Genomic DNA, 1124460 nt, shown 5'->3' with positions numbered 1-1124460 from the left:
CCGCGGCTCCGGTGGAGCATCCGCAGGGACGCCTGCAGGAGGCCCACCGGAGCCGCGGGACCGGCGACCGGCAGAGCGCACCCCGCGGCGTGCCACTGTGCTTGGGGTGCCAAAATGGCTAGAGCCGCCCCTGGTTGAGAGGACTACTCACATGACTGAGAAAGGGCTGCAGGATGGGACCCAGACTTAGAGATTTGAGTTCCAGGCTAGAGATCTAGGGTCTGGACTGCTGCATGCTCTTATTTTATCCCCATGGTAGGCGCAGTAATGGAGAGGCAAGACTTACTTTCAAGCATGATCTTTTATTGTTTGCATAGAACGGGTGTCCATTTAGCTACAACTATTCTAATAATTTAGTTTCTCTTGAAAAGTAATTGGCTTCATTAAACCAAAGGTGGCAAATGTTTCATGACATTCCTAGAGTTTAAAGGCAGAAGGGATCATTAGATCATCTAGTCTGACCTTCTGCGTCTCACAGGCCATTAAATGTCACCCAGTTAATTGAGCCCAATTATTTGTGTTTGGCTAAAGCAGCACTTCCAGAAAGTCAGCCAGTCTCAATTTGAAGAGGAAACTCTTTGCTAGGAATGCCAGTATTAAACAGGCCCAGTTCACATCCCGGAGTGAAACATTTCAGGGAAGGGGGCTAGCCATCTCAGTATCGAGACCTAGATATTTTTCTCAAGAAAATGCTCCATTTGCACAATTGCCACCATAGTGAGTCTGTGATGAAGAGGCCCAGATAACAGCTACTCCCAAGTATTTATGGAAGCACAGGAAAGAGACAGCCACTGCCAACTGCTCCTCTAAGTGCTTCATCTAAAGCTCACTGGAGCCAGTGGAAAGACTCCCACTGACTTCAACAGGATTTGGATCAAGGCCATAAGATGGGAGACAGAATCCAACCAAGTTTCCAAGACCAATGGAGTTATGAAACTGCTGCTGTCAGCAGACATTTGTTCCCATTTAAGCAATGACCTTTGGGCCGGATTCTGATCTCATACTGGTATAACTCCATTGATTTCAATGACGTTATTCCCACTTTACCCTGGAGTAAGACTCAAGCTCCAAGTACACAACGAGTTCTGTGTTGGGCAAGAGATGTAATTTTCCCACCGAGGGAAAATTCCTCTTCCCTCCTTCTGAATACACACCTGGACTGTGGTAGCAGATTTGAACTCCCTGCACTTAGAAAGGAAACGCCTTTAAACCACTGCGTCTTTCTTTCCTCAAACAGACATTATACTCTGGTCCAATCAGACAACAGATGAGGTGACTAAAACAAGCCAACTTATTCACCTGACCAGTGGAGAATGGAAGTTCACAAACATTACTAAACATGAAGAGTATCCTGCGATCAAGTATGAGGTATTGCATCAGTGTATTTCACACACTATATATTGTATTCATTGATTTATTATAAACACGTCCTTCAGAACATCAGGGCTCAGCTACAAACTAAAAACACAACCCAAGCAAAATCTAGTCATTTTTAAAGGACTAACTCCCACAATTACAAATACACATTCCCCACCAGGCAAAGTGCTTTATAAAATCATAGGCATTTTAACAAAAGATCCAGAGAGATATATATTATTCACTTATGGCAGTGGTTCTCAAACTTTTTTACTGGTGACCTCTTTCACATACGTGCCTCTGACTGCGACCCTCCTTATAAATATAGAAAAAACTGTTTTTAATTTAACATCATTATAAATGCTGGAGACAAAGTGGGGTTCGGGGAGGAGGTTGACAGCTCGCAACCCCCCATGTAATAGCCTCATGACCCTCTGAGGGGTCCTGACCCCAAGTTTGAGAACACCTGACTTATGCCCAAGAGTTAATATTCCTACCTCAGCAAGTTTGTGGGAGTCTAAAAATCTCAAAACAGAATGATCTGATAAAAATCAAAGTGATATACCTGTAAACAGAGCTCTCAGAATGTGGCACCTCTGCACCCTCTGCCTGACCCCTACAATGTAGATCTGTAGAGCTAAATCAAGAAAGGGCACAATCTGCTGCTCACGCCAAGTGCTCTGTTCTGCAAGGAAATTCATGGGAGAAACAGGCAACTCCCATGTCTAAATGGGAGAACTACAGCAGTCTCACAAATCCAGCAGCACACGTGCCCAAGACAACTCATGGTACCATTTCCACTGCCACATTCCTAGCATCTCTCACCTAACAATGCAGGAGACAAGGCCAAATACAGGGTGGAACTAAAGCAGTCTACTGTGCAAGCCAGATCATGCTTCAGCAAAATGAGCTTTGACAGTACAGCTCTCATAGGAGCATAGGGGGTCAGACACTAATGCTGGCAAGTCGCTGGATTCCTTCATAGCTGGTAACAAAATACATTCTTCATGATATAGAACTACACAGTTATGGGTCCAGATCCTCAGTAGGTACAAATTGCTATAGCCCCACTGACATCACTGGAGCTACCCTGATTTATACCAGCAGAGGATGTGGCCTAAGGCAACTATATCTTCCCTTGAGACACCTGGTATAGGCCACTCTGAGACCGCTTATTGCACTAGATGGACCTTTTTGTCCGCTCCAGTTTCAATGTGTGTGTTTAGGGGAGTAGAAGAAAAAACATATGAGACAGGTGAAGGCATATGTATATTCTATGAGCACCTGTGCATGAATATTCATGGAGAATACCAGTAGGAAAATAGCAAGAGTGCACAGAAGAACATAGCGCTCGACTCAAAATGAGGGCAAAGGGGGTTAGGTGAAGTGGCGGGAAGTAGGCGGTAGAAAGATGGGCAGGTAAGGGAGAGTTAGCAGGACAGGTGGAAGAAGGGTCAGACTATGAGAGGAGGGGAAGCTGGGGTTAGAAGGTAGGAAGAAAGTAGGAAATGAAGGTAAGGAAGCAGGGAAAGTAAGCTGGGGACAGGATGAGGGCGAGTTTTTAAGGCTGCACTACAGTGTAGGAAGCCACTGGGCCCTGTTCCCTCCTTTGAGTTGATGGCTTGAACTCCAACCACAGTTGGAGGAAGAGTCTGTCTCGTCCCATCGGGACCAGCAACTAACCCAGGCCATTCTGTTATTTCATGTTTGCCTTGTTCCCTCCAGATCTCCATGAAGAGACGACCCATTTTATACGTTTTGAACCTTATCTTCCCATCATGTGCTCTCTACTTATTGGATATGACTATTTTGTTCAGCAGCAGCTCTTATGAGGACAAGATCAGCTTCCAGCTGTCACTCATCATTGGAGAGTCTGTGTTAGCTCTCATTCTTAAGGACATTATTCCCACTTCTTCCGATGACCCACCCGTAATAGGTACTTGTTTTTATTGAGTAAAAGTCACTTTATATTAGACATGCACTGGATGTAAGGAAGAGAGCAGAGTACAAACGTGTCGCCTATTCAAAGATAGTAAGAAGAGGAACACTAGTCACTGCAGTGGAGCTGTAATGCTAGAAGTCCCTATTCAGAGCAGTTTCTGGACTTGGGGCACTATATTCTTCTTTTATATATGTATTCTATTAAGCAGAAGCCCACAGTAGATAGAATTATGGATCTAGAGGAAGTAAGGCGGAGAGTTTATCAATCACATGCTCTTTGTCTTCTTTTGCAGTGATGTTTTTCGTAGGTATCCTTGTCCTAATGATTATGGGTATATTGGAGACCTGCCTATTAGTGCAGCTGAAGAAGAAACCCCTACACCCTATACTCAAGGCTATCAAACTGCTGAGATGCCACAAGCAAGCTAGAACAACATCCAGAAACCTCCTAAGCAAGCAAGGTTGGTGTTTGGTTACCTACATTTGAATACTCCGTATCCAGTAGCAGGGTTCTGTCAGTAGGGAGCCCCTTATCTCTGGAAATCAATCATGCTAGCAGGCTTGGAACCCAGATCCATTGTGTTTCAGGCCACATTTGATCATAAAGTCATACACAAGTTAATACATCTACCTCTCAACATCATCATGGTGCATATATTATAAGAATCAAATATATATAGGCAACATATGTATACAAAAGAGCTGTACCTGTGTTATTTATGTAGGCTCAGCTGTAAACCCAGCCCCACGCAGAGTCCACCAACTCTGGCCAACCCCATGAACTCACTGAGCCAGAACAGTGCCTGAGATTTTCTGACATATGAAGTTCTAATAAAATCAAGCAAATAAAGTCAAGTTTAGAAATGCAGGCCTCTGCTCTTGTCCACAATTTCCCCTAATGTATATTTACATTTGGCTGCTGTTCTGCCCATTGTAGGAGATTCACTGACTGAGATGGCCAGGGGACAAGAGGAGAGGAGGGATTCAAGCCCACTTGGAAAGGGAAATACAGGACTCCCCATGCTTACGGAAAGAATCAATGCAGAAGGGCAGCAAATTGGGACCCAGGCAGAGCTACAGGAGTGCGAGTCAGCTCTGCTAGTTCTGGAGAAGGTGCTTTTCTGCAGTCATTTGCTTTTATCACTACTGTTTAGCATCATCATCATTGTACAATGGAGCAATTAAATGTGGCCTAATTGCCTTTTCTAATACTTGCTTGCCTCAACCTCCTCCCTAACAAGGTTTTCCTGCTTCTTATGCTTGAATTAAGCTGTGCACTGCATGTCTCAATAACAGTGCAAGCTCTGCAGGGTAAGAGCCTTGTTCTTGCATGTGCTTTGTAAAGCAATGTGTACGCCTAGGGCATCCCATCAGCAAATAAGTTACCTGAATAAAATACATTCATGGAGCTAGTGTTCCAGCTGACAGGGAATTACTGGAGTAGGTATAAGTCATCTGAGCTGTACCTCTCAAAAGTGCTGAACGACACATGGAGATCTGGGGGGAACAAAGCAAACATGAAATAGCACAATGGACTAGATTAGTGCTGGTCTTGATGGGATGAGACAGGCTCCTCCAACTGTGATTGGAGTCCAGGCTACCACTATCAACTCAAAGGAGGGAACAGGCCAGGGTGGGCTCCCTACCCTCAACTACAGCCCAGGATTCAAGTTTAAAGGAGAATAATCAGCTGCAGAGGAGAAGGTATATTTACCATAGCAAAAATCCCAACCAGTTAGTGCTGGTCACAGGACATGCTGTCTTACATAACCATACCATATATCTGATTTTTGCAGACCACTGGAAGTGTTTGCCTTATTAGTACTGCACATTACTAATGGGAGACCTGGACCACCCAGAAATAACACACACAAAGATCATCACGGCTTTGCCTGAAGGTGAAACCTACCTAATAGAATCTTACAATCCTCTCAGAAGGTGCCTGTGGTGAGGCTGCTCTCCTATTCATTTTACCTACAGTCCCCAATGCTACACACAAGCTTTAGATCAAGAGCAGCATATCTGCCTATTCTTTGATAGGTTCATGTAATCAGTCCGTAATATTCATCTGGGTTTCAAAACAGCAGCAACATCTAATTGAGGACAAGAATCTCACCTTCTTTTCAAACTCATCCACCATGCCAGCCTTAGCAACGGCAGTTTTGTAATAAACCCAATCAATAGCTGGGGGCTTTTCTGGCAAGGAGGTCAACCTGTACAGGTGGAGCAGAACAGCTGATAGAACAACCCCCCGTAATTTCAGAGAGCTCCCAGTTCCACACAGGGCAACTCTACAGTATCCATTGCCCCGCCCATCATCAGGCCCCAGGGTAGCAACTATGCTAATTTTAGTTGCCAATATTTTCAGTCTCCTCATTAATGCGGAAATTGCAATAAAGCAGCCACACAAAATTCTATAAAGCCTACTTTTGCCTTTTTTTGGGCAGGGGGGGGTCTGGGTGTGTGGATGGGCAAGTACAATACTCTCAGTTTTTTCACCATGAACACTGGTAGGAGCAGGCAAGGAGAGTTTGTGAATGGGATGGTTTGTTTTCATTATAGTTTTGCAAGGCTGACAAAGGGTTTAAAAAAGAGAAAGATAATAAACATTGAAATCACTTCAAGTTCCAGCACCTGTGCACCAGGCAACCAGAGACTCTGAAAGCCAATCTGCCCTTTTAGCCACATGGCTCAGGGTTTGTTCTCCACACAGCTGTGGGGGGGGTGGGTTGCTATTCAACACATGCACCCCAGGAGATTTGATTCTGCTGGGTGGGATTGTGCCAGCATCTCTGTTGGGTGAGGTTGCACCATCCCAGCCCAGCGAATTCATGTCTTGGTTGTTACCACACTGACTCCCAGGTGGGGGATGAGGAATGCAGTAGGGGTGGAATTTGGCCCATGATGTTCTGGTTTATGGTGCTCCTGGGACTCACCCTCCCTTCCAGCAGCGCTCAGTTTAACCTCTAACCTGGAAGCAGCGTGGGCCAAGGGACATAGTGGCTGCCATTTCCAGCAGCTCCTATTGGCCCGGAGCAGCGATCCACAGCCAGTGGGAGCCGCGATCGGCCAGACCTGCGGACGGGGCAGGTAAACACACCGGCCCGGCCCACCAGAGGCTTTTCCTAAAGAAGCGGCAACCCACGTTTGAGAAACCCTGACCTACTGGCACATTCTTTACATAATCTTGTAATTTGACTGGCACAGGGTTAGTCCTAGGTCACCTACATATATCATGCCTCCTTAAGCCTGAGGCCTAGCATGGTTAAGCTAAACTCTTACAAGCCTTAGCCTGTAGGCCTTGCATTACAGCCTTGCTTTTCTTAGTTACCCAATACACACTCATCACTCCTAACAACTTGTCAATCTCACACTCCTATGATGCTATCCTACTTGTATTTTTATCTATTGTGACAAAAGTTCCTCCTCTACCTTAGTGGGTCCTGTGCTTATTGGCAGATTTTATCACCTCAGAGATTCACCATGTGGATCAGGGAACAGCCCAGAGACCTTCCTCTCTGGTGGAATCCACAGTCCAGGTCAACTCCTCCTGTGTCTGATCAGGAGTTGGGAGGTTGGGGGAACCCGGGCCCGCCCTCTACTCCAGGTTCCAGCCCAGGGCCCTGTGGACTGCAGCTGTCTAGAGTGCCTCCTGGAACAGCTGTACGATAGCTACAACTCCCTGGACTACTTCCCCATGGCCTCCTCCCAACACCATTTTTATCCTCCCCACAGGACCTTTCTGCTGGTTTCTGATAATGCTTGTACTCCTCAGTCCTCCAGTAATATGCCTTCTCACTCTCAGCTCCTAGTGCCTCTTGCTCCCAGCTCCGCGCATGCACTCCACAAACTGAAGTGAGGTCCTGCTTAAACTCAGGTGCCCTGATTAGCCAGCCTGTCCTAATTGATTCTAGCAGTTTCTTCTTCATTGGCTCCAGGTGTCCTAATTAGCCTGCCTGCATTAATTGGTTCCAGCAAGTTCCTGCTTGTTCTGGAACTGCCCCTGTTACTTTACCCAGGAAAAAGGGATCTACTTCATCTGGGACTAATATATCTACCTTCTAACACTCTCCTGTAGCCATCTGGCCTGACCCTGTCACACTATACATATAACTGAAATCTATGTCTCATACATTGATTACGTATGGACTAACAGAGGAGTTTGCCATGACAATAGATAACGCAGTTAAATGATACAATGAACCAATTAGCTACATAATGCATAGGCCAAATCACCCCTAATGCAACTCCATGGACTTAAACGCTTTCGGAGATGAAACTGTATCCTGCTGTTGTCTCTCCAGCTCCTGCCAAAGTCTCCCAGGGGTCAAACACAGTAGACATGTAGAAGTTAGAGGGATTTTTTAATTGAAGAAAGTGACATAAAGGGGAGTGACAAACCCCCACTGGGAATTAGGGCTAGGAAGTTCTAGGGAATGATGTCTAGGTGCTGAAATTGTCTGCTCCCTGCACACAAGGTAAAAGAGCTAAGGGTGGGGTGAATGGGTGAAAGAACTGATGGTTTAGAAAATGGAGAATTTCTACCACAGGGTCACTCATGCCCCCTCTCCTGAGCAGCCTACATATGGGGACAGGAATGCAGAGAGATAAAAGAGAATCTTAATTGGGCTGTGTAGCCCCAAATGCTGCTCTGTCAGACCAGTGAAAAGCCAGAGTGACTCAATTTCCAGCAAAAACACAGGCAGGTCAGTGGAGTTGGATCAGATTTAAACCCGACACATAAAAATGCACAAGATTTGGCCCTTAAAGGGCTAAAGCTTTTAGCATTACACTTTGTGAGGTTGAATCCTTCCTTTTTTCTCTGCATAAGGTTTTTTTGTTTTGTTTTGCGCACAGGGGCGATGGGATTAGTGGTGAAAGCCAAAAGGAAGCCACTGGCATGAAGACTGAAGTTCTCAACACCAAGACAAAAACCAAACTTGGGTTTTGGAACATATGTACATTGTATGAAACAGGGAAGCTAGTTCAGGTCACAGCGAGATGAGACTCTACAGCTTACACATCCTGGGTGTCAGCAACAGCAGATTGACGGGATCAGGAAGATTAACAACAGCCTCAGGAGAAACTTTACTGTATTCTGGATGGGATGATGTACAACACCATGTTGCCATCTGTTTGAAGAAGGGAATGGAGCAGTTCCTGCTTGAGTGGAAGTCCATCAGCAGCAGACTTATGAAAGCCATACTGAAAGGGAAACACAATAATATCGCCCTGAATAAGTGCTATGCTCTGACAAATGACAGTGATGAAGAAGCAAGGGACAAATTCTATATTACATTACAGGCGGAGTTCAAGAGAGTACTGTGCCACAACCTAACTATCGTAACGGGAGACCTGAATGCCAAGGTTGATAAGGACAACACAAACAACAACAGAGCAATGGGAAGACATGGGTGTGGCACCATGAACGAAAACGAAGAGGGGCTTGATGATTTCTGCAATGTGAATGACCTAATCATCGGCAGAACCCTATTTCAACATCATGAAATTCACAAGCTGACATGGTGTTCCCTAAATGGCAGTGAATAAGAATCAGATTGACCATATGATGATCAATGGCAAATGAGAATGCTCACTGACAGATGTGAAAGTGAAAAGGGGAGATGTTGGCAGTGACCACCACCTTGTGCCAGACTCCATCAAGCTAAAACTGAGACGTGTGGGTCGACATAGACCAGGGATCGGCAACCTTTGGCACGTGGCCCGCCAGAGTAAGCACCCTGGTGGGCCAGGCCAGTTTGTTTACCTGCCACGTCCGTGGGTTCGGCCAATCACAGCTCCCACTGGCTGCGGTTCGCTGCTCCAGGCCAATGGAGGCTGCAGGAAGCTGTGTGGGCCGAGGGATGTGCTGGCCGCCGCTTTTTCAGTGATACCTTACATGACCCCTCTTGCATAAAACATATCTTAGTTATGCCATATTCATATCACAACAATATTTCTATGAAGAATATGGGCTGTAACATCATAAGATCAACAAGAACTGGGACAAAGTAACAACAGTCTATAAACAGAGCAGTGAAGCCTGTCTAGGCTACAGGCAGAAGAGAAGAAAGGAGTGGATTACACCCAGCACATGGAATGCCATAGTAACCAGATGAGCCCTGAAGAAAAAGGGTTTTGACACAAAATCCCAGAAGCTAAAGGACAAATACCACGAGCAGTATAGCAAGGCACACCGGGAGGTCAAAAGGGCTTGTGAAGGCAGATAAAGGACATTATATTGATAATTTGGCAACACAAGCAGAGGATGCAGCTGTTCATGGTGAACAAGGAACAGTTTACAAAATGATGCGCCTTATCAGTGGTAAATGACAGAGACCAACAAACACTCTCATCAGGGACAAATAAGGCCACCTACTGACAACAGAAAAAAAGAACAAGAAATGCGCTAGACAGAGCATTTCAGAGAATTGCTGAACAAGGAGCCTCCTAAAGAGGAAACAAACATCCGTGAGGCAGAAGAAGTTCTTGATATCAACACAGACACCCAAACTAAGGAAGAGATCATTCAAGCCATCAAATCCTAAAACAATGGGAAAGTTCCTGGCAAGGATAACTTGAATGCAGAATTACTCAAGGTAAATCCTGAGTTAGCAGCATCTATCCTGGCCCCTCTACATCACAAAGGGGGGAAAGAGCCAGATGAGTGGACCAATTGGGGTTATAGTGAAGATACCAAAGAAAGGAACTCTCAATGATTGTAATAGTATTGTGTAAGATCATAGTCCAGTGTCTATCAGAGGCAATTAATAACATTCTCAGAAAAGAGCAAGCCGGTTTTCGGAAAGGGTGTGGATGCACAGACCAGATCTTCACACTATGAAACATAAGAGAACAATGCTTAGAATGGCAATGGCAACTTTACATAAACTTCATAGACTTTGAGAAGGCTTTTGATATCATTCACAGGACCAGCCCATGGTGCATTCTGTGGGCATAAGGAATCCCTCTCCATATAATCAACATAATCAAAAGCTTCTATTCCAACTTTACATGCAGTGTTGATCACAGTTTTGAAGTCAAAACAGGAATACGTCAGGGGTGTATCATGTCTGCAATCCTCTCCAACACTGCCATCGACTGGGTAATGCAGCGTACAACAGAAGATATGCCAAGAGGCATTAAATGGACACCCTTCTCATCGCTTGAAGACCTGGACTTTGCAGATGATCTTACTCTCCTATCACATACCCAACACCATATACAAGAAAAAACAACTCTACTCAACATATTCAGCCAGCAAATTGGACTGAAAATCAACTGTAATAAGACAGATATCATGACCTTTAATATTGCCTCACCATCAGCAGTACAGATAGAGGATCATGTTCGCACCAAGGTAGAAATATTCACATACTTGGGCAGCACCATCAGCCAGGACAGTGGAACAAACCAGGACATCCGGAACAAAATCAATAAAGCCAGGAACACCTTCAGGAGCTTAAATGCAGTCTGGAAATCATCAAAATACAACACCAAAACCAAACTCAAGATTTATCAGAGCTGCGTACTTTCAACACTACTTTATAGTGCAGAATGCCAGAGAATGAGAACGCGTGACATGTCCAAACTGGCTTCATTTCATACAACCTGCCTCAGAAAAATCCTCTCTATCTTTTGGCGCAGAACAATCTGAAACCAAAACCTATTGACACAGTGCAGTCAAGAGGATCTGAGCACCATCATTACCAGGAGGCATTAGAGATGGATCGGTCATGTGCTTTGAATGGAAACTATTTCCATCACCAGAATAGCATTAAGATGGACACCTGAAGGAAAGTGAAAACAAGGCTGCCTGAAAACAACATGGCAAAGAGCTGTGGCAGTTGAGCTGAAAAACCTGGGGCTCAATTGTGGAATTATTGAAAGACTTCCCAGAAACGGATAGGAGTGGAGGAGCTTCGTCGCTGCCCTAACGGCCAGAGGCATAATGGGAACATGATGTGGTGATGATGAAGATGGGGTTAAAGTAAATTATTCCTACCATAGCATTGGCCCCATAACATCAATTTATTAACAATAATTTGACGAGCTGATCCCAAGAGCCAGTTGAGTGCATTGTGCCATTATCACTGAATTTTTCATTAAAAAAAAAAAACCAAGGCTTCAATTACATAAGCTTCCTCCCTACACTGATTAATATCAAATCACGAGCTGCATATCAGCTGATAGCCACTGGCAACTAGCTGTAGCATTAGCTGTACCATTTGCTTCATCAGGAAAAGGGGAATGATGTGGGACACATTCTTAGCTATTCTCACTTTGTCTTTGGCAACAGGTAAGTTAAATTGTAGTAGAACCAGGGGAAAACCAACTGGACTACCCATGAGTAATATATATTCTCATACATGGATGAGGAAGATTAAGATGGGCACCCTAGTCCTGCCAGTGCGAAAGGGGACAAAGATCTGACAGTGGTTTCCTAAAAGTTACAGCCCAATGCCTTTTATTCTCTGATGCACTCCCATCCTACAGGCTGGCTGTGTGGTGTATGCTAAGATCCTGCCTGGTATTGCTCTGATAAAATGAATTTGGATGTAACCAGACTTCCATTTTATTTCCACAGGTGCTGCCCCAGAACAGCTCTGTAAGTACGATGACATTCTTCAGTACCTAAATATCTTCTCTGAAAAGGCACCCCAACGACATACAATACCCAAGGAAAATTGGAAAGAGCCGTTGAAAGTGGAGATAGAATTTATACTGATTTCCATCCTCTTGGTGGTAAGAAAACAAACCTCTATTATTCTGTATAGTAGGAAATATTGTGTAAATTGACAAGTTGAGGCAGCTGATGATCCTAGAGTAAATGAGGGATCCTTCTCTCACTCATACTAGCGCAAATTGGGAGTAACCCCAGTTACTGTCACTGATGTGAGAGAGTAGAACCCAAACATTCGGTCTTCTACTGACCTTCTCCAGACTTCATGGCTGTGGTTTGAAAGTAGATTCCAGAGCAATGTTTGTTGGAGGTGCCAGGTGTAAAATAGTTTGTCACATCCGCACAAATCAGAAAGTTGTTTAAAATCATTTTAGTGATCACATATTGAACAAGTGTCTCATTAAAATGAGCTCTCTTCCCGTCTCTCCTATCTCCTCCCACAGCCTTTTTGTTCTCTTGTTTGTTTTAAAGTCCAGGGCAAAATTCATTTCTATAGCAGCCTCCTATCAACATTTTAATTAGCTTGTTAAGCTACCCTGTGCTGCAAAATTGTCCAAGAATATTCAGGAATTTAGCCCTTAATTTGGATGTCATCAGAACTTCTTTTTGTTTCCTGCACACACATACCACACACAAAAAAGCGCCTCTTACAAGGGAAACACCGCCCTCTGCTTAGCCTGGGTGAAGGAAACCCACATTATTATCTGGTGTTACAGCAAAATGGAGTTGTGGGAGCGGGGAGAGCGAGTAGAGATTTGTGCAGTTCTTGTTTGGTTTTTCCCTTCTTATATATCAGGGACCTGTTTGCCAGAAGCTGGGAATGAGCAGCAGGGGATGGATCACTTGATAATTACCTGTTCTGTTCATTCCCTCTGAGGCACCTGGCCCTGGCCCCTGTCAGAAGACAGGATACTGGACTAGATGGACCTTTGGTCTGACGCAGTAGGGCCATTCTTATGATCAGATTCTGTAGACTCTATTTCCCTGAGCCATGTTGCAAATCTTCTCCCATTCTACTGCTCTGGATCCTCTCCTAGCACAGATTTACATAGGCAGGTGTATTCTATCAGGCAACTATTTTTTCCAAACATTGAATCTTACAACTGGAGAGTAGAATTGGAGGGTAAGACCAAGAACAGTAAGTTATTGCCGTGACCTGATTTTCTCATATCTCTGACACTCATCACACCTTCATTGTAAGAAAAACAGTGAACAGCCTCCAAGCGCCGTACCTACCTTAGTTAATGAAATCAGGATAACTACTTTCCCATTTTGTTTCTCTAGACTGAAAAGCTACAAACTGTCACTATCTATTTCTTAGTGACCATGGTAAGAGCTATTTTCTGTAAAATCAAAGCTATTTCCTGTGTGCTGAGAGTCCAGAAATTGTTTCCATTCTATGATTTTCTTTCCTCTAGAAGTGGAAAAATGTCTTTGTGACTTGGAATCCTCAGGATTTCTGTAACATTTCCAAACTCGTTCTGCCAGTGGATACATTTTGGTCCCCATATATCATCATTTATGAACAGTAAGACTCTCCTTGGCTAATTTCAACTTGATTAATTAATTTTTTTTATTTTTATTTAATTAAAATTAAGAGGGATAATTACAACGGACATGATTGGTGTCACTGAGATCAATGGGACTGACTCAATAAGTGAGGATTACTCACATAAGGAAAGGTTTTGCAGGATGAATTGTGTGGGAGAAGAGGGAGTACGAAATAGCTAAGAATCAATTACCTGATCTCATGCTACAGTAGGAAAATATTCATTAAATAAAACTGTGGGGTTTTTTAGTCCCTGAGTGAGGGGGCACTAGCAGAGCATGTGCAGGCTATGGGAAAACTATCTGAGAAACAAGGAAGCCAATCAAAAGGAGCCAGACTCCAACAATGTATCTTAGAGGCTCCTGTCACTGTTTATTCTGGAAGTCCAGGAGATGCCTGCTGTACCGTGATATTTGGTATTGTCCCTAAATGGTTAATTATTAAGGATTATTTGTTAAGCCGCAAAAGCGTGCTCAGCACTGCACAAGACACAAATAAAAACATAGTTCCTGATTCTGCTCTCACTTACATGGTGGAAATCAGGAGTAATTCAGTTAGAGGGTGGAAGCAGTGCGAGATCAGAATTAGGCCAACAGTCCCTGATCCAATGGGTCATATGTCCTTGAATGTCTTTCCTGTCTCATCTAGCATGCTAATGCGGTACGTTACAAGTCTTGGTGTAGATGGGGGTTATCAGCCCTTCTCTGCGCCCCAGACTCTCTCTGCTTGCGTTCTCTCTTCCCGTCTCTCCTATCTCCTCCCACAGCCTTTTTGTCCTCCGCTGTTTGTTTTAAATCTCTCATCCCTGGTTACTCGCTGTCACTCACCCTCTCTCTTCTGTTTCCTGTTGTATGTAGTAAGGTTCACTGACCATTCAAAGTCAGACTAACAGTGAGATTGCAAAAAAATATTGTCTTAGATCTGCAACAAGCGTTTTGTCATTTTACTTTTCATTGTTGTTGAATCATTGGTTCCTTCAGAGTGGATGAAGAGAAATCCCTCAGCAGGCCCCTTCTGTCCATTACTCATAACGGCATGGTTAGCACAACCCAACAGCACCAGGTCACCGTAACATGCAGCTTGGAGATGCACCAATTTCCATTTGACACCCAGACGTGCAACATGAGCATAGCCTCAGTTATGTATTCAGGTATGTCCATTCTTATTCACTTTTACTACAACTAGACTGGATTGGCTGGTGCTGGCCACTGTCCCCAACTAGTCAATGGACTAGACAGATCACAGGTCTGATCTACTATTGACATTTTTATGTTCACTACTCAACAGTGTCCATTGAGCTAAAAAAAAAATTTATGGCACAAGGGAAAAACTGGGCCATAGCATGATCCCCCACTATGGAGTCTCCTATATGTATATCTCTGGAAGAATCCAGGATCTGCCTTTGCAAAGCCTTTACTCCCAGGAGTGGTCATCTTAGCCAAATGACTAGTCCCACTGACTGCAATAAGGATTACTTGTATAAGAGTTTGCAAGGTCTAGAGTCCTTAAAATGTGCATGAGGGTCTAGATTCAAAATAAAACTCCAAGGGCTGAAGTTGAGAGGACATGACTGAGAAAGGGCTGCAGGATGGGATCCAGACTTAGAGATTTGAGTTCCAAGCTAGAGATCTAGGGTCTGGACTGCCGCATGCTCTCTTATTTTATCCCCATGGTAGTCGCAGAAATGGAGAGGCAAGACTTACTTTCAAGCATGATCTTTTATTGTTTGCATAGAACGGGTGTCCATTTAGCTACAACTATTCTAATAATTAAGTTTCACTTGAAAAATAACTGGCTTCATTAAACTAAAGGTAGCAAATGTTTCATGACATTCCTAGAGTTTAAAGGCAGAAGGGACCATTAGATCATCTAGTCTGACCTTCTGTTTATCACAGGCCATTAAATGCCACCCAGTTACCCGTGAATTGAGCCCAATAACTTGTGTTTGGCTAAAGCAGCTCTTCCAGAAAGTCAGCCAGCCACGATTTGAAGAGGAAACTCTTTGCTAGGAATGCAAGTAGTAAAGTCACCCAGTTCACATCCGGAAGTGAAACATTCCAGGAAAGGGGGCTAGCCATCTCGGTATCAAGACCTAGATATTTTTCCTAAGAAAATGCTCCATTTGCACAATTGCCACCTTAAGGATCATCCTTCTGTAGCTAAAGGAATGTGCTTGCAGTAGTGAGTCTGTGTAGAAGAGGGCCAGATAGTAGCTACTTCCAAGTACAGTTGAACCCTGTTATGTCGCCGGCCTAGGGGTTTGCCAAAAATAGTCCAGATAACCGATGATCGAGATAAACCCCTATCCACCCCCCCACCCCTGAACTCCCCTGCCCTCTCTCCAACACCCCCTCCCTGCCCCCTTACCGCGGTGCCTGCACGTGGCTGGATCCGGCGAAGCGGGACGGGGAAGCGGGGCCGGGCGGCCGTGGACGGGGACCCGGAGCCGGGCAGCCAAAGAAGCGGGACCCAGTAAGCGGGCCGGGCGGCAGGCGAAGCGGGACCGGGTAAGCGGGGCGGGCGGGCGGCAGGCGAAGCGGGGACCGGGTAAGCGGGGCGGGCGGGCGGCAGGCGAAGCGGGGACCGGGTAAGCGGGGCCAGGCGGGCGGGCGGCAGGCGAAGCGGGGACCGGGTATGCGGGGCCGGTGGGCGGGCGGCCGGGCGGCGAAGCGGGGACCGGCGAAGCGGGGCCGGGCGGACGGGCGGGCGGCGAAGCGGGGACCGGGTAAGCGGGGCCGGGCGGGCGGGCGGCAGGCGAAGCGGGGACCGGCGAAGCGGGGCCAGACGGACGGGCGGGCGGCGAAACGGGGACCGGGTATGTGGGGCCGAGCGGGCGGGCGGGGACCGGGTATGCGGGGCCGGGCGGACGGGCGGCGAAGCGGGGACCGGCGCAGCGGGGCCGGGCAGGCGGCGAAGCGGGGACCGGGTATGCGGGGCCGGGCGGGCGGGTGGCGAAGCGGGGACCAGCGAAGCGGGGCCGGGCGGCCGGGCGGGCGGCGAAGCGGGGACGGGGGAAGCGGGGCCGGGTGCGGGGGCGGGGACCGGGGAAGCGGGGCCGGGCGGCGCGGCGGGGACCGGGGAGGCGGGGGCGGGTGGGCGGGCGGGGACCGGGTATGCGGGGCCGGGCGGACGGGCGGCGAAGCGGGGACCGGCGAAGCGGGGCCAGGCGGACGGCGAAGCGGGGACCGGCGAAGCGGGGACCGGCGAAGCGGGGCCAGGCGGACGGCGAAGCGGGGACCGGGGAAGCGGGGCCGGGCGGGCGGGTACGCGGGGAACCGCGGGGCTGGGGAGCCGGGGCTAGGGCAGGAGTCGCGTGGCCGGGGAGGGATGCGGCAGGAGCCGGGCAGGGCCGCCGCCGGAGTTATAGTCGAACCCATTTATCTCGACCTCGGTTAGTGGCAAAAGCTCTTCTGTGCTCCAGATATTAGGGTTCGGCGAGATTAAAGAATCTACATAACCGATGAGAAACCGGTAAGACAAAGAGGGAGTTTGGCGGTTCCACTACTAAAACGTCGACTTAATAGGGTTGGCAAGTTAACCGAGGTCGAGATAAATGGGTTCGACTGTATTTATGGAAGCACAAGAAAGAGACAGCCACTGCCAACTGCTCCTCTAAGTGCTTCATCTAAAGCTCACTGGAGCCAGTGGAAAGACTCCCACTGACTTCAACAGGATTTGGATCAAGGTCATAAGATGGGAGACAGAATTCAACCAGGTATCCAAGACCAATGGAGTTATGAAACTCCTACTGTCAGCAGACATTTGTTCCCATTTAAGCAGTGACCTTTGCGCCAGTTCTGTTTTGGGCAAGAGATGTAATTTTTCCACCAGGGCGGGGGATCTTAATCTTCTTTTCCCTCCTTCTGAATACATACCTGGACTATGGTGGCTGATCTGAACTCCCTGAACTGAGAAAGGAACCACCTTTTAACCATTCTTTCTTCACTTTCTTTCCTCAAATAGCAACAGACATTATATTCCTGTCCAATCAGACAACAGAAGAGGCGAACAAACAAAGCCAACTTTATCACCTGACCAATGGAGAATGGAAGTTCACAAACATAAACATCATACAATACACAGAGTTTCTAGAGGAAGAAGAGTTTTTTGTGATCACCTATGAGGTATTGCATCATCAGTGTATTTCATACACTGTATATTTCATTCATTGATTTATCATAAACGTGCCCTTCAGAACATCAGGGCTAAGCTACAAAAACTAAGAACACAACCCAAGCAAAATCTAGTCAAGACTGGGACTTTTCAGCTTGGAAAAGAGACGACTAAGGGGAGATATGATAGAGGTCTATAAAACCATGACTGGTGTGGAGAAAGTCAATAAGGAAGTGTTCTTTACTCCTTCCCATAACACAAGAACTAGGGAATACTCAGTGAAATGAATAGACAGCAGGTTTAAAACAAGCAAAAGGAAGTATTTTTTTCACACAACACAGTCAATCTGTGAAACTCCTTGCCAGAAGATGTTGTGATGGCCAAGACAATAATACAGTTTAAAAAAAGCTAGATAAGTTAGAAACATAGAATATTAGGTTTGGAAGGGACCTCAGGTCATCTAGTCCAACCCCCTGCTCAAAGCAGGACCAATCCCCATATAGATTTTTACCCCAGTTCCCTAAATGGCCCCCTCAAGGATTAAAATCTCAATCCTGGGTTTAGCAGACCAATGCACAAATCACTGAGCTATCCCTTCCCCCCAGGAGCATAGGTCCATCAATGGCTAATAGCCAGAATGGGCAGGGATGGTGTCCCTAACCTCCAGATGCTGAGACAGGGGATGGATCGTTTGATGATTACCTGTTCTGTTCATTCCCTCCAGGGCACCTGGCATTGGCCACTGTCAGAAGACAGGATACTGGGCTAGATGGACCTTTGGTCTGACCCACTATGGCCGTTCTTATCTTCACAGTTGGAGGCATCAGTCTTATCCCATCAAGACCAGCATTAATCCAGGCCATTCTGTTATTTCATGTTTGTCTTGTTCCCTCCAGATCTCCATGAAGAGACGACCCATTTTATACGTTTTGAACCTTATCTTCCCAACATGTGCTCTCTACTTATTGGATATGGCTATTTTGTTCAGTGCCAGCTCTTATGGGGACAAGATCAGCTTCCAGCTGTCACTCATTATTGGAGAGTCTGTGTTAGCTGTCATTCTTAAGGACATCCTTCCCACTTCTTCTGATGACCCACCCATAATAGGTACTTGTCTTTATTGAGTAAAAGTCACTGTATATTAGACATGCACTGGATGTAAGGAAGAGAGCAGAGTACAAACATGTCACATGTTCAAAGATAGTAAGAAGAGGAACACTAGTCACTGTAGTTGAGCTGTAATACTAGAAGTCCTATGCAGAGCAGTTTCTGAACTTGGGGCACTATATTTCTTCTATTAAGCAGAAGCTCACAGTAGATAGAATTATGGATCTAGAAGAAGTAAAGCAGAGTTTATGAAGCACATACCCTTCGTCTCCTTTTGCAGTGATGTTTTTCATAGGTGTCTTTGTCCTAATGATTATGGGTGTATTGGAGACCTGCCTATTAATGCAGCTGAAGAAGAAACCCCTACACCCTATACTCAAAGCTACGAAACTGCTGAGATGCTGCAAGCAAGCTAGAACATCCGGAAGCCTCCTACACAAGCAGGGTTGGTGTTTGATTACCTATATTTGATACTCCGTAACCAGTAGCAGGGTTCTGTCAGTGGGGAACCAATCATACTAGCAGGCTTAGAACCCAAGTCCATTGTGTTTCAGGCCACATTTGATCATAAATTCACACAGAGTTTAGACACCTACCTCTCAACGTCATGATGAATAAATTATAAGAATCAAATATATATGGGCAACATATGTATATAAAAGAGCTGCACCTGTGTTATTTATGTAAGCTCAGCTGTAAACCCAGCAGCCCCCACCAAAGTCCACCAACTCTGGCCAGCCCCATAAGTCCCTTGAGCCAAAACAGTACCTGAGATTTTCTGATAGAAAAATGTGAAGTTTTAATAAAAAACTATCAAGCAAATAAAGTCAAGTTTAGCATCATGCAGCCCTCTGCTCTTGTCCACAATTTCCCCTAATGTATATTTACATTTGGCTGCTGTTCTGCCCATTGTAGGAGATTCACTGATTGAGACGGCCAGGGGACAAGAGGAGAGAAGGGATTCAAGCCCACTTGGAAAGGGAAATACAGAACTACCCATGCTTCCAGGAAGAATGAATGCAGAGGGGCAGCGAATTGGGACCCAGGCAGAGCTACAGGAGTGCAAGTCAGCTCTGATAGTTCTGGAGAAGGTGCTTTTCTGCAGTCATTTGCTTTTATCACTACTGTTTAGCATCATCATCATTGTACAATGGAGCAGTTAAATGTGGCCTAATTGCCTTTTCTAATACTTGCTTGCCTCAACCTCCTCCCTAACAAGGTTTTCCTGCTTCTTATGCTTGAATTAAGTCATGTACTGCATGTCTGAACAACAGTGTAAGCTCTGCAGGGCAGGAGCTTTGTTCTTGTATGTGCTATGTAAAGCAATGTGTACGCCTAGGGCATCTCATCAGCAAATAAGTTACCTAAATAAAATACATTAATGGAGCTAGTGTTCCAGCTGACAGGGAATTACTGGAGTAGGTATAAGTCATCTTAGCTGTACCTCTCAAAAGTGCTGAACTACACATGGAGATCCAGGGGGAACAAAGCAAACATGAAATAGCACAATGGACTAGATTAGTGCTGGTCTTGATGGGATGAGACAGGCTCCTCCAACTGTGATTGGAGTCCAGGCTACCACTAACCAGGTCCAATGAGCATATCATGGATAGGCTACAGAGAGATGCTTGCGCTTATAATACAGAAAAAGGCTGAAAGTTAAATTGGGATGGACATGTGTGTGGCTGGACTGTTATCTCAGTTACCCGAACAACCTTGGGTTTAACCTGAGCAGCAAGAACAGGGAGAATATTCTACAAACACTAAACCTTGGCTATCCTGCTTGGAAGACTCAATCCTGTCCTTCAGGAATTATCCCCACCCTGTAAAGAGTGCAGAGCTTCCAATACCAATTGCCTGCTTATTTCACAGCATTCATCACCCACTTTAAATCCACTAGGAGTTTGGGTTTTGTTGTTTTGTTTTTTTTTTAATCTTTTAGTTTTGAGATCAAGACAAGACACTTTTCTGAAGCCCTGTACAATTACTTTATTTAAAAGATTCTAGAGAATTTGACAGTCACCAGAAACTGCTTTCAGACAGATTTACAGGTCTTCAATGGGTTTGTGTGGCCAATATGGATACTTCTCCTTGTCCAGTTTCATTTCAGGGAAGACCTCACTCAAATCCTCAAACGTCATCTGATCAAATGGAATCATGGTTCTGAACTTCTCAAGCTTGAAGTGGATGGAGAAACAAGAAAATGTTAAAGTCAGTTGTAAGCAAGAATTCAAACTAAACTAGATGTACAAATAGAAATTAAAACAAGGTTTCGTACCAAGCTGCCTTAAACATGAAATTCACAGGGTAGACCCCATCAACCCTACCTGTTTCTCATACTGGACAATACGGGATTTAGAGGCCTGCACATATTCAGCAGCACTCTTAACCTGCAAGAAAACAAAGGATTTGGTGAGCACATGAATCCTAGATTGTTTCCTGCAGTGAAGCTGTGACTCTCATCCTATTTCACTTTTGAGGAAGTCACCATTCTCATCCTACCTCTTCATTAAAGAGGCACTGACCTTAAAATAGCATCTGCTTTAAACAGGTAAAAGTAATTTCAAGCCCTATACCTGCCCCTGAGTCTCCTTGCAACTTTTGTGGGTTTACAATAACTGTTTTCTAATACAAGTTCTCTCTCCCCTGTTGCTATGTGAGATACAAAAGGGAAATTGACTAAGTTCATAGTCAGTTTAATCATTTCCCCAAAGTGCTTTCAAAAGCAGAAAAGAAACTGAATAGATCATTTTTTTTACTACAACAGAAAGAAGTTAGTTATCTTAGGTGTTACTTGTAACTACTAAGTGATTTTGCACCCAAAGACTGGGGTTTGAAGTTACCATTCCCTGCTGCACTGATCAGTTAGGAAGTGGATTCAACTCCTTTTTTGAAGAGAGTGAAGGGAGAGTCTGAAGTCAGGTAAACTCCCTAAGCCATAGGCTTCAGCCTCTGTGGCGAAGTGTTACAAAAATGTCATGTAAGCCGCTTTGTTCAAACTTGTTTGGAACAGCGGATTTACAAGACTTTAGTGATCTAGAAGTTTTTAGGCAGACACATTCTGTAACAGGAAGCCACAAGGAGTTCTTGAGGCTGATTAAATTCTCTGGCTAAAGACAACATCAATGACTTGAGCACAACCCGTAGAGTTTATGTTACACCCACCCTCCTCTTTCACACAGAGGAGGAACCCATAGAATAGAAGTCCCACTATGCAATGCTCCATCTTGACCCCTGCAGTCTCCAAGAACGCCAACTCCACATTAAAAAGGAGCCAGGCCTATTTTATGCAAATTAGGTGCATCCTCTGGGCTGCTGACAAGATGCCAATATGCTCCTCAGTTGATCAGAGTTCGGTTGCCTTTGTTTTACACTAATTTCAAGTTTATTACACCAGAAGAGCTAGTAGAACTACAATCCAGTCCCAGACTCTAAATCCCCAAGCGTGGTCCTGTATAGGTAGAGAGAACTATTCTTGCTCAAAAGCTGCCTACATGCACAAACCCAGACTTGCAGCTCCTGTACCTCAGCACAGTTACCCACCAGCAGACTCCAAGTCAGAATTCTTCTATACCTCTACAAAGATCAAAGAGAAACCATGTGGCAGGGAAGAGTTTTTAAATACTTACAGCTTCCTGTTCCTGGGCATTTATCTTGTTTGTTTGTGTGTCCACAGGCTCAGGAACCTTTAGTGCATTGTACTGTAAATTCAAAAAAATAAATTCTAAATGTGTTGCCTCTCAATTCCATTAAAAGCCCTGCATGCTCCTAGAGCAAATATTTCCCCAATAGGCAGACTAGTGCTCTTTGTTCTCCCCAAAGACACTCTCGGACCCTTCCAAGTGAACTAGCTTCCTGCAGTAGGTCACCAATCAACTCAACTTGATGCCAGCTACACAAATAGCATTGGTTGGCTCTCATATGTACACAACATGCTCAGCACTACACTGTCACCAGGATGTTCATAGTCTTGTACAGAGCCAAAAGATGCTGTATGGAAGCATTAACAACAATCTAATGCCAAAGGGTTACTATCTTGTCCCACAAAGCAAGTCAAGTTATACAGATGAAAAAGAAGCTCCTGAATTCCTCCAAAGGTCAGTGGGTCCTTGTGGACTGAGCACAGGGCCAGGAGCCAAGAACTGATACATTCTAATTCCAGCTCGGACACCAACCCCCTATGTGATCCTGGGCAAATCACTGGTTATTTGCCAAATGCCCATTTATGGGGGGGGGGGAAGGGGGTTAACATCCACTTCATGGGATTAGTCTTATTACCACAACACTTTGGGCTGTTAACAGTGCTTTTTACTTCCTGCCCTTCAGTGGCAAGGGTTGAAGGGATGCTTGAACAGTCTCTCCCCAGAGAGCACAGAGTTATTTCTTAAGCCATCACACCTCATTCAATAGTTTATTTGCAAAATTTTACTCCAGTAGGCTTCTGGGCCAGATCCTTGGCTACAGCCAAGGAGAACACAGCACAGCTCAGAATGTGATAGAGGCGTACAAAATTGGCCTTTTCACTCCTGATACTAGACCAGCTGCATGCAGGCAAGTATCAGAGCGTGCATCACGCTGCTCTACATTATGCAGACTACTAAAAGTCTCAAGAGGCTAATATGACAGTTGGGAATCAGCAGAGAATAGGAAAGCTCTAACCATATACTCTTATCCTCAGGCCATACTCCTACAGCCAGGAAAACCTATGCAGCCTGTAAAAGAAAAAGCATTAGCTTTATGCCACTGGAGGATCCCCCTCCTCTAAAATGACCCTTTCTGTTTTTAGTTATGCCAGCTTTTGGGCCGCTTTGTGCTAGCAGTGTGATGCAAAGCAGTTGCACACCACAGCACAGGATCTGGGCCAATACCTCCTAATAATCTCACCTAGCAGCCTGCTAGAGGAAAAGTTCTGTGTCTTGTGAATCAGATATGAGCAGCCTCCACTTGGATTTCAAAAACAGCAGCAACATTTAATTGAGGACGAGAATCTCACCTTCTTTTCAAACTCGTCCACCATGCCAGCCTTAGCAACTGCAGTCTTGTAATAAACCCAATCAATAGCAGGGGGTTTCTCAGGCAAGGAGGTCAACCTGTACAGGTGGAGCAGAACAGCTGATAGAACAACCCCCAGTAATTTCAGAGAGCTCCCAGTTCCACACCAGGCAACTCTGCAGTATCCATTGCCCCGCCCACCATCAGGCCCCAGGGTAGCAACTACACTAATTGTAGTTGCCAATATTTTCACTCATCATTAAGACAGAAATGGCAATAAAGCAGCCGCACAAAATTCTACATGCCTACTTTTTTTTTTTTTTGGGTGGATGGACAAGTTCTCTCATTTTTTTCATCATGACCACTGGTGGGAGCCAGCAAGGAGAGTTTGTGAATGGGACGGGTAGTTTTCATTACAGTTTTGCAAGGCTGACAAAGGGTTTTTAAAAAAAAAAAAAGATAATAAGCAATGGTATTTTAGCCGTATCTACGCTAGAGAACCTGTGCTGGCACAGCCCCCAGGGTAGATACAATGTACACAAACAAAACAAGGTTTTTGTCCAGTGCAGGAACACCACCTCCGCCAGCAATGCTGACAATAGGCATCTTCTGCCAGCATAGCTGTATCTACACTGTCAGCCTAAGTATATCACTAGGGGGTGTATATTTTTCATACACCTGACCGACATAGCAATGCAGGTATAAATTTTAAGTGAAGTCCAAATCTTAGCTGCATGTGTAACCTCTGTCAGGACTCCCTCTAACGTGATAGCTACTGTAGCACCATGGAGAAGATCAAGAAAGAGCAGAATTTGGCTGTTAAAGTCTGCTTTTTTTTTTTTAATTGTGAAGAATTAAGACTTACTTTAACATCCTTATGGCAGGCACACAGTTATGAGAATGGCACTTCAAACTATTTTTACATTGGTTTACACATGGACTGCCAGTGCTGAATTGCTAATGCCACCATCTTCTTGCCACAGCAATCTTTTCACACTGAAATATACTCACTTGGCTGAAAGGGTATCGCTGCGTGTTTTCAGGGCATTAAACATAGCTCTCTGATTGGGAGGCACTCTCTCTGCAAATGCCATCCAGTCAATCGCTTTCAGAGCAGCTCTGCGACCTGCCATTTTTGTGTTCTAGAAAAATAAAACAACAGAGAAACTTAAATTTGAAGAGGGATATAGAAGAACAGGCAAGTTTATTATCATCAATGTAAAAGTCTGGGCATTTCATGAACTGAAACATCACTTCAGCTCTCTCTTTGCTGCTATTTCACTCATTCTATTGATTCCCACCAACAGTAATGCTCATAACAACACTTCACATTTCTTATGTTGCTGAGAAGAGAGAAACACTTTACACGCAATAATTGAGCACCACAATACTTCGCTTAGCTAGATGAGATATAGAGAGCTCATTTCAACAGGACTCAAATGCATTCATCCTTGGGGTGGAACATGGCAGCACACAGCAACACTATCAAACTGTTTAAGACAAAGTCAAGGCTACTCCACCCAGTAACTGGAATTATAATCACCAATGTGTAGTTACTTAGCCACAGCCAGGCTCCGGATATCACCCTGCTCTTGCTATGGGAACTTTGATTGTCATCACTACATCGATTTAACAGAATTATCATATAGCTCAAGGGCTGGAAGGGGGCCACGACAGACCAGTCCAGCCCCCTCTCACCTGAAAGGCAGCACCACAAAGCCACCACTCACGCCAAGCGGGGACATCATCCGAGGTTTGACTCGGGGGAGAAAGAGCTCCTCGACTCACCCCCGCCCCTCCAGGCACGAGTCCCCCATAACCCGGGGCAGCTCGGGGGAGGTGACGGGATCCGAGCGCCGGCTGCGAGGAGGATACACCCCCACCCCGCTAACGGACTGTAGGGACCCCGCGCGCCTCGCCTCACCTCACCGCCCTGGTGCGCAGAGTCCCCCCACCCCAGGCACACAGCGCCGCCCGCCCGCGCCGGGGTCTCCATCCCAAACCACCCGGGTTGGTCTCACCTTCAGCGACCGCCGCCACCACCCTCCTGCTCAGCACCCTCCGGAAACCCGGTCCCACGCCAACCAATCATAGCCCGGTACCCCCGGAAGGACTCAATCGCACTCTCCTCCCACCCCTGAGACAACCCGGAAGTGATTCTCAACGGCTCTTTTAACACCAGTACAATGTCAAAAAATCTTCCCCTCCCTTTTGCTCTTAATTTCAAACGCCAGCCTCCAAAATTCCGAGTTTTCCAGGGGCATGTCCCCTACTCACTTCCGGTTGCTCCGGAAGTAATATTCCGCTCTTCCTCGGAGGTTGCCTATTATATTGAATTCCTGTGTTTTTCTTTACTGTCTTGCGCCTGGGGAGTCCCCCCTTAACACAGACTAGCCGTTAAGTTGTGCGCGTCACGTGAGGAATTTGGTGTGACTGGGAGGTCGCTGGTGACCCGGAAGTTAAGTCCGGCTCTTCCTGGGAGGAGCAGGAGGAGGGGGACAGTTGTGAGGGAAGCGATGGCTGCCGGGCGCCGGACCCAGCTCTCCCCCCAGCGCTGAGCGAGGGTGGCCGCCCCACGAAGTGACGGTCCACGATGGCGGAGCTGATGGCGGCGGGGGATGGGCCGCCCCGGGGCCGTACGCCCAGCCCGGTGCTGGGGGGCGTCCCGGTTCCTCCCGGGCCGCCGAGCCCCCGTCTGGCCGGGCCTGCCTGTTCCGGAGGGGGGCTGTCCCCGCGTAGTTCCGAGCCGCCCGTCCCGGACAGGCCTGGCTCCGGTTCCAAGTGGGTCCGGCTCAATGTGGGCGGCACATACTTCGTGAGCACCCGGCAGACCCTGTGTCGGGAGCCCAAGTCCTTCCTGTGCCGCCTCTGCTGCCAGGACGGGCCCGAGCTGGGCTCGGACAAGGTGAGGGGCTGCGCGGGGCGGGCAACGGGCGCTATAGAAACCCCCAACGCCGTGCAAACTCCTATGGAGACCACAGTCCCGATCGCACCCTCACGGAAACTTCATCCCTTCCCCCCCCGAACCGACTAACCTGCCCCCTGCTAGAGATACAAAAAGGTCAGTCCCCCCCCCCCTTCCGCCAGGCAATAGCAGGACTGCAGTATCCACATACATACAAAACCCACTTAACCCATGTGAGTCATAACCACCATCCCAAAATAGCGGGGGGCAGCGTGTCCCTTCAGCCTCTAACGCCCCCTCCATTCACAGCAGGCTCCTCTTGCACACACACCAATCTAGGCTTTGTGCCACTTCTGCTGGTAGGAGGGGACCCAGTTCTGATCAGACAACTTGAGGGGGTTGAAGCTGGGGGCATTCATTCACCCAGCATAAACACCAACCATACCCCTCTCATCCAGATCATCTGCTGTGGGCATAAATCTTTCCTCCGTTACATAAGAACGACCGTACGGGGTCAGACCAAAGGTCCATCTAGCCCAGTATCCTGTCTGCTGACAGTGGCCAATGCCAGGTGCCCCAGAGGGAGTGAACCTATCAGGCAATGATCAAGTGATCTCTCTCCTGCCATCCATCTCCATCCTCTGACGAACAGAGGCTAGGGACACCATTCCTTACCCATCCTGGCTAATAGCCATTTATGGACTTAACCACCATGAATTTATCCAGTTCTCTTTTAAATGCTGTTATGGTCCTAGCCTTTACAACCTCCTCAGGTAAGGAGTTCCATAAGTTGACTCTGTGCTGCGTGAAGAAGAACTTCCTTTTATTTGTTTTAAACCTGCTGCCTATTATTTTCATTTGGTGACCCCTAGTTCTTGTATTATGGGAATAAGTAAATAACTTTTCCTTATCCGCTTTCTCCACATCACTCATGATTTTATATACCTCTATCATATCCCCCCTTAGCCTCCTCTTTTCCAAGCTGAAGAGTCCTAGCCTCTTTAATCTTTCCTCATATGAGACCCTCTCCAAACCCCTAATCATTTTAGTTGGCCTTTTCTAGTGCCAGTATATCTTTTTTGAGGTGAGGAGACCACATCTGTACACAGTATTCGAGATGTGGGCGTACCATGGATTTATATAAGGGCAATAATATAGTCTCAGTCTTATGCTCTATCCCCTTTTTAATTATTTCTAACATCCTGTTTGCTTTTTTGACCGCCACTGCACATCTGCTGTCATAAACGGAGCTAGACATAGACACAACCTATTATCCGCCCCCATACTCTTCCACTACAGCTCTACCCACATCACAAAACACTACCTACCAGCTTTTTGTTTCCCACACCCACGTGTACTCAGCACGGATATGTATCACATGCCCCCACATCCTTTAGGCTGCACCTAAACAATGACTTATTTATGAGGACTAATGAGTTTGGGGAAGTCCTCATCAACTATAAAACACTTGCCTGTTCTCTAGATTTAAGTATTTAGTAACTTTTCTCAGCCTAGGAATATATTTGTCATTTCTCTTGTTCTTTATATTCTTCTGTGGCTTGCTTTAATACCTACTAAGTATATTAGTATAGGCTATTTACTTTGATCTGTGGCTTTGAGAACTCAGATTTCAACCTCCTACCCATACTGGGAATTTCACAAATAAATCAATATGTTGGTAACTGCAATCTTTTTCTATAATATTCTTTATATACGTATCACAAAACACAACAGAGAGATTAGATACATAATTAAACACTCCTTCCTCCCAACTACAAGATTAATCAGGAGTTAAAATTCCTGCCTGTCAAATAATTTGTTTATTAAGATATTTATAATAGCTCCCATTACCTTAGTATCTCAGTACAGAGTAAGAAGGGGCTTCGGGGGGGAGGGGGGGGGAAACTTTCTTTATTCTGCTGTAAATCAGACTGCCCCAATCTGAGTAGCACCAAATTTACTTAATGAACAAAATAAGCTGAATCATTCTATGGTGTTTAAAAACAGCACTTTGACCTACTTGTAACGATCATGAATGCTTGCTGCATCAAAGTGTATTTCTAAAAGGTCTGTGTTGTTCTGTGTCAACACATTAAACTTGGTTCATAGAATATCAGGGTTGGAAGGGACCTCAGGAGGCCATCTAGTCCAACCCCCTGCTCAAAGCAGGACCAATCCCCAACTAAATCATATGTGGGAAAGAAATATGTTTTCTTTCACCTATTAATTGTTGATAAATTTACAATTTTGTGCACTGTGAAAGGCCCTACATAGATCTAACTTGTTATTGCAATGTTGATTTTAAAAAGTAGAAAAATAAGGAGCTGCTCTAAGTGTCTGATGCATAGTTTGGAAATCAATGTGTTGTCTAGAGGAGATGCAAACCATTAATAATTTGCAGTGAGGCCTGGGTTGTGTGTGTCTTATTTTTCTTAAATTTCCTCAGAAGCATTATTTTGTTTTCTGATTGAACAAGTCACAGAAACAAAAAGCAGACTGACCTAAAAAGACTGCAGTTTTTGTTGGAGCAATAATGTTTGTCCCTGTTGTCACAGTGCTGAGTGAGTGCTAAGGTGACCTACATTTTTATTTATTTTGATTTATAGGAAAAAGCACTTGTCCCTTTAAGGTGCCTAGGTTTCAGGTCTGCCTGCATGGATCCAGTTATAGGATTTGGGGCTTAGTTCATAAACTGTCAAAAATATTTTTAAAATCTCAATATCAATAAATATTAGAACCACCAAGACAGTTACCTTATTGTAACCCTCCTCTCAACCCTACTAATTGTTTATTGCTTCCATTATCACATTATGTCTAAATATTGGGCCCACTCCGGCAAATACTCATAAGAGTAGGCCCCATTGACTCCCTTGAGATAGAGTTCGCAAGATTATGTTCTAAAGTTGTAATATAGTCAGGTCACGGACTACCTTATTTGTCTGTAAAGTACTGTAGAAATAATATTTATTTCTAAACCTCATCAGTAGCATTTGGTGCTTTAGGAGCAGATATTTGTGCCAGTAGTCGCATTTAAGAGATGAACTGGTACATACAGACATGCTGAGTCCAGCATGGTATATAAAGATAGAGATTTGAAATAAAGATTAACAAGGACTGTATCTATGGAAATGTGATTTAGAGAGAGAAATGAGTAAAATGTGAAATCTGTGTCTTGAGTGATAAGCTAAGATTTGGAATACGTGCAAGGAAGTTTTGTTCTAAAGATGCATTTTATGGAACAAGAGCCATTTCAGAGTAGTTAAATTTTAGAGCTGATGCTAATTTGCATCGTCGAGATTGGCCTTAGTGTAATTTTCAGATAAATAAAAAGGAGTTTAGGAGTTAGCATAAGGTTTTGAGATTGGCATTTACATATAAACAGAAGGTTTTTAAACAAAATTTGGAGTTGCCTCTTCTTTTTACATGAAAGAAAGATCATCCTGATCACAGGAATTGGGCTATTTCATGCTATTACTCCCACACACTGAGAAGTTTCTGGTTCACTTTAACCATCCCTTTAACAGGTACTCATGCTGGATCAGAAGTTGCAAAAAGAAAATTAGTGTAAACAGGCTCACTTGCCCTACATTCCCCAACCCAAACACTACTCAACATTGCAAACATGGACCTGTCTACGCTACAGAAATTTTGCAAAGTTTTCTCATCATTGCTAACACCAATATAGCTTCAAGGGGGTTAGTAATTTTAGAGTCCCCGTGAAGTGGGGCATCTAGCTTGACTCCCATGTGTGTTTCACAGGATGAGACAGGGGCATATCTCATCGACAGGGATCCCACTTATTTTGGTCCGATCCTGAACTACCTCCGACATGGAAAACTCATAATAAACAAGGAGCTGGCAGAAGAAGGTAAGGAAAATTTATTGCAGAGCCAACAGCTGTAAATGCCCCATTGGCACGGTTTGATTTGCCAGTCATTACTGAAAGCTAGTCTGGGTATGGAGGCTTCCTAATGCATTAACATGGTGCCTTGTGTGTAAGCTCCATTTTGCAATAATACTGTGTTTTCTTTTAGATTCCCACAAAGGACGCTTATGAATAATATGAAGCAGATATATACTGGAAGCAGAGACCTCTAGATCATAGTGCAGGCTATCCTTGCTATGCTCAACTCATTGGCTTTGAACAGCAAATTGTAGTTTTTGAGAGAGGAGAGAGAGAGAGAGAATGATCTTTCCTGTTCTCTTTTCAAAAACTGCAGTCCTGTATCTCCAGAGACATAAATGGCTTTTTTGTAATATGCTGAGATAATGAAACAGATTGATCTGAGATGGATAAACCTATTTTGCCAAAATCCTCCAATAAAAGAGCAGTATTTCCCTATTACAGCCTGGTGGGTTTCTATAATCCTAGAGAAGGGGGAGTATGCTTCTGTTAGATGATGTATGCTTTCACATAAGGAGGCTATGACCATCTGAGTAGAGGATTTTCTTCCAGACTCAGGTCAATACCACCATCCATTCTGCACCCATTTATTGTACCACATACCATTTATTGTACAGGCTAGATTGCAAATATAAAGTTAACTACAAATTGATACCATGCACTTTTGATAAAATTGTGCTTATTCTGTTTTCAGTTGACTAACAGAATTTCTTCCTCTGCTTTTGGATTTTTGTAGGGGTACTGGAAGAAGCTGAGTTTTACAATATTGCATCCCTGGTGCGTCTGGTGAAGGAGCGGATACGGGACAATGAGAACAGAACCTCTCAAGTAATGCATGTTAAAACTTAAGTAGAAAAACTCAGTCATCAGGATTCAGTCATTAATAAAAATGTGACAGAGGGACAGTGCGCTGCAGGGTGAGACACAGGACAGCACGACATATGATTGAGAGCGCGCATCCTTCATGGCTACTGGCACGGGCTCTCAAATCTACTCCCCGATATTTGCAAGTAGAGGTCAGGAGCAGTTGACTAGAAGGGGGCTGGAAATGGGGTCAGTTGAAACAAGGTGTGAAAATGAGGACTCAAGGCAATAGATGGGACTTTGAGGTCCAAAAAGCAGATTAGCTAGCTGACCTACTAAAAGATCTTATGAGTACATGGGCCATGCATCCCATTTAGAGAATGGGAGTTGCTTTAATATGTTTTATTAAATTTGCAATTAATAAAAGTGCAGTGATACTATTTTGGCAGAAAACTTTAGGTTGCATAAACAGTTTGGGTGAGTGCCCAGTGTAGTTTATTTCCCATTCCTTGGTGTGGGACGTTACCAGAATTGTGGGTCGCTCTTTCCCTATAGTCAACCCTAAGAAAGGGAACGTGGGTGATTTTCTCTCCCATTATATTTACAAAATGAGATCTACGGATATGCTTTTCTTGTCCTTCCCAGACAATTTTAATATTTCCATCAAATATAAGCCTTCTCAGACCAGCATCTTCTCTCAGTATTTCTTTATTGCAATTCTTTTTGCTGCTGCTGAACTGTTTTTAATTTGTAGAATCAATACTAGACGAGTAAAATTTTCAAAACACACCTGGAGGACTTGGGCTCCTGTCATTTACATGCTTTTGACAGTGTCACCTCAAAATCCTCACAACCCTCAGCAAGAAAAAAGAAAAAAAGCTATATAATGTAGACTAGTTTGGGAAAGTCTATGCAACTCAGTCTTCCTCTTCTATTATAATCCTCAAGGCACAAAATAGATCAGGTTTCCCTACAAGAAGACACTAAAGCCTCAGCTGTATTTCTTTGTCTGAAAGCAAACACCACTAAGCCAACTCCCTCTCCTGATTTTAAAATTCCTGATTTGGTTTTTTTTTCCCCTTGGTGCTTTAGGGACCCGTAAAACATGTGTACAGAGTCCTGCAGTGCCAAGAGGAAGAGCTCACACAGATGGTGTCCACTATGTCTGATGGATGGAAATTTGAACAGGTACTGTTGCCAATGATTGCCATTCCTATAGCCAAAGAAAGGGATCCCGCTGTGGGAACAGCATATGGAATGAGTTTAGATTCTGTTTAACTACCCCCTCACGACTCCTTCCTGCTGGCGGCGGGGAGTCTGTATCCAGAATCAGTCCACCTTATATGGAATAACTGGCAGGGGAACAACAGTAGCTTACTGAACCCATAACCAGAAATAATGTTCCCTTGAGATCTTTTGAATCCTTGTCGGACTCTTGAGAAATTCTTCTCTCCTCCCACATTTTCCTGGCCCTACTGTGGAGCTTTTATCCAAGGAGAATGAATGGGATCCAGGAGAAGTGAAAACTACTTTCTTTAGAGCCCAGCAGCACAACCCCTTCACAGAGAAGTGTTGTGACATGAGAAATACCTTGCCCTGCAAACACAAAACATGCTGCATTTACAACACAAGTTCGCTGGCCATGTTTCAAGGGAGTTGCCGAGGGCATAAATCAGCCCCAACTTTGGTATCAGAAATCACAAACTGTTCTCTTGTGTGGATATACAAAGAACTTAAGCCATCATGATAGTTCCTGAACTGTAGCAGAGATAGATCTGCAATATCTGTTAGCAATGAAATACGACGACACCAAATGGCTCATAGGACTAATAGGACAGAGCCTTCACTTCTAGATCTATTCAAATCCAGCCCAGTTTAATAGTGACCAAAAGCTGTGACTGTCTGCTAGCTGTGCAGTCACCAATGTGAAATCAATGTGATGGTTCAGTGTCCATTTTCCAACGGACAAGTGTCCATATCACATTTGGCACCATTTACTCTTTGTTAGCAGTCTTAACGCAGACACCAAGGATTGACCAGGGTGAGGAATTAAATTCCCCTGTTATCCCGACACGTTCTCTCTATGGCTATATCTATGCTATGAGCTAGGGCTGCGATTTCTCGGCTCATGTACGCGTACTCCACTAGCTCAATGAGAGCTAGTGTGAGTATAAATAGCAGTGTAGCTGAGGGAGGACAGATAGCCGCTAAATATCTTTCCTAATTAACATGGATTCTGTGTATCCACAGTGACTTGTGGTCTGAAGTGCAGCTGTTTATGTTCATTATAGTTTAGACAGTCAAGTGATAAAATACAAAAGGAAAACACAGTCCATTGACATCCTAAAACGAAGTCTTTTGTCCTCAGTAGTGAATCAATGCAACCGTTAAAGCTAATTCATTGTACAAGCCATTTCCATTATTATAGCTTGGCTAATCCTCCTTCAGACCCACAGAACAATGGATATGATTATTATACTCAGGGAACAGGGAGCTGCATCTATCCCTTGTTATAAGTGTGAGGTTCTCTTTTCTAAAATCCTTTGGGCAGAACTAGTGTATCCATTCAAATACACACAAGATTCATACTGTTTTTCTTCAGGATGTAAAATCCAAGGCTAGTCTGAAGAGCAGGACTGAGAAATACAAATTACTGCTATGCTGTTTAGTCCAGGCTGTCACTTTAATGTAATAATTATAAAAGAATTGTGCTAGTTTGCCAGGTGTCCTTTAGTTGTTGGAATATGCTGCCTTACCTTTGTGACAAAGAAATTGCCTGTCCAGTGTTTCTGCATCAAAAAGTCAGAAGCTGTTTTCCTAGAATTTCGTTAAACAGGTGTATCGTCTAGACTGAGTGACTCCTTCTGTAAAGCCCACCTTGCCTAGCATATCCAGTCTCTGAAGTATTTGGCTAAGGTTTTACATTTTGTATTGCAAAATGTGATCAATATTTTCGGTGTTTTCATTAATTGGAAAATGCATCACAGCTTTCCATGTTACCCTTTCAGTCAATTTTCCCTGAGTTCAACCACCACCAGGGGGCTCTGTAGCACTGCCAGTCATGGACCACGAATATGCGTACTATTTGACAGGAAATCTTATAACACAAATTAATACCCCAGAGATTTTTGTCCTGTTGAAATTTTAATTCTGACTGGGTTCAACCAGCCATACACAAGGCAATAACAAGGACAGAGCAAAGTCCATTGGCTATTGCGGCATTAATCCTTACATCCTCTCAGTTATTTTCCTGTTCTTCAGCTAATCAGCATTGGATCTTCCTATAACTATGGGAATGAAGACCAGGCAGAATTCCTCTGTGTCGTCTCAAGGGAGCTCAATAACTCTACCAATGGCATTGTCATCGAACCTAGTGAGAAGGCAAAGGTGAGAAGCCTGGTTAAGAGAGTTGTCTTTAAATGTCCCTATACACAGAAAAAAATTCCTCTGTGCTCTAACGATTCCATGAGGTTGATGATAGTAATTCCTTGCACATGCTTATTCTCTTCCACTCTTCCCTCCGACCTCACATCCTCCAGTGAGATTTGCAGTTTTACTAGATGACATTACAGCAAATCTATCCAGATCCAAAGCTCTTTGTACATTTCACATTGAGCCATAGATATGAGAAAAAGAGATGAACCTTTTTTTAAAAAAAAAAAAGTGTAAAAAGGAGGGAAGAAAGGGTTAGCACAACTAGGAAGATTGAAGCAGATCACATTTCCAGCTGACAGCCATTGCAGGGAGTGAAGGTGGTTGGTTGGTTGTTTTCCTTTGATCAGGATCTGAAAAATATGAAACTATCCTTCTGAATTTCCTGCGTGCAACTGACCCGTCTCTAGAAGAGGCTTTATCATCTCTTATCTCCAGTTTCTCTAAAGGTTCTGAGTGAGGCTCATAGGTTTTAGTGGTCTCGAGTACAGACCTTGGAACTAGGGACTCCACTCCTAGCTCTGCCATACACACACTGTGGCCTTGGGCAGGTCATTTAAAATCTGTGCCTCCATTTTCCCAGCTGTAAAATGGTTATAATGCTTACCTCACAGAGGTGACTAGGATTAGCGTCTTAACATTTGTGAAGTACAATATATACTTTTTAAAAATCCTTCTACAGTTCATGCTGTTGAATCTGAGTGGGTGAAGTATCTGGGTAGAAAAATGGAAAGAATTGCATTATGGACCAAGAGTATGCATCTTTAAACATGCACAGATCACAGCCTCAAACAATAAAAGATTTTGTCAAGATGCAGCAGAATGTTATGCCTTGCGGTGACCAAAAGCCAAGTGTTTTTTAGCACAGACCTGTCTTTTCCAAGGAAATCAGTCACTCATAAGAGTTATGTAAAAACCAGCGGCCACTCCTGATGATTCTTTGTACATTCCCCTCCTCCATCATTTTTCCTTCCCCTACTGACACAAATAGCATTTTTCGAAACATGAGAACTAATATCCAAATTTGTCCAAGTTCAGCCTTTGTTATACCGATCCTTTTCTTTTCAGATTCTTCAGGAGCGAGGATCCAGGATGTGATCCACGTGTCTGGTTCTGTTATACTCCGAGATGTCAAAAGGGCAGTCTAGCTGGGCAGAGCGTTTCTTCGCAGTTCAGCCTTGCTCTTGTACAGTAACCGAGCTAACGCAAAGCAAAGCTGAGCCTGTCCTGCCAACAGAGAATAATTCTGGTCAAAACCAAAGGCTTCCCCCTAATCCCAGGAAACTAAGGAAAGAAGAGACTCTTCCAGTCGGATAGTCCCTTTTTCAAATGTTTGTTTTTGTTTTCTTGGCCGGCGCTGTATTGAATTTTTCCAACACTGGCTGGGCCGGATTCCCAGTCAGAGCCTTTGGGAGGGTTGCTCAGGTCCATGAGCCCGTGTAGTCAGCCCAACCTCCAGTGGGATGGAGTAGGTGAAAGAGGATTTGTATTAGAGCTGTGCCATTTTGTGTGCCCAGGTTTATCAAGTAGAGAGACCCTGCAGCGTTCCTCCCCACCAGTTGGCCCCACACAAATCAGATGAAGAGGGTTTAGAAATGAGAGACAAAAACAAGAACTGTCTTTTTTTTATACTGAAACTTTTTTCATTCTTGCTTTGTATTTGGTACTTGTCAGGTTCCTGAGAGCTGAGTTAGATACAAAATAATCCTAGTGGGGAGAGCAGTTGTGTTTCTGTCTAATGTGGGCCTTGGGAGGGGTCTACTGCTGGCACTATTATATATGGGCTCTTGGCATCTCCCAAAGCCCATTGCTCTTCATGCATTTTTTTAAAATCTACATTGGCCCATGCTAGTGACAGAGTAAATGGTTCTGTCCTTGATTCTCTCCAGGTTGGATGAAAGTGGTGACAGGGATCCTGTCCCACTTCCCCTCCAGTCCCTTGCCACAGCTTTATCTTAGCCTGGCATGATGTTATTTGATTTACCCAGGTTAGGGACTTGTTGCTGCCACGTTCAGCTTTGCCTTGTCTGTCTCCAGCAGCATGGACTCCCATGATCTCCTGCTGTCGTCTCCCAGCAGGGGAGGCTTTATTTTGTACTGTAGCAAGCAGGTAGGTTTGTTTTAAATCCATCGGATAGTTTGGGGAGGAGAGCCCCTATTTACATATGGCAATTCCACATCTGCAGCCTGCTCATTACCCCGCCTTCAGTAGGTCAGCCTGAAGTACCAAGGGGCATTGCAGAGACTTTGGGGGGGCTTGGTGAAAGTTGCCAAAGTGTTGTAATGTTTCTTGTCCAAAGTGACGTGTCTACTTTTGTGACTTTTTTTGGAATGCCTTGAATGGACGTGCAAATGTTCGTTTGTGCCTCTCTCTTTAATTCTAGTCTTAGCCAAACTGGACTCACTGGTCCCTTCAAAGCAGTGACATGTCCCTACTATCTGGTAAATGGAATTTCGTAGGAGTTTGCTGCATGTTTTTCCCTTTGTCCTGGCTTTGTCCTTTGTAGCCCAGTGCTCTGGCACCTGGGCTTTTGAGTCGAGTCCCAAACTGCCGTTGAACCAAAGTTCCAGGTACACTGGAATTCACTGGCATTGGCAAGGCCATAGTGAACGGTCCTGGAGTAGGCCATGAGCACAGAATTCCTTGTTTGGATTGATGAGTGTGGGATTCTTCCTGAAGGAATTGGGCTCACTGTGGTCTTGTCAGTGTTGTGTGCATAGGGAAGTTCCCCATCCTGTCTCCTTGTTGACTTGGGGCGGAGGGCTGTGACCAGTGGTTTCTGTGGGTATGGATGACCTTTTCAGTGAACAAGGTGCAGTAAAGAAATTCAGAGGGATACCCGCCACACACACTCTCCAGTCCAGCTTTTCCCCACGCTGCTGTCAGCATACCTCCTCCAGTGGGGTCTTCGCCTCTTTCTCAGGAAGGAAGGTTGATTATCTGTAGTAGCTAGTCTTGGTAACAGACTGTGCCAAATGTCCGAACTCACATTGTGTCAGTTTTGGGCTGCTGAAATTCAGTTGGTGTGGCACCATACTCAATAATCCAGCTTTCCTAGTCCCCCAATCTTCCCTGTCTGTCATGTGATGAAACGGTGTGGGTGTGATTGGACTGGATGCCTTGGCGGGGCCCAAATAACACTGTGATGTGTACATATAGCTCTTATCTATGGGTATCTTGTAGCCCCAGCCACTGTCAGTTTGTGGTCACAACTGAGAAATAAAAAAATGCATCTGCAGTTTAACAGCATAAAAGCCACATATCACACTAGCCTTCACACCACCATCTATCTTTTCCCCCCAGGGAGAAGGGGAAGTTGGGAATTAGTCAAGAAAGATCAGACTAACAATAACAGGAGTCAGAGTAGCAGCCATGTTAGTCTGTATCCGCAAAAAGACCAGGAGTACTAGTCTCTAAGGTGCCACAAGTACTCCCGTTCTAATAACAGGAGTCACTTTGCTGCCCTGTCAGACGCAGTCAATACAAGCCTAACTGATTTGCTTTTCAAGCTGGCGGGCACAAAGCAGTGCTAGGTTTGCTTGAAGGGCAATGTTTTAATCCAGTACAATTTGAGTTGACAGAATGATACCTCATTGCTTTTTTTGGGTCATCAAAAACACCCTGCCTCATGAAGCCCATTTGAGGAGTGCCTGCTGTCAGAATCGGTTTGGAAAAATACTACCGCCCTACCTTCTCCACACCAGAGGGAACGGCTCCAGTAAAACAAACCAGAAGAAGAACCTGGTAGTTACGACAGGCTGAGACCAGTTCAGTGTGTCCTGTATAAATCGCAATGGATTGAACATTTCTGCCAGATACCTGGGGAACAGACTATAAAAGTTAAATCCTATTCTCTCTCTAATTTCCCCCTCCAGTGAGAATTGTTAGAGCTTGTCAGTGGATTTAATGCCCCACTGGAACCTAATTGCCTTTTCTTCTTCTTAAAATCCAATAGAATGAGTGATCTAGAAAATGATTCCTGTCATTTGCATCCTCACTGGATCTCAAGTTCTTTGGTGATAAGAAGGGACTGTTGTAGTCTTCTGGAAGGCTATGGACTCCTGTAGGTACAAAGACTTGCAATCCATCAAGAGCAGGATGCTTTCCCAGATCACCTAGCTGGGAGTTTCTCCTCTTTACTGTCTGTGATAGGTCACCTTTAGCCCTGTGAAAGTCTGAAGAACTGGTCTCGCTTGGTCTCCACATTCCATACTAGTTGCATCACTGCACTGCTGGAGACAGGGCTTTTCGTTCCATTTCCTTTAGCTCGGTCGCAACTATCTCCTCAAACTAAAACGGGGGGAGGGGTGTCACATCAAATCAGTCCTGTTGACCCTAGAGGGCAGTATATTTTGGTGAGTGGGAGCGGGGAAGCAGTGGGAGGAGGTCTGATAGGTAGCTGTGGGGTTTTGTATCTCTTGGGAAGGTTCACTTTAAAGCATTAGCACTGGGAACTGATAGCAAGTTTTATCTAAATTTCCCAGTGGCCTAAATTGTTCCATTATGGGGAGACTGGAATTAACCTTCTCTGAAAGTGTCTTTGTTTCTGCACATTTTTAAATCAATCTTCTCAGGGGTGACTGAGTGGTCCGAGGGGAAGTGGGGGGGGTTAGCCACAGGGGTGGGGGCACAGCTCCTCAGACCTCTGCAGCTTGGCCATGGGCTCCTCACCCTCAGGTTTTGCCTGCAAACCCAGAGGTTTTGTACAGTTTGTCACATGTCAGTGCCCTTTGCTACTGTTTCTCTTTGTTTATTAAATGTGTTTGAATAATGATTCAGATGCTGTGATTAATTTTTTTTCAATAAAGATTCTGAAATGGGTTGGAAGTTTGAACTAATGTCCTGTGTCCTGCTGCTTTGTCTGTATTGACTTTTCAACTGGGCTGTCGTCTTTTCATATAACTTTTTGAACACCTGTTTTACTCCACTGCCTAACACTCACTTGGGAGGAAGGATGCTTTGGTGTAAACTCAGTACACAGCTGTAAAGATTACAGGCGAGTCTCATCTTACACGGGGGTTCCGTTCCGTGGTTAACGCATAAAGTGAAAACCGCGTATAGTCAAAATTACACTGAGTTGAATGGCAGGCAGAATTGCCCGCACTACAGGTACAGTATTAAAATTATTTCTCTTTTTTTTGGTTTTTGCCGACTGCATAAAGCTGAAATCGCACATGTTAAATGCGCGTAAGATGCGACAGACCTGTACAAGGTAAAAAGCATTTGTCCATTGACAAAAACCTCAAACACCACCACGTCTTAGACCTCTGTACATCACGAAGCACAAAAGACAGAAAACCCTCCCTTCTCCCCCTCCCCCCATGAAGTGATGATCTGCAAGTGTCCATTTGGAAAGACATTGTATGGCAGTGTTTAACAGTAAAAATGGTCTTCATTATTTCTAGAAGGTATTTTAAATAATTACATTATCCCAATCATAATGCACCCAGCATTTTCCTTTTGTCTCTTAAACAGGATTGATGGATTAGCAGAGATTCAATTTGTTTCCTTTTTACAGGGATTAATTTTCAGAAAGGCTTGGAACACAGAGGCACCAACCGACAATTGGATGGGGGAGAGAGCAGGGAAAGAACTAAATAAGTTTTAAAAAATTCAGTCTGCCTGTAATAAGCCTGAAAGCCGGTGCGTGTTTGTGTCTCAGGTTTCCAAGCAGTGGTTTGAGCATTGCCCTGCTAAACCCAGGGTTGAGAGTTCAATCCCTGAGGGGGCCACTTAGGGATCTGGGGCAAAAATCAGTACTTGGTCCTGCTAGTGAAGGCAGGGGGTTGGACTCAATGACCTTTCAGGGTCCCTTCCAGTTCTAGGAGATAGGTGTATCTCCATATATTAAAAGAACTGTCTAAATTTTGGAGCCAAGCCGTTGATGCCTCCTACATCTGTTCCTGATGCTGCTCTGGCTCCCTGCTTAGCACGAATACCTCTGCTCTGGTGACAGCCTACCTCCAAGAGCAAGGTCACTATCTCTTTTTCCTTTCATGGCTTTTGCTTCAGGAGATCAGCATGTGGGAGTTCGGGGCATCTTAAAACTTCTGTCTATTGTGATCCTTGTGTTGGGATCTCAAAGTACTAAATGTAAAATAAGTCTCCAATCAGTACCAGGATGGAGAAGTGATTTGCTCAAGATCACGCAGGAGATCAGCAAAGCTGGGAAAATAAACTAGAAACAAGGAACTGCTAGGCTCCTGCTCTAACCACAAAACTATATTCCTTCTTACGGTCCATTTCTGAGCATGTGTGTAATCTGCCACCAACTCTGTTCCTGCAGTTGGCAAAGCCTTGACCACAGTAGGGACTCTCCCAGAGTTTGTCTCCACTGGCACACGTTTTAATCACTGTAACATTAACTGCATCTATCAGGTCATCTGTGTTGGGGTTCTGGTTATGAAGAGCTCTTTAAACTAGACATCTTAATTATTTAGATTATGGTCCAGGAGCTGTTGGCGAACTGAACTCAAAAGCTTTTCCCAAGCCCCTGACCTGTCTCAGAAGGTGACCGAGCACAGCTAGCAATAGTTTCAGGTTCAAAATGCCAACTGCTTTGGCAGAATAGGAAGTCGGGTTGTGTTAGGGTGACCAGACAGCAAATGTGAAAAATTGGGATGGGGTACAGGGTAATAGGAGCCTATATAAGAAAAAGACCCCAAAATCAGGACTGTCTCTATAAAAATCAGGACATCTGGTCCCCCTAGGTTGTGTTTGCATGTACATTCATTGTCTGCAGTGTTGCTGTGTCAGTCCCAGGATGAGAGAGACAAGGTGAGGGAAGTAATATTTTTCACTGGACCAACTTCTGTTGGTGAGAGACACAAGCTTTCAAGCTACCTGCAGAAGAGCTCTGTGTATGCTCAAAAGCTTGTGTCTCTCACCAACAGAAGTTGGCCCAATGAAAGATGTTACCTCACCCACCTTGTCTCTATACATTAATTCACAACAGAGCAAGTCCTGTAAGCAGTAATTCAAAACAGGAAGTCCATTTATAACTGCACCTCAGTTGCTCAGCATTTATTCTCTTAACCTGCACCTATGAAACTGTCCAAGCTTTTACAGATTCTGACTTGTGTGAGTACAGTATCAAAAAACTAGTTCAGAATCTTTGTCAGCCAGGTAGACGGTTTTCTACAACTAACAGTTTAATACTCCTGCATCAAACTGAAAATACATGGTCACTAGGCAGGTTGCTGTGGAGACCACAACTCAGTAGAATCTGAGGACGCAATCTGTCCCTTGTAATATTAACTATTCTCAAACTTGAGCTATTCCAAATATTTCTCTCTCTGTTTTCAAGTAATTTCTTTGCTTCCCCCCAGCAGCCATATTACAAGATCTATTGTGAGCTACTTTTAACCACGAGATCAAAGTGAACCCATGTGAAAAAAACCTGCTCTTACTACTACACACATACAGCTCTTACAATTTCTGCATGGGCATAGGCTACAAAGTTCAGCTCTGAAGTTTCCTAACATTCAGGAGTGTTCGGATCCAGTGCAGTAGGGGAGATAGAATACAAGAGCAGCCATACTGAGTCAGACCAAAGGTCCATCTAGCCCAGTATCCTGTCTTCAGACAGTGGCCAATGCCAGGTGCCCCAGAGGGAATGAACAGAACAGATAATCATCAAGTGATCCATCCCATCACCCATTCCCAGCTTCTGGCAAACAGAGGCTAAGGACACCATCCCTGCCCATCCTGGCTAATAGCCATTTATGTACCTCTCCTCCAAGAATATATTTAGTTCTTTTTTGAACCCTGGAGGAGGGCGTATAGTTGGGTTGCAGGTTTGCAAGATAGCTGGCCTCCAGTTACAGTCTGGAGCTTTGCCCAAGAGCTTTTAACCAGCAGAACTCATCAGAAAGGAACGCTGCCACATTTCTGTGCTGCTGCCAGTCTAGTGTGTCCACTCCCTGTGCAGCTCCTCTGAGGTTCATTCTAGCTCCCTTCTAAGGAAACAGCAGAGTACAATTCAGCCTCTCCAGTGGATCACACTGTGTGATGACATCATAATTGGAATGTTCAGTGTTTGGTTTATGATGTCATGCAGAAGACTTAGCTGTCCCATGAAGGGCTGCCTACTGGAAGGGAGTCCTTAGGGGGAGCTGCTAAAGGGCCAGGGAGAACAAAAACCAACCAGTGACTTGGCATTGGAAGCGGCGCCAGGCTCTGAGTGGCAACTGTCAGGGAATATCCTTTGGTACTGCCATGTAACCACTTCTTCATTGGCATAGGGAGGCATGAGTGACCTCATATCCAAATAGATCAGGTGAGTATGGGGCATTTGACAGAGTCTGGCTTTGCAATAGAATGATCACTGACCCAGAATTGGTAGGCCCATAAAATCCATTCACTTTGTAAATCTTTGGATTGGTCACCACCTACCACCCACTGGAATATTCTACAGGGAATTAACAAGATTTAATGTATTTAAAAATATGGTAATAACATGATGAACTATCATCTTCTACAGGCGTTTTTTGCCATGTAAAGAGAATGGCCCAAATTCAGCCCTGCCGTAAGCCAGTCACTGATGATTGCAATGGGAGATGAGCTCATTTAGTCCAAAATTCAATTTGTCCTGAAAAATAGTTCTTCCCTGAGAGTCTTTCAGCCCAATGAATCTGAGTATCTCAGCTGAATGAGAAGGGTTGTCCCTTGCTCTCTCCAAGGTAGCCTGGTTGTGGTTCTTCAAGCTTTCCAAAGGGACATATGGTCTCTGCACCTGCTCAACTGTGCTAGAGAACAGTCCACACCTGGGTTGGGGTCCTGCATTTCCTCATGTTCCCCTTGCTCTGATCCCTTGTGTCTTTTTGGTGGGCTGCCAATATCTCAAAAAGATATGTAGTGGTCAACCTCTATGTGGTGCTACTGGGAAAAACTCCAGCAATGACTGTTCACGCTGCTCGTAGTGTGTCTGGTCCTGTTATTGTGACCATCCTTCTCCTAGCTAAGAAGGATTCAACATTAGGCATTCTTGTACTATTCCCTCACTATTATCACACAGCCATAGAGTATGCTGTCCCCACAGGCCCTCCTAGCTAGGAAGCGAGCAAAGACCCATGCAGGCAGATTGATCCACAGAAACTGCTCAGGCAGAAGTGTGTCTCCCTAGATACAGAGCAATACATCTATGGACAGAGTAGGACATGGGACCTAGGACTCCTGACTTTTATTCCCAGCTCATATGCCTACACTGCGATAAAAAAATTCATGACACTAAGTTTCAGAGCCCAGGTCAGCTGATGCAGGCTCACAGGGTTCAGGTTATAAAGTAATATGTTGACTTTCAGGTTTGGGTTGGAGCCTGGGCTCTGAGACCCTCCCCCCTCACATGGTCTCAAAGCCCGGGCTGCAGCCCAAACATCTACACTGCTATTTTACAGCCCCCCAGCCTGAGCCCTGCGAGCCTGTTAGCTGTCCCAGGCCAGCTGCAGTGTAGACATACTCTCAGTGACTGTGAGAAAGTCACTCAACTGTTCTGTGCCTCAGTGTCCACATCTGTAAGCTGGAGACAATGACAAATATTTTATTTAGTGATTGTGAAACCTAATTAATGTCTGGGAAGTGCATGGAGACCTTTAAATGAAAGGGACTAGAGAAAGGCCACATGGTTTAAAACACACACACACACGTGTGTGTGGGGGTGCAAGATAACTGAAATGAAAGGGCTCTTTAACCTAGCAGATAAAGGAGCAACGAGATCCAGCGGCTGGAAGCTGCAGCTACACACATTCGCACTGGAAATAAGGTGCATATTTTTAACAAGGGTAATGAACTATTGGAACAACTTACCTACAGGGGTGCTGGAACAATTTGCATAGCGGGGGTGCTGAGAGCCATTGAACCAAACTGTAAATCCCAGTATATGATGGAAACCACTTCCAGCCAAGGGGCGTGGCAGAACCCCCAGCACCTGTTACCTATGGATGTTATGGATTCTCCATCAATTGAGGTCTGCCAGTCTGGATTGGATGGCTTCTCACTGATATGCCTGAGTTCCACCAGAAGTTCTGATCTCCTGCATCATCCAGGCCACGCTAGAGAATCAGAATGGTCCCTTCTTGCCTTAAAAATCTATTAATGATCTCTCACATGAGAATATCTAGCTTAATAAAAGTGTTACAAATCTATTAATCACTTTCCACAAAGTGTCTTGAAGGTGAGTACAATGAGTAAAATTGTGTCTGTTCCATGTTTCCCAGAGCCCAAGATACCAGCATCTGTGAGGCAGCATCCCAGCTGAGGCTTCTGTCACCATGAGCAACACAAATTTTTTTTTCCTTGAGGACAACATTGTGTGCCCGATCTGCCTGGAGGTGTTCACAGACCCAGTCACCACCGCCTGTGGGCACAACTTCTGCATGGACTGCTTGCAGGATTACTGGGACCACCAAGCTGTGATTGGGGAGTGTCCCTACTGTCCACAGTGCCGAGAACCTTTCAGCTCACGGCCTCGACTCCGCAAAAATATAAGCCTTGGGGAAATAGCAGAAAAGTTCACCCGGGAGGAGGCTCAGGCGACAGCCAAGCTTCCCTTGGCGGGTCCAAATGATATCCCTTGTGATCTCTGCTCCTCTAGGAAAGTGAAGTCCATCAAGTCCTGCCTGCAGTGCATGGCCTCCTTGTGCGAAAACCATACCCAGTTGCACTACGAAGACAAAACTTTCAGGAACCACCAGCTGCTGGAACCCATGGGTGACCTGAAATCCAGACTATGCCAGAAGCACCACAAGCTGCAGGAGCTGTACTGTAGGACGGAGGGTGGGTTAGTTTGCTACACCTGCATCCGAGAGGAGCACAAGAACCATGACGCAATCCCGCTACAGGAGGAGAGAGCCAGGAAAGTGGTAAGTATGGACGTATGGATTTAATAAGGAAGAGGAGTGGGGCCCTCTCAAAAAGCAGATATCTAGGTCTATAATAAAGACCTGCCTACACTGCATAAAAAGCATGGCAAGGAACCATTCTTTGGAACCTCTTGTGCTTGCAACACCTGTGCAAAGACTTGCACTCACACAAACCAGTCATCCCAGGCCTCTGGTAATAATAACTAGTTACAACACCTGTGTCAGATCTTTAGCAGACATCTGGCTGAACCAGTATGAATGGGAAGCTGTCCTGGTTCAGAGAGTTCTAACACCAGCCTACAGTGCAGTACTTCACTTTTGAAAATTACCCAGAAGCCCTTGTTTTCAGTCACAGTGCTGTGCATTATGGGATAGGTATTTCAGGAATCCCCCAGAATGCACTGATACAACCACTGTTGTAAGGTGCCCTGTGTGCGCAATGCACCAAAATAATCAAACGCATCACCATGCAAATGTGTAACCATCGCAAGGACAACCAACCCTGCAATAGTTTCTTCGCTCACATCCTGATACAACACCCACTGGAATCCATGGGATGACTATGGGTGCAATCATCAGCTATCAACGGTGCTATGATGATTTTCCACATCAAAGGGTCTGGTCCATTGATTTCAATGAGAATTAGATCAAACTGTTAGTGGAGAAACACCCTCTGTATAGTCAATACCCAGTCTCCTTCCAGGGCAAACAATTCCAGGGACATTAAAGTAGGTGGCTCTCTTGAGAGAACAAGTAAATTTGTACCTGACTCCAGAGCAGCTTGTCTAAAATACCTGCAACAGGTTGCTGAGTGCATCTATCCCGTGATTTAAAATAATCTTGGATGCAGAATAGGAGACCTAAAATATTCCCTAGGAAAAACTGATCTAATCAATCCATGCCTCTGTCTACCAGGGAGCATGTATGCCCGGCCACACCACCCACCGGATGTGGGGAAAATGCTTTTTTCCCCCAGCCTTATTGAAGGTGCGGAAATGCATCTTACTAAATTGGAATAAGGCCACTCCACCTCCACTTGACCTCCCAGATCTTTAGCCTCTGAACAAATGAAGACCTCTGAGACAAATTGAACTTGATGAAAGGTGGAAACCTTTCCCTAAACTCTTTGGGGGAGAGCCCTAAAGACAGGCCAATGTGCAAGTGGACATAAGAAGTGTCGAGCAGGAAAGCGTTGAATGGAATTTTGCATTCTTTGTGGCAATGTAACACTGACAGACCCCAGTCATTGGCAGGAGGGATCAAACCTGGGACCACTGGAGCTAAATGCATGAGCCTCTTGCATCAGCTAAAAGCCACATGGCTGTTAGCTAAGGCTGTAGAGCAAACTCATTAATATCTAAGTGGTCTTGGTACCACTTGATGGAACAGAGCACCACACCCAGGAGGTGTGTGGGTTACAATGGGAGATAATCCCATTGGGTTCTCCAACAGCCGTGTCACTTCCTGATTAGTTTGGAGTAGAGAACAGGGAAAAGGGAGGGGACGGGGATTGGAAGGAATAAATCTTTTCCATACTTCAGAAAACTATAAAGAGGGAAAATAATCATAAGATGGCACCTGGTTAAGATTCAGTAGCCTGGTATAAACATGTTAAATAGGATTTTCAGAAGCACCCACTGATGGCCTCTCTCTTTGCTCCCATTGAAGTCCATGGTAACATTTCCATTGAGTTAGGCCATCACAGAAGCTTTGGAAAAGATCTCACAGAAGTGTCCTTTCTTTGCAACAGTGTGTGCTTAAAGCTCTCCCATATGTCTGTTGTCATGTGCCCATTTCTTTTACACATCTATTGCTTCCTGCCTGCTGTATCCATGTCTTCAATGCCAAGTTTTAATTTAAAATAAAAATAACATTAACTAAAATGGCCTGAGACATGATTCACGTTTAGGAACACACAGGGATTTTCAAAGGCACTGAAAGTCAATGGGCATTGGGCATCTACATGCCCTTGAACAACTCCCCATAAGATCCTGTCTCCAGCAGTGGCCACACCTGATGCATCAGAGGAAGGCAAAACACAGAGGGATGGAAGCTGTAGAACGCCTTCCTGGCCTCAGAAAGGAGTTCAGCTGACATGCTGAAGCATGAGATTTGAGCACGCTTATCTTGCTCAAATCTTATCTTGCCATGGAACAAAGGCAACCACTCACATCAGATTCCTGATAGCCATAGCCGCCTCTGCGGAGATCTGATAGTGCTGGAGGGAAGGGGTAATAGAACTGGTGCCCATGTAGCCCTGTTACGGGCACCAGGAAGAGCCCATAGACTAGATAAGAGAGCTTTTGCTCAGCCATAAACATGTGGCAGAAACAGATTGTAACTCAGGATATTCTGCCTTTGCTCTTTTCTATTGTATTGTGGGCCAAGATCCTCAGCTAGTGTAAATTAGCACAGCTCCACTGACATCAGTGAAGCTCTGCTGACTTGCAGCAGACGAGGGCTGGTCCTGAGCGCTTAGCAATAAATAGCCTAGAATCCCCCGAGATGCAGGTATTCCTCTGTCAGGACTATTTCTAGTTGTTTAGAAGTCAATCAGTGCGGAAACAGACAGAACGAAACTACTGAAGCCAAAGCAGGGCCATTTGTTGATCTGCTCCTTTGGATAAAGTTAATTTGCAGTGGATCTGTCATTTATAACAGCGTGCAAGGAGAGGCTTGGCTAATGCACCAGTTGGAACATTGGGTTTTTGAGAGTCTGCGTTTCATCAGGTTTGTAATCAGCAGGGAGTTGAGCCGAGAAATTGCCAGATGCTTTTCTGCAGTCATGCTCCCCAGGGCTGTGAGCTTGTTAGAGCTCATACTAAGAAGGGGGAGGCCTGGGCACTATGTTCTAGAAGGCAGGGAACATCTCTTACTGAAGAGCACCTTTCAAATTCAAGGCCCTATAGGGGGGTGTAGAGGTCTGCGCAGAAGGAGCTTTTTGCAGGACGAGGCCATGTTCTGTAAAGCACTCTGTGAATTTGTGGTACATTTATTATACTATTACTATTAATCACACTTGGATGGGAGACCACCCAGGAAATCCAGGCTGCCACCAGAGGCTGTGAAGCTGGCATTCCTTCAAAGTTACTACTGAACCACCTCAGGAAGGTGTGTGGGTGTAGGACTATGCTGTTGAAAGTGCCGCCGCTCTGATGAGATGTAAATTCAAGGATCCCTTGTGGTCCTGAAAGGCCTCATTTCAAAAGAGTTAGGGACATTACCCCTGTGTCCTGGCTAGGTTTTTTCTTTGACCACTTACATTCATCCAATCTAAATACCCTCTCCAGTTTCAAGTGGACATGGTAATTTTCACTTTCCGACCTGACCTGTTGTGCAGTGTTAGCTGTGCACTGTTAAACGCTACCCCATTCCACTCCAAAAGGCACTTAAGTGATTCTTCAAGTTGGCCAGAAAATGGGCTTCCCCAGGAAATTTCAACTTTTCAGTGAAAAAAATCAAAATCCAAAATATTTCAATTTGGAAATGCTGCTGCAATGCGTCATGGGAGTTGTAGTCTGGTTACTTCATGTCCGTATTCTCTTCTATGGGCCAGGCTCCCCAAGCAGACTAAATTTCCCTTAATGCACCACAGTCTCCCCAATGTTAAAGAGGAGGCAGTGCATCATTTGAGTCCCAAGCCCCACGGTGCATAATGGCAGCATGAGGCACCTAAACAACCTCTCCCTTGAGGCACTGCTGTGACATATCTGAACCAAAATATTTCAGTTTTCAAGCACTGATTTTTTTTAATTGAAAAAACATTTTTTTCCATGGAAAGCTGGCATTTTTTTAGTAAAAAACCCAGTTTGATGGAAGATTTTTGACCAGCCCTACTGATTCCTGCTTCTAAAATGCTTTGAAATGGAAGCACTATGTACATGGAAAATATGTATTAATAGATTTATTCTGCTTTACATTAGTTGAGGGTCTGGCCCATTGGCTGGATATTTTTGTTAGTGATTAGCAGATAACTCACTCACAATAGGGATATGTAAATTATCTTCTTCAGGTTTCCGATTGAACACTCCCTTGATTAATGGGGGTAGCTGACAACTCGGAACTATTGTTACAGGCTGTCTCAGGTTCAGGACAACACTGCATCAGGTTACCAAGTCTTCCCAACCATCGGAACTTGATTTTTTTTTTTAAGTGAAAGCCGAGATTCGGGAGCACAATTCTTCAGTGAGCGGTGGCTTCTGCAGAGAATTTTGCATTTGTGTCGTCATGGAATGCTACATGTAGGGTGATGCTATATTTACAGTGAATGTAAATATGTTCATTCTTCCTTTCCCAGGTGGAGGCCAAGAGAGTACAAGCCAATGTGGAAAACCAGATCCTGATGATGGCATCAGACAGTCACAAACACAAAGGGAGGGTGATCTATCTCACGGTAAAACACGCTGCTTCCACTCTGAATACATTAGACTCAACATGAACCAAATTATTTCTCAACATCAAACTGTCAAAGGGTCTTTAATAGGATGGATCTTGAAACAAGAGCCACTGTATCACATGAGACCAAAGATGGGGGAAGGGGTTCTTTACCCTCAGATGTACCTAATATTAGAGTCTCTCCCTGTAACTGATCAAGCAAAGAGACCCTCAACTCAATGGCATTTGTGTACATTACAGAAAATACTGAAAGATTTTCCAAGGAAGGAACAAAGTTACTCCTTTTTATTAGTGTTCATTTGTATCACCATAGCCCCAATGGTGGCCCACAATCCACTGTGCTAGGAGCTCTACAAACACAACTAAAAGACAGTCCCTGTCCCAAGGAGCTTACAAGGCAGGATCCCAAAGGGGGTCAGATTCTGATCCCCTAACATGCTGAGGAGGCAGTGGGAGCGATCCCCTTGCAGAGTGAACTACTACTCAGCTTGAGCTAAGGGCAGCAGAATCTGCCCCAAGGTACTTTAACTATTCTTGTAGGGCAGAGGCATTTTCCTCTCATCCTATTTACTGAGCCAATCGCCCAGAACCTGCTTGGAGAGAGTAAGGGAGGCACTTTTGGGGAGTGCATCAGCACTTCAGGTCTTGAATCCACGTGAGTCACAAAGATCAGTGACTGCAGTGTGTGTGTGTGTCCTTCCCACCCAGAAAGTGGTCAAGAACTCAAGAGACGAGGTGAACCAAAGCTTTACGGAGATTATAAAGGAGATCAAACGAATGCAGGTGAAGGTGCTGGAGTTTTTCGACAAGGAGGAGAGAGCAGCCCTGGTCCAGCTGGGGAATTCCATTCAGCAAAAGCAAGGGAAGCTTGCTGACCTCAACAAGCAGAACCTCTGGCTGACAGGCCTCCTTGACAATGCAAGTGACCAACAGTTCCTGCAGGTAGAGTTCACCCCTCCACCCTGTGACCACAGTAAACTGCACCCATCAGTATGGCCCGGTTGTCCTTGCGTAAGAGGTCTGCCCCATGCTTAGCATCCACATCATCAACCACTGCTCCCTGCAGTTTACTTTATGCCTGTAGCTGAAGTAGAGTAGTGGTGAATTTCCTATACCCACTTTTGGTGAGTAGAGGCTATGGCTGGAGTAGCTGAGAAGGGCCTCACAGGCCGCTTTTCTGGATCGTTCCTTACAGCACCTTCTGCTGGGAGAGGCTAGGGTGTGATTCCCAGCTTGAGGATACCTGCACATGGTAGCTTGAAGAGAACTGGCATGCTAATAAAGTCCCACCACCCTGAGCACCTGCCTAGGGTCTCAGATGGGCATATACGCAGAACTCATCCCTGCAACTCATGCTTCCCCAGCAATGAGAGCTAGCACAAGTATGTCTCTGAGTGGAGAATCACACCCCCACCTCCAGGTGCAGACATACCCTCAGATTAGAGTAGCGGTGAACACCCTGTAGCCATTACTACTGCACCGATTTTTATTGATCATTTTCACTTTATCAGCCAAGCAAACAGAACCATGTGGAGGAGTAACATAAGGGGAAATATTATGGTATGCAACTGTTATTCATCACAAACTAACATTAGTTACAGTATCATCTCTGCCCTCAGATTGATGTGAAGGGGTAAAATAAACTTCAAATGCAGAAGATCGTCTATTTGCATTTGCTTTATTTTAGCTAAAGGCTGACAGATTATTATACTTAGAGGCTTTAAATCAAGACTGGATAGCTTTCTAGAAGAGATGCTGTTGCTCAAACAGAAGGTGGGGGCATTAGATGGAAATTACTGGGCAAGGTTCTATGGCCTGTGTTATGCGAGAGGTCAGACTAGATACCAGAGATGCCCCTTCTGACCTTAATCTGTGAATCTATTATTAGTTGTATTAGAGGAGCACCTAGAAGCCCTACCAAGATGGGAGTCATCGGACACCACCTAGCACCCCAGACACATAGAACGTGACAGCCCCCGGCCATAGAAAACTTCCAGTCCAAATAGTCAAGGAGTTATCCCCATTTTACAGATGGGAAACCACGGCACGGAGAGTGTAAATGACTTGCCCAAGTTCACACACAGTCTGTGGTACAGCAGAGATTGAACCCAAAACTCTGGAGACCAAGGATGCAAAATATTGAATTCATTACTAAACGTGTTTAAGATTGGCAGGTTCTGGTCTGGCCAAGAGAAAGACAGGTAACCAATACAAATCAGCAGTCAGACACCACCAGGTTTTTGCAGAGCAACCGGGATGAAGGTAGGAACAAGAGAAACACACTAAACATATTTTACTGCAGCCTTTATATGGAAATCAACAGATGGGAATCTGCTAATTCAAACATTTATGAGGAACATTGTGCACCAAAAAGCAAAGCCATGTCATGCTGGGTAAACCAACATCTGCCTGGTTCTTAATTTAATAGGGTACAAAGTAGGGGCAGTTTTTTCCCATAATTCCATTTGAAGGTTTGGAACCCTCCTACAATCAAAGCAACACGACCGTAACCACCTTGCGAATGGATGAATTCCAAAGAGCCAGCCCCGTGGCTAGTGTAAATCAACATCACCCCCCATTGAAGCTAACAGAGCCAGGCCAAATTTCCCAAATCAAAAGAGGCTTAAAACTCACTTTGTTTTTAAGAAAACCTCTTTAGCTTTAGAAATAAATTGGACAGCGAGATAGTAACAGATTGGAACATCACAGTAGCCACATTGAGCTGTGAATGTTCTCTCTTACATGTGCTACTAATCCTTGCTTTAAGCGCAACTGTTTGTCTTTTCCGGTCTGCACGCTTATGTTCTGAGGCAGCAGGGAACTTTTCTTAACACCAAAAACAAGTCAATGTTTCAGTGAAATCCAGGAGGATTTACTTGGATAACAAAGACTCCAGCAAAATGGAGGAAAGGATCTTGTCTGGCAGTTCGAGTGGCTGTAATTCTGTGATTTCATCCAAACAAGTCCTTCAGAAAGGGCCAATTCCACCCTCTGCCACGGCCTGTGCACTACTTAAACCCTATTTTGAGGGCATAAGGGGAACTTAAGTGGTGCATAGGCTGCAGAGTAGGGTCTCTGCACTGAGGTGAATGTCACCCAGCCCAGGGTCCCGGAACAATGTGTGTCATGGGGATACTGAGAGCTATTGAACCAAACTGTACACCCTGTATATGATGGAAACCACTTCAAGCCAGGGGGTCCTCTTGACATGTACCCTGTCATACATACACCCTGGATCCTTCCTCAGAGCTGATTGGTGAGAGAGCTAAGTTAGAAAAATTCTTTATGGGCCAGATTCCAGTACGCTTACCCCAGTTTAGGGTGTCCTTACTCTCCAAGAAGTCCCTTTCACTCTGTGGAGTCCACGGAAGGAAGGGGATCAGGATCTCGCCCCGGGGCCTGGTTTCAATGAATGCTGAGGAGGTTTAAAAAGTTTCTGCCCTGCTAGGAATTCCCAAAGCTCAAGAAGTTGGGAGCCTGCACCGAACCCGTCGTCAGTCTGAAGTGCGAGGAGAGCTCAAGTTTTGTCAGCCTTAAACAGACCCTGGGTGACCTGAAGGCTCAGCTAGCGATGGTTGGCCTCTGCTTCATCAATAAAATCCTCACAAAAGGTGAGTGAGCTTCTTCCATTGAGATCTGAATGTTCTTCCCCCAAAGCGGGGGATTTTCTGTGCAATGTATCCCCAGGTTCCAGTTCCTTTGGATGGCTAGGAAAGCATCCTGCTTACTGATCTCCCAGCACACAGCCCTGGCCGTGGCATAAACATTTTTAGTGGCTGAAATGGGGAATACCCCGCCCTCACCAGGTTTTTCAATGGGGAATTCTGTTTTGCCATTGACTAAAGATCAGGATGGACATGGTCAGGACTCCAAAATATCCCCTGCCTCTCCAGTCTAGGGTGGTCACCATTTCCTCCCTTGAACTCCTCCTTCTCCTCTCAAGAATGGCTGTGGACTTGTATCTGGCTGGTCTAGACAACAGGTGGGTTGGCTCCCTTGATGCTGCTTTGCAAAGCATTCAGAGATGCATCTAGCACCACCAGCCCTCTATTGGGAGCCCAAATAGAGGCTCTTTATGGAGCAACAGACTGGAAGATACATCTGATCAATAGTCTCTTGAATTGCTTAGCTACCCAGTCACCCACTGGCTTTGAGCAACTTTGTCCCCCATAATTTCATGTATCCAGTTTCAGGGGTACTAACCTCCAACTTCCATCACAGGGTTTTATTGAGGAGACTCCAAGCCTGTGAAGTCTCATCTCTGAGCTCTTGTTCCTACACGGAGTCCTATTGTTTCCCCGAGCTCACTTTCCCATTTAGTGTTCATGCTTTTGCCTGCAGAATGTGCTATCAGCCACCAGTGTCTTCCCTTTAACTTCTAGATTGAGGCACTAGAAAGGGGGCTGGAGTCCAGGGTGGGGGCTCCCTCCTCTAGCTCCAGTCAGAATGGACTGTCCCTCCAGTTCAGTCACCAAGGACCAAATCCTTGACTGCTGTAAGTCAGAAGAGCTCCATTCACTTCAATAGGTCTATGACAATTTCCACCACTACCTCTACATACCAGCCTCCAGTGGCTATCAGCTAACCTGGGGGTAGCTGGTGTTTTCTCCAGCCTGGCCAGCCCTAGGTTTATTGATGCTTTGCAGGTATTCACTCCTATTTATACACCTCTACCCCGTTATAACACCACCTGATATAACACGAATTCGGATATAACACGGTAAAGCAGCGCTCCGGGGGGCGGGGCTGCGCACTCTGGCGGATCAAAGCAAGTTCAATATAATGCAGTTTCACCTATAACGCGATAAGATTTTTTTGGCTCCCGAGGACAGCGTTGTATCGAGGTAGAGGTGTACTTTACTGTTTCTAGTTCCCTTATCTGAAATATGCAAACAGAAAATAACAAAACTAACCTTTGACAGTTCCCAGCCTGCACACTTGAGACTCGCTTAAACCTGTGACCCCAGTGCTTAAAGTGTGACTCTCATTTCAGATAGCCAGCTGCATATAAATCCTGCTGACTATGCCACTAGCGTATTTTGGGGTGCAATCAGACTGGCGAGGGGCTGTGTCACTCCTGCCCTGCAACTTTAGCGGCTTCTTAATGCTTTACTTCTGTAGCTCCCACCTGGGCTGCAGGTAACACCCTGAGCGTCTGTGTGTGGCTGCAGCTAGCCAGCCTCTCTTCAGTCACATGCTGGCTTCCACCAGGCAGGGGGACTCCACCACACTCCCAATCTCAGCCCTTCCCCCAAAATGTGTACACCTCTACCCCGATATAACGCGACCTGATAGAACAGGAATTCAGATATAACGTGGTAAAGCAGTGCTCGGGGGGGTGGGGGAGTCGCTGCGCACTCTGGTGGATCAAAGCAAGTTCGATACAACGCAGTTTCACCTACGTGGTAAGATTTTTTGGCTCCCGAGGACAGTGTTATATCAGGGTAGAGGTGTATTTTGTTCTGCACTGTCCAGTCCTCTCCTGGGCAGTTCAGATAACCAAGGCTGGTTGTCCCTGTAAGGGACTAATACACAACAACTTGCTCCTTTCAAATGGAGTTACCCACACGGGATTAATTTTGATAAAAGAACAAAAACGTTTCTTTAACTACAGAGAGGTAGATTCTGAGTACAAGTAATAAGGCATTAAAGGCAAAAATGGTTACAAGAAACAGTTGGAACGCTTCCTAGTACTAAACAGACTAGAGGTGGTTCAAGGTGAAATTCTTACCACGGGTTCCCAGTATCATTGCTGACCAAATTTCCGGTCAGGATCTGCCCCCAAAGTCCATAGGCTGTTTCTTTTGTATTCTTAGGTTTAAAAGAGATGGATAGGGAGAGAACTTGGGATGTTTTTGCCCTCACTTTTAGAGTTCAGTCACCCTTTGAAATGCATTTCCCTGAGTGTGACCCCTAGATAAAGTTCTTTCCAGCTGAGCAAGGAGACATGGAGTTTGGGGGGAGGAATATGGGGGGGAGGTTCATGCGGTTCCTTCTGTCCCCTCTGTTTGCCGAGATTCAGATTTTCTTTGTGGTCTTCCTTTTTCCTCTCACTGTCTGAGGGCTGTATACAGCATACATGCAAACTGAGGTAAATACACACCCCTGTGGTTAAGACCCGTTTGACAGTTTTATCTAATCAGGGGTATGTGAGTTTGAACATGTGCTTTAACATTATACAGGGGGGATTTCATACCTTTACACACAACGTTGCTACATACATTTCACTATGACGTTATCAAGCATTGAGTTATTAGTTTTCATACGACACCTCAAGGCATATTTTGTGCAAAGATTATTACAGTAGTAGGATATGAATACAGGGTGCACCCAGTCAGGGTCACACACGATAGGGATGGATTAATTTCACAAGGCTTCGGTACTTTGTCCAAGCGCCTATTGCTAGAAATCTCAGGAGAACAGACTGAAAAGGTTTCTGATCAGGCTGGGGAATACTGTAACAGCTTCTCTTGTGGTATTTCAGGGTTTCTGGGTCCAGCTCTGGCCAGGAACACACACATGCAGAGAGGTGTGAAAATGGGCCAGTTATCTTAACTGAACATTTTCCAACCTGTAGAACACTTCACTTTGGGAGAGGGATAAAGGTCCCAAGTGAAAGGTGGTGGCTTTTTGCGCCCACCCCACGCATCTGATCCAAAGCTCACACATCCCCCTGCACTTCCCAGGCATCATAAACCCCCTGCTGTGTCTCTTTCATCTTACAGGAATAACAATGCAACTCTATGAGGTGATACCAGCAGATATGGACAGGAAGAGCCTCCTGAAATGTAGGTATTGGTACCACATTTGACCTTTCCCCCCCCCAGCCTTTTTCCGGCTTCTGGGGAGGGTGTATTGTAACGGCTCGAGTTGAGAGTGTCCTCAGCTGAAGGAACTCAGCGAGCTGAAGTTGCTACAGTTTGACACAAGACTGGGCAGACCAGCCAAAGATGCAGCAAAACGTTTACTGCGAGAACAACGCGAGTTGTGCGGAGCAGACATGGGCCACTTTGGCTAGTGCAGCAAAACTCTAGACACAACCGTCAGCTGTCAGGCAACAGACGAGTGGCCACGTGTCATGTGATCTCCATAGGTAGTTATTTATAAAGGGCAAACACCGTGGTGGTGCTGTACAAACAGTCTCTGCCCAAAAAAGCTTGTAATCGAAGGGCCTGAACCTGGCACTGCTGGAAATGGGAGTTTTGCTGTTGTTTAAACAAGGGCAGGATTGGCCTTTAATGGAGAGAACACTTCCCATTGAAAAGGAAGCATTGTTAAGTGGGGAGAGAATGGGAGTCAGGAGGTCGGGGGTTTGTTCCCAGCTCTGACACCGACTCTTTGGGGTTACCCTGGGTAGGCCCCGGTGTCAGTGTCACCCATTTGGACCATGGCAATTACCTACTTCACAGGGAGGTTTTCAGGCTTCTCTAGTAAACATTTGTAAAGTGCTTGGGGCTCTTCAGATGAAAGGCGCTATAGAAGTGCCAAGTAATATTAAAGTGACACTTTGGATAGATAGTAGGGGGATGGGCTATGTGTATATATGAATGTAATGGTCCCTCGCTCTCCCGCTCGGAGGCCACTCGGGCTGGTCCTGTCTGGCCAGGCCCAGAGTCCGCAGGACAGCCAAGAGCCCGCAATAGGCCTGGGCTGTCAGACTTTAGCCTGGGGTTGGGTGGCTCAAGCTGTCAGCCCTTAAACCGTCTATCAGGGCTGGCTTTGGGTTGGAGGGAGGCCACTCAGCCTCACTACAATGAACGTCATAGACATGGGGCTTTTGATACGGGTGAAAGGCATGGTGTGCCATTCAGTCTAACGAGAACAGAGGATCTCTAACCACTTACTGGAACACAGTACCATGCCTGGTGCCTGCTTCCACACAGTTCCTAGGGGAAATTCACTGGCAAACCAGCAATAAAGTACCCCGCAAACTAGGGTGACCAGACATCCTGATATTAATTGTTTGTCCCACATCCCGACCGACGTATGGTCGGGATGCCATTTGTCCCAATATTTTGCACTCCGGCAGCACTTGGGCTTTTTTTTTTTTTTTTTGCTTCAGTGGCAGCGATATTTTGTTCTTGTCATCTGGTCACCCTACCGCAAACACCCTCTATGTAGGGAGCTTAACTAGCAGGCACATGGCCAGAATACCCGTCTCTCTGCAGCCACACCCTACCTGCAGAACCTCCAGGTGGCGCTGGGGTGTTTCTAAGCCCAGCTTTGCTACGGGGGTGCAATAGTCCATAGAGCAGGGGTGGCCAACCTGCGGCTCCAGAGCCACATGCGGCTCCTTGTATAGGCACCGACTCTGGGGCTACAGGCGCCAACTTTTCAGTGTGCCGGGGGGGTGGGTGCTCACTGCTCAACCCCTGGCTCTGCCCCAGGCCCTGCCCCCACTCCACCCTTTCCCACCCGCTCCCATGAGCCCGCTGTGCCCTCGCTCCTCCCCCTCCCCCTCTCCCCCAGATCCTCCTGCACACCACGAAACAGCTGATTGTGAGGCGCAGGGAGAGAGGGAGAGGTGCTGATGGACGCCGGTGGGTGGAAGGTGCTGGGAACTGGGGTGGGGTGGGGGAGACTGATGGGGGGCTGCTGACGTATTACTGTGGCTCTTTGGCAATGTACATTGGTAAATTCTGGCTCCTTCTCAGGCTCAGGTTGGCCACCCCTGCCATAGAGGCTGTTGCAGCTAGAGTTTAGAGCTGCCTCGGCTCATACTATTAGAGGGGCCAAACTAGCCCTCACCATTACAGGAATCAGTTCTACCCTACGTCCGTCAAAGCAGGAAACATATAGGCGTCTTTCCAATCAGTTTACTAGTGGCATCTTGTTTAAACAATTTCAGACTAAAGCGAAGGTTGCCTGACCTTGAGTTTTACTGTTGATATCAGGAGATATTTTCAGTATAGACCCAGAGGATGCCATCAGGTTAAGTTTAACCCAAAATTTAGGTTTAGTAAAAAAATACAGACAAATGAGTTTTACAGAAACTGGAGGCCAAAAGCCATGTTTCTATCGATTTGTTCTGAAATTCTAATGGAAACAGGTTCCCTGGTTCTTGAAACTTAAGTGCCAATGCATTCTGGGATAAAACTGAACTTGAAATAGACTAGGCGCTGACTGGAAAAAAAAGTGAAATTGACAACTATCTACCCTGAGAGAAATGCAAAAAATAAAATGAGTATAGTAACAGGTGAGTTAGATTTTTACAATTATTTCAATTGTAATAATCTAAAGTTTGTATAATATAAAGCACGGTTTAAAAAAAAACCTAACAATGTTCCTTTAATCATCAGTGTATTTTTGATGGGAGATCATGTTGTTAACAATATGGGCACGCTTTTGAAATATTATCTCTAATTTTGCAGGCATAATTGTCTGTTCCCATGGGTTTTTTTTCCCAACTGCAACTAATTGCAGGCACAAGTGATAAGATTTAGTAGCCTAAGTACTTGATTTGTGGGCACAATAAAGTAACTGGATCTAGTCTGTCATTTGCAATTGCAATTAATTGTTGGTCTAAACTGTGCTTGCAGGATTACAGGCTGGGTTCAGGGGCATATTAAAAAAAAAGTGGCCCTTTGTATTCAGAATAGAGCAAAAGGGTCTTAAACTGGCTTACAGCCAGCTAGCTGTGCCTAGGCCTTGGCTACACTGGCGCTCTACAGCGCTGCAACTTTCTCGCTCAGGGGTGTGAAAAAAACACCCCCCTGAGCGCAGCAAGTTACAGCGTGGCAAAGCGCCAGTGTAAACAGCGCCCCAGCGCTGAGAGCACGGCTCCCAGCGCTGTGAGCTAATCCCCACGGGGAGGTGGAGTACCTGCAGCGCTGGGAGAGCTCTCTCCCAGCACTGGCGCCGCGACCACACTCGCACTTCAAAGTGCTGCCGCGGGACCGCTCCCGCGGCAGCGCTTTGGAGTTTCCAGTGTAGCCAAACCCCTAGTTTTAAGAATAACTGAGAAAGTACTTTTAAAAAAAAACAAAACACAAAACTAATTTCTACTTAGTACTAGGATTTTGTGGTCTGTATCTGCCCTGAATTGGATCTACCATGTCTTAATAGAAAGGAGTTAAGAGGAAGTGATATAAGTAATCATAGTATTGGTTACAAATTTAAAGTTAGCTATTGCGCAAAAGAGAATTTAAGAGTAAAGTTAGTTTTGAGACCAATTATTTTTCCTATACAAACCCTAAAGTGAAGGAAAATATTTTAAGTTTCTTAATTATCAAAAGGGTTTTGTTTGAATTAAAGTTTTCTCCTGCAACCCAAACCCTGCAGCACTAAACTGGAGAGTGAAACTGACTAGAACTATTTTCATTGGCTGAATTAGATGCAAAAAGTTAGCCCACAGCATAAATAATGAAAAGTTCTGGGTGAGCGTTGTCTTTGGAGGGGGAAAAAAAAATTGATCCCGATTTTGCATCTGGCTTCAGAAGAAGGACTGGGCTCTATATGCATAACTTCTTGATTAGAGAGACAAGGTAGGGGAGGTCTGATCTTATAGGACGGAGTGGCCAATCTGTGGCTCCGGAGCCATATGCGGCTCCTTGTATAAGCACTGACTCCGGGGCTGGAGCTACAGGCGCCAACTTTCCAATGTGCCGGGGGGTGCTCACTGCTCAACCCCTGGCTCTGCCACAGGCCCTGCCCCCACTCCACCTCCTCCCCTCAGCCTGCTGTGCCCTCACCCCTCCCCCTCTCCCTCTGAGCCTCCTGCACGCCACAAAACAGCAAGGAGGGATGGGGAGGCGCTGATCGGCAGAACTGCCGGTGGGCAGGAGGCGCTAGGAGCGGGGCGGAGCTGATGGGGGGCTGCTGACTTATTACTGTGGCTCTTTGGCAATGTACATTCATAAATTCTGGTTCCTTCTCAGGCTCAGGTTGGCCACCCGTTATAGGACTTTTAAATTATTTTGTTATGGGAGAGATGACAGCTATAGTTAAAGCTGCTGTATCCACTCTACACTCCCATTTTTATAGTTATTCAGAATTTCTTGAAACTCTCTCCTTTCAGGTTAAATTAATTAAAAAAAGATTGTTTTGGCTTCAAGATCCATTTTGTTGAAAAAAAAAATCAGATTGGCTTGTTGGAGTACCAATAGGGTGGGGAAAATATACTTATTAAAAATAATCTTGCAGGTTTTTGAAGCAACTCTACAGCCAAAATAACTCAGGATAGAAACTGAGCTTTGCTATGTCAACAGTCCTCAATGAGAAGAGTCCAAGTGCTTCAGTGAAAACTGGGCTTATTTTGACTCCGGGAGGTTTGGGGGGGGGGAGAAATGTACTGTGCATTTGAGTCAGGACATCTTACACAGGGGGGTTAGCTAGGCTAATGACTGACATGACCATATCCCCATTGACTTGAATGGGAGCAGGATCAGACCCCAAGTGATGTTACAAAAGGCTGCAAGCCCCATGTACGGCTCCGGTGGCTAAGCTAACAGAGCAGTGAACAGCATGCTGAAGGTGTGGAAATCTCAGGGAGAGCTGCCACTCACCTTTTAATGGTCACAGGAGGGAGCCCTGCTGCAATTCACTCTAGGAAGGAGAAGGGTTGTTGTCTCCCATACACCAGTTAAGTTGCACAGTAGAGAGGCTTCCCCTTAAATTACCCGGAACAGGGTGTTCCTAGAGGTGTCTAGCCAAATAATTTCATATTATGGAATTTACACTTGTTATAACCAGTTCATAGGCCAACAGAGCTTCAAATGTTCTGGAGAGAAAAGTGGCTGTGTTTTATTGGGGGGCTTCTCGTCCCTTCTCTTCTCCCCGTCACTTTTTTTTTTATTTTAATAAAAGCCAAGGAGACAATTAAGGCTGCACAGTTAAATATTTGGAAGATAAGTCTAGCCTGTCCTCTAGCCTGCCCTAAGGTTGTAGATGCAACTTTGACTCCTCTCCCTGGCACATGTCCCACATGTACATGATCATATGCTATTTCTCAGCTACAATATTACACCATGTGGTTTTTTTCCTTTAACTTTAAATACACATGACATTTTCTTGCACAAAAAGCACACACTTACCTACACGGCATATTCCATTTTAAGAGCACAACACAGAAGAGTAATGAAAAATGTTCATAGTATTATTTGTATGATCACAGCACCTAGGAGCTCTAGTCATGGACCAGGTCCCCATGGTGCTACCCACTGTATGAACTGAACAAAAAGAACAGTCCTACCTCTTTGGAGCTTATAATCTAAGCATAAAGTAAGAGAAGAGGTGGATACAGACAGGGGAGCACAAGGAAATGAGAAAATACACTATGACTTACGTAGACCACTTGAATTTGCAGCTAAGGCTCTGCACCGTACGGTACCTGCTCTTTCAGGCTACTTTTGTGCCAGAAGAAAAGCCTGCAGTGGTCTCAAGCAGTAGCAGAATGTTTTTAAATATTGACAGGATACTCAGTGCTTTCTAGGACTCAAGCAGCAGCCCTTGTATCTCTCTCTCATTCACACCAGGGAAAAGTCAGACTGAAGTCAGACTAACACTGGTGTAATGCCAGTGTAGGTGAGAAGAAATCAGCCACATAGTCCTTCCCCAAGTATCTTGCACTAAAAAAAAAAAAAAAAAAAAATATCCAATACATGCCCGCTACATAACCACCACTTCTCTTACTACTAGTGGCAAATCCTCTCTGTGGAGAGAGGAAACAGCCCCTTGCCACCTTCATGGTAGGAATAGCTAATGTCAGTCCCTTCATCATAGTGTTCCCTGCCCTTCTGGTCTGGGAATGGAACTAGACTGAGCAGGACACAGTTTGATGCCTCCCTTCACACGCCCATCAGGAGTGGATTCACTTTGGCCATATCTCCTTTTGCCTCCTGTGAAACAGACTACTGCAATCTGAACTTCGATCCCAACACCGCCAGCGAGGAGCTCTTGCTGTTCAAGGAGACCCACTCCGTGCTGAACATGGGCATCCTGATGGAGTCTTTCTTCGGGTCCTGCCAGGGATTCAACCACTGGCCACAGGTCTTGTGTACCCGCAGCCTGTGTGAGGGCTGCCATTACTGGGAAGTCGAGGTCTCAGACTCATGGATCTGCTTGGGAGCAACCTACAGTTACATGCACAAGACTGGGAAGAGCTGTATCTTTTACCTGATTGGCCGGAACAATACCTCCTGGTGCCTGGAGTGGGACTCCTTGAAGTTTTCTGTCTGGCACAACAACATCCAAACCGTGGTGAAGGGCAGCTATTACAAGACCATCGGTGTCTTCCTGGACTATGCTGCTGGCTCCCTGACTTTCTATGGCGTCACCAACACCATGAACCTCATCTACCGCTTCCTGACCACGTTCACGGAGCCACTGTATCCTGCAGTCATGGTGAGCAGCGGCGGCTCCATTACCTTGAAGCAGCATCCATTACCTTGAAGCAGTAAGAGCACATTTGCTCCCTGTAGCCCACAAAGGCTCTTTGTTGCTAATAAAATTCACTTCTACCTATGGCTGCAGAGCTAGGTTTTTTAATTGCTTGACTACAGATAAAAGCAGGTGATGCATAAAAGGTGTTTACACTGGATATTCCCCTAGGAGAAATTTGTTCAGTTCTCAGGGTCATCTGGAGGTGGTAGGGGATTGTCATCCATCTGTTTACACCAGCCTTTCCTTTATGCACCATTTCTCCCTGGTGTTCCATTACCTTTGTAATTCTGAAGAGGCTGGGAACTCCTGGGTTTTATTGCTTGTTCTGCCACTGACTCGCTGTGTGACATTGAGCAAGTCATGTAACCTTTCTGTGCCTCATTTCTCTCCCCTGCCCTCCCATCTGTAAAAAATAGTGATACATGTGTGTTTTGCAAGGAGGTAGCAAGGCTTCATCAGGTAGGCCAAGATTTTCAAGTGACTAGTGATTTGGGGTGCACAAGTGACACCTTAATGAGGTGTTCTGCACCCACCTTAACAAAACCAGGTGTAACACAGACAGACCCCCATGGGCAGGATTGAACCAGGGATCTCTGGAACTTAGTGCATGAGCCTCTACAGCATTTGCTAAAAGCCAACTGGTTATTAGCTAAAGCTGTAGAACAGACTCATTTTCTCTCTCTCTGGTATTCCCTCTAATCTCGTGTGCCAGAAGTTTTATCGCCAGGACAAATAGCAGGGCAAGCCAGATCCTGCTGTACCCCTTTGAACTGGTGGCAGCTGTCAGTGAGTGTGCTGGTGTCATCTGTTCGTATGCTGACTAAAGAGCCTAGGAAATCACCTAGTCTACCTTCCAGCCAATGCAAAATTGTTCCCTACTGGACATTTAATGTTCTATTCAGCCAAGTTTGAAATATCCCAAGTGGCAGCATTTCCAGCACCATCACATCTCTTGGGAAACTATTCCATATGCCAACGGATCTATCAAAGTATTTCCTGTTGTTCACCCTATCAGAGGGGTAGCCGTGTTAGTCTGGTTCTGTAAAAGCAGCAAAGAATCCTGTGGCACCTTATAGACTAACAGACGTTTTGCAGCATGAGCTTTCGTGGGTGAATACCCACTTCTTCAGATGCAAGTCAGTGAAGAAGCTCATCTTATCTCATGGCCAAAATTTGTGTTCATGTTTTTTGCATCTATATTCAGCAGGGAAAGTCAGCCATCGAGAAGCACTCTGAAACCAGGTTTTCCTCTCTGTACTATAGTAGTAGTTCAGTTTTCCCTGCTGTCTTTGGCACTCTTCCACCAATGTGTGTCTCATTAAAAACCTCAAGAGACATGGAGAAGACAGCCTGTCACCGTTTGTTTCTTCCCAAAAGCAGCAGGTTGAATCCTTCACTCCGTTATCCCTAGGTGGTCCCGCTGACTTCAGTGAGGATTGAACTAGTGTAACTTACAGCAGAATGAACTTCCACAGCTTTTGGCTAGTTTTAAAGCAGGGGCTCTCAAACTGGGGGTCGGGACCCCTCAGGGGGTCATGAGGTTATTACATGGGGGGGTCGCGAGCGGTCAGCCTCCACTCCAAACCCTGCTTTGCCTCCAGCATTTATAATGGTGTTAAATATATAAACAAGCATTTTTAATTTATAGGGCGGGAGGTCGCACTCAGAGGCTCACTATGTGAAAGGGGTCACCAGTACAAAAGTTTGAGAACCACTGTTTTAAAGGCTCCTCTGTGGTCTTTGACTAATAGTCAATTGGCCCCTGTAGTGGTTAGATTAGCTTTTCAGGAGACCTATGTCACCATGGTCTCCTAACAGGCACATTCAAGTTAACTTCAAAGATCTTTTGAATGTTAATTGTTCCTTTGTTGGCAGCGAGTGCAGTTTGCTTCGGATGACAGCACTGGCTGCATCCCAGTGAAGCTCTGTGGCTGTCTCCCAAGGCCGTTCTGTGGCTGCTTTGCAAAACAGGCCGGAGTTAATAATCTCATTATCCCGGGCGTAGTCTTCAGGCACTTTAGAAATGAGAAAACATTTTCTTCTGTCTGCACCCCATCCCCATCCCACCTACCTCAGGCTATTTTGCCTCCCATTTTCACAAGCCAAGCAGGGCATGGTCTAATCAGCACTTGGAAGGGGATTCCAGCACTGCAGGAAATGATGCTGGGAATTCAGTGAGCAGCATCCTGCATTGGTATGGAGCCAGTGCTTCCGCATGGCTGTAGGAGGCACGGTGTTATGGGAGGGGGTAGATTTTCAGGTGCAGCATTGCCCCAAATAGCACTAGATTCACAATCGTGACAGTCACTTTTCTTAGTGTCCCATCTGCTGGCATCATGCGATTAGGAGAGAATCTCAGCTGTCGTTTTTAAATGAAACGGAAGTTTCCAACCCTTGTTGTCATGGAGAAAAGCTGGAAAATGTGACTTGAGGGCACCTAGAGGCTCAGAAACCAGAAGGGAAATTTGTCGTGGAAGGAGCTGTCGTGATTTTTAAACCAATCATGATTTTGGGGAGCCTGACTCATGGTTTCTGAATGCTTGGGATGGGCACAAATGCAGAGAAAATTCTCCTTCACAACACTGCTTCTACAGATCCCTGAGTGTGACGTCTGCTACTCGGTCGCGAAACCCTTTCAAGTCCGTTAGAATTGCTGTATTAATTCAGATGGAATATATGGGCCCAGAGAGTCAAAAGGTGTTAACATAACCCAGTCACTGCCCAACATCCAAACCATTTAAAACAAGGTTCAGGGTTTGATATATAGACCTCAGCCTGCTTAGTGTCATGACAAACTCCGTGAAAAGTCCTTTTAACCTTTCATTACAGATACAGAAAAAGGCTGGGGGGGAGGGGGACTGCTAAAGCATTTGAAATGTAAGGTATTAAGTAAAGCTTTCATTTGAACAAAATCCCTTGTTCCCTTTAGCTGGAGGGAGTCTTTAGAAGGAACCCCCCCTTATTTGACCCTCTTTTACAGGATATTAAAGGTGGTAATAACAAAATGCCTTTTTGGGGAAAAAAGAAATTAGTGAAAGATGGGCTGGAGCAGTCATTCTGGTTAACATCCAATCTCATTTCCTAGGAGGCAAAACAAAACGCACGAAAAGGGAAAAAAAGAACAAAGACAAAAAATGCAGTTTCTCTCTTTGGTGTTGACTTTCACTTGCAGTCTCACTTCTGGACAAACACAGGCACAGCACAGTCTTGTCAGCTCAAGACCTGGCAAACTTGTACCAGCATTGGGCGGTTTCGTGTATTGCTTTTAGCTGCAGGCCTACTGCAATGTTGCAAATATGCAGTCTTGGCCAGCTAAGCCATAATTATTAAACAGAAGCAAAGGAGAGAGATAGGCAAAAGAAATAAGGTGGGGAAGGAAAAGAACATTGCGGGGGTGGGGACAGGAGAGTTGACAAAGCCTGGCATCCCAGAGGGCGTTTGGGATTCAGCTGGAGCCAGTGGAGGTGGTGATGGCCAGAGAGAGGGACTCATAGACTTTAAGGTCAGAAGGGACCATTATGATCATCTAGTCTGACCTCCTGACTCAGATGACCCATCTGGTCTGGACATCTCAGAATCAGGATGAAGAAGTCTTAAGGTTGCAAGAGACGGGTGGTGGGTGAAACTCACTCCAGGAGCCACTTTTTCTCCATGTCTTTCTTTAAGGACCCCAAAAGGGAGCAATGGGTGGAATTATTTTATCCACCAATTAGGCCTAGTTTCCAACAGACATAACCAGAAGCAAATGTTGAGGGGGTGAGATGACATTTTTATGAACTTTCACTCAAACTCACAATTTGGGTAAATGTGTAGGCCCAGTTATCACAACAGAAGCCAGTGATGCACACAGGTGTCCTTTGTATCCAGCATTCTGCAACTTGGAATCTAGAAGCCTCCTTTTTCCTCCCACCATCGCTTAGTTCTTCTCTAATGCCAACGACACACATAGTGAGGTGAAAAAGTGAACCTTTCTTTCTGACCGCCTGTGGTTGTCAAATATCCCATGGCACTTTTAATAGGAGTACAGGTATCCTAACTAAAATTGCAACTGGGATAATTCCACTAAGCAGTTTCATTAGGATATCGCATCCTCCACTTCCTGTCCAGACATGTTGTGTGGTTTTTGCTGTGCCCTGTTAAACAGCTGCCTTATTCCACCCCAGAGAGGACTGCATTTCAATGGTGAGTTGATGTGATGCTTGTGTACACTCCATTTGTAAAGTGATTTTGGAATCAGAAGGATAAGGTGTGATTTATTTCCTTGATTTTTAAAAAAATAAGTAATTGAACAAATTGTTTCATCACTGGTTTCCATTTCTCCGAGGCGGGTTGTCAGAGTCTACCCTCACTTGAAACTGGGCGGTTTCAAAGTGAGGACCCGCATGTCTTCCCCCCACCCCAAAATCCTAGGGTAGGTCTCCCCTTCGGCTGCCACCACCCGGTCAATTCCGTGGGCCGGGACACCCCTGTTTCCCCCCTTGGGAACACAGATCAATTCACAGAGGAGGAACCTCCCCCCTCTTCCCTCTCTCCAGCCTGCTCTGGAGACAGAGGTGCCTGGATTCAAACGCCTTGAATCTCACACACACAGGGAAGCAGCCCACTTCCCCCTCCCCTTCCCCTGAATTTCCCCAAGGGAAGGAATTAACCAAGTCCAAAGAAAAGAAAAGAATTTATTAAGAGAACAAAAGAAAATACAGAATCTCTATGAATCCAAGCTGGGCACTCATAGGGTATAACCTTGCTAAGTTCTGGAGAGAATCCTCTCTCTTTCTCAGTACAACCAGTACAAGCAGAATTAAGAATAATCAATAACAAACACACAGAATTGCAAACATAGGATTATTAGATAAGGACACAAAGTATCTTTCTAATACTCACTATCTTGACTAGAAGAAATTAGTTCAGAAAGGTGGAACTTGTAGGGACTTGATTAACTCGTCTGGTCTCTTGAACTCCAAACGGCCAAAGACCAAGACCCCCCCAAACAGAGGGAAAAGTTCCCTCCTAGGAGTTTCAAATTCTCTTCCCTGATTGGTCCTCAGGTCAGATGCCCACCAGGTACTATGCTTTAACCCTTTACTAACTATTCATGACACGGGTTTACTAATATGGGCCACAGGCAAAATTTCACTAGTTTCTCTCTAAAGCAATCTGCAATTAAATCATGCATCAGTTCTGGAATAGGGACTATCTCAGAATAAACTACTGATCCTAAACAGGGGTTCCTCTGAGCCCAAAGTACTTGTTTAATCATGCCTCTTGCTAGCAGTGGTTAAGTAGGTTCAGAACAGGATTTAACAACTCTATAAATCACACTCTCCTACCATATTTTAATCAGGCTGCCATCTACACGTGCACAGCAAAATGTTTAAGTAATAACTCCGTCACGCACACACAAATCAAGTTTATTTAAGGTGTGATTTTTGTACAGCAGGCCCCAGTGCTCACAGCACAGGACTGGGAGTCAGGAGAGTTGGGTTCTATTCTTGGCTTCACCACTGACTCACTGGGAGAGGTTGCACAGGCCAGTTGACGATAATAATATGTATTCACCCTAGAGGAGTGTTGTACTGTTTCATTAGCATTTGTGAAGTCAGGTGCTTTGAGATCTCAGAATGGGAAGGGCAGAGCATTGTTACACGGTGACTTAACACTCAACCTCAAAGCTAGCCACTCCTTCGGACACCTTTATAGTGCTGCTCAGTTTACACAAGCTTGAGTGTGCAGGCAGCATATTTTACACATATGGTTGTATAAAATATCCTTTCATTGCACACACGCTTAGAGGCAGAGTTATGGCAGAATGTTGTGAGCTGCACCTCCAGTGAGGTGTATGGCCAGACAGGTTTACACACTTGTATGTTTGTGTTTTGTAACATAATACCCCTCCCTCACTGTTTAACTGGGTGTCTTCTGCTTTCTTTTTAATGTCTCTCCTTCCATCCCTCTCCAGACATTATGTTCTCTTCCTCTCACAGATGTTCTCTCCATCGCTACCCTCCCCCAATCTTTCCTTCCCTCACCTTCCCCTATTCCATCAATTGCTTTCCACCTCCCTGCAATTTCACCCTTCTCTACGGAAGACTTCAGTTCCTCCCTCAAGGTCTCCTACCTGTCTTCCTCTCCCACACACTCCCCTCTCACCCCACATCCCAACATTCATGCTCGACTCTCATTTCTAACTATTCACTTGCAGTAGACTAACCCTGAAGCACCCCACAGTCCATTGCCTCTCCCCACATCAGCGCCAGGTTTCCAAGTACCCTGTGACACCACATGGGTTAAGCTTCCCCTAAGACAGCTCTGCCAGAATGCTTTGCTACAGCAACTCCTGCTTTGAGAGGTTAGGACTGGAGTATTTGGGGGTGGAGTGGGGTGGGGCATCCATTGGGTATTCATGTGGGAAGGACGTTTTGAGGAGAGGTGTCTAGTTACTGCAGCCCAGGAGCAGCCAGAAGTCATATTAGGTTACATAGCCAATTAGTGTTCTGTTAAGGAGTAAACAGATCAGTCCCAGGGGTGAGGACATGTAATTACAATGGATACCATGGTATCAAACTTCATCTCCCTTCAGAGCCATAGCACCTCTGTATCAGATAACCTGCAGCTCTGGCTTAGCACCTGGGTCCAGATCCTCAAAAATATTTAGGCACCTAACTTCCATTGATTGCACACATTATTTTAATGTGAGCTAGACACCAAAATAGTTTTGAGGACCTGAGTCTTGGTTTCTTCCTGACCCCCTCCACCCCCACACTGCTATACTCTACTCTAGGAGAAGGAGCAAGACATTTACCCAACATAAAGGTAAGCACTGGAACTAACAATCACATGATATTATTGAAGGAAATTGCTTAGATTCAAAGAGTTTCAGACACATATGAATAAACTCAGCATCTGCAGTTGATGTAAAGTGAAATAGGCTGTCAATCCTCATGCTTCAGGGCATAAATGATTATCACCTGGGATCAGGAAAAAGTTTCTACTGATGACAGCATAGGGATTTTATATTCTTCTTTGAAACATACAGAAGCAGCTACTCTCAGAGACAGAGCACTGAAGTAGATTATCTCTTGACCAGATGCACTGTGTAGTGCAATACCGTTTCATAATGGGTAGTTCATACAAATCTTATCATGCACAGCAGAGAAAACAATATAATGAGATTGCAAAAGAGGAGACTCACCCTGGCACCTCCTGGATTTCCTGCTCTAGCACCCTCGGCCAGCAGTTGTTTTGGTCCTGGGGGAGTTTCTCTTCTCACAACTTGTTCCTCCCACCCAGTCACTGGTAGTTCCTCCCCCTTCTGGGGTAACAGAACATCCAACAACAAAAAATCCAAAGTCCTTACATCTGGTTCTCAGCTCCAACTCTTGGCTGCATGGTCCTTCCACCCTTTCCTTGGGGTTTAAATCATCCTCAGCCCTGTATGTTGGGGGGCTTCAGGCCACCTCGCTGGTGGGGAAACAAACGCACTCTCTACACTGGGTCCCAGTGCATGGGTCCTAGGATGGGCAGCCAAGGTCTGCTCTATCAGACACTGCCTCTTTGGACACCTTCCTACTACAAGCCTTTCTTCAGTCTTTTCCCCGACTCCTTCCTGGACTCTTTGCCACAAGCAGCATCTCCCAAGGCTTCACACCAGATGTCTGGCTTGTGTCAGGGTCAGCCGCAGGAGCATGCTCTAATCCAACATCTTCCTTCCTAAGCTTCTTTCTTTCCCTGCAGGAGCCTTTCTGTTCCCCACAGGCCTCTCTGTTACCAAAAAGAATGGCTACAGCGTTCATCCCTCTCTTCCTATAGCCCTGGTCTGCTCCAGACTTCCTCTCTTTATAGCTGCACCCAGCTCCAACCCAGCTGGGGTTCATCATTAATTAGGCCTGGCCCACCCTCCATGTGCAACAGGTGGATTAATCGGGCCCCCCAAGCCCACCTCTGTTGGGTAGACACCCCATCACAGAGGTGCTAGAGTAGGGCATTGGTTCTAAGGGACTTGTTTAGAGATATGGGAGCTGTATGGAGAGTTAGCAGCCTCGGATTTGGGAAAGGGGACACCTGGATCTTCAGATCACTTTAACAGCCTCTAGTGAATGTTTTTGGCAGGACAGTCTCCAAAATTCTCACTAAACACTGTTATTCCTGCTTCAAAGTAATCCTGAACAGGACCTCTGAATTCACAGCTCCTGTGACTGTAGCTTGTGGTTCCGGTCCTACTAGATCCAATGAGGTAGGCTGAAGAAATGTAAATAATTGGATTCCCTTCCAAGCAGATCCCAAGACTACCAAAAGATGCCTGTGAAAATCTCTAACAGATCTAGATATCCATCTCCCACTCAGTCCCCTCAGCTAGTTCTGTGAAATCCTCAACAGATCTGGACTTCTCCCACTGGATTCAGTCATCCTGCTTTGACCATCCCATTCCCCCATATGCTGTGACACTATTGCTTGGATCTATGAACATGTCATTGTCCAGTAGTATCTCCAGCAGATCTTGTACAACCGGTTGAGAATCAAAACAACTCCTGATTGTTCCAGTTCCCATCCTCCACTAGATGCTGAGTAAACACACCATGGAGCTAATAATTTCCCCAAAACAGCCAAATTCCACCAGATCCCATGATATTCCTGGTAGATGGAACCTTTTCCCAACAAAACAGTGTCATCCCCCACTGGCTCCCGTGTGGTGCCCTGTGGATCTACTCCCTTCCCTACAGCAGGGGTTCTCAAACTGGGGGTCGGGACCCCTCAGGGGGTCGTGAGGTTATTACATAGGGGGGTCACGAGCTGTCACCCTCCACCCCAAACCCCGCTTTGCCTCCAGCATTTATAATGGTGTTGAATATATAAAAACGTGTTTTTAATGTAGAAGGGGGGTCGCACTCAGAGGCTTGCTGTGTGAAAGGGGTCACCAGGACAAAAGTCAGAACTCCAGCCCTAGAGCATGTGTGATCCTAACAATTTCCCAGATCTACTCCCACTCTGCGCACAGTGGATCCTGAGCGGATCTAACCTTTCACCAAGAGCCTCAGTGCCCCTCTCCCCTCAGCGGCTGTGTTGGGATCCCCAGTGGATCCAGTCCTCTCCCACTGGATGAACTCACCCGCCCCTGAACTTCCCCCTCTAGCCAGAGAGGTGCCTGCACTGAGCTGCTCCGTTGGTTTGCAGCCGCCGTGTCTCCTCCCTCGCAGGGCGAAGAAGGGAAGCCAGGGCGGCCCTTCCAGGAAGAGGAGCGGGGGAAGAAGCAGAAGAGAGCCGCGGGTGCCCTCGGAGCGCTCCCCTCCTTTCGCTCTCTCCCCGGGCTCTGGGTGGGAGTTACTCCGGATGGAGGCGCCCGTGTGAACAGGTAAGCGGAGCGGGCAGGGAAGGGGGCGGCCAGCCGCGGGAGAGCGCTGAGTCCTGCACAGCCGGAGAGCGGAAGGGAGCCCGGCTCCCACGGCTGGGCCCTCCGCCAGGGGGTGTCTCACTCCCCGGGGGGAACCGGGCGGCTCAGCCCCAGCGCTCTGCGGTGCCCGGCGCTGCGCTCAGTGACCCAGCCGGAGAGGGGAGGAGCAGGGGTCTGCCTCGCAGCGGTAGCCGGCAGCGTCACCCCCTGCTGCCGGGCTGGGCTCAGGCCAGGGCGCTGCTCTCCCGCGCCACCCCCCAGCAGGCTGAAGGAGGGAGCCCTGTCTGCCCCCCAAGAGGTGTGGGACAGGCAGCAGGGACTGCAGCCAGGGCTTTGAGCAGAGACTGCCTGGGTGGAGATAAACAGCCTCCTGCCAGAGTTTGGACCCCTCTGTCCCAGAGCCCCTAGGGAGCCTTTGGGCAAAGCCCCAAACAGAGCTGCCACTGGGCTCCAAAGTCTCACCGGAAACTCTCCTCTACCAAACCAGATGGCCCTGATCCCCTCCCATGCCCCTGACTCAGCAAGGGAACCAGAGACCCCCCTGGCACTGGAGATCTTGGGTAGAATTATCCCACGGTGCCCAATCTGGTCCTCCAGCCAGGTTTGGGTAATGCCCACAAAGTGAGGACCTCGTCCCTCCTGACCAAGTCATGGATGGGGCACATTCCCACCCATTGACCTAACATTAATGGCTGTGGAGAGAAGGTTGGATCCTTGTCTGCTGACAGCCCAGCCTCCCCAGGGATAGCTGAAGGCAAAAGCACTGGAACTAGCCATCTCGACTCTGGGTTTCGCTTTACACCAAATCTTTTCCTGCCTTGTCTCTCCTGGCCCACTAGCACAGAGAACAAGGGACTAAACCTTCACCACCAATGCTGCTCTCCCCACCCCACCCCGGACCTCTGTGTCCCAATGAAGTGGCAGCACTGTTCCACCATCTTAGCTGCCATAAACTGGTCATCAAAGGGCCACAGCTGAGCACCTAAAAAAAAAGACCTCCAGGTGTGTACATAGAGTTAACCCCATTTTACAGATGGGGAAACTGAGGCACAGAACGGCCAACCAGTAGGATCACTGGAACCCAGATCTCTTGATGGTCAGTCATGAGCACTAACTACTAGGCCCTGCTGTCTCCTACCTAAGAAAATCAAGTAATGATCGGCTTGATCCTGCTCCTTTTAATGATGGTGGCAAAACTCTCATTGACTTTAATGGGATCAGAATCAGGCCACAGTGGACAATATTCTAACCACAGGGGTAAAACGATGAAGTCTGTCAGCATGTTACATCGTATCCTGTCTAGCTGGCCACACAGGCTGGAGTGACATGAGGCGCTTTATCCCTATGTATTTGTATTTGCACATGTTACTAACAAGTGCATTGTTTGTAGAGGTCACTTATTTGCCTCTCAGAGATACAGTACCTAGCACATGGAGGTATTTGTAAATTTCATTCTGAACCTATTTTGTTATGGATATGATACCACAAATTTAAAAAAAAGTTTGCTCAAGCTTTTTAGTCATCCTTGGAGGGTGTGTTACGTAACAACACAAAAGAGTGTCTGAGAATGCAACATTCCCCCCAAGGGAAGAGGAGCTGGATTTCAGTGGCTACGATTCCAGCCATTTTGGCTACAAAGAAAACAAACTATGGTCTACAGAGACCGACTCTTTGGGACTCTTGGCATTTGACCCTTCAATTGACTGTCAGCTCACCTTCCAGTCTAGCTGGGAGTTGAGTCCGTTTCAGAAAAGGAATAGACAGGAGATTGGATGGCATGGGGAATTAGCAATGGGGAGAAAGGTTCAAATTCAATAAGGATGAGCAAACCCTCAGTGACTGAGAACTGGTCTCCTCTGATGGCTGTTTAGTAGTTTATGTGGAAGGGATTTGCTGGGTCTCAGTTCAAGCCCCAGTGGAGAGGTATCCAGAATACATTTTTTAAAATCACTAATATTGGTAACCTCGACTGGTCCAAGATTGACTCGGCCATGGAGACCAACTAGCCTCAGTAGTGGTCCCAACGTTGAACCATAACCATAGGCGGCAGGTTATATGGGCTCAAGGTGCCCGAGCACCAGGAATATTCAGGGCTGGGGGCCCTGCTCCAGCAATATTTGGAGCTGGGTCTCTCTCCCGGCCCTGCCTGGATCGGGCCCCGGCCCCCGCAGGTCTCCCCCCGCCCCGCCAATTCCCTGCCTGAAAGAAAGCGGCGCGTGCCTCTCCCGTGCCTGCTTGTGCTGCCGGTGTAGCACATTCCTATGTGGAGCGGCTCCCGGCAGAACTGCTGTCTGCTGCCCCAGGATTCTAGCACCCCCCATCCCCTAATGGCAAGGCAGGCTGCTCTTCCTCTGCCCCAGCCCTGAGCCTGTCCAATGCCCCAAACCCTCATCCTCAGCCCCAACCCTCATCCCCCCACACCCTAATCCTCTGCTCCAGCCGGGAGCCCCCTCCTGCATCATGAACCCCTCATCCTCAGCCCCAACCCTCATCCCCTCGCACCCTAATCCTCTGCCCCAGCCCCGAGCCCCCCCCACATCATGAACCCCTCATCCTCAGCCCCACAGCCCTCACCCCTGCACTCCCTCCTATCCCTTCCCCTCCCAGAGCATGCACCCCCTCCTCCTTCCCACACACCCCTTCCCACCCCCAAACTCCATCCCAAAGCCTGCACCTTGCACCCCTCCTGCACCCTAATCCCCAGCCCAGACCTGCACCTCAGACCTCCCCCCCTCAACCCTCCTCCCAGAGCCTTAGGCAGGTGGGGGTGGAGTTTGGGGGGGTAGAGTTGGGGGGGGCAGGTTCTGGGCACCACCAAAATTTCTATGAACTTGCCACCCATGACCATAACGGATAGGCAATGTGAAAGAACTGCTGCCTCTGGTGTAGATGCAGAAAGGCATCATCAGCATCCAGGACTGTTAATCCAGCATCTTCCAGGAGCACTAAATTCACACACTAAGAAACACCTTTAACAAAGCATGAGACACCCTGGTAAAACCAGATTCTGCTCATACACAAGGCTAGTAATATTACAGGGGATAGCTGCCCTTTGTGCTTCAGAGGAGCTTAAGATGAACCCCAGCTGTGGTCAGGAGAGATTACTGCCACCTGCTGTAGCATTCCACAGGTAACCAGGTGAATTACAAAGGGTTTCTTGCACTTTTCTCTAACAAGACACAGAATCCTGGACTAGATGGATTTCTAGTACAGCAATTCATGTGGTCCTAATGTACTCATACACGCTGCTGTGATCACAATTACCATGGGGAGAGTTAATACAAGGCTTTGTTCTAGTGCGTTCCTTTTGTTGTTCCACTTGGCAGAGCCAGGTAAATTGGCACCAGAATGAGCTTGTTTCCATTTACCTTTGTTCAGGCTGAAAGCAGCTGGCATGACACTGTGATCGCTGGCATTCCTTGCATTCGTCAGTCTATTACAAGCAGGATGTCTCAGCATTTATTTCAGGGAGAGGCACATGGGCAGTCAAACTGGTGAATCAGATTGCTGAGGAGCAAAACTTGGCCGGTAATGATGTACAGTAGGTGGACCGTGGAGAAGGTGGTTGAAAGCTACAGCAGGTGTGCATTGTAATGAGAGATTAATTAGTAGACAGTGAGTGAGCATAAATAGGAAATCTGGTGGAACTGAGGGTGGCAGGGATCATTAGCTGGACAAAACAGTCTGAGCTGTGCAAGCGGGAACAAAGACAAGTTGAACTGCAGTGTTCTGGGTTGCTGTCTTTGTTTGGGTCTGTGACCACTGGGGACAGTCTTTAGGCCATGAGCCAGCTAATACAGAGTGATTTGATCACACCAGAGGGAAAGCCTATGAACTAGTCAGTAGCATTATCTCTGCCCAGCCACAGAGTACAAAGAATTAAACTGTGCCAATCATTCCCATGTTCAGTTGTATGTTATGTCTCCACACCAAAGCCTTCATCTGCTTGTGTCTCTTTTAGACTGTCTGGGCTCCAGGACAAGGACTATCTGTTTGTGAACACACTGCCCAGCACAACAGGGCCTCAGATTCAAGCAGGGCTTTTAGTTGCTACTGTAATATAAATGTTTAATAATAGAGAGTGAACTTGCCTATCCAGTATATAAACACACACACTAATCATATTAATTTATAGAATGGCTATTCTGGTACCAGCCTGGTGTTTAATACGGACTCAGTTATCTAAAGTAAGGTGGGGGCTTTGAAATGCTGAGCTACAGTAGATTATTCCATGAATTGATTTAAACAAAAATTTTTAACATAAAACTGACCCTGAGGAGTAGCATTAAAGGGTGGGGCTGCTGACTTTAGGAACGGTAGCAGTCACAAGGTTATTTTACAGGAATACAAATAAATCAAAATTTAAACACCCAGCCAAATCCTCAACCAACAGCTAAAGCAGATCACTATTTATTACAAGAAGGCAGTATGGCCCAGGGGCTAGAACCTCAGGCTGGGAGTCAGGAGACCTACATTACATTCCTGGTTTTGCCAAGGTCTCCCTGTGGTAAAGTCACACATATTCCCTCTCTTTGTCTCAGTTTCCCTATCCGTGACATGAGGATAGTGATAATGACCGGCCTTTGAACAGTGCCTTGAGCTCCACAGGTGAAAAGCCCTGTATCAGTGTTCAGAATTGCACTGTGCCCTCAAGGTCGCTGCACATGGAGCCTGGCAGGCAGCCAAAGAGCACACTTTCTGCAGGGGAAGAGTGGCTCTCAGCTGAACGTTTCATGCTGCAGGACCCAGATAGATCAACCCTGGGAACCGCCACCAAGAGTCTCCCACCGCAGAGACAGGGTGGAGCAAGAGGCATCTCTGAGATTAACAATCATGATTTGCAGCTTGAATTGTACCTAGGAACACGCAGGAGCTGCACAGAGGTGCCTAGCACTGCTTGTCCTACTCAGCAGTGCTATATATAATTTTTATTACTGGTGGTATTTGCATGAGCTTCCTTCCCTCCTTAGCATGAGGATTTTATGACCTTAGCTACCCTCAGCAAGGGGACTCTATGTGCTGAAAGCAGGTGAAAGGGAAAACAAGCTCTGGGAGGGAGCTGGTAAGACCAATTCATACCACAAAGGGGGCGTGTTCAGGACTGTACCTGGACATGTTCAGCCTCTTGTGAAATAAAAGGGGAAGGAGGCTCATTTTCCAGGCACTTTGGTGCCAGGATCCTGTGGTGAGAGACGGGAAGGTGTTCTGAGCAGTGTAATGCAAGGCTTAGCAGGCATAGGTTCTCCTGGCCAGAGAGAGCAGGCGTCTGTGCTGTGACCTTCCTTGCATTGCTCCAAGTGCTACCATATGACAGCTGAGCTGATTTTTCAAACAGGTTGGCTTGGAAGGAGGTAGAAGTGGCAATGTCCAGAGGAGGAGCAGCACATGGAACCTCCAACGCTCAGGACCGGGGATGGGCCTGGATGGTCTTGTTGGCCACTGTGCTGCTTCAGGGGCTAACGCTGAGCTTCCCCTCTTGCACTGGGGTCTTCTTCACAGACCTGCAGCGTGAGTTCCAAGCCACCAACAGCGAGACATCATGGTTCCCGTCCATCATGACAGCAGTGCTGCATGCAGGTGGTGAGTACGATGCCAAGTAGCTGCCTTCAGCTTCCTCTCCTGGCTAAGCCAGTGCACGTGGTTCGTTAATAATGGGCCTTTAAAAATGTCATTCAGGTAGATATACACTGGCAGTTTGATGGCTACGGGGATGGGGACAACACCCAAACATGAATAGTGACCAAACATTGGCTCTTCAGTGGCCTGCACGGAAGGAGTCTGATGGGTCTCTCCAGCACTATTCGCCTTTGCTGAGCATCAAAGTAGAGAGGTCACAGGTTGGAGGGGACATAGATGCTGAACTCCTTTATCTCTCCAGCTCAGCCTTGAGGCACCTTGGCAGGGTAAGCCATGTGCCAGAGAGACAGAGGCCTAAGACAATCCCCCTTCTCACCCTGTCTTCTCCAGAATGGGGAAAATGAATTTCCTCTTCCACGACAGTCCCTTGAATAGCCCATCTGATACACCTGTCCCTTCCCGCTCTCTGTCCCCAGAGAGCAGGACCCCCTGCATGTGCAATGGGACAACTTTGCCCTCCACGTTTAAAGGGATGCTGAGATGCTTTTGCTAGACCCATATAGTCTAGATCCTCAAATACAAAACAACAGCATTAAAAGCAAATCTTTGGGCTGTGACGCAAAACCTAGGCAGCTGCCAGTTAGCTCCGTGAAAGAGTTTAATGGAGCTGGGCTGACTCAGAGTTCACAGAACCAAAGAAGTTAGAGCTGGAGAAAACCATGTTCGGACTCAGTTCATACTGGTCAGGGGACCTTTATCTCTGAACTATGCAAGAGATATGAGCTACAGAGAATGGGCCAGTTTCATCCCTGCTCAGAAGGGAGGTATAAGGGGTGTTTAGTATCTTTTCTAAGTGAAGGCTGCTTTAGTTTCTGCCGTGTACTTCCCAGGAGCCACAGCAACAGACGCTGGAGCAGGGTGCGCTTACTGGACATGATTTCCCAACCAGTGTCACCCACTTTGGGGGTTCTCCTGCTGTCTGGGGGGGCTCCTAGTGGAGGGGAAGTTGTGACCATCTTATGCCACCACAGGCTGGCAGATTTTCCACTGCTGGGGGCCAGTAGCCTGGGATGGGTTAGTGGAAGCCGGCATAAACCAAGGATGACTTGAGCCATATAATGAGAATGTGAGCTCTGGCTGATACTTGGCACCCCAGAGCCAACGCTCGGTTTCCTCTAGCTCACTGGTTTGGCTGCTTAGCCCCTTCATGCTCTCTGGGCTCAGCCTTTTGCTGTGCTGGAGCTGCTGCCTCAGTAGAGTTCCAGGGCTTGAAACTTCTGGGGACTCTGAGCTCTGCCCCTGAAGCAGGGGTGCCGATTCCACTGTGGCTGTGTGTGTAACCAAATGCCTGAGCATTGTTGCTGGGAGTCTTTTCGGAAACAGAGAAGTAATGCTGTGAAACGGTCACCTGGCAGGCAGGCAGCTGTGCCACATATAGCCCCAGTCACAGCCCTCGCTACTTACTTCTATAACTCCAGGCCTGAAAGCTGATCTCCTTCCCAGGAACGCAATTTGTATTAAAATGCTCGCTCCCAGGCTGTGCAAGGAGAACAGCCACATGATCCAGGGTCAGGAGGCCAGGGAGAGGGAAGAGCCACGGCCCAGGCCCACGGGGGAAAAAGAAAACTACAAGATTAACAACAGTTAGCAGCACTTAACATGATCAAAGAGCTTTGTGGTTAGTAATTAATTAATCCTCACAGCCCACCAGGGAAGTGAGTATTAGGAGCCCCATTTTACTGATGCAGGAACTGAGATACCAAAACCTGAGTGACTTGCCCAACATCATGTAGCGAGTCAGTAACAAACCTGGGATCAGAAGTCGCGTGCAGGGCTAGGAGTTCTTTATTCAAGTGTAAGCTGAGGGCTAGGCTTGTTGTTGGAGCTACATTTTATGGGGCCATACCAGTCCTCCCACCCTTTAACTCCCTCCCGAAGGCTCACTTCTACCATGACATGCACAAGAAGGGACTCAGCCAAGTGATTCTGTCTATATGTACCTACTTACCCTAGAACCCCTTCCCAACTGTGCTGCTCACGTGCCCTCACATCTTATTGCCATGATCTCTGCCCATCTTCCACCCTCCCCTGCCTATTGTTCAACTGCGTCTTCCCCCACCCCTGGCCTATTGTTCTGGTGCCCTTGTTACATCATGTCTAGCTACAACGGTAAGCTCCTTGGGGCAGGGACTTTGCCCTTTTATCTGTGCTGCGAGGTACTGAGCTGACCTGTGGCCACTATAAAATAAGAACTAGTACTATGCTATACAGGATATAGAATACACACAGATATAGGCATATCTGTGTGAATCTATTATTATATAATAGTGACAGATGTACACACAGAGAAATACTACTCAGGTAAAGCTGATCTATATAGGCCATGCAAAAAACCCACACACACAGCCCTCAAAGGATTCTGGTTGAATCATGGTAACTACAAGACTGAAGCTTGAGTGTTTACAATTTCATTAGCACTCTGAGCACATGTGCTAGCTTTATTCCTGTTTCACCTAGCTAAAGAATTTCAGGAGCTAGCTTACTGAAATCATATACAGAACAGCCGTCCACTTAGTAACATGAGGAAAAGAAAACCAAGGAAGCTTTAGATGTTTAAGAATCAAAAATAAACCCTTGGTCTTTTGGAGTCCATCAGTGCGACATCTCTCTCTAAGGGCCTGAGGAAACTGACCTGTAAGAAGAGGCTAAAAGAACAGGCAAACGGGTTAAATTAATTCTTGGTGTGATCCTAATGGAGTTCGCCCATAAAACATCTGGCCCATTCTGACAGATCTTGGCTACAGAAATGGCTCGGAGGATTAAATAACTCAAAGAGAAATTAAAATGGTTTAAGCTGAGTCATGGATTAATAATTACATAACAGGGTGAAATGGTGCAAGGGAAAATGTAGGCTTGATGTCAGGAAAGATTTCCCAACTGTAAGCTCACAATGACTAATCAATTCCCAGAGGGAAGCAGTGGCAGTCCCAGCAGCTGAACTCGATAAACAAATCCTTCAGGGATGTTCTGGAGGGAACAATCTGTCACTGGTAGGTGTGGGAGGGGAGTAACTCCTGTCAGCTATTAACAGTTTTTTCCATCTCTTACTTTTAGATTCTGCTCTTAGTAAGTACACATACTTTTTCAAGAGGGGAAAGTGAGCAGTCTGATTATTTGGATTGCTCCTAGAAAGGCTTAAGTCCTGGTGAGAGGATGCTATGCCTGCAAAACATGAGGAGTTAGGAAGGCTGGCCTAGTGGCTAAGGTGCAACCGTAGAGATCAGAAAACCTGGATTCAGTCCCTGGCTCTGCCACTGACTCCTTGTGTGACCTTGAGACAATCACATGGGTTTTCTGTGCCTCAGCTCCTCACCTGTAAAACAGGGATAACAGCACTCCCTACCTTACCAGAGTGTTGGGAGCTGCTCAGATATCTCAGCAAGGGAGCCATGTAAGTACTATAAACAGAAGAGGGGTAGGATGCCTCCAGTAGCACAATCCTGAAGAGCGGTGCCTTACACCTCCTGTGCAGAGCATGCTCCCTGAGCTAGTGGCAGCCGCTCACGGCCAGCACTGCAACTCACCTGCCTGTGTAACCAGAGATCAGAATAGTACAGGTGTGCAAGGAAAACTCACTCCACCACCACCCCAGGCTCTGCACACTCAGGGGAGTGACAACTAAAATGTGGCCATCGTGTTTGATTTCAAGACTCTTATGACCAGGGGGGAAAAAAAATCCATCTGGCTCCAGAACTCCCCCGGAATGGAGTGTGTTTTGCTCAGCTCTCTGTGTATCTCTCTCCATCTGTCACTCCTGTGATTGTTCTGTAAACGGACTATCTGAGCTGGGACTAGGGGAAAGGAGAAAAGCATGCTGCCAAGGGGTCAACATCTGAACTGTTTTCCTGGTTACACACGCATACCACCACACCCTTTTCTGCTTGGAGGTAACACTTTAAAAACAAAAAACAAACAAAAAAAAACCCCACTGAGTCACGCTCATGCCAAGGCCACATCAGAAGCAATCAGTTGCTGTCTGGTTTGTTCTGAATGGGTTGAAAGATACATGGCTGACAACCAGGTGAGGCATTCAAAGGAGTTTTGAACCTCAGTAGAAACAGCTGGATGCAAAAATGTAAGGCACAGGTGCAGAAGAAGCCTCATGGGAAACTTTCATTTTAAAAGGTATTGCTATTAAAGCCCTGTGGAGATAATTAGACCAGTTTACACTGCTCCACCTAGATTGCACTGGTATCTATAGCAGAGTGATATGTTCACAGGGGCCTAAATATTCCAAAGTGACTAGAGATTTTGGGTGCCCAACATGAAACACATGATTTCCAGAGGCAGGTACTTAGCACTTTCTGAAAGTCAGGCCCCTTCAAAGTGTGACACCCAAAATCGCTAGTCACTTCTAAAAATTTAGGCCATAGCATTTCAAACATACTTTAGTATTAGTTCTAGTTATTACATCTTAGTACAGGAAATGCTTATTCAATTACCATATGCAGAAGCTGGATTCTTGGAAAGTGGCATGAAGCATGTTGGATTGTTAGCAGCAAAACTCAAAATCTTTCCTTATTAAAATTAATCCCCTTTGGGTACAATATGGCCCAGTACTAAAATAATCATCCTTTGGAATAGCAATAACTAATCAAGTATTCATATATCAAAAACAACCACCCTACTAGAATTAGCAGATTCCAACTAGGGTCACTGGTTTTCAACCTTTTTTCATTTGCGAACCCCTAAAAATTTTTGAATGGGGGTAATCTTAGACAGTCTGCAGACACCCAGGGGTCTGCGGCCCACAGGTTGAAAACCACTAACCTAAGTAACTGATACTTAGCACATCTCTGATTCCAGCAGGGACAAACTAGAGCCACATTTAAACATATACGTTGTTAGCATGCAAGCATGGTTTCCCTACCCATTGGGGAATTACTGATTTGAGACTCGTGTTATAAAACCATGGTAAAAATGATCTCTGGGGACAGTCTAAAATTTGCCGTGTTGGAAGGCAGCAGGGACTGCATTATAATACAATTTGATCTTGTTTGTGTAGGCGTGATCAGACTGTGTTATGGAATTATCTGTTCTTTACAGGGCAGAAACATGGTTATACATTTCAGGCATGTTTATCCAGAGAATGCCAACCCATCTTACAACGTGGTCCCCTGACATCTTGCTGTATGGATGGGACTTTAGGTCTATCCTGGTTCTCAAAAGATAATTGCTCTCATCAATAGTCAATTGGTGTTAGAATGCTGCTTGCAGCGACTGCATTTGAACAAGGTTGTAGTTAGCATGGATGGGGCCTTAAGGGTCAAATATATCACGAGACACATTTACAATATAAATCCATGTTGTGATGTAGATGGGTGGGTCTTAACGGCACTTACCTCTGTTACACATAACAAGCCGGGTTGTAACTGAGTCCAGGGGCTGACCACAGTGGGTGGAATTTTCAGCTCCCACTGAAATCTCTATCACTGGCTTCAACTGGAGCAGAGTACAGCCTAATTTAAAAGCCCAACCCAAACCTGAGTAGACTACAGCCAATCCCGAACCCAAGCCAAGCCTGGGAGTGTGGAGTTGTTTTGTACCAGACCTCCTGAAATAGAATAAGCCCAAATATACACACTTCAAACTAAGGGCTGTCTACATCAATAGTTTGCTGCAAGCTGGGCTGTAAATCTACCTCGCACTAACCTGCCATGGTCTAACTATCCATTTGCATCTAGATCAAAGCCTGTTAAACTGTTCGTATGCGCTTCAGCAGGGTGCATATGCACATGGACGGTTAGACCCTGGAAAGCTAGTGTAGGGTAGTTTCTTGCCCCAACTCACCCCATACTAATTGTTCACGTAAACAAGCCCTCAGTGATAAGTGGCTACCTAACCTGAACCAAGACTGAATATATGCTCTGCAAATTACATCCGACCGACCCCAACACTTGTAATTGGGTCCGGGTCAGGTTGCACAGCAGAAGCAGGCCAATGCCGAGTGCTTTTGAAAAAAAAAAATCAACCCCTCATAACAGAGCTGAGGGGCATGAAAAAACTTAGGTGCCTTTTTAATTTTTACTTACCTGGCAGCGGTCCAGGTCTTCGGCGGCACCTGGGCGGCGGGTCCTTCAGTGCCACGGAAGACCCGGAGCGAGTGAAGGACCCGCCGCTGAAGTGCCACTGAAGACCCGGACCACCACCGAGTATTCGAATCAGGCCCCGGACTTTCTAAAGCCGGCCCTGGAGCAGGGCCCCCAGCCCTGAATATTCCTGGAGCCCGGGCACCACAAAATAATATAACTTGCTGCCCATGCTGCATTGGAATTCAAAGTGCTGTCCAGAGCGATCACAATGGAGCACTCTGGGATAGCTCCCGGAGGCCAATACCATCAATTTCCGTCCGCACTACCCCAAATTCGACCCAGCAGGGTTGATTTTAGCACTACTCCCCTCGCCAAGGAGGAATACAGAAGTCAATTTTAAGAGCCCTTTAAGTCTACGGAACGGGGTTGGTTGTGTGGACACATTCATTTTAAAATCGACCTAACGCAGCTAAATTTGACCTAACCCCGTAGTGTAGACCAGGGCTAAAAGGCCTTGATCTACAAAACCACCAACAGGCAAGGACCTAGCTATATCAGTGACCTCCAACATCTCCATTCATGGCCTGCTGGGACAGCTGTGCTGCCTTGGGACAATGCAGGATGGAGTGGGTGGAACTGATGGTAGGTTGTCCTCATGTGAGCACAGCTTTTGGAATGAGCTACTAGAGGAAATTACTGATCAAAAGTCTGACATTTTAAAACATGCAGTAACTCACCTTTTTGATAGTTTACTCACCATAACTGGAAGGATGAAAATATGGATTGGCTGAGGCTTTCAAAGCTGAACATGCAATGGGGCATCTAAGACTGCTAGGCAACTCTGCAAAACCTCTGCTCACATATATACCCACAAACAGAGCTCTCTAGAAAATGGGAAGAGCAGATGACTCACTAATGTTCACAACAGACCTTGCAGCACAAATCTAATTCACCCGTTCAATGCTTCCATGGAACGGCAACGGGCACTATGGAAACCCCTATGGGAGAGAGATCAATAGATAAGAATATTGTCAGAAGGATCATTTTAGAGATCTCCATCACCCAAGTCTGTCCCTGTGTTTGGCAACTCTTAACAGTTTGGCCCTCCCCAGACTTGCTGTTCCTCAAGGTTTGTTGGTTTAAGCAAACATAACCTTGCCTGCACTCCAGTCTGCTCTCACCCCACTGTGGGGCAGTAACACTCCACTGACTTTAATAGACCTACGAGCCCCATCCAATTATTCCAGCTTTGCCACACTGTAAGCAAAAGTAGAATTTGACTCACCAGTCTCCACCAGTGCTGCTCAGCATAGCAGATTGTCTTGAGCGGCCTCTATCCATTGAGCTTGTGATTTTTTTACTGTTTTCTTGAAGTCCTTCCTTACTACTGGACTCGTGAGCCTGTATGACAATATCAGCTTTCATTTAAAAAAAAAAAAAAGTCTGTAACGTTCATGGTTGCAGAAAAAAAGCTTGAAAACGTGAAAAAAAAACAACCACATTCTAAAGGCTCAGAATCCAAAAGGCAAAGAAAAAAATGAACATTTTTTTTTTGTTTGTTTTTAATCTCCTAAGTTTTAACCCAAGCTCATGGTTTTAGGGGGATGGACTCCTTAATTCTGTATGTTTGGGGTTGACTATCCTACTCCACCATCCTTTAGGCTCACCACTCAGAAATAAAATTCTGCCCTCAGTTTGCTGAACCTGCAAATTACCTTTTCAAAGGCTAATTCAACTATGAACAGGTGAAGTTTCTCAAGCAGATCAAAATATAGGCAGCTGCAGCCTTCATTTTAATCAAACTCAGCTGTTTGCTTGACAATTGTGGATTTTGTTTCAAACAGCACAGTCTTAGGCCACAAACATGAGCCAAGCTGTTTTCCCACTCTGATCAGTTGCTGATGCTGAAGCTTGTAAGCATTTTAGATTCGCTTATGTAATGCTATATTAAAAAAAACAAACTGAAAACCTTGGGCCTCCTCTTAGGAACAAAAGGGAAACTCTAGCTTCACTTCCTCTTCCACTAGAACACAGGCCCTTTAAACAGAGCACATTCCTCTCTGGCAACTTGCCAGCATGTCAGCGCTATTCTTACCCTGCCCTAAAGAGATGTGACCCAAATTTGCAATGCTGGGGACTAGATTGGCAATTTACCAGGAGCCTATGGGATGCTCCAAAACTGCATACATTTACATGTACTTAACTGACCACACATCCATACTTGCTTGTGCACAGGGGCAGCGCAAGACAATTGGTCACCCTGAGTAAAACCTCAATGTTCTCTCCCCCCCTCCGGCCTACCTGGTAGTGGGGGGGCTGCTTCCTATTCCCCACAGCTCCAGCTGGTAGCTGCTCCTCCCTGGGCAGCCTCACTACCTTCATCCCTTACCACCCTTACAACTGACTAGTCTGCCTATAGCTAGAGCGGCCTCTGCTTGTGCGTTATATTTTCCTTGCTGGTGAATAGAAATCACTTGTTAGCAGAACTCACCAGCAATGTAAACAATAAAACCCAGCCCTCCCACTGGAGATGTACAACAGACATGGGCTCTGGGCTCTTTGAAGCATTAGACTCTGTAACTACATCTCTCACTACTCAGTTTCTGTCTCCCCAAAGGGGAGCTAATGACACTTACCCCCCATTTTCAAGTCTGTTGGGATTGCCAGACATAAGGAGCTGCATCAACAACACAGCATTAGTACTCTCCGAGGCAGAGCAATTGCAGGGCAGATGCACAACTCCACAGACCACAGTTTAAATACCTGTGACCCTAACAGGTTTGACTTCAATGCAGACAAAAATGTGTCCTTCATTCTGTTACTACATAGAATCATAGATTATTAGGGTTGGAAGGAACCTCAAGAGATCATGTAGTCCAACCCCCTGCTCAAAGCAGGACCAATCCCCAAATGGCCCCCTCAAGGATTGAACTCACAACCCTGAGTTTAGCAGGGCAATGCTCAAACCACTGAGCTATCCCTCCCCCACAAAGCTATAGAACAAGGCACTACTGGGAATTGAACCCAGGATCTCCTGTTTACAAAACAGGTGCTTTAGCCAGCTAAGCCATGGTGTCGGTAGTAGTGCTTGCATGATCATCTGCAAGGGCACTTCCTATCTCCTTACCATCCTTGACTTGTTTCGGGACTTTTCTTTAGTGGGAAATCTCACCCCTGGCTGAATGTTGCCCAGTTCTAGACTTCTGAAACATCGGATACTCTGTTACTTCGCTATCAACTGCTGAGAGCTCGGAATGCCGTTCCATCTCTTTGGCTCAGTGCCTCCGGGTTAGCCCTGCAGTTGTTTTCAGCTCCTTTCCCAGGAAGCAGAGCACTGAGCTGGCCCTTAGGGATGCTCTGGGACTGCCGAGGTTTTAGAGTCACTTACTGAAATGTTTTCAAGCAGGAACCCAAAGGGATAGGAGCTGGAAGCTGCTCAGGTTCCAGTGGGACCCATCAGCAAAGCACTAACAGGGAGCTGTCAGCAAGCACTGGCTCCATAACTGATGTTGAAGAAAGAGGAGCTGGAGAGAGAGGAAGGAACAGTTTAAAGAGGGTTTTGCTGGAGGCTCAGAGTCAGATGGGAGGAGTCATTAGAGCCAGCGAGGGAAACTTCTGAACAGCTGCTGTGATCTTTTAATTAGAATTTGAACTACACTGCAGAGTGTGAACCCAGCTCTAAACTCTCACTAGCTTTATGTACAAGCATTTTAAGGCCTCCAGCCCTGCAGCATCTGGGCACTTCATATACATTAACAAATTAACCCCCACAGCATTCCTCTAAGAGAGGAAATTTGCACTATCCCCTTTTACATGTGGAGAAATGGAGGCCTCAAGCAATTAAATTACTTGCCAGGGTTACACAAGAATTCTGTGTCAGAGCTGGGCTAGAACCCAAATCTTCCATGTCCCAGGCCGGTGCCCAACAAGCTGATTTGGGTCTCCCAGAGTCTACTGCCAAGTGTAATACTCTGCTGGACTTCCTGAGGCTTGAATTGGCTCTCCTTGAGCCGGCACCTCCCAACTATGACTGACAGGGACTCCAGGACAAAGTCAGCCTGGGCAAAGTCTCTGGGAACTGAGCCCACTTGCACAAGAATTCATCTGTTTCTAGTTGGGTGGATTTTCTCTGTATTTCACTCCTCTTGTTTCTCGCTCTTGGGTGCTTCATTCCACCATTTTCTCTCCTTCTTTATACTGCAGTAGCATCTGGAGTATCTGCCCATCTGACTTGTCCCCGTCCCTTCTTCCTCCATCCCTTCTTCTTCTCCTCATACCCCCCTCTCACCCTCACATGTCCCTCCCTCCTGCAGTACAGGAGCCCTCCCCAGCCCTTGCTCTGCTCTTATAGGGGGATCAGAGTGCCAACTGGAAGCTCTTTGGATTTGGAACAAACCTGGCAGTGGGAGTGGGAAGGGGGCTAGGAGTATCACTGTGGACTGCTCCAGCCCCTATACACCCATGGAGCTTGTGGGGGAGCCCTGGCACTGAACTGGAGGCTCAGAGATGTTTGTAAGATTTAATTGCAAAACATTTAAAAAGCCACGTCATGATTATATCTCTGTCCCATCTCCCTTCCTAGAGGCCTGTAAATGGAGCTAAAGCTCTTCCCAGCATCTATTCCCAGTGGAAATAGAAATCCAGGTCATGTTCTTCTCCTCTTCCAGAATGTGCCCAGAATCTATACCATGTCCAAACAGAATTCCATTTGAAGAACCTCCCCTCACCGCCATTCAACCCAGAATCTACCCCACAGAATCATGGAAATCCTTTTTTTGTTCTTACCCTAACAGCCAGTGGATGATCAGATCAAGGGAGTCTTCTCCCTTACTGATGTAAGAGAAGCAGACCAGGGGGTTGGGGGGAGGGGATAATCAGGAGAGTTGGGTCTTATTCCTGTGTGACCAGGGACAATCACAGGAGAATTCCAAACTAAATCATATTGTGCACTCAGAACAAGTGGAGCTTTGTTCCTGCAGCCCCTAGAGTAAAACCCAAGACAGAACAACTTGTCCATCCTTGATTCCTGCCCTGATGCTTATTTGGTTGCTTTATAGGGCCCCTCTGCAGCATCTTGGTGGAGCGATTTGGCTGCAGGTTCACTGTGATGCTCGGTGGCCTACTCAGTGGAGTGGGCATGGTTGCCAGCTCCTTCTCCAAATCCATCAGCCAGCTCTACATAACAGCCGGCTTCATTACTGGTGAGTACCAAGTTCAGTCATGAAAAAGAAATCACTATGGTTGGTATTTGGATGTAGCTAGTGTCCAGGGAGGAATGAGTGCATAGGTTCCTTCTCTTGTCTGACAAACGGGAAAGATCAGAAGAATCGCAGCGCAGTAGGATTAATGTCCTGAATAGCCAGTACTCTTCTCCACTCCCCTTTATTCCACCCATTGTTCAGCTGGGTTCCCTGGGAACTGCTTCTCCTGTGAGCTGCACAGGGCTATGGGTCCCCAATGGGGACAATCAGTAAAAAAAAAAAAAAGACTACCACTTTTAGAAGCTGGCTGGTGATTTATTTTTGAGGAGCAGGGAGGGAGCATATATCGCATACAGCACAACAAATTTTTCAGACACTAATTTCACTGGAACTGGAATGGGGTATGTTGGGGGGAAATGTTCTCCAGATGGATTGTGTGTGTCCACATTTCACTCCTCCCAATTTAGAGGGATGGAGACACCTTTTTTCTAAGAACAAACATAATAACGTGGTGGGGTTTTGTACAGAAGTAATGAAAATGGGAACTTGCCAGAAGCTGGAAATGAGCAACAGGGGACGGATCACTTGCTGATTACCTGTTCTGTTTATTCCCTCTGAAGCATCTGGCATTGGCCACTGTCGGAAGGCAGGATACTGGGCTAGCGTCCAAAGAAGAGCAACAAAAATTATTGAAGGTCTAGAAAACATGATCTATGAGGGAAGATTGAAAAAATTGGGTTTGTTTAGTTTGGAAAACAGAAGACTGAGAGGGACATAACAGTTTTCAAGTACAAGTATGTAAAAGGTTGTTATAAGGAGGAGGAAGAAAAATAGTTTTTCTTAATCTCTGAGGATAGGACAAAAAGCAACGGGCTTAAATTGCAGCAAGGGAGGTTTAGGTTGGACATTAGGAAGTGGTTAAGCACTGGAATAAATTACCTAGGGAGATTGTGGAATCTCCATCATTGGAGATTTTTAAGAGTGGGTTAGACAAACACCTGTCAGGAATGGTCTAGATAATTAGTCCTGCCACGAGTGCAGGGGACTGGACTAGATGACCTCTCAAGGTCTCATTCAGTTCTATGATTCTAGACGGACCTTTGGTCTGACCCAGTATGGCCACTCTTATGTTCTCATGGAGGTGGTGTTGGACTTCTGCTCTCTTGTAACATAAAACAATGAATTTCTGCAGCCAGATCACCTTGGGATTTGATCCTATGGGATCTCACATGCAAAGCAAGGTTAGAATTGGTCAATGCTTGGATGGGAGACCTACAAACAACTCCCTAGTACTGTTGAGGATTCAGTAAGCATCACTCTTGTCTCTGAACTCCTAGTGAACCAATACCTCAAAATGGTGTTGTGACAGCACAAAGCTGCTGCTGCATGAGATGTAAAATGGAAGCTATGGCCACTTCTGGTCATTAACAATCCCATAGCAATTGTAGCAAGAATAGGGTGTCTTGGACACCTCTCGGTTTATATATGTATGCTCAGCCGAAGGCTGCCTGCAGCTTTATATAGGTACTGCATTCAACTTCATCTCTTATCCTGAATTACCAAGTAGCATTTCTGTGTGCTGCTGTAGAGCTGACATCCTGCACCGCAGAAGGAGAAGTACTCCAGTGGTGGAAGAAGGGGTGCTTGGGTCATTGGGGTCTTTCCAGCCAAAAAGCACTATATAGAAATAAGATTTTTTTTTTTTTTTTAAGGCCTAGGATCCTGTTTTGGCTTCCAGGCGGGAGTGACTGTGCTGGGCTACTACTTTGTGCGCCGACGGGCTTTGGCCAATGCCCTATCATCCACCGGTGCCTCCATCGGCCTCACGCTGTGGCCGTTGATCTCTCAGTACTTGTTGGATGAGATGGGCTGGAGAAACTCTTTCCTCATCTTTGGCGGGGTGCTGTTGAACGCTTGCGTCTGTGGGGCCGTGATGAGGCCAGTCCAGCTTGGGCCTCCCAGGTCACCGCTGCAGCCCCGCCCTGGACAGGAGCCAGGCAACTCAGCTGAAGATGCACAGCTATCCAACGGAGCCACCTCTCATCAGGTGGCGCCCCCGCAGCAGGCCAGGTTTGCTGCTTGCAAGCGGACGCTGCAGAAGTACCTGGCTTTTGATATCTTCTGCAAAAACAAAGGTTACCAGATTTACACCATTGGTGTGGCCTGGATGGTGATGGGCTTCGTGCTGCCCCTCATCTACCTGGTGCCCTATGCTGTCCGGAACGGGGTGGAGGAGCGCAAGGCCGCCCTCCTTATCTCCATCATCGGCTTCATTAACATCTTCATGCGCCCCATGGCTGGGCTGCTCTCGGGACTCAATATCTTCACCGGGAAGCGGATTTACCTGTTCAGCCTGGCCGTGCTGCTCAATGGTCTCAGCAATCTCATCTGCGTCATCTCAGCCGACTTCAGCGTGCTCATCCTCTACTGCCTCATCTACAGCATGTCCATGAGTGGCATTGGGGCGCTGATCTTCCAGGTGCTGATGGATGTGGTGGAGATGGACAGGTTCTCAAGTGCCTTAGGCCTCTTCACCATCCTGGAGAGCGTCACCATCCTCCTTGGACCCCCACTCGCAGGTTAGCGCGCAAAAATGTTATTGGAGACCCGTTGGCAGCAGACTGGGGAAAGGACAGGGGGTATTAGGCCTCTGATGACAGACACTGGGGAATGTAACAGGGAGGGAATGAGGAGCTATCAAACCACCATGGACATTGGGGTGTGGAGCACCATTACCAGGAGAGTCAGAAGGGAGTTATCAGCCTTTATTCACAGGTGGTTTAAGAGCTGAGGAGATCATGATCTGTAAGCCCCTATATTGGGAACAAAAGATTAATAAAGTGCTCTTCAATCTAGCAGACAAAGGTGTAACAAGATCCAAAGTCTGGAAATTAAAGCTAGACAAATCAGACTGGAAAATATAGTCTAAATTAACAGTGAGGGTAATTAACCATGGGAACCATTTACTCAGTCTCCCTCTTGATAGTCACTGGAGTTATTTGCTGTGTTATACTGCAATAGTCTATGCAGAAAGGAAAGGACAGAGACACCTAGTGGTTTTGAGCCCCTCCAGTAAAGTGGGAGTTCACTAGGTGTCTTATCAGTATCTCTGCCCCTTCTGCATAACATACTGTGGTACAACCCAGCAGATAACTCAGATGGCTGACTACCCAGAGGAAAACTCGGTACTGACTATGAATCCCAGGCTTAGGGTCTGACTCCCGACTCAGTAGGAACTGGGTGTGCTATGGAGAGGACATGGCTATGCCCAAGGGAGTGAATTTTGTGTTGTTCTGCAGCAGCCCATGCTGGCAGGGCCGGCTCCAGGCACCAGTGAAAGAAGCAGGTGCTTGGGGCGGCCAATGGAAAGGGGCGGCACATCCGGGTCTTCAGCGACAATTCGGCGGCGGGTCCCTCAGTCCCTCCCGGAGCAAAGGACCCGCCGCCGAATTGCCGCCGAAGAATGAAGCGGCGCGGCTGAGCTGCCGCCGAAGTGCCGACGATTGCGGCTTTATCTCCCCTCCTCCGCTTCACCGCTTGGGGCGGCAAAAAAGCTGGAGCCGGCCCTGCATGCTGGATGCACAGAAGTAGCAATAACTGATTCTGAGGACAAAGATATTCTCCAATGGTGCCATAGATACAAAGCTACGTACAGAGTCATCAATTCAGCATGACAGCAGCCAGAACGTGCTGCTGCTTCAAGCCTGAATTTAATCTCCTGAACAGGTTGCCCCACCTGGAAGGGCCTGAAAGGGGCCCAGCCAGTGGTTAGATCAGAGTAGGATGGTGTAGGATTGAAGAGACTTTGAGAGTTTGGGTGGGATACGCCAGCCACAGAAAAATCAAGAGTTGACAGCCAGTCCATTATGCTGCAGTGGTATGAGCCTCATGCCATATAACCCACCTAACACTGGGGAAATGCCAGCCTGCCTCTGCCCAGGCTTATCAGGATGCCTCTCTCTCGCTGACCTCACTTCCCTCTTCCCTTTACATATCTGGCACATGTCCATGCTATTTTATACTGTCTTGTACTGTATCAAGTGGAGCTCCAGCTGTAAATGACAGGAACACAGCTTTCAAGTGGGCATTCATCAGGGCAGGCCCGCAAACTCTGGGACCATTTTAATAAGGGGATGATAATATCTCTTGTATGGCTCTATCTCCCAGGAGTGTTCGGAGACTTATAGCATCCATGTTTGTTATTTGCTTTGAGATCTTCTGATGGGAGGTGCTGCAGCAGGGCGCAGCCTTAGTACTGTTAATAAAACAGTAGGAATATATTCACTTTTGCTCTTTACACCTATACACTGGGCACCTGTACTGGCATTTTATACCAGTACAAGGAGAAATCCTTACAAAGGGTGCCATTAATTAAGATGTTAACATTTAATGCATGCAAGTAATGAATCTTACTGCAGAATTCTCCCCACCACACACAAGTGTATAGGAACATCTTAAATACCAGCTGAATACTGCCTGATCTAAGTCTTTCTTCCCATGCCCAGCTTCTGAGAGGGTTAATTATTTGCACACAGTAAATATCAACATTTTAATGTTAACAACCCTTCAAGACGACTTTATATTTTTACAGCACTTAAGAGCATTGGTTAGCTAATGTCTGTTGCTCTGCAAAGTTTCCCCATCCTGACCGAGCCATTTTAAAGTTTTTTCAGCATAGAGGCCAAACCAAGTTAATTTGTACAGACCACTATCTTACTTGCTTTGTCCTCTGATCTCAAGAGTTTGCAGGGCAACACATTCCACTATTCAGTGACCATCAGCAGCAAGGGTTATGGGGCCCCAGTTGCAGAAACGAAACAAAAATAAATTGCGTGAGATGGAAACTGGGTTGCCCTCCCCCTCTTCTTTCATGATGTGGCCTCTTGTGGAGGAAACATTCATGGCAACAGCAGAAAGCAGAGCCAAGCTGTGTGTTCTAATAGCCCTAAGGCCACACAAAGAACTTAATCCTTGTGTGGACAATGAGCATTGGCCTGGTTCAGACAGGAAACAGACCAAGCCTTTTGGGGGCTATTTCAGAGCAATATTTGCTACAAGTGCTATTTCGGGGGGGGGGGGAGTGGGGGAGCATACAACCTGCAGTAGCCATAATGCCACATCCTTACTTAGTTAATTTCTTCATTCTTCCTCTTACCGAAAGCGGATGTCTACACTGCACCTGGAAGCATGCCTCCCAGCCCAGGCAGACAGACTCGCACAGATCAGCTCAAGCTAGTGCACTAAAAAATAGCAGCATGGTCATTGCAGCACTGGCAGAGGCTTGGACTAAGCCCCTGAGCTTGGACCCACCTGGCCCCAAGTCTGACTTCAGGTGGCTAGCCAGAGCCTCCGCCTGCTAAATTAAGATAAACTGCATGAATCTGTCTAGCCAGGCTTGCTCCCAGCTGTAGTGTAGACTAACCCCCACGGACTGTCATTATATCAGCTTCCAGCATCCATATAGTCTGGCAGTCTGCTCCGAAAAGGTATCACCACTTTGTCCTACCATGCTGGGTAGCACTCCTGTGTGCTATTAAACAGCTGCCCTGTTCCACTTCAGAAGCAGCTGCATTTCAGTGGTGGGTGAACTGGGTGCCGTGTATGTGGCAGTTTGTGAACTGCGTGGGTCCCTGGGGACTGTATCAATGTAAGATACTATTCTTTGGTGTGCAACTTTGCTCTGGCTGAGCTCTCATTCTCTTTCAGGTCTTCTGGTGGATATAACTGGCCACTTCAGTTATGTCTTCTATGCTTCCAGCTTCTTCATGGTGTCAGCTGCGCTCTTCATGGGTCTCAGCTTCTGTGCTTTGGACAGAAAGAACAAACTGAAAGAGGCTCTGAAGCCAACCTCCAATAGCCCCTCCAGATACCAATACACTGAAGTGCCAACTAACCCAGAGCTTGAAAAACAAGCCCCTCCTGCCGTCATGTACATCACAAGCATCTGAACAAAGAGGAACCCTTAGAATTCTGTGGCCCACACAACCGCAACATGTAGCATAACTGGAGGCAGATGGGGGAAAATGCCTGCTTTCCACAATAACCCATCTGCCTCCTGCAGTGAGTATCTACTCAGCAGCGCTGCCTCAGATTCCAGATCCAGATCAGAGGCAGAGCCCAAAGCCTTGCAACAGCAAGAAAGCCAAAGAACAAGGAGCACTTCTTATACCTGGTGCAAGCCCATAAGGCAAGGACAGTAGTTCTGTGACTTAACATGTGTATTACTTTAAGCTAATAGAATTAAATTGACAGTGACTTTTTTTTTTTTATAAAAAGGCTGTACATTTCTTTATATATTTCAGTTTTTAAGACTGGAAAGATTTATTAGGTTATGCACTACAATGATTCCTGACACAGCGACATTAGTCGCTGCTGAAAGAGTTAAAATACCACTGAATCGCCTTGTCTGGACATGCCAACCTAGCAAAGACTAACTTTGCAGTGAAGTCATCTGGTTGCCTCCCACGGGGGGGGGGGGGGGGGCAGGGAAATCCCCTTTCCTGGGGGATGTGTTGCTGCTTTCTCCCCTGTCCCCGGATATTGCATGGATATTACTCAGGTTGTAGAACCTAGGCTCGTGCCTGCTATCAGTTGTGTCTAGGCCAAATGAATTTTTTTACACGCTAGTAACCAAATTATTCCTGCATTTCAAGGGCATTTTCAGGAAAACAAAGGTTCAAATCCAAAGCCCCAATAAAACTGGACAGACTCAAAGTGCCTACATTTTATAGCCTGTGCCATGATGTCTTAAGATCTCTCCTCTCCACCTTTACCAAGGTGTGCTGCAAGAAAGAGTCTGACCGTTCACGGGCAGTGTAAATGCACTAAGAAACAGGGAGAATGAGTGGCAAATACAGGAATGGACATTTTGTCTTTCCAGCACTAGTCCAGGACCAGTACTCTGAAAAATGTACTGGGTCTGAAAGCAATTGCACTAATCCAGACATAGGGCCAAGTTCAGAGTCAGAGTAAGCTAGACTCTTACACTCAGAGGGCCAGATCCGCATCTTATGTAAATGGGGATAGCTCCTCATCCAAACCTCAGACTTAATTACACCCATTTTCCACTATAAGGGAGTCTACGCTGGTGTCATTTTCATGCCAAAGAGTCAGAAGAAATTGGGGCGGGGAGGTGTGGGGGAAATTTAGTTTTACTTACACATTCCTGTTAGTGGTCTTTCTTGCTACATTCCTTTTTTGTGGCCTTAGCATGTGAGTTATACCAGCTTGAACTCCCTTTGGTCCCTTAGTGAAACAAATTCAGAGATGAGGGGTAAGCTAAATGTGAGTGTAAGTTACATGTTGGTAAGTGGGTTGTCCCCATATAAACGGAAAGGAGTCTAAAAGGACATCTAAGATGGTGTAACATGGAAGAAGCTATCATTTTGCCAGCTTAGACTCTTCTCTGGATGTGGCCCAAAAAACCAGCTATCAAAATGCACATAAAATACATTTTTGCTTTTATTCTGCTTCAGTTCTGAAATGACTAACAGCAGATCTCTCTCAGAACATTGGAGATGGAGATTAATGTTTTAAACCCTTTGAAAGATGGAAGTAGAAGCGTTGGTTTCTAGCTTTAGTGGTTGCCAAGATAACAGATACTGAAGTTGTGTCACAATTCTAATGAAAAAAAAACAGCTGCTAGTTAGAATGATGTGATTATGAGGTCCCAACCTGACAAGCCTAGAAACAAATGCATTAAACCACTAGAAAGCTGACCCTCCAGACTATAAATGCATTCATATCTAACCATTATGGTTTGCGAGGATCTCACCATCTAACAGTGCCTCTTTTGACAACGGTCCAACACGTTTTGTCTTCCTTTGTCAAATATATCCTTAAATAAGATTACAGTTGGGACATGTTTATATGCAGCTATGTGCTTTTAAAGAAATGTCTTATCTCTAGTCATATGTATTTAGTAACTTGTGTAAAGCCAGCAACCACAAAGCAAACAGCTGGGACTGTCGTCACTCAGTTTGGTTATTCACAAGCACTCTTTGATCCTTAAGGAAATGTACAGTTTTTCTCCTGCATCAGAACAAAACCAATAAGAAGGGTGTGAGCCTCAGACCTGTTCTAGCTTTTATGAATAAAGGAGCTAGGCAGCAGCATGTGTGGAGGTTTGGTTTTTTTTACATGATCCCTAAATTTTAAATTCAGTTCAGTGATTGTTTCTCCTGCCACTCCTTCCTAACCTTTTCTTCTCCCACAGAGGTGGAGTTAAGTGATCTCTACTTACCTCAAGGTCCCCCTGTTGTAATGAATGTCCTAGCCAAGGAGGACAGGATGTGGAACCATCAAAATTACTCCTAAATTAGACAGAATAGTCACTTGAAGGAGCAATGGAAGGTATCTCCCTCCCTTTCAGGAACTGACTGTACTGCATCTACAGTGCTACTAGTCAGGGCTCGCTCAAACAAGGGAACGAACAGTATGATGCATGCTGCTCCCCACAATAAAGAAAAAGAACTAACATTTCACAAACTCAAAAAACTGACAGAGAGTGATCACTTCTTCCACTACTGAAAAGAAACTCAGGGATGGACATTAATAGAGCATACCTAAGCAGCACCATTACACAACAGTTTAGGGCAGAGAGTAAAGATACACTTATCCAGAAACAAGTATAGGGAATTGTGTTTTGCTATTCTAATCCTAAATTACAAAGCCAGCGCCCTAGTTTTTGTTTGGATTGGCTTTCATACAGGTTGAGACATTTTTCTAGTAAAGAAAAAAAACTGGTTTATGGAGTTGAGATGGCATATTAAATTTATGGAGTTGAGATGGCATATTAAAGTCATGATTGGTAACTGACTCAGCTCCTTGCTGTGCTGCCATGTGAGACCAGGCTTCATGTCTCTTCTTTGTGGATTAATAGGGCCATGGATCACGGTTCCTCTTGGATTTTGGCTGATAGCTATTATTTCACCTTTACAATCTAGCCCTTGTCCTCCTCCCCCATCATTAATCCACATCCCTTCTGCCTCTTTTCTCAACCTAGTCTATAAGCTCCTCTGGGCTGTGTCCTTGTATTTATTCGTAAAGAGCCACGCACACCGAAGGCGCAATAGGAATAATTTTAAAATGCCCCCTTGGAGCGATACAGCAGAACAGAGAGATTAGAACTCAAGCCCTGAGGTCATAAGAAAATAAGGTAACAAAGGTTTCTTTCATTCGATTTAAGGTCACCCAATTATGCAATGCAGCCGCAGCTTAATTACCCCCTCTCACCCAAAGCACAACTGGTTTCTACCGACTTCCTAAAGACAGGAAAGCAAAATCAGTTTTAATTATGTCCAAACATTATTACCTCTCCCAGGTTATAAACCACTGAGCACTGGCAGAGCAAGGCAAAATTGTCCAGAAATAAATCCACATCTTCCAGCCCCCTGATCCCATTGTCACTGAAGGTCTCATCCACCCTTATGGGCTAAGCACTTTTGCAATAAGCCTGTTTATTGCTATGACATACAGATCAGGAGTTCAGAATATTTCATGATTATGATCGAATTTAACATTCTCATAGATATTTAAACAACGTACCCATTGCTGTGGTCCTGTAACAATGGGTATTGCAATCAGATCCTTACAACACAACCTACTGAGTTTAGGCTGAATCTAAGGCACCCATCACTGTGATATCTAAGCATCAAATCCTTAACCGACATATGCCTGTTATAACCTAAAACTCACTGAATTCCAGCTCTGGTAGCCTACCAGCAGAAACCAGTTCCACTGGTACAGATCCTCAGTTGTAAATGCTCTGTTAGCAATATTATCCCAGTAGATGTTAATGACCCTGTCAAGTACCTGGTACTTGGCACATCCCGATGTTTAGAGAACATACCCAACAACTATAAGTAAACAGCCAGCACAGAGCATCAGAGTGACATGTTCACAGAGGACCTCTCTGCACCAGCTGAAGCTGACAAGTGGTCTTCAAGGGTAACCAAGTCAAGCTCATTGCTGTAAGCCAGCCTGAAGGTGATAAGCACCTAGATTGGCCTGAAAAGGGTCCTGTCACAGAGTACTAGTGTGGTCTGTGAATTCCCTCCCACAATTGCTATGTAAACCTCACAAGACTCACAAGCCAGGAGGACAAAATTAACTCACCTCCACACAGCTCCTCCTTATTAAATGCAAAAAGCACTCCCACACCTTCTGGCCAACTTGGGTTTATGATGAAGCAAGACTACGGACAGAGGAAACAGAACTAGCAGGTCTCAAAAAGTCAAGCAAAGTTGGGCTTCTCCTGATATTATGGATGGTTTGTTGCCTTATTTTCCCACCAGTCTTGCAGTGAATAGCCTGAACTGAACAGTGTGCCCCTACAGTATGCACATTCAGCTTCAGCTAATGGACACAAGCCATTTCCACAAACCCTGTTCTTTGGGCAAAACCAGTACATGCCACAGGGCAGTGTGCAGAATTACAGGCTGACTGAGCACAGATTTAATACTTCTGAAGCCTGGTCTACACTAGGCGTTTAAATCGGTTTTAGGAGCGTAAAACCGATTTAACGCCACAACCGTCCACACTAGGAGGCACCTTATATCGATTTTAATGGCTCTTTAAACCGGTTTCTGTACTCCTCCCTAACGAGAGGAGTAACGCTAGTATCGGTATTACCATATCGAATTAGGGTTAGTGTGGCCGCTGATCGATGGTATTGGCCTCCGGGCGGTATCCCACAGTGCACCAGTGACCGCTCTGGACAGCATTCTGAACTCGGATGCACTGGCCAGGTAGACAGGAAAAGCCCCGCGAAGTTTTGAAATTCATTTCCTGCTTCCCCAGCATGGAGATCTCATCAGCACAGGTGACCACGCACAGCTCATCAGCACAGTTAACAATGCAGTCTCCTGAGAATCGTAAAAGAGCCCCAGCATGGACTGCACGGGAGTGCGCGAGGTGTTTAAAACATTCACGATTGCAGTATTGAGCTGAGCAGGGTCCATGCTTGCTGTGCTATGGCGTCTGTACAGTTCACCAAGCAAAAAAGGCGCGAAACGGTTGTCTGCTGCTCAGGGAGGGAGGGGTGAGGCTGTACCCAGAACCACCCGTGACAATGATTTTTGCCCCATCAGGCACTGGGATCTCAACCCGGAAATGCCAAGGGGCGGGGGAGGCTGCGGGAACTATGGGATAGCTACGGGATAGCTACCCACAGTGCAACGCTCCAGAAATCGACGCTAGCCTCGGACCATGGATGCACACCACCGATTTAATGTGTTTAGTGTGGCCGTGCGCACTCGATTTTATAAAATCTGTTTTACAAAACCGGTCTATGCAAATTCGGAATAGTCCCGTAGTGTAGACGTACCCTTAGTGCCGCTCCTTCATCCCTGTTCACCTTCTCATCACGTTTTCCTCTCCATCCCCTACAGTCTAAGTCTTCTTAATCACTTCTCTCTGTCTTGCCACAATCCTTCTCCATCTCTCTCCCCTCATTCACATACTCTTCCCACCCACCCCTCCACATTCAATCACTGGCTAGTTCCCGTGCACTTACTGTCCTCCCCGCAACTCCATTTACAGATGGGTAGGGCTTGAAAATACTACAATTACTACCTTAAGGACACAAGCCAAGTGGACAATAGAAAAAGGCTTGCTGGTATACTATAATAGCAAACCCTCCTAGTGTAGATGCTGCTTATACCACCAAAACAGTGCTTGTGCTGGTTTCCCTTATACCAGTTCCCTGAGTGAAATAAGCTACGCTGGCAAAAGCGTATTTATGCTGGTATAACTGCAGTGGTTATAGAGTAGGGTTTTTGCCAATATAAGTGTCATTAAAAAAAAAAAAATCATGCCACTACCCAACAGCTACACTGACAAGTTTCTAGTGCAACCCTGGCCTACAAGCGTAGGTGAAAATACCTGCACTTTAACACACACACCTAGCCACACCCATGTAATTTAAAAATGATTGGGTGCTGCATTTAATTGTAGCAATCATATTTCTATTTAATCAGTTCATTCCAACTCCTAGGCTAAGCCTTGTCTACTGAAGCTGTACTTGTTTAACTTGAATTGGTTTAAAACTCAGTTTAACTAACCAGTGTAAACCTGTGTGGGCACTCATCAGTTTAAGACTGTTAATATCAAATTTAGCTTACACCTGTAACTTTACAAGTAATAAAAATAAAATATAAATAAGTAAATAATATAGGTGTAAGCTAAACTGACACAAGCCAGGTTTAAGTCCATTTAAGAGTGTTCATACACAAAGTGGCACCAGTTTAAGTAAACTGGTTTAGAATCACGCTTTTGGTTAAACCTGTGCAACTTTGAATTTAGACCAGGACATTGGACTCCTGGCATAGAGTTATCTCCTGTCCTTTTGCTAGATGTTCCTTCCCCTCCTGGCTTCACTCCATTTTTCTTTTCCTTTTATAAAGCATGTATCTTGCTGTGCATGTGCTGTTCCCGCTTTTCATTCTCTTTCCCTCCACTTTGCCCTTCTCCTCTTTATTTCCTTACTTTATTTTCTGTTCTCTATCATCTCCTGTATGTTTTCTCTCTCCTTTCTTCTCCCAAGGGCCTCAAAAACTTTATTCCCACACACGCACTCTTATCCCCTGCAGCCACAGGTATCCCACGTAATTTTCTTTTACCGTTGTTTTGCAACTCAGCATGTCTAATAATTTACCAGAGTAAACAAACCCAAAAGGGGTGGATGAACAGATTCCATTTGAGTCCAGAGTAGGTATGAAATTTGTTGTCCTTGTCTACAAGAAGGCTGGTCAACACAGGTTCAGCCTAGAACGAAGCTGTTTGCCCTCCTAGTAGCAGGCTGAATTCAGGACACTGGACTAGATGGACTACTGGTTTGACCAAGTATGGCCATTCTTATGAATGCAGATATTACAGCAGTTTGGGGAAGTAGGACAGGACAGGGAATTTAAAAGATATTGTTGTACAGAAATACAAAGATAATGAGCAAAAGCCTTATGTGTGGGTAACTCTTCATCGCCTGGGGGAAATTTAGGCCCTTCCTAAAGCAAAGGAAAGGCTCCTACCCAAGGTTCTCTACTACAGGAAGAGTTAGACGTTATAGTATTTGTTTATTTACATCTGTAATTTCAAGGGAGAGTGGTCCCTTCATTTTTCAGCATAAAATATAGGGAAGAAAACATTCCAATTAATGGTAAGAAGCCTGCTTTGAATGCCACTCAGAGTAATAAATAACCAGTGGGTTGCACCCAGGGATTGGTAATTTTATGCCTAAATTAAGCTCATCGGTCGCTCTTAAAGATGACTTATCAGGCAGAAGTTGTGGTTAAAGTCTTATTTGGTGGTGTGCAATACTACCATGGCAGAAACAAGATTACAAAAATCACTTAAGATATACAATGTTACATTGAAGAGATCCAAAAGAATTCTGGACACCTCTCACTCTACCTGGCAATTAGCCCAGGTATATTACCACCTGTCAGTTATTTTAACACTTATATAGCACCATTCATCCAAGGATCTCAGAATGCTTCATACAAGTGGGCAAGCATTATTACCCCACTGTACAAATAGGAAAGCTGAGGCACAGAGGGTTTTTCTTGATTAGAAAAAGTGGTCAAGTTCAGATCAGGCTTGGCTAATACAGCAAAACCTGACTTTTTTTTTTTCTGGTGTAGATGCCAGGTAACATCTTCTAGGCTACAATTTGACTAGCTAAAGGTGTCTAAACTAGGAAAAGGGTCAAATTTAGGTTAGGCTCAGCTAGCACATTAGCTAAGTCCAATCTAAACTCAACTACTTTTCCTAGCAGAGATGACCCCAGAGAGGTTGAGCATCTTGCCCAACATAACACAAAGCAGATCACTGGCAGAGCTAGGAATTGAACCCACACCTCCAGACTGTCAGAGCTCTGATCTGACTAATAGAACATGATACCACCTGGTAGATATTTGAAGCCATCACTCATGCATATCAAACAAGTTGAGGGAGTAAAGTCACCAGCCAACATCCCTGCCAGGTTGATGGAAACTTCACCCAGTCCACGTGAGCCGTGTGCCATGTGCGAGAGTTGTATACATTCATTCTTCACTTCCCAACACAGCTCCCCATCCCCACTGAAGGAGCAGGGTCCCCGGAGCAAAGCCTCTCCTTCCGATCACAGCCTATGGGGAAGCTTTCCTCTCTGCCAGCTCAGCCAGCTGCTTCTGGCGCCTCTCCACCACATCTTGGCGCTTCTTCTCATAGCGCTCATACTCCCTGGCACGGAGCTCCTCCACCTCGGGGAAGAAGCGGTGCCTGAGACAGAGAAAGATGGTCACTGCAGTTAAGTGAGGGCCCCCACCAAAATCCACCACACACAGCTGAGACCCCCAAACCCTGCCAGCCAAGGCCCCCAGCGCCCCCCACCCAGCTGAGTCCCCCCAATCCCTGCCAGCCAAGGCCCCCAGCACCCCCCCCACAGCTGAACTCCCCCAATCCCTGCCAGCCAACCCCCCCCCCGCACTCCCCACCCAGCTGAGTTCCCCGCAATCCCCACCGGCCAAGACCCCCAGTGCCCCCTCAATCCCTGCCAACCAAGGCCTCCAGTGCCCCCCCACACCTGCCCCCCAATCCCTGCCAGCCAAGGCCTCCAGTGCCCCCCCACATCCCTGCTGGCCAAGGCCTCCAGTGCCCATCAACACCTGCCCCCCAAATCCCTGCCAGGCAACTCCCCCAGTGGCCCCCACACCTGCCAGCCAAGGCCTCCAGTGCGGCTCCCCCCCCCAGCACTTCCCCTCCGCTCTCTGCCGGCCAAGTCCCTCCTCCCCGCACCTGTACGCGAAGGCGGTGGCCAACGCACACAGGATACTGCCGAAGAGGAGGGGCTTTGCCAGCCGCTTCCGCGCCGACATGCGGCCCACCATGGCGGGTCGCAGCGGGGCACCGTTACAGGCCTCGGGGCCTCCCGCCCCCGCCAACGTCACGTCCGGCCGCGCTCTCAGTATTTCCGCCCTTCTTTCAAGGTTGCCCTCTACGTCATTTCCGCCCTGCTGCATGGGTCGCCTCGTCTGTGCCCCGCGTTAGGAGCGGTTAGTGACGTGGCGCGGCGCTCTGCGCGTGAGGGCAGGGCGGGGGGCCTGGGTAGCAGCGTGGCAGGTCCCGTCCCGGGTCCCTGCCCGCCCAGCCTGTGCCCTGCGCACGTGGGCCGCTGCCGCGCTGCGAGCTGCGCCCCACAGGCCCGACCCCCCGCTGGCGTCCTCGGCGCAGCGCCTGGGACAGCGCCGGAGACGGTGTAAGCCCCGAGCTGGATTGTAAAGCGGGAGGGGCCGCCTGTAACCCGGCCAGGAGGCACCTGGGCCGCTCGCAGTGTTGCGAGCTCTTCTGATTGTCAGCGAGAGTCTTGCAGTAACTGGAGTTGAGGGTTCTTAAAGCCCCAGCTCCTGGAGTCCTGTGACTACGTGAGAATCTTTCATTTAAAAAAAAATAGTCAGGTTCTATCCCTTGTGGAGAAAAGCATGAAAATGTGATCCAGTGCAGCCTAAAGAAACCCCCCAGTAAATAGAAAGGAACAAAAATGGATTATTTTCTTTGAAAATCTTGTGGTTTTTAAACCAATCTCATTATTTTGTGCATCTTGACTCTCAATTTTTGAATATTTGGGATTGGCAATAGTGCATTTTAAGCATAGAGGGCGCTTCCACCCCATTCAAAGTGGCCTCATCTACTCTAGGAAAATCAACATAAATCCACCAAAGGTTGCAATGATGGAAACTGTAGTGTAGGTGAGGAGCAGAGGTTTTTACCAGCATTAATCTAGCCCTACTCAGAAGACACTACAGTAAAGACACTCATGGGTAGTCTATGATACACTAATGGAGCTGCACCAATGCTAGACCAAACATGGGACAATTGTCAATGATTCTCAGTGCAGATAAGGTATGTTTAAACCCTGTTGTAGTGAGCATGGTTCGGATCCAAACATGGACAAGGCCTGAGCTTGTAATACTGCCAGTTGCAGTTCCCTCAGTGAGTCTGAAGGGAGGGACAAGAAAATCAATTGAATATTGTACACTTGTTAGAATGTTTTTATTAACCTTGCAGTGAAACTGGGGCCATTCAGGACATCGTGAATAAAACTTAATTTTCTCTCTCTAGCACCATGTCCCAAAAGCAGCGGGATTTGCTGGAACTGGGGCGGCTTGAATACTTACAAGCGCTGGTCACCGAGTTCCAGGTAACAGAGAGTCCAGGTGAGCTTATATTTTTTTTTCCTTTTATTAAAATATATTCCAAATGTCAGGATCATAGCTGGCTCATCAGTTGCTGGTTGATTTTTTTCCTTCAAGAATTAGACAGCCCAGCCCATTTCAGCTGCCGCTTTCTTCACCTAAATGCTGCTTATAAATTGCAGAAGCCAAGGAGCAAGTACTGGCTAATCTAGCCAACTTCGCCTACGATCCCAAGAACTATGAATATCTCCGACAGCTTCAAGTCCTTGACCTGTTCCTGGATATGCTCACAGAGGACAATGAGATCCTTGTGGAGTTTGCAATTGGTAAGGAGTGGATTTAAAACTATCTGTAAAATGAACAATAGTAGTTCCAAGCACTGGTTGGATACTGATGGGTCAGGGGATGCTAGCCTCACTGCTTTGATTCTGTAGTCACTTGAATTTGAGAGAGAGGATCAACCACATATGACAAACCATCTGTGGCAGATGTTGATCAAACTGCTTAATGCAATACTGGAAGGCCCTCAGATACTACAGTGATGAGGGCAGTATAAAAACCTATATACCTAGTCCCATAATACAAGAACTAGGGGTCACCAAATGAAATTAATAGGCAGCAGGTTTAAAACAAATAAAAGGAAGTTCTTCTTCACACAGCGCACAGTCAACTTGTGGAACTCCTTACCTGAGGAGGTTGTGAAGGCTAGGACTATAACAATGTTTAAAAGGGGACTGGATAAATTCATGGTGGCTAAGTCCATAAATGGCTATTAGCCAGGATGGGTAAGAATGGTGTCCCTAGCCTCTGTTCGTCAGAGGATGGAGATGGATGGCAGGAGAGAGATCACTTGATCATTGCCTGTTAGGTTCACTCCCTCAGGGGCACCTGGCATTGGCCACTGTCGGTAGACAGATACTGGGCTAGATGGACCTTTGGTCTGACCCGGTACGGCCTTTCTTATGTTCTTATAGAATAGAATAGCTGGAACAGGTGAGAGAGATCAAGCTAGGGGCTTGAGGTGAATTATTTCACATTAAGACAAGTCTCCACTCCACTAACATGCTGCAGAGCTGAAAAATAAACAAACTTACTTTCTAAGACTAGGTAAAACCCTGAATATTGGAACAAAAAAATCTAGTTTAATGATCATTTTTAACCCATGTCCCTACTGTAATGATACAGTCATTGAGAACAACTAAGGTTTTGCCACAGAGCATGAGCAAGTCCAATATGGTGTTACTACGATTATTGTTGAGAGTGAATCCTCTAAAAGGACCTGTTCTAAATAATATAATGAAGTCTTCTGAGGAATCCCGTTAGAGCCAGTCAGCATGGATTCAATACAAACTGGAAGCCAGACACGCCAAATTCAAATCCTGAATGGTTAGCAGGGTTAGATGATGTGATGGTTGAATACACATAGCCTTGTGTACTTACTACAGCTTCCACTGGCGGAGCTGCACTGGGGATGTTATCAATCAAATGTTGCTAGTATGGCTGCACCCTAAGTGCAAAGTGCTGTTAGTACAGGATACATATTAGTATTTGCACCAATAGAAATTATATTTACAATATCTTAATTAGTATTAATAATGCCATGCTACTTCTAATAGTACCTCTCATAACTAATTAACGTCTCACTATAGCCCCTGTGCAGTACAGAAGGTATTTCTAGGAATCTCTCACTCTTTACTGGATTGTAGCCACCTCAGAGTTGAAATAAGGCACTTCCTTAACAAAAAAACAAATCTTTTAACCCCCCTCTTGAAAAATTTACCAGAGGATTTTTAAATGACAAGTTCTGTGTTTGTTTAATCTCCTGTGAAAGATGTTACCTCTAAGAGCATAGCGCCCCCTAACATCATATAAGGGAATGAGTGCTTTGGTTGAAAAATCATTTTGAGGAAGGAAGGACAGACTTTTGAGAATAAACTTAGTCCGGGAGCAGGGTGGACACAGTTTTCCAACTACTATAAATATATTGTGGCCAGTTGATTCTATGTGGGGACAAAGGTCTCAGTGAAGTGCAAACCAGTATTTTGTTTTTGGTATAGTATGTACTTTATATACCAGTAATGAGCACATTAAATTGGGTGGAATTCACACCTGTAGTTAGTTCAGTGCAAGTCTATGTATGGACACACTTAATTCACAAGAGTGTCCTATTGTGATAACTTAAGTAGGTTAGTTTTCTTTAAAAACAAAAACATCTGTGTTAGACTTGCTCTGAACTAACTAAAGGCATGAACGGCAGCGATCAGTTATTTTGATCTTAGTTACTGTGTAGACAAGCCCTAAGAAAGAGTTGAGGCTCCTGGTTGCAGCAATGCCACTTGAACCTCAAGAGGGAGTTAGTTAGGTGTTAAGAGGGTGATCTAAGGTGGTGGTAGCTGGTGCCACACTCCCTCTCCTTTCTATTTCAGGTGGTCTTTGTAATCTCTGTCTGGATAAAACAAACAAGGACTATATTTTGGAGGCAGATGGGGTGGCACCTGTAATAAACTGCTTATCCAGCTCAAATGAGGAGACCGTGATGTCAGCAGTGACTACTCTGATGTACTTGACCACACCACAGTCTCGCCAACAGACCACAGCGCTCCCAGTGGTGGAGTGCATGCTACGTTTCTCCCTCTCAGCTAACAGGAGGCTAAGCAACCTAGCAAGGGTCTTCCTTGAGGATTACTGCTCTCCTGTGCAGGTGGAGGAAGCCAGGAACCTGAGCAAACATACAGCTGTAGGGATCCCGCTCCCAAAGGACTGATGTTATGCAGAGCAGATGGAGTAGTTTAAGATTATTATTGCGTGAGAAGAAATATTCTTGACTCCATCTTTAGAGCCCCCTCCACCTGCAGGATAGGTCAAGAGGCTGGTGAAACTAGTGAAAGACATTCCTAAAAATCTGCCTCGGTTTGAAAGGGGCAGGTGGGGAGCCGGGACATGGGTCCAGAAGACAAGATTAGCAGCTAAACTGCTACAAAACAAATCATGGCTGTTAAAGAGCAGGACAAGCGACTCCTGAACCATCATCCAAATAACCATTTCTGATGTTACCATTTCCAGTGTGGTTGTCAGGTAATGTAAACCCAACACAATTCTTTTACAGCACCTTCACCCTAGCTGCAGCTATTGCTGCCCGTCCTCTCAATTATAGCTTTGAAACATGTTTAAATCATAGGGTCTTTATTTCTCAGTAGGAAAGAACGCACCTTCTTCCCCTTACAATTTGCAGTCTGATCACATACCTCAGGACTAAGTATGAGCCAGCATCCTCATACCACAGGCACCTGGCCAGTTAATTAGCTCTACTGATGTTAAATATCAATAGGAATAATGTATTCTCCCCAACATAGCTGGTGGGAAAGATGCAGATTAAGATTTCAAAAGGAATACTAACAGCAGACTGCAGCTCAGAAGGACAACCGGTCTTGTAGTAGCTTTTGTAAAACTTACTCTGAATAAAACATTAAGTGTAGACAGTTCTGGACCAGACATTCACTGAGTACAGCATTTGCAACCCAAACCTTAGCAGCTCATATTAAAGCAGGAGAACCAGGAAGTGAAACTATCTACTTTCATTATGCGCCAAGCAGGGGAAAAAGTGGAAGGGTGCTGAACAGCCAATCTGGTTTCGTATGCCAGATTACTAAAATGGTTAAACTGTTGAAAACAAGATTTCCTTTCCTAACGTGACTGTGTCCCTCATACTTACAGCTTCAGGTACTGCGTGAGTGGACGGGACAGAGGGCAGAGTGCTTTCATGGAGTTTTACAGGCCTGCTTCCTCTTTCTAATTTCTTCTTCCTTCCTTCCTGCCAACCCAAAACATGCTACCTAGCGTTATAAGCAGCTGTTCATCTCTTGTCGAGTTTCTCCCTCCAAATAGTCTAAAGATACAGATCTTAAAAAATAAGCTTTCTATCTTTGGCCCTTAAAACTGCCCCTACCCAGATCAGTGCACTTCCTTTAAACAGGATTTCGTTGCCAGTTCCCAACCTGTCCGTTTCCATTGGCAATGAGACTAGCATAGCATTTTTTTTCCGCATTACTTCTGCGTTTGCTTTCCACTATCCCCCTCCAGTCGTCGGCCCACGACTGCAGCCGCCTATGTGGGGTCTGAAGCTCGAGATGCTTGTTATGGCAGCAAGTGAACAAGATGTGTTCCCAACTCGGCTTAGACTCTGCACCTGAGAAGAGCCACAATGGAAAGCTGAAGTTAGTTGTTCTTTTCCCCAAACAACAGTAAATCATCTGCTGTGAAATCTCCACCTCAAGTTTCCCAAACCTTTAATGGTGTCTTTGTCATCGAACAGGAGGTCAGCTGACACAATTGTTTTATCCCAGGTCAGAATCAGTCGCTCCACAAACTCAGGACCCAAGTGTTTTTCCACCCAGCTGTACTGTTAGGGGAGGAAGTAGAGCATTAGAAGAATTTTACTTAGCACAAATTTGACTATTTATAGCATAGTGATCTCATGCTACAGGCCCAAATCTCTTCTAGGAGTGTTATGAACCTTGCAATTGACTGATGTGAACTGTACTTTCAGTGCCCTTCGCTCATGACTGCACTGGGTACCTGAAGTTACGCTGGTGTAAAGCAGCATGAGAGGAGAGTCAACCTATGGCCTATACCAGGCCCTTCATTATCTAACCCCAAAGTACTTGAGTAATAACCCCTCTCTCCCTGCATTCCTGCCTGCCCGTGATCATCTCTCGATTTAGTCAGGATTTTCTCACAGGAGCCTCTGGCATGCAGTCCCTTCCCAGTGCAGTGCATCAGACACCCCTTGGTTGCCTCTGGAGTATGTAGTGAGTCAAGCCAGCATCTACTTGACCATATTGCATCTGTTCTTTTACCCTCCCCCACCCTTCCCATGCCATTTCTTGCTACTGTGGGTATGAGTTGCTGAAAGTTGTTGTTTGTCTGGCTGGGTTTTTAAGTATTATATTCTGGCTTCTATTGCGTAAGACTCAGATGCCTTGCAAAAGGCATGACACAGTACTATTTCTGGCCTTTAATACTTCCTCTCAGTCTGAAAAGCTGCCACTCAGATGGAGTATTTTTGCATGCTGGGTCCTGCAGACTTCACAGGCTGCAGCTTGGCTTTGCACACATTGGTATGGTACTTGGGCATGTCCTAACAGTTGAAAGGGGCTGGATTCTGCAATAGCAGTCTTAAAGCAAGGGTGGGGGGGAAGCTCCAACCTTCTCCAGGATGCAGTGCTCATACTTCAGCAGGGGGCTCGTGCAAATAAAAACTTCAGTGCTAAAAAGAAACAGCCCTGATTAGTAGTCATCAAACATGGAGAATAGAAAAGAGCTGTGTACTGCAAAGTGTTCTTACTCCTGCATATGGATCATTTCCTGGATGGCTTCAATGGCTCCTGGAATCGGCTCCAACCCCAGAAAGAAGCCAGGTGACTCATAGACACTGGCTACCTTAGCCTGGAAGAGAGAGGAGGAGAATGAGCAATTTTTTTTATTGTAGCTTTCTGCATAATAGCTATTGAATTTACCCTGGGGTCAAAAGGACCTATTTTGTCCACTTTTCAGAGGGAGACCAAGTGGCTGAGATCATTGGTAATGGGTCACAGTCTCACCCACTGGTTGCCAGGACAAATCCAGGCCAGGCAGGTAATGACTGGAAGTTACCACCATCTGGTGGCCTGCGTGAAGTGAGTTGTTGGATCTCATTCCAGTTCCCAGTAGATATATATCCACCTCATTACAAAAACAAACAAACATGCCACCAAATGAACACCCCAAAACACCACAGCATGATAATTGGCACCCTCAGCAGAGGGGCCAAGGACAGACTGGGACACGGAGACTCCGTTGTCCTCACGCTTTACAGTTGATCCTGCCAGGCCACGACTGAAGCATACTGGAGGGAGGTTTGCTGTGTTGCTCTCCATGCTGTTGTATATGTGCTCTCTAAGGCCTCAAGCAACATGATTAAAATGTCTAAGAGCAGATTCTGGCTTCAGTGCGACAGGGTGATAACATCAGTGCAAACTCTATTTTAAGATGTTTAAGTTAGTGGCAAAATGACCAAAGCGAGGAAATTCAAAGCTTATTTACTTGTATTTTGAAAAGCAACAGAGACTATGCCTTCTGCTGAACACAGGCTTGTCACTGACTGTTTGTTTCATACGTCTGTAGCCAAGGGCCTGATTTTAGAGGCTGAAAAGGACCAGGCAGAACAATGATAAGTGTGATTTTTAATATAATGCAGCCTCCTCCTGTGACTTGCCGCTACAAAGACATTTCAATAATACAGGGCATTTTGTGGTCCTTAATCCTCATTGCCCCTGTGAGTAGATTTTAGCCTGACTGTTACAGATAAAGAAATGGGGGTTAAAAGCACTCGTCTGTGGTCATGCAAACGGCAGAACTGGCTCTCAGTCTGGTGAGGTCCTTGTTCCCCGTCTCATGCATAGTTGAGACCATGCTGCTACTCTAATAAATAACAGGACTGACTTTTCTTGTCCGTTTCTGGAAGTAAATAAGGGACAGAATCATCACTGTGCTCTGGCCCCTTTTTGCTGACTAGTTGGCTGGAGAACAGAAGTGTTGCAAGACAGGTAGAAGGTCGCTCTGGAGAACACCTGGCTCAGAGAACCTTACACCAGGTGCAAAGCCATCTCCAGCAGCCACAGGTGCAGGGACTGTTCTGGAACAGAATGGAGGCAGGGAGGGGTCACGAATGAAGGTCCCAGCCAGGACAACCAGCACCCTGGTGATTCTGCTCCGCCGCCCATTGAAGCAGAGGAACAAGTTACAGCAGCCAGGGGTGGCTCCAGGCACCAGCGCAGCAAGCGCGTGCCTGGGGCGGCAAGGTGCAGGGGGCGGCCTGCCGGTCGCTGTGAGAGCAGCTGTCAGGCTGCCTTCGGCAGCATGCCTGTGGGAGGTCCGCCGGTCCCATGGATTCGGCGGTGGGTACACAGAAGGCGTGGGACCAGCGGACCTCCCGCAGGCGTGCTACCAAAAGCCGCCTGACTGCCGTGCTAGGGGCGACAAAATACATAGAGCCGCCCCTAACAGCAGCCCTCATTTGCATGGGGGGACTCCACTGGCCCCCACAGCCCATTAGTATGGGAGGTACCCCTCGGTCCTGGTGCCTGTGTTCCAGGCACAGGGATGAGCCTGCTTGTAATAATAAAAGAGTTTATCTGCTTCTGCTCCACGCTCTCCTTCCCCTGCCGTAAACAGGACACTCCTAGGCAGCTCCACAACTGACAGTTTTCAGGGGTGGTGGGGGATTGCTGCTCATTCCTCAGCAATCGGAGCAAGAGGCAGTGTTTTGATGCAGCTGTCCAAGCTGTGATGACGTGGAGAGGAGGTGAAATAACGTGACAAAGACATTTTGAAGTTGATGGAAACCAGACCTTTAGAAGGAACAGGAAGGTTTTGACCTACACCCAGGCAGGGTTTAAGAGAGTGATCATAAGCCAGGAGAAAGTTCACTTTCAGAGGAGACTCCCTTAAGGGTAGCAAGGGCCTGAAGTGAGACAAGGGCACAGAAAAGGTGAGTTAATACTGCTGTCCTGTAGGATTTGCTATATGGTTCAGAGGCACCTTTGTCCCCTACTAAGAAGCTACACTGCCGAGGTGGGGTGTGTAGCCCTCCATACATTTAGTTATGAGCTTCCTCATTCTAAACACAGCAAACAAAATTAAAAGTGTCATTCATCCACCTTTTAGTTGGACATAACTGGTCTGCACTCAACTCAAATCCATTTAAAAAAAAAAAAGTTTCCACTGGGTGGTTGGTCCGTGATCTGTGTGAAATCACTTGGGGAGTCTCAGTGCTGGTTGTAGCAGAACGCTACTCATATCACAAAACCCACCACAACTCTTCACCCTCTCATTAGCAATCACAATAGCCTAAAGGATTGAATAGACTCTGGGGACTAAGCTCCCACTCACACTTCGGGTATGTCTACATGGGAGCTTGGGGTGTAATTTCCAGGTCCAGGAGACACACATGCACTAGTTCTGATTGAGCTGGCGTTCTAAAAATACTAGCTATGGTAGCATGAGTGCTGGGACAGGCTAGCTGCCCCAAGTACATGCCTAGGGTTTTACACAGGATTGTACCTGGAGTGGCTAGCCTGTCATGCCACTTGCGCCGCCACGACTGGAGAGCTAGCCCGTATTGCACTCACTTTGCAGCAGCAGCTCAGCTCCTCCATCACCAAATTTTAGTGAGTGGTATTGCGCCACGTCACAATACAACTCAGTTTGGGAGCCCGCAGCAAACTGTCCCCTTCTCTGGGTGGCCCTGGCTGCCCCAAGTTGTTGTTTGTTGAGTTGTTATTTTTTTTAAATACTTATTACAACTCCAGGTATTCTTGTTGTGCCTGCAGATGTCAAATCCTTTTATTGAATCTGGCTAAGCTATGATCCAGGTGTTGTAGTGTGAACACCTGTGAGTTGGGAAGCAGAACCCAGATCGTTTCACACAGACAACTTGGCAATCAAGTAAAGCAAAGAGAAAGGAGTTAAACACCAATAACTTAAAAAACAGAGCATTTACAAAGTGAAATTAGGTCATCTTAAATTATGACCATAAATAGAAAGGAAGCAACACTTAATATTAAAACAAGAATTAACAACTAAAACTTGGAAGTAGGCAATGGTTAAAGTTCATCACAAATGGACAATTAATAAAATACCTATTGATTAGGCAAGGATTAAAATACCAAACAACAATGACATTTAAACACCAAAAAGTACTAAATGGTATTTAGTAAAGGGGCAGAGTGGATTATTTAAATTTGGAACTAAGACACATGCCTGTAATCAAATAATTTAAATCAGCGTAACAGATAGAGCCCCCAGTCATGATTAAATTTTAACCTGCTAGGTGCCATACAGACACATACATACAAAGACACGGTACCTGCCCTGGGGCAGAGACAGTTTCTTACACGCATGTACAGCACCTAGCACATTTTGAGAATAACCACAATTAAAATTAACAGTTATCAGATGGTAACAGCTTTCTTTCATCCTGACCTCAGAGGGATTCAAACCAGTGATCTAAAGGTGCTGACTCTGTAGCCCACTGGCACCCCTGAGTTTTTTGGGGGGTGGGCAGTATGGGTATGAATCAGTAATAGGATCTGACAAACCCACAAAGAGGCCAAAATCCATCTTGCCACCATGAGGTGGATTACAGACTCACCACATCATAATGTATAGACTAGCAACACAGACAAGAGCACTTAGCCTAGTAGAAGAAAAATATTTGCCCCAAAGCATCTGGATACCAGGGTCAGATTCACTCAGAGGATAAACTATTTTCATTTCAATTGGGTTGGGTTCCTATTTATTTAATGTAGAGGACAATGAAGATGCTCAAAAGTTCCTAGTATAAAAATAGCCACTAACTACAAGCAAGTGAATAGCCTGATCAGATTAAACCTATGAAAATCAGACTGGATTGAGTGAGCCAAGTACCTAGTTCTGGTGACAGAGAAAAAGAGGAACATAAATAATGGTCTTTTAGCTGCCACACCAGCCCCGGGACTTTGGTGGTGATGGTGAGCAGTCCTCGATATCGGGTCAAAGGGCATCCCGACCGATGTGCAGTCGGGACGTGGGACAAATATTTTAAAATTGGGACCGTCCTGATAATATCGGGACATCTGGTCACCCTAGGCCTCACCAGTGCCAAACGGGGGAACAATCACGTCCCTCAATCTGCCAGCAATGCTCCTACTTATACAGCCCAAAATGCCCCAATGGCACAATGTTGACTCATATCCAGCTTCTCATCCACTGTAACCCCTAGGTCCTTTTTTGCAGGACTGCTGCCTAGCCACTCAGTCCCTAGTCTGTATGAGTGCATGGGATTCTTCCGTCCTAAGTGCAGGACTCTGCACTTGTCCTTGTTTAACCTCATCAGATTTCTTTTGGCCCAATCCTCTAATTCAGTGGCTCTCAAACTTTTTTACTGATGTCCCCTTTCACATAGTGAACCTCTGAGTGTGACACCCCCCCCGATAAGTTAAAAACACATTTTAATATATTTAACACCATTATAAATGCTGGAGGCAAAGTAGGGTTTGCGGTAGAGGTTGACAGCTTGCAACCCCCCCATGTAATAACCTTGTGACTCCCTCAGGGGTCCCGACCCCCAGTTTGAGAACCCCTTGTCTAATTTGTCTAGGTCCCTCAGTATGCTATCCCTACCCTCCAGTGTATCTACCACTCCTCCCAGTTTAGTGTCAGCTGCAAACTTGCTGAGGGTGCAGATCCTCCAGATCATTAATGAAGCTACTGAAGAAAACCGGCCCCAGGACCAACCCTTGGGGCACTCTGCTTGATACTGGCTGCCAACTAGACATGGAGCCACTGATCATCCATGTACCAGCTTGCTCTGTCCCCCTTGCTCTGACACACACCTACCCTGCATTAGCACCCTCCCCCTGCAGCACATCTGCCCAGCCAGGGCACACTGCCCCCGGCCCACCACGCAGTGCAGCGCATCGGCCAGCTGGGGCACCCCCTTTGCCCACCTGCCATGCTGGGCAATACTTCTGCCTAGTCCCACTGCCCTCGATCCAGCCCCGGCCTCTCACCCCCAGGTCCTCCCGCAGGCAGCGGTACTGGTCCCGGACTGAGAAGCCCCGGCGTTCCGCCAGCTCCACGTGGGGTTCCCCGGGGTAGCGGGCGAGGAAAGCCCGCAGCACTCCGCCCTCGAAGTCAGCCAGCACCCCGTCCATGTCCACCAGCGCGCGGACCCGGGACGCGGCCGAGCCCGCCATAGCGCCCGGGGCCGGCTACTAGAGTAGAACCCACGTGGTAGCAGGCGCGCGCGGCGGCCGCCTTAGCGCGCCTCAGTGGCTAGTCTTCAATGGGACTGGGCGGAGCTTGTCTTCATGAATATGCATCAGTCCCTGGCAGGCCGGCGGCTGCAGGGGTCTGCGCGCTCGCGGCACTGGGGATGGCGCGGGCCGCGCGCAGCAGTGGTGCCAAAGCGATGGCGAGGCCCGGCCGGGGCTGGAGTCGCAGAAGGGGTTTCGCCCCGGAGCAGCGAGTGGGGGAAATCCTCCATCTCTGCAATAAGCTGCGGCGGAACGAGTGCCAAAGCGCAGCCGGGTCTGCGCTGGGGGGCTCGGCGCAAGGGAGGGCGCAGGCTTGGCCAGATCAGCTGTGTAAGTGCTTTCTTGTTATTAAACTACCGACCAGCCCCCTGCAGGTGCCTGAACTTCAGGCCTAGCCTAAGTCGTTTCAAGGCTAGGATCGAGAAAGCCTCCCACAATTTTTTTTTTTTTGGTGACTGCAGTACTAGGATTTGTTCATATCACCATAAATAGATGAGAGAGCTTTTCACCTACACAAGCTGAGCCCCTCGCTGTTTGAACTAGCTGCACTATCCCTTCTTGTTTCCTTGGGGCAGATTGAGAATTAGGAGAGCTAGCAAGTTTATTTTAAGTCTTTGCCCTTCCACAGCACCTGAAGAGTCTCAACATAATTACTTGACTTTTCTTAGTCTGTCCAAAAATTAAATCAAGGCAAGCTCAGATTTTAACGCTAAAGTTTGTTTTGCTCTTGCTGTGCATAAGCCTGCCTGTATAGTGATGGAAGAGCAGGCTTGTGCTAAATCTCACCCCTGCAAAGGAACTTCAGAGTGATGGTGCTAGACAAGTAATACTGGAGCCTCTTTTCTCTGCTCCATTTGAAAAAAAAATAAGGTTAGTATATATATGAGGGGGAAAATAGCAACAAAATAAGTCATAATATGCTTGCCTCTGGAACATAGTGATTGGTATAAAGTTGGTCCTTCAGGCACTTACTTCCCCTCCCATCCTACAGAAAAATGGCACGCAGAGAAGTATTTAACCTGTGGAACTCATTGCCACAAGTTGTCATTTGGATGAGATCTTCGTGCCATTCTGAGAGAATTACACATCTAGCTACTTTTTTAAAGGAATGTAAGCCATCATGCATCAGATCATGGGCTAGCCCTGGCTGACAGGATACTGAGTAGGTGGAGCACAAGAGTGATCAGAGATGACCCTTCCACCATTCCTATCTGAACTCCTGTGGAATAGTTCTTGATTTACAATCCCTGTATGTTTTTTGTTTATTTACACATATAGTTTAATTAAACTATTGATATAACAGATGAAAGCATTTCAAAGGAAAGATCAGGCATGCTGTACCAGTAGTAGATTGAGGCAAGATACAAATGAGAACGCTGAAATAAAACCCACACAGGAAACACTGCTTCAAAACTTCTATATTATTTACTTTTAAGCAACAGTCCAGCTTTGTGAAGTTACAACACACATTTTAAAAGGATGAGATTTTCACCTCATGGTCAAGCACCAGCATGATCATGCACAGCATTGAGTCATTTATAATAAAATGCCCTTGTAATTTTTACTTGAACAACTACTCTTGTATGATCCACACCTCATTCCACCTTCACCGGCTTAAGGTTGGGCTGTACACCCAAATCCCTCCCCAATATTAGGACAGGAGTCTCAGCCCTAAATATGTCACATGCCCCATTTCATAATGGTCCAACTCCAAGATACTCCTTGTTAAAGGCAGCATGGCATACACTAGATCACACTTCTGTACTGTTCTGAGACATTTACCACATGGAAGTCAATTAAGTTTTGGATAACCAACAGTTGTGTGCGGTGAAGGGGACTGCTCTCGTGGATTGTTTGCTGGCCTGGTCAACTAGAATTCTAAACCCTTGTAAAGCTGACTATAAGAGGTTCTAAAAATCTCCGTACAAAAACTCTCTAAGCACACTTAGAACCAATCTAGTCTCCTCTGAAATACATCACCATCCCTCAACACTTTCCCTCATGTTTACTACTAGAAAACACTCATGTCACTTCCAGTAGATTCAGGGGAGACCACAAAGAAATGGAAAAAACTTGTTCTTTTTTAAAAAAGAAATGGCAGTACATAAAGTGCTTCTTTTTAATGAAAGAAATTCGAGATGTACAGTCAGGCTCAAGTTGTGCAGTTCACAAGCATGGGGGGAAAAGAAACAGACATGAGTTCAAAACAGTCAGAAAGGAACAGGTTTAACCGAGGACTAGGCTGGACTTTCCACCAGGTGGATTTCTCCTGGATGGTGCAGGTACTGGTGCTACTGGGCTAGGAACAGGTGCAGCAGGCAGGGTTTTTTCTTCACTCTGGCCTGGAGCAGCTTCTATGTCAGCCTCAATGTTTTCTAGAAGAAAAGATTTTAGGGTGTTTGATATGGAAAAATAATAAGGGAAATCTCCAGCTCTCTCAGGTAGTCTCCCCCCCCCCCCCCAAGTTCTGCTTCAACATCTGCTGGCAAGACAGCATTAACTTTTTGGTGAGTAAAATACGTTTCCTCAAGGGACTATCACATCTTACACTTGGCTATAGTCATTTAGGGACCAATTTACTTCAATTGCCATCAAAACTGCACTTGCCAGCAATTCATGGCAAAAAGTAACTACAATTAGTATGATCATGCATAGGTGCTGTAACCAGGGTGCAGACCTGAAGTGGATTCCATCAGATATGGGGCTTATAGTTTGGTTCAGTGAATCCCAGCACCCCTACTATACAAATTGTTTCAGCACCCCTGTGGTCATGCATGTTATGGACCATCAAACCTGTTAATGGCTCCTAGTGAAGAGTCTCACCCTCAGCATGCATTGAATACTAAGCCACTACAATGCGGGTCTGAATGGGAGTTGTGCATTTAACAGTTTTAAATGCTACATTCACAGCGTAATACACAAACTGGAGCCACAGAATTTAGGCTGAGTGAGAAAATGCCTAATGAATCTCTTCCTAAATCTCTGTGGTCTTTGTTTACAAGCCTTCAATAGATTCACATTAAAGTGTGTGGACCTGCTTGAAGCTTACATCTCTTGACGAGAGTGCACCATTTCATCTAGTTCTAATGCTGTTAAAAGACCCTAAACAAGAACAAACATGCCCACACATGCAGGAACTGTACACATGTAGCACATTCATTAAAATTTTGCTTGCTAGGGATTCAACTCTATTGAGTTTTCTATTAATTACAGTCAGTTATCCAGCTTGTCTCATTCATAGCCATTGACATTTCTGGGAAACGAGTTTTAATTATGTGAATCTTTGTGCAAGGAGGGAGGCACCTAGATTAGCTTCTGCTGCAGCTTGTGACAGCTTCCATAGAGTTGTTCTAAGAAAACAGAGGGTCTGCTGTTCTGGGACAATCCAGGTAGTTAATCTACTATTTGTGGGAAAATGTATTGGAATTTCAGGGGAAGGATGTCACGTTTGCTCAAAATCCAGCATGTGTGCTGTGAAGTTCAAGAAAAAGCTAACAGAAAATGCACCCCTTCCCCTCCCCCCAATTCTCAGCTATTCAGAGGTCTAGTCTTGATTACTTAAGTTTATTTCAGAATTTTTGGAAGTTTGAAGAGGATTGGCGGCTTTGCTGTAACTAAACAGAATAGGTCAAGGTTGAGGGGCAATAAGCAGTGGTAGAAAAAACCCCACCACACCCCACTCCTTTTGACAAATCAATCAAGTCTTGTTTTGATGAAAGATTCCTGTTGGACAAAGTTTATTATTCAAGTCTGTAGACTAAATGAAAGGTATTTGATCAGCAAACTTTAATCAAGAACACAGCTTTGAGCAGGGCATTTTAAACATCTTGAAGCAAACTTCACCTATGTGAGACCAAGGGAAAAGAATGAATTCTTATGTTGATGCATCAGAAATACATACAAAGTCCCAATGATCCAGCAAAGAGATTAAGCTTCTCTTATATAGTAAAATCTGCAGTAACAATGCATGATTAGAAACTGACTAGGTAAATGGATCCTACACTTTACAGAATTCTGCAGAATTACAGGTTACATCCATATTCCTTTGAAGCAACAGAAGTTTGAAACAGATTAGAAGAGCCACTGTTTCAGACCAATGTACTACACACAATAGTATGTACAAGTAAGCCAAGTGCTGTTTATTGCAATGGTGTTCTCAAGCTTTTCCAGTCTTGATCATATCTTACATCTAGCCTCATCAACACCCCTATGGCAGCTGGAGCCACTGTTGTGGATAAGTGGTTTACACTGATGTATCAACTGGAAGTGAGATCCAGCAGCTCTCCAGGTCACTGATAAGCCATGCCTCCAAACTGGTCGAAGTAGACGCTGACAGTTTCTTCCTGACATTGTCAGAAAATAGCCCTAGTTAAAATACTAATAAGACAAATTTATTTGAAAGAGCAAATCTGGATGTTAAAGTGGAGACATAATCTAGAATATAATGATTTACTACCAGAGCCATTAGCTCATAGGCTCATTTAAACCAGGCAGCAGACTTCAAAATTCTATGGAAGCCTCAGGCTGACAACATCCTTAACTCATGCACAGCAACCTACCAGCCTACTCAGCAGAACTGAGAAATATGGCACAGACTGCCAATTCATACTGAGAACTGAATGCTCTATTGTCTGCACTTTAAGTGACCAGTAAATGAATCCTATGAACCCAGTTCTTGGAGCCATAATGCAGACAGATTATACCCTTTTGAAAACAAGTTTTTCCTTGAGGACCCAATGAGATTTTATCTTGAAGATGTGTATATCTGATCAATGTAAAACCAGGGTCTACTCAGTGTAAGCAAAAACTGAAGATTTACTAAGCACTCAAAGCAACATTGTTCTGAATTAAGACAAGCTGCTTTATGATGAAGAGTGAACAGAATTGTTCTGGGATGGGGATGGACTAGATTTGAATATGATCCATTTTAGAGCGTATCCTTTGAGAAGACACTTACCCTGTAGCACCACCCCAAACTGAGATGGTGAACTTTAAATGCAGAAAACTTTGCCCTTCAGAGGTGTCTAAACTCCCTTCTCCGTGAACCATTCAGAAACCAAAGAGATTATACAATAAATATCAGAACAAGAGTGGAAATATGAGCAACATGGAACATTCACATGATAGGAATATCAAGAGATTGTGAGATAGCTCAGTGACAGTGCTGTGCAGTTCTGACCATACTCTATTTGCCTGGGGGTATCCACAGCAGATTAAGGGGGCGGGGGGTGAAGAGGAGAAATGGAGTGATTTGCCAGGGTTCACAAGGGACTTTTCACTCAGGAGGTGCCTTCCTAGCATTTCTGCTCTTGCTTTGGAAGAGAGAGTGTAAGAATCTCTACAACTCAGGTCAATGGCATTAGGTTTAAGTCTGAGTGGTTTGCTTGTGGCTGGTCAGAATAAGTTGAAGACAACATTTATTAAACCAAAACACTTTCCAGTAATGTTGTGTCAGGAAAACCAACTCCAGTTCACTTGCTGCTTAAATGGCTGTCTACTTCACTGACATGGCCATCTACAAGCAGCAAACCTAGAAGTGAGAAATGGGTTGACTGACTATCGAGTGCAGTTGGAAGTAACTATTCTAGTAGTCCTGGAGTTTCAATTATAAGCAGAGCTACAACATGAATATTTTGTACCAGTCAAATTTGCTGCTAGTAATGGTGTTGGCAAAATAGAGTGAAAGTTCATTCATAAAAGTATTGAAACTCATGCTCTTGCCTCAATAATTTCTAATCCTGGTCTCAGAGCCCAGCACTGCAATGCTAATTAAGCCACATTAGTAATAGCTCACAGGTCAACATTAAGGAAAGCTGCATAGTTGAGTCAGCGGCATTAGATACTCTTTTCACACCAACACTTGCTGTTTGGCTACCAGATGTCAAACCCAGCCCATAACTGCTACTTAAGAAAGAGGAAAAAAATTTTCTCCTAAAACCTTTAAGGGGAAGTCCTTTCAGGAAATGTAACTGTTAACAGCTTTGCTGATCTTCATCCTGAAGTTAACGCTTACAGGTGTGGGAAGTACTGGGGTAAAAAGAAATGAATATTTGTTCTAATCAGGAAATGGGCTATTTCTAGTGTAAATTTAAGAAGGTGGGAAAGGCACCACACTTCACCTAGACCATGGAGGAAAAGACTAATTGTGATTGAAGGCATGAATGCTTTTCCATATTTACATGGATTCTTTTGCTAATAAACTCCTGCTCAGCAAATAAAGAGGAGTTAAGAATCACTTTACGACTATACTTGTCCTTGAGTCTCCCTGCCAATTTGTTGTTTTTCAGCAATCATTTCTATTTTTAAAGAAATCTGTTGGTGTGAAAGGACCACATGGAAATGGAAACTATCTACATTGGTAGAACTGTGAAAATTACCAAGTGCCATCCAATACACAAAATTCAAAATACAGAAAACTTACTAGGGTTATAGAAAACACTTATTACAAGTATTGTTTAATTTGATGGTAACCATTTTTGTCCTACAAGGAAAGGCAAATAATTTCTGACTTGAGTCCCATTAGGTTTGCCCAATCCTGAAGAGGTTTTAGCTAAATCTACTTGGTCACTGAGGAACTAAGAGATTCAAGCTGCCAGTGCCCCTAATGACAGACCACAAGGCTTTCAGTGACCTCCAGATGGAGAAAAGGCACTGTAATTCAGCTTCTCAGGAGGAAGCATACCCTCAGAGCATGAATAGCAAGGCTATTCAGATGATAGTCCAATAAAGTTGAGTGCTAGACCAAGAGAAAAACTATTAGCTTAATGAATTTGGAATCAGATTAAAAATGTCATGAATACACATGAAACAAGAGCAAGCCTATGGTTTCCAAGAGGCTTGTCAAAAGATTACATTAATATTAATAGCACTTTCAATTTATAATCAAATACCAATTCCACTTAACAGTCACCCTCCTCAAGGGCCACAATTAAGAGCCTTAATGGGCACAGGGTAGACACCATTGCCCTAAGGAATCTCACACAAATCCCTATTGTTATTGAATATCCATTTGGCTTAGTGAAGAAAGCTCAGCTTTGATGAAAATATGAACCTTATGAGTGCTCTGAAAGTCCCTTCTGGAAGCATGTAACTGACTCATGTTCAAGTGTGGCTCTTTAATATGTTCAGTTTCAAGTGTGCAAATCCTGTCTGACCAGAGGAGTGTTGGGAACTGCTTATTCATTCTGGATCAGAGTTGCAAGTGCCACGTTTTGCAGGTACTCATTGACTATTAAACAGATGGATTTTGCTTCTTGTGATTGCCGCCAACTTGGGACACACTGGCAATTACCTTCACTCTGAGACAAAGTCTATCCATTTATTGGGCACTTGGCTCAACAGCTAAAAGACCATTTTTGCCTGTATAATAGCATATACTGGATAAATAGCTACAAAGATCAGCAAGACTTAGTCACATTTCATCTCACTTTATTTTGAATTTACTCTAAACAAAACTAAACCCACAATTTAATATTTACATGGTGTCTGAACTCAGTATCTTTGAAGTGTCAGCAAAACGTTCAGAAACTAAAGTCACTTGCAAAGCTTCATCTACATTGATTTTAAAATCCTAGTATTAATGATCCATTGTGGCATCCCCGATACACCTCTACCTCAATATAACATGACCAGATAACACATAAATTTGGATGTAATGCGGTAAAGCAGTGCTCGCACAGGGAACGGGGGGGGGGGGGGGGGCGGGCGGGCGGGGCGGGCACTGTGATAGAGCAAAGCAAGTTCGATATAACGCGGTTTCACCTATAACACAGTAAGATTTTTTTGGCTCCCGAGGACAGTGTTATAGTGAGGTAGAGGTGTAATTAAGGATGCTAATAATGATTCTTAGAAAAATTCATAACTCCCATAGTCACACATTAAGATTTATTTGATTTAGGTTAAATAAAATGCAGGTATTAAAGTTAAAATGGTACAGTGCAGCAGTTAATACATCTAGGGATTGTCCCTCCCCCAACTCCATTTCCCTTGTAACATGGGTTTCAAGTTAATCCATTAGTCCCAAATGCAGACTTCTTGGCACTAACTGTACTGTTGGCGAAGGAACAGGCTGACCCCCCAAATTCACTGGGTTAAAAACAAAAAACAGAGGCATTCTACAATTAGATTCCATCTAAATCTAACCAAATATTGGAAATATTAAAGTCACCACCCTTTTGAAGGATCTAAGATAACCACAGGCTGGATTATATTCAATATCTCCTTCCAACACCTCAAATACACCAGAACTTTATTTGTTCCTGAAAGACTTCTTACAGGTTAGACACCAGAAAGGGAGAGTTACTCACCAAAAGTTTCACTGCTTTCCACATCCTAGAAGAGAGAACACACATTATTTCCTGTCCTTTGCAATGCATTTTCAATATTAGATACAGTGTGCAGCACTGAATGCCAGGCCCCACGTAGGAATGACTGCTAAACAAAGCTAGTCTAGCATGCTTCTCTATGCCTAGCAGAGCCCTCTGAGTTGTGGGAATGCAGAAACAGGAAGCAATCTTGGGATGCTGGATTTTCCAGATCAGATGTCAAGGTGGCACTGTGCACAATGCATGTATTCTGCTGATCAGAAGAAACATTGAGAGTCACACCTATGGAGGTGGTATATTCAACCAAATTTCTACAATGACATTTTGCCAACTGATCAGAGAAACGAGTCAGACATGTCTGTATTTAAAAAACACAGATATGTCCATTTATAAGAGCATAGTGGTAAGAACTGAACTGGGCATAGACCAGGGGTGGGCAAACTTTTTGGCCCAAGGGCCACATTGGGGTTGTAAAACTGTATGGAGGGCCAGGTAGGGAAGGCTGTGCCTTCCCAAACAGCCTGGCCTCCTGCTGCCCCCATCCAACTCCTCCACTTCCCACCCCCAACTGCCCCCCCTCAGAACTGCTCCCAAACCCCCCCCCCTCCGTGTCCCCTGACTGCCACCCACCCCGGGATCCCACCCTCTATCCAACCCCCTCCCGCTCCCTGACTGCCCCAACCCCTATCCACACCCTTGACAGGCCCCCTGGGACTCCTACACTTATCCAACCCCCGCCCCTTTCCTGTCCCCTGACCACCCCCCCACCCCATCCAACCGCCCCCTGCTCTGTCCCCTGGAACCCCCTACCCCTTAATCCAACCCCCCCGCTCCCCACCATGCTGCTCAGAGCAGCATGTCTGGCAGCTGCGCCGCCTGGCCAGAGCCAGACACGCTGCTGCACTGCCCTGTGGGAGCGCACAGCCCCACCACCCAGACTGCTGCCTGTGCGGTGGCATGGCTGCAGGGGAGGGGCCGGGGGTTAGCCTCCCTGGCCAGGAGCTCAAGGGCTGGGCAGGATGGTCCCCCGGGCCAGATGTGGCCCATGGGCTGTAGTTTGCCCACCTCTGGCACAGATGCTACTCTCACTCTAGAGGCCAGAATTACAATGACATGGAGAACTTGTCTTGTGCCCATATGTGCAGGAACCAGATGACTACAGCACTAGTCCAATACTATTTATCTAGCATCTTTCATTAGAAAGAGTTCACTTTGATAAAATAAAATGTAGCTTGTGTAAAGTTAATATAATGTAGGTAATTATTTTCAGTTTGTCCCCCGTCTGCTCTAGGAAGTTTACACACCCATCTCCACGACACTGGCTCTCTCAAAAGGTGGCTCACCTTCCACTCAGTTCCAATTACATTTTCTGTAACAGCATTGAAAAATTTCCTTACTTAAGCAGATAGATAGTTTAACACCAGGTTGGGGCCAAAAACAAAACTGGTGCTGGCAATCGATACAGTACTAGGTCATTTCCCTGATGCAGATCAGCCCTTTAACAGTGAGCTAATGAATCTTAACAGAATTGTGTGCCTGTAGCTCAGGTGTAAGCTGATACAGCTCCATTGACGTCAATAGAATTACATAAGGCAAGCTGAAACATGTATATGTACCTCTTAAATTCTGGACTGGACTACATTATACTAGTTTAAACCGTTTGCAGATACAGCTACTGTGCAAGTGAAGCATTCTGTGGGATTGGAATTATGTTCACAAAGTCAACCTCTGCAGGCTACAGAATATGTAATACAATTAAACAGTTAATAGAATTAGACCAAACAGCTTACTTTGGTTTTCTGCTGCAACCACCAGCCGCTATGTTCCAGTTTAGCAAACAAGACATTTCCTACACTCAAGTCTTGTTGTGGATCAAAAAAGTCAACTTTAATCTGTCTTTGTGACTTAGATGCCATTTAAATAGGAGTCACAACAACAGTAGGTCTCCAGACACTTATCTGTTGTCCTATCATCATACCTGGGGGCTATACTTTGCCCAGTTTATCTTTTCTTGAAAATTGCTGAATTTTAGATTGGGAGAAGACTAGTTTTTAGAATTTAATCACAGATGTGAAGTCTGCTTTAGCCTCCCCAATTTTGCTATGTACAGAGACTACTCTATATCTTATTTCTTCAGGTTTTGGAACCACATACCAAGCAAAAACCTGTGCTAATAGCGCAGTTCTTTGTCTCCCTCCCAAGAAGCTAGACCACGTACAGAGGCTAATGCATCTGCTGCCCCCTGTAGATGACAGCCAGGGAACTCATTACACAAGCATCCAGGCTACTTGTTTTACACTCCAGCTGGCATATCACACACACACACACACACACCCCCACCCACCCTACCTTGAACTTTACAAGCAAATGCTGGTAATGATATTGAACTTGTGGCTAAGGCACAGGATTTCCTCATCTTTACCAGATTTTTGCAGTGGGACAAGCCAGAAAATTTTACTGAACACCCAGTTTAAAAATGTATAACTCAGTGTTTAGTTTGATTGCCCACAGCACGTTAGAAGTGCAGGGAGATTTCACGCTTTCTCCAGGTAGAAAGTAAGAGGCCACAATAAAGCCACCTACCCGCCTTTAGGCCCTTTTCCTACCATATAATCTTACTAGCAGTGGTTAAGCAGCCACAAGCACAGCACATGCTTTTGATAGTCACTGACCTTTGGATCTACAAAGTCCCCACAGTTTGCATCAGAAGCGTTTATCCTTTGTGGTCCAGATGGTTCGGAATCTTCTCTGACACCTTTGGGCATGGCCCCTGAAAGCAGAAGTTTGTCTTAGTTAGAATGTAAAAACAGCCTACAAGAAAGCAGACTGGCAGTGTTATCCAAAGCTTTATTTCTGATGAACCAGCAAAATCCTAGCAGGCCAAGATTTCATCCTAGGCATCTAGGCTTTTCACTGCCATATTAAAATGGCTAACAAACATTAGTGAATCTATCCTCACAGTCTCAGCACTGAGGGAGAAGTACTACTGTTTCCGATTTACACAGAGAAACTAAGGTCCAAGGTCACACAGAAAATGTGTGGCAGAGATGGGAAATTAGTTCCCATTGCCCAAATCCCAGTCCAGTGCCTTAACTACTAAACCATCTTTCCTCTGTACTATGAAGTCATCAGCTGCATCCACTACAGGATGCTAATGATTCTGCTCCACAGCAAGGGGTCACTCTCAGACTTTTCTATAAAAGATTACAAAATTAGAATAGTCGCTAGACACTGAAACCAGAGTGAAGCTTTACCTGTTGAGCCAGCCCTAGAAATTGGATTCTCTTCAGGAAGACCAAAGATGTTGGATGCCATTTTGTTCCTTCGCACGGGCTGCTCTTTTGGCAAATCAAAGCTCAAGTTGAAATTGGAACCTCCACCTGGAGGGCGCAGTACCCTGGAGAAATAAGATTGTCACATTGAATCTAGTTCAAGAATTTTACCACCAGTGTTAATGAAGTATTATACAAAAGGTGGTTGGGTAAGCAATATAATAGAATCACATGGGTTAAACAATGGGTTACATTCAGCCCAGTTTCATATAGTGTTCTAAAGCTACTCATAAGGCAATCAGATTTCACAATCAATTCCTAAATAACACTGACTAGCACTGTACTTGTTGGCACTCAGAAGCCAAGCACTAGATGGGCACCAAGAATGGGTTACATTTGTAATTCACTCCTGGACCTACAACATACTTCAGGACAGTACAAAGATGTTTGTTCTGTCACTGCCATTCATATTTTTGGTGGCTAATCAGAGGACTGTAGAGAGACTGTACAATTCACAACACTAAATATTAAAGACAGCCAAACAAGGAAAAATAGAATAGTCAGTTCCATTTATCCTTGTGTCCCGGGAATCAGTGAAAGAGGTGACATTTTTCAAACTCAGAGCCAAAAAAGCCGTCTATTTATCTCAGAGTCCAATCTTTCAACTACTAAACAGCCAAATTCATTAGAACACCCCATCAAAATTAATCTTGAAATGAGCAATGTGGCAAAGACCAACATTTGGCTCATGAACCACTGTACTATTTGTACCACTGATCATGTCTAGGTTCCAGACTCTTCTATTTGGAACTGTTCCAATATTTTTAAAACCCAAACATGCAGCAGGTTCCTGAATTAAGAGATGAGCCAAAAAGCTTTGAAGTAAAAATTGCTTGAGTGCCATCTGTATTGAGCAGGGATTATGAAGGGGCAGAGTTTAGCTGCAAAGCAAAAAAGTCCTGGTATGTCTATAGAGCTCCAAAAAAGCATAGATCTAGCAGTGAGCTCTTGATCAGGAAGTCACATGAAGAAGCCTTTTTGGTACCTCCTCCTGAAAGTCAAGAAGTGAAAGCAAGAAAGCTCAACACTTATGGCTGAAGGAATTCAAAGCTTGTTTTCTTCAGCATAGCATCCCTTTAGCTCAAACGTAACAGCTGAGAAAAACCAAAGAAATCTCAGATTACCACCACTTATGAGGCTAGATGAGAAACATGAACAGCGCTCAGCCAAAGTTCAAAATACTGACAAAGTTGTCAATTCAGATTATCAAATGAAGTTGCTTTCATATAAAGTTCAGATTCAAGTTAGGAAAAGTGAGACAGTCCTATGATTCTATAATAGTGAAGTAGACAGCATCCCAATCCTTTTTTAGTGCAGTTTCCCAAACTATTGGTCCTTAACCTACAGTTCATAGTAGAAAGGTCTGCAGAGTCTCACTATGCAAAAATTCAAACACAAATACAGCAGAGCTGGCATAGTGAGCCTTTGACTCATATGGATGACCACTGCCAGGAATTAATTCTGATCTTTCCAGACCTTAAGCTTACTATACTAAAGGCAGAACACAGGACATCAATCACTTCTTTACCCCGCTAACCTCAAATGCAGCATAATGGCAAGCAACACAACACCTATATAGGTGTGAATTCATTTGTTTCATATCCTAGAACTGAACTGAGTTTTTAAAACTTATTTGTAAGAAATCTTTAGAGGGGAATACTTAACAATTGCACTGCTCCTTAGCATATAGTGGAGATTCTGTACAGAATCCTATTCTCCCCTACAAACTGAACATACAGTAGGGGAATCCAGACTACCGAGTAGATTAAAAGTAACAGCTTTTAAGAATCCACATATACCTTTATGATTTCCTACTCCCCCTTTCTGAGGTATGTAGTTCGGTAGAACTGTTCAGATAATCCATTAAAAATCATCTATTTAATCTTATATTTGATAGAAATTATCCTTCTAGGGAAAGTGTTCACATGTGAAAACTTTATTGTCTTCCAAGCCATCAGGTGCCACATTTATTAGTTCTTAGAGCAGGGTGTTCAAACAAGGGCTTGCAACCACAACCCATATCTCCCCCTACTTGACAGGGCAGTGACAATCATTTCTTCGGCAGACTGATGTCAAATAGACTTAAGACATCCTGGTGAATCAAGCAGAAATACAAAAGGGTAGCCAAGCAAACTGCTAAGTGTAGCTTCAACATAAGGTCTGAACAGCTAAGGGTGAACTGAAAAGCTTTTTAGTCATAACCCAACCCTAGGATTTTGCATTTGCCCTGCAACAGCTGACAGCCACACTTTCAGAAAGGTACTGCTCTGTGCATGAAATCCAATGAAATGTGTAACAGGCTGAGAAAACCTCACCCCCATTAAGAAAATGCTCTTAAAGAGAGAGACCTTTTAAATTCCCAAATCCTCACTAGGAAATTTTTGCATGTTTAAAACAATGGCTTGCCAAAAAACATCTGCCTCAGTTCCACCCTGCCCAGAAGAGCATGATTTATACACTGCCTAGTCTTACACTGCAGGACTGAAATACATGAGTTCAATTTAGTTTGAGAGGATTCTTAAGAAATGCTATGCATTAAGTTCTTTGTTTCTAGACAAACCGTGCTCTTTCTTGTTCCCTCATTCCTTTTTCTATCCCTTTTCTACAGCAGTCTCAAGCCCTTGTTTCCTGCCCCCTCAAAATGGCTCCCTATGTGGGAACCCCCCCTCCAAGAACAGCCAATGCAACACTGCAGGTTTTGATCAGCGGAGAAAGGATGTTCAGTGAAGTAGTGCCTTCACTTTCCCCCAGCACTGGAGCATGCTCTTTGAGATCTAGCTGCCTGTTATTTCAAATGTATTACGGTGCACAAAGAGCTTAACAATATAGACACCTTAAACCCTGGCAGGATCAAATCTTCCATAAAGTTACAGCAATTGTCTCCGAATAGGAGCAGCCTCTTAGATGAATGCGTGATGAGTTACAAGTGAACCACTGCTCCCTGCTCAGGTTAACAGGTAGAGAGGCTACAGACAAGAGACAATAGAGCCTGCTCCAGCCCCACCCAGTATGGGAAACCCTCCCGGGGCAGCACCGCCAGAGTAAGGAACAAGATACTAATAGAGAAGCCAAGCGGCACACGGGACTGCAGGGAGGACGGTGCCGGGGTTTTGGGGAGGGACTGAGAGGCGAATCCGGCTGCGTGGCTGGCAGGCGAGCTTCCTTCCTTTGTTTGGAGAGCAGCTACAGCCGCCCGCAGCAGCCCGGGGCGGGTCTGCCGCGATCCCAGCCCTGCTGCCGCTCATCCCCAGGCAACTGCGTCAGGGCTTCGCAGCGAGAAAAAGCGAATCCCGCGGGCAGCACATGCCGGCTGGGTGCGGCCGCATCCCCGGGAGAGCACTCAAGGCACCGCACGGCTGGACCGGAGCCCCCCGCCCCAGGGACGGGGCTTTAAAGCGTCTTGCCTCCCCCTGAACGCCCCCCATCTTTCGGGAGAGGGAGCCCCTCACCGTAGCCCCAGGGAGGGGGATCCCTCAGCGCCCGGCCCCACCACCGCTGGCTCACTCTGACGGCCCGGCCACAGCTCTTCCTCCCCCCGGGCAAACGGTCCCAAAGGGCAGTCAGACCTGTCCCGCCCCCCCCCGACTCCCGGGCCCACTCCCCCGGAGCCCCGCACTGACCCTCCCCCCCCACCCCGACTCCCGGGCCCACTCCCCCCGGAGCCCCGCACTGACCCTCCCCCCAATCCCGGGCCCACTCCCCCCCGAGCCCCGCACAGACACCCCCCCCGACTCCCGGACCCACCCCCCCCCCGACTCCCGGGCCCACTCCCCCCGGGCCCCGCACTGACACCCCCCCCAGAGCCCCGCACTGACACCCCCCCCCGACTCCCGGGCCCACTCCCCCCGGAGCCCCGCACTGTCCCCCCCCCCCCCACTCCCGGGCCCACTCCCCCCGGAGCCCCGCACTGACACCCCCCCCCCCGACTCCCGGACCCACTCCCCCCCGAGCCCCGCACTGACACCCCCCCCAATCCCGGGACCACTCCCCCCGGGCCCCGCACTGACCCCCCCCATCACCGACCTGGAGCTGTTCCTGCCGTTGGGGTCCACGCCCTTGTAGGTGGTCGTGGTGGTCATGGCGGGGAGAGACGAGCCAGAGGCCGGCAAGATGAATTCCACTCCCCGCTGCCGGTGACAACTGCTGCAGCCGCCGCCGCCCCCTGCCCCAGCAGCCGGTTTTATACCCGCTAAAAGACGCGCCCCCCTCCGACCATCTCATTGGACGGTTCAAACCCGAGCCCATCCGCCGTTGGGCAAAGAGCCGCCACTCTGTGCTTTGTCCCGCCTCAGACTCTATTCTGAGTGGTAAAAGGCCGCCCTCTTTCCTGCCCCTAAACTTGATTGGTTGAGAAATACGTTCTCTCACAGACGATCGTCGGCCTTTGGTGCCGGTGCCCCTTTGTTGCTGAATGGAAAGACTGGCTGTCACTCACCTGACTCGGTTCTGATTGGCTCAACTACAAAGTCCAGACAAATTCTGCTCTCTCTCCACAGCTTTTCCCTTATGAGGGGGCAAAATTGGAACCGTGGGATCCCCACACAGGGAGTGACTGGGCCTGGCCTAGCTGCACTACAGTGGGAGGTGTGGGGCCACAAATTTAATCTTTAACCCAATCACCACCAAATGCCTCAAAACTGCTTTCATGCAGCTGGTGCTGTCTCAGAAGGTCACCACATCATGATCTCATGCCATGTCATTGCCTCCAAAGGTCATCTTCCTGTGATGCAATGTGAGTCCACCACCGTTAAACAATTATACCGTCATACCCACCTAAGACTATCATGCTGTAACAAAGCAATGACACCCACTGCCTCAAAATGTCCTGCTGCAACGCAACGGTACCACCTCAAACTATTGTGATGAGGTACAACAAGATAGCACCACCTCAAAACCTGATCACTCCAGGATAATCATAGTGCAGCCTCAAACATTCATACAAATAGACCTACAACAGGACTTCAACATGTAACATAGGAGTGATTGTGTTAAAATAGCCACATGATAATGCAGTGAAATGCTGCTATTTCAGAATCTCATTCTGTTGCAATACATTGCACTGCATCAAACCAGATTCTGTTCTATCCTGTTCTTATACCATGCTCATCACCATAGTATCTGAGCACCTTCCAGCAGTGCATTAAGAAACATGACTAATATCGGTCAGGTGTTTATTCTCTCATGACATCTCACAAAGTACCAAGGGTGAATGGATATCCTGGAATGACCTTTCACCTGGTAATATGTTATTTGGAAAATGCAAATCCTAACTAGCTAGTTAGTGCTCCATCCTGGGTAAATAGCCTGCTATAGTTACATAGGTTAGAACTTTGTATCTGTCTAATCTCAATATATAGCATTTCTAACACACCTTCCATCCAAACATTTAAAACGCTTCATAAATATTAACTGATTAAACCTCCCAACACCCCTGGGGTGGAGATTAGGAGTATTAGCCCAATTTTATAGATGGGGAAATGGGGACACAGAGGTTAAATGACTTGACAAAGGTCACAGTAACACAGAATGGAGATCAGAAGCCAAATTTCCAGTCCCCCTTGCTTTTCCGCTTCCCACCCCCAAAATCGTGTGCCCCACTCAACTACATGGTCTCCTTATCACTGTCCCTTATTCTTCCTATAATAAAAAAAACAAAACAAACAGTATGCATCTCTGGTCTGAATACACTGACTTTGGTGATTTAGTTACAGCAAAGATTAATCTGTCTGTAGTGGCGTGCCATCCACCTCTTGCAAGCACTCTTTCTGGTTGAGTGCGTCTGCTTTTTTTGGTTCCCCCCCCCCCAATTTCCTCTGCTCTCAGTGCCCTCCCCCCCACCCATCAGCTACCACAGTCATCAGGCCAGCCTTCTGTGCCTCAACCCTCCATCCAAGTCACATATAGTTCATGTACAAAACTAAAAACAAACCCCTCCTGGGGTATACTGTCCAAACCAACCTTTCTCAAAGTTTTCCGTAATGTCCTGCAGCTCTTTCTAGGCTCAGTCCCTTCACAATTCAACAAGCCACATCACTTTACCCCTCCATTGGCAACATCTCTGCAGCCATCCCTAGTCCTCAGTCTGACCAGCAGGACCTATCTCAGTACCTGACTTGGTATGCTTATGTACAGAGGTTCCTGTTCTGGGATGGAATAGTACCCCCAGGGCTTCCTCCCAACTACTTCAAAGGTTTGTTACAAGAAGGAGGGAGAAAAATTGTTCTCCTTAACTTCTGAGGGTAGGACAAGAAGCAATGGGCTTAAATTGCAGCAAGGGCAGTTTAGATTGGACATTAGGAAAAACTTCTTAAGTGTCAGGATAGTTAAGCACTAAATAGCTTAGGGAGGTGGTAGAATCTCCATCACTAGAGATTTTTAAGATCAGGTTAAAGAAACATCTGTCAGAGATGATCTAGGTAATACTTAGTCCTGCCATGAGTGCAAGGGACTGGACTAGATTACCTCTTGAGATCCCTTCCAGTCCTACAAGTCTATGACTCTTCACCTGACCTTTAGTTTTCTGGCCCTCCAGCTGGGTCAGTCTCAGTCCAGACCCCCTCTAGGGGTGGGGTAACAGTTCTAGGTTCAGTCCCTTCCCTGAGCCTGTCTAAAGTGTGTGCATGTGTGAAACCTAGGCCTACCCACTACTCCAGGCCCCAACCCAGAGATCCTCAAAGTAGCAGCCACATCCCTTTAAATAACTACCACTTCCCCACAGCCCTTGAGTTCCTGCAGCCACCCAGGAGCACCTTCCTTGCTCCCCTAGTTCCTACCACCAACTACCTGCCTTGGCCCTTGCAGCTCCTGCAGCCAGCCAGAAGTCCCTTCCTTATGCCCTGTCAGTACCTACAGCTAGCCAGAACCATCTCTTGCTCCCCAAGTCCACAGCAGACTGAACTTATGTTGGCCCCACAGCTCCTTTTATATAGGCCTGATGGGCCCTGATTGGCTACTCCCTGCAACCTCTTTCCTGATTGGCTTCATCACACTCAGCTGCTCTAAGGAGCTTGGGGGTCCCTCTCCACTGACATTTTCTGGAATAGGGTGTAGCAGGGATGAGACCTCAGGGCCTAGTTCACCCTGTCATGCTGTCCCACTGTAAATATAACACAATAATAATTACATATAGAAAAGTATTAGATTAAAACATGATTCAATGTGGAAGTAATAAAAATTATTTTAAATTGTACTTTGTTTTATTGTTCCAGAATAGTCCATCACACCAGGGGATAGAGACATGTACGGAGAAGAGGCCACACTCTGAATTCTATCTTAACAAAATCTCCCATTTTTATGTTCACTTTATATTTAAAATGTGAAGATCAAAAGATGACAATCTTATTTTTAGCACTGAAAACGAGTAACAACTAGATGCTTAGAAATCTGCTAGTTCCTGATTGGTTGAAGCACAGAGTCAATTATCTGGGCTAATCATAAAATATCTTTTCATGAATGGTGCAGTAATGGTCACAATATAATCAGCATCCATCAGACAAAATGACAGCACTTACATTACACTGGCTAGGCCCTATGAGTAACGAAGTAAAGTTACTGGAAAAGAATATTTTTGCAAGAAAAGTATCTGCTCTGAGCTTAGCTATCTTTTGCCAAGATGTTTATTTTTTATCAGTATCTTAGCTTTGACTTTGTACATATTTTGCATCTTCAGAACATGCTATATTTTATTAGCATTACTTGATTTAATCAGCTTTTTTACTTGAAAGCCAACTTGAGAACACGCTATATGCCAGTACAATCTGATATAAAAGAGATAGTCTTCTTGAGGTATCGCCTTGCCCCCTTGAAGTTATTAGCCATTCAACATGTTCCATTTCAGAACATTCAGATGTCAAGCATGTCATAATACTTTGTACTTCTAGAACCCCTTTCACATGAACATCTCAAAGCATTTAACAAACATTAATCCTCAAACCACCTGTTAGGTGGATGGGTCTTATCATCATCCCCATTTTGCAGATGGAGAAACTAAGGCACAGAAGTTAAGGCCAACATTTTCAAACTTGTGTGCCTAAAGATGGACACTTAAATCCATAATCAGAGGCCTGAATAAAACTGTATTAAGTACCCAAAGCTCCCATTGAAGTAAATGGGAGTTGGACCTCAAACTACTTTTCTTTAGGGTCCCTATATATGGATTTAAATCTCTAATTTTAGGCACCCACATTTGAAAAAGTTGGCATAGGTTATTTGCCCAAAGACAAGACTGCATCAGAACCCAGGAGTCCTGGTTCCTAGTGCCTATTTTAACTCCTAGATTACACTTTTTTATTAAGACAACAGTTATGGGAAAATAAGTCTTAGAGTGTCCAAAAATTGACATTGCATATTGTTTGGTGGGATAGCCATGATTTATGAAGGGACAGTAAAATTCAACTGTATCTTACTGAGGATATAATAAGAAGTCTGTTGCATTAACATTTTTGTATTGAAGGTGGTCATGCGGTCCCTATTGTACGTCACTAGTATGCATTGCCTGTAACATTTCTATCCTTTATGGATCTATCAACTTAATATCCTCATGAAGAAAACAAATTTGGGGGCTAAACTACATGACAATCACTTTAAAATAAGTGGTATTTAGATGTTTGAGTGAAATCTCAAAATACCCAGTCCCCTGAAGATCCCAAATGTATCATACATATAAAAGACTGCTGTCTGCACTAGGAAAAGCATCTGTTGACCAATCCTCTCTGCCTTTCTTCAAATGGGGTTGAAAACAGTTTGGCTGCTAGTGTAAACAGGAAACCCATTTGGATGGGGATGGGACCTAGCAACCAAACCATTTTCATCCCTGATGCAGCTTTAACCAGTTTTTTTAAACAATGCTGAACATCTGTCCTGATCCACATTGGTAGTAAAGCCATGTCCACATGAACCTGTTCCTGACACCCATCATCAGCAATAGGTTATTTTCCTCACACAGGCAGCACATTCAGACTGTGGGGAGCAGGACTCAACCGCAAAACCTCCAAGCTTTTTAGCAGCAGTGCTGGCAGTCTACAAAGGAAGCATCACTTAAGTCAAAAGTATACAAACGGCAAGAGCATACCAGGACAAAGGTCATAAGGATGAGTTTATGGACTTTAAAATGATTTGGTATGCTATCCACGCTACATTTTATATGTTGGAATGAATAAGCACCTTCTATTGACAGTTTGCTAGACTAGTTGAGAGAAAAAAAATCTCTGAAGGATTTGTGGACAATAGTGGTTTTGGTTATCAAATCTTTTTAAGACAATAGGAGTTTGTACTCATAGTCATCTTCCAGTACTATTGAAGGCAGCTGTTTGAGCAGACTCTTTCAGGCAACATCAGCTGGAGAATGAGGTACTAGACACAAAGGATTTGAGGTTAACTGAGTGGGTCTTTTGTTTTAATAACGTGTTGAAATCCTTCTGCAAGGACTTAACACAAGATGAATAGAGGGATATTCTTAAAGCTACAGCACCTGACTCATTGCTACAGAGGATTATATTTTTCCTCCCTCTTTTGCACAGAGAAACATTTGTACTTTGGGTATAAACCCATTTTAAAGGGTCTGGTTTTCTTGACAAACCATGCAACTCCCCTTGATATTGACAGGAAGTAAATGAGCAGGTTAATGACAAATGAAGCACCATTGTACTTCTGTATGAGGTTAAGGGATACCATACCACTTTTGAAAACATATGGGTGCTCCCTGTGTTTTTTTTACTCCTATCCCCTTAGGGAAGAAGGAACATGAATCAAAATGCAACTGGAAGTTTTCAGCCTAACTGTAGGCAGGAGAGATCAAGAAATGAAATGTAAGGAGACCTTATCCTCTATTTTAGAAGCTGAAGCAAGTTCAAACAGATCTCTTCCGGATGAACAGAAAGCTTTTTCCAAAGAACAATGTCTTGGCATGATACCATCCATCTGAAAGAATTTTAGAGACTTGGGGTGGGTTTTCAGAAATCTTGGGCTAGACAAGTCTTTCCTGATGAGGTTGAATGGCAGAGCTTCTGAAGCCAATGGGGAAAAATATTCTCAGAATCCCATAGGAATCTGGAGGAGGAAACTAAGACTAAACAGAGTCATTGATCTATCTAATTTTGTTTTTAAAGGAATCATTTTGCCCGTAGCTCCAGATATAGAAATATGTGTAGCAAAAAGCAATTTAATCTCCACAGGACAGTGTAGATCAGAAGTGCAGTCCAGAACAAGTGCATGCTGAGGAAGGAAATACTCTGCTTACAATTAACTGAAGTGGCCTACAACCAGAGACTAATACTCCCAATAGTTATTTGAAAATTACCACAAAGCACAGGCATGTTCAGTAGTTTATTCTTGCCAGATGTTTATGAGTCCTCTGAAGGTGGGTAACAATGTGTTAGCAGGGATGTGAGAAAACACTATTCAATCAACTAACTTTTCTAAAGCGTAGAGGCCATATTCTACCATGCATGGAATCATTGAGAGTGAAATGATTGTGTTTGCTAGGCAGCAGGCATAGGGATCACTCACACAATGATCAACTCTTGGGGCTATTTGGAAAAGCTGGTCATCAAGGAGCAGGGCTTTACTTCCTACTTCCTTTATGCATAAAGTACCTATGACTAACTGAAATCCTTAGGACAGGGTAGGCAACCTATGGCACGTGTGCCGAAGGCGGCACGTGAGCTGATTTTCAGTGGCACTCACACTGCCCAGGTCCTGGCCACTGGTCCGGGGGGCTCTGCATTTTAATTTAATTTTAAATGAAGCTTCTTAAACATTTTAAAAACCTTATTTACTTTACATACAACAGTTTAGTTATATATTATAGACTTTAGAAAGACCTTCTAAAAATGTTAAAAATGTATTACTGGCACACAGAACCTTAAATCAGAGTGAATAAATGAAGACTCGGCACAGCACTTCTGAAAGGTTGCCGACCCCTGTCCTAGGAGATTCCTGGTGAAGTAGAACAGACCTAAAGCCAAAACAGGAACATTCTATACGGACAGTGAAGAGAGGAAGTAATAAGAGATCTCAGTGGTCTTTCATTAAAGTCTTGGATTACAGCCCCACTCCACTGTAGCCCTCATGTTTTGTACTCTCCTTGATATATGACTGAGTGCTTAAATGGGGCTTGAACTCTTCCTCTTTCACCCAGTAAGACAGCATAATGCTGAAGCAGGGTTTGGAACCTTCTTTACAATAACTGAATGCACCCATGAACAGAGATCAAGTTTCTGATCTATCTTCTATACTTCTTGGATTCTCACTTTGGTATTCCAAACATCTCCTCTAATCCAAATTCATGTAAACTGAACACACTTCCTATCTCAGTTTCCCCATCTGTAAAATGGGGACTATACTTATTTGCTTACCATATAGGGTATATGTCTGCACTACAGCTGGGAGCAAACCTCGCAGTGTAGGTAGACAGACTTGCACTAGCAAACCTCAAGTTGGGCACTTCAAAATAGCAGTGTGGATCTTGAGTCTCAAGATGACCCCTTAGTCTGTGCTCTGGTGGCTAGCCTGAGCCTCTGACAGGGCTGCAACATCCAAGATGCTATTTCGCACTAGCGGGGCTTGAGCTAGTAGTGTCTACCTGGGCTGGGAGGCTGGCTCCCAGTTGCAGCTGTTTGAGGATTAAAGTTTGTAAATTGTTGTGGAAATATAAAAAGCTACAAGTGCTAAGTATTATCACTATGCAGAAAAATAAAGAAAACTGATTATTTTAAACAAGAAGTTTATTTAAACAACAAGACGCTTTACTTGAAGGGAAAACTATCTAGGATCAATGTTTTTTGGAGTAATTTACCCTTACTTAGACAGAGATTGCTCTACATGTAACAGCTACGTACAAAAAAGTTATAAAATCGTCCTTGGTTTTACAATGATAAAAGAAAAACATTGAAATTATCCAATCAAACGAAGTATGCAATGTTTTTGTTTGTCAACATTGAGAGCAAAATAACTTACTGGAATATAAAGATAAAAGTTGAAGGAGCATGCCACGATGGAGAAAAGGGGTATTTTCACAGAACCAGTTTTTTTCCCCACCCCATCTCCATTCCATGTTGATCAAAACATACCATTGGCCATTTAGTTAAAAAAAATATGCATTGTGTCTGTGCACATACACCAGTTACTTTATGTACAATAGAAGGAAGAGGAAAAAAAGAGAGAAGAGGAAAAACTATACTGCAGTAGTCAGGATGTGGCTGAACCAAGTCTCATTTTTCTAATTGTGAATGTGTCATCTGTGGGAGCACAGTTCTGGAGAGGAAAGTAGCAGGTTCTCTTTTTAGTAGACTCCTCCTGTCTGCTGCTGGAACACATCAATTGTATCTTCATCCTCCATTTCCAACTGCATCAGAAAGAAAGAACTGTTTTCAACTCAGCTATTAAATATTAGACATATTTGAAATGTTCTTAGTTTCACATCTTTGCGTATACCTCTTACCACAACTTAAAATCAGAACAAATTCCCAACTTAATGCATTCACCCTGCTTCCTAGGAACATGAAACTTAAAAAGCGATATAAAGAATGGTGGATAATTGACTATTTAAAATAAAGTAAGATCCACAAGTATATTGATCTGCTCCTCTCTAAGGGCCTCACAGACATTACATTTTAATCTTCTTGCCTGCTCCATCAGACCGCTTCATCTCTGCTATTTCCCTTAGAACACCACCTCTGTCCCACTTCGCCGTTGTTCAAATGCACAGCATCTGAGTGGTTTAATCTACAGTACTAAAGAAAGCAAATTATGGCCAAAGTTCCTACATCCAATAAGTAACAACAACAAAAAAAAAGAAAATGGGATACCAGTTACTAAGTATGAAGAATGCGATGAGAGAGACTGTTTCTAGACACGTTGTATGGTAAACAAACAAAAACAAACAAACAAACACGTACCAGAGTACTGAACTGCAGGCCATATTTACTATACAGTCTTTTCTATAATACAAGTCTCACAACTGGAACTCTGGGGCCCTTACAGGTATGTTTACACTGAAAAAAGGCCCATGGGAACAAGTCAGAGAGATCAGGTTTACAGTACATCAGAGCCGCTGCAGCACTTCTAGTGTAGTTCTAAGGGCCAGATTCTGCATCTATCGGAAGTCCACAGTGTTCGCTGTTTTCAGTAAACTGATTTAGCTTTAACATAGCATGCATGGAGAGGAGTACAAACTGCATATGATTTTAATTGTCAGCATTTCAGGTTCAACCAGAAGTTTAAATTTAAACAGCTAGGATGGCATATTCTTTGAAGCGAAAGTCTGGAAACAACAATCCTATAACAACATTGCCAAAATTGTGAAGTCCCTTATTTACTATGAGATGGCATGCTGAAAGCGTGAACTTTAAACAGCATGCAATTCAGGGCTAACTGTTTGTATGCAACTATGCAGAACACTCCCGAAAGACATTCTTGGGCATCACCAATTACTGCCAGAGTGAACCAGCATCCTACATTATTGGGTCTGATTTTTGTTTTTAAACTTACATACTTCAACCAGCCCAACTGCACAACATTATTAACATCATATTACTGAGATACGAACAAACAAGAGATACTGGACAATAATTTTCACATTGCAGCATACAATTCTACAATACAGAACTGTCACCTGCCAGGCTTGTCTATATCCTAACAAACACTAAAATTATTATTTGAAGAACGCCTATACTTACCTGCCAGGACCATTAACCCACCCCAATCACTGTAATCCATAAAGTAATATCGTTACAGGGCTTAGGATCCGTAGAAGCTGTAAATCAACTTATCTGGCACTGTGGTGGTATAAATCTAATATTCTAAATGCAGAATATAGTGTTATTCTATTCCCAACAGTTCTGAACTAGTTACTGTAAAAGTCTGACGTTAGAACTTGACCATTGGTATATTACTTAAGCATTAATAGTTACATGGCTGTTTCTCTTAGCAGTAGTGTTATACGCAACTATTAACTCCTGCAGCAAGCTTTAAATATAATTTTTTACCTGTGCAGGTGTATCTGTTTCATTGATTGGCTGCCCATCGAACCGGAATCTGATTTGCCTCATTGACAAACCCTGGCGCAAAGGGAAATAAGTGATATGTTAAAACACTGTTCAGTCTTCACTTTGACTTGTAACTGGAGCTATGTTTTGATTATGACCTGCTTTGAATGACAAATTGCAATGTGTTTAGTTTCTAAAAGATGCATCATTGTCCCTACTAACTAGACATTAAATAAAAAGTGTACTAGAAATCCCAAATCAAGTCCTGAAGGGCAGAAGCCACTGAAAAAAAATTTTGTTTACAAGAATTTTAAATAATGCAGTGGGAGGAAAGTTAGAAGTAGCACTTTGGGTGGCAAGTGTCACAAGGGGAATAACATCCCTGCTCAAATGTTATCGCAGCTTGATTTCACTTTCTCTAAAAGCAGCAAAATTCTATGACCTCTTTTCTTCTCATAGAAAGCCCACATCAATCTGTTAGTCTGAAGTGACTCAATAAGTAGCTGATTAATCCTGAATGGTTACTTTTGGAATTAATTTAAATTTCCAGCATCTAATGCTGATATCAAGTCTAACCTCCTTATTAAATTTAAGGGACACGTGAGATGAAATTACAGAACCTGGATTATTTAGAACACACACAAGATGAGAAACCAGTAGAATGAACCAGAGAGCAAATGAAGTTAGGTTTTAAGGGAGTCATCTCCCTTCAGAGGGAGACTACCCAGATAATTTTAATTAAGAAATTTCTATTATCTTATCACTCTCACTAAAATAATTTGGTAGCCCTTTCCATCCCCGGAAATACTTTCATTCTCATGTGGGCTTACAACTAGTTTGTTTTCACTCTAAGTAGTAATCACAACTCTGCACTTTGTTTTCAAAGAGCTTTACAAACTAAACTTAACAGCACCCTTCAGCTGGTCTATCCTCATTCTACACATAGGGAAAGATTAAGGGTTGGTCTTCATTTAAAACTTACAGCAGCATCCTGCTTTGAGCAGGGGGTTGGACTAGATGACCTCTTGCGGTCCCTTCCAACCCTGATATTCTATGATTCTATGACTATGTCTGTCAGGGTGTGAAAAAACCACACCTCTGAGCAACATAGCTATGCTGACAAAACTCCTTGTGTAGATACAACTATGCCAAGAGAAGAGGGCTTCTGTTAGTATAGCTAACATTGTTTGGGGAAGTGATGTTCCTACAATAACCTGTAACTCCTTCTGTCAGTGTCCACTATGTCTAGTAGAGCAAACATAGCCCAAATGAGTGAGGAAAGGATACAGTCAATGGCAGAGCTCTGTTGTCTCTGCCTCCCAGTTCTGTCTAGTTTTCCTGTAGGAGTCCTAGACATTCATCAAGATTATTTGTTTTTCAAGTGAGGTTAATGTGGTGGAAGGTGCTGGACTGACAGCCTTGATGAATTAAGTCCTCAGTTAGCCCTAGAACAGATATAGGAGAGGAAACAGAAATCGGTTTTATTAATTACTTGTTATGGGGGGCTTGTGTTGTCAGGAAAGATGTTTTAGCAAGAATATTCAATTAGCTAAAATCTTACCAACTATAGTTCACAATGAAGGAATCTCCTCACTAGGGCAATATCTCATCTTGAAGGACTGAAATAAGTCTTCAGATTCTGGTATTGTTCATCCATAAGCACATATAAGTTTAAGATATAAGCCTGTGGCTGACCAAACAGCAAAGTGGCTCCAGAACCCTCTGCTGCACAAAGGAATTTGGTTCAAACTCCAGTGTCAAAGGACAGAGTGCTGCATATAGGCAGCTTACTCAGCCCTTGGAATGAAGTAACTGGTGTTGCCGGCCTCTTTAGGAAACTATGTCTAGTTACTAAATAGAGTATTTGAGGAGAAGGACTAACAAGAGGTGGAAACTGGAGGCTCCTCCCGAGAGGGAAAGAACATACTACTTTCTCTGATGTTGTGGATCTTATATGTTGCATTCTGAAAATGTTAAGTTATTTTGTAGTGGTTCCTGGCAATTTTGTACGGGTTCCAAGTGAGACTTAACAGAAAAGTGCGCATTTGAGCACTCCAATCTCACAAAGATATGGATTTTTCTGCACTTCAATATATTGGAACAATTTCCAGTAATACATTCTTCCCAGAAACAATGATGCTCAATAGTCTTGATCTTCTGAACCTATAGCTGAAGACTATTATATACACTACATGACTTCTACTCTTTAAAGTTATCTAGTCCACTGCATTGACTAGCTTTTGTGTTTCCTCAATATGCATGAGTTTTTTTGCTTCAACTTTATGTTTCTTAGCCAAAATTTTCAAGTTTGGGAGTCTACAGATAGGCACATAAGTTTTGATTTTTAGAAGTGCTAAGCATTCACAGTCCTCAATGACTTCAGATGGAAGTTGTGGGATCTATGAAAGCACCTATGAAAAATCTGCCCACCTGTTTAGATACTTAAATGGGTATTTATTTTTAGGCCTTCAAGTTTGAAAATCATTACCCTTGACTTGTGAACCTTTAAAAATAGTTGCTTACCTCATTTCCTATTTTAAAACAGGATTTTGGATGTTAGTTTATTCAAAATCTGGTTTCTGCTCATCGCAAAAATTGCCTAAATCCTAGTACTCATCCTGCCTCAGAGTGAGGGATGGGATAGATGACGTCTTAAGGTTCCTTCCAGCCCTAAATTTCTAGGATTCTGATGAATTTTTTTTTCTATGGGAAAGCCAGAGTTTCTTGCATGAATTTTAATTAAAGAAATATAAACTCAGCAAACATTTTATACTGACTAATTTGGATATGAATTATACTTTCCAGACATAATTAATACTACCTTTCATCCAGAATTCTCAACACACTTTACAGCAGTTTGATATACCTCACAATGCACAATGAAGGAGGTGATATCCATATTTTACAATGGGGAAAACTGAGGTCAGATAACTTACCTAAGATAACAATAAGCCATTGACAGGGCTAGAAAAAAAAAAGACAGACTCAACCATTCACTAATTTATCCTCATAACACCTAGTGGGGTAAGGAAGGTGTATGGCCGGCACGCCTTCCCTTACATACTGAGACAGGGTGCTTATAGTGCAGTAGTATTCCTAAGTGAAAGTATGCACCATTCAAAATGATCTCTGATTCTGACTGTCAAGTTGTCACTCAGACCAAATCCACTCTCACCATTAAGCAAGTCTGCTGAACTCCTCCTGCATAATACCTAGGTTTCCTGAGGCTCCCAAGATTAGCTCAAATCCAGACATGGAGAAAAATACATTATAAGCACCTTTGTTCATATGTTATACTTTGAAATCATACAACTAAAGCAGAATAATTTAAATAAGACAATAGCTTTCATTTGATCTTATTGTATAAATCCCTTGAAATAATCCCATCTTGGCATGAAAATGACAGAATTGCTAGTTTTAGGCCTGGCCTACACAGTATCAATGTATCTATTTCAGGCAGGAGTCTGATTTTTACTGAAATAGTTATACTGGCACAGCACGCAATGTGCATAGAGTTAGAAGTATAAAGGTGTTTTAACTATACCAATATTGTTAAAGCAGTACAGCTCGTGCGTGCAAGATTAACTTAATGTTGAAAACAAGCCTTTTAGAGAAGGGACTTTTAAAAAAATACATCCATGAGAAACTTGTGGAAAAAGTTGTCTGTGACACTTTGTCCAGAACTATGGCAAAAATAAAAAAAAAAAAAAAAAATATATATATATATATATATATATATATATATATATATATATATAATATATATATATATATATATATATGTTTGTAAGTTTCCTAAAATAAGATGATCTTTCAAGCTCTAGGCATTCAAATCATAAAAAAAAATAGCTTCTCTGGCGTCATTCTTATTTCTGCAACCACTGTTTGAAAACTCCTTTCTTCCAATATCTTTTTGCAAGTTAGAGGAAGGCTCAGTTGTTTGCATAGTATCAGAAGACTTGTTTACTCAGATGAGTTACTTAATCCACTAGACAACTAATTCACTAGAGCAGAGGTTCTCAAACAGTGGTCCACGAGCTCCAGTCAGGTGGCCCGCAGATAGTTCCCTCTAAGGTGTGTGCCTGGGCACTTTACAATAGTTAGCTAATGGTACAAACAACATTTGGAAAGATCATTAAGTGGTCCGCTGAAACCCTTAGCAATTTTCAAGTGGTCCACAAAAAAAAAAAAGGGAAAAAAAAGTTTGAGAACCACTGCACCAGAGAAAATGAAGCAGAAAATGTGGACTTCGTGATCACTCAGCCCACCCCCATACAGTTTTACATTTCAAAGAAATCTGTGACCAGCCATTGTCACTTTCCATCTCAGTACAGTAAAACTAAGGCCATAAATCAGAAGTCTGAGATAATAAGATCAAGAACAAACAAACAACTGTTATAAAAGGTACCATTATTACTGTTCAACTGCCTAGCCACACTTCCTTCTACCACACCCTCTCCATGTTTTGGGAGATAGCAATATTAAAGCTGCCTTCCAACAAGAGGGGGCTGTAAAGGAGACTTTATAAAGATAAAGTAACTGTATTTTAACCATTTCTTGAAAACTTTCTCCCAGTCTATTTAGCAACAGACCATTGAAGCAGTACATAATCTGCAACATGATGAGTTTTCTTAAATATGCAATACTGTGATAAGACATTTACTGTCCTCATCCACCTTAATGAAGATGACCCCTCTTATGGGCATTGCTTCCTTTAGTGTTCACACAAGCACCTCACCTGTCGTTCACAATAGGCTTTCATTAGTTTATTAAGTGGCGTGTGCCTCTTAATCTTAAACTGCACCACAGACCCATCTTGCCCTGCCACCTTCAGATTAATGTGGTCATTGTTTTCAGTCTTCACTCCTTCCTGTTGAGGAGAAAAGAAAGAAAGGAGAGGTATGATTTAAAAAAAAGTATGAAATAAGTTAACATTTTACCATGTGGCAACAGGCCATTACAGAGGAGCAAAAGTACTCTACAAGCATCACACTTATGAAATAATGTTAGTGTCTTTCAATTTTCCTAGTGTGAAACTCTTCCTAATTTGGAAAAGCAAAAATCCAACAGTATTGAAATTAACAAATTCTGTCAAGGTCTACTGAAATTAATTAGTACAAACAATGGTGATGGAAGATAAACCTGAAAGGAAGACAGACACACGCTAGCTGTTTAACTGCAAAAATTATTCAATGCTAATGAAATAAGAATAGTTGTCGTCACATGCTTATATACAACAGTACATTTTATCCTTTTAAAGAAAACTAAATTTACATTTAGGATTGTAATCTCAAATATCCTATAAAAATCTCTCACTTTATTTCAATTTAGCCAGTGAAGCTATTTCTGCAATTTACAGATTACAGGAAAGTTTAAGTTTAACTTCAATACCACAGCTCTCAAAAGGAAACAAGTTCAGACCTTGCATCTTGTTAGACTTCCAGGAGAGTCCTTTAAAGTGATTAAGTCCTGAAACTAGCAGCTTTACCCTTTTTTAAACAAGTAGAAATAAACAATTTAAACCTTCCACTTCAATAAAAACATTACACACAACTAATGCAAAAATTACTTTAGGGTTTTTATTTTCATACATTGATAGATTCTAAAGGCCAGAGGGGTCCATTGTGATCATCTAGTTTGGCCTCCACAGGCCATCAAATTTCCCCAAAATAATTGCTAGAGTTTATCTTTTAGAAAAAAAGACCCATTCTTGAGTTAACAATTGTCAACGATGGAGAATCCACCATGACCCTTGGTAATTTGTTTCAATGGTTAATTACTCTCTGTTAAAATGTATGCCTTATTTCCAAATAATTTGGGGGCGGAATAGGGAGGGCACTCTTTAACGCCGCAGATAAAAAGCTACCCAGTGCAATAACACAACACTAGTCAGTTCAAACTAAGCATCTGTCCTTCAGAAATAGACAGCTCTGAGGCCTTTGCTTTTAAGAAAAAGGCAATACCAGAGACACTGAGCACAGGGAGCTGTGTTCCAGCTTCACCTCACTATTAGGCCAAGTCCTCCCAAATCCAGCCTCGCATAAGATTTCAGAAGACAACAATGTGCAAACAGAGGGGGGCAGGTCTGCATGTGACAGATACTCCAGCAAAAAAAAAAAGGGGGGGGGGGGAGAAGAGAGAAAGAACCACAACCTGCTGCCTAGGGAGAGCCACACTCGGAACCCCGGAGGGGAGGGAGGATGGGTCCTTTAAATGGGAGAGGCTTTTTGGCGCCTTCAAACTCCGTTTAAAATGAAAACCCAGCAGCAGGGACTCACAGGTTGCTCCATGCTGCTCCCATCCTTCCCCGCCAGGCCGCCCAGAGCCTCATGAGACCCGCCCAGGGCAGGGGGGCGCTGGGCAGCAGGAGGCACAAAAGAGCAGGGCTGGGACCGCCGCGCTATTTCAGGGTCCCTCCTCCCCAGGGGAGGCCAGGGCCGGGCTGAGCTGCCCCGCTATCAGAGGGGGAGGGCTGGGAACTGCCTCAGCTCAGGGTAGGCGAGGGATGCTGCAGCCCTCCGCCCCCTCCAAAGCCAGGCCCGGGCCCACATGGGCGGGGGTGGGAATCCAGCCCCTCAGGGAGGCGGGGGCCGCAGCCGCGCTTGGGCCTGCGGAGGAAGCACAGCTCCGGTTCGCCCCGCTGCGGCCCCCAGGGAGCCCCCTGGAACGGAGCCAGGTCCTCCACCGGGGGAAACAGCGGGACCGGGGCGGGCGGCCCTGCGGGGGCCGGAAAACGGAGCGCGAAGGCGGCCGGGCCTGCTGCGGAGGGGGGAGGAAAATGGCGCGCAGAGCCGGCGCGGCAGAGTCGGGGCTGCTCCCCTGCCAGGCCAGGCCCGGGCCCGGCCTCTCCTTGCCCCCGCCCGGGGGTTCCTCCCTCACCTTGGGCTTTTCGTCGGCCATGGCAAGGCAGCAGGGTCCGGGCTGCTCCGAGCGCTTCACAAAGGGGGGAGAAAGACCGAGCGAGGCGAAGAGAGACAGAGGGGGAGGCTGGGGTGAGCGCGCACGCACTGCCGCGGGACCGCGCTTTACCCTGCGTGCGCGCGCCCGCGCCGCCCCCCAGCCCAGGCCCCATTGGGTCCGGCCACCGGGAGCGCGCTGATCCGTTACATAACACGGCCGAGAGAAGGAGCGTGCGCGCGCACGGGTATCTCCCAGCCCTGCGTGCGCGTCCCCCGCCCCGCCGGGCGCAATGGGCTGTGCCCGTGCCCGTGCGGAGTGTATTGTCCTCTCAAAATGGCCGCCGGTCTGCGGCTACGGCCTCCATTTGCCCAGGTGCCCCAGCACACATCCCTCTGCCCTCCCATAGCAGTCTTCTTCAGCTTTGGGCACTGTGTATGTCTGGGCCTAGGTGGGCCCCCCTGAACTCCCCTAGATACATGCCAAGGGGGGCCCTAAGCAGGCCCTCCAGGGCCCCAGACCTGACAAGTCACTCCAAGGGTCACCACACTCCCCTCATATACTTCCCCTTCTGGGCCCACACGCAGCCCCTGCTTCCAATGTATCCCCAGCCGGCATCCTAGCCCCATTTCTACTGTGGCCCTCATACACTGCCATGTGTCCCACACCTTCTTATTCAGCCGCCTTTGCACAGCACCGTGTAGGCTCTCAATTATCCTCCACCCTCCCCCATCTTTGCTACACAGTCCTCTGTATGCCCCCTTGTAAACCTACCCTCAGACCATTATGCCCCTCAGGTACACCTGCATCTCCATATATAGGTATATACACCCTTACCTGCACTTTCTTATATGCCACCCTGTACCCACATCTGGAGTACCACACAGTCCCTGGCCTTTGGAGATATCACCCCCCAGCCACCCCCTTGTGCCTCTTCCATATAACTCTCACTTAGGCCTTGTCTACACTAAAACACTACAACTACACCCACTGTAATCCTCCTCCCCAAGAGCCAGTAACCCGTAACAGAAGAATTCTTCCATCGAATTGGTGCTGGCTACAACCAGGGTTAGCTACATTTCTAAAGAGGTGTGGATTTTTCACACCCCTGAGACATAGCTATACCGATGTAAAATCCTAATGTAGACCAGGCCTTGTACGCCACTTTGTGGTTGTAATGCTATCATCCTTCCCATTTACTCCTATATTATTTCCCCATACTCATACAGTATTACCACCTGGGGCAGCAAAGTCCCTACATAGTATCATTACACTGATCCTCTTCAAACCTTCTAGTCCAGTGATTCTCAAACTTTTTTTTCGCAAATCACTTGCAAATTGCTGAGGGTCTCAGCAGACCACTTAATTATCTTTCCAAATGTTGTTCGTACTGTTAGCTAATTATTGTAAAGTGCTTTGGATAAAAGCATTATATAAAAAAAAAATTTTATTCTACAAATAAAAGCACACAACTCATATTTTAATATTAGCAGTCTTACCTTTCTAATGCGATGGATGTTCCCTCTCCCCCATGCTGCGGCAGCCCTGAGCTGAGGGTGGGAAGGAGAGGGGGTGTCTTTTCCCCACCACAATGCTGAGTCTGGGAAGGAGGGCTGTCTCTCCCTGGCAGCCACAGTCCTGGAGCTGGGGAAAGTCACCTCTTTCTCTGGCCACCACAGCCCTGCACATCCTAAATTCTCCCCACTCCCTCTTCTCACCCCATTGCCCACTATTCCCCCCAAGGTCACCACCTCACCTTACATGTATGTCTTCTCCAAGGTCCAGGCACCTAATTAGTGGAGCCACACCTGCATGCCTCCACTAATTAGGTGGGTGGCCCTTCATTCTCTCATGTGCGGCCATCCAGACACAAACCTTAGAGGGAACTATCCACAGACCACCTGACTGGCGCTTGCAGACTACAGGTGGTCTGCTGACAATGTTTGAGAACCTTTGCTCTAGTCTCACCCTATCCCATTGCTAGTGAAGGGTCCAGTACATTATATAAAATGTTTATAAGGGGCTAGCTCAATTGTGAAGGACAGAACTCTCCCACCTGAAAGAATTCTGTGCTGGCTTTCCTCTCAAGAAATTGTAGTCATAAATCAAATCTGGTGAGGTTAATTCTTTCAAATTTAGTAGCTTCCACTAAAGTCATGGGGCCTATCCTGCCTGTACACCCAAAGCAGAATCTGACTCAATTTCAAAGAGTTTATTTTTCAGATCTTTGAACTGGGGAAGAATATATGATACTTGGCAAAATCAGTTGATAACAGATATACTGGGATTAGCGCAAAGTATTCTGTTGTGAATCCTATTGATTATTTGACCCTTTCAAGTCATTGCTGCCATGTTTAAAAATATCCAGGGATATTCAGGTGTTTCAGATCTAGCTACACATCAGAGAACCAATGATACCTCAGTATATTTTGCTGGATCCAAAGGGTTCACAGTGACCGTTGTCACACATGCCATATGGAAATTCATCTAAGAATTTATCGAGGTGATGGGGGACACCCATGGCATTGATGTTAGCATGTGTGAGACCTTCAGCTGATAGGCTGTTGGATAGGTTCCATCAAAGCTGTTCTGGAGTATTTACAGTTTAGGTATTGCTAATACAACTGTTTTCATCATATCCAGCTGTTTTCAACTCATTTGGACTATGAAGCAAAAAACAAAACATGTACTTTTTAATTCATAAAGTTTATGGGAGGTGCATTTTAGAAGCAGATACATAACAAAAATTGCACAGACTAAACATTAAAAGCTGTGTAATGTCAAATAAGAAAACTTTGATTCACGAGCAAAACTCAATCTTCCTTTCAGATTTTCCCAGTATTCTTTCACCATGGGTGCTGCTCCCCTTTTTCCTTGTCTTTTGCCATGGATTTTTCTTCCCTAATATTAGTCCCCTTCTCAAAGCCCATCTAACTTAGCCTTATACAAGGTTGGCTGGAAACTGAATCCTCACACCCACTTGTGACCCACTTGTTGTTTAGAAATTGAATCTTCACACTACCTGGGTCTAAGAGTTTGAGGTCATCACAGGGCATCCGATCTACAAGAGGAACTTGGCCTATTGATTCACATACTATGTGAATTGACCGACCACTACCTGCATTCAGTGGAGGGAACATAAATTTGCCTTGTGGAGCTGCATTATAGCCTGGCCTCCCATCCACTGTAACATTTCCACTATATATCACAGCACTGATAGTTGGAATCTAATGTAGTATACCATGCAACCTTCTGATCTCAACATTCTACTCCTTTTCATGTTCAAGGAGCCCAACATGGTGTCTCCATAACATGATTATAACATGGCTTGGATACAAACACAGGAAAGATCAAACTGTATTTGAACACTACCAATGTACTATTCATGCTGTAACCTGCTATGGAACACTGCATTCAGTTCTGGGCAACACATTCTATTAGAAAGATACTGGCTAACTGGAGGGAATCAGAGGTTGAATTGGGAAAGGAACGGAAGTGAGACACTCTTCCAAGCTGTATCTGCTTGAGGGACAAACACTCCACTCACAATAGATAGAACAGTTCTTGTTGGAAGATCTGCTCATTATGTGTTTTGATCAAAAGTTAGTTAATCTTTTTTGTTCCTTGTTTGTATATAGCTACAAGAACAATGGGATCCTGGTCCATGACTGGGGCTCTTGGGGGAGGGTCTAGAATACAAACAAACAAAATAATCCTTATGCTTCAGTCTATACTCTATTGATATGACAAGAGGAAGTTCCTATCTCAACTATTGTTCCAGGCTTTCTGTCAAATAGTCAGTCTGAAGATTATCTTAGTAATCAAGCACACCAGACCTGTAGGGTTTTTTGTTTTTTATTAAACAAAAGATTAGATTCTGGAACACAAAATGACCAGGTCTACAAAAGGTACAGTTCGCAAAGATGCTACAAGTTGACGCAATTCAACTGCTAGAGACAGTTGAGTTTCAGGATGCCAGAAGGGTTAACATGCAAGAAATAATTTAGAGATAAAAGGGAAGGCATAAGAGTCCACAAATTCTCAAAGGATACCAACACTAAGGAGGGAACAGAATTCTTTAGTGATGTACAAAACTGTATCTACCATAGAACCTCTTGAACAGAAATTCCATGCTTGAATAAAAAGAGCAGAGCAGTAGAATACTACCAACCACCTGACCAAGATGGTGATGATGTGACTGTGAAATACACAGGGAGATTAGAGAGACTACAAAAACAGAAAACCCAGTAATAGGAGATTTCACTATCCCTATATTGACTAAGTGCATGTCACCTCAGGACTGGCTGCAGAGATAAAATTTCTAGACTATATTAATGACTGCTTCTTGGAAGAGCTAGTCCTGGAACCCACAAAGGGAGAGGCAATTCTTGATTTGTCCTAAGTGGAGCATAGGATCTGATCCAAGAGGTGAATATAACTGAACCACCCAGCAATAGCAACCATAATACAATTAAATTTAACATCCTTGTAGAGGGGGAAATACCAAATAAACCCACCACAGTAGACTTTTACTTCAAAAAGGGGAACTACACAAAAATGAGGAAGCTAGTTAAATAGAAATTAAAAGGAACCATCACAAGAGTGAAATACCTACAAGACACATGGAAACTATTTAAAAACACCACAATAAAGGCTCAAACTAAAAGTATACCTAGGTTTACCTGTAATCTAGATTTTCAGAGCCCGGGATGAAAAGACGGTTACTCACCGTTGTAACTGTTGTTCTTCGAGATGTGTTGCTCCTATCCATTCCAGTTAGATGTGCGCGCCGCGCGTGCACGGCTCTTCGGAAGATTTTTACCCTAGCAACTCCGGCGGGCCGGCTGGGCGCCCCCTGGAGTGGCGCCGCTATAGCGCAGGATATATACCCCAGCCGGCCCGTCCGCTCCTCAGTTCCTTCTTGCCGGCTACTCCGACAGTGGGGAAGGAGGGCGGGTCTGGAATGGATAGGAGCAACACATCTCGAAGAACAGTTACAACGGTGAGTAACCGTCTTTTCTTCTTCGAGTGATTGCTCCTATGCATTCCAGTTAGGTGATTCCCAAGCCTTACGTAGGCGGTGGGGTCGGAGTTAGATGTTGCAGAACGCAACCGCTAAGCCAGAGGCTGCAACAGCTCTGGACTCCCGGACCAATGAGGCAAAGGTGTGGACCGAGGACCAGGTAGGTGTACAACACATCCCCCGAAAGGGAATGCGAGCCAGGAAGGCAGCTGAGAAGCGTGAGACCTGGCGGAATGTGCAGCAAGGTGGCTCTATGGCACATGGGCCGAAACAGAAGAGGTGCAGATGCACAACGTCATTGAAGATGAAATCCTCTAGGAGACAGGTATGCCCTTCGTCCGGTATGCCGGTACGATGAAGGCTGTGGGGGCGTTACGAGAGGGCTCTGTCCGCTAGATATAGATTGCGGACGCCCTGCAGATGTCGAAGGAGGGCAACCATTGCTCTCCTTGCACAGAGAGTGGCTTCGGAAATAAGACCGGAAGGAAGATATCCTGGTGGATATAAAGGGCCGACACCTCCTTGGGGAGGCAGGTCGGACGTGGTAATAACTGCCCTTGTCCTTGAGGAACACAGTATCCCTTGGGCCTATTGTGAGAGTCTGAAGCTCGGAGACTCGTGTGGCCGCAGGAAAGACTACAGGAAACTGCCTTGCAGGACAGTTATATCAATGAGCATGTTGACATTGGCTCGAATAGGGCAGTCATAAAACTGGTTAGAACCAGATTGAAGAGCCAGGTTTATGGCGGGGCCCCACTTGGGGGGGGGGGTGCATAAACGCTCCAAGCCCTGAGGAACCAGATGGAACGGAGCGGGATCTCGGCGGGAGAAACCTTGCGCGTTTCGGAGCAGCATGAGAAACGCTTCCACTCGGCCAGATACTTTAATCGAATGGACGATTTTCTACCACCCCGGAGAATCCTGTAGAACCGAGGCCGAACAACGTAACTCGGATTGGTTTAGCCACGCAGGCGTCCTGCTGTGAGGTGCAGGGATTACAAGACCGGGTGGTGAAGGTTGTCGTGATTCCACGTCATGGGGTCTGTGCCAAGAGGGTTGCTACCGAGAGATGTAGCAACATGGTGTGCCAGTGCTGCCCAGGTTACACTGGAGCGAACCCGATCAGGGGCTCCCTGTGGAGTTTGAGCAGGACCTTGTGAACCAGCGGGGACAGTGGACAGCGTACGGCAGATGGCTGATCCATGGCCTCAGGAAAATCCTCCAAGACCGAGCCTGGGGAGAGGCCTTGGAACGAGGAGAATTTCTCTCCCTCTTTCCGTTCTCGCGAAAGCGAGGAGGGCTATGCGGGGGAAGACCCACTTCTGGAAAACGGAATAGATAAAGACGGGAGGAAACCACCACTTGTGAGACAGGAAGGATCTGCTGAGACGATCCGCCAGCTGAATCACCTGGTACACAAGGCAGACTGCTCTCAGCTCTCGGACATTGATGTGTAAGGCCAGCTCTTGCGCTGACCGAAGGCCGTGAGTGCGAAACTACACCAGGTGCGCACCCAGCTGAGAGATGGGCTGTCTGTCACGAGGGACCCCGAGGGGTGAGTGAAACAGCATCCCCGGATACACCGGGGAGGACGCCGACTCCCGGTCGAGGGAGCCTAGGCTGCTCGGTGGAAACGAGACGACCACGAGTATGCCATCTCTGCCCGGGTGGCACCCCCAGGTGAGCCACGATTGAAGTGAACAGAGGCAAAGCCTGGTATGTTTAGTTGCAAACGTGTAGACAGCCATGTGACTCGGAAACCGAGGCAAGAGCGAGCCCAAGTTGGCGGGAAGGTCCGTAGACCTTGTACAATTATTACCCTCGCCTGAAACCAAGGCTGAGGAAAGCAGGCTCTGGCGAGTCTGGAGTCCAGGACGGCCCCAATGAATTCCCTTCCCTATATGGGAATCAGAGTGGATTTTACTATTGATCATCAGGCCTAGACACAGGAAAAGGTTCGTGTCGATGCCCACATGACTGGTACTTTGGGCCCGGGGGTTCTTCGAATGAGCCACTCATCTAGACACGGAGAACGTGTATCAGACGGTGGCGAAGAAAGGCGGCGATTACAGCCATGCACCTTGAATACCCCTGGGCTGTATAGAGGCCAACCGGGAGGGCCGTATACTGGGAATAACGATGGTAGGCCCCAAACCGAGGGTACCTTCTGTGTGGAAGAGAAATGGCAACGTGAAAAACACGCGCCCTTCATATCGAGGGCGGCGTACCAGTCTCCGGGATCCCAGGATGGGATGACGGTCGCCCTGGGTACCATGCGGAACTCATCTGCATCGTGACTTGTTGAGTTCCTGCAGGCCTAGGATAGGTCTGAGACCTCCCTTCGCTTAGGGGAATAGGTTTCGCCCTTAGGTACCTCCTGTATAGCTCCGATGAGGAGGAGCATCCGCACCTCTTGCCAGAGGAATCGCTCGTGAGAGGGGTCCTTAGGAGGGGTGAGGATGGGTAGGCTTTTGCCCCATTGGTGGTCAGAAGGACCCTAATTCTGGCTCCTTTGGGGTGCGGATTGATGGCCACGACCGTGTAAGCCACGCCCACTGGCCATGTCCTGACCTTGTCAAGGCGCAGGGTAAGAGCGGAGGTTGGGGACGGAAGCGTCGGCGCTGAATTACCGGCGTGTGCATGCCGAGAGAGAGAGAGAGCAAAGTGACCCTGCTGCCCTTTAGGTTCTGCAGCCTAGGGCCAGTGTTGTCAGAGAACAGGCCTGTGCCACTGAAGGGCAAGATCTGTATAGCGTGCCGCAGCTGCGAGGGAAGGCTCGATAACTGGAGTCCTGAAACGCGCTGCGTGGCAACACCCGAGGCCAGAGTCATGGCAGCGGAGTCAGCTGCGTCCAACGAGGCCTGGAGGGAAGCTCTCTCCAGCTCCGTCCTTTGCTGCAGGAGGGCATCGAACTCTTGACGGGAGTTCCGAAGAACCGACTCTGTAAATTTGCCCATCGCCACCCACAGTAGCGGATAAGCAGGGCTTGCTGGTTCGCTACACGAAGTTGCAGGGCCCCCTCCGGGTACATCTTATGGCCCAGTAAGACCTCACGCCCAGCCTCTTTGGATTTAGGGGCTGGTCGCATTTCGATTAGAGGAGGGCCGGAGGGGTATGTTCCTGCCCCCGCCTCATCTGGGGAGGAGGAAGAAGAAAGGCCCGGGACAAGCGGGTCCTGTGTGGGCTCGAGCTCCTGGACGACCTCCTGATCCGGTGGGATCTGGGAGCCCGGTGCCGAACCGGGGGTTGCTCTGTACCGGTCGGACGGGGACGACTAATTGTCACCTCTGGCACCCAGAGCTCGGAGGGAACGGAGCGAGATGGGATCACCGGTACGCCTCTGGCGTGGTAGTACACCCACGGCGTCCAGAATGACCACTGATAGGTCTCCTGGAAGACTCTGGAGGGCACCTCGGAAAACAGAGTGCTACGCATATGAAGTGTCCGCACGGGACGACACTGATGCGTGGCTGGATGGCCCTGGAGGAGCTGAAAGCTCTTGGTAGAGTCTCCGTCTGTAACTGATGTCGCTCGATGCGGCACCGGGGATCGGTACCGGTAGACAGACCGGTACCGAGAACGGGACCTGCCACCGAACTGTGCCGGGCGGTCGACCGAGGGCGATGCCTGAGGCTTGATCGGAGCTGAGTGTCCCGGACCGGCGAACGGGATGCTGACCGGTGCCGCGAGCACTACTGGTACCAACAGGGAGAACGGCGCCGAGACCTAGATCGGTGACGGGACCGAGAACATCTGCGGAACCGCGACCCTGAACGGTGCCGCTGTGCGGTGCCGAGGTAGGGTGGTCTGATCAAGGCAGGCTTGCCCATCAACTATGTAACCCCCACCGGCGGTGCCGGGGGTTGAGGCAGCGTAGATGCTGTCGTTGCAATCAGCCCCCTCGCCGTGGACACTGTCTCTGGCGTGGAGGGAATAGTGAGCTCGACCATAGCTGGCACCCCGGATGCAGCTTCATAGTGAGCTCGACCACGGTCCATACCGGGGAGTGTTCCAGCACCGGACTCGACAGCTTTTGCCTGGCCGGAGTTAATGGTGCGGGCATTGTCGGTGTCGTGGTAGACATCGGTGCCGGGCGATCCGACGGAGCATAGCGGTCGGCTGCGGAGCAGGCGGCTCGGACGCAGCTTCAGGGCGAGCTCGACCACGGTCCGTACCGGGGAGCTTTCCGGCACCGGACTCGACGGCTCTTGCCTGGCCGGAGTTAATGGTGCGGACATTGACGGTGCCGTGGCAGACATCGGTGCCGGGCGGTCCCACTGAACATAGCGCTCGGCTGCGGAGCAGGCGGCTCGGACGCAGCTTCCTAGCGAGCTCGACCACGGTCCGTACCGGGGAGCTTACCAGCACCGGACTCGACGGCTCTTGCCTGGCCGGAGCTAACGGTGTGGATACTGTCGGTGCCGTGGCAGACATCGGTGCCGGGCGATCCGACTGAACATCGCGCTCGACTGCGGAGCAGGCGGCTCGGACGCAGCTTCATAGCGAGCTCGACCACGGTCCATACCGGGGAGCTTTCCAGCACCGGACTCGATGGCTCTTGCCTGGCCGGAGTGAAAGGTGCGGATATTGTCGGTGCCACGGCAGACATCGGTGCCGGGCGATCCGACGGAGCATAGCGCTCGGCTGCGGAGCAGGCGGCTCGGACGCAGCTTCAGAGCGAGCTCGACCACGGTCCGTACCGGGGAGCTTTCCAGCACTGGACTCGACGGCTCTTGCCTGGCCGGAGTGAAAGGTGCGGATATTGTCGGTGCCGCGGCAGACATCGGTGCCGGGCGATCCGACTGAGCATAGCGCTCGGCTGCGGAGCAGGCGGCTCGGACGCAGCTTCCGGGCAAGCTCGACCACGGTGCGTACCGGGGAGCTTTCCAGCACCGGACTCAACGGCTCTTGCCTGGCCAGAGTAACTCTTCATCCTCCAGGAGAGAGGTCCATGCCGAGGGTACATCGGAGTCAGCGACGGTGGTGCCAGGAGGCCTTGGCGGCACCGGCGGTCCGGTGCCGAGGGAGCGCGCCGTGAAAACTAACTAGCGCTCGGCGCCGAGAGCGGAGGAGCAAGAGCTGCCTCCCTCAGGAGCTGTTTAAAACGAAAGCCCCGCTCCCCTTTGTTCACGGATTAAGGGCCTCACAAATGCGGCACTTATCTGTGAGGTAAGATCCCTCGAGGCACTTAGGAGAAGATCTCTTGTCGGCAGCGGCTTGTGGCCGGCCGAGCATTAGAAAACCCTGTGGACCGGGCATCGGACCCGGCCCCGGGTGAGGGGAAGGGGATAAACCCCAACCCCTGTAAAATAAATACACTATACTGTTCTACAAACAAACAGAGTTAACTACAACTATAAACAGAACGAGAGAAAACTACGAGTAGCTAAGGAAGTGGAGGTCAGCTGAGCTGTGCTCCACTGTTCCAACGGCCGTCACGGGCGGAAAGAAGGAACTGAGGAGCGGACGGGCCGGCTGGGGTATATATCCTGCGCTATAGCGGCGCCACTCCAGGGGGCGCCCAGCCGGCCCGCCGGAGTTGCTAGGGTAAAAGTCTTCCGAAGAGCCGTGCACGCGCGGCGCGCACACCTAACTGGAATGCATAGGAGCAATCACTCGAAGAAGAATTTGCAATGTTGGTAGTTATTAAAAACTAATATGTACTTGTAAATTAATCAGATTTGATCTAGAAGTCAGAGACAGTAAATGAGAGTCCTCACAATGGTATTTTTATAGGGTCACATTTCAGATGGAACCATACCTTTAATGCTTCATGTGATTAGCCAAAGTTCAGCCATATTAACTTTTTAATAAGGACATTTGAAACACTAAATAGAGACCTCTTCACAACCAGATCTCAATGCCATCCTCAGTTTCCCTGACCTCTCAGCTGCTTTTGACACAGTCTACCCTGCCTTCCTCCTCCAAATCTTCTCTTCCTATCTCTGTGGTTGTACCTTCAGCGGCCCCTCTTACCATCCTGCTCCTCTAACTCCTTCCTACTCTCCATTTGGACAACACAGTTTTCATGGTCCCTTCTCTTTAACACTCCTTGGGTGACCTCTTCTACCCATACAGCTCCAATTATGTTGATGACTTGAAATTCTTTCCATTTCTGACCTGACTCTCTCAATCCAATCCACACCTGTGTGTCTGATAACTCTTCCTGGGTATTTCATGTCTTCTTAAATCCATCCTGGTTAAAAGTGAACACATTTTTTAAATCGCCACCTCTGTCACTACGAAAACACAACCACCCTCAGACCAGTAACTTTGGAGAGAGGGGCAGAAGAGATGCATTTTTACCTCCTTTGGTATCCCTTGACCGACATGTCCATGCTGTGTCTAAATATGGCTGCTTCTTCCATAACATTTCTAATATCCTTTCTGTCCATACAGCCAAGACTCTTGTTCAGGCCCTCATCTCCAAACTTGATTTCTCATTTCTGACCTCCCAAAACCATCACCTCATTTCTGTCCATACAAAACACAGTTGCTAAGATCATCTTCCTTCCCATGGGACCTCTCCCCCACCCCCCATTCCACTGCATAAAGTCAAGCTTCTTGTTCTCATCAAAACTATTCACATTTTTGCCTCTCCCTACTTATCTGCCCTTCTGCTCTGGCAATGCTGCCTTAACCGGCTCCGTTTGTTTCGCCTACAAACAATTTTTGCATTTTCTTCCATACAACACCCTCACCATGAAAGAACTTGCCTGAACTGTGATGCCAGTGGTACTTGTTCTGGTGTAGTGGCTGAATCTGCTCTTGAAAGTTAACATTTAAAGAATGATGCAAAATTGATACCACAAATCATTAGAAACATTACATGGTCATATTCTCTTTGGGTTTCTTGGTTAGTGCTCATGGATGACAAACACTTTTTAAAAACCAAGGACATTCACAGACAAAAATAATGTTAACAGAGTTTAACTTGAAAGAATATATTAGTAGTTTAAGGGTAAAAGATATTAGAGGGATGTGCTGTAACTGTCCCAAAATCAAGCATTATAAACTGAGGAAATCAACCTAGAGCTCAAGCTGCCAATGAGCTAGGAGCCATGCAAGCTGCTGAGGAGTCAAGAAGTCCAGGCTCCTTTGTAGCCCTACCAGATGGGCTGCTGAGTAGTCAGATGGGTGCGCTCGTAGGAAGCCAGTCAGGTTTTTCTGTCAGAACCTTCCCTGAGTTCAGTCAGAACTTCGTTGGAATTGAACTGCCTCCATGGAATGTTTTTGATGAGTCAGCAAATTCTGATGACAAGATGTTTTATTGGAATTGTTATGACCAGCTCTGTTAAGGTGTGGAAATACACAGTTAAGGCACCCAAACAACCTTAATTCTGCTATCTGCTGATACCATAAAGGGAAAAACTAATATGTCTTTTAAAAAATCAGTTTAATCTAATCATAGAATATCAAAGTTGGGAGGGACCTCAGGGTCATCTAGTCCACTCCTCTACTCAAAGCAAGACCAATACCCAGACAGATTTTTGCCCCAGATCCCTAAATGGCCCCCTCAAGGATTGAACTCACAACCCTGGGTTTAGCAGGCCAATACTCATCTGGGGCCAAAAACAAAATACCTTAATCATAACTGTAGTTATTGCATAATATCACAACAAGACAGTTAAGTTTGTTTATTTCCATACGTGGCTTGTTTAGAAATTAAATGCTCTCATTTCAGTAAGGGTCATAGATATCACTGTCACATACCCTTTACAAATGTGCTGTACAATCATATGCTCATCTCATCAACATCAGAGAAAGATGTTATATTGTTCTAAAGGGCAACAAAAATACTCTTCTTTCCTTAAGTGTGGTGCCCATACACTCTTGTTAATACACTTCAATGATTTTAGCCTTTTTTGCACCTGCACCACTTTACTGACTCATTCAATTTGTGATCCACTATAAACCCCCAACTTTCACTTTGCATTAATTCTAGTTCTGTGCATGGAGTAGAAAATGCCACTCCAAACCTTCATCATTCACAATCATGCCACCCCTTCCCCTCAATGAGATTGGTTTAGAAAGTATGAGATTTAAAAAAACTAATAAATCACTTCATTTTTCAACAAACTTCCAATTTTCCAGGTCACACTGCTTTTTTGCTTCTTGGCTAGGCAAGTGTGAGTTCAAGAAAGGGTTTGTTGTTTGCCAAGTACCCAGATAGCTTGAAAATCTTCTAAGTCCCAAAAAGGGCAAGATGAAATTGCATGCTGATCTCAACTCCCTGGCTTAGCCTAGGTAGGCATAGAGGCTACGACCAGCACCCTCTAGTCCTGGCCAGATAGGCAAAGCCCCTCTGGGTATCTGGGGCTCTTAGAGAAGTTCAACTTCATGATCCTAAGTCAGCCTGATGAGGTGAATTGAGACTAGTAATATTTCAAAGCACCCAATCATCTGCTGTCCCATTTGTCATCATTCAAGAGCACCTGTGTAGGCACTGCAACCATGTAAGAAATTTCTCTGAGCCCCCTCACAAGTAGTAAAATTATAACAGTGATTATCAAACAGGGAGGCATATGCCAACTCAAGACCCCTTGGTGGGAAGGGATGGATGACTACACTCTGTACACCTCAACTCACACAGATGCCGATACCCATCTGCGTGCAGAATAGACCACCAGCAGCATTGCCCGGGGTATGGAGCAGACCAGGCAGCCCCTCCATTACACCAATTTACTCCATTCTCCCCCCCATGCAGATCGAGGGAAAGAAGAGGCCAGCAGACGGGGCTTACACCAGCCCTGCTGGGACAACGATCTGTCACCCCCCGAATTATTTCTGAGCCCAAAGGGATGGGAAAGTACCCCGCACCCCCGGGGAGCAGCAACACACCACTGAGATCCAGATACACCCCACCCACCGGAATACACCAACACCACCAGGAGCCCCCCCTCCATCCTGAGGGGGTGCGGCTGCCCACTGGCGCGATATGAGGGCGCCCTACAGCCATCACCACCGTCAGCGGAGACCGCTACAGCGCGGGCAACGCCCCCCCGCAAGCAGCTGAGCTGCCCTGCCAGCGCTAGGGAGGGACAACCAGAGGCCCGACCTAAGGACAAGCACGAGATCCCGAAGAAACCCCAGCAGCTGACCCAGGAAAGGGGTAAAGGCCGCCGCCGCCGCCAACCTCCCCCACCCCATCCGCACACAGCGCAAACACCACGACACACTGACTGACTGACGAGCGCCTCAGCCGCCGCTCCCGCCTATATACCTTCGTGGGGTCCTTCCAGAGCCTGTCGCGCCACCGGACTGTCCTGTTCAGAGCCTGCCCCCAAATTCAACACAAAGCCCACAAAGGGAGGACTTATCCCCCCTTTCTGACACACACTATTTCCCACCCCGTCCCAGGGAGCTGATCGAGGGGGAAGCTGCCGCAATGTGGGCCCGGAGGGGTAGAGTTATGCAGGCATCGCAGTGGGCAGCCCCGAACCAGGGGCCTCTGGCTCTGCCCGGCGCCCGGCCCGGCCTGGGGTTGGGTGGGGCTTTCTGGGTGCGGGCCATCTCTTGTGGCGGCGGAGCTGGTTCTCTTCTGCTGCCTGTCGCCGTCTCCCGGCGAGCCCGCTGCTGACATGGAGGAGCTGGACGTGGAGCCGCCGCTTACTGTAGGACAGAGCGACCTTCGTCTGCGGGCGGGGGGCTGGACTCCCTCTGCCAGGAGCACTGGGGCGGGGGGGGGGCACGCGGGGTAGAGGGGAGCAGGGAACTGTTGTGGGTCACTTCAGCCTTTCGCCCTCGTGCCTGTGCATTGCTGACCGTCTCCCTTCGTTAGCACAGATGAGCCCGCCGCCAGAAAGATACAGTGATAATCAGAGCAGCACCCAGCGCCTTTCTGCAGTAAATCTCAAAGTGCTTTATGAGGGAAGGTGGTATCATTATCGCCATTTTACAGATGGGAAAACTGAGGGCATGTCTCTACTGCGTCTGAGAGCAAGGCTCCCAGCCAGTGTAGAAAGACTTGTGCTAGGGGGGCTTGCCCTAGTGTGCTAAAAATTGCTGTGTATATGAGCCTGTGGACCCAAGCTGGGAGGCTTACTCCCAGATGCAGGGGAAGCATACCCTAAAAGGGGAGGAGGAATCGTGTTCGCCTGTTCTATTCTCCTAGAGAGCAGCTGCATGCTTGACAATCCCTGTGCCCTATCTCCTAACAGCTGATTCCTGGGGTGGACTCCAGAAGGAAGCAAATGTGTTTTGCCTGGGCGCCTGGAGAGATGTTGGTGTATGAAACTTTGTTCCCAAAAGGTGGATAACTTCTCTTTCATTCTTGAGTGTTTATCTTGGTAGGTTTTACTAAATACTAATGCAGAGCAAACAGGGATACTCCTAACCTCAGGTGTTCAGAAACTGTGAGTTAGGCCCCAAAATAAATTGGCTTAAAATGAGATATTTTAAAATAAATTTGGGGTTCTTTTTACTTGCCTTTCCAAGAGTTTGGAGTACACTCAGATCATGCTCTTTAAGTTTTATTCTGCAACATGAGACCTAGAAACTTCTTGAGCAGTCATTTGACTCCAGGAGTTGAGGCTTCAAAAACACCACCAAATGGTGTGAGAGTTGAAAATTCAGTCACATTAGTGTTTATAAGGTGATCAGACTTAAGAATTAATATATTGAAGAGATTTGTATTTTCATTATCACACAAATTATTAGTGGGTTGTTTTTTGGGTTTTTTTGGAATTGAGTTTTACAGAATGTTTGATATTTTATTACTAGTTTTGTGCCTCTTGCCCTATTTCTGTGCTGACTATTAGACTTCTTACCAAATAAGAACCATTTTAAGAACCATTTCTGAACCAGTTAATATTTTAAGAACCATTACTGTAGGCTTTAAGTTTTGAAGTCCAGAAGTATATTACTATCCCATAGGGCTGAGATGGATTATCTGCATTAAACATTGCAGAGTAGTAGCATTCCTTTGGCTATTTTATAGTTTACATGCTTCATTTCAGAATGTGCAGAGAAAAGGCCAGGCTGCCCCAACATTGTCATTGTTCGCAATGATCTAGATGTGTACTCGCAGACCTTACGCAAACTCTTCAATGAATCCCATGGGATCTTTGTTGGACTCCAGAGGAGTGAGGAAGAACTGGCTGGGAAGTCAAGGAAAGCACAGTGAGTAAATAGAAATGCTAGATAGTTTTGAAACAAAAAGAGAACATATCAGTTTCCCTGTCCCCTATGGAGAACATGTCAGTAGTGAGGCACAATTCAGATAGACTGTTCTGTGCCACTTAATAGTGGAAGGTGGAGGCAGGTGTGGTGTCTGTGCATCTCCTTAGGTTGGTAACCTTGTGAGTTATTAAAGATACAGTTCATACAGTACATACTTGTTGTTCATTGACTGAATTTATTAAAGAAACATATCTTATCTTGATTGTTCCCTTTATTTGTGCCCAGTCTCCTTCACTGCTGATGGATACTGCCTCATCTGTAGACATGAGGTAGGAGAGCAACCCCCCTATGACTGGTGTGTTTGCTGCTTACAGAATGTCTTGTTAGGAAGTGAGGCAAGGTGATACGATAATAATTTTGCGGTGTAGGAAAGGACCAATATGTTGCTCCGCTTCTTCCACCAAACACATGAATCTATATCCAATGGGGGAGATAATGAAACCGAAATTCTCTCAGCTGCTGACCCTCTGTAATATTGTGTAACTAATTTTTCCACTATCCATTTTACAAAATTAGGCCCCAGTCCCGCAAGTAGACATGCTTCTCTAGCAGTGTGGAGCCCCACTGGCTTCAGTACGGTGCAGAAGGGGTCTGCCTCTGCAGAGAAACATGCAGAATCGGGGTCCTACTAGCCTATAGGCACAAGCTAACAGTAAATAAATCTCTCTAAAGAAAGCCTTTGTATTCTTGGCAGATTGGTTCGAGTGAGCAAAAACTACCGTTCAGTCATAAGAGCCTGTATGGAGGAGATGCACCAGTTGGCTAGTAAGTTCTTCTCCGTTTAAGAAGAGACAGTATTCAAGACCATAAAAATAACATTGGCAATTGTAATTTGTTATAACTGCTGTAAAAGTGTTTTCAGATTTTAGTAACTGTTGAGACTGCAGTTCCACCCCCTCGATGCAATGTCAATTTGTAAACCTAGGGAGAGACTTTTTTCTTTATTTTTTAATTGAATTTTCAGAATTTACTCTTGCACTCACTTTTTAAAATTCTTATTCTTCCTAATTTATTTCTCTGCTCTTTGATTCCCTCCTTGATCTTTTCAATTGCTTCACAAGTCTGATCTTTTTCTTTTCTCAAGATACTTTCTAATCTCCCACTTCCAGCTGCCTCAAACAGTCATTCTTATTGTCCCAGGCTTCTCATTATTTATTTGTCACTCCATTCATTTGGGATTCCCTCTCATCTTCTCTGCTGGGAAATGCAGCTTCTAACTCTTAAAGAGTCAGAACAGTAGGTAACCATACTGGATCATTAATACAAGTGTAATGTCTCTGTTTTGTTGTCACTTTTAGGCAGTCTGATGATGGTTGGTGCCATCCTTGTTCAGTTTAGTTAATAGGCTTTCTTTTGCATGTGGAACCCCTATCTATTACTTTGCTCTTTTCCTTACTCCTACTCCTCTTGTACTGCTGAGCATCATATATCATATATGTAATAATGACATTTAGCAGGACAGTTACCACAAACAATCAATGTTGAAATACAGTCCAGCAACCAAAATTGTTTCCAGATATAACATCATAGAAAGTCAGGTCAGGCTATGTTTGCTACTGTAATGAGAGTAGTTGGTACTACCTCATCAAACCCACTGCCTTGTGGGTAGCTCAGGAGGGTGTAAGGCTAAGGGAGCAACCCCTGACAGAAAAGCCCCACTGCCTTGTGGGGGAATTCGGGAGAATTCAGGGCTATGAGAGTAAACTCAGACAGAAAATCTGGAGTGCAGCACCAAAGGTGGTCAGGTACTAATATTTTAGTATCTTTCCGGCAACTCCTGCAGCAGATCGGGTCCCAGATGTATTGGTTCTTCCTCTCCTCTGGATTTACCGGTGACATCGAGAGCAGGGTCCTGATGCATGGGCAACTCAGGGCCTCCATATCATCTGCCTAGGCTTGTGCCCTGAAGAGGAACTCCAGCTTTGTCTTGAGAATCAACACAACATGAGAGGCAGCAGTCATCAGTTCTAAGCTCTTACTCGATTGGCATAGAGTTGAGCGCAGGGGCTGTCTCCAACGGTGGGAGAGATCATCGTATCTCACTGGACAACCACTCCCTGCCATAAAACTGGGCAGCCCCCAGACCATAGGGTGCCACAGTCTGCCTGCTTCAGTGAGTGATCGGAGCTTAGCAAAACATCTTTAAATGTGACCAATATGGCAAAGATTGTCTCTCTTGAGTGGGTCTCTTCAGCCACATTCGTGGCTGCCATAAAGCCAACTGAGTAAATTCTTTACCTCTCAGGGGTGTATACCCATGGTCTCTCAAGACTGAAAGATGCCTACTACTGTAACGTTATATGAATTTATTATCTTTTCACAGAGCTCTCAGAATGATGTTATGCATTCTATCACACTTATAAAAGAGATCAGAACTTGTACAAAATTAATAAAAGGTGCTAAGTAACTAAGGACATACCTAGTAACATTTAAAAGTCTATGATAACGAGACTGGAGAATGACCACGCATATCATTGGATCCAAACGTGAAACTGCTTCATTTCTGAGCAGTGTCACCAGAGGGCTGGAAAAATGTTTTTGGGGTGTTTTGACTTCTTTCTCTCTCTCTCTTCCCTCAGTTTCTACCCGGGACCCTGAGCTGCAGGGCCAGCACAGCACCCAGGTAATATACAAACATTGTATTGTGAAATCTAGTCACAACTGAAAAAAACGATTGCCGGCAAATACACCAGGCAAGTATGTTGTGACAATGATACGTTCTAAATCTGCTTCATTAGTCTTTTGCATTGGTGGTATAGGCAGCAGCATGCTGCTTATGTTGTAAGAGACACAAGTTGTAGGAGTTATCTGAGAGCTCTGGGTGCTCTGACGTAATCTATGTATAGATCCAATTTTATAGACCTCAGATACTCTAGCCTTCTAACAAAATCCAACCATGGACTAATACCCCAGCCCCCCCTTAGACCCTACCTCTCTGAAGTCCCACCCCAAAACTGATGAGGCTGGTAGCAAGCCTTGAAATCATGCACTTGAAGCAATAATGGAACTATCTTCCAGGAAGAGTAAAGAATACAAGCTGTGGTATTATCTTGTCAGCATTAATATTGCCCTATTGGTGTTTTCCCTCTGTCATAACTTTTCCTTGGGTTATAAATTCAGATCTAAGTTATCTTTATAGAACCAAAATAAACATTGTAACTTTCAATTGAGGTCTCACTTAGAACCAAAATAAACATTGTAACTTTCAATTGAGGTCTCTGAGGCCTGGTCTACACTAAGGGGGGGGGTCGAACTAGGGTACACAAGTTCAGCGACGCTATTCGCTAGTTCGACTGACTAGTCAGAAGTACCCTAGTTCGACTGACTTACCCGTCCAGACGCGGCGGGGTCGAACTCCGCGGCTCCAAGGTCGACTCCACCACCGCCGTTCGCGGTGGTGGAGTTCCGGAGTCGACCGGAGCGCGCGGGGAGTTCGAACTCCGAGAAGTCGAACTCACCCCGTTGACCCGGACGGTGAGTATAGACCTACCCTGAGATCCCGGAGCCTTAATGTCAGAAAGAATTCCTGAACTATCTTAATGCTGACCACAGATGGGAGATGGTTTTTGAATTTTAATGTGCAAGCAGCTTTGAAACTTCCTAAATCAAATATGTGGCCCAGTGTCTCATTTTACTACTGATCTTCTCTGAAATGTTAGTAAAACGCTTCTCCTGTCCAAAGAAGTGAACTTATCAGAGGAGTGGATAAGGAGGAAGGCTGCTATTTGACATGTTGTGGTTCAAATGCCTTTCTTTGGTTGCTGTGTTAGGAAACTCGGGAGTGACTGTTGCATATGAAACCTGTACCTGTTGCTCCTCAGGTCTCTATTCTATCCGCGATGGAGCTGATCTGGAACTTGTGTGAGATCCTTTTTGTTGAAGTAGCACCAGGTGAGAATTGGAGTATAATGATGTTAATAGGTATTTTTGTTTGCATAGGTATTTGTTCTAGAAATGTACAACGTGCCCATCAGAACATATCTTGGCATGTCTCCAAAAGTCACACTAATATTGCCAGGAAGTGGCAACAAACCCTATCCCAATGCTTCCTGTCTCAATTGGATTCTCTGTCCTGCACTGTGCCCTAAACTAATAGACCTCTTTCCCTTTTCCCTCCTGTTCCAGTTTTCTCCTTCCTCTGTACTACAGTGGAACTGGAGTTGGGTCATAGTACATGAAATTAATAGAGAAATGTGATATCAAGCAGAATTTTTTTCTCAGGTTGTTGAATTTCAAGGATAAACAACATCTAAGTACAAAATACTATTAAATTGGTAAGCATAGACTATATATAAATGCTAAGTATCACTTATCCATTAGGGTCCACATTCTTTGGTGCAGCTCCACTGACTTTAGAGTGTCTTCACTGACATCAGTTGAATTACACTAGGAGAGGATTTGGCCTAGGATTTCAATCCAAGTTACTTTTTAGGCAGTCAAAATATGTAAACATATGCTGCCTATTCAATCACATTATCCAGAAGAGAGGTTCTCAAACTGGACTATTTGATGGTGGTTTTGTTGAGAGCAAATGAGATACCTGGTGCTAGTTTTCCTCCTCATTTCCAGCGAAAACAGATTTGAGAGGAAAATAAAATGAAGAGTAAAACTATGGGCATCATGTGGGCAATATAAGATGTATGATAATTATTCATCATCTTGTTTTTGAAGTGCCTGTGGTAAGTGACAACAATGTTGTTAGCTAGCAACCTTAACTAGCTTTGTTTTGTGTCTCTATGTCATGGAGCAGGTTAATAGTCAAAGGAGCAAATCCCCTTTCAGTTTGTAAAATTCTGAGTTTAATTTGGCAGCAGCCTGCTGTTCTTCCATGGCCTTTGGTGGGTTGAGCCTGTCAGATAAAAATCCTATGAATGAGTCGGAGAACTAGGTAGACTTGTCCTCTGCTTTTGACTGTGGGAAATATATTATGAAACCAATAATGTTAGAATCTTAAAACAGCAGGGATCTGATGGAGAGATGTATTCTCTTCCTACAGCTGGTCATCTCCTGCTTCACCTCCTCGACTGGGTTCGTCTTCATGTGTGTGATGTAGACAGCATGGTCCGTGAAGTTCTGAGCAGTGAAAATCCATCAAAGCATAAAGACTTCTGGAATGCTGTGAGTAAAGAAATTGGTGCTCTCTCCATCAAAAAAGTTTATACATTTGCATGCGTGCTCTGTCCCTCCTTCCTCATGAGTGGCTTTGTACGCTAGATTGCATCTCAGAAACCATTTGGCATAGTTGCTAGTATCTGCTTGGAGGGATTCCTTCATGAAGCCTGCTACCCTCACCCCTAGAGAGGATTTCAGATCAAAATAGAGGCCAGGGCCACCATGGTATAGGGAGATGTTATAGGGCCACACCACCTGGGGCGCCCTCCTGCAGCAGGCCCTGGCATGACAGGTCCGTCCATAAAAGGAACAGTCTCTCTCAGTGTTTGATTCAAAAGCCCACCTTTTAGGCATAATTAATTTCTGCACATATACAATAGTCTACAGTATAAAATCATTCTCCCTGAAATTCCAGAGTACAGCAGGTTCACAGCAGTTTTTCATGCCGTCTCCTGGGACATCATTTCCAGCTCACCCTCTTGAGGGAGAGACCATCTCCAATCTTCTCTGTCTTTTCACTTTCATCCCAGGGCATCACTCTCTAGGCTATCCACCTGAGAGCTCCCAGTGTCACTTTTTCCCCCATGATGCTTCTCTGATAGCCCCAAGTCAGATCTTCTCTGAGAGAACTCCCTGCAGTGTTCCTCCCATGCAGGCCTCCCTACCTGAGAGTCCTACCCATGCTCAAGGAATGTCCCTGCAGGACCAACCCCTTGTTCTTGGTGTGGTTTCCCACAGTTCTCCATTCAGGAGTGTTGTAGGGGGTATTCCTGTAGTGTTTCATTCACCCCAGTCCCCCTGCCTTTGCTCCTGGGATCCACCTTCCAGCATCAACTTTCTTGTTTTGGGTTTGGTTTCTCCTAACCAGGGCTGGTTCTTCCCCTGGTTCCTAGAGGCCTCCTCATGAACTGTCCTGTAACTCAGCAGGGGGTCCCCAGCTTTGGCCAGTCCTCACCAACAACATGCTTCACCTTCTTCCCACTGGCTCTGTTTACTAGCTCTCCTCTGCTACTCCTGTTTCTGTCTGGGTCTCTCCTTTCCTCCCCAGGCAGTTCTCATCTCCCCCTTTCTTGTCTCTCTCAGGCCCTTTTCCTGACCGAGTCCTCCACTGTCTGTCTCTCTCCATTAATATGATCCAGGTGCATTTAAAATCAACTGGGAAGCAGCTGAGGAGTCATGGACTCTCCTCCTTCTTAAAGGGGGCCTTCACCCTGTGGCAGGAGGCTTGTGCTTTGTGAGCATTTGAGTCAACAGTATCTGTAGTTGAAGCACTTTTGGTTCCTTTAGCTTTTCGAAGCCATACATGTTAACTCAGTTAAAATTCACCTTTGGTCTGATTCTGCATGAAGGCAGTGTCTCAGCATTGCTCCTGCTTGGTGCTCACGGACTGTGGTGGTTTTTGCAGGTGGACATCTTCGTGCTGCAGGGCCGGATGGATGATGCACGGCATTTACTCTCTAAGGAAGCCAGTGCCAACCCCACATCGATGGGCATGTGCAAAATTCTGGATGACTTGATGAAGAAGATGCCCATTCTTAGTGTATGCATGCAGCAGCCGTCTCATACAGTTCCATTGGGGAATAATGCATGCAGTGGTCTGTAGGGGTGGCATTTGTAGTCCAGTCTATATCATCTCACCTGTGGGCCACTATAACATAACATCCTGGCCTACTGACTACTAAAATGTCTGAATTCTGATGCCTTCTGGCTGTGACATACATGTTCTATAACAGGGATAGGCAACCTATGGCACGTGTGCCGAAGGCGGCACGCGAGCTGACTTTCAGTGGCACTCACACTGCCTGGGTCCTGGCTATCGGTCCGGGGGGCTCTGCATTTTAATTTAATTTTAAATGCAGTGTCTTAATTTTAAAAATCTTATTTACTTTACATACAACAATAGTTTAGTTGTATATTATAGACTTATAGAAAGAGACCTTCTAAAAACATTAAAATGTATTACTGGCACGCGGAACCTTAAATTAGAGTGAATAAATGAAGACTTGGCACACCACTTCTGAAAGGTTGCCGACCCCTGTTCTATAACAACCCAAAAGATCCATATGCAGGGAGAAGAGTATATTAGGTTAAAAGGCAACATGGCCTTGGTGGTGATTCCTGTTCTTACTCAACGCTGTGGAGGGAGACACATTTTTCCAGTTCTTCAAAATATTCTGATTGACAGCTCTTACACAACCTCCCAGAGAACTTTCCTTGTAGACTTCATCCGCACATCTCCACCTCCGCACATGCTGCAGTGGTCTTTTCATGGTGAAAAGGCATCAAATGCTGCATTGTGGTCCCCAGTGGGTTCCTGTACACTCTGTCACTTTGCTATTTAAATGGCTGAAGTGATGGAGAAGCTTGCTAGCAGCATACATCAAAATCCTTGCCGTGGGCCAGTGTTTTGTTTTGCCCATGAAAGGCTTGTTTGAGAGTCATGCTGAATGACAGTTGTAGAGGCTGGACTTTGCATTTGCCTTATTGTGTGTATGTATCTTCCCGGTTCAGATTGGCAACACCCAGACGCTGACTGAGATGGAACTGAAATGGCAGCATTGGCATGAAGAATGTCAGCGGTACCTCCAGGATGGGACCTTTGCTTCCAATCTCCACATGGAGTCCATCTGCAAGGTGTGTTGTGGCTGGGAAGGAAGGCGGTTATGTTCACAGATTTGAAGGCACCAATCCATTGGGGATTGGGAGTGCTGTATGGACATAGGTAATGTTGGTCTGCTGGTTAAAGCAGGAAATTTAGAGTGGTGGACTGTGTGACTTTGGGCAAATGGCTTCCCCTTACTTCACCTCTCCATAAGTCAGGAGTAATGCTGGTTATAGAATTGAGCTCACAGGCATGTTTTGGGGCCTGATTAACTGTTTGTGAAACACTTTGAGGCTCTTTGCTGAACTCTGCTATCATAAGTGCAAGTTTGATACCATCAGCTCAGACTGTCCCCTCAGTACAATGCTTTGGTCAATGGCATGTCCAAGAGCTGCTGTTCTTTTCCTCTTAGTTATTTGGTTTTAATTAAGTTGTTGGTGATTTCATGGCCTGTTAGTAGTTGTGATGCCAAGAGAAGCAGAGCTGAGGGATTTAAAGAAAGGACGCTAGTAATGAAGGTGTGAGTCTTTGAGGGCTTATGGCAGCGTTTCTCTTTCGTGCTAGATCCTGCTGGGAGATGAGAACGCCATACTGGAGAAGAAGGAGCTCATGACTTCTTGGTACCACTTTCTGGTCACCCGACTTGTCTACTCCCATCCAACTGTGAAGCCAGTGGAACTTCGCTTCTATGCACAGGTAAGTCTGGGGTTACTGCATTCAAACCACATTGGGAGGGCTGAAGTTTTACAGGGTCCAGATATTTGTGTGATTTTTCCCACAGAGTTTGAAAGTGGATCAGCAACCTACAGGGAGTTCCACACATGTGCTATGAGTGAAACATTTGCAGCTGACCAAGAGTTTTCAGTGTGTCATGTAACTGGTTCAGTTTCTACCTGAATATGGCAAACTGCAAATACCTGTGCTAATTTTCTTAAGTCATAGTGTTCAATCTGTTCTAGGAAAACAGAAATGAATCCTGTTTGACCCTTTCAATCATTTTTTTTGTTTATCTCCCTCCATCACCCCAATTTTCCCCCAAAAAAGTTCTAAATAAAGCTGATGTGGCCAAATCTCTTCTTCTGCACTGTCCCCGTGGCCCTTTGCATTGAATGTGTCTTGTCTTTTTGGGGCTTCCACAGTCTAGCCTGGACCTGTTCCTGGGAGGAGAGAGCAGCCCTGAACCTCTAGACAGCATCTTAATGGCAGCCTTTGAGTTCGAGATCCATCAAGTGATTAAAGAATGCAGGTTGAGTTTTAGTAAGACTTTGACTTCTTGGTTATACAGCACTGCTTCTCTGTGCCCTCGGTCCAGCAGCAAGCTGGCATCTCTTATGGAGAGGAGTCTGCCTGCATGTAGAGATATGTGCACATAATAAGGATGACTGAGCCTCTCTGATCTGTATTTTAAAGACTTTGTCAAGAACACGTAAGGCAGACAGCAATTAAGATAACATTCCACTAGGTCTGTGACATAGTGTCACTTGTCTGCAAGTCTCCTGGGTTAGGGCAGTGTATTGCTTCTATGACAGTCAGAAATGTCGCCAGAAAACATAACGAGTCACTTGTCAGTTACAGGCTGATATTTTCTTCCTTTGCTTTTTGAAAATGCAGCATCGCCCTGAGCAACTGGTGGTTTGTGGCTCATCTGACTGACCTGCTGGATCATTGTAAACTCCTGCAGTCTCACAATCTCTAGTAAGTGCCTCTGCATTGTTTACTCAAGTGTCCAGAGGCCGGAGATAGGAACTATTAAGGAGTGTTGATAGAAGGATAATGTGGTATTTTCTTGAAGAACTACATTTCAGAGACTGAGAGAGGGGATGTGCTGTATATTCCAGTGAAACCTGTGGAATGAAAAGGAAAATCCAAGTGCTGCAAGAAGTGATGTTGCAGGAGAGAATGCCAACCTGCCACACCTCTGAATTGATACTGAACCAGCGCCTCAGAGTGATGTTAGGGTCTTCTGTGCTGATGGCAGTGAAGTTTTTCCAGATGAAATAGAACTGACTGTGGTTATTAGAGATCCCATGGTACATTTTGAATGAAGTAGGAGTATGAATCCTCTTGCCTTTACTAAATTCCAACTTGAGTAATTGAATCCTATCTAAATTTCGCTTGCAGTTTCAGTTGGCTAAAGGATCTTCTAAATTATTTTTTAGCTGTGGAATGCTAGTAAACAGCTGTGATGTCTCTCCCAAGAGGTGGCTGATTTTCAGTGGAGTTTGTAAACCACACTGAGCTACTCTAGGATGAAATGTATTGTGTAAATGAAAAGTCTTTATCAATAATAGCTTCAGCAGAGTCTTTTCATTGAGATACAACCTTGCAGCTGTTAATAGGTGTGTTTTGAGGGAGCCCACTGCAATAAAAAACCTTGGTGTGCATGTGATGTAGAAAAATGGACTAGTTTAGAGACTTCTTAAAAAAACAAAAACAACTTGTAGCCTGGACTGTGTGAGACACTTAATAAATTAGGTAATCGCATGGTAATCTGAGTATATGTTAGGATTAAAATGTATTACTTTTCTGTTTCAGTTTTGGTTCCAATATGCGTGAATTCCTCCTGTTGGAGTATGCCTCCGGGCTCTTTTCCCATCACAGGTAACAATTCCTTCCCTGCTTTCAGATACCAGAGTGACATTGGGCAACAAAAGAGAAACCTTCAGGTTAATGATGTGAAAGGCAGCACAATTAAGTGGCTCTTGTTATGGGAAGGGATATTGACCAAGCCTTTGGGTTTCTTCTGCTAGAACCATGACTTAAAGAGAGAAGAGATCTATTAGAGCCCATCAAGTCCCTACACCATAGTTTTAGTGCTTTTGTCTTTTCTAGTTATAAATGTCACAAGTAAAACATGTTATCGCTGCAGCCCCAAGTTTGCAGAACAGCTGGTGCAGGTGGTGGTATTCCAGAGCGGTCACTATAGGTATCAGTACTAGTAAAAGCCAATTTAAGTCTCAAAGATGAGTGACCTAACCAGGGGTCTCCTACAGTGTGTTACTGTTCTTAATCCTGACTCAGATCCCTCTCGTGGCTATAATAAAGTGCTTAATTGAGAGTTCTCCTTAGAAGGAACATTTGACCTTTCTCTCCCCTCTTTTGTAGTCTGTGGCAGCTGGGGGTAGATTATTTTGATCATTGTCCAGAGTATGGCAAGGTTTACCTGGAGCTTCATATTGAGCGAATCCCCCTCAACACAGAGCAAAAAGCCCTCAAGGTGCTGAGGATCTGTGAGCAGAGACAGATGCACGACCAAGGTGATTGACTCTTCATGACGTTTTGTTGCCTTATAGTGACCTGGGTGTAACTTAAAAACTGACTCTCCAGTTCTCTCTTCTCCCCACTTCATCCCAAAGTTCGCAGCATCTGTAAAATCATGGCCATGAAAGCTGTGCGGAACAATCGTTTAGGCTCAGCACTGTCCTGGAGCATCCGAGCCAAGGACGCAGCATTTGCTACACTCATATCAGACAGGTGGGTCTTTGTTACTCTCGAGACAGAGCAGAACCTTTTAGAGACATTGCAGTAATGGTTGGGGAGGGGAGCACTGTCCTGAGAAGGCTCTTCTGAAGGCAAGTTGAGATAATCTGTTAGAACAGAACCTTCCTCCCCTTAGGACAAACTAGTGCAGCATCTGTGCTAGTGAATTAAATCATTGACCCCTTTCAGAGACAAAGGATTGTGCAATCCTTGCAACATCCTTCTTCCTTAGCCATTTCCCTTTTCCTTACCACTCTCCTCCCCATCTTCTGCAATCCTCAGAAGACAAGAATAGGGAGATAACAGACCTACAGATCAACTTAATCTTAGGTAGCAGAGGAAGTTACCCTTATTTCATGGAGATCCTAAGTTTTGAACTGAATAAACTGTTCAGTACTTAATCTTGTGGGCAGTGAGGGGGCTGTACGGGAGGAGGAACGCCCTACTAGTTCAAACACAGGGCTGGGACAAAGGAGATCTGGTTTCTGTTTCTGACCTGCTCTAGGCTTCCTGTGTGACCTTTTGACAAGTCGTAGCATATATCTGCTTCGTTTTTTACAGCTGGGGGAAATGGGGAAAGTACCTGTGTCTCAGCTAGGATTAGATTGTAACTTTGAGATCAGTGGGTAGATCAGCAAGCAGCTGGGACAGGAGTTGTCACTGTTGGGCGAGCACAGGGCAGGCTTGATTTCCAACCCACATTCCCCACAGGCCACCCTGCTCACTGGGTTAGGAGAAGTGTATGTTTGCCTAGCGCCCTATGACCCATCTAGAATCTTCCCACAACCCCCAGGACCCATTTGTTTGGGAAAAACTGCCATAGAAGAGCAAGGTATTTCACATTTGAGGGTTGAGTAACCTGAGAAAGGAGTGCTATTTTTGTCTTATTTTAGGAGTGGGAGGGACTATATTTGCTTGAACGGAATGTGGAAGAAAACCAACACAGGAAGCAGGCACTGAAAGCAGCCGCATAATAAAGGCTAGACTGGAAAAACTCTTAGGACTTAATTTGCTCCTGCTGCTTATCAGCTCTTCTGTGCAGTAGAAAAACACAGCCTTTGTTATGACCTGGCAGAGCTGTTTATGCTTCTGTTTGCCTCAGGACTGCTTGCTGTGCTGCTATTCTTCCACCTTTGCTTTTAAAAACAAATCCTGGTGACTGCAAATATCCTGAACAACAAAAAAAATAAAGGGTGCGGAGATGGGTGTATTAAACATACACAATAATACCTGAATGGACCCCACCTCCATGGAATGGTTTTGGATCTTTAGGAGGGTGATTAAAACAGAATGACATTGGGTAATAAAGCTTCTCTGAAGAGTGGGAAGCATAGGCTGAACCTGGTGGATACAAGTCTGTGACCTCCAGCGTGTGCCACTTCCCTCTAGATTCCTGAAGGATTATTGTGAGAAAGGCAGCTTCTCAGACCTGGACCTTATCGATAACTTGGGACCCTCCATGCTGCTCAGTGATCGGCTGACGTTTCTTGGTGAGAATCTGCTGCCTGCAGACCCTTCCTGGAGCTGCTACTGGTTCTTTTAATTTCTTCTCCCCTTTACATCCTGAGTCCGGTACAGATGTCACGGGGAGAGCAAATTACTATATGTGGTTTGGGATGTCGTCCTCTTGCTGTTGTTGGCAGACTGTTTTACCTCAAATTGCATTCACAGAAGGTCTCTGATGTTCCACCTCAGTTTGTGCAGGGCAGTCTGGGGCTCTGGGGTTTATAAATCTAACTAAATAAGCATTTTTTCCCCATCTGTTTCCCTATCTAGTGGTGCTTCCTGTGAGGAGTTAGTGATGAGAACCTGGAAAAACTTATGTGCGGATTTTCCTAGATCCCTACAAAGGCAAACCCCTTGCACTAGTTATCTTGTCCATATGGTAGATTTGCCCACTGCTTAGAGCTCTCCAAAGTACATCTCTGCAGCTCCATTTGTTCAGCATGGAAACTCCAAGCTCACAGTGAGGAGGACTTGACACCTACAGGAACTAGGGGGCTGGGCCTCTGCCAAATAACACCGGAAGGGCTCCATCCGCTTCCTTTGTATATGCACAACTTCTTTCCCCTGGCGGCACCAAACCTTACACTGCTGCTACCTGCTTGTCTTTTGGTGAAATCCCTTCCCTCCTCAATTAACCACTTCACTTCCTAGATGTCAGATCTCATCCTAACCAGGTCCTGGGGTTTCAGAGACTTACAGGTTAACAAAGATCTAAATTTCCAGTATAAGCAATCAGAAAAATCAACGCTTTACGGAAAGCCTTTCAAACCCTGTTACGTCTCAATGCAAATACACAGGGCAGAGGCCACCTTTAAAGGAAATGGTGACTTGCAGAATGTGTTTGATTTAAAACCATTCTCTGAGCTATTCTGGAAGATGCTGCACAGACACTCACTGTATTGCCCTGAACAAAACTGGGGTATTGTCCTTTAAGCAGGTTCAAGTGGTAAACAACAAAAAGGGGAAGTTTTCCTTCTGTCTCCACCTTGTATGTATTAAGCTATTTGATATATAAGATTCCAACTTCCCTCTTTAGCCCAGACCTGCCAAAGGGCCCAGTCCTCCCCCCATTTAAGTTCTGGGAGTTTGACCACAGACTTCATAGTAGCAGGATTAGCCTCTTAGTTTTTTGTAACCAAAGCCTAGGATCTTCTGACAGTAGCTAACGTTTTACTCCCCTCGCCCACCACACACACAGGGAAGTACCGAGAATTCCATCGGCTGTATGGCGAGAAGCGGTTCTCTGAAGCTGCCAAGCTGCTCCTGATGCTGATGACGGCTCATATTGCTCCATGTTCCTTCTGGATGACCCTGTTGACTGACGCTCTTCCCCTCCTGGAGCAGAAAGAGGTGAATGTGGGGTTCTGATGCAACAACACAACCACCATACTTGTTGACTCACAGGCATCCCTCTTTTTCCTGACTGGAAGTAGTTGTACACAAATATGACAGGGTTATCTCAGAACTACCTGTCCCCCGCCTCATGACTGACACAAGGTACACTAGCGATTGTCCATACTTCTCATGTAAATGAGTTAGATTTGGCTCAAGAAATGTGTGGCCATGTGAAAGTCATGGCCAGTGGTGGCCAGGAGGACGCAGAGGCACTTAGGACAAAATTAATCTCTGATGTGCATCCTGTGAAATCCTTATGTTTACACTAAGATTGCAGGTAATAGGGGATAAGGGTGTAATTCAGCCCTCCCCTTTCAAAGTAGCAGACTCAATGCACTGTTGAGGATTGAGGCTTGCTACAGACTTGCCCAGTTGTTTTGGAGGTTTGAATTTGAGATTTTCCAGTGTGCATCCCTCTGGCTTACAGTTCATCCAGAAAATTACAGCCTCACAAGTGCAAGACCCATGACTTACCAGGTGTTAAGTGGTTCAAATGGAGTCATGGGCATGCAGAAGCATTCTCCTCTTGTTGACCTATCCCTCAGGAGCCACTCATTCTGGATCCCCTAGATAAGTGGTTAATGTTTTAAGCAAACAGTCTCTTTCCCACAGGTAATATTTTCAGCAGAGCAGACATATGAATTGATGCGCTGCTTGGAGGACCTGACAGCTGGAAAGACAGATAACCAAAAACTCCAGGTAATCTTGCTTGAGGTCAACTGGATGATTCAACTAGGGTAGCATGGGAAAGAGGAAGCAAGTCTCCATAACACTATTCTTGTTTCTAGGTTGATGACATTGAGACTACCAAGGTGGAAATCCTGAGACTTGCTCTTGCACGAAACCTTGCCCGAGCTATTGTCAAGGAGGGCACGTTGGAAGGATCATGAGAATGGGCTACTGAAGTAACGCTATGGCACACTGTACATAAAACTGACTGCTTTTCTAAGAATAAATGTCTTGTTTTCATATTTCTAGCTGATCTTGTGCCAGTGTTTGTCATCTCTCAATGTTGTTTCAAATCAGATAATGAACATGTAGGAAGTCTCCCCCAACTCCCTATTCCTTTAGCAATAATATTTGCCTCTGTTACCATTTCAGTTGTCATCTCCTGTAACTAGAACTGAATTTGAATAGACTTTTCAAACCTGATAGATTTGACACCACCTCCTTTTGGTTGGTGGATTGAATCTCGTGGCTTCCATAAACAGCAGCCTACTCCTCACTGTGTCACAAAGGGTCGCACACAGAGCAAAGTAGGGAAAACAGTTTATTTAACATGCAGCAAAACAAATGCAGTGGAGATATATTTACAATATGACGGCTCAGTATGAAGCTGCAACCTCAACCTCTGAACAAGTAACATTCATAGTTTAATTTCCAAAGCTTGCACACTACTTTTCCCCACAGTGAGACAATGGTACTTTGCCCTTTGACTGTACAGCCTGGGCACTGCAGTGCCATTAACAAGGAGGATGAAGCTATTCTGCAGAAAGCACTTGTGCTCTTCTGATTTCCTCACAGCTACCGTGAGAGTCACTTCTAGGCATCTAAAGCAGTGAAACCTGCTTCCTAACAATACGTTACAGCACCTGGGCAGACTTAAAGAGCTAAGTGAAGCCCCTAGATGTATTGTCTACAATGCCAGTGAGGCCCATGTTGAAAGCAGAAAGAACATTCCTTGCTCGCCACCTCTTTCCAACAGTTTAAGAACTCAGCTGCTGCTTTTTTTCAGGATCCAAGAGCATCTTCCATTCACTTAAAGACAACTGAGGAGGCGACATGCCTTGGTCCTGAGTGCCAAACCAGCGTTGACACTTAACAAGCTGAGTTTGGATTTTTACTTCTACACTTACCTTTCAAGGGTTAGTGCCCCCTTCGCATCAGTGCCTGCTGTGTCTTTCACTTCTCCTTGTGGTTTGTATTTCTCACTACGCTGAAGAAAAACATTGAGCCACAGTGGAAAGTATAAGATGGCTAGAAAGAATTCTGAGCTCTACTTACAGTAAGGGGTTTTATAACCTTCTCTAAATCCAGCAGCACTTCCTCATTTTAGTTTTATTCCTACAATAGGCTGGAGTATCTTCCTGCTGTACTGAGTCTGTGGACAGTCTGGCTGACCATTCCCTTCACAATTTAAAAGCTGTTTGCCTGTACCTTGCACTGCAGGAAATACTTCATTTAGTGTAATTAAGTTTCCATACAGCTACCCCACATCCTGTCTTCACAGGAGTGAAAGGTTACAGATTTAAAACAGGAAAAAATGCTTCATTAAAACAATTTGCTAAAAGGTCACTGAAGGATTGTTTAGGCTTGAAATTAAGGGAGGGGGGGAAGGAGTGCTGGAATCAAACTTTCAGTGTATTGAACTAAGTCTCCTAATTCATGTAGATACAGGGCTCACTTGTGTGAGCCCCATGATTTAAAATACAGTAGGTTTTCCCCTTGTGGAGAGAATTGCACTTAGCCACTTAATACTGGGAGCAAATAAAACAGGGTTCTAAACCCAGCAGTGCACCATCACAGCCTAATGGATTCTGCCTTACTTTCATTAATCTGCTCATTAGAATTAGATGTCCTATAGCTCTACTGTTTACATCTTGTATTCCTAGTCTTTTCAAGAGAACACAGTATTCAACTAATAATACTGCCTGCAGAAGAGGAACTGAGGCTTTTCTCCTTACCCCTGGTCCACCCTCTGCACCTGATTAGTGGTTGCACTGAAGCTACTGAACTGGAGTTGCCATGCTTTATCAGTGTAACCTGTGCTGTCCACTCAAAGACAACTGGAGTGCTTTGGCCCTGTTGGTTTTACCTCCTCGCAACACACATTTCCTCTCCCCCATACTATGGAATGTGATGAAGGCAGAAGAATACACAACACAGGCATGTGAGTATAAAAATTAGCATGAGCTGCCTGGAAGAGAGAGAGTGCAGAGGCAGCTGGGAGTATAAAATAAAAGAAAGCAACTAAAGAGAGTGTCCCACAATGGGCAGCACTGGCTTAGGCTGGCTGGTGGAGAGGAGAACAGAGGGGGCGTGAAGTGTTATTTTACTGTAAAAAACCCTCCTGTCTTGGAGCCAGTGGTTACTGCACAGCATGCCTAGAAGGTTCAGTTCTGGCATCAAGGAGGCAAAAGCCTTAGGGCAGGCACAGACATTAGGGCTCTGCACCGAGGAAACTCGGGATGGCATCATAACCCTACCAGCCTGTAGGCATCTCTGGACAACAGCAAGGGAGGAAGCCGACCAATCCCCTTCTGGCTACAGGTCTCCCTTCCAGAACACCATAATTTCAAGTTTAATAACAAAGTGGAAGATAGAACCAGATTCACCCAGAGGCCAAGATAAAGCAGCCAGCAAAGCCTCCTACTGGCTGCCACTCAGTTCATTCTTGGCATAGATGCCCCGGGCCCACTTCAACCCGAGGTAAAACATTCCAGACTAAAGCTACAAGCGGAGTGGTCAGGACATGTAAACAAAGCTAAACATCACCAGTGGATAGCATGTGTGCCCCTTCCACGTCACATTCATTCCAGTCCCTTTGGGATCCTTGCCTGGTCCTGTCATGGAGACTGTGGCAGACTCGCTGGGTCATAGATTACCCCACTGATCTACTGGGGGAAACTGATCCACTTCCCCAACCTCTGTGCTGGGATGGTCTCCCAAAGTGAAAGTCAGTCTGTACCTCAGCCTCACCTTCTCCTGCAAGGAAGAAGAAAAACCAGATGTTAAAGTAACAGCCTCCCCTGGAGCAGGAAGGCCATGGAACCAGTAGCAACAGGAGAACAACGGCAGTGCTCCCTAATTACACTTCACTGTAATAACATTTTAGAGCCCACAATGGCTCTGTCCCGATACCCCATATGGGGTAAGTGGCCATCTTATGTTAATGGAGCATTTCTGGATACTTAATAAGGCTGATTTATTTATTCTTTAGTTTGTAAATTTGAGAGGTCCGTCTCTTGGAGTGAAACAGCAGGAGAAAAGCACTTACATTGCAATACAGATTCATTGTATACACTGACCAGCGTTTGTAGTTCAGCTGCTTCCCAGTGGACCTACTAAACACATGCTTTACTAGTGCTAAAAGAGTATGAAGTCTCAAAACGAAACAATACTGCGGATTGTAGAGGAAGGATCCTGACAGATTCCTATTCCTTAGAGAATGACTAGGGGAAAAAGAAATTTGCCTTCCCCTGGTTACGTGGTTTTTCTAGATGTTCCACAAAGTGGGTTTATAGAAATCCAACAAAACCCCATTATCTTTGTACCTTGGGATCTAACACTTTTTAACTGATGCTTTAAATGCCACTTTTACCATAATCTTCAAAAAACAGTAAGTAGCAAATGTTCAGGTTATCTGAACAATTAAAGGACTACTTGAGTTCAGACTCTGAACTTTATATACTCTAGCAATGTAGGGCTGGAAGGGGCCTCACGAGGTCATCGAATTCAGCACCCTGTGCTGAAGAAGGACCTAGTAAACCTAGCCCATCCCTGACAGGCGTTTCTTCCAACCTGTTCTTAAAAACCTCCATTGATGGGGATTTCACTGCTTAGAAGCCTATTCCAAGACTTAGGAAAAACTTTCTATGTATAAGGATAGCTAATATCTGACCTAAATCTCTTACTGCAGATTAAGCCCATTATTCTTGTCCTACCTTCAATGGACGTGGAGAACATTTGATCACCGTCCTCTTTATAACAGCCCTTAACATATTTGAATACCGTTATCAGGTCTCCCCCTGAGTGTTCTTTTCTCAAGACTAAACATGCCCAGTTTTTTTTAACATTTCCTCATAGATTGGGTTTTCTAAATTTTTCATAATTTTATTGTTTTCCTCTGGATTCTTTCCAATTTGTCCACATCTTTCCTGAAGTGTGGCACCCAGAACTGGACGCAGTATTCCAGCCGAGGTCTCACTGTACTGAGTAGAGATAAAAAATTACCTCCTGTGTCTTACATACGACAGTCCCGTTAATATACCCCAGAATAATAATAGCTTTTTTTTCACAACGGCATCACATAGTTGGCTCATATTAAAAATGCGATCCACTAAAACCTTATAACCCCCAGATCCTTTTCAGCAGTACTACCACCTAGCCAGTTATTCCCCATTTTGTAGGTGTGCATTTGATTTTTGCTTAAGTGTAGTACTTTGCACTTGTCTTTATTAAATTTAATCTTGTTCATTTCAGACAAACTCTCTAATTTGTCAAGATCGTTTTGAATTCTAAGCCTGTCCTCCAAAGTACTGGCAATCCCTCCCAGTTTGGTGTCATCTCCAAATTCTATATGCATACTCTCCACTCCATTATCCAAGTAATTAATTAAAATAGTAATGGACCCAGAACTGACCCTTGTAGGACCCTATTAGATATGCCCCCCCCAGTTTGACAGCAAACCATTAATAACTACTGTTTTAATATGGTCATTCAAGTAGTTGTGCACCCACCTCATAGTAATTTAATCTAGGCCACATTTCCCTAGCTTGCTCATGAGAATGTCATGTGGGACTGTGTCAAAAGCCTTAGTAAAATTAAGATATATCATGACTACTGCTTCCCCCCATCCACTAGGCTAGTAACCCTGTCACAGAAGGAAATTAGGTTGGTTTGGCATGATTTGTTCTTGACAAATTCATGCTGGTTATTCCTTATAACCCTATTGCCTTTTTAGTCATTACAATCTGATTATTTAATAATTTGTTCCAGTATCTTTCCAAGTATCAAATTTAGGCCGACTGGTCTATAATTCTTTGGGGCCTTTTTGTTCCCCTCCCCTTTCTAAAGGTTTCCCTTCTCCAGTCCTCTGGGACCTCACCCTTCTCCCATGAGTTCTCAAAGAGAATCACTAATGGCTCCAAAATTCTTCAGCTAGTTCCTTAAGAGCCCTAGAATACATTTCATAAGGCCCCGCTGACTTGAATACATCTAACTTATCTAAATATTCTTTAACCTATTATTTCCCTACTGTAGCTTGTTCCTCCCCCCTTGTTAATATTAGTTGTGTTGAGTATCTGGTTTTGGAACATCTTATTCAAATGGATAGCACACAATAGGGATAGCAAGGTGCTCCAGGTAAATATGATAGCTGAATGCTTCTAATATGATGATCAGAAGAGAGGGGGGTTAATTATGTTATTTAAGTGATCATAATTAAACTTCACAGTTAATATCCTGATGGTACAGGGGAGAAGAACCTCTCTAGGTGTTATTAGGTCAACTTAGTCTGGCTACAGACTCAATAAAGCAATAATATTTCTATTATACCCGATCACTTCTTACAATTCATGTCACCCTGTAAACTATCACCATATTTAGTCACGTGAATGTTATCCCATAAGGGGTATGGGAAGAGTCCCTGGTGGATCTCTAACTGTTTCTTTCCACTGAAGTGTTAACATTATGGGGAATTGTATAGGAACTGATCTAGAAGGATTGCTGTGGAGTGAGGCAAAAGCACAGTGCATCTCTCCCTCCCCTGACTCCCTGTCCCTGGGGTGAGATACTGCTAATATGCCAACATACTCCTCTGCAACGATTAACCTCACTCTGCCTCAAGACAGCACTCCAGGGTAATTCGTCTTTGGGGACAGACAATCACGCTTGTACAAATGTTTAGTCTAACCCCACATGGAATTTTATCCTCATCAGATTCATAAAACAACAAGAGAGGTCACTTTTGCTGAAGTTTTGAGCCCCTCTCACCTTCAGAGGATTTGCCAGCAGCATGACTTGGGTGATGGCAGCGGGTGCCTGGATGGGGTTGAATGGAGAAAGTTCTGTACCCGAGGGTGGCTGCAACTTCACTTTCATGGACTGCAAATGTGAAACAAAAGGACCGTGACCTGCACTGGGGTAACAAAGGGTTTACGCACAAGCTGTGCGCCCGAGCTGTGTACATGAGCAAGTGTCCACTTGGGAGAAGCAGGGGACACAGATAAGCCCGGTCTATACTGAGCATATAGTCATAGGCACATTACCAAAATAAATCAAAACAGAGATAATGCACTGGCCCAGAAAACCATGACAGCACCTTTCCAGCACAGGGGCTCCTTGGAAAGATTTTAATACAGATTCCCTAGCCTAGCCAATGCAGACAGGACATAACCAAGCTCCGAGCTGATTTTCAAACACTATAATCAGTCATCCAAAACTAGAGAGGGGAAAAGATCAAACGCTCACATTGAAACCTCTCCCAGGGGACAGGGAAAAATAATATTAGCCCCTGAAACTGTCTCATTTTGTCCCTTCCCCTTTCTAACAACATGACCAGGAGCTACTTCCATTGGGGCTCTATGTCTCTCAATCCTAGGGTGACCAGATGTTAATGGGAAAATATCGGGACCGCTGCAGGGGGGTGAGGGGAGGTTGTTGTTTTGGGTTTTTTTGGTTTTTACACTCACCCGTCCAGGAATTCAGCGGCAATTTAGCGGAGAGCCCTTTGGTTGCGGACGGTCTTTGGCGGTATTTTGGTGGCAGGTAATAAACCTTGCCACCAAAGACAGAAGCACCCGCTGCCAAAATACCACCGAAGACCATCAGCGACTGAAGGACTCTCCGCCAAATTGCTGCCGAAGGCCAGGAAACAAAATATCGGGACAAATGGCGTCCCGACCATACTCTGGTCGGGACACGGGACAAACTCCTCAAAATCGGGACAGTCCCGATTTTATTGGGACGTCTGGTCACCCTATTCAATCCCCTTCTATAAACTGGACCCCCCTACTTGCTTTGTGTCTGCATTTTAGAAGCCAGCTTTCCTATTCTGTTGAACGACACCCTCTGACGTTGGTGGAGGAGGGATTTCAGAACATGGGATCATTGCCCCAGTATGATCAGAAAAGACAAGAGGAAAAGCCTTGTTAGATCTTCTAGTTCAGGGGCGGGCAAACTTTTTGGCCCAAGGGCCACACTGGGTTTGCAAAATTGTATGGAGGGCTGGGCAGGGAAGGCTGTGCCTCCCGAAACAGCCTGGCCCCCGCCCCCTATCTGCCCCCTCCCAATACCTATCCCCTGATTGCCACCCTCAGAATCCCCGACCCATCCAACCCCCCTGCTCCTTGTCCCCTAAGCACCCCCTCCTGGGACCCCCTGCCCCTAACCCCCCCAGAACCACACCCCCTATCCAACCCCCCCGCTGTTCCCTGACTGCCCCATCCCCTATCCACACCCACACCCCCTGACAGGCCCCCCAGGACTCCCACGCTTATCCAATCCCCTCCCCCCCATTCCCCATCCCCTGACCGCCTCCCCCAGAACCTCTGTCCCATCCAACCGCCCCCTGCTCCCCATCCCCGGGACCCTATACCCCTTATCCAACCCCCCGGCCCCCTTACCATGCTCCTCAGAGTAGCATGTCTGGCCACCACACTGCCCGGCCAGAGCCAGATGAGCGCAGCCCTGCTGTCCAGAGCACTGCCTGCTCGGCGGTGGGGCTGCTGGGAAGCTCAAGGGCTGGGCAGGACGGTCCCATGGGCCGGATGTGGCCTGTGGGCCGTAGTTTGCCCACCTCTGTTCTAGTTCATTTCTTGGCCAGGACAGGATTATTCCCTATTGTATATTTTCTGGTCGAGTGTCCATTTTAGTTTTAAATGTCCCTTTCAATGGGGTTTAAACCCACCATTTGGGAGTTTATTCCATTCGTTGATCACGTTGTCAGGAAGCTGAGGCTTTAACCCAATTACAGGGACATGGGTAGGTCCCAGCTACACCACAACTGTTAGCCAGGTTTTAGCAGTGTCCCTGACACTGCTATGGTTGTGTAGGCAAGGCTAGAATAGAACATTTTTCCATGTGGTATCAATAGACCTTTTAAAGCTCAAACTCCTGAAGACTGAAGGATGAAGCTTAGCGTATGTGAACAGTCCAGCCACTGAGTTAATCCCAGCTCAGAGCATAAACATAAAGCTGAGCTGAGCTGACTTTACCCTGCCGGGGGAACATGCTCTCTACCAGCAGTTTCTGTTGCTATATGTTATTTAGGATATAGAGAGACCATCTCTCCTCTCTCTTAGGGCTCTTTGGAAGCAGAAAGAGTGGAGGCCCAAGAAAAGCTTGCGCTGTAATGTCATGTCCGAGTCCCAGAGCTCACACCCATTGTTTCAAAGCAGGATCCCCATCTACCTTCAAGTCTGCGTGTCCCTACCTTTGGTACTGCAGCCTGCAGTACAATGTTCTTCACAGGAAGAGGTGCTGTGTTTAACATGGACACTACCACAACCAGCACGTCTGACCTCCCCGGTGGGCACTCCTTGGCAAAGTGTAAGAGGATCCTGAACCCATTCTTGTCGTAGGCTGTCACAGGAAGAGCACGGCCTGGGGATGGAGAGAAGGGGAAGCGAAACACAAGACTATATCTGTAGTAGCATTATGCAATTCAACACTGGAATCTCATTACCTGGCATTTCTCTCCATGGCAGGAGCTTCGTCAGAGAACCAACAAGCTTTCCCCGGTTTAAAACACACTTCAGGAGCAAAATGTTTTGTGCTCTGAATGCAACAACCTACTTTATCCAAAGGCCAATCGCCTCCTCATCAGAACGGACACCCTGTGTGTCGCTCTCCTGCTTAGTCAGGGCTGGACTGGGCTTTGACATAGCCGGATGGTTTTTAGGTAAAACACAGTGGAGGTATGTAAGGGCAGTAGCACAGGCAAGAAGCACAGCTGGGTGTGTGTCAAGATGACAGCACTGCTATACAGTAGGGACCCTGGCTCAAAGCTAACCATGGTTTGCAGTTCAGGAGTGAGGCTCTTAGCACTGGGTTGAGTTACACATTGCAGTATGTTGTTTCAGAGCACTCCAGCGCTGTAAGTGGCAGCACAGTCTCAGAGGCAACTGTCAGTTCGACTGTACACGTGCGGCAGTGTACAGAGAACACAGGAAGGGGATTCCAAGGAGAAACAGTAGTTTCAAACTAAGGGACTTAAACACCTCTTAATTCTCCTGCTGGTTGGAAGGAGGTGGCCATAAAACCCTGGCCTGAGACCCTACAATCTTTTGCACATATTGTGCTGTGGGCAGGGCAGGTCCAAATGAAAGAAAGTCCATTCCATGCTTAACTGCCAACAGCCCCATCCTTGGAAACCTGAAAGCTACAATGAGAACTAATTGCATAGCCTCCCTAAATGCAATCTGTGATAAAGGCTGGATTCTCCTCTCAGTTCCATCCCTGCAACCCCATAGACATACTTCAGTGTTGTCTGGGTGCTACAAGAATTTGGCCCTGTACCGCTGACAGAGTCTGATAGTAGGAGTATTGGAACAGTGACAGTCCAGGGTTGGGAGCAAGCTGAAAAGGGTCTGAGATACTTACTGGGTTTAATGGATTCCAGTGGAACATGGACATTGGCCAAAGAAGCATCAGGCCCTTTCAGAGGGCTGCCCTGCTGTTGGAATGAAGCTGGCTGATAGAGAGGGTTTCCTGAACCAGCCGTACAGCTGCTTGGAAAAGGAACAGTAGAGGCCACTGGAGCAGCAACTGGCAATCCTGTGGTGGATATTAAAGGGGCAGAGGTGACAGTGGCTGGCAAGGTAACCCCAGGGTGGAATATCGAGGGCGCTGACTTCACTTGGGCTGAAGTCCTAGGAGGGAGACAAAAACAGAAGTGGCAAATTAAGAACTATATTGCCTAGCAGAAGTGGCAGTGACAGCACTGAGCGTGAAGCAGGCTTTCACTCCATCTCCCGCACTACTAGAGACAATGGCAAATCATTAAGAATGGCCATACTGGGTCAGACCAAAGGTCCATCCAGCCCAGTATCCTGTCTGCCAACAGTGGCCAATGCCAGGTGCCCCAGAGGGAGTGAACCTAACAGGTAATGATCAAGTGATCTCTCTCAATCAAGTGATCTAGAGTGAAAGCAGTGGTCTGCAATCGTACCATGGTGTCATGACACTGCAAAGTCTTGTGTGCTGAGCAGTGTTGAGCTGGGTGAGTACTACACAGAAAACCACACTGTTTCAGGGAGTGGTGGTGATTTGGAGGTGTCACTCCTCTCCAAATCAGCCATGTGCTGGGACCCAATACTGCTGGAGGATGAGATGAAAACGAGAGTCCTGGTCACTTATGGTCATTTAAGGATCTCAGAGCACTTTTCACAAGAGTAGGCTCTGTTAGCCCCAGTGTTCTGGTCAACTTACCAATCTGCCTACCTAAATCATTGTGTAGTGTAGCTGTGCAGTGCAAAGCAGCTGCTGTGCTTCACCACCAAGCTGGCTGCATTTCAATGGTGGGTCAGTGACCTTTGGGTATAGTTTGTATATCAGTTTGTAAAGTGCTTTGAGATCCTTCAAGAGGAGAGATGCTAAATAAATGTAAGACCATCACTATCCAACAGTAAACTTCCATCAAACTAGAGTGAGAAACAGGACATCCTTATTGCAAACCTGATAGCTGTAGCAAGGGTAACTTTCAAAGGGGAGAGAGGAAGCAAAATCCAGGACTATTACCCTTTGGCCTCTTCAAGAAGATGTCCCAGTGCATCCATATTATGCAAAGCATTGCCTCCCATGGCTGAACTGAGGTACTGGGGGGTAGCTGGCATAGCCTTCGGTGGGCCCAGAGGGGCTGCTGGTCCACCAGAGAACAAGAACGGGGCTGTATTAGGTGCAGGGATATTAGAAATAGTCTGAGGGGCTGTGAAAGTGGAGGGCAGAGGCGCTGATGTTCCACACACAGACTGCGATGTGTGATGAAGAAGAGGGTTCACTGCAGTATTGCAGGCGACAGTCACCAGCTTCGGACTAAAGAAGTCCAGGTCCATCTGGTCATTCTGCAACAGAGGGGACAGGTGCATGCTATTAATTCCTGCCATGCCTCAGATACCACTGTAACTCATTGAGATAGGCCTCACCCATTAGGACATGAGAGGGAGGAAGCAAGCAGGAGAGTATGTTGCATCTGTTGGACTACATCCCATTTGTAGTTTACTTGACAGCATATGGTGCTGTGCTGGACTGGATACTACTAGTGGACAGGAGCTAGGTGGGGAGGAGTCAGAAGTTGAGGTGGCCATGTTTATTATAGGCATTTGGATGGGAATTCCTAAGGACAGTATCCTAACAGAGCAGAGAAACTTACAATAGTCTACTCCTGGGGGAATTCTGTGCCACTGCGCATGCACAGAAATGATGTCCTCCGCAGATTTCTTTGCTTCAAGCAGAAAAATTACTTTCTGACAGGGAAACAAAGGGAAGCCACAAGAGCAGTCATGCGACCTTCCCCAGCAGTATGTTTTGGGTGCCCAGGGCAGCCAGCAGAGAGGTAAATCACATTGGGAAGGGGGTGGGAGTGGGGAAGACCCGGCTGATGGCTCCTACCCTGCGCCAGGCTCAGCTGCTAGTCCTGGCTGGGCTGGACGGACTTCCTCTTCCCCTGCACAGCATTCGGGGCCATGTCAGACCCACCCCTATATTTCTCCCCCAGCTTTAGGAAGCTCTGCAAACCCCCACTCCACCCCCCACCCCGCGCTTCCAGCACCCATCGCTCCTCAGCTGCAGGGGGAGGGATCCCTGTACAGGGAGCTGCTCCCCCATCTGCCCAACCCCCGTCCATTCAGACCCTCTCATACCCTGACCCTCCTGCCAAGCCTCACCACCCCCTACCTCCAGGACCCCCTCGATGAGCCCCACTCCCCCTGCACTTGGAGCACCCCAACCCGGCTCCCCACTCTACCGAGCCCCAACCAGCTGCACCTGGACCCCCCCCCACTGAGCCCCTCACACCCAGACCCTTCTGCCAAGCTCTATCCCCCCCACACCAACCCTCCCCCGCTGAGCCCCAAACACCTTCACCTGGACCCCCCCCCGCAAAGTCCCATTACCGTTGCACCCAGAATCACGAACAAGCCCCTGTACATCCAGATCCCCCCCACACACCCAGATTCCCCCACTGAGCTGCCCACACCCAGACTGCCCCCCACAGAATCCTCTCAAACCGCACCTGGGGACCCCCACACTAAGCCCCTCCACACTTGGATCCTGCCTTGCTGAGCCTCCCTGCGCACACCTGGTGCACCTGGCACAGGGCCCTGGGGTGTTTCTGTGGCAGGCCCAGTCCTTGCACTGTGTCAGGGTTGGGTGCAGCCTCACCGCTGAGTCCATGTCCCAGCGGTGTGGGGAAGAGGGGGAGCTGGAGCTGCACAGTGATCTCCCACCTCCGTGCAGCCAGTGGCCGGTGCTCCCCAATGCCATGCTGGAGCCTCCACATTTATTTGACAAATACAATGTGCAGAATTTTATAGAATTTTAAAATATTGTATGCAGAATTTTTTTTTTTGGCGCAGAATGCCCTCAGGCGTAAATAGCCAGAGCAGAGGGGAGAGAAGATGGACAGTACATTTCAGTGTAGCAACAACTGAAAGGTGCTACCTGTTCATTCAGCGGTCCCAGTATCCTGGGACGATGGACTCTGCCTTTGGCCTCTGAGTGTATTCAGTCCAGAATACAACTATTCCCTTGCAAACTGGGTGCATCCCTTGTGTTTCTATTCAGTCTAGCCTTACTGACATCCTCCCCATGTGAGAGGGTAGCTTTTGTATCAAGCTTTGCTGAGGTACACACCAAAAATCAGCACATACAAAGAAGGAAAGTGAAAGCAGAGATATCTTCTCTGTACTGGTTCAGATATCCCAGTTACACAAGGCCAGAGGCAAGACACAGGCCTTCACGTCTAGAACAGTTATTGTCTCTGGCCTGCGTGTGAGCACTCCCCCAGGATATGGCAAAAGCACCACCACTGCAACATCGAGAGTGCTCAGAGACCTCCCACAACGACAGTCTCTTTCTCAATAAATCCCTCTCTTCATACCTGGAACATATTCCACTGGTTGTTTTCAGTCGACTCTTTCACTGCACTGGGGGCTGGGTCATTCAGGCCTGAATGCAGAAGAAAAGATGGAAACTGGAGTAAAACTGCAAAAATTCTCAACATTAAAGTTGACAGGCAATAAGAAGGGGAGCTAGACAGCTAGTTTTCCTAACCTCCCCCTACCTCCTATAGGGAGTTTGATCACTGTGGTAAAACTACTCAGTTCAACTCTGTAACAGTTTGAAAGCTTGATGGAAGAAACATGCACGTTCCATGTCAATGATCAACCACAGGCTCATAGATCTCATGCAGGCATATCCTGCACACGCAGGCAAGCTTCTCCATTCAGCACTTCCAATGTTCCTCTTAACTGACCTATAGCACCCCCTGTTATTCAGTATCAGAGTCCCAAAGGCACGTACTGTGCAGGCTGCCTAGGCAGATTTGCTAATGCACTTTCTCCTAACCACAGCACTCACTGCTATTTCAGTCCTGAAACTTGTAACGAAGTGTGGTGGTGGTTTTCTGATGTGGACAAGCATCCGGAGGGCTTAGACTGGGATTACAGCAAACTCACTGCATTTGTGACCTACCCCTGATTTCAGGAGGAACCTCCAGAGGTTTTAACTCTAGCCTACTGCCAAATTCCCATTCGCTGGGCCACTCAGTGGAGGGAGCTTCTTAGGTGTCCACTGGATGACATCCAAAACAAACCAGAATAATAAACCACAGAATTGGCAATCTATGGCTAGTACTAATACACTGTTCTCTGCTGCCCAGCTCTAGAACCAAGCTCCAGATAAAACCCTTTCCCCAGAACACACCCTAGCCACACCAGCCTCTTACCTAAACACAGCAGCTCCTCATCCAGCAAGAAGAGGGAATTGGCCGTGCTGCTCTGATGATTCAGAGGAGCTTCTACTTGGCTGGAGGACCGGCTCCGTGAATGACCAAACTTTTGGGGAGGAGGTGGGAGGATGGGGATTTCTGATGAAGCTTGTGTCGGCACTAGCGCTGGTGCTGGCGTTAGTGTTGCAGGTGGCATTGGCGGTGGCGGGGTGCTGGAGATGTCCATGCCAACGAGGTCAATGAGCACACTGAGATTACTGGTGGAATCGCTCCCTGCAGAGATGGGGAGAAAAGTTATAAGAGGGACTGCAGTCAGCTGGAGCAAAGGCTCTGAACAATGTGAAGACAATATCCAGGGCCAAGTTAGCACAGATGATGCTTTGGGTACGAGGGGTTTCTCTTTTAACTGGAATTTCTGACTCTTCAGAAGAGAGGAAACCTAGATGCTTTCCACTGGAGTATTTGCTGTTAAACTGCTTTTGAGCTGGACACTGTATAGTTAGGAAACTTCTGTATAAAAAGAGGAGCCCAATCCAGGCACTGATCTCTCCACTGCATGTACTATGTGCAGTGTAGTTGGCAATCCTTTCCATGCCTGCATAGCTCTGGCTAGAACTTGGGAGACCCAGTGTGGTGACAATAGGCAGCACAGGTTGCAGTCAATCAAGGCATTACTAGCGAGCCAAAGAGAACTACAGGCTTTCTCTGTGTCCAGAGTCCCCTTGAAGTTCATCACAACCAAATCCTGGCTCTTCCCTATGACAAGGGACACCATTCTGTACAATGGTCATTTCCCTCATGTTTTTCATCAAAGAATCTTAAAGTGTTTTCCAAACAATAATTATGCCTCATGGCACCCCAGAGAAGTGGGTATTGTTAGTCCCATTTTCCAGATGGGGAAACTGAGGCAGATAGTGTCTGCTAAGGGACTGGCCTAAATTCACACAGACTTGCTGGCAGAGCTAGAAACAGAACCCACGTCCCTTGACTTGTGAGCCCCTACTCCAATCCCTTAGATAATGTTCCCAACCTTACATTTAAGCACAGAGAACAAGATAAACAATAAATGTATGTTAACTTCTCCCTTGCTGGTATTTAACCGTTCAGGTGGGACCAGGACGGTTGAATAATCTAACTAAAATGTTGCATTCCACATCAGCTGTTAGTAATCCAGACAGAAAAGCTCAGTTCAGATGCAGGTCTGCTTAGTTAGAACGTCACAAGTCATAAGGTTTCATTATTAAAAAGCCAGCTGTGGAAATGGCAGAGCCTTCCAAGTCAAAGCATTGTCACTGGTGGCCAGAATTATAAACTCATCTGTGTGGCCATCAGTGGCTGCTGTTTGGAAGCTGATTTGTCATTCCTACCTGGGCAGATTTTAGCCCAAACAGCTGAAAATACTCTCCTTTACTGCAATTATTTGGACACCCTTCACAAGAGGAAATTCAAAATGACAGGATTCAAAACTGAACAGAACAGATGGCTACTCACCTTCTGTTGCAGACAGTGTCGGGATATCCACTTCACCATTGATGACTTGACCCTCGATTATTTTTTTATAGGAATTTATTACCCGGGATAAATTGTCACTGGCCTGAAGAATATCCCCTAGATTGGGGAGAGAGGCAAAAACTCCAGTAGAGATTTCAGTCACTTGGCTCGCTCTACTGCTTTGGACGCTCAATCATCATCATCAACTACAACCCATTAGTTAGACTGCAAGCTCTTCAGGGCAGGGGCTGACTGTGCAGCACCTCACACAACGGGGCCCCATTCTCAACTCAGTGATTAGCTCCCATAGGGACATCTCCCCTCCTCTAAGAGCTGTATGCCCCTACCTTGTGTTCACTGAGATCGTTTCCCACACAGCCTCCCTCCCTATCAATTCTTACTGCCAGGGCCCTGCTCTAATTTAGATCATAAGCTTTAAGGGCCTTGGGTTTTTATCTGCATGTTAGAGGCTGGACATATCCATGGAGGCACAGAAAGAAGTAACATAACATTAATAGGCCTCTTGCTGTATTCCTGCACAGCTACTCGCCACACCAGCCTGGCTGCAATCTCCTTCTTAATAATATAATAATTGGAGCTATACCCATCTCGTAGAACTGGAAGGGACCTCGAAAGGTCATCAAGTCCAGCCCCCTGCCTTCACTAGCAGGACCAAGTACTGATTTTTGCCCCAGATCCCTAAGTGGCCCCCTTAAGGATTGAACTCACAACCCCTGGGTTTAGCAGGCCAATGCTCAAACCACTGAGCTATCCCTCCCCTCTATGAGCTATCCCTCTCCCACATACCCTCCCCACCAAAAAGGGGAGATGGTTGTTTTACCCAAACTGCTGTCGTTATCCTCTGTTTCACTGGCCAGTTTGAATAACGTCCGTCTTTTGGTTTCACACCTTTCGTAGAGCTCCTGGGAAGAGAGATCAGGAGAAAGGGTCTTATCAGCCAAAAGCCATCAACAGCAACAAACCCTGCTCTTGCAGTCAGCATGAAATGATTCATCTGCATGGAAGTCCCAGTGTGAAGGGAGACCCAGAGTCTTTTCTTGATGCAAGTGCTGGTCCCCAACTGGGTGTCCAAATTCCCCTTTCCCAGCTCTATAGGGAGCTATTCACATTTTTATCCACAGAAGGAGAACAAGTCCGATCTACATTTTCAGTATAATAAAGATGAATATCAGCCAGTGGTATGCTATGTACACAAGGCACGCACTACATGCCCAACTGGCTGTGCATTGTCCAATCGGCGGCCTGCAGGACTATTCTGTCCAGCACCGAAGGGGGATGCCATTTTGTAAATCTTGCTGTACTTGGAAGGTCATGCCGCATGGAGGACACCATTTTGGACCACATAAGGCATGCAAGTGAATTGCTGCATGTCTTACTACAAATGTCACAGCCTGCCACTGATACCATCAGTCCTCCATGCTATCACCATTTATGCTTAATTCTCTTTGTACTCCATATGCTGGACTATTTTTATCATCATCTCTGCTACAGTAGCTCCTTACGACCTCAAATGAGGATGGGGTCCCATTGTGCTAGGTGCTGTAAACTCCCTGCCCCAAAGAGCCTCCGATCTAACTGGGAGAACGGAAGTATCGTCATTCCCATTTTACAGATGGGGAACTGGGCACAAGAAAACCACATGACTCACTCTAAGTCAGAGCTGGGAACTGAATCCAGATCTCCTTAGTCCCAGTCCAGTGTCATAACCAAAATTCCTGTCTTCAGTCCAAGGAGTGGTCCATGAGCACACAGGCCACTACCTCCACTCTGGTGGAGATGGGTTCAAGGAAGAGCAAGTTTCTGAATTAGTTGTGGGGTTTTTTTTATCATCACCTCAGGTGCTCATGTATGTATCTTTTTTATATTATAGAGTGAAATGTACATGTACAGCCACGGAGAACCCCTGGTGGATTAAAAATCTGTGTCTATTATAGAAATTAAACCAATCTTTATGGTCCCTTTTGGTTATTATTTTCTTGGTGCTCTCTCCATTAAATACAGTGTCTACAAGCTCTTCCTCTGAAGGGAAGGAAACCTTTGTTGTTTGGATCAAAGATTTTAAGTTTATTTGAATATGGTGCTTTGGGAGATGACTATTTCCACCACAAGCAGCATGGCCAGTGGCACAAGGAGTCTGAAAATGTGGCTTCCTGATTCTGCTACTGACACACTGTGTGATCTCAGCAAGTCATGCATTCCTGGTGTGCTCACTTTCACCACCTGTAAATAGAGATAGTGCCTGCTTCTTTACAAGTCTTCAGCTGAAAAGTATTACGTGCATAGTATTATCACCTCCAGCTGATCGTTCCCATAGATTGCTCTCAGCTCTGATCACTGCTCTTTATATCATTGATCCCTTTGTTCTGCGTATTTGCAACTTTGTGCAAAGGTAAAGCTCCATAAAGTCTGGAAGAAGGAAATGCTGAAGGACTCCTATGCAGAGGGATGAGCTTGTACTCACCTTCATGAGCTCCTTATCAGCCTCTGACGAGTCCTCTTTGCTGTAGTGAACCAGCATCTCATTCAGCAGCTTCACGTTGTTATTCACTTCCTCTAGAGTGTGCATGCGTTTTGTCACCTTCTGGATCCTAGCCTCATCCTTCAAGGTTTAAAACAAAAAGAGAAGAATGAGTCTTCCCACAAGATCTCAACAGCAGGAGCTCAGCTGTGGGTCGCATCAGATGAAATGCTGATGCATTTTTGAAATAGAGCTGGGCAGGAACCAGATTTTCTATTTTGTTGGAAATTCTGCAATTTCAAAAACCCTTCCATTCTGACACAGAACAAAACCAAAAAAGTTCAAAACTTCCTGTGAAAGAAATTTAAAAGCAAAATTGTTTTGGGTGAACTGAAATGTTTTGTTCCAATAAAACTGAAATGTTTTGTTCTAATTTTGACTTTTTAAAATGTTATATTACACAATATAAATTTTTTCAAAATTAAACACAAGGCATTTCAAAATAGAAAATCAAACCATTCTGTTCTGAAGAGTTAGAATTGGAATATTGGAATGTGCCATTCTGTTTTCTCCCTGAATGAAATTTTGTTGAAATCGACATGTTCCGCAAAAGGATTCACTTTCAACAAACTGGCATTTTCCATTCCAAAAACATTCTGTCAGAATATTTCTAACCCATTCTAATTAGGCATCCATGCTCTCCACCAAAGATAAGGGAGAACCCCTCCAATGTGATGCCTAGAGTTGCATGGGGGCTAATTTATATAGAAAAGAGATTCCAGCGTCTTGTATTCTCTCCAAATTAGAAACTGTATTTCTCTTTGTCAGAACAACACTGGGTCACTTGAACCTCAAGACAACTGGATACTGGAGTGGATGGACACATCACAATTTCATTAATAGATAGGGTGGGATATATATGTATATGTAGACAACTTGCGATAAGTGCCAGATTGACAACCCTGGAGACAGTCCTCTATATCCACAGATCAGATCCAAAAAGACAGCAGCACTTCAAGCTTCTCCCTCACCAATCCCTGATGCAGAGTGCCCCCTTGAGAGGTGAGAAGGTAGTTCATTCCCCATGGTCCATTTGATCCTTGCCCTTTCTGCTATATCTTCCAACTAGAGAACCAACTACAGAGGTTTTGTGATGCAGACACCTGTTAACTGGGACCCAGAGTGAGACACCAACAAATTCATTTCATGCAGCCCACCCAACAGCCACTGGATGATATTTCAGTTACTACGGACTGGATGTGAACTGGCAACCCTAAAGGTGAAAGTTTCTAGACCTCACTGCTAATTCCCTTGAGTCATTCAGTCCCTAAAGCTTCAAGCACAGATAAGCAGGCCGGTTTAAATAGTTGAACTAGTGCAATACAAAGAGTGAAAGAACAAATCTAGTGATTCTGCCATTCACGAGTCACTAAAGCTACGTACCAGCTAGTGTTAAAAAGTTTACAAATGACAAAGCAAGCTCCTGATAATGATAATTCCTACAGGGGTTTCTTAAATAATTCTATTGTTTTTTCTTACCTCTTTTACCATTGATTTAATAAGCTTGTTCGCCTCTTGTAAGTCATCTGGGTTTTTGCTTTTTAACAGTTTGGCTAAAAGCTGTAAGAAGAGAAGAAAAAGTAGTCTCTTATTAAAGGGAGACAGAAAGATCATGTATCCAATTATTGCTGCACTGGAGAAAGGGAAGTGGACAGTTCAGAAAAAGCAGACTTGGGTCAAAGCAGCTTACTTTGCTTTTTCAGCAACAGTAACTTCCGTAGGAGTCATTCATGGATTTGATATTTTGTTTTTTGTTAAATTGCCAGATTTTCATTTACATACAGTACAAGCACATTGGGATCTTGGAGACTTTCTGATACTAGACAAGAGTTCCTCCCGGTGCAGAAAGGTGAAAAGCTTTTCCTCTCCTCCATTACAGCAGTTGGAGAGCGACTTAACTAGAAATAGCCAGATAGTGACAACACTGAGATGGTCTCTCACTTAGGATTTCAACTCTGAGTCTCCAGGTGGTAAGAATCAAACCCACAGTCCGAGTGAAATCAGGCCGACATACCAGCAGATTAGAGCTGAGTTAGAGCACTTCCTTTTACTTAAAGTTGTTTTGTTTTGTTGGTGGGTATTAAGATTCCAGCCTTCACTTTACCTTGGATTTCTCCTCATCATCAAACACAGGGTTTTTGGGGCGAGGTGGTGGAGAGGGGATCAGGGTTCTATCCACTGGAATTACAGGGTCACACATAACAATACCTGAGAGAAGAGAAAACAAAGTAGGTTTGTACCTGCAGTCGCTCAGGACAGTGCTACTATCTGCGTACAGGCAGCACAGAGAGGGTGCAGCGCTGCTGTTTGCATACTGGGTTCAGAGGGAACATGCTGCCCAGCTCTTTGAACACTGGGATGGCAGGATATTTCAGTGAGGATTAATACAGCAGCAAAATCCCTGTGCATGTTATCTGGTGAACTGAGGGATGTTTTCCTTAGGGAAAGGCCAACACTCCAAGGGTTAGTTTGCCACATCCTTACAGTTTCTGTACCAGAGAGGTATAATCAATAGTTCTCCACTCTGGGTCTTTCTCCTTTCACATTGCCTTGGAACCCCAATATAAAGTCCCATGTAATCCTGCTTTGTGAAAACCCAAAGCTATGTATATTTTCAGCATAAGGGAGGCAGAGCAGACAAGCATAGAACAATAATGCAGAATGTGGTATCCACAGACTCCTAGCCAATAGTTGGAGAAAGGATCAAGTTTCATGGCCATGCCCCACCACAAAATCCTTAACTCTGCATTGTACTCATAGAGGCTTCTGAAGGCAGACTCTTTGTGCTGAAGCTACGAGCATCTCTTCTGAGCACTTTAGGCCTTGCCTATGTGAAAAAGTTGCACCAGTTTAAAGTGCAATTTTAAAGCAATTTAGTTATGCTGGTGCATGAGGCTGTGCGGATGCTCTTGTTTTGGTTTAAACCAGGCTTATTTAGTTTAAATTGATTAGGAATCATCTTAAGCTAAATCAAGATAAGCCACTCAAACTAAAATAGAAGTGTCTACACAGGGGTTTGCACTAACTAAATCAGCTTAAAAACCAATTTAAGTTAAACCAGTGTAAAATTCTCATGTGGACAAGGTCTTTTCTACCATCTGATTGAACAAGTCCTGCCCCCAGATAGAGGCTGCCTTCTTGAGTGTCCCCTCTTTGTGACATTCCTGCTTAAACATGTAGGGTGCAAGAATGCACGAAGGAGAAGCTGCTTCCCACCTTGTCTCTTCAGCATGTAGTAGGCATCTTTGATTTTGGATTCCTCTGGCAGTGCCACTGTCCAGCTGTACAGCAATTCAATAACTTTGGTTTTCACTTTCTCTGAGACTCTGTCTCCCAGGTACTGGGGGGGTGGGGAAAAGGAAAACATGTCAATCTGTCTCTCTCTTTTCTTTGTAAAAAAAAAATTATAAATAAACCAACACTCAATATGGGAATTCATTGGGTGCTCATTAAAGTCTGTTTTCACATTAGATGGGAGTATGAATATCCTGTACTTCCTGTCTGTGCTGATCTGGGAAACAGTTTCCTAACACAGATGACCAGGAGCACTCATCATTAACTACACTGATACAAGAAGCAGTTCACCAAGACAAAAACTTCCCTCACCTCTTTAAAGTAACGTTTACATTATGTTTCATGATAAAACATCATCTTATCTCCATCTGCCTGAGACAACATGAGCCAAATTCAGTTTGGAGTTATACCACAGCTAAATGGGATGCTCTGGCACAATCCTGCTCCCAGTGAAATCAGTAGGTGCTTTGCCAGTGACTTCAATGGAAGAAGGATCAAACCTCCTGTTGGTGTCCAGTTGCTTTTGTCTTAAGAAAATGATGGTGATGATAATACTTTGCACTGACATCATCTTTCACCAAAGAATCTCAAAATGCTTTCCAAACATGAATCAAGCGCCATAACATCCCTATAAGGTACATAAGTATTATCCGCCTGGCACATTGATGCACAGAGAGATTAAGCGACTTGACTAAGACAACACAGCAAGTCAGTAGCAGACCCAGGAACCTAATCCAGGAGCCCCAACTCCTAGTCCCTTGCTCTAACCACTGAATCACAATTCCTCCCTGCTGATGATCATGTTTAAACAAAATGAGTAACACAAAGTCTAAAAGTCCTTGCACCACATTAAGGAAATGAGCAATGCTAAGTATTGCACAAGCAATGGGAAAACAACTGCTGCTTGCTGAGAGAACTAGTAATCAGAGTGGAAAACACCCAGCAAACAAAAGCTATAGACTAACTCACACAGTGAGCCAGATACTGTGCTGCATGCTTTGGGAGCTACTTATGGTTTTAGAAAGGCCAGACTGTTACACAGAGGTATAGAAAATAGCTTAAAAACTGACCTTTGGAGACACAACTTTTATTAACTCGTTTAAAAACCGAAACTTCCCTACTTCATTATGAAATCTTCTCCCACAGTTCTTCATACAAGCTTCCAGCACCTGTGTTCAAGCAACAGAAACAGGTGGTGAAATCAACACACCCCAAACCCAGAAAAATAACACAGCTGCTTTCCTCTAAGGGAGGCCCCAACTAGAACAGGTGACAGGTAAGGGTCACACATCACTGAGACAGAGGAACTTCCACCCAATGACCCAAGGCTTGAACCCCACTTCTTTGAGGCAGCTTCCCCAGTCTTGACAGAGCACGCTGAGGGGCCATCTCCTGGAAAGTGGCAGCGGTGGGGGAAAAAAAACCTCCCTGAAAGTAACAAACAAAAGGATCTAGAGTGAAACTGAGATTTTCTGGCTCCAGTGCAATTAGTAAACTAACTCCATGCTTCAGTTACATGAGTCAAGTATCCTTCTTTCTCAGTCTTCATCTCCTTGCAGAGAAGGAGAATTAAGGAGTTGATCGTGTCAGTTTCACTGAGCATGGGAATGATGGTACTAGATAACCCTACTGAACAAAGGGATTGCCCCACCCTTAAATTCCACACTGAAGAGCCCAGCTGGGCTCTGGGCTTTGAGAGAGGAGGAAAGGACTACCTACTGTCAAGGCCTGGACTGCCTCCCATTCCTGCGGTGACTGGATTTTATGAGCCAGTAGTCTCACAGCTATCTGTGGACTGAAACAAACCAAGGTGCCACATTATAAATAAAACAGACACAGGGATTTTAGGACTTTCTAGACTTTCACAAAATCTTCTGATTAGATAAGTAGGGTATCACAAAATTAAAAGGAAATGTCACTTTGCCCTTCTATAGTTTGACATCTTCAAAGCACTTTAACAAAATAATCTTCACAGCATCTACATAAACTGGAGTGTTTACACATTTAAAAAGGGAATATGGTCTAGTGCATATGGGCTGTGCACAGGACTGGTAACCAGGAATTCCTGAGATCTAATCCTGCTTCACTGAATGTTTCATAGTGTGGCCTTGAACCTTCTCTGTGCCTCAGTTTGCTTTGTCTGCGGCAGAATAATTCTTCCCTACTTTGCAGGAGTGCCATGACTCATGAGGGTTCATTAGTCATTGTTTATAAAGTTTTTTTAAAGATGTAAAGCCTTATATCACCTTGTGAATGGTTTAGTCAGAATGGAGCTCACTCAATATATACAAATTGCAGCAAGGGAGGTGTAGGTTGGACATTAGGAAAAACTTCCTAACTATCATGGTAGTTAAACATTGGAATAAATTGCCTTGGGAGGTTGTGGACTGTAGTGGGGTGGTTACCCACTCCTGCCCTGCGTGGGGACTAGACAATGACTGGTAGTAGCCTTATACTGTAGCGAGGTGGGGATAGTGGGTGGGAGTTTCCTGGGGAGGGGAGACCCTGAGAGAAAGGGGTTACTGACAGGGGGCAGCACCCCAGCTAACAGGGCACCAGAGTCCAGGGAGGGACACGGGGGGCCAAACGGTAGTGGATAATTGGCCTGCAGAGGGCACGCCAGGCTGGAAATCGAGCTAATTCCCTGAGAGACCAGCAGGAGGCGCTGCAGGGGTGAGTCTGCATGCTTACATGGACTCTCTATCATTAGAGGTTAAGAGCAGGTTAGACAGACACCTGTCAGGAAGGGTCTAGATAAATACTTGGTCTTGCCTTGAGTGCAGGGGACTGGACTAGAACAACTCCTGAGGTCCCTTCCAGATTCTGTGAAATAGTCTATGAAAATAAATGATAAGGATTATTATCCCCATTTTACAGACTGAGAAATTGAGGCAGAGAGGTTAGGAAAGATTCCCAAGGCCAGAGAAGCAGTCAGTGTCAGAGGCAGGTTTAGAACTCATGTTTTCCTGGCACCCAATCCTGCGCTCAGATCATGTTGCTTTTCAAAGAAAAGAGGAAGAGCTTTGCTATATGCTTCCACATTACCCTGCTTCCTTTATGTTCATGTTTTCCTTGTAATATCAGCATACTTTACAAATATAAAACATCAACATCTGGCCATAAAATTTTGTTTCAATTGAGAATGTTAAAATACAATACTAAGTCTGACGGACTTGACACACACCCTTCAAGTTCTTTGTTGATCTGGTCACAGAACCCAATGATGTACTCCCAGTCTTCTTGCCTGTTAGACGGGTTGGTGGCTTTATCTTTAGTAAAAAAAAAAAAAAAATAGAGAACACACATTATCAAAACACAACAAGAAGCAGATTAATTGGCCTTTCCGAGGGAGAAGTGTCAATTGCCGCCCATCAAAATTGAGAAATGAGTTCACAATTTCCATTGCCATATATCTGTGGGTGCTTAGTCAGGAAGGAGTGTCAAAGTCAAATCAGGCCACTCCAAAATTAGCAAAACACCTAACACAGTTCTTTGCAGATCCAGGCAATGAAGCTCAAGTACTTACTGATTCAGTATTTTCTAGTTACTGAACAGAAGAGAACAACCTCACAGTCTTACCCCAGCTAGGCAGGCTTGCAATATTGTCTCTCTTCCCTTTGTCCATTTATAATATTTAACTACTTAGGGTCAGTGCCTTCGGTCCTGTTGTATGCAAATCTCCCTTTGTAGTCACTGGGAGTTTTGCATGTGTACAAATTGCAGGATCTGGGGTTTAACACAGTACATAGATCATTTACCTAGAATCATAGAATATCAGGGTTGGAAGGGACCTCAGGAGGTCATCTAGTCCAACCCCCTGCTCAAACTAGGACCAAACCCCAGATAGATTTTTGCCTCATATCCCTAAGTGGCCCCCTCAAGGACTGAACTCACAACCCTGGGTTTAGCAGGCCAATGCTCAAACCACTGAGCTCTCTCTCCCCTCTTTGATGCCTTGTTCTTGGAATACCACAGAATTTATTAGATGCCTTTACATTTCTTACTGGAAATGAGATTCACAATCCAGTTTGCCAAAAGCTTACTTTGAAATACTCCCTAGCTCACAAAGAAGCAGACTGCAGAATACTGAAGCTTTTGAGATCTATTTTTGTTAAGAATTTATCTGCTCCAGATAGGTCAACTCAGATACAGCAATGGGTTTTCAGTGGCAGAGGCTCTCGCTTCAACCTAATTTTACAGCAGAGCCAACTGAGGCATGATGTACTAGAGTGGAAATTTGTTTGTTGCAGGGGCAGCAACAACATGCTGCAGTTTTGCATTTCCAATCCGGACTCTCTCCTTCCCCCAATGACTAAGTTATCAACAGCAGGAAGCAATACCAAGGGGGAAAAAAATGTTACAAATCCAGCTGAAATACAGCAAATCAAACCATAGTGAAAGTAGGTAAACGTGCATGTACCGTAGTCTTAAATGCAAATGTAAAAGAATAAGTTTAAGTGCACACTACACTACAAACTGTCATTAAATATCAGCATTAATTTAAAACACATCCTTCCACCAGTCCACTGGCATAAATACAACAATTGTCAAACTACTGCACTGAAACTTCTGTTTTAAAGTGCATCCGAACCCTCTTCCTGTTGTACTCCTACAGTGTTTGCTTGCCTTTGCTTTCCCCAGAAAAATGCTCCCATAATCTCACAGGCCCCAGTCTTGTGAGATGCTTCACATATGTGGATCGCTGTGCCCAGGTTGAGCCCCAGTGGCTTCTGTGGGACACTGGGCGAGCAAAAGGGCACATACCACAAAGCTGCTTCCCTTGGTCTTTAAATTAAGCTACCGAGCTGTGTTTTAAACTCAAGAATAACTTTAGTTAAAATGTAGTTGCTGCAGTGCCATGTATTTGTTAAAAACACTAAAACCTTATTACCATGCCCTTGATTTCTAAACACCATGACAGCAGCATGAAAAACCGGGCTTACAAGACAGCCCGCTATCTTCATGCAAGCAAATCAGCATTCTGTATGGCTGTGTGCCAAGGCACCCTTCCATTGCTAATGCCACCAGCTTGTGCTGCTCTTTGCACAATGCAGACTTAAGAAATATACAATGGGATGTTCTATTATTACAAAAAAACCAACTAATTCCTTTCAACCAATAGACGTTTGGGCGGCAGCGCATTCTGACACCAGGAGGGAGATCTGGTCTGGGCAATTAAACATAAATGACATTTCCACGGTAGTCACTAATTTTAAAGCTGCTCTGCTTTTTAACTTGAATGACTTCTCCCAACATATCTTGGAATCTCAGAGGGTTGAATATTCTCAATTTAGGCTTGGAGTCACCTGACAAATCTTGTTGTTTTATAGTCAGAACTCTCATGATAGTCAATTCCAACAAGAAGAGAGACGTCATTAGGGGGAGATTACATTCCACATAAGGAAATCACCCCCTATAAATATCAATGTAATACCTGTATGATATCCTATGTCAACATGCTCTATCAGAAATTCTGTCCTGGCCTGGAGAGTGAAGTCCTCTGTTTATAGAGCAGGTAAAGTGAAGGCAGCAGCAGAACAAGCTTCCCCACTTTGCCTCATTAATGTGCCTCAACTGTGATCTGGAAGGATCACCTCTAAGAGGAGAGATTTACTCCTCAGTGTTCTCAGTCCTTGGCCTCTCTGTTAATACTGCCAAACAAGAATTCAGTTAGCACCTGTTGTGGAAGCAGGTTTCATGTGAACACTTGGTCTACTAGGACACAAACTAAAACGTATCAACTGATTACACATAGGCCCCTGAACAGCCCTCGGTAGATCTGAACCAGCACCTAGAGGAAAGGACTTTATAACACATTACCACAATCCTATCACCATCTAGTCCCTTGGCTTTTAGACACTGAAACATTTGGGTCACATCTGATGGTATAATAATGTTGTCTCATACCTGATCTGAGTGTCAAAGCCAATCAACTTTCCTTTGCTGTTCTAAATCCTGAAACACTGATGAGGTGACACTCAGCTGTAAACCAAGGGTGCCTATTTCATTTATATAACAATGCTTTGGAACCCTGGGCAACAGAGAACTTTGTCTAATGAGTTATTCATATTTTCACTGTTCTACTTCTCTGTTGAAAGAAGGAAAACTTACAAGCCAACATTCTAGATGCCCATTACCAGATTGAGGGCTTGAATTGGGATCCTCAGCTCCTAGCAGCTATGTGTCTGGTGTTCTCACTCTCTCTGTATCCCAGGTAGAATAAGCAGAATGCTAACTGATGATAACATGGAAATAGTTGATATTATTTACACACACACAGATATAGTAGGTTTTATCTCTCTTCCCCCTCCCTCTTCTTAGATTATGAGCTCTTTGGGGCAGTACACTATATATCTACTATATGTGTGGACAGTGTCTAGCACATCATGGAGGTAACTGTAATATAAATAAGCTACCTTGTATATGAGCATCAGACTGAGCAGGGAGTGTTAAGCAAAAGGATCCAGCTGTATGGGAGCAACTGAGATTCATTTATTAACCTCCTCTTCCCATTTCAGCGAAGGCTGGAGGTGGAACCGCATGCAGGGAGAAGAAGAGCGCTGTCATCCCAGCAGCCAAAAGTGGGAGGGGAGAGAGGATAAAGATGCTGGGTCATCACATATTGAAGCACATCTCCTGCTGCAGTGTGAGGACTGGAGGCTGTGACGCCCATCTGATGACAGAATGGCTCTGCCGCTCAGTTGAAGGGCAAGTGCCATTGATTCAGAAAATTTCTGGTAACACAAGTCATGTTCTGTCCTTTCCTTGATGTGGGAGGTTGGTCCATACTGCTGTATGGATTTTGCCCCTTCCTTCAGTGAGGACACAATGGGTACATCTTCGAGCTTAGCATCTGACACAACACTCCTTTTTTTGATAGAAAGTTATCAGAAAAACAGTCTAAGCAATTCAGCTTCCTAGCCAAGTTTCCCACTCCCATAATCACACAATTACCATGAAGTAATGAAGAGTTATACAATGGCACACATTCCCCTCACCTTTATCCAACAGAACAGCCACAAGGCAACAGGTACCTCTCCTGGATATCTCCACTGTGACCTTTTCCTCCCAAAACTCCGCTTCCCTGAAGGAGGGAGTGTTATTTGGCAAAGACACCCGGACTCCCTCCACTAGCCCACATACGTTTCTTCAATGGCCAATGGAAAACAAATTATCTGTGCTCCTCTACAATGGGAGGATTCTACAATCAGACCAGCATGAGTCACTGTACCAGTGATCAAGCATAAACTTATTTTTTTTAAATTAGGAAGCAACATTCAACACTTATATCTAGGCTTGGCATATTCCATTTTCACTGTTGATAATTTAGATGGATAATATTGATGTTTATTTTTAAGCTTTTATATTTTTATTGATTTAAATGTTCACACCTATGGGAAATTATGGGGAGGGTCAGACAATATGGGTCATCGGACAATAATTCTTAAAAGACAGTAGACACTGCCATTCAAAAAGGTAAAGCTTTAGAACTATTAAAATGCAAATTTTCAATATTACATGTCAAAATTTACAAAGTAAATATCCTTAAATCAAACTCTATTCAGTTCTCAAGCAGTGTTTTTCTTACTTTGCCTCTCAGTATATTTTAATTACCATCCATGGAAATATTTTTGTCAGTTTGTGCATGTGAGGTGAAATAGACATTTACCGATAAAAATCAGATTCTTTCAAGCCCACTTATGTCCCATGAAAAATGTGCCCTCCCCTTAGCCCCCAATCAGGCTCACCGAAGTTAGTGATATGCCCTATCTAGTTGTAAGTGACCAAGCCATAGGACATCCACTCCCTCAACTTTCACAGTCTGAAAATTCAAACTGTTGGGAAGCTTTTCCTGCTACTCAACCTAAAATTTCCTTCATATTAGACATATTTTCATACATGATCTGTATTCCATTAATCAGTTCTCTTTGGGGAGAGAAAAAGAGAGAGACTGGGTGTTTCTGAGTATGTCACTGGCAACAATTAATACATTGCCAGAAAGATACTGACACATTGTGAGGAGCTCACAAGATCAGCCAAAATGATCAGCAGGCAGGAAGAAATGATTTACAAGGAAAGTCGAATAGCTAAAAACAACTGACATAACTACAGAGATAGATGATAACATTCTACACCTATTTGAATAGTGTAAACACCATGGTGGAAGAGGAATTATTTAAGCTAATATATGGCAATACAACTAGGAGTAATAGATTTTAGACTGTAAACTCTATAGGGTAGGGACTATGTTCTGTTCTACATTTGTACGGTACTGGACCCTGGTTGGGGCTTTTAAGCTCACTGTAACACAAATAAATAAAGAAGTGGAATGAAATAAAGAAAGGGAAAAATCGAGGCAGTAAGATCTAGTAGCTTGTGGTGTAGTCTCCCTAAGGGAAATGGTGGAAGCCCCAGAACTTGGAACATTTAAAAACAAATTATTACCATTATTGTTATTTATTTGTATTGCAATAGCACCTATGAGCCTTGGTCATGGAGCAGGACCTCATTGTGCTAGATGCTGTACAAACACGGGACAATAAAACAGCCAGACTGGACAGAATAACGTATAATTGGGAATTGTTCAGCACTCGCTGGGAGATGGACTAAGCAAGACTTTTTCTCCCTTAAACTTCCAGGATTCAGTGAATAGAGTGACTTGCCCTTAAAAATATGATTCCAACTATTGAAGCTTGTAACAGTTCCTGTTATAAAATCTTTTTAAAAGACAAACTCTATTTATTTCATCTGAAGCCTGTAACTCCTACTGTGAAATGATAGCTCGGAATAAGGCAGGGGTTCCCCCTGGTGTAACATGGCTGTATCACATATCAGAGAGAGAGGGTGGGTGAGGGGGTAGCTTGAAAGCTTGTCTCTTTCACTAACAGAAGTTGGTCCAATAAAATATGTTACCTCATCCACCTTTTTTCTCTGATATCCTGGGACCAATATGACTACAACACCACATATAAGGTATGACTGATTTAATGGAGAAATTCCTACAGGTGCGGACTAAGACAAATAGCACATTGTAATTGACAAAGAGAAGCGAGGTCTTATATTCAACTTGGTGGCATTTCTCTGCCATCTATCTATTGCAATAACTTTAAGTGGTGCACCTGATCTATTCCAAAATTTCAGGGAATGTTCTAGGCATCAGTGCGCGGAATCCTATTGTTCCGGTGAAAATCAGAAAACTGGAAGGAGGAAATGGTAGGCACATGGAGCTCCTTCCAGCTAGTCAAGAGACCCAGCTGCTTCAACCACCTCTGTAATTCTCTATAGATCCAAGAACTAGTTGATGACACCAATTAACACTTTCCAGCAAAACTCTCTCTCCCATCTCATCTCTGTCCATCCTCCCAATAGAGTTTAACATGTTGACACCCTGAATGACTTCCCATTCCCTCCCAGACAGAAATAATAATGGTGTGCAGAAGGGCAGTATAAAGGAACGCACAGAGCTCCTCACATGGATGAGTAGGGGGAGCACACGGAGCATTTAGTATGGGAGGGCAGAATGGGGGAAGGGGACATAAAGACCATGCAAATTGGAGGGCCCACAGAACCCCTGCTATAGTGGAGAAAAATGAGGAACAATGGTCTGGGGGGAGGTGGGACAGACAGAGCTCCTGGCATGTGGCTGAGGGGGCAATGAGGGGGGACACAGAGCTTCTGGCATTGGAGAAGAAGGGGGCCCCAGTCATGGGGGGCAAAGGGAGCATGGGGATCTCTGGCATAGGAAGAATAGGGGAGCATGGGGGCACACACAGAGCCCCAGGCAAGAGGAAGTTGCAGAGAATCCCTGAAATAGAGGGGAGTGGGAAAGCAACACAGGGAACCTGTGGAAGGGAATGGAGGAATGCAAGGAGCTCAGCCTACAAAAGCTACAAAGTGTGTGACCACCTAGTACAATATATTTTGCAAATGAGAATCCAAACCACAGGAAAATTTAGAGAAGAAGGGAAGACTGACCTTTTATAGCCAAAGAACTGATAGTTTGGAGGAGGTGGGGAATGAGTAAAGATTTTCCCTGGTTCACAAATGAATCACCAAACAACAGGCCAGACCTGCTGTTGTGGCCGCTGCAATTGCAGCTCTGGATTTCTGCTTCACTCATAGTCACAATGAGCACATTGAACACACTCAGTTGGACAAGTTATTGGAGAGGATATTTTGGAGGGGAGGATCATTCCTCCAGTGTGAATACATAACAACCTGTCTCCCCTTCCCCCTCTCCCCCCAGCTCTGGCAGAGAGTCAGTCTACAGAGTAAGCTCCTCCTTGGTATTACCCCATAAGCAGGCAATCCCCTTCAGCGACAGGGATGGACTGCACAGTTGAGCAGAGGAGCGACAGGAAGTCAGTGGCAGGAAAGGGACAGGGAGTGAGTGACAGGGAGGCAGACAGAGAATGGGGAAGAAAGCTAGACAGTGAGAGAGAGAACAAGCCAAAACTGAGTGGGGCGAGTAGGTGGAATAGTTGGCAAGCACTGGGAGAAGAGGGGACAGGCAAAAGACAGGTCAAGTACATACTCAGAAATGATCAGAGACTTTTGATTTAAAAGCAATGAGAAAAGACTGTGCATGATTCTAGGTGGGGGCAGGAACGGGGAAAAGGCAGCAGAGACAGCATCAGGCTATTAGATAACTTGACAGGGACTCAGAAATGGGCAGTACGGACAAACAGACACATGGGATAAAACCCCAAATGCACCGGAAAGCCCTATTCCAGGCAGATGCTTGGTACATTATTTATAAAACAGCTAGCATGATAATAACTACATAAATAATAATTTCCCTCTGCGAGAGATCAAAAGGCTCTGTCCATCTACACACAGAGAAAACACCTGTATAGCCCATCATGCTGCCAAGAGGTTTTTTTTTTCTTCTTCTTCATGCAAGCTGGTGGAGAAGACAGAAAGTTGGTGGCGGGGCATGGGCACAGAAGGGGAGAGGGAACTGGATAGGGAGTCGGAGGGCATGGAATGGGCATAGGAGCATTAGGCAGAGGGGGAGACATGAGCAGAGAAGCAGGGAATCATGGATATGGGGGCAACAGGAGCATGGATTGGATGGGGGACATGGACAGGGGGACACAGGGACATGGACAGAGGGACACAGGCGGTGGATAGGATGGGGGTCATGGACGGGGCCACACAGGGACGTGGATAGGACGGGGGACATGGACAGGGGGACACAGGGACGTGGATAGGATGGGGGACATGGACAGGGGGACACAGGGACGTGGATAGGACGGGGGACATGGACAGGGGGACACAGGGACATGGATAGGACGGGGGACATGGACAGGGGGACACAGGGACGTGGATAGGACGGGGGACATGGACAGGGGGACACAGGGACGTGGATAGGACGGGGGACATGGACAGGGGGACACAGGGACGTGGATAGGACGGGGGACATGGACAGGGGACATGGACAGGGGGACACAGGGGCGTGGATAGGACGGGGGTCATGGACAGGGGGACACAGGGACATGGATAGGACGGGGGACATGGACAGGGGGACACAGACAGGGGGACACAGGGACGTGGATAGGACGGGGGACATGGACAGGGGGACACAGGGGCGTGGATAGGACGGGGGACATGGACAGGGGGACACAGGGGCGTGGATAGGATGGGCGACATGGACGGGGGATGTAACGGGGGACATGGACGGGGGACACAGGGACGTGGATAGGACGGGGGACATGGACGGGGGGACACAGGGGCGTGGATAGGATGGGGGACATGGACAGGGGGACACAGGGGCGTGGATAGGACGGGGGACATGGACAGGGGGACACAGGGGTGTGGATAGGACGGGGGACATAGAGGGGGGCACAGGGGCGTGGATAGGATGGGGGACATGGACGGGGGGACACAGGGGCGTGGATAGGACGGGGGACATGGACGGGGGGACACAGGGTCTAGGATATGCCGGGGGACATGGACGGGGGGAAACAGGGGCGGTGATAGGACGGGGGACATGGACGGGGGACAGCGGGGGGGGGATAGGACGGGGGACATGGACGGGGGGACACAGGGGCGTGGATAGGATGGGGGACATGGACGGGGGGACACGGGCGTGGATAGGACGGGGGACATGGACAGGGGGACACAGGGGCGTGGATAGGATGGGGGACATGGACGGGGGGACACAGGGTCGTGGATAGGACGGGGGACATGGACGGGGGGACACAGGGACGTGGATAGGACGGGGGACATGGACAGGGGGACACAGGGGCGTGGATAGGACGGGGGACATGGACAGGGGGACACAGGGGCGTGGATAGGACGGGGGACATAGAGGGGGGCACAGGGTCATGGATAGGACGGGGGACATGGACGGGGGACACAGGGTCATGGATAGGACGGGGGACATGGACGGGGGGACACAGGGGCGTGGATAGGACAGGGGACATGGACAGGGGGACACAGGGGCATGGATAGGACGGGGGACATGGACGGGGGGACACAGGGTCATGGATAGGACGGGGGACATGGACGGGGGACACAGGGTCATGGATAGGACAGGGGACATGGACAGGGGGACACAGGGGCATGGATAGGACGGGGGCCATGGACGGGGGACACAGGGGCGTGGATAGGACGGGGGCCATGGACAGGAGGACACAGACAGGGGGACACAGGGGCGTGGATAGGACGGGGGCCATGGACGGGGGACACAGGGGCGTGGATAGGACGGGGGCCATGGACAGGAGGCCACAGACAGGGGGACACAGGGGCGTGGATAGGACAGGGGACATGGGCAGGGGGACACAGGGGCGTGGATAGGGCAGGGGGACACAGGGACGTGGATAGGACGGGGGACACAGAGGGGGGTCACAGGGGCAAGGCTGGGGCAGTGGGTGGCAGACAGGGAGACACAGGATGAAGGGGTATTGATGAGATGGAGGGAGGTAGACGGGGGCACTGATGGGGCAGAGAGGGGACAGGGGCTCAGAGAGCAGCAGACGGGGGGCACAGCGGCACGGAGGGGGCGGAGAGCAGCAGGCGGGGGGCACAGAGGCGGTGGGGGGGGATATGGACCAGGGGACACGGGCACCTGAGGGCGGCAGGCGGGGAGCGCAGCGGGGTGCTGAGGGGACAGGGGCTGGGGGCCGCGGACGGGGGACGGGCGGGCCCATGGAGGGGAGGGGGACGGGGGGGTCACTCACTGAGCCAGGACTCCAGACTCTCCCCTTCCGCCTCCGCCATGTTGCCGGCCGGGCCCGAGACTCCGCCCCAGCCGCGCGAGAGCCGGGCCGGGCCGGGCCGGGCTGGGGGAGGGGCGGCAGTTCTGTGGTGAAGCGGAGACTGTAGGGCGGGGGACTGGACCCCTCCCCGCTGTGCCGCCCCTCCCCCCGTGCTGGGGCTGTTGACAGTGGGATTCATGAGCCTCCCGCCGCAGGCTGGGGGTATCCTCACCCCCAAGAACAAATGGCTGGTAAAAGCCCCCCCAGCTCCTCGCCCCAGTGGGCCACTCAGTGGGTCACTGAGCCGGGACTGTTCCGATTTACTCACAGCACCCAGGAGCTCCTTCTACAATAGGCCCCAAAGTGTGGCAGCGGTTTTGCCATGGCACTGTGTGTGCCCCCTTGCAGTGGAGCTGACCCCTGAACTGGATGGCAGAGCTTTTGGCATGGGGAGCTGGCCCCAGAACTCAGGCCCCAGGGTCTAGTTTCACCTGGGTTCTCTTATCCACAACACTAGCATAAAGGGACAGTACTCAGCGATGTCTGAAATGGAGCCTGGAACCCCTTACGTGGCTTGGTTTTATGTATTTTGTCAGCCTTAACTAGCAAACTGAGGCCCCTTCCCGGCAGGTAGATCCGCATCAGTGGACTCTGCACCTGTATGGCTCCAGTTGCAGGACCAGAGCCTGAGTTGTTACCCAATTTTGGCTCAAAATCCAGTAGATGGAAATTCCATGCACATGGAAAATGCATATTTTGGACTTGAAATCTAAACTGTGGCTTGGTACAATGACAGTAATGTAAACAGTGATCATAAGACAGGCTTACACTTCATCTTACCAAGACAGCACACAGGACTAAAAGCCCAGATACTGGCACGTTGGGTGACATTTTCAAAAAGCCCAAGTGACTCATGGGACTTAGGCTCCTGAATTGTTTTTGAAAATGAGATTTAAGCTCCTACTTCACTTTGGTATTCTTTAAAATGTTACCCTTTGCTCCTTAATGTGCAGAGCTGGTGCTGAGATATCCCGAGGGCTCCAGTCTGTCTCCAGAGAGCACTATCCAGGAGTCAGGGCCCACAGAGATCATTGCAGTGTCAATGCTTAGCCTAAGGGTCTCAAACTTCATTGCTCTGCATCCCCTTTCTGACAACAAAGTAACTACATGACCCCGGGCAGGGGACGGAGATCCTCTGCCCTGGGTGGGGGGAAGAGGGAGCTGCAGCTGGAGCCCTGCCATCCTGGGTGGGGGTGGAACTCAGGCTTCAGCCCTGGGTCCCAACAAGTCTAATGCTGGCCCTGCTGGCCACCCCATTAAAATGGTGGGGTGACCAAACAGCAAGTGTGAAAAATCAGGACAGGGGGTGGAGGGTAATAGGAGCCTATATAAGAAAAAGACCCCAAAATGGGCACTGTCCCTATAAAATCGGGACATCTGGTCACCCTAGGGGTCCTGACCCACTTTGAGGTCGTGACCCACAGTTTGAGAACTGCTGCCAGACCGCTGCCTGACAACAGATGTCAGTGTTTGAAAGCTGTGAAGAGGAAAAAACAGAGTCACCATGCCTGAGTCTGACTGCACACTGGTGTAAATCAGGCTGCACGCCACCCAAGTCAATGGAGTTGCATTGGAGTAAAACTGCTGTGAGAGGAGAATGAGGCCCACATTTCACTCCACTGCAGTACACATGGCGGGGAGGGAGTGACAGAGAGGGGAAAACAATATCCTGCTGCAACAGGACAGCGGCCTGCCCCTAGTCGGCGGGCAGGCGCGCACCGGCCTGCTCTGCACACGCAAGTGGCAACCAGGCGGGCAAGCGATAGCAACGCAGGCTGCGGCCGGGCAGCCTGACGGGGTCCTGGAGCGCGGATGCAAGATGGCGGCTCCCATGGCGGGGCGGCTTGCGGCGCTGGGCCGTCGGCTGGCCCCTCCCGCGCGGGCCTGGCTGCCCGGGTAAGGAGCAGCCCCGCGGCGGAGGCTGGGCGAGGGCTGCGCGGAGCGGCTGGGGGCGCTTGGGTAGAGTCACGCGCTGCTGCCGGGGCAGGTTGTCGGGGAGCCCCCACTCCCGCCTGGGCCCTGTTCTCAGGGAGGGGACAGGCCGCTCTCCCTCTCCCGGAGCTTCGGCCCTGCTGCCGGGGGAAGAGGGAGCAGCGCGACTGGGCCCCCCTGCCCTGGACCAGGGGAGGAGAATGGGACTTTCAGGGGCGCTGGAACAATTTGTATAGTGGGGGTGCTTTGCCATTGGGGGAGGGGGAATAGCTCAGTGGTTTGAGCATTGGCCTGCTAAACCCAGGGCTGTGAGTTCAATCCTTGAGGGGGCCATTTAGGGATCTGGGGCAAAAATCTGTCTGGGGATCCTGCTTTGAGCAGGGGGTTGGACTAGATGACCCCCTTCCAACCCTGATATTCTATGAATCAAAGTAAACCCTGTATATCAAACTGCATTCCTCTTGGGGGTGGCTGGGCCCTAGGCCAGCCCCCATGGGGGTCAGGGAGGGAGTGCCACCCAGCTCTGCTCCTGGTCTCATGCCCTTTCCTGTCCCAGGGCCCCAGCCTGGGCCCCCTTACTCCTATCTGCATCCCTGTCTGTTCTGAGACTTGTTCCATAACACTGGAGATGGACTTGGTGAGCCAGACTGAGGAATGCTGTATACGGCGCTGCCATCCCATCTTACTCTTTGCAGGTTAACCCAGGTGAGATGGAGCCGGTATGGCCCCAGTTACCTCGAACCAGAAGTGAACAAGGAGGTGTACCGCAAACCCCTGGAGGGGCTGTCTGAGGAGGAGAAAACACAACGGGAGCTCAAGACCCTCCAGCCCATAAAAGCTACAGCTTCTAATGTCACCAGCTCTGTGTTCAGTGACCCTACAATCAGGTCAGAAAGCACAGTCTCCTTTGTTAAAACACCAGATGTCTCCCAAGGATCAAGGACAGTTTATCCTGCTCCCACTGAAGTCACTGGGAGTTTTGCCATTGACTTCAATGGGAGCAGGACTGAGTTCGTTGCTCAGAAGGGCTGAGCAGCCACAACCCTGGTGGACGGCTAGAGGTCAGCTCCTAACAGGATCGTGCCCACAGAATTCTCTCTTCCCCTCTCCAGAATGAGGGCGGCAGATGAGTTGGATTCAGGTTTGTTAGTGAGCTCTCTCTACCTGGATAGGGATTTGCTGTTTAAATTTGAGTAAATAGCTTTTATTATGAAACAATGTAATGGATGGAGTAATTGAGGGTTCTGCTTCTGAGCCCATTACTGCTGAGAAGTAAAGCCATTGCAGTGCCCTCCCCCACCATCAGCCTTTGTCTACCGGGCTGCCCATTACCTTCCTGTTACTCTGTGTAATCCAGGGATCGGCAACCTTTGGCCCACGGCCCACCAGGGTAAAGCACCCTGGCGGGCCAGGCCGGTTTGTTTACCTGCCATGTCCACAGGTTCGGCCAATCGCAGCTCCCACTGGCCGCGGTTCACCGCTCCAGGCCAATGGGGGCTGCAGGAAGCTGCATGGGCTGAGATATGTGCTGGCTGCTGCTTCCCATTGGCCTGGAGTGGCGAACCGCGGCCAGTGGGAGCTGTGATCGGCCGAACCTGTGGACACGGCAGGTAAACCAGCCCAGCCCGCCAGGGTGCTTACCCTCGCAGGCTGCGTGCCAAAGATTGCCGATCCCTGGCGTAATCCCTTTATTTGGATTAATATCTTCCCATGAGGAAGATCCATTGAATAATAGTGGTTAAAGATTCATAGATTCATAGACTCTAGGACTGGAAGGGACCTCGAGAGGTCATCGAGTCCAGTCCCCTGCCCTCATGGCAGGACCAAATACTGTCTAGACCATCCCTGATAGACATTTATCTAACCTACTCTTAAATATCTCCAGAGATGGAGATTCCACAACCTCTCTAGGCAATTTATTCCAGTGTTTAACCACCCTGACAGTTAGGAACTTTTTCCTAATGTCCAACCTAAAGATGAGTACAGCCACCCAAAATCTATCAGGGATAGGATTTAATCACAGGAACAACACAATTAGGGACCTCTGGTGATGGAACCAAAGTTCTAATTATATCCTGTTTGGTTTTGTGCTTGCAGTAAATTCACCAACATGATGATGAAGGGAGGAAACAAAGTGCTGGCCAGATCCATCGTTACACAGGTGAGGGGACTGGACTCTCTCATCTTTAAATTATTACATGCCAAAAAACTGCATTAAAATAACCTTATTAAGCTTCCCAAGGGAATCACTCAGAAGTTATGAAATGCCAGAAGTAAGGTTGCCTGTGCAGAGCTTGTCCCCTCTGCAATCAAATCAGGTAGCTTTCTCCATGCTGCCTGGGCCAAGTAGGAGGATCATTGAGAATACAGGAGAGACAGGCTCCCTGCGTTCAGTTCCAATGCCCAGCACTGGCACAGACCACAGCAGCACAGAACTGCAATTGCAGTGAAAGTCTTACTCAGCCTTGGGATGGAGCATGCCTAGTGCAGATGGAATATAGCTGCTAAGCTCTACCTAGTATCTACTGAGCATGTGCAAACTGCAGTTTTCTTCAGTGGTTTATAAATTGGCCACATTTGGGTGAATTTTCACAGGGATAGCAAAAGGTACATCCCTGACACAAAGACCACCCACCTTCCAAATTTGAAGTCCCTGTTCCAAAGCAAGGGGGCACTCAAGCTTAAAGAAAAGGTTGCAAGAATTTTTTAACATTTACAAAATATTTTTCCCTGGCTTCATTTGCGGAACTGTTCTGGATAAAATTTTCCTAAAAAAATTCATGCTGAGGCAGACACCCAGCATGGAAAATGTTAGCCCAAAGAGTTGAAATTTGGATGAGTTATAAGCAACTGAAAATAGTGGTTTTATGAGAAGTGTTGGGCAACACTAATAAGAGTTGGATACTTCCTTTCTATAATGTTAATACTTCACACTCTTTATCTGAGGATCTTTAATCCTTCACAAAGAAGGGGGGGTATCATTATCCAGATTTTACAGGTGGTTGCTGTGATACAGAAAAGTCTAGTGACTTGCCTAAAATCAGACCAGACAATGGTGGCAAAGCCAGGCATCGGAACCAGGTCGCCTGCCTCTCAGGCATCCCTGACTGTTCACTGAACCAGGCTGCCTCCCTTTGGGCATTAGTTGATGTGGAGCTGAAGTCCAGAAGACTTCTAATTTCTTCAGTACAGACCTGCCCCAACTTAATGGGCTTCAGGATTCTTGATTTAAGGGGCATCCACGGGTGCCGTAAAGCAGTGGTCTCCAAAGTTGGGTGCGCAAGAGGATCCTTGGGGGTCTGCGCGGCAGGGGAAGCACTTTTTTTTTTTTTTTTTGCTTTCAGTTCAGGCAGGAGTCTGAGCAGTGGGTTTTTTTGCTTCGGCAGTTGGGGCGGGAATAACCAAGCGTTACTGTAGCGAGTGCAATTCACTTCCGTCCCCAGCTCTCTTCTGGGTCCTAGCGCTAGACCCATTGTACTGCAGCCCCTGCTCCTGCCTGGGGCAGCCCGGCCCAGCACCCGGGGGGGGGGGGGGGGGGTTCAGACAATCACACACCTGGAAGGAACCTCGACTGAGCATCCTCCTTCCCTAGGAGCCCAGCAGTGAATTGCTCGGGGTCCGGTTTGTGTTATAGTCAGAGCCTGCCCATGCTCGGGCTCTGTTTACCTTCCCAGGTCAGACGCTGCCGCCTCCTCCATTGTGAGCCGGGAGCATGGGCTGAGCCGCTGCTGCTCCCTGGTGGGGGTCTGTGTGGGGAGAGACCGGCTTTAACTCCCCTCTCTGCCCCGGGCTCTGCCCGCACCAGCCCCCAAACCGGAGCCTGCAGGTGATGAGGGGACCCGGGGAAAGGGCCAGGGCTGGGCAGGAAAGGAAAGTGAGTGCACAAGCAGCCCCGCAGCCTCAGATCTCACCGCCCCGGGCAGCTGCTCCCTGGCTAGGAAGCGCTTGGCGGAGGGACGGGAGCTGCGGCCCCAGCAGCAAGTCGCTGCCTGGGCTCTGCCCAGGGTCTGCTCCCGGGGCCAGCTGGGGGTTCAGGCAGGGGGGAGAGCAGCTTGAGCGGGTCATGGACAGGTCCCAGGGGGGCTCCCTGTTGTGTCCCTGGAGCTGGGTTGTCAGGGAGGGGAGGGGTGAGAAATGAGACTGAAATGGGGGGGGGGGGGAGTTTTTGTTCATCTGCAAATGTAATTGCGTTACAAACCTCTGAGCCCCTCCCTCCCTTGAGACAGGCCCCTTTGTGCCCCAGCGATGGGTGAATCTCCCCAGCACAGAACTGCTGCTGACGCGGCAGGGTTGCGTGCTCAAATTTTTTACTAATAGGGGAGCACGATCAAAAAAGTTTGGAGACCACTGCTGTAAAGGACAGTGTGTGTTGCACCATCAGTATGTTGGATGATGGGTATAAGTTGACCAGAAAAGTGGTGAATGCAGCATAATAGTATGATATGTAATGTAAACTGGTGTAACTGATACGCTGAACAGGTGGAAGTGCATCTTGGGAAAATCTAATAGGCAGTTGTAAGGTGAGAGTGGGGTCAGTATTGCTTTCTCCTCTCTGCTTCCCCCTTTGTTGGTGATCACTGCTACACTTCACACTTATCAATGGGCTATAAGAAGGAAAACCAGTGAGGACTGGACTCCAGCAGAGGAATGTGTCAGTGTGGAAATCTGGGGTAAGGAGGTGAGGACTGAGTAAAACCTGTAGTTGCTCAAGAGCATCCCCTACTGGCCTAGTTAAGGTGTAGTAGGGTGGAATCTTCCATGGCCCAGATTTCTCAGGGTGTGTCTGAAATTGTCCTGATTCTAACTTCACTCTGGAGTGGAGTAAATCCTGTAGGGAAGGCAACTGTAAACTGAGGAGCATGGGCATGTTTCCTTGTGTTTGTATTTAGACCCTAGAAGCCATTAAGAGGAAGCAGATTGAGAAATACCATCAAGCCTCTGAGGAGGAGAGGGAGAGCATTGAGTGCAACCCTTACGTCATCTTCCATCAGGCACTGAAAAACTGCCAGCCCATCATTGGGCTCTGCAACATCCAAAAAGGAGGCAAAACCTACCAGGTAAACAGAAAAGGGACCTGAAGGCCAGCCTAGGCTAGAAAGAATTAGATGGAGGCAAAACTACTAGTGTCCTTCCCACCCCTGCCAAAACTTGCTTGCATTTCCGTTGGAAGTACCATTTACCATCTGTATTATAATGACAGAATGTGCCTCTGATCTTGGCTGGGGTCTGTAAGTGCTGAGTGCTGTACTTACCCATAATTAGAGTTCCTGCCCCAAATCGCTTGTAATCTGAAAGGATAAAGTGTGGGAGGGGAAACTGAGGTACAGGGAGGTGAAGTGATTTGTCCAAGGTGACACAACATATCAGTAGCAGAGCCAATAAACCCTCGAGGTTTCTGGAATCTGTCTGATGTCTTATCGGCTAGACCATGCTGCCTCTGTGTAGAACCAGCAGAGCAGTTTAGCCCCTGTAGAACGCAGGTTAGCACATAAAAAAGGTTCGTATTGATACCTTGTTTTATTTAAAGCCTTGGCAAAGGCTGTCTCTTCAGCTCTCCTAATTAGGTAAATGCACCTAGATAACTCATGGGATTGTTAATGAAATATGGAGTGCTTCACCAACCTCCCATGCAGCCAATAAATTACTGCCCTCTGCTGGTTGATCAGAGACCTGCGGGAAATAGCTTGGTCAAGTTCCCATAGACAAGAGTCTACATCACAAAAACCAGTCTGTAAGTGGCAGTCTCTGCAATGAGGCCAAGAACCAAATGGAACATCCCTCTAGTCTCAACAGGTGGCTACTGCTCTTGGGCAGGTTTGAGGCTGCCAACATGGGAAATCTTGCACTGCTGTGCCTGATCTGTGGATTGATAGAGGCAGACAGTTTGCTGTGGCTGGAGTGGAATGTTTCACCGATGCTAAACTGACTCATGCTTGGCTAGAGTTAATTTCTTCCCACCCCCTCAGCATCAATCACTTTTTAATCACCTGGGAGTGTTAAACAATTGAAAAAAGTTATTTCAGCATATGGTCCTATTGTGGGGTAAGGCATTTTAACCGTGCTACTGCTTGAATGTCTGCTAGGTCCCAAGCCCTCTGAAGGACAATCGGAAACGCTTCCTCGCCATGAAGTGGTTAATTACTGAGTGCCGGGAACATAAGCATCATCGGACATTCATGCATGAAAAACTATCCCAGGAACTGCTGCAGGCCTTCAATAATGAGGGTCCTGTGATCAAGAGAAAGCATGACATGCACAAGATGGCTGAGGCTAACCGGGCATATGCCCATTATCGCTGGTGGTAGGGGACCCCCTGAGAGCAAGAGAGACCTTGCCTTATGACAACAAGAACATTTCCTCACACCTCTATACTTATGGAGCCCAGACCTGTGAAGAAGCAGCCTCTGTCTACTTTCTACAGAGATGATGTATAGGGGAGGTTGCCTGCCAGCTTCTGTTAACTGCTTCTAGGCTGGGTCCTTAAGCAGGGAAAAAACAAGATGAAAAATGCATCCACAAAAGCTTCATTCCCTTAGATGTTTTTCTGAGCAACACTATAAAATATCCTTTCTTCCATCTACCTGCTTTCTGAGGGCAGGGGAGTGGATGTCAAGTTTTTGCTCGTTAGCATACAAGCCAAGGGCGAGCAAGCTGGAATGTATTCTGCATTGTGAATGTTCTTTGTGTGTATAGTACCAGAGACAGAAAAGTGCCTAGTTTGAATTTTAGATTGTTGCAATACTGTCTGTTAGCAGAATCATTGTTTGACTGAGCACATGTGATCTGGATGTTAATGAGAAAATAAAAATGGAACCTGTCTATCATCCTCAGTCTGACTGTCACCACATCCTAGTGCTGGCTGACTGCCTTAGGGTTTTGTACTGATGCCCATCACTCTACCAGAGCAGTGGTATTTCTCAGTCCTCTAGGGGGTCAGTTAAAGGAAGAGTTATTCTCTAGGAGATGCCGTCCCACCTACGCTCAGCTAGACAGAGTTGAAATCCTTCTCTTGTCCTGTAAAAGAGCTGCTAGCACTTCTGTCCCTGTTGTGCTTTGCTGGAAACCACAGAACACTTTTGCTCACTGCAAAGGAAAGACTGATAGTTTGAGGAGGAGGATGGGGAAGAATTCAATACCCCAAACCTTGGCCTCTGTTTTGATTTAAAAATCTAATTCTGTGCTCACAAGCAACTCTGCCACCCTGTAGCAGAGGAAAACTAACACATGGCAGTCTTACGGAAGAGATCTTCATGTCCTGTTTGTAGCTACCCAGCACCCTAGAAATGTTACAAAGCAAGAGCTCTGTGGAAAGAGAAAACATGGTGTTCATTAGTGGAAAACTTTTATTAGAAAAAACCTCAATAGAACATTTATTTCCCCTTTGTTTGTCCCTTTTGTCAACAGAAATGTACAATATTGAAGTTTATTAAATTGTTTTTTGGAAAAAATTCCATAGTGGTTACTATATAAAACTCATAAAAACAGTTTTTAGCTACATGTGCTCAAGGAAATTGCTGCTATGATGTACACTGGCTGGCTTCTCCCTCCAGAAGCAGGTGTTACTTCTGCTGTCCAGAGGCACCCAGCCTGCCAGAGGGCAGGGTTGGGAGAAATAACTGATTGCCCATGTAAAGGGCTCAATCGTGCTCCCATTGATTTCACAGGGAGCAAGATGAGACTCATCCTGGAGGACAGTTTTTAAAGCCTGGTTTGTGTATTATGGGCATGGATTCCATGTGGCAGTAAGCAGCAAAGAGGGCAGTTTTCCAAATAAGCTGCGAAAGCTTTTCCTTCCACCTGTCTCAACTCTGTTGGTGGGTGACTGAGTTGGCACATAATAGCTGATCTCAGTATAAACCATTGGCTGTGCTTTCCTGACTGCTACTGTAAAATGCTGGTGTGAGCTGGAAGCTGTGGATACAGTTAATCAACAGTTTGAGAGGCATTAATTAACCTGAGCCATAGATAAAGAGAATGGAAGCTCTGGCTAGGTTAAAACTGCCCTTGTCCCCAAATCAAACTGTCCCCCGTTGCAGTCCATCAAAGACACAGTACAAAGGGTCTATTGGGAGTAAACAATATAAATCCTATTTAGAAAAAGCATTAGAAAAATTTTAACTTAAAAATATCTGAAACATTTGTGTGACGTTTGCTCGTGAAAGTGCCAGGGTGAAACTTTGAGCCACTGTTTGAGTTAGTTCTGGCTGTGGAAGGTTTAATCTGTGACTTCACTGTAATAGTATTTTTGAGCTGCATCTGTCATCTTCCAGTCTGCAGCCCGGAACTCTATGATCTCCAGCAACAGGAGCTGAGAGAGTGAGCTGAGCCCATCCTCCAGGAGAAAACCATCTCGTAGAAGGGAGAAGAGCTCATCCATTGGCTGGGAGTTCATCTTCTCCAGCTGTTCACCAATGCGGTGCAACTGCAGCACCAGGCAGTCCACCTTAAAAGAGGAAAGGGAAAAAGCCACCTTAAGATGGTGTGGGGGCCTAAGGGGCCCCATCACCTCTAAATTAATACAGGCTAGTTCTCCCCACCCTGTTCCCCTGTATTTCTTTCTACTACATCCACTTTCCTTAGGAAACTGTTAATTGCCATCAATCTCTGGTAGTGACTAGGAACCTGGATGTTGATAGCTGCTTGGAAGGGGCATCTCTCTGGGATGGAGGGGTGTCCATGAGATCCCCCAGCTTCACACATTAAATTGCTGAAGAAACATGCTGGCAGCAATTCACACCATTAGACCTGCATCAATTTATGTTGAGACTCCCAGCAGGTGGCAAAAGCTGGATCAACATGTCCACAGAGCTCCTTTAATGGGTGCAGTATAAGCACCTGAACAGAACTGTCTGAACCATGCTCTGTTTCCAAGGTGAGCTGGATTCTTTTGACCATCTGCTGGTTGCTTTCACATAAACTAACAAGGAACAGCAGCACCTGCGCTATGAGCAGGAGGCTGGTAGGGCTGAGTGCTTGAAGGGTATGTTGTGGTAGGATGCCACAGAGAACAGCAAAGCAAAAGCAAAATTCATGTCCAATGACTTATGAACTTTATAACAGCCCTTGGGTTGTTTCAGTGCCTTTGGCATTCAGAGGCTCTGATCACTGGGCACCTACATCAGCCACGGTCAGATCTGGAGCGTGAACTAAAAATGTTTGGAATGGGGGAAGAATGGAACTGTGGTTGCAACATAATTATGGATGCACCAGCACCTCCATAATTCCTCCATTGGGGGCTGCAGGGAACTTCCCACCTTACAAGCCTCTCTTGTTCCCTGCCCCCACTCCACTTACAATAGGTATGAGGGAAAATAAGTTCTATTCAGCTCTGTGCCTCCCTTTTGGTCCAGACATTGGTTCAAACCATTATCAGCAGCCCTTACAGGACAGTATTTTTGCCAGTCACTTGGCTGTACAAACTCTCCTTGCATGTTAGCATCTCACCAGCACTCACCTCCTCCTCCTTCTTCAGGCTATCAGGTTGTGCCAGTCGGAACAGGCATTCATAAACTGGGTTCACCAGCGCCATCATGGGCATGTTGTTCACCTGTTAATGGGCCAGATGCACATATCAGCTCATGGGCAGAGGAGGCAGAGTTTTATTTTTAAAGAATTGTTCCCTCACTGTTCTCAAATGGGAGGGGAACTGCTCCTCTGGAAAGTTATGGTGTCACTCTGGCTCAGGGTCCTGTTGGGAGGGTTTGCCTAAGAGGCCATATAGAAACGTCTCCCTTAGTCAGAGGACCAGAGATCTTTGCATGGGGCAACGGTACCAACAGAGATGGGAAAGTGATGCAAAAATTTAAATTTTCCAGAAATATTTGATTTTAAAATTAATTAGCTACACCCATGCTTTCCCCTGACATTTCAACTCTGTTCACAATCCTTTCACCTTCACTGCCTGCCAGCATCTGATCCCATGAGTTTTATGAGCACAAAGCTCCCAGAAAGCTAATTTCAGTATGCATGCTTGGAGGGCTTTAGCACTCGTCCAGTCAGGGAACAGGAAATAATACCATGCGATTTCCCCAACCAATCGCAATTAAGCAGTGGGACTTGAATTTAGTACACCTGAGATCAGTCAGAGCAAAGAACTCCAAAAAGTGTGTGCGAAACGACCAATAAAGGCGTGTACACCAGTTCCAGGAGCTGTGAAGGATACTACATTTGTTCAAGGTTGGTTTGTTAAGAATTATTTGTTCAGCTCTACATACCGACAACTCTTCCCTCATCCCCTACGTTATTAATAAGGGGAACAGCAAGCAATGGCCTTCAATACGCAGAGGGGAACATAACAATTAGCGAAGAGCCTGAACTGTAATGTTTGAATGCAGATCCCCAGCCCACACAAAGAGTAAGGAGTTCAGAACCAAAATTTTTGGGTTTAGCCACAAAATTCAGAATTTGCTCCAGGTTCCAAACTCCTGCCCCTAACTCAGGAGGGGTTTGGTTCAGATCCTCTTTAGGCATGAGGCAGCAGATAGGGATGTCCTCTGCATAGGCACCTTACCCTCAGGTAGTCAAAGATATTACAGATGAAGGTGACGTAACAGATCCATGCCTGGGGCGAGCGGGCTCGCAGCTCCTCCCGGTCCTTATACTCCTGCTGCAGACGGTTAAGCAGACTCCGTCGGAAAATGCTCTGGCCCACCTGCTTGCTCTCTGCCTAGGACCCCAGAACAGCCAGGAAAGGGGAGGACAACAATGTGGGTACCCACATTACTAGGGTCTTTACATATCATTCATTATCAGACTCCTATTGTTGCACAGAGAGATGATTGGTGGGAGTCTAACTGCACGTGGAGTTGAGGCTACTGTCATGGCCTGCACATCCCTTCCCATTCTCTTCCTCTATTTCACAGCTTTGCTGGAGCTAGAGAATCTCCTCCCAGCATGCAGAATTCCACAGGCCAGCTTCACTCCTGATCTTATGGGAAGAAACCATTTCAATATGCTGGATAAGTTCCTCTGCCATGAAGGCCACTGCCCCAAGACTAGGGACCTTCTTCCAGTTGAGCCTGAGAAACTGTACTCCCACACATGGGGGCAGGTTTGGATTTCTGCATATCTCTGGCAGATGGGGCAAGCAGTGGAAACCTCTGTTAAAACATTTACAAAGACAGAGAGGAGCTGGTCTGGTGGTAAGAACGCAGGACTGGGAGAAAGGAGGTGTAGGTTGTATTCCCTGCATGACCTTTTGCAAGTCTTTCCTTCTGTGTGCCTGAATTTCCCCTTTCTTTGAAAAGGGGATGATACTCCTCTAGAGGGTGGCATTGGAAGGCTCAGTAGTGCTAATAAAGTGCTTTGCAGATTAAAAGTTCTCTGTAAATGCTGTAGGACTGAGGCAGGCCCAGCTGAGACGCCAAGATACCCACTAGCACTAGCTGTGATCCGGAAGGGGAGGCTGTGTGACTCACTAAGGATTTGCTGTCAGCATGCTGACATCTTCTCACCTGGATGATGGTGTAGCAAATACGCCCAGCCTCCTTGCTGAACACACAGTCTTTGAGGGACTGGTCCACAATGATATTAGCCACTTTCTCCAGATCCACACTGCTGGGGTCTGCAGGGAAAGAGATGATACCGTCAGCGCCGCTCACTCACTTCCCAACACTGCACAGATTCCTCACTTCACACCCTCCCTGCTCGTGCTTCAGAACAACAGGAAAGCAGCTAAGGTGCACATGGGAGTGTGTTGTGCTACCATGCTGCAAGAACTCAGGCTCACTCCCAGGCTGGCAAGGACCAGAGGCAGCTATCTCAGCTGCTGTAGCCCCCCTACAGACTGCATCAGGGATGGCATCTTCAGAGGGTACTTAGCCATTTTTGGCAGAGACAGTCATCGCAAGGGGAGGGGAAGAGGATAAGAGTGAGAGTAGGGGGCTAGTTTAAATTTGAGCTGAATGGGCAAATTTTCATTGTGCTTTGAATATAGAGGCTATAGCTGAGAAGCAAGGCTGACTTTTCCCTATGAAGCCTCCAAGCCCAACCCCTCCTACCTGGGCTTTTCCCTAGGAGACAAAACTTCCAGAAAGTGAAAAAATTGCTGAAAAAAGACAAATGAATATGGCAGTGTCTGTTAAGCCCCCGATGAGAGGAGAATGCTGGTAACAGGCTGAGGAGTGACTGGAGCAAGGGTACAAGAATCAGGACATTTGCCCTTTATTCCTGCTTCTGTTTAGAAAACCCGACCTCTGAGGAAAGGTTAAAAAAACTAGGCTGCAGGATGTAATACTGCAGGGGTCAGTCCAGGGTCCAGTACTATTCAATATTTTAATTAATGACTTGGATAATGGAGTGGAGAATATACTTATAAATTACATTTGTGGATAACACCAAAATGGGTGGGGTGCTAGAACTTCGGAAGACAGGATTAGAATTCAGAACGATCTTGAAAAATTAGAGAATTGGTTCTGAAATCAACAAGATGAAATTCACTAAAGACAAGGGCAAAGTTACACACTTACGAAGGAAAAATCAAATGCACAACTACAACACGGGGAATAACTGGGTAGGCAAGAATACTGCAGAAAAGGACCTGGGGGTTATAGTGCATCACAAATTGAATGAGAGTCAGCAATGTGATGCAGCTGCAAAAAAGGCTAATAATCTGGGCTGTATTAACAACGGTATCATAGGCAGGACATGGGAAGCAACTGTCTTGCTCTGCTTGGCACTGGTGAGGCCTTAGCCTGAGTGCTGTGTCCAGTTCTGGTTTCCACACTTTAAGAAAGATGTGGGCGAATTGGAGAAAGTCCAGAAGACAGCTACAAAAATGGTAGCAGGTTTAGAAAACCCAGCCTCTGAGGAAAGGTTAAAAAAAACTAGGGGTGTTTAGTTTTGAGAAAAGAAGACTAATGGAAGACCTGCTAACAGTCTTCAAATATGTAAAGGGCTGCTACAAAGAGAACAGTGATCAATTGTTCTCCATGTCCAGTGAAGACAGGACAAGAAGTAATGGGCTTAATCTGCAGCAAAGGAGATTTAGGTTAACTATTAGGAATTACTTTTTAACTATAAGGATAGTTAAGTACTGCAATAGGCTTCTAAGAGTGGATGTGGAATCCCTACCATTGGAGGTTTTTAAGAACAGGCTGGACAAACACCTGTTGGGGATGGTCTAGGTTTACTTGGTCCAGCCTGAGCGCAAGGGGCTGGACTAGATGACCACTCGAGGTCCTCCATGTCCTACAGTTCTATGATTCTATGCTTATTAGAAACTTGTTAGAGACTGGTGGAGAAATTCTCTGCCAATTCTGGATGTACTGAGCATGCATCAACCTAGGTCTGCAGGGGCTGGTCAGGACTCTCCTTGCAACTGCTTCTCCTGGCTGTCAGAGGCCACTGTGGCAGCAGGCACAAGAACTGAGAGCAGGGAGACACTCTCCCTTGTGCTCTTAATGCTCCCCCTGCTGGTGGGCCCAGAAGAAGGAGGAAGCTCCCTGACTGCAATGCAAAGGAGCAAGGAATGGGGAGGGGGGAGAAGGGAGATTGCAGGAGCAAGCGGTGGGGAGAAGCAGAGGGGGAGCTGTTGTCAGAGGCTGAGAGAAGTACAGAGGGCAGGAGAGGAGGATGGGAGAATATATAGGCACAAAGGTGGAGCGGCAGAAGGCAAGGTAGGGGGGTTGGATAGGAGCAAAGAGAAGTGAGGCAGGAGGAGGAGTGGGAGTGCAGAATGTTGATTATTTGCTGAGGGGAATGAGGAAGTAGCTAGGGTTGACTCGGAGCATGGGGGAGACAGAGAGCAGATGGGGGGGACCGGGCAGGATCAAAGGCTGGGTTACGAGTAGGGGGATGGGAGGATAGTAGCAGGGTGGGACAGCAGAATCTGGGATTGGGGGAGAATAGATAGAGGGATGGCCAGTGGATTGGAACAGAGACCGTTTGACGGCACAGGAGCAGAAAGATTATAACCACTAGAGGACATGCCCTTCCAGAATCTGGAATTGAACTCAGACAACTGTGCCTTAAATCTCAGGGAGGAGGTGGCAGGCAGTAGAGATTGTGTGTTCCAGCACTAGCTCACCCATGGTGGGGAAAAGGCTTTGGGGGCCAAGCAGCAGGCTAGTGGCATTTCTGACATAGCTCTCCTATTCGGAGCCATCTGTGTTAACAAGACAAAATGGAATCTGGTTGGTCAGGCATGATCTGCCAGCCAGCCTGGGCATGGAAGCCATACCATGGGGGCTGGAAAGACAGGTGCTTGCTGACCTTTGAGAGCAGTTTTCAGTAACTGCTGCGTCTCGGTGTCGAACGACTGTATTTTATACTCTTCTTTGCCCGTGTCTCCCATGTCTGGCCTGCTGCGACAGTGCAGTTAGGGAAGTGGCTGTTAGTGGCAAACCCTGGAGAAGAGATCAAACATGGCTTAGTTAAGCAGGGAGATGGGCGAGGATAAGTGTAGGTGTTTGTGTTGACATTAGGGGAAAAGCTGGAGCACTGTATGGTTTAACCAATTCACTAATGTAAAGAGCATTCAGTTATTTTGGGGTTGTAAGATTTTTCCAAACTCCAACCCCCAATCCTGCGAAACCATCATTATTATTTTTTATAATCCCTGCCCTCTGCCCCACTTTAACAAGGGGTCTTTGGCCAGTTGGCTCTCTTTGGTAGCCCATATACTTTCTGATATAATAACCCATTTAAACTGTTGATCTGCAGCTTCAGAAACAAACAGCCCATCCAGAGGCAACAAAAACACGTATTTTAAAGGAAGAAACAGCCTGAGCCTGTCACAGGGAAATGCACACAAGAGCACAGCATGGGTCTGCTGATTCATTTGCTTGCATGTGGCTTTGAACCTACAATTCAGCTGATTTTGCTCCAAGACACAGGGAAGATTCAAAACACACGGATGATCATCCAATCCACCTCCCCCCTGCACTGTCAGTTAATAGCAGAGCTGCTTTCACACAGTGCCATTCCAAACTCATTGACTTCAGAGGGGCTGCACCAGAGATGAATCTTGCTCAGAGTGGCAAGCAGAGATAGCGAGCAAATTTTGCAGCCAACATTATTAAGTCTCTAGTCTCCTTTAGAGTTTGCATTATTCTCCCTTGTACGAAATGATCTTAGAATCTCCTGGGTTTTCCTCTGCTTAGTTATTTTGGGGGAAGTCGTCATTTCACATACGCATCCAGTCTTACCTAATATGAGAACAGCCACTGGTCGGTCCAGCATCAAATGTTTGCTGCAGGGCTGCAGTGGCCTGTGTCACAAACACTGGGAGGGCAAATGTCCAAGTGGAGCATTCAATGGGTTTTGCCAGCTCATCAGAATTCCACAGTCACTGTGCAAACAGCCTAGGAAGCAGCTATCAGGGATTAGCCAGATGAAGGCCATTGTCCTTAGAGGGACGAGGCACATATCTAAGTTGCTGTGATCATATAATACCTGCAATACTTCCTTTGGCACTGCTCTGGGAGGAAGGGGAAAACACCTTTCTGTAAACCTGCGGCTGCCACCTACTCTCTCCCTGCTTCCCGTAAGATGTCCAAGATGCAATCTTTTCTAATGCACCACACAGCATGTTACCTGGCTTGGAGCAGTCAGATCTATAAAATTAGAGGGTCGCACATACTGCTTAGGTAGGTCAAGCTGAACACCTAGCTGGGCCCTCGCCCCCATCTGGGCAGCACCCCCCTATAAGAGAGGGTTGCCAGAAGTAAGAGGGTATAGCACTGCAGCCCGCAACAGGCTGCTGTATGTTAGAGCAACCCGTAAATACTCTAATTTACACAAGGGCAATTTTGGTTCCTAGAGCTGCCCAGAATCTGGACAGTGTAAAGGTGGGGTAAAGCCACCTTTGGTCCCTGCTTGGCTGCACCCAAAGCACAGCACAGAATCAGACCCAGTCATTGCAAGTTTCCTGTTTTCAAACACAGTAGAGACCTTCTAGCTCTCTCACAACTCTGTGCCTGACTATATTCTGAACAGCAGAACACACTCCTGTAGTTGAATATGTTGCCTGCCTAGAGACTTGGGTTTAGATATAGTTTACACCCCCTAATGCATTTATAAGGAGATGGGAGGTTCCTTTTGGTTTTACAGCAATGTTTAATTAGCAAACATTTCCTGGTTCTAAGTTACAGAAATTCACGCAAGTTATAATCTCTTGCTCCCTGTCCACAAGGTGTCTCTTCAGGTAAACTCCCCTGAGTCTTATACCATGTACTTACTCAGAGCTCTGTGCATATTCTCAGTTAAATCGTCTCCATGCCAGAACTAAAGTAATATCATCAACAATAACTGAACTTCAGTACGCATATGGTTGTGCTGTAGTTGCACCCTCAAAGGAGGATCTACAAACAGCCCTTAATTGCTTCTCTGAAGCTTTCAGAAGCCTAGGACTAACTCCGAACATCAGCAAAACAAAAGTTCTCCACCAGCCAGTCCCCGGTCAATCATCAGACCCAGCAAGGAAGATCTACATTGAAAAAGAAGAACTGGAAAATGTAGAATACTTTGCCTATCTTGGCAGCCATCTCTGAGAGAGAGCAGACATAGATGTCGAGATTCAGCAATGATGATGACTCACACAGAGCTCTGTGTGCATTTTCGATTAAACTTCTCTTTCCTAATGAGGATGTGATGTCATTCCACTGCCTCAGGCAGAGCTTCACGAATGGTTGGCAGGGTAAGCAGTAGTTGTAGTCCACTTTTTGATTGCTGAGTCTGGGCTGGCATTTTTTGACACACCCTGCAAGGTAACACTGTGCAGCACTTCCACCTTAGGCTGCAAGCTAGAGCGCTAGGAGGCTACAGGATCTGGTTCTCCCCTAGCCTTTTTCCCCTGAAGCATCACACCATTGCTAACACAGGTACAGTTCCCCACCAGTGGTCGCCTTAGTGTAGAGAGCGCATGGCTCCTGGCCTTTTTAACCACTGCATCAATTAACCCTGTTCAAAGCAAATGCGGATGGCCAAATAGTAAAAATGCCAATGCTGTGTCTATCGAATGATCCTACTGTGGCTAGCACTGGTGGGATGTTTGGGGAGAAAAGTCCCTGTGAAAACCAGCCATGAATGCTCAGCATAATAAACAACAAATCCCAGTTGTGTTCACTACTCCTGAATCCCATCACTTCTCTGTTGCAAGGGACACTGCAGCATCAATGACTCTCAGTGCAATGAAGATCACAGAACAAAGAGAAGCAGGGAATGCAACACCTAAGTCTTTAAATCAAGATTGGGCATCTTTCTAAAAACAAGATCGCCCAGCTCAGCCACAATATAGGGCAGCGGTTGTAAAACTTTTTGAGCTGAGCCCCCTCTTTGAGTTACAATTTTTGGTTGCACTCCCCAATACCTGGACCTGCCCCCTCAGATTTTCAGGGCAGGAGAAGGCGCATGCGATGGTATCTTGGGGCGGAGCCATTGCTGGGCACCAAGGTGTTGACACTGACTCACAGGCTGGGAGGCCCGCTAAGGTGAGTCAGGGGGTGGAGGTGGCGCTTTCTCCCCAAGCCCCATCACCCACAGCCAAAGCCTAAGCCACTTGGCATCACCACTCACACCCCCAAACGTTCCTCTGTGCCCCCCTAGGGGGGCATGCCCCACAGCATGAAAACCTCTGACATATGGGCTCTATGCAGGAGTCCATGGGTGAGGGGCTCTGGCCTCTGCTATACAGGGGGTCAGACTAGATCAGGGGTTCTCAAACTGGGGGTTGAGACCCCTCAGGGGTCACAAGGTCATTACATGGGGGGGTCACGAGCTGCCAACCTCCACCCCAAACCCCGCTTGCCTCCAGCATTTATAGTGGTGTTAAATATAAAAAATGTGTTAATTTATTATGGGGGTCACACTCAGAGGCTTGGGATGTGAAAGGGGTCGCCAGTAAAAAAGTTTGAGACTCACTGGACTAGATGATCATAATGGTCCCCTCTGGCCTTAAAATCTATGACTGCATTCAAGTATGTGCCACCTGGTACCAATAGCCCTCCTGCTTGTTAACTTCAGCATTTGGCAGCCAGTTCAGTAGTGGCCAGCTATGCAGCATGACTCCAGTTCCTTGCACAATGCAGATGGGCAGGAACAGAATACAGGGGCTGGGGCAGACACATATATTGTGGATACGAAGAATGGAGTTTCTATTGATTGACAACCAAACACCCTCATTGGCCTCTCAGGAATTTCAGGCCACACCTTGAGACTTCCCTTCTTTTATTAAAGACTCAGTCACATTTCTCCTCTTGGTCCTCTCTCCCTCTGTCTCCCACCACAGACATCTGGGCTGGAGCACAGTTGCTGCTCATTCTCCAGAAAGAAGAGGATGAGAGTGTTTCAGAGGATGTGATGATAGCACCCAGAAGTCAAGTGGGTTGGCTGGAGAGAAGGCCCAGCACTCTTACTACCTGTGCAAGCACTCAGCTTCGTCTGAGCCTGCTCAGGTTTCTGGGGAATAGGAGGGTCTCACCCCTCCAAATGGGGATGAGCTGCCAGCTGAGTGCAGAGTGAAGGCACTTACCATCCCCAGCATGTGGGATGCTGACATGGCTAGAAGCACATCACTCTGCACAATGCACCTTCATAGGTTTCATGCTGCCACAAGAAGGGGTGGGGGGAGATGAGCTCCAGGAATTACCCCTGCCTACCTTCCACATCCAAACACCGAGCTTCCCAGGCCTGGATCAGAGATCCTCAGAAGCCCAGGAGAAATTAACTCAACCTAAGAAGATAAATGATCCCACCAGTAACATGTTTCATCTGTCCCTGAAGATCCTTTACCCACCACAGAAGAGTCATTACATGGCTGCTGGGGAGGAGCAGGATAAAACACAGGACTTGGTACATTTGAAACTGTCCCGGGCAACTCAGTTTGCTGCTGGTTCCTTGACATATTTTATAACACTGCTGTGGGAGCCCCACCTCCACTACTCCCAACTATATCCTGTCAGTCCAATACCAGCTTTCCCACATTAGAGCTCAGCAAAGGCTCCATACAAACAGTAAAAGTGAGCAACAGGATTGAAGTTCCCTCACTCAAGTGACTGACTATTAATACCATCCCCAAATCTTGGGGCTCATCTCCTGACAGGTGGGCAGGAAAAACAGTAGGGCAGTATAACAGGGCTCTCCCAACATTAAAATCTCTGATTCCAACTAAAACCACTACAAAAAGAGAGGAAGGACAGTCCCAGTGGTTTGGATACTAGCCTGGGACTTGGGAGACCCTGGGTTCAACTCCGTTCTCTACTACAGGCTCCCTGTGTGACCTCAGACAAGTCATAGTCTCTCTGAGCCTCAGTTCCCCATCTGTAAAATGGGGATAGTAGCACTGTCCTGCCTCATAGTGTTGAGGATAAAAACATTAAAATTGTGAGGCATTTAGATACTTTGGTAACGAGAGCCATGAATACCCAAGATAGACCTGGGGGTCAAGTTTTTCCCTTGCCAGGACTAGGTTATCTATAATGTTTGTGGGTGTGGCTGATGACAGTGGTGGTGGGGTTGAAGGTCCATCCTGAGAGGGGGAGTTAAAGACCCAGAACTTGATGTGGGTTGATTGATATACTTTACAACACAATTTTAGGGGCATGTCTCGCTATCCATTTACGTTTTAAGAAGGAACCCCATCACCATGGTACCTAAACAGCCACCTATATATTAATTTACAGCAGGGGAACACTTTCTCATTGTTTGTCAGCAGGAGGGGGGGAAAAAGATCAGGATATCAATGTAAATTTCAAGCATAAAAGAATTATGAAAGTGCCTGCCCTATCACCTGTTTTTAGGACTTTATCTATCTAGGTTAGTTGGTTAAGAGAAAAAATGATTTTAGGCCTCAAAAACTCCAGAAAAATTGCCTCAATTCATGGCCACCATTAAATTATAAACTCTTTCCCTGGATTAGGAAAAAATAATAAACAAAAAATTTACTGAAAAAGCCTAGAACGGGACCAAGTAATTAGGTGTTTGGTTTGCTTTAAAATCAGGACTGCAGTCGAGAAAGTAAGCAGAGAAATGTCCCGGCTTGAAAAATAATTGCTGCTCCACCCAGGAGGCAAAAGTTTGTTTCTGAAACTAACCAGAGCAGCCCAGCCCAGCCCAGCCAGATTTGCAAATGTCACCAACCTGCTCCGGCTTTTCTCTTCACTCTCCCGGAGAGTTTTTTTTTTTCAGGACTCCAGCGCTCGCATCTTTGGTGCTTTATTTGCATAGAGAAGAACCGCCCCTACCCCTAATTCTTCTTGCTTTCAGGTTCGGGTTTTTGCAGATAGATCAGGAGAAAACCTAGCGCCAAGAACAGCAGCAGCAGAAGCAGGAAAGGCAGGAGCTCAAGCATGGAATGCAAATGCAAGATGGGCATCCTTCGTACACTCGCCCCTCCACCAGGAAAGCGCCCTGCGAGACCCCAGCTGGCAGGATCAGGCGGAAAATCCCAGCTTCTGCTCTTACTTTTCAGCTTCTTTGGGGTCAGTGATTGCCACCAGACGGATTCTTTCCATTGCAAACCTGCGGGTTTCCTCTTAGGTCATTTCCTTGCAGCCAGAGCCAAGGGGAGGAGGGACTTGGGAGTGTTGAAACAGCAGCGCCACCGCCTGGAAGAACCAGGATTTACGCAACTTTCTGCATTCACCTATCCATCTTTCGTTGCATCCTCCTGCTCCCCCGCTCTTTTTCATCATCCTACGACTTGGGGGGGTGGGGGGTCAGAGTGTGCCCGTTTCCCTCTGACTCAGACTGTTGTCTCCCAGTCAGAAGCGCTCTTCCTCCAGAGCTGTATTTAAATACTAGGTTTTGACCATAAAATCTTTTGACTTTTCTGTGTTAACAGCCCTAGAGAAAAGGCTGCAGCCCTCTGTTTGAACGCAGGAGATGTACAGCACTGCAAAAGAAGCTGCAATGCATATTCCCCACACTGTCCTGCAAAAGTTCCCCACTCCTGCCCTGTAGGGATCTACTTTCTAGGCATGTGAATCCTTCCCATTCTGTGGTCCATTCACCCTTTGGCCTCTGTTGGCACTACCAGCATAGGGAAAGGGGGTGCGTGATTTTCACTAGTGGTTATGGTGATTAATGAAACATGAAAAATCGCTCACTGGGAACGGGGCATGCCTATATCCAACAGGCCTCATGTGCCTCCAAGCAGACACCACATGGTGGTAACTTTCAGATCAGTTCATGTGCTTGAAGCTGATGGTTACACTTTTCCTCTTTTCAGGTTATTCCTTTTGTACAGTAGTCGTCCACGGCTTCACATTCTCCTCTGTTAGCTTGGAAGTCTGGGTTTTGCTCATAGGCAAAGAGCAGAACCTCTTATTCTTGCTTTCATATTTTTCTTCACAGTTTAAACTGAAATCTACTTACTCTTCTATTTTCCCCTCCTTCTCTAAGATAGGCAACCTGATGAGTATGTTGGAGTAGAACTGCTCAGGTCTTGGCCCTAGGGTTTTACTTGCAAGGTAGGAAAAAACATTTGAAGAATTTAAGAAGGGGGAAAATGTATGAGCTCTAAAAAAACAAACAAACAAAAAACACGAGGAAATATGTCAGCTCACTTTAACATCTCAAAAGAGCAGGTGCTGTAGAACACACTTTATGCTCCAAAGTTACCATGTGCTTAATGTGCGATGAGTGCTGGTCATTACTCCTTAGCATTAGCGTATTTATACAAAGTAGAACAAGCATACTCTTGAAGCTAGAAAGCAGCTTTAGTGAATGAAGAATGAGCAGCTTTTGATAACATTCTGCAACACTGTGTTACGGATACATGTAAACTAAGTCTGAACTTGTCTACCACAGATTGGCGAAGTAGGTCAAACATCTACTGCTTTAATACTCACACAGTGGAATGACCAAGCTTGTGCAAATCCATTTGGACAATCACTAGTTATTGTGCAGTAATGGATATCTAAGCACTGAAGCCGTCTCCTGCTTTGCGGTTGGGGCAACAGTGCCCTCTAGTGACCAAGCCCAGGAACTTTGTAATTCCAATAACAAAAATGACAGGTTTCAGAGTAGCAGCCGTGTTAGTTTGTATCCGCAAAAAGAACAGGAGTACTTGTGGCACCTTAGAGACTAACAAATTTATTTGAGCATAAGCTTTCGTGGGCTACAGCCCACTTCTTCAGACGCATAGAATGGAACATATATTGAGGAGATATATATACACATACAGAAAGCATGAAAAGGTGGAAGTTGTCTTACCAACTCCGAGAGGCCAATTAAGTTGCATCTGCAGTATAATTCATGAGCCTTGATCTCACTGCAGTCAACAGGAGCAAGATCAGGCCCTTGTTAGAGAGTGTTTGTCCAATATGATCTAACTGCATCACCCCATCATGTTCATGGTTTGAGTGTTTGCAAAGAGATGAAAGGAAAAGCCAGACAGGATAATAATAAATATTTAATGTTTTCTTTCCTCTCTTTAGAGACAGGCACACATTAAACATATATTGTGAAAAAACACAGCTGGTCAGAAGCCTTAAGTCTACTGAATTCACAAAAAGTCCATTCAGATGATCGCTAAAAATTCTGCAGAGGATTAAGGCTCTTCATAACAACGGAGGCTTAAAATCAAAAGGGAAAATAACCCACTTCAGTAACCAATCCTAGAACATTTGTTTTTTTCATTGAAGCACCCAATACAGCTCTGTGCAAACATCCCGAGAGATGACTGTTACTGTACATGAGTAAGGTAATCAGTGCTATTGGAAAGTATTTGTTGCAGTATTTGCACATAGAGGATCCAATGGCCAAGGCTAGGTGGCAACTGTTGTGGATTCCATAACGGCTACTGTATTATTAGTATGTTGTACTTTGCTTAGTAAAGTGTTTTGCTTTACCCAGATGATAAAAGGCACTAGGATAAAAACAAATGCAATTGCTGAGCAGCTTGTGGGGTGAATTTCAGGCAAAGGAAATCCTCACTGATAGGATTACATTAGAATAAAATTCCAACAATCACCACCAGTTAGACTGTGGCACAGTCTCACGAGGGAAGTAGTGCAAGCCCTATTGATTGAGTCACGGAAAATTGGACTGAAGTCAGGTATACAGTCAAAAACAACAACCCTGCACTTGCAGGTGGGAGGAACAAGGTGACCTAATGGATCTTTTCCATCTCTTAAATTTATCTGATTCTAGGAAATATACCGGGTAACCCCAATATACAGATCCTGCAAAACTCCACAGTAGCAAAATAAGACCCATCTTGCTAATTCTTTGTATTAAACTAGTATCTCTCTCCTTTACCTAAGGGGAAATCAATGCTCTCGTTTTTAGCCACTTCCCCTCCTTGTGATGTGACTCACGTTTAGAGACTAGTGATGGGCACATTAGAAATACTTTAAAGACACAGACATCGAGGGTGGGAGGTGAAATGACTATCATGATTTGTCTTTTCATTCTAGTATAGAAGCCACTAAATCCCTTTCCCACCAGCTAAATGATCATATAAAGACCCATCACATGTATGATCAACAGCCCAGTGTGCAACAAACCAGGATCAGGGTGGAGGCTCTCTGCCCATTCATTCCCTCTTAGTGCACATGGAGGCTCACCAGGCTGCTTCAGAAAAATTAAAAACAAAAACAAACTATACACAAACAATTCCAAACTCCTCAAGCTTCTTTGCCCTTCAGTACAGATAAGGGACTATGACAGGTTTAGAAGATCATTTAATTCACAATAGAGGGTTTGGAAATATTTCCAGGGAGGAAGATCTGCTCCAATGCCCTCCACAGAGCAACCATGTCATTTCTCTCAGTCTATCTGGCAGTTCTCAGGTCTCTCTCAAGCCCCCACAAGAGATTCAAAGAATTAATCTCCCAACTACACCAGGTGCTCAGCAATTCCTTGGCTCTATGATGATCAAAGAGTCACTAGTTTCCACAGGACTGTCTTCATTATTTTAAGGTAGGTTTAAAAAAAAATCTTTATAGTATCTGTTTAATCATGACAATCTAATAGCAAAGCATAGCCCCAACATGTCAGTGCGAAGCAAAATTGGGTTTTGTGCATTGAGAGACCTTCCTGAGAGCAAACAGCATTAGAGCTGCAGACTTGTTTGTAAGAGCATTACACTAGCAAAGTAGAACCCTAAGAGGCCCACAGCAGAACTCACAGGCAGAATAAGGGACACTTGTCAAACAAAAGTAAGCTTGCCACTTGTAGTGAGAAAGCAAATCGGTGTTGGCATAAATGTTGCTAGATGATGCTACGTTTAAAGTGGCTGAGGATGTTGAGCTGGTAAATGTTAATGGCAAAGAGAAGACAGGTGTCTATGCAGAATAAGGAAGGGGTTACCTGTACAGCAAGGAGATGAGAATATGCAGCAAATGGACAGGCCCTAAGCAGAGGGCTGAAGCTTTGCAGATGTGACATCATTTGACACTAGTTGAGTGGCACTAGCTAAGCCAGATGGGTCCCTGTGCTTGAAGGATTTCACACATTTGATCAGATGCCTCTTCAGAGCATGTTGCCAGATGGGTAGTAGAATTCAGTTTTTATAAAACCCCTTTTCCCAAAGTGAATGCTGATACTATAGGAGATATGATGGAAGATGCTCAGTGTACCTCAGGGCTCAGTGTCCTCAACTGAAGCTGCAGTCACCTGCTCCTTTGGTTCTGTTCCAAACAGATCTTTCCTCCAAAGCTAGTGGACACGTGTTTTCAGAGCCCTGGCAAGGAGGAGCCATTCCCCATCCCTCTCCATGTGACAATGAAGCCACTAGTCTTACTCCTCCACAGTGTAATTGCAGCTGATGAGTCCTGCCTCTTCAGCCTTCCTGCCCCTTAGTGCTGCCAGTGTCCTTCAGGGCATATAGCAGGTTGCAGAATAATTCATACCAGAAGAAGGTGAAGCCAGTAGAGAGAGCAGCCTTCAGCAAGCTGGGGGAGAGACCCTTAAACAATCCAACAGGCCCCTCCTCTCGCACAATCTGCCCAGCACAGTCCATTAAACCCTTGTACGTCCGCACCTGGGGGAGAAGAGTTGAGAGAGTAAAGAGAGCAACAGCACAAGCTCAGCTCACCTGGGCAGGATTCTCTCAGAAACCTCTGTATCATATTCCACACATCCAGGAAAGGGACTCAGAGGACTTGAAAGAAACCCAAAGGCTGTATCAAAAATGTATTCTAGATACATACAATGGAGATTCTACGGATATTCACTATGACTAACTGGCAGCATCAGAGAATCAATCTGAGTGCACACTGATTTGTAGATGCAGGCACCACAGCCACAAATTACATTTACCATTATCAGCAACAGCTTACACGCCAACTGAATGACAGGAAATCCTTTATACCACACCTCATGCAGTGTTCATGCTACAGAGTTTGCAGAGCAACTGCTTCAGAATGTGTTGGTATTATTTTCCATATAGACTCATACACTTTTAGGCCAGAAGGGACCATCATAATCATCCAAGTCTGACCTCCTGCACATTGCAAGCGACAGAACTTTACCCACCCACTCCTTAATAGACCTATAATCTCTGGCTGAGTTACTGATGTCCTCAAAACACGATTTAAAGACTTCAAGGTGCAGAGAATCCACCATTTACACTAGTTTAAACTTGCAAATGATCCCTGCCCCATGCTGCAGAGGAAAGCAACCCTCCCCCGCAGGGTCTCTGTCAACCTGATCTGGAGGAAAATTCCTTCGCAACCCCAAATATGGCCACCAGCTGTACCCTGAGCATTTTAGCAAGACACACAGCCAGACACCTGGGAAAGAGCCCCCTGTAGTAACTCAGAGTCCTCCATATCTAGGGTCCCATCACCAGCCATTAGGGATATTTTCTACTAGCAGTCGCAGATCGGCTACATGCCATTGTAGGCAGTCTCATCATACCATCCCCACTATAAACTTCTCAAGCTCAGTCTTGAAGCCAGTAAGGTTTTTTGCCCCCACTGCTCCCCATGGAAGGCTGTTCAGAACCTCACTCCTCTGATGGTGAGAAACCTTCATCTAATTTCAAGCCTAAAGTCATTGATAGTCAGTTTATATCCATTTGTTCTTGTGTCAGCATTGGTGCTTTACTTAAATAACTCCTCTCCCTCCCTAGTATTTACATCCTTCCCTCTCAGACTATACATCTGTCATTGCTTCAAAGACTGGATACTACCCAATTTGCATGTCAGGCCAATATAAACTGGAAGGGACATTTTCATATTTGGGGGAGAAAGGAAATATTTCTCTAATACAATTTTAAAAATAGGTGTCCATTTCAAGGTGGTAAGGAATGCTAGAAGTATTTAATTTGTTTAGATTTATACAAGTCTCTTTAGGTACCCACCATGAATTCTGAGTGCCTATTCCATAAACTAAAATACACAATACAGTAGCAAGAACTGCTCATCTCATCTTGACATACAAATATCCATCAGCAAATAGAAAAATAAAATAAATCCAAACTCCTCCAAACTTTCATTCAACCCCTCTCCAAGAGCACAGTGCAAGTGAGTCAGGGCCAGATTTTTAAAAGGTATTTGGGCACCTAATTCCCATTGATATCAATGTGAGTTAGGCACCTAAATACCTTTAAAAATCTGAACCTCAGTCAATAGTACAAGATAAATGCAATTTATTACATGGCCTTGACTACTGTCAATCCCCTAGGCCCCTTTGAGTCTCCCAGCCTAGATCTATATATACAGACATAGTATACACCCCTCAGTTGGGTCATCTTCCTGAAAGGCAATTTATTCCACTAGTGAGTGAACTGCAGTAACTGCTGATTATTTAGAACAGTACTAGCAAAAATTCTCCATTTGGTTAAGGAGTTTAACTGGGTGATAAAATATCAGAGTTCAGAACTTCAACACCAGTTTAACACAGAAATTACAAAATTAGGAAGACAGGTGATTTTTAAAAATTCATAGTTATTTTTACTCATTACAGTATTCTATTTAATTTCAGGTCTTTTCAGAAAGTTTTGTTTCTAGAAGGAAAAATAATCTCCTAATCAGGGTAGCTGCTTATCTGGGATGACTGGTCCACTGCAAATGACAGCCTATTAAGAAGATTCTCTCATATATAGTATATTGTGAACAAGTCAACCAACAATGCTTTGGTAGGCCCAGAGAGGAAATAAACAGAACGCTGTTCAAAATCAGATGTTATAGCTGAGTTTTCTGGGTAATGTTTTATTTCTTGGTCTACATTTAAACATATGAAAACCAGTTGATCAAAACATCTCTCACCTGCCCAAAGGCTGCCCGGGCCTGCTCAAAGCCTCCCACCTGCAACCGCTTTTTAAACAGGTCGAAAGGGTAAGTAAGAGTTTTGCTGATAACTCCGGCACAGCTGCCACACACGAGGTTTTTAACATTACCTGAAAAGCAGAGAAGTGGAAAGAAGAGTGTACAGAAGAAATGGAGGATTAGAATGGAGTTCTGATTTACAAACGCATAATGGAAAGTAAATCAGAACCATTTATTCAGAGACTGTAAGGCCAGAAAGGACCATTATGATCATTTGGTCTCACCTTATGCATAAAACAGGCCATAGAACCTCACCCAAGAATTTTTGCATCAAGTCCACAACTTCTTTGAGTGAGGGCATATCTTTTAGAAAGATATCCAGTCTTAATCTAAAGACTGATTTATTCTCCAGCTCTGTCAAATGGCAATACAGAACAAAACAATAACAGAAGGGTTTATCATCAATAACCATGCAAGCTTTCACACTGCTAGGAAAAAAAATACTGGAGATTGGTAATAGGGTATGGAACGTTGTGCCTCCAGTTGAGGGTTCAAATCAGAACAGGTTGGTAGAGATCATAAATTGGTACTATCTGGTGGCTGTACAGAGGCCAATGGGAAAGGAGTTTGGTAGTCTTAGTTCGGGTCCTAATTGGCAGGTGTCCACAGCACAAAACTACCATCACAATCTGCTGTCTAACACTGAATGAACATTGAGGATGAGCTGCTCTCACACATAGGAGGTAATCTCTCTACTTGAGAACACTCTGATGGAGCAGTAACTTGCAGTGATGCTACCCATGCTGTATGTGCTTTAGTGCTGTCAAGGTGCCACTTTTCATGAAATTATCTTAAAAACCTCAGAATAGCCAAAGAGCAGGAGATCAATATTAGAACAACTTGGGAGCGTTAACCTCCACCAGATGAATCCTCTTGTACAAGCCGAAGAGGGGAAGCAACTTTAGAACACACAGCTGTTCAGAGATCCTGTACTCAACTGACAGTCCTATCCCCACAATATTACTGAAATTGAAAGGAATAAAGGCTGTCTCTGCAAGATCTTTCCACTGCACAAGCAACATGACCCAATTTGAAAAATAATATACTGGAGTGAAGAGTTCATCTTCCTGTCGATGGTACTTCTATGGGCCTCATTATCACAATATCTGAGTGCCTCACAGTCTTTAATGTATTTATCTTCACAACACTGCTATGAGGTAAGGTATTTAGGCATTTTACAGGTGGGGAAATTAGGCATAGAGAAATTAAGTGACTGGCCCAGGGTCACACAGTAAGTCTGTGACAGGAGAAGAAATTGAACTCAGATCCAAGTTCTAGACTAGTGCCCTAACCACTGGGCCACTCTTCTTCTTCCTCCATGACTGAGTATTTCTCAGTCCCAAGCACCCACCTGCATTCATTCCTTCGGATGGCATCACCCATTTATACAATTGTTGCAGGAGATTGTAAAAGGAGAACTGGAGACCAGCGTATGGAAAGACAGCAATGATAGTGGGGGTCAAACCCCTGTAGAAGGTCAGAGGCCCTTCTGTTTGGTACATGGTCATCACAGCATGACGAAGATTTCGGTAAACCTAAACAACAAGGAATAGTAAAGTTCTCCTGTTAGATACACTTACAATCAGCTATTCAGAAATCAGTTACATTCCGGATACAGATGGGGATTCCCATCTCCCAACATATAACAGGTTGATTTTTAGCACAAACAGATTAACAAAACCATTTCATGTATCGTGACACGAACGCTCACTGCTGAGTCTTTGAAATCTTGATAATAATTAAAACAAACTGACAGAATAAACATGGTCTCTTCCACATGAAACTAACTGACCCAACAAACCCTCAGTTCTGCTTGACAGCAGTATCCCACTGAAAGGCATGGCTGGACATTGTATCCTGAAGTTGCCTGAACTTTGGCTCTGGTGGGAAGCAAGCCCCAGAGATGGGTCCCCATGACTGAGAACACCTTGATATGAATAGCTTCAGAAAGTGACAGTAAGGGGAGGCTGGCAGATCAGGACAGCTGTTATGGGGCAGGGGGAAAGCTCTGGGTAACTGTGCAAAACACACCTGAATTCACAGATTGAGTGTCCTTCAAAGATTCTTAAGTTACAAGAGTGATGTCAAATATGCCAGACACAGCTCTTTACTCAAGAAGCTGAGAACATTTCTTGTCCAGTCTTCTTTGACTGGTAGCTGGAAAACACAATACTCAAAGACTTATTGTATTAAGAAATCTAGCTACTTCTCTCATTTTTGGTAATTCTCCCAATGGCTTAAGCTCACCAGCACTTGTATTTGTATCATAGGTGTGTTTTCTTCCTCACAGCCTAGTTTCACCATTTACTCCTGCAGTGAAGCCCTGACACTGAATACATGGGAATGGATTGCGATTCCATTACAAGTCAAGCAGAAATAGAGTAAGAAAATGGCTCTGATTCAAAATTAAGTGTTTCCAGTAATAACTGAGGGGAGACAGAAGAACTTGGTTGGTGGAGACAGATCCTTGTATAAACAAGGATATAAAACTGGATTAGTAGAGGATTGGTTTAAAAACTTCATACCTGTAAGAACCTGCACATGACTCTTCGTACACTTTGCATATTTATGAGCCAACAATGTGATGCAGTTGTGAAAAAGGATATCATCATTTTGGGGGTGTACTAACAGCAGTGATGTATGTAAGACAAGCAAAGTAATTATCCCACTGTACTTGGCACTGGTGAGGCCTCAGCTGGACATTGTGTCCAGTTCTGGGCACCACACTTTAAGAAAGAGGAGGACAAACTGGAGAGTCCAGAGGAGCACTAGAAAAATGATGTAAGATTTAGAAACCTGACCTGTGAGGAAAGGTTAAAAAAAAAAAAACCCTGAAGATATTTAGTCTTGAGAAAAGAAGACTGAGAGGGAACCTGGTAACAGTCATCAAATATCTTAAGGGTTGTTGTAAAGAGGATGGTGATAGACTGTTCTCCATGTAGACTGAAGGTAGAACAAGAAGTAATGGGCTTAATCTGCAATAAGGGAGATTTAGATTAGATATTAGGAAAAACTTTCTAACTATATAGATAACTAAGAACCAGAATAAGCTCCTAAAGGGAGGTTGTGGAATCCCCATCGCAGAAGGTTTTTAACAACAGGTTAGACAAACAGCTGGTAGGGATGGTCTAGGTATACTTGGTCCTGCGTCAGTTCAGAGGGCTGGACTAGATGACCTCTCAAGGTCCTTTCCAGCCCTACATTTCTATGATTCTTTGTTTGAGACATGTCCCCTCAAGAAAGGCAGAGGAATAACTCCCTTGTGCGGCCGAGTATCAAATGAGAGCCAAGTCAGCCACACCAAAAAGAGAAGCTCCTCCTTCTCTCTGCCAGGACAAAGCATGTGTGTCAATGGACCGAAGGATAACTTGGCATTAATGACATTACCACGCATTAAGGGCTCCAGTCTTCCCAGATCACCTGCTGGAAGTTGTAAAGTTTCCCCCCCCACACACACTAATCTGAATGAAACATGGCTATCATCAACAAACATAACAAAGCTAAAATTCTTCTCCCCTAACTCATACCTTAGGCTCGCCCTGAGCAGCAAAGCGGGTGCGCAGTGTGTCAAGAGGCTGAACTGTAATGGTGGCAGTGCAAGCAGCCAGGCCGCCACACACAAAGTGCACGATGAAGTTGCGGGTGTTGTATGGTGTGGCATTGTGCACCAATTCCGTCAGGCACTCAAAAGTCACAAACTTACAGAGAAACAGAAACATACGTCACAGAGAAAACTCTTATCACCCACAACCCTCCTGGTTCTACCACATTCTAACAAAAATAAATAAATCCATCATTTGCAACCTCCTGAAGGATATGCTGCAAGAATGCAGCCATCAAATTGGGGAATACTCTTGGCATTCAGAATCTTCAGTTCTCCCTTTAGAAGAATATAGTCTGGGATTTAAAACAAAAAGGCCTCCTACGAAGTTCCTATTTTAACTCTCTCTTCTCTCTATAAATTATTTATTAAATAACACATATTTGGCTCTTATACATCACCTTTCAATAGATGGTCTCAAAAGGTTTTAGAAATGTTAATGAATTAAACTTCACAACAACCTATGAATCAGTATTATCAACACTGTCATCCTCAATGAACAAAGGCGGTAAGTGAACCAGAAAGATAAGTGGCACACCCAAGGACTCACAGCATGTAAGTAACTCATCTGAGACCAGAGCCCACATCTGTCCTCTTGGTCCGCTGCTCTACCATCACCTAATCACACTACCAGAGTCTCCTCTTTGGCATACAATGTACCCTACAAATGGACTAGCCCTACAGACAGCTGGGTAAGCGATGGGCAGCTATGACAGGATGAGGCTGCTGACAAAGCCACTACAGAAACTAAAAACTTCAGAACAAAGCTAGCCCTGGATGATTGCCTGACATCTTACCTGGACAGCTCCATAGCTGATTGAGAGGAGCTGAGCAGGCACATGCCCCTTCCAGAATGCTGTCAGCCCTTCCTCATGAAATATCCGGTGTGTGGTTTGCAAGATGCCATAATATTTAGCCAGTGGGTTTCTGGGGGAGAGTTGTTCAATCTGAAGCTGAAAAAGAACAAATAAATTACCTTACTCTGTGATCTGCTTCAAGGTCCTGAACCTGATCTTTGAAACATTCAGTGGCCTACATTAACTCAGACCCCACTTCTTGTGTGCCCTCGTGGCAGCTACAACTGGCTCAGATACCAATGCTGCTGGTCCTTAAGAGTTGGGGGCAGAAGAAGAGGTATGTGCAATGCTAAAGAGCTATGATATTCAGCAAAAATGTTAATAAAACTAAATTAGGACAGGCAGATAGGAAGGGAAAAAAGAAGGAAGAACAAGAAAAACACAAGAGCTACGTACAAGAAAAGACAGAGCAGTAAAAATACATTAATTTGTTAAGAGAAAGTAGAAACGGTCCCCAAAGATAAATACATCTGTCTACCTTGTATAATCTGTATTTAACTCCCTCACACACAGAGGTTTAATCAGCTATGTAATAGCTTCTGGGTGTATTTGTGACACTGGCAATGACTTATTTAAATACTATAAAAGGTTAAAAGAAAAAGCGTTTTTTTTAATTTTCTGCATGTTCCTCTTCCATGTGTATCATGGAGGCTGTTGGGAAAGGTACCTGAAAGCGAATCTTGATGACATCCACAGGGCTGATTAGAGCCCGAGTGACAAACCCAGATGCGGATCCTGCCACAGCCACCTCCACAGCTGAGACGGACTTCACTTCAGACTTGGGGTCATAACCGACCATCACTGCCTGGTCCAAGGGCAGCCTCCACCTGCATCAACCTCCAGGAGTGCTACAGTCCAAAGACAGAAGAGAATGAGGCGTTTTCAGTGACAGGCCTACTTTTGACCTCTCGCAGAGGAGCAAAGAGGTCACTATCACAGGACAAGCTAGCCTCAGGCCTATGAATATTTTTGATCCCAAAAAGCAACCCCCAACTCCTAAAACTGCTCCCACCACTAAAACACGTGGTTTATTTAGACAGGAACAATAATAAAGCAAAATAAAAGGTCTTCAGCCAGCCTAACAAAGGCAACAATAATACACCTTGGCATGGGAAGGGGATGAGAACCCTTGGAAGAGACATGCTGGCACCAGCCCTACTAGAGGGGATGGTTGCAGGTCTGGGGCTTGGGTGGATGGGGGCAGAAGTGAGGGTTCTTGGGTTGGGACTTGCAGAAGGGCCAGTCACCGCGTTGGACAGGGCCAGGCTGAGGGTGGAGGGGCCGTTCGCTGGTGTGGACGGAGACGGGCCAGAAGCCCAACGGCCGGTCGCGGGGACGCGCCGAGGGGGCCGGTTGCTGGTGTGGACGGGGACGCGCCGGGAGCCCAACGGCCGGTCGCGGGGACACGCCGAGGGGGCCGGTTGCTGGTGTGGACGGGGACGCGCCGGGGCCGAGGCTGCCCTGCGTCACCGCACCTCAGAAATTCCCCCTCAGGCCTCTGCCCCGCAGCGCCTCCCCCCGCCAGAGGAGACATTCACCACCACGACGCTCACCCCGTTGCCACCCAGGGCGGCTCCCGGACGCTGTCGCCTCCTCACGGCGCTGCTCAGAGCCGCTCCCCGGCCACTGACATCGACCCAGGCTGGGCCTAGCCAATCCAGCCAGCGGCCTGCCCTGGTCCGGGAGGACAGATAACAGACTGCGCATGCTCAGGATCATCACCGGCCCGAGGCTTGCTGGGAGATGTAGTCACGCCAGACCTCGCAGCGTAACACAGGGCAGGGCGGGGTGCCGCTCCATCCCCTCCCCACAAGCTGTCATAGGAAAGCATTTGGGGTGATAGGAGGAACAGGTCCCACACTCATCTTGGTCTTTGCAACAGAGAATAAAAAGGAGAGGGACAGTGTAACAGGGTCATCTGCCCCTTTAGAGACCCGGAGCCAGCCAGTCCTGGTCTCAGGAAGAGCCCCCCTTTCAGAACAGGTGCTTGGACCTCCAGAGGTAGGGTGACCAGACGTCCCATTTTTATGGACTTTTTCTTATATAGGCACCTATTACCCCCACCCACGCCCCATTTTTTTCACAGTTGCTATACGGTCACCCTTTCCAGAGGCAATTATCACACCTAGCTTAGAAGGGGCCAGGCATTTGCTATGGAGGATCAAAGCGCTCCATTGAGGGAAGTCCCAGGTAGATGGGCTGTAGAAGAATGGGGGAATACATTTGTTTTGTGGTGGGTTTGTGTTCAAACCCAAGATTTACAAGGATTGCGTGCCCCTGCCCCCCCCCCTTTTTTTTTCCAGCACACCTACCATCTGCTAGCCACCATGTGGACAGGCAAGACATAGTAAGCCCTTATTGAAGGCACAGACTAACTGTGTAAACAATTTCCAGATTATTATGTGGATGTTAGAGCACAGAAGCCTATTAGTCTTCCTATGATTACTTTCTTTCTATCTTTTCTCCCAATGGTATTTTATTACCCAACACTAATCAGTCTAGGAGAGCCACTCCAACCAAGCAGAGCACAGAATAGAGCACTGGCCCACCAGCACCTGACAGAGCAACACCATTTCATTAAGACAGGATTCTCCAACCCACCCCCTAACTCCTTCTGCCCAGCTGGTTTTCCATGAGCTTGTGGTTTTAGTTGTCTAAATTAATGGTAAGAGTGATAAAGCAAATGTATTCACTGTGCAGATTGTACTTTAAATAGTCTTCAACCCTTGAAAATGGGTTATTCCCAATTCACAGATGGAGAAATGGAAGCAGATTAAAATGACTCTCACAGGGCCATTTAGGAGTCCATGGCAGAACTGGTATTAAAATAAGAGTTTCTGGCTCTTAATTCTGCACACAGCTCCTCCCTCTCTCATGTATGTACAAAGCCTGAGTGTCACTAAGAACTGCACCTTTAACATTATGTACTGTACTACTCACAGTGCCAAGTCATTGATAAGTCATGCTGGGTTGGCAGCAAATATTCAGTCACATCATTCACTCACCTTCTAACATGGCCAGCTGACAGTTTTTTTTTGTTTTTGTTTTAAACTTGTGTTAAAATAAAGTCCGATTTCAATATTTCACTTTGAGTCCTGAGATAAGTGTATTTAAAAAAAAATGCACAATTAGGATCATCGTGGTTTTATGTGGAAGCTGATCATTTCTCCAAGGAGTCAAAAAGTGTAAAATATATTGCTAAATATAACAGGCATTAGCTGCATTTTTAACGTATGCCCCATCACATAACTTTGTTCTGTGCCTACAACTTCTGTTCAAACACTCCTTACATATAACATCAGCAGCCGAAGCAGTTGCTCGGTTGCTATGGTGGCAGTAGATATTCAATGGATAGTTAAAGCCCTTTTTATATATAAGATGGCTGACTGCCAGGTCTTGAAATTTTGGCCATATAGCTTTTGCTTTGCTAGTATCAAGTAGGGAGAGAGTCAGGTATGTAGAGATTTTTTAAGCAGCTTCTCCCCTGCCCAGGAGAGCGGGTGAAAGAGAAGAAAGGGGAAGGAGACCTTTAATCTTAATTTTGACATTTGCATTGTCAGGAAAAGGGGATATATGTGTGCACCTAGGGTGGTGGTTGTATGTGCATGTGGGAGAAAGAACCTTAAAGAGATACATGACTTAGAAGGGATTCTGGCCAAAAACAAGAACCAAGCACCATCATTAATATTACACAACCATACAAAATGGCAACAAATGTGTTTTGCTTCCTTTACAAGCCATAAGGAATTTTTCTAAACTTTCAACAGAAGATAAAGACCACTGAGAATGTAAAGGTGTCCCAGTTCAACTTTATAAATGATGTCCAACTCAAACCCACAAGGCAAATGATTGCAAGTTTGGTTGGGATACTGACTTGGCACAACTGAGGAAAAACAATGAAAAATTCTCATTGGATAATTTAGATATTGCCAGAGACAGCGGGCTCCAGAACAGATGTGGTGAAAGAATTCCTAACCAAACAAGAATTTTCTTTGACAATTCAAAGGAGCTTATATGTCAGTCAGCCTTTCAATTATTATGCTTTAAATCCCACTATGGAGTTTGTGAACATAATCTACACAGAACAAAGGGTTGGAGAGAAATCGTACAATTGATATTGATGGAGACAGGTTTTCAAGGACCCTTTCCACCACTGCATTGATACAGCTTATGATGATGATCCAGGCAAGCCATTCTGGTCCCATTTGAATGTGCTTTTGGAACCAACTCATACAATTGGATGTAATCCATAAAGGCCAAAGTGCAAATCGAGCAGGAAAAAAATAATCACTCATTTGTCAGTTGGAAATACAGTTGCTATTCTCACAAGTCAGATTCCAGCATCCCCCCTCATTCTGTCCTTCAGTAAAAAAAGCAGCAATAAACTACTTGGAGATTATCAGTCAGAAGTCATATCGGATACACCAAAGCATTTTCCACAACTGATTCCTTACTGTGTGTCAGCAATTCATGCCCATTTGTGGAGATCAATACAAAGTTTTGAGCAAGGAAGAAGGAAACATCCAGGCTCCACCTACCATTCAGATAATGGACAAAGGATCTCTACTGTCTGCAAGCAGCAGACAGGATTTTTATCTGAACCCAGAAGGCCATGCATGCTAACCTATGCAGTTCTCAATTTATCTATCTTGGTAGGATGAAGGACTAACTCATCTCCTCCTTCCCACAGAGTTACATATTATAAATTAGTTTGCCTGGCTGATGTTTTGCTCAGTTAATAGAAATAACAGACAGATGCTAAAGTGAAGAATTCATTGTATATTTATTATTCACAGTTAATTACTATCTACCAAATGCTGCTGCAGAGTTAAAGGATTAAGTACATAGGCCTTTTTATTTAAACACTGATTTTTTTTAATATATGTACACACAAGACATATGTCTGCAAGGCTGTATGATATACACCAATTTCAAAATAAGGAAACAATCAAATGGTCCAAGTGTAGAATGCCATAGATTCCTTTTCCAATCATTTTTAGAAAGAAAACAAAGTGAATGACAGCTAGCAAGGACAGGGAGAGAAAGTAATACTCTACAGGGTAGCTCTCTCTTTCATCTGCTGGAGAAATGAAGTGTAAGGCAGAGTCCATCTCAGGAATAAAACATTTGTAACACTTAGTACAAAAAAGGCACCCGCCAATACAGGAACGTCTCCGCTTGGGCAGGAGATCTCTGTTGCAGTTTTGGGGTTCATCATTGGGGTGAAGGGTTCAGCCACAGGGCTGCCAAGAGGAAACAATATAACTGAAGATTGGCACAAAGCTCTGCAGTTTGATTTATCTCCTTTTTGTCCAAATCAATGTCAAACTGCTCTGGCAGAGGAGCTAATGGCATTAACGAATGCCACTGAGGTGAGGGGAAGGGGAATGCAGTCACCACACAGCCTGCTGTGAACCAGGAGCAAAAAGTAAGAATCAACTTCTTAAATTGTGTAACACTGGCATGAGGAGGATGGGGTAGGGAGAGAGTGGAGAACAGTGATGCCACCCCCTCTTTTCAAGAACAAGACATGATTGCAAATATTCCCTACCCCAGCCTAAAGGGAGCCAGACTCTTGATTACATGTGTACGTATGGACATTCACTAATACCTTGAAGTGTACTCAAGTACTATTTCTTGAGGTTTCCCTGTAATATAAAGTTTCCTGTCAAGAGGAATGTACATTTCGTCAGACACCTCAGCACTATTCTCTCCCACCATGGTACTTTGATAGAACATCGCCCACCTTCACCCCCAAATATGTTTGCCCATTTCCCATAATACTTAGTCCTGGCTCAGTGCAGGGGACTGGACTAGAGGACCTATTTAGGTCATTTCCAATTCTACATTTCTATGATTCTATTGAACAGTCCTAATGAGGCAATCCTTCTCTCCCTTTTCCTGAGGCTCCTGGCTGCATCTCCCCACCTCTGAGCAACCTGTGCTGCCACTTACAACACTGTAGATGCCTTGTATTTTTCCTTGGAATAAAGAAAGTCAGACAGTAATACAAATATTAAAGCTCCATCTTTTCTGTAGATGTCTTTTTATATTCATTGATAAAACTACCCCTTCTCCCCCCCCTAAAAATATTTACACGTATGAAGAAAAAAACCTCTGGACTGTCCTTTTAACTTAAAAATAATAAAAAAGGAAATACGGGAAAAGGCACTATGGAAAAAAATTACAGACTGTGCTCAACTGTACACCTTTAAGAAAAAAAGCTGTCACCAAAATAAAAGAGAACAGACTGATTGTAGTTTGGAATTTCTCAGAGCAGCTCTGTGACTTGTGAAAAAAAGCTTGTCTCCTTCACTCTGCTATGAAGCTGCTGAGCCTCAGAGGGGAGAGTGGCTAAGGAGAAGGAAAAATAAAGAAAACACCATCTTTTCCCAACCAAAAAGAGCTGAATGCTGAAGGCAAAAAGCAGTTTTGTTTTTTTAAAGGCAGGACAGTGGATTTGGTTCTTCTCTCAAGTCCCTCCATGTCAAATGAAGACTGTTTGCATAGAGAGAAAATACCAGCAGAGTTTCTCCCTTTTCCTTTATCAGCATGGCTAGGACTTTATATGGCATTAAAACTTCATGCACTGATGGACAGAGGAGGGGGGGAAAGGAATAGTGAATGAAAGGGACAACCCAGGAGCAGCTGAGGAAATCTGTTACTTTCTTAAATTTAAAGGTAAATTTTGGCATGTAAGTTGAACTCTCCCTCCCACCCCCAAAGTTCCATACTGAGTGAAGGAAGATCACTTTGTGGTAAGAAGTGATTCAGGTTTTACCATCTTGTGATTTTAGATCACCGGCTGTAGTTAGACTCTGTATGTGTATTTACTGTTTCTCTGGTTTCTTTAAATAATCTCTAATATTTATCTCTAGATGTTCCGGTTCACTGGGGTCACGTAGTTGCGTGGAAACATGCCCGTCTGTCCGTGACAGGCTCCTTTCCACCAGTTGGGATCAGAATTGTCGAGGACCTGGATAAAGTCTCCACGGCGGAAGCCGAGTTCACCTTCCTCCTGGGGGTCGAAATCGAAAAGGGCCTGAACGTACGTGGGTTGCTGCATGGGGAAAAAACCAAGAGAGAGAGTCATTCACAGCATACAAATCTCCCATAGGCTGCATTCTAGCTCTGCAACAGAGTTCAGATGCCACTAGTAAATATTTGGGCTGTTTCATTTCTCTGCAAATTGCCTCTTTCATCATCTGTGACAAGATGCTCAAAAGGATATGTTTAGAATACACAAGGCCTTTGAAAATGGTCAAATTAATTAAATGAATGAGTTACAGTAAAACTCTACAAGGTGGAGTCTCTTGGGCATTTTCACTGCAAGACACCCCTTTGTGACCATGTCTTATCAGAGGCCCATACTGTATATGTTACTGGGTCTGCACTAGACATTCTCTTCACATCTGTATCCTTGTCCTTCTCGATTTCCTTTCTGTGTCCTAACAGCTTCATTACTCTTATTCTTCCTCAGTTTGCTTCCCACACAGATCACAACATTCAGTGAGTGTTCTTAACCAACCCTAAAACATGACACTTAATTTTTTCCCTAAACAATGACCACTGGACCATACTGAAATTTTAAAATGCTTCCATTTGAAGTTTTCTAACCACCATTCATTCATGTTGAGTGAAGTTTTTCTGGACAGACTTTATCCAATCTGTTTTCTGCAAATCTGTATATTGTGTTTATGAAAACTAAAGCTTAATTTAAAAAATGAGTTTAATGGTGCTAGGAAGTACTTTTATTTTTATGTTTTCTGTATTTTTCAGCTATGTCTCTTTTGATATGGTTAATTTAATACTGGTCCAATAGCCTTGATGTCCTGTTTATCTATATATTAGGTAAAGCATGGACAGAGCAGCATACGGCTGGAAGGGCTGGTCTAGGGTGGAAGGTGTAAATGCCAGCTTGAGGAGACATACCCACACTAGCTCTGATTGTGCTAGCATGCTAAAAATGGATGTGTACCCATGGTAGGATGAGCTGCAAGAGGGGCTAGCTGTCCCAAGGCCATACCTCTGGACTGAGACAGGATCATATTTGGGGCAGCAAGCCCCTCCTGCTGCTTGTGCCACTGCAGCTTCATTTCCATTTTTAGCACACTAGGTAATCAGAGCTAGTGTGGGTATATTGCCTCGAGCTGGAATTTATGCCTTCACGCTCTAGTTTAGACATACTCTAAGTTTCCCCCACTTGGCCTTTCCAGCATGTCTCAAGCCTGGACTGGAGGAACCACATCTAATGGTGAAATGGTCTTCCTGCAGAGCCCAACAGACACCAATTTCCAACTGTGATGGTATTTTGGTGCGCCTGGGAGCTGAACTAAAACCAATACCTTCCATTAGACCATAACTTTGGTCACTACCAGTTTGGACTAGAGTCAAACCAGCAACCTAGAGGAGAGAAGTTCCACATGCCAATATCCTTAACCATTCTCTACAGTGTGCCTCTGAAGAGGAATGTGCATTAAGATATTGATGGTATGCAATGTACTCCTGAGGGCACTGCTGGCTAAAAACTAATTCAAACAGAAATCAAAATCCCCTTGAAAGTAGCAGGGAGAAGGGAATTTAACATATGATTACGACCATGTCTACTGGTGGGAACGGACAGACAGCCTCACTATGGTGCTTTATGTTTTGAAGGATAGGCATAATCCCAAATTATATTCTTAAAGATGTGAATTGGAGGATGAAAAAAAGTCATAGGGACATCCTTTGCCAGAACAGAAGGGGATTTACAAGTTTTTTATAGTGGTACAAAGCCCATTCAAAAGAAGGCACATGGGCTGCATTTATTTTTCAGTACAATTAGTCTGCAGAATCCAGGGCTCAGAATTGTAGAACCAGATAATTCTACATCAGAGAGGGAAAGTTAAAGGGTTAACTTCTCTCTCCCCACATCTTCCTACTGAAAATCCAAGCAATCCTTTGGGCTGCTGACCGAGAGCTCTCCATTTTGGTTATAGTGGCAATGCTCCTCTCTCCCACCATCTTACCTGTGGCACCTGCTCAATGTCCCGAAGGAATATCTGCTGGTTCCTGGAGACAGAAGTGGATCTGTGATAATCTACCAGCTCGTTCAGAGAATTGAACTTCACCACCCAGAGGAAATACTTGCCAGCCCCATCTCGGAGCACCTTGAAGTGCTGCACATCATTTCCAAACCTGGGATGTGGGAGAGGGAGAGAAGACAGATTGTATGTATCAGTCATACCGAGTCTCTCTTCCCAGAAGGACATGAATGGAAACTGATTAAATCTAGGAAGACAATTCCAAGCATAAATACCATAAAAATGTCTCCTTTCTTAATCGCTGTGAATCTAGGTCTCAAATGATTTTGGAGATACACTAACCCATTGTCATCTGTGCAGGCTAAGGATTAGTGGAAAATAGCTTTTGCACTTCCTCAGACCCTGCACAGGGAAGAAGGGATCACAGAGATGATCAGTGTCTGGGTGTGTTTTGAAAGTATAAATACTATAAAAACAAAGTTTGTGACGATAGCATACATGAAAGAGGGAATGAAAATACTGTCTGGACAGGCAAATAGAGTGTCAGGTGGAATGCAGACTCCTTCCATATAAATATGCCAAGGCACTCAGTCCTGACCTATAGCAATGGCTGCTATCCCACCTGAACAAAGATAGTCAACTTAGAAAGTGTAAGGGGCTGGAAGAATGTCATCTTGGAACCAGAATCATTCCACTCACAATATGAGCCAAGATTATTTCTCTAAATGTGGGTTCAAAGTGCAGGCAGGAGTGAAAGAGCTGAACATTAGAAGATTTAGGTTTTACTGCTAGGGACAGGAATGAAAAATTGGTTCTTCCAAATGATTCCAGATGAATAGCTGATAATGGTCTCTTTTTATCAGCACAGCTAAAACTGTAGAAGGTATTACCATTTTATGCACTGACAGAGAAGGGCAAAAGAGAAGCTACAGAAGACAGGACCTGTTAAAGGAATACTATGGAGTGACTAGATACTCCATACTTAAGGTTGCAACAGGGTTTCGCTTTAAAGCCAAATTTTCAACTCTCTCTAAAATCCATCAAGATGTGTGGTGCAAATTTGGTCAAGAGGTTCCCAAGATACAGCTCCCCACCAATGATGGCATTCCACGTGCATGCACATTATATATTTATGTGCATCATACATATGTACACCATAGTCACCTGTACTCCTGGGGAGATCCCGTAGGATGTTTGGGTTGTAGAGGCCATTGGTCCATGTTGTGCATGGTGTAACTTCCTTTTTTATCAGTAGTGATTAGGCATTTTGTCAAAGTAAAGAGATGACTTGAGAACTGCCATGCAGGCAGGCTTTTTCTGGTGCTGGCTGTGTCTGAAGCACCTGAGTTGAACTTCCCAAGACTCAAAGAATGTCTAAAATTGTCTACTAAGGCTTGATATCCCAGCCATGAGAGAGTAAACACATTCTGTTGATAGAGATGTGAATGAGCCAGGCTGGCTGGAGGTTCTCACAGGTTTAAAAACAAAAGAAACGTACTTATAAAATACTTTGTTAAGAGGGAGTTAAGGTTGCTGCTGCACAACAGCACCTTCTGTTTCCCATCCCTTCTGGGTGATGGACTTCAAAATCCCAAACTCAAACTTCAGAACAAGTGCTCAATTAAAATCTCCCCACACAAAGCCAGTTAGTGCAACAAGAAAAAACAAAACACACAACCCAAACACTCTATAGACTTACACAACAGCATCCTTAACTCAACTTTAACTACATCTTTTGCTATGCAACTAGACAGAAGTTTTGATATTTAATAAAAACCTCTGTCTCTTGCTTCCAATACGTTTTCTTCTGAAGGAAGAGGAGATCAAAACAGGCTTCCAATAGAGAGGTACATGTAGACAGAACTATAACATCTTCCCATTATAGCTCCAAGAAATGAAAAATGCAGGCAGCAGTTCTCATTTGATGTTTACAGTCTTTCAATACCTGGAGATGTACAGTCAACTGTTGCTATGAGCAAATGTCAAATCTGCAGCAAGTATTTCATGGCTAATGCTTCAAGTCTCCCTTTCTCAGTCAGTTTCTTTCCACTTCAGATCCTGCAGATAAGGTTTTAGTAAGCCCTTTCAGAAGAGCTAATCAGCAGAAAAATCCCCAAACTGAGAAATATATCAGTAGGTGAGCTATCACTGAGCTACTAGGCAGGCAGAGATGATCTGTGGTCTCCCAGCATTTAGAATCAATTTGTTAGTTTTGTAAAGAATAAGCTTCCTGGAATAAAGGTTCTATTTACATCTTGTTTCTGGTCATTCATATAGCCTTGTGTGTATTCCAGCATATCTGATTATTGTACCAAAGGCAGAATATAAATGCACTGCTAAAACAAGCCAGCATGATGGCAGAATTCTATGCTGCCATATATGAGGTCCAGAATTTAATCACAGAAGGGAAAGGTTGGAAACACTGCTGAGGTACTGTGCTTGATGGGCATGGAGAACTCTGTATTCTGTAGCAACCTCAGCGGGATAATCAAAATATGATGCTTAGGTTCCAAAGGATATCTTGCTCAGCTCTGCCAGGCAAAGGGCATGCAACTGTAAGTGGAGGGAAGAAGGACTAGAGTTTGTTCATTTAAGTACATATCCCATACTGTTAAAGCTTGTAACATTTCCATTCTATTTCACAGCAGCCTCTTGGGGATCTCACAGCTTGTGAAGGAATATGTGAGTGACACTGACATAGGAGCTACTGTTAAAGCGATTTAAATAAGCATCTCTAGATGCTACTGTAATAAAAATATTAGGTAATAGCTCCTTGCAACCCAGCTACATTTCCAAATTGAAATCATCAGGTCTGTGCCAACATGGAATCTACTGATAAGAGATGGGAAGCACGCTCCGTTTTTACAACTCCACATCTCTATGCTGGAAAATGAGGATATTCCCAAAATATGTGCCTCCCACAGAGTTATGAAAAACTGTATATTTGAAAGTGTCTCTCAACCAGCCAGATAGCGAGTGCAGAAGATGTAAAGAATTAGAGCCTCAGAATAGTAAATGAGAAGAGCAGGAAGAGGGAAAAAACTGTACGTGATCATCATCATTCTTCAGAATCCATTGAGTCATGGTGTCCCATTCCCTGCTCTCACCACTGAACCAGTACATCGTTTCACAAAGAACAGGACAATATCTTGTTATCATCACCTCAGCAAGATAACTCTTAGTAGGATAGAGCACCCATATTTATTGTTACAAAAGATAGCACAGGTGCATGTCATTGGAAGGGAAGAACTGCTACTACACATATGGGAAATAGTGTCAGAGGTGAAAAATAGGAATAATCATTTGTACTTTTATCACACAAGGGGTGTCCTAATTAGCCCACTGGATGCTACAGAGCATTACTCACTTGACTGAGAGAGAGAAGTCCCCAGGAGCACTCTCACTCTCCCTGATGAGAAAGGCACCATCGTGTCTCTGTTTGCCTAACATCTCCTCAGCCTTTGCTCGGGGGATCTTCCCAAAAAACCATCTGTGGAAGAAGAAAGATGAGAATTAAAGTCAATCCCCTCCCCATGGAAAAATCAGGATTGGACATGTACATAGCTGTGAAGTGATTTCAAAAGAACGGTAATGGATTGAACTGCACCCTGATACTACTCTACAGAACCTTTACCGGCACAAGTACCATGCCCCCTCATCTTGAGAGCAACAGCCACCATGATTCCACCAGGAGGGGCTTTGCACTAGCCTTTTTCTACTATATTGGGATGACTCAGTATGTCTGTAAATGAAATCACTGAAATTGCAGAATTTACAATAAGAGCCGAAAGAGAAACTACTGTAGGAAAATATGTAGTAGCACTGTGCCCCACCTGGATGATGTTGAATCTGTCCAGTTGCGTGGATAAATCTAAAGGCTATTGAATGGTTCCGGAGAGTATTTTGGTAATCAGGTCCCATAACTTTAACAAAAACCCAACAAAAACAATAGACTAAACAGCTCCCCTTTTTGGGCCAGCCAAATGCTAATAGAAATCTTCCACTATAACTCCAGGTGTAGAGGCCTGTGTTTCTGAAGCAGAAGATACAAAGTTCTACTTCCCCATGTTGCGCATACACAGTTTAACCAATGACTACCAAGAAATCTGCATGTATGTGGCCCATCATTATGGAACTTTGTTCATGTACAGCTGGATTTGTTTCACTATTGGCAACTGAAGATGGTCAATGGAAAGTAATTATACACGCTATTACTTGAGTTTGCTAAGGAAAAATGCAGTGCCTCTGTACTGACTTGCAAAGCAGACACTTTGGAAGACAGATGTGATGGTTCTTGGGGTTCCAAGGACAGGTGAGAGTCACCTTGTCACTCCCTGCCACCAGTGAGGAGGAGTCTTGCTTGTGCTTGGGTTGGTATCAGCTCAAACACCTCCAGCCTGTCAGCCCCTCAAGCACACTCTTCTGGGCAATGCCAGCCCTTCCTTTGCCTTGCAGGTTAACAATAGATGTACCCCAGGCCCCAAGTCCCTTTGAAGCATTCCCCTGTGATATCCATCCCGACACTGGCTACTCACAGAACTACCAGGCTTCCTGTTTCCAAAGGAACAGTATATAAGATTCAGCTCAAAATCAGCTCTTAGCTTAAAGCCACCGCACTGAGATATATTTATTTGAAAACAAAAATAAAGTTTACCATCAAAGCCTAGAGACTCAGGAGACAGTGAATAAGAATACTGGAAACAAATGGTTACACAAAAAACAAGACTTCCAGGTTACCCTACTGTCAAAAGGAATCTCTTTCACTCAAACTCTTTAGCAGTGTTTTCAGCCAAGGCTATCTGAGATCCTGTTTTCATGAATGGCAGTGCATTGCCCATCTCCTTTCTATGTGCAGGATGAGGTGTCTTCTTCATTTCTGACATATACCCACCCTCCAAAGTTGGTTGTCTGTACTCAAAGAGGATAACCACCCCTGGCTTGCTTTTCCTGTGTGCTGCTTTCCTGTTGACTTCAAATCTCTTCACTAACTTCTCACATTGTATATCAATGGACATCCATTGCGTTGGTTTACAATGCTTAATTTACATTCCAAAGAGATACATTTCTTACCTCCTGTCTGAAGGAAGGCCTGTTTTTCACCTCTGCCTTGATACAGACTTTAACATATATTTTTAGTATCTATATCCTGAGTATCTGTACATACATTTCACGCCGCTAGTAATGATCAATGTGAGTCTGGCTGTCATTTAAGACCTCACATGACATTCTTTGGTGAACCAGAACATACACACCAGAATCAGTGTATTCCTGTAACTCCCTTGCCAGTTGGCATTAAGGGGGTCTTGGGTCACAATAGATTATACTGGATTAAGCAAAGAAATCTTATGATTTTTAACAGGAAGGAACAACAACTGTCGCTTCAGTAGCACTTAAGGGAAAGCAACAAGATTTCTTCTGCTATTAAATACATTGAAATGCAGACTTCACCCACAGGTTTCTTCAAAGGCTACACTTCACATTATAGCTGTGAATAGTTGAATCAGAAGCTTTTCATGCCTTAATAGGGGCTCCGCACCACTACTGCACAAATGGAAAATGCATTTTGTGCCAAAGAACAATTTCCAGACTGTTCTGGATCAGGTGATTATGAATAATTCATACAGAACTGCAATGAGCAAAGTGACTACATTCAGTCAGTAGCTGGCTGTTCCTGTGCCAGGGTGGAATTAAATCACAGGCCTAGTCTGTTAGGTGCTTCCCACAGCTCATCGATCACAGGTTTCTAACCCAGACTCTAGTCCAAGAATAGCAAAAATAAACTGGGTTTGGGATGTTGGGCACATGCTGTGTTGGGAAAACCAGAGCTATCTTCAGTTAGAGACAGAATGGCTAAAATGCTGAGTGATAAGTTATCTCAAACTGGGTCAAGAGACACTCATTGCCACAATCCATGAGCATGCGGGGCATTCGAGGGCTCCTTTTGCAGGGAGGACACAGAGATCTGTAAGACTGGCCTTTATTTAGTGGATTTTTTTGTGAAATCCTCAGAGATGGAACAATAGTTTCTGCTCTCCAGGATCAGGCATGATCTAGAGAATGAGAGACTTCACCACATCATGAGCAGATTCTTCTATAACTGGCAGCCCCAGCTCCTCTCACCATCTGCCTATGGTGTCTGTCTGATACAATGCACAGTATATAAATGACATCATTGATGTAAAGGACACTATATATGTTTACAGGGATATTTTTGCTATAGGCGGCGTGTCTGAAAATTGTTTCCACCACTGAAACCTTGTGAAGAAAATATTAACTTCGCTTCAAGTAGTTCCATTTATGGAAAGTTTTCAGATTGAGGAAACATCCTCTATTACAAATCCCAGACATCACTCCTCAACTACACATATATTACTTTATTGTAAGTTTTGTGTGTGTTACACCTTTTTTCCCCAAACAGAATGGACAGGCTAATTCCCACCCCCACCCTGTATCCAATAGCGAAGGAGCTACCAGAACTGAATACTTCCTTGTTTTTGCAATAACCTCATTGAAATCAGCACTTTGTTGCCACAGAGCCAGCAGAGGGAGCTCCTATCACCATCACATCAGTGTATTGGGTGTTTTTTTTTTTCAAAATCAGGTGTGAGAAACCGTTATCTGGGACTCCTTCAGAATTCACTGTGTAAAGATATTGATAGGAGGTTCTGTTTCCCACATGCTTGCTTTTTGGTCACAGTAAAGATGAATAAGCATTACATTTTACTTTATCCTAATACTGCACTTTGCAAGTTTTATATTAAGAACTTGAGGATTCTTTCCATAGTTACTGCTTATGATTTTTGCTGTTATTTGATTGCTTTGTTCTGTCTAATTCTCAATTACTCAGATAGGACTGACATTTTATCACCATGTAAAAGTTGACCTGCAAAAAGGTAAAAAAAAAATGTTTTTGTGCATTTTTTTTTTGCACCTCTGTGGTGCATAAAGGAAACCTGAAAGATTTTTCCAGGGAGGGTTTTTTGTTTTGTTTTGGGTTTTTTTTGCTGGTTTGAATCAGAAATATCAAGATTAGTTTTCCCTGGTTTTGCTGGGTCATTAGAGATTTCAAACGTACATTAAGAAACATCTCCGATTATTGAAGAGGAACAATTTTGAATTCTCAGCACAGACATTTTCTAATAATTTCCCAGGCATTTAAGTTAAATAGGGGAGGAAAATTATTAAAAATCCTCTTTGCAATGGCTCAGCTTTGTCTCGTGAGGTCATAATTCTACTAGCTCTCTAGTCATCCATAGAGTTCTCAGGATAGAGAAGATCAGAAAAAAACCCACAAACTTTTCAGGCATTCTTCACATATAAAAAAAGAAAAGAGGAAATTTGTGTTTAAGGAAACATATCAGACTGCTAGGAGCACACATCCAAGGCACCATACGTTTTCCGGCTTTATGGAATATTGCACACAAATCTTTTCCGTAGGTTGGGTCAAAAAACTAGCAAAATCCTCAGAACCGCCAAACATTTTAAACCAAAGAAAGCATCCACAGTATTCCAATGGTTTCCACTATTTCAATCTGAATGGTTAGATCTGTAATTACAAAGCTAGTTGGAGATAAATGTTATGTTGGGTGAAGTTGTTCAGTCAGGACTGCAAAAACAAATCCAGATTTTACTGCTGATGTTGCAAGGCTGGAGGTGGATGCACTGATAGGTAAAATACCAAGTTCACCAAGCATACAGACTAGTTTCTTGGTTGTGCAAGCAGCAATTTGGCAGTTCTTCTGGCCTCACTCATTGCAATCATTTAGCTTGGCTGTGTTTCCTCCACATGTAAAAGTCACAATGTTTGTGAAGAGATATTCCAAAAAGATCTGTGTGAACAACCCAGTATGCATGCACAAGCGCTTAAGACGTACAGGCCAAAAATCTAACACATACCACACCATGAAAGCAAGCCCAAAAAGCAAGCCTTGCCTATGAAATGCAGAGCTGAGCTTAGCAGGAAATCTCCCTACCAGAGCTTCCTGCTACTCTTCACTGAATATCTCACCTCTCTCTATTGTATCAATTGGTGTGAATTACAGATTAACTCTTTGTTTTAAAAGGGTTTCTGAATTTTGCAACTGGAGGACTAATTCTTTTCTTTCAGGCTTCATTTGTTAATAATTGTGAAGCAAATTGGAAGTTTGGCACCATGTGATCTGGGGAAAACACCACATTATATTTGAAGGCTAGTTATTGGACTGTAGGATTTAAAGCCCACCCCCTATGACAGGTCTTATACTGAAAATTATTCCAGGTTCTATAGATAGCTCTTTAGTTTCCAACCCCTCTTGACTGACGTAGTCTCCATACTGCTCTCCCACAACGTGCCCTTTGAGATGCTGGTTCTACAAAAGAACCTAGCACTTTCAAGTCCCTGTTCAGTTGCCTGCAACTTGCTGTTTATGTGAACTGCTAATTAGGGGTGCTGGAACAATTTTTATAGTGGGGGTGATGAGAGCCATTGTACCAAACTATAAATCCTGTATATAAAGGAAACCACTTCAAGCCAGGGTGGCGGCAGCATCTCCAGCACCCTTAATTCCAGCACCTATGCTGCTAATCTATTTACACTTGCAGCCCTGTACCACAGTTAAATCTGCACTACACTAGGGAAATTATGGGAAAGTTTTCCAGGATCGCTAATACTTGTTTAGCTCCACACGTAAGCAATGATGGGAGCCCCTGGGGCACTGACTTCTGTAAGCAATTTAAATATTCATCTAAACTCGCTCAGAGGAAATATAATTGACATTGCTTAAAATCACTAGTAGACCAGCTACATTAGGGCTCCCAACACTACTGACACCAGCAGAGCTGAACAAGCATTAACAATGAAAATTTCTACAGAATTCCCCCAGTGTAGACGAGGCTTTAAACAGTTTTAGAGACCCTTCACAGGTCTTGACTGACCTCGTCATGTTTCCTACCCAGATTAATCTACCACTAATACGATGTTCCTCGACACATTCTTAGCGCACTGCCTGGGAGAATCTTCATCCTTCTGTTTGGAAGGCAGGCCCCACAGAAAAAATTCCTGTTCAATATTTAACTGCAATTTCTTCTTCATTATTTAAATACTGAAGCCAACTATTGACGAAAGCAGCACCAACAGTGTTTGTGAACTGCAGGGTTACAGTTACTGATAGAAACCCCGGTGACAGCTTTTACTGGACGGCCCAGAAGATTCTTTACTCTTCAGAATTGCACTGCACAGAGCTACTGCTTTCTTGTCAAGCACTTCAACTAGCTAAAATTTCAGTATAATCCGAGAACAAGAGAAGATGCAAAAGTGTCTGAAAAGAAATAATCAAGAGGCCAGCCAGAGTCATGGAACAGTTCTGTTCCCATGTTCTTGTTCTTCAGTATCTGAGGAAGGACATGTGTTGAGAGGCTACTCAAGGCGGGCTTCGCTGGAAGTGGGAACCAAGTAACTACATTGGTACATTTAGCATGGACATTTCATATCAAAGGTTTACCTACAAAAGTAGCTTTATTTAAGTGATATGCCAGCAATTTTCACTCTTACTCTGTTAAAATCTGTGTTGCAAAGTATCAAAACACATATAGGACAGAGTTAAGGTCAAACACATGGCATTTCTGATTTTTGCACTGCTTAACCATACAACTTTGACAGTCTCTTACTATAGGGTTGGTTTTTAAATAGTCTCCTATTTTTAACAAAAAATATAGAACAAGACATAAGGAGCTACACTAACTCTAAAGCTCTTCCGGCTGCCAGACTTGACATCATGAAATTTCCAGGCAATTTTATTTAGTTGGATTCCACCAGGACGCCCTTTCCCCTTGCTCCTCAAGAGGTTTGCAGGAGAAAGTCCTAGTACTGCAAACCGTAGGAGTTGTGCAATTAAGATTCATCATAACAGGGCTGTTCTGGGTGCAGCAGCTAGTAGTAACCCCTTTATACCTTACGAAGTCCAAAGGACTGTGCCAGTGACCAGGGCCGGCTCCAGAGCCCAGCGGGGCAAGCACCTGCCTGGGGCGGCCCTTTCCCGGGGGGGCGGCAGGCTGGGCCGGCGGACCTGCCGCAGTCATGCCTGCGGGAGGTCCACCGGAGCCCCGGAGCAGCGGACCTGCCGCAGGCATGACTGCGGAGGGGACGCTCGGCCGGCGGCTCCGGGGCACCTCCCGCTGGCATGACTGCGGACGGTTCGCTGGTCCCGCGGCTCGGCTGGACCTCCCGCGGCAGCTCAACCGGAGCTGCCGGACCTGCGAACCGCCCGCAGCTGCGGGAGGTCCAGCCGAGCCGCGCGACCAGTGGACCCTCTGCAGTCATGCCCGCAGGAGGTCCGCTGCTCCCGCGGCTCGGGGGCGCCTCCCGGGCATGACTGCTTGGGGCGGCCAAAAACCTAGAGCCGCCCCTGCCAGTGACTAAGGTCCTACACTCATTACAATGTGCTCAGCAGCCCTCCCTAGTACTTCGAGGGCAAATGAAAACAAGGCAGAGTGAGGGAAGGGGATCAGTGATGCTCCACTTACGGATGTGGTTTCATTTCTATGTAGTTCTTGGGAATGAAGCCATCCTTCCCATTGAGTTCTGCCTTGTACCAGTTCTGATCGCATTCTTCATTCAAAACCTGCAGGAAACAAAAACAATGAAACCATTTACCTTATTTCAGTATATAGCAGAACAGACAGAATTGTGCTTAGGAAGCCAGGGTGCTCTTATGATACACATTTCAAGAAATGTATCTGCTATTCTGCTCCAATGCACCCCATATACTTTGAAAGCTATGGCAGGCAGGGTGAAGGGAAAAAAATCACTTGAAATCATCTGAAACTTCAATGTTGAAGTTGGGTGGTTTAGAAGGAAAGTCAGACTATGGCTACACTACAGCTTAAGTAGACATAAGTTATATCGCTCAGGGGTGTGAATTAACCACCTCTCTGTGACATAACTTATGCTGATTTAAGCGCTGAAGTGGACAGTGCTATGTCAGCGGGAGAGCTTTTCTCACTGACATCGCTGCCACTGCTCGTTGGGGGTGGATTAACTCAATGGGAGAACTCTCTCGTCGGTTTAGAGCGGCTAAACTGGACAGCTTACAGAGGCTCAGCTGCATCGGTGTAGCTGCACCGCTGTATGCTCTCTAGTGTAGCCAGAGCCACAGTCTCTATGTTCCATATTTACCCTCAGCAACTTCTCTAGATCAAGTTCAGTTTTTAAATCCAAAGAGTATTTGGTTGATTGCCACCACTGCAAATTCAACCTGAGATCTCAGAAACAAGCTGTATTCTTCCTTTTACCACCGATAATTATTCATTCAGAACTTACTTGGCAATTCTGATGATAGTCTCTCTCTCCTGTGGTTGTAATGGAGCCACAGGGTTTTAAGTAGTGCTTATATTAGGGAATTTTTTTTAAAAATCCCTAATGGTAGCACTGTTGGGAGCCCAAGTATAAACAAGACTGGCAGCTTCAGGTGTTTTTACCATTAATTAAACCCAGATGAACAGGGAGCAGCAGTGGTGAAGTTTTTTGGTAAAGTTCCTTAGTGCAGACAAGGCGTACATCAATTAAGTGAGTCACTGGAACTCTGGCACATTATAAGTGGATGTAGGAACACAAAGGTACCCATTTTTAATATGCACTTTTCTGACTATGACAACACTTTAAAATGAGTACAAGACCAGAAAGTCATAAGAGATGAAGCTGTATTAATGAAGGACAGTAGAGAGTACAAGGGACATCTTTATTTTTGTTGTAAAGGTATGCTTTTTGGCCAACATCCCACAACCTTATTTATTCCTTCCCAAGTCACCTCTCTAGAGATTTTCTCCTGGATGAGTAACTAACAAAAAGCTGTCAATCTAGAAGATTAAAAATTCAGAGATGGCTTTGACCCTTTATAACAAAAGCACCATGGGACCAGCAGGCTGCCTTGGTAGATGAAGATGGGGAAAGGCAAAAGAAGGAACAGGACATGCTACTATTAGGCTCTAAATGTCTGAAAGGTGTGTGAAAAATCTACCGCTGCACCCACAAAGCAGTTACACAGTTCACAAGAAAGAAGAACGAGGAGTACTTGGTGGCACCTTAGAGACTAACAAATTTATTTAAGCATAAGCTTTCGTGGGCTAAAACCTATTTAAGCGTAAGCTTTCGTGGTCTGAAAGCTTATGCTTAAATAAATTTGTTAGGCTCTAAGGTGCCACAAGTACTCCTCATTCTTTTTGCGGATACAGACTAACACGGCTGCCACTCGGAAACAGTTCACAAGTTAGATCTGTGTTGATTTACAGCCATCTCTATAATGGAGAAATCCTCTCAGGAAAAACCTGTTTTCACTAGCAATTATTTCCACTTCTGAAGTTTTGGCCATCTAATCACCCTTTTTTTTTTTTGGTAGAGGGGTGGGAGGAAAGGGGGGGAAAGTAGAATTACACAAAGTAAAGCTATTAACACATGCCTCAGCAAGGCCCTTGTAGCTGATGACTGTGTGGCATTTTAAAATCATAACCTACACCACTCCAATAGCTAGATCTGGATAAGAAGGAAACCCCACTCTGGATTGAACTGGGCTCAAGTAAAGTAGATAACAGTAAAACCTGAATAACTATGATCGATTTTAGCAAATGAGTAACAGTTCTCTAATAATGGATGACCATCTAACAGCCATTTCTTCCTTAATGCCAACACTACAACCCAGACCAAACTACTCATTCAGATAGGCATCGAGCAGCCATGGAGGGTGTGCCCTCTCCAAGAGTATCACAGAAAGGGTTGTACCTTCTATGACGCAGATGCAAGAAAAATAAAAAATATAATGAAAGTGCATTCAGACAATTTAATTTTAAAGGATCTTTCTGTTGACTACCTTTTGTGCAGCTATTCCTTTGTTTTGCACGTATTGTTTTAGTGTTTGTTAGGCTCCAGTTGCTATATATCTTGGCAGTCATCAGCAGGCTGACTTGCAGCATGTTTGCAATTGATTATATTCGTGTATTTGATAGTGTTCTGCACATGCTGAATGCCATGACTGAATATTTACTTTTTGGGACTGTGCTGTTTCCTTTTTTTTAACCATAGAATCTATGACACAGATCAAACCTTTTTGAAGTTTTATCGTGTGTAGCTGAGGGAACATAACTGACTCCTCCTCCCTCCTCTAGAATAAAAGTGAAGACTTATAGGTGGATCATAGCTCAGTATTAAGAAATACTTCCAAAAATGTAAGGATGCGTTAAAAATTATTTGAAATTCTAATACTCAAACATACATGATTTGAATGAGCTTGGTCTTGGCTCTAGAGATATGCTTAGCTATGGAGATCCAAACTCTATATGCCTGTGGATACTCATTCACATTTGGCCCAGAGCCAAATGCAGGAGGGGGCATTGCTAAGGGATGCATTAGTGATAGCAATCAAAGGAAACTGGTCTTTGACTTCAAAAGGATGGGAGACCTGTCGATCCTCTATGCAATGATTATGACTCCAAAGGTCATGAGATGCAATGAAAAACACAAAGCAGGAGGTTAAATAAAGGAATATTTAAAAAATGATTTAGTAGATGGCAGTGGAACTGTCAAAGAAAGCCAGAAGCCACATAATTAGTTCAACAGATAACAGCTCTTTTAGCTAGGCCCAATTTATCCCACAATTCTGCAGCCATGGAATCTGCCCCTTACTACAGCAGCATGCTGCAAAATTTCAGCTTTTATCTAAAAAACCCCCACACTTTTAGTATTCATGTCCATGAATACAACTGAGAGTAAACTAAAAGAGTGTTGGCTCTGAGACTACAGACAACCTGAAACAACAGCTCTGAGGAGTAGGAACAGGCCCAATCTCAATGGGGTGAACTTTGAAACCAAATGGTAACAATTAAAGCATCAGTTACATATTCTGCTGCTGAAATTTTTAGGAGAAATGTCTGACAAACCTACTTATCTCCCATAATCCCAAGCATTATTTTTATATCCCATTTATTTTAAAAAACCTAATTTTTTAAATTTCACTGAAGCTGCCACAAAATTTTCAGATTGTTTCACCAGAATGCTGCAAAGTAAAGTAACAGTTCTTCCCAACCTCAACCAACTATACAAACTAGTAATCTGAAGAGCATACAGAAAGAGCTAAATCCTCCAAATGAAAGTGTTAAACAAAATTTTGCAAGCTTTGCTGCTTTAGATGAAGGTGGTTTTGGGAGCTTGCAGAAATGTGGAATCCCAAACCCTGTAATCCTCACTGAAATGCATTGAGAATTCCTGCTCTCTGTATGGGTTAAACATGAATTTGAGTTTCTTTTGCATCCAAATCCCAAATCTGCTATTGATGTAGTCAAATGAGAAATTTAAAACTGTGTTCCTTTTATATTGGAGCATTTGTGCGTAAGAGGAAGGAAGAGGAGGGATATTTTTAGCCATTACATTTGAATACAAATACTGTCATGTGATGGTCTTGAGTCTGTAGTCAGCCCTGTGTCACAGTAATAGTGGCTCAAATACTACCTGTCACTTTCCTAGTTCCATAATAGATCACTTATCAGCAAAAGCCCATCTGTCCCCATGGAAACAGAGAAGAGGATTGCTGAATGGCTGCTCAGCAAGGCAGCTTTTGCTGCAACAGCTTGAAGAAAATATTCAAGATATTCCCAGTCCTATACCCTGTGAATATTTCCAATTTAAGAAATTGTAGAAAGGAACCTGTGATACTCTGTACCCCAAAGCAACACCCTGGCACCCCCATATTCACCACTGTTATATAATCACAACAAATCTTGTACAAAATAGGTCATGTGAAGGGTCAAGGGAAAAGTTATGGTTTGCTGAACACAATTATCCTATTTGTATGCATGTATCATTTTTGTTTTATGAATACTGACTATATACCTGTACTTCAAATGTGTTTGCTCCTGTGGTAACTCCCACTCAAGGTATAGTCTAACCAGCACATTGTGAATGGACTATTCAAGTTGATGGCCGATCAATGAACACAATGGGCTATGGAAGAAGCTTACTCCCACCTGATGGACTTTCCTATGGATGTTCTAGCCAGAATATGGGTAATGGCCCCTAATATGACTCATCAAAGCATGAGTGGGCATGTGACTAGCTCATCTGACACTGAACTCCATCTTGTGCCTGTACTGTTCCACTAACTGTGCTGGGGGCTTTGTTTGGGACAATGAAGTTCCAGCCACAGGGCAGAAGCTATAAAAAGGGGAAGTGACATCACTCGGCCTCACTCCTCCCACAACTCGACACCTGGAAACACCTCAGGAACAAAGACTAGACTGGCCAGGTGGTCCCAGGTGGGAAAGGAGGAATTCCAGCCTGTATATGGAAGATTGATGGACTGTTTGTACCATCAGGGTGAGACACTGCTTGATTCAAATCCTGTCTAGTTTATAGACCTTGAATTGCAATTTTGTTTTATTTCTTAGGTAATCTACTTTGATCTGTACACTTATTGTTAATAATCACTTGATAAATCTGTTTTATATTTCACCTAAAAACAGTGTGGTTTGAGTGAAGTGCATGAAAAAAATCAGATCAGTTAACAAAAACCTACTTATGTCTTCTCCACATTGAGGGAGGAGTGGACTGGGTAATAAACTTACACTGGTCAGGCTTTTAAGGAGGGCAGGGTGGTATAGCCCTGGGGTCCTATCCTGGGGAGCAGGGGGGGAGTTGGCTGGAGCTTCTCTATTGTTGGTTCATGAGTGGCTGGCGAAAGCTGGGTGTGTCCCTGCCTGTAAATGGTTGCGTGAGTGCAGGACCTGGAGGGGTCTGCAGCTTGTCACAGCATCACAGAGTGAGAGGGAGCCCAGGTTGGGAAGACAGACGGTTTAGCGGTACCAAAGTTCCAGGATGCACCGCGGGGACCCATCACAGAACCTTTCTAGCAAACTGAACATTATCCTCTTCCTGACAGTTTCAAAACACAAGCTATATGTTCTGAGGTGCCTGAAGAAACTGCGAATGGGAGAACTACAACCAAACCTCTAGCAACCGTAAAAACTCGAACATTCCCAGACTGACAACCACATTCAGATATGCTGGTTGGGGGGTGGGGATGCCCACAAATGTGACTATTAGAGTACAACTGCAATTTTAGCCATATCGGGGTGGCATGTACTGATGTACAAAGTGGTGGAGGGGAAGAGTGGTGAGAATGTTTTCATTGCTAGGTGCCACAAATGTGAAAAAAAAAAATATACCACAAATTGCCAGCCCATTCTATTAAGTTAACTACTGTTAAAATAATGTGGCAGCAACAGGGTGAAAAACCACATCAAGGTTGATCAGTAGGCTCAGGACAAAGCTGTTTATGTACCGAATGTTTTCTGCTTTATGTATAGCTTGAGAACTGTATGTTGACTCCCATGACTCATTCTTGTGGCACCACCCCTCTTAAAAGGTAGGTCTGTAAAGTGACAGGGAAGAAGACAGCAGCTGCAAATTGAACATTATAATGCACAGTCTTGCAGTATATTGTTTTTGTGCTATAAAGACAGCCCTGTGTACTCCACAATTCCATTAGTATAGAACTTACTCAAAATCCTCCCTAGCTGCAGATTTTTACTTTAGTATCTCAGCTTCCTTAAAAAAATTAAATGCTTGAGAAGAAAATCTTCCAAACATTAACTGAATGCAATCACTTCCTGAATCTGCAGCCAGCCTGAAACAATTCTGAATGTTACAAATCATGTAACGAAGTTCATTACAATGAACAACGTTACCTCATGAAAATTCCAGAGTCATCATTAACTATTGATAGCTAGAATTTCTATCCAGTTAGAGCCTCTTCAGTGCTGGAAACTCCACGGCTGTCTCTTGCCCAACTTCTAAAACCCCCAGCTTCCCCTGTCAACTTCTATTACAGGGTTATGAATTTTCAATACAACATTCGTTTAGCGATAGGATAAAATTTAACATAGTTCAGGAAACATTTATTGATGATAGCATTCACTTTCATATTCAATTAACCTAATTTTAAAAGACAAAACTTTTGTCATTCACAGGTGCTTAAAAAATTCTTCCCGCCCCGCCCCCCAAGACAAAAGTTTTGCCCTGGCAAGTAGCAGTGTAAACAGCTTGTTGTCAGCAGCAGCGCTCTCCTGTCAACAATGAGAACCCCGCTCATAGAGGGTGGAAGTACTTTGTCACACTACCTGACTTTTAGCAACACGGCTGTGTAGTGTAGACAAAGCCTGAGATTTCTCCTTTTGCTGGCTTTGTATATGGAGCCTAGACAGGTCCTGGTTGGCAACGGAAAACCATTTAAGTATATATCAAGGCTGCCCTCCTTGTCCTTCTGTTGAGGATCCTATTGACATAGCAAGGCATGTAGCCTAAACCCTTCACACCAAGTATCTCACACTCTCAGCATTTAGGAATGGCAGTAAGAGGACATATCCTTCTGCACTATGTTAAGGGAACAGCACCTTACCATAGCACAGGGTAACCTATACATCAAAATAGCCAGCATTCTAACACGAGCAAGACAAATCAGGCTATAAACCACAGAGCAAGTTCCCTTTCTCTTGGTTTATGCCTTCCATGTCATAATTTCACTCCAGTTCATTCTAACCAGGTCAAATGTTAGACATTAAAGAATACAGTTAAACAGTTGAGAAGAGAAGGCTGGTTCAGGAATACCCAACTTTCTAAATTTCATATTTTTTGGCTTTTCTTTGCATCTCATACAATTTATCCTCACCACACCCCATGTGTGTGCATGTGAGGGGGAAGATAGGGAAATATCTCCATTTTACAGACCAGGAGCTGATGCACTGAGCTTCTTGGACACAGCTGCGTAACAAGAAGAACTGTGTATCTGTTATTGTTAGCAAAGCAACATCCAGACAAATACAGAGGCTGTGAAAAATGCAGACCATCAAATGCAGGCTTGAAACAGCAAAATAATGAGTGTAAATACATTTCATATCAAGCCGCAGTCAACAGTAAGTTGCATAGCTTAACATCTCAACAACTCGTGTCAACTGTCATGAAAAGGGTTCAAAGGTTTGCCATTTTCCACCCCAGATTTCCTGCTGCCCATACCTCCATATAAAATACTTTCCCCATCCTCATCCCTTTAAAAACACAACAGCAAACAAACAACAACAACAACTAGGCCCATGCAAAAGTAGCTAACAGGAGGGGCTCACACAACAATCAATCTGAAAAGTGGGTAGGGGTAGCCCTGTACTTCAACGTGGCATACACAGGGTTCTCATATTGACACCATTCGCTGCAGCAACAGTCAAGAAGTTTAAACACTTTCAACTACAGCGAAGGAGAACTGGTTTTATCCTGTACATTCTGAAGTACTTTTCTTGATTATACTGTGTTATCCATGGACATTTTCCTCTCTCCTCAGAAGGAAACTAGCAGTTTCTCTCAGCAGTGAAATATAAAACAAAGCTGAAAGTTACCATAAACATACAGAACAGTGGAAGTCACAGAAACCAACCATGCTAGGACCCATGATTCTCTCTTCACACTGCCTGATCAGGAAAAAGGCTCTCCCTGAGCCTGCCACACCAATTCATACCTATCACTACGTATTGTACTGTAAGAATGATTAAAAATATGCTAAAATAATATCCCAAACCATCAAAGAAATGATGAGAGGGAAAGATAGCTTTGTAACGGATATCCTTTTTAACACGTAAATTAGAGACAAGTTGCAAGTACCATTCCATCATTTAAATTGCAAAACTCTTGACAAAAACAGAGTAATAATTATGGTGGACAGGAAACCTACAGCTCAGTGCCTAACATTAGGTAGCATAAGAAATGCAGTAAGCATGGAAGAATCAGTCAGGAACATGTCAGGCAATCAGTGATCAAGGTTCTAGTTCAAAACTACCTTTGTTTTTAAAATCCTACATGAATTTGCCCAAACTAACCTCCCAAGCCTTCCTACTATGTCCCTCCCTAGCACCAGCCTTCTATCCCTTTACTGACAGTTGGTGAGAGCCTGCACTTCTCTGTAGCTCCTACCATCTGGACTATTTTCTGAACTCATCTATAAAGATAGATGATTCTCTTTCTCTCCAGCCTACACATCTTGATCGTTCTCTTTGGCTTTTTTTCTAACTGTATTTAGCTTTGTAAACACCACGATAAAAGCCACTATACTAAATCAAGTTGTATAGCAGTACACAAGACATACTGAGTAACACTCCACAAGTTTAGCCACAGGCTTCATCTACAATAACTTTTCACTGAAGTTTCCCACTGTTGCTACCATCGACATAGGTAAGCCTAGATCAAGTGCCAACATTTTTACTGTTGTGTTGTTAAGACTCCCTTTAAAGGGTAAGAACAGTGACAGAAATGTGAGATTGCAATAGTTTCATTTACGCTACTCCTCTCACTGTGACTACTGTAGGTGGAGCTGAACCACTGGTAACAAGAAATTGTATGGAAAGTGTACATGTCGTCAGAGTGAGTGCTAGCAATACAAGTTAAAATGTCAAACTACTAATAGGCCATAATAAGAATAGCTTTATGGAGTTCGAAGTAGTTGTAGCCAATACATTCTCTCTGGTTGGGCCTCCTTCCAGCTTAACGACCCCCAAAAGTACCATTAACATACTGAGGAAATCCAAAAATGAGCTTCAAGACAGGCACCTGAGATAATGTTACCAAGCATAAAAAAACTCACCATTTTAGTTCCTATGATTTTAGGACCAAAGGAGTAATGACTGTTCAGTAGTTCCAGGATGCAGTAAACACATTGCACTTTCATTACAGTGATTCAATCCGATATGTGGTATTAAAAGATCTTTATCGTAGATCTAACTCCATAGCTTGGCTCTCATGTGTATTAAATCCCATAGCTCTGCTCTCAAGAACAGTTTCTTAAAAAGAGGAAGGGGAACAGTGTTTTCCTCCAGTAGATCACGAACTAGTTTACTCTGACTGAAGCCCAGGACCAGCTGCCTTTTATAACTAACTACATTGCTCAGGATGCTATTACAGAAACAGAAAACAAAAGCATCCTTCCTTCGTCTCAAACCCAATCCACATTTAATTAAGGAACTACTGAAGAACGCAGCACTTCTCCAGTTTGCTGTTACGCAGAGTGGATTAATTTACTCAGGTCCTGCTCAGATGGCCATTTGTCTAACACGTTTCCCTATGCTAAAGTTTCATTAAGTTGACAGATAAATCACCCCCGTTTAAGCAAGCCCCCTAAAGAGAAACTATCAATGAAGCAATTAAACTGAACCATAAATATAAATTCTTAGACCCTGTAGAGATCTCTTCCCTACTTACTCACTGAAGAGCATGGACAGGTTTCACTGAGTCTGAATAAAGTACAGGTCTATTCTAGACCAAGGCTCAAGAGGACTAGACTGAGAGTTAGTCTACACTACGCAGGCTCTGGCAATACAGCGTTAGGTACGCCAACAGCAGCACTCCTTTGGCACAGCTGTGTCTGCACTGGGGGTTTTGCTGGCATAGCTATGTCAGCTATAGATAGGCTTGGAAGGATTAGATTTTTATCAATAAATGTCAGTAAATATCAAATTCACCGCGTACACACAAATGACAAAATATTTCCATTGATGACAGTAAAAATTTACAGAAAGGCAAAGTAAGAAAAATGCTGCTTGAGAATTTGCTACACTGGATTTTGAGTCATTTAGACTTTTGAATTAAACTTGTTACAAGTGGGCTATCAAATGAATAGTAAAAAACAGGTATGATTTGCTGATTTAAAGGATATTTACTTTGTATATTGGCAAGTGATGTTGACAATTTGTGTTTTAACGGTTTACAAAAGCTTTAACTTTTTGAATCTCAACATTTCCTATAATTAAATAGTCTAAGGGGGAAAGTCAATTTCCTGCAATTGTGAAAATTAATATTGATTACAAAATTAAAAATGCTCAAAACCCGTAATTTTACATAACTGAAATTTAAGTGAAAATACCTAAAAAAACTGATATTAGCCATAGAAATTATTTTAAAAAAAATCAAATTCAAATATTTCCATACCCTGGACACAGCTATACTGACACAAAACTTTGTAGTTTAGACTTGGCCTGACTGTGATGTACCAACTAATCCTATTCATTTAGATGAGATTCACTTAACAGAACATTTAATAAAATCTAGTCACTTCTGATGCAATCCAACACCATGTGTCAAAATGAGAAGTAATTTTATCTAGTGGTCAGGGTAAAGTCAGTTCTTCTGGTTCTATTCCCAGATCTGCTGCTTACATCATAGTCTTAAAAGCTGCTGTCCTTCCCGTCTGTTCAAGCTGCCTCCAGCTTTCCGTTTAAGTTTAGGAGCACAGCTACTGAGCACGAAACACACATTTGCTGTTGTATGTTTTTAGAACATTTAGACAAATACAACTCTGATCATAACTTCTCAGTGCAGCCTTTAATGAAATTGCAAGGCCTTTATAAAAGCTCTTGGCAGAACTTCTGAGGAATGGAGGTTGAAAGTCATTGCCAGAAAATAAAAAAGGGGCTATCAAATACATTCCAGTGAGTGTGTTTTACAGTTCCTTTTAAGTTCATGGAAGAGACTTCGCAGAAATCTAACAGTGTTCCTGTGGCATTTTGCAAGAACATGGGATCTTCTAAATTTTGCAATTTCCATTCAGCAAAGTAATCATGCTGGCTCTGTCGCAAGCATCATTACTAAATGATATGTCAGAAATAGGACAGCTGAAAAAAATAGTGGAGGACAGGGACGTGATCAGTACATACTAACTGTTGTGACAATTCAAACTCAGAGCTTGCCCTATTACTATACCACACTACAAATTAAGCAGGTCTGAATTAGGAAAGCTAAAAAACAGATACCCTGTGGAAGAAAAAAACCCACTATGATTCATGAGTCACAGCAGGTTTGTGATACTGGGGAGTCCGGTCATTTTGCCCTGAAAAACTAGGAAGATTTTGATTTATCACATTACTGTTGCTCCTCTTTTATGACTCTAGGATTTAGCATTTGTAGTACTTTACAAACAACGTTCCTCAATATCTGTGGTAAATATCTCCATCTTACAAAATGGAGGAAGAAACAAAGGTTAATGATTTGCCCAAAGTCACACAGCAAGTGGAACAGCCAGGATTAGAACTCTGGAGTTCCCAACTGCTGGATGCACACTCAGTTCACTAAACCACACTATTTCATGCACAGTAGTCTTGTGATTAGAGGACAAATGAAACTTGGCTTCCATTTTAGTGAAGAGGAACAGGATGTTAGCCTCCAAAGCAAACCACTCCTTCAAAATCTCACCCTTAGTGCTCCAAACCTCTAATGTAACACCCCCAAAAGTCCTCTGCCAAGACTGAAAAGCACAAAAGGAACATGGGGACTGAGCTACATTTCCTTCTTATTCCAAAGGTGCAAAGGACCCTAACTACCTGATACAGGATTGAAACAAAAAGTACATTTCAAATGCATTTACCTAAAATAATTAGCAGCCCTTACACACTTCATTCTCCAGGGAAAAGACTGTTACTTACCTGTTTCCTAACTGTCGTTTAAGATGTGGATGCACACATGTATTCTACTCAGGTATGCGTGCACCCAGTGCGCCAAAGCCAGAGAAATTCACCTGCCAGTACCCACAGGGCTGGCACTCATGCCCTTTGCCTCTTAGCTTGTCCCCTGGCTATACTGACTGATACCGGGATCAGCACTAATAACACAGTAGGCACAGGGGCTCATGGCCTGTACACTGATGCTTTACTCATATCCACAGTGGCCTTGAAATCCACAGGACACTCCTCATTCCTTTAGCTCCTGATCCTCAACCCACTCTAGGTAAGATCACCTAACCAATCCGTGATGCAGTCAACCCATGCTGCATCATCAGATAAAGGATGTCACCTCAGCGCAGGTACAGCCGGAGGCCATTATACAGTGTTGCACAAAGAGTATCCAGTGATACATTGTCCTTTGTCCTCCTTGCCACTGGACAAGGCCATGGGACCAGATGCTTTCTCTCCAGTGCTGGGGGATTTCTGGGCACCTTCTATCCAGACTGAAGGTATGCAGGAAAACATACACAAATTAGTGGCCATTCTCCAGTCCTTGTCCCCAGGAACAGTAGCTCTCCTGGTCAATGAGGCATTTATTGGAAATAGCCAGAACTCTGTGGAACACCTTAGCTTCTGTGGCACCTGTGGCAAAGAGTATGGACAAGCTACATCCCTACTGAGGGATTTGAGTGCTTGTATATGCATCCTGCACCTAACTTGCTTGTGTTACGGAGTGTGGGGGGACACAAGCCCTGCACCGCCGGCTTCCTGTGATTCACCATGCCTCTCAGCCAACCAGTAAAGCAGGTGGTTTATTTAGACGACAGGAAAACAGTCCAAGACAGGTCTTGCAGGCACAGACAACATGATCCCCCCCCAATTAGGTCCATCTTGGGGTCCCAGGGGCACCACAGCCCCACTGGGGGGTCAGAGCCCCGTCTGGGCTCCCCTCCATTACACCAGCCAGCTCCTGAAACACTCTCCCCCCCCAGTGTCTCCTCCCCCAGCCTTTGTTCAGTTTCCCGGGCAAAGGTGTCACCTGGCCTCTAACCCCTTCCTGGGTTCTCACGTTACATGCTCAGGTATCCTCCCTCATGGCCAGTCTCCCATCCCCCAATGCAGACTGTCCTTCCAGGCCAACACTCCCCACCCAGCATTCAAAGACCACATTAAGAAAAGTCCCAGTTCGTCACAGCTTGTCATGACGGTGACCAATGAGAGATTATGTCAAGAGAGGAACAAATCCATGCCCAAGGATAAAGAGGTTGGATCTCATGGGCAGGAATATTTACTTGACCTACTCCTTACAATGATGATTGCAAATCAACAGGCGTTGCTCTCAAAATATAACTTTTGAAATTGGAGCTCTGTGGCAAAATTCACAGAGCAGTTGCCTAACCTTTCTAGAGAGGAGATCAACAAATTTGTGATGGAGAATCATCTGGTGGCCAAGCCCTGGACTTCGCCATAACTCTGGCAGCTGTGTCAGCTACAGTGATCACAATGAGAAGGGGATCGCGGTTACAGAATTCAGCAATGGCAACATCTACACAACAGGCTATAGAGGTCCTTCCTTTTGATGGCTGATATCTCTTTTTGTCCAAAAAGAGATGAGAACTTCCATTCATGGCTAAAAATACTGACACTCTAAGCATTTGTTCAATGTGATCTGCAGACTCAGGAAGACTCAATACACCCATCAGTTCAATCTCAGTTCAATTTTTCATGTTAACTTTAAAAGAAAAAAGAAAAAAAAAAGCAGAGAGGCTGAAGCACAATTCTGCAGCCCTTACAATACAAGGGACCCTTATCTAAGGTTCCAAAAATATCCATTTATGCAATCAACTTAATAGTTCTGCTTTCCCAGGAACAGCACAGATTTTGCCCAGGCAGTGAGCTGAATGGGGAAGAGAAGGCTCTGGCTGCTCTGAGGGGAAGGGGAAGCAGCAGAATGGTCCACGTGTTGCTTCCTCTAACAGAAAAGAGGGAATATGGTGGACGAGGTAGCAACAATTTGTGAGGGAAGCAGAACGTCATAGTTGCTGCTTTTTCTTCAAGAGAATGAGAAAAAGGAGGAGAACAGACTACATGAAAGAAAGCTAGGAAGCAGATGGTTTCCTGAATGTCTAGGAGGGTGGCAACAGTGACAGAGCCATGCAAAGAGGTAGTGGGAGTCCCAAATTAATTTACTGGTGGATGTGGAAGGGAAGAATAGAGAATTGTTTTTTACTCTTTGGAGAGGATGGAACTGATTAATCAGGGCTCCCACATATAGTTCTTCTGGGCTGGTAGGCTTAGTCCTTGGGTGAATAAATGTCAAGGCAATTTTTCAAACTCTCTATATAGAAAGATGTTCAATTCAGTTCTGTCACATGTTTCTGAAAATCATGACCTCTAATTGCTGAGAAAGGAAGAAAAGATACTTCTCAGGTCAGCCAGCTAGGCTGGGCTAAGCCTTAATCCTGATCCTGGAGACAGACACTGAAGGTCTATACAGCATGAATGGTGAAAACACTGGCCTCACACATAGGACAGCTGCAGAGTTCAGGGCCACTGAGTTCATTATAATAATGGATTGTAAACTGATAAAGCCTTTTTTTTTTTTTGGCTTTATAATCCAAGTGACATGCCCTCCCTCAAGTCCTTAGGCAGGTTTGTTTCTCTAATCACTTCCTCATTGGCAGGCACAGTAAATACGGCCAATCCACTTGATCATGCATTACAGACCCACACAGATGGAGAAAACTAGGGCTATATATGTTGAAGTGGTAAAAACTAGACCTTATTAATACCAGTGCATGAAGAGTGAGACTCCAGTCAGAGAAGAGGGTTTTGATATAGCCATATAATGACGACTGCCACATCCTTTCAGGTAACATTTATGTACACTATATACATTTACGTGCATTTTTTGTCAGTCCCTAGAGCACACTGTACGCATGATTACATATGAAAGTAAGGAAAAGCCCACATTTCATTACCTAGAGACACTTGGCCCAATTATCAAATTATCCCAGCTGAGAACTCCAATAATTCTGACCAATGAATTGGAAGACTGCCATTTTTTGTAAACACCAAACAGGATTTACAGCTTTAGCACTCCATGAACACCGTTATCACAATTTCAGCTATATCTCCTGAACTGCAGAGTCTCTCTAAAACCCTCCCCACCCCAGCCCACCCCCATGCATTTTCGTCCCTTTCCCAACTAAGGGAAGTAAAAACTGGCTGACATCTCAGTTTTTGATTGAGGCAAGGATGACAAATAGCAATCTCTTCTTTTTCTTAAATAATCTAAATAATCTGCTGAGTGAGATCCATGCACTGAACAGGCATGTAAGACGTTCCTAAGTCAAGAATTAACATTTTGGACACGGAGAAGCCATGATTCACTACTGCTGTCAGTAGCAACTGTATCTGCATCTTTTGGGACCACTGGAATAGCTTGGGCATTCAGCCACAAGATTAACAGGAAAACTAATGGAGAGTAACAGGACACAGATGAGCACTGGGAAGGGAGCAGATCTTTATTAGTCTGACCTAATGCACTGGCAGCAGAGACTGAGTAACGAGAATTAGACTTTAAACCACAATTAACATACTGCAGAAAAAACTTCACTGCCTGTTTTATGCAAAATAAATTTCTGAATAAATGACGTGGATCTTCTGGCTGCAAAATTTGTCCTGACTGCTTTAAAAGCAAGCAATTCTGCAAATCAGTCATTACTGGCTTCCTGCTTCTTGTAAAATTAACCTCCAAACCTCCTTTTACTAGAATTTGATGGATTATTAAATCCATCATCTGCAGGGACAGCTCCCTAGCCAGACTGATTGCAGATCATCTGCTGCCTCTGGAAGCAAGGCAAGACATCTGATTAAAAACTTTTCCACAGTTTTGTATTGACTACAGCATGGGTTCATCATGCTTGTTTAGATTATTTTCTCTTTTTGAAAGGCATGATTTTGACCCATTGATTTTTAGTGACGCCTGTCACAGATATGGTAATGACCTGAAATGTCTTTGGGAGAGCTTGCTGTATTAAGTCTATGTACCATTGTGGGCCAGGGATTGTATGTAATTTCATGGGGGAGGGTGACCACAGCCCTCCAGAACTAAGAAGAGTTGGGAGTGATTAGACAAATTCACCCAGGTTGTAACACTTCCAGAGAGCCACTTGGAGAAGCTTGCATACACTAGTTCAAACTGGATTCTCCAGATACCAAGAGACAAAAAAAAGTTTAAAGTCAGATTATTTATCCAAGTTCTAAAATCACAGCCTCGTTTCTGAATCAGCAAACGGACAGAATCTTTGGCCAAGAGCAGGGCCCCCCAATCCTTAGGGAAGGGTTGAAAAGACTGACACCTGCCAGAAGCCCCCTGCTGGAGATGGGGGTGACCTTCATTTTTTTTTGTTTTAGTATGTTTTATCTAATGCTTTCATTTCACCTTAATAAATGTGCTTGCTTAGAAAGACCTGTGTGGTAACTCATGATTGCTGGCAATTATGTAGTTCATAGCTTTCAAAGAGTAAGCAAAAGTTCAGACATGAGCCTTTTAGGCCATCTGGTTTGTTGCGGATATCATAGTGTAAGCAGGGAACTTTGCAGCCTGGAAAAACCCCAGTAAGGAGACACACATGGGTCTCCATCCAAGAAAGGTGACAGCTGAGGAGCCAGGAACCTAAAAGTGGGTGCCCTTGTGGACCATGGAGGGAAGAATATTGCTGTAGCTGCCTTGAACTGTGATGTTCAAGACAATGAAACCCCTGAATTTGTTAGTCCTTTATAACTGCTTGCAGGACCCCCCCGACCCCCCCCCCCCAAAAAATTGTTGGAGTAGTGTCTCCTGTAAACTTCCCTTCGCTCCATCCCATTTCACCCGCACCCTCCAGGAACCCTCAAGATGGAAGAAATATGCTATCACTAGACTAGACCAGATAATGCAATTCTTTAGTCTTTGCAATTTCCCACCACTCATTAAACAAATACTTCACTTATCTAAAAAAGTATATATTAAAACAGGGGTAGGCAACCTATGGCATGTATGCCGAAGGCAGCACACAAGCTGATTTTCAGTGGCACTCACACTGCCTGGGTCCTGGCCACCGGTCCGAGGGGCTCTGCATTTTAATTTAATTTTAAATGAAGCTTCTTAAACATTTTAAAAACCTTTTTACTTTACATACAACAAATAGTTTAGTTATATATTATAAACTTATAGAAAGAGACCTTCTAAAAACGTTAAAATGTATTACTGGCATACGAAACCTTACATTAGAGTGAATAAATGAAGACTCGGCACACCACTGCTGAAAGGTTGCCGACCCCTGTATGAAAATAACACTGACTGCCACGCAGCTCTCACAAGCAAAACAACCATCACCACTTAGTGTGAATGCACAATTGAGGCAATGTTTTTTGGTAAAGAAACAAACACCAGTTTTGTGTTTCTAAGGTATTATTCTAAACAGTGAGAAAAATAAATTTAAGTAATAAAAATAATGGGCTGTCCCAGTGACTACAGGAGAACCCTGTTCTGCTGTGGGGAAAACCCAATTAAATTCCTACTCTCTTGCTCCCTAGGCCAGCAGCAACAGGAATGTAGTGACTACTCAGCTGTGTTGATGAATGGCAACAAATCCTAATTAAAGAGTCCCGCAACCAATGTGCTCCAGGCAGATAATGATGTGGGATCAACCTAGGCAAGACCATACTATAGTCTTGCCTTTACTACCATGGGCATGGCCTATGAGAAGTGAGGCGAGAACCAGGAAAAAAAAGGAGCGGTAAAAGGAAGAAAAAAAACCAGACCAAAACAAAAAAAAACCCCACCTTGTTCTCCTCCCTCCCGCCAAGCCTGTGTGTTAAATGCCACAGGGTTGGAGGGGCTGTCCTAAAATTCAACAGTATTTAATATTTCAGGTTATATGCCTTGTGTTGGCTGCCCTCATTTTGCAAAAAGTTACCATGAAAAAGACAAAGGCACTGTTTAAACGCTCTCAAAAGACATGGCCAACATTCGTTGATCTGGAAGTCTAGCATTATGGTACAATATAATCGCAAATGCCCCATGCACGTGTTCCATTATAAGTTACAGTGAAATGCACTTTTAAAGTCATCAAGGAACCAGACTCTTACTTCTACCCACAACTACCAAGTGTAGCAGCTGCCAGCTAATCCTCATTTTATCATATTACCTTCCTTACATACACAGGCCCAATCAAGCGAAAGAGTTTGTTTCATAACCTATGTCTGGGATTGTCCAGGAAGAACAGCGCTTCCTTCACAGGTTAGAGACAAAGGCCTCTTGTAAACCTGAGTGCACCTGACAAAGTTTGCACTAGAGAGTGTTTACAGTAAGACATGCTAGTCCAAGGCATACACTAATCCTTTTTTCGGTCACAAATACAAGCACCATAATTTAACCTTCTGCAGTCAGCTGAAGGAAACCTCCCAGTAATGTCAATGGACTTTTGCACCAGGAATGGTAAAATAGGGACTGCGTGCTCAAACTTCAGCCAATTTTTCCAGAGCATAGAACGTGTACCTTAAGTGCCAGCAGGAAACATGTCAGGAATTGACAAGTCAATGGATCAGGTCATACTGAAACGAGACCACAGGCTGCCCCACTATGAAGTCTACAGGGTCTTAGAATTTTCCTCAACGATTTGGACAAGGATTGGCAAATTAAGTTACCATTCTACCCAAAAAGCTAATCTGAAATTTCTGGTCTACCATGAACTAGTACTGGCATCTCTCCAAACTAGAAATCTCTAGGTACATCACTTATTTTAGATCTGAATTTAATATTGTTCCACAGGGATCTGATTTTCAGAAGGGGTCATATTTGATATAAATATTCTGAACACAGAAATTAACATTATAGAAAAGTGTTAGTATGTTGAAATGTTAATCTATCCCTTTAACATCCCTTAGCTGTTTGCAGCACCATTTTGGGTGACAATTCATTTTTTAGAACTCAAATGAGTAAACTGTGAATCACCCTTACACAGCCTGCTGGATAACTAGAATTTGAATAGGTTTTTCACCTCTAAATATGCGTTTGTTTGGAAATTGAAGAGGGGAAGTAACTGCTCACTCCAGGAGAAAACAGCACACCATGCCCCATAATTAACATTTTACACCATTTTTGTTGCTGTTGAAGAAAGGGTTAAATAGAGGGAATTTTCAAATCCAGAAGACTAAATGTAATGAGATCAGAAAAATGAGATTATCCTAATCTGCCTCGCACACATAGCTAGGATCAGTCCTAATCTCTTCATTTCAAGACAGATGGAAAGCATGAAATCAGAGATAACAGGAGGCCAATTTCCTAGAATAGGCAGCTTTTCAAGGTTTATTTCAGAGTAAATCAATATTTTGCTAGATCCTTGCCTATTCTGACCACTTAACAGGCTGGTGGAAGCAGGTATCACCAGCACCACATGGTACACTTCTTGTTAGCTGTGTTGCAGCAGAACTGGCAATTTCAAATATTGGAGAATGCCAGGGGCATAGGTAGAGATTGTATTCTATTGAAGCTCTACTAGACCTCTTCCTGATACTTTAATTGGAAACAATCAATAGGAGAAAGACAGACATGACATGACTTTACAAAATTAGAAATTATCTGCTTATCAATTTTCACTACAAAGTAGACATGTAGTAACAGATTACTGGTGATCACTAGTGAATTTGTATCTGTGGCCAGCAATGATGTAAGACAGCCAGACAGAGCAGGTATCAATTGGTTTTCTTGCATGAGCGAGCCATTTTTAGGGTCTTTGCTCAAGGCAGCAAAATAAAGTGGTATGTAACAAATTTATCTTTTCCACGTGGAAAAGGCTGAAAGTTTTTTCAGCAAAAATCTCGTATAGAATGACCTCAGGACAAAGAGTTAGCTGAGTGATCACTGAAGGTAGCCAGACAACTCCCACAATGGAATATATCTGGCTGTCAGTTATAGAGCATGTTATAATAGAGGAAGGAGAAGAAAAGAAAAGCAAGATTATATTAAAGCTCTAGCTATAATCACTAGGATGGCATAAGACTAAACAAAATTGTTCAGAGAAACCAGCGGTAAATAAGCACTTAAGATCATTCATTGCTTATGGGCTTAAAACAAATGGGACCAATGGTTGAATAACGCTACTGGAAAAAGTTTTTAACAATGAGTTAACAAGCCACAGCTGCTTCTATGAAAAACCACGCACTATGTAGGTCAGCAAGAGAGCTAGAGCCAGCCCACTTTCAATCACAACTTGTGATGTGCGTGACCTTTGTAGTTCACTATAAATTCTATCAACATTTTAAACTAGTTCTACAGAATTTAAAGAGCCCCACAAGATGTAATCTTTCTGATTGGACTGGTAAATGAACATTGCTGTCACCACAGATTAAAACATATTAGCGATTTATATAAATATGCTCTTATACTGTGCAGTTGCTTGCTGTCACAAGACTATCTTGTTTGACAAAGAGCCTGTTCACACTATAGCCATAACCATGATTTTGTAACTAACTGCAGGCATAGCCACAAGTAATACAATTTGGTTTGTATCCATATAGCAGTTTTTCTGTCATCATAACCATATTTGAATGTCCATACCTACTCCACAGCCTCAACATGTTTGCATCTGCATTCTAGGCCAATGATGCTCACACCTCAGCAGCCACATTAGGAATCAACATTACCCAAAAGGGCCACCATAGTGTGAATTGTTTCATTTACTATTTTTATACATATTATTCTCACGGCAGAATGACTGACCAAGTATTCTACAAGTAGTTAACATATTAACCATTCAGGATGTTTTTATTAACTTTAATTGGTTAATTAAAATCACATAGCGTTTTAATATCATGTGTTGCAAAGAGCCACTTGCAGCTCCTGAGCCCCAGTCTGAGGATCACTGTCCTAGGCAGTTATCCCCCACTCCCTCAGTGGGGGAAGACATGCAGACCAGTAAGTACAGCTCATGAGGCAATGCACTTTGGGATGTTCTACCACAAGGACTGCTGGGAGGAATAAGGACTGGTCAGACCAGTTTCACAGTCTTGCTCAGAAGTTCCTGTCCACACACTTTGCTAAACTGACTGGAGGAAGATAGTCATGTACCAAGTTAGGCATCTGGCAGGGGCAACTCATTGTTTGCTGCTATTATTTCCAACAGAGTCTTAACGATGCCATGCGTGAACAAACCCACATTTAGAGCCAGCCATAGAATCATAGAAATGTAGCACTGGAAGGGACCTCGTTAGGTTATCCAGTACAGTCCCCTGCGCTAAGGCTGGACTAAGTATTATCTAGACCATCCCTGATAGGTGTTTATCTAACCTGTTCTTAAAAACCTCCAAATGACAGAGATTCCACAACTACCCTAAGTAATTTGTTCCACTACTTAACTACGCTTACAGTTAGGAAGCTTTTCCTAATGTCTAACCTAAATCTTCCTTGCTGCAATTTGAGGACAGGACAAGAATTAACAGGCTTAGAAGTTAGAGAGAACAATTTATCACCCTCTTTTACATAACTGAAGACAGTTATGTCCCACCTCAGTCTTCTCTCCTCCAGACTAGTTACTGGTTACAAAGGGAGTTACATGATGTAGTGTGGACAAGGCTCAGGAATAAAATGCATGAAACACTTTTCCTTTAGGTAGCTAGAGTCCTCCTAAAGTAGGACAAGTTCATGCATATTACTAACTCAGCTCCCTCTCAGTGTGACATAAGAACTCAGCATTCTAGTGTGTACTTGTGTGTAATCCATTTGAGACATAGTGAAAGTAGATGTGCCAATCAGGAACCTCAGTTATACTTATCAGATCAGAGCTTCTTGTTTTGTTTCCATTCTGTAAGGTAACTGTTCATAGGAGATGCCTGAAACAGAAATATTTCAATTAAAGTAGTTATTTGCTGACTTAGGTCTAGCAATGTCTCAAGTTGGAGAAAAAGGAAATGTATGATCACTTTTTCTGACTGTTCTTCAGAATATGCACAACAGTTAAAGCAAAGTTCCTGTCTGTGTTACCTAGTAACTGTCCAGCTATTTGCACTTACTCTTCACCAAGGCATACACTCAAACATGAAGACACTTACAAGTGGGATCAAATCATAGATCACCAAGTATCTTCTAAGTTCAATGCCACGTCTGCATGATGCAGAGACAGCACAAGAGCTCTCTCAAATCTCTGCAGGCAAAGCTAGAGTTGTTTAGAACCCCCTACAATTATTGGCCTTGTAGAACCAGAGTTCTAAGATGACAATCCATTCATCTCATCCTTAGATTACAAATGTAACTAATGATCACTGTATGCAACTAACAAAACAAGAGGGGACTACAGGTCTCTGCTGGGGAGCTCAAGGGGTGTGCATTCATAACCAGCTATAGAACACTGGCTCCATAGATGGAGCATGGGATGCTTATTCTATGAAATGTGTAAGTGGCTATAACCAGGAAGAAGTTAGAAGGTTAACTGTACACTACCTAAATTAGTATCAGTGGCTTTTCTGCCAAAGTTATACTGCATGAGGGAGCAACAATGGGAACAAGTGTTCCAGTGGGGAAATATTTTTAAAGGAATCAGATGTCATGTTGGTATATTCTCGTGCCAGGGCTTTAACAGATGGGTGGAGTTACAAAGCAGCAAGCCAGTTAGTCACACTTATTTACAAGACGATGCTGGGGACGCAGTAACAGTTTGAAGTTCAATGAAGGTTCACATACAGTCCATTCTTCCACACATCTCAAGCCACAGTTAGAGGGTGTCATAAGAGATACACAGCATGTGCTTCATTTTACTTAGCACATTCATCCATTTTCACTGGCAACATTCTGCTAACAGAACAAGACTCAGCATGAGGAATACAGACTCTAAAATGAAATTCTTTACCTCCCAATTTTTAAGTTCCAAACACACTCCAGGAAGAATTCTTAAGTGTTAGAAAATGTCAGCAAAGTCAAGGGATGAGAACAAGAAAGGGCACAATTAAGGATGCTGGTCAGAAACCAGGCCTCTATGTATTTTGCAGCTAAAAAACTTACTGCAAGAATCTACCTCTTACTACACATCTGTGCTCCAGAATCTAAATCTTTGGTATAAGAAATGTTTCTAGCCCTTATGACTTCAAAGAAAAGCTTGAAAACACAAACTGAGCATATGCTGATGAAGCAGTTATCTTCGTGAGTCTGCAGAGAGTCTGAAAAACAAACTCTGAGACATGAACTGCTTATTTCATCTCAATGGGATTCTTAACTCTCAACCTAAAGAGGACAATTTAAATTTCAATATTAGTAACAAAAATCAAGGCAATGTATTTATTCTTCTTATGGTTCAGGGAATCTATGCAGAGTTTATGAATTGTTTGATATTGGTAACTACCTGTATCCTACTCTCTAGAGCTTGAACAAACATATGCACAGAGGGCTGGGGTAGGAATTCAGCTGTATGTACAGATCTAACTGCCTCACATGCTTCTCCAATTGCCACAATCTCCAGCTTTCCTCCCCACATGGCTTCCATGATGCAGTTACGTTGTCGAGTCAGATTTTGATATGCTAAAGTCATTTGTGAGTGTGGGGGGTACAGCATAAATAAATTGTAAAGAACAAAACCAAACGGTTACTGTAGTATTCATTTTTAATATTTCATAAGAAAGTTTCCATTTTAAATTTAAATGAAGCTGCGACAGAAGTTTCTAGTTTCCTACAAGAATCTGCTGGAAAACCCTGAGATCTTGCAGCAGAATTTAGGTCTAGTTTGCTATAAACTATACAGGGCCTCTGAAGTAGGGAATCAATCTAATCTACATAAAATAATTATACAGGCAGCAGAACACACATGTAAAATCGTAAGAAAACACTCCTTTTCTAAGCACGTCAGTGGGCTGTGATTCCATTCCTGCAGGAGAACCAATAGCGTGTACTGCAAAGCAGACATGCTTCTGTGCATACAAGAGTAAAAGATAAGGAAAACATGGCGTAACAGACACCTATGAACAGCAAAAACCCCACAGCTTCCAAGTAAACACAGGAGGACGCAACCTGTAAAACATGCACCTCTCTCTGAAGCCTAGAGAACAATACACTTGGATCTGGATTTTTGACTGAGGCAGGAGGAGCGGGAGAAGGAGAGATGGCACAACCATAAAGAAGAAACTGGATGTCCAACAAGAATACTTAAGATTTTAGATTATTCCCTTTAAAACAAAGAAAGTTATGAAGGCTAACTGGCGTAGACACACTCCAGGGAAGAAACTAGTAATGATTTTAAAGATGCCACGAGAGGAGGAAAGGAAGGACCTTGGACCTCAGGGAACAAGATGCTTCTTGTGCTGCTGTCCTCCCCCTCTAGAGATTTAGGCCTGGTTTATACTATGATGTTAGGTCGGCATAAGCCACTTTACATCAACCTATTGATGCACAGGTCTACACTCAAGTTTCTCTCCCGCTGATGTAAGTGTCCTGTTATGGAAATGCAGTAAAACCACCTCCCCAAACAGCGATGAACATGGTCTACCTACAGAGGTCAAACACAGTGTAAAATAAATACTGCACCTATGTCAACAGTAAAGCCATATCTACAGTACAAGCTTTGGTTGATGCAAGTCATATCGGCGTACAGCTGCCAAAGTGAGTGTATCACTGGTGTATGTGCATAGTTGGCTGCTTGTGTCAGCGGAGTGTGTACATACTAGTAGTGCTTGTGTTAATACAAAGGGCGGTACACCATGCTGCCACCTGGGAAGTTTTTGTAACATGTAGTGGGATAGAAATAACTCACTCACGGATCTCTAGGAACTAGGATTCAAGTTCCCAACATGCAGCTTTCTCCATCCCACAATGACATCCATATCCCAACACTTTTTTTTTTTAAATCCCACAAACCCACGAGGCAATGTTCAGAGAGTCTACCATCTCTTACAGAAGCATGGAACCCACATAGCTCTGTACTATTCTCATGAACGTTGCAAATACAGGACCCACAAATTCTCCAGTATTATCAGAGCTGCAGGAAGAATCAGAACAATGGGGGACATAAGGATTTCTTTGGAGGACACATTGTTAAGGGACATTGTGAAAAACTATTCAAGGTTGTTGGTGACATTCACAGAGCAGCTTCAGATGATGAAGCACTGCTTCTGGGCCCAAGAAATGTGCGGTCTTTTCTGTGCTCCTATCCTGAAGGTTTGTGGGCTGTTAGTAATTCTGTAGTGCTTGGTATACATTTATACATATAACACTGTCTTATAATGAACCTATGAATTATCCTGTTTTGCTGTACATTTATAACTATTACACTGTCTTACAGTGAAACTATGCATATGCAGTGCTTGCAGTATATTTACACGTGACTGGGTGTTTTCTTGAACCTATGAACGCTGTACATTTACAAGTACTGGGTGGTTTGCATACTGCTATCCAGTATGTGTGGTGAACTAATTTATTTTCAGAAAAAAATATTGTATTGATGGACAAAAGCAGTAAACAAGCCAATTTGCAAATAAAGAAGGAAAATACAATAAACTTTTAACAAATTAACTGAACCAAACATTAAATGCAAAAAGGCTGCAAACAGTTCTGTCCATCAGTGCACAAATGCAGCCCATTCAGGCTACATATACACCAACCATCTCTTGTAGGTCAGTGTATGTGAAGTTGTAGTTGTCCTTACCATTCCTCGGTGTGCAGTGATTACAGTAGGTATGTGACCCATGATGCCACATGGATCATGGGGTAGGGGGCACATGTAGGGAGCCGCCACCATAGAGTTCTCCAGGGACTACACAGGGTGGCGAGTCCATGGATCTATAGGTCAATAAGAAACTGCAGCATTTCTGTTTGCTGCCAGAGAAGCCCCACTGTGTCCTGATCCATTTCCCTTTCCTTTTCCTGAAGGGATTCTTGGGGGTCTCTCCTTTTCTCCCATCATCTCTACCCCTCTCCATGCTGTCTGCCATGTGGGCCACGAAGGCCCTTTGTTTGTGGTCTGATGCATCAGTGCCTTGCAGGATCGACTTGAACATATTTCTCCTTAGTATGCTCCCTTCTCCTTCGCATCAGGCTCAGGTGTTCTGCGGGTGTGGAGGGGGCATCCCTCAAGGCCCCAATGTCAGCAGCTACACATAAAACAGACAGTTGTATCGTATTTACAGTTACAGTGGAAAGTGAAAGTTTCAAAACTCCATTCCTTTATTCCCTATATCTATCTATATATTTTTTAAAAATAAGACAGGCTTATTGACACTCCAGCTGCGGAGCACCTCTGCACAGCACTGCTCTCCAGCCCCAGTCACAGTGAGTATCACATGCCAAAGGGTGTGAAGGAGAGAAAGGAGGGTATTAACATTTTCAATTGCATGAAACAAATCAGTCCCTATTTCCATTGGTATAAGTATAGCGCAACAATACAGAGTACTGGCACTATGTTCCAGAGGTGGTGGTGGTGATTTTAGCTGCTCTCTCTCACTCCTGAGGGTCACAAAAGGCACAGAGTGTAGAGCTGTGGCTGGCATTCAAAGCCACCTGGGTCCATATACCACTAGCCTGTTTACTACAAAAGTGCCAGCCAAACTCCTTGCAGAGGGGCATAGGAAAGTGTCCTACCATAGAGGAAGAAATAAGGTGGCCATCTGTAGAAACTCTTGGGAGAGGATTGCAGAGTATCTCCATTAGAGTTTCATTGAGATCTCTCAGGAGGATACGAAGGGTATCCCTATGTAAGCTCCCCTCATCCCAACAGAATCATATAGAGGAACAAAAAAAGCAGATAGCTACCTCTGTTTGTGGTATCACTACCTCTTCTCGTACATGTAAAACAATGAAAAAAGTAGATACCTGTCTCTTTGGGAACTTGCGATGGCCCTGGTGCCATCTTTACATTTAAACACTGTAAGGGAAAACGCATGCACACACTTACTAGGAGGGTCCCCTCCCCTGTGTTGGGCTTGCCAAGTGGTACTGGCTAGACCAGGGGTGGGCAAACTTTTTGGGGCGAGGGCCACATCTGGATGAGGAAATTGTATGCAGGGCCGGGGCAGGGCGGGTGGAGTGCGGGATGTGGAGGAAGGGGCTCAGGACAAGGGATTGGGGCAGAGAAGGGGTGCAGAGTGTAAGAGGGGGCTCAGGGAAGGGGGTTGGGGTACAGGAGGGGTGCGGAGTGCAGGATGGGGCTCAGGGCAGGGAGTTGGGGTGCACGGGGTGCAGGGTGCAGCAGGGAGCTCAGGGCAGGTGGTTGGAATACACAGGAGTGCAGAAAGGGGCTCAGGGCAGGGAGTTGGGTGCAGGAGGGGTGCGAGGTACAGGCAGAGGGCTTAGGGCAGGAAGTTGGGGGGCAGGGGGCAGGAGGGGTTTGAGCTCCAGCCCGGTGCCGCTTACCTAAAGTGGCTCCGGGGTGGCAGTGGCGCACACCAGGGCCAGGGCAGGCTCCCTGCATGCCTGCCCTGTCCCCATGCCACTCCAGGAAGTGCTGCGGCCCCTGGGGGGGGGGGGGGGGGCAGAGGGCTCTGCGTGCGCAGATGGAGCCCTTTGCCTCCCGGCCCGGGGGCTGCTTCTGAGAGCAGCGCCGGGCCCGCAGCACCACCAGGGGTAATCCCGCGGGCCGGATCCAAAGCCCTGAAGGGCCGGATCCGGCCCGCGGGCCATAGTTTGCCCATCCCTGGGCTAGACTGAGGTAGAGTCTCAAAGAGGTCCTGGCTCATGGCAGGCACCCGCCCCATGCCTCTCCCCTCTTCCTCACTGTTCATGGTAGGGGTCTGCGTTTCTGGCTCCACGGAGGTATCCACAGTGGTCTGCAGGGTGCTGGTGGGCTCTCTGCCATGTATGGCATGCAGCTCATTGTAAAAGAGGCAGGTCTGCAGCTTTGCACACATTCAACTGTTGGCCTACCTGGCCTTGCAGTATGCTTGTCACAGCTCCTTCACTTTCTTGCATCACTGCTGCTGATCCCCATCATACCCCTTCGTAGATGTCCACGTTTCTATGACTGGTCCATATATGTACCCATACAAACCCAGGACTCTCCACTCCAGGCAGGAGCATGTCTGCAGCAGGTAGCTGGCATGGTTGGCTGGGCAGCTGCACACAACTAGAGAGCCACTAGGTGTGCTCGCCAACCCGGGCAGTCAGGGAAAGGTATTTAAAAAATATGCAGGCTATTTTGAGGGGGAAGGGGTGGCCGCCAGTCTCTGTGACGCCTAAGCAGTAGAGTTCACAATTGTGCCCAGAGTGATCACTGCTGGGCATTGTGGGACTGCTGCTGGAGGACTGTTATATGGAGGAGACATGATCCCATTACACAGTAATAACTCTGCCCATACAGCAATATTCAGGTGCGTGCTACCTCCAGTGTCAGAATAGTTTTCCCAGTCCCTGTCCTTACCAGGAAGCAGCAAGGGCTAAAATGTCCACATATGAACCAAGTTTGATTTAAAAACAAACAAACAAACAAAAAAACCCTCACAACGGTGGAGGTTTACAGTAAAGGATCTTCTGAATTATGCAATGTAGGGGGAGATGAGGCGGGCTGAAACTGGTGACACCTACATGTTAACGCAGATGCCTCTGAAAGTTTCCGCTAGGCTAAAGTTCCTCTTTCACTTCTAAGGGTAATAAATAGAACTGGACGTGAACAAATTCTCTATAAAGAAGAAAATGTTTATATGGAATTTTATTACATTAAGTTAATATTAAAGCAGGCAATTAACATTCAGAGCATCCAACTGATGGAGCCAATAGCAATAATTGCAGCTCATTGTTATGGGGGTTGGGGGAAGATAAAAAATAAAATGCTTGTATTTAGGTGTCACACCATTAGAAATGGATATAGAAGGATATGGCATACCATAGCATATTTTTAAATTAAGAAGAGCATTCTTTCCACAAAGAGACAGAGAAGACTGATGGTCTATTCTGGTTTCATACATGTAGCTAATTATACTGTACCTCAACAATTAAAAATGAATTATTTTAAGTCTCACGTTATTGACAGTACCATAAACTTTTAAAAGAAAAGTAATTTCTTTCTTGGTCCCTAAACTCACTGAAGTGTGTGGGCAAAATCAGAATGCCCTTACATGAACAATGCAGATATGTAGGCACTAAATGCAGGAGAGCAGCAACAAGCCCCAGAACCTTAAGTCAGACAGTTGAGGAAACACATTTTTATGGAGAAAAAAAGGTCAGGGCTAACTAAAACCCAACTTCTAATTAGTTTCCCAAATTAGCTGAACTGTTCCAGGTCAAGAACAAATTAAACACAAGAATAGAACTTTTTATGGCTGCAGTGCAATAGCCTGGAAGGGATATCATAATGCAGGTCACTGACACCCTAGGGTATAGTTTTTGATCACAGACTAATTTTAAGCTCCCCAACACCTTATAGGAGCACAGTATTTCCATTGTAAGTCTCAGCAACTCTTCTCTATTGGCAGATTCCAATCAGGAGATCAATGGCCTGCCCTGTGACCCTCTCTAGGCCTTGGGGACAGGGTTTCATAATTAATAGCTCCTGCACAACAAAATAGAAGATGTAGACCAAGTGTCACATGGTTACTTTTACAAATCATTCTCCAGATCTGTGGTAGGGTTATTTTCACAAAGATTGAGTTCTCAAAATTCCAACAAGCACAAATTCATGCCACTAATTCACTTACATAGGGATCTGGCCATAAAGACATTAGAGATCCATATGACACGACAACAGAATGCCAGCTGGTCCCAGGTGGTTTATAGCAATATTGCTAATATGCAGCCATAAACCTCCTTGGAAATACAGCTATCCAATTAAGCTGAGTTCCAAACAGCTGTTTGGAAGCTGAGCTCTTCTGGGAAGGCTATAAAAGGAAGAAGAGCACTCTTCACCTCAGACCTCCATTTAATCACAGTGATGAAACAGAACAGAGTCAAGCCCCAGGCAGAGGGCAGATTATTCCCCTAACTAGTGAGACAACCCAGAGTGGTTTTCAGCAAGTTTCAACCATCTAGGTTTCATCTGGCATATTTGGCTATGGATCTCCTCAGATTCCTGAGCTACTCACCTCTACAAATGCATTAGTTAAAAAACAATGTAGCAACAGCAATTATTATAAACAAACTGTGAAGAGCTTTTTTTTACTCTTCATCATGAAAACTGCACAAATTCATTTCACCATAGGTTGCACATTCAGGTATAAACTGTTTCTAGCGTGACCTACAAAACTATGTTAAAGAGCGAAAAGATTGGAATCCAGTTCTTCAGTGCTAGCAGACAGAAAAAAATCTGGAGTAGTAGCTATTATACTGAAGACTTTAGGAGCTATAGATTAAAGTGTGTGCCCTCTGTCATTTAAGGCCTTTCAGCTTTGAGGGAGGGAAAGACAATTCAACTACTCTCAACACAGACAATGAGTTGAATCATGTAAGTGTTAATATCCCTTAACTTTGCAGGATGTCTTATTATTATTTATAATTTAAATAGCACCACAGTTGTGTATGGTGCTGTACAGTGATTGGAAACATGAACCCAACACAAAAGAAAGAGAGGTTTGGCATGACAATGCAAGAATGGAGGATGGCAAAGGGGAAAGAAGGAAGTAAAGTTATGGCGTGACATTGTATGTGCTGGTTCCTTTTTTTTTTTTTTTTAATATTACTTTTATTGTAATAGGTTGAGTGAAGGCAATTGCTGGAAAGACTGTGGAAAAGAGTGGGCTCTGAGGGAATGTCCACTCCAGGACACAAAGTGTGGTGAGTTTTTGGAGGGCATGCTTGGCAGTGTTCAAACTTTTTCAAACAAAATTTGGAATATAAGATAACTGAAGAGATTGGAAGGCTCAAAGGATCAGGAATGGTAGACAGTGCATTTCCCTTCTAGATCTCTGGTATAAATAAAGCCCAGGTCAGGAAGATCAAACCTAATAATCTTTCTTGTTTTCTTCTGGGGGCCTACATGGAGAGAGTTGAGGGTCTCAGTCCTCCAGTTCCTAGAAGACATAAAAATCTAATCCTCCCAAACCTATTTATAATCTCTATATGTTGATTTCATCATACACATGCAAACAGATGAAAAAATATTTCCATCGATAATAGAAATGTACAGATAGGCAAAATAAGAAAAATGCTGCTAGAGAAGAGTCCCATCTTAATAATGTATATAATGAATGCTGCATAAAGCATGTATTTACAGCTCTGCTGAGACAGCCAGCTCTGGCATTAGCTGAGCTAGAGCTGCAGACAACTATGTGGCATTCATAAAGCTTAGCTTTTGGATTCTCAATGTCAGTCCTTAAATAGTTCTGACTCCTGCTCTCCCATAACTGCCTGCTACTGTGAAAATTAATTAAAAAATTTGAAAAAAGCTTAAAAACACAAACACTGATACTTGCTGAAATTATAATTAAAAAAATTGAATTCTGCCATGCCTAATAAATCACAATTTGCATCCTTCTTGGCAGTCTCGGTAGGAAATAAGGACTGAATGGGCTGGGGGAGTAAGTTATCCCCTCAAGCCTAGAAGTGGTCTTCTCCAGGATGAGGCTAAGGCCTTTGCAATGGGAGTAAAACTGTTTTTCAAAACAGTTTAGAATTGCTTCAGACTGTTTAAACCCAGGTCAGTTGGTCAAAAGAGAGGGCCACTGCATTTACACTGAATTTAAAAACAATCATTAGCTTAAACATTGTTTGATCCCTGATCGCTATGCCTGGCTAAATCATGTTCTGGCAAAACACAATTTTACTACCACTAGAGCAGGGGCCTGAGTGGAGCAGAGTATATGTAGATGAAGGGGGCAAAGGGAAGCCCGACAGGTGGTCTGTGCTGTACCTGTTCTATGGCTATAAGTTTCCAGCTCAGTGTGGTATTTTTCCTAAGCACTAAAAAAAATTATATTTAAAAGACAAAAGGAAAAAAAGTTTCAGCTATATAAAATTTACACAGATGTTCAGATACTCTGACCAAACAAGGAAAGTTGATACACATTTGATTTTTTGCAAGGTGAGTATTTGGATGTTAGGTTAGGGAAGGTATCAGAGAATACTTAAAAGCGAGTTTCAGCTATCAGACCCCATTACCAAGAGCACTTCCTTCCCATTTTCCTCTCTGGACTTCTCTGGCTCTTTCCTCCCTATCTATAGCTTTGGTATATGCTTGTCATTCTCTACCGTCCATCTGTTAGAATGCCATCAGGGTATGCTTAGACAGTGGTTTCTCCAGCAGCACTATTAAGACCAGATGAAACCGACTAGAACTGTACAATATCGGTGCAGCATGGAAACACAGGTACAATCCCGCAAGTCATTTTGTGAGATTTTTCCAGAGAAGCTATGGGGGTGGGAGGAAGAGGATATATAGGATTTCCACAATTCAATGACCAATTTTAACTCCTTTCTGATAAGTGAATTGATTTCCAGTATCAAGGCATATGTCTGGAATTTAACTACTCAGTTAATCAGATCTGAAAAGCTATTTTCAGCATCTCTAATCAATAATTCTTTTACTCAACTAGACCATAATCCACAGGTAAACAGCAATAACTGAAAAGCAGACTGACGTTGTTAAAAGGCCAGTTTCATATTTATCATGTCCAAGAAGTAGAGCTCCCATAAGCATATATCTGAAATCTGACTGTACAGAAGGATAATGGGGAAAAAAACCAACCACACTCAACCTCAGCTAGAGTGGCATGGCTAGAATTTGGTGCTGATCATGCAAACCAAAAAGCTGACTAGTAGCTCAGACCACAAGTCATCTGCATGAACCTAGCTGCTATGATTAGTGGAACCTGCTGGGTCATACATAGCTCATGAAGTATTCCCCCTCTCTCCAAACCCCCAGGGGAACTTTTGCATAACTGAGCAGCTTGTCTTTTTCTCCACATTTAAACCTGTAAAGTTTTGGTACAAGTTAGAGCAAGACATAGTTCAGAAAACTGAAGAACGTGTAAATTCTAGAGACAAATTATTTAAAATAAGGATTTTAGAGAACAATATAATTATAGTTCAGCTGAACTGAAAGAAATGCTTTCTGCTCTCTGCACAGAGCTCTAGCTGCTGCTCCTATATGAACATGCAGTTCACAATGACACTGTGTGCGTGCTGACCTGAATACACAGAAGCAAACCAAATTCAGCAGCTACAAGCATATATTTTCCCTATTTTATTTATACAGGTTAGCACTGAACTTCAGGATTATTTATAAAATTATTGCTAGGGAGGGGTTGATAGTTTGTTTTCTAGCCAGAGAGGGAGACCCTAAAACTTTGTACTTATTCCAGTGGTCGCCTTAACCTCCTCCCCAAGTAGGTCTAAAGATGAATTGATTGGTTCTGCCTCTGAAATGGGAAAAAACCATCTCTAAGCAGAGGAAAATCATGAACTCTGAAATTAAAATGCAAGTGTCAGATGTATCTACAAACTAAATCAGAGTATTACAGGCTAGCTTCTTGATTTAAGATTTTTTAAAGGCTTTATATTCCTATCACATACAGTTTTGAAAACTCAGTACACTTCTTGTGCCCTATTGAAAGTGGTCAATTGTACCTTTCCATGTGTTTAGATTATGTCCCATACAAAAATCAGTGGAGAGTTTCTTTCAAATAATTCACTGGAATTGTCTTATCTAGTTGGGCAGCTCCACCACCAACAGGGTAATGAGGTCATGTACATCAAGCATCAGTCTATTGAGCACCCACTCTCTTCCTCACTTAAGACGTGATCTTGCAAGATGTGACAAGACTGCTTCAACAGAAGTTGAAGGAACTCAGCAGTTTGTAAGGGCATGTCTACACTACCCGCCAGATCGGCGGGCAGCAATTGATCCAGCGGGGATCAATTTATCGTGTCTAGTCTAGCTGTGAGAGGCGCAGTGCGGAGTCGACGGGGGAGCAGCAGCAGTCGACTCACCGTGGTGAAGACACCACGGTAAGTCGATCTAAGCATGTCAACTTCAGCTACGTTATTCATGTAGCTGAAGTTACTTAACTTAGATAAATTCCCCCCCCCCCTCCTCAAAATGTAGACCACAGCAATGATCAAGCCATTAAACATGTAACAAGGCCTGGGACTGAAGCAGAAATGCTTAAATACAGTCTGACAAAGGGAGGTTGAAGCTTGAAACACTATATTGGGATGGTCAGTACTCATTTTAAGTGGAATAGCAGCAGTTAAAATAAAATGTGAAACTAGTTATTTCTTTATTCTCCAGATTAAAAAAAAAAATCTCGAAAGTGCAACTTCCTTTTTCCTCTCTTCTTCCCCCCTCAAACCCAAGAAAAAGTTCCTCTTCTCTCATTTTGATTCCCTCTTTCCCAAGTTTATAATGAAACTTCAAATGAACATGGCTTTATTTACTTCCTCATGTGTACACCACTCACTGATGTTAGCCCAACTTTGGCGATAATGTTAACCACTCTGCAGAGCCAGCAGAGCTACTAAACTAAAGAGCAAAAACGGTTGTGGGATAAAGCTGTAGATAAGAACTTGTGCACCACATTTAATGCACTATCAGTTTGTTGATCTGTGAAGAAATGCAGAAGGCATGCAATTCACCCAGTCTTGTGTGCTGCTAAATCAACAAAACAAACTGAATATAAAATGTAAAGAGCATAAAGTCAGGTATCTTAATATCAAATCCCAGACAATTCACAAGAATTCTGGGCCTATTAGACACCACAAGAGAGGATTACTACCCGAGATTTAATTGTAGATTTATTTTTAACTGTATCAGGGAAAACATAGATGTGTGTGTGTGTGTGTGTGTGTGTGTGTGTGTGTGTGTGTGTGTGTGTGTGTGTGTGTGTGTGTGTGTGTGTGTGTGTGTGTGTGTGTGTGTGTGTGTGTGTGTGTGTGTGTGTGTGAGTGAGAGAGAGAGAGAGAGAGAGAGAAAACCATGACTAGTCTTCGCTGGCTAGCAGCTGAACTGCCAGTTAGTAAAAATGCCACACATGGAGCCAATGTGCAAATGTTCTGTCCAGATCTCAGTGCACAGTTGTTATATCAACATATTCAAAACATTAGTATGTCAATGAAGAGCTGGCTGTTCACACTTTGAAAGGGATTCTCTGTACTAAGTCCTTCCAAGCTCAGTTCACATGGGAGTCCTGACAGCCTCCTTTGTTTGACCTGTTATGGCTGCCATTGCTCTTCCTTTGACTAGGAGTGGCTTCCTTACACCAGAACTGCTCTATACTGAAGGTGAGATTGTGGGTGGCACTCAAGTAGCACCCACTCATCTTGTCCTATTCTCTTTTAGCACACCTCCTTTGATACTTCTAATAGAGGACCTGATACCAATGCTGCAACAGTACCTAATATCCTGCACCTTTGCTGCATGCAGTACTGACTAAAAACACAGAAGGTTTCACTCTACACAACAAAAACTGCAAGAATTTCACATGAACTTAAGTCATTGAGATGAACCTGACCACTGGGCTAGACTTCCACCTTCTAGTCTGATGCAATGCTTATAATAAGTCTCCAATAGCAAATAGAGCAAAGATGATTACTGTTAGAGGTATAATGCAACTTTCAGTGATGAGCAGACACTGGTGGTATAATGAAGATGCTACTCTGAAAAGCACTTGTCAGAAGTCAGACTCTTTCGCAAAGGCTTGTTTTGATAGGCTATTTACACCTACCACTCTGCTCAAAACCCTCCTGATTCTGGTGAAAATCAGAAAAATTGAAGAAATTAGTCTTTTCTGTTTTTCACCACAATCAAGAGGGTTTTGAGCAGAGATATGGGCACACAGAGCCCAGCTCACCCTCAGATGACTGCCTCACTCCTATATAGAGTGACTGCTTTCCTTCCACAGGCATCTATCTGTGAGGTCACTGGCTCACCCCTTTATTGTGAGTGACCAAACGGTGATTTTAGTTTTCACTGAAATTGATGCCTAGAACATTCCTTGACATTTTGGATTTTCAGAGGTTATTGCATAACAAAATGGAGAATTGCCACAGTGTAGAGTGCAGAACCTCACTTGGCCAATTAATAAAATCACACAGACACACCACCCTTTGTAGCAGCTTGACACATATGTTGAACAAGGCATATCATTGAAAGAGCCAAAAGCTGTTCTGTGGGTGCTTATTTTTGTACTAAAAGATCAATTTAAGAAGTTGAGATGACAAACAGCTATGGGACAGGTTGGGCCTTGTGAACAAGCCAGCAGACATAGCCATATGGCTCCTGCTAGATTTGGCTGATAGACTACAGTCCAGGAATGATCATTGGTATAAACTATAGCAGTGTACACAGTTCTGCATATTATGAAGTTAAAAGCTGACTGTCACTAGTTTTCATCAGTAGCTCATCTGGCACCATCTAGTCAAAGAGAGATAACTGCCATCCTGAATTACACAGATTTAAATCTACTGTGTTTTGGGTACAGACCAGCACAGAAGAAAGTTAATCTGTTCTAATGTGACAGTCCTGGAAGGAGACCACAGCCAGCTACCAAATAAAGAAACAAAGAAGCCATTTTCAAGGAGGAATGCATTTATTCCTCCTGCTCTGGATGCTGGCAAATATTGCTTTATACCTTCAACCTGGAATATACCATACTTTAATTTCATCCTTGCTATGAAGGTTTCTGAGGGAAGCAACATTAAATAAATAATGCCACCTCTTCTGAGGCTGTCCCCAACAAGATCATATACTCCAGCTTTTGTACACATTAGACTTTTTTGTAAAGTCACTCAAGTTTAAAAGGCCTCCTTTACTAATGCAAGTGGTCCTGTACAGGGCCAGAAACTTAAGAGTATGTTCGCTAACTACTTTTTCCAGTATGTGCCCTTATGGAGGTGTGGGTAACAATCTTTGGGAGTAAGTCCATACTAAAAATAACTATTTAGTATTCAAGGCAGTACAAGACATCAGGCTAACTTTAAAATATTGATCTACCAGTCTATTACAATAAAAACATTGCATTTCTTCAGAAGATATTCCTTCAAATGGCACCATCTCAAACCCACTCTCCCCCTGCCCCATTACTACAGTTCTCAGTTTAACATCTTTACAGGTTTTCAGTGGCTTGCTGACAGCTTTGCTTCCTCATATCAGACCACAATATTGGCCTATTTGGTCTCCCTATTTCAACAGCAGCTATCTAAGGTGTTTAAGTCAAACCCCAATTTTCTCCCACAACAATCAAGCAACATACCTCAAGTACACCTACACAATGGGCTTTCACACACTTAATGCAGACATCAGTTGTATCTGATTCACTCCAAACCCCACTGCTTACAGCTAATGTCCTGTTCTGTTGACTAAGAAAGCGGTTTTCTGCAAGCTAAAATTATACAGTACCACAGAAGACAGAGAGAGGAAAAGCTCACTAGATCATTGAGTCCACCCCCCTACAAGGGCAGGATATAGTTCTCTCAATAATCAAAAATAAAGCATTTCAAATAAAACATGGGACCATTGTCCTTAAACCTCTCTCTAGCAAGCCATCTGTTTCTGCTTGCCAGTACAAACACCACTACATACAGGCAAACACAGGTGAGGTCACTGAAGGTGTGGGAGAAGGAAGTATAGATGGAGGACCTGCCACCCTTGCTCATCTCACCCCTCCTGTACACAAACATGTTGCTCTGTAGTCAGGTCCAAAAATGATTTTCATGCAGGAACTGAAAATGCAGTCTCAGCACTACTATTTGGAAACACTCAATCCTGTTGAAGTCTGAAGGGAAAAAGAATGAATCGGAGGGAGGGAGGGAGGGGAAAAAAAAACAAAAACAAAAAAAACCACATGAAGAGTAGGCAATTGTGGAGCCCAAACGATGGACTGATATCACTGTTCAGAACAGGAAGACGCCTTTAACTCAGTTAAAATACCCCAAGTCTCAACACAGCAGAAATGAGAAAACACTAACTGTAGTTAAGTTGATTTAGGTGCAACAAAGAAGTTATTGAAAAATGTAATTGCCCGTTGAGGACTCAAGAAAAACAGCAAAGTGCAACTCAAAAGTAGAGGACTCTTACATATACTGTCGGGGGTATTTACATCCCATACTTTTAAAATTCTTGCAATAAGCTGCCCATGAACTACACTAACATCTACAGGGAACAGAACACTGATCTTCTGAAGGATCTCCAGACTTGTTAACCTCCCAGACATGCCATAAAGCGTTTTTTTTTTCCTCCCTGGGGGGGAGGGGGTTCTTTCTGGATTTGGGAGAGGAAATAGATCAGGATGATCAGTTCTGTTGTATTATTTTGTGTGTTTTTAATATATGGAATAAACAGAGTATTGGATTAGTGCCTATGGATATTTTTATACATTTGAAATAAAACACAATTATTGCAGTAGCTGTATATTTTAAACAGGGTGAGGAGAAGAAAAGAGCCTAGCTTTGGCTAGTGGAATCTTTGGACAATTTCTTCTCTCTCCACCCCACTGCCAAACCAAAAGCAAGCATCAGCACACTTTAGCTCTGGATACTTGCCAGCTGGCACACAGGCCAACAAAACCAGAAGCCACCAGAAATACATTAGTTTCTCAGGAATTTAAGACCTAGACTCAGTGAACATAGGCACAGATTGAGAGTAACTGGTCCTAATGACACCAGAGAGCATGTGAACAGAAAGCAGATAAGTCTATATGCATCCAGACACAAAAGCATAAAATAGCCAGAGCAGTGTATTTAGAACTGGGATCCTCTTGGATCTGAATTTGGGGTTTGTTTGGGGGGGGGGTGTTGTTTTTTTTGGGGGGGGTGGGGGGAACCATGAACCTTCCAGTTTTCTTCACTTTTTTCAGAGAATGCCATTTACCAACACCTTTTTCCATACAGCAATAACCAGAATGTGGACAGAAAGGTGGTCTTGCATAGAGCCACAGTCAATGACTGAGAAGCAAATCATAAGGGACATGGGATGGACACTGAGTGGAAATAGCACCCCTTCCTTTTTCTGGGGCAGACTGAATAAATTCCAAGCTCCATTTGACCAAAGATCAAGTCTAGAGATAGATGTCAACTTGAATCCCCTGCACGGTAATACCACGCACTGCTGCAGAATCATCTGACAAAAGACTGAGAATCCAGTGAACTGCCACAATTACAAAATCATACAGTGCCTTCAAAGGAAAAGGCCAAGCACTTTTCCTCTTCACTCAGCTGTTTTACAGAGTTGCAAGTCAAAAGTCAATTATCTTCACTCACTTTTGGAGCATAGCCACAAGATTACTAACAAGCAGCTTAATGGCTACAGTTCAAATGCTAGTCAATCAAGTCCAGAATATGTGGGTATACTGCAGTAATGGTACCATGACATCATAGGCAAGTTATCTGCTGAAATCAGATGAAGTTAGACAACATGCATCTTTCCCTTCCCTCCTCACAGAGAACATCATGAAAGTACAAGCAGCGGTAATTACGTATTTTAGTAATTCATTCCTTAACATGGTACAAAGCTTTCACAGTTCTCTGTACAGCATTCTAAGTCACACATGCCATCAGAGGGGTGATGTTCACCATTGTTTCAAAGTAGGTATCTAATTATGGCAAGTCACGGAAAGATGTAAGAAAAGAGGTATGTATTTGCTTGCAGAATATGTAATTTTTCTCAACACCCTCAATTTTGTACAGCAGAGACATGTGAAGAGTGAGAAATATCTTCTTCTGGGAGTGCATTAGATTTGCACCATGTATTACTGTTTATTCCCCTCTTACTCATTTATATGCATTTAAGATTGACCTGGTTTCAGGATAGATCGCTTCTAGCCATGACAATGGGGAAAAGGAGGAGTTCACCCAGGATCTGGTGAGATTATCAGAGATCTCTCAGTCAAGAGAGATGTGCTAACAGATTTAGTGTGCTTAGCACAAGTTACTTCCACAGCCCAGATGTACTAGTCACTCTGAATGTCCTCACTCCAGATGTGCCACAAACAGTTCTGAGTGAAGTGACTTATACAATCTCACACTGCTGCTGGCACTTGGGAATTTTTTTTCTGAACAATAGTTCTGAACACCAGAACTACTCTCACTGTGGTGCATCGAGGTGGGTGTCGTCAGAATAACTGACTGGTAGCCAGGGCTCTTGGGTTCTATTCCTGGGTTTGTGTGTACCATGAGCAAGTCAACTTATCTGAGCCTCAGTTTACTCTCTGTGAATGAAAATAGTTTTCACCCCTATACAAAAGCTCTGCAAGGCTAAATTATTTATTACAGTAGTGCTGAGTATTGTTCATGTTCACATTTACATTCAAGCGCTGTATAAAGAAATGAACTTAAGACCAGGAAACTACAGGCAAACACTTCCTTAAAGTTTAGTCAATATCACCTTTCCAGTAACAGAATCATTAAGGTTACATCATAATATAAAAAGGTATCTGAGCTGGAACCAAAGATACAGTTTGAGGGTTGAAAGGACTCTCTCAACATCAGCCTTGCTTATGCTAGAAAAATTAGTACTCATATGCAGCTGGGCTATTGCCAGAATGTGGTAGCAAGAGTGTAAGGCTCAGATTTTTGCCACAATCTGACAACAATAATAATCATGAAATGGTAGTAAGAGTGGGGGGAGGGATAGCTCAGTGGTTTGAGCATTGGCCTGCTAAACCCAGGGTTGTGAGTTCAATTCTTGAGGAGGCCACTTAAGGATCTGGGGCAAAAATTGGCCCTGCTAGTGAAGGCAGGGGGCTGGACTTGATGACCTTTCAAGGTCCCTTCCAGTTCTAGGAGATTGGTATATCTCCAATTATTATTTTTATTATTATTTAGTGCCCGAGTCCTGTATACATTAGTATAGTACCAATATCAGCAGTTGTAATATAGGTACTAATTTTTCTAGTTTAGACAAAAAAACCTCTCTAAAAATATCCTGCTTTATCTCTTCACTATGGTGCTGTTACAGAAGGAAGCACCTTTTGAACATGTGGTAGTTCTCTCTCTGTCAGCCATTTTTTCATACCCTTAACCAAACCCAAACATCTAGACTGGACCAGATTAAAATAACCAAAAGTACATTTCAAACTAAAAAAATATTTAAGTACGGTACCTGTGCACTTCAGTTTTCCTTCCTGGTCAGCATTTTCTACAAGTCTGACAGATTTTTTTTCTACAATTTTTAACCTGAATTGTGCTGTTTCAAATATAGTACACAAAGCCAAGGCAAGACACTAAACTAAACACAAACCAACAGACTATAGCTCAGGTTAGCAAATTTAAACATTAGGCTCAGTGTAAACATTTAAAAATCTGATGGTTACACTTCCACAATGGGTCTAAAATTGAACATCTAAAAAGGTTCATGCTGACACTATTCTGAGCACATAGTTGCAGCAACAATGGATGCAGCTATTGCAGTAACATGTAAATAGTGTAATTAAGGTGTATAAATTCTAATGCAATTTGTGGGTAAGAGATGTGGATGTGCAGGAGCAGATATATTCATTTTAAAAGTCAAAGCCATTTTGGTTTACAGAACTGCAAGAGAACCACCCCAAAAATGGATTTTTTTGTAACCACCATACATTTAATTTAATTGACTGCCCTCCCACCTAAAATAAGTAAGAAACTGGTTTTCTAAGACACTAAACTAAATTTCAGTCCATTTCTCTAATACACTCGAGAAATCATGGTTTATGATAAAAATACTAAGGTGACTGCACAATCCATGCATTTCTTGCATGTCTATCAATTAAGCATTCAAATTCCAGTTTTGCAAAAGAATCACACTAAAGTCTGCCTGTAAAAGAGCCTACTCTTCACCACTCCTTGAATGAGCTGCTATTCCTTAGACCCCAGCTCAGAAAAAATTAAACATGTTTGTAACTTTACGCAGGTAAACAGTCCCAGTGAAGAATATTCACATGCACAAAGTTACTTATTTGCTTAAATCTTTGTGGGATTGAGGTTTAATGAGTGTGTTTTTTAATTATCAACGTTCTACCTGAAGGTCATTTTGGAGAGTAAAAATCTGGACTTAAACTTTTTAAAGCCAAATTGCTAAAGGCTCAATTGCTTGGAAGAAAAAAGATCCATCTTGTTTTATATTGATAACAAACATGGAGATATTAACTACAAAAAAAAATAACTTATGCGAACAATACAACACTAGACTTTTTTTAAGTTATTTTGAAGTGTAGTTTAGAATCTTTATAAAAACCATGCACTATAATCTGTTATAAAAAACACATTTTCTGTTTTTTGTTGGCTACATTCTTCGTTTGTTATTTTTGGATCCTTTTTCAGTTTTAGGCATATAAATATTTTTAAAAAGCGAACAGATAACTTTATGCTGCCAAGCTGGAGGGGACTCAAAGGTCTTTGGTATATTGAGAAATCTACACACAAAACCTATCTAATCCACCCCAGGCATTCACTTACAGCTCCAGAGTGTTGCAGATGTATCACTGAAGTTTATCAACACAAGATAAAATTCAGTATCAATATTTGACAAGTGTGGTGACAAAAGATTATCTAATTATTCTTTAATGCAAAAATTTCTGGCAGGAGGCAAAGGAAAGAAACACTAAATTGGTGTCAATTACTTTAAATGTTTATCTTGTAAAAAATAATTCAATTAATAATGTGTGTTCAGTACTTCACATTTACTTGATACTGTCTATGGTACGGCTAGCTCTCAGCTGTTAAACAGTCTGAAAAGATGGAAGATGCTGTTGATTATAAACTGAATAAACAACAATTGTAAACTCTGTCCTTTGCAATCAAAGGGGTCAGAATGGCTGGGGGAGGGGGGGAGAGAGAGACAGGAGAGGATATGGGGGCGAATGGGGGGGAAGGGGTGGAGACTCAAAAGATGCTGAGGACCGACTATCTCCGGAAAAGAGTGGGGAAAGGAGGAGGTATCGCTGATCCCTTCCCCTGCACTTACCTTGAGGACATCCCCCCGTTTGAAGCTCAGCTCATCGTCTGCAGTGGCTTTGAAATCGTATTTGGCGATGGCTTCCATGCTGGGGCTGCTCAGCGTGCGGGGGGGTGGGAAGGGAGCTCTCCCTGAAGCCTCCTCTCCTCCTCCGGGGGCTCCCGGCTCAGCCCTCCCTCTGTCCGGCTGCCGCAGGGACTCGGGCTCCGTCTACCACATGCAAGGGAGAGCCGGGGACGATCTGCCCTACTGGAGGAGGAGGAGGAAGAGACTGATCATTAGGGGAACTGTGGCACGGATGGATGGCAGGGGCCGCGCCCAGCGCCTCTCCCTCCTCCCGACCCAGACCCGGCTGCCGCTTCCTCTTTCCGCCGCTTCCTCCTCAGTTCGGGGCTCAGCCAGGAAGCACCGAGTGACACACGCTGCGGCCAATCGCAGCAGCGATGTCTGCAGTGCAGAGGGCACAGCGCAGCCTCCCCCACTCCAACGTGCGGGGAGCTCACCCAGCCCTTGAGCCCCCGGCAAATCCCACTACACCAAGCCACAGCAAGAGCAGGCGCTTCCCACAGCGCCCTCCCTGACACGCGGCTCCATATTCCGGCGGCACCTCAGGCTGCGGGGAGGCTGCTGGGGGGAACACACAGCACACGGGAGGGGGGCACCCTGCCTTGATGCTCTTATCCCACATGTGAAAGTCTCCCCCTTAAGAGCAGCCCGCGCACACACCCCTTTTCACCCTTCCGGCATCACTCTTACAGAGAGCAGAACCTTCTCTGCTCAGATGAGCTAGCTGCAGGGTTGTAGCCATGTTGGCCCCAGGATATCAGAGAGACAAGGTGGGTGGGGTAGTATCTTCTATTGGATCAACTTTTGTCATAGGTGCTGCAACTAGGGTTGCTGCTGCACCCCCAGGCTTTAAGTGGTTTCCATTACATAAAGGATTTATAGTTTGGTTCAATGGTCTCAGCACCCCCATTATAAAAATTGTTCCAGCACTCCTGACTTTTGCTGGTGAGAGAGACAAGCTTGTGAGTTACACTGAACTCTTCTGCAGGTCTGGGAACTGTACCCTCTCCACAAGATCAAAAAGATACCTTAATTGCTTATGCTAAACTATTTCAAGGGACCATTCAAGGAGAAGAGCCCGGTTAACACTTCTCTAGTCATGGAGGGAAGGGGAAAAAAAAAAAAAGAGGCTGGGGTGGAGGGTTAAGTGGGTTACAGATTGTTGTAACAAGCCATAGATTCAGTGTTTCTGTTCAGTCCATGATTTTTAGTATCTAGCAAAGTTATGAATTTACACTCCCAGGCTCATCTTTTGAAGGTGTTGTGTAGGTTTCCTTCAAGGATGAGGACTGTGAGATAAGATAAAGAGTGATCGCTTTATGAACTGTTCACCCATCGGTGGTATGGTGTTTTTTTGTCTTTTACCATTTTCCTGTGCAAGTTCATTAGAGGGGGAAAAGTTATCAGGTGCTTAGCACCCACTGGCAGCCAGATCCCCACCTTCTCCCCAGTGCCTCCTGCCCACTGCAATCAGATATTTCACAGTGTCCAGGAGGCACTGGGAGGAGCGAGGACAGGGCACGCTCAGGGGAGGGAGCAGAACTGGGCAGGAAGTGGTGGGGTGGGGGCAGAGCAGGGAGGTTGAATGCCCCTTGCCCCGGGCCCGAAGGAAGCCAGTGCCTATGCATTCTGTGAAAACATAAAAGGAAAGACAGATATGAGTGACCCGTGTATATACAGCTGGGACTACACCCAAGTAAAGATGTAAAAGTTTAACCGGTTAACTGATAACTGAAACCGTTAAGACTGATGCTTAACAATTAAACTCTGCTGCCAGCCAGAGCCCAGGACTCTGCTGCCGTCCCGGGGTGCGGCGGCCGGCATCCCTGCGCCTGGCGTGCCTGTGCCTCAGCAGCAGGGCCCCATATAAAATGGTTACACAGTTACTTTCTTTTAAACCGCTATTTACATCCCTACACCCAAGGGCATAATAATTTTCCTATCACAGGGCAGAATCAAAACAAATTAGCCTACTCCACCCTAGAAAAAGTTTGCCATTTAGAAGTGTCATTAGAAAACCTCCACAAACAGCAAGATTACATGCCTAAGCAACATTTTCTATATCAGCAAAAGTTTCTAGTGCACACCTGGCCTAAGACCTTTTGACACACCAACCCATCAAAAAGCAAATCAAATGGACTGACGCCCCTTAAAGTGTGCACACCTTTTTCTTGGTCTCTGGCCCATTCCCAAATACCCCAAGAGAACCTGCTTCAATACAGAAATTAAATCTCATTTGATTGCTCACTCCTAGTTGTCACCTACCACGATGGAACCCACATGTGGTATCAAACTACAACCCATAATTGATGGGAACCCCAACCTGAACAAAAATCTTTCCTGAACCCTCACTTCTGGCCTTCAAATACCACCCCCAACTTCTCCAAACTCATCATCAGAAGCAAGCTCCCCACAGGCAAACCACACCAACTCCAAGTGGCACCAACCTCCGCCAGAACAGATACAAAAGCTGCAGACATATCCCCACTAGTACAATGATCATCACGCTCCACCCCCACAAATCTTTCAAGATGCATGGATCCTATACATGCCTACCACAATATGTGGTACATCTCATTCAGTGCACTAAATGCCCAACAATTATCTGGGTGAAACCAGACAATAACTACATTCTCGAATGAACTCACAGGAAAGACAAAAACATCCTATCACCTGTGGGTGAACACTTCTCAAAAAGCGATCACTTTGTATCTGATCTATCAGTCCTCATTCTCAATGGAAACCTGCACAACACTTGCAAAAGACAAGCCAGGGAGGTTAAAGTAATAACTTTGCTAGACATTAAAAAACATGGACTGAACAGAGTCACTGGATTTATGGCTTATTAAAACAAACAAAATCTATAACCCACTAACCCCCCTTTTTTAATGCTATGACTACAGAGATGTTAACAGGCCGCTCTACTTTTAGTGGACATTAGGAAAAACTTCTTGTCAGAGTGGTTAAGCACTGGAATAAATTGCCTAGGGAGGTTGTGGAATCTCCATAATTGGTGATTTTTAAGAGCAGGTTGGACAAACACCTGTCAGGGATGGTCTAGATAATACTTAGTCCTGCCTTGAGTGCAGGGGACTGGACTAGATGACCTCTCGAGGTCCCTTCCAGCTGTATAATTCTATGGTCCCTTAGCACAGGGGTTCTCACAACAATTGTTTTGGTAGCCTCAGAATCATAATAAATCATAAATTATTTATAATAATAAATCATCATAATTTATGTATGTAGGGGTTTGGATTTTTTGCATAATCAGTAATAAAAACAACATACAGTCATCTCTATTCTTTACTGGACCTAAACAGAGTAGAAACACAAATAAGGTGCTTTGCATGTTTGTCTTTTTTTGTTGTTTCTTTTGCTTTTTTTGGGTTGCTTTTTTTAAGACTTGCTAGCTAGTAAGTCTGCTTCTGTGAAAAGTGTTATTTGTATGTTTGTTGATATCACTTTTCACAGAAGCAAATTTGTTAACTAGCTGGGAGGCAGTGAAAAGTGATATTAACAAACATACAAATATCACTTTTCACAGCAGACTTACTCAGCCCTGGCAAAGGGGGAGGAGGGGACACAAATTAAGCCTTGGATGAGGAAGTGGGTAGGGAGGTAGCAGGGGCGATGAGGGGGGTGGTGAGCCTGGTGCCGGAGCCAGTCCCCAAAGCCCAGCAGCCGGGGGATGGAGCACACCACCGTGCAGACAAAGCCCCGCAGAGAGAGCCCATGGCTAGAGCCCACCGCCGCAGCCGCACGGCTGGAGCTTGCCACCTGCCATCCCAGGGCGGAAGCCAGAAGTCTGAGCCCCACCGCCCCTGGGAAGGTGGGCAACTCACACTGACTGACTGTTCCTCCAGTGTTTGTGGCTCCAAAGGGGGGCAGGGCCCAACTCTTCCTAGCAGTCCCAGGGGAGGGGCTGCTGCTTTGCCCGGCCCTGCCCCAATCACTGTCCAGGAGACTGAGGCCACAAGAAAAGCCCCTGGTAGCCATATTTGAGAAATGCTGCCTTAGCATCACAGCTAAATGCAAGATGGAACAGACTGTTTAGCATAAGTAGTTAGGACATATTCGAAGGCAGCAGTTCTCAACCAGGGGTATCCATACCCCTGGGGGTACACAGAGGTCTCCCAGGGGGTACATCAACTCATCTAGATATTTGCCTGAGAACTGAAAAGTTGAGAACCATTGTTCTAAGGCAGTGGCTCTCAACCATTCCAGACTACTGTACTTATTTCAGAAGTCTGATTGGTCTTGCGTACCCCCAGGTTTCACCTCACTTTAAAACTACTTCCTTAAAAACCAGACATAAAAATACCAAAGTGTCACAGCACACAATTACTGAAAAATTGCTTACTTTCTCATTGCTACTATATAATTTAAAATAAATCAATTGGAATATAAATATTGTGCTTACATTTCAGTGTACAGTATATAGAGCAGTATAAACAAGTCATTGTCTACTGTTTCTACTGACTTCACTAGTGCTTTTTATGTAGCCTGTTGTAAAACTAAGCAAATATCTAGATGAGTTGATGTACTCCCGGAGTGGTTCAGAACCACTATTTTAAAATATGTGCTAACTTCTTATGCTAAACAATCTGTTCCACCTTGCATGTAGCTAACACACTTGGAATACCATTCCCAGACCTGAAAAATAGCTCTGTATGGCTTGAAAGCTTGTCTCTCTCATCAACAGAAGTTGGTCCAATAGAAGATATTATCTCACCCACCTTACCTATACCCTGGGACTTACACAGCTACAACTACACTGCATATAACATACATGTTGACTGTTGCAAGGTGACACCACCTTTATTTTGAATGACAGAACTCAAATGGAAGAGGTCTCTAGGCAGCCACACTAATTGCTAGTTGCTACCTAGAACAAGTTTTTGCTACCTACCGTTCATGACTGTGTGTGAGATTTATCTGAATATCAGGCATCACAGCTACAAGCAAATTAGAGAAGTATTTTTTATATAAATTTGTATAAAGATGATCATGTAGTGAATGTCACCAGAGAGAGAGAAATGAGAAGATGCATCATATGTCAAAGTCACTCAAGAAACCTTTGCTCCTCACTGTTACTATCAAGTAAGGTAGTGTAATTATGTATTTTGCCCAAGAGACAGACAATGTATCATAGCATCAGGAATCCCAGAAAACAACTAAACTGAGTGTGACTGACAGATGATTTCAACCAGGTTGAACCAGGAAAATAATTTATGAATCACACACACACACACACACACACACACACACCTCCAAAAAAATATAAATATATATATATATAAACCCAATGCAGATAAAAGCCAGACATGCTTAGGAAGCGGCTTGTGATAGTCTTTGCCACACCACCAACTAAGTGTGGTTGTGGGTATTTGCTATAGACCAGGTACTGGCACCAGCAGAGATGACAGACATTTTGCAAAGACCAGAGTTTACTTTAACTCCATCCGCAGAGTGAGATAAAAGTACAACCAACACAAGAATACATGTTACTAAAATTAACAGATGGCCTAATCGGAAAAGTGACTAAAATTTTACCAAAGATTTATACCACTAAAATGTTTCTTATATCTCACCTTACTTTACGGCAAGAGATTTCACTCCCTCCCTCAATTAAAGCCAGAATGTTTGGGGGGCAGGGAGGAAGGCAGAGAATAGAAATAAAAGTAACTTCTTATTAGGAATATGAAGTTTAAATCTGCGTTGGAATGTAAGTATTTACAATGCACCAAGCCCACTGTATCTTAGCAGCAATCACCCTGCCCCCCCATGAGTCCCTCTGCTGCACTTTTGAAATATCACAAGGGAAGGTAGGATTTTTTTATGCTGCTCCTGCAGCAGCAAATAGTTCTAAGAGCTTCCTTAGTTTTACTCCCCATTCTTGCTGTCATAGGAAGTAGCAAGGGCAGGAACAGAGACCTAGATAGCTTAAGAGGGTGGAAGAGAATGGGGGGGAGAAATGAGGTCTAGTGGTAGCACCTAATAATTGTGAACTGGATTTGGCCCCACATTCTGATAAACAGTAGAGGAAGTCTACTTCTAGGGAAGGAAAGTGTGAGTGCTGGGGGAGGTGGTGTCATCTTGGAAGACACACACACACACACCTCAAACAACAGGGGTAGAATGAAACAGGTGAAAGGGGAGAGGCTGTGCATTCATCTGAGTTGCCTAAATAAGTGGCAAGTATCAGAGGGGTAGCCGTGTTAGTCTGGATCTGTAATGCTCCAATACGTCTGTTAGTCTATAAGGTGCCACAGGACTCTTTGTCACTTTTTTATTAAATAAGTGGGTATAACAGTATGAGCTAAGTATAGCAAGGTAGTGTGCAAGTTCAATTTTAAACCTAAAAATGCAAAGACATTCACAGGTAGAGATGATACCCCAATCTATAAGAACGTAAGAATGGCCATACTGGGTCAGACCAAAGGTCTGTCTAGTCCAGTATCCTGTCTTCTGACAGTGGCCAATGCCAGGTGCACAGAGGGAATGAACAGAACAGGTAATCATTAAGTGATCCATCTCCCATCCCCAGCTTATGGCAAACAGATGCTAGGGACACCATCTCTGCCCATCCTAGCTAATAGCCATTGATGGACTTATCCTCCATTAATGTATCTAGTTCTTTTTTTAATTCTGTTATAGTCTTGGCCTTCACAATATCCTCTGAAAAGGAGTTCCACAGGTTGATTGTGTGTCGTGTGAAAAAAATACTTCCTTTTGTTTTAAGCCTGCTGCCTGTTAATTTCATTTAGTGACCCCCAATTCTTGTGTTATGAGAAGGAGTAAATAACACTTCCTTATTTACTTTCTCCACACAAGTCATGATTTTATAGATCTCTATCTATCAATCATTCCCTAACTCTCTTCCTTGGTATTTCAGTTGTCCCAAGGATGCTTTGTCAGAGAACTGATCACCACCACATTTTCAGCCTTAAATAAGCTTCCTGTTTTTCACTGACTGCTAGAAGCTGGGACTGGACAACAGGGGGTGGATCACTTGATAAATTGCCTTATTCTCTTCATTCCCTCTGAAGTACCTGGTATGGGCCACTGTCAGAAGACAGGATATCATGTAATCAGACCGAATATGGCCATTCATATGCTCTTATATTGCTTTTTCGATAGACCCCATCACACGTGATCACCTCAACAGGTGATCCTCCCTGTCTCCCCTCCTGCTCACGGGGGCTGTGGGGGGGTTTCCACTCCAAGCAGCCTTAGTGATCCCGGCTTCTCCTGAGAGCTCCTCTGGCTTCGTTACAGCCTTAACAGCAGCTCTTGCAAGACTGCCCCCAGCACTAGCAAGGACTAGCGCTGTCAGGGCCACAACGCATGCACAGCCTTTCGAGCCATCCTCGGCGGGAGGGCACTTGTGACAGGTCCTCTTTTTTCTACAGCTTCCTCATTTTTCCCCCCCATTGACATTACTTCTTAAATCAAGCGCAAAATAACTACTTAAAAATCACCTAGTATTCTAAAATACTTTAATACAAGATGATGTAATCTTAAGAGACAAAATTAAAGTGATTCAATAACCATCTGTTTTGTGCAAAATTTTGAATGCCAAGAGGTTTGCTTAGAAATGAGTGTATACAGGTAGCAATTTGTTTGTAGGAGAAAGCTAAGATGTTCCCCACTCACAATCTTTGCTCCCTGGCTGTTAAGTGTTCAATCATTTCCCAAACAGGGGATGAACTCCCTTTCTCTATATTTTGCTCTTTTATTTGCTGAGTATGTTCCATTATTTACCTTACTCCATAATTGAAACCTCTGTGTGACTTCCTCCACTTCTAGGAGTTTCACAAACAATTTACTTAAGACAAGGTATATGACCTGTTTATTAAAACTGTATGAAAAAAAAAAACACACCCACAGACCTCAACCAGAAAGTGACATAACACCACAACACCCCTTCCCCCACCTCCAAAAAAAACACCAATACCACATGGACAAAAAAGAGAAAAATCTGAAATACCTCTCCCTGCCTCCACCCCAAAGACAGAAGTGGTAAACATTCCCACCTTCCAGCCCACAACCTTCCCATAACATTTTTTCCTCAGAACTGGCCGGAAATCACATGAAGTCCCAACTGAATATCAAAAATGGGCCCATGCACCCAAGATAAGACAGGGCAAACTACAACACTCAGCAAGCCTACAAATTGCTATAGGGAGACTGGCCAATGATTTCCCTCCCAAACCAGTTCCACCCTCAGAAGAGTACTGAACTGGCAGTAGGGTTCATCTTTCCAGTAATTCACCTGGAACTAGGAAATGAAAAAAAAACAACACAGGACAATATTTGCATCTATTACTTGGGTTGGACCAACCTTGCTGCTTTCAATTAAATCCCTGCTCCAATGAGAGGCTTCTAGCTGTAATTAAGAAATGACAGGAGCTGCCGAGGCATAAGCCCCGCAGCCCTGGGACTAGGGAGGTGAGCCACGGCGGAAAGGCCCAGAGGCATGGTCCTATGATGTCAGCCCCCCGCCGGGCACGGCACTGGGAATGGGTCGATTCCTGGAGAAGAAGTGTCCGGTTCCCACCGAGCTGAGGGTTTCAGCGGGCCAGTGACAGGACGGTCATAGGCGTGAGGCAACGGGCCTAGGAGCTGGGGGGCAGCGGCAGAGGGTCCCTGGGGGGCACGGGGCAGCGGCAGAGGGTCCCTGGGGGCCACGGGGCCTTGACCTCCCACCCCCGGTCGGGGGGCGGAGGCCCTGGGAAACGCCTGTGCCCCCGATCCAGAGTCCACGGCCAGGGGGGTGGCTCTGAAGGCGGCGCCACTGCCCGTCCGAGCCCCGCGTGGCGGCGCCCCCCGGCAGGGCCTCCCCGTGTCACTCACCGTGTGGCGCTGGGGCTCCGCTCCGAGCGGCCCCGCCGATCCCAGCTTCGCCCGAGAGCCCCTCCAGCTTCCGCTACGGCCCTCCCAGGAGCTCTCGCGAGACTGCCCCCAGCACCGGCAGGGCCTAGCGCTGTCAGGACCACGACGCATGCGCAATCTTGCTTGCCACCCGCGGCGGGAGGGCGTTTGTCCGCATGCGCGCTGCTTTGCTGGTCTAGCCCTAATAGCCTTGAGGTGGGTGGTACAAGCGCTGTACAGGTCAGTGCGCAAGCGCAACATCTGCTGCGTTCCTGACGCTGCTGCTATCAGTACGCCTGCGCAGGAACTTGCCCGTGCCAGTGCAGTAGGCTATAGGGTTCCCAGGGAGGCAGGGCTTTATTGTACTCTGCATGGTACAGACACAGTTGATCCCTGAGGAGCTGACAGGCTCAAGACAAGTGGCTCACGAAGGGTGGGGAGAGGGATACAGTCAGACAGGTTTCATAGATATATGGATTTGCATTTTTATTATAGATGAAATGCCAGTTCTCCTCATCTGACCCTCATCTCAGCCATCATCCACTGGTAGATTTCTCACAGGCATCACAGCAGAAATGGGTTGTGAGGAGAGATTTGAAGGAGGGGAGAAAAAGCAGGGGCCTTACAGCGGGCAACACTTTCCAGGCAGAAGGGGCAGCGTGGAAGAAGGCACCGATACATTACCATGAGAAGCTGACAAACAGGTGAATAAAGCTGGTGTCCTTGGCAGAAGTGTGAGGAGGATACAAGTTGGGAAGAGGCAAGCTGGCAGGAAGAGGGGGTCAGAGCTGTAAAAGGCCTTGTCATCAGACAAGAAGCCTGAATTTTATTTGGTGAAGCAGAAGAAACCAGGGGTGTGATTCAGAGACTGGTGTGGTCAAGTCACTTCACCCTTAGTGTCCCCATCTGTAAAGGGGATTAATATTTATCCACACATCTTCCAGGAGTGTTCTGAAGATTTAATAGTTAATGTCTGTACAATGTTTTGAACAATTAATGTTTATTATAAAACACCACAAAAATGCTAAGAACCCTGAATAATAAGGCTCTAGCTGTTTCAAATGGGGCATACAGCATTAGTGGGGACTTTTGCAAATGTTGGCCTTAATCTCTCTGTGCCTCAGTTCCATATCTATAAAAAGGGGGTAATGTTTCTCTCACAGTGGAGTTGTGGAGATAAATTCATTACAGTTGATGAAGCATTTAGAAATTATAGAAAAAACAATTAGAACATTAATAATATATTCACAGCAGAGGTGGGATGGTGTGCAGTAAATAAGATATGGGCAACACATTGAATTATGAGGACAAAAATAAACATTTTCAGTGAGTACCATCCATCTTATGCACTTAGTGAAGCAGGGGTATCATGGAAAAATAGAATGTGATCATGTAATTAAAGAGTGCTTCATGATGCATATGCACAAGAGGGCAGAATTCTTTTTCTGTTGTTTTTTTATTTTATTTGTAATGTAATTTTAAAAAATTTAATTACAGTATACCCTGAATCAGTTACCTAGGTAAAAGCCTGGCTTGGATTCCTTGACAAAGCCAACTCTTTTTAGAAGAGTTCATTTTTCTCTTGCTGTCAAATGAGAAGGCTCCTTTTAAAAACAAGCTTTTCTACAGCTGTACTCCTACTCCCATGGCCCTGGTGCATGGAGGCAGCCTTTAAGTCCTTATCAATCAGTTTTTGGAGGTAGTTATTAACTAGAGACCAAATAGAGAGGACTTTTTTCAGGATTCTAGGTCTGTGAATGTGGGTTCTAGGTGTGGCATACTACATGGTATTAACTAGAGATGAGTCCATGCTGCAGCATTCAGACCTAGGTTTACCCAAATTTCAGAGTGCCCTGGGTGCAAGTTTTTAATTCAAGTCCCTCCCTAGTTTTGGAATAGATATTGAATGTTTTAATTTGTATTTTTAATTATTTTTAATAATTATGTATCACAGAAAGTCACATACTCTGAGTTTACAATGAGGCTGGACAACATTGGCCTTTTTACACCCGTAGGTCTGTTGGTCTCCCTGTGAATATACTGGAAAGATTACAGATCCATACATGAAAGAGTAGGCTAGCATATCAAAATATGCATCATAAAATGGATCATGGATGTTTTCCTCCTCAGCTGTGCTTCTGCAAAGATCCAGTCTGCTAATGTGTCAATTCTAAATGTTTGAGCAGTTGGAGACAAATTCTGAGATTATTTGGAGATGAAAGTTTGTGCCTTAAATCAATGGAAAGACAACTTCCCCCTCAGAACAACACTATCCTTCCAGGGCTTTAATTTCCTCTTGGTCTAGGTTGGACTCACACCTTCCCCCATCGCACACAGTCTTTTAATTGTGAATTATTCAAATCCTGAACTGGAGAGGTGAGTGGAATTAATGTTATGGAGGTTTAAGGTATTCCAAATGTTGTTGTAATTATTATTCCACATTTTACATATGAAGCAGGCCTAGAGGTTAAGTGACTTATCCAAGATCATATAATGAATCAGTGCCACAATCAGGAATAGAATACAAGAGCCCTAGTTCTCAGTCCCCAACATTAGGCACTAGAGCACACTATAAAGTCTCTGGTTTCATATATGATCTCAAAGTGGCAATTTGAGAATCTTGTGAGAAGATGCCATATCAGTTATAGAAAAGGACAAAATATAGCAGGTATTAACTAGCTGGAAAAAGAGGTAGATATAGCCAACAGCTGTCAGTTGTAAAATGGTTGCTTTATGGCTGCAGCTGCTTGCCTTTGCTCCAAAAAGGCATGGGGGGGGGGAAATCTTATAAGAGGGCAAACCTGTAGTAAGAAGAGTTATTAGGAAGTCAGAGGATTGTAAGGAAGGTGGTGTTGATAAAGGAATTGCTTTGGTATTTGTTTATCATATACTGATCAACTGAGTAGGTACTAACAGTATGCACACTAGTCAATGGATAGTGGTGTTTTTTGTTTTGGCTTTAGGTAGTGTAGTATTCTCTTGTAACTATAGTGGGGAAGAGAGTGCTGATAGAGTTAAAATGGAAATCCTGGCACAACCTTAATGAGTAAAAAGGAGAATCTGTGACTGTGTCTAAAGGATCAGTTTTCAGAATTTTATTATAGTTTATGAATTGCTTGAATATTCTATGGTAGTTTGTCGTGATAACGTGTAATCTCAATTAGTTATGACTATTTTAAGAACTGCCATCTGAGTAAAAATTGTTTAATGTCTGACATTTCCTTTGGATCCCTTTAAAAAATGTCCTAGAACAGTCGAGGGTATAAAATTAAATGTGCGATTCTTTGCTATGAATAGATTGGAAGAATGTTTGTTGAAAGGTGAAACATATTTTTGTATAAACAGTTATTTCAGTCTTAAAATTACTATTTGGAATGTTGACACAATGTTAGTGATCAAGGTCAACATTGTTACTGATGACATAAGGTATAATGGTAGCATAGGAGATATGTTGATACAGTGTTACTGTAGACACAAGTCATAAAGATAGCATTAGTGTTCTTTTGACACAATGTGTTTGTCCTAAGTCTGTTAATATATGAGACCTATTACTAGGGCCCTACCAAACTCACTGTTAATTTTTGTCAATTTCACAGACATAGGGTTTTAAAAATTGTAAATTTCATTATTTCAGGTATTAAAATCTGAAATTTCAGGGTGTTGTAATTATAGGGGTCCTGACCCAAAAAGGAGTGTGGGGGGTGTCTCAAGGTTATTGTACGGGGGGGTTGTGGTACTGCTACCTTTACTTCTGCGTGGCTGCAGGCGGCAGTGTTGTCTTTAGAGCTGGGCAGCTGGAGAGTGGTGGCTGCTGGCCAGGAGCCCAACTTTGAAGGCGGAGCTGCCACCAGTAGCAGTGCAGAAGTATGGTATGGTATTGCTGCCCTGACGGCTGTGCTGCTGCTTGTGGGGCACTGGCTTCAGAGCTGGGCACCTGGCCAACAGCCGTCACTCTCCAGCTGCCCAGCTCTGAAGGCAGCACAGAAGTAAGGTGGCAATACCATGATCCCCCTAAAATAACCTTGCGACCCCCCTGCAATTCCCCTTTGGGTCAGGATCCCCAATTTGAGAAACGCTGGTCTCCCCTGTGAAATCTGTATAGTATAGGGTAAAAGCACACAAGAGATCAGATTTCATGGGGGAAAGGGGGCAGATTTCATGGTCTGTGATGTGTTTTTTATGGCCGTGAATTTGGTAGGACCCTACCTATTGCTTACTACTACACTACAGGATTTCAGAAGACACGGTTGTAACCCAACCTAACACAGTGGGGCTTTGTCCCTCTGTAGGCCTAGACCACAGATTGTGGTTGTTGAGTCTGCTTCTGCCTTTGAAGTGGTCCTTTCTCTCCAGCAATAGAGGCTTATGCTTTTAGGCCCAGAGCTGCCAGGTTCACTACTATATAAAATAACGATTCTGGATGTTTGGATGACTGGGATGCAACTTTTCCTAAACTACTAGAAGTTGGAACTCATGCTACATGTCATTCAAAGGTTAATTTTCTCTAGAGTTGCGGTAAATTCATTAATTTAGCCTAGGGCCTTTCTTAATATACCTGTTCCCTCAGTAAGTATTTCCATAGTGTACTACAGAAGATGTACAGTTCATGCTCCTGAGTTTTGCCACTACATCAGTGCTGCTGAGCATACTAAACATACTTCTTTGGAATGCTAATGTGACTGGCTAAAACTAACTAGCAAGATATTCTAGACCTGCTTTCTTTGTTTTGTTTGAAATTAGTGGGAAAATGGCCTGTTACTCCATCTTGCTGAGAGATGGTGACTCATTCAACTTCCAAGCCAGTGTTAGAAGCTAGCTCAAAAGTGGCATAGCTTGAATTGGAGCCCAGAGGCCTCGGCCTCAAATGAGGCAGCAGCTTGGAGTCTTTGTCTGCCACAGTGGTGGGGAAAGCATTGGAATGAAAGGGAAGGTGTAGTCAGAAATATAAATGTGCTTCTTAAAAACAAAACAAAATTATAACTCACATATTTGCCATCTGTGTGTCTTTTACTCCTATCTGTTTAATCTAATGCCAAACATAGACTTTTAGACCTAAGGAATGGATATGTCTGTTCCATCTACTACCAAACATAGGCCTTTAGACCTAAGGAACTGATACATCTCTGAAAGAGGAAGCTAGAGTGTGTTCTACCTCATGCATTATCAGCAAAAAATTGACAAGGTTATGGTTGTAGAATCTTGCAGTGGTGATGTTGCAAGAAGCAACATCCCATTGGGGTTGTCAGATCAGCAAATGGAGTAGCAGGGCTGCAGCTAGAAAAATTCTAGTATGGCTTGTAAACTACACAAAACTGACCTGGAAAAGTCATTGAAGGTTGAATGTGGAACCCTGATTCTTGCTGCTTGGTAAGATGGAAAAGGAGATCACTAGCACTGTCTGGAGCAAGATCAGCTGTCTGCAAACTGGCACTGTAAAATGAGAAGTAGTTAGGGAAAAACTTGCTCTGTCTGGATAGGGCATTGGACTTGGGAGTAAGAGAACTGGAGTCTACTCTCATCTCTGCCAGTGACTTGCTTTGTGACCTTGGGCAAGTCACTTCACCACTCTGTACATCTGTTTCTCCTCCCATTCTTTGTCTTGTCTATTTAAATTGTAAGCTCTTGAAGGCAGGAACTATCTCATGTTTGTATAGTTTGTGTGCAACTGCCAGTCTCCTCGCAAGTCAGAACCTGTCACCCACAGAAATTGTAGCCCAGGTGGCTTAATGGGTAAGTCTCCATAAAGCAGAGACTGTGGCCTTGAGTCAGCTAGAGTGGAGTCTCTTAAAAGCACCCAGCGTGAACCTGGTGCTATACAAATTATAAAATACATGTAAATGCCACTTATCTGGATCAGAAGATGCTTCCAGATTTCAAAACTATTTTTATTTTTTTTAAACAACATTCTGATTTTGGGGAGAATATTTCCATATAGCAGATCATCCAAATCATATACAGACTGGTTTTTGATAACCAGTATTTGCATGTAATAAACTCTCTGAAGAAACTGAAGAAGAAAGATGTATTTTTCCCAAGAAAATTATTCAGGCAAACTGCTGTGCAGAATGTAGAGAGTGGGTGTGGATAATCCTTCAACATACCCCAGATGATTTTTCTAGTAAGCTAAAAGTTTAATGCCATAACATTATTCTGGCAGCTATAGGAGAAGCTGGAACACGCCTTATATCTCTGTGTCTACAGGAGAAGAAGAAATAAACTGGGTGAGGCAAATATGGGAATGCTGGGAATGTAGGCACAGCAAATAGGGAATGCTGGGAATGAGATAGCCAAGATTCTTGTTGCAAGAACATCACCTTTTTTTGCTTCTTCCCTCCCACTTCAATCCCTGAGCTAGCATCAGCATGAAAATCAAGCTCTTACAGCCTACATGTCCCAATCTGAAGCCCTTCTATTAATGGGTCATTTGGTCCTTAAATGAGAATCTACTTTTTTAAATTGGTCCAGAGCTGCAAGTGTCTCATCAAATATCCCTCATGCCATAGAAAATACTGCATATTTCCTGTACACTTTCAGCCTAGTTCCGAGAGTCACTAAGTACTCCTATCTCCCACTGAAATCTATGTAAATGGTATGTTCTCAGTGTCTCTCAGGATGAGGCCATATGCAAACTTGGCGATGCTGTTTTTATAATAGAACATGTGTTATGTAGCATCAATATAATGCCCTTCTGTAGCCCTGTGGACTTTAAAAAACAATAATTAACAAAAGGTCACTGTTGAGTAATTTAAGCCCCAAACTTAGTTTTTGTACAAAAAATATTTTACAAAACCTAATATTAATAAATATATTACCATGATTTTATAAAAATTAAATTAAAACAGATTTTTGGGTCTGGATCTAAACATTCCCCTGCAGTATCTGCAGCCTAGGCATTGCAGGATTATGCTAATGCAAGCGAACCAGACAATGGAAACTGCGAGACAGAAAGAAGAAAGTGACTAGTCTGTTTCCACTGTCCATGCCGAGAAAAGCAGAGTAATAAACAAACAGCACAATTGATGACCTACAAATGAGATGTTTAAAATTATTTCAGTTTTTAGTAATCTAAGTTATTAGTAACACATATAAGGGCATTTGGCTTTGTGTGTGTGTGTGTTTGAGATTTAACCTGATATTGTCTCTGTGAGTATTATAATCCTTATTCTACAAATGGGAAATTGAAGCAAAGAAAGGTTAAGGGACTTGCCCAATGTTTTACTCTAAGTCAGTGTCCAAACTGGCAATAGAATCAGGGCTGCCCGGAAGGGGGGGGGCAAGTGGGGCAATTTGCCCGGGGCCCCCATGATAATATAGTATTCTATAGTATTGCAACTTTTTTTTTATGGAAGGGGCCCCCGAAATTGCTTTGCCCCAGGCCCCCTGAATCCTCTGGGCAGCCCTGAATAGAATCCAAAATTCCTAACTTCTAGTTCATTGTTCTAACCATTAGACTACTCTCTCCCTTAAGAAATCTTCATGACATAGTGCCATAACTTACTTTATGTATGTATTTCAACAGTTTTATAAACTAAGTCATTACCACAGTCTGTTTTTTTTAATGGGTCCATCCAAGTGTAGTAAACAAATGTTGGTGCTTGTGAACCAGACAGAGCAGACAATCTGCCAAGATTAATCTCCTCAAATTTAACAGTTACAGATTTCAGGAGTGCTTGTAAAGCATCTTAAACATCACCTGCAATAAACAGGGATTGTTCTGACTTTTACAGGCCAGAAAACAAAACTCAGTCAGGCCTCTAAATCAGAAAATAAATAAATTAAATAATCATTAAAAAAATCATGAGCCTTGCAATAAGCCGAGAGCTGGGAAGAATGTAATAAAGGCAGATTCTCTGTCTTACTATGCGTGTTTCTATGGTCACAAAGAGAAGAAAGGACATGATTGCTGTAAAAATTAGAACCCTGTGGCCAGTATTGCTATACCTAGGACCCAGAGTGTACAATAAGAGTTAGCCATTGCTGATGTTAGGAAATGAAACAATGAAACAAGAGTTGGCTAGCCCCTAAATGATCTATTTATAACTCTGGAAGAACCTGTAAAAGGGAATTGGGTATAACTAGACTGTGCCATCTCCCTTTCTTTAGTACAAAAGGGCCTCTGCTTTCCTCCTTTTACCCAGTTTAATTATCTGTCACTCTCAGTACAGCTCAGAATAGTCAGTTCAATTTCCTTTCATGAGGAAAAACAAAGCAGATCCTGTTTTTTAGTAAAGCCATAAAAAAGCAGAATACACATCTAATATGGAGCATGTAATCTGTATATATACCTTCTATATAAATATACGTTACGTTAAATATAATTGGGAAAAAAACACCCTATAATCAGTGTTGCCCAGATGAAATTAATATTCCAAGTGCTGACCACAATCACCTTTAGATGGTATTAGTCAGCTCTTGTATATATTTTTTTAAGTAACCCCTTTCCAATCACTTTTTAATTTAATTTCTCTCATCATCATACAAACTTCAAAATATTGTCATTTTCTAACATCTGACATAAAACATATAGAAAAAATTAGTCAGAGCAATTAATTATTTTTTAAATGTAAGAATTCCCCTCTACCAGTTTTAAGTTATTTTAACTTATTTTACCTTATTGCTTATACATGCTACACAATCAAACATTTGATTAAAAACCTCTTCAATGCCTTGCTACAGAGCTCCAGATACAGTAAAAGAGAAAAGGAAAGGACATTTTGCATACAGTACCTGCTTTAAAGTGCTCCCACTCAAATTCTCATTTCTGCACTACCAGCAGCAGCACATTCTGACTGGGGCTGACTGAAAGGCACATGCAGAGAGGTCAAATAGTTCCATTGGAACTGTCGCCTATCGCAAACCAGTAGGCGGAAGCTTACTGCACATTGAGCTGTAACTCTATCAACACATATGTTATCATCCAAAGAGGAGATAGTATATCCCTACGCCAAAAGCACTAGGAGCATGAATACAATATTTTCAGACTGTGCATATTGGCTTGCATTAATGAAACAATTACCACTAATTCTTATTACATGCACATCTTCCCTACCACAATGGCACTGCAGGCCTGTATGAAGTAAGTCAGTAACAAAAACAAAAGAAAAAGCATTTTGTAAATAGTTTTAGCAGCTAATTTGGAAAGTTATAGTAACTTGCTTAGCCATCCTGTTTTATACCCCTATATAAATATTGCAGTGGTCCAGAGCAATCATCCAAAACCACTATTATAAGCCATAATTTTTTAGGCCACTATTCTAGAATATTATAGTATTTTTACAAAATCAAGATTAAAAATCAGGAAATATTTTTAAAGCTAAGCCACAAATAAATCAGTGTATCCCATTGCAGAACAGGTCTGTGTTCTGTGGGTTTTCAAGTACTCTAAACAATTGGCATGATTTTCTTTTAATCTCAGTTGATAATGATTCTTGATTAGGTATTTTCTATTCAGTTTTCCTTCTCTATCCCAACCCAGGAATAGGTAGGAATGAAGTGTCCTTTCTTTTAATTTCTTTCTTAATTCTTCAGAAATTACAAGAGGGTTTAATTCCTGTGGGTTCCTGCTCTTCAGAGCATCTTTATAATAATAATATTGTATTTTCATAATGCCATTAATCTAAGAATCTCAAAATGCTTTACAAACATTCAGTTCAGTCTCCAAACAACCCCAAGTGGTGGATATTATTAGACTTATTTATATAATGGGGAAACTGAGGCACAGAGCCGTTAACAGTCCAATCCATTAACCCCTCTGAGAGCAGAATTCCTATTGACATCAATAGAAATTCCATATATGGAGTGTTTGTGGGATAAGGCCTATTAGTGATTTGTCCAAGATCACACAGTGAATCGGTCTCTGAGCCAGGATTAGAACCCCAATGCCCTGACTCTGGTCCCCTGCTCAGTATCTACTTTCTACCTGACCTTTATTTAGAAAATATCTACAACTTAAATGTACTTAATTTATTTAAAAAAAATCTAAAGAGGAACTAAAAAGATGCACATGTAGCATTAAGTACATCTCATGATCTTACACTGTTACAGCTCTTGTCCTCCTATACCCTCTTCACTTCCCTTTGCTTGTCATTCCCTGATGTTATGTATAATCTAGATTGTAAAATATTCAGAGATCTGTAATTTTATTTGCATTTAAAGCACCATGTTCATTTATGGTGCCATGTAAGTACAGTAGAATCCTGATTGTTTTCCTAACTGCTTGGACTCCACCAATTTGGTTTGGGTAACTAGGGTTTCAGAAAATTTGGAGTTTGTGAGCCTCACTCATCAGCCTTCCAATTTACAGCCAGGTACCTAAACTCAAGTGTGCTGAAGTTAAACTTCTATGGAACTCTTAAGATCTGCAGGTATTTAACTCCAACACTATAGAAGTTAGGTGTTCTGCAGAACTGAAGCTTGGCCGCTTATAATTTACCATATTCCTGTCTCAAACTCCTTGCTTAATGGCCAACACGTGTAGTTCAGAAAGAAGGCTTCAATTATTAAGGTTCAGTAAATCAGGATTCTACTGTAATAAATACTATCAATCACCACATCAACCTGGCTTTGGTATTTGCAGGATTGTCCCAATTTTTATTTTCAGACTTGAGAACATACCCATTAGCCTTTAAAAAACATTAAGTGGAATCAAATGAGGGGATAATGGAGGCTGAGGACATTTAAAATGAGAGAGAGAGAGAGTGTGTGTGTTTGTTTTAAAAACAGCCAACCCATCACAAATTCAAAATGATGTGTAAAGCTTTCTGTAGCTAAATAAAATATACTGTCTCTCTCCCTGCCCCTCACTTCCTCCATTTCCTTTAAAAAATCCTAATTATTTAGGTTTCCATTTAGATAGGCTTGATTTCCCTTGTTTTTAAACCTGCAGTGCTTTCTCGTTTCTTCTCTGTGCCCCACTCTCTCCCTTTATTCTTTCGCCTCTAGATTCATCTCCTTTTGCAGTCTTCTTAGCAGAGACCTCCTTTGCTCTCTAAACTCAGCAATGAGGATGTTGCAGAGGCATATCTGTAGGTGTCACCCTCCACATGCAACTATTTGATGACCCTGTGCGAATGACCCACAAAGTGGTGCTTGCTACTTTAATTTGCTACGGGTTGACAATATGCTCAGCGCTGTGCAAGGCGCAGGAAACGCTCCCCGCTATGAGGAACCCGTTTGTGGGGTGTTCACTCCCCAGGGAATATTGTCCTGGCTCTGTCACTGTGTTGTGGCATTATAGTGCCTCCTGCACATTGGCGGCAGCAGCATTGCTGCCCCTTGCAATGAGCTCAGCAGGTGGCAGCCTTATAGAGCTCGGGGCTCTGCCCTGCAGTTCTCCAGAGCACGCACAAACCCCTACGCGATGCTCAACGAGCTGCTCCAGTTGCAACCCACGGGCAGCAGCCCAAAGCTTTACAAGCACGAGACAGCTTCAGCACAGACTAGCTTGAGGAAAGGGCGGATGCACATCGTCTTGCTTCATCCGCGTCAGACCTATCACAGTGCGGCATGCCGCAGCCCGGGCGGGATCTGACCAACCAGACGACGGCGTCTTTAGCCGTGCCTGAAGTCGCGCGCCTGGTGCCTGGGGGAAAAAAAGGTGTATTTGCCAGTAACAAAAATGGCGGTTCTAGCGCTGTTGGAGTAGGTGGTGTGAGGCGCTGGCGGGGCGCCCTGGGGAGCTGCTCAGCGCGCCCGAGGGGGCACAAGGAAGAGTTCAGGGAAGGCTGGTAAGTACCGTGCAGGCAGCGGAATGACCAGCTGAGCAGTGTCCTAGCCAGGGAGAAGCTGCTGAGGAGATTCCCCTTCCCTCCCCACTGGCCTCCCTGGGAGCTGGGGCTGCCGGGTGGGGGGAGCTGCTCTCCCCAGGGGGCGGGGGGACTAGTTCCAGTTTGGTTGTGTTCACTTCTCTCTACCTTACTGGGCTCCCTGTGACCTAGGGGACTGGAGAAGGGGTGGCCAGGTTGGGAGCTGCCTGGGTGTCACATTGTGGGGATTAGCCACAGTTTGCCTGTATTCCCCTCCCCCATCTTTATCCCCCAGCCCCGAGACCTGGAGGTTTTATCTATAGAGCTGTCTCTCCTCATTGAGGTCTTAGAGGGGTGGTTTGCGGGACTGGGAGTGTGCAGCATCACCACCATATTTCACTCTGTTATTGCAGGTCTCCTACTATTTGGTATTTTTCTTAAATCCTCAGCTTCTGGAGTCATGTGATTACATCAAGTCTTGCTTTAATGCAGTCATTATCAAACTTTTGCACTGGTGACCCCTTTCACACAGCAAGCCTCTGAGTGCGACCCCCCCATATAAATTAAAAACACTTTTGTTGTATATTTAACACCATTATAAATGCTGGAGGCAAAGCAGAGTTTGGAGTGGAGGCTGACAGCTCATGACCCCCCATGTAATAACCTTGCGCCCCCCTGAGGAGTCCCGACCCCCAGTTTGAGAACCCCTGCTTTAGTTCAGAGTAAATTTTTTGCTGGTATGATTGAAAAATGTTACCCAAGTATACCATAAAGGTTAAAAAACCAGAAAAATGAAAATGAGAGAGAGCCCTCAACATATATTGTTATTTTTAAAAGTGTCTCTTTTTGTGTGTGTGTGCCTTACAAATTATTTTTCAATATTTAGGTTTGGCACTACTGCAGTGGTGTTTCATGGCACTTGATTACACTAGAGAACTTTACCTTTGCAGGCACCTTCAATACTTGTACCACATTTTGCATCCACACACAAGAACTTTCTTCCAATGCTGCACAATTTTTCCAGCACTGTTTCAGCTGCACTTGTTTTGAGCAAAGCCTCTGCAGTTGTAGCTCACCTGGCTTCTTCTGCTCTGTTGTAACAGACTGAAAACAGTGCCATTTCAGCTGCCTTGGTGCAATTAGTCGTCCTAGCTCAGGCCTGTAGTGTCTTCACTGAACTCTCCAATCAAGGCTCTGTTCTCCAGGACTTGGAAGAGAAGTGATATTTCTCTTTTGACAGAAAACTGGATGGGAAGCTGTGCTTGGAACTCTGGGATGGGTATCCATGCAGTGAAACTGCAGGAGTGCAGCAGGGACACAGTGGACCTGAAAGAGGATAGCTAGCATGCATGGTGCACTTTGGCAATTTGCACTGCTTCATTTACATTATTGCATGTTGCAGTGGTGCAATTCTCAGCTGTGGACAGAGCTATTAGGGATTGGCTCAAAGTATAGATATACTCCCTTATCCAGCTTGCCCTGGTGTTCCAGTAAACCCTAATGGGGGAAGAGGGTCTATATGGTGTCTCAGTTGCTATTTGCCCCAGTTTAGCTCTCCTACTCTCATGCAGCCCTTTCTTGTTTTGCATCATCTTGCAGTTCATTTCCACTGTTTAACTGCATTGAATTTCCATTCTTTGAAGGGATTTGATCTTTCTAGTTCTGAGGCTGCATGTTGCGTCCATTGTGTTATTGAAATAAACTCCCTGTAGAGGCTTTTTTCCAGCTGAGGAAATTTAATTTCGTATTATTTATTATATAGGTAGCATCAATGGACCCAGCAGCGATCAGAGCACTATGTTGGGCATTGTACAAATATAGAATGAGAGAGCCCCCTGCCCGGAAGAGTTTATAATCTAAATAGACCAGAGAGGGCTGGAGGGAAGCGATAATATATACAAGCATCAGAGGAGATTTCAAAACCATGTTGTAGGCTTTAAATATCTCGTTAAAAGTCACTATAAAATGCTTCCTAGCAGGGAGAGCTTATAAATAACTGCTTTATGATCACCTGCACTAAAATGGGAGCATCTCTCCAAACGGCAAAGATTTGTCCATGGAAGGGAGACTGCAGTTTTGAATCATAGAAACTCATTTGATTCATCTTTCCAAGGGAGATGCCTGTTCTGCATGGCATTACGTTTGTATGATGCTTTTTGTAAGAGTAGGAAATTGCCGTGGAGTGCTTGTTCAAAATTCTTTCCCTTAGCCCCTATGCCGTTGTACAGGGTGCTGTCTGTAGGATGGCTGACACCCTCCATCCCCCATGTGGCTGAATTGCACAGACAGGTGTTGTGTATATAGTTTATAAAACACTTTGGGCTCCTTCAAGTTGGAAGTTTTTACATTTATTTAAAATAACATACATTATTCCTTAATAGCTGCTGAACTTCCTTGAACTGTAGTGCCTGCCAAAGTACAGTAGCCTTCATCTGACTCACTTGTTGCATCACTAATTAGAACACAGTCAATGCAGTAATATCAGCCAAGTATTCATAGTTCGCATACTTATTTTTCTATAAAATGCTTTGTGTTCTGAACATGACTGCTTCACATGTTTTTAGTCCGTTTCATATCAAACCACTTTACAGACACACAAGCCGCACAGCACCCCTTTTGGGGTCGGTATTATTCCCATTTTTACAAATGAGGAAACAGACAGGTTAATTGTCTTGGCATAGGTCTCCAGCATGTTAATAGCAGAGCTGGGAATAGAACCAAGGAGTCTAGACTCTCCTCACTGTAATCTCTAGACAGCATTGCTGTTAGTTTTTTCTTTTCTGTGTAGTTGTGGTTTTGGTCCGGGCTGTATAATGTTCTCACGCAGTATCCAGACATGTAAGAAGCACATGCCCAAGGATTTGTTAGCACTGGGTGGCAATGATTACTTATCCAGTAAATGTGGAATCTTGTCTCTTTGTCCAGAATACTCCTGTGTGAATGGGGGAGGATGTCTTTCAAGGTGAGCTAGGGGTAGATGAGTCATGAGAAGGTGTGGCATGCATTACTATCTACTCTCCACACACTACAACGAGTCAGCCCTGTAACTTTGCCCATCTTTGCCAATTTGTAGTGAGAGAATCTAGACTATAGATCTCGCATGCAAACTTGTTTCAATAATGTCCAAGTGATTGGATTGACTAGCACCATTCAGTCTTTCGCACAGAAGGGCTGTACTTTGTTTTGAACTTATGAGAAACTTGAGTTTGTTGGTGGTGTTCCTTTGATGTTTGCTTCTGGGGAACTCTTGGAGAACAAAATCCTACAGACATTGAAGTTGTTAAATACCTGCAGGCGGTAACTATTGCAAGGAGAATTGGTCTGTGTCTGTCTGGTTACACACAGTAACAAAATGTAGTTATGCATGCAGTACCCTTGTTTTTAGGCTGGTACTAAAGAGCATGAGCTGATCTTATATCAGTGGGGCCAGTCTAGGCAAGCAAGATGAATTTGGCAAAAGAACCTGTGAATACAGCTTGCAATCCCCACTTGCAATCTTATCTCCACTTCCCCTTCCCCCACTGTTTATCTATTGAGGGACTTCTAAGGTCGCCATTACCATAGCCTCTGAGCATCACAATGTTGGATGATATGTCACTTCTTTGGTACTATCCATCCTTGTATACATATACTGTGAAATGTTCTAGTATTATGTTTGCTCTTTTGGGGCCTCATCCTAGGAAGCTGCTGAAGACTCATTGCTACTGTTGAAGCTGATGGGACAAGAGAGCTCTCATCACTTTTCAGAACTGGGCCCCACATTGCTGTAAATATTAGGTTGTTTTTTTACTTTGTCTCAGACTGAATACTAGGACATGCTACTTCCCTATATGGTGGGCTCAGGGAGGTGTATAAGCACCTGGAATAGAGTAGATAAAGGAAACCTCCAAAAATCTAGCTTTTTAATTTTCTTTGCCAAAGGAATGAAAGTAATAGATTTTTTATTGACTTTATTAATCTGCACCTGTTATCTTTAGTTTTTGTATTTATAAAAGGATGCACCCATCGCTTAAGCCTCTGGTTGACTTTGTTGATAAAACTACTACTAATTTATTATAACCTATTGCCTATTGTTGGCTTATTTAGGTGAGGCCTATCAAGGATCTCATACAGAAGCCATTCAAGTCAGTGGCAAGACTTTCAAGCTCCAGCTGACACATTTTAAATAATATAAACTGTAAGACAACTTTCACCCATCAAGAGCTTACTAGTATTTAATAAAGATTGGCCATCTTTATGTTAAAGTTGTCATTTAAAACATTTTTTTGGAAGGGATGTAAATCCTCCTGTTTCAAGGCATGATCCAATCTGTAAATTACAGGTGTTAGGAAGAATCTCTCTGTATGGGCAGGTTAGTCTGTGATTGCTTAGTTCAGACCTATTGTACCTTCCTCTGAAGCAGCTGGTCCTGCCAGGCAGGATACTGGATCAGACTAGATAGACCACTGGCCTGATCCATCTGGCAGTTACTACTTCACTAACAGGGAAAAAATTAAAATGAAAGATGTATTTTGTTTCAAATGTGTAGGGCTCCTGTTAAACCTATGTCTTGGAAGTAATCCCATCACTTGTATGATTAAGGACTGTCTACTTGAGAGAGCTTTTCTGGACCAGACCTCTCTCCCAGATTCACGTTCTCTATCCTTGCTGCTTGACTTCTGCCTTAGACACCCTCCCCCCACCCCATCCTTTGGGGGCAATGTTCTGGTCTGAGACTGTTGTGCTGAACAAGAAAAGAAGGGGTCAAATGTGCATTTCTTGTTAGGAAACCTCTGAAAATAAGAAAGAAATGCAAGTAAAATGGAAACAACTAATTTTAGTAGCAAATGTTTCAAAATGTATATTGAAATTAATTTCAAATTGGGGTCAAGTTTACACTTACAAATTAGATTGACATAGTCACATTGGTCAGGGCTGTGAAAATGTTCATGCCATGAGCACTGTAGTTAGGTTGACCTAGCCCCTGGTGTAGCCACAGCAAGGTTGATGGAAGAATTATTCCAATTAACTACATTGATGGAACCCCCCCGCCCCGGTCAATGTAGGAAGCATCTACACTATAGAACTACAACAGCACAGCTGCGGTGCTGTAGCTGTGCTGCTGTAGCGTAGACATACCTTGGGTTTCAAAATCCAGTGCTTTCCTCACTGATTTCAAGGCAGAATGAGTCTCCTCTTCTGTTAGCAAGAAAAGTGAACTTTCGTGGAATAAGTTGAGGGCTTGTCTACATGAGATGTTATTGCACAGAAAGCCAAGGTCTGAATTTACAGCTCACTGGTTTACAGCATGATAACATCCTGTGTGGACATTGCTACAGTGCACTAAAATTTCATGTTACATGTCAAAGCATGCTACAAACCTATAGGTATATCCACATAGGTCCTTTCTGTGTGCCACCCTAGCACACTGTAGATTCATACTCTGGTTGCCCCACAGTAACATCCCTTGTAGACAAGTCCAAGACTCATCTACAGCCACAGAACAGTGGAAATACCCAGGGAATATTTCTTGAGTACTCTTTTTTTGTTGTCAGTTTTTAAGCAACACTACGTCACGTTTATATGGTAACTTCTTTTAGATGATCTCCCCAACCTTAGAGATGTTAATGAACTATACCACACAGCTCACCTGTGAAGTAGGTAAGTATTAGCCTGATCTATAAAGTAGGGACACTGAGGCAGAGATGTTATGGTTTGTCCCAGATCAAACAGTGAATTAGGGGCAGAAATAGAATCTGAGATTCAGACTGCCAGTTCATCTGCTTTAGTTACTGTACACACTTGCTGGGCATTAACAAAATTAACAATACCACTTTTAAGCGCTCCATGAACCCCAGCTATCAGTAAACACAGTGTATTACAAATTATCTGCTAGATGCTAAATATGGGTGAACAGGAAGCCCCTATGGCATTGCTAATATAAAAAAAACCCCAGTGTTAATCCAAGCCATTCTTTCTAAGGCGCAGCTGTTTTTTTCTCTTATGTGTTTCCCCCATGTTTCTATTCTAGGTTATGTATTAGAATTCTCTTCTTGTGGGATTCATTTCTGGCAATGAGATGTTCAGACTCTCTCCATCTTCTTTGTAGACGTAATACAGATTGGGAATTCTACTTAAATAAAGTAAAAGCATTAGGAATTTAACACTCCAGGGAAAACTCTGTAGCCAGGAATATTTTTTTTTCTCCTCCTGGAATATTAGTAACATGGGATGCTTTTGGAGCACAGTTTTTTTCCAGGTGTATTGATAGTGTAATTGTCTGATTTTTCTATTCAACTGCTGCTATCGTACATCTTGTATAATGTATCCCAGCGTAGTGTTTTTAATTGTTGGATTATATAACCTAAATGCATCAAAAAGGTGTTGTGAGGCTTAATCAGTTAATGTTTCTGCAGTACTTTGAAATTCTTGGATGGGAGATGTTTGACAAATGCAGAATATTATTACTAATATATGCAAACTCAGATTTAAGAAATATACTTTATAAATGCCCAAATTTGGGGAGACCATGTTTAATTCTAAAGATGATTATTTTAATATTCAGATGGATCCCTCCGGAGGCTCAGCATCTGATGTTCAGGCAGGTGTTTCAAATGCTGCTTAGCTGATGGAAACTTGTTGACCTTCAGATCAAGCTACAAGTCTCACTTTTTCTCCAGGCTTTTTCTGGATGGGAGGGGTCAGTGGAGGGTAGTGGGAAAGTTTTGTTTTGCATTTGGAAGGGTTCAATTTGTTGGACACTGGGTCTGATTGTTGTTTCATGTTGAATGAGCACGAGGCCAAAGCAGTGGATGGATGCATTATTATAAATTGAAATAAAGAGAAAATATTCTGAAATAAAACTACGAATCTCCCTATGTTCCTCTAGGTAATTATTGGCTCAGTTCTGCGGAATTGTCACAGAATTGGCCCTGCATGGAACATTACCTCATTGCTGCTGACCTAAGTAATGTATTGAGAGAACAACTGAACGTTAAAGGCAGCAGTTACCCTGGCTATATTATTTGACTGAGCTTGCAAGGCTTTTCACTCAGCCTGATGGCATTTCTCTGCGTGGTGTAATGCAATAACATTTGAATGCTACATCCTATCAGTTCCAGAATTCCAGGGATTGTTCTAGGCATCAATAGGTAGAACCCTATTGATTTTTTGGGGGAAATCTGAAAACCAGAAGAGATGAAATAGTGGGGGGTGCAGAGTTTCCGTCGTCTGCTTAGCAGAGTCATAGCTTCAAACACCTCTGTAATTGTCTACTGTTCAAAAATCAAGTTGATGGTACCCATTAACAACATCCAGTATAATACCCATATCTCATCTCTGCTCGTCCTCCCAGTGGAGTTTAAAATGTTGGCACCCTGCATGACTTATCTCCCAGACAGAAAAGATAAATAGTAGTATTGAGGGGGCAAGGGGAAAGTGGGAGGTGGGAGCACACAGAGCCCCTGTCATGGGGGGTGGGGGAACACAGAGCCCCTGGCCTGTGGGGCCCTGATATCAGGAAGAGGAGAGTGGGGGCATACAGAGGCCCTGGAGGGAAGGTGGGAATGGGAGTACAGCGGCTCTGGCATGGGAGGAAGTAGGGGACCCTGGTATGGGAAGAGGGAATGGGGGTGCATACAGAGACCCTAGAATGTGGGACTCTGGTATGGAGGGGAGGGAGAATGTAGCAAAGGTGTCACTCAAGTATAGTCCCTTTTGGCCAGGTGTATTGATGCAGCAACACTGCCCCAGTTTCCCCCAATGTCCTTTGGCCTATTTTGGCTGTAGGAGTGACCTTCCCTCCAGCCAGACCACTTTACAGAGTCTGTCCCTTTTCAGGGCCACAGAATCCATTACTGGAGTCCAACAGAAGTGTATAAAAAAAACCAAGCATCAGTCCAGCTGAACACAGCTGGCAGCCACCTAATTGCAGGCATGCTTTGGCTGTTCTAGACTGTTCTCCGGTGTAGGCACAGGTTTCTGTGCCTTAGTCAATCCCACAATCTAGGAGCTGGTGTGCTCCTTCCCTTACTCCAGGTTTCAAGCAGACTACAGCTCACCGGGCCCTTGTCTCAACTAAGGCTTCCAGCTCAACCACTGAAGAAGCCTATCTACTTTTCTCCCCTTCTTCCTCCCTTTCTAAATCCTGCACCCATGCCTAATAGTCTGTACAAGTGCATCTGGGAAGGAGCTAACTGAATCTCTCACCGCAAGTTAACCTCTTCCAGACCTGTCACTGGGGAGGGAGAGGGAGACACAGAGCCCCTGGCATGTGCCAGAAAGGGAATGGTAGGGGGGGACCCAGGCCCAGATCCTCAAAAGTATTTAGGCTCCTAACTTCCACTGAAATCAATGGAAGTTATACACCTAAATACTTTTGAGGGTCTGGGCCACAGAACTACTGGCATGTGCTGGAAGGGCTGGGGCAGGAGCTGCAGGGAGTCCCTGAAATAGAAGGGGATGGGAGAATGGCACACAGGGGGCCCATGGGATAAATGGAGAAATGCAAGGAACTCCTGGTATGTGCAGTGAGCTTGGCCTACAGAAGCTATGAAGTGTGGGCACCTCTAATTCTGTGAAGCCATATTTACTATTTGTATCATGACACCCCCCCCCGGTACTGTGAAAATTGTTTTTAGTGAATACCACATAAATGTCGCAAACAAATTGGGGATTGTTTGATAATAGAATATGTATTTGAAAAACATGCAGGCAAATTATATTTTAGATGATTCAAGTACTGATCTAGCCAGAGAAGACAGACTTTGTCTGTGGTTTCAGTCATCTTCGTCATATAAACATCATAGCTTATCTACCGTTAGCTAGTGACAAAACTCTTTAAAGTATGGTTCTGCTGAGAAAAGATCTGCTTTCTGTGTGTATCTGGAGTGTCACAAAAAGGATGCAGGTTCATTGCTCCACTTTTGAAGTGTTTAGGACCTAACCATTTTTGTCACCTTAAGTTGGGGGAGAGAAAAATTAAATTGATGATGAGGTTCACTTCAGTTCTGTTCAGACTTTGGGGAAACCCTATGTGTCTAGATCTCCTTTTACGGGATGATTAGATAGCTATGGAGATCTTCAGAATTGTTGTTCATTGTTTTGGTAGCCATTTAGATTTATGTAGTTAAAGAGTATCCACTCTTTCCAAACAATGTGTGTCTAGCTTCTTCACTGTTGAGAGTCCCCCTCCCTGCACCCTGGCACTATAGATGTTTTCACTGATCTTAGAGTGACACTCCTACACATGCTGAACAATGTGTTTTGAGCTTTGACAAGTGGCATGTTTTGCCTTCAAGATCACATTTCAGTTTGCTGTCTGAAACAGAATGTCACCGCAGTGCTGAGCAAGGCTGTTACCTGCACAGCTGTCTCCCTTCATGACCTCCTTCTGTTCAAATGGTACTGGAAGGGGGAGCAGAGCAGAGCCACCACTGCTAATGATCTGGGCTACACTGGATCAGCACAGAGAACATTCAGGATGTTTTCTTCACTTTCTGCTTTTGTGGTTTTGCCCTCTAGGTAGCTGAGTGTGTCCTTGCTAGTCAAGGCCATGAGTCTCCTATTTGGTCTCATAGGAAGAAGAATCATGGAGCTTTCTCAAACCCTTCTCTGAATTGCCATTTTCCTTCATTTTAAAAGTCCATCCTTTCTCCCTTTGTCTTGTGCTGAAGTGATCCCTGAGTTAAGGGCAAGATAGCAAGGTGCTATTTTGCTCTCTAGGGGCATACTAAGGTATATGTGCCTCCTTCCCATTCCCAGCCCCTGATCTTTTCATTGCACTTGCTAATTGGCCTGACATAGTTGATTGAGCAATTGGAGAAGATAGCATCATTCCCATACCCTCTCTTTGCCTGTGAGGGTCACAAAACAGAAAACAGGCTGAGTCAGGACTGCTAGCTAATTCTGGTGATGTGCCAGTCAGAAGGTAGAGACAGCAAAAGTAATTAGATGGTTTTTGTCCTATGTACTCTGAACAGTTCATCCCTAGCAAATGAACTGAGTATGTGTAACCTCAAATGCAGATATCTGCATGAGCGGAAATGCTTATATGTGACACTTGGGTGTGTGGCAGTTCTCCACAAAGGGCCATATTTTTGGAGTTTAAGGTACCCACCCTACACAACCCACATCATGTATCATTTGAAAGCTTATTTTATGTACATTTAGATGAGGTATCATGTGGAGCTGTCAGGTGGTGCTGTAAGCCTGTAGGCGAGGTGCAACAATGGTTTCCAAAATGAAAGTGTCATTTTTTGCACAGTTCCAGAAACACACTGCCACACGACTGTGACTACAGTTTTTACTGTTTAAGTTAATTTCAACACCTTATTGTGGTGTTTATTGGTCAAAGCTACCAAATTACAATGTACTAAAAGATTTGTATTGGTTTTGCATGAGCAAGTTTTTTTTTTTTAGAAATGATTAAGCAAAAATGCTGTATATCAACATTTTGCAATATATTAACATGAAATGTTTTCACATTGCATATTCTTAATTGGCAAAGTCTCTCACAAGTGATTATAATAGTTTTCTATATTTTCAGCTGAAATTTGCTGACTAGAGTAGTCTCTCACTGAACGTCGTGCACTAATAGCAGTAGTTTGCCCACAGTTTATACTGCAGTGGGTAGATATAAATGTACATGAATTCCTAATGTAATGCTGCTCCATTTGTAAGCTTTTGTACATACAGTGTAGCTCTAGTCTTCCTGGTAGAACGTTTTAATTTGTAATTGCCTACACATGCTTTTGAAATATTCTAGGAACTAGATTTTTAATTTAGTGACACTTAAGTAAAGTTCATTAGTGTTAGAGATGACAATACACAGCTTCATGTTATGAATATACAAAAACTATGAGGGAAAGAAGTTGTCTAACAAGAAGTAGTGACAATAAAGTCCACAGACAAGTCCTTGTCTCTGCACTGAAGAGGGTTGAAGAGCATGTTACAGCTTTTACCAGCCATATCATCAACAATATGACACACCCATTTGACCCTGAATCACAATCCAGAGGTGCTTAATAACGTTCTCTGGACTGCATGTAACATCAGATGTACAAGAGTCTACTGAAAATAGCAGATGTTGGTGAATAACAATTGGAGAGATGTGAGAGATTCTCTTAATTCTGATGGGACACGTAGCTTCTTCAGCCCAGTCAAGAAATTTGACATGATCATTTGCTGACATGGCCAAGAAGACCAAATTTATCTGTCAGGGGAGGGACAATCACGGCAGCTATCAGTCCAGAAATTGTTTTCTGTAGAGCCCTGTCCTTAGCAAGATGGAGAGATTATGTTTCAATGGCAACTGTTCTTAGTCACCCTGTAGGACCTGTGCCTATGTCCCTCTTTCATGGTGATGGAACAATGAGAAGAATAGACAAAGCTGTATTAAGGCATCAGCTGGAAGCTCAAGATGAAAGAATCCACAAGCTAAGAGCATGCAAGAAGGAAATCACAGTGTACCATGCTGTGAAATGCCATGGCTGTCGTACAAATGATGGCTGGAGACAAATTCCACACATTTGATGAATTGGCTGCTGAGTCCAAGTTAATTTGTAATCAAAGTCTTTGATATGACAGCAGTAACTCTGTGAAAATTGCAGAAGGACAGCGCTGGATAGGATCTAAGATTGGATGCAAGAAATACCAGTTGATTGATTGGGTGGCCTGTGCCTCCAGGGAAGAAGTTTCTAACCGTGGCATCCAGCCAGCAGTCACTTGTAAAATTTCTCTGTGAATATATGTTTCAAAATGTACCTGAGAGTGAAGTAACAAAGTCCACCACCAGTAGAGGTGTTGAAGAAGCCCAAGATTTGTACAGTACTGAAGAAGTGGACACAAGGATGCTACTGCAGATTGTATGTGCCAATATGGCTTTTGGGTCTCTTGGTGTCAAAGGAACCATAGTAATTAGGTCACTTGAAGTTTTGGTGCTTGCTGTTCACTGCTTTCCAAAAATGATAATGTGTTGATTGAAATAGGCACCACTACCAGCACAACAGACAAGTGTAATTTCATACCTGTGCACACAATTTGTTACACACCTCAGACCTGACTTCTGCAACATACTTCCTGCTGCACACTAATTAACGGGTGTAACTCTGTGTCATCCCTATTTGATATTGGGGAGGGGGGGAAGTCTGTGTTTAATGTCATCAAAACAAAGGGAGCTTACCGCTTCAGAAATCTTGCCTGATGGAGGGAGAGTGACGCAAGCTGCAATTTTTGCAAGAAGAAAGTCTGTAGTACTGCTGTATGACCAGAGTGAGAGAGAAAAGGAGACCCACAGAGACCTGAATTGCTTGTGCCTCAATCTAGCCAACAAAAAGGACAAGTCACTGGCCAAACGCCGACCATATGACAGTTTTGAAGAATATGTCAAAAGAGCATCCTGGCAAACAACTATTTGGATGTCTGCGTACATAGACAAACCAGATATTGGAACACCATTGCAACATGGATGGAAAAATGTGGATGAATTACCACTGGTGCTGGAACTAAGGGTGCTGGGAGTGGGGTGGCGGGGGCTGCCGCGTCCCCTGGCTTGACGTGGGTTCCATTATATATAAGGTTTACAGTTTGGTTCAATGGCGCTCAGCAACCCCACTATAAAAATTTTCAGCACCACTGTGAACTACTTCCCGTATTCTCCAAGGGCCGCAGGGCATCTGAGCTTCTAGAAGATCTTATTTGTGCCTGTACCTATAGGGGTCACTGCACAATCAACTGTGTTTGTAGTCAACAGACTTCCCTGCAAAGAACTGTGTATGTGCTAAGGAAGATTACGATAACCCACACACTCTCAGCATGATGAACAAGATGATGATGATGATGTTGACTAGAAATGTCACCAGCTCTATTACATTTCAGTGATATCTGTACAAATTGATTAGATTTGTTTTACCTTTAGATTGTTATTGTGATGCTTTGAGATCACAAAGAAATCCAATTTTATGTTTTGAAATAATATAGTCATTAAACAGAAACAAATGGAAATATTTCAAAGTGGTCATTTTAATGTGGTGTCATTGTTTTATCTCCGTTTCTGTGGTAATTGCACCACTTGACAGCTTCACATCATACCTTGTCTTAAAGTAGACATAACATTTTCAAGTGATGTATAAGGTGCATATTACTCCTGGGGGAGTTCTGCGCCAAAAAATTAAAAATTCTGTGCACAATATTTTAAACTTCTGCAAAATTCTGCCTATTTTTATCAAAATAATGCTGGTTTCAATTATTTTGGTAATTTATTTAAACTACAATACAATGAATGGGTGTGGGGAGCATTGGAGAAAATCATCAGATCCCCTCTATCTAATAGTGATGGAGCTAGTATTGACCCTTTATGTCTAGTTATTAGTCAACAAATATACGCAGCCATATGCTCAGTGTTATGTCATAGGCAACCGAAGAGCAAGTGAGGGCTGGAGACTCAGATTCACAATTTATACTGGCTACTGACCATTTCCAAAAAGGTTAATAGCAAACAGTTCATGGAGCACTTTTTGATAGGAAATTTTTTCAGTCCAAAAATTTATATAATAATAATAATAGGAGATATACCAATCTCCTAGAACTGGAAGGGACCTTGAAAGGTCATCAAGTCCAGCCCCCTGCCTTCACTAGCAGGACCAATTTTTGCCCCAGTTCCCTAAGTGGCCCCCTCAAGGACTGAACTCACAACCCTGGGTTTAGCAGGCCAGTGCTCAAACCACTGAGCTATCCCTTCCCCCCAAATACCAGTTCTAATCACTAAAGCACCATAAGCACTTATAAGGCCAGACTGTCCTTTACAATAAGGCTCCTTTACACCACTCTGGCAATATAAAGGAGACTTAAAATTTTTACACCCGTTTTATACTCCTGGGGGAATTCACTAAGAACAATGGGAACAATTCACTAAGCAGGCAGGCTGCTACATTCTGCTCTGCCTGAGGGGACAGAGCCTGCCCCACGCCTACCTCTTCAGAAACACCCCAAAGCCATGCCCCTCCATGCCAAGCGTGCTGCAATAGCGAGCGAGAGGGACAGTGTGTCTGTCTCTCACACGCAAGACTGCTCACTCCCCCTTCCCCCCGGTGGTGTTTTACGTCTCTACCAGCTGCCCAAACTGACCTGCCTGCACTGCCGGGGAGGGGACACATGACTGCTCTTGTGGCTTCCTTTTGCTTCCCTGTCAGAAGTCATTTTTCTGCAGAGAAGCAAAGAAATCTGCAGGGCCCATAAATTCTGCGCATGCGCAATGATGCAGAATTCCCCCAGGAGTATCATATATATATAGAGAGGGTACATTAAGTTGATCAAATTGTTGGTGTCTGCATCTCACCTAAAAACATATACATGTGCATGGTCATAGTCACAGGGGGAACATTGCTTTCTAAGGGAGCTGAGGGTTCCTTTTGTGCTCAAATGAATCTAGTTACACTGCTGCCATAGAGAACAGCGCCGTGCACAAAGATCGCAGGGAGCTGGGAGACAACCAGCTGGGATCAGCAGAATCCATCTGCTGTGAAAAATGGGCTTACCTATAGACTAGGATAGGGTGAAAAGTCTGGTGACCATATCCAGCCTAGACCCACAACACAGGATTTTGTTTCAGTTTAGTAAATATAGACCTGGAATTAGTCAGTTTGATGAACTGTGTCTCTCCTTTTTATTAGAAGCATCTGTCCAAGCTCTGACTCTACATAACTGTTAAAAATACAAGAGTCATTAACCCTTACCTCCAAACGACTCTGCGGCCCAAGGCCACTTCATCATATAGCCCCTTTTACTATCTCAACTCATTTAATATTTAAGATGATCCCCTCCTAAATATAATACCCTGCAATGAACTACCGAATTCCTTCAACTAGTCCCCTCCCTGCAGAGTCCAAAATAATAGATGAGTCTTGCTGTGTGCCCTGAAGGTCAACCACTTCAGGCTATGTCAGAGCAAGGGGGAAAGTGCGTTCCAGAGCTGTCTCCTGCTATAGCTCTGTTAATCTCAGTTTTGCTAAAATAAAATTTGCTAGTCTAGTCCCTGGTGGTCTGGAGCCATTCTTTAGGCCTTCTGGCCTGTTTAATGATGGGTCAGATTTGAGTTTAGCCCTGTAGCATAGCCTTGTCAAAGAGGATCTGATGTGGCGTTTCAGCAAATGGAAGAGTCATTACTGCAGGCTCCATTAGAGATTAGCTGGACAGAGCCCCGGTTAGATAAAAATAGCAAGACAAATGGCTGCTGGTGACAGCCTGGTCCGATCACACGTCTGCTGGCTGGCATTTCAGCCTGCTGTCTTCGGAACACCTGGTGGAATCTAGCTTCTTGCTAGGGGCAGAGTTTGGCAGTTCTCCTGGATGTGTGCCAGGATATATGTCAAGGCTGCTGCATTAAATTTATTTTGCTCTGCAGGGAATTTAATTCATCTAGTGCTGACAGCTTTTTCGAAAGTTAAACTGATAAAGCCCACTTGGGGTGGGGGACTGCAAACTAATGGGGCACAATTTAGAACCACCTTCTACTCCAGGTTTCTCTCACATACACCCCTTTCCTTTCATTTAAAGTCTATCAGCTTCATTGTACACTTGTCTTAAAGAGAGTGTGGCAGAAAATCTGACTCTTGCCCTTTTTGTTTCTGCAGATGGTGTTACAATAACAGTAACCAAGGTTTCATACACACCTAGGAGAGGTTCTCCCCCGGAGGGATAGTTACATTGTGTTGGGTATGCTTACAGAACCGTGCAGCCATGGACCTGAAGGAGCAGTGTCAGGTAGGTTCCCCAGAAAGGAGATCAGATCTTAAGCATATTGATTCTAAAGTCCTAGTTGGTTTGCTTCTTTGTGATTTCGGGCTGCATGTTTCACATTAGTATGTAAGTTATCCACAGTTGTTGCTAAAGCTGGAAGATCTTTCTCCTGCATAGTCAAGGGGACATGTTTGCTTGTCCCTTATAACTAAAGTCCACCACTGGATATTCCAGAGATACCAGGAGGATATCCAGTTCATACCAGCAGCCTCATATTTTCTGTCCTATGTGATTGGCATGCAATATGAGTGGGCTAATGATCTTCTGTGGAGTTAGTAGACCTGTTGAGTAGAGGACTATCAAGGAAATTATGTTCTCATCTCTTTGTCAGCTCATGGGTTGCATTCTGAGTTTAATGGGTGTTTACTCTTGTTTTGGGAGACTACCAGTTTGAGAAACCAGGCAGTGAGATGCAGAGCTGTTTGCTTCTAGGTCATCGCTTTGCCCACAGCTCAGATTTGGCAGGGCCCAAAAGTTACTACCACTGACAGACTGGATGATTGTTTGAAATGAGTTGATTATCTCAATTTGGTTCGTAGTGGGCAAATGAACATAAGAATGGCCTTACTGGGTCAAACCAATGGTCCATCTAGCCCATGTCCTGTCTTCCAACAGTGGCTGGTGACAGATGCTTCAGAGGGAGTGAACAGAACAGTCCCAGCTTCCAGCAGTCAGAAGTTTAGGGACATCCAGAGCATGGGATTGTGTCCTTGACCATCCTGGCTAACAGCGATTGATGGGCCCATCCTCCATGAACTTATCTAATTCTTTTTTTGAACCTAGTTATACTTTTGGCCTTCACAACATCCCCTGGCAATGAGTTCCACAGGTTGACTGTCCACTGTCTGAAGAAGTGCTTCCTTTTGTTTGTTTTAAGCCTACTGCCTATTAATTTCATTGGGTGACCTTTAGTTCTTGTGTTTATATGAAGGGATAAATAACATTTCCTTACTCACTTTCTCCACAGCAGTCTCTTTTCTAAACTTTTCTAAACTGTCCCAGTCTTCTTAACCTCTCCTCATATGGACATTGTTCCATATTCCTAATCACTTTTGTTGCCCTTCTTTGTACTTTTTCCAGTTCTAATAGATCTTTTTTGAGATGGGGTGACCAGAACTGCACTCAGTATTCAAGATGTGGGTGTACTGTGGATTTTTGTGGCATTATCTATCTCTTTTGTAATGGTTCCTAACATTGTTAGCTTTTTTTGTCTGCTGCTGCACACTGAGCAGACGTTTTCAGAAAACTATCCATGATGATTCCAAGATCTTTCTTAAGTGGTAACAGCTAATTTAAACTTCATCATTTTGTATGTATAGTTGGGATTATGTTTTCCAATATGCATTACTTTGCATTTGTCAGCATTTAATTTCTTTTTCCATTTTGTTGCCTGGTCACCCAATTTTGTGATCCTTTTATAACTCTTTGCAATCTGTGTTGGACTTATATCTCAGTTAGCACCCTTGGTTGAGATTCTTTAGAAAAGTGTAGGGTTGAACGGGCCATAGAGATTGAAATCCCTTCTCATCTCTAGAAATAGTCCTATACTACCCATAGATGTAGGGTTAAGCGTGCTAGTGGGACAGTGTAGGGGAAGTGTGTGTGTGTGGTGCTACTTATGCTATACCTGTCCTATTCTGAGGATAAATTGAGGTTTTCAGTCACCTGAGTACTTATCTTGATGTCTTTTGTGAATGGTTAAATCACTGCGAACATTTTTATAAAGCGGGCCTGAGGTTGTGTGGAGAAGTTTTCCATTTAACCGAGTAACGTTTTCCTGCTGCTCGGTTAGACTTGCCCTTTATGTGTGCTGCTTGGACAGTTCTGCCTCTCTCCAGGGCTAGCTGTGCAATATTATTTCTATATCTGCCCTTGTAAATGTCAGATTAACTAATATCTGTGTGTGTTTTGTGTGCAACTAGCCTCTTGTTGCCTAGTTTGTTTCCAATCCTAAAGAAAGAAGGGGGAGAGAGGCCTCTGTGGTGGGTAGCTGCAGTCGGGAGCTTTAAAAGGATATTTGCAGTGGTTCATGGAAGATTATTGGCCTTATATGCACTGCTGCCTCCTTGAGGTGAAATCCAAGTTGATGATGCTAAGAAGAAATAGAGCAGCAGACACTACTCGATTGGCCACTTATTCTATGCATGAATATCTGTAGCCACTCGAGGATCAAATGTATTTGTCACTCGAGAGAGTGAATAGGTACATGCCCTATTCTGGGGCCTGGTCTGGGCGAGAGATTGTGTTTGAGACCAAAGCTGGAGAAGATCATGTGTACAACTGCTCTAGACCAGTACTGGTGAGAAAAAATGCTTGTGACTTCACACTCTGTGCTCCTTCCTCTCACTTGCCTCCCTCCCCAACCATTGTAGCCTTTTCATTGCCAGATCACATTAACTACCTCCATTTTACTCTCCATGCAGCCATTTCCCTTGCTGAACATATTCTACAGTCTCACGCTGGCTGCCTTTTGCTTATTAGTGCAGATTACCTTGTTAGAAAATAGTTTGAGAGACAGACTTTCTCTACAACAGAGGTTCTCAAACTGTGGTCCGTGGACCACCTCCATTCAGGTGGTCCATGGATAGTTCCCTCTAAGGGGCACACCTGGGCGGCCATACATGAGAGAATGAAGGGCCACCCACCTAATTAGTGGAGCCGTGCAGGCCCGTGGTTCCACTAATTAGGTGCCTGGACCCTGTAGAAGATGCACATATAAGGTCATGTGGTGGCCTTGGGGGGAATAGGGAGTAGGTGGGAGGGGGCAGTGGAGTGAGAAGAGGGGGTGGGGTGAATTTGGGACGTGCAGGGCTGCGGTGGCCAGAGAAAGAGGCAACTTTCCCCAGCTCCAGGGCTGCAGCTGCTGGGGAGAAACCCCCCTCCTTCCCAGCCTTAGCTCTGTGGCTGCTGTGGCAGGGGAGAGACCCCCCCCCTCCTTCCCAGGCCCAGCTCGGGGGCTGCTGTGGTGTGGAAAAGAGAGCACATCCATTGCATTAGAAAGGTAGGACCACTGATATTAAAATATGAGTTGTGTGCTTTTATTTGTAGAACAAAACAACATTTATTATTAAGGATTTTTTATATAGCGTTTTTATCCAAAGCACTTTACAATAGTTAGCTAACGGTACAAACAACATTTGGAAAGATCATTAAATGGTCCACCGAGACCCTCAGCAATTTTCAAGTGATCCACGAACAAAAAAGTTTGAGAACCACTGCTCTACAACATTAACATAGAAACACAAGTGGGACAGGAAGTGCGAAGCATCCCTCACTATTTGGCTTGAGATTGGTGTACTTTTTCTTAGCTGGAGTTGTACTCTTACTTTGTATGAGACCACGAGAAGGTAGGCTTGCCCATGCCTGCATCTGTGACCTCCCCAATATATTTTGCGTGAGGACCTTGTTGAACTGTGGTGCTTTCAATTTAAATTGCTAAGACTGTGGAGGTAATGTTACAATTAAAGTAATCATCTATTTGTTCTGTTGTTAATGGCACTCTGGACTACTCTGGTATTAATCAGATTAAGACAAGAAGCAATTATGTGCAGTTATGCCACAGCCTTTCAGGCTACTCTCAGGCTCCAAGACTAGCACTGTTACGGAACAGCTGAGCTCTAAAAGTCCACTTTGGGTGCTGCTATCTGTGCAAATGAAAATGCTGAGCTTCAGAATGTCCATATCTAGTTTTGACACAAGTGACATTCTTGATCGAACCACTGCTATTTGATGATTGGAACTCAGGAGTTTTACTTGAGTCTCTTGTCATTCAAATCTTATAATAGGTCACAATAGTTCTTCAAGTGATTGCTCATGTCAATTCCAATTAGGTGTGTGTGCTGCGTGCACGGCAGCCAGAAGGTCTTGGGAATGGAGGTTGTTCGTAACCCTGAAACATTCATAACTCTGGAAAAAAACGTTGTGGTTCTTTCAAAATTTTACAGCTGGACATTGACTTAACACAGATTTTAAAATTTACTGTGCAGAAGAACAATGCTGCTTTTAACCATCTTAATTTAAATGAAACAAGCACAGAAACTGTTCTCTTATCTCGCCAAATCTTTTTTAAACTTTCCATTTATTTTTATATATTTCAGTAGTTTACATTTAACACAGTACAGTACAGTATTGTGTTTGCTTTTTTTGTGTCTCCTGCTTCTTAATTGTGTACTTATGGTTCCAAATGAGGTGTGTGGTTGACCAGTCAGTTTGTGTAACTGGTGCTCGTAACCCTGAGGTTCTACTGCAGTGTTTTTCAAAGTTTGGGTCGCGACCCAATACTAGTTCATGGCATGTAAGGCACTGGGTTGCCTTGCTCAGCGAACCAGCGGCTCTGGTCAGCACTGCTGACCAGGACATTAAAAGTCCCGTCGGCGGTGCTGCCCAGCTAAGGCAGGATAGTGCCTACCTGTTCCGACACCGCGCTGCGCCCCGGAAGCAGCCAGCAGCAGGTCCAGCTTCCCGGCCAATGAGAGCTGTGGGGCAGGGGGGAGAACTTGAAAGTAAAAGTTACTAGTCCCCTGAGCCAGATCATTTCCCTTCCTGCCTGGTATGTCCCATACCCCCTGTCTTTCTACTTTCTTTCCTCAAAGCAGCCTATATGGCTCCTGTCTAAGCACCTGTCTCATATGTCCCTTATGTACTGACCAGTGGTTATTCTCTTTGAACCTTCAGCTATACCTCTCATCTTCCCTTCCCTGCTCTGCAGCTTCTCTAATACCTTGTCTTCTCCTCAAATCAATCTTTATTCTACAGGCTTCTCTCCCCCTGTGTCCCAAGTTGAATCTGCCTTTACTCCCTGTCCTCTACTCCAACACCTAATTTATCCTCAGATTTGATTGTTGCAGCTTCTGTTTCTTTGAAGATACACTCTGTTTTTCAATAGATAGATACACAACCAGATACAACTTGTGATGCCAACTGCTAACATCTTTGACGTCAATCCAATGAGGGAGGGATGCTTGTGTATCATGGATGATTGTCCTGTGTAACATGCAATAGGATAGTGATCTCTAGGAAATATGGTACAACAAGAATAGTAGAGTGAATTTATTTCCATTATCTTGGGTTTGTTACTGAAGACTGGCGTGTCAGAGCCAGGCTGAAGCCAAGCAGAGTTGGGAAAAAGTTAAGACCTAAGCAAGTTAAAATATTTTTTTCCCCACTCTTTGACATTTTAAGGTTCTGACTCAACACTAAGCAACAGGGGTTAACTGTTTACTTGCTCGGAACTGTGCAGAAAAGAGGATGGAAGAGAGAATTGTGTTGTTTAAGACACTTTATTCCTTTGTGCAGTTTAAGATGGTATCAAATAGGAAACAAAATGCCCTGGAGAGAGATACAGGCTGTCTCTTCTTACACGCCCACTCCACACTCTTTCTCTTGCAATGACACTAGATGCACTCTCTGCTTTCCTTCAACTTTGGCTGTAGGTATTTATAGGGTTACATACAAATATGTGTCTCAGTACAAGTGTAGAGAGAAGAGCCTTTGGAACTGGTGATACTCTGCGATCATCTGGGTCTCTGCCTGTAGATTGGTTCTTAATGTGACCCAGGGTCTCTGCACTTATGATTTTAAATGGAGGACTTTGCTGATGCTCGTGACACTTTGGGGGTTCAACCCAGACCAGCAAGGGGTTGTCTGACTGTCTGCCGTGCAATCCTGGGTGCCTTAAATGCTATGCTGCTGTGGCACTGGTCTGATGCCAACAGCCAGCCTACAACCATGCAGGTCACACCCTGGCTTCCACCACAGAGTTACTTTTGCAGTGTGACCCCAACACCCCTTCACCTCCACCCCATGTTTCTGCCCTGCAATGTTCCAGCACTCTCCTGGAACACTCAGCGAAGCTACTAAGTTTGCTGCTGCTTTGAAGAGACAGTAACCAGCAACTCATTAATTTAACCTGGGTTTGACAAACACTCTGTTTTAATCAAAGCACTGAATTGTTTTATAATAAAAGTAAAACAAGTTTATTAAACAAAAAGTCACAGGTTTAAATGATACCAAGTATAAGGAATAAATATAGAAAGAGTTACAAGCAAACAATAATAAAAATACGCTTCTAAAACTAAAACTTAATCTCAGCAAATTACAATCTTTGCTAAACAGGTTTCTTACTATACTCAGTTCCCAGAGACTTCAATCCTCCACCCACTTGAGTGAAGGATCCATTGGCTCTGGTCATTTTAGTCCCTTGATGGATAACTGTGGGGTTCTCTCCTCTTTCTTTTTAGAGTCCAGTAAACATTTGAAAAGTAAGCCCAGACAAAGCTGCCGTCTCCTGTTTAGGGGTAGATACCGTGACATCTTTCCACAGTTCATTGACCCTGCTTCAAGAGGCAGGAAGGCTTCCTGGGGGTGCAGTCTCCATTTCCCCCATCAAGATTAAGTAGTCGTCTTTCCTCACTTGCTCTCTCAATGGCTTTGTTTACCTTGTATGTAAATGTGCTTTTCTTTGTCTTTGGTCGCACTTTGCCTAATTTACAACAGAGACACATTCACGTTCAATTAGGCGGAACCACATTTCTTTGTCTGGAACAAGTCTGGCTTGGACACTGCTTGCCAAATACATTTTAAGAACACATTTGCAGCACACATCTATTAGGTCCTTTGTGGGTTTACCGTACATCCATCATGCAACAGTATTAATGATCAGTGAGTTATTAGTTTTCCAGTGATCTATTACATGCCACCTTTTGGGTACATATAGTGACGACAGTGTGCCAATGGCATTGTGGTGCTCTGAGGACCACATACTGATTTAGGCATATGGAGCTCATAGAAGAAAGTCCTGTGTAACATGCAATACACATGGTTTAGTCATTACTGATGCCTGTGACTGACACAGAGGGCAACACATTTGGCCAGTCATGAGTTAAGAAGCAGAGCTCTACTATGCAGCCTGTGGTCACCCTTCTTGTGCACATGAAGTTGTGGCCAGTGGAGAGTGCTGATGCTAGCATGCAATGCTCCAGCTTTATCTGAGTAGCCAAGCTACGCTACACGTAAGGCTGTTACTCTTCAGAGGTGGCTGCTGTATATTCAAGAGGTGCGTGGTTGCAATCTGCTCCATTTTACACAGTTGGGTACGACTCTCAGGCTCTTGTTAAGCTGTCACCATGTCCATTGGTTTGGTGACGTGTGGGTGCCCCGTCCTAACCCCAGATTCAGGGTCTTGAGTGGTAGTACAGTAGTTGTTGTTAAATATTTTTCTTTCAGTTAGGATCAGGGCCCCTTGAAATAGAAGTTGTACAAATACTTATGGGTCACAGTCCCTGCCCCAAATATGTAATGATTAAGTTACCCCATAGAGGGGAGCATCTGCATAACAGGATTAGAGTGAGGCAATGGGATAGGCTCCTTCTTATCATCCCAAAGATCCATTTGTCCATTTCCCTGTAGTCTTTTTCCAGTTCCACTCTGGGCTTCTTGTATGTGCTGTCTGTCTCCACTAATCTCATGCCCTCCATGAGCTCCTGTGTGGCCAGTGACCCAGGTCTCAGTAAGTGGCAAGCCTCAGGCACAATGCGCTGTTATTAATAACCTGCACTGCACCTTCTGTTTGCGCTCCCAAGGCACGCTCTATGAATATTTGATGCTTAGAGGGGTACCTGCTGCTCTCTGCATCCTGAGTGCTGCTGGGATACCCTGCTGGGAGCAAGAGCGAGGGAGAGAGAAACATCAACTCAGCTTGGCAAATCAGACCTGTAACCTTCTTGAATCATTTAAATACACCTCTACCTCAATCTAGTGCTGTCCTTGGGAGCCAAAAAATCTTACCGCGTTATAGGTGAAACTGTGTTATATTGAACTTGCTTTGATCCACTGGAGTGCGCATCCCCGCCCTTCCCGGAGCACTGCTTTACCGCGTTATATCCAAATTCGTGTTATATTGGGTGGCATTATATCGAGGTAGCGGCATAATAATAACTTTAAAAAATTGAGCCTGAGCCCCAAGGTGTTAAGCCATCAGTGTGTTGCTATCTCCCATGGACACATTAATGGGAAGATAGAACTTGATAGATCTTTTCCATCTCTCTCTAGTCTACCATGCTGGCCAGTGCTGGCTCCCCTCCATAGTGTATTTGCTAGCATTTTGTCCTGTCTAGTTTGCAGGCTTTTTCATATGTCCTTATCAGTCAGTATCCTCCCTTACTGCATATGCAGATGTATCTGCATATATGCACACACACACACAAGGTATCTGGCTGTGTCGGCTCCATTTGATGAATGGGTCATTCTTACAGACATCTGGTGTGATCCTGTATGAACTTTCTTCTTTTTCCCCGCCATTGCTTCACCCCCACCCCCCATCCACCGCCTCCTTGCTGGATCTGCAGCGTGACTGGAAACAGGCTGAATTAATCAGCAGATTGGTGCTTCACTCTGCTGCTCCTGTCTCTTTCTCTGCAGTGTTGGGCTCTGTGCATGTTTTCTCGCCCTCTCTCTTGCTCTCTTTCTCTGAGGGCAGCAGTACTGGAAGTTGCTGCCGAAGGTTCCAAGTGGTGCAGAGATTCAGCCGAGATGCTCTTTAAACAGGCAGATCTGTGGATGCTCCACCAAGGCAAATGCTGCAAAGTAAGTTTCTCTCCCTTAACGTTTAAATTCAAAATGGCTTGTTTTTCCCCTGCAGCCTTCCTGATCAGATGGTGCATAAAGGGTCCTGAGGGTCTGGGGAAGGATCTTAGGGCAGGAAATGGAGCACTGAATGGGGGTTTCAGATGTGATAGGGTTTAAGGTATGGGGTGGGGGAACAGGGAAGAAGCTTTTAATCAAACTGAAGATTGTAACCTTAAACCCATAGATGGAATCTCAAAGAGTCTGATCTACTGAGTCCTGCATTGCTGCCTCTGTGTTCAATGACTCAAGTTTATCTGTATTTTTTAAATGGCTAGCTCTGGAGTAGCCAAAAGCCCCCTACCCTGAAAAGTGGGACTTGCAGTAGACCCGCTAGATTGTGCCATAGCCTTAAACCACAAAGTCCTTAGCTAATGAATGGGAGTTAGGGAGGAAACAAAGAGGGTAGTGAAAGATGTGCTGAAGTTTGGAAAATTTCTTAGCATCACCTGCTCCAGGGAGGTGGATTAACAATTCTTGGGCCAAATTCAGCTGTGGTATAAAGGGGTGTAGTTCCACAGAGGCCAAAGTGAATTTTGGACCTCTGTCTCTTTTCTGGCATTAGGGAAATACTGTAAATATATAAATGCTAATAATAAATGGTTAACAATTACATAGCACAATACAGCTTCAAAAGATAGCACAAACATTCACTAATCCTCCAAACTCCCTTGTGAGATATCTAGGTAACTAGGTTCGGGGATTTGCTGCTGGAAACAGGACCAAAGGGACAGACTGGAGAAGGTGCAGATGAAAAGTGGACTGTTACCTGGGGAGTTGTTTCTTCCCTCTTGGTTGAATAGCCACTAGAGAGAGATAGTGTGTGTATGTGATTGAGGGAGTGAAAGTGCTGGGCTTTGCATTATTGGTGCAGAGCGGTTTATTACGGCTATTGGCATCTAACTCCCTGCTTTAAAGCAAGCTTTTAAAAACACTTCTTTGAATGTTATTATCTGGATTAAATTAGAATCTGTTTATACCAAGATCCAGTTCTGATTTACAGGCCCTGTTAGTGCTGCTCTGGCCAGATCTCTTGTAGATTTGCAGACCCCAAACTAATGCTGTTGAGTCGGTTCACAGTGTCAATCTGTGGGCCCTGTTAGTGCTGAGTAGCAGGGAGTCTCAAAGCCAACTTCCAACCCAGAGCTCCTGCATTCCCCCAGTGACTGGGCAAGGCATAGGAGCTTGTCTGCTACAGCACAGGGTGGAGTCCAGATTGCTTTTCAAATTGCTTCTGCAGGTGGACAAGGTATAGAGAGTTTTGTTTACCATTGTGCTCTATATTAATCTGGGCAGTGCTGCTCTGAGGGTCACATGTGCACCCAGGTAGAGCCAACATGCAGCTTGCTTTGGTATTTGTCTATTTCATTGGATTTGAGACCACTAGTAGCTAAGCTGCGGCCATCAAATTCATGACACGTGATTCTTAAAGTATGTCTAAGTGGGGAAATGATCCTGCTATTGTGGGGAACTTTCCTGGCTTCTGCACTACCCTACTGAAGTGGGCTAGTGAAAGGATCTGAGTCCTCGCTCTCACTTCCTTTACCCAGAGACCTCCCTGCCCTTGAGGACTCCCCTTCCACTCTCCTGTCTGGCAGAGTCCTCGTAACCCTGACAAGGCTGGGCCCAGGATTCCTGGGGGGCTTGACCCCCAACCCTGCTGTGGTCACCTAGGACAGGGGCTAGGGTGTCCCCATTCTGGGGTACTCTCTCTGCACTGGGCACCTCCCTGACTCACTGATCATTTCATACAATTTAAAGCAAATACAAGGGTGTGTGTGTGTCGGGAGGGTTTTACAGGCTAGGTCACTGAACAGGCATCATATTGTCAGGAGCCAGGAATCAGACCTCGTTTCAGCAGCATCTGTGTGTTCACTAGGAATGAGTATGAGAAAGATATTAGGGATGTAGATAGTGATGTGAAACTTGTTCTCAGATTGACTTGTCCATTGGCCTTGCCCACCATATACCTATAATCTCGTACAGTGGGCTTGCCATTGCATACAATCTGTTCACTAACAAAGCAGCTGCAGTCAGACAGGGAGATCTCGTGTGCTGATGAAGGGTTTGAACAGGAACAAAATAGCCCTCTGCTATCACTAGTTTGTAATAAAAAATGTTGCCCCTGGGAAATTGCACATTGTAGTGCATGTGATACCTGCCTCTGTGATGGGGACAAAATAAACAGACCATGTTGTCTCTTTCCTAACCAAGAATATGACTTGCAATGTTAAATGCAAATGTGTCTGATAAAGTAACCACTTCTCAGATGATTTTGAAACTGTGACTAATCCTTGTGTACCAGAAGGGCCTGATCCATGAAATAGATTAATAGCCTGCAAAATGTCAGTGTTAAATTAAAAAAGGCCTTCCTGTTTCTGTTAGAGGCATGCAAAATAGCCATCAAAAAATGGGGAAAATAGTCTGCTGCCCCATTTTCCCTCTTCCATCCTTTTAATCTGAAAAAGATTTGAACCAAAGAGTTGCAAAAATGAAATGTACTGTGTGTATCCAGGATTGGGGAAAGCCAGGCTATGGGGTATTAGAATGAGCTGCCCCGTGCTTCACTGTGTCTTAGACATGGAGTTGCAGTTTGTGGAGACTAATGTTTCTAATGAGTCTTCTGTTCCTCTTACTTTCTTTTTTTAAAAAGTGTCTGTATTTGCACAGACATTTATAGTTAAGTACCTGATCCTGCAAGGTACTCTGTTACCTCAACTTCCCGTGAATCTAAAGGGGAAAGAGGACATCTCACACCTTGCAGGATTGGTCTGTAAGCTGGTCAGGAACTCTCCATCAGTTTTTACATTTTTAATGGAAAATGCAGTTTCTGCAAAAATCAAAATTTTCTGTGGGAAAACTTTGGGTTTTTTGGAAGAAAAAATTGTCTGTTGGGAAAATTGAAATGAAAGTATTTTGTTTCAGTTCAACCCAAATTGAAACATTTCATTGAATCAAACTGAATATAAACATTTCTTTTTGGGTCAATTCAACATTACTGTGTGTTCTCCTGCAGTGCCACAGTGCTTCATGGGAACTGCAGTTTGGATATTTCATACTCCCATTCTCTATGGGCTGTGTTGTATGGCTGGACTACATATCCCAGGGTATAATATGTATAAGTTTCCAGTTTTGTCATTCTGTGTGTCACTCTGAAGCCTAGAATGTCTGTTGAGTCAGGGGTAGGCGATGGAAACAGATCCAAGCAAGGCTAAGAGCTCTTTCTGTTCAAAATATCACCAGGTTCAGTCATCACTGGGTTTCATGGTCTGTTACCATCCAGTTTTTAAGATTTTAGCCATTTTGACTTTACAGATTATACCAGTGTGGTGTACAGCTAGAGTGAGACACATATCTATGCCATGCCAAGAGCCTTAGACCATTGTTATATTAAATATAACCCAACCAATCACCACCCTTACTCTACAGCTAATTTGTGTGCGACAGTTTCATTGGTTGTATGAGGGAGTCTGCAGATTGTCCGACTGCCACACTGATGGGACAGCTCAGGCTTTCAGCTACTAGTATAATGTATGGGCCTCCAGGCGCTAAAGGAGGAGGTTGGAGTTTACCACAGCTGTAGGTGCTGCTCAGTGTAGGTTGAAGGGAGCAGAGATGACCAGATGGGGATTCACAGGAGCAACTAAACATTACAGGAAGAGAAGGTTTGTCAGATGGAACCTGAGGGGAGGTTGTGGGGGGCAAGGAGAGTCCCTTTGCTGTGAGCCAGAGGAAGTGCACTGCGCCAGGCATTCCTCCTACAGAATCTAGCAGATCATCATCAGCTCCGTAGACATCAGCCAGCCCATAGATTGGCCTGTACTTGCATGCTGCAGCCCCCGAGACAGTGGGTTGCCTGGTGTGACAGGAGCTGGTGATCTGCCAGGCTTTGCAGGAGGAGAGCCACATTGCAGCAGTGGAACTCCTGCCTTATTTCCTCTCATCTAACCAAGCAGGTTTATTGACTGGAGAACACAGGGAAGGGCTGGTGTTTCTGTACCATCTGATCCTGTGGTGCTGAATTGCTTTTCCTCCCCCTGCTTAGCCCCCTCTCATTCCTGCAGACCCCAATGAATTGCTTATGCTGGGCAGCAGCTCAGTCTAGCTACCCCTTTCTGCTGTTTCTTTGTGGCCAAACTGACCTGTAATTTGAGGTTGAAGATATTCACTGAAAGCAGAGGAAAGATGAACTAGCTGGCTCTTCTGTTCAGCACCCTCTCCACGTATACGCCTGTTAGTTTCCTTTCTAAAGTAAAATCATGAATGCCTTGCTCTTCCTGCAATGTTTTTTTTTCCTTAATAACTACTCTGTAGATTACAGCCCTGAGTCAGACACAATATCATCCTCGTGACAAAGAGCTGTAATCATTCCATTTACCTGGCTCCTGTCATTGCTGGTGGACTGAGTAGTAATAGGACCACGCAGGGATCAGCTCCGGAGAGGCACCGATGTGTTTTACAAATGCTTGCATGTTCTCTGGGTCTCTTGGGTCAATGAAAAAAGTAGTTGGCTATTTTCTCTGTTGCATTTCCCCTTTAAACGTAAGTATGCAGGGGCAAAGGGAAGATGCAGCGCTCTAATGAAGTTGCATGATATGTGGCGAGTATTTGCTTTCGTTGTAACCTGGGATCTAGTTTTCGCTCTTTAGATGGAGTCCTATGCTGTATATGGAGGGGATATTTAGAAGTTATCCATGTTCCCATGACCATGTGGCTGCAGGTTAGTCTTCAAGATGTCATTTGAAGAAGTGAGTGTTTGAGATTTTTTATTAGTGGACTAGCCATCTCACTGGTGCATTTGCTTTTTTACCAGTGGAGTTTCAGCCCTCTATCTTATTAAGGAAGTGCACCTGCAGGTGATGAAAGGCTGAAGAGATCCATCTCTGAGATGTTGAAGAGCTGTCTGTTGTGCCATATGAAAAATGTAAAGGTGTGTTTTAGTGTATTTGCAATCTGTCTCTTTAGATGCTGATCACTGAATGGGGTGGATGGATGGGAGTGTGCAGTGACAGATTTGCTGTATCCGGGCACCTCATAAAAGAATGTATTTATCTTCACAACACCCTTGTGAGATAGGAAAGGATTATTATCCCCATTTTAGAGATGTAGAACTGAGAGAGTCTGTGGCAGAGCCAACAGCAGATCTCTGCTCTCCTGAGTCCCAGTCCAATGTCTGAACCAAAAAATCATCCTTCCTGTTTATTCAGTGTGGAGTGTATGTGTGTGTCAGGGGGTTTTACAGTCCAGGTCACTGAACAGGCATCATACCTAAAACTCTTCTGACCATGAGCTCAAGATAGTTCTCCCTGCTTGTCCCCTTCATTCCTGGACTTTCTTCCCCTGTTATTGACCTGAGATCCTGAAAGCTTGTGTCTGGGTCTATAAGTAATGCCTGTTACTCATGTTATGTGCCAGTGGTGTGCTAGATGCTAGGTGTCTCCATCAGATAGGGTAATGTTTGTTTTGGTGATCCATCTCCTCTCTTAGCATTCTCCCCTCCACTTCCCCATCATAACTCTCTTTCCGTTTATTACCTTTTTAAGCCTCCTACCCTTGTCCACAAGAGTCTTCTTTTGTGCACCTACCCTTCACTTCAAATAGAGTGACCCCGTGGCAAAAGAATGAAGGTCTTCCAGCTCTGAGATTTAGAGCTTGAAGGGGGCACATGAGTATTTCAGGGACCCATCTAGAACTTTATACCTGCTTCTCCTTCCTTCGTCTGTTGTGTACATGACATTTCCTCTTTATTGGGAACGTGTGTCTATACTAGGCATTGGTGTGGAGTGTAGTCCTACCACACTCCAGTCTCCTCCATAGCTTGTTGGTATAGCTGTTGGAACTAGCCCAGTGGTGTCTAGGCACACTGTGCTTTTCAGTGACAATCTCTGTCATTATTGCTGCCTTTTATTTTGTATAGTAGAGGAGTTGCTGCTATCAGTCCTTACCTGTGGCTGGCAGAATGAGCAACCTTCTTTGGGTACATTGCTATACTCCAAACAACCACTAGGGCATGGAAAGAAGGAAAGCTTAATGTGCCCTTCACCTCAAGCTCAGTCCCTTCTGTGTGTAGCATTCCAGGGGTGCAGTAGCATGTGTATTGTGGGCGAAATTGCCTGCCCTCTTGCCCGCTAGGAATCTTTGTCAGACTCCTATGTTTAGCTCTGCATTGATGTTACCTGGTCTCATAGACTTTAAGGTCAGAAGGGACTATTATGATCATCTAGTCTGACCTCCTGCACAAAGCAGGCCACCGAATCTTACCCATCCACTTCTATAACAAACCCCTAACCTATGTCTGAGTTATTGAAGTCTTCAAATTGTGGTTTGAAGACCTCAAGCTGCAGAGAATCCTCCAGAAAAACACGGAACTGTTTCCTCTAATCCTATCACCATCACAGAGAATGAGAATTATAGTAGGATTATTTTTAGCTCTGTCAAAGCTGCAGTTCAGGCAGTATCTCAGTCTCTGCCTTGCAATAAATTTCTGCTTTAGATTTTCATTTTGCTGCAAAATGCTTTGCAACTTCATCTGCTAAAAGAGAGCAGGGAAGGGGCTAGGTGGGTGGATTCTAGAGTGTGGCTCGGGTTAGAGCATTTGTCTCTCAGCCCTTGAAACCCAGATTCAAATTCTGGTTTGCATCACCAGTGAAAGTCCGTTTAATAGCCTAGCTTAGTTTCCTGTAGATATCCATGCACATCGCAATCCTAGCCAGATCTGGAATAGCAAGAGTGTGTACGTCAGAACTGAGGTGCACTTGCAGAGCTGTGTGTGCGTGCGTGCGCGGGCCTTGAATAGCAGGAATGGTTGAGATTGAACTGCATTTGCTCAGCTATCTGAGGAGCTTGTGACTCCAATAGCAGGAGAAGCTGCAGCTCTTGATTGAGCTAAATTGGCAGAGCAGTGTCAGTGGGTGAGGTGGGGGTGTGAAGCTTGGATGGTGATTGCCTGCATTGTGTCAGGTTCTGGCTAGTGTTAAATAGGCCTTCGCTTTTGTTAAGCGGTGAAGTTCACTCAAGCTTTTTCAAGATGTGGGGTAGCCCATGGTCCGTGACACATGTCAGTACCACCAATGTGTTTGCATCCACTCTCCTATAAGGGCTCCAGCTGTGACTTCTATTCCAAAGCTCCATTGTACTTCATTTTGCCTTCAAGTAATATTTTTATATTCCTTTTTGGTCCTAACCTCATGATCTCATCTGAAACTGCCAGTTCAATTTTCCAGTTCAACAGAGGTGGTTATTAGTCTAATGGAGAAAAGCCACAAGGGCTTAGTTGTATTCTGATCCAGCAGTGTTTCATAAACCCACTGCCCAGAATATGCATCGAAACAGCCAGGGATTATTTAAGGCCTAACGGTGATACGGTACTGGAATGTGAAAGTAAGTAGTCTGGTAGTAACATTACTTCTATTATGGTCATCAAATGGCCACTTGTTTGCTCTTTCAGTAACCGCCTTCTATAACCTGCTCCTGTGGACTCTTGTTGTCTTAACTATGCAGCTCTTTATCCTGGGCTGACCTGCAGGAGGCAGAATAACATGGCTGCCCAAATCCTGAACTTTGGGGGGATACAGTAGAATTTCGAGGATACAAACACCAGAGTTATGGACTGACCGGTCAACCGGACACCATGTGAAACCAGAAGTAACTAATCAGGCAGGAGGGGGGCTGAGTAGGGCACCCAAATGGCTAGGGACGGCCCTGGGAGCAGCGCTGGGGCCTGCACAGCTTTCACCACCCCTCCCCAGTGGGAGGGGAACACACTGTTTACACAGGGGCACAAACACACCCCGGAGGTTGGACAAACTTGCAAACTCAGTCTGACCCAGGAAAGAAGCTGCTGGAGCTGAGGAGGGAGCTCAGCTGCTGCTGAAGCCTGGCCTGGAGTGTCAGCTGCTGAATCTGGAGCCCGAACTGTGCTTTGTTCAGAGTTACAGACAACCTCCATTCCTGAGGTGTCCGTAATTCTAAGGTTCTACTGTAATAGCAAAGCAGTCTGCCTCCATTGACCCCTAAACCTACTAAACTTCTGCAAAAAAAACAAATAAAACCCCAACCAGATCAGAGTTTCAGAGGCTAGATTCTCCAAGAAAATCTGAACATTTAAAAAGATACCTCACTAAGAAGAGTGTTTCTGGGTCACAGTGTAGAGAGATGCCTACTTTTCTGTCCCCAAGTGAACACATGGCAGACAAATCAAGCACAGATAGCAGGGCTGAGGAAAATCAAATGGCTACCAAAGCAAACATTCTGGAGATGATCTCGGAGTTTCAGTCCATGAGAGAGGATCTGACAACTAAGCTTCTTGCAGTATAGAAGGAAGTTGCTGTCTTGGAAGAACAAGTCATTGTGCTAGAGACTGGCCTAAGAGAAGTAAGTGAAAGAGAAACAGAGCTGCATGGCACTGATGGCGCAGAGAGAGATACAACATCAGAATCAATTTTCTTCCTTCTCAAGTAAGGGACTGCCTGGAAATGTGGAAGGAGACAGTCCAATTCAGTAGGTAAAAATGTTGATCCTGGAGTTGTTTCATCTGAGCTCTTTGAAAGGTGTAAAAGTGGAGAGAGCACACAGGACGCCACTCCCCCCCTGCTGGGCCTTATAAATTCAGAGACCTAATTGTGAAATTTCATGATCATTAGTAGAAAAATTTAATTACAAAAAAATCAGAGTGCATTCAGAGCTCATACGCCAAGGCCATAAGCTGCAATTTTTCCATGACCTCTTTGCCCTAACTTTAAAAAAGAGAAGAGAGCTGAAGGAAATTACAGCAGCACACAGAAGGGCAAATTTTTTTTTTTGCTACACGTGGGGATTCCCATTTAAACTCTCATTCAGTTTCCAAAATTAGTATTATACATTGTGTCTTCAGACAAGGCAAAAATACACTCCAGTCTCTTGGGATAGAAATCCATACCTCAGATGTACATGAAGATTCTCCAGAGGTAGTAACTATAGATAAGCTGCTAAAAAAACTCTTAGGAAATGATGAAACAAAAAAAAGAAGATAGGAAAAGACAAGACAAAACACTCTAGAGAATACATTGGCAATGGCAGAAGTAAAGCTGAACAAGAGAACTCGGATACTTAAGGCATATCCTAGAGACTAACCAGAAGGGATTTCTTGGGAGTCACTAGGAATGAACAGTAACTACAGTCGAACCCATTTATCTCGACCTCGGTTAACTTGCCAACCCTATTAAGTCGACGTTTTACAAGTGGAACCGCCAAACTCCCTCTTTGTCTTATGGGTTTCTCATCCCTTATGTCGATTCCCCGAACCCTAATATCTCGAGCCCGGCTCCCCGCGTCCCCGACCCACCGTGTCCCCAGCCGCCCGCTCCCCGGCTCTCCAGCCGCGCGGTTCCCCAGCCGCCCGCTCCCCGCGTCCCCAGCCGCCCGGCTCCCCGCGTCCCCGACCCACTGTGTCCCCAGCCGCCCGGCCCCGCATACCCGGTCCCTGCCCGTCCCCTCCCGGCCCCGCATACCTGGTCCCCGCTTCGCCTGCCGCCTGCCCGCCCGGCTCCGCTTCGCCGGTCCCCGCTTCGCCGTCCGCCCGGCTCCGCTTCGCCGCCCGCCCGGCCCCACATACCCGGTCCCTGCCCGTCCCCGCCCGCCCGCCCGTCCCCGCATACCTGGTCCCCGCTTCGCCTGCCGCCCGCCCGCCCGGCTCCGCTTCGCCGGTCCCCGCTTCGCCGCCCGCCCGCCCGCCCGGCTCCGCTTCGCCGGTCCCCGCTTCGCCGCCCACCCGTCCACCCGGCTCCGCTTCGCCGCCCGCCCGCCCCTGCATACCCGGTCCCTGCCCGTCCCGCCCGCCGGTCCCGCATACCTGGTCCCCGCTTCGCCTGCCGCCCGCCGCCCGGCTCCGCTTCGCCGGTCCCCGCTTCGCCGCCCGCCCGTCCGCCCGGCCCCGCTTCGCCGCCGCCCTCCCGGCCCCGCATACCCGGTCCCTGCCCGTCCCCGCCCGCCCGGCCCCGCATACCCGGTCCCTGCCCGTCCCCGCCCGCCCGTCCCCGCATACCTGGTCCCCGCTTCACCTGCCGCCCGCCCGCCCGGCTCCGCTTCGCCGGTCCCCGCTTCGCCACCCACCCGTCCGCCCGGCTCCGCTTCGCCGCCCGCCCGGCCCTGCATACCCGGTCCCTGCCCGGCCCCGCATACCTGGTCCCCGCTTCGCCTGCCGCCCGCCCGCCCGGCTCCGCTTCGCCGGTCCCCGCTTCGCCGCCCGCCCGGCTCCGCTTCGCCGCCCGCCCGGCCCCCCATCCCCGGTCCCTGCCCGTCCCTGCCCGCCCGCTCGGCCCCGCATACCCAGTCCCCGCTTCGCCGCCCGCCCGTCCGTCCGGCCCCGCTTCGCCGGTCCCCGCTTCGCCGCCCGGCCGTCCGCCCAGCCCCGCTTTGCCGGTCCCCGCTTCGCCGCCCGCCGCCGGCCCCGCATACCCAGTCCCCGCTTCGCCGCCCGCCCGCCCGTCCGTCCGGCCCCGCTTCGCCGGTCCCCGCTTCGCCGTCCGTCCGGCCCCGCTTCGCCGGTCCCCGCTTCGCCGCCCGCCCGCCCGCCCGTCCGGCCCCGCTTCGCCGGTCCCCGCTTCGCCGTCCGCCTGGCCCCGCTTACCCAGTCCCCGCTTCGCCTGCCGTCCGCCCGCCCGCCCCGCTTACCCGGTCCCCGCTTCGCCTGCCGCCCGGCCCCGCTTACCCGGTCCCCGCTTCGCCTGCCGCCCGGCCCCGCTTACCCGGTCCCGCTTCGCCTGCCGCCCGGCCCCGCTTACCCGGTCCCCGCTTCGCCTGCCGCCCGGCCCCGCTTACCCGGTCCCGCTTCGCCTGCCGCCCGGCCCGCTTACCGGGTCCCGCTTCTTTGGCTGCCCGGCTCCGGGTCCCCGTCCACGGCCGCCCGGCCCCGCTTCCCCGTCCCGCTTCGCCGGATCCAGCCACGTGCAGGCACCGCGGTAAGGGGGCAGGGAGGGGGTGTTGGAGAGAGGGCAGGGGAGTTCAGGGGTGGGGGGGTGGATAGGGGTTTATCTCGATCATCGGTTATCTGGACTATTTTTGGCAAACCCCTAGGCCGGCGACATAACAGGGTTCAACTGTATATCAATGTTGTAAAGAAAATAGTATTAAATTTGCTTTAGTTGGGGTGATGGGTAAAAGCTGTGTACTGTATTTTAAAACATAGAGGAAATAAAGGACAATAAGAAGGGAGTTGGTGGTGTGGGTAAGGGATGAAATCCCTAGAATGGAGCAGACTGGAGAAAAGGGGGATGGGGTGGGGAGGAGTCTTTAGAGGGTCTGTGTAAATCCTCCTTGTAACTCAAAATAATCAGGTGGTAATCTGTCCCTGAGGGTGGGGGGTGAGGTCCCATAGGTGGAGAATGCACCTCCTTTGGATTGCAAGAGAAACAGCCCAAGTGTTCTTAGAGAGAGTACAGGGGTTTAGGGTTCAGCAAAGCATAGTCACTTGGAGACTGTTTTACATGTTATATTGTTTTTATTTGTGGATTTCAAGTAAGGGGAATGCAAAAGAGGGGCAGGAACTGGGAAGGTGGGGGGAATTAATACAAGAAATAGATATGGAAGTGTACAAACACAAACCCAAGCCCTATTCAGGCACACAGTTTTGAATGCAACATCATAAGAGACACAAGAGAGACAATGATAACACAAGGGGTCATGCCGTCAAACAGCTAAAAAATCACAATAATTTCAAGTTTTTAAATGAATAGTTACTCTCAATGGTTCTTTCTTTTAAAGTGACGTGTTTGCATGTCAGAGGGCTACATCATGTAATTGAAAGGGAAAAAACCCTGGTAGAACTTTAAAATCCCTGCTCAGATTATTTTACTTCAATATACACATATTCAGGAGGGGCAAATTATGAGCATGAAAGATGTAATTGGTTTCAAGAGACATGTTTTGTTTCAGCTAAAGAAAAGAGGAATGGGCATAAAATTTGATAAACACGTACCTTTTCAAGTTAAAGTTCAATGTAAGGAGAAGGAGGGATGATTTAGATTGTTGAAGGACACAGTTGCTGGGTAACTAATAATGATGGGCTCACTGTATGCTCTCAACCAAAAGGACTTCTGTAAAACACTGCAACGCTTTGGGGAAGGGGAAATTGTACTTGGTGGAGACCTCAGTTGCACATCTATTCCTGACTGGGACAAATCTGATTTAAAAGACCAGGGGGATTGGGAAGCAGGAGCAGCATTGATTTCTCTGTGCCAACAGCTCAATTTGGCACCTTGTTGGAGAGAATTGAACCCAGTGGAAAAAGATTACACATTTTATTCACACCCTCATCAGTTATATACTAGAATAGATGTAATGTTAATCTGTAAATCCTTAATGAAGCAGACACGATCTGCAGAAATTGGCAGCATTACATGGTCAGATCATGCACCAGTAAAGTGATACTTGATAGCTGGGATGGGTCCCAGTGATCACTTTTTGAGGGGGTGTGTGTGTGTGTGGGGGGGAAGTGAGCTGCTTTTTTCTCCAAGAAAAAGATTGGGTTGCAGAAATTAAAAAGGACATTGTTCAGTACTTTCAGATAAATGATATTGACAACATAGAGAGGCTTTCTCCAGGAGGCAGGTAAAGCACTATTTATGGGTCAGTTGATAAGCAGAGCCTCTCACCTGAAAAAAGAGAGAGCTCAAGAAAAAATAGAACTACAGCAGAAGATAAAAAGGTTGCAAGACATGCATAAAAACACAGGTTCAAAAACATCTATAACAATTAACTAAATATATGGGGAAAATTGAATATGTTGGTGACCGATGCCACTGAAAAAGCCCTTAGTATACAAAGCAGAAGTTTCTGAAAAAGGAAATAAAAGTGGTAGTTTAAAGGGATTCAAGAGCAATGTATTATTCCACCAGTTAGAACAATCAGCAAAAAGATAGTTACGCACCCTAATGAAATGTGCTGCTTTTGCTGCTGCTTATAAAAATCTCTATACCTCAGGTACTCCAAGTTCTGAAGTTACTTCCAGATTATTATTTTTTTAATTAACAGACTTTCCAAAGATAATCAAAAATTTTAAGACTTTTTAGATAAAGAAATAACAGAAGAAGAAATCCTAGTGGCAATAGCAAGTATGGTTATTCTCCCTAAAGATGGAAAAGATCTCACCGTATGCATTTCCTATAGGCCCATATCCACTGTTGAATCATGGCATAAAGATTCTAGCAAAAATACAAGCTAGCCGATTGCAGTCTATGCTCTCAGCTTATATAAACCCAGATCAAACTGAATTCATTAAGGATAGACAAATCTCAGACAGTATTAAGAGAGGACTTGGAATAATCCGTAATACCAAATAAAAAAAAATCTGTTTCTTTTATTGTCACTAGACGCAGAGAAAGGAGATAGAATAGTGGGACTTTCTGTTTCAAGCCCTGCCCTATGTGGACTTTGTCCCCAAGTTCGCTAAATGAATAACTGCTCTTTACACCAGCCCAGAAGCAACTGTTTGAGTTCATGGTGTTGAATCTCTGCTGTTTGAATTACACAGAGGGACTAGGCAGGGATGTCCATTGTCTCCTTCATTTATCGCACTGGACATGGAACCTTTAGTACAGAGGATAAGGAAAAATGAATCCATCACAGGAATAAAACTTGCAGGGTCACATCAGAAAATAGTGTCTCATGCAGATGATGTAATATTTTTATCTAAACCAATATTTCTCTCAAATTAGTTTCTGAAGAAATCTAGAACTTTGGGAAAGTGTCTGGATTTAAAGTAAATTAAGCCAAATACTGAAATGCCAGAATCTGAAAAGTCTCTCCTGCAGAAAACATTTGGGTACAAACGGGCAACAAATTCTGTAAGATACCTGGGAATTCAAATCTCAAACAACACAGGAGAGCTCTGAGATTTAGTGTCAAACCACTACTTCAAGAAATGAACAAAGATCTGGGGTGCTGAGGGAAGTATTTAATTTCTTGGTGGGGAAGTATAGCCGCAGCCAAAATGAGCATTCTGCCAAGGATATCTTTCTTGTTTCCAAATTTTTCTGGAATTATCCCAGATAAAACCCTATGAGGAATATAGAGGATGTCAAAATTTTTATGGAATAAGGAAAGACCAAGAGTGAGTGCAGATACTCTATACAGGCCCATTAAACAGGATGGATTAGCTGTTCCAAATATTCTGTGGTACTACTTAGCCAGCCATCTCAAAGAAGTAGTGAATTTGGGGTGCTCTAACCCAGCCAAACATGGGGTATTTATTAAACAAAATAATTGTGGCAGTGAGAATGTTGCTAAACTACCGTGGATTAATTAAAAAAAAATAAATCTCATCTTCCAGAAATTTACGCACATCCTTTAGCAAAGGCTGTGTTTAGGATAGAACTACACATGAGATAAATTCCTTTCCCTTGCCAATGACACCCATTACAAATAATCCAGATCTTAACCCAAATTGTGAACAAGAGAGCTTCGAAGATTGGGAGAGCCCTGGAATACACATGGTGGGCCAGCTATTCAGTAAAAAAAAAAACAAACCAAAACATTTCTAACTTATTTAGAGATCAAAATTAACTTTAACTGGCCCACTCTCCCCTTGTACCGGTACTTTCAAGTGAGGCATTATATTTCTCAACTTTCTAAGAAACCTGTAACACAGAAAGCTAATTTTAATAGAAGAGATGGCATCTGATCAATTAGGAAACAAAAATTATAACTAATTTATATCAATCTTTGCAGACAGCTTTTCTAACAAAAAAGTGTCTATATATAGCACTCTGGGAAAAGGAGGTGGCTAGACAAATTACCCTAGAAGATTCTGGTTTGATCTAGAAAAAAGGACCAGCAACCTCAATCTGTAGCACAATAAAAGAAAATTTCTTTAAGTTACTGTTTCAAAGGTATCTCTCACCATTCAGGTTTTTAGAGAGAGAGAGAGAGAGAGAGAAATTGAATGGGGGAGAAATAGTGGTGAAAGAGGAGATTTTATGCATGTATGGTGGACATGTCCTATTGTTAGAGAGTATTGGGATGCAATCCATAACCCAGGGGTCGGCAACCTTTCAGAAGTGATGTGCTGAGTCTTCATTTATTCACTCTAATTTAAGGTTTCGCGTGCCGGTAATACATTTAAACATTTTTAGAAGGTCTCTTTCTATAAGTCTCTAATATATAACTAAACTATTGTTGTATGTAAATTAAATAAGATTTTTAAAATGTTTAAGCAGCTTCATTTAAAATTAAATTAAAACGCAGAGCCTCCCGGACCGGTGGCTAGGACCCAGGCAGTGTGAGTGCCACTGAAAATCAGCTCACGTGCTGCCTTCGGCACGCGTGCCATAGGTTGCCTACCCTTGCATAACCTAATATCACAAATTTGTATTACCAAATAATCCTTTGGTAATCCTTCTAGGGCAGAAATGGTCACACGGGGGGAAAAGAAGAATTGATCTCTTATCTCCTAGTAGCTGCTCGGTTGTTGGTAGTCTCTCACTGGATAAAGAAAAATAGCCCAACCAACCATTGAGGAATGATTTTTTTTTAAAAGGGAGATTATGGAAAAATTAAGACATCAGTTATGTACCCAGTAAAATAGAAAGAGGGCAGGTAGATACTTTGAGCATTGAATAAAAGGTAACCAAATATCTAAGTACATTCACCTGTTTAAAAAAACAAACAAACAAAAAAGCATACTTTTTTTTTTAATATTAACATTTGATAGCGCTGGTCTGTTAAATATGTGTATATAGAGATTTAACTTATGTAGTTTAATAAAATCACTAGAAGCAACATATTATAGGCGTTGTAATGATGCTCACTCTGTAATATGGTAACATATTAAATAGAAAGATCTGATGACTATATTCCTGTATAATGTCTCTAAACAAAAGCTAACTGTTGTAGTTTGTTTTGTTCCTGATATTTGTATGGCGAGGATTTGTAAACTTGTTAAAAAATTTAAAAAATGAAACATTAAAAGAAAAGCAATGTATCCTGCATCATTAAAATTTCAGCCTAACTATCTATCTTGTGCTGCTTGTTTTTAGCTTTTGTCTCAAATTTGGGACTCAACAGATAGAGCTTATGACACTTGCACCTGATCTAGAATGGAGTGGTGACCTGAAGGGCTCCTATTTTCATTCCTGCAGACAAGTGGTCTTTCTCTGGGATAGCAGCTAGGAGATCAATTCATAACCTGCTCTTGGCAAATCACCTGGGATCGCTAACAAAGTGAGATCAGTTTAAACCTCCCTTGCTTTGGGAGTCAAGCATGCTCCCTTTGTAGCATTCCTAGTCTCTGTCAGCCAGAGACACTTTTGTCTTCTGGACCTTGTCTCTCTCCTGCTGTGATGGAGCATTTAGCTGGAGTGCTCACCAATGTGTTTCTTGCCTGCGATCATCTTGGCTTTTTATTCCAGCAGGCCAGTCTAAAGTTCATGGGATGGTGAGAACATTGCAGATGATTCCAAGGCATTCGGGGACGTAGTGCTTTGCCAGCAGGAAAAAGCCAAGAAATATGATGGTGAAGCACTAAATAGACTGTTTTCTGCTCTCCAGGATGAGATGACCTCAAGTTTGGGCCTGACCACAAAGAAGGCCCTCACTATCCTGAGAGACCAGCTGTCAGCACTGCTGGAGGGGCATCAGAAGGAAAGGAAGAAGGTGATTTCATGGAAGGTGAGGCAAAAAAAAAAAAAGCCCACAGTAGGTTCTGACCTTCCCTATCGGTCTCTCAAAACCCTAAAGTTTGGAAATTGGGAATTAGGCCAGTTCCCCGTATGGATCGCACAAAGGACCTATGGTGGATCCCCAAGCTTTCCGAACCCTTGTTAAGCTAAAACTCTGAGTTAATTGAAGGTCAGTTACGTTAGGGTCTGCTTTTGTGGAGCTTCTAAGTTCCCTGGGGCTAATGCTAGGAGCTATGCAAGGTTATAGCTCCTTTGCAGCTGTGCAGTTGTGGAATTTAGGAGCTTAACTTCAACCTAGAGATTCATCAGAGCAGCAAAAGCTGAAACTCCTACCTAGTCAGCCTCCCGCCCCTTCCAGCATTAGGAAGGTGAATGTTTGCTGCCTTTTCCTTCTCCCTGTGCCCCTAAGAGCTTTGTAAAATTGGGGTTTACCTGTATTTGAAAAATGATCTCTGTAGAGAGAGGCTCCAGAGCTGTCTCTCTCAGTGCACATAGGGGGTTGTTTAGAGCAGATGGGGCTATGAGGCTTAACACACTCTCCTGAGGCTTCAGCTACTGGTCGGGTGTCATGTACATTTAAATACAAAGCTCTAGCATCCTATCTGTAGTAATTACATTTTAAAAATGTCTGTTCTCCTCTCTGGATCAATGACAATGAGAAATCCTGGCACAACCGCCTTTGTATTGTGCCAGGGCATTGCAAGGCAGTGAGCATTCACCCAAGCCAGTCATCTGATCCACTGCTAGCGTGTTAGCACTCAGATAAACACTGATGTGGGAAGCTCTTGACTGTTTTGAGGGTTTTTGCAAACTATGTTCACTCCCCAGTGGTTATGTGAACTTCTACCTTCCCCCCCATTATGTTATGCTTCTTAAAGGACTAGATATGTGTTTAGCTGACACTGAGTCTCTCTGCTACTCTTGCTTTGTAGGAGGTGTGGAGGAGCAGTTTCCTGTATCATGGTAACCGTCGCTCCTGTTTCCATTGGCCGGGTGCATCTCTGATGCTGCTGGCAGTGCTGCTGCTGTTGTGCTGCTATGGGAGCCAGCCACACGGGAGGTGAGCAAAGCATCCTTTGTTATTTGAGGGGGAGTGGGAGTAGTTTTATACTGTATCAGTAGTGCATCTGGCTGTCTTAGCGTTGTGGTCGCTAATTCTTTTTAATCACTGGGCTCATTCATGCCCAGATCGTGTCCCCATCAGCTCCTTCCCCCAGTCTCTGACAAAGACTCGTTTTGGGAGCTCATTGATGCCGCTTCTCAACAATCCCATAATGGATCTGATGGAGAGAATGAGGTTGCCTCCTTTCGGGAACTGTACAAGCTCTTTTTTGTAGAGTGGTACCAGACCCCGTGATGTCCTGGGGTGTGGGAGTAGAGAAGGATAATCCTGAAAATGAACTGGGGGTTGAGGTGCCTCATGGAAGAGTGCAGAGAGCTGCCACTTGGACCTCACCCTTATAAAATACAGCCAGGGAATGGTATCTCTGGATCGAAGCAGATCTTGTCGAACTTCTCCAGTGGAATTGTTCTAAAGACCAAGCATGGGTTTAATGCCTTTGCTTTTCTTTATGAATAAGGTTAATACTTGAGTCAGTGGGATGAAAGAATAAAGGGGCAGGTAGGTGAGCATCTATATCTGTGCGCGGGGGAGCATATTCTGCTCCTTTACTCACATGCCTCTTCTGCTTCTTGGTTATTTCCTGTTGCCTTACAAAGCCAAGGTGCTGAGATTGTGAATGCCCTGGCACTCCTCCTCCTCCTCCTCCTGAACCTCTTCTTGATTGGACGACAAGAGAGGCTGAAGCGCAGAGAGGTTGAAAGGAGGCTCCGGACCATCATCGACAAGATAAATGGTGAGGTCTTTATCTGCCCTCTCCCATTTGGGTTGTCATGCACACACACTCAGCTTCCCTCTGTGTTGGATTTCTCTCCAAACCTCAGTGTCTCCATTACCTGTATTTAGATTACCTGTCTTGCTCCATACAGAGGCAGGCTGTTGAGAGCCAGGCTTTCTGCACTACCTTCTTTAGATGGGATATGCTGAGCTGCGATAGTGTCAAATGCTTTGTACCATAGTCTGGTAAGGCAAATGGCCATTATGTCTGGATGCTGGAGTAAGTCAGACTCTGAGCATCTCATAAAAATATCTGTCTTCCAGCAAGCCATAAGAGAGGGGAGCATAGGGACAGCAGCACCCTCTCAGCAAGAGACGTGTGTGGGGGAAGTTTGGGCAGCAACCCTGGGGGGAGCCTCTGCCTGGCAGAAGGTGGAGTAATTATTTTCAGCCTGGGGCCTTTGGGACATTCTCTTGGCTTTTGTCTTGCATAGGTTCATCTCAGTATTACCTGGTGTTTTGTGTATGTTGCAAATTGGCTATGGGTAGCTGTCTGTACAGGATGGGGAAATATGAGGGACCCTCCCCACCCCCCCGGGAGGGGAATAAAGGAAATGGCAGGAGATCATAAGGACTGTGTGGGATTAGCACTGGAGGGATCATTCTGTGGAAGGTAAATCCTTATGGGATCATCAGCCCTTCTCCAGTGGGGCTCTTCCTCATTCTTTCCTGTTCTCTGTGCTTTCAGATACCCTGGAAGATGGCAAAGAGCCAAAGTGGCCAGACTCCATGTACCCCGACCTTCACATGCCTTTTGCCCCATCCTGGTCCCTCCACTGGGCCTACAGGGATGGTCATCTTGTAAACCTACCCGTCAGCCTGTTAGTAGAGGGAGACGTTATCGCTCTGAGACCGGGGCAGGAGTCTTTTGCTTCTCTGAGAGGGATTAAGGTAACTCACTTGTCTCCTTTCTGTGCCATGATGAAAGATTGTTTCCCAGGATGGTTTTGTTGGTGACCAATTTCCAGAGAACACAGTATTCTCATTGTGTGTTTGATCTCTTCCTACCTTGGGAACACTCAAGAGCTTCACCTTGCACTTCATTTGTGCAGCTAAAAGTGCTTTATATAAACAGCTCTCCTGCCAACCCCCAATCCCCAACAATGTAGTCACACAAATGATGCCAAAGCATAATGTTACTTATCTCCCACAGGACAGAAAAGGAGTGTATTGTGCTTCTGATCATAACTGTATTAAACCCATCTGAGTAGATAATTCAATAGGACACCTTCCCATTTTGAAACCGTGTGTGTTGCTGATGTGTCAGAAGATGGGTTTTAGGCAGAAAGTCACCGTCACTAAAGATCTTAAATGAACCCATGTGCAAAATACTCCTCTCTGCCCCTTGCTGTGAATTCATTGCACTCACTTTGCAGGCAGAACTCCCAACACAAACATGGTATTTCCGTATGGAACTCGACTGTAGAATATGACTTTCTGATAAAAGAAGGGGACTGTACCCTGCATTTCATATGGAGAAATAAAGGCGTATCTGCTCTCACCTTCCCCTTTCTGCTCTCTGATAATGTAAGGTTGTTGTATAGGATACATGGGGGGAAAGTGGATGAACTGCCTACGAGGGCTGGAAATACAAGCTAAGGAAGAAATTGACTGAGAGAGCAGGAGAAAATGTTTAGGTTCTCACTGCAGAACAGCAAGCGGTCTCTGATCTAGATGTATCTGTTAGAAAATCATGCTTGATCATGACGGTCCCTTCTGACCTTAAAGTCTGTGAGTCTATGCATATCTCCATCAGATTGCAGAATAATTTCAGGGAATCTGGGAAGATGGGGAGGGCCAGTATTGGTGGGAATGTTACCTGGACAACATCTTAGCTCATGTGTGGTGTAATTATCCACTGATCAGATCTTATTTGGGAACAAACTATGAACAGCCTGCTGTTTCAGAAAACCCTTCCTTCATAGTGTTTGGATACTGAAGCTTGCCCTTTACAATGTAGCAAAACAAGCAGCAGGGCCTGGCTTTCCTCCTGACTCTGAAAGCAGCTTTCATAGAATGGAAACTTGTGGGATGATTTGTTTAGAGAATGTACAGAGTTGGTGGTACAAACAGGAGCACTTGACAGAACAAAGAGAGCACTTAGGTTAGAAAAAATTAAAGATGCTGGGGCAAAGAGATGAAGATAATATTAATACTTTATACTCTTCAGAATCTCTTAGCCAAGGAGCTCAGGTTGTTTTACAAATGTTAAACGTTAAGCCTTACACATTCCTGTGAGGCAGATAAAGGAATTACATGGATCATTTCTCTGCTTGTAATGCAACTACTTCTGGGCTGGAATGCGGCAGCTGTTCACAGCACAGCAACAACAGTTTCGGACAAGAAATGAAAAAGAGTGCCCCATTCACAAGCCACACATGGACAATTATTATAGTTAATTTAGAGAAGTGGAACGAAATTACCAAAACTACAATTTGGCCAGGGCATCAGAATTAACATGCCTCTCTTACAAAAGCATGTAGGGATCTTTAATAGGTGCAAGTGGGCAGGATTTCATGTTTTGTACTAGAGATGGGGGTGGGAGGAAATGTGTTGTGCAAGAAAGACATGGGAAAATTCAACTTCTAAAGTTACTTTTGATGCTCTTTATTGTCTAAGGTCATGTCTACACTGTGGGTGCTACAATCGCACAGCTGTGGTGCCTTAGTTATGTCACTAGCACCATAGTGTAGATGCTTTCCTGTGAAATGTGCATACATGCCAGTTATGCTGAGGAGTAAGGGTTGCATTATGCAATAGGTGTTGCATTCTGCTTCACATTCAGTTCAGCAACTTTGCAAATTAATTTTAAAGCATTGATAGTTTGAGTGGTGTAGGAAATGTGTCCTGTGTTGAACAGATTTCTGTGGTACTAAAACAGCAATGCCTTTCAGGAGGTTTCCACTGAGTTGTCTGATTGTGCACCCTTTGGACCTTCTGCCTGTCTTTTCTTCTTTAATTTGATAACAGGATGATGAACACATTGTTCTGGAGCCAGGAGACTTGTTCCCCCCTTTCTCTCCTCCACCTTCCCCGAGGGGTGAAGTGAAGAAGGGACCTCAGAATCCTCAGCTGTATCGTCTCTTTCGTGTCCTAAAGACCCCAGTGATTGACAATGTCAGGTGTGCTAAATACTGCTTTTCATGCTTGTACAGGCTGGCTTGGTTCTTATTGCAGCCTTATATCAGAAGGGGTGGAGTTTTGCCAGTCCGGTACAGGGGGCTTCAGATAGATGATATTACCTCTTATCCATTATCTGGGAATACTAGAGTTATAAGACTCTCACTGGACTCCTTCACTGGTTCTCAGCAGCTGCTAGGTCAGATGGATGCAGAAAGCCATATTCTCCAAACTGCTGGTTTAGCACCTCACCTGCAAATTGATTTGTGGTGGTGGCGGCAAGGAGATCAGAGAATTTCTGCATTTGATAGCAAGCCCTTCACTTGGCTCCATTTTTATAGGGATCTGAGTTTCCTTTTTATTTAATTTTTTAAATCTGTGTTTGGAACTCAGAGACCAAGGACAAGGCTAGCTGTCAACCCTCTAACCAGAGGCATCATCTCTGAATTATGGGCACGGAAGTTTGGATCTGCAGAGAATACTAACTTGCAGGGATAGTTGCTCTCCGTTTTAGGGTGGTGTAATTTTAAGAAGTAAAATGCTAATTCTTGGATGAGCAAAGAAAGGAAGAGTGAGAGGGTTGCAGATAGCATGAGGCAGGTGTTTCATTGTTACTTGTTCTGGTTCAACAGGGGGGCAAAGCCCATTTTTAGAAACTGAGTGGGAAATATTCTCTTTCATATGACTATTGATCTTTTTTCTGTGAGTGGGTGGGATTCTCTGCAAGTGCCATTTCTCCCTGAAGTTTAATCAATAACATCAGTGACCCCTCTAGTCAGCTAGAGATGTAGGTATCTGAATGTATTCTGACCAGACATGCAAACTGGGGTTTGAGAGCTGCGGTCAACCAGCTGAGGAGTTATGGGGAGTTCATTATATTTACTCCAGTGTCAAGTGCAAAGCTAATAGTATGGAATGCCTGGCTTTGGGTCTCTGAAACAGTGAACAGTTTCCCGTCATGAAGCACTATTCTGATCAAGATAAACTAAAAAGATTATAGTGGAGAAAGAGGCAATGTTAGGGCCTTGTGACTGTGGGCTGGGGCTCCTAACTGGTCTTGATGTTTCAGGTGGTGTCTGGACATGGCTTTGTCACGTCCCGTGACAGCTCTGGATAACGAGAGGTTCACAGTGCAGTCAGTGATGCTGAAGTATGCCGTCCCTATTGTATTGGTAGGTCTGACTTTCAAGCCACTGCTGTTGATGACCAGTCTTGTTCTGAAGTTGCCAGAAGAGCAGGCCAGGACCATCCCAGTAGAAGTTAAGAACCTCTGGGCTTTCATGAGAAGTTCCAGCCAGTCACTAACCCTATATTCAGTTTGGGTAGCTCAGAGAAGTGCAGTGAAGGTGTAGCAATGAGATGGGAGTGGAGGGTGCGGGGGGAAGGTTTGGTAATGCAGTAACAAACCAGCTTTGACCTCCAGGATTTTCCAGGGCTTGCAGTGTTAAGGGGAGTGGAGACTCTCTCATTCCAAGTGGTGGCTTGCTGAGGGTATTTCCTCTGTTTAACTAACAGGCTGGCTTCCTGATCACCAATGCTGTGCGCTTCATTTTCTCGGCTCCTGGAATTGCTTCCTGGCAGTACACTCTTCTTCAGCTGCAGGTAAAGGAGTCTCTTGTGCCCACCCCATTCCCTTCTAACCAACACATACACTGCAGCTAATTTCCTTTTAACACAAACCTCCCACGCCTTCTCAGAGTTGCTTCTCTCCCTGTGCATGCTGAGGTCAGGTGAAGCACTCAGTTGAACAATAAGCAGAACAGCAGCTGTATCCCTAGTGTTCCCATCAGGATGGGGTTTAATCTATTTGCCCAGGATTTTTTCTTTTTAATATTAAGGCTTAATGCCAAATCCATTGTGAAAACTGACTGCAAGTGGGGGTGAACTGCTGACTGCCTCTGTTATGGCAAATCCCCATGGATTGTGGGTGTCTTTCCCTCAGGGCTCCTCAGTGTGTTGCACTACTTTCGGTCTTTGAAAACTGCATCCTTTGCTCCTGACATTGCCCTGTGCTGTGGTGAAGAGGAGGTCATGTGACTGGCCTCAGTTCTTGCTTCATCGCTGTGCCGACTCTAGTTGGTGACCTATGGTGGTTTTTCAGGTGAATGGCGTGCTGCCCATCCTTCCACTGCTCTTTCCTGTCCTGTGGGTTCTTGCTACAGCCTGTGGAGAAGCCAGAGTCCTGGCCCAGATGAGCATGGCCTCGTCCACCTCGCTGGTAGGTATTTCCCATGTCAGGTCATTGTGTGTGGAGGGAGGGGCAGAGAAGGTGATGGACTCTGTGAGAGGAACGCAGGGGACAGTCTGTTAATCAGGTGAATCCACAGAATCTTAAAAATTACAGTGGGGTGACCTCTGTTGGGTCATGTCCAGCCCAACTCCCTAGGGAGCAACAGCATTGTTCCCAACAGTATGTTCCCAGTTCTCTCTCCAGCCCAGTTTCAGCTGGCCCAAGCTCTTCTCTTGGAGTTTATTCCACAGTCAAATAGATCTATTTAAGACAGGTTCTGTGGGCCAACTTATGGACAATTGTATCCTATAGTGGGAGTCTAAACTGAGACAAATGTGATGCAATAGCCAGAACAGAGGAACCTTCAGTGAATGTGAGTGGCTGGATGTTATGATGTCCTCTTTTAACTGCTGTTATTCCCCAGGGGGTCTGGGAGCTGCCACTTGAACTGCTGGGGGTTGGATTACAGGGATGCTCCCTGCAGTGGAATAGGGACTAAGGAGGTGAGGGTTATTTCCTATAAGGGCAGATAGGGGGTAGCAGTTTTTCTTGGAGAGGCTGCTGGGGTTCTGATCCTGAGCTTTCTGAGATATAAGCTGATCATTCAATGGATGTTGGAAACCTCCCCACCCCACCTGCTCCCGATGTGGTTTTAGCCAGGTGCACTATGGTGTGTTTATCTGCTTCTCAAACAGCTGTTATGAAGTTTCTGCCTTTGGCGCAATTGCTCAGACTACCTCCTTGTCCTCCGTGGGACTCAGTGTCCCCATACTCTCCTGGTGCCTAGTCTTCTCCCTACAGAAGTCAGTGGGAGTCACCTGTATCCTGTGCTGGCGTAGAATGAGGCAGATACTGCATCCGTTGCATCCAAATGCTCCCTCACCATCTCCTTTTAGTGGTTTCCTCTCTGCGTGCTCACTATCAGCATCACTCAGCTTCTGTCCTTGGTTCTTTGGAATGGTGAAATAGGAACTCCTTGTCTTCCCTTCTTCATTGCTGTTGGCACCTCCATCCTATCACCCAAGCTCATGCCTTGGGTGTGTCCTTTTCTGTCTCCTGTCTCTTCTTCCCACGTGTCCAAGCAGTTCACCAAATCCTGCCAGTTCTTTCTCCATGACATCTCAAATATGATCCTTCCTCCATGTCCCTACAGTCACAAAGCTTGTTCAGGTCTTCGTCACTCTGATCTTGACTAGGGCAGCCTCTTCTTTGGCCTCGCCATTCCCACCTTTCTTCCCTCTACTCTGTTCAAAATAAAGCAGTTAAGACCCTCTTCCTCTCTGTCAGCTGGACTATGTAACTCTGTTTTCTTTCCCCTTCCCATCAAGTTCAAGCTAATAAATCTTAAGGCCAGAAGGGACCATTGTGGTCATCTTCTAGTAGTCATGACCTCCTGCATAAGACAGGACATAGGATTTTCCTTTATTAATTCTGGCTTCAAGTCACATAGATGTGGTTGAAGTAGAACATACCTCTTAGAAAAACATCCAAATGTAATTTAAAAAATGCTAGTGGAGAATCCACCAGAAATTTTGGCGTGTTGTTCCAATAGTTATTTACCCTCAGTGTTTTTTTTAAAAAACAAAACAAAAAAAACGGTATCTTATTTCTAGTTCAGATTTGCCTAGCCTCACCTTTGGGCGATTGGATCTTGTTATACCTTTGCTAAATGGAATATTCAAATTTCTGTTCCACATGTAGCTACTTATAGACTGTGATCAAGTTACCCCTCTTTGATAAGCGAAATACAGTTCCTTCAGTCTTTAACTATAAGGGGTGTTTTTGGTTCTTCTCTAAACCCTCTCCAACTTTTAACATCCTTCTTGAATTGTTGACACCAGATCTGGAGACAGTATTCCAGCAGCAGTTGCACCAGAACCAAATACAGGGTAATATAATCTCCCTGTTCCTACTCCTTACTCCCTGTTTATGCATTCAAGGATTGCATTGGTCCTTTTGGCTACAGTGTCACACTGGGAGCTCATGTTCAGCTGGTTGTCCAGCATGACGTCCAAGTCTTTTTCAGAGTCACTGCTTCTCAAGCTAGAATTCCCCAGCCTGTAAGTATGGCCTGTGTTCTTTGTTCCTAGATATATGACTTTACATTTGGCCATACAGGGATGCATATTGTTTGCTTGTGCCCAGTTTACCAAGTGATCCAGAGTGCTCTGTATCAGTGATCTGTCCTCTTCATTATTTAGCACTCCCCAATCTTTGTGTCATTGACCAGCTTTATCGCTAATTACTTCATTTATATCCAGGTCATTGATAAAAATATTAAATAGCATAGGGCCAAGAACCAATCCCTGTGCGACCCCACTGGAAATACCCGCTCAATGATAATTCCCTGTTTACAGTTACATTTTGAGACCTTTCAGTTAGACAGTTTTTAATCCATTTAATGTGAGCCCGTATTGGTATTGGTTCTAGTTCCTTAATAAAAATGTTGTGCTGTACCAAGTCAGATGCCTTACAGAAGTCTAAATATATTAAATCAATACTATTATCTTTAGCAACCAAACCTATAATCTCGTCAAAAAATTATATCAATTTAGACAGGGTCTGTTTTCCATAAACCCTTGTTGATAGCATTAATTATATTACCCTCACAATTCTTTATTAATCCAGTCCTGTAACACCCTGTCACAGAATGGCCTGCCTGGAGCAGCCGCCTGTGGCATGACAGGCACACCTGCCTCAATTTCCCTTTTCAGAGTCTCCAGTAAATCCACTTCAGGCTCTTTTGCTTAAATAATGCCCCTCCTTGGAGCCAATTTATTACCAAAACGCAGTTAATTGCTTCCCAACAAAAATCCCAAACGGTCCATTTCCGACATCCATTGTATATAGTCCTTAAAACCCTACTCTTCCCAGTGGGAACTCCCACAGCCTCTGCTGGGAGATCATTGTTATCAGGGGAACATCCCTCTCTCCCTCTGGCTCTCTCATGGCTCCTCTGAGTCCAGCCCTGGAGATGTCATCAAGTAAGCTCCTCTTCTGCTTTCCTGCCTGCAGCCCTACCCGACACTTGGCTCTGTCTCTCTGATAGCCATCAAGCAACTCCTGCTGCTGCTGCTCTCCTGCCTTCAGCCTTCTCTCAGGAACCAGAGTTAGTTTTTTGGCTCTGGCAGCTCTCACCTCCTGCCCTTTTCCTTTGCTCCACTGATCTGTGCTCTCAGGTTCCCCTGACTCACCATGTTTCTCTCCCCTGGTCCTTTATAGCCCCATGTGCTGCCGCCACCCTCTTAATTGGCCAAATGAGAGCACCTGCTCTGGCAGAGAGGTGCTGGACCTACTTCATTTACTGGGGCCAGCCACCCTCTGACAGCCTTTCCATTATTTTGCTCAAGATTGAAGTCAGGCTGATAGGCCTATTATTACTTGGGTCATCCCCATTTACCCTTTTTAAATATTGGCACAACATTAGCCTTCTAGTTCTGGAACTTCCCCTGTGTTCCAAGACTTAATAAAAATCAAAATTAGTGGTCCAGAGAGCTCCTTGGCCAGGTCTTTTAAAATCCTTGGCTGCAAGTTATCTGGAACTGCTGATTTAAAGATGTCAGGCTTTGATAGCTGCTGTTTAATATCCTCCTTAGTTAATGTTGGAATGGCAAGTATTTCATCATTATCACATGATATGAATACATCATCTGTCTTGTTCCCAAATACAGAACAGAAATATTTATTGAACACTTCTTCTTTATCTTCATTATTGCTGACAATTCTACCATTCCCGTTGTCATGGTTCCTTTTGTTCTTGATATGCTTAACTCAAAAAAAACCCCAAACCCTCTTCCTTGTTGTCTGTAATTCTGTTGGCTATAGATTTCTTCATGTGTTCTTTTCATTTCCTTATCAACTTTCTACATTTTCTAGCTTCTAAGTTTTATTCATTGCTGTCAGTTTCCTCTTTTTTCCATCTGTTATGTATTGTTTTTATTTTTTATTGTTGTTTTCACTTCTCTTCTAAGCCAGGCTGGTTTTCTAACCCGTGTACCTTTGTTTCTTGATTGTGGCCTTTTGGGTATTTATTAAAATGTTCTTAAATACTTCCCAATGATCACTCACATTTCTCTATGTAATTTTTCTCCCAGCGGTTTGGCTCATGTTTGTTTTTTAAGCTTGTGAAATTGGCCCAAGTGGAAGTATTACTGATGGGGACTTTATTCTATTTACACTTGCAACCACTATTTTTTTTTAGTTTTGTGAGTTGTTCCTCTTTCTGTCAAGATGAGAATTCCCCCTCATTGGATGCAAGACATTGAGTTGTGAAATCATCATCTATGATTTTCCCTCCCCTTCCAAGCTCTGCATGATTCCACCCTGCCTACATCTCTGATTTCATTTCCTATCCTATAGCCCCTTTCATTCTGCCTCCTTCCTCTGTGTCCCTGGTGTTACAGCTGCCCATCTTTGAAATCCCTTCTTAAAGCTCCCTGCTTTCACCCAGTCCAGATCAGTTCAAGCACTGCCTCCTTCTGCCTCAAAATATCAGCCTAAGAAAGAGCTGCCTCCTGGTGCATCTAACTGGTCTAATCTGTCTCTTTAGGCTGTAAGCTTTTCAGGGCAAGGACCATGTATTCATCCATGTCCTGTACAGCACCAAGCATGGTGCTTATGCTTAACAGATAAATAATAACATGGACCACTGGAGACAGGTTACTGGATTTGATGGGCCATCGGTCTCTTCTGGTATGGCCATAGAGAGTAGGGCCCCTCCCTTCACCTCCCAGAAGGAACACTATTCAGAGAGGTTCTCTGGTTCTCCACTTGTAAGGTAACTCCCTTCTCTTCATGTGCCAATATATATTTATGCCTGTATCTATAATTTTCACTGCATGCATCTGAAGAAGTGGGTTTTTTATCCACGAAAGCTTATGCCCAAATAAATCTGTTAGTCTTTAAGGTGCCACCATACTCCTTGTTGTTTTTATTCAGAGAGGGACACTTCTCATGTACCATTTCTGAGCACACTGATAGTAACTGGTCTCTTCTCTTGCTGCAGCTGGCTAAGTTTTCAGAGGACACACTCAGCAGCTACACAGAGATGGTATCTTCTCAGGTACTGTTGTTACTATTTTTTTTTTTTTAACCAGTCTTCCGTTCTCTTTCTGCTTCACTGCGAGCTCAATAAGATCCTTCCCTTTCTCCCTCTGTGGTCTCCTGCTGGTCCCTAAACCTTCACTGCTGATGACAGAGGCCTGCTGGCATTCTTTATTTGCTGCTTTATTTTGCTCTGCTTGCAGGTTGGATGTCTTTCCCACACACCTTCTCATGTAGAAATTGCTCTACTGGGCAGGGTTGAGTTAAATGTGACAGATGGTCCAGCTTGTACCCTTCAGGATACCATGAATTAGAATTTTGCTGAGGTTTTGAAACCAAGCTTTTCTGTCTTGGAGAAAGCTTCTGTTTCAAGCCCTGGTTGCTGTTGCTCCACAGGTGGAATAACTGGTCAAGAAATACGGGTACATAGCAGGAGGCTGGGGCAGAATTTAGCTTATCTTAAAAAAACAAACAAAACCCTGATCCAATCAAAACTATTGAACAGGGAGATGGGAAGTAGCAGCAAGACTGGAGCCCCGTCAAAGGTGAAATATGAAGAGAGGAGAGTGAGTCATTTGGGATGAAAGCCTGATCCTGCTTCACCAGATTCTTAATAAGTTCATATACATTACTAACACTTCCCCAACCCTAGCAAGCAAACTTTCAAAGGAACTGTCTGGATCCAGCCTCTCTGCAAATTATATCACCCAGATCAAACAGGAGGATACTGTTTTACCTAATCTGGCGTTAGGATTTCCATTTCCCTGGAGAAGCAGAGGGATTCCCAAGGCTAATTAGAAAATCCCAGATGTCACCAGGCTCAGTCTCTCCCCTTGCCACTGCTAGCCCCCATTCATATCGCTCTCCCTGAACATTTTCTTACCTTCCTATGCCAGTTCATCCTTCAGCTGAGATGTGCAATTCAGTGCATGAGCAGTTAAAAAGTAGTGACTTGAGGTCATCTCCCTGGCTGCATGGATCTGTTCCCTTTTTCTGCTTCTGTGCGAAGACCTTGGCTGTAAGAAAGTGTCTAGATTAAACATGGTCTTTTCTTTTTGTTTTAAATTAAATATTGTTCTGCATTTCTGACTACAGCTGTGGTGAGATTTAATCTGTCTAGGTTTGTACATGGCCCCTATCAACATAGTATCTGAGCACGGGAGAAGTGATGCAAAGTAGTAGCAATCCAGAAATGCATATAAAGCTTGCAGCTCAACATCAAAATGCAGACCCAGTTCAGCTGGGAACAAGAAACACACAGTTCTGAGGCTGGGACTGGATCCCAGATTTACATTGATGAGCCCATATGTGTTAGCCTTCTGTCATCCAGCCTCTGTTTGGGATAGTGCTTCTGTGGGAGACTAAGGTTGTCTGCGACAGCAGCACGTTTAGTTTGTAGAATTTTCCCTCATGCAAACCTTCCTTCAGTTGTTGTTAAATTGGATGGGGAAGTAATAGTTCTAGCAGGAGATAGAACCCAGACTCCTGACTCCCTGGGTTACCTTGAGTAAGTCATTGCACCTCAGTTGTCCCATCTGGAAATGGGTTTAATAGGCATGTGGTGGGACACTGAAATCCTTTCATCCAAGGATCTGAGCATATTGTTTAGGAAAAAGATTCCAAGAGGCAGCACCAAGTTAACTGAGGTGAAACCCCTTCAAAATTCTCACCTGTGTTTTCTGGAAAGACTGTGATGGCCCCATCAGAGTCCCTGTTCAAAGAACATACTTGCTGTTTGCATTCAGCAAGGGGGTGCCCTTGCCCTCAAAAACTTCAACCTACTCACACTTAAAGTCCTGTCCCCCGGCAATGGATTGTTTCACAGGGTCTCTTTGACTCAAACCTATAAGCATGTTTGTTAACTTCACACACCCCTCCTCCCCCTTCCTCACCCAGGCTCTCCCCAGCGAATTGTCACCTGTGGTCTGCTTCTCTGACAGGAAATGATACGTTGTATCTGGAGCCACTTTCTGTGTGTTTTAAAAGGCAAGTCTCCAACACTCAGCTTCACCTCCAGCTTACTTCACAGCCTGGGATCCGTCACTGTGAGTATCACTAGGTTATCACAAGGAAGACACCTAAAAGGGACACCTTGCTGTAGGTGCTCTATTCACAGCATTCTGAGTAAAGGTCCTGTGGGGTTTCTAGTCTTCTGGGTTTGCAGTGGCTTTATAACCTTTATTGCAAAGTGCTTTGAGGACATTCAGTGTGGTCTGGTAGCTTAAGCCCCTGCCATATTCTGGTTCTATTCCTAGCTCTGCCAATGACATTAAAAAAAAATCTCTTAATCTCCCTGGGCCTTGGTGTACCAGTCTGTATTGTACCTATTTTACTTGCCTCCTGCTCATGGATTTCATGCTTAGTTTTAATAGGTCCTAAAATGAAACCTGCATTAAGTGACCATTAATCCAGATGGAACCAAGTTGTGCTCAGCACACCTGGGCGTGCTTTCAGAATGCACTCTCAAGGCAGGAGGTTGCTTAACAAGGGACTTTTGTCCAACTTTGTATCTGAAAACCCACCCGAGCCTTCTGCTGTTTGTTTCTGTGACTATATATTTTAAACATTAACTCACTGGGTGTTTGTATTTTGGGGGGTGTTGCGGGATGTCTTGGGGTGTTTTAGGTGCTTTGCTGTGTAGACAAGCAGGGGATTCTATCCTGGCCAAATCCCAGTCCAGAGACTGTTCTGTTCTTCAGTGGGAAGGTGGAAGCCTCTCACGATAGCCATGAAGACCTGACGGATGAACTCTCCACGCGCTCCTTCTGCCACCCAGAGATGGATGAGGAGGTGAGGGATAGGTCTTCATCAAAGTGATGCTTTGCTTTCAGCCTGGCGTGGTGGGCAGCCTTAGCACTACATGCCAGGCAGCTTGATTCAGTTCATGATCTGGCAGGGCTTGCAGTGGTGTAGAAAATCAGGTGCTGGGCTCCTGGAGGAGAGGGTCGTTGCTTGAATGATTAAGGAATGGTGAAGACCAGATCCTCCAAAAAGCATCCTGTCCAGCTCTCTTCAGTAGAGGCCACCCCACCCCCGCTACCCAAATCCATCCCAGGATAGAACAGGCCTGGCATCATGCAAATCAGTAGTGGGGATTTCCTGTTCCATCCTATAAGTGCCTCATCACTTCACCTCCTTGCTCTCTCTAGCCCCATGAGAGGGATGCTCTGCTTTCTGGTCCCATGATGGATATGGTCCACATTGCCAATGAACAGGAGAGGAACGACTGGTCTAGTGACACTCCGAAATCTTCTGACATCCATGTCCACAGAAAGCCAAACAGTAGAAGCAAGCATCCATCGGGGTCCAATGTGAGCTTCAGCAAAGACACGGAGGGTGGTGAGGAGGAGGCAACCCAGGTAAGGTATGCAAAAGTGGATGCAGTAGCCTCTCACTGAGCTGTAGGACAGGCTGCATCAGGTGGAGAAAGAACCCTGCCCCCACCGATTTGAGTTAGAGGATGGCGAAATCTAGCAGATTTGTATGAGTTAAGTAAGGAAAGGAGCAGCTGAATCTCATTGTACTCTGTGCCTTTTGCTGGCCTTGTGGATGGGAAGATGGCCCTCCTGCGTATAATGTTATTTTGGCTGGAGTGCTTGGCAGAGACACTCCACACAACAAGTTACAGCCAGCACTGTAATCCTATTAGCTCCCACACCTTTGGATTTCTCCTCTTTCAGTGGGGTAAGGGAGCTGTTCATTTAAAGGGGCCCTCTTCAAAGTCTGAGGATTTAGTTAGTAGTACTGATGGCTGGAGAGGAGAGAACAGGTTGTGAGGAGCCTCCTCTTCAGCATCCCAGTGATTCTAGCTCTCTGCTAGACTAGCTGCTGGTTTGGGTCAGATCTCTGGCACACATGCCTGTGTGGTACTTGAGAACAGCCATGCTGAGTCCAACCATCTAGCCCAGGATCTTCCAATAGTGGCTGGTGCCAGGTGCTTCAGAGGGAATGAACAGAACAGGTCAGTTGATCAAGTGATCCATCCCCTGTCATCCAGTCCCAACTTCTAGCAGTCAGAGGCTTATGGACACCCAGAGCATGGGGTTGCATCCCCTAATAGCCATTGATGGAACCTGACCTCCATGAACTTATCTACTTTGTTTTTAACCCAATTATACGTTTGCCTTTGCAACATCCCCTGGCAACAAGTTCCACAGGCTGACTATGTGTTGTATGAAGAAGTATTTCCGTATATTTGTGTTAAACCTGCTACCTATTAATTTCATTGGGTTGACCCCTGGTTTGTGTGTTATGTGAAGGGGTAAATAACACTTCTCTATTCACTTTCTCTGCATCATTCATGATTTAGACTAATAGACTAATATCCTTGGTCTGCATCCCAGAGAACTGGTCAAATGATGAAGACGGTTTTTTAAACACATGGTTCAAATTTGATTTGTTACTGCTTTTCATTATTCATGAATATTTGATCACCAAACAGTCAAGAAATATACATAAATACTGAAACTGACAAAGAATTCTATTAGGCATTATTCCATAGTCTTCTATGAAAAATATTAGTTACTCAGTCAGGGAGCAGAATCTAAACCATGTAACAGGTGACCAGTTTTGACCTTGAATACCGAATACCAGTAATAGATACTTTACCTGTTGCATGCCAAGTGTTCATTTGTGGTAGATGTAGAATAATTCCACATATAGGGCCTATGTGCTATAATCATACAAATAAATAATAATAATAAATACGTTCACAAAACCAGCACTAGATTGTGAATAATTCATGAAGTCAAAAACAAAGAAACCCAAGGCCAAATTAACCCAAGTTTCATTTTCATTAAATACTAATTGACTGGTAATACTGGCCACTCATATGTACTGATTGTGCTCTGTTATTCTGAATTTACATCACTGTAGCTCCATGGATTTCAGTGGCGTTACTCCTGACCTACCCCAGTGTAAGCAAGGGGAGAGTTGGGCATAGTATCTTCTAGTGCAGGTGTAGGCAACCTATGGCATGGGTGCCGAAGGTGGCACGCAAGCTGATTTTCAGTGGCACTCACACTGCCCAGGTCTTGGCCACCGGTCCGGGGGGCTCTGCATTTTAATTTAATTTTAAATGAAGCTTCTTAAACATTTTAAAACCTTATTTACTTTACGTACAACAATAGTTTAGTTGTATATTATAGACTTATAGAAAGGGACCTTCTAGAAATGTTAAAATGTATTACTGGCACGCAAAACCTTAAATTAGAGTGAATAAATGAAGACTCGGCACACCACTTCTGAAAGGTTGCCGACCCCTGTTCTAGTGACAAATTATGACCCTAAGGGTATGTCTACACTGCAATAAAAGACTCACCCTGGCCCGTGTCACCTGACTGGTAATGGGCTTGGTGCTTAAGCAGGGCTCACAAAGATGTGCTTTTTGCTGGGGCAAATGTCTGTGTATCTGTCTAGTGTTGCCTGCTTCAGCTGCTGAATTGTAAGGGGAAGCAATCAGGGAAGAGTCTCACTTCATTCCCCTTGCACATCCTTCAGCATGGGCTGCATGTCCTTTTTTAGAGAAGAAAAGCATTCTCTTTACTGAAGGCCCTTTTCTCCTGGGAAGGGTTGGTTCTTTTAAAGACAGAACTAAAGGAGGTACCTGTTGCTAGTGTCTATGATGAGGACTGTCACGTATATTTTTGTGCATTTATGGGATGTTACATACCACCTTCTTCTCAGGAGACTTCATCCCCATTCCTCAAACTTCTGTCATTGTAAGATCAATCCTATCGTTCTTTCCCTGGATATCTTTGAGTTTGTTCATACTCCCACTTATGGCAATAGTAAAACTCCCACAGATTTCAGTGTGGGAAGGATCAGGAACTTACTATTTGTTTTTCTAAACGTGTTACTAGGAAGTAGTTTAATCTCCCCGGAAGAGCCCCTGGGCCCTTTACAGTAGTCACTCCCTCATCGCATACGCATTCATTTTCCTCCTTTAGAATTTGGACCATTTAAAAAACATTGTTTTTACTCCTCTGGAGAATCTCAGACTGTGGAACTAAGGAAGCTGCTATTTTTGATAAGTGGAGGAGGCAAGAGCCTGTTAATCTTCCCTGTTATATCTGGGACTATCTCTTCTGCTAAGGGTTACTGCACTTGGGATGGGAATTGGAGCCTCTCTAGCAACTATGTTCCATTATAACTAATCAGGATTTTTTTGCATGCCTTATCAGGCTGGCGGTGACAGTGAGGGACTGGCTTGTGAGGCTGAAGACTTTGTGTGTGACTACCACCTCAAAATGCTCAGCCTGTCCCAGGACCAGCAGAACCCCTCCTGTATCCAGTTTGATGACTCCAACTGGCAGATGCACCTAACCTCCCTGAAGCCTCTGGGCTTGAATGTGCTGCTCAACCTCTGCAATGCCAGTGTGACAGAGCGCCTATGCCGCTTCTCTGACCACCTCTGCAACATTGCCCTCCAGGAGACCCACAGTGCCGTGCTGCCTGTCCATGTGCCCTGGGGGCTCTGCGAGTTTGCCAGGCTAATAGGTAAGGAAGAACCAAACAAGGAGACAGCTGAGAAATGGGAGCAAGCTTTCATGGTAGTCTTACTGAGCCAGCTGAATACTGGGAGAGTACCAGAATGGTACCCCTTTGTTAGTTGGAAGGCTGGAATGCAGATCTGACTCTGATCTTCTCTCTTTGGGTCAATGCTCAGAGGTGTGACATCAGACTTGTTGCCAGTGTCATTGGCGAGTTTACCACTGACAGGTTGAGACACTATGCTACAGTCATTGAGTGACATTCATGGCTAAGAGTTTTTCCAGCCAACACAGGCTAAATTTTATAAAGTTCTAGTTCAAATCCTTCAGTGTTATAGACAGCAGCAGTGCTGATGAAGAAGCTTTTTGCCCCACAGTGGATAAAGAATGACCAACAAGAATGGACGAATTGCTTTTCTGGTATCTTTGTCAGTGTTACTGTTTAGGCTTATGTGTATTACAGAGAAACTGGTAATAGTTAGCTGTAAATAATATGTAGCACTTCACATCTTCAGTACTTCATAATCCGCATCCCACCCTTGTGAGGCAGGTAATTATCAATGTCCCCATTTAAGAGTGAGGCACAAGAAAGTTAAGTGACTTGTCCAAGGTCATGCAAGGAATCAGTGGCAGAGCCAGGATTAACATTTGTGTGTTTCTGACCTCTTGTCCCATGCTTGTTCTGGATTGCTCAGCTTCTCTTAAATGAATCAGGAGCACTAAGGACTCCACTAATAATATCATCTGGCTCTTATATAGCACATCTCATCAGTAGATCTCAAAGCGTTTAGGTGTACGCACATAGTGAGAACGCAGGCAAGTCAGCTAGGTAAGCCTAACCTCCGTTGCCTGGCTGTTAGCGCACACTGGGGCTACAGATTGTCACTGGCTTGGTTTCTGGTGGATGCTGCTGCTGGGAAGGTATCAGAATGACTGCAGCCAGCGGGCGGGGCGGAGCAGCAAAGTGAGATCTCCTCCATTTTGCTTTGGGTTGTGTTTAATCTTTCTCTCCTTTACATTCATGTTTCAGGTTTCACACCCGGAGCCAAAGAGCTTTTCAAGCAGGAGAACCACTTGGCCCTGTACCGCCTGCCGACTGATGAGATGGTGAAGGAGACAGTATTGGGAAAACTCTCTTCCATCACCAAGAGGAGACCACCTTTGAGTCACATGATCAGCCTTTTTGTTAAGGACACCACCACCAGTAAGACTACCTCCCTTCTCGCGGGTGGAGGTGTTGGATATAGTGAGGGAGGGAAGTGGAGTCTTTTGCGAGTCTCAAAAACAATCTAGGAATTGCCAGAGTAGAACAGACCAAGGCTCCCTCTAGACTGATGTCTGCCTGCAGCCAATACCAACTGCTAAAGAGGAAGCTGTAAATTTCTTGGTAATGCACCTCACTGTGCAGTGCTATAACATGTTGGGAGGAATTTCTTCCTGGCCCCAGTGTGTGACCAGCTCTTGCCCAGAAGCATGAGGCTTGTGAATAACCTTTGTAATTTGATTCTGGCTAATGTTATATCCAACGTATTAATGATCTTGTGTGTCTGTGTCCTGGAAAAGCAGAACAAGAAGAGTTTCTTGATTGTCTGTTCACAAACTTTGTTGTCCCAGCAAAATAAATACTGTACGGAGTTGAAAGTCCCTGGGAGTAAACCATATCCTTCTGTCCAGCAGTTAATCTCACACCTTGACCTGGGAAGATTTTTTTTTTTTTATATCTGTTCCAGTTGCTGCCATCTTGTCTTTCTAGGAAAGGCTTTGAAATGTGTTGTTCAGAGTTGACTGCTGGGATTCTCAATATGGGGAACCACTTTTAATCTTGCATCATTCTAACTTCATTTCCTAATTTTGAAAAGTTTTTTGTCCTAGAGGGTTCAGACTTGTGTGTGTGTATGACCGTAATAATGCTGTCTGGAGTGAACTGTAAGAAGAATTTTAACAGTGAGGGTAATTAACCATTGGAATAATTTACTTAAAGATGTGGTTGATTGTTCATCACTTGAAGCCTTTAAATCAAGATTGTGTGGCTGTCTAAAATTATGCTCTAGGTCAACCAGAAGTTATGAGCTTGGTGCAGGAATTACTGGGTGAAATTCTCTGGATTGTGTTATGCAGGGGGTCAGACCAGATCATAATGGCCCTTTTTGGCTTTAAAAATCTTGTATGGATTCAAAGATTCATTCCACCATAACGAGACCTCCGTAAGGAAACCATATGTGGACAGGTAGTAAATTCTGTACCCTTAGCAGAAATGGTACATAACCCATTTCTAGGTTCTCTTGTCTTGTTTAGTGAAATATGTCCCTGTTAATCTGACATTTTTCACCCCAAATCCACAGTAAGTGGAGGTGAGTTAAGGATTCTCATGCTCCTGGAGTGAAATAACCCAATGGCCTGTACTGCCTCCATCTTCCCTTGTTGTAGTTAAAATCTTAATTTTCCATAATCTTATTTTGATTACTGCACCAGTGCTGGAGGCTGGGGTTACTGTTAGGAAGAGTTTTAACACAAGCCCATATCCAATGCAAAGAGTGATCTGGTTCACTTGAGCACACTCACTCTGCTCAATTAGCCTCTATCTTTAGCCCTACAAGAAAACAGCTTGATTTAGTATTGATCACAGCCAGCCACCAGGCGCACCTCCTCTCCCACCCCCAATGCCAGTTGGGAGCAGGGATTTTACCCAGATTACTGTGAGGAGCCTAGTAAGGAGTCTCATGCTTTGTAAATCAGCGTAATTTGTCAGGGCATACATGTAAATAGTGAACAGTCACAGTGTTTAATACCCATCCTTAGCCATTTCTAAATGATCCCACCGCTCGTTAGCTAATAGTTATGGTCCCAGGTCAGGTTGTTAATTTACCTAGAGTTATAGCCTAGGGGTTTTTTAGTTGTTTCCTTGTGCCATGAGGCATCTGATCTGTATGTCTTTGTAGATTCTTTTTCTGCTCCCTGGAGTGGTTTGTGTAAGGCATAGGCCGTGAGTGTTATATGGATGTCGGTTTGTGGCTCAGGCGCAGATTGTAGGGCAAAAGCCAGAGTGAACAATGGCCCCTGTTTTAGCAGAATCCCATTTCTGTTACTAACCTTGTGACTTACTAATCTCAGCTGGGGGGAAGTTTAGCTCACGGCGCCATCAGTGACGTTGGAATCAACGCCACCCCAACACAGATTGGAGCGGTACATGCACTGTGTCACTGTCATTAACTTCTACATAGTGACAGTGGGGTGGGCTGTGCAAGGTGCTGTTGATGCTGAACAGAAACTATGTGGGATGGAAAGCAGAAATGTAGCTGCTGGTGTGCATCTGAGTGTTCGCCCACCAGCTCCTACTCTGTATACGAGGCATGGACTTTGCAGGGTCAGCTGGCATCTCCTGCCCCTTTGTTCACAGCAGGGGCTATCTGACCATACATCCACTATGGGAGGATATAAGGTTTTTACAGTAAAATTAACCCAAGCCTGACACAAGCTGTCCATTGTGTTCCTCTAACAAGTCCCCCCTTTCATATTCTGCTCCTATTGCATTCAGATGTTTGTTATGCTGATAAACTCAGCGTGTGGTGTCTATTTTTAGTACAAAGCAGAGAGCTGGTATGTTTTGGAAAATCCTCAAGTATTCATGAAGGTCCCCGCCTGATTTGCATGAACGGATATTCTTGGCTCTTGACCTCATTGGCTAGCATGAATGTCGGCACTCGGCAGCAATGCCTGCAAGAGTCTTTGGACTCGCTTTTTGGAAGTGATTTTTTTTTTCTTTAGATCAGCTTTGAAGCCATTGGGGGCAGTCACAGAGCAGCTGGAGGGAGGGAATCAAATTAACCTTGACAGTGAAAGCTATGTGCATGTAATGTTAATGTTTCCACATGGGCTAATGAGAGAGAGGAACTCTGGAGGAAAGGCAGCCCCTCCATCTTTGACTTTTGATTTACCTACCATGCCCTGGTCTTGTACCAGATAAGTGAAAATCACATGATGATCTAAGACACTCTGGAACCCCCAGGCTCAGCTGGATGAGTTACAGGTTATTGTTCAGCCTTAAAGTATCCTAGAATTGGAAAAGATGGAAAGACCTAAAAGATCATGGACATTAAGGAATATTGGCTCCTCCTCTGGTCAGTGCGAGGGGTTCCCCTCAACAGTACTTCTTCTAGAGCTTTCGTCCAGCCTCCTTTTAAATGTTCCAGGCAATGACCCTTAATCACCCAAATTCTTCTGTGGAATAATGCTGACAATAATAATACCTCGCTCTTATCCAGTGCTTTTCATCAGTAGATCTCAAAGCGCTTTACAAAGGAGGTCAGTATCATTATCTGAGCCACAGGGAGGTAAAGTGACTTGCCAGGCCAGTGAATAGAACCCAGGTCTCCTGTGTCCCAGTCCTGTGCCCTTAACCTCTAGTCCATGCTGCCTCCAATCTAATAGGCTCCAGTTTATTAACAGGCTTTCACTGTTAAATTATCCCCTGCCATTAAACTCAAATTTCCCTTTACTTAGTTTCATTTCATGGCTCTATTACTCCTGGTTATACCCTGATTTGGAGGAGTACTGGATACAGAAGCAACCTGGTCCTCACTTTTCTGGAGGAGAAAGATCATTGCAGTGTAAGGGGAGAGGTACTGGAACTGGCTACCAGGTCCACAATTTACCACTAGCTCAGTTAACTTATAGCCAGGCAAAGACCAGCCAAACCTACATCATCTCCTCTTGAACAGTCTCTGTTCAGTGGCTGACACGCTCTTGACCTGGCCAGTGGGCATGTATTGGGTAGATCAGGACATTCTGTCTTGTTGTGGGATACTCTGTAGTTTTTAACTGTCAAATGAGCCATTGGAATTAAATCCTTTGGTTGGGAATGTACAGAGGAGACACCTACCCGTTTTTCCCCTAGGCACTGAGCAGATGCTTTCTCACGGGACAGCTGACATCATTCTTGAGGCCTGCACAGACTTTTGGGACGGTGCTGATATCTACCCCCTCTCCGGCTCTGACAGGTGGGTGGCCTTACCTCATTGGCATAGAGGAGTTGCTGGTTTAAAATTAATTACTGGAGAGAATTATGTTTATATTAAGGCTCCACATAACAATACTTTATAAGCCATTTATAAATGATAAATAGCTGTTATAAGCATGTTATAAATGTGAGTTGTCTGTAGTGGGTTATAATCACATCGTTAAAAGGGGTTACATGATTATAAGCAATCTATTGACCCATTGGACTCTTAACAATTTACCAACCATTTATTAAAACATTTGTTCATCATTTATAAACCCTTTCTAAATTGTTTATAAATGGAACCTTACTGTAAAGTGTGCCCAAGAATTCTAAGCAAGTTCAGTGATGGTGGCAATAGGATTTTGTTTGGTTATCTCTGGAAGTCCCATATCTGCATACAAGGAGTGGTACATTCCAGCTATTAGTGGTATCTTGCTGGGGTGTATTTGGTGCTCCTCATGTCATTATTGTCCTGATTTGTTTTGTTGGCCTGCATTACATTGTGCTAGTGTGTCTGGCTATCTTCAGGCATTAAGGCCTGTTACTTTTTTGAATATTTCTTTTACAAGGCATTGATTAAAAACTCTGTGTTGAGTAGTTCTGGCCCAGCCTAATGTTATCGCTGCAAATTCAAAACAAACATGGAATTTTAAGGTACTCTAATGACTGTGTGTTGACCATGTGCCTTTAAATGCATCTATTTGGAACTGCACCACTGGTATACTGTGATGGGGGAAGGGCTCTATGTTCAACTTGCATTGGCTTTGTGTCGCTGCACCATGCAAATCTATATAATATTGTCATGGTTCAGTGCTAGCTGCACCTCTCATTCCTTCCTTTCTCTCTGAGTGCACTCCCTCCAGTTCTTAGGCCTTGAGCCTTTGCCTTCCTGGGTAGAATCCTGTGATGCTACAGCATCCTGTATGGGTGTGTGCCAACCATGATTGCTCAGCAGGGCCAACTGCATTCAGCCCTCTCCCGTTCTTTCCTTTGGGAGCTGTGACCAATGACAAATAGTGTGACCCAAACCAGTCTTCTTAAAACAACGTATTGTTTAATCTTAACAGTGGGAGCACAGCGTAACATGAGAAATGGGGTTTTTAAAACAATAAATTGTCTGTATGCATATCTGTCTGAGCTAAAGGCCTGTCTTACCCCAGATCCCTCTGAAGTCTGGGTTCACATTTACTCAGAAGCCCTGTCTCTCCCTTGAGAAGTGTGTGTCTTTAAACCCTCATGAGTCCTCTGATCTCCCTGTGCCCCTGACAGGGGCTGAGATCTGCCTGGGGAAACCTGTTTAGTGAGGTCTGCATCACAGCCAGTGGCTCGAGCATTGTCCACACAGTGTTTGATGATAAGTGTTATCTGGCCTATTGCCCTCTTCCTACTCACAAGTAAACAGCCTTGTTGGTGAATTAATCCCAAGTACTCATGGAAAGAATCCCTTGGCAATAATCAGACAGCTACATAACACATCTAGTGTTCATAAATTATCACAGGCAGCTCCAATTCCATCACAAATATGCTACATTAGTTTGTCTGTTCACCCACTATGTGGGTGCATCGCTGCCTCTTACAGGATGCTCAGATGCTCAGGTCTCCCTCTAGTGGCTGTAGCTCAAAGGATACAAATTCTATATAGAAATGGTCTCTTTACACCAGTCTCTGATCAATGTTAGAAACAAACTTATAGGGAGCGGTCCAGGAAACTTGTATTGGTGGTTTCCTCCAGCCCTGAGCTCCCAGGGGTTAAACTGGTGTCAGAATGGCAGCATGCCTCTGATAGCTTTTGCTATTATCTTGTGTCTTCCATGTAGGAAGAAAGTGTTGGATTTCTACCAGCGAGCCTGTCTCTCAGGCTATTGCTCTGCCTTTGCCTACAAGCCAATGCACTGTGCCTTGTCCTCCCAGCTCAATGGCAAGTGTATAGAACTGGTGCAGGTCCCTGGACAGAGTGCCATCTTCACATCCTGTGACCTTCCTGGGACTACACCCATCAAACAGAGCAGCAGAAGGAACAGCTGGAGCTCTGATGGTATGTGTCTCTCCTCCTCTTGTGGGATGTATTGCTGAGCTGGGTCTCCCAATTCCCAATCAGTCTGGAGCTGTAGCAGCTTTGCTCTCCAAAGCAGTGGTTGGAAATTGAGATCTAAGCATTCCCTTAAAGGGAAATAATTACTTATGCTGCTGGCAAGTGTATTTCTATCATAAAGTTATCTAAATTTGTAAGACAATAGTTACACTTGAAGGTGATCTAATTTATTAAAGCAGGGGCCTGAGACTCAGGACTCTCTAAGTTCTGTTCCTGGCTTTGCATCTGTGCAATCTTACTCAAGTTACTTACGCTGGGTTTTTCAAAGAAGTCAGGAAGTGCCTATTTCCCTTTGATTCATTTGGAAAATTGCAGTGCTAACCCCTATGTGCCTCAGTTCCCCATTCTGTAAAATGAGGTAACATGGCTTCACGTGGGAGTTGGGAGGCATAATTAGCAATTATACAATGTTTCATTGTACAATTTCTCGTGCTACACCAGGATCCTTTACTGCGTACTGCATCAAGGTCACGCTAATCACACCCTGATCTGGTGAAGGAATCCTGTCAGTCTAAATCCTTAACAGGTCATTCTGGAGCCACTGCAGCATCCTTAGAGAGAACTGTTTGATCCAATTACGTGGGATCAACTCCCCTTCAGTTTCATGGCTGTCAGCTTCCTCTAGACTTGCTGTATTGTTTAAGCACAGTATGATGTACTTAAAATGCATATGTGTACATCATGCAGCACATGTACTATGCCCTTCCCACCCCTTTCTTGTAACTGACTGGCATCCTTTATTTTATTTTCTTCCTTCTCATGCTGTGTGTGTTTTTGTGCTGTGTGTGTTTTTGCACTATGTTCTTGGCTGCATGTTGGGGTATTTAAAACTCCTTTTGTGACTGTGTATGTTTGGGCAAATGGGTGTCTTTCCACCTATTCATCTGTACATGTGTGTCTGCATGTTTCTGTGCATATGGGTGCCTGTCTCCATGTGGTCATGTCTCGTTATCTGTGTCCATGTGTGCACGCACGTGTGGGTGTTTGTGTCTCAATGCGATTGCGTGTTGTTTGCATGCCTGAAGAAGGGATCGGGGAAGTGATGGAGAAGGAGGATTGTATCCAGGCTCTGAGTGGTCAGATCTTCATGGGAATGGTCTCGTCCCAGTACCAGGCCCGACTTGACATCGTCCGGCTCATTGATGGGCTGGTCAGTGCCTGCATTCGTTTTGTCTACTTTTCCCTGGAAGATGAGCTCAAGAGCAAGGTAGGCTAATTAGATATCATTAACTCTGGCTTGAATAGAGACTGGGAATGGCTGAGTCATTACACTACTTGAATCTGTTTCCTTATGATAACTATCCTTACACCTCTTGTCAACTGTCTGTAATTGACCATCTTGATTATCACTACAAAAGTTTTTTTCCTGCTGCTAACAGGTCATCTGAATTAATTAGCCTCTTAGAGCTAGTATTGCATCTTCTCTGTATGTGTGTATATATATATACTCTTCTTATATGTTCCATTCTATGCATCCAATGAAGTGGGCTGTAGCCCACGAAAGCTTATGCTCAAATAAATTTTTAGTGTCTATGGTGCCACAAGTACTCCTGTTCTTTTTACGAATACAGACTAACACGGCTGCTACTCTGAAATACATCTCTGCTGTATCCCTTTCTGAACTTGCATGGCCCCTGCCTTGAAGTTCATCCCAGTCCAAGAGTAACCCTACCCAGCTGCCTAATGGGTCTCGGTGGCATATGCTGGTCAGGGGGCATCTGTATGTACTGACCCCAAAACACTGGTCCCTGCATCAGCTCTGTAAAATCTTGTGTGCTCTCCCCCAGGTCTTTGCTGAGAAGATGGGTCTTGAGACCGGCTGGAACTGCCACATATCCTTAACGCCCAATGGAGATGTGCCCGGGTCAGAGATTCCTCCCTCCAGTCCCAGCCATGCAGGTTCTTTGCATGATGACCTGAATCAGGGTGAGAGAACTTCCCTCTGGGAAAGGTGGTTGTATGATTCAGAGGCGGGGTGTGTCTGCCTGTAGCTAACGAATGTGGTGTATGGTAAGCAAGATAGGATGCTTTGGTTGGGGTTTACTAACTGGCAGTGGAGTTCAGCTGTGACACAGTGGCTTCTCACCACAGCTGCCAGTTAGGGGATGTGACTAGGTGGCTCCCATTGAAGGATGAAACCAGGAATCTGGTAAGGATGAACTGTCCAGTTTATCCCTTCAGCATATGTATATAACATAGTGAAACCTGCACTAATAACCCTGAAGAAAATAGGCTGCTGCGGTCTTAGGAAGCCACTCAAATGTTCCTCACTGTTTCCAAGACAGTCCTGTTTAACCTGTACTTAACCTACTAAAACCAGTCCTAATTTCTTAGAACTGTGAGCCCAAAGCTGAATGTGCATGACTTGTGTGTGTGAGTACCATGCCGTCATGGTAATTCTGCCACTCACATGGCCGTTTAGGAATCTAACTGCTGATTTGTGCGCACACTTACTGCAGTTCCATGCACATATCATGGGAGCTGGGTGCACACACACTTTTGTGCACGTAACTATCATGATTGTGCACGCAATAGCCTACCATGGAATTGTTCATTTGCAGTTCCAATTTTTGCTACAGCCTTGATGTAGTTGTTGAGGGAATGTTTGAGCCCAGGTTAACTGACTCAGGCTTGCACTGTGGGGCTAAAATAGCAATGTAGGTGTTCCTACTCGGGCTGGAGTTTGGGCTCTGGAACCCGGTGAGGGGGTGGGTCTCCAAGCCAGAGCAGGAATGTCTACACTGCTATTTTTAGCCTCGTAGCGCAAGCCCGAGTCAGTTGATCTGGGCTCTGAGACTCAATGCCACAGGGTTGGGTTTTTTTCGCAGTGTTGGAATTATCCTGTGGGTCTGTCTCTGGACTGAAAGTTGCTCTTCTTCCTCACTTTAGATGTGATTTCTCCAGTCTCTCCCCAGAAGACAGTGTGAGCAGGGAGAAAGGCGGCAGAGCCAGAAGAGCTATCATATGTCAAAAGATTAAAGAGACTAGGCTCATGCATCTGCCTCCGAGCAGATTAGTCATTTAAAAATCTTATTTTAAGAGACAGTTGAGTGGGATCTGACTGCAGCTAACCTAGAAAATCAGGGCTTATGTTTCCAGGCTTCCACAGTTCCACGTGAAGGTGCTGTGTGTGTTGCAGGGGCACATGGCTGGAAACGGTGCAGTGTAGACAGGGCTGTGCTTATTTTTACCGCTGTCTTTCTCTCTGCTTCAGTCTCTCGAGATTATGTGGAGGGCCTGCTGCTGATGGAAGAGGAAGGGCACTTGGATCTCATCAGCTTTCAGCCAACAGACAGCGATATCCCCAGCTTCTTGGAGGACTGCAACAGGGTGAGTGTATTGTTCCTTCTCCACACCACACTGACTCTCTGGTTAAGAGCAACACCTCGGTGCTTTCCAGGAGCACCACCCTCATGTAAGCCTTTTAATTGGTTCGTGTTGTGTCTCTTGATTCTTCCCAGCTTGACATCAAGGACCCGCACAACCCCCAGCACTAAGTAGTTCAGTTTTGCCCCTTTGCAAGCTCTCCTTCCTTCTTCCCATGAGAAGGTTTAAGAGTGCTAGGTGATTAAGGAGTTGAGATGACCATACACAGAACTGCCCAGGAGGATGTGAGGAGAAACGAGGCTTCTCTCTTTCCATCTGGATTCCCTACCCTTCCTCCTCCAAGGGCATGTGTGTGTGTGTGGGGGGGGGGGGAGTAGGGAGTGGTCTGTGCTGGCAGGTAACACTTCTCCCCTCCCCCGATCTTGGGCTGCAGCAGGCTTTGTCAGAGCAGATCAATGACTGGGAAATGGTGCTCTTCTGCAGCAGAAGGCCTGATGGCTCACATTAGTCTGGGAGATGGCACGTAGCTTCTACTGGCCTCACAGAGACACAAATTTAAAACCACTCCAGTAGGCCGCTATTTAGAAAAAGAAAACTTCTCTCTTAAATTTCAGCTGGGTTGCAGATGAAATACCTCTCCCTTCTCCTCACCTCCTCCTCCCCCGCCCCGCCCCACACACACACTAGGAGACAGCAGAGAGTCCCAAAAAGCCTGGCCTTCAGACAGGCAAAAACTCACTGGCTGTCTGTATCCCCTTCCTCCCCCTGGAGCTATTCCCCTTCATTCCTTTTTTCATGTTCATTTCTCCCTCCCCCTCCATCAAACAACCTCTCTCTCTCTCTCTCTCTCTCTCACATCCCTGGCCAGTCTCTTCCCCTTGTGCAAAGTGGTCCCTTTTGCCCAGGAAGGCTAGCTGCAGCATCTGGACTAGTCTGACATCCACTCTTGATTCAGTTGGTTGTCCTGGGCTGGTGTTCCAGGTTGAATTGAAGGATTCAATCTCTTCCTAATGCAATGTTTGAACTAGTGTTCTGGCTGGATGGTCAAACGCTAGTTAAATCCCTGATCACTGTTGGGTCATGCTGCATCTGCAAAGGGCAAACAGTTAATCATGGGGGAGAGCATGGGCCAATGGCATGTGAATTGCAAAGTAATGCTTCAGCAGGAGCCTTGTTTTGCACTCTTAGGAAAGCCAAGCTCTCTCTATAGTGGACAGCAACTTAGGCCCAATCCTGCAAGCACAGGAATCTCGCCCCACAGAGATTTGAGTGCAGGAGTGGGGGGGCTGTAATCATCACCTTGGTATTAATTTACAATTTTCTCCTGCCACCTTAATCTCTTTCTTCTTCCCCTACAGGCCAAACTTCCTCGAGGGATCCACCAGGTCAGACCTCACCTGCAGAACATTGACAATGTGCCTTTGCTGGTGCCCCTCTTTACGGATTGTACCTCAGAGAGTAAGTGACCGCTGGGCTGTGCCGGGCCTGTTTCACATATCAGCTGCCAAACATTTTCTCCAGATAGTTGCTGTGGGTCGTGAGAGCGTGGAGGGGTGGGGAGACCCTGCAGCAAACTGGGAGGGGGATTCTGGGTGGATGAGCCTCCATAGCAATCTTATGTGCTGAGGGCCAGATCCTGTTCCCTTCTGAAATCAATGGGAGTTTTACCATTAACTTGCTATAGTGAGCACAACCCCTAAGAAACTCCCCCTGCTGTTAGCTTTAATAGGAGTTACAGAAATGAGCATCTACAACACTGCTGCTCATTACTTAATAATAAGTGTTAGCAACCTGCAGAGGAATTTGGAGGCTTTGATCTCCACTTGCAGTGATCATTTGCTTACATGGCTCAGAAATCACTTCCTAGAAGTCATTTCCTACTATAGCAGTGGTATTAGTGGACTACCTGACTGCCACATGACTTTGTTTATATCACTTCCCCTCTTGGTGCCTTAGTTCCTTCATCTGTAAAATGGGGATAATGTTCCTTGTGAATGTGGGTAAAGTGACTCAGTCTTGCATGAAAGTTGCTATTTAAGGGGGAAATCCTTATTTCCCAGACATTTTTTAACAAGGCCTTTGTGCTCTGCAGCCAAGTCCATGTTAATTGCAAGCTCAAGGGACAGAGCCCCATGCAGAGGAGGAAAGGTTGAAATGGCTCTGGATCAAAATTCCACCCCTTCCCTGCACGGGCAAGCGCATAGGGTACCAGGAGAGCAGTTATTTCTTTCCAAAGGCAGAGGCTGAGCTAGGATTGGATTGCATACACCTGTCCTGAAGTGGCAAGAACATCTTGTGAAGTGAGAGGATGATTTTTGCCTTCCCTTTATTGGAGGCTAGATCATAGAGCTTCCTGGTGGGGAATCACAGTGTGGGAAGAAGAGGGGTTTGTGTGGACAGTTAAAATAAGGCTTCTGAGATCTGTTTTGGAGGGTCTGTTCTTGATGTTGGTTTATAACTCATTGGGGAATTCCTAGTAAATGTGAAGGGCAATATCTTTTAACCTCAGATCATATATTTTGAAGGTCAAAAAGCTGATGGGCTTAGCCGTTGTTGTCTGAAGGACTCAGTTCCAAAGAGCAGTCTTGAGGTGTGTTGATCTGGTAACCTTTAACAGGTTTAACTGTTTGTCTCCAGAAATGAAATCAGAGTGAGAGGAGATTTAAAATGCTGCTACGGTAAGGCATTAAGTCTCCCCTTGTCATTCTCTCGCAGCCATGTGCGAGATGATCAAGATCATGCAGGAGTATGGAGAGGTGACCTGCTGTCTGGGGAGCTCTGCCAATCTGCGGAACAGCTGCCTCTTCCTGCAGAGTGACATCAGGTGGGAAAGCCGGGTCTGGACTCCTCAAACTGGCTGGTTGCTGTATGTGTGAGGAAATAGCGGCTTGCACTGCTCACAGTTGGCATATTCCATTAGCGCCAGCCTTTTTTTTTTTCTTTTTTCTTCCATAGAAGGTTTTTTAAACCACCTGTTTTTGGGTGGGGTGATTTGCTCAGGTCACCTGGCAACAATACCAATCCATTTAGTAGTGTAGCTTAGTTTGTGGGAATAAATTATTTGGAAGGGGAGTTGGACCCACGTTTTTAAAGGTATTTGTGGAAAGCACCTGATCTGCACTATGCGAGTCAGACTCATTTGTGCAAATTTCCATACTTGTGCACTTGGGAGATGTATGCTTACTTTTGCACAGCCAACCACAGATCTCCAGAGTCTTCTATCCTGGGCCATTCGCTCTAGCTGGTTCCAGGTATAGCCCATTTTTTGCTATCAACCTGAAGGTCGCGTCGCCAGGTATTTCTTGGGCGGCCTCTTTTCCGCATGCCTTGGGGGTTCCACCGCAGTGCCTGTCTGGTGATGTTGGTTGGCTGCTTGCGTAGTGTATGTCCTATCCAGCCCCACCTTCTCCTTCTAATTTCTTACTTTTGCACATGGGTTTTACAAAAAACTGGGTGGCTTTCTGTGTAAATGCTGCAAACATAGATGCATGTGCTCAGCTGTGTGTCTGCATATAAATGTTCTATCTAAATCGAGGCCAGATTTCCGTGTGTTCCAGAGGATATGCACATGATAGAGATCAAAGGGATACTTTTTAAAAAGAGCCTAAAGGACTTAGGAGCACCCTTTTTTAAAAACTACAAATATAGGGTAAAATTGACTACAATTGTCTGAAAAATAATGTACCTTGTTTTTATATCAATTTTCTTGCCACACCAATTCCTTATATGCACATGCCATGATGTCTCCTAGGTAAAATTACAACATTTTATTTACTCCTTTGTTTCTGTAAACTTGCTAAACCTGTGAAAGGCGTTTTTGGCAGTAATGTATCGGTATTAGTACCTGTCTGCTTTGCCCAAGTCATGTTGGACATTTATAGTATCAAAGATCATTTCAAGGAGTACATTGTGCATCACTTGCACATTTTGCAGCCCATTGCATTACCAATGAATAGATGGGCATTACTTCTTGCACTGTTGAATAAAAGATTGACCAAAGATTCCTAGCGCGTCAGGCTTAGTGTGTTAGACTGCATTTGTCACTGGCTGAGCTGCCTCTCATCATAATGAGTCAGATCAATTGTAGACTGAGGCCAAGATGTTTCAGAGATGATGAGTGATCTTGGGTCATCAGATGACACCATCAAAGAGCCTGATTTTCAGAAAGTGCTGGACACCCATCTGTTACAAACCTGGGCCCTCAGATTAGGCCCTCAGAACTGAGGCACCCAAAATCCTTAGTCACTTCTGGAAATCTTGGTGTTAATTGAAAGCAGGTGGGATTTGCTCCTAAATCCATTGGGCGCTTTCGAAACTCCCACAGGGAGCCATAGGTGATGTATCTACAACATGTGTAATGTGTGAATATACATGTTATGTACTTGATCTTTAGTATGCACACGGTTTTCTCCGCATGCGGTGGTGCCTTGCCTTACCATTGCACTGTTGTCTGTGCAGCATAGCATTGGATCCCCTCTATCCATCCCGCTGCTCCTGGGAGACTTTTGGCTATGCCACAAGCACTAACTTGACACAAGTCTCAGATGACCTTACACCCCTGCAGCTCTCAGGCCAGCTCAACAGCTTGCCCTGCTCCTTATCCTTCCACCAGGAAGAGAGCATCAGTATCATCCGACTTATAGAACAGGTGAGTCTGCTACATTCCCCCTTTGGTTCGCTGACCGTCTATCCATCCATCCAGAACCACAGCCTGACTGTAAAGATCTCCAGTCCTAATAATCCTACCTGTCTGTCACAAAGAGCAAAGCAGGAGTCTTATGTGGCCATTTTAGCAGTGGTGAGGCCTCTATTCAGCTTCTTTAGCCCCTTTGTGAACTACATCCATAGCACTCTCTGCTGATACCCAGCTGCCCTTTGCTTGGCCAGCGTCGAGGAGATATTATTCTACCTGACTTCTCCCTTTCCAGTGAAGCATGTCAGACATGGGAGAGCCAGGCAGTCAGCATGAGAATATCACAGCAAATAGTCTTGTGTCTATGGTGAGACCTCGAAGTGAGTTCTCTGACAGGTGTAAAAGCTTTGCTACTTAAAGATGCAGCAGGACAATGGGAGGAGGGAGTGCGTTGTGGCACCAGGATCCTGACTTTAGTAAAATGGGTAAGGAACGTGCCTATGGAGGTCTCCAGGCAGAAAAGCCTTTACTGCAAAGTTAGCATTAAACCTAGAAAGGCAAAGTCCAGCTCCAGGCTTAATTCTGCACCTACACCCCTACCATCGTCTACAGCTGGGCTGGAGACCCTCTCCCTTGCCCCACACCAAGTTTAACTCCTCTCCCCATCCGGGCCAGAGAGACTGCCTCAACCACCCAAAATATTTCCTGGGAGGTCCAGGTCATCGCTGCGTGACTGTTCCATGCAAAGTGGGTGTAAGCTCCCCTTGAGCTCCTTGCAGCAGGTACCCTCCCAGTGATTGCCCTGTGGGGGCTTGTGCTTGCTTGCAGGCCAGGCATGCGACGTACGGGATCCGCAAGTGTTTCCTCTTCTTGCTGCAGTGCCAGCTGACTCTGGTGGTCATTCAGGTGAGCCCCCCCACCCTTGCGGGGAGGAAAGCTGGAGGTATGTGACCCAATGGGATGGGTCAGCCCTGAAAGGGGTGGGGTTTGGCATTCTCCAGGGTTTATACAACTCTTATGGTTGGGATCCTGTGTATCCAGTACACTTGTTTCAGTTACACACATTGCTGATTGAACATAATCCTATTCACAAACACTCTTTGATGAGGGCAGTTACTGTGCTAGCCATGATCAGACTCTGGTTGCCTTCTGGCCTAGACTGCCCTTCTGCTTAGGCAGGCTTTTAACTAGCCTCCTTCAGGGAAGGTCTTTGGCCCCCTCTTGCCCTGGGTTGTAGCCTGGGGATTTGCGTAGGCACTGCTGTTCCCGGAGAAGGCCATCTCTAGCCTCTGCCACCACGCAGTCCAGAGCAGCAGGCAGGGCTTTGCAGCGCATCTCCAAAGCAATCCACATTCTCTAGTATCCAGCCTGTCCCTGCGCCTACTGGGGTGGGGCACAGGGAGAAGCAGGTGGGGGTGTGGTTGCTCTCCCAGTCCTGTTGCTCATCATGCCTTTCTCTGTGGGGGGGTTCTTTGTTCAGTTCCTGTCCTGCCTGGTGCAGCTGCCACCCATTCTGAGCACCACAGACATCCTATGGCTCTCCTGTTTCTGTTACCCGCTGCTAAGGTGAGTGAGTTGAGGGCATCTCCCTGGATACATTTCCCTTTACTGTGGCTTTGCCATCTGCAAAATGGGGCTAATATCTGCCAGTGCCTCTCGGGGACATTGCGAGGGCTAACTGATGTCTGTAAAGGGCTGTGAGCTCCTTGGCTGAAAGGAGAAATGTTGAGAGATCGTTAATGCTTGTCTGTGGCTTGGCTTCGCTAGCCCTGCCCTTTGTTACAGAGCCTTTGTAACAGGTTTCCCCAGATGTTCACCTCAACCTGCTATCATACATGAAAACTGCAAACAGCCTTATCCATCCCAGGATTTCCCGTGTGCTCGGGACGGTGTGTTGGTTAGCGTGGTAAGGGCACGTCATTCCTCTTAGTGTGGCTCCATGCAGAGAGCAGTGGTGCTCATCTCGTGGAGCTGAAGGAGCTGTCTTTGGGGAGAGTTGGAGCCGTAAGGTTCCAGAGAGCTGTCCTGGCACTATGCTTGGAGGTTTAGCGTCACAGTGTCACCGGGACATGAGGTCACACATTGATACGATAGTGTGGGGTCAGGAAATTGTGGTATGGCTGTCTGCTGTGTGGCTGTGACTCTGCAGTGACAATGCTGCTCTGGCAGGGGATGGGATGGATGATCTAAGGGGTGCTTTATTCATCGCTGGCTTCAATGACCCTTTAAATATGCCCTCTCTCCTCCTGTGCTCCTGGGTACTGCAAGAGGATGAGGGATGTTTCTCCTTTCTTCTCTTGCTCCTGTGAGCGAGGAGGCAAGAGGGTGTGTTTGTTCTTTATTCCTCCAAGTTCCCCTCCTTGCTGGTAGAGGGCAGGGAGATTTTGCCTCTTCCAAAGTCCTTACAGCTTCCCTGGTGGCAGGGAAGGTTGGAGCTGCGCTCTGTGTGGAGAGCACTCGTGATCAGGCTCAGCCAGAGGGGCTGCAGCTTGAGTATCCCCGATACGACCATTCAGAGTGGTAGCCGTGTTAGTCTGTATCAGCAAAAAGAACGAGGAGTACTTGTGGCACCTTAGCCCTGGTCTACACACAGCCCCTGGTTCGAACTAGGGTACGCGAATTCAGCTACGTGAATAACGTAGCTGAATTCGAACTACCCTAGTTCGAATGACTTACCGTCCAGACGCCGCGGAAGCGAACTCCGCGGCTCCAAGGTCGACTCCGGCAACTCCTCCTGCCGCGGTGGAGTACCGGAGTCGACCGCGGCGCTTCCGGAGTTCGAACTATCGCGTCTAGATCAGACGCGATAGTTCGAACTCCGAGAAGTCGAACTCGCCGCGTCGACCCGGCGGGTAAGTATAGACGTGGCCTAAGAGACTAAAAATTTATATGGGCATAAGCTTTTGTGGACTAAAACCCACTTCATCGGATGCATGCAGTGGAAAATACAGTAGGAATATATATTTACCCAGAGAACATGAAAAAATGGGTGTGGCCATACCAACTCTAACGAGGCTAATCAATTAAGGTGGGCTATTGTCAGCAGGAGAAAAAAACCTTTTGTGGTGATAATCAGGATGGCCCATTTCAATCAGTTAACAATGTGGTGTGAGTAACAGTAGGGGGAAAATTAGCATGGGGAAATAGTTTTTACTTTGTGTAATGACCCATCCACTCCCAGTCTTTATTCAAGCCTAATTTAATGGTGTCCAATTTGCAAATTAATTCCAGTTCTGCCGTTTCTTGTTGGAGTCTGTTTTTGAAGTTTTTTTGTTGGAGAATTGCTTCTTTTTGAGTGACCAGGAAGGTTGAAGTGTTCTCCGACTGGTTTTTGAATGTTATAATTCTTGACGTCTGATTTGTGTCCATTTATTCTTTTGCGTAGAGTGTGTCCAGTTTGGCAAATGTACATGGCAGAGGGGCATTGCTGGCACATGATGGCATATATCACATTGGTAGATGTGCAGGTGAATGAGACTCTGATGGTTTGGCTGATGTGATTAGGTCCTATGATGTCCTTTGAATAGATTTGTGGACAGAGTTGGCAACGGGCTTTGTTGCAAGGATAGGTTCTTGGGTTAGTGTTTTTGGTGTGCGGTTGCTGGTGAGTATTTGCTTCAGGTTGGGGGGCTGTCTGTAAGCGAGGACTGGCCTGTCTCCCAAGATCTGTGAGAATGAGGGATCATCCTTAAGGATAGGTTGTAGATTCTTGATGATGTGCTGGAGAGGTTTTAGTTGGGGCTGAAGGTGACGGCTAGTGGCGTTCTGTTACTTTTTTTGTTGGGCCTATCCTGGAGTAGGTGACTTCTGGGTATTCTTCTGGCTATGTCCATCTGTTTCTTCACTTCAGCAAGTGAGTATTGTAGTTTTAAGAATGCTTGATAAAGATCTTGTAGGTGTTTGTGTCTGAGGGATTGGAGCAAATGCGGTTGTATTTTAGAGCTTGGCTGTAGACAATGGATCGTGAGATGTGGTCTGGATGAAAGCTGGAGGCATGTAGGTAAGTATAGATGTCAGTAGGTTTCCAGTATAGGGTGGTGGTTATGTGACCATCGCTTATTAGCACTGTAGTGTCCAGGAAGTGGATCTCTTGTGTGGACTGGTCCAGGCTGAGGTTGATGGTGGGATGGAAATTGTTGAAATCATGGTGGAATTCCTCAAGGGCTTCTTTTCCATGGGTCCAGATGATGAAGATGTTATCAATGTAGCGCAAGTAGAGTAGGGGCGTTAGGGGACGAGAGCTGAGAAGCGTTGTTCTAAGTCAGCCATAAAAATGTTGGCATCCTGTGGGGCCATGCAGTGGAAAATACCAGCGGGTACCCATAGCAGTGCCGCTGACTAGAAGGTACACATTGTTCCCAAATGAGAAATAGTTATGGGTGAGGACGAAGTCGCAAAATTCAGCCACCAGGTTTACCATGACATTATTGGGGATACTGTTCCTGACGGCTTGTAGTCCATCTTTGTGTGGAATGTTGGTGTAGAGGGCTTCTACGTCCCTAGTGGCCAGGATGGTGTTTTCTAGAAGCTCACCAATGGATTGTAGTTTCCTCAGGAAGTCAGTGGTGTCTCAAAGATAGCTAGGAGTGCTGGTAGCGTAGGGCCTGAGGAGAGAGTCTACACAGCCAGACAGTCCTGCTGTCAGGGTGCCAATGCCTGAAATACTGCTGCTCGGGGTATTTCCCATACTAATATTTCCCCTACTGTTACTCACACCTTCTTGTCAACTGTTTGAAATGGGCCATCCTGATTATCACCACAAAAGTTTTTTTTCTCCTGCTGATAATAGCCCACCTTAATTGATTCGTCTTGTTAGAGTTGGTATGGCAACACCCATTTTTTCATGTTCTCTGTGTGTGTATATATATATCTTCGTACTGTATTTTCCACTGCATGCATCCGATGAAGTGGGTTTTAGTCCACGAAAGCTTATGCCCAAATAAATTTGTTAGTCTCTAAGGTGCCACAAGTACTCCTCGTTCTTTTTGCTGATAAGACCATGTATCCTAGTCACTCACCTGGAGGTTAGCTTACCCCTTGCCATTTGAACCTTCCACTTCCTGGATTGCTTGGCATATAGGGCTAAGAAAATACAAGTATATTGTCAGAGCACTTTGAGTTTAGCAAACCAAATGATGCTGTGGAAATGCATTTTGCATGACTGGGGACCTGGCCAAGGTTTTCCATGATAATGCTAGAAGCAGTGAGATTTGCTTCTCCTTTAGCTCAGATGTTAGGGCTGCTGTTTTGGATGATGTGATGTGTGGTTGGAGATGCCATCGGGACTAACCTCTGTCTGTTTCCCCAGTGTCTCTCTTCTGGGCAAGCCCCCCCACAGCTCCGTCATGTCCATGGCAACTGGGAAAAATTTAACCGCCATTCCTAAAAAGGTAGGAAGCGTATTGGATGGGAACAGCCTGCTCTTCCCATCCAAGGTTATCTAGGATGGAGCCGTCACGGGGGCTCATGTGCTTTCCAGCTGCCCCGTGTGCACATTCTGTCCCATTGACTTGGCTCACATCATCGCCATCCTTTGATGGTGACAGGATGAAGGGAAGCCCGGGCAGCCAATGTCCCTTTTGGGGCTGCCAATGTCTTGGCTGGGTCCTGGTGGTGCAGCCCCTTGCTGGTATCATCGAGATCCTTGCTACAGATCAAGCTCTTGAGTCTATTGTAGTGTCCCAAGAGCAGAGGAGACTGTAGAAAGCTGGGAGGAAAGGCTGAAATGGAGTAAATGCCTCTGATTCCAGGCCAGTTTCCTGACTGGCTTTTGCTGCGCTGTTTGCAGACTCAGCATTACTTCCTGCTCTGCTTCCTGCTGAAATTCAGCCTGACCATCTGCTCCTGCCTTGTCTGCTTTGGGTTCACGCTGCATGAGTCCTGCAAAGGGATGAACACCACCAGCCTCAACCTCAGCGCCTGCTCCTCCATCATGGTGTACAGGTGAGGAACAGACCCTGCCACAGCACACACCTCATCCTGCCGTCCTCCACCCTTCTCCAACTCCTTGCATTCCCTATGCTCCATCTTCGTTTTTCACTGGGCTGCTTCCCCTCTCTTTCTCATGGACCCACTTTGCTGGAGCAGCCTCTCAGGTAGTGTACCTCAAACCCGCTTCCTCCAAATAGCCCCCAGACCCCACCAGGTTCTGTCTCACTATCACTGGAGCCTAGACTGTAAGTTCTCTGGGGTAGGGCCCTGCCGGCATGTTTTTCCTGCTGTGTGGCCTGATGTACACTAAAGCTATCTAAATCCTACTGGTGCAGTGTGATCCTGGGCTTCCTGCCTCTGATTCTTAGAACTCCCACTCCCCTACATGGGGAGAAGGCTGGCTCTCCAGCCCCCTGTGCTCCCCGTGTCCTACACTGGGAAGGGGCGGTCTCTTACCTGTTTCCCCCAGGGCTCCAGGAGGAGGAGCCCATCTCTGTAACTGTGCTTGGGGAGCTGAGGCAGCCTGAATCATTAAGCACACCCGTGTCTTTAAATTTTATCCGAAGCAATGACTCTCAGTGACCAATTTAATTTCCCAGCAACGCTGATGGTGCCCCTGACTGGTTTGGAAAGTTTTCCAACGCTCTCCTCTTAGCGCAGAAGCTCACAGCTGGTCTGATTGTTTTGCACACTGGTAAGTCTCTATTTCCAGTGGATTTGGGTCTCTGTACTATGGGGACTGTATGCTGCCTTGGCTTGTATTAGCAGGAATGTTGTAAGCAAGACACGACAAGTAAATCTTCCATGCTACTCAGCACTGATAAGGCCTCAGCTGGAGTATTGTGTCCAGTTCTTGGCGCCACATTTCAGGAAAGATGTGGACGAATTGGAGAAAGTCCAGAGTAGAGCAACAAAAATGAGTAAAGGCCTAGAAAACATGGCCTATGAGGGAAGACTGAAAAAATTGGGTTTCTTTAATCTGGAGAAGAGAAGACTGAGAGGGGACATCATAACAGTTTTCAAGTACATAAAAGGTTGTTACAAGGAGGAGGGAGAAAAAATTGTTCTCATTAACCCCTGAGAACAGGACAAGAAGCAATGGGCTTAAATTGCAGCCAGGGAGGTTTAGGCTGGACATTAGGAAAAGCTTCCTGTCTGGGTAGTTAAGCACTGGAACAAATTGTCTAGGGAGGTTGTGGAATCTCCATCATTGGAGGTTTTTAAGAACAGGTTAGACAAACCCCTGTCAGGGATGGTCTAGTTATGTAGTCCTATCTTGAGTGCAGGGGACTGGATTAGATGACCTATTGAGGTCCCTTCCAGTTGTACTCTTCTGTGATTCACTTTCAGCTTCCTCCCAAGCTCCTGACACGAGACGGTTGTGCTTCCTGTTAGAACAAGGGCAGCCCAACTGAGTGCTAAGTTAGCAGCCTGCCAGGCGCCCAAGAACTGCATCGAATCTGAATAAAATAGCACAGATTGCCTCTACTCTCCTCTTTAAGGACCCCTGGACACAACAGACTGCAGCATGCAGTGCTGTATCTTGATCTGACCATTCTGGCTGCTTGATGCAGGCAAGAGCATTGCATACTGGGACCTGTAGTACCGCTGGGCCACACATCTGTGTTAAGAGGGAGGCAGTCTGCATTGTGGAGCTATTCTTTGGGGAGCTCTGCTGAAAGTGTGTGACGTTATCGGTACTGTTAACCCTTACAGTCAGGATAATGCAGAAATGCAAATAGGGAGTGTCGCAAGTGGGTAACCTTTGCTGGGCAGGAGATGCTAGCGCTGTAATTGCTGAATCTGGCGAATTCTGAGCCCCGAAGCATTACATGCACTCCACAAAGTTCTGTGTCTGGCCAGATGTGTCTCTGTCAGGCTGTGGCTTGCCTCTGAAGAAGGCCTGGGGTTAAATTGGGGAGTCCCTAACTGACCTATGCCTCTCCCACTTCTTTTGCTTAACTTTTCAGTGCTGATCCCTGTGCTTTCGGGGCCCATTCTGGTTCCTGCATGTTAGCAGTGCAGTGTCATCCTGTGGTTAGAGCCCAGATGGTTGGGAGAACTAGCCTCTAAGCCTGGCACTGAGTGACCTTGGGCAGGTCTCTGCCTCAGTCTCTCCACCAGCAAAATGTGGGTAACTCTTGCCTGCTTCGCGCTGAGGTGAGGCTGTTCGGGAAGCGCCTCATGATCCTTTCAGGGAAGGCAGGATGCGGGGCCATCAGACCAGTGTCGCTTCAGTTCAGGCCAGAGGCTCTTGGGGACAAAGCCCTTCTCCCCGTCCATCTGTGGTGGCAACTAAAATCACGTCCATCTCTCTCCTCAGTGTTTATATCCATCACCCACGTCCATCGCACCAAACCGCTGTGGAAGAAAAGCCCCTTCACTAACACATGGTGGACCCTAACGGTGGGGGTTGTGTGAGTATCATCAGGTGCTGAACAGCACAGGGAGGGGCAGGGGCTGCCGTTACAGACTGCAGGGAGGGGCAGGGCCGGTCTTTAGTTCAGCAGGCTCCTGACAGCTCTGGACACTTACCCCAGTGCTGTCTGTACAAAGACTCCTATGAAATCCCTAAGCACGTTGGGAAACACCGTTCAGCAGAGTGGGATCCAGGACACTGGGGCAGGTCCTAGTTTGATCCTGTCAGCGGAAGGGCACGTGCCTTGTATAATGTTGCAGGAACAGGCATACTTGGGCCTGAGCCTACATCACTAGCCCCAGGAGGCGTGGGGGCACGTCTGAGCCTTGCTGTCTCCATTGAATTAGGTTGCTGGGTCAGGTGATGCAGACGGCTCTGGATCTGAAGCTGTGGACAAACTTAGACTCTCCATTAACCTTTAACGATGTTCACATCTCCCTGGTCTCCTGGCTCTTGGGTTTCCACTCTCTCATCCTCGTGGTAATTGTTAACGAGATCGTCAAACTCCACGAAATCCGGTAAGGAAGGGCAGTGGGAGGGGAGCCTGCCAACCTGTTCCGCCCCAGCTCCTGGCCGGTTCTTGGGCTGAGATGATGCGTAAGAAACAGGATGGAGAATGATGTGGACTATATTGGCCACGCCATTACGTGAGCAGCATGCTGCAGAGACCGGGTGCCTTGCTGCAGTGTGCAGGGCCAGCTGGCTACAGAGGGCCCACGCGCGACTTGGGCTCTGGACGTTTGGGTGTCCCTGTTCTCAAGGGTGGGTTGCTCTGTGAGCTGCAGGACTTGCCTCTCTGCCCTAACATGCTGCTCTTCCTTTCTGCCCTCTCCAGGGTGCGGGTCCGTTACCAAAAGAGGCAGAAGCTGCAGTTTGAAACTAAACTGGGGATGAATTCTCCGTTTTGAACCCCGGCAGCAGGAGTCCTGTGGCAATGCCGCCTGGGGCGAGGGACGTATGCCCCCGTCCCCGCACAGCCTTGACCTGCGCGGCAAGGAGGATAGTGCTGGAGGCTTCGCAAGGCTTCGCTTACACACGCGGACCCGCCAAGGCTCCTAGCCAAGCAGCAACAGAACCTTAGAGAGAAGCCACTGCTGTAGCTGTGTCCAGGAGCAGGTTTGAGGCCCCTTACCCCACTGCAGCGCTCCAGGGGAATGGGAGCTCTGGCTGCCCTGCAGGCTGCTGTTCCTTTTATTTATTTATTTTTAGTACCTTGATGACATTGAAATGAAGCAATTTCCCCTTGCGGACTCTTCCTCCAAGATCAGCTGTGTCTGTGCAGATCAGGGCCCTGGCATGGCTGCTGAGTCTGTTGGGAGAGGGAGGGGTTGATGGGGGAAAGCCAGGGCTGCTGCCGTTTTGCCCTTTTGTTAAAGGATTTTGTTGTGTATATGTGCCCTCCCCACCTCCCATCGTGGCGGCCCTTCCCGACGCTCTCCTGGGTCAGAGCCTCGAGTCTCCTGCCCTTCTGTGAGCACCACTTGGCTCTGCTCAGGCTCCCACGCTGCATCATGGAAGCCTCCTAGTTTCTCTGGCTGCAGTCAGGCCTGCCCTCTAGTGGACGGTGGGCGTACTTGCAGCAGGACTGGAGAGCGGCATGGTTGAGATGCGGGCTGCTGGGATCCCAAACTGTGGAAGTGGGGATGGAGGCAGGTCTTTAAGCAGAGTCTCTATTTGAATCTCATGATGGAGGCTCCCCCCGGGGCATTTCTAACAACTATCTGTATGAGAGCCCAAGCCCTGCCTGCCTTCAGGAGGGCAGGGAGCGCCCTTTGGGGACTGAGCCAAAGTGGTCCAGCTTTCATAATCTTCTTGGCCTGGCCAGCTCTCGTGCGTTGGGGGAGACTCCCTTAATGCCAGCCCCAAACAAGGCAGCTTTACAGTTGTCTCCCTCGTGTGATGGTGGATTTCTAGTCATTCACTGAGGCTCGTGCAGATCACCCTCGCTGTGACCATCCTGCTTTGGCAGCACTGTCTGAGACCAGGGGCTGGGGGATGCATCTGGCTAAGCTAAGCTGCCTGCCCCAGGCACAGTGTCTGCAGCTGACTCTGATTTCAGGGCCCCCCAGCTTTTCCTGGAAGCAGGTGTGTTTACAGGCAGGCCCAGCGAGAGGATCTCCCTACTGCTTGGAATTGTGAATGACAAGCAGGGCGGGAAATGGCTGCCTTCCCAGAAGTGTAATTCCCTCTGATCATGTCCTTTTGTACTAGTGTTTCGAAATATCCCCCTCCCCACAGCTATGTTTCCATTCCCCCCTTTGAGCACTACCCGAGCAGCCTTTCCTCATGGCTTCTGGTTGTAGGAAAGTTGGTTCTTTAGGGGTTAGCTCTGCCATTCTGTTTCCCCACCTCCTGACCTATTGCAAGGGAACTCCCATGTGGACTGCATCCCTGAACTGGGGGAGAGCTTCATGTGAGGGCTTGTCTATCCCACGCCACACTGCTGCAAGTCATTATGTGCACTAGCACAGCACATTTGCACAGACGCAGTGGTAAAAAGCCCCAATGCAGAGAAGCCTGGGGTTGCAGGAGCCACCTTGCACCTTTACACAGAGCTGGTGCTAGCTCTGGCTACAGACTGGAATGCGTGGGCCTGTTGAACAGACCACTCCCAGTGCTGATACTGAGCCAGTGATGGAATTTATTCCTTCCCAGGCTTGGAGACCAAACCAAGTCAGGCAAATCCCGGCTCCATCTGTGCTTCCATAGTAACTTCACAAAACACAGATGTCACCTTGGGCCTGGAGCAGAGTAGTAGCTGTTAATCATTTCCTGACAGACCGGGAGGGTGGAGAACCCTAAGCCAGTTCCCTGTTGCTCCCACTTGTGGGCCTTGTGTTTCAATGAGAGCAGTAACAAAACCAAGGATGATCGACTGTAAGCAGCATCCCCAAACCCCAATATCCCAAATAGATACTGGGGGGAGAATGAGTGTGTGTGTGAGCACCACTGTCAGCGTAAATACACTGGAAAGGCTGGGGTATGGGAGGGTGGGGTTGGGTGGCATTCTGCTCTGGCCCTTAGCAGTTTGTCACTGCAAGCATTAACTTGGTCAGTTTCAGTAAGTGAAGGAGGCGCTGCCTTTTCAATACAGTCTAGCATGTGCCTTGGCTGTGTTGGGAAATTGTACCATGTTAGATACATGAACTGATAAGTGTGATGCTAAACGTGACTTGGCACCTAGTGAAGACAGGAACAAAGCATGTTTTTAAAACATATTGGCCTGTTCTGGTGAATCCTGGGGTTGACATTTGAACACAACTGTACTTGTCCAGGTTGAGGGAAAAATCATGTCTAACATTGTGTTAGTTAAAACATACTAGCAGATGCGATTGCCCAGCGTAGACAAGGCCCAAAGGGGGCAGCTGGAGGGAGCTAATTAGAGGACTGGGGGTGGGGGAGAGATTATAGTCTGCATCTCCAAGCTCAGAGCTGCCGGGGGTGCATGGGATAACAACTCTAGATGGCTGGGAACTCTGAGCAATGGCCATTAGGTAAAGCAGGGTTGTACTATGTGGTTCCAGCCTGAAATGTGACTGTGTAAAACCAGCCCCTTCGTACTCCAGTAGCTGGCTCTCTGCCTGTAGCCAGTCACATATGCTCATTTTACAGACTAGACTTAAGCCTTCTATTATTTTTACTCCTTTTAGGCCTGCAGTGCTGACATAGCTCCAGGAGAGTGAGCTGGATTCTGCCTTGGCCAGACACTTATCTAAATTCCAGTTACAAAATTGGTGATGCCTGAGAGAGCAAGAACCAAGCATGACTTTCAGATCTCAGGGTGAATTTGCAGGGTTAGCAGGTAGGAAAAACCTCTCTTTATTTGCAAGCTGAGCTGATTTGAACAGGACTCAGACACAAACATGAAACCTCCCACTGCCAGAGTCGCACTTAAAGCTGCACAGCTCTGTTCTCAAGGATCTGAGATCTTAGCTTGTTTTTGTTTCCCCTGAAGTTTTATAGTGTGATTTTTAAAGGCAGCAGCTGCCAAAGCTCAGAGCTGGCCAGTCTCTCTTCTAGAGGGGGCATGTCCTGTAGATTTCCTTTTCTGGGGTGATCACTCTGAAAATACTTCCCTCTTGCCACTCCCTCCCTCCGCAGCTAGACTCAGATGGAGCCAAAATGTTAGAAGAGTTGAGTCTTTGCCTCTGTACAAGCCTTGTCACCTCACACTCCTTAGCCAACCAGGGTTTCGGAAAGGCATGAGTGCACAGCTTTGGAAAGGAATTTCCTACGTCAAAATGTTTTTAAATGGTGTATATTTTATATTGAAAATTAAAATTTTTGGATGTATGTAAAAAAATTTTGATTTGTATTAAAACTTGTAAATTGTATAAAAAAAACCCACAAGCACCCAATGTATGAATGGCAATAAATGATTGTCTGATACTGTGCAGCAGGGTGAGGGAGCTTGTTTTCAGTTGGCTGAGGGGCTCCGTAGCTTGGTCCCCACAGAGAAACGGATTCATCTTGTAGTGGGAGGCAGTGTGGTCAAAGGAGCTTGGCACATTGGGTTTCCATTTCCGGCTCTGCCGCTGACTCAGTTTGCCTTTGGGCAAATTGCTTCATGTCTGTGCACCTCTGTTCTGCAGAATAACTATTTGCTGAGCATTTCTTGTTCCACAGGATCCCAGAGCACTGTACCAACTACAGCTGCAGTAATCAGTTACTCTAGTAATGAACTGGGGCAATCAGCTGTTGTGTTGTGAGGCTTAGGGTACGTCTACACTTACCTGCCGGTTCGACGCGGAGAGTTCGACTTTTTGGAGTTCGAACTATCGCGTCTGATCTAGACGCGATAGTTCGAACTCCGGAAGCGCCGCGGTCGACTCCGGTACTCCACCTCGGCAGAAGGAGTTGGCGGAGTCGACGGGGGAGCCGCGGAGTTCGACCCCGCCACGTCTGGACGGGTGAGTTGTTCGAATTAGGGTACTTCGAATTCAGCTACGCTATTCACGTAGCTGAATTTGCATACCCTAATTCGAACCCCCTTCTTAGTGTAGACCAGGCCTTAGTTAATGGCTGAAGCACTTTGGTGCTGGGTGAAAGATGCTAGAGAAGAGGATTTTTAGTGATGTTGGAGTCAAGAGGGAGCAGGTGAAGGACTGGCTGGAGCTGAGTCAAGCAGGCACTGGGAAAAGTGGATTAGTAGAGACCAAGCAGGGTTGGACTTGTGCCACCGTCTATGCATTGCTCAGCAAGACTGCAGCATTGTAACAATGCTGGACATTGATCTCAAAATGGGTTAGGGAGGAAGTATTTTCTTGCCTTGAAAATGTAGCTAAAGCCCTGAGAAGATGTGACTTGTTTCACTGTTGCATGATATGCCAACATTGGAAGAACAGAAGCCAGGTGTTCTGGCTTCCAGCCCAGTGCTCTAACCATTACTCTGTGCCATCAGTTCCCTTAATTTTGACCACCCTACAGTGGTAACATGTAAGGCCAAATCTTAGTCCCCCTGAAGTCAATGGTAGGATTTTTGTCCCTGGAGACACCCTCAGGGAGAGCAAGTGGACAATGGTATTAACACGAAAGAAACAACTGAGTCAATTAGGCAGAACTATCAAAGGGGAAAAAAGCCCCACTGTTTAATAGAATTAAGTCTTAATTGAGGTTAGTGGAAAACAAACTGCATGATTAACACAAACAGTCCAGATGGTTTAAAATCTGTCAGTCTGGCGATTAAGTGGACTATTTTTTCCCTAGCTCCCTGGCTGCAAAGAACAGGGGTTTGTTAGACACAGTCATGTCCATACATAATTTACACAGCATACAATATCTTTAAAATAAAGATCTAGAACTTGAAAAATAAGCATTCCTCTGAGAGAAAAACAAATACGTAATTCTGTTAATGACCATAAGAACAGCACTCTGCTGCCCCTGTGGTGGCTCAGAGTAATGCAGCTCTACCCCAGTGTCTCTCTTATCCCTGTCCCTAGATAATGACACTTTGAAATCTGGTTAGTAAATATATAATCACATTTAAAATATATACACTTTGTCTTTTAAAAAAAAAATTTACAGTTTATCAACATTGAAAAAGTTGGACTAGTCCCAAGTCAACTTGTGGGACATGAAAACCCTTTTTTATAAAGTGCCACTGGTTGCAGCTATTTTTAAAAGTTCACTTTTGTAGCACTTGCCGTTTCACACAGGGCCATATTTCAGGCAACGTAACGTACAAAGATACTGACTAGCTAGGGCCAAGATGGGTTAGCGTCAAATCTACAGCCTGACCTTGCCACCTGACTGCTTTCTATGTGAAAACAAAGCTTGAATGGCATGAATTCCATCTCCTGCCAGTAGGGATCATGGTACAAATGATTACCACGCAAATGAGTAAGTCGCTGAGAAAAACATGGGCTGGGATGGGTGGCTTTTACAAGGGGCTGCTCTCTTTCCAGTGCATGGAGAGTTGATGCCGTAAACAGTCTAATAGTTTGAGGTGCAAATTTCCCTGGGGCATGAGGAAGGCTGCTGCTTCCTTCAGTCACCTTCATAATTTAGCTTTAATTTTTAAAAGTTAGATTTGCTTGGTGGTTTTGGCAACAAATGACCCCTTAGTACAAAATGTGCAAATTTTCCCTTTTATTGCTCTGGTGCATTCATTAGTTTGGCATTTCAGGTGACCCCATACAGATCCTTCAAGAAAAATTTGTTCTTAAAGCACTCCAGCTATAACTGCTGCTAGGAATGAAAAAATTGAGGCTGCTGTTCCTTTGCTTCAGCCCTGTCGAGGTGAGTGAATCCAACTTCTATTTACAGTAGCTGTCAGGGAGCTAAAACTAACTTAGTGCAGTGAGGTCGTTTCTAGCTCCATTCTTCTAGAAGCTGGTCAGTGTTTAGTAGGGTTAAGAAGCATCTTCACAGGTCCCCAAATGCTGCTAGCATTTAAAAAACATCTTTGCTTCCAACTCAGCTTTGAGTCTTGTTCCAGGTCTATTTCCCTCCCTAGAGTTGAGCTAGAGTGGTCACATGGAAAGAAGAGAACATGTTTGCCACAAAAACACAACCTGTTCCTGCCCAACTGACTGGCTATGCAATACTGCAGAGGGTGTGGGTAGGGATCTCTTACAATCAGAGCCAGCAGAGGGCAATATGCTCCAGCCAGACTGCCACTGAATAGCCCAAAAGATGCTCGTCCCAGTCTTTGGCTAGCAGCCACTTACCAGGAATGAATCCATGCAGGAAGCTTAGGGAGGGGGTCAGGTAGATCTTAATTTCCTGACAAAGCTGTTGTGAAGTGCTGAGCCTGTTTGCTCCTTTATGGGGTACAGACGTGCCAGCGCGGCTCTGAGGGCATTGCTGTGGGGATTTAAATCCACTTGCATTACACGCCGCCTTACAGTGACGTGCTTAAAAAGCACCAAATAAAGCAGGCAGGTTTCTTCTCACCAGAGAGCTGCCAAGCTGCAACAAGTCTTATTTCAGCAGCCGACAGGCCCTGCCGGGGCTGCGCATTAAGTGCTTGGCTCTGCTGTGCCTGCCCAAGGAGGTCCTCTCCCTCAACGTGCTTTTGGCAGGGTTTAAATAATAAGAGGCAGGACTCAGCACTGGGGCTAGTGAGGAGAAGGCCCCTGAGGAAGCTTTGTGTGGAGGTCAGAGGAAGAGGAGCTCATTTCTTGGGGGAGGCTGGCCCCCCAGGAGTGAGTGTTACTGCACTCACTCAAACGCTGCTGAGGGCGGAAAGGTGTAGTTGCCTCTTCCTTGTGCTCGTCTCCTGCAGCTGCAAAGGGACATATGGGAAATTCCCTGGGGCTGTGACTGGGCCAGGAAAGGTGAGGGAGGTGCACACTCCAAGCCCTAAAGTGCAGGAGGGAGAAAGATCAGAGCAGCTGTAGTGATCCCTGGGCAGAGTTCAGGGCCATCCCCCTTCAGGCTTTAGCACAGCAACTGGGGATGAGTGGCAGGCGACCAAGTCTCAGTCCAGCATGGCGTCCAGCTGATCAGCCAGGTCATCGAACATGTTGCTGATGTCTTCCAGGATGTTGTTAGCTGAGTGCGTAGCCCCGTAGTGACTGAGAGGGAAAGAAAGAAAAGGCAGGATGGGTAAGGCCCTGTGACGAGCGAAGGCCTTGGTGCCCTCTGAAGCCAACAGTGCAAGGGGGCCCCAGTGCCTCCCCCAAACCAAGGGGTAGGTGGGACCCTACCACTGCTCAAGCCTTGCCCTGTGCACAGCTCAGGAACGGGGCTAGCCTGCATGGGCCCCACCGCGCAATGGAACCATGTTTTAACAGTGCTGCGACAGAGGTTGATGGGCCCTTGGCTCAGCGGTGGAGGAAGTTGAGAAAGAACCTGGCCCAGTGTTTCTAGGCACTCTTGAGGAATACGTGGCTGAGGGATAACTTGCCCACTCGGCCCGGCTGTTCCCTCACCTGTCCAACTCCTCGGCTGTTATTTTTTTCTCAGCAGCCTGCAGCGCAGCTGTCAGGGAAGAGTTGGTCTGTTCCAGTCTCTGCTGAGCCAGGGCTGGATCCGGAGCGGCACTCAAAGGCTTCATAAAAATGGGCATCCCGCTGCTCAAGGCTGCCTTGTTGCTAATCTCCAGCTTCGACGGGCAGGCAGCAGCCGTGGATCCTGCCACCTCTGGTGCCATCTCGGCAGTTGCCCAGGGGGCAATGATATTCCGGGAGGGCTGCAGGACTTGCTGATAAATTGTTTTTGGCCCTGAAAATACCAGTTTTGTAGACGCAACAGACGTGTGCTTGGCTGAGGCATCTGGAAGGGAACAGATAAAACCTAGTTCAGGCCTGGCCCCATGCAGGGTACATTGGCTCTGGGAGAGGAGACACCCAGCCCAGCCAGCTAGGACAAAGCCGCTGTAAGCTCCTCTGCTGCCAAAGCCCATCTCTCACCCCTGCATGTGCAAGCGCCTCTACATGCACATACTAGGAAGGGGTGTAGCTGACAGCTGCCCCCCCCCGCCCCCGTACTCCCTACACAAACCCTCCCTCCCCCCGGAGGAGGAGCTTTTAGCTCACTCTGAACACAAACGATATGTTGCATGTACCTGGCCCTACAGTGGAGGTCCTCAGGAGGACAGCACCCCCATGCAGCTCCCCAGGGCTGGCTGATTTCAGAGAAAGTGGAGGCTTTTTGATCCCCTTCTCCAGAGACAGGATGCTCTTCTCAATCTCAGCAATTCTGAATTCCACACTGTCGTCATCAAAAACGTCTCCGTTTCCCCCAGGCTCCGGCGCTGGGCCCATGATGCTTACGGCTTGGGCCTGTGCATATTGTGGGGGCGGATTCGCAAGAGCCTGGCTCTGGCCAGCCAAGCTGAACGCTTTTAGCAGAGTCTGTAGTGGCTCTCTCTCCTTGTACCTGGGCCTCCGCTTCACCGTGTCAGACTCTGTGAGGTTGAATTCCAGCACTTCCAACTCTTTCGCTGTGGTTCCTCCCAGCTCCTTCCCAGCAGAAGAGCAGGGAGGCCCCACACTGGCAGCTGTCGGGGGGCTGGACTCAGAGTCCAGGCTGGTAGCTTCTGCCTTGTGGTGCCCGGGAGGCTTTGGTCGCTGTTTGATGGTTAAGTTGCCTTCTTCTGCAAATGGAATGCACTCACTGGAGCTGTTCTGAGAGGACGATGATGAGATCTCACAGTCCTCTGTGTCAGATTGGACGTCCTCTAGGCTGCTTTGCAAGGCCTCCGTCGTGGTGACGCTGGGTTCGCTAAACGTGCGTCGGCGGGGCCTGTTGCTCTCAAAGGCGTCTCTCTCATTATCCGAGAGCCTTGTGCTGCAGGAGCCTTCAGAGACCCTGGCTCCACAGGGCTGACCATCTGAGCCTGCTCTAGAAACTAGCTGATGATCTGGAGTTGGGGGCTTTGGTGGACTCCCACCTACAGTGGACACCTCGAGCATTGCAGCCTTGCTTGTCACTGTTTGGCTGCTGCCTGCATCGCTGGTGCCCAGCCATGGTGAGGGAGCCACATCCACCGACTCTTGGGCAGCAGTCGGCCTTCTCTCCGATTCCAGACCCTGCTCCCCTTCTGTCTCCACAGCCTGGGCACTGGAGACAGAGCTCAGGCGCTTGGGCGGAGGGGGTGGAGGCCCTTTCCTCTTTGCCCGGATGGCAAAGGACTGGCTGCGAACGACCTTGGTGTCTGACTGCAGATAGGTGCGTGGCACTTGGCTCCGTCCCGGGCGCCGGGTGAGGGTGGCGTAGGAGCCCAGAGTGCTAGTGGGTACCTCCTCCTTCTCATGCTCGCCATCCGACAGAGCGTAGCGGTTCAGGCTGTGAGAGCGCTTCTTGTACTTGAAGGTGTCTCCATTTTGCTGTTCTCCAGCCTGCCAGGAGTCCAGGGTGGCACCAGGCTTTGGAGACACGTATGGTGATTCCGTGCCACTGCAGTGGGAATGGAGATAGGAGAAAGCTTTCTGAGCTGATGACTGGAGATTGCTTCTCTGGGAAGAGGAGAACTGGGGGTACAGGTGCGCTGGGTTCTTGGGCTGCTCAGGAACACTGGGGGATTTCAAGGAGATATGAGGATACATGAAGACGTAGGGTGCTGTGCCCTTATTGGGCGTCTGGGGTGGGGTGCAGGGGGTTGCTGCTGGTAAAGAGTTGGATGGCTGTAACAGTGGAACGGTGCCTTTCTGAGCCACGGGCCGCTGGTACTGATCGGTCCCTTCAGGGAGGTTCCTCTCTTTCAGAGGGCTTCCCCCACACCCATTGGAGTAGCCATTCAGTCCCTCTTGGGTGGTCAGCTGGGTAATAACCTTCCCGTAATTATCTTGGTTAGGTCTCCCTGGCAGAATGCTAGCGTTCTCCTTCTGCCGGGGCTGTGTGGAAGAGTGCCCGCTGCTGCTGCTGCTGCCACTGCCCAGGCTCTCCTGGGAATGGCTGGAGAGGATGGTCCTGGACAACATGTTGTCCTGAGAATGCCCTGACCCCCTGGAGCGCACTCCAATACTCTCCTGACTCCGTGACATCCCCTGAGTGTTCTTCATGGGCAGCGTTTCCTGGCAGCTGTTGGACATGGCTGTTTGGAGCTCATAGCTCAGCTCGCTGTCCTGGAAGGTTATCATCTTGGGTGTGTGTGGAGACTGGGACTCTCCATTCTCAACAGACTCAATGGTGACTATGTCCAGGGCCCCAGGGATTTTGCGTCTTGCCGGATTGGTTTCGGCTTGGTTCAAGTTCTTGCGGATGTCTGTCAGCTTCTTGACAGCCAGCATGATCTTCTTCTGGTGGCCTGCAGATGGCACAGGAGTGAAAGAAGAGTTCAGTTTCCATGGCCCACAGGAAGGACAATTGTGGTTTTAATGCTGTGGACCCTTGAGCACTAGCTATTACACCGAGACCTTGCAGTTACCATGGTATGGGCTGGATTTTAGCCAGAGGCTCCACCATTCTACACCTGACTGATACATTTAGCTGCTTTCCACCTTCATGGCTGCTGAGCATCTCCCAGCAACTCACCCAGCTTGTTGATGCCAATCTCCTGCAGGTCCTCCCACGTCAGGTCTGTTACGATGCTGATGGAGTCATAGCCATTGCTCACCAGTTTCTTATGGTACTGGGGCAGCCCAATGGCACTCAGCCACTCCATCAGGTCGGCCTACAGAGAACAGCAACAGGGACAATTTCATTAGCACCCCAGCAACGGATGGCTCTGCCCTGTTTCTTCTCTCGTCCCTCTGTGGCTCACTGTATGACCCACTGTGGACTCTCATTAAAACCTTCACTTGAGTCTGCTGGGCCTGCTGCCTCATGAACACACAGTGGGAACCGGTGCCAGCCCCAACCCCAAGGAAAAGTGCACAGAGCCCAGCATGTGGCTGAAAACCCTCAGGGCACCCATAGTGCTGGTGCAAAGGACAAGACATGCCCCCAGTACTCACAGGAATGTAATTGGGCAGCCACTCTGCAATGCTGAGCTGTCCAATCTCAGTGGAGATTTTCTTTCTGTGCCCCGGCTTAGTCACCCCAATGGCTGTTAGGTCCTAAAACAAACACAGCGGTTGCCCTTCATTAATGGGGATGCTGAAAAGTTAGCTGATGTAGTGCAAGGAGTCAGCAGCTCCCCCTGCAGTAGGGAGGGAATGCCTCGGAGATGCACTGGTTAGTGCTTGTACTAGAGCAATGGATGCTCTAAAAATACCAGCTACAGAGAGAGAGTGGCTGGGACCCTCCACCAGCCAGAGTCTACGGTGTGGTGCCAGTCACTGGAAAAGGCGAGCAGCAGGGGCTGGGCCCTGCCTTTGGACCCTGGCACTGCCCTATTCCTTGTGGCCAGGCTCTCATCAGTAGTCCCTGAACCCACCTGACCTTACCTCTGGGGTCATGCGGCTGATGGTGGGGACGTCATAGCCGGCATTGAGGAAGTTGGCCGTGTAGAACTCCAGCTGGAACTCACTCAGCCAGTTGTAAATGGCTTCTGCATCCTGGAGAGAGAAGCCGACACAGAACAGCTCATGACGGTGGCTGCATGGGCCGGGGAGGGACAGAAACGGTCCAGGCTGCTCTGTGCAATGCAGCACGTCCCCTTGGGACAGGGACATTGGTCACTGACTCCCACCCCTGTACTGTCAAACTGGCTGGAATAAAAGGAATAGGGCAAGAGCATCCTGAAAGAGCTGGATTGTACCAGACCTGCTTCTCTGCCCCCATGCTCCGTAGTGTTCTTCAGCCCCTGCTGCTACCTGTGCCTGTGGAGGAAGGGTGAGGCTCAGCTGAGAGGTGGCCATTTCATCATAGCTTCCCCCATGCCAATAGGTCAAAGGTAGCAGCTGCTTAAAATGTGAACCCAGGGATTGGCCAGGCCTGTATCCCTGCTCTAAAACAGTCACCCCCATCTGTAGCATTGAAGCCCATCTCAGGGGCCCAGGTACCTTTCCCTCCAGGAGCTGTTCAGGGCGGAGGTATTGGTGAGAGAAGATCCTGTTGCTGGCGTTACAGTTGGCCAGGTTCTGGCGCCCAAGGGTTCCTGAGCAGAGAGGGGGTGGGGGTAGTTACTGGAATGGGCCAGAGGATGAGACTCCATTGCACAGAGACTGTGAGGAGCTGAACATTTTGCCCTGTAGTGTGAATAGTTCAGAGCACCTTGCTCCACAATTCATTAACCCTCTGCTGGGGGCAGGACTCTCAGCCCTGCTGCACTGAGGAAGGCAGGGATGTTAACAAGGTCACCCAGACAGCCAGCGGCAGAGCAGAGACCCCAGGTGTCCTGCTTGCCAGCCATGTGCTGCCTTATCCCCTCTTCAAAGCCCTCTCTGCTTCCAACTCCTCCAAAGCACGTCAGAGAGCTGGAGCCTTCACCCAGCTCTGACCCCGCGCCGTGAGCACAGCAGCCTGGTTTGTCTGCTCTCAAAACACAATTTGTCTCTTGCAGCTGATACCATCCCTGAGCAGGCTGGGAGCAGAGCAGGGAAAGTATTCCCTCCCATCCCCCGCTACTGGAGAGGAAGTGAGCCATGGACCAGCAGCAAGGGGGCATTCAGCAAGCCCTCCTGAGCTCTCCCAAGCCCCCTGACTCAGTGGAGAGGGATAACAGCATTTCTGTAGCCATCTCACTTGGGGGAGGGCGCTACGGCACTATCCTTACACCCTGGGAGGCAGAAAGGCAAATCTCTCCCACATTTTATAGAGGGGGAAGCTCATAGAAGACATGTGACTTATAGTCTTACAGCAAGATTAGGGTAGAGCTGGGAACAGAACTCAGCTATCCTGATCCCTGCTCCTGTACTTAACCGTAGACCAGACCAGACCCTTCCCCTCTCTTTTATTGTAAAAGGAAAAACATAGTCTAGAACGAGCTGCAGGCACCCTCCAATGTCAACACAGCACCATCCCCTGCAGCAACAGGGCAAGATGTGGGACATGCTCAGGCTTTGTCTTGCCAAGAAAGCCTGAGAGTGTCTGCTGGGGGCGGTGAGCCTGATCCACAGGCACGGAGCTCTAAGGGCAGTGGGGGACAGAGGGTGGCTCTGACTTACTCCAAGACACCGCCCGTGTTTCTTCCTGCAATCTCTGTGCTTACCTGTCACGGAGTTCAGCTGCCCATTCTGGCTATTTGATCCTAAGAGGTGCTGTTGTAGATCCTCACCACCAGGGGGAAGTGGCTTCATAAGAGAGAAGAGACAATCAGAAGGGTCTGATATGGTGGGTCTGGACTTGAGACTTCGTACTGGGTCTATTGGGTCAGCCCCTGAGCAATTCTCACACAGCGGCAGAGAGGAAGGGATGGCACAGGCGTGACAGCACTGGGACTGCCTTGCACAGCCTGTGGTAAGAACCCTGCCCCGGGGCCTCGTTCTTGACAGGAGGTCTGTGTATCCTGCACCAGGAGAACAGGGCCCTGGGAACCTATGCAGTCAACTGTGGCCAGGAGCCTCTTTGGGGGCTACAGCTAGAGGATAAAGGCTCTACTACTCCAGTCTGAGGGAGATCCTCCCTGAGCTCACTTGGCTCTGTACGCCTGGCACAGTGACGGCTGCAGATGGGTTTGTAATGTGCACACCCCTCACTGCAGTAACTACCCCTGGCTGGGTCCCAGTGGTGGGGTCAGAGATGGTCTCAAACCCTGTGCATCTGTGGGGCAGGGCTGCGTTTCCGAAGGCTCCTCTCCATCTGGGTGGTTTTAGCAATTCTGGCCTTGCAAGGGTCTCACCAGTTCAGACACAAGAATGTGCAATATAGACACATTCCCCGACGCTCAGTATGCTGCTACCACCACCAAGCCATCGGCTCAGAGAAACTGGGTTGGGACGTCCAAGTCACTGGTGGAGAGGGTGGGTTAGAAGGAGAATGGGCAGGGGTGGACTACAGTAGGGGCCTGAGTCAGTATGAACCCATGGGACTGCAAGGGGCAGCTCAAGGCAATCAAGGCTCAGAAAGCCGAGGGGGGAGTTGAGGGTAGCCCTGGGGTTCTGGTGGACTCAGTCCCCCTTGGACCTTAACCTCCTGTGAGACTTGCCCTGCTCCCTGGACACAGAGCAGCGGGCACCCTGTATCTGCCCTCCTACCGTGGCATTCTCGATGAGGATACTGGTGCCCTGCCCGTTGGTGCCCTCAGTGCTCTGCCCGCTGCCAGCACTGCGAATGCTGCCAATGCTGCCTTCACTGCCCACGCTGTTCCTGTCTCCTGCTGTTATGGAGAGAGAAGAGGCATCGGGGCCCATGTAACTGAGTGCTGGAGAAGGAGCCTGACGCCCTGGGGCTGGCACCTCCCAATCCCCGTATCCCCTTGGCGCTGGGGCCGGGCCTGGACTAAGCTGCTGTGAGAGGATGCTGTGGGACCAGAGGAAGAGAACTGGCACCTGCACAGGGCATGGCGTTCCCTGTGCAGAGACCCACATGCTTCGGCAGAGGCGCACTGTCCAGACTCCGCTGCCTGCCACTGGCACGGGGCCCAACCTCCACAAGACTCCAGAGAATCACTCAGCTTCACCCTTCTTAGCGCCACAGGACAATCCCGTTTCTAGAGAAAGGGCTGGAAAGGGGGTGCAGCCATGGCAGGTGTGTGGCTGGATGTGGGGTATCTATGGGTCAACCTCTACAGTCCCCTGAGCTGTGGTTTCCCTGAGGCTGCTGCTTTGGTCTAATCTCCAGCTTGGAGCCAGAAGGGGATTTTCTCCATCTCTTGGGCGGGATGGCGATGGGAAGGGCTCCCTGACACTAGCCCCTGTCCAGCCCTCCCCAGCAGCGACCCGAGCTGAGTTCTCAGGCCCCGGGGCCATCCTGGTTAAGGTGAGGTGGCCGTAGGGTGCCTGCTGCAGAGCATCACCTGGGAGTGGCTGCAGCCCGCTGGGAGGGGTGGCAATGCCCTGGCGCTGGTGTGCAGGCACCATGCGGGGAAGAGTCATGCCTGCATTTAAAGACAAAACACTCGTGTAAGAGCAGAGTGTGTGGAAGGGGAGAGGGCAGCATCAGTCATAGCAGGGTCCGGAAATACCCCCAGCACTGTGCCTCTGGGGGGCCCTGCAGAGGAAGGGCTCATGTGGGTGAGTGTGCAGCTGGCAAACGCGGGGCAGAGCCAGGACTGTACCCGAGTTTCCCTGGCCCTGCGAACGGGGCCTGGCTCCATCATTCCTGTCTCAGTGCACTAGGAACAGATATTAATGCTTAGGCCAGGCCTGGGCCCCAGGATACCCAGCTCTGCTAACTCCTCCCTGCCCCTGCACCCCAGCTTGTCAGTCCTGAGCTCCCCCCACAGCCACACTTGATGCCTAGGGACCCCCTCAGCTCCACCATCCAGAGCCGCAGCAACCTCTGCTGCCCCAGTGCTAGGATGAGTTGTGGGCCGCTGCAGGGACTTGGACCCAACCTCCACAGGGAGTGCGCTGACACCAGACTTATTCCCCCTGTAAACAAAGGGGCATCTGATTCCCAGTCCCTAGCTGGGAGCAGCTCACCTGAGCCCATCTGCAGCTATTGTCCACCTCTGCTGCGCTACCAGCCCCCAGTCCTCCAGGCCAGAGGGGGTGCTGTCAGCCAGAGAGCCACACCGCTGCCACTTCCCACTGGCTGCTGGGGTGGGTTGTAGTGAGGGTGGGAGAAGTCCAGAGATTACCCCCCCCCGGGCGGTGCGTGTGTTACTGACCTGTCCGCTTGCTAATGACCTCGACGATGGAGGGAGGGAAGTAGCCGACCCGATCGGTGCCTTTCTGAGTGTCGTGGATGTGCCCCTTCCAGCGCCCGTCGGAGTGCTGCTCCAGGACCTGCGCGAGGCAGCGGGCATGAGAGCGTTAGGCCCCTGAGCGAGAGACTCCTTACAGGTGTCCCAGCACCAGCAGGAGACAGGGCATGGCATAATACAGGAACCCTGGCTGAGGGCAGCTCCCAGCCAGGCCCAGCAGGAGGTGCTGTAGGGAACGTGCAGGGTCCCTGGCTATGGGCAGCACCCAGCCATGCCCAGCAGGAGGTGCTGTAGGGAACGTGCAGGGTCCCTGGCTACGGGCAGCACCCAGCAGAAGGTGCTGTAGGGAACATGCATGTTCCCTGGCTGTGGGCAGCTCCCAGCCACACCCAGCAGGAGGTGCTGAAGGGAACGTGCAAGGTCCCTGGCTATGGGCAGCACCCAGCAGGAGGTGCTGTAAGGAACACGCAGGGTCCCTGGCTATGGGCAGCTCCCAGCCATGCCCAGCAGGAGGTGCTGCAGGGAACACGCAGGGTCCCTGGCTGTGGGGAAGCTCCCAGCTACTCCAGTGTTTATTAGCCATAGTCTCTGCACAGCTGCAGGTGATTGCTCACCGTGATGATATCTCCTGCCCGGATGTTGAGAGCAGTCGGATCGTGGAGGTTCCAGAAATCCTTTAAAGCTCGGACTTTCAGGATTCCTGATGCCTCTGAAGAGAAGGGAAAGGGGGAAGAAAGAGCATGGGAGAAGCGTGGGGACAGGGCAGGAGAACAGGGCAGGGGACAGGAAAAGAGAAGGGGGGAGAGAGAGATAGAGAACATTAATAGCACGGCCAGAAACTCGGTCCATGCTGCACCCCCAAAGCTGGCACCCCAGTGCCTGTGTCTATAGGTATTGAAGCCTCTCGCCTGAGCACTCAGTCAGGTTAGCTGAGGGCCTGTTTGGAGGCGGACTGGGATGTTGCCACACATGCCCCCATAGAAAGGCTTTCTCCCTGCCAATGCCAGGTGAGAGCCGGGCACTCAGCTCCCTACAGCAGGGTTCCTGGTTCTGCCCATGGGATTCCAGAGCACGTGGATCAGAGCCCAGCGTTACGCTTAGACCCAGCTCACCTCTCAGCAGTTGCTTGATGTCCTTGCTGGCGTGCGAGGTGGTGAACTGGTTCACGATGTCCAGGGCCGTCTGGTTGTAGGTGTTTCGGATGTTCACGTCTACGCCACCCTGCCGTGGGGGAGCCAGCAGAGACCCCATCAGTGCCAGGGCCATTGGGCAGCCAAGCCTCACACTAGAGGTGCTGCTGGGGAGGCAGCCTACAGGCAGGTCAGCACCTCCTGAGCAGCAGACCCAGACCCCTTCTGCAGGAGCAGGGGGCCCAGCACTCAGAGGCCTGGGGGAGAAGAGCCCCCATCTTTTCTCACCAGCTATCACTGGCAGATTGGGGGCCTAAGAGGAAGTGGGACCAGAGCCAGGACAGGAACGAGTCCCAGAAGCTGCACTGATGGAGGGAGGTTCTGTCTCTTGCCCTGTTAATCTCGTTCCAGTTCTCACCCCCACCAGCCACTGCAGTCAGGCCACAGGCTGCATCTTCCCCTGCCCCTCAGTACCAAGCCCTGGGCCACACCCTTCCTCCCCCACTGAGCCACCGTCTCTCTCCCCCTGTCTCCAGCTGCTGACTCTTATAGTGGATCGCTCTCCTAAGGGCTGCGGACTTGGTAGCTGAGGGACCGCTCCCCTTCCTCCCCGCGAGGGCCTGCAGCTCACCTCCAGCAGCAGGCGCACCACCTCCGTCTTGCCGTAGAGCGCTGCCTCGTGCAGGGCTGTGCCCGTCTTCGTCTGCCTGTTGATCTCAATCCCAGCTTTCAGCAGCTGCCTGGGGGCGGGGTGGGGGGAATAAGCCGTGGTGGTTCAGAAGGAGCAAGTGGGCACTATGAGCCAGGAGGACAGGGTGGGCAGTGAGGCAAGGCAGCTGGGCAGCAGGCAGAGCCAGGGCTTGGGGTGGGGCAGGGTAAATCTCTGTCTCAGCCAGGGTAAAATCATGAGGTGGTTGGGTTCACCGGATACCAAAGCCAAATGTCAATTCCAACTGCATAGGGTGAGAACTGGAGGGAGCCAGTGGGACCAGTGATGGACAGGGGGGTCTGGGGCAGGGCTGGGGAGAGCCAGGCAGCCAATGGGATCAGTGATGGACAGGGGGTCTGGGGCAGGGCTGGGGGAGTCAGGCAGCCAATGGGATCAGTAATGGACAGGGGGTCTGGGGCAGGGCTGCGGGGAGCCAGGCAGCCAATGGGACCAGTGATGGACAGGGGGGGTCTGGGGCAGGGCTGGGGAGAGCCAGGCAGCCAATGGGATCAGTGATGGACAGGGGGGTCTGAGGTAGGGCTGGGGGGAGCCAGGCAGCCAATGGGATCAGTGATGGACAGGGGGTCTGGGGCAGGGCTGCGGGGAGCCAGGCAGCCAATGGGACCAGTGATGGACAGGGGGTCTGGGGCAGGGCTGGGGGAGTCAGGCAGCCAATGGGACCAGTGATGGACAGGGGGGTCTGGGGCAGGGCTAGGGGGAGCCAGGCAGCCAATGGGATCAGTAATGGACAGGGGGTCTGGGGCAGGGCTGCGGGGAGCCAGGCAGCCAATGGGACCAGTGATGGACAGGGGGGGTCTGAGGCAGGGCTGGGGGGAGCCAGGCAGCCAGTGATGGACAGGGGGGTCTGGGACAGGCTGGGGGGAGCCAGGCAGCCAATGGGACCAGTGATGGACAGGGGGTCTGGGGCAGGGCTGGAGGGAGCCAGGCAGCTGGGGCTCTAGGGTAGAAGGCCCGAAGCCCCATGGAAAAAGAGCGCCAAGGCTGGGAGTGGGGCATGCAAAGGGCAGCATGTGGGGATCTCTGGGAATCGAGCGGCAGGAGGGGTCGGGCCTGTGCAGATTAGGACACTCCCGGCAGGCAGGCCTGGGGCAGGGCGAGGCCAGTGGCTGCAGTGCTGTGCGTTACCTGATTATCTCCTTGTGCCCGTTCTTGGCTGCCAGGTGCAGAGGGGTGGTGTAGTTGGGGTCACTCGTGTCTTTGGACTGTCCCTCCAGGAGCGCAACACACATGTGGCTGTTCAGCAGCAACTGGGCAACCTAGGGTGGGCGAGAGGTGGGTGAATGACGGGGAGCGTGGAAAGGAGAGCACATGAACACCATGTCCCCCGCCACCCTCCCCAGGAGCCCTGCAGCAGCCAGTGGATTGCTCCGGTGGCCCCATTCCAAAGGGTAGGATCCCCTCCCAGATCCAGCCCCACGTGCATGGCCAGTGCTTAGAGAGCCTCAGTGGGTGGGGATCAGAGAAGGGCAGAGCCCAGCTATTCCAGGAAGCCCCTAGCAGTCACCACAGACAGGAATTGCTTTCCCCATGATACCCCCCTTTCAGACAGTGGCCCAAAGGCCAGGGATTCCGGGGCCCAAGTGTGCACTGGCCTGGCCCGCCAGAGACGCCCACACAGAAGGGGAATTGTTGGTATCTTGGGGCAGCCCAGATGCCTGGAGCGGGGTTGTTTTTACTGCACTATTTATAACTACAGAAATGAAGACGGCCCCCTGCAGCCCCCATGGTGAGAGCAAAACAGTCCGTGGCTGCTCCATTGGGCTGGCTGCACTGGCCAGGCCCCCTTGCAGCAGCGAATGGCACGGGTGCGTTTCTGTAGGCTTGCTGAGCTCCCTCAGGGTGGGGGGAGCCTTCCCGCCCAGCAATGCAGAGCAGCCTCTGCACCTGTCCCGAGCAGCCGCGACAGGAATCCCTCGAGCCCTGCCAGGTTGGAATCTCAGGCCTGCAAACACAGCTGTGCAGAGCCTGCCCCCTCAGCGCCTGTGGAGATTAGGAAGGCTCAGCCTGTCTGGTCGCCACCAGCCTGGACTTAAATGGGAGCAGAGTAAAGATGGGGGTTGGGGAGCAGAGGGCTCAGGTTCTATCCGGGCTCTGCCACTGGCTCATTGCAGACTCGGGTTCTGTCCAGGCTCTGCTCACTGGCTCCTCTCTGTAGGTGGGTAAAACGGAGCTAATGACACTCTCCTCCCTCAGCTCAGGGGAGGACGTGCTGTTTGTAAAACCCTTTGGGGTGGAAGGAGCTATCGAAGAACAGAGCACTGGCCGTCACACTGAGCTTCACAGCCACAGCAGGGAGAGAACCCAGATTTTCCTGCCCCAAGACATGACGCTAAGGGAGAACCTCCATCAGTGGCTAGCACCACAGGGCCTACGACATGCACCGAGGAATTCTGATCCCATCCAGTGGAGGGCAGTGGTGCATTGGCCAGTTCCCTGTAGTATTGTTATTGCGAAGGGGAAGAGACATGGGCCCTAATACAATGCCTCAGTCAGGACGGTGCAACAGAGCGGCTCTGCGCAGTTTGCCGGCAGGCTGCGGCCTTTACCTTAAGCCGGCCAAATTCACAGGCCAGGTCCAGGGGGGTTTTCTTCGCCTTATTGATGAGACACGGGTTGGACTGGTGCTGGAGCAGCATTTCTGACTGCGGAGGAGTAACGGACATGTAAGGGGGCAACGCAGGCAGGCTGGTGATCATGCCCCATCCAGCAAGCAGCCTCCTGACACCCTCATTCAACTGTTCCCCTCTCCCTACGGCTCCTACCTCCACCCCTCCCTTGGACAGAGCCCTGCTGGGACAGCAGCCTAAGGGGTGCTCTCTGGTGCCTGTGTCAAAGAGCACCCTGTCCCCTTCTGAAAGGCCTGCTCCCTTTCCCCATTTCCACCGCCCCCTGCCTGCATCTCCCCTCCCAGGCAGGACTGCTGGGCCGAGTCCCCTCCAGGGTGGTTTGTGGGAAAGTGGCACGAGGGCCTCCCCAAAAAGATTGTCCCTCCCGTCCAAGCCCGGGAGGAAGCAGTCACGCCGGACGCTGAGTCTGGGTCTCTTGTGAGGCAAGAGGATCACAGGCCGAAGCCTGGAGGCAGCCCAATGCTACGTCACCACTAACTGACACGATGTCACCACACTGCAAACCAGTAGGCCGGTGGAAATCCGGGTGAGGGGCACCAGGAGATTCGGGACCCTGGCGCACGTGCTGCTGAGGGCACCTGGGCTCCCACAGCCCCTGTCACCTCTCTCCCCAGGCTCCCTTACTCACCACCTCGTAGTGCCCGTACTGCGCAGACAGATGCAGCGGGATCTGCCCGTCCAGTGACGCCATGTTGACCGAGGCGGCTGCCCGCAGCAGCAGGTGGACTGGTTCCACCCTCCCCTGCCAGGCAGCATAGTGCAGCGGGCGCATTCCTGCGGGGAAGCAAGATCAGGAGGAGGCCAAGAGGGGCCACCTCTCAGCATGACACCGATACTAGCGATGTGGGAGCCCCGGGGTGGCAGCTGGCAGGAGCTAGGCCTCACGAAGCCCAGGAACTGAGCTCCCTGTGGGGGTCGAGCACCACACTGACCCCTTCTGAGGCTCCAGATCAGCCCCCCAGCTCAATGTGAATGGAGCTCCCCAGGGTGAGGAGCTGGAGATGACTCTACGGCTGCCATCTCCCAATCCCGCTCACCACAGCAAAGAGAGGTCAAAGCAGGGCCCACAGCGGGCGCTTTGCCCCATGGGAGGGGTCCCAGGTGCACTGCTCCCTCAGGATGGGGGCGGGAAGAGGGCACCTCCACCTTACGCAGGCAGACGGGTGCTCCTAGTCACGGGGAGTGAGGGGGAAGAGGTAGGCTGGCAGACACACTGTCCCCTCCTGGAGGTATGGGGGAGCAGCAGGGAGGGCAGTTAGGGGCCCCAATCCGAGGTGAGCCAGCTGCTTACCATTGCTGTCCTTTATGTCAACAGTGGCCTGTGCCTCCAGCAGCAGGGAGATGAGCTCCAGGCTCCCGCCCAGGGCCGCATGGTGCAGTGCTGAGAACCTGAGAACAGCAAAAGACAAGGGGCTCAGAAGCAGCCAACTCTGTGGCTCCACGCCCTGGAAGCCCAGCCCAGCCCAGCCCAGCCCAGCCCTGCACAAGGGCAAAGGGGGCCATTTCTCTCCTCTCTCCAAATGCAAAGTGGTTAGAGCCGATTTCCCACTGCGCCTGCATTTTCCAATTCCAGGCAGCTGGTCTCGGTCTAGGCTGCTCCACAGCTCAGGCACTCCCACAGTTCCTGGCCACATTGCTGCTAGAACAGGGGCAAACCCCAGTTCTCCATCAGCCTCCACTTATTACATACACCAGGTCTCTGGTGTAAAGCCATTGAGTTCAGCAGGGCTCTGCCATGGAGGAGTTTGGCACGACGTAGCTGGCAGGACTCTTCCCCCCACAAGCTTCTCACACTGGCTCCTGGAGACTTGGTGGTTGTCCCACGAGACCCCAAAGCAAGCCGGCACCAGACACTTGAGGGAGAGGTGCTGAGACCTGGCACACTCGCTACATGGCTGGTGACACCAGCCAGGCCTCTCTCTCTTACTCCACCACCTCTCCTGCTGCTGTCTGTGAACAGTTTAGACCAAGGCCCATAGTGCACAGCTCCTGAGAGGGGATGCAGCTTCTCCACAAGGCCAGAACACGCTCTGCCAAATGCCTTGAGTTAGATGGGACTGACCTGATCCTATATGTCAAACTATATCCTGCCCCCCTCACATTTTCTACTGGAAAAGCTCTCCCAGTCCAAGGCAATCCACGCAGTGCTTTCTCTCTCCACCCTCCCCATCTGTTTCTATTTACAGCTGCCCAGCCTGACCCAGCCCAACTCTCACTCAACTCCTAGCAATCCCTCGCCCTGGGAAGCACCTGCTTCCAAATCCCTGTCTCGGAGGCGTCCTCGGTCAGAGCACCCTCTCTGCGTAGCACACTGGTAGAGGTCCTGCTGCTGTGCTCAAACTCTATCCGTCTCCTGTCGGCCCTGACACTGAGCCTTGGGCAAATTGCCTCTCAGAGTCTCGGTTTTCCTGACAGCAAAATGGGGAGAAAACACCTCCTTGCATCCCCCGGGTTCACGGCTGTTTTCAAGGGACCTGTGAGGGAAGAGGTCTGTGTGCAGCAGGTGCTGAGGAGTTGTCTTATTGTGGGAGCGCCCCTTCCCCGAACACTGCCTCTGCCCTCTACAGACGGAGGGAGGGAGGGAACAAGCTAGGCTGGGGCAATTAGAAGAGTCCAGCTGGGGCCAGCTTTGCTCTCTGGGCAGCAGCAGGACAAGCAGGCAGAAAATCCAGCACTTGAGGGGTTTGGCCAGGGGACAAGTTTTCCAGGCGATTCTCGGGGTGTGCGTGTGTGTCCCCATCTGTCCGTCCGTCCCACTTCCCTCTTGGCCTAACCCCTCCTCCTGCTCTGCCCCCCCATGGTTGCAGTCTCACTGCCAGCATGGCTGGCTCTCCCCCTGTCAGAAGCCCATGGCAGAGTGTGTGAGGCCAGCTAGAATGAATGAGCCCTGTGTTCCAGGGCTGTGAAAGAGGCCTGTTTGTCTAGAGCACTCCCTCCTTCCCCTGCGCTCCCCCTGCTCCGGGCTGCTTCATTCATGTGAAGGGCTGTGTCTGAGCAAGGGAGGCTCAGCGCCCATGGGGAGCGGCATGGGAATTCAGAGCTTCGCTCCCTTAACGCTCTGGGGCTGGCACGGAACTTTCCCCTGCGAGGTTCGAAGAGCGGGTGAGCTCACTTGGGGCGGCCCCGTGCACCGCAGGAGCTTGTGTGCATCTCATCCCGGAGCTACTCCCGCAGCAGGGCAGCCCAGGGGCCCCGCTAGTCCAGGATCCCGTTTCTAACAGGAGCCAGCAGCAGCTGCTTCAGATGAAGGGGCAAAAAACTCTGGGGTAACCTGCCCACGGGGAAGCTCCTTCCTCACCCCAGGCACATGCGGTACGTCTGCACAGCACGCAGCAGCAAGCCTCCCAGCCCGGTTCATGCTAGCACTCTCAACATAGCTGTGCAGACAGCACTTTGAAGTTGTGGCTCAAGCGGACGCTCAGGCTCAGAAGCTCACCCGTCCCTAGGCTCCAAAGCCTGAGCCGCAACTTCAAAGCACTGTCTGCACAGCACTAGCGTGAGCCCCGCTACCTGAATCTGTGGACTCGGGCTGAGAGGCTCGCTGCCACAGGCTGTGTAGACATAACCATAGTGGCTGGCTCATGCCAGGTACAAGAGTTAGATCTCCTAATATTCTGAAATACCCCCTCTGGTCACTGCATGGTCTCGTTATCCATAGGAATGTCTCAGAGGGAACAGGGCCCAGAGAGAGAGCGAGTGCCCTGACAGCTGGGACCACAGTGGTCTGACGACTTGGCTAGGAGTTGCTAGCGGTGGAATCCAAAGAAATGGGTTCTAGTCCTGGCTCGGGGACACACATTTGCTGAGCTCTAAGCAACTTTCACTTGTAATCAGAGTCCAGACAGGCCACGCCGCGGAGGGCTAGCTTAGCTACCTAGTGAATGGGCATCTCTGCAGGTGTGTCCTGACCACAGCAGGCCCCCACTGGAGCTTCTACTGCGTTGGCCAGCACTGTTCACTCCTTAACAATCGAGTGATCTGGCCATCTCACTGATGTCAAATTCAAAACCTTTGTCTCCATTTAAAAGTAAGAAGGAAGGGAAGGAGGAAGACAAAACTGAAAAACCTGGGAAATTCCGAAGTCAACACATCTTTGTTTCAAAAACCAGCCTAAGGGTTGCTAAATAAACCCTCACTTCCCCCAACGTTTACAAACCCCAAGCGAGGAAGTGTATAGTTAAGGGTGCCGTAAAACCTTATGCTGCTCTCCTAGCAGAACACACACACTCTTCTTATCAAGTCTGATGAAATGCATGACTCCTCATACCATCTCCACCTTCTCTCTGACCCAAAAGAAATATGATTCTTTCATCAGCAATTTCAAAACAATCACACAAAACCCTTCTGGAAAAGGGAACATTCCTCTGGACATTCATAATGGGTCTGACACAGATTGATCAACCTTGCCTACATCTTTACCAAAAAAATCAATAACTTACCATTTCTCGTTACACTTTTCCTATTCATCTATCTCATTCTCAAGGAACAGCCATCCTAAGTACTTTACCAAAAAATCCTAGTGGTCCATCGCTAAACGCTCTAACTGACAATGTTTCCCATTTAACGCTTAAAAGAAAACGTGAAGGTACGGAAATTAAGTAACAAATATAATACATAAAAAACTGCCACCAGAATTAAGAATTAAGGTGGGGATGAAATATCTTTACATTTGATAAGAACAGTGTGTTTATATTACATTGACTGTGTAACGTTTGTGGTTTTCTTCACTCAGTATCATTTCTGAGAAGTGCTTGGATTTCGTAAGTGGTGAGATAGGCAGGTATGTTGTGATTTAGCAAGCTCAGCTGGTCCTTTAACAGAAGATTTTGGAGAGGGGGTGGAATATAAATAACGGGTTGGGCTAGAGAGTAATTTCCAAGGGAGCCTATAGAACACATACAAGGAGAAGGGGAGCACCGTGAATTAACACTCCTCCTAATGGGCTCCGGTGCCAGTTCCGCCAGGCTCCATGAGTGGCTTTTACCCCAAATGCTCTGCTCCTGGCAGGCACCATACTGTGCCCATCTCTGGTCCTGGAAAGTTCTCCAAAGCAGGGAGGAGGTTTTAACATGCTGGAGAATATATAGAATGGGCATCTCTGGTCAGTAATATATAGAATGGGCATCTCTGGTCAAGAGGACACACTACATCAAACCCACCAACTGTCCTCTTACTGTTAAACCAACCCTAAACCCACAGCCTAGTACAGCCAAGGATGCTAGCAGCCCAGAGGCACCACCGGCTCATGCCAACATATTACTGAGACTGAATGAGAAGATTCAGGAAACACTCACCCGTCCGCGTCCTGGTAATTCACATTCAGTCGCTTGGCTGATCCCAGGAGCTCTGTAGAGAGAAGAGTAGACGGTCAGCGCAGAACTCCCACAACCACTGCTCACTGCATGATGAATGCAGGCTGCATGGGAGAACTCGTTCCACTGGAGCAGGAGAGAGGAGCATCAGCTGAGACAGGGATCACACATGCAGCCCTCTGATGAGAAACTCTGGGAACACTCAGGTCTGTGGGAGAACATGTCCACAGCTGGGGTGCAGCTAGCATTTTGTACACATGCTGCCTGACCCATCTGTTACCCCTGGAGAACACACCTGCCACCTTTGCACAGTCAGATCAATGATACAGCAAGCACGGTTAGACAGAGGGATATAGAAAGAGGTCAGTGACTGGTCTGAAGAATTAAAAGAACCCGCTAGCTGCCAGAGGAAATACCCCACCTTGTCAGGGTTCCCCGGAGACACCACAGTCCCTGCCTTGCCTGTATCTTAGAGAGAACATTGAGAAGCGAGGCTGAATTTTTACCTCTTCAGTTGAGCAAAGCAGAGCAATCACACACCAAGTTCGCCCTACAGGCCCCACTCTGGTCACTGCCTGATCTAGACCCTCAATTTCTTTCCATAGCAGCTTACCTGTGCCTGCAGGACAATGCTTAATTTCTCTCTCTAATCGCTCCCTACGGACCATCCGTGGCTGCAGGGAGGGATGGATATAAGCCCCCAAATCCCCTCACTCTCTCAGACTGTGGCAGACCCCATGGTCCCATGAGAAATTTGAGACTCTCCTACAAATTGGGTTCAGCCTTCCTCCTTGGCCAGGGGATTCCTGGGCCCCAAATCTGGCTCTGGGGTGGCCACTCTTCCCCACGCTCCTGGCTCCTGTTTGTGCACAGAAGCACATCCAGCAGCCCTTTCTAGAGCATCCTGTATGTGGACAGGACAGAGCTTGCCTGTCCCCCAACCCATCGGTACTGACCTCCCTGCGAGCAAGCCAGCGCCTGACCCATCCCTTTGTCGTCTTCTTTCACTCCAGCTTCTTCTGCATTGACCTGCGCGTACCCGACCTGCCTCTAGCCCAGCAGTCCTTTCTTCCTCCGTTCCCTCTGCCACCACTGCTCAACACACCCCATCTCCAGCATCTCCGCAGCCCCTCAAGCTCCTGTTACGTAGAGCGGGAGCAGCAGGAGCGATCCTGTCGCTTTCACCCAACGGGATGGCACCTCTGTTCGGTTCCCCTATGGGGACGCTCCATTTATAAAGTCCGCTGCCTGGAAAGTGCCGAGCTGGTACATTTTGCTTCCGCCACTGAGCTTCTTACCCGCTTCTTGCTGCCAAGGAATGGCCCACGGACCAGATGGTTGGCATTTTTACTACTAGGGCAGAGGCTGAGGTCACAGGTTGTGAATGTAGAACTGTATTGTCTCCCACATTCCCTTAATCTAGCCCACCCCCATGGAGAATCTGGGGTGTGGAGAACTATATAAAGGAAGAGGACCCCTGCCCCGCATCACACAGTTGATGAATTAAGCTCCCAACTCTCTCCAGCGATGAATTCAAATTAATTCTTTCCTCCTACACGGGGTATTTTATTCTCATCTCGGGGTTTGAGAGCAGATTAAAATCTCTGGAATTCATGTGCTAAGTAAGAATGAAAGGAAGAGGACAAGGTGGTTAAAGGGGTGTATGTGTGGAGAATCAATCATTTCTAGACCAATTTTTGCCCATTGCGCTCCCCTGCAATCAGGTGTCAGGTTGGGTCACTCACTGCACCATGCCACTTCCCTGAGGGTCCATTTCCCTTTCAAAGTGCCCATATAGCCAGTGTTTTATATTTCACTGAGTTTCTGTGTTGAGCCATATAGGAAATTTGGGCCCTAAAACAGCCACTCTCAATTTAGGGTGGAATAATTAGCCAAAGCATGGATAGAATTTGCTGGATCAATCATGCATTGCTGGAGAGAGCGCCTCCTCCCTTGAAATTCCTGACATCTGTGCCGGCCTCCCTGTATTTCTTCCTCCTGTTGACTCTCCATCTCTTAAGATCTCTCTTTTTCTCCCTCTCACAGTTTCTCTGTAAAATCTGTAAGGAAGATGCCATACGAAATACAGATGTGCTGTATGGCAGGAAAGATGACCCTCGCTAGGGGAACAAGAGAGTAGAATGGGAGAGGGACTCATTTACTTAGGAGAATTATAATGAAAAGGAAACCAAGTAATTGCAGTTTTCTTTGTGTTAATTATTGCAGTTTAAAATGTTTTGTAAATAGGTTAATTAATGCAAAATGGTCTTCAAGTCGCTGTTTGCAGAGGACTCTGACTAGCGTAACTAGTCCCCACAGCAGAGAAAAGACTGGAGAGGTCTAGATGGAATCAGAATAATTAGCTATTCTAGGAATTTTTCATCTTCAAAGTATTAGGCAAACATTAATGCACAGTTCTATGCTGAAGATTGTCTCTATAGACATGACATCTCCTTACTCAACAGACCTGCTCCCTGGGGGTGTTTAGTCAGAACTGCTGATATAAAGAACAAAAATAAGTTTTTACTCCCCCCCCGCCATTACCCCTGCAGAGCCAGCATAGCTAAGGGTTCCGTTCATACTTGTGCATCATCATGAGAGTTACTTACTAAATTCCCATGCTCTACACCTGTGCACCGCCATTGAAGGCTATTAGATTGCACAAGATTCACTGCGGGCGTCACTGGCACGGGACTTTTTTTTTTATTGGTGATGATGTATGAGAAGAAAAGAGCCCAGCTTGACTCTCAGATCCCAGGCTGAGTTTGCAGGACTGCCAGTTAAAAAAATAATAATAATAATGTTTTACTTGTGAACTGGCTATATGTGATCTGAGTCACAGAGACAAAACACGGAACCCCATTATGCCAGTTTTACAGAGTCACTCTCAAAGCAAATTGCTCTTTAATGGCACAGAAGAAGCCTGGAAAGCAGCAAGCTTCTGTTACAAATAGCCCTCATGCTGTCTAGCTTAATGTTCTGGAATTGTTCCTACGGGGGGAGGTTCCAGGAAAGGCTGTTGGGGATTTTAAAAGGGCATGGTCAAAATAAAAATGACAGACATAATAAATAAAATTTTCCTTACCTTTTTTTTTCGTTTTTTTTTTTTTACCGAAAACAACATGTTAAATGAGTCAAACAACTTTACATCTGTGCTGATTGGGCATTTCTGTGGCACCAATCAATCAATCATTTACTTTGCATCATGTATGCTGTTTGTTTACTTTTTGCCCTATAGGCAGCTTGGGCAGAGGAATTAGGCTGGTCAGTTCCACTTTCTGGAGTTTATATCCATCCACTTTAGCTGATGCCTGACGCTGGAAGGGGGGTTTGCTGAAGGAAAAATGCCTGCTAAAAAGACGGGGTCTTTAAGAATTCTAAAAAACACATGATTATTGGTTGCATGCACTATCAGCAAGACATACTAAGAGGCTCACTCTCCAAAGGCCCATGTGAGTATAGGACAGAGCTACAGCGACAGGTAATGTGCAGGTAGATACAGCACAGTGACTCTACTAGAGGTTTGATTTCTTGTTTTTAAAATGGTAGGCGGATTTGGTGTAAGTTAGATGGGAGGCTCTTCCAGGTGCGAATGAGACAGCAGATGGAGCTGTGATGAAGTGAAAGGGAAAGAACACCTCCCTAGAAAGAAGAAAAAAGAATGATACTCTCTTTTTACCTCAGCCCCAAACTTTTCAACAAACTCTCTACAGAAAATTTCTTCTCAGCCAAGCCGGATGCATTGAGACATCAACAGAGCGCCCCACGCTCTTCAAAACAGCAGCCCAGAAGGGATCCCATTCAAACCTGGATCCATGGAGCAGCAGCATAAGCAGATGTGCTGACTGCGAGGGTGACCAGAAAGCAAATGTGAAAAATTGGGACTGGGGTGGGAGTAATAGGCGCCTATATAAGAAAAAGCCCTGAATATCGGGACTGTCCCTATAAAATTGGGACATCTGATCACCCTACTGACTGCACACTGGAAGCCACTGCCCCTTCGTCACAGAGCATTGCTGTACCTCTCCCTCCACTGACACAAGCAGGAGGATCCTAGGGGCCCTACTAGACTTGTTTGTGAAGGTTAGCAGCAATCACAGCTCAAACAGCCCCCCTGCCCCCTGAAATTCCATTACCAAAGCATCGTCAAGGGAAAGTGGCCTGGAGACGCCTGGACTGAAAAGCAGAGCTGCGATGAGGTAAGCTTCTCTCCCCACCCTCCCCAGGGGTGCAGCTGTCAACATCTGTAAGGCAGAATTCCTGAGATTTAACTCTCGGCACAGAGGAGAATTCCTCAAATTAGTTCTTCATTCCAGAGTGCCAGATAGCGCCTAACCAGGGTACCACACAGGGGGAGGAGCCAAGAGGTACTAACAGAGGACTGGCTAGCAGATGCAGAAGAGAAAAGAAATGGTCATAACTTGCACATCTTTAGCACTTTCCATCCAAGGAGATCAAGGCATCTCCCAGACAGTAATGAATTACGGCTCACATGCTTCCTGGGAAGGAGGTGCAGAACTTACCCCCATTTTACAGGGCTCAGAGAGGTGAAGTTACTTGCCCTAAATCATACAGAAAGTCAGTGGCATAGCTGGGAATAGAACCCAGGCATCCGGACTCCAAAGCCCCTTGTGGATGAGAGGGTGTGACTGATGGAAGAGAGAAAAAGATAGGGGTGGGGAAAGGGGTTGTGAGATAGAGAAGGAGGGGAAGAGAGAGAATTCAGAAGAGGGTCATAGATTGGAGGGGAAAAGGAACACAGGAAGTCAGCCTAACGTTTGAAAGCCATTCTGGCCTCCAGCTGCTCCTCTGCGCCATCCACAACCAAAGCTGGCCTCCTCTTGAACAGCTGATGCACAAGGACAGCCCCAGGAGACAGGGACCCTAGTTATCAAAGCACTTGGCAGGCCAAGATTATTTACAGTGGACAGAGAGGTTCCTCTGCCCTGGCCACATAAATCAGCCAGGCTACAGGAAATTTCATTCCCATTTCCAAAAGGTTAGTGCTTTCCCATCCAAGGAATTAGGAAATCCTGGGACAGAGCATGGTGCTTCAGGGAAACGATGGCACTGAAAGATTCGGAAGGGGCGGGGGGAATTCATCACGGCCTGGCAAACACTTTGCACCCCTGATCAAGGCATATCATGGAAACTAAGGCTTCTTGGCACAACAGAGCCAGGAGAGATGGACAACTAAAGCCGTAAAACAACCCTCTCCTCAACATTGTCCCATTACCTAGAGCCCTAACAGAATGCATGACTAACGGCCAAGCAGGATTAGCATGGGATCCCAGCCCAGAGAGGAGAGAGCAGTGGGTCAGGGCCCTCCCTGGTGAACCCAATTCTCTAACTGGAAGTCATGCAAGAAAACATTCCCTCAGAGCACTGTCTCTAGTGGTGACAATGTTAGTGTGTAGCTCAAAGGCTCAGGCTGATAAAGAAGTGCCCAAGATCGCTGCCTCCTGTACAGCTCCAGGAGCGGGACAACCAGGGGCTGAGGAGATACAACGCAGCTGGTCTTGTACCAGACTGGATCCCAAATAGATTTACAGTCAGAGATTTCACTGTCACTTACGGAGTGCTGGGCGCTTTGCAGAGACGGCAGCGCAGTCTTTGCGCCGAGAAGTGTATCTGCTATGCCAGGGACGAAGCACAAGCTCAGTCACACGCCCATGGGGGGAACGGGTACTTTTCAAGGCTTTGTGGAAGAACGGGGGCTCAGAGCAGGGATCAGCCTGATGCACCAAGTTCTGACCTCAAGCCGTCACGTCCCCCAGCTTGGAGCATGGAGGTGTTGGCCCTGGGCCCAGGTCTGGTTCTCAGGAGGGACCTGAAGACAGAGTCAAACACTAAATAGCAGCTCAGGGAAGAGAGGCCTGGGCAGGAAGTTTTGTCGTCACATCCTTTCATTCTAAGGGTTTAACTGGAAACAGCAGAGGAGATGGGGAGGGGGCAGATTCCCGCTCTCCAGAGGTTTGTGCCCCAAACCTGGCCTGGGGCCTCTGCCACAGGGAGTGGGTAACAAGGGGTGGAGAACGGGACATTGTCTAAAATCTCCACATCTTCAAACTTTCTCCCTGCGAGAGGCCTGAGACAGGCAAATAGGACATGGGCACATCCAAGGAGCCTTCTGCATGTGCTATTATTGGGGCAGCGTTTACAGCCACAACTGAGGTACTGAATTTGGGAAACACACCCCCATCCCACCAGCGCATTGTGCAGCGCTCGGCGCCTGAGGGCAAGCAAACCAGCTGCAGGTTGTGCAGTGGACACGCCACCCATCCCCCCATACCTGTCTCCCATGCCCCCTCCAATACCCCTCTCCTCCCTCCCACCCCACCCATACACACTCCTTCCTTCATTCGCCCCACCCAGCTCTCTGCCTCTCTCCCTCCCTGTCAGCCTGTTTATATTCGTCACAAGCTAGAGGCTCTGAGGAGAAACCCCAAGGCCCAGCCTCCTCCTCCCATCTTGGGGGTCCTTATCAGTGCCTGGTCCTACCTCTCCTTTGGCCCATTTCCCCATTGCACTGAGAGATGCAGGGGCCGGTTCCCACGGCGATATTTTGGAGTGTGGTGGGGCGAGCCACAGCGTGGGGTTCTCATGCAGAGCGCTCTCTCAGAGCCGGCTATTTGGGAGGCGTGGCACTGGCCTCTGAGACCACAGGACTGGGCAGGCCTCTTGCTGGGAATCATCTGCCGAGCTTGTGGGCTGTATGCTCTGGTGAGCATCCTGCAGTGCCCCTGTGATGTGGTTGCCTGACCTTTCAAAGGGACCTCATGGCCCTCAGTTGCCTGCCTTTGGTTTTCCCAATCTCGTCATCCAGGGCTGAAAACCCTCCAGGCCAGACTCTCTCTCTCATGCCGTGTGGCTCCCATCTCCAGCAGAGAACAGGCTCAAGTCCAGGAAAGAAAGCCAGGATGAGACCCAGTGGGAATCCCAGAGCTTTTGACTCACCCGCCTCTGGGGAGACACCTGAAAATTCATTGCTCCCCACAGACCTTCCCAAACGCATTAGGAGGACCAGTGGGGCCTGTGGTTCAGCCCTCGTCCCAAGAGGGTGAAATGGAGCACAGAAAGGGCAAGGGAGCTTAGGAATGGGTGAGAGAAAGACATGGGGAGAGTCTGAGACAGAATCTGCCCTGTGACAATTGAGATGGACTTTGTGCTGAATTTCACTTGATGCTAAGGGAAAAAATCCCACCCCCACCAAGGAAACCACTTGCTGCAGAGGCACAGGACTGCACAGAATTTGCCCATCCCAGTGGGTTCTTTATAGCCATTTGCCTTTGGCGTCACCTTTTGGCCATGTCACAAGTGCCCTGTGTGTCCCTGAGCCCCCATCTCTCCTGCCAGGTCCGGGGTCCCTCCCCCAGTTTCTTTCCTCAGGGCAATACTCTGAGACAGGATTTTCCTTTACTCTGCTCATACTCCCTGCTCTGCCCTAGCTCTGAATCTCTCACAGCTGCTGGTCCTCCCACTCCTGCCTTGCCTGGGTGAGACGAGCCCTTAGGGGAAGCCAGTAAGCACCCGTGATCTCATTTGTTGCCCAGAGGCAGACAGGATGGGAGCGCCAGCCAATTAGTTACACATGCCCATTGAAACGGTGCCCTTTTCAAAGGGAACTGGGCCTTGGCTTGGATTTTCTCAAAGACTTTAAGGCAGGGGTGGGCAAACTATGGCCCGGGGGCCACATCCGGCCCTTCAGATGTTTTAATCCGGCCCTCAAGCTCCCACCGGGGAGCGGGGTCTGAGGCTTGCCCCGCTCTGTGCCGTGGTTCTGTGCGGCTCCCAGAAGCAGTGGCATGTCCCCTCTCCGGCTCCTATACATAGGGGCAGTCAGGGGCTCCGCACGCTGCCCCTGCCCCAAGCGCCGCCCCCACAGCTCCCATTGGCCAGGAACTACAGCCAATGGGAGCTGCAGGGGCGGCGCCTGTGAACGAGGCGGTGCGCAGAGCCCCCTGGCTGCCCTTATGTGTAGGAGCTGGAGAAGGGACATGCCGCTGCTTCTGGGAGCTGCTTGAGGTCAGCGCCGCCTGGAGCCTGCGCCCCTGACCCCCTCCTGCGCCCCAACCTCCTGCCCCAGCCCTGATCCCGCTCCCGCCTCCGAACCCCTCAGTTCCAGCCCAGAGCACCCTCCTGCACCCCAAACCACTCATCCCCAGCCCCACCCCAGCACCCGCACCCCCAGCCAGAGCCCTCGCCCTGCCCCCCCGCACTCCAACCCTCTGCCCCAGCCCCCTCTTGCACCTTGAACTCCTCATTTCTGGCCCCACACCACAGCCTGCACCGCCACATGGAGCCCTCACCCCCTCCCGCACCCCAACCCCCCAATTTCGTGAGCATTCATGGCCCGCCATACAATTTCCATACCCAGATGTGGCCCTCGGGCCAGAAAAAGTTTGCCCTCCCCTGTATTAGATCCTGAGCAGGTGGGAAAGACCTATCAGCCAAACACCTGGGAAAGAAAACTCAGAGCCCTCCCCATCTAGTATCCAATCACCATCTGTTGGGGATATTTGCTAAAAGCACTCATGGATGGGCCATATGCCATTGTAGACAATCTCATAATATCCCACACACCCCATAAATTTTCCAAGCTCATTCTTGAAACAAGTTAGGTTATGTGTCCCTATTACTCCCCTTGGAAGACTGTTCCAGAACTTCACTACCCTGATGGTTAGACTATCTAATTTCAAGGCTAAACTGGTTTGGGGCCAGTTCATATCCATTTGTTTTTGTGCCAACATTGGCCATTCACTTAAATAACTCCTCTCCCTCCCTGGTGTTTATTCCTCTGGTGTATTTATAGAGAGCAATCATATCTCCCCTAACCTTCTTTTCATTAGTCTAAACAAGCCAAGCTCCTTAAGTCTTCTTTAATAAGGTAGGTTCTCCATTCATCTGATCATCCTAGTAGCCCTTTGCTACACTTATTCCAGTTTGAATTCATCTTTCTTAAACATGGGAGATCAGAATTGCATACACTATTCCAGATGAGGTCTCACCAGTGCATTATACAATGGTAATAACACCACCTTATCTCTACTGGAAATACCTTGCCTGATGCATCCTAGAATTGCATTAAATCTTTTCCATGGCCGCACCACATTGGCAGCTCATAGTCACCCTGTACTCGACAATACACCATGTCTTTCTGCTCCTCTGTCATTCCAACTGATAAATCCCCAGCTTATAGCAAAAATTCTTGTTTCTAGTCCCTAAGTGCCTGACCTAGCACTTTGCACTATTAAATTTCATCCTATTTCCTTCTATTACTTCAGTTTCCAAGGTCGTCCAAATCTTCTTATATGATATTTCAGTTCTCCTCCATTTTGGCAATACCTCTCAACTGTGTGTCATCCACAGTCCCACTTTGTGTGTTCAGGTCATTAATGAAAATGTTAAACAACATTGGTGCCAAGACCCATCCTTGAAAAACTCCACTAGTAACTTCCCTCCAGCCTGACAGTTCACCTTTCAGCATGAGCTGTTGTAATAGTCTCTTTAACCAGGTCCTCACCCACTTTTCCAATCCTGTATTAATCCCCATTTTCTCCAATGTAACTAATAAATTCCCACGTGGAATTGTATCGACTGCATTTCCTTTGTCTGGAAAATCAGTTTTCGCAAAGAGAGAGATCAGGCTAGTCTGGCACGATCTACTTTTAGTAAAACCATATTGTATTTTATCTCAATTACCATTTACCTCTATGCCTTTAATTGCTCTTTCTTTCAAAATTTGTTCCATTTGAGGTCAAACTAACGGGCCTATGGTTTCCCAGATCACATTTTTTCCCTTTTTTAAGTATATGTATATGTACGACCCCCGAGCTTACAGATTCTTTAAAAATCATTGCTATTGGGCTTGGCTCCTTTAATATTCCTGGATGGAGATTATCCGTGCCCACTCCTTTGGTCCCACCAAGCTTTTTGAGTTTGGCTTCCACATTGGAGGTGGTAATTTCTGCTTCCATATCCTTGTTCCCCTTAGCCACCCTGCCACTGCCCCAAGCTCCTAATTATCCTTATTAAAACCTGGGGGATACCTAAGGGTTGGGGCATATTTTGAGAATCTTTAATCTCCATCCTCTCCTCAGTTCTTAGTAGTCCCACTTCTTCTTTCCTTGTTTTCTTTTTACTTATGACTAAAGAACCTTTTACTATTGGTTTTAATTTTTATTTTATTTTTTGCCAGGTCCAACCCTGCTTGGCTTTTGGCCGTTCTCACTTCTTCCTTACACACTTTCTGACATCCAAGAGGTAGCTTTCTTTGATGATCCATCTCTTCTTGTCCTTCTACTCTCTCTTAATAACCTCTTTGACATGCTTGTTCATACAGTTTGGTCTGCAACCCTTTCCTACAAATGTTGTCCCCTTGCTTGAGAAGCAGGCTCCAGATAGTTTCTGCACTTTTGACAAATTAATTCCAAACCTCCTCCACATTCAGATCCTTGAGTTCTTCAGTCCAGGCAACTTCCCTAACTAATTCCCTTAATTTCTTTTTTTAAATTTACCCTTTTGAAATCAAGGACTCTTGATTTTAGGCCCCCTTCCGCTGGCTGAATTTCAGACTCCCCCTCCCTCCTGGCTCCTCTGGAGGCACAGAGCAGACAGCTGGGACTGGAATTCTGCAGACACAGCAGAGTCACTGGCTGGTTGCAGGAAGAAGGGGGAAGATGACTATGAATGCTTAGGCACAGTTAGCATGATAGGCCCAATCCTGCAGAGTGCTGGCTGTCCTCAATGACCAAGTCACCGCCCTTCCCTGTGCCTGAGCTTTCCCACCCGAAAGGGGAGATAAGACGACCCCTCCCTTCCAGGGGTGCTGTGGCACTCTGTCAGCTGATGTTTACTAGGTGCCTGTTGTCTCAGGAGCATCAGCAAGGCAGTGGGAACATGCAGGTCCAGGGCTGCAGATTGCTGAAGGGGACGGGAGAGGCAGGGCAGGCACCTCACCTGTGTTTGTGGCAGGCGTGCCAGCATGAACTCTTATTTACCTCCCTCTGGGCACTTGGCCCATGGTGCTGGTGCCAAAGACAGGCGTGTCCTCGCCTAGCGCTCGTGGCGTGGGCGTGACAGACAGCCCGTCGGTTGGTGCTGTATGGGCACGCTCAGGGGAGTGAGTCACGCTACCCTCCCGCCACCTGCCCCTAGAAGTTAACCCTTCACTGCCCACTCCAGCTCTCTTGGGGTCACTGGCAGTTGCTGGGGTCTTAAAGGAGACATTGGCTAGCTATTCCTAAAAGGTGGGAATGTGAAGGCTTTACACACAGACACGCACCCCCCATCCCTCTCTGCTGCAACATCTGATTTCGGACTTTGAACTGGGTAGAACTGAACAATTCCAAAGTGCATTTGCAAAGGCTCTGAAATCACGTTTTGCTGCCCCACCCGTCAGCCTGTTGTTGATGCCAAACCAACCTCTCTCTCTTTTATTCACTGGATCTTGATGCCCTTTCCCACCCCCCACCCCCCGCCCCCATGGCATTCTCGGCAAAGTACTGCCTAATGCCAGGTCCAACATGGGCTTTAGTGAAAGCTAGGTATGGCCTCGAAAGGGCAGAAGGCTCTGCAGTTTGGAAACAGTACATTTCTGTGACTGGCATCACAGCCATGGGATCCAAAAATGAAGCATCGCCCCAACTCCAGCCCCACTGTGCCCTATGGGAGCATGGGTGAGCCTTCCAGCTGTTATAAACCTATCAACCACTTTGCTGCCTGACCAACAAGATCTGGAGAGGGGAGAGGAGCTCAGATTAGTGGGCGGGAGGGAGAAATTCCAGATAGAACTGAGCAGGGGAACTGTACGGACTAGGGGAGTTTCACCGAGTTTGCCTAGTGTAACAGACTGACAACCCCAATGGCTCATTCCCCAGCCAGCAGCCACTGTGGAGTAACTGGGCAGAATGTTAATTCCTACTTTCGAACCAATATCCATCAGGGAAAGACGACCTCAGAGTGGCTCATAAAAGTTTAACCTCGGGTAGTGCATAACACAGCACACGCACCCTTGGAAGTGAGACCCTTCAGTGAGCCCTCTCCTCTGCCATGTACAAGTGCTGAGAAAACAGTCCCTGCTACACTGAAAAAAGGGGGCTCAACGGGTGCATCCTTTGCCTCCAGCAAATACATTCCATGAAACGTGCTCCTCCATTCGACGAAGGAAAGTAAGTGCAGGTGATCTACTTTGCAGGGAAAGAGAGCTAATAACTGATGACATCAAGAAGGTTGAGTTGTTCAATTCCTATTTTGCCTATTTAGGCTTCACTAAAAAGATTAATGGTGACCAGATACTCAACACAATTAATGCTAACAACAAGGGGGGAGGAATGCAAGCCAAAATAGGGAAAGAGCAGGCTGAGAATACTGAGATAAATTCAATGTATTCAAGTCTGCAGGGCCTGATGAAATTCGTGCTAGGGTACTTCAGCAACTAGCTGAAGCAATCTTGAAATAGTTAGCAATTGTTTTTGAGGACTCCTGGAGGACAGGAGAGGTCCCATTGGGCTGGAGAAGGGCAAACAAAGCGGACCAGGGGAATTATAGACCAGTCAGCCTAACTGTGATATCTGGAAAGATACTGGAACAAAAGTATTAACCCATCAATTTGTAGGCACCGGAAGGATAATAGGGTTATAAGGAATAGCCAGCCCAGATTTGACAAGAACAAATCATACCAAACCAACCTAATTTCCTTCTTTGACAGGGTTACTGGCCTAATGGATGGGGGCGGGGAAGCAGTAGCCATAATATATCTTGATTTTAGTAAGGCCTTTGACACAGTCCCACATGACATTCTCATAAGCAAGCTAGGAAAATGTGGTCTAGACAATACTATTCTAAGGTGGATGCACAACTGCTTGAAAGACCATATGCAAAGTGTAGTTATCAATGGCTTATCAACGGGAAGGTGCATCTAGTGGGGTCCCACAGGGATTAGTCCTGGGTCTGATTGGTATATCTCCAATTATTACCTATCTCCTAGAACTGGAAGGGACCTTGAAAGGTCATTGAGTCCAGCCCCCTGCCTTCGCTAGCAGGACCAACTTTTGCCCCAGATCCCTAAGTGGCCCCCTCAAGGATTGAACTCACAACCCTGGGTTTAACAGGCCAATGCTCAAACCACTGAGCTATCCCTCCCCCCAATTGATACTATTCAATATTTTCATTAATGACTTGGCTTATGGAGTGGAGAGTGTGCTTATAAAATTTGTAGATGACACCGGGTTGCAAGCACTTTGGGAGGGCAGCATTATAATTCAACATGACCTTGAGAAATTGGAGAATTGGTTTTAAATCAACAAGAGGAAATTCAATAAAGACAAGTGCAAAGTACTACACTTAGAAGGAGGGGAATCAAATGCACAGCTACAAAATGAGGAATAACTGGCTAGGTGGTAGAACTGCTGACAAGGATCTGGGGGATACAGGAGTCAACAATGTGATGCAGTTGTGAAAAAAGCTAATATTCTGGGGTGTATTCACAGGAGTGTTGTATGTAAGACACAGGAGGTCACTGTCCCGCTCTACTCACCACTAGAGAGGCCTCAGCTGGAGGACTGTGTCCAGTTCTGGGTGCCACACTTTAGGAACGATGTGAACAAACTGGAGAGAGTTCAGAGGAGAGCAACAAAAATGACAAAAGGTTTAGAAAACTTAACCTATGAGGAAAGGTTAAAAAAACTGGGCATGTTTGGAAAAGATGACTGAGGGGGAAGCTGATAAGTCTTCAAATATATTGAGGGCTGTTATAAAGAGGACAGTCGTCAATTGCTCTCCAGATCCACTGACAGTAGGACAAGAAGCAGCAAAGGAGATTTAGGTTAGATATTAGGACAAAATTTCTATGTCTAAGGATAGTTGGACTCTGAAATAGGCTTTCAAGGGAAGCTGAATCCCCATTACAGGAGGTTTTTAAGAACGGTTGGACAAACACCTGTCAGGCATGGTCTAAGGTTTGTTTGGTCCTGCCACAAGGCAGAGGGCTGCACTTGATGACTTCTCGAGGTCTCTTCCAGCCCAACATTTCTGTGATTCTATGAGCGTGGACCCTCCTTCACCACAAGTTGCATGAGGTTGACAGTGAAAAAACATGCTCTCCAGCAGCAAGGGGCCTATCTGCATACCAGGTACACCCCGGAAAGCACACGCTTACAGAACAATCCTTTCACTTGAGTCTGTGACATGAGACCTGTCCCTTTCCCTCTGTCCTAGGACACAGAGTCCCTCAGTGCAGGACACTCCATGCATCCCAGCGCTCGGTACACAAGCATCTCTAGCACATCTTTTTTGTTGCTGGACCACAATCCTGTGGCAATGGTAGTTATGAAAAGGTAAAAAGGTGGTGCGGGAAAGAACATGTGCTCTTAGTCAGAGTACAAGCTACCTGTGCACAGCTCTGGGAAAACAAACAGGAGGAGGCTGCTGATTAGCGACTACAGCCAGTTTATTGGCTTATCAGCTTCGATCAGGCAGAAAGACAGCTGCTGGCACTACTTTCAGTTACGTGCAGCTCGCCCTGTGGGCAGCCAGCTTAACCCTACCATGCGTCGCCTAGTCCGCCTACCTGTATGGAACAACCCCAGAGGAGGAGTCATGCCTTGATTTGGCCTTGGGGCTTGCAGTGACCTCCCTGGCAATATCAGTCATGACTATTTGTTTTAGACTGCAGGGAGGATAAAGCCGGTCCCCTCTGAAGGGTGGAGAATTTAGTCACTCAGGAGAGATTTGCAGCCTCATAGGAAATTGGGACGTTAGAAGGTGACACAAAGCAGAACAGGACAGGGGTCATCTAAGGGTATGTTCACACTGCACGGGAAGGTGTGATCCTAGCACGAACAGGCACACCCAATCTAGCTGTAATCTAGCTAGCACAAGTAACAACAGTAGCGTAGATGTGGCGGCACACTGGCAGGCTTGTACTCCACCTGCTAGCCAGTGCGGCCATGCCTACGCTATTATTGTTACCCTGGCTAGTTAGATTAAAGCTAGCATGGGTATTCTTACCTTCACTTACAACGTAGGCAACCTGAAGTGGTTTTCGTTCACCCAGTCCCCTTCTGTAAGACCAATCCCTTAACATTTCCATAGCATCTTCCATCCCAAAGCATTTTACAGACTATACTGCATGTATCCAGTGTCTTCCACCTGAGGACCTCAGAGCACTTTAACAGCTAAGCCTCACAGCTCCCTGTGAGTTAGTTAAAGATTATCACTGTTTGATTAATGGGAAATAACCTCAGGCACAAAGAAATGAAGTAACTTGACCAAGACTGCACAGTGAGTCAGCGACAGAGGAACAAGGACCCAGGTCTCCCAATCCCAGTCATCTGCTGTAGCCACTAGACTGAACCCCATGTCATTTCAATGATCACTGAAATGCAGCTGCCTCCAGGGAGAATGTGGCAGCCATTCTATGCCAGTAATGCAACAACTTTTAGGAAAGCGAAGGGAAGAATAACTTCCCCAGAGTGAATTTAGGTGCAGTTAGCCAAACTGGAAGCTAGCCAGGACCCCAGGATTAACACCTGCGCTCGTGTGAAAATGCCATGGGATCCTTACTAACCACAAGGGGCCAGTGCCTTGGTTTGTGGTCTCATCGGTACCATCCACACCTACAAATGTGTCCCCCACAAACCAAACTGCTAAGCCCCTGATGAGTGGGTCTAATAAGGCGCAGAGCCAGTGCCAGCTGCCGCGCTACACGGCTCGTTCACAGATTCACTGGATCAGACCTTTCGGGGAGGCTGGCTCGAGATCACGGTAGTGACCTCTAGGGCAATGGTCTCCAAACTTTTTTGATCGCACACCCCTATCAGTAAAAAATGTTTGAGCATGCACCCCCAGTATATGTATATTTATGTATACATGTACTACTATACTAATATATTATGTACATTATAAAACATACAAAAAAACTTTTACAAGGATGAGATAAAGATGAAATAAGCAATATTTTTTAAATATTTTTATTGTATTTTATTTATTAATGGTACAAAAACCCTTTTTGCTCTCACAAAACTATTAATAATATTTTTAGTGAGAGCAATCTGATTGAATATGCTTCATTATTGTTGATAATCTTGGTTTAACACTTTGGGAACAGCGATTCGAAGGTCTGGGTTAGGGTTAGGGTGCAGGAGGGCGCTCAGAGTGGCGGTGCGGGGTCTGGGAGGAAATTAGGGAGTTAGAAGGTGCTCAGGGTGGGGGTGCGGGAGGAAGCTCAGGGCTGGGGCAGGCAGGAGGTGCAGAGCACTTACCTGGGGTAGCTCCTGTTTGGTGCAGGGGGTGTGCAGGTGGCTCGGCGCAGCGCGGCCCCTCCCCCTGGGCTGCGATTCTGGGAGCTGCTTCCCCCGGAACAAAGGGGCTTTAGGGGCTGCAGGGCCCTGGGCTAAGGGGGCCCCGGCCTGCAGCTCTAAAGCCCCTTTTGGAATGCAGCCCTGCGAGCACAGGCCGGACCAGCAGCCAGAGAGAAGCAGCCGCTTCTCTCCAGCCGGCTTTGAAGGGGAAAGCGCTGCTTCTTCCTGGCCGCTGGCTGTGCGGCTGCCCCTGCTCCTACACGGGCCGGAGGACTCAGGGCCACATTCCAAAAGGGGCTTTAGAGCTGCAGGCCGGGGCCCCCTTAGCCCAGGGCCCTGCAGCCCCTAAAACCCCTGCGTCCCAGGTGGCCCTGCCTGCAGGGGGGGTTCCCCGCTCGCTCGTTCCCTCCCTCCTCCGGCCGCCCTTTCCCCCCCCCAGCAGTGCTCCTCCTGCCGCGCCCCCCAATGGATCGTCTCGCGCACCCCACTTTGGAGACCACTGCTCTAGGGAAACACAGAACGGTCTCAAGGGCACAGAGTGGCATAGACAAGGAAAGCACACGCGGAGAGACGGGTCTGAGCAGTGCATGAGGCAGGATCTCAGCATCCCATTGGTTTCCAGTCAGTGGCCTTGTCCAGTGAGGAATTTGATGCACGAGAGACCACAAGGGACTCACCCAGCCCACAGCCAGCAGCTGAACCTCCATTTCATCACAAGCCATCTCCTCCCAGATTACCCTCACTGTGCCAGAGTCTGGGAGTGCTGCAGACGACACAGCAGCCTTCCCATCTATTGCTGTGTCTGAGCGGGGTCAGAGAACCATATGCTTCAGGTGCCCACAAGCTGCTCAGAGCCGGTCACGCACAAGCCCAGCTCCTGATCTGTTACACTGGTGTCAGTCTGGAGTAACCCCATTCAGGTCAAACATTCTGGACTGACACCAACAATCTAAATCTAGCTGCTGCTTCCTCCGTCTAACATTTCCAAGATCTACCCTTTTCCGCCCATACAGGCTGCCAAAGTTCTTGTCCAAGCCCTTGTCATCTTGCACCTTGAATTTCATACAACTGTTCCAATGCTGCTCCCCTCACGGTCATTCAAAATACTGCAATTACACTCACCTTCCTGACTCTCAGCGCCCCTTCCCCTCCCTCCTCTGCATCAGACACAAGCTCCTTGTCTGTAACTATGGCCCTTCATGATTTAATCCTGCCTTGCCTATCAAGTCAAGTAGCTTATGGCAAGGTGGATCCTGTCTTTGCTCTGTCAATGCTTCTGCCTTTGATCCCCTGGGTGTCAGATTCTCCTACGAACACCACTGTGTTTTCACACACGCTGCCTCTTACACCCGGGAAGCACTCCCGGCCAAGCTCCAAAACCAACACCTTTGTCCTCTTTACAATTCACCTCTCCTGCGATGCCCCAAAAACACTGTCGTCTGATACTGGTTAGGCTGGTGGCCAGCTCTAACCACTGATTTCCACATAACAGGCCTCCTTTACTGTTCCCCACCCCGTCCATCTCTTTCATCCACCTGTTACAATCTAGAATGACAAGGCATGAATTGCCTGGGGCAGGGACAGTCATGGTTTCACTTGTTTGTACAGCACATAGCACAGTGAGGGAATCCATCTTGGGAGGGGCGTCTATTACAGTAGCACCTAATCTGTCCTAGGAAGGACATCCCACGTGGCCAGTCTGTGTTAGGGTGCATGTCAGCGGAGTACGGGATCTGTGCGCTACACCCCAGGGATGAATAGGGGAAGGGGGTTGTGAGGCTGAAGACATTTGCCTTCCCCCTTTGGCTGGCCCTGGGCTGGAGTAGAGGGGATGATTTGCAGTGCATATATGCACTGAGCCTTCCCAGTCCAGAGAAGAGGAGTATGCATGCAGGACTCAGGACCCAAGGCAGCAGGGACCACAGAATGATCTGGGAGATTTTTTTCCCCCTTTAGCTTGTACAGGAAAACCAGTCAAATAGAACCCATTTTTTAAAGAAATTAGAAACAACAGGCAGATGCTGAAGGGCTGTTCCATGCTATTCTGCCTCCATCAGCACCTTCAGATAAAGACGGGGGCAGGGAACAGTGGGAGGAGAGGAGAGATTTGCAATGCAATATCATGATTACTAAGCCAAAACGTTGGGCAACTCCACCACTGGCTAAAATGCAACCTGAGGCAAAGCTTCTGCTCCCTTCCTTGCCCGATCCCAATAGGAGTCAAGGTGCCACCACACAGAACTCTCAAAAGCAGAGCAGGAAAACAAACATGCGGCTCATTAAACACCAACACCCCACAGAACAATGAAAGGAAAGCCAAGGTGGAAAGCCCCATCCCCATCCGCACGGCTGGGAACGTGCAGCTCTCACTTCTCGACCTGGCGTGGCTGCACTGAGATCGTAGTTGCTAAGGAAATAGCACAGAGGACCAGCTCCTCCAAGGGAAGAGGATGCAGAAGGCGGGGTTGGTAATGGGCAGGGCTGCACCATGGAATGCAAAGCCATTGCACAAATGGATTTGCCAAGGACTATTTCATGGCACAAATCTCTGATCTCCTTCCTATCATGCCCACAAAACCCCTCGGCCTGGATTTTGATCCCCACGTCCACAAACCATGTCCAGCTTTAGCCCCACTGCCCATTATGGCCTGGTCTACACTGGCTAGGGAAACCATGCTAGCACCTTCCCAGCTAAGCGTGTTCAAGCACCATTCTCACTAGAAAGGGGACAATAGGATTTCCTTACCCAGAGCAGATAGGGAATCTGATACTTTATTCTTCTTACCAGGCCTGGCTATCGAACACGGGGCCTGGGGTCTGACCAGAAAGAAGTTGCAATGCTTTCAGTGAAACATGCTCATCGACACTGGCTGGATGTCTCTCTCTCTCTCCACCCCGACCCTTCCCACCCAGTCCATACATTCAGAATGGAAGCTCTTGTTCTAAGCCTCAAACAACCTCTCAAGCTGCAGTCTGTTGGTGCAGTGATCACTGGATTATAGGGAGCATAACGCATCCTCACATAAGATGTCAGCAGGATGGACCAATGGTCTGATCCAGCAGGGCAGTGGGCGAGATTAGGTCCATACAGCAAGATTTACATCCCCACACAGGCTCCTTTACTTGCATGAGGTGGCTAGAGTCATGGCTTAACTGCCAAACAGGCCCTGGGAGTCAGCTGGGTTGGAGTGGAAGACTCCTCCTCTACAAACCAAGAGGACACAGGTGGAAGGGGGAAGCCCCCCCACTCCCGCAATTCAACCCCTAGTGACTTACTAACAAAGTCACAAAAGGGAAAAATGTCCCAGCCAAATTTGCTGGCTGCCTGGGGACATCTCCACCAGGAGCAGGAGGGAACTCCCATTCCCTGTGGAGGCTGAAATCTTCTGTCCTCACCCTCCTCCCACTCCTGCCAAGATGGAAACAGCTGGGAAAGTCTTTAGGTAGGGAAGCCAGGCAGTTCCTTCAGAGATATGAAAGCTCCTTTCCCAGCTGGCCGGGGAAACACGTTACCAGGGAGTGAAGTCACCAGCTCTGCTGGGATCCGGCCATTCCTCTCCCCAGGATATGAACTCAGCAGAGGTTTATTTGTACAGGGAAGAGGCGGACCCTTTTCCACTTCCCCCATCCTTCCGAAAGGACAGGACACCTCCCGGAGTGGGAAGAGATCCGTGCGATAGGAAGACCAGTAGCCAACCTCAGCTCCTTGCTGCCAACAGTGGCCCCGCTCTGCTTAAAGGACAGTTTATTGGATGTATGGTGTGGGAAAGCTACTAGTATGTACATGGCCCAACCTCTGCCCCCAGTGAAATAATGGGACAAACATCAAGAGAAAGAAATCGCCAATAGCTAGGGAACACGGAACCACAGTCCCCCTGCAGCACCGGGCATTCGCAAAGCGTCTGATCCAGTCTCGACAAAAGGCCTCAATCATTACTCAGATCAGCTTGGATATTAACATTGCCCCAGGAACTGGGGAAAGGGCCATAAAGGAAGTATTTTGCTAAACCTCAAAACATCTGGGCAAAGGGGAGGCAATGGGGGTGCCCCCATGGATCGGGGCTAGGTCTGATTTTATCTTCATTTAGGCAAGACCAAGCAAACAGCACGTTAATGTGATCTGCTGACGACACGAAACAGGGAGGACTTTGGGACACTGATGAGGGCACAGAATTAATACAAAGGGACTTAGAGGGATTAGGAACATGGGCAGAGAATAAACAGAAGCAGATTCAATTTGGGAAAACTGCAAACTACAACATCTGGGGAAAAATAATTCAGCAGGCAGATATTCAATGGAAAGAAACAACCAGGGAAGCAGGATGCTGAGAGAAAGGACTATCTGGGAGAGCAACAGCAAATGAGGCAGGTGTGCGCAATGTGAAATGGTTTTAGAAAAGGCCAGTGTAATACTGGGCTGCATAAACAGAGGCAAGACAACCCAGAGCAGGGAGGGGATAGCCCCTCTCTATACAGTTCTGCTGCAGCCACCCCTGGAGCCATCACGCATGCGGGTCTGGGCACCTCGTTACCAGAACAGTATTGGCTAAGGGGAATGATTTCAGAGAAGAATGACAACAATTATCAGGGGGCTGGAGGGACTGTTTTACAAGGAAGGACTGAGAGAGATAAATAAACCTGGCTTGTCTCGGCAATGATTTGGGAAGGTGGGTGGGGACATGAGTCTGCAAATCTCTTGGGAGGGGTTTTACCCCAAGGAGGGGGAAGAATAATTTTATAGGCCTTACTAGGCGCGATGGGATGAAAGGAAGAGCAGAGGCTGGGCGTTGTGAAAGATTTCCTGAGGGCGAGATCTGGGCATTCCCCCATCACTAATGTCTACAAAAGAAGGCCTAAGACTTACCCCTCGATCTGTAACTCAGTATGTTAACTCAGGGTGTATCACAACACAACACCCAGGCGCAGCAGTAAAAGGTGAAAGACAGAGGGGGCTGCCTGGGCTCCATTAGCTTGTGTTGCCACATCACACAGGGGCCTGCTGTCATTAGGGCACTAGAGCCCTGATCTAATGACTCTGCCCCCTGGAGCAGTTACTTGAGAGAGGCACAGTCTAGCTGAGAGGGTCTGAGCACAGGTCCAGGAGCTGGGAACACTACATTTTAATTGCGTCTCTGCCTCTAGCTCGCTATATGGCCTTAGGTAAATCTCTGCACTTCAGTTTGCCATATCAGAGATAGGGGTCATTGATATTCACCTAACTCCCAGGGGGTGCAGGGGTTCGATAGTCTGTCAAGTGCTTTGACTAGGAGCAATGATCTTTATGACGGTAGAATCTGGACTCCCCAGTGAGCTAGGCGCTATAGAGAGTGAGGCAGCCTGGATAGTTTACAATCTAGACCAGACACGCACAGGATGGGAGGGCACACGGCAGTGCAGGGACTTGCTCAAGATCACATGATGGCCGAGTGTTGTTTTTAAGTTTCTCTCTCCTTTGAGTTCCTGGCCCAGTACTGGAGTGTCTGAGAATCAAGAGCAAATCTCTCTGCAATAAAGCCTTTCACCTCTCTGCAGCCGCTGCCCCTGGGACAACAAGCTGTCTGGGACGGAGGACTAATCTCGAACCACTACTCCCAGCCTGCAGCGTTATGGCTGGTGCCTGAAGTTGCAAGTGTTTAAAAATACCTTACAGATGCCTTTCCTGAACTTTGACCCCTCCAGGCTTATCGTCCTATCAGCCAGCCTGGCTCAGGAATGTGCAGCCAAGGTCCTGCAGGACTCGCACTCTGTTCAATCTGGGCAAGCGATGCGAAGGGGCTAGTGTGATGCTGTTGATCAAGGGATTCCCAGAGGAAAAGGGAGGATTAAAGCAGATCCTCTTTCTTCCTAGGAGGACATCCACCCCCAGGAAGAGGCTGCTGCCTCTCTTTGGGGCTAGTGGCACCAAGGCAAAACAACAGGTAGTTTATTTTTTATGGCCAATTTCAGGCAAACAATGCAGATTGCAGGCTCCTGTTAGTGAGGGGCCTGAACCAAACCCAGATCTGAAGAGCTCCAGTAAGCAGGGAAGCTTGGAATTAAACTCTGCCATTTTGCCTGTCTCTGTCGTGAACTGAACCGAAACTCCACATGCGTTTCAGAGACACTGGGGAATTCGAGATTGGACGTACACAGTGAGGGCTCCTGCCTCTCAAATCCACCCTCGGCAGTTATGGGGGATGGGTGGCAGCAATTTGGGATAGGATTCAATTGGACAAAGGAGGATCTGGAGCTTCCAGCAAAGAAGTGATTCAAAGATGATGTGTCAAGGGCAGGGGGCTGTAAAATACGCCTTGTAAAGCACCCTCTCTCTACCCCTGGTAAAAGGGATCAGGAATGGCTCTTGAACTGGACAATAAGAAGGGAGTAATGTGTTTTTTTTGTTCCTTCTCGCTCCCATCCCTGGTGTGGACCGTGGACCTAGACAGGTGAAAGCGGAGCAGAGATGACCTCTCTGCTCTACATTGCCGCCCACAGGGGGAGAAAGGGACAGATCAGGTACCAAAGGGCAAAACCTGAGTTTTCCCCACACTCATCATGGGGACGCAAGGCAGGCGGTGAAGGAAAGAGTCCTCAAGGGAGTCTGCGATTAAATGGAAATTTGCAGTAACAGCAATGTTCTAAGAGATACTGATATGTCTGCCACTGGGGTTAATGCAGGCCCATGGGGTGGGGGCAGGATGGAACAGCTGAGGATTGAGCACTGGAGAGGAAAAAGTCACATCCCAGCACTCAGAGGGAGAAAGGAACTGCTGGACCAGCTAGTTTGTGGGGACTCCCAGAGATCCAGGGGGACTGGAGCGTTAATGAAGTTCACATCATCCCCAGGGTTTATCTGCATCTGGTGAATTCCCCCAGCACACTGCGGGCCAGAACCTGCTCTCAGCAGCACCAACGACTCCACTGGGGTTACTCTGGATTTACACCAGTGTAACAGCACAGAATTTGGACCAGACCTCGGGACAGCCCAAGCTGGATGTTCCCTCCCCTTCCCTCTTTGCTGTTTTGTGATGCCAACATGTTTAGTCTGCCAGGATGTTCAGAAACAGTCAGACAATCAGGGTTAGGCACCCTCCCTGCCACTCATACTCTTTAGGGGAAACTCAGCAAGGGCAGCCCCCCACAACTGAACATGCCTGGTACCTCCTTCCCTGGGAACTCAGCCAGCCCCTCAAATTCAACCCACCGCTGGAACGCAGCCAGAGGGGTCTGAGCTTAACCAGCCAGGTCCCCCCGCCACCCTCACTTCTGGGAACTCAGCCAGAGGAGCCTCAACAGAGCAGGCACCACCTCTGGCCCAAGCAAGTAGCCAGGGTTGTCTACCCAGGACCTGACAGGTACCTTCACTACCCCCAGAGCTTCCCCTCTCAGCAAGTCAGGAGTGAGTTCTGGCAGCTGAGGAGGGGATCCCAGAGGCAGGTAATGAAGAGGCAAGACTCTCCAGACAGGACGGGATGGCAAAGCCTTTGGAAATCCATTGGCTGCAGAGGGGTATTCACTGCCCTGCTTCGAGGGGTTTGGAACATGCACATTAGAGGACAGGAGTTTGCCTTTTGTTCTGTTCTCACCACTCCAGCTGAGAATGGGGAGGAGAGAGTCTGGCTTGGCCTGTGGAAAGAACATGGGTTTTGTCAGCCAGGTAAAACCAATGGTCCTTTGACTCTGGCATTCTAGCATATTGGACAGTGCTATGTACAATGCCTATATAGGTACACAGGAGTGTGCGTGGGGAGGGGAATCCCATCCTGATCTTGAAGCTGGAGACTATCTGAGCCCTTGCCTGAAGCGGGGTGTTTTAGCCCTGGGGCTGTAGCTACAGCCAGCCAAAGCAAACCCCCGCTATGCTGTACTGATGCGAGTCACACTATCACAGCGCCTCACTGCAGATGGTAGTGGGCAGAATGTTTGTCAGCCCCTTCTGAATGCTAGCGACAGCGTTTGCCTCACCAACCTCCTGGGGGAGGAATCCCACAGCCCTCCTGCACTTCCTTATGGGTGACCTAAATTGACCTGCAGTCAGTGTCCACCACAGACCCCTCTTACCCTTATCTGGGGGTGGGAGGGGGATGACAAAGCATCCATCCATTTTCACTGTGGGGAACAGAACCCCAGCTTGGTGCAGCCTCACATCTGCAAGCCTGGGCTATCAGGGTGAGGAGAGGTGCACTGCGGGGACAGGGGAGCTGAAGTGCTGGACAGACAAAAGCTGGGGATGAGATGACAGGAGAATTCAAGGAGGTGCCAGCACCACAGGTCCAGGTGGGAAGAGACCCAGACCCAGAGCCCTAAGTCCGCATCTTCCCCCATGAACACCTGACCCTAAGCCCACTGAAATCAGTGGCAAGACTCCCAATGACTACAGTGAGCTTTGGATCAGTCCCTCTTGGTTTCTGACTGCACAGATCGGGTCCCCACCCCCACAAGCCCATTCATCTCCCCACACTCCCAGAGGGACCCTGCACTCAGCTCGCCGGCACCTTCAAGGCACAGCGCCTTTGCTTGCCACAAATTATTCTGGGCTGTGCTATTCCTCCCTCCCTGCCAAACACCTGCTCTCTTGGGGAGGGGGAAGGAGATTTTATTAGGTTCCCTTCATTGTCCAGCCTCTGCTTTACTGTTCCATATGCTGTGTCCTGAGCTGACCATCTGTAGGAAGGGCCAGCAGCTGCCTAGAGACCAGCTGGGGATGAGGTGATGGTGGGAGGGGGCCACCTCCCCCATCCCGCCACAAAACGAACACCACATAATAGACAGTTGCTGATTTACAGATGGGTTGGAGGTATCAGCGCAAGGCCCTGTTGGGACAATAAAGGGGGTTTAGGTGTGTGGGGAAGCCAGGAACCCCGCACCCCAACACACACACAACTCAGCCAATTCTTTCCCATCAGCTCACCAGACCACTCACACACGGCTGTGGGGAGGGGGGAAGAGCAAAGTGAACAGGGTGTGTCCGAGCAGCACCATTGTGCATTTCTATAGCTCCTCACAGCCCTTCAGAGCGGCACCCAAACACCTACTAAACCCCACGGCACTCCCCTGAGGCCGCTGTATTAGCCCCCTCGCCCCCCATTTTGCTGGTGGGTAAACCGAGGCACAGAGGGGTTAAGGATACTGTTGTAAGGCAATGACAGAACCAGGAAAAGAACCCAGGAGCCCTCACACCCAATCTTCTGTTTCAACTACTACAGCTCGCTGCCTGCCTGCATGCTCACCTGCCCAGGGAGCGGAGTGCAGCAGGAGAGCAGACACACTGGAACAGACACAGGGACACGCTGAATTACACTAATCTAAAGGTGAGAAGGCTATGACGAAACCTCTGGCTTAGCAGGGACTGGGGGCCAGGGATTCCCCTCCCACCTCAGCCTGGTATCCCAGGTTGGATACAGGCCCGGGGCCACCTCCTAACTACCAGACTGGCCATTGGAGGTTGTCTTCTCCCTAGTTCAGTGCCTTCCCATCCCCGACGGCACCTGCAGGTCTCATGTGCATGCACACACGTGTGTTCACCCTCTTGACTTCCAGCCTGGATTTGGGGGAACTCCTTTGCTCCCTTACTCACATTAGGGTGACCAGACAGCAAATGTGAAAAATCAGGATAGGAGGTGGGGGAGCCTATATAAGAAAAAGACCCAAAAATTGGGATTGTCCCTATAAAAATTGGGACATCTGGTCACCCTAACTCACATTACAGCTCCTCAAAAGGAGGCTCTGTCAGTTCATGGGCACCAAAGCCCATGAGGGAACCTGGGCCTCCATCTTGCTCTCATTATCTTCCATCAATCAGACAGACCAGATCAAGGATTGGGCCGGACAGGTAGATTGTGTGGAGACAGCAGCCCGCCCCAGGGGCTGAGTTTGCCATGCTAGAGCCCAAGACCTGCAGGGTAGAGCAGAACCAGGTTTGGGTCCGAACACTGTCGGGCAGTGATGCTGACTCAGAACAGCCCTGTGCTCAGTGGAACCCGTTCCCTGAGTACAGGGAGAAGGTGGCCAGCAACTGGACAAATGGAGATGTTCTCTCCCACCGCCCATGCTCCATGCCCAGACCATGAACTCTACTGGGGGGCATCAGTGGCTCAGTAACCACGCCCTCAGGATTTGGGGTTCTCTCTATCTTGAGACTAAACCCCCAAATGCTTTGGGTTTGCCAACCCCTCCTCCAAAGTTTAGTAACTGATTGATAGCTGATTTCTATTACCCCATCACCTCCATGCTACCCACTGCAGTCCCTCTTCCTTTGGAGGGCTTCTCAGTGCTGGCAAGGACTCTGATCAGCAGGCTGGCTTACGAGGCAGGTCCCTGGATGATGTGGAAGTGTGGAAGGTGATACAGATGCAGGAAAGTAGGAGAGAGGGGTCCTGGAGGCCACATTTAGGGTGCTAGCTAAGAGATTAAAGTCTAGGACTCCATGGTAGCATTCTCTGAAATGCAGGGTCAGACAGAACTGCAGGGTCTCAATGCATGGATGAGACAATGGTGTTTGGAGGAGAGATGTAGATTTATTAGGAACTAGGGAACCTTTTGGGAAAGGAAGAGCCTATACAGGAAGGATGGGCTCCACCTAAAGCAAATCGGAACCAGATTGCTGGCATGTAAAATTAAAAACCAGGTCATAAAGGAGTTTTTAAACTAAGGGCTGGGGGGAAAGCTGACAGGTGCAGAGGAGCACACGTTTCGGACAGACACGTCCCTTAGGAGAAGATTTATTAAAGGAGACTCTATATCCTAGTAGAGGATACAAGTTGATAAAGAGAAACTGTCAAACAAAAAAGAGACCACTTCAGTTACATCACATAAAGGCAGACGACTAAGTATTAACAGATTTTATAAGTGGCTTGTATACAAATGCGAGTGTAAATACCTACATGGGTGAACTTGAGTGCCTGATATTAAATGAAAATATTGATATAAAAGGCATCACAGAAACTTTGTGGAATGATTATAATTAATGGGACATGGTAATACTAGGGGACAAAATATATAGGAATGACAGAGTAGGTCTTGGCGGGGGGTGGGGGGAGTGGCACTATATGCGAAAGAAAGTCAAATGTAGTAAAAATCTTAAATCAATCAAAATGTACAATAAAATCTCTATGGATAGAAATTCCATGCTTGAATAATAAGAGTACAGCCACAGAAATATACTACTGACCACTTGACCAGGATGGTGCCAGTGATTGCGAATTAGAGGCTAGAAAAAAAAAGAAAACCCAGCAATAATGGGGATTTCAACTATCCCCATATTGACTGGGTACATGTCACCTCAGGACAGGATGCAGAGATAAAATTTCTAGACACCATTAATTACTGCTTCTTGGAGCAGCTAGCCCTGGAACCCACAAAGGGAGAGGCAATTCTTGATTTAGTCCTAAATGGCGCACAGGATCTGGTCCAAGAGGTGAACCACTCAGTGATAGCGACCATAATGTAATTAAATTTAACATCCTTGTAGAGGGGAAAAAACCAAAGAAACCCACCACAGTAGCATTTAACTTCAAAAAGGGGAACTACACAAAAAATGAAGAAGCTAGTTAAATGGAAATTAAAAGGAACAGTCACAAGAGTGAAATGCCTGCAAGCTGCATGGAAAGCTTTTTAAAATACTATATTAGAGGCTTAAACTAAACGTATACTCCGAATAAAGAAAAAACAAAAAGACGACCAAAAAATGCCACCATGGCTAAACAACAGAGTAAAAAAGGCGGTGAGACACAAAGATATCCTTTAAAAATGGAAAATCCTTTGCTACTGAGGAAAATAGAAAGGAACAAACTCTGTCAAGTCAAGCATGAAAGCATAATTAGGTCAAAAAGAATCTGAAAAGCAACTATCAAAAGGCACAAAACCAGCATTTTTTTTTAAAGGTACATCAGAAGCAGGAAGCCCGCCAAACAATCAGTGGTGCCACTGGATGATCAAGACACTAAAGGAGCCGTTGAGGTAAAGCTAAATGAATTCTTTGTGTCAGTCTTCACTGCAGTCTTCATGTGAGGGAGATTCCCAAACCTGAGCCATTATTTCCACATGACAAATCTGAGGAACTGTCCCAGACAGAGATCAACAGAGGTGGTTTGGGGATAAATTGAACAGTAATAAGTCACCGGGATCAGATGGAATTCACCCAAGAGTTCTGAAGAAACAAATATGAAACTGCGGAACTACTAGCTATAGTATGTAACCTATCACTTAAATCAAGGGGTAAACAGCGAGGTGGCAAAGTTTGCAGAGGATACTAAATTACTCAAGATAATTAAGTCCAAAGCTGACTGCGAAGAGTTACAGAGGGTGACTGGGCAACAAAACGGCAGATGAAATTCAGTGTTGATAAATGCAAAGTAATGCACATTGGAAAACAAAATCCCAACTATACATACAAAATGATGGGGTCAAAATTAGCGGTTGCCACTCAAGGAGATCTTGGAGTCATCAAGGATAGTTCTCTGAAAACACCTGCTCAATGCACAGACACAGTCAAAAAAGCTAACAATATTAGGAACCATTAGGAAAGGGATAAATAATAAAACAGAAAATATCATAATGCCACTACAGAAATCCATGGTGTGCCCGTGCCTTGAATACTAAATGCAGTTTTGGTTGCAGAATTGGAAAAAGTACAGAGAAGAGAAACAAAAATGGATTAGTATCAGAGGGGTAGCCGTGTTAGTCTGGATCTGTAAAAGCAGCAAAAAGTCCTGTGGCACCTTATAGACTAACAGACGTTTTGGAGCATAAGCTTTCGTGGGATGCATCCGACGAAGTGGGTATTCACCCACAAAAACTCATGCTCCAAAACGTCTGTTAGTCTATAAGGTGCCACAGGACTCTTTGCTGCTTTTAAAAATGATTAGGAGTATGGAACAGCTTCCATATAGGAGAGATTAAAACAGACTAGGACTGTTCAATTTAAAAAAAGATGACTAAGGGGCAATATGATAGAGGACTATAAAATCATGAATGGTGTGGATAAAATGAATAAGGAAGCGTTATTTACCTCTTCACATAACACAAGAACCAGGGGTCACCCAATGAAATCAATATGCAGCAGCTCTGAAACAAACACAAGGAAGTGCTTCTTCACACAACACACAGTCCACCTGTGAAACTTGCCAGGGGATATTGTGAAGGCCAAAAGTATGACTGGGTTCAAAAAAGAATTAGATACGTTAATGGAGGACAGGTCCATCAATGGCTATTAGACCAGATGGTCAGGGATGCAACCCAATGTTCTGGGTGTCCCTAAACCTCTGACTGCCAGAAGCTGGGACTAGACCACGGGGGATGGATCACTTGATAATTGTCCTGTTTTGTTCATTCCCTCTGAAGCATCTGGCACAGTCCACTATTGGAAGATAGGATATTGGGCTAGATGGACCATTGGTCTGACCCACAAGGTCTGTTCTTATGTTCAGATGGAAAGAGGAAGAAGGAATCACTTTAAAACAACCCCCCAGATCTCAACCAGTGTGAAGTAGAAAGTAAAAAGCCACTACAAGGAGGAGGGATCTGGAGATGCCAACTGTGTTAGGGAGACAGAGCCAGGTGGGCACATGAAATCGGGACTTGGGCACAGTAGGGTGGCCAGATTGACACAAAAGATAAAGACAACCCCTGCCTTTGCCGAAAGCAGTGCCTCAGTCCTCCTCCGTCTGCCAGAAGGTGGCAGGCAGCTAAGACAACCTCTGCTCCCAGCAAGCAGCTGGTACCATGCTGCCACCCAGGACCTATCCCCTAAGGTGCCTGTACCTTGCCTTGGGTCCTCCTTCCCACCCTTACACCACCATACCACAACAGCACCACACACCCCAGAGGGTTCTTCCTGGCCCAGGGGGACAGCTTCCAAGTTCAGCCCAAACTGGAGAAAGGCAAGAGCTCCCAGGCTCGGGGCTTACAGTGAGCAAGGCAGAGGGGCTCTGTCCTTCCTCTGGCCCAAGATGGTCATTTATCCCCTGAGTCCCAGTGCTGCAGGAGGGGTAACGGCCTCCAGGGAAATCCATTAAGTAAACTGCATCTTCCTCTTCAAACCTCCAGCACAAATCAGACCCTTTCCTCCAAGGGTCTGACAGAGCAGCATCAGCACGATCCACTGAGTCACAGGAGAAGCAGAAGCACCGAGGGGGTGAAGTGGCTTCTCCAAGGTCACTGAGTGAGTCAGCGGCAGGGTCAGGAATAGAACCTAGGCCTCTGGTTTAACCACTATAGCACCCCTTGTCCCAATGGGAAAGGTCGACCATCTCTGCATGGAGACAGTTTCCAGAACCCTGTGCCGGGCTCCCTCTTACTGGGGCTGTGTTCCTCCAATTCAGTTACAGACACAAAAGGGTGTTGTAGTACAGAGGGCCCGGACCTCATGCTGATCCTTTGCCCTGGCCCATTCCAAACCAGCTAAGCAGCGCTGGGACTCAAGCTGAGGCCTGCCAGCCCCCTGGAGCCCCTGCCAGGAACCCGATCTGTTTACTCATTCGGTGAGCAGCGAAGGTGCTTGTTGAGAATGGCCCCGGCAAGCCCGAGTCAGCGGAGAGGGCAGGAGCTTAGCACAGAAAAATCCATCTGCTGACTAGTGAGTGGAACAAATTGCAGAATTCTCTCCCCCCAGGTGGGGTGGGACAGTGGAGAGAGAATAGGGGGGGAAAAAGGGAGAACAACAGAGGTGGGTCAGCTTTCATTAGGCCTATTTCACTCCCTTCCCTCCAGAATCACGGCTGTCCTGTGTACAAGCGACCTTCAGCCGGGCTCCTCTGGCATAAGCAGCTGAGTGCACCCACGCTCAGTGAGATCAGGGCTGCCGAGAGCAGGTTCGGGCCCCGGTGAAAACATTTTTTCGGGCCTCCCAGCAAGGGCAGACCGGCTAAACAGGGCCGACGAAGCCGGGGAATTTGTACCGGTTTCCCCTCCTCTTGTTGGCCCCGAGTGAGATGCCCCACTGGGGAAGGGTGCCTTCAGATTCTCTAGCCCCCCCACTCTCACCCTGCCAGCAGGCACTTTTGGGATCTGCACCGGCCCCTCTAGAAAGAGGGAGTTGAAGGGCACAAGCCCTGAAAGTCACAGCAATCCCAGGCTGGGAAAGAGCATGTGAGACTTGCACGTGCAGAGCCACCTGCCTGCTCTCAGCATAACAAGGGAAATGATTGGAGGCAGAGCTCCCTCTCCATCACCAGCAAAGGCCCTTTCCCGCACTACAGGGACACAGTCAACATTCACTTAAGAGAACACCCAATGGAGACAAGGAAACCTGGCTCTGACTTAGCCCTGCATTCTCAGGGCTCCAGGCCAGCGCAGCTAGAAAGGCAGAGGAGCTTGCTTTTGTGATCAAGCCAGGATGGAGCACAGACATAACGTGGGTAAGGAGGTGGGGATCCAGAAACATCCCTGCCCAGGTTCCAGACTAGGGGTGAAGGGAACAGGAAAGAGAACAAAAAGGCACCTCCAAGATACCCCTCCGTGTGTGATCCAGCAAGTGCTTCTAAATATAGACATGGAAACAGATGCTGGGAGACACAGAGCTATGAGGTTATTAGGGAGAAATAGAGCATTAGCTCAGGGAACCGGCAGTGCACAAGGAAATGGCGTGTTCCCTTCCTAGGGCTGAGCGCTAACTCAAAGGAGCATGTCACTGCACACACGCATGAACATGTGCAGATGGACGCTGGTGCCTCCCCACATCCTGCCTCCAGATCCTGAATGGAGCTTTGGCGATGGCAGGTTAATGCTAGCATGGTAAACATCCCTCTGCATGTGAGTAAGGACGCTGGGGCTGGGGAATCAGGCCCGGGGGCAGCCTGTTCTGCATTTGTCTCCGAAATCCTACCCGTTGCCAAATGGGCAGCAATCAGTGGCAAACCTCTCCCAGCAACTGGGCCAGACCTGTGTATGCATCAGTGACTCTAGGTCAGCTGGGCAAGGGAGCTTTACAAATCAGGGCTGTGTGCAAAGGAGCATGGCGAAGGAGGTAATACAGGGGCTGCCTACAGCATCAAGGGGCTGTAGGACAGTCTAGGCTTCAGCACAGCTTGCAGGTGTGTCTCAGGTATCATCTACACTGCAAGGTGCAAGATTTAACCATACCAGGGGACACTGCCATTGTAACCAGATCCCTCAATATGGCTGCATATGTACCCCAGCCAAGCCCTAACGCCCCATTTACACTGTGCTCTCGATGACCAGAGGTTTGCTGGAAAGGGACTAGCATGGACAAAGCTAGAGACGCTCCTGACTTTTGATCCAGGTCCAAAATTCACCCAAAGCATCTAGATCTGAGGGTTTAGTTTGGTGGTCCATTTCCATAACCCATCTGGGAGCCGGCGCCTTTCCCAACTGGCCCTAAAATAAATTCCCCACACTGTAAAAAACAAAACAGCCCCCTCCCCCCAAACCTTACCCCCCCCTTTTTTTTTTAAGCCAAGTGCCCCAGTGAGGCCGCAGAATCCAGTTAACCCTTTCACAGCAGGATCAACACCTGCTAAGAAAATGGGTGCCCCGGGCAAACGATCATAGACAGGAGCTAGGCATGGAGTAAGTTTCATTGCCTTAACTACAAGATCCCTTTGCCCTAATTGCTGCAGCACGCGCATTACCCTGTGCTGAGTACCCTTAGGTCACAGGGCTCATGCTTGCCCTCTTAGGCAATGATTAGCCAATGCGTGCAAGAACTCTGGACCGGTTTTGAGGGCAGAAGTACACAAGCTTTAGGTCACGTCTCAGCCCATGGGACTGTAGCTGGAAGAATCTCAGTATGCACATTGCTAGCCAGACAAATTGCACCGTCAGTTTATTTCCGTCCCTATGACAGCGAGACACTCCCAACATTAAAATAATTTCTTTCAGTGGTGGGCGTGTCTCACACACGTTATTCCGCAGAGCAGATGACTCACAATAGTGTAACTGGCGGGTGGGGTAGGAAGCTTGGAGATGCAGCACAAGAGCCAAAAGACTGAGGAATAAGACCCGTGCGAGGGGCTTCAATTGGTCCTAGATGCACAGGCTGAAATGAAAGAGGGACTGGTGAGCGAAGAGGTGTGGCACGAAGAGAGAAAAAGTAGCTGGGGAGCCAAGGCCTGGACAGAGGGTTTGAGTGGAGACAGCACAGGTGTGGCCTAGAGAGAGAAGCAGGATACACAGGAAGGCAGCAGACTCTGGGTATGGCTGAACTGGGAGTGTAACTTCCAGCTTGAGCAGACATATCAGCACTTGTCCTGATCAAATTACTGTGCTAAAAATAATAGTGCAGCCACTGTGGTGCAAGTGGCAGGGCAGGCGAGCTGCCCTGAGTATATACCTAGAGTCTCAGGTGGGATCGTACTCGGGGCAGCCAGCCCATCCCACCACTGGCACTACCGCAGCTACGCTGGTATTTTTAGTGCACTAGCTCAATCCAAGCTAGCAGGAGTATGTCTACCTGAAGTCACACTTTGCTGCTCCAGTGTAGACGTACCCTTATTGGGCAAGAAACATGACAACCTGTAACATCAACGGCATCTACCAGTGGATGATCTAAGGAGCTTTACCAGCAGTGGTTCTGAACCAGGGGAATACGTACCCCCTAGGGGTACACAGAGGTCTTCCAGGGGGGTACATCAACTCATCTAGATATTTGCCTAGTTTAACAACAGACTACACAAAAAGCACTTGCGAAGTCAGTACAAACTAACATTTCATACAGACAATGACTTGTTTATACTGCTCTAGGTACTCTACACTGAAATGTAAGTACAGTATTTATATTTCAGTTGATTTATTTGATAATTATATGGTAAAAATGAGAAAGTGAGCAATTTTTCAGAGCTGTGACTCTTGTATTTTTACGTCTGATTTTGTAAGCAAGTAGTTTTTAAGTGAGGTGAAACTTGGGGGTACGCAAGACAAATCAGACTCCTGAAAGGGATACAGTAGTCTGGAAAGGTTGAGAGCCGTTGCTTTACAGGAATTAAGCAGCACCTCTGTTTTACAAGTGGGCCTGTAAAGAGACAGATAAATGCAGTGACTTGACCCAGGACACAGTGAGTCAGTGGCAGTGCCTCTTATGGTCCCCTGCGTTTTGAATCTTGCCTGCCTCTTTATCTCTGCCCTGAAGCAGGCCCAAGAGCTATAAATATTAACTTTGTTTGCACAGGACATAACTGAGACCAAGAGACACCTAGTTGTGCTTCTGGAGATGGAGGAGAATGAAGGACGGAGGGGTGGAAACAGCAAGGCAGTGGGACTGGAGAACACTTCTGGAACGCCGGACTGGCCGCCTCTTGTTCTAATAGGCCTTGCCTCTCTGATACTACAAGAGGGAGGTTAAGACAATGGCAACTACAGGCCTGCAGGCTGACACTTCTACCTGCCCTGCAGGAGGCCGTCCATGGACCCCCCCAAGTCCCTGGATAGGCCTCCCTTCTTGCAGGCCGGAGGAAAGCAGGGGGCTTGAGCACTGTCCAGGGGAGCCACATGGTAAATGGTGTGGGAATTCTAAAGTCATTTTAGGCCAGCCTGCCCTCACACACATACATAGGCAGCTCCTCACTAGATCACACTGACATTTATACGGTGAGCTTATGGATTTGTTTTGAAGGCAGACGTAGAAGCCAAAAAACATTATGCAACTTCTGCGAGTTCGCAGCACCCACAGGCAGAGGCAAAGGGCAGCATTACAAAACCACGGGAATTTTCACACCCCGGGCAGCGCTCTGCTGCCCTGGGCCTGACACGTCAGTCATTATTTGTTCTATCACCTGCTCCGCAGCTGCTGCTGCTCCTCCTCAGGGCAAAGCCCATCCAGAGAAGGGACGTTCAAGCTTTATAGCACAGCTGGAGGACCCTGTTGGGATAGTGGGGTCGGAGCTCAGGCTAAGAACCAGCTTGTAAGATACACCGGCTGCACAGGATGGCTTCACAATCCCATGTTGTGAGACAGTGAGCCCGGCAGGGCTTTAAGGAACATGCTTTAGCTCACGCCCGACGTCTTCTGGTGCCTGCGGGATCCTCATACCTGCTCTGCACCCAGAGAGAGCATTTCCAGGAGAACATCTTGCTCCTTTATCTTTCCAGTGCCTCTTCGCAGCTCAAGCCTTTCTCCCCGGCTGCAAACGGCTCCTCGCACGCTCACCGTGCCTGACACGTGAGCTGTACCATTGCTCAGCTTTCCGGTAAGCCCTGAATCAGGGTAATGCACTCAAACTTTCTGCCAGGAGATTAGATTGCTTGGAGCTGGGAGGTGCCAGGCATCTCCAGATCTGCAATTTGCTTGGATGCCTAGAGACTCAGGTGAGGCCCAAGCTGCATCAGAACCCCAGCTCCAAGTGGGTCCTTGCCTCCACGCTGGAACGTGATGTGGGGGACTTGAGGGTGAGAAGGCATGCGTCTCCTGCACTTTTGGGGTACAGTCCCGGCTTCCCCCAGCCAGGACCCCCTCGGAGAGAAGGGGACAGTGGTTTTTTGGTTTTTCCCCCCCCTACTTTCATACTTGTATGCTGCCTTTTGCCGCCAGCAGCTCCAGGGCTGGCACCATGCCACGGCAGGCTGGGTTCTTTTAAAACAAAACACAGCATGGAAATGGATATATAAAGTAACTCGGTGCATTAACTCTTCCCAGGCCTTCCCAGAATGTGGCTGGGGACCTGGCCTTGCACGTTCCAGAGATTCTGTTCCAGATGGAAACCATCTTCTGCAGGAGGTTCCGTCAATCGACACTGGAATTCAATAATAAAATTGAACCTGATGCAAGAGAGGAGACCTCCCCTCCCCCAAGGCCCTCTCAGCAGCACAGAAGACAAGGGGGAGCGGGGAGGTGAAGGGAGGCAGCAAAGTGTCCTGCTGTCTTGGGCCTCATAACACCTCCTAGGGCATCACATAGGGACAAGCAGAGAGTGCCACGTAGCTCTACCACCACCACCTGAGCGCGTGGAGGCGAGGCAGTGCAAGAATGCAAGACCTCCTGCTCCCGCAACCTTCCCAAGGACAAGTTTCTCCCACTCTCCCTATCCTTCCGCCCGTCAGACTCTTCAAGAGCCCGCTCCAAAACCTGCTGCAGCCAGCAGGAGCCTTTCCACTGCTCTGTGGGATTTGGATCAGGCCCACGGAGCACATGAGCTGGTGCCTTTGGCAGATTCCACTGAGCTGTTGGAGAAAGTGGGGGTGGGGGAGCAAACAGAAAACTGGAAGGCAGGAGTCTCCGGCACCACAGAGCACGAGGCTGATGCCACTGGGGGCGCGCCCTAGATAGAGTTTCTGGGGCATTGTTGGAGCTTTTCAAACTTGGACGATGGTCAGGAATCCAAGGGAGAGGGAAGAAAAATTAAATCAGTTCTTGACCGTCTGGTGGCATCTTTTCCTCCAGTAAGCAGAGGGCAGCAGCCAACCAGGCAGCATCCTGGCAAGGAGGTGAGAGACTCGGAGAAGCCACAGCAGATGCCACAGCTTGAGTTGAACTCCTAGCTGCAGTTACCTGGACCTGACTTCTAGGTCCCAAAGCAGCATAGTGAGCCCAGAGGAGAACAGGACGCAGAGCATATTACAATCTAAGTAGAGGAGAGAGACCAAGGGTGGAAGCTGCCTCACGCTCTGAGCAGAAGTAGTCTTGAGAGACTGCAATGGCAATAATATTTATTTCCACACACACAAACCTTCGTTAAGGTGGAGGTAAGGCTGCAGGCACAGATGAGTGCTTTGGGTGGACATTACTTTTCAAGGATGTTAGGAACCCAGAAGGGCAGAGTCAAGGATGGATTTCCCAAGCAGAGTCACGCTTCAGGAACTGTGTGTCTGAGTCACTTCAGAAATTCTACCCTAACCCCAAATCCAACCCGCCAGCTGCGATGCCAATAAGCCTTTTCTGGTGGATTTGAGGAGGGCAGAAAAATAAGGCTTACGATGGAAACTCAGGTTCGGTGAGCATGGAGTGACTGCTATCCCTCCATAACCATGCCCCTATCCAAAGATCATAGAGCCAGAGTTAGAAAAGACCCATTAGAACATTATGTCCATCTGCTCTGCCAGACCAAGAGAATGGGCCAGATTCTGAGGTGACATTCTGGGAGTTACACCTGTGTAACTGACAGCAGAATCTGGCCCATACTGCCCTGTTAGGGGATGTAACAGGCAATAGAACTCACGCTGTCTTTGAGCCCAGACGATGCTCTGGACATCATATACTCCGTAACACCGATCCCACGGAAAACGCCTAAGGTCGGTGCCCTGCGCCTTATGGGAAAAAATGGTCTTTTCACTACGGTAAAGTTTGGGACAGGTAGTTTAGTACCTGCGTAACGCCGACAGACCCCGGTCGTCGGCGGGCATGAGCCTCTACGGCATGAGCTAAAAGCCAACTGGCTGTTAGCTACAGGTGTAGAGCAGACTCATTTAACTCTCTCTCTTTTAAGTGGTCTCAGTGCCACTAGATGGGGCAGAACACCACACCCAGAAGGTCTGTGGGTTACACCTGCACAGCTCACTACATGACCCCCGGTTATCCATCCCCCAACCACTGATCTCCGGGAGGTGCTATTGTATCTAGTGGCCAGGCAGTGCTCCACAGCATTAACACGCCTCCATACTTCAGGCTTCCAGCAGCACCACGCCTCCGCCCCCTAATCCGAGTAAGGGTCAGACTTTGTACTCAACAGCTGCCCATCATCCCCACTCCTGTGGTCTCTGGCTGAGCCTTGCCATGCCCCTTGTTGGCAGTCATTAGGCCATGGATACTCCATGCTGCTCCCTCTCTGTTACTGGAGATGCAAATAAAATTCCAGAGGAGAGAGAGAGATGACATGGAGCGAGAGGGGTGTTGGGGAGGATGACGACTTCTTAAGAGGAGTGCTGTTCATCCCAGCCCCCAAGCATGGGAGGGGAGAAGCACTGGCCCGAGTCAGCAGGCCTGGGTTCCACTCGCAGCTCCGACACAGGCTCACAGGGCACCCTTAGGCAAGTCTCTTAGGGCCCAGTTCACAAGTGTGATCTCTAATTGTGTGTGCCTTGAGTTAAGGATGCTCAGCGTTAGACCCCCGGGAGATGACGTGGTGCTGGGCAGCTACAGTTGCCACCAAAGTCAAATGGGAGATGAGCTCAGCGCAGCCCCCAGGAGCTAGGGTCGCTCAGCGCCTCCCTGCAAAACCCCCCAAGCCAAGCAGGCCAGACTGTCTGGCCCAGCTGGAACACCTGTCGTGGAAGTGATGCCGAGACCAATAGAACTTCACTTGACCTAGCACCTTTCATCCCCCGCAGCGTATCCCTCAAGGCGCGCTTTGTGGGGAGCTCAACCCCACAATGTTAAAAGGCAGCTGGAAAAGGAGCAGAGGAATTAAGGGCCACACAGCAATGGAGAGGAGAAATGAAGAGTCCGCCAGGGGGAACAGGTACATGAACGCTGCTCTAGATGGGGACTGTGGCAGAGGAGAAGGCTCTCGTACCTACAGTGGGGGCAGAGAAGAGGCCAGGGCTAGGTGAGCAGAGGGAGGTGGAAGAAAAGGAGGTCGGTGAGGTCAGCTGGTGCACACCTATGGAAGGGTTCGATCCCCTCCCTGGACCAATAGGGAGCCAGCGCAGCTGTCTGAGGCGGGGGGGAGGGGGTGAAGTGGCCAGGCTTCGTTGTACCTGGGCACAAACGGGGGCAGCAGTGCACATGCCGGGGAGCTCTCGGGGAGGCTGCGGTGAAGGGAGTCCATCTGCATGCATGGTCCCCACTGCTAGATGCTAAGGAGAGCCCCTCCCCCGCTGCTTTGTAATGCAAACGCCATCCCATCTGTTTGGTAAGAGCACAAAGCAGTAGGGCTCTAGGGATGGGGCAGCAGCCAAGCTCCCAGGTCTTGGCACCTCGCTGCCAGCCCGGCGTCTGTGGCTCCGTCCGTTTGGCCCCAGCCACCTGGAGCCCACTGGAGACTCAGACGCTGCCCACCCTGCAGCCTGGCAATTGTCTCGCTCTCTTCAGAGCAAATTCCAAGCGGTCATGCGGCCACCCAGGAATCACTTCAGCGAGGGAGGTTTCCTTGGGAAAGCTGCTAGGAGACAGGCTTTGGCCAGGGGAGTTACTTTTGCGGCAGCGAAGCTATAGGCCACTGGCTGCTGCTGTTCTGACAGCTGGGATGTTGCCAGCCACTGGAACCGGCAAGATCTGAACGCCCGGATCCCAAGCTGCCCCTGCCCTGGCAGGCCAGGGGGGTGCAGGAGGGAAAGGGTACTCTCGGCTTCTGCATCACTGTTTCAGAGGAAACAAGACAGCTCTGCATCCGCAGCCCCAGCCCCCTGACCCAGCCTGGTGTGGATGAGGTGGGGAACGCCCCAGGTAAAGCCTGACAGAACAGGAGGCTTCTGGCCTTTGTGAGCTAAGCGAGTTCCCTCTTCTCCGGTTGCTCCCACGGCTGCACAGTGAGCTCTTCTACTGTCCTATGGACCACGCTGTGGATGCAGCAGAACAGCCACCTTACGCCCTCCTGCCAGGCTCCATAATGCAGTTAACTCTTTGGAGACTGCAGGCTGCACACCTGCGCAGCATTCGTTCAGCTGGCAGCTTGATCACTATCATCCTTGTCATCTGCACATCCCAATTGCTGCTCCAGGGCCCGCCGGAACAGAGTGGCAGGGATCTCTTAGCCTGCCGGCAAACTGAGGGGTCACGGGGAGGCATTTGCCCGTGTCTTTGCCGTCTCCTCAAACACAGCCCTCTGGGGATCTGCCCTCTTTACAGAGGTGTTTGCTCAAGTCATCTCTCATACGGCTCCTGGGGAAAAGGGGGCAGGATGTTTTTGTCTAGCTTAGCCGATGGCTGGGGCAGTGCCCCTGGGAGGCGCTTAGAGATGCCCAAATTAGGAAGACCCCCATCAGTCGGCTGCATCCATACCAGGGACCCTGTATTCAGGGGTGATGGGGAGTTTAACAGTCAAACATGAGCAGAGGGAGTGAAGAGGAGACCGACTTTCTAGTTAGCCCCAAAGCTGCAAACCCTGCACAGGAAATACCCACCATCAGGGTAGTTCCCACCAGCTGCAAGAGCCCTGCCTCCTGTTGGTGCAGACACTCAGGAAGATCAATGGGCTTTCACCAGGCGAGTGTGAATGCAGCGCTTAAAGGGACAGGAGGTAGTGCCCAGAATGAAGCCCACAATCTCTTCCCTGCCCTAGGCACAGAATCCAGCTCCAAGAGCCTCCTTGTGCCAGGGCAGGCACACTCCGGACTCAGGCACTCGCACACGTCTGGCTCCCCAGAATACTCCTTCCCTGAGTACAGTGTGGCCCAGCTGTGCCCTGGGATGTTTTAAGAACATACCCTGCTATAATAAGGAATAAGGACGGCCAAACCCTCTGGGAGCAGCGCCAGAAGTAGAACTTCATCTTCTATCAGCAGGAACTTTTTGGTATTGCAAAGCGCTGCTGGGAAAGGGAAGCCAAGAGATGTGACTGGCTGTGTCCAGATAGGTGGGAGAGAAACCATGGATGGCTCTGCCCAGCGTTCACTCAGGGTGCAAACCCAGGGACTTCAATTCCAGTACACGCCTATGAGGGGCAACCATTCAATGGCAGCAATGCCAAGACCTGCCGGCCAGAGGGACCCAGAAAAACACCCATTAGGGAGCGTTTGGGGGAGGTGATACAGGGCAGGGCACTGCAGAACGATGCGGGGTAAAGTCATCCTCCCTCAAACACAGCAATGCCTGCCTATGCTCAGGTGAGCACAGGGGTCTGACTCAGGGCTGCCCCATAGCCAGTAGGGTGCTGGATTTTCACCCAGGCCACTGGCCCGTTTATTAAAGCATCTCCCTGTTCAGCAGGCTGCGGAAGGGAGCCTGTCTCTCATCAGGGAGAGGAGGGCGCTGGCTGCTTCTCGGGAGTTCACACAGGACCCGAATGGGGCCTCGGCTGCCAAAAGGCCTTGCTGCAGTCGGCGTGAACCTGCTAGCAACACGCTCCTCCTCCCGCAGAGCTATAGGCAGCGCTGGCCTGGTGCCAAGGGGCAGCCCTGCCCGTTGAGTGAGGCGCTCTGGTGCCTCTCAGGAGAGGTCAAGCGAAACGCGAGCGGCCGCCCCTCGCCTGCCCTCCGCCGCTGGCAGCTGAATTCTTGCACTAACTCAAGGAGAAACCTGCGTATGGGCTGACAGCCTCCCCCTCCCCCCACCAAGCTTAACTCCAGCTGCCTCTACAAAGGGCAGAGGCTGCCCCTGCACCTTGATCGCTGAGGACAGCTCTCCCCTGCCACCCACCCGGAAGATCAGACAGACACGGTGGTGGCTTCACAGGGACAGCAGCAATCCCCAATCCCAGCCTCCTTCCCCCATGGAACTGGGCAATTCCCAGGAAAGGAGCGCTATCCCAGAACCACCTCCCCTCCCGCAGGCCCCTTATCTCCCTGCTTGCTTCAGGCGTCTCTGATTGTGCTAGCAAGTGCAGCCACAGCTTTGCTAACATGCGGCCCATCAAAGGCAGCCCAGCCAGGGTCTGACCAGCCAAGGACAGGGATGGCCCTTTTCCAAGCACAACAAACGTTAGAGGCAGGCTTTGAACAGACACCGTACATTCACAGTAAGTTGATTCCTTTTGCAGACTCTGCGCCCGCTCTCTTCACCACCACCCCCACCACCCCTGTAAAGAGATTGGAAACGAGGGATAAAAATCGTTCCCAGCTCAAATAGCTGAACTCTCCGCTCAAGTGGAAGCATGCAGTAGGCGTGAGGAACGCATTCCTTCTGTCAGCAGGACCCTGCCCACCGCGAGAAGCAGCTGGCATTCCAGAGGTCCCAACACAGAGACTGCCAAGCGACCTCGACGGCTGGCACACGACTAGACAAGCGTTGGAAGAGACCTCCTCCGTGGGATAGAGGGCCGGGGGTGAGGAAGAGGAGGACTAAATAATTTTAAACACACCATTAGTCTCCCCGCCTTACAGTTTACTGTATTCCAAGCAGTGGTTTAGGAGTAGGGAGATGTAAATACAGAAACTTTTCAAGGCCATTTCTCTCCTTCTCACTCACATCAAGAAGTTTTTACAGGGATCCATGTAATACGGCGACACACTTTAGAAGGCTCTTAAATAGACGCTCAAGGGAAGCAGTGGAATCTCTGTCACTTAATACTTAGCACTTCTAGGACACTTTCCTTCTGTAGCTCTCTCGGCACTTTACTAAGGAGAGTCAGGTGCTAACCCTTGAAGCCTACGAACGTGAAGGAACTTGCCCAAGGTGACACACTGATTCGATGGCAGACCCAGGAATAGAAACTAGGCTGCCTCAGGGTTTTAAAACTAGACTAGAGGAAACACAAACCAAGCATAACGTAACAGGAAATAATCCTGCCCTGGCTGTCCAATGGCCTGGGTGATTCAGATTTAACAGAAAGCCATGGTGGAAGATGCAACTTCTTGCCTTGTTACCCGATAGAGGCAGAGGAGCTGCATAGGAAAGAATGGCTTGGTCCAGGTTTATGGACTCTGCTGCTTCAGCAGCAGTAGACTCGGATGATTTCCATCCTTCCTCCACACACAGAGAGAACGAGTTCCCACATGGGGCTGATGGAGCAATGAATGGAGCTGCAATCCAAAGTGGAAGCAGATAATTGACTGTTCCAACTCATGGGGCAGGGAAGCCAGCACACACCATCTAGGAGAGGACTGGCTTTTAAGCAGGGACACACAAATTAATGGTGTGGCCGCTTCTGAAATAACATGTGCCTTACTGGTCACGCCATCTCAAAAAGAATATGGCATTACAGGGGGATCCGAGATGGGCAATGAGAAGGATTAGGGACCTAGAGAAACTCTTACATGGAGAGATTGAAGAGAATGAAATTCCTTCGCTTAAAAAGGTGAATAAGAGGCGAAAAAAAAAAAATCTATAAAATAGCACATGATCAAGAAGGTTCTCACCATCTCACAACACAAGAACAAAGGGCCAGCCAACAAGATGACAGATTCAAAACCAGAAAAAATAAACACTTTTTTCCCACATAATACAAACTGTGGAACTCACTACCACAGGATGTCACAGAGGCAAACGCAATCAACAAGATTCAGAGAGAGACTGGATATTTATATGGATAACAAGAACATCCAGAGTTAAAACAGTTAAAATTAACGAATACTGGAAGAGATATTAAGCCTCATGCTTCAGAGCTTAAACCAAACTAACTACTAAGGATTAGGAGATAGCCAGTTGTGGGATCAGCTTACCTCACATCTGCCTCTTGCAAGGGTCTTAAACCATCCTTTGAAGCAACTAGCGCCGACCACTGTCAAGGAATGGATACTGGACTAGATGGCTTGTGGGACAGGTAATGCCCTTGTATTCCGTGTAAGGCACAGGGGCATTACCAGTGCGATTCTGTCAATGGCAGAAAGAGAACGGTGGCAACAGCAGCCAGAGGGGTAAGCCCCGCACTGCACCCCTGCCAACGCTCCACAGCTGGAAAGCAGGCCGGGGAGGAGCCCATTGAGAAATTCTGGAGGGACAGACTAGCAAAGCAGTTATCAAAATGAGGTCCGTGCAGAGCTCGCTGTTCACATGGTGCTAGCTCGCCTGTTTGTTTCCAGCTACTGCATCACATTAGAAGCTGCTAAAAATACATGTCTAACCAGGGGCGGCTCCAGGCATCAGCGCAGCAAGCGTGTGCCTGGGGCCGCAACACACGGGGGGCACCTGCCAGTCGCCGTGAGGGCGGCAGTCAGGCAGGCTTCGGCGGCGTGCCTAAAGGTAATAGGTAATAATTGGAGATATACCAATCTCCTAGAACTGGAAGGGACCTTGAAAGGTCATCGAGTCCAGCCCCCTGCCTTCACTAGCAGGACCAATTTTTGCCCCAGATCCCTAAGTGGCCCCCTCAAGGATTGAACTCACAACCCTGGGTTTAACAGGCCAATGATCAAACCACTGAGCTATCCCTCCCCCCTGCGTGTGATCTGCCGGTCCTGCGGTTTCGGCGGCAATTCGGCAGCAGGTATGCCGAAGGCGTGGGACCAGCAGATCACCCGCAGAGACACCGCGGAATCCGCATGTCCAGTGGACCGCCCGCAGGCGTGCCGCTGAAGGCCGCTGACTGCTGTGCTTGGGGTGACAAAAAACATAGAGCCGCCCCTGTGTCTAACATTACCACTCCACACAAGGGACTGCTGTAGTTACCACAGGGATCTGATATGACTGAATGGAGGAGGAAGTGGCCATTGGAAGGGGAGGAGACCACTGGACAAGCTCTTTATGAGTTATTTGTATTACCAGAGAAGCCCCAGTCATAGGCCAGGAGCCCGCTGCACAGGGTGCTGTTCAAACACAAAACAGAGACAGTCCCTGCCTTGGAGAGCTTACTAGTACTCGATTAGAACAGAATCTACATGACAGAAAGGTTTGAGAACCCCTGGACTAGAACAATGGCAAATAACCTGCTAAAATACCGGTATCATGCCTTCTAACTAAGGACACTTGATACGTACGAGGTCTGGGAGCTCAGAAAGCCACTCTAGATGCTTTGTGGATGGCTAAGGTCAGTGTCAGCTTGAAAATATCTGGACTGCACAGAATCAGGTTCAAAGCCTAACAGAGTTGATGTAGCTCTTTATCCTTCTAAGTTAATACTGTTTTGCCCGACTGGAGCCTCTTCCATCCGAGAATCTCAAAGCACTTTACATGCATGAATTAAATGAACCTCACAGACCTCCTGGGAACTTGAAAGCAGGAAATACCCGTTCTCTTGGACTCTGCCTTTAAATCCAGGATCCTGCCTGCTCTGCATGGATATTAAAGCTCTTTCCCTGAGAGTACGGATTTGTCCCAGCATGCTTGGTCTAAAGTTTCTCCTCCTCCATGCAAGTAGAGGAGAAACTAGTTGACTGCCTTCACCCCAGAAGTGGCTAAATTTCAGTAAAGCTGTGAGCATGCAAACTTTGGAGATATTTTGCGATTCTTCAGGATGAACAACTAGCAAGCAAATCCCCCTGGTAAATTCCATCCAGGAGTCTTCTCTTGTGGCTCAGCTGAATTAAACTCTGTCTTCCCCTCCTAACGGCTGGCACAGCTTGAGAGACTTCCCCCTTTCCAAGGGACAATGGCGACAATGGCCGCAGCCCCAATTGTTCTGCTGGTCTCCTCCCCCAGGAATCTAATCTTGTGACTCTCCCCTCCCCTCCCCAATCCCCCTCTTCTTTTTTTTCCAGGGCTACTGAGCCCGTCCCTGCCCAGCCAACTGGCTCATTGTTAACCAGAGCGTCCAGCCAGGAAAGTGATTGATCACTAGGGAGAAAGGCCAAAGCCGTGACGGGTCGTTTAACAATTTCAATTAAACTCTGCAGCGCTCAGACACTGAAGGGGAGGAGAGAGGGAGAGAGAGAAGGAAATTAAAACTTCTACCGCTGCTCCAGGTGACAACCCCAACAGCAGTAGGGTCCATGGGCAATGGCCCACACTCTCCCTGGAGGTATATGGTTTGAGAGACAGAACCCCTCCCCGCTTGCAAAAGTAGCTACAGCAATGGGCACCCCCTGCCTTACAATATCATACTGATGTCCCCCAGCGCCATGGAGCTGCAGGATTAATGTGCTCTCACCCACTAAGAAAAAAAAATTATCACATGCCCCCAGGGCCTTGAAATAATAGGTGCTCTGACCCATTTGTGCACCAACATTTTCCACGCCATGCACTGCCTAAGAATATGCACATTGAATATTTAACTGTGTGTCCCTGAAGTTCCCGCTGCTGGGACTGGCGCTTGATTCTTGGTTACGTGCAGCGACTTTTTTTAGGCACAGGAGATCCCCGAGGGCTAATCACAGAGATGCGGCTCCGAATCCACTGAGACAGCAGAAGGACTCTTAGAGGGATTTTAAAAATCAGCATCTCGGCCTGTCATATGGAAAGGCGCTTTAATGAGCAACAAAGGCAGCTAGCGTTCTGCTCACCCGACATCTTAACAAAAAGAGAGAGAGAATGAATCATAAGGGAGTAGAAGGCTCCTCTGGTGGAGGGACAGAGCCTCATGCAGCAGGGGAAACTTCAGAGCTCTCCTGCCACCATGTTATAGACTGATCCCATCTCTGGCTGGGGGTTCAGCCCTTGGGGGCAGCAAGGAGGGGACAAAGCCAGAGCAAGGCACTAGAGAACGCTCTCCAATTGCATTTGATTGAGATAGAGTCATCAGGTGATGAAGGCCCTAGGATGGAGGTGAGGGGGCCAGCCTTGCTGCTTCCCCTCCTAGCATGGGGGCACTCTCACCCCATTGTCTGTTACACCTCATCAGGCTCCCTTTTCAAGCCAAGCACACCAGCTGTACCAGTTCCTGCTTCACTGGTTTCTTCCTTAGTATTTAATCTGGAGATAGAAACGGGGGTTGTCCTTATTCTCAGCCCTTCCTTAACGTCAGCTCCTGCTCTCCCTTTGTAGGCATCACTAGCCTCTCTCAGAAAGCTTTCAGAGTGGCAGCCGTGTTAGTCTGTATCAGCAAAACCAATGAGGAGTCCTTGTGGCACCTTACAGACTACCAAATTTATTTGGGTGAAAGCTTACGCCCAAATAAATTTGTTAGTCTTTAAGGTGCCACAAGAACTCCTCGTTTTTTTCTCAGAAAGCTGTCGATCCTTATTTCCTCCTCCTCCTGAGAGCTAAGTATCTCTCCGCCCTCTGCCAAACCTGTATCATTCAGTTGCCCCACGCCACCTGGCCTTGTGATAAGCAGGTGAGCAGACCTGTGCGTGATGTTCCCAATGGGCCGGGCTAGTTCCTTGTACTGACTGGGAAAGTTCTTTCCAATTTGCATTTGGTGCAGCTGTCTAGGGAGCGTTTTGTTTCCGTAACCCCAGCGCTGTGGATTTTCAGAGTTTAACCCCGACCGCCCCCGGCTCAGAGCTTTGCAGTGTCTGACCCAGCAGAGTTTATCCCTGCCTTGTTTTTAGAATCCCCCACCTCACTAACTTAGATTTTCCAGCACTGAACACACAGCCCTGAGCTGCTCCTAGTCTCTCCAAGTCAGTCTCAATATTCCCCCCCCATACACACACACACACACACTTTTCTCCTCCTATGAAGCTTTTCACACGAATTCTTTTGCACTCATGAGAAGTGCCAGACTGACAGACCTGGCAACAGGATGCCTGTATTCATAGCACAAGCACAGCACAGGCGGGCAAGCTTCCCCTATGCTGCACCACAACCCTGCCCTGGATGGACACTTCCCAGGATGAAAGGTTTGCTGGCTATCCCTGGCCCATTCAGCCCCTAGCTTCTCTGCCAGGAGCACCATTAAACGTGGTCGTTTTTATGATGTGAACACCTGTCTCTGGGGAACTGGACCAGGATCCGCTCTCCCTACATTAACTTTCTTCCCCCCACCAGTTGGGCCCAGAGTCCAGCTTAAATCCATATCCCTTCTGGTTGAAGAAAGGGGAGTCTTTTAACATTAGCCTTAAAGAGCATTTTAGCAGGATGGCTTTGTAGATCCAGAGTATGTTCTTCACCCTCGTCTGCCCACCAACCCAGACCATTAGAGGCAAAGGAGAAGCCATAATGCGTATTCAGAACTTCCCCTGCAAACAGACACACCCTGAGTCTCCAATTGTTCCCCAGTGGCTCAGTTATCTCATGTGCTTTAGACTACCCTGTTTTACTTCTTCATCCTAACGGCTTCCTTATCCACTCAGCTGATTAGTCTGGTTAGTTCGCCTTTCCTCCCACTACCCTTCTGCCATCTTCTGTTGATTCTCACACTCCTATGAGCTACTCCTATAGCTCAGTCTTCCTTCTTCTTAGCCAACACTCTGGTGCACCTGTGCATGCTGGGTGTCACCCGTCTCACATATCCCACCTACTCCCGGAAGAACCCCGAGAATGAAGGAGCTGAACCAAGATTCTGGAGCTGGACACCCCGCACTTTTGAGAAGTTCTGATCTTAACCTTTGTCCCTGGGGCCCCAGATTTAGGATAACATTCAAACCCTCCCACCCACCTCCATTTCATTCCAATTACCCTGCATGGGGGTGTCTGGGACATGGGCCGCTGACAAGGTCCTATCGACACCCCGTTCTTTTGTTTATTTCTCTAGGTCCTCAAACCCTAGGAACTCCCAGTCTGTCTCCCTCCCCGTAGATCACTGGGGTCAAAACTTACAGGGGCTTCTTCCCTGCTCCTAACCAGGAATTCATCCACTGAGGACACAATCTCTTGTATCCTGATCTTGAGGAGAATCAGCACATGATTGCGGCGTGACTGCACAATGTACCACCCACAACTCTAACCATGGTGTTTCCTACCAATACTGCCGGCCCTCTCCTGGGTGTAGTTCAATGTCTTTTGCCCATAAGGAAGGTTGTGCTCAATAGGACTGTGTAATTCTCTCCCCATCCCAGTGATCCTGCTTTCCTTTGTCTCCTTTATACACAGTAACCCAGCCCTCACCTGTGTCTCCTTCCCCTGCCACTTCCATATTTTTCATCTAGGACCTTTTCAGCCCTTGAGTGCCGCTTGGGGGACCCTCTGGGCTCCCACTCAACAACCAACAATGCACGCACATAAGCAGCCCCTATGAGTTTCTTTGCTGCAGTGACAGGAGCCTCCCCCTTTATCACAGCCTGGTCAGTGCAAGCACACAGAACCGGCTTTAAATTCATTCCTACTTCAGTTCTGCAGCTGACCTTTAAGAGTATACAGGAAAGAGACGGGCACTACTGAAGGGTTAAACATTACCAGACTTAAAGAATCTGAAATTCAAGGCCTGACAATTGGTTCCAGTTGACTGGCTTGGATGGTAATTTTTCACAAGATAAATCTGACCAGAAGGAAGTAGCAATGACTGAAGGACCCTCTGCGCCAGCATGCCCCACAGGAGCTGTGGTGCTCACTTTCCCTTGGTGATTTTCTGCCACCCTTCCCTCTATCTGTCCCCCACATTTCAGGGTTCCCATACAGAGGCTACTAGAAGCATCATCTTTTACATTATCAGCAAGATCTGGATTCACACCCCCAGCCCCTGACTGCAGAGTAGTCTCCACTCCAGGGCACGAGTGCCAGGCTTCACATGCCCTGTTCCCAAGGACTCACACACCAAGGCCCTAAGAGTAGAATTCACAGCAACTGGCAAGAGATGCAGCAAGCAGCAACGCCCAGGTTCCTTCAGCTCCCTGCTGCTGCATTAAGAGGCAAAGGTACTCACTGCTCTTGGATGCTTTGACCTTGGCCACCAGTTTCTGCACACCAGGTACATCCCCATTTTTCACAGCCTGGATCAGCTCCTGCTCTCGCCCCATCATGGACAGGTCGGAGTGGTAGGGGAGTGAAAGGAAGAGGTCCTCAGATCCCTCCGGTTCATAAAGCCATGGGCACGCACGTAGCAACTCCTCAAAATGCTCTCGAATGGAGGAAAAGCCCAGCAAGAAAAATATTTTAAAATCCCACGAGACATAAAAAAAAAAATAGCCTTTATAAAAGGATCTCTCCGTTAATGGCGATAAATGCAGCTAGGAGTCACTTTCCTCTTGAAGGGGACGGAGGTGGGGGTGCAGTCTGGTTAAAGAAAATGCAATCACTTAAACAAAAAATAGTTCTGTGCTTGGGGACCGACTCCAAGCAGCAACAGGGCCCCACAAGACAAAGCCAGGCAGTTTGGAGGAGGGGGCCGGGAGCGTTTGCATTGAGAAGAGTCTGGCCTCTTACCCGAACCTGTGTAAAGCTCTCGGAGAACGAGGGGTCATGTTTTGCTTCCTTTGCGCCAGGCTGAGCTACGCTGATGATTCCCTAATTCTTCCCAAAGGGATTATGTGCTTCTTTCCATCTGGAAGTTATAGACCTTCTCTCTCTCTGTTATCCCCCTCATGCTGGCATTCCTCTCCTTGCCGTCTCTGCCAGCCACACTGCAGACCCCCTGGGGGCTGGGCGATCAGACCTTGGTCAGACAGCCCTACCGGAGAGGTTGTCGTGGTGCTCCCAGTACCTGTGAACATCAACAGCAGGGTCAGGTTTCAAAGGCTATTTACTTATCAGCGTCATTAAAACAGTCCATTGCGACTGCTTCTGTGGCCACGCCGAAGAACAAATAGTTTGACTATATTTAGTACTGGCAGAAGTCAGAGTATCCTCGTGTTAACAGGGCTGCAGGAGCGGAGGGGGAGAGGCCCTGTACTGCAGACGTCCTAACAGTAGGTGCTGTGGGCTGGCCTGGTGGGCACAAGAAACAGGAGATCAGATTGGCCCCCCAGCATGGATGCTCTGGGAAGGTCATGAGGGCCCTGTCCTGCCACACATGCATGCAGGAGGGAATGGGGCCAGTAGTGAGAGGAGCAAGAGCGTGGGCACAAGCCTTGCCTCCCCCGCCCCTTTGCACACCAGCAATTGTCTGGGCACGCTACACCCTTTCTAAAGGTGGATCACGAGCCTCCAGGGAGTGCGCTCCCCCCGGCGCCCTTGAAGTGTTCTGCCTGCATAGGACACAAGCAGGCAGAATGTTTCCTCAACCACTAATTGAGTGCTGTGCCTCCTTCCCGACCCCAGCAGAGCCCTGGCCGTGGGGGAGATAGACTACAGTGGGAGCATGGTCTAGGGGCTGGAGCCAGGGACAGGGAGTCTGGACTCCCTAGGGTTCTTCTCTTGGTTCTGTAACCGTTTTGATGCATGGCCTTGGGCAAGTCACTTAACCTCTCTGTGCCTCGGTGTACACATCTCTGTGCGGCTTTAAGAATCTCCTCTCTTAGGGGAGCTGTAATTAGTGTCCTCAGATGAACGGTGTGATGGAGGTGGAAGGTATAACAACCCTCTTGGAGTGTGATGGACTTCAGTGTCTGTCTAGATACTGATATGGCCATCACTACGGTATCAGTGTGCCTCACTGAGAGCCACTCCACCAGCCAGGACAGGACAGGACTGTAATCTGTATTCACTACTGCTACTTTTTCTCCTAGCAGTTTTAAAGAATCCCAGTGATGAGCTTCCAGCCCTTTCCCTGAACATTAAGGAGGACAGAATTCCAGCCTGTTACTCCTAGTCAGGCCGCCTTGGCCTTGCCGAACATTTCCTCTCTCCTTATGCCTTGCAAACATAGATACTGCCTTCGGAATTAACTGGGAAGCTCCAGTGCACTGGGATTTCAAAGATACCCATTAAGAAGGTTATTAGCACACGAGCATTCTCAGGCAATGAGCTGAGCACAAGCTGGCAGAGTGACTGTACTCAGAGGAGAGAGGAGAATCAAAATTTAATTCAGCCCCCAGCAAGCCAATTCCCTGCTGGCGGACTGTGTCTCCATCTCGGTGCACAGGGCATCCTTTCAGAAACTGAGGTTTCCCCTGCAGTGTTACAGGATGGGGGGCCCACCACACTCATTCCTACCCGCCAAAAGTCTCCCCACTCCCAACCTCTAAATTTAGATTTATCCTAACACGAAGTGTTTTAAATGGCATTCTGTACATTTCTAGACTTCTCCCATGTTTTAGCCATGCATCTGGCAGCTTCTCTTCACCCTGTCATGAAATCTTGGGAGAAGGAGTGTGTGTGTGAGAGAGAAAATAAGAAAGATTGACACAAGCTGCCAAACTGCTGTCAGATAGCTACCATTCTTCATTAGCACCAAATTAGAACCAGCAAACTAGTGCTACAAGGCTCCACTTTCTGTTACCAGTCACTTGAGCCATGGATTCTCTAGATCTCCCTTTCTTAAAGTTCCTGAGACGCATCCTTGGCTGTTTATAATGTTGGGTTCTGTTGTAATAACTGGGACTACAAATCTACCCGAATTCTAAAATCAACTGTAAAAATTATATGAAAGTTCATATGATGTTATAACCACCTAGGCTAACAAATGATGATGAAAAGTAGATCAGGGGAGAGACCAATCTAGCCTCCTGCACCCTCACACATTAGCACCGAGTCGGACTCTTGGAAAAACACTGCAAAGGGAAGAGGGCAAACCCATAAAGCTAAGATCCTTGCCTGGTAAGGGAAACACACCAGAGTGTGACTGCAGGATGGGACTGAAAGGGTAGCCACACCTCTGGGCGGCACAGTGGCACCCGCCAGGCAATGACAGCCTTCCTTGTCGTGGAGGGGCACCATCGATCAGTCTTGGCACTGCTAACACTGTGATTGGCTTCTCACTGGCAGGGTGCTGTCTATAAAGGCGTTACCAGGTGGAACTGGGCTTCTTCTTGCTCCCCCCACTGCTGCCAAATACCCCTGCCACTGAGTTTCCCTTGTGACCCCGGGTGATTAATGCAGACCAGGGTGTGGGATGGGACTAGCCAATGCCCTTGATTGATGAGCTTTGGCAACAACTCTCCCCACTCCTGAAGTCGTCGTCATACATCTTGGGGGAAACTCTTCCCTTGTGGACAAGGGGCTTGAACTGTTCACAGGAGCGGAGGGAGGCTGGGCTGTAACAAGGCAGCTCTTCCTAGCAGATGGTGCATCTGGTCTGAGCAGTTTGGAGAGGCACATTCAGACCAATGGTTGTCAAATGGGCATAGAAAGGCATCAAGGACATCTGCACATTCAGCAGGTGTTGAGATGCTGAACCTCAACCTGTGAGGCCTTATGTGCACACATCATGCAAACAGATTTTTTCAACCTGGACAGACTGTCGGAAATTGAGAACTGGTTTGCTGGTAGAATTTACCAGCTAAACTCATGCCTAGTGGCATCTGTGTTTGCCCTGGCAGAGGGGTTAGACTCTTCCCAGCTTGGTACACTTAGAATTATTTGGAGATACCAAGTCTCCAAACCCCAGGGCTGGGGCAGCAGCCTTTCCTACAAGTCAGAGGCCAGCTCACTTTCTGTGCTGAAGGGGTTGGATTTGCAGGGATACCCAGACTCGCATGGTAAGGCTTGGGATTTCCCCATGCAGTAGCCTACATATGATTACAGGCCTTGGGTTCATGCTGGCCGATTAGGCCCTAGGCAGCTAGGTTATTCTGAACTTGCACATTACAAGTTCGTTGCAATGTGATGTGCATCACAACTCAGGTTGGCGATCACATCCCCACTTCACTGCTGCCAGGTCAGGCTGCTTTCGGGGTTTCTCTCTATCCTCACGTTATAATTAAGTCACGGCCACTTGGCTTAAGTCTAATGCTTGTGTCCATCTCCATTGCTCCTTGCCATAAGCAAACATGAATTGGGTTAACACAGGGGTCAGCAACCTTTCAGCAGTGGTGTGCCGAGTCTTCATTTATTCACTCTAATTTAAGGTTTCGCGTGCCAGTAATATATTTTAACATTTTAAGAAGGTCTCTTTCTAAAAGTCTATAATATATAACTAAACTATTGTTGTATGTAAAGTAAATAAGGTTTTAAAATGTTTAAGAAACTTAATTTAAAATTACATTAAAATGCAGAGCTCCCGGACCGGTGGCCAGGACCCGGGCAGCCTGAGTGCCACTGAAAATCAGCTCGCGTGCCACTTTCGGCACACGTGCCATAGGTTGCCTACCCCCGGGTTAACAGAACATCTCCTGGAACCTCAGTTACTGCACCAGCTTAAAGCTGTTTGGTTTCAGTCTGCTTCAGCACATCTTACCCAACTTCACTTTGATATCATCCACACACACTGGCACTTGACTTTTTTATACTGAAGATTTTTTTTTCCAAGTCAATCTACACTAGGAAGCAGGCTCATATCTGAATGCCAGCTACTCTTCCAACCTCATCCAAGACTCTGCGTAACCAAAAAGAGTTAACAATCTGCACCTCTCAAGCTTCACAAGAGTGCAGCAGTATCAGATGTAGTCCTGAGCTGGAAGTATTTCTCCCTCTGCTCCCTGTCCGTGTTTATAGTCAATAGTCTGGAATGTGATTTGCTGTATACAGTGATAGCAAACAACCCTCCCGCTAGGTGAGAAAGCTAATCTTTCAACCCAGGAATTCACCTGGAGAACCCAGGAATCTGAAATATTCCTTCAAACAACTCGGGGGGAGGAGGGGAACAGTAGAATTATGTAAGGGGAGGAGTAGAGCTGCTGAACAGCAATTTAAAAACAAAACAAACAAAAAAACCCAACCCTAAAGGGCAGTCTCCACACCCCCTGCCTTCAGAAGGGGAAAACCTGATGCAAAGGTTACTATGATGGAATCACACCACAATCATAACAGTAAACACTTAGCGCTGAGGCATCTCCTCTGCCAGGCACTATACAGACCTAGGAAAATCTAGTCTCTCCCCCCCGCCCCAAGTATACTTAATCACCCCCATATCACAAATGGGGAAGCTGAGGCTGGGATGTGCAAGGCACTTGCCCAAGACCACACAAGGAGCAAGTTGCAACAAAAGCCAACTGGAGGGGATTATAAAGGAAGGAGGAGGGGGAGGAACAGTCTAATGAAAAAGAGGGAAAAAAGGCGACCTGGAGCACTTCTCTTAAGAGACTAAAACTATAAAAGAGTAAAGAACAAATTAACCTGGGGCAGAAGAACGTTACTAGGCAGCTCTGACAAAGGGGATCTTTGAACTTCTTCTTTTACTCGGGGCTTTAAACAAATATTTTCAGATCAAAATGCTGAACGGGACCCGAGCGGAGCTGAGCCTATTAAAGGAATTTGAAAGCTCCAGCACAGGCACCAGTGACCCAGCAAGGGGGGAATAAGGGAAAGTCATTCTCTGCGGGCAGCAAACAACCCGCATCAATTCCCGCCCCGCTCTTTCTTCTCCATAACTCACCTCCCCAGGAACTCCCCTGCGTTTCCAACAGGCAAAGTTGCAAATCCAATTCCTTCTCAGCCACGTCTGCCCCTGGCTGGGGAGGGTTCTCCCCCCCCCCCGCAGAGCTGGTGTAATAAAAGCCAAGCGCAGATCTCCACTTCCACACAAAAATGCCTTTGATCTCTTACAGTCCCGGACTCGGGGGGAAAGAGGGAGGAGGGGGATCACGTCCCCAGGCGCTGGAACTGCAAAGCAGAGCTGCTGCTGCTGCTGCAACAATATCCCCCTTGGTCCTCAGAGCCCTGCCTGGCCTGCTAGGGATTCCCACGGGCACCGCCGACCCCGCTGCTGAAATTGACCCGTCTAGTCAGTCTCAGAGGGCGCCTAGGAACTCTGAAAAGTCTCTCCCCCCCCCCAAGCCACCTCCCCCTGCCCGCTCGGTCTGTCTCCCTGCAGGAAATCCCTCCCAGCCTCCGCTCCGTCCCTCCTGATTGGAAAAGCAAAGGGGGCTGCACGAGCTGGGCAGGGCCAGGGCTGCTGTCAGTCAGGGTGATGCGGTTCCAGATTTGGGCAAGGGGAGGGGCGCTACCTGAGACTCTAGTGTAACTGCAACAGGGAGCATGTGCCCAGGTGTGCGCGCCCTGGAGCCGGAGCCTTCTCCCCAGCCAGAGCCCGGTGGAAGGTGGAGAGAGGCGTCCCAGCCCTTACATACTAGCCTGTGCCATTCCCTTCCAGCTGCAGGGAGCACAGGGTGTATGGGCGGCCAGCTTATCTCTGGGAGCAGGGAGAACTACAGGGCTGGGGGTGGGAAGAGCTTCACAGCAAACCGGTTCCTCTCTTTCCTTACAACTCTCAATTCAGGCCAGATTCAGTTTAAACACTTTAAAAACAATGCCAGCGAAGTGCTGCCAGTGCCACTTTAGTCCCTGGTGGTAAGGAGATCTCAGCTCTAAGGAATTCCTGCACCTCCCTCCCAAGGCTGGATTCTTTACCAGGGGGCTTGCTGGAGCAGCTCCTTACTGTTTTAGATTTGTTACGTGCCAGCCATGCGCTGAAGCAATTGTTTTACTGCTTTTTGGTGTTTCCAAGTCTAGAACTTTAGGGTCCAGGGTGCATTTCAAACTCTTTAATCACCCCTGGAGCCATCCCTCTGCGTGCATGTGATGCATTCTCTTTCCCTCACTAGGCTCTGTGGATTTTGTGTGAGCTGGAGGGTAGGCCCCAGTCCTCTGAGATGTCGCCTTTACTGCAGGGATCCACCTGTGCAGAGCTCAGGTTCCACCATGTCAATCTCATAACAAGCTCTCCGCATTAGGATCCTGCACAAATGGGACTTCGTGGGGTTCCGCATGAGTGCAGGGCTCCTTGCAGGATTGGGGCATTAGACCGTCAGCTCTTTGGGGACAAAGACCTTGCCTTCCTTGTCCGTAAAACATTCGATGTCCCTATGGCACTATACAAGTAATAGTTAATCACCTTTAATCTTACTACAGTGAAACATCCAAAATAAGCGACCATCAAAAATGAGTTACTGAAGGCCGCTTCCTAACAAAAGTGGAGCAGAACTGTAGTCAGTAGGACTGCCTTGTCAGAAGGGTTCTTAGAACAAGAGGTTGCCTAATAAAGCTGGACAGCTTTCACTGCATGATACCACTGGATTATCAACAGCTAATCAGATTAAAAACCCATACATTGGCTTAATTCACTAAGGGCCCAACCCACAGCTCCTGTTGGCTTTTGTGGGAGTCATAAGTACTCAGCACTTCTCCAGATCAGCCCCTAAGAAATTAAACCAAACTATAGTTTATTGAGCAACATGAATAATGAGGAAAATGGCAGGGCTGGCTGAGAAGGAAGAGTTGGAATTCTAAAATACCCCGTCTTTTCAGTTCTGATTAAAAAAAAAAGATTATGCACATTTGATTAGAAATGTCAACATTTTACAGCTGCTATTTTGAAGCGCGGCACTATAAGTAATCTTGCTAGGAAGTGACATGAAGTTAAAGGTCTTGTTGTTCATTATGTGATTTTGTCAGAGCTTGTAAAGCGCATTGACATTTATACTAATCCCCCGAATTTATGTAGTACCTTTGTCCTTTTAAGGATCTTAATTAAGCTTCACAACACCCTGGGAAGCAGATAAGCCCACTTTGTAGATGGGAAACTAAGGGCTGGTCTACACAGTTTTTGTACCAGTGTCACTATTTCCTTCAGGGATGTGACTTTCTATCAATATAATTACACGGATACAATCCCTAGCATGGGATTATACCAGTATAACGGTATCTTATAGCAGTACAGTTTACTTCCATTCTCATATAGGAATAAGCTACACTGGTATAAGCACCTTTGGACTGGAATAACTGTCTCCCTGCAAGGAGGGTTGTGCGATTTTAATTATAATGGTATTGATAAAGTGGTACAATTTGCGTGTGAAGACAAGTTCTAAAACACAGGAGTCAAGGCCAACATTTCTAAACTAGGGTGCCAATTAAGCACTTGGCCTGATTTTCAGCTATACCGAGCCACTACAATTCCCAATGACAGCTTTGAACATTAACCCATGTATTTAGGTTCTTTACTTTATGTAACTAAATTTGAAATTTTGGCTTAAGTTACTTGCCTGAAGGCACACAGCGATTGTTGCGGCAGGGCTGGGATTAGAAGACAGTAGTCACGCTACCTATCAGTAAACCACACAGCTTTTTAACCCTTGGAAAGCTAATATTTCTTCCTCCTGATCATTTAGTAAGAACTGTTGGTGTCCCAGAACACCAGACTCCAGCGAAGGCACTTTGTAGCACTACAGACAAAGCATCAGGATGTCTGATTTATTTTCATGGCATCCACAGTACAGGTTCCAAGAGGGATGATCACCAATAAAGAAAAACCCTACACAAAATTTCATCTCAAAGCTAAATATCTCATAGCAATTAAGAGAGCTGTGTGTTGTCCAGAGCTATCCCATGAGGTTGGGGAAGTGGGACAGATCTGTCCAGAGCTGGGGAGAAAGGGCTCTTTTCTGCCTGACTAATCACCCCCTCTACTGCACTGGAGTGGGTTCCAAGCTCCTTTTAAAAATTCTTTTCCTTGGAGTGAACCTGGGCAGTGGATCAGAGCTGAATGAACTCTATTGCTGCATTTCTGGTGCAACTTTGGGGGAGGGAACATGCAGGAGCACAACTAAAAGCTCACCCCAGGCCAAGTCCTCACTTTCGCGGGGCCTGGTTTTCAAAGGTGCTGAGCACCTGCAGCTCCCATTGACTTCAGCTAGAACTGTGGGTCAATGGCTTTGAAAATCCAGCCCTTAGTGAGTTCTGTGTACATGGGACAGAACTGCTCAGATTCCCTCAAGGACTTTCCCTTTTGCACTAAAGAGAACCTCTGTCTAGTTGAGACAATATTGCCATCTAGAGGTGAGTAGTACAACCTTCCCGTTGCAGGCTATTGGTAGGGATTGATTATACTGGAATAGTATTTTTTTTAAACAAGGAGTTATTTGAGAGCACCTTTCAGGGAGGGAGGCAGAGGAAAAGAGAATTTGTTATTTGAGGAAATCTATTTTGGCTTGATGTACACAGAAAACATACTAAGTTCATATACTACAATACACAAAGTTTGTATTATAACATCTGTTCTTCCCCTTCACCCTCGCAGGTATTGCTGTGTGCAGCTCAGAACTCTCATCTTCCTTCTCCAAGAGCAAAGCCCCCTACCATGGAAACTAATGGAGACTCACATCAGCAGTACAAGGCCTATGACACAGAGATGTGTCGTTCCAGTGTCATCCATATGCATATGCATACAGCCCTGCTCCAGGACATTAAACATTGCCATAAACAAGAGCAGAATTCATTCTCCAGTCAGCATATTTAAACCAGGCCTTTAATCTGATCATTTTACCCCTCACATGTAGGTTGCTTGAAGTCTGAGAAAGCAGCAGCCCTTTGGAATGCCAACACAGGACCAGACAGGGATTTCCCCTTTTCCCAAGCTATGCTTGTTCCTTTGCCATGTCCCTGGAGCCCACAGTGCAGGGGGGGGGGGGCAATTGAAAGTCTCGCTTCATCTTTGCTGTTCCATCAGTCTCTGCAGCTATTTATTTCTTCATCTAACTCCTGGGATTATCCCTTCATTATTTGTTTCCAATAGTCAAAACAAAAATGATTTATTTGTTGTTAGAATGATTTATTTGTTGACCAAGAGCAAAATATCCTGCAGGACTTCCAGAGCATCCCCAGTTGTCTTTGTTAGCCCCAGCTGAGAGCCAGACCCACAAAGGGACATAGGCATCACAACACCTAACTTTCAGGCACCAAGAATATCCCTGGAATAACAATGGGATCTACAAAGCCTGAGTAAGGTGCCTAGGCTCCCCATACACTGCATGGGGAAAGAGAGATGCCCAATAATGCAGTCCATGAGAGCCAGCATGTTAGGTGGGGAGCTGCCTGAACTGCTCAGTGGAAGGTGCAGACAAGAGGGGTTTGTCCTAAGCCCCGTCCCTCTCACAGAGTTGGGTGCCTATCTGCTTGTGATCCACAGCTGGGAACCCTTCTCCTGGAGTCAGGCACCGTAGATTTTTAAGTTGTTTCTTGAGAGAATGAATGAGGTGCCTGCCTCATACCACACAAAATGGCCAGAGGAGGAGATGGTCTTGATGGAGGAGACAGTGCTGGTAGTAGCCACCTTCTAAGTATTAGCCCAGGGGTAAGAGTGGGATGTGGGAGAGCCAGGGTCAATACCACCTCCTCTCATTGTGAAAAAGGATTTGAACTAAGGTCTCCCACTTCCGAGGAGCTGCCCAAACCACTGGGCTATAGGATATCCTATTATGGGGGCTCCCCCAACCTCTCCAGCTGCTCCACTGTGTATAAATACTTAAATAGTCAGTGGGCCAGAGAGTGACCCTTTGGCCAGGTAGTTAGGGCATCCCATCCAGGAGGTGGGAGACCCAGGGTCCAGTTCCCATCACTCTAATTATTTACAGCTCCAACAGGAGAGATTGAGGGAACCCCCACATCAGAATATCCCAGAGCTTGCTGGTTAGAGCACTCTCCTGAGAGGTGGGAGACCCTTGTTCAAAACCTCTCCCTTCTTTCAGGCAGAGAGTGGGGTTGAACCTAGGTTCCCTACATCTCTCAGCTGAGTGCTCGAACCCCTCAGTTAACAATTATAGGGTGGCCAGCACCAGATCTCCTCCTGGATTTTCAATGGGGCCCAATCCAGTAAGTGTGCTCAGAGCACTTCTACTGGATGGGGGAACACCAGTCTTCACCCACTGGTGGATTCCTCTGGGGCTTCCATGTGAGAAAGATGACGGTCTGAACGCTGGCAATGAGGCTGCCTGTGCATGCTCAGAAGCAGACACAAAAGTGCCTTTCCCCCTGAAAATTTAGGTGCTAAGTAAGTTTAGATGCCAACCAAGCAAGGGCTTTGTGAATCACAGTGGAGCCTAAAACTGGGATTTAGGTACCTAAATATCTTTCTCGGTCTGGGCCCAAGAGCACAAAACTTTTAATTAAAAATCTCTCATTTGCTCATGGATTGCAAGGCTTTGAAAGTTGAAACTGTTTTATCGCCACCTAGTGGCAGAAAAGAGCCTCTAAAAAGTGACAGGCTGAGAATAGACAGACTTCCAAACCATGGTAAGTATGTTATGAAACAGCATAATGGAAACATACTTTTTTCAGTCGCAGCTCAGTCAAATCCCCACCTTTCCCTCTTGTTCGGTTTAGATACCATAGGGAGCAGTGTGGTCTAGTGGTATGACCATCAGGAACACCTAGTCAGTGATGTGCCGCTGCTACTTTTAAGCCCTGCATTCCAGGGGTATGCATGCTGCGCAGGGGGCAGGTGGGAGGATGAGGCTGGGGAATTCATTTAAGCACATTTAAATTAAAATGCTTTCTTATAACCAGAGCCAGGCTAGGAGGTGGAGGCACCGCTCAGTGAAAGTGACAGATTAAGGGCACTGGCTGGAAATACCCAACCTCTGAAAACAACAGAGGATTCTGACAGTCCAGCACAATAGGCAGCTTGCACCATGCAAATGAGGGTCTGAAGATGCTGTGGGGGAAATGAGAAGGTTATCCCTATTTTTAAACACTCCTGACCCTTGGTACAATCTTATCTTTTCCATTCTAAACATTAAAAGATTCCTCCTCAGCAGTATTTTTATGACAACCCCCACAACTCCAAAATTCAGCATCCCAGGCAGGGACATCTCTCCTGGTTTGGTGATGGAATGGTGGGAGGCAAGGCCTCTGCGGGACATCACTGGCTCCAGGACTGAGCCAAGCTCGCTGTAAGAGGCAGGAGATGGTTCCCTGCCTCCCAGTGGGTCGCTGTGAGGATTAGTTGGCTAAAGGGCCACATTTATTTACTCAGGTTTATAGACTGGTGCTGTACAAAGCTCTAGGCACATGTACAATTCTAGCTTCCTAAAGGCACACACAGAACCAGTCAACTGATGCACAGTCAACAAAGCTCTCATAGGTCTCCCCACATAACTAAACCCTCATCCCTCCTCAACAGCTTCAGAGAAAGCCTGGGGAAGGAGGCATTGCTATGTGGCCTGAAGGTTACTAAATGTGGGCGTGATGGGACCAAGCTGAGGGAGTGGGATTTGGAGCTCAAGGCCCTCCACTGAGAGCGTAGCCTACTCAAATGAACTCAGCCAGGGACTAGCCACTCAAATGCCCCCTCTGATCTCAGCTGTCAGACAAGAGCAGCTCCTTAGAAATACAGCAATCAAACCATCTGGGAATTTACAGCTCAGACCTCAGTGCCTTGAACTGCACCTGAAAATGAGCTGGGAGCCAGTGCAGACTCTGGAGAACAGGTGCAATAAGCTCCTTGTGGGAGGCTCTGATATGTAATTGAGCAGCCACTTTCTGCACCAGCTGAAGTTTGAGTGGTCTCCAGATACAGTTCATATTACAGTGACCCAACCCAGAGGTGACCGAGGATTATAGTGAGGTTCAGATTCAAAAGGAAAGGCTGCAACCTTCTTGTCTAGCACAGATGGATGAAACTGCATTTGGGTGCTGCTGTCTGGACATCCAGCAGCTGAAATTCCAACAAGACTCTAAAGGTGCAAACTTGAGTAACAGAAAGTAGGCTAATCCCTGACTTGGCAGCTATTTCCTCTGGAGAGCCAGCCAAGAGCACCACCTGGGCCTGATGAAACAGATATAGAGCAAGTGATAGCTCGGCAGTTTGTACCGCCTCATGCCTCCCCTCCACATTGAGCAGGACCAGTAATAGGGCAGATGCTTCCATACAAGGGAGAAACCATTCCAGGGATCATTTCAGTGCTTCCTTTGGATCATTCCCCCAAGGGAGGGGAGCGAGGATTGGCTAACAGAATACCCCCATGTCCTGAGACCCACATAGCTCCAACAGCATGGAATCTACAAGGAACCTTAGGTGCTATGCATAGTTCCCTTGGTTCTCTCTTCCCCATGACAGCCTGGTGGATTCTGTGCATTCAGAATGAGCATTACAGTTCATACAAGTCTCCCTAGGAACATGCCATGGAAAGCAGCAGCTGTTCCTTGCAGCCACCCTCTTCCCTTTACCCCCAATGCCACAGAGCCACCACTGCATTGGGGGGCTTTTGCCTAAGGTGAGAATGCAGTGATGTTGCTTCTCTCCCTACATTGTGGTGCTTTTCCAGACACACCTTACAACCCTGTGGAGCACATGGCCCACTGTCTGCAAAGCACTTTGACCTCAGAAGAAGCTAGCTGCCCAGATACATAGAGCTCAACTATACATCTCCTGTATGCACGTGTCTCTGTAATGCCATCATCCCGACTCTACTGTAACAATCCAGGCAGAAGGGTCCTGCCACATGAGTACGGTATTTGAGCAGAAGGCAGCAGGGTAGGCAGAATGTATAGCACATTGTGAGCCAGAGGGGTGTATCTGTTCGTTTCATTTCTCCTGTCTCTATCCTCAAACAGACAGTGACTGCTCGCAGGCTGCAGCTGCTGATGCCAGGGGGACATTTTTAAACATTTGCCCAGTTATTCAGTAATCTGCAGGCTGAGTCAGTTACTGAACTTGGGCACCTAAGTCCAGAAATCCAGAGCCCCACAAGGACACCTAGATCAGCATGTAGGGGGCTCAGTACCTGCCTTCAGTGACAGTGTGAACACCTAAATGTGAAGACAACCATCCTATCTTAGGCCCCCAGGTTCAATAATTGGGCTTCACTTATTAAACAAGCTCAAGTCCCTACAGCTGCTACCCAGAATCAAGGCTGCACTCTATTACATGCAAGGACTGCTTTTCAGGGGGGGAGGGAGAGGAAAGAGCCAGGGGGTGCAGGCTGAACTCTTGCTTCATCCCCAACCAGCCCCTTGAGCCATCCAGATGCTGCCCATGGGGTGAGACTGCTGGGCTCCCGCAAGTTGCCTCCACTGATAAGAGGAAGAAAGACAAACTCCAACTCCATCCAAACTCATCTACACCATGACTCATCTGCCTGGAGGGGGCAAACGGCAGCTTGGTGTTTGCTACTTTAATTTACTCTGTTGAATGCTACTGATGAGGTTTATATCCAGGGGATGATTTTCTTTCCACCCCAGCCCAGCCGAAACAGTGCCCAGTTTATAACAGGAGAATCTAGTCCCTATTATCTCCTGTTACAGCCCAGGGCTGTAAGGAGCTGGTTGTGTTGGGCTATGGCCATTCCAGCCGGCTCCCAGGGCAATTAGCAGGTGGCAGCATTAACTGCAAGGGTAATGAAGGACACCTCCCAGGAAACTTAATGCTGCCTAACCCACTGCAAGCCCCAAGCACATTCCTGCTGAGTGTCCCAGGGCAGCATGTCATCCAATCAGTGACCTGCTCCAGGTGGGGCTGGGTTCCCCAAACCCTGTCACAGGGTGGTCCTACAGGTCTCACACTGGCTCCTAGTGATCAGCCAACCACCTCTTCTTGGTCTCCTATGGCAGCTTTCCTTCAGCGGCTTTGTCTCCTACCACATCAAACTCCTCATCCTCCCCTTTGAGTCCCCATGTAATCCCACTCCACTCACGTCTCTAGTCAACCCCGCTCCACACTCCACTCAAGGCTCTCTCCATCCTGCTCAGTCACTTTCTCAGGTGAATGAAAGTCTCTCTTTTTGGTTACCAAGGCACTACCTGCTCCTGCAGTCTTCCCCTCCCCAGACCATCACTCTCCACCCTTCCCTAGTTCCCCTGCCATGCACTACCTAATGCGTACGTTTCATTGGGTTTAGGGCTCATTCCCACTTCCCTGAACTCAATTTCAAAACACTTATTGAGGTCCAAAGGTCCCTGAGCTCACAAGCTCTCCAGGGCAGGGAGCATGTTTGTATAGTGCCACTTACATTTACAAAGCTATAGCTGCAGCATTTATAAGAGTTTCTCTTCTGTAGTAAGCAGTAATGGGCACAGAGGCCCAGGATTAAATGGATCATTATAGACTGCTAGCCTGCCCCCCAGCCCAGGAAGGGTTAACACCATACCCCAAGTCTGTTCAAGCCCTTTCTTCAGGCACCAGTTACCAACTGCACAAGCAAGCTCTAAAATGATACAGTTCAACATATATCTACCTTTCCCCAACCCTCCTGACACAAACACCAGCCTGCTTTCCAGTGCTCCCCTCCAATCTGAGCTCTTTCAGCCTTCCCAGAAATCAAAGTGCTCATTAGGTAATCACCAGACCCTTCTCAGCTGAGGCTGATAATTCTCTCTCCAAGGCCCAAACACTTGATCTCAAAAGGGCCCTGCCAATAGGCTAGCTAGCCCTGTTCCCCTGAGATATGTCTGCAAGCAGTTTGGCTCTAGTGGGAGCCAGCCTCCTCTCCATCCTTGGCTTAATGGGGTTTCTGCTGGTGCTCTAAAAATGGTAGTGTAGACAGCACTTTGAAGTTGCAGCTTGGGATATGAAGCCCATCACCTCCCTAGGCTTCAGAGCCCAAGGTCCAGACAAAGCCACAACTTCGCCATGGTGCCTACCCAGCTATTTTCAGAGCGATAGCACCAGCCCTGTTAGCCCAAGTCTGGCCATCCAGGCTGGGAGGCTGGATCCTGCTCAAACCAAAATGCTAAACAGACATACCCTACAGGGGCCAGCCACTCTGTTCCAGGCATGGAAACTTAATTCCCCACTTGTGCCCAGGGTAGGTCCCTCCAGGTCAGGAGTGAGGCACATTGGCTTGGTAGCAGTGGCCTGCCGTGCTGCTGCCTGCGCTGGGGTGGGAGGGCTCTGCTCCCCAGGGGAAGGGGGGCTGTCAGTCCAACCCCTTTTATGAAAAATAAACACCTGGATCCCAGAGGAAAGGCCCCACATCAGGAATTTTCCCTTTTTTAAAACTTTCCATGTGGATGCAGCCCTCGCTCCCTGATTGCTCCCTGTCCCCTGGGGGTGAACAAGAAGGTACCGGAGGCTTCCAAGCCGGGGGATGCGTTGCTTCTGGAAGTTGAACGCTTGCAGTGGAGAAGGGCGTTTGGGCCTGTCTGGCAGCTGTGACTCCCTCCCTCACTGAGGCCAGGGCACTCCAGCCCTGCTCGCAGGCTTGGTCGTGAGGATGACAAGAGCAGATGTGGTAGGCCTGGACTCTGTGGGGCCTGAGCACCCCAGTCCAGCTTTTCTACTTCCCTATGGCCAGACAAAGGTCCATTAGCACAAGCCCTGTAGGACTCTGCTGAACGCCAACCAGGGCACAGAGTTTGGGCAGTTGCTGTGTATGGAATCGGTGGCAATATTGCAGTCATGGGCACTAGCATAAGAACCTAGCTAGCTAGTCAGCTCTGATAAAGACGGGGAAAGGATGGGGAGCTGCTCCCATCCACCTCCCAGTGGTTTTGGACGCTCTACTCAGGCAGTGCCCAGCCAAAGTCTCTTTAAACAAAAGCATTCCCCCATCCTACCCCAAACAACATCCCTCCACCCAGCACTGCAGTCTGCCCCTCACCATGCACTGAAACAATATGGGGCTACCCCTCTACTTCTCTCCAGCCAGTGTCCTGCTCTAACTGAGCTCACTACAGAAGCAAGTTCTGTGGCATTAACAGCACTTCATGGGGTGAGGGAGCTGAAACTCTGCTCAAACATACCAAACCCCATTAGCAATTAATTCTAAGCGGATCTACAGCTCAGAGCATGGGACTCTGGCAGGTAACTGATGAAGGATCTCCCCTGGGCAAGGACTGGACCTCCCATGCTCCAGTACTTGGCTCCATGTTGCTCTAGATATCTATCTGCTCACACTCACCTTTCAATCAGAATACATCTGCTGTGGCGCTCTGGCTCTTTCTGATTTTCCTGCTCCCTTCTGCCTGGTTTTCTCCTTCTACTACTCATCTGTGAATCTGTCTGTACAGTCACTTCTTCCTCTCCCTATGTCTTTCTTTCTTTCTTTCCCTCTCTCTCTGTCTCACTTGCTCTCTCAGGAAATTAAAGATAATCCTTTTTTTTTTCCTTTCTGCTGCTGGATTCCCTGTTTAACATTCTCTGCATGTGCTTGCGCTGATTCAAAACAGGATTAGACATTCTGTTGCTTTGATGTCAGTTGGGCTCTGCACTTGAGGCAGAGAGGGAGAAACTAAAATGTCTGTTCGCAAGCCCTGCAGGTTCTGCACATCCACTCACACCAGTCATCAGCTGAAGGTCAGAGACATTTATCTGCCACCCAGATAATAAAGGCGGGTTCCCCTTCCACTCGGATTAGTCTGCAGGAGGGACAAAGAGCGTGCCTTGCTCCAACCCCGCGACATGGCAGCCAGCCGCGCTCTGTCCCTATGCTGTTTGTTATTCCATAAGCCGCTGGCTTGCACTCCTGATTCCGTTTTCATGAGGCACTTTGGAGGCTTATCGGCTCCCGTTAGGAGGCAAGGAGTAATTAGTCATATGAAAACATGGCTTGTTTGAGTGTCAGCAGATATTATAACCTACAGCAGCCACCCAGCAGGGAGCAAATATGCCACCGGAGTCACTTTCAATAGAGAGATCTGTCTCTCAGAATCCCTGAGGGGAAGGCATGCCTGGAGTTACCCTGAGCAGGCACCATGCCGCCTTTAAGTGAGAAGCAGGGACAGGAGTGGATGCTCTGGGAATACATGGCAAAGGTAGTTAAGGAGAAAGTGCCCATCTGGGTTTTCCTTAGTCAGCCCCTGGGCCACCTTTAAACAAGAAACAAGGCCAGGGAAAGGCCGTGGAGTGGTTTGGCTGGCGTTTCACTTGCTTACAGCAGGCCTGAATTTCTTCCCTGGGCCTTCCACAGGGAATGTGCAGCTGGCATTATCCTCACTGGCCTAAATAACCTGTTAACGCCTCTAGTCCCTGTTTCGATTGAGTGGGCCTGATCCTGCTCTCACAGCAGCGGAGGGCAGTTGTGCCTTCAATTTTAATGGAAGGCTCATGAGGCGAGAGACTCTTGGGCACTGCCTGCCACATAGGTCAGGCTCAGGAAGCTGAGACCTAGCTTGCATTCAGACCATAATAGACTCAAGGGAATCCTCTGGCATGAGCGTGGCTCAATCTCTCTGTTTAGCAAAAGGCTGCAATCAGATACTCAGGAAACCAGCTCTCCTAGCGACTGTAAAGGAACTAAACAGTCAGAGACACTGTGCAGTGGCCTAAATCATCCCAAGAGTCGCTGCAGCTACTGGAGAACAACGCGGAGGTTCCAGGCAGCAGCTCGGGAACTCCAGGGGCCTCATTAATGTTCCCTGGGCACATCCCAAAAACATTTGAAATGTCACTTCACAAATGCATGTCACTGCTCAGCTCCTTGGGCCATGAGACGGCCAAGGGGAGAGGCTGAGAGCACCAACAGGGGCCCACAGCGATGGCAGGGAGGCAATGGAGCTATGGACAGGGAGTGCACAGTGACTATAAGGAGACAACAGAGCCACAGAGAGGGAGCTTGCAGTGACTGTAAGGAGATGATGGACCCATGGACAGGGAGCTCCCAGTAACTACAGGAGGCAATGGAAGCACAGACAATGAGCCAATAAATGGCTTCACTATGCCTGACTCTCACACACACACACCTCAGTGCACCTCACAGAGGAGAGGACGCAAGAATGCTGCAGCCAGCACTCCCTGAGCAGCAGGGGGTGGCAAACACGACAGTGGGAGTTGTGCACCCCAAAAAGGAGGCACATCCATGCGGGGTGGAGGGCAAACTCCTTGTCCCCCATAGTGCCTGGTGGCTGGCACTGGGACCAGCGCATGTGGCACTAGTTTTAAGGAGCCTCCTCAAAGCATGCTCCCCACGGCGCTCAGGCAGAATTCTGCTTGCCTCTGTCCAAAGCAACCACAATGCCTCTAGCCCCCACCACTGCAGCCCTGCACCTCAGCACTGCTGGAATCGCCATCACTTAGCCCAGTGTTCACAGGGTTATTCCAGGGCTTTGGAGCATGTCCCACCTCATTGGAAGCCCTCTTGCAGTGTCAACCAGGCAGGGGCTAATCTATTTTTGTCTAGTATGCACACAGACTAGATTAGTGCCATCCATCATGCTGGAGCAAAGTAGATTAACTCGCAGTGCGCCTGCTTCACGTGACCCCCATTCTCCAGGCCTGCTGATAATGAAGCAGCTTCTTTTATCTGCCAAGCTCAGGAAACATGCATATCTGGGCTGGCTTGAGACAAAGGGAAATATGGGCACTAGATACAGACACAGGGTGTTATCGGAGGCGTCAGCCTTGAAGAGCGAGTTCTGCCATCTGGACCTTGCTGACATGCACCTGTTTCACAAGTTCCCATCTCCCACACTAGCATCCATCACGCTTCGGTCTCCTCCGCTTACATCCTCGGAGCACTCATCCCCACTGCACCTTTCTCCCCTTCACCCACACTCTCTTCAGTCATGTTCCTTCCCTACCTGCCCCTTCCTTCCCAGGCATTGTCTCCCTTCACAGGTCCCTACTTAATGATCTTTGAATTAGACATTGAATGAACTACCAGCCGCTAACCTTTTCCTGGAGCGTGAGAGAGCCACTGATCAGTGCCTGTGGACGTGTCAGTGGCTCTGGGAAACGCGGAGAGGAGGAGGTGCTCGTCAGGGGCTGCTGTGCAACCTGCACTCTACCAGGGACAGGAAGGATTGCTAGTGGGAAGTTGCTGCTCATTCTCTAGAACAGGGGGGCTCATGACAAATTCTTTTGGTGGCCTCAGAGTGCAGCCACCAACTCTTGCTGGTGGCCGCTCTGACATTTTTCCCTAAAATACGTAATTAACTTTAGAAAAAAATATGCACATACACTAGTGCAGACTTGCTAGCTAGCTGGGAGGCTGTGAAAAGTGACATTAATAACATAAGCCTCCCGCTGCCTGCGCTGGGACTGCTAACTGACGCGGCAAGCCCAGAGGTGCCTTGGCTATGACCTGCCAAGCCTATGGATGCCTGGGCTCAGCCCCAGCACAAATTAAGCACTGGATGGGGGGGAGGCAGCGGGGGCCAGGGCGATTGGGGGTGGATGCTGAGCCCTGCCGCCCCATGGCCAAAGCCCAAGGCCTCATGGCCGGAGCCCTGCCGCCTTGGGAAGGTGGGTCAGGAACTCACTGGCTTCTTGCGGAGTCCAAGGTTCCTCCAGCATTGTGTCCCATATATCTCTAGAGGCGGTACCAGCAAACACCAAGGTGTATACAGGAGCAATAAGAAGGGGAGGGGTTGCTGCTTTGCCCTTCCCCAGTCACTCCCCAGGAGGCTATTGTGGCCACAAAAAAAGTCACTGGTGGCTGCATTTGAGAAACGCTGCTCTAGAGCCATAAAGTGTGAGGCACCAGCTGCTTCATATTGACAGGGAGCTCTGGGGAGATAACTTGTGTCCCCTGAAGAACTGGACACTTCTCCCTTCATCGCAGTCCTGGCTGGGGCACATTGCATTTTACCCCTCTTTAGCTTCCCCCACTTTGGATACAAAAGCTATTTTCCTCATGGGCCTGAATTGCCCACCCCTACCAGCTGGCACGACACAGGAGCTGGGGAAGGTGGTGGCCGGAAGGTCACACAATGACTGTTGGTCTTTGGGCCAACTGGCCCCATCCAAAGCCCTTTGAGGTCAGTGGGAATCTTTCCACTCAGCGCAATGGGTGTTGGATCAGACCCCAACTGAATAGCTTTGCAAGGGGCCCCAATTTTGCTTGAATCATCCCTGAGTGAGTGTACATGAAGTGGATCCTTCAGACTAATGATGCAGGCTGGAAGAGCTCCCAGTGAGGCTTCATTAAAACCTCTATCCTTTCAGCTCCCTCCAGCCTGGCTTTTGCAGAGATTGGTTGTTTGGGATTTTTTAAGTGGAAATTATTTCTCATTTCTCTTCACAATCGAGACACACACAAAAAAGAAAGGACGGGAAGGAGCTCCTGGGAGATGAAAGAGTGGGATTATAGAGAGGGCTTTTGCTTTGTTATCCCCCTAGCACGGCTTAGAAAGTCTTTTCAGAAGCTGGATTTAATTGGCTAAGTTTTTCCTCACTGCCGAGCTGCTCTTCATAAAGGAAAGTGTGGCTCCTGAGTCAGGGCTAGAGTCTCTGGTCTCTGTATGCCATGTCAGTGGTGCAAAGTGGCCTTAAATTGACAGAGCTGTCCCCTTGCGTTGGGGAACTGTCTACTGATGGAAAGCAGGCAGAAGCAACTATACCAACCGCTCCCTGCCCCCCAGTATAAAGGCAGGGATGGGCTGTGTCAGAGGTGTTCTGGGATCAGGGCATGGATGGGATCACTACACCTGATTCTCCTCTGCTGTGAGATCCATTCCAGACCTTTTGGCCACCTTCTGCTCTAACTTCCTCTGGAGACAGGTGACCATGGATAAGGAAGCCAGTGCCTGCGGCCACCCTCAGATGAGCACAGCTTGGACATAGTGAAGAATCAGGGCCATGCACTGGGAGGCAGCACAGTCCAGTGGTTAGGGCACTTTTGAATTCCAGCACTGCCAATGACTTGCTGTGTGTCCGTGGCAAGTCATTTCTTCTCTCTGTGCATTCCCCATTGGTAAAACAGGGATGACACCTACATTCCCCTATCAAGTTCTACCAAGGAAAAGCACTCTGAGAGCTAAAGCTAAAAGTTAAGAGAGCTAAAAGTTACTGTGAAATCAGCGGGACCCAAAGGAGCAACTATAAACTCTGATAGGCAGGGGTTGGTTTGGGCATAGGTGCCATGTTACAGGTATGGTGATTTGGGAAGGACTTCTTCTGAGGACACAAACCCATGAGAAACCCCTCTGTACACTGGTACCTTGTCCCAGGAGTGCAAGTAGCGACAGACAGGCCAGGCAGATTCAGAAGATGCCCAGAAGGTTTGTCCAGAGACCATGAAACTGGCTGGCTGGGGATTTTTCCATCCCTAGGAGGGCAGTGGGGTGGCAAAAGGCAGGCCAGCCTGACGATGGACTCCCTGCCCTAGCAAAGGGAAGGCAAGAAAGATATGTCAATTTGCCCTAGGGGAAATGGTAGATGGGAGGCAAACCAGGGATAGGGGGAATGATGGAGGAATCTGTTTTATTGATGTGGGGGAACAATTCCAAGCTGAGAACTAATCCACGTAGTGCTGGCCTTGCAATGTGACCTGATGAGTCCTAACATGCAGCCCCCAATTGCCCCATGCAAGAAGAGGACACAGCTGATCAACTACGGGTTTTACTGCTAGTGAGCAGGCAGCAAGCAATTTGTATTCGCTGCTCGGGGAGAAGGTAAGTGTGACAACATATTATGGCTGGCTGCATTTATTGCTGAAGTGACCCTTTATGAGCAGTTATACAGAGAGAGCAGCTCGCTGCTCCCATGAAATCTCGGACACCAAAGGGTAGGGTTTGAATGTCAGGCTGCTGTGAATGCAGACAATCCCCCATATGATGCCTGAAGGAGAGCTTGGATCAAGACATAAACCCCAAGAGAGGCAGGTATTGATTGCAGCAGTGCTGAACGTTAGTCACTTCACTTCCAAGCTAAAAACACCACCACATGTTAACATAACGATAAGGCTATAGTTACAGGAAATACAGAGGCTAAGTCTACCCTGGTAACCTTAACCTGTCCACATTACACTCATGGGCCCAAATTCTCCTTTCAAAGTCTCTCACTGGTGTGACCCTATCAAAGTCAATGGGTACGCCCTACGGTAAGCGAGAAGGGGAACTTGCCCATCTAGTATTGTGGACTAATAGTGATGCTGATATATGTCATATGCAACGGGCCCATTTCTGCCTTCAGATCTGCACCCACCTCTCCAAATGATGTTGATGGGAGTTGCTCAGATGGACTTATTACACCTCTGACTTACTGGTGTAAATCAGGAGGGTAAATCCACTGGAGGCAGTAGAAGTATGGTGCGGTAAGTGAAGGGAAAATTGGGCCTTGTGCACACAGCTGTAGATGAGTTACTATTCAACCCCAAACTTTTTCATTTCTGGACTTTGCAGCATTTAAAACTGCAGCTGCCTCCTTGCCCTATCTGTTCTTATAAATGGGAAGTAACTGGCATTCTACCCTGAGGCAGTACCTGCCTCCCTCAGGGCTCCTTGCTGTTGATACCAGATACTGGTACAACCCGGGAATTTCTTATCATAACAGTGGAATGTGTCCATTTGCTGAGCACAGATCCATATCCCTGACCTTACTGAGACAGTTACAGCCATGGCAGCCCGGTGCCAGGAGCCTCTCCACTTCCCTGCGCAATGTGGAGAGCTACTTGTCCCTCCTTGTTATTTTTGGCTGCTCTTTTGTCTTTGGGATTCTTTAATCTTTAACAAGGAAAAGAAAGCTGCAGAAGCCACTTGCCTTGGCCTTTGGCTCGCTGCAATCAGCCAGGGGAAGCAGGGCATAAATATCAAAGCCTCAAATTAGCAGTCTGAGACTAGAATTACTAACGGGCTGACCAGTCAGTTCTAATCTTTCATTTCAATGGCAAGAAAGTGGCAGTGAGAGAAGAAGTGATTTTCTAGGTTCAGATGAATGCCCCGTTTGACATTCAGCTCAGTTAAAAAGAAGTTTGAAGTGACCAATTAGCCAGCATCCGGGCTTGTAAAGGGATATGTGTGTGTATACAGGTTATTTTATTGACCAGCCGAGAAAAAAATTAATTCACTCTGAAAAGTTCATTAGGAATGCACAAAAACACAAGATGAGGGAAGATGGTATTGTAGCTAAGGGCAGACCTGGAGTTAGGAACACAGGGTTTGCACTTTGCTCTGCCACAGACTCACTGCATGGCTTTGTGCAAGTTACTTAACTTCTCTGTGTCTCACTTGTCTCATCTGTCAAATGAGTGTGATAATGCTTATCTACTTCCCAGGGTGAGAGTGGCTAAATGAATGAACGGTTGTGCAGTGCTTTGAGATTCTTGGCTAGAAGGGGCTGTAAAAGTGCAAAATATGACTATTACACAGAGATTGCTGAATACCACCAGCTCAAATAGGGTGAAATTCAACCCTGTACTGAGGGCCAATGAACCATATAAGTCTGATTTTGACATGCAAGTGGTGCATAGCCCTTGTGCTGGTTTTCTGCACAGGACTGAATTTTACCCACAGTGCTCATTTGATCAGTTTAAAGGAAAATGGTTGTGATTAGTATTAATACCATCAAGCACAGTCCTGCAAACTCTGACTTGCATGAATAGTGATGCCAGTGGGCTAATTATGTACATGAGGATTTGCAGGGTTAGGCCCTTAGCTAGTGTATAGAGTGCCAATCAGAGCAGTATCTAGGTATTAAGTACATATTTACTAAGTAAGAATGAATTTAAAAATTCATTTGCAAAACCAGTTGGAGAGACTGTTATAATAGTTTTGTAACAGTGGATTGTGCCAGCATCTTCCCCAGGGCTTGCTGCAGTTTTGCTCATACTGCATAAGAAAGGGACACAGGTAGAGACACAGGAAATGCAACTCATCACTGGAATGCAAGAGACTTTCAGTGTTAAACTGTTGTTAAAGCAAACAGATTTGTCTCCCAGTAATAGAATTTGCCTTTCAACAACTTTGGAAGTCTCCATCTTTCTTATGCATTCAAGTGGCTTTCCTCCATTTCCTGTGCCTTAACCTACTTCATTAAACTAGCAAGATGGCAGCCCCCCCTCCGCCCCGTTTGGTTGTTAATTACTCTCTCTTTTAATGTAAGGCACATTTTCACTGTGAGTTAGTGACTCAATTTTCATTGCAATTAGACAAAGTGGTTAGTTTAACACTTATACTACATTTCCAACTTCTACAACTGATTTCAATGGCAGTTTTGCCTGCAGGATCCGGATTTAGATAAACTGGCATAATGCACACAGAAAACTGCTGTCTCACAATGGCCAGGCAGGTGGTGAGTTGATTACTCCTATTGCTTCTACTGATGGGCTATGAATTGTGCATGCAGCTAGTCTATGCTAACACATCTGATTGTTTTGTTATCCCATCCTCTCTTCCCCATTGGTTTAATCCACCTGCTATGGCTTGTCCTTTAGACTATAAATCCACTGGGGCAGAGGTTGCCTTTTACTGTATGTTTGTACAGGGCTTATTTAGCACAATAGGGTCCCAATGTTGCTGAGGCCTTAAGAGAAATGATGAATAATACAATGTGGAATAATACCATAAAATTATGATGTTGATGATAAAGTGAATCCGAAGTGCAGAGTATCAGATTACAGAAAGATAAGACCATTCCACTTGTACATTGGGGGATATTGGCATTGTGGTCTATCATGCCTCAGGTATCTGAGAAATTGTATTGCAGTTTTCCTTTAATGCTGCAACTGTTTCACAAGTGAACAATAATGTTAGAGGTGTAAGTGCCAAAATAATGCTTTGCTTTGGAAACCTGCTGAATCTTAAATGTCAAACTTCCACTTTGGGGAAAAACTGGTGTCTGTGCAGAAAGCAACTTCCTCCCCTGGGAAAAGTAATACAGACTTTAAAACTGAGCATGGCAAAAGCTGTTTAAAGAAACATATCTACCTTCTGGACAATGTCACTTTTCCATAAGCTTCACTGATTCCACACATTCTCATATCCCATGGGTATCCCACTGCTGAGAAACATCTTGGGTCAAATTCTCCACTCACTTACACCAGTAAAACATCAGTGGAGAATTTGCCACTTCCTGCCTCCAGTCCTTCTGTGTGCATAACACATCGACAATGCAAGTGTCACATCTCCCTTTTAGTGGCTAATCCACTAGAGGATAACAGCCTACTGCTGCTGCCAGCTAATGGTAATATACTCCTTTAACTTAAGTGGTTGGAGGGCCGAGCTGCAGTGCTAGGGTCAAACTCTGCTGAAATGACAATCCATGTATGAGTCATGAGAAGTGCACACCAAGGGCCTGATTTTAAGAGATGCTGAGTCCCTGCAGCTCTCACTGACTTCAACTAAGGTTGTGGGTGCACAGCACTTTTGAAAATCAACTACTCTGCTGATCTCAGCCCTCACAATGGTATGTGGAAAGAGCGAAAGCTAAAATTACAGTCTAAAAAAAATAATTCCAGGTTCAGGAATCAAATAAATAAATAATTCAATAATAAATGTTGAATTGATTACAAGAAGAACTATCTCAAACGTGGAATGAAACACGCAGCCTGAGTCAGAGGAAGCTGAGGGGGATCAGAGGATGAAACTGGTGTTTACACTCTTTTTGGTGGGTAATTTATCCGGTGTCTTGACAGCCCACAGCAGCGCTCTCTCAAATCTGTTAGTGGTGCTTGCTCTGACTCACTGATGAAAGGACTTTGTGTGTGTGTGAGAGAGAGAAATCTATATTGCCCGTTTGCCGCCAGGAAAGCAGAACAATCGAAAAGACAAAAACTAATCACATCAAACTCTCACTGGTGGCCAGAAAATGACTCATTACAACCAAAGGAGCACTGCTGAGCTCAACCTCAATCCATGGGGCTCATCGACAATATACCAAAATCCATGGCTAGTGATGTATGTGTCTGACTGGGCTGAGCAGAACCATCTCTATAGGATTTCAGCTCCAGGAAGGGGAACTCGGAGGTGGCACCATGTGCTAATTTAGGGTTTGTCTACTGGGGTTCATGACCTCTGAGGAGGGTCATGAACCAATGTCAGGCACTCCTGACCACTCTGCCCTTCTCCAGTTGGTAAAGGGGTGGGGGGGAATCCCAGCTAGATGAGAGGGAGCCTTAGAGGGACCCAGTGTGGGAAAGTTTGGGAATCAAGCTAATTCCTTGTATTTGGGACCATGTCCTAGCTGGGGGTCAGTCCTGGGAGTGGGAGGAGTATGGGGAGAGGGGAAATACACAAGGAGAATGGAGAAGATATGCACAGTGACTGGTTTACAGTGGCTCCATGGAGCCGGGCCCATGCTCAGAAGGGGCCCCGGCCTGTTCTGCTTGCACTGTGTCCCAAGACCCTGCTGGCTCCCCCTGCCTACCACTTGCTCCTCTCGGCCTGCCCACCAGCTGGCCAAGGGCTCCTCTCTGTTCCCTGCCTCCACTCCCACCCCCTTGCTCCTCTCAGCCCCCAGGCCAGACCCCAGTGCACCTCCGGCTCTGGGGAGTCTCTGCTTCCTACCACCTGTGGGGCCCCACCTGTCTCCCTGAAGCTGAGCCGCCTGGGACTGGTGCAGAAGCCTGGCCAGTCTCAGCCAGATGTGTGTGTGGGAGGGAAGACAGTGTGGAGGGCTTGACTGGGCCCCTCCAGGGAAGTGCGTCTTGAGGGACCCCGGCTGGGGCAGGTCCTGGCCTGGCTGATAGCACCACTCCCAAGAGGATGGAGCGATTCCTGGCTCTGGGACCAGCACTGGGACCAGGCCTGGCTGCGCTGCCGGTTCAGCCGGCAGACACAGTTGCCTCCCAGCACGGCCGGTGAGCGTAGCTGGAAGGCAGGGGTTAGGGGAGTGGGTCTGTGGGCAGTATGGGGGCGGTGCTGGGCTGTGAAGGGGCGGGGAGGATCTGTGTGTGTTGGGGCACTAGGGATTGGGGGTTCTGTGGGGGGGGTGCTGGGCAGTTGTGGTGGGGCTGTGGGCAGGGGTGGTGTTGTGCAGGGCGCTGTACATTTGTGGGCAGGTTGGGAGGGCACTGGGCATAGTGGGTCCAGGGGGCCTCTGGACATAGGGAGTCGGGAGGTGTTGGGCGGGGGGGGGGGGCTGTGTGGTGTGGCATGGGCCTTCCCCTGAGGGGAAGCACAGGGCTGGGCAGGCCGCTGTGCGTCCGGCAACTGCCAGTTTGTAAACAGTGCCCTCTCATTGGGCAGAGCGAGGCCGCCCCTGCCATGCCATGCCCCATTGCCTCTGGCTGGCTCCTCACTCCAAGGACTGACCTCCCCACCCCGTGCCCATTGCCTCCATGGGGACCCACAAAAGGTTAATCCGGCCCTGGATATGCCCCATGGGGGAGCTGGTTCCTCCCCCCCCGCCTGATCCAATGCCCAGCCAGGTTTGCCACAGGGGAGGGCTACCACACTGTGCCCCGCTCCCCTTCCCCCGCCTGCCGGGGCAGAGTCCCGTTGCGGGAGGAAGCGGCTCGCTGGCTCCTGGGCAGGACCCCCGGCTCCCGGCGGCGCTGTGTGTGAACGCGTGCGTGGCGGCCGGCGTCAGCTGCTCTTTGATGTCAGTGCTGCGGCGCTGAGCGCCCCGGGGAGGGGGCGGGAGACCAGCCCCGGCCGCCGCTCCGCTCCTCCCGGGCAGCCAGCGCGCGGCGGCGGCGGCGGCGGCGGCAGTGAATGCGGGGCTGATCCAGCGGCGGCCGCAGGGGAGCGGCGCTGGAGGCGGACGCGGCGCCCGCCGCTAGGGGCTGCAGGCTCGGCTCCCCCGGCAGCTCTCTCCGGAGCCGGGACCGAAGCAGCCAAGTTCATGCCCGCAGCCGCCAGAGCCGTGCAGCGCCCGGAACATCGGCTCCAGCCGCCCAGCCCGGCGGCCAGCGAAGTCCCCTGGAGGCGGCTCCCTGCCCCGCCTGCCGCCGGCCCCTTCCCTCTCCCACGCCCCGCGGCCCGCAGAGCGATGCCGGGGAGCGGGCAGGCGTCCAGGCCAGGCGAGGAATCGGGCTGAGGTTCGCCTCCTAGCTGCCAGATGGCCTCGGAGAACTCCCTGCCCCTGTGCCCAAGGAACTGCTCCGCCTGGGCTCCCAGGAACGGGTCCGGTAAGTGCGGGCCGGGGGGCCGGCGGGGCCGAGCGCAGCAGCAGACCCCACGGGGTGGGCTGGGACAGGTGGGCAGGGAAGCCTCTGGCAAGGGGATCTCTTGTTGCTGCTTTGACTGGCGCCGGCTACCGGCACGCGGAGGTTTGGGGGAGCCCAGCGCTGGCCCCACCTACACGCCCTGCACTCTCCGGGCTTGAAACGGAACCGGCTCCAAGATGTGCTGAGCCTGGCCCGAGGGGAGATTCCGCTTTAGCGCCTCTGCCTGGCCTGGCCCGTAACCCTCGGGGAACAGGGCTGAGCTCTCCGCTCCAGTCCCCCCTCCCTCGTCCGTCCCCCCACGTCCCCACCCCAGTTAGACACGCGGCAGGTTGGTGAAATTTACACTTCAGAACCAGCTGGGCCTGGACAGCTCCCGCGCTGGTCTCCCGGCTCCACTGGGGGCCGCTCTCCGGACCCCGCCGGGGGGCTCCGTTCAGAGTGCGAAGGGAGGGAGAAGTTGAATGCGGCAGCTTGCAAAGTTCCCAGCAAAGCTCCCTTTCAATTAACCATAGGCGTCGTGCGAGGGACTGCATCCAGTGAGAAGGCTCCTCCCTCCAGGGCCAGTCCGGAACCCTCTGGGTTCAGCCTTATTATTTTTTATTCGAAACTTAGTAATGGCCAGTTGAAATTCTTCCACTGCATTCCGAGCCTAAGGCAATCATCATCAGAATGCCTAGCAGTTCCAGCCCTCGCTCTCAAAAGCACTTCACAGTGGAGGGGAAGCGTCATCTCAGTGTTACAGCTGGGAAATGAGGCACAGAGAAGGTAAGCAGCTTGGTTGGGATCACAAAGGGAACCTGGTAATGCTGGGAGCAAAACCCAGGTCTTGGGACTTTTGCTTTATCCCTTGGACCCTGCTACCACCTTACAGCCGTAAGCCAATATGGTTTATCCTGTGAAGAAGCCCATTAAGCCAGGTGCTCAGTAGTGTACATTGGTGAGGTTCCAGTGACTTCAATGGAACTACAAGGATCTATAGCAGCTGAGGATCTGACACCAATATCAATAGAAGCAGCGGTTCTCAAACTAGGGGGGGCTGCCTCCCAGGGGAGGTGCAGGAAAGTGTCAAGGGAGGTGCAAGCTGCTTGTGGGTGTTTTTTTTTTTAAGATCTCTGTCCTTCAATAGGAGGCAGCCCAGGCTTGGCTCTCCTTCTCCCCGCTCCTTCCCAATCCCTCACCTGGAGGTGGTGGGACTCCAGCTGTCAGCCCCAGGGTGGCAGCACAGAAGGGTGGCAATGGGGCACTAAGTCTGCTGTGAAAAGTGTTATTTACAAATATCACTTTTCACATCGCCACACTTACTTCTGTGCTGCTACTGGCACAGAGCTGCCTTCAGAGCTGGGCATCTGGCCAGCAGCTACTGTTCTCCCCTCTGCCGTCAGACCTGGGTGGCGGTATATGTACTGGGGGAGGGGACATAAATGACTACAGCTACAAATAAGGGAGACCCGATCAAATAAGCTGGAGAACTACTGCAATAGAGCAATGAATATTTACACCAGCTGAGGATCTAACTCCTTATTTCAGAAGGTGGATGACACTGTCACCTTTATTCACTGAATGCTTCACTTTAAGTCCTTCGTTAGCAAACACACTAAAAGACAGTTTAATACGTATTTGGATAGGTTTGTTACAAGTACATTCTCCCCTTAGAGATAAAGCTCTGTAGGCCAGATCCTGTGATCCCCATTCAGGCAAAACTTCCACTAAAGCAGGGGCCGGCAACCTTTCAGAAGTGGTGTGCTGAGTCTTAATTTATTCACTCTAATTTAAGGTTTTGCATGCCAGTAATCCATTTTAACGTTTTTAGAAGATCTCTTTCTATAAGTCTTTAATATATAACTAAACTATTGTTGTAAGTAAATTAAATAAGGTTTTTCAAATGTTTAAGAAGCTTCATTTAAAATTAAATTAAAATGCAGAGCCCCCTGGACCGATGGCCAGGACCTGGGCAGCGTGAGTGCCACTGAAAATCAGCTCGCATGCCGCCTTCGGCGTGTGTGCCATAGGTTGGCTTCTCCTGCACTAAAGTGAATGAATGTTTTGACTGATTATGGATCACAGGATGAGATGTAGAGCCATTAACAAGGACAGTGACACCAAATTGTGACAAATCTTGTTGCCATATAAGAATTCAAGTAGTTGTCATAATTCTGCAGTGCATGGACACTTGGCCTTTCACTGGAGTCATGGAGATAGAGCTCAGATCCTTCTGTTCTGAAAGTCCCTACCCACTTGAGCTAAAGGAGAATCTCCTTCAGATGGTAGCAGTACAGAGTCTAATCCACACAGCTGAGTAGTTCTGATTTTATTCAGTGGAGGGCACTAGTGCATATACACACTAAATTCATTGCAACACTTACTAATATGGCCTTAAACCCTAAGGTCCTGTCTACACTGCACTAACTGTCAGTCTCTCTCATTGGCTAAAATTTCCCCTTCATTCCACTGTCCTTCAGTACACACTGCACCAGTTGTCTGCATACATGCTGCCCTCCATCCCCATGTTGGCTTCTTTTTAGTGTTGCTTTAAGTACAAAGTTTTCAAAGCTCTTTGGGATCCTTCAGGATGAAAGGCGTTATATAAATAATCCTTTATGTGAGGCCTTTGTGCTTACATTAATGTTGCTATAAGATTATTTGTGCTTGTACCAAACATTACAAAACCACCGCAAGCATTTTAAAAAACTCAGTTGTACACCAGCAAAGTACATTTTAATGGCTGGGAGTCTGAATATAATGTCCTGTGTTTTAATAACACAATCCTCCCTGTTCCTGGAAGCGGCGGGGTGAGGACACACATCTCATACTAGCTACTATATAGCAGCTTGGAGGGAGAGTCTTATTCTTCTAGTCTCCCACCTCCAGGCCCCGGGAAAGAGGGAAGCCAGTCTGGATGCTCTGGAGATGTGTGGGCTTGATAATGTGGGAGAAACAACAGATCTCAATTGTGTTCCTATGGCAGAGTGTTATTTAAAGCCATAGAGCACCGGGCTTTTCTTGGGGATTAATGACCAGCTGGGAGGAATTGATACACTTCAGCCACAGCCATGACAGGGGCCATTAAGCTCAGTGGGTCACTAATCCCCTGGAAACAGCCTGTGCCAAAGTTATTTCTATTATGAGCTGAACATGGGGGGTGGGCGCCAGCAGGAAAATCTCACAGGCATATGGATTTTTTCTTATGGATGATATATTTTCCATTAGTTTGGACAAAGTGTTCCTAAGACATCAGCCAAACAGATTCTCATCATTCACTTCAGTTTCTAATCAGTAGCAGATGAAGCAGCAGGGGGCTGTCTTTGCTGGAGATACAAATATGAATCCTTAGCAAACCAGTCTGCTTTACCTGTGACAAGGCTCTTCCCATCTGTGGCTGATTGTCTGCGTTCTGTCAACTGTGCAGATGCTTGAGATAGGATGCATACGGCTATAGATTCAAAATGTTCCTACCTGGCTTTGTTTACGACTCATCCTGAGGCTTCCAAGTGTCAAAAGCATACTTGTCACATCTCTGCTCCCTAGAAAGTAAACATGACATGACTGAGGTGGAACAAGTCTGTTTTGCTAGTCCTGGGTCTGATCCTGCTCTGACCCCCACCCCACCCTCAATGTAAATTGAGAGTTACTCCATTGACTTCTGTCAAGTTACTCCAGATTTACTCTGATGTAACAGATAAAAGTTTGGACTCAAGAGTTTTAACTGGCAATACTTGGCCCTGAGTGGGTATCTGCTGTTCAGAGGGACTGAACACTAGTGACGTATTTGCTAGTTTTTATTTATCTGGGTTCTACTGTAAATGTCCCCCACTTCCTCCCAGCACTACACCCCTGCAGGAACAAGTTGTTAAGGAGACAGAAGAATGGAGTAATTGAAAAGTGTTCCCAATTAAAATCAGTTTGAATCATCTGCAATTCAATGAGAGCCAGTCACAGAGTGGGCTTAGGGGATGCTAAAACTGCAGTGCATATCATTTCAACAGGCACACAAATAATTTACACAATGACTTCCCATGGAAACAACATACCCCATAGGAGAAAAAAAATGAGATAAAAAGTGATTTGCGTCCGCTGGGGATGGTGGTCTTCTCTTTGCACATGTGGTTTGTGGTGCTTCCTGACAAGGCAGTAGGTTCAGCAAACACTAACTCAGACTTGGGATGTCATGCAGAGAAATCAGGGCCGCCCAGAGGATTCAGGGGGCCTGGGGTCTTTGGTGGCAGGGGCCACCTGCCGCCAAATTGCCACCGAAGACCCGGCACTTTGGTGGCAGGTCCCGGGGTGGAAGGATCCCCTGCCATGGGTCTTCGGGGCACTTCAGCGGCGGGTCCCAGAGCAGAAGGACCCCCAGCCGCCAAATTGCCGCTGAAGCCCTGGATCAGAAGATGGTCCAGGGCCCCGTGCGAGTTTTCTGGGCCCCCCGGAGCGAGTGAAGGATCCCACTCCAGGGGCCCTGAAAAAGTCTCATGGGGCCCCTGCAGGACCTGGGGCAAATTGCCCCACTTGCCCCCCCCCCTCTGGGCAGCCCTGAGAGAAATCAGGTGTGAGTTGGCATTGGCCATTGGACCATTAACCTACAGAGACTATCAACATAACAAGTGAAAATGAATTTGGTTATCTGGGCCTAATGCTTTCCACAAGTGCTGAGCAGCTGCAGCTTCAATTGACTTCAGCTGGGTTCTCAGCACTACTGAAAATCGGGTGCCTAAATAGGGACTCAGGGGCCTAATTTTAGGCCCCCACTTTTGAAAATCTTGGCCTTAGTATTTAGGAGAAGCTTTAGAGATCTCTTGCAGGAGGTAGGTCAGAGCTGAGGTACATTGGCATAGCTGTTTCAAGTCAGGACTGAGGTACATTATGGCAGTGGTTTTCAAACCACAGGTCGTGACCCAGTACTGGGTCACGGAACGTAAGGCACTGGATTGTGGTGGCTCTGGTCAGCACCGCCGACTGGGCCATTAAAAGTCCCATCGGTGGTGCTGCCCAGCTAAGGCAGGCTAGTCCCTACCCCACGCTGCACCCCAGAAGTGGCCAGCAGCAGGTCCAGCTCCTAGACGGGGGGCCACAGGGAGTGGGGGGAGGAGGTGGTGCCTGTGGGCGAGAGCCACGCGGAGCTGCTTGCGCGCCTCTGCCTAGGAGCTGGACCTGCTGCTGGCCGCTTCCGGGGCGCAGCGCAGTCTGCGGTGCCAGGACAGGCAGGAAGCCTGCCTTAGCACCCTCACTGTGCCACTGACCGAGAGCTGCCTGAGGTAAGCCTATGCCCCAAACCCCATGTCCCAATCCCCTGCCCCAGCCCTGAGCCTCCCCCCAAACCCAGAGCCCCTTCCTGCACCCCAAACCCCTGCCCCAGCCTGGAGCCCCCTCAAACCCGGAGCCTCCTCCTGCACCCCAAACCCCTCATCCCCATCTCCGTTGGGTCACAGGCATCAACAATTTTCTTCAACTGGATTGCCAGAAAAAAAGTTTGAAAACCACTGCATTATGGGGATGCTTATATGGCAAAGTGGATGTAAATGTGAAACTAAGCTGGTATCCCATGTGCATTGGGCAGGGCAGGAAAAGGTGTAAGTTACCCCCACTTTAGTATCCACACAATTTCAGAATTCCTTAAACCTGTCTCTGAGCTGAGGAGAAATCCAGCTACACAGCGGTATTGGCACAGTGGGGGATGAAGCCCAGGCTGTTAAGACTCATGGCTCTGGTTTGTTTTGGCAGTGGCAGAAAGGGCAGCCCCCTACACCAATGTGATCATGCCTAGCCTATTCGGCATCATCTGTTTCCTGGGCATTGTCGGGAATCTCATCGTTATCTACACCATTGTCAAGAAGAAGAAGCTGAGGTGCAAGCAGACCGTGCCCGACATCTTCATTTTCAACCTCTCCATCGTGGATCTCCTCTTCCTGCTGGGCATGCCTTTCCTCATCCACCAGCTCCTTGGTAACGGCGCCTGGTATTTCGGGGCTCCTTTGTGCACCATCATCACTGCCTTGGACACCAACAGCCAGATCACCAGCACCAACATCCTGACAGTGATGACCCTTGACCGTTACCTGGCAACCGTCTACCCTCTGAAATCCACCTATGTCCGGACACCATGTGTAGCGGCCTCAGTAATCTGCTTGGTATGGCTCCTTTCCTTCCTGACCATCATTCCCGTGTGGATGTATGCAGGCCTGATGCCTCTGGAGGATGGGACTGTCCGCTGTGCTCTCTTGCTTCCCAACCCCGAGACTGATGTCTACTGGTTCACGCTCTACCAGTTCATGCTGGCCTTTGCTATCCCACTGATTGTCATCTGTGTTGTTTATTTTAAGATCCTCCAGCACATGGCTACCACTGTGGTCCCCCTTCCCCAGAGGAGCCTCCAGGTACGTACCAAGAAAGTCACCCGCATGGCAGTTGCTATCTGCTCTGCCTTTTTCATTTGCTGGGCCCCTTTCTACATCCTCCAGCTGGTGCATCTCGGCATTGACACGCCTTCTGTTGCCTTCTTCTATGCCTATAACTTCGCCATTAGCTTGGGCTATGCCAACAGCTGCCTCAACCCCTTCCTCTACATTGCCCTGAGTGAGACCTTCAAGCGCCAGTTCATGGTGGCCATCCGTCCTGCCAAGGAGCAGTTCCGCAACAATAGTTCCATCAACAACAACAGCGCAACAGAGGCCAGTGTGTGCCTAAAGCTTGCACCGGAATCCACTCAGCAGACTCAATTTCTGGAGGATTTTTCCCCACACTCTCTGCCTGTGACTGTCGCTGTTCACTAGGGGACTCTGTGGTCATGCCAGAAGATGGCTTTGGGGATCTTTTCTGGGAATGACACAAAGTAAGGAGGGCAGTGGATAAGAAGTAGCTTTTGACTGCTCTCAGTGAAGCACACGGACTACAGGTTTCCACTTTGGAGACTCACAGTCGAGTCCTCTCTCATTACAGGGCTCTGCATTCAATCTACCCTGGATCTAAGAGCTTCTGCATACTGGTTGCTTGGTCCACTGAGCAACGACTTGGGAATTCCTTTTAATTTCACACAAAACATTGGGCTCCTCTTGGAGGGAAAAGGGAAAGAGAGGGAGACATGAAAAGAGAGAAGTCTTTGGAAGGTATTTTATTGGCACTGAACGCCATGCCAGCCTTTAGCAAAAGGATCTCAATTGGGTCCTTACTGTTTGACCATTGTTTCTGGGAAAGAAGCTGATATGGACCCTCTTGCTTTAAGACTTGAACTTTTTTAAAATACTATTTTAAAAAGGGGGGAGAGGGCTAGAAAACTGAGCTTACCGAGGCCTATGCTTAAATTCCAGAAGCAAAAAGACAAGGAACTGCTCAGCAAAGCAGCCTTCAAAGTGCCTGAGGACCAAACTCACAAGCATTAGTGAGGGAACTCCTGCCTTGCTAAGATCCTCTGGACTTTTTGGGGAAGTCCCAACCTGCCTCCAGTGAGCTGTGCTGCTTGGCCGACCTATGAATATTCAGGAACTGGATGCTGGGGCCTTGACAAGCTGTCTCTATATATTTGCAAGCAAAATCAGACCCTCTGGCAGATAGTGATTGTACTGCTTCAAGGGACTTCACACAGTTGAGCAAAGCTGCTGCTCCTAACACCTGATCTGTAGATAGTCATCCCATTGAGCTTGCTTCCCCCATGCTGCTCCTTCAGTCTCCCTCCGTGCCCATCAATCTGCATGTTCATTAGGGAATATCACACAGGTGGCTTTTTAAAGATTCCTCCAAACAAGCCAGCGTGCACAAAGACAGATGTGTGTAGAGGAAGAGAATGGGCGGTCGCTCTGAGAAAATGCAGCTGCTTAAGGATAATGATAATATTACCAATTAAAACAAAAACGTCCATATTTGGCAAATACAGCTCTATCTCTCCAGAGACTGTGAGGTACTTTCACCTATTAGAGGGACATGGATCAGCTAAGTGCTGGGGATTACACTGATAGACTGCACAGGAGTCCCAGGAGACGTTCAGGAAAGTCTTAAGCTGCGTGTTAAACAAGGAGCAAGTGACTGTTGTGGAGGTGTGTCATGTAGCAGAAACATTACAACCACACACTGTTTCATAAGCACTCCTACAGAGACCACAAACGGCGCAAAGGAACTAATTCACATCCTCATAATCACACACTCATCCACACAGCTGCACACCTCCATGCAGCTACACACAATCACACATACAACTACAAAACATTCTTCAGAAACCATGCACACATTTGTAGGCACGTGTGTATATATAAGTACACAAAACCCATTAACATGCACACACATTCACCTACATCCACACTAGCTGATACACATGCAGGCAACCCCATATAGACACACAGTTATTTCTCTAACTACATACACCAGTGTAAGCACACACATCCCATGACCGCACTGTAGTCTCCCAATATTGTTCTCTGCCCCTAAAGGATAAATCTAGATACGTGGGCAGCCAACTCTTCAGGTCTATAACATACTCTTACCTCTTCTGATCTTTGTTCCCATCCTGACTGCATGGAATTTAACTCGCCTGTGCGGATTCTAGGGGGAGCTTTATTGTGGTTACTTGCTCTTTGGCCAATAACTTCCCTGAGGGGATGGGAGCAAGAGATAAGGAACACGGTCTTGGGGTTTGCTAAGGAGGGTCTTGTTCTTCTCAAGAAGGGCAAATACATCCTGTGTGACCCTCCAGTTGGGTAAGGAAGAGGGAAAGAGGGAGGATTGTGGCTCCTTTTCTGGTGAGAGCGGGTAGCCAGCGGAGATTGATTCCAATTCATTCTAATAAAAGAAATGGATTGAGTGAGGAAAGTTCTGGGAGGGGATGAACATGGGGACTGAACTACCCAAAAATCCCCTAAGCAGCAGCTCATCTTCCCTTCTGTCCAGGCCAGCGCCCCACTCACTGCTAGGTGAGCAGGGTCTTACTCCATTGAACTGAAGATCTTCAGAACGGATGGGTCCTTTCTTCCCAAACCAGGCATAAAACAAAATGTCCCTCACTTCCCTGGTCAGTCAGGGGCTGTGCCTGGTGTGGAGGCAGCAGGCTCAGCCTCCAAGGCAGGAATGTCTTGTGTCACTCAACAGCATCTCCCAGTTCTTAGAGCCAGGATGGGTTCCAAGCAGCAATGGGCCCCATGCTGCTCCTTCTCCACTCTTGTTGCTGGAGCAGGGAGTATAGAGTTCGGGGGAAGAGGGGACTAGTTCCCTATCCCTTCTGGGTCTGCTGCCAGAGAGGGAGTTGGGGCTGCTGTACGGATTGCGGAACTTGCAGGACCCCACCTGGACAGCCTGAATCACAGACAGGAGAGGTGGAGGAGCCCTGTTAGATTCCCCCAGAGCAGCCCTCTAGAGCAAAAGCAGGATTGTTCCCTATGGCCTGTGCTTAAGGGCTGGCTGTGATCAGGGAGTGGTGTTGAGAGATTCTGGATGAGGCTCCTTGGATGGAATAGTGCCAGCTGCAGCAAGGAGCAGGAACTGTGGGGGATGTAAAGCAGGGAGACAGGGAATCCCCATGGGCAGAGGCTCCACAAATCGAAAACCAAATCAAACATCCCCCAAGGTAAGGGAGGGGGCTCGTTTCATTTTTGTGTGAATCAGATATTGGTCACTGTGATAGAGACTTTGCCACCCTGCAGGAGTTGGGCATTTCCCACGCGTCTCTGAACAGGCTGCACAGACCTCTCCAGGGATCAAGACCAACAGAGTTTAAATTGAGAGGATTTCCCCAATGCTCCCTGCGTCTGCTACAAATGTGTAGTTATCCGTCTGTCCGCAAAGCTTGAGCTGGATGTGTCTGCGAGGCCTAAGGCCTCTTGTGTACTTTGTGCTGCTGGTATTTGGCTCTCGGGGAGAATGCCATATTGTTATCTTGTGTACAATAAAGACATTTGTGCTTGAGCTGGTTGGCTCCAGGCCTGTGCTCAGTCTGATCCCGTACTGCAAGCCCAGTGCTGCTAAACACTTTGTATTTCCCATCACAGGCTGGCCAATGAGTCAAGGAGCCAGAACTGTAAATGGCTCTGTGAGCATGTGTGGGTCCCCACACCTTTTCCAGGGCATAACCAGGTCACACAGAAATGTGCCTCTCTGTGAAATTTAGCTTTTAATGGGCTTTGGTGGCATCCTTTCCCCTCTTCCTCTATCCCCTTTCCAGTCCATTCTCATATGGACCCAATCCTGCAAGGTGCTGGGCACTGCCTGAAAGGCGTTGAATGCCCCTCAATCACACTGAAATCAAGGGAAAGACACCATGCATCTTGCAGAGAGCAGGCTTTTAGTCCCTGTCTACATCAGGGCAAAGTTGTGTTAGAAGATCCCCAACTTACACCCATTTTAAAACCAGTGCTTAAAGGCTGTTTGAACTTGGCTGGAGCCTCAATGGGATTCTGACACGGTTTGACTGGTCAGCATGAGCAGGTCCTGACTGTCAGGGATGGGGGGCCCCTCTAAGCCGGCATCTGACAACTCACACTAGGAGAGTGTAACATTTCCAGTAGAGCTGGGGGGAAAAATGTGGTTGAATAGTAAACTTGCCGAAAAATTCAGTTTCCAGGAGACCAAAACTATTTGTGAATTCGGGTTGAATTTGACGATCCGTTCTGGCCGAATAAAAAAATGAGGGGGGAAATTCAAAGACGTTTGAATGGTTCATTTTGACGTGTCTCTTCCAAACAATGTTCACAATTGTGTTTGACACACACAATTTTTTGTTTTGGCAAGGGGAAAAAAATCAGTTTTGGTTTGAAATGACCCAAATTTATTTTTCAGCCACCCAACTGAAAAATCACTGAGTTGCTGAGCGCCAGTTACCAGTTTTAGTAGGTTCCTCTCTGCCTGTTCCCAGGAGGTTTTTCTTGACTCAGACATTTCACATGCCGCCTCCTTAGTCCCTCTCTCCAGCTCCTAAGAGGAGAAACCAGCCTGAAAGTGTCCTGGGAAAGGTCTGTATTTCAAAGAGCAAAAGGCGTCCTGCTTTGTCTCTTGTCGATGCCATTTCTACAGCAGCAGCAGCAGGCACAGCCAATTACATACACCTGTGGAGAAACCCACTATGCTAGTAATACCCGTTTTGGCAAAGCCTGGCCCAATTAGGGTCTTGGCAAGTGAGGCTCCTGGATGGCAGTGAAAGGAAATGGCAGGGAATGTGTCTTAGGATCTCCATTTACTCACAACCTTTTGCTGCTTTTTGTTCCAGAGCTTGAGTGTCTGTAGCAACAGCAGCAAAGACTCCTTAGAAAGAGGATATGCATCTGGGGAGTGGGGTTGTTTCCCAGGGCCCCAGGCAGAAGCCATCATTCTCCAACAGATCTCATTATACAGGCAATGAAATTGTCATAATCTTACAGGATAGCTTGAACCTCCTCTTAAAGGCAGTTTAACACCAAAAAGGACAGGGCAGCAAGGCCAGATGTCCCAGTAGCTATGCTGAGAGGGAGTGGAGTAAAGACAGGGAGAAATAGGGGAGAAGGCAGCATTGGGGAAAAAGGACGGGGCGGGGGAGAAGAAATGAGGTTACAAAAGGAAGAGAATGTGGGGTGTGAGAGGAAAAGAGAGAAGATGATATATAGGGACAGAGAAAGATTAGACAGAGAAAGAGAGAGAGGCTGGGTGTGAGAGAAAGAGAGAGGAAGAAATTACAGAGTGATTGAAATAAAATGGGGGAGAGGGAGGAGAGTAAAAGATCATTTAACCCCCAGATCCTGATCCTCCCCATGTGGCCTCTAAAGCATGGGATGGGAATAACTGTGCACCCAGCTGAGGCTAACAGGAGGTGCTACCCAACCATCCCGGGCTACAACTTCTGAATGCATCAGACAAAGGCATCAGGTCTGAGAGGCCCAGCCCAGCTAGGTAAGGTGAAGGGGCCAGCCCCGGAAGAATTGTAATAGTCACAGCTCATACAACTGCCAGGAGAACAGGCCCCACCCCTTCCACGAAGAAAGCAGAATGCCAGGCCACCCTGTCACATGGAATTGGACTGAGAAGCCATGCAGCAGAAAGGCAGCAATGGGGCTCACCCCACAAAAGTGAGTCTTTCTCCTAGAACCCTGCAGTCCTTACACAGGCAAAACTCCCACTGACCTGCAGGATCAAGCGCTCCAAGCCCACCCCCAGTGGCCGAGGACTGGAAAAGACAATGCAGATGGCAAGGCTGACTGCAGCACCATTATAACCAGGGTTGCAATGCAGCCCTGGAAAGTAACCATCTGACTCAACGAACAAGGTAATATGTCCATGCCTTCCCACCCCAACTCCCCACCCCTTCCATCAGCCAGCCCGGGGTGGGGGACAGACCTTCATGTGACAAGAGATCAGTGGTAAATATATTTGTCAAGAAGCTGTCTCCTGATGAGGATCCCGTAAGTCCTGGACCACATATTGTTATGTGCTGGTGATGGGAGAAAGTCATGAATAATAAGAGAGCAGGACTCCCAGGCATTAATGGAAGGGATCTAATAAGGCACTGAATGCCATACTCTCAGCCCAGCACACAGACATAAGCATCACTGGCCCAAAGAGAAACACACACCTCCTCCTTCTGTGTGCTGTCAACGCACCAGAAAACTGTCTCTGGGTGTTATGAATGTTGGTCTTCAACGGTTAAGGACCACCCCCGCTCACACGCATGGTCGCATCTGACAGAGCCTAGCAGAGGGCAACCAGCAGAACTGCTTTCCTGCAGCTGACCTTCCTTTGCCACCTTACCAGAGTAAGTTATCCACCTTCTCTCTCTCTGCATATGCAGCATGCATGAGAGAGGGGGCTGACCATATTTTTACAGGGGCATGTGCCTTTGCTTCAAGTCCCATTACTGCAGCATTACATGGTGACTGGAGAGAGGCTCAAGCCAGAAAACGTGGGTCCAGAATTTGGCTACACCAAAGTTCTGAGGAGCACTGAGCCAGGGACTGGGTTCAGGCCCATCTCATATTGTAACTTCTGCAGCACTACGAGAAGGTCTAAAGGGACTTTGCTCACCACCCAGGAAATCCTTTTGTAGTAAATGGTGCATCCTCTCTTTACCGCAGCTCTGCCTGGAAGCTATAACAGGAATGTTAATAAAAGACTCTTCCTCAAGCCCTATCTAGCACCTTCCGTTAAGATGGAAATAGTTTTAAACTATTGCTATGTGTAGGTCTGACCTGGTTCTGGTTCCGGAGAATCCAGTTCTTCTGCCCATTCCTGCCTCCCAAGAGGTGCAAGGCCATTTCCCGGTGTTGCTGCTAGTTTCAAAGTGGCCCTGGCAGAGGGTCTCCATTTACAGCCTTCAACTGGGTTCTGAGTCAGGAGGGGAGATTCTGAGCCATGATTTCAAGGGCTCAGATGCCTAGCATCGCCCTCCAGGGTTCCCACTGGCACAATAAGATGAATCCTCAGATGGCAAGATGGGGTTGGGCTTTGCTGTCACTTAGTTTGTATTGTCTCCATCCAGAACAAGCCCCGTGTCCCATGAGCTCCTTTGGAAAGAGAGGACGAAGCTACCTCTGCACAGACACTCAAACCCAACCCAGCCATCTCCACATGACCCTCCCAGACAGAACCTCCCTGACCCTTCCACAACCAAGAGCACAGAAAGAACCTCTCTACTTGGAAAGTCAGAAGTATGCTACCACCTTAGACGCATAGAATAGATCCCCAAGCTCTGTCTCGGTCTAGCACAATATGGCTAACATCAGGTATCACATTCATTTCCTGCCCTTGCAAAGTCTGCTTTGTTAACACAGCGAGTATGTTGATGTTCTGTTCTTCTGTGGCATTTATCTCTTTGTGTATTTTGCTCTTGACATTTATATATGAGGCTTGAGAACTAGGGTCATTTTTATTGATTGCAATATCTGAACAGAAGGGGCAGGGGAAAAGGAAAGCAATCGGCCCTTGTACAGCTGTACACATCGAGCCACACTGGCACACGTGTAAACAGACCTTCAGGCGAGCACAGAGATGCAGTCAGGGCACTCACACTCCATTAAGACACTTCAGTTCTGCCTCTGACTCACACAAGCCGAGCCCCTTATCTGATCTGTTCCAGTGATTAATTGGAATCTGTCTAAATAGCTAGATGCAAGAGAGTAGTAAGAGAGGACACAAATTAGTTCCTCAGATCAGCAATTTGGCATGCTGAGAGCGCAGAGTTTCCTTTGCTTTTTCCTGAGACAATTCTCCATGTGCTCTATGCTCTTTTCTCCTTATCTGACCCTTTCGCGTTCCCTCTCCTCATCCTTCTTGACTTTGGAGCTGCATTTGAAGCCATGAATCAAGGCATCCTTCTTGGTAAGCTGACACATTGCACTGTAGTCTCAGGCAACTTGTCCTCCTGGTTTCATTTTTACTTCTCTGATCACAAATGCACTCCTCTGTTGCTGGGTCTCTTTAGTATGGTGTTCCTCTGGGTTCTGTCCTTGGCCTCGGCCATTTCTCTCCCTTCAACGAGTGCAGCTCTACACTAGAAGCACTACAGACAGCATACTATGCCTGCAGGCACATGCTCTCCCATCCGCATAATTACTCTACCTCCGTGCGAGGCAGAAGCTATGTTGGCAGGAGAGTGTCAGAGAGAGTTAATGACAGGGATGGATCCCTCCATCTGCTCTGTTCTGTTCATTCCCTCTGAAGCATCTGGCGGCAGTCACTATTGGGCTAGCTGGACCATTGATCTGACCCAGTATGGCCATTCTTATCCTAAGTAGACTAGAGCAGGGCTAGACAATACAGTAATAAACACACTTGTTATTGGTCTGTTCTGACACTCCCACCATTGCTCCCTCCAATGGATCTGCACCAGTTCTAGTGCAATGATGAGAGAATCCCTTTAAATTCTCAGCTTAAACTAGGATGAAAGGTCCACACAACCATCCTGAAAGTTCATTGTGGGTTGTGGCTTTGGGAGTCAGCCATGCCGGAGCAAAAACAATGCCATGTGACCTAGGTGGCCAATCACACAGCACAACTAGCAAATAGTGAATTCTTGAAGCAGGAACCTTGGTGGAGATAGTTAGCAGCCTGTAGGTAGGGACACTTTCTCATAAACCATCCATCAAATAATTCTTAGGAACATGTTCATAAAAACCAGAATCTGTTTGCAGATCATTCACAAAGGTGTAGCCAGCCTGATGTATAAGTAAGGTACAAGTATTGATTGACCATGGTGTGACAAGTAGAGAATCAGCAGGCTTAGGGCCCATAGGGTAAGATATTTAGCGTAACTAATCAAGGCCTACAGTTTTTCTTGATGTAAGTAATTGACAGGCAAGTGACCTTAACATCACAAGATGAAGCACAGCAGTAAATAAGAATGATAAGCCAGTTGACTAGTGTGAAGTGAGAAAGTGCAGAACATAAGTTATTGATATTTTAAGATACGTTTAAGCAATATGTACAATTGAAATGCACAAGATTTGACTGCAGTAATACTATGGCAACCAACTGACGTCAATGTTAATGAGTATGATGTAAATAAACTATAGAAACTGGGGAACCCAACATAAGTAGGGTATGGAAGTTCAGAGGAGGGGTTGAAACCCTCATGAATATGTATAAGACACAGTGGGTGTCAGAATAACACATTATAAAAGCTTGTTTCTTGGCCTGTGTGCCATGAGAGGCACCAGGACGATGATCACCTACTGACCACCTTAGGCATCACCTCACCTTCTTCAGGGCTTCCCACAAGGGATGATGTGCATAATGCAAGTGTTGGACATTCTGTGTTCTCTATCTCTCTCCTTTGCTATATTGCAGCATGTGCAATCTCGTCTGGCTTGTTAATACATTGCTAATAAAAGTAAAAGTATTAAATTGTTTCCCGTGTGCGTCTTGGGATCTACATTCTAATGCCAGCTTCACTACTGTAGCTCAGCTGGAGGCCGAACCCTCTCAGATCATGGCATGGTAAATTAGAGTGAACCTTAGAATTACAGATTAGGCTACAAAGGAATGAAATGAACTGTGTAAACTGTTTGCTGAGAACAGCTCACCCAGTTCCAGGGAAACCCAGCCTTTGAGAGGCAAGAGCCAATACACTTCTTGTGCATGAGAAAATGAAACTCACAGGAGGTTAAACTAAACAAAATTAATTTTAGCATTGATCACAGGGCAGCCACTGAGAGATGCAGAACCAGACTCAATGGAGCTGGTGCAGCATGTTGCAAATTAACCAATCTGGTCTGTCCATGCCATGAGGATTTACTCCAAGGTAGGAGAGATGATGTTACTTCTGCCATCCTCTTGTGGTTTGTCTGCCCAGCGGTCGGGGCGGCTCCAGGTCCCAGCATGCCAAGCGCGTGCTTGGGGCGGCATGCTGCGGGGGGCACTCCGCCGGTAGCCAGGAGGGCGGCATGCCTGCAGAGGGTCCGCTGGTCCCACGGCTCCAGTGGACCTCCCACCCTCCGCTGGTCCCGCGGCTTCAGTGGAGCTGGAGGACCAGCAGACCCTCCGCAGGCGGGAGGTCCACCGGAGCCGCGCGACTGGCAGAGCGCCCCGTGGCATGCCGCCGTGCTTGGGGCGGCGAAATGTCTAGAGCTGCCTGTGCCAGCGGTTGGCAGAGAAACGCCTAGCTTGTGGCCAAGGCAGGGTCTACAAGAACTCTGCTGACTGAGGATGCAGTGATTCAACTCATACCCCATTTCAAACTCTGCCTCGCTGTTTGGGCCCCTTATTCAACCTGCCCTGAGGGGAAGTTGCAAATCTAGATGCTTGCAGCTGTTTGATGTGCATATGGAGGTGGGAGGGACAATAGCCATATTGCTTTGGCTCTAGGCTGGGGGCAGGATATGGCTTCTTCAGTTGTGCATTCTCACATGTTACGAAACTGACACATTTTATCCACTGCACAATCACCAGTGGGAGCAGAACCATTAGGCAGGCACATTTAAGCCCTCGACATTCTCAACCCATTCCTTCCCCTCCTCGCAGGCTTCTTGTCTTAATCCTTCTGGCTGGTACAGGGACCATAAGTAGATAAGCCTCCTCTTGCCTTGTGCTCACCGGATGTAAGTAAAACAAGTGATACAATGACCAACAAAGAATAAATTGCTTCTTGACAGCCTCCTCTAGCTTCTTTATTCCTTGCAGCCCTGTGGTGCACTTTTGGGGGTCTAGGCAGGCTCCATAAGTGAGTATGGCAATAGAGCATTGGGGAGGGGATTTGCAATAATTAGGCAACAAAATAAGGAGAGCTTTGATTGGAATGCCCATCCCCCCCTCATGCTGGTTACTGTGCCCTCCCTTCCATTATACAACCACAAACACTTTGTCTCCCCTCCACGCTCCTGTTGGTGGAACTCTTCTCTCTGAGGTGGTCCCCAGTGCAATGAATCCATCAACTGCAGGCAACAGAGAAATCCTATCCACCCCCGGGGGAGCCTGAACAAGAATCCTGGTCCTTCGTCACCAGAAAGAAATAGACAACTGACCCACCCACGCACTACTAGAAGGAAACATTATATACTTGCACACAGTGTTACGTGGTGCTATGCTGGCAGCATGGAGGTGCCATTCTTTGCAAGGGATTCAGGTCCGGATTACTAGTGGTCATTAGAGATCCCATGGTATTTAAGAGTAAGGAATCAATCTGAGTGTCCCAACCAATTTCCAATTGGGGAATTCCTCCTGCATTCTTCTCTGGATACAGTGGGTCTTATTTTCCTCTCTCACCATTTCCCCACCAGAATAATTGCACTGATTTCAAAAGGAGTCACTCTTGATTTACTTCAGTGCAAATGAAAGCAGAATCCCTAATTCTTGCCCTAATGGGCTGTGCTGTGCTGCTGTTAAACAGCTGCAGCATTACACCTCAGAGGTAGCAGCTATCAGCAGTGGGAAAGTAATCCTTGTTTATAGAGAAAAGTTTATAAATTACATTGGGACCATTTGGGAAGACAAGACACATCAGAAAGATCTCCGGAGTTGTCAGCTTGGTACCTTACATCAGGACTAAACACGATTAGTTCCCGTTGCAGACAAGTGTTGGAATTATGCCACCACTCACTGTGGCTGAGCCTTTGTAAGAAGGAACCTCAGTTCTTCCTCTCCTGGGAGGTCAGACTCAATCAAATTCACTCTCCCAGGCCTGGCAGCTGAATAATTCAACTAGTACTAAAGGTTGAGGGCCTGGCCCCTGCAGCTCCCTACTCATGATTAATACAAGAGCCAAGTTCTACCCCAAAGTTATATCAGTGTAAATCTGAAATAACTCTAAGGAATTCAGTGGATTTCCATCAGAGTAACAGAGCCATGCCGCCTGAGATAAGCACCGCTCCCCTGCCCCCCTCCCGCACCCCAACCCCCTGCCTCATCCCAGAGTCTGCACCCCATAACTAAACTTCCTCCCAGAGCCCGCACCCCAGAGAGGGGCAAAAGTCACCTTTGAAATTAAAAACTGATTATCCTACTTTTTTACTCTCATTTTATTCCAAACAGATTTTTTTTTCTCTCCAACAAATGCAATTAAAAAAAATACCCAATAACATAAACATTTGCTCCTGGGCTGAGACATTTTGTGCCAAGATACAGCTCTGAGCCAATATTGACACAATAACCCCCTGAAGTTCTACTTTTAAGAACATAAACACTAACAGCTGAATAATAAGGCTTCCATTTACTGGAATTAATATTCAGTCCTTCTGTAGCATTGGAAACATCAATTGTTCCATGTGAAATAAATTATATATCCTTCTGATGGGATTTTAATGAGACCTCCCCGCTTTCACCGCTTCCCCTGACGCTCTCAGATTCAGGGGAAAAACACATTCCAGCATCTCCCTGTAAACTCTGCATCTTAATGTCCCAATCAGGATAATTAGGATGTCTCTGCTGTGATCTGGGAGGCTCTACCCTGCAAATCCAGCCTGGCATGCATGATGTCATTACAGCATAGTTAATTACTGGTACTCTTGTTTTTCTGAGAAAAGGGAAGAGACCAAGGCTGCATTCAATAGGTGAATGGGGTACAGTGCATGGGAGGGGCGGGGGGGCAGGCTACACTGGCTGCATTTGAGAGATACGTGCTCAGTGGCTTTGCCTTTGTTCTGACTGTGTGAGGATCTGTTGGGATATCACATGTCAGACCAAGGGGTCTAGGATGAAGAAAGCCCTCAGGAGCCTGACAAGTATTGACATCTCAGTTGCCTAGCCTCAGGGATGTCTTTGCAGAGCAATGTGCTCTAGAGACCGTCTCTTGTTGGTTATTCTCTTCATGCTCCTCTCTCTGGTAACTGAAGCAGAACAACCCCACCACCACGGTGCAGGGGCATATCTAGCCACGGTCAGCCATCCAGGTCACCTGTGAGTGTAGCCATATTTATGGAGGTGCAGAAGCTCTGCATTCACCTACCGAAATAAACGGGAGCTCCTGGCTTCAGGGCAGTGGTGACTCTCTCATGCTACAGCATACTGGATTCTTCCTTGAGGCTGGTGGATGGAGATGGACCCTGTGGTTCTCTCCGGGTCTCTAGTTCCCAGACTGCTGCCTAATGTCACTGCACCGAGTCTCCCTAAGTCCTGGCCTGGCATGACCTAAAGCAGCATTTATATTATTTATTTGTATTGCACTAGTGCCTGCAGGACCCCAAGGCTGCTATGAGTGGGTGGGACTGGAGACCAGACACCTTGTAGGGAGGGCAGGTGGAGTCTAGCTACAAAACCCTGGTGTAGGGAGCAGTAGGCAATGACTAAGTATCTAATTTAAATGGGGTTGGCAAGGTGTTTTTCCAAGCTGTTTATAAACCACTGGATCAACTCCTGCATTTCTCTCTAGCCTCCGCCACAAGAAATGACAATGGGGCAATAAGAAGGTAGAGTTTAGACCTTAGAGTTGGAGTCATGAGTTCCAGCTTCCATTCCTAGCTTTGCCACTGACTTGTTCTGTGGCTTTAAGCAAGACACTTTTCTTCTCTGTGCCTCAATTTCCCAGTCTGTACAATAATGGATAATAATTCCCAACTCACATATTATGAGGGTTAATTTATCACTTGTGCTCTGAGATGGGCGGATGAAAGGCCTTAGAGAAGAGCAAAGAATAATAATAAGCATCTCCTGCAAATACCGATTACAGCTGCATACTGTACCTATATTTCATCAGGGGAGATATTAGGCAACTGTATATTAGAATTGCCTTAATGAGCATCCCTCAAGGCTGAAATCTCAGATCACCCACTTGTGTGCGTATGCACACTGGGACACACATAACTGGCTCCCTGAGTAAAGTAATTAACTTGTTAAATGAAGAACCTCGCCTGATGAATGGCAAAACACACGCAAAATAAACAGACCTATCACAAGACTGAAATGACTTGCTAAAGCAATTCATCAACACCGGCATCGCCACCTCCTTCGGCCAACGCCAGCAGCACCGTCTGAGGTACATTAATTCATGCTGACAAGGGGGTGGAATTGGAACTAGATTCCATACGTCATGTGCACATGTCCATGAGTTTAATGTTATTAGGACAATCAGAGAAATAAGTGCTGGATAATTTGAGAAGGGAGAAGTGTGGATCCCTGCTAGGCTTTCCCCTTGACGAACGTCAAAGGAAATAGGCCTGCTGTGTAAGCAATCTCGTACCCTTCTCTGTTCTTAGACCATAATTGAAATTCCAGGTTTTGCTCTCATTTACACCAGTGCAAGTCAAGAGTAACTTCACCGAGGTCAATAGAATAGCACTGGAGTATAAAGTCAGGGCAAAAGAAATTTAAATCATAGCAGAAGTTTCTTTTGTGGTCACAAGAGAGGAGTGAGTTTGGTATCTAATCTGGGAGCACTAATCTTCCCCACCAAACCGGTGCCTACCTTGGCTAAGTGCACTGCTTGGGAGGATATTAATACACGGCTCTTCTCTGGTTTCTCTCATCTGAGGATCTCAAAGTACTTTACAAATATTAATGGACTCAACCTCATAACATTCCTGGAGGCAGGGAAATAATTATCACGATTTTACTCCTGAGAAAGTGCAGACTATAGAGAGGAAGGTCCCAGCAAAAGGCTATGGGAGTGCTAGGAACAATCCCCAGATGTCTCAACTCCTAGACCTGCATTATGGGAACTGAAGCCAGGAAACAGCGATATATGACTCAAGAAGGGAAAATAAAGTCACAAGAAGAACTTGAGTTCAATACACCAGAACAGCTGACAGATAAAGTCAAATCACTGATGACCTAGGAGCCAGCAGTGTTCATCCAGGCTCAGTCCCGAATGTTTGATGGTTAGACCAAGGACACACACTACAATTTCTTTAGTCTGCTCTGATTGGATCATTTGATTAGGCTTAATCCTTTCATATGCACACATTTGGGGTCAGTTTGCAAAAGGATGTCAGATGTACTTGCACTAGGCAATGCTGCCAATCAGGAAGAGAATATCATTTCAAATGAGTGTTAGGTTGGGTAAATTTTAATGACATACAACCAGACTTTCTGGAGTTGCACAGCCAGCTGGCAACTAAACTTCTGTGCCTGGTAATATGTCTAAGACGTGTCAGATCTGATCATGCCTTGTTTTCGGGAACTTCTAATCTTTTCTCTTAAGAAGTGTCATCAGTACAATGAACTGAAATTCTGACAATTCAGTGTAATTGCCTGAATTTTAGACTACGCATCCCACGTTATATTCCATCTGCTGAATGAACCAGACTGGAATCCATATGCTGAGTGAAGCAGACTGGAATAACACTGCACAAACACTATCCTCCCAGGATTGGAGTATGGATTCAATATGGGGCTTGAAGGTGTTATTGGAACTCTTTTGTTGCTGGCAAAAGACTCATGAAGACAAGATGTGGAATTCACAAGGTTACCCCATGAGCAACAGGCAGCATTCACAAAACATTTTTCACTCAAAGCACTGCACTAGCCAATACATCTACAGCTCCATCACTGAAATACAGCCACCTTGGGGCAGCCCAATCATTGCACAGCTATAAGGGAATGGGATTTTGACTCTCCCTCCTTCCTCCCCCACCCTCCACCCCCAAGTCCTACGGAAAGAACTCTGGGATCTTTAAGGTCACATCCAGAAAATTGCCACACCCAAACAGCACCCTTTCGGCAAGTGCCTTGCAATTAGTTACATGTGGCTATCATGTGTGGTGGTTGCAATATCACAGAAATGTAGCACTAGAATGGACCTCAGTAGATCATCTAGTCCAGTTCCCTGCACCAAGGCAGGACTAAGTATTATCTCGACCGTCCCTGACCAGTGATTCTCTAACCTGTTCTTAAAAAAACTCTCATGGCGGAGATTCCACAACCTCTTTGGGTAATTCTAGAGCTTAACTACTCTGACTCTTGGGAAGTTTTTCCTTATGTCTAGAAAATTCCACCCCAAGTGACTTGCCCAAGGTCAGTCTGTGGCAGAGCATGGAATTCAACCCAGGTCTCCCAAATCCTAGGCTAATACCACAATCACTGGCCCATCCTTCCTCACCACATTCCTCACCATGGATGTCACTGATGGTGAAGACCAAGTAGGCCAACTAGTTCTTTGGTTCTTAGGCTTTTTCATTCTATGGACCCCTTCGCAAAAGGGAGGTATCCCTTCCCCACCAACCTACCTAGTCCCTAATCAGGTTTAATTTTATGGATCACCAGTGACCCACAGATGATAGCTGGAGAAACCTTGCTGTAGCCCATCCTCCCATCAGCCATAACAGGATAGTTCCAGAGATAATTTTTTAGTGTGTAAAAATTATCTCATTCTGTCTCCTTTTCTTGCTTCCCTTCTTCCGATTCTTGATAAAAAGTTATAACAGGACAAGTGTAAGAACCCTGCAACAAAGGACATTGCCAAAATGGTTTTGTGTTGTAACGCAATATATTGAGTAGTGAAGTTGGATGTTTTACTATTTGTATTTTAGTTAGTATGAGATATCCCTTTAAGAACAGGGTAGGGCATATTCTCAAAGTATGGAAGGTATGGTAAAACCTCATAAAGTCCAGAACTCAACTTAATAAACTTATTTCAAGAAAGCAAGCCTCATTGGTTTGAAGATGCAACAAACACATGCCAGGGGTTATTAACTTTTGGCGTAGCACCATAATAATACAAACACAAACTTCTCTTGTGCTTTCCTTCTAAGGATTTCAAACATCCCTGCTGGGTTAGATACATAGATGCAGTGAGCCACAGGAGCATCACCCAGCAGGAAGGAGTTAAAATGTTCTTGGTTTGTGAAGTACAAACAAGCGCCCTAACGAGCTGGAGGATTTTTGCAGAAAGCTCTCTGGAACAGTGCCACTTGCCTAATTGGGAGAATTCTCTTCCTGCACCTGGGTCATTTCACATGGAACAAGAACACAGCTGGCAATGACAACTCTGTAGGTGGCTCTGATTACCCCTTGCTTGGTTTCAGTAGCAAGGGTGATGGGGAAATTATATTATCCAGTTCTCTTGTCTCTTCCACCTAGTATCAGCTCCTGTGCCTTTGCACCGATGGCTGTGTATAAGGGTGCGTTTGTTTGAACGATGAACACTTGAAGAAATAACATCAGTTGGGCCTCAGCTGGTGCTGGAGAGCATGGGTGGGAATGGCTATTGACTGGAGGATCTCATATGTCATGGATCTTTTTCTTCCTTTGGAGGCTTGCATTTATTTTTTCATGATAATCAGATTTGCACTTCGATGGCACTTTGCACCCAATAAGCTCAAAAGTATGTTACAAACAATGGATCCATTCTCATAACCCCTGGTATAAGGGTAGTCATGACAGTAACACCATTTTATCGATAGGGAAACAGAGGCTTCAGCTGGTGTAGAGACTTGCTCAAGGCCATAGAGTAAGGCAGCAGCAGGACCAAGCAGGACCAAGATTGGCTGATTCTCAGTCAGATGCTAACCAACCAACCACCCTAACCTCTTAAACCACCTCTGTATTTTTAGACATAGCACCATCCAGAGCTGCACTAAAACCACCACCAGTTATCCAAACTTTGGGGGTTCAGTAAATGGGACCCATACTCAAATACCCACCTTTTTTATTAATAATGGTAACTGATAACTTAAATCACCCATGTACTTCCTTACACCCATTCCTTAATTTGTGGTCTATTGGTTAATGGATTAGACTGGAACTCAGGAAACCTGGGTTCTATTCTAACCTCTGCCATGGCCCTGCTGGGCAACCTTTGGCAAGTCACATCACCTCTCTGTGCCCTGTGCCCTTTACATCTGTAAAATGAGGATAAAGGATACCAACTGCCTTTGTAAAGCACTTTGAGATCTACTGATGAAAAGCACAATATAAGAGCTAGGTACGGTATTATTATTATTGTCACATTGGGATTGGATGAGGGTTGATTTAAAGAAGAAAAGCAGGGGAAAACCTGCAGTGTGTTTGGCAATACATTAAAATTTGCAACTGCCAAAGTCTCTTAGTATCAGACCATCACTGTTCTCAGTTCAGATGAAACTCACCTGCTTCCACCTCTTCCACCCCCATGTCCATTTTATTTTTGGTTTCAGTTAACCTCCTCATGCAAGGATTTGTGAACTGTGCAGAACGAGGGGGCTTTGTGGATAGATAACACCAGATGAGCTGAGCAGGTGTTAGATTGCTGATCACTTTGTGGATGAGACTTCTCATGCTGAGGTCCAGTTTGCTCCTCCTTGTTGTATAGCGAGCCCTCAGGAAAATAAAGTCATTCCTAGATTAGAAGAGGGCGCATGGAGACGTAACTCCCCCAAGCCCAGGATGGACCAGAAGGAAAAGACCAGAAGATTCATACCATTACATTCAGAAATCTCACAAGAGCAGCTTCATGACATTTTGGCATAGTCAAATCAGAACATGACCTCTGCTCCTGATTTAACACCAAAGACAAATGCCAACCTAACCTGGATCTGAACAGCTCTGTCTCAATCTGTCACTGTTTACAACATACAAGTAGCACTGCTAAGAGCAAACTGCTGCCAAACCCACTAGTGCTGAGAATAGTGGAGAGCTACTTAAAATTCCTAAGGATCAGTTTGGAAGATCTGAGGCTATTCATTTGTGATTCTCCAGGATGGACATGGACATGCACAGAATTTGAGATGAAGAAGTATCTGTCTGTGTTTTCTCTCTCACATGCACACACTCTTTCTTTCTCTTACCCCCCTCCAAAACTGATGCTTAAAGGAGACAAGTTGCTGAGATTTGAATGCATTTCTACTACACAATAAGATGCAGTATATATGTGCCAACAGCGTGGCATGAATGTATTCCTTCTCTTTCAGCGTTGAGCTGACATTTTCCCTTGAACCCCTAGGTAGAGTTCACCCCTGTTGAAATCTCCCATTAAACAGCTGATTGTCCCTTCTGTGGAGGATGACAAGCCTGGTTTCTACTGACCCAGGAGGATCATCATCATGATTGTGTGTTTGCTGGACAGATGTCCAATTTTAATTCAAAACCAAAAAAGCTCAAGCTCCTCAAATCAAAAGAGCTTCCACGATCAGAGGTGATGTTAGGACTCGGCAGATAAAATTCAGACAGACAGAGTAAGCTGTGATGTCTTGCCAGGTGCCAGATGGCAATGCACAGGCTGCTTTGATGAACCAGGTAGCAAAGAGAGCATCATTAACACCTTTAAAGGACACTTTGTTTAGGGGATGTGTCCCAGTGACAGAGATGGACACTAGAGGTTCAACGAGCCAGACAACTCCAGTACTTGGGGTAGAGAAGGTGAAGGGAAGCAACCTTTATTTTATCTTAAAAGAGAAATTATTTTGTGACACAAGCTCAAGAAACTAGTTCCTATTTCCTTTTCCTAGGGGGACGGGAAAATATCTAAGCTGGCTCAGTATTTCAAGTAGACTTTGAAAATACAATTATTCAATTAATTAAACCCAGAAGTAATTAAGAAGAAAATCCATTGCAGTGTGATTTGCCTGGTTATCAGCTACTTTGAGTAGCTACTTTTAATCAGTACAGCCCTCTGTGTTCTTGCTCTCTCTGACCCTCTTTAACCCAAGTAATGGTTTCGGAATCTGTCTCAGTGAGACTGTTTGTGGGTTCCTCCACCCCCTTGATGCTCTAGCCATGGTGCTGAAGGCTGATGAGACAATACTTGGTATCACTCAAGGAACTCATTTCTTCAGATTAAGGACACCTGGGGCACCAGGAAGGTTGTGCTACTAGATCACCTTAATATACCCTAGGGACACCTGCAGGTTCCTAGGTAAATCTGCCTCATCCTAGGCCTGATGCTCTCTGGCTGGGCATCTTTATATGTATAAACTATCACATTTGGGATCCATCTATCCAGCCACTTCACAACCCAGTGACAGGAAACTGAAATGGGACAGATCCCTGAGATGGCCACAGGGATGCATAGCTCTGATTCATCATCCATCACTGGCAAAAGAGAGTAGGAAGGATCTGGTTTTGAGTGGTGTGGTTGCCTGCCCCATAGCTCTATAAAGGGCTAAGTCAAAACTCCCTCCCACTCTCAACACCCTGAACTCTAGGAAAGTTGCGATTCAAGTATGGACTTGGTGGCTCAGGCCCATAACTAGCAATAATATTTTCCCCCAACTCCATTTATTTACCACTTTTTATATGCAGGGAGTAAGGCGCCATCATTCCTATTTTACAGAGGCCTTGTCTATACTGGCAAAAACGTGACCCATAATTCACCACTGGTGCAGTTCCTCAGGTGGGAAGAGTAAGAGTATGAGTATAGACTGGCCTTAGCACCACTGCATCCCTCACCCTGTACAGCAGTGGTCCCCAAAGTGTGGGGCACAAAGGAACGTCTGGGGGGGGCATGAGAGGGCCCAGGCCATCTCCTGGGGGGGGGTGACAGGACAGGAAGGGAGAACCACCCCACCCTGCTCTGCTGCCAACTCCTCTCTGGCCCTGGCCACTGGCCCCCACTCTTGGCCTGGGGGGCATGAATACATTCCATTACTGGTGGTGGGGGGGTGAGAGGGAAAGTTTGTGCACCACTGCTGTACAGGCAGAATGGTAAGGATGCCCAAGACTCATCTACATCAGTTTCAAGTGCTGGTTATGACAGGGCCCATTTTTGCCAGTATAGATGCAGCCAGAGATCTCAAATGACTTGACTAAGGTCCAGGGCCGCCCGGGGGGGGCAAAGGGGGCAATTTGCCCCGGGCCCCGCAGGGGCCCCCAAGAGAACAGCGGAGGCTCCCGCCTCCGCCCCTCTCCTGGAGCCTCAGCGCATCAAGCGCCGAGTCTCCGCTGGGGCCCCTGAGCCCCGCCCTGCTCAGAGCCGCGTGGTGAGGGGGGCGGGGCTGGGAGCTCCGGGCTGAGCTCAGCTGCCTCCGCTTGGCGTGGAGCTCCCAGCCCTGCCCCCTCACCACGCGGCTCTGAGCGGGACGGAGCTCAGGCCCCGCCGCCCACACGCTGCGGCTGTTCCGGCGAGGCGCTGAGACTCCGGGTGAGGAGGGAGCCGGGGGTAAGAGGCTGGGACCGGGGCGGGGGGGGAAGCGGGACCCGCCGCCGAAGCGCAGCACGGTCTTCGGCAGCGGGGGGCCCCTTCCATTCCGGGACCCGCCGCCGAAGTGCCCCGAAGACCCGCGGTGGGGGACCCCCCCCGCCGAATTACCGCCGAAGACCGGGCTGCACTTCAGCGGCGGGTCCCGCTTCGGCGGTAATTCGGCGGCGGGCGGGGTGTCTTCGGGGCACTTCAGCGGTGGGTCCCGGAACGGAAGGGCCCCCCGCCGCCGAAGACCCCGGGCCCCCGGAATCCTCTGGGCGGCCCTGCTAAGGTCATCCAGAAAGTCAGTGACCAAGCCAGTGAATAGGACCCAGATTTCTGACTCTCAGGCCAGTGCCCATACCCTGGATCACATTATCGCCTCCTCCTCTCATCTCTAATATACTCCTTATTCATTTGCCTAGCTCAGTTATGAAATGCTGACACATGGGTCCGTTCTGCAAGCCTTGGGCTGCTCCCCTCATATTGCCTCTCTCTAGGTCCTGCTGCGTTTTGAAGTCAGGCTCAAAGAGATCGCTTCTTCCTAACAGATGGACAAGTTCCAGACAATGAACGCAGGAATCCTGTCATCTAACAAAATAAAATGCCATTGAAGTGGAAAGGCAGCACTCAAAGCTGGAGAGAGGGGAAGATCAAAGATGCTAACATTTTCTATTCTGTAATGAAATGTTCTTACTAAATCCTTTTGAATTCGCTGTTTTCATGTTTCTGATTTAAATTCCTTTACTGTTAGGCAAAAACATTTGCAATTGGTCTGAGCCAATCCTGCACTCAGCCCTTTGTCTGGGATGGAATTTGAAAGATTGTGGAAAGAATGAAGCAATTACTTTTCATGCACATTAAGAAGAACAGTCCCATATAATTACGTCCCCCTGAAAGTGAAGAAGCAGGCACAGAAAACTAAGGTGATAATAAATTCAAGAGACTTTGCCATCCCTGAAATTAAAGCAGAAGCTGGGAGGAGGTTAAGCAACATGCAGTGGGCTATGCTTCCCCAGCATGCTGCCTTCAGACACTGTAATAACGGAGTGCAGAGGCAAAGCCTGGTCCACAGTGAATAAAGGGTTAATTTCAGCTCAGCTCCCCTTTCCCTTGAACAGGGAGAGTAGCTTCTTGAAAGCCAGAGGGAAGAGCATGCCTTTGGGAAGGTTAGATTCAGCCCCAAGGGGTTATAGGACTGAACTCAACCCCAACCTAGGGATTTCTCCAGTTTACTTGCTGACTGTTAACTTGCACTGCTTTCTTGTGAACAAGTTGGTAGCGGGATCTCTGCCTTGATGGCAAGTGTTTATTTCTCAAATTGTTCAAGTGGCTTCCTCTGTTGTCCAAGAATGATTCAAGTGTAGTTAACAGACTCAGTCTTTTGCTGAAGACAGGGCCAGGCCTAGGATAGCAAGGGATGCTACATGCTCAGATTTCAGCTGAAGTGGTAGCTCTGCAGTGATCCCGGACTAGAGTAAGAGAGGGGGTGTTGCAGGTTAGGACTGAGCTGCATTGGCAGAACTGTGTGAAAAGCATTTATTATTACACCATGCTGTAATTAAATAAAACATGAGACATGCAGATGAATGGGCCATGAGCTCCTGTCCAGCATCAGTGTTGTGACCAGTTCCTTGCTGCAAGGGCCTGATTCAAAGTTGAATATAAACACTCCCATTGACTTTAGTGGGATATGGATCAAACTCTAGAAGAGGAAAATCGTGTGATGCATTTACAGTCACGCTATCACCTCAGGACAGAATCAGCTAGAGAATCAAGCAGTAGGGCTGGATGAAGTGCATGGTCTCCCGACAAGTCTTGCAGGAGAGGAGTAATGGAACAAGCATATGCAAGAGGGATAGTCAGGCTTCACTGGTGTACAAAGCCAGGTGTACTTAATCCTGTTCCAACACAATATACCACGGCACACACCATGGGGCAAATACCATACCCAAAAAGGGGCTAAATCTGTTGACCTTCTCAACTCTTTTACTCTGAGCCTGAGGCACTGGCTGCAGTTTGTTCCCTGTTGTATGCACTGTAAAACGTCTCAATGTTTGCTACGGTTTCAGTCTCATATAATGAGATTTTGAGGTCAAAGGGTGATATTTTTCAGCACAACTTTCCCTCCTTCCACTGATTTATTATTGATGTTTTGTTAGTTCCCTGCTGCTACTCAGAGGCAGGATGTTTGCTGTGGGCAATTTAAGGGAGCCCTGTTGCAAAATACAAGTCGAGACATTGGATCCTTGTGGGTGAGCTCTTTGAGACAGGTCCTGTCTGCATTTTGAGTGTTATATACTACCTTAAGCAATACTTAAGTATCAGCAATACTTAAAATATTGACCCACTCTATTATTTTTTTTATTTTAAAATTGAAAAAATTTGTAATTTAAAATAAATTTACAAAGTTTTCAGAGTTTGCCTGTTTTTGACCAGCTTTAAAAATGTAAAACTGGACTTGGTTTGCTGTGAAGTTAGATTTACAGTAACACCCTGAGCTGGATAAATGCTGCTAGCTTTTTTTGGTGGGGAGGGAAGGTGGCGGGGGGTGGGGGGGCAGGGAGAAGCCTCTGTATTTTCTGCAAATATTGGATAAATTAGCTTTACTGATGAAAATGATATGGGCTTTCTGTAACCAAAGTTGCATGCATGAGCATTATGCCTAGTCAACATCCAAAGTTGCACTGATATAATGAAAGGTGTTTAAAACACCACTTTTCATTACATCAGTGCAGCTTTGTACGTGAACTCTCATTTCAGTTTAAACCTGGCTCATAACAGTTAAGCAAGGCAGGTGCCCAAGCCAGGATTAAGCAGATATGAGAATCCACATACAAAGCTGTGCAATTTTAAAGAAACAGATTTAAGTTAAAATGGTGCAAGTTTGTCTTTAGACAAGCCCTTAGTGGAAAATGATTTTTAGGTTCACACAATTCCAACCCCAATTGATTGAGCGCTCTATTGATCCTGGAACAAAATACTGTGTGCTTATCTGGCCAATCACAATTGAGCAACACAGCTCATACTTGGCATAATAAGTATTGATACTTTGTCTAGGTGGTGATACTGACTGGCATAGATAATCTGGTTTATAGCAGTTTAGCAAACTCTAATTGGTGGAGTAATTATTCTGGAATAAAGTCACTTTTAATCCAGAACAGAGCATCCACACAGGGAAGTTATACTGTCATTTCCCCCATGTAGGTAAGCCCTGCAACTCCCACAGGACATAGCTTCTAGATCTTCTGCTCAAAGGCTGAGTTAATTTACATGGGAAATTAGATGGTGTAAGGAAAAGTGAAACCAGACAAGCCTCAGGGATATTAATTTCTCACAGATTGCCTGCCACCTTGCTCAATTAATTTGCAGCTTTCAATGTGCCTTTAATTTAGCTTGTTGCTATATAGTGGGGTGACAAGTGGGAATATTTCACTTAGGCAAGGTCTTGACTACAAATTTACATTGGTATGACTCCATCGCCCATGGGTGTGAAAAATCCACACCCCTGAGCAGCGCAGTTATATCAACCTCATCTCTGCTGCAGACAGCATGAGGTAAATAGGAGAGCTTCTCCTGTTGACATAGCTACCGCCTCTCATGGAGGTGAATTAACTATACTGATGGCAGAAGCTCTCCCCTCAACATAGTAGCATCTTCACTAAAGCACTATGGGGGTGCAGCTGTGCCGCTGCAGCTTTTTAAGTGTAGACCTGCCCTTAAGACTGCTACCCTGGTATGTGAAGAATCTCAGTGGAATCCAGGCTACGAGGGCTGGAAACACTTCTCAGGAGAAGGCTCCTTTCTGCAGAGTCTTGGGCCATGTCTACGCTATGAGTGCTGCAGCTGTGCCTCTGTAGCATAACGCTTCCTAAAACGCTGGAAGTGGGTTTTCCATCACTGTAGTTAATCCACCTCTCCAAGTTCTTCCGTCCACCTAGACACATCTATAACAAGCAGTAGGTCACCTTAACTATGGCGCTCGGGTGTGAATTTTCACACTCCTGAGCGAAGTAGCTAGGTCGATCTAATTCTTAAGTGTAGACCTGGCTTGCTGGTCAAGATTTATGATCGATAGTGGACAATAGCCACAACAGAAGCAGGAGAGCTGAACCATATTGCAGCTAATGAGCCAGGCAGGCCTGTAGGGAAGTGATTTTTGAATTGAGCCCAATGCTGCCTTCTCCTGAGAGGAAGTACGGCTAGAGCACCAGAGTTGGAGTCCAGAACTCTGGGTTTCATAGGACCTTGGACCTCTCTTTGTCTGAGTTTCCTCATCTGGAAGTGGGGATGATGGTCACCCACTTTTGTAAAGTGCCGTGAAATCTACAGATGACACATGCCATCCTCCTCCGATCTCTTCCCCTCCCTTTGCAGCATCCTTTCAAAAACTGTATTGTAAGCTTTTGGGGGTAGACACCCCAATATCTATTGTTCTGGAGAGTGCCTACCTCACTTTTGAGTGCTATAATTGTTACGTTATGCAGGAAGGAACAAGCTGGCGCTTTCTGGGAGATAGTACCAGGCCATCCAGTCTATGTCTTTTCCACCACTAACGTCTACAAATCTGATACATCAGTGAATAATTTGCTCCAGGAAAATTAAGCAGCAGCAGATCAATTTTTGGTGGCCAGCCAGGTGCAGCTACATCAATATTGTAAACCAAATTGTAACAAATTCAAACCAGTAGCGTCTCCTGCCTCAGGAGCAAATTAATCTGCCAGTTTAGTAAGACCCCCGTTCACTAATGAGCCGATAGCTGTCTCAATGAGTCATGTATTCAGACATCCTATGAAGCCCTAACTGATTGAGGAGATCTGAAGCCCAATAACAACGGTGGGATAAAAGACCTTCCTGCCAGCTCATCTCTTCTTTGTTTAACAATAGAGCTGTATGGTACTTAGGTTCAGCACTCCCTTCCTTTGCGATCCCAGGGGAACCTGCCTCCTGTTCAGCAATTATAGCTCTGTTCTAGGAAGTGAACAAGCCTGGCTTCAAGGATATGTTGAGCAGGTTTATTCATATAGGCAAGGAAGCGACTGAGGGGGCTTGCCTGCAGTGCATAAAAAGTGGAGGTTTTTACCTCCGGCTAACTAATATGTGTGGGCTATTCTGAGGTAAAAGCACAGTGAAGACAAGGCCCTTTAGTTTTACCATGAGGTAAATTCACTGAGGTCAGCCCTGTACCTCAGCAGAGACAGGGTTTAAACGTAGAGCTCCTGCTGGCTGGTTCCGCAGCTCTAACCACTAGACCAGGGGTCAGCAACCTTTCAGAAGTGCTGTGCCGAGTCTTCATTTATTCACTCTGACTTAAGGTTCCGCGTGCCAGTAATACATTTTAACGTTTTTAGAAGGTCTCTTTCTACAAGTCTATAATATATAACTAAACTATTGGTGTATGTAAAGTAAATAAAGTTTTTAAAATGTTTCAGAAGCTTCATTTAAAATTAAATTAAAATGCAGAGCCGCCAGACCGGTGGCCAGGACCCGGGCAGCGTGAGTGCCACTGAAAATCAGCTCGTGTGCGGCCGTCGGCACGTGTGCCATAGGTTGCCTACCCCTGCACTAGGCAAGAGCTATCACAAAGAATGAAAGACTCACAAATATGAATCACAAAGCTGCTTGCTCATCTCATTGCCTGAAAGCCAAGCGTTCCACATTTTAGTCATTAAAACAAGACCTTATTGTCATGGTAAGATTTGCTCAGTCCTGTTCTATAGCTACTAGGCATGGGGACTGCTTGATATCTCACTCACTCACTGCCTCAGAAATCAGATGGGAGAGAGAGATATTTGGTGCAGCCTATGTTTTTAGACAAAAAATTGAAGTGGAGCTTTCAAACTGATTAATGGCCTGTGCTCTTTTCACAACATAAGACATTGCTGTTCTCATGCTTCCTTTCTAACAAGCAAAGGGGAATAGTATGCATCTACCAATAAGTAAAAAAACAATTACAGAGAAGTGAGTCATTCAGCACAAATAGATCTTTGGATGAATTTAGCTTCTGAGTTGTCTGAGCAGTTTACTATAGTTTCAACAATCTTCATTAGCAGGTCAAGTTCATCTCTGTGCAGAGGGTTAGCGCTGGCCTGTGCCCCAATGTAACCCACACTTCACCAAGGTGGTTCTGACCCTGTCTAGTAGCTGGATACAGAGGCAGATGAGTTTGCTACAGCCCTCGAGTTATCAGAGTTCATTCTTCTAGCGCAGGCTGCTGACGGTCCTGCTTTTTGATCTAGAGCAGCAGTTCTCAAACTTTAGCAACCCAAGGATCCCATTTTGATTTAAATTTTTTCATGGACCCCCAAGCTCCCCGCTCAGCCCCAGGTCCTGCCCCCACTCCACCCCTTCCCCCAAGGCCCCATCCCTGTCCCACCTCTTCCAGCCCCCGCTCCACCCCTGCTTCTCCACCTCTTTCTGCCCCCTTCCCCAAGCGTGCCCTGTCTCCGCTCCTCCCCCTCCCTCCCAGCACCTCCTGCATGCCACTGAACAGCTGTTCCCTGGCGTGCAGGAGGCGCTAGGAGGGAGGGGGAGGAGTTGATCAGTGGGGCCCGTGGACCCCCTGGAGTATCGTCGCAGACTCCCAGGGGTCCGCAGACCCCAGTTTGAAAAACACTGATCTAGAGGATTTGGTTTAAATCCTCACCCCACACAGGGGCATGGTGTTACATTACAAATGGCAGGCTCATCAACCTTGAGTTCCACTGTGAGGAAGCGTGAGTTACACCAAATGAGTCCCGTCCCACTAAGGGTACGTTTTCACTGCAGAGTTAACTCCGGTTACGGTGGTCAGCACCCGGGTTATTCTTGCTTAGGTATGAGCAGCCATGCTACTAGGTTAAGGGCAATATCCATGTAAGAGACATACCCTATGGGCATTTTTCATTGGCAAAACTTCTGTCATTGAGGGGGGTGGTTTTTTCACACCTCTGAAGGACAGTTCAGGTTCCCGAGTAGATGAAGTTTTTGTCTCAGTATATAAAGCAGTATAAACAAGTCATTGTCTGAATGAAATTTTAGTTTATACTGATTAACTAGTGCTTTTTATGTAACCTGTTGTAAAATTAGGCAAATATCTAAATGAATTGATGTACGGGCGTACCCCTGATTGAGAACCACTGGTAGCCTACTATTACATATTACTTGGCATGACATTTTTATAGAAACTCTTAACGATGTTCACAAATTTCTGAAGGATTCTCTAGTGGTATAGCAACTTTCATAAAACTGTTCTATCCACTGTGCCAAAGCTTTTTGGAAACATATACAATTCATATAAAGCAATGATTGCCATTTGATCAACAGTTCTATGAAAAGACATAGGGTTACTATTTGATCTATACGTGATCTCTCCTGCCTGACCCCTGCCTGTTCTTGTCGTAACCTTGAGTCTACCACTTTCTTTATTCTCTCTAGAATAATGTGTGTAAATACGTTACTTGGGATAGACAGCAATGGAAAATCCCTCCAGTTTTTACACTGACTGAGATCTCCTTTCTTTGGCAGCTTCACTATATGACCCTTTTTCTATTTGTTTGGTATTTTTTCTTTTTCCGATACCTTTAGTGACCTGAAAATGAAAACGGAATCCTACAAAAAGTGGAAACATAAACAAATTGCTAAGGAGGAGTACAAAAGAATAATGCAAGCATGTAGGGACAAAATTAGAAAGGCAACGGCACAAGATGAGTTACACCTAGCAAGTGACATGAAAGGCAATAAGAAAAGGTTCTTTAAATACACCTCTACCCCGATATAACGTGACCCGATATAACACGGGTTCGCATATAGTGCGGTAACTCCAGGGCTCTGGCAGCCAGGGCCGGCTCCAGACCCCAGCGTGCCAAGCGCGCGCTTGGGGTGGCATTTTGCCGGCAGGGCGGCAGGCGGGTCCAGCGGACCTTCCGCAGTCATGCCTGCGGGAGGTCCACTGGTCCCGGGGCTCCGGTGGACCTGCCGCAGGCATGACTGCGGAGGGTTCGCTGGTCCCGCGGCTCGGGTGGACCTGCCACAGGCATGACTGCGGATGCTTCACTGGAGCCGCGGGACCAGCGAACCCTCCGCAGCTGCGGGAGGTCCACTGGAGCCGCGGGACCAGCGGACCCTCCGCAGTCATGCCTGCGGGGGGTGTGCGGGTCCCGCGGCTCCGGTGCACCTCCCGCAGGCATGACTGCTTGGGGCGGCCAAATTCCTAGAGCCGCCCCTGCTGGCAGCAGGGCTCGGGCGGCGCTTTAAAGGGCCCGGGGCTCAGGAATGGACAAGGTATACTTGGTCCTGACTCAGTGCAGGAGGGTGGACTAGATGACCTCTGGAGTTCCGTTTCAGCCCTACATTACGATTATTCTTTGCTACAGCTCAGTAGGATTTCCTTGAGGGGCACATCTCTCTGGCAGTCTTGGCCCTCACATAGTTTTAGTTGAGAGACAGCTGCCGGGGCAGGGAATCCAAGAGTCACAAGAAGAGTTCACTTTCTAGGAGGTGATTTTTTAAATGGACAAAACTGATTACCCAGGCAGATTGAGGGATACAGCAACCGGCTAAGGACTCCGGAATGACTTGGTTCTAGCTATTGAGGAGAGAGTGGGCAGATGGAGGAAAGCTGCAGGTGTCTTGAGTGCACATGGAGTGAGGCAGTTTGGTGGGAGAAATTTAATTTGCTACAAATTAGACTTAGAACAAGCCTAGATTTATAACTTTCTGATCAAGGTGCCTGAAACAGACACCAATTGTGTGTCACTAAAGGCAGGAGAACACTTTCAGTTATAACTCCCCAAACCCAAACACCCAGGTAAGGGCTTTTCTACACTTAGAATTTTTCCAGAATAGCTATTCCAGAATAACTTCCTGTGTGGACACTCATTCTGGAATAAGAGTGCCTTTTTCCAGTTTAGCTTAAGCCACTTTGGAAGTATGTGAAGCACCTCTAAAAAGTCAAGCCTTAAATAATTTGCCTGCGGCCACACATCATCAGTGGCCTTGGGTAAAAAATATTTAGAGCTTGATATCATCATCAGCTGGGAAATAAAGAACCCAGGAATCCTGTCTTCCAGGTGTCCTGCCCCAATTACTAGGTCCTCTCCCACATTTTTCTACAGTGAATGCAAGAAGCCCAGCAGAGGAGTCTGGGGTGGGAGATGAAGCAGGGAAAGCTGAAGTGAAGAGAATTTTTGCCTGGAATAAGTTGGGAGAGGAAACTGGATGGAAAAAAAAAGTCAGAATTCCCTTACCTACTGCCCCAAAACACAAAATAAAAAGAAGCCTGAGGAAGCCTGATAAATTAATTATATGCAGATCTTCAGGGACTGGTGAAATTTAAAATATGGGCCAGGGTGAGCAAAGCGTAACCTTTGCATGGTTGGTAGTAAATTAAAGAGAGTTCAACAAGGCCCCAATGTGAACAGTCATGTAGCACGGAATAAGATTACTCACCTTACCAGCTGAGAAGCGATGGACACCCCCAACCTGTTGCCTTCCCGGTGATTGAAAATGTTTGCTGTTTAGGAAGAATTATCAGGGAGAGGAGGGGAGATGAATTTTCATTCTTCAGGGGAAAGAAATTTCATCAGAGAAGCAAAGATGACAAAAGCTGATTTGCTGCTCGAGAGCCCCAGGGAAACTGGGTCAATTATGAAACCTGCCTGGGATTTCTCAGACAGCAGCTGGGAAGTCTGTCAGAACTTGAAGAGAGAAAAAGAAAGTAGGTTCAAGAATGATCAGTGTCATGATGACAGGAGCCTCCTTTGCTCTGTGCGTCGAGGGACAGTAACTTCTGAGGCATTTGCTTCCCATTGAAATACCTCTTATGTAATACAGCAAAGGGGAGGCCCAATTCTGCTCTCCCTCCAGTATCTTCTACCTAACTTCTTACATTGGTACCTATCACCACAGCCTATACTGATCAGTGAGTGCAGCCACAAAATTAGGCCCTCTGCCAGCATTCATATGAATGGGTAGCTCCCCGCACCCATGCATAACCCCATTTACTGATCAAGGGCCATGTTCAGGCACAGGGGCTGCCTGCACAGATACGATGGCAGGGTCAGAGCCTTAAGATGGCTCATGGGCTCGTAAATTGGCTACTAAGCCTTTCAGCTGGCTATCTGCTTCAAGTGATCCCATTCAGTTTGGTAGTGGGAAAACTCATCACCACCTAAGGACTACTCAGGAAACTATGTGCAATGAGTTGGTGATCACAGCACAGTCCCAAGAAGATGTGTGTCATGTCAGAGAGTCTGTCTACCTGAGCAGCCTGTGAAAGTGTTCTGTGACGATCCACTTACTTTTATTAGAGCTAATTGGCAAGAACCTCAGCTGGTGTAAATCAACATAGCTCCACAGGACTGGACCCAGTGAAATTAGTTTATGGATATACTATGCCTCCCGGCAAAGATTTCTGCCTTTGCCCCTATTGTGCATGTGTGGCACCACAGGCCAGTGAAATAAAGTATACCATTAGGGAGCAAAACATATTCCTTGTATGAGGAATGTTAGCCAAGATCAAGTTTAGTATCAGTCTAACACACAATAGATTATCAGGGAACTATGTTCATCAAGGGCCCCATTTTCCATTGTGCTGCACCTTTTGCAGTCATTTACACAAGTGGGTATAACACCCTACTTTTCTAATGTGCTAGTATTCAGCAATCACATTGCATCCAGTTTACACTTTTGCAAGTGACTGCACAAGGTAGAGGGCACCCCCTGCATTAGTCTTTCTCTATTAGTCTTTTGAGGTGCCCAACACATCTTTGGGCATATAAAGAAGGCACAGGGTGTAAGTTAGTTGTCCTTCACCTTATGCGGTCATTTACACCACTGGAAGTGGCGTGCAGTGTGGACTTTAAAGGCTATCACATCAGAATGCTTTTGTTTTATACCCATTCTGCACCGAGGTAGATGATTGTATGATAGAAGCATGCATGGCAACACAGAGAGTCAGGCCACATGGCTTTTCAGGGTTGCAATCTTGGGAACCTAGGAGCCAGTCCTTTGCAGGAGGCTGAAGTCCACAAATCCCAGATTTAAAGCCATACAAAGTTTTCTTATAAGCGCTAAGTATTTGTTTTGCATCCCTGCTCCATCTTCCTGAAGAGAACACTTACAAAGCATCTCTTCTTCTGGCTAAGAGGCCCCATTCATTCACACATATCTAGCTCCCAGGCAAATGTTGTCATTGCTGCTTCCTAATTTGCTCCAGATGAAAAGCAAACATGATCCTTGGCCTCCCCACGGAGGGAGGAGGCTCTGACACATTCTTCTGGAGAATGGTGAGGACCCACAGCAATTTCATCCCTGCCACAAAGGGGACAGATTTCATTAAGAAAAAGACAATTCACTCCCTGGAGCAGGAGGCAGCCTCTACCATGGGAAACTGTTCAAACTTGTCTCCCCTCACACCGTCATTTTAATTAAACAAGGATTCTGCCTCGCAAGCATGATCAGAATTCAGAAGCAATTCCATAGCTCAGATGTATGGAGGAATTCTTCAGAAGGGATTACAGGCAGTTTGTTTCTTCTGCGCAGGCTGGGGGATGCACCCTGGCAGCAGGGAGAGTGCCCCACTTACTTGTAAACTGACCTCCCATCAGGATGGGGACCTGAGCTCCTTCCTGACCTCCCTGGGACTCAGTAGACTGAATACTTTTTACATATGAGGACTTTTTGTTAGGATGACACAGGGAACATTTATGGGACCCAAGTAACAAAAGGGGGCCTGATCCTGCCTTGCCCCTTGTATTATCATTCATACCTGTGCAAGGCCAGTGGAACACTCCCATTCTGATATGGTACCTCTTTACCCCCACTTTGCACAGGTGTGAGCCACTCCCTATGGCAGTGGAGAGGTAGCCCTTGTGTATTTTTTGGTTCCATAGCTGATTTAGGCATGAATGTCATACAAATTAGTAGTTTTAATAAGCCCTCAACAGCCAAAACATGAATGAAGTCCTGGGATTTGGCTTTATTCAGGTTCAGCAATATAGCCCATGCTTTCCTACCCCATAGAGGTGCTAGGAGGCTCTTAGGCTCAGGCTGTGAGGTACAGAAAGAAGCTGTGTTTTTACCACAAGATGCTTCCCCACTAAATTCCTTATGGAGATGAAACATTCTAGTTTTACCACAAGGGCAACCACGGGCAGGGGGGCATAGGACTGACTTCACCTAGTTACCTCACAGTAAAAGCTACAGGTGCCTTTTCTCCACTAGGATTTTACAAAAGGATAGCAAAAGCACATTAGTTATGCTGTAAATCACCCACCTTTTGTGCAGTGAAGACAAGCTGCAGCTACTACAGTGATAGGGGCCATAGGAGTGACTAGAGATAACACTGACTAGGTTTTCAAGAGAGCTCTGCTCCCATTTAGGCACCTACATGAAGTGACCAGACTGTCAAGAGTACTCAGCAGCTCCCATTATTCTTACTGCACTTTTGAAAATCTGGCACTTCATTTAGGGACCTAAAAGTGAGCTCTCTTGAAAACCTGGCTCCAGGTGTCTGACTTTGTTTGGTTTCTGTGTCACCTAAATGCACAGGCATAGTGCTCAGCCCTGGCATCCCACTGACACTACAGTAAATCAGGAGCAAGTCTGGTTATAGGAGGAAATAACCTTACACTCACCACCTCTTCCCGACCCAGGAGACCCCAAGCCTCGTTGGGGCCTGTGGCAAGATGTCTGCTTGAGCCACATCCCTTTCATCTGAATTTCATAAAAGCGAATACAAGAGCCGGTTAATTACCACAGATCTCCCAAGGCCCCTGCTAAATCCCCGTTTCCTCCACCAGGCTAAATCATTAAAGGTTTCTTCATCTGCAGGACAAGTTGTCATTTAAATAGGATTATGTCAGTTTTAGATGATCAGGCCATCCTCATTCTGTAGCAGTGTATTTTAAGAAGCGCTCGGATAACATGTGCTGCTTATGAATGCCAGAGGATTTATGGCCAAATTCTGACTTTTATACCTACCTGTGCAGCTCCATTGGCTTCAATGGAATTGCAGGAGTGTAGCTGAAGGCAGAATCTGGCCTAGCATGTCTTTCGGCTCGGTTAGTAGAGCATTAATAACCCAGATATAATGTTCCCTTTAACTCGGAATATAATGGTCAAGATATTAAATAGTATATCTTGCATCCGAAGAAGTGGGTATCCCACGAAAGCTCATGCTGCAAAACGTCTGTTAGTCTATAAGGTGCCACAGGATTCTTTGCTGCTTCTACAGAACCAGACTAACACAGCTACCCCTCTGATACAAGATAAACCATTACTGAGAACCTGAGGAGTCATTTTCTTGCTTGCATACAATGTGGATTCTGCTCACTGCATGTTCGCTGTTTCCTAAGAGCTTCTAAATCTCTGCTAGAATTAGGGTGACCAGATAGCAAGTGTGAAAAATTGGGACGGGGGGTGAAGGGGTAATAGGAGCCTATATAAGAAAAAGCCCCAAATATCAGGACTGTCCCTATAAAATCAGGACATCTGGTCACCCTAGCTAGAATGGACCATGTAGTTCACTGACTCACTGGTGTGATGGATTCTTAAATTGATAAGAGTTTACAGCCTGAAGGGATCATTAGATCATTTCATTGGACCTCCTGTATGTCAGAGGTCATTAAATGTCACCTAGTTACCCCTGTATTGAACCCTTCCATCTGACTAAAGTATAACCTCAGTTTGACTTAAGCATACTTTCCAGAAAGGCATTCAGTCTTGAGTTGAACACATCAAGAGATGGAGAATCCACCACTTCCCTTGGTGGGTTGTTCCAGCGGTTAATCACCCTCACTATTAAAAATGTGTGTCTTATTTCCAACTTGTATTTGTCTGGTTTCAGCATCCAGCCTCTGGTTCTCATTATGTCGTTTTACACTAGATTAAAGAGCCCTTTAGTACCTACTATTGTCTCCTCTGGAAAGTACTTATACACTGTAATCTTTTTGACAAATTGAACTGATTGCATTTTAAGTCTCTCATTCTAAGGCATTTCCTCTAGCCCTCAAATTATTTTTGTGGCTCTTTTCTGTACTCTCTCTAATTTTTCAACATCCTTTTAAAATGTGGACAACAGAACTAGATGCAACATTCTAGTATCGGTCCCACCAATACAGAAATAAAAATTACCTCACTACTCCTCTGTTTATAAACCCAAGAATCGCATTAGCTCTTTTTGCTGCAGCATTACCCTGCGAGTTCATATAGTGTTCTTGTTCACTACAACCCCTAAATTCTTTGCAGAGTCACTGCTTTCCAGGATATAATCTCCATTTTGTAGGTATAACTTTGCATTTAGCTACATTAAAACACATTTTGTTTGAATGGCCTCCAGCTGACCAAATGACCCAAATAACAATAGGCAGTCCTACGGAGTAATTTACCACTCCATCAGTCAGTGTCATCCGCCAGTTTTATCAGCAGTGATTTTATATTAACTTCCAGATCATTGATTAAAGTGTTGAGTTGTGTCAGGCCAAGTACCAATCCCTGCAGAACCCTCATTCATGAGGATTCTCCATTGACAACTACTTTGAGATTGACCAGTTAGCCAGCTTTTAAACCATTTAATATGTGCTTTATTGAAACTCTATAGTGCTAATCAGTTCCTGGGACTGGAACCACTGTGCTAACTGTCCAGTGGAGCAACCTGCTCCAGCACTTTTTCTTCTCAACCTTTTTCATACTGTGACACTGTGTTACAAAGAGTTTTAAGGAATTCTCCACCCATCCAGGCTTGGGTCCAGCTGGAGGTTCAAAGTGAAAAGAGTTTGGTTCCAAAAGCAGCTGATAGCATTTTTAGTGCTTATGATCTGGTACACAGTGCTGCAGCCCTTCTACCTCATTCTGCTTTGATCCCATCAGATTGTGCAAACTTAAGCTCAGCACTTGGATGGGATACTGCTAAGGAACACCTGGGTGCTTCTTTGACTTAGGCCTGGTCTACATTGGGGAGTGGGGGGAATCGATCTAAGTTACGCAACTTCAGCTACGTGAATAACGTAGCTGAAGTCAACGTACTTAGACCTACTCATGCAGTGTCTTCACTGTGGTGAGGCGATTGTTGCCACTCCCCTGTCAACTCCACCTGCACCTCTCACCATGGTGGAGTACAGGAGTCAACAGGAGAGCGCTCAGTTTATTGTGTCTAGTCTAGACGCGATAGATTGACCCCCACTGGATCGATCGCTGTCTGCTGATCCAGCGAGTAGTGTAGACGTACCCTCAAAAAAGGAAGAATCCCTTCCCCAAGACACAAATCCTCTTTCTGGCTACATTTTTCACAATGAAGTCACAGCTTTACCATTCCAGGGAGGCTGCAGAAACCTCAGTGTGTGAAGCCTGCTGTAAGTGACAGTTCCTGCTAGGGTTGGTAGATAGCAATAGATACTTAGGAACCGGCAGGTGTCTGTTACCTTTATTGTAACTCTTGCAATTCCTAATCCAAAGAGACGCTTGTTTACTGCTACTGGAAACAATTAATGCTGATCCAAAGTAAACATAGTGAGTGATGGGGGCAGTACTATGCAAACTGTCCTAGTGAGTAGGTAGCTGGGAATTCAGCAGAATGCTGGAGGTGATGGACACTATTTCATCTTCCAGCGTGAAGGCTGAAGGCTAGATAAGGAGCAGGAAGCAGATGACTGCACTAGTGACATAGCCATAGGCTGTGCAAACAATCCCGAGAGACAAAATTGACAGTGATTTCTGGCTGAATGGTTTGCCACTTAAAAATCGTACTTTGTGTGTAAAAGGTGCTACTGCTCTAAATCTGCTTTTGAATTCTAAATCCATTTGTACTGTGATCATATAAAAATTCGTTTCCTCCCCTCCCTCATGTTTTTAAAGAGAAAATTCGAAAGACAAAGTGGATGAGGCAATATCTTTCATTGGACAAACTTCTGTGGGTGAAAGAGACAAGCTTTTGAGATACACAGATCTGGTCTTCAAGAAATTTGCAACAAACAAAAGTTAACACTTCTGAGTCATGAAGTGACCTTGAATGAAACTAGAACATTTTCATGTGCAATTTAGGACACAGGAAGTGTCACTTCTGCATACTCTCATTGGAGGGAAGGTCGCCTTGAGAAGGGCAGGGTTGGTCCTTTGCAAAGGCCATAGGAAGTCAGAAGGAAAGGCTGTTGACCCAAGCGGTGGTCAGGAAGCAGAGAGAAGGCCTCCAGGGGAAAGCAGGTGTCACCCCTATGTTTTGTGGGATGACGGAAGAATGTGGGAACTCAGGCAGATATCCAACTTGGAGCACATCTGGGGAGAAGGGGGTCTGGCAGGTGGAAGGATCAGTGATGCGTGTCATTTACTCCATGTGTCATTCCAGGGAGGGAGTCAGGGTGCCTGTTTTGGTAGTGGTGTTGGGAGTTTTCCATCAGCAGGGAGCATTTCAGCAGCTGAACCAGCACTAGGCTTCCACACTCAGCTTTTAAAGTGTGGGAGGCAATGGAAGCAGGAAGCAGTGGCCTTTACTGAGGGAGTACATGAATGGAATGCTGAGATAGCATTCCCTCCACACAACCCAGAACACAGGGTCCTTTGCAGCCACAAACTTTGCACAAGCCAAAGTCTGACCTTAGAAGAGAGGGAGGATGGAAAAGGGACAACAGATACATGTCAAATGAGATTTTTCCTCCAATAGCGGGACAATAAAAACCAGTTTGGCATGAGGGAGAGATTGCTCTAATCTAATGTCTGATAACAGTGATAGAAGAGGGCAGTGAGAATACTAAAGAATTGGCAGTTATAGGATGAGACTTCATAGCCTTACTCCCTGGGGTAGGGGGAAAGGAACAGATGCTCCCTTAGATTCATTCAGCAAGCACGCTGACAATTTGTCTAGCTGACAATGGGCCAATGGCATTCAATTGTAAGTAGCCCAAACTATAATCACTGGGCCACATCCAACCTGATTTTCACCCCCACCCTTGTCTTCCTACATTAGAACTTCCTGTAGCCTCTGCCTTGTACTCAGCACCTGCACAGTAAATCCTCTCCCCACCACCATCTGTCTGCACATATTGCTCCCTTTCCTCTTTGCAGGTGGGAAAACCTTTTTTGAACCATGTAAACAGAGTGAATCTGTGTATTTTGGTGTTGAACTGGAGGCTGCCTCCTCTGGTCACCATAGGCACCATAGAGTCTCTCTCTAGACATTTCCTATGTATTAATTGGATTGGTTTGTTTGACTGTTGCAGGGTCTACATTATTCTAAGCAATTTCTGCAGCAGTTTAATAAAACAACAGCATAAGAGCCCAGATAAGCACAGTTTGTTAGTGGTCCAACTAATCAGCTCAAAGACCCACTTTGAAATTTAGCCAAGCTCACCATAGATGAGTTCAACAGTCTCAGGGGATTGTTAATTCACACACAGAACACTAGCACTTTTACCATCTGTGACACATGGCTAGAAAGGGTTAAACATCCTGCAAAATAAATAACCCTCGAAAGACATGTGGAGAGATAATGTTTGTGTTTTTGTGTATTTACATATGTATGAGTGTGGTCCACAACGTAATCAACAGTCCCTGTCTATGCTGTATTCTGATAATTCAGAGGTCAAAAGAACATCCTAGCATTTAAATGAATTATAAACACGGGATATTTCTGTATTCATCTCTCTTTGAAATGTATAGCAAATAATCTGGGAATTGCTTTATGTTAATTCTATAGCTAAGTACTAGTGATGGACCACCTTCAAAGTCATGCTAATTACCTTTTGAACTCCAACTTGTCAAAAGACATGAAATTGTATAAAAGAACCTTGGGGCCTGATTCCGTCATCTCAGATCTGCTCAGGGGAAGTTTGAGTCGCAAGACTGAGGTCCCAGTTATGCTGGTATGCCCTGAATATGATATTTGGACATTGGACTATAACCTATGAACTATTTCTAAAATAACTCTTTGCAGCTACAAAGCTCACCATCTCTGCTATGAATCTGCATCTAAATGAACTGAATTCATGTCTGTATGTATATTGATCTTTTAACCATATTCTCTCTCTTTTGATTTTTAATAATGTTTAGTTTAGTTAATAATAATTGGCTGTAGTGTGTATTTGGGTAAGATCTGGAGTATTCAATAACCTGGGAGGTAATGTGTCCGATCCTTTGGGATTGGTAGAACCTTTTCTTTTATATGATGAAATAAGGTTTACAGAAATTTTCATCATATTTGACATGGGTACCTGGATGGAGGCCTGAGGCTGGATCACTTTAAGGGAACTGTGTTGTTTGGACTTGAGTAACCAGTGAAGTAATAAAGAAGATTTACCAAGCCAGCACAAAACAGCTAAGTATTGGAATATCCACCAGATTTATGGGGATTGTCTGCCCCATTCTTTGCAGTTCACCCTAACTGAGGGACCATAGCTGGCCCCCTCTAGGACCACAGTCACACTATCAAAGATCTCAAACAGTTTGCAGACATTATTGAATTCAGCCTTACAACTCTGTGAGTACTGTTAGTCCTATTTTGTTTTTAAAGACTGGGATGCATACAGTAGTTAGCAGCAAAGAGTCCTGTGGCACCTTATAGACTAACAGACGTACTGGAGCATGAGCTTTCGTGGGTGAATACCCACTTCGTCGATACAGCAGTTAGGTGATTTGCCCAAGTTAGTGACAATGAAGAACAGAACTTTGTTCTCTGAGTCCCAGTCCACTGCCGTATTCATTTATATCACATTCTCTCTCAACAAATAAACGTATCTAGAGTTCACAGCAAATCAGTGAAGTCCCAACTCTCAGCCTCAATTCTCTAACCATCAGACAACATGCTTTGCCATCGGGAGAGCACTTTCACATAGGATTCATTAGTGAAAGGCACTGGGTCTGAGATAGCTTCTCCAGCTTATTAGATACAGTGTGGGGAGATAATCACTGCTGTAGACAGGTAGCCTTGGGGAAAACTTTTAAATGTGCACACATGGTATGAAATTTCAAATTCAAGATTAAAAACTGGAAGCCCTTCACTCAGAATAGCGTACTGGGGTTTCTCTACTCTGAGAAAGGCAACTGAAGCCAAAACATTAGTATTTTAATCTGTTTCTTTATCAGCACTGTATGTAACAGCAAAACATGAATTCAGAAAAGCGAGAGACTTGAACTCTGTCGTATTTTGGGAGAAAAATGGAATTTTCCTATGCAAGCTTTGAGCAAATCAATATGCATCAATCATGGAGTGGGAAAGATTCAAGAGTAATCTGGGTTCTGCTCTCTGGGGACATTTTGCATAGCACTTTGCTAGATTCGGGCTCTAGTGGTTAGTCCCCAGCTTTCTATAGCTGTCTCCAGCGAGTAACTGGTAAATTTCAGAGAAGGATTTCAAATACCTGTCCAGGACTAATTGAAAACTTAGGCTCTAGATAAGCAGAGCTGGCTGAAAACCTGTGTTGTAGATAAAACTCACTCTGTACCTAGATGCCAGTCAGCATCCCAAACTTAACTGACTTGGAGTCTGTGGAAGGATAGAGCTTGAGGTTCCCTGCCCCAGCTGGTTGTGCTGAAGTCTGCACACAACTGCACACATTTAGAAGATTTTTGCAAGAGACAAAATTGCCCAAATAAAATAGTTTAAAAGTCTCTAAGCTCCCAGCCACTAGAGCAGAGATTCTCAACCTTTTTCTTTCTGAGCCCCCTCCATCCCCCCCAAACAGCCTATAAAAACTCCACGGCACACCTGTGCCACAACAACCTTTTTTTCCTCCATATAAAAGCCAGGGCCAGTGTTAAGGGGTAGGAAGCAGGGCAATGCCCAGGCCCCCAAACCACAAGGGGGCACCCATGAAGCTAAGTTGCTCAGGCTTCGGCTTCAGCCCCAGATGCTGGAGCTTAAGGCTCTGGGCTGCAGCCTGTGTGGCCGGGCTTCAGCTTTCTGCCCTGGGCCCTAGCAACTCTAACACCAGCCATGCTTGATGGACCCCCTGAAACCCAGGGCTGCCCAGGGGCAAGTGGGGCAATTTGCCCCAGGCCCTGCAGGGGCCCCGTGAACCCTGGCCTGGAGGTGGTCCGGGTCTTTGGCGGCATTTCGGCGGCGGGGGGCCCTTCAGTGCTGCCGAAAATGTGGAGCGACGGAAGGGTCCCCCACGGCCGAAATGCCAACGAAGACCCAGACTGCCACTGGGTGAGTACAAGCGCTGCAGCTCCTCTGTTTTGCCCCAGGCCCCCTGAATCCTCTGGGCAGCCCTGCTGAAACCTGCTTGCGGCCCCACTAGGGGGCCCTGGACCCTGGTTGATAACCACTGCACTAGAGGACTGTGTGTGATTCTGGTGAATCTGCGCACGCATATCACTTTACAGACATTAACTAATTACTCCCCATGAACTCCCTGTGAGGCAGGTAATAATTATCTCCATTTTAGAGAGACAAGGAAACTAAAGCAGGAAGGTGAAGTAGCTTGCCTAGAGCCACAGAGGGAGTCAATTTACCAGAGCTGAGATTAGAATACAGGAGTCCCTTGTTTTCAGTCACATGCCTATTAAACCATGGAAAACCACACTGCCTCACACTGAGCTTGTGGTTATACTGACTCTTCAGCAGGCAGCTGCATGGGAGGGATTCTCCACTGGCCTTTGTGCCATCAGCAGCAATCCCCTTTACAGCTGTGAAAGGATCTGCGGGTACTCCCAAAACGTAAGGAAAATACAGTTCTCTTTTCACTATAAGGTAGGGGCCATTAATCAGCTTTGGCCTTTACAAAAGAATTGTCATGTTTCCTACCGTAGCATTCTATTTTCACTGGTTTATCACCTCAAGGTTTAGCACGTCGAGGAAGAAGGATGAGTGTAAATCATAGCTTACCTAGTCTGAAGTCAGGTCAGGTGTGACTCAATTTCCCCTGATATTTAGGCTTGCTGGTGATTTTACTTCTTTGTCCCTCCAGACAAATCAGAGTCCCCCTTTACAGAGTAAAAGAAGTCCCAAGCAGAAGAATGAAATGCTTTCTTGGCTCTTTCCAGCTCACAGTCTTTGCTGCTGTTGACACAAGGCTCCACCAATTAGCTTTTACCTAGTCCAGGAGAAGCAGTTCCTTGTCCTTTTGCACTTTGGTGATAGGTTCAGGGGTCATAATCACATCTCACTAGGGGGCATTGTAGGAGGGCCTGTATCCTCCCTCCAGTACAGGCCCCTGTGCTGGGATCCTGTCTCAGTGCTTACTGGATTGTGAGGTTTCCCCACACACACACTGGACTGGCAAGGGAAGAAGGAATAGAGGAGAAAGAACAGACAGACTTCTCAGTGGATCTCTAGTCACAGCTTCAATTTCAGAGAGAGCGAGCTAATCCCTAGCTGTTATGGTTGTGAAGAAATCCTTCACAACATGAACTGAAGGTAACCAATGCAGCAGTATCTGCCCCAGTCAGAAACTATAGCTCTGAGGTGTAAACTGCCCTAATCCAGTCAGTGGGTGGTAACTCAGGTGCCAGTTATGATCCCTTAATTGTCAACATTATTAACTATTTCACTGCTCACCAGAACAGGTAACAATGGCATTAGTTCTTCTTTCCTATGTTACCCAAAGCATGGGCACCCCCCCCCCCCAAAAAAAACCAAACCCCTAACTTGGCCTTGGGGGAGAAAGAAAATCACCCAGAAAATGTCTACAGGACGGTGGGTACGCCCTTCACACCCAAAAGGGGCACAGTTGGGTTTGTTTTCCTGAAGGGGGGGCTCTTTTTTTTCAGAAGTTGGGTAACCATGGCCCTTACCGATGAAGGGGGCTGTTCCTCCTCCACCCAAGACTCGCTGCTATACTGGTTCCCAGGGCGGACCACGGCCTACACGGCTTCTGTCTGTCTAGGCCATTCCCCATAGCAGGCTATTTTACCTCAGCCCTCTAAAAGCTTTTGACCCTCATCTAGGCCTCTGCCACTCCCTCCTAGGATCTGTGTCTAAAGCAGGGGTGAGCAAACTACGGCCCACAGGCCGAATCGGGCCCGATTAAAACCAGCCATTTTAATCGGGCCCTCGAGCTCCCACTGGGGAGTGCGGTCTGGCACTTGCCCCACTCCAGTCAGGGAGTAGAGTCGGGAGCCAGGAGCAGCAGCATGGCCCCGCTCCGGCTCCTATGTGTCAGGGTAGGGAGCTCCGCTCTGCACGCTGCCCCCACCCCAAGTGCCACACCCATTGCTCCCATTGGCCGGAAATTGCAGCCAATGGGAGCTGCAGGGGCAGTGCCTACAGATGGGGCAGTGTGCAGAGCCCCCTGGCTGTGCCCTCTGGGTAGTAGCTGGAGAAGGGACATGTACCACTGAGCCTCTCCCCATGTCCCAACCCCCTGCCACAGCCCTGATCTCATCCTCCAAACCACTCAATCACAGCCTGGAGCACCCTCTTGCACCCCAAACCCCTCATCTGCAGCCCCACCCCAGAGCCTGCACCTCCAGCTGGAGCCTGCACCCCTTCCCACACCTCAGCCCTGATCCCCCTCCTGCCCTCCGAACCCCTTGGTCCCAGCCTGGAACACCCTCCTATACTCCAAACGTCTCATCTCCAGCCCCACCCCAGAGCCCACACCCACAGCTGGAGCCCTCACAGCTCCCCTGCACCCCACTCCCCTGCCTCAGCCTGGAGCCCCCTCCCATGCCCTGAGCTCCTCATTTCTGTCCCCACCCTGGAGCCCACACCCCCAACCAGAGTCCTCATCCCCTCCTGCACCCCAGTCTCAATTTTGTGAGCATTCATGGCCCACCATACAATTTCTATTCCCAGATGTGGCCCTCGGCCAAAAAGTTTGCCCACCTCTGGTCTAAAGCAATATCCCACAGATGCTGTTACAGCACTTTCCATAACTGTCCCCTCAACAGAAAGCCCCACAGCAGAGCTCTCTCTTTTCTGAGGAAGGCAGGGCTTAGGTTACATAACCTGGCACTCCTTTCCCAGCATGCCTTGCAAAAACCTACAATTCCCAGGATTCCTCCATCTCCCAGGATTCCTTTGTTTTGAATAGAAGCAGAACTGGGCCATGCTTGTCCTATAATAGCCATAAAGGGCCAGTGCTTGAGAAGAGGATATGCTGGTCTCCCCTAAAGACACAGTAAGTACATCTCGGGACATTAGAAACTTACTTTTTTAACTAAAATATAAACTGAGATTTGTTCTTACATTTCTAGGCCTTGAAATCAGGGTGGGTGCCTGGGCCAGTGCTGGATCAAAGCCCTACAGCAGTTCAAAGCTGTTTAAATTTTATTTTATTTTTTAAAGAAAAGTGGTTTAAACAAGATGAGGTGACAACCAATAGGTCTAATGCATCACTTAATGGCATCCTGGCATTACATTAATATCAGTAGGTTCTAGAGGTGGTTAGAAAAGTTCCTGCAAAACAAAATTTCTACAAAAGTAAGGAAACATTTTTTGGGGGATGAATCTCTCCCCTTTTTTGACCCTCTAGTGTCTGCCAAATCCATCAATGACTCCACTGATCAGCTCTTCCAGCTTGAAATACTAGGAGGTAGCCCAGACTGAACTTTCTGATAAAAGATCATAGGGAAATGATTAGTATTCATCAGTGATGCCTGCCTCTGTAGGCACATCTGGCAGATACCTGGGTTGGATGTTCTACATTTGTCCTCTCTCACTGAGGAGCCCTAAGTGCATTCACTAAACTGTCCCATCCCCCTCGGGCTTAGCTGTAGCCCATGAAAGCTTATGCTGAAATAAATTTGTTAGTCTCTAAGGTGCCACAAGTACTCCTGTTCTTTTTCCACACAACCCCTGATGCCCTCCTTCTTTCAATGATGAGTCCTCAGGCCCTCCCTGACCTGCCCCCCAGTAATACCTTATAAATAACAATAATGACCAAAATCACTAACCTTCCTGCATATAACTTAGGGTACGTCCATACTACCCGCCGGATTCGGCGGGTAGCAATCGACTTCTCGGAGTTCGATATATCCAAACGCGCTCCCGTCGACTCCGGAACTCCACCACCGCGAACGGCGGTGGCGGAGTCGACGGGGGAGCCGCGGACTTCGATCCCGCGCCGTGAGGACGGATAAGTAGTTCGAACTAAGGTAGTTCAACTTCAGCTACGCTATTCGCGTAGCTGAAGTTGGGTACCTTAGTTCGACCCCCCACCTAGTGTAGACCAGGCCTTATACAGAGTATATAACTTAAGGATCACTTCAAAAAGAGCACCACAAAACAACAGTTTAAGGCCAGGAAGTGAACAGTAATGTCTCTGATTGAAAGTACAAGGGGGATTTTTGCACGTAAAAACTCACAATGGAATTTTGCCAGGTCAGCAAGGCGAACATCCCTGCTATGGAGAAAAGTGCCATGGGAACTGGGAATTTCAATGGCTGTGGGTTTGTCTTCCTTGTTAAAAGCTGTGTGGGTTATTTATTTATTTATTTTTAATCAGGGTAATTAACTCACATGAGCCATCCTGAGGTAAACACACAGTGAAGACAAGGCACTTAGTTTTACTGTGAGGTAAACTTGACAAGCTCAGCCCTGTATACCCAAGCCTGGTCTACACTAGGCGTTTAAACCGGTTTTAGGAGCGTAAAACCGATTTAACGCCACACCCGTCCACACTAGGAGGCACCTTATATCGATTTTAATGGCTCTTTAAATCGGTTTCTGTACTCCTCCCCGACGAGAGGAGTAGCGCTAATATCGGGATTAACATATCGGAATAGGGTTAGTGTGGCCGCAAATCGACGGTATTGGCCTCCGGGCGGTATCCCACAGTGCACCACTGACCGCTCTGGACAGCATTCTGAACTCGGATGCACTGGCCAGGTAGACAGGAAAAGCCCCGCGAACTTTTGAAATTCATTTCCTGCTTCCCCAGCGTGGAGAGCTCATCAGCACAGGTGACCACGCACAGCTTATCTGCACAGGTAACAATGCAGTCTCCTGAGAATCGAAAAAGAGCTCCAGCATGGACTGCACGGGAGGTACTGGATCTGATCGCTATCTGGGGAGAGGATTCAGTGCTAACAGAACTGCGTTCCAAAAGACTAAATGAAAAAGTATTTGAAAGAATTTCTAAGGCTATGACGGATAAAGGCCACAGCAGGGACTCAGTGCAGTGCAGAGTGAAAGTTAAGGAGCTCAGACAAGCCTACCAGAAAACCAAAGAAGCAAACGGAAGGTCCGGGGCAGGTCGAAAAACATGCCGTTTCTATGCTGAGCTGCATGCAATTTTAGGGGGCTGCGCCACAACTACCCCACCCCTGACCGTGGATTCCGAGGTGGGGGTTGTAATCTCTGCCATGTCTGAGGATTATGCAGACGGGGAAGATGAAGATGAAGAAGAGGAGGACGACCTAGCAGAGAGCACACAGCACTCCGTGAGCCCCAGCAGCCAGGAGCTTTTTCTGACCCTGACGGAATTACCCTCCTCCCAAGCAACTATCCCAGACAATGACGCCATGGAAGGGACCTCTGGTGAGTGTACCTTTGCAAATAGCAAACATTGTTTTTTAAGCAAGCGTTTTTTAATGATTGATTTGCCCTGAGGACTTGGGATGCATTCGCAGACAGTATAGTTACTTAGAAAAGTTTGTTAACATGTCCGGGGATTGAGAGGAAATCCTCCAGGGACATCTCGATGAAGCGCTCCTGTAGGTACTCCAGAAGCCTTTGCAGAAGGTTTCTGGGCAAGGCAGCCTTGTTCCGCCCACCATGGTAGGACACTTTACCACGCCATGCATGTAACAAGTAATCAGGTATCATAGCATGGCAAAGCATAGCAGCGTATGGTCCCGGTGATTGCTGGCATTCAAGAAGCATCCGTTCTTTATCTCGCTGTGTCATCCTCAGCAAAGTGATATCGTTCAGGATAACCTGGTTAAAAATCAGGAATTTAAGTAAGGGGGATGGCCATTTTCCTACTGGGTTCGTGGACTGCAGCAGCTTAAAAAAAAACCTTTCCTGCACGTAGCCAAGCGGGGGGAGGGGAGGAGTGAAATGCCGATGATCTTTTTTGTGTTTGGTCACCGGCGATCTTCCCCAAGCTACCAGCCATGCAGTGGGGGGTTGGGGGGTGGGAAGGTTGTTGATTAGCAGGGAGCTAGCGTGGTATTAGCCATGCATTGGGGGGAGGGGTAAATCACTGCAGAAGCCGAAAGACAGTGGCTTACCATGGCCGCATGCAAGTTGAATTCTGATGCCTGGACCTGTGTCTGTGAGATCTGTAACTCCAGAGCTGCAGGCACTCACTATTAAGATGAAAAATGCGACCTTGTAGGGAAATCACATGTGCTATGTAAGGTGAATAGTGCTGTTCACTGTGAAAGAGTATAACCATTGTTCTGTAAAATGTATCTTTTTAAATATTTCTCTCCCTCATGCAGCTGCAAATATTTCAAGCGTCCCTCCTCCATCCCAAAGGCTAGCACAGATAAGGCAGAGGAAAAAGAAGACGAGAGATGAAATGTTCTCGGATATTATGGAAGTTACACGCAATGAAAGAGCTCATCTGAATGAGTGGAAGGACGTGGTATCAAATTACAGGAAAGATGCCAGTGAACGTGAGGACAGGAGAGACACCCGAGATGAGAGGTGGCGGCAGGAAGACCGGCAGGAAAATCAGAGGTGGCGGCAGGAAGATCAGCGGTGGCGGGATGCAACTCTGGGGCTGCTGCGTGATCAAACTGACATGCTCCGGCGTCTGGTGGAGCTTCAGGAATGGCAGCAGGATCACAGAGTGCCACTGCAGCCCCTGTATAACCACCCTCAACCCTCACCATGTTCCACATCCTCCTCACCCAGACGTGTAAGAACGCGTGGGGGGAGGCTCCGTGCACCCGCCCACTCCACCCCCGTGGACAGCCCAACCAGAAGGCTGTCATTAATGTGAAATTTTTTTAATGGCCTTCTCCATCCTTCCTATCCTCCTCCCAAACCACACCCTTCATTCTCTCCCTCTTTTTTATAATGAATTAATAAAGAATTCATGATTTTTAAACGAGAGTGACTTTATTTGCATAAGTAAGCTGTACTCGAAGGGGGAGGGTGAGTTGCTTACAGGGAATGAATCAATCAAGGGGGTTGGGTGTTCATCAACAAACACAGCAGTCACACTGTACCCTGGCCATTGATGAAGCTCGTTTTCAAAGCTTCTCTGATGCGCACCACTTCCTGGTGTGCTCTTCTAATCTCCCTGGTGTCTGGCTGTGCGTAATCAGCGGCCAGGTGATTTGCCTCAGCCTCCCACCCCGCCATAAAGGTCTCCCCCTTACTCTCACAGAGATTGTGGAGAATACAGCAAGCAGCAATAACATAGGGGACATTGGTTTGGCTGAGGTCTGAGCGAGTCAGTAATGTCCGCCAGCGCGCCTTTAAACGGCCAAATGCACATTCCACCACCATTCTGCACTTGCTCAGCCTGTAATTGAACAGATCCTGACCACTGTCCAGGCTGCCTGTGTATGGCTTCATGAGCCATGGCATCAAGGGGTAGGCTGGGTCCCCCAGGATAACGACAGGCATTTCAACATCCCCAACTGTTATTTTCTGGTCTGGAAAGTAATTCCCTTGCTGCAGCCGTTTAAACAGAGTAGTGCTTCTGAATACGTGAGCGTCATGAACCCTCCCTGGCCATCCCACGTGGATGTTGGTGAAACGTCCCTTGTGATCCACCAGTGCTTGCAGCACCATTGAAAAAAGACGGTTACTCACCTGTAGTAACTGTTGTTCTTCGAGATGTGTTGCTCCTATCCATTCCAGTTAGGTGTGCGCGCCGCGCGTGCACGGCTCTTCGGAACATTTTTACCCTAGCAACACTCGGTGGGTCGGCTGGGCGCCCCCTGGAGTGGCGCCACTATGGCGCAGGATATATACCCCAGCCGACCCATCCGCTCCTCAGTTCCTTCTTGCCGGCTACTCCGACAGTGGGGAAGGAGGGCGGGTCTGGAATGGATAGGAGCAACACATCTCGAAGAACAACAGTTACTACAGGTGAGTAACTGTCTTTTCTTCTTCGAGTGATTGCTCCTATGCATTCCAGTTAGGTGATTCCCAAGCCTTACGTAGGCGGTGGGGTCGGAGTTAGATGTTGCAGAATGCAAACTGCTAAGCCAAAGGCTGCATCAGCTATGGACTCTTGGACCAATGAGTCAAAAGTGTGGATCGAGGATCAGGGAGTTGCACGACACATCCCCTGAAAGGGTATGTGAGCCAGGAAGGCAGCAGAGAAGCCTGAGCCCTGGTGGAATGTGCAGTAAGATGGCTCCATGGAACATGGGCCAAAAATCCAGGAGGTGCGGATGCACAACGTCATTGAATATGAAATCCTCTAGGAGGAGACAGGTAAGCCCTTCGTCTGGTATGCCGGTACGACAATGGTTTGGGGGCATTACGAGAGGGCTCTGTCCGCCAGATATAGATTGCGGACGCCCTACGGACGTCGAAGGAGTGCAATTGTTGTTCTCCTTGCAATGAGAGTGGCTTCGGAAAGAAGACCTGAAGGAAGACATCCTGGTAGATATAAAAGGCCGACACCTCCTTAGGGAGGCAGGGCGGACGTGGTAAGAACTGCCCTTGTCCTAGAGGAACACATTATACTGTGGGCCTATTGTGAGAGCCTGAATCTCGGAGACTCGTCTGGCCGTTTGAAAGGCTACAGGAAAACCGTCTCCCAGGACAGGTATATCAATGAGCATGCTGAGATTGGCTCAAATAGGGCAGGCATAGACTGGTTAGAACCAGGTTGAGGACCCAGGTTTATGGCGGGGCCCCACTTGGGGGGTATAAACGCTCCAAGCCCTGAGGAACCTGATGGAATGGATCGGGACCTCGGCGGGAGAAACATTGCGTGTTTCGAAGCAGCAGGAGAAACGCGTCCACTTGGCCAGATACATTAACCGAGTGGAAGATTTTCTACCACCCCGGAGAATCCTGTAGACCCGAGGCAGAACCACGTAACTCGGAACGGGTTAGCCACGCAGCAGCCCTGTTGTGAGGTGCAGGGAGTACAAGTCCGGGTGGTGAAGCTCGCCGTGATCCCGCGACACGGGGTCTGGGCAAAGAGGGTTGGCTACCGACAGGTGTAGCAACATGGTGCACCAGTGCTGCCCGGGTTACGCTGGAGCGATCACGATCAGGTGCGCTCTGTCCCTGCGGAGTTTTAGCAGGACCCTGTGAACCAGCGGGAACAGTGTAAAGGCGTACAGCAGATGGCTGATCCACGGCCTCAGGGAAACCCCCCCAAGACCGAGCCTGGGGAGAGGCCTTGGAACGAGGAGAACTTCTTTCTCTCTTCGTTCTCGCGAGAGCGAGGAGGCTATGCGGGAAAAACTGCACGTCCGGAAAACGGAATGGATAATGTCCGGAGGAAACGACCACTTGCGAGACAGGAAGGATCTGCTGAGGCGATCCGCCAGCTGAGACGCCTGGTACACAAGGCAGACCGGTCTCAGCTCTCGGACATTGATGTGTAAGGCCATCTCTCGCGCCGACCGAAGGCCGTGAGTGCGAAGCCGAGCCAGGGGAGCACCCAGCCGAGAGATGGGGTGTCTGTCCGGAGGGACCCCGAGAGGTGAATGGAACAGCCTCCATGGATACACCAGGGAGGGCGCTGACTCCCGGTCGAGGGAGCCTAGGATGCTCGGGGGGAACGAGACGACCACGAGTATGGTATCTTTGCCCGGGTGGTACACCCAGGTGAGCCACAATTGAAGTGGACGGAGGCGAAGCCTGGCATGTTCGGTTACAAACGTGCAGACAGCCGTGTGACTCAGGAAACCTAGGCAAGTGCGAGCCAAAGTTGTCGGGAAGGACCGTAGGCCTTGTACAATCGTTACCCTCGCCTGAAACCGAGGCTGAGGTAAGCAGGCTCTGGAGAGACTGGAGGCCAGGGCGGCCCCAATGAATTCTATTCCCTGTGTGGGAATGAGAGTGGATTTTTCCCTTGATCATCAGGCCTAGACACGGGAATAGGTCCGTGTCGATGCCCACACGACTGGTAACTTGGGCCTGGTGGTCCCTTGAATGAGCCAATCGTCTAGATACGGAGAACGTGTATCCGACGGTGGCGAAGAGACGCGGCGACTACAGCCATGCACTTTGCATACACTTGGGCTGTATAGAGGCCAACCAGGAGGGCCGTATACTGGAAACGACGGTAGGCCCCAAACGAGGGCACCTTCTGTGTGGAGAAGAAATAGTGATGTGAAACATGCGCCCTGCATATGGAGGGCGGCGTACCAGTTTCCGGGATCCAAGGATGGGATTGACGTCCCCCCTGGGTACCGTGCGGAACTTATCTGCATCGTGACTTGTCACGGTCCCGCAGGTCTAGGATAGGTCTGAGACCTCCCTTCGCCTAGGGGATAGGTTTCGTCCTTAGGTACCTCCTGTACCTTTGGGGTCCGGATTGACGCCCACGACTGCGTAAGCCACGCCCGCTGGCAAAGTACTGACTTTGGCAAGGCGCAGGGAAAGAGCGGATACGCTGGGGACGGCAATGTCGGTTCTGAATTACCGGCGTGTGTATGCCGACAGAGAGAGAGCTCAAAGCGACCCTGCTGCCCTCTAGGCTTTGCCGCTTAGGGCCAGTGTTTCCAGGGAACAGGCCTTTGTCATTGAAGGGCAAGTCCTGTACAGTGTGCCGCAGCTGCGAGGGAAGGCTCGATAACTGGAGCCATCTTGTGGCCACCCCCGAGGCCAGAGCGGGAGTTCTGAAGAACCGCCTCATAGTAGCGGCTAAGCAGGGCTTGCCAGTCTGCCACACGAAGTTGCAGGGCCCCCGCCGAGTATATCTTACGGCCCAGTAAGACCATACGCCTAGCCTCCTTAGATATAGGGGCTGGTGCGTTTGGATTAGAGGAGGGCCCGAGGAGTATGTTCTTGCCCCCCCTATCCAGGGAGGAGGAAGAAGAAAGGCCAGGGAGAAGCGGGTCCTGTGTGGGCTCGCGCTCCTGGACGACCTCCTGATCCGGCGGGATCGGGGAGCCCGGTGGATGAACCGGGGCTTGCTCCATACCGGTCGGAGGGGGACAGCTAATTGTCACCTCTGGCACCCAGAGCTCCGACGGAGCGGAGCGAGATGGGATCACTGGTACGCCGCTGGCGTGGTAGGACACCCAAGGCGTCCAGAATGACCACTGATAGGTCTCCTGGAAGACTCTGGAGGGCCCATCGGAAAACAGAGTCCTACGCATAGGAAGCGTCCGCACGGAACGACACTGATGCGTGTCTGGATGGCCCTGGAGGAGCTGAAAAGCCCATGGTAGAGTCTGCGTCTGTAACTGACGTCACTCGACGCTGCGCCCGGGATCGGTACCGGGATGGATTGGTGCTGCGGGACGCTGACCGGTGCCGCGAGTACTACTGGTACCGACATGGAGAATGGTGCCGAGACTGAGAGCGGCGTCGGGACCTCGATCGGCGGGACCGAGAACATCTGCGGGACCGCGATCGTAAACGGTGCCGCTCTGCGGTGCCGACGGAGGGTGGACTGATCAAGGCAGGCTTGCCGATTGACTATGTAACCCGCACCGGCGGTGCCGGGGGTTGAGGCAGCGCAGGCTCTGCCCTCGCCAGCAACTCCCTCGCTGTGGAAATGTTTCCGGCGTGGAGGGAATAGTGAGCTCGACCACAGCTCGCACCACAGACGCCACTTCATAGCGAGCTCGACCACGGGCCGTACCGGGGAGCGTTCCCGCACCGGACTCGACAGCTTTGCCTGGCCGGAGTTAATGGTGCGGGTATTGTCGGTGCCGCGGCAGACATCGGTGTCGGGTGGTCCGACTGAGCATCGCGCTCGGCTGCGGAGCAGGCAGCTCGGACGCAGCTTCAGAGCGAGCTCGACCGCGGTCCGTACCGGGGAACTTTGCAACACCGGACTCAATGGTTCTTACCCAGCCAGAGTTGATGGTGTGGATATCGTCGGTGCCGTGGCAGACATCAGTGCCGGGTGATCCCACTGAGCATAACGCTCGGCTGCGGAGCAGGCGGCTCGGATGCAGCTTCGTAGCGAGCTCGACCACGGTCCGTACCGGGGAGCTTTCCAGCACCGGACTCGACGGCTCTTGCCTGGCCGGAGTTAATGGTGCGGATATTGTCGGTGCCGTGGCAGACATCGGTGCCGGGCGATCCGACTGAGCATCGCGCTCAGCTGCGGAGCAGGGACGTCAGCGACGGTCGGTGCCAAGAGGCCTTAGCGGTACCGGCGATCCGGTGCCGAGGGAGCGCTCCTTGAAGATTAACCAGCGCTCGGCGCCGAGAGCGGAGGAGCAAGAGCTGCCTCCCTCAGGAGCTGCTTGAGGGGAAAGTCCCGCTCCCCTTTGTTCTCAGATGAAAGGCCTCACAAAAGCGGCACTTATCTGTGTGGTGAGATCCCTCGAGGCATTTAAGAGAGGATCTCTTGTCGGCAGCGGCTTATGGCCGGCCGAGCATTACACAACCCTGTGGACCGGGCATCGGACCCGGTACCGGGTGAGGGGAAGGGGATAAACCCCGAACCCCTGTAAAATAAATACTATTCTACAAACAAAATAAAGTTAACTACAACTGTAAACAGAACGAGAGAAACTACGAGTAGCTAGGGAAGTGGAGGTCAGTTAAGCTGCGCTCCACTGTTCCAACTGGCCGTCACGGGCGGGAAGAAGGAACTGAGGAGCGGATGGGTCGGCTGGGGTATATATCCTGCGCCATAGTGGTGCCACTCCAGGGGGCGCCCAGCCGACCCACCGAGTGTTGCTAGGGTAAAAATGTTCCGAAGAGCCGTGCACGCGCGGCGCGCACACCTAACTGGAATGCATAGGAGCAATCACTCGAAGAAGAAGTACCCCTTCCGGTTTACGTACTGGGTGCCCTGGCGCTGCGGTGCCAAGATAGGGATATGGGTTCCATCTATCGCCCCACCACAGTTAGGGAATCCCAGTGCAGCAAAGCCATCCACTATGGCCTGCACGTTTCCCAGAGTCACAACCTTTCGTAGCAGCAGCTTAGTGATTGCTTTGGCTACTTGCATCACAGCAGCCCCCACAGTAGATTTTCCAACTCCAAATTGATTTCCGACTGACCGGTAGCTGTCTGGCGTTGCAAGCTTCCACAGGGCTATCGCCACTCGCTTCTCTACTGTGAGGGCTGCTCTCATCTTGGTATTATGGCGTTTCAGGGCAGGGGCAAGCAAGTCACAAAGTTCCATGAAAGTGCCCTTACGCATGCGAAAGTTTCGCAGCCACTGGGAATCGTCCCACACCTGCAACACAATGCGGTCCCACCAGTCAGTGCTTGTTTCCTGGGCCCAAAATCGGCGTTCAATGGATAGAATCTGCCCCATTACCATCAGGATCTGCAACGCTCCGGGGCCTGCGGTTTGAGAGAATTCTGTGTCTACGTCCTCATCACTGTCATCGCCGCGCTGCCATATCCGCCTCCTCCTCGCCTCGGTTTGAAGGTCCTGGTTCACCATATACTGCACGAGAGTGCGCGAGGTGTTTAAAACATCCACGATTGCGGTATTGAGCTGAGCAGGGTCCATGCTTGCTGTGCTATGGCGTCTGCACAGTTCACCAAGCAAAAAAGGCGCAAAACGGTTGTGTGCTGCTTTCAGGGAGGGAGGGGTGAGGCTGTACCCAGAACCACCCGCGACAATGATTTTTGCCCCATCAGGCACTGGGATCTCAACCCGGAAATGCCAAGGGGCGGGGGAGGCTGCGGGAACTATGGGATAGCTACGGGATAGCTACCCACAGTGCAACGCTCCAGAAATCGACGCTAGCCTCGGACCATAGACGCACACCACCGATTTAATGTGTTTAGTGTGGCCGCGCGCACTCGATTTTATACAATCTGTTTTGCAAAACCGGTTTATGTAAATTCGGAATAATCCCGTAGTGTAGACGTACCCCCACACGTGGCTGCTGACCTTAGTGAATTTACCTCACGGTAAAACTAAAGGACCTTGTCTTCACTGTGTTTTACCTCAGGATATCATTAGTTAATTAAACCACAGCTTTTCAGCCGTGAAGACAAGCCCTAAGAGCAATGAGGACTTCAAAGTTGTATGTCTCATTTGCATCACAGTGCATCCATCATAACTGCACCAATGAAGTCTTAGTATAGTGCTGACTTAGAAGAAACAGTGCCACCTACTGAATGACTAAAACCCTTTCTTGTAGTGCCTGGGTTTTCCTTGGAGGTCTCCCATCCAAACTCACTAGATTGAACCCTGCTTAGATTGAGATTTGATGAAATCCTAGATTCAGGTGGGCTATATCACTTCAGTCCACCTAATGGCCTTGAAATGTTTGATAACAGAAAAGGGCTCAGCAAACTACAAAACTGGTATTAATAGTGTTAACTAAATCTGTAGGAAACAAGACCTTTGAGATCCCCTCCTCCCCCAAATTTGGCTGCAGGCTCAGTTTACTTACCTTTGATCACTTTGTATAATTTTTCATTAAGTAGCAGGAATATACCATCTGTTTATGGAATTGCTAAATTACTGCCAGTTGATGAGAGGGGTTAAGAAATTACTTTCAAATTATCACTCTCTCCTCAAGGATTGTCAACAATTCTTGAAAAAAAAAAAAGCTTGTCAAGAGCTGGTGAAGCACCATACAGATGTTGTCTTTTCACATTTCCAATCTGTCCAGAGCACCTAATTCTGTCAAGATTGCTTTGATTACGAGGAAATAAATTCACCATGGACCACAGTCATGTCACTGGGAAAATGCTGGGTCTGATCCTGCTTCTATTAAAGTTAATTGTCTTTAATGGGAGTGTGATCAAGCCCTTGTATATGGGCTTTGTCCTGATTTTGCTGCAAGAGGGGTGTTAATTTTACAAGCTTTGCTCACTCAGGACCTGATGCTCCACTACCTTGCATGTTGTGAAGTTGTTTATTCCTGAGTGACCTGGGCATAAGACATGACCACTGGTGTGAGGGGAGAATGCTGGTGTGGTAGTATTTTGCACTCACTCTGCAGGGGCATCAGTGACTGCAACAAACAAGAGGCCATGACGTATCAACCCCCTGGATCTTTAGCTGCTCCTCCCTCTATACCATGGGGATATCAATGGTCATGTATTTATTTTCAGGAGATGGGCTGTGGGGCCTCACTACAATGGGTCTGACCTCACAGATGCTTCTAGTGGTGAGCATGTAATGAGTCATGCCATTTTGCAAGAGTGTGAAGGGATGAATATATCCATCTGTGAGCGTGCATGCAAAATGTAATTGTGCATCCGACGAAGTGGGTATTCACCCACGAAAGCTCATGCTCCCAAACGTCTGTTCAGGGGCGGCTCCAGACCCCAGCACGCCAAGCGCGTGCTTGGGGTGGCATGCCGCAGGGGGCGCTCTGCCAGTCGCTGGGAGGGCGGCAGGTGGCTCCGGTGGACCTCCCGCAGGCGTGCCTGCGGAGGGTCTGCTGGTCCCGCGCGGCTTCAGTGGAGCCACGGTACCAGCGGACCCTCTGTAGGCACGCCTGTGGGGAGCCGTGGGACCAGCGGACCCTCCGTAGGCATGCCTGCGGGAGGTCCACCAGAGCTGCGGGACCAGCGACCGGCAGAGCGCCTCCCGCAGCATGCCGCCCTGCTTGGGGCGGTGAAATGTCTAGAGCCACCCCTGCGTCTGTTAGTCTATAAGGTGCCACAAGACTGTTTGCTGCTTGTGCAAATCATCACATGTGAATGTGCATGACAGACTTGGAGCCTGAAATGCCTTTGTGCAGGACTCTGTGTACTGTACATGAATGTGCATAGATGGGTATAAGCCCACATGTGAGAGTGTGCCTCAGGGGGAGCCAAAGATACTGGCATGCTCGCCTCGAGCCCTCCACCCCCAGTGCTCCCTGGGATGTGGGCTTAGTGCAGGGGATGGGCAGGGTCCATGGGGTCCCCATCTGCAGCTGATTGTCTTGGCTCCCTGGAGGATGGTGTTAGGCTGTGGTGGCTCTCGCAGGGAGCACCGTGAGCTGGCTCGCCCCGCTTAGTGGCGCTCTAAGGCCGGCAGCCTGGCCACTGCGACCACCAAGGCCGGCCCGGCCTGGCTCTTGGTAGAGCTCAGGTACTTGGGCCGCGCTAGGACCCAGGGGAAGCGCCTCCGCGCCCGGTACCCGTGCCGCACTAGGACCCCGCGGAGCTCTGCCGGCAGGCAGGGGAAGACAGAGCATGGCCGGGCCGAGTGGCCGGATGGAGCCTGAGCTGGAGCCGCGCGCGGGCCGCCTCTTCAGGTACAGGCAGCTGGGGGCCGGCCTGCGCCGGGCAGCCGGGCTCTAGGGGCCCTTAAAGGGGCAGCACCTCAGCCCCCGCCCCCCTTCTGCGAAGGCCCCGCACCGCGGGGAGGCGGGGGGTTAAAGGGCCAGTGTCGCCCCCCCCCACACGTGTGTGGAAGGGGGGGACTGATAAAGGGCCAGCGCCGCTTCGCCCCCGCAGGGTGGGGCCCTTGTGGGGGTCCCCCAGAGGCCTAGGCAGCCCGTAGGGAAGGAGCCCCCTTGCGGTGGCGCTGCCAGCAGGGAGTCCCCTGCCTCGTGACATGCTGTTGTGTTTGGACCTTGGCTGAAATCTGTTGCCCCTTGGCAGCGGGCCTGGCGCGGGGACCTGGGCAGCTCTGCAGACCGCAGCCCCAGAGCAGGTGCCCAGCGTGGGGAACCCGCCCCTGGCAGCGCGCTTCAACCCCGACCTGCGGAACCACTATCCGTGTGGCCATAGGCTAAGCTCAGGGTCTTGGCCTCCCGGCTCCCAGCCCCAGCCAAGGGGCCGGTGCCAGGTGTGAAAGTTGTGACACAGTCACCTGCTTACTGGGCACTCGGCTGCGGCACCCCCTTAGTGTACAAAAACCCTTCACAAAGAGTGTTTGGTTCCTGCTCGTTGGACGAGGAAGGAAAACTTGTTATCAACCCCCTGAGCCAGCCAGAGGGAGGTGGACAGTGCCAAGCATTCCCTTGCCCCCCTTTTGGGCCTGCAGCATCAAGCAGCAGGAGCTTTGTTGGAAAGGAACTGCAGCCCAAATATTCTCCTAACATTTAATTTCCCCCAGTCCCGCTGAGCTGCTGGCAGCTCGGACGCGTGACCGCAAGGTTCCTCAGCACTCACACGGACAGAAGGACTTCATCCCCGATGGCTCGGAAGAGCAGGCAGAGAAGCTGCACCGGTGCCAGGAGGAGCACTGGCAGCTCCTGGCAGAGGAGCGCGTGGAGAGGCTGTAAGTTCCTTCATCTGGGCTGAGATCCTGTTCCTCAGTGGTAGCACTGCCCTTGAGGCTCTTGCTGACTCTCAGGACGATCAGAGTGACGGAGTTCATCAGGGAGAAGTCATGCCCTGGATGCTAATGATCTATTCATGCTGATAGTACAGGGGTTTTCTATAGCACTGTTCATTCAAGGCTCTTGCAGGAATATATTAAGGCCTTATAGCATCCCTGTGAGTTATCAACATCTTTCCATTTTACAGATGGGGTAGTTGAGGCAGAGAAGTGACATGACTTATCTCTGCACACACAGCAAGCCCATGACAGAACCCAAGACTCCTGTCTCCAAGTCACTAAAACACACTTCCTTTTAGAGCCACACTCCTCCTGCCAAGTCGCTCTTTGCTCCCTCTCTGCAGTTATAAAACACCCCCTACAAGAGAATGTGCTTTGCTCTGTTTGTTGAGGACCACAGTGTAGAGTGATTTCAGGAGCTGCAGAATGTTACTGTACATTATACTGTGGGCTCAGATGGGCAGCGTTTCTGGCAGGAGCACTTTTAGCCTCAAAGAACTCCCTCTGGAAGTTTGCAACTTCCTACCCTGCTGCCTTCTCACAGGCTGATGGAGAGAAAGATTTGTTAAATCATTACATTGAGGGGGAAAAAATGAAGGGCGGCTGATGTCTACTGATATGTGTTTGGGTTTTTTTTAACTTCTCAGGGGAAGTTTGGTGAAAGCTGAATGGAAGCCACGAGAGGGCATCGTGGAGCTGAAATCCCCTGCGGTAAGCGGTGATGCTCTATGAGTTTGATATTGTCGCTTCCTGCTGGCAAATGCAGACTGTCTGATTTTTAATTTGTGTCCCAGTGTGGGAGAGAGCCTGGCTCTGGGCAGGGGATGGCCCCAGCACATCACAGATTTATCCTTTTGTTCCCAGGGGAAGTTCTGGCACACTATGGGGTTCACAGAGCATGGCAAACAGTGCCTGCTGCCAGAGGAAGCCCTCTATCTACTGGAATGCGTGAGTAGGATGCCCAGGCTTGGGGGCAGTGGATTCTTTTTGAATAACACCATTGCAGGAGCAATAGTAGCTGGGAAGGCAGAGAGAGCATTAGGGAACCTGCAGTAGATCCTTCATCCTTCTCAGTAATTCAAGATCCTCCATTTGTGTATGCTCTTCAGGACACAGTCTGAAACCACGTGGCACATGTTGGTCTCTACTACAATCTGAATAAACAATTATCTTCAAAAGGCCCAGTTCTTGAGGGACTGGCTGTAGGTGATGAGATAAAACCTTTCAACTCTAGGCCACTGGTTCAAAGAAGAGCCAGTGTGCCTATGCCCTAAAGTAGCTGCCATCCCTTTCATGCTCTGGTGCAACAAGTCTTTCATTATTAAGGTTACCGCCTGCAGTACAAGGAAATAAATAACTGTATGAAATGCACAGGGCACGCCTTTCTTAGGGGCCAGCACTGCCTAGTGCTTTATTTGTGGCACAAAATCATATATTTATATCCTGGTGCATAATCCTTGATGTGGTTTTGGAACAAAATGTGTGCTTTATTAACTCTCTGTAGATGATGTGGGATATTAGGCACCAAATCAGTCCCTTCCAGGTGAGGCACCTGAGGTATTGGTGTGTGAGATGCATGTACATGTGTTTCCAGTGCTGTACTTGCTCTGTGGTTAAATGCCTGGCACCCCTTTCTGGCATACATTGCCACGCAGAAAGTCAAAGAGGGCTGAAAGCGAAGAGACCAGTTTCTTTTTCTTTGCCCGGAGAATTCTCAGCCCTGATGCTCCCAGTTAAGGCTGGGTTGGCATTCTCTGATCTTGAGGGGCTTATGTCTTGCCATTGAGAAATCCTATCAGCTCAAGACCATCTATTCAAGTCTAAAGATGCGCTTGTTTTGTTCTGATAAACTGTTGGATTCAGGAGAGCAGATGGTCTCACTCAAACTCTGATTTCAAGGGCTTTTTTCCTTTGGGGTTGTGATTTGCCAAGGGCTAGAGATCATAAGTGGCCTGATTTTGAAAATGAAATTGTGCCGCTGGGCACAGAATCAAGTAGGTTTTAGAGACAGAAGAGACCTGCAAGATGCATCTACCTCATTTCATGGGGGAGCCATATTTCCTAGTGCTTGGTAACTTGGTATTTTGTGGGCAAACAAATCAAGACGGGAGAGGTTTAGCTTAAATTTAGCTAACGAGCAGGCTCCAACATTAGAGGGACCAAGGCTGAGAGAATCTGAGTGCCCATAGCCATCTCTGAGGTCATTGGGGATTGTGGGTGCTCAGCATATCTCAAGAGCTAGCCCAGGTTGTTGCTAGTTATTTTTTGATTACATAGCAATGTATACACAATAAATGCACAGCTTATGCCCAAATAAATGTTTTAGTCTCTAAGGTGCCATAAGGACTCCTCATTGTTGTTACAGCAATGTGTGCGCTTGCACGGGAAGGCCCAGCTTAGTAAGTTTTGTTGCAGTGCTGACCAATGCTAACTCCACCCCATTAGACCCAATGTAGAGGGAGCATGCCACTGTGCACTTGAGAATGAGTCGGCATCACAGATTTGTAGGGGAGAAGTTACATGAAAATAATTTGATACTTAAGAAGCACCAAGCTGGAGTTTGAGTCAAAAGCCGCTGGATGCTGAGACCAGCTATTGAGACCACAAGGAAGGAATGGGCATGGACCCTGCAGTACTGGTTTCCTGCAACCCGTGGTTCCTAAATCCAAGCTTCTGTTTTTCAGGGCTCTGTTCAGCTCTTTTACAGGGACCTGCCCTTGTCCATACAAGAAGCCTATGAGACCCTGCTGTCCCAAGGGACGGTGAGCCTGCTGCAGTATCAGGTGTGCACAAAGGATTTGACACCAGTGGTGATTATTACAGTGGGTAAGGGGTGGGTACAACCCACCCATTCAAATGGTGGTGGGAGTCTATAATTTAGGGAGGGGGTGGAATTTATTTCACACCCCTTTCGTCCACTGGTCTTCCCATTTCAGCTAAGCAGTTGTCTCCTTTGTTATCCTCTGGCTCTGGTTCTCTCCTTGCCCCTAGGATCTCTCCTATTCTAGGACTGCACAGAGCTTTACCTAGTGGCATAGACAGAAGCAGCATCAGAACTAAATTAACCTGATCATAGCCATTTGTTCACTGTGCTGCTCCTGCTGTGGAACCAAGAGGTGTGATCTGCTAGGGGCACAGAGGACAGGGCAAGGCAAAGCAATCTCTTATTCTGCGGCAGCAGCAAAGGCAAAGATTGAATCCTTCCTCAGAAGCCCAGTTCCCCTCTATGCCCAGAAAGACTAGCAGAGTGAAATTGGCAAGGATTATGCCTGTTTTGACTCTGCTGCTGGCTCTTGCCCATTGCTAGGAAAACACTAGCTATGGCAGCAGCACAGAGATCTTCAGATTTCTGAAATGCAGGATGCTGGAGGCAAACATAGGATCTCTGTGATCCCAGTACTCCTCCTGATCAATCAAGTTTGCACTAGGTACAAACTATACAAAGTCCCTTCTCTTTCCTTCAGTCTCATGGGTAGTGAACATTCCACCACTGTATCACTGGAGGCCAAGGAGGCATTTGGCACTTTTTGGGTGCTGTAGCAAGCTGGGCATTTATACCAGTCATATTCTCCATGTGGATGATCACTCCCACAGCTATGCTGGCTCTCAAACCATGCAAAGTCCTAGCCAGAGTTGTGGTGCTTTGGCATCTAATTAATTTTTACCCATATGATCTCTTTTGTACTTTTTGTGGAGGAGAATGCTGGAGACTGGGCACACTCTATGCTTAGCTGGTTTTGGTCTGAATCAGCCGTTCAGATAGTATCTCAATCAGCTTGCCATATGAAACAAAAAGATTTTTTTTTACGTGATCATTTAACATTCTTGGTTTTCTTTGCTCTTTTAAGGTGTTCAGCCACTTGAAGAGACTGGGTTACATTGTGCTGAGATTCTGCCCCAGGTATCTGACTTTTCCTTTCCTCACCCCTCCCCGCTGCTGTCTTTCAGAGGCCATGCTGGAATGCCCTGGATGTAGGGCAAAGAGGAGGTGCTCTTCTCTACTAGGCTCCCCTTTGCTATAGTGGGCTCGCTTCTTCAGATCCTCTGCTCCAGCACATGAAGCCTAGAAATCTTTGTAGGGGTCTGGGAATCTCTAGATGTGATTCTTAGTTGGCAGATGAAGCCTTAGCTGAGCCAGTAATTCACCTGTATGGTGGAAACCATGATCATTCCTCCTCCTCCCCTCAAACTATCTGTTCCTTGGCTTTAAACATTCAACGGCTCCTCAGCCTCAGGGAATGTATTATCATTTGCTTGGTCCAATGGACAGGGAGTCAGGAGACCTAGATTCCATTCCCAGCTCTGCCACTGACCTGCTGTGATCTTAGACAAGTCACTTCACCTTCCTGTGCCTCTGTACACTTGTCTGGTCTAGTTAGACTAAAAGCTCTTTGGAGCAGGGATTGTCTCTTGATTTGTGTTTGTACAGCACCTGGCATGATAGGGCCCTGATCTGTTTGGGACCTGTAGGCACTTCCGTAATACAAATAATAATAGTAAGTCTATTATGAGGTAGCATTAATATGATCTGCAGCACTTACACTGTAAGCTCTCTGGGGGCTCTTTTGGTTTGCTGTTTGTACAGTGTCTAGCACTATGGGGCCCTCATCCATAACTACTAGTGACCCTAACTGCTCCTGCTATACATATAATAAATAATAGTCACTGAGACCTGCAGGTGGCTCCCCCCTTCTTCTCCTTATAGAGATGTCCCAGGTAAATCAACTGGCTGAACTGAGGCTCTCCAGCCCTCAGGACCCTATAGGGTTTTTTTCCTTTTACCTCTTGGATGCTCTAATTCCATGTAAGCATCCCACATTTGAGCCTTGAGACATGCATCCCCCCCAGCCCATTGGCTCAGATGAAGCGGAGCAGCCTCTGAGTGTGCCTTGCATTCCGGCACTTCAAGGGTTATTCACCAGAAACAATACAACACTTTCTTATTGTTCAGCTGGGAAGTGGGTGGATGTGAGTAAAGGGACTGGACTCCGGGGTGGGGAAGATTCTTTCTGCTGGCCTAGTCCTTGCAGCAGTTTCCATACCCAGTGAGAAGCTTTTGCTGTTACATTTTCCTATGGCTTTAATTGGAAGAGTTTTTCTAACGCTGCCAATCTGTCTCTCTCCCTCAATCCCTTTGTCTCTCTGCCTCATTACAGTGCTGTCCCATCTCAATACGAGAGGCAGCTGAACCTGGACAGTTATTGCAAGAGCTCTGGAAAACGCCATCACAAAAGGAAGAGGAGCTCCAGCCCCTGGTAAAAGAAAACAGACACATTGTGGCAAGCCCTTCATGGACTAACTCATTCCCCATGTTCTGGGCCACAGCTAAAAATGTTGCTCGCTGCCCATTCCATCTTAGGGCAAGAAACAAACAGATCCCCACCAGCCTCATCCTGTTGGTCCCTGCAAGCCATCCAGGGTGCTGGTGCTGAGTTTAGTAATCTGCCCGAATGTCATTGGAAACAGCATTCGAGTGATCAGATCCCGATCAATTCACAACGGATGCATTCATGGCTTTTCTTCCCCTCCCCATGCCCTCTCTTCCTCCAGTGTTGGCTTCGAGCCCCGGCTCATACATAACCTATGTCACTACATCTCCTACCCCTCTTCTCCCTGGTAAATTGCCTGAAAGCAGCTGTTTCACTTCCACCCAAACACTGCCGGGGTCGTAGTGACCCTTTGCAGTGCATCCCCCTTATCACGTCCACTCTTCACAAGGGCTGAACTGAACTAGGGGGAAGATTGTCTGCTTAGTCCCATCTGCTGATGGTGGTCGGTTTGTGAGATCCTTGACTGGAAAGAGAGAGGTCTCTATATTAGAAGCAAATTGCAGGAAACTCCTCTCTCTCCTTTTCACATCTAAAGAAATAAGGCACCATTAAAGGAGCTCCGAAAAAGCACTGATCAGCAGCCACTGAAGAACGGAAGCCTTCTAGTGTTAATTCTGCTGTGGTTAAGCTCTTTAGGGCAGGGACCAGTTGTTTTGTTCTGTGTTTGTGCAGCGCCTAGAACAAGGGCATCCATGATGGCAGCCTGGAGCTGCTACCGTAATGCAATTAATAATACATTATTATTTATTAACACAATTAGCAGTAGGTGGCACCACAGACTTAGAAACAGGGAAGGGCAGAATAATCAGTCCAGGTCACTCCTGGTGCGGAAGTATCTTTCAAACACAGTGCAATAGGGGTTATGATGCAATTTCAGAAAGCCATTAGAGGAAAACTGTGGACTTACGAACTAGCCTTTCAGGTCTGGAGACCTGGGATCAAATCTTGCGTAACAGTTTCAGCCTAGTAACTGGAGAATTTTATATCTGTGTTTTAAACCCTCTCCATTCCATTGGTACATTTGTCAGTGCCTGCTCAGGGCTGGAATAGCAGAGGTAGGGGCTGCCAGACAGGCTTGAGGGCATGGGCAGAACTGTGTGAGGAGGAACCAGGATGGGAACAGCAGGGAGTGCCCTAGGTCAGGACTGTGGTGCGTTTACAGAGCTGTGTGGGACACTTGCATTGCATTTTCTGCTTCTGTGTTTGTCTTTAGCCAGCACTATCCATCCATCACTCTGAGAAGCACCAAAATGCTGCAGAATACTTCACGCAAGCAAAAAGACCCTAGTTCTAAGGAAGAGCCTGTTAATGAGCATGTGCAGGCCCCTTCCTGGGCTCCCAGTATCCTCTAGCCTTCTCCCCTTTTCTTGCTCAGGAACCACACTGTTCTTGTTACCCATGGAGGGGGGCAACATTTGCTGAAAGGACTTTGAGGGAGCAAAATTCTAAATGTAGCCCCTTTTTCTGTTTTAAGGTTACAAGACAAGAAACTGAAGGCATCTGGGAATCCTCCAGAAGGTGAAGGGACCCCAGAAAAGGCCAGTGACAGCTGTGGTGGTCCCAGTCACCCAGCCTCTGGGGGGAGCTGTTTGTCAGAGAAGTCAAAAGAACCAGATCCTGCCAGTGGAGAGGGGGAGTCAGCCCAAGTTCCCACTGATGCAGTACAACTGGGCAAGCCCCCCAGTTGCTCACAGTCTCAGGCTGGAGACTATGGGAAGGCTGCTGGGGACAGCTGCAGTGGCACCCACCTGCCCCGCTGGGACTTCACCAGAATCGCCTTCCCCAACATGGCTTCTGACTGCCCACACACCTTCCTGCCACAGCCTGACGAGAGACTGCTCCCAGAGAACGTAGCTGGGCGGGAGGCCGACGTCACCCGCTGGCGCAAGCTGGTCAACCTGAAGCGTGAGAAGTTGTCACGGAAGGAGCGGGAGCAGCGGGAGAGGGAGCGCAGATACAAGAGCAGTGTCAGTGCGGACAGGGAGGTGAGGCGCTGCTCCAACTGGCAGGAATACAAGGAGCTTCTGAAGCAGAGGAGCCAGCGGAGGGCAGGGAGGCGGCCTTCGCACTTGTGGGACCAGCCTGTCACCCCACTGGTGAAGCCGGATCAAGTGGCCTCAGCAGGTATCTGACCTGGAAGAAAAGAACTTAACACATCTTGGCCAGTCGGTGACTTACATGGGGATGTCATGACCCTTTGCGAGTATGCGGGGGGAGGGATTGCTCACCATGGACCACCTGGGAGCAACTGGAGGGAACAGAAGGAAGGGAAATGTAGGCTGAATATCAGAACAAACATCCTAACTGTGATGGGGAAGAGTTACCTATGGGAAGCAGAGGAAGCCTCATGGCATCGGCCTGGACGAGCAGAGTATGGAATGGCCCTGCACTGGCCAGGGGAGAGACTAGACAGCACTTTCCATCTCTCCTTCTATGACCCATTAGGCTGTTTTTCATCTGGAATTATGGGGGAGCAGGGCAGTCCCTGCTGGCACTGAGGCTGTGTATTTGCCCAGGCAAGTTAAGGAAAGGAGACAGGGGAAGTAAAAATCATTGAAGTAGCAAGAAGAGGGGAGGGTGATGTGGCTGCCTTGTCGAAGGAGGGCGGCTCAGAAGGGAGGTGCAGGAACAATCCAAGTCTAACCTGGGCTGTGCGTGAGTGTAGAGAAGACCTCACAGACTGAACTAAAGAGTCTGAACCTTTCCTGTTCTTTCTTCCACCAGCTGCTGTCCTCCAGCAGATCAGTGTGCTGCAGCCTTCCCACATCCTGGATGGAGCCTCCCGGTTAGTATTGAGCCAGTAGATTCTAGGGGAGATGGGTCTAACTCAACAAAACATTGTCTTTCCTCATGCGATGTGTTCTCCACAATGGCTTTAGAAATGCCTAATGTACCTGGCGCATGGGAGCAAAAGGTACTTCCCAGTGCTCCTCCCGTGGGTTGGGTACATCCTTACTGAGGGGCTGACATGGACATGCAATGCCATGTTACCATGCAGGAGCTGGAGCAGAATCCAGCAGCAAATCAGTTATGTTCCAGGCTGATTACAGCACTGGTGTATAAGCTCTCATTAGACTGCATGGGCAAAGTCCGTCATACTGCAGTGAACCTTTCATCCCTTACATTCCCTCTCTGCACTGAGGCCTACTCATTTCGTGGGCTTCCAGTGCTCCATCAATGTGTGTATTGGCCCTGGGATGCTCTTCCATCCCAGCTGCAGGCTCTGGAGTTGAATGAGATTTTAAAATCTAATCCTCTGACCTTCTGGCTCTGCTCCTCTCTGGGAGGAGTTGTGTGATGGTTTTGCACAGGTCTGTAGTACACAAACAATGCACACTAGTAGTTTGCACTAGTGCTATGATGCAGATGGGTGTCCGAGCAACCTGCTTTGTATTTGGATCTATTGGACTGTGCATCTCTGCTTGTGGTGCCTGTACCATGGGGCACAGAGAGAGAGTAGCATGCAAGGTGTGGGTGCTGGAGCTGGCCCATTAGAACACAGGCCTTGCATCGGGAAGCTGTGTGTGGTTCTCCACTTCACATGGAAACGGTGCTAGTTGGTTAAGGAGTTGCTCTGTAGTGGGGGCTTGATCCCAAGGGGGCTCATCATCTTTCAGGATGAAGCACTTACGGCCTTATCCAAAGCCCACTGACATCAGTGGGAGTCTCTACATTGACTTAAATGGATTTTGGATCAGACCCTTCCAGAATAACTCCAGGACTGGCCGTTTTGCCTAAGAAGAAAGATTCTAAATGGTCCCTGGGAGGCAAAGGACCTAGGGTTTTAGGTAGGCCAACTTAAAGACTTGGTCTCGCTCCTTGCTCTGATGCATCTGCAGCCTGGGAGGTGTCAAGAGTCCTGTGACATGTCATTCCAAGCATGCATGTGTATCTCATCCTACAGGCTGCAGGAGGATATGGAGGGCATGAAGATAGACTTCAGTGTGTATCAAGCAGATGCAGTTGCCAACTTCAAGAAGAACAATCCTGGGAAGCCGTATGCCAGGATGTGTGTGCGGAGGTACTGGCCACGTACCCTGGCTGTTATTAATGAGTGCTTCTGTGTGCAATTATTTGAAGTGCCCTGTATTGCTGCTATGGAAAGTTAAACCGTAGTGCAAAGTTACTGACTGCAGGATCTTGTGTATTTGCTGGATTATCAGGCAGTCATCATTTAAAATGGTCCTGCCAAGGTTTTCTCACTATTTTCTCCCTTACCTTGTTGGAATCTGTTGCCTGGTCACCCTCCACCCCAGCTTCAGACCTGGCCCCTACTTTGGGTTGTCATCATATTGCAGCTAAATGGTGCTGATATTATTATTTAGTATTTTTATTACGACAGCACTTAAGAGTCCCGGACATGGCCCAAGACCTCATTCGTGCCAGGCACTTTACAAACCTAGAACAAAAAGACAGTCTGTGCCCCAAAAAGCTCACTATTTAAGTAGAAACAAGAAATAACTATATACTATTTAATTGAGGTACCATGTCCTGGTTCACAGAGACAATTGGTAACTGCCCTCCCAAAGCAAGTAGCAGCTGGAACAGAAGGACCAGAATATTAACCCTTTGGCTCTGGTCCTGCAGTGAGCCCTGTGCAGCAGATCCCTCAGCCTATGCAAATCTGCAAGGGCTCCATATGGGTATAGGGCTGCACCTGCCTAAAACTTATTGCAGGATCAGTACCATGCAGATTGGTTGAAACTGTAAAAAAGAACAGAATTATTAGACACATAGATGAACACGACATGTTGGAGAAGAGTTAACATGGCTTTTGTAAAGGGAAATCATGTCTCCCCCGTGTTGTATTCTTTGAAGGGGTCAATAAATGTGGACAAGGATGATCCAGTGGGTATAATGTACTTGGGCTTTCCGAAAGCCTTTGACAAGATCCCTCACCAAAGGCTTTTAAGCAAAGTAGGCAGTTCTAGGATAGGAGGGAAGGCCCTGTCATGCATCAGCAAGTGGTTAAAAGAGAGGAATCAAAGGGTAGGAATTAGGGCTGTCAAGCGATTAAAAAAATTAATTGTGCGATTAATTGCATACTATTTTATTTAAATATTTTTGGATGTTTTCTACATTTTCAAATATACTGATTTCAATTGCAACACAGAATACACAGTGTACAGTGCCCATTTTATATTTATTTTTGGTTACAAATATTTGCACAGTCAAAAAACAGAAATAGTATTTTTCAATTCACCTAATACAAGTACAATCTCTTTATCATGAAAGTTGAACTTACAAATGTAGAATTATGTAAAAAAAAACACACACAAAACTGCATTCAAAAATAAAACAATGTAAAATTTTAGAGCCTGCAAGTCCAGTCAGTCCTACTTCTTGATAAGCCAGTCGCTCAGATAAGCAAGTTTGTTTACATTTGCAGGAGATGATACTGCCCGGTTCTTGTTTACAATGTCACCTGACAATGAGAACAGGTGTTCTCATGGCACTGTTGTAGCCGGAATCACAAGATATTTATGTGCCAGATGCACTAAAGATTCATCTGTCCCTTCATGCTTCAACCACCATTCCAGGGGATATGTGTCCATGCTGATGACGGGTTCTATTCAATAAGAATCCAAAGCAATGCGGACCGACACATGTTCATTTTCATTATCCGAGTCAGATGCCACCAGCACAAGGTTGATTTTCTTTTTTGGTGGTTCGGGTTCTGTAGTTTCTGCATTGGAGTGTTGCTCTCTTAAGACTTCTGAAAGCATGCACCACACCTTGTCCCTTTCAGATTTTGGGAGGCACTTCAGATTCTTAAACCTTGGGTCAAGTGCTGTAGTTATCTTTAGAAATCTCACATTGGTACCTTCTTTGCATTTTGTGAAATTTATAGTGAAAGTGTTCTTAAAATGAACAACATGTGCTGGGTCATCATCCGAGACTGCTATAACATGAAATGTATGGCAAAATGTAGGTAAAACAGAACAGGGGACATGCAATTCTCCCCCAAGGAGTTTGGTCACAAATTTAATTAACGCATTTTTTTTTTTAATGAGCGTCATCAACATGGAAGCATGTCCTCTGGAATGATGGTCAAAGTATGAAGAGGCATACGAATGTTTAGCATATCTGGCACGTAAATACCTTGCAATGCTGGCTACAAAAGTGCCATGCAAATGCCTGTTCTCACTTTCTGGTGACATTGCAAATAAGAAGAGGACAGCATTATTTCCTGTAAATGTAAACAAACTTGTTTATCTTAGTGATTGGCTGAACAAGAAGTAGGACTGAGTGGACTTGTAGGCTCTGAAGTTTTATATTGTTTTGTTTTTGAGTGCAGTTACGTACCAAAAAAAATATACATTTGTAAATTGCACTTTCACGACACAGAGATTGCACTAGTACTTCGATGAGGTGAATTGAAAAATACTATTTCTTTTGTTTATCATTTTTACAGTGCAGATATTTGTAACAAAAAATAATATACAGTTTGATTTCAATTACAACACAGAATACAATATATATGAAAATGTAGAAAAACATCAAAAATATTTAATACATTTCAATTAGTATTCTATTGTTTAACAGTGCAATTAAAACTGCGAATAATTGCGATTAATTTTTTTTAGTTAATCAGGTGAGTTAACTGCAATTAATTGACAGCCCTAGTAGGAATAAATTATCAGTTTTTCACAGTGGAGAGAGGTAAATAGCAGGGTCCCCAAGGCGCTGTTCAACACAGTTATAAACGATCTGGAAAAAGAGGTAAACAGTGAGGTGGCAAGGTTTGCAGATGATACAATTATTCAAGATTGTAAAGGTTGACCGGGCAACAAAATGGCAGATAATTCAATATTGATAAACGCAGAGTATTCCACATTACCAAACATAATCCCAATTATACATACAAAATGGTGGAGTCTAAATTAGCTGTTGCTGCTCAAGAAAAAGATCATAGAGTCATCATGAATAGTTTTCTGAAAACATCTGCTCAATGTGCAGCAGCAGTCAAAAAAGCTAACAATGTTAAGAACCATTAGGAAGGGGATAGATAATAAGACAGAAAATATCATAATGCCACAATATAAATCCATCGTACACCCACATCTTGAATACTGCTTGCAATTCTAGTCATTCCATCTCCAAAAAGATATAGTAGAATGGGAAAAAGTACAGAGAAGGGTAACAAAAATATTAGGCGTATGGAACAACTTCCATCTGAGGAGAGAGTAAAAAATCTGGGACTGTCCAGGTTAGAAAAGAGACAACTAAGGGAGCGGGGGGATATGATGGAGGTCTATAAAATCATGAATGGAGAAAGTGAATAAGGAAGTGTTATTTTCCCCTTCATGTAACAAGAACTTAGGGGTCATGCAATGAAATTAATAGGCAGCAGGTTTAAAACAATATAAATACTTCTTCAGGTAATGCATAGTCAACCTGTGGAACTTGGTGCCAAGGGATGGCCAAAGGCTAACTGGGTTCAAAAAGGAATTAAATAAGTTCATGGAGGCTAGGTCCATTATTGACTATTAGCCAAGATGGTCATGCATGCAACCCCATGTTATGTGTTTCACTAAATTTCTGACTATCAATAGCTGGAACGACAACAAGGGATGGATCACTTGATAAATTGCCCTGTTCTATTCACTCCCTCTGAAGCATCTGGCACTGCCACTGTTTGAAAACAGGATACTGGGCTAGATGAACCATTGATCTGATCCAAAATGGCTGTTCTTATGTTCATATTAAATATGAGAGAAGCCCTTTTCCGAGCCTTGGAGTGTATTTTCGCTGCTCTGTGGGTGTCTCTGATAGGCAACACTCACCAGGGTGGCTGGCATTGTAAATATTCCTATGGTTTGAGAAAGACCAGCTTTCTTCCTTTTGCAGGTTTGACGAGCAGATCCCATCCCTGAGGGCAGTGAAGCAGCTTGCCTATCAGAGTGAGGATGTCCCAGTGGTCTTTGCACTGGTGGACAATGGAGACATTGCTTTTTACTCTTTCAAGGAGTTCAAGCTGCCTGTTGATATTTATCACTGAAGTTACCATCCCTTGGAGAAATGGCTTTGGAGCAAAGGGTGAGGGACTTTACTCAAGACTTAATTTCCTGATTCATGGACTATTATATCAAATAGAATCTCTGATAACCAGTCTGCATGCAGGAGGTATAACCATCTTATCCACTGCTACAGGCCTCAGCCAGCTAGGAACTAGCTCATTCGTAAAAGCAAGATACACTTCAAACAAACAAGCACCTAGCTGGAGGTGCACTGCTTTGTTCTTTAAGCCACTGGTTCTCCAGCTCTTACTGTCCTACGGACCACTTCCCCATGACATTTTCTCAGTCCTTGTGGGCCTTGTCAACAAACTTCACTGGAGATCCACACACGGTATTCTGATAACCACTGGGCTAGGCCAGTCTGAATACAACATATGAATGGTTTAAGAACCATTGCTGTAGATCAATCAGACTCATAAGCTAACCAGGTCAGTCGATGGTATAGCAAGCCTCTGTTATTCTACTGCACCAGCACCCATCTAATAAAATCCTTAGCAAAGTATTGGTGTGCTAGAAATAAAGGCAAGGCAACAGAAATCTGCTAGAGAAATGATGATGCTGGCTTTGCCCTGATATTTATATGCCAGCAGGAGATCGTAGTCCTGGGCGAATGCTCCTTGCCAGTGATCCTCAACCTTATAGAGCTACTTTGTAAGCCAGTGGAGTCACTGCAGAGGAACATGCTAACGTTGTAGTATGGTGTTTGTGTTGAGATGTGTCATTGCAACACGGCGTCATCCCCTATTAAAACTACAGCACAGTGTCAAGACATCTCACCATTACAATAGTGTGACCCCGTTTCCATTTGACGCCCTTTCTCCTGGATGCAGGTACATGTTTCTCACTCTCTCTTGCAAGTGAGAGGAGCTCTGATTAAACCTGCAACTTCCCTAGAAGCTGAGCCTGGTAGTTCTGTGAGTCTAGTGCTCCAGGCTGAGGATCACTATCCTATACCATTGATGGTATCACCCAATTGCCTTCCAACTGTTGTCAGCATGGGAACCCTCTCACTGAATCTCCTGATACCAAACTTTCTTTAACTTCTATGCAAAAATGCCAATGTGTGACTAGTGCCAGAAAGTTTTGGTCTGTGGCTAAAAGGGACTCCTAACACTATTGTGCTCAGGGTGCAGCTTTCTTAAGAAGTGTTACAGCAAATGTTTTAGATGCATTTTATTTGATACAGAATGTTTGGGTGGGTTTTTTTTTTTGGGTCGAAGGCTAAAGCAATAAAAAAAAAATCTTTTCCAACAATGGAAGCCCCTAAGTGTGGGTATTTATTTATTAGTGTTTCTGAGAAAATGGATCTGTAGTGCCTTGTCCTGTGAGAGGGCAGCCTGTGGAACTGCGCTGTCACTGAATGCAGTCATACAGAGCCAAAGTCCCTGGGAGTCCATGCACGGTCCTTGGGGCATGGAATCCTAATGCTATGCTGCTTTAAGCATGGCATGTCTTCCTTGTGTAGTGCCAGATGTGCCACGGTGCGATGGCAGAGGCTCTTGCCCTGATTGCTTTGTGTATCCCTGTGATTAGTTGACAAGTTGGCCCAAATCATCAGCTGGTGTAAGTGGACATAGCTGCACTGACTTCAGTAGAGAAGATGCTGATTTGCTCCGGCTGGGGTTCTGACCTAATATTTACCCTCTTTCTCTCCCGTACCCCCCATGAACCTTCCTAGCCACTAGAAGGAAATAAGGGTGCCTCTGCCTGCTTAGGGGATGTGAAGGGATGGACAAGGTTGGTGGCAGCTCCATTCTGCTCATTCAGCATTCTTGCATGTTTCAGGCAGTGTGGGGAGAGCTCCTGTGATCTGCCTGTTCTCAGAGCAAAAAAAAGCTCCAAATTTATCCCTGGAGTTAAGCAAACCCAATTCCTGTTGACTTCAAAGGTGCACTTTCTTACTTTTGCTTTCCAAGGCAAAATTTGATGGATTCCACAAGAGCTATGGGATAAGTTTCGCTGGGGTAGACAAGACTCTCTGACTCAGCACAAAACAATTACAATCTAATAACTACTTTGGAGAGGATTGAGAAACTAGCTGTATTGCTCAGCTGCTTTGGATGCCTGTATGAGAGTTGGAGCACAAAGCAGATGGATATCCAGACTCTCCTCCTGCCCATGCCACTGAACAATCTGACATTGCAGCAAGCTGGCAGCCGGGGGCTAGAAAGGGCCATATTAATTCTAATCTCTTTTGAAATACAGATGAAAAGTGGCCACTTTGTAGAATTTGTCCCATAGGGTCAATGCCTGTTGCAGCATCATACCATTGCAACCTAAAAAATTGGACTGCCATTCTGCAGCATTGTGGCATGATAGCATGTATTTTGGACCAGTTAATGTCCCCTCACATTAGGACATGGGTTCTCTTCAGCAAAATTGTGATGAAGCCACATACCTTGATGTTTCTAGCAATCCTGGTGCTTCTAGCCATGTGATCTTTCCAAGGATGCTGATTAGAGTGTTCAACTTTCTCTAAAGGTTTACAAAAACAAAACAAAAAAAAGTGAATGATAGGCAGGGTTATTTCCTGTGTCTAGCTTCACTCTCCATGCTAGAGCTGTCTGTAAAAAACAAGATGAAAAGGACAGAACCCCATAGAGGAATAGTGCTTTCAGCTCCATCATTCTGTGGAAACTAAATTTCTGAATCCCTTTTATTTCTTTTGCTTCCTTCAGGTCTTCTCTGTGGCCTAGCTACCTCCAAGTCTCTGACTCATCACAGGCATAATTATAAATCATTACTTAATCATCAGCCAATCAGCTTTGTCCACCTATGAACAATGCAAGAATCTTTTAGGCAGGGATAGATTTGAACATATGTAGGGTGACCAGATGTCCCGATTTTATAAAGGGACAGCCCCAATTTTTTGGTCTTTTTCTCACATAGACACCTATTACCTCCCCATACCCCCTGTCCAGATTTTTCACACTTGCTATCTGGTCAGCCTAAACATGTGCCTTACTGTGAAGTGGGGATGAGCAGCCATGTGCCCCATAAATTGACTGTCCCTGTGGATGGGAAGGGACATTGTTAAAAATCCCTTTTGTCTGACGTGCTCCATCCAAAAGTAACACCTGAGATCACTGTTACAAAGAGATGTTGCAGTTTGCTGGCTGCATTTGATAGCCCCTTTTGCATACATCCCCTTCTCACAATCTACCCGGTATAGTTAATTTCCCTTGTGGTTAGTGCAGGTAAGATGAGGGTAAAATATTTTCTTTTTAAAATAGAAAGATGTGCCTGGGAAAGCAGTAAGGCTGGTGGGAGCGAAGGGGCTGGTGTATTACCAGAAATTACTTTTACCTCCTTTTTGGAGACTAGCTAGATGCCAAGTTGACCACACTCTGCCTGTCACTTTTCCCTACCCTAGCAGATGTGTGTAGCACCATGCAGTTAGGGCTGAGTTGTCCTGTGCCATGTAACCCCTGTGCTTTAGGGCCTGGCTCTGATCTCGAATTAGGAGTTACACTAGGGCAGTTGTACTGGTGTGAGACTGGAGAGGGCCCGTTAGGGTGAGAGATGTCCCAATTTTATAGGGACAGTCCTGATATTTGGGGCTCTGCCTTATATAGGTGCCTATTACTCCCTCCCCCCCCCCGTCCTGATTTTTCACACTAGCTATGTGGTCTCCCTAGGGCTCAGGGACCAGGGTCCGGCCCTGCGTGCTGGGCTTTTCCCTGTCCGTGCTGGTGCTGGACGGGGTGCAGTGCTGCCTAGTGGCTATTGCTTCCGTGGGCGCGGATGGAAACGGGGCGAGGCTGGCGGCGTGCTGCGGCCGGCAGGTAAGCCAAAGTACAGCGGGGTGGGCGGGGCCACGTCTCATTAGTATTCATGAGCTTATTAGCATTCACCCTGTATCAATAGCAATTAGCTTGTTAATATTCACCGCTGTATTAACAGTCAACTCCATTTGAACAGGGCGGCTGCCCTGAGGCCGTATTCATGAGCTGGGCTTGCTGCCTCCTGATTGGCTCGGAGAGGGAGGTGGCCGTGTGAATTATTCATGAGCACATGGGGCGGACGGGGCTCAAGGAGCGGCGTGGCCACGCCCAGTTATTTACATATCCGGTGAGCCCCGCCCCCTCCGGGAGGTATCCGGGAAGGCGAGGCGGCGGCGGCGCTAGCGGAGGAGCCCGTGGCCCAAGAGCCGGTTGCAGGGGACACCACAGCCCGCGGCCTCCTCCGGGCCCGGCCGGTCCAGCCAGCGCCCCTCAGGTGAATGGGGGGCCGAGCCGGGGGGGAGGGGCACAAAGGACCGACCCCCCCCGGTCAGTGGGCGCGGGGCTGAGGGCCGGGGGGGGGGCGCGGTGCCGGGCCGCCCCGGTCCTGCGGGGCCCTCACCTGCCCGCCCGCCCGCGGTCCCGCCCTGGGCCTGTGAGCCAGCGGGGCTCCGCCGGGCAGCGGGCGGGATCGTGGCTGGCCCCGCGGAGTGGGACCCCGGGCCGGGGGCGGGCTTGAGGCCGCCCCTGGGGTCAGCCAGGGGCGCGCTGAGCCTCGCACCGCTGTGGGGGAGAAACCCTGGATCCCCTGCGACGGGGCCGGGGAGCGCTCCCCTGGGCCTGCCGCTCCTCTCCGGGAGGCCGGGGGAGAGGTGATGGGAAGTTGCCCCAGCAGGTAGGCGCTGGCTGGTCCTTCGGGGCGGAAATCCGCTCTGGAGGAGGGGGTGGGGGGCTGCCATTGGTTCTCTATCTAAACGGCGTGGATGTGTTTGATTTATAAATCTGTGCTCCTGGCACTTATCTCTGTACCCGTTTTCACGACTTCAGAATACTTGACAGAAACGAATTGCCACAATAACCGACGCTCGCAAAAAGGGCTGGGCTCACTTGCATCATCTGCACAACAAAAGGCCTTGTAGCATGCCTTAGAGGTGAACGAATGTGTCCTCTGGCCAACCAACAACAGAAGCAGATTCCAGAGTCCTGGGACTTTACCCCATAGAAATATCCTACCTCTGCTCTCCCCTCCCCCATAGTGCAAATCTGGGTTGATACAGCCAGTCTCAGTCACAAAGAATGGTGTTTAGGGAATGAAATGGCTTCAAAGGCAGGCAAGACCCAAATCAAATAGGCTCATTTATTGTCAAGACTTGAAATTGTAAGTGTATCGTATCTGAGGGAAGGCATAGCTGCCAGATCAGGGGAGAACTTCAATCCACAAGCAGATTTGTTTGAGTGAAAACCTGAATACTTTGAAGTCTGAGTACATTCTGCCATTTGTCTTGCTCATCAGTGGCCTTTTGGCAGGCATATATTCCAGCCAGTAGTGTAATAGTCCAGCTAGCGATGTGTTAATGAACTAGGCAAATAATTATTTTTGGTGTCCCTTTCCTGAAGGCAAGAGGGTGTCTATCACATGACATCCCTGCATCCATCCCATCTTGCTTCTCCTGCCTCACTCCCATGCTGGAGTGAGGAGCTTGTTTCCTGTAGGGTATGTCTACACTGCAATTAGACATCCATGGCTGGCCCATGCCAGCTGACTTCGGTTTGGACTAAGGTGCTGTTTAATTGCTGAGTAGACATTCGGCCAGTCCTCTGGGACTCTCCCACCACACAGAGTGCTAGAGCCTGGGCTCCAGCTCCAGCCCAAATGTCTACACTGCAATTAACAGCCCCTTAACCCAAGTCAGCTGGCATAGGCCAGCTGTGAGTTTTTTAATTGCAGTGTAGACATATCCCTAGGTTGCTAGCTTCTTCCTGTAACCTGGTGCTCCTGGAGGTGGAGTCCTGAAGGACAGAGTCTTCTAGCTGGCCCCGCCTTGCCACTGCCTGTGTTCTTGGGATAGTTTGAAAGCACTGGTAACTTCTGGCCATGTGGGTGCTTGTGGTAGAAATGCTCTCAGAATTGATACTGTAGGTGGTTGCCTATCCAGTCTATGGCTGAAGCTCCCTCTGGATAATGCTTGAAGCTGGATGCATTTCAGAGTATTGGATATTAGCTTTCTCCAACTTCTGTTAAGATTTCAAGCTTTACGTTTTTGCTCCCAATAGGCTTAATTTACTGCATTTGTTCTTCAGTAGACATGTAAGCAATGACTGCAAGCTTCTGTCCCAGTGGAATTTCTCCCTTGCACCTATGAGAAACTTCAGTGCTTTGCTGTAGCTTCCCTAGTTCAATTGTTGATTGATTACAGAGTGATTCAGGGTTTACATTTCCCTGAGGCATAAATATAAATATTGGTTTTGTGTGTGGGAGTAGGTCAAGTACAGTCATCCGCCCACTTAGTTTTTCCTTCCGGGGCTACCTGGCAGGAGATTGGGGGAGCATATAGCATTGTGTCCTTAGGCACAGGTAATAATGTAATACATTAAATTGAACAAGCTACTTGCCCTCTGACATTCTAAAGTGTCATTGCTGTTAGTAATTTGGCTTTGTAGGTCTTCATCCTTGTTACCTAGGCTCTAAACTTAGATTAAATAGAAATGGTAAATAACTACCTGTTCTTTATCCTTTGGCATGCTCGGTTAGTGTATTTGTGTGTTAATCCCTGCTTTTAATGACTGACTATGGAGTGTGTTCAATTTAAGTTTTTCCCCAAACTTGCAGTAAGATTTGTGACAGCTTTTGGAATGCATTTCACATGGTATAGGGCAGGTGCCCTGCAACAACCATTAGATAGCACAAAGGGAATTTATATTCCTGAGTGCTGTTTCATACTGTGCCGCTGACTTCCTGTGTGAGATTGAACAAGTCCTGTAACCACTCTGCTTCCAGTTCCCCATCTGTAATTGGGTTAATAATACTTCACTTCTGTTTGATGTGGCTTAGGCCTGGTCTGTATTTAAAACTTTGGTCGTCGACACTGATATAGCGCTCAGCGGTGTGAAAAATCCACACCTGGAGCGCCATAGCTATGCTGACCTAGCCCCTTGTGTAGACACAGCACTGCCACTTTCAACGCTAAAATGTTAGTTGTTCAGGGGTGTGAAAACACATACCCCTGAGTGACAAAAGTTTTAGCACTGAAAAGCACCAATATAAACAGTGCTTTATTGCTGGGAGCCACACTCCCGGTGATAAAACTACCACCCCTCATTTGGGGTGGTTATTTTTTATTGACAGGAGAGCTCTGCCCCCCAGTGATAAAGCATGATTACACTGCCCCTGTCACAGTGCTGTTGCGGCCACACTGTAACGTGGGCAGTGTAGACATACCCACAGCTATGTAAAGGGAAGAAAGCTCCCATCAACCTTGCTATCTTTCCTACAAGGACGTGAAAAATCCCTTCTGTTGCTGTAGTCTGTGTCTATATTATGAGGTTACAGCCGCCTAACTACAGTGCCATGGATATGTGACTGTAGCATCATAGTGTAGACATGGCCATAATGTTTGTAAAGCAGTTAGAGATTCTCTGAAGCATGCATATATATATATATATATATATATATGTGTGTGTGTGTTACTAGAGTAGAGCCATTAAAGTAAATTTCTCAGATTAGACTTCTGAAGTAGATTACAGTACAAAAAGCTTTATGCTCATATGAAGGGTAGGATATGTGGCGAGGGGAGAATGAGTGAAATACCAATAACTAAAAACCCTTGAATTGTGACCCAGCCAGTGACAACCTTACCCTCTGTGTAGCCAACTGAGAACACTTCCGCCAATAGGAATGCTATGACTGACAGAGCCCAGGATTAGGCTGGGTGCCAGAGGCAGAATGTTTGGTGAAATGCCCTGGGCTGTTGAACTTCTTGCTTCTGGAGATCAGGATATGCACATCTCACCTTTTACTTTCCAATGTAAGGCTGACCTCTTTGTAGATCAGCTTTTCCCTCTCCCTACAAAAGACTACAGGTGATGTCTCCCACCTTCCTACATCTTACACGGCATGATTCCTAGAAACACAATCTTGCCAAAGAAAGAGCAAAGATGGTCCATATGTACCGTGATTTTTTTTTCTCTATCTGTGCAGATTGCCCAGATATAATGGTGATAGGCTTTCTAGGCATACGTAGATAGAACTATGTACTTGATCTTCAGAATATTTTCAAGATTCCTTCAGCCGTGTTGTATGCAGTGTTGTAGCCATGTTGGTCCAAGGAGATTAGAGAGACAAGATGGTGAGGCAGTAACTTTCATTGGACCAACTTCTCTTGTGAGACAGAGACAAGCTTTCGAGCTTACAGAGCTCTTATTTGGGTCTGAGAAATCTACTCTGTGTGTGTCACAGATAAATGCAAGATGGAACAGATTGTTTAACGTAAGTAAACACCACACATTTCAAGAGACCATTCAAAGTGAAATGGCTTGTTAACATCTTTCCAGCCACAAGAGGAAAATGGGGATGAGAAAAAGGGTGGGGGGGGCACTAAAATGGGTTACAGATTTTGGTAATAAACTGTAAATCCAGTGTCTGGTCTGTCCAGGATTTTTAGTATCTAGCCAAATTTATGAATGTAAGCTCCTGGGTTCATCTTTTGAAAGTGTTGTGCGGGTTTTCTTTGAGGATGAGGACTGTGAGGTCAGATATAGAGTAATCGCTTTGTGAAAAGTGATTTGGTGTTTTTGTCTTATCGTTTTTCTGTGAGAGTTCATTTGAGAGAATGATGAGTATTTGGTTTCATTCATGTTGTTGTTGGGGCATTTAGTGAATTGGATGAGCTGTGCCATATGTTGTGATAGGCATGTGTAGGACCCATGGATCATGAAAAATGTGGTGTGGGGAGTGTTGGAGATATGTCTAGAGGTTTTGCATCTGTTCTGGCAGAGTCTGGTGTTGCTTTTAGTTCATGTGTCTTGGTCGGTGGGGAGCTTGCTTCTGATGATGAGCTTAGAGAGATTTGGGTGCTGTTTGAAGGCCAGATGAGTGGGATCAGGAAAGATTTATTTCAGGGTTTTGTCCCCCATTGAGTATGGGATGTAACGTTTGATGATACCCAGTATGGGTTGCATGGTAGGGTGTGTTTTGTGTGTGTGTGCAGGGCCGGCTCCAGGCACCAGCTTATCAAGCAGGTGCTTAGGGCGGCAACTCCGGAGAGGGGCGACACTTTCACGTATTCGGCAATTCGGCAGAGGGTCCCCTCACTCCTGCTTGGAGCGAAGGACCTCCCGCTGAATTGCCGCAGATCGCGATCGTGGCTTTTTTTTTTTTTTTTGGCTGCTTGGGATGGCCAAACCCCTGGAGCTGGCCCTGTGTGTGTGTGTGTGTGTATGTATGTATGTATATATATATGAGGATTTAAGTCGTCAGCAAGTAGTTAGAATTTTCTTCTACATCTTTCCTTTTGGTGCTGCTCTGGTAATAAGGAGCCTTTGTGATGTCCTTCTCAATGGACCCACCATATTTCTGGCCTAAAAACGTTATTGCAATCAAGATACCATACCTTCCTTCTTTCCTTGAGTCACCCATTTAATTGGGAGAGTGTACCAAGGGCTCTGCGTCACATCCAGTCAATTTCTCTTCATAATAGTTTTCAAAAGAAAAGGCTTTTCTGTGCTAGAGCATTTTGAAACCTCATGTATTCCAGTATTACTGTGACCTCGAGGGTACAAAGGAAGCTTAATACAAGGGGTTTGGACAGTATTTCTGGACTCAGAAGGATTTGGCAGTTTTTACTAGGTTTTAGCACTGTGCTGTGGTAGTGTATGAACTTGCATGATTGACTTGAACATTTTTCCTTTACCTTTCAAGATTGCCTGAGGAACCCATCTTGGAAGCTTCAAACCTAGTGATGTGTATGTGTGCGTGGTGGGAGGGTAGAGGAGAAGGGCACTGCCTGCTGTTGCATTTAATGACTGTTAGGTTATACTTTTGACTGTTTAACTTCTGCAGAATCATAGACGTTAAAGCAGACGTGGATGGGAGAGCCTGTCAAATCCTTCAGTCCTTCTCCTTGCTAGTGCAGAATTGTTCGTTACAAGACACTTCTTAGTGTGTTGTCCAGTTTAAAAAAAAAACAAAACTCCCAAGTGATGGGTCTCCACCACTTGACTTTTTCTTGCAGTCTAATAGATTTCACTTCCAGTAAAGTTTTCCTGATATTCAACCTAAAATATCCCTCCTTTGACTTAGGCCTCGTCTACACTATGGGGCAGGACGGGGAATCGATCTAAGTTATGCAGCTTCAGCTATGTGAATAATGTAGCTGAAGTCGACGTACTTAGACCTACTCACCACGGTGGTGAGTTGTCTGCTGCCGCTCCCCTGTCAACTCCGCCTGCGCCTCTCTTGGCAGTGGAGTACAGGGGTCGACGGGAGAGTGGTTGGGGGTCGAAGACACGATAAATCGACCCCTGCTGGATCAATCGCTACCTGTCAATCCGGCAGGTAGACATACACTGACCACTACTGGATTAAATATCTTGTTCTTGGAAGGTGATCTGGAAAATCCCTGCCTTGTGTCAAAGACTTGTAGGCTAGAGTGGCATCTCTGAGATCTCCAAGCTCTTTACATTCTGCAACTGTTCCTTTATTCAGACCTCTCTGCTGCTTTGTAATACTGCAGAAGAGTGGGCAGTATCTCACTTGGCAACCAGTTGTTGCTGTAGCAGCTTGGATAAATTGTAGCAGAGAGGATAAAAACAGATGGGTTTTTTTTTTTTAAGTTTTTATGTAAATTGGATTTTTATGTAAATTAAATAGGTTTATTTTTAAAAAGAAATCTATTTGAAACTATGACAATGTATGTTAAGGCCTAAATTTATTCTAATCTATGATCTACTAGTTCTAAAATCTTGAAGGACATTGTTTCTCATCACCATCAGTTCATTTCACTAACTACAGGTAATGCTTCCGTTGTTTAATAAATCAGTTTTAAATGCAAAACATGTTTTGCTAAACTCTTTTATGTATTCAGCACATTTAAAGTAGATTTATTTACTTAATTAACCAACTTTGAAATGCTGTGGGGTTTCTGGCATTTTTAATTGGATTTGAATTCCCATCCAAATAGAGCTTGACACAAAGCGCAGGTAAAAAAATTAGTCATCTAGTAAATAAATGCATTAGTCACCATTTTCTAACATAATTTTTACATTTTATTAAGAATCTGAATAAATGTAAATTAAGCTATATGATTGCTTAAATGAATGGGTAGACATACAATATATCTTCCTGGTTTGCAATAAGAAGCCCCACGTTTAGTGTAAAGGCTATATTTAATTGCAATTCCATCATGTTTTTGTGGTTGATTCTCATTAATTGATAACTATTCTTTAGGACAAGAAGTACAAATGAAAAACACAATTAAAATCAATGATTTAAATCAAGGTTTCCTACTTAGTGATTGAATTCATTATTAAAATCGGTTATTTAAATTGTTTTGATTTAAATCAATCCGCCCTGAATTTAGACGGTAACAGTGCCAGTGATGACAATTGGAGTTTTAGAATACAGCAAGAGTTTGTATAATCAAATTATATTGATCCTTTTTCCATGCTAAAAAGTTGGAAATGGTGTGCTTAAGTTCAGTTACCATTTCACACTTGACCACCTCTAGCAGATTTTATTATCTATGCCTGGAGAGTTGAGCTCCCTTAAACACAGTAACCTTAAACATTAGTAGCTGAGTGCAGCTGTCTTGCCCTCTAATGTTAAGAGATTCTTTTAGAGATAAGGAGTTAGCTCTCCATGGCATTTGCTATTCTGACTTGGCATTCATATGTCAGTAGCCCAAAACTCTGTAAAGACAGAATGGATGCTCACAACAGCATGTGAATTAAGTGGGTAAGCATTGTAGAGAAACTGACAGATAGAAAGGTGAAGTGACTTGCCCAAGGTCACATCAAGTCAATGGCAGAATGGGGAATAGAATTTGCACCTTCTAACTTGCAGTCTGGTTCTCTTTTCTTCTGGGCATGCTCCCACTCTAGGAGAATATTACTTACCATGGTCTATCTTCTCTTTGAATTTCCCTCCCAATAAACCACCCCTAGAGTCTATCTCAGAAGTCATTCAACCAGGTTTAAACTTTTTTTTTTTTTTTCAAGGGGGCCACACACACCATCTGATTCTCTGGAATTTTGAGATGCATAGAACTGTCATTAGATGCTGGAACTTCTAGAAGAAATCAGCACCTTTATTACAGTGGTGATCATGAAAACCCTGTTGTTCCTGTTCATGCAGTGGCATAGATGGGGCATGTTTGCGTTAGCCTTTCTTCCTAAACATCCCAGCACTTCTACCACAATTGTGAACAATGGCAGAACTGCTAGTGTAGACTGGTTGTTGTCTTCTAACTTTGTTGAGAAAAAGTTTACTGTAGCCATTCCCACTATTGCTACCACTGGCAGAGCTGTATTGGTCCTAGGAGTACTGGGAAACTTCTGGTAGTGTAGAGAAAGTCTAGTATAGATGAGGCCTTGTTGGCAGTTGCTGCGATGATAAGAGTAGTAAATCCCTGTGGTATAAACAAAGCTTGGCTGGGGAGAAGGGCTTGCTGCTGCTTATTCTTTTTAACAGGAACAATGCCTTACTGTTAGATGCATAGATAGAAATCTCACACTGGAGGATCCCTTTGGAGGCGTGGGGAGAGAACAACAAGCAGGAGACCTGAAGCCTTGAAATCTCTAAATGGTCTTGGTATGCCCTGGCCTAGAGCATCTTTGAATTATTTGCCAAGCTTTGAACTGTTGTCAAGGGGAGAAGTTGGAAGGGCGACTTAACCTGAACAAAGGCTGTTTGGGAAGAGTACTCTCTCCCCTGTTCTATACCCCATCCTGTGTGCTCTGAGTAAACACGCATGAAAGTTGCATATGAACATTCTGGCTTCTTTGCTTAAGTATCAGCCTGTTTTGAACCATGTGGCATATGTGCCTGCTGTGAATTTTTGGCATCTAAAAATCCGTGTTTGATGCTAATAGCTGTTTGAGTGTCTGTATTGAGTGGAAACCGTATCCTCTCACAGCTTGGACTCGCCCTGCCATACTGTGTGAACAATGAAGAGTAATAGGCTTGTGGCTGAGTCTAATTGAACTCAGCGGAGGAGGGCATCTCATAATATTTGTCTGAGCATAGAGCCAGGGATGCTAAAGGAGCTAGCTTTAAGAGGCCCATTATGAGCCTGGCTGCAAGGTGGTTTGTCTGTCACATGTTATGTTTCAGCTTGTTCACAGTCAAGATGGACTGGAATCTGGGGTATTATTTCCTGCAGATGGACTGACCTCAGATTCCCTTCAGCTGAGAGGCAGACTTTACCCAGTGCTGCTAATGAGGACGTAGCTTCTCGTAAGAGGCTGATCTTGCATTTTCTTGTAGACTTTAATGCCCTGCAAAATACAACAGCATCGACTCCACACAAAGCAGACATGGCTTCAAAGGCTCCACTCTGGCTACTAGTGGCCACAGCTACTACCACACGCTGTCTGCAGTGAAGGGTATTCGTGTCTATGTTCTATAATTGCAGAGCACATTTGGCTGCAGTTTTATGAAGGGCATTTGTGAGAGAAATTGGGCTGGCAAGAACGAAATGTGCACCTGGGAGACAAGATGATGCAGATTATGTGGAATTGTCATTCTTTTTGGCAAATCTCCTTTGACTGCAGCATGCATCACTTTGCAAAGTGATGCACCTTGGTGCCAGTTGCTATTAGATTCCTTGATGCCAACTAATATTAAGTTCCTTAGTCGGTTTAACAGGTCAGTGTGGGCTGGATTGTGAATGCTACCTCTCTTGGCATAAGCATGTATAAGCAGCATGTGTTAGATGCAATTAATCATTCCTAAACTTTGTTACAGGACATGGGCAGCTGTATTTATCTATCCTTTCAAAAGAGCCCCCTCTTTCCTTTGCCTTCTTGCCTTTGTTTACTGTGAGTATTTGTCTGTGCTGCCTTGTTGGCACATGGAAGTCTCCTTTCCCCATACTTGTAAAACCAGTTACTTTGAACTAGTTACTTGAAGTTTCTGTGTGGGTTTTCCTGGTTTCACTGGCCCAGGATATTGATTGCCAAAGACACACCTTTTCCCATTTTTACTTTCCCTGTCTGGCTAAGGCCAAAGTTACTGCATATGGGTGTGATACTCTTTCCTTGCATAGCACAACAGGTTGTCACTTCTACAGCAGCTTCTCACTTTTTCTTAGTATATGCGCAGTGTGCATTAGAGGCATGTGACCAGGATTCATCACCCAATTTGGTCCGATGTTTGGATCATTATCTTCTCTGTCTTGGGTACTGAAAGGGAGTGCAAGGTGAACGCTGATCCATGGAGAGGGCCATGTACTGAGATGTTGGACTCTTCTCTGAGAATTGTATCATGCAAACCTGGTGAAAGGATTTGTTACATGGACTCTAATCTTAGATTTATTTGGTGGTTTTCAGATCACCTTGCAGAGACTTTGTTTTTTAAATGTGTTCCTGTTTTTTGGCTATGCTCCTCTCCCCTTTTATTTTGATATTCCCTGCTGTCAAGGTTTCTGTATCAGACGGCTAGGCACCATTTCTTCACACCTGCTAGTGCTCTGATGCCATGCAAATATACCAAGCAGCTCAGGGTTACTCTCCCTTCTCTGCCAGTGAGGAATGGATAGGGAAGAAAGCATGCAGGAATGACAATTGGAAAGCTGTATGCTGTGTAGTTGTAGCTGTGTTGGTCACAGGATGTTGGAGAGACAAGATGTGTGAGGTAATATCTTTTATTGGACCAACTTCCTGTTGGGGTGACAGATGAGCTTTCGAGCCACAGAGCTCTTCTTCAGGTCTGGGAAAGGTGCTCCCAGTGTCACAGCAAAATGCAAGGTGGAACAGATTGTTTTGCATAAGTAGTTAGCTCATATTGTAAGGGACCATTCAAGGAAAGCTGATGATTAGGTGGTACCTGCTGATATCTCTAGATACTGGGGGAGCGAGGAGATCATGGTGGGTTCCTTTCTTTGTTTGTGCACCTGAAAATGTACTGTGTGCTTGATTAGAGATGTTGCAGGCTGAGCTCTGGGATTGTTCTGGGGCTAATTGCTATAACCCTGACTTTCAGAAGTGCTGAGCACCCATAACTCCACTGAAGTCAGTAGAAAAGAGGTGCAGATGCTTGGCATCTCTGAAAATCAGACCAGATATTGCTGTAATAGTAATGATGCTCTGAGTTATTCATGGACTATCTCAGCCTGCTCTAAGCTCCTGTCAGAATCTTATTGATACATGCCTGATCCATCCCTTTGCTCCCTCCTTCCTTAACCAATCCAAATGGTGCTCCACCCAAACCAACCTTCTATATGCTAGTAACACTGAAGTATCCTAGCGTCTAGTGGCAAGTGTAGGCACAAACCGAGGTGGGATTACACCTTGATATCTGACATGGCAGAAAAAACAGAGCTGTTCGCTCACCAGAACTTGCTGATTTTGTCAGTTTTGTATTTTCAGTTTGCTGTTTAAATTTACTCTTCTGCTGGCCTTGCTGGGAGGTATAATAAAAACCCTGCAGGAATGACTGGCTGATTTATGGCCTTTGGTTGATGACCTCATTATTGACAAGAATGCAGAGATGGATTCCCACTTGTTTGTATAGAAGTGGGGTAATAGAAGCACCAAGAGGCTGCAAAGGCTTTCTGCTCCTTCTCAGAGTTCATTGTGGGTGGATAGTGCTTTCAATTACCCGTCCAGGCCAGTGATTTGAGTCAAATGTCCCAGGCCCCATGTAGTCTGGGGCACAGATATAAAAAATAACTCTTCTTCCTGGCAAGTTCTGACATTCATTTTAAACTTTCTGGAAACTATCGCACTATAAATTCCCACCTTGCTCCACATATGTACACACCCCTTCCTTGGGAAAAGTCCACACCCTACGTCTGAATCTCCAAGTTCTACCCATTCGCCATACTCCTTTCTGCCCTGGAGAGTGACATAAGGTGCTACTTTTGCAGCACTGGCTGAATACTAGAATCCATATCCTGCTGTCCCAAGTGTTATTGCTGGTATGCTAGGGCAGGGCTTTTTATGTCTGCATTAGGTGCTCTGAGTGGATCATAAAGTTTTGGTGAAGTGGTAGAATTACAAGGTATAGAGAACTATACTCTTGTAGCGCTGCACTGAGGGACAGGTGCACTATTCTCTTCCCCTTTCCCCCTTAGTAGAGGATTAAGCTTGATGTTTTGCAAAAACAGGCTAATAATTAACCTAACTACATTCCAGGCAACACCAGCTCCTTATGCTATACCCATAAAGCCAGCCTAAAATGTTTACTTTCCCCTCCTCAGCTCAGTAGCCATAGGGTTATCTGGGGTAAAAACTGATATGTCTATGCTGTCACCAACTCTGGAAGTTAGGTGGCTTTTTGAGCTGGTTTCTTTAAACATTTATCTGACTACTGTAGTATCCTTTTGCGTTTTGTCACTTTTCATCTTTCTTGGACAAGGTCAGGTGAAGAGATTTTAAAAAGAGTGGCAAAACGTAAACTGCATTGTTTGTTTTTAAAAGCCACAGGGATTCTAGAGTTGAGCAGCATGAAAAAGGGATTATGCAAACCAAATCCTGCTATCTGGGATAATGTGCTGCAGTGGTGTTGAGTTTTAGTCCCTGTTAACTCCCCATATAGCTGTGCTGTCTCATCCTGGCCTGATGAATGCCGTGCTACTTGCTGAAACAAAATAAAGTACCCAATTCAGATTAATTTTTTACACTCTAAAATCCCACTCGTTTAAACTTGGTTTTGCTTTTTTACTAGGTTTCTGGTGCCAGGTGGTTAAAGAAGGAAAATGAGAAGGTTTTTGAGACACGGACATGATCCTGTAAGAGAGAGGCTCAAGCGTGACCTTTTCCAGTTTAACAAGGTATGGTGGGCTCTTCAAATGAGCTTTAAGAGAAACAGGCATGAAAGAGCAAATTTGTCCATAGTCACTGAAGAGAGAGGAGGGAAGGTTCATTCAGGTATGTATGGAAAAGCTAGCTACAACAGAGGTAGATTGCCCTCGTATTTGGTAAATCAAAGCTGGAGTTTTTTTGCAGTCCCTCTGATACAAACATGTTTGTACGTGTGCATGTCTTAAGCTCACAGGCCATTCCTGGGCTTTAGGATACCACATTCTTGGTTTTAGGTCTGTGGTTCACGAGAAAACAGATTACTAACATTCACTCTTTGAGGGAGTGAGGAGATTATTTCAATGTGACTATAGTCCTGCTGTGACTAATACATAGGACTTTCACAGTATTTTGTGTCTTTAAAGTTCTCACAACACCTCTTTGGAGGAAGTAAATACACCACTACCTCGATATAACGCCACCCAATATAACACAAATTTGGATATAACGCGGTAAAGCAGTGCTCTGGGGGGCAGGGCTGCACTCTCCGGTGGATCAAAGCAAGTTCAATATAACATGGTTTCACCTATAATGCAGTAAGATTTTTTGGCTCCCAAGGACAGTGTTATTTCGAGGTAGAGGTGTATTATTCCTGTTGTACCAATGGTGTGGCCTGGGAAAGGACTGAGACAGAGAAGCTGTGACTTGGCTGAAGCCACTGAGGGTGTCTGTCAGAGCCACGATTAGATTTTAGGAGTCCTGTTCTCAGGCCATACTTCAGTTGGTTAATGCAGAAGTGAGTAGATGGGATTCAAATGGGGGAGGCTACAAAGGCAGCTCTTGTGGCAAATGTGATTGTGCTGTTGTCCTGCCAGTTCTGAATCCATACATCCAGGTTTTTGTGGAGGTTCCATTCTCTGCAAACAGGGAACAGCTGTGTCTGAGCACTGGTATCCACCCAGCACTTGGAGAGTTCTGTTTAGTTAGGCTATGGCTACACTGGCACTTTACAGCACTGCAACTTTCTCACTCAGGGGGTTTGAAAAAACACACCCCTGAGTGCAGCAAGTTACAGTGCTGTAAAGCGCCAGTGTAAACAGCGCCCCGGCGCTGTAAGTTAATCCCTCTTGGAGGTGGAGTACCTGCAGCACTGGGAGAGCTCTCTCCCAACGCTGGTGCCGCGACCACACTTGCACTTCAAAGCGCTGCTGTGGGAGCGCTCCCACGGCAGCGCTTTGAAGTTTTGAGTGTAGCCATGGCCTTAGGGAACATTGTCTTTTTGCCTATTTGTAAAATGCCGAGCATACCTTCACTGCTATATCTTTCTCTGCTTTATGTGACACTTTCTGACTTTAGTGGTGGTATTTGATTCAGTCCTACAAAGGAAAATGCGATATTTACAAGATGGTGACTTTCTGTCTAAGACACTACTTTTTAGTAATTTATTCTTTGTAATTAGTCACAGTATTTAAGCAAAAATGACCCCTTATACACTCTTCTTTGTTAGCAAGGGATTGATTGGAAACACTTATTGCTAGGAGAATCTACAGTTTGCTTTTCTAGCAAGGAATCCTTTGTCATTTTTTTACACTCTTTTTTCCAGCAAAGATATGGCTCTAAATCTAATCTTCTTCCATTATTACCTGTAGAGCAATAATAGAAAGGGTTTCAGAGAAGCAAACTTTAGATATAATGGAGACTGCCATAAGACTGGCAGGTCCTAAAAAGTCAAGACTTAGGTTTTGGCATGTCAAAGGTTATGGCTTTGAGGAGCCAAGAGGTTAAGAATGTTTTCTATTGCTAGGGAATGGTCCTTGTTAAACGTGCAACATGAAGGTGGAGCTTCATGAACACTTAAGTTCCTGTTCTTTAGCACTTTCAAGAATTTATTTGAGGACTTTTGAAGAATATAATGCTAATGCTGGATAAGAACTGGTCTGGGAAGAGACTAGTAACAGCTTAGATTCTTTATCTAATTTCAGTAGGGAGTCTACAGTATCTATTCAGTGCGGTCAGGTTGCATCTCTTATGTCTGTTAATCATATTTGTTAAGTACTACACGTGTTGCTTGTGAGCAGGGCCGCCCAGAGGGGGGGGCAAGAGGGGCAATTTGCCCCAGGCCCCGCGTCCCGCAGGGGCCCCCACGAGTGTTTTCCGGGGCCCCTGGAGTGTTTCCCCTCTTCCCGCGGCTCCGGTTGAGCTCCCGCAGGCATGCCTGCGGCAGGTCCACCGGAGCCCGGGACGAGCGGACCTGCCGCAGGCATGACTGCGGAGGGGGCGCTCGTCCCGCGGCTCGGCTGGACCTCCCGCAGGCATGACTGCGGCAGGTCAACCGGAGCCGCGGGACCACGGCACCCGCCGCAGTCATGCCTGCGGCAGGTCCGCTCGTCCCGGGCTCCGGTCGACCTGCCGCAGGCATGCCTGCGGGAGCTCAACCGGAGCCAAAGGGCCGCCCCACGCGCCTGCTTGGCGCGCTGGGGTCTAGAGCCGCCCCTGAGCGGGGGCCCCCCGCCGCCAAAGACCCCGGGCCCCCGGAATTCTCTGGGCGGCCCTGCTTGTGAGGGCTAATAGTGTATAACATAAAATCTGGTTACAGGACACAAGCTATTCCCACCATAGTTCTCTTATTGCACATTCTTGTATAAAGGTTAAACACGAATCCATTCTGTACATCTAAATTCATAGTGCTACTTATATTAGTGGGATATGCTGATGTACTAACTACAAGTAAGGCTGTGTCTACACAGCAGCTGGGAGGGTGCTTCCCGGTGCAGGTAGACAGACATGCACTAGCTCTGCCTCAACTAACATGCTAAAAATAGTAGTGTCACTTTGGTGGTATGGGCTAGCTGCCTGAGTACAATCCAACCCCCTGAGGATGTACTTTCTTGGCTAACCCATGCTGCTGCAGCCACATTGCTGACTTTGGTGCACTAACTTGTGTAGAGCCAGTGCATGCCTGCTTATCAGTGCTGGGAAGCACCCTCCCCAGCTGCTGTGTAGACCTGGCTGCTCTAACAGATTTGTACTACAAAAATAAACAGGAACACTCCAGTGAATAAAGAGAAGAGAACAATTTCTTCTCGTGGGCCTGAGATGTATCCTCCTCCTTCCCCGATACAGAGCTTGTCATTCTATCAGTATGGGCACAAGCTAGTCCTCAGTTTGTCTAACTTCTCTCCATGCGGGGATGTATGTGCAGTACATCCAAAGCTGAGTAGTGTAACTACTGACTGATCAGTGTAAGAGAAGAAATTGAATGGGCAGTAGACAGAATCTTGGTGACAAAACTATAATGCCCATATAACCTGGGGCACTGTCTGTTCCTATTTTGCTGACATTAGTATATCAACTGGAAAGCCTAAATTTTGGATGGGAGAGAACAAATTTCTGGGATGTTTCCTTGTACAGCATTTAATTGAGCTTTTCCCAGTATCCTCTGATTCAGAAACCAGGCAAATAGACATGGTCCCAGAAAGTATGATCTTCACATTTCCTCAAATGATTTTTCCTCTCCAGTGCTTATGGGATCTCCACACCTACAGCGTTGTGGTCCTCCAATTAAAATAGCGCTATATATTCTGGGATGCTTTTTCTTCCCTTAAAATTTGTCTTGTGTAGCCAGTCATCCTTTGAATCCTCCCAGCTAGACTGCTCCGAGAGAGCCCTATTTCATTTGGTGGGATTATTGGACTGTGGCTCTGTACACTGGTCAATATGAATGATTACAGCTATGGAGAAAATGTTTTAAAAAAAAATTCTATCTTTGTCTCCTTCTCCATCCCAGTTTAGCTATATCTTCCTATTGAGGGATTTTTCTCATTTTAGACCTGTATCTAACTGCATCACACCTGGGCCTGACTTCTTCTTGCTCTTTGTTCAGTATTGGATGTAAAATTCAGTAGTTCTGATGTTGGTAATTAGCAGTAAATCATTATACCTACATACTCAAGTAATGAATTGGCTATGAAGGTGTAATCCCATTGAAATCAGTGGAGTTGCATCTGCTTATGCCAGCAATGAATGGGGCTACTTTAAGGACATGCCTCCTGCTTAACTTGATGTAATTGTTCAATTGAGATTTTAAGCATTTTAAAGGCTTATGTCTCCCAGCTTGGTTCTGTCACCTCCTCCCTCTTCTGTCTGCACTCCAGAGTTTACCTGTTGTCAGAAATTGAACAACCCAGATAATTTTGAAGGACTGACCCATGCAGCCAGGCTAGCTTTCCAGCCTCTCTTCTATTAAACTCTTGTAACAACATGTGCTCTTTAAATAATTGCGTTCTCACATTCTGTGTGGATGACTTGGCTTTGCATACCTCTCTCTGTATGACCAAGAACTACCTGTACTTGTATATACCTGTTGCAAGAATCTGTTTTTAGCTCAATAGGTAGCACAGAGTGAAAGGTTTGTGTACTTGATAATCTGCTTTTTTTAAAAAGTTCATCCTGCTTTTAGCATAATATCTGATAAATTTGGCCCAGTCCAAATCCTGCAAAACAAAACATGTTCAGACTAGCACTGTCTGATTAGATGATAGGTAACACATAGGTGAACCAGCCTGTCCTGCAGCTGAGTTGCAAACTGGGTTATAGTAGAAAAGAGATTACCTCACCCACCTTTTCTTACCACATTAGAAGCATTCCATTTAATTTATGGCAGAGATGTGCGCTGCATTTTTCCTTCTCTTCAACCCTCTTGCTAAGTGGTGTGATGGATGGTTGATTTTTAACTCGCTGAATAAGGAACTGTGTCAAGCAGATTTAACACCCACCGGCCTCATTGTTATCTTCAAAGGGAGTATTTAACAAAGATGCAGTTCCTTTATTTTGCATTGTCATAAAATGTCTGAATAGGAGTGCAGGGGAGGGAAAGGAGGAGGAACAGCTATGGACCCAGTCCATTCAGCTTCAGTTTGGATTGAATCAGCTGTTTGCCCATTTCTTTCTTGCAGCAAATATAGCTAATGCGAAACACCTCTGTTCACGAATGCTGCTGACACCAGGCTTCCTTTTGCCCTGAACTTGAAACTAGTTTTTGCAGTTTTAGAAAAATGAAAATGAAACTTCCTAGCTCACCTAAAAGGAACAAAAAGATCCCTTTTTGAGAAAGGGATGACATTGCTGTCACACCCGTACTTTATATGCACCAGTAAAAGGCTCTATTGTACTCTCATCCTCCCTTCCCCCACTAGAGGTTCACCTGCTGAACAGGTTAAAGTACAGGCTGCCGCTTTCATCAGCCAGATATGAATGAGGGAAAACAGGGACAGCCAAGCAGCTGCTGCCTTAGTTCTGACTTCACTGTACTATTTGCAAGGAGAGAGAAATCCTCAGAGAGATCTTGGTTAGTCAATGGAGAGAAATCTGTATGCAAAGTCACACCCCAGTGCCAAACCTGAACACAGCAACAAACCTGCCACAATGTACTTCCTGCCTTCTTGCCTATACTAGAAATAACAAACAAACCTGGAAATGCACACCCCATACCAGTCATTAATGATGCATATTCATTTTATTCATTTTCCCCTCCTTTGTCTGTACATTGTCGCATTTAAATTGCAGATGCCTTATCTTGCGTTTGTAAAGCAACAGGCACACCTGCAGTGCTGTAAAAATAAACCCATTAAACTGCAGCTAACTGTTTTGCACTCATGGGCAGGATATTCCCGAATCCTTGACATGCATTAGGATTTTTGTATCTGCAGCTGGGGGAGGGGAAGACACATGAACTGCATTTCCACTTTTTATATCAGTGGCAAGCAAGTGTCTATCTTCCATCCATTTCTTTGCCGTGGGCCTTGAGCTCTACTAAGTGGACCATATTTAGAAACCGAATAGGAAGAATGTGCTGGTAGAATCCTCATAGTTTTATTTCTTGGATCAGAAAAATTTGGGAACAAAGACAACAAAGCTTGTCACTGCTGTTTAGATGAGCAGCATCTAAATGGTCTTCTTTACAACCTCTTTTACAACACAAAAATTACTTGTGTTGTATTAGCACAGATGGAAAAGAGGTGAACTGATTGTAAAGGTCATGGAATCCAGAATGGCATAGCTGTCTCTTTTAACTTTTATCGCGAGGTTGAAATGAACCCATGTGATAAACTGTCATTCTAGACAAGATGTAGATATCAGTTTTACCGACAGTTGGAATAATTTCTGTGCCTGGTGCCAGATTATACTTATCCTAAAGTTACAGAAATCCAGGGATAATGCATTTGTGGTACCTAGTGCTGTTTTAATATGGTAGAATACCACTGAGATGAATCAGCTTGCCTTCTACCTCTATAAATGTGGGTTCAGATGAGACTTATATCAGTTGTAGCATAAACGTTATTATCTTAGAGTTGTGGTTGAATGTTACTGCACTCAAGGTTTCCACTGAAGACACCTTCACCATAGGTGGTATTAAATGGAATAACTGTCTCTCTTGAATCACGTGTGAGCAAACCTTACTTAAAAATAAAACTCACAAAGTTCCATTACTGAACAGAATCTGTAAACTGAAGCCTTATCTATGCTATGGGGGGAGATCGATCTGAGTTACGCAACTTCAGCTATATGAATAACATAGCTGAAGTTGACATACTTAGATCTACTTACTGCGGGGTCCACACTATGCGATGTGTACTGGAGACGCTTTTCCGTCAACTCCCCTTGAGCTTCTCGGTCAGGTGGAGTACAGGAGTCGACAAGAGAGCGATCTGCAGTGGATTTAGCAGGTCTTCACTAGACCTGCTAAATCGACTGCCGATGCATTGATCACCGCGGGTTCGTGTAGACAAGGCCTTAGTAATTGGGGGAAATGGGAGAGTATTGTATATTGTTTCAAGGTATAGATTTAAATGAAAACTTAGGAAATATCACAGCCCCGAGATGCCACATTTCAAGTGATAAGGATTCAAACTATCTTAAGCAGAAAGGAGTATTTGTCCTCAGATAATACTGAGCACCTGTGTAGCTAATTGTACCGTACAGTACTTATATACAGAATCAATCCACTTTAGGATGGAGCAATGCCTCCTTTCTTTCCTACTGGTATTGGATTAACCAAATCAGGTAATTGAGGGTTGGTAGAAAGTGTTGCAAGGACTCATATCAGTGGTCCTTTATTCCTGATTTATTTCCCATGGTTACTCTATGAAGCTAGTCCTGTATCAGGCGCTGCTAAGGCTTTTGCTGCCAAACTTGCTCCTTGTGCTCCTGTGCTATTGCCCACATTCCTTTTCTTAGGACATGTTTGGATTCCAGGCCATTTGCTACCTAATCTTCAGTACATTTAAAAAAGAAGAAAAAAAACACTTGAAATGTTTCCCCCTTCCCTATGGCTCATGGTACCTCTTTTGAACCCTTGATCGCCTCACAAACAGAGGAAACTGACTGTACACAAAGTACACAGAATAAACAAATGAGAGAATGGGAGAGCTCTTCAGTTTGAGATGGTGCTTTTAACATTAAGGCCCCATCTACTAGAAAAGGTTTGTGTGTATGTATACTATACCAGCAAGAATGCTAAAGGAAATGCAGCTTATACCAGCAAGAATGCTTTTGCTGCTATAGTTTATGCCAGTTCCCTGACCTCAGAAAGGACCTTTTTGCCAGTATGATTGCATGTTCACTAGATCTTTTACCAGCGCAGCTATATCTGTTAGGGGTTGGATTCTCTCCACCCCCCCCTTGAAACTTGCAGCGCTGGGAGTTACAGCACTGGTCGTGCAGCTGTGTAGGGACAGCGCTGGTGTGTGGCCACACTCACAGCTACCAGCGCTGGTGTGTGGCCACATTTGCAGCATTTGCAGCGCTGTTGGGAGTGATGCATTATGGGAAGCTATCCCAGCGTTCAAGTGGCAGCAACGTGCTTTTCAAAAGAGGGGGGTGGTGTAGTGTGACACGGAGCGGGGGAGAGAGAGTGAGTGGATTTTTGGAGCCAACACTGTGTGTTTAGCTTCCTGCCTTGAAAAATCAGAAAATGTTCGCGACCCCTTAGTCTTAACTCTTAATTGCAAACAGCCTGCATCCAAACGGACTCCCCGCTGTTTCTCTGTCAAGCAAACACTCACTCCCTGCCTGCCTCATCTCATTTGATTGTTCACAGCCAGGTACAGATTGATCAAAGCAAACAGGAGCTGTGTTATAAGCAGCTCCGATCAAGCTCCGGAGCCCCGAGTTCACAACAAAACAAAGAGAGGCTGCACAACAAAACAAAGAGTAATTTATAAAAGCATTCTGGGATATCTGCTAATACCCTGGAGGCCAATAACAACGCTGGTGTGTGTCCACACTTGACGAGCAGCGCTGGATCACCAGCGCTGCAATCATTACACCCCAACCAGACCAGGTGTACAGCCAGCGCTGCAGCCAGGGAGTTGCAGCGCTGGATGTGCCTTGCAGGTGTGGACGGTTACTAATTGCAGCACTGGAAAGCCTCCACCAGCGCTGCAACTTTCAAGTGTAGCCAAGCCCTAACTGACATAGCTATGCCGGCACAATTTCTAAATGTGGAACTAAGTAAAGGGGCACTCCATTTGTTCTCTGACTTGTCCTGTAGTCTGTTTAGAAATGACTTTCCCTTTGGAAGCGCATAACCTACAACTCTCCTCAGATCTAATTGTAGTTACTATCTTAAGACCACAAAATGTTCAGATATCCAGGGTTGGGCCCACTGTACACTGGCACTTCTGAAGACTAGAATCTGAGCTGTTTCCAAATCGCAGTAGTGCCGTAGTTGTTGACTGCTCGCTTAAGACATTGTTTACTCTTAAACACTTTACATAGGTGTCTGTAGCCAGTAAACTTCTTACGTACCTAGGTAGGTAGTACATGTCCACTCCAAATTGTGTGTTTTGGTCTAAGCATCTATTATATGGCAGTTGCTAAAACCAAGCAAGCTGCTTTTTGTGCTCTTATCCGCTAGAGTCATGAACATCTCTCTCTAATCAGTAATAGAGCCTCTCTGAGCTAGTTTGCTATGGCTTGATAGGCCTCTAGATACCGTGAATAAAACCCATTGTCCCCTGCTATGTTTGGGAATTGGATACCAGATTCACCAGTTTTCCCAACTGCCCTGTGGGACGTTGCCTTCTTGGCTGGTACGTTGAGTCCATTCTGGGCACTTGCCATAAGGCTGCTAGCAGGAATTGATATACAAGCTATACATAAGAGCATAGGTGATGAGTTATATGAGCCCATGGTGCCCGTTCTCCACCAATATTCAGGAATGTGGGCCTGGTTCCACCAATGTTTGGGCTTATATTTTCAGAGCCATCCTGTCCATAGGATGTACCAGGGCAACTACCCTGGGCCCCACACTTTGGGGGGCCCCGCACTTCAGGAGGACGCGGGGTCCAGGGCGGCCTAGGGGGATAGCCGGGGCCTGGCGCTGGCAGCAGTGAGTGACCTGGCCCTGCTCTGCCCTCGCCCTGCCCTGCCTCTTCCTGGCCCTGCTGAGTCCTCTCCCTTCCCCCGTTCCACCTCTTCCCCCAATCCCCCGCCCCTTTCTGGTTTCTGCCCCTGAACAACACCAGGAGCTGGCCAGGCTGGATCGCTCGCTGCTGCTGGTGCCAGGCCCCCCACTATCCCCTAGGCCGCCCTGGACCCCACGTCCCCCTGAAGTGCAGGGTCCGGGTCGGTTGCCCCAGTCTATCCGAGGGACGGGACGGCTTTGCTTAGACCCGTTCTGGCACCACCAAAAATTATACAAACCTGGCACCCATGCATAAGAGGATGTTATACAGGCTGACTTATTGGAAGTCTAACTCAACTAAAACTCAAGCAGTAATTATCAGTCAGTTTCAGGAATGAACTCTGGAGATGTCCAGAGCTTGAATCATGATTTAACAAAGTAGACTTGCATGAAGTGGAGTTGATAAGAGGATTGACTGGGTGCATTGTCGTGAGTCTTGTAGGCTGTGCTCAGGTGAATTTCTAAGATTATAACCTTTACAAAACGTCAGGAGTCCAACTGGTTCCTTGTTGTGGAATATTCCTTTGCCATTTCTATTGTAGTGAAAGTTGCAGTATTACAATGTTTATGCATCTGTACTGAATAACAAGCAGATCTTGGTAAGTAGATTTGATGGTTATTGACAGAGTTGAACTGAGACAACCAAACTTCTTCTGTTGGAGCATCTTTTGACTTAAAACATTATCCTTGAACATGCTATGTTTGAAACAACTAAACCATATTTAATTTCTGGCTTCTGCCCATGAAACTACATGTCCTTGAGTTGTTTTTTGTTTTCTCCAGACTGTAGAACATGGATTTCCCCACCAGCCCAGTGCATTGGGATATAGCCCCTTTCTCCATCTTATGGCTATCGGGACCAGATCAGGAGCCATCAAACTGTATCCTTTTTACATGTGTGATTCACAACTTGCAGTGTCAGATTGGATTCTTTGTTTGTCGGATAAATCTCCAGACAATCTAAGGAAAGAACTTCACCCAGGAACCTTCTGTTTGAGCTCTAGCACTACTTTTAGAGAGATGGTTAATTACTCTTGCTTAATTTTGCACCTTATTTCTAGTCTGTAGTGGAAAATATATCTTCAAAAATAAGCAAAGTACATGGAACACGCCTAATGAATCTTGTCTTCCTTTATCCAGTTTAATATGTAGTTGTGTTCATATAAGGCATTTAACATTTGTATGTATTATATGGAAGCAGTAAAAGGGGGTGAAGTGATCCAATTCTTTTAGAGAGACAAGATGGGTGAGGTAATATATTTTATTGGACCAACTTCTATTGGTGAGAGACAAGCTTTTGAGCTTATACAGAGCACATCTTCAGGTCAGACCTGAAGACAAGCTTGGTGTAAGTTCAAAATTTGTCTCTCTCACCAACAGAAGTTGGCCCAATAAAAGATATTACCTTGCCCACCTTGCCTCTCTGATATCCTGGGACCAACATGGCTACAATAACACTGTGTACAACAAATTCCTTTTACCAAGTAAGATCATATGTGGAGGATCAGAATGGATAAGCATAATGATGCTTTCTGGCCTTAAAAGCTAATTGTCCCTTATTTTAAACGCCAAGGCTATCTTAATACTATAAAGTGGGGGAGGGAGATTATTTTTTATTCAATACCATCTCAAAGGTTGAAGTTTAAGCCATGAAGACATTCTGCTTCCTGGATTAGTCTTCATCCAGGACCCTAAAGTCCCCCAATAGTGGGCCAGAAGTAAAACATTTGAAGGCGGTTGTTTGTCCAGTCCCAGGATAGCGTGTATTGTGTATACACAAAGGCATTGAGAGGTGGTTCCCATGACACAAGGCCAGCTGAGTTTGGGATGAAAGAGGCGTGTCACTCCAACCCAGAAAGGAAAAGTTAGAGCTGTCTATGCTTGCTTAATCATTTTCAGCACTGTTTGTGTTCAGAGAGGCTGAGCTCTGCAGGAAGGCGTTAGCCATCTGTCTCCTGGTTACAGATTGGTTAAGCAGGGATTGAAGTGTGTGGGAAACCACTAACAACCTTTGGAGAAAGCAGGGTCCAGCCACCCTTTCTGTATCGCCCCTAAACTACCAAGTAAAAACTTCTGTACATGCTTTCCATTGTTGTGTGCACACTAAACTCGAACTAGGCATGTATGGATTCAAAGGAATCTATGATAACCACTGACTCCATTTGGTTTCTAACTAAATCTCATCTCATTTGCTAGCAACTACTCCTCAAGTGATTGTAGCTGTAGATGATCTTTAATACTGTTGATCCTCAACAAACATTTCAGATATGGAGCTCCTGGGGTGGAGTTTATGGGTTTACATGAAGAGAACAATACCGTCATGCAGATACACTTTATTCCCGGCCAGGTGAGTGGAATTCATATACCTGTGTGTGTGTGTGTGTACTCACCTCCAGGCCCTGAGTTCTAGAATCCTTTTGGGCTGTGTAATGTCTGTGTTCTAGAAATGCTGGGTCTGTGACAGGCCTCCCCAGTGTTGTTCATTGTGCTGTAAATAGCACCCATTGTCGTGAAGATGTTAGTCATAAAAATAGAGAGAGCAGCACCTTTTTAACTGAGCTCAGAAAGCACCTTGTGATAGTGGCAACAGGATTAGGATAGTTGCTGTTGCAAGAGGCTGTCTGCAAGGGCTTCCTTTTGTATTGCAACCTGCATTCCTGTAGTGGGATCATACCCATTTTCCTCTGTGCTGTGCAGTGCTCGCCAGATGAAACAGCAGCTGCTGCTCAACAGGTTTCATCATTCTTTGGCTAACCTAACCACTTCTAAGCTTCCTTCCTTTGCTCTTGCATAGTGTGGCTTCACCTAAAAATGGGATGATAAAATTCCCCAGATGCCTGTTGGCGTTCAAATTGCCCTCCTCCTCTCCTCCCCCCCCCCCAACCTGACTAACTAGCAGACCAGCCTCTTTACTGTCTGATTCACCCGTTTGGGGAGAGCAGCGTTGTATTATGAGAGGGTGTGAATTCTCTAGATAGTAAACCACTCAGAACTTAATGGTATAAACTGAAACTCCCATGGGGAGTATTACATGGTTGTACCAGGTGTGGCTTCAGCAGGCAAAATGCTTCATTTGAATGTACAACTGGCAGGGTTGGGCTCATAAAAGGAGTCTGTGGCACCACCCTTGAGGAGGAAGTTGGACGCAGAGATGAGTGGTGAAGTGGAATACACCAGCAACTCCCAAAGCCGGGGTGTGGAGGGGTGTGTGCCCACTTTAGCAAACCATGAAGGATGTAAATACTGTGTGCTAGCTACAACATAGCTCTCTGAAATAGGTAGCAGAGTGTGGGACTTCCCAACAGATGAAAGTGCAGCTAATATTGCATCCTTCAAGGATCAAGCCCTCATCCCTCCCTGCTGGTATATAGGATACAGAAGCAGGCAATAAATGCTTTTAAGCCTGCAGGCCATTCTGTGTAGTCCCTAAGTCCTTTACTGCCTGAGTCGTCAGAATTCTGCTGAATACAACTGTATAAGCCTGCCACTCTGTGTGACTGGGTCCTGAATCTGGCATTAACTGAGATAATCGCTGAACAGCAGTGGTTTATTGCTTGACTTAGTGTACTGCTTTTAAATAGGTTACTTTCTTTATGATCATGTCTCTTGATTTTAGTGCCAACTGGTGACACTGCTGGATGATAACAGCTTGCATCTCTGGAGCCTGAAGCAGCGTAGTGGGGCATCTGAGCTGCAGGAGGAGCAACGCTTCACACTACGAGGGCCTCCTGGGTAATGTGCCCTAATATTGCTCTCTCTTCTTCCTGTGCTGCCCACACAGGAGCTTATAAAATGCACTCTGACATGGCTTAGTACACAGTGCCCTGAATTAGGGCCCAATCCACTTTCTACTGAAGTCAATAGGGGTGTTTCCATTGATGCAAACAGGATTTGAATGAGGCCTCATCTGAATACAAAGGTGTACCAATTTAAAGGTCTACTTTTAAAATACATTTAGTTAAATCTGTGCAACTCTGTGTGTACTCTCAAATCAATTTAAACCTGACATATCTGTTGAGCTTACCACTGTAACTAGTCTTACATCAATAAGTGTGTCCATGGATTTAACTAAATCATTTTAAACCACAGTTTAAAATATCCCAGTATTTCTAGTTTAACTTTTTCGAGTCCCTGGACAACTTATTTCTTTCTGCTTCTTCGGGTAGTTAGTCACTACTGGGGGGAAACTCATCTAACACACACAGCTCTCTCTCAATGCATTTCTGGATTATTTTTAGGTTTATTTTAAAGCTGGTGCTTTGCTTCCAAAAAAATCGAGGTCCGGGCTCAAAGCTCCATTTGTCCAGCAAAATGCCTACTGAATCTCTTGCAAATTGCTTATGGGTAAAGCAGGGGGTCAGCTTTCATTTGAGCCTCAATGCAGCCGTTTAAATGAATACCATAGCTGCTTCTCTCTAGAACTGATCTCTTTCACAGGCAGTTAACTGGTTTCTTTTTGCATCCACAGATCTCCTCCAAGTGCCACCCAGATAACTGTTGTCCTTCCACATTCATCGCAGGAAGTTCTGTACCTTGGCACTGAGAGCGGCAATGTCTTTGTGGTAGAGCTCCCATCCTTCAGACTGTTAGAGGATAGGACCATCACCTCTGAAGCAGTGCTTCAGCGGTGAGCAAATGGGCATATTGACCAATGGGATTTATTATGACATTTAGCATGACAGTCAGAAGGGGAAGGTTGAATGTGTTGCACTTAACCATTTTTTTATTCCAGCTTGTACACTGGAGCCTGGCTTATATTAACTGTTACAGACTGCAAATGTTGGATGTTGTTGGAGAGAGACATCCTTACTCTGGGCCCTATTTTGTCTGCATTATACAGATGGTATTTTCTGGTCAGGAATAACCCAAGACATTCATAGCAGAGGTGCTGTAGAACATTGCAGAACTATGTAGGGGAAGCATTTAGTAGGTCTGCAAATGCTGTGCCTGTCTCATGATTAAGGCTACGATTTTGTCATGGATATTTTTAGTAAAAGTCATGGACCGGTCATGGGCAATAAACAAAAATTCACAGAAGCCGTGACCTGTCCATGACTTCTGTGAATTTTTGTTTATTGCCCATGACCTCTCCATGACTTTTACTAAAAACATCCCTGACAAAATGGGGAGGCAGGAGGGTCCAGTACCGTGTCCCGCTGCATCCAGCGGCTGGGGGCTGTGGCTTCCACTCCTGCTGAGGGGTTTGGAGCTGGGGGTGGGGCATCCCATGCCTTTGGTGGGGGCTGGGAGGGAGGATCCTCCACTGCCCTGTGGGGCTGGGGAGCTCCAGGGTCCCCCAGCTGCTGCTGCAGTGCTCCAATGTCATGGAAGTCTCTGGAAGTCATGGATTCTGTGACTTCTGCAACTTCAGTGACGTAACCGTAGCCTTACTCATGATTATGTATCCCAGTCTTGCAAACAAATATTAAATTCATTTGAAGGCTTAACAAGACATTTAATTTTTTGTATGTGTGATAGGAAAGAGGTAGCAACTTTGCCCATGTCTACAGAAACTCAGGGTAACATTTTCAAAAGTGCCCATGGTTCCTATGGCACTTTGGATGCTTTTGAAAATTCCTGATTCCTTATGTATCTGTAACCTTTTGAGGTAGGAATCTCACCAAAAAACAAATTTTTGGAATGCGTTGCTTACGGTGCTGGCCGTAAGCACAAACAGTTGGCTACAGGCTCGTGTCAGCTTCATCCCATTGCCTGTGGCTCTCCTCTCCACTCCTTCCATGCCCCTGTCAGTGGGACTGGAGAGGGAGGTAGCTCACATCCTTTCTACACCCCACTTTGTGGGCTTCCTGCTGTAGATTTTATCATAGGCATCTGATTTCCCCTTCTGATGGTGGGACTGGGCAAGGAGGTCCTCTCATTTAGAGGCTGCACAGTAGCTTCCTTGCTTAATGCTCTGCAAATCGTAAGGATCTTGGCTGTGTTTGAAAAGATACCTTGCTTGTTCTCACCTTTCTAAGAGTTTCACCTTCCCTGTCATTCCCAGCATGTTTCTCTCCCATACTTACACTGTCAATGTGGCTGTCATATTCAGGTGCACGTGGATTAATTTTTTTCCGCATTTTGCCCAGGGTGCCAGAAGACTATCGTAACAGGCGGTCGTTTGAATTGGTGGAAGCCTTACGGGAGCATCCCAGGAATCCTGGCCAGATTCTGATTGGATACAGCAGGGGCCTCATTGTCCTCTGGGACCTGCATAACAAAAGAGTGTCACACCACTTCCTGGGCAGTCAGGTATTAATGATGGCTGAAATCATTGGGCATGGGGAAGTCGAGCCCCGCTCTCTCCAGGGTTCTCTGAAGAAATATAGACCCAGGAGGTGCAGGGAGAGCCAACTTAGTTATTTCCCTCCTATGAATGTATATTCTGGTTCTGGAAGGGTTAATGATTCTCTGGATATATCAGTCATTCTGTCTCTCTTCCTCCCTAGCAACTGGAGAACCTCTTTTGGCAGAAGGATGGCCGTCAAATCATTAGCTGCCATTATGATGGAAGTTATGCCCAGTGGCCAGTATCCAATGATAACAGGCAGCCTGAGCCCCTGGAAAGCAAAGTGCCTTATGGTCAGTATATATGTGATAGAAACAAACTGCTTCTGTGCTGAGGCTTAAACTGTTTTTGTTGAACTGTTCTTAAATTCAAACTCACTTCAAGCCCCTGTGGGATCTCAGAATCAAGCTCTCCCCTGGTGTGTAGTCATGGCAGCACAATGCAGAGCTGTTGCCCCAATGGGCCTTAAACATCTTAACTCAAAGGGGTCTCTTAAATCCAGTTTGCTTTGGCTTTGAACTCTGCTGAAGCAAGGATGCCTAACTTGATGCTGAGCATAGATGAGCTGGAGGTGTTTATTTAAAAAAAAAAAAAAAAAAAATCTGTGTACAGAAGCATAGCTCACATTATCAGGAAAGGAGCCTAGGGATTCGGTTTTATTCCTTGTTCTGAGTCAGGTGTCCAGCTCTTCTTTAGCAAGAGCCAAGTGACTCCTCTATATGAGCTAAGTGGATTTCTTTTCCTGTCTGTTGCTTGAGTGCTAAAGAGGAAGTGATGCCTCTTGTTGGCTGAAACTCCCCAAAAGAGGCTGACTTCTTCCTTTTGCCATATGGAGGCCACCATATTGGCCTGACCTGGCCTTTAGAGCTTACTATCAGCCCTGCATTAACCAGAAGGGAGTGCTGGAAATTGAGACACTTCTGGTGTACAGCCGGCTTGTAGTGCAGTGCTCCTAGCTCTTGCCAGCCAGGTACACCACATGATACTTCTGTCAGTGATACAAGTCCGCTACCCTTTGGCCTTGGCCGCCTTCGCACTGAATAATACTACTAGAAATGGCATCTCCTAGAGAAAGTACGGCTTCTCTGAGTTCAGCACAGTGCAGTGCCACTGCTCCACAGACTTTCCAGCTCATGTGGCCATACCATGTATTTGGCACTTTTGTCAGTATAAAGCAGAATAATTTAAAAGGGCCTTCAATTTCCCCTCTGCTTCCCCTTGCGAGAAATATGAACTCCGCCTAATGTAAGATGCATCTTACAATTGTGGTAACTTTGCAAATCTGTCATCCTAGGTCCTTTCCCTTGCAAGGCCATTTCCAAGATTTATTGGCAGATGACGAAGAATGGGTAGGTTCTTGGTTATTCATCTCCCTCCCACCTACTGTTCACAAAAGATGCTTAAAATAATAATAGGATTGTGTGGGGGGAGCACAAGCTTTCTTGTAATCCATTGCTGACTACACTTGTCTCACACATGTAGCCCCTTTTGAGTAACACTGTTGGGAGCCTTTGTCAAACTTTGGGGCCTTAGACTTTCTCAGTTAATAAGTTTCCAGTGAAATAGATGGACTCTCAAGAGAGCACAAATGTGTCTTTGTTTTTAAGGCCACCTTACATTATATTCCAAGGAGGGATGCCCCGGGCTAGCTATGGTGACCGGCACAGTATCTCTGTCGTCCGTGGCAGCCAGCAGATTGCCTTTGACTTTACATCTCGGGTGATAGACTTCTTTGTCATCTGCAATGCAGATCCTGCTGCAGGTATGTGTTGAGAAGGTGCCCCTTCTCTTCTGAAGAGTAAGGGGCAATCTTGGAGTTGCTCTGTGGGTGGAGATTCTGGGTATGACAAGTAGCAGCTTAGATGCAAAGCACTGTTTTGCTTGTGTTGTTTTGTATCATTTTAAATGTCTAAAGATGCCATTCATAAGTGAAGTGTGAAATACTGACAGCAGTGATGGATCAGCTACAAACTTCATAAGCACCCACTAAAACCACTTGTTATATTGTTGTTCACGCTCTTATCAGCTCATGGAAACAGAGCAATGTTGGACTTGGGGCATGATTAAGAGACGAGATCCAGTTCTGAATATTGTAATTAAGAGACAGCTCATCAAAGGGAACTGTAATTGTTTTTTTTAATCTCAGACTGGGCATGAGCGGCTTTCTTAATTATTGTCTGGGTTTATGACATGAGGCTCCATGTAGCGTATGAACAAAGGTTAAGATTACAACGAAGGGTCAGTAAACAAAGCATTTTGTTAATTCTCTGCTGGCCAACACAAATGTTTACATTTTTTATACAGCTTAGAAATGACTCGGTTGTATTTGTTCCACCATCTCCCAATCAGCATGTCCCATAGCTTCTCCTGTTCCTGCTAGCAACGTGGAGCCTTTGCTGCCGAAGTTTGCAGTACCTGGAATCACTTCCTCCCTTTATTCATCAAATCTGAATGTGTCTGTGATCCTGGGCCGGCTCCAGACCCCAGCACGCCAAGCGCGTGCTTGGGGCGGCATGCCGCGGGGGGGTGCTCTGCCGGTCGCCAGGAGGGTGCCAGGCGGCTCCGGCAGACCTCCCGCAGGCGTGCCTGTGGAGGGTCCACTGGTCCCCCGGCTTCAGTGGAGCATCCGAAGGCGTGCCTGCGGGAGGTCCACCGGAGCCGTGTGACCAGCAGAGCGCCCCCCACGGCATTCCGCTGTGCTTGGGGCGGCGAAATCGCTAGAGCCGCCCCTGCAGTGATCCCACCCCAACCTGACTCTTCCCTCAAAACCTTTCTGCTTCTCCTGCCCATTTCACTATTGCTACTGATTCTCACCTTCAGAACAGATGTCAACTTAGTTATTTTAAGTTACAGAAATATACAGTAAGAAAGGATGCTTGAGTGAATTGCAAAACTCTAAGTGCCTCGAGGGGTTTTGTGGGCAACTCTCTCCTGTCATGTGCTACTTAGCCTTGCTAGGTTTTTCAGTTCATGGTGGTCTGTAATACAGAGAAGACTTCTGGTTTTAATAGATGGATGCCTTGGAGAAGCAGACATCTAGTCTGGAAACTTAAACACTGTAGCTGTTTCCATGTTTTCCTACAGATGGCTTTAAAGGATTATTTAAGATGGACTTTAATTGCTTCTTTATGATATATGATGAAAGCAAGAAAGATGTTTGTCATTATAACCTTGTTGACACTAGACTGCCTATTATAGATAAGGCTACAGTGTCTTCCAGGATAGACAAGACCTGAATTTCTTATTTTAAAAGACAACCTTTCAGTCCTCCTTTATGCATCATATAGAAGTACATGAGCCTATTTTTTTAACCTTGCAGGTGTCTGCTCTGAGATGCTGACAAGAGAATATATTTAAAGTTGGAATAACCAGAGTTTTAGTGTCACACTTGACACTTCTAAACACAATTCCTGGATGTGAATTAAGAGCCTTTAACCTGAAATAACTACAAGCTACCAAGCTTGTACTGCCCAAGAATTGAGCCATCCAGTTTGCATGTTTCTAATGTGTGCACCCAGGAGCTGTTAGAGGAAGCTGTAGCTGCAGCACTTCAGACCAGGAAGTTATTTAATATTAAATGTCATGTCTGTGGTCGGCAAGCTTCCTTGTGGCTGAGTGCCTAATACTAGTGGATCTGCCCAGCTCACCTCACGCACCCCTTAGGGTGTTCTTCATGATGGAAGTAGAGAGGGGTGGTTATATCCCATAGCCACTTAAATTAATGAGTGTAAAGCTTGTGTATAGCAGCGTGATTCTAGAAGGCAACTCTTCCCCTTCCCCCATCTTCAGACTGAGAATACTTTAAAAAAAATAAATAAACATGCAGATTGGCTGCTCCTGTTTGTTTTCAGCTGTTGGTGGGTGGATGTATGGGAGATGCATGTGTAACACTCTATTGCCTGTACTGTTAAACTGTGCGTGTACAGTCTACTGCCCATACTATTAATGCTGTACCAAGGTGCAGTGCTCACTATATTTATATAGTGCTTATAGGTGCATGGTGCTCTATGGATGTACAAGAGACTGGGTCGCTCCCCTGCAGAGTTTATCTGAATTAGGCACAGTGAAGCACAGCAGACTGAGGAGCAAAATAACAAAACACTTTGCTCTCTTAGCTATATCGTATTTCTCCTGCCCCTCCCCCCCACGTTATAAATGGAGAAACTGAGTCACAGAAGTGACTAGCCTAAGGTTGTTCAGCAGGCCAGAGCCAGAAGTACAACCCAGATCACCTGACTCCCAACCCAGTGTGAGGTAGAGAAATAATTTACTTGAAGCAAATGTTAATATATTGAGTGTCTTGTAGGGTTTGTTTAATAGATTTTGAGTCTTATACTTCAGGTGGTCAGACAAGTGAACAGGAGGTGAATTTAAGAGTGGAAAACTAACCCAAATAGAGTTGCGAGCACAGATATGGCCAAGGAGAGCTGTGTCGGGTATGATAAGTGGGCATGGTTACCATGCATTGATGTGAATGCAGCTGTGTTCACTTCATTAGACCTCACACTGAAATACAGTGTACTTATGTAGTTTTTATATGATGCTTTTTAAAGAGCTGAAAAACCTGAATTAATAAATAATTTTAGATTATGGGTAACATAACATAAGAACATAAGAATGGCCGTACCAGGTCAGACCAAAGGTCCATCTAGCCCAGTATCTGCCTACTGACAGTGGCCAATGCCAGGTGCCCCAGAGGGAGTGAACCTAACAGGCAATGATCAAGTGATCTCTCTCCTGCCATCCATCTCCATCCTCTGACGAACAGAGACTAGGGACACCATTCTTACCCATCCTAGCTAATAGCCATTTATGGACTTAGCCACCATGAATTTATCCAGTCCCCTTTTAAACATTGTTATAGTTGGTAGAGCCCAACTTTGGTTTCTCGTCGGTTATAACGTGGCCACCTTGTAACACATGTAAAAGCATGAAGATAAGGGTGCAGTGAAGGGAGAGGAGCCCAGAGGGCCCATGACCATGTGACAGAGTGCTGTCTGGGCCCTACTTACATGAGTGGCAGTGTGATGCTGTGCATCCAGCCAGCCTCCTGTGCTGATGAAGGGCTGTCCAGGCCAAACTTGAGTGAGTGGTGTTGTGGTCCTGGTGTGCAGGATCGCACTGCTACTCACATTTGGGGCAGCTAGTAATCTGAGCCCCTCCTTAGCAAAATTCTGGTTGTGCCTCTGAGTGTTAATGTCATATACAGTAATACAGAATGCTATAAGTCTCAGCTCTGTGGTTGCATTAACAGCTTTTTGTATGTAATTGATAATTGTAGTGCTGTTACAAGTATAGAAATGCTCTTTTCAAGCAGTGCAGATGGCACAGCACACCAGAGGCAGGGAAGCTTCAGATGTCTGAGAGCTGAAATGTAAACATTTGTCAATTACAAGTAGCACAGCATTTCCCAGAATCTGCTGCATTACTGCTTTTAAGCAGCTTAGCCTTGAGGGACTGAGGTATTAACATAGCACTGAAACAGTCCTTGCCGGGGTGAATACATACCTATCCATCCCAGGCATTATTAGCTAACTGTAGGTCAAAGGCCTCTTTGGGTACATCTACACTGCAATAAAAAAATCCACGCCACTGAGTCTCAGAGTCTGGGCCAGTTGACTTGGGCTCGCAGGCTGTGGGGCTAAAGATAGCAGTGTAGACGTTCAGGCTGGGGATGGAGCATAGAGTCTGAGACCCTGCAAGGTGGGAGGGTCTCAGAGCCAGGGCCCTAATGTCTACACTGAAATTTTAGCCCTGCAGCCGGAGCCCTATGGGCCCGAGTCAGCAGACCCAGGTACAGCCACAGGTTTTTTATTGCAGTCTAGATGTACCCAAATGACATTGTTGACCAAATCTGACTCCTGCTGTGGCCGACTCTCTGCAGGACTTTCTATTAATGCTGCTAAGGTTTTGTCAAACTTGTTGAGAGCTGTTTCGAGTTTCTGGCTAAATATGCAGGTTAGCTCAAAAAGAGTTGAGTATTTATTTACTGCTAGTCACAATCATGTTTGTGGGGAGAAGCTTCATGGGAATATATTTTCATGCCTATTCTATAGAAAGCTTATTTCTACTTTTAAAGCATATGTAGCCAATTTTGTGATTAAAGCACTAGGTGCACTATCAAAAGCCAAAGAATAAGCCAGCTGAATAGTTTCAATTAATTTTCTTTGCACAGAGTTTGATGACCCCTCTGCTATGGTGGTGCTAGCCGAAGAAGAGCTGGTGGTAATAGATCTGAAGAGTGCAGGCTGGCCAGCAGTCCATCCTCCGTACCTGGCATCTCTCCACTGCTCAGCCATCACCTGTTCACACCACGTCTCCAATATCCCACTGAAATTGTGGGAGAGGGTGATCAGCGCTGGGAGCAAGCAGAACTCTCATTACTCAGATATGGTATGGCAGTTGTAAGCATGCACCCATTCACATGCACATAACATTATAACATACTCAGTAGGTATCTTTTCTGCCCGACTGGCTGCAGAGCGCCAAGTGGCGCACTGTTGTGGTTAGTGGTAGTACTGAGAAGTCCTGCTCCCAAAACACCACTGACTTAGTGAAGACAACTATTTGGATTTCAAAATACACCTCTACCCCAATATAAGGTGACCTGATATAACACGAATTCGGATATAACGCAGTAAAGCAGCTCTCCAGGGGGTTGGGGGGCTGCACACTCCAGTGGATCAAAGCAAATGCTGTAATATTTTTTGGCTCCCGATGAAAGCGTTATATCAGGGTAGAGGTGTACTTAGTTCTGATGAAAGCCAGAGTTCTTAGTAAAAGTGAGCTTCAGCTCAGATTGTTTCCAGCAGTCAGTGCTAGCAAGCAAAGCTGCTTCTAAACCAGGAGCTCTCAGCCACAGCAGCTTCTTAAAGAGGAAACTTGAATATAACAACTCCTAACCAAGACAGTACAGCTGATGAGATCAGAATGAGAACATCTAATCTTAATTTTAACAGCGTACACACAGAGATGCACTTTCCTTGTAGCTCATGCTTTCCCGTTCTCCTCCCCCTCTATGGCATGCTCTGTTGCACTCTCATTTCACAGAAAGTCATGGTGTGGTCTTCAAGAGTGTTTTCTTTTTAGCCATGGCCGATTGATGGTGGCACTAACCTGGCTCCAGATCCTCCCCAGAGGGACCTGCTTCTTACAGGGTAGGTGCTTTAACTGATTAAAAATCAAGGATTCTTGCCCAGTATTTACCCATTCTTCAACTGTGTGTGTTCCTGTCATAAGGGTGTCACATGAATAGACTTGACTCCTGAGTTCTTTTCTGCAGAGAGAAGGTCACCACTTCTTGAAGCTGGACTGCTGACATTTAAAGCTGGTGACCTATAACATGATGTCAGAGGAGTTAAGCCATAACTTGTGTGACAGAAAATCATCCTGTCTTTGATCATCCTGAAAAAACTATTGACCCTTCCCAAGATTGACTAATTCCAGTGTTGAAATTTAGACTAACAGTCAAAAGACAAGTGATGCCAGTTCAGAGGGAACAATACATCTGCAGGTCTGTCTCTCACCCTCACCAGTATAAATCAAGAATAACTCCATTGGAGTTACAGCAGTTTTACATAATTGATGCAAATGAGCACAATCAGACCTGTGAGGTCTAGACATTTCAGTTTCTGGTGTTACACTGGGTGCTAGAATGAAAATGTCCCTGTCCATGTTGTATAAGAAGTCTGCCCCTCTACTGCTTTTCATCTGGAATTTCATAGCACTTTTCAAACATCCCTGCCAGGCAGTTCTATAGGATTTTCAGTTTCAGGATTCTTGACAGAACTAGCTTTTCCTAGAGATGCAGGGGTGCTGCAGGAAAGATCAAAGCTGCATCAGCAGTGCAGTCATCCATGGCTCAGAATGTTGTAGTTGCTGTGGGCTAGGAGTAGGGGGGTGGAGGTGAATTGAAGGTACTGTTGCTTTCCTGTGTCTGGCTCTATCAGTGTTCTTAAATTCTCTATTTTACAACATCAGCTTATAAAACCCAATAGGAGTGCAAACTAAAATTCTCCCTAGGATTCAGGGATGTGTAAAAGGACTACTTTACACCTTAGCATGCATGTCTCAGGTTGTGCCTTCTGTCCTTAAAATAGCTGGTCTCTTAGAATGGGGGATTCTGCTTTTTCTTTCTGCCTCTTTCCCTCCCGCTCTCTCCCCATGCTGTGACCGCTACTAGTGACTGTGCATGACTTGTTTCTGACTCTTCTCCATCAGGCATGAAGATGGCACTGTGCGGTTTTGGGATGCTTCAGGTGTTTGCTTGCGCCTCCTTTATAAGCTGAGCACTGTGAGGGTCTTCCTCACAGACGCAGATCCCAATGACAACATGAACCCGCTGGGTGAGGACGAATGGCCTCCGCTGCGTAAGGTGAGATGGCAATCACTCAGGTAAACTTTCTGAAGCTGGAGAGTTTGGTTCCTACTGTTCTTGCCTGTCCACTTCGCAGCTGCAGTGCTAAGGCCAGCTTGTGTTGATGTGACCTTTTTACATTCCATCCACCAGGTTGGTTCCTTTGACCCTTACAGTGATGACCCCAGGCTCGGGATCCAGAAGATTTACCTGTGTAAATACAGCGGCTACCTGACCGTAGCTGGTACGGCAGGGCAGGTACTGAAACCGCAAAACTGATTTTTTTGGTGGCCTGCTTTTAAGAGTGCTTCTTGACTAGCATAGGAGATACAACACAAACTAGAAATGGAGTACAAGATTGATTCCCCTCTGTGGGTGAGTTTTCTTCACTCTGTAAACAGAGCCATTCTGTGGAAGGGTCCTCCTACCTGTCAGCTCCTTCTAGTCTATACTGTATTCTCCCCCTTCTGTCTGATTTGGCCAATCAGCCCTGAGGTAGTTGCCAGCTGCCTGGGTTTTTATGCTTCAGCTTTTTAAAACTTTTCCCCTGATTTTCTCTGCCTGTTGTCTGTACACCTCCGCTATTTGCATTTTGTGCAGACATGCTGCCTGCTAACTAGCCAATTGGATCCTGGTGTTGCCAGTGCCTAATCAGTGAGTGGCACCACCTTGCAACATTCATATAATGGAGGAGCTTGGAGACAATTTAAAGTGGTTTCAGAGTAGCAGCCATGTTAGTCTGTATCCACAAAAAGAACAGGAGTACTTGTGGCACCTTAGAGTGGCTGGGTCAGTTCGCAATCCTGCTGACAGGAGGAGGTATTGCTTTGCTGCTGATTGCTATCTAAGCACATGCCGCAAGGAGCCTCTGGGGAGGCAACCAGCGCTATCTAGTGCAAAGGCAGCAGGGGGCTGATGGTTCTTTGCCCTCCCTGTTCTCAGAGCTTGATGCTATAACCCTTTTCTGTGACTGACGCACATGATTCTTATGTACTTCAGCCAAAAAAGGTGAAACTGCCTCTGCTGTCTCCCTTGTTTCTGTTCCTTGCAAGAGCCTGTGTTATTGCTTTGATAGAAGACCCCATTTCGGGGTCTGTATAATGTGTCTGTCAGCCAGTGCTACAATCCTCCTTCCGTGAAGACATAACATGTCTCCTTTCATGTAAACTGACCATGAGCATCTGTGCTTTGCTTTGTCCCCCAAGCCCTCTCTCTTTAGGGAGCACTGAATGAGTTAGGATGGTCTGACTTGGAGTCACCAAATTTGGTAGCTAGAACTTGATGCTGTCAACATAATTAATCAAATGAAGAAATTAAAAAATGGGAGGCAAAAGTTCGCATGGAAACTTTGCCCAATGGGTATCCATTTGTCGTAGGAATCAGATGGGGAGGCATGTGGTCACGTTGGAAGCAAGTATATATGTTGAAGCCATAGAGAGATCAGGTGGAGTCTAAAAGCTCTGAGGATTGCACAAGGCCTCTGAGCTTATTCCTGTTCCCTCAGATACTGGTGATGGAACTAAATGATGAAGAGTCAGAGCATGTTGTGGACCATGCTGAAGCAGACTTACTACAGGACCAAGAAGGCTATAAGTGGAAAGGTCACGAGAGGCTAAAGGCCCGAGATGAGCCTGTCCGATTTGAACCTGGCTTCCAACCATTTGTCCTGGTTCAATGTCAACCACCTGCGGTGGTCACGTCACTGGCTCTTCACTCTGAATGGAAGCTTGTGGCCTTTGGTACCAGCCATGGCTTTGGGCTCTTTGATCACCAGCAGAAACGACTGGTCTTTGTCAAGTAAGTCTCTTCCTTTCTTGCATGATATGGATACTTCCCTAGGTATGGGAGCTGGCTGGCTAGCACTTCCACGTAGTCCTAGTAAGAGTTGGTATTGGTTTATGGAGAGCAATGGGTATAGAGGAAAGTCGTCTTCTGCTGGGGTGAGTGTCTCTCCTGTGCTTGTTAGTAAGAGTTCACGTGCCTAGCTACCAGTTGCTCCCATAGTGACTGCCAGCCGTTCAGAAAAGCAACTGAGCGCGCCTGCCAACTCTTTTTTTGTCTTAGATGTACGTTGCATCCCAGTGACCAACTGGCCTTGGAAGGCCCTTTGTCTCGGGTGAAGTCCTTGAAGAAATCCCTCCGGCAGTCGTTCAGGCGGATCCGGAGAAGCAGGGTGTCTAGCAGGAAGCGGCGAGCTGGTGGCGGGGTCACTGGGGAGGTGAGTCAGTCTGTCTCGAAGGGCTTGTCTGTGTGGTGGGTAAGCTCACAGTAGCTAGTGCACACCAGCTGTTCTGCACTAACTCCCCATGTAGACACTCTTGCTGCACATTGAAGTGCCTTTGTGTGTGTTCACTTAATACACTTTGGAGTCATATTAAGCTAAACTGCCTCAGGGCACCCTTCGTGCACAGTAAGTGTGTGCACTTGTGGGGAGTCAGTGTACAGTAAGCTAGAGTGTGAATTTAAAGCACACTAACTTCCCCGTGTAGACAAGCCCTAAGCTTGAGCCCTGTAAGTCCTGCTTGGATATCACAGTGAGTGGAACAGGATAATGCGGATGTTCTTACTCTTCAGTCTTAGGCCTGGTCTATACTACAGGGTTAAGTCAATGTAAGACTGCTTATTCTGACATAACTCTGTAAGCGACTACACTAACATGCATCTCCCACCAATGTAACTCCCCCACTAGACCAACTTAACTCCACCTCAGTGAGAGGCGTAGTGCTTAAGTCAGTGTAGTTAGGTCAACAGTGTCAGTGTAGACACTGCGTTGCTTACATCGACTGTTGCTGCCTTTCAGATACCATCTCACAATGTCCCACATTAGCAGTTAAATTGGTGCACTCGCCCCTGGTGAGGACATGCACTACGATCAGAAGGAGCATAGTGTGGATGTGTAAAACCAATTCAATTACTGCGGTGGCTGTACATCAACGTAACTTAGGTCAGTTTAATTTTGTAGTGTAGACTTGCCCTTACTGTACCAATTGCATAATGGCCTGCACTCAGGGCATGCCTACAGAATTAAGTTGACCTAACTTAGGTCAGCATATAGCCGCCACAGTAATTGTGCATTCTACACTTTGCTCCTTGTGTTGGCAGTGTGCATCCTCACCAGGAGTGCTCGTATCAATTGTACTGTCAGTACGGGGCATTGTGGGATAGCTGTTGAAAGCTGGTAACAGTCTATGTAATCAACGCAGTGTCTATACTGATACTGAGTCCCCCTAACTACATCGGCATTGACTCTATACCTCTCATGAAGGAGAAGATAAGTTGGCATAGCAGGGCAGTTACATCGGCAGGAGCGAAATTTTAGTGTAAACCAGGGGTTGGCAACCTTTCAGCAGTGGTGTGCCGAGTCTTCATTCATTCACTCACTCTAATTTAAAGTTTCGCATGCCAGTAATACGTTTTAACGTTCTTAGAAGGTCTCTTTCTGTAAGTCTATAATATATAACTAAACTATTGTTGTATGTAAAGTAAATAAGTTTTTTTAAATGTTTAAGAAGCTTCATTTAAAATTAAATAAAATGCAGAGCTCTCCGGACCAGTGACCAGGACCCAGGCAGTGTGAGTGCCACTGAAAATCAGCTTGCTTGCCGCCTTCGGCACCCATGCCATAGGTTGCCTACCCCTGGTGTGAACCCTTACATATGTAGGTCAATGTAAGCTAACTCTAGTGTACCAGGCCTCGTCTTGTCACTCCTAACATTGGTAAATATTTACTCCTAGGGGTATTCTGTGCCAAAAGATTAAAAATTCCGCACACTATTTTCAAATTCTGCATATTTTATTTGTCAAAATAACACAATATAATCACACCAGTTTCGGTTATTCTTGCTCATTTATTTCAAAATACTGGTCAGAAAGTATATCTGTAACAATACAGATCTTTCTCTGGCAAAACCTGCTGTCTGGAGTTGAACCTGTGGGGTGAAATAAAAATGCAGAAATTCATCAAGGACCAAAATTGGGTATTTTTCTTCACTTGCTTGCCACTGCCTTTCTCCTCCCCTACACTATATAAAGAGGTTCTAGGGGAGATTGAGGGAGGTTTTATACCCAAAGTTAAATTCCCCTCTAGAGAGGAAAGACTCTCTATAAAGGTAACTACTTGATGTCTTTGAGAGACAAGGTACCTGAGGTAATAACCTTTATTGGACCAGTTTCTGTTGGTGAGAGGGACAAGCTTTCAAGTTCCACAGAGTTCTTTGGGTCTGGGAAAGATCATCAGTGTCACAGCTAACACAAGGTGGAACAGATTGTTAAGCATAAGGAGTTAATGTTGCAAGAAACCATTCAAAATGAAGTGTACAATTAATACTTCTGCAGTCCTAGGACAAAGGAGAGTTAGTGGGTTACAGATTGTTGTAATGAGATAGAAAGCCAGTGTCGCTATTGAGTCCATGATTTTTGGTGTCCAGCAGAGTTATGAATTTAAACTCCCAGGCTTGTCGTTTAAGGTGTTGTGCAGGTTTCCTTTGACAAATTGGACTGAGAAGTCAGATACAGAGTGTTCATTTTGTGAAAAGTATTCACCCCCCGGGTGATATGTTGATTTGTCTTTTATTTTTTTTCTCTGACTTCATTCGAGAGCATAGTGGATTATCTTGTTTCACCCACATAGTTGTTGGGGCATTTGATTCACCAGATAAGGTGCACCACATGTGATAGGCATGTGTAGGCGCTGTGGATCTTGTGTTGTGGGGTATTGATCATTATAGCAGTGAAGATAAGACTGCAGGTTTTGCACCTCTTAGGGCAGTGTCTGGTACTGGTTTTAGTTGGTGTATTCTGGTCTGTGTAGAGCTTGCTTCTGATAGTTGTTTGAAGGCCAGAAAAGGCGATTTGGGAAAGATTTTTAAGGATCTGGTCCCCATCAAGTATGAGTTGCAATTATTTGATACCCCATATGGGTTCCAGTATGGGGTGGTATGTGATAACTAGGGAGGTGCGGTCAGCGGCTCTTTTTTTTTTTTCCTGAATTGGAGCAGGTTTTCTCAGGGAATTAGGGTACCCTGTTTCATGATGTGGTCTGCTTCTCTGATGGAGAAGTTTGATTAAGGTGATTTTAAGTGTGTCCTGGATTTTCTCCTCAGAGCATATTCTGTGGTATCTGAGTGCCTGGCTGTAGATAACTGATTTCTTGGCATATCTGGATTAGTTGCTGGATCTGTGAAAGGGTTCTGTTGTTGAAGCTGATTATGGTGTTCAGGAAGTTGATGCTGGTGCAGGAGCATTGTAGAGTGTTTGATGGATGGGTGGTGGTAGTTCAAGTTGTGGTGGAAATCTGAGGGAGTTTAGGTCATCAGTCCAGCAGATGAAAATATAATTGATGTATCTCAGGTATGTCATTGACTTTGTGGAGCATGGTCCAGGAATTCTCCCTCAAGGTGGCCTATGAAGAGGTTGGCATATTGGGGAAACATCTTAGTACCCATGGCTGTTTCCATGGTTTGGACAAATTGTTTGTTGAATATAAAGTTGTTACGAGTGAGGATGAAATGGATGAATTTGGCAATGTGCTTGGGCTGGATATCTGAGTGTTGTCCATTTTCTTGTAGGTATTTGAGGCAGACAGTGATGCTATCATCATGAGGGTTGTTGGTGTATAGGGAAGTGAGATCCATTGGCCAATATGGTGATCTGAGAGAGTTTGTTGGTTTTGTGGTGTTTGTGGAGGAAGTGGGTTATGTTCTGGAGGAAGCTGACCCTTTGTGTGGTGAGTGGTTTGAGCATGGTTTCTGAGAGTCCTGATATTTCCTGAGTAAGAGCGCTATGACCAGATATGTTGGGTCTGCCTGGGTTCCCTTGTTTGTGTTTCTTGGGAGGCATGTAGAAGATTCCTGGTGCGTGTTCATGGGGGATGAGATGGTAGAGTTTCTCTTGGAGTTGTCTGTGGAAGGATTTGGTGAAATCCTTAAATTCCTATGTGAATTGTGATATGGGGTTGTCCTTGAGTTCTTTATGGGAAGTGGTGTCAGGGTTGTCAGTTGGCCTTGTTTATGTAGTTGTCATGGTTGAGAACTATGATGTCACCCTCTTTTGTCTGCTGGCTTGGTCGCTATTTGGTGGTTGGATTTCAGGGGCTGTATAGCTGTCTTTTCAACAGAGGTTGGCCCAATAAAAGTTCACCAATGGAAGTTGATCTAATGAGATATTACCTTGCCCAGCTTGTTTCTTTCATATTCTGGGACCAATACGGCTACAACAACACAAGCAAAAATGGAAGATGTCTTTGAGTCTAGTGCTCCCTCAGTTCAGCCTATTGCACTAGCAAAAGTGGCCAGTGTTGGAGAAATGCAGTTTTCTTGCAGTATGCAGGAGGAAGTTAAGGAAATGAAAATCAAATTCTCATCTTTCTGTAGGATTCAGGCAAACTGAATAGCCCTGTTCCTATTCAGGCAAACTGAATAGCCTCTGCACATTCACTCTTATGGGATGCACAGGCCTGGGCTGGAACATCCTGCTAGTGTGAATATGCAGAGTCCCTTTTGAAGAACCTGGGTTACAAGTAAGTAACCTTAATTTAGCAGCATCTATTAATCCGTACTTGCTGCCTCTCCAATGCTAGAAGGGATTGTTGAGGAGGAGGAAAGAGAAATGTTATGTCTAAGAGAACTTACCTCTCTTCCCCTCTGTTCTTCATGTGAAGGTGCAAGAGGCGAATTCCAAGTTTGACCAAGATGCATTACAGGAGATGGAATTGGCTCCAATCCAGAGGAAGATCGAAGCGCGGTCCGCAGAAGATTCCTTCACTGGCTTTGTGCGCACCTTGTACTTCGCAGACACCTTTTTGAGAGACAGTGAGTAGAATGAGCTCTCCCCCGGCCATACTCTGCACTAAGTGAAAAGAAAGCCCAGCACCTCCCTTGTACTCCCTGCAGCACTGAAACTATTCAGTCTAAAGCCAAAGTAAATGAGTGAGAGCAGAGCTGTTCTGTATGATCACTGCCAGCTGCTGATTGACCCATGACTAAATGAGTTCACCTTGGGGGAGAATTTGAAGTATGTGGTTTTCAAATAGGATGAAGCTTCTTTGGTCTTAAACGCCATTCATAGTCTCTTCACCTCTGACTCCCAAAAGTCAATCCCTTGACAAGAAGAGGATGTGGTTCCCCTTAATCCTGCTGGGGATGCATCAGATTCCAAACTGATACTACATCTGAATTTCCCTCTAATCATGTATGTGCTTGGGTTAATGTGAGCACACACATTTGCATACAGACAGTAGAACCACTCCATCATGTTTAAAAGTTCCTGGAGAGACATTCTGCTCATGGGCTTTATCCCTGCTCCAGGTTCTCGCCACTGCCCCTCCTTGTGGGCAGGCACCAATGGAGGCACAGTCTATGCATTCTGTTTGCGTGTTCCGCCAGCGGAGAGAAGGATGGATGAGCCTGTCCGGGCAGAGCAGGGTGAGTATCACTCAGTAGTGGGAATATGTGAAACGGTCCTAATGGGATCAGAGGGGCTGCCATGTACTGCTAGAAAGGTGCAAAGCTGTTAGTTATAAATGGAGAGCAAGATGACTTGGAAACATTGATTGGCCGGGTGAAGAGTTCAGATGACGTTTAGAGCAATAGTAGCTTGGAGTTCAGCTTTTGCTTATACAGTAGAACCTTAGAGTTACGAACGCGTCGGGAATGGAGGTTGTTTGTAACGGTGACCAAAACATTATGTGGTGGTTCATTCAAAAGTTTACAACTGAACATTGACTTAATACAACTTTGAAACTTTACAGTGCAGAAGAGAAATCCTGCTTTTCCTTTATTTTAGTAGTTTACATTTAACACAGTACTGTACTGTTTGCTTTTATATATTTTGGTCTCTTCTTCGGCCTGATTGTGTACTTCTGATTCCAAATGAGGTGTGTGGCTGACTGATCAGTTCATAACTGTGGTGTTCATAACTCTGAGGTCCTACTGTAAATCGGTTCTACTATCCCTTGAACCTCTTTAGTTTAAATTCCCATTAGGCTGCTGATGAAGGCACTACCCCTATACTCAGCCATTGAACTCTGCCAACAAGACATTTTCTCCCCCCCATCCTCCACTTTCTAGTTTATCATTCTGATGGGGGGCCCACGATGTCCCTTCGCTCCACCCTTAATAGTACGTGTGTATAGGGTAAAATGAGCCAGTTCTCTCAAACATGGTAAAAGTGGGAATCTGCTGTCTTGCTCATTTAAAACTCATTTGACCTTGTGTACTTAGTTAGGAGACAAAGACTCTAATTTATGGGCCAGTGGAGTCCATGGATCTTGCCTAAAATTATCACTAAAAGGTGACTCTTTGGAACCTTCATACGCTAAATGTGACTGTTCTGAAAATGACTGTATCACCATTGTGTGCTTTAGCCTGTGGCGATAATCCAGGAGATCTTAGTTCAGAGCAAAAGTACATTAGGTGACCAGCATCATTTAATTATTCCTGCTTCAAATACCAGTTTTTGCAATGACACTTGCTTGGACGGTTCGTATCCGTAGTAGTCTCAGACGACATGTTGATGATGGATGCTTTGGGGAAACCTGCAATAACAGCCTAATCCATTTATGCATTTCTTAAACCCTTGTCAGTTGGAATTTGGAAACAATGTTTGAATTCAGTTTAAATGCCCATTCTAGTTAAACTGGGTTCTAAAGCTGTTTGACCTCACAGCATGAAAGGAGTTGAATTATGAGATGCACATTCTAGCCTAGGATGGCTTTAACATGGCTGATGAAAATGCTTTAGAAACTACTCTTGGTAAAGTGTCCTTTCTAGAATCATGACTTTAGGGCAAGCAGTTAACTAACATTTTCTACAGATACAGGTGCTGGTGCATAAGCAAAGGAAGTAAACACAGAGAGCTACATAGGTCTCCTTTTATATTTTTAAAAAAAAAAGTTTGCTAGATGGAAGACTCTGGGTGTAGAAATGTACCATTGTCTCATTTCAAGAGGACGTATGTGAGTTCTAACATTGTATGCTTGTCACATCCTCTTAGCCGGTATCATACCTGTCTTTTTTTTTCTCACCCTTCTCCACATCTTGTCTGTCTAGCCAAGGAAATTCAGCTGATGCACAGGGCTCCTGTTGTGGGGATACTTGTCTTGGATGGGCATGGCACTCCCCTCCCAGAGCCGCTAGAAGTAGCACATGATCTTTCTAAGAGTCCTGATATGCAAGGCAGCCATCAACTTCTTGTGGTGTCTGAAGAGCAGTTTAAGGTAAATACAGTCCACATGCATCTCGTCTGATATAAATTCCCTTTTTTAAGGTATTAACCTGTACTCCTAGGGATGGATTACAGTAGCTCCTAGGAACTGCAGTGTAGGATTAGGCTCCCTGCCGCACAGAACATAGACTTGGTGTCAGGGCAGAACTAGTGCATGAAATGGACAAGTGGAAGTGGGAGTTTAGCATAATGCAGATGGAGAATATACGAATGTTTGTAGATTTATTTAAAACTCTTTGACAGCTGCAGGAATTGGGCATTGGGAGAAGATTTAGATTCTGCAGATTAGCGTTTAGGGGACATGACTCTTTAAAAAGGACACTGAGAATTGGCAAATGTTCAAAAATTGTTCTCACTGTTTTTGCAGAATAGTTCCATAACCAGTAATTGGCTAGTTTAAGGAAGGAGCCTCTAGGAATAATTTACCAGGGGATCTCCTTGTCATTTTAATGTGATAGAGGGGGCTGTTGGGTTAATCAGTTTTTCCCTGTGGATATACTTTGTGGCTGGAGGGGAAGGGGTTTGAGAGGACAGGAGATAAGTCATAATGAGAGTCTGCAATTTGAAGCCTTACATTTTCTCCCAGTGAAGTCAGTGGCAAAGTTCCCATTGACTTGAGTGAGAGCAGGAACAGGCCCTGAAGTTGAGACCATGGCTGGCTACACTTATGCCTGTTCAGTATCCTATGATATCCAGGCCTCATTTTAAGCAGGAGGCAGATTCAGACCTTCATTTCTGTGCATGCTGTTGGGCAAAGGTTCCCTATGAATCAAGGCTTTGTTAAGCAGGAAGGAGCAGCACCATTCCTGAGATGGGGTTGCTGGCAATGTACAGCGTGGAGGTGTATTATGTGGCTTTTTTCCTCCTGGCAGGTATTCACGCTGCCCAAGGTTAGCTCTAAACTGAAGCTCAAGCTGACAGCTCTGGAAGGCTGTAGGGTACGAAAGGTGACAGTCGCTAACTTTGGCAGCTGCAAGACTGAAGATTATAATGAAAATAACCTGGCCATCCTCACTAACCTGGGAGACATTCAGATCATCTCTCTGCCCTTCCTCAAGTTGCAGATCCGCTACCCCTGTATCCGTAAGGAAGACGTGAGCGGCATTGCTTCCTGTGTCTTCACCAAATATGGCCAAGGTAATGGCACAAACAGCGTAAGCTCCCCTAGATCACTCGCCTCTGCCATGTCTTCGGAACCCTTGTTTCACTGTTCTTTAAATTTAGCATTGGTTTTGCTTCCATAATGAGCACGTTGAATCCTCTTTGTAGCCATTCAGATCCAACACACATCAGATGCTAACTCACCTCGCAGTAGAGGGTGGTGTCCGTTGTGTTCCATATTTCTTGACAGGCCTCAAAATAAGACGTCTGTATTTTGGCATCTTCCTGAGCTGCTGGATAGCTCTTCCTGAGTCACTGCTCCACAAGACTTTCATTTCAAACTGGCATCTGTGGAAGAGCTCCTCCCAGGCCACTTGCTTTCCCCTTTCACATCTCCAAAAGGGAAGGAACCAAACCCATAGTGTAACTGTGGAAAGAGTGGGTGCTGCTCAGGCTCTTGTCCTCGGGGTTGTAGCTGAAAGAACTCTCAAACTGCAGGTCTCGGGCACGTGGCGCACAGCTTTAAAAAGAGCACAAAGCAATCATCAGTTGGTCAATTGCCGGCTTGACCCCTTAATGAGGCAGGTGCAGTATGCTTCTCCAAAGCCCCAGTGCATTGGTTTGGAGGAAATATAAACAAGATGCCCTTTCTGTGGAGAGTAGAGTACAATTAGATCTCATTTCCTTTTAGGCTGTGATTCTGGATTTTTGGCTTCTGAACATGCGTTCTCTCATGAAGCAAATGCCCTTTACATTTTCCCCTCTAGGTTTTTATCTGATTTCACCATCAGAGTTTGAGAGGTTCTCCCTGTCTACCAAATGGTTGGTTGAGCCCCGATGTGTTGTGGATACACCAGAAATTACAGGCAACAACTACTTGCACAACAAATCTGGCATGGAGAAGGCTACAAGGAAATCCAGGTAGGACTAGCTAAAAAGCTCTCTGTAGGAGCACTGTGCCCCTCTCTCGTTAGTGTTTCCGTTACAGCTTGTGTTTGAAGGATGGTCTACTTCTAAATCTAGTCTCCCTGGCTTGATCCGGACAGGACCATACTACTGTGAGTTCTAAATGTTCTTGTCATCTGCCCTTCTTCCCCTCCAAGCTCACTGTGATGCCTTATCTTGTGGAGCCAGAGAACCCTTTCTTTCCAAAAAGGACTGGACAGGGCTTCCTTTGAAGACTGTTGACATCGCTCCAAACTGATTGCCATGAGGTAGAGCCCTGCGCGGGGCTATTCTTCAATCCTGCTTCGCTATTATGGCAGCAGGTCCTGCGGGACTTGGAGGATTCCGGTCCCGCTGCAGGGCTCTACCATAAGGCAATGTAACTTTCTCCCTGGTCCTTTCCCTACCAGCTGTCTTACATTTCCCACTACCAACTTTCTATGAGTGACATCTTTTGAGGGCATTGCAGGCAACTTCCCACCTCTCCACTCATTTGCACTTTGTCATATTACTTGTTTGCAGTCTATTATGTAGCAGACCCGACTGTTGCTTTGTAGTTTGAACCCTGATGTTCTTCCTTGTGGAAGCAGATCTTCCCTAGAGGTGATGCAAGTCCCCTAAGAGGGGTGTTTAAGGAAAAACTGAGGAGTTCTAGCCACTGGGGACCTTCCCTGTCACGCACCATCCTAATGCTTCTCTCAGCTGCTTGCTCAGGACACCCCTCTGCATTAGCATGCGTGCTCTGACTGACCCAGAGGAATCTTTCCTTGTCTGATCTGCCAGATATGTAAAAGAATCTACTTGCTTCTCTGATACCTTTTTGAACCTTCTTCCCCAGGGAATCAGGCAGGAGTTCTGGTGACCCCGGAGAACATGATGGTAAGCAGGCAACAAATGTATTTATTTAACTTAGTGACATGTATAAACGTTTTTTAAGCCTTTGCGATTGGTTGGTCATATTTCCTTCAAAGAAAGGAGGTGAGAAGCTGTAGTGTTGGGAAGAGGGAGATTGTTCTCTCTTCGTGAGAAGTAGTCATCTCAGAACCTTCAGGTGGCCTGGATGTGTCAGGTTCTACAGCAGGCTGATCTTGGATTGTTTTTAGAAAGGGAAGCCCAGTCGTGCTATGAAGAAGGGATTGTGGGTGTGAGTGTGGAATCTTTGACTATTTAACGAGCATTTTGCTGTGATGCTGTCTCTAGAACAAGCCAAACTGGGCTTAAATAAGTATCCACCTCATTTTTTGCATTTGTGGTGCTTCCCATAGTTCCTGTCACTGTAGCGTTCTACGTACATATTGCCTTTATCCCCCATGAAAAGTTGTTGGACGTCAACCTGTTTTCTGCCTTTCAGAGAGGAAGTCTGGGAGGTTGATGGAACATGCCTTACTCAATGATGAAAGTGAGTGAGACAAAATTGGAGCTGCTGGAGGGGCAGCTGTGCCGGTTGGTGGGGGTGACGTGTAGCCTTCTGTAGTGGAGGCATGGACTGTTCATCCTCCTGGTTACAACAGACTGTTGCAGCTCCAGAAAGTACATAATGCCAGAATAGAATGATTTATTTGCATTACTGAGCCCCTAGGAGCCTCAGTAATGGACTAAGACCCCATTGGGCTAGGTGCTGGACAAGCACAACAGAAAGAGAATCCCTCCTCCAAAGATCCATATCAGCTTTATTTCATGGATTGGTGAGGGTGGGAGTGTCCTAAGGAAAAGAGATGATAAAGCTCCGTATAGCTGCCTACCCGCTTCCATTGTTGCCTAACCCTAATATACACAAGGAACTTCACTTTCCAGCAGTACCCAAGAATGAAGGGCCAATTGGAACTGGCTGTCTTCCTGGACTGCTAGCATGTTGATGCTGGCAGCATTTCTTCTGGAGACACTGCTTGGCTTCTGTGTGCCAGCCCCTTATTCAGAGTTTTGTAGTTATGTCAGAGGCTGGTGCTGCAGAAGAGGCAGTGATATTTAAAGGCCTGACAGTCATGGAGGAGGCAGGAAGACAGGTTTTAAAGGCTATTCTGAAATGAGGAGCAGTGGAAGTAGCATGTGCAATCAAACTCTTAAAACAACCTCACTGTAAATGTTTACTGATTCAAGCAGAGGATCTTGCACATCTGCTCCCACTTCTCACTGCTCTTTAACTGTTTGCTTTCCAGAAGTTCTGAAGGAGATCCAAAGTACCCTGGAGGGGGACAGAAGGTGAGTACCCTCTGACCAACCTTCCTTTCTCCCTGGTGAGCTGGTAAAGGTGGGAAAATGGGGAGAATATCCAGCACAATGGCAGATGCTAGTGCTTCACTGCAACATCAACTGCTCATATGTGTGTTGCAAACTGGTCCAAAGAGAAACTTGTTCTACGCAAGAACAACTCCCTTGAGTTTTTATGAATAATCCTTTGTCTCTTTCTCTTGGAGAAACAGAAGCGATCACATTTCCATATCCCAAAGGAGCAGGACTCTGAGTACTCGCATACAGGTTCAAATCAACCCACATTACTCTCTGGGCAGGCCACATGGGCTTAGGTGGCTGAAGATGGGACTTGGGACAGGAACTCTAGGGATCTAATCCTGGCTCTGCACTGACTATAACTTGGACATGTATCTCTCTGCTCCAATTCCCTATCTCTACACATAGGCAATAAGTTACCTCATGGGTGCTGGGCTTTAACTCTTGTCCACAGAACACTTTTTGAGCTGTTCAGGTGACGGGCTACAGAAGTGGAGATGAATGACTGGCATTACAATTGATGCAAAATACTTTAGCGCTTGGTGGGGTAGGAAACCCAGGGTTTCCAAGGATCTGCGGAGAGGATGAGTGACTGCCTGACACACCTGCATGTACCTATCCAGATAGGGTGATTGCATTGCACTGATGGACTTCGCTCCCTTGTCATTGCAGGAGCTATGGAGAGAGAAATTCAAGAAGAATTCACGTAGGACATGGACTAAGTAATGGAGGAGGTAAGTGAAGCCAAGGGCATTTCCAGGCTCTGGTGCAGCAACATGAGGCAAGAAGCGAAGGGTAGGCATTCCTAACAATCTGGTGCTTTACATTTACATGGCACTCCGCAGTGCGGCACTCTACAGCGGTGGTTCTCAACCATGGGTACGTGTACCCGGGGGGTATGCAGAGATCTTCCAGGGGGTACATCAACTCCTCTAGATATTGGCCTAGTTTATAACAGGTACATAAAAAGCACTAGCAAAATCAGTACAAACTAAAACTTCATACAGACACTGACTTGTTTATACTGCTCTGTATACTAGACACTGAAATGTAAGTCTAAGATTTATATTCCAATTGATTTATTTTATAATTATATGGTAGCAAGGAGAAAGTCAGCCATTTTTCAATAGCATTGTGCTGTGACACTTTTTTGTATGTTTGTCTGATTTTGTAAGCAAATAAAGTGAGGTGAAACTTGGGGTACACGTGACAAATCAGACTCCTGAAAGGGGTACAATAGTCTGGAAAGGTTGAGAGTCACTGCTCTACAGATCACCTCATCTGACTGGATGGGAGCCTGGTGGCTGCCTGATATGTCTGTGTGTTTGAGCAGCCTGGGTGCCACCCGAACAAACAAGTGCTGCCCAGTCCTGGATGGAGTGACACAAGTTCCTCCTAAAACCCTGTCTTGCATTTTGAGCTGTTGAAATTTGCTGTGGGCTCTTTTTGGGAGACTTGCTGGTAGAGAGAGGCTCTCTAACTGGGAGCATTGGGCCACGTAGAACTCCTTTGCATGTCACTACCCTCTCCATATCTTTGCAAGAAACCATGAGCAGGCTATGCTATGGCAGGCCTACGCTGCAGCATTGCTGCTTGTGCTGCATTCAGCACGGCCATGGGGGGAAAAAACCCCTTACAGGGTATGTATGTCTAGCCAGAGGGATAAACCAACTTGTCTGATGTGGATGTGCAGGCTGCCTGTTTTCTCTAAGGGAGTGTCTGGAAGCCAGGGCATAAGGCCTGTTGGGATTTGCATAAGGATGTGAGTTGATCTTGTGAGCATTGATGTGAACCCCAGATTAAAGATCAGACTGGCATGAGCTCTACAAACCTTCTACCCAATATGTTCCTGAATCGGGAGGGGGTTGGTGAGGGGGAGTTTATCTGTCCAGAATGATCCTAATATGGTGCCACATATTCTTTCCCTAAGCGGAATGATCAGACCTCAGCAAAGCCGCTGTGACTTCCTGGCATTGGATTGAGTGCCATAACACTACTGACTGGGAAAGCCGTCCCATGGAGAGGAGGCCTCTACTTCTCCCTGCACAGCAGGAGACAAAGCTGCAACTCACTCATGTCTGCCTGCCTCTCCTCTTCGTGCCTCACCAGAAACCACCACCTCCTTCTGGAGTCTGCCTTGCACGGAGGCCAGAAGCAGACTGCCTGCTCTGATGCACCACAAGCCTCTGTGTACGTCTTTGTAACTATTTTTAATGTTTGCACAATTCTCTCTTTTTCTACTGGGCTGGGTTTTAAATTATAAATGTTACTGCCCTGAGTGCAGAGTTTTAATAAACACACTGTTACCTCTGAGTGGTTTAAGATTATTTTTTGTACAATTTTTTAAATTGTATGGGTGTTTTGTTTTAATGGAAACGTATTTTAATAATGTACTTTTTAAAAAAAACAAACAAAAACCAAATGAAATAATATATCTGTCATTTTAGATCCCTGTGGCTGCTGTAATTGGTATTTGAATGAGGCATTCCGGTTAGGTTTTGTTTGACGGTACTGTTAACTGGTTTTACAGATTTGGGTAGAATCTATTTTTGTAGCTGTTCAGATTGGAGGAAATTTAATCGAACTTGATTTGTCTCTCAACACTACATTGCTCTTTTTGAAATAAATGAAAATGCTCAATTACCTTTGTGGTCATGGTCTGCTCCAGTATCTGCCACTTCGACAAAAGCCGGGACTCGCTGCTTTGCACGGTAGAAGCAGGGCAGCTTCAGGGGTTGGGACTCTCACCAGCATCTGCTCAGAAACTGACATGAAAGGCCAGTGTTGCTGATGAACCAATTCTAATTAGTGCATGTGTCTGATTAGAGGGAGGAGCTGTTAGCCTTCGCCTTCACGCTTGCCTCCTTCACCCACAGACTGGAGGGGCTTATGAATCCACCCCTAGAAATCTGATCTAGAAGCACTTCTAACTCGATCACATAGTAATTCATAGCATAATTAAAAAATCCTGGGGACTATCCTGTGCTGGTACTGAAAACTAGCTTGGGCACGGGGGCGGGGAGGAGAAGGAGAGGCTGTACAGTACATCCAACCAGCTGTGAGCCTTGTGGAGAAGCTTTGAGTAGGAGAAACACTTTTGTAAGAAATCTTTCCCTCCCTCTCCATCCCAAACCATGTGTTATCAAGCTAAAATTGATCTCTTGTTTTCATTACTAGGCCGTTAATCTCTTCCCCACTCCACTTCTGTTGGAGGATGGATGTTGATAAGGAAGAGGTGAATGTGTTGATCCACTGTTCCAAATCTATTCAAAAGGCTTATGAAGGAGAAGTTGGACTTGTTTAGACTTCCTGGTACTGGGGGCTGCATAGCACCTGTGTTTGAAGCAGTAACTCAGCTTTTTCAAGTGCTTGCTCACGTCCATTCACATTAGGTTTGTGTGCCTGCCACATGCACTGGTACCGGAATTATTTTCCTCAGTGGTATCCGTAGAGGACCAGCTCTGGCACCCTCTGGAGTGGCGCATGTATGCACAGTGTAAGGGGCACTGCTGGCTCCTCCCACCCTCAGTTCCTTCTTACCAACAGTGACGGTGCTGGAACGTCCTTTGCTTTGGCAAACCTCCCTGTCCAGAACTGTTCGTTGTGAACTGTTCTCCTGTAAATAGTTTATTAAAGTTGTTAAATAGTTCCCTTAGTGCATTAGCTAGTTGGAATGCTTGTCCTCTTTCCTCCCTGCCTGGACCTCTATAACTGCAGACTGATGGATCCTCAGTACTGTGGCTCAGGATTATATCCTCCAGTTTTTCTGCTTCCTCTCTCCCCATCCCTCTTCAGGGATCCCTCTCACGAGCCTGTTTCGGCAGCAGGTGCAGGGCCTTCTGCAGGCGGGAGCTGTGGAGGAAATCCCTCTACACCACAGGGGCTAGGGGTTTTACTCCTGTTACTTTCTGATCCCAAAGGGGGTCTGTCACGGAGTTGGGGGAGACAAGGCCCTGCACCCCCAGCTTCCTGCAATTCACCATGACTCTCAGCCAGCCAGTAAAACAAGATTTATTTGGATGACAGGAACACAGTCCAAGACAGGTCTTGCAGGTACAGACAGTAGGATCCCCTCAGTCAGGTCCATCTTGGGGGGCCTCCAACCTCGGCAAGATGCGGACCCAGGGGACATGGTCCCCAGAAGAGCTGGGGTTGCACATAAATGTCAAGGAGCTCAAGGCAGTCTGATTAGTCTTCCTGCCACAGCTGACTGGCAGAGTGTTGCGGGTGCTGATGAACATCATAGCCTCTATGTTCTACAACAACAGGCAAGGGGGAGCATGCTTGTTAGCTCTCTGTCAAGAAGTGCTCCATCTGTGGGACTTCTGCATCCATCATTCGATCCATCTGGAGGCTGCCCACCTCCCTGGCATGAGGAATAAACTGGCGGATCACCTCTGCAGGTCCTTTTTCCTCTCACCATGAGTGGTCGCTCCATCCGGGGATGGTCCAGATGCTCTTCCAAAGGTGGGGAACTCCCTGAGTGGATTTGTTCGCCACCAGATGGAACAGGAAACATCATCAATTCTGCTCCCTGCAGGGTCTCAGCCAGGCTGTCCCCTCTGACGTCTTTCTCCTGTCGTGGTCGGGGGATCTGATGTACGCATTCCTGCTGATTCCACTGATCAGCAGGGTCCTGTCAAAGGTCATGACAACTCGTGCTCTCTCTTGATCGCCTCAGTATAGCCATGCCAACATTGGTTCAGCACACTGATGGACCTGGCAGTAACTGCCCTCTGATTGCTACCCGGTCGCCCAGACCTCCTTTTGTAGGGTCACGGTAGTCTCGTGCACAAACCTCGCCTCCCTCCATCTCATGGTTTGGACGCTACATGGCTGAACTCAGAGGAACGGACCTGCTCTACTGAGGTACAGCAGGTCCACCTGGAGAGTAGAAAACATTCCTCTAGACCGACGTATCTGGCAAAGCAGAACGAGGTTCTCTCATTGAGCATCAGAGCGTAGTATCTCTACGATGCATTCATCCCTGCAGTCCATCTAGACTATCTGCTCCACCTGAAGAACCAGGACCTAGCCCTGTCTTCCATCAAGGTTCATCTAGTGGCCATCTTGGCCTTTCACTCACATGTCCAGGAAAAATCGGTGGTCTCACACGAGATGTCTGTCAGGTTCCTGAAGGGCCTTGAGAGGCTCTTCCCATGGGTTGGAACCAGGTCCTACAATGAGACCTCAATCTGGTCCTCGTCAGACTCATAGGCCTCCCCATTGAGCCTATGGGCTCTTGTCCCCTTTCCTACCTGTTGCGGAAAGTCACTTTCCTTGTAGAAGTTACATCGGTGAGGCAAGTGTCAAAGCTGAAAGCCCTGATCTCGGAGCTGCCATATACGGTGTTCTACAAGGACAAAGGTACAGCTGTGACCACATCCAACCTTCCTGCTGAAGGTAGTGTCCTCTTTCCACATCAATCAGGACATTTTTCTTCCAGTATTCTGTCCCAAACAGCACTCCTCTACTGAGGAGAGGCAGCTGCACGCCCTGGATGTTTGGCACACTTTGGCATTCTATCAGGAACGTACCACACCCTTCCACAGGTCAACCTAACTCTTCATCATGACAGCAGATAGGATGAAGGGTCTTCCAGTGTCCTCTCAAAGGATCTTCAACCAGATTACCTCCTGCATCTGGGTCTATTATGAGCAGGCACAGGTCCAACCGTTGCCTATTGTGAAAGCCAACTCAACTAGAGCTCAACAGTCCTCAGCGGCCTTCCTGGCACACGGCCCAATATTCAGGATATTTGCAGGGAAGCAACATGGTCTTCGGTGCACACGTTCATGGGGCACTATGTCATCACCCAGCAGGCCAGAGATGACTTTGGGTTCAGCAGAGCTGTTACAGACTTCACGTCCATGAACTTCTACCTGCTTCCGGTGGCACTGCTTGGGAGTCACCTAATGTGAATGGACATGAGCAAGCACTTGAAGAGGAAAAGTTACCTTTTTCTGGAAACTGGTGTTCTTCGAGATGTGTTGCTCATGTCCATTCCACAATGTGCCCTCCTTCCCCACTGTCGGAGTTTCTGACAAGAAGAAACTGAGGGTGAGGGCAAGCAGCGAGCTCCTCTTATACCATGGCATATGCATGCCACTCCAAAAGGCGCCACAGCTGGTCCCCTATAGATACCACTGAGGGAGAAACTTCTGGCATCGGTGTATGTGGTGGGCGCACACACCTAATGTGAATGGACATGAGCAACAGATCTCGAAGAACACCAGTTACGAAAAAGGTAACTTTTTTTTCCCCCCTTTGTCCCTGGCTTGCAGTGCTAATATATTATGTGCAAGCACTCCTTAGCCCTGCTGGTCTGAGGCTCTTCCTGTAGCGAACCCGAACCGAACTGAACTCCACCATATGAGGGTCATCCTATCCTCATTACTCGGCCCACTTATTTATACCTATGATTACCTGTAATTCCTGTGTGAGCGATGTACCCTCACTGCTTGCTGACTGTACCTTGATTCATCCACCTTAAACCCCCCCATTGGGGATACTGCAGACTGTATGTGTTATGCGCTATCCAATGTCAAAATACTAACATCCCCCTATACTCTGTATGGTACCCCCGATGACTATTAACTGAATTTTCAACGCTCTGTATCATTTATTTTTAAACATTTTCTAATGAAATTTTAAATCTGGTAGGGAAGGTGGTCAGTAATTCCTAGCTAACATAGAACCAGTTACTATAAGATCTGATTAGCTGTGGCCCATTTCTATGCAGTCATGGCTCCTGGATTTCGTTTATAGAGCTGTTGCCTTCTTGGCTTATAGGTCAGCATGTGGAAACTTACATTGATGTTTTCTATGACGGAGCAACGCTCTTTGGATGACACACAGTGAATGGTGAGATGGTTATTGTGTTGGTTGAGGTTTGACATATTATACAGAGAGTTCATTCTGAACTCTTAACCCCATCCCCAACTTACTACAGTGAAAGTGGCATCTACTGACAATTTTTGCCCTGCAAGCCTCATTCTTTCCCCATAATCACATAGGAAAAATGCCCAGCCCTCCCCACTACAAAGCAGCTGAATTTGGCCTTCAGGGGGCAAGAACAAATAGTGAATTTATTAGATTTGCATGGACAGATGTTGATGAGATGGGAAATTTTTGAACTTTATGGTAATAAAATATTTAGAGCCCCTGTCAAAGGGTTTCATAATCCATCAGCTTCCACTGCAAGAGCGGAAGGTCTGTTTGCCTGCACTGCATTAGTTATAGTGCATTGGGGGAGAACGTTGCTGAATGGAGATATGAATAAGAGCTCAGTGGTGCAAGACTCCAACTGCCTGCCTATGGCTGAGTGTAGGGGGATAAATGGCAAATAACTCCACTGTGTCCCCTTCTCTGATGTATTTGGCATGCTCCCAAAAGGATGCTGTCAACTCAGTCAGATCACATTTGTCTGAAAGCTTTTTTCTTCTTAATCTGACCTGTAGCTCCTTTTAGATGCCAAAAAGCACAGGGGGGGAAAAACTTCTTCTGGCAATGTTTTGCACATGATCAGTGTCACTTCCGTGTTTTGGTCTGTTTCACTTCCTTGTCTGGGTACTAGCAGGCTGAGAAACTGTACAGGTGCTTCCCCAGCCATTCCAGAGGTGGGTTAGCTCAGCAGCAGCTCCTCCTTTTGCACTGAAATCCTCTGCTGCTTTAGGCAGAGGAATTGATGGGATCCCTGCAACAAGCCGGTTCTGAGAGCGTGCGGGGTCGGTCGACGCTACGCCCGGCTCATGAGACAGCTCATGGTTTCCGACACCATCAGGGGGTCCAGAGACATTTATATCGAACACATCACCGGACACCGCCAATACCACACCGAGTAATCGAGACAGCTGACCAGGGAAATAACCCACTTCCTTCCCTGACGGACCAAGGGACGCACCCCACCCATATACCTATCTACTCCACCGATACTGACTTGGACTCCTTATTCATTCCATGAGTGGCGTACCTGAGCCCACTTATCTACTGACACTTTAAAAACCCTTACACCCAATCTGAGTCTATGCCGGTTATGCGATATGTATGTATCTTTTCATCCTTGCAAACAATATCTGTAATCCCCCATAACCCAAGCCTGACCCCAGATGTACAGTACCTTCCCTCTTAACCTGTGTATATTTCATTTCAAACATTTACTTTAATAAAATTTCTAAACGTGAAGCGTCTTGCTAACTGTCCTGGGAATGTCTGGCTTGGGGAAGGAGTAGATCACATCCCAGCTAATCTCCCCAGGCCCTACCAGAGAATGCTGCACACAGCCGCAGAGGGAGCAGTTTAATGGGACCTCTGCACCAGCTAGGAAAGGGAGCAGAGGAGCAGCCAGGATGGTGTGTCCCTCCCCACAGTTTTTGCACAGAGTTCCAACAGCGAGTTATAGGAGCTGGGGAGGAAAGCTGAACCCTGATGGGCTGTGAGAGCCAAGGGCCTTTCCCATTACCTCCCTCGCCATCCCTCCTAGGATAGTGCTAGAAGCCTGAGCCAAGGGACTGGGCCGGAGAGCAGGGTAAATGGCCTCTCAAGACACATGGGTACAGGAGACTGGGCGAGACCTGCTTGGGTACAGAGCAAGGGCGAGAGCTGTTTTCTTCTGAAGAAGAGGAGCTTCTGGTAAAGGAAGACGGAGAGCAGCATGGATACCTGCTTTCCAGATCACCTTGGGGGCTGCTGCTCTCTGGCCTGGGCCTGCTCTCTTGCTTGTGATTCCAGCAGGCGAGGATTTGAGCGCTATGCGGTAACGGGGTGTTAGGGCGTAGAACAGGAATCCACAGGAGTTTTCCTAAGACTGATCCTAGCTGTTGCCTGTTCACGGAGGGGCTATAAAGAAACCGTCTCCTGCCCACTGTAGCCCTGTCTAACAAGGCCCTCCTATGAGCTGGTTCTATCTCAGCCACTCTATATCGCTTCTGTTGCTATTGCTGTACTAGCCAGAGCCCATGATCAGAAATGGGGGGCTGTGTTGCTTCTCTGGGGCACCCAGAACTGAGTCACTTTGGCCATGTCTATGCTTACAGCGGTGCTGCTGTAACAGCACTCATATAGCTGTGTTATGCTGATGGGCGAGTGCTCTCCTGTTGACATAGCTACCGCTGCTTGTTGAGCTGGTTTTATGTCCACAGGAGAGCGTCTCCTGCCAACCTAGCACTGTGCATATGAGCGTCTATGCCAGCAAAATTTGTGTTGTTCAGTGGTGTGGTTTTTTTCCACACCTAAACAAAAGTTTTGCTGACGTAAGGGCTAGTGTAGACATGGTCTTAGTTGCGACCTGACTCCAACATGAGGAAATCTGTGTCAGCTGAGTGTTACCTTCCTAACACCACCAGCCAGTCAGCCACCCACTCTCCTCTGGGCTACACCAGCCCTGCCTTTGTCCTGAAGTTTGCAAAGAGATGGACCCCGGCCACAAGTCCCTTCCAAGTGTCCTCCTGTGGTGTCCAGCCCCTGATCACTGGATACCCTCAGAAATTCCAGTTCTTGTTCTCAGAGGAACTGTGTCTCCCGGTTTTATCTTCACCCACTACTCCTGTATCTCTCGCAGCACTAGAGTTATTATAGTAAAACAACAAAATTATTTTAGAACGAGTAGAGATTCAAAAAGAAACAAGTGAGGGAAACAAATGATTACACACAAACCAATTATAAAACACAAAGGCAGGCCTATGTTTATTGATGTTACATTTCCTAGCTAATAAAGTAGATTCTTTCTCATCCCATAGAGTTCAGTCTTTTGCAGTGCTTGCTGGTCTTTCATGAAGCACCCCTGTTCATCAAAGTCCTCCTTCAGTAAATGGATGCAGTGTGTCTTTCTCCACCCTGTGATATGCTAAATCAGTCTTTTGTCTTTATTCACAGACAGGCACTCCCCTCGCTGTCCTCTCTTTCTTTTTCACTTCCAAGTGGTTTTGATGTTTGTAGTTTGTGTTTGATGGTTTTCTATTGACTTTTCTGGAGTGGTGCAAAGTGGAGCAATATGTTACATAATTGCTAGCCAGGGAGGGGTGACAACTCCCTCCCACTTGAATGGGCCATCACCCAGACATGTTCTCTGGTGACTCACTTTCACTTCAAGACCATAAAGGCAGAATTTTCAATATTAACTTATTCCTTAGGTATTATCCGTACACCCATCTTGCAATGATTATGAGTATTGATAAGTTCCAAGCTTTCAGCAGGGACCTTACAGGTTACCCTTTATGAATAAACACCATGAAAGCAGTGTGTTAGGTGTGGCGAGTTTGTCAGGTCTGAGGTGGGAGTTGCTTGGAAAGAACAGTGCCCCCTTTGCCAGTTAGCACCAAGGGGCCTCTGTGTCACACTGCTCCCCTGACATTGATAGAGTGAAGTTAGCCACTGGCTATTCTACAAGCATTGCCCAGGAAAGAATCCAGAACCAATGCATCTGTTTTCTTTCCCTTGATATGCAGAATTTCCATATCAGGCTCCTGTAGTGCTATTCTGCAGCACAACTGGCCTGAGTTTGTACTTTTTGTGCTGTGTAACCACCCTAATGGAGAATGATCTGTCACAAGGCCCTCATTGTACTAGGGGCTGTGCATATAAAGCAAGGTCTCTGCTCTGAGCAGCTTACAGTTGCATGTGCTCACATACATCCCTTGGCATAGTGCTCACACCCAGGAGGCTCTGCTGCTGACAGATCCGCTGTAGGAGCCTGTGAGTATGACTGCAATCTGACAGCCTTCTGTGGGCTACGTTCCATAGCTGCGCTCTGCTTTCAGAAAGGGCAGCCACACCAAATGCCTCCGTTCCTCCTACTGTGTGTAAAGAAATCGTGAATGAATGTACAGTGCTCCTCATGGTCTCTTCCCACTCCCACCCACAGCTTGTTTGTAATATCAATAGCTTGTGACACATTAAGCACCACAGGTGTTTGCACAGCTAATAGTTGTGGGTGGTGTTTGTGCATAGGCTGCTGCTTTCATATGGCAACTTAAAAATAAAACACATTAAAGGTCAATGTCCAAGTTTGTCATCCACTTGGCTTTCGGTGACACAGCATGAATCAGGGATGCCCTTCTTCAAAAGCGTATTAGAGGACAGCGTTTCACTAGTGTTCCATGGTTTGAGTGTCTTCTCCACATTCAAATATTGGGCTTCCCTTCAGTTTTCATTTGTGCAGTGTGTAATTGCAATGCCTGTGTAAGGTTCTGATACGGTTCCCTGTGATCCATATCTTATGTGGCAGGGTGAAGCCAGGTGGTTGCTCTGTAGGATATGCAATCAGATCTTGACCCCACTGTTTTCTCAGTGCCTCTCTCACTTGTCTTTTTTGGTGACAGTCCTGAGGTTTTGAGAGCTTTGGCCAAAGGACATGGGGTTCCTGGACTTACGACTGCATCTCCAGGGGTGGAAGGAGGGAGTTTGGAGATCTTCATAGATGGGCAACTGTGGGTTTGTTGTTAGGCAGCCGTATTCTCATATGTGCATGAGAGGAAGATGGCAATCTTCATGCAGTGCATCCTGTTAACTGCTTTGGCTCAACTAATGCCATCACCATGGAGACAACGGCCGATCAATGGCCTTGTCTAAAAAGCAACTCAAGTGACAGTCTCAAATGAAATGGCCTTGTGCAGGCCAAACATCAACAGAGAAACATAAAATGTGCATGGGCTGAGACCTCCATAAAGTGGGGTCAAAGCTGAGCGTCTGCCCAGTTAATGAGACTTGGCATATCCTCATGCTTCTAGACTACAGTGCTCTGATGGGAGCCTCTCTGGTATTCAGCAATTGTTCAGTCCCTTAATATCCTTTCCCTGCCAAGTCTCAGCTTCTGTCAGCACGGGCGCAGGGCAGAGCTTCTGGAAATTAGATCAGCACTTTCTCAATACTATATGGCTCGTGAAGTCTTTGGTAACTTCAGAGGCAGAGAACTGGGCAGCTACCAGCTAGCAAAGATTCTTTGTTCAGTCATAGATAATCCCATCCAGGCCATGGCATCTTGCTAGTGCATCGTACTATTGGTGGCTGACAGCTGACTGGTGAAGCCCTGTACAGGTGGTTGCATCATCCATAGTTTTATGTTGTATTATATCTATAGGGGGATTTCCAGTGCACAGTATGACTCTGAGACTGACTTCCCCTCCTCACAAATCCAGCACTGGATAGAGCAAGATTCAATTCAGTCCGCTACAGACTGTTTACATTAGGATTTTTCCCTTCTCATAGTGGAATGGTGTGGAATTTTGGTCTGTATTTTTACAAGAATCACCTGCAACAAAATTCCCCAGCTGCAGACTCCCCAGGGCTCCTACTATTCCATTCACCAGTGGTTCGCGTACCCCTGGGGTATGCTGAGGTCTAGATATTGGCCTAGATTTACAACAGGCTACATAAAAAAGCACTAGTGAAGTCAATGCAAACTGACATTTCATACAGACAGTGACTTGTTTATACTGCTCTGTATACTATACACTGAAATATAAGTATAAGATTTATATTCCAATTTATCTTTTACAATTACATGGCAAAAATGAGAAAATAAGGAATTTGTCAGTAATAGTGTACTGTGTCACTTTTGTGTTTTTATGTCTGATTTTGTAAGCAAGTAGTATTTAATTGAGATGAAACTTGGTGTATGCAAGACAAATCAAACTCCAGAAAGGGGTACAGTAGTCTGGAAAGGTTGAGAGCCACTGCCATAGACAAATGGGTCTCTCACCTAACTCTATGCCGTCATTGTGGGGGGTGTTGGTGTGTAGGGAAGTGACATCCATGGTGGCAAGGATGGTGTTCTGACGGGAGGTTGTTAATGTTGCAGAGTTTCTGGAGGAAGTTGCTTGTGTCCTGGAGGATGCTGGTCCTTTGTGTGGTGAGTGGTTTGCGGATGGTTTCTGAGTCCTTCAGTAAGAGAACTGTGGCCAGATCTGAGGGGTCTGCCTGGGTTCCCTTGTTTGCGTACCTTGTAGAAAGTCCCTGGGATGTGCATTCATGGAGGATGAGGTTGTAGAGTTTCCCTTGGAGTTGTTTGGGGAAGGAATGATGATATCCTATTCCTGGATAAACTGTGGTGTGGGGTCTCCTTTGAGTTCTTTATAATAGGTGGTGTCAGAGAATCGTTGGTTGGCCTCAGTGTAGTTGTCATGCTTGAGGACTATGATGGTGCCCACTTTGTTTGCTGGTTTGATTGCTATTTGGTAGTTGAATTTCAGGGACTGTTTACCTGACCTCTCAGTGGTGGTGGATGTGCTGCTTAAGAATTTCACAGTCAGTTTTTTTCCTGAAGCAATCAACATACTGATCAGAAGTGTTGTTTCATCTGCTGTCCGGTGTCAAGTCAGATGATTCTTTTTTCCTATGATTGGTGGTGGTGACTTGGCACTTGTGGGTGATGTTGCCATTGTTGTGAAAGAACAATGATAAAAGACAAAAACACCCTATCACACTTTTCACAAAACCATCACCCTATAGCTGACCTTTTAGTCCTCATCCTCCAGGGAAATCTGCACACTATCTTCAAAAGATGAGCCTGGGAGCGTAAATTCATAAATTTGCTAGACACTAAAAATCATGGACTGAATAGAAACACTGGATTTATGACATATTACAACAATATGTAACCCACTAACATCCCCCCCAGCATTTTTTCTCTCCCCCCCCACACTGGAGAGGTGTTAATGAGCCATTTCACCTTGAATGGTCCCTTGAAAGATGTGTTAACTACTTATGCTGAACAACCTGTGACACTGAGTACGTTTCCTCTCCTGGGCCTGAAGAAGAGTTCTGGGTAAGCACGAAAGCTTGTCTCTCTCACCAAAAGAAGTTGGTCCAATAAATGATATTACCTCACCCATCTTGTCTCTCTGAGCTGTATTGACGTAGTAATAGAGAGGGGGAATGCATAGAGATAGTCTTGGTGTAGTGCTGTAAAAAGCTCTGCTACAAGGCTTCCTCCAAAGGAGGAAAAACACCCCTTCCTCCTTATGAAGATGATGTATTGCTACATATTACACCACAGGTCCCCAAACGGTGGGGTGCGCCCCCCACCATGGGTGTGGAGGAACGTTTGGAGGACTGGGGAGGGAGTGCCACTCAGGCCCACTTTGCTCCCAGCTCTGCTCCACCCCTACCCCCAGCCTCACCTCCGCACCTGGCCCCAGTCTCAGCTCTGCCCCCAGTCTCAGCCCCTGGCTGCAGCTCCACAGCTGGCCCCAGACCTGCCCCCAGCTGTGGCCCCTTACCCCATCTGCATCCCACACCTTGGGAGGTGTGGCCCAGCTCCAGAACCTGGCTCTGGGGGAGGGGTGTGGATGGGGTAAGGGTCGGCAACTGCAAAGTTTGGGGACCATTGCGTTACACTTATGGGAGTATTATTTTGGAATCCAACTTTGTGTTTATACTGCTCAGAAGGGGACTTGAACTAGACTACTCAATACAGTGAAATGCCGACAATAATCAGTGTGAGATGATGAATCACCAGCAATGAAACCGCTTTGCCTGCAGAGCATCTGAACAGCCCTTCCTCTTACTTTTTAAAGATTGCGTCTGCATTTATCTGAGTCTTAAAGTTAATTAATAAGGAAAACTTGGAAGGGGTGGAGAATACAGTCCTTGTGGTCTCTTCAATTAGAGTGAAGTTCCAGCAGTAATGACTAAAGGGCCTCTAAGAGCGAGGGAAGAGAAGCTTTGCTCCCCTATTTTCATGCACCCCTGGATTGTAAACAAAATCTTATATGGCTCTGATCAAATGTTTGGTGCCCCTCCAAGTCAATGGTTCTCAACCTATTTACCATATGGAACTCCCTGTGTGTTGCGTGGGCTGCATCCACACAATACATATACTACCTGTATGGCCCTGAGGATGTCACATGAGCCACACCTCTGTGCTGATTGGGCCATGGGTTGAGAACCACTGCTCCAATTCCCACTAGAGCGCTGGGTTTGTCCTGAGTCTCCCTCTACTGCACAGCACAGCCCATGTCTGTATGAACCAGGCCAGTTAAGTAAGTGCTGCAGCCCCCTCTGGTGGTTAGATAACAGTCTATGTCAGGGGTGGCCAACCTGAGCCTGAAAAGGAGCCAGAATTTACTAATGTACATTGCCAAAGACCCACAGTAATGAGTCAGCAGCCCCCCTCAGCTCCCAGTGCCTCCCGTCCGCCCGCAGCCCCCCCCCAGTCAGCGCCTCCTGCAATCAGCTGTTTTGCACGCGCAGGAGGCTCTGTGGGGGAGGAGCGAGGGCATGGCAGGCTCAGGGGAAGGGGTGGAGTGGGGGCAGAGCCAGGGGTTGAGCAGTGAGCAACCCCCCTCACATTGGAAAGTTAGCAGCTGTAGCTCCAGCTCCGGAGTCAGCACCTCTGCAAGGAGCAACACATTAACCTCTGAAGAGCTGCATGCGGCTCTGGAGCCATAGGTTGACCAACCCTGGTTTATGTTCACTACTCGTCACTCTACCTATTGTGGTTTCAGGGAGATGGTGGGCCTAAGCCTGCCCAAAACTAAAGTCCCCCTCAACTGAGGCAGAGGGGGCCAGTGACCCCCAAGCCACAATAAACAGGGGCTGGAGTGAAGGTCAAAGGGAAACAATCAGGGAACCAAAAGGGGACACCGAGCCCAGTGCTCCTCAAACGTGTCCAAGGAGTCAGTGGACACCACCCAGAGGAACTCTGCTCGGAGCAGGGGATTGGAAATAGGCCCCACAGTCGCAGAGCTTCCTCCTCCTGGAGTGATGGATGGCCATCCTGGCCAGCGCCAGAAGGAGGCTGACAAGGAGGTCTTGCAACTGTGTGGGGCCACGGATGGGGTGTGCATCAATGAGGAGGTGCAGGGAGAAGTGCAGCCAGAATCTCTTACGGAGTACGAGTTTCTGGAGGAGTTGGACAAGGGGCTGCAGTCTGACCCACCCAACGTAGATGTGTGCCAGGGTCTCCCTCTCACTGCAGAAAGGATAGCTGTCGGGGGAGTTCATGACTTGCATTAGGTACACGCCCGTGCTCACGGCTCCTTAGACAAGTTGCCAGCTGAGAACCCTGGTGGGCTGTGGAGCCAGAGTACACTACACAATCATTACTTCAGCTCAGCTAGCAGAGGTATCATCTCTAATGCTGGAGGTACTGGGTTCAAACCTGGCTGCCGACCTATGCAGGTGGCCATTTCATATGTCCTTTCACCCACAGACCATCTCTGAGACTGACTCCTGCTTCTAATGTGGGATATGCTTTTGCCTGCTTGTTCTCCCCTCAGGCCAGCCACTGCAATATGACTGGTGTTTGGGTGAACAGCCTGAGCACACTTCTCCAGATCATGACCAGGGACCTCTTGATCAGTGGTATCTTCACCAGTGCTGTAGAGGTATATGTTTAGTCTCTGTCTTCAAAGCTAGTCCAGTAATAGGGTGATGGCTAAGGTAAAATGGAGGGGAGGCTCCTATGTAAAACAGGACAGGGTGAGGGTCTCGCAAGCAGGGCCAATCTGCACTCTACAGAGGAGGGACTTCCTGGAAAAAGCTGCCTGGTTCTCTTCTCTGTGGGGGAGGCAGTAATAAGACTCTCCTAGGGCTTACATTTTCCATCATATGGGAGAAATGGAGGAAAAGCAGCAGCCGGTGAGGAGGCAGGAGGAGGAGTGAAGTGCTAGCTTCTGCTATAAATGGCATTTTGTCCCAGGCCACTGCAACATCTTCCTACTGCTTGCTTTCCATATAGGGGAAGCCTCTCCCACCTGCTCCTATACAAAGTAAACGAGGCTAGAATGGTTTCTCTGGGGAAACAACTAGTGAACAAAAGTACACTTCTGGGTGGGTGAGCTGCTTATAAAAAAGCTAGATACACCTCATGATATGGGTGTCTGTAGGTAGCTCATGAATGCAAGATGAGACTGCCCCTTCTGCATGTCTGTCCGGTTCAGTTTGCCTCTGATGCAAAGTTCCTCCATCTGGCTCTTGATGTTGTCTGTCTGCTCTGGTGTGGCGCTAGCCTGCTTCTGAGCTGGGCCTTCAGGTCTGCGAAAATTTCTCTCTGTTCTGTGCCCAGCTCTTCTTTCTAGGTATCTTATAGAATTTATTGTCCATTTTTACTTCAATGTTTTCTGGAGATATGACTTCTCAGAGTCTGACAAATTTATAGCAAGCATTTCAGATTTGGCGTAATTCATTTTAAATCCAGACGCTTTCCCAGAGTCATGGGTTTCTTCAGATACTAATCTTTCCAATCACAAGCTGGATCTTTATTTGCATTGTGCTCTCTCTCCAAAATTCGAATGCTTTCCAAGTGTTCAGACACTCCATTGCACTAGGGAAATTCTTCATAAATGGATTGCCATGGTTACCACGGGTCCAGTGCTAGCTGTGTCAGTGCTCAACTCTGGACAGCTGCTGGAGTCTAGCACCATGTCACCTAACCACACTCTGAGCAGATCTAACTGGTGCAATACCTAAAATACTGGTGGCTGTTTGACGGTAGCACATCACCCCGGCAAGAACTGATCTGCTATTAGCAACGGTTGCTAACTTCTGGATACAATTCCAAGTTGCTAAACATTCTTTAAGGATGTGTCATACCCTTCATAAACCCTGCTGCACTATGGGATGATGGGGGAGGGGAAGTAGCAAAGGACTGTTTGTGTATTGTAGTAGAGGCCAGTGGAAAAATCTTGGCCCTCAATTGAAGAATTATGAACAAGGTTTTCCAAGAATGAATAAATATTTTTCGGTACCCAACCCGATGTACCTTTTTTAAGGAGCTTAGATTCAGAGAGCAGATGCTCGGTGGATCCCTTCAACATGTCTCAAGTTGGGCAGCCAAAGTCCTTAGTCTCTTTGAAAATTTTATCTCGCGGCACTTTTCTTTCTTTCTTAAGCTTTCTTCAGCCATTCAGCAGTTGAGTCAGGGAACGCAGCTGTGCTGAGTTTTACTAATAATTCTATTAGAGACAGAACAGCATGGTATTAGGAGCAATAGGAAGATGCTTGTATCCATCTTAGCCATAAGCCCGAGGCCTGTTTGGCATGTGTGAGAAGAATGGGATTTATGGGAGTCTGGCACTTGCCATTTTCCCTTTATTACAGTTAATCTAGAAAATTGTTTTCTTGACATTTGCCTGGTTGCAAAGTCCACATGGATCCATCACCTGCTGCTGGGCTAGACTGGCTCTGTTGGAGCTGGCTTTACGTCACAGACTAATTGGTCTGGTTTTCAGAATAACTGGCTTCTATCCGTTGGGGCTAGAACACAGCTGTGTGACTGGGTCATACTCCTAAATTCAGCCTTGTAGAGCATGTCATCTCCCACAGGGCCTGAGCCAGGACCTGGTGGAGCCAGGTGGGGGTTCCCATTGGCTTTAATGAGAGCAGGATTAAGCCCTGGGTAATGAGAAGTATCGGTATGGCAAACAAGTTAGGCCAAGGTTACCATACCAGGGCTGGTGGGTATTGGCAGGAAGCTTTTGCCATCTCACAAGCCATTCTATAACATTATTTGTCCTTTGATGGTGTTTTTCGCCCAAGGATCCCCAAGCACTTTTCTTGGGATTCTCTCTGAGACCTTTCCACTCGGCGTATTCAGAACACCTCATCCAGTTCTCTGGGATCCAAAAAAACTCAATTTGATTCCAGCTGGTCACCCAGGTTACTTTATTAGGCATGTAACAGCTCTTTGTCCACACTGGCTAGGCACAGACACAGGGGTTTGAGGTACAGGGTGATACCACAATTCCAATTCATGTGACACACCACACAGTTAGCTCATCTCAATTGATTGGACTCTTCCAGTTGGTATGCATACTTCCACCTTTTCATGTTCTCTGTATGTATAAATATCTCCTGTCTGTGTGTTCCATTCTATGCATCCGAAGGAGCTGTAGCCCACGAAAGCTTATGCTGAAATAAATGTGTTAGTCTCTAAGGTGCCACAAGTACTCCTGTTCTTTTTGCGGATACAGACTAACACGGCTGCTACTCTGAAACCACACAGTTAATATACATCTTTCCTAGCTACTAACATCTCTGCTTCTTGCATGCAAAGACCAATCACTTTGCAGGTTGCATAAGGACCAATTGCTTTTGTTTGATAAACCTTATAGACTGTACAGAGGTATGTCAGAATTATTCTTTCCTTGTTACAGGTTGGGTAGCTGCAGCACAGAGAAATTAATGGACCTGCACTAAGGACGCACAGCAAGTCAGTGGCAGAAAAGGACTATAAAGGAGGAATGTCCATATGCCATTAGCCTTGTGTCTAATATGAATACATCTCAGCCTCCATGTCCCACCTTCTTGCTAGGAGGGAAGTTTATACTGAGCCATGGAGGTAGACAGACACTGGTGGCAGTCTGCAGCCTGCACCTGGCAGGTGAGCTCCGAATGCCTGCACCATTACAGTGCCATTATCCTGAACTGCCAAGGGCCACTCAGATGGTTAATTTTGTCAATGCTGTTAGAACGAAATCTGCCAGGTCTCCTGCAAACCTCCCTGGCTGGGGCTCATCACTTGAAAAATAGGCAGTCAGTGAACACCTCTCTCTCCTACACAGCTCTGCCAACCACCTTACTCCTGACCAGCCTCACCCCCTATTATCTCACTCCTAGGCCCCCCCACATCTCTCCCTAGGAAGTTCACTCCTGTGCTGACTTGCACCCTCTACCACTCCAGTCCAGGATCCCTACGCTAGTCTGCCAATGCACTTGTCCCACCCCTGTGATAACCACACCACTCTGCTCATGTACCTTGGTCCTGCCCTGACTCTTCTACTCTGTTACTGACCCCTCCCAACTCTGGATGTGCACCCCAGTCCTGAGCTGCATCAGTTCCTCATTATTCCACCCCTGGGTCTCTCTCAAGCACCAGCTGATGCTGTGTCATATTGGGTGTTGGTTCAGTGATGTGTCCAGAGTGGAGTGGGCTATAGCCCACACTGATGGTTGGGAGGAGAAAACTTGGTGTTTTAATCCACAGGGTGTCACAAGCCCTTGGTGTCTGGGTTCTTTCTACTCAGAACATCAGCACCCTCTTCAGATACTATGGTGATTGGGGAGGGGCCTGTACCCCCAGATGGCTTACGTCTCTTCTTTAAAAGAGGATCTTAGAATGCTGAGCTATCCCTTTAAGAAAAGATTGTTGTGTTAATGAAACTATGTGACTATAACATTCATCCCCATCATCCACCCTTGATTAACTGAAGCAGCGTAGTTATAAACTGTCAGTTCACAAATTGAGCCTTTTAAGGCTCAGGAGTGTATGAGTAGAGCTCTCAGGGTTTAAAGGGAAATGAGTTTGTGTGTGCATGTCCTTGCCTTGGGCAGGTATTGGCTGAATACAAACGTCAGTCTCCTGCTGTTTTCAGTTTTTCCTCTGATTTTGATTATAAATTCATCAGCAGCCATAAGTGGTTTATAACATGGTCTGGTGTTTATGGGCTGGTATAAGTGGTCAGAAGTTTTATCTTCCTCCTCTCCACCATTAAATTAATCTGTAGGGGTGATGTGGGGAAGAACTGGGCTGCAGAAGCAAAATCAAGGAATCTAGAACTAAACTAGCTGCTCCTCAAAGATTCCTCCATTCGAAGAGGGGTGTGAAATCGCTCTACTCACACTTTCTTGACAACTGTCTTTAATGGGCCACTCTCTTACCACTTCAAAAGTTATTTTTCCTCCCTTGGTATCCTGCTGTTAATTGACTTATCTCGTTAGACTGACCTCACACTTGGTAAAGCAACCCCCATCCTTTGTATTGTAAAGCATCCCCACGTATTTATACCTGCTCCTGTATTTTTCACTTCATTCATCTGATGAAGTGGGTTCTAGCCCAGGAAAGCTTATGCCCAAATAAATTTGTTAGTCTCTAAGGTGCCACAAGGACTCCTCGTTGTTGTTGCTGATACAGACTAACACAGCTACCCCTCTGAAACCTTTAGTGTGTGTGTGTGTGTGTGTGTGTGTGTGTGTGTTCTAGCAGACACTGGAGTTCTGATGTGCCAGAATCTTTTGTGATAGTGGTGTGTCTATTTCCTCCTTCTCCCCCTGCCCCCCAACAAACAAAAACAAATAGTAATTTAGCCCCAAATATCTGACTTAGACGTACTGGGAAAGTGGTGCTTTGGCAAGGTTTCCTGACTAGGATTAGGGTACCTGTTGTGCTAGGTGCTGTAGAAACATGAGGAAAGACAGATTTTGCCCTGAGGAACTTCCAATCTAAGAAAACAGTCCTTAGAGCAGAAACAGGGGAACCAGCAAAGTCCAAACATCTCAAAGGTGCTAGGTTTAGGAATCTGTCCTGCGTACAGAACATCTGAATGCTCATCCTGAAATATCACTTCTGTCTAATCTAATCTTTAATGTGACTCTTAGGCGTTAGAGCCTGGGGTTGGGGAGGTGGTGCAGCTGCCTAATTACTAATCAGCTTTTTCTATGTCAAGTAAGGTGCCTGCATCTGAGAAGACATGGCCCTTGGGAGGGCATGTGCTGGGTGCAGCATTCTAGCTGGTGGTTTAAGTCTGGGAGGAGGTGTTGAGAAGAGGGGAAGAATAGAACTCCTTCCTTCAGTCTTGCAGGGGTTAATCTCTTCAAGGAAATATTGTAGCAAATGAGTTGGGTTTGCTCACCTCCCTGAATGCTATAAAGCTTCTAATCTCAGCTTGCTATTCTCCAGTGACTTCTCCATAGCTTGGTTTGAGGGCCAGGTGCTGAGGGGGGCTTCAGGAGACAGAGGACAGCAGTGGACTGGAAAATTCTTTGGCTGTAGGTTCAGCTAGCACTCCTAGGCATATGTAGGTAAAAACCTGCCTTGGGGCCTGTTCAAACAGGGGCACTCAGAAGAAAATGAATTAACTAAGCGTTGAGCCTCCGCATTAGCTACAATGAACTAAAGCCACTCTCATTCTAAGTGACAGTGTCCACACAGGGGTTTAGGTGCATTAACGTAACTCCTATAGTTAATTCATTTAAACTTTCCAGAGTGTCCCCACATGACAAGCCCTTAGTTTGGTACATATTAATGCCAAATATGAAAAGGAGTGAGTTCCTCTGTAAAGAGAGAGAAAAACTGGGCAGTAGGCACTTGGCTCAGGTTTCTGGGAGTTCTGATATGTCTGCCCTTAATTAGTCTGCTGTCCTGTTCATATCCTCCCATTCCACCTCCTGATGAGGGCTGGGCAGATACTCTGATGTGCCCATAGTACATGAGAGCAGCTGAAAGGTTCCTAAGCAAACTGTGATCCTAGTTCTTGTCCATTCTCTATGCAAGGAAATGACCTAGTTATAACTTCAGCTTCTCCATTGCTGAGGCAGGCAAAATAAACTTGGGTGCTCTGAGGTATGTTTTCTAGCACTGCAGTGCTGGCTTAAATCAATTCCTCCCTTCCAATCAGGTTCTGTTAGCACCTGGGCAGGACAGTGTTTCTGAATACCAGACCAGCAAATCCTGCAAACCTTGACTCCTGATTTCCTCAGTGCATTCAGAAGCAGAGAACCAGGTAATGGAAAGCCAGAGAATAGCCAGTTCCATACTACATCTACCCAACCTGGTGTAAAACCTGCATTCTCATCTATGCGTGCATCTCTTACTAATGCTTTTCTTCCTGTGTTACAGGGTGGGCAAGACTCTTTCTCTATAAAATGGAAGGTGAATCTCTGCTTCCTCCCTGGACAAAATTAAACTGCCAATAAATTCAGACTTGTGCTATATACTGAGGAAAATAAGCATCTTAGTGGCTGGACTTTTAGGAGTTCATAGCATCCTCATGAGGTACATATGAAGTGTGTTTATGATTAAAAGGCAGATGAAGCTTGGAGAGTGAAACTATCTCCTTTCACTAAGCAGGGATCTCTTAACAATAGGGTCTGGGGTGGGGGGGAGGTTCTAGTCATGCACGGATCAACTCTCAGGGGACTAATGATACTAAGGTAGAGAGCATTTTTGGTGGGAAATATTGCAGTGGCCAATAGCATATTCTCTAGCCTTCTCGTCTGTTCTCTAGGCGTGGTTATTGCCACAGACATGGGCCCCAAACACATCATGTAGACTTAAAAAAAAATAAATTGCTGCACAATCCTCTCTCTACCCCAGGATCTCATTGTGTAACGCTTCAATATTACCAAATACACTAGGCTTGTTCTAGCCTGTGCTAGGGACTGAATTTTACGTTGTTTGTTTTTTTTTTTAAAACCCTCTCACCTTTCAAAAACGGAAGCATTCTATTATGACTTGGTATCTACTTGTCATTGGATAGGACTCAGGCTGCGTATATGGCAGCTGGGCCATTGTTTTTCTGCATGCATCTCTGCTCCCAGAAGGTAGTAACCTTGGTCTCCTCTGCAGTGAAGAGTCAGGTGCTGGTGGTGCGGCAGGTGCACAGGAGGAGCAGAATGTCAGAGCTCCTTTTCAGAGCTCGCCAGCTCAGTGCATCCGGCACGTTAACTGTCAGCGCCATGGGTTCTGTGGTTCAGTGGAAGCTGCTTTGTGTCTCCCTCATCCTCCAAAATGACATGCGGAGTGACTGTGTCAGTCAGTACAGGTAACTGGTATGTTTCAACAGAGCCCCTTACCCCCAGCACCCCTCTGGAGCCAGAACGGTGCAGGGGAGATGCCCCCCCACCCTGGGAGTATGAGGTCTCCGCTGGTGCCTTCCCTTCCCTCACCAGGTGGCCTGGGGTGAAAACTATAGAGATGAGCCAGCCACTGCTTCCAGCTGGTAGGTCAGGAGCTGCCAAAGCCAGACCTGGGAGGTTCCAGCCAGACCTGCAGGATGTTCTGGGACCTGTGCTGAGGGGCTGTTTGCTCCAACTCTTCCCCTCCATTTCCCACAGTCTCTTCACTTCACACCTCCCCTCCCGCTTCCCTGTGTAACCGATCCCCCTCCTAAATAAACCCACCCCAAAAGGAAAAAAGATCCCGACACCAACGTCCTGTGTCTGTCTGGGCTAGGCTTCCTCCTGCTCCCTGGGCGGGCTGTACCCATCCGTGGGAGACAAGGTGGGTGAGGTCAGACCTTTGACTGGACCAGCTCCTTGGTGGAACAAGCCGTACCCACGTGTCGTCTCCTATACTCAGAGTGTCAGCTCTCCAGGGCAGGGCACGTCCCGTTGCTCTGTGTCTGGACACCACCTGGCACTGAGGAGCCCAGGGGCTACGCTCAGACAAACAATACTGGCTAGGAAGAATTTTCCCCCGCTGGCTTGGTATTCCATACCTGTCCACCTCTTTCTTATGCCTCCCGCTGCTGCCGCCTGCGGTCAGCATCAGGCTCCTGGCGTTGGGGGCGGGGGGAGCTGTCCTCCCACAACGCAGCCCCACTGCCCACCTTCCCCGGGGCTAGCTGCGTCTGGCCACACAAGAGGTAGAGGCACTGAAGGAGGGAAACGCCAGCAGGTGAGCTCGTCTTGTCTCCCTGCAGCACTTGGCCCTCTTCCTGCCCACACCCACTGCGCTGGCTTGAATGGCTGGGCAGCCCCTGCAGGCTGCCTCCCTCCCTGAGGAGAAAAGGAGGGAAGATCTGTTCCCATGGTAAGGGACATGGTGGTAGGAGGAGCCAGTAGGTGGCACTGTTGCACATGGATTGACAAGTTATTTTCCTCGCTTGCCAGCTGTGCAGGGTGGCTGTACAAACGCTGTAGTAGTTCTGCCATGTAATTTCTGTGGTGGGTGGGGAGTTATTGAAGGCAGCAGAAGAGTTCGCTCTCTGCCTTCATCTCTTTAACTAGAATGTATTTGGGAGGGGGGGGGTGAAGTTCCTTCCTGGCCACTGGCCACTGGTGCTCAGGCTGAGATTTCAGACAGTGCCATTTGTGACCGCCTCTGTTCGAGGGCTGGTAAGTACAGTGTAAATAAAACAAGTTGCACTGAAATATACCCAGACTCCACATCACTGAGTTCTCCTTCAACAGGAAGCTGACCTGCAACCCCCAGAAATCTACTACTACATGGCAGACGGGTGATGATATTGTTTCCTTCACTACTCTGTCGGGAATGGTCCTCGCCGTGGGCTCTTTGAAACAAGACTGCACAAGGTACAGTAGAACCTCAGAGTTACGAACACCTCAGGGCTGAGCAGAATGAGATGTGCAATAGGCTCTGTCTTGGCACCTTCCCCTCTAAATTTACACAAACTTGTGTTCAGAGGGAGCTTACTGAAGCAGTGGGGATAATCCTCTTCTGTGGACTTGGCTGAGATGGCATGTTTCACAGCCGAAAATAGTGTGACCACTTCCTCTGCTGGGGGTGCTACAGACCTGGCTCTGGGGTAACTAAGCGACCTGCTGTAATGGGAAGCTTGCCCAGCTTCTGCCTGTAGCATACTTCGCTCTGGTCACTACTGGTCACCTCCTGTAATTACCAAACTGCTCCCCAAGAGGGATGAGGTGAGAAGGCAGATGCACAGGTCAACGTAAACCTTCTGATAACACAGGTCTCTTTGTAGGGGAAGGAGAGTGGGGAGACCGTTCTCCATGCTGCAAAGGTAGCCTACAGTTGGTAGTCCAGCAGGGCCGCCCAGAGGATTCAGGGGGCCTGGGGTCTCCGTCGGTGGGTCCCGGGACGGAAGGACCCCCTGCCGCCAAATTGCTGCTGAAGACCCAGCACTTCAGTGACGGGTGCTGGGGGGGAAGGACCCCCCGCCACCGAATTGCCACCAAAGACCTGGAGCGGAAGAAGCTCTGGGGGCCTGGGCCCCGCGAGTGTTTTCTAGGGCCCCCAGAATGAGTGAAAGACCCCGCTCCAGGGGCCCTGAAAAACTCTCATGGGGGCCCTGCAGGGGTCTGGGGCAGCGCATTTGGAAACAAAATTAACCAGTTCAGGAGCCAGGTGGTGGGCTCACAAGCCGAGAACTGGGTACGGGTCTGTGGAGCATAGCCCTTGCCATACTACCTCTGTCCTGCTTGTTGGTCGCTCCGCTGAAGGTGGTGGTAGCTCAGTGCTTTTCTCTCTGTTTTTCCAGAATTGGAAGACTCCCCCTGTAAAGTGGCTGATGAACCATGAGCTCCACGCTGGGACAGATGTCACCTGTCAGTATAGCTGGAGCAAAAAGCACTGGTGTAGATAGATTCAGTTCAGGTACTGAGAGGGGAGACTTGAAAGTCTCCTAAGTTATGTTTAAGCATGGCTATAGTACATGAGAGGGAAGGACTAGATCAGAGTATCAAAACCCCAGCTGGCTGGAAACGTTCTATCCACTGCTACTAACTGACAATAGGATTTCTGACCTTGGAAACTCATGTAAATTGTCACTTCCTCAGATGTTGTTTTTTGTTGGAAAAGCAATTTTGGGTGGGGCCATAATGTTTCCTAGGGGAAAACCTCATCACTTTCTGACTAGCTTTAACAAACATCCATAACCTGGAGTTCTCCAAACTACTGGGAGATTATATTGGGGGGGGGGAAACCAGCACCTTGTGCAATTAACTTTGAACTTGTATGCCAGCTTGGGGCTGAAGTTCTTCTATATGCAGAACTCCCCATCAACTTCAGTGGGAATTAAGCAGGTGGAGGTGCTTATCATATGCCCTCAAGAAGTGCCAATTGCTAGCAGGGAGTCAAGCCTGAGACTCTTCTTCCAGCTCTGTAGTACCTGAAGGCAATGCAGAAGGTATCAACTGGGGTTCAGGAAGCTACTGCTTTAATTGGGGAGGGTTGTGAAGCAAACAGCATTGCTTGGTTCTGCCTAGCTAGATTATTATTAGCTGCAGTTCATTTGGGAGTGACAGGGCAGGGTGCTTATGCAGTAACTGTCCTTATCCAGGACCCTGGAAGCCAGAGAGCCTGCTAGGTGAAGGTGACACACACCAAGTGTTGTTGGGGGCACAAGGTACATCGGTGAAGGGAGGCCTTCATAAAAAAGCCACTAGCTGAGAAACTCCTTGCTCAGAACAGTTGAGGAATCTCCTGCAGTCAGAGGGGCCGTACTCAAAAGCAGAGCTGCTGAGAAGGTATTTAAATACTTCAAACCAGTGGGTCATGTGTTGATTCTTCCATCTTTCATCAGCACTAAGGGTTTCTTTAAGGCCAAAACACATGAAGAGGAGGGAGCATCTATGTCAAGTCCTTCTCCCTGTTTCCCACAAAAGAGTAAAGCTCATTGCAGGAGCTAGCTCTTCCCCTTTAAGAAGGGAGTGTGTAGTGGCAGGAATAGTAGAGGCCCTGTCTACACAACAGACTTGCTGGCAGAGCTGTAATTCCCTGATCGTGCAGATGTAGATATACGAACAACTGTACATTTGCCGGTATAGATTTTGGTGGGGTGGGGGTTTAGATAAAGCTGTGCTTTTGTCACTCTAGTTTGTCAGTGCAAGTGGTGTCTGGTGGTATAGCATAGCTCCTAGTGCAGATGTGAGCAGAAGTTATTTTCCTTTCCTCTTAACTTCAAAGTTGATCTGCCTAAAATGGCCAAACAACCTGTCTGTGCCAATGAAAGCTCTGTACTCTTCTTTGTCACCCAGGGGATGTGGAATAAAACTTTCCTCTAGACCTGCAGATGAGGGGTATCCTCATCTGATCACCTTCCCTCCCCTCCTTGAGTATGGGGTACCTTGCCTCTGTCTCTAGATACTACACTTTTGTGCAGAAGTGCCTTCCAAGCAAACTGATTAGGATTCTTCCCCAAACACACACATCTTCCACCCATCTAAGCTGCTCACAATTTTGAACAACAGCAGTATTGTCAACTCTTATTGTGACTTGTGATTTACTTTTTTTGGGTGGTGGTGGTTTTTTTGGGGAGGTTCCCTCTTAAAATATTTGTTCCTCGAGGCCTGTGATTAGGTGAGAGTATCAGTTTTCACTTTAAAAATAAAATACAGCCAGTTTCTTGCCTTCATGCTTGTGAAAACATGAAGTATGCCCTAATGGCTCAGCAATCAGAAGGTAGAGAGAAACCCGTAACTTACTATTTAAAATCTTTTATACATTTTTTTGGGGGGGAGGGGCTGATTCATGCATTTTATTTTTTTTAAATGCTTGTGGGGTGGCTATACTGAGAAGGGGGGCAAGAATGGGGGAACTAACTCCCCAAACCCTAATTCACCACTAGACTGACACCCCAGAAAGCTTGCTAGACTGGGGTGAGATTGGTGGAATACAATGTTCAAAGGAAAATAATACAGTCTTCTTCCTAAAGCTTTATGCTCCCAGAGAGTCACAGCTTGGGTTTGTTTGACCCGTTCAGTCCTAGTTCATCTGAACACTGTGTTTAATGATATGGTTCCACTTCTGTGCCACCCCTTCAGTTTCTCGGGCCTTGTTCAGGCAGCTGTTTGTATAGTTTTGTTAAACCCTGCTGGAATTAAGCTCTCTCTTTCATAGAAAACAATTATTAGTGGACAAGAGCAGTGCCTGTTTTTTCCAATAGCTCTGATCTGGCCTATGAGCCAGCATACTCAACATCCGGCCTCTGAGGGGTTATTGACATGGCTGAGCTAATATCAAAGTCACATTATGTGGGGATTCTTAAATCACTCCACCAACCACCCATGCTGTGAGCTCCTATTCATGTTGGTAGCTGTGTTGGTGATGCGGTCACATCTGGTTGTGGGCAGATGCAACCACAGCTCCTTCCTGTTCCTGAAGGCTCACTTGCTAATAAAAAATCATCCCTATAGCTAAGAGCCCTTGGTTAGCTCACTTGCTGGTGCACTAGTCTCTGGCCAGCTGGTCACAGAAAAGGCCTTTTTCCATTAGTAGATAGGCTGTTTAAGCAGAGGCACCCAATTTTGTGAACTAGTCCCTTTTTTAAAAGGGTTAGGTGGAGGTAGTCATCTCATGTCAGGGCATCTCCCCTGCATAGGGAGAGAATAGATTAGTCTGTTAATAAAGCAAAGAAGAATCTGCCCATTGAGTATTAGGGGAGTTAGTTTATGCTACTATACATGTTTAACTTGAATATTGAAGCAGGAGACCCTGAGGGACTTATCAAAATCCTTCACTTTTTATTAAATGTGAGATTGCAAGAACTGAGAGATCAAAGCAGTTCAGGAGAGGTAGTCCCCCTTCTTTAAGAGCCCTCGAGCATTGTTTACTTGGAGCAGCAGGAGTTATTAGCAACTTTTAAATTGCCTAGGATCTTTGATCTTAGCAGAACACAAGGTCACAGGGGCTCCAGAATAGTCTCTGTGCATGCCCTTAGCGTACAAAGCATTAATTGGTTTGCAGCCTTTCAGTAAGGAGACAACACTCCTGAGAGCCTTCACCTCTCTCCTGCTCGAAGCATCCCCTCTTTGAGAAGTGGCCAGGGGGTGCCCGATTAATTAACATTAATAATCTAATAGCACCTAGAGGCTAGGCAGTGTGCAAACATAGTAAATGACACAACCTTCCCTTGAAGGAGCTCCCAAGCACCTCTTCCTCAACCCATGATCTGCAGTGAACAAACACCAGGTGACATCTAAAAAAGGGATTTATTTTAAAAACACAATTGTCTATTTAAAATGGAGGTAAAGGGCAGCTTAGCAGGAGCCCCTGAGTTGGGTGCTGCTGCAGGGAATGCTGCTCTAAGGGTCACTTGGCTCTGGCTGGGAGAGAACTCCTCATTACACTGAAGTCGTAGGAGCATGCCAGCCGGTCCTAGTGAACAAGAGCCCCGTTTGTCGGCTGGAGTCAGTACTGGATGTACCGTTTCTTGAATGGGAGGTGCTCATTCCAAGCAGTGTCTCTGGGCCGCTTGGCAGCCAGGATGAGGGTGGAAATGGAGGCCATGGCCCTCTTGCAATTGCTCTTGGGGTGCTGCTCAAAGCCACTGCCTGCTGATCCCCAGAGGCTATGCTGCTGGTGGGCAGCCTCGTCTGCTTCCCTGACAGGCGACGCACTCTCTGTCTGCGCGTGGACAGCCTTAGTGCTCCTGTAAGAGCCTCGTCTCCTTGGCCAGGGGGTGAATTGCCGGTAGAAAGATTCCACCTCAGAAATGTCGGCGGGCTCCGTCATTGCCATGGCATCTACCAGGTGACTGTACTCCAGAGGGACCGGGCTTCTTGCACCCTCCTCCAGGGGATGGGATGCTGGTTTTCTTTTCCATACCTCTACGTGCATCTTCCTGTTGGGGGGTAACAGCCGCGGCCTCTTCCTCAGAGAGGAGCCCAGCAGCAAGTCTGAAGCACAGATCTGGAGGAGTTCCTCCTCAGAGTCCCCTTCCCAGGCCAAGGGGAGTCTTGCCAGCTCCTTGTAGAAAGGACCTGGATCTTTGTCACAGGGTCGTATTCCAGCTGGAGTTCTGGGTGTGTGCCCGGAGCAGCCCCCAGGGGCCACAAAAGACACAGGGGTGGAGCCTGAGTGGTCCAGTGCAGTCACCACTGCCAGGAAGTAAAGGGCACTGTCACCAGGGTGGCAGCTGGGATGCAGCAGAGCCCCCCTGAGAGAGAAAGGTACAGGCTCAGCCCCAGGCCACTGCCCCTGGGTTGGAATGCTGCCGGGGGATCGGCAGTTTGGCACTTGTGGGGAGATAGGGCAAGGCTGGAGTTTCAACTTTTCATTCCAAGCTTGTAGGAACTTCTCCCTGCAGGACCTGGGCCCGTCTAGCCCACTCTTCCAGCACCCAACTTTCTCAAGCTGCATGGCGGTTGTGCCCGGGGCAGTGGGGTCTCTGAGAGGTAAAGGGTGAGAAAAGAGCAGTTAGTCACTCTGAGAAGGAGGGGTGAGAGTTTTGGGCAATCCCTTTGGAACCTCCTCCCCCTGCTCTCTGGTCACTACCCAGGAATAGCTGGGCTGTTGCCAGGAGACTGCAGGTTCTAGAACAAATGCTTCAGTAGGCAGCTCTTGGCCCAGGCCCTGGCATCTGTAGCTGGATCAAGCAGAGGTGCTGGCCCCTCCAATGTCATAAGCACTGTGATGTCATTGTTACCTCCAATGGCTGCTCCATGTGCCCTGCTAGAGTAATTCTGCCTGACTGAATAGCACAGGCTGCTATTTACATAGAAATAGTCACTAGCCAATGTCACAGCTGTGAATTCTCCAACCATAAGCTCTCTGAGCTAGCTGCACTATATTTGAAGAGTTTCAGAGTAGCAGCCGTGTTAGTCTGTATCCGCAAAAAGAACAGGAGTCCTTGTGGCACTTTAGAGACTAACAAATTTATTTCAGCATGAGCTTTCGTGAGCTACAGCTCACTTCTTCGGATGCATAGAATGGAACATACAGACAGGAGATATTTATACATACAGAGAACATGAAAAGGTGGAAGTACGCATACCAACAAGAAGAGTCTAATCAATTGAGATGAGCTATCATCAGCAGGAGAAAAAAAAACTTTTGAAGTGATAATTAAGATAACCCATAGAAGGTGTGAGGAGAACTTAACAACATAGGGAAATAGATTGCATCCAAAGAAGTGAGCTGTAGCTCACGAAAGCTCATGCTGAAATAAATTTGTTAGTCTCTAAGGTGCCACAAGTACTCCTGTTATATTTGAAGAGGCAACTTCTACCAGTTATTTATCCTTCAATGAAGAGAGTTTTATCCTCTCTTCATTGAAGGATAAAACTCCTGGCTGGGCCTTTCAAAGGAGCCATGAGGAGTTTGGAGACCCAATTCCCATTGAATTTCAATGGGAAATGAACAATTAAACTCCCAGCCTATATCACTGCAGTGAGAAGGTCTCTCACAGCCGTGCACCTCAAATGTGCAGACACACAGGCTTCAAGGGAAGCAGCATGATCTAGTGCTCGGAGCAGGGGCTGCTGCATTCTATTCTCAGCTCTACCACTGAGTCAGTCATACTCTGTGTCTCAATTTCTCCTTCTGGAAAATGTGGACACTACCTTGCTCACAGTAGTGTGGGATCAATTAGCATTCACACAGCACACTATGGGCCTTGGGGAAAAGTCTGCAATATACTAAATGCCGAGTATTATCCTACCTGGGCATGCTGTGGATAGACAGCAATTTCTTGATAAAACGGGTCTTATGATGTATTCTTCATTTAACTGAAAAATTAGACAAGAAGGACTTCAGTTCCTTATGTCCCCAAGCCCATTAACCTCCCCTGGGAATTTTCAGGTGCCCTGCTCATCTTATTTTACGGAATTTAACTGAACATTTTGATCCTCTTATTCATAGAGGACTTTGCTGCCTCCCTATGGATTAGAGGGGCTACTACTCATGGGAGAACAGGCTGGGTATACAGGCACATACTAGGTCTGTATCCCAGGCAGTTAAGTAACTCTTGAATGCACAGGCTGATCGTAAAGTTGATGGGAATATTTCTATTGACTAACAAGATTTTGATCCTCCCATAGTCCATTGTTCCCAATTACGGAGAGAACTCTCCAAATGTGAGCTTTTATGATCAAAGGAGAACAGAAACTGCTCCCTTTCCAGGGTCAGACAGGGAGCTCTGGGGATTAGTAGCAGGAGAGTCTGAGTTGGGCCCTAGTGTAGTCCACAGGGGACTTGAGAGTCTTTCAGCTAAGACCCTAATAAAGCAAAGCACAGCCCTGCAGTTCAATGTAACACAATCTTCCTCCAAAAACTCCATGCAATGTTCAGCCCAGCCGCCCGCCCCTCTGGTCAACCTCTGGGCAGGAGCAATGGGGGGCCAGCTTCCAAAGTTCCACTGCAACAGGATCACCCCAGCCCCATTGAGCTGCAGACAATTAGGCAACAAAGCGCTCCTGAAATATTAAAGGGGGTCTGTTTTCAAAGGTGTGTTGCTTAATTCCTCTTGCAGTCATGAATACTTTATCTGACCTCCTCAGGTTTCCTCTGGGGATGAGGAGCTTGGATACCTTAAAAAGGCAGTGAGGAGGGGAAAGGGAGAGAGGCCTTATCAGCTTGGAGCACAGTGTCCAATGGGCTGGAAGGCCATGTGCTAATGAAAGTAGGGAATCTGGAATTTTCCTGCAGAATGTGGCTTCCTTTTAAAATATTTCCTCTCCACCTTCTACCTGCTGCAGGTGTCTCCCACTGCTCCCTAGGCTTTATGGAGCCACAGAGTCTCCATTCTGATATGGCTCTTCCTGCCATCCCCCCAGTGCAAAGGGTCTGTAAAGCCAGATCTGACTTCCTTGGTATAGGAATCCCTGGGTGGTGTACAGCTGGCAAAGGGAATCTACTCCCCATCTCCCAAATACACAGCCCGTACAGGCATTGGGTGGGAAAGGTCTGCCTGTGGTTGGAGTGTCTCTATGCTTTGGCCATTCCTGGCTGCTGGAATGTCCCCTTGGGGCCATAGGCTGCTGGCCCTAAATCAGAATAGCCCTGAGGCTGCTCTATCATACACAGAGGCCAAACTGGCCCCAAAATTGAGGAGCTTCTAAAAGTGGCATGAAGCTCTCTCTGCCCTTCCCCAGCAGGGCCTGCACTGAGCACAGCTGGCTATACACCAGAACCAAGCTCCCTGTTTTTCCTCCTTGTTCTTCACACTTACAACCCACTAGCTGGGTTTGGTGGCACTTCTGCCAGTCCGGGGGAAAAAACAAAAACAGAGAATAAGACCAGGGTAAAATGTTTTAAAAACTGCCTGCACTTGACAGCTGTGTGTCATTCACAGCTCTGGGAGCCGAAGGTTCTGTGTGGGGACAATGGTGCTGAGGAGTGTAAATCCCAGTAGCAGGCTCCAAAGCTGATCAAGCAGCTGGCCAAGGCTCTGAGCAGCACTGTTAAAATGCCTTAATAGGAATGAGTCCCTGAGCAGCTAAGGTGAGTTACAGAGCCCTGGGTGAAGTTCTGATCTAAGCGGGGCCATTTGACTAGGTTCCTGGCTAATAACCTTATTAGTGCTTGACAGAGGTGGCTGGTGTGCTCATCCTCACTGTAGAAGTCAGGAAACAGAACCTCAGTGAGGTGAAGTGACTTGCCCAAGAACACACAGTAAATCAGTGGTAGAGCTAAGACCTGAACTTAGTGATCTGGTGCCTATCTAGCTGCTCAGGGGGGTGGTTTTGCCTGGTTTGGGTAGGCCCTCCTTCAGCACTCATGGGGCTGTTGGTCAGACATGCACACACCCCCTTTTTATTTCTGAACAGACAACACTACAGTGTCAGGAACATGGGGCGTGGGGGGACACCATGTAAGGGTTAAACTTGAGCAACAAATCCACTGACTAAATTTAAATTGCTCTGGACACAGCAAAGCCTTTGATAAGAGAATAACTTTCTAAGCAAAGCCCATTCACAGCCCAGTTCCTCATGCAAAAGCTAATCACATAGTCTGACTGCCCTGGAAAGTTTCAAAGGCAGGCATTAGGCTCCAGCTGTTACTGACAAAGGGCATATGGAAGCTGCTTCCATTATTAGAAAAAGCCTAAACAGCTGGATTTCCAAAGGAAGCTGTTATTCCACATCAGGATTTTAAACCTTAGAGAAGCAGCCCAGGCTGTTTTGCAGAGCTAATGAAGGATCCATGCTCCAGATGACTCTGATCATCCTGTACTTTTAAAAAACAATACATGGCCAGGGTGGGGAGGAGGAGGAAATTAGTTATAAATAACAAATGAATTAAACAAGGTCATGAAATAGTTAACTAACCTGTTGTTCTACAGCCCCTTTCTTTGTGAGCTAATGAGGAGAGTAACATCCAGTGGCAGAAGGAGTTAGGAAAAGTATGTTTTTTAAGCTGTCCAGCTCCCCATCCAGTTTTTTCTCGTACACAGCAGAGACCACAGTGTATGGCAGCAAGCAAGGGGCTTCTCTTGGCAGGAGATAGGAAAACAGGCCCCACCCAAAACACAAATAGCTGTGGTTAAGCATCCAACATTTTATCTTAACAGTGCTAATCACGTTTGGGGTTAAAGCCACTTATTCCCTTGCCTGTCGGCCCCACCTAAGCTATCTTGTCTAATCAGGAGGGAGGCTTCTGGACAGGGCTGGGGCCTGAGACTTTGCCTTAAAGGGCCAGGCCAGTGTTGTCCTTAGAGAAGCTCTGTGCTCTGGCCATGCTAACCAGAAAGAGCACAGCTGCTAGTTTGCAATCTGACTGGTACTTGATGTACAGAGAGGAATGGCATGTGTCTAGGCCGCACCATCCCAATGCAAAAAAAAAAAAAAAAAATCACCCCTTGGAAATCTGGGAAGGCAAAGCTCATTACATTACACTGAGTGTTTGGGAATGGAAAGGGCATTTACTCACTTGAAGGCTCCCTCTACTGGGAGGGATCCTTGATCAGCAGTGAAATTCTCCTCTTGGGAGGATTTGGTGCTTCTGTATGTGTCGCAAGCATGTGTGTTGTGGTGCAAGCCTCTCTGGTACATCACTACTGCTGTATCTCACTTCTGTCCTGGTCAGAAACCTGACTGCACTGCTGTCCTCCTCCTCAGCAAGGATTGCAGCTAAGCCTCAGCCAGATGTGGGGAAAGAGAATGGGGCAGAGGCCACCCAACTCCATGTCCACCTGGGTGCTGAGCTGGAACTGAATTCTAATGGCACAGAGGTCAGAGACCAGGGCACTCCATCCCCTTCACTAGGTAGAGCAATGCATGGGATGGCATCAACATTGCTCAGCCTGGTAGCCTCTGAGCTTGTAGCAGCTGCGACTCTGAGCTGACCTGCTCTTTCAGACTCTGGAGCTGCACCTGCTACACCGGGTCTGATGCTGGCTTTGACTCAAGTGAAGTCCCTCAGCTCCTCTTTCCCAAGCCCCTGGTAACCAGCTGGTGCCACTGTTGGTTGAAAAGTTCAAGGGTGCCATGAGGAAGCTTGAATTATTGATGCCAGCTTCCCTCCATATGCCCACAATCGCTCATTGCCCAGGTGTAGCTCAGCCAAGCTCTGTATTAGACTTCACAGCTGGGCAGGCTTGCAAGGACTACGGCAGGGTTCAGGCAAGAAGTAGGGGGCTTAAAGCCTTGCCATCTGTTTGAATGTGGCTTGTCAGCTGCGAGCTCTTAACTGGGATCAGGAAGGACAAGATGGGTGAGTCGGGAAATTGACTGTATAGATAGCGATAAACAAGAAGCTTGCTCAACTCTTCCGGGTAAATGAAAACATAAACTACTAATGTATAATTTTCAAGTGTTTCAATTTAAGATGAATGGCTGCACGGTGCTATGGGCTGGTTAGGGTGAAACAGGTCCAAAGTGGCATGTGGAGGAAAAATTAGACTTATCTGTAACACTTTGCCTGTCTCAGAAATATTGTAAGAGTGTGATGTGTCTGCTCTTCTCTCTGTCTTGGAGTTACTGCCATATTTCTTAATAACATCTGGGTTCTTCTTTCTCAGATGAGATGGACATTTCCCCTTTCTTCCAGTGCAGATGGGAAAATTGGAACTGTTTTGTAGTCCTGTAATTGATTAGAGCATGTTTGTGTAGTTAGATGAAGTGAACAACTGATGGGCAGGTTATTGCACAAGTGTATCACAGTCAAGTGGATGGTCCAGGTGGCTAATGAAAGCAACTCAGATTCTTAGGGAGTAGCTTGATGTAGCCAATGATGTGTTTGTTTCTCTTAGTTATGTGTTAGAGACGCGCCTGAATTGAAACCCTGCGTCTGAATAGTCTTGAACTGTGAGATTGTTCAAACTCAGAACTGGAATCCAAATTCTGGAAACAATCCCTGTCTTTATAATGAGCCAAACTGAAATCCTGGGTCCAAGTGCCCCTGAACTTCGAAGTGTTCTTAATCTCCATCTAGATCCAAGTGTCATAGCATTGGGGCATCTGTAGTATGTGTTGGATTTTATTTGCCTTCCAAACACTATCCAACTTAGCAATAATGCACAAACCCTATTATCTCTATTGCACAGAAATGATTTACCGTTTGCGTAGATGTGATCTACACTTTACAATAAGCACTCAGACCAGAATACTAACATCTATCCCCATCTATGGATTTAGGGCCCAATCCTCCTGCCACTAAGAGCAGTGGTCAAAACTCCTGTTCACTTGCAGGTTGAAGATTTGAATTAGGCCATAAACATCAGAACCTGAAAAACGAGATAAATGGGAGGGGGTTAGAGGGGATGTGAGTGTTAAAAGGAGGGGAGAATGAAAAGAGCCCTAACTAAGCCCAGGCAATGAAAAGGTGAGTGTTAAAAAGAGGGGTATGGTAAGTTGGTTTAGTGACAGGACATTGAATCTGTACTGTGGTACATATGTGCTAAGTGTAATGGCATCCATAGACTACCTGAAAAATCAGGTTTAAAGGAAATATTAAAGGCACCGGTTGATTGTTTCTACTGCTCAGGGCATGCACTGTTGTCTGTATAACCCACTTCCCCTCTATTTAATAACGATGCCTTCTGCTGGGCAACAGTTTGCACAAGGTCAGAGTTGGGACCTAGTGGAAAATCACTTCCCCAGATGTGGGGATTTGTTTTGCGGTGAAGGAGAGAGCTGAGTAGTGGGATGTATAATTACTGTATGTATAGCTCAGTGGTTTGAGCATTGGCCTGCTAAACTCAGGGTTGTGAGTTCAATCCTTGAGGAGGCCACTTAGGGATCTGGGGCAAAAATTGGTCCTGCTACTGAAGGCAGGGGGCTGGACTCAATGATCTTTTGAGGTCCCTTCCAGTTCTAGGAGATTGGTATATCTCCAATTATTACCTTTTTTTTTTTTTTTTTTTTTTTTTTGGTGGGGGGGAGGGATAGCTCAGTGGTTTGAGCATTGGCCTGCTAAACCCAGGGTTGTGAGTTCAATCCTTGAGGGGGCCACTTAGGAATCTGGGGCAAAAATCAGTACTTGGTCCTGCTAGTGAAGGCAGGGGGCTGGACTTGATGACCTTTCAAGGTTGCTTCCAGTTCTAGGAGATTGGTATATCTCCAATTTTTCTTTCTTTCTTTCTTCACACACAATCAAACCATGTACTCTAGCTTCCATGAGCATTTCTGAAGCAGATAATTCTCAAGTGCGATTTTGCAGCCCTCTTGTCCTTAACAAGGCCTAGGGACAGACTTTGATCAGCTGTTCTTTAGTGTGAGGTCCTTTAAATCTGTGCATCAATCTATACTTTGGTTTGTCTACACTTACAACGCTGCAGTGGTGCAGCAGCTGCATAGTGCTTAGTGAAGATGCTACTTACCCCAACAGGAGGGGTTCTCCTGTCAGCGCAGGTAATCCATCTCCCTGAGAGGCGGTAGCTAGAATTCTCCCATCGACCTAGCACAGTCTACACCGTGGGTTAGATCACTTTAACTGCATCACTCAAGGGAGTGGATTTTTCACACCCCTGAGCAACATAGTTGTAGTGACCTAATTTCCTAGTATAGACCAGGCCTTAGTTACCCAGGCTAGATTCTCCAAAGGGTTGGAGTGTATTGTGGACTGTATTTTTAAATACCTCTGAGGACCCTCAGGGCTTGGCTACACTTACAAGTTGCAGCGCTGGGAGTTACAGCGCTGGTCATGCAGCTGTGGAAGGGCCAGCGCTGGAGTGTGGCCACACTGACAGCTACCAGCGCTGCAGTGTGGCCACACTTGCAGCACTTTCCAGCGCTGTATTGAGAGGTGCATTGTGGGCAGCTATCCCACAGAGCACCTCGTCCCGTTTTGGCGCCGTTTTGGCGCTGAGTATTGTGGGAAGGGGAAGGAAGTGTGCGGGTCATTCCGCTTCCTGTTTGCCAGCGCCCCGTGGTGCATCGCTTCACATCCCAGCATTCACTCTTTCCAGCAGCGTTTGGCGCCATTGTGAGTGTCTTTCTGTTACTCTCTGTGTGAATCGCGATTTCTGTGGCAAATGGAGCCCGATCTGCTGAGGACTCTGCTGATGAGTGTCACCAGCACAACACGTTTGGCAGTCCAGCTATTCCTTCAGCTCCAAAGTGACAGTGAGGAGTCCGACGATGATATCAATATGGATTTGCCTGCCGCGTGTGACACTAAAGTGCTTGCGGCATTTACGGAAATGCTCAGCACCGTTGAACGCCGCTTTTGGGCTCGGGAAACAAGCACTGAGTGGTGGGATCACATCGTCATGGAAGTCTGGGATGACGAGCAGTGGCTGCAGAACTTTCGTATGAGAAAAGCCACTTTCATGGGACTGTGTGCTGAGCTCGCCCCCACTCTGCGGCGCAAGGACACAAGATTGAGAGCTGCCCTGACGGTGGAAAAGCGAGTGGCTATTGCAATCTGGAAGCTGGCAACTCCAGACAGCTACCGGTCGGTCGGGAACCAGTTTGGTGTGGGAAAGTCGACCGTGGGAATCGTTTTGATGCAAGTTTGCAAGGCAATTAATCGCATCCTGCTAAGAAAGACCGTGACTCTGGGGAGCGTGCAGGACATTGTGGATGGCTTTGCACACATGGGTTTCCCTAACTGTGGAGGGGCGATAGATGGGACGCATATTCCTATTCTGGCCCCCCCCCACCTGGCATCAGAGTACGTTAATCGTAAGGGGTATTTCTCTATGGTTCTCCAGGCGCTTGTGGATCACCGCGGGCGTTTCATTGACATTTACACAGGCTGGCCTGGAAAGGTGCATGATGCACGCATCTTTCGGAACAGTGGCCTGTTCAGGAAGATGCAGGCAGGGACTTTTTTCCCAGACAGGAAGATCACAGTAGGGGATGTCGAAATGCCCACTGTGATCCTTGGAGACCCCGCGTACCCGTTACTGCCTTGGCTCATGAAACCCTATACAGGGAAGCTTGACAGGAGCAAGGACCGGTTCAACTACAGGCTGAGCCGGTGCAGAATGACTGTGGAGTGTGCTTTTGGGCGTTTAAAAGCCCGCTGGCGTTGCTTGTATGGGAAGCTAGACTTGGGGGAAAGCAGCATCCCCGCGGTTATATGCGCTTGCTGTACCCTCCATAATATTTGTGAAGGGAAGGGTGAAACATTCAGTGAGGCATGGACCACCGAGGTTCAAGTCCTGGAGGCTGAATATGCACAGCCAGAGAGCAGGGCTAATAGAGAGGCCCAGCACAGGGCTACAAGGATTAGGGATGCCTTGAGGGAAGAATTTGAGGCTGAAAGCCAACAATAATGTTTGCTGCCTTGCATGGGAGTGAATTGCACTGCTTACACTGTTATTCTATTATCCATAATAATAATATGATTTGTAGTGCCTCTTTCTTTACTGGGCTAAGGTATCTTTCACTATCTGCTATAATAAAGACTGTTTTCAAAGCCAAGAATTGTTTTATTGAAAAGAAAAAAACTTCCTTGACAGACAGACAGACACACAACATTTCATGAACACAAGAGGGCAGGGGTGTGGGTTGGTGAACTGTACAGTCACAAGTTTGCATATGCCCTGTCTGGATTGCTGTTTAATGAATCCTGCACTTCAGGGTTCATATACTGCATGGTGATGGGGGTTGAATGCAGAGGGTAAGGGTGGTGGTAGGTATCAGGGCTGGTTGGGGAACATACAGGTGTTGGAGGCAGCTGGTGGTGGTAAGAACCTGGATGCTGGGGAAAGGTGGTTTGAGCTGACATTGGGGCACAAGGCACAAAGGACGGGGCGGGTGGGGGAGTAGCACGGTAGTGCTCTGCTTGCATGGCAACGAGTGACTCTATAGACTCCGCTTGGCGCTCCAGGATGCTTAGCAGCCGCTCCGTGGTTTTCCTCTTGGCCACTGCATTTCTCTTGCGTGTCCTGCTTTCTTTCTCTCGCCAATCCTTCAAGTCCTTACTCTCTCGAGCAGACTGATTAAGAACAGTTTTCAGCATGTCTTCTTTGCTCTTTCGGGGATTTTTTCTCAAATTTTGAAGCCTCTGTGATGTTGAACATCTGGGCAGTCCAGTAGTCAAGGTCACTGTAGAAACAGAAATGACAACATTTAACACGGGCAGCATTGTATCCACTATCTCCAGACATGAATTGTTACACCGAGGGAGTGAGTTCTTATTTAAGCATTCTTTTACCCACACGCATAACACTACAGAAGCCACGACATGGTGAGTGAGCAGTGCTTATATGGGGAGAAGTGGGGCTTGGGTGTAAGAGGGGAGCTGGTTGCTTCGGGTAATCTGGAGTGCTAGAGGGGTTGAGTGAAATGAAGATGCAGATGCAGGGGTGATCTTATCTCCCTATCTCTTCACTAAAGAGTCTCCCAACATTTTTCACAGGACTTAATCCTGGAAGATGTTTCCCTACTGCGAGTCACTAGGGAACAGCGGGGGGCTCTTTTAGAGCAATGTGGATTCCGCCCGGGACCCTATGCGGCTTGCCTGTGTTCAGAAATGGTCCCCCCACCACTGGCAGAAGAGTGGTGCGGACGCGTCACCGTCACTGGGACAAGGGACACAGTGGCTCTGCCTATAAACCTGCGCAGGCATATTGCCCACGCTCTGGATGAAGCTTTTGCTGAGATAACTGAGGCAGATTACCGCGACGTGATAGACCACATCAACGGGCTATTCCACATCTAGAGGCTGGCATGCATGCATCCATAACCCCCCCTCCTCTCCAGAAACATTTCACCCAGAAAATAAAAGCCGCTTACCGGTAACACGCTCCTCTGCTTGTCCTTCTGCAACTGCTGGCTGCTGCGATTGGGTGCTTTCCTCCTGGCTTGAGAAGAGCTCCTGGCTGCATGCCTCCAGGGAATCTGCGGTTTCTTCCCCCATGCCAGGAGCTTCACTCGCGGTTTCCTCCCCCCCCACGCCTCCGCCTCCGCCGCCTCCTCCGCCTCCTCCTCCTGTCCCCCAGCCTGCTCAGAAGTGTCCATCGTTATCCTGGGATTGGCAGTGGGGTCACCCCCAAGTATCTCATCCATCTCCCTGTAAAAACGGCAGGTCGTGGGAGCAGCTCCGGATCGTCGATTCCCCTCTCGGGCTTTGTAATAGGCACTCCGCAGCTCTTTAATTTTCACCCTGCATTGTACTGCGTCCCGATCATGGCCCCGATCCAGCATGGCCCTTGATATCTGCTCAAAGATATCGTAATTCCTACGGCCGGAGCGCAGCTGTGCCTGAACAGATGCCTCACCCCAAACACTGATGAGGTCCTGCAATTCACCAGTGCTCCATGCTGGGGCTCGTTTGCCGCGTGGAGGCATGGTCACCTGTAACTGATTAAAACTGATTGCACTCCACACCTGGCTGCAGCAAACAGGAAGGAGATTTTTAAATTTCCCGGGGCATTTACAGGGCGGGTCACCTGAGGCAAGAGCAGTAGAGTGCAAACTGATGTGCAGAGTGGCTGAACAGGAATTCTGGGATAACTACTTATTCCCTGGAGGACAGGTAAAGCGCTGGTGAGTGTCCACACCTACTGGGCAGCGCTGGATCACCAGCGCTGCACTCCTTATACCCCTGCCGGGATGGGTTTTCAGCCAGCGCTGCAACCAGGGAGTTGCAGCGCTGGTTGTGCCCTGCAAGTGTGGACGGGGTGTTGTTGCAGCGCTGGAAAGCCTCCACCAGCGCTGCAACTTGTAAGTGTAGCCAAGCCCTTAGACAAATTTCAGGCCCGGTCTACACCTAAAACGTAGGTCGATCTGGCTATGTCAATCAAGGGTGTGAAAAATTCACACCCCATGAGAGATGCAGTTAAGCCAACATACGCCCAGGTATAGAAACCTTGAGAATCACCCCAAAGCCCCCGTGTCCTGCAAGAATATTGGCTATTATAGGACAGGTGCTTCAGAGTCTCAGAATGCAATGGTACAGCCATGGCGGTCAGGTGCATTTGTGTGTGGAAATCCCAAAAACAAGTGCTGCTATGTGGGACCTAAGGACAAGTGAGACAACCAACTGCTCATGGTATTGATTTCCCAGCAATGCACTTAATGTAGAGCAGTGATTCTCAACCTGGGGCCCAATCAGCACACAGCTGCGGCCCATGTGACATGTTTTGTGGCTGCAGCCCACACAACACAGAGAGAGGTGCAAATGTGGCCCACAATGGTTAACAGGTTGAGAACCACCAGAGGCTCCCCAGGCAATCCATGTAAGCTCTTAGCAAACAGCTCTCTGGGGCTTGAGTGAAGCTGGGGGTTAACTCCGGACTCCTGACTCATAGGTCTTTGTTGTCTAGAAGTTTGCAGGAAACTTATCAACAGAAGTTTCCCTCCCCCCTGCACAAATCTACTGAGCCATTAAAGGCTGTCTCTGAGAACAAAGAAGGAGGAGACTGACTGGTGGAGGCCAGGGCAGAGAAGAGAAGTTAATTACAGAGAGAGAAAAATGCATGTGATCGTCTCCATCCGCTGATTGCTGGATTGTTCTGCACACATCATGTCCTACTGCTTTATGTAAACTAGTTTTAAATATCCCAAGCAATGGGGTTCTTTGGAGACAAAGCCACAGCCTGGTAGAATGCACTGCTAAACATTTTCTTTGATATTCACCCTCAATTTTCCCTTCCTCCCTTCTACCAGGTTCTTCCTAGTTATGTCCTTAGTTAGCTGAATGGTTTTTGGTCTTATCTGGCTGCCACGGGGAGGATTAAAACCAGGCTTGGCCATTAACGCCTCCTTAAGACAAATGGGCAGGAGGAAATGAATAGGGCTGGAGTCTGGAGCCTAGGTGGTATTTCTCTCTGTTTGGCAACAGCAGATTGAATTGGAGAGTAAAGGGTCTTCATAACTGAAAAGGGGAGAGATGAGATTCTCCAACAGACAGTGGAGTCTGGGCAAATCCACATATTAGCTTACATTCTTTATTTAAGGTCCATGATTGGGGGAAAATAAAGAGCTAACCTTATCCCTGTGGGCGCTGGCCTTTCCCCAGACTACCAGCTAAATAAGTACTTAGCAAAAAGAACAGGAGTACTTGTGGTACCTTAGAGACTAACAAATTTATTTGAGCATAAGCTTTCGTGGGCTGTTCCATTCTATGCGTCCGCCAAAGTACAACCACTAGTGCAGACATAGTTATTCTGAAATAACGTTGCCTCATATCAGTATAACTTGATTCAGGTCTAAACTAGAAATTCTTGCCAGTATAGAAGTGTGAGTGGGGAGAGGTGTGTTGGGGTTGTTTTGGGGTTTTTTTGGTTTTGTTTTTTTTGTGCGATTTCTATACATGTCAAAGCCCTAGTGTAGATGCAGCTATACCAGCAAGGCTGCACTTTTACCACGATAGATTGTTTTGCTCGTGGGGGACAGCTTTACAATACTGATACAAAGCACAGCTTTACTGGTATAGCTGCATCCACACCAGGAGTGCTTTGCTGGCAAATATATTGATATTCCTGTACAAGAAAGGTGCTTCTAGTGTAGACATAGCCTTAATTTTGCTCAAGGAACTAGTATAAGATGCATCTACACTAGAAGGGTTTACTGGTATAGCTATACCAGTTACCGACAGTTATACTGCCAAATCTTTTCTAGTGCAGACACGGCTTCAGTCCCCTCCCCGCACGAAAATAGCTGGATTAGTATAACTGCTTCAGCATGGGTGGAGAGGAGGGTTTGTGTCACTTTAACTATTCAGGTATAGTGAAAGCAGTAAAACTCTTGTTTGTGGACAAGTGAGTCGGAATGAAAATAACTATGGATTAGGGGCTTTCAAGACTACAGGAGAGGTTATGGAATTGTCAGAGCAACAAACCTGAATGTACTAGATGAAAGGAACTGGGCATATAGGCCATTGGAAACTTGTTTTAATTTATGGCTTTTGATGGGGCCAGGCTGCCCCCACTTTTGGATACGGCTTTCCTGGGGAGTACTTAGCAACTTGATCAAGTGTGGAAAGGGGCACCATGGGCGTCACTGCTGTATGTTGGGACTTCCAAATTTATATTGCAACCATTGGGACTTATTTCTTCTGCTCCTGAAAGATGTTCTGACCAGGCCAGACAATGAGAGGGAACCAGGCGGCATCAGCTCTTCCATGGCTGTGATCTGAGCGATCCGCTATTCCCCTCCGCCCCGCTTGTTAGTGTGTCAATTTCCTCCCCTACCTGATGTCTTCTATCTATTTCCCTTTTATACCTTCTCTCTGATAAGACTCCAACTGAGCCAGCCAGGACAGACTTAATCTTGGCTGTGAACGTTTGATTCTGGATCCAAATTGTTGCAGCTCAGGCTAATCTCTAGTTCTGGGGTAAGTCAAATCTTGAGCCTGATCCATTAGATATTGTGTCTCTGTTCCACTGCAGAAAATAAAACTGAAAATTGCTGTGTAAGTTACTACTATTTACCCAAGCTATTAGTTACCCTTAACTATTATTTACCCAGCTGCTGTTTACCCATTAACAAAGAAATGTTGGAACAAAAGGGGGAAGAATGATAGCAAATTATAAAACATAAAAACTGTACCTATATTTTGGGCAGATAATCTGGCACTTCATATCAACTTGGTTTATAGAGGTTGGGTCAGATGCATTTTATCTCTGTTTTGCAAGCGCTTCAGTTTCAGTCCTTGTAGTTCTCCACAATAGGACCAAGTGGATCCTATATTTTCAGCCCAAAAACCAAAGTATGGCTCATTCTGGTACATGGTCACCCGAGAAGGTGAGTTCTCCATTCACCTTTCATTCCTCTGATGTAGTTAATACGATGTATTCTGCACAGAGAGGGTTAATGGAGAAGGAAAAATAAAAATAAAATGGCCCTTCTTGCTTCAGCCATAACACGATGCTACCTCTAAGCTTTATTAACCATGCACAATGATCAGGCCTATGTGTGGATTAGGCATACTAGATCTTGAAGCTGAAAATTGTTGTAGTTGTTTGTAAGTTGTGGAGTTCAGGAAAAGGAGTCTATGTCCCAAATCTTTGGAGGATTAATGAGAAAACCAAATAGAAAATATACTGAGTGATTTAAACAGTGACAACTAAGGGCCCTCAGCATTATGGATCTGGTTCTTCAGTCTAGTAGATGTGTGAGTAAATCCTGTAGAAGTCACATGATTATGGTTATGCAGGATCCAGCCTCTTCGCGTGTCTATTTGTATCAGCAGCAGTTGCAAAGTTGTATAGTAGAAACAGCGTGTGTTTCTTTTTGTAGGTGAACTTCAATAAATGATGATGCACTTCTGAATACTGGCGCGATGGCACCCTCCAGATCTAAGACTCAGGACAAAGCTGCCGGGGCAAAGAAAACTGGTAAGGAGAGAGCTGCTGGCTGTGAGAAAAAGAGCCCTCCTGAGGATTCCATGGTCCAAGGTGGGAGACCGAGGAAAGAAAAGAGCAATGTCCAAGCTACATCTGAAGAACCCTCTTCTGAAAAAGAGACAGTTCCTTTAGTCACATCTGTACAGAGCACATCAACGAGCCAGAGGGAGGCAAAGATTAAGGGAGGCAAAGAGTATGGTCACAAAAAGGAAGCCAAAGGGGAGAGAATCTCCAAGGGCAAGGACAAAAGAGAAGTCGGTTCTGGTGGAAAACATGGAGAACAATTAATGTCCAAGGAGACGAAAAAAGTAAGAGGCTCCAAACAACAGGATCTGAGATCAGGCCAAGGAAGCAAGGCCAGTGTTTGCAATGAGGTAAAGGCCATTGACGGCTGCAAGAAATGTACTTTTAAAAGGAAGCGCAGAAAGCACCTGAGTGTGAGTGAAATGGCCATTGAGACTGAGTCCGTAAAGTCCTTCACAGTAGGAAGTACTGAGGGCTCCTCTGAAAAACACGAGTTGCCTCAGTCTGCTAGTCGTGTCAGTGCTGGGAAAAAATACAATAAGAAGCATGTCTCCAAAGCAACCACCATCAGAAGGTCAGGTTCCCAGCTCCAGGGCAGTCTGGAGCACAGATCTAAGGCAGTGAAGGGTGGGGGTGATGGACAGAAGAAGAAACAAGTTAGAGAATCAGCCAGGACTATTTCCAGTGCAAGTGAGGAAGGAAAGAGCCTGGAAAGCTCAGACGATGGGTCTTGTTTTGGCTCTAGAGATGAAGCCAGTCGTAGCCAAGCAAGAAGAAAGAGTGAGACTGATGATGACAACACCCAAATCAGCAAAGACAAGAGAAGCTCTTTGGAAGAAGAACTCTCTATTGCGGAAAAAACTACAAAGGAAAATTGGCTTCCGTACAAAGGAAAAGGCTGCCAAGAGTGTCATGATGGAAATAACAAAGCAACCAAGGAAAGTGAAAGAGAACAGGAGATGATGGACAACAGGCAAGAATCTGAAGATGAAGAAACTGTCTCAGAAGAGTCTGAGGCAGATGGAAAAATGAAGGAGCAGAATAAAGTCTCCAAGCAAAGAAAATCTACTCTAAGTGATAGCACCGAGGAAGATTATAGTACAGGGGCTTCAGAGGATGAAGTCAAAAGCTCAGTGAAGGGAGAAAATGAGAGTGATGAAGAAGAACAGGAAAACCTGTTGGAAAAAGACAACAGTGAAGAAATGTCTGAAGATGAGCAAGCTAAACCTGAAAGCCAGGAGGATGGTGTTGAAGGAATCAATGACAACAAGCGAGAGAGACCAAGAAGTAAACCACTGGCTAGCACTGTCAAAGCAAAGCTCCTTAACATGGGCTTGAGCAAAGGCCCTCCGGGAAACAGCTGGGAAGGGAATATGAATGACAACGTCAGAATGGCGAGAGATGGCCGTGCGTGGCCCACACAGCAAATGCCAAAAAAGAAATCCCAGAAGCCTGAGACAATAAAGCAAGGTGAAGAGTTAGAACACGTACATCAGGATAGTTCTTCCTCAGACAGCAACAGGAGGGTGGATTCAGTGGTTGTACTTGCAAAGAAGTGTGGTCCTCTCATTATGCAATCCCAGATTCTCCTGAATCTGAAAAACAATCATAAAGTTGCCCAGGCCAAACTGTTGGCAAGAAGTAAACAGAGTCCTCTCCAGAAGGCAGCAGAAACTAGCTCTGACCTGGAGAAGGTTCAAAAGGTCCCTTCTAAAAAGAGTGCCACAAAAACCTATAAGGCACTTAGGGACTCCAATGTAGCTAAGGATCTTGGAGAGCCACAATTAAGTCTCTCCAGTGTTTCAAGCTCCTCCTCTAGCACTAAAAATCTATCTGTTGATAAGCAGCATCTTGACAAGAGAGAGAAGATTGGGAAAGTAATTGGGAATGTCAAACACGCTTCATGTCAGACTCTAGCAGGAAGAGAAGAGATAGTGGAGGAGAAAGTAGTTGAAGAGGCACCTGCTGAAAAAGAGCGAGTGCTGAAGCAAAAGGGCTTCACCCTTTCAGCATTTAGAAAAGTAACCGGCTGGCTCAGCCGAAAGCCTCCCAAGAAAGCAAGCCTGAAAGATCGTTTTTTGAGTGTGATGCGTGCAGTTGGTATCTCAGGCTGGCTCCTGAAGAAGTTTGGGAAGAGGAGCAGCAAGCCATTTGAATTCAGAAGAAGAATGGCGATCAGGATTGTTAGCACCACTGGACTAATCAATAGACAGGTCAGAGCCTCCCCTGGCCCAGCGGGAGAACAGAGAAAGAGGGAGTTGAGTAGCAAAAGCTCTTCTCAGCCATTGCTAGAATGGGATCATCCTCGTACTGAGATGGCAGAGGAGCTGGAAGAAGCCCAGTTGGCTTCATGTGATTCTTCCCTTAATGAAGCTAGCTCCTCTCTGCAATTGCTAAATCTGGATGGACCTGCTAAGGAGAAGAACAGTGTCACTGATGCCAAATTCGCCATTGTGTTCCCCAGGGTCCATCACATGGTGAAGACAAGAGGTGTTTCTTCCGGGAATAGTGAATCACAGCCACAGTCAATAGATGTATGTAGCAGGAAAGCAGTGATGTCTGTGCAGCCGGGCTGCATGTTCAAACATGACCTCTCGAAGGAGCAAACCTGTCAGAGGACCAGTCAAGGGCTTCCCCACAATGATGAAATTGATCAGTCAATGCCAGGTGATCTGAGTCAAGCAAAATGCCTTGCAACTCAGTACAGAGTGACTAGGCTTTTGAGCTCCTCATCCCAAGGGATAAAGACATCCGAGGGGAAAGATATATCCAAATCCCAGTTCCTCGCAAAGGGGCAAAGAGGGCAGTCACCATACCAGGCCACTAAACCCCTCCTCTTCCCAGAGGCAGCTGGAAACTATCGGTATGAGCAGGACTTCCTTCCAAAGGAGGAAGGAGAGAGCTCAGAGGATCTGATGGCTTCTTACTTTGAGGGAGATGTTGACAAAGAGGCTGCAAATCTCATCCAACATGCTGGGTCTGAAGCCCCAGCCCAAGTGCACTGGACTCAGCGGCGAACTCTAGGGTGTGATCCTACAGCATGGCTGAACTCTGAAATGCTGCTCCCGCGACTCACCATTGAGAACCTCAGCAAATGGGCCATGTATAAGGACCAGGATCTAGTCAAAACCTACAGGCTGAAGACATTGAGAGAAAGGTGGGAGGCAGAAGATGTCACTGAGGATATCCTTGAGATGGACATGACATGGAAACAGGTATATTCTGCAATAGGCACATAAGCTTTAGGGTGCTGTCAACCTGCACACAATTCATAACCATTTCTCCCATACGTTTCAGGAGTACCTGGACGAAAACCACTCGGTGACGCTTGAGGAGGCTGAAGATCTGTCCAGACTGGAGTAAGTATGTCAGTGATGTTCTGTGGATAGCAGGAAGTGGCTGGGGCTTATTTATTACCCATCAAAGACACTGTTGGCTCAGCAGAAGGCAAATAGTAGAACATCAGCTATAACTCTGAAAAATGGAGTGGCTTCGATGCTCATGACCGTGAGGGACTGATGACCCTTTAAACCAGAGGAAGGGCTGAATTGTCCTATTTAGGCCCAGGCCTGCACTGGAGTGGGTGGGGAATTGTGCTGGTGTAAGGGGAATCATGGCAGTATTGTGCAGTCCCTCCCCAAAGTCCTCTGTGCATAGGCAGAGTACACTTTGCTCGCTGTATCTCCAGGGAGGAACACCAGAAAAAGAAGTTCGTAATGGCTATCCGACCTCCTTGGAGGTGCAGACGGGGAACCCCATCTACACTATAAGAAGCATCCTGTCCTGAAATGGGTTTTCAAGGATCAGTGCATTTTACAGATTGGGAAACTGAGGCCCAGAGAGCTGAAGCGACTTTCCTAATACAAGGCTGAGAGCAAATGGTAGAGAGGGAATCGAGTTCTTGTTCTAACTACTAGGCCACTATCTGGTAAAATAGCCAGAAACAAAGAGCACACTGTTCTTGTGTGATGTATGTGGTGGAAAAGGAGAATCCGTGGGACAAGACACAGAGCATCTATCTAATGGCCTGATCCTACTCGCACTGAAATCAGTGGCAAACCTCCCATTGACCAGCTGCAGCAGGCTCAGGCTCTCTAACATGTCTTGTATCACTGGGATTGTTACCCTAGCTGACACAGGAACGCCCATGGGAGTTCCCCACACAGGCCCTGGCAAGCTTTAGCACTGCTATAAAACCAGCAGTAACTGATGAAATCCACATGGTTGTGTAGCAGAATTAAGGCTGATATCCTCTAGGTTGCAGACAGCAGGGGCTAGCCCAATCGCACAGACATGGACGGGTCACAGTCCATCCAGGCAGTGTTCTCTCCCTCTCCCCCTCTCTCTCTTATACACATGCCCACATGCAATCCTGAGTGCAGAGAAGGGCGATGAGGGCAGTCACCTTGGGTGCCAACTTCTGGGGGCACCAAATGGGGTGGGTTGTTTTGTTTGCTCGTCTGTTCAGGGTTGCTGAAAACATTTTCCATTGTGGGTAACATAACAGCTTGGGCTGGCCCTGCTTGTTCCTGCCATATTCTGGGCCTACTGTATAAAATCAATGGATGCTGCATCTGTTCCCCATCTTGCAGCATCCCTCAGATGACCAACAGACTATAATACATGAGTGAGGTCCTTGGATGAAGTTGGCTGACGGCTCGCGTCTTGTGTTTCTAGGGAGGTCTGTGAGAGCTCAGTCCTTCTGTGTCTGAAGAAGAGATTCCATCGCAATTTCATTTACGTATGGCTGCTAGGTTTTTTCAATTCTTATTCATGTGGGACAAGGAATCTGAGGGTGGGGTTTCCCTTGCCCCATCCAGCCCTAGCAGAGTACAGTCCCCAGGGTCCCAACGTTTCCCAGTAATGATGAGATGTTGGCGTCACCGGGGTTTCACCTGCTGTATCTGTCCAGCGTGGGACCTCTCTCTCGTTCCTCGTGTAGCCCCAGATCCCCCTCCCAAACCTCACAAAACAGTTGTTACCTGCTCCCACTATGGTCAGCATGGCCAGTGCCAGTCTCAGTCAGCACTAGACTGTCCCTCTCCCCACAGCCAGTGCAGGATACAACTGAGGCACCAAATGCACCTAGGTAATGGATCCTATCACAGCAGCTCCCACATGGCTGCATGGTCATTGTTAACCCCTGTACCAATTGCCATCACTCTATGCACACCCAATAGAAAACCAGAGGGTGTGTGTGTGTATCTGTTTCTGCTGTATGCAATCCAGACAGGGGAGCGTAGAGCGAATGTGGTTGTGGTTAGATAAGTGACTAGGTAAAAGTGGCACAACAGATCTGCTCCTTGTGTCTTTCACACAAGACATATCAGTTCGCTTTTCTGCCAAAGATAAGACCTTACTCTTGTTAGCCTAGCACAGCCAGTGCAGCTACAGGAAGGAGAGTGACCTGGAGTCTGCTCTGCTTTGCCTATCAGCAGCACAACTGAGGGCTCTGATGGCAGAATCTTTATAGCTGCTGCTGAGGCAGAAGCTATCTGGGTTTGCTGGTCCCCCAGTGAGGAGTCTGGAAGGTTGAAGCCAGAGAAACCAACTCAGTGGTAAATGAAGCCAATAAGTGGACAGAGAAGTGTGGAACCCAAGAATGTTTGCAGAGTAGTCACTCCTTAACTCTGGAATCTCACCTCACTGTGCTTTGGTATTGTAACCTATTTGGCACAGGCATTTACCCACTGCTCTAAGACCCTTTGAATGGCCAGGCATAATGGGGTGAGAGAGGATGATCATTGCCTTGAACCCAGAACTGAGGCAGTGTGAAATGTTTGTGATGCAGCCTGGAAAGCCTTCAGTTTCCCTTGATTTTGAGTGTTCTTTGAACACCTGGCTCCAGTTTCAGGCTTGGCTACGTTAGGAGGGAACACCCATCCTTCTCATCCGTAGAATGCCAAATGGGATTTATGGTTTTGGCCTCAAACTATGCAGAACATGTTGGCTTTGGCCAAGTTTCACTTTGGTTCTGAAATGGAGCTTGGAGGAAGTGTGTGGATATGAAGAACATGCTCCCCAAATTAACTAAGCCCTTTTGCGAATCAAAACAGTCAAGCTCAGCTCTGCCCAGAATGATTTTGGCTTCCAGAAGTTTAAATCAGATTCTTTAATGTTGCTATAAAGCTGATTTGTTTTGGTTATGCAATATATACTCGAGGCCTTCCCAGTAAATTCCAGATCCCATCCAGAAATCTCTAATCATCCAGTGGATATAATAAAACCAAACTTTATTTCCTCCCTCCTAGACCTACATTGGGCAAATCTTGGTCTCTGTGAATCCTTTCAAGCCCCTCCATCTCTGCTTGGAAGAGGTGGTGACCCAGTACCAGCAGGGGACACTCTCCAAAAATGCCCCGTATGTATGCTTGTTTCTTTACAACTAAGTCTGTTCATTATTCTTAACCTGCAGAGTCCTGTGTTGCCCCTGGGCTCCCAGGACCATTTCACTTGGCCAAAGGTCATCTCTGGAGTAGGACTGGTGCAGGGTGAACTGTATGATACATCCAGCACAGGGGTACTTGTATGGCACTCTGATATTGTTGCTGTAGGTGCCATATGCCATGTTTTATTTGCTAACAATTTCCACCTGAGGAGAAAAAGTGGGCCTGATGCAAACACCACTGAATGTCGGAAAAGCTTGGGCTGAGACCTGACCTGTGCCATTGGGCTCAATCTTCTAATGAGAGAGAGACTGAAAAGGACCTCATTTCAGAGTCTGTAACCCTAATCAAACCTCCCTCTTCCCCTTGCAGTAACACTCTGAGGCAGTGGCACGAAGGACCACTGCGGCGGTGGAGCACCCGCCGAAATGCCGCCAAATTTCGGCGGCATTTCGGCAGCGATGCCTCTCAATGATGCCGCTTGCTGTTGACAAGCAACGTCATCAAGAGGCGTCCCCGCCGAAATTCGGGAGCGACGCCTCTCGATGATGTCACTTGTCGACGGCAGGCGGCGACATTGAGAGGCGTCCCTGCCGAAATGCCGCTGAAATTCGGCGGCATTTCAGCGGGTGCTCTCCCGGGGTCCAGGACGCGGGGGCATCGCGGGCACCGCGTTGGGGACCACTGCTCTGAGGGATTAAGATGCCAGAGACTGAAACAAGAGAAGTTTATTGACATCTCCCCTAGCCTGACAAATGCCCCTCCCTGTGTAGCGCTATAATGATACTCAGCACTTACATATCCAAGCACTGCCTGGCCCAGCTGAGCCACAATGTTGAGAACATCTTCACTTCCAACCAGGCTGGAGGGTGTTTAGCCCATGCTAGTGATAAGACTCAGCTGTGATGTTTGGTTCTGCATCCAGCTCCGAACCACCAAAATTCATGGATCCTCAGGTAAAACGCTGGCTTACGACCTGGTCCAAAAGCCGTTGCAGTAAATGGGAAAGGCTCCCCTTGATTTCAGTAGGTTTTGAATCAGGCCTTTTGTCTAGTTGATGGATCCAGCAACTGCTGTAACAGTTTCCCTCTTCTAGTTTTTCCTTCAGCTCAAGTTTCCTTCAGCTTTAGCTGAAGGTCCCAGGTTCAATCCCTGCTGATGACCACAGAGACTGTGGCCATCCCTAGGGATTTTGGCAGTAGCATCCCACCATTGCTAACACCAGTGTAGCTCTGCTGGAGCTAGCAACATTGGGAGCCGTAGTCTGGATGAGGCTCCTGTGACCACTGGTTTGTTTAACTTGCTCAGATCGAGTCTAAATGACACACGGCATTTAAAAAGCTGTTGGCTACAGGAGCCTTAGTCACACTAGGGCTTCCAAGGTGGCTATTACTAGCGGAGCTGCAGCAGTGAGAGATTTGCTCTCCCATGTCCAGCTATACATATGCTGCCATGGCCAGGGGCATAAGCAGACTAAGCAATTGCTTAGGGCCCCGAGCAGCTCAGTGGGGTGGAAGCCTATTCCCTTTTTATTATAAGAACTTGCCTATTTTAGTATTGTAGGGGGCAGGAGGGGACAAAAAAGATTCCTGTTTAGGGCCCCCAGTGGGCTAACACTGGCTCTGGCTATGACTCTCGGATCTGGGATTCTGTTACAGGCTCACCTCCAGTGCAGATATCCGCTAACTAACCCCTGGTGCTGTGTTTGTGCAGGTTGGAAATCAGGACCAAAGTAACAAATTGATTTTTTTTTCTGTTCATCTAGACACATCTTTGCTGTTGCAGAAATGGCCTACACTCTGTCCCAGACGTCGGAGCAAGAGCAGTGCATCGTCATCAGGTAGGAAATGAGGACATTGTGTGGGGCTGAGATTCCTCCTCTCTTTTCAAGTTTCTGCCCTATTGGAACAACTGTTCCAGAGGATTGAAAAGTAGCACATGTGGTATGCATATTTTAACAGGACTCTCTGGGTGATCCAGAGAATTATAGACCAGTAAGTTTTAGATCTGTGCCTGGCAAAATGATTGAATCTATAAAAACAGAACAGCAAAACATCTGGAAGATCGTGATATAATAAGGTTTAACTAGCCAGATTTTGCAAAGGAAAATCATGCCTCACTGATCTCTTAGAATTCTACAAGGCCTTACAAGAGGCTACTAAAATAGCTAAGAAATTTTGTTCTAAGGCAAAGTATTGTCTTGGATCAAAAACTAGGATACAGACAGCAGAGAATAAGTTTAAATGATGAATTTTAATCATGGCAACAAGTTAACAGTGGGGACCTCAAGGTTCTAGAGTAGGTCCTGTGTTCTTTAATGTATTTATTAATGATCTGGAGAGGGGGTTGAGCAGGGAGGTAGCAAAATCTGCAGCTGTCACTGTCGTACCTCGGGGGGATGCAATCCAGACCAGCAAGGGGTTGTGTCAGCATTTGCCCTGCAACCCGGGGTGCCTTACAATGCTTTACTGCTATAGCTCCCAGCCTGGGACACTCTCAGCCAGCCCACAAGCATGCAGGTCACTGTGTGTGCGTGTGCGCGCGCGCGCTAGACAGCCCTGGTTTAGCAGCTCTGACCCCAGTAGCCTGTTTACAGCCTCCACATCCTGGCTTCCACCAGGCTTTGTTACAACCTGAAAGGTGACCCCACCACATGCCCAGTCCCAGATTTCCCCAAAACCATGTACTCTGCAATGCCCGGCCCTCTCCAGGACATTTCAGAGAAATAATAAGGTTCATTGCTCCTTTAATGAGGCAAAAGCACATCACAGCTTATTCACCTTTCCCTGCAAATACAGTACTGAGTTATTTATGATAAAAATAAAACAAATGTATTAACAATAGCACATAGGTTAAGTGATGCCAAGTACAAGAAATAAAGTTAGACAGAGTTACAAGCAAATAAAAGTGAAGACATGCTTCTAGAAGTGTCAAACTTAATCTAGCAAGGGATCGGCTTTATTCAAGATGTTTTTTCTCACCTATATTCAGTTCCCAGACACTTCAACCTCAACTTGGTTGAAAGACCCATCTTTCCCAGTTTGCAAGAGCTCTGTCCCCTTGTGCCTGTCTAGTGATGGATGCCAAAGATGTCTTCTGTCCTTGCTTATATATTCCAAAGTTCAATGACCTTGTTTCAAGAAGCAAGATGGCCTCATGCTGTTCTTCTCTCCCCGTGGACTTCCCATCCCCTAGCTGATTTCTGTGTAAATGTGGCTTCTACTGTTTTTGGTCTTATCTGGCTTATATTTCATTGAAGACAGGTAGATAGCTGCCTTCCCTCCTGCCTGGGAGCGAATCCTGTTTCTCTCTGTTTGGTCACAGAATTTAAAGCCTAATATCATTAAATATCCATATTTCCTCCTAAAAATACATACATTTCAGAATGATTATTAGTCACCAATGTGCCATTAGCTTCCAGAAGAGACCTCACTATACACTTTTATAATACAGTAACGCTGTACACAATCACTTGGTTCAATTGCTTGTCACTTGAGGTTCAGCTCTCCCTCTTCCATTTTTATAGACCAAGAAATCTTTGCAATGTATTGTTTGGATACTCTGCACAGTACTGCTAACTCCATCTTAGAAAGTGCATTACAGAAACTTGGTGCAGTCTCGGGGAGGGTTCAGAGAAAGGTGAGAAGAACAATCAGTGGCCTGGAAACACTCTCGTGACGAGAGACGGGAAAGATTGGGATGGTTTCCTTAGAGAGGAGATGAATAAGAGGGGGCATACGTCTATGAAATAATGAATGGTCTGGAGAAGGTAGATCGGAAGCTTGCGTTCTCCATGCTGCACAGCACAAGAACAGGGAACTTTCAAAGACATGAAATGGTGGAAAGTTCAAAACTGGTAAAATGAAATATTTTCACGCCATGTATAGTTTAAACTATGGAATTTATTGCCTCAGGAAGTAATTGAGGCTAAGAACTTAGCAAGAGTTAGAAGGGGTTGGACACTAATATGGATACTGAGAATATCCAGGGTGGTTATAACTAATGATAACGCTGGAAAGGATGTTAAACCTCATACTTCAGGGGTTAAGCCAATCTCTAACTGGGATACCTACTTTGGGAAGTAGATTATCCCACATCTGCCCACTGTGTGTTCTCACACCTTTCTCTGAAGACTCTGGTACTGGTCACTGTTGGACAGATGGACTTTGAATCTGATCTAGTCTGTCATTTCCTATGTTCCTAACAAACAGTCTTGCCCTCTTGGGGCATCTCCAGCTGCCTCTGAGCATGTGGGAGACCTGCCCACTCACAATTGGCTATTCATGATGACATCTGTCAGTGTCACTTTTGAAACAATCACCCCGGCACACAGCACTTCCTGGCAGGGCCACCAGAACAGGAGGGCCAGGGGGCCATGGCCTCCCACTTTTAACTGACCATAAGGGCAAGTGATGAGGGGAGAGGGGCAAGTGGGGGGTGGGGCCTCAGAGGGAAGGGGTGGTGTGGGGGCGTTGCCTTGGGAATGTGGCATGGCACGGAGGAGGCGGGGCCATGGTTTGGGCTCCTGTGACTCGCCCACTTTTAGGGCACTTCCACCCCTGATGTGAGTGATGTTGCTGTGGTGATTGGTTGCCATTGCAAATACACTGCTGCTGGAAGAAATGCTGTTTGTAATATTTCACACAACATGGCTCGGCCACCACAGAGAAGGGGTTAGTCCTGTCTGGGCAGATGAAACAGGATGACACACAATTGTGCTGACTGGCTCTGTGGTGTGTACGACATCCATGGAAAGGTTAATATGTAAAGCCGGCAGCCTTCAAAAGTTGCTTGATTACAATGCCTTGCCCTCAGAGTATGGTCAGACCGTCAGCTAATGACAGATTTGTTTTTATGATGTCAGGCATTTCTCTTGTGTTTCTTTGGTCGCGTGTGGTGTCACTCTGTCCGGTGCAGGGAAGCTGTGTGAATGGAGAGCTGGGAAAAGCTAGGACTCTCCTTTCACCACCTGCTCATGTAGCTTGAACTTAGCTGCTCCTCTTAGGCCTGAGCTGATTTCCCCACAGTCTGAGGTGGGAAGGGAAGTGGGTTGGCTCTGGATCTGGGTTTTTTGCTTGGGTCCATTTTTCTAACTTGCCGCCAGACTTTTAAACAATATGGGCCAGATCCTGAGTTGTTGTAAATCATTGTCTTAGGCAGAGCTAGGCTGACTCACACCAGTTGAAGATCTTGCCTAATTACTCTAGGCACAGCTAGTCCGATCCTTATAGCCGTCTCTGATCCTTAGCCCTTTCTCCCCCAGTGGGCACAGTGGATCGGGTAAAACAGAAGCTGCCAAAGCAGTCATGCAGTACCTAAGCACCTTGTACCAGAGACAAGACAGCCCTGGGATCAGGCAGGTAAGGGGTGGCTAATGTTTCTATGTACTGCGACACAGGCGCTGGCTTCTTCCTTTCCCAGGGGGCATTCCAGCCCCACTCAGCCCCAGGCTCCGCCCCCTCCACCCCTTCCTGCCCCGTCTCTCCTCTTCCCACCCCTGCCTTGCCCAGTCCTGCCCTCTCCCCCATGCGTGCTTCATCCCAGCTCCTCCCCTTCCACGCAGCTCCTCCATGCCCTGGAGCAGGTGGGAGGCGTTGGGAGGGAGGGGGAGGAGTTGATCAACAGGGCTGCCAGTGGGCGGGAGGCGCTAGGAGGGAGGAGCTGGCTGCTGGTGGGTGCTAAGCACCCGTGGGTGCTCCAGCCCTCCAGTTCTGGAGCACCTACGGAGTCAGTGCCTATGTACCGTGACGTGTGCTTATAGTCATGTTGTGTAAGGCACTACAAGAAGGTGCTCAGATACTATGGTGATGAGCACAATATAAGAAACTGAACAGTAGAGCATGGGATAGAATGGGTCAGCATGGACTGGCTAACGTCAAGCTGACCAGGACTGAAAGACAAAAGCAAAGCAGGGGCTCACACCGCTCATGTCTGTTCTTAAGTTGGAGGTGGAGACAGAGGGGCGAGTGCCTGGCATCAGTGTGTGGCTGGCCATGTTTGCCATGAAGTGGGGCAGTGGGGGCCACATGTTTCAGTCCGTGTCTTTTCAAAGGTAGCTGATCTAGCTGTCTAAGGCCCAGACACCAGCCTGCTAAGATCTGGGGCACCAGGCACTGGCGTCTAAGGGTAGGTCCATACTTACCCGCCGGGTCGACGCGGAGAGTTCGACTTCTTGGAGTTCGAACTATCGTGTCTAATCTAGACGCGATAGTTCGAACTCCGGACGCGCTCCCGTTGACTCCGGAACTCCACCACCGCGAACGGCGGTGGCGGAGTCGACGGGGGAGCCGCGGACTTCGATCCCGCGGCGTCAGGACGGGTAAGTCAGTCGAACTAAGGTAGTTCGACTTCAGCTACGCTATTCACGTAGCTGAAGTCGCGTACCTTAGTTCGACACCCCCCCCCCCAGTGTAGACCAGGCCTTAGGCCGGCTTGAACCAGTGAGAACATTTTCTAGCTTCACTTTCCCCATGGATGAGCAACAGTCATCGATAGTTACAACTGATCACGTGACCTGAATCTCGATTTGGAATTCAGGTCACGTGAGTGCAGACCCGCAGGAATCTCATTTGAAAGAAGCCGGAATCCCAGTGATGTCAGTGGGGCTTAGGCACCTTTGAAAACCTCCTTGAATGTATACGGGCTCTGAGTGAATTCACTGCTCTTGGGTGCTTGGTGCACAGCTTTAGAACCCTACGCCGATTGTTCACAGAACAGGCAGTGGTAGAAGTGGCACAAGCTTCCCCAGGCTGCACTTCCCCTCTGGCTTGGAAGGCCCATCTCTAAGGCCCGTTCAGCCTTCTGAACCGTCTCTCTACCAAGATCGCCAGCAAAGGGCCCAGTTATGGCAGAGACGGTTTTTGTGAAGCGGGCACCTAACCTGTTAAGAACTTAGCAACTGAAAAGCAACTTAGGTCACTGGGCAGCAGTGAGGTGGGAACAACTATCAGTCACTGCCAGCCTAGGTTTGGGTTCAGCTAGCGACCTAGTGCTAGAGGCTCCGTATCGTGTTACTGCTCCCTCGAGCTGTATCCCCTGGCCGGCTGTTGGATTCACCTTGTGTCTCTGGTCATGTCTTTCAGTCCAACGCCCTTTGGGACAAGGATCAGCCCTTTGTTTTAATGTTTGTAGGGTACCTGGCACTATGGGGCCCTGGTCTCTGGGCAATGCCACAGTGTTATCTGGTATGTTTAACATAAGGTCTTGTATCCTCCGCCGTCTCCAGCCCTGCGACGTACAGCCCATCCTGGAGAGCTTTGGGAATGCTAAAACCATCCTCAACGACAACTCGAGCCGCTTCGGGAAGTTTCTGCATGTCCACCTGAGACAGTGAGTCAAAGGGCACTGCCATTAGCCAGCTGTGCAGTGATGCATGCTGGAGCGGGAGAAGAATGAGCTGGGCATGCACAGGAACAGATCCAGTGCTAATCTGCTGGGAAGTGAGTTGTACAGGGGGGTTATGCAACAACAGCCCTCCTTCTCCCCCCACTTTCTATGGGGGGGTGTCAGTTTGCACCCCTGGGTTTGCTTTTGAGTTTTGTCTATAAAAGAACACATGAAACTTGCAAGATTTCCCTGATTGAAACCACCAAGCCCCCATCTACTGTGCTCTCCTTATTACAATAGCACTGAGGTCAGGGCTCCATTGTGCTAGGCGCTGTACATACACCCAGGGAAAGAGAGTCCCTGTCCCAAAGAGCTTACAGTCCAAAGAGATGAGACACACAAAAGGGGGGGAGGGAAAACAGAAGCATACAGAGATTAACAGACTTGCCCAGGGTCACACAGCAGGTCAGTTGCAGAGAAAGAACCCAGGTCTCCTGACTCCCAGTCCAGTGTGCCCTACCTGCTGGACCTGTGTCTGCTTCAGAGTGACAAGTTACCGTGTTTGAGACCAGTTACAACACAGTAGAAGCTGGTGAGGTTCTAACATGGCTCAGTCTTGCAGTGCAGAGAGGACTGAACAATCTTAACTGGAGCTGTATCGTGGGCTTGAACCAGTGAGAACGCAGTGGGGCTCGGGCGGGCTCAGGCTTCGGTCCCACCTCCTGGGATCATGAAGTAATTTTTGTTGTCAGAAGGGGGCCGCGGTGCGATGAAGTGTGAGAATGCCTGACCTATCCACACCTACCATGCTGCTCCAAGAAAAGCTCTACCATTGCATTGCCAGCTGGGTAGCTGCTGCAAACCCCCCTCCTTGGGGAGGGCCCTGGGGTACATGTGGTGAGAACTGGGAAGGAGTCAACTTAGAAGCTATTACTTTGACATGGCAAATATTTTACTAAGTAAAGGTCTATAATAAAACCACCCCTACAGCATAACTTCCATGTAATGTTTAGTTCTCTCCCAAACTCCAGCCCCTACAGCACATTGTTATTATTGCAATAGCATGTAGGAGCCAGTCATGGATCAGGACCCCACTGTGCTAGGTGCTGTACAAACACAGGACAAAAAGCTGGTCTCTGCCCCAAAGAGCTTACAATTTAAGTAAAAGACGAGATGATGGGTGGCTGAAGACAGACAAGGGAGCACAAAGAAACAACGAGCACAGATGTGTGGAGAATGGTTAGGGAACATGCACAGGTTACGCCTGGGACCATTCTGGGGATTGCTCAGTGGGGATCTTTGTGGTTTGCTGTGTGTAGAGACGGGAGATCCAAGTGCCCCTGAATTTGGGGAGGTTGTTCACAGTCTAAACCTGGATCCAGATGCATATTCTAGAGCTGGCTCCTTTCTCTATAATGGAGCTGCTCCAAGATCCCAGCTCTGAAGACTTAAACTTTGGTGTCGATTGGCTTTGAAATTCAGATCCAAATTTTGCATCTTGGATTTGTATCTCTAGGTAAGGACTCCCTCTGCCTGGACCCCTGTACAGAGTATAGCTGGGTCTCCAGCAAGCCCTCAGTCCTCTCTCACAGAACCCCTCCCCCTGTCTCTCCCTTTCTCTCGCACACACAGTGGGGTCGTGGTGGGTACGTCCATCTCTCAGTACCTTCTGGAAAAGTCCCGTGTTGTGTTTCAGGTAAGAACCAACCACCTCTACTTCCCCAAACAGATCAGAATCTCTGCATGTCTAGGCTGTGTTTGTGTGTTAGTGTCTATGTTAATTACCAAGTGCAAGGAATTCCTGCAGCTTCTCTGGTCAGATGGCAAGAGGCAAGCCCTCAGTCCTAGTGGACAGTAGCAGAGTTTTGGGTTAGGGTTAGTTTCATGTGTCACCTACATGGGATGAATCTAGTGTGGACACAGGTTGAACTTTATCTGCAGCCCCTCCTATGGTGGAGCCCTCCCTGCAGCATTCCCTGCTGGGCCAGTCCTGGGACTCCCCTGAGCAGATGCTGCCAGCTGGGATGAACTGTGTGGTGCTTTTGTGAAATGGACAAATATCCATCAGGACCTGGGTTTGGACACTATTGAGCTTATTGCCTTGGGAGCATAGGTGCCCAGAGATGATGGACGAACCCAGATGACCTTGCCCCCATTCTGCTGCTCCATCCAAGCCCTCTATCTGTTTCTTTTTTTAATATGGTAAGATAGATCACAGGCCTCACAAACACTTCACTCAGCTGTAGTGTGTTTTTTAAATGTCCAACTATTACAGCACTTTCCGCACGTTCTCAGTAAACCCAAATCTAATTAGGTGATTTTAAATGGCTGACTTGATTAAACCCATCGTTATTGTTGCCAGACAATTTCTAGAACTGCAGGAAAGAAATGATCTCACTGCTGCTGTCTGTTTGACGTGGGCTCTGCACAATGCATTAATCCCATAACTATTGTTTATTTCTATAGTGCCATATTAGTGTATTAACGAGGGCTGTCAAATGATAAAAAAAATTAATCATGATTAATTGCAGTGTTAGTAATAGAATACCATTTATTGAAATATTTTTGGATGTTTTCCACATTTTCAAATATATTGATTTCAATTACAACACAGAATACAAAGTGTACAGTGCTCACTTCATTTTTTATTACAAGTATTTGCACTGTAAAAAAACCAAATAAATAGTATTTTTCAATTCACCTAATACAAGTACTGTAGTGCAATCTCTTTATCATGAAAGATGAACTTAATGCAAAATTATGTAAAAAAAAAACTGCATTAAAAAATAAAACAATGTAAAATTTTAGAGCCTGGAAGTCCATTCACTCCTACTTCTTGTTCAGCCAATCGCTCAGACAAACAAATTTGTTTACATTTGCAGGAGATAATGCTGCCCATTTCTTGTTTACAATTCACCTGAAAGCGAGGACAGGCATTCTCATGGCACTGTTGTAGCCGGCGTCGCAAAATATTTATGTCCCAGATGTGCTAAAGATTCATACGTCCCTTCATGCTTCAACCACCATTCCAGAGGACTTGCGTCCATGCTGATGACAAGTTCTGCTTGATAACAATCCAAAGCACTGTGGACCGGTGCATGTTCATTTTCATTATCTGAGTCAGATGCCACCAGCAGAAGGTTGATTTTCTTTTTTGGTGGTTCGGGTTCTGTAATTTCCACATCAGAGTGTTGCTCTTTTAAGAGTGGTAGCCATGTTAGTCTCTTTTAAGACTTCTGAAAGCATGCTGCACACCTCATCCCTCTCGGATTTTGGAAGGCACTTCAGATTCTTAAATCTTGGGTCAAGTGCTGTAGCTATCTTTAGAAATCTCACATTGGTACCTTCTTTGCGTTTTGTCAAATCTGCAGTGAAAGTGTTCTTAAAATGAACAACATGTGCTGGGTCATCATCCGAGACTGCTATAACATGAAATATATGGCAGAATGTGAGTAAAACACACAGCAGGAGACATACAGTTCTCCTCAAGGAGTTCAGTCACAAATTTAATTAATGCATTATTTTTTTTAATGAGCATCATCAGGATGGAAGCATGTCCTCTGGAATGGTGGCCAAAGCATGAAGGGACATATGAATGTTTAGCATATCTGGCATATAAATACCTTGCAATGCTGGCTACAAAAGTGCCATGCAAATGCCTGTTCTCACTTTCTGGTGACATTGTAAATGAAAGAGGGCAGCATTATCTCCTGAAAATGTAAACAAACTTGTTTGTCTTAGTGACTGGCTGAACAAGAAGTAGGACTGAGTGGACTTGTAGCACTAAAGTTTTACATTGTTTTTGAGTGCAGTTATGTAACAAAAAAAAATCTACATTGTGTAAATTTCACTTTCATGACAAAGAGATTGTATTACTATACTTGTATAAGGTGAATTGAAAAATACTGTTTCTTTTGTTTATCATTTTTACAGTGCAAATATGTATAATAAAAAATAACATACTTTGATTTTAATTACAACACAGAATACAATATATATTAAAATGTAGAAAAACATCCAAAATATGTAATAAATTTCAATTGGTATTCTATTGTTTAACAGTGCGATTAAAACTGCGATTAATCACTATTAATTTTTTAATGGTGATTACTTTTTTTGAGTTAATCACATGAGTCAACTGCGATTAATCGACAGCCCTAGTATTAACTAAAGGGTTTGCAATGTAATATGTATGAGGTGTGTGTGTTACATGTCCCCCTCTGTGTCACTCCCCAGAGGATGGGAGTTGTTACTGTGTCCAGCTGTAGAGCCATGGCTCTCTAGCTCAAGCTGTAGCAGCTCATGTTTTTAGATCTTCAAGTCCCCAGTTCAATCTCTGGTGTGTTGGCCAAGGTAGAAGCCATCCCATATGCACATGGGCTTAGCTCAAGTCCATGTAAACGGTTGTGTTCCTACTGGGCAGCATAACATTGTTGCAAGTAGAGTGACCAGATGTCCCGATTTTATAGGGACAGTCCTGATATTTGGGGCTTTTTCTTATATAGGCTCCTATTACCCTCCACCCCTTGTCCTGACTTTTCACATTTGCTGTTTGGTCACCCTAGTTTTCTCTCCCACGAGAAATGCATGATTAGTAATAAATTATCCACTTGGGTATATTTTTCCTTAGATGAAGCTACAAAGACAAAATGTGCCCTGACTTAACATCAGTCTAACCCCTTTGGGCCAGGTTCACAGCTAGGGTTGCCAGTTTTTGGGTTGGATGTATTCCTGGAGATTTAATCACATGACATAATCTTTAATTAAAGATTAATCCTTAATTCCTGGAGACTCCAGGCCAGTCCTGGAGGGTTGGCAACCCTATACAGCTGGTGTACGACAGGGTAGCTCCACTGATGTCCATGAAACCACTTTGGCCTACTGACATTAACAGGAATTATTTGGCTCAAATTTGCAGTAGTGATAGGAGAACCCAGTATGGATAAATAAGAGCTCCCTCTAGCCCCAGCAGCTTGAACTACACTTCTTAAAGTTTATTAAAAGTTCCATTGATTTTTCTCTCCCCCTGCTCTGCTCGGGTGTGCAAGGACCAGCAGTGGAAGCCCTGTGAAAGGGGGTGTTTATTTCTATCCTGATTATAGGAAGCACTGGATGGAAACTTCAAAGTGAGCCTGTTCTTTTGCTGTCTGCAGCCTGGCTTTGCAAAGCCCAGAGGTTCGCCTGGGTTCCGGACTTTGGGGGATTTGTCTGATGAAATTTTGACTTCCCTTAGCTCTGATGCAATGGGGTGGTGGAGTGAGACCTTTGGCCCACAGTGTGAGCGATCTCCTTTCAGGCCTGTGGCGAGAGGAGCTACCATGTGTTTTATGAGCTGCTGGCGGGGCTGCCTGTGCAGCAGAAAGAGAAGCTTTTCCTGCATGAGGCAGAGACTTACTTCTACCTGAATCAGGTGAGTGAGGGGGTGGAGCAAGCTGCTCCAGCCAGGCGAGGGAGAGACATGGTTGAACCAGCGCTTTCGTCTCTGATCAGCCTGGTGCTGGGGACCCAGCAGGAAACAGGTCAGATTATGAGCTCTGTGCTTCCCTCCTGGAGGTGGCACAGGGTTACGGTTTGGATCTTGGCTGCCCTCTGCACTGTCTGGGCCCCTCTCGCTCTTGACCCAAGGAACGTGTCTTTCTGTTTGGAGAGGCTTGGTCCCTGTCACTTCTCCCTCTCCCATCATTCAGGTTCCATTGCCTCTTGGAAAAAGCCGTGTTATTGGGACTCTTGTTTTTATATGGGTCATCTAAACACCGAGGCCCAGTATTTCCAACCCCAAATGTTCAAAAATCATGAGTCGGGCTCAACAAAAACCATGAGATTATGTAAAAATAATAGATTTTTGGTGCTCTTTTTATTTGCCTTCTGCTTTTTGAGCTGTCAGGGTGCACTGGGGTCACATTTTGAAGCTTTCTGTACAGCTACAAGGGCTAGAAACTTTTTCTTTAAGACTGAAGGTTGGAATTATCACATCTCCACTTGACTCCAGGAGCTGGGGCTTTAAGGAAAACAATAATGATCATGAGACTCATAACAAAACCATGAGAGTTGGCAATGCTGGAAAACAGCTTTCTACAATGGGGTTAATCTGCTTTTGCCTGGGCCTATAATCTTCTGTGGGCCAAAAAGGATTGGGGAGATGTGGGCTGGATCAAGGGAGCCTCTCTTTACCCTTCGCGGAATAAAACAAAGCACCTGAAGAAACTGAATGGCAGTGCTTAGAAGCAAAAAAAGGCAGTGCTGATTAAGGACTTAATTAAGACACGGGTCACTTGCAAGATTCTCTGCACTTTGAAGTCTTTAAACCATGATTTGAGGACTTCAGTAGCTCAGACATAGGTTAGGGGTTTGATACAGGAGTGGGTGGGTGAGATTCTGTGGCCTGCGTTGTGCAGGTCAGAAATCTAGAAGATCATAATGGTCCCTTCTGACCTTAAAGTCTATGAGTCTATGACTTTGTCTACGTGGGGGAAATTGACCAGCTTAGCTATAGAAAAATAATTATTCTGAAAGAATCACTTTTATTCTGGAATAAACAGAACATCCACCACAGAGGAGTTACACTGGCATAGCTGAAGTGGAGTAATTATTCTGCTACAGCGATGCCGGTCAATTTCCCTGTATGTAGACCAGCCCGTACGCAGCTTTGCCGTTTTGAGGACTCAATCCTAGCCTCACCCATAATTAGATTAGTATCAGCTTTCCCCCTAGCAAGGATGGGACAAGTACCCTTAATGACTTGATTGTTCCTAGGAGGCTAGGGCAATTAATGGCTCAACATGCTCAATAGCTTCACATCAGACAATCACAGCATGTTAAAAGATCTCTCCTTGAACTGGATGTTATTAGACCTTTCCCTAGCAACCCGGGAAGGGAGAACCAAGCGGGATGATGCTACATGTTAGTTAGCTAGCAGCGATTCTCAAACTGTGGGTCGCGACTCCATTTTAACGGGGTCACCAGGGTTAGCATTAGACTTGCTGGGACCCAGGGCTGAAGCCTGAACTCCACCCCCACCCGAGGTGGCAGGCTCCGGCTGCGGCCCCCTCTCCTCCCACCCGAGGCAGCAGGGCTTGGTCTCCGCCCCCATCCCGGAGTCATGTAGTAACTTTGTTGTCAGAAGCGGGTCACGGTGCCATGAAGTTTGAGAAGCCCTGAGTTAGAGATAATGCTGTACCTGGAAAGTCCCAGTGAGAATTGACATGGCAAGGCCTGTTGAGAAGTGCGGGAAGAGATTAGGGGAGAAGGGCAAAACTTCACCAGTCCAACTCTGGGTTTGCAAAATCAGGAGTAGTTTGGATCTCAGTCTCTTTCTCTTTATCTGATCCACCAAAGTTCAGAGTTGGGGGTCAGTTGGGAGCTTCCCCCTGCCCTCCTTGCATCACTGAATGATTGGTGGGCATGTTTGCTTAGCACTTCTACCGCACCTCTCATCTCAGGGGCTCAAAGCATTGTGTGAAGGTGGGCAGGTTATTATTGGAGCCATTTTTTCAGAGGGGAAAACTAAGCCACAGAGCAGGGAAGGGACTTGCCCAAGGTCATGGTAAGGTTTGGTGATGGAAGCGGGAATAGAACCGTGATCAGTTCTCTCATTATGAGACCCTGTTGCCTCTCACAAGGGACATAGATATCTTTTTGCCTTGCTCTGAGGTATCAGGTGTTGGGTGTTGCTGGGTGCCAGACCGGTGGTCTGATTGGATAGGACAAACCTATGTGCCTAAGGCCAGGTCTACCCTACAAAGTTAGGTTGACCTAACTACATTGCTCAGGGCTGTGAAAATGTTCGCACCGTGTATGACATAGTTAAGTCGATCTAAGCCCCAGCGTAGATACCGCTAGGTCGACGGAAAAATTCTTCTGTCCACTAGCTACTGTTTCTGAAAGAGGTGAAGTCACTACAATGACAGAAGAACACCGGCCATTGCTGTAGCAAGTGTCTACACAACAGCGCTACAGCGGTGCAGCTGCAGCATTTTAAGTGTAGACAGAGCCTTAGAGTTTGAGGGAAGGGACCATTCTCCCCTTTGTACTGAGGCTCCCTCTCTTTGTTGTGACCCCGGCTGATATGGGGCTGCTGAACTCCCCCTCCAGTTCCATTCTGCCTTTGTCATCTCCACCGCTGGAGGTTTTTAAGAACAGGCTGGACAAACACCTGTCAGGGATGGTCTAGGCTTACTTGGTCCTGCCTCAGCGCAGGGGGCTGGACTTGACTTCTCCAGGTCCCTTCCAGTCCTACAGTTTTATGATTCTATCACCTGTGATTTAACCCCCTCTTATCTGGAGAAGCCTCAAGTTACTGCCAGGCTGGTGCTAGGAAAAATGATTCATCTTCAGACCCCCTGCAGGGGGAGAGAAGCTTTCCCATTGGAGAAACTCAGTACAATCCTTATTTACCACTCAATCACCTGGCCTTTTATGGGTTTTATTTAAAGTTTCCCTTGCTATATTTATGACTAGTCAGGGCCGTTGGAGATGTCCCCCTCAGGGGCTCAGCCAGTCCTTCTGCTCTGGCTCAGTCTGCTGGCGTGTCCTATGCTGAATTTGTGGCATCACCCTGATTTCCATGGGATTTATTAATTTGTTTTGAAACACCTGCAATGTGCATACTGCCATTCAGATAATAGGGCGATGGGTGCCGGTGTATGACCCCACATAGCTAATACACACAGATAAGGAGAGAACCTGCCCCAAAGAGCTTAAAACCTGAGGGAGAAGCGACTGGACGCACTGGGCAAATACAAGAGATCTCCTTCTGATGGTCTCAACCCAACCCAATGCAAACTGGGGCCAAGTGTGGTCAATTGGGTTCCCTCTTCTCCCCCACACCTTCCTACCTTTATTCAAATTATGAGCTCCCTCTAGTGGTGTTAGATTGCAGGTCACCGTGACTGCAGGGCAGGTTCCAGTGGGAGAAGGATTTGGGCTGAAGGGAATGTCTGCCATAGCAGTAGCTGAGGGGGGTGGAAATTGACAGGGTAAATTCCTGTCAGCCAGCAACGTTTCCTCATGTCGTGTTTGCCCCGGTGTGGAATACACTGTGTCAGGAGAGGGACAGGGCTCCTTGCTGGCGAGAGGCCCAGTCTAATATGCCAGGTCTGAATACCCAGGAGGCCAGGAGTGGTGGAAGTGCCCTAAAAGTGGGGGGGGGCCTATGGTGCCCGAACTGTGGCATTGTCTCCCCTGTGCCGCCACCGAGGCCCTGCCCTCACGCTGCCCCTTCTCCCCAAGACCCCATCCCCTGCTCGCTCCTCTCCATCCCCTTGCCCCCTCTCTCCCCCCGCTGCTCACTCTTATCAGGGCTGCCCAGAGGGGGGGGCAAGTGGGGCAATTTGCCCTGGCCCCCAGAGGGGCCCCGTGAGCCCTGGCCCGGCGGCGGTCCAGGTCTTCAGCGGCATTTCGGCGGCAGGGGGCCCTTCAGTGCTGCAGAAAACGCGGAGCGACTGAAGGGCCCCCCACTGCCAAAGACCCGGACCGCTGCCGGGTGAGTACAAGCGCCGCAGCTTTCCCGCTTTGCCCCAGGCCCCTAGAATCCTCTGGGCGGCTCTGCCCCTTATGGCTGGTAAATAGTATGAGGGCCCTGGCCTCCTGGCACCCCCATTCTGGCACCCCTGCCCGAGGCCTGTGGGGGTTCAAAAGTTTGGGTTGGCGTGTTTCTGAAATGGGCTCTCTCCTTCTGATGGGCCCAACCTAACCCCGTGAGCTCTGAAACCCAGATCTGAGCTTTACTATTTAGGCCCCTCTCTAGTGCTGGGAAGTGACGTTGGCGCGAGAGGCTGGTGTGAAAGGGCCGTGTGGGTCCAACCACAGGCTTTCGTTGGTTCTCTCAGGGCAGAGCATGTGACCTCTTGGGGAAGCAAGACGATCGGGACTTTGTGGTCTTGGTGCAAGCTCTGCAGGTGATTGGCCTCTCAGATGATCAGCTGACCTCCATCTGGGCAGTGCTGGCTGCCATCCTGCAGCTGGGGAACATCTGTTTTACCTCCTGTGAGGTATGTTAACGCCTCGCCAGTTTGGCCGTGACTAATACCGAACAGGTCAGCAGCCTCGTGTGATGGGGCTTGGGAGAATAGTCTCAGTTGCACATGGTAATCTAGAGCCCTTCCCCCTCCTTCAAGACTGCAGCCAATACCCAGAGAAATGGAGAGCAGAACCCAGATGCCTGGGCTGCCAAGGGATAATTAGAGCCCGAAGAGCTGATCTACAAGCCAAAGGCAAGATTTTGCCCACTACAGTGTGACCCACCCCTATGCAGTGGGATGAGTTCAATTCTCTGCAGAAGTGTTCTGGGTGAGTGTGGGACTCTGTGTATCTAGTACAAGCTATGACGCATTCTTCTCCCCCATGATTTAGAAGGAATCCTTTGGCCTTGCAGCCATCCCCAGCGACACGGAAATCCGGATTGTGGCCAGGTTGCTGCATGTCTCAGCAGATCTCCTCCAAAGCGCCATCACTCACCGAGTCACAGTGAGTACCGCATGGCCCCTTCAGCCCGCTCCCCGCCATCCTGAGGGACTTCAGTGTTGAGGTTGCATTGTGTAGAAAGAGTGCTTGTGCCCCAGCCCAGTGCTCTTTTGGCAGAGGGATCTGAGCAGTGTGTCTGCTGGCAGCTGCTTTACTGTTGCCTCCTACTGAGTGATGCAAGGAAGGTCGCAGCTGAAGAGCCAGGCCTCCTATCCAGGTGAAAACAAAAATGCTGCTGCTCTTCATTCCCAGGAGCAGACTGAGCAAGGGTGCACTTTCTTCCTCCTGCGCTAGTGCAGATGTGAGCGGCTCACGTGTTCCCACTGCATGCAATCCTAAATGGCCATGGATTGAGATACAGTGGGATATGCTCATGCGGCAACAGGTTGCGCCCCTGGCCAGGCTAAATTATCCTGCAAAAAGGCCCTGTTTATTAAGGAGTTCATATTGTGCCTATAGTTAAAATCTGGGGGGAGCTGGCATCCATAAACCAATAGCTAATTATCATCAACATCCAAACCTTCCAATTTAAGAGATTTACCAACAGATTCCTGCTCTCCCCACCCCCTACAGTTAAGTTACACCATATACTGAGTCAAGAGCCTGACCAAAGGGGTAACCCTTACAGGGGCTCTGAAGTGCATTGAACTCAGGATCTGGCAGTATGCTGGAGGGAGAAGGCTCCCGAAGGGATGGGTCCTCCGATGAGAATGTCCTGGCACTAGGGTAACCAGATAGCAAATGTGAAAAATCGGGACAGCGGGGAAGGGGGGTAATAGGAATAGGATGGGGGGGGGTAATAGGAAAATAGGATAATAGGAAAAGGCCCAAAGATCAGGACTGTCCCTATAAAATTAGGCAATCTGGTCTCCCTACCTGGCACTAGTCCTGGAGAGCTTAAACTCTGGGAGCTGACAGCAAGAGCAATGGAAAGTGACTCCTGCAGTGGGTCATAGAGGGAGATTTGATGGGTTTCATTCTTATTTACACTAAGGCCCCTTTCCATCACTCTGGCATCGTAAAGAGACCTTGAAATGGGCATAAATTACATCTACACCTACTGTAAGACCCCTTTGTATTGCTAGACATGCGTAAGTGTGCCATAGTGCACATGTGATTCTGGCCTGATTTGAGATCTCTGCCAGCTGACTCCCAGACCACAAAGGGGCCTATTAATAAGGTTCTGTTCTAACTTTCACCTCGCTTTATCCAAGGGATTTCCCAGGCAAAGAGCTTTGTTAGGTTGAATCAATTACTTACGGGTTTCCGGATAAAAACATTTCCCATCAGCCTTTTATAACAAATAGTGCCTCTTATTCCCCAGGTGACGTCTTATGATCGTATATTCACCCCTTTGTCTGTCGAAAGCGCCATTGATGCCAGGTAACCTCCAATGCTTTTGTCTCTTTGTCTGAGTTTGGTGAGATAAACCCCAGTGTGTTGTCTTTATGGTAACTTGTTTTGCTCTTCTCCCTCACCAAGGGATGCCATTGCCAAGGCTCTGTATTCCCTGCTCTTTGACTGGCTTCTGGTGAAGATCAATGAGTGGCTAGTCCCCAGGGAAATGGACAGCACTCTGGGCATTGTCGACATATATGGCTTTGAGGTGACTCTGGTTACATTGTATGGTCTTGGAGCTATTGAAAGGGCTGCTTGGGCTTCTGGTTCATTTATTAATATAGAAGGGGGAGGTCATATGTGTTGGCTGGGGGAGAAGACAGTGTCGCCTAAAATGTAGGGACCTGTGTATTTGAAATGTCTATAAAGCACCGTGTGTACTTTCAGTGCTATAAAAATAATAATAGGGCTAGCTTGGCACTGTGTGTGTGAGTGTGTGTGTGTGTGTGTGTGTGTGTGTGCAGATGGCGAAGCGACTTGGGATTAAACCAGAACAAATCCAGGTCCCCATCCAAAACTTGAACTGAATCCAAACTACACCTGTGTTCCGGTTTCTACCAAGTCATGACAGTACCTGGCACTTTACAACACATAAACTATATTAAATATAGATCAAAAGCATGGCCCCGAAGAGAGTGTTGTAGTTGAAAGACAAAGAAAGTTGTGTGTGGCTGTTAGCGAGACACTAATTTAAACCCAGTGTTTAGGTTCTGGTTAAAGAAGGTCTTACAGAACCTAGAAGCAATAGAAATAAATTCCTATGGAAATAGTCTGGATTTAACTCTTCTCTAGCAGCCCCAACCCTGCCATGTTATGCTAGTGCAAGGGAGCTGGAGAATGAAACTTGCCAGATCACTTCCATTGTCCAAGTCCAGAGAAACACCAAAAGTAAACAAGCAGCACAAATGATGACAAATGCACTTGATTTAAAAATAGAATAAAATTGAGTTTTAATCATCTTGGGTGTTCCCAGTAACGTAAGTAAGAAACTTGTTTCTTGTTGAACATGATTTTTAACCTGACTGTGCCCGTTCATCCCTGGCACTCTGATGAAGTTGAAACTCTGTTGGGTTAACACTCTTTTATATATATTTTTTAAGTTGTTGTTGTTTTCCACGTACCCCTGTTTCCTGCTCTCATGCCGTTCCCGACCTGAGTAAGGGCCCAACAACCACTGAAGTCAATGAAAAGACTCCCATTGATTCACAGGGCTTCGGATCAGACCCTGGAAGCAGGACCTATAATGGAAGCCTTGTGAGACTATTAATGTATTGCAGTACCAGGGTTTGCCAAGAACAGGCTGGCAGGACTATGGGCTGAAGTCAGCAGAGGCTGATGCTGCGTGTTGTGTACAGCTCTGCACACCCTCCAGGAGGGACGGCAACACAACCTCTTCACGTTGACTTTACTCCACACCTGCCCCTCTGACCCTCTTCTGCCCTGCCCCCCTCATCCCTACAGTGTCCCCTTTCCCTTCCCCTTTCTTGCCGTTTAGCTCATCCCTTTCTGAATAATTCCTGTGCCCCCTCCCCCAAAATCATGGAACTAACATGCTGTTTGCTGCCATCCCATTGTTCACCCCTTCCCTCGCCCTGTGTCTGTCTTATCTATGAGAAGCTCAGCTCTTTGGCTCAGGGACTGCCTCCTACTCTTTGGGGGTCAGTGCCTCGCACAATGGGGCCCCGTTCTTGGGGTTGGTCCTTCAGCATTATTGTAATAACGATGATGATTAATAACAGAAAAGAGTGAGGCATGTGTCTTCCTGCACGTCCGCAGGATCTGGGGGTGAACAGCTTGGAGCAACTGTGCATCAACTTTGCAAACGAGCGTCTCCAACATTTCTTCAGCCAGACAGTCGTTGCCCAGGAAGAGGTAAAATAGAAGCTTCCCCGTTAGGTGGGGAATGGCACACATGCAGCGAGTCGAGTCAGTCTCAGCTGGCTGGTGCTCCCTCGCAGGAAAGGAGTGGGGTTGACTGGATCTGGTGCTCTCGTCCAATACCAATGTGCTCCCACCACAGGGCATGTCTCTGAGGCTATGTACGTTGTTCATGACCTTGTGCTAATTCTGGAGTAAGTTCATGAGAAAGAGAGAGAAAGACTGACTGCTAGAGCACTTCTCTGTTTTACAGGGTTTATAAGCAGCTTGGTCGAGATCTGAGACCCTGATCACACCTGTGACTTTAAGGCTTGTTCTGGAAGCTTAGGAGTTTCACTTTGCTTTGTCTCCACGCAGGAAATCAGTGTAATTTCCAGACTCAGTATCTCTTACACTCCCCCTTTTCTTGCTCTAGTATAGCGCTCTCCTCACAGATTAGAAAGAACATTAGCAGGCTTAGAAGAGGTCCAATGGGCTAAAATGGGGGAGCTACCATGCAAGTTTCTAACAGTATCGATTAACAATTGGATCTCTCTGCTAACTCCATGATTTCATCTCGTTTTCATGGCTTGTGGGCGGGGCTGGCTGGATTACCTCTGATCCATAGGAGGAATACACCCAAGAGGAGCTAGTGTGGATTCCCATTTCCAAGATGCACAATGAGTCATGCCTGGATCTGATTGCTGCAAAGCCCCATGGCATTTTACGCATCCTGGATGACCAGACGTCATTGGCTCAGGTTAAGAACGCATCATGGCTTGCAACCATGCTTGGTACAGCAAGTGAAGTGGGGAGTAGGTCAGTGGGTTTTGGAGGAAGGTCGCTCAGGACTAGTGAATTCTGATTTTGATGCCCACTCTTCATTCATCTCTAGTTTTTCTGAAATATTTCAGGGCTGCTGTTCTGCTAAATGGGATTGTGTTTACCTTTTGTGTGTGTGTGCGTGGGGGGGGTACAGTAGTAGAGAAGACATTTGTGAGATAAGACAGTCTGAAAAAGCTGAGCTATTTCACTGCTAGGAAACTGGCGTACTTTGTTTTTTAAAATCCCATCTCAAAAGCAGTTTGGTGCAAGTATTCCAAATGTGTTTTATTTAGTAGACCTCCATGAAGACTGGTGCCTTCGATTATATTTTGAAAAGGTGGGGTGGGGTGGTTATTTTTTTAGGGTTATTTTGCAGACTTAAAATTTCATGGCATGGTCAAAGGTCCATGCCATTACTGTTGTTTGTCCTTGAAGAGTTTATATGATGATCCTCTTTCCCCATCCATCATGGGTTGTCAATGGGGTTTGAACACCAGACCCTAGCACTAAAACACAGAGCTTCTACCTCTTAAACTAAGAGTGACCCGAATAGCTGGTAGCTGTAGTAGACTCTTACCCCCTTATGTGAACCATCCACTAGCAGTTGGGGAGGAGGTAGAGAGTATAACACAGCTGAACAGTGGGTCACACATACAGTGTAAGATGTGTCTGGTTCCCTTTTAGGAACTAATATGTATTTACAACCTTAATCCCAGTTTAACAATGGCTCTACAATCTGAGAATAGGCTAAAACACTGTGAGGCATGTGTCTATCTCCTGCACAGGCCACTGACCACACCTTCCTCCAGAAGTGCCATTACCATCACGGAAACAACCCTTGGTATGGCAAGCCCAAACTGCCTTCACCAGTCTTCACCGTGCAGCACTATGCAGGTCCTGTCACCTACCAGGTAAGCTCCTGGGACCAGGCTGGAGCAGTCTCTGAGCAGCTTGAGCAGTGAGCACTGTGTACTAGGGACAGAGGCGATAAGGTGTCAGTATGCTGGGAGCTGGGGGGTGCTTCTTAGGGAAAGCTCTGGACTGGTCTCCAGTTACACTGGGCTAATTGAGTCATTACAGGACATGTCAGAAGGTTTGTTGAAGGGAACTTTTGCAACATGCTGGGCTGCATCTGTCAGTGATGGGGTTTTTGTGTCTGGCAGTGACGGTCTAGACTCTGATCAGTCAGCGTTTGGCTTCACAGGTTCACAAGTTTCTGAATAAAAACCACGACCAGCTGCGCCCAGAGGTCCTTGAGATTTTCTCCCAGAGTCGCCTCAAGGTACATTTTTCATTCAGGCTTATGCTGCTCTGATGCAGGATCCTTTGTGGCTTTCTTCAGGGAAGCCCAAAGACCCAGGCGATGGGGGGTAGTTTGGGAAATAGTAAGAAACTTGACGCTGCTGTTTGGGGAACCTGGACTTGAGCAATGGATAGAGACCCATTAAACTCATTGTTGATTTACCCTCTGAGCCCCCTAGGGAGATCAGTCGCAGTGCCCAGCGTGTATGTTGGCAGTGAATTAACCCATTCTATCCATTACCTCTTCCAGACTCTTAAATCCCTATTTTTTTGTCTCTCCTTTCCTTCCCTTTCCAATATTTCTCCCCCCACCCCTTTCCCCACCAGAGACAAACACCTGACTCTGCTCACCCTGGTGGCATGGGGCCAGCTTTGGAGGAGTTGATACACACACACTCAGGGTTGGTCCTTAGTGCTGTTTCTGATGCTTCTAGGCAATAAGAATCTCCATTGAGCTAGGGGAAACCACAGTCCCTTCTTTAAATGCATTGGAGACAAAGTATACACCTTACCAACTCCATGGGCAGATGGGCGAAGTGGGAACATACTCTGGTCGCGAACAGTCCCAGCCCTGCTCTTGTGGATAGGAGGAGGATGGGGCCGGGTCCTCATTCTTTGACCATAATAATTTCAGAAACTCGTATTTCATAGCACAAAGGGGAGCGTTACTCACTGATCTTCCTTTTCCGTCTCCTTTCCAGCTGGTGTCCCACCTTTTCCAGCGGGCCAAGGGACATCACAGACTGCAGGGGGAGTTGGCCATGGGAGGCAAAGGGCTTAAGCATCATGCCTGTACACTGGTGTCCCGATTCCAGCAGTCCCTGCAGGATCTCACAGCCAAGCTGAGGAGGTGAGCGACACCATGATGGCACTGTCCCCATTGCAAGCTGACTGCCCTACTCAGAGTCACCCCTGGCTAGAATCATTAAGGGCTTGGTTTGAGGGGAGATTGGGAAGCTTGGGGGGGTCCAGGAATGGGCTACAGAGCCAGAAAAGGAGGATTGGCTTTGTGTGGCAGAGACTGACTGAGCCACTGTGGGGATTTGGGGGCTCCCCTTGGCCCTGGGAATGGACTGGGGTTAAGTCAGGACGCTTCTGGCACAGGGAGGTTAATGTGTTCTCCCGTTCCTTTGCCCTGCAGAAGCCATACTTTCTTCATTTGCTGCATCACGCCCAATCCGAAAAAGGTAAGAAAACCACCTGCTTTAGGTGGTGGAAGCAGCCACAGGTTTTGGGGGGACCCCTTCAGACAGAGGAGTTCACTCCCTTGCTCTCCAGTCTTCCCCACTTGGCCTGCTGCCATCTGGTCTTCACTCCCATTAGTGGGGCATGGCATTGCGAGGTGTCTCCTCTGTCCTACCTGCGCAGACCCTCTCTGGAACAGGATTTCAGTGACGACTACTCTGTGGTCCCAGCTACAACCTCTGCCCACATGGTCCCTCCTTCACACCTGTTGGGAAATTGCATCAGTGCCTTCAGAAACCTGAGGGGCAGGATGTGGAGAGCATACCACCCACTCTCGAGCATGGCAAAGTTGCTGTATGGGATTCACGGAAGCTTGGGGGGGATAAACCAACAAGGAGTGGCTGTTCTTATTGGTCCACCTCTCTATCTGTCCATTCCCTCTTCTCCATCCACCCCGACTTTCCTCTCTCCATGGCTTCACATCACAGCTGTCCGACGTCTTTGATGTGGAATATGTCACTTGTCAGCTGAGGCATTCTGGGATACTGGAGGCCATCCACATCAGGAAGGAGGGATACCCCATCCGCATTCCATTCCAGCACTTCTTAGTCAGGTACTTTGGTTTGTCTTCTCTTCCTTTTGGCTGGGATTTCTAGGCAGCTCAAGGGGAATGAAGCAAGCAATGGGGTGTGGCTATTTGTCTTGGGCCTACCTCCTTCAGGCTTGTTTGGATCTGTCTATCTTAGGTACTTATCTAGCTCCTATGGTATCAGAGTAGGGTTGCCAATCCTCCAGGATTGCCCTGGAGTCTCCAGCAATAAAAAATTAATTTTTAATTAAAGATTATGTTGTGATGAAAACTCCAGGAATATGTCCAACCAGAATTGGCAACCCTATATCAGAGTCCCTCATACTCTTTAATGCATTTATCCTCACAACATCTCTGGGAGGTAGGGAAGTGCTAATGTCTTTCCTTGTAAGAAAAATAAAAGAAAGAGATGTTGGTTGATAATTCAAATCAAAATATGTTCTCCCCAAATGTCTCTCTCTAAAGTGTCTAGGTTTGGGAAGGTAAACATCAGAAGTCAATAAAGGGAAGTGGCACGAGGATTTGCTAATAGGAGAACGGATGCTCTCACCAGTAGGCCATGAGTTCAGATTCAGTCTTGGCCTCGGAACCTGCAAGTGCATGCACACACACACGCAAGTAACTTTCTGCACATGGGGAATCCCATGGCACACAGTGTGTGGAGTTGTTCATATGTGTGAGTGCTGGCAGGACTGGATCCATACTTGTAGCAGCTGAAAGCCACTTCCATGGGATGGCTTTATGGTGGCCTTTGTGAAATGTTCTCAGTTCAGTTTCTAATGAAATATCCTCATGACATGTGCTGCCAGTGGTACCCAACAGGCCTTAGGGAGATCATTTGTGCCTGATTTTCCATAGCTGCCAGAGTGCTGGGCTTCGTTCTCTTACCAGACCCTCCTGGTGTCATCCAGGGCATGCTGGGCTTCCTCCTTGTCTTTCAGGTATGGGGCTCTGACTGACCAAGGGCAGAGCTATTCGCAGGAGAGGGATGGATGCGCCGCGGTGCTCTCGCATGTGGTGGGGGACCCCTCGGACCTCTATCAGATTGGAGTAACAAAGGTGGTGTCTAAGGATTCCTGTTTTGATCCCAGAACCCTGTCTGTCCATCCCCTTGGTGCTGATGTTAAGTAGGGTGCTCAAGCATGAACAGATGTGATCTCCTGCCCGGGCTGTCTCTATTGTTTGACCTCTATTTTATCGCTTTTAGCTGGAGATTGTTAGTGCCTGTGAAAGGGAAAGACAACACTGGCCGTAGGCAGCCGTAGTGCAGGCACTGATTCCCTTGGGCAGCCAATGCATCTCAGTCTTGACCTGTGCCTCCACCTATCTTCTGTGTGCACCACTGTGCTAACCTGCAGCACGCCATGGTGTTCCACTGCTGGGCCCCCCGCACTTGGCACTCCTGAGGTACCTCATCCTGAGCCAGATTTCAGCCCTGCCTAGATAGAGAGAGGGCCTGGAATAGTGACCCAGGGGTACCTTATCTAAGAACAATGGACTCATGTCAGTGGGTAGCCTGTGTTATGATGGGGGTTTAGGGTGACATTAAGGGGTTGTAAACACCAGTGTCTATTATAGACTCTGCCTCTTCTTGGGGGTCAGCAGCTGTTTCCTCTGCCTAGGTCTTCTTGAAGGAGAAGGCCAAGCAGCTGCTGGAGAGAAGATGGAACCAGAAGCAGAGCTGGGCCGTTGTCACCCTCCAGCGGAACCTCCGAGGCCTCATCAGCCGCAGGCAATTCCAGGTCTTCCGGCAGAAGATCATGGTCATCCAGGCTCATTTCCGGGGGCACCAGGCAAGGTCAGAGATCAAAGGCCACACCAATGCTCATATTCTGTAGCCGGTTGTAAGCATAAGCACCTGCTGGGGGCCGTGTGCAGATTCAGTAACTCGGAGTCCAGTCCTGTGTCCCCACCTGCAATGGGATGCAGGGACAGAATGGGCACTGCCCATCTTGATTGCCCACCTGGTGTGCTTGTCCATGCTAGGAGCGGGGCCCTGCTTGACAAACATTTACCGATGTGGATGTAGCTCACCGGGGTCTAACATAGATTCAGAGTGCAATTATCGAGACAACCTCGACAGCGGTTCTCATGTTGCAAACTAACCCTGTTGATAGTTGGAAGCAGAGTTTCTTAAGCAAGTGTAACACACAGGTGTGTGTGTGTGTGTTACAGGTCCCCCTCTGTCAATCTACAGAAGATATGGGCTGATACAGTCACAGCTATGGAGCTTCAGCTCAAGCTGTAGCAGCTTATCCTTTTAGCTTTAGTGTCCCCGGTTCAATCCCCAGTGTATTGGCCATGAGGGCGACCCTCACACAAGCCAGCAGTGTGGGGACTCTCACCATGTTTGCCCATCAATGTGCTTGGAAAATGATTTCAAATATGACACTAAGTCCTGTGGTACACAGGGCCGAATGTGCCCTGTATTTGTCCTTCCTAATGCATAGGAACCTAAGGCAGATACTTTATCATGACTGGTTATTAATCCCCCTGTGTGCTGTAGTGCTGTCAGGGGATGGATAAGAGCAATGGCTGGGATTTGCAAAGATGCCCTGGGGAGATAGGCGCCTAAATCTCATTGAATGACATTGGGAGTTTGGTGCCTAACTCCCTTGGGAATTCCAACCTTGATGAATACAGATGGCAAACTCAAGCTTTGTCCACGCTCAAAATGTTTTGCAGATAGTTATATGAATATAGCTAAGCTGGCAAAACCCTCCTGCCATGCGTGCAGTGATACTGATACAAAAGTGCCTCTACTGGTATAGGTTGGGAAACTGGCATAAACTATGCGGGTATAAGCAGTTATTCTGGTATAACTGCATCCATGCTAGGGCTTATGCCTGTATATTGGTTTAAAAAAAACACCAAAAAACCCCCACATCCTGCCCTCTCCCCCAACAGACACAGCTGTAGCTGTTTAGGGGAGGCCTGGCTAACCAGCAAGGCCAAATCAAAATGCAGCCTGCTCTTTTCTGGTGTTGCTGAGCTTGTGCCTTGCTTACACCAGAGCTGCATTGGGCCTGTGCCCGTGGGCTTAGTCCACAGGCTGGCCTGCTTTGCTGAATTTCCCTTCCCCTCCTGCCCCCCCTCTGCTCTCAGGAAGCGCTACAGGAGGCTGAAGATGATGCTGGTGCAGCTTGGGACGGTAGTTTTAATCTCCAGGCCCTTGGTGCAGACACGGAAGCGCTGCCAGGTAATAATACCATGCATAGGAGCAGATGGCGCACACGGCAGCGCTGCAGGGACCATTCTTGCTCCGGGATATACAGACACAGTTTGTGGAGGTGTGCTTAGGGTGATCTCTTTAGATAGTTTCTGGGATTTAGACAGTGGCATTTTCCCAGCCTGTTAAATCTGCCTTTGGCTCTCAGAGCAGATGAAGGGTCTGGGACTGGGAGCGAGCAGGGGTGGGGGACATGGGTTGATCTTGCTGCACAGGGAGCTCCGGTGGACAATTTGAGGCTTTACAGGCGAGTGCCCTTAAACCCCTTCTGCGACCAAGGGCAGGAGCTACGAACGAGGCCCTGTGGGAATACAAGGAAGCTTTAAAACATTATTTGGACTCAGTATTCAGGGTGCCAGGCAGAACAAGCCTAACCCGCTGCAGATGCAGGCACGGGGAGAGCTGAGTGGCAGCCTCACATCGCTAGAATACAGTCATCGGGGTGGAGAGGAGCCTGAAACCCAGGCTGGGGGCACCCCACTCTCGGGCAAGGTGGGAGATGTGACTTGAGCAGGGTTGTGTCCCACAGGGGCTTGAGAGGTTGCCCCTCAACTGAGCTCAAAGCAGGTGCCGTTAAGGTTCCTAAGTGTTTAATAACAGGAGATCCTCATTCCACCGCAAGGGAGTGTCTAGTGATACAGGCCAAAATAGGAGGCGATTGCTCACATTTTTTTCTGATCAAGACCCACTTAGGCAGAAGCCTGTTGGTGTCAGTGCGTGGAGCTGCCCTGCCTGCCACATGCTCAGCGTGGACTGAGATTGCCTGATTGAAAGAGCTGACGCAGCAAACAGCTGCGTTGAAGCGTGGCTCTCGGGTGCCAGTGGTCACCTAATTTAAACCAAAAATAAACCTGACATCTGGTTGCTTTTAGCTGGAGTTTGTAAACAGTAGTGTGGCTTTAAACAAGGGTGGTTTTAAGCCAGTTCTCAGGGTCGCCCAGTGCTGGGGGGGCGAAGGAGACATGCTGGTGCCAGGTCTCACCACCGCGTACAAGAAGGAAATCTCAGCTGAGGAAGCGTTTGCAGAGTTGGGGAGAATGACTCAGCCCATCTCCTATCGTGTTCCTTGAATCCAGCCCAGGGATGGTCACGTACTCTCAGGAGAGGGATTGATTTATAGGCTTAAAAGTCAGAAGGGACCATTATGATAGTCTGGTCTGACCCCTGCATAACCCAAGCTGTAGGGTTCCAGCTAGGAATTCTTGCATCCAGCCCGTCTCTGATGAAAAACACCCAATCTTGAGAGGAAGGCTCAAAACGATGGAGAGATTCCCGGAGACTGAAGCTCTCTCTCCACAGACTGGGTTAAGCATTGGCAGAGACAGCACATGTGTAACCCCCTGGTCTTGACAGATCAATCCCCGGTGACAGCCAAAATGGCAGCGGTCACACAAGCTTTCCACCCACTGCCCCTTCCAGCGTGTTCCTGTCTTGACCCTGAGAGCTACTCCAGGAGCCATTTAAATCCTGGGCCTCTCTGCCAACAGCCGGGCTCCTTAGTGCCAGCTACAGTGACCGTGGATTTGTGCTGTGGACACGTATCCACCGAGATGAGACATGAGATTGTCAAACTCGCTTCATGAAGGCTGCCGAAGAGCCGTGAGATAGTAGCCACTGCTGCTCTGTTTTCTTCTGCAGAAGGTGGAACCTCAGCTTCCTGTTGGAGGCAGGGGAGCTTCCTAATACATACTCCTCGGGCGCAAGGGCTCACAAGGAGCCACAGGAGAGACTCATCTAGCTGCTCCCTTGGCCAGAAGGATGGTTGCAGGACACCCACTGAAAATCCCTGCAGTGTAAGGCATGGCCAGGCATGGGTGGCTGTGCTGTGCTTCCAGAGCAGGATCTGTGTTCTCAGCTCTGCTCCAATCCCTCTCCAGCGTAACCACAGCAAAGCCTCCCATACCCTCCCCTCCATGTTTACTTTCTAAGGCTCTGGTTCCTCCCGGAGTGACGACAATAAAAGGTCTCAAAGTTCACCTGCTGGAACCGCAGTTTCCCCCCCCTCCTTCCCCTGCAGCGCTGCCCTGGGCGGACTTTAGTACGCCTGCCCTTTTCTCAGCTCAGGCCGGCCCAGCCCTGGTCCCTTCCCATCTAGCCACACACGTCCTCGGCAGACGAGCAGGAGAGAGAAGGAGCGAGACAGCCGCACAGCCTCCGAGCAGGAGGCAGGTGAGTAGCATGGGGTGAGATGTGGTGGAATATCCCTGCCTGCCGATTGGGAAAGGGCAGAGCTGAATGGGAGCCCGGCTTCCCCTGACTCCTTGTCCCACCCTTGGGGGCTGGGGACAGCCCTCTGGGTACCTCTCCAGGCTGGATTCAGGTTTTCCAGCTCCCGAGAGAGGGCAATGAACCATGTTTCCGGTCACTGAATGCTTAGCGGGGCACTGTCACTAGTGTTCCGTGAGACAGTGAATGCCAGGCTATCTGGAGAGCAGGCTGTGTGGCAGAAGCTCCTTTCTGATTGTGGCCAGCCTGGGAATGAGGGTCTTAGACCCCTGGTGGGTGCTAAGGGCTGTGGCCAAACCTCAGCCCCCTAATGTAGCTAGATCCTAAGAAGATGCTGTGTTACTGTTCACCCTCTCCTTTTAACACGCCAGCGGCTGACATGGCAGGCCAGCTACTGCACATCCCCGGGAACTGTAGCTAGAAGTACCTGGTAATCCAGAGCATTTGCCCTTCCGATATGCCTGGCACACCCCAGGAAATGCCCTCACATGCCATTTCTTTTCCTTCTGACAGCAGGGGCGTGAGGACAGCAGGCAGAGAGAGGAGCTGCTGGCCAAAGGTGGCGAGGAGAGTGGTAGCCCCCCAGGAATGGTAGGTAGATAAACTCTGATGTATCAGCTATGAGGGCCTGCTGGGGTTTCCACCAGTGTGACAGAGATAAGGGAGTTAGTTCCAACTTCACGGATGTGATCTGGCAGGTCTGTCCCTGCCGGGGAGTGTATAACTCAGCTGGCAGAGGAGCCCTTTCCATCCATCCATCCATCCATCCATCCAAGGGAGCCGAAGTGCTGCAATTCCATGGGATAATGTGCATTGATGAGGAGCAGTATAGGCACCCAAATGCCTGGGGCTGAGCTTGGGAAATATGTCTAAGGGATTTGGATTCCCATTAGAAATCAATGGAATTTGGTGATCAAATGCTCTAAGGGACTGAAAATCTCGCCTTAATGCCCTTTTCTCCGCTGTTCTTTCTGGGTGACCTGCAAAATCAGGGCCCTCAATCCCAATCACTTGCCTTTATTATAGATTCTGTGGGGTTTTTCCTTGGAGTTAGGGATGTCAGCCCCAAGCCAGGGGCCAAAGCCCACCTTGGGTAATTCCACCTGCAGTTTTGGAGGGGGTATGGTATCATCATCTTCTCTTGAACTGAAGCATGATGTTGCTTTTGTTGCTGTTTGCCTGTATGCCACCTCTGGGGTGGCTACATTGGAGTGATCGTTCCTGAACCGTTCCTGTGTGTGCTGGGGAGGGGGGTCGGTCCGTAGATGTGAGAGAGGCAGTGCGGATGAAGGTCTTTGGGGTAAAATACATTTTATAATCATAAGAGATTAGCAGCAATAATATCTGTAAGACGGGTATTGTCTGTTGTCTGGTTATCAGGCCTGATCCCTGCTATGGACTGATATGTAATTTAGCAAATCCTTTGTGAGGCAGCTCCCCTTTCAGGAGCAGCCTCCAGGTGTCTCCCTCTGCAGTGCCAAAATTCCAGCCGTGCTCCTGCACTTCAGAAGTGAGGGTGCAACTTCCTGTTGCCGTGAAGGGGTTAATGCCTAGGCTACTGCTGTGTTCGCATGATACTGGGATATGTCCCAATAAATCTTAGTGGTTTCTATCAGTTCTGTGATGGATTATGCACAGGCTGACCAGATAGAAAGTGTGATAAATCTGGACAGAAGGTGGGGGGTAATAGGTGCCTATATAAGATAAAGTCTTGAATATCAGGACTGTCCCTATAATATCGGGACAGCTGGTCACCCTAATTATGCAGGATTGAGCAGAAATGTCAGCCTGTCACCTGCACAACGGCAGTGAAGAGGGGCCAAGGATGCAACTGGGCAAATGATTCTCTCTGAACAATTTTTCGGGACAAGTTGGGCCTGCTTTTCTGTCCTTGAATCATCCACGTTTGCGGCAGGCAGGGCCATCCTTAGGATTTATGGGGCCCTATGCAGTATTATTAAACTGGTGCCCCTGTGCCCGATGGCAGCCCGGGCTGGCATGTGTATTTTAGATAAGGGTGGTCTTTTGAAGGATTTATTTAAAAAATTATACATCTGAAGAGCCAAGCATTTAAGGCTAAAGATGAATATTCAGATTGTGCATCTAAAAATCTATGCAAGGATTTTTTTAGAGATGTGATTTTTATAATCTTCAGCAACACACTAATGACATATTTTTTTAAAGCACATTTTAAACCAAGGTCCTGTAGACTGAGGCCTTGGCTACACTGGCGCTTTACAGCGCTGCAAGTTTCTCGCTCAGGGGTGTGAAAAAAACACCCCCGTGAGCGCTGCAAAGCGCCAGTGTAAACAGTGTAGCAGCGCTGGGAGCAAGCTAATCCCCACGGGGAGGTGGAGTACGTGCAGCCACACTCACACTTCAAAGCGCTGCCGCGGCAGGGCTCCCGCAGCAGCACTTTGAAGTTTCGAGTGTAGCCGAGCCCTAACACGTTCTGAGTAAATATTACAGTGATGCACAATTGTTTTTGTCAGTAAATTCAGAAACTGACAGTATATACCTGGGGGTTGGCAAATGCCTGTTAAATGGCTTCATTACCACTTGAATGGCTCTTTAACAGTTTCAGTGTTCTGCTAATAGGTCTGCCAGGCTGGAGGCTTTTTCACTTTTAAGTACTAGATCCCTTCTGGAGGAAGACTCACCAGGCTGCAGCAGCCAGCTGTGGTGGGAGCCTGCAGGAAGGGTCAGAATAGGGATAGGAAGAGGAGGGAGGGTGGACACTAAGACACAGGGGTGGCCCAAATTTTCGGGTGCCCTATGCAGCCACGTATGCTGCGTATGCCTAAGGACAGCCCTGGAGGCAGGACCTCTCAACTGCTACTGAATCAGAGAGAGTTGTGCGTGCTCAGCAACTCCCGGGGGATGCTCCGCCCCCTGTTCTGTCTGCGGCATGAAGCCCAACTGGTGCTGCTGCAAAACAAGCAAAGGCCAATCCCCCTCTTCAAGGCCTGGCCCCAGCCTGGGACTTGCTTTGTTGTGATAAGACTGAGGGCTCTGGACAGTATGGTGCTTTCACTTTATGCAAATACCGCCTTCGGTTTCATTTCATACGGCTACCCACTCTCCTGATTTCCTTTTGGGTTTAGGATGGGACAGACTCACATGAAGCCTAGAGTTACGCTTGGTTTTTGAGATCAACGTGCTTCAGCCCAGGCTGGCTTGAAACTGAGGTCAGGTTGTCTCGGGTTGTGGAGCATATGATACATCTATGGAGGCCTTGTCTGCACTAGAAAGTTGTACCACTTTACCTGTCTTGTTGAAGTGGTATAAAGCAGCTCTGCTGGAATAAAGGTGCCTTAGACTGCTATAGCTATTCCCTTATGGAAAGGGGAATAAAGAATATCGGTATAACTGCAGCCATATCTTGGGTTGTACAGGTACAGCTGTTTCAGTTAACTCCTCCCCGCTGCCAACTAAAGTAATTTACACATACAAAAACTGTATGTAAACCAGGCCCGAGTTTGCAATGAAACCTGAAACCATGCAAATTGTCTGCATTTGAGGATTTTGCCACCCACAATTGGGCATGCCTCAGTAGCACTCCTTAGATAACCATGGGTTCTAAAACATGGATCCAAGTCTGGAAATGCTACTATCCGCTTCCTGGATGCTTCACCAAGGGTAATCTTAAAAATCAGATGTTTTACCGATTGGCCAAACCACACTGGTTAAAATATGGGAAGTTGTCTTTATTAATAGCTGCCCAGAGAAATGTCATGACAGAAAGGACAGAGATGTCAAAATGATCAGTTACTGAGCGGCTTAATCATGCGGAGCTAAAACAAAAGGCCCAAATTCTGTGTGCTTTACTCGGGTATGTCTACGCCGCAGCTGGGAGCGTGCCTCCCAGTCCAGGTGGACAGACTCACGCTAGCTCTGCTCGAGTTAGCATGCTAAAAACAGCAGTGGGGATGTTGTGGGTCAGACGGGCTTGGACTCGAGTGACTAGCCTATTGAAATGAATGGGATTTCTGACCTAGCAAAGTATTACTCGACTGGAGGAGACAGAATCAGGCCCAATAAGCATAAGAAATTCAGGGCAAGGACCCCGGGGCCTGATTCTCCTTTGCTTTGCACCATATACCGTCATTGGTCTGTCTACACTGCAGTCAGAGGTGTGGCTGCAGCACGCGTAGACATAATCAGACTAGTTTTGATCTAGCTAACTTGAATAATAATTGCAGTGAAGCCGCAGCAGCATGGGCCGGCCTCTGGAGTACGTACCCAGGGTCCTGGGCAGGCTGTTGTGGTTTCACTGGTAGCTGGATCAAAGCTAGCTCGGTTATGTCTACACGTACTGCACTCACACCTCTGATTGCAGTGTAGACATACCCAATGATACCTGTGCAAAGTGGCGTCATTCTGAAATGGTAGCAAGGTGTGTCCACTTTGCATAGGTGTACACATCAATGCGAGGTGCAGAGAAGTAGAGAACAGACCCTAGGGGCCAGGTTACAATCTCATAAATCCAGATTAACTCCATCAACTTCATGGCCACTTTTCTTTTTATTTGTACAGTAGCGCTCTTGGATGCTGCAAAAAAGCAGCTGCAGCGGGGGAAAAACCCAGAACCATGGTCTCATCTATACAAAACTAGGAACCTCTTGGACCTGGGAGAAGTAACCAAAATGCAATAAGTTTGGTATCTTTCCCCCGCATAGTGCTTGAGCTTCAGCAGCAGTGACCTTTTCTCTTACTTTACCATCCTTTCTCCAGTGCGCTCTTCATTGCGACTCTTATTTTTCCCTTGTGTTTTATAAAATTCTAGAACGCACACACGCCAATTACTCTGGTTGGCTCAAACGCTCAAGTCCTGGCTCCAGCCACGCAGTCGTTGATGTCAGTGGCAGCGTAGCCCGAAGGCTGAGTGAAAACACCTGTCCCCATCTGACCCCGCATGTTGCCTAAAACAAATTTATTTTTCTTTGGCTACTGTGACCCCGATTGCTGACTCTTTGCTCCCTCTCTCCTCAGGACGTGGGGCTGCTGGAGATCCCCGCAGAGCTTGCGGCACTCCTGCACTCTGCCAAAGGTAAGAAAACCCCTCCAGCCCGCTCGCTCGGTTCTAACTCATGGTGTTTGCATTCGTGGCTTTGCATGTGTGTGTGTTTGGCACGCTCTCTCACCTATATCGTATCTGCTCTGTTAGTGTTGGAAATGTAAACATGATAACCCAGGTGGATGTATATAAGGGCCTCCTCCAAGATACAGGGATAGACAGGCAGCATTGTCCGGTGGATACAGCACTGGACTGGAGCTCAGGAGATGTGGGGTTTTATCCCTCCGGCTCTGCCACTGACCTACCATGTGAATGTGGGCAAGTCATTTCCCTTCTCTGGGCCTCTTTCCCCTTGTATGGCTCATATATTTAGATTGGAACTCTGTGGGGCAGGGCCTGTCTCTTTGTACAGCACCTAGCACATTGGGGCTCCTATTTCAGTTGGGCCTCCTAGGTGCTGCCATAATACAAATTAATTAATCATCGGGGCAAGACACCTGTCAATGAGCAGATGGCGCTGAGTTCCCCGTGCTCCTTGCCCACGGAAGCATCCCCCAGGAGATGTAGATGACGAAGCATTGCGGCCAAAGAGATGTGTGGCGAGTCGTGCGGGTTGGGAATGTTTTGACAAAATTCCTTTTCCCCTCCATCGGAAAATGCTGATTCATCAAAACCAAACCCTTTTGGGAGGAACGTATCCAGCTTTCCTCTGGTTGGGGGGTGGGGGGAAGGGGGGAGGGCAGGCAGGCATAGATGTCCCAGGAATAGCCTGATTCAGAGCAGGAGGTTGAACCTGGCTTTCCCTTGTCCTGGCTGAGTGCCCTGAACACCAGGCAACAGGCTATTCCCTCTCTCCCCACTTCCCTTCCCTACCCACCTCTGTTTTCAATTCATGAACATTTTGGAAAGGTCTTGACTTCATCCCAGTGCAGAATGAGAAAGTTTTGAAATCTCAAAAGCTTTCCTGGGACAGGAAAACCTTTTGCTTCCCCTGGAGCATGACTAGGGTTTAACCAGAGGAGGTGGCAGTGGGGGAGGCGCTGGCTTGGAAAGCGAAGGGAGAGGAGGTGGGAGGGAAGGAAAGTAGCATTGCTGGAGAAGGTGTGCAGAAGCCATATTGCTTGGGGAAGTCTCTGCAGCCAGGGAGGCGTTTGTTGTCCTATCGCCCATGATAAATCCCTTATCTTCTGCCTCACTCATGGTGGCCTCTGGTTTATTTATCGACTGGGACACTGCCAGCAGAGTCTCTGCAGTGCTGCATTATTTATACACCTGTAAAGGAATGGAAACTCTTTCAGAGCCCTGGCCTGGGGCGTTCCCTATGAGCTGCTTCAGCGCTGCGGGCGTCAGAGGTTTGGTCCACACCCCTCACTGAGCTAATCCTGGATGTGTTGTTTTCATGACCCCTCTCTGCTCTGCTAATTTCCCCTTTCTAAAAGAGTCCATTCTTTGAGGAGGCCTGTTCTGTCGCTCCAACCCCAGCTGGAGAAGCGGCAGCATGAGGGTGAACAGAGAAGCTGTGTGTGGGCAGGGGGTCTGTGGGGATGGGCAGATGGCATGGGTGTCTCAGGTGGGGGTGGTGTAGGGTGTCTGGTGGGAGAGGCTGATGGTGAAGATGGATGATGTGGGTGTCTGGTGTCTCAGGGAGGGGCGTTGGTGCGGTTGCCTTGGGTGATGGTGCGAGTGTCTTTGGTGGGCAGGGTGTGTTGATAACTGGGTGTGTGGCACCGTGTCTAGATGGGCCTGAGGCTAAGTGTCCATTTTCTCTCTCTCTCTTACAGGTCAGCACCATGTTCAGGCCAATCAGATCGTGGAGGTTTCACCTCCGGAGGTCAAGGCCAAGTGCGACCTCTCCCTCCCACCCAACATCAATAACTCTCCCTTCTCCGTCTTCATGAGGTCTCACTTCCAGGTAGGATGCTGCTGATGCCAGAAGCCACAGGGACCCTTCCATTCTCTCCCTGCCCCTTCTCCTGCCTCCTCCCTGCTTGTTACCTCCCTACCCCCACCCCTGCTTCAGTGTTGTCTCCTCCTCTCCCTGCCTCTGCCAGTCTGCCCCAGGTTCCACAGCGTTCTGCCTCTCCCCCACTCTCTCACATACTCATAGGTGCTGGAACTGCCGCACCCCCCGGCTCGAAATGCTTTCCATTATATTCAGGGTTTACAGTTTGGTTCAATGGCTCTCAGCAGCCCGGCTATACACATTGTTCCGGCGCCCCTGCCCGTACTGTCTCTGTTAGGACGCTTTCCTGGGCTCCGTAACCTCCTCAACTCTCTGTTTCGGTACACGCCTGATGTCGGGGGCTGCAGACACGCCCACAGGGGCTGCGTGCATTGTCTGTGCTTTGCGTCCCCGTGGCCTGTGTCTATGGCACTGGGTTGTCACTAGGGACTCTGCCTAGGAGTCTGATAAAGAACTGAGCCCCGCGACAAGTCGTCTGATGCCGCCTCAGCCCGCTCTTTGCCCTTGTTTGCCTGTCACAGCTGGGAGAATGCAGAGTCCCGCCGTGGACTCCGGCTCTCTCCTAGGGCTTGGAGCAGGGGGGCACGCCCCAGCCATTGGCAATGCCAGCCATGAACTCCGTCCTTTTTCACCTCCTAGGAGCCCAACTTCCCTGCCCTTGGACAGCCCCTGCAGCAGCCCTTAACCCGCCTGGAGGGCAAGGACACGCAGAGTGCTCTGGAGATCAACAAACTGGTGAGTGCAGGGGGCGGGGCTGCAGCTAGCCTACAATATCGGACAATCCCAAAGCAACCCCACTGGCTTTTGTAGTGGAGCATTAATGAAATATGAAGGCACATTACGCAGGCACTCTGCTCCTCTAGAAGCTTTCTGTCTCCTGAAGCGGAGGGGCTTTGCTGGGGTTCACAGGACCCCGAGCGCAGTGGTACCCCCAGAAGGAAAGTCATGCGGTCTAGAGGTGACAGCAAAAGAACTGAGAGCCAGGAAGACCCTGGATTTATATACATGAAGTCACTCGCCCGCTGTCTGCCCATGGGCAGGTCCCCTGACCTCCCTAAGCCTCTTTCAAACAAGCTGGAAGACAGGAGGGAGGGTGGGATCTGAGCTGAGCTTTTCTGGGGAAGTAAATTGGCTAATGATATGTCCTCACTGCAGCGTTAATGCTGGCGATGGGCACCCGGGTGGGAGCAGCTGTGCTGCAAAGCCACACGCGAGTTACTGTGTTCTCACTGGTGCTGTGCTCACCCCTGTACATCGCACGGGCTTCTGGGGGCATATCCCATGGTTCTTAGCCCTGCACCAAGCTGAGCCGCTCTTTCGTCCATTCCCAGTGAATGGTGGGAGAACTTGTCTGTCCTTCTGGGTGCATGCGGGGGAACTGTGGAAAGGCAGTGCAGGGCTATCAACACTCTAGTGGTTTAGCCTGCATCCACACAGCAAAGGGGGGCGGGTTACCAGCTTGAGTGAAAGCACTTTAGCCTACAGCCCCAGCTGGGCCAGCTAGCCTGGGTTGGGTGAGAGTTTTGTATGTGAATGGGGGTGGGGGGAAGTGGTTAGGGGCAACACCCAGTGGGGACGGAGAAGGGACTATGTTAACTTTAAATTGTATGACATGAGAGGTTGTTATAGGGTAAGAGTAAAGTGAAATTGTCTGTTGGGACATGTTGTTGTTGGATGGAGATCAAAAGCACATATGCTACTGGGGGCAGAGAGTCACAGAGGTTTGGATTCCCGAATGGAAGCTCCCCCAGATGGGAGAATTGAAGGGTCGTGGCTGGCCCAGGAGGAGAGCGGGTGCAGGATCACAGCGGGGGTTGGGAAGCTGGGCTGTGATCAGGAAGGGAAGGCTCCGGTAAGGTTAGCAGTGGGAAGTAGAAGGGTTACTGAGCACTATTGTGAGGCTTGTTATGTTTACTCTGGTTAAATAAAACACTAGTGGTTTTTCAAAGCCAACCATGGGAAGCATAGTCAGTCAGGGTGGGGAGGTTTGAAGAGGGCCCTCAAAGTAGTTAGGAAAAGCGGCCAGGATCACCTGATATATTTAAAGGCAAGTGTCCCGAGAGTAGGGGGTAGGAGGGCTGTACTGAAGGTAAATGTCTATACTAATGCTTACATCCAAAAGTGTTTTACGGGGCTAATTGTATAGATCTGATCAAACATGTGAGAATGACAAACCACAGGGAAGGGGTGGAGTGAGGGAGGTCGGAGTTACAGCAATACAGTCGTGCAGTGACTCTCAGTGTAGGCATGTGTACACCTGGATGGCTCAAAGTTTAATGAGACTTTGAGCATGGCTGCTGTTCCTTTCCATTATGTTGCATTTTGCAGCATTTGTGGCTTCCCTTCTAAGTGGTTTATTCTGTGATTGAGTCTATATATTTTAACTCAGTCTTACAGTCCAGAGCTGTGACTTTACTCACGTTCTACTGTCTCTGGGAGGGAATTGTCTGTTTTCCGGTGTGGACGTGGAGTAGAGATTTTTGTTTAAAGAAGGGATTCAGCCTCTTTGCTATGTGTGAAAAATGCAGCGTATCTTCTCCAAAATTACAGCACTTACTCTTTCAGTACAGTATGGATGTTCTCAGAATTGACACGCAAATCTGTTGATGACTTTAGGAATTCAGTTACATTAAAAATTAATTAATTAAGAAATTTAGCACCCTAAATCAGAACTTTCTTTTGTCTCCAAAGATCTCACTAACAGATCAGCACAGACTCTTCAAACTTCCAGGATAGTGGAAATAATGAGGAAAAGGATTAATACTGTAACCCTTTAAAAAATGTTGCCTGTGTACAAGATTTCAGTGAGTTTTAACTATACAGGAAGTTTGAAGAGTCTCTTCTGTTACCTTTGGAGACCAAAGAGTCTGTCTGTGTGCTACAGATTTTTAAAGGGCCTATTTTCGAATAATTGTAATTCCTAAACTTATTCATAAATATACTTGTGAATTCTCAGAACCTTAATTCCGTAGTCAAAGAGGAAGTGCTGTAATTTTGGGAAATAGATGCAGTGTTTTTCATACAAACCAGAGATCAAATGTCTGCTTTAAGTGCAATAATCAGCCCAGCCTTAACTATGGAGTTTTTACTAATAACTCCATAGCACTTAGCATTTTTTAGTACAGTATATAGATCTCAGAGCTCTTCACAAAGACTGGGTGAGCATCATTTCCTTCATTGTACAGACAGGTAAACTGTGGCCCAGAGAGGGAAGGTGACTCCCCCAAGACCACACAGCAGGTCAATGGCAGAGTCAGGAATATAGCTCAGGAGTCCTGGCTCCCAGTCTGATGCCCTAGCCCCAGGACATGCTGCCTCCCAAATTCTCCTAAACCTTGTGGGGATCTGAAATCTGAACCCCAATTCAGATCTGAATTTTGTAGAGGGTTCCTGGGGCCAATTGATGCTCCCATTTCAGATGTCTCCAGAAATGTGAGGTACGTGCAACTGGAGCTTGGGTCGGAATGTTTCGGTTTCAGCCCCTTGCTGTTTTTCCACTGGGCTTCTTTTAGGTCCTGCGGTTCATCGGGGACAGGAACCTCGAGAGCTGGCAGGAAGTGCTCCTGGGTAACTACATCGCCAGCCGAGGGCTGGGCCACCCGTCCCTGCGCAACGAGATTCTGAGTCAGGTGGTCAGCCAGGTGTGGAAGAACCCAGACACAGAACAGAGCCAGCGAGGCTATGCTCTGATGGCTGCCCTCCTGAGTGCATTTACCCCTTTGCCAGCACTGGAGAAACCCTTGCTGAAGTAAGGAAGGGGGAGAGATGGCTCCTTTTTTATTGCTGTTTCCAGAGAGGAGCAGCATGTATTAAAGGCAGCTGCCTGGTTTGCAGGTTCGTGTCAGACCACGGGCTGGAAGGCTACAATGCTGTTTGCCAGCGCAAGATCCTCACGGCAATGCAGCAGACAGACACGGACCCCGAGGTCTCCCGTGCCCATCCTCCCACTCTGTTGGAGTGGACCGCTAACCAGAGGAGAGGGAAGATGGTGCTGGACGTCTTCGCCTATAATGGTAACTAGCTCCTGCCCTCCCCAACTTCGAACCCCTACAAGGCCTCTGCTGACGCAGGAATTAGAAAGGGGGCTCAGAAAATCCTTCCCGTGGCTGGAAGTGGGCACAAGACCTGTGCTACTTGCTGGCCTGAGCATGAGGGTTTGAACCCGGTGCCCAACCCCTCCCAAAGTCAGAGATTCAGGGTCTTGCCTGTTGTAGAGACAGAGGCTGGATGCTCATCTAGAGCCTGATCCAACGTTTCAGTTCTTTTGAGTTGGGCCCATCTAAGGATTGGTGCCCTGGCTGCACCCATCACTCGCTGCTCCTGCTCCAGCTAGAACAAAATCTGCCTCTTCCCCTGCTCCCCATTGCTCTGTGTCCCCCAGCATGAGTCACTTTCCCTGCTGCTCGCTGATTAGCTGAACCTCCGCCCCTGGCTTTTTTCCCCTCCCCCAAAACATTTCCATTCCAATGTACTTTCTTTGTAATATAGTGTGTGCTCGGCACCTCTGCAAACCAGGCCTCAGGTGACACAAGTTGGGCTTCTGCAGCAAGTGGCTACAGGCACCTGGCTACCAGTTAGAGCTTATTCTGGGATCCAGAATGCCCTGGCATTGGCAAGCACACAATAATTACGGAGGCTCCATGTGCTAGTCCAGAGAGGGCCCCCGGGAAGAGTGTTCAACCTGCTCTCAGCCCCTCTGAGTCTCCTTAGCAGCCCGTGTGTGAGATCCTCCAACAGGGCTCTCCGCATGCTGCCATCTTGTGCTGTTTTTAGTTCTGTGGAAGGCTCTGTGCTGACTCTCTCTTTCCTGGGCTAGAGGAGACGTTCTCTGCCGAAGTAGAGTCCTGGACAACAGGGGAACAGTACGCAGGCTGGATCCTGAGTTCAAGGTACAGTCCAAGGGGGGGAGTGCTATTGTTCTTTGGGTTCACATTGGACAGGGCTGCAGGCCAGGAGTAATGCATTCATCCCTGGAATAGCTGCATTTCCCACCTCTCTCTCCAGTACCTGTGCATGGGATTGCACTGTTTATACCTCCAATAACATAAGAATTGCCAGACTGGCCCATTTAGCCCAGGATCACACTTCTGAATGTGGCCAGCACCAGCTGCTTCAGAGGAAGTTGAAAGAAACCCCATACTGGACAATTATAGAGTACAAGGGAACGATTCTTCCTGACCCCAGGCCCTTACTGGTTGGCTCCTGCCCTGAAGCATGAGAGTTTACATCCATTATTTCAGAATAGAATTCTGTGAATAACTTGGGCTCCTGAGCCTCTCTGGACTGAACAGTTCTAACTCTGAATGGTTTAGTACTTTGGGAAGTGGTTGGGATTGGATGGAAGGGAAGAGATTGAAAGGTGAGGGTGTGGTGGGGAGGAGATGTCAAGGACTCCAGGATATGGCATCGAGCCTCCTATGACTTTCTCTTCTGCATTCCTTTTTGACACTGATGTGCAGATGCAGCCTGCTGTGTGTGGGGTGTGTGTGTGTGCAGATGATCAACCTGAAAAGGGTGGTGGTGGTGAGGATAATAATGATTCATAGATCTCTTATAGCACTTTTCATCCATAGATCTCAAAGCACTTTACAAAGGAGGTCACTACCATTGTCCACATTTTAAAGATGGGGAAACTGAGGCACAGGGCTGGGAAGTTACTTACCTGAGGTCAACCAGCAGCCACTGGAAAACCCAGGAATAAAAGCCAGGTCTCCTGAGTCCCAGTCCTGTGTTCTGTTCACTAGGCTACACTGCCTTTGGGCAGGCCAGCAAGATGGGGCTGGTGAAATCCTGTCTGACAGAGCCCAGTGAAGTGCTCTCAAGTCAGGAGGAGCTGTGTGTCTCCCGGTGTTGGTCCTAGCTCAGAGCGCAGGAAGAGAGGGAGGACCATTGATCCCAGGGAGAGAAAGGTTGGCCTTGGGGCATGGGAATCAGCAGATCTGGGTACAGTCCCTGGCTCTGCCAGATTCTCTGTCTGATCTTGGGCAAATCACGTAATCACTCTGCGTCTCACTCTCCCCCTCTGAACAACAGGGATGGTGATCTGTCCCTCACAGGGGGCTATGAGAGGCTGTGAGATCCATATATGCTGGGGGAGGGTTAGGGTTAGCTGAGGGCTGTGTGGAGTCTGCTGAGGGGAGGAATAACCATCCTGGACTAGAAAAAAATGGTGCTAGGGGAAGGAAATCGAACTGTTTCTTCTTCTCACCACGTCTCCCTCCCTCGCTCCCTCCCCCATGGCCCTGGTGTTCCTCTGCACTGACTCTGGCATTCTCTTCCTCGCCCTCTCTCTCCCGGTCTCAGGGGTTTGGATAAGGAGCCTCGAGGGTGGTCCGTCTCCATGCTCACAGGCGAGGTGTGGCGGGACCTGCCCGGCTGTGACTTCATGCTGGATCTCATTGGAGAGATGGAGGAGGCCGGCCACCCTTCCCTGTCCTCGGCTGACTATCCCATCACACCCGAGTGGGAAGGGAGCCCGTCCTGGAGCGCCTCTCTGGACATGTGAGTGCCCCTTGCCGCTTCCCAAGCATACATCCCCCACTCCCAGCCATAGGCACCAGCTTCTCCTGGTGCCGGTGGGTGCTAGTGTCCCCCTGCCCTGACTGCACCCCTGCCCCACCCCATCCCGCCCCTGCCCTACCCCATCCAAACCCCTTCCCCAAAGTCTCCTCCCCAACCCTGCCCCCTCCCTGCTCCTATTGGATCCCTTCCCCAAATCCCCGCCCCGGCCCTGCCTCTTCCCCGCCTCCTCCCCTGAACGTGCTGTGTTCCCACTCCTCCCCGCTCCCTCCCACAGCTCGTTATGCCGCAAAACAGCTGTTTTGTGGTGGCAAGCCTGGGAGGAGAAGTGGGGACGTGGTGTGCTCAGGGGAGGAGTCAGAAGTGAGCTTGGGGGCGGGGAGGGAGCTTGGCTGCCGGTGGGTGGAGATCGGCGCCTATGCTCCCAGCACTCGGTGCTTTTCTCAATTCTCTGACTTTCCCTCCGACAGGATAGACTGGGACATCCCTCCTGCGCCAGGCATTCAGGCTCCATCTCTCCCTCCTCCCTTTCTGCCGCCATCCTTGGACGCTGAGAGCACCTACTCAGGTGAGCTCCTCCCCGGAGCGAGGCAGGCACTCGAGGAGTCAGACAGAGTAGACCCCAGTGTCCGGGTGGCTGAAGTCAGCAGCATTCAGGGAGGCGGGGATGGGGGAGGGCTCATACCCAGTGTAACAAGACTGGGGAAGGGAGGGAGGGGCTATTCCACACCTAACTGGTGACTGGACCCTTGTTTGCTCCCAGGGCTGGGAGTCCAAGGCGTCCCGAGGACCCCCAAAGGCCTGGAGCACTATGTGGATGACCTCTTCGACCCAGTGCTCCATCAAGGGTCCGGAGTGCCAGTAAGTCTCATGTCGCTTCCTCCCCTCTGTCTGCCTACAGCTGCCTTTTCTTCCCTCTCTCCCTCTCTTCCACTCCTCTGTCTGCCTACAGCTGCCTTTCCTTCCCTCTCTCCCTCCTTCTGCCTGTGTCAGTCTGTATGTTCCTTCCCTGGAGTTCAGCTCCGTGGGATGGGGAGATGTGATCCCAGCATGCCTGTGTGTGGCTGTCTGTCCTGCTGCACACGCTGTCTGTCCATCTGCCCCAACCCCTGTCCTGGTGAGCCGTGTAACGCTGGGCTCTCTCACTGTAGGATATGGAGAATGGCAGGAGCCTGACTGGACGCATGAAAGGAGGTGGAAAAATTGGACCCACCCAGCAAGGAGCCTTTCCTTCTGCAGGTCAGTAGGGGAGGGGTGAGCATCCTGGGTCAGCACGTGGAGAGGCTGTGGCAGAGACTGCTGCTGGGCCATAGAGGTGTGTGAGCTGGTGTGGGCCAGCGGGTCTCTAGGATGCGGTGAGGCCATGTGCTTGACTGATTCACAGTGTGTTCTGGAGTGGGTCAGCGCATGCCTCAGGAGGCTGTAACACTCTGGAGAGTAGCCCTGGAGGCTATTGAACATAACATAAGAATGGCCCTACTGGGTCAGACCAATGGTCCATCTAGCCCAGTAGCCTGTCTTCCGACAGTGGCCAGTGCCAGGTGCTTCAGAGGGAATTAATAGAACAATGGGTTTGGTCCTGCTTTGAGCAGGGGGTTGGACTAGATGACCTCCTGAGGTCCCTTCCAACCCTGAGATTCTATGATTCTAACAAGTAATTGTCAAGTGATCCTTCCCCTGTTGCTCATTCTCAGCTTCTGGCAAACAGAGGCTAGGGACACCATTCCTGCCCATCCTGGCTAATAGCCATTGATGGACCTATCCTCTATGAATGTATCTAGTTCTTTTTTTGAACCCTGTTATGGTCTTGGCCTTCACAACATCCTCTGGCAAGGAGTTCCACAGGTTGACTGTGCATTGTGTGAATAAATACTTCCTTTTATTTGTTTTAAACCTGCTGCCTATTAATTTCATTTGGTGACCCCTAGTTCTTGTGTTATGAGAAGTAATAAACAATGCTTCCTTATCTACTTTCTCTGTACCAGTCATGATTTTATAGACCTCAGTCATATCTCCCTGGTAGCCATCTCTTTTCCAAGCTGAAAAGTCCCAGTTTTATTAAGCCGTTCCACACCCCTAATAATTTTTGTTACCCTTTTCTGAACCTTTTCCAATTCCAATATATCTTTTTTGAGATGGGGCGACCACATTTGCACACAGTATTCAAGATGTGGGCTTACCATGAATTTATATAGAGGCAAAATGATATTTTCTGTCCTATTATCTATCCCTTTCTTAATTATTCCCAGCCATCTGTTTGCTTTTTTGACTGCCACTGCACATTGAATGGGTGTTTTCAGATAACTATGTGCAATGACTCCAAGATCTTTCTTGAGTGGTAAAAGCTAATTTAGACCCCATCATATGATATGTATAGTTGGGATTATGCTTTCCAATGTGCATTACTTTGTATTTATCAACATCAAATTTCATTTGCCATTTTGTTGCCCAGTCACCCAGTTTTGAGAGATCCTTTTGTAGCTCTTTACCATCTGCCTGGGACTTAACTATCTTTAGTAATTTTGTATCATCTGCAAATTTTGTCACCTCACTGTTTTACCCCTTTTTCCAGATCATTTATGAATATGTTGAATAGGACTGGTCCCAGTACAGACCCCTTGGGGACACCACTATTTACCTCTCTCCATTCTGAAAACTGACCATTTATATCTATCCTTTATACCTACCCTCTACTGCGTAGAGAGTGCCACCGTGCTCCTCTCCCAAAGTCAGATTGGCCCGGGGCGTTCCACCAACAGCACCACTGAGTTGCTGTGCTCAATGTCTCCTCCTGCCAGGAGTCTGACACCTTTCTCCATGTTGAACCTGGAGATGGCTCGTCCCTTCCCCACCCCATGAGCACATCAGTGGTATCTCGGGTCCACCTTAGCCCTTCCCACAGCACTAAACAGACCCAACAGGCTCCACAATGTTGGCTGTCTCTGAGTGGAGGATTTTAATCTCTCTTATTGCTTCCTCCCAGCCTTCCCTATCATCCCGAGCTATTCAGAGGGTTAGTAAGTCTGAACCATATTCAGGTTCTTGCTCTTGCGTTTGGGTGTGTTCGTTTTCTCTCTCTCTCTTTGTTTTTTTGCCTGTTGGCTTGGAGTTCAGGTTATATCTCCGTGGGGCATGGCCAAGTGGTGCCGTAGGAATACCTTTGGCTGTTGCAACACATGGGAAGCAGACATACGGGCAGCTTAATGATTATTGCAAGTCTGTGAGACAGGTGTGATGGGGAATCAGTGGCTATTGCAGATCTTTGGGGCATGGCCATGGGACGCATTTGTTGTGGCTATTACAAATCACGGTGGCGTGGCCAATTGCCAGACATGGCTAGTTAACAAATCAGCAAGGCACGTGGGCTCTCTCTTGTGGTGTTTTTAAATGGGTTGGAATGGGACCATGCGGCAGGTCTGTACTATTCTGTGGCTCTGTGGGAGGGCATGAAACCCTCCTGTTCTCTGCTAGCAGTGATCACGGCCTGGATGCCACAAGGGTTACCAGCTTTGTGCACAGCAGCCTTCCTGTTTCATAGCCTGGTGCGCAGCAGGGGCTTATTCCAGGAGAGGGAGGACATTTTTTCCCAGCATCCCATGCTGACGCTCTGTTCTGTGTCTGCCGTGGGCTGTTTGCCCGTCCAGCCACATTGCGGGGTGGGGGCCTATCAATGCGCTGGATGTGGCAGGTCCAGAGAGCTTTGCCCATCAGTTGAAGACATTCTCCCTTGTAAACACAAATCCTGCAGACCTGGTTTCTTGGGATCAATAGTTTCTTGGTTGGGCTGGGACGAGGGGTGCAGAGTGAGGCTGGATGGGGGGCAGAGTCCAGAGCATGTGTGTTAATCTGCCAGGTGTCCCCTCCCACTTGGGCAGTTCTCCTGACGGTTTCCTCCTGCCTGGGTGTTGCTGTGTAGCCTGCTGTGAGTGATGGGAAGCCCCATCGCATGTCACCGTCCTCCATACACATTGGCAGCGCCAACGGTAGCAGGTCTGCATGGGGCACTGCCTGGGGCAGGGAAGCACTTTCCTACTTGGGAGTCACTGACCGTGACGGTTGCCCTTGTGGCATCTTTCCACCTAGGCTACCCTGGAATGATGCAAGTACCAGCTTACCAACCCATGCCAATGATGGGTGGAATGATGCCAGCACCCATGCCAATGATGCCAGCACCCATGCCAGGTAACAAAATGCAAAAAAGGCCCAGTAAATAAAAGGGGTGGTACAGTTTTTGGAATGAGGGGGTGGGCGGGTGTTGAGTGAGTACATTTACACAGGGCCTTTCACCCTTGCCGTCCCTTCGAACTCTCTGATTCTATGACGCACTTTACAAATGACACGTACAGGAGTTGCAGCAGCCACCCCTGTGTTGGAGCATGGCTGTTCTGCAGCCCTCCGGCCGCACACGATAGTTTAGAGCAGGAAATGGAAAATGTGTGTCGTATCCAATTGAAAGTGCAGGAGGGGCTCAGGGCAGGAGGCAGAGTATAGTCACCCAACCTGGACTGGCCCAGGACAATCTCTTGTTTGTTTGGAGGTGGGAAAGCTGAGAGGTAGCCTCCTGGGGTGGGCTCGGTTCTGCCATGTGCACCTTGTGCTCAGGCTCTGATTTCCATTTGCCCCTGCGTTAGACTCACCGCTTGCACCCCGGGCACTTCTGTGTCCCCAGCCTGATGTGCAGGAGACCCTCGTGGGTGCTCGCCTGCCCCAGCAGGAGGGCAGCTGCATTGGCCCCGTGATTCTTTATCGTGTCGTCTCTCTCTCTCTCTCAGCTATGGTTGCGCCCCAGCCGATGGTCCCAGCTGTGGATCCCAGTCAGCTCGCAGCACAACAGCAAGCCTTTATCAACCAGCAGGCCCTGCTCATGGTGAGTGGAAGGGAATGGGGGAGGGGGCACATCTCTCTGACAAGAGAATGCACCAGAGTGAATGCACTGAGAGGGCTGAGCTCCAATCCCTTCCCCACCGAGCCCAGTCCAGCTTGGCCCTGACATGCTGCATTTCTCTGCCATGTGCCTCTGAGGGTATTAACTGGTGTGCGTGTGTGTAAGGATTTGGTCACTTAAGCCTGTGAAATGAGGAACCTTTATTATCCTCATTGTGCAGAAGGGGAAACCGAGGCACACAGCGGATAAGTGACTTGCCCACGGACACGCTGTGGGTGAGTGGCAGAGCTGGGAATAGACCACAGGAATCCCCAGCTCTAAGCACTAGATCAAAAGCCCAAAGCAGCCAACCGGGGAGTCACTGGGGATACAAATCCTGAAGCATCTCTTTCTGTCTGGTCCCACGTGTATTAACTCGGTAGCCTAGCACCTGACAGTATGTTAACATCCTCTGACAGAAAAACCTCATCACCAAGAGCTTTACGGGGATGGTGTGGTGGGGATCCACAGTTCCTTGAACATGCCTGCTCGGGCCACGGTGGGTCTGCAAGAGAGGTTTAGGTTGGACATTAGGAAAAAGTTCCTAACTGTCCAGGTGGTTAAACACTGGAATAAATTGCCTAGGGAGGTTGTGGAATCTCCATCTCTGGAGATATTTAAGAGTAGGTTAGATAAATGTCTATCAGGGATGGTCTAGACAGTATTTGGTCCTGCCATGAGGGCAGGGGACTGGACTCGATGACCTGTCGAGGTCCCTTCCAGTCCTAGAGTCTATGAATCTATGGACCTGCCTTAGCCCATAACACTGGGGAACCCCAAAAGGTTACATCAATGGGGCTGTTTAGGAGATGAGTGGTTCTGTGCCTCCTCGGGGAAGAATGGGGAGGGTTTGCGCCGTCTCCAGTCTGTGGGTATGCAGAGGTCATGGAGACTTGGATTTCTTCTTCCAGGCTCAGCAGATGACCCTTCAGGCCATGACAATTTCCCAGCAGCAGCAGCGACAGAGGTCTCCTGAGCCCTCAAGGCCAAGACGAGCCTTGACTCCACAACCAGCCCCAGCCCCAGCTCCAGCTCCGGCCCCGGCCCCAGCTCCAGCTCCTAAACCAAAGAGAACCAATAACAGCAAGAATGCTGCACCAGCAGCTAAGACACCAGAGCCCCCGGCTGATGCAGCAGAACCGGTACCAGCCAGGCTGTCTCCAGCAGCGAATTGGGTTTCCATGTGACAATGCCCCTGTTCCTCCCGCAGCCTAGCGGAGGTGGAGGGGGTGGTAGAGAACCTCGCTCAGAGAGTTGTATACAGCTACCTTGCTGAGTCCTGTCAAATTTCACTCACAGTGGATTAAAGATGCAGGGCCAAATGCTGGGGGGTGGGGTTAGCCATTGATGTCAATGAAACTGCAGGGTTTGCTGGTTCATTCCCATCTGGCCTTGAGGTCCATGCACACACTGCAGTTTCACTGGCATTAATGTCAAAAGTCTCAACACTCAGGCCATGTCTGTGCCACGGGGACTACACTGGCACAGCCATGGCACCATTGCCATGCTGGCATAACGCTGTAGTGGAGATGCAGCCTACGCTGACGCACAGGGGTTTTCCATCGCTGTAGTAACACAACCTCCCCAGGTGACCAGGTGACGGTAGCTACGCTGACAGCAGCATTCTTCTGCCCACCTAGCTGCGTCTCCTACCTTCAGTGCTCGGGGGAGGGGGGGGAAGTGGGGGGGGATTTTTCAAACCTCTGAGTGATATAGCTGGGTTACCTATGTTATATGTGTAGACCAGGCATGAATCCCTTGCCTTGTCCTGCAGTTACCTGCCTTGGGGGTGGGGACAGGGGTTCGCTCTGCTTCCTGCCGCTATCCTTGGTTCTGGGCTCAGGTTAGGGCTCCTAAGGGGTGTGGGGGGAGCTGGGTCTCCCTAGGGGTGTGTGTGAGGGGAGGGCTCAGTGCAGCTAGCAGGAATTCTTGTCTGTTTCATATAGCGCTGGCTGCACACTTCACACACACACACACACTTCGAAAAGGGTCCCGAACCTGGATCAATCCGAACGCTCCCGGAGTTGGGGGAAGTTCTGGATCCAGATCAGAGTCTGAACTGCACCACTGGGCCCGATCTGTGTGTGTAAGAGAGAGATAGGGAGGCACTAAGGGGATTTACGTGGTCAGTCAGGCCAGGGGTAAATGCCCCAGGCTGTATGTTTGTCCATCAACAGTCCTAACTGGCTTGTTCTGGGGGGACGGGTGTTGTAGATCCATGACTACCCAGAAGAACAACTGACAGACAGTGATGAGGACTCAGTCTTTCGAGACACCTTCCAGCAGAAGCGGGAGTACTTCCAGAAAATGGGTGAGCCGCTGCCTGACCATGAATCTCACCCCACACGGGACCCAGCTTTCCTTAGCTTGAGCAGCCATGAGCCAGCCTATTCCTGAGGCAGCTCCCAGTGCAGCAGTATGTGTGAAGCCCAGAACGGGAGCTGTACGTGCAGAACTCATGCTGAGCCCTCTGTGAGCCGGGGCTGAGCCTGGCCCGGGATGGGCTGGGTTCTGGTTCGGAGCAGGAGGCTCACAGGTTTCCTGGGGTCTCCTGTTGGGTTTGGGAGTGTGTGTGACTCATGCGGGTCACGTGACCCCCACGCAGAGCAAGTGATGCTTTAACACAGAACTCTGCCTGCTTCAGCAGCAAGGTGGCAAGCATAGGGCCTGGCACCACCAGGCCCAGAAAGACCTTGCCTGCTCTGTGCTCACCCCCAGACCTCCTCTCCTTTCAGGACAGCAAAAAATCCAGTTGAAGAAAGTCAGGCCCTCTTCCAAGAGCTGGACCCCTCAAAAAAATCCACAGCAGGAGGAAGAGAGGTCCAGCCCCGAACCAGAGACAGGTGAGGCCGTGCGCTGAGGAGGGTGTGAGACGCTGGCAGGTGGAGAGCACTCCCAAGGCAGGGCCAGATCCTAAGGGGGCTGAGCGCCTGTGCAGGACCCTGCTCCCTTGGACTCTCAACAGAGTGTGAGGATCCTACTGTCTCTTGCCCAAGCTCTCCCCCAAGCCCCACGCGACTCCTCCTTGCAGCCCAGGGAGCAGCAGGGAGGCCCCTGGAACTGTGTGCTAGTGCTCCCACCCCTCCCGACTGCACAGGGTGCAGATGCCAGAAATCCTGCTCTCCCCCCATGCTGGTCCCACTGCCGCTGGGGCCTCCTGCACCTGCTGGTGACAGGGCAAGATGTGGGCAGCCATCCTTCTGATCTGGGAGACCTGAATGGGGAACCTCTTTAGAGCTCCTCCGGAGGCCACTGTGCAACACACAGATGCCCCTCCCTTCCTGCCCCACTCTGGCTTTGAGCAGCTGCGAACCCAGCCTTGATCTCCTGCACAGTCGTGCAGGGTTGCATGAGCATTGGGTGGTTCTTTGACCGCCCTGTTCAGCCTCTTGCAGTGCAGGCCTGGACTGAAGCAGCGCATTAGGGAGGACAAGGCCATGGGCTTTGGGGAACAGGGGTAGCTGGGAAAGAGTGATGGAGCCCCCAGGGCCGCGAAGCCCCTGAGGGGAACAGGAGGCAGCTTTTAGTGCAGAGAGGGAGTTTCTCTTGTGCTGCTCCATTAGTAAATGCCCTCCTGCCCTGCAGCCCCAGCACCCCCCTCACCACCTCCCACGCCAAAGCAGAAAGTGCAAGAGAAGAAAGCAAAGAAGGAGCCGCGCCCTGTGGTGGCTGCAGACCTGGCGCCAAAGAGAGAGCCCAGCCGGGAGATCCGCAACATCATTAAGATGTACCAGAGCCGGCCAGCCCCGGAGCCCCAGCCCATCGTGCCCGTCAGGTGAGGGGGTGAGCAGGCAGGGGAGGGGAGGAATCATGTCCCATGCTCTCTGTGTGATTGCATTGGTGCCATGCTGCCCTGTGTGTAAACTGGGCAGGTCTGTTTCCTCTTGCCCTCCAGGAGGCCGTCCAAGCCCTTCCTGAAGAAGAGCGACCCCAAGAACGAAGCTCTGGCCAAGCTGGGGATGGCGAGCCCTCAGCCCCCAAAATCGGTGAGCACTTCCCATGCCAACCCCGAACCAGCACACATCCTATTCAGCTTCAGCATCTTCCAATCTACCATCTAGTGCTTAGAGCAGGGGACTGGGATCCAGGACTCCTGGGTTCCACTTCTGACTCTGCCACTGGCTGGCTGTGTAACCCAACCTCTCTAGCTATACCACTCGCTTGGTAGGATGGGCTGTGGGTCCTAATGCTCATTAATAAAGCCCTTGGTGATCCTTGGATGGGAAGACCCCAGCGTCATGACTTCAAGTTTTATATCAGTACGTGTTCAGGGCTGACCTAGGGACAGACCAGCCTGGGAGAGTTGCCCGCCCGGCGCTGGCTTGGCCTTGGGGATCCTGGCAAGGTGAGGTCTCTTTTCCACTCTGCTGTGGGTGGCTCCACCGCTGAGCACTGGCCTACACACGTCTGACTTTAATTAACACCTGTCTGTGTGTAACCTGCCTGCCAGTTTATGGGGCTCCATATTGTTGCCCATGTGGTTCCTGCCCAGGGGCCTGGCAAGCTGCCCCTGCAGCTGCTTTCAGAGAGTATCCTACCCCTGGAGACAGAGTGTGACTATATCTAAAATGCTTTCTCTCTCTGCTCCCAGCCCTCCTCGCTGAACAAGAGCCCCAGAGGGGCTCCGCCCCCTCCGCCTGCCAAGAAGGGCCAGACCGCCACATCCATCAGGGAAAAGCAGCAGCCTCTCATGAACCTCTTTGGCCAGCAGCCGACCTCCCCCGATGCTTCCCTCATCCCTCCACCTCCCCCATTCCTGCCCCCACCCCTTCTGCCTCCTGACCAAGCCACGCAGCAATCTGAGCCGAAAGGTGAGCGGGGCCCTTCCGTTCCACACCCTTCCCCTTCAGTGGTGTGTGCGGAATGAGTTTGGTGGGTCTTAGCCCAGTTCCCAGTGGGCACGTGGCCACATGTGCTAATTGGTCTCCTGCTGTCAGCCGACAGGCCCAGGAGTGAACAGGCCGTGGGACCTGAAACAGAGCTGGCCCTTCGGCTCTGGCTGAGGCATCCCAGTTGTGCGGCGTCAGGGAATCTCACGCTGCTGCTGCGGGTGAAACGAGGGCCTCACCATCCGGTGTCGTGGACTGAGCCGCCTTGGCCAGCAGTAAATTGGCGTGGCAGTGCAATGGAGTGCAATCGGTAGAAATGTCAGAGGGGCTGGGCGGATATTAAAACTGCAACTAAGAAAAGCCAAGGACCTTTGGGCTGAAGCTCTGCCAAAGTCCAGCCAAGTTTCAGTATGAAACTCGTTATCAAAGCTGCAATTAAAGTGGTGATGGACTTTGGAATGGTGAGGAATGTGAAGTACAGGGATCCTGCCTTTCAAAGCCCTCCCCAGGGGCTGGGCTCCTTCTGCATCACAGCCCACCCCAAAGCACTCGGAGAAACCGACTGACGTGTCTGAGAGGCAGCATTGTTAGAGCATAGGCCTCGGAGACAGATCCGGGCTCTATTCCTGGCTCTGCCATTTAGGCCTGGGCTGCACTTAAAACTGAGGTCGACATAGCTACAGTGCTCAGGGGTGTGAAAAATCCACACTGCTGAGCACCGCAGCCATGTCGACTGAACCCCTGGTGTAGACACAGCTAGATGGAAGAATGTTTCCATCAACCTAGCTGCAGTTGCCTGGGGAGGTGGGAAAAACCCCTTCCATCGCTGCAGGCTCCATCTGTGCTACGGGGCCATAGTGCCCTAGCTATGTCATTATAGTCCCCATAGTGTAGACACAGTCTTGCTTGCTGTGTGGAGTCTCTGTCAGTGTATAAAATGGAGCAGATCCTTACTTTGCAGAGGTGTTGGGATGTGCCCATTAAATTCTATGGGAGTTTTGCCTTGGATTACAAGTGCTTTGCTGGCCTCAAGAGGGGAGAGTGCTAATGATGTGCAAAGCACTATTGTTACTGCAAATAAACACTCCATTTGTATTGCACCCTCCACAAGTATCTTCTTGCTTGGCAATTATTATGGGGCAGAAATTGCTCTATTGTAGAATACTGCCTCTCCTGGCTCTCCCACCCATTCTAAAAATGCAGCAATGTCCAGGCAAACCAAGCAATATGAAAATACCTAAGTGAATATAATGGGAGTCTTAACCTTGGGATATCTTTAGTCTGCGAGCCGTCTCCAAACTCTGAGGTGTCAAAGTTGAGACCATTTAGATATAAACATGCATAACTTTAAAACTGCCCAGCTGATTGTCTTCAAATCTAGATTGTTTAGTCGATCTCCTGAAGAATTAAAAATCAAGCCAAGCATGAAGACTCGACATGCCATACTGGTAACTCACTGTCTGTAAGATTGCATAAGAGTTTCTATTAGATCATTTGACAAACAATCATTTTATAATGGCATAAAGTGAGGCCATATTCCAATGTGTAAGCATAAGAGGGCAGCTGTTCCATCTGGAACTCTCAAGTTCCTCATTTCTCCCCCTGGAATGGACTTTGCATATGTAACACCGTGTATAAACATTGCCAGGCAGGCCTAATAAGTCATGCCATTATCCATTTAATGAGTGTGGTCATGTGTTTAGTGAGCACAGGCTGGTCACTGATTTCTGAAAATGTAGCCCTTTGAGACGATGCAGCATCGCCTTCCTGTCCTGGCGAGTCTTTGGTTGGGGACGCTGCATTCCCATGGTGGCCCAGAGCTCCCCTGACTGTCCTTTCCTCCCATCCAGGCTCTGCTTGGACAATGGCAGAAGAAGATGCCAGCATCAAGACACAGCTCTACAAGCTTACTGCCAGCGTCAGCTTCTCATACGCCTCCACACCCTGGAAAATCTTCCTCCGCAAAGAGGTATGGTTTGTCGCCCGGGGGCTCCCGCTGCAAGGATGTGCACCAGCTGTGGAAGGGAGGGGTGTAGTCACCCCCCACAATCTGCAGCCATAGGGAAACCTTGCTTTGCCTTGTGCCCCATCTGTGCTGGAGACAGTACAAAGCCAGCTGCAGTGGTATGCCCAGCATGACCCAGTGAGTAGGGAAGGCACTGAACTCGGAGTCAGGACCCAGATCCCTTGTTCCCAGCTTCCTGTGTGTCCCCGGGCAAATCACTGCCACTTTCTATGCCTCAGTTTCCCCATGTGTGATTGCCCACCTTTGTAAAGTGTGAGTGATGGAGGAAAAGCCCATATAAGCGACCTATTTCTGTAAGCTGCCTCTTTCTTCCTGGATCCCGGCCATACCACCTGCCACAAAGGGGGTGTTCCACTTTGTAACACAGCGTCTTTGGGAAATAGACCCATACCAGAGGAGGGATAGGGCTCTTGCAGAGCTACAAGCAGGGCATTGGGACAGTCCCAGGTCAGTGTTGGAAACAATGACAGCTACTGCCTCCTCCCAGCCCTAGCCAGCATAGTACCTAGGAGAGCCCACGTGGATTGACTGACTGATCCTCCGGAGCCCTCTGATTTCCTTAATTATCACGAGCATGTTTGGCATCTGAGCACACGCTGACACGGCCAGGCTTCTCCCATTGCTCCACTGCTTTGGTGATGACTCTTTTCTCCTCTAGCTCTCGTCCCCCAGCACTGCTGTCTTTATCTCCAGTGTATGGTTGGAGGTTGACCCTTTGTCTGGAGGTAGGACAGCTGGATCACAAAACAGTTCCCATGGGAGAACCTGTTGTTACAAGTCTAACATAGGCAATGTTTTCATTGTGTTGCCTGCAGGTGTTTTACCCCAAAGAAGCCTTCAGTCACCCGTATTGCTTGAACCTGCTGTGTGAGCAGGTAAGTGTGTGTGTGTGTGTGTGTCCCATTCCATCCTCTCTGTCCACTAATCTCTCCAACATGCTGCCTCCTTATCTTCATCATTAATGATGTTAGTCCCTCCCCTGTATCTGTCCAAGCCATGCACCTGCTTTCTCCTCCCTGAGTCTCTAGTTGACATGCAGATTCAGATACTCCACTGGGCTGATGTGTTTGGAGGCATCTACAATGGAATCCCATCTGCTTTGTTCCTTTGTAGATCATGCAAGACACTTACTCGGAGTCCTGCGTCCGGATCTCCAAGGAGGAGAGGCGCAAGATGAAAGACTTATTGGGTAACCGGTGGCTCGGTTCTTCCTCATGGCGGGCATGCAGAACTCCTAGCAGGAGCTGTCAATGAGCGGGTTACATGGCAGAACCTGGCGTGGATGATGCTGCAGGGAGCAGGAGTTGTACTGGCATTAAGCCTGCAGCATTTGTATCTGCAAAGCACCCTGGGAACATTAACTAATCCTCCTGGCGGCTCTGTGACCCAGAGATGTTTTAGTCCCATTGTATAGATGGGGGTAAACTGAGGCACAGAGCAGTGACATAGAGTTGCCCTAGGCTGCATCATGAGTTGGAGGCAGAGACTGATTAGAAGTTTGCCGCTCCTGCCTCCTGGCCCCAGGCTGCATCCATTAACCCCATTGCCTCAATGGGAGTTTCACTGGATGGAGCGGGCTTTGAGAGGACGAGTCACATGGGTCTGTGCTGAACCGCACTGGAGTGTCCTTGTCCCAGTGCCTGCCAAGTCAGGAGGGGCAGCTTGGCTTTGGGGATTGTGCTGGTGGGAAGGGGGCCGCAACGACACGCCGTATGGGCTGGATATTACTTTGAAGAGGGCACGTTCAGACACAGGGGGCTTCCTTAGTCAGCAAGAGGCTCCAGCAGGAAGTTAGCTGTGCAGGGAAGAGGCAGGAGAAGTTCTTACTGTGGGGAAGGCCGAGCTCCACTGGCCCAGACAAGGGTGTCCTGATATTCAGGGCCAGCCCCTTCCACCGTGGCTGGGAATAGGGCTGACTGGAGAGCCAGGGACCAGGTGGTCCCATTGTGGTGGCTTTTGGGTAGAGATGGGCTCCAGCTGCAAAATTCACTTCTGGAGCCCAATTTCTGAAGGCCTCCAAGTTGGAAGGTGTTGGTAGGGGCCCCTCGCTACCTGAGCACAATCAGTATGTGAACTCCTAGCGGAGAGGCTGGGCCATCCCTACCTTCAGTGATGGAGCTTCTGCTTTCTGTTCCTGGCAGCAGAGTTCCAGGTCGGCACGGATGCCACCTCCATTCTAGAGGACGGGATAAAGAAGAGGATTGTGGTGGCTGCTCGGGATAACTGGGCCAACTATTTCTCCCGGCTCTTCCCGGTTAAGGTAAGTCTGTCTCTCTCTTCTCCAAACCCCAGATCAGCATCCCCCCCCCCGCCCCTCCTCCCACCCAAGCTTGGGGGTAGTGGGGGAATCAGACTTCAAACACAGGCCCAGCTCAACATGTGCCCCTGGCCCTTTCCTGTATATAATCCCCATTTCCAAACACCCTACACTGTGGGGTATTAAAAACCCAGATTCTGCAGCTCTGGCCCATTTTGCGTCCCTTCCCATCCATCTGTCATATGCTCTCCCTATCCGCACACCCCTCGTCTGTGTCTTGCTTTCCCTCTCCTGTCTCTTCTCCTTGTCTATCTGTCCACCCCCCTCCGATTCTCATCTCTCCCCGTCATGCTCTCCTTGCCTACAAGTCAATTCCCCCAGCATGCCCCGTCCGTCCCTTGGCCTATTTAGCTCTCACTGACTCCTGTCTCTCAGTCTCTGCCTATCTGCTGTGCCCGTTGGTTGTCAGAGTGCTGCATTCAGGGGCTGGCAGCAGCTTGTCATCTTTACATATGGCAGGAAAGGTCTCCCCAGGTGTATCCTTTCAGGCGGGGCCCATGCTAAGTTCTCTGCCAGGGGCCCATGGTCAGGACCCACCTGTGGGTGGATTTTTCTTTCAGGGGGAAAGAGGAAGCGACGTCCAGCTCCTTGGGGTTTCTCACCGGGGAATCCGGCTGCTGAAGATGGCAAAAGCAGCCAGCTTCAGCCCTGAATACCTGAAAATCCTTTGCAGCTACAGGTGAGGGGCTGGGCCCAGAGGTGGGTTCGGGGGAGCCAGCTGCAGGACTTAAATTTGCAGGGGGTGGTTCTTCAAGGGCAGGAGGGCGGGTCTGTTGCCTCACTGTTGGGCTATCGGGCAGTTCTGGCTGCGTCATGTTGCAATGGTGATGTGTAGAACGTGCTTTGCTGTGTCGGCGTGTGGAGCTCTGCCCCTTGAGCCGGAGACAGATGGGTGAAGCAGCGGAGCATCTCTGTTCAGAAGGGGGCGACAGCTTCCCCGCCTACACACTGCCATTTGGAGAGTGTCGCTCAGCCCTTCTAGGGTAATTTTTCTGGGCTGGTCTCATCAATTTTTTAAGGCTGTTTAGTTTCCTTTCAGCCCCTCCCCGCCCACCTTGTGTTTCGTTTGCAAGGTGAGAATGCCATTGCCAGGTCTGTTCTCCCAGGGGCAGTTGCACAAGGGATTGTGCTGCTAGTGAAACACTGAACAGCCCTTCCTGGCGTTGGTTGCCCCGGTGATACGAGTGTTGGGGGCATCCCCGGCCCCCCACCCCGGTGCTGGTGGCTGGAGCGTGTTCGGCCCTTTTCAGTTTTGCAGACGTGCTGTCGGTGGAGCTGAGGGGCAGCAGCAGCCTGGAGTTCTCCCTGAAGAACGAGCAGCTGATCCTGCACTCGGCGAAGGCTCGGCAGGTCAAGGCCATGGTGGAGCTTTTCCTCCGGGAGCTGAAGCAGGTGAGGGAGCGGCTGAGACGCGGCGGTGAGCGCGTGTGGGCCTGGCGGGGCAACGTGCCGTACGAGGACTCGTCAGTCGCAGGAACCAGAGACACAGGCAGCAGCCCCCTCACTGTCCCCTTCCCCCACAGGACTCCAACTACGTCATTGCTTTGCGCAGCTACGTCACAGATGACAAGAGCCTCTTGAGCTTCAAAAAGGGCGACCTAATCCAGTTACTGCCCATGCAGGGGCTGGAGCCAGGTGAGAACATGGATCCGAGCAGGGCAGGACGGGAATCGACCCGCAATGGCAGTGCCCAGGGGCCCACTGTCCCAGACCTGGATCCCAGACGTTCCACCTGCCATGCAGGGGGTGTTCTGCTATGCAACACGGCGTTGCTGGGAAACAGACCCAGGCAAGAGGAGGGCTGTAACCCGGGCACTGGGACTGCCCCTGCCTAACATAAGAGCCAGCAGACGCCCACGTCCTCCTCCCAGCCCCAGCCAACGGGGTGTCAGGGAAATCCTCTAGTGCCCTTCCCAGCATCATCTGCCACCATCTGGAGGGAGCTAAGTGGGTGGGGGCATGCAATGTCCTGGCACAGCATGAGAAGAGCGGTCTAGGAGTTAGAGCAGGGGAGGAGAGCTCCCCGCTGTGCCCTCCCGCCCAGCACATCCCTGCTCTGTGCCTGTTTCCCCACCCGCATGGCAGGGATTACTCTGGGGGGGCCGTGAGGCCCTGTGCCGCCTGGAAAGCCCTCAGAGGTGCTTGCCAGAAGCACAACCCCTCCTTGCTCTTTGCCTGATGCAGTCATGCTCCTTGTTAGCGACCTGTCCCTCTCTTCACCCACCTCTGGCAGGCTGGCAGTTCGGCTCCGTTGGCGGCCGCTCCGGCCTCTTCCCCTCCAGCATGGTGCAGCTGGCGGCAGCCCCCGATTACCTCAGCACCCACATGAACAGACAGGAGAGGCTCCAGAAGAACCTGAAAAGAGACTGTCTGGAGACGAGTGTTAGCAGGGAGGTGAGGCCTCCGATGGGGTGGGGGAGACATGGCTGGGCTCTGGAGTGGCTGTCAGAGGAGGGTCTCCAAAAAGGCAGAGGGAAGAATCTGGGGAGAGGGTCCTGCCAGTGACTGACACCCAGATGGAAGTAGGGGTGCACAGGTGAGAGGAAGGATGGTCTAGTGGTTAGGGCACCAGTCTAGGACTTGGCACACTTCAGTTCCCTACTCTGCCACAGACTGCCTGTGTGACCTTGGTTGAATCACTTAGTCTCCCTGTGCCTCAGGTTGCTCTCTGAATCATGGGGGTACCAGCACTATCCTGCCTCACAGGGGTGTTGAGGATAATCGATTAAAGGCTGTGAGGAGAACAGATGAGTACCGTAGCTAGATCCCTGGAGGGGAGAGGGGAAGACCCATCTGGGGAAGGGAGAGGGTTCTGCAGAGGAGAGCCAGGTGAGCCTCAAGCAGGAGACTGGTGGTGGAGAGGCCCTTCCTGAGCTAACATTGGGGGCGGGTCCGGTGTCTGTCCCCTCAGAGCTCTGTCCCCAGCCTGGCATCGGAAATCACCAGCTCTGCCTTCTCCCCGGACGCCCACCACTACACCATGGTGGAGTTTGCCATGGCGCACTTCCGGGAGGCCCAGTCCACGTGAGTAGCCCGGGCCCCTTCGGCCCGTGGACGTGTGTGTGTACATGCAGGCAGCCCTTGCCTGCGCAGAGCGAGCCGTGGGCATCTCTTGTGCCAAACAAATGTCCCCTCTCTCTAGGCTGGAATGGAAGGGGATGAGCGCGGAGAGGAGGAGCCCAGCTGCCCTGGTCGAGCACACCAAGGTGGGTGTCTTTGGGGGTGGGAGGAAGGAGGTGTGAGTCTGCAGCCGGAACGTCAGCCCAGGATCCCCTCCCCCTGCCCCAGACGGGGCGGCGTGTTTATTTGGGGCGGGGGGGTTGGAGTCGTGGGCTCGAGCCCCTGGGCCTGCAGGATGCATCGACCATGCTGGGATTTCCTGTGGTGCCTGCACGTCCCAGCGAGGCCAGCGTCTCTGTTCCCACTCACCTCAGTGCTCTGGCTCTGCAGGTCCCGATCCAGGAGTCCCTGCTTCAGTACTCGGACAGCGAGATGAATGAGCTGGCGACAAAGAGCTTCATGAGTAAGTCGCTGCCCTGGGACATAGAGGGGTGGGGCTGCGGGAGCCTGGAGAGGGGCTGATTTAGACAGTCCCAGTGGCCACACAAGGATGCCTGTTGCTCAGAGGAGGGAAGAATAACCTGGTGGGAAGGGACAGCAGAGGCCCTAGGGTACTTCCACCTCTAACAACCATGTGCTCCGTAAAACACATCTGCCTGGTGCTCAGTGTGCGTGTCCTGGAGACGAGATTGTGTTCTAGCATCCGGATCCACACCCCTCCCCCCAGACACACCAGGAACCACACACCAGGGCTTCATCAGCCCCACCTTCCACCCATCCAGTCCCAGTCTAATCCTGGCTCCTCCCTTGCAGCTTTGATGAGGTTCATGGGAGACCAGCCCACCCTCAAGAACCAGGCCGAGATCGATTACGTCTATGAGATTCTTCAGGTTCGTGGTCCTCTTGATGGTAATGTGCTGGGGTGCTGAAGGGAATGTGAAGCCAGGAGCTGGGATTTCCAGGAAACAGGGGTGTGCATGGGCAGAGATCCGGGAACCGGCCTCCTTAGAGGAAGAGGTGGAACCTGAATCGGGGTTGGTGAGACGGAGAACCCATGATTTCACCTCCTTGGGCATCTCTCCATAAAGATGATGATGGAGCTGTCCATTTCCTGCTGGGCCAGATGGCTGCCAGTCCGAGGAAGGCTCAGAGACCAGTGAATGGGAACCCCTGGGTGGATTTTGGTGAGGCCCTGAGGGTCCCCTGTGTGTGCTTGGGAGATGTCACAGGGGCTGGCTTGGAGGTCTGGCCCCTCTGATACTGGTCTCCCATGTGCAGCTCTGCAAGGAGAAGGAGAACCTGCGCGATGAGGTTTACTGCCAGGTCATCAAGCAGATCACGCAGAATCCCAAGCTGTGAGTACCGAGGGCTTGTCCGTGGCAAGAGATGGGTGTGTGCCCAGAGGGGGCTACCTGGCTGAAGGGAGGGACTGGGAGAACACAGGGAGGGCAACCTTCTGGCTGCATGGTTGTGATGCAAGGGGGGAGCCGGCCTTGCGGCCATAGTGAGGGTGGGGAAACCCACACTGGCAGGGAGGTGTGTGTGTGTGTGTGAGTGAGTGATATGAAGGGAATGTTAAGAACATAAGAATGGCCATACTGGGTCAGACCAATGGTCCATCTAGCCCCGTATCCCGTCTACCGACAGTGGCCAGTGCCAGGTGCTTCGGAGGGAATGAACTGAATAGGTAAACATCAAGTGATCCATCCCCTGTTGCTCATTCCCAACTTCTGGCAAACAGAGGCTAGGGACACTTCAGAGCATGGTTTTGCATCCCTGCCTATCCTGGCTCATAGCCATTGATGGACCTATCCTCCATGAACTTATCTAGTTGTTTTTTGAACCCTGTTAGTCTTGGCCTTCTCAACATCCTCTGGCAAGGAGTTCCACAGGTTGGCTGTGCGTTGTGTGAAGAAATACTTCCTTTTGTTTGTTTTAAACCCGCTGCCTATTAATTTTGTTTGGTGACCCCTAGTTATTGTGTTGTGAGGAGTAAATACAGTAACACTTCCTTATTTACTTTCTCTACACCCATCATGATTTTATAGACCTCTATCATATCCTCTCTTAGTAGTCTCTTTTCCAAGCTGAAAAGTTCCAGTCTTATTAATCTCTCCTCATACGGAAGCTGTTCCTTACCCCCTAGTCATTTTTTGTTGCCTTTTCTGAACCTTTTCCAATTCCAATATATCTTTTTTTGAGATGGGGTGACCACATCTGAGTGCAGTATTCCAGATATGGGCGTACCATGGATTTATATAGAGGCAATATATTTTCTGCCTATTGTCTATCCCTTTCTTAATCATTCCCAACATTCTGTTTGCTTTTTGGACTGCCGCTGCACATTGAGTGGATGTTTTCAGAGAACTCCAAGATCTTGACTCCAAGATCTTTCTTGAGTGGTAACAGCTAATTTAGATCCCATCATTTTATATGTATAGTTGGGATTATGCTTTCCAATGTGCATAACTGCATTTATCAACATTGAATATCATCTGCCATTTTGTTGCCCAGTCACCTTAATGTTGATTAAGGAACAGGGGCAGAGAGTCACTTTTCAACTATTTCATCAGTGAATGCAATGCAGGAACATTGGACCTGAGATTCTCCTCTCTTATGCTGGTGTAAACCAGGAGTAAATCCCCTGCAGTCCGTGAAGTTACCCTGGTGTAAACTTGGTGGGCCCCACTACAGAGCAGTAATTGCCTGGCATGTGCATTACCATAGGCCGTGCAGTTTATCAGGGCACCGTGTGGATGCCCGTAAGCACGCCCAGCTCCCTGCGTATGCACCCCATCTGCCCATCACCCCAGGGCTATGGCTCTGAAGAAGTTAAACAGTAACTATGGGCTGGGGTTAGTCACTCATGGAACAATGCTCTTGTCTGTCTCAGCTGCTGAGGTGTATTTGCACTGACAGACTGATTTGCCCTGGTGATTTGATGAGTCCCAATTGCCTCTATATTGAGCTCCCTGATAAGCTGCTGATGGCTCTGAGATGCCCTTGCATTCCTGTGGCTGCTGCAGAGGTTCCAGTTATTGGTGCTTGTTCTTGTGCCTTACGTCTGCTCTTCCTGGGGATAGACGGGTTTGGCTCCCCTCCAGAGACCGCTGATCCAAGGTGAATGGCAGCTATCACTGCCCCCAGCCGTCCCTGTCCTCCTGCAGCGCTGGGTGATAGGTCAGTCGCCAGGACTGGGAGCTCCCTGGGCAGAGCCTGTCTCTTGGTTCCAAGGTTTTGTCCATGCAGGCTTTGTACTGGGAAAACTGCCAGGGGTGGGGAGAATTTCTACTGAAATAGTTATACGGGTACAAGTCCTACTGCAGATGCAGGTAAAAAGGGAGTTAGACCACAGCAGCCTATTCCTGATCAGGAAGGGGGTTACTTCTCCCTTACACCGCTATAACTGCATTCACTCGAGGGTGGCTGTACCAGTATAACTCCACTGGTATCCCTGAAGTAGTACAACGTGTGTGTGTGTAGACAAGGCCTGTGTGTGCACGTACAGCACCCTGCACAACACGGTGCTGATACCTGAGCGGGGCCCTGGTGTGACTGTGGTGCAGGTCCCTGACATGGATCCAGTTCACCTGGCAGCTGCTGAGTTTCCTTTTTCTGGCTGAAATCATCGAGAAAACAGTCTCATGCTCACTGTTTTCTGTTCTGTTCGGGTTCTTGTACCTTCCTCGGCACCAGGGTCTGGCCACGTGTTAAGCCATGTGACTGACTTCCATCCCGGGTGGTTTGCTCTCTGTCCCTGGGGGGAGAACTGTGTGTGCAGTGAAGGGTTTTGTTTTCACTGTGGGTTTTCTCTCCCTCCATCAATCCCTTCCCCTCCTCCTTCTCCAGCCAGGCATCCAGTTGTTAGACATTGCTGTGCTATCTGAGCAGTGGAGCGATTTTCAACTGAAGCCCCTTCCTGAAGGACACACCATTTTCTCTCTCTCTCCCTCCCCATCTCCTGCCAAATCCTGAGATTCACTTAAAACTCGTGAGATTGTAAAGAATAATCCCTGGTGGGTTCCCTCTATCAGCCTCCCAGTGCTGGAGCCTGTAGGGGTCAGTTTTCAAGCTTTCTCTCTGCAGCCAGGCGGGCTAGACATGTCAGTGTATTGTAAATGAAAGCTGAGCTCCTCCCCGGATCTCATGGCTCCAGGAGCTGGAGCTTTAAGAAAACGCCCTAATATTACAGACTCATGATAAAATGGTGAATTGGTGATGTTGGTTTTAGTTCTTTTCAACCCCCCTTCTCCACCCGAGGGCGTCCCTCCCCCCTCTGTGTGAGAGTTTCTCCCCCAGCCTTCCTCACTACCGTACCTGACAATATGGTGTCCTCTGTTTCTCTGGGCCCTGCAGAGAAAGCTGTATCCATGGCTGGCGGCTCCTGAGCCTGCTCACTGGCTTCTTCCTTCCCTCCAACACCTTGATGCCATACGCCACCAAATTCCTGCAGCAAGCCAGCGCCGATCCAGCCAGCACCCACCAAGGTACCGGCTGCTTCCCAGCTCCTGCTCTTTGCACCAGCTGTGGGGTGGGGTGGGGTTAGACCTCCCTCTCCCCAAGGAAGCAGCTGTCCTGGGAGCGCTGGGGAGTTGATGGAGCACTTGGGTTACTGGAGGGCAGTGTTTGAAAAGTATCCCTTAGCGCAAAGCAGGCGGCTGCTGGGGGCTCTGCCTGGATGGGGGGGTCTGGACAGATCACTCATTGCCAGGGGCCCAATCCAGTTCCCTTTGAAGTCGGTGTGGCCTGTGAGCTGGTTAGAACCAGGGCCGGCTCTAGACCCCAGCGCGCCAAGCACGCGCGTGGGGCGGCCCTTTCCCGGGGGGGCGGCAGGCTGGGCCGGCGGACCTGCCGCAGGCATGCCTGCGGAGGGGGCGCTCGTCCCGCGGCTCGGCTGGACCTCCCGCAGGCATGACTGCGGCAGCTCAACCGCAGCCGCCGGACCAGCGAACCGCCCGCACCTGCGGGAGGTCCAGCCGAGCCGCGCGACCAGAGGGCCCTCCGCAGTCATGCCCGCGGGAGGTCCGCTGCTCCCGCGGCTCCGGGGCGCCTCCCGGGCATGACTGCTTGGGGCGGCCAAAAACGTAGAGCCGCCCCTGGTTAGAACCGTACCCATGGGCTGAGGGCCGGTCAGGCTGCTTTGTCACTTGAGCCATCAGCCGGCTGGGTGGAGGGATCTGAGGAGCTTGGGGTGACAGTCTCATAAGAACACAGGGAACAGAGGAGGCAGCTGGTCCTCCTCCCTCCCCTGCAGCCTCCTGTGCCCTGATTGTCCCCTGCCAATCCCAGCAGGTCGCAGAGAGGCCTGTGCTGCCCTGGCTGGATTTCTGTTGGGAAGGGCTTAGGTGTCTCTTCCACTAGAGCAGAGGCCTTGATCTGGGGCTGGTGCCTGCGGGCTGACCCGGCCCAGGGGGATTAGCTGCTCAGCCCTTCCTCTTCCTCGGCTTGTAGCATCTCTCCCTTTCCCACAGATCTAGCCAGGACCTGCTATGGCAACCTGCGGAAGATGATCATGTACGGCGGCCGACGGCACCTGCCCTTCCACGTGGAGATGGAAGCACTCCTGGTACCTGGCAGGGGAGGAGCGGGCTGTCGGGCATGCAGGGTGGGGGTGGCATGGGGAGAAGGGAGCTGTGGAGGTGGGTTGGGTGCCATGGGACATGAGTGGAGGGGGCTGGGTGTGGGAGGTGAGTGTTTGGGGTGGAGATGGTGCAGCGCAGGGCGGAGTGGGCACTGTGGGGGTTGTACGGGTTTACTGCTACCTTTCCATCTGACCCGGTGCTTTCCCTGGGCAGAAGGGGCGTGGCTCCCGCCGGCTGATGATCGTCCTGCCCGGGGCCCTGGAATACGCCACCAAAATCAGGACGTTCACTGTGAGTTCCCTGCCCCCGGCACCCCCGTTTGGTCCAGGCTCTAGGGCACCGGGGAGACGGGCAGCGTTATACAGCCACGTGGGTGAGCCCCTGCCTAGTGCTCCCGGAAAGAGCCGAGCCAGGAGATGATTCCAGACCTGGGACTTGGTTGGCTCCTCACTGTGTCGGCTGGCACCGGCTCCCTCCTGGGATGTGACAGTACCAGCACAACTCACAAGTGTCTGTCCCATGCTTGGAGCGCCCCCGGGGCCCTGCGTGTCCCCCCCCCCCCGTGCTGGGAGTGCTGAGCATCCCCCTTGGGGTCCTGTGGCCGCCCCGTGCCAGGAGTGCTGGGCATCTCCCTTGGGGCCCTGCGTCCCCCCTGTGCTGGGAGTGCTGGGCATCTCCCTTGGGGCCCTGCGGCCGCCCCGGGCCAGGAGTGCTGGGCATCTCCCTTGGGGCCCTGCGGCCGCCCCGGGCCAGGAGTGCTGGGCATCTCCCTTGGGGCCCTGCGGCCGCCCCGGGCCGGGAGTGCTGGGCATCTCCCTTGGGGCCCTGCGGCCGCCCCGGGCCGGGAGTGCTGGGCATCTCCCTTGGGGCCCTGCGGCCGCCCCGGGCCGGGAGTGCTGGGCATCTCCCTTGGGGCCCTGCGTCCCCCGTGCCGGGAGTGCTGAGCATCTCCCTTGGGGCCCTGCAGCCGCCCCGGGCCAGGAGTGCTGGGCATCTCCCTTGGGGCCCTGCGGCCGCCCTGTGCCAGGAGTGCTGGGCATCTCCCTTGGGGCCCTGCGTCCCCCCTGTGCTGGGAGTGCTGGATGGGTCCTGGGACTGTGCATCCACCCTCTGCTGGGAGGCCCCCTCAGCCATGTGTCTGTGCAATGGCTCATTAGCAGAGAACTGTCATTACCTTCCCCTCCAGAACTGTGGGGACAGGGGAACCTCATCCTCATTGGGCTGGGCTTCTAAGTTACCTGGCTGCTCCCAGAGCCCTGCCCTGGACAAAGGTGCTTCGTGCTTTCTGGGCTCAGTGGAATTGAGTCGGAGTCATTCCCTGTGAATCAGTGTCAGGGCTTTTCAAGGGTTGATTCACTGAACAAGCAACCGTTCCCAGCTGCTGCCCCTTTGGGATAGGGATAGAGAAACCACCAGCCCCAGAGGCCGGCTGTCATGTCTGTGCCCAGACCCTGTCTTTGGGTTCTGCTCTGTTGCTCTCCACTCCCCGTCATGCCCGCCCTGTAGCAGGAAGTGAGGCCAGCAGCATCTGCTCGCCCTTTGGAAGGGGTGTTTGCCCGGTCCCAAGGGTGAAAACCGCCCGTCTCCCTCCCTGGCTGCAGGTGGCTGTGGAAGTGGTGCGGGAGATCTGTGAGCAGATGGGGATCAATGAGCAGGAGGAGATCCAGGAGTTCGCTCTCTTCGCCAGCAAGAATGACGGCAAGTGAAGGGACAGTGTTTGCGTCGTCCTGGGGTAGAGTCAGATCCCTGCAGAGTTACCTGATGTGGGACATTGGCTCAGCTGGGACCTCTCTGACCCCTCTCCCTCCCACAGGGCTCCAGACCCGCAGGTTGCTGAAATCAGCTGGGGTAGGGCAGAGTGAGCCAGGCCAGCCCGCCCTAGAGGCAGCTCTGAGGTGCATTGTGAGGAGGGGGCATGGCCTGGCTTCTTCCCCCTGGGGCTGCTAGCAGGGAGCAGTCCCTGAGCTTCGGATAACACAGGGCTGGACCTGTGCCTGGCCCGTCAGCTCCTCCTCCCCCTCCCCACGTGCTGGTGTTGGGCCCTGTTGTGATGCTGCTGCAGCATCAGTGACACTGCGATGGGAACAAGCAGCGGCTGAACGTCCCTCCTAGCCCGTTAGTGTTTGCTGCAGGTGGCTGCTTTCTAAATGCGGTGTCTCCAGCTGCTGCTTGCCCTGCTGCCCTTCCCCCACGAGAGCTGGGGCAGTGCCCTTAACTGATAGCGCCTTCCTGCCTGGGGTTCCCTGGTTTATGACACCTACCCCCAAGGGCTGGGGGACTCTTGTCCAGTAGTCTGTGTTGCTTGCTCCTAAAGCTGATCCTCCCCTTGAATGACTGGTGGCTAGCGCTGTTTGACGCTGGGGGATTGTGTGGGGGTGAAGAGGCACCCTGGTGGGTTGCAGATGGCTGGGGTCACCTGCCCTCCCGGAGTTGCTCTGAGGTGGTGACAGGACTGTGCGTGTACAGGGAAGGTGGTGAGGCCAGTGCGCCAGGACGAATACATCCATGACTACCTGCTGGAGGACAGCTCCGTGATCCTGGATTTACGCCGGCTCTCCTGGAAGACACCCCTGCACTTCGAGAACGAGATTTATATCAGCATTCACTACAGCCAGGTAACTTGCAGAGTCAGCACCATCCGCATGAGCCCCTGAGGCCCATGCAGCCAGGCCCACCAGCCACAGAGCAGAGTCCAGGGGTACTGTGCATACTGCTAAGGGGCTTCTCCAAAGAGCAAACCACACACTGGTTGTGGGCTCTTGCGAACTCCCCCGAGGGTCTCACACAGGTACCATCCATGCAGCCCAGTATCCCACTTCCAGGAGTGGCCAATAGCTAATGCTTGATCCAAGGATGGCAGTCCCTGTGTCCTCTTGGGCAGTAAAGCAGTGGGGGAGGCAGCCAGCTTCTGGACTGAAGCATGAGATCTGGGTTGGGTTTTGTTCCAGTTTGTGTGGCTGCTAATGTTCTTAATGCTCCCATCACTGTCTGATCCTCCTTGGTGCCTGTCCCCTCTCTCACATCTCCCCCTGGGGAAGAGCCCAGTACTCACTCCAGCCCTGTGCATGGGGCAGCCACCCTTACAGGCTGTCAGGATGCTGTTTGCAGCTGTATTGGCTAAATCCAGTGTCTAGGTATCGGTGAGCAGACCCCTCCTGCTTCCTCCTCCTTCACTTCCCCTGCTTGGAGAAAGCTGCGCCAGAGAGCCCGTCCCATGTGGGTGGCTCACGTGCAGCGCCGTGGGGTCTATGAAGCAGTGTGCAAAGAAGAGGCTAAAGCAGGGGTCTCAAACTCAAATGACCCCGAGGGCCGCATGAGGACTAGTGCATTGGCCCGAGGGCCGCATCACTGACACGCCCCCTTGCTGCCCCTGGCCCCACCCCCAATCCACCCCTTCGATGAGGCCCCGCCCCTGCCCTGTCTCTTCTCCACCTCCTCCCCTAAGCGCGCGCAGTTTTAATAAATATATACACTCAGTAATGCACCTCACTCAAAGGACAAAACACGCACTTAGATTTACTGCCTAAGGCTCTGGGAGGGAGTTTGGGTGGGGGAGGGGGTCTGGATGCAGGCTCTGTGCTCGATGCAGGCTCCAGGCTGCGGCAGGGGGTGGGGGTGCAGGCTTTGGGACGGAGTTTGGGGATAGGAGGGAGTGCAGGGGTGAGGGCTGAGGGCGAGGGGTACATGATGCAGGAGGGGGCTCAGGGCTAGGGAAGAGGGTTGGGCTGTGGGGTGAGGGCTGTGGATGAGGGGTTCATGATGCGAGGGGGCTCAGGGCTAGGGAAGAGGTTTGGGCTGTGGGGTGAGGGCTGTGGATGAGGGGTTCATGATGCGAGGGGGCTCAGGGCTAGGGAAGAGGGTTGGGCTGTGGGGTGAGGGCTGTGGATGAGGGGTTCATGATGTGAGGGGGCTCAGGGCTAGGGAAGAGGTTTGGAGTGTGGGGTGAGGGCTGTGGATGAGGGGTTCATGATGTGGGGGCGCTCAGGGCTGGGGCAGAGGATTAGGGTGCGGGGGGATGAGGGGTTCATGATGTGGGGGCGCTCAGGGCTGGGGCAGAGGATTAGGGTGTGGGGGGATGAGGGCTCTGGCTGGGGCTGAGGATTAGGGTGCAGGGGGATGAGGGGTTCATGATGTGGGGGTGCTCAGGGCTGGGGCTGAGGATTAGGGTGCGGGGGGAATGAGGGCTCTGGCTGGGGCTGAGGGTTTGGGGTTAGAGAGGCTCAGGGTAAGGGAAGCCTGCCTTGCCAGTACTGGCGGAGGGCAGGCACTAGGACCCTGCACCCTAATCCTCAGCCCCAGCCAGAGCCCTCATCCCCCCACACCCTAATCCTCTGCCCCAGCCCAGAGCGCCCCCACATCATGAACCCCTCATCCCCCCGCACCCTAATCCTCTGCCCCAGCCCTGAGCGCTTCCCTTCCCTTTCCCCCCCCCAGCCCGGCCCCGGCGGGTCCCGCTTCCCTTCCCCCGGCCCGGCCCCGGCGGGTCCCGCTTTCCCCCCCCCCTTACCCGAGCGCGTCTCCGGCGGTCCCGCTCAGAGCCGCGTGGTGAGGGGGCGGGGCTGTGAGCTCCACGCCGAGCGCAGCGCTCAGCCCAGAGCTCCCAGCCCCGCCCCCTCCCCACGCGGCTCTGAGCGGGGCGGGGCTCAGGCGCTCGGACGGAGACTCGGCGCTCTATGCGCCGAGGCTCCAGGAGAGGGGCGGAGGCGGGAGCCTCCGCTTTTCTCTTGGGGGCCCCTGCGGAGCTCCCCTGGGGAGCTCCGCAGGCCGCAGGGAAGAGCTCTGCGGGCCGCATGCGGCCCGCGGGCCGCATGTTTGAGACCCCTGGGCTAAAGGGTGCAGTGGAGGTAGCTAGGTGTGAATGACAGGGAGCCCAAAGGTCGATCATGGGGGTCTGTATGGTACCCAGAACACGCCCCACTAGTGAGCTGCTGGTGCCTTTTGGCTGAGTAACCAAGAGGGGCCCTCACCCTGCTGTCCTGGGCCCAGGCTGGAGCTTGTGGCCTGGCATCCAGTTAGAGCTGCGCTGTGAGGACAAGCAGAGCTCTTTGTATTGGGTTCCTGCTGTCCCTGGCTATTTGCATCTGCCAGAATGGGGCTGGGAGCTAGGTGTCTGCTCTAGTGCTCTCTCAGTAGGACTCCCTGCAGTGCAGATTCCAGGCCTCTGCCCGGGGAGGCCATCCAGGCCAGTTCTTAGCAGCTGGCAAGCTTCCCCTGTGCTGTGCTTGCTCTCAGGTGCAGCGGGATTACCTGAAAGGGAAGCTCTTGCTGAACTACAACAGTGAACTGGAGAAGCAGGTGGGCACCATGGCCCTTTTCCAGCACTGGGCCAGAGGACTGGGCTCCCCACCATCCAAGTAAGTCTGTCTCTGTGGGGTTTCCAGAGGAACCCAGGGGTGGCCAGCCTGGACCCAAGCAGTGTTCTAGGTAGTCCAGAGTCCTGTCTTGATGCTTCAAAGCACTGCCTGATGCTTCAAAGCAGATGCAAGAAACCCTGCAGTGGATAATTATGGAATAACCTGGCTGCATGGGAAGTTCCTTCCTGACCCCAGGCACTTGGTGGCTGGCTCATGCTTGGAAGCATGAGGGTTTACATCCCTCTTACACTCTTAACCGACCTGTGAATATTCTCAGTAGCCGCGTAACATCTTTTAAAAAAAATTCTACTAAGTTCTTATCATCATTGGTACTTTGTGGCAGAAAGTCCCGCAAGGTTACAATGACTTGAGTACGCCGGGTTTCCTCTGATCCGGTTTCAACTCATTGCCTTTCAATTGTATTGAATGTTCCCTTGTTCTCTCTCATTAGGGCAAAATTTTCACTAACGTTAGGCACCATATTTAGGCATCTAATAAAGATGGATGAAGGTTGCCTAAAGGCGGCTGCAGGGACAAAGGGCAGGGAGACAAAGATTCCCTCCACCAGCTGTGAGCTTCATTTGCAGGCTCCCTTACAGTGTCCTCGGACCCTGTGTAGAATGGGGTGGTGTTGGCAGAGGTGGAAGCATCTTTGAAATTCCCATGAGCCACCGCTGGTGGAGATGAACCATCCTGGCTCTGGGGTACGAGGTGGTCCGGAATGTCTGCTTGAGGGGGAAGCCGTCAAGGCCCTCCAGTAAGCCAGGCCGGGGGTGAGGTGTAAAGTGCTATTTGGTTTAGGGGCACGGGTGGCCCCAGAGCCCCCAATCTATAAAACACCATCTAGTTCTATTGCAATGCTGCAACCTTCATTCAAATAGTGCTAGTTGTCTTTGGGAAGTAAATTATTTCCCTGGGCACCGGCTTGCCCTTCGCTGGTGTATACGTTTCTTTCCTGCTGAAGTTGGATGTCCCCATTGTTTCGTCTGTGTCTAACTCAAGCATAACTTAGTCCACCTACCCCATCCCTACCCCTAGAAACTGCTCTCATGTCCTCTTGATGCCCTCAACTAGTCCTGGGTGCTTCTTCTCTACTAACCCCGCATGGAAGTGAGTTAAGGCATGTCTAAGTGAACACTTACTGCCCAGCACAGCGGGGAGCACCTGTACAGCACTGCAGCCGGCCGCGCACTAATGGCGTACGTGAAGCCTGCTGATGCGCACTCCCTGTTCGTTAGTGTGTGGCCAGCTGGAGCGCTGGAGCTCGGCACCCCGCTTGCCATGCAGTAACTGTCCGTGCAGGCATGTCCTTATGTTCTCTGCTTGTCTGGTTAGTCAGGAGTTGATGGACTATGCCCCAACGCCTGTGCTCCAGCTCATCAACCCACAGGCTCTCCAAAGCCAAGTCAACTGGCTGCTGGAAACCATGAAGCCACTCGGACAGCAGGAGGCAAAGATCCAGTTTGTAGGTGAGGCGACTGTGGACAGGGGCCCTTGGGAGAGGAAAGGGAAGAGCTCCTAGCACTGCTCGATGCCTGGGCTCAGTGGATGCCACCTTTGCACTGGATTCATGTTTGCCACCAGGTGCTATTTGCAAAGTTGGCAATGATCCTTAAAGCCTTGACGAGCCCAGGACCAAGGAACCTGAGCTTGGCCTGGGGCCAGGGCATTCGGCATAGAAGGTCCCCACCTCTGGCCTTGGCACTCTTTGGAGGCCTGCCAGGGCCCATGCAAAACCCTTAAGAGCTTTTCATGGGGTTCTGGTTTTGTGCGTATTTACTGTTCTTCAAAGGACAGGGCATGAATAAAGCCAGCGTGGGGCTGCAGTGAGGGGACGGGGAGTTGCCATTATCACTGCTTGATTTGCAAACAAGCGCTTGGGTGGGTGCAGCGTTTAGCGCTGTCTCACGTAGCGTGCTGCAGATTTTGGACATAGGCATTAGTACAGTCTCCCTTCCCGCAGAGCACGTGATCCAGCTGCCCCTCTTCGGCTACAACACGTACCCCGTGGAGCGGTGCAGCGAGCCCAGGATTCCTCTACCCTGTGTCCTGGGAGTGAATAGGGACCAGATCATCATTGTGGCCAGCAGGTCCCAGGTATGCTGCCTAGAGCGCCGGGGTCAGTATCTCGCTACCTCGGCCCACTCGTGCACTGGCTTTGTGCAAACTTTCTCACATAAGTCGGAGTCCACGGCGGGGGACAAAACCAGTGGACTTTGTCCATTCCCTGCCGCCCCCTACACAGCGAGCGTGGAGGTAAGCTGGCACCAGGACCCACCCAGGACTCTGGCTCGGTGTTTTTTCCAAGACGTGTCCTATAGCCCTGCACTGGCTTAGAAGAGGCTCGGGGGCTGAGCTCTGCTTTCTTAACATTCTGTATTTACATGATTGTGGCGAAAGCCTGCACTAGAGGTGGGGTGTTGAGGGCACTTGGCTCCTGAGTCCCCGTGTCCTGCACTGGAGCAGCCCCTCTGATGGCGGTTTCTCTCCCTGGGCACAGGAGCTCTGCTGCCGCATCCCGCTGAAGGAAGTGCAGAGGATGCGAACCCTGCGGCCTTTGGACGACTCCGGGGTGCCGGGTCTGGAAGTGAACTATGGCTCTGTGGACAATCCTCAGACCATGTGGTTTGAACTGCACCAGGTAAAGAGAGCCCTGAGCACTGCCTGCTACTGGCCATGTCAATGAACGTAGTTATTGGGGTGATATTTAATCCTGTCTCAGTTGGTTTCTCCAGCCCACTGGTGCCCACACTTTGTCCAACTGAGACCGAGGCGGACAGCTCGAGAGCCTTCCCCTAGCTCAGAGATAGGGGCTCTGTGAACTACAGTTCCCAGCATCCACTGCTCCCTCTTCAGCCAAACAGCATTGTGGGTATTGTGCTGGGAACTGTACTCAACTAGGCATCCCTGTGTAGTAGAGGGTGGCAGGCCAGAGCCACTCCACAGCCCATCACGGGTCATGTTCCATCCAGACTGGCCTGTTTCATTTAAAGATGAAAAATCTTTCCTCATCCTGTACCGTTTGTGATCCTCCGAGGTTCCCAGAACACAGCAGCACCTTCCCTAGCACTACCTGCAGCTGCTGCATCGCTCTCACATTTGATAGGAGAGCTCGCAGGCTTTTTGCTGGGCAGGACCAGCATTCAGGCTCCTGCAGTAGGTGCAGCGTGAGACACTGGGCCCTGGTTGGAGGAGGAAATGGCAGCTGCTAAAGCCTTGAGCAGGAAAACTGCCTTGAAATTAGTGATGGCTTTTCCTTGTGTAAGGAACAGGCTCAGGCCTGGAGCTGGCGCTCTGCTTAATGAATTGTATTAAATAAGTTAGTTTAGTGCAGGGGGCATAATTCCAGCAGCAGGCTCTAGGGCTGCTAAACCTCGATGGGCTCGTCTACACACAGAGGGTAGGGTATGTCTCAGGGAGCCAGTCCCACACGAGTGTGCTACAAACAGACATATAGCCGAGGCGGTGCCAGGAGCTAACCGCTCTGAGTACATCTCTATGGCTTCAGGCAGGAATGAACTCGGGGCAGTTAGCCTGTGGAGTCACTGCAGCCACCTTTCTAGTTTTAGCACCTAACGTGCTCAGAGCTAGTGAGGGTTTGTCTGCCTGAGCTGGCACTTACCCCCTACAGCGCCAGCACAGACGTAGCCTTAGTGCAGAGAAAGAGAGGGCATGAACCGTCTCTCTGTGCGGATACTCGTACTCCATGGCATGAGCACCTTTGTGTGCTTTAGCTCAGCACACTGAAGTGTATCCACATGGGGGGATAGTGCAGGGTCGCTGGAGTGCCCCAGCTACTCGGGGCTCCCCTCAGACAAACCTGAAGTTTCACTTTGGAAGGCTAGAATTACGACCCCCCATTCAGCTACCAGCCTTGTCGTGAGTCAGTGAATGCCCCTGTTCTTGCAGCAGCACAGAACAGTCATTCCCTGCCCCCCTAGTGATAGTGGAATAAACAAATCCCCTAAGAGTTATAGCCAGCAACCAGGGTCTAAGCATTTCCCTTGGCATCTGGCTTACATGCTGGTTGTGAAGTATTGGGCAAGATCTTTAAAAGAAAAAGCACAGGTAGCAATATGATCTTACCCAAGGCATTGCAGGGGGCCCCTGGAAAGGGTTAAAATGGTTCCACCTTAAAAAAAAAAAAACCAAACAAAAAACAGCAGCTGCTTTGTCAAGAGAAGGCCTGGGGTTTAAGCCCAGCCCTGCTGGTTTGGCAGAGGCAGGATGTAGCCTCTGTTGGTGCAAAGGAGAGGTGAGGAAGTGAAGGGGACAGGACAGGTAGGGGCTGCGGTGTTCAGGGAATTTCTTCTAGTGGGCTGTAATCTCTACAGGCCAAGGAACTGTACCACACAATCACAGTCATCATGGAGGAGGGAGAATCTCAGCCCTAGAGAGCCAGGCTGGAAGACGGCGAAGCAGAACAGGGCTGTCCTCAGCTTGGACAGCTGATCAAGCACTCCTCACACTGGCCTGTGGCAGGGCTAGTCCCATTCACCATCCTGCTCTCCAGCCGCCTTGTTCTAGCAGCACACTCCCCTCTCCTGCTTTCCAAGGCTGCCACTCCCTTGCCAGCCTGTCGTCCAAGCTGTTCGGTCACCTTACTTCTGCACCACCACGTGCCAGAACCTGGACCGCCGCCGTAGTGCTGCTGCTCATCCCTTCCCGCCCCAGGCTTGGTTCGCACCTCACTCCCATTCAGAGTCCTTTGGAGTTGCGTGGTCTCCCCAGCCAGAGCAGAGCCTGCAATGGAACAAGGCCCTGGTCTTTCACAAGCTGCTACAAGCAAGTGGAGAGGAGCAGCTCAAAGACTTCAAGGTACAGCACTGCAGTCCTTTTTTGCACCAACAACAAACTCACACATGGCAGCAGCAGGGGAGTCTGGTACTTGTATCTTTTTCTTGGAGAGGCGAAATCTCTGACAACTCCATCTACTGGCATTAAATTCCTGAGAGTGGCCTCTTTGGTGGCAGCTCTTTGACATTATCACAGAGCTGGTCAGTGAGTGTCAATATGCAGTTACCATGTGTGCCAAGGCAGACTTTGAGCTGCAATGGTAAGACTGTTGACGGCTACTCGATTTCTTACACTGTTCAGATGGCCAGTATGTTTCTTTTTCTTTCTATGCTGAAGAACTCAGTCTGACTGTACAGCTGTATATTTAAATGTCTACTTGCCCAGCGAACTAAGATACAAATTTCCCTCCCTGACAGAGGAGGAAAAATCAGAATGTAAAAATAAATCCTTAATTTATTTTATTACTCTAGCTCTCCAGCTGGGGGAGAGGTGTTTACGCTTCTGTAGGGGGAAAAAAAAATCATGAAATATTTAATAACCAATAAATAAAGTCTTGGTTCCTTCCAGTTTTTGGAGCTATGAAAATAAAACCGTTGGCTTCCATGTGCACTAGGCAAAGAGGCTGTTCTGTCAGTGGGGGCTCAGGGGCACTTTTTGGGGCATTTGAAAAGCATGAGCAGGTTGGGGATGAACATGGCCCCTTGGGCCAGCTGTTGAAAGCAGCCCTGATGCTCAGCGCGTGAACATTGGCCACCCACTAAATTCACTGGGGATAATGTGATGTGAGTTGGCAAAGGCAGCAGTTCCTAGTAGCCAAGTGTCCATATTGTAACTAACGCCAACGACTACAGGGGCATGGAGACTAAAAGGTCTTCCTTGCTGCTGCTGTCTCCCGGTTTGAGCCATGAATGACTCTTGCACTCTAGTGGCCCATGCTCCAGCTGCCCCATGGCTGACTTTTCCAGGGGCATGACAACCTCTTGCAGGGGGGAAGGAAGAAAGGGAGCCTCAGCTGGAGAGTGCTATAGTGCAGTGTCAAAGTGCCCATTCAGTCCCCAGCAGCCCGTGTGCTAAGAGGGTTGGCCGCTTTGTCAGAGTGCTCAAATGGCTTCCTGATTCGCTGGCACTAGAAGCCAGGAGTTATGTTGGCTGGTCCTCTCCTAAGCAAAGTACAGCATTAACTATTAAATACAACAGAGTATAAAGTACAGCACGAACCATTCGCAGAAACAAAACCATCCCCAGGGCAAGTCAACCTTCACCTTTGAAATGGCCCCCGCTGCTTTAGGCCTGTTGCCTCTATATTCTTTACCTCCCCCCCAAAAAACACACACACACAGACAGAGAGAGAGAGGCAGTTCTAACAAACTGGCCCCACCCTCCCTTCTCCCAGGGCCTTGGAAGGGGCAGGTGCAGCACCAGGGCACTGTGAAAGACTAGAAGGAGGAAGAGAAACAGGACACTTGACAGCAGAGGAAAGAGAATCTCTGGGTCTAACACCCTCTGCCAGTTCCCTTCTTATAAACCTATCAATCTCCCTCACCCACCCCAGGGGGCGCCCTATGTGTTTCCTGGCCCTAGTCAGCATGGAAGGAGGCAGCTTCTCCTACCCCTTTCAGCCCTCAGGGGCGGTACAGAACACTAACAAAAGGGAACCACCAGGATCCCATGGACTGACAAGCTCCGGCCAGAGTACCTCTGAGGACTAAAGGTAGGTAGACAACCAAACACCCCCCCGCTGCTGGGAAGTCTTGGCTAAGCACAGGGAGGCAATCCTCTACTCCCAGGAAGAGTTCCAGGGGATTTTTAATGGCAAGGCAAAGATCTTAGTCCACAATAACAACAGCATGTAAAGTACTTACCTTACTGCAGCACAACAGGCTGCTATGCCTGGGATGTGACCATGCAGTTCTGGAGCATCGGGGGTGTTGAAAGCCACTACTTAGCAAAATCACACATGCTGCTGCAGCTCAAGCAGCAAGGGCACAGATAAAAGCAGAAACGTCTGAGACACACTGCACAGCTAACTCATTTTACCCCACCCCTCAAAAACTAATGGGACCTGGAGCTGCTGGAAACTCAGGCTAGCTGCCAATGGAGGCTGGCTCTTCGAGGTCTGCACAGAGATTCCAGCTAGCAGCTAACTACTTCTAGGGGAAGAGAAGAATTGTGTGTTCCAAACATGATTGCCCAGTCCTAGCCACCAATTCCTAACATTCAGTTCATCAGTTGGTGGTTCAAGGGACAAGTGACTCTGCTTTTACCCAGGTGTTCACAATGTAACACTCCGTGTGTGCTCAGTAAGGTAACCAGGAGCAGCAGCACTCATCACATGTAATGAAACAGCAGGAACTAGGCAAAGAGAGCCCAGCGCAACTGTGACGTTCAGTTTATTGTCAGTTTACCATGCACCCTCCGGTAACATATAAAAGCCCAGTTTCCGCAAGTACAAGCTATTCAGAAGCCTGTTCCATTCCTGGCTTCTAAGATTGCAGGTTGATTCAGCAGCATTAACGCTAGCAAGGCCAATATCTTCTCTAGGCATAGAGCAAAGGCAGAGCCCCATAAAAACTAAGTGTGAAAGACAATCCTGGGCACACTAGGGTCATGTTACGACTCACCGACTCTCTCCAGTTCAGGCCCTCGCATAAATATAGCAGCAGATGCACCACAGCTACTGGATCTACAAGTGCCACAGCAGCGGGTGGGTAATTGGCTGTACCAGCAGCAGCATCCTCTGTCCTAAGGCCCTGGTTTAGGCACAGTGAGGGGATATGGCTTCCAGGAGCTATAAGCAAATACTAGGGAGTGCATCGACTTTGATGCTGCCCCTTATAATGCACAACCAAGGGTGGGTGGTGAGAGAGCTGCCAGTCTGTCCAGGCTATGGCATGAATGCCCACACCAGTTAACGAGCACACAGAGCTGGCGAGAGTAAAACCAAACTTCAAGGTGGTTTTTAAAAAAAAAAAAAAGCCTGCAGGGGATCCCCAGCTTTGGGAAAGGAGACGCTGCACGTCCCATCGTCTAAACCAAAACATTTTTTCAAAATAAACGTCCCCTCTAGGAACTTAACCGTCAGCTCCCATCAACAAACCCTGAGCAAAGCATGGGCCTTTGAATGTGTTTTCAGCGTAAGGCTTCTATTGGTAACATTTAAATAAAAAGGCAAGGGAGGGGGGCAAGGAGGGGTGGGTGGGGAGGATCAGAGACACTTGTGGGGAGCAGCGGGATTCACACCCAACTTGGAATCAGAGTCTGCAATTCTAAGCCCTTCTCAGCCGGCAGCAGCGGGCTGCATCACAGCACGGCTGAGAGAGGCCACAGAGCTACGCAGCATTGGCAGACACCAGACCTCTTAGCAAGGGCTGTTGAAGGACTTCATCGTCCCTTAGGCACCGGAGGAGCTCCGCAGACAAATTCCCAGGGATCACCTCCCCAGAGATGTTCTCAAGGCCACACCCATGGCACAGATGCCATGGAGAACAAGCAGCAACATGAATGGAAAACTCTCCTGTGTCTCCATGAGCCTTCGGTTCCACCGACTGCAGCAGGGAATGGACATAGCTGGAGAACCAGTATCATCTTTCCGAGCTGGGCAGCACTTGCCAGTCTGTCTCATTTTCACACCTGACTCGGGTTTTGAAAAACTCCTTGATGAGTCTCTGTGCTTCTTCTTTCACTGCAAAGAGAGGGGACATCCCCTTTGAGGAGAGACTGGCAGAATCTGCAGCACCCCTCCCACCCACCCACAGGTCATTGACCCACTTAATACCAGTATATCCCCAGCTGTCTACATGATACCACCCCACAGCCACATCTCCCCCTCGCCCCACGTGGCAACTCACCAGCCTTGCGGACAGGATTCTTCTCCTCAGTCAGTAAGTGGGAGAGGTGTCGGGCAAATCCCTTGAACAGTTCCTGCAGGGTAGAGAAATCAAAGTGCAGAGCGAAGGTTACCCATGGCTGCATCACCCTCTCATCACACAATCGGTGTAGGTTTGCATGCCTTTGCACAGCCTCTAGCACCATTGGGCCGTAACAGAAACAACTGTTATTTGTATTACAGTGGTGCTTAGTGTTCACAAGCGAGATCGGGGCCCCGTTGTACGTGGAGCCGCTCAGGGTAAAAACAGACAAGGGCTGAATTTGCTCTTAGTTCCTGGCTCAGTTTTTGCTTTTTAAAATCCGAAGTGAATAACTGGGGTCCCCGCAGCACCATGGCAGTCACCACCCCCATTCCTCTCCAGAATGGGTCTCACTTCTTGGGTCACTAAGGCAGGTGGGGACGCACCCTACCACCAAGTAGCAGCAAGACCCCGTGGTTAAATCTGAACACCCACCAGCATCATGCACCCCTCACCCCGTCCCAAACAGCCTTAGGAGACACAGCTCTGGTCTCCTCCTGACAGAGAAAGCTGTTGTCTGTGCCCTACCTTGGAAGCAAATTTACCACCCTTGTAGAAAGGGGTCAAGTATTTGACGACAATATCTGCTGTCTCTTTAAGGGACACGCCTTTGGTCGCTGGCTGGATGGTCCTGGTAGTTCCTTCTTTATCAACCTGTGACAAACTCGGATCAAAAGTCACCTTCTTCTTCACTGGGCCCATGCCTTTGCCCTCTGCTTGCGACAGGATGGAAGATGCTGCCGCCTGCAACCTCTTTGTCGCAGGGCTCTCCAGATCCTAGACCAGCACGAAGAGGAGCAGCCGTTCATGCAGCAGTTTCAGACTCCTAGGCCCAAGCTGCCACGTGAGGCAGAAGCATCCCCATGCCAGCCTGCAAGCTGTTCCCACAGAGAATGCCATGCAGGAATACATTTAGCCAACTCAGTCCCCTGGAGACAGGCCCTGGGCTAGTCCCGGGGCAGGTACTCGAGGCATTAATCTAAGCAGCCCCACTGTCCCCGTCACACAGGAAAAGGGCCTTAGAAGAAATCCTGTGGGATTCGCCTCTCCAGGATTGCTGTGCCTAAGTGCTTGGAGGAAAGAGGGCTGGGGAAATCATCTTGGATACCTACTGGGAAACCCCCCTGAGGTGAACCTAGCTAGATTCTGCAGGAAATGAGGCCTGGGATAGATCCACAAGGGCAATTTGCTCTGCTTTTGAGCGAAACAGTTAGTGCCCCACTCAAATTCAGCCCAGCCAGGGGAGCCAGGTCTTGGGGCGGTCATGGATGTCAAACCCTGGGCTAGGGGCTGCAAGGCCAGGCAGGGTGCTCAGCCCTGGCTGCACTATCACCCAGTACTGACTGGCCCATAGGGTCAGCTTTGGTGGCTGCCCTCAACTGATCAAGCCTCACTTTGCTAGCTGTGACAGAGGGGTGGAGACACTTGCATCAGGTGACAGTAGGTATCATCGTCTACATCTCTCAGAGGGGGAAAGTGACACAGAGGTGAAGGGCCTGATTGCCAGACGTGCTGAGCACCCGCAGCGTCCACAGATTTCAGTCAGAGCTGTGGGTGACCAGCACCTCCAAGAACCATGCCAAAAGTGCCTTGCCTGAGCCACGCTGTGCATCAGTGGCAGAGCCGGGCCTAGATCCCAGGAGTGCAGGCTCCCACACAGACCATATTGCTGCTCTCTGCTGGGATCGAGACTGGACTACACCTGGATGACTGATCCTGCCAGGTGAGGTTTAGACCAGGCATGTCATTTCCAGAGAGAAGCTGGGCACAACGCTGAGCAGACAGAGGGGAGGAAAATGAAATTCATGAAGGTCTCACCTCATCTGATCCTGGCCTCTTCCTGCCTTGACGTTCCCCAGCGCAGGTTGTTTTGATTTCTATACCAGCTTCGTCACTGCTGAGAATGGAGGGAAAGGACAAGATCATTTCTGCTGGTTTGATTATTCAATGACAGGGACTTGCTATGAGAAGAAGACTTCACCAGGTTAATATTTAGCGAGTGGCAGAGATTTCAGTAAAGCGTGAACGAGGCGCCCTGCCCAGACCAGCTCAGAGTTATAACACCGATTAAATACTATCATGGCAGCTCTCCATCAATGCAGCACAAAGGGCTGCGTGTGTAATTAGCTAACGAGACACCGCTGTGGGATGGACTGGGCAAAGCAGGAAAGAATGGAGCAGGACCTCAAGAGCTCTCTCACCTTGGTTTTGTTTGACCATCTAATCCCGCTTGTGTGGCTTCAGATCCAGGGTCGTGTTTCGACTCCAAGTCCTGACTTCTCTCTGTCAGTGCTTCCTCTATCTTCCTTGACTCATGGTCCTCCATCTGCGGTTGCCCGGCCGAAGCTCCTCCTGAGACATCTTTTTCCTGAGGTTCCTCTTTCTCCTGACATACTCTTTGAGAAAGAGACAGAGATAGCTCACTCACAGGACAATCGTCTTCCTCTGCCGAGGCACATCCTGAGGTTTTAAGCCCAGCTTTGGTGAGAGAGAAGAATTTAGAAATGTTCTGGGATTCTTTTCTGGCTGCTTCTGCTAGCAGCTGTTGCTTCTTGGTGAGCTTTGCCTTCTTGGTAGGGCTATCCGACAGAGAGGCATCTGCATCTGGACTGGGTTGCTGTCCCTTCTGGTCATGGGCCTGTATTGCTTCCACAGCACTTTTGTGTACTACTTTGGCCACCCTTTCTTTGCTCTTGACGACAGAGACTCTGGCCATTTCTGAATCACAGTCGCTGTCACCGTGCCAGTTTGGACTATCCGCTTCCCTCGCCACGGGCTTCGCATCACTCTCCTCCTTTGTCTTCAGCAGTTCGGCCGCAGTCTGGAACAAGCTGGAACTCTTTCGAAACCCAGCTCCTATCCGCTTGGGTTTAAACTACAATGAGAAGGGAAGGAGACAGAGGGAGGGCACAAGAGGGTTACACAAAGGCATTGCCAAGGATGTTGTCTCCCTGTGTACACCCCCCCCCACCCCACTGGGACACACAAAATGGAGACTTGGTTCCTTCCATTACGTGCACATGGTTTGTCACAGGAGGGTTATTCACAAGTCAATGGAGATGGCTTAATTTTGACTTGTGACTTTACTGCTGGTGAAAGGTATTGTCTGTTAGAGTTCAGGAAGGCAGTGGGTAGAGCCACCAACCTAACGGCCTGCCCTCAGGTGAGGGAGGGGCCACATGACCCAGAAAAGTGATTCCCTGGAACCAAACAATGATAAAACTGGAGGACAAAGGTGCAAAACAAGGGAACTGGACGGGCACACCGCGCAGAGAACACCCGAGAATGGCCACCTCTCTGCAAAGGAGACCAAGGCATCGGTGGATGCTACCCAGAGGCAAGAAATGCCCAGGGAATGGAGGAAGACCCCTCCAGTCACAGAGAACCTCCCTGCTGAGTTTGGAATGGATGGCCATCTTGGCCAGAGCCAGGAGGCGGCTGAGGAGAACTTGTGACATCATGGGGCCATGGAGGGGATGGGTATATAGGAGATGTGGGGACAAACACAGCCAGAACCTCAGCAGGAGGCTCTGGAGGAGCTGCACTAGGGCACGCTGCAGGCAGCTGTGTGCCAAGCTCTCCCTCTTGTGGCACAAGAGGCAGGTATTGGGGGCATCTATGAACCACACCAGCCATGTGCCCTGGCTTACAGCAATGTGCAGGAGCTGCCAACGAATATGAAAGAACCCAGATTCACAGCCCTGGCCAGCAGAGCTCCCCACAGCACAGGAAGCAGCAGGACGAATTTCCCCTCCCAAAGTGCTTCACCCTGACCCAGAGGAATCACCACGCTGGGCAGAGGGATAGTTCAGTCCAGCCTTACACTCTCTGACGTCCTGCAGCCTCTCTGCTGAGGCTGCCAACAAAGGTGCAGGCAGTACCAAGAGTGGTTTCTGCAATGTGAGCTCTTGTTCGCTGTGCTGAGCCCAGCAAACCCACTTCACACAGCCACTGAAAAGCCACGAGATGGTAACAGCTTTCAGCCACCACCGCTCTGGGGTTGGATCTGGCAGTGGGAGAGGAGAGGGATTAGTGATAGGTAACGAGCTACAGAGCTTAAGCCAGCCAGTCCAGTGTCGCTGGATGGAGTCTGCCAATGACTGCCAGGTCTAGTGTTGGCTCTGCCAGTTGTGTTGGTGCCACTCTGCAGCACATTCCTTTCACACTGTCTAAAACCAGAAGCAGACACATCAGAGTAGTCATGGCTGCACAGTAAGGGGGACGGGGGTGGGGGGAAGCTGTAGCCCCAGAATACGGGGACGGGCAGCATCCTTGGTTGAGTGATGACAAGTTAGATAGGAGGGGAGCCTCTTTGGCAAAATACAGGCTGAAAAGCAGGAGACCAGCATGACAAGGGGGTTGGGCTGTCCTCACCACAAGAGCACTGTGTATAGGAGGAGAGGGAAAACATTCCACCACAAACACTCAGCCAAATCTAAGCAACACACCTTGCAAAGAACCATACCCCAAAACCCATTGTTCACCTTTTCCTCTCTGCCCAGCTTCGCCTCCAGCACATTATACAGCCTAGCCAAAAACTGCCTGGGCCGTTTCTAGCTCAGGCATTGGGTGTTTTCATACAACCAGCTGGGCACGTGATATTTGACACAGCCACAATACTTCCAGGCAATAGGCTTTGCAAGCCCTTTCATCGTTCCGTGCAGCAGCCACCTGTACTCACCGAATAGACTTGGGATGCGGGGAGAAAGCCGTCTTCAGCTGAGGGTTCAGACTTCGTCCTGGGGCTGCTGCCGTCACCAGCTCCTGACCCGAATGCTGGATACAGCTCCCCTTCTTTCGAGGCTTTGTTGATCTCCGCTACCTTGGGTTAGAAGAGAAGAACATCGCCCAATGGTGGAGTCTTTACGTCTCACTCTTCCTCAGCATGCATCGCAATCCTCACTGCCAAAGGGCAGGTCTCCACCAAGGGCTGCTCCTGCCTTATGGCCATGAATTACCCCAGGATGGCTCGAGCCAACTGCCTAGCCCAACTCAGGATATTTCTACCATGTAATGATGGTGCGGCCACAGGGTGGTTGGGGCAACCCCCTGCCCTCCTTATTTTTAAGGCTGGGTTGCTCTCCGATAGCTGCAGATGTTTTTACAGCACTTCATGGATGTTCACTGAGATGGGAAGGGCCCCAGGTGGATTTCTGATCAACAGCTGGACTGCAGCCAACAGGGAGGAAGAATCCAGTGAGATAAAGGCTCCTCCTGGAAGGGACACCAGGAAGAAACAGCCTGAGGGAGTAAGCAGGGCAGAGTGAGAGCTGGAACACATGGCGGGAACGCGCCCCTTGAGTCTAACATGTACCGTGCTCAAGGGCTATTGCAGTTGTGACACCAGGGACGGGAGGGAGCAGCTCCAGATTCCCTCCCCCCCCTTGCAAGCTCCCTACCTTCTTTAGCACAGTTGCCTTGTACAAGTTGGACGTTTTACTGGTTCTGAAAGCCTCATACTCCATCTCCACGGCGCAGGCGTGAGGGTCTGACCTGCAACACACGCTGCGGTCAGTTCAGGTAGGACACAGCTCTCCACTTGTGAGAGGAGTGCTCACGTTGGTGAAGTGTTGGGAGAGGGCTGGTGCGGAAGCAGGGCTGGGATTTAAGCCAAATGTGTAAAAACTGCAGATGGTAGTCAAGGGGCTGCTTTAGTGCAGATTTACGTCAAAGCATGGCGCTCTCCTCTCGCACATTTGGCGATTCTCTGGTTTGTGGGGGTCTGCATGGACTTTGTGTAGTACGCTATCCCCCTCTGGTGGGGCAAAGGGGAACAGCAAGCCCTGGAATCACCATAAAGGGAGCTGGTGGGCCTAGCACCCAGGAGGCTCGGAGCACTCTGAGGGGGCTTGGTGATGCTCCGTGGAGCTGAACTCAGCTGTGGGGCCCAGCAAGGAGATATGAATGGGGATGGAGGGAAGAGCACTGCACGTCAGGCTTCTCGCAGAGCCCCAGAGGTGATTCACTGACAAGGGTGACCATTGCACACAATGATCTTGCTCAGAGCAAGGAGAGCCCTGCTATCAGGACCTCCTCTCTCTACCCCTTCCTGTGCCTTGTTTAATACCCATGTCCTGTTGGGGCTGCCTTCTGGTTGCTGCTCAGAGCTTCTACCAACATCTTCAAGCAGTGTTCTCGGGCCTAAAACCAAAGGAGAGAGAGGAGATCCTCTTGCAGGAATGGCATTGCCTTTCTCCCACCCCCCCAGGAAGGGACAGGAAGAAGCAGGCAGATGAGAGTTACTAGCAGGGCAGTGAGAACGCCGCACTGAATTCACGCAGGCCTTTCCTTACCTTGACTGTGAGTTTGGAGATTTTCCGGCTGGCAGCGTCTTTCAGGGGGCAGCCTGCATCTACCAGAGAAGTGATGTTTTAACAAGATGCTCTCCACCCTTCCATTCCTTGCCATGCCACCCCACCACCCTTACCAGGCGGGGTGTTAGTACGGTATCTCTTGGAATTGCCCTCCCACCACGCCACCCACGGCCATTACAAAGTTCCCCTTGAGTGGAGGGAAGGACAAGTTCAGGAACAGGAGGAAGCGGAGGTGAGATTTCACTGAGGTGGGTACATCTGTGTCATAAGCACAAGACTCGCTGCTCGTCAAAGAGCCTTCAGTCCCAGCAAGCCCCTTTCAGGGCCTTCAATTCTCAGAAAAAACAACCTCATTCAGGGCAAGATGGGGGTAGGGGGACGTTGAGCAGAGCAACATATTTTGTAGAGCAGTGGGTCTTAACCAGGGGTACGTGTACTCCGGGGGTACTCAGAGATCTTCCAGGGAGTACATCAACTCCTCTAGATATTGGCCTAGTTTTACAAGAGGCTACATAAAAAGCACTAGCAAAGTCAGCACAAACTAAAATTTCATAGACAATGATTTGTTTATACTGCCGTGTATACTATACACTGAAATGTAAGTACAGTTTTTATATTCCAATTGATTATTTTATAATTATATGGTAAAAATGAGAAAGTCAGCTATTTGTCAGTAACAGTGTGCTGGGACACTTCTAAAAACGTACAAAATCAGACACAAAAATACAAGTGAGGTGAAACTTGGGGGTACAGGTGACAAATCAGACTCTTGAAAGGGGAACACTCATCTGGAAAGGTTGAGAGCCACTGCTGTGGGGCACCCCTTTGGCCTGTAGCAATAATTCTGCCGCTTGACAAAGCTCCAAATGGCACAGGTCAAAACAGCAAAACCTCCCCCAGGTGCCAGAACTGGGCAAAAGGTGTTCCCTTGGGGCAGGCTGTATCAGAAAGATGCAATCTACATCTTGACCTGAACAATCTCCGATTTGGGCTTAGTCCGACCTCTTCCAGCAAGGAGTTCCACAGCCAGGGACCCACTGCTCTGGTCCTGGTTCCCAACCGTTGGAGTGTGGATTGATTCAGCTGTGTCCTCCTTGTGGAATATCCAGCCACAGGAGAGGACTAAGTTGCATTCTTTGTTATTCCCAGATATTGGTGCTACATAAGGCAACCACAGTGTTCTCCTTCCCCATGGAACTCTCTCACTGATCGAGACCATCTGGTAAAACTATGAAGCAATGGAGAGATCTACCTGGAGGGACAAAGTCATCTTTTTCTGGTTCTTTGCCCTGCAGGAAAAGAGAGAGAGAGGTCAAACGTTTCCATCATGAGCAACATATATGTAGGACTACAGAGAACACGAGAGACCCTGTATGCAGCTCCAGTCACCTGTTCCAGGAAGGATGATGCCAAAATTATAAAGGTGCGGGAAAGGCAGCAAAAAGGACAGAAGAGACTGGGGAGCAGGTAAGGGTTGCAATGCAAAGGCCACAGGGGCTGACTGAGGCCAGTCAAATATTAGAGATGTTAAAGCAGACAGGATCCCCTTGACTAGAGTAGGGCGGGGCCAGCTCGTAAATAACGTCAAGGAGATTTTCTTCACATAAATGGGATCAAAACCGTGTAGTAAAGGCAGCAATTGGAACAATTTAACGAAACCAGATCAAGCAGCAGCAGCAAGGCGTAAGGGTGGATGTAGCAACAGCTACTGTTAAGGAGCTGAGGACAACATGGGCACCATACTGCAGCAGTGATGCTAGTAGGAAATGCAGTTTCATGGTCAGAGCAGAAGACTAAGGACGCCGACATGAACAATTTGTTTGCAGCAAGCAGGGATGTGAATCTACTCCGCACTAGCCTGTCGCAGACAAACTGTCCACAGGGCCCCTGCTGAAATGCATTAGCAGTTCGTTAATGTGCTCTGATCTCACCCCATTTCAAAGAGGACTAGATCAAAGCGCATCAATGAACTGTTAATGCGCATCAGCAGGGTCCACACAGCAGGCTAGTGAGGGACAGATTCACACCCCAGCTTGCTGCGAACTAACTGTTCCCGTACACGAGCCCTAGGAGATAGGACGGCTGGATTCTATTTCCAGCACTGCCACTGCTCACTGAGAGGCCCTGGGCTAGTCACTTAACCTCTCTGCCTTATTACACCATGCTGCAGATGGGTCAGAGTAACGCTGACCTGTCCTCACAGTGGTGGGGTGAGGCTATATTTGTTCGTGTTGAAGCACTGAGATCTGGGGCTGAAAAGCTCCAGAGGAGGAGGAAGTATTATCATTATGATTCTAGAGGTTCAGAGGGTTAAATATACCGGTACGTGACTCTTCTGGTGGATTTCTGAGTCCAGCCCCTTGCTCCATTAATAGTCATTAATCCCCAGAGAGGAGACGGGTGGGGGCAGGACATGGAGCACAGGAGTTGAAGGAGGGAAGGGGGAAGAATATGGGGCAGATGGTGCCATTTCCCTGCACTGTTGGTTCTTCTCTTGGCAGCCTGTGCTGGGGTTTACCCTGCAGGGCACAGACACAGGCTCCTGTACTTTCCACTTCTTCCTGGAGCAGAAATGCAGGCTTCCAGTTTATCAGAGACTTATCACCTAGCTGGATGCAAAGCTACTATTCATTCAATTATCTGAACCCCAAGGCCTGATCAGAGACCCGGAGCTTTTTGGATTTTAAAATTACAGAGCAGTTTGAAGAGGGCCCAGCATAATTATTTCCCAAAAATGGTTAGATCTATTACATATAACAAGCTAGTTCCCTTTATGCCAGCCTCCATTTACAAGAATCCCATCACTCCCCAAGATCCTTCACCTTTTTCCATGCAATAAGTTGTAGAGGTACAGGAGCCATCAACAATCTTCATAGCACATCCTCCCTCTACTCTGCCCCTTACCAATGGAGGGATCTCCATCTGGAGATTGGTCCAGGGGCCGAGGGCCAGCTGGAAATGCATCCACCAACCAGCCCTCTGCACCCCAGCTTCTGGAGGAATGCTTAGAGGACTAAGGTTGTGCTAAGTTTTCTGCAGAGGTCACTTTGCACTGTGGAATGTTAATGGAAACATATTTCCAGGAAGCAGGAGGAATAGTCAGGCGGCTCCTGAATCTGAGCAGATGGCTCTGACCTTTGGTTGAGCTCCAAGGTCCATGGGAGATCAGAGTGACTGAAGTGGGGGAGTGGAAAACACCCCCAGACTGAATGGCTTTAGGACAAATTAGCTCAGGAAACCATGGAGTGCTTTCCTCCTCTGAGCACCCCATTCCACAGGAAAACTGGCATGGGAGGATCTGGTCTAGAGTCTGGAGACAAGGCCTGTATATCTGAATTTAGTAAAACTAGGGAGGGCTATGCTAGCTCTCAGATTTACAGACTTCTGGTTTTTCATTTGCCAATATGTCCGTTGATCACCCAGGGAGGCTTTATCTGTTACACCATTGATTGTCCTGCTGCTAGTCATAGGAAGCTGCTATGTCTGCAGTAGAGGCAGGTACACTGCACAGAGGCCAGAAGCCCTAGGATCTCTTAGAGAAGGGATGTCAACTCACTTTACGCAGATTCATCTGCTTTTTGTAGAAGTTGTACCACTCCCGTTTCCGATTTTCCTCACTGGCTTCGTCCCCGCTCCCACGGTTTCCTTCGTCATACCTGGATGAGAAGGCAGGAGAGTTAGGAGAGGGATACAAATTCCTACAGAGGGAGCAGTAGCTGGTCTAAAGGCCTTAGAAAACCTGAATCATATCAGGAAGGTGTTTTCCAATGAACTTTTATGACCACACCTTAGAGCTCAGTTCTGCCATCCTTACTCAAATTGAGCAGTACTTCCTCAACTAAGAGTCCACTGAAATCAACAACAGCGAGTACGGCTGGCACAGCTGGGTCCTCAGTGACCACCTCAGCTTTGAACAGAAGGCACAGCCAAGCGGCACAAAATCAGTAAAGTAGGTAGCAAGCAGTGCCCTGTGTTAAAGCAATAGCCTGTGTCTTTGGAGTCCTGGGTTCAAATACAGTAACTCCTCACTTAATGTCGGCCCGGTTAACGTTGTTTCATTATGTTGCTGATCAATTAGAGAACAAGCTCGTTTAAAGTTGCTCCCTTATAATGTCGTTTGGCAGCCGCCTGCTTTGTCCACTGCTTGCAGGAAGAGCAGCCAGTTGCAGCTAGCTGGTGGGGGCTTGGAACCAGGGTGGACCGGCAGTCCCCCATCAGCTCCCCACTCCCCTAAGTTCCCTGCACGGCAGTCACCCAGCAGGCTATCAACTGCCAGGTAGTTCAGCCGTCCCTCCCTGCACTACCATGCACTGCTCCTGCCCTCTGCCTTGGAGCTGCTCCCAGGAGCCTTCTGCTTGCTGTGCAGGAGGGTGAGGGGGGTGGGGGGGGGAAGAGGGGTGCTAATGTCAGGGTGCCCCCCTCCCCCCCACTCCTGTACCTCATCTTCACAGAGCACTGGGAGACACAACAGGGCTCAGGACGACATGGCTCAGGACAGAGGGAGCTTCCTGGCAGCAGCTGCTGTCTCAACTTGCTGATCTACTTAAAAAGGCAATGTACTTAGAGTGGTGTCAGCGTACTTAAAGGGGCAATGTGCATCTGTCTCACACACACGGTGTGTGTCTCTGTTTCAGGTCTGCCATGCTGTCTCCCCGCCCTCTATTCATGCTGCCTTGTAGAGTGTGACGCTACATTACCAACAACGTGTTAACCCTTGAGGGCTCAGCCGAGTGCTAGTTAATCATTTAGCAGCAAGGCACATTCCCTGGGAAATATCCCACCCGCCTCCACCCTCTGCCTTCACCACCTCAACCAAGCTTCACAGTCATCAGTGCTGTGTACAGTATTAAACTGATTGTTTAAAATTTATACTGTGTGTGTGTATGTGTATATATATATATATATATATATATATATATATATACATACACACACACATACACACACACACACATATATATTTTATTAAATAAATTATATATAAATAAAGTCCTTGTCTGGTGAAAAAAATTTCCCTGGAACTTAGCCCCCACCCCAATTTGCATTAATTCTTATGGGGAAATTGGATTTGCTTAACATTGTTTCGCTTAAAGTCGCATGTTTCAGGAACAAACGACAACGTTAAGCGAGGAGTTACTGTATAGCTCAGGGTCACTAGTTATTTGGCTTCATCCTACTGCCAGGGTCATCTGATGACTAAAGCTACCAATCTGTGTCAACCTGTGGAAGCAGAGGGCTGGAAGGGCAGTTAGTGCTGCAGATCATGACAGAGCTGCATGGGTAGAAGTGTGCAGAGACACTTGCACTGTGTCTGACCACATGATGGCTGTGGCCCAGCAATGCTAACAGCCTTTTGCGTTCAAACACAAAATCCCCTTGCAAAATAGGAGTTAGACACTGGGGGAAAATTAATAATTAATACCACCACCACGCCACATGTCTATATGAGCCCTCAAGGGGAGGGATAGCTCAGTGGTTTGAGCATTGGCCTGCTAAACCCAGGGTTGTGAGTTCAATCCTTGAGGGGGCCATTTGGGGGAACTGGGGTAAAAAATCTGGGGATTGGACCTGCTTTGAGCAGGGGGTTGGACTAGATGACCTCCTGAGGTCCCTTCCAACCCTGAGATTCTATGGGCTTGGCTACACTTACAAATTTGCAGCGCTGTAGCAGGGTGTGAAAACACACCCTCTGCAGCGCTGCAAATTGCGGCGCTACAAAGCGCCAGTGTAGTCAAAGCCCCAGCGCTGGGAGCCGCGCTCCCAGCGCTGTCCGTTATTCCCCACAGGGAAGTGGAGTACGGACAGCGCTGGGAGAGTTTTCTCCCAGCGCTGGTGCTTTGATTACACTTAGCGCTTCAAAGCGCTGCCGCGGCAGCGCTGCCGCGGCAGCGCTTTGAAATGCAAGTGTAGCCAAAGCCTATGATTCTATAGCACCATCATCCAAGTGTGCTAAGCACTATATAGATTTAATCACACTTCCCAACACCCATCTCTGTTTTACAGGTAAGGGGAAACAGAGACGCAGAGGTTAAGCAACTTGCCCTATGTTAGTGAGTCAGTGCTAGGACTAGAATCCAGGAGAAGTCTGGAACTAGCCACTTGGTTAGTCTCTCTAAAGTCTAGTTCCTCTGTCTCCTAGACCAGATGCAAAATTTAGGCCAGTTCCTTAAACCAGCTACATTCTGTGGGACAATCAATTGTTCTAGATCATCTGAGGACAGCTTCTGGCTCCCAGGGATATGAATCTGACTGAGCCAGCCACAGCGTATGGAAAAAAGTCCCTGGCCTTGAGACCATAAGTGACAAGAAAACACCACACACAAATATCTGCTGAAATTAGGAGCAGCTGGGCTGGCAGCAGGGGGGTCCAAAGAGGAGGAGCTCCACCCTCCCCAACAGAACACGCCACAGTCTCTGGGAGGCTGAGCAATCAAATCCAAACCTGCTAAAGCCTCCAGAGCCTCTCCTCCCTCCTTCATATAGCTCTGGGTCATAGGCGTCCCGAGAGGAACCTGTGGGTCCAATGCAGGTTCTGCTCCAGCTGTTGCTGCTCAGCTCCAGGGAATCCAGCTGCTTTTTCACTGCTCCTGGGTTTTTGCAGTAATCACAGCACTTGTTACAAGGGGGGGTGACATCTCCAAAGTACTTTGCTATGGCAGCATGGCGACATCTAGGAGACAAGAGAAAGAAGGGAACAGCGACATGCTGATGGGAGAACTATTACTGCAAGGGGGAGGTAAAGTACGGGGGGGCATGGAAGGGGTGAAAGCAGTCTGGGAAGATACGTAATACTGCAGATCAAATCTGCAACACCTGCAACATGGGGTGGGGTGAAGGAAATCACCATAGCAAGGGCAACGTGGGGCTGACCCAAACTCACCTGTTTTGGACTTTTCAGGAGGGATTTTCAGAAGCTCTTGGTGTTGGCCTAACTCCCCCACTGAAGTCAAGGGGAGTTTTACACTGACCTCCGTAAGAGCACAGTCAGGCCAACACCGGGCGCTGTTGAATACTCACTCCTTAAGGGCAGTGCCACTGCAAACAGACAGCCACCCCAACCCCCCACGTTACACACACCAATACGATGCACAAGCAGAAATTCAGCTGCCCTTACACTATGTGTTTGGAGCGCTAAGTGGAAGGGGGAAAAACAGGCCTATTAGTTTGTTCATACTCCAAAGCCGACTTTGTTCTGAATTTGAATCAGGGAGATCGCAAAGGCTGCTGAGACAATGGAAGAGTCAGAGGCGACATGGCTGTGGATTGGTCAACACCTTACTACCCAGTTCGAGGTAAGTCTGATTGAAAACGCACAAGTTTTACTATTAACTTTTGTCAGAGCAGAGCCACAAGATGCAGCCTTGCGTCAGTCTCAGAGAGAGGCCCCGCACACTTGCACTAGTTCTGGGCTCTTGGATAAAAATGTTCCATTTGATCAGTTTGGGGTTCTGAGATAAACATGTATTTAGATCAGTTTTGCTGCACAGACCCTCACTGTTTTGGTGAGCTTCTCATTTATTTTACGTTACGGAGATCACAGTGGTAATTCAAAGGATGTTAGGCTAGTTCTTTTACCCAGCTGGAGCCTCTCAGCACAGGCAGACACTTGCATTAGCAGGGCTTGAGACAATGTGCTAAAAATAGCAGGCTGGCCGGTGCCGCTCTGGCGAAGACTAGGGCTAGCCACCTGAGTTCAGACCCCGGGGGTCAAGCCGGAGTTGCCACAACGTCCACACAGCTCTGCTCGAGCTAGCACACTAAAATTAGTAGGGTAGCTGGGGTAGTATGGGCAGTGACTCAGGCTAGACACCCAAGTACAAACCCGCCTGGATCCTGTAGGTATGTACTCAAGTGGCTAGCCTATGTTGCTGCCCATGCTACCCCTGGCTTCACGGCTATTTTTAGTGCATTAGCTTGAGCAGAGCTAGCATGTGTCTGTCTATTCCGCTAGGAGAGTGGTTCTCAAACTTTTGTACTGGTGACTCTTTTCGCATAGGAAGCCTCAGAGTGTGACCCCCCACCCTTATAAATTAAAAACATTTTTATATATTTAACACCATTATAAATGCTGGAGGCAAAGCAGGGTTTGGGGTAGAGGCTGACAGCTCGCGACCCCCCATGTAATAACCTCGTGACCCCCAGTTTGAGAACCCCTCTGTTAGGAAGCACGCTCCCAGCCGCAGTGCAGACCTGCCCTTAGCTAGCTGGGAAACAGTGACTAAGCAAAGTGCAGACAGATATTTTCTCAAGACACAATTTTCAAATAGCCATAACTTTGTTAAATCAAGCAGACACCAGTCCTCAGCGCGGACTACATTTTTGCTACTTTTCTCATAGACCTGCTTTTGCTAAATCTAAAAAAGTGTGGGATTTTTTTTTAGAACAGGGAACATTTTCTCAAGTGCCTCACTTTCCCACACATCAACAGCTGCAGGGATTTTACTCAAAATCCCCCCACTATTCTTATGTGTTTTTTGTACTAGCATCCTGCTTATGAGCTTGAGTCATGGACCAGAACCCCACTGTGCTAGGTGCTGTACAAACGCAGAACAAAAAGGACATTCCCTGCCCCAGTGAGCATACAACTGACGTACACCTCTACCCAGATATAACGCTGTCCTCGGGAGCCAAAAATCTTACCGCGTTATGGGTGAAACCGCATTGTATCGAACTTGCTTTGATCCGCCGGAGTGCGCAGCCCCGCCCCCGCACTGCTTTACCACATTATAGCCGAATTCATGTTATACCAGGTCGCGTTATAACGGGGTAGAGGTGTATTTTCATTTTTTTCTCCCCTCTCACACATGCAGCACTTCTCTCTACTAGAGCCGGGCCATGGAAATGGATTAATGGCACACTGCTTATTATTGCTTTGTATATAGCATCTGATGTATTGTGTCTAGCACATTTTGGACACATACAATATGATGATGATGATGATTAATTTATTTATGCAGCACTTGGAAAACAGAGAGAAAACTATATTTCAGATGCATGGCTTGCTTTTGAATATCTAGGCCAGGGGTCGGCAACCTTTCCGAAGTGGTGTGCCGAGTCTTCATTTATTCACTCTGATTTAAGGTTTCACGTGCCGGTAATACGTTTTAATGTTTTTAGAAGGTCTCTTTCTATAAGTCTAAAATATATAACTAAACTATTGTTGTATGTAAAGTAAATAAGGTTTTTTAAATGTTTAAGAAGCTTCATTTAAAATTAAATTAAAATGCAGAGGCCCCCGGACTGGCGGCCAGGACCGGGCAGTGTGAGTGCCACTGAAAATCAGCTCGCGTGCCGCCTTCAGTTGACAACATTCTGCTGTCAGTTACAAAGATGCAACTCCAGTGAACTTACTTCACAGGGCATCTGTGTAGCACAGCAGACTTGGGCTCGGCCTCTAACAGGCTTTGCAACTAAAACAACACACATTTAAAAGACGACTATTCTATTATTAGAAGGTTGGGTGGGGCCATTTTTTCTTCTCCACCAAAAGCACTCCAGCTGGCTTGGCAGCTTCAGCAGCAAAATGGTCACAGAGAGAAAAGAGGAAAAGAAGTATTTGCTCCATTAGAAACTACCTTTTAAAGGCAGGTCAGAATGGTGACATCTACGAGCAGGTGCCTGGAATGGGGGCGGGGGCCGGGGGTTAAAACTGGATTCCTGGCCAGAAGATGGCAAGGAATCCAGCAGAGTATCTGTTGGCTCCAGGCATTTCAAGCAGACTCTGTCGACAAAGAGTCCATAATGACTGCCGCCTATTTATTAACTCTCTTGCAGCCCAGGGGCTTTGATTTACCAAGCAGAAAACACAGCCAAGAGCTGGTGAAGAAACTAAAGCAGCTGGCTCCAAAGGAGCTCAGTGCGAGTGTGCGTGCTGAAGTCAGAAGGAACACAGTACTACCCAGGTAAGGGGATCGGGACAGTGAATGAATTGTACTATGAGCCCAGGTCACTGAAAGCTGAATAGGGGCTACTACAAAGATGGCTTTCTATCCCCCTGCAAAGCAGCACTGAACTCAGAGAAAGAGCTCTTTCACAACCAGGGAAAAAAGGGAGACACATTTGAGTCTCTCCCGCTACCCTTCCAAAAGAACGGCAGGGTGCTGCGGGTCCTGCCACTGCAGCACCATTACAGAAATGTCAAAGGCCTTCTGTGAGTCAGGTCTTTGTTTCTCAAAGAGAGAAAAAAGTGACGGCATTATTCTCTCATTAGTCCGACACACACCACTCCTCTTGGAGTTAAGAGTGATGCATATAATAGCGGCTGGTCATGCTTCCCTCCTTCCCCTCAGAGCTTTAGTGACAGGGTTGGGAGGGAGGGGAAGATGTTTGCATGTACATTTAACCCCCAATACCAACAAACAAGATCTTGCCCTGGAATGCTGCGGCAAAGAACGGAGAAGCTCTGAAGCCACTGGTGTCCTGTTAACAGCCAAAACCTTAATGCTTCCGATGAAGGCAAAACAAATAAAATACAATAACACCCCTATTTTACAAACACATTGGTAATTGAGTGGTTCACAAAACTGAAGAGTTCATTAAACTAAACATCTTAATTGCAGCAGGTACAGTGCATAAGTTGCAGTATGATGCTCTGTACCACTTTCTTCTTCAAACCACTGCAAACATTTCCAATGCACTGAAGGAATCAGAGTGTGAAGGAATGACGACTTGTTCTTCAGAGACATCACTTGTGTTATGTGATCTGTTCCCATGGCTGCGAAGCAGGGTTTGTATAACTGGTTGTTCATAAGATTGGTGTTTGTTTTAAAAAAAAAAATCAAGGTTCTACTGTACGTAGCTAGTTGTGCTATGATCTACATGGCGGAAGAGCCTTCCTCAACCCCACAAGCAGTTAATTTATGCCTTGAAGCAGGAGACTTGGTTATATCCATTATCTCAGATTACATTGTCACAAGTGTCCTGAAATTATCCAGCCCTTTAAAAATCCAGCCATAGTTTTTGTCTCTCTCCCTGCAGCAGAGAGTTCCACGGGTTGACTCTGACAATTTTTTTTTTTGAAATGTAGTCACCTTTCATTTCACTGAGAAACCCCCTTGATTTTGTGTTAAGGGACAGAAAGAAAAGCAAGCGCTGATAAATTTCAGAAACATGATGCAAAATGTTAGTGAAACGCTATCACTGCAGACAAGATAACGAGGATGTTCATCAGAGTTCAGTGCCCTGCCTCTCCTTTCTTTATGCCATCTGCTTTTGTCCAGTGAAGAATGTTTCAGCCCCTTATCTCCAAACCAGCGAGGGAAGATAAAATACCAGGGAAAGGTGCATTTATGTTAGCATAGCTACTACGTCTCTCTGAAAAAATATTGCATCTCCAGTGAGATACACTAGGGAGGGACGCCAGGTCTGCTGAACTAGGGATCCCAACCATTTGGGAGGGGAGGTCCTCCTGAATGGAGCAAACCACCAAGACAACTCAGGAATTTGTTAAATAAAAACCAATTGTTCAGCTAGTTGCCAATTGCCAGGTTGGGGGGGGGGGCATCTTATGGGTCCCACACACAAGCAGAGTGAACAATGTATTGGTAGCAAGTAAGCCCCAACACTCCTTTGAGGCAGGTAGGTATTATTGCCTCCAGTATACAGAAGGGTAAACTGAAGCATCAAGAAGTTAAATGACTTGGCCAAGGTCACACAGAGATATGTAGCAGAGCCGAGAAAATAACACAAGGCTGCTGCCTCCGAGTACCCCATCCTAACCACAAGATCACCCTTCTTTCCTCTTCTTTTCTAAAGGAAATGGCGTTGTCATTTCATCCCCTTTATTCCCAGCTTCTTCAGAGAACACAAGAGAACAGTGCATTCCCCATTGGGAGCCAGCAGGAAACTGGACAGCATAAAGAAAGTTAATTGCTTTAACATGCAACCGAACTATTGAAAGGAAATCAATATGACCCCAACCCAGACAACTCCAGCAAAAGCCGTCATTAATCGGAACAAAGACGAGACCTCGCTGGCAGGAAGATGCATAGGAAGTTTCCAACAAGCGTTGGCACCGTGGGCTCCGCTCTAGACCGTTAGTACCAGTTGCCAGGCTCAGCTTGTGCTCACTTCTCGCCTCCCTCCCCAGCACACATGTAATCCGAAACCTCACATCTCCAGAACGACCAACAACCAAAAAAGCGCTCAGGCAGAGACAGCAGCTGGCTGTCAGCAGCAGAGTGGAGAGGAGCCAAGCGAGGAAAGAACCCCAAGCCAGAGAGGGGCAGGATGCGGGGAGAGAGACGTGAAGTTTAAGAAGACAGAAAAACAACAACAGGAGGTGGAGGACTGTCCCGCGGCACTGTTGGGGTAAGGCTGGGTTGTAGCCTGGGTTCATTTCCCCCATAGCATCTCAATAGCAGGAGGATTCCGCTAGTCAGCAGTAGCTTAAGCTTTTGTAGCTGTTTGCATGGCAAATTATGCTCAGCCATTGAACAGGGTTTGCTAGCCTGAATTTGGTTCCAAAGGGCACTGGGGGGGGGGGGGTGGTGAGAGCCAAAAGCTTGGAGGAGTCAGGAAAGCAGCGCTACAACACCAGAGTTTAAGGAAAGCAGCTACTGCTCACTCTTGTTCTACTCTTATCACATTCGTCGTCAATAACGGTTTGAAGCAGAAGGGAGGAACTTTTAGCTGATTAGTGAGACTTTAGGGCTGTATCTTGTGCTCACTTCTTCACTGGAGTTACATGGGGTGCACGTCAGTGCAGAACTTGGCCCTACCTATGAGCAGGATCTGCCGCAGGGCATTCTTTACAGAGGTGTTTTCATGTGAGTACTTAGTTTAGCCAGCAGCTCTGGTGATTCCTTGCTCAGTGGGAGCTACCGACTTTGGCAAGCGTATGTCAATCCACAGCAAGCTCCAGCAAGGGAATTTTACCTAGAAGAGCTCCCAGCTGGTGCTGAGTTTTATCCCCTAAACCCTGAAGCAAGCAGAATGCTCAGAAAACAAAACCCATTCAGAGAAACCAGCTTACTGTGCAAATTCATATAAACGTTGTGCCCAGTGGAAATAAAGGGGAAGCTTTTACACAGCTTCCAAATGGAGATCAGCAATGGTAGCAGGAGCAGATTCTGGTCTGCTGTCCAAAACAGCACCAGAAACCCACAGCTCTGGCAGAGAACCCCTCGTCTCTCAGCCCATGTCCTACTTGACATGAGGCTGTGGGGTCTGAGCACATTTTGATCAACAAGGGAGGGAAATGAAACAGAGGAGAAAGTGTCCCAAATACACAAGAATAACCTCGAGCCAGCCTTGCTTCTAGCTACCAAAGCTCCCTCCCACCCCTTTCCTTCACACGCCATTTCTCACTGCCAAAGATGTATCCCCAGGAGCCCCTCTGTTTTCCCCATCTGAAGCCAATTATTGCTCAATGCTGTTTGGAAGATTTTGTAACTCTCTGCATTGAGCTGACAACTGGTGTGTTCTCCAGCTGTTTACAAACAAGCAGGGAGAGAGAGACAGAAAGCTAGTTCTCCCCACATGTTGCACAGATAGAGGAATGTGAAGGATCAAGTACTTTCAGCCTCTCCTTTCATTTCCCCTTGGATCCTGCTTATTTGGAAAGGGTGGTGCATCTTACCACTCGCCTGTCATGCACAGAACACAGCAGAACCGCTTGTGTAATAGTACAGTAATTACTGGGCCCTCCTAATCTCCTAACTAGTCTGAATTCCAGAGACTCATTAGCGGTTCCTTAAAGGGACTGTGGTTTACATTTGTTTTTAAACATTACAGTTCAGATGGCTTCCAAACAGAACAAAAAAAAACAAAAGAAAAACAAGGAGAAAAGTGGGAGGGAGAGAGAAACAGGCCAAATTTTCCTTGCAGTAAAAATCCTAAAGGGTTATGACTGGGGGCTTATCCAGCAGCAGAGGAGGAAAAATAAGCAATACGAAACATGTGTCTGGAAGGAGGAAGACAGAGACATGGTTTACGTTACAGCTGTCACGTAGCACAGAGGCCTCTTAGCCTGTATCAGACATGACAGATCTATAGAAAGGCCTTTGCTGGAGGCCAACTGTACAGTGGGTTAGTACACTAGCCATCACCTTAGAAGCAGAGACTTAAATCCAATCAAGTGGGAGAAAAACAAAAAAAAGTGATAAAACAATGGATTTTAGTCCCCAACACAAACCCACCACAACTGAGAGTCTGCTCAGGACAGTCCCAGGACTGGAATAGCGAGGGGAGCCGGTAGTCAAAATTGAGGGGTCTTGGCAGAGTTGCCAGGGAAGTGCAGTGCCTGCCCATGCCCTTACTTGACACAAACCAGTGCAATCATTCCTCCCACACCATCCATTTCATAAGCCTCACACTTCACCCATTGTTTAAATTGCTTCTTTCAAGAGATCAGAATTAGGTGCTTCAACTTCCTGGATTTTCCAGGTCCCTACAGCTAGCATAGCATCCTGGTTAGGATGGATTCATTCAGTTTCTAAGTTCTGGACAGTGCTGTGCAAATAAGGACCCAGGTGCAATGGAAAGCAGCTAGAGAATGTGTTCCCAATATTGTGATGAGGCATCTGGCACTGAGAAATACCAAGCTATTGGCAGAAAACCTGTGTTTCCTGAAGTGGCTATTTACTGGGCTTTCATAGACCTGGACACGGACAGTCAAACATAGTACATCTCATTCTGTCAGCTGTCCTTGAAAACAGCTGTTCTAATTACTCAGTCTACTACAGAGCCGAGACCCAAGCAGCAGTAACTACAGAACGTCAGAGACCCCACTTATCAGTTGCAGATTTATTTTTAATACAGCTTGTCCTTTCAGTAGGCAAGTCACAATCCCTGTGCCTCAGTTTCTCCCATCTGTAAGACAGGAGTAATAATAATGACCTATCAAGGCGCTTCATTCATTTACGAGTCTCAGATGGGATGTGCTAGAAAAGAGTAGAGGATTCTTAAGAGTTTTACAGAAGTTCCCAACTCAGTGGTCTCAATTATCAATTTCAGACTCTTGATTGATATGTCAGGGGGTTCAATACCTTCCCATGATCCTGTCACACATTAGTTAAATATGAGGTGGTTAGGGCAGGACTGGGGCATCTTTACCGCTGCTAGGAAACCTGGCTCCAATAAATGGACAAACTAGACTGCAGGCTATCTTGACTATTTGGGTACTCAATCAATTCTATTTTATAATCTGAAGGGGAGGGCTTCCGATTTTTCAACCTTGGCTGACAAGGTCAAAGCTTTTCTCCCATGAAATTGAACCACAATTTACCAGCTTGTGTGCATGTGGGCAAAACCTGAATTCTCTAGAGCTGGGAAATTTTCTCCTGCCAGTGAATGAACTATTGGCCTCACTGGTTCTGACCTCTCCTGTTATGGACACAAGACTTGCTTGTGGGCTGTCGTGAAGATCATGCGGTTGGTCAACTACATCCATGCCAGCAAAAGCTGCAGTAACAATGTAATATCGCTGGTGGATTTTCCCTGTTTCTATAATCCCTTTAATCTCAAAGCATTTTGCAAATTTAAACAAATATATAAACCATATATGGGGATTATTTCATGTACTGCCAAAATACACTTACTATTTAACAATGCACGGCAACATGACAATAGTTTAGGAACAGAAGTGGAAAAGATCTTATTCATCTGAAACCAGAACAATAATTCAGTAGAGTACAAAGGAGCTACCACACTTAAAATTTATCCACGACACCACAGCTGAACACCTACTCTTGAGAAAGTGATCACAACTAGTCAGAACCTTTGTTTTAAGCCTCACCGGGAGGGCAGAACCTTCAGCAGTACAGCACCCCTTTTCACCATGCTGGGGTGGACGTGGAAGATTCCCTGCCAAGCAACCAACACTACCTTCCTACAGCTCCTAAGCATTCCAGGGGTGTTTCCATTCTAGTATTGGGCCAAACTCACCCTGCTTATCTTGTGTGAGTTGATGGGAACAGATCATAGCACACAATGTTTGTGTTAATGGCTGCAGACAGGAAATCTGAGAAAACATCTTAAAGGAAACATTAAAATGGAGTCAGAGATGAGTGTGTGACAACAGACAAACTCCTTGCTCAGGATCATCAGGTAGTCCCCACTTTCTGAAAGTGCCCCTCTTGTTGAGTTGTGAGGTCTCAAATGGCTGTCACTATGGGATGGGAGGTGAAGAGGATGCTGGTCTTCAGGCAGAATCAAAGATCAACATGACTAAGAAGTGCTGCATTGGAACTACATGTGCTAACAACAGCCTTCAACAACAGACTCCCCAAAGCTTCGTCTCAGACTTCAGAAAGCAGCCACAGCAAAAGCCTAGCAGGGTTTGCTTGCAGGAGGACATTGAAGTCAATCAGTGGCAGAGCTAGCACTGAACCCATATTTCCTGACTTCTAGTTTTGTGCCCTAACCACAAGATCATCTCTCTCGCTCTCTTCCCCTCTGTGCAAACATACATTACTGAAATAGCACCAGCATTATGAGTAACCCATGGCTTAGTCCTTAACAATAAGTTTAGCCTCACCTGTCCTCCCACCCTCCAACACACCTACTTCTCCATGCAGAGGATGAAAGCACAGAAGAAGGGTGTACCTTGTTAAAGGGAAGGGGTTTTAAACTGTATACATTCCACAGATCATTTATTATTCATGGAGACTGGACCAGCTTAAGCCAGATACCAAAATCTGGGCCCTATGGATAGTCAACCATATTATGCAGCCTTCGCTCTTGGTCAAGGTCCTGTCAACTTACAATGGACATCAAAGATGTGACACACAGAGCTGGTTCTCAGTCCCAAAAGGCTCTAGCCAAAATGTTCAACCTGAGGTGAATAAAGTTAGGCACCTAAATAAATGTTCTTATTCTCAGAAATGCTGAGCAGCCAGATTTACCAATCAAATCAATAAGAGCGGCAGGTGCTCATTAGCTGAAAGTCAGGCCACTTATTTAGGTACCATATGGCTTTAGTCTATTAAAGCAAGTTGGAAAGATTTGGCCTCCCGGGCATTTATGGCAATTTGCACAGCTTTACTCAACTGGCATTGCAGGATGAATCTGTATTAAAAAGAAATAAGATCGTACTTTCTAGGCATCACCTTTACCTTAATCAGTAACAACCTCCAAGAGCCCTGAACACAGGCAGTGCCTTGCTGGTTTAAAATAACCTAACCCATGCAGCTGAGCAACATGCACTGCAAACCAAATGGACGTCGTTCTGCATTATTACTGTGCTTGTTCTCTTTCCAAGCAAGACTAATGCCTTGAGCTCATGGCAGGTTCTGCCGCCCTTCTGAAACAATATGGAGATCTAAAGATTTGATTTACTCAGTTCGCTTCCCTGCAGTGTGAATAGGAGATCTGAAGATTTAATCCCATTGGCTACAATGTGGGGTTTTGTTGCTTTAAAGAGGAATTTCTCAGAAATGAACAGTCAGAATAGAAGATGGTTGGAACTATAACTTTCAGGCTGCCATGGCAGGCTAGAGGGAATGCTCCAAGCTGCCTGCCGTGAAGCAGTTCAGGGTGGTGTTTGCTTTGATTTTTGTTTAAGTTTCTCTTTTCCTCCTCTCTCCCCCTCCGTTCCCCACCTTTTCTCATTTCTTCTTTGCTGCGTGAATGCCAAGTCATAATAGTAAGTTTTACTCTGTGTTGCAAAGGCAGGAAATGTGTGCACATTCTGATTTTCTCCTGTAATGAGCTCCAAAGTCTTGCCCCTGTTGCCAGAAGAGCACTGGCTCCTGCTCTCATGTTCCTGTTCCCAGTGAACATACTACTGTCTCAGCTGCAAAGAGAGAGACACAGATGGAGAAACTGTGACATGAAGAGGTTGATTTGCCCAAGGTTAAATAGTCCATTGGTGGCAGTGCTTACTATAGAATCCAGGAACCCGATTTCCAGTTGCCTTCTCTAACCCCCAACAACATTCTATCCTTGGAAAGTAAACTGCCAGTTAAAGTGGGGGCTTCAAGCCGTCTGGGGGACTGCATCTCCAGTATCACACTGAGATCACCAGTGGCCAAACTGGTTTCTTCTTATCATCTGAAATGCTGTAAAGTAACGGAGCGAGAACAACATCAGCTACTTTCCCTTGTAAACAAGAACAGAGTAGTGGAACTGTATCTTCCACAGAGAGATGTCCGTTTTAATAATTATCATTCGCTCTGATCTTCTGTACCACCTTTCACCTGTTACAGCAGGTCTTCTGCAGCTTTTTGAAAAGCAAGCGTACTAAATGAATTAATCTTTATAACTCCTTTGTGATGTCAGTAAGTATCATTGCCCTCGCTTTATAGATAAGGAAGTGGAGGCACAGAGAAGTTAGGCCATTTGTTCAAGGTCTCACAAAGTGAATTGGTGGCAGAGCTAGGAATAGAACCCAATCCTTCCTGTGTGCTAATCTTTAGGGAAAAATCCTGGCCCTACTGAAGCCAATGGGAGTTTTACCACTGGTTTCGGTAGGAGTAAGATCAAGTGCAAGGTTAGTTCTGAGCAAACAATTTATATAATTGGTAGAATGGAAGACGGACAGACACAATTTTTGGGGGGAATGGGGAGCAGAGGCAGGGAGGAGAGTAAGTGGAAGAGTGAATTCTGAAAAGTTGTTTGGTCCCGCGATTATAAATCCTGAAATGCTGTGAGTTTCTGGAGCTGGCATCTTGGTTAGTAGAGTGGACAGGTATTTACTCCCTTGTGGGCAGCCAGATACTGCAGTTCAAGCTTTCTCCCTACAAAGTGTTCAAACCAAGATAAACAAGCAACATTCCTTGCAACTTTTAAACATCAGATTCCTTCACGCACGACGGTTTTAGGTAACCTGACCAACAGAACACCCATAACTGAGGAAAGAAAGTCAAGCCAGGATCCTGGTCAACCTATATAGACTGAACCCTACATTAAGCCATACAGTGTCACACCCACGCTACAGCAACAATTCTACACTTCACACCACAACTCTGGAGGCCCAGCTCATATCATACTAACAACTCTGTCCCCAGCCCAAAAACATTTCTGACAGACTGTTTCTGTGGGATCTTCTGGGCAGAAAGACACCATCGGGAGAGACAAACCAAAATGTTTCACCTCTAAAGCCATGATCAGGAAGCACTGACTGTTTTGCCCCTCCTCACACCTTCCATTTGTTGGACTGGAAATCAAACAGACAGAGACAAAGAATCCTATAAAAGGCGCGAGGTGGAAGAAAGGCCATTCGTGGAACAGTTTGCTTTGGGCATGGAGATCAATCCTAGAGAGAAATATTTAACCCTGGTTTGTGCAATGGCCACTGTAGCTTATAGGGCTAGCTTACCTTTATTATAGTCATGGCTTTGCCTTCATTCTGCCCTTATTATATTCAGCAGTAATGCAAGGAACCTACAGGCCTGTATCCTATAAGACATTAGCTTCTGTAGTTAGCATCAGGCTTGAGGCCTATGAACTCTGGCACAGGTAAATGGTCCAGTGGAAAACCCCAAGTATTGGGGAGCTGAAAAATAGAGTGTTTAAGGGGAAATCCCACACAAGAGTGTCATAGCGATGAACTGATGTACATAACTGGTACATAAGCTACCGCGCATACTGAACCACAAGGGTGCCAAGGCAACGAACTGACGTGTATGATAATAAGTTGAGATCACTGTTATACTAATCTATAGGAGAAGGACACCCAACATTAGCAAGGTAAGGAAATACAAATAAGGAAGAGGGGAGAAACCCCTACTGAATAAGCCTCAGACATAGTGGTGTCAGCGTAACATACTGTATTATAAAAGTTGCATCCCACCCCACGAGCAATAGGAAAAGAGATGTAGCCCCTGGGAGGTGCCAGAATGATGGCCACTGTTGACGTAGGGCAAGGTAATGAGGAAGATGATTACTAACATTTCAGGTTGGGCTGCAAGGGATGGTGTGAGTACAGCATATGGATGTTCAGAGGTACATTCTGTAGTATCTCTATCTACCGTACTGGGCTGGAGTGTTTGTGGCTGAGCTAAATGTTAATAAAATGATTGGTAAATATAGAACAGTTCCTATAGTGTGAGTGTTGCAACTGTGCACATCAGGGTTCCTAACTATATAATAATTTGAATAATACTGGGCCTGATCTTGGGACAAAAACCCTTCAATCCTCAAAGTGATAACTGGGAACTCTTAAGTAATCTATAGATTATTTATTAATTACATTGATCAGGCTACATCATTTCAGGTTATAAGGCCACAACTGTGCTTCACTGCACCGGGCAGCACTCTCCCTATTGGACCTGGCCTTTTTCCCCCTGCCCCCTAAGAACCCATCTGATTCTGATTCTTCCCTCTCCAGAAACTCTGTTGCCTTGTTTTTAAAAGAACAAACCTCTGGATTGCGTTCACGTTCAAAATATACTGTTTTACTTGGCAGTATAGTATTTAAACCCAGCATGCAAAGAAAGAGCCAAGATTTCTCCCAAGTAATTGTTCTAACTGTACTGAAGGCTGAACCCAGACCATCCACTGGGCAAACCAAAGCAAAAAGTGCAGCAGTGAATTGGTTGGCTTATTTATGAAGCATTTTCTGTATCTCTGTTTGCTTTATGTCACCACTAAAGGCAGAAATTAACTGCAACATGAAGGACTCCCATAAAATAGTGTCAACTAATATAATTTAATCAAGCCAGGAAATTTCAATTGAACAATGGCATGAGAACCTTAACTCAGTCGGGGGTCCCAGCACACACCAGGCGTGCACCATGTTCTGCATGCGTCTAACAGGCTGCATGCTTCTAAGCAGCCTATGCTACTAGTAGGCACAATGGCTTGAATAACTGATGATGGCAAAACTCAAACTCAGTTTTCATACTAAATATGCTACAACATTAACGCAGTTGGACACCTTTCAGGATTTGTCTACATGGGGAGTTAATCTGGAAAAACTATTCTGGAATAACTATTCCCAATTAGCTTCCTGCGTGGATGCTCTGATGATCTTATTCCAGACTAAAGTGACTTGTTCCTGTTTAGCTTAGGGTTGTCTAAACAAACATTTGACTTGCAGCATGCTAGGATGTAAATCTACCCCACATTAACCTGTTGTGCACTAAGTGTCTATGTGAACCCGACTAAGCCACTAACTGTTCCCTTTTGTGCTTTGATATACCCTGCTTTGACATGGGAGTAGATCAAAGCGCATTAAGGAATGGTTACAGCACATCAACAGAGGCTACACAGACTCCTATAGCACAGCAGGCTAGTGCGGTGCAGTTTACACCCCAGCCTGCCGTGAACTAAATGTTTAGGTAGACAAGCCAACCTGCTTTGAAAAGTAGATTATCCTAATTCAGAATAAGACACTCATTCTGGAATAAGGAGCATCAACGCAGACAGTTAATCAAGAATAGTTATTCTGCTTTAAATTCACACCCTCCCTTAATCCAAATTACATTCTCAGCATAGGCAAGCTCTTAAAAACAGCACCCTATATCAATCTCCAGTAACATTACAAGCTCATCCATTTGTAGACACAAGAAGTTTTTGCTCCTACACAAATGCAGGCTTGCAAATATTATGGATACAATTGAAGTGGTAGCTTTGAAAATGTTGCCCTATATAAATATAACTTTATCCACAGTATTTTCAGCTCCTGACAATAAGTTGCCTTTTCATACTTGATGGAGTTACAAGAGGAATGCAGTAGAAAGAGAGTAAGGATCATCTACACTAGGCTCTAAAGTCAAAGAGATCTCTGTGGCATTTGTTCTCCCTTCCTCCCCTCCCCCCCATATACACAATGTGTGGGAGTCTAAATCCCCTAGTCAGATTATATGTCACTACATTACAACAAACATGTGGTCAAACAGATCTATATTTATCTTACCAGGTACAAAAGTCACAGTCAGCTGTATAAACTTAAAGCATTCATGTCTCCTAAATAGATGTGGATCAGTCAAAATTCACAATATCACCATACACCACCAGCCCTGGAAACCAGAAATGTGACATGAGTATTACACAAGGGTACTATGATAATGGAAGCACTCACAAGGCAGCTTGCTGCTGCTGGAGCTACAAGAAACCTTAAAAGGGAGCGTGTGTTGCGTTACACAGGGAAAGACAATTTCGTATACAGAATGCAGCATCGTGTGCATGATTTGGGACACACATTCTCAGGTTAGCAAGTGAAAGTCAGCTTATTTTCTGGGAGAACATGAGCTTGGACAGTTGAAAAGCAACGACTAATTTTTCCCTTGTGGAAGATGGCTGGCCAAGGACTTGGTCAGCCATCAGCCAGCTTGAATGTCATCCCATACGTAGCAGGCTGAGAGGAAACACCATATTTTTGTCCTTGCCCAAATGTGAAAAGTCATTTGGCTTTTTAAAAGCGGTGAAGCGGAGCCCAGATGGAGAGCACACCCACAAACTGATCTGATACAAAGCCAGAGTGTCCGCTAGCTCCAGATTTGAATAAAAGCAATGTCTGGATATGCAGTTAGTTAAAATCCCTCCTCCTTAGCTATTGGGTGCAAGGACTGAGACCGGATAAACGTGTTTTACTTGTGATCCCAAATTAGCTCCCTAAAGAAGGCTGTTTGTTTCCCTAGTGTTAGTAATATTGACAGTAAAAAGCTTCATGCGCACTCTCTCTTTCTTTCTTTGGCTTTTCTCCAGTGTAACACAACTTGGACAGTGCTGGCCAGGATGTCTTCAGAAGGCTTTCTGAAGGAAGTACAGACCATTGGTGAGAAGTTCCTGCTTAAGCTCCAGAAGCTGCCCAAGGCTGAACCTGTGGAGATAGTGTCATTTTGTATTATCCTCTTCTTTATTGGTAAGTACATGGAAGAGTGCTAGGATCCTATGGGCTTGTTGTTGCCTGAACCTCTCAGATCTCGTAGGCTGGCAGGCTGTGCCGAGGACTTTGCTGGAAGCAGGTGTGTTCTGCAGCTGTTCTAAAGAATGTGATTCTCTAGCTTATTTTCTCCCACAAATCCATTCTGATTGAAGTGAATTTTAGTACTCAGGCTAGGACCAGACCAACGGCCCTGAAGAATTCATTGCTGTTTATGTACAGAACATATAGATTGGGGAGCAGCAGTGCAAGCTTTCCCCATATCATTGTTCCTGAACACTGATCCGGAGGGAAGCACTCCTGCTTTCGCTGTGAGGAAATCCCAGAGTCACATCATGTGTAAATGTTTTGAGGAGTAGAAGCAGAGCGTTTGTGAAGAATGGTGTTAGTGTATCTTGCCACCAGACAAGACACTCAAGTCTGGGGTTGCCCCTCATTACTGCTGCAGAAAGAGTGCCTCCCCATTGAAGAGGTTAGCTCATGGAGTCACTGGTGCTGGAGGAGGGGGAATAAACAGCTGTCTGGGTCAGATGGAGAAAGTTTTTTTAAAACAGTGGAAATGTAGGAAGAAGAAAGGCAGGCACCCTTGAGTGAAAGGGAGAGGGGGGAGTTTGCTCCCAGTTTGAATGCCATGGGGAAGGGCGTGTGTCCACCACGAAGGGATCCCTCCCTCAGCTGGAATTTGGAAGCAGGTATATCTGCTTCTCATAGACACAACTGGTTTCTGCACTGGGTCTGGTTACCTGGCAGCCTGTCAATGGATTACACTTAAAGGAACAAACACAATGGGTGTTATGCAATGGGTGTTATACCAGAGAAAGGTAATAAATCCCATCCCCATCTTGACCATCATCTCTAACAGGATCCTGGCAGTTCAGCTCTGTTTTTAAAGGGAACCCTCCTATGTTGGACACTACATATAGTTTGGACAGATAGTGGCTGGGTGGTGATGGTGGCCCGTGAAATACAGGGGGTCAGACTAGATGATCTGAAAGTCCCGTCTAGCCTTAAATTCTATGATGAACAAAAATATAAACACCTACTAGTTTACCAGTTTGGAAGAAACCCACCCCCCGAAGTTCTGAATACCTGTTGTCATTATGTTCCATTCTATGCATCTGATGAAGTGGGCTGTAACCCACGAAAGCTTATGCTCAAATAAATGTATTAGTCTCTAAGGTGCCACAAGTAGTCCTGTTCTTTTTGTTGTCATTAAAGTCACTTTTCTTAAGAGATGGGATGATAACACTGACTTCACAGACAAATCCCAGCTCTGCTAACTGTTCCCTGCATACCTTAAGATTCCTCCTGTAATTTCATCTGAATGGAATACTGCTGTTCTTCACTTTCCAGCCTTTAAAGCCACACAACACTACACAGCTGATGCATTTCACTCCAGAGGAGGCTGGCTGTACTAAGAGAGGTGGAGGGATTCCCATTAGGCCTGATGCCCCAGGCCTTATGAGCACATAACTTCCAGTAATGGCAATGGGAATTTTTCATGTGCAATTACTGCATCACGGGACCCACAGTCTGGAAATTATTTTAAGATCCTTTGGAATTAAATGTGCTGTATAATGTAATTATAAATGTTACTCTATAATTTTAAGGTTATTCGCTCACATATTGATAAGCCAACATTGTTGGTTTTTTTGCCATAAAGTACTCTCTCTACCTGCCCAGAAATAAATCCAACATTTATAGCAGAGCTTCCAGGAAATTCTGCCTTTTCAAGGCACTGCAAAGTTGGTCTGTTTTTATTCTTGTAAGATCTTTTCAGAAGCCAATACTCTTCATTTCTCTCTCCAGTTACCGTGCTGTCACTGATGACCCTAGCCTGCAGCTGTTGCTGCTATCGCTGCTGCTGCAACGGAAGCCCTGATCAGAGAGGCAGGAAGATCCAGATCCAGCCAACTGCTCATGTGTGAAATGCATCAGGAGAAGACAGTGAAAGAGGACATAGGCAGCCACTGTGGCTGAATCGCCTGGGAATGACCCTCTCTACACTAACCCTCTGAATGGGCTGGTGGGAGTGAATGAGAATACGCTGCAGAGGTAGGGTGACCAGATGTCCTGTTTTTAAAGGGACAGTCCCATTTTTGGGGGACTTTTTCTTATATAGGTGCCTATTACCCCCAACCCCGATTTTTCATAGTTGCTATCTCCTAACCCCATGCAGAGGAGGAAAGTGGATCATAAGATGGACTAGGTTGTTCTGCAATGATCACTGCCTGGGTCTGTGATGTGGCCACATAAGTAACACTATTCTGACATCCTTGTCTCCTTGCCATAGAAAGACACAAAACCAGACTTTTCCCAATGTGAACATTGCAGCTGGGCTGGCAGAAAATTCCAACAGGCTCTCTCTTTGTGAGCAAAGAGCAGCAAACCAGACAAAGACCACATGCAGACTGCCCCAGGGTTAGGAAGGTCCCCTGCTCTCTTGATAAATGACCTAATCCAGTGAGGTGGTGCTGGGCACTAGCAACTCCGACTGTCATCACTGGAGATATCCATTACCAGCACCCCTCAGGATCAAGCCCAAAGCAAGTATGGCTTTTCCTTCCCTGTCCTACTCTCTTTAAAACCATGAGTAATAGAGTACGTGAAATTTAACAGAGCCATCCACTTAGAGCACAGCATGACATGAACTTTCAGCTGGCATGTGAGCTCAGAGACTGGAAGTACAGTTGGCATCAAATGCTCCCTGCTTTTATTTTCTCAGTGTTACAAAGACAAGAAAACTGCCAAAGAGGAAAACAATTAGACTATGTGCAATATCCATCATACACTGAAGGATGAAGGCAAGAGGGGAAAACCCTAACACAAACTGTTTTATGTGCTTGCCCTGCCGGTAATCATTTTTAAAAAAAAAGCTTTTTATTTAGATCCTTCTCTTCCATGAAAAAAAGTGTTGCCTTTTCTGCATATTGCAGGGTGAATGTTCAGTACAGTGCATGGGGCACTGAAGCAGATGTACAAATCCCTATTATTATTCATGGGAGTGGCATGCCTAGCTCCCTGCACTAAAGAAGGCCGATGTGTAGTTTATATTAATGGCAGCAAATGTTTAAGGTATATTTATACACACATGTATTTCAGAGAGAGAATATACAGTGAGGGCAGTGTTAATTCAGGACATACGTGCAGCAGCTGAGAGATGGCATCATGACAAGTGGTGGAGCAAACTGGAGCCAAGCAAACTGTACCGCTAAAGTTAACAAGTGCAAATAAATACCTTTTCAACACTGCAGCCACTGTGTAAATTTGGTTTATATTCCAGTGAACTTCAAAAGGAAGTTACGTGTGTGTAAAGTCTGTAGCATTGGACCCGACATTTGTAATTAAGGGTAGGAAAGGAGAAGAAAAACTACTCCCCTTTCTCAGTAATCCGTTAGTTAAAAGGGGTTTAATGTTTAAAACTGAAAGCAATTATGCCACAATATGAACTGATCACCTTTAAGAGAAATTAAAACAAGCCCATTCGGACTTGAGAGTGTAAACAAATCTTCCTCTACTCCCATTTTGCATTTTTACTACGATTGAAACAGCCAAATGGACTAAATACACATCTACAGTGCCAGAGTTCAGCTATGGTGGGCTGAGTTACAAAGCTTTGAATATGGTGCTTTTTTAACACTTGCTGACACTTCTGTAAAAAGGGGCAATGAAAAGAGGAAAAATATTTAAAAGAATCCCTTAGCTAAATTGCTAAGAGCACCCTAGATTATTAACAATAGAGTGTGTGTGTGCGCGTGTGTGTGTGCGCGCGCACTGTGACAGACCCAGACCAGTGGGGTACAGGTGTCTGGAAGAAGGCAAATATACTGGTCACTGGATGAGTAGTTTTCTGTTCCCTGAGTGACCAGAGCAGGGGCTGCACTAGAGTAATCAGGAACCTGCTAGAACCAATTAAGGCCGCCAGGCTGATTAGAACACCTGCAGCCAATCAAGGCAGGCTAATCAGGGCACCTGGGTTTAAAAAGGAGCTCACTCCAGTCAGGTGAGGGGGAGCCAGAGGAGAGGAAGTGTGTGTGAGGAGCTGGGAGCAAGAGGCACAAGGAGCTGAGAGGGAGAGGGTGTGCGGCTGGAGGACTAAGGAGTACAAGCATTATCAGTCACCAGGAGGAAGGTTCCTGTGGTGAGGATAAAGAAGGTGTTTGGAGGAGGCCATGGGGAAGTAGCTCAGGGAGTTGTAGCTGTCATGCAGCTGTTACAGGAGGCACTATAGACAGCTGCAATCCACAGGGCCCTGGGCTGGAACCCGGAGTAGAGGGCGGGCCCGGGTTCCCCCCAAACCTCCCAACTCCTGATCAGACACAGGAGGAGTTGATCCAGACTGTGGGGAAGATCACTGAGGTGAGCAAATCTGCCAATAAGCTCAGGACCCACCACGGTAGAGGAGGAACTTTGTCACAGTACACAGTACACACACACACACACTTAACTAGTTTACTTTTCACCACTTGTGTTGTTTAGCTTTTTGTTCTTCACTCAATTAGATTTGTCCATTTTGCAACTGAGTTCATCCTCATACTTTGGAACAATTCTGGAAGCTGCCAACAATGTAGAGGAAAGTTTAATTAAGAAAACAACAACACTGCGGCATTTCAATTGTACAAAAATAAAATGCATTTTAATAGATAATGGGGATGGTTTTGGTTTTTAAGAGAATTAAAAATGTTGGACCTAACTTGACAGGGACCATCAAAAGTTAAATAATAATAATGCTCCACTGCTATAAGCTAGCCACACACATAAAGAATAAAAGTTATATTTAGATTGAAGTGCCCAACCTTTCCATTTGGCTGCCACAATGCGCATGGTAGAAGCAAAACTTTGCATCCCCTAACAAAGGAATTGGGACAACTAATCCCTAATGTAGTACCAGTTTAATATAAAAAACTTTCATACATCTGGTGCACCCTCCCACAGAAGATCTCCAAGTGTTTTACAGACATTAGAGAGACAAGGCAGGTGAGGCAATATTTTTTACTGGACCAACTTTTGTTGGTGAAAAAGACAAGCTTTTGAGCTTCACAGAGCAATTCTTCAGGTCTGGAAAAGGTAACCATTATGTTACAACTAAATACAAGATGGGACAGATTGTTAAGCATAAGGGGTTAACACTGAAGGTGTTGTGAAGATTTCCTTGGAGGACCAGGGCTGACACGTCAGATATGGAATGAACACTCTGCGAAAAGTATTCACCCACAGGTAATAGGGTATTTTTATCCAATAGAAGATATTACCTCACCCACCTTGTCTCTCTCATATACTGGGACCAACATGGCTACAACAACATTCCAGACATCACGGAAGTAACCCTCACACTAGGTACATCTGTGGTTATCCCTGAGGCACAGAGATGTTAACTGACTGCCCAACGGGAAACTTAATACATCCTCACTTACAAGGATGAGCTTTTTGTTTCTCAGTTAGCTAGAAACCTAGACCTAGATACCTGTGACCAATGAAACAGCACCTACTTCTTCCCTACCCCCAGCCAGGCAATGGCTGTTATGGAAATGAATAGGATCCTAGCATGAAGCGTTTCACCATCATGGAGCTGCCTGTGCTAATGCAGTCATGGTGGCTGTCACAAGGAGGACACTGCAGTGAGGAAACTCACCTGGAGTGACAGTGAGTACTCCGGGACTGCTACAAGCAAGCCCATATTTACCAGCCCTTATCTACACAGGCATAGCAACAAGGTTTAAAATACTGACCAAGAGCAGCAAGAGGAAGGCCCCTGCCTTATCTCTACCGCAACATGTTCCTGAATTAGCAACAACTGGGAACTTAAAAAAAAAAAAAAGGATAGAAAGAGAGCAATAGGGAATTTAAACACTCGCTAAAGACAGCCTGAAATCAAGATCATATTTCAGACCAGGGGAATGGTGTCCTGCCAGGAGGTGGCATGGACACCCCACCCCTGTGAGGAGACTGATACTATGGGCTCTGTTCTGCAAAGTGCTGAGGTGCTACTTGCTCTTTAAAGCATGTGAGCAGTCCCCTCAGAATTAGTGGGATTACTCACATGCTTGAAATTCAGCAGATGCTTAAGTACATGGCTAGATGGGGTCTAAATCCCAGTGCACAGAGAATTTCAGAGGATGCTGCAAATCCTAGTTCAACTCACTGAATTTCTACAGTTTATGATTGGCTAATAAATGCTGGACCAACAACACCTGCACACCACACATACATATATCTAGTCTCTGGCTTAAAATAATCTACAGACAAAGTGGTTGGGAGCCACAGGCAGATTTACCCCTTGCGGTGTTGGATCTGGGTGACTCCTTGCTCAGATAGGAGGAGGGGATTTTTTTTTCTTTTTTTTTTTTTTTAAGTCCAGCAAGCACAGGCAGAGAATAACTCTCTTCAAATGCAGAAGTTTTTGTAAACATGCAACAGCTGGAGTTAGCATGGAAGCAGGAAGTGCAAGATGCAAGTGGCAATTGCGTTAATCTTCCAGATGCAGCTGTCATTGTTTTCTTGTTATGCAATTTTCATTTTGGTCAAGTGGGGTGTGATCACATATATTTTACATAAAAGCTTCTACTCGCCAGAATTAAGCCTCCCACTTTAGAGTGCTAAACTGACCTCAGTTAATGCAAATTTTGATCAGCCTGTAGGATCTGATGGTGAGCAACAAATTCACCTCCTCCCCACACACACACACCCTTGAGCCTTCTACTTGTGTAATCTTCCCATTCCACTTTAAGAAAGCAGCAAAGAGTCTATTTGATTATAGCTATCTCACAGTGCAATTTCTCTGTAAGGGACTACTCTGCCTGTACTGTTACAAATTGATGAAGATACTGATTGGAAGTGTGGCCTTGTTCAACACACCTCTAAAAAGAGAGGAGTAAGGCCTGGTTGACACTTAAAGATTAGATTGACTAGGGGTACGTCTTCACTACCCGCCGGATCGGCGGGTAGCAATTGTTTTCTCGGAATCCCGAACGCGCTCCCGTCGACTCTGGAACTCCACCGGAGCGAGTGGCGGTAGCGGAGTCGACGGGGGAGCCGCGGATGTCGATCCCGCGCCGTGAGGACGGGTAAGTAATTCAAGCTAAGGTACTTCGACTTCAGCTACGCTATTCACGTAGCTGAAGTTGCGTACCTTAGATCGACCCCCCCCTCCCAGTGTAGACCAGGCCTAGGTTATGCAGGGCTGTGAAGGGGAAAAACACCTTCTGTTCATGTAGGAAGTATCCCCACACTATGGCGCTACAGTGGCACTGTAGTGGCTGCATTGTAGACATGCCCTTTGTTTCTAAACTGAGTTGGGGATACTGACTTCTGTACATAAATCAGAGATTAGAGCCGAATCCCCTCCACCAAGAGTGAGGTTGTGAGCTACCACCTGGCCCAGCAGCTAAAGGAACTAGCAGGTCCTCTCAAGTATCAGTGAGGTTTTTTGTTGGAATGGATGCCTGCCTGCAGCAAGATGGAGGCATGGAAAGGAGGAAAGAAAAGATGTTTGATTCAATCAGTGTCATGTGGAGACCATAAAGCAAAAAAATCAGTGGGATGAATAATAGAGAGGAAGGGTTGTTACCTGTTGCACTGTTTCCTATGACAGTCTCACATCATACAAGTAAGACTTGCACGACATTGAAATGTTCAAAAATATCCTCTGGAGTCAGCACAGCATCGAGTCAGGACATTGCATCATGATGGGATGACATATATGGCCAAATTCAGACCTGGTGCATGCATATGCAACTCAACTTCACACCATGTCTGAACCTGATCCAATCAATTTGGCCCACCGTCAGGACAAACTCTTAAAGGCAGCAACTCTAGGTCTCTACCAAAGTGATGAATGTTTTACTCCTTTGGGGAAAAGGTTCATATTGCCAACATCCCCCCCCCTCAGGCTCTCACACTGGCTGGTGCTTGATCAAATAGATCAAGGAGTAACAGCATTGAACAGGGCCACAGCTTTTAATCACAAGTCACACAGCCTTCAAGGGCTGGATACGATACCTACCATTTCCCTCCACTACCTTTCCAGCAGGACTACTGCAATTGAACACACACAGTCACAAATAAGGCTTGGGAGTGGCTGAGTCATGGGCAAACCACATCTCTGAACTGTACAATCAGACAAGCCACAGATAAGCCTCACCACCCTTCCAGAAAGTCTGCAGGGGAGACACAAAACATTGCCACTGCTGTTAATAATTTACTAAAGTACAAACAGGCAATTCCCACAGAGAGTCCGCCCTTCCCGTGCACACTGAAGAGGGACCTCTCAGCAGGCCAGGATCTTCTGCAGGACCTGCAGAGAAGGCACCAGCGGCAGAAGGCACATACGCTACATCCACAGCAGCTTCAGGTAATAGTGGAACCATCCACAACTACTTCGTTTCAAGGCCGACTGCATTCAGAGGAAAGATGGCAGCTTTGGGGTATCCAGTCAGACTGTGTTTCTTCCCTCGGGCTTGGAGGAGACCTATTTTGAGGCTATCGATGCTGTCACTACTTTAGAGGGCGAGGGGACTTTCCCAGAGGGTCTGCGTGAAGCCTTCTCAGGGGTGAATTATCCCACACAGGCCCTTTGTCACTACATGTCTAACTGCAGAGTTATAAAGGACCCTGTTAAAATGATCTGCTGTGATTCCAAAACCAAAGCATTATCTAAATACTTTGGCTGCTGGAGCAGAAGTAACAAACAGCAACTGGAGTGTGTTTCTGAGATTCTAGCGGGCACCGCTTTGCGAGGGTGAAATTAACTTCACACTGTCTAATCCCTTTCCTTTCATGCAGTATTAAGGGCAGAAATGCAAGGGGAGGGAGTTAGTACAGGTATAAGTAGACTGAAATAAGTTAGTGAGGGGTCTCCCTCTCCTCCACTCTGTGTATTAGGTCAGGCTAGCAGTCGCTCTGACGGAAGGAGGAATAATCCAACCATCCTTTCATTTCTCACTGAGGTGTAAAAAGCAGGGAAGCATTAAAGCTTCTTGCAAAGAGATGTCAGATGTTATTTTAATGGTGTAACAGTATGGCTGTGAGCAAGGCAACGGGCAAGATGGCATTGAATGAGTAAGTGTGTAGAGCCCAGTGAGACTCCAGATTAAATTATGTCAATAAAATAAAATAAAGATATTTTAGTTGCAGTTTAACACCATGCGTTACGGCTAAAGGAATGTTAAGGTTTGGGTCAAAAATGGGAGGAAAAGCTAAAACTAACACTCTGTGTATAACTACACCTGCGGGAGGAGAAATGTTTGCATGGAGGTATCTTGGCTGTTCTAATTCCTTATCTTTTTGTATTAAACGACAAGAAGGTTTAATCCCCCATTTGATAATGTGCCTGAAGAACAGATTGCTTTTGCTATGGGGTACAAGAGCTTACTTCCATGTCTGGTGTACTCCCATGACTTAAGAGCCTAACTTTTTATTCTAAAAGAGCCACATTCTCAACTGCTGAAAACCTGAGTATCTCACTGGCCTCAGTGGTGCTCTCCTGATTTACCCCTGCTGGGGATCTGGTTTAAAACATCTTCTGCTCCGACAGACTTGCTGTGGTCACTGATTTTTATTATATTCCTTTTACATCCAGACTATGCAATCCTTATACTGAAGATTCTGACAAAGCCATGACTGTAGCTGCACCAGCAGACACTGCTAAAATATTGGTAAAATAAAACCCCACTGCTGGAATAATTAATCCCTGAACAGAATTTTAAGGGCAGAATCTTCTCTCTTCTCTGGCACAGACCACTAGACAGTTCTTCGGTGTTCTATATTCTGTTCATGGGATTGGTTTATCTAAAGAGTGATTACACCTTTTTAAAGAACAATGCTAGTAAGTGTGTAAAGGGTGTGTGCATGCATATATCTGTTGAGGAAGTAGAGAAGGCAGACAAGCATCAGACACTCATCTGGCTTCCCCACTCTAATTCCAGCAGGGGCGGACCAGCATGTCGTCCTCAACACAAGCGGCGTCCCCAGTTCTGGAAAACTTGAAGAGTTGCATTCTGACAGATGATTGGGCTCTTGCAGGACTAGTGGTGATTGGGTCATTCTGCACAGTCTTCATTGCCCTCCTCTTGTTTGCTGCCATCTTTGGCTGCTGCTCAGCTCCAAAGCGTAAAGCAAGTTGCATATAAACAGCAAGGACAAGAGTGGGGCATTTCAAGAATACCACAACCAGGCAAGAATTGTCTCATCCACCAACTGTTTGATCAGGTCAAAGGGAAGCTTCATCTTTTATCCTTCTTGTGTGGTTAATTCTTCACACACAGACTTGAGGCACTCACAATCTGATTGCGCCTACAAGGGAGGCCCTCATGCTGTTGTGTACTCAACTACCTCGACACACAAGGCAATCTCAATTCAGGACCATGTGACCAGCCAAACCTTACAGGCAAGATATTTGCTTGCCTGAACTTTTCCCTGACAAGGAAAATTACTGGGTTACTGACATTCTGAAGCTGGAAGACACCCTCGAGTAACTCCACCAAGGTAGCAGCACTTCTTTTTTTGCCCCGTATTCAGATGAGGAAGGAAATAGCCCCCAGATCAAAAGCTCATCTCGACCCTTCTATGTGAAAAGCTTTTTCATTAAAAGAAGCTGATGCAACGTTCTTCTGCTCTGGTTACATAACAACCTAAAATAACGTGCGTGCAAGACAATCCAAATGTCCCTCTCTCCTCCTTTTGTTGTAATTTAGGACCCCGCAAGGTCAGGGTTTTTGTTGTTTTGGTTTCTGGAGGTTTGTTTGTTTTTTATGAAAGTGGGTAGAAAAACCTATTAGTTTAAAATTAAAAAAAAATGGATAACACAAAAATGTGATGTTTCTTTGAACAGTCTTTTAATAAAGATTTCCAGGTAGGAGCAAGTTACAGCAGGCAGCAGACAAACCCAAGGAGGGGCCCTGCAGTGACACCTGCAGTAAAGATCACAGGAAGATTCTACCCTGGGATGAGATGTGGCATGTGAAATTTCAGGGGGTAGTGGGGATTGGTGAAGTTCGGGAAGGGAAGGTTTTGAGGAGGCTGGGGGGAAAAAAGTGAGATTTATAATTGGAAGCTACTTTCAGCCTTAAATATAGAGTGGTCAGCATCCCCCTGCCCCCTTAACAACAGTGCAGCAAGAAAAGGGTGGACAGAAGAAACACTATTTCCTTCTCCGATAGTCTCAGCTAAAGAAAATCTATTTTTTCCAGGTAACGTATTATTACATGGGTCTGTCACATACAAAGTTCCCTAGCACATACCCATTGCTTTACTGCTGCAGTGGAACAGCACCGGGGAGAGTCTTCACTGTAAATAGCCAGGCTACCGTCACTCAAGGGTGGGAGATGTAAGTCAAGATGAAGAAGCAATTACATGAACCTTAACTAACCCAAGTTCTGGCACTAACACATACTCTAGAAAGTCCTGCTATAACTACTGATGGCTTGTGCAAAATTAGTTTGGCAGTCTCGGTTCAGTTCCGAGTGCACAAGTGTCCATTGCAAACCAGCTGCGACGAAACCCTTGCTAGTAATCTCAGCAGAGAGATCACGGAGTAATCAGAGACGGAAGCAAAGACCTCTTCACCCCATAGCTATTAAAAAGGACTTCTCATTTCAACTGGCAACAGAGGCAGCCAGCTGGCTACTCTAGGTACGACCTAAAGGCATGCAACAGCAGCTGAAGACTGACTTAGCTGCATAAACTGACCAAAATATTAGAGCATGGTGCCTCACAGCAGACACTTAGTGGAGTCACCTTAACTGCAACCAGTCAAGCATTGTTTCAAGGGCATGCCAATTATTCTTGCATTTGAGCCAGACCTCAGGGCAACTGGTAAAAATCCTTCAGAATAACCTGTTCAACAGGTCTTGTTCTCTGTCAAAACATGACTGAAGGCAACGCCCTCACCAGGACTCCAGCAATGAGAAAACAAACATTCCCGTTTCCACACTGAATCCTGACAAAACCACCCTGGATGCAGAGCCACACGATGAAAATGGATCCAAGGCTTATGTGGGAGGGAGGATAGTCATTTCCCAGTTTGTAAACATACACTGCTCTCTTATTGGGAAAATTAAGGTCTTGCTGTCTCAAACTAGTGGCACATAGTAATTTGTTACAATTACAGCCTTCTCGGATTCATAGTACACTATTTGTAATGTGTATAGTGGTTACAAGTCTGCATTTAGGTTCCCCAACTTGGGCGTGTGCGCGCTATGGGCTTGATCCTGAAAGGTGCTGAGCACCCTAAACTCCTGTTAAGGACAACAGGAATTAGAGACACTTAGCATCTTGCAGCATGGAGCTCTTTTGAGTCAGAGGGAAACATTAAAGCTAACTGCTTCTACACCAAGATACTGGGCTTTAGATCATGCCTTTCTTTACAGGAGAGATGATGTGGCAAAGAAAACGTCAAAAATAGACAACTGGAGTGTCCAAGGAGAGTCAGAAAATAGGAAAAGCTGCGCAAAGAAACACTGCCCATTCCCTTTGGTTTCTTTAGCAGAAAAACGCTGATGCTGCATGACAATTCCATGTGGTAGCATGGGAGGATGTCATGGTCATACAGTAGCCCCTTCCCATAACCAGATAATCAATATACAATGCTAGGTGCCAATTTCACACTCTGAGGTCTTGGTGGCAATGGGCACTCCATTGACAGGAGCTGGAGAAAGATGAGATGCTCAGAACAGAGGAGAGATTATACCACATGTGGTTACATAAGCCATTGAACCGGCCAGTCTCAGAGGCAGTGACACTCAGATACAGGGTAGGTGGCCTAAATAATCAGTAGAAATAGCCAACACCTTGTGCAATCTAACACAAGGGCCCCTGGTTTCTGCAATGCAGAACCTGGTGCAGAATTCTGCAGCAAATTAGGAATTCTGGGGTAGCTTCATGTACACTTAAAAGTAGAGTGTTTTAAATATGTAAATGCAACTTTTGGCTATTTATTTTAATATTAAGGTCAGTTTATTTTATGCTTCTCTTTGATTTTCAACATGCTGCAGATTTCTGCATTGGCAGTAAACAACTGCCTTGTAGAAGCTGTCATAGGGGAAGTTGGAGGTTTTAACAGGAGACAGTTAGTTGTGTAGTTTGGTGCCTGGGAAAGCAGGTGGGCAGATGATGGGGTTTGTGCACATAACATAAGGGCCATTGGTTTGACCCAGTGTGGCCAATCTAGCCCAGTACCCTGTCTTCCAGGAGTAACAATGAATTAAAATGAAAGCAGGCAGTTCACACCTCTTAGAACTACTATTTCTGACAATCTTCCCAAGTCTATAGACAGCACCGCATCTGTTACATTCAGTTCACATTTTCCACCAAAACTTTGAGGTCTAGAAATTTAAGTTTTTCCACAGCATCATAGTTACAGAATACACTGGCAATAATGGTGCCAAAGAGGGGAAGAGTAGATTAATTCACCCACCCCTCCTGCTATCAATGCATACAAGAGAGACACTTACCCCAGCTCTTCACAGAAATTCACTATAGCATCAAACGCCGTCAGCACAGATTTATCGGACTCTTTCAAGGTGCCTCTTTTCTCCTGAGAATAATAAAAGGCAATACTTAAAGCCGCCTTCGATGTAGCTATGGACGGATGCAGCACCTCTGCTGACAGCCAAACCTGACCATCTTTCCAGAACAGAGCTGCAACCAGATCTATGCTCCACTTCTCCACCCCATGGTAGTACCGCAGCCAAGAGTGTCCACCACCTCCCCTGCCATGCCTCCAGGCCCTCTGACAACGCTGCAGCCAGGTCCAGCCATCTCTTCCCCAGCACTTCTGCCTCTTCCACTCTAAGCTGTGACACTGCTGCAGCCAGATCCAAGCCCAATGCCTCTAACCCCAGTCCTAGTAGCAGTAATGTGGCTAGAACTGGGGAAACTGCCTTGGGACAGTCTGAGGTAACTGCAAACAAGGGGCTGACTAGACCAGTGGTTCTCAGCCAGGGGTACGTGTAACCTTGGGGATATGCAGAGATCTTCCAGGGGGTACATCAGCTCCTCTAGATATTGGCCTAGTTTTACAACAGGCTATATAAAAGCACTAGCAAAGTCAGTACAAACTAAAATTTCATGCAAACAATGACTTGTTTATACTGCTCTATATACTAGACACTGAAATGTAAGTACAGTATTTATATGCCAATTGATTTATTTTAGAATTGTATGGTAAAAATGAGAAAGTGAGCAATTTTTCAGTGCTGTGACACTTGTATTTTTAGGTCTGATTTTGGAAGCAAGTCGTTTAAGTGAAGTGAAACTTGGGGGTATGCAAGACAAATCAGACTCCTGAACGAGGTACAATAGTCTGGAAAGATTGAGAGCCATTGAACTAGACCATGATGGGGTATATCTGGCCTCCTCTATCTCTTGCTACAGCGATTGGAGCACCGACACCCCCCTGCTCTAGGAAAACCAACTCAGCCCAGGCTACAAACAAGAGTTAGTCCTCCAGAGGCCCAGAAAGGCCAGGAGGAGACCCGGTCCAATCAGAAGCCAGCAGGCCAGTTAAGAAGGCTTGTCTGCTTCCTCTCCAGGGGAGTACTGGGGGAGACTTGGACAGAGAAGGAGCTCTTCAGTGCAAGCCCTGAACCAGGCTAGGGCCTTGGCTTCAAGCACTACAATCAAGCACTTGCCTGTTTAAAGGCACAGACAGCCCAATTCTGAGTTTAACTATGTAAAGATGGGTGCTGAGCTTGCAGCACAGACTGCCCTGCTCCAAACAGGCTGCCATAATTTGTGAACTGAGGCAGGGAGCACCTATAGTGCTACGCATTGTGCAGGTGGTGGTGCTAGCCAGGCCTGTGACATAGAGCAAACCTAGTGTTAGTAATGCTGTAGGAAGCTGTTCTGCAGATCCTACCTGGAGTTTAGAGAGCTCCTTCTTGATCAGGAAGGAGACTTGATCCCGGTCATTCCTAGAGTAATAGAGACGGCAACAGGACGGTTTCCCATCTCTCCCAGCCCTTCCAGACTCCTGGTAATATCCAGCCATCGACTTTGCAATATTCCAATGAGCAACAAATCTGCATGGGATAAGAGAATGGTAAGCATCAAGTTGAAGTCTTTTCTCTCATCATTGCAAACACAGAGATGCTCTCTATTGAGGCCAACAATCAAGTAGAAACAGAGCAGCGTAAGTGAGAGCAAGGACCTGGGAGGGAATGGAGCAAGGGATTCTTAACTGGGCATTCTTAAAACAGTGAAGAGGCACCAAGGGAAGCTACAACAAAAGCCTAGTGTGTGTGTGAACAATAAGTCAGCGGGACACACCCAAAGCGAATGGAGGAGAATAGGCATGGTGGATATACTATAAATGCATAAAGATTTGTAGCTGTGAAGAGGAGAGAAAACGGTATTGATCTGCAGGAGTTTGCGTTCTTTTACTGTAAAGTTGTGCATGTTATTAATATGCATTATTTACTTTAAGGATTTGCAACATGTTTTATAATAGTATTATTCATAGATTCTAAGGCCAGAAGGGACCATTGTGGTCTAGTTTGACCTCTTGTATACACAGACGATAGAACTTTCCCCATTTAGACTTCAATTAGACACTTCTTTGCCTACAAGTTATGCATATGGAATTCTGGCTCACAACCTTCCCCTGTACAGTAAGGGCTCCCTTGCAATCATAATATGCCACCATGGATCATTACTAAACAACCATTAAAGTTGCACACAAAAACTGCAATCAAAATACCATTGCATGGCTGACTTAAACCTATAATTGTTAGGCCAGGAGTCGGCAACCTTTCAGAAGTGCTGTGCCGAATCTTCATTTATTCACTCTAATTTAAGGTTTCATGTGCCAGTAATACATTTTAACATTTTTAGAAGGTCTCTTTCTATAAGTCTGTAATATATAACTAAACTATTGTTGTATGTAAAGTAAGTAAGGCTTTAAAAATGTTTAAGAAGCCTCATTTCAAATTAAATGAAAATGCAGAGCCCGCCAGACCAGTGGCCAGGACATGGGCAGTGTGAGTGCCACTGAAAATCAGCTCGCATGCCACAGGTTGCCTACCCCTGTATTAGAACATTCACTGACAGCTGTGTTCCCTACCCTCTGGGTCCCAGAGCAGTTTATGCTCCGGTGATGTGCTGCCAATATTTTATACAAAGGGTTCCCTCAAAAGTGACCTCATTAGTGTATGCTAAACCCCACACTCCAGAAGTTTGTGTGCTTCAGACGTATGGAGTGAGAGACTGCAGGAATCTAGTCACTGGTTATCCTCATTTAAACAAAAACACTCTTTCATAACCAGGACCAGCCAGGAGGCAGCAGAGCAGAACATTTCTTCCTTGCCTGTATGTTTATGTTTATACACCATCTCCAGCCACAATGAATAAGCAGCAAACAGGGAGGGGTTGACAACAGCAGAGGAACCCTCCTCCCTTCATTTCCCTCAGGGCCTCCTCCAGCACTTCCCAGGCATGATCTTATACCTGATGATGTGTGTACAATTCCCATCCCAAGAACTTTGTTACTGCAGGGTTAAGGTTGATGGATAGTACCACATACCTTTCTGGAATATCAAATGTGTCTATCCTTAAACCACTGAAAGCCAGGAAATAGTCCGTTCTGCCCAACACACTTAACTCTGCACCAGCAGCTGGCAAGAGCCACTGGGATTCTACTGTAAGTATGTTTTGGCCAGGGTTGCCCTTACAAGCAACACAGAATGACTAAATGTGCTGTTTTATGTATTTTCTCATTCATCTGTATGCTCTCCCACTGCCCTCCACTGTGTTAGGGACGGACGTATTGACTGGTACAGGGATTCCTTGCTGCAGGTTGCTACAGTTCATAATACTGTACAAGGAGACTCCACATTTCTGTGCTGAATTATGTGGGTTGTACAAGTAGAGGAGCACAATAGTCAATTCTGCCTTTGTAGCAATCTAGTAGCATCCATGACTGTGCTTAGGAAGATGGCACATGTGTGAGCTAACCCATTCATCTCAATGGGGTCCTTCCCCATCTCCCAAAGTCTACCCCAGCCTCGATTGTGAAACAGTAATTTTCAAGAAAAATCTCTTTACACACAGAATCATAGAAATGTAGGTCTGGAAGGGACTTCAAGAAGTCATCTAGTCCAGCCTCCTGGGTTTTAGAGCAATTTGAATATTAAAATCAGCTCCTCATGGGGGAGGGGAGACCTGTATTTGAGGAACTCCTTGACCAAATTACCCCAATTTGCACTAACTCCACCCTGGGCCCTGATGTGGCACAGCAATATGGGGGAGAAGGGTGGGGAGAGGGATGTGTGTGTATTTACCACAATCTCCATTTTAACAGGGGTGACAAGGGTACACAAAGTCTGTTTTTAAGGGATGGTTTTAAATGTTTATCGTTGTTTATTAAACTGCTGTAGAAAAATCAGGCTGTTATGGGGGGAATCCCATTTGAGGTTTGCTATGACTGTTTTTAAAAGTACCAAATGACTTAAATTTTTCTAGTATCTGACATTACCTTCAGACCTCTTTCATAGAAACTACAGCCCTCTGAGAGGTAATATGGATAGCTGTAAACTTTTGGGGTCTCTAGACTGGATAAATTATTGTAGAAAGATGAAATTTGTTTACTGTGTTTGTTTTCCATGACAAACACATATTACTGGTTTGATACTGTCATCTGTCTGTGTCAACATCAAACCAGTTCTTAGAGTAGAACTCTATTGTGGGCGCTTATGCTGATGTCCAGCAGCCTCTTTAATCATGCTGCCATTGTGCAAAGCCATCACTACTTGTTTTTCTTTAATCACATTCAGGGCATGGCTACATTTGCAGACATAGAGCACTTTGAGTTAAACCAGCCTTCGTAGAGCACAGTAGGGAAAGCGCTGCAATCTGTCCACACTGACAGCTGCAAGCGCACTGGCGTGGCCACATTAGCAGCTCTTGCAACAGCCACAGAGAGCAGTGCATTGTGGTAGCTATCCCAGCATGCAAGTGTCTGCAACGTGCTTTTCAAATGGGGGGGAGGGTGGAGTGTGACAGGGAGCGTGTTGTGTGTATGTGGGGGGAGAGAGTGAGTTTTTTGGGAGGCGGAGAGCGTGTCAGCATGCTGTCTTGTAAATTCAAACAGCAGCAGACCCCTTTCTCCTTCCCCCCACCTCTCTCTCTCTCTCTCTCTCTCTCACACAGCATTCCATAGTAATGGTTGCTTTGTCTCGGAGCAGATAAGCATGCCAGCTGTCAGAAACAGAGCTTTCAAAGGGAATATCTGCATTCCTGCAGTGATTCCAAAACAATGACAAGAGTAGCCACTTGACTTAAGGGGATTATGGGACGTTTCTGGAGGCTAATCAGAGCACAGTAATGCAACACCTCGTTCATACTGACACCTGGGTGTTTCAGTCAATGTGCACCATGTGTTAATCTTCTCACTGAGGTGGATTACCAGGAGCACTCTAGTCCTAGAGTCAGAGCACTCTACGTGCCTTGCCAGGGTGGATGGGTAGTGAGCTAGGGAGCCTGGGGCCGCTTTAATGTGCTCTAACTCACAAGTATAGCCAAGCCCTCAGTCTTCAGCTGTTCAGGACTTGAGTGAGCAGCATGATCAGGTTGCTGTATTGTTGGTGCTGACTAGAGACTTTAACCTTCCATTTATTTAATTAATGCTATTATGCATGAGGATTTTAGAGCACTCAGAAAAATCAGCAAATCTCATCCTTACTATAGGGATGCTATTCCCCACAATAATGCCCAGGCATAACTGCAAGAGAAGGCATTCTTCTGAATTTTCTGGTGACCTGCAAACAGGCATGGTTGCATGTGCCCCCTATTTAAAAAAAAACAACCCAAAACCAAATGTTATGATGCATAAAGAAGGCCTGAAAGGATTTTTTTCTTTTTGTTTGTCCTTTACCTTTAGAAATATCAGGAATATCAAGTCTTGTCATCCCAGTTTTTGCTAGAGGACTAAAAGAATTAGTCCTTAGCTGAAGGGGCAGGTGTGTTGAATCTTTCACAAAGACAAATTTTCTTCAAAGTGTCTGCCAGCAGTTTGAGTTAATCAGGAATTAAGCATAGTTTTAAACAGCAGCTAAGAAAGTCTTTCCCTCTCCACTGCTCAAATCTGTCTATTTGATGCCAGTCTCCAACCCTCCAGGGAAACCTCTGGGAAAACAAGGAAGTCAAAACCTAATCTTGCAAAAGCCCCTTTATACCTCAGAGCAGCAAAGTAGAGTACACTTTGTCTGTAGCACGTCCCCTCAAGTCAGACCCTCTAATGATCTTTGTTTAACAAGTAAAAGCCCAACCTTTCCGCTCTCTGCAGCTTCTAAACAGAAACACCTCTCACACGTTTATGAAGTTTGAATATGAATTCCTCCCATCCCCACGCCCCCTGGTGGAGATCTGATTTCTTCACAGGGAGGGCTAGAAAAGTGTATCAAGTTCTTGAGACTGCAGTTAGTATACAGGGGAGGGTCCCTCCCGAGGACGTTTTCCCCTCTCTGCCCAAGCCCCTACATACCTGACGTTGGCTTTGTCGACTCCCATTCCAAAACTGATGGTAGCAACAATAACAGGGACCTTTTCCTCCATCCACTCATTCTGAATCGAAGTTCTGTCTGCTGCCTTCAGCCCTGGGGAGGGAAAAGGAGAGAAAGCAGGGAAATCAGAGAGAAAGAGGAGATACTCTTTCACCCCTCAGTTTCCCAGCAATCTCTCCCCACTCTCCTATGTATAAAAAATGTGCTGGTCAAAGCCAAGTACATTACCCCCCACTTCAGACTGGCTCATCATCAAATGAAAGGAGTCAATACTCCCCCCACCCCAAGAGGAAAATTCAGTTCCCTCTCAGGCAAAAGCCTGAATAGATAGGACTGGCAGAGGGCACCGAGTTCTAAAGCCAAAGGAGCACCTTTCCACCCCATCCCACCCCACTCAGATCAAGGGCCTGTCAACTCAAGCTCCTGACCAAATCTCAGCAGCCACAGGATCACACGTACAGAGTTGCTCCCTACGGTAGCCCTGACACAGACTATTAGATAATGTGAAATTCTAAAGCCCTGACTGAGGGGCTGTACAATGTAGACACAACGTCCAGTACCTGCATGATAGGCCTTGGCTTTCACTCCTCTGTAGCTCAGCTCAATAGCCAACTGGTCACAGACCTCTCTCATCCTGCAGTACACAATGCCACAGCCAGAGTATACCTACAGAGAGCCAGAGAAGAGAAAATCCAGAATGCTATCCGGGGGAAGACAGAAAAAGCTCATAGCCATTATTGCTGAGGGGACAGGGCTACAAAAGCTTGAAATTCTTCTCCCTGTGCTGGCTCCCCTGCAGCTGCAAAATATCCTTTGAGTTTTAAGTATTCCCAATGGGGCTGATAAACCAGCATGGAAGTAAACGAAGCAGGAAGCATGGCCCATCATTGTAGTATCTGGGCTCCTCACAATCTGTAATGGACACAGGGAAGTGCTATTATCCCCATTCTGCACAAGGAGAACTGAGGCACAGGGATGCTAAATGACTTGCCCAGGGTCACACAGGGAGAAGCAAACCCAGTTCTTCTAAATCCAAGGCTAGTGCCATATCCACTGGGCAAACCTCTCTCTCTCTCTCTCTCACTTTTTGCCACAGACACACAGCAAAACCAAACCAATGTGCATGCGTTTGTCAAGTGAGAGAAAACAAAATCCGCTGAGAAAGAAATGTTATTTTTACACTTTTAATATATTTTCATTTAGAATGGCCCATATCTAAAGGCGCCTTTGTTTGAACTAGATATAAATACAGCTCACCAAAATAAAAAGCCAACAAGACCCAAGGATGTCCCCCAGGCCCCCTAACCATAAGGGAAATAAAGCATCTGCTGAAACAATATGGATATGCGAAGGCTCACCAGGAAGGGTGCCAGCCAATGATCTCTGGCACAGTGGGCCTGATCTTGTGACCTGATGAACACTGGCAACTCTCATTGACTTCAGTAGGGAATGAAGGGTACTTTGCAGGATCAGACCCAATAAGCATTGAGACCGTTCCTAAGTGCTACGCCCTCCAATGCTTTACCAGAGAGCCCACAGAGAGGGTCTCCATCAGCTATGTACTGAAATGCTGCCCTGCAGTAACTCCTTGAACAGTCAGGATTACAGAAAGGGAGAGGAGCACATCTGCAATGGCCAGTGTTCCCTACCACATGGAGAGAGGATGAAGAACCAGTGAGGCTACTGCCGTAGCAGCTGTGTGGCAACTCAGTTTCATAGCCTGGAAGTAGAAGGGTGGGGAGATTCTTATCCCAGCTCCCTGCAGAACCCCCTCACATCAATCCCCATCCACTGAGGCTTGATGAAGGATTGGGGGAAGAGGCCAGCGACACTGTGTGTGGGTATCACTCTATAAAGGCAGAGAAGTTCACCATCTTGTCATCAGGTGAGGTCAATATCTGGAAGGATGCCAAGTATTTCAGAGATTTAGAAGAAGTTTTTCAAAAAGTACCTGAGTGTTTCTTTCAGGGACCTCTCCCTTCCCCATCCTAGTCCTATTAGTGCCATCCCGATACCACAACATTTAGGACAGTTCTGTTCCATTTACCATTCTGCCCTTGAAAGTAGCTTCTGAGACTTAAACCTACCCCTTGGGCATTCTTCTCTTCAAGAGCCTTCAGACAGAAATCCTTCAGATTCGCATAGGGATCAGTCAAGAGCTCCTTAAACTGCACATCATAGAACAGGTTAGATCTGAAGCAAGGCGTCTTAAAGGTGGCAACAGGTTGCTTTAGCTTCAGTGACATCACTATGTCATCCTGGACCTGTTTGGTGGCTGTGGCAGTCAGGGCGACGCATGGCGTGTTGGGTATGCGAGAGCGTAAGGAGCCCAGGCGCAGGTAGTCGGGTCGGAAGTCATGTCCCCACTGGGAGACGCAGTGAGCCTCATCTATTATTAGGTAGGACAAGAGGTTTCGAGACACAAGGGAGTTCAGGGTGGGCTGGAAGGAGGAGGCGGCTGCCATCTCTGGGGTGATATACAGGAGCTTCACCTGGGGCTTCTCGCTTGCCAAGTCAGCCAGGATGGTCTTCCTTTCCTGAGCAGAAAGCTTGGAGTTCAGAGAGTAGACTTTGACCTTCAGTGCCAACAAATGATCCACTTGGTCCTGTGATTAAAAAAGAAGCAAGTGGCATTGAAGAAAGTCTTTACCAAAACAACTACTACAGAGATAAACACAATAACCTCTAGCCCTGTAGTTTCGAGACCCTGTCCACCCACATCTCACCTACTGCATAGCCTCAGCTCCAATTGTCTTTAAGTGCAGGAGTCTTTTTAAACAGGCTTAACTGCAGCAGCTAACAAAACTGCTCAGCTTTATTGGCCATCCATCTCTTCAGGTGACCATCAGCATTTCTAAGAGACAAAGGTTCTCTTATCAGCAATGAGACTGTCAGCAGGGACCCAGTTATTTTCAGATGTTGGAGATGACAATGAGATCATCTCAGGATGATCAGCATCAGCTCACTGCACTGAAGGAAAATGCATGACAACAACAACTACTCACATTTTTATAGTGCATTTCATCCCTCAGGATCCCAAAGCACTTCACAGATCTAACCGAGTATAGACTATGTACCAAGATCACTTCAATCAGCACTAAAATTGAGCCATCTCTCGGGGTAAAATTAAATCAATTTTAAAAGCCAGAAGGAACTATTAGATCACCCATTCTGACTTTCTGCATAACATCAGCCATAGAATTTCATCCAAGCATCTCTGCACAGAGCCCAAGAACTTGTGTTTTAGCTAAAGCATCTCTTCCAGAAAGGTGCCCAGTCTTAATCTGATTACATCAAAAGTGGAAGAATACAGCACTTTCTTTGGTAGTTGTTCCAATGGTTAAAGACCATTCCTGTTAAATATTTGTGCCTTATTTCTAATTTGAATTTCTTTGGCTTTGACTTCCAGCCATTGGTTCCAGTTTCGCCTTTCTCAACTAGATGAAAGAGCTCATTAGTACCTGCTATTTTCTCCCTATAAAGATAGTTATAAACTGTAATCAAATCATCACTCAATATTGTTTTTGATAAACTAAAAAGATTGAGCTATTTATATCCCTCACTGCATGGGATTTTCTCCTGCCCTCAAATCATGTTTGGAGCTTTCTTTCACTCTCTCTTTTCAACACCCTTTTTAAAAGAGTATGCAGTATTCCAGTATCAGTCTCTACTCCTATTTATACATCCAAGGATCGCATCAACCCTTTTGGCCACAGACTCACACTGGGAGCTGATGTTGAGTTGCTTGTCCACTATGACTCCTACATCCTTTGCAGAATCACTGCTTTCCAGGGTCCAGTTTTCCACTGTGTAGTTATGGCCTGCATTCCTTGTTCTTAAAATGTATAAACTTGCATTTGGCTGTATTAAGACAGATTTTCTTTGAATGGGCCCAGGTTACCAAATGATCCAAGTCATCATTATTTACCATTCTGCCAATCTTTGTGTCAGTTAAATTTTATATGTATTTCCAAATAATTTATTGACAAGTATTGAAAGTGTCAAGCTTAGTCCTAGAACATCACTGTGGAACATCACTAGAAACAGCCCCATTTGATGGGAATTCCTCATTGACAATTATTTTTTGAGATCTCTCAGTTAGCCAGCTCTCGAGCCCTTTTAAAAAATAGCACAAGACAACGCCAAAGTACATGCTCACTAGAATGTTGTATGGTATTAAATCAAATGCCTTACAAAAATCTAAGTAAAACAGCAGGGAAAGTCACTCTTCACAACCGGGTGACAAAGCACCAGAAAAGGCCAAATGTCCATATGTAATTGCCCTGAAGCCTTAAGTGTTCAAGGAGTGGCGCTGCCTGAAACGTCCTCTTTCCGTGATGGAATGGGGAAGAATGACAGAAAGCCAGCTTGATGCTGAGCAAAATATCTGGTATGAGAAAAAACTGATATTTCCCAGGGGGTTTACTACAGAAATAAATAAAATAGTAGTTTTCTTCTTAGGAATGGTCCAACTCAATCCATTTTAGATGTACTATCTACAGGCAGCAAAGTAGAGCATCTCTGAATGCAGGTAACAGGCAACGGGGCAAAAGGAGAGAGAAGTGATCATTTCGATCACCTATTAAAGGTTTAAAAAAAATCCCTCTGCTGTTAGTTTAGTTCAGGTCCCCTTATTCCCACCTTTAGATGTTAGATTGTGATACAGACCTGCCATGGTCCTGCAAGCCAGGATACTTTAAACTATGGTTAACTGGAAACCCTCTACTGTCAAGGCAGTTAGCAGCAGTATTCTTACCTACTCACAGAATCAGAAAACCAAACCCACTTCAATGAAATGAGAAAAAAGAGACAAACTGGGATCAGAGGTTGGCAGTGGGGGAAGGGATTGGACCCAACTGTGCATCCACACAGTCTCCCCACCCTCCCTTCACTGATTGCTTTTCCACAGCTAACAGGAGATGGTTACCTGAATCAGTGCAATCAGAGGTGAAATGACAATGGTGATGCCCACTGCCAGAACTGCAGGAAGTTGGTAGCACAGGGATTTCCCTGCCCCTGTGGGCATGCATACAAAGACATCGTTCTTGCCTGCAAAGACAACAAAACAAAGCTCAAGGCTACTAAACCGTGGCAATTTACCGGGATTCTGCTCTGGAGGAGTGGGCACAAAGTCTTTTAGATCACAACAAATTGCATTAGAAGCGTGTCTCTGCAAGTACAATGCCGCATGCCAACATGAGAGAGGTTTCTTTTAAATTTTTAAAAGAATAATAATAAAATAGCAATATTTTGCACTTCTCTACTGGCTTCCTTCCAAGCAACTCTAACCACTTTATGAACATTAATTACGCCACATAACACCTTGGGTGACAGGAATTATTCTACTCAGAGGTGTAAATCAAAGTACAGAGAAGTTAAATAACATACCAAACTTATATCAGCTCACTTCCAGAGACGCTTGCTTTTAACTCAGGTTCTACATCCAGCTACCAAACCACCTGGACCTTTATCGCAACCTGTTAAACTTTACTACAAATTCTCCCAGTACTAGACTGGAGCGGAGAATCTCTGTTATAGATAGTTTGTTTGATAAAGAATATTCTGTCACTGTATTAAACAGCATCCACTGACAAAGAAGGATGCCAACCAATACTATGCTATTTAACAGGCAGAACCATACTGGTGATCTAATGCCAACATGGCTGCTGGCAACAGCTGTGTGCATGTGCTGGTTTCTAGTGGAAACAAGAGATGGATCCTGGGATTTTGACTCAGGGTCAAAACAGGTGTGACACTGGTTCTTTGAACACCATCTCACGCAGCAAGACTTAAAACTGAAGAGACAAGGTTAGAGTCCCAAGAAAGACAGTCATGCCTTACCTTTCACCACTGTCATGGTTGCACTCTCTTGCAGAGAGGTTTTAAAGGAGTCAAACCCAAAGATCTTTTTCAGCGTTTTCTGGACCTTGCCATCTAGGCCTGAGGGAGTGTAGTCATTCATCGTATAGATACAGTACTGGAAATAGGTCAAGGTAAACGAGAAGGAAAGGAGCTTACTTAGCTCAACTGTTGTTCACATCAGCAACCAATCACAAATTCTTCTTGGTCACTGAGAGATAATTTTTCCTATTAGATTATTGCTGCCAAAGCATCACAGTTTAAACTGCTCCAGGAATATTTTTCTGAGAGTATATATGCTTCCAAAGTCTGTCTCTGACAGAGACAGAATCACTTGTAAATCAGCTTCCCTCCCTCATCCTAAAAATAAGGAAAAATCTAATCTCATTTACACTTGTGGCAAATCCCTTCTTAGGGACAGCTCTAGCTAGTGCTTCTAATGTAGAGCCACATGTCAGAAACAACTGAGCAAGAAGAGAATCCACTTATGCAGTACTCTCTTTAGACTGAGCACAGCCTCTGATTCACACACAACCTGCCACCCCACTGGGAAGCTTACTGTGGGAGAATGGCCTGATTAAACAGGAAAGTCGAAGGGAACATCTGTGTCCTTTCTGCTTGCTCTCAATTCTCATCCCATGGCCTCTAATGCCTCACACCAGCTCTCTTCATACTGGCACCTTCTTCACCTGCTCTCCTCCCCTCTCTGCCAACCTTACTGCTTTCTGGGCCTGATCTCTCTCGCAGCCCTGTGTCATTTGGTTTTCACCACCTGCACTTGCTTCCCAGTTGTCCCCACAGCCTTCTTCTCCCTTACACCCACTACTTCCTTCCTTCCTCCCCCCTCGCACACTCACGTCCTCTCTAAGCCCAGATCCTCTTGCCTTCAGTCTGCTTCCTCCACCCACACTCCGGCATCTTACCACCTTCTCCTTCCCCCAGAAAGCTTCCCCCCACCAATTATCACTGAGGCAGCAAAGCTGAAAGTGCCAGGAGAGGAAAGGGGTGAAGAAAATGGGCAGGTTCAAGGTTCCCTTTAACCCAGACCAGGCCCAGGTGCCAGAGCTGGTTTTAGGGCAGTAACTCTACTTGGCAAAGGAACCACCTGAATCAAGCCCCCCTGGGAGAGGTTGAGGCCGAGCCCCAAGAGACTAGCCCCTGCCTGCACCCTCACTCCAGGGACTACTTTATCCCCAGGTGTTATCCCCATGCCCCTTTATTCCACCACTTCCCCCTGCCTATATCCTTCCGCCCAGGCTGCCCCCCACCTCATTACTCGCACTTATTCAGCTTCCGAGTCGGCTGCTGTTGCTGTGCTGTTGCTCCCGCCTGGGCGCGGGTTGATGACGTCAGGGCTAATCCCCTTTAAACAGCCCAGTAGGTGCCATTGATTTTAGCGTTCTGACCTCGAGGGCTCACATTCCCCTCCCCAGCCTCTCTTCTAACAGGGCCACGTGTCTCTGGACACCGCACTACCCCTAGCAGCGCTTCAGGCTTGAGTTCACTGGGCTCAGCCCAAGCCGGAAGGGGTGGGTCTAGTTGTTATAGCGCTCGCCGCTTTCTAATCCCAGCCTTTTGCCTGCGTCATCCTCGGTCGCCGGAAGTGTGCCGTAGTCGGGCTGGGGAAGATGGCGGCGGCGAAGCGAAGCGTCCTGTCGTCGTTGGCGGTTTACGCGGAGGATTCCGAGCCCGAATCCGACAGCGAGGCCGGCGCGCCGGGGAGCGATGGAGGGACGGCAGCGGGTGAGTTCCGGGGGAGCTGCCGCTGCTCCTCCTCAGACCAGGCTCCTTCGCCGGCCGGAGAGCGCCCGTCCCTGTCGGGGGTGGCATCCTCGCTGCCGCGGGAGGAGCAACTGCCGCCCCCGAGAAGCGCTGCCCACTCCTCTCCGCCGCCCTCACCCACGGGCGGGAGGCGAGTGGCGGCGGAGAAATGCCCCTCAGAGAGGCGGGCGCCCCCCCCCCCCACCGGAGCGCCCCTGGGAAGGGATGAAACACTCCCCGCTCATAATCTCTATGGGGAGCCTCTCCCCGGCTTAGGGGAAATCTGCTCTTTTCCCTTTCTCCGTTGTAGAAGGAGGGAGACTATTCCTTCGGGTCCCAGTGGAACCGTATCACTTCATCCCCGGTATGCTAATGGGGGGCTAAATCTCTTGCGGTAGCTGCGAGGTGGAGAAAATTACTTGTACTCCCTCGCCACCAGTAACCAGAGAAAGGGAGCAACCTCCCGTCCCCAGAGGAGTCAGCTGCCTTTTCCATCTTCAGAAAACAATCAGCTTTGTTCTCCCCGCTGGGTCTTGTGGGAAGTTAATATATTGGGAATTACAGATTAGTCAGTTTAATTTTGGTATCTGGAAAGATAATGGAGCAAATAATCCCCATAATCGGTAAGGACCTAGACGGTAATAAGAAACAGTCAATATGGATTTGTCAAAAACAAATCAGGTCAAACCAAATATCCTTCTCTGACAGGCTAATAAGCTTTGTGGATAGGGGGAGATGTAGTTGTACTATAGCTCAACTTTAGTATGCCTTTTGATGCAGCCTCCCATGACCTCCTTGTAAGCAAAATAAGGAAATATAAATTAGCCAAACCTACTATAAGATGTGTGTGCAAGTGGTTGGAAAACTACTCAGAAAATAGTTATCAATGGCTCACAGTCCAATTGGAATGGCATATTGAGTTGGGTCCCACAAGGATCTGTCCTGGGTCCCCTTCTATTCAAGATATTCATAAATGATTTGGATAATGGCATGGAGAGTACACTTGTAAAGTTAGCAGACAATATCAAGCTGAGAAGTGTTGTAAACATTATGGAGGACAAGATTAGAATTCAAAATGATCTTGACAGTTTGGACTGACAAAATAGTCTGAAATAAATAGGATGAAATTCAATAAGCACAAATGCAAAGTGCTGCACTTAAGAAGGAATAATCGCACAAATACAAACAGGAAACGAATGCATAGAAAGGAATACTGCAGAAAAGGATCTTGGGATTATAGTGGATCACAAATTTAATATGAGAACGGTTCAATACTGTTTCAGAGCTCACATTTTGTGTTTGCAATTGTTAGTGTCCATCTAAATCAGGGTGGATTCCTCTTAATCTTTTTTTGTAATTGTACTTTTTAAGCTGTTTTCCTAAAGAACGGTCGACGCTCATTGGTTGGTAACCATTCCAATGTGTTGTTTTAGTTGCAAATTGTAGTCGTAACGCTAAATTTTGCTAATCAGGAGGATGCACTATTGCGCTACACATTTAACCAGTTATGTAGCTTAACATACATTTATTCAGCTTCTTTATTTTTACATTTTTTACTATATTAAGAAATGTGTTAGTCACCATTTTCTGTTTTACTAGATGATTAGTCATCGTCGTTGTGTATCAAGCTGTACTTGGATAGAAACTAGAATTCAAAGTACAAAGCCAGGATTTTAAAATTGTTTTTATTAAGAAATAAAGCTACCATGAGTGTGCTAGATACAGAAAGGAAAAAATTATCAAAATATGTTTTACAAAACTAACTTATTAAACAAATGATCTAATTAGTGAATTGACCTGATTATTTTTGGTCACCATATCCTTTGGAATTTTAAAACTAGTAAATCTCATCTCTTCCTATCTAGTTGTTTGTTAATAGATTGGGAGAGAAAAACAAGCTTTTCAGCTTTTTCAGCTCCTAGTTGGTTTCTTAACTTTGAATGAACTAGTTATTGAACTGAACTAGTTGAATAAACTGAAATGAAGAAAATATTCTCTCTGTATCTGGAGAACTGGGAACTGCTGTCAAAAACTGGTTTAGCACTTCGACTCTGGTTCCAAGTGTTTAGTCAGTGACTTCAACCAATTTCATGGCTTGACTTTCTTTAAAACATCAAAATAAAAACGAGTACAACTCAATATTATTTTATTGAATTACATTATTTGACTGTAGTGAATTTAGGCTTTAACGCAGGTTCTAGTAATTTCAAATTTTAAGTGTGTTTATAACGAGAAATTTATTTTAATTTAAATTTAAAATTTTGGTTTAATTTTTTTTAAATCCACCCTGATCTAAATTAACTTTATGCCTTGATTTCCCCCTCCCCCCCTGCCCCCCATGCATGGACTAGAAGAAAAAGGAGGTCTGGTCTCAGAAGCATATGGTGAAGATGATTTCAGCCGGTTGGAAGGAGATGAGGATGGGTATGAGGAAGAGGATGATGAAAACAGCAGACATTCAGTAAGTAGTTTGTCTTCTTATGCTAGCTGGTCTGACTCCCTGTTTAAATATTTCTATAGTGCCTTCTATGTAGGGACTTCAGAGTGCTTCCCTAACAGGTCTTTTTTTACCCTCCCTGTGAACTAAGAATAGAATGCAGAAATTCTGACTCTTCATCCTCTCCTTCAGCCACCAGACTATGCTTACCAAATAACTTCATTTCCTTTTGTCTGTTTTAAAATCCAAGAACTCTACCTTTAAAAATATCAGCTCAACTCATGTGTTGCTTGTTGCTAACTTTTAAGTTGCCATTTTGACTCCACTTTATGGATAAGATAAGGTACTGGCTTTATGATAGTGGAAATATAAAATAAACCTTCATTTCTTGATATATAAAATTGGTGTATGAAATCCTGTAGTGGGGAAATGGAGAAGAGAGGTGGAAAGCTCAGTTGCCTTTCTAAGAGGCATGGGGAAATCCCTTTAAAAGGGCAGCTAGCTTTTGCATGATCAGGCTGGAGGATTAGCAGGAATGAAATTGTGTAACATCATGTTGGGTTTTTGTGCATAATCTCACTTACTACATCAATATCTTGGTGTAGCAGTGATTTCTTGTCTAGATCTGTATGGCTTTTGTTTGTCATGAAAGCATAGCATGTTTATAACAGCATTTAAATACCAAAGTAATGCGTATCGCAAAGCATCCCTAAGACATATATAGTGCATGAGAACTTCACAGGGCACCAATTAGCCAAATGTAGTTGAGATACAAAAGGGGTGATCACCATGCGGCAGTGGCCTAATGAGAAGCCCAACTGCTTTGAATGGGGAAGTTGGGAATCTGTTTTTGGGTTCCATCACTGGATCCGGCTAAGAGGATCCATCTTCTGGATCCAACCCTTGGTAATAGGTGGTTGAGAAACATAAAGCTCCTTCCCTCTTCTAGCTTCAGAAAGGAAGAGAAGGAGCTTTTCTCTCCTTGCCCTCCACAGTCTACTGGCTGGTACGAAATTGTATCTCTGCTGTTTTGCCCCTTTTCCAGCCTTTTAGATGCTGTGAGGAGTGCAGGAGGGAAGTGGTCGCTGTGACTGTAATCCTTCTCCACAAATTCCATTTTTTGTGACCTTCCCTTGTGATTAACTTCAGTGTCTCAGCTGCTGCCTTTAGCTGTCCCAAACTGCATCTGGAATTTAAGTTATACTTTCACTGGCTCTGAATAGCAGAAGTGAAACAGACTGTTCTTGTTATATTCATTCTTCTGCAGCTTAGAAAAGCTGTGACAGCAGAGACCCTGGAGTAATTTTTGGGTGTTCAGAAAGAGTGTAAACTAATGCAGTTTCATAGTGTTATGTTGGCAACCGTAAGGGCTAAAAGCGTCTTTTTATTTAAATAAAGAGAGAACGAGAGCGCTTAAATTTTGCAAAAACTGGATGGGCTAGGCTGAAATGCTTGCCAGGAAAACTTTCTTGTTCAGCACTGTGAAGTGGATTTTTCAAGATCCGCATGCACAATTTCTTGGAATGTATAATGTAGCTGGCCACTATCTCAGAGGGGGCAAGATGTGGAGAGCATCTTACTTTCTTCAACTCTCTGTACTAATTATTCATATACTTCCAGCTATGTACATGACTTATAGCCCTGGATGGTCTACGACCCAGTTACCTAGACTGGCTGTCATCTTATGTACTGTTGCAATAGTAGGACATCAGTTTCTAGGACTAATACTTCAAGGATCAGCATTAGAGCCTTCTGTATGGAAGGCTTGACTTTGGAATTTGCTACTTCTCCTGGTTCAGCTGAGTCCAGGTTTGGTGGCCTTCAGAGAGCTGTCATTGACTAGGCTTTTGTCTGTTTTGCCATATATTTACATTGGCCATAGTATTGGCTGCTAAGCTATTTCCCTGAATAGTTGTGTGTAACTTGTATGTTTGGTTTTGTAAATAATACCTATATGTTAAGGCAGTAGATTTCTAAAAACCCTTTGCATTGTCTAAGACTTAATATTCGTGAAAGTATTGCACCCCATGTTCTCTTTGATTTAATAGCCTTTGTAAACAAAGGTACCTTCTCATTGGTAAAAGCATCATGAGTCTGATTAAAAACATGGAATTAGTCTCTGCTGTGATCTTGAATTTTTCTGGCAATTTGACATGCTAGTTAGGACTGAGATGGCATTTTCATTAGCAACTTCTCTTTCAGTTTTTAACTTTCTAATTTTTTTTTCCTTTTGAAGCTGAACATCAAGTGTTTGAGTTCAGGCCAGACTCGAAACTGAATGGAGAAGTTTGGGGGAAATCCAGTCAGCGGTCTTTAAGTTATGGGAGGACAAAAAATATTCTATTTCTTCAAAAGTGACCTGTTTTGACTTGAGTTATGTATTTACCTCTAAAGGTACATAGCTCTTTATGACCCAAGTTAAGTAGCTAATTGAGCAGTGTAGTCCCAGCTGATAATCAAACCTATTGGTAAAGCCATAGGTCACCTTTAATAGGGTTTACCATGCCGATGCACTTCAAAACATGATCTCTTAAAGCTCTTTAATTGGTGGCATTTTGTGCAACATCTGGCTCTTATTTCTGGATGGAAATGATAGAATTAAATCCTTCCAAACACGGGCTGTTTTCTCCTGTGTGTTTGGAAGTTGCGTGAAAGCGATTTAGGGCACTAAACTAGAATGACAAAGATGCAGTGTCTGCTGGCATCACTGGATCTTTGAAGCTTGTGGGTCTGGCTTAGCACCACCAAGGCTGCACGCTGAGTGGGATGGCAGGCAACGTGTGTCCTGTGTATGTTGCTGGTGTATGCTTGGTGTGCAGTAGGTCTTGCAAATGCTGCTTTTTCTGTGAGGATTACTGAGCAAGAGCAAGCAAAAACTAACAGCTGGAATTATCAGATGATAAAAGCTTGCTGCCTTTTATTGTCCAGTTTTGAATATTCAGGAGCTGTATAATTTCTGCAGGGGATATTTGCTACTTGGAGTTGTTCTTTTGCTAAACAACTCTTTTCCATGGTTTATCTGATTCATCTCTTGGTCATGCAAAGGGGTGGGATAGAGCTCATGATGACTTGTTGGTTGAAAGTGTCTTGGCCTGTCACTGGGCTGTTGAATGCAAGCCCCTTGCTTTATATGCAGGAACTTGCCAAGCCCACCCTTTAAGCTTAATCCTGTAAATTCTTGTCTTGTAGGAAGATGACGATTCAGAGACTGAAAAACCTGAGACTGGTGACCTAAAGGTATTTGGAAGTGTGGTGGGGTGCGGTTGGGTAGCTGTCTGCAACAGGAATAAGTCTTAACAGCATGGCTTGGTTCATGGTTTGTTTTCTGCTCTGGTTAGTCTTAGTGCTTAATTGTTTTTATTCTATTTTATTTGCACCTGTAACATGAATATTCAGGGATTTTAATTCTGGCTCCTGGAAAAGATCTAAAGAGGCAGCAGAGCTATCTAGCTGGAGCATTGATTGATTGGCATACAGAGGTCTGAAATCATGAGTGAGCCATGTTGTGAAATGGATCTGACATGGTGGGATACTGACAGGAGGCTTTATTGCACTGATCTGAAAGAGATCATAATGTAATACAAGGAGCCTATCCTGAATATTCAGAGCCATGTTCTGACACAAATGTCTGAACACTTTAATCTGGAAGACAGATTTTACATGAGAAACAGCTTGATTCAATTTGGAGTGTATTCCTAGAGATTGTGAAATCTTACAAAATCATTTGAGAAATAATCCAAGAACTTCGCACTAGTGTTCCTGTTGTAAGGATTCTTTGTGTAAGGATGGACTGTGAAAGACCATCATTAATATCAAATTAGAGATTTCCAAATAATTGCTTTCATAAAAGCATGAAAGGAGACTTGAGGAGCTCGGTTTGTTTTCTTTAACCAAAAGAAGGATAAGAGGAGATATGATTGCACTCTTTAAATATATCAGAGGGATAAATACCAGGGAAGGAGAGGAATTATTTCAGCCAGGAAATTTAGGCTTGAAATTAGACGAAGGTTTCTAACCATCAGAGGAGTGCAATTCTGGAACAGCCTACCAAAGGAAACAGTGGGGGCGAAGGACCTCCATGACTTTAAGATTAAGCTAGATAAGTTTATGGAGGAGATGGTATGATAGGATAACGGGCTTAGTCAATAGGTCAATTAAGTGCCACACTGGTAATTAGTACAATGGGTCAATGATAGGATATTGTTAGCCTTTTTCCAGAGGGTATGGCTGGAGAGTCTTGCCCGCATGCTCGGGGTTCAGCTGATCACCATATTTGGGGTCGGGAAGGAATTTTCCTCCAGGGTAGATTGGCAGTGGCCCTGGAGGTTTTTCGCCTTCCTCCGAAGCATGGGGCAGGGGTCGCTTGCTTAAGGAGTGGGTGGATCGGCTTATGTGGCCTGCATCTTGCAGGAGGTCAGACTAGATGATCATAATGGTCCCTTCTGATCTTGAATTCTATGATTCTATGATAAATTACCTTTCACACCCTTATGCATTGTATAGCATATACCAGGGAATACTTTACACAACTTTGTGGTGCAAGGCAACAGCTGTTTAATAACGTGTAGTAAGACTAAACAGGGACAGGAAGTATATTTGGTGGGGATACTGTATCCGCTTGAAATTGCATAGGAAGCATCTATAGAGAGCTAAAACTAATATGTTAGAATTTGGCTAGGAAATTAGGTTAAGAATTAATTTCCCTAATAATATGAAAAGTGCTGTTGGATATTGAAAGAGAACAGATTGTCAAGGCCTTAGTTTTACCAAGGACCTGTGTCCTCTCTGACAAGCTATATCTTAACCCTACAGCAAGGCATTCTTATTTTCAGCAGGAGTTTGGAAATACTATGATAGCTTCAGGTACTCTTAAAATATAGAGGTCTTTATTGGATAGCATGAAAATTAACATAATGATTTCAGTATTATTTTTATCCAGTTTGAACATGTTTCACAAAAGCCCCGCCTCATCAGTTTACATCATTCTTTGTATTAAGTCTGTCTATACTTTTAATATACCTAGAGGTTTTGGCAGCTGGATAGGAGTCTGTGGGTGTCTTGCACCTGGGAATGCGTGGAATATGGTAGAGCTTTTGGGCATACAGGAGGAGGCTGAGGCTTTTGATATTAAGAATCAGGAGAAATACATTGCAGCTTTCTCTTCCGTCTTTATTCAAGAGGGAAAGTGATTGCAGTTAGATTATAACAGGGTTCAAAAAAGAACTAGATAAGTTCTTGGAGGGGAGAGGTCCATTGGTAGCTATTAGCCAGGATGGGTAGGGATGGTGTCCGTAGTCTCTGTTTGCCAGAGGCTGGGAATGGGCGGCTGGGAATGGGTCACTTGGTGATTGCCTGTTCTGTTCATTCCCTCTGGGGCACCTGGCATTTGCTGTTATTGGAAGACAGGGTACTGGGATAGATGGACCTTTTGGTCTGACCCAGTATGGCCATTCTTATGTTAACTGGGCGAAGAGGCTGGGGAGCAGGCTTCAAATTTCTAGTTCCCCACCTCAGCAACCACTCTCCACTTCTAAATACTGGCCATTGCATCCATCACCAATGGCTAAGCACATTAGCTGGATGTTTCTTCTAAAATTATCAGCAGACTCAAGAAAATACACATTGGTTTGCACTTGGTTCATGTTTTTACAACCATATGGGCTAGCAACAATTTTTAAAACAAAAGTTTAGACTCTCCAGCAGAAGCTAGTCCCTGCTGCAGAACACAGGGCCCTCGTGTGGCTACTTGTCCTGCACCTGTTGTGTGAATGAATGAGCTCAATCTCCAGAGCAGTTGATGTGACACCTTTTTCCAGCTGTAAATTCCACCAGAAAATACTAATTTTCTTCCCCATGTTACAGGTCATTCAGCTGCAAACAAAAACCTGTTCATGATAGCGCTGATGCAATCTCTCTGGCTACATCTTATGTATTACTGTGCTAAAACTTAAATTATCTATCAAAATATTCATTCATAAACCATTTTCTCCTTTAACTTCCATGCTTCTAATAACTAATATGCACTGCTGTCCCAATCAATAGGGCTGCAGTTGTGATACCATGAACACTCTTAGTATTACTTCTATTACCATAGGAGCCTAGCTCACGGATTAGCCTGTTGTGCTAGGCACTGTACAAACACAACGAAAAGATGGTTCCTGCCCCAAGGCACTTACAGTCTGGGTTCTTGCACTAAGTAAAACGGGCAGGAGATGGAGGAATAGAGCTGCTCTGTGCGCACACATTTGTAATGAGCAGTAACAGGCAAGAAAATACAAACATGGAGATAAAGCCACAGAGGCTGAGTGACATGCCTAAGGTAATACAGTAAGTTCTCATTCCCGTTCCAGTGCCTGAGGTAGGAACACCTTGCCTGCAGCCTCCCTGGTTCCCAGAATATGCATTCTACTTTGTCACGTTCCTGCCACTGATTTAGTGCTGACCTGGAATTCAGATGGTTCTAGGAATAGAGCCACCATTCACATCTGTGCTATTCCTCCATTGGAATTGGCAGTAGCTCTTTTTAAGGCCTGTTCTCTCACTTTAGCTTTCCACTGCTGTTCTATCAAAGCTGGAGCAGAGTGCCAGCTACACCTGCCCTGTGGAAGAACAATTATAACAGAAGGGATAATGGGGGAAATCCAGAGTTACATAGAGTAATGTTATTAGAGAGCCGTACAGTAAATGAGCAAAACATTGTTTAAACATAAAAGCAGGTCTTGCATCAAGGACTTTAATGGTCTAATTCAAATACAATATTAAAGAGAGACGGTTATATCCAAAACTTGGAATAGCGCATCAGAGGAGATTGATATTGGGAATTGAGAAAATGCTTGATTTCAGACATGAGAAGAGAGGAGTCAGTCATGACAAGAGGCAGACTGTTGCTATCATAGCCAGTAGCATGGAAGAAAATGTAAAGCTGAATGGGAGGCTGAGGCTTAGGGAGTATTTAGGCAAGTGGAGTATGTTGGACACGGAGGGAGCCTATGCCTAGGGGGAAGTGAAAGCTGAGATCTATAGCCAAGTTCAATACATACATAAGCAGGTGCATCACCATTGACTTCAGAGGACTTGTACCCACTACTATAGCAGTTAATGTCCGTAACAAGGAAAAGAGTTGCACGCAGCCTTGGATGTGAGAACCAAGAGCTCCAACTTAATGTGAAAAAAGAAGAAACTGGAATGATTTAACACACAACCCCATGGAAAAGTGGAGGGGAAGAACATTTTACTCTGTCATTATGCTTCTGAAAAATAATTTGCGCTTTCATTATTTTTTTCATAACCTGACAGCCTGTGTCTACTCTACAATAATCACTTTGGGAGCATAGATATGATTATGGCTGTGTTTGAATTAACTGTTCAGTTTAGAGAAGTAATAATTTTAAGATAACTTAGAATCCAATTTTCTTGCTGGGAAGAGACATGAGAGGAAGGAAGGTCTTGTGGTTAAGACAGAGGAGTTAGGAAAATAATACCGGTCTCCCCAACTCTTCTACAGGCTTAGTGTAGGCAGGTTATTTAATCTCTCTCCACCTCCCTCCAGGAGGTTTTGAGACTTAATGTCTATGAAGTACTTTCAGATCTTTTGAGAGAAGATAATATATTTAATGCAAGTGTGGGTAACTTCTTTAGTCTGGAATAATACCTTGCTCTTGTACTGCACTCTTCATCAGTAGATCTCAAAGTGCCTCACAAAGGAGATGTATGTCATTATTCCCGTTTTACAGATGAGGAAACTGGAGGCGCCTCAAAGCAATGTATGAGAGAATTTATGAAAATTCCCCAATAGGAAAGGAGACTAAAGAAAATGTAAATAGTGAACCCATTATGAGGACAGGCGGGCAAGTAGAGTTGCTGTCATCTCTCCCTCTTCTCCTTCTTGTGCTGACAACTCAAGGATTAATTATTCTGACTCTTTCCAGAGAGTGGAAACATATATTTTAAGAAGAATCCGGATACATAAATTAACTGCTGAGCTGTTTGCCCCCTGCTTTAGTTGAGGTTTTAGTTAAGTAGCTGAACAACATTCCACATCGCATTTAAACCAGGTCTTTGAAATTATGTTTCTAAAAGATAAGATCTTAATTCTTAGGCTAGATCTTTCCATCTCAAGTGCAGGATATAATCATTTCCCTCCTCAGCACCCACCCCCTTTTCCACAGAGGAGGCCAGGAGGGGAGACCTGGGCTGGGGGGAGGGCACCAGGAACCCGGGACCCCTGCACCAGGCCAGGAGTGGAGTACCAGTTGCAGGCCAGCAACGAAGCCCTTAGGTGTGGAGCCCCACCTAAAACCTGGCACCCCACAAACCCCTGGTTCCCAGCACCCCCTACCCCATCACAGCCCAGAGAGGCCCCCCACCCTGCCTGGAGACCCACTCTCTCACCCCCTGCCTCCCTGCTGCACTTGCCAGCTGCACTCACCAGCACCCTGCTGGCAGGAGCCCTCCTGAAGGCAGCCAAATGTTGTCTCCTTCTCAGCCAGCCCTGCCCCCATCAGACCACAGCCACAAATTTTGAATTTTTTTTAGCACTCAGCTGGGCTGCAGCTGTGGGCTAATTCGGCTGCGTGTTGAGAACGGCTGCACTAGATCTTGGCCAGCTGGACAGGGAAATATCCTTTCTGTGTGAGGAGGCAGTCTTATGAAGTTGCATCCATCTTGGGGAAAGGGTGGAAGAAATGGCAGGGAGAGCAAAAGGAAATGGAACTCTGGTAATGCTCCAGTTATATTTCCCTTATTTGTTGGCTTTAGGCCTAAACGGAATAGGCATATACCTAGAGTGCAAAATAAGAGTGCCACAACATATCCTTTAGGCTGTTTCATTTTTTTTAAATGAACTGCTAGCCTGGAGAGTCCCCAATCATGGGCTTCCTCAGGATGTCATCCTGCCAGGTGGCCCAATACCAGGTTCCTAAGGTGGGGTGGGATTTTGTTAAAACGCACCACCGTAAATCTTATCTGAGGTGCTGGTTGAGTTTTCACTAGCGATGCTACCAAGAAATCCATTGGAAAACTTCATTTTAAAAGTTTTGCTTGTAAGAGTAGCAGGAATTTCATACCTACCTTTTCCACCAAGTGGCAGTGTATTTCTTTTTTATTTCTTCCCATCCCTTTGATCTTCTTAACATGTTCAAACTAGGGAGTAAACATAATCCTGGCTATCATAAACCCAAAGCATGGCTAATGGAGAGCCATTTGATTAACCCACTAACAGCTTTGGATAACATCTTTTCCAACCAAACATAATAATTTTCTTTCTCCATTGATTTAATAAGAATATAAGTATGACCATACTGGGTCAGAATATTTAGCCCAGTATCCAACAATGGCCAATGCCAGATTCTTCAGAGGGAATGAACAGGGCAGTTATCGAGTGATCCATCCCCCGTTGTTCAGTCCCAGCTTCTGGCAGTCAGAAGTTTAGGAACACCAGAGCATGAGGTTGCATCCCTGATCATCTTGGTTAACAGACATTGATGGACCTATCCTCCATGAATTTATCAAATTCTTTTTTTAACCCAATTAAACTTGTTTGGCTTTTTCAACATCCCCTGGCAATGAGTGCCACAGATTGACCATGCAGTTTGTGAGGTACTTCCTTATGTTCATTTTTAAACCTGCTGCCTCTTAATTTCATTAGGTGATCCCTAATTCTTGTGTTATGTGAAGGGGTAAATAATGCTTCCTTATTCACTTTCTCCACACCATTCATGGATTTTATAGACCTCTATCATATCTCCCTTTAGTAGTCTCTTCTAAACTGAACAATTCCAGTCTTTAATCTCTCCTTATACAGAAGCTGTTCCATACTCCTTATCATTTTTTTGTTGCCTTTCTCTGTATTTTTTCCAATTCTAACTTTTTCTTTTGAAGATGGGGTAATGAGAGCTACACATACATTCGAGGTGTGTGCATACCATGGATTTATGTAGTGGCATTATATTTTCCTAATTGTTCCTGACATTGACTTTTTTGACTGCCGCTGCAAACTGAGCAGATGTTTTCAAAGGACTAGCCATGATGACTCCGAGATCTTCTGTGTGGTAACAGCTACTTTAAACCCCATCACTTTGTATGTCTAATTGGGATTATATTTCCCAGTGTCCATTACTTTGCACTTATAGTGTTGAATTTCATCTGCCATTTTGATGCCCAGTCACACAGTTTTGTGAGATCCCTCTAACTCTTTGCAGTCCGCTTTGGACTTACCTATTTTGAGTGATTCTGTATCCTCTGCAAACTTTGCCACCCCACCATTTACCCCCTTTTCCAGATCATTTTATGAATGTTGAACAACAGTGGTTCCAGTACAGATCCTTGGGGTACTCCACTATTTATCGCTCTCCATTGTGGAAAATTGACCATTTTATTCCCATCCTTTGTTTCCTATTTTTTAAACAGTTACTGATCCATAAGAGGACCTTTCATCTTGTCCCATGACTGCTTGCTTTGCTTAAGAGCCTTTGGTGAGGGACCTTGTCAAAGGCTTTCTGAAAGTCCAGGTACACTATTTCAACTTGATCACCCGTGTCCACATACTTGTGGACACCCTCTAAGAATTCATGCCTCACCAAGCTATTAGATTTCCCTTTACTCTTCCCCAACAAATTGCGTTCAGCTATGTCTCTGAAATTCTGTTCTCTACTATAGTTTAAACCAGTTTGTCTGGTACTGAAGTTAAGCTTACCTACTGTAATTGCTGGGATTGCCTCTGGAGCCTTTTTTCAAAATTGGCATTACATTAGCTGTCCTCCAGTCATCTGGTATTGAGGCTGATTTAAGAGAATTTACAAACTACAGTTCTGCAATTTCATATGAGTTCCTTCAGAACTCTCGGTGAATATCATCTGGTCCTGGTGACTTATAATTATTTAATGTATCACTTTGTTCCAAAACCACCTTTATTGACACCTCAGTCTGGGATGGTTCCTCAGATTTGTCCCCTAGAAAGAATGGCTCAGGTGTGGGAATCTCCCTCACATCTTTGGTAGTGAAGACTGATGCAAAGAATTCATTTAGCTCTCCAATGGCCTTATCTTCCTTGATTGCTCCTTTAGTACCTTGATCATCCAGTGGCCCCACTGATTATTTGGCGGGCTTCCTGCTTCTGATGTACTTAAAAATATTTTTGCTGTTAGGTGTAAGGTAATATGCAGTAAATATTGCATATTTCAGAATAAAGCCACACAGTTCACTTTTGGAAATCTGTGTTAAGCACGAGGCTTGGGCATTTCCGTGTGCTGTAGAAATGGCCTCGTGCAACTCTTCCAGGTTTTAGGGCTAGCCGAAGATGAAATCCATGCTATCCTGTTGTAAAAAGGAGATTAAACAATTATCCTTGGATCAGTTAATTGTGCAATTATTCATAACCAATAAAGATATGTTCTGCTGCCTTTCTAATAGGCACAGCTGTGAGCAAATGGTGAATGAATTCTTAATTTAAGTTTGTGCTCAGTCAGCTTAGATGTAGGATTTTATCTGAACAATAATCAAGCAAGACATTGATTCTCTAATTTAAACAAGGTTATGTGGGGTTAGTTTTCCTTGCGCCTGTGGCTCACGTCCATTCCAGAGACTGCATAAAAGGAGTTCAGAATTTATTGCTGTTTAGGCCAAAAACACACCGCCTCTGAAAGGCTCCTCAGGTGTCATTGCTGTCGTAAGCAAAGGCTGTGGAAGTTATAAGTGGATAAAAGCATAATTTTCTGCACTAGTTTTATATTAAAGGGTATGGTGGGGGAATGCTTTCCAAAATTGGTCCCCACCTCTGACTCATGCAAATATAGAGAAGTGCCCAGGCTTTTCTCCTCTACACAGCTCTTATGTTTACATTTACTCTGTATCTTTTTCCTTGATTTTTTTTTGATCAAATGATCACAGTTGCTCTGGATGAACATATTTCTGTTCACTTATAGAGAGCGCCACAGGCGCACACATTCTCACTTATCTCAATCATGGATGAAAACAGCCTGAATGACCAAACAGACTGCAGCTTCCTCTGTCATGTTGACACTGAACTTTTGAGCAGCAAGTCTCTAAGCTTTTCAAGTTCAGACACTGATGTGTCACACTGCTGTTTTCCCTTTAGCGCAGGTGAAGACTAGCGAAAGTATTTTATACACCAGAGCTGTTTGACTAACTGAAGAAGGGTGTGTCAGTGAATGAAAACTGTGTGCTTTCAAACTGATTAGAGAAGTGTAAACTTTTGCTCAGAGCAGATAGTGAGCAGGCAGCTAGTTCAGCGATATGGTGTTCTAATGAAAAGCAGCACAAGCTCCTGATGGTTGTAACTTCGAAAAAAACAGATTGATCTCTAGAATTTTCTTTGGGGAGAACTGTTCCTGGTATGAGACCCTGCATGCTGAGTGTAAACCCAAATTCCTTTACATGAGGGATTATAATGACCAAGAAGTTAAACCCCTTGCCTGTAAGCAAGTAGTCATTTAAAATATATAACTACAGAAACACAAAGAATTATATTTAGTAGGGGGAAGGAAATGATTGACAGTTCAGCTAGCATGGATAGGACTTGGATGGATGGCATCCAACAGCCTACATGAGCCTCTTCGGGTTCTCTTTTGGGTGTGGAACCATGGGTTTGAGGCAAGAGGGAAAGCTATGGTGGTTTTATGAACCTGGCTCTAAAATGTGGCATTCTTGGCTCTCTTGTTTAGGGTGGGAAGGGTTAAGGAGCTGTGTGTAATCTGGCAGGAGGCCAAGCACACTGTATGAAGTACAAAATATTGTTACTCTTTCCTTTTTGTTTTTAATTCCTTCACCGTAAACTGGGCTAGTCATCAGGGGAAAGAGAGAAATTGGTTTGAAACAGAGTATTGGGTGTACCTCTCTACTAAACTCTGATCTGAAGGATTCTGGACTTAGACATTGCTTGGATGGGACTATTAAAACAGGGTGTTGAAGTCAAACAGGGACTGTGAGCCCAACCCTTCCGCCCAGCTCACTTCAGATGTCATTCGCAGGGCAATCATTAACTCTCAAGCCCTGATTACTGTGCTGATTGCACTTGGTATCAGAAAGTTAGTGTATATGGCCGCCAAGCGAGAGTATGTCTACACTGCAGTTAATAGCCCCTCAGAGTCCCGAAGAGCTGTGGGTAGTTTAATTGAGGTCTAGATGTTTGGGCTTGGGCTGGACTGGGCTGTAGGACCCTGCAAGGTAGGAGGGTCCCAGAGCTTGCACGGCAGCCCCAGCCAGAATGTCTATGCTGCAATTAAACAGCCACAGAGACAAAGCCGTGTGAGCCCAAGTCCGCTTACTCAGGCCAGCCACATGGTTTTTAACTGCAGTGTAGACATATCCTGAGTCCAACAACTGCTTACAGACTTTGAAAGCTTGTTGTCCTGTCAGAAGTTCGTTTTTTACAGAACCCTCCCCTCACTTTGTGTATTGGGACTCTGAGAGGCTGCCAAGTTAGACCACAGGACAAAAGAAGCAGAGCGGGTGTCCCATTTGTAGACAAATGGTGCATTTCCTAAGCAAATCTAACAAAGGGCCTTTTAATAACCTTCAGAGACATGCTCAGCTTTAACTGTAATCTTGATCCAGCCCTCCCATAGAATAATTCCTTCAGTGGTTGAGTGATCCCTCGGCTACTTTAGGGAGGCAATAGCAATTGTTTTGAGTTTGGGGGGAGGGGAGTAATACCAGTATGGGAGTACAGCATCCAAACTGTAATGCTTTTGATCATTCTTGCTCCCCCAGCTCTTCCTAATTGTCACTATTTGCTCTCAGAGATATTACTGATTTCGGGTGATAGTTTTGCTCTGTAAACCAACAGGTGAACATACGATAATGGAGTCTCTAACACTGGGATTGTCAAAGCACACTAGTAACTCTCCACTTAAGGCTGTAAAACAGCTTCTGTTTTAAGCCCAATTCTTGAAAGCCACCTGCACCAATTTTTGCCAAAAAGTGTGTGTGTGTGTATGTAAATAATGTATAATGTGTTACTAATTTGAGCTTCATAACTCAAAATGTTTGCCTAATTAATCTTAGAATTTCCACTAAAAAATTCTCCACCAGAGAGAGACTAAGCAGATTATATTTCAGGCCAAAGGATTTTTTAAGGGAAATTCTAAGTTTAATTGGGCAAACATTTTGAGTTATGAAGCTCAAATTAGCAACTTTTAAAATGTTCCTAATATCTTTAGGTCCACTCAACCAGCAGTGGGATGCATGTAACTCTCAAATATAGGGAATGGATAGCATAAGCAATAGGAATTAGTATTAACATGTCTCAAAAGGATGAGCTTCCATATGAGGAGCGATTAGAAAGACTGAGACCATTCAGTTTAGAAAAGAGATGACTAAGGGGGACCTGATGAAATTAATAGGCAGAATATTTAAAACAAACATAAGGAAGTACTTCTTCACACAACACATAGTCAACCTGTGGAACTCATTGCCAGGGGATGTTGTGAATACCAAAATTATAACTGGGGTCAAAAAAGAATTTGATAAGTTCATGGAGGATAGGTCCATCAATAGCTGTTAGCCAAGATCGTCATGGACGCAACCCCATGCTCCAGGTATCCCTAAATCTCTGACTGCCTGAACCTGGGACTGGATGACAGTGACTGGATCACTTAATACAGTAAAAGTTTTTATCTGGCACTTCACCAATCGGAAAGCTCTATAAACTGGCACTTCTGATCTTCAGTGAAATTCCGGTTTACAGTCCTGTTGGGGCACGGGAGGGAGTGTGGAGCGTGGGCTCTGGGAGGGACTTGGGGCGCAGGAGGGGACTTGGGGCACAGGAGGAGGTGTGGGGTGCCCGAGCTGGGGGGCATTCACCTTCGGTGGCTCCCCACAAATGCTGACCTGTGCTGGCTGCTCCTAGGTAGAGGCGCGTAGGCTGCTCTGCACGCTGCCCCAACCCCAAGCACTAGCTCCGCAGCTCTCATTGTGGGAGCTGCAGAGGCGGCACCTGTGGGCGGAGGCAGCGCATGGAGCTGCCTACTGTGCCTCCACCTAGAAGCAGCTGGGACAGGTTGCTTGCAGGGAGCCGCCTGAGGTGAGTGCCACGGCATCCTCCTCCCACACCCTAACCTGCTGCCCCTCACCTCTTCCCACACCCAAACTCCCTCCCCCTTAGTTAGCCAGCATTTTTCATTTACCAGCACCCCTCATCTCCCCCCCCCCCCCAACATGCTGGATAAAGCAGCTTGTACTGTAATTGCCCTGATCTGTCCATTCCGTCTGAAGCACCTGGCACTGGGCACTGTTGGAAGATAGGCTACCGGGCTAGATGGACCATTGGTCTGACTCAGTGTGGCCATTCTTATGATGAATGTTAATGTTTTATTTATGGGTGACAAAGCTCAAAAGTAGGCCCAAGTGAATCGTCATTCCTCTGCTTTCATGTGTTGAGGGGGCAGCTATTAAAAATGTCATTGGCGAATTCTGAAAACTAGTCTGGTTCAAGAGCCAGTTTTAAAAAACCCCCAAAACCTCCCTTTCAGTGATGACCTCAGTGGTCCTGTATTGACCTTCTGAAAGACATGGCATAGTCTGTTGGAGTTAACCTTTCCACAATGAATTGTGAGCTTGAATTGTATCTCTCTTGCTCTTCTCTTCAGGAATCCACCACCCCTGAAAAGGTACTTCAAGTTACTTGCTCTCTGATTTAGACTTTGAAATGCTGTACAATAAACCAGCCTTAGCATTCTCTGCAGGAGTAGCACTGTGTCTACTGAACATTATATCAGTGTTCTCTTTTCTCTTGGCTTTTTGCAATCAGAACACCTGCTTGTTCTGCCTAGTTTTACACAGTAATTCACTGATTGGGCCCCTCCCTTATTCTCAGCACTAGAGACATTGCCTTTCAACTTCCCATTAAGAAACCAAAAGTACTGAGAGGCTTCACTGATGTTATGCCTGGAAGGTTTTTCAGAAGAGTACAGAAAAGTCAGTTTCTGCTATGGTCCTTGCCCACTATTTAAAATAAGTGCTCTTTGTATCAGAAATTAAAGCAGTTGGTGTATCTTTATCCACTTTTTCTAGGCAGGTGGGCATGGTTACAAGTAGCTTTATCTGCCCGAGTATATTGGCAAGTGCTAAACACAATTTGACATGAAAGAATGAACCTGGCACTGAAAGTTTTATTCTATTTTTCTTTCTCACGTTTTTCCCCTCTGCCTCTAGCCCATTTGGCTTGACAACTGCAGAGAGAGATTGTAGCATTGTTGGCTTAAAACTTTGGGTTCAAAGCCGCAGCCTTGAATTCAGTAAACCAGTTCTTATGAACGGTTTTGGAAGATGAGTAGGCACGTATTTGGACATGTCTCATTCCTCCCCCGCCAGGCATACAAGCCGCAACAGACTCTTCACTCCCTGAAGTGCTGAATACCAAAGATTATTGACACAGGTGTGGCTCGTCTCTTCAGCGAGAGCCATAAAAGATTTTTTTAATCTGTTTTATAAAAACTTCCAGAATACTGAGTAACTTGTGGTGCCACTTTCCTTGCATTCTTTTCATCAGCTAGACTGGAAGAATATGCACATTTCTATTAAAGCGTGATTTATTTTTTGACCCTCAGAGAAACCTGCTGTTTTATTTTACATTTCTGGCATTGTAACTTTTCTATTAAATTTTCTTGAATGGTGCCAGATTGAGAGCCCTAGAACTCTCTCCCTTTACTTACAGAGCAATGACAACATACGGCAACAGTGCAAACCTTCCACTCTTCTCCCATATCTTAACCAACCCTTTCATGCCTAGAGGTCTACAGTACAGTTGACATAAGGTAATGTATGTCAGCCTAACTCTGCAAGTTACTAAAATGTAGCTCCCACTGATGTAACTCACCTACTACACCAACTTAACTCCACCTTCACGAGAGGCATAGCGCTTAAGTCAATGTAGTTCGGTCAACGCAGCATCAGTGTAGACACTGCATTGCTGACATTGACTGTTGCTGCCTTTCAGAAACCATCCCACAATTCCAAATGCTGTCAGGTAAATTGGTGCAAGCGCTCCTGGTGAGAACAAGCACCGCCGACACAAGGAGCATAGCGTGGATGTGTAAAACCAATTCAATTACATCAACATACAACTACCGCAATAACTTGGGTCGATTTAATTTTGTAGTGTAAATGTTGCCCTCAGTCTCCAGAGCATATTCAGTCCTGGGCCTTTCTGAGAGTGACAGCAGAGGTGCAAATAGTGCCGCATGTGCTGATGGCTCAGTTTTGTGTTACGGACACCTGCCACTGGGAGACAAATTGAGATTACCAAGACAGCAGTCTTTTATACCATTTTAAACTTCCTTATAGCAGTGCATTGTGTGTGCTGGAAACTAATTTGGCACAGGGAATCCTTCTCTAGACAATGCTTGGTGGATATGAGTTTCTGATGTGCTTCCTAGAGAATGAAAATCTTTGTTGCACCCTTTTTCTGCTGGCATAAATAATTAGCCCCACAATTGCTAGGATAATGTGCTTTTTCATGGATTTTTATTAACTAACCTTGCAACTTCTTATCTCTCATTTTTCAAATTAATTAACAATATCTGTTTCCTCCATCACTTGCCCAGGGTCCTTCTCTAGTGTTAAATATCTGTCTGCAGCAGTATAGTCCTCTTCAGTTGTTGCTCTTACCAGCTCTCTGAATTTCTGCTATGACACTTAATCTCTTTCTCTAGACTTTGAAGAAGGAATTTCGATGGGATGTACTTAGCAAAGAATTATTGTGCAAGAAGAAATTCCCTTTGCCAGCACTTTTGCATTTTTCCATTGCTGCTGTTGCTGAGATCTAAGTTTTCTCACAACTCAGCTTCACCTTCTATTTAATCCTGCTGTGAAATAATCCTTAAAGAAAATTCTCAAAATGATTTGACATTTCAATCATTGCCATATGATACTGATATTTATGCGTGCGTCTGACGAAGTGGGTATTCACCCACGAAAATTTATGCTCCAATACATCTGTTAGTCTATAAGGTGCCACGGGACTAACACGGCTACCCTCTGGTACTTGATATTTACGATCTCACAAAGTTGCCATTCTTACTTCTCTGTGGAATCAAATAGGAGGCAGAAATGGGATGAGAGAAGTGGCTGGGTTCATGGGCTTCCCATAGCAATAAACAGCTTTATTGAGCTTGTTCACTTTTAATGGGAATTACCAGAGGCTATATTTGGCTACTTTTATGACTAAACTTGTTGCTTTCATTCAAAATGGAAATCACTGAATCAGAACTAATAGATAAGAACTGCCATATTGGTTCAGACCAAAGGGCCATCTAGTCCAGTATCCTTTCTTCCACCAGGTGCCCCAGAGGGAATGAACAGAACAGGTAATCATCAAGTGATCCATTCCCAGCTTCTGACAGAGGCTAGGGACACCATCCCTGCCCATCCTGGCTAATAGTTCCTCCATGAACTTATATAGTTCGTTTTTTTTGAAGCCTGTTATAGTCTTGGCCTTCACAACATCTTCTAGGAAGGCGATCCATAGGTTGACTGTGCACTGTGTGAAGAAATACTTCCTTTTGTTTATTTTAAACCTGCTGCTTATTAATTTCATTTGGTGACCCCCTAGTTATTGTTATGAGAAGGAGTAAATAACACTTCCTTATTTACTTTCTCCATACCAGTCATGATTTTATAGACCTCTACCGTATCCCCCTTTAGTAGTCTCTTTTCCGAGCTGAAAAGTCCCAGTCTTATTAATCTCTCCTCATATGGCAGCTGTTTCATACCCCTAATTATTTTTGTTGCCCTTTTCTGAACCTTTTCCAATTCCAATATATCTTTTTTTTTTGAGATGGGACAACCACATCTGCATGCAGTATTCAAGATGTGGGCATACCATGGACTTGTATAGAGGCAATGAGATATGTTCTGTCTTATTATCTATCCTGTGCTTAATGATTCCCAACATTCTGTTCACTTTTGACTGCTGCTGCACATTGAGTGGATGTTTTCAGAGAACTATCCACAATGACTCCAAGATCTTTCTTGAGTGGTAACAGCTAATTTAGACCCCATTATTTTATATGTATAGTTGGAATTATGTTTTCCAAAGTGCATTACTTTGCATTTATCAACATTGAATTTCATCTGCCATTTTGTTGCCCAGTCTCCCAGTTTTGTAAGATCCTTTTGTACCTCTTCGCAGTCTGCCTGGGACTTAACTATCTTGAGAAGTATTATATCCTCTGCAAATTTTGCCACCTCACTGTTTACCCCTTTTTTCCAGATCACTTATAAATATGTTGAACAGGACTGGTCCCAGTACAGACCCCTGGGGGACACGGCTATTTACCTCTCTCCATTCTGAACAGTGAGCATGTATTCCTACATCTTATTTCTTATGTTTTAACCAGCTACCAATCCATGAGTGGACCTTCCCTCTTATCCCATGACAGCTTACTTTGCTTAAGAGCCTTTGAGGGACCTTGTGAAAGGCTTTCTGAAAATCTAAGTACACTGTATCCACTGGATCCCCCTTGTCCACATTCTTGTTGATCCCCTCAAAGAATTGTAGTATGGCATGACTTCCCTTTACAAAAACCATGTTGACTTTTTCCCCAACAAATTATGTTCATCTATTTGTCTGACAGTTTTGTTCTTTAATATAGTTTCAACCAGTTTGTCCGGTACTGAAGTCCGGTTTACTGGCCTGTAATTGCCGGGAGCACCTCGGGAGCCCTTTTTAAAAATTGGCGTCACATTAGCTATCCTCCAGTCATTTGGCACAGAAGCTGATTTAAATGATAGGTTACAAACTACAGTTAGTTATTCTGCAATTTCACATTTGAGTTCCTTCAGAACTCTTGGGTGAATAGCATTTGGTCCTGGTAACTTATTACTGTTCAGTTTATCAATTTGTTCCAAAACCTTGTTTAATGACACCTCAGTATGAGAGAGTTCCTCAGATTTGTCACCTAAAAAGAATTGGAATCTCCCTCACATCCTCAGCCATGAAGACCAATGCAAAGAATTAATTTAGTTTCTCTGCTATCATCCTTGAGTGCTCCTTTAGCATCTCGATTGTCCAGTGGTTGTTTAGCAGGCTTCCTGCTTCTGTTGTACTTTAAAAAAAAAAAAAAGTTTGCTATTACGTTTTGAGTCTTTGGCTAGTTGTTAATTCTTTTTTGGCCTTCCTAATTATACTTTTAGACTTCATTTGTCAAAGAGGAGAGGGATAGCTCAGTGGTTTGAGCATTGGCCTGCTAAACCCAGGGTTGTTAGTTCAATCCTTGAGGGGGCTACTTACAAAACTGGGGTAAAAAACCAAAAACTGGGGATTTGTCCTGCTTTGAGCAGGGGGTTGGACTAGATGACCTCCTGAGGTCCCTTCCAACCCTGATATTCTATGTTTATGCTTCTTTCTATTTTCCTCACTAGGCTTTAACTTCCACTTTTTAAAAGATGCCTTTTTTGTCTCTCACTACTTCTTTTACTTTGTTTAGCCATGGTGGCACCTTTTTGGTTCTCTTACTGAGTTTTTTAATATGGGGTATACATTTACATTGAGCCTCTATTATAGTGTCTTTAAAAAGTTTCTATGCAGCTTGCAGGGATTTCACTTTTGGCACTGTAGCTTACATCAAGAATTGCCTCTCTTGTGGGTTCCAGGACTAGCTGCTCCAAGCAGCAGTCATTTAAGGTCATTTCATCAACTTCACTGGCTAATGGAAATGAGCAGAGGTGGATTCAAAGTTCTGGCAACCCCAGTCAAGTGCTTGTTTGCTCCAATTGGTCTTTAATTGGTCTGTTTGGACAATCAGTGAGAGCTGTTTTGGTCTTGGGTTTTTTTTTTTTTAACTGCTCTTAAACATGTGTATGCCACCGTAGTTGGGACCATTGCCTGTGATACCAAGAGCCCTTACTTTGCACTCTTGTAGCTGAAGCTCTGCTAATGCTTTACAGACACCAAACTCCTCACCACTGTGAGGAAGATATTAATCCCATTTTAAAGGTGAGGAATCTGAGGCACAGAGGTTCAGTGACTTGCCCCAAATGCCACCGTGGTCCAGGCTCTGCTACTAAACCAGAGTACAAGAGCCTTGGCTCAGGGCCCTTTGCTGTAACCCCTGGTTAGAAGCTGCTACTCTAAATAACAGATATATTCGAAAATTATTAAAACACCATGTCAGATGAATGGAATCAGATTTCAAGCAGGAACTATTTAAAGACTCTCCTGCTATAGAAGTTCCTTTGTCTAAAACATTTGATCACTTTCATACTTAGCAAGTCTTGTTTGGCTGGGTGTGGTATGGTGTCTGTTTTTTGGGTCATAGAATTGAAGTGGATTTGCACAGACTTAATATAGCTTAAAAAGTAAAAGGCAGTGTCAGCTGGGTCTGCTCTTTCTTTTGATAAGTTACTAGAGATGGGGAAAGAGTCTGAGGAGTCCTCTTTCCTGTCTTGTTCTTTCTTCCTCGCTGTCTACAACAGGGTGACACCTCAGTGTGTGCAGACTGTATAGAAGTCTCTCATTGCAGTATGAAAACAGTCAATTTTTCCCTATAGGTGGCTCGCCTCTGTACTTTTCAGTGCTTTCATAACATGGGCCCAGCAGCTTCCTCTCATATTTCTGATAAGTTCATTTTCTCCTCCAGAGCTGGGCAGTTTGCCTGGAGCCATGTGACAGAGCTGGCAAACAGGATATAGCCGTAGGAAATGGGCTTTCTCCCGGGATTCTTTTCTTTTTTTTTTTGGTTGGAAAAGGAAATAAAACTTTTGTACGTTTGTCGTCGTCGTCGTTCTCCCCCCCCTCCCCCACACGGACTTTATTCTGTTTACCAGCTTCTCTAATGTAGCATATGTCACAACTGACAAACTTTGGTGGGTGAGAGGTGAAATTGCCATTTCTTTCTGCAGCTCACTCTTTGCTCTTAACTCCTCAAATCTGATGGATTTTAATATTTTGTCTGTCTCTATTGTAGGAATGACTAGGTCATCCAGCTAACTACATATACTGGAGCATGTGCATTCCCTGGAGATGAGAAGGGTTGAGAAATTAATCATAAATTCTTTCCTGTCTACATGTAGGTATTCTTCCCTCTTGCTTTGTTATGGCTGGTAGTGGAGATGAAGTGTTTGCGTCCAGAGTTTAGATCCTTTCTGCAGCAGCAGAATGATGCTGTTGCCTAAGCAGATTCTTTAACAAGAGACAGTTTCACTCCCCTCCACCCAATGAATGAATTGTTGTAGAGAGAGAAAAAATGTCCATTCACTTCTAGCTGTACCTACTTTCATGTGGGGTAAAACCTGCTGTAATGACCCTACCACCAATAGGCAAGTATCTTTGTATTGGCCAAACACTGTACTAGAAACTTGGATTAAAGGTCGTCTTCTGCTAGGCAATATGTTCTGCTGAACCCTGTGGGTGGTCACAAGGGTTGCTGTAACTACTTTTCATCTCTTTACAAATGTACTTCTGTGTAAATAGCTGTCCCTGTAACAAATCAGTCTCTGCCAGCCCGATCTCCAGCATCATCAATGTGCTTTAAATCTGGACACTGAATTGCAACAATCAGTGGGTTCGTTTAATTTAGTGTCTCTCCTGATGTCCAGCCATGCCAGCCTGTCAGTCAGCATGTTCTTGTTTTGGCTGGGATTGAACCAGTGAAAACTGGCATCCAGTTATTTACACAAGGTCCCTGGCTTTGGAACTCTCTACCTCTCACTTTTCAGGCACTGTACCCATTGTGATCTGCATATGTGGACTTGTTTTTACAACTTTGTTCAATAATCAGATACCAAGTTGATGAACACTAAAGAAATGTCTAAATAAATCACAGATGGCATCATGCCTCAGGATGCACAGGCTGGGAAAGGATAACAGCATTATCAAGGTGCGTTTAAAATTATTATGGACATGACCAAAGGGCATGATCAGGATCATGGTTCCATTGTGCTGGGTGCTGTACAAACTAGTAGGAGGACACTGTAAACTCTTTGGAATAGGCATGGACTAATTTTAGACAAGATGGAATGAGCGGATATAATAAACGAAAGGAGGGAGGATCTGATTAACAGAAGTAAGATCAGGCTAATTATGTGAAAACTTGGGGCTTCTAACCCATTAGATCACTGGTCCCCAACCTTTTCTGGGTGGCAGGCGCCAGACGACAAGCCACCGTGGCTGGCGAACAAGCACCCGCCGAAAAGCGGCATCATCAAGAGGCGTCACTTTTCGGCAGCATTTTGGCTGATGCTTCTCCGCCGGCCAGTCCGCGGGCTCACATAGATGTCCCGGCAGGCGCCATGGCGCCCACGGGCACCACGTTGGGGACCACTGCATTAGATTTTTTTTAATAGATGCTAATCAGCAGTGGTGAGAAACTAGAGAGAGTTTGTGGGTCTGGCTTGGTTGAAATAGCATGGGAAAGGAGAAACCCAAGCTGGGGAATTGGACGTTGTCTTCTCAGTCAATCCAATTTCACAACTTGGATCTTGTTTTAAGCACCCAAGTCCCTCTAGCCATTACATGCTTTCCTTCCCCACAAAGCAGTTATCTTCCCTCTCTTCCCTGCCCCCTCGCCTTCTGCATGATTAAGATGCACTCCTAGTAATTTATGCCACTGCAGCTGTGAAGTTGATGATAGCTCTTGCCAAATGATGTTAGGTACCAATCCTAACATCAGTATCTGCTGTGTTCCACAGTGTGGGTGTGTGCTTTGTACTGGTTTTATGGATTGTGTTTCAGGAAGGATTTTGCAAGCATTGTTGTAAATAAGTCCATTCTTTCCATCAAATAAAATGGACTCTTTTTTTTTTTTTTTTTTTTTTTTTGGTAAATCTTCTGAAGCTTAAATTCTTCAGTGTCAGCTTCATATTGTTTTCATTTCCTTCCTATGTTTTAATCTCTGTTCCCACTGAGGGGATTGCTGTTGAGTTTTGCAGTGGGACCTGATGGTAGGCTGCATTCTTATGTATTTTTTTAACCTTCCAAAGTGTGGACACACCCTGCAGTTTTGTTGGACTGAATCTCTTACTAACAGTCCATATCTTGCCACAGTAGGATGAGGAATTTAACTAGAATACGTTGCTTTCATGTTGCAATTCTTACATGTAACAAGCAGAAACAGTGCCTGTCCTTCGTCAACAGGTATGAATCCATCTTGGTGGTTCAGTTTAATAATAAATACAACCACTGGGCTGCCAGAGGGAGTGTCTCATTGCCCAAGGCTTGAAAAAGACACTTGCCTACTTGCTTAACAGTAGTAAATGGGAAACTTTTTCTGAATGCTAGCAGAACACAATACTGAAACTTAAAAAACAGCTGAAGTTAGTCATTGGTGAAAATAATAGTCTTGTAAGTCTCACTAAACTGCTCTGGAACACAGGGACCAGAAATCATATGGCTTGTTATGCATGAGATCGGTCTAGAGATCTTAGAAATGTAGGTGATCGGAGGTCCCTAAAATCTGACTTTTATATTTCCTTGCTCTGCACCTCCATCCACCTGCACCAGATGCTGACCATTAGCAGCATCTCAGTAAGATTTATTCTCACCTTCACTACTGTTCAGAAGCTGTAAGCAGCAGTAGTGAAACTGAACAGTCTGGCAAATGTCATGGTATGTGCCGCTGCTTGGAGTAGCTGTGAACAAGTAACATGTTGATTGAGGGATGACCAGCAGGAGGGAATAGATGGCAGTGAGGAGCTGACCTTCCCAGTAGGGGAGGAGAGAGAGAGAGAGAGAATTGTGGGATATACCTTCCTTGAGAAGGGTGAGAGGAAAGCGATGGAAAGGGTCTCCCCTTCTAATGGGAGAAGAAGGGAGATGGACTATTGTACACTAGTATTCCCTCTGTTCTGAGACCAGTGGCGCTGCAGTAGTGCAATCTTTGTCTTCAAACAGGAGGTTTTCTCCAAGGTCTGCCTTTAGTATAAAACCTTAGTAAGCAGAGATTGTGTCTTTCAAGTGGGTCTCTTCAGCCACAGCCATGGCTGCCATAAAACCAATTGAGTAAATTCTTTACATCTCAGGGGCACATATCCATGGCCTCTTGAGACTGAAAGATGCGTACTACTACTACTACTACTACTACATCATAGTGAATATATTCACTCTGGCCATCACAAAATGAGGTGGGGAAAAGCCCCTTTATTTTACACTTTTTATCCTGGCAGTTTTCACATAACAGCTTGCAATATCCAATGGAACAAAAGCCTTTCTATTAGGCTTGGGATATGAAGGAACAAGAGGTCAGCTCTTTTTCTGTAGCTTGTCTGAGTTTTATACCTCCCTGGTGATGGAGATAAACTGCTGCTTATTTAGCTAACAGTGATCTCTGGGTTGATTTCTTTAGTGTGGCCAACCCAGTGTCCAGAAAAAGACTTTGACCACAGATGTAAATGTAGGTACCCTCCCACACAGCGTTCCAGAGCTCAAGGTTGTGAAAACAATGCAGTGCTGGCACTCAGTCCACTCCAGGTTAAACGCTGGGGGTGAAATCCAAGCCCTGTTGACTTCAGTGAGTGGTCCCCATGGGAACATGGTCACTATGCACAATTTTTCACAGATGTCCAACTTATTGACTTAAAATACACATTACGATGCTGTAATTTCATCAAGGAAGTATCTTGCTTGATTCTGGACACAACCAATGCACAGTGTTGCTTGACTAGCCTCAGTGATACTCAGATCTCAGTGGTTCAGGGGCCAAATTAGCGATCAACATGACCCACAAAAGCCACAGTAGTGTGAATTCATTGTTACATCACAAAGAGCCACAGGAGACACATTAAAGAGCCACTTGTGGCTCACGAGCCACAGAATGAATATCACTGAGCTAACTTGTACTTTTCCAATGCTTTATGTACATAGTACCATGAATGATTCTGGTGCCTTATGTAAACAGATAAGATCCATTACTCTGGGGTTTAAAATTTTCCTCCGCTTTACAGTCAAAATATCTTCCTTTTGGTAAATGCTCTGGAGAACTTGTTAGTCAGTGTCAAGAAATGGATATTCTTTTCCACTTACCACGCTAAAGTGTGGCAACCCTTCACTTTTATATTGTGCCTCTTTACATTATTCCTCAAAGCTTTCCCTCCCTCACCTTTTAACTTGGTCTGGGATCAGATCCATAGCACATTAAATTTTAAGAAAAACAGTTAACTGTACTTAAACGCCCTCACTTCTGCTTCATGTGTTGAAGCCTATGCTAAAATCAAGGGGAAGCATTCAGAGTAAAGCCTTTGTTTATAGGAAGTCCCATGAACACTAATGGGAGTTATGTCTAAGGCCATGTCTGCACTACAGGCACTATAGTGGCATAGCTACGGTGCTATAGCTGCACTGCTGTAACCTCGTAGCATCAGTGCAGACTATAGCAATGGAAGGGGCTTTTCCATCACTGTAGGAATTCCACCTCCCTGAGTGACAGTAACTAGGATGATGGGAAGCATTGTTCCGTCAATCTAGCTGCCTCTATGCTCAGGCATACGTCAGAGTGGCTATGGTGCTCAGAGATGTAGATTTTTTCATACCCCTGTGCCTTGTACCTTTTTGTCAACCTATATTTTAAGTATAGGCCAGGCCTTAATGCTATGTTGACCTTTTGAGAAGTTAGGAGTTCTGTGCTCCCAGGAGGTGCTGGTGGATGTGGACAGTCTGAGTTCTAATCTCTTTGCCATTATCTAAGGCCTTGTCTACGCTAGCGGGGTATGGCGACTTACGTAGCTGGAGGATCATAACTTGAATAACTTAACTGGAGTCGATGTAGCTTAGGTCGACTTACCGCGGTGTCTTCACTGTACTGTGTCGACGGGAAATGCTCCGCTATCGACTTATCTTACTCTTCTCAGGGAGCAGGTATGCTGGAGTCAACCGGAGAGCACTCTGCTGTCGATTTAGCAGGTCTTCACTAGACCCATTAAGTCAACTCCCGCTGCATCAATCGCAGCAGCATCGATCTCCCTGGTAGTGAAGACAAGTCCTTAGGGCTTGTCTACACATGGAATTATTCTGGGTTAGCTCTATGTGTGAACTCGTATACTGGAAGGGAGAAAAAGTGGCTTTTTCTGAATTCGTTTAACACACTTCGGAAGAAGATTAAGATAAGTCTGCAAAAGATGCTTTTATTCTGTAATAAATGTCCCCACATGGAGTTATTCTGGAATAGCTACGACATTCCAGAATAACTTTCATGTGTAGACAAGTCATTACTATATGACCTTGGGCAAGATGTTGAAATTCTATTTTCCCATGTACTACATAGGGATACTTCTTGCCTGGTGCAAAGGATGTTGAGGATTACTAGATGAACAGCACTCGGAGTGAGTAAAGTACCATATGGGGCTAAGAACCAGTCCTTCATTTTCATGGCAAGCCATTTGTAAAGTTTGAAATGAGGGACTTAATGAAAGATTGTTTAGATGCCTTCAGCTTAATTAATCATGGAACAGCAGGTATACCTCATTCATCAGTAAGCAAAATTCATATCCTCTGGGCAGAGGGTGTGGTTATGATTCCTTAGAACTTGTTTTCTTCATTGTGCATGTTTAGAGTTTCTGATGTCTTGGCTGTGCCCTGAGGATGTGAAGACTGGACTTGCTGATGTGACTGCAGTTCTGGGTAGTCTGGAGATGATGGCGTCATGCCTGTCTTGTGCAGATAGCTCCTTTAATATAATTTATATATTAAATATATATTTAATATCTACCAAGTGTTAGGGATCCATTTTGTATAAACTGTTGTAAATGAGAGAGACTCTTTCCTTCTAGGAACTGTAGAGCGCAAGCCAAGATAAAGAAATATTTACCTCCCAGAAATCAATACTTTATTTGTGATTTTGGAATTTCATAGAATCACACCGATCCTGTTCGGAGCTAATTTATTTGTGATATGTTGCACTTCTTAAAAATCAATTTTTGATGCTTAAACAAGAATGTTACCAAGAGGAATTTCAGTCATCCAGTTACTACTGTTAAGACTATTGTCTGCTCTTTCCTGAGGCCTGGCCTGAACTACAGGGTTCGGTCAACATAAGCTGCTTTGCATCGACCTAGCTGTGGAAGTGTCTTCACCTAAATTTGGCTCCTGTCAGTGTAAGTGCCTCTCTATGCCTATTTAGTAACACCACTTCCCTGAGCAGCATAGAGTCACGGTCAGTGTAATTAGGCTAACGCAGGAGCCATCCTACAATGCCTCACACTGACAATACAATTGATACAAGCGCTCCTAGTGAGAATGCGCACTGCCGACACAAGGAGCCAAGTGTGAACACACACAAGCTATTGAATTTGGAATGGATCACTTGATGATTAGCTGTTCTGTTCATTCCCTCTGAAGCACCTGGCATTGGTCACTGTCGGAAGACAGGATACTGGACTAGATGAACCATTAGTCTAACCCACTATGGCTGTTCTTATGTTAAGTAGTTAGATCAACATAATTTTTGTAGTGTAGACAATGCCCTCAGATGTGCAGCGCTGGGAGTTACAGCTGTCTTCGTACAGCTGTGTAGGGAAAACGCTGGAGTGTGGCCACACTGACAGCTACCAGCACTGCAGTGTGGCCACATTTGCAGCGCTGTTGGGAGTGGTGCATTATGGACAGCTATCCCAGCGTTCAAGTGGCTGCAACATGCTTTTCAAAAAGGGGGGGGGGTGGAGTGTGACAGGGAGCCTGGGGGAGACAGAGAGAGTGGATTTTTGGAGCTGACACTGTGTGAGCTCCCTGCCTTGCAAGTTCTAAGGACTGGAAGATACACAGCACCAACTTTCAATCATTTTAAAAGTTTGGACCCCTTCCCCCACCCCTCTTATTCACTAAATGCAAATAGCCTTCAGACCAGATAAGCTGCTGCTCCAAAACGGACTCCCTCCCACCCCCACCCCCCGCCGTGTTGCTTCTCTCCTCAAGCAAACACTAGCTGTGAACATTCCGAAAGAATCCTGCCTGCCTGCCTCTGCTGGAGCAAACAGTAGCTGTGTTTGTTTTTTAGATAAGCAGCTCTGGGAGCCCGGAGTTCACAACAAAACAGCAGAGTGGCTGAACAGGCATTCTGGGATACCTCCGAATACCTCGGAGGCCAATTACAGCGCTTTTGGTGGCCACACTTGTGAAGCAGCGCTGCATCACCAGCGCTGCAATCCTTATACCCCAGGCAGAGCAGGAGTGCAGCCAGGGAGATGCAGCGCTGTATGTGCCTTGCAAGTGTGGACAGTGACTAAGTTGCAGCGCTGTAAACCCACCACCAACGCTGCAACTCTCCAGTGTAGCCAAGCCCTCTGTTTCAGATTTACCATTGCAGTGATTGCTCCAGATGATTTAAAGGTGACCTGCAAATGGTGTTTTGAAAATTCAGTAACTTTACCTGTATGTGGTGAATGCCCTTCTTAGCATGATTATTCACTTAAAACCATGATAATCATAGACTTTAAGGTCAGAAGGGACCATTGTGATAAGTGAGTGGCCTTCTGAATGCTTTCTTAGCCTGGTTATTTGGGAAAGTTACCGCATTTCTAAAAGCTGTTGAATTTCTGACCATTTCCTTTGGTTACCTCTTTAAGGGCAGGTCTACACTAAGGGCGGGGGTCGAACTAGGGTACGCAAGTTCAGCTACGTGAATAGCGTAGCTGAATTCGAAGTACCCTAGTTCGAACTACTCACCCGTCCAGATGCCGCGGAATCGAAGTCCGCGGCTCCAAGATAGACTCCGCCACCGCCTTTTGCAGTGGTGGAGTACCGGAGTCGACCGCGGCGCTTCCGGAGTTCAAACTATCGCGTCCAGATTAGACGCGATAGTTCGAACTCCGAGAAGTCGAACTCACCGCGTCGACCCGGCTGGTAAGTGTAGACTAGCCCGTATGTTCATAGCAGTATAATTCATTCCAGTGGGATCTCCTCCATCATCCTGTGTACCACTCTCGTTTACTCATTAATGTCATCTAGGTATTCCTTCTGGAAAAACAAGGAGAGGTCAGAACTCTAGATAAAGGCTAGGGACAATAGGTACTTACTGAAGTAGTCCTCTTTCCCCAGAAGTGTCCCCTCAGAAGAAAAGAACTATCAAATAACTACCTATGGGTGGAGTGAAAAGTAGTTTTTCCCCCACAAAGATGTTAAGATTTGAATTTGTGTATTTAGTGTCCTAGATATCAGGGTGAAAAGAGATATTATGTGTATAGTAAGATCTGTTAGGCTGTGTAATATGTCTCAAGCACTGTCTCTCCTGGGAGACTGATTAAGCCACTCTAGGGAAAAATCCTGCATTGGTTGGAGGGGAGGGACCCAATGATTCTCTTCCATATCTGTAACTGTATGAACTTACTTTTTTCATAGTGTAGTCTTTTGTGGTCATTCTTGGTATGTGAGTATTTCACATTTTATGAATTTGCCCTCACAGCAATCCTATGAGGTAGGGAAGGATTATCCCTATTTTACAGATGGGTTGCTGAGGCGCACACACAGTTAGTGATTTACCCAGAGTCTCACACTGTTAGGAGTACAGGAACAGACCCCCACATCACCTGAGTCCTAGTCCAGTGCTTTAACCTGAAGATAATGTCCCTCCTCTCGGTGGATACTTAAAATTACTTGCTGGGAAATTTCCTGCAGACTTTTAAGTATCTGTTTTTAATTTTCTCTTGAATATATCATTATCTGTCAAAAGGCTTTTAAATGGCCTGAGAGAATAGGTGGTAGGATACTGGCATCTAGAGACTACAGTGTGGGCACATTAGCTATGTATAGGAAGATCAGTACTATCAAATACACAATAGTCCAGTCCACTTCAGTTCCACATAAAAGGACAAGACTGGTTCCTAGCCAGCTGGCTAGCAGGCACATGTGTTCCTCCATGTACCTCATTTTTTAAAACAGCCTCAGCCTTATGTTTATATGACCCGAATGTACTCACAGCCACAATGCTTTTTAATGAAAGGCGGTAAATATCACTACACTTCATTTAGTTCTACAAAAGGAATGCTGGGTTTTTGATCCCGAAGGCACTGAATACCCCTGGGAATTAGTGATTTTTATAATGCCAGCCTGGATTTGGCACAGCAAATGTCCAAATTAGCTTACTGACCTCTCCTTCTCTTCCCCTCACCCAACATAAAAAGCCCCTCCTTAATGGAGTATAGTGGTGAAAGTTTGGTTGCTAAGCAACAAGGAGGCAGCATTGTGTTCATTTCAGGTTGAATGAATAGCTTCAGTGTTCTGAGAAGCTGAGGAATTTTGGACACAGAGCCCAATGAATCGTGAAAGGCTTTTTTGGGAAGAGGGAGGTGGTTAGAATACTGTTGCCATGGCTGCTTCAGAGCCCTTGTCATTTGGGGAGAATTGTGTAAGAACTAGTCATTTTCCTGGGACTTTCGAAGTGTTATGATGCTTGCTTCCAAACTTGGCCCTGGATAATCTTTAATCACATTCGACCACCTTTTTCCATAATCCCCTTCTCTTGTAGAAATCCATACTGCCAAATTCTGCTCTTATATGTGTAAATGTAGGTTCAAAATAACCTCACGTGAGAGTAACCAAGAACAGTTTGGCCCATGGTCTTAGCACTACTTCTGCTTCGCAATCCTCTCAAATCAGCAGTATTTCCTGTTATGAATAACTCTTGCTTTCAGTATAGCCACTCATACCCGATGCACCTGAGGCACTCTATCAGCAAAGATAATGAACTGGTGTTGCTTCTGAGCCTGCGTCTCTCTGGTGTTTGGATATTACTATTCTGTAGTGCTGATCACACTGTTGGGAGAACCTTGTCAAAAGACTGATAGACGAGCAATTTCACTTTTCCATTTGACTACTTTCCCCTTTTTCATGGAGATCTCACTGACATCTTGGACAGCATTGAGGTCTACCAAACAATTTATATGGGATCTTGTTTCTATTTATGTCCCTTTAAGGGAATTCTAATATTGAATTCTGAGTTGTGAATGAATAAAAAGGCTCCCTAATAAAAGGAAGACACTCTGGCTATGCACAATTGGCTAAGTGTATTGTATGTTTTAGGGGTGGTGGGAACCTTCCTCTGAAGCACTGAGTATTATCCACTGGCAGTGGTCAAGTAGCAGTCTCGATGAATCAATGATCTTTTGGTCTAGTTTGGTCAATCCTTAAGACCTGATCCTCCTTCCCACCCCCAGGTGTGTTGAGCACCACGACTGTCACTGAAAGTTACTGGGCGCTGAGAATGCTCAGTGCTCATAAAAAAATCAAGCCTTAATTCCTAGATGAAATTGTCTTTGCAAGAATAGAAAGCATCCTCTAAGGGGGTTTGATGGCTCTCGTGATGTCGGTAGTTCTGCTGAAAAAGATCTGTAGGTTATAGTGGATCACATACTGAATAAGTAAACCATGTGATGCAATTGCAAAAAAGACACCTACAAACGATATTAGTATTAGCAGGAGTGTTGAATGTAATTGTCCCACTTTCTTGGCATTGGTTAGGCCTCAGATGGAATACCTGTTCACTTCTGGATATCACACTTTTAAAGAAATATGTGAACAGATTGGAGAGAGTCCAGAGAAGAACAACAAAAATGATAAAAACTTTAGAAAATCTGACCTATGAGGAAAGGTTAAAAATACTGGGCCTCTTTAGTCTTGAAAAAAGACTGAGAAGGAGACCTGATAAGTCTTCAAATATGTTAAGGGTTGTTATAAAGAGGACAGTGATCAATTGTTCTCCATGTCCACTGAAGGCAAGACAAGAATAAAGGGCTTGGTCAGCAGCAAGGGAGATTTAGATTAGGAAAAAATTTCTGATTATAAGGCTAGTTAAATTCTCGAATACGCTTCCCATGGAGGTTGTGGAAACCCTATGATTGGAGGTTTGTAAGAACAGGTTGGACAAACACTGTCAGGGATGACCGTCTAGGTTTACTTGATCCTGCTTCAGCACAAGAGGCTGGACTTGATGACTTCTTGAGATTCCTTCTAGTCCTACATTTCTGATTCTTGGGGCAAGCGTTGCCTTATGTTTAATATTTTACATTCCGTTCTTCCTTTTAATCTTTATTTAGGTGTTCTGAGAGCTAATATATACATTTGTGTAGCCCATGACTCTAGTGCATGACCTATCTTGCTAACATTGTTATTTTCCTCCCTCAGGAGTTCTCAGAACTGGAGAAGAGAGATCCCCAGGAGCTAGTTGGTAAGTTCACATAATGCTATATATTTTAAAATATACATGCAAACTATCTCTTTGTGCTTCTCTCTCCACTAATGAAGATAATCTTGGATCCCTTCTGTTCATGCAGTTTTTAAGTCTTCTCCTCTGTGCTCATTTTCATCTCAATGGAATATTTTCAGTGACTTCATCTACTGTGCTAATGATTGTTTGGCTTGAACTTCAGAAGGGAGACAACCATGCCCAAAATGTGTGCAAATATTTTTATGTGCATCTAAAATATAGGGGAAAACACAAAGGTCATTTTAAACTCATCTAGAAAACCAGTAATTATTTTGTCTAGGCAACCTCTTTCAGAACCCTCATAATGGGGGAAGGGAGAGACTTAAGGAAATTGTTGAGGAGGCCTTTTTCAGTAACACTACTGCTAGTTTTATTTTCTATTTAAAGCATGGATATATTGTAACATATGGGTTCCCTTTGTAGCCATTGTGCTAAAGCAGGAATCCCTAGGCCCTGTAGTGTAAGTCGACATTGCAAAACTGGCATGGAAACTTACCAACCTAAATACAGAATCTATTCTCCCATCTTTATCATGAGCAACAGGATGGTGGGGCTACAGGACAACTGGACAGTCTCTACGGAAAAGGATAAATGGACACAAATCAGATATTAGGAATGGCAATATACAAAAACCTGTAGGAGAACACTTCAACCTCCCTGGCCACACAATAGCAGATCCTAAGGTGGCCATCCTGCAGCAAAAAAACTTCAGGACCAGACTTCAGAGAGAAACTGCTGATCTTCAGTTCATCTGCAAATTTGACACCATCAGGATTAAACAAAGACTGTGAATGGCTTGCCAACTACAAAACCAGTTTCTCCTCTCTTGGTTTTCACACCTCAGCTGCTAGAAGAGGGCCTCATCCTCCCTGATTGAACTAACCTCGTTATATTCAGCCTGCTTCTTGCTTGCTTATATATACCTGCCCCTGGAAATTTCCACTACATGCATCTGACGAAGTGGGTATTCACCCACGAAAGCAAAGAATCCTGTGGCACCTTATAGACTAACAGACGTTTTGCAGCATGAGCTTTCGTGGGTGAATACACAAAAAGCTCATGCTGCAAAACGTCTGTTAGTCTATAAGGTGCCACAGGATTCTTTGCTGCTTCTACAGAACCAGACTAACACGGCTACCCCTCTGATACTTGACACCCACGAAAGCTCATGCTCCAAAACGTCTGTTAGTCTATAAGGTGCCACAAGACTCTTTGCTGCTTTTACAAAAATTCCCAGGGCTTCTAAGGGGGAGGGGAGGATGGTTGCTTACCAGGCTGCAGGGCAGTGGAGTTCAAACTGCTGACCTGAGCAGTCACGATGGGCATTGTGGGACACCACCTGGAGGCCAATTAAAGCAATGAAATCAAGCGTGTTGTCTACACTGGCACTTTGTCGACAAAAATTTAGAGGAAAAAGACACATCTCTCGTCAGGGTGCTTGTGTATTGTACATATTCACTGATTGGTCGACAAAACTTGGTAGTGTAGACAAGGCCTATGTCTACACTAGCACTTTTGTCAGTCAGGGGTGTGAAAAAACTGACATAAATGTCATGGATAGAAGCTCCGGGATAGACTCTCCCACTGACATAGCTACCGCTGCTCATTAGGGTGGTTTAATTAGGCCAATGGGAGAGGTTTCTCCCGTCGGCGTAGAGTGGCTACACAGGAGACCTTACAGGTGTGCCACTGTAAGGTCTGTAGGGTAGACCTAGCCTGAGGAAGTCCACGTCTATACGTACCCTGCAAGCAGCATAAACTATGCATCAGCAGGAGAGTGTCTCCCGCTGACATAGCGCAGTCTACGTAAGCGCCGGTGTGGGTGTAATTTACGTCGTTCAGGGAGACGGTTTATTCACACCCCTGAATGACAGAGAGGTTTTGCCCACATAAGCTGTAGTGTAGACATAGTCTAAGCATTAAATTTAAGTACTCTGACACCCCTTCATCCAAAGACTGCTTTGGCCCTAATACTCATTTCATGTCGAGAGAGTAATCTCTGTCAAGGCTGACACCCTTGTCCTATTTGAGCCCATAGTTTGGATGACACTCTGTGAAAAGCCAGGGTTTGAAACCTGGGTATGTAGCACCCAACGGAGTCCTTGGTGTCTCAACTTGTTCATGGTTAAGGTGGGTTGGAGACATGTTAAGAGATGAGACATGAGATCTGCATTAACCTCCTTTCCCAACAGAAGCATGCAAAGGGCAAGCTGCCTACAGCTAAACTGTGGTGCTGGGTTACCTAGGGTCAGTGTGCGCCATGCAGGGTTCTGTGTAACTATCTTCAATCAGACTGAACCTTTTGTCAGCCTGATAAAGGAGTGCTACGATACTCTTTTCCACTGCAGAGACTGTTTTTAGTATTGCAGCAAAGTGCCCCTTGAAGGTTTACAATTGGAGGCTGGATCAAATATCCCAAATCCTTTCAGCTGAAAAGGAGCATCTAAAGTCTATCTGCAGGACCAGTATGTTGAAAATCTTCCATAGAAGCTGTTTCATAACTATTTAATTTATCCTTCCCCCTAAAGTTTGAAATACCATTTTTTTTATAGCAATAACTGTGCCAGACATTAAAGGGAAAGAGCTCAGGGAGTACAATATACATAAAGTTCCACACATTGTTCTTCTGAAGGGATTGTTCATTAAAGCACTTTGCCAGTCAGAAGAACTGCTAGCTGCATGAAAAATGGGAGCAGTTGTAATGCTGATGGCTGCATCTCCATTTGCTGTTGCTCCATATAGCCCTTCTGAAATACATACTGTTGCAGTAGCCATGGGCAGCAATATATTGATTCTTTAGCTGCGAATAAGGCTGTGCAAGGAGAGAATTTCTTTTCAGCCCATACAAAAGGAAGCATCTAGTGCTCTGGATATTTTAACAAAATTAAAATATATAAATATCAGAAAGTATGGCCAATATATGCTGGTCTTCCTCTGCATTCTCCAGCCCACAAAGAACGGTTGGTTAACAGTGGCCTTTCAAAGATGGATGACTCAGTGGCATGTTAATGCCTCATATTCTTCCCTGGGATTCTACTTTTTGCTGCCAGGAAATTGTGGAAACCCACACTTCCAGTAATGTATTAGGAAGCAAATTTGTTTTGGATGGAAGAGAATGCAGACCATGCTCCATTTGGGTTTGTCTGGGCTTTATTGCATGTCACTTCTCCATTTGCCAGTGCTTCACAGATCTTGGGCCTTCTCACATATAGAGATACTGTCAGCTGGTGCCACACTATCCATAATTAATTTTTTTTTTCATGGCGGTCGCAGAAGTCATGGATTCCATTATTTTGTGACCTCCGTGACTTCTGTGCGGCTGGCCCTGGCCCTGCAGCCAGCCACACTGGATGCTGCTGGATTGATCCACGGCCGGCCGCTACTGGAGAGGCCACAGGCAGCTGGTCCTGCAGACTGCCCGAGCAGCAGTCCTGGGGGCGGCCCCGGGGAGCATCTGGGCATCAGTCCTGGGGGGGCTGCCTCAGGTCCTGGAGCCAGCCACAATGGCAAATGCTCAGGCTGTCCCAAGCAGCTGGCTCCAGGGACCACCCAAGCAGCGGTGGTCCCAGGGCACCTGGAGGCCATCCGGAGAGCGGCCCCCAGGAGCAGCGGCCGGGGAGGCAGTCAACCCCCGGCACTGGAGCAGGGCCCCCCAGCAGGGACCTGAGCAGCAGGACCCCAAAAGTAGAGTTTTAGTCGGGTATTTTTGGTAAAAAATCATGGGCGGGTCACGGGCCGTGAATTTTTATTTATTGCCCGTGACCTGTCCATGACTTTTACCAAAAATACCTGTGACGAAATCTTAGCCTTCTCCATAATGCATGGCTGCTTAAAGTACAGCACACACAGATCTCTTGGTGTACTGGTTTATGACTTGTTCAGTCATAATCCACTGCTTGAAGAGTAGTGCTGTTCTCACTGTGACTAAAGGGGAAGGCTTTGGTAACTTCCATTGTGTTTTTTGCAGAGTTCCAGTGTGTTGATTGTCTGGAAGTTGCTGCACATGTACAAAGTGCAAATGTCTATCAAATGCTTTCCTGTCTCTCTAAACCATTTATACAGGAGAAGTAAACTCCTGCCTGTTTCCATCTCTTCCTCCCGCTCTCTCCCCACCCACAGTGTTTAAACTGAGAGTGGCCATTCATTTAGGGTGACCAGATATCCCGATATTTTCTTCATCTCATCTGATCACCCTACATTCACTTGAACTGGAAGTAACTGACCGCTATACAGTTTCCTCTTTGGCATCTACATTTTTGTCACCTTTTCTACTTTCCTCCACTTCTTTTGTTGTGCAGCTTGTTTTGCCTGGTGTATTGGCCAGAAAAACTACCCATCTGGAGCTGAAGCAGGCTAAAGATAGCAGGCTTTGATTTGATGCTCTGTCTGGTCAAGAACTCTGGCAAGCAAGTATTCATTGACTTCTGGTGCTCTGAACCTTTCCCAAGCACATCCTGATGGTTTAATGGACCTGTGGCTTCTTACCAAAATGCAGGCTTAAATGCAGGTGGGCCTCTCTCACCCTTCCTGGAGTGAATGCAATGGCTGTCCAAAAAGTGGCTATAAAATTACACAAATTAATTAAATGCAGTTGAATTCTTAAACTACACTGTCAGTTGATGAAAGCAAACCCACAGGCCTAGCAAATTGGCCATCTTTGCACTCTTTGGAAGAGGATGCCTTCGCTTGCTGATCTAGCGGTATCCTTGGGACATGCTCCCAAATATACTTCAACCAAGAGGTAACTCCCTTCTCTTCATGTGTCAGTAATACAGTGCCTCCATCTGTAATTTTCACTCCATGCATCTGAAGAAGTGTGTTTTTTTTTTACCCATGAAAGCTTATGCCCAAATAAATCTATTTAGTCTTTAAGGTGCCACCGGACTCCTTGTTGTTTCAACCACCAGCTGATTCATGCAAGTCTGTCTTACGACCTGTCCTTTGCAAGTTTTCTCATCCCAATCAGATCTATAGCTGCCAGGTATGAATAGTTACTTATTACAAGCCAGAACTTGGGTGTTCCTGAAATGGTGACGCTTGCCAGCCACCTGACTTCCTGAGATTCTTTAGGCCGGAAGCGAGCGAATTGCAGGATCAATCAGAAGCCACACCCACTGTCGCTACCTCTGATTGGCATAAAAAGCAAAGCTTTGATCTTGCAGAAATAACAAGATGCACAGAGCAACTGGACATATCCTGTGAGGACACACCATGGCATCGCTATCTAGTACAGAGATGGCCAAACTTACTGACCCTCTGAGCTGCATACAACAATCTTCAGAAGTTCAAGATCTGGGGCACACCTGCCAGGGTTCGCAGCCTCTGCCCCGTGGAAGGCACCTATGGGTGCTCCACTCCTGCTTGAAGCCCTGATGGGGAGGCCCCCCCCCCCACGCTGGGCAGAAGCCCCTGTCCTACCACCCTGCTGCAAGGCAGAGGTGCCAAGCATCCCTCCCCCCAAATCAGGTAGGTGGGGAATGGTGGAGGTGTCTCCTCAAGCCGCACTTTAACTGTGGAAAAAGCCCCATGTGGTTTGGCCACCCCTGATTGAATACATTCACACCTGCATACATGGAAAGAGATGTAGAGAGCAGAGCTCTTAAATTGCCACTTAAAAGCTCTCTGCATTGTTTACCTAAAGGCACTACAAAATAGGAAAAAATTAATGGAAAAGAGAGCTCTGGAATCTTAAGGTAAATTTGGTATGCACTGAGAGAGAGAGAGAGAGAGAAGGTTGTAGTACCTCAAAAGTATGAATGTAGGCTCCTCTTTGCCATACCTAGCCCTTAATGTAGACTAGGATAAATAACTGAAAACTCTTCTCCATTCATAATAAGGCACATCTTTGGGAAAACAAAACCAAACAACCCTGACACCCCTTCCTCCAAAGATTTTTCTCTGGATACAATATTCAGTCATGTGCCTGACCTTCTGGCATGAAAGGATTTTTCAGTTTAGTGGAAATTATTCACTCAGCTCTAACCCCAGGTGACTGGCTCCCAGGTCTGAGCATCTGGGTTAGCCTAGACTGGGTGTGAGCATCCCCACTGCAAAGTCCTACCTGAATTACCATGTCTTCATTGTTTCTGCACTTGCCTGTGTGTCTGGGGCATATCCCAGGTTTTTTGTGCTGGGTTGCTCTAGGATGCATTCCCAGTCATTTGTGTCAATTGTATGAGAGTTTGTTCTTTTGAGGGGGAAGTGTGGGAAGGGAATTGGAGGACTTTTTGCAATTGAGTGTTTGTGCAGTTTTTGCCTGTCCTCACTGCAAAGTGGGCAGACTTCAGTTAGATTAAAGCGCAGCCTGGGCTCTCACCCAGTTGGGGGCATGGGTAAGGTAGCATGGGGTTAAAGCACCTCTGCCCATACCCCCAGCTGGGTAATGCAATACGGCTTAAAGCCCCTCCAAACCCAGTTAGGTTTTTCTGTGTGGATGGTAGGGGGTTAACTGTTCAGTAGAGACATAGCCAGACACCAAGGAGAGGTTGGACTGTACATCAGGGTAGTGCCAATAACTGAGCACTCCCATATGCCTCAGACGCAGACCAGCAAATGAGGGAGGTAAAAACTGGAAGAGCATGGTTCAGTATATGCCTCTTTTTCCCAACATGAGCCCAGCATGTTCTTTCCCCCTTATCCCTATCCAGAAAAGTTTTTTTTTAACTGATTATCACCCATCTCCTTTTACAGGCTAATTTGAATGATATGCTGGGTTAGTATAGGGTTCCTGCATTCAAATCCTGGCTGACTTTTTTGGTCAAAAACTCCCTTTCTGTGAAAGGACTATTTCTTACTTTCGAATATCCTTTTATTTCACTTAAGGGATCCTCTAACCATCTGCAGAGGAGCCATGGAAGACATGGATCTTGAATTTGGAAGGGCTATACCTGGATTTAATTTGGCTCCTTTGCACTATGTAGTTTGGGTTGGGTTGGGTAACCTCCTTGCTCTTGTAATCTTTCAGCTAATAATGTGAATGCATTTATAATCCCAATAATTTGTTTTACCTTTTCTGGAGTATGTCGTCTCCCTTTTGTCACTTAACATTTCTGTGCACTCACTCGTATCTTCCCGTACTTCTGAAATGCTAATTTAATTTAAAGACATCCCCCATGCCATCAGCCACTGTAACCTATAACAAATGTGGCCTTGTTGTCCAGGAGTCTCAAAGTGACTGCTTTTCTGTAGGGACTTTGGCAAGCTTTCCCTTCTCCACAGAGGCGTGCATGCTCTTTGTAAATGCCAAAGGACACTTTTTTTGTTTACTTGCAATTGCTGAAGAATTTAACTCTCAATAACATCCTGATCAAGCAGAACGAGTGGTTGCCTGCCAGATCTGCATCCTCTGCTGCTGCTGCTGTTACTTTACATTCATGTAAAAGAAAAAAAAGCTGTTAACATTGAAGAAGTGTAATGCTTATTATCTGCCAGACTTAGCTATGTGTTACCATGCCATCTTGTCTTCTGATGTAGATTCTATACTGTCTGTCCTTGGGGGGCCCTTCTGAGCTTTAATCAAAGAGGGTTTAACTTGGACATTCTGGAGCTGCAGTTTAATCAACTCTTTCTTGTCGCTGTGGAATCACAAATGTGAATGTCTCAAGGGTGACATAACTTGTGGGTCCTGGCGGAAAGTGCTTTCATTAGGCAGTCCATGACTCTGGAATCTGTTCCCTGTGGAAACAAGATTAAGTGCAAACCTGTCCACATCTGCTATGAGATGCCTCTTTGTCCAGGCATTCCCAACTGATTCAATCCTGATTTCCTAGCTGAGAGGTAGAGCTGCAGCTCACATGGGAGCCTGGTGTTCTGGCTTCCTGAGGTTTCAAATTTGTAAAGCGCACAGATATACTGCACTGATGGTCACCAGCATTAAAATTAGCTGTGGAACAACGTGTCAAACCTGTACTGCTCTGTCATCAGTCTCACTGAATGATTTGCCCTTTATAGTAATAATCTGACCCCATAAGTAGAAATCAAAGCATCTGTTAAGAAAATGTTAACTTTAAGCTGAAGATGGAAGCTGTGAGTGGTAACTCCTGGCAACTGTTGGAGATGTGTGCCTGTTTTCAGCCTGCATCATTTCGATGTAAACATGCTGTCCTGAAATAAGCAGAGTCCAAATTTGATCTCTTCCAAAACTAACAGACCATAATCTGGACTAGTTTAGGTTTTTCTTCCTTTTGGTTCTTCACTTTCACAGTATATGACACTCTTTGTGGGACTATATTCTGAAGGGCAGGGGGAAGACTCTGGCTACGGACAGCACGTTATCTGAATCTTTCAGAGCAAGACTGCAAAGTAATTGGTGTGCACAGTTTGGTGCGGAAGTGAAGCACAGTGCATAGGATAGTATACAGTGCTGGGATAGAATAATGCCTTTTGAACAGCTTTTGTTCCTGTACTTACAGAGCCATTTCTGTCTGATTTAAACCCCCCCCCCCCCCCCCAAAAAAGCCAACTGCTAGCCACTTTGGAATAGAAGGGGCAGTAGGTAAAATTGGAAGATCACCAGCCTTTCACAATGCAACTAAATGAATTCTTGTGTTCATGAAAGTGAAGGATTAAGCACTGGCCATGAGCTTCCTATGCACACTTCTGACAATGCTCTTCAGCCTTCATTCTGCAAAACTCCTAGTCTCGAGCCGCTTGCACAAAATTGCCAAATTTCCTTGGGTGCTGATTTGCAGCTTTCTCCCCATTTTGCCAATCCTGAATCCTCAAAATGACAGAATAGTGCCAGTGAGGGTGTAAAATGAGTTTTCATGACTTGTGTCGGCTTAAAACTGCTTGCAGTGGTGCCGGATCTCATGTCCTGATCTTTCATTGCAGCTTCCTTCTCAGAGCGAGTAAGAAATATGTCTCCAGATGAGATCAAAATCCCTGCAGAACCCCCAGGCAGGTGTTCAAACCACTTACAGGTAGGTACAAACCCTCTTCCAGTTTTCCGTCTCTCTGGATTTGTCTGAAATTTCAGTTAACCAGTTGACCAAACATCCTAAGAGCTGGTAAAATGCAGCAAAAGAGATTCCCACAGAATCAAAACCATCTGAGATTTTTTTCTCAATCTCATGCAAGTCAAATGCAGTGTAAAGGTTCTCCCACGTGCTTACCGCACTTCAGTGTGAGCACTACAGCAAGATCTTTCACCCAACACTGGGCAAAATGACACATTCATTGAATAGAAAAGAACTGCATTTATCACCTTAGCTGCTTTTAAGCCTTTTCAAAGAAACGGAATTAACTCCCCATTTCTAACTAGGTGGAGAAATGTACTATGCAAACAAAAAAATCTCTACGTAACTCTTGCCCTGCTTCCAGAACTACCCAGGAATAATAAATGGATAGTGTGGGAATGCATACCGCAGCCCAGATCTTGTCTTGGCTAGTACTGTGCTGAAATTCAGAAGTGGTGGGTTCTCTTCTAAATCAAGAAACTACCATTTTTGGTTGGGTTCCAGACTTGGTAAGAGCTCTCCCATCTAACTGTAATATATTTCCACAGGGTTCTTTAACTCTAAGGGTATGTGTACACTGCAGTTGCAACACCCACTAATGGCTTGTGTCAGCCGACATGGGCTCAGGCTACAGGGCTGTTTAATTGCAGTGTAGACATTTGGGCTTGAGCTGGAACCCAGGCTCTGGGACCCTCCTGTGTTTTGCTGTGACACCTTTCCTAGATCTGAAGAAGAGCTCTGTTGGCGAGAGAGTCCGAGCCACACAGAAGTTGGTCCAATAAAAAGATATTTCCTCACCCAGCTTGTTTTCCTTTCTGAGGCAGATATGGAGCTGGATTTAGTGGGGAGACAGGAAAATGCATGCAATTGTATAATTGCTGCCAATGCTACCTTGTGATGAAGAGTGGCTTATGTTTGCATCTGATGCTAATGCAATCTTTTATGGTATTAGTAGGTGAGGTGCTGTCATCAACTTAACTCCATGCCAAAGGAACAGAATTCACTACTGATAGTGGGTTTATTGCATATGTAGGCATAGCAGAATTTGATTTTTTTAAAATATAATTTTGACAGATAAACTTTGACATTTTTAAGCATTTATTCTATTTTTATCTATTTTTAAAGTTTCACAGTTGTGGGAAATTGGAGGTGGGGTCAGACAGTATTTAATTATAATAGACTTTGAGATACAAAAAGTTAAAGCTTTAACCATTAGAACACAAATTATCAACATCATGTCAGAATATACAAAGTAAATAGCCTTAAATCAAACTCTGAAGTTCTCAAGCAAGCAGCATTTTTCTTTCTTTGCCTATTTGTAAATTGTTGATTATCTTTGGAAGTATATTTTTCATCCGTTTGTGAGTGTGGTGAAATCTGTTTATCACCATTTACTGATAAATCTCATCTTTCCAAGCCTCTACTCGTATGTGTATCTGGGAGAGCTGTCCATAGAAAGGCGTAGCAGCCCCTTTGTGTATCAAAACTGTTATTCCCTGAAACAGGTGGAAAAAGACCTCAAATATTACTTAATAGTGGTCCCCATTCTTGCATGACATAGATTGGGGAAGGTAAATGAAGGCTGTGTGGGGCTGCTGTTTCCTGCCAACTGCTAGTAGGTTTAATAGTGGTGGACAATTTGAGATGGCACAGTGGTGAAGAACTGTTGTATGGAGACGTCCAAAAGGTGAGTTACAACCCTGTAATGGTTAGTAAGTCGTTTTGAATCACAGTACAGAATTCATCCTCTTTGTGTGGTGTACCTGACACACCCATTATTTGTTCTCTTTTGTACTGCAAGAGATTTTAATGGTGTGACATCAGTGAATGAGTAAGAGTGCATAGGTCTGAGGAATGCAGTAAGCTGGTGCGAAGACCTGATAAATTAAGACTGAACCATTTCCTTTCTCAGCTGTCTCCACCCTGTGTGGAATATGTCTACCCCAAACCACCTTAAAGAATGGAGACTCGCTCCAGTTTTGCAAGCAGAGCAAACTGCCTTTTGCAAATTGCACAACTAAAACATTTTTCAGTTCTGTAGGGGGGCCTGACATAACTTTGGAGATTTGGAAATAAACTGTCCTTTATTCCATTGGTATCTCTACCTTCCCTTGGTCAGTTTATCTCTCTAATATGCTGTATCTTGAAAAGCTCTATGCAAAGAGGAAATTCTTTCCTACTTTCAAGGTGATCCACTAGTTCTTTGCTTTGTGGATGTTCCATATTCTAAATATGAGGACTCCCTCTTGGTGGTGCTATCAACGCTTCAGATTTAGAGGCTGAATTTTCAGTGATTGTTGCAACTGTTCTCTCAAAACTTGTGGTGCCTCCTTTGGACATGTTAATAGGGTAACTGCTTGCATCCGAAGAAGTGGGTATTCACCCACGAAAGCTCATGCTGCAAAACGTCTGTTAGTCTATAAGGTGCCACAGGATTCTTTGCTGCTTTAATAGGGTAATTGTGTGGCTTAGCCTAAAAGATTAACTTTAATTGAGGAAATAGCAATTTTATACCTGATGATACTTGACCTTTCATCCAAGGATCTTGCTACTTTTGTGTAAACTGTAGTGAAATTTCCTACACATAGAATCACAGAAATGCAGGGCTAGAAGGGGCCTCCTTGAGTTGGGGACATATTATCCCCATTTTACACAAAGGGAAACTGAGACCTGAGAGGTTGAGAGACTTGCCCAAGGTCACACAGGAGGTCAGTGGTAGAGCAGGGAATATGAATCTGCATCTCCTGCCTCCAAATTTTGGGTTTCAGCCACAAGATCTTAATTTTCTATTGTAAATTCTCTGGAATTTCACTTCCTGTAAAATAGTTTAACTTTATAAGTAAGTTTTTTCCATAGTGCTAGTGTCACAAACTACCTTGCTTAGCAGCAGGACGGCTTCCTTTCATGCAAGATTCAAATACCGATTGTAGTTTAAAACCTACTAAATAACTACATTTCCCGAGTTATTCAGGGTTGAAAGTGCATCTTCCCTCTTCTGCTTTCTGTGCTCCATGTCAGACACTCTGCCTGAAATCACTGGAGTAGGGAGTGCATTTCAAACTTTTTTATGCTGCCCTGCTGAGCAAAACACATGCAGTTTTCTTTAAGGCCTTCCTTTTGAAAGGTAATTATATCCAGTATTTCTGACCTTCTGAATCTCTTTAAGTTGCCTTTCCCAGCAGTTCAAGTTTCACTGGAATACTCCCTGCATTGTGCAGCTGCAGGACCTCCAAGGAGAGGTCACTTTCACCTAACCAGCCACCTATGCCCAAAGACATTCACAAGTGGGTAGTTACCAAGAGCAGGGCACTGACAGGGGACAGCATCAACAATGCCTGCAGATAACATTGTTTGCACAGAGCATCTAAGTTAGTTTTCCAGCAAAACTCTGCTCCCCTTCCCTTATGCTACCCAGATCTGGCAGTGAGCCGTGTCCTTTTCTTGGGGTAGCCCAGCGTCCGTTCTCACCGGTTGCACATTTGAGATTTTTGAGAATAGATGAGAGAATTAAACACTTGAATTGCACTGTTCAGTACGAATGCTGGTTACCCAGTTTGAGCTGTTGGCATACATCTTACTGCCCCGGACTTCAATTCCCCCCTTCCCCCAGTACTCTCATGGGATCTATACTTTAGGGGCTCTCAGAGAGGAGCATTGATGCTGGCTGCTTTTTCCCAAATCAGCCTTCTGGGATGTCACCAATCGTCTCAGTAACTTAGTGGAGAAATTTTTGTGTGGACGCTGAATCTCAGTTGCACTGTTAATCTAAAGCCTCATAAGTCTGACTTGGTGAGCAGTCCTGCTCAGAAGAGGAAAGACTTTAAGGACATGTGAAGTGAAAGGGATCTTTCACTTTTTGTGCCTCCCCCACCCAGGGCCGCATTTACACATTATGTGCCCCTAGGCACAGCATCTTCAGCACCCCCCCTATCTGCAGCTGATATTCATGGTGTGCACAGTTTTTTAGAGAGGGAAGGCATGCCTAGAATGCCAGCACCCCTAGGCACGTGCCTACTGTGCCTAATTGGAAACCTGGCCCTGCCCCCACCCCAGTCTCTTCCAGGCCGGGATAGTGGCTTTAATGCTTCACTGTTAGCATAGGAGGTGGGATGTTCCTTTAATCATCTCCAAGGTTGGACATAATCATAAGGGACCATTCAAGTCGTATTTAAGGGGCTGAACTGTTGTTGGACAGAACTTAATCCATTAGTTGCATCACTAATGCCCTGCTCATGTCAAGCCACTGGCTGCTTTAAAAGCTCTTCATCAAGCTTTGTACTTCTCAAGATCATCCACCCAGATACATGTCATCTCTTTGCTTCCCCCCCCCCCCCTCCCCCCCCCCCCCCCCCCCCCCCGTTTATAGTGTGGTGGCAAATGCTTTGATTTTGGGGGGTGTTTTGTTTTTTTACACTCAATTGAAAGTGTTAAGACTGCGAGGGTAGGGGATTGTTTTCCTCTGAAGAACATCCCTCTTCCCTCCCCCCCCTTGTTTCCCCCTCTTTCCAAGTGTGTTGCTGGCATGTTGAACATAACGTAAACAGTGTGAAACCAAACCTTTTCATGGAACTAATCCAGTGGTTTTCAACCTTTTTTTCATTTGAAGACCCCTAAAAAATTTCAAATGGAGATGCAGACCCCTTTGGAAATCTTAGATGTATTCTGGGGTCCCCGGACCACAGTTTAAAAGCCACTGAACTAATCCATCTCTTTCCCTTGGGAGCTGAAACAAGCGGGATGGGGTTTTAATTTGCTTTGCTTTGTTTAACTCTTTCTACCATTGCTGCTGCAGGGAGACTTAAGTGAACCTACAAAGCAGGGAGCCGTTGCTCCTTTAAGAGCTTAATAGCCCACACTGTGTAGTGGATTATGCAGGGCGGGGAGAGTGATCTTTGATTGTGAGTCTGAGAAGAATCAATGTCACTGCAGATTAGCCCAGATGATGTGCCTGCTTCAGCCTTCCTGCCTCTAAAAAAAAATTACTGTTCTAAGGTGGGAGAGGGCCATTTTGGGTTTAACTATGCAGAAATAAGACAACCATGTTAGGAGATATTCAATATGCACAATCTGTATGTTACTACTTGGTGTTGGCTCTTACATTGTTTCCTTTTTATCTAGGATAAGATTCAAAAGTTGTATGATAGGAAGATGAAAGAGGGCATGGACATGAACTACATCATTCAGAGGAAGAAGGAATTTCGTAATCCCAGGTGAGTTTTCCCTCTGGGGTTACAACTCCACATGAAAGCTAATACCAAGCCTCGTCATCCCTGCCATTAGAGTCCTATCAGAAATTGGGGATGTCAAGCACTAGACACTGTTAGTGCTCATGAAATCAGAAAGAGGATCTAGAAAAACATCTCAAATGAGTGAGCATGAGACTCTTTGGAGATCCATGTAGCCACAACTAAAACACTAATTTTAAAACCAAGTGTGTAGGGCTTTAGGTATGATTCCGTGGATGGTATGTTTTGGGTTGGGAGTTAGAGATGAATCTCTAGTTGGGGGGAGGAATAACCAGGGTTTCTGGCATGTTTTGCATGTTGTGGTGGTGTTTATGGGTCTTCAGAGTGTTACTCTTTGCACTCTGATTCTGCACCTGGGCCATTGAAAAGGAGCACCAGCCTCTTTATACCAACAAACCCTATGAGCTTAAACTTGAAGAAAGGCAGGGAAAAGCTAGAAATAAACTAATTGTTCTTCTGTCTCAGCATCTATGAAAAGCTGATCCAGTTTTGTGCAATTGACGAACTTGGTACGAATTATCCCAAGGTAAGAAGCGTGAAAGATTTTCCTGGGAGATGGGGTGGGTACATGAAGCTCTCATCAGTTCTGTCCTCTTCCTCAGCCAGGTCATTTAGGGCTTCGTACTTCGGGGCTGATGATGGAAATAGTTAGCTAGAGATTTGTTTGCAGTTTGATTTCTAGTTGCATTGAAGTAAAATGTGCTCTGTGTAACAGTGAACTCCAGCAGCTGTAGCTTTGCGATATACACTTTGAATTCTGTGGTTGGGGACAGCTAATTTGGGGGTTTGTAGTGGTGTAGGTAAAATTCTACTTTGGCGTGTCAGTCTTTCAGGAGGCACAAATTTGGGAAACAAGTGTCTACTTGCAATGAGAAATATTTAGTGCATCTGTCACTCACTGAAATGGCATAACCGGTACAAATCATGCAAATTGTTGAATTGTCAGATGGAAAATGGTACCAGGAACATATCTAGCTTCAGGCTAAGACTGTAAAAGGAGCCTAAGACAGTTAGGCATCTGGGAGTTGGGTGTCCATTCATGTTAGTCCCTTCAGCCTCAACATCTTGTAAAATATTTGACTGTTCACACCTGAAAAATAGTGGTCTTTAGAAGAGCACAACCTGACTTACCTCACTCCAAGGCTGGGAGCAGGGCTAAGGCTTGGGCGGGGGATGTCATGCGAATGAGGTAAGGGGGCCAAGACTGGGGGGAGAGGGGGCATGGAGGAGCTGCAGCCAGGCTGTGGGGCGGGGAGCAGCAGCTGGACCCGCAGCCTGGTGCAGCTTTGCTCTCGGCCCCAGGCCAGGAATGGAGCCGCAGCTAGGGGCCAAGGCTGGGGGCATGAGCGAGGCCAGGAGCAAAGCCACTGCTGGGCCGTCGTAGGGAACAGCAGCCGGGCCCTGGGCCAGGTGCAGAGCTGGGGTGGGGCTGGGTGGTGCTCCCTCCCCACCCCCGGTGGGGGCTGGCTTGCACCTGCTGCACCCCCCTGAATGTTCCTCCATGTCCCTGTGGGGGGCGTGCCCCACAGTTTTATGACATCTGCATAAGAGATTTATTGATTCTTAGCTTATGTAATATCTTTTATTGGCCTAACTTCTGTTGGTCCAATAAAAGATATTACCCCACCCATCTTGTCTCTCTGATATTCTCGGACCAATGCAACTATAACTACAATGCATATGAACCTTGTATGTTTGACTGGGATACGGGAGAGGGGCATTTAGAGCTGTAGTGAATATTTCCTTCTCTTCCTTGCGGTACTTTAATAGAAGTACATGTTTGATGCTGAGTGAAATGTTGAAGTGTTTTGTATATCTTACTGTTCAAACAAGTTCCTGAAATAATGTTAAACCTTTTCTCTTTCAGGACATGTTTGACCCTCATGGGTGGTCTGAGGACTCCTACTATGAGGCGCTAGGTAATCTTAAGGATATCTTTACGTTCTTTCTGATCACTCCTACAGCTTTTATCCCTTTTATTAGTGCTATTGAATCATGCTGGAGCTTTAGCAACCGTATTTTAACTGAACACCCTTTTGAATGACTGGGAAGTCAGAACATGCCTGCTGCGTTCTGGTTAGGCGCTAGTCCAGTTTGGCTGTACAGACCAGGGCCACCCAGAGGTGGGGGCAAGAGGGGCAATTTGCCCCGGGCCTTGCAGGGGCCCCCACAAGAGTTTTTCGGGGCCCTCCGGGCAGGGTCCTTCACTCACTCCGGGGGCCCTGGAAAACTCTCGTGGGGCCCGGGGCCCCAGAGTTTCTTCCTCTCCGAGTCTTCGGTGGGAATTTGGCGGCGGGGGGGTGCCCTTCCACTCCGGGACTCATGCCAAAGTGCCCTGAAGACCCACAGCAGGGGGTCCTTCTGTTCCAGGACCCGCCGCCGAAGTGCCGGGTCTTCGGTGGCAATTTGGCGGCGGGGGACACCCGCCGTGGGTCTTTGGGGCACTTCAGCGGCGGGTCCCGGAGCAGAAGGACCCCCTGTCACTGAATTACCGCCGAAGCGGGGGCCCCCTGCTGCCGAAGATCCCAGGCCCCCTGAATCCTCTGGGCGGCCCTGGTACAGACCTAGAACTTCCTGAGTTTCCATTAGTTTGGAAAGTCCCTCCCTTAAAATTGTTGGTCTGAGATACAAGCAGGCTCTGGTTGCAGTAAAGAGGCTGAAGAAATTATAAGTGGAATGTTGCCTTGATAGTACATTTTTTATTCCATAGCTGATTCTGTAGTTTTCTGAATGTGGGACCTTGCCCATTGATTGTGGGGGAGGAGACGGGGACTGTTGTAGAGATGAATTACTCCTTTTGCTGAATCTCCTGCTTTTTATGACTTCTTGTATCAACCTTTTTTAGCCAAAGCACAGAAGATTGAAATGGACAAACTGGAAAAGGCCAAGAAGGAGCGCACAAAGGTAATAAATCAAGAATTATGGAATTTAGAGATCAATCTCCCAGCCTTTATTCATTCCACTGCTTCATGTTCCTCCATGTACTACCCCTTGTATTGACTATTAGGTATTTTTAGACGGTTCTGGCATCTTCCCCTTATTCATTTCTTTGCCAGACTGTACAGATTTAGGTTTTTGGCCTTTCCTTGTAGGTCAGTTTCTCTCCAGGCCCAATTGCCTTTGCTACTTGAGTCCCATCCAATTTTGTCAATGTTCTTAAATCAGAGCATGCATAACTGCACCCAGTATTCCAAATACAAGATCATCAATACTCTGTGAATAACTACTATGTACTTAGTCTTTCACACTATGCCTCTAGTCACGCAGCCTAATGTAGCTTAATTCCCCCAGCAAATCACACTGAACTCAGGCCTGGTTTTTGTTTTCTCTTATTACCACTTTGACTGTATCTAGACCCATATCAACCCCCCGATACCTGAAAATGTCTGCGTGTTAGGAAATTGAGTCAATGCATTTAAAACACTATATAGCTCTGGAGGACTTCATCACCCACACTCCCACCAAATGGTGAGGCACTTGGATTAGGGGCTGGCATTCAGAAATCATATCCAAATAGTTAATTAACAAGATCTCACTTCGGATTTGTAGAATGCTTTTTTTGGCAACAAGTACATTTTTTGCAGCAAACTTTTTTTATAGCCATCTCTTTGTTTGCCTCTTGTTTTGCTTTATGCACAACAATATAGTCACCTGTGACTATCCCCCTTCCTCTCCCATGGCTGTAGACTTATAGGTATGTAATTGCAGGCTGTTGTGGCTCTTGTTGCTAGGTTTCCTTCTGTGGTTCAGTCTCTGTAAACCATGCGTGCGGGGACTTGCATTCTAGGACAGCTTTTATTTTTCTATCTTGTTTTCTCATTGAAGAAATGATTTGTAAGAATGTGTCTGTACAGACCAGGATTCTAGTCCTGATCTGTCCATTAAGGATGGTACCAAACTTTCTGATCTGTCTACACATGGAGAATCTTCATATTTACACATCTTCATAATGGTTATAACTGATACATTTTGGAGTACTTGGTATTTCTCTCCCCAACATACCAATGATAAGTGGAATGGCCCAATAAATGTTTTTATACTTTGTTTGCTCAGGTGGGGTAGCATTCTTGGTCCCAAGATGTATGAGACCAAAGTAGGTGAGGTAATAACTTTTTCATTACAGAAGTTGGTTCAATAAAAAAAAATACCTCACCTATATTGTCTCTTTTTTATACCTTGCTACATTCTGGATCTAAAGAATAACTTTACAGTGAGGGAAGAAGACCAAGATATTAACATCTGTTCTTCTTTTCCTCCCCTCTTCTTCCTTTCTAGATTGAGTTTGTGACTGGCACTAAGAAGGGCACAACAACAAATGCTTCATCCACCACAACCACAACAGTCAGCACTGCCGTTGGAGGTAAATACATGTGATGACAAACTTAAATTGCATCGCAATTGTGGGAATTGCCTCTCATGCTACCCAGAAACCCTAGAAGTTCCCTTTCTTCTCCATCCCCTTGACACAAGACAAGTCTACGCTACCGTGCAACATCAGCGCAGCGGCACCACTGTAACACATCTGGTGAAGACAAGCTCTGTCAACGGGAGAGCACTCTTACCTCAGCATAATTACTCCACCTCCACAGGTGGAACCTGTGTCAGCAGGAGAGTGTCTCCTGCTGACATAGCACCAGTGTGGACAGTGCTTATGTTGATGTAACTTGCATCGCTCGGGGGGGCAGGGTGCCTGAGTTACGCAAGTTATGTTGACCTAAGCGGTAACGTAGAGGAGCCCAAAGAAGGCAGATTGCCAGGAGTTGGTACCCTTGGTGTTCCCAGTATTAGTTATCTGGGATTGGGGGTTGCTGGCCTGTTTTCCTGGTAGGAAGGTTGGCAGTGAGCTTTGGGGAGGAAAGGATTTCTTTGTGCCAAGGTTAATGGAATTTGTTGCTGTATGTTGATGAGTGTCTCTTGAACAGGTCTTTCCCCAGAGCCTGAGGAGAGGGTTGGGAAAAGAGTAGATGAACAACTTGATGTTTTAATTTGGATAATGGCTCTTAACAGTTAGTGCTATACCTCATGCTAATGCAGTGGTTCTCCAACTTTTGTACTGGTGACCCCTTTCACATAGCAAGCCTCTGATTGCGACCCCCCGTTAATAAATTAAAAATGCTTTTTTATATATTTAACACCATTATAAATGCTGGAGGCAAAGCGGGGTTTGGGGTGGAGGCTGACAGCTCGTGACCCCCATGTAATAACCTCATGACCCCCTGAGGGGTCCCAATCCTCAGTTTGAGAACCCCTGTGCTATTGGAATGGGGAGATCCATGTTTTCTGTCCAAACCAAACCTACTTTGGTGTTGGGGGAGAGTGTGAATCTCATGTCACTTTTCTAAGAGTTCAGGGGCATAAACAGTGCAGATTCTTCAGTTTGCCTTTGGGGGTTCAAAGTTCCATTAGGTTTATGCTCAACACTTCCTGACCAAGTTCCACTTGCCTCATAGAGGGGTGAGGAGATGCTGTCCACTCAGGCAATGGCACTTGGAGGGTTGAGAAGGAGAGGGATCCGTTAAGATCAATGGCTGTTAATGTTAATACTAGTCTCTCTTGGTTTTTCCAAATCAGATGCTCAAAAGAGAAAAAGTAAGTGGGACTCTGCCATCCCGGTAACAACAATAGCTCAGCCCACCATCCTCACCACCACTGCAACATTGCCAGCTGTTGTCACAGTAACCACCAGCGCAAGCGGCTCCAAAACCACAGTTATCTCTGCTGTTGGCACCATAGTGAAAAAAGCAAAGCAGTGACAAGTGCATTGAGACTTGACCTGGGCTTCCAGACTGAATTCTCATTGAAGGCACCACCCTTTGAAGGGGAAGAGGAGAGGGTCACTCTTATTTGCTCAGTACAAAATGGCAAGACTTGAAAACAGACCCAACATGGCCCCCCCCTCAGCCCCCCAACCCCATTAAGGGAAGTGGGGGAAGCAGGAACATCAGGTGTGTGCACACAGGACTGACCTTCATAGAAAGGAGTTTCTCTATCCCGTGTCACTGCTGGAATGACCAGTCGCTCTATAGTGTGCTGAAGGCCAGTGGTGTGCAATGTGTCAGCTTGTAAATGTTTGTTAGTTCATTTAAGTGCTGTGGTGTTATTACTTTTATGGCTTGGAGAGTCTTATCCCTACTGGATATCTGAATTTTAAAAATAAATGGGAAAATGTCGGTCATTCTCTTGCATCTCAGGCCACGCTTTAAAGGTTGTTGCCCTATGACTTGGTCTCCCCCACACATATACGCTCTGCCTCAAGGGAATTAATGTGCACAAGGCTGATCAGCATCCTTGCTTGTAAGCATAGCTGAGATGTGAGTGTATAATCTACATGCAAAGAAATGAGTCTACATTCATACAATTGCTATTCACATCTGTAACCTATGTGCCTATCCATGTAGCTTTTATTTCGGTAATCAGGTGTTAAAAGCATTGAAATTTTTCGATATAAAATAGTGAAATAGTCAAGTTTTGCTAGCCTCTTACAGAGATGGAGACCCCCTGTGCAGAACCTGGACTGTAGGTGTCACATTTGTGAAATCAGAGCATGCATTTGGAGAGAGCTGCCGAGAGAGATTTTGTCTCCATGGAGTAAGATCAGATACCAGATCGCCAGAGGAAAGTGTTCCTAATGTAGAAGCCCATGTTGTCTATTTATAATGTAGTGACTTATACTGTGAAACACACACAGCAGTACTGTTTGTTCCACTGTAGTGAAAAAGATACTGTCAACTTAAATTTTACTTTTTGGGGAGTGGCGGAGGTGCTTCCTATCTATGTTACTAAAAATTCTTCATTATAAAAATGGAAAATTTTAAAAATTCTTATGTCCTTTTCATATCTTACTATGTGCATTTCTCTGACCGGCTAATGAAAAAAACCATTATTTTCACTTTTAGTGTTGATACCTGGGTTGCAAATGCTGCAGAGGAGAGTTTACTTTAAAACTTTTCCCCATGGAATTTTAAGAAATCATGGAAACCTCTTTAGACTTTTGTCTGTTGACTGAGACCATTTTCTGGACATACTTTGTGTTTATATCCCTTTTTAAAGATTTCTCAGCTCTTTCATTATAAAACCCATATTCTAGGATTGATACCTTAAAATTCTGATTTTTGTAAACTTGTCAGTTTTTCTTAATTTTACCAGCAGTCAGCCCCTAATAATACACAGGTGTTTTGTATAATCCTTTTCCTGCATGTATCTCAAAGTACTTCACCGTATAATACTTATCTCCTGGTAAAGTGTCTTGCCCAAAGTCATCTAGAAAGCCAGTGAGATACTATTTGATGTGGGTGGATGGAATAATTTACACTGCCATAATTGTTTGAAGAAATCACTACTAAATTGTTTATTGTACCAGTCCCTATAGGATATTTTTTAGTTCACCTGATTGCTGACTCTGTATTAATAAATACCAATTTCCTTCAGCTTCAATATTCCAGGTGTTGCAGATTGTATTGAGATAAAAATTGCTACCTAGATCAGTCTTTTAAGCTGTAAAGCAGGGATGAGAGAGGGAGTTAATAGATCAGCAAAAATGTAAGTTTCTCTGGATTTCATGTTGCTTTCTTCAGTTCTAGCTTGCCTAAAATAAATTTATAACTTCAACTGGGGGAGGGAGAATGGGTCTGTCTTGCTTTTGATATACTTAGAAGAGGATTTCTTCCTAATCACTTTGACAGATGTCAGATTTTGTTTATCTGGAATATTCAGGGGTCCACTGGAGCACTGATAGGATTGCGGCACTACAGAGAGACCAAGAAAGTGAAACCCGAATGAGTTGATATGAGGATGGTTGGTGGCGTGGCTTGTCTCGTCATTCTTACTGAAGTAAGAACCCTGCACAGAGTTGCCGACTTGATTCCCACTAACTATGGCAGGTGCCTTGTTAACTCCACTCTGAGGTGGAATGGGTCTCTGGGCAGGGGCTACCTCGAGTTTAACACCGAGAGGCAGGCCTGTCAAAGTGTGTGAGTGTGATGTGAATGTAGATGGTTTTAAGTGCCGAGCAGCACGGCTGAAAGTGAAACACTGAAACTGGGGGCAAAGCAAATGTAGGGGTACAGCTTCCTCTAGCCCCCCGTTCTGCAGAATAACGGCAATGAAATGTTGCTTTGTATTTCCTGAGTCTCCTTTGGCACAGAAAATGCTGCTCTAGCACCAGAGACTTTATTGCAATTTTTTGTAATCCTATAAATGTGGGAGGGAAGAGTGTCATAAAGAGAAGGGAGCCTACTGCTCAGTCAACTGACTACATCCTTGAAGTATGTTTGTCAGGAGCAGGCTCTGAGCTGTTGAATCTGAGAATGGGAATGTATATTTTATCTTCTCACTGGAATGTGAACAGGCAATAGGCTGTCAATAACATGAGTTAGCAGTAGTGCCAGCTACTGCAGCTTGAGTATTTACTTCCTATTACAGTTTATAACTTTTTCATTACGGAAACACTGAAGGAGGGTGTGACTACGTGGTAAAGACCAGCTTGGCTTAACCTGAAAAACATCAAATAAGCCCAACTATCAGCATCAGTTGTGATGGAAAAGATGACTTTGTGCAGTTCTGATAATTGTGTGACCACCCTATGCCTGATGAATGGCAAATCCTATTCACATTGGATCAGGCCGTTAGCCAATCTAGTCTATATCATGCCACCTGATATCATCCATAAGGTCTATTCACACTGTGGTGGTGGGAACTCCTTCCTGACTCCTGCATCTGTCCAATGTATGCCCTAAACTAGGAGGCTTGATCACCCTTATCTTAGTTTATGTTGCTATAGATATTAGTTTGATCTGTGAAGACACTTAAGCCACACGGGTTTAAGACTTACATTGCGGTGTAGATCTGCTTTAATTTTTTTATCAGTCCAGTATCAGTTGAGGACAGGTGACTGTCTCCAAGGCAGGTGTGGTGGAAACCCAAACCCAAAAGGACTACTACTATCAGTTCAGATGCGTTTACACGTTAGCAGCGCACTTATGAGTAATTGCAGTTGGTTCAAAGTGTCACAGCTAATGGACTGTCATTCTTGTGTGTCTTATATAAACACCTCTCCATACCACTGATAGCAGAGAGAGCTAGTATTCTTCTTAATCTAGTAAAGCCCTCTTTGCTAGTGGGTTTCTGGTAACGCAAAACTAAACCGAGCTGGGCAGCTGCCAGGAAACAGCTTTGTGGCAGGAAAAGGGGGACTCTTATGGTGGAAAGCTGGAAAGAGGTTAGCTTTGTTGCCAATGCTCATGTGAAGCTGGACTCTCCTGTACCGAGCCTGCTCCCCAGCAATTAAACACACCAGTCACCCAGGGTGAATATTGAAAGGTTTGGGAGATGAATCACTCGCTACACAGTTTGCTGATCATTATTTTAATTTTTTTCGTAAATGTCTTAGTCATCATAGACTTCCTGTCCACCCCACCCTTCCCCTTTCCATGTTCCCGCTTCCCCTCTCTCCCTGTAGCATCTGTAATAATTCCAAGCCCCCCGTCAGGGCAGTCATTTGTACAGTTCACATTCACATGGGCTAGAAATCTTTCCACTGCACTGTGCTTAGGAAACCTATTCATTCCTTTATTTGTCTAAGTTTATATGTTAAATCACCTGACAAAAACATGGATGTATTTATTTTAGGCTCTGGCTTTCTAGATAAACAAGTTTGCACATATTTAGCTGGTGCTCCAGACATCAGCACATTGACATAATTGGAGGAAAACTAGCTATTGTCCATGGGCAGTAGCTGATTTTTTTAATTGTCATTTTAATATTAAAACATTCTTAATCTATGAATGGGCATTTGGAATTTGAGCCTCTTACAATTTTCCCAGGAGCTAACATCCTTTTAAAAATAGGGGTTATAACAAAAGTGCCTCAGTAGTCCGTAACAATAGTGTTGCCACTGCAGTACTATGACGTAGTGCTGATGAAATATGCCAGCCATAAGGCAAGCTTCCCTGCCAAAGTGCTTTAGATGTGATCTACCTTTGGGAGCACGTTTTGGTTCCAAGGGCCCATTTGATCATTAGTGTCTACTGATACTGTCAACAAAGGAGGCTGCCTGTTTGAACATATGCACAGTCCTCTAGGGAACAAGCTTGGACTGAAACAAATTCGCTCCACCTAGGCCACCAAAATCCATTTAAATGGCAATAATTTCAGTCCCTGCCAACCTGGTCTGATGTGAACGGATTACCTAGGGCTAAAACATCCTTCATCCCAGTGCTACGTTAGCAGTCACTTGAGCCTTTTCACAAAGGCTGCAGACCACTCCCCATCCCTTTCTCCCCATGGGAGACTGTTGCCGTACACTGACAATGAAATCAGCCTCTGGTCTCATTTTCTCTTTGAGGGATATAGCTAGTACCATTCACCATCTGTGGCTCCTTCATTTTTCTGTGGGCTTAAAGTCTCCTTGTCCTCTAAGCATGTGCTGCTTGTGTTTGCATGGGTTTATCTCAGCCCGAAGCCATGTATTCAAAGGGCTTGGGTATATCAAGGCAGGCCAATCACTGAGTTTTTAGACATTGATAGATCAGGTGAATGAAGTCATCTCTGGCAGACTCTGCACTGTGTCAGCTTTGCTTTTGAAGATTTTCCTGCCTCCAAGCCTATACGTGTTGGTTTTTGACTGACTTTGCATGCTGCCTCTTGCTGTTCAGAGATCTGTCCCTCCCTGTTTCTGTATCAGGTGCTTTGTTGGTCTAAGGGTGTGAGATTTTGCTCTGAGCTTCATTTAGTGTTCTCAAGATGTGGCCTCTAACCTAAGCAGGTTGAGCAGCCTTTGCTGGCTCCACCTCAAAGCTAAAATAGTGGAGCCTGAAGCTATGGCTTTTGTCCTGTTGCTGCCAGTCCCTCTGTCTATTTTATATGCAACACCAACATTGTGGGTTTACTGTAAAATTAAAAACCCACCTCACCAAGGCCTTAGTCTCCTACCCACCCTTGATCGTGCAGTCAGATCCCAGCAGCATTGGAGTAATCATTTCAACAGTAATTCAGCCCGACACCTATAGAAACTTCTTCCCACCCCGTCGTCATTATGGGAAGCAAGCACTCAGATCACTGCAGAAAAACCCATCAAATAGATGTCTCTTGCAGAGTGCCCAGAAATGGGATGGGGTGTTCCAGTTGAACAATAGATTTGTGAGCCGAGGGAGGCAGAGTCATTGGTCTTTCAGGAGAGAACTGCATTTCCTGGGGTGGGAGGCTTACAAGACTTTTTTTTTTTTTTTTTTTACACAAATCACTGTTAATCAAAAATTGCTAATGGGCAATGAGATCCCAGCAAGGTCCCTCTTTCCCCTTTTACTGGGATCAGCATTGTTCTTCCCAGCATTTTCTTACTTGCAGCTTGGACCAGGGGGTCTTCCATTGCCTTGGCGTTGCTAATTATGGCAGTTCCTCTTTAAATAGGGGTGTTTTTTTTCTAAAGAGCCATTGGACTTCCTCCCTGTTCTTCTAAATAAGAACCACAGAGGCTGATAGCTTATAACTCTTATTCATTTGTTAAACCTTTTAATGCTTGTGTTCTCCAGTAAACAAACTGCTGAAAGCTGATTGCTTCTGAAGCACTTGGGGTTTCACTAGGAAATTTCTCACCTTCCTCTGGTAATACAAATCTTACTTTCCCTTGGCCCACTGGTTTAGACCAGCACTGGAAGAAAATTAGACTTGCTGTGTACCAGGCCTCTTCTACAATAGCTAAAACACCAATAACTTTGCCCTTCTATAGCACATCTTCCATCCCAGCATTCTACTAGTACAAGCAGTTTGATTTTGCCTCAAAATCCCTCACTTGCCATATCTATGAAGCATCATCACGTTAAGCAGTGGCCGCCTTTCTCGCAGATTTATGCAGACTGACTCATTAAGAGACACTACAATGTTGCGGGGGGAAGGGGGTTGTTTGCAGTAGGACAATCTTAAGCACAGGGACCCTAGATACTCTATCTAATGTGGGGAAATGATCTGTGTTGCAAGTGGTTTCTTCCTTTCTTTAAAACTGTTTCTTTTATCACTGTGTTTTAGTTTGTGCTTTCCGCATGGCTTTTATATTGTGTTTAGTCACTTTCTAATTTCAAAATCTTTTCTCTTGCATCTCTCCTCTTGGCCTGCTGTTTCCCATCTGGGCCTTTGATTAGACATGGAGAGAAGATTTTTGACGGAAAAGGCAATTCTGAAATCAGCAGGAGGAAGGATCTCTTAATGAAGAATCTCGATGCTGCTTCATTCATTTCTTTAGAAGCCACGTTCGATCCACTTAATCGGTTTCTGCCATCACATGCAGAAGACAGAACCACCCTATTCTAGTGCTTGTTTGCCCTACTGAGCCCCTCTGTTGGAGCAGATGGAACTTACCATATCACTACCCTTGGTTTGCCATGAAACATCAATTCTAGAGGCTGTACGTGTATCTACCCACACTGAAACCACTCAAGTGCTGTCATTTCTGCGGGGGAGGTCCTGGGTGTGAAATCAATGAAGCGACAATGATTTATTCCAGCTGAGGATCTGGCCCCACATGAATAATCCTCCTCCAGCAGCTCCCTCCTTGCCAGTGGTTACTACAAAAGCATAGTGTTCTCTCTTCTTGCATACGACTAACTTTTGGCATTCTGGAGTCCAGTAAAGTTTACAGGCCATTTAGAACTCCTGTTTTCTCTCCTTTTACTGCAAGACTCAGGAGTAGATGTGGTGTCACTGGGACAATGGAAACAATGTGAAACTTGTAAAATATACAATTTGTGACTTTATTACTATTTTTTTGTAATGGCTTGCTATACATTCATGTTCACTTTTCCATTTAAAAAACCAGCAGTTAACAGATTGCTGATCTCCTCTCTTTGGTAATTCTGAGTGCTGGTAAAATTGACTAGACAGTAAATGTTCACCAAGATGGGGAAGCCAGATAACTGAATGAGTTTACATGATCATGCCTTTGGAAAATGACTTCATGGGCTATGGCTTGATATAAGAGTTTTCTATTTGATATGAATGTGCGGAAAAGGCGTGACTCTAGGCATTTAATCATTTCCAGCTAGCTGTGTGTGTTCTCCTTTTCGGTGCTGTATGATCCATGAGGATTATCTTCTTGATGATTCAGCCCCTTATCTCATGTCTTCTGCAGTTTACTTATGGAACCTTCAGTTTGCTTGTTCAGGTTCAAAGAGCGGCTCTCTGTGACTCTTCCAGTGCGGGTTGCAATGCGAAAGACAGGATTGTTCATTCATTTGAGAGGAATGAAAATCACTGGAGGAAAAGTCAAGATCCGTTAGGCCACCAGCCTGAACCATTCTGTGAGCCAGCTGAAGACATGAAAGAGGAAAACATCCCGAAGGAATGAGAACTGTGTGCAACTGCAGACAGAACTCTACTCTGCACTAAGATACACCACGAGGCTGCATTCACCTGATGGGCTCTGCTGGCATTCAGAAGCAAACTCCACGATTCATTCCAGCTGATGTTATGAATCTTGTATATGCAGTACCAAGGTATCTCTTGCTTTAGGGATACTATAACTGGTTGCTTTAAAACAAGTTAAGTCTTCCAAAAAAGAACAAATCTTTCTACTCCTCTTGTCTATTTTAAGTCTCTCTACTTAAGATGATTCTAAACTAGAGCACGCAATAGGGCAGGGATGGGCAAACTATGGCCCGCGGGCCGGATCCGGCCCTTCAGGGCTTTGGATCCGGCCCGCGGGATTACCCCTGGTGGTGCTGCGGGCCCGGCGCTGCTCTCAGAAGCAGCCCCCGGGCCGGGAGGCAAAGGGCTCCATGTGCGCACGCAGAGCCCTCTGCGCCCCCCCCCCCCAGGGGCCGCAGCACTTCCTAGAGTGGCGTGGGGACAGGGCAGGCATGCAGGGAGCCTGCCCTGGCCCTGGTGTGCGCCACTGCCACCCCGGAGCCACTTTAGGTAAGCGGCACCGGGCTGGAGCTCAAACCCCTCCTGCCCCCCGCCCCCCAACTTCCTGCCCTAAGCCCTCTGCCTGTACCTCGCACCCCTCCTGCACCCAGCTCCCTGCCCTGAGCCCCTTTCTGCTCTCCTGTGCATTCCAACCACCTGCCTTGAGCTCCCTGCTGCACCCTGCACCCCGTGCACCCCAACTCCCTGCCCTGAGCCCCATCCTGCACTCCGCACCCCTCCTGTACCCCAACCCCCTTCCCTGAGCCCCCTCTTACACTCTGCACCCCTTCTCTGCCCCAATCCCTTGTCCTGAGCCCCTTCCTCCACATCCCGCACTCCACCCCCCCCTGCCCCGGCCCTGCATACAATTTCCTCATCCAGATGTGGCCCTCGCCCCAAAGAGTTTGCCCACCCCTGCAATAGGGGCTGATCTTGCATTCTCTACTATTGGAATAGATGTCTTGCATCCCATCCTAATAGTATCAAGAGGCTGGTACAACCTTATCTCAGGTGCTAAGGCACAGCGCAGTTGAGGGCCCTCTGCCGAGAACATTCTAACATCACTGCACTAGAGCCTGGTTTCCATCAGCCTTTATGTCCCCTTCCAGTGCAGTTGCTGTGATGAGATGCATAGCAGGAAATGGGGTCCTACTGATTCTCTTGTATCTTTATTTTATTTTGTACAGTAGCCACGTGTGGTCTCAGTACTGAAGAGAGACTGATTCTCTGCATTAGAATCCTAGTTGAGTCCAAAGATGAAGGTGGGAGGCATTGAATTAGCCCAGTGGTCTGCAGAATTCATGTGGAGGAGAAGCGGTTTCCTAGAAAAAAGATTTTCTCTCCCCTCCTCCCTGCCTTTCTCTGCCTCAGAGTCCCTCAAGATGGACTTGCATCCGATGAAGTGGGTATTCTGACAGCTTCTGAGTACCAACTGTAGTCAGAGAAACGTGTTCCCCAGCAATTGCCAGAAAGGAGAGGAGGCTACCCAGAAGCACACAGGATGTGGATTTGGACCTGGAGTAGGCATTCTCCATTAAACATCAATTCATCCCAATTTCTAATTCTGTCCCGATGGCCTTGCAGAGCTCATCATTGCTGTTGCATTTGAATTTGGAGGAACAATCATCCAGCATCCACTCTGCTGAAGTTCAGATTCCTTTACTTTAGGGTGGCAGTGGCTGGTACACAGCATGGCAGGGGACAGAGACAGAGCTGAGAGCCTTTCTTAGTGGTCAAAGCATCAGGATTGATGTAATAAAACTTCCTGGAGCAACTGGTTCTAATTCCAGTGGATTCATCAAAGTCCCTCAAACTTCAGAGGTAAATGCAGTTTCTTCCTGGTTTCTCTTTGCAGGTCAGTTAGATAGGACCTTGGTTTTGTAATATCTCCTCAGCTCTGTATGGATATTAAAGTCCCCGCAGAGCCTTAAGACAGAGTAGGGGTTTGTCCTGCAGCCCTTGGCCAACATTTTTTCTCCTCCTCTTGCTGTTGTGCCATGTGCCTGTGGTCCACCTGACCACTGCCCACCCCAGCATTGTCCGCATTTCAGTGATCAGTGTTTGTTCTCGCTCCCATTCTTACATATGTAGGAGAGAGAATTCCTTTCATTCTAAGCTCTTTACATACATAATTATAGTTTATAACTAATTTTTGGAATTAAAACTTTTATTTACCTGGATACAGAGTTCATGCTGCTGAAATTCCCTTGGGATGACATTATAAAAGATGCTGCCAGTGGGTTTTCATCAACATAATTTCTGGTACAAAACAGATCTTTTCTTTCTTACAAAAAATCCTCAGTAAAATTTTGTTTGATCATATAAGGCAAAAGAGGGTTGTGTTTCATTATTGTGCTATTGAATGTTTTTCTTTAAGAGAAACACAAGGTATGATCTGACAAAGTGAGAATCCAAGGGCTGTCACTCTGGGTGTACTATGTAAGGAGGCAAGACACTGAATAGGCTGATGTGGCATTTAAAAAAAAAAAAAAAAACACCCTACACCTAAGTGTTAACAGTTGGCATCCTGACTGGCAATCCCAGCAGAGAAAGTAAGGATTGAATGGGCCCTGGGAATGAACTATTTTCACCCTAGAAGTGGTTCCTCCAGAGTCCTCCCTTGTTCAGCCACAGAAAAGGATTCCTGTTCCCCGAGTTATTAAAACACCACCTTTCTCTATTATCCCATCCATTTCGGAAAGAAAAGCCCACTAGGAACTCCCCTAGGGAAGTGCTGTTCAAAGTGGCCAAAGATCTGTGACTTTCATGTTCCTGGGCAAAGGGTCAGAATCTTGAGACTTGTACAAGGGAGAGACTAAGTTAGGTGCCCAGTTATCCAGACTAGTGAATTTTAAGGGAACCTCCCATAGACTGTTCAGAAGGCTAGAATTCTGATCCTCCTATTTACATAGGGAAAGCCGGTAATTCCACAAGGAAATATACATTGAAACCAAACCAAAATGGCTCCAGTACCTATAAAATCCACCTTCCACTGCATTTCAGACTCCATGATAGAAAACTGTTATGCCATGTAATCCCTGCAAAATCAGTCCACTGGCTTCCTAAGGTGAGACCATGGCACATGCACTGCAATAGTTATCAGTGGTAGAGGTGTCTAATTAAATTTTTGAACACTTCCCATTTGAAGGTTTCTGTTTTCAGTTACTTATAACTCTGCCAACCTTGAACCGTTCAGATAGGAATCTTCCATGCTGCCTGTTTGCCTCTGACTGAAATATGTTTGGGAAGATTCTGTAAAAATGGTTCAACCCTTCCCTAGGTTAGGGAAATTGACGTTGTTTTGATAATGCTAAATGCTTACACCCATTTAGCTGAGAAGCTCTGTCTCAATGCTTTGGAGCAGTGACTTGAAATCTTGGCAAGGGGGTGACCCTGGTGGCCATCCCTGTGAGTATCAGCCCAAATTTGGCCAAGTGATGAGCTTCTGAACAATCACAGTTTGCACATGCTCAGAGGTTTGCAGCGTTATTTTTCAAAGATGCCATCTGCACTAACATGTTCTGTCCTCATGCCAGACCCCAAGGATGACTGAGCATGCTCCATCCTGCAGCTTCGGGGCTGAGCAGGACTCTTTCTGCTTTGCTCCTGCATGCTGGTGGCGATCCTTGGGGCAGCGGTATCAAGAGCAGGCAGGGAAACTCTTTTGTATATGCTCAGTGCTCCTCCAACTCGGCCCAGGTAGTGCAGCCAGTTCTCACAAGTAATGCAATTTTGGCCCCTACAGGAGCCAGTAGCCCAATGACGGGAGAAGCTCCAACCCTGCCCAGAGGAAACCCCCTCTTATTGGCTGTCTTCCCCGCTTGCCTGCTTCTGGGGGAAGAGCAGCCAATCAGGGCTGCTGCAAGAGGAAGGCAGGCGGAGCAGTGAAGAGCTCCCTGGAGCTGCCCCCTCCACCCTGGAAAGGCGGCGAGAGGAACCCCATTGCTGCTGCCCGCCCCCCGGGCTGGGAGAGGGGGGTGAAGAACCCTGGGAGCTGCAGAAGGTGGGTTGAGGGAGCAAAAACGATGCAGTAGTTGGAAGTTGTGTAATTAATTGGGCTGATAATACTTAATGGAGTAATTAGAAATGTGGAGCTTGGGGAGAAGCTGGAAGCTCCACGCCATCAGCCAACCAGCAAGAGCTGCAGCCAGGACCAGAATCACCTTGCAGTGTTAAAGCCTCGGCCTGTGGAAGCCTTAGCACAGATCAGGGACATGGGTGGGTCCCATTTACACTACCGCATGGAAATGTTGCACCTGGAACCCTGGTTATAGTGGTAGCGCCTATGAGGTCTGAGGGCTTTTTCTCCTATTCAGAGCGCAAATGAAGGAGGCTGGCCATTAATTATTGCCAGCCAGACATGGAAAGAGAGGGTGGGTGGGGAAGGAGTGGTGGTTGTCCCTGCTGGAACTTGACCTTTTTTTTGCAGGGATTGTGCTGGAACCTAGGGTGACCAGCTGTCCCGATTTTATAGGGACGGTCCCGATATTTGGGGCTTTTTCTTATCTAGGCTCCTATTACCTCTCACCCCGGTCCCAATTTTTCACACTTACTGTCTGGTCACCTGAATTCTGCAATACAATATTATCTCAGCTTGTCCAGCATAGGAAGTCTGGAGGAAAAGATCCTACCAGACAGAAGGGACTGCAGAGCGGAGGGTGGGGAATTCAAAACAATCTAGAGGCAGTCCCTGGGTGCTGCAAAGCTGTAAGCCCTGGATGGCACACTCAGCACTGAAATAAGCGCTTGGCTTTGTGCTCAGCGGGTTTCTAAAGCAAAGGCTGAGACACAAGCCCCCCTCCCTCTCCAAACAATCCCTTCTGTAAATCTTTGTTGGTGAAGTGTAACTGGGCTGGGCTGTGTCTGAGCTCCCAGCCCTTTTCCTGTGGGTGGGTGTTCGCGTGGACGGGGAGGAGGGAGAGAGTGCCTAGCTTCCCTCGCTGTTCTTGCCCATACAGGTGTGCATAAATTGGAGGAATGCCAGACTGAGTCACCGGTGCCTCCCTCCCCCTCTACCTGAGCTGCAATAAAACTGTCCCTTTCTGGAAAAAGGATCCCACTACAGCTATCCTCACCTCATCCTCTCTCCTCCCCTTACACCGCTGGGGAGAGAGACAGACAGGCAGAGGGAGTAACTCCTAAGAGAAAGAGGAGGAAAAGGAGTCAATATTTGATCCGAGGGGACAGATCCCAGCAAAGGTATGTCAAGTTCATGAGCTGCCTGCCCGCCCTGTGGATTTAAACTTGGCAACTGAATGGAAAAGAGAGAGAGGGGACCAAAAGAATAAAATAAACAGGCTAAGTGTGGAAGTCTGCTGGTGGCAGTGAAATTCCCCGTTTGCCTTCAGAAGAATTTCTTGGCTTGCTGTGTGGGTGACTGCTATTTGGATTGTTGCAGAGGATTTGGACTTTGAATCAGACGCAGCACTAATGAGGTTTGTGGAATGAATGTATCTGTGTTCTCTAGTGTGGCGCTTGCTTTAATTTTTTTGCTAGCAAAGGGGAGCAGTTAAATGAAGCACAGGGCTTCTCTCACAGGTAGGCACAGGACAGGCTGAGGTGGATTGCTGATTGTATGTCTCTCTTTTGGGTTTTTTTTAAACTCTGTACTTTCATTCCTTTGTGCTGCTTGGAAAGGGCACTGGTTGATCAGACAGGTTTGTTTTGCAGAGTTGTGCAGTTGTTTGGGGGGAAGGGGGCTACCTTGTTAAAATATGTAAAATGCTGTGTTCTCTACACCCACGCACGTGCGAGCGAGCATACACCCACGCGCGTGCGAGCACACGTCAGCAGTGATGTCTGAGTGTGGATTAGCAAAAGTTGTCCCAGGTTTCTAAGGTTTGCTCTCTTCTTTCCACCGCTTTCTAGCCAGGGAAAGATGAACTGTGCCAGGAGAGAAGGGCATAGGGAACTTGCAGCTAAAATGGCCCACGGTGTTCAGAGCTGCAGGTTGGGTTTAGCCCATTATAAACACAGGGGCCATTTTGGATCTGTGCCCAAAGTTTGGGGTTGAGCCAGTTAGAAAAGGGCCCACTATGAAATCCGGGTTCAGGATCAGGGAGTTTGGTCTCTTCTGAACTGCAGATAGCGCTCTGCTTTTTCTTGCTGGCACATCTGGCGCAGAGTGTGCACAAGAGAAGGAATAAAGGGATGGGGAGGGGCGGTGAGGGGCAGGGGAGAAGGGAGTCAGCATGCATGTGTTGGGGACAGGATAAGGGGAATAAAGTGTGTTGGGGGGGAGATAAAAGGGCAGTGGAGGGTTAGAGGACAGGAGGGGGCCATGTGTCCGGCAGTTGGAGGATAAGGGGCTGTGTGGGAAGGGGAGCAGGGAAAAGCGTGGGGATTTGTGGACATAGGGTGACCAGATAGCAAGTGTGAAAAATCGGGACAGAGGGTGGGAGATAATAGGCGCCTATGTAAGAAAAAGTCCCAAATATGGGGACTGTCCCTGTAAAATCGGGACGTCTGGTCACCCTGTGTGGACATGAGGCTATATCAGAATTCTGAATCCTGGTGTCAGCACAGGCAAGATTTGCAGGGCACTACTCCAGATGCTCACCTCAGCAAAATCGTCTCCTAGCGGTTTGGGCCCCTTTGTGGGGAGGCGACTGGGAGGAGCGGGACACAAGAGTGAATGGGGTTTTCCAGTGGGCAGTCAGTACGCACTGGCGCAGCTGGACAGGGGCATTCCCCATGGTGTAACATTAGCACTGGAGGGAACAGGATACCCCAGGGCATTGCTAATGAGCTATGGAGCATTTCACTGAGCAGTATGAATCCTGCCCAGCTCAGCCGGGATTAAAAGTTGTTCCCACCTACTGGATATTTGGTGGCCCACCCCTATGTTTTGCACTAGACTGTAAGATGGAGGCAAGGGCAGTCTTGTGCAGCATATTTGTACAGTGCCTAGCACGATGGGGCCTGGATCTTGGGAGTTCCTGCAGCGGGGGCCGGAATCACATTACTATAGACGGCAAAAGTTTGTGGTTCACACACCGGAGGGGTATTTTGGGGGATCTCTCTCCTAACTTGCCAATTTTGGGGGTTAGTAACAGAGTTCTGGCTCCTCTGCCTTGCAGGGACTTTCCGCATGTAGCTGCGCGGGGTGGGGGTGGGGGCTGATGAGTCCACAGTCACATTGCTCCATCGTCCTGCAGCCCTACTGTTCAGGGAAGGGCTAAGCCTGAACTGAGGCAGCTACGCTTCCAGCCAAAGAGCAGCTTGCTTCTGCTCCACGGTCTGCAGAGGAGCAGACCCAAGGGTTGGCAGGTGTCCCCAGTGCTAACGTGGCTAGGCTGCCTTCATTATTAGTATGTATTGTGGCAATGCCTGGGAGCCCCAATCATGGACTAGGACACATTGGGTTAAGCACTGTACAAACACAGGACAAATTGCAAGTGTGATGTGCTGCATCTCGTTGCGTGGTCAAACACGAACTCCTTTTAGGGGGTTATACCTGGAGCCATGTGCCGTTGGAAAGGGCATTTGCTTTGAAATGGTGTCTCTGATTGGCCCCATTGCTTGTGCACGTGTGTGTGTGTGAACACAAGAGCAGTCTGATCCAGTATGGCCATGGTGAATCTAGCCCAGTATCCTGTCTTCCAGCAGTGGCCAGTGCTGGATACTTCAGAGGGAATGAACAGAGCAGAGCAATTACTGAGTGATCTGTCCCCTGTTGTCCAGTCCCAGCTTCTGGCAGTCAGAGGTTTAGGGATACCTGGAGCATGGAGTTGTGTCCCTGACCATCTTGGCTAATAGCCATTGATGGACCTATCCTCCATGAACTTATCTAATTCTTTTTTGACCCCAGTTATAATTTTGATTTTTCACAACATCCTCTGGCAATGAGTTCCACAGGTGGACTGTGCATTGTGTGAAGAAATACTTCCTTATGTTTGTTTGAAACCTGCTGCCTATTAATTTAATTGGATAACCTCTAGTGTTTGTGTTATGTGAAGTGGTAACTAACACTTCCCCCTTTCATCCACACCATTCATGATTTTTTAGACCTCTATCATATCCCGCACTTTTCTAAACTGAATAGTCCCAGGCTCTTTAATCTCTTCTCATCTGGAAGCTGTTCCATACCACTGATCCTTTGTGTTGCCCTTCTCTGTACTTTTTCCAATTCTAATATATCTTTTTGGGGATGGGGCAACCAGAACTGTACATAGTATTCAAGGTGTGGGAGTACCATGGATTTATATAGTGCATTATGATATTGTCCTAATTGTTTCTAACATTCTGTTTGCTTTTTTTGACTGCTGCTGCACACTGAGCAGAAGTTTTCAAAGGACTATCCACAATGACTCCAAGATCTTTCCTGAGTGGTAACAGCTACTTTAGACCCCTTCATTTTGTATGTATAGTTGATGTTATATTTTCCAATGTGCATTACTTTGCACTTATCAACATTGAATTTCATCTGCCATTTTCTTGCCCAGTGACCCAGTTTTGCAAGATCCCTCTGTAACTCTTGGCAGTCAACTTTGGACTTAACTATCTTGAGTAATTTTGTATTGTACGCAGACTTTGCCACCTCGATGGTTATCCCCTTCCAGATCATTTATGAATATGTTGAACAGCACTGGTCCCAGTACAGATCCTCCAGGGGGCCCGCTGTTTACTTCTCTCCACAGTGAAAACTGACCATTTACTCCTACCCTCTGTTTCCTGTCTTTTAATCAGTTACTGATCCATGAGAGGACCTTCCCTCTTATTCCATGACAGCTTATTTGCTTAAGAGGCAAGTACACTATATCACCTGATTCACCCTTGTCCATGTGCTTGCTAACATTTTCAGAATGCTAAGATCGGTGAGGCTTAACTTCCCTTTACAAAAGCCTTGTTGACGACTCCTCAACATATTAAGTTCATCTGTGTGCCTGACAATTCTGTTTTTCACTGTGATAGGTAGATTGGGAAGTAATGAATAGATTTCATTTGCATTACCAAAGAGCTTTGCAGACTTGTGCCTGGGTAGAATCTAGATTTGCCAATTTTAGTTGGACATATTCCTGCAGGTTTCGATAATCTTTAATTAAAGATTAATCTTTAACTCCTGGGGACACCAGGACAATCCTGGGGGGTTGGCAACCTTAGTAGAATCTCTATCGGGCATGTTCACAGAGTATTTAAATCCAGGTGGCTGTGATTGTGTAAGGGATTATAGGCGTGCAAGGAGCCTGCCGCTCCCACTTGAGGCTTGGACAGGAAATTCAGTTCGGACCCTGCTGCCAAACCATTCTACAGGAGTGAGGCATTTCAAGAGGGAAAAATTAAAGCTACTGTGGAGTGTTCTGGGATATTCAGACTGAGGGGTCAGATTCTGCTGTCAGTGACCCGCGCCGCCCTTTTCCTTGTGAAGAGAGGATTTCTCTCACCTCCCCAGCTGCCTGGGGATGGTCTAGGGGTTTATAAGCACCTAGTTGCATTTATGGCTGCAGGAGTAGTGCTGTCCGAACTCCTTGCCAGCTGCTGCCTGGGAGGGGCAGCTCTGTGAGGCTGGGTAGAATAATGCACTAAGTACTGGACTAGGAGCGGGCGGTTCTGATGCTGTGGTCGTGATAACGATGAGATGTCGGCTTGCCCCAGGGGCAGGAGAGGCTGTGGGGCTGTGCAAAAGAACCAAACTTTCCTGGGACGGGCCCTTTCCAATTAAGGATTTACTGTGCACATAAGTGCGGGGGGAATGACTCAATTTGCACATATGGATGTCGGGGCGTCCCAGCAGGAGTGCTTTGAACATCCGCCATAAAGCACTTCAAAGGGCAGTTGAGCACATCGCTTTAAAGGGTCAGATCATCCGGGAAAACTCTGTGAAATTGGGGGAGATTCACCTAGGGGAGCAGGGAGATTCGCTCCGATTTGGACAGGCTGAGCAGGAGGCAGCATTGACGTTCGCTATTCAGAGAGGGAAGGGTGGTCGGGTGCTGGAGGCACCAGGCTTGGGCATGTATGAGATCTGGGCTCAGTTCCTGGCTCTGCCACAGGCTCCCTGTGTGACCCAGGACACGTCTGCATCTCATAAGATGGGGCTGGTGTTTCCTTCCTCTGTCTCGTCTGTTTGTCAGCCCTTCGGGGCAGGGCCTGTCTCTCCCCGCGTGTCTGTGGAGCAGCTAGCCCAATGCAGATCTCACCACTCGTGCCGCAACGATCACACTTTAGTGCATCCGTAGCAGTGCAAAAGAGCCACGCGCTTTGCACCCAAACTGCCTGTTGCCTCCAGCTCCTGGCTGAGACAGTGATCCGGGAGGGCGTGGGGTTAGGAAGAGGGATATTTCTTACTAGTGCCTGTCAAACCTCAGAAATAGGGGGCAGTATTCTGGCAAGCGGCCCCTCATTGGCAGCGGGGGCTGAGATGCTGGAGGAGACGCTGCTGGGGGTGAGGGGTGGGCTGCCGTGAGGCTGTGTGATTCCCCCCCCCCCGCCCCCAGTGCTTCGGGAAGGGGAGGGGGAGCTGGTTACTTGGGAGGAGCGGCTGAGGAAATTCCTATTGTCTAGCAGCCTAACTGGGCCCTCATAGACAGAGACAGGGCCTGGGGGGAAACCTGAGCACACTGAGTCCTTTCCTATCTCCTGGGTGTGGAGCACAACAAAAGGCTGCTGTGTCCCAAGCGCGCTGCAGTTCTAGCCCGGCTGGGAGAAGTGCTCAGCTCACACCAGAACACGCTTCCAACAGCTGGACCCTTCTCTCCTGGCGCCAAAGGTTCCCCCCAGTGCGTGGGGCTGCCTCTGTGCGGACTACGAATTCTTGATCTTTGCCATTCGGTTTTTCCTCTTCCCATGTTCCTTTGCTCCCATCAGGTTCCATCTCCGTCTAGAAACAGATGTCGCCTCTGCCAGTTTAGTATGGCAGAGCGGCCCAAGCAGGTGGAGTCCTCCTCTCAGTGGCCGGCCCTTGGTGTGACCCCTGAATGTTACCGCAGCTGAGAACCTGGCACCTGTGTAGTTGTATCTGTCCTGAGTGAGCCTACCACGTGCCTCTGCCTGGCTGGGCTAAGCTCAGCTGGATGGGAATCTTGGCCTCCCTGGCTATATCGTCGGGCCCCAGCTGTTCAACTCCAGAAGCTGTGCAGGCAGCAAGGTGCCTGGGTTTAAGACTCTGCCTCGCACCTGGGCTCTGCCCAAAGCTCCTGGCCAAGGGGAAGCTTGGAAAAGTGACAAATTGCAGCAGAATCCTGGCTCTCCAAGCCTCTTCTCCATTGTCTCTCTTTACTCCGGTGCTTCCCGATGAGTCAAATGTCTTTGCCCTGGCTCAGGCCGCTCGGATAATCAGGAACCCACTGCCAAACTTACCAGAGAAAATGCCTTGCACTTGGAGTTTTATATCCGAAACCCAGTTGGATCAAAATCCTGGTCGCATAGAAACCGCTGGGAGCTTTTCCCACGGCCTTCAGTAGGGTCAGAATTTCACACTCCTGATGACCCATTTTCTTCTAGCGCTCACTGCCTAAGGGTGCTGTCTGCTGACAGATGGACAGACAGATACACAGACATCTATAACCTTGCTCATCACCATGTGGCTTCCGTGTTCTGTTACATTGGTGGTCCCTTTCTAAAGCAGACCCAGTGGCAATGTGGGATGGGGGGAAGGTAGAGGAGGAAAGCATCAGGGTTTCTGGGGTCATGACCCTGGTCAGATAAACTGTAATTGTGTCTTTAGGAATTTACACTTCTATTCTTCACTTTGGTAGATTCTGCTTTTTGATTTAGAGGATTGCATTAGTGCATCGGCTACAGGCAGCAGAGATCCGGCTACTATACCTACTGCTAAGAGACTGGAAACAAAGAGTAGGATTAAATGGTTCATGTTCATCAAGGTTCCCTACGAGGTCTAATGTTTAATCCATTTATTAATTATTTGGAAAGGAGGGTGAGCAGTGAGATGGAAAACTCTGCAGGTGTCACAAAGCTAGCTTTGTTAGTCATGGCCAGAGAAAACTGGCAGGAACTTCACAGGAGGGACCTCCCCCAGCTAGGAGAATGGACAAAGTGCTGGCAAATGAAGTTAACTGTTAAATGCAAAGTAATGCACCTTGAAGGGAAACATTTAAACTACTCCAACACCTTAGAGTTCTAAATTAACTGTCAACCAAAGAAAGGGACCTGGGCGGAATAGGTGAGAAGGTATAGACATCTCAGTGAAGATCTCCCTCAATGTACAGCTGCAGTCCTAGAAGGCAAACACATTGTTAGTGTGTAGAAGGATCTGAAATATGTACAGTACTCATCCCCCCCCGTCTCAAAAAGGATATGGCAGAACTGGAGGCAGTTCAGAAAAGGGTGATAGGAATGATCCAGGGCTTGGAAAAACTCTCCTCTGACTAGAAATTGAAAAGCCTGGGATTGTTACTTTAGAAAAAAGATGGAGAAGAGGAGACATGATGACAGTGTATGAAATAATGAACGGTTTAGAGACCGTAGTTCAGGAGTTTAGTTCTCCCAGTCTTGTATCATAGGAACAAGTGGCATTCAATGAAATTTTAAAGTGACAAATTCCAAACCAATAAAAACAAAATGCTTTTTCACACAACACACAAACTAAGTGTGGAATTTGTTGTCACAGGATGTTCTTGAAGCCAAAAAATTGGCACTATTCAAAGAGGGGCTGGACATTTATAGGGATAAGAATATCTGGAGTTAATGCTAATAAATCCTGCAAGGGATATTAAACCTTATGCACCAGGGTTTAAACAAATCTCTATTCAGGATTAGCATGAAACCTAACCTGAGGGACAGATTATCCCACATCTGCCTAATGCAAGGTTTCTTGCACCTTCCTCTGAAGCATTGAATGCTGGCCACTGTCAGAGACTGGATACTGGACTAGATGAACTTCAGGTTTGATCCAGTCTAGCAATTCTTAGGGTACTTATCGAGATATGATGCCTTCCTAGGACATCAATCTTCAAGCACCTCTGGCTCTTGCGCACGTATTAATACGTCATTGGTCTGTGCCCCTATTCATGATGCACTTCACATTTGTTGGGAGGAGGAGCTCCTCTTTCCAGCCAGGGCTGCACACATGGACCTTTCTTCCATTAAAACTGTCCTGGAACCCAGATGCAGCATCTGGTCAGGTTACGCCTAACCCATCCCGCCAGCTGGTACAGCCATATTGGTTCAGTAAAGGTACAAGGAGCAGACTCTGGCCAAGACTTTAAGGTGGCTCAGGTGAGGCACCCACATACTTTTAAAAGGATTTGCAGAGGGTGGCTGCTTCTTTCTCATACCCTTTGTCTATCCAAGCTGTAACCTCTTCAGGGCAGGGACTATGTCTTATAGTGTGTATGTGCACCACCTAGGACAAACAAGCCCTGATTGCAGTTGGGAATTTCTACTGCTACAGTAATACAACTTGTGTATGGGCATTCATATTCCCATTTTGCAGATGGAGAAATTGAAGCATAGAGATAATTGATACCCATCTCTTATCTAATGCTTTTCATCAGTAGCTCTCAAAGCACTTCACGAAGGAGGTCAGTGTCATTATTCCCCTTTTACAAGTGAGGAAACTGGGACACAGAGGCAAAGTGACTTGCTCCAGGTCACCCAGCAGGCTAATAGCAAATCTGGGAATAGAACCCAGGTCTCCTGAGTCCCAGTCCAGTACTCTAGCTACACAGCCCTTCTTGAAGTGATGTGCCTAAAATTGCAACATGAGTTAATGGCAGAGTCAGGATTAAGATCCCAGGTCTCTGGGCTCCCAGCCTGGTGCCCTACCTGCTGCACCCTCTTGCGTCCCCTGCGCTAGAACTAGCCAGAGCTGCTACTTTCCTAAGCTGCACCTTTAGAAAAGGGAGAAACCAAGAGCGTAACAGACCACGCGTCTGCTAGTGAGTGCAGGGAGAATAAACGCTAACAAAACTTTCCCACTGAAAAATGTTCACTTCCTCGCAGGGGTTTGGAGCCGTTTTCACTGGCTAAGAGGAAATGTGAGACAAAAGGAGAATTCAAAACACTCCAGGGTTGTTAAGACACAGTCATCTCCTGCCTTTAATTCCTGCTTTCCCTCTCCGTGCACTGGCTGTGATTTCGTTGGGGTTCTGAAATGGTCTGACCTGTTGTTGAGCAGCTGAGATCCTTCTTGGCAGGCCTGGGGTGTGTTTGGGTTGTTTCCTCCAGGGCAGGGCCGGCTCCAGGTTTTTTGCCGCCACAAGCAAAAAAAAAAAAAAAAAAAAAAACCTTCCGTGAGCACAACTGAAAGGTGTCTGGAATGCTGCCCCTGAAATTGTGCCATGCCAAGCACGTGCTTGGCTTGCTGGTGCCTAGATCCGGCCCTGCCCCAGGGCGTCCCCATGTTGATCTGACCGTGTGGTGCTCTGGACAGGGCTGAGCACTGGACCCACTCAGCAACATCTAGGGTAGCTAGGCGAGAAGCGCTAGCGGGAAAAGTGGGGGCTCCAGCACGCCTCATTACGTGTATGACCGTCGTGCCTGGAGACAGAGACCCATTGCACTAGGTGCAATACAAAAACCTAGTAAGAGACCAGTCCCTGCCCTGAAGAGCGCACTGTCGACCAGGGTTCTTACCGACACGCACAAGCCATGCCGGGAATTAGTGTCCACGTTCCCTGGTCTGTTGCATGGCAACATCGCTGTTAAAATGGGGCTGGATTTTATTGTCTTTTATCTAACCGCTCACCATGATTTGATGGCAGACTGTGCGCCCAAGGTTGAATAGCACATGGTGACTCAAACTCTCCCCTAATGGTTCTTTCCTCTAAACAATCAAAGTACCCACCCTCCTCTGGAGCGCTATATATATATCTGTGAGCTTGGTATGCCAACGCTGGTGCCGGTGTGACATAGCGGGCATCACGTGCAGGGTCTTCACAACGGCCATGGGCTCTCTGGACGCATGGTGGAGTGGGTTTTGCTGAGTGCTGGCAGTGGCAGTGCAGAGAGGTTTACCTCTGTGCTTTCTCCTGCTGGCTTGGGAAGAGAGCCCATCCTTTGGGTCTCAATTGTGACTTGTGTTTCAAGGCATTTTTATAGCCTTTCTATGGTGTTTCCCTGCCTCTCGTTACGATCATATCATCAGGACTGGGACTCAGGAGGGCAGGAGGCAGCTCATGGGAAAGGGAGACTTTCCCCAGTTCAGAACGATTCCCGTTCAGTAGTAATTGGAAACTGTTACCATCTGGTGCCAAATGAGATGGTCGTCTCAGTGCAGTGCCCAATGGGCACCTGCCCACAGTGCACCTGGCATTAACTGGAGCTTTGCTGGCAGTGACAGCAGAAGCACCAAAGTCTGAATGGGGGCAGAGGTTGAAATATCCTCGGACTTCTTAGAGGTGGATGCCTGCAGGTCAGGGGGAAATGCACTGTCAGGGAGTCAGGGCAGGAGGCCACAGCTGTGAGTAGCCAGAGGACATTGATCTCCACAGCTGTCAGCCTAGCATCTTCCACCAGCTCTAAATTCACATTAAACTACAGCCAGCATGATGAGTGGCTTGAGGAGAAGCCAGTGGGACTGAACGCTTAAGCCACAGCAGCAAGGTATGAACCACGTCCATCTTGTCATGTTATCCGGGCGCTCTAATGAAGGGTGCAGTGAGTCAACCTTGCACAGTGCCTGCATCCTCTAGCTTGAGGTGCTTTAGTACCTTACACTAGACTTCGGCCTTGACTTTTTTAATTTTACTGCCTACAAGTAACACAGGGAATCAGAGTCCTCCCTGGCAGAGGAGGTGTCTGTCATAGAAAACAACTGCAACCACAAACTCCTAAAATAAAATGATCTTCTGCAAAGCTCTAGTTTTGTCTCCTTTGCTTCTCTGGGGGCGCCACACCCCATCTGGAGCATTATGCAATAGCCAGAGACATCTAGTGGCTGAATAAAATATTGCAAGTTCATGCATGGCCACAGGAAACAGGATTTAACAAGTCCGTGTTTTGCAACTAGTTTGACTTCAGTGAGGCTGCAGCTTTGGAACAGACAGAGGGTGAAAGTTGCGCTTCACTGGCTCTCAAGGATGCAAACCGGTTCAATAGCCTGTCATGGGGGCAAACATCAGGGTTCACTGTGGAAGTCTGGCCCTTGCCAAGGTGGTTGGTGCCATTCTGGAAATTCTTAGTACAATAGAAAATAGCCAAAAGGAGGAATTTGGTACCTTGTTTTTCCTTCGCCAGCTCTCATTAGACCACTGGGCCCTGACCGCAGGAAAAGGAGGTATTTGCTCTGGCTGTGAGTCATGCAGGCTGACTGGCACTGGGCTCTGATTAGCCATGGCCTACCCTATTGTTGGTCCACAGGCGACGGAGGGATGGTGGAGACAGCGCTAGTGGCTTCTCCTCCTTAGTTGGGGCTGGAAGGCAGAGAACTGTAAGTGTTTGTAGCTCTGCTGAGAAGGGTGCAGAAGAACCAGCAGTTACTGGAGCCTTTAAAACACCGACCCAGCGACTCCTGAGAAAGGAAGATCTCTGTGAAGGGAGGAGTGGGCAGCTAAGAGAGGGGAAGGGAGATTGCTTGAGTCTGCTCCTGAGCAGAGACTGAGAATAGCTCTGCCAGAGCCCGGCAAGCTTCCCCATGCAGCTCTGCCAGGGCACTTTTGATCCCAAGCCCACAGCTGTTTGTCCTGCCGCTCTGCTGATGTACCTCACACCAGACCTGCCGCACCCCCTGGTATTACAGGGCTGGGCATTTTCCTCTTCAGAGACCGCTAACCAGACCTCATTGCTGCCAGGCAGCATTCTAGGGCCCCTTCTGGGCTCCAGTCCCAGAGCACGGCGTGATCCTGGATCTGAGCGAACCTGCCGGGGACAGGTGACCCAATAAAATCTGTGCTGAACAGGGCAGTGGCTGCTGCCAGCATGGGGGCACTAGACACGGATGCCTGGGGATATTCAACCCATTTGCACAGATCACTGGCCACTTTAAAGGTGAAACACCTGTTTGGGAAACTAAAGACCCTGCTTCGTTCTCCTGTCCTCCAGTATCCCATGGGTTAATTCCAGTATAAAATCCCCCCCCCACACACACATATACACACACGCACACACATCTGTCTGGGTGGTGGTGGTGGTGGGGGTGTTCCTCCTTGTGGGGGCTCTGCCAATCACCCCATGCTGCAAACCTGTCTGGAGGTAGAGTCCTCTGCAGCCCCACAGCTGCTCGGCTGTGATTGCTTGTGTGTTGGATGCATTGCATGGGTTACTTATCCCCAGTATAAAACTCCACACACACCCCAGGGGAGGTTGTAACGTTGGCTGGTGCGTTTCCAGGAGGAAGAGGATGGACGTGCTGCTCCAAAGGACGTGCGCCGGGCTGCTCCTGTTGGTCATGGTCTGTGACGTATGCCTGTGCCAAAAAAACAGAAGTAAGTTCAGCTTTTCTGTGTCTCTCTCTCCTGTTCGGTTACACTGCTGAAGTCCTTGGCCCTGGGAGGTCTGGGGCACAGGCCTCTCCAGCTGCCTTCTCCTGGCCTGCTAAGCGAGCCGCCTTGTATCTGCTCCTATTCCAATCACTCCTGAAATGCTGAATGTGTGGCAGAGCTTGTGGGTAGCACCCAGGTGTCCTGTCGCCTAGGCCCTGGCGCTATCCAAGACAATAGTTCTCCTAGTTCTTTTGCGTGCACTTGCTCCATAGCTCGCTTCCATTGGCTCTGTCTGACATACACACTGTCTCTGGTTTTGAGCCAGCTCCCACTAAGTCTGCGATAAAACTCCTATTGGCTAGGAGCAGCCTCTGTTCGTGGCTCGCCCCTTCTCGTTTTCCAAGGTCAGGCTGGCTTCTTCCGCTCTTGATGCGTTCGATCTTGCCTCCTAGTTAATCGCTGCGTGGCCTCCAGAGCAAGAAGCTGCACAGAGTGTATCCGAGTGAGCAAGGACTGCTCCTACTGCACGGACAAGGTGAGCGCCTCCCCTCCCAGGACCTTGTCACCCACAGTGTGATCACATGGCCTTTCACTAGAGAGAGGCCCCCCATCAGCACTCAAGAGAGGGAACCTGTGTTGAGATCCAGCTTCACGATTGAGCCCTCTCCTTCTAATAGGCTGGATTCTGGCTTTGGCAACATGGCGCCTGGCTGCCACTCAGACAGTTCGGGGGTATTCCAAGGTTTTGGGCTCAGGCCCCTGTCTCTTTTGACCTGCCACCTCCTCAGTGCAGCCCTCTGCTCAGACTGCCGGAGAGCCTCCCTGCTAGGGAAGCTGTATAAGAGGCTCATTTAGATTCTGCTTCCTCAAGAAATGGGTCCAAAGGGAAACGAGCCTGGCGGCAGCATAATCCAGGGCAGGGGTCAGTTTTGTGGTGGGCGCAGAGCAGGGATCTCTGGCTGCTCAGGGATAGACACCAACCCCCAACTCTGGAGTGAGAGCGAGGGATGGGCATTTGGGTCCTGTGAGACGAGGGGTTGGGCCGTGACCAGACAAAACAATGGCCCCACTGCCTTCTGGTCCCCCGGCTCTCCAGTCCAATGGCACAAGTTACCATGGCGCAGATCTGCCCAGACGTGAGCTGGATAGCCCAGTGGCAAGAGAGAAAAAGCACGTCTTGCAGATCTGCCTTGGCAGATAGCAGGGCCCCGGCCTCAGCAAGGTGAGGGGTGGAGGGCCCACAGGGTAAACCACAGGAGAGGTGCTGGCTGTGTGTGTGGGAGAGAAAGGAAGGTGGGGGCAGAGAGAGGAGGGACTCAAGTGAACCAAGAATGCAGGAATGAGGACCGGTGAGGAATTTGTAAAAGGGCTTTGTTGTAATTTCAGCTTCAGATAAGCCTGATCCTTGGCTCAGTAGAGGGGAAGAGGGAGCAGAGAGGAAATGGGATGTAAAACACAGGTGGGTGAAGCACAGAGACCGCTAGCATAGACCCAGTGTGGGAGAGGTGGAAGAAAGAACAGGTGGGGGACTCCCTCTTTTCTATCTAAGATGACGTTTCAGTATCAGTTTTATGCTCTCCAGGGGGAGAGGGGTCAGTGTTTGTAGGGGGAGAGGGCTGACGGGCTGAACACCCTGGTCTTCACAAACGGGAGGGGAGCTGGGGCCTGCGCTGGAGAGGTGTCCAAGGGGCAGTCTCTCATGAAGCTGAAACACCTGCCCAGGCGAGCCTTTTCCACTCCTGCCCGCTCCCAGCGTAGCAGAGGAGGGGCCAGCCTCCTGACCCTCCAAATGCTTCCTATCCGCACGGGGCTCTGTTTATTTCCTAACTCTGTGGTTTTTCCTCTCCTGTGGTCACAGACCTTCAAAGAATCCCGATGTGACCTGAAAGACAACCTGGTGAGCTATGGCTGCAGCGGGGCCAGCATTGTGTACGTGAGTGGAGAGATGCTGGTGCAGCAGGTGAGCAAAGAACACCTGAACCCTGGAGATAATCCACCAATGTTCTGCTCCTCATTTCCTTGATGAGCCTTTCGCTTGATTGCCTTCGGGCAGCTCTTCAAGGGGCATCAGCGTGTCCCGAACCGCACCTTCTAGTTGTTATAATCTGCTGAGAGAACCCCCTCCAGATTCCTAAATACTTCTTTGCAATTCCACACGGCTAGGCGAATGTAAATACCAGCAGCTATTGTTTACAGAAGGCCCACTCAAAAACAGGATACGCCCTTGGCTAGCTGATTAACACACCCCATTCTCAAAGCCCTGCTGGTGAAACGGATGCATGAACAAAAAGAGCCGCGCGTGTCAAGCGCTGTTAGAAATGCACGACGGGCTAACTCTGGCCGTGGGTAATGGGATAACACAGCCTTTCACCTCTAGGGCGCTGGTCGGAATTTAGCCAAGGTTGACAGCTGAGTGGGTCAGGACATGGGGGAGGGGCAGGGAAATGTTGGGAAAATGTCCTTGATCGTTTTCCGCCCTATTGGAAACAACGATGTCAACATTTGACCCGTGTGGCCCGGCTCCAGTTGACAGCTATTGATTGGAAGCCCTGATGCTGTTTGGCAGCCTACCTGAAATGAGTTTGGGATCACAGCACAGTTCCTTGTGGAAAGGGGTAACGGCCACACCCACCCCACCACAAAGGGCACCAAGACCTCGTCGGCTTCGAGAATTTGGGGCAACTTCTCCCTTCTGTTGCTCTCGGACAGTGTAGCTCCTCCAGCCCTAATGTAGACCAGCTGCTGGCGCCCTAGCATGGTCCTCTCACCCTGCCCAATCAACATGGCCTCTCTGGGGCTTCCCCTTGCCAACGCTGGTGCAGCTGGAGTGGGGTGGGCAATGGAAGGACAATCCTTCCTGCTGACAGGGCAGCAGAATAAACTATTCTCAAAGCTCCCAGTCCTCAGGTAGGTTAGACACGTCCGGGCACAGTCAGCGAGGGCCTGTCCTTGGAAATTGCATGGATAAGAAGCAATCCACCTCAGTTAGCACAAAAATAAACAGACATCTCCAGCTGGGGGTTAACCCAGACTCACCTGGGTGCAGGAGTTTCCCACTGGCATCAGTCCCGCCATGTGTCCCCAGCAGCCCTTCCCCTGAGCATGTGCAAGGGGAAGGAGAATGAAAGTTAACCCCTTGTTCACCAGACACCAGCTATTACCCCTGCTTCCCATCGCAAGCACCAGGGTGAATCTCCTCTGCTGCTCCACTAACCCTTTTCTGCTCCCTCCTCTGGCAGAATTTTAGCATCGACCTGTCTCTGAAGAAAACCCAGGTGTCCCCACAGCGGATGTTCATGCGGCTGAGAGCTGGTGAGGAGGCCAGCTTCAACATGGACGTCTTCCAGCCCCTCGAGAGCCCTGTGGATCTCTACATCCTTATGGACTTCTCCTACTCCATGTCTGACGACTTGAACAACCTCAAAAAGATGGGCCAGAAGCTAGGTGAGGCTGGAGCAAGGCATGCTAGGGGAGGAAGGGAAGCCAGGTCCCCCTACTGACAGCATGGGCAGAGAATCTCTACCCAGGACAGGGAAGAGTAACACAACTGGCAAAGGGGTGTGTGCATCTGGCCACCAGGTGTTTGTCGTTGGCCTTCGCTGCTTAGTGACGCACCTGGCTCTTTCTGGCCTGGGATCCCTCTCCCTACCCAAAGTGTTCCTTCTGGCCCTCGCTGCACTACAGGGCCCATCATGAGTCCCCTTTTCTAGTCTTGTACTAAGCAAAGCTGAAAACCAGTGTCCTAGAGAGCTGGTGTGTTCTGTGTGGTGCCCAATGACCCAGATGCTCTGTTCCCCTCATCCCATAAGCCCTTGCACTAGTGAGGAGCCTTACCCTGAGGTGTGGCATTCAGAACAGCTCCATGTGAAGGTGATGGGAAAAGGGCTGTGGTCCCCGCTGCAACCCTGCCAGTGCATCCCAGCTCACTGCTCTCTCTCCCTCCCTCCCTGCCAGCGGAATTCCTGCAAGACCTGACTTCCAATTACACCATCGGATTTGGCAAGTTCGTGGACAAAGTCTCGGCGCCACAAACAGACATGAGACCTGAGAAGTAAGTGAAGCTGAGAGGCCCCAATGGACGGGCTTCGATGAGATTGGTCAGGGAATGCTAGTCTGTCTCCTCATTGGCTCCCTCGCTCCACAGTCTCCACTGCTCAAACCCCTGTCCCAGTTCCTTCTCTTTGGGTATGGCTACACTTACGGTTTGCAGCGCTGGTAGTTTGCAGCGCTGGTCATCCAGCTGTGTAGGAGCAGCGCTGGTGTGTGGCCACACTCACAGCTACCAGCGCTGGTGTGTGGCCACATTTGCAGCATTAGCAGCGCTGTTGGGAGTGATGCATTATGGGCAGCTATCCCAGCATTCAAGTGGCCGCAACGTGCTTTTCAAAAGAGGGGGGTGGGGTGGGGTCTAGTGTGACAGGGAGCGGGGGGAGAGAGAGAGGGGATTTTTGGAGCCAACACTGTGTGTTTAGCTTCCTGACTTGAAAAATCAGAACATGTTTCCAACCCCTTAGTCTTAACTCTTAATTGCAAACAGCTGCAGCAAACACAACTCCCCCCTGTTTCATTCACTCTCCCTGTCTGCCTCTCATCTGATTGTTTACAGCCAGGTACAGATGATCACAGCAAACAGGAGCTCTGTTTGTTTTTTAGATAAGCGGCAACGGAGCTCTGATCGTTCACAACAAAACAAAGAGAGGCTGCATAACAAAACAAAGAGAGTAATTTATAAAAGCATTCTGGGATACACCTTATACCTTGGAGGCCAATCACAGCGCTGGTGTGTGGCCACACTTGATGACCAGCGCTGCAGCACCAGCGCTGGAATCCTTATTCCCCATGCCGAGTGAGGTATACGGCCAGCGCTGCAGCCAGGGAATTGCAGCGCTGGAAGTGCCCTGCAGGTGTGGCCACTTACTAATTGCAGCGCTGGTAGAGGCTTTCCAGCGCTGCAAATCGCCAGTGTAGCCATACCCTTTGATAAATGTAAACCTCTCCTTTCCTGCCCTCCATGCTGCTGTCTCCCAAACACCACAGCTAATGCCATTTGTTGCCTGTCCTGCCACAAGCCCACATCGGCCCCACTCCTTGGGTCCAATCCTGGGCTTCCCTTTTCCTACAACAACAAATTCAAGCCGCACATTCTCTCATAGAGTTTAAGGCCAGAAGAGACAAGATCATCTAGTGTGGCCTTCTGTACATCACTAAACACCATCCACCCACTTCCATGCCAAGCCAAGAACCAGAATTAGACCGAAGTATTACCACCCTCAGGAGACTAGTCGACTGGGTGCCTTCAGAGTCCTACGTGATCTTGCTCCCACTCATGTCTCTGCTCTCTCTGCCTGTGCTCCTCCCAGTCATCTCACCTCACTGCTCCTCATGTCACTTTTTGGACCTCTCAGCTTCATGCCTTTGTGCTGCCCCGCCACCTGGAAAAGGGGCTCTTCGTTCTGGGACCACCTGTCTCTCCTGCTTCTAATCCTTCTTTCTGCACCAATTCCTCCAGGGATCTCCTCTATCCTCTCACCAGTGATCCTCATGCAGGGCCCTTCCTTGCACACCCTCTTGTCCCATGCCTTGCCGTGGGTTGCAGGGGCAGTACCTTGCTCTGTGCCAGACACGTTTACGGCACCATATGTGGTAATCTCTTGATGACTCCAGTAGCCAAGCCCTATTTGAAAGCCCTTGTCTCCCCTTTTCTCCATCAGGCTGCGAGAGCCCTGGAGGGACGCTGACTCACCCTTCTCCTTCAAGAACGTCATCCGCCTGACCAGCAACATCAATCATTTCAGCCAGGAGCTGATGAAAGAGCGCATCTCCGGCAACCTGGACGCCCCGGAGGGGGGCTTTGATGCCATCCTGCAGACGGCTGTTTGCAAGGTGAGCATGGAGGGGGGCTGGCTCCTTTGGATGGTTTGTGTGTTGTTTGGGAGAGAGACAGCAGGTGGGATGGGTGACTAGCAATGTGGCTAACCTGAGCCCAGAACTCAGGGCCATACCTGGTGGGAGCTACTGCTCTCCCAGGATGGCCAGTCCGCTGCACCTGCTGCTGTTGCTGGGACGGCTTGTCTCGTCTTCCTGGAGTAAACCCCACTGAGAAGGTGCCTCCAGTCTGCGGTGCTCCCCTTGGGTCCCCTCACCCTCTGAGCAGTTCCCTTGTTCCTAGGGTTGTGTGGATCTGCTCCCCAGAGGCCAGCATGTCGTGGCAGCAGGTGTTCTGGCTGGGGAAACGGATATTTCCCTTATCAGTAGGCTAGCGCCCTGCCAGATATATCCAGTAACAGCCTGCTTCTCCACTGCGGCTGGACCTACCTGAACCGCCCCAGAGGCTCAGTGGGAGATGTGCCCTGGGGGAGCAGGGAAGGGAGTTAATCCTTTCTTCTCTGCCGTTTTTGAATTCCCTGGGCTGCGTGGCAGCTGGACGTGTGCACTAGCGGCAAAGGCGGGGCTTATGAACAGAGTCAGGTTCCCAGAGACCCATTGACTTTCAGTGAGGAGTCGGTTCTGAAAAGCCTTGCCTGCCACCGCTAGCGCGCTTGCTTGAGACTGGCCCTGTGCATTGTGTTTGGGCAAGTGAATGAAATGCCCCTCACCCTCCTTCCCTCTGGCCCTAGGAGAAAATTGGCTGGCGGACTGACAGCACTCACCTGCTGGTGTTCTCCACCGAGTCCGCCTTCCACTATGAAGCTGACGGCACCAACGTCCTGTCAGGGATCCTGCCGAGGAATGATGAGCAGTGTCACCTGAACCGAGTGGGCACCTACACCTACGATACCCGGCAGGATTACCCCTCCGTGCCCACCCTGGTGCGCCTGCTGGGCCAGCACAACATCATCCCAATCTTTGCCGTCACCAACCACTCCTACAGCTACTACGAGGTGAAAGGGCTGGGCGGGCAGACGGCTGGGTGGGAGGTGCAGGGAGTTCAGGCAATGGTCATGGGTAGGGTTGCCAACTTTCTACTCGCACAAAACCGCCCCTCCTCTGAGATCCCACCCATGCCACTCTCCTTCTCCCAGGCCCCGCCCTCACTCCCTCCATCCATCCCCTCTCCCTCTGTTGCTCACTCTCCCCACTCACTCGCTCATTTTCACTGGGCTGGCTCCAGGCACTGGGGTGTGGGAGGGGGTGAGGGCTCTGGGTAGTGGTGTGGGCTCCAGGGTGGGGCCAGAAATGAGGAGTTCAGAGTGCGGAAGGGGGCTCCAGTGAGGCAGTGGGTTGGGATGTGGTGGGGGCTCTGGCTGGGGATGCAGGCTCTGATGTGAGGCTGGGGATGAGATATTTTGGGTGCAGGAGGGGGATAAGGGCTGGGGCTGAGGGGTTTGGAGGGCTGGAGGGGGATCAGGGCTGGGGGAGGGGATTGGGGTGCGGGGGAGGGAGTGAGAGTTCTGGTTGGGAGTGGTGGGGCTGGGAATGAGGGTTTGGGGTGCAGGAGGGTGCTCCGGGCTGGGATCGAGGGGTTCGGAGGGCGGGAGGGGGATCGGGGCTGGGGCAGGGGGATGGGGCATGGGAGGGGGTCAGGGTACAGGCTCTGGGTGGCACTTACCTGAAGCAGCTCCCAGAAACAGCGGCATGACTCACCTCCTGCTCCTAAGTGGATGCGTGGCCAGGTGGTTCTGCGTGATGCCTGATCCGCAGGCGTTGCTCCCACAGCTCCCATTGGCTATGGTTCCTGGCCAATGAGAGCTGCGGGGGCAGTGCTTGGGTGGAGGCAGTGTGCGGAGCCCCCTGGCTGCCCCTATGTGTAGGAGCCGGAAGGGGGACATGCTAGCTGCTTCCTGGGAGCTGCGTGGTGCGCAGGCTAGCAGGGAGCCTGCCAGCCCTGCTGTGCAGTGCCGCGAACCAGACAGTCAACGGCCCTGTCAGCAGTGCTGACTGGAGCCACCAGGATCCCTTTTCAACCAGGTGTTCCAGTCGAAAACCGGACACCTGGTCACCCTACTCATGGGGCCAGATAAATACCTCAGAGGGAGAGCAAGGGACTGCTTAGGAGGAAAACTGTATGGATGCTGAATGGAATCAAATCTCTGTCAGGGGACCCATCTATCAGCCTGTGGGTGAGGTAATACCTTCTATTGGACCAACCTCTGTTAGTAGTTTGGCTGTGATGTAGCAAAGGGGGTGCTGGTCATGACCCCAGGGGTCAGCTGGCCAGGAATTCTCGGTCGGAATGATTTTCCAATGGAAAATGCCCTTTTCTCAAAATTTTTGAAATTTTCTGTGGGGGAAAAATTTCTGTTTTGCCAAAACAATTCCACTTTCCATCAGGAAAATGGCAGCTTCTCGGTTGGAAGGCTCCTGTCCGTTTCACTTCCTGCTTTCAGACAGGCAGCTGGCAAGCCGAAATATTCCATTTGGGTTCTCCCAAAACTGAACTTTCCTTAGTTGGCAAACTCTGGCATTTCCCCTTCCCCTCGAGTATCTCTCCCCTCTGCTGCGATGGAGCAAACAGGCCGTACGATGTGGCACCGCTACCCACTCTGAACGGGGCGTTGCAGCTCAAGGAGCGAAGGTTCTTGTCTTCAGACATGATAAGCATCAATGGGAGCTGCAGGCGCTCAGTGTTTCTGAACCTGGAGCCTTAAATTACCTCCTAAGGAGGACTTAGCTTCCTCTTCCTTTTGTTTTGCAGAAGCTGCACAAGTATTTCCCCCTCTCAGAAATCGGGGTGCTGCAGGAAGACTCCTCCAATATCGTGGAGCTGATTCGCGTGGCTTTCGAGGTAAGAGATGACCTCTGGGGTGTCAGTCTAGCTCACAGAATCAAGCCACTGGGCAGCTGGGTAGGGGGAGCATTTTGCCAGGGAAAGAGTAGTGGGGCCCTTTGCAACCCCCTGGGCAGGCGAGAAGGGGTGGCGTGGTTGGGTTATGCGCTGAAGATAAGTGCTGTTGGGATCTATCTTTTGTTCTTCCATCCCAGCGTATCCGTTCCAAGATGGACATCCGGGTTGACTCAATCCCTAAGTCCATGAAGACAGAAGTTACCTCCTTGAAATATAAAAAGATAGAGTCTGGCTCGTTCCATGTCACTCGCGGGGAAGTGGTAAGTCCTACACTGAGCTTCTATCCGTCTGTAACGGTTCTTAGGGTGCCCAGGGTTGTGAGCCACCTTGTTACCTCCCTACCTCCAGCGTGAGAGAGACTTGCTTGTGCTGCACTGGGTGTCAGCTCTCTGACACCACCAGCTGTCAGCCACCCAAATGGTCTTTCTGGGCTATGCCAGCCGAACTTTGCCTTGCTGGTTACCAGTAAATGCACCCCACTCCAAGTCCCTTTTGAAGCGTTCTCCTGTTACGTCCAGCCCCTGACACTGAACGCTCACAGAAATGGCCAGGTTTGCTGTCCCCAAGAGAACACTACACACAGTTTGACTGGTTCAACACAAGACCAGCTCCTATAGGACATCAGAGCACTGAGAGATATTTATAGTGAAAACCATCTGAAGTTTATTATTAAAGATTAAGATTGAAGAGACGGTGAGTGAGGATAATGGAAACAGGATGGTTAAGTGTAAAACAAAGTAGAGTGCACTTCCTGGATCCATATCCGGCTCCTTGTATAGGCACCGGCTCCGGGGCTGGAGCTACAGGCACCAACTTTCCAATATCTGGGGGGGTGCTCACTGCTCAACCCCTGGCTCTGCCACAGGCCCTGCCCCCACTCCACCCCTTCCCGCCTCCTCCCCATAGCCTGCTGTGCCCTCGCTCCCCCCCCCCCCAGCCTCCTGCATGCCACGACACAGCTGATCAGGAGGCGGAGGCATGGAGAGAGCTGCAGGTAGGTGAGAGGTCCTGGGAGCGAGCGGGGTGGGGCGGGCTGCTGACTCATTACTGTGGCTCTTTGGCAACGTATATTGGTAAATTCTGGCTCCTTCTCAGGCTCAGCTTGGCCACCCCTGTCCTAGAGTCTAAACATAACAGAGTAAGGTTCTGTCTGAAGAAGCTGATCTCGCCCAAAGCAATCTTCCAGCATCTCCAACCAACTGGCCGGGATCCCCCTTTCATGAATGCGAAAAGCGCTGTCCTTTTGCTTCCTCAGTGAAGGTTAAAGAAGCGTCCTTTTGCCTTCTCCTTATATCCCTCCTCCTCCCGCAAATTCATTGTTTGTCCCCAGAGTTGGGATGACCCCTCCTGGTGTGTTGACTTTGTCTGCAACTGGGCTCTTCCATTGTGTTTGCTTACAATGCTTAATTTACACCTCAACCAAGGCAGACGAGTCGATATACATCCTGTGTCTGGCAGCAACTTGTTTGTCAACCCTGCCTTGATTCAGACTTTATGAACATATATCCATGGGACAGTACAGACGTATATAACTTTTAAAATATCATCTGTACGTACACATCACAACAATTATGAGGCTCACTATGACATAGGGTTGCCAACTTAGTAATATTTAAAAACTGGACACTCGAGCAGGAGTGGCGGAACCTCTCCTTCCCCGCCCTTTCCCCCGCAAGGACCTGCCCCTGCCCTGCCCCTTCCCCCGAGGACCCGCTCCTGCTCTGCCCCTTCCCCTGAGCCCCCACTCCCATTCGCTCCTCTTTCCCCTTCTCTCCCCCACTCCCTGTAAGGGTCAGGAGGGACTTGCCTGCAGAGCCGGGACTGGGAGCCGCAGCCGCCTGATGCAGGTGGGAGGCAGCCCTGGCGTGGGTGATGACTCAGCGCCTCTCCCACATGCAGTAACCAGACTTTGGGTGTCCGGTCAGTAGATCTGACCAGACACCATCAGGTCCCATTTCCAATTGGACTTTAAGGTCGAAAACCGGACACCTGGCCACCCTACTATGACATAAGCCTTTATTAGAGACCTCATGTGACATCATTTATGGATAAAGACCATGAAAGCGGTGTGCTAATGGTTGGGAGTTTGTCAGGCCTGTTAGGAGTTGCTGTTGCACAATAGTGAACCCGTTGCCAGTTGGCACTGAGTGGCTCGTAAGGTCACACCTCTTCCCTTACAGTAGGGTCAGCCACTGGCTGATCTGCAGGTGTCGGGTCATAACCCTCTTGCTTGAACAGGGCATCTGCCATAATATTTTCTCTTCCCTTAATCTGCAGTTTCCATGCCACGTTCTTGGAACATGTTTGGAATTAGTACCTTGGGTTCGATGCAGCCACAGGGCCGCCCGTGGGGGAGGGCGGGGCAAGTGGGGCAATTTCCCCCGGGCCCTGCAGGAGCCCCCACGAGAATATAGTATTCTATAGTATTGCAACTCTTTTTTATGGAAGGGGCCCCTGAAATTGCTTTGCCCAAGGCCCCCTGAATCCTCTGGGCGGCCCTGGGCAGCCACACCAGTGGATATCGATCTCTCAGGGTCCTAAACCTTCTGTTAATAGACTGGGCCTTACCGGTTTGACATCCCATACCAGGGCCGCCCAGAGGATTCAGGGGGCCTGGGGTCTTCCCCGCCGCCGAATTTGCTGCCAAAGACCCGGAGCGGAAGAAGCTCCAGGGGCCCGGGCCCCACAAGAGTTTTCTGGGGCCCCCGGTGCAAGTGAAGGACCCTGCTCCAGGGGCCCCGAAAAATTCTCATGGGGGGGGGCCCCTGTGGGGCCTGGGGCAAATTGCCCCACTTACCCTCCCCGGGCAGCCCTGTCCCATACAATGGTATAACATTCTTTTTCCATGACACAATCGTTCTATTCAGTGGGTGTCAGTTTTTTACTTCAGAAAGCGACAGGAAGCTTTTTGTTCCTTTCCCCCGTTTGTGTCACCACTGCTCCCAAACCAGTGTCCGATGCATCAGTGCACAGTTCAAACATTTTGTCAAATTTGGACTGGGCAGAACAGGCTTTTCTGACAGGATTTTCTTTACCTCATCAAAACCTTCCTGACGAGCTTTGGTCCCCACCCTGTTTTGTTTGGTTTTGGCTTTTGCACAAGTCTGTGGCTGCGGACACAATGTCACTGAAATGTGCACGAATTGGTGGTAATAATTAACCAACCCTGTCAAAGACTGGACTTGTTTTTCAGTCTGGGCCGTAGGCCAGATAACAGGGGATCAGGAGAAATTTGGCCACCTCCTAACCAGTGTCCTAAATAAAGAACTTCAGCAACTTCTGTTTTACATTTTGACACCTGCATCTCTGAGTTTTTTGTTAGCACAGTGCCCAAGTGGTTTCAATGATCTGACCAAGAACTGCTAAACAGTGCAATGTCCTCAGTATAAACTCGGGCAAAGTCTTGTAGCTCGTTTAACACTTGATTAACGAGCCTCTGAAAGGTGGTTCCTGTGCACTCCAAGAACCTTCATGCCATCCGTCTTGGAGACTGAGCTGGCCCGCGTCATCATGGTATCTGAGCACTTCCATCTTCAGTGTATCCATGCTCGCAACACCCCGTGAGGTAGGGCAGTGCTGTTATCCCCATTTTAGAGAAGAGGAACTGAGGCGCACAGACTAAGTGATTTGCCCAGGGTCATGCAGGGAGTCTCTTGCAAAGCAGGGAAATGCACCCAGGTCTCCCGAGTCTCAGGCTAGCGTTCTAACCGCTAGGCCATCCTTCCTGTCTTGTGTAGGTTAGCAGCAATTTTGGCATGTGCACGTTCCTAGTGTTATCAGAGTAAGAGCTGGACTTAAGCTCCTTGGAGCAGGGACAGTCTTGTGGTGTGTTTGTACAGCACCTAGCACAATGGGGGTCCTTCATTTATGATTGCAGCTTCTAGGTGCTGCTGCAATACAGATGAATAATAGCGGAAAGTACTTTGCAGTCCGAGCCTCTACAGCCAGGGAAGGATAGTTCCCCACCATTCATTTATTGTCCTGGAAAGGGGAGAGCTTTTTATTTAATTATTTTTTTTAACACCTGTCTCCATCTTTCCCTTTACAATGTCCCCAGCCTCTCACCTCCAGGCCGCCAGTTCAAATCCACCAGAGCAGCGGCTGGATCTAGAAGGGGTGTTTGACCGCTGGCAGCTAACAAACGGGTCTCTTCCATTCAGGGCAGCTTCAAGGTGCATGTGAAAGCTTATGAGTATGTGGGCAGGGAGCACGTCTGCGACCTCCCCAAGAAAGAGCAGCAGGGGGTAATCCACGTGAAGCCCTCCTCTTTGAGTGACAGCCTGAAAATCGACGTCTCCGTCATCTGTGACGTTTGCCCCTGCGAACAGGTATGGAGGCTGCGCTCCCACCATCTTTGGTTCCGGGGGAAATCCTGGGCCATTTTCTGCTCCGATACAGATCTGGGATTGTAAAGAATTGGCTAGTGTGTGTGAGCACCACTGCCCTCTACCAGATGGAATCCTCACTGCTCAACTGTGTGTCATATGCCCCTTGCTGCGAATGGAGATTCTCCTTTAGCTCAGGTAGCCAGCGTTTGTGCTATTTAGAGCAGGAATCCTGTCCTTGCCACTGCCATGAATGCACAAGTGGCTGGGGTGAGCAGCGTAGTATCAACTGCAAAGAGCTTGGTGGCTGTAGATTTGTTTCACCGTTGGGGATCTGGGGGTGGAATGGAGTTTACAGGTGTGTCTGCTCGGGGTGCTGCTGGCAGCATCTCTAGGCATTTTGAGGGAGGCTTCCCAAGTGAAGTGAGTTTATTGTTCCCAGCTTCCTGTGGAACAGATTCCTAATCTGACCAAGGAGACATTTTGTTACAGCCCCGTGCATAGAGCCAGGGATACAGAACCTGCTAAAAAGAGCTCCCCTCACATCCTGCTGAATATCTGCCCACCCCTCACCCGCCCTCTCTTCATGTGCCTTCAGGGGGCCGTCAGCAGAGGGTCCTAGAGACCCTAGAGCCTGCTAGTCCGTCTTCTAGGGACATGTGACTGGGTCTGAGTCCCTGGAGGAGGGTCAGTAACGTCCCACTCTCTTTTTCGTTTACAGCAAAAGATGGTTAGATCGTCCGTGTGCAATTTCAACGGGGACTTCGTCTGTGGGCAGTGCGTCTGCTACCCGGGCTGGTAAGGATCCTGTCCAGCGCTGCTCCGTAGGGGACCCAGTCCTCGAAACCTCCTCCTCTGGGCTTCAGTTATCAGTAGAGGTCAAAAGATCTTGGCTTAGACTTTCTCACCCTGTATGTGATGGCTGCTCTCTCTGTGGATGTGAATCTCCCCACTGGGTCCCGTACTAGAGATCTGTCTCCTGATGGGGCCCGTGGTGCCTCTGGCTTCTAAGGCCTCTCAGTGTGTGTCTGTGTGTGTCTCTCTCTCTCTCTCTGCCAGGCGAGGGGACATGTGTGACTGTTCCATAGCCTCTTCCAGTGACAACCAGGCCTGCATCCGCCCTGGAGACTCAGAGCCCTGCTCGGGGCGGGGCGAGTGCCTCTGTGGGAAATGCCAGTGCTATTCTGAGGACCTGACCCAGCGCTACGAGGGTGACTTCTGCCAGTTCGACAACTTCCAGTGCCCACGCACCTCTGGCTTCCTCTGCAATGGTGAGTGGGGGCCGAGAGGCTGGCGCCTGCCTGCCTGAGATACGGCTGCTAGCTGCCTCGGGGGCTCCTGCAGCTCCTTCCCTTGGGCGCACTGCCCAGACAGCGGGGGGTGCAGCACGGTTTTGGTAACGAAGCAGGCGCAGAGCTTTGCCATTTACACCCCTCAAGACGTGAGCTTCAACGCCAGATGTGAAAATGCCCCGCAGTGCAGGGGTTAGATCTGGCGTGTTGGGTCAGGACCCATCTCTGCAAAGAGCTTTTCTGAACCGTAACTTCCTAGAATGGCTGCAAAGGCTTGTCCGCTGGATCGCATGACCCAGACATCCCTTGAGAGTTAGTGCTAAATACAAATACTAAATACAACACACAGCCTGGCTTTCAGCCTGCACCTGTAACACCTCTTCCTGCTCATAGCGACGCTGGGGAGAGAACCCAGGACATGGGGCTCTGAATAGAGAGGCCTCTGCTCCTTGAGCTAAGTAATAGTAGATCCTTTTATGCACTAAGAACCAGCCACTGGAGAGAGACATGACCCCACACGCATCCTGAGCCAGAAGGTTACACTGCAAAGCACAAGGAAGGGAGTGTGCTTTGCTAACCTTTGGCCCCAGGGAAGGATCGGTGCAGCTCAGGTCTGATTAAAGTCCTGGGTCCTGGCCAACCTCTCATTTAAGTGAATGGAAAGATGCCCATTGATCTGAATGAAACTGGATCATGCCCCTGGTCTATAATCGGTATCATCAATTGCTTCTTCACACCATGCTTGCGACTGCCCCTTTTCCTCTCCCCCAGGAAACAAAGCCCAGCTCTCTAAGATACAGTGAGGGAATCCTCTAGGGAGCAGCTGGGATGGCTCATGGGTCTGAGAGTCGAAGGCAGGAATATCCTCAGGGGATCAGGAGCTAGAGATGCCGCCCAATTCAGCACTCACCCGTAGCATCCGCTCTTTCTCTGCAGATCGTGGTCGCTGCTACATGGGTCAGTGTGCATGTGAAAGTGGCTGGGGGGGCCCTGGCTGTGAATGCCCCACAAGCAATGACACCTGCATCGACAGCAACGGGGTAGGTTACTGAGTGCAGGATTGTTCCCTGCAGGGGCGGGGGAAGGGCAAACTAGGTGGAGGCTGGGTCTGACTTTCCTGCTGCCCTGGATCCAAAGGGTTCGGGATCAGAGAGAGATCTGGATCCAATTCAGCTGGGGCGCTGGATGGCCTGAGAGCAAGTGTGGCTGCGGGTGGCACAATGCTCTCCCTAGCCCAGTGCTATCCCATGAGTGGGGGAGTTTCTTCCTGACCCCAGCTGATAATCAGCTCCTGCCCTGACACATGAGGATTCGATGGACTGTGTCATTTTTATCCCAGCTTCTTGTCACTGTGGGTAAGTGATGGGGATGCGTGGATGGGGGAGAGGTTGACAGGGCAACACCGAAGGAGAGCCGCTGCTCTAGGACCTCTGTTACCAGCAGCGCTAAGTGAGGGCTTATCAGTAGCGTCAGAGACTGATCCTGGCCCCCTCTACTCCTGCAGGGGATCTGCAATGGCCGTGGGAGATGTGAATGCGGCAGGTGCATCTGCGACAAGCCTTCTCGGTACACTGACCTCACCTGTGAAATCAGCTACTCCCTGGTAAGGCTCCCAGTTCGATGGTCAGAGACCAGTACTCCTAAGGCATCACCTCTCTGCTCACAACCTGGATCCTGAGCCTCTGGGGGAACATGGGGCTCTTGAGAGGGCTGGTGGGGGGACCCCAAACAAGGCTAAGAGCACATACAGGCCAGAAGCAATCCCCTGCGGATGGTCCTGCTCTCTCCTCAGGCTCGTTAGAATGGTTTCCATCCTGGGACAGCAAGGCTGGTGTAGCTGCTGAATGGCCGCAGAAGGCTGGTAGACTTGTCTGTTTAGCTCACAGATGCTATTAAACTGATAAATACAACAGTATACCAAGATCTGCATTTACAGGAAGGGAGCATTCCTAGTGGTTAGAGCATACGTCTGGGATTGAGCTCCTGGCTTCTATTTCTGACTCTGAGACACTTAACTGCCACGTGCCTCAGTTTCCCCAACTTTAAAATGAGGAATATACTTCGCTACTTCTCAGAGGTGTGGGAGACTCAGGTTGTTAATGTCTGTGAAAGCTCTCTGAGATCCTCAGATGAGAGCTGCTACCTCAGGGCAGAATATCAGTGTAGATTATTTTACTGAGATGGGGCTGATTCAAAACCCCAGATCTAAATATCTCCTACGTTTGGGAAAGTTAGGCTCTGGGTTGCAGTTTTGATCCAGAGCCAGGCTCTGTTAATACACTGCATGCATGTGTTTGAATCTGGGGTTTTGGTTTTGCTCACTATAGAAATCAGGAGGCAGCTGCCAAAATTTAGATCTGGGTTCAGATTCCAAATTCCACCTCCAGGCCCGAAAGGAAAAGCATCCAGGATTGTTGGGGATTGGTTTGAGTCTGTAAAGGGATTTGTACTGTGCTGAGCTGGGTTCCCACTCACCTTTTGCTGCAGTCACTCTTTGTATGTCACCGCCACACACTTTCACGTTAGTCCCCCCCAAGTCTGATGTTCCCGCTCCACCCCCGCCCTTATGCTGACGATGAGGCCGCATGAATTGTCTCCACCACTCATCCTTCAGAGTCCGACGTTGTCCCTCCCTCTCTCCCCCTCACTGTCCGATGTCATGTCTCCGGTGCACAGGGCGTGCTGGGGGTGTGCGAAGACATTCGAAGCTGCGTCCAGTGCCAGGCCTGGGGGACGGGGGAGAAGAAGGGGCAGAACTGCAAGGACTGCTCTTTCAAGATCCAGATGGTGGATGAACTGCAAAAAGGTACCAAGCCCTTGGCCTGCGGGTGTCAAAGCTCTGTGTGTCTCTGACGTGGCTTCCCCGAGCCCGGACTGTGTGTGTGTGTGTGTGTGTGTGTGTGTGTGTGTGTGTGTGTGGCACTAGTACAGTGGGGCCCAATCCAATCCCAACGGGAGCCTCTGGGTGCTACCTCCCATGACAACAGTCGCACCCCCCTCCTCCTCTCTCTCTAGCGAAGGAGGTGAACGAGTACTGCTCGTTCCAGGACGAGGAGGACGACTGCACGTACCGCTACACCCTGGAAGGGGATCCCAGCACGGTGCACAACAACACCATCCTGGTGCAGAAGAAGAAAGGTGAGCGGGGCCCTGGTGGGGGGAGGAGGCGTGGCTAAGGCTCAGAGCTAGCAGGGCCTTGTGCTCACGCCAACTGCTGATCACAGCTTGACCTCTCTCTCTCTCTCTGCCCCTTTCGGGCATCAGGGGCACAAACCCTAAGTCTGAGCTCCCTCCAGTGACCATTCTAGAGGCCACATCTCTCCTAATGAAGAGTCTGAACTTGGGGCTAGTGAAAGGTAGCATCCCGGGGGGCTCGAGCCTGCCCCATCCACAGCACAGGCCCAGCATGGGCTGCCCAGAGCGGCGGGGCAAGTGAGGCAATTTGCCCCAGGCCCTGCAGGAGCCCCCACGCGAATACAGCATTCTATAGTATTGCAACTTTTTTTTATGGAAGGGGCCCTGAAATTGCTTTGCCCCAGGCCCCCTGAATCCTCTGGGCGGCCCTGGGCCCAGCATGGGCAGGGGAAGGTGCAAGCTACGGGGCCTCCTCAGGGCCAAGAGCATGGCTCAGTCTCCAACTCACGTCTCCAAGGACATCTGCAAACCCTGGCTTGCCTGCCCCGCCATGGGGAGCGCGCCCCACAGCAATAAGCTGAGCTCTCAAGGGACCCCCTGGCTGAGTCCCCAGCCACTTCCAGCCCATGGCTTGTCCGTAGCACCCCGAGCGCGTTGGTGGGGTTGTACAAATAATGTTAAATGATCTGGGGTCACTCGGCCAAGGCTGCCAGCAGAGGGGCCTGGTAGTGCCCATGGGGATGGTTACTGGGAGCTGGTTACCATTGTCCCCTGGGAACTGGACTGAGATTTCCCCCCCCAGTTCATCCCACACAGGCCACCCAACAGCCATCAGCTGGGAGCATATGTCAGTCACTCCTGCCCTAGGCTGGCTTTGAACTGGCTACATGCTAGGGAAGTGAATGCAGAGCTGGCAGCTACCTCTCCTTGCCTGGCGCTTGTGGGTGTCCCTGATAGTGAGCACCTGGGGCAGTCGCAGGGATGTTACTGGACCTTGGTTGGCTGCATCCTCCCAGGGAGAATTCTGGCCTGCCCCTCTCCCATTCCCCCATCCCTTTCTCTGGCTCTGCTTTCCTCCCCTCTCCCTCTCTTCCCAGCTGCCCCCGATTAACCACGAGTTTATTGCCACTGGTTGCAGAGTGCCCACCAGGAAGCTTCCTGTGGCTCATCCCCCTGCTCATTTTCCTGATGTTACTCCTGGGGTTGCTGCTGCTGCTCTGCTGGAAGTACTGTGCTTGTTGCAAGGTGAGATCCAGGTCCCGCCGTGCGGGGCTGCACTCAGACCCCCGGGGCAGGTGTGGCAGACACAGGAGAAGTATCCAAGGCTGGAGACTGAAATCCCAGCTATTGGAAAGCAGCCGTTCAGACCCATCTCTCGGAAGACGCTTTACAAAAGGCCCCGCCATGCCTTTGGCTTCCCAGCTGGATCAGCCAAGGGTCTGAATATTAGGTAGTTTGCGGGGAAGTGGGCCAATTCCCATTGGAACTGAGCAGGGTTTTGCCAGTGGCTTCAGTAGGAGGTAGATGGGAGCTGGCATGTGCCAAACGGTCCTGGCACATCCGTGGCTGCGTCCCCCTTAGGGTACACACACTGGCCCACGAGGGACAGCAGTTGCTCTGGGGTTTAGCGGGCAGACGTCTAGGTTTTCTGAAGGTGGTTAGCCCTGCACTGCTGAGGAGTTTGCCGCCATCTCCCTGGGTGCTGTCATGTGCACAGGCCAGGTTGGCCTGGGGGCTAACGGAGGTAGGGGGAGGCAAAGGGACCTGGCCTCAGCGTTCCCAGGCGAACCATGACATGGGGTTGGCAGCTCTTGCCGTCCCACATGGAGACCCCACAAGTTGTACCCATGCCCCCTCACCCCCAGCTCCCTGTTGCTGATCTAAGCCTCTCCAGCAGCAGGGGAGGGAGCATTCCTTCTGCGCTGTGCTCCGGGGAGCTCCTGGCCACAGCTTCTGTTTTTTTGTCTCCTAGGCTTGCCTGGCCCTGCTGCCCTGCTGTGCACGAGGTACCTTGTTCTGGGGGGAGGGGGACCGCTTTCAGAGGGGGGTGCGCTTCCTGTACGGATAGGAAGGGAAGGGCCTGGGTGGAAGCAAGACCCCAAAGTGGGGTTAACCCTTCAGGAGCCTGAAAGGCTCAGCTGGGCAAAGGTTCTTAGTGGAGACCATTAGCCAGTGGCCTTGGTGGGAGACTGGAGGGGCTGTGTGTGCTCTCTATGGGACAGAGCCAGGGCTGCTGCTAGAGCACAGCAGCTGATCGGGCACCGTTTGTTCAGTGGACATGCAGGATGTCCTGCTGGCATGGTGCACCTTCACTGCCCTTGAGGCCCCCATGAGCCATGCCAGCTCTGGGCAGATGCTGCTGGCATCCCGGGCTTGTCACATGCAATAATGGTCCCTAAGAGCAGGAAGCAGATGGATCAAGGGGCTCCTGGAAGGTCCTCCTGGGGGGAGTGATCTCGGGAGGGGTAAGTTCCACAGGGGCCAGGAAGAGGTTACAGTCGCTGTAGAGTGGAGGGTTTAATGGGTCCCTTGCTGGCGTCTTGGCAGAGAGGCCATGGATGAGCTGGGCCGTGGAGTCAGAGCTCCCTGGCAGAGCAGTGCGTTGTGGGAGCCTGCTTTGTGGATAAACGGAGGGGGTCTGTCAGTCCAGCTCCTCCCACCAGCACCGCGTGAGTGCAGGGCACAGCCTGAGCCGTGGAGCCCTCTGGGCTTTAACCTGCTCCCCCCTCGCCCCGCAGGCCGCACTGTCGGGTTCAAAGAGGATCACTACATGCTGCGGCAGAGCCTCATGGCTTCGGACCACCTGGACACCCCCATGGTGCGCACCGGCTCCCTGAAGGGCAGGGACACCGTCCGCTGGAAGATCAACAACAACGTCCACAAGCCGGGCTTCTCCTCCCACGTCACCACAACCCCCAAGGAGCTGAGTGAGTGAGTGGCGGCGGGGTGGGGGGTGTTGTGCGTGGCCTCCCACGGACGCCAGATGGGAAGAGGGTTTAGCTGCCTTGGGGTCTCCCCCGGCCCTTCACAATCCCCAGGTCCGAGTTAGCCCGCGAGGAGACTCCCCTTCCCTTTCTCTTCTCCCGCCCCCAAGGGATAGACGCCTGCCCCACAAAGTATATCCCGTCGCTGTCGCAGTGACTGCGAGGGCCCCCCGGGCCCGCCACCGTGAGGATCCCCAGATGTTCCCGCCTAGAATAGCTACTCCAAGCAGATGCCCCATCTCTACACGCTGCCTTAGCTCAGCAGGCTGCTGCCTGGATTCAGCTTTCCGCTCTCCCTGCTGCTGCTTTGGGAGTGGTGAGGGAAACGATCACTCTACTCCTCAATCCAGAGCGGCTGCTGAGCCAGCTCCTCATCCAGTTGTCTTCCCTGGGCTCTGGCTGTGTCTTGCCCAGCGATTACTGGTTGCAACAACTGAGCACCATGGGAGCCATCCGAGCCCTGGAAACTGGGTGCTGCTGGCTGGGTGTGGGCCACCAGAGCCCCGGCCTTACCTGGCTCCCAGCTGTTCACGGGGTGGTTTCTCTGACTGACAGCGAGGGGGTCTGACCGGGGATTCCTCTCTCCAGTTCCTTACGGCATCTCGCTGAGACTGGCCCGGCTTTTCACCCAGAATCTCATGAAACAGGACAGCCGGGAATGTGAGCAGCTGCGCAAGGAGGTGGAGGAGAACGTAAGGGGCCAAACCGCTCTCTCTGAGCTTTGCCTTTTGGGGCGGAGGGAGCCGGTGTGAGCTGCGGCTCTGTGGCGAGGGCCCAGGAAAGCAAGGGGCCGGTTGGGTGCAGCCGACAGGGCTGGGGAGCGGATGCAAACAGACATGGGTTCTGAAGGGCTCATCTTACCGAGGAGGTTCTCTTGGCTGGGGGTTTGCCTCCCTGCTGAGGGCGGTACGGCCGAGGGGAGGGCCTGGCTTCTCTGGCGGGGGTGGTACCGAGAGGTGGGGTTGTCGCGAGGGAGAGGGCTGAGCGGGCCCTGCTCGGTTTGCTGGCAGCATGGTGCCGGCTGTGCTGAGTCCCCGTGGGGCTGTAACAGACTCTCTTGCTCCTTTCAGCTGAACGATGTTTACAAGCAGGTGTCCGGTGCCCACAAACTCCAGCAGACCAAGTTCAGGTGAGTGACCCAGGGACAGAGCGGATGCAGGGGTGCTGGGCAGAAGGGAGGGCATGGGGCACCCAGGGCTGCAAACTCTGACCTAGAGGGGCACCTAAACTCTGCATGGGCAGTTTCTGAGGAGTAATCCTTCCCAGCAGCCCGGGTGCAGTACCATGATGTGAATGCCAGGGATTCACATGCTTGCCATGGGCCTCCCAGCGTGCCCCCAAAGGCACCACCATGGGCTCTCTGGGCTACTTCTGGCTCCGTACATGGGGCTAAAATGCTACAGGTCTAATCACATCTTGCTGAAGTCAGTGACAAAATTCCCATAGACTGCAGTGAGGACCGGGTTTTGGTCCTGTAAACGTGGTATCCTCCTCTCAGCTGTGAGAATCATCCCCCAAGGTTAACTCTTTGTAAACCACATCCCTGGGCACATCTGCTATGGTGTCTGGAAAAGCTGGGTCATAGGGAGCAGCAGGACATGTAGGGACCAGTGCAGGGGGTCAGCAGCTCTGGAGGACAAAGCAGAGAGATGCCCTGCGTGGCACTTGATGGCCAGCGACTGAGGCTGCGTCCCACAGTATGTGGGGCTCTTCAGAACGTGCGATCGTGTGCCACACATTGCACAAGAGCAAGGACAGAAACTGGAGCGACAGGGAAAAGTCAGAGGTGGGACTTGAACTCCTGCCTTCAGTGTTCCCATGAGGGTGCTCTGCCGCTGGAACCAGCGGAGCAGCTCTCATAGCTCTAGCCTGCTATAGACAGACTCCGGATACTTAGAGACCTTCATGGCACCCCAGGTGGGATTTGGTGGGGTTATTCACTCTTACTGGTCTTTTTTTTCCCCTAGGTTGCAGCCCAATGCTGGGAAAAGGTAGGTGGAGTGTCCACATCTCTCTGTCTGTCCGTCTCTCCGTTCGTCTGTGCGTGGCACATGTGTATTGGCTGATTGAAAGCTCTGGTGGCTGACTAGTGCTGTGAATGGCTGGTTGGCAGAGGCGTCTGACAGAACAAGGGCAGGGCATGAACTCCTTTCTCTCCTCTCCCTGACTGGGCTGCAGGCAGGACCACACGATTGTGGACACAGTGCTCACCGCTCCCCTTTCGGCCAAGACTGAGATTGTGAAAGTGACGGAGAAACATGTCTCTCAGGAGGCTTTCAATGAGCTGAAGGTGACGCCGGGTTACTATACTGTGACCTCTGACCAAGGTAGGAGGCGGGTGTTGAGCTTACTGACCAAGGCAAAATAGGGGTTTGTGAGGAGGGACCCTCCCAGTTATGCCCTTTCCCCTCTCCGCCTGCGCAGATGCCCACGGGATGGTGGAGTTCCAGGAAGGTGTGGAGCTGGTGGATGTCCGGGTCCCACTCTTCATCAGGGAGGAAGACGACGATGAGAAGCAGTTGCAGGTGGAGGCAATTGAGGTCCCCACGGGGACAGCGGCGATTGGACGCAGGCTCGTCAATATCACCATCATCAAAGAGCAAGGTGAAGGGGGCAGAGGGGAGTGTGATAAGAAATTCTCAAACCTAGATTAATAGCTCCTAAGGCCAGGAAGGACCATTCTGATCTAGTCTGAGCTTCTGCACAACACAGGCTGGAAACCCTCTCCCAGGGATTCCTGTCTCCAGCCCAGTGATTTGTGTCTGAACTAGATCATCTTGATTTGAAGACAAGAAGGGAAGGAGAGTTTCCCACAGCTGGTCCCTCCCTTCTTGTGTTGTCCTGGCCGGCAGCCTCCATCCCCACTTAGATGGCTCATGCTTTCAGCAGAAGCCGTCGGTCATGAGGCTAGGAGAGACTTTTTAGCTGGGCGTGAAGGGATAACTCCAGATTTCCTCTGTTCCTTTTTGGGGTTCCTTCTCCCTGACCTTCCTCTTTCACACCCTTTTTTCTTTCTTAACTTTTACATAATCTCTGAGTGATGCCCCCAACTCCATCTTTCCTCTTGGTGTTTCTTCTTAGAAACTGCACTCTTGGATCCTCAGGTTTTTTGCAACAGTTTCTTTGCTGATGTTTTTGACAGTATGGTGGCTTTAAAGAACCCAACTGTATTGTGTGTGTGTGTGTGTGTGTGTTTCTAAGAAGCCTCCATCAGATGTTTGTTTCACACGGTCCACCTATCTGACTCCTTTCAGCCAGCAGCATCATCACCTTTCTGCAGCCAGCCTACTCTCACAGCCGCTTCGACCAGGTGGCCAGAATCCCTGTGCGTCGGGAGATCTTGGAAAACGGAAAATCCCAGATCACCTACAGAACTCGCGATCTCACCGCCGAGGATGGCAAGGTGAGGACTGTGCTCCTTGGTACTAGTGGATCTGAGCATGGTGGCGTGAAACCCAGCAAGTGGGGACCAGTAATTACAGGGGCTGCCACAGCAGAGACAGATCCCAGTCAAAATGAATGAATGGCGACTATACTCGGGGCGGGGGAGAGAGATGTGACCTTGAGGTCTGAGCGCAGAATGGGAGCCAGGAGCTCACGCATTCTCTTCCCAGCTCTGTCCCACCGGGTTTGCCTGTTGGAGGCCTGGGTTTGTGGCTAGTAAAAATGTCGTTCTTTCTGTCATCTTGACCAGCCTTCTGACATGCTTGTGATAATGGACTGTTTGGAAAAGCCGGGATAAACCAGGAAGTTCCCCAGCAGGAATCATGTGCTGGTCATGTCCAGCAAAGCCTCCTGCAGCAGGGTCAGCCTGGAGAGGTTCTGCTGTATAGACTGTACTGCAGGAGTGATAGCACTGGAGAGGGGAGTGTTTGTGTTTATATTTCATGAGAATACAGCTGTGTGGGTTCCTTTCTGAATCTGCCACAGTACTGAGCAATATTTCATGGCTATGCGGAGGGTTGGGGGGACCACACTGATGAGCTATGTCCTGTGACTGGAGAGGGGGTGGGCACGCTGATGAGCCATGTCCCGGGGATGCGGTGTGGGGAAGGACTCAATAATGAGCCATGTCCCGCGGATGCTGTGGCTGGGGAGCAATAAACTATTTAGCCTGTTCTTTCTTCTCCTCCTCTCCCAGGACTACATCTTCGCAGAGGGCGACTTGGTCTTTCAGCCTGGGGAGATGCAGAAGGAGGTGCAGGTGGCGCTGCTGGAGCTGACCGAGATCGATGCCCTTCTGCAGAACCGCCAGCTCAAACAGTTTGCCGTGGATCTGCTCAACCCCAAGTACGGCGCCAAGATCGGCAAATACCCGCAGACCACGGTGACCATCACTGACCCAGGTGGGTATGCCGGCGGTGAGCTGTGCTTTTCCTGCATCACCAGGTCCTTGTGCCCTGTGCTGCTGGCAGATAGAGTGACTCTAGGCCAGGAGAAGCAGTGTGGAGTGTGTAATCACTAGTGTGTCACACCAGTGACATATACAGATGTGTGGCCTGAGCTACCAGAGACTCTCCTTTCCCTTGATGCCTCAGCATGCTGCAGGGCTGGGTCCTAGCCCCAGTCGGAAGCTGCCTGGGGTAGTTAATGAGACAGGGTGGGTGAGATGACGTCTTTTACTGGACCGACTTCTGTTGGTGAGAGAGACAAGCTTTCGCGCTTACCCAGCGCTCTTCTTCAGCTCTGGGAAAGGTACTCGGAGCGTCCCAGCTACATACAAGGTGGAACCGATTGTTTAGCATTAGTATATAACATATATTTCAAGGGACCACTCAAGGTGAAGTGGTTCATTAACACCTCTCCAGTCATGGGGGGGCAGACACCCCCTTCCCCCCCAATATTAGTGGGTTATGGATTGTCGTAATAAGCCATAAACCCAGTGTCTCTGTTCAGTCCATGATTTTTATTGTCTAGCAGAGTAATGAATTTAAGCTCATCTTTTGAAAGTGTTGTGCAGGTTTCCTTTGAGGATGAGGACTGAGAGGCCAGCTATAGAGTGGTGGCTTGTGGTGAAAAGTGTTCACCCATGAGTGACGGGCTGTTTTTGCCTTTTATCATTTTCCTGTGAGAGTTCATTCGAGAGCGGAGTGATTGTCTCATTTCACCCACATTGTTGTTGTTGTTGGGCATTTAGTGCACTGGATGAGGTGCACCATCCAGTTGTGAGAGGCACGTGTAGGACCCCGGGACCTTGAAAGGTGCGTTGTGGGGTTGTTGGTTGTTCTAGCCGTGGAGATATGTCTGCAAGTTTTGCATGTTGTACTGGTGTATTTAATGATATAGTTTTGGTTCCCCCTAGTTGTAGACATGTGCATAGACGGTATCTCAGTCGCAGAAACTGGGAGGAGATGGATCATGTGAACTGCAAATCGAAGTGGAATTGGTTTCCTTTCCCTGTGGATCTGGGTGCAGGTAGCAGTGTGTTTTGGGGGAGTCGATAAACCACTAGTACTGTCTGCACCGTTAATGTTTTAGTCCCATGGGGCTCTGTGGGGTTTAGATACCTGTGCAACCACATGTGGAGTGACCCTTTCCGCATGAGCTAGGCTATATGGGTTGTCTGACAGGCCCTATCAGAGAGCTGTGTATTCTCCTCACTTGTTGGGTAGATACCTAATAATTGCTTTATCACTATGTACTTGACACTGTCCTAGCGGCTTCATGGAACTGTGATCCTAAGGAGAAACTGTTATTGAAGCATCATAAAATGCACAATAGAAAAGCCCAAATGCTTCCAGAAAGCCAAGCCAAGCAGCCATCGTAGTCATGGATTCATTTCTGGGGCACAAGCCCCGCGTGCATCACAGAAGAGGCAGTGTGGCTCGTTGGCTAGTTTCGGGGACAGGATGCCTGGGTTCTATTCCTGACTCTTGCTGCGACGTGCTGTGTGACCGTGTCACATTGCCTCTGTATGCCTCAGTTTCCCTTCTCTGCAGAGTGAAGAGGACACTGATTGATTGGCTCCTCAGGGTTGGCTTGAGAGCTAATGTAGTAATGGCCGTAAAGCCCGGAGAGAGCTGGAGAAGTGGCGATGTGGGTTATCCCATTCTTGCTCTGTCCTGCTGAGGGATGGTCACTGATGCACTCATGGCATTTCACTCTCCCCACTGCAGAGGTTGTGGACGGCATACAGATCCCAATTGGCCTGGGCCAGTTCCCTCAGTCTCCCAGAGGCAAGCTGGGTGCGCCGCTCAATCCGAACGCCCAAGCTCTAAGCTCCAGGAAAATCCGCTTCAACTGGTTACCACCGCCTGGCAAACCCACAGGGTACAAGGTAAGGGCTAAACAGGTTCCTGGGGTGGGCATGGCCAGCCCACCATCCTGGGGCGTCATGGCCACTCCAGTCCAACGATCGTGCATCCTGCACTGGGGGAGGGGAGAGAAGGTGCTGGCAGGTGGGAGGGCATCGTGGGTTTGATGGATGGGAGCAGGATGTCCTGGGCGGATCCTCTCTGACCATATCAAATCTTATTCAAGTCTAGTAAGGGAAAGTCAGCAAGGGGCTTACCTCTCATATGGAGCCTGTCTGTCTGTCTGGTGTGGGAATGGGTGGGGCTGGGGGGCCTTGGAGCTTGTGGAAGGGAAAGGACGTGTAGCTGGGGGGAGCCAGGCACAGTGCCAGTCTTCCCTCCTCGCCTTTGTCAAGGAACTCGACCCTTAGCTCCTGTGTGTCCTGCTACTCCAACCCTCCCCACCCCCCTCCAGTGCAGCCACTGCACCTCATTCCTTCCCTGACGCATGTCCCAGCTCGGATAGCCCACAGTCCTTAGCCCCAGCACAGGGACCTCGACCTGCAGCACCTGCTCTTGCCGCCTCTCTTCCCTGAGCAGCAGCGGCTGATCGTGCCAGAGCCCCTTCTAAGTTTCCTGGTGCGGAGCCCTCTGGGGACTCAGATGTATTTCCCTTAGATGTGAAGTTGCATTTCTCCAGCGGGGAAAGGCCGCTGTGTTCTCACTGGGTGTTGCTAGGAGCATGCGGGATTAGCAGGCAGAGCTTCCTGCCAGGGAAACTGGGGCAAACTCCATCACTGAGTACAGAAAGAACTAGCCAAGGCAAAGCTCCAGAAAATGTACTGGAGGGAACAATCCCGCGCTGGGAGGGGTCTGGACTAGATAGTCACTGTTGAATGTAGGGGGAAACTCCCCCCTCTGCAGACTGTGCACCATTTATTCTCTCAAAATAGGGCTTCATTGGTGCATGGGTCTTCTCTGACCATTGCATCCTGCTGTGCATAACACACTCTACCCCAGGCAGCGGGTTGCATGAAATTTCCACTTGGTTTATAATCACTCTTGGCGGCTGGGAGGAGGAACTGAAGGAGAACAGGGGAGGGGAGAAGTACTTATGGTTTTCCCTTTGATGGCAGGTGAAGTACTGGATCCAAGGGGACCCTGAGTCGGAGGCCAGGCTGATCAATTCCACGGTGCCGTCAGCAGAGCTGAATAACCTATACCCCTACTGCGACTATGAGATGCAGGTCTGCGCCTACAGCAACATGGGCGAGGGGCCCTACTCGGATATCACCCACTGCCGCACCTTGGAGGATGGTGAGCTGTTCCCACAGGCTCGCGTGGCGTTTGTGGGGATTAGATCCTAGTGACCAGCTGATGTGGCCAGAGGACACCAAACCCTGTCCCACGTATTGAAGGCTGATGCCTCATTGGAAATGTCTGCAGGACAACCTGGTCTTTTAAAAGGCACAATCTGGTGGTCTGCACCCAGGCCTGGGAGCCAGGAGCGTTTGAGTTTCTGCTACCAGCTCTGAAACAGGTGTCATCCGTGGCTTTGGCCCAGTCACTGAACCTCTCCCGCCCTGTGTCGTCAGCCGGGACATCTCAGGGTATGTCTACACTGCACCTGGGAGTGAGCATCCCAGCCCAGGGCCACAGACGCGTGCTAATGTAAAAACAGCTCCTCCCTTCCCCCCCGACTTGAGAGCCCAAACTGCAACGTCTACATCAAGCTTTTTAGCACACTCGCCTGAGTCTGTGGACCTGGGCTAGGAGACTTGCTCCCTGGTGCAGTGTAGACGTACCCTTAAAGGCCTCCTTTCTTTAACTGCCGAGCACCCTCTATACCGAGTGATTAAACTCAAGCCCCGTGTGGCCAGGTGTTTTATCCCATTCTCATCACTGGGGGTAATGGGGATATTCCCTGCTGTTCCCACAGGGTTGTTGTGGGGTTGAACTGGGGTTAATGAAGATGAAACATGTTGTGTGAGTGTGTTACAAAGGACTGTAGGTCCAAGAGCTGCTCAGATCCTCATAAATGGAAGAGTATTTGCTTCTCCGGGTACCAATCTGAACATCTTACTTCATCTTGTACTGCCCCGGTCAGTAGCCGGGATGGCTGTTTTATTAAATCTTGCCAGGAAAACAACAAAAAAGCAGAAGGCCCCAAACAAATGGAAACCTGAAATATTGATCACAGGATTCCTATTGCCAAATGATAGCCAGACGGCTTATGAAGCTGTGAATGGAGCTAGAGGAATAAGGGATTTTTCGGTTCACTAGCAATTCTGAAAAATCAAAAGAACAGAATAAAATAAAATAAAATTGGGGGTTAACCAAAACATTTTCTTTGACCCCAAATGTAACATCTCACTTGGGCTTCAATCATTTTTAAACATTTCTGATTTCTTTTTTAAATAAAAATGACAGAAAATTTTGAAACAAGAAGTCATTTGGAAATGAAAAATGGAAACGTTTCATATTTCAAGTATCGAGACGAAAGGTTTAGGATTTGTTTTACCAAAACAATTACACAAAATCGACATGAATTCATAAAATGTTTCATTGCATTTTTTGCCAAAAAAAAGGTTTTGCTCGAAAAATTTCACCCAGCTCCTAGTTGTGAACACATCTACCACCACTAGTTCCCACTTCATATAAATCCTCTTTGTTAATGTGCTTCTGAACGCTGTGCACTGCACCTCCATGAGTGGCGGTGGAATAGACCCAAATGGCACGTTTTGTGTCCTCCTATCTCTGGTTTGTGGCTGGCAAGACTTTTCCTTCTACCAAGATACCTTTCAGGGGGCCCACCAGAAGGAACCAAATTGCTGGAGGAGGGGAGAAGACAGCCCATCATGGACATAGGCAGCAATAGGCATACTGGAAGGGTCTAGATACCTTAGGCTCTGTGATGCGTTTTCCAGCACCTTCCAGAGCAACTGGTGTAAAATAAGCATGTGGTGGTGCCGCAGTCAGTCGGGAGATCTCCCTGGATCGAGCCAGTTGAGCCACACTTCCCTTGGTCATGTCCCATCACTCTCACCCAGAGATATCCAGCCCTCCCCGCATGCTTGTTTCCAACCCTGCCTCTTTGCTCTCGTTCCTGTTAGTTCCCAGCGAACCTGGGCGTCTGGCTTTCAACGTCGTCTCTTCCACTGTGACGCAGCTGAGTTGGGCTGAGCCTGCTGAGACCAACGGGGAGATCACGGCCTATGAAGTCAGCTACGGACTTGTCAATGAGGACAACGGTAAGAGAGGGCTCCCCCTTCCTGAATGGTCCTGTAGAGGTGTCTCCATTGGACTGAGACGCTAGGACCTTGGCAGAAACAGCCAGTACCTGTCCTCAGTCATTTGCTGCTCCTACCCCGGAGCCATGTACTGGGGTTGGGAGCAGCCCACGTTACGATGAGTGAGAGCGCGCAGGCTGTTGGGGAGATGGGTGGTGGTGGGATACCAGAGCCCAGGACAGAAGTTCAGTATTAAGGACATGGTCCTGTGAGGTCCTGAGCACCCTCGGCTCCTGTTGACCTCATCTGACTTCAGTGGGCGTTGGGGACGCTTCTCACCTTGAACAGTCTAGGGATGATGCCCTGGGAAACCCGCTGCTGGAGGCCCATTTCCCTGTTCGCTTTGGGAGCTTCCCAGAAGTGGAGTTACACCCTGGAAAACAGACACTCAGGGTGGCTAACTGCATGACCGGTAACACCATCCGCCTCTGTCCTGGCACCTGCGGCCCAAGTCTCATTGAGACCCTTGGCCTTGGGGGGCTCCATGGAGCTCGCCAGACAGGATCTGGGGGGCACAGTCCGGGACTGTCGAGAGGAGGACAGAGGTGCAGTGCTGCAGTGCAGAGGCCGTCTGGGGGCAAAGCACAGTGATGAAAGCAGAAGTGAACTCTGTGAAGCAGGGTTGCGCTGAGGTCTCCCGCTGCCATTCCTAGACGTGGGCCCAAGCCACAAGGTTCAGAAGAACAGCCACAATTGTGGAGGGTTCTGTTGGTTTGACCCATTGATACAGGCCAGCTATGAAGTTCAGGCCTGGATCTCGACTCTGTTTGGGGGAGTTTGGATCCAGGGACTTGCTTCTGGCCCATCTCTAGTCATTATTAGAACGCAATGGCAGGTGAAACCCGCGCTGTTTGTATTGCTCTTAGGAAACAGCGAGGAGACTCCTGCAGGTTGGCACGGACGGGCTCTAGCTCTGCTCTGAGTCCCTCTGCTGGCAGGGCTAGGGACTACGGGGGGCTGATGCTCCGTGTGCTACTGTGTGAGCTGGATCCGAACTCAGGATCTGATGGGTCCTTCACTCCCCAGGCCAAGTGAGACTCTCCCGTCTGTCTGTAGCGCCCCCTGTGGACGTGTTGGGAGCAGTGTCAGTGGGAGACGAGGGGGAGCTGGAGGCAAGGATGGTCAGCACGACAGCTTGGAAGATGGAGGGGAAAAGAGCAGGGAGTGCCACAGTGCCATGAGCACGCCAGCTAGGCAGCTGGCCGAGTGACTGAGCTGCATGCGCAGGACAGGCACTGCAGCTGCAGCGACCACAAAGAAACGAGCGGGTGTGCAGAGGCCGGGGTGGGGCGGGGGGTGTCGCTGGGCCTTTGCGCCGTTTTCCCTTTCAAACGAGAGGGCAAAGCCGCCTAGCCCAATACAATGGAAGGAGAGAAGAAATGAAGAGAATAGTGTGTGCGGGGAGAGAGAGAGAGAGATGACCTTGCTGGATGGGTGTTTGCTTCCTTGCAGTTCCCTTTGGGCCCATGAAGAAAGTCCTGGTTGAGGAGCCGAAGAAGCGCATGGTTCTGATTGAAAACCTGCGGGAGTCGCAGCCGTACCGCTACACGGTGAAGGCCAAGAATGGAGCCGGCTGGGGGCCTGAGCGAGAAGCGACGATCAACCTCGCCACCCAGCCCAGGCGCCCAATGTCCAGTGAGTGCGTCTACTGGCCTGGGGCCGCGTGGGGAGCGGGGCTTGACAACTCTCTCCCCCTCCCTCTCCCCGTTTTAACTTGTCTGTGTCCATGCTAACATGCCTGTCCCTATGGCATCTGGGTGGGTGGTTTCCCTCTGGCATGGGAGGGCCCCACACAAGCAGCGTGTTTAACGGCGCTCTCTGCCTGCCCCTCGCAGTTCCCATCATCCCCGACATCCCGATCATCGATGCTGAGGGCGGCGAAGACTACGACAGCTACTTGATGTACAGCGCGGACGTGATGCGCTCCCCGTCCGGCAGCAAGCGCCCCAGCGTCTCCGACGACTCCGGTACGTGCGCTGTGTTTTGCAAAGAGCGTTTTGTTGATTTCTCTTGACAGCTTTGAACACTGAGCCTCCCCCAGGAGAAGGAGACTCGAGAAAGCAGACCAGCAGAGAACCTCCCTTCCGAACAAGGGAGTGATTTACTAGCCACAGTATCAGCACAGATGGTTTTGTTCCTCATTCTGCTGCGAAGGCAGAGAGAAGTCCCAGCTCTGGGAGGACCATGCAGAGGCTGAGCTGCCACCTTGCTTCTGTGCTGCTGCTCTGAAGGGCAATGGAGGCACAGTTGGGTAGGAACTTGGGCCTCTGCCCGTTGCCATGAGATTAGGGTACAGCGCACAGTCCTGACCTCCTCGCTCCTGGGGATGTTTCTTAGTTCAGCCGTTAGGCCAACGAGAGGGACCTCACTGGGTGGTGGAGCAGACATTTCAGCTAATAGCAGCTTAAGACCCAGAAGAACCCTACTGGCCCATGGTATTTGGTTCTCTCCCATTGTGCTCTGGGGGTGTGCCACTGGTTATGTCAGGGCTGCTAAGGTGAACATGGCAGAGTCTCAACTCGGAATAGCTATTTCAAATGGGAAGAATGAAAGCGACTTGTAATGTGGAGCCAGGGCAACTGATGTTGCTGGGGCAACCTTACAGGAGACCTAGGCTGGAGCAGGTTCGACAGTGGCTGGAATGAGGCGTCCCCTGCCCTGTGCTCTCGCGCTCTCTCTCTCTCTGTTTGTTTCTCTCTGCTTTGGGAAGTGATGCGTCCTTGCAGAGAGTAGAGTGTACGTGTAAGGACAGCCCCACGGTGGCCAGCGTTGTGTGCACCTGTGAGCTTCATGGAGTGAGGAGGCCGCTCCTGAGCATGGGAAGACAGTTCTATCCAGCAGTGCCTGTGATGGGGACAGGTGTGCAGTGGGATCGCCAGCCCTGTTCTCAATCCTGATGGAAATGGAGTTGGAGCTCTGGTCTCCCCAGGGCTGGTTGAACCCCCAGTGTCCTGTTCCCTCCATTCTCCAGCTCTGTCCCGTGATCTCTGCACAGCAGTAGCCCATCAGCGGGTTTGTCACAGGAGGCAGATGCAGCTGCTCCTGGAGGCTGACCCCAGTGTGCTGCAGGTGGCCGGACGGTGGCAGGTTCCCCACCTTGCCCCTGCAGGCCATGCCAATGTGAGTACTTACATTGTTCCAAAAGGCTCCAGGTGGAAATATGTGCAGCTGCTGGGGGAGGACTTGGACCTTCGCCGCATCACCTGGAGGCTCCCAGCCGAAATGATCCCCCGCCTCTCTAGCAGCAGCTGCTTCTCCTCGGACACCGAGGGTCTCCTCCCCGAGGATGGCTCCCACTCTGAGCAGTTGGACAGCGACACAGCCGGCGGCAGCCTGACGAGGAGCGCGACGCCCCGGCCCCAACCAGGTGAAGGCCGGCTTCTTCTGCAGTGAATGTCGTGTCTCGTCCTTCTCCGAGCCAAGAGCGTGGAACTGGGCCCTGCCCCCTAACACTCCCTCTGTACCCACATTGGTGTTGGCATGAGGCACTGGTCACATGTAGTAGAGTCTGCTTGCAAAGTGTTGTCATGGTCTGTCTGCTCAGGAGAGTGCCAAGGTAACGCCCACCTCGGGCCTGGACTGGGAACCTGCTAGGAGCTCGCTTCTGCAATAGGCTCGGACCCTTAGGGAAGGAGCAGATCAAAACCATGTGAAGCCTGTAAGAACAGCCGTCTCCAAGGGGCCACTCCTCATCTTAAGTAACTGCTCTGAAGTAACCCACCCAGGTTTCCAGTGCAAACCTGCAGGACTATTATTCCAAGAGCAGCCTCTAGGAGGCACCTGATTTCTGCTGCCCCTTTGGGTGGTCACTTAAGAGGGGGTTCATAAAGACCGTTAATGGCGGGGTTTGCTTTTCAGGTCTGGCTGAGATGGGCTCCAATGTGAAATCTCTGGGAGCCGCCTCCTTCAGTTGGCATTTCTTCTTCTTTTCGTTAAGACAAAATATAAACACCTGCTGGGATCAAGAGATCTGACCGTTAGGACCCGTGAGGTTGGACCTTAGCAGCCCCCCGACAAGCTGAGCTCTGGAGTTACCTTGGGCACTGCGGGTCGGTCGGGGAGTGTGCAGGGGGTGCAGGTTCCTGTTTGTTTCCCCTGCCGCTGGCTGTGCGGTTGTCACTTGTCTGAAGAGCCGGAGTTGTGTTCTCAAACAGCTGGAGAACAGGACAAAGCCGGTGCAGGAGGCATGGAGCCGTGGTATGGTCCCAATGCCTGGACTGCAATTGCTGAGACTGACTGAATTCAATCTTTCTCAGAGCATCTGCCGAATGGCCGGATGGATTTCACCTTCCCCGGCAGTGGGGGCACCCTGAACAGGACCTTGAATGCCACCTATAACCAGCTGGCCTCACATGTGCACCAGGAGAGGAGGCTGATGGGCAGCTCGTCTCTGACCAGAGATTACAGCACAATGACCTCAGGATATGGTGAGTGTCAGGGGATTGGGGCCCTCCCCTCTGCTCCGCCATAGCAGGGACCTGTCTTCCTACCCTCCACCCCTTACTGCGATCTTGGGTCACACCAGCTCCCTGTACCTCTGCCTCCCAGAGCTCCCTCTCTCCACACTGAGAGGGCTGCCTCTGTGCATTCCCCCAGGGCTCTCTGGGAAAAGGGGGGCTGCCTCCATGGGCCCCTGCAAAGCATCCTGGGAAAGGGGGGACTGCCTCCATGGGCCCCCGCAAAGCCTCCTGGGAAGGTCGGGGGCTGCCTCCATGCCTCTTACTCTATCTCCATGGTTACTTTGCAGCTCGAATTGTTTGAGAGTTGGTCTGGCTCTGGGGACGGGGCTGGAGAAGCCCTTTTCATGCTCTCCCTTCAGGCAGCCCTCTCTGTACCGGGGCCCCAGCACACGGGCTGCTCTGGCTTCAGATGCTTTCAGTGGTCTCTCTCTCTCTCTCTCTCTCTCTCTGTTTTCCACTGTCCTGTAGCCCAGCCAGGGAGGATTCTCCCTTCCATACATGAAGATCCTGGCAGGATGGCCCTGCTGCCCCAAGATGTAGGTGTCAGGAGCAGGGCAAAGGTGAAGGGTTCCTACGCCAGCAATGGCTTTCGGGATTCTATAATCATGACTGATGGGTCCACTGGGATTGCCAAGTATATAGGTACAGCCCACGGCAAAGCCTTGTCCAGTGTCTTCGTGGGTGTCTCCCCACAGTCATGCATCCCATAACCAGCCCATCCACCCGTGAGCTGGCTGCTCCTCTCCTCCACCGGCTTTGTGTGTGTGCTGATCCGTGCCCCCGACCCTGGCTGCGCCTTCACCACGCCACCTTTCCATTTGCAGGGTTCATTGACCTCGTTCAAGCCATGTGAGCTGATTAACCCACCCCGCGCTCTAACGACCTCATCGACTTGCCGTCCGCGTCCTGCCCTCTTCGCTCCTAACAAGCCGATCGTTTTCTGTCTCTCTCCACAGGCCTTGGGGGAGAATGTGTGGCCAATGCAAAACGTCCCTCCGAAACACGCTAGGCAGCTGAGTCATAGAGCGCCTGGCATTGAGGTGCTGGAGAATCTGTGCAACATTGCATCCATTTGCTGCCATGAAGGCAGTGGTTAAGGGCTACCCCTTAACTCTTCCCGCCTTTTGGTTCTGGAGGTGGTATTTGTAGAGAGAGCAGGGTGGCCTAATGAACTGAGCATCGGGCTGGGAGCCAGGAGCTCCAGGGTCTAATTCCTAGTCCCCCTTTGACTCACATGAACCTCTGCCTCAGTTTCCCCATCTGTAAAGCAGGGATAGCAATACTCACCTCCCTAACAGCTTGAATCAGTTACAGGGACACATGACTGCAAAGCTCTTTGAAGATGATGGGGGAGGATTGCAAAGGCATAAAGGGCTGGTAGGTACCTGAGCCCCACTGAAAGCCCATGGGAGTTGGGTGCTTAACTCCCGTTGACAGTCTCCCCCTTGATGAGTGGCTGCCGGCACGGAGAGCCGGGGGAGGATAGGTCAGAGAGAAGCTGGCGGGGGAATGGGCAGCTAGGTAGGTGAGTGTGTGGAAGATAGGAGTGGCCCGTGAGTTAACAGTGTGGATGTGCGAGTGGGTAGGGGCAGCACCTCTGTGCCTGTCTCTCCAATGGGGGTCTCTGATCCCATCCCCAGCTTGCATGCAGCAAGGCTCAGGGCTGTTACATGGCTGCTCTGACTCCCCTTCCCCCTCTCCCTGCACAGGCCTGGGTGCACACACCCTAGGGTGCATTCCCTCTTCCCCCAGAAGGCCAGGAGTCCCACTCACTCCCAAGATGTCCTCAAAGCACCAAGCCGCCTGGACATGGTGCTTCATGGGGGGTGAGTTTGGCCAAGCGTGGCCCCGCCTGCTGGGGAGCTAAGGGGCTGTCAGGGAAAACGTCTCAATGTTCTCAGCAATCCCTTCGCTCCCCTGGCTGGAGTCAGAGTGTTGCTTCTCCAAGTCCAGAGACTGCAGGGTGCCGTTGTCAGAACCCATTTGTACACCGCTTGACCCATCCTGGCTGCTCAGCTCAGCCCCCAAAGCCCCTCCGGGTAGGTTCTCGGCAGATCCGGCCCGGGGTTGCGGAGAGGACGTTTTGCCACATTCTCCCTGGACTGTAAGGACCATCACACGCTGGGGTGTGTCTGTTTCTTTTCCCCTCTGCCTCTTGCCTTTGAATCCAAGGTTGTGACTTTCCCTCTTTGCATCAGATTCCAGAATGGCCCTGGGCATCCCCGACACTCCCACCCGCCTGGTGTTCTCTGCGCTGGGGCCCACCTCCCTGAAAGTCAGCTGGCAGGAGCCGCAGTGCGAGAAAGAGGTGCAAGGATACAGCGTCCAGTACCAGCTCCTCAGTGGAGGTCAGTGAGCCCTGTTCGGCTGACGGCTCAGCCCCGGGCGTGGAACGAGACTTCGTGGTACAGCATGAGACTGGGGGAGCTAGAGCGGGACCCGGGTTCCACTGAAGCCAATGGGAGTTTTGCCACTGATTTGAGCAGAGCCAAGATTTTGGGTGGGGGTCTATTCCCAGCTCTGCCACAGACTTCTTGGGTAGCCCCCCGTGCTCTGTACTGCGGCTGCAGCCCTGCCGGTTGTGACTGTTAGGTGGCACCTGTCTCTCTCCTTCCTCCCCTTTCCAGGAGACGTGTATAGACTGAGCATCCCCAACCCCACTCACAACTCAGTGGTGGTGGACAACCTGCTGCCAAACCACTCCTACATATTCAAGGTGAAGGCCCAAAGCGAGGAGGGCTGGGGCCCCGAGAGAGAGGGCGTCATCACCATTGAGTCCCAGGTGGATCCGCAGAGCCCGCTGAGTCCTGTACCAGGTGAGAGGGCACGGCGCTGGCTTCACTCCATTCCCGTCTCCCTGTGGCTGGGCAATGAGCCGCGGGACCCCGGTGCGGTGGGTTCACACGCTGCTCCGCTGCCTGGGGTTATGGAGGCCGGCCTCAGGGTGCGCTAGGGGTCTGGGGCATGGTGGCAGCACCCCCATGTCGAAGTTTAAGCTTCCAGTTGTTGCTCCTTCAGTCCCCCTTTAAAATGAACACCCCCCCTCTCTCCTTGATTGCTGCTCCCCAATGTGCCAGCTTCAGTTCACTATGCAAACAGCTGAGACTCCCAGCCCATTACAGCAGTGACCAGGCTGCTGCTGCTTCTCTCCCCCAGTCCAGCACTGACCTCTTGCTGTTGCTCCTGCAGGTTCACCGTTTACACTGAGCACCCCCAGTGCGCCAGGACCCCTGGTGTTCACTGCCCTGAGCCCGGACTCGCTTCAGCTCAGCTGGGAGAGACCCCGCAAGCCCAACGGGGCCATTCTGGGCTACATGGTCACGTGCGAGATGCTGCATGGAGGAGGTACGTTCTCGCTCGGGCTGGGCTGGAAATAAGTCATCGGAGAAGTGACAAACTACCCCTTTGCTGGGGCTAAAGCGTAGCACGTCGCAGCTGCGGACCTGATCCAGGAACAGAGCCTCCCACTCTGTTCAATCCCTGAGCAGCCTTACAGGGGAAGGCTGGGCCCGAGACCCAGTCCTGTACTGAAATGGGGATCTTTCGACAGAGAACCGGGGATGTCATAAGGGGGGATGAGGGCTGAGACAAGAATAAAGTAGAGCAGGGGAGAAGGGTAGTGGAAACTGCAGGAGGGTAGCAGCTGGGGGGTGAGTGGGGAGGAGGCTGGTGGGAATGATGGTGGGCTTTAGGGAACCATTGTATTCTCTCTCTTCATACTGTGTTTCTATTTGGATTAGGGGAACCCAGGAATATCTATGTGGAGGGGGACAACCCAGAAACCTCCTTGACAGTGCCCTACCTGAGTGAGAACATCCCCTACAAGTTCAAAGTGCAAGCCAAGACCACCCAAGGGTTTGGGCCAGAGAGAGAGGGCATCATCACCATTGAGTCTCAAGATGGAGGTACCACATTTCTTGTGTATATGCGGGGGAACAAAAGACAACCTGTGGGAGATGGCAGTCATGGGAAGAGCTGGAAACTGGGGCAGGACTCCAGGGTCCTTGTTCCACCTCTGCTGGTGAAACAATTTCTGTGCCACAGTTTCGCTATCTGTAGAATGAGGATAATACATATCTCCCGGGGGCAACAAGGTTTAATGTAATATTTATAAGGGGCTTTGAGATCCTTGGGTGAGAAAGGAGTCTGAGAACTTATTACTATTACTTTATTGCCAACCTTCTTCTTTCGATGACTGTGTATCCCCAAGACCCAGCAGCCACCTCACAGGGTCCCTTCAGCCTCCCAGTCTCTCATGAGCATTCTTCAGTTTTCTTTCTTTAAGAACTTCTAATGGAACAGTTATGACATAAGCTCTCTGCCTAGTGGTATGGGGAGAGGGTCGTAGATGTTGATTGCTCAGTGACGGGTAGCTGGGACTCCATGTGATCGTACAGCTCCTACGACATTCCCCGAGCTGACTTCTCTCCTCTTCTCTCCAGGAGCTTTCTCACAGTTCGGAGGGCAGCAATACATGAGAGAGGAAGTGTACAACCTCCCTGCGGAATACAACACCACCATCAGCCACTCCTCTCTGGAGCCCTACTACACAGGTAAGGGCTTCCTGTCTGGAATGCTTCAGTCACTGGAGACGGGGCAGATTGTTGTATGGAGCCACAGTCGTTGGTATCGGGCAGTGGAAAGGAACGTGCCTGGTGTAGTGAATAGTTACAGCACAATCCTGACTGCCCATAGATCTCAGGGTCCTAGCTCTGCAGACATCCAGGGAGGGGCTATTGGAGGGCTCCTCAAGGATGTTCAATGCTGGAGGCTTTCAGCAAGGTGGGCAAAAGGCGAAAGAGAGAGGGAAAAAATGAACAATTTAAAAAATCGTGTTTATATCTCCCCATCCCTTCACCCTCTGGTGCCAAGGGGTAATGATTTTGAGAGACAAAAAATTGCTGTCAATGGGAACTGAACCAACTCCTCTCTGTCCTCGCTGCAGCACTGCCTGCTCTGCCTCCCCTAGTACTGGGTGGATGCCAGTCTGAAATGCGCCATGGTTGCATTTCCTGAATGCAGCCCAGGTCCTGCTGTGGCTTCGGGCTTCATGTGGGGTCCGGCAGAGAATTTCGTTCCCAACACACAGGCTAGGGCCCAAAAGCGACTGCTTCTCCTGTCTGACAGTCCAGCCGGGATAGAGCCAGGGCAGCACCTCATGTAGGCCGTCATGCCCATGGCTGACCTGGTCCTCTTGTTGCAGATGGCATGTTGATGACCACCCAGCGGGTGGAGAGCAGTGGCACCCTCACCAAGCAGGTCACCAAAGAGTTCGTCAGTAGGACCATGATGTCCAGCGGAACACTCACCAAACAGTTGGAGACACAGTTCTTCGAAGCTTGAGCTGGGGAGCGGCTGCCAAAGGGGTGTGCGTGTTCAGACTGCAGAGCTTTTCGGGCGGGCTCATGCTATGGTCAGCTTCCAGGCTCTGGGCTGCCGTGCCCACCCAACCCCACCTGGGCATAGAACTGCAGTGGCACTTGACGCGCTGGTCATTCCTTTGAAGCCCACCGCCGTGGAGGCGGCAAGTCAGCGGATGGGGTGGCAAGCGTGTGATTGGCATTTGGAGCTCTCCGTTTCTGGGCTGGCCGGCCTAGGATCTCCACTGAGTGGTCTGTCGCAGCGGCTTCTCGGTGCAGGGTCATTGGCCAGCCATTTGTGGAGTCCCGTGTAGTATAATCCTTACCGGCTGACTTTGTGTGTATGTGCTGCCTACCCACTCTCACACCGCTGGCCTCCCGCTGGGACTCTGATTGCACTGGGCTTTGGTCTGTATTTAAATGTCCGTCTCCTCCTCTGCCTTGTGTGCTACCTGTCATGCATGGTCATTTTTATTTTTCCAACCTGCTTTTCCCCCTGTTCGTTTCACCAGTGGGAGGCAACTCCCTTGTGCTCTGCAAATGTGCACAGGTCTATGGTTTATGAGCCTGTGTTGCAATGTAGATGGTCAGGGTAATGGCTGCATGCCTACCGCACCTGTTTGTGTAAAGCCCCCTGCTGCTAATGTGTGGTACTGCAGTAACAAATTATAGCCTTCATTTGCATAGCATTACCCACAATGCTCTATGATGCAATTTTGCTTAACTCTTGTACAGTTTTCCTCGTATATATAAATATATTTTATTATTTTATAAAGAAACCTAAGTAGATGAGATCTACAATGAGCATTAAGGACACACAGCTTTTGGGAAACATTTGTCATAGCAGAGACCTGTTAAGGAGCCTGATCCAAAGGCAATGGGAAAACACCCAGTGACTTCAATGGGCTTTAGATCAGTACCTAAATCCTCCACTGTTGATTTCTGCAGTACAGCAACCCACCCCTCTCAATCATCCCAGATCGAGGAGCTTGTGTACTGCAAAGCCTACAACAGTCCAGTCTTACTGTAGTTCCAGCACACACTTGGGCGAAGGGCAAGTAAAGCCTGGAGGCCTACAAGGGAAGAATCAGAATGGCTAGTTCAGTGGCGTAGGAGCGGAAGAAGTGTACTAGAAACGGGTAATATTTTTGTTTTCTTGAAAGACCAACTTGGTTATAAACCTAAGACCCCCAAATCCTTATCGGTGTCACTTTCCCCCCAGTGGAACTTTAGTGCAGCTTAGGCAGATAACATTGCGTGACTTGTAAAGGCCTTTGATCCCCTGCCCAGAATACTCTCTGTAGTGTATTACATTCCACTGTCACCCAGTAACTACAAGGTGACAGCAGAGAGAGAAGTGGGGGCAGGACTGTCTCTCTCCTTTACAGTGGATGAACTGTTAGCCTCAGCCCCGTAGTTCTTTCCCCAGCATCAGCCATTCTCAGACCACATCAGGGCCTAGAGCTGTACTGGAACCCTGCCGTGCATGGCTACCGCTTGGTGGCAAGGCTGCGGCTGCATGAACCAAGTCGCTCCGATGGTCCTGCTACCCAAGGCTGAGGGCAGTAGGGGCTGTCATGCGTCTGACCATTGTCCAGTGAGCCTTTACTAGCGTTATTGCTGTGTGTCTGGCTTCTGGGTCGATGAGGCATCCTAGCATCTTGCCATACCCTTTGCTGAGTTCCCTCCCTACTACTTCCCAACCCAGTGGTGCTGGAATCTCTGTATGTTCACTTTCCCTAGGGCATTCGTGGCAATGGGTGGGGGGAGGGGGAGCTTCGCTTTTCTGTCCCACATGCCTCTGCAAACACTGCACTGTTATGCCAGCGGGGTGACTCGTTCGTACATTTCACTTCCCAACCTTCTCCCCGAGGGGGGTGTCTTTGAAGCGAGCGATTCTGATGATAATGTACAGTACTAACTGCAGGGCTTGTGCGCTCAGTTCCATAGCCACACATCCAACCCAGCTGTGCCGATGTTTAATATGGCTATTAACCTAAAGACTTAAGGGGAGATTTGCAAAGGCCCAAAGGGCAGTTAAGTACCCATCTCCCATGGGAAGTCGGTGGGAATTGGGCAGCTCCTATTTATGCTGTTGAAAATCTCCCCCTAAGCCCTTCCAGGCCGTTGCACAGCGTTAGCTGGCTAACCAAGAGCTGAGGCAGCATGGGCCAAAAGCTAGAGATGTGGACTGGGAGGCAAAACCCCTAGGGGGTTCTAGCCCCGGCTGCACCACTGACTCCTTCCCTGAGCTTGGGCAAGACACTTAACACCCTGGTGCCATGTGGCATATTTGTCAGATGGGGATGGTAGGACCCACCGTTGAAATCTACCACTGAGAAATGCTCTTGAATTGCCTCTTGTTTGACACTTGGCTCTGAAGGGGTCTGAGCGTGGACTGGTTCAACTTCACCCTCAGCCAACTAGCAGGGGAGCTGCTCCTGAGCATTTGGGAAACTTCCTAGTAAGAACGGCAGCTCCCCCCTTTCATGGGTAAGGCCAGTTTTCAAAGGCTGTGGAACAAAAACAATAGTTGCCCTTATTCCCTGGAGGTGTCATTGGTTTTATTAAAGCAGACTATGGAACTTCTCTGCCATTCCTCGAGAACCAGGGAGCGCTCCCAGGACAGACCATTTCAAGGGCTCAATCTTGCACCTGGCTTCAATGGGAATTTTGCCACTGATTTCCATGTGAGCCAGACCCCTGTGTGTGTGTGTGTGTGTGTGTGTGTGTGATTAATATACACACGTTCTCCCCATTGTGCATGACCATCCTGTCCTAAACCTAGATGGGAACTGGGGCTAATTTAGTTTTTGATCTAAATACAAGAAGCCTGGTCTGTTAGAAACTAAACCAAATGTGGTTTTACACAGCCCATTAGCAATATTTAGTTACTGAATGAATGTCCAGTTGGCCTTATTTCAGTTCCTGGATTCCAGGGCTCTCGGCCACTACTTTTTTTCCCCTAGACATGGACATATTTTCAGCTAAAGTGGCACTTCACCAACACCACACCATGTTGACTCTAGCCTCCCGTCGCTGTGCATCACAGTGCTTTGTACTGTCGTTATAACACCCTGCTTCGCTGCCACAGGAGAGTTCATACAATAATTGTAACCAAAGATTTAATTCCGTTTATCTGGGGCAGAATGCAGCCTGTTGGCTGATCCCAATTCTAACAACCTGCCCTTTTAAAAGGTTTGTACGGAAGAGCCACAATAGAACATAACCACTTTTTTGTAGCTTTCATGAGATAAGTACAATTGTTGGCACATGAATATTTCCGGTGTGTACCAAGGAAGAGTCTGTCCGCAGGTGTTCTGGACCACCTGGCTTTATATTGCACTTAATAAACAATTTTCTCTATAGTCTGGCTGCCCCTTTTATTGCAAAAATTCAGAGGTAAAGATTGGCAGTTGTGCCAGCTGGCAAGGGATGAGTTACAGGGGCTAGGATGTACCTGCTCCCAGCATACAAGTGACTCCTTCTCTTGGGCTACGTGGCACATGGCCCTCGGTAATCCTAATCCCTATGCTTCCCTTCAGTAATTAGTAATGGCTTGCATGAAGTTTAGTACACTGCCACTACACGGTGCCCAGACCACCGCAGTAATCTGGCGATCAGAACATGGTCTCCAGTGGTTTGGATTGAGATGGTTAAGTCAAGAGGCAGAACTGTTGTGCAAAATTAGTTTTATTACTTGAGTGGCGCAGATTTGTACATTTCCCTGTGTTCCATTGTGAAGTTAGTCATGTTTGACTTCCCCCAGGAGGAAGTGGGAAGGCAGCTGGCTCAGGACTTTTCCTCGGACAGCATTGAGGACCCTGAGTCAGAAAGCCCTATGCAGGAAGGGAAGTCACTCCTTACAGAGGCTGTGCCTTTGCCCCATCTGAAGGCATGGTGAAATAGAAGGTAGCTGTGCCGTTGTACTTCTCCTAGGAGACAAAAGGAGAAGCAAACACTGAAGAGTCCAACAGAGTCTGCGTGCTAATGCAACGGGCCACACAATCAGAATGTATTCAGGGAAGCTACTGCCAGACTGAGCATTATTGGCCCCCGACCACATCTCATTTCATATACACTTCGGTACGGCCATCTGATGGGACTAGTAAGACGGTTACATTAAGACTAGCGCCCTAGTGAGCCAAAGGTCCTATAGCCCCATTACCAATCCAAGTCCTCCAGGCAGGGTCTCCAGGTACGTGTCACTTTGCTTATTCACTCTCCTGGGATATTCTCTGGAGACACTTGTCTGTCTCACTATCCCAACCTGATCAAGCAGCCTTTTCAGCCACCTTCCATGGGCCTCATCCTCCTCTGCCTCGACCTTGCCTGGTCAGAATTCTCCACTCACACTGGTGGAGCCAGGCTCTGCGCTGCAAGTCCTGAGGCCAGGCTTGAGGCCAGAGTTATGGCGTTAGAAGGGCTACGCACCTTGATGTGCTGCAGAGCTTCCTCTGCTGCTCCAGCCTCCAGCAGCGTGACTGTGCAGCCTCCGAAGCCTCCGCCTGTCATCCTGCTGCCATAAACCCCACTGACTTCCAACGCTGCAGCTACCAGCTCATCCAGCTCAGGACAGCTGACCTCATAATCATCCCTGGGAACCAGAAAGCAGAGTCTGGGCAGCCTGCCAGGGCTGCCTCCCTGTACACACATTCCTAACACACCCAGCCCTCTAGCACCTGGCTGCAGTGAGAGATGGAAGAGTCGTTTGATTCCTCCTGAGGTCCAATTTCAGGGCCAGTCCTAGAAACATTCATTTGCTAGCCAAAATGGAAAGGGCAAAGCCTCTCAAAGTGCAGGCCCAGCTGCTGGGATCCTGGTAGGGGTATTGGTAACTGGCCATGGACATGCTTGAGGAGCAGGGGCAGAGGCCTTCTGAATCCTCTGGTACCGACCAACGCCGAGGCAGTAGAACAGGCTTTTCTCTGCAATTATTCCTAAAGTCCGTCACTTATTGCAGGCTGTTTCCCGCCCCCCTGGAACGGTGAGCGGTGGGAGAGACTAGGTAGGACACTGCATGGGAAATCTCATGGTTGAAGCTGTCCATCTTGCTCTCCTTGTGTCCCATCCTTGGGCCCTGAGAGCTATTGCTACCCTACCCCCGGCTGGAGTGTCCCTACCCAGCGGGGCTGGCGACGCCCGTACCGGAGGGAGTTGTGACTCTCCACCATCAGCCTCCCGAACGTCCTGTAGTCCTTAGCATGCAGCGCCTGCGCCGCCCGGGAGGTGCGCTCTATTTCTCCGATGACGTGCCTCGCACGCAGGTACACCTCCTCGCTCAGCAGGGCCCGGGCAGCTGGAGACGCACAAGGCTGGACTGAAACGCGACCCATGGCCTGGAGCCTCCAAATGGCACCAGCTGGAATGGAGCCCCATGCGGCCAGCACCTTCTGAGTTCACTTCTCTATTTGCCCCCTAGAGTCACCAAGCTCACTCCATCTGCAGTCCCTGCCCCTCCTCCTCCCCCCAAGTCACCAAGCTCGCTCCCCACCCCATCCCTGTCCCCCCAAAGTCACCAAGCTCACTCCATCTGCAGTCCCTGCCCCTCCTCCTCCCCCCCAAGTCACCAAGCTCGCTCCCCACCCCATCCCTGTCCCCCCAAAGTCACCAAGCTCACTCCATATGCAGTCCCTGCCCCTCCTCCTCCCCCCCCAAGTCACCAAGCTCGCTCCCCACACTGTCCCTCCTCCTCCCCACACCGTCTCAAGATTTAGGCTGCAGCAGACTGTCCTGGTAACCCAAGGAAGACGTTGCACTCACCCTCCAAGTCGGCCATACAGGCCTCCCTCAGACTGGCCTTGCCCAGAGCCTTCGCTGCCTCCTCGCACTGGCGCCGGCGCGTGGGGTACTCACTGCCTGTCAGCGCGTGCCGCACGTTGGAGTTGGTGATGAGAACCACTAAGCTGGGGTCAGTCAAAGGCAAGAGGAAAGTCTCCAGTGACCTGGAACAGAGGTCACAGCAGGGTCACAGGGACGGGACTTCCTGTTTCCACCTGAGCCCCTGACGAGCTGGGAGCTGCGTCGGAGCAGCCACCTTGGCACCCCTCAGGAGCCTGCATTACAGCGAGGCCATGGACATCACTCTGAGGCTCAGAGCCACCTAGGAATGAAGGCAGTGTTAGAGCTGCTCTCCACCCACCCAGCTGGGAGGCTGGCATCTCTAAAGGGGCAGAGTTAAGGTGGTTTGGGCACTTTGATGCTGCATTTTCATCATCTCACCAATTGTATTGCAGTAACAGCCAAAGTCCCAAGTAAGGGCTCTATTTTACTAGGGCCTGCATGTGCAGATAACGCTAGTCCTCCCCCCACAGAGCTTACCCTCTACATAAACTACTCCAGGTGTTTGGGGGCTCTTCAGTTCAACCTTAAGCTCTCTGGGGCTGTCATTTATTCGGTGTTTGTACAGCACCTAGCACGTGGCCAGTAGGCACTACTGCAATGGAAACGTTCAATAGTAACTCCAGAGTTCCTGGCCCTCCAAGGGTGGGTTTACTGGCCATGATCCTGTAAGGATGTCTGTCAGGGTTTTACAGTTCAAGTCATTCCATTCCCATAATAACAACCCTGTGGAAGGCTATCCAGCATCCACAGCCATGGAGCCATCTTGTGGCCCTATCCCAAGATCTCTGTGGCTTGTGTGGGGAAAGCTGGGGGGCACTGGATAGTGGGGACTGTGACCCTTTGTCAATGGCCGAAGGTCACAGGATGCTACAAGTTCCAGTGGGGAGCAGCTCACGTGCTGTCCAAATCCCCAGGCTCGGCTTGCCCTTGCCCAGCCAGCAAGACACTATACATAGAGTTACACTGCGCAGCTCGGGACAAGGCAGCGGTTCTGCTCTGTGGGAGGCAGTGTGGTCTAGTGGGCAGAACACAGGACTGCGATTCGGCAGACCTGGGCTGTAATCCCAGCTCTGCTGGCCTGCTCAAGGTCACACAGGGTGACCAAGGACAAATTCTCATTTAGGCCGAGGACCCTTTATGCCACTCCGCGTAATTCACTTCCACAGCCCTTTACACTGCCAGAGTGGTCCAAAGGGGCCTTAATGTAACTGGGTGTCTGGCCCTACACCTCTCCAAGCCTCTGCTATGAGGCTTAGTGGGCAGATGATCAGGAAGCACTTTGAGATCCTCGGAGGAAAGGTGCTGTAGGAGTGCAGAGTATCATCGTTAAATGGTGCGATAAGCTATGAGTCTGTGTCCTGACCTGCAGTCTATCAGCAACGCATGGCCCTCTTTGCCCATCACAGATATGAACTGGTCCATGATCCCACAGGGCATGCCAGCAAAGGTGTGCTCAGCCTTCTGGCATGCCAGAGCCTTGGCTACCAAGTCCCCATCATCTGTGCCAAATGAGAGAGAGCTACATTAGCATGGTGCCTGCTTCGTGCCATTTCCCACCTTGCCCAAGGCACCCAGGGGTGGGATGGTGGGGGGGGGATTAAAGCTCATTTTCACTTTCTTTCATTACAGAGCCAGCACTGCAGCTGCCTGTTTAAAAAGGGCTGGAGTTATAGCTAGAGATCGCTCCCAGCTAAAAACCCTGGCTGCTTGAGGCAGTTCGGACTCCAAATCCAAATTCTGTGGCTTGAACCCATCTCTGCTAATAACATCTGCAGCTATGCAAGCAAAGGGGAATTGCCGCCTGGGTGAAATTCGCCCCCCTGCAGAGAGCCTGCACATGGCCTCAGAACAGAGCTTAAGGGAGGTATAAACCTTGTATATAGCATATTCTGTGCTTAATTCTGTTGCTGATCATATACCAGCTGGGCTCACAAGGACTCTTCCCCACTCACGTGCAATACTGCACAATCTAGGCACACTCTTCCCCAGGGTGAGGGGCACATTTGTCATCTTCTCAGGCATCACATGTGCTGGCCACTATCTCAGACAAGGTACCTGCCTGCACGGACTAATCCAGTCACCATATGTTGGATGCCAGAATTTGATTTGATACACTCACAGGGAAGGATGGAAGTGCTGCTATTTTCTCACGCTTGCTCCCAAAGGAGCATTCCCCACCCACCCTGGCCAACCCAAAGAACTTCCTGGTTGATTCTCAACAGAGAGAGAGAGAGAGAGTTCCTATTACTCCTGTGCAGAGTTAGCCAGGGATCTGGAGGGGCCCTGCTGGAAGGGGTGGGCTCCACCTCTGAGAAGGGGGAGCAGCTCAGTGGCTGTGATGCAGCTCTCAGTGGTGGTGAAGGGGAGAACGGGAATCACAGCATCTCCTTAAGTGTCTCTTGGCCAGCGCCTGGACTGGGCACAGAGGATCGATCCCAGAAGAGAGGTTCTCTCCTGCACCAGGCTTGTGGAGCTGATGAACCGGCTGCTGTGTTACCTGGGCAGAGCTGCTGCAGAAAGGTATACGTAGCCACTTCCAGAGAGGCTGAACTAGACAGGCCACCACCCAGCGGGACATTACTGGCTATCACTGCGTTGAAGCCCGGGAGAGGACCAGCTGTAATGGAGACAAAAAAATGGGGAGAAGGAGAATGAGCCCATCCAAAGACAAGACAGAAAATGAAGTGGACTTGGACTGGTGACACCCCTGGGAGTACAACACCCCATGGGAGGCAGCTGCCATTAGAGAGAGGCTGGGGGAACTATGTCCAATTTAGAAAGGCCAGTAGCCATCAGGCTGTGTCTGACCGGATAGAAGGCAGGTGAAGGCCGTCTCCAAGGAGCCGAGTACCACAGCTATAATGAGCTGGTTCAAGGCCCATCTTTAACTCTTCCGCTCTCGCTCCCACGAGGTAATCCAGACAACCAAGCTGTATTCTCATACCACGCTTGGCCCACTGCTGTTTGGTCTCTCTATAGTTGCAGCCCAGTGCTGGGGCAGCAGCTTCAGGGAGAGGGAAGGGCAGTGGAGGAAGATATCCCTTACTCACTGCCAGTTCCACCATGGAGCAGTCACTTCTGGGAGCAGGAAGGCAGGTTGCCTGGTGAAGGCAGAGAGATGGCACCTGGGTTTCAGGCACTATCTTGTAGTCACAGACAAGACACCAATGGAACAGCAGCTGCAGGGATCAGCTGGGTTTCACTAATGTTCAGCTGGAAGTGAGGCTACAGTTGTTCCTAGTTCTGTCCCAGTCCCACGGTAACATCCACCCTCCCAACCAGAGCACGCTGCATCCTGAGAGCCTGCAGGAACATTGCTGACCCCAGCAGCTCTCACGCCACCCAGGTGCGTTTGGACCTTACCCCGGTAATGCTGGATCACGCCCTTCACATAGTTGGCCCAGTGAGGTTCCCCGGGCCTTAGGGCGTTTCCTTCTGTCGGAGCTGGAAACTGCACCCTTTTGGGCTCCTCTGCTTCCTCCGCGGTTGTAATGATGGATATCGTTCCATCCCGCCTTGGGCTCCCGACCATCACGGTGCCCAGCTGCAGGGCCTGCAGAGAGAGACGTTGGCTGAACCCCACCCAGTGCAAAAGGAAATAAGGGAGACCTGCAACGCGTCCTGCTTCCGGAAAGCCAGTGCAACTGACAGTGCGGAGATATCCGAGGGGCTTGGCATTACGGCTGGGATCCTGCTCCCACTGGGAAACTGGCCATAGGGAGCCGGCTGGAGCCCCAAGGAGCAGGAATTTCCCACTCTCTATGGACCGCTTGCCACTTTGTGCCTCTTATCACAAGGATGGCAATGGCCTTGCTGCCATGTCCTGCAACTAAGAAACCCAAACAACCTTAACGTTGCCCCTGGAGAGATACCAGCCTTCCTATACACAGTGGCAGAATTACACACGTGTGCAGAGATGATGCTCTTAGGATTGCCTCCCGGTCAGGATTTTATTCCCTGGGTCAGTTTGTTCACATGAAAAGCAGTCTTGAATAAATTAAAAAAACACTGATTCCCCCTCCTAGAGCAGGAGACCTAAAGACATTACTGTGCTGTGCTAGCTCTTTGGTGGCCTGTAGGAAACCAGTATAATAGCTGCTAGTGGACAGGTCATTGCATCACAAATGCCATCCTCACAGCCCAGGCTCTATGGAAAGTGAGGGCATCACACTAGCTTTTTCTCCTAGGGTTTCCCAATGTTACCACTGCCAAATAAAGTCCTAGTCAGAGATCAAGTTACTGGAGTCAGGATTTGCCCTAGGCAGTCAGAAGGGGCAGAAAACTCTGTCTGCATCAACACGTGTTTACAAATTAAAAGTTAGAGAGGCAGAAACTATAGAGTGAGTAAAGAAAAGGAGGAGAATTAAGCAGTTTAATTGCCCAGTGGTTGCTTCAGGACATACTTTCGGAATAGGGGAAGGGCAGTACAACCCATTTGTAACCTCATTTACCCAGGACCATGTTACCTGTTGTGCTCAGCGGCGAGACTGCAGCTCTGAAGGAGATGTGGGCCTGGCCTGTAATTACAACTCCGATTGCCAAAAGACAGGCTCCTAAATCCATATTTAAGCACCTAAATAAGTGGCACGGTTTTCAAAAGCCCTGCTGAGCACGGGAAGTCGAAGGGCACTTACCACCTTTGGAAATTAGGCCATTTATTTAGATGCCAGAAAAAAGGATTGAGGAGCCATCCACGGTTGGAAATCTTGGCCTAAAGCTGTTTTCCTTAGCGCTATGCCCACAGGGTGGTGCTCTAAGTCTGCTGTCTGACACTTGTTCGTTTCCTGGAATGGCAGGAAGAGGCGAATGGTTCATACCTTCTCCAACGAGTCACCCCATGCCCTAGAATTCTCATTTGGGGAAGTTAATCCAAGCCCAGGCCAAGAGGCTGCTAAGAAGTGCTTCCAAACACGTGCTTCCAAACACACCCAGCATGTCTGGCAGTATTGCCACTGGATAGCCACAGCTAGGCCAAAAACCATTACACGGTGATGGGGGAAATCGTAAGTTTACTAAACTGGGGGACTTATTGTCCTGAGGCCTGATTTTTATCCAGAAGAACGGCTGTACTGGGTCAGACTAAAGGGCCATCTAGCCCAGTATCCTGTCTTCTGACAGTAGGGTGACCAGATGTCCCAATTTTATAGGCCCAGTCCTGATATTTGGGGCTTTGTCTTAAATAGGCACCTCTTACCCCGCACCCTAGTCCCGATTTTTCACATTTGCTGTCTGGTCACCCTATCTGACAGTGGCCAATGCAAGGTACCCCAGAGGGAATGAACAGAACAAGTAATCATCAAGTGATCCATCCCCTGTCGCTCGTTCCCAGCTTCTGGCAAACAGAGGTTAGGGACACCATCCCTGCCCATCCTGGCTAATAGTCATTGATGGACCTACCCTCCATGAACTTATCTAGTTCTTTTTTGAACCCTGTTATAGTCTTGGCCTTCACAACATCCTCTGGCAAGGAGTTCCACAGGTTGGCTGTGCACTATGTGATAAAATACTTCCTTTCAGTTGTTTTAAACCTGCTACCTATTAATTTCATTTGGTGACCCCCAGTTCTTGTGTTATGAGTATAACTAACACTTCCTTATTTATTTTCTCCACACCAGTCATGAATTTACAGACCTCTATCATATTCCCCCCCCCCCCATCTCTTTTCCAAGCTGAGAAGTCCCCGTCCTCGTATGGCAGATGCTCCAGACCCCTAATCATTTTTGTTGCCCTTTTCTGAACCTTTTCCAGTTCCAACAAAATCCAATCCAACATCCGGAGCCGAGTGACTTGGTTCCCGTTGGTACAGCACTGTGCTGATATAGGCTGTAGCAGAGCGGGAAGAATTCAGGAGTGATCGTTTTGATAGTTAATGTTTTGCCGGGACTGGGAGCAAGTCTGAGTGTTGTGATTCTCGCGGGGGGCAGGGGGGGCTCTTTATTCCGCCACCGTTCTGGGGCAAGGGGCGGTTCCTTTGGTGGCTCTCTCTGCGTGTGACGCCCCGTGTAGCAAACACGCGGGACAAGTGTTCGTCTCGCGAGCCAGGGGGCCGCAGAAACACGGAGGGAGGATCCTGCTCCCGACCCCCCGCTCCTCTGTGAAAGAGCAGGATGGTACCGGAGTGCCTGGGGTTACTGCGCCCAACTCGCGGGGGAAGGCGGGGGGCCCGGCACGACCAGAGCCCAAGTAATGGACCCCCCCAGCCCAGCCCAGCCCCGCCCCTCTGCCCTCCCCCTTACCATAGGCAGCACGAAGCCCTGGTTGTAGTCTGTGTGCTCTCCGATCAGGTTCACCCTGCCGGGGGCTGACACCGCGATCTCAGGGTCCGCCCCTGCAAAGGCCCCTCGGTACGTCTCCCGGGCCTGCGCCAGCAGCGAGCCGAGATCGGCCTCCCTTCGCCCGGCCATGCTCGGCGGGGGCTGGGGCTAGGAGCGCGGGGTTGCAACCTTCCACCGCGGAACGCCCAGCTGGAGCCACAACTCCCGGGCCATGTCGCGTGGGCCTCCGCCCGCTTCCTGCCTGCGCTGGAGGCTTCGTTCCCGCCCCGCCCCTTAGCCTGGAGCTGGTGAATTCCTTTAGCTCGGGTCAGTCATTTCCCCTCCCACATCAGGCGGGTTAAATAGCAACTCTGTTCAGTGATTAACTCTTTGCATCTTCCACCAGAGGATCTCAAAGCGCCCCAGAAGGGTGCACCCTAAAAGCAGAAAGGGGGAGCTGCCTATATGCTCCAGTCGCTGTAGAAAACCCCACGTCTTCCTTTGGGACGCTCTGGCGCTAAAGGAGGGGCTGCCAGAGTGGAGAACCAGGGAGCATTTGCTGGATGAAGTGTGGTGTTTCCTGTGCAGGGTGGGTTTCCCAGGAGATAATTGCTTTTGGTAAAGGAGTGGCCATTCCATCGGTACCTACAGCACTTCTCAGGCCCTGAGAATACTGAAGGGACAGTTTGCACTTTTTTCTAACACCAGCTCAGCTCTACTGATGTTAGCTACCTTGGAAATCCTAGTGTAGAGGGGCCACTGGCTGGCTGCTGCTGTTTTCAACAGTACCCATTAGACCTGCCCTGATCATGGGTACTTGGCACAGTGTTAAAAACCCTGGTGGTAGCTGGTGACCTCTCTACAGCGTTCCCAGTGTTGCTAACAGAGGTGAGCAATGTATGGAAAATGACCTTAGTGCAGACAGAGCTTCAGATATGAGGGTAGAGTGCGGCTGTCTCCGGCAAAGGGGCGGGAAAGGAGAGGCAGAGGAGATAGCCTTTTTCTGGGGTGGTTCTCCAGATTCACATAGTTCCATATGAATGTCCCAGGAGCTCCATTGGATCAAAAAATGCCCATTTCCATCACAGCCATGTTGATTTTATTTGAAAAACAAACCCCATTTTTTTAGTTTTCAGCAACCCCCCCCACAAAAAAGTGGTTGTCAGTTGCAATAAATAAATACCCAGAATATTTGAAAATCAGTTTTGAGGGGGGAATCTCTGTTAGCCATATGGCCTTCCCTCTCCCTGCTGGCTCAAGCTCTTTATCCATCCATCTTTACTGCATTTATCACAGTGGTGTCAGCCTCTCCACCTGCTAGAAAGATCTGCCTTTTATATGTGCAAGTTCTAAATCATGGGGTTTGGGGTTCATGTGTTACCATCCCACCTTTATTCCACTGGAAGGAAGCATGGCATATTAACTAACAGCCTCTCAGCAACTCTTTTAAGAAGCCAGGTCATTTTATGGATGAGGGGACTGAGGCCTGGAGAAGTTTTAAAAAAATGGTATAAGGTTTTGGGATGCATTGCATGAAAGATACTATATGAAATAAAATGTATTAATTATTAATGATGATTAATTGTATGTGGCATGATGAGCTTGCAGGGCTACCAGCAACATTTCCTATCTGTAACCTGTTTCAGAGGGGTAGCAGGGTTAGTCTGTATCAGCAAAAACAATGAGGAGTCCTTGTGGCACCTTAGAGATTAACAAATTTATTTGGGCATAAGCTTTCATGGGCTAGAACCCATTTCTACATCTGATGAAGTGGGTTCTAGCCCACGAAAGTTTAAGCCCAAATAAATTTGTTAGTCTCTAAGGTGCCACAAGGACTCCTCGTTTTTAATCTGTAATCTGTAAGAGCAATGTGTCATTCAGGTGAGCTTTTTCAGTTTGCAAATGTCCAGAGAATCCTTAAGTGAGTTGCGGATCTATCTAATGTAGCGGTTGTTTTGATAGCACTCGTCTTTGGAGTTTCTAAGCAATATTATAGCAGTAAAATTGAAGGCAGAAATATGAATTTAAAAATCCTTTCATTCTCATGGTGAAAGGCTTTACAATGTGTGTTTCAATGAGATACTAAAATTTCACCAGGTTAGTTTTAAATCTCACTCTGTCATGCCTGCGGCTAACGTGAGATGCACAGTCCTATTTGTCATTGCAAACATGCCTAGTTTGGCCTTGTTAATTATTATAGTCTGATTGAATTGTGTGTTTGTAGTGCAGACAGTAATGCGAAGAAATGTAGTTGATTGGATGTTGTTGCATTTGGAGATCATGATGTTTGTTTCATGGGAACTAAAAGACACATTCACAGGAATAAGAAGTAATGATAATGAGGTCTGGGTTTTCCTTGGCCCTCCACAGAGGTGTCAGGATGCAACCCAGCCACCTCAGGTCTGTTTCTCTGATCAGCGTCATCACGCCGCTGACTTGTTGCAGGATAATAAGTATCAACATTCCAAAGCTGCTGGAACAGCCTAAAATCTCTTCCGGGGGGGAGGTGTCTCTATCACTTACTAATCATTCACCCCAGGCCACCATCCCGGGAGCATGAATCGTCTCCCTGCAGGAGAGCTGATGAGATTATTCCAGCTTTCCTAATGCACAGCCTTGTATTGGCTCCCAGCAAAGGGACTGACCTGGGCCCTGCCCCCTCTGCTCCCCCCTGTCTGCTGCAGAGAGAGTGGTATTTCCCAGTATGTTGCCCTGTGTTTGCGGAAGGGACTCAGAGTCGCCACTGGGTGGAGCCCTGCAGGTGTCTGTGGGGCTGCTGCTGCGGCTGGGGAGGGTGGCAGCATGACTGGGAAAGAGCCGCTGCTGGGGACCCTGAAAGGTGAGTGGCTGGAGGAGGGGGGAGATGCAGGCACCTGGGCGTGGCTGCATGGTTGGAAGGATTTACAGGGACTGGGTGAGAGGACGGGTGTGGCTGATGCTGCTCTGAGTTGGGCAGGTGCCTGGGAGCCAGAGAGCTTGGGGGAGACTCGAGAGCCAGGCTGCCCTCGTGTTTCGCAAAGTGAGGACTCCCCTGGAGAACTGATGTCTTGCAGAGGGTCTGAGTGTAAGTGCTGAGCTCAGGTCCCTGGTAAGGTTGCCATCCCCTGCTCTGGCTTTCCTGGGTCCGGCTAGCCTTTTTGTGGGGACGGTGGCCCTATGAACAATGATCATGGGACATTGACAAGGTCCTGAAATTGATCTTGGGGCCTGCGGTGATGCAGATGCAGTGAGCTAACACCACTGCTTTGTGATGTAAGCATTGCCGTGTTGCACCGAGATAACATGGTGAGGGGTTTTATAGAAAACCAGCGGAGGTCAGGGTGAGAGAAATTGTTCTGCATGTGGCAACCCTAGTTGGGAACAGTAGAGAAACAGCATAGTCAGCCTTGGGTGGGAGTTTACCTCTCCCAGAGCTCTTGAGCGTCCCCCATGTGGCTGAATGAAGAGGTGGCATTAACATGCTCTGGTGGGAGCTGTTTACAGCCTGGAAGGTTGGTTTGACCAGTACAGGATATTGGAGGGAAGTAATGAAATGGGAGCAAGGGAAGATCCTGGTACACACCTCACTGCCCATCTCCCCTACAGGGGCGGCTCCAGGCCCCAGCACGCCAAGTGCATGCTTGGGGCGGCATGCCGCGGGGGGCGCTCTGCCGGTCGCCGGGAGGGCGGCAGGCGGCTCTGGTGGACCTCCCGCAGGCGTGCCTGCGGAGGGTCCGCTGGTCCTGCAGCTGCGGTGGCGCATCCCCAGGCACGTCTGCGGGAGGTCCACCGGAGCCACGGGACCGGCGACCAGCAGAGCGCCCCCCGCAGCGAAATGGCTAGAGCCGCCCCTGCTCCCCTACACACACACTGCTGCCAGAACACCAGCTTTGTGCCTTAAAACACACTGGGGAGTATGGAAAACCTGCTGTAATGACTCACTGTACAGTATGCTGTGAGCTGGGTGTGCATTCCTTGGGAGATTCTGTGTATCTGCAAGGGCCTTAGACTCTCTTATGTTTTGAGCTGCTACCTGCAAAGCTGTCCCCAGATGAGCAAATGTCGCTGAAACACCTGTACAGAATCTGCCATGGAATCAACAGCCCTGCTAAAGAGAGTCCATTCTTCTCCTCCAGGCAGGCTGTAATAATCCTCAGTCACTTTTATTCTGGGTTGTCATCCTTTCCAACTAGAGACCAGTTTCTCCTCCAAAGGATGGTGACCCCACCATGCATTCTTCCTTTACATCCAGCCATTCCTGTCCCTGGAAACCAGCCAACCCTTCGCTTGCATATTTTTGGTACTATCTTTGCTATCTCCGATAAGCTCTTACACCTTTATCCCTTTTGGGGACACACATTCTTCTGGTGACTGGTCCCCCCACCCTTTCCTTTATTTTGGAGGTGGGTTGGAAGAGGGAACCCTGGATTCACTACTTTCTACATCCTGGAAACCTAGAGCTCAGACCCATGAGACTGAAGGGCAGAGCATACAGCCCAGAAAAAATTGAATCAATATTTACAGAAGCCAGCCTATTGTATGCTGATATTGGCAGGTGACTTGGTTTCAGAGAGTTTAACTCGGAGATGGTTTCTCACTGTGAGTCACTTCCCTTTTGTGGGCAATTGGGAGTGACTCTAGATGCCTGTTCAGAAGGAGTCAAAGAGGGTGGGAGAAGGATTCTTAGAATCATAGAAGAGTAGGACTGGAAAGGACCTCGAAAGGTCTTCTAGTCTAGTCCCCTGCATTCAAGGCAGGACTAGACCATCCCTAATAGATGTTTGTCTAACCTGTTCTTAAAAACTTCCAGTGATGGAGGTTCCACATTTTGTTCCAGTGCTTAACTACCCTGACAGTTAGGAAGTTTTCCCTAATGTCCAGCCTAAACCTCCCTTGCTGCAATTTAAGCCCATTCCTTCTTGTCCTGTCCTCAAAGGTTAATGAGAACAATTTTTCTCCCTCCTCCTTGTAACAACCCTTTATGTATTCGAAAACTGTCATCATGTCCCCTCAGTCTTCCCTTCTCCAGACTAAACAAACCCAATTTTTTCAATCTTCCCTCATAGGCCATGTTTTCTAGACCTTTAATCATTTTTGATGCTCTTCTCTGGACTTTTCTACAATTTATCGACGGCTTTCCTGAAATGTGGTGCCCAGAACTAGACACAATACTCCAGTTGAGGCCTTATCAGCATGGAGTAGAGCAGAATAATTAATTCTTGTGTCTTGCTTACCGCAGCCCTGCTAATACATCCCAGAATGAGGTTTGCTTTTTTTTGCAACAATGTTCTACCGTTGACTCGTATTTAGCTTGTGATCCACTATAACCCCCAGATCCCTTTCTGCAATACTCCTTCCTAGGCAGTCATTTCCCATTTTGTATGTGTGCAGTTGAGTGTTCCTTCCTAAGTGGAGTACTTTGCAATTGTCCTTATTGACTGTCATCCTTTTTACTTCATACTCTTTGTCCAGATAATTTTGAATTTGAATCCTATCCTCCAAAGCACTTGCAACCCTCCCAGCTTGGTATTGTCCACAAACTTTATAAGTCTACTCTCCATGCCATTATCTAGATCATTAATGAAGATATTGAACAGAACCGGGCCCAGGACCAATCCCTGTGGAACCCCACTTAATATGCCCTTTCAGCTTGACTGTGAACCACTGATAACTAAGGCTGCGAGTCTGTCATGGAGGTCACGGATTCCAAGATGCTCCAGGACCTCTGTGACTTCTGCAGCTGGCAGGTGCGACTGACCCCAGGGCTGCCTGAGGTGTGGCCCAGGGGCCAGCCACACCACCCTCCCCCACAGCACCAGCAGCAGTCCCTGGCTGCCCCCCCTCCAGCACCAGCGGCGGCACTCCTGGGCTGCCCCCCACCCCAGCAGCAGCTGCGGCGGTCCTGGGCTGTCCTCTGCCAGCAACGGCAGTGGGGGTCCTGGGCCAGAAGGGCTGTCTCCCGCCAGCAGCAGCAGTCCTGGGCAGCCCCTCACCAGCAGCAGTGGCAGTCCCGGGCCACCCTCCCACCCCCAGCACGAGCAGGCACCCCAGAGCCTCTCCAAGCACCATGGGTGCACCAGCAGGCACTCCGGAGGCCCCCCCAGCATGCACCCCAGAGCCTCCCTCCCCCAGTATGAGTGGGTGCCCTGGAACCTCCAGCCCCTGCGGGCGCCCCAGAGCGCCCTCTCCAGAGCAGCAACTGTGCCCCCAGAGCCCCCCTGAACCCCACAGATTTAGCCAAGGGTATATAGTACAAGTCATGGACAGGTCACTGGGCCATGAATTTTTGTTTATTGCCCGTGACCTGTGCATGACTTTTATTAATACCCATGACTAAATCTTAGCCTTACTGATGACTGCTCACTGGGAGCAGTTTTCCAACCAGTTATGCACCCACTTACAGTAGCTCCATCTAGGTTGTATTTCCCTAATGTGTTTATGAGAAGGTCATGCAAGACGGTATCAAAAGCCTTACTAAAGTCAAAATATACTACATCTATCACTTCCCTCTGACAGGGTAACATGCCTTGTGGATAGAGAAAACTATTAGGTTGGTTTGACACTATTTGTTCTTGACAAATCCATGCTGACTGGTACTTATCACCTTATTATCTTCTAGGTGTTTGCAAATTGATTGCTTGATTATTTGCTCCATTATCTTTCCAGGTACTGAAGTTAAGGTTTCTGGTCTGTAATTCCCTGGGTTGTCCTTATTTCCCTTTTTATAGATGGGCACTATATTTTCCCTTTTCTAGTCCCCTGGAATCGCTGCCATCTTCCATGAGTTTTCAAAGATAATCGCTAATGGCTCAGATATCTCTTCAGTCAGCTCCTTGAGTATTCTAGGATGTATTTCATCAGGCCCTGGTGACTTGAAGACATCTAATTTGTCTAAGTAATTCCTTACTTGTTCTTTCCCTATTTTAGTCTCAGGGCTTGGCTACACTGGAGAGTTGCAGCGCTGGTGGTGGGTTTACAGCGCTGCAACTTACACACCGTCCACACTTGCAAGGCACATACAGCGCTGCATCTCCCTGGCTGCAGCGCTGGCTGTACTCCTGCTCTGCCTCGGGTATAACTATTGCAGCGCTGGTGATGCAGCGCTGTTCCACCAGTGTGGCCACCAAAAGCGCTATAATTGGCCTCCAGCAGAATTTTCCCATAATGCTTTTAACTAAAGAACTCTTTGTTTTGTTATGATGCCTCTCTTTGTTTTGTTGTGAACTTGGGGCTCCCGAGCTGCTTATCTAAAAAACAAACACAGCTCCTGTTTGCTGTGAATGAGGCAGGCAGGGGGATGAATGTCTACAGCTAGTGTTTGCTTTAGGAGAGAAACAGCACGGCGGAGAGGGGGAAAGGGAGTCCTTCGGAGCAGCTGCTTATCTGGTCTGCAGGCTGTTTGCATTTAAGAGTGAATGAGGCGTCGGGGAAATGGTCAGAATTTGCAAGGCAGGGAGCTGACACAGTGTCGGCTCCAAAAATCCACTCTCTCTCTTTCTCTCTCTCTCTGTCCCCCACGCTCCCTGTCACACTCCATCCCACCCCCCTCTTTTGAAAAGCACGTTGCAGCCACTTGAATGCTGGGATAGTTGCCCATAATGGACCACTCCCTACACCGCTGCAAATGCTGCAAATGTGGCCACACTGCAGCGCTGGTAGCTGTCAGTGGGGCCACACTCCAGCGCTTTCCCTACACAGCTGTACAGACACAGCTGTAACTCCCAGCGCTGCACATCTGCAAGTGTAGCCAAGCCCTGAGACAAGTTCTAAGTTGTTTTTTTCTGTATGTTGTGCTCCACCTCTCCAGATGGTAACAGGGCTGACCATCAGCTGCGAGTGAGCTGCTAGAAAGGCGACAATTGCAGTTTCCACCCAAGCTGCTGAAATGCCCACCTTCCTTGTGGGTGGAAGGGAAGGGGCTGCTGGCTCTTGTACCCAGTTCTGCCAGGTGTCAAGTGCTCTCAAACACCATTTACCGTCAAGGAGAGTTGAGGGTGCTTGACACATTTCAGTCTTGGGCCTTTTGTGCCTACTACAAAGCAAAGACTATGTGTGAATGCTTCACCTCATCAGTGCGCTTGATAGATATTGTCTAATCCTCCCTCTCTCTCGCCAGAGTGGTGAAGTGGTGCTATCCCCCCTTGTATCGGTAGGGAACTCAGCCCCAGGGGTTGTGACTTGCTCAAAGTCTCAGAGTGGTCTGTTAGCAGAGCTGGCATTAGAACTCTGGCCGTCCTGATGCCCAGCCCTGTGCTCTTTCCCTAGACCAAGTTACCTCTCATGAGCCAGGCCTGAAGCAAGGAGTGAATTTGCTTTCCTCCTGGTATTTAACATTGATCTTATATCTCTGGGGGCTGAGCAAATGGTTTGACCAAGTGACTTGAACTTGGTCTGTTCATGGACCTTCCTGCCAAATAGAACAACCTGATGGTAACAGACTGACTGCAGAGTTATTCCACAAGCTGTTGCTCTAGCTCTGGTTAAAAATACCAGCTCATCAAGACCAGTCCCACGAGAGGGTGATGTGAACGGGGGCCCTCAGCATTCTGCTTACCTTCCACTGTCTCCCAGCGTGCATCCTCGCCATCAAGGAGGGGAGCAGCCCGTGCACTGACGCCTCCCCGCACCTAGCCCCCTTCTGCGAGATCCTGGAAACGATCCTTCGAAAAGGAATGAAACGTGAGTGGCCACTTCTACTCCATGCATGCTACAAGGGGTTGTGTGGGCCCGAGAGAGGTGGAGCAACGCAGACTGGTGCATGTGGTGCTTGTTAGTAAAGGACAAGCAGAGCCCAGGAACCACAGAGGCCTAGAACTGAGTGTGTTGGTTAGGGGTGACTCCATGTGGAAAGAATAGGGGCGGCTGGCTGCCTTTGCAGAATCTCCAAGGGAAGCGCTCTCCTGTCAGAGGGCCTTCCTAAAGGAGCTCCTCTTCTCTCTCCTTCAGAGCCGGTGCTGGGCTTCAAGAGACGGGATTATTGGCACTGGTTAGAGCAGCTTCCTCAGCAGGATACCTGCAGTGGGTGAGTGGCCTTTGGATGACGATATCCTGGACAATCTTTTGGGTCCGTTGCATGAAAAAATGGGGCGGAGTATGTGTTATTGCAAGTCCTCCATTTACAGCCGCCCCCCCTTGAACAGGTGCACGTACACTAGGATTATCTGGAGCTCAATGCACGAAGGAAGGATTTTTGGACAAATAGCCTGGTTTTAAACTGGCTCAGGGCCTTCTTCCTGATCCAGCCAATGGACAGGCTCCCTGGTCCCTGGAGAGCCCCAATCCTTGGGGAGGGGATGGAAGGACTGGGCCTACTGAGGCCCCATAAGACTGGTTGCTTGTTCCGAGCTGAAACTGTGATGAACTTGAAACCTCTTGGGTGGGGTTTTAAAGGACTGTTCCTGCCAGAGGCCCTGTTAGGGTTGAGGTGATCTCTGAGAAGTTTATTAGCAGGCGTGGAGGTTCTTTTATTGTTTTTCAAGATGTGTTCTCTGTAGCGCTTGTACCTTAAGAACCCAGGAGGCTTGCATAGGGAGAAACGAGTGGTAATTTAGAACTGCAGCAATTACACTGAATGCCGTCTCTGGAGGGAAAGGAAGCAAAGGCCTGTTCAGGCAGACTGACTTTGCAGGTCAGTTCACAGTATGATCAGGAAGCAGTGCAGCTTGGAAATACACGGGTCAGAAGGGAGTGAGACACGTGTCTCCACCCAGGAGAGGTGATGACCAGGGGAGCTGGAAACCTGAGATTGGGTCCCCTTGCTGGACCCTACAGGGGGAATACAGGTGCAGTTGCCCTGAACTGTGACCGGTGCCATTACAGAAACTGGCACAATGACTTACTCCTGGAAGAGAACTCCATTACAAGTGAGTGACCAAGACCCCTTTGGCAGACGGCCAGAGCCTGGGAATGGGTCGTCACCGATGCTGTAAATGTTTCCTGGCACCCCTTCATATTTCTTCTTTATAGGGTGACTCCCTTGTCAATCATGGTAGAGAAAGCCAGTTCCTGTGAGAAGGTGCTGACAGCGCAGGGACGAGGGCGGTACTTCCTGCGCCTAGCTTTAAATCAGAAGTCACTAGCTACTGCCATTCAACAGCTGGCTCGGAGTCCAAAACTGCTGGAGGTAGGAAGAGCTTTCAGCATGAAATATCTTTACGATGAGGGGCAGCAGGGAACTGGGTTTGGATAAACTAAGAACTGAGCCAAATCTTGGACCTAAGGAGAGAGACTTTTTTTTTTCCCCCTCGAACCTCTGTATTTTATAATTCCACCCTGACCAAAAATAGGAAGAATTTGAAATCTCCCCTGAGTTCTCTAGGCCAGATGAACAGGCTCCAGAGGATTCAAATAAAAATCCAGGCTTCTGGATGCCAAGCTAAAACCACCTTCCAGAACAAATTTGGGGTCATTCATTTCTGTTTGTACCATGGATGCAATTTAAAGTGTAGAATTTTAGATGGTTTTGTGGCCATGTTTTTCAGTTCATGGTCTACAACTAAATCATGTGTGTATCTGTGTGTGTGTTTTAAATTTTTTAATTTCAGTGTTACGATCCTCTGGTCTCAGTGCTGGGAAATGAAGATTTCATGGGTAAGGTTGAGACTTCCTCCAAAATTCAGTAATGTCACTTAAAAAAAACAAAACACCACCACACAAATTGGTTGAAATGTAGGTCTAAAAATATTTTCCCCATTTATGAAGCGAAGATGACTGTGATCTTGTATTCTGGAAAACCTCCAGTTTATTTATAGTTCCTGGGTTTACTATAGCTTCCATCCTTCACTTCTTGTTCATTCAACTCCTTAGGAATTTTATCTGAGTTTACACCAGGGGATGAATTTGACCTTCATCACTAAGAAATAACCTTTGGCGATGAATGGTTATAAGAAAACTCTGTTCCCTAACAGGGACAGAAAAGAAGGATGGGCTGGGACTCCAAGAGCTGGGTTAAATTCCTGGCTCCGCCACAGAATTCCTTTATGACCTTGGGCAAGTCACATGATCTCTCTGTTCCTCAGTTTCCCATCTGTAAAATATGGATCTTAATACCTCTTTTCTTCCACCCTGGTCTATTTACCTGCAAACTAAACTCAGGTGAAGACAACACAATCAGCTGAGATCTCTAAGCACTACTGTAATACAGGAAAAGATCAGCCTCCTTTTAGTCAGACCCAAAACTTTGGTCTTGTGAGGATGTTTTTATTTTAAGTTTTACCAAACCTAAAATGAATATAAATAACACCAGTTGTTGTTGTTGTTTTTTTAAAGCCAATAAAACAGTTCTTGTTTGGATCTAAACCTCCCCCCACAGCATTTGCAGCCCAGGTGTCACAGCCCAGTGCTAGAGCAGCGAGCAAAGCTAACGTCTGTTTTATTGTCTAAGCAGAAGGAAGTGGTAAAATCTAAGGAAGCAGTCTCAGTGCTGGGGAGGTACATTAGACATTTATCATTCAGTTTGAATCAATCACAAGGGGGTGTTAGGGATCTGAGATGGGAAAGTTAAAAAGGATGATTTGTAACTGGAGTGTTTCTTTAAGTAAACTGCAAAAGTCTGATGTCTTGTAGGTAACTCTTAGCAGCCTAAACCTTACTGGTCCCAGGTGAGGATGTCAGAACTGGAACACGTTTCCAGCTATTATGAAAGGCCTGAATGCTGTGTGGCTCCATAAGCAACTATTCTCCCAAGAGTGCCGGGACAGGGAGAAAGCCTTTTCTTTTGATTATGATAAATAACTGGTGGTAAAACTGTCCCTAGATGGCTTTTAAATCACTTTGGACTTCTAGCTGAAGTCTAAGTCACACAAACCCATCAATATAATTGCACGGTTAGCGTTGGAGAAGAAGGATGGACTGGAGATTAAAACACAGAAGTGGAAGAAAGTTACCTGCTAGTGGTGGTTTCTATGATTCAAAGCCTGTTGAAGTCAATGGAAAGACGCTCATTGACTTCAATGGGCTTTGGATTGAGGCCCCTGTAGGGTGACTAGATCTCCCGGTTTTATAGGGACAATCCCGATATTTGGGGCTTTGTCTTATATAGGCACCTATTGCTCCCCCCACCCCCGTCCTGATTTTTCACATTTGCTGTCTGGTCACCCTAGGCCCACGTGTATTGCATTTGTACTCCAGATGGGTGTCTGGACTAGGTTTTGAGGGTATTTTGCATAAGTGTCCCACTAGTGCAGTTCCTCCAGTGGTAGCGATGCAGCGGGGGCTGTTATAGACAAGGCTCTGGTGGGATGTTCTTGCAAAAAGAAAGCAAAAAAAGACTGGCATTAATAAGGCCTTAGAATCCTGGCCCTGGCCAGTAGCAAAAACCAACATTCTGTGGGTGAAGGTCTAAAAGCACTGCTAACCAGCTGGCTGATGCCCGTGTGTCCACAGGCCAGTGTGCTCATGGAGCCATCCCTTGCCCTGTCCAGAGTGCTTCTTGGTCAGCTGTTTTTCTGTAGCTGAGTTAGAATTCTATTTCGTGCCATGAGGCTGGTTTGTCTGCTGTGTGGCTCTGGTCAGAGTTCAGTGACTGTGTGACACAGCACGCAGCTCCTACAGTGCGCACCTGGAGAGAGCTGGGGTCTTTTCCTGGCTCTGTCACAGCCTTGCTGTGTGAACTTAACCATGATCCTGCAATGGACTCGGTCTGGTTGGACCCTGTGACCAGGTCACTTTGCCTTTTTGTTTTCCCTTCTCTAAAATGGGGATAATAATCCCTGTTTCACAGGCTGCCATGAGGTTTAATCCATTGAGGTTTGTAAAGTGCTTTGAGATCCTTGGATATAAGGCACTGGAGAAGTGCAAAATATTGTTAGTATGTGCAGTTGGGCAAGTATTGTTGTTCTTAATACAGTATGACCCTGAGGATCTAAAACTTCCTGTTGTCCAAATTGGGGGCCATGTCCTCTATTGCCTGCTACTTACATGGAAAATCTCTTCTGATCTGGACCTCTGCAGTGTCCCTGGGACATGGGGATAAGCTGGTGAGGAGTATGGCAGTAATGTTGGCTCTTGGTCCCCCCTCTTACAGAGCCGTTCCTCTCACTGATGCTAGTGGTGTCAGAGATGAATTTCTCCCTGGATCTGCAGGTAAGGTAATAAGTTGGGCTGGCAGCAGCTTTGTGTGTCTAACATAACTCTGTGTGCAGCGGTCTTCATCTCCTTACTTGACACCAGTTGCTCTGCTGTGCTTTATTTGCAGAATTCCAGTTTCTTGGATGAAAGTTGGCTGCTGCCGGTAAGACTCCGCTTCTCCCTCTGATGTGGGATCCAAGATTTTATTCTTCCTCCTTCCATCTGCTGGGTGGCCCCTTGCTGAATACCTGGATCCTAAACACAGAACATTGTTAGACTTCAAGAGACACTGCCAGGTTGAAAATCATTGGGCTAGATGGTGCAAATCGGCTTAGCTCCATTGAAGTCAATGAAGTGCCATCTGTTTACATGGGCTGAAGATCTAACCCATTATATGATTCCTTAACATAGGTCCTGAACCAGCAAACACTTACTCCCCTGATTCACTTTACTCCCTTGGGTCCCAGGGACCACTCCTGCTAGTAAAGTGAAGCAGGTACCGGTAAGTCAGTGTTTACAGGACTGGGGCTAAGTTACTAACATCGCAGGTATCTAAAATTGGAGGAATTTTAAAAATCTAAGTCCCTATTATTACTGCTGCTCTTGTACATCTTGCATTTCTGAAAATAGGCCAGTCAGTTTCACTCAGTTCCATTTTTCTGGCTTTCTTGTGCTTTCCACTGGATTTTCAAAATCTTAGAAATAGTTCTGTTGGTCTTCATTTATTTTATATATAAAACAAAGACCTGGGATGGAATTCAGGTTGCACCGAAGCCAAATGCAAAACTCCCATTGACTTTCATGGGCCCAGGATTTCACCCATGGTGCCTGCCCCTAAAAGGGTTGCAACTGAATGGACTGCATTTCAGGTTGCCTGTGTCCCTTTAATTAACGTGGCATAATGGGAAGTGTTTCTCTGGGGGGAATACAGGGTGTGTGTGTGTGTGTCCTGCAGACTAATCGCTCCAGAGTCTGACTTGGCCCTGCCTAAATCCCAGGTTAGAGACCTGCAGTGAATGACCGTGTGTCAGTGAGGTCAGAAAGCTGCCTTCCCAGAAGGAGTCGGCTCCAGGGGTTAGTAATGGGACATGGAACCTGTGGCTCCACTGTCCAAAGGTCATTACAACATGGCAACCTAAGAAGTGTGGGGATGGGTGGCCGGCCCTGGCCTCCGTCCAGTGTCTGGCAGGCTGGAGTCTGTCTCAAAAAGCACCACCAGTCACCGCTCTGATTGGCAGTTTCAGCAGAGAGGCTGAAGACTGAACAAACTTTGGCTGAGCACCTTAGGCGGGCATTTAGCAGACTCTGGAAAGACATGGTGGTGGGTGCCCAAGGTTGGGTTGGAGGCCCATGGGTGGGGCTCTAAGGGGGAACGCTCACTGCTGCTGCACGTCCTCTGTGGATAAATGGATGACCTCAGACTCCAGAGGTCTCAGGCTGGCATCTCTCAGAGCAATTCTCCCAAATGTAAATGGAGCAAACACTAATGGGGACAAAATGCCCCCCTCCTTGCCAAGGCTGAAAGGGACTGGAGAGGGAATTCTTGTGCTACCTGGAGCCATTGCTGGAGGCTGTACTGACAAATGCTTTGTTCTAGGTGTGCCTGACCTATGAGACTGTACCCTGCAGAGAACTGGGGATGGTGCTCAGGTAAGAGACCAGCTTTCCTCCTCCCTTCCCCTGCTGCTCAGCAGCCTCACGTCCACATTGCAGTGGGTGCTGCTGGGATCTATGGACTTATCATAGAATCGTAGGACTGGAAGGGACCTCGAGAGGTCATCTAGTCCAGTCCCCTGCACTTGTGGCAGGACTTAGTATTATCTAGACCATCCATGACAGGTGTTTGTCTAACCTGCTCTTAAAAATCTCCGATGATGGAGATTCCACAACCTCCCTAGACAATTTATTCCAGTGCTGAACCAGCCCGACAGGAAGTTTTTCCTAATGTCTAACCTAAACCTCCCTTGCTTCAATTTATGCCCATTGCTTCTTGTCCTGTCCTCGGGGGTTAATGAGAACAATTTTTTCTCCCTCCTTGTAACAAGTACTTGAAAACTGTTATCATGTCCCCTCTCAGTCTTCTCTTCTCCAGATTAAACAAACCCAATTTTTTCAATCTTCCCTCATACGTCATGTTTTCTAGACCTTTAATCATTTTTGTTGCTCTTCTCTGGACTCTCTCCAATGGCCATGGCCTGGGCCATGTCCCTGATTAGATGCCAACCTGATCCGGGCTGAAAGTGCTCCCAAGGTAGGGCACATGCCCCTGTGCCAAAACCAGAGCAAGGGGAAGGCTGACTCGAAGGGCAGGCTTGCACCCGTTACACCCCAAAACCCCAATGCCAACGGACTCTGCGAGCAGCTGCCTTGTCCTCCGGTGAGCAAAAGGGCTGTAACTGGCTGGACCCACCTCCTGTTTGGGCCAAGGGATGTAGAGACACATTAGTTCTTCCTCTGGCCCGAGGAATCCTGCTTCTCCAGCCGCTTGGGATGTTTTCATCCGGTCCGTCCGGCTGAACTCTGTGTCTCGGCGCTGCCCTCAGGTACTTGGATGGTCGGATCTTCGTCATCGAGGTGCTTCCCGAGAGCCAGGCAGAGGTGGACGAGGTGGTGCTGGCTGGAGACGTCATTGACGAGATCAGTGGCTTTTCCCTGAGAAATGCACGCAACGGACAGGTGGGGGGAAGTGCGCGGGGTCAAACGAATTCCTGCCTTCAGGAGCTGATGTGCTGCCCCCCTCTCCTGGGATCCTGTCTGAAGCAAAAGCCTCACTGGTGTGTGGGGCGGGGGAGGGGGATGCAGAGGGATGAGGTGTCTGGCCGTGGGATGGATACAGAACAATTTCCCTGTGAACAGGAAGGGGAGGAACGATGAGTTGGCAGCTTGTGGCCGGCTCCCAGGGGCGGGGCCGGGTTGTTCCATTGTTAACAGCTGTTGAGAGTACACACAGCTACACCACAGAAAGCAGGGCGGGGATTGGCATGGGATGATCCAAGCCCCCTGCATTCAATGGATGCCCTGGCTCTCTCCTCTTCTTCAGGCAGGGACTGTGCTGCAGAAGCTGAAGGGCAAGCCCCTGAGCTTCCGCATGATCCGGTGGAAGTGGCATGACGGAGGGATGTACAAGCCGCTGCTGCCCTACCTGAAAGTGCTGAGGGAGAAGGTCCCCAGCTTCCAGCTCCAACAGGAGCACAGACACAAAGAGGAGAAGGAGGAGCGGTGCCTGCAGGGGGGCAGGTAGGGCCAGCTGGAACTGAGGAACCCCCATCAGTAGGGGCAACATGATCCCGCGTGCCCAGCATTGGGTTAGCCCTGAGCTTGGGAAATGAAGCCAAGCCGGGATGGGGAAGGGGGTAGAGGTCTCTGTTACATATGTGGGGCCGGGCAGCGTTTCCACTGCAGCGTGTGCTCCGGAGCAGTCCTCAGCATCCAACACACACTAGGCAGCTGCTCTTTTGCGCTGAAACACAAGCTCCATGCCCAGGGGTTGTGGAGATCCTTAAGGTTGGTACCAGTATTGTGACTCCTCTAGAATCCCAACCGTAAAGTGGCCAGCATCATTCCGTTCTGGGGGTGAGTGGGTTTGGTGCATGCTTTACGTTCTGCCAGAGCAAGGCACCTTAGAGGAGCTATGCATGGACTCCCGGTCCTAATTCTGTTTCTTCCTCCCCAGGCTACTGTACAACTTGCGGTACCTGGGCCAGGCCAATGTAGGAAAGGTACCGTTGTGATTCTGATTGGGAGGGGGGGAGAAGAGAGAGAGAGTGTGTGTGGTGTCTTGTTTCCACTGACTTTCATTTAACATACTCATTATTTTATTTCCCCCACCCCGATCTGTTTTCAGTACGGTGGCAAAGAGGTGCTGGACGAGGGCATACCCACGGTGTTAGAGCAGCACCTGTGCCCACGGGTGAGTTCCTAGTTGTGAGCTTGCAGGAAGGATGGACTGGTGGCTGGCAGCGCTCCAGGGCAGAGATGAGGTTGTTGGGGTGCCAGCGCCGTTCTGGACTTCGCAGCTCTTTCGGTTTCTTTTTGGTTTAATCTTGACACTGAATTTCTTCGGCTTCTAAGGGCGTGGGGGTGTATTTGTTTAATAAGCACAACTTCCCCGGCACTCTCACCCCTTGCTGCAGTCTGATTTCTTTGTTTGGGAATGTCCTTACTTTTTAATTTCCAAAAAATCCTCCCTGGGTCCTTAGCAGTGAGGGGGTGTGTGGCAGGGCAAAAACAACTAACAGAGCTACCACTCTGAAACCTGGGGCAGGGCAGGGCAGGCATTCTCTGCTCCCTGGGACCTCCTGCCTGGGGCCTTCAGAGTAGAAGAATGGGGCACGGGAGAACAGGACAGGGGTTCTTTACTGCCTGGGAAGAACACCTCCTCCCTGCTGACCCCCAGCTCTTCATCTGGCTGACAAACCCAGGGTCTCCTCTTCAAACTCTCTTCACTCTCTTCACAACCAGGTTCCCCCCCTCTCATTCCTCTATGGTAGCAAACCAGACCTGTCTAGTCTCTGGTGTTCGGATGCAAATTTTAAAGGTCCAGTGTGGTGATTCCACTATACAGGATAATGCAACTCACTTATCTAGCCTGTCTGTGGCTGTGGTCCATAAGGGTTAACCCCTGTTCAGGCAATCACTTATCCATGGGGTTTAAATCCCATTAAAGTGGCTAGAATTTAATCACGTGCTGCTTCAGGGCTTTCCTGAATTGGGGCCTGAGATTGTGATGTAATTTTCCTCTGGAAAATGCCCTCTCAATTTAAAACTTCTGGTAGATGTGCGGACTCACCCCTGTGGCGCCTCCTGCTGGTTGTCCTCAGGAATTAGCTCACTTCCAGCCAGGAGCGCCCTCTGCAGGCTGGTGATCCACCTGTCCTCTTGGCCCCCATGTTCCTCCCTGGACCCCAGTGTCCTTTTAACTGGGGTGCTGCCCCCTGGCAGTACCCCACCAATCTGGGTCTCCCCTCCCTGGGGAACCCCCAACCCACTATCCCCACTTTTGGCTACTGCCTAGTCTCCATCTAGCCCCCGTTCACTGGGGCAGACTGCAGTATTAGCCACTCATCAGAGGCAAAGGGCTTTGGATCTGCTGCCTTTGCCTACCCCTGGGCTGCCCCCAGCAACTCCCCAGTACCTGTTAGCCTTATGCTAGGCTGCAGCCTGGGGCTCTCCAGGCAGGAGCTCCCCAGCTCCTCTGCCTTTCCCCCGCCCTGCTCCACTCAGGCACCCTGTGTCTAGCTCCCTGCAGCCAGGCCCTTCTCCCTCTACAGGCAGAGGGAGACTGTTTGCTCCTGGCTTCCCTGGCCTTTTTCCCTGGCCTTCCCTGGCTGTGGCCTGATTAGGGTGTGGCCCAGCTGCAGCCACTTCCACAATCAGCCCAGCTTTTAGAGCTGCAGCTTTCAAGCCCTCCCAGGCCGCTTTTTAAACCTCTCAGGGCAGGAGTGGGTAACCACCCTGCTACACTGGGCACTGGCCCCGGTGGGCCAGCCTGTACTCCACCCTGATCCCGAGGCCCGTCGGGGACATCAGTTGGCGGCTCCTCCACGGGGCCGTGAGCACGGGCGTGTACTTGGCGCGGTTTACCCCTGTCCCAGACACCTGCCCCTTCTGCGGCGAGAGGGAGACCCTGGCGCACGTTTACATAGAGTGCGCCAGGCTGCAGCCCCTATACCGGCTCCTCACTAATCTCCTATTGCGTTTCTGGCTGCACTTTTCCCCCCACCTCCTTCTCCATGCACTCCCTATCCGTGGCCCCACGAAGTCATGGGACCTCCTGGTCAACCTCCTCCTCGCCCTGGCAAAAATGGCCATCTACGTGACCAGGGACAGGCGGTTGGCCAATGGAGACTCCTGCGACTGTGGGGCTTGTTTCCGATCCTTAGTCCGTTCACGTCTCCGGGCGGAGTTCCTCTGGGCGGCGTCCGCTGGCTCCCTTGACGCCTTCGAGGAGCAGTGGGCGCTGTCCGGGGTTCTCTGCTCGGTGTCCCCGTCAGGCTCCCTTCTTATGACCCTCTGACCGCACTCCTGTCCCTGTTCTCTTATTAGTTGTCCCCCGCAATTAGTGGGTTTCTGAGGCTCTGTGGCACCTCCCCTTAGGCTGGGGGGGGTTCCGTTAGCATGGGGCGGGCTTCTGCCCGCCCAGTTTCCCGGAAACCCAATAGATACACTTCCCCATTCACAGGAACTAAAGAGCTGCAGACTTCTGTGAAGTTCAGTGTTTTTGAATTGTTTGGCCCTACTAAGAACAGATGGACTAAAAAAAAGCATTAGGCACTGGAGAAAACTCTAAGCCACAATGAATTTTTGATTTGGTAGCATAAACACTTCCTGCACTCTCCAGATTCTAAGGAAAAATCCTTCTCCTACCCTGCTTTAAGCATTTCAGTTTGCAAACAAACGGATCACTCTGATCAAAAGTTAGAGTGAAAACTGGGCTTGGAATGGAAGTCTAGACTCAGCTGAAAGTGTGGAATTGCTCCCAACCCCCTCACTAATATAGCGAGGAATGGCTTTCCTCCTGCACATGGCTTCTACCAGTGACGTGGGTCATGCCATACCCTATGAGAAAGTCTTCCACCTTCATGCATGAATGGTGATGCTGGCATTAGCTAAGAAGCGAGTGTACGCGCACATATGCACAGGAGAGCTTGGGGAAGCGCTAGTGTGTTGGGAGGGAGGAAGGGAGGGGAATACTATCTGCATTGCTTAGATTGTCAAACCTAGTGAGAGAGAACCACGTGGCTTGAGCATTCATAAGAGTCTGAAACATAGGGTTTGAAGTTCAGCAAATCTGTGTCTATTGCATGAGTCAAAACAGAATGGGTCGGGGGGAATGTATTTCCTTTTCCTTAAGCAATGCAGAATACTTGAGAGCCATACCTCTGTATTTTGAATACACGCAGCCTATGTGCATATGCAACAAATATCTGGGACACCTATATACATTATTGTAGTAGGAAGAGAGCCTGAGACATAAGCCCTCAGTGAAATGGATTGAGTTGAACAGGCTGGTTAGAACTGCTCACTATGACATAATACTGAGTGCAAAGAATGCTCAGTGCTTGCGGGGGGAAAGACATGTTCTCTACTCTTCAGAGTTATAATTTAAGAGCCTACCTCTGCCACTCTCATGCCGGCTGAATAGTACCATACTCACTGAATAGGCATAATATACACCTCCAAGTTCACCAGCAAATCCTGGGAAGACGAGACTGGTCATTTCTGATCAGATTTAAGGTGATTATACAAGCGGAACCGTTTCTCCTTTAGCAAAATGTCAGGCCTTCTGTAGACCTCACAAAGAAGCAGAATAAAGGCACAGACCAGGCATTGTTTTCCCTCTTCGGGACACTTTTAATATTCTTGTACTGGATCCATTCCTGCCTTTTGTATGTAAACACCGCCGGGAGGGATTTTTGTTGTTTTGTCTGGCATCCTGACCAGTTGTAAAGTGCGGCGTCCACCTTGTGGTGCTATAGAAGTGCTGAAGAGTAATTCTATGGTTAAGTCGGCTGAGCAGGCACAGAACAGACGGGTTTAGGTTTGGAGTGTGTGGGGGGGAGGATGTGGCTGGCAAAAGGAGAGAGACATAGTCTAAATGAGAATCAGCCCCAGCTGGGTTTACAATTACGCTTCAGTCATTCAAGCCTGATGTTTGTCTACTATGAATACTGGCAGATTAATGTTGGCATTGAAGTTGGCCGAGCTAGGATTTTGATGTTGTCACCACATGTCAGTAAGATAAATGTAGGAAGGTCCCATCTCTGCCAGTGCTGTTCGCCCACTCTGGTTCCAGATTCAGCCAGCTGGGCTGTATATTCAACAAGCCACTAGTAGGGATTTAACGTATAGAAGGATCTTTGCAACCAAAAGAATAGAAAACATTTAAAATAGGGAATCTGAGGATTTAAATCCTCAGTTATCTACATTTCTGAGCCTGATTTACCATTGCCCTGAACCTTACGTAGATGTTTGTGAAGTAGGTTTAAAACGCTACCGTTCTAGAATAGCTGTGGTTGATCCCCCACTGTGCACTGGTATAAAGGACTTTACAAGATGGAGGGCAACAGTGAATCAGGTCCTGTGAGCTCCGAAGAGGAGAACACAAGCTGATTATTGCATAACTCCTCCTCCGCACACAGCTCTGCCTGTCTTGACCTGAAATATCCTCTGCTGGTTCCCATCCTTTATTCCTCCTGAGCAGAGATCTGACAATCAAACTAAATTATGTGGCAATTTTGCGATCCTGTCAAATCACCACCAGAGGGTAGATGGAGATTATCACCGGGGTTATTTTCACTCACGACCACACCTCATTTGCTGCACCAACCAGCCGTTGTGATCTGTGGAATTTGCCACCAGCGGAAGAAGGCTTCCTGAAAAACTGGGCTTCCGTATGATTTACATCACTCCTGGTTAAGCGCTCTCTTGCTGTTATCTTTCTCTAAAATAAATCTTAAAAGTTGGTTTTGTTTATTCAGGAAGTTTTATTTGACGTGAAAGAAACTGAAGTCTTCATACAAGAGAAAACCTCTTCCAAGGTGAGAAAGGGATGTCTTCAAGTTGAGTTGAAACATTCTGGCATGTTAGAATATAGATATTCAGGCCTTCCTGTAAAGCCTGTACTTTAAGAACTTATGTGTATTTTTATCACTTAGCTAGTTACAAGGGTACAAAAACAAAGAATCAAAATCACAGTCTGCCTGCGTACAGGCCTTCTCTCACTATCATAGTCTGAGGCCTTGTTCGTAGGCTAAGGCCTTTGGCTAAGCAGCGGGGGCAGCCATAAGCTGGGAAGTGAACGGTCACATCCTCAGATTCCAAACCAGTCACGCTGAAATGAGATGGTATTGGGCTGTTAGGAAGATGATCCTGTCCTGGTTGTGCCCATCACCACCAGATAAAGGAACAGATCTTAAGATGGTTAAAGAAAACTTAGTTTGACAGCAGCCTGTCTGGCAAGAAATCACTTCTCAATGGTTGTGAAACCCTCATTTCTGTATAGTTTTATCTTTACGGCCCCCACTTTTCTACTGTTAATCTGTCTGGTTCTCTAATTGTTTCTGTCTGCTGTATAATTAATTTTGGTAGGTGTAAGTTAATTAGGGTAGTGGGATATAATTGGTTAGAGTTATGTTACAATATGTTAGGATTGGTTAGTTAAATGTCAGGGAAATGATTGGTTAAGGTAGAGCTGAGAATATTGCTATATAAACTGGGGTCAGATGGGAAGTGGGGGGAAGGAAAATTGGAATCATGCCCGCTAAGTGGTGGGGAACGGGAACAGGGCTCTGCATCAGAGCTGGGAAGGGGGACAGGAGGTAAACGCTCTGCGGCATCAGAGCTGGGAACAAAACACTGGGGAACAGACACATCAGCGTATAGAGCAGGGGCGGCTCCAGGCACCAGGCCGCAGGGGGCAGTCAGGCAGCTTTCAGCAGCATGCCTGCAGGAGGTCCCGCAGGCATGCCGCCAAATCTGCGTTACCAGCGGACCTCCTGCAGGCATGCCGCCGAAAGCCACCTGACTGCCGTGCTTGGGGTGGCAAAATACATAGAGCCTCCCCTGGTATAAAGATAAGCCTGACTGGTGTGAAGGGCTTTGGAATATGCTTGTTTGGAAACTAATCCCAATAAACATCGCACTGTCTGCACTGCGGACTTCTGGTCTTTTGCTGCTTGCTGTCTGTGAGACAAGAACCAGGGAAGTGGAAGGGTGAAGTGAAAGCCCTCTAACATGGCACATTAGTGACGTTTAAATACCCTGATGTGTGTCCTCTCACTTTCCTTGGCATGGTTTTGCTTTTGCGTGTTTTTAGCTTGTAGAAACAGCAGTGTCAGAATGTGAAAGTATTTTGCGTCTCTTATGCATGGCAGCAGCAGTTCTAACTTCATTCTACATGGAAAAGAATTTCCCTTTGCAGCAATTTATTTAACACTGGACTAATTCAGTGAACAAACAGCAGGCTCCAGAGATTGAACCCTGAACTGTCAGCTTTGTTGCTAATCAAATCTCTCCCTTGACTGTTATACCATAGGTTCTGTTCCAGTACCCGTATCCAGAGATCTCCTGTGTGGGTCGCTGTCTGGACAGCAACAATCTTTTTGCCTTTTGCGTTGCGTAAGTGTTGATTGTGGGATAAACCTAGTCTGGTTTTGGGATCATGACTTTATCAATTACATTTTCATGCAGAGTCTTAAACCATTATCAAGTTACAGTTAGAAAACACGTGTACTCTTTTGGAGAAACTTTGAAAGATCCGGAGATTGGCTTTGGCATGCTTGCCCCTCATGTGCCGCAGTCAGTAAATGAAAAAGGGGGCTAACAGCACAGGGTCCAATAGATGTGTGCCATTGCTGCACGTGTACATGGACCACCAGCCTTGCTGTTACAGATGCACCAGATGTTGAGATGAGGTCCCTCTATGGTACTTCCTGTACCTGGACACCATTTTAAGCCCCTTTATGAATTACTGGACTTATTTCCGTCTATTGATAGGAATTTTCTTATTCAGGGTTTCACCAGGGACCCCTGAACACAGTACCTTTGACTGTCTGGTGTTTGAATCAAATTCTGCGAATGAATGTGAAGAAATTATCAAGAGAATTGGTAAGCAAACTTTTTACTGTTTGTTAGAGTGTAAAAGATGGAAATTCTTTGTGTTCCACCACATCCTGCCACATGGAAGTACTGACTTCCACTTGGTGTGAGGTACTAGCACATGTAGGTAAAAAGAAATGTTTTAATGTGATCGTCTAAGGTTGTGCTTAAATCCCACTGAATTTGATAGAATATGTCCGTAAATTAAAGCTCTGTGTGTACTTTAGTGCTTTCCTGAATTGAGGCCTGAGATTGTGAAGTAATTCTTCTCTGGACGTTGCTCCAAGGGGGGCACAGGCAGTACCTGGGACTGGGCAGGAGCAGCAGGTTGCTTGTGCTGGTTCTTAGACCCCGAAGCTAGCGAGCGGTGCCATGCAGGCCGCGGTGCCGGAGACGTCCGGTGTCAGGAGCCTTTGCCAGTGCCGGGGGTGCACTTTGGGCCGATGGCGCCGGGTCTCTGCTCAGGCCTGAGGGCACTGGGCAAAGTGCTGCTTCCATGAGGAGCTGCCTCAAACGAATGTCCTGCTCCTTAAGACAAGCCAAGCAGGGCTTGAAACCCGGAGATCCAGGCATGAGCCCGGGTACCGCGAAGGAGGGAGGGGAGAAAACCCCCTTTCCTCCAACTACTATATACCCTAAGTACAAAATTTACTATTAACTACAACTAGAAACTTCTAACTATACTACAAAACTAACTAGAGAAATAATGAGTAAAGAGCTAGGAGAGTGGAGATCAGCTATGCTGCGCTCCAGAGTTCCAATGACCATCACCGGCAGTAAGAAGGAACTGAGGGGGTGCTAGGTCGGCAGGGGCATATATCCGGCACCATACGGGCACCACTCCAGGGGGCACCTCAGCCAACCCACCGAGTGGTGCTAGGGTAAAAATCTTCCGACAATCATGCACGTGGCGCACGCACATCTAATTGGAATCGAAATGAGCAAGCACTTGACGAAGAGTAAGGCATTGGGAAAGATGTAAATCACAAGTAACTTTTTACTTCCACTCTTTTTTTTTGTGATGTCTAATTAGCATAGGAGTAGGTAAAATGAAATTATAGCTATTTTAATGTGATTTTTTTAAAGGAAAATTCTAGTGATTCCTGTAATACTGTAGCTAATTTATTTACCATGTACCCAACCAGTTTTAGGTAACCGCTGGTAGAAATACCCAAGTTTCAGTATCTCCACTCAGTGAATGGAGTTAGTGTTGTTTTAGGGGCCTAATATTTAAATATACTTTTTCAAGTAGGACTGAATCAAGCTGTGGGACGTTCCATTGCTTTCAAGACTTGGGTTTTATTTACCCAGGTATCTAAAGGTGGATCTACACAGCTAAAAACACAACAAAAAATGTAGCAGTGTCTCCAAGCCCAGGTCAACTGATTTGGGCTTGCAGCCTGGGAGTAAAAATAGCAGTGTAAACATTTGGGGTGGGGCTGGACCCGGACCCCTGGGCTCTGACACCCAGCAAGAATCTTAGAGCCTGGGATCCAGCCTGAACCTGGATGTTTACACTATTCTTAGCTCTGTGGTGTGAGCCAAAGTCAGTTGACAAGGGCTCCAAGACTCTCTGCTGCAGGTTTTTTTTTCCCCCTGTGTAAACACCCCCAAAGGTACTCATTGGGTGACACTCCTGTGAGGTAGGGCAACTGAAGCAGAGGCTAAGCAACTTGCCCAAAGCCACACAGGAAGTCTGTGCTAGAGCAGGGATTGAACCTGTATCTCCCAAGTCCTAGTGCCCTAACCACTGGACCATCCTTCATAATAATGTGTCAAGATGATGATATCCTGTTTACTTAACTTTCTGCATTTAAGATGTTTTCAAGTGATTTACATCATAAGTCAGCGCTCTTGTTATAATCTTGTATTATGCTGTAGTATTTGGATACTTATCTTGGTGCTGTTGAGTATCTAAGATTTGGGGGAAAATGTTCTACATAACTATAGAGGTGTTAATGTTATAACATTGTCCCAAATTAATCAGTCTGTAAAGGGGAAGAGGGTGCTGGAGCCACCCTTAAACCGTTTGCAGAAGAGTAACTGGTAATAAGTGCTTGTTCCCTCAGCTGCTGGATTTAAACACACTGAATGGTTTGTCTGATGAGACGGGGGAATGATGGCTCTACCTCTGAGTATTCTCCAGGCACTCCAGTGACCCACATTTGGAGCCCTTGTGACAATTCCATCCTATTTTCAGATGCTAAGACTTTGACAACGGATTAAGAGGCTGTCTTCACCTGTAACATGAACTGAATTTAGGATTTTATTTTTAAACTATCAGTTTTGGAAGGAAGTGTTTCAAATGCATTCTGTTCTAAAGGTATGTCTGAAAGCCAAGCCTAACTTACTGCCCAGTCTCAACATCATAAACTGTTACGTCCCCATGGAGATTTTCAAATATTTCTGTAGAATAAAACATGGGAATATAACATAGCTGTTCCCAGTGTCAATTTTTCCATGCTTGATTTACTCAGTGTGGATGCAAATGCTTAGATAACAATTCAGGAAAAAGAGAATAACCTCCATCCCCACAGCAAGTTAGACAGGACAGTAATTTCAGTGTTAAGAGCAGCCCTGTAACTTGTGATGGTTAACACCTTTTCTGTATCTTTAATTAGAAGTCAAATTAAGTTTGAGCACTTGCTACTGGTAGCAGCCCTAAGATGTATTTTTTTAATCAGTAAAATGTTTGTCAACTAAGTTCACCCCCTCCACCTGTATGTTCCAGGAGAGGGAGTAGCTCAACCTGCACCAGTTTTATTAGCAAGGGTTTTCTTACTTCTGCTTTCTGATGGAAAGTTGAAAGCAGGGAAGAAATTGCTTAAGAGCAATTGGTCCAGGGAGAAAAAAGTATTAAGTGAAACAAGAAGTTGAGATGGGGGAATTTTATTCCATCTAGAACTTGCTCACAACCTGTAACTTAAATAGGTGGGAGGAAAAGTCAAATTTTCAAAAGCACCTAAAATTTCATTGTCAGATCAGGAGGCTCCTCCTAAATTAAACACCTCAGTGTCCACAGATCTCACCTATGCTTGTTCCTAAACTTAAGAACTCTGAGGAAGATACATACTTAAAGAAAATTCAAGTGACTTCAAAAGGAAGCAAGTTAAAGACCATTCTCTTCTGAACCACTAATATCTATAGTTTAATGGCCATAGCTTAGTCTCATTAAGTCAACTTAAAGCCTTAACTTTTTGGAGCTTGTTTAATCTCTTCCCCAAAACCAAAGCACATCAGTGTATATCAATGCACCTTGAAGGTGGGTAGCTTAACTCCCCCTCAAAAAATAAACCACACATTTTGCCACTATGATTTAAGGACTGGGACTAAACTCTGCCTTCCAGCCTAGATAAGACCAATTACTAATTTAAAACATGACCTTCACAAGAGCAGCCAGAGGACAAAAGCTCAAGTTTTCCCTAGTTCAGGTCACTTGTAAAGTAGTCATACAAAAAACAAGTTAAGGCAAGAACATTCTCAAGCATTACACTACCTCTCCCTTGGGCAAAGAATATTAACTCACTCCCTTAAAAAAATTGTATCCTGCTTGCTATTTAACTCCATGGACACACCAATGACAGGACACCTCATGTGAATGTAAAACATTTAATTTAAAAATGTTGACACTACAATATATAAAATAGCTATTATAAATGCACATAGTGTATTCTATAGCTGCCAGGTTTACGTTTTTAGGAAACTGTAAGTTACACTGTGGTTAAGACTTGTAGTTTCACCCTCTGAAAGTCCACATTCTATCACAGTGATATATGGTCAGACTTAACAGCCCCAATTGTTAAACACTTGGATCAAGTCATAACCAGTTTTATTGCAAAAGGACCCTGTACACATTTATATCAATTCTAGTACCTTACAATTTTAGCTACCCAACAAGTCATTAACATACAGAAACATGCATGAGAAGCAAGAAAGATCACCCATCCCTTCTGCATATTAGCAACTTGTCACTCTTGAGCAACAAGGCTCACATCACTGAGGTTTATGTGAACAGTCACTTTTAGCATTCATCCTGAGTGAAAGATGGAATGACTTAAGTACAAATGCAACATATTATAAACAATTTCTTACAAAAAAAGTCACAAATTAAAACCAAAGTATTTTACAGAATTTACTACAAAACACCATAAAAACTGCTTTCATTTAAGCTCTCTCCCCCCGTATCCTGCGAGCCAGCTGGATGTCTTTGGGCATGATAGTGACTCTCTTGGCATGGATGGCACACAGGTTTGTGTCTTCAAACAGACCCACCAGATATGCTTCACTAGCCTCCTGTTTTAAAAAAAGAGGCAAGAGGAGTGTTAGAAACCTTCAGAAAGCAACACATGCTCCCCCAGCTTCTTAAGTTCTCATAAGCAGCAGCAGTGAGGACACTAGTAGTACAATACCTGCAGTGCACCAATGGCTGCACTCTGGAACCTCAAGTCTGTTTTGAAGTCTTGGGCAATTTCCCTTACCAACCTCTGGAAGGGAAGCTTACGGATCAACAGCTCTGTAGACTTCTGATAACGACGAATCTCACGCAGGGCCACAGTACCAGGCCTAGAAGGAACAAGAAGAGACTTCAGTCCACGAGGATAACGCGTTGTCCCACCTCCAAGTCTAGAGTTGCAGGATAGCCTCAGACAGACTTGTCACCGCCTCAGCAAGGTTCCTTTCCTTACCTGTAGCGATGAGGCTTCTTGACTCCACCAGTTGAGGGAGCGCTTTTCCTAGCCGCTTTAGTGGCCAGCTGTTTACGTGGAGCTTTGCCACCAGTGGACTTACGGGCAGTCTGCTTTGTACGGGCCATTTTTCCTCACTTACCTAGAAGAGAAATAGGCAGGTGTGACACAGGAAAGCCCCTGCCCCACGATTAAACCTTCTCCCTTCGTCCATACAACCCACCCCCACACGGCCTGTGCGCCTCAGCATGGAGGCAACAGGAAACCATCCCCCCTCTTCCTCCCCACGCAGAGACGTGGGCAAATCGCTGCCAGCCCCAGGCAGCAGATGTCCGTGGGCTGCCTCCCCTCCCCCGCGCGGCGGGCAGGCAGCCAGCGGCCTCCCCTGGGAGGAGGAGGAGTCACGGCTCCCCCGCCCCGTGGCCTTTCTTCTCGGAGGGAAGAGTGAGTCACGGCCGCCTCCCTCTGCCTGCGGCCGGCCGGCGAGTCCCTGGCGGCCGGCGCCGCGGAGCAGGGGAAGCCGGGGTGGCCAGCTCGGGCAGGCCCGCTCCGAGCGGACAAGGGATCGCGCTTCTTCCGGGGCGAAGCCGGCCAGGCACGGTCCCGCGCGGGTCTCGTCCGACGCCCCCAGGGGCCGCGCTCAGCGGCGCCGGTCGGTCCATGCTGTTGTCCTCACGGGAGCCGCTCGCTGGCAGGCGCGGAACAGCCACTCACCGCCTGTCCGAGGATCCACCGGCTGCTGCTGCTATAATCCACTCCACGTACGAGACGCAACCCCAGCAATAACCCCCCTCACTGTGCCCTCCCGCTCCGAGGACCCGCTTTTTATAGCGGGGGCGGCAGGTTGCGTGATGACCTCATAATACCTGGAAACGGCGCACCTCCCCATTGGCCGGGGCTTCCGCCGGCGCCGTGCCGTCACAGGACACAAAGGCGGTGCTCCGTTTACTCAGCGCTGATTGGATGCTAGCCTGGCTGCTGATTGGTTGTTAAAGTAGCACGCTGATTGGCTACAGGGAGGCAGGAATGAGCCAATCAGAACAACAAACCCTGAGATAGCTCTGATTGGACGAAATGGAACATGCTTTGGATCCTACCCTTTGTTGCAAAGCTCCACAATGGAAAGGCAATAGGAAGGCAGCGTACATTAATGTCCTAAGCGCAGCGGGGAGGACAGCTGTAGGACAGGGGACTCGATAGAAGCATGCTGGTAGGGGCAGAGAGAAGGTTTTATTAATGTCCCTCATAAAAATGTATGTTAACAAAAATGTAATTACTCTTACCTTTTAAATAATAACCATTATTAGTAGTGAATTAACTTCATTTTCTAAAGCATTGTTCAGGCACAAAACACTAATTAGTAAATTTTATTTTCTATAATGTCTTTCCTACTCTATGTACCAACATTTGCAATCTGTGACAAATTCAGGGATGTTTGTGGATTAAACTATTTTAATTCCACTGAAATACACTGAATTCGTTTTTTAAAGACAAAGCAGGGAATATTATAAATGCTTGGCTAAAAATAAGGACGGTCCTCTCTAAATGGGGACAGTTTGGGTACGTAAATTCATTAAAAAATAAAGTTAAACAATTAGTAATGTAATAAATGTGATCGTTACAACACATTCAGAGCCTTGATCTTGCATACATCATGCGTAAAATTAAAGCATTGGGCTTCATGGAGTTCACTGCAGGATAAGGGCCTTGTGTGCTAGCATATAGCACTGTCTTCAACTTCAGCATGTATACAAACATTAACAAAGATATCAATATAACATTTTTACAAAATTGGAGAGGAAGAAAAAAACCAAAATATGAATATATCATAACTGGGAAAACTTCTGAAAAGTTCATAGAAAATAAATCAGTAATATGTAAGTCTTCACCAGCACCACATTTCAAAAATTTCAATATTCTTCTTGTGAGCAGCATTAACATCCCACGATCCACATCCATATAACCTATGAAAAAAATTACATTTTTCACCAGTTGAACCTTTGTATATTTCAAGATGCCATGTATTTTCCACATTCTCTTAAGAGAAGCCATAGCTGAGTGAACCATCTTTAGTCTTCTTCAGTTTTCTTTGGAACAGCCTCCTTGGTTGGATATATATGATACCAAATAATTAAATAATCTACTGTTTCTACAGCTGGCCTGTTAATTGTGCTGTCTGCTTACCTCCTGTTGTTTGTTGTGTTAACATATATGCAATTTGTTTTTGTTACATTCAGGAATAGTCCATATTCCTCACAAAACTGTATTTCCATACTCCAGCATTTGTTGCATTGCATTGATGGTTATAGCAAAGACAATTGTGTCATCAGCATATGTGAATTTGGCTAAGAGGTGACCTCCAATGGAAATCCCAGCTCCTTCCACTTTGCAAAAATCTTCAAGACTTGTCTCATAATAAATTTTGCATATATGTTAAAGAGGGTTGGGGACAAAATACACCCTTGTCTCTCACCCTGCTCAGGGGAAAACCGCTTACTGCTGTTCACACCATGGTCTGTTGTTGGTGGTAGAGACTTGCACTGAGTTTAGTCAGATTGGAATCTGCAGGTTTGCTAATATCCTCCAAAGGCGGTCATGTCAGATAGGATCAAACACTTCGGATAGTCAGTGAATCATATGATCAGTGGGTGCCTGTACTCTGCATTTTTCAGTGATTTGATGGATATTTGCAATTTGGTCAGGTGTGTCTCAGCACTTTCTGAAACCAGCTTGTGGTGGTAGTTCTGCTGCTATACTTCTTTTCATGGAATCCTGGATTATGTAGAACAGAACTTTGCTTGTGTGCACTATCAGGGAGATGAGATGAGAGTTACTACCCTCTGTTATTTTTCCCTTCTCTGTCAAGGTCAGAAAAATTCTCTTCATCCAGTTGTCCAGCCAATTTCTAGTCATCCATACATCATCACAGATTTACCACATAAAATCAGTATTGCTTTCACCAATTGCTTTTAACAGTTCTTTGGGCACGTTATCTACCACTTTCCCTGGTCCCTTCCCAGCTTTAATTTCATAATAGCATGCACCATGTCCGCTCACATGATTAGTGGCTCAACAGTCACCAGCATGACACAAACTTATATACTTTGGTCACGTTAGGCATAGAGATGGAAGTAAACTTGAGAAAGTTATTATGGGAGGGATAGGGGAGGGTCATTGTAGTCAGGGACAACCAGTGAGGAGATGGATGGATGGTTTGTGGCAGATCACTGGAAGGTCAGCTGTTGAGTACTCAAAGTTAACAATGGATCATGAAGGCTTCTGAAAATTCTGCTATGATGTCACCGATATTAGACATGAATACATTTATTTATGTAATGACTTTGTATGTAAGTAAGATTGTGTCTGTTTTGAAATGTAACCATCTCAAGGATTATGGAACCATTTAATTGCATTTTTAACAACTGATAGGCTAAATCGTGCAATCCTTACCTCAATGGGAATTTGACTAGGATAAACAGGATCAGGCCCAAAATGCCTCACGTGGACTATGGCATTGTTTTCAAATGTACTGTACATAGGGCATAAACTGAACACCTAAAACTGCCTGCTCTATATTGATTCTTGATCACATCTGTATGTCCTGCAAACTGAAATAAAGAATTACATATTAAAATAGATATTGCACCAGGTTTAGCACCCTCCCAAAAGCACATCTCGGGATTCACAGATTAAAAACAGAAGTGAGGGTGAAAGGCAGAACCAGTACTGCAGAGAAGGTTCAGAAAGAGCTCTTTCTAAACATCTAACAAAGCCCCACCACTTCATTACCATCATCCCCATACACTACTGAAGAAATAAATAAACCCCTTATGGTCACACACAGTGGAAAAGTTGCTGGCAAGGATGGCATTTATCCCAAATTCCTCAAGGGACGAGCATTGTTGGCAGACCAATTCAAGCTCATAAATTAATGGAGAGGTGTGACAGAGTGCTGAGGCCTGACAGATGAGTCAGTACGCTGATCTCTGTAGCCTCAATTAATTTCCCCAGTGACAGCTGATTGAGTAAATAGGAATGAGCTAATCAGTTGGGGAGGAAGGGTGAGTTAAAGAATTAATTGGTTCATCAGCTGACAATATTGATAAAAGGCAGGAAAGACTTGTAAGTGGGGAGGACAGGGCTAGCTATGCCCAGATTGAAGGCGATCCAAAGGAAAAGAGATCTCTTGTCTTTCCAGGGCCCTTATGAAGGGCCCATTGGGATCAGGACTGTTGTGTTGCACTATACAGGTGTTGGTGGAGGGACTTGAATAAATTATACAGAGTGGGAACTAAAAGATGAGTCTCTGAGCAGTTCTTAGGTCAGCCAAGGATGGGAAGAGGGCAGACAGGCACTCCATCACAAGAGGGTATTACTGGCCCATCTCACCCCTATCTTTGAGGCCATCCTGCAAAAGGAACAGGCCAGCTTCAGGCTGGGACAAAGTTGCTGTGACCAGGTTCTTACCATTACTAGTTACATTGAGGCTGGTTTTCAGTGGAATCTAAAAAATGGAACTGCATTGACAGGTTTATCTGCTGCATACAACGCAATATGGAGATATGGGCTGTTGCTCAAGGCATGAAGGGTCATCAAATGCTGTAGCATTATGTGACTCCTGGCCACAATGTTGAGCAACTGTAGATACTATGTTCTCTTGAATGGGCAGATCAGCAAAGCACACACCCTCAATGATCCATGTTGACTCCTTCACTATTCAAGATCTACATTAGTGACTTATGCTGAGAACAACGCTCTTACGGTACAATACAAAGACCTCATCACCATCAGTGACATCCTCAATGCCAACCTCAGGATAATGGCAGAATACTTTCAATACTGAAAGCTCTGTCCTAATTCCTCCAAAACCTTGGTAATAGTCTTTCACCTAAACAATAAAGCTGCCAAGGAAAGACTTAATGTCACCTTTCACAGTGAATAGGTCCAAAACTAGCCCTATCCAATGTACTTCGGTGTAAATTTGGACAGAAGCTTGACTTTTAAATTTCATCTGGTAAAGACATGCAAAAAAGTAAAAGGAAGAACTAGCCATGTCCAAAAAACAACATGGGGTGCTGATGCACACACCTGTCAAACAGCAATGGTAGAACTGGTGTACTTGAATGCTGAATATTGTGCACCAGGCAGGGTGGACAGCTTACCTGCCAAATCTCTGGATGTGCAAGCTTAATATCACAATAAGAATTATAACTGGAACAGTAAAATCAACACCCATTCAATGGTTGTCTACTCTGGCACATGTACCCCCACCCAAGATCCTGGAGAGACACACATAAAGCTTGTGAGTACAATTGAATTATGGCCATCCTGAATTTACCAATTCATGAAGACCACCGGAACCTCTTGTAGAAATGCCTGAAATCTCACAAGCCTTTTTATAATTTGCCTAAAGCTCTTAAAGTATCCTCATTCAATCCTGTGGCACACTGGAAAGAATTCTGGGATAATGGTAATGTCGCAAACTCGATTGACAACCAGACAAAAGAACTTCCAGGCTTCAACCTACCTCAGAAACAATCCACATTGCATCATTTCAGAACATCACATGGCAGATGCTATCATCTCTTACACCTCTGGAAGATGAGACAGTGTGACCGTGGACATCAGTTGCAAACTATTGATCACATTGTAAATCAGTATCTGCTTCAATAATTTGTTGGTGGCAACTCATAATTACAGCAAGCCACTTCCAAAGCTACCCCTTAGCACAACATTGCTAATCATCTCTCTTGCCATATGCAATAAGAAGTTCTGCATAGATGTGGGTTATACACTAACTCAGACTTGAACTAATATGATGTGACAAGATCCATTACGTGCTGCAGGATAGGGACTGCTGTGGTTTACATATATATATATATCCTGTACACCTAATGTCTTCATTCTCTGTTAAATTTTCCTGTTCTTTGGGGTTTGCACATAAAAAAGTAACTTTTTATGAAAGCAAAATAATTAGATCTAAATAAAACTGTTTTGCATTCATTTTATATAATGGTGGTCTTTTATCCTTTCAACAAAGAAAGGAGCTTAGTAGCTGAAACTTTGGAACAGGGACCTACTTACACTCCATTCCTTCCAAAGCCAAGACTCAATGGCTGTAAGGAGGAGCCCATTTTAATTTGACTCATGGGGTGCTTAGAGACAATGAAGATGCTAGCCTTCCAGAAACTCTACAAGTTGGAACACTCTGTGATGACAACTGCATGTTTTTTTACTGGATGGTACACTATTAACATTGCAGATAAATCTGTGGTTAGTGTTTATTAACAAAAGTTACGTCCTGATTGTAGACTTTTTTTCTGTAATTCTATAATGATGATTGCCCAAGCCTCTAACTATAGAAATACTTTTATAACTTTTTGTTCTGGTTTAGGACTGAAGAGGAGCTATCCAGCGGTTACAGAAAATGAAACTAAAACTAAAACAAGCTATGACGGGAAGGCTCATATGCAAAATTCCAAAGATACACGTATCTACTCAGACACATACAGATAATAAAATACAAAGTGCAGACAAAACAAACTTGCCAGGTAAAACCTAACTTTTCTGTGTTGCCTTTCATTCAGAGTGTATGTTGGGTTTTCCGAACTAGAGCATGGAAGAGAACAAACAGCAGAAACCAGGATAGTGCCAGGACTAATTGGTCTATAAAATGTCAGTCTGTTTGGCTTAAACCAGTGATTTTCAAATGAGGGTGTGTGGAACCACTCCTGGTGGTCCACAGAGCTGGCTGTTCACATGGTGCTGATAATTCCTTCTGTGCGGCTGCTAAATTCCTTTAAAAGACAGATACAAAAAGATTACCGGGTAAATGTTGACATAATATTACTTTATAAACAAATGATGTAGCTACTACAGGGATTCTGTGCAATCACAAATCGGCGGGTAGATCGGCTCTCCAATAGCACTATGAAAAGTTTGAGCTCCCCTAGGTTAAACAGTGTCACAACATGTTAGTCTTAAGTGGAGGTGAGTGTGTGTGTTATATATATAAACTTTATGATGATTTGAGTATTATTTGATAATTCAACATTTCTCCTTCTACAGGCTCATCACTTACTGTGATTTATTTGTTTATATATTTGGTCTTTTCTATGTACAAAATTTGTAACTTTACTGATATAGTTAAAGTAGTACAACTCCTACAAGCGTGGATACAGTTATACTGTATAAGATCCTTATACATTTTCTTAATCCTGTAAATGTAGGATAATGAGCTCTTAAACTGTATCAGCATAACTGTGTCCACTGTAGCTATTTAGGTAAAAAAAAATCACACCCCAAGGCCAAATTTACGTTCAAAAGTTAAGTCAACCCAACTGCATTACTCAGGGGTGTGAAAAATCTGCACCCCAGTGACCTTGTTGAACCAAGCTAACCACTGGTGTAGATAGTGCTAGGTCGACAGGAGAATTATTGACTGTTAGGGAGGTGGATAAACTACTGCAAGGGGAATACCCCTCCCCTCTCTGTAGTGAGTGACTAGGCTGAAGTGCAGCTGTGCTGCTATAGCATTTTAAGTGTAGACATTACCTAACCAAAATAGTTATACTGATACAAAAACGGTGTAGACCATGCCTTTAGAGTTTAATATTAACATTGTTCAATCTGTGCCTAGTGGCCAAGTTAAAATGAAAGGTGTTGCGCTCATAAATCCTTGTGCTCTTTCCCTCCCTTCCCCAACTCTAAAATAGCCCAGTGGGTTTAATAATTATGTGTTGAGCCTGAGATATCAAAATTCTGTGTACAAAGGCTTATATCATCTCCCCATGGAAGAAGATAATTTACACACAAAACTCCGCAAAGTTCCTGAGGTAATGTTACTTTCAATTTTTCCTCCCTTGGAAGGCATGAAAGGTGTCCACAATCCTGATAACCCAACTTTGATACAGAATCTGGGGTTAGCTATAAAGAGGCAGCTTCTCCATACAACTCTCTCCATCCTTCTCAAATCGAGTGTGCTGTTATTTATTCATTGACTATTTTTGGACATTTTCTGCCTTGTGGGGTAAGGTAAGCAGTAAAAAGAAGGGAAATGTGGAAATTAATACTACAGAATCAGCTTCTGCATGACATTCTGCTGGAATGTCTGCCTTTTGTTTTTAAGTAGGGGAGGGAGAGAAAATGAAGTTATATACAGAAAATACCTCTCTAATCCTCTGCAAACCAACTTATCCATTACCTTCACAAAAGCCACGTGTCCCAAAACATACACTATTCACAAAGGTCTTTCTCCCAATTTACTGTACGGAAAAAAAGTCAACTGTTGTCAGGAGGATACTTAAGGACCATGTTTGTTACAAAGTCTACTATTTAAAAAATATCAGTAGATTACAATGTATTACAGCAATGGCATATCTCCCCACATCCTATTTAATCATAACTTGGCATAATTCTATTTTTTTTAATACTGTAGATGGATAATGTCTATTTGTAAGCATTTTTTTCCAATTTGTATCTATTTAAATTTTCAGTTGTGGGAAATCATGGGATAAATGAAAACGAGTTGTCAACATCACATGTGAAAATATACACTGTAAATAGCCTTGAATCAAACCCTCGAGCAGCAGTTTCTTACTTTGTATATCTATACTTTTTTATTATAGATGAAAATATTTTTCCCTGGTTTGTGTGTGCACGGTGAAGTCAACATTTAACAATGATCTTTCCAAGTCTAACCATCACCCTCTCTTATCTGAGCTGTGGTTACAGGTCTGAATCACTCGTGTATGCACCCTACTTAATCCGCAGTACTTCCATGTCCTCAATGAACTACCAGCTCTTTCCCCTGCCTCCAGGAGATGCATAGCTTAGCTAGGCTTCCGAGGGGCAGCTGAACTACAACTTCCAGCAGGCCCCGCTCTGAAGAAAGTCCGGGGCAATGTCCGCACAGTGCCCCTGGGAGTTGTAGTTCTACAGGCCGGAAGCTCCGCCAAGCTGTGTCCCGGGTTGGTGGAGTTTGCGCGAGCGCCTGGACTACAAATCCCATCATGCTTTGCGAACCGGGGCGGTAATGGCGGCGGCGGCGCATGCGCATTTCGGTCTCCGTGCGGACCGCGCAGAGTGAATAATAAAGTCTCCTCGGTGGTAGCGGCGGCGGAGGGAGCGGAAGGCAGGAACATGTCGAAGGGCCCGGTGGCGAGCGGCCCCCCTGCGGCCGGGCCGGCGGCCCCCGCCAGCGCGCTGCAGGCGCAGCCCGAGAAACCGCAGCACTACACGTACGTAGCGAGAACACCCGCCGCCGCCGCCCTCCGCCCGGCGCCCGCCCGCGCGCTACACACGCCTGACGTCAGCGGGCAGCGTGCGGCACGCGCGCACGGAGACCAACCGCCCGCCCGGCACCGGCTGAAACCGGCCGTGGCCGGCGCGGGCCGGTGGGATCCCGCCTTAGGGGAGGGGGCGGGGCAGGTACTGAAGTGACTCACCTTACCCCCACGCGCACACACCCACACGCACTGACCATGATGCACTGGGGCCTCAGCTCTCCCCCATCCCAGCTTTGCCTCTGGGGTGCCTTTGGGGTGTCTTCTTTGTACCCCCTTTATCAGGGTGTTCCCCCCCAGTGAGGCTGCCTGGCTCCTTTCCATATGGTGGGGATGTTGTTGCAGAGTGTCACCCTTAGCAGAAGGGTGGGTCACCCCCCTTTTCAGTCTGCTTCCCTCCCCCACCCCCTAGCTTCTCGTGGCTGGGTGCATCTGCCCTAACTGGAATACATTGCCCTTCCCCCCATCTCAGGAGGGTGTGTGGGCCCTAGGGCCAAAGCCCATCAGCCCTTCACCCCTATCCTTGGTGTGGGTGGTTGCTGTGTTGAGCATGTCCATCCATGTGTTGTGCCTCCCCTGCCTCACAAACACATTCATGACAAATGCTTGGACAGGTCACATGCCCACCAAACTAGGGACATGCCCCCAGGGCAGGTCATACATTCACATATGGACCTGTGAAGGAGACATCATCGCTAGGGGTTTTTTCACACACCCATGAGGAAAACATTAGGTGGTTCTAGGCTCCCACCCCCATCAGAGAACTGTCACCTCTCTATGGAAATACCAGAAGGCCATGTTGCACGCACATACCCCTGAGAGAAATCTTACTAGAATGCGTCACATGGGGAATTCCTCACTAGAACATATCTCACTAACATGCCCCGAAGGAACTATGACTTGAATATTTTGCACGTGCACATATGGGAAATATCACTAGTGTGTCACAGCCCCAGCCATATGTGGCAAATGTTACACAAGTGTCTCCTCAAGGAGCGACTGCAGCGCATGTTACTCTTCCTTCTCTCCCCCACACTCCCATTACACTGAAGGATGAGTCCTCCATAAAAGAAATATTGTTAGTGTGTGTAGCATCCCTCACTTGCTTGCTTCTCCATGAGTTGCTCAGTGCTCCATGCCAGTGGTGTCCCCTTGGTGGCTGAAGTATTCAGGTTGGAAGTGGTGGCAATAAAGTTCATTTTTCTTTTTTATATAGGAAGAAGATGAAAGGGTTGAGTGGTGGGAGCATGAGGGTGAGGGGAGGGTTGGTGATGGGGGCTATGGGGGTAGGAATAACTGGCAGTTCTTGGACCTCCTCTAAAAATATTAGACTGGAACTGTGCCCTGTGAAGAAAATATCCCTGAATTTTGTCACCCTTCTCTTTAGGGTGCATCGAACCCTGAAAGGAAAAATCAGCAGAACACATTACCCATATCACTAGTGTGTATATTGGTGGACTTTCTCTTGCTAGAAAATAATAGTTTGCATTTCCGTAGTTCCTTTCATCCAGTGAACCTAATGTGTTTTACAAGTACTGAATCACACAACACTCATGGCCTGTTACAGGGGAGTAAATTTAGGCATACCAGGGTTAAGTAATCTGCCTGCAAGAAATCACAAAGTCAGTCTGTAGCAGATCTGGGAATAGAATTTAGGAGTCCTAACTCACAGTCACCTCCAATAACCACTAATCTCAATTTCCCAACTGTAGTCTGAAGGGCACTTGCTGGTGTTTTGCAGAGAGCTGCTTGTGCTGGCTCTCCATATTACCAGCCACTTCAACAGATGTAGATCTTAGAATCCTTTGACTCTACTGCAAATGAGGAGCATCTAGCTTAGCCCTCTCTATTAGGACCACTGCTACAAAGGTGGAGGAGAGGAAACGAGCTGTCCTTGGGGACTGGAGGTCACCAGTGGGAGTGAAGCTATCAGTCATGAGTGGGAGGGGAATGTCCACATGAAAAAGAAATTAGGTAGATAGATGGTTATGTTCAATATCGCATGGGGAGAAGCAGACCACATGGTTCTTAAGCAAACCCACAAAAGTAGGGGAAAAGGGAACCAAGCAGCAAGAAATCACGTGCAGTGGAAGAGAAACCCTGGCAACAGGAAAATTGTAGGGGAGTGGAGAAGGGGGCCAAGAAGAATGGGGAAGGGGAATGGAAACAACAAAATAGAGCCAACATTTGTGTGATTTACTTTTTTCAAAGAGGACAAAAACAGTTGCATAAAAGGCAGCTAAAAATACTTCTGTCTATCCATGCTGTAGTTGACACAGGAATGTTGAGGTGACCTGCAGGATGAGAAGGGAAGTGTGTGTGAAACTACCTCTTAAAATGTGATTCTTACTATAAGAATGAAAATGTATGAACTAGAGCACATCACATCGTAAACTCTTTTTATAATAGATGGGAACCTATTTTGGTTGCTTTTTGTTAAGTGACCATGCTATAAAATTTAAATCTCTTGTTTTACTTTTTTTGTTCCTTTTTGGTTTTGTTTCAGTAAAAGGATGTTATGGTCACAAATTGTAAATTAAAATAGAATTAATTATCCACATCCTGTGCTGTCCTCTGGGAAAAGGGGCGATACAGGAAATCTCTGTCTTAAAGAATTTTGGTTGCATTTATTAGGAAATGTTCCGATTTCCTTATTGGTACTTTCTCAATTGTTGGCAATATTGATATGTAATCTAATTTACTTTGAATTGTGGTTTTATATCTGGACTGAAGATCCTTTTTATTTGCTCTAGAACAACAGCAAAAGGAAACATGAAACAACAATTGTTGCTAATACACACCTTTTGTTCTACTCTTTTCTTAAGTATCAGAGGGGTAGCCGTGTTAGTCTGGATCTGTAAAAGCAGCAAAGAATCCTGTGGCCCCTTATAGACTAACAGACGTTTTGGAGCATGAGCTTTCGTGGGTGAATACCCACTTTGTCGGATGCATGCCCATGCATCCAATGCATCTGACGAAGTGGGTATTCACCCACGAAAGCTCATGCTCCAAAACATCTGTTAGTCTATAAGGTGCCACAGGACTCTTTGCTACTCTTTTCTTAGTTGACCAGGAGCCTTATAAAATCTTAGCTTTGACATTAGTGGCAATTGTAACACATAGCTGGAAATGAAGTACATTGTTATATGTGCCCATGTTCTTTATTTGACAGAGAGATCTCATGTTTTTCCCCTGGGGATTATTTTTTTGTTCAAATCTCTTAATTTTGGAAATTGCAGAATTCAGATGAATAGCAATTTTATAAGTACCCCTCTGGTTTTAAGTTCTCTCTGGGTTTATTGCATTAGCTGTCACCATGTATGATGGTTCTTTGTGATACTGCTTTAATTGCAAGAGTACGGTGATGTCATTACGATACCCAAACCAGTCTTCAGGTTTCTCCTGGCTGGATGGATATGTTGTTTCAATTAAGTGTTTCATGTAACATCTTCGTTGGTCTGGCTTTAGATTCCTATTAGCAGAAGGGAAAAATACTTTTAATGTGTTCTGCCAAACCTCCTGTTTGTTTTGCATTATTTCACATTGTTTCTTATGTTTAACTGGTATAGTTATCATCTTAGGTACCCACAATCTGCAAATCAGAATAGAGGTTGGGTTTGAAGAAACTAAAGCAAGTGATCAATTGCCTTAGAAAACCAATTGTCGTGTTGTGAAGAATTTGTTTTGACTAAGGGTATGTCTACACTAGGGGATTATTCTGATTTTACAGAAACCGTTTTTTTAAAACAGATTGTATAAAGTCGAGTGCACGCGGCCACACTAAGCACATTAATTCGGCGGTGTGCATCCATGTACCGAGGCTAGCGTCGATTTCCGGAGCGTTGCACTGTGGGTAGCTATCCCATAGTTCCCGCAGTCTTCCCCGCCCATTGGAATTCTGGGTTGAGATCCCAATGCATGATGGGGCAAAAACAGTGTCGCGGGTGATTCTGGGTAAATGTCGTCACTCAATCCTTCCTCCGTGAAAGCAACGGCAGACAATCATTTCGTGCCCTTTTTCACCTGGATTGCCCTGGCAGATGCCATAGCATGGCAACCTCTCGTTGGGGAGGAGTACAGAAATCGGTTTAAAGAGCCCTTTATATCGATATAAAGGGCCTCATTGTGTGGACAGGTGCAGGGTTAAATCGGTTTAACGCTGCTAAATTCGGTTTAAACGCGTAGTGTAGACCAGGCCTTAGTTAGCCTAGTTCATTTGGATGTTATTGAGCTCTTTTTAACTGTGTGATACGTGTTGTGGACTTCTTTATCCCTCTTGTGAAGTCCAGAAAAGTGAAAATGGAGTGATACTTTCTTTGGCACGTGTTCTCACCCGAGTGTTAGAACTTTTGAGAACTTTGCAGAAAGCCAAACATTCAGATGTGGGTGAGATTTGATGAGACTAATGAATGTATCCGTTCTAGTGTGCTCACATTTATTTTGAACAGTAACCCCTTTTCCAAGCCTACTCCCCAAAGAGAACACCTTGGTTCAGGTCCAGATCATCTGAATATTTTCTAGCCAAGTTATGAACCCTTTGGGGCATAGATTGTGGGTATATTTTCACTGCAGAGTTAGCGCACATTATCTACACTTGAGTTACTCCTTTCAAGTTAGCCTTAGGAATCATTAAAAAGGGGATAGAAAATAAGATGGAGAGTATCTTATTGCCCTTATATAAATCCATGGTACGCCCACATCTTGAATACTGCGTACAGATGTGGTCTCCTCATCTCAAAAAAGATATACTGGCAATAGAAAAGGTTCAGAGAAGGGCAACTAAAATGATTAGGGGTTTGGAACGGGTCCCATATGAGGAGAGATTAAAGAGGCTAGGACTTGTCAGCTTGGAAAAGAGGAGACTAAAGGGGGATATGATAGAGGTATATAAAATCATGAGTGATGTAGAGAAGTAAATAAGGAAAAGTTATTTACTTGTTCCTATAATACAAGAACTAGGGGCCACCAAATGAAATTAATGGGCAGCAGGTTTAAAACAAATAAAAGGAAGTTAATTAGGTAGGAATTAATGGTAAATTCTCAGAATGGAGAGGGGTAACTAGTGGTGTTCCCCAAGGGTCAGTCCTAGGACCAATCCTATTCAATTTATTCATAAATGATCTGGAGAAAGGGGTAATCAGTGAGGTGGCAAAGTTTGCAGATGATACTAAACTGCTCAAGATAGTTAAGACCAAAGCAGATTGTGAAGAACTTCAAAAAGATCTCACAAAACTAAGTGATTGGGCAACAAAATGGCAAATGAAATTTAATGTGGATAAATGTAAAGTAATGCACATTGGAAAAAATAACCCCAACTATACATACAACATGATGGGGGCTAATTTAGCTACAACGAGTCAGGAAAAAGATCTTGGAGTTATCGTGGATAGTTCTCTGAAGATGTCCACGCAGTGTGCAGAGGCGGTCAAAAAAGCAAACAGGATGTTAGGAATCATTAAAAAGGGGATAGAGAATAAGACTGAGAATATATTATTGCCCTTATATAAATCCATGGTACGCCCACATCTCGAATACTGTGTACAGATGTGGTCTCCTCACCTCAAAAAAGATATTCTAGCACTAGAAAAGGTTCAGAAAAGAGCAACTAAAATGATTAGGGGTTTAGAGAAGGTCCCATATGAGGAAAGATTAAAGAGGCTAGGACTCTTCAGTTTGGAAAAGAGAAGACTAAGGGGGGACATGATAGAGGTATATAAAATCATGAGTGATGTTGAGAAAGTGGATAAGGAAAAGTTATTTACTTATTCACATAATATAAGAACTAGGGGTCACCAAATGAAATTAATAGGCAGCAGGTTTAAAACAAATAAAAGGAAGTTCTTCTTCACGCAGCGCACAGTCAACTTGTGGAACTCCTTACCTGAGGAGGTTGTGAAGGCTAGGACTATAACAATGTTTAAAAGGGGACTGGATAAATTCATGGTGGCTAAGTCCATAAATGGCTATTAGCCAGGATGGGTAAGGAATGGTGTCCCTAGCCTCTGTTCGTCAGAGGATGGAGATGGATGGCAGGAGAGAGATCACTTGATCGTTGCCTGTTAGGTCCACTCTCTCTGGGGCACCTGGCATTGGCCACTGTCGGTAGACAGATACTGGGCTAGATGGACCTTTGGTCTGACCCGGTATGGCCTTTCTTATGTTCTTATGTTCTTAAGTTCTTCTTCACGCAGCGCACAGCCAACTTGTGAAACTCCTTGCCTGAGGAGGTTCTGAAGGCTAGGACTATAACAGCGTTTAAAAGAGAACTGGATAAATTCATGGAGGTTAACTCCATTAATGGATATTAGCCAGGATGGGTAAGGAAGGGTGTCCCTAGCCTCTATTTGTCAGAGGGTGGAGATGGATGGCAGGAGAGAGATCACTTGATCATTACCTGTTAGGTTCACTCCCTCTGGAGCACCTGGCATTGGCTACTGTTGGTAGACAGGATACTGGGCTAGATGGACCTTTGGTCTGACCAGTACAGCCGTTCTTATGTTCTTAAGTTCTTGATCAAGTGGAACATTGTAAAATAATACCGCTGTCTTATTTTGTGCCATGGACAAGCTGCTCTGTCTATACTGAGTCTGCACTCACTTGTGAGTGACACTAAGATTTCTGGGAGCCTATCCCATGTTTCTTAGCACTAAGTAAGCTAAGTGCACTGTGAATTGTTTTGCAGTGTATTGTGGGAGAACTAGTCTGCCCTTCTTGGGTTCACAAGAGAATTGGGGGAAGGCACTGGATAACTAGCACCACTCGAGTAGTGCTAGCCTGCATCCACTGTGCATAGTGGTTGTGTGAGAAGCTGATGCCTTGTACACACACAACTTTATCTTATACCCACCTCCTGGCTCAGTTCATAGTAAACTTACGTTAAAAGCATCACTGCACTCGAGTTAAGGGTTTTTGTATGTGGATGGGAGTTGAGTTAGGTGCAACATTGAGTTATAACTCTAGTTAACTTTGCAGTCAAGACAAGCTATGTGCTTTCCATGTATTTGCACAGTGCCTAGCACAATGGGTTCCCAATGGGTGCTACTGCTATATAAATATTATATCATAATGAGAAATCTGATCCCACTATTTTTATGTGGGTTTGGAATTCCTTTGAACAGTTTGGCAAACAATCTTATGTTTAAATTCTTTCTCATAAATAATCACATTTTCATTTTTTTACAAGCATACCATTGAAATACGTTTTTGAAAAAAAGTCTGAAGTGTTTGCGGTGTCTGAGCGCTTAAGATTTAAGACCACGACTCTTATCATTGGGCAGAGATGACAAGGTGAACATGCTGTATAAATAGTTCTGACTTTATATGCACAAACTGTCTGTTTCTGGAAATATGATTAAAAATCAGCAGTGCATTAGATATATACTTTCAATGAAGTTATTACCTACAGTCGACGTCACACCCTTTAGTCTTATCCTATAAGTGGGTCTAGTTTTTTAAGTCATCCTTTCAGTATGACCAGAAATGTTCTTTACTTAGAAGCAGTTTGTTTAAAATTGTTTAATTTTATTTTTTTCAAAAGTTACCTTTTATACTCTTAAAACAAACAGATCTCTAAAAATAATAAAGGATTGGCCTAATTCAGCTCTGTTACACTGGTTATTCCCTTTAAATCAATACAGTTACTCTGGATTTATGCTTGTGTCACAGCAGAATTTGTCCATATTTAAAAAGAGACAGGTACATTTTAAAGACAGCTTGCAGTTCACTAATCACTCTTGAGATACCTGGAAGAAACCAAAATGCCTATTGTTATAAAATTTAAAACAAGGAACCACCACACTCTGCTGTATTGTGTTGTCTGTAAATGTCTATTTACATTATTGGGCAAGTACAGGCTGGTTTATTGGCTGACTGAACCTCCTTGAAAGCAATTCCATCATGTATTGTTATTAGGACGTGTGAACAGTGACAGAGAAGTGAAAATGTGAAGTACTGGAGCCATTACAAGAAATGCAGCATTCACAATTTATGTTTACTATAGAAAATGGTTACAGAGACAAGCTGGAAACAAGTAGTCTCTTCTTGACCATATACTCACAGACTTTAAATATAATTAGATGGTTTGGGTTCGTTTGTTTTTGGGGTGGGGGGATGTTTAATGTTTTAGGCCTTCTTGATCCTGCATTGGGATTGAAGTCAGTAGGGCTCCATCTAGGACAGAGATTCCCAAACTTGGTTCACGGCTTGATTAGGGTAAGCCCCTGGCTGGCTGTGAGATGCTTTGTTTACCTGAGCGTCTGCAGATACGGCCGCTTGCAGCTCCCAATGTCTGCGGTTCGCCGTTCCCAGCCAATGGGAGCTGTGGGAAGCGGCGCCACCGCTTTGGCCGGGAACGGCGAACCGCGGCCACTGGGAGCTGCTAGTGGCTGTACCTGCAGACGGTCAGGTAAACAAAGCGTCTCGCGGCCCTCCAGGGGCTTACCCTGAACAAGCCGTGAACCAAGTTTGGGAACCCCTGATGCAGGGGAACTTCTGTGTCTTGCTGAGCTCCGTTGATTTATGTTGTACTTGTATGCAGCTCCATTGTCTTTAATCACAGTATGTGATTGGGACCTTTGTTTGGAAGACTATAGTTTTCAGAAGATTGACTGATCAATTTTGTCCTTTTGGAAGTTATGTCAACATCTCAAAATTGTCAGAGAGTTCACATAATGGTGACTGTTGTGTAGGATATGAATTAGTGCCGTGCAGATAATGGAAGTTCCATTTCAGGAAGGATTTCAAGATTTTTACATTTGGCTTCATCCCGAATAGGAATGAAAACTGAAATTTTTGAAATTCTCTATGAAGGAAAATTCTGGGGGAAATAATAATTGTTTTGGGTTGATCAAAACATTTTGTTTTGACAAAATTAAAATATTGTGTTTCATTTCTATTTCATTTTTTTTTACTTTTCTATTACATGATGCAAAAGTAAAAATTAGAAACAAACAGTTTTGAAACTCCAAAAAAAAGTGTCATTTTAAAAATGTCAAAACAGTACGCTTTGACATTGCCAGGACTTTTGGTTTCGGTTTTCTTCCAAAATTAAATTCCAGCAAAACTGGCTTGATTTCAAGAAGCTTTTCAGTTTCAACAGAACTGTGTCTTGAGATGAAAATGGTTCTATCAATGTTTTTCTGACCAGCTCTAGTATTTACTCTCCTTATATACCCCTTGTAGAGTGAAGGCCAACGTTTATTATAAAGTTTTGCTCATTCTGAATTGTGTGTGTATGTCTCCAGCAAACGTTTCCCCCCAGCATTTTAGAAAACTTGATAAATCTTCAATCTGCTCTTCGTTCTAAGTATGGCATCAACTTACTTCTCAGTCAGAATGTTTCTCTGTATAGAACTATGACTTAACCTGACCAGTTTTTAATCCTAGGCAATACAAAATCTTTTCAAGAATAGCTTCCCAAAAGCAATTTTATGTGGGCAGGTAATAGTAGGTTCATAAATTACGATTTTCAAAGAAATTAGCTGGAATATGTATGCAAAAGTCATAGAAAGCCACAGGGCAGATTTTTAAAGGAGTTCTTGCCAATTGGAGTAATAATGTTCAAATAATTTCTTTAAATTAATTTTCTAATGCACAGTTGTATATAAAAAGGACATATGGTCATCCAAGTCACATTGAAACCATTGGCACCCCAATCTGTAGTGCTTTAGGTGCATGTATTTACAAAATGCTCCTTGCAGTCCTACTCCTGCTTTACATGCACAGATCCCATCAACTAGAACTCCATCCTCTAGTCCCAATCTGAATTAATGTCTGATTCCTATCCTGTGCTAGCAGGCTATGGAAGATACGGAATTTCCTAACTGCCTTGCCCTGTTCCCTTCTTAGGAACTTGTTTTTGTTTTCAGGTATCAGGAGAGGTGGGGAGGTTGCTACAGGCTGGTACTTTCCCAAACTTTCTGTGTGTACTTTGAACAGTACTAAAATAGTTAACACTGTTGATATTTAAAGTATCACAGTCGGAGTTAACATCCCCTTGAAATGAAAAGGAGCAATTTACACTTTTCGTAGAGCTGTGGTTTCAAGCTGTCTTCTGGCTTTTGCAGACATCACTGCCTCACTTGTACTTGGTTCACATTTCTAATTTTTGCAGCAGTAAGAGCTCTAGTCTTAATTTGTTTTTTAAAAAGAAGAAATCTTAAAATCTGGACCACAATGATGCAGGTAAAAGTATTGGTTTGCTGAGCAATAGCAAAGTGGCCTAGTTGTAACGTTTTTGAAAAAAGTCACAGACCACCAAAAAACATTGAATAGAATGCGCTTTTTACCAGTACCTGTAGGATGGGAACCTACACAAGTGTCAGGAAGGAGCTTCCTAGATTCCCGCAAAAATCTAGGGCCAGCCTTTGGAATCGTGATGAGCAAAACTACTAACAACATTTTGTACAGCTCACTGGTTTATTAAGATTATAATTAATGGGTTTATTTTTCAGTCCGTTTGTGCCCATAACTCCTATTAAGGTTAATAGGTATTACACACATACAGAGGGGAGAATAGATTCACACGATAGCACCTGATGATTAATTACAAGAGAATTAATTATGAAGTCAAGATTATTTTACTGGTTGGGTCTTTTTCTTTTTGATTCAGCTATATTACATACTAAAGAAGGCTGTCCATCAATCCATATCCATACACTAAGAGAGCTGGCTTTTCTTGCAACATTCAAAGGACTGTGAGATATCGGTAAGAACACTTGGATTACCATCACAACAGTGAAATAAACCATGGGTGAACACTCTAGAGCAGTGGTACGCAATCTTTGCAGCATAAGATACCACCCTGGCAACTTTCAATGATCATGAGGGCCACACCTAATTTGCATATACATTTATATACAATTTTAATCTGAAATAAAGGCACACTTTTGTTATGGAGTGCTGAAAGTGTCCACTGTGCTTTATAAAAACACAAAGTATGATTTGTGGGTTGCAGGGAAAGGAATATCAATTGAAAGACTGGCACTGCTTCTCTAAAACCAGCTTATTGATGTCTGGCTTTACCTTTGTGTTGGCTGTGTGTGATACAAAATGCAGGTTCATATCTGATAGGTAATCACAGTGTTTTGATTGAAATTCACAGTAGAAAAGATTTGTTCACAACTATATTCCCATCCAAAGAAGCTACCACAAAACTGACATTCAGCAGGCAAAGAAACAAATTAATAAATTTCATTCACAAAACTTGGATTAGACAGAATTGGAGGATTGTAAATCAATCATTTCTTGTGGAGTTTGTCCTCCTTTTCTGGTTCAGTTGAGTATAGGTCTGCAAACAATTTACAAGTCTATCTATCTATCTATCTATCTATCTATCTATCTCGGGAGGGAATCTCTGAATCACTGGCCAAAATAATTTTGAAGATCCCTGTTCATCATAGGGATGATTATTGGTCTTGTATTTCTTAAGAATTTGTTGGTAAATTAGAGCATGAGAAAGGTTGGTCTACTTACTGTAAATGCCTGTAAAATAGTTTGTAGCTGAATACCAGTCTGTGCTTTGCCACAACTCAGTTATAAGTATCTGAAAACAATATTTATTTGAGGTGGCCTCTGCAAATTCCCACATATAGGATGCTGAGCTTTGGAACTTCTGGAAAGTAGAAGAAGTGACATAGTGGTTAACACACTTGTGCCTAGCCTATACCAGCTATGTTGGTGCTAGACCAACAGTGGGAGAACAGCTGTGTAGAAAGATATATTGGAACCAGAGATCGTGATTTGCACAACACAGACCTATATGGTCTTTTTCATCTGGTCTTTACTAGACCTTTTTGCCTTGAACAAATTAATTAAGCACCTGAAGTTAACTGGTAATATGTTTATAAAAGCCTGTAGGCACTCCCCACATGTTTGATCCAGGCTACAAATATTTAGGGAAAGATCAAACATCTGTAGTCTGCATCCAATTAACTCAAGGTAAAAAATAGTCCAGCGTAAACATACCTTTAATAACCACACAAGAGTAGCATATTAGCTGGATATTTCTGCTAAACAGTCAGTAGTAAAATAGTTAATGATGTTGACATATAAACTGGTGATCAGATATCATGATGATAAGCAAGGGATAATCTCTAGATAGATAAAATGTTCATGATTAGGTTTCAGAGTTTACCCATCATTGAAATGAACAGGTTCCATTCAGACCTCAACTAGAGGCGATGTCTTCAGTATTGGCCTGGTTTTCACCAAGAGCTGGTCTACACTGAAAATTTACATTGGCATAGCTACATCTCTTACACCTCTGAGAGATGTAGTTAAACCAATTTAAGTCCCCATATAGACAGTGCTAGGTTGACAGAAGAATTCTTCCATCAACCTAACTACCCCCCTCAGCAAGGTGGATTACCTTTGCAGGCCGGAACCTTTCCTGTTGCTATAGCGAGGGGTTGTCAACACTTAAAACGCTACAGCAACACAGCTGTGCCACTGCAACTGGACTGCTGTAGCACTTCAGTGTAGCCACTACCTACATTGATGGGAGGCATTCTCCTGTCAGTGTAGGTAATCCACTTCGCCAAGAGGCAGTAGCTAGGTCAATGTAAGAATTTTTCCATCCACCAGGTGCTGTATATGTGGGGACTTAGGTTGGTTTAACTGTACTGGGCAGGAGCATGGATTTTTCAGATCCCAACAGACATAACTAAGCTGACCTAATTTTCAAGCGTAGACCAGGCCTTACTGTCCAGTTCATAAGCTCAAAAGGGACCCAAAGCATCAGGTGACATTTGGAAAGCTTTTTCAGCTAAACATTCTGCAGTCTAAAGTGAGGGCAAACCAGCAAGTCAACAACAGGTTCCTCTAGATTGGGAAAATAAGTCATATTTGAAAACATGATAACTAATGTTATTTTAAGCATAACTTTGCTTTTGTTGTAGATAGGTCAAGTCATGTTTAAAAACATGTTAGCTAGGATTGGCCACAACCAACTAACTAATTTTAAAACATTATGTGCCCTGCCTAAATTAGGTGCCAAGTTGTACTTAAAATCATATTAATTAATATGTATTCAGATATGTCTAGATTGTGCAAAATAAGTCAAACCCAAAGAAACCTAAAGGCTGACTACATGTGGGGTTTTGGCTTGTGCACAACTGCTTTTAAAGACACTTCTGTTCCGAAATATAACATTGCAGCTATTGGCTAATCTATGCACAGACTTGCACTGGTTTGGTTAAACTGGTATAGTTAAAACAGGGCAAACCCTTGCGAAAACACTCTTATATCTGTATAAAAATGATTATATTGATGCTTGGCCATGTAACTTTCAAGCTTAACCAATATGTCAGATTTAAATAAATTTTAGAATGCCCACACACCAAGTTGCACCAATTTTAACTAAGTTGGTTTAAAATTGTGCAGTTAAACCAGTGCAACTTTGTATGAAGGCCAGGCCTATAGAAAGTGTACACTGTGAACACAAATCTTCTTCCGTTGGTACCCTATAGGCCCTGGCTTCAGTGCAACTTTAACCCATGTTTAGCTAGCCAGGCCTGTGTTTATGGGAAAAGTGTGCGGTTTTCAACTGAGTTAGCATAGCATGATTGAAAACCACATCTTTTTGGCCAATCAATATAAAGCTTGGTAGGATGCTTGGCTGTGAACATGATTTGTGCCCCCACAAAATATGGTCAGAACTTGGCTAGTAACAATGGAAGCTAACAGTGTTTTGTCCTTGCCAATGGCTTTTGTTGGCACGTGGCTGTATTCCTGTGAGGGTTTTGGCACATTTTTTTAGGGTTTGGGTTTTTTTTCTTTTTCCGTATAGTCCAGTGGTTCTCAAACTTTCCTATCCCATGCCTCCAGTGATGAACTATGGTTGGATTTAGTGGGGAGACTGTTAAGCGTTTTCTGCACTGACATACAATATGCTACATTAAAAAAAAAAGATTTATGAAGGTTATTTTTTAAATCATTAAGACATACAGCATATTCTCATTATACTGTGGCAACTGGCATAAGAAGTGTATGGAAATATGTGAACACTTTACAAAAAATCCACGAGCCTCTAATAAATCTCCTCAACTTTCACTCTTTTTTGTTTGCCCTTAGACTGGCAGTATTGTCAAGAGCTGGTGGAGGAGGGGAAATATAACAGCTCTGACATCACATAGCACTGTTTGCAGTGTGACCTCTTTTCAGCTGGTGGTTCAATTTATTTAGGTGATAAAGAAGATACTGAGGCATGTGAAAGCTGTCATCTTGACAGATGCAAGCTCAATAGACTCTCTTTTCTCATATTTCTTCCCCCTCCCATCCTGCAGTCACAGTTTGCCTCTTGTTTTCATAACATGATCCATTTCATTTTCTTTTAGTTTAAATGCTGTATAATCTTTTCAAGGGTTTCAAAACTGCCCCTATCTTCCCCTATGGGGAAGAAAATTGGATAATGCTTATATACTTCAGTGAGAAAGGAGGCATTTGTATTTTGTGTAAGGCAGATGCATGGAAGAGGGAGAATTCAAAGGCAGTTCCTGGTCTGGTGCAAAATGGAAAGGTCTGGCTGGCTATCTCTGGTTGGTTGTATGGGAAAGTACCACTATATTCAGATTTAGGGGGAGTCCAAAAATAGATTTTCTTGCAAGACTGTAACTGTTTCAGCAAGATTGTTGTGTGTAATGTCTCCCTGCCAACACTTTTGCACCAGTTAAGAACTAACATGCCTGTTGCACTGAGACCACAGAGGAATATGAGAAAGAAAACAGTGATGCTGTGTCTGTGAGCAGTAGAAATTGAGGAAGAATACTGGCAAAATCTGCACAGGACTTTCCTTCAAATCATGATGAAAGCTAGCAAGATTTTTGCCAAAAACGTATTGTCATTTGGCTTTCAGCTCTGTTGGCCTTGTAGCCTCTATTTTAATACCGGTTTGCACTATAAAAACACTTGGTTTCAAACTAAGGTAAGTTGCATCAGTGCAAGTCACTTTTTATGCTGCATTTCTCATGCTAGTCTACACTAGAGGTTTCCCCCAGTATAACCATACTGGTGCTCTGTAACTACAACACTGTATATCTCATTCTTGCCCTGATTTTTGTAGACAGTGTCTTAGCAAGGATTAGTCAAATAATTATCTAATGGCCAGGCTTTCTCTCTGGTATCACAATATTGCAGACGACCCAGCCTCTGTTCTCTAGTGTTCTGTTCCCTAGTGTCTGCAGGTGCTGAAAGAATTTTGATTAGGAGGCGTATAGAAGGACTGAGACTAGAGAAGAGCTTTTGGGGGTGGGGGGCTTACTGAAAGGATTTGGAAGGTGAGGGGTGGGGGTGCATGAAAGGAAGATAGGGCTTGGATTTTTTATGGTGTGGGAAGGAGAAGAGTTTGGAAAGGTTGTTTGCTTGTCTCCTTTGACTTCCAGATTCCTCCATCTCTTCTCACGTCAGTCTTCCTGATTCCCTTGTCCCAACACAAAGACATTTGGCACACCCTCCCTTCTTCAGGGCTGCTCCAAAGCCCACTGAAGTTAGTGGGAGTCTTTCTGTTGATGTCAAAGGGCTTTGGATCAGGACTTTAACGAGGAATTTAGAGATCACCTGCCTTGATGCGCTACCAGCCCACTTCCCTGCTTTGAGATCACTCCACCAGGCTTTGGCATGCCTCATTTGTTACACCCAGTGCATACACGATATACTGTAGCATTTAGCAGGCAGTGCATGGCACTAAGACAGCTGGATCCTGTAATACTGTAAGGTAGAGAGAGGGGTATTGTATAGTGCGGAGGCACACAGCCAAAGGGCAGAAAGAGCTTGGCCAGTCAGCAGATTATAATGAAAGTGGGACAAAGCCCAGGTTTCAGTATAATCAATCAGGGCACCGTAAACATAATCAAGTCCTTTTCCTGTAAACTGGGACACACAGTTACCCTGCAGTGGCAGGTGAAAGTCCCACATTAGGAAGGCGCAAAGACCAGGTTTGTGCTATACAAAACAAAGGCCAGGTGTAAGCTAAAAAGGTAGGTCAGCCCAGCTGTTTCACTCAGAGGAGTGTAAAATCCACACCCCCTGAGCAATGTAGTTAAGCCAACCTATCCTCAATGAAAGAATTCTTCCATCAACCTAGCTACCATCTTTCAGGAGGTGGATTAACTACAGCGACGGGAGAACCCCCTCCCATTGCTGTAATGTGTGTCTACACTGAAGCGCTGCAGTGGTGCAGCTGCAGTAGCAGTTTAAGTGTAGACATAGCCAAAGTCAGTTTGTCTTTTAGCCTTCTTCCTGTGGAAAGTATTTTCAAATGAATGGAGCACCCAGCCCCACTGGATGTTTCTGAGCACATCAGCAATGAAATAGTGAACATTGATATTTAAATTCGTCATAATTGGACTTTAGACTTAATACTGTGTTGAGAGGAATGGGGGAACATCTCACTCTTCTCTGACACAATAACACTTTCTGGTTACATTTTGAAGCCAACATTACAACCAGAAAGACTAGAAATGTAATCTTGTTTCAAATGAAAGCTTATATTGTGCAGAAAACATTGGGGATATAAAAACAAAAAAAAGGTAAGAAACCCTTAACTCTTGTAAATATTCAGAAATTCAGCCCATGTGGCTTTCTAGTGACCAGGGGGACCATACCAGAGGGAAGTAGGATCTAGTAAAGTACAATAAAATAAAAGATTCAACCCATTCCTGTCAGATTGCCTTTACCATAATGCCACCCACCAAACCACTTGGGGGACTGGAACATCATCACTTTTCTGACACTGATGTTAAATTTCTATTTAAACTTCCTTCAAAGGGCAATGGATGAGCAGTGTTGGCCACCTTTCTAAAAGCAAAGGCTTTGAGTGGATGTAAGCCTTGTTATCCCCTCCCCTGGAAGATCCCTTTGCTGTTGGATGATCTAGGTACCTGAATTGATAATGATAATGATAATTGGAGATATACCAATCTCCTAGAACCTCCACCATCAGCCCTATTTCATAATGTCACCATGTAGCTTTGGCCTATCAGTAGTGTCTGTTTGTTCACTCTGAGAATACTTCACATCTCTATAGTAGCTTTCATCTGAGGAACTCAGCATGCTTTACAAATATCAAGCCTCACAACAATCTTATGAGCTAGGAAAGTAACTCTATTCACAGATGGGGAAACTGAGAAACAAAGGCTAAGGCCTAAATTTAAAAAAAAGTCCATTAATCTTTGATGCCTGAATTTGTTGGTGTCCAGATTAAGGCTGCTTTGGCCTGATGTTTCAGATGTGGAATTCTAGCCTTTTAAGGGCCTTTTCCTGTCTCCACAACTCAAGATTCTTCTGGGTCCCCTCCTTCCACGCTCTGCCCACTCAAATGCTTTTGGCCCAGTCCTGCAAATGCTTAAGCACATGCATAACTTTTCTTACATGTGTAGTCCCATAAACTGAATTATGTCCTTGAAATAGAGGTCAAAATTCTCTCAAAAAATATATTGTCTAAGTGGAGAGGAAAAACTTGCATGTGTGGGGAAAAGCCATGAAGCCTGCAGTTTTTTATGTTTAAGGTTAGCATTCATTTTTGTAAATGCAGAAAATTTATATCTTTTTGAGTTGTGCAGGTACAGGGTAAACAGATATGCTGCTGCCCGAATGATTCAGTCCTTTCAGGCCATATCGTTGACTGAGATTGAAGGTGTAATGTTATGTTAGTTAGTAGCATTCTGAATGGATATGAGCAGGGCTAGATTGTATTTGCCAAGGCCAGAGAAAAAGGTGGTGTAGTAATCGAGACATGATATGATGAGAGCCTAGATGAGGGTTTTAGCTGTGTGGATGTATAGGAAAGTCTGTTTCTTTGAGCTGGCAAGATTTAGCCCTATCCTAGATGTAAGGAACTCAAGCAGCAGATGAGGCACAGTTACAGGCCTGAGTGATGAGCAGGATGGTGGTGGTGTCCATGGGCGCCAGGTTTGTATAGTTTTTGGTGGTGCCCAGAATGGGTCCAAGCAGAGCTGTCCCATCCATAGGACAGACCAGAGTAACCACCCCAGGCCCTCTGTTTTGGAAAGCCCCACGCTTCAGGGCAATGTGGGGTCCAGGGCGGCCTGGGAGGTTAGCAGGGGCCCTGGCACCAGCAGCAGCAAGCGACCCGGCCCCAGCCCACTCCGCTCCACTCCATACTGCTGACTCTTGGTGTTGCTCAGGGGAGGAGGCAGAAGCTGGAAAGAGGCATGGTTTGGGGGAAGGGGTGGAGTGGGGGCAGGAAAAGGTGGGGCAGGCTGGGGTTGGGTCACTCGCTGCTGCCAGTGCCAGGCCCCCTGCTAACCTCTCAGGCCGCCCTGGACCCCATGTCCCACTCAAGCGTGGGGCCACCGAAAGCACAGGGCAGTTGCCCTGGTCCATCCTATGGATGGGATGGCTCAAAAATATAAGCCCAAACATTGGTGGAGCCGGGCCCACAGTCCTGAATATTGGTGGAGCACAAGCACCATAGGCCCATATAACTCGCCGCCTATGGTGTTGTCCACAGTGATAGAAGAAAAGAGGCAGGGGAAAGAGCTTGAGGGGAAGATTAAGAGTTCTGTTTTAGTCATGTTAAGTTTGAGCTAATGACTAGACATCCACTAGGGGATGCTAGAGAGAGAGAGGCTGAGATTTTAGTTGGGACAGAAGGACACAGGCCTGGAATAAAGTGATAGATCTGAGTTCTTCTACTAAATCTATTAACCCAAACTGTCTGTGAGATTGGACTACAAAACTGGGGAAGTATCTAACCCCTCCTCTATATTAGACCATGAACCATGATTGCTCAACTGTTCTTAAAGTTCTACAAAACAATTTGTGTTAAGAGACCAGTAGCCCCTGACACGGTTAAAACACATCAGCCTGGCAACGTGGGTAGCACTGATTTATGTCTGAATTGTGCCTCGAAGCAGGTTTAGCACAATTCAAAAATACATTTAAACATGGTTACATTTTCTTTCTATGCAAATACTTTATCACTTTAAATTCTGGGTGACTAAAAAAATCTTGCTTTTTCTTTATTTTATAATGAAATGTGCAGTATCTGCATCCCCTGATGTGATTGATCTTGTAGACAAAACTAGTCAGTGCTAGTGTAACCCACACATCTCCTGGGGTGTGGTGGTGTGACCCATCTAGTGGCACAGAGACCACTTAGAGAAAAAGAGAGAGAAAATAAGTCTGCTCTACAACCTTAGCTAACAGCCAGTTGGTTTTTAGCTCATGTGGTAGAGGCTCATGCACTAAGTTCCAGAGATCCCAGGTTCGATCCTGTCCCCCGACGACCGGGGTCTGTCGGTGTTACACTAGCTCAGTATAAACGTGATTTGATTTGTCTCTGGAAACTGAACGAAACTGTATTTAAACTGAGTTTAGAAAGCATGTTCTAGCCTACACAGAAAACTAAGCTAGAACATGGTTTCCAAGTTCGTTTTAAACATAATCTGACTTAATTTACACTGTCTGGCCAAATTCATAGAATCACAGGACTGGAAGGGACCTCGAGAGATCATCTAATCCAGTCCCCTGCACTCATGGCAGGATTTAGTATTATCTAGACCAGTGGTTCCCAAACAGGGGTTCACGAAATGTTACAGGGGGTTCTCGGGAAAAAATTCTCTAATGGCAGACAGAGCTGTCCCTAGGGATCCCAGGCACCACAGGGCCAGCAACCCAGAGCCCCGGGGACTTCCAAGAGCTAAGCAGATCAAAGCAAGCATCTCTATCACACTGAGGAGATTTAAACTTCAAGATGCCTTATAAGAAATTGAAAGGGAGGTGGATTTTTTTTTGCTGTTTTTAAAATTAAATAAGCTGCTAGTATTTTTTAAATTATTATGAAGAACAAGTTTAAGCTTTGTGTAATGTGCGTTGTTTGCCTGGACTGCTCAAGACCTGAATGCTTGTGTAGGAGGAACTCTTTGAGTTGGCTTCTTAAATACCTTCATTCTATCGCATCTGATACTCCTTGATGAAACCTAGGAGCCTTGTCTTATAACAGATTTATTCAAAGTGATACAAGCTGCAAAAGTGAGATCTTGGAAGAGTGTTGCCATTTTCATAATGTAATAAAATACTGTAATGATAAATAATAGCATGTAATAAGCATGTCATAAAAACAAATGTTATACTTCTAAGATCATTGCTTTTATACTTTATCCTCAGGTAAAGGAGAAAATCTTTGGAAATATTCATTTTTAGGAAGGGGTTCACGAGATTTGACATTTTAGTGAAAGGGGTTTGTGGGTTGTTATAGTTTGGGAACCACTGATCTAGACCATCCCTAATTATATTAGCCTGAAATATTGCTTTCAACTGGTTCAGCAACAGGTTCAGTTTGACCCCGTGTCTTGATCTACATTTGTTCTGATGGTCTCTTACTTGTCCTTTTTCTTGTTTAAAATGAAGAGTGGCTTTATGTGTTTGGTAGGAATGGTAAACAGTAACACCCCAATCAGCAGTCCTTTTGACTCAGTTAGCATTGTTACCGTTTTATTTATTTTGATTGTGTAAACCCTAAAAAGCATACTGCATGCTTTGCAAACACAGAGAATAACACAGTCTGTTTCCTGAAGAGCTTACAATCTAAAAAGACATACAAAAGGTGTCAGAAAGGGACACCACAGATAATGCAAGCAAAGTGGATAGACACGTCTTATTTGTTCCATGATTGTTTGTTTGTTTCATAAATATAGGGATAGTTTATAGGTAAAATGGGGATAATAATGCTTCCCTATAACAAAGTGGTTTTGTAAAGTGTCTTGAGATCATTGGATCGGAGATGAGAAATGCGAAGTATCAGGGATTTGGGGCAAAAATCTGTCTGGGGATTGATCCTGCTTTGAGCAGGAGGTTGGACTAGATCCCTGATATTCTATGATTACTATAGTTCCTCTTCCTGCCTGGGAGCATCATTTGGCTGACCCTGTACTAAATAACCATTAGTTTGACCAACTGTTCTTAAATTTAGGGGTCATTCCAGAGATTCCTTATCTCAGCTCTGCTGAGAAATTGTCTAGAGACCATTCTGATAACATGAGGGCTCGTTTTGACACCGTATTCTCTCTGCAAAGATTCGCAACAAAGAGTGCTGTAATGACTGCTTTGTGAGCTATTCCATCATGGCTAGTGTGGTCATGTGCATCTCTTCTGCAGCCCATGAACACATTAGAATACCTGCAATTCAGAATGTCTTTCCAAGCACCACAAAGTGGATGTTTCCATCCAGTCTGGTTGAATGGCCTTGTTTTCATATATTCCCAGTGGAACCAGATCTTGCTTCCTGGATCAAGACAGTGCATCGCTGTAGGAAGAATTTACCTTTCATTATGGAGAAAGTGATTTTTAATGTTCCACTGGTCTGAAAAAAAACCCCTAGCCTTTGAATTTGCACCAAAAATAGTGATTGAAAGTCTTGGAATTTCCGAGTTATTCTGACAGCCCTTATTAAGCTCTGTTGAGCTGTATTGTGGAAGTGTTTATATGCATTTGATGCATTTGGTATGGAGCTCAGTGGTACATGTTTTCAAGGCTTGCTTTGAAAGTGAGAGATCATTTATTTAATAGACAGCATTAAATAATGCGTTTCCGATGAAGTCAGTTAGGTGTTAAACACTTTTCTTGTGAACCATTTACTTATGTAATTATCTCTCATTTACATTATAATAAATGCATCTCCAGGGAACTTAGCCAATCATAAAATGCAATTAATTTTGAACTGTGGTTCAGGAACAACCTACACTCCAGAGACTGAACTCCCTAGTCAGCATATGCATTTTTAAACTTCCCTGCTAAGCTAAAGCTGTTTAAATTCCTCTCCTCTCCATCTGTTCCATTCTTTATTTTAAAATAATATCAGTGCTCATACACAAGCAAGCTTACATCTAGAAGGCAGGGGACCTGGGGCCCAGTACTGCGAAGTGCTCAGCTCCCTCAATTCTCATTAATTTCAGTGGAAGTTGAGAGGGTTCAGCACTTTTCAGAAAGGTCACCTCAGGAACACCTGATCAAAAAGGGACCCTGGTGACTCCGGTCAGCACTGCTGACTGGGCCGTTAAAAGTCCAGTTGCCGCGGGGCTGGCAGGCTCCTTACCGGACTCCACGGGCTCCCGGAAGCGGCTGGCATGTCCCTCCAACTCCTAGGTATAGGAACGGCCACAGGGGCTCAGCATGCTGCCCCTGTCCCGAGTGCTGGCTCTACAACTCCCATTGACCAGGAGCCAGAGGGATGTGACACCGCTTCCCAGGAGCCCCCTGGAGCCTGTACCCTGAACTCCCTCCTGGATCCTGCACCCCAACCCCTTGCCTCAGCCCTGAGCCCCCTCCCACATGCAAACTTCCTCCCGAGCCCTAACTCCCTGCCCCAGCCCTGAGCCCCCTCCTGCACTCCAAACCCCTCAACCCCAGCCCAGGCTCTCTCCTGCACCCTAAACCCCTCATCCTTGGCCCCACCCCAGAGCCTGCACCCCGAGCCGGAGCCCTCATCCCCTCCTGTACCCCAACTCTCTGCCCCAAACCGGTGAAAATGAGCAAGTGAGTGAGGGTGGGGGAGACCAAGTGACGGAGGGGGAATGGAGTGAGCGGGGGCAGGGCCTTGGGGACAGGGCAAGGGTGTTCGATTTTCTGCTATTAGAAACTTGGCAACCCTATTGCTGACTGTCACAGGCTTGTAGTTTGATATTGGACATATTACCTAGCCTCTCTGCTGCAGTGTCCTAATCTTTAAATTGAGGATAATATTATTTCACCATTGTGAAGCACTTGGAGATCTGTGGATGAAAAGGGTTATATGCTGCTATGTATTACTATGAAAAGCATTCTAGGTATTGGCATTTAAGTGATCATGTTACTTCTCAAATTCTCATAACTAGCATAATTGGTTTTCCCAACCCAGATGAGCAGGCATCAGTGGACAGTCATTTTTCCCTAAGGCTCATTAGCATGGTACAGCAACTGGGCCTGATAAGCTAAAACTTACATGTTTGATAAGGGTCAGCCCTTTACAAAGAGTGCTTGTTCTTATGATGGCATGAAATTGTGCTGGGAATAGCTGTGTTAGAAAACCTTTCAAGCATGGCGCAGCCTTTCTAGGCAATTGTTTTTCAACACAGTTGTCACGAACCTGGTTGAGGCTGGGATCTCTTCTCAGAGGAGCAGGCCTTTTTAAAAACAAAACAGTCGTAGTCCATAGCACAGTTTCTGAAAATCCTTTTGACTTGCTTTATAACTATATGAGGTCTATACTTATAACTCTGTTCGGTGTTACAGCCACACTAGCTTGCAAGGGTGTATAAAAATGGTTTTGGACATGATAGAAAGCCCTAGAGCCCAATTTTCAGACGTATTGAGCACCCATAACTCTAATAGAAGGCAATGGAATATGTGGGTGCTCGGCACCTCTGAAAATCAGGTCTTAAATGTATATAGGGCCAAAAGATTTGGAAGTCAATGGTTGGGAAAGTCTTTCACCTTTCTCAGTTGCAAATTCATCCTGTAGAAAACTTCTTGCCAGCAAGATTCTGGCCTCTGAAAATGAAAAGGCTTGGAATATGTTATACATTTCTGAGGCCTCGTCCTTGTTGTGGAAAAGGCTATTTTTGAAATGTGTCAGCCACCATATTTTAAAAACACACATGTTTCTTCTTGTACAGATACAGCCTGAGATGATTTTCTTCATCTTCATCTTCAAGCATGTGGTGCATTTCTGTTTATTTAAAATCAACATTAAAAAGACAATAATAATTTAAGAGGGGAGTGAGCCCTTGACAACGTTCAATACTTTTTTATTCTCCTGCCTTATAGTGTATATGTGAATAAACTTCACAATCAATAATTGTTAGATACCTGAACGAGACCTAATGTAGACACTTTCCTGTGAAGCATGTGGTGCTGGCCACTGCCAGAGACAGGATATTGGGATAGACGTCCCTTGAGCCTGACCCAATAGGGTAATTCTTACGTTCCTAATAAATTAAGCACAGCTACTGAGTTTCGACTAATGTGGTATTTTGAAATAACCTGTATCCAGATCCCAGTCAGATCACTCTGTCAAAGTAAGCCATTTTTTAATCCTCTGCTGGCTATTTTTGAGATTCAGTTGTTGCTATGTCACTAACAGAGGCTCAGGACCTCTTTAGTTCTGAAGATAGAGAAGACATTCAGATTTTAAAGGGACACTATTAGGTTGTTTTGGCCTTAAAAATATGTAGGTCTTAAAAGGAAGAAAAATCCAACAAAATAGCCCTTAAAACTCCTGTAAAAATAATGTTTATACTGTTTAAAAAAAATAATTTAAATATCATCTGGGTTTTTTATAGTTCAAATACTGCAACATTTTTCTAGCTAGGATTTGATCCTGCTAAGTGCGGAGCAGTCATATGTAATGCTGTGTGCCTTCAACTCCATTAGACTTCAAAGTGAGGCTGCTCGGTAGAGTTACCAATTTTGGTTGGACGTATTCCTGGAGGTTTCATCACATGACATAATCTTTAATTAACGATTAATCTTTAATTCCTGGAGATTGCAGGACAATCCTGGAGGCTTGGCAACCCTAGTGCTCAGCAGCTGCCAGGATTGAGTCCTTAATGCAAAAGACCCAGATAGTGAAACTGACTAGTTTTATTTTCACTGTCCAAGCTTCAGGAAAAGCAAGAAGTAACCAGTCAGGACAAATGGAGAAAAATATATCTGTTTTTAAAAACTCTTTCAGCTGTAATAATCTGAGGCATTAAACCTGTCTTTACGGTGTTTTTATTTAATGTGATTTTTAACCTGACTGTATCTCTTTAAGGGAAGAAAAATCTCTTCCCACTCACACCTTTCAGAAGCCTGGTCTACACTAGGCGTTTAAATCGGTTTTAGGAGCGTAAAACCGATTTAACGCCACAACCGTTCACACTAGGAGGCACCTTATATCGATTTTAATGGCTCTTTAAATCGGTTTCTGTACTCCTCCCCGACAAGAGGAGTAGCGCTAATATCGGTATTAACATATCGGAATAGGGTTAGTGTGGCCGCAAATCGACGGTATTGGCCTCCGGGCGGTATCCCACAGTGCACCAGTGACCGCTCTGGACAGCATTCTGAACTCGGATGCACTGGCCAGGTAGACAGGAAAAGCCCCGCGAACTTTTGAAATTCATTTCCTGCTTCCCCAGCGTGGAGAGCTCATCAGCACAGGTGACCACGCACAGCTCATCAGCACAGGTAACAATGCAGTCTCCTGAGAATCGAAAAAGAGCCCCAGCATGGACTGCACGGGAGGTACTGGATCTGATCGCTATATGGGGAGAGGATTCAGTGCTAACAGAACTGCGTTCCAAAAGACGAAATGAAAAAGTATTTGAAAGAATTTCTAAGGCTATGACGGATAAAGGCCACAGCAGGGACTCAGTGCAGTGCAGAGTGAAAGTTAAGGAGCTCAGACAAGCCTACCAGAAAACCAAAGAAGCAAATGGAAGGTCCGGGGCAGGTCGAAAAACATGCCACTTCTATGCTGAGCTGCATGCAATTTTAGGGGGCTGCGCCACAAGTACCCCACCCCTGATCGTGGATTCCGAGGTGGGAGTTGTAATCTCTGCCATGGCTGAGGATTATGCAGACGGGGAAGAGGAAGATGAAGAAGAGGAGGAAGACCTAGCAGAGAGCACACAGCACTCCGTGAGCCCCAGCAGCCAGGAGCTTTTTATCACCCTGACGGAATTACCCTCCTCCCAGCCCTCACAAGCAACTATCCCAGACAATGACGCCATGGAAGGGAGCTCTGGTGAGTGTACCTTTGCAAATAGCAAACATTGTTTTTTAAGCAAGCCTTTTTTAATGATTGATTTGCCCTGAGGACTTGGGATGCATTCGCAGACAGTATAGTTACTTAGAAAAGTTTGTTAACATGTCCGGGGATTGAGAGGAAATCCTCCAGGGACATCTCGATGAAGCGCTCCTGTAGGTACTCCAGAAGCCTTTGCATAAGGTTTCTGGGCAAGGCAGCCTTGTTCCGCCCACCATGGTAGGACACTTTACCACGCCATGCATGTAGCAAGTAATCAGGTATCATTGCGTGGCAAAGCATAGCAGCGTATGGTCCCGGTGACTGCTGGCATTCAAGAAGCATCCGGTCTTTATCTTGTTGTGTTATCCTCAGCAAAGTTATATTGTTCAGGATAACCTGGTTAAAAATCAGGAAATTAAGTAAGGGGGGTGGCCATTTTTCTACTGGGTTCGTGGACTGCAGCAGCTTAAAAAAAAACCTTTCCTGCACGTAGCGAAGCGGGGGGAGGGGAGGAGTGAAATGCCGATGATCTTTTTTGTGTTTGGTCACCAGCGATCTTCCCCAAGCTACCAGCCACGCAGTGGGGGGGAGGGGGGGAAGGTTGTTGATTAGCAGGGAGCTAGCGTGGTATTAGCCATGCGTTGGGGGGGGAGGGGTAAATCACTACAGAAGCCGAAAGACAGTGGCTTACCATGGCCGCATGCAAGCTGAATTCTGATGCCTGGACCTGTGTCTGTGAGATCTGTAACTCCAGAGCTGCAAGCACTCACTATTAAGATGAAAAATGCGACCTTGTAGGGAAATCACATGTGCTAGGTGAATAGTGCTGTTCACTGTGAAAGAGTATAACCATTGTTCTGTAAAATGTATCTTTCTAAATATTTATCTCCCTCATGCAGCTGCAAATTTTTCAACCATCCCTCCTCCATCCCAAAGGCTAGCACAGATAAGGCGGAGGAAAAAGAAGACGCGAGATGAGATGTTCTCGGATATTATGGAAGTTACACGCAATGAAAGAGCTCATCTGAATGAGTGGAAGGACGTGGTATCAAATTACAGGAAAGAGGCCAGTGAACGTGAGGACAGGAGGGATGAATGTGAGGACAGGAGAGACACCCGAGATGAGAGGTGGCGGCAGGAAGACCGGCAGGAAAATCAGCGGTGGCGGCAGGAAGATCAGCGGTGGCGGGATGCAACTCTGGGGCTGCTGCGTGATCAAACTGACATGCTCCGGCGTCTGGTGGAGCTTCAGGAACGGCAGCAGGATCACAGAGTGCCGCTGCAGCCCCTGTATAACCACCCTCAACCCTCACCATGTTCCACATCCTCCTCACCCAGACGTGTAAGAACGCGTGGGGGGAGGCTCCGTGCACCCGCCCACTCCACCCCCGTGGACAGCCCAACCAGAAGGCTGTCGTTACTGTGAATTTTTTTTAATGGCCTTCTCCATCCCTCCTATCCTCCTCCCAAACCACACCCTTACTTCTCTCCCTCTTTTTATAATGAATTAATAAAGACTTCATGCTTTTTAAATGAGAGTGACTTTATTTGCATAAGTAAGCTGTACTCGAAGGGGGAGGGGGAGTTGCTTACAGGGACTGAGTCAATCAAGGGGGTTGGGTGTTCATCAACAAACACAGCAGTCACACTGTACCCTGGCCATTGATGAAGCTCGTTTTCAAAGCTTCTCTGATGCGCACCGCTTCCTGGTGTGCTCTTCTAATCTCCCTGGTGTCTGGCTGCACGTAATCAGCGGCCAGGTGATTTGCCTCAGCCTCCCACCCCGCCATAAAGGTCTCCCCCTTACTCTCACAGAGATTGTGGAGAATACAGCAAGCAGCAATAACATAGGGGACATTGGTTTGGCTGAGGTCTGAGCGAGTCAGTAATGTCCGCCAGCGCGCCTTTAAATGGCCAAATGCACATTCCACCACCATTCTGCACTTGCTCAGCCTGTAATTGAACAGATCCTGACCACTGTCCAGGCTGCCTGTGTATGGCTTCATGAGCCATGGCATCAAGGGGTAGGCTGGGTCCCCCAGGATAACGACAGGCATTTCAACATCCCCAACTGTTATTTTCTGGTCTGGGAAGTAATTCCCTTGCTGCAGCCGTTTAAACAGAGTAGTGCTTCTGAAGACGCGAGCGTCATGAACCCTCCCTGGCCATCCCACGTGGATGTTTGTGAAACGTCCCTTGTGATCTACCAGTGCTTGCAGCACCATTGAAAAGTACCCCTTCCGGTTTACGTACTGGGTGCCCTGGCGCTGCGGTGACAAGATAGGGATATGGGTTCCATCTATCGCCCCCCCACAGTTAGGGAATCCCAGTGCAGCAAAGCCATCCACTATGGCCTGCACGTTTCCCAGAGTCACAACCTTTCGTAGCAGCAGCTTAGTGATTGCTTTGGCTACTTGCATCACAGCAGCCCCCACAGTAGATTTTCCAACTCCAAATTGATTCCCGACTGACCGGTAGCTGTCTGGCGTTGCAAGCTTCCACAGGGCTATCGCCACTCGCTTCTCTACTGTGAGGGCTGCTCTCATCTTGGTATTCTGGCGTTTCAGGGCAGGGGCAAGCAAGTCACAAAGTTCCATGAAAGTGCCCTTATGCATGCGAAAGTTTCGCAGCCACTGGGAATCGTCCCACACCTGCAACACAATGCGGTCCCACCAGTCAGTGCTTGTTTCCCAGGCCCAAAATCGGCGTTCAATGGATAGAATCTGCCCCATTACCATCAGGATCTCCAAAGCGCAGGGGCCCGCGGTTTGAGAGAATTCTGTGTCTACGTCCTCATCACTGTCATCGCCGCGCTGCCGTATCCGCCTCCTCCTCACCTCGGTTTGAAGGTCCTGGTTCACCATAGACTGCACGAGAGTGCGCGAGGTGTTTAAAACATTCACGATTGCGGTATTGAGCTGAGCAGGGTCCATGCTTGCTGTGTTATGGCGTCCGCACAGTTCACCAAGCAAAAAAGGCGCGAAACGCTTGTCTGCTGCTTTCAGGGAGGGAGGGGTGAGGCTGTACCCAGAACCACCCGCGACAATGATTTTTGCCCCATCAGGCACTGGGATCACAACCCGGAAATTCCAAGGGGCGGGGGAGGCTGCGGGAACTATGGGATAGCTACCCACAGTGCAACGCTCCAGAAATCGACGCTAGCCTTGGACCGTGGACGCAACCCACCGATTTAATGTGTTTAGTGTGGCCGCGCGCAATCGATTTTATACAATCTGTTTTGCTAAACCGGTTTATGTAAAATCGGAATAATTCCGTAGTGTAGACGTACCCAGAGTTAGGGATGGAATTAGGTAGATCTGTATCTAAAAATACTGCTTGCTTACTAAATATTTAACTAGTTCACTGAGCATTCAAACAACCCTCTTTTAAATGGTACTTAAAAATATAATAGGAAATTCTTTGTTGATTGCGGCTGCTTTTAGCCCTGATGTTTGAATTCCAAGTTTGAGTTGAGCAGCCTGGAAACTAATGTCTCCCTGCTCCAGAAAACCAGCAGCTTCCTAATCTGTTATTGAGAATTAAAACGGGGGGAGGGTGTGGGAAACACAGCATGCATCCCTGTGATGGATGCTGTGTGGTTTGGAATGGGCTCTGCAGAGTGAGTTGTCATGGGTTCTGACCCGTCTCCTTGTTCTAACCTCTTTCTCCTTGATTTCTGCCTGCAGCTACCTGAAGGAGTTCCGCACTGAGCAGTGCCCCCTTTTTGTGCAGCACAAATGCACTCAGCACCGGCCCTATACTTGCTTCCATTGGCACTTTGTCAACCAGCGTCGTCGCAGATCTATCCGCCGTCGGGATGGCACCTTTAACTACAGCCCTGACATTTACTGTACCAAATACGATGAGACCACAGGAATCTGCCCAGAAGGAGATGAGTAAGTAAAGTCTGCTCATTCCTGCTTTCTGCCAGTCAGCTCTTGGGATCAGTCCAGGTGTTGATTCCAACCAGTGTTTATAGAGACAAGACGCTTCAGCAAAACAGCTTTTTAAACTTAAGATCATACAGAGTCACCTAAGAACAGACGTAAAAGCTGCAGTAGCAACCTCTGTATTTCAACCCTAAAGCAGAGGTACTACTTCTAGGACTAAGAGAGAAGTTCAGGCTCCATTACCTCTTCAATCCTTGCATCTTCAGCAGAGTTTTGAGGACAACTGGACTGAGATTGGCCACCATGCAAACATCAAACTAGCTCATGTCACTATCAGCTTGAGCTGATGGCCGACTGGTGAAAAGCTCTGTGTCCTCTTACCTGTGCCCTGAACCATCCAGCCTCAACTTTTAAAATTATATAACTTAATTACCCTTTACTGATGCCTAGTGACCATTAATATGTCACTAGAGCCCTGGGAGGTACACAAGGTGGAGAAACGCTCTAGAATGCCATGTTTTTCCCCATCAGTTGTTTGGTAGGTTCTGTTGGAATAGAGAGATATTTTAGAAGATTATTACTGCAGTGTGCTATGGCAGGCATCAGCCATGCAGGAGTGAACATGGAGAATGTAGAATCAGAGACAAGATAAACTGTCGAGGAATAATAGCATATCCTGACGGGGGTCAAAATATAGACTGATGCAATTTCAGTTACGTGTCATGGTGCCAATATAAACAAAAAAGGTGAAACATATCTGGAAAGTGGGAAATTCTGCTAACTGAATAAAGGATAAAGTAGAGAGTGAAACAATCCACCAGACCTGTGGTGTCAGTTTCTATTCAGAGTCTCTCATTAGTGGGGTGCTGGATGGGCAGGTAATAGGATATGGAGCCTTTGACCTCCAGATTACTTGTTCATATTTGGCCCAGGTTAGTAGTGAATTAAACCATCTTACTGCTGTTGTTTGGTCCGTATCTTTGGATCGGTCCCACAAGTACATCAACTTCACCTATTTTTCTGGTTCTTATACATTTCTTAGTGACAGGTTTGTAGATTTTTTTCCCCGCTCAGAGTATGACTAAAATGTAGTAGAAAGAAAAAAATAAAGTGTCAGCTAAAATGATAGTGTTCTGTATTTCCTCCCTTGCCCCATGCTCTCCTGTGAGCGGTCTGTCTAGCTATAGACGGACTGGCACAGCCCATGGGCCCTAAAGCAGTACATAGGCAGGAAACCGTGACAGCTAGGAACCTAAATGAAAGGAGAGCTGCAAAGGAAATGTGTGTGCCATGTGATGTCCCTCATTCATCGCTAATACACCAGTAAAGCCTTGAGAGTGTTCTTGCTCTTTTCTGGATCGCTGACACTCATTGATCTATAGCAGTGGTTCCCAAACTGGGGTTTGTGAACCCTGGGGGTTTGCAAAATATTACAGGGGTTCTCGGGAAAAAATTCCCTAATGGCAGACAGAGCTGTCCCTAGGGACCCCGGGCAGCCCAGGGCCAGCAGCCCAGAGCCTCTGGACTTCCAAGAGCTAAGCAGATCAAAGCAAGCATATCAGTCACACTGAGGAGATTTAAACTTCAAGAGTCCTTATAAGAAATAGAAAGGGAGGTGGATATTTTTTGCTGTTTTTTAAATTAAATAGGCAGCTAGTATTGTTTTAAAATTATTATGAAGAACAAGTTTAAGCTTTGTTGTAATGTGTGTTGTTTGCCTGGACTGCTCAAGACCTGAATGCTTGTGTAGGAGGAACTCTTTGAGTTGGCTTCTTAAATACCTTCATTCTATCGCATCTGATACTCCTTGATGAAACATAGGAGGCTTGTCTTATAACAGACTTATTCAAAGTGATACAAGCTACAAAAGTGAGATCTTGCCGTTTTCATAATGTAATAAAAATACTGTAATGCTAAATAATAATAATAAATAGTGTGTAATAAACATGTCATAAAAACAAATTTTATACTTCCAAGATCACTGCTTTTATCATTTATACTCAGGTAAAGGAGAAATCCCTGGAAATATTCCTTTTTAGGAGGGGGTTCGCGAGACTTGACATTTTAATGAAAGGGGTTCGCAGGTTATTAAAGTTTGGGAACCACTGCTCTATAGAATAATGAGCCTCTGAAGGCTTAAGGATCCAGTTGTTTGTCTGTGAGAGAAGCTGTTATCTAGTATGCAGTGGCAGATTTAGGATTTAAAGAATGCTGTAAGGAATGATAAAAGAGAGGGGCAGGGTTAGTAAAATTGAAAACACCAGCAGTCTTCATCATCAGCATGTCCTTTCATACCGGTCAGTCCACCCTGGCAACAAGAGCATGACCAGAATTTGGCTCTTTTCCCCTATGCCTCAGGTGTCCATTCTTGCATAGAACTACTGGTGACACAGAGAGGAGATATCATCTGCGCTACTACAAAACTGGAATCTGCATCCATGAGACTGACTCCAAAGGAAATTGCACAAAGAACGGCCTCCACTGCGCCTTTGCTCATGGGCCTCATGACCTACGTTCTCCTGTTTACGACATCAGGTAGCGGAGGATGGAGTTTCACATTGGGGCAGTGCATGGAGGGGTGATCACTGGACCTGAATGGAAGGTCAGCTGATCAAATAATATACACAAATGTAACAAAATACTGCTAAATATCAGAGTGATGGCAATATTCCCCCCCTAGCAAGGCAAAACACAAAAACCTCTTCAGAGGGGTTCCCCAAAAAAGGGGTTCACACGAGGCTAGTGGCACCCTGCCTAAGAACCCTGCAGGGGGTTCAAACTTCTGAGGCTGAAATTCCCAGGGAATGTACTGCTGGTGTTTGATCACTTGTTTCTTTGTATGTTATGGCAAAAGCCAGTGGACATCATGAACATACAACTACTTCAAAGTGCTGTAGCAATTGTCTGACAGAATTGTTAGACACACGTATCTGTCTCTTCATCTGCTCTGTCTGCCTATTGTTCATTTAACTCTATTCCCGAAGGGAGCTTCAGGCTATGGAGGCTTTGCAGAATGGTCAGACCACATCAGAGGGTGGCATAGAGGGTCAATCTGCAGTCGCTGCTAGCCATGCTATGATAGAGAAAATACTCAGTGAGGAGCCAAGGTGGCAAGGTGAGTCCCTTAGGGTCTTGCATGGGGGGCAATCCAGTGTGCTTGGAGTGCCCGCTCCCATCAAGGGCTTTTGCATAGTAAGCAAAACACCTGTCATCTCCAAGTAACCAGTGGGACCTTCCTTCACAGACACAACGTATGTGTTGGGAAACTACAAGACAGAGCAATGCAAGAAACCCCCCCGTCTCTGTCGCCAGGGTTACGCCTGTCCCTACTACCACAACAGCAAAGATAGAAGAAGGAGCCCGAGAAAACACAAATACAGGTACCTTCATCCTGGGCCTTTCATTTTCCAGCTTAGGAGTTCAGGGTTGGCGGAGGTCCCCAACCAAGGACTTTGGATTTGCTTCATTTAATATTGTTAGCCCTTCCTTAAGGCCTGTTCTGACAGTTCTGCTGTGCTGAAGGACTGGGTTAACATGCTAGTCCCAGGCCTGGGAATTTGACGTATAACTAGGGTCAATAATGAATGCCTATAATAAACAAGTAACTATGTTACCAAATCATGTTACAGCTCTGGTCTACTCATTGTGGACAGAACCTGCACGCGGCTTCTCCATAACAACCATAATGAGTTAAACAAAAAACTCATTTAAAAAATGATGCAGGGTGAAAAAAACCTAAAAGGGGAATTTAGTTCCATTTGTAAACAAAACCACACGTGGCGTGTAGGTCATGTTTTTATGGGCTTAACTGAGAGCAGGTAAACCTTTTCAGAATTATCAGGCCATCTCAAGTGTCTGATGATTGAGATTGAAAGGGGTTTGGGGAGATCACCAGTGCTGCCTGCTTTGCACTCCTCATTTGACTGTTAAAGGGTCCTGCAACGTAGTTTAGAGGTGATCACATCATCTTCCTGTCTCCTGACTCGTCACCATTGAGGTGTCTTCGTGAACACAGTTTGTCCAGCTTAGTGGCTCTGATTTCCAAGAGCACAAAAGAACTTTTATTATGGCCTCAGGGGGGCTTTTCTTCAGTCCCTCTTAAAAACATCAAAACTGGCTGAAAAACATGGTGGGCAAATCATGAACAGTCTCGTTTTCCTCCCAACGTTTTGGTCACAAAATTTTTCCAATCAGTTCTAAAACCCCGTAAAATCAAAGGAGCATTAACCCATCACCTCCAGGACAAGCATACGCACCATGAGAGTCCTCTGGTGACATCCAGAGACTCTTCCTCCTATCTCCCAACAGGAGGCCCCTCCCATCTTTCTGTCCCATCTTTGTGTCTTATTAACAAGTATTGGAAGAGTTGAGGGCCCCCTACCAGTGCATGGAGAGCATCAGTATCTCTCCTACTTCTGTGCTGCCAGCCATCCTCCCCCAACAACTGATGCGGCTATCTGCTCAGTCCCTGCTGCTGCTGCTATGTGCCTCCCCTGCAGTTTATTGAGGGAATGGATAAGACCATAGAGAACAGGGGGAGTGGGGCACAGCAAGAGTGCAGACCGGGGAAACAGAAAAGGTTCCCAGCAGAGAGAAAGGGAACAGGCCTGCATTTTCACTGGTGACCCACACAGCCAGTCTTCTACAGGCCCACAATGTAACCCTGGAAACTGACTAGCCTACAGTGCTATGTGTTTTGGGATTAGTCAATTAACTTATTAACATTATATGAAGACCCAAACAGATCCAGTATCTTTGACACTATCATATCACCTACTAATACAGTTAAACTATTTTGGTTCAAGTCAGCATTAAGTCTCAGATGGGGAAAAAAAAATCTCTTTAATTGGGCAATCTTTACAAGCAATAGAAGCTGCAGAGGTAGCAGGGAGGAAGCTGCATAGGCACCAAGGAGTGAGTGCAGGAGAAGAAGCCGGGAGAGCAGAGTGTGTACAATGGAGGGGAGCAGTAGAGCCTGGCTCCTGGTTTGGGATGTTGGGGTGCCAGGAGGTAGGGCTGAGAGTGGCCAATACATGTTTATGTTTGATGCATTCCACTACCCCTTCTTTATACAGATCTTCACCATGCCCCAGTGTGAAACATGGAGATGAGTGGGGAGACCCCAGTAAGTGTGAGAATGGGGACACATGCCAGTACTGCCACACTCGCACAGAGCAGCAGTTTCACCCAGAGGTATGGTAACCCGACCTTCCCATTTGACATCTTGCTATTTGAGAGGGAGAATTCCAGGTGTTGGTAGGCAGCAAGGGCCCAGCAAACAGGCAGGGAATGATGAGCTGCTTGCAACATGGTCCTTGAGTGCAGAAGCAGCACATTTGAAGTGAGCTTGGACCACAGCTATTTGACAAGGGTCCCTTTGGGGGGAAAGTAGAGAAGGAGGGGAAAAGAGTATGTGTGAGGGAGAAAGAGAGGGTAAACGCGTAGTGTGTGTGTGTGTATTGTAGATGTGCTGAATGGGTACACAGGTGAACTAATAGGGTTTATCTACTATGAAAGTGATTTGTAATTGACAGTTGTCAGTAACAGGTCCCCATGAACCAGTTCTGAAAATGGCTTAACTGCTAGTGCAGACTGGCCCAAAGCTTTTCCAGAAGAATTACAGAAAGCATGTCACAGTCACACTTCACATTATGGTGTTGAAAGTGGTTTTGTCTGGCTGACACTAGCAATGTCATTTTCCCCATCAGAGGAAGGAAGAACCCATCTGTCAGTTATTGATCATTTTCTTACTAAACAGGGGATCAGTTTTCTAGCCTGTCATTTATCGGTTGTTCCCCATACACTATAATTTACTGTTCTTCCATACCCAGAGCTCCAATTGAAGTCATTGGGGACTGATGGCAACTGCTAACCCTTAGGTGACCTTAGCTGTGATGGGACAATTATTGACGTTACCAGAACTCCAGTGGCTTTTCTTTCTTTAAAGCAAAGCATTTAAGTGGATACTCTGACATCTTTGTTTGTGTCTGTGACTCTAGTCTGTGTTTCTGTCTCACTGTTGAATCCATTTTAGGTATTTCTCTGCCTGAGTCACGACGCTCAGTCTTTTCTTACTATGTCTCTGTGTGTTTTGTTTTGTTTTTTCGTCTCAGATCTACAAATCCACCAAGTGCAACGACATGCAGCAGTCTGGCAGCTGTCCTCGGGGACCCTTCTGTGCCTTTGCACATGTAGAACGTATGTTGGCTTCTTCTCTCATCTTTCAGTGATGCTTTAGCCATAAATGTCTTTAGTTTGGTGCTCCAGGCCAGAGTAGATAGGACCACAAAGAGGAGAGCTTTCTTTGGTAGTTCATTTAAAGTCATGATGCCAATAGGAGGTGTGAGCACAGCTGAAGGCAATAGATGTTTTGTAGGGCTACAATCATGGTTACTCATTACCTTCACTTTTGAAACATCTTTCCCTCTCTTATATCTCACTAGCTCAGCTCTCCATATCCTCAGAATTATAAGGACTATATTATAGAGAGAGCACTGCCTTTCTTCTTCATATGGTTAAACTGGGACACAGTCAAGTTCAAAGCATATGAGTTCTTAAAAATCTTAGAATGTAATTTCTGACATGAGATTATTAACATTTAAAAATCAAATTTATTTTTACCATTTGTGTTTTTAATTTACATCTTGTATCTTAACTGAGATTAGACAACAAAAATAGATTTGTTTCTAGTCTAGTTGTGCCTCCTATAATTGGCAGCCAGGATCTCCTGAGTTCTAATCCCAACGCCAACACTCCCTCCCTCTGCAGTTTTGGACAAGTCATAGACTTTAAAGCCAAAAGGGACCATCATGATCATTTAGAGTGACCTTCTGCACACTTCAACTTTCTGTGCATGTTTCTCCACGTATTAAGTAATGATAGTATTTTAGTGTGAGGATTTAATTAATGGTCGGTAATGTGCTTTGAAGATGAAAAGTGCTATATAAACACTAAGGAATGTTATTAGGCGGGTTCTCTTGCTAATTCTCTTATACAGTACTAAATGATGCTCTAACATTTGAGTCACAAATAGCGCACAAGATTATTTAAATCCAGATAAGAGCTGTTTTTATTAATATTTTTTTAAACGGCACTAGTAAACATTTTTAACCGTTTTCCAGAAAACCTCTATAGCTCCTGACAATGCCCCTTTAAATGAGAGCAGAGAGTCTGTTGTTGGCTTGTTCTTCATATTTCTCTGGATGTAATAGAGCTAGTTACAAATGTCTGTTTGAATTTGGGACTTCCATACTGGAAGCCACTTTCATGCATAACAGAAAACTTGAATTCCGGTCCCTTTTAGTTTCTTTGTCATAATTCTGGTTGATAAATTTGGTTATTACTGTCGACACTTGCATTTATAAATGAGGGCTAGCTCTTTCACATCCCATTGTTCCCATTGGATTCTGCACCCAAGTTGTAATGCTGAATTTAGGTAATCGGCGCAGAGTGATTGTGAGCAAGTAGAAATGGGCTCTAATCCTTGCTCTGAGACTGATTCACTGCATGACCTTGAGCAAATCTCTTTGTGCCTTGATTTGCCCATCTAAAAAGTGAAAATAATAATTTCTGTCTTGACAGAAGTGTAATGAGGTTTAATTCATTACTATATGTGAAGTGCTTTGAGATCCACAGATGGAAGCCCCTATAAAAAGGAAAATAAAATCATATCCAAGAACATCTAAATCTCTTGGAAATCATCCTGATGAATTTCACGAGTGATAGCCATTTGTTGCTGAGGGCTGAATAATGTTTTAAATCAGTGCAGCGAAAGCCTGCACTATTTTCCTGGGTATTTATGATGTTTAAAGGGAAGGGTGCAATTCCATAGCCTTGTACACACATTACCATTTTCTGTAATGGTTGGTGTTGAGAACTTACGGAAATGTATCTATCTCCCTTTCCTAATCATAACAAATCAATCACCTGTGTGCATAGCATGGATAAAACCCCTAGTTAGTTCAGGATATCCTGAATGTGTAGCATGTAATTCACTTAGTAAAAATACTATTGGAGGAAGAGGTATTACAGAGCTAGAGACCAGCAGATTGCAGAACTGGAGAAAGAGTAATAATATAAGATGAGAAATGCCCATTTTGCCTGATAGGATTTCTTGTTGCTTCTATACTGATTAAAAATAAGCATCCCTGAAACATTCCCTGTGGAGAGCTAGCAGCAGGAGATGTGCGTAGCTGCTGTTCTTCCCAAGCATTTTGTGGTCCCTGGCCATTCATGTAGCTTTGAGTGATATTGCATGCCCTTCTATTTCTCGCAGAGCCTCCACTCAATGAAGATTTACAGCCATCCTCAGCTGTATCCAGCCCAACGCAAACAGGCCCTGTGATGTATATGCCATCAGCTGCTGGTGATTCTGTTCCAGTGAGCCCTTCCAGTCCACATGCCCCGGACCTTAGCAATGTATGTGACCCTGCTGGGAAGCATTTGTCCACATGTTGTGAACCTGCATTTCCCTGACCTGTTGTACCACTGTCTTCCAGAGGAGGAACATTTCCCAAAGGATTTGAATTTTGTTGGCTCTCAGCTCAGTACTTCCCTCAGAGAGCTTACTTGGGGAGGGACATAGGTTTCAATCTTACTCATAAAAACCCACTTCATGCCTATAGCACTTCTCTGCTTTTCATTCTCTCGAAAGTTTCCTTTTTAGCTCTGGGTTAAGGTATTTTTCAGGAAAGTGAAGAGTGGATTGCAGCAGTGCATCCAGCCTAACTCCTTTCTGCTTGGAGAAGAATGTAGGGCTTCTGTTTCCATGTACAAGGCATGAACCAGTATAATCCAGAGTACGAAACTGTAGTTTAGTTTGCTTACACATGAAATCTCAAAGCGGTTTAGCCTGTGCACAGTGTGTCTGGCATTATAGAATATTTGTGATTTACTGAGGGGTGGCCAAGCCCTGCTACATTTACTAGTTTATACAGTGCCCCGAGGTGTGCTATGTACATTAGCTGTACATACAAGACAAGAGGTCCCTGACAAGAAAAGCTTACAATCAAAGTAGACAAACATACAGACACAGGAGTGAGTGGGGTACAAGGCATCTTCTTTTCTTTCTGATTTTTTCCCCCGGTTTTTTATCTTTGCCTATTTGCATTAAGCCACTTTGGAGCTTGCAGCATTCCCAAACTGTTGATGAAGATTTTGAAGAGCTACAATGGCATGGTCTTAAATCATGATTGCAAATTCTAAACTGGTTTAGATGAGTTGAACTCATTTATTTTCTCTTAGTAAATAACACTGTGGAATAAAGTACAAACATTCTTTTATTTTCTGTGAAAGTGCCATCTGAATGCTGGGCAAGCCACAGGGAAACTGAACGTCTGTTCCATCTGATGATCGCTGAGGTCTATTCTCTTTCTGGAGCGCTTCAGTCTTTAAAATTGAACGCTACCTCATCCATGAACACATACCAAAAAAGGAAACACATGCCTTTTTGTCATTTCCTCAGTCATCAGGGCAGCTGCATGTAGTCTGCAAACAAATATAGCTTTGCTGATGATAATTTTACATGAGTAATTAATCAAAGGAAAATACTCAGTGAAGTAACCAACCTCACATGGCCTGTTCTGTTTTGTATTTGTACTTTAGGTGTGGAGTAAACCAGGAACTCTGCCAACTAGCCCCACCTCCACCACAGTAAGTAGTGACTGCAGGTGCAGGGGAGGGAAAATAGCAGACAGCCTGTGTAAAGAATCAAAACATTGTAGGACGCTCCCAGCATTCCCTCTTTGGATCTCCAGCCCTCTCTATGCAGCATTTCAAACTTTGGGATCAACAAGCATGTGCAAACATAGTTCTAAGTTGCAGAAATAATACCGTTTAAATGCATGATGCATGGTTGTGTCCCAAAGGAGAGAACCTGTTGGGGAGCCTTGTTTTAACACTGGTTGTCGATACTTTGGCCTTGTCTACGCTAGGATTTTCAGACTAGCAGGGTGCAGTTCCTCCGGTAGATGCTGTTCTACTCCGCTGCTCCTGCAGGCTCAGGTGTTTTTACTACTGTCTAACAGGGTTAAAACACTTTTCCTCCTCAAAGTGCAGACAGGATCCTAACCTGAATCACCCTGTAGCTTAAGGAAAATGAGAAGAGCTTTGATCAGGCCTGTGAACTCCATGAGTTGCATGTGAGGCTGCAGAGGGGTTGAAGTGTCTCTAGAGCCTCAGGTTACAAATCACTGGGCTAACTCCACCACTGCGTTGCTGAGAAATTACAACAAAGAGCCATTATATTTGTGAGATTTGCACACAAACGGTATTTTGTGCTCCCCCTACTGGCTGTCTAGATTTGTCTCTTTGTGCTGACCATCAATAAAGCTAATGCACAAACAAGGAAGTAAGAGAATCAGTGTCCTTAGGAATCATTTGATTCAGTGCTGCTGACTGTTTGAACTCTCCATTTTTATGACCCTTGTGTTTTCTTCTCCCATTAGATTCTTTGTAGGAACAGCAGTCTCGGAAGTCCATCTAATATATGTGGGTCCCCTCCTGGTGCCATTGGGAAACAACACAGCTTGGAGAGCATTGGTTTTCCCACAGACTCAGTAACAGCAGCGAGCAGCTACAAGAAGGCACCAGGGTTTGAGCGGGAGGATCAGGTGGGAGCTGAGTATCTGAAGAGCTTCAAATGCCAGGTAAGAAGGGAGTGTTGGGTGGTGGAGAGCAATTGCCTGACTTAGTTTTATTGATTCCTCCGTCTGTGGAACAAAAGTAACACGCTATTGCCACAATGTTTGATTCCCAAATCTACTCTTCCACGCCCAACCTCCATCAATCCATTCAATCTCACATCAACTCGTGGGTGTCCTACTGCCATTGCAAACTCAGTCTGTCAAAAATTTAGCTTCTCCTCTTTACTTCAAGTCACTCTCCACCTCTTTCCTTCTCTATTACCATTGGATAGCAACTTGATGTCATTTATATATCCTCCTTCCCGATCCAGGTTCTCTTCGGATGTAGAATATCCCAGAATTAATCTTTTCCTCTCTCTCTTGACTGCTAAAATCCTTGTTCACATCTTGGTCACCTTGATCACTGCACCTTGACCTCTGCTGTTGTCACCTTTCACTTCTCTAGTCTGTCTAAAACACCACTGCTAGTCCTCTTCCTCTCCCACTGCTCCAACCATATCATCCTTCTTCTGGAATCTTTTCCCTGGCTTCCACGTTAAATTGAGACTCCTTGTTCTTCAAGTAGTGTCCCTAGGAGTGCTACACATCAGGATGTGTATGAGCCTGTACACTCTAGATTGGAGAATTTTGTGAGTAGTGTTCATGGGTCTGCAACTGCTCTCTAGATATCCATGTCAAGAATATAAGGCAGGGTTGACCCGCCACCATTCCACTTCTTACTGAACTGTCTGTGACTTGAGATGGAGCGTCGTGTTTTCCGTTCGCTAGACACACAGCTTGCTGCCTCTCTTCACTTAATTTTTTGGTATTTTATTTTTATAATTACTCATGTAAAATTATCGTCAGGATGATGAAGGCCCACCAGGAAATGGTGGAGGTAGCAGCAGCAGCCATGGTGGTGAAGTTCGTGCCAGTAGCCTTTGTCTGTTTTTTTCCGTCTGTTCTTTTTGTTCTTTGATACTTTCCCCACAAAAAGGGAGTTTAATTTCAGACGTACCAGTTTTGGCTTGTTAACTTCCGGCTCCACATCTCCTGTTTTTTACAAGCATAATTTCAACACAGTCATTGAATCATCTCAACTCAGCCTTTTTGTTTAGATTAATTCAATTATTCTGTCTCCCTTTCATACCTTTTTCCATCAACATTTGTTATTAAAGGTTATTTTAACATCTTATGAATTTTTACCTACTTTTTAGAGTTGAGCTCCCAATTTGGGTAAATTTGTAGGCCCATTTGTCATCACACTACTTACCCTCTGACCCTACCATCTTCAACAGTGACTTGTCCTCTAGTACTGACATAGTCACCAGTTTCCCACAAACTTTTTGAGTGTACTGAGAGTAATTTCCTGCTGGTACTGCCACATCCTCTGGTACCATCTCACCAGCCAATCAAGTATCAGCCTCTGGTACCAGTGCAGTTACAGGACCCTTTCCAGATCCCAGTACCAACTTAGTTACTGGTAGCAGCACCACTTGCTCCTCTGATGGTCACTGAGGATGACACCTCATCAGAGGTGAAAGTAAGCCGGCAGGGCTCCGGCGGCGCTTTAAAGGGCCTGGGGCTCTCCGCAGCAGCCAGAGCACCAGGCCCTTTAAATCCTCACCCAAGCCCGGCTGCCGGAGCCCCAGGCCCTTTAAAGTGCTGCCTGAGCCCTGCTGCCAGAGCTCTGGCGGCGCTTTAAAGGGCCTGGGGCTTCACTCAGCAGCTGGAGCCCTGGGCCCTTTAAATCACCACCAGAGCCCTGCTGCCCTGGGGTAGCGGCGGCAGGGCTCCCACGGTGATTTAAAGGGCCCAGAGCTCTGCAGCGGCCGAAGCCCGGGCCCTTTAATTCGCTCCTGAGCCCCGATGCTTCCAGCCGCCTCTGCAGCTGGTAGCCCCGGGATGATTTAAAGGCCCTGGGGCTCCCGGCCACAGCCGGAGCCCCAGGGCCTTTAAATATTGAAAGGCCCCACCTCTCCCGTTTGAGGCCCCGCCTCTTCCAGTTGAGGCCACGCCCCCACTCAGGACTCCGTGGTACTGGTAAGTCCTTTAAGTTACTTTCACCCCTGCACCTCATCCTATTCTGACGTGTCTATACAAGGTTCCTCCACCTTCTCATGCCAACCTCTCTCCCTTGGGGTACACACTAAGGAAGAAAATCCTGGCAGGATATACACCCAGCAGCCCTGACAAAGAAAGCCACGGGGCCTTGCCCCTTTCCCTTCCACCACAGTGGGCTTATTGGGACCCAGAGGCCCCTTTTGGCAACCAGTTCTACTTGGACACATCTCATAAAAGGATACACCAGGAGCAATAACCGTCTCCCTTGGATCCTGCTCTACAGGAGGCTCTTAGAGAGGAGCAAGAACCAGCTGAGGAAGAAGAAACACCACCTTCCCACAAAGCCTCCTCCTCCCCACATGAGGCTGTCATGCCTCCCCCACCATCTTAGACCAATGATTTATAGGCATTTCAAGACTTTATGGAATGAATATCAGGAGGAGATACAGGAACACCAACATTCCCTGTTGGACATCCTTCATGCGTCTCCTCAGGGCAAAATCACCTTTCCCATCAACAATGCTTTGCTGGCCCCAGGCTGTACGATGTGGCTACCATATTACCTATATGTAAATGGGCTGACAAAAAATAGGAGATCCCACCCAGAGGCTCAGAGTATTTTTTTTCTCTCAACCTACAACCAATTCTCTGGTTATCATGGCTGTTAACCAATGAAACAGGCAACATCAGTCCCACTCAATGCCATCTGACAAGGAGCTGAAATGGCTGAACCTTCTGGACCATAAATGCTGCTACTCAGCCTCTTTGCAGCTCAGAGTAGCCAGTAACCAAGCCCTGATGGCAAATTATGATTTTACAAACTACTCAGTTTTTATCTTTTATCGAACACCTGCTTCAGGATCAGAGGGAACAATTTCAAGCCCTCATAACAGGCCAGACAGTTGCTAAGGTGTCTCTCCAGGCCTTGCTCGATGCCATCAAAAAGCTGCATGTTCCATGGCTATGGTAGTAGTCTTGCACTGAGCTTCTTGGCTGAATTCCTATAGCTTCCCCCACAAGGAACAAAATACTGTCAAGAACCTTCCCATTGAGGGACCCAAGTTGTTCAGCAATGCCATGGACACGTCGCGCCATTCTCTTAAAGACCCCCTGGTGACACTGATCTCTGGGCATCTAAATGCCTGCAGCAAAAAGAAAATACAATAGATCATGAATGGGTCAACACTATCATCCCATCCACTACCTGCCCCCCAAGATTGGCTGAACCCCCACAGGAAGAAGCCCAGATGCACTAAGAAAGGACCGTCCCCTACAGTGATGTCCCAGTCGGCAACATCCTCAAAACGACAGTTTTGACCCTTTCCCTCTCTCCACTCTTATGGGGATTGTCTCTCCCATGTTCTACCTTTCTGGGAGCTCATCATCTCACACAGTTGGATCCTGGAGGTGATTTCTACTGCCTGTTCCACCCATTTCAGTTCCTTCCAGACCCCCAACTCCCCTGTCCCATCCATCTTCAGGAACCCTTCTCATGAGGGTTTCATGAGGCCTCCTAATATAAAATCAAACCTGTTCTACCACACTTTATCTGGAAAGGGTTTTATTCCTGGAACTTCCTCGTCCTGAGGAAAAACAGGGGATGGAGACTAATTCTTGGCCTCAGGACTTTGAACATCTTCGTTCACTCTCAGTGTTTCAGAATGGTAACCCAAGCAGTGATAATTCCCTCTTCCTTCAGAACACTTATGTTCGTATAGCCATGCACCCCTCACACAGATTTTTTCTACATTTTCTGGTGGGCAGGGACCACTACCAGTATTGCATTCTACCCTTTGGCCTCTCCACTGCCCCAGGAGTCTTTACCAAAGTCCTCTCAGCCATCACAGCCCATCTTTGCCAGATGGGAATAATCATATTTCCCTACATGGTTGATGGTTCCTGAAAGGTCTCTCATTTCTTGAGACACAGACAGCAATCTTTGTTCCATTCACTGGACCTCCGCCTCAATGTGGATAAGTCTATCCTCGCACTCACTCAGTGGACTTCATTGGGGACACTCTGGATTCGTCCACTGCCACAGCATACTTGCCCAAAGACAGATTTGCCACAATGTTCAGCCTCATTTCAACAATACAACAGAGCCTATAAACCACAGCAAGGGATTTTCTGCAACTTCTGGGCTATATGAAAGCCTATACATTTTAGCAAGACCACGCTTTTAGTGTCTTCAAGCCTGGATGAGCACCATCTACCACCCCAACAAGCACAATCTATCCAAGTGTGGGTCTGTACCTTGGTGGGTCCTCAATTCTCTAAATTGGTGGACAGAGCCACAAAAGGTGTATGTGGGGTCAATCTACCTCTGTAGCCCTACTGAAAAACATACCTATCTCAGACATCTGCAGGGCAGCCACATGTTTTCCCGCATTACACTCTTGTGCCTGCTTCCAGAGCCGATGTGACTTTCAGTAATGCTTCCTACAAACTGAATCCACCTCCTCAGCACCCTCCTCTGTGACTGAAGTACTGCTCGGGAATTTCCTGCCATGAAGTCCCCATAGGGACACTACTCAAAGAGGAAGGCGAGGTTATTTGCCTTGTACAGTAACTGGAGTTCTTCAAGAAGTGTATCCCTATGGATGCCCCAGTATCTGCCATCCTTCCCCTCTGCCTCAGAGTCCTTTTGCTGAGCATTCATGGCTGAGAAGGAACTGGAGTGATGGCCGGTCCATCCCCTTTATATCCTCATACTGGAGCACAATGATATCTAGGGGGCAGGCGTGGACCCACAGATACTGCTGACAAAAATTTCCCATCAAGAGTTGTGGAGGCATGCACACATCCTGATGTGGAGCATCCATAGGGGCACGTATCTCGAAGAACACCAGTTACTGCCTGAGGTAAGTAACTTCTCCTTCTCACTTGCCCCACATAATCTCATCCTGACCTATAACTGAACTGTCATTCCTCTTATTCTTGATGTGCCTCCCAATCCTCTTGCATAATTGCTCCCTTTGTCTCTTTCCATTCTCAGTTTAAAGTCTTAATAATACTGCTCCCTAAGCTTAGAACAATCTCCTGTTTCTTGTCTGCCATGTGCCACCTTTTCCACCTTCAGGTCCAATTCTTCCATTGATTTCCTTCCTTGGTGTTACCAGTAATTTCTCTGCATTTTCCCTTCTGAAATTGATGACTCATCTGTGTCCTGGACAGGGATGGTGGCTTCATCTTTATTCTGTAAAGTGATGTTCTGTAAATTGCTGTTGCTGATGATATTGCTAGTGTGATAAGTAGATTTTTGTTAGGGATTGAAAAAGACATTTTCACAGACATCTTTTCATGAGGGCTGGTCTCTACCAAACTGAGATATGGTTGTATATTACTGAAAGCAGAGGTGCCCAGAAAATCTGCCTTTAATCTGGCCACATTTAGGCCCTGTCTACATTACATTGAGAAAATTAGCATTAAGCCTAAAAGGCACTGTCCACGTTGCACTTCTGTTACAATACAAACAATTGAAATCCCCAGCTTAGATAAGGTCTTGAAAAAATGACGTGATTTAGAAGTCATTAATATCATGTGTGCCCACATGATTTTTTTACAGCTGGGTGGAAGAGTCACGTTTCAAGCCTGCCAGGAAGCTAGTCTTGACCACCGTTTGGTTTAGTTAAAATGATTTAGTTGTGGAATGAACAGCGTTTAAGCCCTATTAATTTAAACCGTTTTCAAAACCAGTTCTGGTGTTTGCTTAACATGGGCATGGCTTAAGAAACCGGGAATTGCAAATCTATGTAATGTGTCTTTGGGCTCAAAGTGCAGGGCGGGCTGTGTCTCCACCACATCTCCCTGCTAAGTACAGCAGCTTGTAGCCGTTGTTTAAAAACAAAAGAAAAGCCACATGCTCGTTTTCCATTGCAAGTGCTGTAGAAAAGGAGTCACTGGGCAGCTCCAAGGCTGAAGGGCCAAGAGAACCCCAGTCTCCTGCTAACAGAGGCCAGGCCCGAGGGAGACCCTGCTCTGGAGAAAACATGGGCAAAGAGCCCAACCTGAGGAGGAAGCGGGAGGGAATATAAATATGACACTTAGAAGGGCCATGTCTCCAGATGAGTGTGTGTGAGTGAGGCCCAGTCTGCACCACAAACACATTGTGTTCTGGCACTGTGCTCTGACATAGTGTGGTGTTGCGTGTGTGCATGCAGCCAAGTTGTATCGTACCTATGCTACTGAACTGTGCTAAAGCCCTGTAAAGAAAAATCTACAATATTCAAATGGAGGTGCCCAAAATTAGGCATCTAATAAATAAAAGCGGTCTGATTTTTAAGAGGTGCTGAGAGGCCACAGTTTGCATTGACTTCAGTGGGTCCTGCAGGGTCTCAGCACTTTTGAAAATCAGGCCAGGAATTAGACACCCAACTTTAGGCGCTCATATTTGAACATTTTGGTCAGAAGCTTTTGCCTAGTTCTGTAACCTGGGTATGATGTAGATTTCATAGTGATAGTATTTAAATGAGCCATCTCATTCCTCTCTCCTTGAGATGAATGAAGGGGAAGTTGCACCTTTGCTGTTATTGTTCTTTGGTTGAAGATAGTTTTTGGCAACGCTGAGCTAACAGAGCAGTAATAATATAATATTAACACTTAGCACCTACATAACTCTTCATCTTTAAAGTGATTTTCAAACATCAGCTCAGCTAATGTTTAGCTAACAGCAAAAGATTGAGAATGCTCTTCTCAAAGAAATGAAAGATGGACTCTTACATTTCCCCCAAAAATGAAAATTTACAGTTGGCAGAAAACTAGGCAAAGACCCAAAATTGGAGTCTCTATCTTCTGCCATTTTCTGCTCTCATTGTGCTACTCTGAAGGGATCTGGGCCGTCCATATTAAAGTTCACATTAGTGAACCAGGCTTTCTGTGATGCTCCATAATGGTTCAGTTGAATGCATAAGTAATATGTCATCCAAAACACATGCCCAGTAAAACAGGGTGGTTGCTTAGCATGCATGCAAAAGCGACCACAGTACAAGTATAAGAATCAGAATGTAGCTGGATAAATGATACTAGGTTTTAAAAAAAGAAAGACAGCAGATTTAGCCAAGAGACCTGAATATCTGGCCTGGCTTCCTAAGCAAGTAACACAAATAACTTTTCATTAAGGAGTTTTCATGCTGTGCACAAAAGAATTAGCTTTAGATTCTATCAGGTTGTGACACAAGACTGGAAAAGCTGTGCCAATAAACCCCCTTTTAGTATTGATCCTCTTCCACCCCTTCATGTGCAGTGGGGACGGAGTGTGATGTACAGCACGGTCTCAGAGTCACGACTCCTGGGTTCTGTGCATGACTCTGCTGCTGAGTTTCTCTGGGACCTTTTGGCAAGTTGCTTAACCTCTTCATGCTCTAGTTTACCTAGGTGTAAGATGGGCATGATAACACTTATTGCACAGTGGGGTTGTACAGGTTGTAAAGGCTTTTAAGCACTTTGGATGAAAGGCGCCAGTAACCTGCAAACATGCTGCACAGCAGATCTCTTCTGTGCTGGATGTGGCATGTTCTGTGTTTCATCCATAATTTACATCACTCTTTCCTCCCCCACGACTCAACAGAGCAAATTATAGATTGAAATTCTATCTCCGCTTTTAATTTTTCTGCCTGTTTTGGTTAGTTTTGTACTCTCTGATGTTATTCAGAAATACAGGCGTTTCTTTACTACTGTACCTGGGCATGAAGGAGAAAAATGTGGAGTTTTTAACTGGTGTTGCACCAAATTCAGGGTTGCAGACATTGGGGCTGGCCCTGAAATGTATTAAAAACCTTCAGTGAGGCTTAGCTGCAACATTGCCAAGTGTGTTGGCAAGAATCCTCTCAGCAGGGGTGGGAAAAACAATGGGCAGTGATTCTGTTTGTATGCGTGCGTCTCTCTCTCCACTCTAACTGCTGACTCCTGCTTATGTCACATTTTGCATTCAGATGAGTGTCAGCAAGGAAGAGATGCACTGGGTGATCTAGCAGGTGTGTTATCAAACACACGCAGATGTGCTAACATAACACAGCATCAATTGCACACAAAGAAAGACAAGCCTGAGATCAGTTCAGTTGTGACTGCCACATACACACAGTGCACTATTTAGGGAAAGCAGTACAGAAAGATCTTTGTGTCCATATCTCACCTGCCTGTTCACCAGACCGTGGCCCCCTGTGGGCATAAGATTAAAGTGATAAAATGAATCAATTAAGTAAAACAAGAGAGGAATTCTGTGCTCTTCTGCTGCTCTTTCTCCTCTTAATTCATTCAGGTGACAGGGTCCATCCTCAGCAGTCAATCATTCATCATTTTCATAGCAACTTTTTTTTGTCTAACTCTCCATCCCATCTTTCCCTCACCCCAAAAGGGTGAACCAAAAAGCTGAGGCAGATCATGGCAGGCAAGTGCTTCATTTTCTCTGATACTGTTGTGCCTCATGCCTGAACCTCCCCTTCTCCCTACTCTCTTAGAGCTATTTACTCTCTGTATTCTCAATACAATGATGAACAGCCCTTTTTATGTCTGGAATGTGTTTCTCTGAATCACAAGGATCCTGCCCAGTAAATGAAACAAGCAGAGCAGATCCTGGGCACCTTTTCACAGCCTCAGGGTGTGTAATTGATCCCATGTTGTCTTCTGTCACAGATACAGCAGGATAACAGCAGCCATACCTCCATAATAAACCATTATGCAATGACATGCTCATGAGGGAAGTTTCTTCCTGACCCTCGTTATTGTAGTTGGCGGTTGGCTAATAATGTCCTGAAGCAAGAGGCTTGAAATCACTTGTAATTTTTTTATCTGAGGTAGTGGAACTGTGGATATATTTTTTTCCATATAGATATCCACTCTGTTTTGGAATCCCACTAAGCTCTTGGCTCAGTGGCATCTATAATGGCATTGAGTTCCACAGGTTAAAAAAATGATTTCCTTGAGTCTGTTTTTTTGGTTGCTTTTTAATTTCATTACATGTGTCTTTATTGTTTTTGTTAATGGGAAATGAAAGTAGGAGAGTCTGGCTCACCTCTACCCTATCTTTTTTACATCAGTAGATCTCAAAGCGTTTCACAAAGGAACTCAGTATCATTATCCCCATTTTGCAGATGGGGAAATTGATGTCACTTTTTTTCCCTCTCCTTTTTAAACTAAGTAATCCTGGTTGGGACCTTGTCTGGAGAAGTAGCAAAATAAACAGTAAAGCATCTTGTCAAAAATAAATAAATCTGAAAGTAAATAAAAATGTAATGTGCTTCCTACCAATTTTATTGGAGAATGGCAGAGACTATGGGCAATGGAATGGAATCCATACTTGGTCTTGTATTCTTAAGAAGTTATTAATGTTAATGAAGGGGTAATTCAGTTAAATGCAAACATAATTGCAATAGATCCGTAAATAACTGAGCAGAATGTCCGTGTATCGAGAGGGCGAGTGATTCAGGGGGATTCTCCTTTGTTAAACATCCAGCTCCGCTTTTTGGATTCTAAAGCATCCAGGACAACCTAATAGAAGGGGTGGGGGCTGTGCATGTTCCTCATGGCCTCTCCAAAAGCCATCAGTCAGCCATTTCCAATTTAGCTGTTAATCCCCCTGCTTATCTTTTGTTCTGTTTATTTACTGCAGCAAGCGAAAATAAAATCCCATTCACTGGAATACAGGAGCCAGGAGCAGCCTCTGTTACAGCCCAAACAGGTACGGTAATGCCAACAGAGCTCTGAGACCTTGCTTGGAGCTCACCCCACCTCAAATGAGAATGCTAGCCAGATCTGCGGAGCCAAACAAATCGGAGGAAGCCAATGACAGGCCAGACGGAGTCGGGGCACTCTAGGTCAGAAATGATCTTTTGAGAAGGGAGGGCCCTCCAGGGGTTTCTGGAGACTTGTGTGTGAAGGCCAAGGCCTGCGTGAGTTCAAGGTAGCTTCACAGTTCTGGACTGTGGCAGAGAAAGGGTCCCTGTAAAGAGGGTTTCCTGTCAGTTTCCAAGAAATGTGTTTGCTGAGTGAGTGACCCAGACCCCTGATTGTATACTACCTGTGGGTCATGTGAGTTCGTTTCAGTGAGGCCTGAAGGATCTTTGTAAGGCTAAAAGGAAACAAACCTGTAGACATGAAACACAAACAGTTAATCTCCCCCTCTTTCCCCGCCCCCACACTGGTGGCAGTAACCATCTGTCTGAATGGGAGCAGCAAAGAACACATTCACTAATGTGCCTTGGCTGATGCCGTATCTCTGCCTGTTATTGAAGTGATTCTTTTGTGGATATGTTTAATTTCTTACCTCCCCCTTCTTGTTTCAGGACATACTGGGGATTCTTCCAGTGGGCAGCCCTTTGACTTCCAGCATCTCTTCCAGTATCACCTCCAGTCTGGCAGCAACACCACCAAGCCCCGCTGGCACCAGCAGCATCCCAGGCATGAACGCCAATGCCCTTCCTTTCTACCCTACCAGTGACACAGTGGAGTCTGTTATAGGTAACACTGCTTGTTTATTTACACGGAGTGAGGCTCTCAGGAGGGGCTCTTCAGGCATGAGAATTGGAATAACATGTTGCAGCCATGAGGCTGAGGGATGTTAAAGTGTGCTCTAGTTTCTTATCCCACATTTCCCTGGTAGTGTTGGCACCTCCCAGCAATTCTAGGGTTTCTATGACTATGGCTCAGCAGATCTTTTCTGCAGATCATTACGGATGACATTCACCCCTGCACAGAGGATCAGCACCAGGGCTATGCACTCCTTAAGTGCAACTTGGGCCTTCAAAATAGTGCTTAAGTGAGGTTTGATGGTGCATAGATCGTAAGCTTGCCCTCTGCACCGGGGTGATTTTCACTCTATATGAATAACATCTGTTCCTGAGAGAGTGCGTGGGTTTGTCAGACTTGGGGTATACACTGTGTAGAGCAGAAAATCAGTGACAGTCTCCACAGCTACAAATTCTTTATTTTCCCTTTGCGGATTTTAACAGGAGGGGCTGGTCAGCTGTATGCTGATCTCTCCCCATCCAGAGGTCCAAGTGTAGGACAAAGTCCCTAGAAGAGTAGAGCAAGGGGCTCCCATAGGGGAGTCACTGCTGTTCTGTCAGTTAGATTCTTTGAATCCTCTTTCATGAGCCAGCATTTCTGATGTAAATTAATTACAATGATAAAAGTAGTCAATACAAATGAACAGGCCCGGGGGGCGGGGACACATATATATATATGTATGTATATAAGTATATGTATAGCTGTAGGTCTGTGATGAGGTATATTGTAATGAAATGGTTAGATATAGCATTGGGCAGGCACTATGTAAGCTTTCTTCACCTTATACTGTCTTTGAACCTCAGACCTGATTTGCAATCTGCCTGCTGCTGCTAGTCCCTTTCTAGGCCTCTCCTCAGTATGTTGGTGATACAGCACTAGCCATAACCAGACAGAACATGGGTAGGTGTTGTCACATAGTATGAACTGAACCGGAACATCACTAGGGGGGAGATCTGTGAGGATTGCTATTATTCCAAATTTGTATGTCTGTTTTCATGTAACTGTTGGGAACGAGCTGATATAAAATCTTGGGGAATTGGGTCAGGCAACGGAAACCAATATGAAAAGCTGCCTGTTACACTCACCACGAATCATTTACTAGCGACTGCACAGGATCGAGAGAAGGGCTGAGTACACTGTCCAGTAGACAGCCATGGCTGTTGCAGTATGTAGGCTCTTTGGGCCACACTATCTCTTGAAGTTGTTGGTCCTTTGTAACATAATTGGTACCTCTGTGTCCGGCAGAATCTGCCTTGGATGACCTGGACCTGAACGAATTCGGAGTGGCTGCCCTGGAGAAGACATTTGACAGCAGCACGGTGCCCCACACGAGTGGCATCATGATAGGTACATGAAAGCAACAGAGCTTTCTGTGATCGTCTGCCAAGCAGTGTTGCCAGATCAGCTAGGCTGAACCAGCCCACAAAGTTCTAAAACCAGCCTCAAAAAAGATTTATTGGTTGGAAGCAACAGTTGTAACTAACTCAGGCAACCAGTGAGAGTCCTGAGAGCAAAAGATCACTCTCCATGGCTAGCAGAGATGAGTTCTTGCCAGTGGCCTAGGAATGTTTCTGAGATGAGCATGTTTTGTTTGTCTTGGTCTGTAAACACCGACCATCTAAAATGTGTCTGGTAGCTATAAAAACAGCTGAAAATATAGCAACCCACATCTCCTGAGGAAAATTCCAGGAAAAGTCACAGGGAACCCAGTGACCTGGCAATACTGTTCTACTGTCACAGGATCATTTGTAGTGTATGGCCTTATGTCAAAGCATACAATGTATGTCTCATCTTCTGTATGTGACATTTGAACCGAGGTCCATTTTGCCTGTCTCTACTGGCTTGAAAGTTATAGATCTCAGGACTCTTTGCAGAGAGCATTGGTGACTATCTGCCACCATTGCCATACTCAGTGAAACAGGTTCTTCTGAATGACCTAATGCTCGCTCCATAATGGCTATTATTTGCCTATGCAGCTACTGCTCAGAACCTTACCTGAGAAACCAAACTCCATTCTGTGGACGATTTTAGATCCGATCCCCCTCAAAGGATCAACATACTGATTCAACATCCAGATTCTGTGTGCTCTGAGGGCCCCATTCCTGCCACAGCTCAGCCTTGTTGGCCTAGAGAGACAAGAAGCATGGAATAGAGGAAGTGTGATCTTTCTGTCGCTTCCTTTAGGTCTGGGTGTTAACCGTTGCCTTTTAAGCTGGGATATATCAGTACAAAATGGAAGGGGGTGGGGAGAAAACTCTTTGGAGCTATCTGTGCAGCAGGAGGAGACTGCTCTCTGGTGTAGTGGAGCTCGACTCTGTTACCACTAGATGCAAGCTTTCAAGTACAGCTGAAGCCAGTTGCTCATTTTAGATTGACCAAGTGGTGATGTGATCCTCTTCCTGGTGACTGCCGGAAGTGTATTGGTATTAAAAAAAGGAAGAGCAAATTTTGCAAGTGAATCTTCATTCCAAAGCTGCTCACTTGATATCTAAAACAAATGGTCTTCCGTAGGCTGGCAGGGACTGTGAACTCCGCAGGGGGAGCGCATTCAGGGTCTGGAGGGAATGCCTCTCTCTGCTTTGGCCAGTTGACCAGCAGTCTTGGCGTACTCTGAAGGGAGTCACATCTGGTCCTACTTGGCCAGAAGGATGCTGGCCGCAGTGCCCCTTCTGGAGGTTGAGAGCTGTGTAATGTAGAAGGGAAATGGTGGGAATTCCTAGGGTTCCCCTTTTTGATAAGGAGAGGGAAGCTAACATCTGCTGTTCTAAACTCCTGTGCTGTGCTCTGGCCCATACTTCATGATCATACATTCCCATCCTCTTTGTGTGTTCTTTGTCCAGGTGGGAGTTTGCTGCAAAGTTCTGCTCCTGTAAATATCCCTGGGTCCCTTGGAAGTTCTGCCTCTTTTCACTCTGCCTCTCCTTCTCCACCGGTCAGCCTATCATCGCATTTCCTCCATCAGCCCCAGGGACACTTAAGCCAATCAGAAAACACATTCTTGGGGACATCAGCTTCTCATGGATCATTAGGTAAATGCACAGTGTGTGTGTTACATGTACATACGTGTCTATACCATGTAAGTATTTTCTTTTAAGTTAACTTTAATTTGAATGTCTTATTTCAGTGTTGCCATTTATACCTCTCCTTCCCATAATAACAACAATACTGCAAGCTGCTTTACCAACATGTAATTAATGAATCTTCACAGTACTTCTGTGCTAGAGGGAGCAAATATCCCCATTCTACAGATAGAGAAATTGAAGAAGAAAGGTTAAGTGACTTGCCCAAGTTCACACAGCGCTAATGATGACTTGCTGAGGTGAGAACTTGGGAGTTCCTGGCTCCCCCATCTTGTGCTCAAACGAATAGACTGCATCTCTTTCTGCTCAGAGCTTAGGGCGAGTGATTATAGCTTAAATCCTCAGCGCAACAGAGCTGAGGTGGAGAAGGGAAGATGGTTTTAGGCCACCTTCAGTTCTTGGGAACAAACGGGGGCTGGACTGGCCCTTGGAGTAATTAAGAGCATCTTCAAGCATACTGTAGAATATAAGAACATAAGAATGGCTGTACTGGGTCAGACCAAAGGTCCATCTAGCCCAGTATCCTGTCTATCGACAGTGGCCAATGCCAGGTACCCCAAAGGGAGTGAACCTAACAGGTAATGATCAAGTGATCTCTCTCCTGCTGTCCGTCATCACCCTCTGACAAACAGAGCCTAGGGACACCATTCCTTACCCATCCTGGCTAATAGCCATTAATGGACTTAACCTCCATGAATTTATCCAGTTCTCTTTTAAACGCCGTTATAGTCCTAGTCTTCACAACCTCCTCAGGCAAGGAGTTCCACAAGTTGACTATGCGCTGTGTGAAGAACAATTTCCTTTTATTTGTTTTAAACCTGCTGCCCATTAATATGCCCAGCTGCAGTTCCCTTCATATTGCCATTCTATAACCTGGGCTCAGCAGAGTGCAGCAGTGCTCCAGCCACATTCCCTTCCATCCCCACCTCCACTCCCCAAGGTGGGCCCCCTACACTGAGGACTGTGAGCGGCACAACACAGGCAGAATTGGGGGAGCAGGATCTGTTAAGAACCCACAGATATTTCAAGAAATCAAATCATTTGATTGGCTGAATGTTACAGTGACTCTTTTGTTATCAACAACAACAGACAACAGGGCTTCCTTTAGACAATAGTGAGAGAGCACTTATCAAACTTGGGAGATTTTTTAAATTTTCAATGCTAAATCTCAGTAAAGTAGCTAAATGCTTCGCTAATCTATTGCTTCATGCATCTAACAACGCTATGTCTCATGTCTTGCAATCACATTCTTTGCTTGTTCAGAACAAGCCTTTTTGGTCTTGCTTGAATGGCTTATACAATGACAATAATGAGAAAAGATCTATCAGAAGTGTTTAATTACAGCTGGTTTTTATCATGGGAAAAGTCACAATTTCAGTAAGAAAAGGGAAACGTAACAGAAAACATTATTTTAATAAAGCTATGCTTTTTATTTCAGCAGAAAAATGTTAAATAGCTTGTATGCATATAACCACACAGAGTGCACCACACAGAGTGCAGAATCCAATAAATGGAATAAAATTGCAAAATGCATTTAGTGATCTGAATTTTTTTTTTTTAAAGCAAAATACACAATAGAGGAGTGGGGATAATTTGAGTCTTTTCAGCTTTTGATAAGGTTTTCTGACATAGTAACTTACCGGTTTAGAATGTAGGACTTGTCCATACAGCTCACTGAATGCAGCCGAGCTCGAATGCCTAGTGTGAATAGTTATTGTTTGTATGTTTTTATTATTTGTATTACTGTAGTGCCTAGGAGCCCTAGTCATGGGCCCAGAGTGCTAGCTGCTGTACAAATACAGGGAGCTTACAGTCTAAGACCAGAGACAACAGATGGAGCCAGACAGGCAGGGGAGCACAAGGAGACAATGAGACTTCATGGTCAGCATGATAGGCTGTGGTATTGGCACACCAGCAACCTAATCATTGCCAAACTCCCTTTCAAGAAATCTAGAACAGCAATAAAAATAAAACATTAAACTTCCGTAGGGCTCCCTTTCCCCCACTGTCAATCCTTTTGCTTTACCAGCAGGAGGGCAAATGGACAGACATTCTCTCCTGCCTCTAAGCCAGGGAAGCCAGGGACAGTTTTTGAACCAGCATAACTATGTCGGTTGTACATGCATCCGACGAAGTGAGTATTCACCCACGAAAGCTCATGCTCCAATACGTCTGTTAGTCTATAAGGTGCCACAGGACTCTTTGCTGCTTATGTCGGTTGTGGGATTTTTTTTTTTTTTTGACAAAATAAGACATCAAATAAGTGTGGATGCAGTTATACTGCTATAGAAGTGCCTGACACCGGTATAGTTTATTCCCCTTCCCATACAGGAATAAGCTATGCCAGTTTAAGGCACCTTTCCACCATTAGAGTTGCATGTGCACTAGGGCATTGTGTTACTTTTATAATTTAGTTAAAAGTGGTACAACATTCTAGTGCAGACAAGCCCTGAAAGAAGCAGTAGAGACCCCAAACTAACCAGTTTCTGCCACTGGGTTTGAGATGCCTAGCAAGGGTAACCAGCTTCTTGGTTCTTGAGTGCTGCTTCTGACTGAGATGCTCCCTGCATCTGGTCTGTATGCACTGGTTTAACTTAAATTTGGTCTTCAAATTAGTTTGAGTTAAACTGGTGCAAACCCCTGTGTGGACACTCTTACATTGATTTAAACCTGATTTATATCAATTCTGCTTAATGCAGTGAGAAATTGAATTAAGCTAAATCTATATAAAATTGATCAGGTTTAAATTGATGTAAGAGTGTCCACACAGGAATTTGCAACTACATCACTTTTAAACAACCCTTTCATTAAACTGGTGCAAGCTGGTGAGCAGACAAGGCCTGAGTACCCAGAGCTCTCTGCTTTGTGTGCACCAGTCATCCCTCAGCTTCTTGTTGATTCTGCCCTGGATGAGGGCTACAGAGGTTCATTCTGAGTAAAAACAGAGACTTTTTTATTGGCAAGACACAAATCCTGGATTCCATGACCAATGTGCGGCCTTGTTCATCATATATTTCCTTCCACTGTATCACCCAAGGCCCTGAGTCCTACTGTGAGAGGGGAAATGGGTTTGAATATGCTAGGCTAGGAATATGGCTATAGCTAGATCACTGCCTTCTTAGTGCTCGAAGATGGCATGTGTGGCACTGATTTGCTTACTGTGGAATCCGAAGTCACACCTGGCTTTGTCTACACAGGCAAACAAAGTGGGTGTTTGCAGTCAAGAGAGCGCAGCAGTTCTCAAACTGTGGGTCGAGATGCCCAATGACCCCGTTTTAATGGGGTCACCAGGGTTGGCATTAGACTTACTGGAGCCCACGGCCCAAGTCTGAGCCCCACCATCAGGGCCCAAGCCCCACTGCCTGGGGCCCAAGCTCAAACCTGATAGCTTCAGCCCTGGGTGGCAGGGCTTAGGTTACAGGCCCCCCGGCCAGGGCGAAGGCCCAGGGCAGTGGGGCTCGGGCAGGCTCAGGCTTCAGTTCCCCCCCTCTGGGGGTCATGTAGTAGTAGGGGGTCGTGGTGCAATGACGTTTGAGAACTGCTGAGCTAGCGTAAGGCTAACTAGGCTACTGCATGACAAGCTGAAATGATCTTGGGGAAGTTAAACTGTCTGTCACAGGAGCAAACCGGGGGATTTCAGTTGGGGGTAAGCTAACTTGATTGAAAAACTCCCCTTTAGAGCCTGTGTAGACAGAGCCACATTCAAGAGGAGCTTCTTTCTGGCGGCAGGAGATGTCAGTTCCCAAACTACACACACAGCTACCTAAAAGTGTGAGACCTTCAGTATGTGAGCATTGCTGTCTCCAAATGGATGACTATCTCCTGAAGGAGTGAACTGGTTCCTAAAACAATCCTCTGCCTTCTAAACATTCACTGTGAGCCCCGGATTTCACAGGGGCAGGGAACAAGTGGGGAAACCGCCGACACCTGTGACATAACCCTCTCTGTCTCCTCGTGAAACAGGTTTAAATGGGATGAACAGCAGCATATGGGAGCACTTTGCTTCTGGGAGTTTTTCGCCCAGTACCTCACCTGCGTTTCTGTCAGGTCCAGGTGCGGCTGAGCTGACGAGACTGCGACAAGAACTGGATGAAGCCAACAGCACAATTAAGCAGTGGGAGGAATCCTGGAAACAAGCCAAACAGGTACAGTGCAATTTGCGGGGGATGTGGCAATGGGTTGTCAAGGCATAGCCAAAGAGGGTTTTCAAACATAGAGATGATGTAAGGTGATGTAATTCAAACCCTCTTAGAGCCAGAATCCCTGAGAGCTGGTGTACTTCATGTGCTTAGAAGCTGGAATGGTTTAAGGCCTTGTCTACACACTAAAAGTTGCACCAGTTTAACAAAAAGTGCCATCTTACACCGATTTAGTTAAAGTGGCACAAAAGACTGTGTGGACACTTCGTATTTCAGTTTAAAGCAAGTTTATTTCATTTTAGCATAGTCAAGTAGGAATCCGTTTAAGCTAAACTGAAAGCAGCCATTTTTAAACCGAAATAAGAATCTCCATACAGAGGCTCACAGCAGTTTAATTAAATTGGTGTAAAATCACACCTTAATTAAACCAGTGTAACTTTCCCATGTAGCCAAGGCCTTAGTTACTGCAGAGAGTAGCAGTGATTTAACTTGCACTTTCTTACATCCTTCAGTTAGCCACTTTTTTTTGCTACACCTCTCCTTTGGTGTCTCGGCATTCAAGTTATGCCAGTGCACACACCACCTCGGAATCTGGCCCACTGACTTTAAGGGGGTGTAAATTTCATGTTGGTAAATTGGTGTGAATCTAAATAGGTAGATAAGTAAAAGGGAGTCTCAGCTGGTCTCGGATGCTGGCAGAGGGTTTATACTGACTCCCTCTTATTGCTTGGACTTGCAGGCATGTGATGCTTGGAAGAAGGAAGCAGAGGAAGCGAACGATCGTGCCAGCACAGCCAACATGGAATGCGAGCTGGCCCGGGAGCAGAGGGAAGCCCTGGAGATGCAAGTGAAGAAACTCCAGGAGGAGCTGGAGAGGATCCATGCTGGCCAGGACCCCCAGCTCCTGCGCTCATTCTCTGATCTAGAGACCCTCTCACTCTCCACACTGTACACCCTACAGAAACAGCTGCGCGCCAACCTGGAGAGAGTCGACAAGGTGAGCATGAGGGACCTTGGGGTGGGAGCATTTCGCTTACCTCTTACTTTCCAACTGGTCTGTAGAGATCTAAGGCCTCATCTATCCAGCCAAAACAGAAGTTAGCAACTTTTTTGCTCAGCCTGAGTGAATATAGTCAAACTGAGTTATAACCAGATTGAACAAATGCTGTAGCCATGGTCTCTACAGCTACAGAGACCAGGGCTATAGCTAGAGTACAATTTTAAATCTAAGTAGGTCAGGGAATAGAACCTACAAGTACCCAGGATCTCAGCTCTCAATACACCAGCCTGTGCTGCCTCACTTTCACTTCACAAAACTGATGGGAATATACTCCACCGTGTGCAGGTTTGTGATGATTATGTTTTGGTTTGTCCTCTCTTGCAGGCAGTATTTCAGATGCAATCAGTGAAATGTCTTAAGTGTCAGGAGGAGAACCGGGTGGTGTTACAGTGCCAACATGCCGTGCTGTGTGAAATGTGTGCCGAGGAGGGCGAATGCCCCATCTGCCATCCTAACAGGCCACACACTCTCCAATCGTGACCATTCAAGGACACTTGGTTTCTCATATCAGATAGAACTTTTTAACTTTATATATATATATATATATATACATATATATATATAAAAAACAAAAATTAGTTGCAGAGCACTTTTTAATATTTTACATCCCCCATCTAAACTGCCCCTCTCCCACTCCCCACTAATTCTAACCGTTTAGGAACTTTGAGAGCTGTTTTTAATACAGTGCAAAGGGCCATTTGCGAAGAGTCTGTGTTTTTCCTCTTTTCTATTTAGGATATAACAAATTTTTGACTATTTTGGGGGTTTTGGAGTTGGGGAGAGGGGCCTCCAGGTGCTTTCCAGAGTGAGGATTGGACTCATGGCAGAGGAAGGAGATGAATCCCCATTGCTCGATCATGTCTTCAAACCTTCACTCTTTTACTGACCCAGCTTGTTAAAGCCATCCCCACTGACAGAAGCCCTGTTGGGTGTCTGCTGGGTTAGAGCTTTGCTCACTCAGATGCTTGCTGATCTTTGAATACACAAGAACTTTGCCTGTCCATTTAAACAACAAAGTTCACTTTTTAGAAGGTTTTTTTACACAATTTGTATATTTGTAAGAAAAGGGAAAAAATACTGAATTTAAAGCAACTCAGGCCAGGCCAGGCCAGTGGCTAGTGTACATTATAGGTATGTTTGGGGGTCCTGGGGTTGAGAGTCCTTAGAAATACTGCCCAGACTGCAAGCTAAGGCTAATCCATAGAAGGGAGGTGGAACCAGAGGTTCTGTCTCTCCCCCTGGTGGCATCTTGTCGAGATGTATTTCAGCTTCAGGTCGGATGGTAGTCTGGGGACTTGCTTCATAATTGCATGTGGAAGAGATTCCAGTTGGTGAGTGAGAATGTCAGGTTGGGAGATGAGCTGTGAGGTGATGACCCTATTTGAACTGGCCAGATATTTCCTGTGTCACTGCCTCAAGGATAACAGGGTTTGCACAGCTCTGTGCTCTCCATGATTTTCTGGTGGGTGAAGGTGAAACCTGAGCTCCTCCTGGGTTCTGAGGCAGGGATCAGAACCCAGGAAGTTTGTAATTTTTCTCTGGCAGTGCATCTGGTTAATATTTAGCACTTTCAGTAATCAATTCTCAGAAGATCTCTGTGAGGGGTTCTCCTTCCATGGGCAGAGCCATTGCTGTGCCATGGTAAACAGAGGTATCCACACCAACCCACTTATTTCTGCGTCACTCTTGGGTTGTTCAGCCCAAACAGGCAGGCAGTTTGCAGGACAATGATAAATGCTCCATCTGCTGTTCCCCAGCTTCACTCTTGCTACAGGTGCCACTAGTACTCTTGCTGTTGACACAGCATTATGCCAGTGGCAACAAAATAATTTCCATCATAGAGCAAATCACTGCTCCATGTATTCCAGCCTTAAACAGTGGCCAATGCCAGAGGCTGCAGAGACAGGTGTAAGTTATTTCTTCCTGATCACAGCTGACCACTTTATGCCCTGAAGCATGATATTTGATAACACTTGTGACTTTTAAACTTAGCTAGTGTAACTGCAGATACTATTCTTATTCACATACATAACACTGATTTGAAACTTTACTAAAGCTAGTTTGCTCAGTAATGTCCAGTGGCAGAGGATTCCACAGGGTGATTATACAGTTACTGGGACAAGATACAATGTCAGCTGAGAAAGGAAAAGAACTTTAATTTCAACTGGACATTGAAAATCCTCAAACCACCAACCATTGTGTACAAACATTCCTGGTGACTTGGTGGAGTTAGCAATAGAGTCTAACCTCCAGGTGTCTAGCAGACAGCAGCCGGACCTGGGGAGTGTAACAGGAAAGATATGGTGCCACCAAACTTGATCTCCTTCTGGTAATGGGGACAGAAGGGAAAGGAGGTACTCAGGTCCCATGAACACACTTCCTTTTCCAAGACATTCCTTTTCCTTGTTGCAAGGAAAATCTTCCGGTGTCCTTGGGCTCTCTCTCACTCTCCCACCTCCTGCTGTGCTGGTTCATCTCTTGGACATTCAGCTTTCTGCAAAGACTGGCTGGATCCTTCTAGGGGATCTGACCTGCTGTGAGCACCATGGATCTTTACCTCCAAGCACCATCAGCAGGGGAGCTCATGCTACCTTCTACTTGTTCACTTGGGCTGGCGTTGCAATTTACTCCTAGGTTAGTATGGTGGGGAAGGAGAGAGGGGGGAACCTCCAGATTAGCCCTACACCAGCAACAAATGTTCAAGTTCATTGTTTCGCTCCAGGAAAAACAAAATGCCACTGGCCAGGACCCTGTCTAGTAGCTGAGCTTTTCTACAACCATTTCCTAAGTGTAAATTGACTTCTGATTTCAGGGGAGGCAATAACCTGCTGGGTTCCCAACCAACTAGCCAACCAGGTCATTAATTCCTGTGTATTCTCTTTCACCGTACGGGGCAGGCAGGTTGTGAGGCACTGGGTTTCACAGCTCTGAACAGGCACTGCAAACAGGCTGACATTAATGGGGCAAACTCCGCTCTCAGGTACAAATGCATGACTCACAGTGTGTGTGTATCTGAGGCCTGAGTTTAACAATGTTTTATTATTACCCATTTGTGGCTCTATCCTGCAGTATCTGCAGTGGCAAAACTCCCATCAGCGTCTCTCTTTCTCTCTTAAGCATTTTTAATGTAGACAGCCTCTAGACACGATAACACACATTGAAAAGTATCTGTTCTGTCTGAAAGGACAGTAACCTCCAAGTCTGGGAGTTTTACCTGCATTAAAAGCTGCAGGATTGGGTCTCTAATCCCATCAGTGACTCCTGGTTCTGGGTGTTTTGGGCTAGTTTACCCACCTTCCCCACCCTGGAAGTGCACCGGAAACCCCAGCAGCCCATGGTTGTTAATAGGAACAATTAAACTGTTACCAGAGACTTTCAAAGTATTTCGTATTTAATGCAAGGAAATAATTAGATTTGCTTCCATGATTCCATCCTTCCTCTGCAGGGAAGGGATTAATATGCATTCCCAGATGATTTCTAAGTGCAGCTCTGTGTAGTTGTTTCTCCTCCCCCCCCACCCCCCATTAACTTGTTTTTGGTAAAAATGCTTTTTTCCATGTGTATTTTATTGCAACTAGCATCAATTTTTTAATTTTTTTTGTATGGAGCGATACTGCTGGGTGACTATTGTGGCTATGTTGTTTGGTTATAGCCTTTGAATGTCTGTGCCATGAGGTGGGGCTGGTCTCAACGGCCTGCAAACCTGCCTCAGTTTGATCTTAAGGAAAGATCATTTGTTAAAATGTATGAAAATTCTTTTTTAAAAACAAATGAAAAACCACAAAAAAGGGGAAGGAAAAACCCAGTGAAAATGAAATTTACTGAACTGTTTTGGTAACTAATGGAAAAACAATAGGAAATAAACTCTTGAATCAGGTCTGTAATATTTATAAGCTCTGAAGCTGATCAGCCCACGTGGCTACTGGATGGAAATTAGTTTGTAATGTTTGTTTTTGTTAACATTGTGGTTTATTACTCTCCTTCCTTCCTTCCTGTAGGATTGTCCATTGTGACTCCATGCTCTTTAGACAAATCGGTTTGTCCAGAGAACTGGCTGCATAATTGCAACTGATTCCCACAGGGGAAGTTCTGTGGATGTGTTCCCCTCTCCTCCCAAAGTAACATTGACCCATGATCAGCATACTCATGTCTGGCCCATTAGGATTTGGTAATTCCTCAGTAATGCAGAACTAGTTGGTCATGCTGAGGGGAATCAGACTTTTCCCCATTGGCAGATTGCTTAGCCAAGTGGGGTCCAAGAGAAATTCCAGCCTGGAGAACTATATAGTTTGCCTTCTGAGCAAAACACAGTTTCTCTGTATCCTGAAGGACCAAAGAATCCAAATTGGAAAGAATTGAAATCCTCCCCCTACCTGCCCTCAAATCCTGATTCTCCCCTGCCCCACACCAATCATAGCAGAACAGGTTGATTAGCACCAGGTGTGAAGTGTGACGCTCATCCCCAATACAGTGTATTTTGACTCTCTCTTTGTACAAACACAGTGACTTTTTCTCTCCTTCCTCTGGTCCTTTAACAAAGGCTTTTAAAATCTAGGTTTCTATGAATTTTTAATTGCTGCTCTTTCAAAACATGAAATATCTGAAATGTGAATGATTTCTTTTGCTCCAGATGGAACAGAGAAATTGGTCTTTGTGCATTTGATCAATAATGTCGGGGCCCATTTCTTGCTAGAAATTAGAAATAAAATAAGAGTGAGTTGGGGTGTGGGGGCAAAAAAAAAAGGGCAAAGGCTCTGACTCTCTCTAGCAGCTGTTGACTTTACATCATCTGAGCCAGGTGGTACCTGCATGGAGCCACTGTGCTGCTCTTAAAGCAACAGAATTCTGTGGTCAGCTTTTGTGTGTTATAAAAAGGGGGCCTGCTGAAATATTGGTGCTAATGCATCCAGCCCCTCTAATGTATTGTCACATGCTGTGTATTTTGGAGCAGAAAAGTCCATAGTGTAATGAATGGAATAATTAAATCAGCCCAAGGGGGCCCTTCTATGGACTGAGTCACATTAAAAGAAAAAGAAAAAAAGTCTTAGTCAAAGTGGACAGTTTCCAGCCCTTCTGAATTAGCAGCACAGTTGGCTGATGCTAAATAGCTAGGGCATGTCTGGGAACACCCCCCATAGCTTCCACCCCTCCACACAGAGTCCTTATTGGATAAGTAGCATTGGAAGGGTTCCCTCAATGACTAATTCTGCCTGCTTGGCAGTTTCCTAGCCATGACTTGAGGGAAGGGAGTATTAATTGTGTTGTGAAACCACAGTATTCTTAAAGGTCAATAAACTTGTACTTTATTATGAAAAATATTCAAGTCTGTCCACTTGAAACAGATGAATTAGAGCAACAATATTCTACATAGATACTTACCTATATATATATATATATATAAATGCTAGAAAATCTTTGTAGAGAATAGCTATGAGCCTGAGCATTTCTCTGTGTTTGGGAGGCTACAGTGCATTTACATACCATGCTTAGCTCATCTCCTGACCAGATGGACACCCAGCCAAACCCAAACTGTGGCAGAGAGGGGTATGTGGCATAGTAGTCAGGTGATATGGGGAAATGGCCCAACCAGGGAGCACGTTTTAGCTTCCCCCAAAGGGATTTCTGCAGCTGTTCTCATACAGAAGGGGTTTATACCTTCCATACATTTCCAAAGCTTAATCTGAGCCACTAGCAAGGGCTTGCACAGTTCAGACAATGAAGAGAATTCCTCACCGTGTGAGGAAGAGTTTAACGCTGAATGGATTCAGTAATTCATTGGTGTTCCACTAGCCACAGTTCATCCTCTTGTTCCCTCTTCCTCCGCCTAGAAGGCAGAATATTCTTACCAGTGTTTTCTTCCAGGATTATAATAATCCCTGGAGCACTGCAAACCGAAAATAGATATTACTGGTGTCAAGAAAAGTATTGCAAAAGTGAAGTATTCCTGCAAATTAGTGACTGTGGATCAAAGATATCTATGGGGCTTCCCCACTCTGTAGCTTCCGATGTTAAAATAAATGCGTTAAACAATACACACTACAGTAGATCTGGTGGCAGTTCTTGACCAATCTCTCTCTTGGCCTTCCCGGAGAAGGAGCATTGGGAAGGAGCATCCCTCAGTCTGTGTAGGCGGTGGCAGAATGGTAATCCGTGGTGTGTACAATGTGTTGTTGATTCCATGTATAGACTGTGATTGCAGCTGTCGTTCTTTCTCGTATTCTGTAAATACGTGTTTTGGCTGTCGGAAACCTGGTTTAGACTCTTTTTCTCGGCAGAGTGAATTTGCATGTGGGGCTGGAAGGAATGCAATCTGTGTCAGAGTTTCCAAGGGCAGGATGGATTTTCTAGAGGACAATAAATTTTTATTTTTTTGCTAATAAAAAAAAACCCAAGCAGCTTGTGTGTGTATGTGCGCACAGTGCATCCGGGCAGTGGGGTGAACTTTCCGTGCGCCTTGGCCCCGCTCTTGGGAGCGAAAGAGTGCCTGAAATGAAGCCAATTACAGACCCAGCTCACTGGGATACAGCGCTAAGAGAGCCTGGGCACCTCCCAGACAGCTGTGTAGCTCACATTCCTCCCCCAAAGAGTTTACAGTCAAGATGTATCTATATGATAATATGTAACAGGGCTGAGACAGTCCCATCCATGGAATGACTGAGCCACATGAGACTCTTGGCAGGTGCCTCCAAACTAGCCAGGTTCGTGGGCTTGGCTGAGAGATCAGGTCTCAAACTCTTTCTTCAAGAGGAATGAGACGTAGGGTCCTGTTCTGTCCTGATTTTATAGGGACAGTCCCGATATCTGGGGCTTTGTTTATATAGGCTCCTATTACCCTCCCACTCCCTGTCCCGATTTTTCACACTTGCTGTCTGGTCACCCTAATGAGATGTAGCGTGGATGAAGAAGTGGTCCCATGATGTAATCAGTAACAGTATCAAAGGCAGTGTTAGAGCAGGATCCTGGGAGTGGGACCTTGGATCTGTTCCCAGATTTGCCACTGACTCTGTGTAAAATAGCATTAAAAGCACGCTGAGATCCTTGAATGACAGGCACTATATGGGTACATTGGTGGCGTGGAAGATGGCAGCTGTCACAGAGAAGGAAGATCTTTGGAAAATGCATTTTTAATACAGATGTCACGGGCCTTTGGATCAGGCCTTGTGTGTTAGGAACTAGCTGGGGACACTGCAGCATCTGTCCTGGCTCTGTGTGGGGCTGGAGGGGCTCATGCAGGGTTCCCATCCCCACCATGGTGTGTCAGGGGTTAGAGTGGGCCCATGCAGCATCTCCATTTCCCCCCCCCCCCCCGGTGCATTAGGGGCTGGAGTGTCTTGTGCAGCTTTCCAATACCCTCACCCAGACTCCAGCTTTTTATTATTCAAATGCCTCTTGCGCATTGAACTTTATCTTGCTGGAGCTATGCAAGAAAGCACCTCAGGACAAACGGCCTGAGCCCAGAGCCCGAGTTCCCGTCAGGGCACCACTGTCCCGGAGTTCAAGCTAAAGCAAGTCAAAGACGTAACATTAGCTCACGAGCAGGCCACTGGGATTGGGTGTGACTCTTGGAGCTGGCTCAGCACACCCTGAGCACTGGTGCTGCCCTGGATCTGGATTTCACTGCTGCTGTAATGAGGGGGGCTGATCAAGATTTGCCAGAGTCACTCGTGGTTTTTGGTGCTCAACTTGAGACACCCTAAGAAGGCTGAAATTTTCAGGAAGCCCCAGGTTGTTTAAGATGCCTCTAATTTGCATCCAAAATTGTCTGTCACCTTGGGAAGGTCTGGCCTCTATTTCAATAGCCTACATTGCTCACGAAAGATCCCAGAGAGCTTCACTCACAAGACCCGTACGGCACCCTGAAAAGGCAGCCAGGTTGTCTCTGCTCACTCTGCTGCTCTGCTGACACTAGTATCAGTCACTGGGGGGTCAGTTCAGTAGCTACTCTAAGAGGCATCCAGTCACTATGTGGCCAACTGCTCCCTCATCCACCACAGCTGCGCTGCAGCAATCAGTAATAACATTATTTAATTACACCTTGTGTTCACCTACCGCATGGGAGCTGTTACTAGGTGAACGGTTTGCAGGGGTTGGTAACAAGCTTGTCTGAGTAACAGGAAGGCCAAGAGACACCCGTCACCATTTCCACTTAGAGTGGGAGACCAATCTCCGGTGTCGTCCCAGCTCCCAACATTTCCCCCCAAGCCTTCTGAGTCAATGTGGCAAAGTCCCTGCCAAAGCCATGCTCCTAGCGAGAGCCAGAGGAGGACTAAAAATAACACTGCATGGCCTCAGCTGTAGCTCTGGGGTGGGTTCACCTCTCTCCTGGCCTGGAGCAGCTCCAAGGGCGACGTTATTTTAAAATGGTAGTAAGTAGCTAAGGTTTTGCCACCTCTCAGCCACCAAATGTTGTTTGGTTCCGCACCTCAGGTGCCTCGCAGCAGCCCTGGCTCACTGTCAGGTTTCCAACAGGGAACTTGGCATGGGCTGGAGTAAGTCATTAAGCGGCCATAGCCGCCCGCTGAAATCTGGCCCCAGCCCTGAGCGATGCTGTGACTAGGACGCTGTCAGGCACGGTCGCGCCTCGGCTGGCCCGTGAACCCCTTACAGCAGGTGTCAGTGCAAAAGAGTCAGCGAGTGGCCTTTGCTCGTGCCCAGGGCGGGGAGCTGCCTGGACCTGGTAACAAACGGTGTGTTGACCTGTGGGGCTCATCGCTGCATGGAGCCGAATGCCTTGACTGGCCGCTGACCTTGGCTGGAGCAAAGGCTACGGCACAGCTGTGCCATCAGCGGCCCTCGGGTCCTGGGCAATAGAAAAGGCACCGCATTTGACTTGGGCTAGGACCTGCTGAATGGCCGCCTCAGGGCGCTTTGCCCACAGGCAGCCAGGGGTGCGGCCTCCCCTCCTCCACAGCACAAGCCCCCGCCTCCAAAGCAGCGAGGCAGGCAGTCCCCAAGGGCTGCTCGCAGGGCAGGTCGCCCATCGCTAGGGCTGCCAACTTTAATCCCTGACAACCAACCACCTCCAGCCCTGCTTCGCCCCATCTTGTCATTTGAGGCCCCGCCCCTGCCTCACCTATCCCGTCTTGTCCTCCCCCCCCACGCCCGCCGCCTGCTGGCGCTCCAGCCCTGTCCCTCCATCCCTCCCCCACGGGACTCACCTGCCGAGCCAGGCTGGGAGGAGCCGATGCCGCGTGTGCCCAATTGGGACACAGCGGGGGGGGGGGTGTCAGTCCCCGGAGTGAGGGGCTGGGGGGTGGGTGGGAAAAGCGAAGGTGGGTGAGGGGAGAGGAGAGAATTGGGGCACAGCGGGGGGTAGGGGCGGGGCCGGAGGGGGGGGGGAATTGAGGCACAGCAGGGTGGGGGTGGGGACAGTCGGGGGGAACGGCAGAGCACGGGGCCGGGAACTCGGGGCACAGCGGAGTGGGGAGGGTCGGGCCCTGGAGCGAGGGGCCGGGCGGGATGGGGGAAATTGGGGCACAGTGAGGGGGGGGGGTCCCCAGAGCGCGGGGCCGGAATGGAGAACTCGGGGGGGGGGCAGAGCGCGGGGCCGGAAACTCGGGGCACAGCGGAGTGGGGAGGGTCGGGCCCAGCCCTGGAGCGGGGTGGGGGTGGGGGGGGCTAATCGGGGCACGGCAGGACAGGGTGGGTGTCCGTCCCCGGAGCGAGGGACTGGGGGAGGGGGCTGTCCCCAGAGTGACGGGCCGGGGAAGTGAGGGCACCGTTGGGGGAGGGGAATCACACCGGTTACAGTGCCCGCCCCGCGCCCCAGTAAGTGTGTGTGTGTGTGGGGGGGGGTAACGAGCAACTGCTGCTGCTAGGCCCCCCCCCCGCCCCCCCCCCGTGGCAGAGGCCCTTTACTGCAGGTACCTGGACGGCCCTTTTGGACCAGACGGTCTGCGCCAAAACCGGACACCTGGGAGCCCTACCCGGGAGCGCCGCCTCGCAGGGGCGGCTCCAGGCCCCAGCACACCAAGCGCCTGCTTAGGGCGGCAAGCCAGGGGGCGGGGGCGTCCCGCAGGCGGATCCGCTGGGCCCGCGGCTTGGGTGGAGCAGCCGCAGGCACGCCTGCGAGAGGGCCACCGGAGCCGCTGAACTGGCGACCAGCAGAGCCTTGTGCTGCACCAGCTGCCAGACGCAGGCAGGCCTCTGCCCCGGGCCTCAAGCAGTGGCCCTGTGGTGGATCAGCCCCCACATGCGTTGCATTGGCAGCTGGGGCTGACATCCCCCCCCCACATCTGCTTTACTGACGGGGCACAGATTCCTGGCAAGACAGGAAAGTGGTTTGAAACCAGCGCTGCTGCTCTGTGAGCTTCAGCTGTTGTGGCAGCACTGGCTATTTAAACCCCAGGGTTCATGGGGAGCGTTGCGGGGGCGGGGGGGGGGGTGGCAGCAGTGCCCAACTGGGGGTGTCTGTTACCCTAGAAACAAGTCTGCACCAGAGCTGATGCCTAAGTAATCTGCTCCCACTGCTGGCCTGTACCTGTATTTCAGGGCACCTATATAGGCCCTGATGCAATAGGCTCATAGGCTTCTGCCCAGGACTGGGGCAAGGTGGGTGCTGTACAGAGAATTTGGGGAGGGGAGTGTACAGGGAATTTGCTGTTGCCACCCCCTCCACACACACACACACACATCCCAAGCTGTGTATTTTAGCATCTCCCCCCCACCGCCCCGGCCATATGGGTTCTAGCCATTCCATGCAGCACATCAACATCCCAGGAAGCCTGATTCTGCCCATGCCCCCACTGGTGCACAGGGCCGCCCAGAGGGAGGGTCAAAGGGGGCAATTTGCCCCGGGCCCTGGGCTCCGCAGGGGCCCCCAAGCAGGGCCGCCCGGGGGGGGGGCAAAGGGGGCAATTTGCCCCGGGCCCCGGGCTCCGCAGGGGCCCCCAAGAGAAGAGCGGAGGCTCCCGCCTCCGCCCCTCTCCTGGAGCCTCAGCGCATCAAGCACCGAGTCTCCGGCGGAGCCCCTGAGCCCCGCCCCGATCCGAGCCGCGTGGTGAGGGGGCGGGGCTGGGAGCTCCAACGGGGCCTGAGCCCCGCCCCGCTCAGAGCGGCGTGGGGAGGGGGCGGGGCAGCTGCCTCCGCTCGGCGTGGAGCTCACAGCCCCGCCCCCTCACCACGCGGCTCTGAGCGGGGTGGGGCTCAGGCCCCGCCGGAGACGCGCTCGGGTAAGAGGCCGAGGCCGGGGCCGCCGCCGCCAAAGCGCAGCCCGGTCTTCGGCGGCGGGGGGGGGCCCTTCTGTTCCGGGACCCGCCGCCGAAGTGCCCCGAAGGCCCGCGGCGGGGGACCCCCCCCCCCCCGGCCCCCGAATTACCGCCAAAGACCGGGCTGCGCTTCGGCGGCGGGTCCCGCTTCGGCGGTAATTCGGCGGTGGGGGGCTCCCGCCGCGGGTCTTCGGGGCACTTTGCCGGCGGGTCCCGGAAGGGTCCCCCACCGCCGAAGACCCCGGAATCCTCTGGGCGGCCCTGCTGGTGCAGAGCAGGCATGCCCCTGCTGGAGCAATCGTTACACTGCTGCAGGTGGGCAGCCCCTCAAGGCCTGTGTTTGTGACAGGCTGACCCTGACCGAGGCATGGGGCGCTGCGCCGTAGTGGTGTAGGTGCAAGGAGCTGGCTGCCGCTGCGTTTCACCTGACCTACAGGAGTGGGTTAAGGACTCAGCTCTGCTGCCCAGAGTGCAAGCAGGGTGTGGGCTCCCCCGCCCCACGCAGAGCTGCCTGCAGGGGGCAGAGCAGGACTGGCAGTAGTGGGGCACACCTAGTGCTTGGTGCAACAGGCAATAGCCTACCCTGCATAGGGGCATGCTCAAGGAGCTGCTATTACAGCGCCCGCCTCCTCATCACAGCCACACACCCCCACCCCAGGCCACAAGCTGCTAGGCCTCAGGTCGTGCAGGGTGGGTTCATGGCTGCCCAGAGCAGGGAAGGCAGGTCACTGGCTCTGTGCTGCAGCTCCTGTCCCCCAGCCTCTGGAGCGCAGGGCAGCCGCCAGCTCCATCGCCGAAGCCAGCAGGGTGTTGGATGAGGTTGGGCTTAGGGCTCAAAGGCCTGTAACCAAACATGCCTCGCTGTGGTGGGGCAGCCCTGTGGGAAAGAACCGCCTGGGCCCCACCCCCACGCACTGGTGCCGCCCGCCAATCATGCCAGTGCTACACAATGGAACCATTTGGCAGGAACCCAGTAGGCCCGTCAATGTTTGAGGAAAAGTTAACAAAAGCCTGTGGCAGCATTTTGACTCTTCTGTTCTGAACTAGGTTAGAGTTTGTTTTAAATAAATGTAAATGGCAAAATCCCACCACCCCCATGCAGTGCTTGGACCATCTAGAAATGAAACATGGCCATAGGGGTGGGGTGCTGAGGTAGGTTTCTAGCTGCTTGGGGTGCTAGTTCCTAAATAGAATTTGTCAGAACTGTTGTGAGCACTTGGATTCAGGACAAAAGGAAACATCAAAATATCAGCCTAGCCCAGGGAATGGAAATTCTCACACTCTTGACCTGGTTAGTCACTGTAGCACCCATCCTTGCTCTGCTGTGCTTATGCATCATGTACTCGTGTATATAATTTTGCCCCCCCCAGCGACAGAGAGTTCCACAGGTTAACTGGAGGCTGTTTCCTCTTTATTGCTTTTACTTTTGTTGAACTATTGACCTGCAATCACAAACTTACTCCCTTACAGTACAGCAGGGGATTAGCTTTTAAAGGGCTGGAGCTTTGTTTTAAATAAGAATAGCTTATTTGTGAGAACCTTAAAGTAGGCTTAGCTGGAGCGCCCCCCCCGCCCTTGCCTAGTGAGTACAGAATGGAGCTGCCCAAAGCCATGCTGATGCAGGGACTTACGAGTGGGCCATGTCTGGAGGGACAACAGTGAGCACGTGTAGCACCCCACCGTGCCAGGTAGTGCGAGCCTCACGGTACAAAAGGGGAGCAGAGGCCCAATGAATCTGGGCCCTTACAACTCCTCCTCCACCTCGGGCGCTCTGGCGTTGACCTAGTCGCATGCCACCACAGAGTGAAGGTAGGGGTGAAAGTGGGCTGGTATGGGCCGGTATGGTGTACCGGTTAAAAAGTGGTCACCAGTACTGGCCTGTGCGCAGCTGCCGTTAAAGTGCTGCTGCGGCAAAGGAGCAGATGCCTCGGGGCCAGCGATTTAAAAGCTCAGTGTGGTACCTACTTTTCCTGGTAGCAGAGAGGGGAAGCTATCTAACGAGCAGGGGCGGCTCTAGCGATTTCGCCGCCCCAAGCACGGCTGCACGCCGCGGGGGGCGCTCTGCCGGTCGCCAGTCCCGCGGCTCCGGTGGACCTCCTGCAGGCACGCCTGCGGATGCTCCACCGAAGCCGCGGGACCAACGGACCCTCCGCAGGCACGTCTGCGGGCGGTCCACCGGAGCCGCCTGCTGCCCTCCCAGGGACCGGCAGAGCACCCCCCACGGCATGCTGCCACAAGCACGCGCTTGGCGTGCTGGGGCCTGGAGCCGACCCTGCTAACGAGAGGAACACTTTCCCGCCCCGCCCTGGTATTTCCACTATGAGAAGTTTAGTTACTTGTAGCAGTAACTACAAGATGGGAGAGAAGTAGGCGTGGGCACGGTCCCCTTAAGGCAAAGGGCACCCGCTCTGCACCTGCCTGCAGCAGCTGAGCAGACCACAGACCTCCCAGGCCCTGGCCCCAAGCCAAGGGCCCAGCCCTTGCCCAGAGCCACATTCACGGGGCCTGGGTTTGATGAATTCAGGGTGGCGCTGCTCTGCAGCAGGAGTGCTAGTGATTTCCCCACTGTGGCTGCTGCAGTAGCTGCCCAGGGACAGAGTCCTGCGCTTACCCTTGACAGCAGCTCTCCCCTTCCCACCCTTTCAGCTCTGCTCCCTCCCTGCTGCTTAGACAGCAACTCCTGGAGCAGGAGCGAACAGCTGCTGCTGCCCCAGCAGGGCCAGCTGGATAGATTTCAACCCCAGCCCCACCCCCCGCCATGGCTTTGGTTGCAGCTTTTTATGGCCTCCCCCCATTTTCCCCTCCTGCACCACCTGGAGAGCGGAGTACAGCATGGCCTGCAGGGAATGCAGCCGGGCACATCGCACACCCTGCTGGCACCTGACAAGCTGCTGCCGACTAGCCAAGGTTGCTGATGCTGGGTTGTGATGGGAAGCAGCACAGGGCTCCCCCCATCCTCAGCCTGAAGCCAGGTCAATTCCACAAACAGCTGGGACCGGAGACTGCCGCAGCCTAGCTTCACCCCCCGGGGTCCTCCTCGGCAGCAGCCCCTTTGCTGCCAAGGGGGCTGGGATTGGATGGTGCTTTGCAACTGGCGTGGTGGTTTGGACCCTGCTCCCGTGGCTGAGGCCTGCTCCCCTCTGGCCCGGTTCCTGCCCGGCTGTCATCACACACTCTCCTTGGACTGCTTTGCCCGCTGCTTGCGCAGCTTCACAAAGGCCTGTGCCTCCTTGTCCCCTTTTCTGGACTCCAGCAGCTTCAGGAGCGAGTCCCCTGGGGTGAGGTGAGAGAGGCAGGGGTTAGAAAGAAGGGGAGCAGAGAGACTGGTGCATTCAAGCCTTTCCAGGGAAGCCTTCCTAGGAAACCCACATTCAGCCCCCACAGCTGATTCCAAGCGACAGCAAAGCACATGGCTGAGAGGGCTACAGCTTCAGCCATAGCAGAGTTCAGGGCTGGGCCGAGAGCTACAGCTGCCCCAAAGTGACCCTAGAGCACAGACTCTATGGTGTGCTCAGGGGTGGGCCCCTGCACGTGCCCCATCTGCAATGGGCCCCCACTATCAGAAAGCAGAGACGTCTAAGTCCCCCCACCCAGGCCAGCACAGAGCTGGGTCCATCCCCCGAGGGTCAGTATAACAGGGCACTGGCACAGAGCTGAGCCAAGCACCCACTGGCGGGCGCTCAGAGATCACGGCACACTCTGCCGCAGGAGAAGAGCTCGCGACTGGATTGTCTGGTGGCACAGCTGGGGACGCCAGGCTAAGTCACTGGCCCAAGGTGGCACAGCGAGGGAAGCAGCTCCAGGGAGGGGAGGAAGGTGGAGGCAGGGGAGCAGCTGGAGACAAAGCCAAGGCTACCAGTGGGTTTGGGGTGCATCAGCGGTAACCGGGTCTGGGACACCCGGGCTGGGTCAGCCGCTTCCTCGTCTCCGTTCAGCCCCGGCACATCGCAGAGAGGGAAAAAGGCTTCTCCTTCCAGGTCGTTGGCTCCCACCTTGTCGTAGTCGAACACTGTGAGCAGCAGGCAGGCGCCGTTCTGCTGGCATTTCTCGGGAGGGACCAGACTGCAGAGAAGAGAGGCACAGGCCTTCTCAGGCACAGGGCAGCCCACCCGCCAGGAGCAACAGGCGGAGACTCAGCCGGGTCCAAGCGAGGGGCTCAGACCCTGTGGAGCCCAGATACTATGGTGATGGGCACCCTGTGACTACTGAAGCAAAACCCAGCTGGCAGTGAAGGGGCCAAACTTGACCGGCCTTAGCATCAGGGCAGAGGAAGCTAAACAGGAATTATGTATAGTGCCAGAATCCCAGAGACATCCCTGCTCCCAAGGGCTGCCAATTGGAGTAGTTATAGCGAGCAGGGAGGGCCCTGCTGCCCGGTCACAGCCTCAGCGTGAGTGACTTGCCTGTGGCTGGAGAACCCAGTGTCCTGTGCTTTATAAACCCACCTGTGAATAAGCAGGGGCTGGCCGGCAATCAGGAGAGAACAAATGAACCCCATGTTCGGTACCGGCTCTGCGCCAGTACTCACAGCACTGGGTATTTCCCATTCGGTTCAATGTGCCCCCAACCTCACCCCTCTAATTTTCATGCTGCTTTGGTGAGGTGCCCCCCGTCCCCCACTCAGCCGGCAGCCAAGGGCTTGGAGCCGCTCGGGCAGGCAGCCCCAGCATTCCACACGGGCAGATGTTGGCCTGGCCTCACCAAGAGACAGAAAAGCGCTGTGTGTACGTTTCATTTCAGCTGCCCGGGAAGGCCCAGCGCCCTGCCCCAGGCCAGGCTGGGCTCGCCCTACCAGTGGGGCTTTGCGCACACAAGCCTGAGTTTTAGGCCTTCTGATCACTAATCACATCTGCAGCGCACGCGGCTCTCTCTTCCCAGAAGGCCCCAGTGCAGGATCTGCCCCCGGCGAGCAGAGGAGCAAGCAGATCCTGTTGGGAAGGGACAGTCTGGCCACTGGGTGGGGACAGCGTGTCTGGGGGGGGCTCTATGCTGGGCTGGTGCTCTCTGGGGAGCAGGCAATGGGAAGCAGCCAGGATGGCTGCTCATACGTACAATTCAAAGGCCTCGTCGAACAGCGGGTGGAGCTCGTTTTTCCAGCACTGGGTCGTGCGCGCCACCACCTCGGGGAACTCGTGTCGCGGCTCCAGGGTCAGCTGGACAAAGGGGTCGCTGGAGCCTAGGGGGGCAGAGGAGAGCCTGAGAGAGATCACAAGGCTGCCGGGGGATCTCCTCGCTCCCAAGGATCAGTGCTGTGCGTGCTGCAGGGATTGTTTATTCCGCACTGGTGTGGCAAAGCCATGCAATAGCCACTTTCCGCCCTCCCTCCACGCCACACCATGGATCTAACCTCCAAGGGCGCGCGGGGGCTACAAGGGGGCAGAATGCGGGATGGGTTCTCTGGGGCTTCTGCAGCACAAGAGTTTCCGGTTTGCAGGTCAGTTTCCCCTCCACGAACCCCGCTGGGGGCACATGTCCTCTTGGCGCCTGGACTCTTCCAATCAATGGACTAAACCTGGCGCTGGCTGCGTGGGATTATCAGCTAACGGGGCTGCCACTGCGTTCAGGTGAAGTAGCAGTGACCTCTCCTGGACGGCTGCATGAATTACAGTCTGTTCCCTAGAGATCACCCCAGAATATCTAGGCCAGGTAAGAGGGGATGTGCGCATGTGGCTCTGGAGGATGCTAGTCTGATGCCACCCCCTTGCTGTGTGTGCACCCCACACGTTACCTGGAGTGGAGACAAACCGGGATCGGTTCTATGAAGCGAGCCAGACCCCCTGCTTAATCTGCTAGGCTCTGTGCTGAGCTCCGGGCATATGTTGCAGAGAACAGGATTTCACAGGTCATGACCAAACTAACTTCCCTGGGGTATCGGGCTCACAGCTCAGCGCTGTGCACAACTGACCGCAAAGGGGCCCCTCTAGGCCATGTGCCAATGCTTTCGTCATTGCTCTCCCACACCCTGGAGTCACCGGCTGCATGCATCAGCTCTGATGCTGCGCAGGACCCAAGCGGCACCTTGGCGCTGACCGTTTCCGCAGCCCGTGGGCTCTCACCGTTCGAGTCCAGCGGGATGAGGTTGACAGCGTTGAGCACTTCAACGCGGAGCTTTTGTTCCGAGGGCCGGTAAAGAGCTTTAATGGTCACTGCACCGTACTTCTCGGAGCTGATCTCCAGCTGAGACGCGAGGAGCAGAACAGAAACAAGAGTTCGCCGGTTACGTGAATCACGGGTGCTGCCAAGGGGTGAGCATAGGGGTGCATTATCGGGGTACAGCACCCAGCACCGGCATCACCGCAAGAAAGAGATCCCGACACTTCTGTACTGGGGTTAGGTACGTGAAAGGTGGACATGGGAGCGACTCTCCCCTCACATCTCATCCGCTAAACTCCCAATCACCTGTCCTTCCCCATCACTGCACCCCCTTCCTCAGGATGCTAAGTAGCACTTTATCCATCCCCAGTGGACCCTGCCATCCTGCACTGTGGGAGCAGAGGACAGGAAGTGGAGGATGGGAAGATCTTGTGATTTGATTAGGAAGGTTTATAATCAGGTCCTGGATTGTTGACTGTTAGCATATGTCTACATTACAATAAAACACACGTGCTGGCCCGCAAAGGAGGGTCCCAGAGCCCAGGCTCCACCTGCTTGTCTATACTGCAGTTTTATAGCCCCATAGCCTGGGCCCATGAGCCCGAGTCAGCTGACACGGGCCAGCCACAGGTGTTTTGTTGCAGTGTAACCGTAGAACATGTAACGGTCAGGCCCAGCTTAGACAAGGAAATACAAACAGAAGGGTCGTGTTTTTTAAAGGGACCGTTCAATGCAACTCACACTCACAGGACTGCAGGCTGGTAACTTCCTGCTTTATTTAACTGGATCACAACTGGGGGTGTGGGGAGGATTCCCACTGACTAAAAAGGAAGTCGGTGGGTGGGTGGGTGTGATGCATGGCTCCAGCCCATCATTTACTAGGTAGCCCAGTTAACCCTATCATAACCACTTTCCTACATGTGACTATGGACGAGTGAAGTGAGGGGACAACCCACTGGGGGTGGGCAGGGTAACGGGAATTTATTGGGAAGGGCCAGGCCAGGCTCAGCACACTCTCACCTGCTCTCGGATTCTCTCGCTGAAGTAGCTCTGGATGAGTTTTCTGCTCGTGGTGGAGCGGACCTTCAGCCCTTCTTCCAAATCCTGAGAGAACGGGGGTAAGAGGAGAAACACACCCAGTCAGGCACTCAGGCCAGCAGATACACACAGGCTAGCAGAGATCAGCACTCACATCCGCACTCTCAGACCTGAACTTGAACCCAGAAGTCCCCAAGAGGGAGAGCACAGCAGCGAGAAGCCACCAGGAGGTTTAGGGTGGGAGGGGATCAAGGGGCATTCTCTTCCCATAACCATGCCAACATCTGCAGGAGAAGACAGCCCCTGGAAGCCCAGCAGCGCCTGCCCCACCACTGCCACCTTGGGAACATTTAAGTGGAAACATTCTAACATGAGAATGGCCATACTGGGTCAGACCAATGGTCCATCTAGCACAGTATCCTGTCTTCCAACAGTGGCCTGTGCCAGGCGCTTCAAAGGGAATGAACAGAACAGACAGTCGAGTGATGCATCCGCGGTCATCCAATCCCACTTCTGGCAGTTGGAGCTTTAGGGACACCCAGAGCGTGGGGTTGCATCCTTGACCATCTTGGCTAATAGCCATTGATGGACCTGCCCTCCATGAACTTATCTAATTCTGTTTTGAACCTCGTCACAGCCTTCCCAGCAAGTTCCACAGGGCGACCGTGCGTTGTGTGAAGAAGTACTTCCGTTTGTTTGTTTTAAGCCTGCTGGTTACTGATATCATAGGGTGACCCTTGGTTTTCGTGTTATGTGAAGAGGTAAATAACACTTCCTTATTCACTTTCTCCACCAGTCATGATTGTATAGACCTTGAACATATCCCCCCCTTTGGTTGTCTCTTTTCTAAGCTGAACAGTTCCAGTATTTAATCTCTCCTCCTGTGGAAGTTGTTCCATACTCCTAATCATTGTTGTTTCTCTTCTCTATACTTTTTCCAATTCTAATGCATCTTTTTGAGATGGGGAGACCAGAACTGCATGCAGTATTCAAGGTCTGGGCGTACCATGCATTTATACTGGCATTCTGATATTTTCTCTCTTATTATCTATCCCTTTCCTAATGGTTCCTAACACTGTGTTTGCTTTTTTGACTACTGCTGCACACTGAGATGTTTTAAGAGACCTATCCACGATGACTCCAAGACCTTTCTTGAGTGGTAACAGCTAATTCAGACCCCAACATTTTGTATGTATAGTTGGGATGAAGTTATTTTCCAATATGCATTGCTTTGCATTTTTCAACATTGAATTTCATCCGCCATTTTTTTGCCCAGTGACCCAGTTATGTGAGGTCCCTTTTTAGCTCTTCGCAGTCAGCTTTGGACTTAACTAGCTTAAGCAATTTTATACCATCTACAAACTTTGCCACCTCACTGGTTATCCCCTTTTCCAGATCATTTATGAATATGTTGAAAAGCAACGGTCCCAGTACAGATCCTTGGGGGACTCTGCTATTTACCTCTATCCACAGTGAAAACTGACCATTTATTCCTACACTTTGTTTCCCATCTTTTATCAGGTTACTGATCCAGGAGAGCATCTTCCCTCTTATCCCATGACTCCCTACTTTGCTTAAGAGCCTTTGGTGAGGGACCTTGTCAAAAGCTTTCTGAAAGTCCAGGTACACTGTACCCACTGGATCACCCTGTCCACATGTTCGTTGACCCCCTAAAAGAATTCTAGTAGATTGGTGAGGCGTGATTTCCCTTTACAAAAGCCATGTCGACTCTTCCTCAATGTATTGCATTTATCTATGTGTGTCTGATAATTCTGTTCGTTACTGTAGTTTCAACCAATTTGCCTGATACTGAAGTTAGGCTTACCGGGCTGTAATTGCCAGGATCACCTCTGGGGTCTTTTTAAAAAAAATCAGCATTACATTAGCTACCCTCCAGTCATCTGGTACAGAGGCTGATTTAAGTGATAGGTTACATATCCCAGTTAGTAGTTCTGCAATTTGATATTTGAGTTCCTTCAAAACTCTTGCAAGAATACCATCCTGCCCTGGTGACTTATTACTGATCAATTTGTTCTTCTATTGACACCTGTCTGGGACAGTTCCTCAGATGTGTGACCTAAAAGGAATGGCTCAGGTGTGGGGGATCTCCCTCACATTCTGTGCAGCAAAGACTGATGCAAAGAATTCATTTAGCTTCTCCACAATGACCTTCAGTTCCCGCCACTCCTTTAAGACATCTCCCTGAGGAGAGGGGCATATTCTGAGCTCTGTCCCTGCAAGGGAAAGGGCTAACGATTTATGCAGGGCTAGCTTTGTGCGCAGGCAGGCTCCCTCCTATCGGGACCCCTTGGCTGGGAGATCACTCTGCTAGAGCCAGCTGTGACAGGTGCAGGAGCTTCTTACCATGAATGCTGGCGTGTGCAGGGCGTCCGTTGGCAGCCCGCAGCCCTCAGCGTGAAAGCAGAGCTCCAGGTTCTATGGGAACCAGAGAGGAGTGAACAGTTATTTGCTGTATGGAGACCCCTGAAGCCAGACCTCTGCCCATGCTCTGCTGCCAGGTGCTACCTACCTGCAAGGCGAACCGCAGCTTCTTGTAGTACCTGGAGGACTTTTGCTGCTGGTTGGCTGCAGCTGTCAGTTCATTCAGGATGTGGTTCCAGAGCAGCTCCAGGAGGCTGTAGTGAGTGGGGGAAAGGCAGAGAATGGATTGCAGCACACAGCGAGTTCTAAAAAGGCCAGTGCAGCACGGCAGATACTGTCAGTCCCTGGGCTGGAAAACCTAGGACCCTAAGGCCTCAGTAGAGACATGAAGCTGTTGGTCTTAGCTAAGACATAAGTGAAGAGAAACCTGGGCCAGGAAAGGAGGAAGGGAAGTGAAACGTGTCAGTGTGTGTATTGGGACATACTTCTATTGCAAGCGGAGCGCAGGCTGGTTCCGCTGCAGTAGAATAGAACTATCTATTGCAATGATAACCCATACACTGCAAACTGGGGTGATGGCCTCAGCTCATACACTTTCAGGTCAGAAGATGATCTAGTCTGACCTCCTGCACCTTGCAGGCCACAGAACCTCACTCACCCTCTCCTGTGATAGACCCCAACCTCTGGATGAGTTACTAAGTCCTCAAATCATGGTTTAAAGACGTCAAGTTACAGAGAATCCACCATTTACACTAGTTTAAACCTGCAAGTGACCCATGCCCCACGCTGCAGAGGAAGGTGAAACCGCCCCGGGTCTCAGCCAATCTCACCCGGGGAAAAATTCTTTCCTGACCCCAAATATGCTGATGGTCTCATCATACCATCCCCATCATAAACTTCTCAAGCTCCATCTTGAAACCAGTTTGTTTTTTGCCCCCACTGCTCCCCTGGGAAGACTGTTCCAGAACTTCACTCCTCTGATCGTTAGAAACCTTCGTCTAATTTTGAGCCTAAACTTGTTGCCGGCCAGTTTATATCCAATGTCAGCCCCGAGGTTCTGACAGCTCTCAGGTTAGCCTGGCTGGTGGGAAGTGACAGTAAGTGGGGAGGTAGCACTCTATCCCTCGGCTCAGTGCTGAGCTGACGGCCCAGTACAGTGGTGGAAAGCACCATGGTGCTGGAGACGGCATCCTGGGGGTATAGACTTAACACGAAGGCCCTGAGCACTGTGGCGATCAAAGATCCCATGGTATTCTTCACAACTGCAGGGGTGTTTCCTGGGTGGTAAGCTGGCTGGGACATTGTGGTTAGTATGTTCCCTTTGCCTGAAAGCCCCCTCAAAAAGCCTGTTGTGTGCAGTGATTCTGGGCTAGAAAGGCTGCCGCATTCCACCCCAGATGTGGCTGCACTGCAGCAGTGGGTGAAGGATCTCTATATATGTGATCTGCAGAGTGCTTTGGGATCTTCAGGGACAGCAGGCTCTGTATAAGGTAGCGTAGTTCCTGAAGGAGAGAGAAATGATAACAGCGGAGAAAGCTCCCTACAGCGGGCTGCTGTATGCAATGAACCACGACCGCAGTGAACCCATTGGTCCGGTCCACAGCAATAGACTCTAGGCTAATGGTGCTGATGGAACACTCCCCCCTTGCCCACATCCAGCCCACGGCTGACCCTTGTGGTCCCAACACCGCAGCTCACCAGTTAAAGTTCTCCTGGACCAGATGCTGGTTCATGTACTGCAGCTCCGACTCCAGGAACTTCATTAGGGGAATGATGGACTGTGGAGAGAAGAGTCAGGAAACTCAACAGGGAAAGGGGTTTCTCAGGCCCCTGCCTCCATCTGGAACTTCTCTGCCAAGCAGCTCCCAAGCTCTTTGGGCCTCTCTGCCATTTCCCAGCCTGAGAGCTCAGCTGTGCCAGCCAGCACCTGCCTCCTACTCTGTTGTGCCCACCTGACCCTGCAGTGGAGCTGGGGCTGCTCCAGGGAGGCTTGGAGTTGCATGTGTGGCTCTTGTTTTGGAGAGAGCGTGTGCGCCTTTGGGCTGGGTCTGCCAGGAAGCAGCAGACATTGACAGGGGGCTCTGGATGTGGTAATCACGCCCCCCACCCTCCGCCAGTGCCTGGATTCTCTCTGCGCTGCCTAGAGCATATAACTGGATTGGTGACAGCCTGGCTTCCCCCCCACCACACACACCTAACCCCCCAGTCACAGCACCAACCCCCAGGCCTGCCCCACTTGGCTCCCAAGCTGCACTTTGACTGCTCCATCTGGCTTCCCAGTCAGTGCCGGGGGTGTGTGTGCGCGTGCGCGGACACACACGTGTTTGTGTGCGCACACGTGTGTGTTTGCGTGTGCGTGCACCCCTAAGATCTCTCAAAGGCATGGGGCGGGTAAGAGGGCTGGCACAGCCTGAGTGGGGAGGAGGTGGAGAGTTACAGCCAGGAGCCAGCAGGGGGTGCTGTGAGTACAGCAGAGGAGGGCCCTCATGGGCCTCTTGCACTTGGTATGTGATGAAGGGCCGGGACAGACCCCAGACCTAGACGCAGGCCAGTCCCTGGTACTGCCTGTGCTAGGGAGCCTGGCAAAGCATCTACCAAAGAGCTGGTACAGTTTGGAGCCGTGCAGCAAGCAGCGTGTGCCTCTCCCTTCCCCCAGGAGCCAGGCTGGCCCCGAGCAGGGAGGGGTGAGGCCCCGTAGGGCATGCAAACCTCTAGCAGCAGTTCCCAACTAGGGTGCAGCTTTGCCGGGGTGAGAGGGAGGGGGACTCCTCCCTGTAAACCGTCCGTGACAATTATTATTGTAGGATTTTATGGCGTCCCTCAGCATAGCAGCCAGGCACCGAGGTGGACACGGAAGCATAGAGTCAACCCATCCGCCCCACGCTGAGGCAGGACTGGGTATTCCTAGCCCATCCCTCACGGCGCGTGGCACACCGCTGGGCTACCGGGACATGCAGGGCACTGGGCAGAGCCATGCTGTCCCCGGGCCGACTGTCTCCCACCGGCAGCACATATCAGGAGTTGGCACCTACATCTTCTGGATCCTTAGAGTCACTGGAGGCCGCCAGGTTCTGGATGTGCCTGGAGATCCCGGCATCCAGCTGCCAAAGAAACACACACTTAGGACTCTGGATTTGAGCCCCCCCATGCCCGAGGTTTCTGACGGAGAACCTGCCATGCCAGCTCCTTAAAGCTCAACCCCTTCATCACACAGCCGCATCTGCCTCCAGCACCGGGGTCCCTGATCTCCCTCCTGAACGAGGCAGCCCACCCAGCCCAGCGGCTTGGAGTGGCGGACTGTGCCCTGCTGCCTCCAACACGTCACTGGACTGGGGACCTTCTGACAGCAGGGCAGTCCCAGGGAGAGAGCCGGCAAGACGTAGCTCCATACTATTGGCGTCTCTATTGGCCAGAGCCAACGGCTAATGGAGCCCATGAGCATATTTCCATTGGCTTCAATAGGCTTTGGCTCTCACCCTATTTAACTGAGTCTTCACCCTCAGCCCAGGCTGGGGGTTACCTTTTTTGCGAGGTTCTGCACCACGTCTCTGATCTCGTGGTCGAGGCAGGTGATGGTGCCCTGCAGCTGGTTGTGCAGGGTGTGCTGGATCTGCTCCGGCTCAATGATGTGCTCCATTCGCTGCTCCAGGCGCCCCCAGTCCAGCTGCGCCGGCAGCTTCAAGATCAGCAGCCGCAGCTGCTCCACGTTGTTCACCACGATGCAGAGCTGGGGCGGGAGGGAAGAGGAAAAGCCCCACGTCGGTGAACACGCGCTACTCTTGCTGCCTGCAGCCCGCGCCCCCTATTCCAGTCCCATCCTCACCCCCACACCTGGCCTGGCCTCCTCATTCGCACAGCCCCATCAGATCCACTGGGGCAACAGCACCCATAGGCCCATCGCGAAAGGCCCCCTGCGCCCAGCCTGGTACAAACAGCGGCTGAGACACAAGCCGTGTCCAGCAGCACAGACAACTGGGGAAATGAGGCAGAGAACTATTAGGCTCCTGCCCAAGCCAGTGGCAGATCCAGACCCCAGATATCTGACTTCCAGACCTGCACTTTAAGATCACACTATGATGAATTGTCTGAGCTCATCAGAGGGCAGGGATGGCATCCAGTTCCCATGCACGACCATAGCTGGGCGTTTATTTCCTTGCATTCTGATTGGACAAGGCTGTAACTAAATGTGCAACAGGCAAGCTCTGCAGCTCAGCCCCATCCCCTTCTTTGGGGAGGTAACAATGGTCTGATCCCGGCCAAGACCCCACAAATTGGCCCCAGCTGGCCGTGGCTATGAGCCACCGAGTGCAATCAGAGACGCGCTGGGGAAATGCATGCTGAAGGTTGGGCCAGCGTAGGGGACATTGCAGGCAGGTGAAAGCTGGTGAGTGGCATTATGGTCCCCATGGATCCTTGGAGCAGGGCAGCGAACGCAGGAACCATCCAGCTCTCGTAAGTACTTATCTGGCCCCTATTACTGTGGTATCTGAGCCCCTCATAATCTTTAATGTATGTATCCTCAGAGCACTTCTGTGAGGCAGGGCAAGGCTGTTATCCCATGGTACAGATGGGGAATTGAGGCACAGAAAGGCTAAGTGATTTGCCCAAGGTCACCCAGTAAATCCATGGCAGAGCAGGGGATTGAAGCCAGGTCTCCTGAATCCCAGGCTAGCACTAACCACTGAGAATATTCTTCCTCCCTGGTTCCTCCCCCGCCACCCCCCCAGAGATCAATGAGAGTTTCCATCCCAAAATGTCCCAGGACTTGCACAGAATCCCCCAGTTCAAATTCACTCCCTTCAGAACTTGGGCCACTCACCTGCCAATGCACCCCGCAAATAGGACTATAGGGAACAAAGGCTGGGGTGTTATTACTCCCATCACAGCACTCTGGTCACAGGCCACCCCCCGCCCCTGCCCCACATGCTTTCTCTAGAGGCTGCCCTGGCTCCCGGGACAGCCTCCCAATCCCTCTCCTCTCCCTGAATTTCCAGCAGAGGCCGGCACTGACACTCACCCTGTTGGCTGCATCCCCTTCGTCCCGCTGCTTCGATGACAGCTCCTCCGCCCGGGTCTTGATCAGCTTGCAGTATGTGAGAGCGATTTTACACATATCCTAGGGGATAGGGCAAGAGGCAGTGAGCTTGGGTAATGCACAGCGGACAGAACACTGCACAGGTTTGCGCTGGGGGCAGATGTCGGCTTTACCACCCCAGATCGTGCCAACCAGCCATTCTCTCTGCAGCCCTGTCTCTGAGACTGACCTATGTCTGATGCTTCAGAGAAAGGGATTAAAAAATCCAAAGCACTCGGCCGATGTGTATGGGGTAGGAGCGGAATTCCTTCCTGACCCCCTGCGACTGATGCTCTGAAGCATGACATTTGATCACCACTTCTTAGCATAGTTACAACTTGCTATTACTGATTCAGCTAGACTGTCCGACTATACGCACCTCAACAAACTTCACCATGATCATGAAGGCTTCCTCTGGGTCCGGCCAGTCCAGCTGCTGCCAGGTTTTAACAATCTGAGCATAGCACGTGGACAGGTCAACAGTGGACGTGCTGTGTTTATTCAGCTCCCCCAGGGGAATCAGCTGGGTGGGTGGCGACAGAAAAAACATTTTACTGAGAAACTTGCAAATAAATCAACAAACTGGGGGGAGTTTCTCCCTCTGTGGCAATCTCACTGTTACCTGGTCCACCTGGATCGCTCTCTGGGTCCTCTCCAGCGCTATCATGTAGGTCTTCTGGAGCCACTTGGGGATGGCTTCCTTAAACCACTGGTGGAAGTCAGTCAGAGCAAGGGGGGCATCCCTGGAAATACAGACACATGACTGGTTTCTGTGCTGCAGCAGAACCAAGATGTGAGGCTACACATTCCACTTCCACTAAGACCTGAAAAATACCTGAGAAGGCAGCGTTCACAGCACATACTGCACAGCTGCCCACCTGGCAACACAGGACAGAGATCCATAGGCTGGCAGAAGAGCAGCCTAAAGTAGTAGCTGAGCCATGTATGTAGCTGTCTCTGCCTTCCTGAACCCCACTTGTCTATATCGGAGCTCTAGCTCTCTGAAGGCCTGTTCAGCATCATGCCTGCAGCGTGGCAGGTGCAGGTTACATGAAAACCCCCACGGGGTCTGGTATTTGTTTATGATGTCACGGCACTAATCTAAAGCAACAGGTGGCTCAAATCTACTCCAATTGGCCCAGCAGAAAGTCAGCCGCTGAGGTGGTCCCAACCCCTTCCATTTCCCTGGTGCTGCTAACGTTTATCTCGCTCTGTGTGACTGGACTCTGGCTCAGGTGGGTCAGTACCTCTTGAACAGGAAGCTCTTCATCCGATAAAGCTCCTGCAGGCTTATGTAGAGCTGGAAAAGGCTCTCTGCTGTGTGCTGGGACATGCTGCTGTCAATCTCACTCAGCTCTTCCTTGACGTGACATGACACCTGCAGGGAAAAGGAACCGCAGGCAAGGCGCTGAGGGCAGGAGGGTTAATAAGAACGGATCTGTGACTGCTTGCGCTGCAATGGGATCAGGGAAAGGAAATGTGCCATCCCAATTAGATGATACAACACACTTTCCTCTTGTCTGATGTATAAGTTGGGGACACCAGCTGTTTGAGGGTTCGGATAATACAGCCAAAACCTGTTTATCCCCATTTCATGGGCCCAGAGAATATCAGCGACTTGGTCAATTTACAGACTTGCAACTGACTCGGTTGCAAAGCCCGAAATCAAAGCCAGGAATCGCTACTCCTTTGCTTTAGCCACTAGGCCACACTGCCTAAACGTGCCTTTTTTAAACTCCTGGCTAGTCCCAGTGTCCAGGCTTCTGGGGCTGGGGACAGGATTAGTCCCTCCCTCACAACCTAAAGATGCCCACGGTCCCATATCCAGGGTTTGGAATAGAAAGATCTCTCCACCACTAGTGATCCCTTCCCATGAGCCCTTGAGAAGCACATGGAGTGCGGGGGGGGACCTCAGATTCTTCCCTTCCTCTGACAGCTGGCTAAGTGCCTCGGCACTGCTTTATTCTCTGCTGCTCTGACTGGAAAGCTGGGAACACGTGCTCACCAGCTCCTGTAGCTCCAGGTAGGCAATGGAGAAGAGATCCACCTTCACAGTGCTGCAGGGGAGAAACAGGAGGTCAGGAATCTGCCGGATATAACTCACGGACCAACCTGTCAAAGCCATTGCAAGTAACCCTCTCCCACCCGAGCCCTTGGACATGAACTAGAGTGACAAAAAGCTACAAAACTAAAACAATCTGAAAGACTCCAGCTGGCAGAGCCAGTAATGCTGGAAAGTGAGGACATTTGTAGTTAACCTCTGCTCCCTAAACAACAGGCAACTGTAGTACATAACAAACCATGAGGGAACGTTTCCCGGGGCTTTCCAGTCTCATACTTGGTGTCACAATCTGTTTATATTTACAATGTTCTTTTGCAGCTGGGAAATGTGCTTTGGAGCTGTTGCCTTCAGTGCCCTAAGCAAAGCCGATGAGAGAGCACGGGGGAGATGCTGGGGAGGGGAATGGGGGAACCATCTACCTACTTGGTGAAGAATTTGTTCCAGGTTTTGTGGCATCGTTCGAGATCTCCATTCACCTCCACGAGAAGCCTGACCAGTGCTTTCCCATTCTCCTCCATGGTCTGCAAAGGGAAGGATGGAAAGTCACCCCTTGGTTTTGGTGCCAAGTGATTTTGGGATGAATCGACATATCTAGTGACAGCCCTCACCACTATTGTATCTGAGCAGATCACAGATTTACCTTCTCCATGCCCCAGAGAGGTGGGGATATATCATTACCCCACTGCGGAACTGATGCACAGAGAGTGGTGAAGTAACTTCCCCCAGATCACACAGTAAATATGTGGCAGGGATGGGCACTGAACCCAGATCTTTACTGTGCTAGTACAGTGCCTTAACCACAAGGCCACGCTGCCAAGCGAAGGAAGGACATTCTTTGGATGGCTGCTCCATTCTGCGTTATAATGGGAGACACGCCAAGCGAGCAGGAGTGACCTGCTCAGACGGACACACAGGAAGGGAGGAGACCAGAGGTGAATGGCAACTGTTCATTTCTTCTTATGGGGACAGTTGGTTGCCTTCTTCCCCAGCTGCAGTTGCTCAGCACCTCTGAAAATTGGGCTCAGGGTATCTTTTGGGTATCCAAAAATCACTGGCCACTTCTGAAAACTGTGGCCTGAGAAAGTGTCACTTCCCTCTTCCTACCCAAACGGCCCCTCAGCCCGGCCCAGCAAACTGGTGTATGAATGAAAGGGGGATCTGACCTTCACCATTGGCTTCAGGTGCTGCTTCTGCATATAAAACCACTCTGTGGTTCCTGTCTGCAAGAGAACGGGACAAAGAATGAGGGGAGAGAAGCAGGAGCTGCAGAGACAACCCAGCCGCCCCATTCACCCTGGCACAGCGGAGACACAACAGCACAACGCCTTCTTTGTGACGCAGGGTGGAACGCAGGTCAGGCTGGCAGCCCAGAGAGACACAGCACAGCGGGGAGTGAGACTCAGAGCTCACCATCCAGGCTCCATCTCTCACCCTGAGCAGGCAGCATGCTCTATCCTGGAGGGAAAGGAGCACCTTGCACTTCTCTGGCGGGGTCCCACTGGACAGTCGAAGGAGCAGTGCGAACAAGCTTTGGAAACGCTGCCTCCCGCCCCCTCTGCTGGCATCAGGGTCAGGACTCAAGGCCTTTGCACGTTGGCGTAGGGGAAGGGACAATGCTCGCAGCTCCAGGAGGAAGGCAGAGGAACCGCTATGGCAGTGGTTCTCAACCTATTTACCAGTGGGGACCGCATATGCAGCTCTCTATGTATTATGTGGGCCACATCCACACACTATATATATACTGCCTGTATGTTCCCGAGGACGTCACATGGGCCGTAGCTGTGTGCTGACTGGGCTGCAAACAGGCCACGGGTTGAGAACCACTGCCCTGTGGGTTGGGGGAGGAGAGGGCACAGTGGTGGTACTGTACCTTGAGAGCCTCCATCACCATCTGCTGAAGGTTAGGGGTCAGAGTACAAAGTTCTTGGAAGGCTTTCATTTTACACATCTGGACCAGGACCCTGTGAAGTGAGAATCAGTGCTAAGCCATGGCACGACCCAAAGAGCTTCAGAAACGAGAGCTTTGCCACCAGCAACAGCAACATCTCCCCACGCACACTTTCCTCTATAGCGCTTCTTTCCACGAGAGGCTCCCTGTAAGTTATGGCTTAGCTGACAGGTCACAGACAGAGGGACAGACATGTTCCTATGCTGGCAGCCTGGGAGAGGACCGAATGCTAAGACTTCTTCACCAGGGCTCTGAGCTTGCCAGGACTTAGGGCCCAGAGCCCAAACTCACCTCCCACGAGGTGAGAAATACCTTGGGGCAGGAGAGGTTAAAGGGGACGGTTTGCAGTTAAAACAAACAAAAGCCATCACAGTGTGACAGCTGCCTTCATGGCCAACACACCAGGGCATGAACTGGGGACCTCCAGAACTAAAAGCATGAGCTGCTACAGGTTGCACTAAAGAACCAAACCTCCCTAGGGGGCTGTAACAGACTCATCTCTCCCCCTCAGAGGGGACCTGTAACAGGAACTGACCGGGGGGTTACATACACTCCAGAGAAAAGTGTTATCCCACAGCATAAAGGCCTCTATTTAACCCAGTCAATGCACACCCAGGAGGGAATACTCCCCAGGCATCACAGGAAGAAATGACAAGATGCCAGTTTACAATGGGGGAGGTCCCTGGATATCTGTCTACTTCCTTAGGGGACAGACCTGCCAGGGAAAGGCAGAGGAGAGGAGACAACGAAGGGAGCTGGGAATGGAAGTGGGAGAGAGGTTTTCCTGTAGAACAGTCTCCTCGGCGGAAGCAGTAGAAACTCCAGTACATGGGGTGTCAAAAGGCAGACTGGATAATGTAGCGTAGGGAACAATCCCACACTAGCCCCAGGACGATGGTGCGTGTGAGTGTGTGTTTCTTCTCTGGCTGACCTGAGCAACGACTGTAGCCTGTGCGTGGACGTAGGGGAAGAGGGCGGGAAGACACTGCGGTACTTCTGGAGGAGAGAGATTCCATAGGCCAGCAAGGACTGGAAAGATTCGGCCAGCTCTGCTTTCTGGGAAGAAGAAATGGAAGACACATTAGCAGCGACAGTGACGTTGTGATGGTCACAGCACCTCAGGTGGACGCCTGTCCCCAGCCAACATGGCCTCACTGCTGAGGGGGGCTATTTCTGGATTTTGCAACATGCATCCGTCTCCAAAACCATTTTAAGAATGATCTGCCCCACTGCAAAGGGAAGCACTAAGGAACGCCAGCCCTCCTAGGGAGGCAACAGCCTCTCGGAAGAGAGAGGGAAAAGCAAAACTGAATCACCTTGAACGGATTTCTAGACTGCTTTAGGATCTTAAAAATCATCTAGATGTTTGAGGCATTGGTAGAGGCTCCCTAGTTAAGGCTGAGGTGAGTTTTGCATTTAAAGCAGGGATTTAACCCCACCATAATGAAAAATTCAGCAATGGCAAGATGTTCCCAGGCAGGGAACACGGACACAATTTAACGCCCTGAAGGTGACCTGGTAGCCAGAGGTCTGAGGGCTGTCTCAATGGGGCCAGAACTGGGTGAGTAGACAGGCAAGCTGGACACAGGGAGGGTGTTATTTGTAGTTTTTGACTAGAATAGAAACCACAGAACAGAATAGCACAGGCAGCAGTGCAAGCTTCCACTCCAATGGGCCTCAGCAGATCGTCCCCTGGGGGGAGAGGGTAGCACAATCTCCATGGCCCATTCATGTGTCGGCCTGTAAGGAGGTGGCCGACAAGGGTGCCAGGTACCATGGTGGGGGTGGTTTCGGTGGGAACACCAGTCCTCTGTGGACAGGGCTGGGAGCAGCCGAGGAGTTGCCAGATGGTAAAGATATTCAGCCATTGCCTGCCTGGGCTGGATTTGAACCGGTGACCTCGAGGTGAAGGACTCTCATCCCATTACCAATCCCAGCTTCACCGAAGGGAAGGTAACAAAGCCTCTCACCTGGAGCAAGAGACTCCATTTGCAGAATGGCTCCCCAACATGTCTGTCACTTAACAGACCCAGCTGGTTGGGGTGAAATCCTACCCCAAAGGCTCAGACCCTACATCTGATTCACAGAGAACCGATAGCCAGGTTTTTTAGCATGATCTGTTCCCTGCAAAGGAAACCATGTAGGCATGCCATCCTCCTAGGAAGGTGCTGAAGCTATTCACAGAAGCCAAAGGGAAAAGCAACCCAGAACCACCTCAATCTGATTTCTAGATTACGACATGATCTTAAAGACTGTCTGTATCATGAGGTGTCGGCAGTGGCTCCTTAGCCCATCGTCAGGTTTTTCACCTAGCTGACATGCGCCATGAACTCCTTCTGCAGGGGGCTCCCACCCGAGCAGAACCCATTTGCGGCATTTCTCAACCAGCCAATGAGGAGCCGAGAGAGCTGACGTGAAGAGGGTCCCTCGGCTGTCATGGCTGATAGGAGACTGCCCCCGCTCCCCGGATCTCTGCCCCAAGCTTGGCTGTGGTGTCCGCTCCTACCTGCTCAGGTCGCAGCCTTTCCTGGATCCACTGGTACTCGATGCTGGTGATCTGGTGGAGCAGGCAGCTGCAGTTGAACTCTAAGCTCTGGTAGAGTTTGCTGTAAGCCAGCCACTGGCTGTAGTGAAAGGGAAAGAGACCCACTGTGAGATGGTGGGCGCGTAGGCCAGGCCCAGTACCCTCCTCAGGTAGGAACATGTTCTCAGGAGGAGGGATTCAGGCTCAGATGCTTCTTATTACCCCAGGAGGCCAGAGTCAGACACTCCCCAAGACTCATTCAGGCCCAGAGCTCCTGCCCTGCCTCATCCCTTTCCAAAGCGCAGTGCTGCACCCGCAGTGTTCACGTGGAGGGAAAGAGAGGGGCGGGGGAAGGGAAAGAAGCTTGGGATAGTGGTAGTGAGAGGCGAGTTCCCCCCACTGATCCGTAGCTACGGCCGTGGCTGTGTTAGCAGAAACAGGTGCTCACAGGCAAGATGGTGAGGGAGAGAATCCCAATAGTTCCGCTGCCATAAACATCCAGGGAGAGCATGTCCCAGGGTGCAGTCAGTGACGTTTGTCTAGAGCGATGCACGAGGCAGAAGTGACCAAACTCATGGAGAAGAGCAAGGAAGTCAGACTACTGACCCTGCCACAGGCAGCAGGTGTGGGCATCTGCAGTTTAAAACTAATAATATGAATGCTATACTTTGTACTTCCATAGCGCTTGTTAGCTGGGGATCTCAAAGCACATCACTAAGCACAGTCTGGCTTCACATACCTGTGAAATAGGGCAGTGTTATTACTATTTTACAACCAAAGGCACAGAGGGGTTAAGGGACTTGCCCAAGGTCACCCAGAATCAGTGGCAGAGCTGGAAATAGAACCCAGGTCTCCTAATTCCCAGATGCCGTTGCCATAATCATTACATAACACTGGCCGAGTGCATGTGGTACTTACGCCATGACCTGGTGAAAGTCAGACAGGTCTTTCTGAGCGGCGTGCAGGTACAGGATTGTGCTGGCATGTTTGCTCAGCTCCCCGTCCCAGGAAGTACTCCCGGCCTGTACAGGGAAGGTAAGAGCGAAAGAGTTAATCCTGCCCCGCAGAAGAGAGGAGAGAAGAGTCTCCTAGAGCCAGCCAGAGAATTTGGATGCTCCTGTGATTTGTACTTGGTTTTCATTTGCCCCATCTCCTCTCTCAAGCTCTAGAATGGGCCCTTCACATGCCACATGGTCATTGCATCAGTCCAGGCAAATACCCACATGGTTAGACACCCATAGGCTCAGACTGAGGGATGAGCTTACTGGAAAGGTAATGGAAAGTGCTGGGTCAAGTAGTTGTTGCAAGAGTGAGGAATACGGCTGCAGATCGGCTGGCACTGGTCCAGGTTTCATGTCATCTCACACAATCGCCATAGAAACCAAGGTCGTTTAATGGAGACGTCAAAGGAAGGCCCCCTTCTGCCGTCCCAGGTGGACATTAAAGGTCCCAGTGTGCTACACAGCATGTCCCTTCTCAGTAACACAGGCTGTTGTGTTGGATGCCTGCACCACTGGGGGGAACTCATCGCTTTGGAAAGTCTCTTGGGATACACCCAAAGGCACTGAAGAGAGAGACAATCCGAGCCATCTGCACTGCAGTGTGAAATTAAATCCTCCACCAGCTTCCCTGACCCTTACTGGCTTCCCATGTACCTGGTGCTGCAGGATCTCATAAAGCACCATCTGCTGCAACAGGTGGCGATGGACGGTGTAACTCGGCTGGGTCTTGCTCAACGAGGTGGCCCTCTGAAAAGAGAAACAAAAGCGGGGAGACGGCTCAGAGCATGAGACAGAAGGGACCACGTTTCCACAGGACACCCAACATCCAAGCCATCGAACCAACCTGGAGCCGGATTTAGAGGTCCCTTGTTTAATGGCAGGGCTTTGGGTTCGTAGCCAAGCGACCACATCCTTTGTGGGAGGTTTGACACTGCCTCCTGGAAGACTTAAACCAAGTGCCCTGGTTTTCAGGGCAATTAATCACCAGGCACCATTGATGCTGAGGCCTAGACCATTATTATAGGAGGACCCATGGAGATGCTAGAGCGTTCCAAAGAGAAAATGGAACAAATAGGATACAAGAGAATGAACTCCCCACTCCTCATCACTACAGCAAGCTGTGGGCCTGCTACATCTCTGTAACCTCCAGAGCAGAAACAGGCTCGGCCCCGCTGATATAGCCCTGGCAAGCAACCCACAAGCCTAGTGTTCCTGTTTAATCTCCTCCCTAAACGAAAAGCTCCTCCTACCTTCTTGTGAGTGATCAGGAACTGCAAGTGGCACTGCCCCCGGTTGGGGTGGGTTTCTGTCCGGGGCTCCAGGTTGTACCAGTGGTCATTCCTGCAGTGCAGGTCCTGTAGATAGACAGAGGGATGGATGGTTGTCAAACACCGGAGTGTCAGCGATAGAGGGATGCCCATTCAGAGAATAGGATCCATCACATTAATATGGCAGGAATTCGTAATATTAGACAATTAACATTTATCCTTAATTTAAAAAATAACCCACGGGCTGGAGACACTTTTCCTTGTTTCCTAAATTAGTCTCATTTTTCAATACAAAATCCACCAGCAGGAAAGCTGTTGTACATGTCAGCATTAATCATGACCAATAAGTCTTTGCTTATTTATGAGATAGCTGAGAATTACACTAGAATTACCTTGGCCTGAGAGATTGATGACTGCCGTGTGGTGTGTGTGGGGCGGGAGGGTAAGCGAAGGCCAGCAGCCCCGGTTAGTCATTAGTGCCTTAAGGAAGTATGGTCTAGTGGTGACAGCATGGGCTCAGGAGACCTGGGTTCTATTACTGGCTCTGCAGTTGATTGGCTTTGCAGACCTCAGTTTACCTTTCTGTAACATGGGGATAACAGTGCTGCCCAACCCCTGTGAGATTTAATTAATGCTTGTGACATGCTTTGAGAGGAAAGATGCTATAGAACAACAGAGCATTATCAGCCTACATCCCCACGCTCACCTGCAAGCGAAGAACCACGTTCCCAAGGAAGTCATCCTGCCCTTTGTCCTTCCGAGCATCCTTAAACATCCTGGAAAAGAAAATATAAATCAGCTGGGTGAAATGAGAAAACCTTTTCCTGGGAATGTGAAACATCCATAGGCTGTGCAATGCACTGGAGGGACTAATCCTGCACTGGGCCCAGGAGACGGGTGTGACTGGAGAGAACATAAGAATGTACGGATGGTCTGACCCGGAATAGTCAATGGTCCATCAAGCCTAGTATCTTTCCTTCTTACAGTGGCTAATGCCAGGTGTTTCAGAGGGAATGAACAGAACAGGGAAGTAAACAAGTGATCCACCCGCTGTCGTGCAGTCCCAGCTTCTGGTAGTCACAGGTTTACAGACACCTGGAGCATGGGGTCGCGTCCCTGACCATGCTGGCTAATAGCCATTGATGGACCTATTTTCTATGAAGTGATCTCATTCTTTTTTGAACCCAGTTATATTTTTGGTCTTCTCAACATCCCCTGGCAAAGAGTTCCATTGATTGACCGTGTGTTGTGTGAAGAAATGCTTCCTTATGTTTTTTAAACCTGCTGTCAATTTCACTGGTTCTAGGGGTAAAGAACACTTCCCCCTATTCACTTTCTCCACACCAGTCATGATTTTACAGATCTCTATCACATCCCCCCTTAGTCGTCTCTTTTCTAAGCTGAACAGTTCCCGGCTTTTTAATCTCTCCTCATATGGAAGCTGTTCTGTGCCAATAATCATTCTTGTTGCTCGTTGCCCTCTTGTTTCTATCATTCTGCAAAACCCTCTCTCCTTCACCTGGGAGTCTCAGCGCCGAAAGTTAAGTGACCTGCTAAACTAGGGAAGCAAATGATAAGGCACTTTCTCAGCGTCTCCTTCTCAACATTGGTGGATGCAAAGTGCCTGTAGAGCCGGAAACAGCCTGGGTGCAGAGATCACAACCACTCAGTGGTGGTTGATACTCATTTTCCATTCCAATATTATGCAAACTGAGCAATTTAATATGCAGATGAGTTGTGGCCCAAGACATGAGCCCCTGGTCCTCCAGGTGCCCCTGTAAGTCAGGAATTTGGAGACCACTGGCTCTATGTCACTACGGACATACCTACACTGCAGGCTGGCTGCTGCTGTTGGTGTCCCTAGGCTTAAGTAAACCAAAGTTGTGACTTTGGGCCTGAGTGAACCAAAGTTCTTCCATGCTGTGAACTTTAACCAGCCTAAGATGCTAATAAACAGCAAGCAAAATGTGTAACTGTCAGCTGTCTTAGCTTGCAGCTGTAGGACAGCTTAAAACAGCAAAAAGCGGCAGTAAGACGGGGGAGAGAAGGGGGAGGAAAATCTGCATGCGTCTGTGCTGTGAAGGCCATAGATAAATATGCGAATGAGAACAGTTCTAACAAGCTACATTATAGTGTTAAGTGTAACTGTTGCAAGGGGGAGGGAAAAAGGGAGAAAAACAAGGGGGGTATAAATGCTGGGACCCCGCCTGCGTGCGGTGTGCAGGATTTGAGAATGCTTTTTCTCCCTGGCACCTTTTTGGAGCTCAAATAAACTTGGTTTGCTTCTCCACCCTGGTGTGTTAATTAGTGCGATGCACACCGGGCAACGAACCCCCACTGTTGCTCCTCCTCAGGCCCTTTGGGCCGGCAACACTGCCTTCGTCCAACCCCCCTATAATCCACACTGAAAGCTCTCAAATGTGCATCTAGGGGAGCACTGTACCCATAGGTGCCGACTCCATGGGTGGTCCGGGGCTGGAGCACCCACAGGGGAAAATTTGGGCAGGCCTCCCTCCCCCCCAGCACCTCCCACCGGCGAGCCCTGCTGATTAGCACCTCCTCTCTCTCCCCGTGCCTCCCACCCACCACGATCAGCTGTTTCGCGGCAGGCAGGAGGCTCTAGGGGGAGAGGGAAGGAGCGAGGACGCAGCGCACTAGGGGGAGGGGGCAGAATGAGGCGGGGTGGGGATGGAGCGGGGGTGGGAAGAGGTGGGGCAGAGCCTTGGGGGAAGGGGTGGGTGGAGGCAGGGCCTGGGGCAGAGCTGGGGGTCGAGCATCCCCGGCACATTGGAAAGTCGGCTCCTGTGATTGTAGCGTACTTGAGTGCCCATCTCTGAGGTATGGGGCAGAGTGTGTGCTGAGCCCTGACCTGCCCCCTGACAGACCCATGGCTTGTCCCAGGATTGGGAGGGACAGAACTGAGCAGTGTGCAGAGCCAGGAGCGCCTCAGCTTAAGGTGTGGGAGGGCTAAAGCCATTTCTACAAAGGGGTCCAGGGAAGACAGACAAGTTCTCCCACAACACACCACAAAACAATTCCTAGAGAGGCTCCCGTTGATGAGGAGCCATGAACTCTGGGATACGCCCCCAGAAATCCTTGTCCCGGCCACAGGTAGCTGCGGTGCCAGTGTGGACACAGCTAACCAGGCATGGGTTCTGTGACCATGTGGCCTCTCGGAGCAGGGTTGGCTAACACACCCCCACATGCACATGAGCCAGGACACGTGGTACACCTGTCACAGAGACATGACGGCAGAGGAGGCTGTGGCCCAGCAAGGAGGCGTTCATCACCGATCAGAGTCCTTGCCACATCTCCATGTGCCCTGGTCTCTTGCGGTCTGCACGCTGGGTCTTGTTAGTCCAGTACAGCAGACACCAGGATCCCAGGCTGGAGTACATCAGGCCCATCATTGTAGTGACCTATTTGGTGCTGGGCTGGGAAAGGGAACTATCTGCATCTCTCTTTAAGGACATTCCTGGTACATCTCCAGTGGAGCGCCATGCTCAGAGGAGGCTGCCCATTCTAGCCCCCCCCCCCCCCCAGGACACATTGCTGCTGCAGATAAGGATTAACTAGTGTGAAGAACAGGACCTCTGAGTCAAAGAGCAAATCTCCACAGGAGGGGATGGGTAGCGAGTGAGCTGCTCCCATGCCTGCAGCACAGCAGAGCGAAGGTCTGACGCCCTCCCCCCAAACTCAGCAGGGGAGCCCCCCAAGAGTGTGCTGAACAAGGACCTCACAGCGCTGCATTCAGAGCAGCATTCAAGCCAATGTGTGTGCACTGCTAACAGAGTGGGGTGACTGACAGCCCGTCCACCCCCTCCCCAGTACCGACCTCTTCAGGCCATGGAGATCTGTCAGCTCTCCCAGCTTATGCCGCACGGATTCCTCCACGTCCAAGTCCCTGCCGGGGAGGGTCAGAAACACAGCAGGTGAGGCGGGGGCACATTGAAAAACGCATCGTTAACGTTAGTTTGCCAGGGAGCCGCGGGGTCAACGTCAGGACTAAGGGAGAGGCCCCCAACACACGGACTCCACCAGGCCAGAGGAAAGTCACAGAAGGAGGGAAAAAAATCAGGTCTTTGGGGAGGAGAGCGGGTGCCCAGATACAGCGCAGTGCTGGGGGCGGTATAAAACCCTGCAGAGCTAGACGCGAGAGCTGCACAGTTCTTGCAGCAACTGTGTCAGGGAGCCTCGACTCCCCACCTCCGCCCCGCCTCCAAGGCCATCCTCATCCCTCAGAAAGGCGGCAAAAGGGCACAAGCCCCAGTTTGACAACGCCCGCGCACGTCACCTTTGTAGCGATTACACGGACCCAGGGCACAGAGGTTGGGGCGAACGCAAACCTGGCTTAATTTCCTTGTCCCTCAGACGCCTCCCTCCTTCCTAGAACCTTGACACAGAAATTCAGGGCTGGGGTCTCTGTTGCCTTTCACCTCGTGGAACCCTTTCCACCTGCGCAAAGTGACTGCACAATGCAACTCCTCTGACCCGGTGGCACAGCGCACCACTTTCCACAGGCGTAAAGGACAGTGTGCAGCCAATGGCAGTGGAGGACTGGGACCCGTGTATATTACTGGGGGTCCACACAGAGATCTGTGAGGGTGCAGGGTGCAAGAGTAGTGCTCTCAGAGCCCTGCCTCAGAGCAGGATCTCTCCACACAGACCGGTATTGAATTTTCAGCCCCAAGTTGGCATGGGTGCCTACGCTCAATCACACTCACCACATATCAAGATGGAAGCTGGAATTTGCTTCATCATCGAACTCCCTGCAGGACACAGAATCAGAAAACGTTACTGCTGGGATTTTGAGAGGATTTGCACTCAGGCCACAAATATTAGGAAGGGAGGGTGAAGGAGAGAGAGATTAAAGGCAGGCAGTCCCCCCACCCGCTCCCTCCACAAGCTAGGAACAGTCTAGGGCTGGGGTGTAGCTTTGTGTCAATGAATGAAGACGAGTCAAGCCCCTGGAAACCCTGGTTATTACAGCTGGGCTATCACAATTGCTCTCTAGTTCACTTGGGGCACTCCCAGGTTTGTGCTCCAGGTGCTCAGTTTGTGTTCTGATTCCTAGAGTGGTGGCAGGCCTTTGGCTGATTACCTCCAGATTTTTCTGGCTTGCCCAAGAATACTAGAAAAAGAAGCCCCCAGGCTGCCAAATAGGGAAGACACAGGGCAAAATTATTCATAGAAGATCCAAGGAAGTCTAATCCCTGCAATAGACCCGGCCTGCTGGACAAGAGCCAGATGCCCACTGAGGCGTATCAACTGCAAAAATTAAAAAAAACCCACATCAGCTGGTCTCAGAGCCTGGGTCTACACACTTGGGTTCATGGGGCTTGTGCTACGGTGCTAAAAATAGCCCAGCCCCTTCGCTGGGTCTCAGAGCCTGAGCTCCAGCCAGAGCAGGAATGTCTATATGGCTCTTTTTAGTGCCGGAGCATGAGCCCAAGTCTGTAGACCCAGGCTCTGAGACTCATTGCCGGGGTGTTTTGGTTTTGCAGCGTAGACAAACCTTGAGAGATCATTGCACCTCACTTTTCCACTGTCTCCAATTTCTTTACCAGGCTAAAACAACACAGGAGCTTCTGCTCTTTCCAACAAGCAGAGGCCTGTGTTTATAGCACAGCATCCTGGTTTGTAATCCTGCCAGTCCTCCCGCCCCTCACAACCTACTAGCAACATTACCTCCCAGTTTATGTCAATCACAAAGACCAAACTTTGGACCTAGATTCCTTGCCAATGGTTCTTGCAAGCAGAGAGGAGACAGCTGTGGCAGCAAAGAAGAGACAGGAAGAGGCAAGGGGGAGACCTACAGCATAAATGTCTCATTCCACACAGGAGTGAGAGTTTGATTTATGACTTGGGTGCGGTGGGTCTGGTCTTCAGGGATCAGGTTTTTCACCACGGCCTTTAATGGCTTCTTGTTCTCCGGATGGGAGCTGCTGTCGCCGGAAGGCTCCTGTCTCTTTGATTCTATCCCCAGCAGGCAGTACGGGTCGCTGAACCCTACAACCACAAGGCATTAAAAAAAAACACAACAGAATTATCTATCGTGACAAAATGCAACACCCACCCTTTGTGCCAAGGTCCGCCTGTCTCTCGGGGGGGGTGGACAATGCTAACAATATTTTGCACTGGGCATGTTCAATCTGAGGAGCTCAAAGCGCTTCACAAACATTAATTAATCCTCACATCACACCTTAAAAATAGGGAAACTGAGGCACAGATGGGCAACCAACTTGCCCATGGTCAGGCAGCAAATGTGAGAACAGAACCCAGATCTTCTGGCTACCAGTTCCCTGCTCTAATCAGGTACATATATATGTGTGTCATACATCTAATCACACTTACCACTGACATCTTTACCCAGAATGTCTTTGGCTTGCTTCACAGTCACTTTCAGACAAAAAATAGGTTTCTGGAATTAAAAAATAAACAAAAAACAGCTCATCTCACCTGAAGGAAAAATCTCCATCATACACAGAAGTGAATGGGTGTTCGCTGTATTTGTAAACCCCATGATAAAACAAGGAAGCAGCACACACTGTTTCACTATTGCCAATCCTATGCACTCAACTATCAGGCCCCAAAAAATCATGAGAAACTGGCTGAGAAAAAATCTTTTAAAAATAATAAATTCGGAGGCTTGTTTTTTTTAATTTGCCTTCTGGGTTTTTTAGCTTTTATGGAGCACTCAGGTCATATTTCTCCACAACCAGGAGGACTAGAAACTGATTCTCACATAATCACGTGACCGGGGGCAGCTCCAAGCACCAGTGCAGCAAGCACGTGCCTGGGGCGGCAAGCCACAGGGGGCAGTGTGCCAATTGCCGTGAGAGCAGCAGTCAGGCTGCCTTTGGCGGCATGCCTGCGGGAGGTCCGCCGGTCCCGCAGTTTCGAAGGCGCAGGACCGGCAGACCTCCCGCAGGCATGCCACCGAATCTGCGTTACCAGCGAACCTCCCGCAGGCGCATCACCAAAAGCCGCCTGACTGCCGTGCTTGGGGTGGCAAAATACATAGAGCCGCTCCTGCACGTGACTCCAGAAGCTGGGAGTTTAAGGCAAGCATCAAGCATCACTCTCCCCTTCCTTCCTCTCTGTACACATTTGCCTGCTGCCATTTCCGAGTCAGCTTTTGTGGCAATCCCCCTCTCGCCAAGCCCTCCCCTTGATGCACAGCAGCCCCTTCAGAGCAGTGTAGGAAATGCAACTGACCATTGACCAACTGTGAAATTGACCATACGTTGTGCTGTCAAGTGCACAAAGTACTGTAAATAAGCAGAGGCCTGTCTTTATAGCATAACCTCCTGACCTGTGACCCTGCCAGTCCCCTCCAACCACTAGCACACATTACCTCCCAGACTGCATCAGTCATGAGCAGCAGGGCCACAACGTGTTCAGACGCTGACAGTTTCGCTTTTAAGGCTACGACTGGAAAGTTGCAGACGGTCAGATCCCCTCAGCACCACGCGTGACTCTCTTTAGCTATTGCTTTCTGCTGTCAGAGGTCAGTGCTGAGAGAGGTGGCAAAGTTCTCTCAGGAAACAAAAACCAAACCCAACCAACAATACTTTCAATTGCTTCTGAGCCCTGATCCTCTCCCACCTCTGCACGGAGGGGAACAAATTAGTCACTGAACTGCCAAGGGACTAAAGAGGAAGCTGCTCAGTCACCCTTTCCACCCATGGGAGCTGTGGAAATATGCGGTAGAGTGGGCAAGGCCAAAGGAAGCATCTGAGGACAAGGGACTTATGGGAAATATTGCCCCCAACTCCTCAACTCCATGGCAGGTGCACAGAGGGTCTCTCTCCTCTGGCATCCACCTCCTCCCATGGGAGAAGCAGAGATGGCTCCTGACAGAGCTGCTGCTGGCCACCAGGCTGCATTCTGTAATTCCACTAAGGAGCATCAAATGGGAGGGAACACGCCCCATGAGTATGTCAACACCGAAGCTGGAGATGTAACTTCCAGCTCAGGTCGACATACTCGCGCTAGCTTTGATCGAGCTAGCAGGCTAAAAATAGAAGTGTAGCGGCCATGGCTCGGACAGTGGGATGGGCTCGGGTCCCAGGCAGGACTGTATGCGGTGCAGCCAGCCCATGCTGCCGCCCACACCGCCACAGCTACACTTCTGCTTTTAGCACACTAGCACATCTTCCTGAGCTGTACATTTCACCTCCAGCTCCTGCGCAGTCGTTCCCACGGTCTGGCTCCTACCTCCTTTTCATAACTGGTCTTTCAGCCCCTCAGACTTTGCAGAGGGGACAAAAGCTGACAGGTAGGGAGGATCATCCCATATAAGTCACCTACCTCTTTCCAAAATCTCACTCTGGCTGGTTGGTTTCCCTCCTTGCTCCCCAAAATATAAGACTTTAATCCGGATTTGATAGCAATGACTGTCAGTATCAAAAGACAAACTTGGACTATGGATAGTCCATCCGGGCCTTAGCTAACCAGCTGCTGTCCTACCTAAATAGGGCACAGGGTTTAGGACCAATCCTTGGGGATAGCCATTTTAAACATACCTCTGGCATTGACCTAGCCTCTGTGTTGTTCCACATAACTGAAGCACTGAGGTCAGTAGCACGTGTGCAGGCTATAGATACACACGGCCATGTCACCTGAACATGTTACCACTCTGTAGCATGGGGAATCCCTTGAGTTCTTGCTACAGATGCACTGCCCTGGGGAGGGCACACACTTAAGGGATGATGCCTGTATCTATCACACATTCATGTACACACATGAGTTGACCCTGCTGAGCTCAATGGGAGTTTTACCTGGCCCGGGCGCACAGGGGGAAGTGACCCGGCACAAATCCTGCTGACACTGCAGGTGATTGTGGAATAGAAATGTACGGAGCCTACCCCTACTTATGGGTGGTGTGATCTGGGGGAGATGAGCAGATTTTACCTCCAGCTCTCTGACCCGCTGCAGTATAACGTGATGCTCCTCCGGCTCCATGCTGAAGGCCTGTTTTAAATATTACAGAAGATATAGGGTTGGCTTTATAACAATGGTACCTGGGATACATCCAAGGGCTTCCCATCTGGGACCACTACTCCCTTCCTCTCGGAGCCTCACAAAGGGTTTGATGGGAAAGGAGAGAACAGCTTAAATTAAGCCTAATCAGGACCCAGACTCATGAACACTTGGGCACAGTCCAGACAGACTTCCTAGCCTGTCCCTCCCCTAGATAATGGCTTCTTCCCAGCCAGACTGCTCCTCTCAGCTGCACTTCCGCCCCCAGCCTGAGCAGACTCTGCTGCCCTTCCCCTTCCTCTTTCCCGTGGCTATTATTTTCTTCCCACTCCCAGGTACCCGACCCTCCTGCGACCCTGCTCAGGCGGCTGGCTGGTGTGACTCAGCGCTGCTCTGTGCTGCTGACTGCTGCTCTGACTATGACTCACACCCGTGTCTGGCAGGCCCCCTCTAACTGCAGGAGCTCGGGGAGAAAAGATTCATGTCTTATTCCTGCTTAGGGTGACCAGACAGCAAGTGTGAAAAATTGGGACAGGGGGTAATAGGAGCCTATATAAGAAAAAGACCCACAAACCAAAGGGGGGAGGGATAGCTCAGTTATTTGAGCATTGGCCTGCTAAACCCAGGGTTGTGAGTTCAATCCTTGAGGAAGCCACTTAGGGATCTGGGGCAAAAAATTTGCCTGCTAGCAAAGGCAGGGGGCTGGACTCAATGACCTTTCAAGGTCCCTTCCAGTTCTAGGAGATTGGTATATCTCCTATTATTATTATTTAATTTTTTTTATTATAAATCAGGACTGTCCCTATAAAATTGGGATATCTGGTCACCCTATTCCTGCTCTGCAGAGCAGCCCCAGCAGCTGCGGGGATCTGAAATATGGAGAGAAGAGCTCCCGCTCAGTGTGGGACAGAGGGAACTCTAGGGTGAGGGGCAGGGAGGGGGCCTCTTCCCAATGTGGGACTGAGGGAGTTTTGCAGGCTAGAGGAAGAGAGAGCCCCCACCCTAGGGCAGGAGAGCAAGAGGACAGGAACGTAGGGCAGGGTTTCAAGGAGCTGCTGGACCTGCACTCTCCCTTGCCCTGGATGGGGATGGGCCCAGGGACTGACCTTTTGCACATATTCGTACAATTCATCGGCATTGGCGACATAGGCGGGTTCAGGCTTGCCCTGGCGGTGCAGGATGGTGTAGAGAACCTCCTCGTACAAGAGGTTGAGCTGCAGGGCAAGAGGGTGACAGGTCACAGTCAGCTCCTCTACTGGACATTGTGTGAGCTAGTCTCCGGCGTGCGGGATGATGTCTTTTCTGGGGCGGGGTGGAGGGTGTACGGCCTGTACCGTTAAATGTTTCCTCCATAAAACACAAGGGGAAACGTGTTTCGTCTCCTTTCACTGCGTCTGCTGCCCAGAATAAGCAGCAGGACATACAGTCTGGAAAGCTCCTGGCCAGGTTATCGCATGCCTCAAATCAAGCCTGTTATACTCCCCCTTCAGCATTGGCCCATGCTCAGTAGAACACACTTGCTTTCGGGCAGCTTTTACAGCACTGCACTTTCCCATGCTTTGCTATCGGGAATAGCTGAAGCTGGAGCAGGCTGGTAGCGACTGGACATTGTTATAATCAAGCCTAGTTCTACAGGTGTTTTGTCAACATGGCAATTGCCACTAATTAGCCTCTGTTGGTAGTCTCCACAGAGGACTAGTACTCGGTAAGGCTGGAACCTGTGCTGAGGCACATTGCAGGGAAGCTTGCATTGCCACTGCCTGTCTATATGGATAGAAAAAAGGATGTCCATATGCAGGGCTGCCAACCCTTTTACCAACACTCCACTGATTAAAGAAACAATGCCAGACTCATACCTCTCGCCTGGAAAATCGGTGGGACAGGTCCATCTAGAAGAAACAAGAAAGACAGACACATGTTTCCATTTAGTTTTGATGGCGTAACACAGGGGTAGGCAATGTATGGCACGTGTGCCAAAGGTGGCACGCGAGCTGATTTTCAGTGGCATTCACACTGCCTGGGTCCTGGCCACCGGTCTGGGGGGCTCTGCATTTTAATTTAATTTTAAATGCAGTGTCTTAAACATTTTAAAAACCTTATTTACTTTACATATAACAATAGTTTAGTTGTATATTATAGACTTATAGAAAGAGACCTTCTAAAAATGTTAAAATGTATTCCCGGCACACGGAACCTTAAATTAGAGTGAATAAATGAAGACTCAGCACACCACTTCTGAAAGGTTGCCGACCCCTGGCATAATAGAACCGTTTTTTCATCAGATGCTTTTTCTGAGAATGCAACAAAGCCATGGGTGCTTCCTTCTCCTCTCTGCATGCTTTTAAAAACGACATGTAGATTGTGACAGATCATCAACTTCCTCCAATAGCTGTGTTAAGTGCATGTAGCATTGTGAGCCAGGGATTGTATGGACTTCCCTGGGGGCGGGGGACCTCAGCCCTTCAGGTGCTAGGACAGCAAGGGGGTGATTAGGCAAATTCACTCAGCTTTAACACCTCCCAAGAGGCACCAACACTCAAGGAGAGGCTCGCATATACTTCTTCAAACCAGTGTCTCTAGAGAACCAGCAGACCAAAAAAAAGGTCTTTTAGATAAATAGCCCAGTTTAAACTGACTCAGACCCTGCTTTTGCATCCAGCAAAAGGGCAGAAGCTTTTGTACAAGGGAGGCCCCATTCCTCCCTGGGACAGGTTAGAAGGATGTGACCCATTCTTGGAGGTGCTTGTTCTCAGCTGTTATGAGCTTGGGACCACAGGAAACCCCCTTGGTGGCATTTGAAGGACTGATCACCTGCCGGAGCGCTTGCTGGAGCTGGGGTGATCTCTGGCAGGCTTATTACCATACATGTAGGGTCTTTTGATTGTTTTTAATGTTTTCTCTAGGATGCTTTTACCTTAAAAATTAATGTGTGCTTGTTTAGGAAGAGCTGTGTTGTAACTTAACTGGGGGCCATTACATTGAGGAAGGGAAGCAAAGCAGGCTTGCTTAGACAGTCTAACTTGCTGGGGAATTCACAGTGTAGGCAGGGAACTGTGAAGCCTGAAAATAACCCCGTCAGCAGAGGAAGAGACACATGACTCCACCCAAGAGAGGCAATGGCCGGGGAGTGAGAAGCCTAAGAGTGGATGCCCTCGGTGGACCATAGAGGGGAAAATACAGGTGCAGGTGTCCTGAACTGCGACAGATTATTTTGGAGAGGCTCAAGAACATGCATAGCCTGCACTTCTCGATCAGCGGTTCTCAGCTTTCCAGACCCCTTTCAGGAGTCTGCTTTGTCTTGCTACGTTTCGCCTCACTTAAAAACTACTTGCTTCCAAAATCAGACATAAAAATACAAAAGTGTCAGAGCCCACTATTGATGAAATATTGCTCACTTTCTCATTTTATCGCACAATTATAAAATAAATTAATTGGAATATACTGTATTTTCATTTCAGTGTATGGTACACAGAGCAATCCAAACAAGTCATTGTATGACATTTTAGCTTGTACTGGCTTCCGTAGTGTTTTTTATGTAGCCTGTTGTAAAACTAGGCAAATACCTAGATGAGTTGATGTACCCCTGGAAGACCTTGAGAACCACTGGTCTAGACGGTCTATTGGCATAGTTACACACCCTCTTGGAAAATCTCAACCCTCCAGGGCCTACAGGTGCTGTTCACAGACTCATTGCCTAGGGCCAGACAACAAACTGCTCCATCACAGGACGGCCACCTCACTGCACAGGGCTTTGAAGAGGTGCCTTTAGGGCTGTTCTCACAACTCTCTGAGGGATAGTCATGGGTCTAGACAACAGGCCCTTCACAGGGGGTTCATACCACCGTAAAGGGCCTTCACAGAATGGCAACAGAACGTCACAGGCAGAGGGCAGGCCCATACAGAGTGTGGTCCGTGAAGGCAGAGAGCCCGAGCAGTGTACCCATCAGCGCGCCCCTGCACTAAGCACAGCCGTTCGAGCTTCGATAGGCCGGGCCGGAAGGTTTGAGCATAGCACCTCCACCACCGTCAAACGTACGTGGCCAACAGGGCCAGGAAGCAAATCAGAGGCATGGCAGTCACGCCTCACTGGAACTCACACTTCGCACTCTGCGTGGGCGAGTAAACAAGAGCCCTGCACCATACAACTGAAACACCTGGAGAAACAGCAAAATAGAAACTTACACCCTTCCCTCGTGGCAGGCAGCACAAACCTTTCTGAGGTTTCAGTTTAACAAGGGATTCAGGCAGGTTCTGCCCGCCCCAGTAGGGTTTGGTGTGGCGACGAGGCGTGGGGTGTCTAACAAAATACTCCTCCTGCTTGGCATCTGTACTGTGCAGCACTTTCCCTATCAGAGCAGCTCCACCCAATGGATTTATTTCAAGGGGGCAGTGGGAGCCACTTGGAGGGGAAAGGCAGGAGAGGGGGACTGGGACATACTACTCAACAAGGTCCCATGAATCCCCTAGTCAGCCCCAGCTCATCCCTCCATTCCCCGGTCAGCTCTGCAAGGGGCAGAAGCAGACAGGGGACAGTTAGGGGGTTTGGAGCACGTGTAGTAACCTAAAGCAGGTGCAACCATTGGGTATGAAAGGAGAAGGAAAGCCAGCAGCAGGCATCTGGTAGTGGAGAGATTTGAGAAAGGGAAAATACTACTTGTCTCCCAAGAAAGGAGAACATTGATTTTAAATAACTGCAAACTTGTATTGTATCCCAGTTGAGAGAAGGACTTTTCTTTCATTGCTCTACACAGGGGAAGCGTGTAGTTTGTTTTTGTTTGGGGATAGGCTGCTCACTCTCCTGGAGAGAAAAAGCCCCCAGTGTGACAGGACCCAACCCCCGAGGAATCCTTCACCAGGAGCATAATGGACCTGAGAAATTCTTGGCAGCAGTAGGTCAGAGACAGTCTGTATATAAATGTTCAAAAGGCTGGATAACTTTGTGACCAATAAACACTTTTTAACTAGACAAGCCAAGATAAGTTGAGGAGGACCTAAGTCTCATGCTTTCAGGTGTCAGTTTGTTGGCTCAGGAAGGAATTTCCTCTCCCTCCACACTCACCATCAGAAGAGCAGAACTGACTACCTGGTTGGTGTCCCTAGCTCTGAAGCCTCAAATATTGGCCACTGCTGAAGGACACATGGTCATTTGGTATGACCAATCCTATGTGCCTAGGGAGTGCAGCACATTCTTCACTCAGGTCCTGGGTTCAGTACAGTTAAAAGTGAGGCCTTTACGGAAGCACCAGATGCTTCTCTAAGGAGATCTGGGACCTCCTGGTACTTTTGAACATTTCACATTCTGGTCTGGTGGTGTTATTGTGAACTTGTGGACACAGAAATCCATTCTAAACAGGCAGCTGTTCAACACTGGGAAGAAAAAAATCCCCCATCAGGAGGAAGAGACAATTTCTTCCAATTCAATTATCCAGGCCAGTAATGGCAGCCGATCAAAAGTGGCAGCAGGGCCCTTTGCTACAGACAGTTCCTTGGAATCCAGCATTCATGATGCCAGAATCTAGAGTGCAGGCTTTGGAGCAAACACATCTCGACTCAGTTCAGGAATTACTGGTGAGGGACAGATACATTCAGAAGAATAGGAGAGTTGCTAATGTGGTGTTTGAGCCATGTGGTATATGAATATCTTGTTCTATTCATTATGAAGGTCAGTCATATGCATGATTGCTCCAAAAAAGAACTAGATAAGTTCATGGAGGCTAGGTCCATCAATGGCGATGAGCGAAGAGGGGCAGGGATGGTGTCCCTAGCCTCTGTTTGCCAGAAGCTGAGAGTGGATGATGGCATGGATCCCTTGATGATTACCTGTTCTGTTCATTTCTTCTTGGGCACCTGGCACTGGCCACTGTCAGAAGACAGGATACTGGGCTGGATGGACCTTTGGTCTGACCCAGTATGGCCGTTCTTATGCTCTTACGATGAAAGAAAGGATAGATGAGATTCTCAGTATAAAGGTTTGGGGAATTCCAGGGATTATGGTGCAAGGTGACTAGAGGCTTCTTTACAAATAAATGGCTAAGATTTGTAAAAAGGAGCCACTAACCCCCACGCTTTCTCTGTACAGCTTGTTTTCCTAGAAACACCATGATGTTTGCATTTTATTGTCTTGTCACACAGTCAGTGTGATTTCCCTCTGAGACAGTGTTGTTTTGGGTTTATAAAGTTAACACAGAAAAGCCAAGAGGACATATAAATCCTAACTGTGTTTTCCAAGAAGGAAATTTTGTCCAGACAGCATCATTATGTTGCTCCTTGTTGATATATGGGTGCCTCCTATTAATGGAGAAGGGGTAATAATAGTATCTGATCGTCTGAAGGTTACACATTTGACTTTTGCTATGAACAACAACAAAATGTTTAACCTCTAGTATCAAGCGTTGTTTACTTTATAATATGTGGGTCATGATAACGTGGTGGATCCTATATTGCAGCGGGGGGGATTTTTGAAAATTTGTTTAAACTTTGTGCATTATGTAAAAAGCAACTCAATCAAAACCAAAAATTAGACATGGCTCTGGATCTAAAACACCCAAGCATGGCGCACGTTTGAATCCGATCCAAGTGGGACATCAATCTGGTCCTTTTTTGTTTAATGGGTGGGACCAGCACTTCTGATCCCAACAACCCTCAACCTTTGCGGAAGTTCAGCTCCCAGCTTTGCGGCTCAAGCTCATTTCTAAACAAAATGAGACCTTTTCAGCCAATGTCCTTTCCTCTGCCAAAGCCAAAGATACCAGCAAATCCTCATAAGCACCAAGTTATTTCTCTTCAAAAAGACTTCTCATTCTGGTAGTAGGGGCTTGTGCAGGGGTTCTCAACCTTTTTCTTTCTGAGGCCCCCACACCAGGCTATAAAAACTCCACAGCCCACCTGTGCCACAATAGCTGGTTTTCTGCATATAAAAGCCAGGATCGGCGTTAGGGGGAACAAGCAGGGCAACTGCCTGGGGCCCCCCCCGTGAAGCTACATAGCACAGGCTTCAGCTTCAGCCCTGGATGGCGGGGTCAGGGCCCCAGGATTCAGCCCCATGTAGTGGGGCTTCGGTTTTCTACCCTGGTCCCCAGCGAGTCTAATGCTGGCCCTGCTTGGTGGCTCCCCCTGAAACTGCTTGCGGCCCCCTAGGGGGCCCCAGACCCCTGGTTGAGAACCACTGGGCTGGTGCACACCTAGCTAATTCAGAAGGTGAGTGGGCCTTTATTTCACAGATATTCACTCACTCAACCCACAGCCCGAGAACTGAGCAACACATTCCTAGCACGGAGCCTCGCCTGATGAGCGGTGATTTCACCACCAGAAACTGGGTGATGAGGTGATGTTTTAACTGGCCATGGTATGGTTTAAATTCTCATGTGGCCTGCAGCATTAGCCTCGCGTCGCAGCAGCATAATGACTAGGTACAAGAAATCAAGCGTGGGACAGTTAAAGGGTAGTGTGAAAAAGCATCATCACATCGCCTTACAAGAGATCAGTTTCAAATGTTCCTTAGGCCACAAGTGAAATGAGTGTTCCTTTTAGCTCAGGGCTCAGCACACACATACGCACATCACAAAACCACCATTCAGTTTCACCAAAGGCAGCCCCCACAGCTCAGGAAAGGTCCGAGAGCGAACTAGCAAGTGATGGTAAACATGCAGAGGCAGATAAGGGCTCAGTAGAACTGGAATGGCAGAGGTGTAATAGCTGCATTATTTACAGGATCTGTGTGGTAAAAAAAGAGATGGAAACAATTTTTTAAATAAAAAATTAGGGCCAAAGCGGAGGTATTTGACTGAAGTCAGTAGTTACACCCAGGATGAATTTGATCCTTAAACTATATATTTCTACCCCTATTGTTCCAGTCTGCTAGGTGATCCCTGGCAAATAGCAGGAGACAGCTGGAAGCTGTATTTTGCTCTTTGGTTCCTGAATAGCTCTGCTTGCAACGATCCTCTCTAAAAGCAGCACATTCCAGCTTCTGCAGCCTCCCGGTCCTTGGCGCACCTCCAGTCTTGGAACCACTGCATTTATATTGTCCCCTACACCGTGCTTGAAACAGAGTATTGTCCTTCCCCCGGGGTCGCTGCAGCAGAGTGTCACGACCTTTCTCCCGGAAAAGCCTCCCAGCCCTCCAACCATCCTTCAGGCTGAACCACTGGTGCAGCACTGTTTCAAGCACAAATGGAAAGGCCTTTGTTCTTCCTCAATACAATCACCTATCCACTGGACCCCAGTCGTAGGCTGCAGCGGGGCTGTAAGAGGGGAGAGGAGAAGCTGCTTTTGGCTCGCTCTCTCGACACTTTCACGGCCCCCCCATATAGAAACAACAGTCTCTTTCTTTCTTGCCAGTGTAACCCACACACCTCCTGGGTGTGGTGCTCTGTCCCATCTAGTGGCACCAAGACCACTTAGAGAGTTCAAATGAGTCTGCTCTACAGCCTTAGCTAACAGCCAGTTGGCTTTTAGCTCATGTGGTAGAGGCTCATGCTTTAAGCTCCCAAGGCCCCTGGTTCGATCCTGCCGCCGATGACCAGGGTCTGTCAGCGTTGCCACCCACCTATAGGAGAAATAACCTGATTAATTCGATAGGGTGTTTTTATCCTGGGGTTGGTTGTTTTTTTGTTCTTTTGCTCATTTGCGTGTGCATGGAGATTATTATGGAAAAGCTAAGCTGAAGAACCAGAGTTTGCATTTAGTGCAGAACGTCCTGAGGCCTGTGGTCATTCTTGCCTCTAGTGGGAGGGAGTTCCACAGTCTAGGTCCAGGTCTTGTGAAAGTCTCCTGCATTCATGAGCCTCTCTTGTTAGTGGACAGTTTCATTGGTCAGGCAGAACATACTGTGGCAAAGTTCCTCCTCTCCTCTAGTAGATCCTGCGCTTATTGGCGGATTTCTTCCCCTCAGTGGTTTTCCCCTTGGATGAAACCCATAGTCTGGATCAACTACTCCTATGTCTGATTAGGAGTAGCGGGGCTAGGGGGGAACCCAGGCCCATCCTCTACTCCGGGTTCCAGCCTAGGGCCCTGTGAATTGCAGCAGTCTCTATAGTGCTACTTGTAACCGCTGCTTGACCGCTACAGCTCCCTGGGCTACTTCCCCATAGCCTCCTTCAAACACCTTCTTTATCCTCACCACAGGATCCTCCTGGTGTCTGATGCTGCTTGATTGTATGGTGTTTTCCTCAATCCTCCAGTAGTACCCCCTCTCAGTTCTTAGTTCCTTGTGTCTCTTGCTCCCAGCTCCTCATGTGCACTTCTTTCCTCTGCCTCCTCCTCCTTAGACTGGAGTGAGCTCCCCTTTTTATACCAGGTGCCTTGATTAGCCTGTTCTGATTGGCTGCAGGTGCTCCAATCAATGTAGCTCTCTCCGGTGCCTTCTAGAAAGTTCTTAATTGGCCCCAGGTGCCTTGATTAGCCTGGAGCAACTGCCATTTTGGTTTCCATGGTACTAGGGATTTGCTTAGCCTGGAGCTAACATACCTGCTCCTCAATACTTTCCTGTAGCCATCTGGCCTTGCTCCATCACAATACATGATGTGGAAAAATCAGATTTGCAGAGGGACAGGCTACCTGCCAGATAGCTATGGCCAATCCCATGGAGGGCTTTGATATCAGGACAGATTAGCTTGGGGAGCCAGCGCAGAGAGCACCTAGATGCGGTCCCAGCAACCTTTACGATGAAGTATGTAGGCTGCTGTGTTTTGCTTTAGTGGGAGATTTTTCCAGAGCACCGTGGCTTTGAGCTGCAGTAATCAAGCCTGCGTAGGATCAGCTGTTGTACAGTCTTTGGGCTTGTTGCAGATGGAAGTGGGTATTTTTAGCTGCTAGTGCTACTTGGGTATACAGTAGCAGTGAGGAGCCCAAAAGGACCCTAAGACAGTGGATCAACAATCCCAGGGCAGACGCCCTCAGCTGTGGAGGATGATATTCAGAGTATGTCCTTCTTCACTGGTAGAATTGCAATGGTGGAACATCTCTGGCAAAGAAGGATAGTGCAGATGCCCTAGCGTCTGACACCACCTGCCCCCATCAGTCTCTCACTGGGCACTTTTGCCCTTGCTACTCAATAACCATGACTGCAATGAGGTTTCTCTTCTTAATCTCCCACCATTATCACTCCACCGGTGCTTGGCACAGTGGCAGTGCTAATGGAGACCAGCCAGCACTGTTTTTACCACCAGGTAACCTAGGCCTGCTTGAAGTCTACACTGGTGCACCCCTGATTGCCAGAATTGATGGAGCAGCAACAGTGCTACAGCAGTGAAGGATTGAGAGCGTTTAGTGTAGAGACAGATAATATAGGGCCAAGCGCCTTCCCCAAGGTGTTGAGAGCTCTCATCTCCCTCTAGGCTGGAGACCTTGGCCTTCAATTTTGGACCTCAGGGGAATCTCAGGATTTAGTAGCCCCTGACTCTCCTCCCAGTCCCTCCGTGTGCCAACGATTAAACCCCAGAAGATGCTCCGTGCAGCAACGTCTCAAGATCTGAGCGAAGTGGGAGTGAGGGGAAGTGAGAATACCAGGCATGAAATCAGAGACGCATAGCATGCAACGTAAACACCTGTTTAAAATGAGAGTAAAGAGACCACATACGTCACTGCTGTCCTCCCCAGGGCCGTCCCCTGCTGGCATCTCGCTGACGGACTCCATGCTGGGGTGGATCAGAGCAAGCCTGTGCTGGATGCCGGAGGCCAAACCCAAGGGAACACAGCTACAGCTCTGCTTATTTAGGCTTGAACAGTCCTCCCCACCAGCATCACCTCCTCCGCCCCTCCCCTTGTTCATATGCTCAGAGGAAACCACACTCTTTATCTCACTCTGACCATTTTAACAGCAACCGGAAATGCACAGGGGCCTCGTTCAATAGATCTTGAGCTATACTTTCTCCCCTGCTTGTGGACTCCATCTGGGGGCTTGCACTGGGGAGGGACTGAGGCTACATTCCTCTGATCCACGGCTGGATCCTTAGTTTCTTTCACATTATTAGCTATTGAGGGTTGTAGGTGAATGTGGCCCTTTACAGCCAGGGCCGGCTCCAGACCCCAGCGCGGCAAGCACGCGCGTGGGGCGGCCCTTTGGGGGGGGGGGGCGGCAGGCTGGGCCGGCGGACCTGCCGCAGTCATGCCTGCGGGAGGTGCACCGGAGCCCCGAGACGACCGGACCTCCCGCAGGCATGACTGCGGAGGGGGCACTCGTCCCGCGGCTCCAGTGGACCTCCCGCAGACATGACTGTGGACGGTTCGCTGGTCCCGCGGCTCGGCTGGACCTCCCGCAGGCATGACTGCGGCAGCTCAAGCGGAGCCGCCGGACCAGCGAACCGCCCGCAGCTGCGGGAGGTCCAGCCGAGCCGCGCGACCAGCGGACACTCCGCAGTCATGCCCGCTAGAGGTCCGCTGCTCCCGCGGCTCGGGGGCGCCTCCCGCGCATGACTGCTTGGGGCGGCCAAAAAGGTAGA

At 47.3% G+C, this 1124460-nt stretch overlaps 32 protein-coding genes and 1 long non-coding RNA gene across 96 annotated transcripts; 18 read left to right on the top strand and 15 right to left on the bottom strand.

The window, feature by feature from the left end:
• Positions 1-2864: 2864 nt before the first annotated feature.
• On the top strand, positions 2865-20079 carry LOC123347001 (5-hydroxytryptamine receptor 3A-like). The gene is made up of 11 exons (XM_044984425.1): positions 2865-2870; positions 3082-3285; positions 4260-4410; positions 11885-12042; positions 13265-13309; positions 13399-13508; positions 14510-14679; positions 17493-17653; positions 18539-18749; positions 19030-19194; positions 19665-20079. The coding sequence occupies exons 1-11, from the start codon at positions 2865-2867 to the stop codon at positions 19910-19912; spliced, it is 1629 nt and encodes a 542-aa protein (XP_044840360.1). The 3' UTR covers positions 19913-20079.
• Positions 20080-20718: 639 nt separating this feature from the next.
• On the bottom strand, positions 20719-26134 carry ATP5PD (ATP synthase peripheral stalk subunit d). Of its 3 annotated transcripts, none has more exons than XM_044982191.1 (6): positions 26019-26134; positions 24753-24883; positions 23743-23839; positions 22379-22450; positions 21077-21139; positions 20719-20926 (listed from the first exon to the last, which is right to left on the bottom strand). In XM_044982191.1, the coding sequence occupies exons 2-6, from the start codon at positions 24872-24874 to the stop codon at positions 20795-20797; spliced, it is 486 nt and encodes a 161-aa protein (XP_044838126.1). In that variant the 5' UTR covers positions 24875-24883; positions 26019-26134; the 3' UTR covers positions 20719-20794. The 3 variants fall into 3 exon arrangements, with proteins under 3 accessions (XP_044838126.1, XP_044838124.1, XP_044838125.1); XM_044982189.1 differs by lacking the exon at positions 26019-26134 and adding an exon at positions 25763-25917; XM_044982190.1 differs by lacking the exon at positions 26019-26134 and adding an exon at positions 25440-25584.
• Positions 26135-26171: 37 nt separating this feature from the next.
• Positions 26172-39625, top strand: KCTD2 (potassium channel tetramerization domain containing 2). Its single transcript, XM_044982187.1, has 6 exons — positions 26172-26646; positions 30406-30514; positions 31287-31378; positions 32447-32542; positions 34616-34741; positions 35855-39625. Exons 1-6 carry the CDS (start codon positions 26335-26337, stop codon positions 35882-35884), a joined length of 765 nt encoding a protein of 254 aa, XP_044838122.1. The 5' UTR covers positions 26172-26334; the 3' UTR covers positions 35885-39625.
• Positions 39626-42851: 3226 nt separating this feature from the next.
• On the top strand, positions 42852-63491 carry LOC123345385 (E3 ubiquitin/ISG15 ligase TRIM25-like). Its single transcript, XM_044982186.1, has 7 exons — positions 42852-43065; positions 45002-45646; positions 49944-50039; positions 50750-50983; positions 53490-53652; positions 56767-56829; positions 62889-63491. Exons 2-7 carry the CDS (start codon positions 45056-45058, stop codon positions 63428-63430), a joined length of 1689 nt encoding a protein of 562 aa, XP_044838121.1. The 5' UTR covers positions 42852-43065; positions 45002-45055; the 3' UTR covers positions 63431-63491.
• A 9087-nt stretch (positions 63492-72578) lies between these two features.
• On the top strand, positions 72579-96837 carry SLC16A5 (solute carrier family 16 member 5). The gene is made up of 5 exons (XM_044981502.1): positions 72579-72767; positions 78142-78386; positions 89533-89676; positions 91389-92255; positions 95383-96837. The coding sequence occupies exons 2-5, from the start codon at positions 78170-78172 to the stop codon at positions 95622-95624; spliced, it is 1470 nt and encodes a 489-aa protein (XP_044837437.1). The 5' UTR covers positions 72579-72767; positions 78142-78169; the 3' UTR covers positions 95625-96837.
• Positions 96838-104644: 7807 nt separating this feature from the next.
• ARMC7 (armadillo repeat containing 7) lies at positions 104645-109437 on the top strand. Of its 4 annotated transcripts, none has more exons than XM_044981504.1 (4): positions 104645-104705; positions 105772-105866; positions 106028-106171; positions 108272-109437. In XM_044981504.1, the coding sequence occupies exons 2-4, from the start codon at positions 105776-105778 to the stop codon at positions 108607-108609; spliced, it is 573 nt and encodes a 190-aa protein (XP_044837439.1). In that variant the 5' UTR covers positions 104645-104705; positions 105772-105775; the 3' UTR covers positions 108610-109437. The 4 variants fall into 4 exon arrangements, with proteins under 4 accessions (XP_044837439.1, XP_044837441.1, XP_044837443.1 ...); XM_044981506.1 differs by lacking the exon at positions 104645-104705 and adding an exon at positions 104754-104908; XM_044981508.1 differs by lacking the exon at positions 104645-104705 and adding an exon at positions 104925-105074.
• Positions 109438-109576: 139 nt separating this feature from the next.
• NT5C (5', 3'-nucleotidase, cytosolic) lies at positions 109577-116656 on the bottom strand. Its single transcript, XM_044981503.1, has 5 exons — positions 116435-116656; positions 111190-111290; positions 111051-111111; positions 110130-110244; positions 109577-110031 (listed from the first exon to the last, which is right to left on the bottom strand). The coding sequence occupies exons 1-5, from the start codon at positions 116618-116620 to the stop codon at positions 109811-109813; spliced, it is 684 nt and encodes a 227-aa protein (XP_044837438.1). The 5' UTR covers positions 116621-116656; the 3' UTR covers positions 109577-109810.
• A 1424-nt stretch (positions 116657-118080) lies between these two features.
• Positions 118081-132744, bottom strand: JPT1 (Jupiter microtubule associated homolog 1). Its single transcript, XM_044983669.1, has 5 exons — positions 132360-132744; positions 128259-128401; positions 127677-127774; positions 124987-125011; positions 118081-119055 (listed from the first exon to the last, which is right to left on the bottom strand). The coding sequence occupies exons 1-5, from the start codon at positions 132413-132415 to the stop codon at positions 118907-118909; spliced, it is 471 nt and encodes a 156-aa protein (XP_044839604.1). The 5' UTR covers positions 132416-132744; the 3' UTR covers positions 118081-118906.
• A 7297-nt stretch (positions 132745-140041) lies between these two features.
• On the bottom strand, positions 140042-149435 carry SUMO2 (small ubiquitin like modifier 2). Its single transcript, XM_044982073.1, has 4 exons — positions 149201-149435; positions 147060-147191; positions 142322-142393; positions 140042-140679 (listed from the first exon to the last, which is right to left on the bottom strand). The coding sequence occupies exons 1-4, from the start codon at positions 149219-149221 to the stop codon at positions 140617-140619; spliced, it is 288 nt and encodes a 95-aa protein (XP_044838008.1). The 5' UTR covers positions 149222-149435; the 3' UTR covers positions 140042-140616.
• A 14264-nt stretch (positions 149436-163699) lies between these two features.
• Positions 163700-180488, top strand: NUP85 (nucleoporin 85). Of its 2 annotated transcripts, XM_044982071.1 has the most exons (19): positions 163700-163855; positions 164402-164492; positions 165200-165362; positions 166117-166187; positions 168002-168045; positions 169244-169313; positions 170419-170540; positions 171940-172074; positions 173046-173168; positions 173701-173832; positions 174276-174382; positions 174748-174831; positions 175672-175737; positions 176242-176393; positions 176493-176610; positions 178006-178106; positions 179321-179472; positions 180130-180216; positions 180306-180488. In XM_044982071.1, exons 1-19 carry the CDS (start codon positions 163823-163825, stop codon positions 180405-180407), a joined length of 1953 nt encoding a protein of 650 aa, XP_044838006.1. In that variant the 5' UTR covers positions 163700-163822; the 3' UTR covers positions 180408-180488. The 2 variants fall into 2 exon arrangements, with proteins under 2 accessions (XP_044838006.1, XP_044838007.1); XM_044982072.1 differs by lacking the exons at positions 163700-163855; positions 164402-164492; positions 165200-165362; positions 166117-166187; positions 168002-168045 and adding an exon at positions 168077-168593 and having other exon boundaries at positions 168637-169313.
• Positions 180489-180773: 285 nt separating this feature from the next.
• Positions 180774-215160, bottom strand: GGA3 (golgi associated, gamma adaptin ear containing, ARF binding protein 3). 3 transcript variants are annotated; one of them, XM_044983479.1, is made up of 17 exons: positions 215040-215160; positions 204694-204778; positions 203229-203304; positions 202580-202678; positions 201432-201555; positions 200320-200423; positions 199695-199775; positions 198159-198296; positions 196518-196599; positions 195677-195793; positions 194183-194458; positions 193337-193404; positions 190978-191300; positions 189841-190109; positions 188672-188841; positions 186232-186342; positions 180774-183222 (listed from the first exon to the last, which is right to left on the bottom strand). In XM_044983479.1, the coding sequence occupies exons 4-17, from the start codon at positions 202661-202663 to the stop codon at positions 183112-183114; spliced, it is 2058 nt and encodes a 685-aa protein (XP_044839414.1). In that variant the 5' UTR covers positions 202664-202678; positions 203229-203304; positions 204694-204778; positions 215040-215160; the 3' UTR covers positions 180774-183111. The 3 variants fall into 3 exon arrangements, with proteins under 3 accessions (XP_044839414.1, XP_044839412.1, XP_044839413.1); XM_044983477.1 differs by lacking the exon at positions 215040-215160 and adding an exon at positions 214694-214794; XM_044983478.1 differs by lacking the exons at positions 203229-203304; positions 204694-204778; positions 215040-215160 and adding an exon at positions 203026-203099.
• Positions 215161-216511: 1351 nt separating this feature from the next.
• MRPS7 (mitochondrial ribosomal protein S7) lies at positions 216512-223527 on the top strand. The gene is made up of 5 exons (XM_044981889.1): positions 216512-216667; positions 217399-217590; positions 218801-218864; positions 221593-221760; positions 222787-223527. The coding sequence occupies exons 1-5, from the start codon at positions 216591-216593 to the stop codon at positions 223006-223008; spliced, it is 723 nt and encodes a 240-aa protein (XP_044837824.1). The 5' UTR covers positions 216512-216590; the 3' UTR covers positions 223009-223527.
• Positions 223528-224028: 501 nt separating this feature from the next.
• MIF4GD (MIF4G domain containing) lies at positions 224029-243989 on the bottom strand. 7 transcript variants are annotated; one of them, XM_044981893.1, is made up of 6 exons: positions 243859-243989; positions 230915-231048; positions 228157-228266; positions 227214-227369; positions 226158-226250; positions 224029-225146 (listed from the first exon to the last, which is right to left on the bottom strand). In XM_044981893.1, the coding sequence occupies exons 2-6, from the start codon at positions 230994-230996 to the stop codon at positions 224919-224921; spliced, it is 669 nt and encodes a 222-aa protein (XP_044837828.1). In that variant the 5' UTR covers positions 230997-231048; positions 243859-243989; the 3' UTR covers positions 224029-224918. The 7 variants fall into 7 exon arrangements, with proteins under 7 accessions (XP_044837828.1, XP_044837827.1, XP_044837830.1 ...); XM_044981892.1 differs by lacking the exon at positions 243859-243989 and adding an exon at positions 237104-237212; XM_044981895.1 differs by lacking the exon at positions 243859-243989 and adding an exon at positions 236780-237185 and having other exon boundaries at positions 227214-227309.
• SLC25A19 (solute carrier family 25 member 19) lies at positions 239042-250090 on the bottom strand. 3 transcript variants are annotated; one of them, XM_044981885.1, is made up of 7 exons: positions 249930-250090; positions 249044-249224; positions 248317-248472; positions 247446-247616; positions 245270-245453; positions 243859-243989; positions 239042-241628 (listed from the first exon to the last, which is right to left on the bottom strand). In XM_044981885.1, the coding sequence occupies exons 2-7, from the start codon at positions 249173-249175 to the stop codon at positions 241428-241430; spliced, it is 975 nt and encodes a 324-aa protein (XP_044837820.1). In that variant the 5' UTR covers positions 249176-249224; positions 249930-250090; the 3' UTR covers positions 239042-241427. The 3 variants fall into 3 exon arrangements, with proteins under 3 accessions (XP_044837820.1, XP_044837823.1, XP_044837821.1); XM_044981888.1 differs by lacking the exon at positions 249930-250090 and adding an exon at positions 249624-249760; XM_044981886.1 differs by lacking the exon at positions 249930-250090 and adding an exon at positions 249479-249613.
• Positions 250091-253135: 3045 nt separating this feature from the next.
• Positions 253136-319777, bottom strand: GRB2 (growth factor receptor bound protein 2). 2 transcript variants are annotated; one of them, XM_044983353.1, is made up of 6 exons: positions 319625-319777; positions 310712-310951; positions 267900-267997; positions 260767-260889; positions 257385-257553; positions 253136-255436 (listed from the first exon to the last, which is right to left on the bottom strand). In XM_044983353.1, exons 2-6 carry the CDS (start codon positions 310787-310789, stop codon positions 255251-255253), a joined length of 654 nt encoding a protein of 217 aa, XP_044839288.1. In that variant the 5' UTR covers positions 310790-310951; positions 319625-319777; the 3' UTR covers positions 253136-255250. The 2 variants fall into 2 exon arrangements, with proteins under 2 accessions (XP_044839288.1, XP_044839289.1); XM_044983354.1 differs by having other exon boundaries at positions 310712-310948; positions 319625-319774.
• Positions 319778-331077: 11300 nt separating this feature from the next.
• Positions 331078-419010, top strand: TMEM94 (transmembrane protein 94). Of its 2 annotated transcripts, XM_044983187.1 has the most exons (32): positions 331078-331368; positions 346995-347124; positions 372304-372423; positions 373367-373494; positions 374154-374290; positions 375020-375222; positions 377302-377453; positions 378521-378623; positions 378967-379053; positions 379553-379669; positions 384687-384743; positions 386665-386769; positions 387350-387514; positions 387874-388083; positions 390907-391222; positions 392246-392419; positions 396110-396212; positions 398032-398249; positions 399332-399513; positions 400094-400232; positions 401521-401636; positions 402992-403091; positions 404349-404457; positions 406092-406281; positions 407095-407172; positions 407747-407832; positions 411575-411656; positions 412055-412209; positions 412797-412891; positions 414521-414614; positions 414964-415134; positions 415452-419010. In XM_044983187.1, the coding sequence occupies exons 2-32, from the start codon at positions 347101-347103 to the stop codon at positions 415522-415524; spliced, it is 4089 nt and encodes a 1362-aa protein (XP_044839122.1). In that variant the 5' UTR covers positions 331078-331368; positions 346995-347100; the 3' UTR covers positions 415525-419010. The 2 variants fall into 2 exon arrangements, with proteins under 2 accessions (XP_044839122.1, XP_044839123.1); XM_044983188.1 differs by lacking the exon at positions 346995-347124.
• Positions 419011-420572: 1562 nt separating this feature from the next.
• CASKIN2 (CASK interacting protein 2) lies at positions 420573-567691 on the bottom strand. 7 transcript variants are annotated; one of them, XM_044982720.1, is made up of 22 exons: positions 567155-567691; positions 522417-522484; positions 490376-491152; positions 440977-441028; positions 436974-437071; positions 436311-436456; positions 435602-435697; positions 434181-434311; positions 432957-433065; positions 432308-432416; positions 431810-431904; positions 431160-431277; positions 430344-430424; positions 429583-429704; positions 428598-428679; positions 427450-427544; positions 426892-427002; positions 426460-426561; positions 426038-426176; positions 423627-425810; positions 422992-423334; positions 420573-422634 (listed from the first exon to the last, which is right to left on the bottom strand). In XM_044982720.1, the coding sequence occupies exons 3-22, from the start codon at positions 490470-490472 to the stop codon at positions 422538-422540; spliced, it is 4407 nt and encodes a 1468-aa protein (XP_044838655.1). In that variant the 5' UTR covers positions 490473-491152; positions 522417-522484; positions 567155-567691; the 3' UTR covers positions 420573-422537. The 7 variants fall into 7 exon arrangements, with proteins under 7 accessions (XP_044838655.1, XP_044838656.1, XP_044838654.1 ...); XM_044982721.1 differs by lacking the exons at positions 522417-522484; positions 567155-567691 and adding an exon at positions 507099-507235; XM_044982719.1 differs by lacking the exons at positions 522417-522484; positions 567155-567691 and adding an exon at positions 495863-496251.
• Positions 515062-528786, top strand: LOC123345709 (melanin-concentrating hormone receptor 1-like). 3 transcript variants are annotated; one of them, XM_044982736.1, is made up of 3 exons: positions 518525-518924; positions 519576-519728; positions 524679-528786. In XM_044982736.1, the coding sequence occupies exons 2-3, from the start codon at positions 519713-519715 to the stop codon at positions 525725-525727; spliced, it is 1065 nt and encodes a 354-aa protein (XP_044838671.1). In that variant the 5' UTR covers positions 518525-518924; positions 519576-519712; the 3' UTR covers positions 525728-528786. The 3 variants fall into 3 exon arrangements, with proteins under 3 accessions (XP_044838672.1, XP_044838671.1, XP_044838670.1); XM_044982737.1 differs by lacking the exons at positions 518525-518924; positions 519576-519728 and adding an exon at positions 515062-515146; XM_044982735.1 differs by lacking the exon at positions 519576-519728.
• On the top strand, positions 567532-598133 carry TSEN54 (tRNA splicing endonuclease subunit 54). Of its 4 annotated transcripts, XM_044982733.1 has the most exons (13): positions 567533-567685; positions 569304-569390; positions 580435-580521; positions 583299-583463; positions 584171-584234; positions 584388-584471; positions 586208-586306; positions 587372-587424; positions 588680-588778; positions 590328-590977; positions 591578-591638; positions 592758-592874; positions 596705-598133. In XM_044982733.1, the coding sequence occupies exons 6-13, from the start codon at positions 584406-584408 to the stop codon at positions 596853-596855; spliced, it is 1296 nt and encodes a 431-aa protein (XP_044838668.1). In that variant the 5' UTR covers positions 567533-567685; positions 569304-569390; positions 580435-580521; positions 583299-583463; positions 584171-584234; positions 584388-584405; the 3' UTR covers positions 596856-598133. The 4 variants fall into 4 exon arrangements, with proteins under 4 accessions (XP_044838669.1, XP_044838668.1, XP_044838666.1 ...); XM_044982734.1 differs by lacking the exons at positions 580435-580521; positions 583299-583463 and having other exon boundaries at positions 567532-567685; XM_044982731.1 differs by lacking the exons at positions 567533-567685; positions 569304-569390; positions 580435-580521 and adding an exon at positions 582351-582492.
• LOC123345710 lies at positions 593532-601056 on the bottom strand. The gene is made up of 3 exons (XR_006572856.1): positions 600764-601056; positions 599273-599349; positions 593532-593557 (listed from the first exon to the last, which is right to left on the bottom strand). It is a non-coding gene; the product is annotated as an uncharacterized LOC123345710 (long non-coding RNA).
• On the top strand, positions 600947-653801 carry LLGL2 (LLGL scribble cell polarity complex component 2). Of its 4 annotated transcripts, none has more exons than XM_044982728.1 (27): positions 600947-601092; positions 613480-613585; positions 623803-623900; positions 625285-625366; positions 626636-626751; positions 627488-627646; positions 629109-629271; positions 629469-629601; positions 630603-630657; positions 630916-631070; positions 635484-635701; positions 636398-636465; positions 637529-637682; positions 637818-637922; positions 639169-639461; positions 639729-639882; positions 644323-644473; positions 644969-645085; positions 646712-646878; positions 647759-648023; positions 648755-648908; positions 649771-649811; positions 650284-650331; positions 651089-651131; positions 651353-651407; positions 651831-651892; positions 653089-653801. In XM_044982728.1, exons 2-26 carry the CDS (start codon positions 613511-613513, stop codon positions 651882-651884), a joined length of 3123 nt encoding a protein of 1040 aa, XP_044838663.1. In that variant the 5' UTR covers positions 600947-601092; positions 613480-613510; the 3' UTR covers positions 651885-651892; positions 653089-653801. The 4 variants fall into 4 exon arrangements, with proteins under 4 accessions (XP_044838663.1, XP_044838661.1, XP_044838665.1 ...); XM_044982726.1 differs by having other exon boundaries at positions 651347-651407; XM_044982727.1 differs by lacking the exon at positions 600947-601092 and adding an exon at positions 602549-602678 and having other exon boundaries at positions 651347-651407.
• A 24144-nt stretch (positions 653802-677945) lies between these two features.
• On the bottom strand, positions 677946-685860 carry LOC123345114. Of its 3 annotated transcripts, XM_044981778.1 has the most exons (3): positions 685566-685860; positions 682958-683024; positions 678224-681685 (listed from the first exon to the last, which is right to left on the bottom strand). In XM_044981778.1, exons 2-3 carry the CDS (start codon positions 682963-682965, stop codon positions 680707-680709), a joined length of 987 nt encoding a protein of 328 aa, XP_044837713.1. In that variant the 5' UTR covers positions 682966-683024; positions 685566-685860; the 3' UTR covers positions 678224-680706. The 3 variants fall into 3 exon arrangements, with proteins under 3 accessions (XP_044837715.1, XP_044837714.1, XP_044837713.1); XM_044981780.1 differs by lacking the exons at positions 682958-683024; positions 685566-685860 and adding an exon at positions 681793-681907 and having other exon boundaries at positions 677946-681685; XM_044981779.1 differs by lacking the exon at positions 682958-683024 and having other exon boundaries at positions 678223-681685.
• Positions 685861-707717: 21857 nt separating this feature from the next.
• LOC123347000 (unconventional myosin-XV-like) lies at positions 707718-732631 on the top strand. Its single transcript, XM_044984424.1, has 19 exons — positions 707718-707794; positions 708653-708749; positions 710615-710718; positions 712348-712411; positions 716012-716125; positions 721066-721179; positions 722501-722559; positions 722659-722782; positions 724351-724446; positions 725060-725191; positions 726042-726167; positions 726461-726538; positions 727260-727408; positions 727700-727745; positions 728232-728356; positions 729274-729391; positions 729955-730130; positions 731438-731612; positions 732434-732631. The coding sequence occupies exons 2-19, from the start codon at positions 708696-708698 to the stop codon at positions 732629-732631; spliced, it is 2052 nt and encodes a 683-aa protein (XP_044840359.1). The 5' UTR covers positions 707718-707794; positions 708653-708695.
• A 714-nt stretch (positions 732632-733345) lies between these two features.
• LOC123346345 (unconventional myosin-XVB-like) lies at positions 733346-780685 on the top strand. Its single transcript, XM_044983678.1, has 43 exons — positions 733346-733730; positions 734301-734378; positions 738780-738837; positions 740586-740716; positions 741407-741502; positions 744280-744515; positions 744602-744780; positions 745584-745656; positions 747071-747268; positions 747757-747854; positions 748050-748147; positions 748438-748525; positions 751370-751468; positions 752059-752153; positions 753122-753352; positions 754425-754521; positions 754946-755053; positions 755796-755985; positions 756106-756196; positions 756802-757021; positions 758890-759008; positions 759881-759940; positions 760179-760254; positions 761207-761325; positions 761943-762061; positions 762633-762774; positions 762906-763017; positions 763616-763776; positions 764294-764406; positions 764525-764588; positions 764833-764905; positions 765256-765332; positions 765721-765797; positions 768799-768929; positions 769914-770008; positions 770238-770315; positions 771626-771722; positions 772491-772639; positions 775257-775378; positions 776714-776847; positions 777342-777475; positions 777879-778019; positions 779713-780685. The coding sequence occupies exons 1-43, from the start codon at positions 733362-733364 to the stop codon at positions 779770-779772; spliced, it is 5286 nt and encodes a 1761-aa protein (XP_044839613.1). The 5' UTR covers positions 733346-733361; the 3' UTR covers positions 779773-780685.
• Positions 780686-780772: 87 nt separating this feature from the next.
• RECQL5 (RecQ like helicase 5) lies at positions 780773-840129 on the bottom strand. Of its 7 annotated transcripts, none has more exons than XM_044983685.1 (20): positions 839800-840129; positions 838500-838635; positions 837586-837707; positions 834746-835264; positions 833219-833324; positions 832640-832751; positions 828020-828182; positions 826614-826696; positions 796840-797067; positions 793954-794053; positions 791650-791686; positions 790377-790435; positions 790151-790224; positions 789483-789576; positions 788765-788905; positions 786285-786958; positions 785902-785986; positions 784612-784860; positions 784024-784096; positions 780773-783857 (listed from the first exon to the last, which is right to left on the bottom strand). In XM_044983685.1, the coding sequence occupies exons 2-20, from the start codon at positions 838618-838620 to the stop codon at positions 783757-783759; spliced, it is 3141 nt and encodes a 1046-aa protein (XP_044839620.1). In that variant the 5' UTR covers positions 838621-838635; positions 839800-840129; the 3' UTR covers positions 780773-783756. The 7 variants fall into 7 exon arrangements, with proteins under 7 accessions (XP_044839620.1, XP_044839617.1, XP_044839614.1 ...); XM_044983682.1 differs by having other exon boundaries at positions 839786-840128; XM_044983679.1 differs by lacking the exon at positions 839800-840129 and adding an exon at positions 839623-839742.
• SMIM5 (small integral membrane protein 5) lies at positions 802562-816996 on the top strand. Of its 4 annotated transcripts, XR_006572976.1 has the most exons (4): positions 808288-808615; positions 812988-813144; positions 814975-815220; positions 816268-816996. XR_006572976.1 is itself a non-coding variant. In XM_044983693.1 (3 exons), the coding sequence occupies exons 2-3, from the start codon at positions 813018-813020 to the stop codon at positions 815091-815093; spliced, it is 246 nt and encodes an 81-aa protein (XP_044839628.1). In that variant the 5' UTR covers positions 802562-802706; positions 812988-813017; the 3' UTR covers positions 815094-816401. The 4 variants fall into 4 exon arrangements, 3 of the variants coding, with proteins under 3 accessions (XP_044839628.1, XP_044839626.1, XP_044839629.1); XM_044983693.1 differs by lacking the exon at positions 808288-808615 and adding an exon at positions 802562-802706 and having other exon boundaries at positions 814975-816401; XM_044983691.1 differs by having other exon boundaries at positions 814975-816994.
• Positions 839937-896236, top strand: LOC123346347 (SAP30 binding protein). 4 transcript variants are annotated; one of them, XM_044983688.1, is made up of 11 exons: positions 839937-840260; positions 842633-842739; positions 845905-845952; positions 875777-875819; positions 884691-884779; positions 889934-890025; positions 890527-890587; positions 891929-891980; positions 892907-892965; positions 894337-894421; positions 895633-896236. In XM_044983688.1, the coding sequence occupies exons 1-11, from the start codon at positions 840146-840148 to the stop codon at positions 895812-895814; spliced, it is 933 nt and encodes a 310-aa protein (XP_044839623.1). In that variant the 5' UTR covers positions 839937-840145; the 3' UTR covers positions 895815-896236. The 4 variants fall into 4 exon arrangements, with proteins under 4 accessions (XP_044839623.1, XP_044839625.1, XP_044839622.1 ...); XM_044983687.1 differs by having other exon boundaries at positions 839938-840260; positions 842630-842739; XM_044983690.1 differs by lacking the exon at positions 845905-845952.
• Positions 896237-908370: 12134 nt separating this feature from the next.
• ITGB4 (integrin subunit beta 4) lies at positions 908371-964009 on the top strand. Of its 5 annotated transcripts, XM_044982369.1 has the most exons (41): positions 908371-908891; positions 920686-920780; positions 921230-921312; positions 922636-922737; positions 924017-924221; positions 924732-924828; positions 926489-926660; positions 927395-927658; positions 929413-929502; positions 929700-929822; positions 933723-933890; positions 934609-934685; positions 934947-935158; positions 936116-936219; positions 936684-936782; positions 937856-937985; positions 938195-938317; positions 939453-939559; positions 940287-940320; positions 941053-941241; positions 941887-941990; positions 942369-942427; positions 943266-943289; positions 943477-943625; positions 943723-943902; positions 944553-944701; positions 945440-945644; positions 947415-947575; positions 948668-948848; positions 950645-950782; positions 952274-952456; positions 952657-952788; positions 953967-954188; positions 955078-955248; positions 955750-955923; positions 957480-957629; positions 957909-958097; positions 958471-958626; positions 959022-959186; positions 959724-959834; positions 960485-964009. In XM_044982369.1, the coding sequence occupies exons 1-41, from the start codon at positions 908887-908889 to the stop codon at positions 960622-960624; spliced, it is 5622 nt and encodes a 1873-aa protein (XP_044838304.1). In that variant the 5' UTR covers positions 908371-908886; the 3' UTR covers positions 960625-964009. The 5 variants fall into 5 exon arrangements, with proteins under 5 accessions (XP_044838304.1, XP_044838301.1, XP_044838300.1 ...); XM_044982366.1 differs by lacking the exon at positions 953967-954188 and having other exon boundaries at positions 908371-908655; XM_044982365.1 differs by lacking the exon at positions 953967-954188.
• Positions 964010-964316: 307 nt separating this feature from the next.
• GALK1 (galactokinase 1) lies at positions 964317-973074 on the bottom strand. Its single transcript, XM_044982382.1, has 8 exons — positions 972722-973074; positions 969849-970038; positions 968983-969102; positions 967849-967984; positions 966405-966586; positions 965790-965940; positions 965076-965238; positions 964317-964576 (listed from the first exon to the last, which is right to left on the bottom strand). Exons 1-8 carry the CDS (start codon positions 972887-972889, stop codon positions 964505-964507), a joined length of 1182 nt encoding a protein of 393 aa, XP_044838317.1. The 5' UTR covers positions 972890-973074; the 3' UTR covers positions 964317-964504.
• A 48-nt stretch (positions 973075-973122) lies between these two features.
• LOC123345460 lies at positions 973123-1007640 on the top strand. 11 transcript variants are annotated; one of them, XM_044982379.1, is made up of 16 exons: positions 973123-973328; positions 981290-981397; positions 981665-981740; positions 982685-982841; positions 983263-983308; positions 985743-985801; positions 985914-985949; positions 987384-987436; positions 988330-988462; positions 988827-989023; positions 989460-989505; positions 989631-989696; positions 994267-994326; positions 995823-995905; positions 996300-996394; positions 1007465-1007637. In XM_044982379.1, the coding sequence occupies exons 2-16, from the start codon at positions 981391-981393 to the stop codon at positions 1007584-1007586; spliced, it is 1236 nt and encodes a 411-aa protein (XP_044838314.1). In that variant the 5' UTR covers positions 973123-973328; positions 981290-981390; the 3' UTR covers positions 1007587-1007637. The 11 variants fall into 11 exon arrangements, with proteins under 11 accessions (XP_044838314.1, XP_044838312.1, XP_044838308.1 ...); XM_044982377.1 differs by having other exon boundaries at positions 980526-981397; XM_044982373.1 differs by lacking the exon at positions 973123-973328 and adding an exon at positions 975284-975578 and having other exon boundaries at positions 1007465-1007638.
• On the bottom strand, positions 999979-1001922 carry LOC123345462 (histone H3.3A). The gene is made up of 4 exons (XM_044982383.1): positions 1001785-1001922; positions 1001071-1001212; positions 1000795-1000948; positions 999979-1000678 (listed from the first exon to the last, which is right to left on the bottom strand). The coding sequence occupies exons 2-4, from the start codon at positions 1001196-1001198 to the stop codon at positions 1000550-1000552; spliced, it is 411 nt and encodes a 136-aa protein (XP_044838318.1). The 5' UTR covers positions 1001199-1001212; positions 1001785-1001922; the 3' UTR covers positions 999979-1000549.
• Positions 1007641-1010088: 2448 nt separating the features above from the next.
• UNK (unk zinc finger) lies at positions 1010089-1076020 on the top strand. 4 transcript variants are annotated; one of them, XM_044982937.1, is made up of 17 exons: positions 1010090-1010309; positions 1039767-1039976; positions 1042329-1042505; positions 1042955-1043085; positions 1043215-1043350; positions 1045046-1045163; positions 1046084-1046168; positions 1048246-1048388; positions 1049574-1049621; positions 1050416-1050616; positions 1060263-1060331; positions 1060936-1061110; positions 1062404-1062505; positions 1063999-1064187; positions 1068286-1068383; positions 1069117-1069374; positions 1069762-1076020. In XM_044982937.1, exons 1-17 carry the CDS (start codon positions 1010212-1010214, stop codon positions 1069915-1069917), a joined length of 2394 nt encoding a protein of 797 aa, XP_044838872.1. In that variant the 5' UTR covers positions 1010090-1010211; the 3' UTR covers positions 1069918-1076020. The 4 variants fall into 4 exon arrangements, with proteins under 4 accessions (XP_044838874.1, XP_044838872.1, XP_044838871.1 ...); XM_044982936.1 differs by having other exon boundaries at positions 1010093-1010309; positions 1068202-1068383; XM_044982938.1 differs by lacking the exon at positions 1010090-1010309 and adding an exon at positions 1017535-1017641 and having other exon boundaries at positions 1068202-1068383.
• Positions 1076021-1083456: 7436 nt separating this feature from the next.
• Positions 1083457-1123713, bottom strand: UNC13D (unc-13 homolog D). Its single transcript, XM_044981306.1, has 32 exons — positions 1123599-1123713; positions 1114876-1114908; positions 1114126-1114233; positions 1112951-1113010; positions 1110389-1110455; positions 1109851-1110043; positions 1108759-1108803; positions 1107870-1107938; positions 1104741-1104810; positions 1104017-1104121; positions 1103421-1103513; positions 1102684-1102787; positions 1101748-1101865; positions 1100173-1100297; positions 1099164-1099254; positions 1098457-1098513; positions 1097717-1097814; positions 1097237-1097288; positions 1096479-1096609; positions 1095854-1095974; positions 1095611-1095754; positions 1095175-1095273; positions 1093678-1093884; positions 1093190-1093258; positions 1091856-1091935; positions 1090306-1090411; positions 1090140-1090211; positions 1087758-1087841; positions 1086701-1086821; positions 1085697-1085820; positions 1084501-1084706; positions 1083457-1083917 (listed from the first exon to the last, which is right to left on the bottom strand). Exons 1-32 carry the CDS (start codon positions 1123653-1123655, stop codon positions 1083811-1083813), a joined length of 3216 nt encoding a protein of 1071 aa, XP_044837241.1. The 5' UTR covers positions 1123656-1123713; the 3' UTR covers positions 1083457-1083810.
• Positions 1123714-1124460: the final 747 nt, after the last annotated feature.

The sequence above is a fragment of the Mauremys mutica genome, chromosome 12, assembly GCF_020497125.1.
Source record: "Mauremys mutica isolate MM-2020 ecotype Southern chromosome 12, ASM2049712v1, whole genome shotgun sequence".
Taxonomy (NCBI): Eukaryota; Metazoa; Chordata; order Testudines; family Geoemydidae; genus Mauremys; species Mauremys mutica.
Note: the sequence above shows the minus strand (reverse complement) of the source record. Positions and strands in the feature narration are given on the sequence as shown.

Excerpts from the sequence above, each read along its gene's own strand:
- ARMC7 (XM_044981504.1), top strand. The coding sequence starts at position 105,776 with ATGTCCCAAAAGCAGCGGGATTTGCTGGAACTGGGGCGGCTTGAATAC. Across the intron at positions 105,867-106,027 it reads CCAGGTAACAGAGAGTCCAG|AAGCCAAGGAGCAAGTACTG; the intron begins GTGAGCTTATAT and ends TATAAATTGCAG. Across the intron at positions 106,172-108,271 it reads CCTTGTGGAGTTTGCAATTG|GTGGTCTTTGTAATCTCTGT; the intron begins GTAAGGAGTGGA and ends TTTCTATTTCAG.
- KCTD2 (XM_044982187.1), top strand. The coding sequence starts at position 26,335 with ATGGCGGAGCTGATGGCGGCGGGGGATGGGCCGCCCCGGGGCCGTACG. Across the intron at positions 32,543-34,615 it reads ATGGATGGAAATTTGAACAG|CTAATCAGCATTGGATCTTC; the intron begins GTACTGTTGCCA and ends CCTGTTCTTCAG. Across the intron at positions 34,742-35,854 it reads AACCTAGTGAGAAGGCAAAG|ATTCTTCAGGAGCGAGGATC; the intron begins GTGAGAAGCCTG and ends TTTTCTTTTCAG.
- RECQL5 (XM_044983679.1), bottom strand. The coding sequence starts at position 839,727 with ATGGGGATAACACCTGGGGATAAAGTAGTCCCTGGAGTGAGGGTGCAG. Across the intron at positions 833,325-834,745 it reads AAGAGAAGAATGCCCAAGGG|GTATACTCTGGCTGTGGCAT; the intron begins GTAGGTTTAAGT and ends GGCTCTCTGTAG. Across the intron at positions 832,752-833,218 it reads AGCCAAGGCCTATCATGCAG|GGCTGAAGGCAGCAGACAGA; the intron begins GTACTGGACGTT and ends TTCCCTCCCCAG.
- LOC123346347 (XM_044983687.1), top strand. The coding sequence starts at position 840,146 with ATGGCGGCGGCGAAGCGAAGCGTCCTGTCGTCGTTGGCGGTTTACGCG. Across the intron at positions 845,953-875,776 it reads CTGAGACTGGTGACCTAAAG|GAGTTCTCAGAACTGGAGAA; the intron begins GTATTTGGAAGT and ends TTCCTCCCTCAG. Across the intron at positions 892,966-894,336 it reads CCAAGAAGGAGCGCACAAAG|ATTGAGTTTGTGACTGGCAC; the intron begins GTAATAAATCAA and ends CTTCCTTTCTAG.
- LOC123347001 (XM_044984425.1), top strand. Across the intron at positions 13,509-14,509 it reads TATATCATCATTTATGAACA|AGTGGATGAAGAGAAATCCC; the intron begins GTAAGACTCTCC and ends TGGTTCCTTCAG. Across the intron at positions 17,654-18,538 it reads TTTTTGTGATCACCTATGAG|ATCTCCATGAAGAGACGACC; the intron begins GTATTGCATCAT and ends TGTTCCCTCCAG.
- LOC123345460 (XM_044982370.1), top strand. The coding sequence starts at position 976,778 with ATGTCGCTGAAACACCTGTACAGAATCTGCCATGGAATCAACAGCCCT. Across the intron at positions 977,019-981,289 it reads CCTTCGCTTGCATATTTTTG|CGTGCATCCTCGCCATCAAG; the intron begins GTACTATCTTTG and ends ACTGTCTCCCAG. Across the intron at positions 995,906-996,299 it reads CTTTTTGCCTTTTGCGTTGC|GGTTTCACCAGGGACCCCTG; the intron begins GTAAGTGTTGAT and ends TTTCTTATTCAG.
- UNC13D (XM_044981306.1), bottom strand. The coding sequence starts at position 1,123,655 with ATGGAGTCCGTCAGCGAGATGCCAGCAGGGGACGGCCCTGGGGAGGAC. Across the intron at positions 1,104,122-1,104,740 it reads ACGTGGTTCTTCGCTTGCAG|GACCTGCACTGCAGGAATGA; the intron begins GTGAGCGTGGGG and ends GTCTATCTACAG. Across the intron at positions 1,085,821-1,086,700 it reads CATCCCGCTGGACTCGAACG|GCTCCAGCGACCCCTTTGTC; the intron begins GTGAGAGCCCAC and ends CTGCCCCCCTAG.
- TMEM94 (XM_044983187.1), top strand. The coding sequence starts at position 347,101 with ATGGACCTGAAGGAGCAGTGTCAG. Across the intron at positions 396,213-398,031 it reads CCCCTCTCCGGCTCTGACAG|GAAGAAAGTGTTGGATTTCT; the intron begins GTGGGTGGCCTT and ends TCTTCCATGTAG. Across the intron at positions 403,092-404,348 it reads TACGGATTGTACCTCAGAGA|CCATGTGCGAGATGATCAAG; the intron begins GTAAGTGACCGC and ends ATTCTCTCGCAG.
- ATP5PD (XM_044982191.1), bottom strand. The coding sequence starts at position 24,874 with ATGGCAGGTCGCAGAGCTGCTCTGAAAGCGATTGACTGGATGGCATTT. Across the intron at positions 21,140-22,378 it reads ATGCCCAGGAACAGGAAGCT|GTTAAGAGTGCTGCTGAATA; the intron begins GTAAGTATTTAA and ends GTTTTCTTGCAG. Across the intron at positions 20,927-21,076 it reads TTGTCCAGTATGAGAAACAG|CTTGAGAAGTTCAGAACCAT; the intron begins GTAGGGTTGATG and ends ATCCACTTCAAG.
- NUP85 (XM_044982071.1), top strand. The coding sequence starts at position 163,823 with ATGGAGGAGCTGGACGTGGAGCCGCCGCTTACT. Across the intron at positions 170,541-171,939 it reads ATAAAGACTTCTGGAATGCT|GTGGACATCTTCGTGCTGCA; the intron begins GTGAGTAAAGAA and ends TGGTTTTTGCAG. Across the intron at positions 173,833-174,275 it reads AACTTCGCTTCTATGCACAG|TCTAGCCTGGACCTGTTCCT; the intron begins GTAAGTCTGGGG and ends GGGCTTCCACAG.
- SLC25A19 (XM_044981885.1), bottom strand. The coding sequence starts at position 249,175 with ATGGTCGGTTATGACCCCAAGTCTGAAGTGAAGTCCGTCTCAGCTGTG. Across the intron at positions 248,473-249,043 it reads TCATCAAGATTCGCTTTCAG|CTTCAGATTGAACAACTCTC; the intron begins GTACCTTTCCCA and ends GTTCTTTTTCAG. Across the intron at positions 241,629-243,858 it reads CCCGGGCAGCCTTTGGGCAG|GTGCGGACGTACAAGGGTTT; the intron begins GTGAGAGATGTT and ends CTTCTCCCCCAG.
- UNK (XM_044982936.1), top strand. The coding sequence starts at position 1,010,212 with ATGTCGAAGGGCCCGGTGGCGAGCGGCCCCCCTGCGGCCGGGCCGGCG. Across the intron at positions 1,043,086-1,043,214 it reads TGAGGAGCCAAGGTGGCAAG|ACACAACGTATGTGTTGGGA; the intron begins GTGAGTCCCTTA and ends CTTCCTTCACAG. Across the intron at positions 1,064,188-1,068,201 it reads AGCTTCTCATGGATCATTAG|GTTTAAATGGGATGAACAGC; the intron begins GTAAATGCACAG and ends CTCGTGAAACAG.
- SLC16A5 (XM_044981502.1), top strand. The coding sequence starts at position 78,170 with ATGTCCAGAGGAGGAGCAGCACATGGAACCTCCAACGCTCAGGACCGG. Across the intron at positions 78,387-89,532 it reads AGCAGTGCTGCATGCAGGTG|GGCCCCTCTGCAGCATCTTG; the intron begins GTGAGTACGATG and ends GTTGCTTTATAG. Across the intron at positions 89,677-91,388 it reads AACAGCCGGCTTCATTACTG|GCCTAGGATCCTGTTTTGGC; the intron begins GTGAGTACCAAG and ends TTTTTTTTTAAG.
- GGA3 (XM_044983477.1), bottom strand. The coding sequence starts at position 214,733 with ATGGCGGAGGCGGAAGGGGAGAGTCTGGAGTCCTGGCTCA. Across the intron at positions 199,776-200,319 it reads ATGATGAGGAGAAATCCAAG|CTTTTAGCCAAACTGTTAAA; the intron begins GTAAAGTGAAGG and ends CTCTTCTTACAG. Across the intron at positions 193,405-194,182 it reads TGAGGAGCTGCTGTGTTTAG|GCCTGAATGACCCAGCCCCC; the intron begins GTAAGAGGCTGG and ends TTCTGCATTCAG.
- ITGB4 (XM_044982369.1), top strand. Across the intron at positions 929,823-933,722 it reads ATGTCACTCGCGGGGAAGTG|GGCAGCTTCAAGGTGCATGT; the intron begins GTAAGTCCTACA and ends TCTTCCATTCAG. Across the intron at positions 948,849-950,644 it reads CTGCCGCACCTTGGAGGATG|TTCCCAGCGAACCTGGGCGT; the intron begins GTGAGCTGTTCC and ends CGTTCCTGTTAG.
- GALK1 (XM_044982382.1), bottom strand. The coding sequence starts at position 972,889 with ATGGCCGGGCGAAGGGAGGCCGATCTCGGCTCGCTGCTGGCGCAGGCC. Across the intron at positions 969,103-969,848 it reads CGTGATCCAGCATTACCGGG|CTGGTCCTCTCCCGGGCTTC; the intron begins GTAAGGTCCAAA and ends TCTCCATTACAG. Across the intron at positions 966,587-967,848 it reads GCGTTGCTGATAGACTGCAG|GTCACTGGAGACTTTCCTCT; the intron begins GTCAGGACACAG and ends CCTCTGTTCCAG.
- LOC123347000 (XM_044984424.1), top strand. The coding sequence starts at position 708,696 with ATGCAGTACCTAAGCACCTTGTACCAGAGACAAGACAGCCCTGGGATC. Across the intron at positions 708,750-710,614 it reads ACAGCCCTGGGATCAGGCAG|CCCTGCGACGTACAGCCCAT; the intron begins GTAAGGGGTGGC and ends CGCCGTCTCCAG. Across the intron at positions 730,131-731,437 it reads TTCCGGGGGCACCAGGCAAG|GAAGCGCTACAGGAGGCTGA; the intron begins GTCAGAGATCAA and ends CTCTGCTCTCAG.
- LOC123345462 (XM_044982383.1), bottom strand. The coding sequence starts at position 1,001,198 with ATGGCCCGTACAAAGCAGACTGCCCGTAAGTCCACTGGTGGCAAAGCT. Across the intron at positions 1,000,949-1,001,070 it reads AAGAAGCCTCATCGCTACAG|GCCTGGTACTGTGGCCCTGC; the intron begins GTAAGGAAAGGA and ends TGTTCCTTCTAG. Across the intron at positions 1,000,679-1,000,794 it reads CAGCCATTGGTGCACTGCAG|GAGGCTAGTGAAGCATATCT; the intron begins GTATTGTACTAC and ends TTTTTAAAACAG.
- LOC123345709 (XM_044982735.1), top strand. The coding sequence starts at position 518,855 with ATGGCCTCGGAGAACTCCCTGCCCCTGTGCCCAAGGAACTGCTCCGCC. Across the intron at positions 518,925-524,678 it reads GGCTCCCAGGAACGGGTCCG|TGGCAGAAAGGGCAGCCCCC; the intron begins GTAAGTGCGGGC and ends TTGTTTTGGCAG.
- SUMO2 (XM_044982073.1), bottom strand. The coding sequence starts at position 149,221 with ATGGCCGACGAAAAGCCCAAG. Across the intron at positions 147,192-149,200 it reads TGGCCGACGAAAAGCCCAAG|GAAGGAGTGAAGACTGAAAA; the intron begins GTGAGGGAGGAA and ends TCTCCTCAACAG. Across the intron at positions 142,394-147,059 it reads AAGCCTATTGTGAACGACAG|GGTTTGTCAATGAGGCAAAT; the intron begins GTGAGGTGCTTG and ends CCTTTGCGCCAG.
- LOC123346345 (XM_044983678.1), top strand. The coding sequence starts at position 733,362 with ATGGCCAGGCATGGGTGGCTGTGCTGTGCTTCCAGAGCAGGATCTGTG. Across the intron at positions 748,148-748,437 it reads ATCAAGGGTCCGGAGTGCCA|GATATGGAGAATGGCAGGAG; the intron begins GTAAGTCTCATG and ends CTCTCACTGTAG. Across the intron at positions 752,154-753,121 it reads ACCAGCAGGCCCTGCTCATG|GCTCAGCAGATGACCCTTCA; the intron begins GTGAGTGGAAGG and ends TTCTTCTTCCAG.
- JPT1 (XM_044983669.1), bottom strand. The coding sequence starts at position 132,415 with ATGACCACCACGACCACCTACAAGGGCGTGGACCCCAACGGCAGGAAC. Across the intron at positions 128,402-132,359 it reads AACGGCAGGAACAGCTCCAG|GGTACTGCGCCCTCCAGGTG; the intron begins GTCGGTGATGGG and ends TTATTTCTCCAG. Across the intron at positions 119,056-124,986 it reads GGAAAGCAGTGAAACTTTTG|AAAACATTGAGGCTGACATA; the intron begins GTGAGTAACTCT and ends CTTTTCTTCTAG.
- LLGL2 (XM_044982726.1), top strand. The coding sequence starts at position 613,511 with ATGAGAAGGTTTTTGAGACACGGACATGATCCTGTAAGAGAGAGGCTC. Across the intron at positions 623,901-625,284 it reads AGATCAGGAGCCATCAAACT|ATATGGAGCTCCTGGGGTGG; the intron begins GTATCCTTTTTA and ends CAAACATTTCAG. Across the intron at positions 651,408-651,830 it reads CTCTGAGTACTCGCATACAG|GAGCTATGGAGAGAGAAATT; the intron begins GTTCAAATCAAC and ends TTGTCATTGCAG.
- MRPS7 (XM_044981889.1), top strand. The coding sequence starts at position 216,591 with ATGGCGGCTCCCATGGCGGGGCGGCTTGCGGCGCTGGGCCGTCGGCTG. Across the intron at positions 218,865-221,592 it reads CCAGATCCATCGTTACACAG|ACCCTAGAAGCCATTAAGAG; the intron begins GTGAGGGGACTG and ends GTTTGTATTTAG. Across the intron at positions 221,761-222,786 it reads AAGGAGGCAAAACCTACCAG|GTCCCAAGCCCTCTGAAGGA; the intron begins GTAAACAGAAAA and ends AATGTCTGCTAG.
- GRB2 (XM_044983353.1), bottom strand. The coding sequence starts at position 310,789 with ATGGAAGCCATCGCCAAATACGATTTCAAAGCCACTGCAGACGATGAG. Across the intron at positions 260,890-267,899 it reads ATAGAAATGAAACCACATCC|ATGGTTTTTTGGGAAGATCC; the intron begins GTAAGTGGAGCA and ends CTTCTTCCACAG. Across the intron at positions 255,437-257,384 it reads ACATTGAGCAGGTGCCACAG|CAACCCACGTACGTTCAGGC; the intron begins GTAAGATGGTGG and ends TTCCCCATGCAG.
- SMIM5 (XM_044983691.1), top strand. Across the intron at positions 813,145-814,974 it reads TATTATCCTCTTCTTTATTG|TTACCGTGCTGTCACTGATG; the intron begins GTAAGTACATGG and ends TTCTCTCTCCAG.
- CASKIN2 (XM_044982720.1), bottom strand. The coding sequence starts at position 490,472 with ATGATGGGGCGAGAGCAGGAGCTGATCCAGGCTGTGAAAAATGGGGAT. Across the intron at positions 429,705-430,343 it reads CGGGCTGCAGCCACTCCCAG|CAGGAGACAGGAACAGCGTG; the intron begins GTGATGCTCTGC and ends TCTCCATAACAG. Across the intron at positions 427,003-427,449 it reads AACAGCTCCTGGAGGGAAAG|GATGCAGAAGCCATTTACAA; the intron begins GTACCTGGGCCC and ends TTCTCTCTCCAG.
- NT5C (XM_044981503.1), bottom strand. The coding sequence starts at position 116,620 with ATGGCGGGCTCGGCCGCGTCCCGGGTCCGCGCGCTGGTGGACATGGAC. Across the intron at positions 111,291-116,434 it reads GCCTGCGGGAGGACCTGGGG|GCTAAGGTAGCCAGTGTCTA; the intron begins GTGAGAGGCCGG and ends TCTCTCTTCCAG. Across the intron at positions 110,032-110,129 it reads TGACAAAGACACCATTAAAG|GTGCAGAGTCTAAGCCGAGT; the intron begins GTTTGGGAAACT and ends GGCTCTTCTCAG.
- LOC123345385 (XM_044982186.1), top strand. The coding sequence starts at position 45,056 with ATGAGCAACACAAATTTTTTTTTCCTTGAGGACAACATTGTGTGCCCG. Across the intron at positions 53,653-56,766 it reads CAATAAAATCCTCACAAAAG|GAATAACAATGCAACTCTAT; the intron begins GTGAGTGAGCTT and ends TTCATCTTACAG. Across the intron at positions 56,830-62,888 it reads CAGGAAGAGCCTCCTGAAAT|ACTACTGCAATCTGAACTTC; the intron begins GTAGGTATTGGT and ends CCTGTGAAACAG.
- TSEN54 (XM_044982731.1), top strand. The coding sequence starts at position 582,431 with ATGGCCGGGCCGAGTGGCCGGATGGAGCCTGAGCTGGAGCCGCGCGCG. Across the intron at positions 583,464-584,170 it reads GAGGAGCGCGTGGAGAGGCT|GGGAAGTTTGGTGAAAGCTG; the intron begins GTAAGTTCCTTC and ends TTAACTTCTCAG. Across the intron at positions 590,978-591,577 it reads GGATCAAGTGGCCTCAGCAG|CTGCTGTCCTCCAGCAGATC; the intron begins GTATCTGACCTG and ends TTCTTCCACCAG.
- MIF4GD (XM_044981890.1), bottom strand. The coding sequence starts at position 236,864 with ATGCAAATAAAGCACCAAAGATGCGAGCGCTGGAGTCCTGAAAAAAAA. Across the intron at positions 228,267-236,779 it reads GAAGAGAAAAGCCGGAGCAG|ACCCCAGCAGTGTGGATCTG; the intron begins GTTGGTGACATT and ends CTTTCCCTGCAG. Across the intron at positions 226,251-227,213 it reads ATATCTTTGACTACCTGAGG|GTGAACAACATGCCCATGAT; the intron begins GTAAGGTGCCTA and ends GCCCATTAACAG.